Here is a 1,057,339-nt window from a genome sequence, read left to right as displayed (position 1 = left end):
TCCCAGGATCAAGTCCCACATGGGGCTCCCTGCATGGAGCCTGCTTCCTCCTCTGCCTATGTCTCTGTCTCTCTCTGTGTCTCTCATGAATAAATAAAATCTTGTTTAAAAATTAAAATAAATAAAAAAAGATTTATCTCAGAATAATTATATGTTCTATTTTGAGATTGTTTTCCCTTTATAAAAATTACATCCATCCACTGTTACAAAATCAGATGTCATATTCAGTTCAGTGCCTTAAGATAGGCTTAATTGTTAGCCTTAGAGACATTCTGTCTAAAAAAATTTTTTGGAATGGTTTTATGACTTCGTTTTGTGTGGCCTTAAAACAACCAGATTCCCCAGGAAGTTACCTTATTCTCATTATGAACCCTCATCAGACCGTTCAGATCCGAAAACTCTCAGTAAGAAGGTAACCAGAGCTGCTAGGTGGTGGTGGGGGCTGACTTCCGTTCCTCCCACCGGGCCCTGCTCCGCACCCGGGCCACCTGCCTCCCGCAGCCTGGGCCCCAGAAAAGGCCAAGAAGGCTCTCTGGATCCTTAACGCTGCACAGAATGAACAGCTGAGAACAGATTTCTGAGCTCAGACGGCTTTCAGATGGCAGTGACTGTCTGAGTCAGGATTTCCAGAATCTCTTAAGCCAGAAGCAGAAGCCTTCACAAGGGCTGAGGTCAAGCAAAACAGAACTTTTCACTTGGGACTAAGAGGACTTGGCGGGAAACGTGGTTGTCCATATTGTTTGGGGTTTGGTTGACATCGTGCTCGGGTTCCATTTTCTGGATACACCAGGAAGCCCCACCTCTTGTCCAGCCATCTACAGTCCACAGCAATTGAGTAAAACTACTTTCCAAAGCTGAAATTAAACATTTAAAAATGCTGTGATCGTCACTGAGCCCCAGGGATTCAGAAGCTCTTACTTTTCATGGCAAAATATTTAATTGTGTGGGTTCAACAAGAATCTTTTTTCACCAGGATGCAAGTGGCTGTGCGTCCAGGGCCTCACGGGAGGGTCACATGGAAGACAGGCCTCCCTGAACTGGGTGGGATTGGCCACCTTAAGGAAGAAAAGTTGCTTTTGGTTGTAAATCCACAGCCACCAAGCCCTCCCAGGGAAATAGCACTGGTACTGGGCCTTCAAGGGGCGAGGAAAGGCCCTCCGGGAGGCCCCGGGGAATCAGGAAATTTGGCAGACCTCGAGGAGCGAGCAATTTCCCCAAATGTAGGTGCTGCCAATGAGATCTGGGCAGAGGGCTTCTTGAACTTGGTTTTGATGCCTCTGGAAATAGAGGCATCTGAAGGCCAATCTGAGAGTCCCTGCAGAGAATTCCAGCAACGCGAAGTCAAGAGGGCCTGCATGGCGAGGGATGCTCTGGCCACACCTGTGCACATAGCCACACCACATCTCAGGAGGCTGTCCTACCATGCCCAGGGATAGTCTTTCCTGAGGATTATCCACATCCCAGGCAGCAGGGAGGACTTCAAGGGAGCACACAGAGGCTCCTGAGAGTCCTGACGGACACCCATGGGGGGCTCTGCTCTCTGGCGTCTCATTGATCTGCTCTGAACTCTGTAAAGTGTAGACACAAATTCTACTGCAAATTCCCTTCTTCTGCCCGCAGTCGCTTATGGCCCGGTGGACAGACCTGGTGGCACCTATTTGCGGCCCCTTTCGGCATCTCTTGTTTGCCCAGAGCTTTGGGGCTTTGTGCACTCCTGCTGGAGCCCCATCGTCGTTGGAGAGCCCCAGAAGTCTCGGAGTCCTGGCCACACAGGCTCTCCTGCCTCCCCAGACGACGGACCCCTCCAGAATTTCCCTGGGTCACCCCAAGCCCCAGACTTGTTTTCCCATGTATCCACACAGCCTTACAGAACTAGACTTGAACCCAGAACAACTTCTGATTCCTGGTCATTTATCCCACGGAGACCTGCAGAGCATCATTATGCTACCTCATAATTTTATTCTCCAAAATGTGTGCCTTCTCATCCTTTCACGAGCACAGAGGTGACCGAGGACAGTAAAGATAAAAAGGATGAGGACTCTGCTATCTCCTATTAATTTGAGAAAAGCCACGCAGCCCTTCCAGGCCCGGTTAATCAGCCTGCATTGCGAGGCCTCTTTGCTGGCACAAGAGCACTGCAGCGTGGCTTTCTTGTGCCATCTGCCTGGTCCAGCAGGCTTCACCTGTCACTGTTCTACTGGGAGATGTCAAATTGTCCAAAAAAGGGGCAGGGACCTTACGGCCACCTGCCAGGATGCCTCTATTTTTCCCTACAACCTGCTGGCCCCCTTAAGAGGTCTTTTCACTAACCCCAACTGCCTGTGGAAAGGAAGCCAGGCCCTGGGATACACAGTGACTCAACCACCACAGAATTTGAGGAGTTTACTTCAGTGGGACGGCTGGGGAGAGCGGCAGGCCACATGCCCCGGTGGGGGGACACGTTGGAGCAGGGATTTTGCTGCTCTTTGGCACAGAGTCCCAGAGGGCCCTGTACAGGGATCTCATCTCCTTTGGGTCACAGAGCACTGAGGGTTTAGCACTGGCCTTATACCATCTCCTAGTTTTTAGAAATCAGATCACATTAGAGTGATGAGATTTTGGAAAGAGTGGGTTAAATCCATTATAAAACTTCCTCTCACCTGTTTCTTCATCCGCCCGTGTGGCTAGGGGACACTCTCGTTCCATTTCGAACAGGCAAGGCTGCTCCAGAGATATGAACAAGACTTGTGTTCACCTCAGTGTCTTGCTCATGTCTGCAAGAGGGGACACCGCAGGTAGCGCGTGAGATGCTGGCCCCTTACGCTGGCCAGCCATCCGCCCAGCCAGCCAGCTGCAGATATGCCGAGAGCCTCCTCTTTGCAGCAAAATGCCCCGTCTTCCACCCCAGGGCTCAAAACCTCATAAGGGATGGGTCTTGCGGTGGGCAGAATAATGGACTGCCAAAGATGTTCATATCCTCACCCCTAAGATGTGACAGGTGTCAGGTTACCTGGCAAGAGGGAATTAAGGGTTCTAGTCACCTGACCTGAATTATCCAGGTGGGCCCAGGGTCATCCCAGGGGCCCCAGTACATGGAAAAGTCTGGATGCAAGAAGATAGATGTGACATGTAAAGCAGCCCCCTCCTGGTCTGACTCCAGGCTTGGCCCACGAGCTCCAGGCAGCGCCGTATTTTGGGGTGGGCCCCAGCCCGGGACAAGCAGGGCTCTGGACCCGGTAAGCACACTGACCTAAAGCCCCTTGGCGCCCCCCCCCCTTCCCTGCTTGCCCCACTGGCCTGGGGGGCTCATGAGGCCCACTTCTGCAGACTCTTCCCAGCCCAGGGGAAGGGACACAGCTGCTCCTCATCGCAGCAATGACAACTAATTCAGAAACTATTCCAGCCCCTCACCTGAAAGCCTCTCAAAGAGGGCTTGCAATCAGCTTTGATGACATGAAAGTGTTCTCGTCGCCAAACTTTTAGACTTCCCTTTGAAGTTTGCAGGGAAGAAGCCGCGCACACGTGTTCAGCACATCTTGCTACCTATGGTTTCCATCCCCAGGGCTTGCGCTTGGGGCGCGCAGACCATGTAGGTCCAGCACCCCCCCGGCCCCTCCCTCCCAGCTTGAGCCAAACGCTTCATTAACACGGAACCCAACCCTCCGACGCTGAATGCCCCAGGGTCAACATCAGGCACTGAGTAAATAGGACATTCTGTTCGAATGTACCAGAAGCCCACGAGACTTTTGGGGCTTGAGCGTGCTTCTCTGCCAAAAGGTCTCCTGAGCGCCTCCCACGATTCACCTGCGCAAAGAGCTTCACTGAGAAGATGGGGGGCAGGTCTGGGGCTGGGCCCTGGGGGTGGAAGCTGAGCTCACGATCCCTGCCCTCTGCTGCTGCCAGGGAGCCTGTGTCCTGCGAGGATTGAGGCCACCAGTCTGCACTGCCAGCATGGGACGGGCCACTTGGAAACTTCTGGACTGAGAGACCCCTCTCTGAGCATGCTAGCAGCTAAGGGGCCCCGCCACTGGGCCAGGGAGGCAGGAAGAGCACCCCGCCCAGAGCAGAGGGCCGGTGGCTGCTCTCCGTGGCGCCCACCAGCCTCCAGGCCCACGGCTGCACCCAGCCCGCCCCACGGAGCACAGGCCACCCATGAACACGACCCTCCATCTCCTTCCTACGTTTCCTGCAAGCTGAACAGTGTGTACCACCAGCGCAGTGGGAACAAAGCAGGTGCCAGCACGAGGAACACCCTCACGGTTCTCCGCACACCTGACCCAGGGCTACCGCCAAGCTCGGAAGGGCCCGGAACTGACATTTATGGTGATCCCCGAAGGTGTAAAGCCGGGGCGGAGGGCACGCAAGTCGGAGATGATTGGCGGCGCCCCTGGGAGCCGCGTGTATGCTGCGCTGGTGATGTCGGTGTGGTCGTTATAATTGGGTTTCCAGCCTGCCCTGCCTCTTTATTAATTGCACACATTCCTCTTGACAAAGTGACATGCTGGTGGCCGTGATGCGGCTTTGACGCAGGCACCTTTTGATCTTCATCCTAAAAGTCACATTTGTGACCAGAACCTAAGACGGGAGCAGCCCCCCTGGGCCGTGTCTCCCATGGGAACGTCTGGACAGAGCGGCTTCTTGGAACCGCTCACATAATTGTGTCACCTTGCCGTGTCCACGTTGTAACACTTATCCTGGGTCTGCTAACCCACAGCATGCTCTAGAAACGCTTTGCCTGGACGTTGTTGGCCGCCTGAGTTGGATTCTGCAGAGGAGTGGGGGAGGCTCCCCGAAGGACTTCTGGAATTAAAGCCAAAGGCTCGGCGCTCCAGCAAATGCTGAGATTAGGGCGCATGTCTACGGCAGGACGGAACAGGTGCACATACCAAAGTGTCTCCCCAGATATTTGCTAATGACTAGGACAAAAGCAGGGACTTTGGGGGGCAGCCACCCCGTGAAGCAGGGGAAGGTCAGCGCATCAACAGCATAAACCCCCCGGGGGATGATGCACGGAGGGATTCCCGAATCCATGACCTTGATCTAATCGTAAGGACTCATCAGACAAACCCAATGCAACGGACATTCTGCAAAACCCGTGAGCGATGTTCCCAGAAAGGGTCAAGGTCGTGGCAGAAGAGGAGAGCCTGACAACCTGTCGCAGACCACAGATGGAGGAGCCGAGTCAACCCAGAGCTCCCCTGTGTTCATAATAAAAAGCTTTTCAAGTGTTAAACATACACACAGACACACGGAAGCTCGGCTCTGCGCCACCTAAGCCACCAGGCGCCCGGGGTGGGGGGCACCCCCAGCTGCCACTGCCCTGCACCAGCGGAGCCGCGTCCACAGTGAGTCATGTGTCAGTGTGTGGAATGGTCTCCTGCGGGGCAGTTGTCAGGAGCTTTTGGTCAGCAGAGCACAAGCGCTGATTTTCCGCCGTCCAGCCCGGGCCAAGTGGTGGAGCAGCCTGTAGCCCTGGGCGGCCCGCGCTCCTCCCACGGCTGGCGCCCACCCAGCACACAAAATGTTTTCTTTCCGGTGAATCACACTTCACGTCAGGTCAACCTCCAGGGCAGAAAGGGTGACACCTTGTACCCTGAAAGGAACTCAGGGAATGTGCTCGGCCCTTTTGCTGGGCCCGCGCCCTGGGAGCAGGAGCGTCACCGCTGGGAGAATGCAACAGGCACACGGGAGCACTGTCGTGACTCGCCAGGAATTGCAGCGTCTAGTTGTGAGGTTTTCACAATCACCTCGCTGGTGGAGCCTTAGCGCCTTTAAAGCAGGAGCTGTGTGCGCGCTGTGCGGGAGGAGGTTAACGGTGCGGGTCCCCGGAAGGGGAAGAACATTCCTCAGCCACTAGAAATGACAAATACCCACCATTTGCTTCAACATGGATGGACCTGGAGGGTATTATGCTGAGCGAAGTAAGTCAATCGGAGAAGGACAAACAGTGTATGTTCTCATTCATTTGGGGAATATAAAAAATAGTGAAAGGGATTATAGGGGAAACGAGAGAAAATGAATGGAAAATATCAGAGAGGGAGACAGGATGTGAGACTCCTAACTCTGGGAAGCGAACAAGGGTGGTGGAAGGGGGGGGGGTGGGGGTGACTGGGTGACGGGCACTGAGGGGACACTTGATGGGATGAGCACTGGGTATCATGCTATATGTTGGCAAATTGAACTCTAATAAAAAAAATAGTTAAAAAAAATTTTAAAGCAGCGTTTGTGAGACACGCTCTCCGCCGAGACTCAGCTCCGACCAGCAGCCATGCGAGGAGCCGGAGGAGTCTGGGCCCAGGCGGGACCGGCCGCAAAGACATGCACAGGTGAATGCAGTTTGGAAAAGGCAGTCACCTGCCGCACTCAGGTGAGGGGACAGGAGAGCGATGGTCCCGGGGAGCCCCGCGCCCTGCGCGTTCACACTGTGATGCTGTTGGCAATGCCGGGTCACCCCCCAGGAAGGGCTTTGGCCGTCACCACGCGGGACCCCAGGCGCCTTCCGTGTAAGGCCTCAGATTAAGAACCGATGTTGCCTGCTGCCTTGACATCTGAAACCCAACGGCAGACTCCCCCTCTCCGCGCCCGGCTTCCACGGAGTGGTCCTTACCAGACGGAGCACAACCCCCACCTGTCCCTGAGCAGTGGGCCCAAGAGATGATTCACACGGGGAACCAGGGGGCCCTTGCCCTCCCGTCACTGCACGGTCCCTGCTGGCTCACGCTGTTCCCAAGCATGACAGCCATGGCCCTGCGTGGCCTGGGCCCTTAGGACACGGGACAGTAAACCACTCTTGGTCTCATCTGTCCAGTTCCGGGTATTGAGCATCCACCATCCCCACAAGATGGGGTGAATAGGAGATAACTGACACAGCCCCTCAATCCACCTGGGGTTCTCAGCTGGGGTGCTTTTGCCCCCTGCGGGATGCTCTGCAGTGTCTGGAGAGATTTTTTTTTCTTTTTTTTCTTTTTTTTTTAATTTTTTTTTTTTATTTATTTATGATAGTTACAGAGAGAGAGAGAGAGAGAGGCAGAGACACAGGCAGAGGGAGAAGCAGGCTCCATGCACCGGGAGCCCGACGTGGGATTCGATCCCGGGTCTCCAGGATCGCGCCCTGGGCCAAAGACAGGCGCTAAACCGCTACGCCACCCAGGGACCCCTGGAGACATTTTTCATTGTCACAGCTGATTACTGTCTCCCCGGAAGACCTTCTTCACTTGGGTTCCAGAACAAGTTGTCCTCCTCTGTCGGTGGCTGCAGCAACTCGTGCCACGGCCGGCTCCCCGTCATGCCCCTGACTCTAAACACTGGGGGACCCCAGGCTCAGTCCTCTTTTCTTCTCCATCCCATACTTAACCATCACTCCCTGGGTTAGTGAAAAGACTCTCAGGGTTTAGACTTCCCTCTAAACGCCAGGGCTCCCAGATAAACATGTCTTGGAAATTCTTCACCTTCTTGAGGTTTGTGTATCCAACTTGTCAAGAGGCCCTCCACACACCGGGAGAACGTGTTTACAAACCATATATCTGGTAAGAGACTCCTCTCAAAACTTTATAAAAAGCTATTAAAATTTTTTTTAATGGACAACTTATTTTAAAGATGAGCAAATGACCTCAATAGACATTTATCCAAAGAAGACGTACACATGGCCAGAAAGCATGTGAAAGGATGCTCGCCCGCACAGTCATGGTGGAAGCACAATCACCGTGAGATGCACCCTCACACCCACTAGGGCGGCTGTAGTCGAAAAAGCAGATGAAGCAAGTGTTGGTGACGATTTGGAGAAAGCGGGGCCCTTACACATCACCAGTGCACACGTAACATGGTGTGGCCACTTTGGAAAACGGTCTGACACCCCCCTGATGATTCAACACCATGGCTGAATGACTCAGCAGTCCCTATGCGTAGTCCTAGGAATACACACCAGCGAGGTGAGAACAATTATGTCCTTAGACACTTGTGCGTGAATGTGCCCAGCAGCATGACGCATGACAACCAAAAAGTAGAAGCAATCCAGATGCCCGTCAGTGGCTGGGCAAAATGTGGCAAATCCACATGGTGAATCCATTTACTCAGCCATTAAAGGAGCACAGCCCTGACACACCCTATGACACGACTAATCCTCGAAAACACGGTGCTCAGTGAAGGAAGCCAGACACCAAAGTCCACATATCACACGATTCCACTTACATAAAACGGGCAGACCAGGCAAATCCATGGGGACAGAATAGGTCCGTGGTGGCCAGGGGCCGGGACACAAGGAATGGGGAGTGATTGCTAATGGGTATGAGACTTCTTGGGGGGGTGATGAAAACGTTCTAAAATTGATTGTGGTGGGACACCTGGGTGACTCAGTGGTTGAGCGTCTGCCTTGGGCTCAGGGTGTGATCCTGGGGTCCTGGGATCGAGTCCCCATCGGGCTCCCTGCATGGAGCCTGCTTGTCCCTCTGCCTGTGTCTCTGCTTCTGTGTGTGTGTGTGTGTGTGTCTCATGAAATAAATAAATAAAATCTTTAAAAAAATAAAAAATAAAATATTTTAAAAAATAAAATTAAATTGATTGTGGTGATGGATGCGAATCTCTGTGAATACACCAAAATGAATCATACTCTTTAAATGGGTGAAGGCAAAGCAGATATAAGAATCCAGCTGTGTTCCGGAGTCTTTCACGAAGCCAAATAGTAAAAAGACTTGCAAAAATGTAAAACCAAATCATTCCTCTTGCTAATTCTGGTGGGTTGCTTTTTTTTTTTTTTTAATAAAGTTATCTTTCATAAAAACATGTTACTTGTAGTTAACCACTAACGTATTTTTTATTTTTTATTTTTTTGAATTTCATTATTGTTAAGTGCATGAATAAATATTTTAAGTTTTCCTCAACTTTAATTTTTTTAAGATTTTATTTATTTATTTGAGAGAGAGAGAGAACATAAGCAGGGGAGGGGCAGAAGGACGGGGAGAACCAGGCTGCCCGCTGAGCAGGGAGCCTGACGCAATGTGGGGCTTTTTCCCAGGACCCTGGGATCCTCTGCCTGTGTCTCTGCCTCTCTCTGTGTGTGTCTCTCATGAATAAATAAATAAAATATTTTTTTAAAAATCCTTTTTAAAATTTCTGTTTATTTATTTTTTGAAGATTTACTTATTTATTCAAGAGAGAGGGGGAGAGAACATGCCCACAAGCAAGGGAGGGGCACTGGGGAGGCAGAGAGAGAATCACAACCAGACTCTCCACTCAGCACGGGGCCCAACGTGGGGCTCCCCCTTAGGACCCTGAGATCATGTGTGACCTGAGCTGGAATTAAGAGTTGGACGCTTAACCGACTGAGCCAGTCAGGCGTCCCGAGCACATGTATCATAAGTGACATCCAAATAGACAAGAAAACCTGCACCAGATGCCACCTGACTGTTTAACTCAGACACCCACACCTCAGCCCTCTGGTCCCTTGGACCTGCCCACAGTCACCAGATGAATACAGGATGCCCAGTTAAACTAAAAAATCAGAAAGAAAAATGGCTCAAATATAAGTATATCCCAAATATGACATGGACATACTTATGCTAAAGAATTATTTATTTATCCAAAATTCAAATTTAACTGAGCACCCTGCAATTTCACTTACTAAATAAAAAATTCTCCCCACCTGGCAACCACAGCCACCCAGAGACTGAGTCAAGTGGCAAAGCAGGGAGACCAGTATTCCTCATCCTCTCTACCTTCAGCAACACCCTATTCCTGGCCAGTGTGAGCCTCCTGCGTACTCCCATCCAGCCAGGCGCCTGCGTGATCCGGGGTGGCAGGCGTAATCTTTTTTAAAGATTTATTTATTTTTTAATTCATGAAAGAGGCAGAGACACAGGCAGAGGGAGATGCAGTTTCCCTGTGGGGAGCCCGACGCAGGACTCGATCCCAGGACCCCGGGATCATGCCCTGCACCAAAGGCAAGATGCTCAACCACTGAGCCACCCAGGTGTCCATGGGGTGGAGGTTTAAAGATCCCTGGGGTGGTCCTTTCACCGTGGCTTTGCATCTGGGTCCACGGTACAGGGCGTTGCTGGCCTCAGAGTACCCTGGCCAGGCTGAGATCATTGGTCTTGGGCTGGCAGGAGGGGCCCTGGCTGGCTGGGGTGTGTACGTGCCTGCATGCGTCACCCGGTCCCTGGGTGCCTGTGGTGTCCTCGATCACCCCGCAAGTATCCTAGGCCAGCTCTGTGCCTGTCTTCGTCCTTCCAACCTTCTGGCTCTGCCTGGCCTACATTCGCCCTCTGGGCACAGCTGGACCCCCTCTGCCCGCACCCTCAAGGTGGAGATGAGCACTGGACACTTCCTCTGGGAGCAGGAGGTGCGCTGGCCCAGCAGACGGGAGACACGACCCTGTCCCACACTCACCCCTGCGCTCCTCCAGCCCACGGAGCTCCATCATCCTGCCAAGAGGAAGGCTGACAAGTTTGTGCTCACTCTTCTTTATTCAGAGCCACCTGAACTTGGAGCTGAAGGAGACCATTAAAGCCAAAAAGCAGAGGGAGGAGGGCCAGCAGGAGGGAGCCGGGAAATTTGCTGCTTTTTATGAAGCAACCCGTCCCCCCTCGCTAAGATCTTAGCCTCTGCTGGCCTCCAGATCTGCGCGGTCAGGTGCCCGGGCTGTCGCAGGACCCTGAGCTCGTGGTCATGTGCCAAGGCAGCAATGGAAAGTGGACGCAAGGCTCCTTCCCGCCACGCGGGAGAGCTTCAGGGTGGCAGGTGCCCTCGACGGGAGAATTCTGGACACACTGACCCACTGGATTGCTGAGGCCCTGCCCGTCTCCTCCACGCAGGCCTCCAGGACCCACACGGGGTGGGGGGGCGCTCTGACTCCTCAGTTCCAACCCCGCTGAGCGTCTGGGGCACCCTCAGCACAGAACCATGCCCTGGGGCGGGGTTCAGAAACAGATGTGAGCTCTCACAGCTCTGGAGGCCAGAGTAGGAAAGCAAGGCATTACAGGGCTGGGCTCCCCTAAAACCCAGAGGCCGGCTCCTGCCTCTGTCCCCACACGGCCACTTCTCTGCGTCTGCCTATGGGCACCTCTCCCTACAAGGACACCTGTCACCCGACTCCAGGCCCAGCAGGACGCTCTCATCTCCAAATCCTTGACTAGTTGCAACCGCAAAGGCCCTATATCCAGACACGGTAAGGATCACAGGCTCTGGGCAGACACGCCTTCGTGGGGGACGCCGTGAGAGCCAGCACAGACTCCGTGGCAGGTGGGCACCCACGGCCCCGCTCCCAGTCAGCTGGAGCGGGAGCCTGTCGCGGAAGGCCCGAGACTCCAACGTGGAGTCAAGGACAGGGCTGTGAGGAGTCCCTCACAGAGGGGAGACCTAAGGCCCCGCGTCACAGGACTAGATCTGTCCCCAGAAAAGCTTCCGGGGCCACGCACACCCTCACACCAGCAGTCACAGCTGCCTGGACGGGGACACAGGCGGCTCCTGCGGTTGTCGCCAGCTCCGCCGCGGCTCTCTGCAGGGCAGCCGGGGCCTCGCCGGGGGTGTGGACCGGCCTCCCTCGCTCTCCCTGTCCCCTGGGCTCCTCTGGCCGAGCCTCTGCCGTGCGGACAGCAGCTTCTGCGGACCTGCGGCTTCGGCGTTTACAGCGTGTCAGGGACTAGATGTTTGTCCCTGGCGGGGATTAGCACTGAGCTTACGATACTTAATAAAATCCAGACTTCACTCCACTGGGTCTCACCCGGAGTGGCACCAGCCTTCCCAACCCTTCTGGGAGGGGTGGTGGGGTGGGCAACCTGGGCGAGCTGCCCACCCACGTGGGCCCTGGGGTGGGGGCCCTGATGAGAACAGAACCACCAGCCTGTAGGTTCCGAATCCTTCTCCACACCTCACTGTCCAGAAAGTGAGGGTGGTGCGTGAACCTTGTCTGAGGCCGGCTCCTCACTTCCGGAACATTCTTCTGGCTGTTGCATTAGTTTCTGATGCTGCAAAATAAATGAGCACAAACTCAGAGGCTTGAGACAGCGCCCACTTACCACCCCTCTGTGTCTGTGAGTCGGGAGTGGGGAGTCTCTCCCACCGCTGTACCGGGGTTCCTCCCAAGCTCCCCTGCTTGTTGACGGGATTCGTCTCCTTGCATTGGTGAGGCTGAAGCCCCTGCTTTTGGGGTGGCTAGGCTGGGACCCCCGTCAGCTCTGGGAGGCAGCCCGTGCTCCCTCCACCGGGGCACTGCAGCCGCCCATAGCACACTGTCTGCTTTGTGCCCCACCAGCAAATGGGTGGCTCTGCCTTCCTGCCTTCCTGACCCCCCATTATGGCCTACAGGTGTCCCCCCAAATTCCTATGTTGAGATGCTGAGCCCCCAGGTGACCGCATTAGGGACAGGGCCCCTGGGCTGTAAGATAGTGAGAGTAGAGGCCCAGGAACCTCCTAAGAAGAGACGCAGAGCTGCCTCCTGTCTCTGCTGGGGGGGCGGGGCGGAACAGGCGTCTGGCCGCCCCGGAAGCAGGAAGCCGGCCCACCACACAGCAGGCCTGTGGGCTCCGATCCTGCATCCTGCAGCCGATTCTGCATCCTGCAGCCTGGCACGGGAGAAATGAACGTGTGCAGCGTGCGCTGCGCTCACCTGGGACACCGCCCACCCCCTCCCCGGGTTTGTTTCTGACCGAGGTGAAATGCACGTGCACGTGGCCCAAAGTCAGCCACATTCAAGGGAACATGGATGACACGTGGCACGCCCACACGGCTGGGCACCGGCCCCCCTGGGTCCCACTGCCCATTGCCCTCGCCCCGACCCCATGAACCAGCCAGCCATCCACAGCCCCCCACTTAGGCCATCCCACTCCGGCCTCTCCCCCTTGGAAACGCAGAGGCGGCCGGTTAGCTCCCAAAACACGAGAGCGACGCCCGGGGAACTCACAGGTCCCCCCCGCAAGGCCAGGCACAGCAGGGACTGGAGTCTGGGGCCACCTCAGAGGGCCGGAGCTCCAGCTTTCAGGGTTGTCCCCACGGGCCCCTGCCACCGAACTCGGCCACCGGGGTCTGCCTATGCAGCCTGAGTTTGCTCATCTGTGAAATGGGGTTCCTAACAGCTGCCTGGCAGATAGAGCAACACTGACAGCATCAGCCGGTCCAGGCCCCACGCTGAGAGCTCTCACACGATCTTCTGGGCTCAGGAAACGCAGCGGGCCTTGTTGTCACCGCCTCTGTCTGCTTTCCTTCCTTCCCTGCCTTTCCGACTCCCCAGGCTTCTGGGCTCTTCGGGGTACATGGCAAGGAGGCGGTGGGCCTCCCTAGGCACAAGGGCATCCCCGGTTGGTTTCTTCTTGCCCTTCCGGGCCTGCCTGTGACTCTGCACCCCGGCCATGCTCCCTCCCGGCTCTGTGTCCCCCACTTTGCACCAGCAGGTCCAGCCAGCAGCAGAAGCACTGCCGCCCGTGCATCCCCTGTACAGGGGCTCCCCCCCAACCCAAGTCCAGACAGTGAGACCGGAAGTTAGACAGCGCCCAGATGCTTCTCCCGAACTAACCGGCGGGGCTGGCCAAGGAGTGGCCTGCTGTCACCGCCACTGCGTCTCCCGGGACACCGGCTTCCCCTTGGGTGCTTGGTGGAAGTAAACGTCTCCAGATGCACTTTCCGTCAGATACGCCATCCTCCCTCTCAGAGGCTGGAAGGGAGGCAGCAGGGCCTGACCCGTGGGGGGCTGTGGGTCCCCAGCGCTAGGGGCTGAGAGCAGACAGGCAACGGGAACAAGACCTCCAATTGTCCTCTACAGCCTGGCTGAGGCCCGCTTCCCTCTGAATCAGATATTGAGTATGAAACAGTCCTGGCAACAGTTTTGCATTACCGTCTTGGTTGACTGACTGTTTTCATACGGCTCTTCCAGCAAAAAGCACATGCAATGTGGCTCAGATTAAGCAGTATAAAAAACTCTCTCAACCTCAAAGCCAGGAGCTTGGCTCTGAGTCGGAGCAGAGCCCCCACCTCTTGTCCGAAGTCCCTGGCAGCCCAGGCGGCACCCATGCTGGGGGTCAAGTGAGAGGACTCTCATCATTTCCTTTTTTTCTTTTTTTTTAAGATTTCGTTTATTTATTTGAGAGAGAGCAGGAAGGAGAAGAAGGGGAGGGGGAGGGAGAAGAAAGAGATGGGGAGGGAGAAGCAGGCTCCACACAGAGCACGGAGCCCAATCTCAGGACCCTGAGATCACCACCTGAGCTGAAACCAGGAGTCCGACATTCAACCTGTGCAGCCACCCAGACGTCCCAAGAGTCTCAGCACTTCTGAAGGTGGGGCTGAACATCCCAGGGTCAACATGGTGGGATGCTGAACATCCCAGGGCTCAAGGGCAAGGCTATCACCCGAGGCTAGGCAGACTGCAGGTGCACAGGCATCTGGAGGGACTCAGCAGGATGGCCTCAGGGTCTCCCTGGGGGCCGCTGTCAGTCAAGTCCCCCTCGAGCCAGGCCTTCAGGGCGTTCCCACAGGCTCTGGTGATGCAGCCCTTCCACCCTAGTCCAGAGGACCGGCCCTACTTCAGAACCCAGCAGATTGGCTCCAGGAATCAACGTAGACCGTGCCCAGAGTGCCCACCTTCAGCCCCACCTGGGGTCTCGAGCAAACCTCTTCTCGCCAGGCCAGCTTGTTCAGCGCAGACTGTGCCCCCAGATTATTCTGCAAGAGTCCCCGGACTGACCTGCTCTGTCCTGGGAGCAGTCCAGGGTCTCCGAGGTGTGCAGAGTAGGATGAGGCAGGCAAGGCCAGCCCCTGCCAGTGTGGCTTCCCCGAACAAGAGGTCACGGAGGTGCTGCTGCCAGTGGAGCCTGTGCCATGAAGACATGCCCAGCCCAGGGCCCTGGCAGCTTGGGACCCAGAATGACCCCGAGCACCACCCAAGTCCCGGAGCTGGGAGCTGTGGTCCACAGGTTTGCAAGGGCTGGGGCTCCAGAGGAAACAGTTCCTGGCACAGAAGAACATGGCTAGTGTTCCAACTCGGTTTTCATAGATTGTGTGTTGGTCTGTTTGGCTTCCATTGATCACAGGTGAAACCACCAGCCACAGTTGTTTATACCTCCCCTGTGACCCAGAGCGCGCACTCGGACACACCCCTCACACGACACCATGCCCTGTCCTGAATCACCCAGCGCGCCAGGTCCCAGACCAGGCCCCAAGGTCTACCAGGATGATTGAAGCAGCCGGCCCCGAGCCGTGTGCCCTGCCTTGCCTTGCCGGGGTCGGGGGCTGTGGGGGGGTGCTGCGGGGACTGCGGGGCCTGCAGGGACAGTGCGTCCCCCTGCCCCCTGCAGAGCCGCCCCCCTCATCCCTTACAGGGGGAAACCTCACTGTCTTGCCCCTGAGCCATCCCTCCCTGTAACTTCCCTCGGGTTCCATCCACAGTGGGCCCTGCTTAATGAATCCTTCATGTCCTGGGAGAATTAATAACCCATCCCTATAACCCACAATTTTCTATGGAAGTCGTTTAAAAAAAAAACTGAGATGAAATTCATCTTTAAGAAAATCACCATATTAAAGTGAACAATTCAGGGGCATGTAGTGCCTTCACGGTGTTGCGTGACCACCACCCCTACCTGGTTCCAAAAACATGTTTCTCTCCCCACCGGGGGAAGCCCCCCACCCATCCCTGGGCCCCTGGCGACCACCACTCAGCTCTCTGCACCCGTGGAGTTGCCCGTTCCGGACACTTCACACAAATGCAATCATAGAACATGTGACCCTTTGTGTCTGGCTTCTCTCACCGCATTTCCAAGATGCGTTCCCGCCATGGTGTGCATCACAGCCTCAACCCTTTCCGTGGCTGAAGAACAGCCAATGGCACGGACAGACCACATTTCGTGTGCCCGCTCCTCTGTGGATGGACACTGGGTTGCTTCTGCCCTCTGGCTCTTGTCAGGAGGCCACGGCCATTGCATAAGCTCTCATTTGTACACTGGTTTGTAAACCTTCCAAGTACATAGGTGAAGGGCCTGGTTTACACTCGTGGTCTCCCTAACCACCACCCCCCGACACTGCCGGGGGCCCACAACTGGAGGGTCCCGCTGTCCCCTGCCTGGTGCAGCTGGGCGGGCCGTCCTCTCCCAGGGCTGCCCCTTCTCCCTCCTGCCACACCCCTCGGCTGTGGGTCCTGTTCATTTTGTAGTTTGGTGTGAGCTTTTCCTGTTATTTGGAGGGTGGTCCCCCTCCTCGGGGAGTTCACATAAGACACAGGGTAGGAAACAGAGGAAGCGTGACGTGGAACCGGAGAGCCCCAGAGAGAAGCGCGAAGGACTGAAAGCCCAAGCGGTGGAGGCTTCCTGCCGGACGGGGCGCCCTGACCCTGGACACAGAAGGTCCCCGGCACTCCAAGGGCTGAGAGGGACATGATGGAGTCGCTGGGTCCTGAGGCCCTGTCCCTCCACCCCAGGCTCCCCCAGACCCCAACCCGCACTCTCTTTGCCCCAAGGACAGAGTCTTCAGGAGTCAGCCCTTGCCAACTTACGAGAGAAGACTTCTAGACAGGGAGAGTCCCACAGAAATGAACCACAAGGTTCACAACGTCCTCAAGTTCCCAGCCCCTCCGACAGCTGCCATAGGCACGGAGGGCATCCAGAGTCCCAGAGGCTGCCAGGGCCACGCAGAGGGAAGCATCGAGGGTCTGCAGGCTTTGCCTGGCCCATCCTAGCAGCGATGCAGGGGGACCTGCTCAGACCAGCAGCTCCTTAATAGGAACGAGAAGCTCCCAGGAACGGGGCCGTCTAGAGTTTGGGAAGGGCCTCTGGATCTGGCTGAGGGCACAGGTCCCAGTAGTGTCCACCCTGGGATATGGAAACCAGCCATGGGGACCAGGAGGACCAGGCTTCTCCCCAAAGCACCCCTGCTCCTGGGGTGAAAGGGGTCACACGCACTACCCCAGAATGGTACCTCTCCTTCCAGACTTTTCCCTCCGACACCTGGGACTGCCCTGCAGCCTGGAGAAGCCTGGAGGGAAGCAAGCAGGCCCTCCAGCCCTGGAGGCAGGGACCGCTTCACAAGAGGACAGAGTCAGCAGGTGGCTGCAGATGTGCCCCTGGCAGCACCTCCTCCAGGGGAGGGAGGGAGCCAGGCCCCCCTCAGGCGCTGTGGATGCAAGGACATGGGGGAGGACAGGGTGCTGTCTGGGTCCTCTCCTCATCTGGAAAGAAGATTCACGATAGGGAAATACTGCCAGACCAACAGGGAGGGCAGACCCAGGTCCCGAAGCTCCCCAGGGTCAGGGGACCCTCAGGCCAGGGCCCGCACAGGGTTCCCAGTGCCTGCCTGTGTAAGGCACGGGGTAAGAAGGCTGTCCTCCCCCAGGCGCACCTGCCAGTCCTGGTGGGCCCCCACCTTGTACCAGCCATGGCCCGAAGGCCGGGGACCGGGGAAGACCCCCCACTCCCAGCTGCCCCATCCCAGTCGGGCTGGCTTTGGACGAGGGGAGGAGGAGTCCCCGGCCCTTTCTACTTCGCTGAGCAAAACAGGAGGACGGTAACTGAATCAGCACTTCTCGTCCCATCTGGAACATTCCAACATGGAAAACCACTGAGCATCTGGGGAAACAATTTAGGGACTTTAATTAAAGGCCGATGACTCTCCCACGGAGACCCACCCCCACACACAGCTGGGAGGACCACCACATCTGCCCTCAGCGTGTTGGGGGCCCAGCTGGGCACCTGGCTCTGGGCGTTGGCGGTCAGGCCGTTTCCACTGGGAGGGGGGTGACCAGAAGGAGCCGGCTCACCCTCTCTGCTCACTGTTTCCAGTCTGCCTTCTGGGCACCAAAGCCAGACAAACAGGTGGCTCCCACAGCTCTACTTCCAAGAAGATTCAGGAAGAGAAAAGTGGGTCATGTCAGTGAGCTCAGGAAAGGGACTCGAAGTGTAGGGAGGAAACGAGCCCAGTGTGCAAGCACAGCCGCCACCTTCTCCGCCTGCTCCCTCTCGGTCTGCGCCTTCTGGGGGAAAGGCAGGCCAGGCAGAGGGAACAGCATGGGCAAAGGCGACACGGGCCGTGGCAGGTGGAGGTGGCCGGGCACAAGCTCAAGGCTGAGAGGAGCGTGCAGGCCGGGGAGGCAGGGGCAGGCCTCAGGGCCAGCTTCTGCAGTCAGGCATGTGGTCCTCATTCTAGAGGCAATGGGGGTGGGGTAGAAGACGGGAGCGTTTTAAAATAATGGGATCTGGTGGACTCTGAAGACGCCCCCCTCTCTGGCTGCCATGCAAGCAAAGAGCTCCTTGCAGGAGAACAAAAGAGGTGCCCCCGAAGCCATCCAGGCGTGAGCTCGTGGATGTCTGCACAAGGGTGTGTCCAGGAAGCAGAAACAAGCATGGACCAGGCTGCCATGCGGTCACCAAGTGGGGCCCCAGCACCGGGGACAGGGACAGCACTGCCAAGCCCAGTGCCTGTCACCCAGGAGGGATTCCAGAACGAAGGGCACCCCTTGCTCATCATCGTTATTGCAGATTGGGCCAGCCCTCCCCTGCGCCCACACACAGGAACATCTCACCCACATCTGCCCACATCTGCCACCACATTTCCGCCAAGGTCTCTTGGGGCAGCCCCCAGCCCTGCCCCCGGCCTGACCCTGATGGCAGAGCCTAGGGACAGGGCCGGCCCCTTGGGACAGTCCAGACAGGAGTGTCCTCCTCTGGGCCCAGAACCAGCAGGAAGGGGTGCAGGGCTCCGGGCCAGGCCACGGAGGACAGAGGCCCCCATCTCCCTCCCTGCTTCCTGTTGAGCCTCTTCTCATGCGCAGACATCAGCTGACAACTCGGATAGTCATGTGACAAAGACGGTAACCACCCTGACTGGTGGGGCCACTGGTGGGGCCACTGGTTCAGTCAGCCGGGAAAGGGGGCTGCCACTCCCCTGGAAATCCTCCCTCGTTTCAGCCCTGGGGCCCAGGACAGGCAGCTGCTCCAAGTAGCCCAGGGGTGGAAAGGCCACATCAGGGCCAAGGATTTCATATGGACACAGGCCTGGGGTGCAGAGGGTGCAGCCGGGTCCTGTGAGGGCCCAGCACAGCCAGGCCATGCGGGGCTTGGGCCTAAGGGTCCCTGGAGGCCATTGTGAGGGCAGTGTGGCCAGGAGCAGGTGATAACAATTACTGAAGGGGCCTCTGCATTCCCAGGGGGAGAGGGGTGGACAGGGCACCCTGGAACACCCAAGTCTGGCTCAGGAGTGGAGCAGGCGGTGGACGTCCCTGGGCATGCCGTCTGGCCCATCCCCTGGGGGAGGGAGCCTGTCACTCAGCAGAACTGGGGCATCCAGGGCCTAGGGGGGTGACCCACTGACGGGGCAAGTCCTATAGCCTATAGCCAGGCAGGGTCCGGAGGGTGGGAGCTGCGGGAGGGCGTGGCCCTGGAAAGTGGGCGTGGCCTAGAGGGTGGGCGTGGCTGGAGGCTAGGATCTTTTGTGGGCGAGGCCTATCGGGTGGGATCCGTGCGTGGGCGTGGTCTGTTGTGGGCGGGGCCTCGGTGGGCGGGGCCGGACCGCCCCGGAGCTGCTGGGAGGCTGGAGGGCTGCTTCCAGAATCACGGGGTCTAAGCTGGGAGTCACTGGGCCGGCCCTAAGCCTCTCTGAGCCTCAGTTGCTCATCTGTTATGTGTGGCCAAGCTCACAGAACACCCCAAGGGGTGGATAAGGATTGGGTTTTGGACCACTCCTGGCATATGAACAGTGCCCTGTAGAGATAACTAGTGTGATGATCATTTCCCCGGGCGGTGGCACCTCCAACCCCCACCTTGCAGCCTTCAAGGTTACCTGGAGGAACACAGATGCAAACTTTACTTCTTAAATATTTTTCTCTACCCATTACCTGTACACGGACTGCTCCGGCCAGGTGACAGGCACAAATTAAGGTTACTGTGTGTCCCCAGGCAGCACGAGGGCTGGCCTGTCCTCCTCAGTCCCAGCCAAAGTCCTGGCCAGTCATCTGGTAGAACTTGCGGTTAAAGGGCCGGTAGAAGTCCCGCAGGCGCTGGACCACAGCCTCGGGCACCCGCGGGTGGGGCCGGCCCTTGGATTTGCCCAGGCAGCGCGGGCGACTGCTCCCCTGGGCCTTCTTGAGGCAGGGGAAGCCCTTGGTGGTGTTGAAGTAAAAGTGCTTGTCCGTGACCACCCGCTTGAGGCCCAGGAAGTCCTGGACACGGCCGAGTTCTCCCGCTGGGTCGCTGACCAGGCGCTCCCCGCTGACGAACAGGAAGCGGGACAAGGGGAAGAAGCGCAGCCAGTTGTCCAGGTGCTGGGCGTACAGGCCGATGCGCACGGCGCTCCAGGCCGTGTCCACGGGGCCCAGGCCGTGGCGGAAGGCCAGGGCACGGAAACTGGGCAGGCCTGGCATCTTGGAGAGTGTCTGGGCATAGTCGGAGATGGCCCGGGTTACAGGGTTCCGCACCACCACAATCAGCTTCGTGTCCGGGGACATGCCGTGGATGCGGCCAGGAGCCTCCCGAGTCACGAAGTAGCTAGGGGTTTTCTCCATGGTGATCTGCCCATCCAGGGTGCGTGGCATCAGGCTCCTGGGGATGGAGGGGAGGAAGGTAGGCGACAGTGGGTACTGACCCCCAGTGACCCAGAACTAACCTCCCCTTCCTCCAGGGAAGTCCCAAACCTCCAAGGTGGGCCAGCCTTCCCCAGAAAACCCTGTCATCCTAGGTGCTTGGGTGGGCAGCCTGGGTGCCCACAGTGGGGGCCCATCCCGTCAGGCTGCCCACCCCTCTCCCAGAGCTAGGTTGTGCCCACACTCGACACTGCTGGGCCTCTTGCCCCAGACCCAGTTCTCAGGAAGCCAGCATCCTGGGGGCCACCCACACAGCCTCGCCCACCTTCCCCATCCCTCAGGCCCTCACACCACACATCCCCTAATCAGGCCATTAATTACTGACAAGTGTCCCCAACAAAGGGCAGCTTCCCTCCCTTTTCCCTCCTCCCTTGCACAGACTCTCCTGCCTCTGATTACAGCCCTGCTAATTCTCACTGACCTGGACCAGATCAGAATGGATCAGAATGGATCAGAACAGATCAGAATGCGAATAGCCTCCAGCACAGCACAGCACACTGGAGAGCAGGGAGTTCAGTGGCCTGAGTCCCTGTCCCAAGACCCCAGCTTTCTGGGCTTCCCAGACCTGGCTTAGACCCCACAGTGCAAGGCTGCTTCAGCTGCAGCATTTTTGGCCAGGGGAGGGGAGTACTGACTCATCCCAAGGTTCTGGGGGAGTGGGCTGGTGACAGCCCCCTGATGGCCCCAAACCTGGGGCAGCCCATCCTGAACACCCGCCCAGAGTGGGGAGGGCAGCTACCCTGAGCAGTGTGTCCCACTGCCACACCTGCCAACCAGGTAGTACAGGGTGAGGCGGGCAGGGTGTGGCCTAGCCAGCTGAGCAAACAGCCCTAAGGGAGGGCCAGGAACTAGGTCAACAGAGGCAGAGGCTGTCGGGACCTGTGCTAGGGAGGGGAGGGCTCTGCAGGCTGGCCCCGCCTCTTGTCCTCTGAGGGAGCTGCCCCTACTCAGCTGATAGGCTCCAGGACTGGCCCCAGCCAGGGAGGTGACATAAATTGTGAAGTTCAGGTTTTATCCAGCCTCGGGGACCCCCAGACCCAAGCCCCTGGGAGGCAGGGTCTGAGTTACCTCCTTCTACTCAGACCCCCAACAAAACTCAGGTCAGGAGGACACAGAGATGCACAGACCCATGAGTTAGGGTACTTAGCTTGGAGGGTGCTGGTGGTGGGACAAGAGAATGTGCACATGTGAGTCCAGGGCATGCCACTGGCTCCCTGACACCATCCCAGGAACTCTAGGGAGTCAGGTGGGATGCACGGTCTGCTAGTTACCCCTCCTTCAGAACAAGGCTCCAGGCAGAGCTGGTCCACAGAAGTGATGGCGACAGCTCTGCTTCTCCATCTCCATGAAAGCGCGAGCTGGCGCTCCGTCCCTGCCGCTCACTGCCCCCTCTGACAGGCAGGCTCAGGGACGAAGCATCAGCCCACAGTGCTGGGCTGCAGCTGCTGCCAGGCGGTCAGCTGGGGTTCTGCTCCCAGAGCCCCTGCGTCCCTCTGCCGGCCTCCTGCAGCTGGGAATCCAGCTGGAACAGTACCCAGACCTCTCCCTTCAAACGAATAAGTTCAAGGAGATCTTGGCTTGTGACAATACCAAGGGCTGAGACCCAGGGCTACAGGAAACCCCTTTCCACTGACCCTCAGTGCTGAGTCCCACAAAGAGACAGTGTGCCAGGCCACATCTGAAGTCACTGTCCCTGGGGCACCTGGGTGGCCCTGTCAGTCAAGCATCCAACTCTTGGTTTTGGTTCAGGTCATGATCTTGGGGTCATGAGATCAAGCCCTGCGTTGGTCTCTGTGCTCAGCAAGTCTGCTTGGGACTCTTCCTCCCTCTGGCTCTGCCTCTTCCCTCCTCAAATAAATAAATAAATCCTGAAGAAGGAGGAGGAGGAGGAGGAGAAGTCACTGCCCCTCCCTTCAACACTTCGGTTAGGGAAGACAACCACCCCAATTGCTCAGGGGAAGCCCCCCATCCATCTTTGACACACTCTTTTCATCCTTTCTACCCGCCAGGCACCAAGTGGTCCAGAGGTGCACCATCCTTCCCTTCCCAGACCGGGTAGGCTTCTGAATAGCCTCTAGCCCTTCACTCCTCCCGGGTGACGTGGCCACAAGGAGGAGTTAAGGGGACACCAGCACCTGCCGCTGCTGTCTCTCCCAGGAAGTAGAGGAGCAGATGGAAGAGGTGCCCTGGATCCAAGGAGCAGAGGAGTGGGGAGGGGGCAGGGGCTGCAGACTTTCCAGGCCTACTCCTGCCACACACCAGCTTCCAGCTCTGAGATCTCTGGGATCAATTACTCTCCCCAGGCCCAGCCCAGGCTTGGAGCAGGGTGGGGATGGAGGCTTTGGGGGGCGAGAGAGACCAGGGAGGATAAGAGGAGCAACACACTGACCCCCACACGGCAAACATCTGACAAGCTGTCCTATGGAAACGCCCCGTCCCCAAGTTCATCTGGTCTGCATTTCCCTGCAGCTTCAGCCCAGCCCTGGCAACTCTCCCTCCTCTGTTTTGCTGGGTGGACACCTCTCCCGGGCCCCATCCAGCCCAGCCTGGAACCCCACACACCCCAGTCACGGCTCCCGTGTGGAGCCTGCGGTGCAGGGCGAGTGGGGGCGCTGAGTGCCCAGTCAGAGAAGCCTCTGCGGGTGAGCAGGGGGAGAGCAGTCCCACAGAGGCCCGGCCCCCCCACATACTTCACTGCTCCTGCCTTGGCTGCTTGGGCCCCCAGACCCAGGGGTCCCCCCACCCGCCACCCTCCACCTCTCCTTTCAAGCTCCAAAACACCTTGGCCCAAGCTTAGCCCCCACCTGCCCCCAGACAAGGCACTCGCTCCTGAACTGAGACTTTGGGGTGTTCCTGTGAGCGCAGCCACTGCTGTACAGAAGGTCAATTAGTGAGTGAATCAAGGAAAAAGTGCCGAGTGGGGGGCACTGGAGGGTCACAGTCTCCAAGACGAAGGACCCTGAGAGCCTGAGGGGTGAACTTCCCAGAGACCAAGGTCAACTCTGAGCAGCCCAGCACCTACCTGCCCCGTCCACGGGAAGGACTAGAGTCACTGCCTGAAATGAGATTGGTCTCAGCCCTGTGGGAAACAGGGGGTCCCCAAAATTCAACTGGGGGCAGTAGCCACTCCTCCTCTACTCGCTGCCCCAACCCCCTTCCAAAACAGGGCTCTGCATTCACTGGAAGTCCTTCCCAGGTCCTGAGAGCAGACTGCCAGACCATGCCCAGGGGCTGGGCAACTTCTTCACGTTCGGAGAAACTGAGGCTGCAGTGGGCATTCTCAGAGGCTCACTGCACATTCAGAGGGGGTGGAAAGGACAGACAGGTCCAGAGGAACAGGGCACCTGTGAGCACGCCAAGCCCACCTCCACACATGTCAGTACATGGACACAGCCCCTCTGGGCACCCGGACACACGCACCCCAAAGCTCAGCCAGCCTGGCTCCTGCTTGTTCTGCACTGGCCAGCGAAGGCTCAGTGCCAGTCAGCCCTGAGAGACAGCTCTGAATGGGTGCAGGCCACTGGGACCCGACCCTCTGCATCCTCTGCAGCCACCCCCACCCCCAGGCCCCCGGACATGGCTCTAAAAATGAGAAAGGAGAAAGTCTCTTCTTTACCAGAGTTAGACACGCTCCTGAATCTCCCCCTCCCACGACGGCCACTCCAGGATCCCAAGGATCCCTACCCAGAGCTGAAAATCTGGCCCAGCTGCCTCTCAGGAGCCCCCTCCTCCCCAGCACCTGAGCATGCATCCAGGGAGGGCCTAGACGGGGCTCCAAGCCCTCTGGACCCTCCTGGCCCCAGGCTCTTTGAGAACCCCCAGCACTAGCCGTGCTGCAGCCCCTCACGCGTCCAGCTCAGCGCCTTGCCACAGCTCCTGTTCTCAAAGCTCCTGGGGGCCAGTGGCAGGCTCTGAAGTTTGCTCTAGGTAACAGCATGTCCTCCGCCCCCTGCCCCTCCTCCTCTTCTTCCTTCCCTCCCTCCTCCTCTTCCTCTCCTTCTGGACAGCAGCGAGGGATTAGGGATGCCTTTGCATGCTGCAGCACTGTCAGAGTCGGGTAGCTGTCTCTCCCTGAGCATCCAGGATGCTGGGACTCAGCCAACTGGGTCCAAGGATGGACTCGCTTCCCCATCGCCACCTGACTTCCCTAGCACCCCCAACAGCAGCAACCCTTCAGAGCCCAGGATTCCTTCTCTCACTGGGGCCCCTCTAAACCCATGAGTTGTTTTAGTGCAAAGGGCAAAGATAACAAATAAGAGTGAGTGGGGGCCAGCTGAGGGGTGGGGTGAGGTGGGGTGGGGTGGCGGAACCTGGGAAGAGGAAACTGGTATACCACAGAGCCAAGAGTCTGAGTCCTGCCACCCTGCACTCCCCATTAATTCACTAGGTGACCTTGGGCTGGGTCCTCTCTGTCCCATAGCTTGGGGATGAGGTGAGAACTGCAGGCAGTGGGGTGACTCACTCTCCATCTGGAAGCCCTCATTTCCCCGCAGGAAGGGACAGGGCACCATGGCAGGCTTGTGCACCATGGAAGGAGGCAGAGGGCAGGGCCCCACGCTGCCTCAGCTGGGACTGGATGCTCCCCCACATTCTCCCGTGGCACCCCAACACCATCCAGCTAGGCAGCAGGGCAGCTACAGAGCCCTTGACATGAGGTGGGGGTCCCAATTCCCACATCTTCTTCCTTTCTAAATAAAGCCCAGACTCCCTCCAGACCCTCAGAACCAGGAGGATTCCTCTTCCCAGGATTGAGGGTCTGGGGACAGGTCAGACACTGCCTAGGAGGCTACAGGGAAAATTCTTGGGGTAACTGGCCAGAGGTCAGACATGCTGTCCCAGAGTGATCCAGTGGGGAAGGGCAGATGAGCATGAAGAATTTCTAATGCTCCTCAAACCCCACTAGGTTCAAACTACTTATCCCGGTTGGAAACGCCTCCCCTCAGGTCTTCATGAGACCCCTCAGCAACGCTGAACCAGGGTTTTCCCTGGACTTTCCAAAGTTTCTGCGCCACCCCCTCCCCCGGCCAGTCATCGCTCCTTCTTTCTGTAAAATCCAATGCAAGGGACCGCGTCTCTGAGGTCAAGCCTCCGCCCTCCACTCAGGCTGGTCTCAGCTCGGATCCCTGGACACCTCGGCCCACCGCGCCCCCAGTGAGACCCCTGGGGCGCATCATGCTGTTGGTGGAAGGCACCCGCCAGGGCGCGCACCGACGCCGATGGGGCGGAGAGGCCGGGCGCTCACCGGTACCAGGCGAGGCCGCGCTCGTAGCACCTGTCGAAGAAGTGGGGCTCAGAGCCGAGCGCGCGGACGTCGGGGTGCAGCCGCAAGAACTCCAACAGGGCGCGCGTGCCGCCCTTCTTCACGCCCACGATGAGCGCCTGCGGAAAGCGCCGGTGTCCCGGGCCGCTGGCCACCGGCAGGCCTGGCGCCCCCGGGCTGCGGACAGCGAGGAGCGGCTCGGCGGGCGCGGGGGCCGGCAGGGAGGCGCGGGCGGCCGGCGGGCCGCGGCCGGGGAGGGTGCAGAGGCAGTAGGCGCCCAGCGCCAGCGCGCCCAGCACCAGCGGCGCCCGCGGCCCCCGCAGCGCGGCCCCCTGCCAGGCCCCCGCGCCCTGGCCGCCCCCGGCCCCGCCGCCCAGGCCGCCGCTACCTGCCATGGGGCTGCGCCGCGCCCAGGCCCTGGAACCGGGGCTGCGGGAGGGAGCGCATCCCGGGCGAGCAGCGCGCGGCCAGCGGCGCCCGGCTTCTGCTTTGCGCCCCGGCACCCGCGGACTCGGAGCGGGCGGGGGCGGGGCCGAGAAGCCTCGCCCCCTCTGAGGCCACGCCCCCGAGGCCACGCCCCCACGACCACAGCCCCGCCTGGGCCTCGCGGGCGCCGGGGGAGGCCGAGGCGCAATGGGAACCTCGGAGACCACCCGGACGCGCCTTCTAGGAGACGCTGGGCTGCACCCCGCTCGGCTCCGGGGCCGTTGCCGTTACGGATGCCCGGCGACGGGTCAGGTGTCAGGGCTGTGACGGGACTGAGATGCCTGCCCCAAGACCCGCTCTCGGACCAGGGCGGAGCAGCAGGTGCGCGGGCGAAGCCAGGGGATCAAGGAGGCGCGTGGACCCGGGCCGACAGGGCACAGGGGTCCCCCGGCCTGGAGGGGAGTCTGAGGGGAGGACAGGGCGCGCTTTGCTGACAGTCGGCTTGCCGTTCATCAGGGTCACCGCCCTGGCGGCTGGAGAGGGCTGGCCAAGTATCATTACCATCTTAGAGTCCCTGGGAACCAGGCTCAGGGATGACAGGCGTCCCAAGGGCCCATTCAGACCTGTCTCCTGACCCTTTCTACCATGTCACACCGTCTGTGCAGCCTAGCCCACCGGGCGTTGCCCTGGAACGTCAGGGACCCATCTCTGACGCTGGCACCCGGGCTCCTGTCAGAGACAAGGAGATGGGGGAGGTGGGATGGAGGCCGGGAAAGAGGAAGCCAGGTCCAGCCCCAGGAGCTCCTGCTGAGGAGCAGTGACATGCAGGGGCCACTCACAGTTCTGGAACCTGCTGGGTGCTGGACACTCTATGGGAGCTTGACATGGCCCCGGGGCCCACTGAACCCCCAGCCCAGCACCAGAAAAGCAGAGAAGGAAAGAGAAAGAGGGCTCAGTGTACCAGGCAGACAAGGAATCAGGCCAGTGTCCTTTTCCCCCTCTACCCCAGACTTCCTCACCACCAGTTACTGCCCCAGGGGTATGGGCTCCCCGAGGAGGCTCAGAGGACACTGCCCTGGGTTCTGCTTGTTCCTGAAACTAATGGCATCTGGACAAGTCCCAGAATCCTGGGGCACCCACAAACATTTCCAGGGCTCCCGCCCAGAGGAACCCTGGGCCAAGGGGGCTCTGCAGAGGCAGTGGGGTAAAGATCACTGATCTAGGCCCAGTCCAGGTCCCAGACACCAGGCCTGCCCCTGCTTGTCAGGGCAAGACTGAGCCAGGAGGCCTGTAGGCGAGCTGTTGATACAGCGCTGTCTGGGGTGCGTGCTGATACACACGGGTCACGGGAAGTTCTCCTTCTGGTCTAGCTTAAAAGGGAGTTTGTTCCAGACAGGCTACTTCTCCTTAGAGCTATGCTGGGTGAGATCCCACCGCACCTGCAGCAGCCACCGCTTTCACAGCAGGCACGTCGCAGGGCTCCAAATTCCAGCAGTAAACCCCGGTGGCCCCTCTGTCTCCCTGCCCAGCACAGGCAGGGTGGCTCCCACCTCCCAGCCTTTGCTCATGCTGTTGCATCCTGCTGATAATGCCTCTTCCTCAGCCCCTCAGCCCTCCTGCCTCACACATACCTCCTTCAGGATTTTCCAGTAGGAATTTATCCAGAACAACAGAACACGAATGTGCTGGGGGCAGGGGAATGAGGCCAGGGACAAGGATGATTTACTAGCTCGTGCCCTCCCTCCAGCCACTGTCCATACAACTGTCGAGTGAGGGGTGGGCGTAAATCTGGGGACACCCAAATGGCAGCCTTGGGACATTTGATCACCAGTGTATACTCAGCACCTAACAGAAACTGGCACCCCATAAGCACTGATAAAGGCCCCCTGATGGAAGGATGTGAATGGAGAGGTCAAGAAAGGCTTTCTGGAGGAGGTGATGGTCAGGCAAGCAGCCTGAGGACAGCAGCGCAGAGTATGGGGCAGAGGTGGAGGGCAGAGGCTCATCTCCGAGAGGGAGTACACCCTGAGAGCCCAACCTGAGCCTCCTGCCCCTTCTCCATAAGCTGGAGACCTCAGTCCTGACACCGAGTGGGAGCTTCGCTGAGATGTCATGTCCACACCATGCCATCCAGCCATTTATTTTTTTAAAAAATCTTTATTTATTTATGATAGTCACAGAGAGAGAGAGAGAGGCAGAGACATAGGCAGAGGGAGAAGCAGGCTCCATGCACCGGGAGCCCGACGTGGGACCCGATCCCGGGTCTCCAGGATCGCGCCCTGGGCCAAAGGCAGGCGCCAAACCGCTGCGCCACCCAGGGATCCCTCATCCAGCCATTTAGCACGTAGACTCCAGTGGTTTCCAGTATAGCCACAGTGCTTGGCAACCATCCTTGCGGGGGATTTTAGAACATAGCACCCCAAGAAGAAATCCCATCCCCATGGACAGTCCCTCCACATCCTCCCTGTCTCTAGAGATTGCCTTTTCTGGACGTTTCGTCTAAGTGGAACCATACAACACATGTTCTCTGCAACTGGCTTCCTTCCTTCAGCATCATGTCTTCGCGGATCAGGTATGTGGTGGCAGGTGTCAATACTTCATCCGTTTTTAGGGCTGAGTAACGTTCCACTGGCCAAACAGACCACCTCCTGTTGATCCCTCCGTCTGCTGGGGACATGGCTTGTTTCTAGCTCCGTCATTGTGAACATCCGTGTGCAAGTTCTCGGGCGAGCAAGCGTCCCTCCTATCAGGCGTGCCTGGGCACTGCTGGCTCACGCCTAGCTCCCTGGCCAGTGCTTTGTGAAGGGGCTTTTTGAAGGCCAAATCTGGGCAGTTGGGAACCTGCCTCTCCGTGCTCCTCATGCACAGGGTGGCTGGTTCCCTCCTCCCACAACGTCTAAGGGCTGCTCTGATCCGCCTCCACCCTAGGTTGCCATCAGGGTGAGCCCCAGCCCTCCGCTGGCTGCTACCAGGGTGATCTGCGGACGGCGGACCCCCCTCCCCCTAAAGTGACTGAAAGAAGCCGAGGCTGGTAGCTGTCCTGGCACCTTGGTGTGCTGGCAGGGAGCAGGGAAAATTGGGGGGAAGGAGGCGCCGAGCTTCAGCCTGCTGGACCCTGTCCCCATCCCTGTCCCTGGAGAGACAATAGGGAGTGCCAGTGCAGGGGGGACAGCGAGGGCACGTCTACGGAGGGGGTCCTGGCATGCAGGGTCATGGTGACAGGAAGGCCCAGCCTGGCCTCCCAGACCCAGGCTCTGTTGGAGTCCCCTCCACAGACTGTAATTACTGCTTCGTGAGTGATGCTCCCCATCTGTTCCCTCCACCTACTCATGAGCTCCGCAAGGGCAGGGATGGCGTTGGTCTCCAGCCTCTCTGTGGCTCCACACCTCACAGTGGTAAGCACTCATGGGGGGTGGCTGGCTCTATGTGCACCCCCCACCCTCCTCTCCACCTCTGCGCCCGCAGCCTGCCCCCTCCCCAGGGTGGGCACCCCCACACAATCCCCACCGGCTGCAGGGCGGGGCCGTAAGCAGCTGCCCGACTCTGGAAAGTGATTAATAACACCTTGCAGTCCCTCCCCCCACGGGGGACAGCTGGGGGAGATTTCACACACGTGGGGCTTCCAGGAACCCCCTTCCCTGGGACCACACCCTGACCCCCCAGACCCGCTCCTGCAGTCTGCAGTCTGGGGCCTGCAAGGAGGGCCCAGGGGAGGGGGCTGCGGCCCAGGGCGGGCCCAGCTGTCCTTGATTTGTGTGAGGTTTTTTTCACGTCAGAGGCTGGGTTTCCCTGAGCACATGGAGGGGGGATGCGGTTTCCTCCCAGAGAGGGACCCCCAAGAACTATTGACCCACCTCCCCCAGCCAGCCCTGGAGCCCACTGTTCCTAGCACACCTCGGGAGGGATGGAGCACGAGCGGCTGGGAGCACAGGGCTAGGGGTGGGGGCAGTGAGAACCTCTGGGGCTGGAGGCCCAGCTAAGTCCCGGCTCCGCCACCTCCCAGCACATGACCTTGGCAGGTATCAAGTCTCTGAACCTCACTTTCCTACTTTATAAAGCAAAGGTGACACTGGCCCCCATCTGTCGGGTGCCTAGCTCCTAAGCTCTTCAGGATACGGAGGCAATGGACATGTGACAGAGGCCCCAGCACAAGATGGGGTGCCCTGAAGCTGCTCCCTCCCTGGCCGACCTCTCTACTCATAATTCATCTTTCTTGGAGAAAAGGCTGGACAGGAAAGGCTTTCCTAGGGCCTGGCTTGCTGGAACCCAGGGTCCTGGACCTGGTGCCCAGCTCCACCTGGGGACGATGTGGCACAGAAGGGCTTGCCAGGGCAGACACAATTCCCAGGGTCAGGAGGGACAGATGAACAGGACTGGGGAGGAAGGAGGCCTCCCCAGACCAGCCCCAGTGAGGAATCACATGCCTGCAGGGAGCCAGACCCCGCTCCTGCGCAGGGATGGGCACTAGCTGGCTTCCAGCCACCCCCGTTTCTTTCCCTTAGGTCTCCCTGGAGCAATAGGCACAGTCAGAGGCCTGGGTGCCACTGGCCCCCTGCCTCCACAGGAGTGCACAGGGCTGCAGGTTCCCAGGACCCACCACAGGGCTCTGCAAAATGCTTCTCCCTAAGCAGCCTGGATCAGCTCAGTTTATAACCATCTAGCAGTCTTTCCAGGCTGGCCGTCCCAGGGCTGCAAGAGGGGAGCGCTGTCAACGGCCTTTCTCCTTGAAATGACTAAAGGGTCTCATAGAAACAGGACCCTCTCTGCTGCCACCCCATCCCCACCTCCCTAGCTTCAGAGCCCCAAGCCAGGCCTCAGCACACAGAAGCCCCTCTGCATCACAGGGAAGGCTGGGTGTCACCTAATGGCCCCACATCAGGGCCTGGGGGCTCTGTAACCAGGTCCATCCATCTATGCCCTGGCGAGGGTCCCCATGGGCTAGACGGTGACTGTAAGCACATTCCCTCGGGCCAGGCGCTCCTTGGGTCCCCGCATCTCCCAGACCACAGCCACACTCACGCAGATGCGCGGCTTGGCTCGCTCGCCCTACAGAGGGAGTGAGCCGAGGACCGTGCAAGCTGGTCTCCTTCCTCCGCTGCCACAGTGTGCAGCCCCCACAGGGCTGAGCGTCTGGAAGGGAAGGAGATGAATGCGCTGTGGTCTGTGACCTGGGGTGGGTGAGCCCTCAAGGGGACAGCAGGGATCCAGTCTGTACACACAAACAGGAGACCCGCCCGGGGCCCTGCCGCGCGGGGGTAGGACAGAGCCACGGGGGAGCCCCCAGGAGAGGCTCTAGAAGGATTCTGGCACGTGGGGAGGGGAGAGGAAGAAGGAGCCGCAAACTTTAGAAGGCAGGAACCAGGGGCACATTTTAGGTTGGAGGCTGGCTGGCCTGGAGGCCCAGAGGGAGGGTCTGGGTGCAAGGGGTGGGTAACAGACACCTCACAGTTCTGGTACCTTAGTGGCGTGGATCCAGCTGGAGATACCGGGTCTGACGGCCCCGCCCCCCGCCGTCGGAGAGGCCGCCGCTGCGCCCCTAGCGGCGTCCCCGGGAACTGCAGGGCCTCGAACCCGCCGCGGAGCTCGCTCGCCCCCCGCCCGCGCGCCCCGCGGGCCCGGAGACCTCCCCGGGGAGGGGTTCTTGAGCACCGGCGGGCTCGGGAGGGGTCCTCGCGCCGGGTCCCCTAGCAGGGCCGCGCATGAGGGTGGGACACGGTGGCCGGCTTGGCGGTGACCTTGGCCAACCTCTCTGGGAGCCTCCTGCCACTTGCCCGCAGCCCACAGGCATGTGTTGAAGTTTGGGGACATGGAGGAGGTTGCGGGGGTGAGGTCCGGAGCCGTCTAGCAAGAAATAATTCTTGAGACGTCTTTGGTGCAAAGTGGGGGTTTTATGAAAGCCCCGGGACAGGACCCGTGGGCGGGAAGAGTGGCTGAGTATGTACCTGGGAGTCGGGAAGGGTCTGGGGATAGCGTCCTCTCTAAGGAATTTTGGAAGCGAGGTTTCCAGGACCCTGAGGGGGTAGCTATTGTTGGGAAAAGGTCACTTATTACCGTCTAATAAACCCTGCATCCTGAGACCCTTCAGATGTGTATTGTGGGCCACGTGCTTGGGGGGGGGGTGATCCCCAGCATGTATCTTGGAGGGTTTAGAGATAATGGAAATTTCTAAAGGAATTTTTTTATGTGTTAAAGTAGACCTACAGGCTCCTGGGGTCGGGTTAAGACTGCCTTCTGCACTTAGCAAAGTATGAACATCCAGGCAGCTGAGTCGGTAGACGAAGGACCCTCTGCCTGTTTCAAGGGCTTGTCAACGTGCCACCCCGGGCTGGTGCTTGGTCCTCAGCTAGCCCTGTGTCCCCATCACATGCGTGGGGGAGGGGCGGGGGCCAGTGCTCCCACCAGGCCATGGCTCTCCCGCACTTGTCACTCAGAGAAGCAGCAGCAGCAGCAGTAGCGAGGAGCAGGAGCCCAAGCAGCTCACTCATGCCCCCTGCCAGCCACTCCTGGGCGAGGCGGGGCGGCAGCAGGGGATCCACGGATCCCTGACCGCCGGCTTCTGTCGCCGGGTGCCCCTGCATGCACGGGCCTGCCGCTGATGTGGACTGGGGCTGGACTGGTGCTGACAGAGCCTGAGGAGCCGGCTGCCCCTGAACAGAACCCCTGGCTGCGAGGCCATGCCCAGGAGGTTCTGCTTGGCAAGGGAGGGGGCACTGCTAGGGGATGGCGAGAGCTGGGTTTGTTTCTCAAGGAGGAAGTGAAGCTGTGGGCCAAAGGTTATAGTGTAACCCAGCAGGAGGCAGGGGTGGGGGAGATTCATGATTCCAGGTGAGACACCTCCTCCCACCAGGTGGAAGACAGACCCTGCTAGGAGCCATCCATATCCAGGCTCCTGACGAAAGGGGACCTCGGGGCTTTGGAGCCCACTCTTCTCCCACCACCACCGCTCCAAGGACCCTGCTTCTAGCCCTCCCCACGGCCAGTGAACCTGGACGGGTGGACGTGTGCTTACCCTGAAGCGCAGGTAGTCAGGCACTGCTCTCACAGCGGCCCTGCCAGCCTCACCAGCCCCAGTCTCAGCCCAACACACCAGGAGGTCCTTCAGCCTACCCTGCAATAGACCCCGCTGTAGACAGGTGACCCCAGGGGCAGGTTCGAGACACGTCGGCAGCCCCAACTTGGGACACGGAGGGGTTCCTGCAGGAGAAGTCAGGCAGAGGTAGGAGCTGGGATCACAGGGTGCAGGGCACATCCTCTGCAGGCCCCGGCAGGGGGTGTTTCCAGCAGTTGTAGCCAGTACTGGCCACCAGCCGGGCAGAGATGGAGATGTTTTCTAGTGAGCGAGGCTGCCCGGGTGGCGAGTGGGGGCAAACGGCAAAAAGCCCCTCCTGAATGGGGTTCTGCAAGGTCGGCCTCGGTGCCTTCTGTCAGCACTGACCCCTGCCGGCTGCTGCACAACTCCCTCGGCACAGGTGACCACTGACCAACTTGGTGTCTGGAATCTACCCCGCACAGTGATATACGCTGAGTCCCTGAGTCCGCACATCTGTCATCACCCCCTGCCCCACCCCACCCCCAGGAGACGGGCTGGGTTCCGCAGAGGAAGGCTGAGCTCTCCACCTAAGGTCACACAGTGAGCCAGCAGCCCCTGCACAGGCCGGGGACCCCAGGCCAGTGGGGACCCCTGGCTTGTGGCTGGGGGTCGGGGAAAGGGCAGTCCCACCCGCATCCCCTCTGGACCGCCAAGGTGGGCAAGGGGTTCTTAAAGGATGAATCCACGCTGACACTCCCATCTCCCTAAGCCTTTGGACCCTCCCTCTATCAAACCAAGGCAGTGCATGGCAGGGCATGTCACATCCACCGCTGGCCACCTTTCGGTCCATATCTCAGCCAACTGAACAACAAAGAGAGCCACCCCTAGACCTCTGAGCTGCATGATTAAACCTGGAATCTCTGATTAGTGAGCCCTTATCTATAAATTCAGCCTGACCTAACTTTATATTCCTTTCACCATTATCCCACCCCTTAATATCCATCCTTCTACACGATCCTGGATTTGTCGACATACATTGGAAAAATCATGTGGTTCTTCTGCAGTACAACCTACCTCCTCTGGGGCGGCATTTTGTACCACCTCCTCCAGGACCGGAGCATGCCTGGGTGGTGCCCTCAGGGCCTTTGTACATGCTGTGCCGCCACCTGGGAAGCTCTTCCTGCTTCTCTCAGCTGTCACTGATGAGCTGAGCTGATCCTCCTTGACTGGCATCCTCCTCCCTGCCCAGTGGGGCCAAAGCACTAGCTTCCTAATTGCCCCCCCACAATCCAGCATCACTGCCCTGCTGTAGATATTCACAGCCTTTACCATCATCTGACGTGAACTTTCCATCCTCTCAAACACACCAGAAGACCCTGAGGGGCAGGGGGGCCCGTCTGTCCTATGGCTGCTTCCCCAGCACCAGGCTGGACCCACTCAGTAAATATCTGTGGAACAATGAAACAATGTGTCCCGGCCTCCCCGACATGCATGAAGACAGCAGGCCCGCAGTCCATTTGTTTATTATCTCCTGATGATGCCAGAGAGGAGTGAAGATGGGAGGGGCTTTGGTGTCACCCACCCTCCTAGGCAGCAGGAGCTTCCAAGCAGGTGCAAGAAGGCACAGCCACACTCCTGGGAAGGTGTGAGCTCCCCAGCCCTGGCCTTGCACAATCAAGGTAATGGAGCAACACCCACTTTCCTAAGCCTGAGTGAGGCAAGGTATACCAACCCAGATTGTGAAACAGGGTTGAGGATTTCTCTTCCCGTAACTGACACATCACAGGTCTGTCCCCTTGGCCTGTTCCTCTAGCAGGTCACAGATCGTCACCACTCTGGCTGCCTGGAAGGGTTTAACCAGAGTGAATCATGTAGTGACTGCAGTTGCAGCAGCCAGCAACGGCTGCCCTCTTGGCATTCTGGCTCCCAGGATAGCCTGGAGCGGTGGGGGTGGGGGGTGGGGAGCACGAGCTTGGGTGAGGGCCAGAGCCCATCTCAGAATCGGGTCCCACAGGGTGAGTCCAGACAGGGCAGTGGGCTGTGGAGAAGAAAAGGTGGGGTGTGCCATCATTCAAAGGCAAGCTAGGCTGAGAGCCTACCTCCTTGAGCCTCCCATGGGAGCAGGAGGCCAAGGTAAGCCCACAGCTGGGCCCAGCAGGCCCATCCTGGGCTAGCAGTGCTTTCCCCCAAGAGAACCTGCACAGAGCCAAGATTTCCCGATGCTTCAGGAGCCCCCTCCCCTGTCTCAATGTCTGGGGTTCCAGTTCCAAGGTGGGATGGCCGGAGGGCAGTGCCAGCTGGAATGGGTATGTGCTGTCCACCTACACCTCCTGAGAGCCAGAAGTTCCTTTGCCTAAAAAAAGGAGGGAGGAGAGAGAAAAACAAGTCACTGCTACATTACAATTCAGCTGCCATTCCCTGAGCAGTCCAGCCCGCTCCAGCCTGAGGAACAGGGCGGTCAGGAGGACCCAGGCACTGGGCTTGGGGGAGTCTGTGTGCCCCATATGGCTCCCCGAGATCTCCAGGAGAGCCCAGTCTCTCCTTCCTCCACAGGACAAAGAACAGTAACTACAAAAGGACAAAATCACGTCACACCCTATCATGGCCGGCCCCACAGACACCCTCACTTAGCCCCTAGTCCTCACGGATGGCAGCCAGCAATGTGCGGTCAGCAACCCCATTTCACAAAGGACCAAGCTGAGGTCAGCTACTGGCCACGGTCCTGCCGGGGTCAAGTGGGGATCTGGGCTTTGAGCTACAAAGTGTGGGGAGAAGCCCAGAGGGGCCGGGTGGGCCGAGAGGTGCTGACTCGTGAGCACCTGGGTGAGCGGAGGGCTAAGGACCATAGGGGTTGCCGCGCGCAGATAAAACTCGCATGAGCAACGGCTGCCCAAACAACCTGGCAGCACTCGGAGCCCTGCTTTCCCAAAGATTGACTTAGGCCACCTTGCCTTTACATTTCATTTATGCTACATGTGCGTTACCTATGTTAGGTAATGGCTTTTATCCCAAGTGAAAATCCTCTGTGGATTTATTTCACATAGTGAAAGCAGGAACTGACGTACACGGTCTTTAGTAAAAGAGAAGTGGCACCACGAAAGCTTTCAGAAAGTGGGAGATTCTCTTTGCTTTACACCATTTCTGGCTTACGAAAAGTTTCGTAGGAGCGCTCCATGCTTGCAGAGAGTGGGAGAAGCCTGTAACTGCCCCCGGGAGCACCCATCTGAGCGCTTGCTGCCTGCCAGGCCCCACGTGTGCCACATCAGACAGGCCAGTGAAGGAGGCTCTGCGAGCACGTCCACTCTGCAGAGGAGCCCTGCTCAGAGAGGCTCCGGCCCCAGCCCCGGTCCTCAGCCTCTGCGGGCCCTGCCTGCCCCTCTAGTCTCCAGCAAGGGCCAGGCCCCCATGGATAACCCTTTGCCACATCCACCCTCAGATGCCCCTCTGTGGGGGCACACATGGTCAGTCAGGACCCCTGCCCCCTTGTCCTTTTGGGGTTGCCCTGGGCAGCTCCTGGGCTGTATGCTTTGGGGCCTCTATGTTTCATGTGTGCAACTGTGAATGGATGGAACAGTGTGTCTCCCACCCCTGGTCCTCAAAAATGTACAGCAGGCCTGTGTCCAGCTGCCAGAAGGAGAGCTCACCTTTCGGGATGAACTTCAGTGAGCTGCTGAATATTCAGAAGCGGGACTGCCCCAGCTTGGGGCCGTCATTCAGGAACTCGTGGCCCAGCCCATTCCCACACTTGCCGCAGGACACCTGGCAAGAACACAAAACAAACGCACAGTGGCCCCCCCTGTCCCCAGCAGATGGTGTCCTCCCACACCCATTTCCCGAAGTCACGGCTGGCAGGAGAGGCGGGGAGTCACACAGGAAAGCGGTCCTATTTCCCTACTTCCATCAGGACCCCAGGCTTTCCCAGGAGTTTGGGCTAGCAGTTCACCTGGCTGAGGCCAGAGGCCTGGGATAGACAGGCTCTAAGCCCCTAGAGCTGTGGGGAGCCCTCAGGCCCCCTCTGGCCAGCACCCCTCACCACCCCCTGCTGCTGCCACCCACCTTTAAGGCTTCAGGCGAATTGCGTTCTGGACGCTTGGCCACACTATCTGCATGAATGGTCTCAGTGAAGGCGGGCCACGGGGATGAGTGTGCGTACTTTGAGTGGCTGGAGAAGAGCTCATGGCCACACTTTGCACACACATAGACACCTGGGGGCAGAAGGAAAGGGAAAGGGTTACAGTGGCTCCAGCCTCTCTGGGGTGAACTCCCAAATACTCGGGCCTAGGAAGGTCCTCCCCATGCCGCCCTCTCAGGCCTGGGTACTGGCTCTGTGGAGAACACACCACAGAGCTCACGTCCAGTGGTCCTAGCACCTGCCAGCGCCCAGGGAGCCACTTTTCACTTATCTCATTGATTCGTGTCTTTAGTCCTGTGATGCACACCTTTCCATCTAGCTTCATCGTTTTGTTTAAGTAGAGTCCCACGCCCAACACGGGCCTTGCACTCATGACCCAGAGACCAAGAGTCACGGGCACTACCAGCTGAGCCAGCCAGGCACTCCTTTTTCATTTTTTTTTTTTTAAGACGACTTCTCCATTTTAGAGATAAGGAAGTGAGTGATGCAGAACACTCCACTGCAGAGTGTACAGTCAGGAAGGAGCCCAGCAGCCCGATGAGGGCCCAGCCCCTCTCACCTCCCAAGTGGCCATTCCTGATGCCCAGTGAAGCCTTGAGCTGGACTCCCAGCCACTGGCCTGCTCTCCACATGGGAAGTGAAAGGTCCCCAAAAAACAGTCTACACGCCAGACAGAAGGCCCAGGAAGAGAGAGAGCTAGGGAAGAAGTTTTAACCTATCCCCAAAAGATCACTTTGAGGAAGGATTTAAAAGGTTGTAAAACTGACTTGCAGCACAGGTAATCGCTTGGGGCCCCCTAGAGTACCCAGCACCCACAGTCCAGCCTGAGGACAGCCTTCCCCAGGGTCTGCCAACTACTCAGCCTTTGCCAGCAACTGGAGAAGGAAGCAAAGAGGAATGAGGAGCCGCTGTGTTAGTGGACCTTCCAGCTTGGCAGAGCAGCCTGATGACAACTGGGGTCCCAGAGCCAGAAGGTCTCAGGGGAGGTCTTTGGCCAGGGAGTCCTATGTCACAGCTAACATCCAACAGATGCCCAGTGTCACAGCGCAGCCCCCTAGAGTGCTGACACCCAACAGATCCCCCACCCCCCAGGGAGAGCACTGCCCTAGTCTTGCCTGTGGGCATGTTTTTACCAAATTAGTCCACGACCAAGCAGCCCAGCCCAGAAGGGTACATGCCAGGGCCTCAAAGCCTGGGACCAGGGCGGAGGGTTGTCCATGCCGCACCACTCCCACTCCCCCCACCTGCACTCAGGCCGTCTGGTCAAACTTCACAGGCACTTAGTGGCTTGGCAGCTGCCCTGGTTACCCAACCCCAGGGCTCTGGGCCGACCGCGGAAGTCCCCGGCAGGCCTGCTGGGTCCGCAGGGGAGCTCTGTGCTGGGACGAGGGACGGGAAAGGGCAGGGCTATCATCAGGGAAACCCTGGACAAGATCCTCCATCGCGGCCCTCTGAAGTCCAGATCCCAATCCAGAAGCCCCCCGACCGGCGGCACCCCTGCCGTGTGCCCTGACTCCGCAGAGTCCTCCCGGAGACCGCCCCGCTCACGCGTTCCTTGAGGTCAGCGACCCCGCTCTCCAGCGTCCACTCTCCCGTCATGCCCCCGGGCCCCTCCCTCCTCCGGGGCGCCCTTTACCCACGTGCACTCCTGCCCGCGCGGCCACACTCGCCCCCCGCCCCAGGGGTCTGCCCCTCCGGGGCTCGGAGGGCACCGACCGGAGGGCAGCGACCCCCCGCTCTCATGCGCGCTCCCGCCCCGCCGCCCTCCCAGGAGGTCACAGAGCATACCCGGCTCAAAGTGGTTCTGGAAAACCTCGCCCCCGAAGAAGCTGCAGAAGGACATGGCGCCAGCAGGACAGCACGGGGACCGCCGCCTCGGACAGCTCCGCGGCCACTAAGCCCCGCGGGCCTGGCCCGCGCCCGGGGCTCCGCCCTTCCTCCCGCGGACCAATCACCGCCCGGAGCCTGCCCGGCACCGCCGAGGCCCCGCCCCTCCCGCGGACCAATCACGTCCCGGACGCCGAAACGCCGACCCCCGCCGCCCCGCGCTCCCAGCTCCCAGACCCGGCGAGAAGAGTCGCCTCTGCACTTTTTTTTTTTTTAAGATATTATTTATTTATTCATGAGAGACACACACACACACAGAGGCAGAGACACAGGCAAAGGGAGAAGCGGGCTCCATGCAGGGAGCCCGACGTGGGCCTCGATCCCAGGTCTCCAGGATCACGCCCCGGGCTGCAGGCGGTGCTAAACCGCTGGACTCCCTGGGCTGCCGGCCTCTGCACTTTATTAGACGCGACAGGCGCCGCGCTGCTTCCGGCTCCCTCCATCGCAGGCCGCCTACAGGTCTCTCGAGGTCTCCGGCTTTTCCTTCTCCAGATGCTTCTTCTGCGGACCCTGGATGGGGGGTTGGGGGCACAGACGAGCGCTAGCCGGGGATACGGCCCTGGCCGGCTGCAGCTCCTCTGCCGTCCCCTGCCCCCAGTCAGCACCGGGGGCTGGACTCCTGCGCGCCCGGTCCTGGGGCGCCTCCGCCCCTGCTGCAGCCTCCCGGCTGGGAGAACGCCTCCCAGGGAACCCGGGGCGGGGCTCACCATGAAGGCCCTCTTCTCTTGGGCTGTCTGGAAGCGGCCGTGGCCAAACTTGGAGGTGGTGTCGATGAACTTGAGCTCGATATTCTCCAGGGCCCGGCGGCTGTGGTGCACCAGGAGGGACTGGGGGGTCCGTGGGAGGAGGGAGCAAGATGCAGGTCCTCAACCGCCGCCTCCCGCCACCCCAGCCCCTCCCGCAGCTCCTGCCGGGACCCCTCCCACCCCCACCGTCCTCGGAGCAAGGCACAGGACAGGGCAGGCTGCCCCCCAGCCCCCCACAGAGGCGCTGACCTTCCTCAGGGTGATGACCCGCTTTTTGGTGCCCGCGATGCAACCCTTCAGCATAACGAAGTCGTTGTTGACTTCGCCGTAGTGAGGGAAGCCGCCCTGCAGGGAGGTGGGTCAGGATCCAGGCCCTGGTGATTGGTGCCAGCCCCTGGCCCAGGGCCACACCCGGGATCACTAACTAGGGCGGCATCTGAGCCACATTTAACAATCTACACTTCAGTGAGGGAGAAACTGAGGCTGCGGGAAGTCAGGTCCCTTGTTCCGGGCCCTGTGGCTGCTGCAGACCAGCTGGGGTTGGAACCCGGTGGCCTGAGTCCAAGGTACTCCACACCCCATGACAGCACCCGGAATGTAAGTGGTGTGCACACAGGAGGCTCGGAGGATGTGGGAACAGCACGCAGTGTTCACCCAAGTGGCCGCTCCCTGGTGCCTGAGCTCCTGGGGTGGGGCAGCACCCCACATGCCTGCCGCACACGTGCACACCACCCCCGCTTACCAGAGGTGTAATGGACTTGTCGGTCATGTCGTAGCTGGTGGCCGCGTTGTTCTTGACCACCTTCCCCTCCTCCATGTGCAGCCCCCGGCCAATGCGGTAGATCTGCCAGGAGGACGGGGCACGTTGCAGGCAGCCATGGCCTCTGCAGCAGGTGCTCTGTCTACACCCGCCAGCATGTGTGCTCAGACCCAGGCCTGGGCAGGGGCATGTCAGAGCCTCTAGGGGGGCCTGGCAGCGTCCGGGTCATGCACCCCACCCCCCTGACATCAGGCCATGAGTGTCCCTGTGCCAGCAGGACCGTGGACGCACCTTCTTGTTGAGCTCAGTGCGGTGGTGGTAACCCTTCTGCCCAGCCCGAGCAATGGAGCAGCCCACACGGGCAGGGTGCCAGGCGCCAATGCAGGCCACCTTACGCAGCCCCTTGTGGGTCTTCCGGGGCAGCTTCTTGGTATGCCAGCGGCTCGTGACCCCTGCAGGGGGCCGGGGAGAGGGCTAGTGGCTAGAGGCCAGTGTGGCCTCCACCCCATCCAGGCAGCCTTCCTGAAGCCCCCATCCCCACCCAGCCCTACCTTTGACACCCCGGCCCTTGGTGACGGCAATGACATCGATGACCTCGTTCTGGCTGAACACACTGTGCACCGGCACCTGCTTCTCTAGCCGAGCCTGGGCCCAGGCCACCTTCTCAGGTACCGTGCCTCCGTTCAGCTGGATCTCCATGATGTGGGCCTTCTTCTGCCGGAAGGGCAGCAGCTTCATCTGCAGGACGTGGCACAGCCAGTCGGTTCCCAGAGGGCCACAACCCCTACTTGCAGACATGGCATGACTGACTGGTGACCCCCAGCAGGCTTTCCTGCGTGCATTGATTCAACGGGTGACCAGTGCTCCGGTCTGTACAGTATATTCTGTGCTAGGCTCTGAGGGCACAGCATACGAGGCAGACAGGAACCACTACCTAGCCCTCATGGAACCACTGTCTAGTTGGGGGACAGAAATCAAGGAAATTCTTAGACAGGACTGAGTATTCTAATGGAATATTGGGGGTAGAGAGGACAGTTATTGCCTATAGGGCAGTCGAGGAGGACCCTTAGAGGTGACCCCAATAACAAGAAGGAGTCACGGAGTGAAGATCTAAAAATTTTAAGACCAGAGGGAACCGCATGTGCAAAGGCCCTGTGGCAGGGAGTTGATGGGATGGAAAGGATGCTGTGTGAGGAGGAACACGGGTCAGAATGAAGTCAGAAGTAAGCAGGGGCCTGCCTGGGCAGGTCTTTTGGGGAGAAACTTGGGCTTTATTCTAAGTACCAAGTGTGACCCAGCATGGTTCATGTTTCTGGAGATCTCTGGCTACTGCTGTGTGAGGTCACAGCACAGTGCTCAAGAAGTACTTATGGAGCACCTACTGCATACAAGGCTCTGGGTGGGTGCTGGAGGCACAGCACTGAGCAGGCAGCCGGGGCCCCTGCCCCATGGAGCTCCAGGCCATCAAGGGAAATGGACGAAACCCATGACACAGGTAACCAGATACGGCGAGTGTGAGAGTGACAGGCAGGGGAGGAGCAGGGTGCTGCTCCAGACCTAGGTAGGCTGTCCCTGAGGCGCCAAGGAGGGTTCCAGAATAAGCCAGAAGCCATGAGTCACCCTGACAGCCCCCATCAAGCCAGATCCTGTGTATGAATGTTGCCTCACATACACACTAGTGCCAGGACCCGAAGGGAGGTGGCTGGCCCTCTCTGCTGGACATTTGGCAGGAGGTCTAGATCTTTCAGGGCACGCGAGGGCCTTGTGTGAGCACCAGGCGTGGCGAGGGCCCCACAGCCTTCAGGGCACGGACACCTAGCATGCCATCCCGGGCACTGTGCCGGTGCGGCCAGCCACCCCACCCTTTGGGCCCATGCCCCACGCTCGTGATATTTTTAGGTTGACATTTGCTGGGGCTCCTGGAAGCTGGGGTGGAGGAGAGAGAGGGTGGGCCCAGGGACCAGCCCGACAGACCGAGTGTGGACAAGGTGGTAGGGCTGACCTGAGTGTGGACAATGACACGAATGACCTTGCAGTACTTCTTCATGGCGGCAAAGTCTTTCTGCAGCTGCTTCTTGCCATTGGCGTCGCGCCACCTCTTGCAGGCCTTGGTGAAGGCTTTCTTCTTGCTCTTATGCCTGAGTCACACAGGAGACACTCAGAGGGGCCGGCCAGGGCAGCACCCCAGGCCCGTCCCGGACGTACACGCACACGGCTCACCAAGCAGGGCTCCTAGGACAGTGGTTGTCCCCTCCTCCCTCTTTCCCTTCCCGGGGAGGCCACGGCTGAGCCCTCCCTGGGGGTCCCTCTTCCAGCCGCCCCCAGTAAGCACAGACGGTCCCTTCCTCTCCGGGTCTCAGGCTCCTCCTCCATAGAGTGGACGCCCTCGTGCCTCTGAGGCCTGCAAATGACTGTCGGATGTGCCACAGCTTGAGGAAGGGGTGTGCTGGCCAGCCCCACAGCCACCTGCCTATGTTGCTAGAGCTCCAGACCCCACCTGTAAGGCCAACAGCCCGTAGCAACCAGGCGCCACGCCACGCTGTTGGTCACCCTCACCCAAAGTCTGGAAGGTAGACGTATGGTCCCCATTCTACAGACAAAGAAACCAAAGTTCACAAAAGTCAAAGCCCCTGGATGAGGAGCAAATTGAAAGAGCAAAACCAGGATCCCTGGGTGGCTCATGGGATCCCTGGGTGGCTCCGCGTTTTAGTGCCTGACCGGCCCAGGTCATGATCCCGGGTCCCGGGATCAAGTCCCACACCAAGCTCCTCGTGGGGAGCCTGCTTCTCCCTCTGCCTGTGTCTCTGCCTCTATCTGTGTGTCTCTCATTAATAAGTAAGTAAAATCTATTTTTTTAAGATTTTATTTATTTATTAGCGACACAGAGAGAGAGAAAGAGAGAGAGAGGCAGAGACACAGGCAAAGGGAGAAGCAGGCTCCGTGCGGGGAACCTGACATGGGACTCAATCCCGGGTCTCCAGGATCACGCCCTGGGCTGAAGGCGGCGCTAAACCTTAGCAGTTTAGCTAAGCCACCGGGGTTGCCCAGTAAATAAAATCTTTTAAAAAAAAGAAAAGAAAAGAAAAGAAAAGAAAAGAAAAGAGAAAGAGAAAGAGAAAGAGAGAAAGAAAGAAAGAAGAAGAAGAAGAAGAAGAAGAAGAAGAAGAAGAAGAAGAAGAAGAAGAAAGAAAGAAAGAAAGAAAGAAAGAAGAAGAAAGAAAGAAAGAAAGAAAGAAAGAAAGAAAGAAGCAAATCCAAGGCCAGCTGTCATTTGGTGAGCTCTTTCTGTGCTTGGAGCACTGGACTCACGGCTCGTGTGAGCCTCCCAGTGGCCGCGTGACACAGAGATCTCTCCATCCTGCGGTGTCTCCGTCTGACAGTGTCTGTGACGTCTGTGACGGTGTCTGTGACGGCGGGGGCACAATCCAGGAGGCTCTACGAGGCCAGCCAGCTTGCCTGTGGTCATACAGCCTGCTCTGGCTCATGGGCTGGTGCTCGTTAGCTCCCACAGAGGGCCAGGATGGGGTGTTCCTCTGACTCAGTGAGGATGGGAGTGTCTGTGAGGTTCCTTGGGCAGGTGGGCCTTCCCTTTCAGGACTTAGTGCCAGGGAAAATCTAAAGCCCAATTATGCCTTTCTTTCTGAGGAGAAGAGCTTGCTGCTTCCCTTTTCACCCTGGCTGCTAGGAAGCTCTGAGCCGACACTGACGTTCCATCACATTAGTGCTTTAACATAACCCTGAGGGTTAGAACACTTGCTCCCTCTCTTCCACTACCCCAGTTTCTACTCCAGTCTCCTAGCACTCGCCTTTTATTGAAGCAAAGGCAACCCCCCATAGCCACGCTTCTGTCCGGCTGACCGTTCTCCTGCCCGCCCACCCCCGCCGCTCCAGGACAGGGCTGGGGAGGGAGGGAGGGGCCAGCTCCACGCACCGGCGGCCCTCACCAGTCCTTGTAGAAGCGGCGACGGCACTCGTCACTCAGGTGTTCTGCGAAGATGGTCTTGAAGCTCCTCAGGCCTCGAGGGGTGGCCACGTAGCCCACAACGCCGATCACCACCAGAGGCGGCGTCTCCACGATCGTCACTGCCTCCACTTCCTCCCGCTTGGAAATTTCTAGATGAGACCCAGAGACAGGAGCATGGAGGAGGGCCTGCGGGGCCCACGGAGGCAGTAGATAGGTGGAAGAGTCAGGTACAGCCCCTCCTGCCCAGGGGCCCCACTGACCTCCAGCCCCCGCCTTCTCCCTCTGCTCTGCCCTGGGCGTGGAGCAGGTGCTGGTCAAGGCACGCTCTGGCTCTGAGATTTCAGGCAGGGCCTGCCTGCTCCCTGCCTCAGTTTCCCTGCCAGGTCATCTGGAAATGAGCTACAACAGCCAACAGCCAGGGCAGCATTCCCAAAGGGCAGGGTCGGGACTCCTTAAGGGGAGCACACAGGATCATCTTTAATTTTAATGGTTATGAATGTATGTGGTCAAGTTCTAGAAAAATACCTATAATTTGTCCCAAACCAATGATTTTATAAAAGTTATTACTGAGACTAATACAAAGTAAAAGTTTATGTTTAAATCATATATTAGGAGAAGGGCACCTGGGTGGTGCACTCAGTTAAGAGTTCAACTCTTTATTATTATTATTATTATTATTATTATTATTATTATTAATGAGAGAGAGAGGCAGAGACACAGGCAGAGGGAGAAGCAGGCTCCACACAGGGAGCCCGATGCTCAACCACTGAGCCACCAGGTGCCCCAAAGTGTCCGACTCTTGATTTCAGCTCAGGTCATGATCTCAGTGTGGTGAGATGGAGCCCCCTGACATCGGGCTCCATGCTCAGCGGGGAGCCTGCTTGACATTCTCTCCACCTCCCCCCCCGCCCCCTCCCTGCATTCTCTCTCTCTCTCTCTCTCTCTCTCTCTCAAATAAATTTTAAAATCTTGGGCAGTCCCGGTGGCACAGCGGTTTAGCGCTGCCTGCAGCCCAGGGCGTGATCCTGGAGACCCGGAATCGAATCCCATGTTGGGCTGCCTGCATGGAGCCTGCTTCTCCCTCTGCCTATGTCTCTGCTTATCTCTCTCTCTCTCTCTGAATAAATAAATAAATCTTTAAAAAATAAAAAAATAAATTTTAAAATCTTTGAAAAATAAATCAATAAAAATAAAAAATACATGAGGAGAGATGAAGAACAGATGAGCAGGTGCCAAGCAGTTGGAGGGTCGTGGCTGAAGCTATGAAAGGGCAATAGGAAGGACCCCTGTGGGGATGGAATGTTCCAGGCACACACTTACACAGGACAGAACCTGGGAGAAGGAAATGCGTGTGCGGGCGCACACACACACGCCCTGACCAGGCAAACCGGAACAGCATCCGTAGGTTGTATCCACATCGATACCCGGTTGTGACCTATTCCCACACTTTTATAAGGTATTTCCAGGGGGAAATGGGGTAAAGCGTGGGGATCTCTGGATTTTTCCTTACAGCCACACGCGACCCCGATCACAAAACAAACCGCATGTTTGGGGCACCCGTCTTTGAACAGCAGCTCCTCCCTCGCTAGCGGGGTGCCGGGCAAGTTTGGGGACCGGCTGATTTCCTCAATGACAGCGTGGCCCCCGCGGTGTGGTCGGTGCCCAGGGCTTGGGGACAGCGCCCTGACCGCGGAGCCCAGAGCGGGGCCTCGCCCGGGGCTTCCCCTCCTGGCCCCCGGTTCTGGCTCCCAGCACCCCAAGTCCTTGGGGGCAGTGCCAGGCGGGCAGGCCACGCCCCATCCCCGTGGGCCCACTGCAGCCACTCACTGAGCCCCGGCCTGTGCACCTCTCGCAGCGTGTGCGTCATGCCGGCCTTGTAGCCCAGGAAAGCCGTGAGGTGCACGGGCTGGCTAGGGTCGTCCCGAGGCCACGTCTTCACCTTGCCCCGGTGCCGGCGGCTCCTCTTGTGGGGCAGGAAGCCCAGGTGTCCGTGCCGAGGGGCAGAGAACTTCCGGTGGGACTGGGGGCAGGAGGGGGCAGTCAGGGCCGGGGCGTCCCTGGCGGGGGGCGCTGAATGGACCCAGCCCCCAGAGGGGAGTCAGAGACCCCAGACTGGGACCCGTGGCCTTGAGCACCTCCCTCTGTCCACAGGGAAGGAGGAACAGTGGGCTCAGGAGCTGTGTCTCAGGGACAGAGCCAGCACGAGCTGTCCTCCCCCTTGGGCTCCCTGCTTCAGTGGGCTCGGCCCACTGTGGCTGAGGGCTAAAGGGACAGGGGGCCACAGCCATCTATCCGTCTCCTTGCCCACTCTAGGCCTGGCAAGCCGAGCTCTGGCCCCCCGCTGTCCCCTTCCGCCAGCGACTCCCCACCAGGCCCAAGGCCCATGCCTGCCGGGAAGGACTCCAGAAGCCCATGTGGCCCTCCCAGGAAGCTGGCTCCAGCCCCCCAGCCCACTGACCATGGTAGCTGGTCCCCGCAGGTCAGGGAGGGAAGGGGCCTCCCGACAGGCACTGGAGGTCGAGTGGCAGGGCCAGGACGCATAGCAGCCAGCTCCCAGATTTAGCCCCTGGCAGGGGAGGTTGGTCATGTCCCGTGGCAGGCACGGGCTCCAGTGCCAGGAGCGCACCCGGCCTGGGGCGGGGCGAACGGGGCATCGGATGGGCAGCCTGGGGTGGGGACACCTGGACCAGGCCTGTCACTCCCTTCCTCGAGGGCCCTGGAGCTGGGCCACACCCTCTTTGTGTTCAGCCTCACGGCCCCACGTTACCCTCCCAGGACAGGAGCCCCTGGGCCGCAAAGGAGTCGGGGAGCCCCAGGCGCGGGGGGGCTTCCTTCAGGCCGCTGGTCCAGCGTGCTGGCCGTGAGGCACAGGGAACTCTGGTCCTGGGGCTGAGAGCTGGGCTGGACAACTGCGGGGGGTGCGGTGGTGCAGGTGGTAAGAGCTATGATCAAATATTCTGTGGTTATAAAGTTCGAATCCTGAAGAATTAGTTTCACAGCCTGACACGTCTGAGTGCCTGTGGACCGTGCCATCCAGGAGTGCTAAGATTCGCTGCTAAAATGTCACAGTTCTCTTCGTTCGTCACAAAGCCGGGTCCCGCGGGAATAAAATCCTAGGAAGGGGCAAGCATGAGGCCCCGGAGAGGCTACCCGAGGCGAGGAAGCACAGAAGGGACACCCACAGACTCAGGGCAAAGGGCCTGCCCCAGTGGAGGCCTGCGAGCGCTGTAGGACAGCCCGCCCTGGTGGGACTGACGCCAGGCCCACAGGCCAGGAAGCAGAGGGCCGGGCACAGAGCCACGAGCTGCATGGGTTCCTCCCCCCATTTGCCTCCTGCTGCTTCTGCTACATGACCTGCAAGTCCCGCTGCTGCCTGGTAGCAGCCGACAGCTGCCACCCCGGTGCCTTCCCCTGAGTTTTCTGCTCTCTCCTATTCTGCTGAGCCATGGGGTGGTGGCGGCAGCAGGGGCAGCTCCCGCCTGGATCTATTGGGTCCCCCCTTGTCCAGTTAAGGACTGCCTGGGTGGCTCTGTCAGTGAAGGGTCTGTCTTCAGCTCAGGTCATGATCTCAGGGTCCTGGGATCCGAGTCCCGTGTCAAGCCCCACATAGGGCGGAGGGGGGGGTCCCTGCTCAGTGGGGAGCCTGCTCCTCCCTCTCCCTCTGCTCCTCCCCCTGCTACTGCACTCACTCTCCCTCTCTCTCAAATAAAGAAATAATCTTTTTTTAAAATTCTTTTTGTCAGCGTGTATTTTACCATTTGCTATTTCTGTGATCACAGATTCTGTGTATCCACAGAGTTGACGGCTCCGCGCCCCTGGCCCCAGCCTCTAGGCATGAAGTGACCAGCGCCCTCCCTGGTACTGCCCAGGGGCCCTGGCGGTCATGGAGATCACCCAGGGTGGCCAGCAGGGCCAGGGTCAGCACAATAGCGCTCAGGGGCAGGGCAGAACCATCAGAACTAGGCCGCAGCACTGGGCACCCCGGGTAGAAGCCACCTCCCCCTGTGGGTGGGAGAAGCCTCTGGTGGCAAGCCCAAGAGAGGACCCTCAAGCTCCCTGGCATTAGCCAGTCCAGAAGAGGCCCTAGAAGACAAAGTGGAACCCAGAGAGGGCTGAAGGGAAGAGGCAATTCAGTAAGGCTTCCTGAAAGAGCAGGGTGTTTGGTAGTTTGTTCTAGTGGCCAGAGTTCTCCATAAGAGCCCAGCTGTGTTTATCTTGCTCCCTGCTGCATTTGCAGGAGCCTGTACACGTGCCCGTACACCCACGAACCTGTGAACAGTTCACTTATTCCTGTGCCTATCTGGTCTTAGAATGTAAGCAGGAAAAAAAATAATACTAATGCAAGCAGGGGTCTCTGCTGTCTCCACCAGAGTATCCGGAACGCCCAGCACACAGGACACGTGATGGAGACACAGCGGGCAGGCGACGTGCGGAGGGCTGACCGGGCCCACCATTGGGCTGGCCGAAGGAACTACAAGTCCCATGCTGCCCCGCGAGCGGCGGTCGCCCTTCTCAGCGCAACCGCCCTAGCGCCTCCTCTGCGGCGGGCGAACTACAAGTTCCATGGTGCCTCGCGAGCACCGCCCCCCGCCCCCTCCTGCGCAGGCGCAACCTCCCTAGGGCGTCCTCTGCGGCGGGCGAACTAGGCCGTGGGACCCAGGCGGAGGCCGGGGTTGCGCCCCCGAGAGTGGACTGTCCCCGCCACGCACCGCCGCCGCCATGCCGGACAGCTGGGACAAGGATGTGTACCCCGAGCCCCCGCGCCGCACGCCGGCGCCCTCGCCGCAGACCTCGGTGCCCAACCCCGTAACCTATTTGACGAAGGCCTTCGACTTCCTCGTGGACCGGCCGGTGACCCTAGTGAGAGGTACGGACCCCATCCGGGGCCCCCGCCGCTCCCCGGGCCCTGCAACTGCACCCCCCCGCTCCCCCTCCCGCCCCGAGACCCTCACTGTTTCCGGCCGGCACCGCCCGGGGAGCCCCCCCTGCACCCCTGGCCTGCAGCTTGCTAAACCTCATCCTCCCTGCACACCTGCACAGTGACCGCGGTGGTCGGGTGATGGCCGAGGTCCCCTCAACCTAGATGTGCCCTGACTTGTACTTCCGCGTGTTCGCGTTTGACCTGTCCAGATCCCCCATCTCCGGTCCAAACTAGGCAGATGTTTAAAACAGCTCTTTGTTGCCTGATGTGTTGTGCAGCTAGCCCAGTGGAGGCAGCAGCAGGAGTGCATGGACACTCAGTCACTAGTGCCAGGCAGTGCATCATGCATTTCATTAACCAATTCATTCAGCAACAACATCTGGAGTGCATAGCATGCCCTGGTGGCTCTTTCTTTAGATAGTCCGCAGATCAGACCCCCGCGTCTGGGAAAGGCACAGCAGGGGACCCACTCTGTTTCTTACAGTGTTTTATGTGTCTGGAGGGATGATTTCACTGGTTCCTACCAGTCAACTTATGGGCAGGGATGTTGAGGCCAGAAGGTCACTGGTGGCAAAACTGGCACGGGGCCTCTGCCTACACAGGGAAGCCTGTGTGGTGGCGGAGGTTGGCCAGGAGGTAGGACTTGTAGAAGGGTGTGGGCTCGCCGAGCATGGGTTCAGAATCCTGAGTTCTCTGGGCCTCAGTACTCTGTACTGGGATCTACCCAGAGAATACCCAGGGTGCCTGGCTCCCGGGAGGCCCTCCGTCAACAGTAGACCTCACCATCTGTAAACCAGGACCACCAGCCACACCTGTCCAGAGTCTAATTGGTAGTCTTTGTGAAAGCTAGGAATGTATGGGAAATCTGCCCCGTCCGTGGCTTGTGAGAAAGAACAAAGCTAAAAACAGTTCTGACTGTGGCCTGTGTAAACCAACGGGGCCATTGAGTCTGGGGTTTTTTCTTTACAGAGTTTATAGATCGGCAGCATGCAAAGAACAGGTATTACTACTACCACCGGGAGTTCCGCCGTGTGCCAGACATCACGGAGTGCCAGGAAAAGGATGTCTTGTGCATGTTTGAAGCAGAAATGCAATGGAGAAGAGACTAGTAGGTCCTGCCTGCGGGTGTTCCTCCTTAGTAGGGGAATGGTGAGCCTGGCACAGTCAGCATCTCCTGTTGGGCTCTCATTCCCTGGGGTACCATGGGATGGTGGTCAGCTGGCAAGAATGCCTCCTGGGGTTGGCCCAGGTTTTGAGGGTGCAGCGGCCAGACAACAGAACCGTAAGGTCTCATTTTCATTCTATCATCTCTGGGTACAGGGAAAGGATTCCTCACAGACCACTTTTCCGGTTCTTTTCAGTAAAGTGGATCAAGAAATTGTGAACATTATCCAGGAGAGGCTGAAGGCCTGTCAGCAGCGGGAAGGTGAGAGCTACAGGCAGAACTGTGCCAAGGAGCTGGAGCAGTTCACCCAGGTGGCCAAGGCCTACCATGACCGCTGTAAGCACTCCCCCACCCTGGCCTCTTCCTTGAACCCTCCACATTCTCTCCAATTTTTTGTTTTTTTTAAAGATTTTATTCAGGAGACATGGGCAGAGTGAGAAGCAGGCTCCATGCAGGGAGCCTGACATGGGACTGGATCCCAGGTCTCCAGGATCATGCCCTGGGCTGATGGCTGCACCACCTGGGCTGCCCTCCAGTTTTTAGAAACATCACTGCCCATAGAGTGCCAGTTGGTTGGGGGAGGGGTATTCAGAGAATCACTACATCCCAGGTCCCTTTTCTGCTCAGCACTTACCTAGCTGCGTTTCCTCCCCGCTTAGAGAAGACCCTGGTCTGCATCCTGGAAAACTGGCCTGACTTCCTTAACTCTGGTCTCTTTCCTAGATCACGACCTGGGAGCCCATTATTCTGCTAGGAAGTGCCTGGCTAAACAGAAGCAGCGGATGCTGGCAGAGAGAAAAGCTGCTAAAGAGGCTGCTGCTGCCTAAGGCAGCTCCTTGAGCCTCTTTACAAGATTATCCTCAAAATAAAAAAAAAAAAATAAGAAATCAGTTTCTGGTAACACCTTTGATCTCCAACCTTGACCCACTGATGACTTTATTGGCTTATCTCCCTTTAAATTCAACTACTGAAGAGAAATAAAGGCACTATTAACAAGCTTTAATTCACTTTTATTTTTCTTGTATAAAACTATGTGGTAGCCACAGCTGGAGCCTGGGTCCTCTGCACGGAGACTCTGGTGTGGGTCTTTACAAGATGGTCAGTGAATTCCTAAAAAAGACAAGGTGTTAGTTGTAGCCACACCCCAGCACCCCATGCCCCTGTCTAGGTTATAATGAGGTGTCTCGGCAGGCGGTACCTGATAGGGAGACTTGGTGAACACAGTCTCTTTCCAGAGATCAGGGGTGAGATAGCTGTAGGTCTTGGAGATCGCATCAAAAGTAGCCTTGGCTGGAAGAGCAAACAGAAGAGGGTTGGCGGATTTGTGGAACACCCCAGATGCAGACAAAAGCTGTTGCGCTCCTAGGAACAGAGAGGCCAGTTGGGGCCAGTCTGCCGTGCATTAGGAGGGCCTTCCTCTCTCTCTCTGAAAATACGCCAAGCACACACTAAGTGTGATTAAGCAGAGCTGAGAGAGACCACAGTGTCCACGAGGACCACCTACCAAAGTTCCCCAGGGTGGCAGTGCAGCCCCTGGCCGAAGTGTAGCAGTCATCAATACCAGCCATCATCAGTAGCTTCTTGGGCACAGGGGCTGAGACAATGCCAGTGCCTCTGGGGGCAGGGATGAGACGCACCAGCACAGAACCACAGCGACCAGTCACCTGCAAAGTGTGGAGATGTCAGGAAATGAGCTATGGGGAGCCTGTGCCACTGCAGAGCCCATCACTCACTACCCCAAGCCTACCTTGCATGGGACAGTGTGGGGCTTGCCGATCTTGTTCCCCCAGTAGCCTCGTCGCACGGGGACGATGGAAAGCTTGGCCAGGATGATGGCCCCACGGATGGCAGTGGCTACCTCCTTGGAGCACTTGACGCCCAGACCCACGTGTCCATTGTAATCTCCGATGGCAACAAACGCCTGTGAAAAGCCTGAGATGGCTGGTGGTCCACTGGCCGGCACGGCCTCCGCAGCCACCAACCAGGACCTGTGGCACCCCTCCAGGAAAGAGTGGCCACAGTAAGGCCACCCTGAGGTCCGGAAGAGATCCTTTCTCTCTCTCCCCTTTACGAAAGCCACGCGTGTGACAGCAAGCATGACCATGCAGAGCTGAGAGAGTTCTCCCAAACCTCTTGGCAGAAATAGGCTGGGAAACCAGAAGGGGACTAGGATACCTTGAACCTGGTCCGCTGGCCAGCACGGGTCTGCTTTTGCACGGGCATGATTTTCAAGACCTCATCCTTGAGGGACGCCCCCAAGAAGAAGTCAATGATCTCAGATTCCTATGGAGTAAGAAATAATGTCAAAACCACTTAACAAAAAGCTCAAAACCCCTGTAAACAGGGTTAAGAACCCCCACCTGGACTCGTAGAACTGGTTTCCCAGTTGCCCAGGCTTTCCTCTCCAAGCCAGGCACCCACAGTCAGAGGTAGGGCACCAGGACACTCCCTCTCCCCCGACCCGTGGAGCCTTGGCCCCCGTGAACACATCCCGCCCCAGGCCGAAGGAGCCTCGCGGGGACGGCAGCTGCCCACGCCCCTACCTTGATGGGCAGAGAAAACAGATAGATCTCCTCCAGGGACTTGATCTTCATATCCTTGACCAGGCGGCCCAGCTTGGTGACGGGGATCCACTGGAGAAGAGGCGCGGGTGAGTAGGGCCCCTGACTGGCGCCGCCCAGCCCCCACCCCCACCGATCCTGAACCTACCTCCTTGTCCTCCGCCTTGCCTCCGCGAGCTCCGCGGCCCCGGCCCCGGCCCCGGCCCCGGCCACGCCCGCGGCCCCGGATGCCGCTGCCGAAGCCTCCGCGGAAGCCGCCGCGGCCTCCCATTCCGGGGCCCCCGGGGCCTCCGGGCCCTCCCGCAGCACCGGCGTCATCCGCCATTTGCTGAAAGGGACGCGAGAACCCGCCAGTCAGCGAGGCCCTCCCACCCGCGGGCGCCGGGAACCACGACCCCCGCCCGATGGCGCCGCGGCGCGGGTGCGAGCCCCCCCACCCGACCGCCGCGAGTTCCCGCCGCCCCGGCCCGCGCGCCGCCGCCGCCGCCGCCGCCGCCGCCGGAGCGGAGACTCACGTGTTTTCTCGGAGAAGAAGAACGAGGTCGCGCGGAGGGAGTATTTATCCTACGCCAAGTACCGCGAGATCTCGGGTGCCCCGCCCCGAGCACGAGCCTATAAGAGCGGTGGAGGGGCGCTCCCAGGCCTCCCGGCCGACCCCGCGTGCGCCTGCGCACATCGGCTCTGCGCTCCTGCTGCCCGGTGCCGCCGCAGCCCGGCTGCCCGCGCTGCAGGTAGGCCCGCGCCTCGCCGCGTCCCCCTGCGGCAGTCGGCGGGCGGGTCGGCGTTGGTTGAAAATCACCTGCGGCCCTGCCCGTGGCCGCGGGTGAGATTCGGCGCCCAGAGCCACCGGGGGCCTCAGCTCACCGCCCACTGGTCCGTGTGGAGAGGTGAAACCCAGGCCCCGACAAGCGCCCCGCCGCCCCGGGCCGCAGGTGCTCTGGCCCTTGATCTCTAACCTCTGACTCCTGACCCCGTGTTCTCTCCGCAGGACGCAGACGCCCCGGAGCGCGGCGGGAGGGGGCTCTACCCCGCACGCCCCGTGGAGCAGTCGACCCGAGTCGGCGCGGGAGTCCCCCGCCCGCCTGGAGCGCGTCCGTCGGTGCTGTGCCGCGGAGGACAGACCCTGAGGTCACGGCCTCCTGCCGCCCCCCCCCCCCCCCAGCTCCGCCAGCCGGGCTCCCGCGGGTCGGCCGGCCCAGGTCCCACACCGCACAGCTTCCACAGTAGCAGGTCAGGTATCTTTGCGCTTGAGGGGACTTGGGCGGGGCATCAAGCCACCCGCAGGTGCGAAGGTGAAGCAGAGTGTTGGGAGTCGCGTGCCAGGAAGGGGTTAATGGATCGAGCAATGGCTCTCTGTTGACTCTTCCAACCGCGGCCCACCTGTCTCACCCTTGTTGTTGAAGGCTTGTGGCTCAAGGACGCATACTATTCCTATCTATTCAAGGGCGCATACTGTTGCTGTCTACTGTGAAAGGGCATGTCTGGACAACTAAGCTTAAAATATCCTGCTTGTTAAACAACCCTGCTTTATAAGAGTGAATAATACAAATAAAGTTGGCATTGTGGCTGAATCCAGCCATATGTCCCTCCTGCTGCCACTCTGTTTATGTCTCTTTTCCTCATTCCCTTACCCTCATCCCTGGACGGTTGTCGCCCCCAGCGCGCGACAGCAGGGCGGCCTCCAGGAGGAGCCCCGCCGCTCAACGTCAGTTACCGACCCCGACGGGGAAGGATGTGCGACTTCCTTGGGCAACTCCGCCCGTGAAAAGCCGCCCTCACCCTGAACTCTCGCTCAGAAAAATCCCTCCCGACTTTCTCCGTGAAATAAAATTTCTTTCCTTTGTTTGCTGGGCTTGCTTACGGTTTTGCCATAGTTTGCATGCCCTGAATTGCAATTGTGTTATTCCCAAATAAACCTGTTTTTGCCAGTGAAATAACTTGTATTTTCAAAATTAATACAAGCGTGAGAGCGTAAGATTGCTGGCTCAAAGGTTTTCATCCTCCCCCCCCCCCCCCCCGTTGCTCTTAGGAGGGAGGTGGGGTCTTCAGGATTTGATGAGCGCCCTGCTCTTGCTACTGAACCTCTGGTTCTGGTTATGTGCCTCAGGTGTGGAACCGTGCTGGCTTCTCAGGTTGCAGCTGATGTCTCCAGATGGGCAGGGCCTACCTGTTCTGGAAGGCTTTCCCACACACCACCACTACTATCGTGGTACCACAGGTTGCGTGGGAATCTGGTCCTCCCCTCCTGATCCGTACTCTAGAGCCAGTTCTCAGTTTTAGATCCTGAGAGACCTGATGGTGGGTCTATGTCAAAAGTCCCAGGGCCCTTAGAGATAATGCTTGGGCAGCATTATTTGAGGAGGGAGAAGGAAGGATTCCCACATTCTGCCAGGGCCTCAGCTTTGGGGAAACAACCACCAGAAGTTTGGTTTTTCGGCCTCGTGCTGCCTGGGGATCAGGTGTCCCCACTGCTGAGACAGGTTTCAGGGACCTGCCCAGGTCCAGACTACCTATCCCTCAACTATGAGCAAGTGCCAGATGTTATAGGATCCCAGTAAGCCCTGGGCCAGGGCCATGATTGGCCTGAGTTGGACAATGCCACTGTGATGTCGGGCTGCTCCTGCTGTGAAATAGAGGCTCCTGAGCCCTGGGGGTCAGTGGAGCTGCCATCCAGACATAGATCATGGTGAGCCTCTGGCCTTTAAATGTGTTCCTTGTTTAAAACCTGCCCTGAACTGACCCCATTCTGCACTCTGAGAAAGGGTGAACGGTGGATTACAAGGTCCCAAACAGACAAAGGAAACCCACCTTTCCAAGGGCTCTGACCTGGAATTAGGCCAAAATTGGCTTCCCCTGCTGGGGATTGGTAGTCATGGAGGGCCCTGACCCTCACAGCTGTCCCTTCATAGTGGGTCCTGACCCAGCATTCCACTTGGGGCTCTCATATGGCCAACCTCCCCATCCTGGGTTTCCCTCTGGGTATGCGGGTGGATACTGGTCCGCCAGGCCCTGATTTTGGCCTGGCCTTTGCAGAGTGGCGGATATGATCTCAACCTCTTCGCCAGCCCTCCTGACTGCAACTTCCTATGTTCCGTGTGCCACGGAGTTCTCAAGAGACCAGTGAGGTTGCCATGCAGCCACATCTTCTGCAAGAAATGCATCCTCCGGTGGCTAGCCAGGTGCTAGTGGGCACTCAAGTGGCTGGGAGGACGGGCAGGGCTGTGGCCATTCTTGCGGCCCAGAACAGAGAGGAAGGTCCGCCAAGCATTAGGTCATAATGGCCTTAAGAGCTGCCAAATCTAGGACCCTAAAATCTGTGTGTCCCCGCACTGAGTGGTATTTACAGCCCGTGGCCCCAGCTTCAGAGCTGAGTTCCCCATGAAGTCCTCAGGCCTATTTGGGCCTGAGAGAAGGGACCACCTGGGAAGGCGTCTTGCTGCTACTTGGTCCCTACCAGCTCCCAACACTCCCCCTGCTCCTGCCTCCTAGACAGAAGACCTGTCCATGCTGCAGGAAAGAAGTCAAACGGAAAAAGATGGTCCATGTAAATAAACTCCGGAGGACCATTGGCCGCCTGGAAGTCAAGGTAGCTTGAAGCCCTTACTCCCAGCACCCTTCTCACTCCTGCCAAGGGAGGGACAAGGCCAGGAGAGAGAGTAAGGAGCATCCTATCCTCAGAATTGAGGGTTTCTGCTCCAGCAACAGACTGCAGCCCTGAGGTCATCAGTCCTGCCTGAGTTTGAGTCCCCTCTCTACCACTTCTTTGCTGTGTGACTTTGGGCAAATTATTTAACCTGAGCCCCTGGGGCCGCAGTTATAAAATGGGGATTATACAAGATTTTTAGAGAATGAAATATTTGCTGTGCTGGCCATCACTACAGCCCACTAATAGATGAAGATTAGGAAAACAAAAAACAACAAAAAAAAAGCATGTCACTAGAATTGCGAGAGCAGGCCAGCCCTGTGCCCCTGCTCTCAGGGGTCTAGAGTCTCCCCACCTCCAAACAATTGTCCAACTCTACCCTCCACATCACTGATGCCTAGGCCTTGGCAGGCTCTCAGATCAGGAACACCACGGGGGATTCTGTGTAAGGTAGGCTGCTATGTCCGGCCTGGTTGGGCTCACGTGGTGCTCTCCCCTACCCCCAGTGCAAGAACGCGGAAGCTGGCTGCTCGGTGACGTGCCCCCTGGCCCATCGAAGGGGGCACCAGGACTCATGCCCGTTCGAGCTGATGGCCTGCCCCCACGAGGGCTGCACGGCACGGGTGCCGCGTGGAGCCCTGGCCGAGCACCGGCAGCACTGCCCACAGGGGGCCCAGGAGCGCTGCCCGCTGGGCTGCGGGGCCACCCTGGGGCCCCTGGAGCGTGCGCGCCACAACTGCTACCGCGAGCTGCGCGAGGCCTGGAGCCGGCGGCAGGAGCGCAGCCGAACCCTGGTGCTGGGCCTGCTGCGGCGCATGCGCGAAGTGCACCGCACGGCCAATCTCGTCCGCAGACAGCTGGCCCAGCTCGGAGGCTTCCTGGAGGAGGAGGACGCGACGCTCGTGGGCGCCCCGCAAGGGGAGGCCGAGGCCACCCCAGAAGGCAGCATGGGGGCCGAGATGTGGGGGGCCCAGGGCCAAGGGACCTTGTAAATAGAAGGGTGAATAAACGCAGAGCCCAGGCCTGGGCCGCCCTACCACCGTGTGCTTGCCGGCGGCCCCCTTCCAGGCAGCACCGCCTTCCCCACGCGGGGCACTGGCCTCTCTGGCCTGGAAGGCTCTCCTTGCTCTCCGTTGGCCTCAGATGCCTCTTCCCCGCAGAGGATTTCCGCGACGCTCCTACCGCTCTGTCTACCAACCTCCCAGCCAGTCTCACGGCCGAGCCCTGAGCTCAGCAAACCTCCCAGGGGCCTCCCTGGGGCTTCCCAGTATCCCGACCTCCTGCTCCCTGCGGCCACAGGGGCCCCGCCTCCCTCACTCAGGTGCCCGTCCTCGCCGCCGCCCCATCTGTCCGCGTCTCCCAGCACTAACCACTGCGCCTCCTATCGCTCCTGGCCCGCCGTCCCGCCCCGAGCACCTGCTCTCCTCCCTCGTACCTCCCAGACACCTAGAACAGTGCTTTGCACAGAGCATGTGATCAATCAATGCCGAGGGCCTCTGAAGTGCCCGGACCTAGTCATTTACCGGCGGTGCATCCCACACGGGACCCTGAGCACCCGCCGTCCCCAAATCCCAGAATGCCGAGGGGCAAGAGTCCCCGGATGACCTTAGTAAACATTTCCCACGACTCCTTTTTACAATTTCCACTAAAAGGCAAACAGCGGGCCAGCCCCGTGACCCGCAGGCCGCCGCCGCCCCGCCCCCGTCCCTCCCGGCCAGCGGCACCTCTGCCAGCTTCCCTCCGCGGCTCAGCAGCTACCGCCCACAGCCAAGATGGCGGCGCGCGCGGCGCTGATGGCGTCACAGGAGCCGTGGGCGGTGACGTCACCGCAGCGCGCCGGCAGTGGGGAGCGGCGCGCCAGTGCGCTCACGAGGCGGCGGCGGCGGCGGCGTCATGGCGGAGCCCGTGGCGGGAATGGGCCACTTCAAGGCCAAGTGAGCTGCGGCGTGGGCGCCGCCCGGGGAGGCGGCGGGGTTGGCAGCCCGAGGGGCCCGGCAGCGGGCGTCCGTTCGGTCTGCGGAGACGCGCGGAAGTCGGGTGGCTGCGTTGTTCCCACGTTAGGAGCCGGTTCGGGAGGCGTGGATGTAAAGTTCCGGAGGAGCCGGTGCAGGACCGCGGCGGGGCGCCCCGGCCGCCGGTGCCGGGAGGAGAGCCCCTAGGGGCAGGCGGCCCGGGCTGGGCGGGTGGGCCGTGCCTCGGGTCCCGAGGGCTGGGCCGCTCCTGCGGCGCGCACGGCTGCCGGGCGGTCCCGGGCCGGGATGGAGCGCGGTCCGCTGGAGTGAGCGAGCGAGTGCGTCGTTTCCGTCAGTGCCGGCAGGGAAGCCCCGGGTGCAGAGCGCGTCTATGCGGTGTCACCGGGGTCCGCTGCTGGGAGCTTCCCCGGTGGGGTCAGGCCGGCACCAGGGAGGTTCGGGAAGAGAGGCCGAGCCCCTAGCGGGCAGCAGCCACGTGACGCCGCACGTCGGCGGAGGCTCGTGCAAGCCAGGGGCTTGGAAACCGGAGCGGAGGGCAGGGGAGGGGAGGGGCTTAAAGCAGGCAGGGATGCAAACTGGTGGCGAGGCTGGACCAGCTGTCCAGATGGGAGTGCGGTGGCCTGGACCAGCCGAGAGGGCAGGGCCGGGGCCAGCTGGAGGCTGCAGGAATAACGGCGGCTTGGGGAGAGGGAGGAAGGAGCTAGGGTGCGGAGGCGGCAGGCTGCACCTGAGAAGGAAGTTGCCGAGAGCGGGTGGTGCTCTGGGCCTGTACTCGGAGCTGGCCTCCCACCGCCAGCAGGGGGCCCCCGAGGCTGGCCTATCCGCTGGGGAACCCGGGAGGACCGCGCTGTTGCCCTGCCTTAGGACCTGCTGTGGGTCCCCTCTGCAGCCTGGCGTCCTCTGCGTCGTGGGGACCAATACCTGCCTCACAGCGCTGCTGAGAGAGGAGATGACAGTGAGAAGAGCCATCTCCAATCTCCTGCATCCCCGGCGCTGCCTGGGAACTCAAGGGCAGGGGCCTTTGGTGTTGACCTCTGGGGGAGCACCCAGCCCCTAGCTGGGCACCGAGACTGAGGAGTGAGGGACTCACCCTCTCCCCTGTTCTCTCTCTAGCTATGCTGTCGAGCGCAAGATGGAGCCTTTCTACAAGGGCGGGAAGGTGCAGGTACCAGCCCAGGGACGGGCAGAGGGGTGGGGCCGGGCAGGGGCTGCAGAAGCTTATCTTGGCTGAGACCCTTCTGTCACCAGCTGGACCAGACCGGGCAGCATGTCTTCTGCGTTTGTGGTACCAAAGTCAACGTCTTGGACGTGGCCTCCGGGGCCGTGGTGCGGAGCCTGGAGCAGGTGAGGGTGGGGAGAGCCAGGGCAGGAGACTGGTGCGGGGGACAGCCCATTCTCATGTGCTCTGTTTGCTCTCACCTCCAGGAGGACCAGGAGGACATCACTGCTTTTGAACTCAGCCCTGACGACCAGGTAGACAGGGCAGGGACGGGAGGTGGGCACCCAAACATTGAGGCATTGAGGACGTGTGACCATGCTCCCAGCCTCCCAGCTGAACTGCATCTTCTCCAGGTGCTGGTAACAGCCACCCGGGCGCTGCTTCTAGCTCAGTGGGCCTGGCGAGAGGGCAGCATCACCCGCCTGTGGAAGGCGATACACACAGCACCTGTGGCCACCATGGCCTTTGACCCCACTTCCACCCTGCTGGCCACAGGTAGGGCCCTGGGTGGGTGGCTGGGCCACGTGGAGGGCACACGGTCGGGGTGTTCAGGAACACTAACCACTTCACTGCAAACACATTCCCTAGGCGGCTGTGACGGGGCAGTGCGTGTGTGGGACATCGTGCGGCACTACGGGACACACCACTTTCGGGGCTCTCCGGGTGTCGTACAGTGAGTAAGAAGGTGGCAGGGGGTGGGCAGGGCGTCACGCCCAGGGCAGCACAACTTACCTGTCCCACCCGCCCTGCCCGCAGCTTGGTGACCTTCCACCCGGACCCCGCCCGTCTGCTGCTCTTTTCCTCTGCTGCAGATGCCACCATCCGCGTGTGGTCGCTACAGGACCAGTCGTGCCTGGCCGTGATGACTGCCCACTACAGTGCTGTCACCTCGTTGACCTTCAGTGCTGATGGCCACACCATGCTTAGGTCAGTGGCCAGCCACCCAGGCCGAGGCAGGAAGGGGAGGGCTCCCGCTGAGTCTGAGAACTGAGGTGGCTCTTTCTCCTCCCAGCTCGGGCCGCGACAAGATCTGCGTCATCTGGGACCTGCAGAGCCACCAGGCCACGAGGACTGTGCCAGTGTTTGAGGTAGGAACGCCAGGGGGCCAGGCCAGTCAAGTGGGCAGGGAGAGAGTGGGGCTCCTGCCTCCATCCTGCTTATCCGCAGAGTGTGGAAGCCGCGGTGCTGTTGCCAGAGGAGCCGGTGCCTAAACTGGGTGTGAAGTCCAAGGGCCTGCACTTCCTGACAGCCGGAGATCAAGGTGTGTATGTCCAGCCCAGGGTGGGCAGCAGGGGCTGGGGGAGGTCCATGGACTTCAGTCCCAGCAGCCCGTGTCCCCACACAGGCCTCCTGCGTGTGTGGGAGGCAGCCTCTGGCCAGTGTGTGTATGCACAACCGCAGCCGCCGGGCCCCAGGCAAGAGCTGACCCACTGCACGCTGGCCCAGTCTGCCGGCCTGCTCCTCAGCGTCACCACCGACCACAACCTGCTGCTCTACGAGGCACGCTCCCTGCAGCTGCAGAAACAGGTGAGCACTGCCCCTGCTCGGCCCCAAGCCTGGGAGTCCAGCTCTCTACTCATGCAGGCTCTGGCTTGTGTCCCTCCTCCTCCTGCCCCCAGTTTGCCGGCTACAGTGAGGAGGTGTTAGATGTCCGGTTTCTTGGACCCGAGGACTCCCACATTGTTGTGGCCTCCAACAGCCCCAGCCTGAAAGTGTTTGAGCTGCAGACAATGACCTGCCAGATTCTCCACGGCCACACGGGTGAGGGCACTGAGCTGATGGCCGCAGCACTCTGCCCTGGGCTGGAATGCCCTCCTCTACCATAACTGACGGCCGTTTCCTCTCTGCTTCCTCCCAGACATTGTCCTGGCCTTGGATGTTTTCAGGAAGGGGCGGCTCTTTGCCAGCTGTGCCAAGGTGAGGCATCTCGAGAGGCAGGGAGGTATGGGTCTCAGTGCGGATACCCAGCCCAGTCTCCGCCCTCACTCCTTTCATTCCCAGGATCAGAGCATCTGTATCTGGAGGATGAACAAGGCTGGCAGGGTGGCCTGTGTGGCTCAGGGCTCCGGGCACACACACAGCGTGGGCACTATCTGCTGTTCTAGGTAAGGGATCAAGGGCTGGAGTCCTCAGTGTTGTAGAGGCCCGGGCCCTGCTAGTAGGGTTACTCAGGGAGGTGTGGAGGGGAGGCCTCAGCCTGGGTCTTTGAAGCTGTAGACTAGGGATGTGTGCCAGAGCGGGCACAGGATACCCCCTGCTGCTGTTGGTGATGGAGACTCTCAGAACTGGTCTTGGGGCTGGGGGAATGAAAGGGCAGGAAGAATGACACTGAACAAAGCTGAAGTAGGAAAAGACATTCTCTGCTGGGGAGGAGGGGGTGGGGGTCTGATGACCACCTCACCAGGTATGGTGAGCCAAGGGCAGGTGGCGGAGGCTTGAGTGAACCAGTGGCCCCAGAGGTCTATGGGGGTGACACAAGCTGTGTTCTGGAACAGTCCCTCTGGTTGGGATCATTGTGCTGCGGGTGCGGGGTCTGATGCCCTGGCAGACAGGGCTGGTGGGGCTCAGCAGGTGTCTCCCCTACCCTAAATCTGGCCTCAGGCTAAAGGAGACCTTTCTGGTGACGGGTAGTCAGGACTGTACTGTGAAGCTGTGGCCCATCCCTGAAGCCCTGCCGTCTAAGGGCACAGCCCCAGACAGCGGTCCTGTCCTCCTGCAGGCTCAGGCCACGCAGCGCTGCCATGACAAGGTGATGGCACAGGGTACAGAGGGTAGGGGTGTGGCAGGGCTCTTGCTGGGATGGGGATCTGAGCTGCCACCTGCTCCCATCACCAGGACATCAACAGCGTGGCTGTTGCCCCCAACGACAAGCTGCTGGCCACAGGCTCACAGGACCGCACAGCCAAGCTCTGGTCTTTGCCACATTGCCAGCTGCTGGGCGTCTTTTCAGGCCACCGGCGTGGCCTCTGGTGTGTCCAGTTCTCCCCCATGGACCAGGTGCTGGCCACAGCCTCCGCCGATGGTACTATCAAGCTCTGGGCACTGCAGGACTTCACCTGCCTCAAGGTAAGCTGCCCCGCCCCGCGCCCCTCCCCCTCCCCCTGCAGGCCCAGCTCATCACCCGGTGTTGTCTCATCCCCCGGTGTTGTCTCATCCCCCACCATCCTGCAGACATTCGAGGGACACGATGCTTCCGTGCTAAAGGTGGTCTTTGTGAGCCGCGGTACACAGCTGCTGTCCAGGTGGGTGGCTGAGGGCGGGGGTCGGGATGGGCTATAGGACCGGCCCGGCACTCAGCCCCTCCCCTTCCCAAACCCAGCGGCTCTGATGGTCTCGTGAAGCTCTGGACCATCAAAAACAACGAGTGTGTGAAGACTCTGGACGCCCATGAGGACAAGGTCTGGGGGCTGCACTGTAGCCGGCTGGACAATCGTGCCCTCACGGGTGCTAGTGACTCCTGCGTCATCCTATGGAAGGTGTGGAGGTGTGGGGGGCGTGGGGAGTGGGCGGGCTGCATCAGGGTGCCCATCTGACCTCACCCTGACCCCAGGATGTGACCGAGGAGGAGCAGTCTGAAGAGCAGGCCAGGCAGGAGGAAGAGGCGGTCAAGTAAGTGTGGGGTCCCCACCGAGGCCTCTGGAGCACCACCCACGTGCCTACTATGTCCCACGCGTCACACCCTGGGAGCGGGTTCCACAGGCATCACCTCTGTTTTATGGCGTGGAGAAACTGAGGCTGGGGGCAGGAACACAGCTCACCGCCAGTGGACGCTTAGTGCCGGGCTGCCGACTCCTGAGCCAGCCCTCTGATGGCTCTGCTTCACTCCCAGCCACGTCCCCCAGTGACCCTGTCCCTGCTCCTCCCCCACCAGGCAGCAGGAACTAGACAACCTACTCCATGAGAAACGGTACCTGCGGGCCCTGGGCTTGGCCATCTCCCTGGACCGGCCCCACACTGTGCTGACTGTCATCCAGGGTCAGTGCTGCCTGGGGCTCTGTCGGGGGGCAGTCTCAGGTCCATGCTGTCCCCTTCCCTGGGGCTCATCTGCCTCCCTCCACCCCCCAGCCATCCGGAGGGACCCTGAGGCATGCGAGAAGCTGGGAGCCACGGTGTTGCGGCTGCGGCGAGATCAGAAAGGTGTGGGGCCGGTGGGCAGGCTGGGCAGTGAGCCGGGTGGGTAGGGTGGGCAGGGCCGCCGCCAGGCAGGTCTAACCGTGTGTCGTCCCCGCCCCCCCAGAGGCCCTGCTGCGCTTCTGTGTCACGTGGAACACCAACTCCAGGCACTGCCACGAAGCGCAGGCTGTGCTGGGGGTGCTCCTGCGGCACGAGGCCCCAGAAGAGCTCCTGGCGTACCCAGGCGTGCAGGCCTCACTGGAGGCTCTGCTGCCCTACACTGGTATGTGGGCTCGGCCCCGGGGGCGGGAGCATCCCCATCAGCCTCCGTGGAGCCCCTGACATCCCTGTGTCCTCCCACAGAGCGGCATTTTCAGCGGCTCAGCCGGACCCTGCAGGCAGCCACCTTCTTGGACTTCCTGTGGCACAACATGAAGCTGCCCACCCTCCCTACAGCTTCCTCTGTGGCTCCCTCAGCTCTCTGAAACATGCAGAAAGATGTTTTTCTCTCCTGATTCCTTGTGTCTTGGCTTTGTTTCGCCTGGCCCGCCCCCACCCAGCCCCGCGACACCGGCGCCCTGGCCTTCTCAGCACAGACACGGGGTGTGCCTCAGTCAGAGGGGCTTTACTCAGGAAGCGGGAGTGTGTGCTTTCCTGGCCCTGCTGGCCAGAGGGTGTCACCCTCCGACATTCCTCCCCCAGCCTCACTGGCATCCGTCGCCCCTGGGGGCTGGAGCTCCTGGCCTGCCCTCGGGGGGTACTTGCTGGCCAGGGCCCTGCGGGTGACCGAGCAGCAGCGGCTGTGAATGGCACTCAGCGGGGGGCGGGCGGGCACTGAGGGGGAAAGGGTTGTGGCCTGGCAGGCTTCAGGGGTGCGCTGGGCCTCTCCACCCCTGTCCTCGCTGTCGGCCTCGCGGTGGAGCCCTGGCCCACTCAGGAGTGCGCCCAGCCCCTCGGGTTGCAGCAGCACAGCAGGCAGGAGGCCTGAGCGGCCGCGGAACCTGTGACAAAACCTGCGATGAGAGCTGGGCCTGGCTGGCGCTGGCGCCCCTAAGCCGCGCCCAAGCTCCTCCCCCTGCTCACCTGCAGAGCCACCAGCCTCGATCCGAAGTTTGCAGCACGCTCACCCGCGCCCCTGCAGGCACTGACAGCTCATCTGCGTGGCTGCTCTCATAGGCTTGGGAAGCACAGAACTGGGACCCTGGGAGTGGGCATTTGGGGGTCACTGCGGGGCCTCAGAATCCAGGGCCCCACCTCTCCATCCCCTCCTCTCATTGAGTCACAGCGTCCAGGATTCCCCTGATGATGGAGACCAATCCACTGGGGCTCCCCTCACTATGGGGGCCACAGCACCCACGGAGCCCCAGGTCGAGCGCTGGCTCGGGTCTCCAACGGCCCGGCTTCACCGAGCACTGCCCAGGGGTGTGGTGCCTGCTTGGCTTGGGGCGTGGGCAGTCTCCTACCACTACTCCGTAGGGTTGTCTCTTCTCGGCCCGGGGCTGCTTCCTCTAGGTAGGGAGCAGGAAACCACGCCATCTGCTGCTCTTCGTTTGCCACCAGCCACCAGCCTAGGCGCAAGAGGTGGGCAGAGGTTGAGACCCCCTAAGCCCCTCGGGCTCTGGGGGCAGATGGGCGAGCTCTCAGTCCTGTGCAGTCCCACCTGACGGGTGTCGCAGCAGCACATCTAGGACCTCCTGGGCCTGTGCATGGAAAGGCCAACCCTGCGTGTCCTGGGTGCTGAAAGGCTGCAGGCAGCGCAGGCTCTGAGCCTCCAGGCTACGGATGGCAGGGCTGTGTTCAGGGCGGCGGTGGGGCTCTTCAGGAGTGGGCAGGATCACCAGACTGGAAAGGGAGTGGGCGCAGGCGGGGGAGGGAGGGTGGGTGAGAGTGCCAGGGCGTCCCACCCTTCCCCGACGGCCGCCTCCCGGCCTCGCCCCTCCCCTGGCCTCCAAGGGCTTTCCTGGACAGGGAACCGGGGACGAGTGGGGTACCTGCCAGGTGGTAGCACTGGCTCCAGGTCCACGGGTTGTGGCTCAAAGAAGCCGGTGAGCACCGCGCTCCGGGACAGCTGCTCCACTGTGGCCAGCAGCGCCCGAGTGTAGGTGTCCAGCAGCCGCAGGCGCGCCAGGCCGCGGCCCATGCGCCCCCCACGCACCAACAGCGATGTGTCTGTGGGCACGATGGGCTCGATCTGGGGGTCCCCGGGCCGCTGGCGCCCCTGCCCCTCCCGGGTCCCCGCGGGCTCCCGCAGCGGCCTCACCGGGGAGCTTGGGGAGAATGCGGTCGGATCTGCGCAGCAGGCCCGCCTCCACTGGGAACGCCTCCTTGAGGGTCTTCTAAGGAAGAACCGGCGAATCCGCCTCAGTCCAGTGGTTCCCTCTGGAGGGTGAGGGTTCCTCGCGGGGATGGGGGTCATAGGGGCGGGGATCCTCATGGGCACGAGGCCACCGCCTAGGCAGGTTCGGTGCTGGGCCTCGGGGGACGGGGTTTGCCGCAGGCTCACTCACGTGGAGCTCCTTGAACTCAGCCCAGCTCCTTCGCACGAAGGTGTCGCTGCCGTCCGACCAGCACACGGAGAAGGCGAACGTCTGTTGGGAGAAAGGTTGGGGGCGCCTTGGAGGGGCTGGGCCAGGAGTTCCCTCCCTCCTCCTTGGGGCTGGCAGGGACCCCGCACCATCCTACCTGAAGCCGCCCTGTCTGCACCAGGGCCGCTGCGCGCACGGACACTGGGTGCCGGGAGCCTGCCATCGCTGCCTCACAGCTTGTGGTCCTGGGCTTCTGGAACTGCCCAGCTGCGACCAAGGGGCCCACTGCGTGCGGCTCACCAGGAGGGAGGGCTCCCAGGCTCCCGGAAGACGACTGGAATTCCCCAGGTGCTCCCCCGCCCTGCCCTTGGGTCTCTCCCAGCTTCCTCACTGTGCCCAAAGCAGATCCGCCTAGAGGGACAGGAACACAGGGCATGGCGGGGGGGGGGGGGGGGGGGGGGGGGGGGTTGGGGGGGGGGTGGGCAACTCTGTCTGGCATGAGTCTGGCCCCTGGGAGGAGGAGGAAAAGGAAGGGCCATCAAAGTGCCGCAGCCTGGCCTGGCTCTCCCATGCCCTGTGTGAGACAGGTTGAGCCTCCCCAAGGTGTGCCTCCGCTTTGCCTCCCAACTCACCTGGGCAGCTGCTGGCCCTTGTCATCAGGAGCCAAGGACCCAGTACTGAAGGCTTTATGTATTTTGGCTTAATACTCACATCGGAGGAAAGGTCTCTCAGTGTTCCCAAGTCACAGAGGAGGAAATTTACATGAAATGGATAATTCAGGCTTTTCTGGATATGTTGGGGAGAGTGGACCTCACAGGCTCTCCTCCCCTGTGATGCGGAGACCTGGGGCAGGACCAGGAGGATCCCAGTCTGCAGTCACTGGCGCGTGGTGTGTGTGGGGGCGTTGGTGACTAGGACTGTTTTGAGAGCTGCCTCTGAATTCATGATTTACCACAATTTACCCCGAACACAGCCTCTGAGATGAGGAGTGACCATTTCCCCACTAACAGGGCTGAAGCAGGGGTAGGCCCTACAGTCCCCACAGGTGTGCTTAGGTGCCCCCACCTCTGGGCTGCTTCCTGAAGTGGAGGGCCTCCAGAGCTCCACCCAAGCCTGCTCTCCATTGGCTCTTCCTGCTGTTGGGGCCACTGGCTCTTTGTTGGGACTCCTGCCCCAAGTCGTCCAGGGAGGGGTTAGCCTCTAGGTCACTCCCCTGAAAGTCACCCTGGCCTGGACAAAGGGCCTTTGTGGATCTGTCCCTCCAGCGGCTCTCTAACCTTCCCTGCACACGGCCCAGGCAATGAACTCCTGTTGACAGAGGCCTCAATTGCAGGGTGCCTTTAGCCCAGCTGTCACGCTCTCCCCAACCTCCGTGGGGCCATGCTGAGGGGCTGGCCCAGCCGGCTGCAGGGGGGGCAGACACTTCTCCCCTGGAAGACACAGAGAAGCTGGGGCCTTCTAGAAGGGCACTAAGGCCCCCTTCTCACCCCGTCGGCCCCTGTTCACACCCCCAGCAACCCTGGCTCCTTTCCCTCCTGTGCCTCTCCATGGCCCCCAGCCTCACCTGGCCCGTGGACACCTGCCTCCCCCTTCCCCGCCAGAGCTCCTCACTAGCTCCTATGAAATCTGCTCAATTCCCAGCTCCCATGGCAGCGACAAGGCCCTGCATGTGCTCCCGCCCACCTTTAGATCTCTCCTCCCACCACCTTCCCCAGGTCCTGTGCCACTGGCTTCTGCCCATGCCTACAGCCAGCCTTGGCCTTGATGGCCTTCCTCCACTGAGTCCTCATCCTTCAGGCATCTGCCTAAGTGTCACTCCTCAAGGAGGCCTCTGGGATTAGCCACTCCCTGTTCGTGGTCCCCACCAGAGCTTGTCAGTGGACGTGTTACTGTGACTCCCTTGTTTTCTTTTTTTTTTAAGATTTTATTTTATTTATTCATTCATGAGACAGAGAGAGGCAGAGACACAGGCCGAGGGAGAAGCAGGCTCCCTGCGGAGAGCCCGATGCGGGACTCAGTCCTGGGTCTCCAGGGTCACGCCCTGAGCCAAAGGCAGGTGCTCAACCGCTGAACCCCCTGGGCGCCCCAACTCTCACCGCTGACCACTGGACAGTGAGCCGGGGGGTCAGGGACGGATCTCGGGCCCCGCCCTGCCCAGCGCCCGGGCCAGGACTTGGAACAGAGCAGACGCCCGCACAGACAGGTGCAGGTGACGCACGAGCGCGCGGAGGCTGAGGCTGCTCCCGACGGGGACGTGGACAGCGCCCCCAGGCAGCCCCGGGAGCCCCAGGCCCGCGCCGCCGGCTGTGCAGGCCCCGCCCCGCCCCGCGGCCCCGGCGCCCGTTGCCATGGCGCCCGTTGCCCGGGCCGACCCGGGGGACCCAGGCCCCGGCGCGCCGCGCTCTGTGCGCTCACCGCGCCGCCCCGCGTTGCCGAGGCGCCCGTCGGCCGAACACAGGGCGCGCCCCGCCGAGGGCACAAAGCCTGGCCGCGGGCACGCGGGGCGGTCGGAGCGGAGCGATGGGGGCGTCCCGGGCCGCAACACGGACTTCGCCCCGGCCGCAGCCGGAGACCACGGCGCGGCCGCGGCGCGGCTTCCACAACACGCTGCTCTTCTACTGGAGGAAGCGGGAGCGCCGCCACGGACGACGCAAGCCGGGCTCGGGACGCGGACCGAAGCCCGGGGGCCCGGCCAGGACCCGGGTCGCCAGCCCCGCGCCCGCGCCCGCCCGCACCCCGGCCTCGGGCTCGGCCGCCTCTCCGGCGCGCTCCGCGAGCCCCGGCCCCGGCCCCGGCCCCGGCCCCGGCCCCGCACCCCCGCCGGCCGCCGGCCCCGCCCCCGGCCCCGCCCCCAGCTCCAGCCCGGCCTCCGCGACTGCGCCTGCGCCCTTGCCCGGCTCCTGTGGCCGCGCCCTGGCGGCGGCGCGCGCGCTGGCCTGGAGGCCGACTTGGAGGCCCCTCTGGAGGCCCAGCTGGCCCGGCAGGCCTTGCGCAGGCAACATGGCGGCGCCCGGCGAGCGGAGCCGCTCTGGCGGCGGGAGCCTCTTCTCCTTCCTGCCCGGCGGCGCGCACTCGGAGGTGATGGACGACCTGGTGACGGACGCGCGCGGCCGGGGCGCGGGGCGGAGAGATGCGTCCGCCGCCGCCTCGGCCCGGGCGCCGACCCCCGAGCCTCAGGTCGCCGAGGACCCTTCCCGGAGGCGGCCCTGCCGGGCCTGCGTGGACTTCAAGACGTGGATGCGGACGCAGCAGAAGGTCAGATGCCCCCGGGGAGCCCGGCCTGCAGCCTTTCAGCCGCTCGCGCGCGGGGTCGCGCCGGGGCGGGGCGGGGGAGCCGCGTGGGCGTCGTGCCCCGGACACGACCTGCCCTGACCCTTGGTCGGCCTCCGCCCGCAGCGGGACGGCAAGTTCAGGGAGGATTGTCCTGAGGATCGCGAGGAACTGGGCCGCCACAGCTGGGCTGTCCTGCACACTCTGGCCGCCTACTACCCCGATCTGCCCACCCCAGAACAGCAGCGAGACATGACCCAGTTCATACATTTATTTTCCAAGTTTTACCCGTGCGAGGAGTGTGCCGAAGACATCCGGAAGAGGTGAGTGTGTCTACCTTGCCTGTAGCTGTCCCACCTGGAGCCTGGGGCCCCTGCTGCTGTCATAAAGGGGCAGCGGTGGCCCTGGCTTGCCCAGAGCAGGGGCCAGCTAAGCCGGCTCCTTTCCCCTCAGAGGCCAGCTGAGGCCCCCTGCTGAGGGCTGCTTGCTGGGCACTGCTGCTGTCGCAGCCAGAAGGCTCCTGGTGGGGCTTCACCTACAGAGGCCCCTGCTTGGAACTCCTGGGGGCTCCAGCAGGTGGATGAGTCCACTTTGCCTGATTTCTATAGCAGGACTGTATGCTGCATGTAAGGCTTGAGAACCCACTGCTTTTGCTCCCAGGAGCCACCTTTCTTTCACTGGGAAGCGCAAGAGCTGTTATTTGGCACCCACAGGTGTTTCTGGCCTGGATGCGGGGCCTAGGGCAGCCCTTGCCATTTGAACCTGGGCAGTTAGAACAGGTCTCTTGCTAGGCTGAGGCCCAAGGGCCCCAGGTGCTAGCAACAGGTCTGGTTTACAGTTATGCCTTTGTGCTGGCGCCACCCCTTTCACACACTGCCCTGGGCCAGGGATGCTGGGTGAGGCTTCCTGATTGTTACAAGGTTGTAAAGTTGCATGAGGTTATAAAGTTGCATGACGAGTGCCTTAATGTCTTGGGTTTGCTGAGCTCCATAGATAAGGGGTTGAGCAGGCCTAGGAGTGGGCCAATGGTGGACAGAGCAGGATCAGGCCTGTTCGGGGCATGCCTACCTCTCAGAGCATGAGGGGGCTCATGGGTGTAGCTGGCAGCAATACCCAAGCTCTCCTCCCTGGATCCAGCAGGCAAGTAGCTGATGGGGTAGGGGCAGTGGGGCCACTGCCTGTCCCCATCATCACATGCTTCCCTCACACAGGATATGCAGGAACCAGCCGGACACGCGCACTCGGGCCTGCTTGACCCAGTGGCTGTGCCGCCTGCACAATGAAGTGAACCGCAAACTAGGCAAGCCGGACTTCGACTGCTCACAAGTGGACGAGCGCTGGCGCGATGGCTGGAAGGATGGCTCCTGTGACTAGATAGTGGCCAGCAGAGCTGTGGGACAGCAGCCCGGGCCTGCGGGCAGCCTGGCCAGAGGGGGATGGGGCACTCATTAAAGTGCATCAGAGCCAGAGCCTGTTGTGTCTCAGTTGGATTGTCCCCAGAGACTGCTCGTGGGGCCCTTTCCTCTTAGGTTTGTAGTCAGAGCAGAGGTGCCTGCTGCAGACACCTCGATGGCCCTTCCTCAGCCAAGGCCCCGCGCGGCTGTAGGTGAACGAGAGGGAGCAGCCCAGGCTGTGCCTTACGTTTGGGATATGGTGTCCTGCTCACCCCACACCCCGGTGCCCGCTTCCCTACACAGGAATGTGACAGGCCTCCTAGGGCTCCCTGTCCTGCTCCTTGAGGTAGGCCATTGTCTCCCAGCCATGACCGTGTAGCAAGGGCCGGCTCCCAGGCTGTAACTCTACAGGCTGTGTGCTGTTTGCAGTTCAGAAAAGAGGTCTGGGGGTTGAGCTCTCCTCCCTGCTCGGTGTCTACAAGGAAAGCACAGGCAGGCTGCTTCTCTGACGGTCCACCAACGCTGCTGCCCGCCTTCCATCCAGCACATACCTGTACCAGGCCTGTCAAGAGGCTTTGTGGGACCAATATCAGAGCTTGAAACCAAAATAAAATGATGGAGGAGTGGCCAAGGGCGTGGCTTCGGTGTGTTTTGTGTCAAATTTGCGGCAGTGGACAGGGCTTGCCCTTGCTGCTCCAGGCAACAGCTTCCATCTGTCCCAAGTTCTGCTCCATAGGAGGAGGGCAAGGTCCCAGTGCAGAGGCAACCTGGGAAGTCCCAGGAACAGCAAGGAAGCCGAGTGCTGGAGCTAAGGGAGGGTCAGAGGTGAGTGGGAGGTCAGATGGTACATAGTCTTCAAGTGCCCCACAAGGACTTTGTTTTAATACCTACCTCCTGTGGCAGGAAAGTCGTGGAGGATTTGGAGTAAAGGAATGGCAAGGTGACTTCCGGGAGGGATGCCTGGAGGGCTCAGCGGTTGAGCGCCTCCCTTTGGTCCAGGGCGTGATTCCAGGGTCCTGGGATCAAGTCCCGCATCGGGCTCCTTTCAGGGAGCCTGTTTCTCCCTCTGTCTGTGTCTCTGCCTCTCTCTGTGTGTCTCTTGTGAATAAATACAATCTTAAAAAAAAAAGACTTCTGGCAGGTTCCTCTGGCTCCTGAGCTAGGATGAGGCAGGAATGGGTGAAAGCAGGGAGAGCAGGCACCCTGTGGCAGCTGAGTGGGGAGCTTGCCCTAGGGTGGGTCAGAGCAGAGCTGCCAAGAGAAAGGAGCCAGAGTTGACTGTGGGGTTCAGGCCCTAGTGGCAGGAGGATGCTCTCCGTCCCCTGGAGAACGCTATAGGTGGAGTGGGCAGAGGGCTGACCTGCCTTCAGCTTTTGGGCCTTCCCAGATCTGCTCAGCCACACCTGCTCCCAGGCTGGGCTCCCAGCCGGAATGGCCCAGCAACTGTACGTATGCCCCATCAACGGTTCCTTGGCACCTTCACCCAACTGGTGCCGCAGCAGTTCTGACTTCAGCAGGGCCTCCCCAGGGAGGACAGTGATGCAGAGATTGGAGGCAGGGAGCAGCCAGCAGAGAATTGTTCCTCTCCACCCTCTCTTGATGGACTGTGCCCAACATGTGGCCTTCTTCTGGTCTCTCCCAAGTCACCTGCTAGTGGGAGAATCAGCCAGCTTCTCTAGGGAAGCTGTGGTTGGCCCAGGAACACCGCCTGGATATGCTTTCCCTCCTGCCCTCCCTCACTTCCCTCTTTCCCTTAACTCTGGCTTCCTGGATGTTTCACCCGCCCTCCCCCCCCCCCCCCCCAATCCAGGCTAAATCAAGTGGGACCATAGTCTGAGATGAGGTTTTGGCTCAAGCTGTCAGCACGCAGACCAAGGGCGTGCGCCAAGAGGAAGGAGAAAAGCCCCAGGATCATGCCCTGGGGCCTCCAAAGTTTAGAGGTTACAGGAGCTCACAGGTTGGACCAGAAGAGAGAACCCCAAAAGGGTAGTGAGAAAGGGCCGGTGACATAGGGATGTGAAGAGAGGATGACCTCCAGAAGCATTTCCAGGAGCGTGGGAGCGTCAGAATTACCCCTGGGACTAAAGGGGCAGTGGATGCTGCTGAGGACAGGCTGGGAGCTATTCCAACAGACAAGGGTGACAGCCTGGATGCACAGTGTCCTGGCCTCCGGAGTGGCACCTCTGGCCATACCTGCCCTGAGACAGGTTCACGGGGTGGACCAGGTGTCACCTTCTGTCCCAGCTCTTCACTCCCCAGTGTGATGGAAGAACTTGGCCAGCTGCCTATTCATGGAATGAAGACCCGCTAATAACAATCCCTACAATCCCTACCTTCCACGGGGGGGGGGGTGGGGGGTGTGAGGGGGTGGCGAAGTGCCTAGCACTGCAAACTCCCAACAATTGCAAAGTTTTCTGTCAATGCCCTGGACAGAAACAGCAGTCATTTGGGATCCTGCCAGGCTGGCCAAGAAGGAGCACGAGGGAGGGACCCTGTCTAACTTGGGCTGGGGGATCTGCAGAACAGACCCAGTGGGGCCCCAGCTTGGCCAAACGCCACATCATCTCTCCAGCTTCTTCCCACCCCTGGCCCCAAAGCAAACGGGCCGGAAACAAGTCCGCTGGGGAGACCCCGGAGTGTGAAGGCTGAGTGAGCGCCCTTGGAATGACCGAGAGTAAGCGGCAGAGATGTCCCTACCCCCTCATGCTGGCCTGCGGGCCCTGGCCTCCGGGACAAGGGCCTGGGGGGCGGGGGGGCAGAGGCCTTCCCCGCCCTGTCAGGGAGGCTAAAACCCTCTGCAGGAGAGGCCGGCGGCACGGAGGGGGGGGTCACAGGGAAAGGCCCAGTAGCCGCTCTTCGGTCCGAGGGAGTCGGGTTCCCGTCCCCCGAGGGTGGCGGTGCAGCTCCGTCACCCGTTCGCTCCGCGGAGGGCCCGGCGCGGAGGGACGGGGCGGGCCGGTCGGGGTCCTGGGGCTGCAGCGGGGCCCAGCGCAGGGGCCCGGGAGGGGCGGTGCAGGCGGGGGGCGACGGGGCCGCGGGCTCAGCCCCGCTCCAGCAGGTGGGGGGGCGGGGGGCGGGCCCTGCGCCGCGCGGACCAGTGGGCGGGGGGCACCGGCTCGGCCCCGCCCCGCGCGCCCCCGCCGCGGTCGGCGCGCGCTCTCGGGCGGCAGCGGCGGCGGCGGCGGCGGCAGCGGCGGCTCCGGCAGCACCCGGCGGCCTCGGGCGGGGCCGGACGGACAGAGAGACAGAGGGCGCCGGGGGCGCGCGTCCCTCCAGGGCTGGCCATGGAGGGAGCCTCGTTTGGCGCGGGCCGCGCGGGGGCCGCCCTGGACCCCGTGAGCTTCGCGCGGCGGCCCCAGACCCTGCTGCGGGTCGCCTCCTGGGTGAGTGGCCCCGGCCCCCGCCCCCCCTCGCCCCCGCCGCCCCTCGCCCCCATCCTCGCCCCCATCCTGGTCCCCGCCGGCCCCTCCCCCGCCGGCCCCTCCCCCGCCGGCCGCAGGTTTGGGGTGACGTCACCGGGCAGGGCGCGCCCACCTGCGGATGGGGGGGCCGACGGCGCCCGCCGGGACCTTGAGAGGTCACCGGCCGCCGCCCCCGCCTCCAGTCCCCCGAGGTCTGACGCGGCCCCCTGCCTCCGCGCTCGCTCCGTCTTTCCTGTTCTCACGACCTGGAAGCGGACACAGGGGCGGGGACGCGAGTGGGCTCGAGCTCTGCGCCGCAGCACGCGGAGGGACCGTGGGAGCCGAGGGGAGCGGGCGGCGCTTACACCGGCTTCTCCCGCACACACGTTCTCCAGGCTCCTTCCAAGGGAGCTGGCCCTTTCCCAGGCCTTCCAGTTACAGTTGTGTGTGTTTGGGGGTTGGGGGTGCCCTGGGATCCCCCCGGGCGGGGCAGCAAGAAGGGGCTCTGCACTGGGAGGGCTGCCTGGGGGAGGTGCGGGAGGGCCAGATTTGGGGACAGCCCAGACGACTGGGGCATCCCTAGGCCAGGTGGCCAGCTCCTCCTTCCCCCCAGCTCCAGGAGGTGGGTGAGGAGTCTGGGTTTTATTTAGCCAGTGGCACCTGGTGTCCGCAGGACCTACGCCCTGGTCTTCAGGAGAGAGATGCCCAGGGTGGAGCAATTAGGAAGTAGGAACCCTGTGTTCTGGTGCCAGCTCCGCTCCGACCTGTGGACCACTCTGGGCGGACATGTCCATGCCCTGCACCTGGGCTTCCCTCTGACACCATCTCAAGGAGCTGGAGAGGGAGAGGAGAGAAATGAAGTTGAAACTGGAGGTCTTTTTTTAGAAACATGGGGCTGCCCAGAGTTGAAGGAGCAGCATCTGGTTTAAAATGATTGTGGTCCAGAAGCGCCTGGTTGGCTCAGTCTTTCGAGCATGGGACTCAGGGTCATGAGTTCAAGCCCCACATTGGGCATGGAGCCTACTTTAAAAAAATAAAGTGTAAAATGACTGTGTTGCACCATTTACCTGCCTTCCACCCCTTGTGGTAAGGGGATGCTGAAGTTGACTGAACCCCGGAGGTCAACAGTATCACCTTTCTTTTTTTTTTTTAATTAATTAATTTATTTATTAGAGAGGGAGAAAGAGAGTGGGGAGGGCAGAGGGAGAGTGAAAATTTTGAGCAGACTCCCTGCTGAGCTGAGCTGAGCACGGAGCCCTACTCTGGGCTTGATCCCATGACCCACAGGATGACGACTTGATCCGAAATCATGAGTCAGGCCCTCAACTGACTGAGCCACCCAGGTGCCCCAACAGATCACCCTCTGAGCCCAAACACTTATGGTGCGACACTCAGTCGCTTGGGCTGTTATCCCTTGGGTGCTGGGTGGGCATTATTTTCCTGGCCCCAACACTGCATGCACTTTACTCGGCATGTTAGGAAGCAGGGCCCCACAGCTTCCAGGTGCTAGGGGTGGGTTTGGTGCCGGGCCTGGGAGACAGTTGTGCCACTGTGCCGGCTCTGCTCCCCCTGTGCTCTGGCCCCCTCTTCTCCGCCCCTCCTCCCACAGCGCCACCCGCTGGAGCCTAGAATCACTGGTCCAGGTGAAGCCTCGTGTTCCTACTTCTGGAGGGGCCCCGCACAGGACCAGTGACCCAGTTTGAATGTCAACCCCATCTTTTATCAGCCAAATGATTTCGCTAATTGGGGCCCCACCTCCCCATCATAAAGGGGATCACAGTGAGCCCTTGTGGTTTGGGGGGAGGATTCTACCAGGAATGCAGGTCAAGAAGAGGTTTTTTAAAAAAATAATAATAAATAAATAAAAAAAGAAGAGGTTTTAAGCATAGTGCTGGGCATAGTAGATACTCCATAGGACATGCGATCCATAATTTTTAAGTGCGCGGGGGAGGGACTGAGGGAGGGGTGCCCCCGAAGCCCCCGTCCACAGATGGGCCCCGCGCGGCAGGGAACGTGGAGACCGGCTGGAGGGCATGAGCACCGCGGTGGGTGACAGCGGGAAGGAGACCCCCGCGGGGCCCTGAGCGCCGCCCGCCGCCCGCAGGTGTTCTCCATCGCCGTCTTTGGGCCCATCGTCAACGAGGGCTACGTGAACACCGACAGCGGGCCCGAGCTGCGCTGCGTCTTCAACGGGAACGCGGGCGCCTGCCGCTTCGGCGTCGCGCTCGGCCTCGGGGCTTTCCTTGCCTGCGCCGCCTTCCTCCTGCTCGACGTGCGCTTCCAGCAGATCAGCAGCGTCCGCGACCGCCGCCGCGCGGTGCTGCTGGACCTGGGCTTCTCAGGTGGGCGGGGCGGGGCCTGCCGCGCGTGTGGAGGCGTGGCCGGCGGTGGGCGGGGTTTCTGGGCTCCGCGGGGGCAGCGCTTTGCCGAGCGAGGGGGGCGGGGCTTGCGCGGGGCCGTGGTCCGGGGCGGGGCCTCGGCGCGGGCTCCCCTGACCCGCCGCCTGCCCGCAGGGCTCTGGTCCTTCCTGTGGTTCGTGGGCTTCTGCTTCCTCACCAACCAGTGGCAGCGCACGGCGCCCGGGCCCAGCACGCTGCAGGCGGGAGACGCGGCGCGGGCCGCCATCGCCTTCAGCTTCTTCTCCATCCTCAGCTGGGTGAGTGCGGCCGCGGGGCCGGGCCGGGGTGGGGTGGGCGGGGTCGGTGCTGGCTGACCCGGGCTCCCCCTCAGGTGGCGCTCACTGTGAAGGCCCTGCAGCGGTTCCGCATGGGCACGGACATGTCGCTCTTTGCCACGGAGCAGCTGGGCACCGGGGCGGGTCAAGCCTACCCCGGCTACCCGGTGGGCAGCGGCGTGGAGGGGACGGAGACCTACCAGAGCCCTCCCTTCACCGAGACTCTGGACACCAGCCCCAAGGGGTACCAGGTGCCTGCCTACTAGTGGCTGGCAGGCCCCCACCAGGGTTCCACGGCTGCCACCAAGCCAGGGTCCAGGGTTTCCCGGGACCCCCCTCAAGTCCTCCTGGCCTAGCGCCAGGGACAGAGAGGGTGGCCACTGAGGGCCGTCTGGGGCCAAGAGAGGGTAGCCCCCAGGGTGCCTAGACTGCCCCCCACCCCACATTCCCCCTGTCCCTTTAGTCGCTGACCCCAGGCCTGAGGTCGGGATGTGCAACCCTGGACATGTGTCCTCCAGCCTAGTGGATCAGCCTGGGAGGGGGCCATTTCCCTGGTGAGCCAGCTAGCCTGTGGCTCACCTGTCCACCCTGGGGTTAGGGGTCTCGCTGCCCTCCGTAGCTAGGGCGGGGGCTGGCCCCGGGAGCACGGGCACTGTTCCCACCCCATGTCCCCCGGGGCCGTGACCGTCCCTGCTCGTGTTGTGGCGGTTCACCCCGTGGGGCTGTGTGCACACTGCCCGGAGCCTCCAAGCGTTTGCTGTCACAGGCTCACTAGAGTAGCCTGGTCCCGGTGATGTTGTGATTGTGGTCAGGTCTTCGGGCTTCACCTCATAGTTCCCTGCAAGCAGCCCCGCTGTCCGTGGCCCCTGATCCTGTCCTGACTTGCCTAGGCCCAGGAGCCTGCCCGGGTGTGGGCACTTTTGGCTAGGAAGGCACAACATGGCTGCATACAGGCCTGGGCACCGGCCCTCTCCACCCCAGCAAGAAGGTCTTGTCCCAGGGAGGCTTAGGACACCTGGGGACCTGGCAAAACAGGCCCCTCACAAGGAAGGAGGCCTGAGGTTGCACATGCCCACCATGCCCTGGACATGGCCCATCTGTGCAATCCCTTTTTCCCTTGGCTTCCTGGACCAGCCCCTCAGCACCCTGCCCTGTACTCAGTTTTAAGGCACAGCCTGAGGTTGGGGTCCCTCTGTATAGCTGACTACTCATGCATTGCTCGAAGCTGGCTTTTCACATTCTGTCAATACCAAATGCGGTTGCCACCTTCCATTCTCGCAGACAGGCGCCTCCCTGTGGAGTTGCAGTTGGGTGACAACCCTGTACATTGTAGCATAGACCAATTCTGTGTGGGTATTTAAGTGAACATGTTTACAATTTTTGTATATATCGATCTTTCTCTCCCTCTTCTGAAAGAGCAATCCGTGATTGTGTATCTTCAGTGTCCCATGTTTCAACTGCAATTTCTTTACAATAAAAGACTGTGAGTTTACCTGGCACAGACACTGCTTGCAGAGTCGTTTCTACCCCTGCCCCGTGGGTGCCCAGAACCCAGGAAGGGGCAGCAGGTGGAGACTGGGCTGATGCCCTTCTTCTGAGGGTCCCTGAGGCCCCCACCACACATCCCCCTGCCGTGCCGCTGGACAGCTCAGAGTAGACTCTGAAATGCTGGGGGAGATGCCCATCTCTCCTGTTGAGAACAGCAGGAGGATCATTTCCTGTTGCGGCACATGTCTCGGCTCCTTCCTCAGTCCACCGGTTGAGCTTCATCCCACATTCTTCAAGGATAGTTTTATTGGGAACATAAATGTCAAGTCCTGTTGCTTACAGCTTTGAAAGGATTCCAGCATGCTCCTTTAGGATCCTGTACTGTTGACCATTACTGTTTGTATTTCTCCGTAGGCTATCTGCTTTTTCTATTTGGTAAAATGTATTAAGGTTTTTTTTTTTTTTTTTTTTTTTTCCTGAGTTGTGTTCTGTCGAGATGTGGCTTTTCAAAGAATTATCCTAGTTAGTGTTTTTTTTTTTTTCTTTTTTGGAACAACCGTTTAAGATTTTATTTATTCATGAGAGACAGAGAGAGAGGCAAAACACAGGCAGACGGAGAAGCAGGCTCCTGCAGGGAGCCCAATGTGGGACTCAATTCCAGACCCCGGGATCACACTTTAAACCAAAGGCAGGTGCTCAACCACTGAGCCACCCAGATGTTCCCGAACAACCATTTTTAAGTAATCTCCACATTCAATGTGGGGCTTGAATTCACAACCGAGTCTGTGATCAAGAGGCACACCCTCCTCCGACACAGCGCACTGGGTGCCAAGTGTGTGTTCAGTTTTCTTTCTCCATTGCGCGGAAATGCGGTCATTTCTCCACACATCACCACCTTCTGTTTTGGGACCCCAGCATGTGCTCCGTGCAGCTTCCAGAGCCGTTCCTCAGCCAGCTAACTCAGCCTCTGGAGATTTCCCCAGCTTCGTCTTGCTTGCTTCTGAACCCAGCTACTGGGTTGTTTTTGTTTTGATTAGTTATTTGCTCATTTCTAAGATTTCTAACTAGTTAATAACATCCTGGCTGAGGGCAAGCGGCCTGAGAAGCATCCCTGGGGCTGGAATGCTGGCTTTGCCACATCCAGGCAGGGCTGTCTGGGGGAAATGTTCCAACTTGTCTGTGCCCCAGGCCCCTCTTCTGTAGTTCCAGTCACGGGGGTGGGCGGAGGAGCCCGGCCGGCACACGGGCAGCCCCGAGCAGGGCTGGCACACAGCAGGCACCGCTTCAGTGCTGCCTCGTGCGACTGTGGTCCTTGCTTCGTCAAGAAGAGCTCGTTTTCAATGTGGTCAAAGACATACCCCATTCTCCCGATTAGTCTTCTGTGGCGCTGGCTGTCCTCGGGTCTGCAAAGGCAGGGGGACAGCTGCAGGCGCCACTGGTAACCCAGGGAAGGCAAGTGGCTCTACACGGCCCAGTGGAGGGTGAGGAGGGTGAAGGCTCTCGTGTGCGGTTGGGCCGAGCCCGGCCATCACCCACCATCACCCATGAGCACCGCCGCGGTCCCAGGCACAGGCAAGCAGCGCCACGCACCCCCAGCCCCTCATCATCATGGGTCCCCCCTTCCTCACGTGCAAAGACATGTTTCTTCTCACGTAAGGACATTTCCTTTGCCTTATTTGGATGTGGCTAGAACTGTGTCTACAACTGTTTTTAAGATTTATGTGTGTTTAGGGCAGAAAGCAGCGATTTCTCTGGTCCCCTTTCAGAATACGGAGTCCAAATAGTTAAGCGCCCATTATTTCCTGCAGAATTTCACATGCTTGTTCCACTGCTTCTGAAGTGCTCTTACCTGTGAGAGCTCTTTACTAGTCTGCGGGTGCAAACCTTGAGTCTGGGGGCTCCCACGTCCTGGAAGGAGGCTTTTACTGGGGACATGAGCACAGGGCAGACATGGCTGTGTCTATTCCTGGAAGGCCCGGGCAGCGCCAGACCTCCAGGACCGGGCCCCAGGCCCAAGCCGGCTGCCGCTTCCTGAGGGCAGAGCTCAGCTGCCCAGCTCTGCGCATGCCTTGTCCCCCACCCCCGCTGGCCCTGGCTGCCCACCAGAGCCGGAGCGTCTTCACAGCGCCGAGTCCTCCGGGCTCCAGGGCGACCTGGGAGGGCAGAGAGGCTCAGAACACCAGCTCTGTGCATTATTGCAAAATAAATTTATTTGAAGATACACGGTCTTATAAAAGGTCAGAGGCAATTTGAGATCGCAGATTCAGTTTGTCTCATACAAAGATACAACTTCAAGTAGCACAATTTTGTGTCTGCTTTTAATCCTGAACGTTCTTGAATCACGAAAACAGCCAACTGTTTACACAACACCCTCAACATCTGACGCCAGCACTGGTGGGCCTGCAGCTTCTGGCTCCCTGAAGAGGGCTGCTGTCGCCACCGGCTCTGATGGGCACAGATAGGTTCCCGCATCCCGGCCTTTCCCTCCCCTTGCACCTTCCAAAAGCATGAGAATACAAACCAAGCCCAGCCCACCACTGAGGCAGAGGTCTTCGCCCCGTTCCCAGGAGGAAAGCGGATGCACTCCTACGCGGTGGTGTGCCGACAGGACAGGGTGGGCCCTCCTGGCGACCCCCGGTGGGCGGGCTGGCTGAGGGGCCTCAACAGGCGGCCTCACCTGGCTGCGTGGCAGCCCGGAAGGAGGAAGGAGGAAGGAGGCTCGTGGGTGTGGCAGCTCCTGCCCATGCTGGCAGCAGCTACGTGAGGATCCTGGCAATGGCTTGCAGGGAGGGAAAGTCGTTGTCCTGGGCAGCGTGCAGGGCCTGGTGGCTGCTGACGTCACCGTGTGCGAGCACCTGCTGGCAGGTGGGGCACACACAGCAGTCCAGGCCCGCCCCCCGGGAGCCAGCCTGCCATGCGTTCTTCTTGCTCTTCTTGGCCTTGGTGCCCGGAGGCCTCTCCCGGCCTCGGAAGTGCGTGTGTGCGGAGAGCAGCTCCTGCTGCTTGGCTGTGTCAGGCAGAAGCACCAGCAGCTCGTTGAAAATCTTCTGGAAGTTCTCCCCAAGCAGGTCGCGGCAGCTCTTGTAGTACTGGGCTGCAGAGATCACGCCCTGCCACCCAGAGCCAAAGCCAGTCATGCCCAGGCCAGGCCCGAGCCCCCATGGTGGCCACGCCGGCCCCCCACACCCCTGCCTGGCTGACCTGTCGGAACTCCCCCGAGTGGCTCTTGAACTGGCCAAAGCGGGCCTCGTCACTCTGCAGGAAGTCCTTGATGGACTGGATGAGCTGCAGGTTCCTCTCCCGGAAGTTCTCGGGCACCAGGTAGGCCTGTGGCACAGGTGTCAGCCTGGGCCTGGGGGTCGGGAGATGGGGAGGAAGTGAAGGCTTACAGCTTTGGGGTGGCCCCAGGTGAGGGCACTCCCTGGCCTCCAGGGCACCGGGCTGGGCAGCCCACCCACACTTACGCTTTCGTGGTGGTGGCAGTGCTGGGGACACAGGCCGGGTGTGGGCTAGGCAGGAGGCCCGAAAAGCCAGGGGGTGGCTTGCTGACCGGGGGCACCAGGCCAGGGGGAGGCGGGGGTGGAGTGCCCTTTAGGAGCACCACAGCGTTGAAGCCTGCAGGGGACGGCACAGCGACACCGGGCGTGAGTCTTGCTGGCTGAGCAGGGCCAGCCCTCTGGCTCCCACCTCCCACCTACTGCTCCCCAGCCCCCCAGGCCAGGCTTCATCCACAAGCCACACCTCCGCCGCACCTCAGCCCAGGGCCTCAGGAGGCCAGAAGCCAGCACGTGCTCCCTGACAGCAATCCTGGCCTAGGGTGACTCACTCCCCCGCCTCCAGAAGGCACTGGGATCGCAGGGGGCCAAGAGACATGGAGGGTCAGTGGGCGGCTCCTAGCGGTGCCACCAGGCTTCCAAGGCAGCTGATCCACCATGCAGTGGCCCTCTCGCTGCCTGCTGGCCGGGGACTGCCCCCCAGCACAGCCCGAGGGAGCACCCCCTCCCAGATGCCCAGGAGCAGGCCAGAGCCAGACACACGTACCTGGGGGAGGGGGCATCCTGGGGGGGCAGGGCACCCCGAGGGCTGGGAAGTCCTCCTGGGCTGGGGGGCAGGGGAGGGGCCCCAGGGGCCGCGGGAGCCCAGGAGGCTCCTTGGGCGTGCTGCGAGCTGGCACGGGCCCTTCCGTGTGTCCATTGACGATGAGGGCAATGGGCCCCTCAGCTCTGCCGGTGGTCGTGGCTGGGACCTGCTCAGCCGCCAGAGGCCCGTCTCTGTCGGGGAGCGGCGGGGGCGGTGACGCGGCCCCTGGCTTCTCTGAGCCCACCTTTTTCTTCTTGCCGACCTTGGTGACGGTCTGGGTAGAGGCCAGTGCCAGCAGGGAGGACACGGCGACCGTGGTGGGGACGCTCCGCAGCTCCTGGGCCGTGAGCCCGCTACGGCCGTCGTCCTCCTCCTCGGAGGGCACCGGCCCGCCCTTCCTGCCGCCCTTGGCCCCCTTGCCAGCCTTCCTGGGGGGCTGGGTGCTCCCGCCAGCAGCCTGGGCCCCCGCACTGGGATGCGCCACCTTCTTGTTGCCGCTGCTGTTCCAGGCAGAGATGAGGCTGGTGGGGGCAGTGCTGGGCTTGGAGGCGGACACCAGGGCGGGGAAGTCATCCTCCTGGAAGGCACTCCTGCCCCTGGCAGGGACCGGGTAGGCCAGTGCGAGCCCCAAGGGGCCCAGGGCTACCGCAGCGGAGCTCAACGAGGAGGAGGTGGAGGCGCAGAGGCTTGGGAAGTCTTCATCCTTGAGCTTAGAAGAGGGGGCTGGGAGGGTGCTAAGCCCGGGAGGGGAGTGGCGTCAGTGCCTGTGGGCCCTAGCCTGCCCCACACCCACCCTGTGGAGGAGCCCCGCACCCTCACCCCAGTTCCACACGAGTGTACCTTGGAAGGGTGGCCCCCGTGGCTGGGCTGGTCGTGGGGAGGCCCTCTTGGCTCACGGGACCGTTTGGTGAGGCTTCCTTGAGGCCTACGAAACGCAAAAGGACCTGCAATCAGAGCTGTGTCCAGCGGGTTGGAGTAGCCCGCCCAGGGTGAGCCCAGGACTCTGGCCTGTCCGTGCAGGCAGCATGCTGGCTGGGAGCCGGCCGCTCACCATCCAGGCGCTCGCCAGGCAGAGCCAACTCACCTGGACCTTCGCCCTGAGTCCGGGCTGGGCGCGGGGGGCCTCGGAGCTCCTCGAGCCCCCGCAACCCTGCCTCCTCGTTCTTGGGCCTGCCGCCCTCCTCCCGGTCCTCACTCTTGCGTTTCTCCTGCTGTGGCTGCTGCTGCTGCTGCGCGGCCACCGAGGCCCGGATGGCAGCTGCCACTTCCCGGTCCTCTTCTTCCCTGGGAGGGGGAGGCCTTCAGGATGGGCAGGGCCTGGGACGATGGTGGTGCGCCAAGCGAGGAACTGGGGAGGGGCCTCCCCCACCCGCCCCAGGCCTGGGCCCCCGGAGCTGTCCTGGGACCTTATAGCCAGGGCCAGCTTGCCCTCGCCGGCAGGAGAGCGGCCACAGTAGGACTCCCGAGCCAGCCGGACTCAGGCTGGGGGCTCCCGGGCAGCACGTGGGCCCAGTGCTTGGGGGGCCGGGGGCCGCCATCTCACCAGATACTGGGGATGGCACCTGGCCTGAGCACGTGCTTGCAGCACGAGTGTTTCGTGACACAACCACAACGAACCCCCAGCGACACAGGCCCCTCTCTCCATCCCCGCCTGCAGGGTCCTGCTGTCCTGGCTCGAAGTAGAGAGAAAAGGAGGGAACGTGGGCTCACTCAGGACACTACACGGGCCCTGCCGCCAAGCCAGGGACACCAGACAGCCAAAGTCCCCTGGTCCCCGTGTGTGGTCCCAACCCAGCTGCCGGCCGCCGCCACCGCCTCAGGGTGGTGCCAGAATGTCAGCGGCACGCAAATCCTCCCACCTCTTGTACCTCCAGCTTCCGCGCCGGCTCTGCTGGGCTCCGCGACCGCTGGTCCGGCCTGAACGGCCCTGGCGGTTGTACCTGTCCACCTCCTCATAGTCCTCGCCCCCAATGACCCCTGTGGCCGGCATACAGCCTGTCACAAGCCAGACCGAGGCCAGTACTCCAGCGCGCAGAGCCGACCTCCCCACCCCCAGGGCACAACCCCCACACAGCAGGCACGCAGCCGTCCTCCCAGCCCAGGGGCCCCCACCCTGCACCCCCGGATGGCAGGGGGCACAGAGATCCCTGGGCTCGTAGCCTGCTCAGACGCTCAGGGCGCCTAGGGGCCAGGTGATGCAGGCTCCACAGGCTCAACACGCAACGGGTCAGACGGGGACCCGGGTGTGAGTCTGCAGACCGCGGGGCGGGGGGGCGGGGGGGGCGGGGGCTGAAGCCTGGGGGCCCCGCTCGCCAGAAGGGAGGCCCTGCTGGCTCACCCTCGCTCCGGCGCGAGTGCCGCGGGGCGTAGCTGAACTGCAGGTCGATCTGGCGGTTCTGGCGGGCCTCGGCACGGCTCCGGCTGTGGCAGGCCGTCCTGTGGGCCTTGAGGTCAATCTCGGTGCGGAAGGCGTGGGTGAACTGCTCCGAGCTGCAGCGGCCCTCCTCACACAGGAAATGCTTCTCCCGGAAGTGCTCGCGCAGATAGGCGTAGTCGCTGGGGGGGCCGAGGTGTCAACAGGAGCCCGCGGGGCCCCGCCACCCCGGCCTGCAGCCCTGCCCAGCCTGCTCTGGCACCCGGGGCCCGCGCCCACCTGTAGTAGTCCTGGGCCCCATCTGAGTCACAAAAGTGGCAGAAGTAGTGGTCGCGGCGCAGGTGTTTGAGCAGCTCGTCATTGTCCAGGTAGCGCTCGTCACAGAACTTGCAGAGCGGGTGCCCGCGGTGTGACGTGTCGTCGGGGTCCCCCTGCATGCGGTGCCGCGCCAGGTCCTTGCGCGAGTACCATTTGCGCTCGTACGTGAATATCTGTAGGAAAGAGGGTGCTGGGCACGGGCCAGCCCCTTCCCGCGGCCCCACGACAACAGGGCTCCCTCAGTCTCCCCCCGCTCCTGGCCCCCGCACACACACCAGGAGCACCTCCCTGCCTGGCCCGTGTATGAGACGAGAGCTGGCGGGGGACACACGAACACCCAGGGGCCCAGGTCCCATGCCCGGCTCTCCCCAGGGCGCACCTTGAGATGTTTGAGGCACAGCTTGCAGCAGAAGAGCTCATGCTGCTTCCGCATGTGCTGCTCCAGGTCCCCAAAGAGGCCGAATGGCGGCAGCTCAGGGCACTGTGGGCACTCATGCTGAAGCAGCTGCCTGGAGAGACACCGAGGCCCCCCGACCCCGCAGGTACTCAGTGTCGCCACCCAGAGCGAGCCCTGGCACCTCCCGCCGCCCCTGCATACACCCCTGCATGCACCCCAGGAGCAGGAGCCAGGTGGACGGGAGCTCCAACCACAGAGCCAGGGCTGCTCCCGGCCAGGACCCAAATCCCACAAGGCTGCAGGATGCACACAACGGGGCCCAACCGGGGGCCACTCCCTCACCTGGAGGAGGATCATGCCCGGGACAACAATACCCTCGACAGGGCTTCCTCACCACGGGTAAGAGCCCAACTCCCAGGAACTCGTGTGCGCCTCACAGGGCCCAGAGAGCAGGCTCTGTGCCCACACCCGAGTGCTTTCCCTGAACTCCCCCACTGCTCAGTCTCTCTGCCACCCCAGGAGAGGTGCTATGAGCATCTCTGTTCTAGGAGGAGACCTAGGACAGGCCCTGACCTGGGCGCCGCCCCCTCACCCACCCGGGGCTGGGCCCATCCCCAGCAGACCACTGCCCACAGGCCCTTGGGAGCCCGGGTTGAGGATCCCTCTCACCTGTATAAGGCAAAAACTTTTCCATCAGCGAAGTAGATGTCATACTTCTTCTCGTGCTGCAGCTGGTGGAGCGGGATTGTGGCAAAGGCAGGAAGCTTCTTCCCAAAGACCACCTGGAACCAAAGTGAGATGGGGCTGGTGAGCAGGGCCGTGGACGCCCGGTGAGAAGGCTGAGGCGGGCCCCCCGCGGGCAGCGCCCTCTGCCAGCCTGGGCTGCTTGCGCTCCTCTCCTCACCTGCAGCACAGCCACCTGGGGTTAAGGGGGGGGGGGGTACGACATAACACCCAGCCTCGCCACCAGGGGGCAGCAGGCTCCCCACTCATCCACAGCCCTACCAGAGGAATGGAGGTCACTGCCCCGGAGCAGTGACCCCCAGGGCAGTGACCCCTGGGCGGGTAGCGACAGAGACCACATGGTCTGGCAAACCAGGGCTTAATCACATGGGTGCTGACACAGGGTGGCTCTCACGAGGCGGAGGGAGAGATGCGGTCCAAGAAGCAGCAATGGAAACAATGCCACCCGGACAAGCCATGTGACGATGCGTCAAGGCCTAGCCACCCCGTCCACCTGTGATGCCACGGGAGAGGGGGTGCCCCCACAGGACTTGGTCACAGCCCCTGGCCGCCTCCTGCCTGTTAACCAGCTGTCAGGGGTGCCGACACCTGTGCAGCCTGGCTGTTTCCCAGGGGTCTCAGGCACGTCCAGGTACAGCCCACCATGCTGCCCCTGTGCACAGGACCCTCTCACAGGCTCAGGTCTCCCCTCTGCGCCAGCAAGGGCACTGCTCCCTCCAGGGCTCCCTCCCCTCTGCCCCCCCCCCCCCATTCTCCGTCTCATCACGCCCAGTCTGCACCTCAGCTCAGAGTCCTCATCTTGGGAAGGGTCATGTCAAGGTCATCCCTGCTCTGTTTAGGCTCAGCTAGGCTCGGCCAGGGAGGGTGTCTGGGATCAGAATGGCCATGAACTTGGGAAAGCACAGGCCGGCTGGCGAGAACGGGTGGACACCCCGCCCCCCAGCTGCAGGATGGTTAAGACTGGTTCCCTGGACGTCTGAGCAAGAAGCTGGGGAGTCAGTGTCCACTTCTGATGACACAATGGGGAAGAGCTAGCTGACCCCCAAGCCCCCCACAGGAGCCCAAGGGAGGCAGCATGGTCCAGCCACAACCATCTTGGGGGATGGAGGAGGATGAGCAGTGCCCCAGCACGCCTTTTGTCCCATCATCATGTCCGGGCAGAGTAAACGGACCCTGGCCCTGGGCGGACTTTGGGTGGGTGCCTCACTGCAGCCGCGCTCCTGTGGTTTCCCTCCCCCGGGTTTGTTCCCCAGGCCCTGGGACCTCTCACTGGCCTCTCCTCCCAGGGCCTGCCCTCCCACTGCCCACAAGGGTGCCTTTCCAGTCCCCACCCCAGGTCCTACTGCTTCTTGGGGGTGGGGGGAGCAGTGAGAGGGCCAGGTCCACAGGCACAGGGCCACGCTGGCTGCTGGTGCAGGTGCTGCTGGCCGACCACAGATCACCCGGTCTGCTGTGGAACCGAAGCTGGGACTCAGGGCCCTGGTTGTGCTGAGGCCACACAGGCAGCAGATTTAGGAGCCCCAGTGCCCGCCCACGAGGTGGCTAGACAAGCAGCCTGCAAGGGAACCCCCAGCCAAAAAGCATCCAAGTCCAGGCGACTCAGCTAAGGAGCAACTTCCTTCCCCAAAGGAAACCCGTGCAAGATGCCACTGTTACCACTGTCTCTGTGGCTCCAGCACCTTCCTCTGAGAGGTCTGCTCTGATCCACCTTGTGGGGGTGTCACTGTGGGCACCCTCTCTGTGGACCGGGGTGGGGTGCACTTCTCAGGACGGACCGCCAGGCTGCTTGCGCAGCAGTCTGATGGGGCGGCCAGCGCTAGGCACACCTGAGCCAAGCCAGAAGACGGGGACACTGGGTTGGCTCAGAAAGGGATGGGAACCACAGCAAGAGGTTGAGGAAAGGAAATGCACAGAGGTTCAAAGCTGAGTTTGCCTGAGAAAGAGGGCGGGAAGGCTTGGAGCTGGTGGGCGGGAGTGAGGAAATGCTAACAGCCCCTCCTAGACAGGCTGTAAGACCAGGACTGGGCCTCAAGGCCTGCACCGGTGTCCAGCCCAGCATTGATCAGACAAGAGGATGGCAGTGCCACTTGGTGTGGCCAGCATCCCTGCCTCTGGCAGAGATGAATGGCGAAACCGAGTAGCTGGACAAGGACCAGGACACGGTGGCTCAACCTGGGATCCAACCAGCAGAGCCCGAGACCCACCCACCCTGGTGACCACGCTGATGGGAGAGGGTCATGGATCCGAGGACAGAAGTACAGGCCAGGCCTAGACACTTGAGGATGGGCCATCCTGGGAAGCCCCTGGGTAGACCAGGGAGTGGATGTCCAAAGGGGTAAGGGCACCCCTCGGTGGGCCCCAGAATGGCTGGGCCAGTCCTGAAGAGAGGGAGAAGGAGATGGGATGACAGCCCTGCTTGGACCCCCACAGGGGTGGGTGTGTGATCCGGGGCTTTGTTACTGGCTGCTCCCAGTACACAGTGGGCGCTCGCTAAGTGAGTGGAAGAGGGGATGGGCAGTGCCAGCAGTGACCACTGGCAAGAGTGAGCCGGCGGTGAGGGAGGGCAGTGAGGGCCCCGCCTAGGAAGCACAGGCCCCAGGGGAGCCCGGGTGGACCAGGCCGGTGGGGAGGCGCCCTGACACCAGCAAAGCAAGAATGGTCAGCGGTCCCGCCCCCTGACCTGCCATCAGCCTCCCTTCCCACGTCTTGCCTGTGAAGTGGAAGGGAGGCCTGACTAGCTCGGACACAGCAGCCCGGGCACACCTCTGTGACACAGATGGGCATCGGGGCAGGGTAGAGAGCAAGACTGGAATCTTCCGTCAGAAGAAAACAGACCATGGGCAAGGTGAGACCAGGAAAGACAGTGGGCGGGGGGCCTGACATTGATCTTGACGGGGAGCCGGCCTGGCCTCCACCCCGAGCACCTGCTGGGCAATCTAGCTCCATCTGGCTCTATGCCTGACCAGCAGCTGCAGGGCTGCTCTGCGTCTGCTCTTTGCAATGAACGCCTGCCTCACAGCGGGCACAAGCAGCCCTGAGTCGAGGCGTAGGCCTGTTCCACGCAGCATCTTGGCACGCTTTCCTTGTGGTTTTAACAAAGACTTGGTCCCATAAGAGAGAACAGGGCAGAGGTAGGGTTCAGGGGCTGGCAGTAGTTGTGGGGTTCCCTAACGGACACAGGACACTCAGAAGACAGTGCAGAACTCAGCAAAGGAACACGGAGAGCTAGGGTGGAGCTGCAAGTTCAAGAGTGGGAGGGAAGCAAGATGAATAGAGAGACTTATCATCTCTCAAAGTTCCCAGGACACCCTCCCGCTGCCCAGGAATTCAGGCCAGGCCCAAGAGGATGCCAGAATCGGCCAGAGGCACCCAGTGCCAAAGCACACCCCAGCAGGAGCCTGCTGACAGCTCATGTCAACACCCCCTTGCCACAGAGCCCTGGGAGGGTGTGGGACCCACAGGGAGTGAGAGAGGCCAGACGCTGGCTGTAATCACCACACATAGGTGTCTGCTCACCTCCCAAGTGAGACTTGCAGCCCCGGCCTTCCTGGAAGAGAACTAGAGGTGCACTGGGAAACCTGGCTCTTCCAGAGTTAGCTCACGCCATCCAGGACGGGCCGGCATGGCAGCCTCTGGCAAAGCTAGAAGGTGCTCACTCAGCCACAGGCCCAAGGTTTCCCGGACGACTGCACCCCAGATCTCTCCCAGGTCCGTCTCTGGCCACCCTGTTAGGCTGACCGTGTCTCCAACTGTCTTTTCCTGATAAAGCACAGAGTAGGTGTCCAAGGAGAGCTCGTGGAATCAGAGCGTCACCCTGGCTCCCCTACCACGAATGCCTACCCAAAACAAGAACAAAAAGAAAGAGATGAAACAAAGAAAAAAAAAGAAAAAGAAAAAGAAAAACACAAGTAAAGAGACCTTGTCCCCAAGAATGCCATTCCTGCGTCACTTCTAGGAAGAAGAAAGCTTCCCTGGCAGATGTCAGGAGCCCAAGCTTTCCACGAACAACCAGAAGAATCTCCCAACGCTGGAAAAACACACCTCAAAGCAAACCTGGGGTCTGCGGGCCCGGTGCTCGGAGCCAGCGGGTGGCATTACGGGGAGGAGAAGGGGGGACAGCTCCGGGGCCCTCCGACCCCCTCCAGGGCTTCCGAGTCCGGGCAGGGTAGGCAACACCCCCAGCCTCTCTTGCAATCGGCAGGGAGGGGGGAGAACTTCACAACAGCACTTTTATCCCGATTCTCAAGAATCCTAAGGAAACCTCGAGGGTCCCGCCTCCCCCTCGGTGGGCAGGTCTGGGCGCCGCGGGCCGCACGAGGTGGAAGCTGCAGCGTCAGGAGGGCCCGGCGGCGACACCCGCGGGGCCCGGGCACCCAGCTGGGCCCTCCGCCTGCAGGGCGGCCGCCCCGGGCTCCGGCCCACGTCCCCCCTCCCCCGCCAGGGCCCCAGGAGGCAAAGCCCCCAGACGGGCAGGTCCGGTTGCCGCTGCGCCCAAGCCCCTTCCCAGGCCCGGCGGGAACCGTCCCCGTGCGGAGCGCTCCCTCCGCGAGCCGGCGGCCCGGCCCCGCGGGCCCCGCCGGACACAGGAAGGCAAAGTCCCCTTCCGGCCGCGCCCCGCGCCCGCCCCGGCGCCCGAACGCGCGGCCCCGCCGGCCCGACGCACCTGGCGCAGCTCCTCGCGGCACACAGCGCAGTAGCGCTGCTCGCACAGCACCCGCATCTTGGTGGAGCAGCGGCAGCACACCGGGTGGTCGCAGCGGCCCAGCGCCGTGGCCTCCAGGTCCCCGCAGCACAGCACGCAGCTCCCGCCGCCCCGCTCCGGCGCCGCCGCCGCCTCCAGGGCCGCGCGCCGCCCCTCGCCGCCCGCCGCCGCCGCCATGGTCAGGGCTGCGGGCCCCTCCGGCCGGCGCGGCGCGGCCTGGCTCCCAGCGGGCCCGCCCCTTCCGGCTACGTAAGCGCCCCGCCCAGCAACGGCCCCGCCCGGCGGATGCGCGCGCCGCCACTTCCGGCCCGGAGAGGCGCGGGCTGGGGGCGCACGGGTGGGACCTTGGGGCTGGGGGCGCAGGCGGGGCTGCGGGGCTGCGGGGCGTGGGCGGGACCTCGGGGTTGGGGCGCGGGCTGGGGGCGCGCGGGCGGGACCTCGGGGCTGGGGGGGGCGAGGGCTGGGGGGACCGAGGACTTGGGGGGCGCGGGCGGGACCTCCGGGATGGGGGGACGTGGGCTGGAGGCGCGCGGACGGGACCTTGGGGCTGGGTGGGGGCGCCGGGCTGGGGGCTGTGTGTGACCTCGGGGCTGGGGGCGCGCGGGCTGCGGGGGGGCGCGAGCTGGGGGGTGAGGACTGCGGGCGGCTGGGACCTGGTGGCGAGGGGAGCGCCGGGCTGAGGGCGCTAGGGTTGGGGGCGCGGGCGGGACTGCGGGCGCGGGTGGGCCCCCCGGCGGGGAGCTGCGATGAGGAGGTGGTCCGGCGGGGGCGCGGGCGGGGCGCTCGGAGCGTGGCTCCCCTCTGCCGGGCGAGGGCCGGGCGCTCGGCGTGGCTCAGTGTAAGTGTGCTCCTGCACGGCGGAGGTGCTATTCCGCGTTGGTCTGAAATGCAGATTTAAGCCGGCGTCCTGCTAAATACAGCTTGCTTAACTGCTAAATATAGCCGCCATGCGGGGAGCCCACCATTCTCTCCAGCCCAGACACAGGCCTGGTCACCAGGCACCCCTTGCGCCCCAGCCTCCCCAAATAAGAACTTCTGCAAATCCTTATCAGAAAAGACTGTTTTGGTGACATCCATCTCTGAGCTGGGGACTATCTCCCTGACTGATAGAAAAATCATGCAGGGAACGTATCCTCTTCCCTGGGCACACCCAGCTGGGCTCTGGGGGCTTGGCGCTGGGAAGCATAAGGCAGGTTTGTGGAGTGGATGTTGGTGAATACTAGGCTCCCGGCCCCTGCAGCTGTTGGAGGGCTTCCTCCCTTCCTTGGGGACCAGGCACACACCAGACCTCCCTCTGCCATCAAAGGAGGCAAGTCCAATCTGAAGCTTTCTAGAAAAAAATCTGTGGTGGTGGGGAGTGACCCTGGACTTTAGAATCAGACAGAAATGGGCTTGAAGCCCCAGTTCAGCCACTCACTTGCTGGGGAACTTTGGTTGGCTCACTGGTCCTTGGTTTACTCAATTCCAAAATGGGAATTGTCACACCAAGTAAATCTGGTGGACTGGCCACGTCCATATGCCCTCTTGGTGTCACAGAACCCCACTAAGTAACAGCAAGGGAGTAAAAGATGGCCTGTCCACAAGGGCAAGGAGAACAGGAAGGGAGGAAGCAGGTAGTGAAAGAGGATAGACAGGAAGATGAGTCACTTGTTTTACAAAGTATCCTTAAGACCTTGGGGGGTTGGGGGGGAGCTGATGAGAAGCTTCCCTGAGGATGAACTGAGGCAGGGAACTGAACTCCAGAGTGCCCGTAAGTCAGTGCACAGAACCCAGGGCCCTGGAACCTCCTCCCTGCCCTGACTCCTGTGTCCGGTCCACCCCCTACACTTCCCACTGGAGAAGCTGGCCAACTCCAGAGAAGGCCTCACTGCCCACCCCATTACAGAAGGAAAAGCCATGCCTGCAGTGAAGGAGGAATGGCTTTGGCAACCACTTGGCACAGCCACGCCCCCACAGGAAGAGCATCCAGGTCTCCTGTATGGGGACAGAGGCCAAGGCCCTCCAGATTCATGAGGAAAGCCTGCAGTGTGAAAGACGGACCAAGCTGAGACCCAGAGAGCAAAAGGAGGCTTTAGAGAGAAGTGTGCTTGGGGTGCCTGACTGGCTCATTGGGCAGAGCATGTGAGTGCCAGTCTCACGTTGGGTGTGGAGCCTACTTGAAAAAAAAGCAAGCTGTACTTGATATTTCCAGAAAAGATGCTGCTTCTGTGAAATAAGACTAGGATGCCTTGAACAATAATAAGCACAAGACAATCAGAACAAGAAAGGACTTTACTCTTAAACCATAAGTAAAAATGTGAGAGCAAACGGAGAAGATACTGTTGGAGAAATCTCCCAGCCAGCAAAATACAGGAAATGAAGAAGCTGGAACTCTGAATCTAGAAGGTGCGACATATAATTAACGGGGATGTCAGAGGCACAGGTTATCCAAGAACTAATAAGGCAGTGCGGGCTGTAACCGGAGGACGCGTCTCCACACAGGCCCCAACCGAGGGGGAAAGGCCCTCAGCAGGTGACGTCATCCTGGTTTACCGAGGAACCAGAGCTGTAGGGAGGAGGGGGGAGGAAAGGAGAGATCCTGGAAGGGGGATTGACAATAGGACTTTACTCCCGGGACGCTGGAAGCCAGAAATTTCCTCACACTTCTGAGAGAGTAGGCCATCCATCCACAAATTCTATGCCCAGAAAAATCTTTCCTTTAGGCGTACAGACCCTGACCTAAGCGGGACAGATTAGCTCCCACGTCCCCATTCACACGAAACTACCGGAGGGTTCGTGTTTCCAAAACGTCAGGGAATCCTAGCTGGAAGGTGACTGGCATCCAGAAGACGGGAGGAACGCCAAAGCAGAGTGTGGGGAGTGCGTGGAGGAGGCAAGGATGAGGGGAGCAGGATGCCTCCGGAGTAAACCTGGTCGGGGCGCTCTCGCATGCTTGAGATTCAGGAAAAGTCCTTGCGAGGAGCTTGGCCTATCGGAGCCTTTGGGGGAAAAGAGCAAAATAAGTGTATAGCAAAACAAGCAAAGAGAAAAAAGCAATCGGTGAGAACGGAAATGTAATCCTAGTGCATTACTTGGCTTAGTAGAGAGCCGTATCATGCAGCTGTGCTAACACGCCGGCTAGTGACTTAACCGAAAGTTGTGACAAAATCCTAGCAGAAGGATGGAGAAGGTGTGAGAGGACCAAAGCTCCATCTAAATTTGTAGGAAGCCTTCTGGTGCTGCCTAAAACAAATCAGAAGGTGGCGGTTTGTAATCTGAATGCCCATGGTTCTCAAGCGGGGGTGGTTTTACCCCAAAAAGAGACACTTGTGGTGGTCGCAGCCTTACTGGAGTCTACTGGATCATTGCTTTCCCATTGCCACGGTTAAAAAAAATCACAAGCTCTGAGGCTTGAAACAACACAGATGTATTATCTTTCATTTAGGGAGTTCAGAAGTCCAGAAAAAAGGGTGTCCGTGGGATCAAAGCAAAGTGCAGATAGGGTGCACTCCTTCAGTGAGAATCCATCTCCTCCCCTCCAGAGGCGGCTCCTCCCAGGCTGCGGGCGGCGGGCGTCACCCCTCCTCACTTAACCCACGCGATGACGCTGGCCGCACCTGCAGGATTCAGGACCATCTCATCATAGTTTTCTTGTTTTTTAATTCCTGATTGGGGGGGGGGGGGGCGAAGGGGACACGCAGAGGCAGAGGGAGAAACAGGCCCCATGCAGGGAGCCTGACTGCAACTCGATCCCAGGTCTCCAGGATCACGCCCTGGGCTGAAAGCGGCGCTAAACCGCTGAGCCACACAGGCTTCCCCGTCTCATCTGTTAAGGTCTGCTGAGGAGTGTCCCTCATTTCCTCTACAACTTCTGTCCTCCCCCCCCCCCCCCCGCTTACCACGCCAAGTAGGTGCGTGCAGGTCCCAGCAGATGCTGGTGTGGCTAGGAGGGGGCAGACGGAGCTCCCTGGGAGCCGAAATCTTGGCTATCTTGACCTGGGCTGTGGGCGCGCGCTGTATGCATACGGAACCAGAGCACTTTTTTTTTTTTTTAAGATTTTATTTGTTCATGAAAGACACAGAGAAAGAGGGGCTGAGACACAGGCAGAGGGAGAAGCAGACTCCGTGCAGGGAGCCCGATGTGGGACTCGATCCCGGGTCCCCAGGATCACGCCCTGGGCCGAAGGCAAGCACTAAACCACTGAGCCACCCAGGTATCCCCAAGTTTATGGTTTTTATTTATTTTTATTTTTTATTTTTATTTTTATGGTTTTTAAATAGGGGCTAACTACTAGAAGCTGAGGGAGCCGGAAGTCGTTGCCTATGCAGAGCAGGACTGGGATGTGAGAGGGTGGTTCAGGGACAGGTTTGTTTTCTCCCTTATACTAGCGTTATATTCATAATGTAAATTATCTTTTTTAAAAATTTGTATTTACTTATTCATGAGAGACACAGGGAGAGGGAGAAGCAGGCTCCATGCAGGGAGCCCGATGTGGGACTTGATCCGGGGTCTCCAGGATCACACCCTGAGCCAAAGGCAGGCACTCAACCACTGAGCCACCCAGGGATCCCAATAATGTAAATTACCTTGATAGAAATTAATAATTAAAAAAAAGAAACAAAACAGATTTGCTCAATCGCTGCATCTTTAGGATGGAGTGCTTGTGGGGCCAGGCCCCGAGCCCGGGGTTGAGGCCCTGCGTGGTCCTGGCTGGCGGGCAGCTTGTGTAGTGCGCGGAAAGGCCACATGCAGACAGCACCAAGCCATGGTCCCCGGTTTCTAGGAGGGTGTTGCCTGATGAAGGGAGAGGTGAGTTCCGGAAATGAGTCAGCTTTCGGGGGCCCATCACCCCCTCCCACTGTGGAACTTCAGGTCCAGATCCCTGTGCGGGGGAGGGTGGGGAGCCTTTGTCACTGGGCCCTGGGCTCAGAGCTGGGCAGGGGACAGAGGCTGTCCTCTGTACCCCAAATCAGGAGTTCCCAGGACTAGTGTCTGCTTTACTACGCCAACCCAGCCGCGGGCTCTGTCCCCACAGGCTTTCTGCACACTGTCACCTGGCAGGAGCCCCCCCCCCCATCAGCTCCATCTCAGTGGGAGCCCTCTTTTGTGCCCCTTGCTGGGCTTCCGGGCTATAAATGAGCGGGACGGGTATTTAAATTTCAGATACGGAGGCAGCATTGCACAGGGGACTTTACCACCGGGATTGGGAGATTCATCAGGCTGGTACCTCGCTCTACCTGGCGTTCCCACCATCTCAGACCCCATTGCCCACGAGCCACAAGTGGTCCTACTGGGCCGCCTCCAGGGGACGCCCAGGCCCTCCCCCACTGAGCTGGGTGGGGATGAGGGGACACAAGTACTCTCAGCTCCAAGAATGTGCAGCGTCAGGGGACCCTGGTGGCCTGCGTTGTGCCGCGCTGCCCGCCCACTGTGCACTCCAGGTGGCTCTCCAGGCCAAGGGGCCCCCAGGGAGGCTGCTTCGCACACGGCTCCGGGTTCCCTGTGGTCCTCCAGGCCCCCTCCAGGTGCACCCCCGCAGCTCCCTCTCTACCGGTCCCCGCGCGGTCACCCCTCCCTCAGAGCGTTTTTACCGACAGCTTCGGAGGCTGGTCCGCCCCTGGAACAGTAACAGCAAGAGCCAGAGCCCCGGGGCCAAGCCCCACACCTGCATTAGTGCTCACAGTAAGCCGAGGAGGGGCTCTCAGCACTCCTGGTTTGCAAGTGAAGAAATGCAGAGGGAGAGGTTGAGGCGCACACCCTCCCCCCATTCCCACCCCAAGCACTGGGCTCAGGGCTCACCCCTCTGCTTTGCCACAGGCCTTTTGTAGGCAGGGCTGCGGCTGCTTCTAACTGCCCCTCCACCCCCCCACCCCCCCCACCCCCCCACCCCGGGCTCCTTGCAACCAAGTTGGGCCCCTCCTCGGCACGCCCAGCCTCTTGACTCCCAGAATCACACCTTCCCTTTTGCTAGAGAGACAGGCAGAGGGTGAGGGCCAGTTTCCCTGGGGAACTGCAGTTAGGTCCCTAACTGGTGCTGTCACGTTTGGGGGCGGGGGGTGTCTAGTCAGACCTCACTCACCCCACTGCTGACCCAGCAGGTGATCCGGGCAAGTCCGTTTTCCTTGTGCTTTACTCTCTGACTCTTGATCTCAGAGTTGTGAGTTCGAGCCCCATGCTGGGTATAGAGATTATTTATTTTTTATTTTTTATTTTTTTTAGAGATTACTTTAAAAAACAAAATCTTGAAGGATGCGTGGGTGGTTCAGCGGTTGAGCATCTGCCTTCATCTCAGGTCATGATCCCAAAATCCGGGGATCCAGTCCCACATCGGGCTCCCCAGGGAATCTGCTTCTTCCTCTGCCTGTGCCTCTGACTCTCTATGTCTCTCATGAGTAAATAAATAAAATATTTTTAAAAATAAAGTCTTGAAAAAAATCGGCATGGCACCTCATGGCGTTGTTTGGAGGTCAAAATGAGACATTTCAGGATCCCTGGCGTCTGGGATCTAGAAAGTGTTTCATCAGTGGTGTGGTTGCTGGGGGTGGGGTGAGGTCTGATTGTTGGGAGGGTTGCATCCTTCCTGGGCTGGCGCTCAGGCAAGAATGGGGTCAGGCTCTGCCCTCTGGATAGGGTGGTTAAACCCATCCAGCCACAGAGGAATCCTCAGGAGGGCTATTCAGACGGAGGGCCGAGGGCCACGTAGGCAGACCCTGAACGGTGAGTAGTGAGCTGGCCGGGTTGGGAAGGAAGGACTTCCTGGGCACAGAAACACAGACGTGGGCAGCATCACACGTTGTTGAGTGAGGGCAGGAAGGGGAGGGATCACAACCAGAGAGCAGGCTGGAGGACCACAGGGCCTTACCCTGCCCAGGCCAGGGCTGGCGTCAGAAGAGGGGCTTCCTTTTTATTCTGGAAGTGATGGGGAACTGCCAACCATCTCAGGGAGGGCTCATGTGGCCCAGCCTGTGGCTGCAAGCATCCCGCTGCAGCTCGGAAGTGGCTTGGTGGGCTCCCACCTGCTGGGGCGGGAGAGGATAGGAAGGTGTGGGGGCACAAGAGGCAGCCCTCAGGAGAGAGATACAGAGGCTTCTCGAATGATGCAGCTCTTCTGACCCCACTAGGGCTCCTCTAGCCTCCCAGTCTTTCTTCTGCTGGAGCCCAACCTGCAAGAGCTCTGGCGAAGGGGGCATCCCCTTGCCCCTGTGTCCTCCCCCCCACCCCCCTGCCCGTGTCCTGACAGTTCTTCTTGGGGGGCGGGGAGGATGCAGAGCGGCCTGCGGGGGGGAGGGGGGTAGCAGGGGCGCCCCAGGCGCAGCGAAGGCCCACCCACTGAGAGAAGATGCTCGGCTAACCCACGCCTCTGCCCCAGGGGCCTGGGCCGCTCTTCTCCCCCCCTCCCTCCTCCTACCTTTGGGAAGCTCAGCGGGTACCGCGGGGGCGAGCAGGGGCGGAGCCGGCGACTGTTATAGTGGCTCTCCGGCGGCCCGACGCCGCAGTTCCGCAGCGCACCCGGCAGCTTGGACCCCGCCTGCCCCGCGGGCGGCCGGCAGCCGAGCACCCTGGCGCGGGGCACGGGGCCGCGGGGCCCTGCGGGCCGGCGGGCGCTCGCGCCGGGGCTGTTGCTGCTGCTGCTGCTGGCGCTGCCCGCGGGCGCCTGGTACAAGCACGTGGCGAGTCCCCGCTACCCCACCGTGGGCCGCGCCGCGGGCTTGCTCGTGGGGCTGCGCCGCTCGCCCTACCTGTGGCGCCGAACGCTGCGCCCCGCGGCCTCCCCCGGGGCCTTCCGGGGTCCCTACACCCTGGGCCTGGGCGCGTCCCTCGGTGGGCCGTCTGCCGGGGACGCCGGGTCGGCGGCGCCCGGGCCCCGCGGCGCCCTCCTGCTTCCCTCTGGGCTTCCAGAGCTGCTGCAGACGGGACGCCGGCTCTCCCGCGCTGCGCTCCCGGCCCGTGCGCCCCCGAGCCCGCGCGCCGCCGAGCCCGCGCCCGGACTGGAGCCGCTGCGGGGCGCCCGTCGGCGGAGCCCGGAGAAGCAGGCCAGGTACGGGGCGCGGAAGGGGGCGGCCGGCTGCGGTGGGCGCGTGCGGAGAGGGCTGCCCCCCACGACCTTGCTGTCTCCCACTCCCTGCCCAGAAGGGCTTTCCTGGAGCCTCCCACCCTTCCAGCCTGAGGGCGGGGGTGGGGGGTGTAGGGGAGGGCGCGCAGCCTTCTCCCTAAGGTTCTGCTCTGTTCTTTCTAGAGCCTTCCGAGTGCCTCCTGCTCAGCCATGGTCTGCGGAGCCAACTGCCTTCGCGGGCCCCCGCCGCTCCCCAGAGCCATCCTGAGCACAGCCCCTGCTGGCGCCGCCCCTGCTCTGACCCTGGCAGAGTCTCTTCTTCCTGGGCTCTCAGCTCCCGCCTGGCTGGCTGGTCAATAAAAGCTGCCTGATTCATGCACTCGCGTGTGTGTGCCGCCGTTCCGCTCCAACGCGCACTTGGCACCTAGCTTCAGGGGGCAAGCAGCTGCACTCAGGCGCTGGCAAGCACCAGGACCTTCTCCCTGCCAAGGGGATGCCCCCTCCTAATCATCTCCATCTGTAAGAGCTTGTGGGGTGGCCGAAGGTGGGGACAGAGGCTGAGACACTGCTGGGACGCAGGTCCCCTTCCTCCTTCTCTGCCAGTGTTGCCCCTCCTGTGGGGGGCAGGGTCATCAGACCAGGGCCCAGGGGATCACAGGACAGGAGAGGTCTCACCCGAGGTCGGCGCGAGTCAGACCCTGAGTCCCACTGCCACCCACCAGAAAGAAGGCAGGCACTCATGCCCTACCAGCTGAGCCAAAGCCCCCTCACCATGCTGGGGACCTTAAGACCCAGCAGCCCACCCAGTCTTTCCCCCATCTCCCAGGATTCATTTCAAACCCCATCTCCTTTGCATCCCTGTTTCCCCTCAGCCTATGGCTTCTGGAGAGGAAGTGAGAATCCCAAGCCGCCTTCTTCAAAGTCATGCTCTCCTCCTAGGGAGGAAGGGCTCTGTGCCTCCTCAGAGAACCTTCCACTTCCCAACACCTCTGCATTTTTTGTTATTGGCTCCACCGCCCCCCCCCCATGTAAATATGCTCTGCCGGGGGGTGAATAAGCACCTCCCTCCACGTGGCCCCCTTACAGAGTCTGGGCCCCTCCACCCTTCTGCTTCCTGGTCGACCCTCTTCAGCATGGGCTCTGACTCCTTGGGGCCCTCTCTTGGCCATGTGGCAAGGTCTTCCATGAGGGCACCCAGCAAGGACTGGAGGAGGGGTGGCCCCGGGCCTGTTGAGCTGGCTAGCTTCCAGATAACCCACATGGAACCAGCCCCCACGTTCTCCTTGGCCTCTGGAAGAAGCCCCATTTCTCCTTACTAGCAATTCCTGCTCGACTCCTGGGGGCATCTTTCTCCCTATGTTCTCCCCTAATGTGGGCGCTCTTTTTTGCTCCGCCCTCCCAATACTTACGGACTGACCCCTGGATTTACTGACTCTGATTCCAGGCTCTGCACTGAGGGAACAGGTGGCCACAGGTTACTCATTCCATTCTCTGCATTCCAAGTCCATTCCTATTTCTGCTTCCCGCCAAACTTGGCCTTTCAAACCATGGGTGCCCCAGCCTCACTTCCAGTGCACAACACCTCAAGGACTCTCCACCATGAATAGCACAAAATCCATGCTCTCGGGTGGGCCACAGGGCTGCCCTGCCCCCCAGCCTCATTGCTCCTTGCCCTTCCCCACACAGACTGCAGGAACTCTGGGCAGATTCCAGAACAGCCCCATGGTCCACCCAGAAGGACTCCAGGCCATGTGAAATGCCCTCCTCGGGGCCGTGCCAGCTCTGGGCCCGCCCTTACCAAAGCATACCAATCCCTGTTTCCAGGGATTTGAGCGATATTTCCCCAGTGCTCACCAGCGCCGGGTGCTAAGTGGTCGGCATATGTTTGGTCACCAGCACTGGAGCACTTGGTGAGGCGCTAGATTTCACGTGGCCTGGTGGTACCCCAGTCCAGGGAGGTGGGTGCCAGGTCCAAGGAAAGAGCAGGGACGACAAGGGACTTGGCAGAAGCTCCGCTGCTCCGCCTACCAGCTTGACGGAACCCCTGTGCCCCTGCAGTGCAGGCAGTCCTAGGGCGCCTGCCTCACCCCAGTCCCCATCCAAGTCGGCGCCAGAGCGGCGGGGTCTGGGCCAGCCCCCCCGGACGAACCAATTCCACCGAAAACCGGCAGGCGGCGCCGCGCGGTTGCTCTCTGGGGCTGCAACCCCCTCGGCGCCCGCGGCCGGGAGCGGGCGGGGGCGGGGCGGGGGCGGGGCGGGGGCGGGGGCGGGGCCGGTGCGGGCGGGCGGGTTCCTGCACCGCCTACTTCGGTGGTCCGCGCCGCTCCGCTTCTCTCTGCCTCTTGGCTCCTGGCGTCGTGCTGTGTTTCCGTCGCGCTGGTCCTGCCTGCCCCACTTTCGGGCTCTGAGGAGAGGCCTGGTGTAGTCTGACGGAGGAGGCCATAAGCGAGACCCCGTCATCCCGTGGGGCCATTAATGCCCATTAGGGAGGCGGCGCCGGCCCGGGAAGCTCCGGGCCATTACCCGGGTGTCGAGCTCATGGCTCCACCCCACAGACGGGTCCCAACCCTTCCCGGGGTCGGAGAGCAGGCCTCCGCCCCGCTGCTGCACCCGGAGTCCTGCCTAGGCCAGGCTCCGCCCATGGCCCGGGCGCTGCAGCTCGGTGGGGTCCCAGCTCAGAGAAAGGGCCCCTCCCGCCAAGGGAGCACCGGGCCTCACACCCCAGGTGGACCCTCTGACAGCCCAGGAGAGGGAAGCCTGGAAAGGTCTACTTCCCCTGTGTCGCAAGGTGGCAGGAGCCGGGCTAGGGCATAGGGGGTGGGTTGGGGGTGGGAGTCACCTGCCACCTGGCCTCGCTGATCACCTCCTCGGGGCCCTTTGCCCTGCCGCCCCAAACGACTTACAGCCCCTGAGCACCTTCCCGTCTGCTCTTTTGGGCTCTGGTCCATGCTGTTCCCTCCGCCTGTTTCTCTGCCTCTCACTCAGATCTCAGTCCGAGGCTGCAGGAAAGGCCTGGGAGTTTGCGCAGGACAGCCGCTGGGTTAGCTTCCCCGGCCTCTGCTCGTCCACACTGACCCAGTTCCCTCTCACCCATTCCCGCTTGCCCTTGGGAATGTACTTGCTCTTCTCCCCAGCTGCCTGATTCTGTGGCTGTCGCCCACCCCCCTTCTCACTGTCTCAGGCTGCCTGTGTTACTCTTGTTACCTTCTATGGTACTTCTTCAGCTCCCTTTTCACTTTGGGGCATCCTTTGCTATGCTCTGATGCCGTGTTCCTGGCCCTTGGCTATGACCACATGCCCCCGGTTACCCCTCCCTCCAGCCTTGTTCTGTTCCCATCGGTCTTCACAGACTGGCTGAGGCTGATCTTGGGAGTGCCTGTCCTATAGAGGAGGGGGGTGGAATCTCCAAGGCTCCTGACCTGGAGGACCAGGGGCTCCTAGCTTCTCTACCCCCAGCCTGGGGGTCTCCTGGGCAGGGGGTTCCTAGCTTCTCTATTCCCAGCCTGCGGGTCTCCCATCAGCTACCTCCCTGGACTCCCTCATCCTGGCAGGGCCTGGCTGGTCTTGGTTGCTATGGGGTAACCTGGAAGCCCCATGTAGGGTATGTTAGACCGCACTGCCACACCCATTCTCACAGCTTCCAGGATCAGCAGCACCAGCTTGGGTCCGGAGAGGCAGTCACAGGCCAGACAGGCAGCCTCTGGACAGGCAAACAGACAGCTAGTCAGGAGCCTATGGCAGCCTCAGTCAGGAATGTAAAGGTGGGGGTGGGGGGGTGGGGAAGCAGCCATACAGCCTTGGCCTAAGTGGCTTTTAGGGGCAGCAGCCAGGGGGGGACACCCAAGGGGCTGCGGCCCAGGAGGCTGCCCAGAGGAGAGCCCAGTGCTTCAGCGGGGGCTGGGCACCCAGACTGAGGGCACTGGAGAGGGGAGAAGGAGCAGCAAGGAAGGGACCTGAGCTGAGCCTGCTTCTGCCCCCATGGGGCTGGGCAGGCTGAGGTGGAGACCACAGGTCAGCTGTCTTCCCATTTCTGAGGCTGAGAAAGAGCCCCATGGTAAACAAAGTGTGGACTTGGAATCTCACAGAGGCGCCTATGAGGAACTGGGGAACCTTGACTCTCTAGAGCTCAGTTTCTTGCTTTCTTTTTTTTTAAGATTTTATTTATTCATTCATGAGAGACACAGAGAAGAGAGGGAGAGGCAGAGACACAGGCAGAGGGAGAAGCAGGCTCCATGCAGGGAGCCCTACGTGGGACTGGATCCTGGGTCTCCAGGATCAGGCCCTGAGCTGAAGGCAGGCTCTCAACCCCAGAGCCACCCAGGGATCTCCCTAGAGCTCAGTTTCTTGATCTGCAAAATGGCCTGAGCACTCTAGGGATGTTCTAGAGAAAGTGCACTCAGAGGCATAACGGAGTTTAACCAGATTTTCTCCTGCCATTCTTGTCGGGTTGGGGGAAGGAGGACTCATGCTGGGCATGGCTAGATGCTAGGGGAGGAGAAGGATGGAGGGAGGGGCAGAGGGGGATCACCCCCACCCCAGCTCATGGGAACAGCTTCTGTGAGCATTGATCACAAGCCAGAGGGCAGAGGCCAAAGTCCTGGGTACATTTCATCTCTGGGATGAGCAGGGGCACAGGTGAGGGGCCCTGGCACAGAGAGGTGTGCGTGTGTGGTGGGGAGGGGTTGTGTTTAATAAACCCGGGCACAGATAGGCACCATCGGTCTTCCGGGGAGAGCCGCGGAGTCCCCTAGAATATGGGGGTGCTACCTTGTAACTCCCAAACTCCCCTTTTTGTCTCTTGGAGCATCCTGGGACTGTGTGGAGCCAGGGCCGCTCTGAGTGCAGGAGGGATCCAGATAGGGGGACTGCGTGGTGGGGGGAGGGCGTGTTCCCAAGGGTGCTGGGCAGAGCTGTGACATTTTTTCCTTCCCTCCAGCCCCTGCGAGAGCCAGCCTCGCGACCGCACACAGTAGGTGCTCAATACATGTTGGTGGACTAGGAGGCAAAGGCGGCGGCGCGGGGAGGCTGCCCGGAGCAGGGCGGGGCAGAGGGGTCCCTGGGCCCCGCGCCCCCCGCCCCCCCGCCCCCGGGCTTGGCGGGGCGCCGCGGAGGGCAGGGCCGGGCGCGCCGGGCCTCGGGGCGGGGGCGGACCCGCGGAGGAGGCGGAGAAGGGGCGGCGCGGAGGCGGCGCCGCAGCCGAGCCCGAGCCCGAGCCCGAGCCCGAGGCGACGGGAGCCGAGCGGGAGCAGCCGAGGGCGCCGCCGGATCCTCCGCGCCGCCCCCCGCGCCCCGTGCCGGCCCCGCGGGCGTGGGCGCCGTGGCCGGTCCGCGGTGGGCCGGGGGGCCGCCGGCGCCATGGCCGCCCCGGAGCCGCTGCGGCCGCGCCTGTGCCGCCTGGTGCGCGGGGAGCACGGCTACGGCTTCCACCTGCACGGCGAGAAGGGCCGCCGCGGCCAGTTCATCCGGCGCGTGGAGCCCGGCTCGCCGGCCGAGGCGGCTGCGCTGCGCGCGGGGGACCGGCTGGTCGAGGTCAACGGCGTCAACGTGGAGGGCGAGACGCACCACCAGGTGGGTGCCCTCCCGGGGCAGCCCCTGCGCGCGGGCCTCGGCGCGCGGCGGGGGCGCGGGGCTCCTCGGGGGCGGCGGGGGCTGCGCGGGGGGCGGCGGCCGGGCCTCCTCCGTCGCCCCCCCCCCCCCCCCCCCCCCCGGGCGGCTGGCTCCGCAGCGCAGGGCAGCCCGGCGGGAGGGCCCGCACTGCGGCTCCTGTCTGGGCCCTGGCACTCAGTCCTGCCCAGGCCTCCGTGTGCGCGGAGCGGAGGCGGCAGGCGCCTTGGGGAGGTGGGGGGTGTCTCCGTGCCTTGGCGGCCCTGGTTGCTTTCCCGTGAGCGTACACACGTGCTTGTGTCCCCAGCTGGGTACGGGTGTGTAAAGTCTCCATGGGGGTCCCCTTCGCCTGCACGCATCTGCCGGGGTGTCCCTGAGGGGCATCACCGTAAGGGCACACCTGTAGGTGCCCGTGTCAGGGAATGTGTGTGCGTGCTCATGTGTGCAGGGGCTGGACTGTGCGTGTGAATATATAGGTTCGTACCCCTGGGTGTGTGCACGTGTGCGGACAGATCTGCATGTGGGGATGGGTGCGTGTGAGCGAGGCTCTGTATGTGTGCTGGACTGTGTGTGTGTGTGTGTGTGTGTGTGTGTGTGTGTGAATATACAGGTCTGCATGCCTGTGTGTGTGTGTGTGTGTGTGCATGCCTGCCTACGTGTAGTCACCAATGTGTGTTGGCAGGCCTATGTGCTAATGTGTGTCCTGGCTGACGCTGGCTGGGTGTCTCAGAGTCACTGCTGGGGGCAGCACATTGCTCCCCTTGGAGGCTGCCTGGCCCTGCAGGGGCCACTGCCACGGTCCCCTTCCTCTTGCAGAGGGAGGGCAGGGTCTGCGCTGCAGGTTCTGCTCCCTGGGGACTGTCTATCTCCCAGTGGCTTGAGTCCAGCCTCCCCCCACCCTTTATGCTCAGGGATCTCTGTGTCCTCCCCAGCCCCCATGAGCCTGTGGCCTGTCTGCGTGGCTAGCCCTGGGACCTAGAGACCCGTAAACCGGTTCTTGGCCGGACCGGCAGCTGCTCTCCTGCTTCCACCCCTGCGGCCCCTGTCTATCCATCTGTCCGCCTTCCTTGCGTCTTCCACCTAGAGTGTCAACTGGAAAAAGCTGTTTGCTAAAGGAGGGTGGGGTGTGGGCCGGAGGTGTTGGCTTGACTGACCACAGGGAGGGGCTGGCAGAGTGGCACCTGGCCTTAGTTTAATGGTCACAGCCACTCTTACCCCGGGAGCACCTGTTTCTCCCAGGACCCCGGGTGCTGGTTTAACACACAGAGCCCCACTGTCTCAGGAGGGAGGAGGTGGGCGCTGGCACCTTTGCCTCCTAGTCCAGGAGTTCCAGCTCCCATTTTACAGATGAGGAAACTGATACTTTCAGATATCAGGTGTCTAGCCTGGGTCCCACAGCCAGGAAGCAGCAGGGAGCTGGGGTCCTCCTTGGCTCTCACCAAGGGGGTGGGCAGGGGAGGGCCACGGGGAGGACAGCCTGGTTCTCACTCTCCTATCTGTTGACAGCTTCTGCCGAGCGGCTGATGGGGGCCCTCTCCACCCTCCCCCAAGACGTGGTGGGGGCGGGGGTCTTGTCCTTCCTACCCCAATGCCCAGTGGGCACGGCTGCTCCTCCCTGCAGGGTGCACCCTGACATGCGTGCTCCATGGTCAGCCACGTGCTCTAGAGACTTCACAGACCCGGCACAGACAGGCAGATGACCCCAAGGCCACACTTGTCCCACAGGTGGCCTCCCTTTGCCAGTCTGGACCCTGCTCACCAGGTCGTGTGTGGTGCCTGAGCAGGTGCCGCGCCACAGGAACCGGGCACAGGTGTTCGTGGTCTAGAGGCAAACGGGAGACCCGGAGGCAGGGGTTTAGACATCCACACTTGATGACGGAGAAGAACGGCAGGGAGTGCAGCCACACCCAGACTGGGACCTAGAGAGACCCCTCGCTCCCTCACCCAGACTGAGACACAGACCCCGACACAGATGGCTGCACGCAGCACACACGGCCGTGCGCACACGCACGCACATGCCCATGTGCACACACACTCACACGCTGAGAACCCGAGGCTTGGCCGCACACCATCTTCCAGACCAGCTGCCTCCCTCAGCCTCCCGGCCCCTCCCGGACAAGACCCTGGACTGAGGCCAGTCCCTGCAGTGACCCTGTAGCCCTTGCCACCCTGTGTCAGGAGCCCTGGGTGAAGAGGGAGGGAGCGGCCGCAGCCCTGGGGGTGGGGGGCGGGGCCCGCGGGCCTCTCGGTCCAGCCGCCCACCCCTGGTAGGCCAACTGCCTGCCCGCGATCCTGGGCCAGGCCTGGGCAGTGCCACTGTCCATGTGCTGCCCCGAGTGCTGACGGCTGACCTGCCCCCTTCCCCACCTGCCTGGCCCAGGTTGTGCAGAGAATCAAGGCTGTGGAAGGCCAGACTCGGCTGCTGGTGGTGGACAAAGAGACAGACGAGGAGCTCCGCCGGCGGCAGCTGACCTGCACAGAGGAGATGGCCCAGCGAGGGCTTCCGCCCACCCACGACCCCTGGGAGCCGAAGCCGGACTGGGCACGTGCAAGCAACCTCAGCTCCGAGGCGGGCCAGAAGGTACGGCAGGCTGCGCAGAGGGACACCCTGGCTTCTCCCGGAACCTCCGTGCCCGCCTCTTGGGGGCAGGCAGTCTCTTGCTCTGGTAACCTCCAGAAGTCTCTGTCTCCATCTCTTCTGCCTCACAGGGCCTCTGGTGACTACCCTCTTGGCTACTTGGGGCCACTCTTCCGACCCTCAGCTGGTGTTCTAAGCCAGATGGACTCAGGGCAGCCCGGCTCTGGTCCTGGCCCAATCCCCCTCCCTTCTCCCCAGAAAGCCCGTGAGAGCTGCTGGGCCTAGGAGAGGGCGCTTGGCCTAGGAGAAGGCACTTGGAGGAGGCCCACCGGGGCTGAGGGAAGTGGGAGGGGTCTGCTGGGACCTCCCGGGACGGATTGTGCAGGGGCAGGTGTTGGTCTGTCTGAGGAGCCTGCTTATCCTTGGGAGATAGGACTGGTCCCTCGCTGTGCGCAGTGCGTGGTGGGGGGTGGCCGGGACACTCAGCTGGGTCCTCAGCTTGGGGTACTTCTCCCTTCCTGCATCCACCCTAGGCCGGAGAGCTGGAATAAACGTGTACGTGTGTGTGTATGTGTGTGCGTGCTACTCTACCCACTTCTGGGTAGCAGGACTTCCTACTTGCAGGAGGCCAACAGGAAGAGCTTGTTCTGCACCCTCTTTTTTTTAAAGATTTACTTATTTTATTAGAGAGAGAGAGAATGTGCTCGAGCACTGGGAGGGGCAGGGGGAGACAGTCCCCAAGCAGACTCCCCTCTGGGCGTGGAGCCTGACTTGGGGTTCGTTGTGGGGAGGCTTGGTGTGGGGCTCGGTCTCATTACCCACGAGATCGTGACCTGAGTTGAAACCGAGAGTCGGGCACTCAACCAAACCCCTCGGCGCCCGGTTGTTCGGTTCTCTTGAAGCCTCTCTTTGAAGGATTCCATCCCAGGGGTTTCCCCGGATCCCCCTCAGAACCACTGGCCCAACGCCAGTGCCGGCGTGAGAGCTGAAGCCTGGGAGCGCGCTCTGGGGACTGCCCTGGGGGCAGGTGGTATTTCAGGTGGGATGGCATCCTGGGCGCTGGCCTGGGCATGAAGCCTCAGGACGTGTTCTCTGGGCCCGAAAGCCCCTTGGAGTGGCTAGGGCCCGAGTGGGGAGCATCGGGTCAGCTGTGTGGCTCCAAGGTGGTGCTGGGCTGAGGTGCTTGGGCTCCGGCGTAGAGCCCTGCTCCTTCGCAGGCGTCTTAGCTCCTGGAGGAAGTGCCCTTCCCCCCTAGGCTTTTTGTCCATTGATTTAGACACAAACGCTGAGTTCACCTTCCTGTGGAAAAATCCGCCCTCGGGGCTTATCTGGAGGGTGGGGTGCTCAGGCACCTTGTCCTGGGGTGGGACCTTCCCCCTCTGCTATTTCAGGCTCTGGGAGCCGCAGGAAGCCTTAGGAGGGGGCTTCCTCTGGGCGTATTTTTAGAGGAACAAAGTGGGGCCCGACTGGCAGGGGCTCTGTGGTAGGGGCTGACCTGGGGACAGGGACTCCAGAAGGTCTGGGGAGGCCCAGGGGACGGGATCTACCCCCTCCCTCCTGGCTAGGGACCCCATGTCCCATTGGCTGGGCTCAGAGGGTCAGAAGGAAGAGCCAGGCCTCAGCCGAGCTCCACAGAAGGGACTGGCCGTCGGAGTGCCTGGGAGGGTGGTGCCTGCTGGGGGGCCGTGCTCTAGCAGAGCTGCAGGGGCAGGACCACCAGGTGGGGGGCATGGGGTTTGCTTTGGTGTGGGATGCAGGGCCCCGTGGGAAGTAAGGGCCAAGCCGGGAGTCAGGGCCCATGTGTCCTCTGGGCTCATTCTCCTCTGTCCCAGCTGGGATGTGGGAGGTGGGGCTGGGGACACCGCTGATATGCCGGCCAGCCCCTCCCATCGAGGTGCTGTAGGGTCCTCATCAGTGGTGACTCAGCCCCAGGCCAGACCAGGCTGGGGAGGCTGCAGCTGCAATGCAGCTGGTCCTGACAGTGACGGTAGGGGACAGCCCCTAAGCAGACGGGGCAGCTTGCCACGCCAGGGCCGTGATGTGGTGCCAGAACCTGGGCCCCCACCCCTGTCCTAGAGGCCCGTGGGGCCTGATGAGGGAGTGAGTGAGAGTCCTGCAGGGGTGACCACCTGGAATACGGGCCTGTAGCTGCCCGAGGGCTCTGGAAGCCCCAGCAGGACTGTCTTGTGTTCTGGTACCGTGGTCCCCTCCCGTGCCCCTCCCTCGCCTCTCTGTCTCCCCAGCCCCGGGTCCTGGGAGCAGGGCAGGGCCTTCCAGCAGCTTCCTTCCTTCCTTTCTTGGGACTGAAACCTAGCCAGTAGGGGGGTGCCTAGCCGGGGCCTGAGCAGGGGAGGGGGACTCAGCCACCACCCTGCTCCCCAAAGTGACTCAGCCCCCCGTCCCCACCCATCCCTAGGGAGCCGGGGCCACAGTGGGAGGTAGATAAATGGGGTGGTGGCCAGGGCTGGCCGGAGACTTCAGGCCACTCCAGCTGGACACTCCTTGCCTGCCACTTCTTTCGTGTGTCCCATGGCCCGCTCTGGGGATGCCACAACGCCGGCCCCGGCCCCAGGAGCCCCTCCACAGAGACCATCCTGGGCACTTGTGCAGGTCAGGCTGGGTGGGGGCAGTGTGGGCAATGAGGACCCCAGCAGCTGGCTTAGCCCATGTCCCCAGGGTCAGGAGAGGGGATTTGGGACACCCCAGTGACCCTGTTGAAAGCAGGCTGGACCCTGAGCAACAATGGGGGCCTTTCTCTGCCAGGGCTGGTGAGTCACCATCTGGGGGGCACAGCCCGGCTCCCCGGGTACCCCCATGCCAGCTTCTTTGTCTGGTCAAGGGTTCAGCTGTGAGACCAGGGCTTGTCCAGCTCTGGGCTGCCCGGCTGGGAGCCTGTGGGAGCCTGAGGGCCTGGCTGGGAGGTGGCAGGAAGTGCTCCGAGCCAGAGCAGGGAGCGAGGAATGTGAGCAATGCGCTGGGCCTGTGTGCGCCCCCTCCTGACCCACTGCTGCTCTGGGCCTCTCCACGCTGCCCGGCCCCCCCCCCCCCCCCCCCCCCCACGTCTTAGTCTCTCGAGGTGAGCATCTGGTGCCAGGGACGGTGCTCCTTGGATGCTGATCAGCAGGAGAGGAATTTTCAGCAGAGAAGCCTCCTGGCCTCTGTGCTGAGCTGCGGGAGCTGCGGCCGGACTGGGTTGAGGCAGGGGGATGGCCGGGATGGTCCCAAACCCGGATGTGACTTCAGCCTGGCCTCACGGCCTCCCCAGATACTCCCGCAGTCCTGCTTCCTGTTTGGGGGCCTTGAGAGACCCGCCTAAGAGGTCATTGTGGAGGGCGTGAGAAGAGTCTGGACAACTCAGCGCCAGGGCGCTGTCCTCTCCAACGCGTGTGTCTCCGCGTGTTGCCATGTAGCGTGTTTGTGAGCGTACGTTTGGAGTCTGGTGTCTGTGCCCACGCACCTCTGCCGACCGGGACTTGTCCGCCGATGATCCCTGCTCTGACAGCCTATATCCGAGAGGCACCTCAGGGCGGGGAGTGGGGCCCCAAGCCTGGGCCCCCAGGAGTGTCGGGGAGAGGGGATGAGTCTCTATGGGGTGGGGGGAGAACTTTGGGGGTCTCACACCCATCCGTTCAGCCCATGTTGCCGAACCCCGGGGATACTGAGGGGCAGGAGCCCTGTCCCCTGAGTTCCTGGGCTTACGGGGCTGGGTGGGGGCCTGTGGCGGGGATCCCAAGAGCGTGTCTGCGTGGCTTCGGGGGTCAGGGAAGGGACCCCAGAGGAGGGGCATTCTGGACAGTGGGAGGCCCTGCAAGAAAAGATGTGCTTGGGTCCCCGGCCAGGCCAGCTAGCGGGCCAGGGCCCTTGTGGTCAGATTGGGGGTGTGGATGGAGCTTGGGGGGGCGGCTGGGAGCGGCCAGGGGGTGGCCCGAGCTGAGGAGCTGAGGGGCAGGTGCCGGAGACCTTCCCTGAAGGCGAGGGCGAGGTGGGTGGGGGGAGGGAGGGCCTCAGGAGCACCCCCATGCCACACACGCTCACCTGCACGCACCCCCGCGTCCCCAGCAGCCCGGGCAACCCGAGCCGCCGCCGCCCGCCTCCAGCCACCGCCCCATGTAACTGAGCACCCGCTCTGCGGCTGCTGGGCGCTCTGTTCACCGCCCGGGCTGCGGCTGGGAGGGGGCCCGGGGCCTGGCCCCTGCCCGCCGGCCCCTGCCCCAGAGCCCCGCTGCAGGATGCCAGAGGTAAAGCAAGGCGAGGCCCTGGCCTGTGGATGGGGGGACGCTTGGGGCGTGGGGGCCTCTGTGCTCTGGCAGGGAGGGTGGAGGCAGGGCACACCCGTGGCCTCCTCGCTGGGCTCCAGCCTGTGCGCCCCGCCGCTGGGCCCTGTGCGGGTGGGGGTGGCTCCAGCTTGCTCTGGAATGTGAAAGCAAACACAGCCCGCTGCCACCAGCCCAATGGAGGCCACTGGGAGAAAAAACAAACGTCAGCCTCACACTCGGGGGAGGGAGGTGGTGAGGGGTGCCCCCGCAGGGCCAGTGGGCCCAGGACGCCTGGCTGCCCCTAGGACCCCGGCCTGTGCTCAGCGCTGCCCTTGAGAGGATCCTGTCAGCACCCCTGTCAAGCCCCTGGTCCCACCTCAAGTTGGTTTTGGGTTTGGAGAGTGAGGCTTTGCTCCGGAACCTGCAGCTGGAGCTCCGGCACAGGCGGCCTAAGGGGGGCACCCAGGCATGGGTACAGAGTGTTTGTCCTGTGAGCTGGGGCTGCCCGGCGGGGGGATGTTGAGCCTGGAATTAGGGTTCCCTCCGGCTTGCGTCCACTGCAGCTGCAGATGGGGGGCGGGGTGGGGGAGGCCTGGGGGCTGGAGATCAGTGCTGAGCCTGGTCTCATGCGCCTGCAGGATGTCGGTGGGCCCCCCAGGGAGCTACGCCCTCGGCTCTGCCACCTGAGAAAGGGCCCCCAAGGTTACGGGTTCAACCTGCACAGTGACAAGTCCCGGCCGGGACAGTACATCCGCTCTGTGGACCCAGGCTCGCCTGCCGCTCACTCTGGCCTCCGCGCCCAGGACAGACTCATCGAGGTACCTGTTGTGGAGGCTTTGGGGTGCTGGGGGCCCCAAGCGAGGTGTGTGTGTCTGGGCCCGTGTCCCTCCATGTGTGTGTCTGGCTCGTGTGCCCCCAGGGTGTGTCTGGGCCCATGTCCCTCCTTGTGTGTATCTGGCTTGTGTGCCCCTGGGGTGTGTGTCTGGACCCGTGTCGCCCCGGGTGTGTGTCTGGGCCTTGTCCCTCCATGTGTGTGTCTGGCTTGTGTGCCCCCAGGGTGTGTGTCTGGCCTGTGTGCCCTGGGGCGTGTGTCTGGCCCGTGTGCCCCTGTGTGTCTGGTCCGTGTGCCCCGGGTGTGTGTCTGGGTCTGTGTCCCTCCATGTGTGTGTCTGGGCCCATGTCCCTCCATGTGTGTATCTGGCTTGTGTGCCCCTGGGGTGTGTGTCTGGCCCTTGTGCCCTGGGGTGTGTGTCTGGGCCCGTGTCCCTCCATGTGTGTGTCTGGCTCGTGTGCCCCCGGGTGTGTGTCTGGCCTGTGTGCCCCTGGGGTATGTGTCTGGGCTCGTGTGCCCCGGGTATGTGTCTGGCCCATGTGCCCCAGGTGTGTGTCTGAGCCCGTGTCCCTCCATGTGTGTGTCTGGCCCGTGTGCCGCTGGGGTGTGTGTCTGGCCTCGTGTGCCCTGGGGTGTGTGTCTGGGCTCTTGTGCCCCCCCGGGTGTGTGTCTGGGCCCGTGTCCCTCCATGTGTGTGTCTGGCCTGTGTGCCCCGGGTGTGTGTCTGGGCCCGTGTCCCTACATGTGTGTGTCTGGCCCGTGTGCCCCGGGTATTTCTGGGCAGTGAGGTCCTTGCTGGGGAGAGATGCTGGGAACTTGAGCTGGCATTCCTCTTCTTGCCACGGCTGGTGACAACATTGATGAATATTTGATGCCACACCTGGCTGGGTGGCTCGAGGGGCCCGCGGGGGCCTGACCTCGGGCCGGGTTGACCTCACGCTGCTGCTGGCAGGTGAATGGGCAGAATGTGGAGGGGCTGCGCCACTCAGAGGTGGTCGCCAGCATCAAGGCACAGGAGGACGAGGCCCGGCTGCTGGTGGTGGACCCCGAAACGGATGAGCACTTCAAGCGGCTACGGGTCACACCTACTGAGGAGCATGTGGAAGGTGGGCTGCCGCCTGGGGCTGGGGATGAGGTGGCATGGGGGGCTGGCCAGCCACTGACACACTGTCCCCACAGGTCCACTGCCATCACCAGTCACCAATGGGACCAGCCCTGCCCAGGTGAGAGGGTGGGAATGGACAGGGTGGACTCAGGAGCCTGTTGGGACCCCTCTAGGGATCCCCAGACCTGCTCGTGCCCCCACCTCAAGATCTCCATGTGTGGGTGTGACAGCGAGACCCAGTCCTGCCAGCCACTCCGGGTCCTGCCTGGGTCAGCCCCACTCCCACCCCACGAGGCTGCTGGCCGGTGAGCTGCAGTCATGCTGCGTCACTCCTCGGGAGGCGGCCCCGGCTTCACCCCAGGTGATGCTCATGGGGGTGATTCCGTAGTGAGCAGGCCAGGGGCAGGCTTCCCGCCCTCGGCAGCACCCGCGGCTCCTGCCCAGGCTCGGTGCCTACTGCCAGACAGAAGAATGAATGCGGCTCTGATGTGTGTGCACGAGCGCGTCTGCGTGGGCACCGGCAGCTCCCGGGCACGGGCCCTGCAGCCACACCGTGTCCTTGCTTTCCTAGCTGAACGGTGGCTCAGCGTGTTCATCCCGAAGTGATCTGCCTGGCTTAGACAAGGACACTGAGGTAGCGAGTGCCCGCCCACCTCACTGCGGTGCCCACACATGGGGGAGGGTGGGAAGAGGCCGGGGTGGGTGTTTGTGCGGCTGGCAGCCTGGGCAGTGGGGTCACCGCCTCCAGGAAGCCCCGGGCCTGCTGCCCCAGCCCCACCACCCGGCCTCTGCGGAGAGCTGCCTCCCAGGCTCACGCTGGCCGCCTGCCCACTCTGCCTGCCCCCAGGACAGCAACACCTGGAAGCGTGACCCCTTTCAGGAGAGCGGCCTCCATCTGAGCCCCACAGCGGCCGAAGCCAAGGAGAAGGCGAGAGCCACCCGGGTCAACAAGCGGGCGCCACAGATGGACTGGAACCGGAAGCGCGAGATCTTCAGCAACTTCTGAGCCCCTCCCTGCCTGTTTGCCGGTGACCCGGCCTCCCCCGCTCGGCCCTGGGCCCAGCCTGCGGGTCCCCACGCCTCTGTGGGTCGGAGGGGGCCTCCTCACCCCCGGACGCTGTGCTGGTCCCAGCACCACCAGGAGCCAGCGTGCCCCCCCCGTGAGCCCTGTCCCGCACCCCCCCACCTGCGGGGTGCTGGATGGGGGAGAGGGGGCCCCGAGGCTAGAGACGGACAGGGAGAGGCAGTGGTGACCGTGGGCCCGGCCCTTGCCGCTCTGCCCAGGCTGCTGACTTAAAGGAATTTGTGTTTTTGCTTTTCTTCCAAAAACAAGAAAAAAAAAAAAAAAAAAAAAAAAAGAGCTCCAGCTCCACACATGTTTCCACTTAATACCAGAGTCCTGCCCCCACCTCCACCCCCGTAGGACGCCTAAGTAATTGCAATAAAACAAACCTTTCTCTGCAAACCATTTCCTCCCCACCCCTCAGCAGCAGCCGTCCCAAGTGGGAGCCCTGGGCACTTCCAGGGACAGAAACAGAGGAGCCAGGCTGTGGTTGTGGGGGCTCCGGGGGAGGCCTGCTGTGGCTGGAGGAGCTGCCCCTCGGCCTCCTCCCTGCTGTAGGGGGGCCCCTGGCAGGCCCCCACGTCCCTGCTGAACTGGTGGTCTGGGCTGGAGGGGCCGAGGATGGAGGCCCTGGGTTGCCTGAAGACGGGGGGTGGGGGTGGGGGCCTCTGGCCGGCCTCTAGTCCCCAGGCAGGGGGAGTGTGGCGTGGGAGAGCCTGCCCCCCAGGGGACCGCACCCATTCTCTCTTCCTGGCCCTGACCCCACTGACAACTGCTGTCTGCCCTGTAAGCCATAGCGCATGCGCGCCCTCTGAATAAACAGGCCTTCCTCAGACCCCTGGCTGCCTCTGCCCTTCCTGAGCCCTCGTGGTGGGGGGACCCGTGGTCTGGGCAGGGAGGCAGAAGCCGCTGGAAGCAGAGCCCCATCCCACTCCATCCAGGGGGCTGGCCTGACCCCTCAGCTCTGCTCTCCCTCTGCACCCCCCTTCCCGCCTCCACCCGAGGGGACACACAGGGCAGGTCTCACGCCCTGGGGCGCCCAGCCTGGGGCTAATGGTGTTGCACTGGAGGCCAGGTGGCTCTGTGGCCTCAGGGTGGGGCCTCCTGGCGCCGAGAGCCCTCAGGGTGCAGGAGGGGGTGTCCATCTGGGTTCCCAGCCAGCCGCCCAGGTCTCGAGCAGCCTTCCTAACAGCTGGCTGCAGCTGGCTCCCACGGTCCAGCTCCGTCCCAGACTCCCGCATGCCCGCCACCCCCACCCCTGGCCCACAGGGTCACGTCCCCAGCCTGGGCTCCCAGGCAGCCCCATTCACATGAGCACAGGGCCACACGCAGTCACGCACGTGCTCCCGGCCTGCCCCGCGCCCCAGGGAAGACTCAGCCAGACCCCAATGTGAACAACACCCAGGGTTTATTATAGACAGGCTGCGGCTCCCCGGCGGGGGCAGGCGCGGGCATCAGGGGGCAGGCGCGGGCGTCAGGGGCTCTGGGCTCCGTGCAGCGGGGCACAGGCTGCGGTTGAGGCAGGCCCCGCAGCGAGGGCGCACGGGCAGACATGTCTGCTGGCCGAAGCCCACCAACAGTCCGTTGATCTCCCCCCACAGCTCCCTGTGAAGGGCAGGGAGGTCAGTGAGGGAGGGACACAGAGGGGAGCCCCGCCAGCCCCCACCCTGTCGTACCGGGGCAGCCACTCCTCCAGGGCAGCGCGCGTCTTCTCTGGGGACGTGGTCATGGTCCTGGTCCACCTGAGTCTGTTGGCGATTCTGTGCACATGTGTGTCCACCGCTGGTGGAGGCGGCGCTGGGTCATCACGGGGTGCACTTACCGGGTGGCTCCCTGCCCACAGCCCCGAGCCCAGGCCCAGGGTCCCCTCCTCCCACCCCCGGGCTTCCAGAGGGCCCCGAACTGCAGAGAGCGGGGCAGCAGCTGAGCCAGAGGCCTCGGGTCCTGCAGCTGGGGGGTAGGCAGCAGCGGCAGCTCCCGGCCCAGGTGCCGGCTGTGCCAGGCCGGGTGCTCAGGGCTGGGTCCAGCGGGCCACCTTGAGGTCACTGCACCGACCGCCGCATGGTCAGGGACAGCACAGGGAGGATGGGCCGGCCAGCTGCAGCTGTCACCTAGTGGGGGCAGGGTCCCAGCTCCCCTGGGCCGGCCACCCCAGGGTTCGGCCTGGCACCTGCTCACGGGGGCCTCCACCAGAAGAGAGAGGGAGTCCTGAACCTGCTCCCTCCCCAGACACTGACTGAGGGTGCCCTGGGGACACGGGGTGGGGGGCCCACAGTGGTTACCAAGCCTCAGCTCTGTCCTGCCACCCAGAGGCCCGGCCCAGGGCCTCCCCACACCGGGAGGCTCCCGCGGGCAGCTTCAGGAAGGCTCTGCCCGCCCTGCATATGTTCCTAGCCTGGAGGCCGAAGCTCAGAGAGCAAGCACCTTGCCTCTCGGTCACTCGGCTGGGACGGGATGGCAGTGCTGACACTGGCTGCTGTGGCTATAGCCCTGGGCTGCTAACTGAGCGCCTGCAGACATCCAGAAAGGGGGACATTCGGACTCCCCTCCTGTGTGTCTGCTGCTGCCAAAGTCCTGTTCCCGGGGCTGTGGGCCCTTCCCCCACAGACCTTCCAGACCCCTCCTGGGACTCAGGCCTCGGGCAGCTGAGGACAGCCACCAGATAAGCTCAAGTATCCACGCTGAGAGGCTGGCAAGAGGCTGGCGGCTGCGGGTGGGGGAGGGGAGGGCAAGCTCTGTCCAGGCCCCTACCAGGCTCACCGCGGTCTCCGGGGCCGCTGGGTTCCAGCCCGGCTTCACAGCGGGGCCCTCAGCCCCTGGCTGCCCCCTGCCCACACGAAGGGTCCCCACCCCAGGGAGCAGAGGCTTTAGGAGCGGGGGAAGTGCTGGGGAGTCTCTGCCCTCTTGCAGCGCCAGCAGCAGGAGCACCAGGTGGGCGCAGAGGCTGTGGCTCAGGCCCTGGTCTCTGCGCTGGCCGGGCCTGCCGCTGCGTGGCCGCGGAAGCTCAACTCTGAGCAAAGGTCTGATGAAGCAGCCCCCCTGATCCAGGGTCCATCTTCAGAGACACCACCACGGTCAGGAAACAGATTCCGGAAGGGGCTCCCCCCAGCTCCTCCTCTCTTGGGGTTCCCCTGCCTTTACTGTCTCCCCCACCAGCCTATGCTCATTTTTGAGACTTCTTCTACTGGCTCTTTTTCCCACCTGCTGGCTTTGCAGACGCTGTTCCTCCCGCCTGGGTGGCACTTCTGCCTCTTAGCCTGGCCAGCCCGCCCTTACTCTTCAGCTCTGACACTGCCATGCATGACCCCCCCACCCCGCCCCCGCACGAACGCTTCTACCTCACAGGTAAGCAGTTATTTGCTCAACATCTTTCTTCCTGCACAGCACAGGCCTTGAGTCCACGCCCAGGGCCTCTCTCAGAGCCCAGTGCACAGTAGGTGCTCGGCAGATGGGAACTCCTCCCATTAGCCCTCATCCATGGGTGGGCCAGGCCTACCTCAGTGCTGGAAACATCTTTCTGACCCTTTGAGCTAAACTGTGGGGGAGCAGACCTGGGGTCACAGATGTGTGGCCAGCCCTGCCCTCCAACAGTGTGGACGCCACTCACCGATGCCTGACACAATGCCCCAGGCCACCGCCATGGCCAGGTGTGCCATCTTGGGACCCACGCCGGGCAGTGCCACCAGCTCTGCCACAGACGCTGGGATGTCCCCGCCGTAGCGCTGCTGCAGGATGGCACTGGTCTGCTTGATATACTTTACCTTGCTCTGAAAGATGGAGAGGGGTGGTCAGCCCCAGAGGTGAACGGTGTAGCCCTACCGGAGGACGTGAGTCCCAAGGGAAACCCACAGGTGTCCAGAGTTGCCTGTCACCTGTTCACGACACACTCAGGGGCACCTGTGTGCCCCTGTCTCCCTAGGAGTTGGGGGTGAGCCGAGGGCAGCAGAGACTGGGGAGGCCTGATGCGGGCCTGCACCTGTGACCCGTGTGTGGGGTGTAGCTCAGGTGCCCTGCCCCATCATTCCCCCAGAGGCCAGCCGTGCCAGGAGCTGAGCTCAGCAGCACCTGGACCTTCAGGAAGGCAGGCTGGAGCCTGGGGCTCCCCCGCCAGCCGCCAGGCCAGCTGGGTGGTTCCCACTCCGTGCCCAAGCGGAGAGGGCTATTTAAAACCCATTTGACAAACTGCAGCCCACGCTAGTGCCAAGGGGAAGCAGCCGCACCCGCCTGGCCGCCTTCAGCGGACCCGCCTACTCGCCACCCAGCGCTCTGTGGCCCGTTGGGGCTCCAGAGGGAGGGGGTGACGCACTCCAGGGAGGCCCGGAGTAAACAAAGGGAAAGGCGGTGGGCAGCCTCAGGGGGGAAGGGAAGCGCCAGTCAGCCGGGTGGGGAGGTGGAGGAAGGAAGGGGTGGGCTGCGAACAGGAAAGGCCAAGGAGGGAGGCCCAATGGTCCTGGCCCCGTGTGCTGGCCAGAGGGGCAGGGGGCTCCACTGGGAGCTCACATCCGGGTCCCTGTGGCCTAAGAGGCACCCCTGGCCTCCTGTACCCCATGGCCTCCCATCAGCCTCCTGACATCTTTCCCAGGTCAGTGGGCTCACCCTCCAGAAGCCTACGGGGTAGATGAGCGAGCCCAGCGTGGCGTCGTCTGTCTGTAGGATGCTGTCCACCGTCAGGCCGCGAGCGCGCAGCCGCTGCATGGCGCCTGCTGTCACCTGGTCTTTGGTTTGGCTGGAGAGCATCAGTGACAGTAGCACCTGGTACCTCTGCACCTGTTGGCACAGTGACCGGAACCAGGGCAGTGACAGGTCCTAGGTAGCTCAGTGTGGGCCAGGCCCTAGCCAAACCCTAGACCACCTCTACCCATGACCCTGGCCAACACACGACAGCCTCCCAGCCATTCTGGCCAACGCACTGTGTAAGGCATCCAGCCTGGGCTTGTTTTGCTTTTTTTCCCTACATAACATGGGGATGATAACAGTACCTGCCTTACAAAGATCACCTGAAGACGTAAATGTATCATCGCCATGCTTGACAACCAACGCCTCCCACCGTGATTGCTGTGGCGCCGTGGATAAAGCCACATCTTACACACAAACTGAAGCCCAAAGAAGTCCGTGCACTCAGGTCCCAGCTAGTGGGGTTGGGATTAGGATCAAGTTGGTCTAAAGACCATGCTCCAAGCCAGTGAAGTGTAAGGAGCTCTCTCTCTCTCAGGAAACATTACGAAGACTCCTGGTGTGTCAGGACTCTGCTGGCAGAAGGCAGAGCACGAAACCCCAAGCTGCAGGCAGTCTTGCCCTGCTGAGCAGGTGATGCTGCTCCCTGCTCGGGGCCTCAGGCGCTTCCCCTCGACAAGCTGCCTGCCTTCCTTTCGGGTGCCAGCCAAGGGCTGCCACGGGTCAGGCTGTGCGCAGCCAGAGGCCTCAGAGGAGGCATGTGTCTGGTCCAGAAGGGAGTCACCAGGCAGGTGCGGCCCCTGCCTACCTTCGGGGGTGCGCTGGGGTCATGGCAGTGCTCAACCCCCAGCCAGTCCACGGGGGCGTCCTTCCCACTCCTCATGGTGCGGATATTCTCCAGCTGCTGCCGCCAGTCCCGGGGCTCCCAGCCTAGTGCCTCCAGGGCTTTGTGGCTCTCTCCTTTCTCGTGACCTGGGGCTTCGTAGGCCACCTTCAGTTTTTGTGTCTTCCGCTGATGCTTTGCAAGGCTAGGGCTTTTCTTTCCTTCTGCAAAAATATGCCATTCAGCAGGGGCCACAGGTGGGGGTGGGGGTGGGTGCTGCCCTGCCTGCTCTCTCCCTTCATCATCCATTCAATGACCATCCATCATTTGCTACAGCTGTGGGTGCTTCGGGGGCAGGTCAGCTTTCCTGATGCCACTGCCCTCCTGACCGAGTCGGCACAGGACAGACTCTACCAACAGGAGGAAGGGGTGCCTCCCCCATCTAGCTCCCACACGGTGCCAGACAGCAAGTCCTACCGCCCAAATCAGATTGTGTCACGTCTGTTTAAAACTCCTCTTTGACTTCTTGTACTTCCGACGAACTCCAAACTCATCCCAGCCTCAGGGCTCCTGCCTACCCAGCGGGCGCTGCCATTTGCTTATTCCCCTTGCTCTGCTTCCCTCAGGATGGAGCTGTGTCCTGGGCTAGGGTTGGTTGGGTGCCTAAGGAGTCCCCCTCCGGTGTCCTGAAGGACAGGGTGCAGGGGCCCTGTGGGTCTGGCTACCGCCCCCCCTGTCCTGTACAGCCAGGTCCTTCACGCCTGCACAATACACAGAACGGCGCGCCCTTTCCCGGTACCCCCCCCCCCCCCACCGCCCCGCGGAGATCCCTCAAGCGGGGGCGAGGACTGGGCACCAGGCCCCCCATCCCGCAGGAAGCAGCCAAGAGAGCAAGGCTGGTCTGCACCCAGAAGTCTGGCACGAGTGCAGCATCCCCGGGCGGGTACTGGGACGCGGTCCGTGTGGACCGACCCCTGCCCCTGCGTCCTGGGCACAGGGGGCAGGGTGGGAGCCAGAGCCCCACGTGGGGGCGACTCGGATTCCCAGCCACCGGCCCCGGCAGGCTCCTTCCGTCGCCTCTCCCCATGCCCCGATCCGGGCGCGAGGGTACCTGCAGCCGCCTCCCGCCTCTGGAGCGGGGCCGCCTCCTCCCCACCCCGCCGCGGTGCGGCCCCCGGCCCCCCGCTCCGGCTCCGGGTCATCATCCTCACGGCGGCCAGGCTCAAGCCAGAGTCCCGAGGACTACACATCCGGCGGCCCCCGCGGCCCCGCCACGTGACCCGACTCTCGCCCCGCCCCCTCCGGCCCCCTGCCTTTCCGCCGGAGAGCAGCCCGGAACTACGACTCCCAGCAAGCCCGGCGGCGACCCTCGGCCCCGGCCCGCCGCCGGAAGTGCGGATCGAGCTTCCGGCGGCGGCGCGGGGGTGGACCCCGCGGTGTCAGTGGCGGCCGGGGCCTTCGGCCGCACCCACTGCCGCCCGAGCCTGGAGCCGCGAGCCACCTGGGCTGTAAGGCGGAGCGGGTGCGAGGGGCCGCCCGGGTCCCCGCCCCTCCCGGGCCCGCTGCTGCCGGGCCGCCGGCGGTGCTCCAGGCCCTCAGGGCCCCGGGCGGGGCGTGCGCGCAGACCCGGCTTCGGGGGCGCTGCCCCTGAGACCTCTGCCTGTTTCCTCTGCGCAGAGGCGGCCTCGCCGCGTCCCTGCCCACCATGGCCAAGCCTACGAGCAAAGACTCAGGCCTGAAGGAGAAGTTCAGGATTCTGTTGGGACTGGGAACACCGAGGCCAAACCCCAGGTCAGCAGAGGGCAAGCAGACCGAGTTCATCATCACGGCGGACATCCTGAGAGTGAGTGAGCTGCCGGGCAGGTTGGCTGGCATGCGGCTGGCGCGGGGCTGGGGAAGCCTGTCCGCCTATCCTTCCGAGGATCAGGAAGGCAGGACGATGAGGACCTGGTCCAGCACGCGTGAGCTCGTACCCAGCTGTCGATGCAGGGAGACCTACTTGACCAGGTGGCCTAAGCGTTGCAGTCGTTTGCACAGGTGATTAGGGCTATGGCCAGGTGTTGCCAGGTGTTAACCGTAACCTGAGCTCCTGGCACTCGCAGGGCTCCGTTTTCTGGCGTGTGTTTGATCCCCTCTCCCGCATCCCGGCACCTGTGTCTCATACACGCTGTGTCTGCGCTCGTAAAGTTTCCTGTTGGGAAACAACCAAAACGTTCATCAGCTGGTGAACAGATGACACGTGATCACGTCCGCACCGTGGAGCATTGTTTGGCAAAAAAGGAAAGGAATGAAGTATTGACACGTGCCGGAATGTGGATGAACGCTGAAAACGTGCTAAGCAAAAGGAGCCAGGCGCAAAAGCCCCCACGTAACGTGTGATTCTATTTCTATGAAATGTCCACAATAGGTAAATCCACAGAGATGGAAAGTAGATCAGCGTGTCTCAGGGTTTGAAGGGATGGGGAGGTGGTGAGTGCTAATGGGCGTGAAGTTTCCCTTTTATGTGATGGAAATATTCTGGAATTAGTGGAGCTGGTTGCAAGCCATTGTGAATATGCTACAAGCTACATGGTACAGGTTTAAGTTGTCCAAAGAGCTAATTTTGTTACGTGAACGTTATCTTAATAAAAAGAAACGTGGGATCCCTGTATGGCACAGCAGTTTAGCGCCTGCCTTTGGCCCAGGGCACGATCCTGGGGACCCGGGATCGAATTCCACGTCGGGCTCCCGGTGCATGGAGCCTGCTTCTCCCTCTGCCTATGTCTGTCTGTCTCTCTCTCTCTTTCTCTCTGTGTGACTATCATAAAATTAAAAAAATAAATAAATAAATAAAAAGAAACGTGAAAAAGAGAAGCAGAGTGTTCTCAGCTGAGACGGGGCCATAAACCCTGGTGATCCCCGATTGCAGAAAGATCCGCGGCAAGTCTGCAGCGTGGAGACGCGCTACGATCCTCAGGGTGGTCTGTGACTGGCGGTTCAGGAGCCCTGTTGCCTGAGCGCTGGCCCCTTTTCTCCCTTTGTCTCTCGCCAGGAGCTGAGTGTTGAATGCGGCATCAACAATCGCATCCGGGTGATAGGGCAGATCTGCGAAGTTGCAAAAACGAAGAAATTTGAAGAGGTAGGTCCGCCTCATTTGACTGCTGTCGAGGAGTCTGACGGCTCTTTCTAGGAGCCGGGTTGGCAGCTGCCTGCTGGCGCTAACTCACGCTCCATTTTAGGGACGCTTAACCTGCATCTTAGTGATGGGGAAGCTTCTGCAAATGCGCTGAGCCCAACCCTTTGGGGTCCATCACATGCAGGGGTGGGGAGTAGAGGGATGAAGCTTTTCCCGGCAGTTCCGACAAAGTGTTTGTAGTGACTTGCAGAAAGCCGTGCTCACTGGTCTTTTCGTGTTACAGGGAAGGTAAGGGTACATCAGGAAGCTGTTTGACTCCAGGCTTGCCCTTTCTGGTATCTCTTTGGGAGTGGTGTCTGGCTGGTGTCATCGAGTAGCCCCACAGACGTGAGCGTGTTTATTTCGGGCAGGTGTTTGCAGGCCCTCTCCGGGCATCTCGAAGACAGACCAGGAAGTGGTCCTGAGATCACCTGCAGGGCTCTGCTCTAGCCTGGCCCCCAGCTCGTATGGGCAACTTGGGAGGGGACATAGAGCGAGCGGATTGGGATTTGCTAAGGGGGAGGGGAGAGCATGCACGACATCGCAGGTCACCTGAAACATGCAGGCTCTATGGTATCAAGGGTAGAGGCGAGGGTAGGCACCCATGTCTGTAAAGTTGCCTGTGTAGGTACAGGAGGGGGGCCTCGTGGCCGATGGACAGGTGAGCCTGAGAGGCTGTCAGAGTCCACCGGGTCTGTGTCTGCATCTTGTCAGGGGTTACGTTGTGTCACCAGGAGTGTTGTGCATGGGACAAAGGAGGTGAAAGTTCCAGAGTATCCTGAACACGGTCAGGTTGTTGGTCAGGCAACATTTAAAGGACTTTTTAGTTCCTTCTTGGGAAAAGTGAGCCCAGGAAAGATTGAGTGGTCTGAACACCCAGGTTGAAGGGGGCATGGGATGGTTAACGTGAAGAAAAGGTGGCATGAGAGACTGATTCGAGGTGGCTGTGGGGAACAGGACCCAGCTACCCCCTGGGTGTGGGACTTAGCAGAGGCAGATTCCAGAAGGCCATGCGAATTCTGGGCAGCACAGGCGCAGCAGACGTGTGGTGTGCTTCCAACAGCGGGAGGCCAGGGCAGTGGGGTTTCTGTGTCAGGCTGCAGACCCAGGGACCGCCTGGTCCTGAGACTCTTTCAGTGGCTTTCTTCCCCAAGTCTGAGCCAGCCCCCAAGGGGGACCCCTGGCCAACCTCTGCGGGGCAGCCAGAACAGCTCCCCTGGCCCGCTGCCCCCCAGCCTGTAGCCAGGACCTGCGTGGGTTTGAAGTAGTTTGGAGTCATTCCCCTCGTCAGGCTCAGGGTCATGGGGGCTGTGACGGGTCCACGGGGGCGGGGGCGGTGGGGGGGGTGCTCTGGGGAGGGAGTTCTATGAAGAAGTGTCCTGCTCCGTCATTGGCTCGTGGTGCTGAGCCTCGAGTCGAGGGGGCCAGCATGCCTTCACCGCTGTTCTTCTTTGCCGGCGGCAGCATGCAGTAGAAGCACTCTGGAAGGCCGTCGCGGACCTGCTGCAGCCGGAGCGGCCCCCCGAGGCCCGGCATGCGGTGCTGGCGCTGCTGAAGGCCATCGTGCAGGGGCAGGTAATGGGCGGCGGGGTCGTGCGCTGGTGGAGCTGGGCTGGGCATGAGGGGTGGTCCCGGGGGGCCGTAGACAGCTGGAATGTGCCCCGCAGCCTCGGACCCTGGTGGGAGTCACTGAGCCTCCGCCTCCTCTCCTGTAGAATGGGAATGCCTATTGTTCCTTCCTCCTCTGGAACATCTTGGGGAGTAAATGAATCCGTTCATGCAAAACAATGGGGGACGTGCCCACCACGAGAGATGGGTGGTTCCCCAGTCCTGCTGCCCTCATGCCCCTGCCCTGGGCCTCTGCCTGTGGCTCCCTGTGCGCCAGACTCTGGCCATGCTGCTCTGAGCTTCTAGAACCGCAGGTGGCCTCTCCGTTCCTGCTTGGGAGGCTCCCTTCCCTCTTGTCCACACCCCTGCTGCTCGGAGAGGCCTGTCCTCTTTTAGTGCAGTCAGACCATTTTTGTTCTGGTGGACAAGAGGATGTCTGTTCTTGTCCAGGAGCCCTGGGAGGGCTGGCACTGCATTGTCCCTGCTGTGTCCACTCCGTGCCCAGAGCTCCCACACAGTAGATGCTGCACACACGCACACCCCTTATCTGGAGCCCCACACGTCGGGACGTGCCCGACGTGTCCCTCACAGTTCCTGTGGGAGGGATAAGGGAGCCCACTGTACTTCTTGGACTGCTCACAGCTGGTCCGGGTTGCTGGCAGGACTAAAGGAGCGCCTCTGTCTGCAGGGGGACCGCCTGGGCGTTCTCCGGGCTCTGTTCTTTAGGGCCATCAAGGATTACCCCGCTAATGAAGACCTCCATGAAAGACTGGAAGTTTTCAAGGCCCTCACGGACAATGGGAGACACATCACCTACTTGGAAGAAGAACTGGGTGGGTGCCACATTGGTGTGTGAGGTTTCTCTGGCCTGGGGTGTCCCATTTAACCCGGAGGCGCCAGAAGGCCGCCGGGGTGCAGAGGATGTGCTGCAGGTCACGGGGATGGCCTGCAGGGGGCGCGGCACCATGAGGTCCTGCTCACGGAAGTGCCAACCAGAGCGGCTCCTGGGGAGCCTGTTAGAGACAGACAGTCCTGGGCTCCAGCCCAGACTTGCAGTCTCAGAATCCCTGCGGAGTGAGACCGCCTGGTGGGCAGCAGGTGGTCCGAATCCTGCTGTAGGGAGAGCATGCTGGCGACCCAGGTGTCAGCCTGTGCTTTATCTGGGGCGCCCTGAGGTTTCTGGAGGTGGGGCACCCCACTGTGTCTTCTTCATGGGCCTCTCTGTGCCCCAGGCCTGACCTCCCAGCTCTCCCCTTGGCTGGCCTTCCTCCCTGTTGTCCCGATGGGGTGACGTATCCGTGGGTCTTGAGATTCCATGTCATGGCTGTGGGCGCAGGAAGAAGGACTTCTGGGGCCCTGAGATGGGCCTCAGCTGGCCGCCTGGCTCTGACAGGTGCTCACTGGCTGACTGCCCAGGTTTCTAAGGCTTTTTGGCCAGTGGCCAAGTGTGGCTTCTGTCTCTGTTGAGACAGTGTCAGGGAGGGGTAGGGGGCAGGAATCTGCATCTAGACACGTGCCCGGGGATGCTTGCCCAGCCCAGGCCTGGGGCCCCAGGCTGCCCCTCAGCCTACACCCCCTCAGCGCATCCTGGGGGCTGTACGTGCCACAGTCCATGACAAGCTGACCCGCTGGGGCTCCAGCGGAGCCTCCGTCGGCCTGTGCGTGGGGTCCGCTGACAGGACAGCAGTGGGGGAGCTGCGGTGTTCTCCTGGGGAGGAGGTGAGTAGACAGTACAGTGCCCTCCTCCTCTTCCCCCTCAGCTGGGTTTGTCCTGCAGTGGATGGACATCGGCCTGTCCTCCGAATTCCTCCTGGTGCTTGTGAACTTGGTCAAGTTCAACAGCTGTTACCTGGATGAGTACATTGCATCAATGGTCCAGTAAGAAGAGTTCCAATCACGTCCCTCTGGTGGTAGTCGTGCTCCTTGGGCACCGCATGTAGCTCCGCGGCGTGGATAAAGCTGTTGACATCAGCAAGCAAACGGAGAAGCTGGGAGCAGCGTGGCTGCCTCTTGCTCACGTTCATAGAACGATAGCGTTTTCTTTCTTACAGACCCATAACGTTAGCTAGCGCTTCTTATTATCTCTGGGGCCGTTCTTTCAAACGCTGCGGAAGGCGTGAGGGCAGGGGCTGGGCCTTGCTGGTATTGCATAGCCAGCACTGAGCAGCGGTGGCCCAGAGCGGGCACCTGCCTGTCTGGGGGTGAGTGGAGCTCAAAGGGGGTCAAGCCTCTTGCTTGATGATTGTAGAGTCACCAGAGCGTGATGTGTGGCCATGCGGCTTCTGGGAAAGCTCCCTCTGACTTTGCCCTTCCTCCACCAGCATGATCTGCCTGCTGTGCGTCCAGACTGTGTCATCCGTGGACATAGAGGTTTGTAGCTGGTCCTCCCCGGGGACGGTCCCTCTCATCCTCCTCCTGGGCAGGCCTGGTCGGGGGTGCGTGAGACCCGGGGCTCTGGGGTCTAGCCTCGCACTGCCTTTCACTGGTCGTGGGGCCCCGGGCTGGTGGCTCTGCCTCCCTGGTGCTCAGGGCTCTGCAGTAAGTGGTTGGTTGGACGACCTCTGCCAGTGGGGTCACAGTTCAGGATGGCGTGAGCCTCCGTGACAGTGGTGCTCGCCCCCTCTGGTTCTCTGGAAGGCTGCTTCGGCAAGGGGGAGGGGCGACAGCAACCAAAGCAGGGTGGGAGGGAGGCTGTGGGTGTCCCCTTGCTGCGGGCGGGAGGCGGGGTAGGACTGGCGTGACCCTCGTCCCCCCCACCAGGTCTCCCTGCAGGTGCTGGACGCCGTTGTCTGCTACAACTGCCTGCCGGCCGAGAGCCTCCCCCTGTTCATTGTCACTCTGTGCCGCACCATCAATGTGAAGGAGCTCTGTGAGCCTTGCTGGAAGGTGGGGGTCTAGGCCTTGCTCTGGAGGCTTCTTCCCTCCAGGGTGATGTTAAAAGCACGTAGCTGGGACGAGGGCCGTGTTGTGAATGGCCAGGGTGAATGGCCGTGTGTCCTGCTGAGGGGAGCCCAGTAGCATTTTCCAGTTTCCAGGTGGCTGAGCTGAGGCCAGGGTTTTGGCATTTTGAAAACTCCGGGTTTGGGAGGGGGTGGCGGAGAGCCGGCTGGACGTGGAGGGCTTCTGGGCGATGGTGGCACGAGGCTGGCCCCTGGGTCCCGGGCCGGTATCTGCCCCTCTCTCAGGGCGGTACATTTTGTTTCCCAGCTGATGCGGAACCTGCTGGGCACCCACCTGGGCCACAGTGCCATCTACAACATGTGTCGCATCATGGAGGACAGGCGAGTGTGCGCGGGTTCGGGGCACGGGTCGGCTGCCACCGAGGCTCCTCCAGGAGGCTTGCAATGTGGGCCCATGCCCGGTGGGGGTAGCCGAGAGCTTTCTGTCCCTTTGGGGTGGCTGCTCCAGAAGCCTGCTCTGCAGCTACAGCTATGTGCTCTGTGCCTGATTCCTGTGCTCTCCTCCTGCTGTGAAGTCCGGACATTCAGTGCTGAGCCCCATAAGCCCTCCCACACTCGGACCTCCTCCAGGGGGCCTGTGTCAGCGCGGACACTGGTAGGAGGCCCGAGGCCTCCTGTCCCACGGCCAGACCATCACAGGTCCTGTTGCTTCTGCCCCTGAGGGTGGCTCAGGGCTGTGCACTCCTAGGGCCAGCCCCCTGGGCCCCCACGCTCTCCTTGCTGGTCTCCTGCACCTGCTCCTGAGCTCCTGGCATCCACTCCACGCAGCAGCCACATGACCTTTTCCCACCACTCATCTGACCGTGGCACCATTTGCTCGGAGCCGTGATGGCTTCCCCTGCCCTGAGGATCAGAACCACAGTGCCCAGCATGGCAAGGCCCGGGCAGCCAGCCCTGCCTCAGCCTGTGGGCCTCCCACCTGTTCTAGCTGCTGTGCCAGCCACCCAAGGCCTCTGCACACACCTGCTCCCCTGGCTGGCACGTCCTTCTGCTGTGCTCATTTGTCTGAGCGTGTGCTGATATAGCATGGTTGCTCATTTCCTGAGTGCCCTGGGGAGGTTATCCTTATGGCCCTGGGCTCTCGTTCTTTGCTGTAACGTGAGGGAAGCATCTGACATCTCTTTACATGGTTCTTTGGTTCACATCCGTGCTTCCTAGACCTCGAGCACCATGAGGCTGATGGCTTGCTTTTACCTCGTGCCCTGGCATCTGACACGGCCCTGCGGCAGCAGGACTGACTGTGGCGGGAGTGCATGAGTGGATCGGGTCGTTGCTCAGGCCCGGGTCCCCTGCCCACTGCCTCTTCCCTAGCTTTGCCTCTGCCCATGAGAGCAGGGAGCTCAGGGAGGTGGTGTGGGCTCCGCTGACATGTGGTCTTGCTGTGGATTGCTTTTAGAGCCTACATGGAAGATGCCCCACTGCTGAGAGGGGCTGTGTTCTTTGTGGGGATGGCCCTTTGGGGAGCACACCGACTCTACTCTCTCAAGAACTCCCCAACGTCTGTGTTGCCGTCATTTTATGAGGTGACTTGGTTTGTGTGCCACAGAGGCTGGCGGGGTGGGGGGCCCACAGCACTGGGGGGCTGAGTGCAGGCCTGTGGGCAGCGAGGCCTTGCTTTGCAACTCGGGGACAAGGTTTAGGACCCTTGGTTCTATCTTCAAGCAAATGTTCTATTATATGAATTTCATCTTCTGCGGATGAACATTAGAACTGCTCAAGATTCTCGCAGAAGGGGCAGCCCTGGTGGCTCAGCTGTTTAGCGCCGCCTTCAGTCCAGGGCATAATCCTGGAGACCCGGGAGCGAGTCCCACGTCGGGCTCCCTGCATGGAGCCTGCTTCTGTCTCTGCCTCTCTCTCTCTTTCATGAATAAATAAATAAAATCTTTAAAAAAGAAAAAAAAAGATTCCCGCTGGGGATGGTTTCATTTTGTTAAGTGCTAGTCTTGCTCTTGCTCTATAGCAAGGCCAGAGATGTAGCATGTGTGCCTGGGAGCTGCCCAGGCTGGAGCCACTGGTTCTTCCTGCCAAGCTCCTGCTTTGTGGCAGTGGAGCAGGGAGCGTCCAGGTTCTGCTAGGCTGGTGAGCCGGTGGCCCAGAATCTGCCGTGAACAGTCCGGTCCGGCAGAGTCCAGTACTTTTTTTTTTTAAATTAATTGTTTATTTATTTCTGAGAATACACAGGAGAGAGAGAAGCAGAGACACAGGCAGAGGGAGAAGCAGGCGTCATGCAAGGAGCCCGACGTGGGACTCGATCCCGGGTCTCCAGGATCAGGCCCTGGGCCAAAGGCGGTGCTAAACCGCTTGAGCCACCTGGGCTGCCCGAGTCCAGCACTTTGAAGCCAGTGTAGAAAGCGTGTTTCTGGGCTCCTAAGATAGTTCTATGGCCCCTGAGATCCGTGTGGGGAGCAAGCCCCTCCAAGGCATCTCGTGCTCGGCTCTGAGGGCCGTGGGATGGGGCTTGCTGGGCAGCAGTGGGAAGCGGCTGACCACTGTGTGTTCTCTGGGTCTCTTGTTCTAGGCCATGACCTGTCCGAATGAGGTGGTGTCCTATGAAATCGTCCTCTCTATAACCAGACTCATCAAGAAGTACCGGAGGGAGCTGCAAGCTGTGACCTGGGACATCTTACTGAACATCATGGAGCGCCTCCTGCACCAGCTCCAGGTGAGGCACCGGGAGGGCCTCGACAGCGGGCTGGCAGGCCCACCTCACCCAGAGGAGGCCCCCGCACCGCGCACTCTGACTCATGTCTGCATCCTCCCACCGGTCAGTACAGGGGGCCGGCCTTCACAAGGCCGCTCTGGGGTTTGGAGCAGCAATACCTAGGGGGGCTTGGGGGCAGGGCTGGCGGTTCTCAAGACCAAGAGTCATACACACTTCCCCTTTGTGGCCTGGGAGTGGACCCTGGAGATAGTTCCCAGCACATCCAGGATGCTGCCCGTGGCTTTGGCGTAGCTTCGGAGGAAGTACTAGCCACGATAGGAAGGAGGACATGGTGGCCATGCAGGGGTGCAGACAGATGAGGCTGCGTGTAGCATGGGCTTGGGGCTGGGTCTCCCGGGGCACTGGGGTGGCCAATGTGCACAGCCAGGCCAGTGGGCGGAGGATTGGAACTCAGCAGGGACCAGCCTCTTGTCGCTCAGTCTGGCTCCCCAGGCTAGCTTCCTCCTGGGGCGGCAGGCTGGGTGGTCACAGCCCTGAAGCCTCTAGAAGATGCTTGAGCCTGGGGGAAGCGTGAACGTGCTCAAAGTCAGTCCCTTTGGGGCCTGCTGGGTGGGCATAGCGGGACTCCCTGGGGCCCTCCCTCCCCGGATGAGTGAGAGCAGCCTGGCTGCTGCCTCCCCCCACCCCGTGTCCCAGCGGGAAGGCCTGAGCGGTGTCTGGAGGCAGTTCGTGTGAGCTCAGGGCTCTGAGACTGAGTCCTTGAGGGGAGTGGATGTCACTGTGTTGCAGACCCTGGACAGCCCGGAGCTCAGAACCATCGTGCACGACCTGCTGACCACAGTGGAAGAGCTGTGTGATCAGAATGAGTTCCACGGCTCTCAGGAGAGATACTTTGAGCTGGTTGAGCGATGTGCAGACCAGAGGCCGGTAAGACCTCTGCTCCCCCGGCTTGGCGGGGCCTTTGGTGCTCCTGCTGGGGGGTTTAGGTCAGGCTGCTGGGCAAGCGGCTGTGGGTCTGGAACTGCTCTCCTTGAGTTTGAACCAAAGGGCTAGGGGATCCCTGGGCGGCGCAGCGGTTTGGCGCCTGCCTTTGGCCCGGGGCGCGATCCTGGAGACCCGGGATCGAATCCCACGTCGGGCTCCCGGTGCATGGAGTCTGCTTCTCCCTCTGTCTGTGTCTCTGCCTCTCTCTCTCTCTCTCTCTCTCTGTGACTATCATAAAATAAATAAAGTTAAAAAATAAAAATAAACATTTATATGAACCAAAGGGCTGGCAGGCTTCTGCTTTGCTGGGGTGTGTGCTGTGGCAGGGAAGTCTGCCGGGCGTCAGCAGGCCAACTGCATGTGGGTCTGTTAGGGACGGTGCTAGCCTAACCGGCAGCTCCCTCCCACCTGCACGGGGGAAGGTGCTGCCGGCTGCGTGGAGACTTATTGCCTGGTGCGTCTGCTCACCAGGTGGCATGGAGTGCTTGTGCCAGCAACGCACAGTCTGATGCCAAGGCTTTCGTGTGGGTTTTTTTTTTTTTTTTAAAGGTTTTATTTATTTATTCACAGGAGACAGAGAGAGAGAGAGAGAGAGAGAGAGAGAGAGAGAGACAGGCAGAGGGAGAAGCTGGCTCCCTGCAGGAAGCCTGATGCGGGACTCGGTCCAGTGTCACTCCCTAGGCTAAAGGCAGACACCCAACCGCTGAGCCACCTGGGCGTCCCTTATGTGGTTTTTTTTTCCTTTTAAAGATTTTATTTATTCATGAGAGACAGAGACAGAGAGGCAGAAACACAGGTAGAGGGAGCAACAGGCCCGATGCAGGGAGCCCGGTGTGGGACCTGATCCCAGGTCTCCAGGATCAGGCCCTGGGCCAAAGGCGTCACTAAACCTCTGAGCCACCGGGGCTGCCCCCTTGTGTGGGTTTTTAAATGAATTCTTACTCTTCCATTGGAGCCTTGGTCATGCGCTCTGCCCACCTTGCCTGGCCTATCTGGCGTCCCTGAGCAGCTGGGGCCAGCAGCACGGGGCATGAGCGTAGGAAAACCTTCTCGCGGGCAGAGCCGCTCATTAACGCCAAGCTGTTTCTGTCTCCAGGAGTCTTCCCTCTTAAACTTAATAACGTACCGGGCTCAGTCGATCCACCCGGCGAAGGACGGCTGGATTCAGAACCTGCAGTTACTGATGGAGAGGTTCTTCAGGTAGGGAGCCTTCGGGGGCCTGGAGCTGGGGCCTGGTCAGTCAGGCTCCTCCTCTCTCGTCCTTTGAAGGAGCAGGTGCAGGCTGGTTTTCCAGTAGGACGGAGTCCTCTGAGGCCCCTGCGCATCTTCTTGTGGAGCAGGCGTCTGGGAATACGCTGTCTCTGAGGCCTGAGCTCCCTGCCCCACCACCCCATGTTTGGTGTGGGTGTTGGCGAGCTGGGCCTCACCTGCCGCAGAGGCGAGCGGGCCTGGGCTCGGGCTGCCGGGCAAGCCGGGGCCTGGTGGAGGATGAGGTGGCCCGTTGCCCACGCGGCCCCAGCAGGTGTGCCCTGCCCCCAGGAATGAATCTCGCAGTGCTGTGCGCATCAAGGTGCTGGACGTCCTGTCCTTCGTGCTGCTCATCAACAGGCAGTTCTATGAGGTGCGGGTCCTGGTGGGGGTGCGGAGGGCGCATGCCCTGGGGGTAGGGGGCTCGAGGGTGGGCTCTGCGAGCCTCCAGGGTCTGCCCTGGACTCAGGGTCCCACAAGCGCCCCTCTGTGGCCGGCTCCCTGTTCGTGCACTGGGGCCTTCCTTCCTCCAGGCCCCTGCTGGGCCATGAGCCTCTGTTCCCACCCCCCACCCCGGGATCTCGGGCCAGCTCAGGGCCTAGAACAGAGCTTCTGAACAGAGTCTCATGTGGGGACATTTTCTTTTTACTTTTGTGATCACACTCTCTGGTTCCGGCTCGACCACGGTGGTGCCAGGCCTGGCCTGCCTCTCTTCAGCCCATCCTTTCCTTGGGCTGTGATCAGAGTCTATGCTTTAGAAACGTTTGTGTGCCCTTTCCTCTGGGAGATGCACCTCAGGCTCTGTGTGGTGCTTCAGGGTGGCCTCCCTGGCATCTCCGGTGTTCCCAGCACTTGTCTGCCCACTGCTTCCCTCTTAGCCTGCCTTTTTTCCTGCATCTCTGTTCCTTGGAATCCAGCTCAGTGTTGCCTCTTCCAGGAAGCCCCTCTGGGTTCTCAGCTCCCTCATGGAAGGGTCCATCTTGTCCTGCTCTCTGCTGCTGTAGAGCTTTCTACCTGCCCCTGAAAGCTCTTGTCATGCTGCCTGTTACAACAGACCCCATGATGTCGGGGACAAGGTCTTCTGCCCCAGTGCACGCACACAGGGCCCCGCCATGTGGGATTGTTCCTGATGGTGACGTTGAGCGGGCTGGAGCGAGCCAGGACGCATGGGCCTGTGGGCCAGGGCCTGGGCTGGGCCACCAGTGGGCCGTGCAGAGCGCCCCTCTGGAGCTGCCCACCTCTGCTGCGCGAGGCTCACCTCCTCCGACTTGTGCTGCCACAGGAGGAGCTAATCAGCTCAGTGGTCATCTCACAGCTCTCCCACGTCCCGGAGGACAAAGACCCCCAAGTCCGGAAACTGGCCACCCAGTTGCTGGTGGACCTGGCTGAAGGCTGCCACACCCACCACTTCAACAGTCTGTTGGACATTGTGGAAAAGGTGAGGGCCGCAGAAGCGCGGGCTCTGGGTGCCTGGGCTGCCAGAGGGACCCCGGTTTGTGGCGAAGTCCCGCAGGCAGGCACCGTGGCCTCTGGGCCCTCCATCCCCGTTCTCTGCAGAGCGGTCGGCTGCATCTCAGGCAGGGCTCCCCGCAGCAAGGATGGCGTTGCCAGGGCTGTGGCCGGGTCTGCACTGTGGCTGATATATTTCTTTTAACTTTGAGATACATCATGTTTTGTGAGTGGTTTCTAGGTGCGTAAGGTGCAGCTCTTGCGAGACAAGAGAAAGCTTAGGGTCTGAGTGTTGCTGCCGCAGGGAGCCGTGAGCGGGGAGCTGAACGCCTTCCTTCTCTCTGCAGGTGATTGCCCGCTCTCTCTCTCCACCCCCTGAGCTGGAGGAAAGAGACGTGGCGGCGTACTCGGCCTCCTTAGAGGACGTGAAGACTGCCGTCCTGGGGCTCCTGGTCATCCTTCAGGTGGGCCTCTGCTTTTCTGGGAGGGTGTGCCAACCAGCTGCCTCTCAGAACGCTGCTCTGCAGGGACACGTCGCCGGGGAGACCTGGGCATTCATTGGGGGCCGCAGAGGGTGGCCTGGTGTTATCCTGACTGCTCGTCGCTGTGTGGGAAGCTGTTGAGGGCTGTAGGGCCAGTGTGCCCAGATATGCCCCGGGCCAGGCCACCCCCTCACCCTCACACAGCCACTGCGGCACAGAGGGCGGCCATCCATCCTGGCCCTGTGCTTGAGGGATGACGTTAACGGCTTTGTTGAGAGAGGTAATTCGTATATCGTAGGATTCATCTACTTCAGATGTGTAATTCAGTGGATTTTTCAGTATCTTCAGAGTTGTGTGGCCATCACTGCAGCTTTAGAATGCCTTCATTCCCCCAGAAGGAATTCCACACCCATTAGCAGTCCCTCCCCAGCCCCCCAGGGACCCCGGCCCCTGACAACCGCCAGGCCACTGCATCTCATGGATTTGTCTGTTCTGCACATTTCACAACCATGGACTCGGACAGTATGTGCTTGTGTGTGTCTGGCTTCTTCCTCTGAGCATCGGGTCTTCAAGGCTCACCTGTGTGGTAGCAGGTGTCAGGGCTTCACTTGTACGGACCCTAGTCCCATGTGTGGATTTGCCATATTTACATATCCGTTCATGTGCTGATGGACACCAGGTGTCCACCTTCTGCTACCGGGAACCCTGCTGCGGTGAACATCCGTGTGCAAGTGTCTGTGTGGACGGAGGGAGGTTTGTTTTTGTTCTTGGGTGCATAGGTATGAGCAGACTTGCTGGGTCAGATGGTAGCCCTGTGCTTACTGATTCAAGAAATGGCCAGGCGGTGTCTGCGGGGTCACTCCATCCCCAGGAGCAGTGTGTGTGGCTGCGCGTGCAAGGCGTCCTCACCAGCACGCCTCCCACTGTGCGTAAAACGGTGCTCACTGTGGTCTGATGAGTGTGATAAGCACCTGGTGAGGTGCCTGCTGGCTGTTTGTAGATCTTCTTTGGGGAAGTGTGTTCAGATCCGCTGCTCATGTTTTACGGAGGTCATCTGTTTTCTCGTTGAGCAGAGAGAGTACCTGGTGTATCGTGGGTGAGACTGTGGTCAGAGGGTTGGTGTGTGCTCTCTGTGCCGGGTTGCTGTGGCACCGTGCTCACTCTCCTGCTGCACGGCTGGCTTCCTGGGCACCCATGGGCCCTTGAGGGTCACTGGGGCTGTGGCCACCTCCCGTCACACCCCCGGCCAGCCTCCACCTGGGCCCTGCTGCTGGCCGCCCTGCCTCTCACTGATTTCAAAGTGTCACAGTGTCACTCACCCTCACTCGCCAGCGTCAGTATCATTTAGCATTTTTATTTTTTAAAGATTTTATTTATTTGTTCACGAGAGATGCACAGAGAGAGGCAGAGACACAGACAGAGGGAGAAGCAGGCTCCATGCAGGGAGCCCAATGTGGGACTCGATCCCAGGACCTCAGGATCACGCGCTGGGCCGAAGACAGATGCTCAGCCATTGAGCCCCCCAGGAGTCCCTATCAATTAGGATTTGAATCCTTTGCCTCAAACATTTCTGTCTGTAAAACATCTGAGGATACATAGTTTCTCATAGCACTTGCAAGTGATGGTTATTTCCTGGTGTGGAAGTTTGAAGTGTTTGCGGAAAGCTGGCCGGCCCCCCATGGCTCCCGTCACTAGTCCTCTGACGGGAGGAGCACAAGGGCCTGAGCAAGCCAGACCCCTGCCGCAGGGAAGCAGGAGGGTGGTCTGTCGCCCTCACTTGGATTCCAATGCCCCAGGAGCGGGAACCCCAGAACCAAGCTGTTTGCTGAGGCAAAGTCCCAGGCCAGGCGGTTTCATTGCTCATTTTACTTAATTAAAAAAATAATCTGTGTACCCGCTTGAAACTCGCAGGCAGCGTGGACGCAGCTCAGAGCTGGAATCCGTCCGTCCTTCCTGCCAGGTGCCCTGCTGCCCTTGCCGAATCAGCCCGAGCCTTGTGTCCAACTCCTTTTCCTCCTCCAATTTTTTTTTTTTTTTTTTTTTTGGTTAATATTTCTTTAAGAATAGCAGTGACTTAGGTTTTAAGGCCCTGCTGCTCGCCTCAGGAGTACCACAGACCACAGAGGGGTCCCTCTGGTTGTGGTTGGACTCCCTACTTCTGCTCCTGGCTGGCCCGTCCCACCCCACAGCCCCCCACCCCCACCCCCCCAGGGTCTCACCTGGCATCTCCTGGGCTCACCTGTCGGGAAGGTGGGGTAGGGAGGAGCTCACAGCAGGGATGGCAGCCCAGCAACTGGGTGGATGGCCCGCTGACAAGCCCCCTGCCCAGCACCCCGGGGCCTCACCTGTCCCTGGTCTGTCCTGCTCTGCCAGCGGCAGGGAGAATGTGCTTTCAGCTCATGGGTCATGTGGCACGTCCTGCTAAGTCGTGCACCATTAGACAGATTTTCCTGATGTATCAGCAGATTCTCTGTAATGGACATGAACGTGTTCCTGATTTTTTTTTTTGCCATAACCGAGAGTGTGCACGTGGAAGTATCTGTGGGATGAAGTCCCTGGGGCGGACTTAGTGGCTTGAAGGCTTACTGGTTCTAGAGAGCAGCAGCCACTCCAGAGAGCCCAGTCACTGCGGGGCTGCTGGTCCCTGTCCTGGGCTCCCTGGCTGCCTTTCAGCCTTCTGCCCTCCAAGTGACCGGCATGCTCTCTCTGTAGACCAAGCTGTACGCCTTGCCTGCCAGCCATGCGATGCGTGTGTATGAGACGCTCGTCAGCCACATCCAGCTCCACTACAAGCATAGCTACACCCTGCCCATCGCCAGTAGCATCCGGCTGCAGGTATGACGGGGCCGGGGGACTGTCAGCGGCTGTAGTCCTTCTGGCTGCACTTCAGGCTGTGGGCAGCTTCCTGGGGTCCTGGTGGTGACCACAGTGACCTCATGCCAGGGAGGTGGCCGGTGGTCCAGACCATCCCTCCCTCTGCAGTCTGTGTGCGTCCGAACCTGCCGGTCTGAGCCACGAGGCGGCCGGGGGCAGGGGTGGAGGCAGGACGACACCGCTTTCAGGTGGCGCACAGCCCTGTCTCCCCTGGGGCTGCCATTGTGGGTGTTGGCGCCAGGCTGAGTGGAGGTCACTGGGACGGGGGACCTGGTCCCTTCTAGAGCCTGTGTGTGGTGAGGCAGCCCCCGTCACCTGGGCAGCCCGGTTATGTGACCTGTCGTTCACTGGAGCAAGCGATGGGGCCTGAGCAGTCCTGTATTCTGGCCTTGGGGCCGGGTGGTGCTGCCCAGCCAGGGTGTGGGGTGTGCCCTCCCCGTGTCCTGGCCACAGGCCCAGCTGCCCTGGCATGAGGCCACACTGCGGCCCAGCCACAGCGGGAACTGCGCGCCTCCCTGGGCACCATGAATGCCTGTGTGGTTCCCCCCATGCTGCGGACACGGTGGGGTGGCACGTGTCTGCTGTCGGCGGGCAGGGCCTTTCCCAGGGATGCATGAGTGAGTGGACAGGCTGGCATCATCCTGGCTTTGCTGGATCTCTTTCTGTCCGCAGGCTTTTGACTTCCTACTGCTGCTGAGGGCCGACTCGCTGCACCGCCTTGGCCTGCCCAGCAAGGACGGGGCCGTGAGGTTCAGCCCTTACTGCGTCTGCGATGCCATGTGCGTGTCAGCCGTGCCCCCCAGCTCTGGGCTGCGGAGCCGAGGGGCGTCCCGCAGGGTCCCCGTGGCAGTGTGGGGTGGGCAGGGTGCCCGCAGCCTTGGCCTCAGTGCTCGTCTCACTCACTTCCATAGGGAGCCAGAGAGAGGCTCGGAGAAGAAGGCCAGTGGTCCCCTGTCACCTCCCACGGGGCCGCCTGGTCCTGCGCCCGCAGGCCCTGCCGTGCGGCTTGGCTCCCTGCCCTACTCCCTGCTCTTCCGTGTCCTGCTACAGTGCCTGAAGCAGGTGAGCTGCTGGGTCCCTCCGCAGCAGGTGGCAGGGTCCGCTGCTGGCCTTCACGGCATCTGCCCTGGGGTTACGCCGTTCTGCAGAGCTGAGCCTGGAGCGGAGGAGACACTCCTGCCTCTGGGAGGCGGATTGGGATGAGGTGGTCATGTGTAGACACCTGGAGTCATGGGAGGGTGTGCCTCGGGAGCAGAGACTCGCTGTGGGAGAGCAGGGGTGCGGTCAGCTGTGGTTGGGGGCACCTGGAGGGCCGGGTGAGGCCCTGAAAGGCAGGAGAGGCTCCAGGGGCAGGAACAGGCCGAGCCCGCAGGTAGGGTCGGTGTGGTCCCGGCCGCGGAGGTGTGGGGGTGGAGGCCTCCGCACAGGGTCTGAGGGGAGAGGCAACGTAGTCAATGTGTGGCACCGTGGGGCCGGACAGCGTGCGCTGGCCTAGGTCAGGCCTCCAGGCTGCAGGCAGGGAAGCGGCTTCCCGGGGGCACTAAAAGGGGCCGTGGGGCATGTCCCATGAGTTTCGAGGCCTCTGGGTCACAGGCGGGATCTGGGGAGAGGCTTGGAAGACTCACGGCCTTGGTGTCGCCCAGGCAGTGGCCTCCCTGATGAGGTGGGGAGGAGCTGGCAGGGAAGTTTTGGGGCTGGGGTGGCCACCACCACGTCCTCCTCGTTGCTGTGGCCCTGGGTGGCCTTAGGTCCTGCAGTGGACGTCTGGGCTCTGGGTCACTCAGGAGCACGTGCTGCTTTCCCTTTGAGCTGGGATGCAGGCTCCTCTCTTGCGGTCTCCGTGGGTGCCTGGGGTGGGCAGGTGTGGAGTCCCATGGCCCACTTGAGGGGGGGGGGGGACACTGGCTGTGTGGGTTGGGCCCCCCACCCCCGCTCACTTGGTGCCTGGAGGGCCCAGGACTGAACTTCCCCAGAGGAGCACGAGCTCCGGAGGTTGCAGAGACAGAGCGGGCCCAGAGGCCACTAGCTGCCCAGCTGCAAACCAGGCTGCAGGCCCAAGAGCACGTCGTCCCACCCCTGGGTGCACCCACCCCCTGACCAGCCCCCCCGACCAGCCCCTCTGCCTGCAGGAGGTGGACTGGAAGGTACTGAAGCTCGTGCTTAGCAAGCTGCCGGAGTCCCTGCGCTATAAGGTGCTCATCTTCACCTCACCCTGCAGTGTGGACCAGCTGTCCTCCGCCCTCTGCTCCATGGTGAGGCCGCCTCACGCGGCGGGGCCTTCCTTCCTCGCCTGCCAGGCCTATGGTGCCTTTGGGGCCCCTGCCCTTCCTTTCCCATGTGGGGGCAGGAGTCAGAGGCTGCAGCCAAGGGCTTGAACTCGCTACCCAAGGATGGTACTCTGAATCCTCCCCCTCCCTTCCTCGCTGGGGTCTCCGGTGCCTGTCAGGGTGGGCACCCTCTAGCGTGCCTGAAAAGGCAGACTCTGGGTCAGAGAAGGGAGTAGGAAGGCCCCCCTGGCTCCTGAGCCCTGCTTCCCCCTTGCCCTCGGCCACTTGGTGGTGGGCCCTGCCTTGTTGTCGGGCACGCTTCCTTCTGAGCTACCGTCTTTAGCTCTCAGGTCCCAGAACTCTGGAGCGGCTCCGAGGCACCCCGGAAGGGTTCTCCAGAACCGACCTGCACCTGGCTGTGGTCCCTGTGCTGACGGCGCTCATCTCTTACCATAACTACCTGGACAAAACCAGACAGGTACCAGGCGGGAGAGGGATAGGCCGGCCTGGGAGAGCTGGCGTTTGAAGTCTGGGCCACGGGACGTTGGCTTCCGCTAGACGGGCTGGGCCTTGTAGTCACCTGGGGGCTGCTGGGCCAGGACCAGGGGAGCTGGCTTTGCTTCCCCGTGTGGCTGCTGGACCCCTGCTGGCTGGCCCAGCCTGGAGCTGCAGACCCCGGCGTCTGCTGGCGCTCCTCAGTTGCATTCTGGGGGGTGCGGGCCTTGTGCTGCCCATCCACATGCAGCGGCATTTTTTCTTTCTGGAGCATTGCTTGCCTTCAGGACAAGTGCTAAGCGTCTTGGCAGAGCTGGGCCTCTTCTAAGAGACCAGCAGCAGGGCCTACGGTGCCTGACTTCCACCTGCCCGCACTTCTGCCATCAGCGGGCACATGGCAGCTCCTTGACTGCGCCGCTGGGCATGTCTGCTGCGGCTGTTCAAGTCCCGATGCCTCTTGGTCAGTCCACCTGAGTGGGTGAGGGAACTGCGGTCTTAGATGGGCTGGTCCGCTTAGGTCACAGCCAGCAGGGGGGCTGCGTGGATGGTAGTGGCATCGGGAGTGCACTCTGGGCATCCCGCCTCCTCCCCGGCTGCAGCGGCTCCTGTGCTGCTGGGCCTGCTGCCCCCTTCTGCCCTGTTGGACTGTAGTTTCCCTGAGAGCCCTGGAAGTCCAGGTGTTTCTGAGGGCTGGAGTGAGTACAGGAAACTGAAATCATCCGTGGGCCCTGAGGCCGCGGCCTGAGCTACTCCCCGTCTCCCGCTGGGTAAAGTTTGCTGTCTTCATTCAGGAAGCTGCCCCCAGGCATGCGTGCCCAGTGGCCTGCTGTGCCAGGCAGGACCACCCCATAATAAGGCCAGCCAGCTTGGGGAAGGAATCCCATAAGCAGAGGGGTCATGGGCCCAGCATGTCCTGGCTCCGGGGTCCTGCTGGCCCTGCTGGTTGGAAGTGTCAGGAGGCACCTGGCCAGAGCTGCCCCACTGTGTCGTCACCTCGGGAGGGGTCGGCTCCTGGTGCTATGCTGATTAGGGGTTCAAGGCCCTGGAGCAAGATGTCGAACCTTCCTAAGGCTCGGCCTCCCCTCTGTAAAACACGCTAGAGTGGGCTTGGGGAGACAAGGCCCTGGCTTACCAGACCCGAGCCTGTCTGCGGGCGGGGCGGGGTGGGGGTGGGGAGGCCGGCCTGAGGCACCCATGCCGTCCCACAGCGGGAGATGGTGTACTGCCTGGAGCAAGGCCTGATCTACCGCTGTGCCAGCCAGTGTGTGGTGGCCCTGGCCATCTGCAGCGTGGAGATGCCTGACATCATCATCAAGGCGCTTCCCGTCCTGGTCGTGAAGCTCACACACATCTCGGCCACGGCCAGTATGGCCATTCCTCTCCTCGAGTTCCTGTCAAGTAAGCGTCTGTCTCTCTGCTCGTCTTTGTGCGTTTGTGTGCACACACGCTTATGTGAGTGTGGAGTTGGGCCCCTGGGGCTGGGGCTGCACCCTGCCCACGGTCATTGTGCGGACCCTGACCTCATGTGACCCCTCTGGGTACAGCTTGGTGCAGCGTCTCCACGGGGTACCCGGGATGTGCTCTCTGTTGCCACAGGACCTTGAATGCTTTCCTTTATGGTTCATTTCTTATCCTGAGGGTCAATATTGTTATTTTATTGTTATTATTTTTTAAAGATTGTATTTATTTATTCATGAGAGACAGGCAGAGACACAGGCAGAGGGAGAAGCAGGTTCCCTGTGGGGAGACCGATGTGGGACTCGATCCCGGGACCCCAGGATCACGCCCTGTGCTGAAGGCAGACACTCAGCCACTGAGCCACCCAGCCGTCCCCTGAGGGTCATTTTAAACAGCACAGAAACCTTCCTGTTCCTTGGCTCCTGCCCTTGGCCTGGTTCTCACAGCTTCCTCTCCGTTCCCCTCTGCGCACACCACACCCTGGAGGGACTTCCAAGGGTTCAGGGTGCCTCGCCCACTCAGTGCATGCTCTTGCGTGTCTGGCCCTCAGCAGGGTGGGCGACAGGAGTGGAGCAGGGCCACTAGAACTTCTGCAGAGGGCCACATATGGCTTCTGCTGCATATTCTTGTTTTTTATAGCTTTTTAAAGACGTGAAAGGCATCTTTAGCTCACAGGTGACCCAGGGGGAGGCTGCCAGCTGGATTCGGCCTGGGGACATAGGTTCCTTGCCCTTGGAATACAGCGCCCAGGGTCAAGGAAAGGTCCTGTTCGAGGTCCTTTCAGAAGTAGCCCAGGCCCCCTCAGCGCTGTGTCTTGGTGTTGCAGCGCTGGCCAGGCTGCCCCACCTGTACAGGAACTTCGCAGCAGAGCAGTACGCGAGCGTGTTTGCCATCTCCCTGCCCTACACCAATCCCTCCAAGTAAGTGCTGCCCAGCCCTGCTGCCTGCGAGCTGGGCACGCCCAAGGCCTCTGCGTGCAGAAGTGGGGCCGCCGTGCTGGTCCTTGACCCAGAATGGGCCTCTCTTCTATGCGTGGCTCCAGGCACGGTGGTCTCGGGGCCCCGGTCGGGGCTGCATCACTTCCCTTCCTTCCTACAGGTTCAATCAGTACATCGTGTGCCTGGCCCATCACGTCATAGCCATGTGGTTCATTAGATGCCGCCTGCCCTTCCGGAAGGATTTTGTTCCTTATATCACTAAGGTAGGCCAGCAGACACCAAACTCCTTGTTAGGGTGGGACCCGTTTTGCCACTGGCTTCCATGGCCAGAGTGGGGTGACGGTCAAGGGAGAGCGGGATGGGTGTTACTGGGTGCGGTGCTTGCTGAGATACCATCCGCTGCAGGCGTGGGGGTGGGCCCCCCCGGCCCGTGGCTCAGGTCTGCTCCACCCTGCCAGGGCCTGCGCTCCAACGTTCTCCTGTCTTTTGATGACACCCCCGAGAAGGACAGTTTCAGAGCACGAAGCACCAGTCTCAACGAGAGGCCCAAGAGGTGTGGGCCTGCGGGGGGCGTGCCCAGTGTCAGGTTGGGCTGGGGCGGGGCTGTAAGCCTGTCCCGTCGCTGGCATGGTGCGTAGAGGGCCTGGGCTAAGCTGCTGCCCCGAGGCCAGCCAGTGGCGATGGGATGAGGCTCGGGCTCTCCCCCATGCGGACCGTGCTGGGCACTGGGGGTCTTGGTGTAGAGGCCGGGCAGGGCCTGGGAGGGCCCTTCACACCCATGTTTAGCTGGAGGAGCAGCTGTTCCCTGCCCAGCCAGGCCCGGTGGCCTGTGGGGTCCTGGAGCCCGGGGTTGGGCTGTGGCCAGGCCTGCCTGCATCCCGAGTGCAGACTCGCTGAGGAGGGAATTGGGATGCTAGGTGTAGGGCACCGAGGCCTGGGTCTGACTCCGCTGAATGAGCCAAGGGTTGCATCAGGGCAGCCGTGGCTCCTGAGAAGCTGAATCCCTGGCCTGGATGGGGACGAGCTCGGGGCCTTGCGGTCAGCCCAGCCTTGGGCCAGCGCCGCCCCTCCTGAGCTTGCTCTCCAGCCATTGCTGATCCGGGGGCTTGCTCCTCTGGACCACCGCGGCTGCTGGTACCAGATCTGAGCTGTGCTGGGCCTCGTGTCTTGTGTGCATCTCATACGAACGGCAGCTCCTCTTTCTGTCCCCATCTTTCTGCCCAAGCTTTTCAGTTCTCCCTTGGTGGGGATACGGCATTTTCCAGAATGACCAGGTCAGTGTGACCTAAAGTCGAAAGCTGGCTTCTCAAGCCCCCAGTAGCTGGGCGCCAGGGGCCTGGGGCTAAGAACCGGCCTTTTGAATGGCGACCTTTGGGGCCTCAGGGTGTGCTGGCCCCTGTGCGGGGTGGTGCTGGCCGCCCGTGGGGCCGGTGGGACGCCTGGTCAGCACAGCTGGAATCTGCCGTGTGGTGCGTTCCATCCACATTTAATTTGCACTGATGTTTTTTGTTTTGGTACCGTGCGTGAAGCCTTACTTTTTCTGTCATGTTTATAAGATGTATTTTCATGCATTTTTGTTTTCTGTTTCTTCCCCCTGCTAACTGGCCTCTGGCATGATTTTTTGTTCATCTCACCCGCGGGCTCTCCATCCTGACCCTGTGGCCTGTGACCTTTCCTCCTCATGCCTCCAATGGCTTGTTCTCCCTCCCGGGAGCTGGGCTCTCTGGGGCTTGGGCCTTCCTTCCTCACCTGGTAGTTTGAGGATAGCCAGACCCCCCAAACAAGGCTTGAATAACTCTCCACCCGTGAAAGAATTCAAAGAGAGCTCTGCCGCCGAGGCCTTCCGATGCCGCAGCATCAGTGTGTCTGAACATGTGGTCCGCAGGTAGTGGGCTCTGTCGGGCGGGGGGCCAGGCCCTGGAGCTTGGCCCGAGAGGTGGCGCTGCCAGGCGGGAGCACCCGGGTGGCGGTGCATGGGGCTGCTTGCATGACCTCGTCACCTGCCCACGCCCTCCCTGGCCAGAGCTGCAGGAGAGCCCGAGCGGCAGCCCTCGGTCCAGGGGAGCCTGGAGGTGAGGGGTGGAAAGGTTGCATTCTGTCCCCAAGCCTCATTCGAGCCCGGGCTGGCTGCATGGCATCCTCAGAAGCTGGCCCGGGAGCCCGAAGCAGGGCGGTAGCTCTGAGAAAGCCAGGCGTCCGGTGGCAGCTGCCTGCAGGCCTGTCCCCGGAGGTAAGGGGCCTTCGTGTATCAAAGCGGCGCCCACGCAGGTTGGGGGGCACGCATTCTAGGGTTTGGCTGTCATATCGTCTCAAGTGACGCCATATTCTTGAGCTTTCTTTTAGCAGTAAGGGCTGCTTTCTTTTGTGGCTGAAGGGGAACAGGAGGCTCTGTAGGGCAGTGGGGGTGGGGGCTGGCCTGGGGGGGCGGGGGCGCGGCCTGGGTCACCTCTCCCCGCTGCGTCTGAGTGCAGGTGCGGGTTCTTGGGGGTCACTGCTTCGCGCCGACCAGGCTAGGCTGCACTGAGCTGAGGGTGGGGGGCTGTCTCCTCCCCAGGAAGCCCCCTCAGGCCTCGGAGTCCGAAGCTTGGAGATCCACCTCCTCACTGCTGCCTGGCTCAGGCCCCTGCCTCGGGCTGGCCTCTGCCAAGTGGGGTTTGGCCAGGAGGGACGGGGGCGCAGGGGGACGAGGCTTTCAGCTCTTTTTAGCCGGTTCCTTAACACAAGCCAAATGTGGCAAAGGGGCTGTGAAATTTGGTATCCGAACCAGAGCCACGAGAGCCTCTTCTCCGGGTCAGTGGGTGCGTGCGGATCCTGGGGGGCCTGAGTTGAGGGGGAAGAGCTGCACACGAAGCCCAGACCCTCCCTGTCACCGGGAGGTGGCCTTGAGGGCAGAATGCAATCTTTGTCTGTGTGTCGTGGTCTCTGTGTGTCTGCATGACTAAACCGTTCTGCCTCAAAGCGTCCCCTAACTCTCCTGTGCTTCGGTGAGGGGACGTCGCTCTCTGCCCTGTCTCCCGAGCCTCTGCTCTGACGAGTGGGCCTGGGTCTCTCCCGTAAGGCCTTGCGCCTCCTCTCTCTGGGAGGAGGGTCCGCGTGGTTTGCCAGGCCGTGGCTCGACCAGCCGTGTGCCCCGGTGGGGTGTTTGTGGGTGCGGCCCTGCCAGCACATGCATGCCTGGAGCTCTGGCCCCCGGTGGGAGAGGGGTCGCTCCTCGGGGCCCTGACCTCGCGGGGCCCCTCCCTCCAGCAGGATCCAGACGTCCCTCACAAGCGCCAGCTTGGGGTCTGCCGACGAGAACTCGATGGCCCAGGCTGATGACAACTTGAAAAATCTCCACCTGGAGCTCACGGAAACATGTCTGGACATGATGGCCAGATACGTGTTCTCCAACTTCACAGCGGTGCCCAAGAGGTGCGAGCCAGGCCCGTGGGGCGGGGCGGGAGGCCAGGCCCCGGCTTTGCTGCTGTGACTACACTCGGAAGCCGTGGCAGCAGGCAGTGGTCCTGCCGTGCCGTGGTCACTGTACCTTTGATACCTTGATGCCCCTTTGGGCCCCCCCTGGCCCCCACACACACATACCGGGCCCGGGCCTGGCTGAGGCTCCTGTACTTTCAGGTCTCCGGTGGGAGAGTTCCTCCTGGCTGGTGGCAGGACCAAAACCTGGCTGGTTGGGAACAAGCTTGTTACTGTGACGACGAGCGTGGGGACGGGGACCCGGTCGCTGCTGGGCTTGGACTCAGGAGAGCAGCAAGGTGGCCCCGAGTTGAGGTGAGTGCACCTGGCGCCCCCTGCCCGGCAGGCCTTGACCATGGCTGTCCTGAGCCCGTGAGGCACCATGGTCACGCTCTGCATGGGCCCTTCTGTCCTCAGCTCGGACCCTGGCACGCATGTGAGACAGGCAAAGGAGGCACCTGCCAAGCTGGAGTCACAGGCTGGGCAGCAGGTGTGCCGCGGCGCCCGGGACCGGGTCCGCTCCATGTCCGGTGAGCCTGTGCCCCCACCCTGCCTCTTCCCGGGTGCCCCTGGGGGTGCTTGCAAAGACTCCTGGGAGCCTGGGGACCAGGTGCTGGAGTTCAGGCCTGTCCTCGTTTTTGAATAATGGGGGCGTTGTCTCTGTGAGCCTTGGCCACGGGTGCGTAGCCGTCTGTAGGATGGGAGGGCCCCTTCTTGCCCAGGGCCTGTTTCTCACGGTCAGGGTTTCCTGTGAATGCTCCATGGCCCTGGCCCTCAGCTCGGCTCGCCCCTGGGGTTTCCCTTTGCTGCAGCTGGAATGAGCCCTCGTCCGACTGGGGGGTGGCTGCTGGGGCCCGTTCTTCCTGCCTTACGTCCACCTGTGCTGACACCGTAAGAGAGCCATGCCCGGGGACGGCTGAGCTGCCTGTGGCCCTGGGCCCTGGGTGGAGCAGCTGGCTCCGTGCTGGTGGCTCCGTGTTGGGTAGGTGGTGGTCACCAGCACTCCTGCCCTCCTCCTCAGGGGGCCACGGTCTTCGTGTTGGTGCCCTGGACACTCCAGCCTCCCACTTGCTGGGCGGCCCCACTTCCCCAGGCACGCAGGCAGCGCTGGCCAGCAAGTCTGACAGGGCCTCGGCTGGTGCCCGGTTCCCAGCACAGGAGAAGACGAGCCTGGCAGCCTACGTACCGCTGCTGACCCAGGGCTGGGCGGAGATCTTGGTCCGGAGGCCTACAGGTACTGGGGGGCTTGCACTCAGCACGCCGGGGTCTCTGCCACCCCGGTGAGCGTGGGACTGTTCCCTGCGAGGGCTCTAGATCCTCAGGAGGCAGTGGCAGCAGATGGGGCTGAGGTAGCCCGTGCTCCGTGCCTTAGCTGGGTCCCCAGAGGGGAGTGGTGAAGGAGATCAGGTGCCCGAGGCTCTAGCAGCAGGAGCCTGGGAGTCCCAGGTCACGGGGTCGGCAGGGCTGATTGCTCTGAGCTCGTCCGTCGGTGTGGGGTGGTGTCCTGTCTCCTCTTCTCCTAAGAGCCCAGGGGGCCAGGGGCCACCCGTGTGGCTCTGTTTTACCTTAATGAGCTGCTGGAGGTTAGGACTTTAACACGTGAATTTCATGGGACACAACTTAGCCCGTGACGGGTATTCAGGCTGAAAGAGGGACTTCAGTAAGCCAAGCCCCAGGACCTGCTTGGGCATGGCGTGGCCGGCAGGGTCAGGAGATCGTGGGTATGGGGATTCGGGTTCTGGCTCTTGCTGGGGAGCAGGCAGGGGGAGGCGGGAGACAGGATGAGGAGGCCCAGGCGGGGAAAGGGGAGGTGGGTCAGGGGTTAGGGTGAGAGGCTCGGGATTGGAGGACGCTCAGTGTAGAAGTGGAGTCTGAGTGTGGGCCCCGGGGCCTTATGGGGAGAGGGACAGCCCAGAAGTACCCTCGGCTGTGCCCTGTCCAGGCTTCCCAGTGGCCACGTCTGGTGCCTGGAGATGCCTCTGTCGAGCCTGGACTGGGCGCAGAGCTCACTTGGGTGCAGAGTGGTGCTCACGTGTGAGGTGGGCCACTGCTACACGGGCGCTGCCCTGACCTGGGCGTCGGGGGCAAGCCTTGCCTAGGGCCTAGCCCCCTCCCTGTCGCTCCCTGGTTGGGCACAGGAACCCTACTGCCCCCTGGCATGGGCCCTAGAGGGTGGCACATGGGGTGCAGGGAGGGGAGGGCCAGGGGAGACATTGGGTATGCGGCCTAAGGGGTGGTGCCTGCCCCTCCCCAGGGAACACCAGCTGGCTGATGAGCCTGGAGAACCCGCTCAGCCCCTTCTCGTCGGACATCAACAACATGCCTCTGCAGGAGCTGTCCAATGCGCTCATGGCCGCTGAGCGCTTCAAGGAGCGTCGTGACACGGCTCTGTACAAGTCCCTGTCGGTGCCTGCCGCAGGCTCGGCCAAGCCCCCTCCGCCCCCGAGATCTAACACGGGTGAGTGCTGCCCCCACCCGGCGTGTCCTTTGGAGGTGTGGGGACGCCCCGGAGAGGGGTCTCTGAGCTTTCCTTGCCCCAGCCACGACCTGACATTGGGGTGCAGGACCCATTTCTGCGGAAAGGCCAGGCCATCTTCCACTCGAGGGGCAGGCGGGTACGACCAGAGTGATCCAGAGCGCTCGCGGCCGAGCCCCGCACGCCCTGTGCCCTGCACGCCCCTGGGCACACCCGGGGCCCCAGGAGGGCAGCTGCACTTGCGCTTGGGTCTGGGTTTGGATGCGCCGAGCACACAGCCTGAGCCTGCCTGCGCGCGCTCGTGCCCTTGCCTGGCTGGGCTGGTGCGCTCCTTCCCAGCCACCCTCTGGCCTTCCCCGCGGCCGCGGCCTCTGTCAGTGAGGAGGAAGGGCGCGTTCCCCCTGCCCCTGCCCGACACCCCCTGCAGCAGCGCAGAGAGCCGGAGCCCGCGTGGGCCATGAGCAGCCCGCCCGCCGGCCGCTGCTGGCCCTCCGCTCTCTCCCTCCAGGCTCGGGCTCTGTGCGCCTTTCCTCTCCGCTCGACTGTGCGTAGTCTGTCCTTCCGCTGACTGGCCGCTCGCGGTTTCCCTGCAGTGGCCTCTTTCTCCTCCCTGTACCAGTCCAGTTGCCAAGGAAAGCTGCACAGGAGCATTTCCTGGGCAGGTATTCGTACGTCTCTTTAAGGAAAGTGGTCGTTGCCGCCGCTCTGCCCCGTGCTGCTCTCGTCGCCCCTCATGCGGTCATCCCTCCGCGGCCGCTGCTCGCCCCCTGTCCCTGGGAGCAGGGCTGCGTCTCGCATGAGGACATCTGTGCGGAATGCCTGCGCTTGGCTGGTGGGCCCCTCTGCCCTGTATCCTGAGCTGAGCCCTGTTCCGTGTCAACGGGCCCAATGAGGCGATGGTGGGCAGCTCAGCCACATGCTGGTGGGGGATGGCTCTTGGGGGTGAGCCTGGCCCTGGCCTCTGGTGGCCTGATTGGTTTGGTGACCCCACAGATTGGGCCGTGTCTACCTTCATTGTGGGCTGGCCTGTCGCCTTCAGGCCCCGGCTGCAGCTGCGGGAGGTGGAGGGAGGCTGCGGGAGGTGGAGGGAGGGGCCGACTCGCACAGCCCTCTGGCTCCCCTGGGCCCCCCATGTGGCCGGGAGCCAGTTCGGAAAGGGCGGCGTGCAGACCGGACATGGCAGGCAGCTAACGGACTGTGCGTGTGCCGGGGCTGTGTGCGTGGCGGCCTCGGGCTGTGCTAACCCTCGGTTGCTTCTCACCTCGACTCCTGCCCTGATGCGCTCCACCCCTGACGCCCCCCACCCCTGCCCTGACACCGGCACAGGAAATGCTGCTTAGGGGCGTAGTGGCCTCTCCTTAGCACTCCCCAGCTCCGGGTTTGGCTTGGGCTCCGATGGCGCGCCTCTGCTTTCTGGAACGCGCTTCCCATCTGTGTTTGCGCACAGGGATTTCTTCTGTGTCAGGCTTTTCCTCGGGTCCAGCTAGGGAGGAACTCTGGGCTCCTGTTCCCGAGGGCTGGTCCAGGTGCGCCCCTCTTCCTGAGTTCAGGCCCTGTCCTAGGCAGGACTCCTCCCTCATGGGGTCTGTGCTGCCCTTGCCCGTTTACCTCGCTGGAGCAGCAGGGGCGGGATCCCAGGAACCAGATGCCCCTCACCCCAGGCCCAGGGAGCCGGTGTTGGAGACGCCCTGTCTCAGGGGCCACGCCCGGGCCCCTCTGAGTGCTCTCCTCCAGCTGACTTGATGGGGTGTGGGCAGCTTAGAGCCACAGGCCAGGAAGGCCCTAGGTGAGGCTCTGTCGGGGGCCACTGTGTGCTCTCGGTGGGGAGAGGCTGGTGCCCCTGAGGCCATGTGAGCCCCCGGGGGCCGGGCTAGCTCCCAGTAGCCCCATCCGTGTCCTCCCAGACTCTGCGGTGGTTCTGGAGGAGGGAAATTCAAGCGAGACCAGTCTGCCAGTGGAGCCCACGGAGCTGGAGGACTTCGAGGCGACACTAGGCACAGACCGGCGCTATGGCCGCACGGAAGCTTACAGCAGGGTGAGTGCATGGGGGAGCCTGGGGCGCGGGGGCACTGTGGGGTTGCTCACTCCGTCTGTGGCTCCCGGACTTGCTATGCACTCTGGTAAGGCTTTTCTCCTCTTTTCTCACCTAAAAAACGGCCACGTGTCCTTCCAAGTTTGTCCCGCGCAGATAGTCTGGGCTTTCCCAGTGGGCCCCGTAGGAGGATAGCTGGTCGCTGCCCTTGGCATCCTTTGGTTTGGCGGGTGCTGGGCTCTGCTGCTCAGTGGGGCCCAGGCCCAGGGCTGTCCGGTGGGGGGGCGGGGGGGGGAGGCGGGCCATCCACTGGCCACTGAGGGGCTCTGTGGCCCTGACGGGGGGTGGGGCTTCGTCGCCGCCAAGTGAACCCCTCCTGATGGAGGCCCTGCGGACTCATTCTTGGCAGTCGTCTTCAAGCTCCAGCCAGGAGGAGAAGTTCCCTGCAGAGGAGCTGGCTGCTGGAGGGATCCCCATCGAACGAGCCGTCTCTTCTGAGGGCGCCCGGCCTTCTGTGGAGCTCTCCTTCCAGCCCTCCCAGCCCCTCAGCAAGTCCAGCTCCTCCCCTGAGCTGCAGACCCTGCAGGATATACTCGGGGACCCCGGGGACAAGTCTGATGTTGGCCGGCTCAGCCCTGAGGCCAAGGCCCGGTCACAGTCCGGGATTCTGGACGGGGCGGGTGCCTCCTGGTCCACCCCAGGTGAAGAGAACCAGGGCCAGGGCCCCGCACAGCCCGAGGGTCCCTTGCCTTCCAGCTGCCCCCGCTCCCCCAGTGGCCTGCGGCCCAGAGGCTACACCATCTCTGATTCAGCCCCATCACGCAGAGGCAAAAGGGTAGAGCAGGACGCCTTCAGGAGCAGAGCTGGGGCTTCCAACACCGAGAAAGTGCCAGGCATCAATCCCAGGTGAGCCTTGCCCTCGGGGGCAGGAGCTGCTAGATAGTCCCCACGGGGATGTGGTGTCCAAGAGGCTCAGGCCTGCGCCTTGAGCGTGGGCAGACAGAACTGGCCTCGACGCCGACCCGGCCTGTGGCTCCCGACCTGGCCTCACTGTCCCTCCCCGACAGCTTTGTGTTCCTGCAGCTCTACCACTCACCCTTCTTTGGTGACGAGTCCAACAAGCCCATTCTTCTACCCAATGAGGTGGGTGCTTTCTCTCCAGGTCCCCCTGGAGCCTGGTGGGGGGCACCGTGGGCTGCCCTAGCTCTTGGCTACCTGGGTGGGGAACACCCTCCCCAGACTGGAATTTGGCTGGGGCTTCAGGGCTGGTGGCAGGGGCCGGCCCCCACCCAAGGCTCAGGCAGGGCTCTGTGGCTACAGTCCTTCGAGCGGTCAGTGCAGCTTCTCGACCAGATTCCATCATACGACACACACAAGATCGCCGTCCTGTATGTGGGAGAAGGCCAGGTGAGGCTTCTGGGTGCCAGGGTGGGGCTGCGTGGCCTTCCTGCCTGGGGTGGGGTCAGGGTCTGATCCCCTCTGCCATAGAGCTCAGTCGTTGCGTGAGTTGCCACACCCTATCCCAGGTACCGTACTGGTGCCAGGGACACAGCAAGAGTCACAGGTGAGTGGGTGAGCACGTGGTGCCCGAGGGAGTGCTGAGCATGGCAGAGAAGGTGGCAGGTGCATGGATACTGCAGGTGTGGGCAGGGCACTGCTCGCATCAGCGAGCCAGGCATGGACAAAGTGCAGGAGGGGAGTGTTTTGTGTAGGAACGGCAGGTGCCAAGGCCCTGGGGTGGCTGGCGCAGTGTCCACTGCGCAGGGTGTGGAGGGGTGGAGCAGGGAAGGAGAGGGGAAGGCTGCTCTGGACAGCCTCGTAGGTTGCCGGGAAGCTGCACTTTCATTCCCAAGGAGATGGGAGGGCCGTGAACGGTTCTGAGCAAAAGATTTGAGGTGACTCTGCCTAAATATTCAAAGCATTCCTCTGCTGCATGGAGAACCGGAGGAAGGGGATGCTGATTGTCTCTGTGCGAGGGGCAGGTCTGTGGACGGGGACTGGGATTCCAAGGAATGCCAGAGTCCTGGACGTGCTCTGATGGTCCCCTGGAGCACATTTACTGGCAGACCAATTCTGTGTGCACGGGAGGGTGTCCAGGATGTGCCACCCCCCACCTCCCGGCAGGTGCTGGGCAGGATGGCCTCACATGGACCGGCCCTGGGGAGCCATGTAGAAGGAGGGGCGGGTGCCAGCGTGCTCCTCTCTGCCCACAGAGCAGCAGTGAGCTCGCCATCCTGTCCAACGAGCATGGCTCATACAGGTACACGGAGTTCCTGACAGGCCTGGGCAAGCTCATCGAGCTCAAAGACTGCCAGCCGGACAAGGTGTACCTGGGGGGCCTGGACGTGTGTGGCGAAGATGGCCAGTTCACCTACTGCTGGCATGACGACATCATGCAAGGTATGCACCTTCCTCTGGCACATGGTCGGTCCCCCACCCCGTTGGTGTTGGCCTGCCCTTGGGCCACGGAGTAGAGGGGGGTGGGGGTGCCAGGGGGCCTGACTTCACCAGGCCTGGCATGGGGCAGCCATGAGGTTGGCAGCTGCTTCCCGAGCTCTGCCCTCGGGGAGAGGAGCTGAGTGCTGCCGGCCGGGCAGGCTCGGAGAGCCTCTGGGGAAGCCAGCAGGTGCCCCTGGTGAGAGGCACAGAGGGCCCCGGCCACCCCTGCCTGCGTCCCCACCAACACCAGCCTGATGGCAGCCCGAGGAGCCCTCACTTGGGCTCTACCTAGGGCCATGTGGGCCGCTCAGCTCGGCCCCCTCCGCCTCGCAGCTGTCTTCCACATTGCCACCCTGATGCCCACCAAGGATGTGGACAAGCACCGCTGTGACAAGAAGCGCCACCTGGGCAATGACTTTGTGTCCATCGTCTACAACGACTCTGGTGAGGACTTCAAGCTGGGCACCATCCGAGTGAGTTCTGGGCGTGGGGGGGCGGGGGCTGGGGTGTAGTGTGGGCGGGGCCAGACCGTGGGGGCGGGGCTAGGGGCAGTGTGGGCGGGGCAAGAGCCTTGGGCGGGCCGGTGTTGTGGGCGGGGCCAGAGCACGGGGCGGGGCCGCGCAGACTCCGGAGGTAGCGCCGGTGAGCTCAGGTTGAGCCCAGGCAGCCGCAGGGTGGGCGTGCCGCCCTCCGGGCACTGGTCTCCTGGGGCCCCTCTGGAGCCAGCGTCCTTCTCCGTACTGACAAGGATAGTGATTGTGGCCTTAGGAGTAAAGAAGTCAATGTGCGGCTGTACTCGGCGGGCTGGGGCTGGAGGCCCCGCCGCGAGGAGGCGGCTTCGGTCCGGGAGACTTGTCGGCGGGCAGGGACCTGCACGACAGCTGTGAGGCGGGGAGGCCGGGCAGCGGGGAGGCGGGGGTGTCCGGTGTATTCTAAACACAGGGAAGCCTCAGAGGAGGTCACTGAACAGCGCCCCCAGCTGCTGAACAGCGTCCAGTCGTGGGCAGGGGTGCCCAGCGGAGCTGTCCCTGCGGGCGCCTCAACTATGGGGAACATGCAGAGCGCCCTGTGCTGCTCCTGGTAGATGGTGAGGCAGGAGCCCCAGACCACACAGGGACATGAGGGGGGCCCTGTGCCTGTGTGCAGTCATGACTGTGAACCTGAGCTCAGGTGGATTCAGGTGCCATCCAGACGTGCAGTGGGGGGTGAAGGGGGAAGGCAGCGTGCCCTGGCTTTGGTGGGAAGGAAGGGTGTGTGCAGTGGCCAGTGGTTAACAGAGCAGAGCACAGGCTGGTTCAGGTAGCGAGTGACCAACACAGACGAGCTTGCCACCGTCAGCTGGGTGAGGAAGTGGCAGGAAGCAGTCCTCAGGGCTGGGGTGACCTCTGCTCTCGTCTGGGCAGGGCCAGTTCAACTTCGTCCACGTGATCATCACCCCCCTGGACTATGAGTGCAACCTGGTGTCCCTGCAGTGCAGGAAAGGTGAGCCCCAGGGCGGAGGGGGTAGGCACTCAGGGTCCTGAGCCGTCGTGTGAGCTCTGGTTCTCCCCAGACATGGAAGGTCTTGTGGATACCAGCGTGGCCAAGATCGTGTCTGACCGCAACCTGCCTTTTGTGGCACGTCAGATGGCTTTGCACGCAAATGTGAGTGGAGGGCATGATGGGGGGGGGGGGGGGGTGCAGGTGGGCGGGTGCACAGGGGCCACCCCTGGAGGGCTCTCTGCTCTGCCTTCCCCTCCTAGATGGCCTCACAAGTGCATCATAGCCGCTCCAACCCCACCGACATCTATCCCTCCAAGTGGATTGCCAGGCTTCGCCACATCAAGCGACTCCGCCACCGGGTAGAGAAGACGGGCCCCAGATGTGGTGGGGGGCTGGGGGCGGGGGGCTGGCTGCTCAAGCATTTGGTGTCCCTCAGATCCGCGAGGAAGCCCACTACACCAACCCCAGCCTGCCACTGATGCAGATGCACCCCTTGGGCCACCCCAAAGCCCCTGCTCAGGCGCCGGCAGAGCCTCTGCCCACGTATGAGACAGGCCAGCGGAAGCGTCTCATCTCCTCTGTGGATGACTTCACGGAGTTTGTGTGAGGGGCCGCCCTGCCTGTATGTGCGCCCCTGAAATAAAGCAGGTGTAGCCCTCGAGGCTCACAGACACAGGTGCAGTCAGCCAGCTTGTTTATTTGACTTTGTCGGGTGGGGGGTGGGGTCAAGGCTGTAGCTGTGGCCATGCCCACATACGTGGTACCGGGCTGCCAGTCGGGCCACCCGCGGCCCCCTGCTCACCCTCCCCAGCCCCAGGAGCCAGCCCCCGGGGAGGGCTCTTTCCACCTGACCACCCTGGAGTTCTTGCCCTGTCCTCGTCCTGCTTGTTGCCCACACCTGGCACCAGCAGGTCTGGGCTCTGCCATCTTGCTGCCGGGGGTGACAGGAACTGCCTCGGAGGTGGCTGTACCCTCCCAACGAGCCTCCCCTCCCAGCACCTGCCTCAGGCCAGACCTGGATGCAAGCAGCAGCCACTGCTGCCCTGGCCCCCTGGTCAGATGTCTGGGGAGGGAGGCCAGCTTTGCAGTCCCTGCTCCCCCCTCAACATGGGTGACAGTGGGCACAGGGCTGCTTCAGCCACCAGGTCCCTTGGTCCTAGTGAAAAATAGGGCGACGTACAAAAATATATACATTTTAACCCCATATAAATTACTGACGATAGACACACAGATGGCAGCGGAAGGGGAGTGCACTCAGCAGGGGCACAGGAAAGATAATAACTTAGTGGGGAAGACCACGGGAGGTGCAGGTTCCCTCCCTGAAGCCTGGATCCTTCGCAAGGGGAGATGTCTGCCCAGGAGGTGGGGCTGGGCACAGCCCGCTGTACCTGAGGACTCCGGTAATAAATTAGCATCTCAGAGGCTGGGCCAGAGGCTGGGCGCTCAGCCCAATACCGCTGTGTCCGCCCACAGGGAGCTGGGGAGGGCCCCTGGGTCCTGGCTGCCCACACGGCCTCTTTAAAGTGCTGAGACCCCCAGAGAGAGACTAGGCTGCCTACTCCGGGGCCTCTGTGCAGCTGTTCTGCTGGCCCAAACCTTGAGGGCAGCAGAAGTTAATACTGAGCAGTGTCTGCCCCGGCTCCTCCCAGAAGCCAGAGCGGGGGAGGGGGAGCCCGGTGCCCTGGGGGCTAAGTGCTGCTGGGGTGAACCTTGTTCTTAGCCAGCAGGGAAGCCCTGCTGGGGCCGGATGCCAGGCCCATGCCTCGACTGGCCCGGGCAAGACGGCTGGGCAGGGCGGGCTGCAGGGCTGAGCAGGGGCTGTGGGGAGGCGAGGCTGGGGGAATGGTGCTCCTGCGGCCCTGTAGGCTCTGCAGCCTCTGCTCCAGCTGGTACACATCCTCTGTGGCCTGGTTGAGTCGGTCGAACTGGGTCAGGAGGGCCTCGAACACCACTTGCAGGCGAGAGGGCTCCGGCTCCCCCCGGGGCCCCAGGCGGCCCAGGCCTCCGCTCAGCGTGTCCAGCTGGCTGGAGGATGTGGAGGGCCGTGAGGTGTCCGAGCCCCCGCTGGGTGGGGGTGCATCCGGGGAGGACTTGGAGCCCCTGGAGGAGCGGGAGGGCAGCGGCTCCATCCCTTCAAAGCGGACTTTGTGGCGGAACTGGGGGCGGCACAGGGGCTCGGTCAGTCCGGCTGCACCCTGGGCTCACCTGGGCCCAGGGTGTGTCCCTCTCCCCCCCACTGGGCCGTACCCACCTCCTTGACCTTGCTGAAACCCATCCAGAGGCGCAGCCTGCGCAGAAGGAGCTCCACCATCTCATAGTCCTGCGGCTCCCAGGCTGGTCGATAGAGTTCCCCACGCAGGGCATGGTACCGCCATCTTAGAAGGACGGCCCCCAGCCGCAGGGCGCCCCACAGGCGCAGGGCCCAGAGCCCAGTGCACAGCAGCGGGGACAGGCGCCAGGACTCGGCAGGGCACAGGGTGGGACCCCCTGACCCGGGGCACAGCACCAAGAGGGCCCGTGCCGCACTCCGAAATGAATCCACACAGGAGGAGACCAGCTGCAAGGGAAGGGGGCAGGAGTGAGGGGCGCGTCCGAGGCTAGACCCTCCCCCTCCCCGCCGGCCTCACCCTCACCTACCAGAACCGCCAGGTGCGCGTAAGCCACGGCAAGCGCCACCAAGCCGAGGGCCGCCCCCACGAGTTCCGGCAGGGCCCGGCACAGCGTCTTGCCAAAAACCGACCACTGGCGCACGAAACGCAGCTGCTGTGCGGCCTGTGGACAAGCGGGGTCAGCTGACCAGCCCCCACCGGCTGGCAGTGCCCCCCACCCCGCGTCCCCCCCACCCCGCGTCCCCCCGGCCCCAACCTCACCTTGACCAAGAGCAGGAAGAGCAGCGAGGCGGCCAGGCCGCGAGCCGCGGCACTCAGCTGCGCCACCTGCTCGAAGCTGGTGAATCGGCGCGGGCGGCGGCGCACGAAGCGGGCCCACTGGCGGTCGGCGACACCCAGCTGGGCCAGGCGCACGAGCGCTGTGGCCGCGGTCAGTGCCACCAGCAGCCACCGCGCCCACGCCCCGGGATGTGCCGCGCGTCTACACCCTTCCCTGCGCCAGGTGCGCACCTCGGCCACGGAGAAGTACAGTGCGAAGAGCAGCAGGCTCACCTGCGGGGGGCGGGGCGAGCGATGGGCGGGGCCTGGGGCGGGGGTGTGGGCGGGATCTGGGGCGGGGCGAGCGATGGATGTGGGCGGGGCCGGGCCGGGCCAGGGCGGGGCGAGCACCCACCGAGGTGAGCAGCGGCAGGGAGAGGCCGGCGCTCAGCCGCTGCAGCGGAAAGGGACGCACGCTGACGGCGGTCACCGCGTGCCCGGCAGCGGGGAACTCGAGGCGCAGCGTGACGGCGGCGTGCAGCCCCACGGCCGGGCTGTAGCGCGTGAGCTCCACGAACACAGCGCGGCTCCTGCGCTTGTGAAGGGGGCGCAGTAAGACCAGGTGCCTTCCGGGAGGAAGGGGCAGCGGCAGGTGATGCATGGACCCGGGGGGAGGTGGAGGCTGAGTGAGAGGCCCATCAGGAACGTAACGCTGGGGAAGCCGCAGGCTCGTGGCAGGAGGAGGGCTGCTGTGCCAGCCTGAGGGGCTGCGGGGGTGGAGGTGGGGGGCCGCGGAGGCGCGCGCACCTGTTGTCGATCCAGTTATGCAGCTGCAGGAAGCCCAGCTGCGCACGGCTCTCCTCCAGGCTCAGCCCTAGGTCCTGCACGTAGCCCCCGCTGTCATACACAGCGCAGTAGCCCCAGGACCAGACGCTGCTGGCGAGGGGGCAGTGTTAGAGCCCTGCCGCAGGCGCGCAGGCACCAGGGAGGGAACCGCGGGGGCACCGCTGTGCTTACCCCAGTAGGTCTGGCGCAGAGTAGGCCCACGTCTCAGAGCCGTTGTGGGCAGCACGACCCCAGCCAATGCTGTAGTCCCCGGTGCTGAAGGCGCCCTGGCCGGCTGAGCACGCGTGCACCGCGGCGCCAGGAGGGTCTGGGCACAGAGCTACAAGCAGAGCAGCCAAGGAGTGAGCGTGACTAAACCAGCGCTGCCTGGGCAGGGCGCTCCATGGGCTCCCTAAACCCTCCCTGCAGCCCTGAAGGGAGAAGCCATAAAGAAGGGAGGCAGAGGGAAGATAAAGGGCACCTAGCCAGGCAGCTGGAAGCCGCTCACCTTCCTGCAGTCGCACCTGCCGCAGCCGTGGGGGCCCCAGCTCTGGGCCGGACTGGTTCCCATGGATGTAGGGAAGCAGCACGTGTGACATCCATGGCCAGAACTCATCAGACCTGCCCACACACAGTCACATGCTCTACCCCGAAGCTCCCGGAACCCGTGGTGAGGGTGGTCAGCAGCCCAGCCAATGACAGGCTGCCAGTGCCACAGAAGGGGACAAGGTGAAGACTCACATTCCTTAGCCTACTTGCATTTAGGACAGTAAGTTTTATGGAGCTGGCCTGACAAAACTGGACCAAGACCCTTCCCCATACCTCCTGGGGACTGCGTTGGCCCAAGGCCAGGGTCAAGATGGGGCCTGGTTGGCATCAGTGCCCTCCTGACCTGGCGTATGTGCATGTGCTTAGGGTGTCCATACCGGGTGATGGCCAGGAAGGCCTGGCTGCCCAGCTCCTGCTTGATGGCACTCTGTAAGCGGTAGGCATGGTTGTGACATGAGGCATCCCCGTGGTTGGCCAGCAGCGTCACCAGCAAAAAGAGCATATACACCAGCAGGCTCTGGAGGCAAGGACAGCCCTGGGGTCAGCCAATCCAAGTCTCACCCACCACAATAGAGCCGGCCGGCAATCTGCCCGTGGCCAAGGTCCTTGGTGCCAAGAAGACAACACAGACACCTGCCAATGCCCTGCTGGGGGCGGAGACCACCCCGAGGGCCCTGAGAGGCCAGGCAGAGGAGGCATCTGAGCCAGACATGAAGAGAGAGCAAGGACTGGGGGGGTAGGAGTTGGGGGTGATGGGGTAGGGGCCATAGGGCCTCTGTGGAAGTAAAGGGTAGGTGTGCGGTTTTTGATGAAGGGAGAACCTACAGGAAGCCAGCACGTTGGCCAGAATGCAGGTGGACAGCAGGTGCTGGGCACCCGTGACTGAGCTCACCCTCAGCATCCCATGCAGCCTCTTGACCTTTCGGGCTTCCTCCTTTGCCAGGAAGAGCGCAAAGCCGTGGGGGGGCCTCACGCGGGGCACACGCTCGCTCACAGGGGTCACAGCCGGGCTCTCCACCAGGGTATCATCCTCATCAGGATGGAGCCGCTTGGCCACCAGTGAGAAGTACAGGGCTTCCAGCAGGACCTGCGCCACAGGCGGCATCAGAGCGGCCTGCAGGTGCCATACGCTGCTGGCCCGGCCCCCCGCATCCCATTTACCTTGAGGGGCTCCCAACCAAGGAAGGAGGCCAAGAAACTGGAGCTGCTTGAGAGGAGCCACATCACGCTCACACCAGGGGGGAAGCTGGAGCCCACCCAGCCGGAGACCCCCACAGCCACGGCGGCCAAGAGCAAGCTGAGCCCGTGGGCCAGAGACGCACACCAGGCGGGCAGCAGCCGCTTCTGCAGACTCTCCGCCAGCCCTGGGGAGGGAGACAGGCCGGTGACAGGCAGCCCTGGGGAGGGCGGGGGGCATCCTGGGGACACAGGGGCACACCTGTCCCGGAGAGCCTGGCCAATGAGGGCTGCTCCCAGGTCACGCCGGGGCTGGACGGCCCCCTCTCCCCCAGCCTCTGCAGCGTCAGCGTCTCCGCCGTCTCCCCGGGGGCGCTAGACCTGAGGCACAGAAGAGGGGAGTAGCTTGCGCTCACCTGTAGCCCGCAGTTTCAGCTCGAGCCTCTTCTGGCGATGCGGTGCCCTCCCCACTGTCAGCGGGTGGACGGGTGGACGTGACCAAGGAAGGGCCCCGGCACCCAGCCTGCTTCCCGGGCTGGAAACCTGCATCAGCCTGGTCCTGGCTCCCCGTTGCTTCCGGCCTCCACCCTCAGTGAGTGGGGTCCTCACCCTGCCCCATCGGGCCAGCACCCCAGCAGCGGTGGCCTTCCACAGCACCGCCCAAGTGGCCCCCAGCCCGTGCCCCCGCCTGCTTCTCGCACCGGCCTGGCCTGGGCTGGCACCTACCGCCGAGCACGCCCCACCCGGCCCACCTTCGGCCTTGGCCTCTGTGCAGACAGGGTTCACAGGGACGGGGCCCAGCCCCGCGGCGGGGCACACGGATGGCACAGCACAGGCCCGTCCAGGAGGCAAGCAGGGATTCCCGGCCCAGGCTCCCACCACCCTGAGCCCCAGCGGCCAGGCACTCACAGGCTGGTGAGCAGATCCGTTTCCACTTGGGTGTCCTGGGTGGGGGCCAGGCTGCTGGCGCCTTCAGCCAGGATCTGCTGGATCAGGTCCTCATCTGGAGGCAGGAGCAGTGCATGTCAGGGAGGGCACAGCTCCTCCAACCCCCACCTCGGGGCCCTCCTGGGAGAGCAGGGCGATGCCCACCTGAAGCTGAGAAGTATTTGGCGGGTGAGGAGGGGCTCAGCAGAGAGAGACCGTCGTCCTCCGGGCCCAGCGTGTGGCCCGTGCGGCCCCGAGCCACCTGCTGCAGGGTGCTGCCCATGATGGACGGGTCACTCAGCAGGTCCGGCCAGTTAAGTGTGCCTTCGCTAGATGGCCAGCACACCAGGCTGAGGGTGACACGGGTTGGACAAGGGGAACCCAGGGGACACTTGTGCACACTCCCAGTTCCAATCACACAGGGACTCCAGAAGCTTCTGAGCAAACAGGGCCCTGAGGTGGGGTGTGGGCAACACACAGGCCTGCCAACCCCTGCCCAGGACACGCACATGGCCCACGCAGCCCAGACACCCGTGACATGGCACACACAGGCCATGGCCGACCCACGCCGAGGCTCACGTTTGCTCTAGGGACCCCTACCTTTTAGAATCATCCAAAAATAAGTCGCTTTTCATTTGTCCAGCAAAGGCCTGTTGAGAAGTACAGAGAATCCCTAGGACCCTGGACTGCCCAAGGTGGCAGGTACCCCCACCCCCAGCCTGGCAGGGCCCCTGGGGGCACACTTGCCTCTGCGCGCAGCCCCGGGAAGGTGAGGAAGGAGCCATCCAGCACAGACGAGTCCAGGTAGCTGTCAACGTCCAGTACCTGCTGCCCTGCGGGGGTGGGGCTCGGGCCCCCGGCCACCTACGGAAGAGGTGGGCTGTCAGTGGGGGAGGTCACAGGGGCGAGGTCGGTGGCGGGGGGTCAGCAGGGGGGACAGGTCAGCAGAGGGGAGGGTCAGTGGGGTGGGGAGGCTAAAGGGAGCGAGGTCAGCAGGAGGAACAGGTCACCAGGGGGAGGTCAGCAGGGGTGAGGTCAGTAGAGGCGAAGTCAGTGGGGGCGTGGTCAGTGGCGGGCGAGATCAGCAGGGGGAGCAGGTCAGTGGGGGGCAGGGTCAGCAGGGGGAGGTCAGCAAGGGCGAGGTCAGTGGGGGGCAGGTCAGCAGGGGGGAGGGTCAGCAGGGGGAAGTCAGTGTGGGAGGTCAGCAGGGGGAGGTCAGCAGGTTCGAGGTCAGTGGGGGCGAGGTCAGTGGGGGCAGGGTCAGCAGGGGAAGGTCAGTGGGGGCGAGGTCAGTGGGGGGCAGGTCAACAGGGGGGAGGGTCAGTAGGGGGAAGTCAGCGGGGGAGCAGGTCAGCAGGGGGAGGTCAGCAGGTATGAGGTCAGCAGAAGCAAGGTCGGTGGGGGGCAGGGTCAGGAGGGGGAGGTCAGCAGGGGTGTGGTCACTGGGGGCAGGGTCAGCAGGGGGAGGTCAGTGGGGGCGAGGTCAGTGGGGACAGGGTCAGCAGAGGGAGGTCAGCGGGGGTGAGGTCAGTGGGGGCGAGGTCAGTGGGGGGCAGGTCAGTGGGGGGGTCAGCACGGCAAGTCAGCGGGGGACGTGGTCAGCAGGGGCATGGTCAGTGGAGGGAGGTCAGCAGGGGAGAGATCAGCGGGGTGGGGGGACGTCAGGGGGGTGAGGTCAGCGGGGCGAGGTCAGCAGGGGGGCAGGTCAGCGGAGGGAGGTCAGTGAGGGCAAGGTCAGCGGGTGAGGTCAGCGGGGTGAGGTCAGCAGGGTGAGGTCAGCAGAGGGAGGTCAGCAGAGGGAGGTCAGTGGGGCGAGGTCATCGGAGGGAGGTCAGCGGGGGAAGGCAGACCGGGCCCTGCCCCGTGGAGGCGTGCTACCTTCTGAGCAAGGCCGAGCCTAGCACAGTGCTATGCTAAAGAATGTCCTAGAATGACGCCCTGCCTGCCATGGTAGCCATGAGCCCCGTGCTGCTACAGAGCACGGGAAACGGGGCTGGTGACCTGAGGAACTTGAGCTTTCATCGTCGTTGACTGAACACAAGCAGCCAGAGCAGGCAGTTGCCGCCCACTGCTGGATTCTGGGCCTCCGTCCTGCTCAGGAGGCTGTGGCTGTTTGGCCGGTACCTCTTGCATCCGGCTCTGGCCACATGGGACGGGACAGGTCAGTTCGTGGAGGCCGTGCTGACTCCTGGGCAGTGGCCAGGCGCCACCAGGGAGGCCAACGCGCTGCTCCATGCGGGAGGTCTTAGATCGCTGCTCCGGCCTCTCGCTGGAGGCCTCTCCCGGGGCAATCTCCTCTCTGGTCAGTTCGGTCACTTGTCCCAGGAACTTGTCCGCGGGGCCTGGGTCATGTGACAGGCTGGTAGACAGCAGTCCACGGCTCCCCCACTGTCCTAGTGGTTTCTGTGGCGTTGGCAGGGAGAACCCTGGGCTCATCCAAGGCTTTGACAATCTGTTTCTCTTTTTTCTTGGGTCAGTCCAGCTAAGGGCTCGTCAACACCGCGACCCCTGACTCTCCCGCTCTGGCTGCCGCACTGACCACCCTCGGCAGAAGCCTGAAGCCCACGCTCCGCCCTCTGGCAGCCCCGCGGTCCCTGGCCCACCTTGCTCCGGGACATCCGGAAGAGAAACAGGATGACCAGGTAGACGGGATAGACGACCACACTGGACACCAGGCCGACGGCAATCGTGTCAACACTCAGCGGGATCCGAGTGGACACAGGCCCCGCGCTGTGGGGCAAGAGAGGAGAGAGACCCGGGCTAGGACAGGCTGGAGGAGGCAGGGGGGCAGGAGGAGGCCATCCGAGCCCCCAGGCACCCACCTGGAGGCAGTGTCTCCCACGACCCCGTACCACACGGCATTGGCGCCCAGGAAGAGACAGATGAGGAGGACGCAGCAGGTGGCCCGCTGGACACGAGTGAAGCGGCTCCGAGGCGGCCGGTCCCATATGGAGAGCCAGATGTGCTTGTCAAAGAAGCCGCGCTGCAGCTCGGCCACAAGGAGGCGCTGGGACCGCCGCAGGGCTGCCTCGCCTGGGGAGGGACGGACGGAAGGATGGACGGGCTTGAGGAGCCGCGGGCCCAGGGCCACCCCCAGGCTGCTCAGCCCCAGGCTGCTCAGGTGGGACGGCCAGGCCCTTACTTGCTGCCAGCACCTCCTTCTCTACGAGGCCGCCGTTGGCCTCGGTCTCCACCGACAGCCAGTCATTGACCAGGAAGAAGGTGCTGCGGGCATTCTGCAGGTCCCTGACAATGACGTGCTGCAGGAACCAGGCGGGGCTGAGGCCTGGGGGTGGGGGGGATGCGTCAGGCCGGCAGGCGCGCCTGGGGTGCTGGCGGGCTGGCTGCGGGTGCCCCCACAGACCTTTGTTGTCATGCCACACGCGGATCTTGCGCACGCTGCCCAGGCTGTGCGGGGTGGCAATCTGGAACACGTCCAGGCTGTTGCGGCGGAAGGCTCTGTCCCCATCCAGGTGCCGGTGGCCGCTGCGGCCCTCTGCCCCGTACAGCATGATGCCCACGTGTGCCGTGGTACCTGGAGGTTGGATGGACGCACAGAGGGGCTGGAGTGCTGCCCGACAGACGCGTGACCCCGGGCCCCCCTTCCTTCCCTCACCAGACACGGGCGGTCTGGCTCTGCACGGCCGACAGATACCACGTCAGTGATGTCACGTGCCAGGGACGTGACCCCTGACGGCATGGCACGTGCTCGGGCTCAGGGCGGGTCAGCCGGGTGACCACGTGAGACAGAAGCTGGGCCACGAGCTCCCCAGTCTGCTCTGGGAACAGCGGACCAGCGTCCCCGTCAGTTCCCACACACCACCTGGCCCGCGGGGCGCTGCCCGCCTGTCTCCCGGTGATAAACACACGCAACGTTTTATACAATTGGGGCATCAGAAGGGGACTGGCCGACAAGAGTGGAAGCACAGAAAGGAAGTGAAAAGTGGCAGCGCAGGGCGGTGACTTAGGATCCAAAGTAACCGGGCCAGTGACACCACCTGGGGCCCGTGATGGCAAACATCAGGAGGGGAAGGACGAAGATGGTGCAGAACACCTGACACTGGCAAAATACCCACTCAGGAGCGTTCAGAGGGGCAACAGGGAGGCGTCCGAAGCCGCCGCGAGGCTGGAGAACGGGCTCTCTGCCTGCAGGAAGTGCCGTGGCTGCTCGGCAACCACTGTCCAGACCACTCAGCAAGTGCTTCACAATGAAATCAAACGCTTTTATCCTCAGCATGTCTCACATCTGTGTCATGCTGTCCTTGCTCACGACCAGTAATGGCTCATGACCACCCTCACCCTTTGACCATCCGCCACCCACACAGGAAGGCCCTGTGTTCCAGTGCCCCGGTGTCCCGACAGTGCCGGGACGACCCATACGCTCCTGCTCGCAACATGCTGGGTAAACTGAGCCCTCGTGTGGCATCACCGTGAGGGCAGGTGGCCAGAGAGCACAAGCCGGGGGCAGCCCCTCTACTCACCTGAGCCTCGGCCCCAGCCGGTCTTGACCAGGATCTCATACTTGAAGCGGCCTCCCTTCCCGCAGAAAGGGATGATGCGCACCCGGCTGACGTCCAGCTGGTCCAGCTTATGCAGGATCACGGCCATGACTGCATAGGTGACCAGGCACACGGTACACGTCAGCAGGACGATGTAGTTCACGCCTGAGGCCGGCTCCTGGGGAGACAGAGCCATCAGGCCCAGGAGCCACATCCCCCACCTCACCTTCTCAGGACGAAGAAACAGGGTGCCACTCACCGGAAAGATGAAGTGGACGTGGCTGGGGGGGACAAAGAGGCTGGCACCAAAGGCAGTGAGGTGGCGGGTAAGGCAGACAGCCTGGCTGGGGGACGTCTCCTCCAGAGGCACAAGCCCCTCTGTCTTCCACATCATCTCCTTCTCGCTGAAGTACTGACACAGGGACGTGTACAGGCCCACACTCACTTCCAGTGCTGACCAGCGGAAGTGGCTGGTCAGATTCAGGTAGTAAGTCCCACCTGGTTCTCTGGTCCTAGAAGGACAAGGGAGTGTCACAGCCAGACCCTGCCAGGCCCCAGGCTCTAGGCCCCAGCCATGCTCAGAGCCATGCCTGGCCCACCCCCTCCTGCCGCCACATCTCTTCCCACAGGGAGAGCATGTGACCTCAGCACCCGGGGATCTGGTCACACCCACCCTGCCCTCAGAGGTCAGCCCCACGCCCACAATAGGTCCTCTGTGGGCCTGCTTCCCACCAGCAGGGCGGGTGCTCACCCTGGGGCGATGAAGAAGGTATAGGGCCTGTGGTCGCCGCCCGCCAGCTCCTCCAGGCTGATCCTCCTGCTGGCGGAGCAGTTGTGCTCGTTGGGCCCGGGCACGGAGTCAAAGTACACGGCCAGGTAGGGCTCAGGCTCCTCGGGCAAGTAGCGCTCTAGGGGCACAAGTATAGGTTGGGCGGAGGCCCTGGGCAGTCGCTCAGCCCGGGGGGCACCGCGGGAGCTATCGGGAGCCCTCCCCGCTAACTAGGGCTTAGGGGGCTGGAGCACTCTCCAGCCAGCTCTGCGCTCCTCCCCCACTGCCCCCAGGCCAGGCCCCCGAAGCCTGTGAAGCAGAAGGCAGACTTTACCAAAGGCCACGAATTGGGGGGTGGTCCGTGAGAAACACCTCCTCACCTGGCGCACCCCTGCTGCCCCCACACGGGCCGGGCTAAGGTGGGGAGGAGGCAGCAGCCCCGAGCACCCCGCCCGCGGCACCCACCACTGAGCAGCGTGTAGGTGAGCTGCAGGTGCAGCCCGGCTGCCGGGTTGCTGTTCTCAGGGGTGACCACAACGCTGATGGAGGCCTGGGGCTGGATGACGGTGGAGCCAGCAGGGGCGCGGTGGCCCGGAGCAGCCTGGTCGGAGCTGTTGGGCACTTTCACGATGATGGCGCGCTCCGAGGCCAGCTGCCCGATGGGGATCTGGGTGCCGGCCTGCGTCTGGAAGGCCATGGAGGCCACCTTGGTGGAAACGGTGTAGTTGCTGATGTAGCCGAAGGGGAAGGGATTGGAGTCGACGAGGAACATGAGCTGCACCACATCACTGAGGTTGGACAGGGCCCCGCTGAAGGCCGTGGGGATAGAGAAGTGGCAGCTGGGAACCGAGGCGTTGCCCTGGCACAGCAGGCTCAGCGGGTCGGAGCGCTTGCCCTGGGCCACAATCTCCTCGCCCGCCAGCATCAGGGGCTCCTCGTTGAGCACACGGGAGCGCATGAGGATGCACATGAGGGCCGATGAGAGGTGGTAGGCCCTGGATGCTACCATGAGTGAGGGCCGCTCTGTGCCCAGCTCCGAGGGCTGCGGGCCCTGCATGTCCACACTGGCCAAGTGGATGAGGTCGCCTGTGAGAGCACAGGAGGTTGTGGAGGAATGCTTGTGGGGGAGAGGCAGGAGGAGGTGGGGGGAGCCACACGAGCCTGCTGAGGCCTTGCCCGCACCTGTGATGTTGAGAATGCTGTCAGCTATGCCCGTGGGCGTCCCAGTGCCGGCAGCAGTCTCGGCCTGCAGGATGCGCATCATAGCCTCAAGCTTATGCAGCGTCTTCTTCAGGCAGGAGTGGCATACGAGCTCCCTGCTGGACACCTGCAGAGAGGCTGGCTCTGTGTTCCACCCAACTCCAGCCTGGCTGCCCAGCGCCACACCCCCAACGCCTAGGGCCGGCTCAGCTCTGTCACACGGGCTATGCTGCTGGGCGCCCACTATGGCCCTGGCCTTTTCCAACCCCCTTCATGATGCAGCTGGAAAAACTACCCCAAGTGTGGGTTCCACCCACATGCCTCCCTGCTGAAAGCTCTTCTGTGGCTTCTCTCCACCCAAATAAGACCCAGAGTGATGGGGCCCTGCCACCCACCCCCAGCCACGTGCATGGCCATGGGAGCCACATGGCACAGGGCTCCCCACCTCCCTGGGAAGGGGCTCTGCTCCCTTCTCTGTTGAAGGCTCTGGAGCAATTTCCCACCCCCCACTGAGACTAGGCTCAACCTGGACCAGCCCAGTCCAGTCCCCGAGCCCTGGACAGTGGAGTGGGTCGCTCTCCAAGCTACAGAAGCCAGGTGGGGCGTGACTGTGGGCTGGAGGGGGATGGCACAGGAATGGCCTCTTCGTGTCCGACCCCCCTATAGCTAGGCTATTCCTTATGCCCCAGGCCACCCTGCACAGTCACCAGAAGGATGGAGGCCCCTGTGGCTCCACCCTGGAATGCCCAAAGACCAGCAAATGACTGGGGAGACTGGCTGGGACAAGGGCTGCCAAAGGGCCTGAGCATCCCCCTACCGTGCACTGGGCCAGCGCCGCCGCGATCTGCTGGATGTCATCCACGGTGTTGACCCGCAGGGAGACCAAAGTCTCTGTGACATTCTTGCGGATCTGGGCTTGCAGCTGCCGCCTGGCATCCTCCTCTGCCTCCACGGCCAGAACCTGCTCGGACTGCAGGCAGCAAGCACAGTGGGGCCCTGAGTGGGCAACGAGCAGCCCCAGCAGCAGTGGGGGGGCAGTGCAGGCTGTCTCCACCACCACGAAAGTTGGGTGGCAGCTCAAGGACTGTTTCTTCAGGAGCAAAAGGAAGCTTTCCCAGGACTCCTTCCCAGGGGTGTGCTCGGGAGTGGGGGAGTCCACAGGTGGGGACAGGGACCAGAACTTGTTTCAAGGTGACCCACAAGAGAACTAAGCACGTGCTACGCTGCAGGGACTGGTGTGGGCCCACTGTCCCCACTGAGGACAGATGAGAGGAGTCCTCACCCCTGCACTGGCCTCATTGAGCACAGTGATGAGGGCCAGCGAGTACTCGATGACGTGCTGGGGGTCGGCCTGTCTCAGCAGCCTGGGCAGCATGCTCTCCGTGAGGCCGTGCAACCAGCTGGTGAGGTCTGCGGGTCCTCCCTGGGGGTCGCCAGGAGGCTGTGGCAGGGTGATGGCCAGAGACCTGAGGGCAGAGTCCCGGGGTGAAGGAGTGGCAGTCCCCACTCCCACCTGCCACCTGTCCCGACCCCTCCCCCGTCCAGGCTCACCTGTTGAGAGCGACCACAGCTGCACCCAGCTGGTCCTGCACGACCACAGCCAGGCCCACCTGGAAGTGCGGTGCGAAACCCGGCGGCAACACAGCTCCGTAGGCAGAGAGGCTGCCCCTGTACACGCAGAACTCCTCGCAGTGGCCCTGGCGACAGCGCCGCAGCAGCAGTGCGTACACCAGTGGGGCGCTCGCGTCTTCGGCGTCCTGCCAGCCTGCGGGGCCCTCGGAGCGTCAGTGGCGCCCCCAGCCCCCCGCCCGCGCCCCCCCCTTCCGCTGCGCTCACCTGTGCACTCGAAATGCACCTTGGTGGTGAGGGCGCGCACGGCGTCAAGCGGGAAGAGGCGGCAGGAGCCCCCGCGCGGGGGCCGGTTGGCTGACAGGCGGATGGAGGCGCAGCCCTCCTCCTCGCCCGAGCGGCCCAGCACGGTGAGCGTGAACGTGTAGCCCTCGCCGTCCCGCAGCACACCGCGCCGCAGCACCAGCCGCATGCCCGAGCTGCCCGTCGACGTGGTCGTCTGGTCCAGCACCAGCGTCTGGTTGCTGAAGGTGCGCGCCGCCCAGCGCTGCGGGGCCCGGGGGCGGGGCCGCGGTCAGGGGCGGGGCCCGATGACGCTCCCGCCCCGCCCCTTCACGTCGCCCCTCCCCCCCGGCGCCCCGCCCCCGCTCGCTCACCCCTCGCTTGGAACCCTCGCTGCAGTTATCACAGCGGCCCTCCAGGTACACGTAGGAGCTTCGACTCACTGCGTACACTGCCTGCGCCTTGCAGGACACGCACTCCAAGGACACGATGGGCACGCGGCCCCTGCGGATCAACACCTGGGGACGGGGGTGTCAGAGGGAAGCCATGACCTGAGCCAGACCCTTGAATCTGCGCTGCGCGGCGGGGAGCTGGCGGCTGACCGGGCGGCAGAGGAGGCACCACTGCCCTCCTCTCCGGACCTGGCCAGCTCCTTCTCGGCCTGAGCCCTCACCCAGGACGATCACCTGGTTGTGCGTCTCCCAGGCTGGGGACGGTGGTGGGCATTCTCAGTGCTCGCCCACGAAGGGGAACCGACGGATGAGCGCCTGTGTGTGGGAAGGGACCCCGCAGTCCCTGCTGCCTGGGACTGGGGCCCACCTCAGCCAATCCAGACCAGACCCCACTCTGGGCAGGCCCACTGAAGAGCCCCAATGTTGGGGGCCGACAGCGCCTCGCAGGGCACCCCCATGCAGCCTAGCACACCTGCTCCCGTCAGCACACCTGCCTGGGGATCAGCCACACCGTGGTCCTGACCCGCCTGGAGGGCCCAGGGGAGGGGAGTGGTGAGCACAGGTACAGGTGGGTACAGCCCCTTCCTGTTCAGAAATGAGGACACCCGTGCCCTGGGGAGGGGACTGTTTCCTCACAGCCTTTGGCGCTGAACAGCCGCTCACAGGTGGCTACGGTGCCTGGGGCCCTGGGGCCCGTTTGGGAGGAAACCATGTTGAAGCAGGACACTTTGTTAAAGAGAAATTATCAAAAGCACTAACTCCTAATGAGAACCAGTAGCTTCCAGAAGCACGACATCATTAGTCCTCGCAGTGTTTGGGGGCAGTCGGCCCTGGACACTCAGCGCTCCCTGTCCACCCCAGGGGCCTGGAGCTCGGCCTTGCTGGTTCAGGCCCAGGCCAGCAGTACCCACCGTCTGGTTGGTGGCCTCCTCCTTCCGGCCGGCCTTCCACACAGTCAGGTTGAAGGTGTACTCCACACCAGCCTGCAGGCGCTCCCGAGGAACGATGACCACACTGCTTCCCCGGGGCCCGAAGGTCAGGGTACAGCCACCAGTCTCACTCTGCAGCCACATGGGGAAGGAGTGTGAGACCCGGGATGGCTTCAAAGCAGAGCCTGGCGAGGGCACAGCCGGGAGACCCCCTCCCTATGCTGGGCTCAGCAGCACAAACAACCTAGGGGCTGGGGCCGGGTGAGGGGTGGGGTGGGGACACATCCATGCCCCGCAGGGCACCCGACCTGTGTCGAGGCCACACAGGCCCAATGGAAGCTGAGTGGTGTCTGGTCACCGTCCTCTAGGTTGGGATCATAAGATTTGCTCCCGTCCAGCACCAGATCCTGAGTGTCTGACCACACGCGGTACGAGCCGCCCTCAACAATGGGCACCAGGCGCTCGGGCACCACAGTCACATTGGCTTGGATGCTCCGTGCCAGCGGTGTGTCCCCAAATGATACCATGAACACAAAGCAGTAGTGGCCCACAGGCAGTGCCAGCCGTGGCACGACCAGCTGGGGCCGGCTCATGTCCACACTGGGCAGGGCCACAGGAGCCAGGCGCCCAGGCCGCTGGCAGCTGGCAGCACGGTACACCTGCCAGCGGTACTCGGTCTGGTAGGTGACACAGTCACGCAGGTTGACGTGGGCCTCCAGGTAGTTGCGCTGGGAGCGCCGCATCAACACCTGTGGGGGCAGGGCCACATCCACCTCGGGCTCCCTGCAGGCCAGCACGTGGACGGTGACTGTGGCCTGGGCCACGAAGAAGCTCACGAGGTTGGAGGCATTCACCTCTATGCGGTAGTCCCCTGGCCGCAAATAGGAGTGTTCAGCCCAGGGCTCCTCCGTGTCCTCCACCACGGCCCCATCCCCGAAGTCCCAGCGATAGGCCACACGCCGGGGGCTAGGGCTTGTGGCGGCCTCAAACCGGGCTGTGCGGTTGGTAAAGCAGCGGCCACTGCGCAGCACCACATGCTGGATGGCATCCTGGACCTCCATCAGCAGCGTGAGGTTCACACCGCCCAGCTCGTTGAAGGCACGCACGTGGATTTCCAGCAGCCCCGCAGCAACGGGGGTGTAGGTGACATCACGGCCCGAAAGGATGACCAGTGAGTCCCCCTGGACCTTTTGCAAGGAGAAGTACCAGGCGTAGGCCACGCGGGACCCACGCTGCACCCGGGCTGTGAAGTTCCTCTCTGTGCCCGTGGGAATGCCCAGCTCGCAACAGTGGGGCACCTGGAGCCCACCCACAGCCTCGAGCACCAAGATGCGCACCTGGGCCTGGGCCCGGCTCACGTGGTTCTCAGCCTGGACGCTCACCGTGTAGTCCCCGACTCGGGGGAAGCTGCGGGAGAAGCGGGGCCCAGGGAGCGCCTCCATAGCGGCCCCGCTGACCTGCAGATGGAAGCGCACGGCGGAGCCGGCAGCCAGCATGACCTGGAAGTGGACCAGCTGCCCCGGCTCCGCCACCTTGCTGTCGGCCCACACCACCAGGCCCGCAATGGGCTCCTCTACCGTGAGCTCACGTGTGGCCGTGACCCAGCTGACTGCATTGGAAGCATTGAGCCGCACGGAAAAGGCGCCCGCGTCACGGAAGACCACAGCAACTTGCTGGCCACGCCTGCTGCCTCCCGGCACCGTCCAGCACCAGCTCACGTTGGTGCCTGAGTCCAGCTGTCCCCAGAAGGGCACCGCAGAGCCTGCTGCCACGAAGCCGCGGTCCATGTCGCCGGCCCGGATGCTGAGGCCACTGACTGGCACCTGCACAGCCACTTCGATGGTCACATTGGCTGAGCCCAGCCAGTTCATAGCTGTCACCCTGATCAGGTACAGGCCGGGGCTGGGGAAGACATGGGTGGAGGATGGCTCTGGGGTCTCCCAGCTCAGTCCTCCCTCCAGGGACCAGGTGTAAGTGACACCACTACCCCCAGCTAGCTCGGCACAGAGGATGACGCTGGAATTGACTGCGGCCGGGTTTGGGGAGGCCACAGCAGCCAGTGCACCCACGGGCTCCACAAAGTCAACCGTGCGGTTGGCCCAGGCTGTGCCCAGCATGTTGGCAGCCCGCAGTCGGACGTGGTACGTGCCGGCCTCAAGCACGGTGAGTGAGAAGGCTTTGCCGCTGCCGGCCAGGGCCGGGCCGCCATCCCGCTGGGCGCTCCAGCTGTAGGAGATGTTGGTGCCGTCGCTGACCATGGCCTGTAGCTGCAGCGTGTGGTTGGTGGGGAAGCAGCAGCCGCCCCCTCCCCCTGCCACCTGCAGCCCCTCGATGTGCCGCAGGACGTAGATGAAGATGCTGTCCTGGGCGGAGCCCACCTCGTTCTCAGCGGTCACAATGATGTTGAAGGTGCCCACGGAGCGGAAGGTGTAGGAGATGGTGGGGCCCCCAGGGATGGGCGTGCAGCGGTCGCAGAGCACCCAGGAGTAGCGCACGTCGCTGCCGGCCTCCAGGGAGGTGGTGAAGCTCACGCTGCCATTGAGGGGCACCACCGTGCGGCTGGCGTTGACGCTGAGCCCCTGCACGCGCCGCTGCACCGTGATGTTCAGCCAGGCCTCGCCGCGGCTCACCTCATTCCACGCGCTCACCCTGACGGTGAAGTGGCCCGTGCTGTTGTAGGCGTGCGTGACCGAGGGGCCCTCGAGGTGCCCGCCGTCCCCCAGTTCCCACAGGTAGGTGGCGGGGTGTCCACGGCCCATGGCAGAGAACAGGTAGGGCCGCTGCAGCTCGAGCACACCAGAGCCGTTGAACCCAATGCCCGTGAGCTCCACGGGCTCCTCCACTTCCACGAGTGCAGAGTCATTGGCGGCCGAGATGTTGTTGGAGACGGCGACCGTCACCAGGTAGGAACCTGGGTCCGCATAGGTGAACGTGGCTTCGGGGCCCCCGACACGGGGCGCGTCTTCAGGGCCAAAGTCCCAGGTATAACGGTAGGGGAAGGGGGGCCAGGCACGAGCCACCAGATGGGCCTCATCCCCGAGGCGCACAAACTGCCTCTCGGGCCACAGGGTGACGTTGCCTACCTCGGGCTCCACACAGACGCTGGTGAAGTAATGGGCCTTGTTCACAGGGCTTGACAGGACCAACGCCAAGGGGAACGTTCCACTCCGTGTGAAGTTGTGTGTCACCGTTGGGTCCCCAAAGATGGTCGTGTTGGATGAGCCATCCCCGAACGTCCAGTCAAAGATGTAGTGGGCAGGGTCCCCGGTGACGTGGGCCGTGAACCAGGTGTGGGGCTGCACAGGGATGCAGGCCGCAGGCTCAATCCGCAGCACCTCCAGGACGAAGACGTGCACAGGCAGGCTCAGGGCCAGGTGGCCCGCAGGGCTGGACACACCCACGGTCACCGTGTGGTTCTGTGCCCGCAGGTAAATGTGTTCCACCATGGCCTCGGGGCCCACAAGCACGGTGCCATCCCCCATGTCAAAAGTCCACGTGACGTTGTCTCCCGACTCCAGGATGGCGCTGACTGTCACGGGCGCGCCCTGTTCCACAGATGGGCTCAGGCTCACACTCAGGCCCCGGAGCTCCTCAAAGACGCGGACGCTGGTGCACGCTGTCACACCACTAACTGTGTTGTTCACCTCCAGATGGACGCGGTAAATACCCCTCGAGGCATATGTGTGGCTGACCTCTGTTTGGTGCTGCGTCACAGCTGGGGAGCCATCCCCAAAGTCCCACGTGTACAAGATGCCCCCAGGTGAAGGCAGTGGGTGTGGGGAGAAGGTGACAGGCTGCCCGGCCACCAGGACGTGGCTTCCCACAGCCACAGCCACCGCAGGTAAGGTGGCGCGCACACTCACAGGCACTTGCTGCGTCAGGTTCTCAAAGGCGTTGGACACCAGCAGGGTCAGGTTGTACTCACCTAGGGGACAGACCCTAGTGAGGACAAGGCCAGGCCCACTGCCACCACCTGCTTGGCAAAGTCACCACCTAACCCCATGTAGCTGTGTGGTGTTGCCCCTTGGGAGGGCAGCACGGGGCCCCAGTTAAAACATGAAGGGACAATGCTCTTGGACCCAGCCCTGAGGGTCCTTGCAATGAGGGGGGGCAGGGTGCCATCAGCACAGGGCAAGACATGAGGCGCTGGCAGGAATGAGAGGAGGACAGCAGGTGCCGGTGTGGGGCAGAGGTGGTGGGGGCGCCTTGGTTTACTGTGTATTCTGTGTGGGAGGCTTCTAGAACTTGTAACCCCTTCTACCCCCAAAAAGGTCTGAGTGGGGACCAAGCGGGGGTGGTGGTCTGGTTTCTGGCCAGGAGACTGGAATCATGGGGCTCAGCAGCCAGTCCCCTCCTCACCCCCAGCCCCCCTCCCTCACCGTGTTTAGGGCCCCAGGCCGTCAACCCAGACCAGATGGAGGGAGGATGGGGACTGTCCCCACAGGAGGTCGGTAGGCTCCAGCCCTCACCTGGGACGGCATAGACGTGTGTGACACTGTGCTCCACCAGCACCTGGGCCACCGTGGGGTCTGGGACCCAGGAGTCATTGTATGGAGGCTTGAACTGGCCGAGCACCTGATCCCCATCCCCAAAGGTCCACCTGCCAGGGCAGCGGGCGGACAATGAGCAGGGGTGGGCGCACCCCCGCCCCTGCCCCCTCCCGGGGTCCCACACACCAGCAGCTCCCGGCAGGTGGGGGCGTGGAGGCTGGGGGACCGCCCGGCACCAGCCCCGCCCGGCTCAGCCTGCCCCACTGCCTGCCAGGCCGCGCACTCACAGAAAGGCCACCTCCACAGCCGAGTCCACCAGCACGTGCGCAGCCAGCTCCAGGGTCGTGTTGGGAGGCAACGCGGGTGGCACAGCAGACACCCGAAGGCCCCTCATCTTGTGCATCCGCTCCACGGTGACGTTGTAATTCACGGTGACGTTGCTCACGTGGTTGGAGGCTGTCAGCTGTAGAGACAGGTAGCCGTGTGTGGGCTGCTGCGGGTGGTGGGAAGGCCGCGGAGCAGCGGACAGACCCCACCCTGCACTCACCCGCAGCCAGCCGGGTGTCCTCCGGAGCAAAGCAGAAGGGAAGGCAAAGGTGAGCGCCGCCCGCCCCCCCCAGGCCCCCCCCATGCCCCTCCCCCCCCCCCCCCCCCCCCCCCCCGCGCCTCCCACCCACCGAGAGCTTGAAGACGGCAGCACTCTGGTAGATGACATTGAAGACCACGTTGTGGAAGGTCAGGGACTGCTTGTCGTCAATGGTCCAGCGGAAGACCACGTCGGAGCCGGCCTCCACCATGGGACTGTACCTCTGCGGGAAGGACATAGCGTCGGCCTTTGGGGCAACTCCGCCCTCAGCTCAGGTCCCCCCACCTGGACACGCCTCCTGGGGGGCGGCCTCAGGGGCTGACCTCAAGACACCACAGGGGAGAAGGTGAGGGGCTGGGCTGGGGCTGAAACACACTTTGACCTTTCAGCCCCTCACTTTCCCAATCTGGAAAGCGACCCAGTACCAGCGACGGAAAGAGCCCTCCATCTCTGAACGTCCACACGCCCCATCCCTGGGCTCTCCCCGGGCCCCTGAGTTGTGGATAGCACAGGCTGCCCAGGAAGGCCCGGCAGACGCAGAGGGCCTCGTGCTCAGGGATGTTCACCAAGGCAGCCGACAGACCAGGTGTGGCCGGGGTACGCCGAGACCACAGTTGCATGGGTGGAGGGCAGCTAGAGACGGTCCTTCCGACGGCCCGTGTGTGAAGGCCGCGGAGCCGAGGGCTGCCCGGCGGGGAGGGACAGCCTGGCACGGGGCCAGCAGCAGGGCACCAGACCCTCTAGCCTGGTGGGAACACAGCAGGGGCCTCGAGAACACACGCAGGTTCCGCAAACTTGCAACAGGCTTCTGGTGCACAGCGGCAGCAGAGCGAGCACCTTTACAGCCGCTGTCTTAGCAGGGCCTCTTCACTGACTCCGGAACTCACGAGCCACCTAACAGAACCCGCCGGGAAGCCAACCGTGGAGCCTGCTGTCCCCAGAGGCTGAGCTGCGTCCTCCCCAGGGAGGGGCTGCCCTCAGCACGAGCACCTTGTCTGGCCTCACTTACCACCAGGACGCCCTGCAGCACACGGGCTTCGGGGCTGGGGGCGGCACGAAGGCCACAGATGGGCTCCTCGGCCTTGACCTGCAGGCTGAGGTTGGCGTGGCCGGCGCTGTTCTCCACCACGATCTCCACCGCGTGCTCACCCTCGCTGAGCCCAGGCAGCACAAGCACCGCAAACAGGGTGTCATTGGCCTCGAGAGTGCAGCTGGGTACCAGGACAGCCACCGTGGCAGGGCAGGTGGTTTCAAAGGGTGCACTGGCATTGCCCCCAGACCAGCGGGCCATGGCGGTGGCGTTGGTGCCAGAGTCCACCTGGAGCACCAAGACTGAGCTGTTGGTGGGCACATAGAGGCGGCCGTCGTGGGGGATCGGGTGGGCGACACGCAACCCAGCCACGGGGGAGAGCACATCGAAGCTGCAGGACAGGTTGTGTGTGGACACACTGTTGCCCACAGTGGCCCGGACCTCATAGCGCCCAGGCCGCCGCAGCCCTGGGTTGGGCCGCAGGCCCAGCAGGGTGGTGAGGCGCTCTGTGGCCACGAGCAGCCGCAAGGCACAGGCCAGGCCGGCCGGGGCTGCCTCCAGCTGAGCAGGGAGATGCACCAGCCAGGCCGGGGAGGTGGCGGAAAAGTAGAGGGCCTCAGCGCCAGGGGCGCCAAGTGCTGGAGAGCAGCACAGAAGGGCACCTGGTCCCGCGTCATGCTGCAGGGCGATGAGGTCACCAGGCTTCAGGGGCCCGTCCTGGCCACGGAAGGTGACCTACAGGAGAGGCAGGTAGGTCGTGTCAGGACCTCCCAGGGGGCCACCGCGGGTCAGGGGCTCTGCAAGGGAGCACTGAAGCAGGGCCTCCAGCAGGTGGGCAGGTTCTACCCGGGCCAGCCCAGACTCTTGCTCACAAGGGACAGTGGCACAGGCTCAGAGCGGGGGGTTTGGGGAGGCAAGGATGGAGGCAGGGATGGGCATTTCCTGGGCAGGCGTAGGGTTTCTGCAGATGCTGTGCCCAACATAAGCACAAACGGCTGAGGTGGCAGTTTCTGAGGCTGTGGTGCTAACCAGGGACACTGACAAAGCCAGGGCAGGGCCGTGGCAGGGGCTGGGGGTGCTCAGTGGAAGGGTCTGCAGTTTTGTCTGTGTCTGATGAGGAGACCCAGGCCTCGGGCAGCAGAGGGGAGGCAGCTGGCACCCAGGCCAGTGACACGTACTGAGTACTGGGAAGGAGGACCCGCAGGTACAGAGAAGAGGAACTCCCTCAGCAGCACACAGGAGGCCCCGGGGAGTCCCGGCCCAGACGTGGACCCATTGGCACAGGCCCAGGGGCCGCAGGGGTCATCTGGTGGCAGGTGGATACTGGCTCTGGGGCACCAGCGTCCCTCTGGGGTGCACTCAGGGACTGACTCGGTCCGGCTCTCCCGGGACCCACTCTCAGGCTCCCTGCTGTTCCCTGGGGCCCCTGCAAGGAGAAGAGGTACGCTGGTCATGCTGATGAGCCCGAGTCGGGGACACCCCCACCATGACTCGAGGACTTGCCAGGCAGCAGCCGGGCCCCCACCATCATGCCTCTCCCCCTCCTGACACTGAGTCAGCTGACACACGCAGTCCTGGGGATCCCAAGGCTGAGTGGGTCTCTCTATGTATGGCTGGAGGCCAATCCAGTAGCCATGGGACCAGTGCATGTGACAGCACAGACACCTCCCCACCCGCAGACAGAGCCCCACCTGCTTCTCCCACAGGCCGGAACACCTGCAGCCGCAGCTGGGCGGGCCGGCGCAGCTCCTGAGTGCCAAACTCAGCCGCAGTGAGGAAGGCTTCCCTGCTCAGGCCCAGGCTGGGTAACACCATCACCTGAGGGGGGGCAGGGGGCGCTGCTCAGCTCCACAGACCCCGACCTCCCCCACCGGTCCCACCCTGCTCTACCCCACCAAGTGGGGCTTGACACTGTGAAGGACACTCAGGATGAAAAATCAAGTCGGAACCATCTGTGAGCAGAACTGCCATCTTGTTTTGTGAAAACTCCCACAAACACCCGAGAGAAGGCTCGGGAGTACCCAGAGCTTTCTCAGGTACTGGGGTGGGGCCTGCTGTCTGCGTGGTGGAGGGTCCCTGCAGCACCTCCAGTGGGCACACGGGGCATCAGGAAGGCAGGAAAAAGAGCTTGTTTTTAAAGAGCCACAGCAGCCAGTCTAAGGCTCAGGCTCCAGACTGTGTCCTGGAGGGCCCGGGGTCAGCCTACCTCGACAAGCTCCTGGGGGGCTGAGAGGGCCTCCTGCTGTGCCAGGGGGCTCAAGGGTCCCTGCAGGTCCCCACTGGGCGCTCCCACGAGGAAGTTCTCCGCGTCCCACACGGGACCTGGGATGACAAGGGTGCAATGAGGTCCTGGGCCCTGGAGGAGAGCGTTGTGGGGCCCAAGGCAGGGCCGGACCCCAGACAGAGCCACCTGGCAGGAGCCTCCCAGGCCCCCCAGCTTGGTCTGTCTCATCGGGGGCAGGCTCAGCTCAGCACAACAGGTGCTCAGCAAACACAGAGGCCACTGAACAGCTAAGGAAGGAGCCCAGGATGGGGGAGGTGACCGTCTGGCCAGGACAGAAAGGGCAGCCCGGAGACCCTGCGTGGTCGGGGGGCCCTGGGGGCGGGGGAGGACAGCCGCGGGGAGCTCCCGCCCGTGCTTCAGGGAGGCGGCTTCTGTCCAGGACAGGTGACCCCACCGCCGCGGCCCCAGCGCACCTCCAGGCCGCAGCTCGCAGACGTAGCTATGGGGCGCCGAGCACAGGTCCGTGTTGCACTGGCCCGCAGGCCCGAGCCGCACGCAGCGCTCGGCGGAGGCGGGGTGCGGCTCCCCGGGGAGCCAGTTCTGGCAGCTCTCGAGGCTGAAGGCGGCGCCCTGCACCGCCGGGCCCGCCTCCGCCCCCTCCACAGCCGAGAAGCCGATCCACACGTCTAGGCTCCTGCGGGCAGGCGGTGGGGGGGCGCTCAGGGGCTCCATGCAGACAGCACCCTCCCCAGCCCTCCCACGGGAGCCCCTCTCCCCACTCTCCACATGGGGAAACCGAGGCTCGGAGACCCGGCAAGCAAGGCCACAGCAGCGTCCACACACACCCGAGCCTACGGGGCCGGGGCCCCACCCGCCCACACCGTACTGTAACAAGGCTCTGGGGGCAGGGGCGCCTGCGGGGCGCAGCTGGCTGAGCGGCGGACTAGGTTCCAGCTCAGGTCACCATCTCAGGGTCATGAGATTGAGCCCCCATGCTGGGCTCCGCGCTGAGGGGGCATCCTGTGGGAAAACCTCTCTCCCCCTGCCCCTCCCCCTGCCCCTCCTCTTCCTCCCTTCCTCTAAAATGGATACTAAAAATCTTCAAAAAACAAAAACAAAAAAATCAAAAAATAAAATAAAAATCTTCAGAAAAAAAAAAAAAGGCGGCTCTGGGTGTAGCATTTGGGAAACAGAACACCTGCACATCAGCCCCCCAAACAGGCCACTGCCCACAGCTCTGCCCACACGGGAAGACCCTTCTGGAGGCAGGGCTTATCGACACCTGGACAGGGGAGCACTGGGAGAGGAGTGAGGTGCCACGGTCAGGGCCAGGGCGGGGGCCCAGCTTCTGCCAGCTAACTGGGTGACCTTGGGCAGAGGCCTTGACCATTCTGGGCCTCAGTCTCCCCTTCTGGACACTGAGGATGCCCAGGGCATGATCCCATCGGGTCGGCCCACACAGGGAGTCGGGGGGAGATGGGCCTCGGCAGGCGCCAACAGCAGCGGGGGAGGGGTGGTGCAGGCTGCAGGGAAGCACATTTCCTCCCAGTCCAGGGAGGCCCAGGCAGCCTCCAAGGTCACAGCAGCACCGTCCCCACCCCTGCCAGGAGGGGCTCAGCAGGGGACAGCGGGGTGAGCAGCAGACAGGACGTGTGGTGCTCCCCCACCCTCACCCCCACACCTGTTTGAAGAGCTGTCAGGAATGGTGTCCGCCAAGCAGGACGTCAGCTGGACGCGGCTCCTCCAGCCACCCCCGCCTCTCCTCCTGAGCCTCCTCAGGCCTCAGGCTGTCCCTACCCCGGCATTCTGGGGACCTCACCTCCCAGCCTCTCCAGGAGTGGGGGGGTACCTGGTGACCTGGGAGACCAGGAAGTGCTGGATGGCGGGACTGTCCACCATGGCCAGGGCGGCCCCGGCCCAGGCACGGCACTGCTCCTGCGCCTGCAGCCAGGCGGCCTTCTCTGCCACCAGACGGTAGCAGTGCCCGTTACCAGGGAAGATGACGGTGTCCGAGGGGCAGAGTGGATGTACCACTGCAGGGTCTGCAAGTGCAGAAGAGGGCATCGATGTGTGTCCAACCGGGACTGTCCCACCCACTCCGGCCCTTGGGTGCGGGGAAGGCACCCACCTTGGGCTGGCTCCTCGCCCACAGCCACAATGCTGTATGTGGCTTCCAGGTCCGAGCCGCCACGATTTCGGACACCAAACTTGAGGGTCTCATCGCTGCGCACCGAGGTGAGGCACATGAGCTCCAGGGAGGCAGGGGCCGCCTCCACGTGCACCTGGGTCCCTACCTGGGCTGAGCCAGCCCCCAGGGCCAGCACAACAGTCACGTGATAGCGCCCGGGCAGCAGGTAGCGGTGAGTGGTGGTGGGACCAGCAATGTCCACCTTGGGGGAGCCGTCACCGAAGTCCCAGTGTGTGGAGCTGACGGGCAGGGAGGCAGTGACATGGAAGGCTGCTGGCTGGCCAGAGGCCAGGGGTCCCTGAGGCCCCACCAGGGCGGCCCCTGGGGAGGCGGGGAAGATGTTCTGGAGGAGAGTGGGGCCCCCACACGCAGGGGCAAGGGCCAGTGGGGCGCCGGAGCAGAAGGGCAGGCAGGCTGAGGAGGCGTTGGGGGGCTGGGCGGCCCCGCACAGGCACCAGCCCTGGTCTGAGAAGGCCCCAAGGCCATGGCCAGCCGCAAAACAGAAGGCACCGCAGGCCTCGGGCGTCAGTGGGCCCTCGTGGGCGGCTGAGAAGGCCACCAGCGCCACAGCACCCGAGCTGTTGTCAGGGAGGCAGGCAATGTACTCCTCACCTGGACGGAGCAGACAGGCTGGTCCCCATCACGTCACCTCCACCCAACGGCTGCTGTCCCTACCTCCCGTCCCCCCCCCCCGCACCGTCCCCTTGGTCCAGAGGGCCTTCCTCACCCCAACCCGGCTTGTCTCAAGCACCGTGATTACTGTCCAAGCGCCTCTGCTGCCCGGGTCCCGCCTCCCACCAGCCAGGTAACCCTGGAGCACCTACGGGGACCTCCCCAGCAGGGAAGGCCCGAGCTGGCCCCACTCCAGCCACACTCACCACAGCCACCATCCAACAAGGGGACCCCGAGGAGGGGCCGGCCAGCTAGGGGGCCGGGCCCAGCACATGTGGCCGCCTCGGGCCGAACCATGCGAACCTGCTGCTCTTCCGCCCAGCGAGGCAGCCACGCCAGACCGCAGTCACACTCCAACGGGTTTCCGCTCAGGTTTCTGTGGGAGGCATGAGGCCAGGCGCTCAGCAGACGGCAGGGCAGATGGTGGGGGGGGGTACCCGGACAAGCACAGCATCCCACCACCCCTGTGGCAGCCTGCTGGGCCCTGAGAGAGCTCCAGTAGGCAAGCAGACAGTCCCCAGGGCCTGGTCAAGTGGGAAGGGGCACAGAGGCCAAGTCAGGAGGGCAAAGAGGGTCACGGGGGGGGGGGGGGGGGCTTGGCTAATGACACCCACCAAAATCACTTACATTTCACTTAAGTTAAATAAGTTAGAAAATATTCCTTCTTCTAGAGTTGAAATCTTGTTGTTACTGATATCCCTGGAAGAAAGGGGGGATACAGCAGGTCTGATGGGAGCCCCAGTGACCCACACGAGGACAGGCAGCTGCCACCGGCCCACCCCGCAGACTCCCGCGGCCCCTGGGGGGACCACTCACAGCTCTGTCAGTGCAGAGAGGTTCGCCAGGAGCCCGACATCCAGTGCCCGGAGCAGGTTGTGGGAGACGTCTCTGGGGAGCAAAGTGGTCAGTGATCAGGGCCAGAGCCCCGCAGGGCACAGAGCAGACCGAGGCCCACCCCACAGGCTGCTCTGGGGCTGGGCCAGGACGGAGGCTCCAAGTGAATGGAACAGGACAGGGCAGGTGGCCCCCAGGACTCCATCCACGCATTGCGCCATTCCCTTTCTGCCCCGAGTCCCACCCCCAGCCCAGCAGTGCCACCCCACACAGGGTCCAAAACAGGGCAGCCCAGGGGTCTCCAGGCCCAGGGCCCCGCTGTCACTGGCATGGGGGGGGTCTCAGGATGCCCCCAAGACACCGTGGAGGACAGAGGGCAGGTAAATGGGGAGGGGGCCGTGGTGGACAGCCTCCTGTCACGGCTACGGGGACAGGCCACAGGGAAGAGCGAGGCGAACACAACCCCAGGAAACACACCGGCCCGGCAACAAGGTCACACACAGCTCCACCGGGAAGCACAGGGGTCGGGGATTGCAGACACAGGCTAAAACATGATGCGTGGCTGCTGCGTCGGAGTAGACCCTCCCGAGACCCAGTGACCCCGCGAGAACCCACGCAAGGACACAGGGACCAGGAGTCAGAGCCTGTTCTCCACAAACCGCAGGACGTTCAAAATCAGACGTGACGGGGAGTAACCCAGCCGTGGGAAAGGAGCCCAAAGCCCGAGTGACAACATTCTGGAACCACATCGAGTGAAAGAATGCAGAACGGGACGCCCTTCTTGCAGCATCACCGTACTGGCAGAGACAGGCATCAAAGCCACGGAAAAGCACGCGACATCCACCCCTGCTGTCACCACGCCAGCGGAGCGCAGGCCAGAGGGCACTGGCCATTCCGGTGCAGGCCCAGAGGCTGCGGCACCCCTTCACACCCACCACGGCCCGGGCCCCAGGGAAGAGAGCAGGCGGTCATGGCCACGCTGACCCCTGGGGATACCCCCGAAAGCACTTGACCCCCAAGACGTGAACGTTCCCAAACCACGACCCCCGGTGCTGGCGATGCTCCCCCACCACCCAGGGAGGGTGGAAGCCCTTCAAGCAAGGCACCCTGCAGCCAACGACTCCACTCTCCCTCCCCGCCTGGACTCCTGGGGGCGTCCCACTTCCTGGGATGGAGACCCGCAGAGCACCCTGACTTGGGGGGCGAAGGTCACCCACTCCTCCTCAGCCTCTCATCCCCCCAGGCTCGCACACACGTCGGAGTAGCCCCCTGCTACATGGCCTCCACACAGACGAGGCCTGGGCCTCCCACCCGCAGAGCCCGTGCCCTTGCAGGTGCCACTGCCTGCCCTTCGATGTCCTCACAACGCCTCTCAGCAGCCTGACCGCAGGCCCTCGAGACCCCCCAGTGGTGCAGAGGCCCAGGGTCCACTGACGCCTCCTCCAGGCCCTGCCGACCCAGCTCCTACAACACTCAGACTCCCCCGCTGCCCCAACCACAGCCTGGTCCCAGCACCCCCTCCCGGGCACCTGCCTGGCCTCCCGAGGCAGCCTGCCACGCATCCAGCCCCAACAGTCACCCTCTGAAACAGGGCCTGCTGCAGACACGAGTCGGAATGGGCTGGTGTGAGAACAAGGTCCTCCTGGGGCAGCCGAGGCACTGAGGGCCAGCCCAGGCCTGGGCCTCCAGGCACACAGGCCCCCGGGACACAGGGGCTTCGCGGCTGGGATGCCCAGAGCAGCGCCCCGGCCTGGCCCCTGATGCCGCGGACTGTGTCTGGAACCAGGTTCAGGAGGTGACACCCACCACAGCCCAACCCCTGCTTCACCCTGCAGATCTGCCGGCCCCACAGGGTCTCACGGCAACCAGCAGGGGCTGCGGGCTGCACCTCCTCCAGGCAGCCCTGCCATCTGCACTCCCCACATGGCCTGGGGGCCGGGGGGCACCCAAGGGGGGAGCAGGCCACAGGGGTGCCCGTCCCCCTGGAGGCGGGGCTCCCAGGGGTAAGGGGTGGGGGTGGGGCTGGGGAGAAGCCCCCCACCACTGTGACCAGCACGCCCCACCTGACAGGTGGCAGAGCGCCTAACTTGGCAAAGTTCAACTTCCAGGCCAGAGGTTCGAAAGCAGCGCCAGCTGGAGCCCTTGCACATGCGGTGCAGCCCCCAGCGGCCCCCACCCCCGAACCAGCGGAGCCACACACAGGGGAGCCGCGGAGCTCCTCCCCTCACCTGTGGGCAGAGTGGGTGCAGCCCCTCAGCACAGGTGCAGGAGAAGTCCAGGTGCAAAATGCAACCCCCCTCCCCGCCCGTAACTCTTCCAGCTAAGATCTAAAGAAAGTGCTGGAAGGGGGGGGACACCTAACAGCTCCAGTCTTGAGAGCAGGTGAGTCCCTGAGTTTTCCATACCTGTTCTGCCCTCAAAAAAGGAGAAATGAGGTGTGCAGGGGCCAACAGACAGGCGCCCCAGAGGGCCTGGGGGGAGCTTCACAGGGGACAGCGGCAAGGGGGCTGGCAGGGGAGGGCCAGGAGGTGGGGCGGGGAGGCTGCCTCCCCTCTAGGAGGAGCGGCAGGTCCCTGACCATGAGCCCTGCCCCATCCCAGCGAGGTGGGAGGTGCCGGGACAAGGCGCTGGTCTCAGTGGCCTCCTGGCTTCCCGTCCTGGGGGGGAGGGCGGGGACAAATACACAGGGAGGCGGGTGCCTGTGTGGGGCAAACGCGCACGTCCATCTCCACCCAGAACCTGGGTTCCAGGAATTCTATGCCTTCGGGGGCCAGGGGACATGGGGCCAGGGCCCCCTGGCAGGGTCACCTGTGCCCCTCACCATGGAGCCCGGATTCCCCTGTCCCTTCCCACACGTCGCCGGGGACAGGGTGCTGACGGGACAGGCTTTCTAGGGTACAATGGCCACTCTGCGCTCGACAGGCTCCCTACCGCCGGCCCGACCCCTCTCCCAGCGCTGGGTGGGCAGGCCAGGCCGGGGGGCCAGGGAGGGGCGGCCGGACTCCCACCCAACTGGCTAACCACGATGCTCTGGAGTGACAATGACTGTCCCATGCGACCCTTCAGCAAGGCCTTCGCAGACCTCCTGATGGCTGAACTGAGGAAGAACCAGACGCCAGAGGCAGAGGATGCAGGCCCGAGGGTGAGCACGGGCCTGAGACCCACTGGAGGTTCCCGGAGAGCTTCCCAGCTGGGGCCTCAAGCAGAAGAGGAAAGAAAGAAGGAAAATCCCTAAAATGTTTTTCCACATCCCGTTTTCTGGAAAATCCATCACGAGTGGCAGCTGCTGGGAACCGCCCGTGGTGCCTGAGAAAGCAGAGCAGCAGGCAGGAGGGGCTGGCCACTCAGCCAGCACCCACCCCCGCGCATCAGGACATCGCTGTCCCTGGCCTCCTGGCTGTGGCTCCCAGCTGTCCCCGGCGCATGAGGTCCTCCAGCCAGCTCTGCCTGGCCCAGCAGCCCCCACACGCGGAAGGCCCCACCATCACGGTCACACGGTCACAGGCGCTGGCCACGTGCTCCCTGCACTTTCCTCCTCCCACCCCCCCCAACGCTCACCTGGGCCTGGCCTGGCCCAAGGGACCCAGAAAATATCAGCAGGCTCTCAGGGATCCTGCTCGGCCAAGGTCCCAGGCCCCAAGGGCAGAACCAGGCCAAGCCCCAGCCCTGCAGCCCACCCCAGGCTGTGGGAGCATCTGCGTGGGGCAGGCCACAGGCAACGGTGTCCACTGGGAGAGACGCGGAGGCAGAGGGGACATGGAGGGGGAGCTCTGGGGGTCACCAGAAGGGGGACATGGACAGCATGGTCCCACAGCCCCAAGGTCCTCAACAGCCACTTGTCCACATTTGTTCTGGCCGCCAATGTTCGGGGGGAATGCCAAGGAGGCCCCGGGCCAGCCTCCCCGCCCCCACCTACCCAGGCTTCCTCTGCAACCCCCAGGTGACATCATCAGCCTGACACCCTGCCCCCATGCTGGGGTTCCTCACATCCTGCAACCACCGGGGAGAGAGACAGCAGGCCCAAGGAGCTGCCGAAGAGCCCAGCAGGGCCACAGCAGCAGGGGCTGGCCAAGCAGCGAGCGGCCAGCCCCTACCGGGAGGAGGGCCAGCAGCCTGGCTGGACTGCACCCCTCAGAGGTCCTGGGCCAAGCAGGGTCCACCCTCTGGCCAGCTAGACGCTCCCCAGTGCCCCCCGAGGCCCACACGAGCAACCTCCAAGGATCCCAAGGTCAAGACTGGAGGGGTCAGGCCAGCTTAGGGAGGAGGTGGGTGATCTGAGGACCCACACACCACCAGGGCACGGGCACACACCCACGACAGCACAAGACACGTGTCCCCTCCCCAGGCACCAGGGATCAGGTTGAGAGGCTGGCCGTCCTTCTCCGCCCCCACCGCAGTAACCCAGCAGTCCCTGGGGAGCCCAGGCTGTCCCCGTGCCGGGGAGGTCCTGACTCCCCCCGCCCTCCACACCAGGCGTCCTCCTGAGACGGGGCACCAGCCTCCCTGCGTGTGCACCCTTGGGGTCCCCGTCTGTCCGGGTCTGCTCCTTCCTGCTCCAAGCAGAAGCCTGGTGGGGGCAACCCTGCTTCCACCACAAACTGGAGGTGCCCGGAAGGTGCTCAAGGACCCCCATCCGACGAGCCACGGTGGCTCCCCCCTGCCCTCTCCACAGAAGGCTCAGTACCTGCGTCCTGCCCCTGCTCACATCTGGGCCCCAGCGGAAAGACCTGAGGAGGGGTGTACCCAGGGGAGGGGAGGGGGTCAGGGTGCAGGAAAGTGGTCATTAACGGCAGGTCTGGAGCGTCCGTGAGCCCAGGGCGGCTCCAAGAGCACCCTACCCTTCTATAGAGCTGAGGAACTGGAGGCCCTAGAGAAGCTGGGACCCTGCCCTGCAGCCCTGACCGGCCTCAGTTTCCTCCTCTGCCAAGGAGAGGAGTGGCTCGTGTGCCCGCTCCCCAGTCCAGATGCTGGGCGGGGTCTGGGGGCCAGCCGGAGCCCCCAAGGAAACATCTGCACATTCCAGACTCATGTGGTCAGCGGCGGGGGCGAGTGCCAGGCCCCAGCCCATCACCCCCACCCCTGCGCTGGCCGCTGCACTGGAAACAGGGCTTGGGGGGGACTGGCTCTGGAGGGGCCGCTGCGGAGGTTATGTAACCCACTCCTCTGGAGCCAGCAGTTGCCTCCTCCCTCTGGCAGGACAGGACGGCCGTGCTGGCGGGAGGAAGGTACCCCACTCCCCGTCTGGGGCCCGGGGCCCAGGGCCCCGTGCTCCGCCCTCCATCACCGGGCTCCTGGAGACACAGCCTGGGCTGGCCTCTCCTTCCCCAGAGACCCCGCTGGCTCTGGGGAGAAACAGGTTCTCCTGGGCCCAGCAGGGAGGAACCCCCCACACCCCTGCAGGAGCCAGGCCCAGGCCGAAGGGGAGAGGCCTCCCGCCCCACCCCTGCACCGTTGGCCAAGCCGCAGCGCAGCTTGCCGCAGCTCCCCGCAGCTCCCCGCAGCACCGGGGGCCCCGCAGCACCGGGCCGGCTGCCGGGAGCACCGAGCCAGTCTGAGCGGAATAACCTCACTCTGTTTTTATTCTGTCTATTTATGGCGAGCCAGGCTGGCTTCCAGGGCCGGAAACCATGATGTGTAAATTAATGAATTCGAGTTTAGGAAGGAGCGGATTTGAAGACAAACACGCAGAGAGGGCCAGCTGGGGAGGGGGCAGAGGCGGGCTGTCCCCAGAGGGGCCCACCGGCCCAGGGCGGCAGTGAGGGGTTGTGGGGAGGAGAGGCCTGCCTGGGAACCTCCCAGGTCCAGGAGGTGGCCACGGTTCCCAGTGTTTTGGGGGGGCCCCGCCACCCGAGGTCTGCCCTCCCACTACTGGCCTCTCACCAGGATGGGGCAGCGATACCTCGTGCGGGACGCTGCCTGCCCAGGGACCCCCAGGGACCGCAGGCCAGGCCGGGCTGGGCAGGGGAGCGTCTGACCCGCAGAAAGGAGATGAGGGCCGGGGTGTCCTCCACGCTGGGACAGAAAGACACTGCTTGGAGGAGAGGTTTCCCCAGATCAACCTGCCCAAAGGCAGGCACCATCAGGACATTAACAAGACCAGGCTGGGGGCCCACCCAGGAGAGGGTCTGGGGCCACCCTTCAGGGCAAGGGGAGAAGGCCCGTACCCGAGTGTGTCCAGCGGCCCTCCGGGTGTGGCATCCCGCTGAGCTGCACTCATACCTGTCGGCCAGCCAGGGAAGGAGGGGAGGGCCATCCCTCCCACGGCCGGGAACGCTGCTGCCCACCGTCGCCTCCCCAGAGGCCGAAGGCTGGGCTCTCCCCCTCCAGGCTGGGGAGCTGGGGAGCTGGGCCGTGGCCTCCGGCTCTCCAGGGGCACAGGCGCCAGTCCAGCGTGGCTAGCAAGCCCATCACCCCCTCGCTGCTGGGCTGGAAGCCGCGGACACCAGGGCTACAGAGCGGTTTGCAGGCTGGGGACCCCGAGGCCACCAGAGCTGTGAGTCTGGCCCCGAGCGCTGCCCCCGCCAGGAGGGGAGCTGCCTTCTGGCCCTGGCGTGGGACCAAGCCCTTTCGGGGTGGCACCCGGGGCAAGCTGCATGCCCGCAGGGACAGCACACAGCCAGGCCCGGGCCCACAGGCCCCGCAGGGAGGGAGAGCGCCCTGCCCACGCTGGCCCTGGCACGGCGGCCGGGCACCCCCGGGCCCCAGGCGGAGACGGCTGCCAAACCACAGAGAACGAGGTGTTCCGGGAGAAAAGGCCGTGAGCTGCATTTTCCAGCTGCACTGCATTGGGCCGGCGGCTGCAGAAACGCTCGGTAGGTGCCCCGGCCACCCCGTGGACACGGCCCGCCTCGGCCGAGACACCCCAGCACCCCGCGGACGGCCGCCACCACCCCAGACGGTGGCAGGACAAACGCGATGTTTTCATTCCACAGGGCTCAGCGGGTTGGGCCCGTCTGGGTTCCCGCTGCTGGCGCTGGCCACTGCACAATGTTCTGGAAAGGAAAATGTGCATCTCCATCCAAAATGGCTTCCTCGCTGGAAACCGAGCCTCAGGTCCCCTCAAGAGCCAGGGTCCCCGAGCCGTGGGAGAGCAGGGGGCAGCAGCTCACCACCTCTGGGGCGGCCCGTGGGGGCGAAAGCCACTCCTGCGGGGCCGCCCGGCTAGCTGTTAGAACACGGTGGGCCGGCCACCCTGTCGCCCAGGCCCAAGGCAGAGCACCGGATGGGGAGGAGGAGGTCTCCCCCGGGACACGCCCTGGGCTCGGGCTCGAGAAAGGCCTGCAAGATGAGCCTGCAGGGAGGCAGGAGAGGGAAACCGAGTCTCGTCGACACCGGCGCCTCCGCCCCCAGCTCGAGTGAGGTCACCAGGGTGTGCCATGCAGGACAGGGGCCCCAGCAGCAGGGCCGATGCGGGGCGCACCCAGGGGCTCTCGTGGCCCCATGACCCCAGGTCACAGAGCAAGGTGGACATGGGAAGCCACACACTCTAATCACACCTCAAAGCCGCGCTGTGTCTTGCATCAATACCCAAATGCATCAAAAACACAAATGCAAAAAAAAAAAAAAAAAAAAAAACAAAAAAAAACACAAATGCATAAACTGAGACCCAAACAGCAGAGGGACGTGCCAGGGGTCACGGCTCCCAACAGACACATGGCCCTGCGCAGTACCCACATCTGAGGTCAGGGCCGAGGGGGCAGCAAGGCTTCCGGGCCTCAGGCCTCCCCACGGTGGGAGCCAAGAGGTGTGCAGGACAGCGCCTCCCGGGGCTCACCCGTGCCCCCCCCTGCAGTGGGAGCCGAGGGGTGTGACCTGCGCCCCCCCCATCTGGCATTTGGTCTGAACAACGCGGTGACCAACACACGTGCTCAGGGCTCCTCTCTCCAGGCTCCTGCTCCGTCAGCAGGGCAGGAAGGACCCAAGCACCGTCTCCGGGAGGCCAGTGCTCGGGACAAAGTAATGGGCTCTGAGGCTGCGAAGAGAACGGAGCTCAGAGGCCCCTTGGGCGACGCTTGCGGTCACTGCGGCCCCAGCACTGAGCCCTGTGGATGAGCCCACAACCCCAGAAGGGCCATCCACGCCTCTTCAAGTGAGGAGACGAGAGCTCAGGAAGGCTGAGTGACTCAGCCAAGGTCACGCAGGAAATGGAGGAGCTGGGATGTGAACCAGGTCTGATTCCGGGCCAGAGACCCGACTCCTGGGTCTCCAGAACCAGACAGGAAGTCAGTGGGAAGAACCACAGCCTGGAGGGCCGAGGGCCGCCCGAGCAGGGAGCCGTGGGGGAAGGGCTGGGCAGGGCAGGGCCGAACAAGCAGCCAAGGCCTGAGCCCAGAGCCCACCCAGCCCCCCTCCATCCCAGCCAGGGGTGCTCCCCAGCCCCCTTCCGTGAGCCAGGCCCCCTGCGCAGGGCCAAGGTATGCCCCAGAGTGGGACGATGCCATCACCTCTGCCGCAACTCACCAGCCGTGTGACCCTAGGGAATAACTTAAACTCGGGGAGCCTCAGTTTCCTGCTCTGCAAAATGGGGCCAAGAGGGCTTCTAGCCCACAGCATTGTGGCGAGGTAGTGCGAGATAAAGGGCAGAAAGCACTTAGCAAGGAACCCGGCGTGTGGCAACCACAGAGGGAGAGGCCAACCCGGTGGAGAGAAGCAGGGTGCACACCCCCAGCTCTTTTCAGACATTTGGTTTTCCATACAGATGAACCTCACATACTATAAAGGTCACCCTTGTTAAGCTCACAACTTGGTGGCTTCTAGTGTCTTCTCAAAGTTGTGCCACCAGCACCACTGTCTGGTCCCACGACATTCTCATCCCCCCCAAGAGAAACCCCACACTCCTTGGCTGTCCTCTCCGAACCCCTCCCCCACCCCAGCTGTACACGCTGGTCCGCCTTCTGGCTCCATGGAGTTGCCTGTTCTGGACATTTCCTACCAGTGAAATCATTCAGCACGTGGCCTCTTGTGTCTGGCCTCTTTCACTTAACGTGCTTTCAAGGCTTATGTAGGTTGGAGCAGGTGTCAGGGCCTTGTTCGTGTCAACGGCTGAGCAGTACTCCACGTGGGCCGATGGCCCTGCTCACCGGTTCTGCGGCTGCTAAAACACTTGTGCTGTTTCCATTTTCCAGCTACGATGAATCCTGCCACTGCGAACCTGAGTACAGATTTCTGTGTGGACAGAGATGTCCCCTCCCCCGGGGTAGACACCTAGGAGGAGAACTGCTGGGTCCTACCGTGGCCCCACATTTCGATTTCTGGGGAGCCCACAGATGGCTCTCCAGAGTGCGGCCCCATTCTCAGCCCCGCCGGCAGTGGGTGGGCAGCCCGATTTCTCCACATCCTCCAAACACTTGCTACGATCTGTCTTTGGAGACAGCCATCCCCGTGGGTGTGAGGGGTAGCTCGCTGCAGTTTGATTTGTGTTTTCCTGAAAGCCACATGCTGAGCATTTTTGCACAGGCTTACCGGTCGTCTGTCTCTTTTTTGGAAAAAAGTCTGTTCAGATCCTTCACCCATAGTTTAATTGGGCCCTTTATCTCATTAGCATCGAAAATACATAAAAACCCTTGTTGTTTCAATATGTTCCGGCTACAGGTCCCTCGTTACATAAAAGGCTCACACGTGCTCCCCACCTGGCAGGTGTCTGGCAGGTGGGCTCGCCCCCATGGAGGCGGCTGTCCTCACCACTCCCAGGCGCCCCCAGCTCCTGACGGTTGCCGGTCCCGTCCGTGGACGCTCCAGTGTTGGCCCCTTCGAGTACCCAAGTGTTGCAGGGGCAGCCAGAGGCTCCCCATTCACCTCCCTGCCCAGGCAGGGGTCCCTCCTACCGTGTGTCCTCCGGTCTTCAGCTCTGGCAAATCCGCATTCCGTGTCCCCTTAGGAAACTACAACACATGTGCTTTTATTCTGAATTCCGAGTGCTGGCCGGCCACACCGAGGAGCTCAGGGGACAGGACAGTGAGAGCAGCCGGGCATGCAGGACGCCCAGACCCTCCTGATACCCGTCTCCACCCAGCAGCCAGTGTTCCGAGCCACTTCCACCTTGAACCCTCCAATGCTGTCCCCAGCGGTTCTCCAGATAAAGGCTCAGCCCCCACGCCTCCATCACCCGGAGCCTCGAAACTCCTCCAGGCTGTCCCTTGTCTGGGACACTCTCTCTCAAACCTCAATGCACCTACGCTGGGGGTCCTTCCAGGCACCCCCTCCAATGCAGCCCCCTCCCCATCGCCTGTGTCTTTGGTTTAATATCAGCTTCACCATGAAAACAACCTCAGAGACTCCAGGCACGGGGCCCAGCACACAGCAGCCAGGCTCTCTGTCTGGTGAGGGCTCAGGGAGGGGACCCTCCATGGCCTGGCCCGTCCTCCAGGCAGCAACACATGTGGCACATTCAGCCTAACACGTCACGCACATGCCAGGCCCCGTGGTCTGCTCCCCACTGCCCAACCTCCCTCACGCCCATGTGCTATGTAGATGCTGGAGGCCAGGCCTCCCCCTGTTGCCCCAACTCTCCTGCCATTCAGGGGCACAGGCAGGGAAGAGCGAGACCCTAAGTACCCCCCAGGTGACAAAAGACCCAAAGGCCCTGGTATTTCCATCAACGAACCAAGTCCCTACTGAGTTCCTGCCCCAAACCGAGTCCTGGAGCAGTGGCTGAGGTCAGCAACGCACAGCCCGAGAAGTGGTTGGCCAAGCACAACCGCACCTGACCCTGACCGATGGGCCACACCTCGAGCAGCACTGTCACATCCGAACTTCCTCTGCCGACGAGCATTCTAAGTCTCTGTCACCCTGTCCGACACTAGCCACTGGCCACAAGAGCCCCCAGAGTGCTTGAAGTGGGGCTTGCCACAAAACACAGCTCCGGACCAACTAGCAAACTACAGGAAACCGAGGACAGAGACACACCAGATAACACCACAGAGGTTGACAGGGGCATCGTCCAAGCCGGGATGCCATCGGAGCCAGTTTCCACAAGTTGCATGAGGAAGGAGAGCGCTAAGGGAAAGTGGACACCTCATCGGAAGACAAAAGACTACTTGTGCTGTGTGGGCCTTATTTGGATCCTAACGGAAACTACCAAAAACCCAGAGACAAGCCCAAACCTAAACATGTTGGCAGGGATCCCTGGGTGGCGCAGCGGTTTAGCGCCTGCCTTTAGCCCAGGGCGCGATCCTGGAGACCCGGGATCGAATCCCATGTCGGGCTCCCAGTGCATGGAGCCTGCTTCTCCCTCTGCCTATGTCTCTGCCTCTCTCTCTCTCTCTCCCTCTGTGACTATCATAAATAAATAAAAAATTAAAATAAAAAATAAAAAAATAAACATGTTGGCACAGACTGGGATCAGGGAATCACTCGTCATCGTAGGTGTGACCACGGTGTGGCCACACACTCCAAGATGGTTTCACGTCAGAGAACGGGACAGCCAGAGTCTGGTTGGAAGACGGGTGGAGGTGTGGAGGCACAGGACGGAGGACGCCAGGTCCATGAGGCTCAGCCCATGATTTTGCCCATTTCTGCCTCTACTCAAATTATCCACGATAAAGCTTTAAAAACGGGACAACAGCAACAATTTGCTGAGTAACGTCACCTCTCTCGGGCCACCTCCAGCAGCACCATTAACCCAGGCCACCCTGCCTGCCTACTGAGGCCTGCAGTCCGCTGTGGGCCAGCCGTGGGCCTTCTACCCAAGTCTCGTGCCCCAGGCTGTCCAAGCAGTCTCAGGCGGAGGGTGGCTATGAGACGTTGATGACAGAGGTACCAGGCCTGAACCTACCAGAGGTGGCTGCTGCTGCCACCCGAAAGGCAGGGCTGCTGGGGCATACCCTCACCCAGGATGTTCCCTGCCCTCTGAGCTTGGTCCCTCTGCTTTAGAGAAGACTCCCCTACCTCCCTCTCCCTGAGGATGGGGCCTGCAGGGCTGACCAGCAGAATGGCTAGGGCAGCCCACGGAGCCCCGATGGTGGTTTGGGGGACGAGGAGAGGGCCCATGTCCCTTGGGTGCCCGGTCCCCAAGTTCCAGAAGTCTCCCAGAGGCAGCTTCGGGGCGTAAAGAACCGTGTGGGGTCTACTCTGCTCCCCATCCACCTGTGTCTCAGGGCCCCACCTCAAGCTCAAAGGGACCAGCAACCCTGGAAATCCTGCTGGCTCAGGCCGGGCCAGGCCGTCAGCTCCCAGGACCTCCAAACGTTCCTGGAACAAGCCTCAAGATGTTAAATGCTACCCGGTGGATCTAGCACGTGGCCACGGATGGAAGGGAGTCCTGGCTCGGGTGCCTGCAAGTGCCCACAAAATCCAAAGCGGGCCGCGGGAATGCAGATCGGCAGGCCAAGTAGTGGCCAGTCTTGGTCCCCTGCATCCTGTCCATTCCAACTCTGGGTCCTGAGCACCTCAGTCAAGCCCCGCTCTGCCATGTGCTGCCCACTACTTGTTACGTGGGCAAGTCACACCACCTGAGTCTGTTTTCTCATCTGTCAAAGAGGAATCTTGGGGTACCTCTGCCCCAGGGCCTTAAGGAGAGGCTTTAAGCACCGCAGTCCACAGCCAGAGCTTGGCACCGGGCTTGCACAGGGCAAGCTCTCCACAGGGGCTGCGCTATCAAGTCCGAGATGGACACCTGACAACAGCTCTCCGGCATGTAAACCGCTGCCACCTGCCCCAGGATCACATCAGAGCCCTGGACAGACGGAGGCCCTTAATGAGCGCAGCCCACCTCCCATCCTGCCCACTTCCTCACAGTTCCCTAGCAGTTTCCACACCGGGCTACCCTACACCCGCACACGACCGTGCAGCCTCCCGGCCTGGCACAAACGGTTCCCTCCCGCCAGGGCTCACACATCCTTCACATCTTTGTGCCGATACCTCTTCCTGGAAGCCTTCCCAGCCAGAGCTGCCATCCTCCCGGCTCCCTCGGGCAGGGCTCCCCGGTACAGAGCAGCCCTCCAGGCCAGGCTGGGCCCTAATTAGCGGCTCCGTGCTGGCCGGTCCCCTCGGACACCTTCCACCCTGCCCCGCGCGCTGTCCCGCGTCCCCCTGGTCCCCCTGCAACTCGCGACTGCGGAGCCCCAGCAGGTGGGACGTTTCTGCTTTCAGAGAAGCCAGGATCCTTCTGCTTCGCCCCGGCCCGGGCCAGGGGGGTGCTGAGGGCCGCCCGCGGCCCCGGGTTTTCCTTATTTAGCCGGGCCGACCTCCCCGCGCTGGAGCCTCGCCCTGGGAGAGGCCTGGCCCGCGCTGCGTTTCCCCTGCAGAGGCCGGGACGCGCCCACGCCCTGCGAGGCCCGCCAGGCCGGCGGCCTGCCCTGCCGGGCCTCTCCCCGGAGCGCAGGGTGCAGGCGCGCCGAGCCCCCCGCCCCCGGGCGCCCCCGAGTCCCCGCGGCGCCATGGCAACCGCCGGCCGGACGCGTGGAGGCGGGCTACTCACAGCGCGGTGGCGGCGGCGGGGATGCGCAGCGCGGGTCCGAGCGTCCGCAGTCCGCCGCCGGAGCAGTTGACGCGGCAGGCGGCGCCGGGCGCAGGGCCGCACAGGCAGGGGGGCGCGCACGGCCCGCAGCCGCGCCCGGGGCCCCCCGCCAGCGCCCCGAGCCACAGGCCCAGGCCCAGGGCGAGCGCCAGGCGGCCGGGCGCGGCGGGCGGCATCGTCAGGGCAGCGCGCGCATGGCCCCGGCCCGGCCCCGAGCCCCCGAGCTCCGAGCCCCGAGCCCGCCCCGGCGCCGGCGGCTCAGCCCGGGCCCACGGACGGCATGGCGGGGCGCGGGGCGGGATCCGGCGGCGGCCGCGGCCTGTCTGCTCGCGCGACGCCCGCTCGGCGCTCGGGCCCGGCCGCGCTCTGCGTCCACGGCCGGCCGGTAGCGCGCTCGCGCGGCAGTGCGGGCCCGCCGCCGCCGCCCCTCCTCCTCCTCCTCCTCCTCCTCCTCCTGCCCCCCCGCCCGAGCGGCGCGGGGCGGGGCGGGGCGGCGCGGGCGGCGCGGGCGGGCGGGGCGACGGTAGGCCCCGCCCCTCACTCTGCAGGACGGTTCCGGGGGTGGGGCGTCCTCGGGCCACGCCCCTCGCTCTGCAGGGCTTCCCGCGGGGCGGGGCGTACTCGGGCCACGCCCCCTCCCCCCCCGCTCAGGGTGTGGGCGGGACGTCGCGGGGCTGCGGGCTCTGGTCCTGCGGGGGGCGGGGCCTCCGCGCAGCTGCACCCCCCCCTCCCTCCTCCCCCCGGCGCTGGCGCCCCGCATCCCCCCGCAGTGGCCCACGTCGCGGCTGGGCAAGCACTAGCGGTGATGACCCCGCGGCCTCCGTGCCGCTCGGCCTCCGCCGTCTTCCGGGCCGCGGCGGCCAGTGCCAGCTGTCACAGGGCGACGCCCCAGGTGCGCCTCCGCGAGCCCAGCGCAGCAATCCCCGTCGCCGCCCCCCTGCAGCCAGGGCACGCGCGTCCCTCCAAACCTAAAAATGAAGCACTCTAGTGGCTCCCAGGGCGGGGGACGGGGAATGGATAACTGCTAATGGATATGGGGTTTGCTTCTGGGATGGTGAGAATGTTCTGGAATTAGGTAGTGGCAGTGGTTGCACAGCCTGGTAAATACACTAAAAATTTAATAGAATTGGGCTCTTAAAAGGGTGAATGTTATGCTATGTAAATTGTATCTCTTTTATTTTTTTAAAGATTTATTTATTTATTCAGAGAGAGGGGGGCAGAAACACAGGCAGAGGGAGAAGCAGGCTCCATGCAGGAAACCTGACGTGGGACTTGATCCCACGTCTCCAGGATCACACCCCAGGCTGCAGGCGGCGCTAAACCGCTGCGCCACCAGGGCTGCCCATATCTCTTTTTTTTTTTTTTTTAAGATTTTATTTATTTATTCATAGAGACACAGAGAGAGAGAGAGGCAGACACAGGCAGAGGGAGAAGCAGGCTCCATGCAGGGAGCCCAACGTGCGACTCGGTCCCGGGCTCCAGGAACAGGCCCTGGACCAAAGGCGGGTGCTAAACTGCTGAGCCACCCAGGGATACCCTGCCCTGTAAATTGTATCTCAACTTTTAATGAAAAAGTAATAAAATTGTTCTAGTGTTGGGCCACTGGTGGATGGATGCCTGACCTAGGCTGGCCAGTGGTCTCAGGAAGAAGTCCCCAGACTGGCACATGGGCAAGGCTCCTGTCCACTGTCCTGAGACCCAGGGGCAGGCTGCATCCCAAGGCTGCACTACTTCCTTTCTGTGTTCTCTCTGCTTAAACCAACTGGAAACAACTAAACCCACAAGCGCTCGGCCCATGCCCTGCTACCTCTCACTGGGAGAGTCCAAGCAGGGTCACTGTGGGACATCCTGCAGCTCTGCTATTCACCCAGGCATGAAGGGGCACCCAGATCCCTCACTGTGCTCATCTGTGTGATAGAAATAGCAAGCCAATGTCTTAGGGCTGAGGGAGGATCACATCCAGCGCAGAGCCAGCTCTCAGGAAAGATCCAGGGAAAAACAAGTGGGCGCCCTGTGCAGGCAAATGGCCAGGGATGAACAATGAACAGGTAGCTTGCCATGTCCTGGCAGTCCAATGACCCAGGAAGAAGCAGAGCATCTCCAAGTGACCTGGCGGGTGTAGTCCAGCTCCGGCAGTGTGGTCTTCTCAGGGCTCTACTCCCACAAAGCCCTTTGTCTCCAACTCTGAGTGTCTTGGGCCAATTCCCTCCTGAGTAGGGAGAAGGACTTAGGTTAGACACCAGGGGGAAGAGAGAGGGACCCTAGAGCCTTCGAGCCCCAAGGGCTTCAGGAAACTTTGTATACAGTCACAGGAGTGCTTGGGAACCCAGTTTGGAAAAAATTGGTGTGAGGTCTAAGTCCAGGTGGGATTGATGGGATAAGGTAGGGGAAGGGAGGGAGGAGCCCTGGGACTGGGGAGAGAAGGAGGAGGCTCAGAGGGTGCCCTACCTGGGGTTTAGGTGCTGGGGTCGATGGAGAAGCTGTTTGCTGGGTGGAGATGCCCTCGGGGAGGAGGGGTGTGGATGGGAAGGTGAGAAGGAGGTTTTGCACGCATGCGGCCATAGCCCACTCGAGAACATGCCCAGAGTGCAACTGGAGGCCTGGTGTGAAGCTGGGAGGGGGTGAGCAGACTTGGGGCAGATGTAAAACTCCAGAGGCACGGAACCCCATCCTAAAGGAAAAGAAAGAGGCCTTGGAGAGAGTCTGAGTGAGAGCCCCCCAGAAATAGGAGGAAACTGAGGCACAGTGTGTGGATGTCAAGGGAGAGGCTACAGGGGAGAAGCCAGCAGGGCTTGGGCTACAGGAACAGGGCAGGGGCTGGGGATGGTGCAGCCGCACAACCATCCGTGGTCCTCCCTCACTGCACAGGCCCACGTGCCCCCCGCCCCGCCCCGCCCTGGGGCCTCTAGAACTCTCTAAGACCTCCCACCTCCTAGCCTTACTCCATGTTGTTCCTTTTGTCTGGAATGCTTTCCCATCCCACCTACATGATTACTTATGCTTGCAGGGTCAGCAAGTGCCTCCTCCTCCAGGAAGCTTCCCCAGGCTCCATGCCATGTGCCGATTTGCATCACACAAAAAGGTGACACATATTTATGAGCTATCTACTGCGGGCAGAACATGTGCCCCCATGTACGTCATTGCCCCTACTCCTCGGGGTCGTCCTGTCCCTCGGTCCTGCTGTGTCAACCCGCACAAAGCTGAAGGCGTGGTGTTCCCCCGTGGTCTTTACCGAGGGCACCTGGAGGAGGGGTTAGACAGGAAGCCAGATGCTAGCAGCTTGGTGGCAAGTCTGGGAGTGTAGACGTGGCATGAGGCCCATTATTTCCAGAAGCTTAGATGTGAGAGGAAAGAGGTTCACAGAGCAGTGGCAAAGGTTTTTCCTTCACATAGAGGAGACTTGAATGGGTCTCCCGGCTGGGGGAGGAGTGCCAGCAGAGAGGGAGAGGAGGGTGAGCCAGAGAGAGCACAGGGAGAGGTCAGTGGCGGCAGCTTCCTAAGAGATGGGAGGAGGAAACGCACATCCTGCACTTCTCCATCTTTCCTTTGCTGCCTTACCCCACTGAGTCTTCACAACTCCAGGAGCTAGCTACTAGTCCTATTCCCTCTACTAAATGAGGCAACCGGGGCAGCCCGGTTCTCCCTCTGCCTGTGTCTCTGCCTCTCTCTGTGTCTCTCATGAATAAATAAATAAAATCTTAAAACAACAAAAAAAGGGCAGCTCTGATGGCCCAGGGGTTTAGCGCAGCCTTCAGCCCAGGCTCCCTGTATGGAGCCTGCTTCTCCCCTTGCCTGTGTCTCTGCCTCTCTCTCTCTCTCTCTGTCATGAATAAATAAATAAAAATCTTTAAAATAAAAAAAAAAGTCACATGCTCTTCCAACTGAGCGAGCCAGGGGCCCTTCAACTTATATGCTTTAAATATGTGCGGTGACTGGATATCAACTAGATCTCGATAAAGTTTTTTTTTTTTAATTTTTTTAAAAATTTTTTATTTATTTATGATAGTCACAGAGAGAGAGAGGGGCAGAGACACAGGCGGAGGGAGAAGCAGGCTCCATGCACAGGGAGCCCGATGTGGGATTCGATCCCGGGTCTCCAGGATCGCGCCCTGGGCCAAAGGCAGGCGCCAAACCGCTGCGCCACCCAGGGATCCCTGATAAAGTTGTTTCTTAAATATCTAAACACTTATCGTGACAAAAAAGCAGATTAATGGTAATCAGGAACAAGAGGTGGGGGAAAAGGAATTACCACAAAGGGGATGAGAGAGTTTTGGGGGTAATAAAAATGTTTTATATTACAAGTATGGTGGTGGTTAAATGACTATTTGTCAATGCTCACCAATTTGTATAGTTAAAATTTGTGAATGTTATTGTACCTAAATTATGCCTCAATGAAGCTCATTTTAGAATTCTGATCATATGGAAATTGAAATATCCTCTTTTAAGTAATGCTTGGGCAAAAAAATCAAAATTAATATCAGATTGTATAGAAATGGATAGTAATGAGCATATATCTTACCAAATCTGGGGGATGCAAAGTTATACATGGAGAGAAACTGATAACATTACGTTTCTATTATTAAGCATAAAAAATCATATTAGTATATAAATTAAGCATTCATATCAACATTCTAGAAAAACAACTATAAAATAAACCAAAACAAAGTAAAAAGAAGGAAATTAGAAATCTAAGGGCATATATTAGTTATTTTATTTTTTTTTTTTTAAAGATTTTATTTATTTATTTATGAGAGATACATAGAGAGAGAGAGAGAGACAGAGAGACGGAGGTAGAGACACAGGCAGAGACAGAAGCAGGCTCCATGCAGGGAACCTGACGTGGGACTCGATCCCGGGTCTCCAGGATCAGGCCCTGGGCTGAAGGCGGCGCTAAACCACTGAGCCACCAGGGCTGCCCTAGTTATTTTATTTTTAAGTGTATTTCAAAAGTGCATGCATATGTAAAAACTTATCAAATTGTACACTTTATTTTTTTTTTAAGTTTTATTCCAGTAATCTCAATACACAACGTAGGGCTTAGACTCACAACCCCGCAATCAAGAGTCCCACAGTTCCCGAACTGAGCCAGCCAGGCACCCCACTAGCATAAATTATTTTAAAAGAAAGAGTAGAATTGATTAATACAATCAAGAGCTATTTTTAGGGACGCCTGGGGGGCTCAGCAGTTGAGTGTCTGCCTTCAGCTCAGGGTATGACTCTGGGGTCCTAGAATCGAGTTTCACATCAGGCTCCCTGTGTGGAGCCTGCTTCTCCCTCTGCCTGTGTCTCTGCCTCTTTCTCTCGGTGTCTCTCATGAATAAATAAATAAAATCTTTTTTAAAAAAGAGCTATTTTAATATATAAGGCTATTAAGATTATGGGGCACCTGGGTGGATCAGTTAATTAAGCATCTGACTCTTAATCTCAGCTCAGGTCTTGATCTCAGGGTCATGAGTTCAAGCCCCATGTTGGGCTCCACGCTGGGCATGAGCCTACATTAAAAAAAATAATAATAAAAAAATAAAACAAAGAACAACAAAAACACCCAAGATGTTTAAAAAGAGCCTGCTGGGCAGCCAGGTTGCTCAGTGGTTTAGCACCACCTTTGGCCCAGGGTGTGACCCTGGAGACCCCAGATCGAGACCCGCGTCGGGCTCCCTGCATGGAGCCTGCATGGAGCCTGCTTCTCCCTCTGCCTGTGTCTCTGCCTCTCTCTCTCTCTCTCGAATAAATAAAGTCTTTAAAATAAATAAAGTAAAGTAAAAAAGAGCCAGCTGGAAAGTGTCACTGAGAGATAAAAATAAAATACAGACCATTAATGTTGAGAACACAGGTTTATTCACAGAAAAAGTTAAAAATGACCAAAAAAATGTGTAATTGTTTGCAAACTTTTGACATCTAGACAGGGTCGTTATAGGTTAGAACAAGACAAACTGTTAAAACTGACTCAAGCAGAAATAAAAAGCTCAAATAGACCAATCATAAAGGAAGAGATTGAAAATGTATCAGAGCCATGCCAGGAAAAGACACTTGATCCAGATCTGCTTATGGGAGAATCCTATCGAATGTGCAAAGATCAGATAACGGTGATTTTATATTTTAGAGGGCATGGTCACATCTCAGTATGTTTTATGCAAACGTATGCATAGAGCACTGTAATTAGTAAAGCATAATTTGCATGTCTAAACAAACTGGATAAAGATAGCACAGAAAAAAAGGAATCCATCGTCCAGTGATTTTTTTGGTCTGTCTCAGCCAAGAGCCTTTGTTTCAAACGAAATCCCAAAATACAAAACTTGGATGGTGCTTAGGAAGCTAAATAGCGGATCCCAGAGAGATTCAGATCCTAATCCCCAGAATCTGGGAATGTGACCTTGCCTGGCAAGAGACCTTGCAGTTGTGATTCAACTAAGGGTCTTGAGATGAGGGATTATCCTGGATGATATGGGGTGGGGGTGGGCGAAATGTGATCACTAGTGTCCCTAGAAGGGGAGATCTGCATGGCAGGAGAGAAGTTCAAGTGACTCTGGAAGGGAAGCTGGAAGGATGTGGCCATGTGCCAAGGGAAGCTGGAAGCCACCAGAAGCTGAAGAGGCAACGATTCTCCCCAGAAGGAACCAGACTTGCTTCAGCCTCAGAAGCCTCATTTTACCCCGAGGCCTTGTGCATGTAGGATACTATGTTTGGGCTGTTTGGTGGTGGCACCGTGTTTGTCGTAGTAGATATTTGTTACAGCGGCCACAGGAGACTCGTACGGTCACCACTTCCAACTGAATAACGGTTACCCCCGAGGGACAGGGTCTGCGGGGAACAGGAACTTTTATCCTTGCCTTTACCTTCTGTTGTTGCTGTGACCACAAAAATCATATATCCCTTTCATAATTAAGGAAAAAAGGGAGAGAGGCTGCAAGCAGAGCGCTTGGCCCTTGGCAGGGGCAGCCAGGGCTGGGACTCCAGTGGTTGTCAGGGCTACGCAGGCATCCGTTTTATCCCTTTACACCTGTGCCTCCCCTGCGGGGCCCTCAAAGCTGCTGGGAGAGCCTGGAGCCAGAAGGCAGCTGGGCTGCTCTGTGCTCCTCCAGCCAGAGGTCTTGCCTACCTGGGGCCTCAATGCAGAGTCTAGACTGGGGAGCAGCCCCCCACTCCCTACCCCCGCTGAGCTCTATGGCCGGCACAGCTTGCATCCTGAGACCACCAGGAGCACTCAGGCGTGAGTACCTGAGCTGGGGTGGGAAGGAAAGTCTCCCACTCTCACACCGCAGTCCCTCCCCCACGGGGCAGGGCCGCCCCCCAGCCCTTACCACCTGCCTCCCATGGCCTGGGTGCAGCAAAGGTGAGTGTGCGGCTGGGGTGCGGGTGCCCTTGCAGGAGCGGGGTGCTCAGTGTGGCCCCGGTGCATGGGGGGGGCGAGCCGCCTCTGACATCGCTGCTTCCTGGGGTGACTCCCTCCTCTCCCTTCTGCGTGGAGGTCCAATGGGGAGCTGCTGCCGCTCGCTGCCGTCTCCATAGCAACGTTCACGTGGATTTCATAGAACAAGGTGTTGGAGCTGGAAGGGACCTCAGGGATCAGCTCCTCCCGCCCACTCGTTTTGGGGAGAGGGGAGCAGGTCCAGATACGCCACATTCCCCGGGTCCCACGGGTATCTAGTCGGGGCCTCTGCCTGCTGGCACCATTCCCAGCCAGGGTTTCCCCCAACCCAAGACTGCAGAGGGCTGAATCCCCTGGGACTGACTTTTGGGAGGTGCTCTGGGGTCACAGGACTTGGCAGCTTTGCTTCTCCCCCATTCTTTACTGACTGACCCTAAAGTCTAGCCTGGCCCTGTCCTGCTCACCTAGAGCCCTCTCCGTGCCTGGTGGAGGCAGGCGCAGGCAGGATGGGCGCTGTCCTCGGAAGCCCTGAGGGCCCACATGCGTGGAGCACCCACAGGAGTGGGGCCGGGAGGAGCCGGGAAGGCTCCCTGTTTGGGTCTGAGGAGGGGGCTCAAGTAGAGCCTGGAAGCTCAACGAGGGCTCTTGCTCCTGCCAGGGGTCTGTGGGTGAGCGCAATGTGGGGGCAAAACTGGCCATCATGGAAAATGGGGCTCTGGAGAGAGACAGCCTCGGGCTGTAGGTCCCAGAGGGTTGTCATGTCTGGGGACTCATGACACGCGTCACTCCAGGACAAAGGGGCCAGACACCCACAAGGCCACAAGGGCAAGTCAGAGGGCAGCGGGCAGGGCCAGGGGCCCGGGGAACCGGGGCACCAGAGGGTGCTGGGGTGAGGATCCAGAGTGAGGCTGGAATGGATCTGGGGTTGCTCTATCTCCTCGCAGAGACACAGGCACAGGCCGACTTTGTGTCTCCAGCGGAGCCGGCCCTATGCCAAAAGGGTTGGGGGCTGCAGGCACCCCACCCCCCCACTCAGCACTCTAGCTCAGCCCAGCCATCTGGGCATCTGGGGTCTAGCCAAGGCCACCCTCCTGACCTTTCCCACCAAGCTGGCCCTGTCCCTCCCCCCAGCCGGCAGCCTGTCCTCATTGTCTATTGCTGTGTAAAGAAAAAAAATCCCCCCGATGCTCCCAAATCTGCAGTTTGGGAGACAGTATGGAATCCCCCCGGACCAGAGTGCCCAGGCCAGCATGACTTCCTGACTCCACAGGCGGCTCGCGGGCTCCTCTCCGCCTGAGATTCTTCATGAGGCTTCTTGGGCTTTTCCCCAGTGTGGCAGCAGGGCTCCCAGAATGCGTGTTCAGGAGACAGGAAGGAGTTGCCAGTCTCCGAGGTCCAGGTCCAGAAATGGACACGGGGTCACTTCTGCTGTATGTGTTGGTCAGAACAGTCACAGAGCCAAAGGCAGGGGACAGAGGCCTCCTGCTTGACTGGGAGGGGCAGCAAAGAACTTGCCGTCCTTCGTGTGCCTGGGCACTCCACTGTCTCTGCCCCATGGGCTCTGACTTTCTTGCCTCACCTCCAGGCCTGCAGAGTCTGTATTTCTTGGAGGTCTCCTCTGTCCCCATCCCCCCCACCTCGGTGACTGTCACCCCCTCCTACTCATCTCCTGTCTATAGGCTGCACCACGCATCCACTCTTCTGCACCCTCTGTACTCCTGTAGCAGGGCCCTCTGTTGCTTTGCTCAGGAACCATGTGTGGCTCCCTACTTCTCGCCAAATAATTTCCAAGCGCCTAAGCTATACGTTCAAATTCACTTTATACTTTAGCCCTCTCCTGTGTTACCGGCTGGATTTCCTCCACACAACTGGACCACAGTTTGGCCTCTTCTGCTCAAAATGCTCACTTACTGTCACTGGGAGCTTGCAAGTTTCTCTTCCTCTTCTTCTGTTGGACTCCTGTTCAACCTTCAAAGCCCAGAACAAATGTCCCTCCTCCCCAAAGACCTGCTCTCAGTACCTGATTATACAGGCCTTGCCTCACTGCACATTGCAGCACATTCGGCCTCATCGTTGTGTGAGCAATGACGTGTCCTCCTGAAGTGGGGCCCATTTCTAACTCATATTTCTTTCACCAATTGAGTAAGTTTATTGAGGCCTGGAGCCAGCTGCCAGGGATATGGCAGTGACCAAGACAAGCTGCTTCCTGTACCCAGAGAACTTACACTCCCGAGACTGAGACAGATGGCAAACAGAGAAAGCAAGGGACATAATGATCAAAGATTAGGAGGAGTGATGGAAGGCAAGAGAGGCAAGAGGAATGCTGTGATCCAGGGACCTAGAACTCTCTCTCTCTTTTTAAATTTTTTTTTGCACTCTCTTTTTTTGAAAGAAATCAGAGACCTAGGTTTTTTCATGTATTCTCCTAGTTTCAAAGGTTTTGAGTTTGAGTATTTCTCCTCTGCTGCTCAGCTTCCCTCCTCTCCTGGCTCCCCATGGCCTCTGAAATGCCTGTCTCCTCCTCTCTTCCTGGTCACCCCATTAGCACTAGCCCTCACCCTTGACAGAGGCTGCCTTCCTATAGCCCCCACCCCTAGAGCACTCAAACTCCTTCTGGTTTCCCTTGGGCAGGGGCTAGTAGGGAGCCCAATGCCTAGGACGTGGGGTCAGGGGGTACTGGCTGAGACCCTGGGCCAACCACCCTGTAATTGGCCTTTTGGAGCATAGGACACCTGGAGTCCCTGGGGCCCCGGCAGTGGGAGCTCAACACCCCCACCCCCAGGCACTCTACCCACACAAGTGGGCATTGGCCAGGAAGGCGGTGGGGGTCAGAGGAGACAAGAAAGGAGGCCAGGGGGTCCTCAGAGGTCTTCCTCAGGCTTGTCTCCCAGCTCCTGAGGACTCCCGGGCCGACCCTGCCAGGGAAGTTCATGTTCTCTGGAAAGGGTTCACAGGTACAAATCCCGGCTCTGTCACTTTCTAGCCTGGCGACCTTGGACAGCTCCCGTCCCCTCTCTGGGCATCAGTTTCCCCACCTGATCCTGGGATCACAGCACCACCCACCTCACACGGTGCTTTTGAGGAAGACTTGTGCCTAACACACAGTGATACGCAAAAAAGGCCAGCTTCCCAAGGCCCATCCCATGCAGGGCCCTGCCAGACCCTGAGCCCTAGAAGCCCCAGCTTCCATCCATTTCCATTATCGTTATTTCGGCTCTGGGAATGCCAGGGAGAGGGCTCAGGTCTCTGAGAGGGCTCATGTGACAGGTGTCATATCTTGGAGGCACAGCCAGCCCATCCCTCCGGCTGCCAGAGGAGCGTGCAGCAGAGGCTGATCCCAGCACTGCCCAGAAGCGCCTATACCTGCTGCCCCGGGGCGTCTAGGCTCACCACTCCCCGGGTTCCAGGACCATCTCAGCCTTATTCTCCAGACCCAGAGACCCGTGGGTGGAGACAGACAATCCAGTGGAGGTGTCAGGCTATGGAGACTGGTCAGCCAGGGACCAGCATGGGGTTCGGACAGTCAGCACTTGGCCTCCTCGGGGCCAGAACGGGGCACCAGAAGGTCAAGGGGCTAGCCGCATCCTGGGGCGGGGCCTATCGCCTCCTCCTCCTCCCAGACCCCCAAGGGCACAGCTCCAGGGGAGCGGCCCCTCAGAGGGCGGGATGCGGCTGTAACTCGGATTTCCCTTCACCCGAGGATCCTGGGGCTTCAGCTCGGTGGGCAGCTTGGGGGAAGAGCGGCCTGCGGCTCTCGGGTGCTGGCTTGTCCCGCCTCTGGTAACCAGCTGTCAGCTGAGCCGAGCGCCGGGAGCACCCAGTTTGCTTCCTGCCCTACAGGGAGGAGTGGGGGCACAGCAGGCCAGGTGGCGTCTCGGGCTGAGAAGGGACAGAACCCCCCAGGTGTCCGCCCCACGCAGTCCCACTGCCTCAGCGCCCCCGTCCCAGGCCCAGCGGCCATCCCGGGAGGGTCCCCGGGCGAGGGGCAGTGCATGGAGGGAGCCGCGGGGCCAGGGGCAGAGGCTCCCCACCCCGCCCACCTGGGGCAGTGCCCCGGCCCCGTGACCCCGCCCCGGGCGGCCTTCTCATTTGCATGCGCCCGCCCCCGCACGCCCATTGGCGGAGGCGGCGGGAGGCCGGGCCTGAGTGGCTGCGGCGCGGGGGCGGGGGCGGGACTGCGGGCGCGGGGGCGGGGCGCGGGGAGCCGGGCGTCCGCGATGCCGACGCCCTCGCTGCCGCGGGACGGGCTCGGGTCCGGGTCGCGCTCGGCGGACTCGGGGAGCAGGGCGGCCCGGGGCGCGGCGGCTGCAGCGGGAGCTCCCTGAGCGCCCGCCCGTTATGTCCAGGAAGAAGACCCCCAGGAGCAAGGGGGCCAGCGCGCCCGCTGCCTCCGCGCCGCCCGCCGCCAACGGGTCCCGGCCGGCGCGCCCCATCGGGCCCCCGCCGCCCGCCCGGCCCTCGCTGGGCGGCGGCGACTTCTACAACGTCGCTTTCAAGGTGAGCCGGCCCCCACCCATGCGAGCGCAGCAGGTGGCGCTGGGCCCGAGCGGGGCGCGGAGGGGTCGGCAGGGGACGGAGGGCCCCGCGGGCCCTGGGCCAAGAGCCTGCCCGAGCGGCGCCCCGCAGCTGGCACAGCGCATCGCGTACAGCACAGCTGTCAGACCCGGATTTCAGGGAGCCCACGGCTGGCAAGGCCTGCCCCCTGACGCCCCAGCTGGCGGCCGGACAGGGGGTCCGGACCTGGCGGGGGCTCCCTCCCCGCTCCCTACGCCGCCGCACCACCCGGCCTCCGGCTCACCGTATCCCATATGCTGCCTTCCCTTACCCCAGGGGCTGTAGGTCTCCTCTTTTTGGGGGAAGGAGACTAGGAAGAGGTCTGCCAGTCTGGTGGGCAACACTGGGGCCTCCTTCGGGCCTAGGCAGACACCTTTGGATTGTGGAGGGGTTGTGGGGACTGTCTTTGGGTTTTGGGGCCTTTGACAACAGGCTGGGGGAGGGGTGGAGGAGGGGGGCCCTGATTGCCGCTGTTGTCCCCAAACCGACCTGGGCACCTGCGCACGCCAAGACCTGACTTCACGTGGCAAATTCCTCCAGTCTTACTGGGGTTAGAAGAAGCCCCCTGGCACAGTGACCCCCACAGGCCTCTCAGAAGGTCCCCAGCCCCCAGCCTCTGCTCCCCGCCAAGCCCCAAATGCTCCCCTTCCAGATCAAGCACGGTGTCCAGGGCCTGGGGGTGAGGTTAGGTAGGGCCCTGGAGGGAGGCAGCTGCCCCCGTTCCCCACTGATGGAGAGAGAGGCACAGAACCTTGTGGAGGTAGACCTGGAGGCCCAGGCCATCAGGGATCCTGGCTGCCCCAGCGCTCCCATGTCCTTCCTGTGGACCCGCAGGCCTGGGACACTTCTCCACTCCTGCCCAGGCCAGCTCAGGAAAGAGCAGACAGCCTGCTGGGTGGGCCAGCGCCTTGGGCCCCTCGGTCCCTAACACCTGACTCTCCCGCTCACTCCAGATCATGCTGGTGGGGGACTCAGGCGTGGGGAAGACGTGTCTGCTCGTGCGCTTCAAGGATGGGGCTTTCCTGGCAGGGACCTTCATCTCCACCGTGGGCATCGACTTCCGGGTGAGAGCAGAGGCTGATGTCCTCAGCGCTGAGCTGACCCAGCTGTGTCCTGGGCCCCTGCCACCAGCTCACGGAGTTCTGACGACACCCCTGGGACACCCACAGGCTCATGGCGGGGGCAGCTCCTGCCTGCACCACCTAGCTCTCAGGCTCGGGGTGGTTGAGGTGGGATGCCTGGAGACGGGTGATGGCTGCATCTGATTGGAGCAAGGGTGGCACCCAGGTGCCTGGGGCTGTATTCTGAGCCTCCGGATGCCCTGGGTGGCAGCCATCAGAGGAAACTCAAGGCCTGTGTTCACCTGGGAGGCTAACATCACGGCCCCACCATACACAGGTGCCAGGCAGCCTGCAGAAGGACCTGAGCTGGGGGGAGGTCCCTGCCCTTGGGCGAGAAGGCTCACAGAAGTGCTGCCACCTGGCTGTTCCCCCTGCCAGAGCCCCCTCCCATACTGCCCCCAACAGGAGGGCTGTGTCCCTGGGTTTCAGGACTCCCCACACTCCGACACCCTAACAGCCTGTGGGGTCGGCAAGGAATGATGAGGGCCATAGCCTTAGGCCTGTGGGGCTCCAGCATCTGAGCCCCCACCTCTACCCAACAAGTCTGAATTCTGAGTGCCTTGCCAAGGTGCTGGTATGTTCTAGACAAATCCCAAATTTGCATTTTTCTCACCCTTTAATTAGACCCAGTTGGCGGGAGGCTGGGAGGGAGGCCCATCCTAGAAACGGAAAAGGGGCTCCCACCCGTCTGGGGGCCATTTACCCTGCTTGGGGGCCCAGGTCCTCTCAAGTCTTTTGAGATTTAGTAAGGGGTCAGGTGTCCAAGGCACAGTGTGGGGTGTGGACAGGTGACCCTTTGCCTGTGCTGGCCCCACCTCCCCCCTCTAGGCTCTGGGGCAGGTGGTGAGGGAGGTGAGGCCGCTCAGTTCACACCCCTGCTCAAGGGTGCCAGTGAAGGCGGGTATCCTCCCCAGCCTCCTCAGCCTGGCAGATGGCTGTGCCATTGGTTCCTGGGAGACCTAGAAACACCCTGACAGCAGGAGATTGGGGAAGAGGGAGGTGGTGCCGTTCCAGCTGCCAGGAGCCTCCACTGGGAGTTAGCCGGCCCCCACCCCCACCACAGCAGATGGGAACCATGGGGTTGGGCCACTCCCTGCCACTAGCCCTGAGCTGGAAGGGCCTAGTGAGGGACCATGACCAGCCAACAAACAAGGAGCACTCACTGCATACCAGGCAGTTTTCGGGCTCTGTGGTTACTGTGCTAGGCCCTGTCCTCAGGGTGCTGCTCTCCTCCGGGGAAGAGAGGCCTTTATTTTAAGGTTTGTATTCATTCATGAGACAGAAGCGGAGACACAGAGGGAAAAGCAGGTTCTCCGCAGGGAGCCCCACGCGGGACTTGATTCCAGGATGGGGGTTCACGCCCGGAGCTGAAGACAGATGCTCAACTGCTGAGCTGCTCAGGCGTCCCAAGAGGCTTTTAAATTAGAACAGCTCTCATCCTAGGCCAGATATAGTTCTCAATGCTCTGCGCGTACTAGCTCATAAAGCCATTGAAACAGCCACGTGCTGGACACCCTGGTCATCCCCATTTGTGGATGGGGAAACTGAGCCTGTTAGTAATGGGCCTGGGGTTACAGTACAGTAACTTTAGATTAAGTTGCTCTGGGTGACTGAGCAAAAGGAACAGCACATGTAGAGCTGTGAGGAGCTGATGGCCCATCAGGGGGGGCTGCAGCAGGGGGTTTGTGGTCTGCCAGGGTATAGGGAGTGGGTGTGGTTGGCAAAAGGTGGGTGGCTGGGCCAGACCAAGATAGGTGCTGCGTAAGGGAAGGGAGGGCCACAGCAACAGGACTTGGTGACTGAGATGGGTGGTAGCAAAGGGCCTATAAAGGCGGTAGAGCTGGTGGGGCCGTGTGCCAGGCTTCAGAGGTGGGCAGAGAAAGCACACCTGGCCCAGATAGCTGGCCATGAAGGGCAACCACCTCCAAGCCCATTAGGATGGCCATCAGAGTGGGAGGGGCCCAGGCATCCTCCAGGCCCTGGGCACCAGAAGGGGCTCACCAGGGGGAAGTGTAGGAGCTGCAGGGGTGGAGAGAGCTGGATCTCAGGACTTGGGTTCAAGGAGTCCAATGGGAGAACCCAGCCAGCTGAGGGGCAGACAGGATTGGAGTGGGCCCCTCAATCTCAGGCTCTGTTCCAGCCCGCTGGTCTCCCCCCTCCCTGTGGGGGCCCTGTCCCCAGCTGCTGCCTGAGGCAGTGCTGGCGGCTGGGCTCAGTGGAGCTGGCTGGTTGTCTTTCAGAACAAAGTTTTGGATGTGGATGGTGTGAAGGTGAAGCTGCAGGTGAGTGATGGGGGTGGGGGTGAGGGTAGGTAGGAACACCGAGGAGAGACTGGCAGCCCAGACTCCTGGATGTGCCTGTCGCTGCAGATCTGGGACACAGCTGGCCAGGAGCGGTTCCGCAGTGTCACCCACGCCTACTACCGCGACGCCCATGGTGAGCCTGTGGGCGTGGGATGCCAGCCCTGGGGGAAATTGGAGGCTATGCTCTGTGGGCACCCTGCTCCTCTGGCTTCTGCTCAGAGGAAGGTGCCCTTGGGATGCCCAGAATCTGGGAACGGGTCCTGCACTGGGCTCCCTATGAGGAGCCTGCTTCTCCTTCTGCCTATGTCTCTGCCTCTGTCTGGGTATCTCATGAATACATAAATCTTAAAAAAAAAAAAAAAAAAAGGAAGGTACCCTGGGATTGAGCATGGCAGGAAGTGTGGAGGCTGTGATGCACAAGGGTTTGGGTGACAGGAAGCCGCTGTGTGCCCTAGAGATGTCCTCACTGGCCCTCTGTCCCCAGCACTGCTGCTGCTCTATGATGTTACCAACAAGGCCTCCTTTGACAATATCCAGGTCAGTGGTTTCTTTCCTGGGGCAGAGGCTGAGGATCCTGGGTACAGTGGGGAAAGCTGGCCCCCGTGGTGGCTCAGGGTCCCTGTAGGCTGAACGGGGTCTGGGGACCTTCCAGCTCCATCAGTCCAGCACCTTGGGTAGTAAGGTATTTGTCAGTGGTGCCTGGCACGTTCCAGGAACTGTGTCTGGGCCTAGCCTGTTAGTCTGAGCCTAACAGGCACTCTGCAGCACAGCCTGGAGGGACAAGGGACAAGTGCCAGCCTCTGGGCTGGTCTCAGCTTTTCCCCCACAGGCCTGGCTGACCGAGATCCACGAGTATGCCCAGCACAATGTGGCGCTTATGCTGCTGGGCAACAAGGTGAGCACCCCAGCCTGTCGTCTCCACCCTGGCTCTACAGGGCAGGTGTGGGGAGAAGAGGGAAGCCCTGGGCCAGCTCTCACCAAAACCCCTGTGCCAGGTGGACTCTGCCCAGGAGCGTGTTGTGAAGAGGGAGGATGGGGAGAAGCTAGCCAAGGTGAGCCAGGGTAGGTGGGTGGCTGGGGGTGTCTGTCCCTGGGGCTGCAGGGCTGGGGCTGTCCCCACCAGGCTGGCAGCAGCTGCTTGCAGGAGTACGGGCTGCCTTTCATGGAGACCAGCGCCAAGACAGGCCTCAACGTGGACTTGGCCTTCACAGCCATAGCAAAGTAAGTTCTGGCACTCAGCAGGAGCCCTCAGACCCGGACCCCTTGTTGGGGTAGAGGCTTCTCTGTTCCACAGTCACCCCCCACCCCACAGGGAGTTGAAGCAGCGCTCCATGAAGGCCCCCAGTGAACCCCACTTCCGGCTGCACGACTACGTCAAGAGGGAGGGCCAAGGCACCTCCTGCTGCAGACCCTAAGCCTGGCTGGGCACTGCCACCGCACATCCTCTGGGAGGCCCCTGCAAGGCCGAATGGAGGGTCTACAGGGTCCCCCTGGTTTAGTCACCCCAGGGTGTCTGTTTCTTGGCTCCCAGACAGACCGAGCCTTGCCTTTCCCAGAGCCTCAGTCCCAGCGGGCTTCTAGGAGCCACTAGGTCTGCAGCCCCCCTAACTTGCTGCTGCCCGAGGGCCTGGCCAAGGTTGGGCTGAAGAGTCGCTGTCTTCTGTACGGCGGGGGGGGGGGGGGGGGGGGGGCTCGCCATGCACAGATGGTGAGGGGTGCCAGTCCCAAGGTGCGGCACTCTGCTGCCCCCTCCTGGACACGCTCAGCTCCGGAACCAGGCCCCAGCGCCAGCACCACGTGTACAGTGCCTAACCCCTTAGAAAGCCATGTCTTCAGCTGCACACGTGCCCAGGCAGGGTAAGGCAGGACTGCTGTTCACGCCTGGGGCAGAATGCTTCGACGCAAATCATCGCATTGTGCATTTGATCTGCAAGGACCAGAGCCATCTGCTCCCAGCTCACCCGCCAGGAGACTGGTTCAGACATCAACAGGGTCTTCCTTCCACACGACCTTGAAGAACGCCACGGTTGTGGCTTTGTGATACAGAACAGCATGTGGGAAATCACATAAAAGGGAAAACTGCCAGCCCCGGGAAGGCCTGTGCTCAGCGAGGGCAAGCCAGGGGGCTGGTAGCACGCTCCACCTTGTACGGAAATCTTCAAGTCAGTCTTTAGAATGAGAGCCTTTGTTTTCAGTTCTAGTGAATAAAGTTGTGTTTTCTGGACTGCTTGTCTCTTCTGTTGAAAGAAACCTGTCCTAGGCCCCTCAGCAAAGTACGGGTGGCCTTTAACACTCAAGAGTCCGCCCCAGCCCCCATCATTAGGCTGCTTGGAACCCCAAAGCAGTCTAGAGAGCACCGGGGAAGAAACAGGACTCCAGCACCGGTTAGTGAGTTATTAAAGAGTTCCTGACCTACCCAAGCCACAGGCAAGACAAAACGAACAACAAAAAAAAAAACCTGTTGTTTTTGGCCTTCGAGACAAGCATGGATTAGTCCCTGTACACACATCTCTCTCTGCCCTGTCTCAGGCCTGCCCAGGGGGGAGCAGGTGCCCCACCCGGTCCCCTGGGGTCAAACGCGCAGAAGAAAGACACCTGCGCGCCCATCGACTCACCACCTTTATTGCCGAGCGCTTCAGATACAGACCTGGACTCTGGGTCAGGGCCTCCAGTCGGGTCACCCGCCTCCCTGGAAGGAGAGAGACAGCGTCCACATGGAGACAGAGCCCATTCCCGGCTTTCGGACAAGGCGCCCCCGGCCCCTTCCCGTCACCCGGGGCACGCCCCAAAGCCTCAGTTTTGCAAAATAATCAGACTGCACGTGCAGTTTTCATACGAGGTGTCAGAAATAAAAAGCGATTCATCACAGGCTCCAAGGGGCATAGGGGACAGAAGGCCCGGCCCGGCCTCACCTGCAGGGAGAAGTAGGTCTGGGGGGGTTCGCACCTTCCGCCGGGGCGGGAGAGGCCAGGCCCCGCCGCAGGCTGGGGGAACCTCCCCTCGGACCCACTTGAGGACCAGCGAGGACACGACCTCAGCCCACGGCGCCCACGGGAAAGAATGGGAGGGCGCGAGGCTCAAGCCTTTATAGAAACTGCCCTACTGCTGCGATTGGGCCTTCCTGACGGAAGTACCGCCCCCATCGCCGCTGATACGCCTCCGGCCCCCCGGCCCCGAACAGGACCGTGAGCGACAGCCGCAAGCAACCAATCAGACTCCGACCTGCAACATAGAGTGATTCTAAAGCTGCCAATCCCGCCCCTCGACGTCGAGCCGCCGGAAATCGTAGTTTCTGAGGAGCCGCGCGTGAGGCGGCCCCACGGACATTGCGAGTCGGGGAACTACAAGTCCCGGCGGGCGCCGCGCCTGGGCGCTTCCGGCTCGCACGTCCTGTCCCTTTCCCGGCCGGCGGCCGCGGGGGCACGATGAAGTGGGAGGGTGGCGCTGCCGCTCCCCGGTGGCCGCGGGCGGGTGAGTGTTGGCGAGGCACGCCTGGCCCGGGGCTCGTGCCTCGGGGCCGCGCGGGGGGCGCGTCGGGGCCCGCGGAGGCGGGGAGCGGCCTGGGGGGCGGGGCGGGCGCGGGCCCGGGTCTCGCGCGGTCGTTGCTTGTTGCCTCCTCCCCGCCGCGTTCGTGGAGCGGCGTCGCGGCCCCGGTTGGCGCGGGCTTTGCTTCTCCGGCAGCTTTTCTGCGGCCCGCCGCTGTTGACACTGGGCGCCGAGCGTTCCCCGTCGTGCTTCGGTGGACGTGGAGCAGCATCCCCGGTCTTCACCCGATAGATACAGGGGCCTCCCTCCCACCCCGTGACCACCCGGAATGCCTCCAGGCATTGGCAGGCGTCCCCTGGGGGCTCAAGCCGGTGATCCCGGGTGCGGAGCGCTGGACAGCACCCGCGGAATCCTGAGGAGTTGTGATAGGTGTTGTGGGAGAAGCAGGACGCTGCGGGGGAGCCCTGGGCGCTCCCACCGCCTTGGTGAGGGCGGAGGTCCCTCCCGCAAGCAGCCTGTCCTGGGAAGTTGTTGGAAGATCATGCCTGGCAGAGGGAGCAAGGTGTGCAAAGGCCAGAATGAGGAGAAGGGGCCAGGTGCACCAGGGAGTGCTGGCAGAGGGGCGACAGGCAAGCCCCTGAGGCCGGTGCAGGGCGCAGGGTGGCAGGGAGGCTGTTGGGGGGGCACTCAAGCCACGAGAGCCGGCGTCAGATCCAAGTCTAGTAAGGAGCCCCTGGCCATGTGTGGAGGACGGACTGATGTTTCCGGGGAAGCAGGAGACGGTGAGGAGGCTGGCCTGTGCGTGGGGGACAGCGGGCTGGGAGGGGGCTCCCACCCCTCACTGGGTCTGCTGTCTTGACCAGGCAGGGGCATGCAGCTGGGGCTAAGCCTGCAGTTCTGGATCCCACCCTGCTTTGGCAGGACAGGGGTGGAGGCTAGGGCTGGGGATTCTGCCTTTTGCAGCCTCCCCTGCTTGGAGCTCCAGGCTGCCCAGCCTTCTCCCCATCCCACAGGCCTCCCCACGCGCACACAGGTCCCCTCTCCTGGTGGCTACCCACCCCCCTGGCCTTTGCCAAGCATGTGGCCTCTCTCTTCCTCATTCCTTCTCTTTGGGCCCCTCCCTTCCCTCACCCCTTCCCTGAAGGCCTGCGTAGCAGACACCACCTCTGTGTCATAAGGGCAGCCCCTACTGCCCTTATCAGAGCTGCCCTGTCAGAGCGGCCCTTACTTGCACTGCTCTGGGGATTCACGTCTCTCCATGGAATCCCCCAGCCCCGGTGTCTCGAGGTTCCTGTGTGGTATCTCTGCATTATCCCCCCCCCCGGCAGCCAGAGCCTCACTGTGAGGGGAAGCGGGGGTAGGTAGGGGCAGCCTGGATGAAGGAGATAACCAGCTGAGAAGGAGGGGGAGTCCTCCTTCCTGAGGGGTCCCTGTGGAGTAACCCCCACTGTGGCTGTGGGTCATGGTATTTTTGGAAACCAATGGAACAGACCAAAGCCTGCAGTATTGACTTGGGACAAGAACCCACAGAAAAGTGCCTACGGGGATCAGTAGTACTCTGGAGCCTCGTCTGCCTCTCCTCCCAGGGCCCCCAGCGGCTCCAGCTCACATTCGCGCCCCCTCCCCAGCACGGGGACTGGCCCACGGTGGGTGTGAACTTGGCCGTGGGAACTGCAAGGCGCCATCCGGGAGATGGGAGCAGTGTGTGGAAGGGCCCGTGCTGGCTGGGGGTCCCCGGGCAGGCTGGGCGCCGTGGCTTGGCGGCTCGGGGCACAGCTTGGACTGGGGCTGCCTGGCCTCAGTGATGGCGGGCTCCTCAGTTTGCTGGCAGAACAGAGGAAGCAGGAGGAACAGGGCTTCGTTCGGCCTCCGCGTGGCCTCCTGCAGGCTCTAAGTCCTGGGATGGCCTCTCAGCTCCGTTTCCGGCTCCCGAGAGAGGCTGCTGTTGGCGGGGCCTTGGCTGGTGCCTTGAGAGGCGTCTCTCACAGTTCCTTTTGTTTTTTGTTTTTGTTTTTTTTTTGTTTTGTTTTTTAATTTTTATTTATTTATGATAGAGAGAGAGAGAGAGAGGCAGGCAGAGGGAGAAGCAGGCTCCATGCACCGGGAGCCCGACGTGGGACTTGATCCCAGGTCTCCAGGATCCTGGGCCAAAGGCAGGCGTTAAACCGCTGCGCCACCCAGGGTTCCCTCACAGTTCCTTTTGGACGTGGGTACATCCACTCCATTTCGGGGCTGGGAAATCGAAGGTCCGGGAGGGTGAGCAGCTTGCCCAAAGTCACGCAACTGTTGTGTGGCAGAGGTGGGATTTGAATCTGACTCCTGCGCTCGTGGCCTTGACCGTGATGCTATTCCATCTCCATAAAGGACACTTGCAGGGGTCAGCGCGTGTCCAGCCTTGGGCAGTGTTGGCAGGACGTAACCTGCTCTGAACCTGGGTCCCCACTGGCCTGACCTTGCTGTTGGGTGGGCCACTGGGGCTTCGCCAGGTGCTCAGGCTGGCTTAGGCAGGAGGGACCCTTGCAGAGGGGCCCGCCAGCCCCCCTCAGCCGTCCAGTGTGCTCTGGCCCTGCGGCAGAAGGCATCGGGTTGCTCCGTGGAGGAGTGTGGGTCAGGCGGGCAAATGACAGAGGAAATTGGCCCCTGGGGTGGGGGGGCAGCTGGTGCTAATGTCACTCGGGGCCTGCTGCTTGGCTGCCCCCAGCAGGGGAGGCATGCTGTCTGGAAGTCTAGTTGGGGGGTGAGCCAACCCCGGGAGCCCCCAGGCAGAAGGAGCAGCCTTGCAGAACCAGGAGGGAAGGGATGTGCCGGGAGTGGGGTGGACTTCGCATGCGCTCCCCGCTTCTGCAGGGAAGCGAGAAAGAGGAAGGCAGAGGGACAGAAACCGCATGGGGAGCGGTGAGAACCGGCCAGGCGGCCTGGAGGTGTAGCCTGGGCCTAAGCCACTGCTGGCCACTTGGCTCTTGGGCACAGGCCCAGGACCCGTCTCCACAGGTTCAGACTCGCTGATTTAAGGCAGTGTGGTACGTGCTGCAGCGTGGGACATGCTCCCATTTGTACCCCTGCCGCTAGAGGTGGGCCAGACCCTGAGTTGGTGGGAGAGTGTGGGCAGGTAAGAGTGGGCCCTGCAACCAGGTGCTGAGATAGGACAAATACCACCTTTTCCCAGAATGCTCTCTCCCTGCTCCGGATCTGGCCAGTCCCTTCCTCCAGGAAGCTCTCCGGGAGTACCCTCCCAGCCCCGCCCCCCCAGGCTGAGTCTACAGCTTGTATGTGGCCATCCATCCTATGGGAGGGAAAGAGTAGGAGATGAGTCTGGCCCCAAGGGGCAGGTGGAAAGGCAGAGGCATTCCCCTTGCTGAGTGGGGGTTAGAGCCAGGCTGGCCCAGCAGGAGGGATGCTCTCCCTCCAGCAGAGGGGCCTGTGGGTGCTGGAGAGGCTGGGCCTGGATACCCAAGGTGAGAGACCAGGCGGGGGTGTAAGGACCCAGCATCCCAGGGACGACCTTGGAGCTCCTGTGGATTAGGACTGTGGGTACAGAGACAAGGGTGGCAGGTGAGGGCAGGGAGGCCTGGCCGGCCTCGAGCCAGTACCTGCTGAGGTGCTGAGGGGATCCCTGACATCACACCCTACATGTCTGGGATGGAAAAGACATGCTAAGAGGACGTCAGGGGGAGTGTATGTGGCTCTGCTATGGCAACGCAGCCTGTTTCTATAGGATTTGGCCGCCCCGCTTGGGCTTGGGCCCAGGGGCCCCGGGCAGGGGCTGACCCAGGGGCTGGGTGGTCCGAGGGTAATACGGGGCCTGTGCCTGGAGCTCCGGCTGTAATCCAGCCGGCCACCCACAGCTCCGTGCCAGGCAGGGCTGCGGTGTCCTGAATCACTGGTACTCCCCCCGGAACCGTCACCACCAAATGTGCGGCCTGATGGGGTTTCCAGGGCACGCCTACCCCCTTGTTGGCTCAGCACAGGCGGTTTGGGAGACCCCACCACGCCCTCCACCTGGGGCAGCTGGGGGAGCCGCCTCGGGGTGGGGCTTGGCTCCAGTGAGACCTGCTTCTGTCCCTCCACCCCGGCCCCCCCGCGGGATTCCAGCATGTGCACTGCCCACTCCACTGGCTGCCGGCCACACAAACCACGCTGGGAGACCCATGTCCCACACTCCCAAGGGTGACGCCTTAGCAGATCCCGATGGCTTCTGTCCAGGGCATGAGCTGGGGAGGGGTCCCCCAGAGAAGGGGGATGGTGGGGGGGCTTTCCCGGTAAGGAGCTAGGGGTAGGACCTTGTAGGTGGATCTCTGGTTCCCCCTTGGGCAGGGAGTGTACCCCAGAGCCCCAGAAGTCCTTTGGATACAGATGTGGGTGGACAAAGATCCCTGGGCCTTGACCCTAGGCTCACGTGAGGGGCTACAGGGGGGCTCGTTCTGCACTGACCCTGAGCGCCCTTGAGTACCACGCACCCCCCCCCCCCCCCCCCCCCCCCCCCCCCCGTCCCCGCTCCAGGCAGACAGACCACCCATCTCTGCCGGGACTTGGGGTCTTGTGTCTCTAAGAGAATTCTCAGGTCCCTGCCCCGGGCTCTGCTGAGGCACCTGGAAGAGGCAGGGTAGGGACCTGGCTGGGGAGGGGGAGCTGGTGGGGGGGTCTGTCTCCTCCCACCCCAGCTGGGCCTGGCAGGTCCAGCCCACAGCTCCTCCCAGTTTGGGAGAGTCCGGTTGTCCAGTTGACAGCTCCCTGTCAGCTTTCTTACAGGGTAATGTGGAGTGGTGAAGGGGCCAACCCCCCCCCCCCCCGGGGGCTGGGGCACACCCCCAGGACAGCTGGGGGGCCAGGGGGTGTGGAGCTGTGCGGGTCACTTCCCGGGTTTGGCCTGCAGACCTGGAGGATGCCAGAGAAGACTCTTATTGCAAGATGCAACCCCTGGGGAGGGAGCAGGGCTGAAAGCTCAGGGCATCTTGCTCAATTCCTGGATGCTTAGGGTAGGATCTGATCCCTGTGTTGGGGGCGCACAGCTGGGCGGGGGCAGTGGCCTGCACCCTGGGGCTGCGTGCCAACCTGTGTAAATGGGGAAGTGGTTCCCTTGTCCCTACTCCATCCCTACTTCCGCCCTTTCCCGTGGCTGGGTTTTGCTCTCTGCCCCCACCCGCTGCCCTGCCCTGCGTCTGAGGCCGCTATTGGCCGTTGGGGGACTCTCCAGCCCATTTGCATGTTGCCCTGCTAGCCCTGCATGCCTTTCTGTTTACTTCACTCCTGAGCGAGGGAGAGCCAGACGCCAGACGCCAGACGCCTGCACTCTCAGACTTCAGCAACAGGCACACAGGCCCCATGGGGGCTGGTGGACTGGCCGGGGTCCCGGGGAGTGTCCCTGCTGGGGTCGCGGCTGCCCAGACCCCGGGTGCTGCTTGCTGGAGCTGGCGGCTGGCCTCTGGGCTTTGGGAGCTTGCAGCAGAGGGAGCGGATGGATTGTAAAATCCAGGTCAGTGTGGGCCAGCCACCTCCCTGCGACCCATCCCCACCCTCCTCCCAGCTCGCCCGCCCGTGGTGCTGAGGTGGGAGCCAACCTTGGGCTTCCCGAAAGGTGAGTCCTGGAGCTCCTCTATTTGAGCTGTGTGGACCTCACCCCGGCAACAGTGGCCATAATCCAAGCAGGGCAGCACCCAAGATTTCCTGCTTAGCACGGAGACCAGCAGCGGCGCTGGAGGTTGGGCTTCTGGACACGCCACATTCACACCTCGGGCCTGATACTGCCCACTCCCAGGAGCCCCTGCCTGCGCCCCCACCCAGAGGACAAGTCACTGGAGAGCCTGGTCTGGGACACAAAGCCAAGTCCCTTGAGTCACAGCAGGGGGAGTGATGGGCAGGAGGGGAGGCTTTGGCCCACCTCGTGTGTCCCTCTAACTAGCTGGACCCGTAGGGCACTCTGAGCAGGGCTGGCGGTACCTTGTGGGTGCCAACTCGGGGGCTGAGAGTCACCCATTGAGGCCTGAGTCTAGAAGCCTGGGAGGGGGGCTTGAGGGTGACATTTGAAGGGGCAGGTGGGAGAAAACACAGGGTGAGGGCTGGACAGATAGCTCAGGAGCAGTGTGGGGACAGAGCTTGAGGGCCAGCTCTCTCCTGGAGACCGCAGGTTGGGCCCGAAGACCCCTGCGTGGCTCCGGGGTGTGTGTGAGGCAGACGTGGGTGGCCAGGTGTGCTGGGTCACGAGGGCCTGATGGAGAAGGTGCTGCAGCCAGCTGACCGCGGGTGGGGACAGAGAGCATCCCCTGCCTTCTCCCATGGTGTGGGAGGCCTAGCAGCCCACCTGCCAGGCACCCTTCCCAGTCCTGGGGGCCTTCAGACCACGGGGTGGGCCCCAGCCTGCCACACCCCCTTCCGTCCCATAGGAGCAAGACCAGCTGGTCTCCCGGAGAGATGCTGACACTTGTTCTGGTGGCTGGGCTGGGCGGCTGGTGATGAGCTCATGGTGTAGCATCCCAGGGGGGCTGCTCAGGGGTCTCCCGCGGCAGAGAGCTCATGTCTGCCAGGTGGAGGCAGTCCTGGGGATGCAGCCTTCCTTCTCGTGGGGAGCCTGGCCTGACACTGGGGCCCTGTGGCTACGCTGACTCCGGGCCATGGCAGGAGGTGGGGCACAGGCCACGACTGTGGACCCTGACGCTGGGAGGGCCTCTGGGAAGGGGCAGTGGAGCAGCTCTCCCCGGCCCATCCATGATCTGGGCAGCCACTGGCCTTCTCCCCTCCAGTAGCCTGTGCTCCCCTCTTCTGTTCTCGGAGGCCCAGGATGGTTCCCACTGTGCCCTCTCCTGCCACCTCCGCCCACGAGTCCTCAGCTAAGCCTGGGGAGTGAGTCAGGGCTCTCATCTCTTGCCTCTGCCCCCAAAATGGCTTTATCTGCATGACGAGGCTCTGAGTGTTGGGCGCCAGGTGTGTCATGCATAGGTTCCCGGGGGTGTGGCCACCGTCCCCTGTCTACAGGACAGGGACTACCCAGGGCCTGACACACCTACCCTGGCAGGAAGCAGGCATATGGCTTGATCCCGCCCTGGGCGCCACGGCCCAGTCTCGGCCCCGAGGACAGCTGCCCTCACACCTGGGGGGTCAGACGGCACCGTGGGGGCCTCCACCTCCGGGGTGGAGCTAGTGGCTTTTCTGAAGGGCTAGGCCTTAAAGGAAGGTAAAACCCAGGGCTTGCTGCTTGCCTATAGCCGGGGCCTCCTCCCTTCCTGGGGCCTGTGTACACCTGGGGTAGGAGGCGGGCCGGGAGAGGGACTTTGCCCATGTGGCCGCGCCTCGTCAGGACCGGTGGCGGAGAGGCCGAAGTGTGCCCGTGGGGACCAGGCTACTGTCTGAAGCCCACCCCTTGTGCCGCCCGCCCAGGAGACGCTGCCGGAGGACCCTAGATGCCTTTCTAGAGCATGAGCTCGGGCAAGAACGCCCGCTACAACCGCTTCTCCGGGGGGCCCGCCAACCTTCCCACCCCAGACGTCGCAGCCGGGGTAAGAGGAGACCTCGTGGGTCGGGGTCTGCCCTTTACGCCCGCTACACATGCACGGCCCTCCAGCAGAGCTTCTGGAGCCGACCCCTCCTGGCCTGGGTGGTCCGTGCATACGCACGCATGCCCACAGGCACACCGACGTGAAGGCATGTCTGCGCGTGTTTGTGTGTGTGTCCACATCCACTTCGGGGGCCGGGGTCAAACCTCCTGCATTCTCTCTCCAGACCAGGATGGAAACGACCTTTGGGCCCGCCTTTTCGGCTGTCACCACCATCACGAAAGGTGAGTGTGCCAGCCCCAGCCGGTCTGGGCTGGCAGGACTGGGTGGCACTAGCTCCCACCAGGGTATGTGGGGTGCTTCCAGTGGGGCAGGAGCGGCACCGGCGTTGGAGGGGGGCTCCCTGCTGCTCTGCTGCTGCTGCGTCCCCGTCCCGTCCCGCACCCTGGATCCCCCACCCATCCCTAGTGAGCCCTGGCCCGTCCCCGCCCCAAGGTCCTAGCAGCCCCTGCAGGACCGGGACTGGGGACCACCCAGGACACTGGCAGGTGAGAAGGACTCATAGGGTCCTTCCTCCAGCCTGGTTGCACCCCTGGGCCGTTTATCGGAGGAGGTCATCAGGAGCAACAAACGGGGGCACAGCCTCTTTCCCGGGTCATGAGGGTCACGAGGGTCACGAGGGATGTGGGCATGGGGTTCAGGGGGTGCCTTTCTGCTGCACTGCTCCTTGCACAAGTAGCTAGTTTCTCAGGGCTTTTCTGGAGGTTCCTCCAGCAGGTGGCGGGGCTGCCTCGCACATGTGTTCACGCCGGCTCCTCTGCCACTGGGTGACCCAGCCCAAGGCTCTGAAAGGGCCCTTTTTTCTTCTTTGACGTTCGGTCCTGAGCAAAAGAAAAGAAACGTCGCCTGTCATCCCAGCACCTGAGGTGCTCTCCTCAACGCTTCGCCACCCTCAGAAGCTGCAGGGCTCCGGGCTGAGTCTGTCTGGCACTCGCCCCACCAGCACCCTGCTCAGTGGTGGGGAGGGGTCAGAGCTGGGCGTGCCTCACCGAGCCTCTCACAGTACAGATAGGGAAACTAAGGCCCAGTCACAGGCAGCTGCTCAGACCTGGAATCACGAACCCAGGTCTTCGGGGCTGGGCATGACGTCTGGGCTTGGCTGGTGCCGGCCATGCCAGGGCTTCCGGCTGCTGCCCACAGGGCCTGTGAGGGAGGTTCTCAGGCTCTCACGTGGACCCCTGGCCAACAACTTCCATGCAGTGGGCTGAGAAGGCCGGAGGCTGGGCCGGGTTCTGGCCAGGGGAGCAGTGGAAGACGAGTGGACCCCGCAGTGGGCTGTCCCAGGCCCCACCACACACCAGTTGAGGGGCCTCTCTGCCTCTGTTACTCCCGGGTGCACGGAGGCCATCAGAGCCCCCGCCCCCACCCTGGCAGTGAGGGCAGACAAGACCGTATCCCAGATCCAAGCACATGGCATTGGGTATGATCACTCAGGCGTTGGCCTCGTGCCTCAGCCAGACACAGGGCAGCCCCAGGAGCAGGCTGGCAGAGGGGAGAGGCAGAGAAGACCTTCCACCCTCCTTTCAGCCCACCTAGGGAGTGCGAATGTGGGGGCTCCTCCCTTCCTGGACCACCGCGGCCCTAGCTGGGGGCTCAGGCCAGCTCACGCCCTTGCCCTTCCCATGCTCCGGCTCCTGCCGGGGGCTCCCAGCTGCCCACGAGCCCAGCCCTGGCCAGTGTCCCTCAGATCAAGAAGGAGGCCAGGGAAGCAGGTGGGGGCAAGGAGACTTGCCAGAGAGAACTAGCCCCATGTCAGGCCCAACTCCTGCCGCTGCTGGGCCCATCTGCCCAGGGGCCCGCCTCCCACCATGATGGGCCAGGCACAGCCCCGTGACCCCCACTCATGGCATTCCAACCCTCTTTGCTTGGCAGCTGATGGGACCAGCACGTACAAACAGCACCGCAGGACGCCGTCCTCCTCCAGCACCCTCACCTACTCACCACGAGATGAGGAGGACAGCATGGTAGGTCTGTGCCGTGACCACCTCTCCCCACAGCCTCCTGCCGTGCCCCCCTTCCCAAGAGCCTGGTCCCTGGAGTAGCTGAAGAGGGCGGCTCAGCTGCGAGGCATGCCCCAGCATAGGTCTGCAGTGGGTAGTGGGCCAAGGAGGCAGAGGGCTGGCGTGTCCGGATACCCTAAGGCCTCAGTACCCATGGCTGGACTGCGTGGAAGACGAGTCCAGAGAGGGCAGCTGGGCTGTAGGGTGCAGGGCCTACAAGCTGGAGCGACAGGAGCCACGGACTGTTCAGCCCTGCGGGTGACAAGATCAGATTTCCATTTTTAAAGGTGCCTCTGGTGTGAAGTGGAGGATGGGGGGGTGGGCCGCTGGGTGGAGATTGGAGGCCCGAGCAGGTGCCTGGGGGCTGTGAGGGCTGCACAGGTGCGGGACAGCCAGAGAGCTTCCTGCCACTGGCGCTGCAGAGTGAGGAAGGGGCTCCGGGCAGTGTCAGGTTGGCTGTCCGTGCCCAGGCCGTGTGGCCAGCGTCAGGGTGGCTGTGCTCTGCCTGCCTGGGCCCTGGCCCTGCCGATGGAAGGGAGGACCTGCACTGGCCCCGGGGGGGTGGCTGGGTCCCTCCTGCCACTCGCCTGTCCCAGGCCTTGTTTTCTGCCTTCCCTCAGCGGGACCTCACCAGTGCATGCCTGGCTGACTCCAGCTAGTTTTCCTGCCCTCCCAGCCTCGCAGGATTCACGCCTTCACGTGCTGGGCTGCCGCGCCTTGGATTCTATTTAATCCAAAGATAAACGGTGTTTTTACACATTCAAACGTGCCACACGCTAGGTGCCGCACCAGGCCTTCTCCAAACACAAAGCAGATGCTTGGCGCCCCACTCCCTGTGGCTGCACCTGCCTCGGGCTCCATGACCCCTGACTCCCCTGTGGCTGGTGGGGAGGGGATTTTCCTGACCTTGTTCAGACAGGGGCAGCCGCGGGCCCATGGGCTGTGGAGGCTGGAGATCTGTGGTTCATGAATGAGGCCTCTGGGTGGGCTGGGAGTGTGGGGAGCAGTGGCTCTTACAGGATCCCTACTTGGGGGGGACAGAGCCCCCCCTGGCTCCCCCAGACCCTCCCCCTCTGGCTTAGGCATCTTGGCCCGGGGTCAGCGGGGGCATCCCTGCCCTCCATGGGAGCCTCAGTGGCCTGGCTGAGGGGACCCGGGGACCCAGGGCCCCGTAGTATCCGCCAGCCGTCCCTCCCTCTGGCGGTCCGGGCACTGAGGCTGGCCCAGGACTGGCTGATGGAGGCGCCCCGTGCGCAACCCACACTCCCTCACGGGAAGCAGGAAGCGGGCCAGGCGAGCGTGTCCTCCTGGAATTCAATAGCAGGAAGTCTCTCCATTTACACAAAGAAAGTTGGCAGACGTGCGCGGGTGGCCCAGCAACAGGGCCGGGACTGCCGGGCAGGCAGGGGCCCGGGCACCGCACCGGCTCCCCGGGCACACGCGTGAGCGCCCACCGGGACCAGGGGACCCTGCCCTCCCCGCGGCTGACGGGCTGCCCGCCCCCGTGCCCTGCAGCCCCCCATCAGCACCCCACGCCGCTCCGACTCGGCTATCTCCGTCCGCTCCCTGCACTCAGAGTCCAGCATGTCCCTGCGCTCCACATTCTCGCTGCCTGAGGAGGAGGAGGAGCCGGTAGGTGTGTCCGCGGCAGGGCGGCCCCTCCGTCTGTGGTGGCGGTGGCGGCAGGACCTTCCCCTTGGCCTGGTGAGAGGGTGTGATCCCGCCCAGTCCCCCCAGGCACGCTTTTCGCCTTCTCAGCCCAGGCAGTGAGGGTGGATCCCGGTGTGGGGGGTCCCTTCCAGTCTTCATCAGGTGGACGGTACGCACGGGCCACCAAGGGCACAGCTAGAGGGACCATCCCCATCCCCTCCAGTGCAGGCCCAGCCCGGGGCCTCAGCAGGCCCTCCCTGGGCCAGGGCGCAGCAGCCCCCTCACCCGCCTGCCCTGCTCTAGGAGCCGCTGGTGTTTGCTGAGCAGCCCTCGGTGAAGCTCTGCTGCCAGCTTTGCTGCAGCGTGTTCAAGGACCCTGTGATCACCACGTGTGGGGTAAGGCCACCGCATCCTGCCCTGCCCGTCCCTTCCTGACCTGTACATTGCCATGAGGCCAGGCAGGCTGCCGGCCACTGTGCTGCGGAACTTTGGTCTCAGTCACGGGCCCAGCAGGTGTGGCTGCCCTGCAGGTGCCCCTGTAGGGGGCCCGGGCGGTTGGGGGGCAGCTCTGTGGCTGTGCTCCAAGCTCACCCGTCATCTCCACAGCACACGTTCTGTCGAAGATGCGCCTTGAAGTCAGGTAAGGCCCTTGCAGACCCAGGCCTGGCCACCTCGTTACCCAGGGTGGGGTGGGGGTGGGGTGGGGTCCCTCCAGGGGGTCCTATTCCGCGCCCAGCACTGATGGTGCCCCTGCTACACGGGGGCTCCTCCCTCATCCTGCCCCCAGCAGCTCTGCCACGGGCAGCAGCAGCACCAGGTGCACGCTGGCCAGCCTCTGAACCTGACGGGCAGAGCAGTGAGACCCACAGCTCACGGGCCCCGGGCTCTCTGACGGGGGCTGCCCACCTCACTGTCTTGGCCTTGGAGCCCTGGCCCAGGCCTGGCTCCTCTCCACGCTGTGTCTCCAGCTCTCTCCACCCCGTCCCAGACTCCTGAGTCAGCTGAGGGACCTCTGTTCCCTCCTCCTCACCCAGTGGTCATTCCTGGTGGCCCAGCTATGCACCCCTCCTGTTCCAGGCCTCTCAGCAGGGCAGGTAGATGAGTGGATCAGGCCCCAGACACAGGCTCATTCCACCCAGTGTGGGGAGCATGCTCTGGGCCTGCCACACCAGGCCTCAGTTTCCCACCAGCTGCTCACCAGGGAAGAGTCCTCCCCCAGCACAGCCTGGCCACAGTGCTCTGAGCAGAGGTGCCAGGGGACAGGGTGGCCAGGTGGACTGTGGGGTCAACACGCCCTTCCCTCCAGAGAAGTGCCCCGTGGACCACGCCAAGCTGACGGTGGTGGTGAACAACATTGCGGTGGCCGAGCAGATCGGGGAGCTCTTCATCCACTGCAGGCACGGCTGCCGGGTGGCAGGGGGCGGGAAGCCCCCAGTCTTTGAGGTGGACCCCCGAGGGTGCCCCTTCACCATCAAGCTCAGCGCTCGCAAGTAAGTACCCTCCACAGCCAGCTCTCGGGGTGCTGAGAACCAGCGCCCCAGCTCCCGGGGTGCTGAGAACTGGCGCCCCTGCCCGCCGTGTCCTGCCTCCCACAGGGACCACGAGGGCAGCTGTGACTACAGGCCCGTGCGATGCCCTAACAACCCCAGCTGCCCACCCCTCCTCAAGATGAACCTGGAAGCCCACCTCAAGGAGTGCGAGCACATCAAGTGTCCCCACTCCAAGTACGGGTGAGTGGGCGGGGGCGGGTGCGCGGGGGCTGCCCTAGGACGGTGGTGGGCAGGCAGGAGGGCAGGGGGTGGGGGCCGGGCTGGCATTCACAGTCCCTCCTTCAGCAAACCTTTGTTGAGATCCACTTGTGTGCTGAGCGCTGGGGAGACAGCCAGGGTCCCCAGGGAGACGGACCCTAGCGGGAGCCACACCACCAGCTGTGTAATTACAACCTGAGGTACAGGTGCTGTGCAGGAGAGACCCGAGCTCTACAGGAACGCAGAGGGGTCGGAGTGGCTGGGGCGCGGGGGGCCAGGGAAGGCGGGCCCTGAGAACTAATGCATGTGCGGGTGTGCGCCAAGGACCAGCACAAGGGCTCTGGGCAGCTGGACCCATGGGGGCGGGGGGGCAGCTGAGGTGTGCTGGGCAGGAGGGGCAGGAGCTGGGAGGCAGGCCAAGGGCCCTCGGAGGGCTGCGAGCAGGAGCAAAGTGACTGGATTTCCTTGCAAAGCAGCTGCTGGGCGCTGAGCGGGAGCAGGACACATAGGCCGGGAGCAGGTGTGGGGAGGACTGGACAGAGACTCCTGGGGTGAGGGGCCCCGCCAAGTGGGCAGGTGAGCTGGTGGGCAGGGCAGCCATCCTGGCCCTCCAGGTGCACGTTCATCGGGAACCAGGACACGTATGAGACGCACCTGGAGACCTGTCGCTTCGAGGGCCTGAAGGAGTTTCTGCAGCAGACGGACGACCGCTTCCACGAGATGCACGTGGCGCTGGCCCAGAAGGACCAGGAGATTGCCTTTCTGCGCTCCATGCTGGGCAAGCTCTCAGAGAAGATTGACCAGCTGGAGAAGAGCCTGGAGCTCAAGTTCGGTGAGGGCATGTCCCAGAGAGGCAGGGTGGCAGCCCCTCCTCCTGGTCCCTGACGCCCTCTTCCCTGTCACCCAGACGTCTTAGACGAAAACCAGAGCAAGCTCAGTGAGGACCTCATGGAGTTCCGCAGGGATGCGTCCATGCTGAACGTGAGCAGCAGTTGGGGCCCAAGTGGAGGGGGCAGTGGGGGGAGCAGGGGGGCTCAGGACTGCCCCTCATGTAGGTCCCAGCAGGAGGCCCATCCCCGCTCAGCGTCAGGTGCCTGTGCCAGGGATGGCTGCCGCTGCACCTGCTCTGCCCCGGCCGAGCGCTGCCTGGGGGCAGGGGGTAACAGAGCCACAGCCAACGTGACTTCCGCTCTTGCCCTTGGCAGGACGAGCTGTCCCATATCAACGCGAGGCTCAACATGGGCATCCTAGGATGTGAGTACCGGCCTGCTGCTCCCGCCCCCGCCCCTGCCCCCACCCCCGGGCGCCGCCAGGCCCTCACCAGCTCCTCCCGTCCCCACAGCCTACGACCCGCAGCAGATCTTCAAGTGCAAAGGAACCTTCGTGGGCCACCAGGGCCCTGTCTGGTGTCTCTGTGTCTACTCCATGGGGGACCTGCTCTTCAGTGGCTCCTCCGACAAGACCATCAAGGTGAGTGGGGTCTTGCCTGGGGGGTGGTCTACAGCCTGGGGCAGGGTGGGCACTGCATGCCAACCTCTCCAGCTCTGGCCTGCCTGTGGCCGAGGCTTTTCCCTGAGCACACCTTCCATCCTTGCTGGCATTGGGCTGACCCTGCTGGGACCCACCCTGACCCTGGTCTCTGCAGGTGTGGGACACATGTACCACCTACAAGTGCCAGAAGACCCTGGAGGGTCACGACGGCATTGTGCTAGCGCTGTGCATCCAAGGGTGAGTGGAAGCATGTGTGCATCTACTGCCCACAGCGCCCATGCAGAGCCAACGACAGGAGACCCCATGCCGCCACCCCGTGGGCCATAGCTCGAGCCTGTGTGGCCCCATGTGTCCTCAAGTGGCTGTGTTTAGCCCTCTTGTGGGGCACCCTCGCTCTCGAGCAAGGCTGGATGGCGAGGTGGTAGCACACGGGCCCTCCCTCTCTGAAGACACACATTCACGATGTATGGAGCTGGTGTGGGGGTGCCTCAGGCAGCCAGAGGGCATGGTGGAGGCGGGAGTTCAGCTCCTGCTCGCCGGCCTGTAGCCAGAGCCCTGGGCACGGTTCAGGGACAGGACCACCGAGTCGCTGTCCCGGCAACCCTCTTGCCCCCAGGGTAGCCCCTTCTAGACCTTTTCTCTTGTCTCGTCATGAGGTCTTATGTCATGGCATGAGCACGAGGCATGGAGAGAGGGAGGCGCATGCTCGCTCCCAGAAAGCAGCGGCTTCACTGCCAGCAGCACTGACGGGGGTCATTACCTCCCAGCTCGCTGTCGGACACCTGCCAAGCAGGCAGCAGGGGTCGGGCTTCCATTCCCAAGGTTCCCTCGCTGAGACAGGAAAACCAAGGACTCGAGAGAGCGGGTGTGGCCCTGGTGCTGGCCCGAGCTGCCGATTCCTGGTGGCTGCTGCTCCCTCGGCCTGGCAGGGCAGTGTCAGCAAGCATGGTGGCTTCTGCCCTGACACCTTGCCTCCGCTCCCCCAGGTGCAAGCTGTACAGTGGCTCAGCGGACTGCACCATCATCGTGAGTGGGGCAGACAGGTGGGCGGGAGAGGCCGGGGCCACACTGGGGTCTGGGAACCTGAGGCCGCCCGTTCTCCCGCCCACCAGGTGTGGGATATCCAGAACCTGCAGAAGGTGAACACAATCCGGGCTCACGACAACCCGGTGTGCACGCTGGTCTCCTCACACAACATGCTCTTCAGCGGCTCCCTGAAGGCCATCAAGGTCCGGCAGGACATTGCGCATGCACATGTGGGGCATCGGGGTGCCGGGTGCCTGCCCCTCAGCCTATGCTCACAGCTGTCCCCGCAGGTCTGGGACATCGTGGGCACTGAACTGAAGCTAAAGAAGGAGCTCACGGGTCTCAACCACTGGGTTCGGGCCCTGGTGGCTGCCCAGAGCTACCTGTACAGTGGCTCCTACCAGACAATCAAGGTATGCCCTGTGTGCTTCCCACGGGAGGACCGCCCCCTGTGACAGCACCGCCCAGGCCTGCTCCTGGGGGCTCCATCTCCCCTGTCCCCTCACATATCCTGGGGGATGGGGAAGCTGCTCATGCTGTCCAGAGCCTCAGAAGCTCTGGTGCCTGGCCGGGGACCAAGTGGCCTGAGCTTGTCCGCAGATCTGGGACATCCGGACCCTCGACTGCATCCACGTCCTGCAGACATCTGGCGGCAGCGTCTACTCTATTGCTGTGACGAATCACCACATTGTCTGTGGCACCTACGAGAACCTCATCCATGTAAGGCGGACGCCTAGGGGCAGGCCCTAACTCTGGGCCCCTGTCCTCCCTCATTTGTGGCTCTGACGTGCCTGTGCCACTCTGTCAGGTGTGGGACATCGAGTCCAAGGAGCAGGTGCGGACCCTGACAGGCCACGTTGGCACCGTGTACGCCCTGGCCGTCATCTCCACGCCAGACCAGACCAAAGTCTTCAGTGCGTCCTATGACCGGTCTCTCAGGGTGCGTGCTGCGCTAGCCTGATGCTGCTGGGAGGCTGAGGGTGGGCGGCGGGGCCCGGGTGAGGCCTCATGTTCCATGTGCCCCCAGGTGTGGAGTATGGACAACATGATCTGCACGCAGACCCTGCTACGTCACCAGGGCAGTGTAACTGCACTGGCTGTGTCCCGGGGCCGGCTCTTCTCAGGTGCCGTGGACAGCACTGTGAAGGTCAGCACCTTGGCTTGGGCCTTCCCGGGGCTGCACACCCGGAGCAGGGGACAGGGGCTGAGGACCTAGGAGCTTTGGGCAGGTGGCCCTAGAGGGCCAGGACGAATGGCAGGTGGTGGTGAGGCAGCGGGGCCAAAGGGCACCTGAGACAGAGCCCTTCCTCTGCAGGTTTGGACTTGCTGATGGAATCCAGGCCAGTGTTGGCTTCCTCTGGGACCTCACAGGCCTGTCCCAAGCAGGTTGGCCATGTGAGGGGCCTCGGGGGAGGGTCTCTGCCTGGCCCATGGGGACAGGCAGGCAGGCTCATTTGGCCAGGCAGTATCCTCCCTGCCCTGTGCCTGGCGAGCCTCCCTCTGCTTGGCCTTGTGATCGTCGCTGCCGGGGCTGCGCCCAGCCCCCCCTGGTGCCAGGTACGATGCTCGCCCGGCCCACGCTCCATCCCCCCCCCAGATGGACTGTGGGCCTTTTTACTCACCTTTTCTACTGTTTTTAGACTGTATATAGATTTGATTACTTCCTGATTGAAATAAAAACTGCACAGACTGTGGCTGTGAGTGGGGACAGTCCTTGGGGTGACAGAGAGGCCACCCCAGAATGCCAGCAGGAGGGAGGCTGGGGAGGAGCCACAGAAGGGCTCCTCTGGTGAGCCCCAGAATGTAAGCCCCCTGACCGACTTCCTGCTGCCAGGAGCAAGCTAGACCCCCACTCTCCCCAACACATGTCCCCAAGAAGTGAGCCAGGCAGCTCTGTTTTCTGCTGTTTATTGACAGCTGACAGCAGCTCCCTGCCCGGAACCCCCCTCCCCACTTGCTGGAGCCCCGGCCCGGGCCGCCCACTGTAGAGAGGCCAGGCGCACCCACCTGGGGCAGCATCAGGGCATGACAATTGGAAGGGGCCCCACATGCCCAGATGCCACATTGGCCGATCCCCTCTGCCCGCCCACATCACAACCGCTGGTTTTCGGCGTCGATTTTTTTTTTTTTTTTTTTTTTTTAAGAAACGTCAAAGTTGTGCCCAACACACGTGGATCAGCAAACACAATAGAGGAGGCCAGTCAGTACTTTTTGGAGAGAGAGGAGAGAGGAAAAGAGGGGGGGCAAGGACCACACGACACAGCCTGGGACCATGAGCAGAAGCGTCTGTGGGAACTTGGATGGGGGAGAGTCCCGGGAAGGAGGGTTGGGCACCCCCCCACCCTGCACGCGCCACACGCAGCCTGGCATGCACACCCTGCACCCACCGCTGCCCCCGGGCTGATGTGCCCATGTCGCACGCACAGCTGCCCCAACACCGAGGCGCACCTCCCACCAGCACCCCCGGGAGGGCAGGGACCCTCCCCACCAGCTCCACGGTGTGGAGGACACAGCCCAGCAGCAAGCAAGGCACATCCTTCGAGTTCTTCAGATGCAGAGAAGTTAGGAGAGAGGGAGGGGGAGGGGGAGGCCCTAGTGGAGCATGGACCCTCCGGGACCCCAGCCTCCTGTTTGTGCTACTGGGCCAGGGGTCCTGGACAGAGGGAAGGATGGGCAGACAGACGGCCAAGGCCTCTAACAGCTTTTGTCTTGAGCTAGACTTCAGTGTCCTTACAGTTGGTAAATGGTTTTCTATAGAATCAATAATATTTTTTCTTTCTTTAAATATATATCTGTTAAAGTTATACCTTTTGTTTCTCTGGGGAAATCTGCCTCAGCTCATTCCCAATAAATTAATACTCTCGATAGCTTATATTCTGGGGGGTACAGAGGGGCAGGGCGCGACCCCACCCCAGCCCCTTGTGCTGCGCTGGAGCGGCTGGCAGAAGGTCCCCAAAGGGCAGTTCTGTGCTGGGCATAGGCCTGTGCTCTGCCAGATGGGGAGGGGGTGGAAGAGGCTGCCCCCCTCCGGCTGCCCCTCCTCCGCCCGCAGCAGGCTGAGCCTGGCGTGGGTGGGCGGTGGCCCAGCAGTTATTGCACGGGGAGCAGCAGACGGGAGCGGGCACCCAGCGGGCAGCAGCGTTCACCCAGAGCCCTTGGGCCCCTTGGCCAGGCAGTCCTCCAGGCCTGCGCCCGGGGGGCAGTTGTGCTTGTGCAGGGGACGGGCAGCACGGGCCTGCCGCCCCTCCCCGCCTGGCCGGCAGGTCCCCTGCGCCTGGCCTCCGCCGGCCGCCGCCCTGCCCGCTCGCGCTGCGCCCAGAGGTGCCCACCCTGAGGTAAAGGTCAGTGTGCGGGCCGGGCCGGGCGGCGCGGGCAGGCCCGACGTGAGCGGCCGCGTCACTCCAGCATGGCGTCCAGCTGGTCGGCCAGGTCGTCGAACATGCTGCCGATGTCGTCCAGGATGCTGCCGGTGCTCTTCTCCTCGGCGGACGAGGGGCTGCGGGCCGGCGGGCGGGCGTGGGCGGGCGGGGCACCCCTGCCCGCGTCCCCCCAGGACCCGACCGCGACCCCGCTGCCCCGCCCCTTCCTCGCTGCCCCGCCCCACTTGGCCCGCCCCCGCCCCGCAGACCCCGCCAGAGCCCATCCCTTCCCTGCAGGCCCCGCCCCCGGCAGCAGGCCCCGCCCCCGGACGCCCACCCCTGCCCCACCCCCGCAGCAGGCCCCGCCCACCCGCCCCCGCCCCTTCTCTGCAGGCCCCGCCCCCCGCCGGACCCCACCCCTTCCCCCCGCCGCGGCCCCGCCCCCCGCACCTACCGCACGCCCTGCGCATCCTCCTGCCGGATCTTCTCCTCCACGGCTTGCAGCGCTGCCGCCAGGCACGCGCTCGTCTCCTCCAGCTTCTGCCGGGCGCTGTCTCCCGGCGAGGCGCCCTCGGGTGCGGCGGGGGCCCCGGCGGCGGCGGCGGCGGCGGCGCGCGGCGGCTTGGCGGGCACATGCAGCGCGGGCGCACCGGGGGACGGGGGTTTGGCGGGGCTGGCGCTCAGCGAGGGCGGCGTGCTGGCCGGCTTGGCGAGGGCGGCGGGCGGCTGGCGAGCGGGCGAGGGCGCTGGCGACGGGCTGGCACTGCCCGACTGCAGCCCCGCGGCGGCCTTGGCCGGCTTGGGCGCCGTGGGCGGCGGCGGTGGCTTGGGAGACACGGGCGGCGGCGTGCCGTGGGCGCGCTTCACCTCTGCGGGGAGGAGGAGACTCGCACCGGGGACGGGGGGGCGGGGGGCGGCGGGACGCACACCTGCCCTCGCGGCGGGAGTCCTGCCGGGGCCCCGCCCCCCCCGCCCCTCCACCTCCCGCCACCCCCCTTCCCCGGACTCCCCGCTGCCGCCAGGGGGCGCGCCCCTCTCTGCGTACCTGCTGACGCACCGCTTCCAGACCCCTCCCGGTCTGCCCCCCAGCGCCATGCCCCTTCAGGTGTGGCCTGCCACCACCATTGGCCCTTGAGTTGCTTGAATACCGCAGGGCCTTTGCACCTCCGATCCTTCTGCTTGGAAGCCTGCCCCCTCCCTCTGTGCCGGGGTCACTGTCCAGCCTGGGCAGGGTTCTCTGTGACCCAGCATAATGCACCTGTCCTCCCTCCATGGGTGCTGTTATCCATGGCTTTCTGTGCCCCCTTCACTGAGCAAAGTGACCAACATCCACCCTCCTCCCAGTTCTGGGCCAGCAGAGTTGTCCCATGGGTGGCGGGGGGGTGGATGACGAGGTTTGAGGACCCTTTCCCACCCCATTCTCCCCAGCCTTCCTCCAATTCAAGGAGAGGAAAAGCCCTCAGACCCTGGAATGGGCAGGTGTGGAGGCAGGGGTGGGGGCCCTTCCCCAGCGGGCTCCCGCACCTACCTGGGCTGCCAGGACCTGGCAGCGGCACCTTCTTGGAGGCAGGCGTGGGTGAGCCCTGGATCTTGGGCACAGGCTGGGCCAGCACGGGCTTGGGAGACACTGGCGGCTTGGCTGGCTTCCGGGTGTCGGTGTCAGGCGGGGGCAGCGGGGGCAGGTGCAGCAGGTCAGTGGGCGGCGGGGGTTCTGCCGGTGGGGGTGGCGGGGGCAGCTCCGGTGGCCCAGTCTGCTCAGAGGCTGGTCTGCGGCGCACGGTGCCCGTGCCATTCTGGTACACGGACAGTGGCGGTGGTGGCTCGGGCCCTGCCTCCCGCTCCTTGGCTTTGGGCCGGCGCTTGACCGTGTCAGACTCAGTCAGGATGAACTTGACGTTCTCCTGCTGGCTCTGCTTGGCTCGGATGCGCCTCTTGAGCGTGGCACTGGCCTCCACCCTGGCCAGGGGTGGGCCCTCCGCACTCGCCTCACCCTTGGCTGGACCTCGAGACCGCTGCCGGGTGGCACCATCCTCCACAACGTGGCCATGATCTGCAGGCCCCCCCGAGTCCCCAGGCCCCCGGCGGGCGGCGGCCAGAAGTCCCGTGACGGGCCCGCTGAGCGTGCGGCGCCGGTTCACCACCTCCCCGTCGGGCCCGATGGCCTCCTTGTGCTTTACTGATGCCAGCACTGTGGCTACCCGGCCCGGCTCCGGGCTGGCAGGGCGAGGCGTGGGGTGGCCCTCGGGGGGCCTGCGGGCTGCTCGGCCCCCACCACCGATGGAGGATAGCTCCAGCATGGCCGCGATGCTCTTCACGCTGCCCGCGCTGCCTGTGTCCACACTGCCGGCCAGGTCGCTGGCCCGCCGGCGCTGCGCCCGGACCCCTAGCCTGCCGTCCTCGGCCCCGGCGCCCTCCGTCTCGGCGTCCGGCACCGACTCGTCGGCCAGGTTGGCGCTGGCCATGGCGGAGCTGGAGCGCTTGGGCGGGGGCGGCGGCGGCCCCTTCTTGCGGGGCCGCACGGCAAACGACTGGCTGCGGTTGACGTTCTTATCGGCACCGGCGGGGGCTCGCACCGAGTGGCTGCGGCCCACTCGCCGCTGGACGGTGGCGTAGGGCCCCACGGCAGCTGGCACCAAGAGCTCGTCCCGCTCCGGCTCGCTGTCAGACGCTGTGTAGCGGTTCAGGCTGTGGGCGCGCTTCTTGGGCCGCCCCTGCTCCACATCGGCCTCCGGAGGCAGGCACAGGGTGGGCACCGGTGGGGGTGCGGCCGTGGGAGGCGGCGGCCCTGCGTCACTCTCCACGGGCTGGGGTAGCACGTAGGCAAAGCCACGGTGTGTGGGTGACTGCGGCAGCGAACGGGGTGACATGGGCCGCTCCGTCGGTGGCAGCAACTGGGGGGTGGGCTTCACCTTGGCTGTGGCTGGGGTTGGACCCTGAGGCCCCCCCAGGGCCTGAGGGGAGCCTGGCTGGGCCTTGGTGGGCGTCTGAGGGGGTGTGAAGGGGCTGGCACCTGGCGGGAGGACCTGCCGCGGCTTGCCCGGCACTGGGGGCACGCTGGCCCGCTTGACACCATGGCCGTGCCGGCTGGGCCGGGTCTCCTTGGGTGGGGTGCCGGAGGCCGGCCCCTCATCCAGCAGGTACTCCTGGCTTCGCGACAGGGGGCTGCCAGGCCCCGGGGGCCCCTCGCCCAGCAGCTCCTGAGAGCTGCTCATGTGCCGTGCCTGTCCACCCAGGCTGGGCTCCTGCCGCAGGGAGGCTCTCGGCGTGGGGGGCAGGTGGTTGGGGGGCTTCTCGGCAGTGGTGGTAGGGGCGGAGGCAGCGGCGCCCTCGGCCGGGCCGGTCATGGCAGCCTGCAGCTCACCACTGAGCTCGCTGTCCTGGAAGGTGGTCATCTTAGGAGACTGGCAGTCAGCTGGGGCGGGCTCAGGCGGCGTTGGCGACTCGATGGCCATCACTTCGAGCGACTGTGGGGCCTTCCGGCGCAGGGGTCCCCCCTCATACTTGGCGTACTCTGCCTTCTGCAGCTCTGCCAGTTTCCTCACCGCCAGCATCAGCTTCTTCTGGTGTCCTGGGTGGGCAGGGGCAGGTCAGGCCAGGGCAGGCAGCAGGGACAAGAAGACAGGCAGCGGGGCCGGGGCCTCACCCAGCTTAGTGATGCCGATCTCCTGCAGGTCCTCCCAGGTGATGTCGGTGATGAAGTCTATGTTCTCATAGCCGTTGTCCACCAGCACCTTGTAGTACTGGGCCAGGCCGATCATGGACAGCCACACCGCCAGGTTCGCCTGGGGAGCAGGGGGACAGACAGGGCAGCCCCAGCCGTGGCCACACCCTGCCTGCCGCTCAGAGCTTTCGGGGGAGGGGGAGGGGCACCGGGCCAGCCTGGCACAGACAGACAGAAGGACAAATGGACAGGCCAGAGGTGTCAGCTTTGGAGACAGCGTGACCTCAGGAGGAGCCCAAGGCCAGCTCCCACGCATGTGCGAACACACGCAAACACACACACACAGGGATGACCCTATCCTCAGGACACCGTTGGGGGAGGGGAAGGACGTGCCTCCTCACCCTCACCTGCTACGGCAGCCACGTCACGGACACAGACACACAGCGCCACTGACCAGATACACGTAGACACGCACCCTGCGTCCCAGCCATACACGAGCAGCAGCACCCTCCGGACACGCTCACGCCCATTTCCACACCATACTGGGCACAGGTCATGCAGGCACAGCACGCACACACGTAAATACCCATGATGCTCTCCATTCACATGAGCCATGTCCACCTTCCACACTCTCAGCTGGACACCCGTCGCTCACTCACCGACACGCAGCACACATGGTCACCCCTAGGTGCCCAGAGCAACGTGAGGCCCATGGGACAGGGACGTGCTCATGGGGAGAGGTGAGCATGAACCTGCCCATCACTGACCCACAGCCCTGGGGGCTTTGGGTGCCCTCGTAGATGCAGCAGGCCTTGGGCCCACCTTTCCCAGGCAGGCCCAGAACCTGTCGCACCACACTGGTGACTGTTGGTGATGGCACAGTGGTGTGTGTGGGTGTCCGCTGTCCGCGGAGCCAGCACGTGCTGCTGAGAGTGTGGGTGTGTGTATGCAGTCGTCAGCCGGCGCCTTGACTATATTTGGTACACGCATGCTGTCCGTGTACACGAAGCAGGCACACGTCCTCCCTGGACATGTGCCTGGATGCGTGCAAGCACTTCCCATCAACACGGGGTCCTCTTGGCGTGTGGGGGGGATGCGGTGGGGTGCTGTTGGGTGCCAGGTGGTGTGCCTGTGTGGCTGCCTCAGTGTGGAGGGCCTTTGCGGGAGCATGTACTGGGGGGCGGCACCCTCCTGGCTTCAGGCTCTCCTTGCCCTGACAGCCCCCAGAGGCTGTCGCCCCTGCCCCAGGAAGGCTGGCTCCAGTGCCCATGAGAGACAAACAGAGGCCAGCCTCTGTTCTCTCCCTGGAGCCCCAGAGGGCAGGTGAGGGCTGTAGCCAGAGGGGCAGTCTGTCTGTCCATCCGACTACCCTGGGCACAGCCACCAGGGTGCCGGGAGTCTTACGGGTTTGTGCTCCGGGAGCCAGTCGGGGATGCTCAAGCCACTGATCTCTGCAGTGATCTTCTTCCGGTGGCCTGGCTTGGTGACCCCAATGGCCGTGAGGTCCTGGGAGAGGAGAGGCCTGTGAGCGGGAGGCCGGGGGCCCGTATCGGCCACCGCGGGCCGCCAGCCTCCGGGCAACTCACCTCTGGGGTCATGCGGCTGATGGTGGGCAGGTCGTAGCCAGCGCTGATGAAGTTGGAGGCGTAGAGCTGCAGCTGGAACGTGGCGAGCCACTGGCTCACGGCCTCGGCGCTCTGGAAGACACAAGGGACCCGCTGCAGGCTCGCCTGCCCGCTGGCCTGCCAGGCGTGCACCCGGGCCGCTGTGCCGGCTCCTCCTCCGCTCAGCTGCTCGGTCTGCCATCCGCCGGTGCCCCCGCAGCCGGGCCTGGGACAGCCTGGCCCCCACGTGCCTCCTTACTCCGCGGTCCCCACTGCCGGCGCGGCGAGCTCCATCGGCACTGCGACCGCCTCCCGTGGTCTCCGCCGGAAGGGTCCAGCTGCTGTCCGCTGTGTCACAGGCTCCCCTGACCAGCCCCCCTGTTCCCGCACTGGGGACACCCGTGCCAGGGGCTCGGGAATGTGGCCTCCGCTGCGCCGCGCGGAGCAGCCCCCGCCCCCCGGCCGGGGCAGGCAGGCTCCATCCAGAGGTACGCAGGAGAAGCAGCCAGCCGCCCGCGCCATGCCTACAGCGGGCCCCTCTCAGCCCCACACGCGGCCGGCCTGGCCTCACACACGCCTCCTACGCACAGCACATGCGCGCACGTGCCCGGCTCGCAGTCACCGCCCACACACAGGCACATCCCCTGCTCACCTCACGCCGTCACACTTGCCGTTCGCACCAGCTCACACGCACAACCCACACAAGAGACAACACCTACACACACAGACTGACAAACGGACAGAAGTAAGGGCCTGGCCTGTCAGGGCCCCCCGCCGCCCGCGCCCCAAGCAGGCTGCCCGGGAGCCCCTCCCCGCGGCCAGCCGGGCCCGGTACCTTGCCCTCCGAGGCCGGCTCCAGCTTCCGGGGCGGCTGCTCCCCGTACACCTGCCCCGCGTGGGCCGCTGGAGGCTGGGACCGGGCCGCACCTGGAGACAGACGGTGTGCTGGGGCAGGGGTGCTCGGGAGGGGGGCGCTCCCCACTAGGCCAGGGCTGCGGCAGCCTTGCCCTTACCTGTGGAGCCCTCTGGAGGCTTGACGGGGCTGTCCCCGGGGCTGGACTCGGAGACTGACTTCTGTGAGAGCACCGTTGCCAGGAGCTACAACCCAGACAGGCACGCTGGCCGGCGCTGCTCGGTGCCCAGCCACCCCGGCCCTGCTCCCCAGACCACCTACCTTAACCCCTTCGGAGCCTGCGTGCAGGGCGTGGCCCCCACCGCTTCTTGCACCGGCCGCGCCGCTCAGGCTGCCGCTGCGGTCCCCACCTGCCAACACAGGGAGCACCCTGAGCCGCTGCTGGCTCTGCCCGCGCGGGGTGCTCCCTCACAGAAGCACTGCCGCCCTGACTTCCAGAGGTCAAAACCTACCTGCAAAAGGCTTCCTCAGCACCCAGATCTCCTCGGGGGGCGCCGAGGGCCCCGAGGAGCTGCCGGCCTGGGGTGGGCTTTGTTCGGCGCCTGCTCGAGAACCTGTGGGACAGCACGGCTACCCTGAACCCCAGCTGGCCAGGCCTGGGGCCCCCACATGGCGAGGGGGCATCCTTGGCCTGGCCCCAGACCCTGGGCAGAGCAGGGGCCCCTCACGTCGACACTGCAGCCTCCTCTGGCCCCGGCTGTCTCCAGGCAGTGGCGAGAGCCCCAGAAGACCCCTCCCTGCCCTGTGCATGTGAGAGCAGGACACCGTGGCGACACTGTGGTCCTGGGTGGGGCATGGGGAGGGCAGGAGGTGCACCTCCTTTCTGCCAGGGGAGAGGCCCCCAGAAACCTAGATGACCCTGGGTGGGCTTCCCATGCCTCCTGACGGGCCCCCTCTGTCCCCTCCCCTCATCTGTTGATGTCCACGTCATCTCTAGGAGGTAAACCATCTCACCAACCCCCCTGTGGCCCGGCCACATGCCTTTCCTGCTCCTCACACTGTGCCAGCTGTGCTGTGTGGGTCTCCTTCAGGCCCTTGACATCGTATGCCCTGTTCTGCCCCAGGGCCTTCGCATATGTGGTTCCCGCTGCCTGGATGCTCTGTCCGGGCCAGCCTCCCCGCCCCAGTGCTTTTTCTGACCACCCTGTCTAGAAGGCAGGCCTCTGTACACCTGATGAATCACTGCATTTTACTCCTAAAACTAATAAAAATAAGTAAAAAGCAGGCCTCCATGCACATTCTCTTTAGCATTAGTTAGCACATTTTTGTATTTACTTCACTGCCATTCTCCCCACTGTCCCTAGGGGTGAGCTTGAGAGCAAGAATGATGTCCATCATTCTTGGGTCACCATCGATTCCTAGTGGCTGATGCATGACGTCTATTGAATAATTGAAGGAATAGGCGTGGGGAGGCTGACGAGCCGGCCGGCAGGAGCCCACTCTGGACCCCACGCCCAGCAATGGCCCTGCCACCCACCACACATGGCCACGTGCTTCCTTCTGGTGCCCAAGCCGAGGCCCGGGGGGTGGGGGGGGACTTGCCTGCTCGCTTCACAATGGCTTCACCCAGGGAGGACGGGAAGTAGCCCACACGGTCGTGGCCGGTCCGGTTGTCGTGGATACAGCCCTTCCAGCGGCCGTCGGGGTGCTGCTCCAGGACCTGGCCCGAGGCATCAGGGCGAGCTCAGGGAGATGCCCCTCCAGGTTGGGGAGGGTGTGTGTGTGTGTGTGTGTGTGTGTGTGTGTGTGTGACCCAGGCCTCCCGTCCAGACCCCCGGGCTTCCCAGTAGCCACATGGGGGGCTGCGGGGTGAGCACCTGGGCCCCCCCATCCCCCTGCCCTCCCCAGGCTGGCCTTACCGTGATGATGTCCCCAGCTTTCACGTTGAGGCTGGTCAGGTCGTAATTGTTGCAGTAATCCTTGGTCGCCCGGACCTGCAGAGCCGCCGAGGCCTCTGGGGACACAGGAGGGAGACCCCCCCAGTCCTGCCAGCCGCCAGGCCCAGACCCCCCAGCCCCCACGCCTTCCCCGGCCTCCCCACCCCGCCCCCTGGCCCACCTCGCAGCAGTTGCTTGATCTCCTTGCTGGCTTGGGACGTGGTGAACTGGTGCACGATGTCCAGGGCCGTCTGGCTGTAGGTGTTCCTCACGTGGGCATTAATCCCGTTCTGTAGGTGCCAGACGGTGTGGCCTGTCAGGAGACCTCCTGCTCCCCGCCCCCGCCCCAGCTCCCGTGGCCCCTGACTCACGTCCAGCAGGAGCCGGACCACTTCCGTCTTCCCACAGAGCGCGGCTTCGTGCAGGGCCGTGCCGGACTTGGTCTGGCGGTTAATGTCAATGCCAGCCTGGAGGAGGAGTCTGGAAGGAAGGCGGCGGTGGCAGCGGGCAGCCCCCGACAGCAGGAGCCACACTCCTCCCCAGTGGACGGGCATTCCCAGGCCCCGCCTCCCGACTGCGGTGTCAGCCCCTGGCCCAGCATCTGTGGAAGTGACCCCCACAGGGCTGACCCCCCGCGGGCTGACCCCAACGGCCATTAGGTCACCCTAGCAGGGGCCACTGCCAAAATACCCACTTCACGGAGGGGAGAGCTGGGTCTCAGAGAAGCTGAGTATCTCCACAAGGTCAGCCAGCGAGTGGCAGGGCCACGACCTCGCCGGGGCTTGGGGCTGTAGAGGCCGGGGCTCCGGCCTGTCTACTGTATCCTTTACATGGCGGCCAGAGGCTTCCTGCACACCGGAGGCCTGACCACGTCCCCGGGGCCCCCAGGCCAGAAGCAGGAAGCCCACAGCTGGGCCGCCTCCTCTCGCCCCCACGCGGCCATACCTGATGATGTCAATGTGGCCATTCTTGGCTGCCAGGTGCAGGGGGCTGGTGCCATTGGGGTCGGTGGTATCTCCGGGCCGTGGCTCCAGCAAGGCCGCACACATGTTGCTGCTCAGGAGCAGCTGGACCACCTTGAGGGAGGGGCCGGGGCCAGGGCAGAGGGTCACAGCTGTGTCTCCCCACTCCCACCCCTCCCTGGGGGGGAGGCAGAGCGCACGCAGTCCCCTCAGCTCTCCGGGGACACTTACCCCGACGCGGCCGAACTCACAGGCCAGGTCTAGGGGTGTCTTCCCCGAGTTGTCCACCATGCACGGGTTGGACTGGTGCTGCAGCAGCATCTCGGACTGCGGGGTCACAGGCTGCCATCAGACCCCGGGGGCGGCCACCCGGCTCCCGCCACCCCGGCGCCTGGCCATCCCTGACACGCTCCTTACCACATCGTAGTGACCGTGCTGGGCCGCCAGGTGCAGGGGGATGTGGCCCTCGTCCGAGGGGATGTTCACCGCTGAACCTGCCTTCAGCACCAGCTTCATGGGCTCCTTCCGGCCCTGCCAGGCCGCGTAGTGCAGCGGCCGCATGCCTGGGAGAAGGCAGGGGAGGGTGGGGGTGGGCGGGGGGCACTGTTGGGAGCCACCCCTCAGCCCTGAATCTGACCTGGCCTACAGGAGGCTGATCCCAGGGGAACCTGCCTCGACCCAGACCGAGACTCTGGGCCGGGGCCTCTGTCGCGGCACCCCCTGCCACCCGCGAAGTGACCCCTGCCCTGGCGCTGGGGTCCCTGACCGCCTTGCCTTTGTTGTCCTTGATGTCCACGGCGGCCTGGGCCTCTAGCAGCAGGGCGATCAGTTCTGTGTTGCCATTCAGGGCCGCGTGGTGCAGGGCGGAGAAGCTGCGGTGGGCGGCAGGCATGAATGGGCGGGGAGGGGGGCACCCGGCCTCCTGCAGCAGCCACCCACGTCCACCCGGCCCCGGTGCCAGCCTGGCCTCTCCCGTCTGCGAACTCACCCATCCGGGTCCTGGAAGTTGACATTTATCTTCTTGGTAGAGCCCAGGAGCTCTAGGGGTGGGAAAGGGACCGTGAGGGCGTCTGTCCTGCCCCTCCAGGCAGCCACAGAGCCGGCAGGCGCTCCGGCTCGCTCCCTGGCAGGCTCAAGAAACAGTTCTTCATTGGGTCAAGTCTGTTCCCTGCACTCAGCCACAGGTACCAGCTCTTGGGCCCTGGTTTCCCCACGGAACTACGGTGTTAGCAAGTTCACAGAGCCAAGGGCTCCGGGCTCGTCCCCACCCGGGGACGGACGCCAGAGCTGAGCACCCACACAGGCACACACATGCACACATGTACCCCCTCCTTTGGGACGCTGGCTAAGCACCTACCGATGGCGGGAGGGAGAAAGCTGGCACAATCTGTTTCTCAGAAGGACCCAGATGGGGCCGGGGGTGGCCTGGGAAGGCTGGAACACCCGGAAATTGGGGTATCTCTGGGGGAAGATCTGCATTTTCAGGGTGCAGCCTCCCCCCATTCCCAGCCCTGGGCCTGCCCATGTGGACGAGTCCCAACTGGCAAGACAGGAGGAGGGGGAGCCAGGCGGGTGGGCGGGTGCCCCCGAGTGACCACACAAGAACGGCTACCACATCCTCAGGGGCCCGCCTGGGGCCCGGGATCAGTCTGCCCGAAGCTCAAGGGGCCCAAACCCTCCCTTTGGGGCCCTAGTTTCGTCCGGGGCCTCCCCAGTCCTGGCCTCCACCGCTGAGTGCCAGAGGAAGGGAGCCCACCGATGCCCTCCCTGTGGGCTCAGGGCCAGCCGGACTCAGGCCAAGCCCCTGCCTGTCTGGGCCATGGTTACATAACCCATTTGTGGGTCAGTCACTCTGCGAGGGAGGGGCTGGCAGGACAGAAGCCCCTTTGTGCAGGCCCAGGACAGGGTGGGGGCAGGGGTCCCCAAGAGCAGGAACCCAAGAGAGTCGAGTCACAGAGAGGCTGATCCAGAACCCACTTGGGGTCCCACAGCAACCCCGGCTGCTCTAGCCTCGGCTCTCCAGCTGCTGGATGCGGGGTGTGTGAGGCCCCGCCGGTCCACGGGGCCCACGAAGGCAGATGGACCCAAGTTCAAACTCTCACCGGGCCCTTACTAGTCCTATGGCCTCCGCCTTAGCTCAAAGGGGAACCAACCGTGGGGCCAGGCTCCCAGGCCTCAGGGCATGTGCATCCTCAGAGCGTGAAGGGTCTGGCGCAGAGTCAGCTCAGCAAGTGGCAATTACTGACATGAACCCTGTGGAAGCACCACGCCCACCCTCTCCCTTGAGGGGCTTCTCTGCGCAGAGCGGAGCAGAGGCTCTGGGGAGAGGCAGCTCCACCGCCCCACGTACCCCCTGCTCAGACACTGATGGCCATCTAAGGTGGCAGCAGTGCCACCCTTCCTCGGTGGTCCATGCTGAAACCTTGGAGTCAGCCCTAAGTACCTTATAGGGTCTGCGCCAGCACATCCTACCAGCTCTACCTTCAAGGCACACTCAGAATCCTACCACTTCCCACCGCTGCCACTGTCACCACCAGGAGCAGGCCAGCGTCTCCGATAGGGTCACTGGCATCCCTGCTTCCCCACCGGCTCCCCTTGCCACTCAGGCCATCCTCCATGCCACTGAGGTCAGGGGAACCCTGTGAGAACACGAGTCAGATCCTACTGCCACTGGTCCTCTCCTGAAGACAGCTCCTGTGTCACTGGGGCTAAAAGCCAGCACTGGACAATGGCCCACAGGACACAGCCCCACTTCACTTTGACCTTCCCAGCACCCTTCTTCCAGCCACACAAGCCTCCTCGATGATGCCCCCACACACCGACCACCCCTGCCACAGGGTCTTTGCGTGTGCTGTGGGTACGTGCGGGGTGCTGTTATTCCCAATAATCCCCGTAACTCCCTCCCTCACGTCCTTCAGGACTTTATCCAAACGTCACCTGCTTGGAGAAGACCCGCTGGGCTCCTCATCTAGAACGGCAACCCCCATCCCATCCTGCGTCTATCGCAGTTCTCTCTCGAGCTCCTATCACTACCATTTACCTTCTGTGTCCATCTCCATCGCTACAGCACAAGCTCCAAAATGGGCAAGGTCTTTTTTTTTTTTTTTTTTTAATCTATTTTGCTCATGCTGTATCCTTGCTGGCTGAAACAGTGCCGGGCGCGTGTGAGGGGCCGGGTATGTTGGCACCTGAACGGATGTCCTCCACCCCCCACACTGCGGTCCCGTCATCCCCTCCCCCACCCAGGGCCAAGCTCAGGGTGTTCTCACCCCGAAACACTCAGCTAGCTTTGATATTTGCTGCCCCTTCTTCTGAGCTCCAGTGTGGCCCCGTGTCCCCTGCCCCCCAACCTGGCCACACCTGCAAGCACTGAAACTTTGGAGGAGCTGGAGATCAAGACCCAGGAAGTGGCACAGACACCAGTCGGGGAGGGGAGTCTCCACCCTGGAGCACCCCCTGATGCGTGTGGGGGACCTTGAGCTTCCAGGAGGTCATACGAGGGAAGCCTGCCTGGTGCCAGAGAGGTGCCCCCTGCAAAGACAGGTGCTCTGGATGGAGGTAGACCAGGCATGCCAGGAGCGGCCAGAGCAGCTGGGGCGGAAGGGGGCGAGTGGGTGCCACAGGAAAGAGCCCAGAAACTCCTCCAGGAGTCTCCTTATCTTTCCCACAAGAGCACTAGGTCCTGCAGCCCCCAAGTGGGCAATGGACATAAACCTCAGCCCCAACCCACCCCACGCCTTTGGCTCTCCCAGCTCCTTCCACTCAGTCCTCTAACCACTTTCCTGGGACCGTCCCTGGCCTTGGGGTCAGCCCCAAACTCCAGGCTGCAGAGACCGAGGGGGAGGCGGCCTCGGGCCCTCTCTCCCCCGGCCTCTGCCCCCTGCCCAGATGCTCCTCTGCCCCCAAGGCCACTGGTATGCCAGCCCCACAGAGCCATGGCTGTCCCCCGCAGGGATGCGGTCCTGGCCTCTGGTGTCGGCACAGGGCAGGGAAGCCTCTCAGCCTCCCCAGGGCAGGCAGGCAGGGCGGTCTCCTCCAAACCCCCCTGGCAGGAGGCTGGGCCACACGCCGCACGGCAAGTATTAGTGGGCCAAGGTGAGAGGACACAGGCATGCTGGCCTGCAGTCTGCAGCGAATTTGGGGAAGGGGAGGTGAGGCCCAGAGGAAGGCCGCCCCTCGCCCTGTGAACTCCCTCCAGAGCAGTCTCCTTCGTCTCGAGGGCAGCTGCTGAGGGTCCGGTGCCCAGGCTTGTGGGGGGGGGCTCCCTTCCAGGCCGGACGGCAGTGCTGACAGACCCTGGGGCAACTCAGAGGTTGGGGTGCAGGGGGGCGCCAGCAGGGGCTGGAGGTCTTGGAGACAAGGATCACGGGAAAACCTCCAGAGTGGGGGGACCCTGAGAGAGCACCGCTGGATGCCCCCCACCCCATGGCCCAAACTCCAGCTGTACTTTGCTGAATCAAAATACATCTTACTCCAAAGCAGGCCAGTGTTACCATGACAACTGAGCTAATTCATGGAGGGATTTCTCTGTCTGATTTATTATGCCCGCCCCTGTGAGTCACAGAGCCCAGATACGGGGGCCAGGGCAGGTGCCTCTCCCAGAAAGCAGACCAGGCAGGGACAGGTGCAAAGATCCAGGTGGACACCAGGTAGAGGCACAACCCTCACACCTTCCCTGGATGGCCAGATCCAATGCCCCACTTTCCTGGAGGCCATCCCGGGCTGCCCAAGGAAATACTCCTGGTTAGTACTTCCTGGGCACTTAGGAGGTGCCTGGGCTTCCTGTGTGCTCTCCCGCTGTTCTTCCAACAGTCCTACAAGCAGGGACCGCAAATGTCCCCATCCTACAGATGAGGAGACTGAGGCCCAGAGACCTGGAACCGGCCGTGCCCAAGGTCTCTCGGCCACTAGGTGGAAACCTTTACCTAGCCTTCCACCTCTCACTCCCTCCACCTGCTTTCAAGGCTCCCCTACCGGCTGCCTCTGCCTGGAAGCCTTCCCTTTCTGAACCCTGAAGCCCTGAAGCTGGCCCCAGCAGGCAGACCACCCCGAGCCTCGGATGTAGAAGGCGGAGCAGCCTGTATAGGTGATCATGCCAGGCTCTGGAACTGCACAGAGGGGATGGGGCTGCAGCGGGAGGGGTCTTCCTGGGGCTGGAAGGCCTGCCCCCACCAGCAGTCCCAGGCCGGTGGAGTTCTCAGCAGCCTTCGCCCGGAAAGGGGAGGGGCCGCCCTGGGTTACCTACAGTCCCTGGGGGTGGGGGGGAGTGGGGCACCCGGACCCCACGTGCCATCCTGCAGAGCCCTGCCCCTGCCTGCACAGGTGCCCTGACACACTGACACGGCCCTACGTGCGCAGCCGCACACGCAGCTGGTCCGCACACCCATCCATCCATCTCCAGCGGCCCCCGGGGAGGCTCTGGGCTGAGCTGGGATGAGTGCTGGGATCAGGACTCCAAGCTCCCAGCCCTTCCCAGGGGCCCTCACAGCGCACGCTCAGGATGGCCAGGGGGAGCCCCCCCCCCAACCCCTTTCCCCGCAGGGAAGCCGGAGCAGCGCGGGGTCCCCGCAGGGTCTGCGTCTGCCTGGAGCCCTGCCCGCGCTGGGCCGGGCGACCTTGGGCCTCTGCCCCCGGGGAGTAAAGGGCCCACAGCGGGCCATGCCTGGGCAGCCACACCCCCAGCATGGTCCTCCCCCCCATTCCCCGCAAAACGTGTTATTAAACGTCGGGCGGGGAGGGGGGCGGACATGGACCGTCCGCCCCGTGGCCGCCCCTCGCCGCGCGGCCTCCTCCCTCTCTCCGCGGCGGGGAAGGGGGGCGGCCTCGCCTCGCCCTGCGATGGTCCGCAGTCCGGCCGAGCCCTCCGGCCGCCAGCCCGGAGCCGGGAGGGGCGGGGGCGCCCGCGGCCAGGTGCCGGCTCGGACAGGGGCCGCCCCTCCTCCGGCGCCGGGGGTCCGCGCGCGCCGGCCCCGCCCCGCCCCCGGGGACCCGGCCGCGCCCCGCGCCCCGCGCCCCGCGCCCCGCGCCCCGCGCCCCGCGCCCCGCGCCCCGCGCCCCGCGCCCCGCGCCCCGCGCCCCGCGCCCCGCACTCACTGGCCTTCCCGGGCCGCGGCCTCTGCAGCAGCCTCTGCGCGGCCCCCACGTCCTCCGCCTTCACCGCCTGCACCAGCTCCTGCTCTTTCCCCATGGCGCGGCCGGGCCGCAGCGACGCGGCTGCGCTCCGTGCGCGCGGCGGGCTCGGCTCAGAGGCGGCGGCGGCCCCGCAGCCCCGGCCGCATCCCCCCGCCTCCCCCGCCGCCTCCGCCGCCGCCCGCGCCCCGCGCCGTCCTCGGGCTCGGGCTCGGGCTCGGGCTCGGGCTCGGGCTCGGGCTGGGGTTCGGCTCGGCTCGGGCTCCCGGCGCCGAGGGGCGGGGAGCGCGTCACGGGCGGGGGGCGGGGGGCGGCCCGGGGCGGGGGCGCGGCACCTGGCACCGCCTCCCGGACGCCCGGGTCCCGCTCCTGCGGCCGCCGACCTCCGTCCGCCCGCGCGGCCGCGCGCCCCGCTCGCTGGCTCTGCCCGCAGGCCCCGAGCGCCGGGACGCCCCCTCCCCACGTGCGGGCCGGGCCGGGGCCTCTGCGCGGCCGGGGCGGGGACGGGCCGCCGGGGCGGGGGCAGCGCGCGGAGCCCGGCTCGGCGGCGGCGCGAGGCTGAGCCTGCGAGAGGCTTCCAGAGGCTGCGGGACCCACGGGGGAGGGACGCGGCGGCGGCGGCGGCGGGCGGCGTGCGGGCGCGAGGGCCCGGGCACCCGCCGCACACGGGAGCCGGCCCGCCAGAGGCTGTCAGACATTTCAGCCCGTGGTTCCCGTGGGAGGTGTCGAGGGATGGTGAAGAGGAATCTCCCAATAATGAATTCGGTGTCAGGGAACCCGCACCCCCACCCCCAACTGCCGCTCCTTCCCCTGCAGCCTCCCGCTCTGTCCGTAAACAATGCAGGCCACGGCTCCCCGCCCCCAGCCTCAGTCGGAACCCTAACCACAGCGCGGCCCCCCAGCGCTCACCGGGGTGCAGCCCCACAGGCCTCCTGTCCCCCAGCCCCAGCCCCATCCCCAGGTCCAGTCTGACCCCCCACCAAGTCTGTTAACCAGCCGCCTCCAGCCACCAACTGGGTCCCTACTGACCAGTCCCTACTCCCTCCTGTTCCCTGGCCTGCCACACACACACACACACACACACACACACACACACAGGTCTCACCCCTCTGACCCCTTCAGACTATCACCCCACCAGGGCAAGGCTGGCAGGAGTTTTTGCAGGGTTCTGCACATATGATGGCCTGACACCCCTCTTCCCATGGCCAGACCATCAAGCAGGGCCAGGAAGAAGGTGCCCGCCTTGGAGGTGGGGGGAGCAGCAGGCACCAGGACCTCCTGATCCAAGCAGCTGATCAGTGCCAACAAGGGGTCTTCCTTGGGATTTAGGGAGCAAACTTAGGTCTCCCAGCACATGCTGGGCTCCCCAGGGGTGGTCCCTAAACACAAAGGCCTGGGCCCCCCCATGCTTTATTGTGACCAATTTCTAGGCATCTGCTGGCTCAGGCACCACGCTGGTCACTTTGCAGATTGTGCCCATTTTACAGATGAAGAAAATGGAGGCTCCAGGAAGCCAAGTGACCTGCCTAAGGTCCTAGAATCTCAAGGTCGTGAGTCTGAGCTTTGAACCCCCACTCACCTCAGCATTTGTCCCATTTCTGCCTTTTACCAGGTTTGGTTTTCTGGTCACGTGGTCTTTCTGAGCCCTGGTTTCCCCTCTGTAAAATGGGGTTGAGAAGGATAGCTTTCTCTAAGTTGTCTGAGGATTAGTCGTGATGCTGCTATCCATAAAGCACTTCGCAGTGGAGCTTAATAAGTACTCAATAAATGGTTTTTGCAGATATTGTGATATTCTTGGCTCTCCCTACCTGGGAGCGACTGTATTTTACTCATCTTTGTAGCTGCAGAGCCTAGCGGTGTGCCTGGCGCACAAGAAGCATTGCAAAAAATACAAGTGAAAAGACAGCTATCATCCTGACCATTATTTTTATGTTTCGGCTGACTACGGCAAACCACTCCAGCCTGAGCCCAGCATTTGCGGGGCCTTGGGGCAAGGGCACAAACAGAGACCCACATACCTGATGTTGAGATATTTCAATGTCATAAGCCATGCTAACAACTCATTAAGTAAAACGTGTCCCATCCTCCTACCTTTGCAAATATACCTTCACCATGACCTGAAAGGCTAAGTTCCAAATTAGAATTCTCTAATTCCTCTGGGTGATGAATTGGCCCCGCCGCAGCTGCCCCTCTCCAGCCCTATCTATACCCTGCAAACAGGCACCCCATGGTCACTCCCCAGGCCTACAAGGGGATACGTTGCTGTGGAGTCCTTCTTCAGGAACACAGACCTGGGAAGAGAGCTCCATAGACTCTGCTAGATTCATTCACTCTGCCACGTGAAGGTAATGGCCTGGGGGGGCGGTGTCAAGAAGTCCTAGATCCGCCACCAGCCAGCCCAGCGACTTTGGACAAGCCCTGAAACTCCGCCGCCTCATCTGTAAAATGGGCCAGCAGCTCTGCCTGCAGCCCAGGACCGGATGGGAGGGTCCACATGAAAACAGAGATGTGCGTCTGCCTGGGGTCCCCCCAGCCTGAGGACGGGGGTTGCATGGCAGGCCAGCCGCCTGGGCTAGGGGATGTAGATGCAGAGGCGTGGGGCTTGGGCAGCGCTCCAGGAAGTCAGGCCTCAGAGGATCCCGGGAGGAGGGGCTGCTGAGCCAGCAGAATTGCCGAAGCCCAGCCTGGAGGAGGGCTGGCGGTGCTTCACTGCAGCCCAGGCTGGCCCCCTTCCCAGCTGCATGGCCATCTCCACCGGCGGCCTGCACCACCCCTGCTCCTGCCCGGCAGCTGGAGATGCCCCTGGTGTTCCTCCCTGGTGCCCCCGCAGCCCCCAGGCCCTGGCGCCTGGCCCCCTCTGTATAAAATGGGGATGACAGATGTACCCTCCCCAAGGGCTGCTGGGAGCATGCAGCACAGGTCAGCGACCTTGGTTTCTATTGTTCTCGCAGACACTGCCCCTGTAGAGCGCTCAGCTGGTGCTTGGTACATAAGAAGGGATCAACAACTGGGCATCCTGGCCCCTCTCCAGGCCTGGCAGAGGTGCTGGGGCTGCTCAGGCTGGGTAGGGGGCCCCGCCTGATCTGTCAGTTAAGCCCAGGCGAGGGACATGTGCGGTCCCCAGGCTCTACCCAGAGCCCCGCAGAAGAGGCCAACAGCCCAGGGCCTGGCCTCCGGGACACACGTGGGACTGCATAGACATGTGGGAGAGACTTCCAGCCTTCCCTGAGCCCCCCCTCTCCTGCTCTCAGGCTCTTTTGTGGGTTCGCATTGCTCCGGATGCCCTTCCGATGCTGGGGTGCACAGAGCTCTGACTCTCCCAGCCTTCCGACCCCACATATGCATCAGAGTTGCCTCTGAGCCCAGCGGGGCTCCAGTGCTCAGAGAGGAGGACGAAGAGGAGGACATGCGAGATGTGGGGGCGGCCCCGAAGGGGCAAGGTCAGGGGGAGCTGAGCCAGCAGGATGGGTTCTTTCACCTTCCAGCTGCGTCCTAGAACATAGACTGCGCATCTCTGAACCTCAGTTTCCTTGTCTCCAAAATGACGGTGGTTTCTCCTTGGCAGGGCCGTTGTGAGGACCTGGTGCGTAATGCAGTAAAACGTTCAGCACGGTCTGGCGGTTCCTCCAAAAGTTAAACATAGAGTTACCATGTGACCCAGCAGTTCCACTCCTAGTACACGGAGAGAAGGAAACAGGTACTCAGAGACACACTCGCCCGGGATGTTCACAACAGTATCATTCGTAATAGCCAAAAGGTGGAAACAAGTCATGTCCATCAGCAGGTGAGTGGGTGAACAACACGTGGTCCAGTCACACAACAGAATATTATTTGGCCACAAAAAGGAATGAAGCTCTGACACCTGCTACCACCTGGCAGTAGCTCGGCGAGAGACCAGACACAAAGGTCACATATTGGAAGGTTCCCTTTCCATGCAACATCTTGAATAGGCGAATCCATAGAGATAGAAAGTAGCTTGGTGTTTGCCAGGAGTTGGGAGGCTAAGGGGGGACAGGTAATGGGGAGAGACTGCACAGAGGTACAGGGTGGGGTGATGAAAATGTTCTGGAACTAGACAGAGGTAGTGACTGCACAGCACTGCGCATGTTTTAAGGGTCATTGAATTGTTCACTTTAAAAAGGTGAATTTCAGGGGTGCCTGGCTCAGTTGGGAAGGCATGCAACTCTTGATCTCAGAGTCACGAGTTCAAGTCTCACATTGAACAGATTACTTAAAAAAATAAATGAAAAAAATTTAAATATTTTTATATTTAAAGAATATATAAAAAGTTGATTTTATAGTGTATGAATTTTGCCTCAATTAAAACAAAAACCCCAACGTAATGCTTCCCACAGAATAAACCCTCAAAGTGCTACAAAGGTGCTGACAACCCCGAGTTTTGACAGGTAGAGAGGTATCCAGAAAGCGTCCTCGGCACAGTGAGGGGAAGGGTTCAGGAGGGAGTGTGTGCTGCTGTCGGCTCTCGCAGGATGAAGCACACGGTCTGGAGTGGAGGGAGGAGAAAGCTGCAAGGTTGGCAGGGGCAGGGGTCTGGGAGGTGAAAGGGGACCCATGAAGGCTTCTAGGTTTCTAAAAGACCACTCTGCCATGTGAAGGACAGCCTGGCTGGGGGCAGGGAGGTAGGGTAGGAGGCTGCTCTGGGAGAGGGGGTGATGGATGGATGGATGATGGATAGTTGTAACACACGGGGGACACCGGCATACAGAAAGGCAGGTTGTTTGGGGTAGGGCCATATGAATTGTCTCAGCCATGGGAAGGGGAGGGGACTGTGGGGACTTCAAGGGACAGTGTCTGGCAGGGAGCTGGATGTGAGCGGGAGACAAGGTGAAAGGCCCCAGAACAGGGCTGGTATTGGAAGCCCTGGAGAGGGGACGTTGAGCCCTCAGGGTGAGTGGCATGCAGAGACCAGAACTCTGGAGGGGACGGGCCTCCCGGTGACGGCAGAGAAAGCCAAGTGGCAAGGGGGACTTTCCGGAGCAAAACTGTCGAGCACCGCACAGACGCGTCAAGATGCAGAAAGAGAAGTATCCACTGGCTCGTCTGTGTGGGGCCGCCAGCGACCTTGTGATATTTTCCCTGGAGAGACGGGGCAAAGGATGACAGTGGGCTGGGGAGTGAGAAGCGAGGACTCGGGGGTCAGAGACGTGGGCAGACCCAAGCAGACTGCCTGCTGGAGGGGGACCGGGGGCGACGGGAAGGTTCCTCCGACCCGGGGCCTGGGGGCCTAGCGGGGCCTGTGGCCTTGGTGGAGGAGCCAGAGGAGGGGGGCGGTGCAGCTGCCTGTAAGCCTTGTGAGAGCCGCATCGCAAGGACTGTTTCTCGGTTTAGGAGGGTGCGGCCACTGTGCCAGGTGGGCGGGAGTGCCCAAGGGGACAGGAGGCCCGAGGGCCCGAGGGCCCGAGGCCGGAGGGGTCGGGAGGGGTCGGGAGGCTGCGGGGGCCCAGGCTGGGGCTGCCCCGGTAGCAAATAAAACCACCGAACAGCCGGCTGCGTTCCGATTCCCCAGAGACGACGAGTAACTTTAGTATATCTCATGTGATACTTGGGATATACTTAAACCAAAACGATTTTTTTAAAATTATCGGTGCTTCTCTGAAATCCACCTGTTAGCTGGGCGGGGGCACCCTGGCCGCGCGGGGCGGGCCCGGCCTGGAACACGGGGCCGCCAGAGCTGCGGGGTCCGAGCGCGGGCGCGGACTGGGCTGCGGCCCCAAACCCCTAGGCCCCGCCGGGCTCCTTCCGCCCCAGAACTTCGGCCTCGCCCCACCCCCGCCTAAGCCCCGTGGTGTCGCCTTAAGGGCCCATCGATAACTCGATGCTCGGCCGCGGCCTCTATCGACTCGCTCTGGCTCCGCTCGCAGTCCTGGGCCGCGGCGGAGCGCAGAGTCGCATGTAAGGTACGGGGGCCGCGGGACAAGGGCCAGGAGACGGCTGCTGGGGGGCCAGGAGGGCGTGCCCGGGCGGCGCTGGCCAGCGGGACGGAGCCGGGGCCGCCGCCGGAGCACAGGGGAGCCCGAGGGTCCGGCCACAGAGCGCCCCCTCCCATCGGGCTGCGCCGCCGGCCTGCTACGCACGCGCAGCCGCTGCCTTCGGCTTGCCCCTCCGAGCCGCCGGGCGCATGCGCGGCCCGCCCCTGCGGCAGAGCGGCGCCCCGGGCATGACTGCCCCCTGCCGGCGGCGGGTGGGGTGGCGTGCCGGCCGCGGGGCGGGGCGGGGCGGGCGACGGAGCGCGGGGCTTGGAGGTCACCGCTGTCCGCAGGTTGTCACGCGTTCCCTGGATCTGAGCCTGTTTCCCTGCCTCTGAGATAGAAATGATAATGCCCATCAGCACCGAGTGGACCTAGAGCGTATTGACTAAATACTGCACCCCCTTCTCTTCTGCAGGTGCTCTGACCTTTGACCCCCACCTCTCCGAAGTCGGATCCTGTGCAGGCCCCAGCCTTCTTCCCCACCATGAACACGTCCCCGGGCACGGTGGGCAGTGACCCCGTCATCTTGGCCACTGCGGGCTACGACCACACGGTGCGGTTCTGGCAGGCCCACAGTGGGATCTGCACCCGCACGGTACAGCATCAGGACTCTGTATCCTCCACTGTGGAGGTGGGGAGGGCGGTCCTTGGAAGGATGACTGGTGGGGTAGAGCACCCGCCAGGGGAGAGGTGCCTGGGGGGGAAAGGATGCGGCAGCTGAGCCAGATGGCAGGGGCGTCCAGGCTTCATCCTCCTCCTTAACAGACCTAGCAGGTAAACGCGCTGGAGATCACGCCAGACCGCAGCATGATCGCGGCTGCAGGTACTTGTGCCCTCAGCCCGACCCCTGCTCTCGGGTGGGCCGACCTGGGCGCAGCCACCCTTCAGTCTAGCCTGTGCCCCTAGGTTATCAGCACATTCGCATGTACGATCTCAGCTCCAACAACCCCAACCCCATCATCAGCTACGACGGGGTGAACAAGAATATTGCGTCTGTGGGCTTCCATGAGGACGGCCGCTGGATGTACACGGGTGGGGAGGACTGCACGGCACGGATCTGGGACCTCAGGTATGGGGCACCGGGCAGGAGGGGCCTGTTGCTGTGTGGGGGTCGGGACCAGGCCAGGAGACTGTCTTGGGTCAGGGCCCTCCAAGTAGAGGCTGAGACAGGCTCTTCTGTGCGGGTGGCTTATTGAAGGTAGTGACAAAGGCGGGATAGGGCAGGGCCGAAGCACACACAGACAAGCCCAGCCTCAGCCTGATGCCACAGGGAGCTCTGGACAGTGAATTGCATCAGAATGAGTCCCATCTGGAGCAGGGGGCTGTCCCAGGGGAGGGCCGAATCTCCCTAGGGTTTCTGGTAAGGCCACCGTGATCAGCAGAGGAGCAAGTGAAAATGGCCGGTGGGTGGGTGGGTGCCAGATGGTGGGTGCCAACAGCATGCCATACAGCATATGTGCCCTCCCTAAAGGTCCCGGAACCTGCAGTGTCAGCGGATCTTCCAGGTGAATGCACCCATTAATTGCGTGTGCCTGCACCCCAACCAGGTGAGGGGTACTCACAGGGCCGGGCACCGTGGGGCTTTGGAGGGCAGGGGGCTTGCCCTCCCTCACCTCCCCTGCACCCCAGGCAGAGCTCATCGTGGGTGACCAGAGCGGCGCCATCCACATCTGGGACCTGAAAACTGACCACAACGAGCAGCTGATTCCCGAGCCCGAGGTCTCCATCACGTCTGCCCACATTGACCCTGACGCCAGCTACATGGCAGCCGTCAACAGCACCGTGAGTCCTGGGACTGAGTGCCCGCTCCCTTATCCTCCTCATTCCCTGCACGTGGCTGATTCCCCAGATGCTCCTTCAGACTCCCCCACCCCCCACAGGCCTGCTTCCTCATCCTGGCTCCAGCAGCCACCAAAGCCAGAAAGCTGGGTGTCATTCCTGACGCCCCCCTCACTACTGCCATAGCTCATCCAGCGGGCGTCACTTCCACCTCCAGAACCTCTCACGTCTGTCTACTTCCCTCTCCTCCCCGCTCCTCCTGGCCCCAGCTTGCCTTGTCTCCCCGCACGGCGGCTGGAGCCTCTCTGTGGCTGCCATGCCTCCTCGCTGACACACTCTGCCCCCACACCACCCTCCGTCCACTGCCCGCACAGCCTTCAGCGGCACCTGCCTGACGGCCTCATTCCCTGCTCAAACCCTGTGGCGCCCTGGCTCCTCACCGTGACCTCAGGACCTCAGGACGCTGCGGTTTGGCCCCGATATTCTGTCTGGCCTCTTTTTCTCCCCTTTAACGTCCCTCACATCTCAGCAAATCACTTGTACCCTGGTGTTCCCACACTGCCCTCCTGCTCTTCCCTCTATCCGAGGTGCCCTGCTCCCATTGTATCATTCACATTCCTGTTGGCCGGCAGCTTTCTCCACGAAGGCCAGGCGTGGCCTCCTGCTCCCAACCTGCTGGCTATTCCCGGCAGGCAGGACTGGGTGTGCCTGCCACATGTCCCCGGCCCCCAGAGCTGTGGTGCCACCCTGTGTTGGAGGGCAGCCCCCCCGGACCTGGGGCTAGCCACCAGGGTACCCTTCCCTGTGTGTCAGACTAGAGGCTCCAGGTTTGCTCTGGCGTCCCTCCTACTTGCAGGGGAATTGCTATGTCTGGAATCTGACTGGGGGCATTGGTGACGAGGTGACACAGCTCATCCCCAAGACCAAGATCCCAGCGCACACCCGCTATGCCTTGCAGTGCCGCTTCAGCCCCGACTCTACGTGCGTACAGGGTCTGGGGGGCTGGAACCTTTAGGTGGCAGGGAGCCTGTCTTGCGGATGGCAGAGGGGTGCAGGGTGGGAGTGGCTGCTGATGACACCCCCACCGCACTCACGCCTACCCCTAGGCTTCTCGCCACCTGTTCCGCCGACCAGACATGCAAGATTTGGAGGACATCCAACTTCTCTCTGATGACAGAGCTGAGCATCAAGAGCAGCAATCCAGGAGAGTCATCCCGAGGCTGGATGTGGGGCTGTGCCTTCTCGGGGGACTCGCAGTACATCGTCACGGGTGAGCGCCCCCCCCCCCCCCCCCCCGCCTCCTCCCTCCCCCTCCCCCCTCCCCTCCCTCCCCCTCCCCCCTCCCCCCCCCCTCGGGGCTGTGCCCTGAGCTGCTGCCTACACCGCTCCCCACAGCTTCCTCTGACAACCTGGCCCGCCTCTGGTGTGTGGAGACAGGAGAGATCAAGAGGGAGTATGGTGGCCACCAGAAAGCTGTCGTCTGCCTGGCCTTCAACGACAGCGTGTTGGGCTAGCCTGTGCCCCCCTGGGACTGCAGGCGGCTGTGCAGGGAGCACCTGCGGAACACGTCTGCCCAGCTGCCCAGGTCAGAGTGAAGCTCCGCGGCTAGCCTCCGCCAGCCTAGCCAGCTGGACCTGACTGGCCTACCCTGGTCCCTCGGCCAGCCTAGACTGGGCAGGCCAGTATGCCCTGGGAGTCTCTCAGCTCCTCCTGGGTGCTTTTGTGGATGTGACAAGGCTCAGGAAGCCCACCTCAGCCAGCTGGCACTTGCTTCAGGAATTCCAGATCCACACGGCCTAGGGGGTCAGGCTGGTGCCCAACCCCCAGCCAGTGCACCCCTCCCCGGCCCCCCACCCTGCCCATTTCGTGTCCTGAGGCCACAGAGAACAGCATCACGGCCAGGTGGAGGATTTATTAGACCCCGCTGCCAGCCACCCTCTGTGACCGGTAACGGGGCAGGCCAGCTGGCTGGCCTGTGGGGCTGGGCAGGCTGGAACTTAGTCTGGGAGGTAATAAAAGCAGACCGACACGCAGATGTTGCTGGGGAAGCAGATGTCGATGCACAGGTAGATCAGCCGCTGCCTCCGGGGCCCTGGAGGAAGAGGCCTCCATGAACCCCAGAGGGCTCCTCGTCCTTCTCCCCAGACCGTTCTGCAGGAACCCAGGCCTCACACCACCATCCCGACTTACCTTCTGCTCGACGGGCCCAGTAAATGGGAGTTTTCGTGCAAAGGTGCCGCACCGAATCCCCCACCAGGGCAGGGTCCACCTCGTGGTTCCCCAGCACTGCCAGCAGCTCCTGGGCATGGTGGGTGTCATGGCTGGGGCGGTGAGACCCTTGAGCCTGCAGAAAAGGCTCTGGTGGGCCGCGGCACAGGGGCGCTTGCGTTCCCCCTGGACGTGCTGGCCCAATGCCAGCAGCACGCTCCGCTCTTAGCAGCCTCAGCCAAGGGAAGACAGAACTTCTGTTCCTTGAAACCAGAGCTCCAGCCCGCCCCAGGCCTGGCCCGTACACAGGACCCTTTGTCTGGCCCCTGGCCGTGGGAAGCCTGGCCGCATGGGGCTGCTTACCCTTGAGGTGTTCACCAGCAGCTGTAGGGTCTCGCGATCTCGGGGCTCCATCAGGCGGAGGAAGCAGGCCTGGTGTTCCAGGGGCCGGTAACAGACGCAGCCCTGGGGAGGCAGGCCGGTGAGTCAGGGCCACCCCAACACCTGTGGGCGCTGACCACACCCCCAGCCCACTCACGCTCGGCCCATCGAACAGCACTGCCCAGCTGCGGTTGCTCTTCACTGAGGTCACCCAGATGGTTGCCACGTCCCGGGCTGCATCCACCTGGGCAGTTTGGTTGGACCAGGTTGCCCCAGGGCTTGGGAGGGTCAGACGGAGCATCTGTAGCAGAGGCTGAGATCGGGAAGCCAGAACTCAGCTAGGCAGGCTGGGGCAGCCCCTAACACTCCCCCCAGTTCTACTTGAGGTTTTGGACCCCTCCAGCCCTCTGGTCCTCCTGCCACTGCTCTGAGCCCTGGCTCCACTGGAGGGTTGGGATGTCCTGCCTCTCCTTCCCCTTCCCACTGTCTGTGCCCCCAGCCAGTTCCCCAGGGGGAACTCACCTTGGGAGGACTGTGCACGAAGCCAAGAAGACCTCCAGCTGCAGCCCCAGCAGCGGCCAGTGCTAGCAGCAGCAGCAGGCCAGGGGCTCTCCAGCCCCCATGGCAGGGCTTAGTCTTCACCTGGGGGGCACAGTGCGGTCAGTGGGGCCAGAGCAGAGACCGGGAAGCAGGCTGGCTCAGAAAGGCCAAGGCCGAGGTATACACAGTAGCACTGCCCTCCTGTCCCCTGCCCAGGGCAGTGCCCTGGGTCTCTGTCCTAGGAGAGGTTGCTGGGTGGTTGGAGGCACTCACCTGGACAGGCCTGGGCCTGGGGCTCTCCTCGCAGCAGTGCCTCTGCTCCATGCTGCAGCCCTGGTGACAATGCGGTGATTGTCTGCTGCCCCTTGGAGTCAGCTAGCGAAACCTTAGTACACCTGCAATGAGCCAAATAACGCTCCCGGTCCCCTCCCCTCCTGACCCCACTGCTTCCCACCAGCCCAGCCACCTGATATCAGGGTTGTAGCCAGGACAGAACCCCCACTCCTTGGGGTGGGGGTGGGGGGTGCTTATCGCTGTGCCTAGCTGCCCTGACACCCGGCCTGTGCAGACCAGAGCATGGCCGTCATGGAAATCAAGTCCCACAGATTGGCACCGAGGGTGGCCCAGGCCCAAGGCAGGATGACTTTATAGTCTGTTAGGGAGCAGACTTAATTTTCCTCAGGAGGCTGTTCCAGTGTCTAGAGTTACTTCTAGATTCTGAGGGCTCAGCACATGGCAAATCATCAATAAAAGCGTTCTGTGAATGACAGGGACAGGAGTCCCCGCTGCCTCTGCCCTGTCCTATGCACCTGCAGCTGCAGCCCACAGATCTGAGACCAGAGTGGCTTCCAGGCGGCCGACTACACACCCTGGGCTGCGTGGTGAGGTCAGCCTTGTCAGCCAGCCCCTGCCCTGCCCACGGTGACTTCCCCTGTGGCCCTGCTCCTCACATCAACTTCTTGATGCTGTGGATTCCAAGTCAAGGCTCCCCCTGGCCCTGGCAGCTTGCAGGATATGTGCTTCTCACCCCCTTCACCCTGTGGCCCTCTGTTCCTTTCCTTTCCTTTGTGCCTTGTCTTCCTGATTCTCCTGAACCCAGTCCTCTGTAACGGGCCCAAGATGCTGGAATCCCAGAACTCCTCCTCAGACACCCCTGCCCCCCCACCCTCACTGCCCCGAGCTGGGCTAGGTGGCCATATAGCCTTTGAGCAAAGGCTGCTGTCAAAACAAGGGCAAAGACGCCAGAGTCAGCGTGGGTTTGAGAGTTTAATATGCATTTGGGTTCACACAGTGCAACGGGGGCAGAGATGGGGAGTGCACGTGGGCTCCCGGGCCGCTGCCCAGCAGGAGTGTTGCCGCCTGCCGCACCTGCTGCGTGCTCCTGGTGTGGGTGACAACGCCCTGACAGGCCTGCTCAATATCCAGACCCACCTTGAGCCGACCTCGCAGAGCCAACGTCAGCACCACCAACCTCACAGGTGCTGGCTCCCCTCACGTTGCCCCACAGCAGAGTCCAAACCCCTGACACCCCAGGCCTGGGAAGAGCTGCGGGTTCAGGACACCCTTTATTGCTATGCGAACTTCAAGAATGAGGGAAGGAGTGACCCTGGGGCTAGCAGAGAAGCTCGTGGGCAAATGCCACTGGATACAGAGTGAGGCGCTGGGAAGGAGTCTGCCAAAAGGAACAGCTTCCCAGGCCTTACCCTACAAGTGCAGCTGGACAGTCTGCTTATCAGGTCAGCAACTTCGGGAACAGGCAGAAAAGGCTGGGGCCCTCTGCCAAGAGCCCTTCACTAGCAGGTGGACCCTGCCAGTCTTCCCGCTGGCCTCCAACAAGGGACTCCAGAGCCAAGATAAGTGGCCTCAAGGACCACTGGCGTCTAGCCCCCGCCCCTCCCAACCGAGGGTACAGGAGAACAGGAAGAGATTGGATGCTTTTTAAAAGGATTTCCTGTTCTTGGGGACACCTCTTTCCTCCCCCTCCCAGAGGGCAACCCGGGCAACAGGCAATTCCTTGGCCAGTACACGCCTTTAGCTGTGTTGCTGGCTGCGGGGCACACAGACTTCTTCAGTGGGATTTTCCCTACGAGACAGAGCACAGCTATTAACACACTTAAGATTCAGTTCCACCGTTTGACAAAAATTGTTCAAAAGTTTAAAAGAAAAAAACAATTTTTGGTACCAATGCTACTCTGAGCTGTCTGCACAGCCGCCCAGAATTCAGCAAAGGCATCCACACCCTCTTGACCGCTCAGCTAACAACATATATGTTCAGTCTAAATCAGCTAGATTTAAACTAAGCTGAAGCTTAGCTGGACTGAGTTTACAGAACTGTGACCACATACGAGGTGTGGCAGCCCTGGGTATCTGAAACGGAACAGACACTTTATTATGACATCAGAGTGGCTTTTAAGGAAGTGTGGGGTGGTGGCAGGGAGTTCAGCACCCTGCACCCCAAGAACAGGAAGATAAGCACTTGGGAGTGGCCCTGTGCCTCACTTCCACCCCACAGGTGAGGAGTGGGATGCTACAGCAGGCTCACCTGCAGGTGGCCACACCAATGGGCCTTGGGTCGGTTCGTACAAGTTTCTCACAACTGTCAAAATAATCAGACTGTCCTCCCCTCCAGCCCGTAAGGGGGGGCCGATCCCTGAATGAAATTTTCCATAAAATGTCTAACATCCCTAGACCTGCCTGGGTCCCACCGGCAGGCTGGGCAACCTCCTGCCCTGAGGTTACCGGAGTCCTGGACAGATGCTAAGCCTACCCCTGTCAATGGCACCCAATGCCCAGGACCCCCATAATGCCCTCCAGGTTTAAAAGTGCATCTTCAAACAGAAGCGTCTGTAAACAACATCGCCCCCCCAATCGTCTACTTACAAGGTTAACAACTAGTGCCTTTACTCTTCGAAGCCACCTAGCTGAGCAGATGTTGAAGCCCCACCTATTAATTTGGGTTAAGTGGTTTTCAATTCGTTTTATTCTGGAGATTAAAGACACTAAATCTTTAACCTTGAAGGGCAGGCAAAAGATCAGCTATGCTGTCAACATAGAAGTCAGGGACCATCTTCTTCTTAGACATGCAGTCACTTTCCTGATTACTCTTCACATCCCCTAGGGTGGAAACTCCGGTGAGGGTCAGGATGGTCTTCAGGCCACAGGTGACGCCCAGGAGGATGTCCGTGTCCAGGCGGTCTCCCACCATGACGGTGCGCTCCGGGTTGATGCCGTACTCCTGGGACACGCAGTCGAAGATGAAACGGCTGGGCTTCCCTATGATGTCTGCCTGGCGCTGGGCGGCCATCTCCACGGCTCGGACCAGACAGCCGGTACCTGCGGGGCGGACAGGTAGGGCAGGGGAGGAGAGCAGCCCGATCAGCGCGCACCGAGGGCCAGCGCGCCCCCGCCCCCCGGACCGCCCCCCGCCCCCGCGCCGCACGGACCCGCGATAAAGCGGCCGTTCTCGAGCGGGAGCCGGTTGTCCATGTTGGTGCCCACGAGCAGGCAGCCGGGCTGCTGCAGGTAGCGCACCGCCTTGGTGAGCTTCATGTAGCTGAAGTGCGGGTCGAAGCCCACCACTACGGCGCGCACGTCGGGGTCGAGCGGCTCGTCCAGCCAGGCGCCCGGGCCGTCCCCCCGCAGCGGCTCGGGCCCCACGCCCACGCAGGCGACGCCCACGGCCTCCAGCTCGGCGGCCAGGGCCTCGCTGCCCAGCACGTAGGCCTTGGGGGCCGGCGCGCCCGCCAGACGCTGGCGCAGGTAGAGCGCGGTGCAGTAGGCCGTGCCGAACACCTCGGGGCCGGCGCCGGGCCCCGCCGGGCCGCCGAAGCCCAGGCGCCGCAGCTTGTCGGCGTAGGCCTGGCGCGTCTTGCTGCTGTTGTTGGTGATGAAGCCCAGGCGCTTGCCGCGGGCCCGCAGCGCCGACAGGGCCTCGGGCGCGCCGGGCACGGCCGTCTCGCCGCGCCACAGCACGCCGTCGCAGTCGAACAGCAGCGTGTCCACGTCGGCCAGCAGCGCCCGGGCCCGCTCGGCGCTCAGCCGCACGCAGCGGGCGTCGTCACCGCCGGCCTCCGCCGCCGCCATGGCCGCCCGCCGCCCCCGGCCTCCGCCGCCGCCGCCGCCGCCGCCACCGCCACCGGCCGCTCCTCTGGCCGCCCGCCGCCGCGCCCGCGCCGCCCCCGGCGCGCTCATTGGTCCGGCTCCTCGCGCGCGCCGCCCATTGGCCGCCGCCTGCGCCAATCCGCCCCCGCCTCCGCGGGCTGCGGGAGCCCGGCGCCAGCCGCCCGTTGGCTGCCGGGCCCGGGGCGCCCCGTGATTGGCTGGCGGGGAGCCAACCGGCGCTCGGCCTGGGGCGCTCCCTGCGGAAACGCTGCAGAGGCGCCCCGGCCGGCGCAGGGCCGGAGGCGGCCGCTCATTGGCGGCTCCGCGCCGGCTCGCCTATTGGCGGCGCGCGGTCAGCTTAGGTGACGGAGGCCCCGAGCCGAGTGACCCCGGGCCGGGCCGTCTGCCGATTGGCGGGAGCGCGGCAGGACGCGTTGGCGGGGGAGCCGCGGCCCCCCCCCGGGCCGGAGTCACGGCCGCACCGCTGCCTGGGCGGCGCCGGGCCGTGCCCTCCGCCCCGGACACGCCGCGGACTCGGGGCTGGCGCGTGCGCCCGAGGCGGCCGGGGCTCAGGGCCAGCCCAGGGGCCTCAGGGCTCCTGTGGTCGGGTAGTGACCAGGCTGTGGCACTCGGTGGTCACGTGAGCGACCGGGCGGCGGGAGCGCCTCCGCGGTGACGGAGTAATCGCCGGCGGCGGGGCTGCCTTCGCAGTCACGTGATCGGCTAATTATAGGCAGCGGGAGCGTCCTGGGTGGTCACATGACCGGGTAATCACGGGCGGTGGGGGCACCCTCGGGGTCATGTGACCGGGTGATTACAGGCGGGGAGATTAGGGTCCAGGCGGACACTGCCCAGGACGCAGCGCTCGTCGTCATCATGGTTATCATGCATCAGGGTGAACTTTTATGCAGGCGTGACCCTCGGGAAAGTGAATACACCTTGAGTATGCAGCTGGATGGAGTTTTTAGGCACCTACACCCCTGCCCTAAGCACACCCCCGCTGAAGCCCGGGCGCTCCCCCACAGCGCCCTCCAGGCAGCACCCTCATCCCTCCTCCGCCGCTTCTCTGACTCCATCACCATAGAGTGAGTCATAGCCTCCTTCCCTGCTCCAGATGGTCTACACCCGGGACCCTTCCATGGGGCCTGCTCGGGCGGATCGACATGGCTGTGAGGTCCATCTTGTGTGTGTGTGGTCTTGTGGGCTGTTTGAAGAGTATGCCTCTTGTCCATTCTCCAGTGGATCAGTGGGTGGATAGTGTGTTGTTTCCATTTCGGGGGCTTTGTCAATCATACCCGTATGAATGTCATGGGTCCTACACAGTCCTTTGTGGCCATAGGCACTCGTTCCCCTTGGTTGGAGTACACTCATGAAGTTGCCAGCTGGACAATGGCGACTTGGGATTGAACTCAGTTGACTCCAGAATGGAGCTCTGTACACCTGTTTGCTTTGACTTCCCCTGTGAGTTGGAGGGAGGGCGCCTGCTGAGTGGGAAAGGTGGAATGGTCAGTAGCAAGAGAGGAGGTGGTTATGGATAAGGTCCATCCTGCAAGGGGCTGGAAGGGACAGTGCACTGAAGGGGGGCTGAGGCTGACGTTGCCCGTAGTGCCCTGTATCTGGGTAGGAGGGGAACACCTCGTGATCATGGTGTGTTGCTGACACACAGTAGATGCTCAGTGTACACCTGTGAATGGATGGCGCTGGGGTTCCCCCAAATGAAGAAGCCCTGCCTGAGGGCTGAATGGGGCTGGGATGTAGATGGATTTAAATTGTATTAGAAAGTGCAACTAGCAACTGAGTCTGTTTTCACAGATGGTTTTGCTTCTAATGAGCCAAGTAAAAATGGGAGTCATTGAAAAAGGATTCAAGTGGCAAAAAGAATTTGGAAGCAAACTACATATTCTTCAACATGGGACTGGTAAATCAATTAAAATACATCCAACAAACGGAGATTGAGCAGTCCCCATAAAGGACGACAGCGCCTCCATGCTCTGGCCATGGCAAAGTAACACAGTCCTGAGTGTCAGTGGGCAGCTGGAGCCCACGTTGAGGGCTGGTAGGACGGCAGGAAACCGACGGGTTTTCTTGTTTTCCTCTGGCCGCTCTGCCTTTCAGGGACCTCAGACCTACCCACTCCTGTGTCCGCTGGCCTGCTGGGGCTCTAGCTGAGGCAGGACTGGAAGTCACTGGATGAGGCTGCGCCCTGGGAGCCACTAGGTGGGAGCCACAGCCTGCCCCTGAGGTGGTTCCAGAGCACACAGCAGGGCAGGCTCTCTGTCCTCTGGGCCAGCCCCTCCTCATGTTCACCCACACTCAGGCTGTCGTCTGCCTTTGAGACCTTTCTCTATTCCATTCTCCTGGAGGCTTCCCCAGTATTCCTCAGTACCACCCTAAGTGAGGTGTTGTCCTGGTCCTCCCTTCCAGAGCCCTCTCCACATGCCCCCGCCCGTTCTTCCTCCTGTTTGTTCCTGAGCCCATCCATCTGGGATCTCCCTGCTTCTGTGGCTGCGAAGTCCTTTTTCTGCACAGTAGTTAGAGGGGTCCTTTTGAAATGCTGTCACTCCTCTGCATAAACTCATGAAATGGTGAGCTAGCCTCCTGTGGAAAGCAGCCTCATCCTTACCTCAGCGCCCCCTGCAGGGATCTCACCGGTGCTTCACACATCCCAGCTCCTGCCAGGCCGAGGGTCCCCAGGGCCCCAGCGGAGCAGCCCCCGCATGGAGACAGTGTCTATCTACTTGGTGTCCTTCCCAGGGCAGAGCTGGGCCCCTGTGTCTCTGCTTGGTCTTACCTGGAGATTAGCCTTCCTGCAGGAGACCAGTTCTGATTCATCTGAGTCTCTGGCATCCAGCCCTGGGCTGGGTCACAAAATAACTGAGCAAGGACAGCACATCCTGTGGGTTTCCAGCCCATGGCTCTGGACAGACTTTGAATCTCCAGTCTGCCCTCGGGCAAGCATCCTATCAGTTCTGTGCCTCAGTTTCTTCATTTTTAAAATCGGGATAAGTGATCTCTTAAATGAAGAGTCCTGTAAAGTGCTTAGCTGCAAAAAGTTACCTAAATACTATCTCAGAATAAAATTTGTACATGTGTTCATGGCAGCATTATTCATAACAGTGGAAAAGGTGGAAACGACCCAAAAGCAATGGATGAATAAAATTGTGGTCCATCCAGAGAAGGAAGTATTATTATTATTCAGCTATAAAAAGAATTGAAGCATGGATACATGCTACAACATAGATGAATCTGGAAAACATTATGCTGAGCAAAACAAGCCAGATGCGAAAGACCACATGTGTAATTCCGCTTATAGGAGAACGACCAGAAAAGACAAATCCATGCAGAGTGGTTGCCAGGGGCTGGGGGTAGGGATGGAGGAAGGTGGGTGCTAGGGGACAGGCTTCCTTTTGTTTTTTTTTTTTAATTTTTTTTATTTATTTATGATAGTCGCAGAGAGAGAGAGAGAGAGGCAGAGACACAAGCAGGCTCCATGCACCGGGAGCCCGACGTGGGATTGGATCCCGGGTCTCCAGGATCTCACCCTGGGCCAAAGGCAAGCGCCAAACCGCTGTGCCACCCAGGGATCCCCAGGCTTCCTTTTGGAATGGACAAGGTTCTGTAACCAGATGGGGTGATGGTCCCACAACACGGAGAACGCGCTCGATGTCACTAGTGGTAAATACCCCTATGTGCATTTATTAGGACTTAAAAGATAATCGGAATGGTAAGAGGGTTAGTGAAACCACCCCAAGAGCCAGCCCCAATTCGGGGTTTTCCCTGATACCCAGCAACCAGCAAGGGAGGTTCTGACCCCGAGGCGGTGGGGCCGGGGCGGGGAGCGCCGCACTACTTGTCCGAGCCGGGGCTGTGTCGCGTGGATCGCTCGCAGGCCGGACGCCGCTGTAGGAACCAGCCTTCCGCACCTCCCGCGCGGCCAGGACCCAGCCGCACCAAGCCCCAGCCGCACCAAGCCCCGCCCCCGGCCCCCGCCCCGCCCCCGCCCCGTCCGCGCCATCGTAGCCACGCCCCCCGCGCAGCCCCGCCCCGTGCCTTCTCTCCGGGAGTCTAGGGCTCCAGGCTCCGCCCCGCCGCCTGTCCATCAAACCCGCCTGGCCCCGCCCCGTCGTCCTCTCGGCGTTCCCTCTCGCACTCCCCAGCGCGGCCCGTTGTTATGACGACACGGTCGTAAATCCGCCATCTTCCTGCGGCGCGTTGCGACATGGAGGGCGCGATGGCAGTGCGGGTGACGGCCGCGCATACGGCAGAAGCCCGGGCCGAAGCCGGGCGGGAGGCGGGCGAGGGCGGGGTCGCGGCGGCGGCGGCCTTGGCCCCTGGCGGCTTCCTGGGCCTCCCGGCGCCCTTTAGCGAGGAAGGTAACAGGGCCTGACGCGGCCTGACGGGGTCGGGCGCGGCCGGGGCGGGGACGGCGCGGTCCTGGCTGGAGGCGGCCCCGCTGGCTTGAGCCGTGGACGCGCGGACCGCTCCAGACCCCGGTGACTTGCGGACCCCCGGGACGCCGTAACCCGGTGGGCCCCGCTGCCCGCGCACGGAGGCTCGCGGGGGGCCACGGCCCTGCCCTGCTCCGGGCCCCCCCCTCCCGGTGCAGCCGGCGGCCTCTAGAGCCCCGGCCGCGGTGGGGCCGGAGGGGGAGGGGGCGGGGCTGGGGCTCTAACCCCAAGCCTGGAGGCTCTTGTTATTCCCGTTTTGTAGACGAGGGAAATGGAGGTTCACAGACGTGAAAGAGACCAGGTCACCCAGCTGACGGTACCGAGGACTGGACCGTGTGATCCCTGGGCCACGGTCCCGGACCTGTGGGCTGTGCTGCCCCGCGGACTGTGGTGACAAGGCAGATGGCTCCCTGGTAACCCGCTGAGAGCAGAGCCGAGGCCGCCCAGGGCCAGCTTACCGCTCACGGATAGCGTTCCAGACAGAAGTGGGGTCTCTAGCCTCTGAGTTAATCTCCTGAGGCCCCAGCCTGGGCCAGGCAGGCGGGGGCTGACGGGTGACGCTGGGCTGGTCATCCCTGTCTCCAAAGAACTCTTATTCTCACTACGTTTTTCTTGCTCTTTATTCCAGCTGAAGAGGGGCAGTGCCACCCTGCAGAGGGACCTCTTTGGAGGTTGCTGTGCCCTGCTGGGACCTTGCCAGCGCTGTGTGGGCGAGGCATTCCCTCCACTCGCCAATTTGAGCACTTTGAGTCAGACTCGGGAGCGAGGTGGCATGGTGAAGAGGGTGGTGGGCACCTCAGTGCTTGGCTCGTGACTGAGCCATCCAGAGGGGACTGTGGCCTTCTGTGGGCCAGTCATGGCTGGTGTTTTAGGCTTCATTTGCTCATTTGTTCAAAAGACGTTGGCCAGGCTCCTTCTGTGTGCCAGGCCTGGGTTTCACCTTGGTGTGAAGACAGGCACACTTTTCTGGAAGCACAAGGGACATCCCCCCATCCCTTTGTGCGAATGGCAGGGCATCTGGAGCAGACCGTCAGGTTCAGGCTCTGACCTAACCTAACCCCAGCTGGTGGGCCTGGAAACTCAAGTCATTTTTCTGGAATGAGAATACTCATCTTGATTTCTCCAGGGTGCTGGCTGGATTTGGTTACATCCCCAGGGGGGTGCCGGGCACCTAATAGGGATGCAGTGGGTGGGAAGGCTCTCCTGTAGGACCTGGGGCAGGCACTGGCTGGTCCGCCCACATGGTGAGGGGCTCAGGTGTGATGTGCCTGAGGTGTGGAGCTCCTCTGGGAAGTTTCACTCTGAGTGTCTTCAGGAGATCAGGGAGCTTCTGCATATTCAGAACCCATGAAGCAGCAAGTCAGTGAGGAAGGAGGGTCATGGGTCAGGCTGTCCTGCGTCTTCCCTGTTTGCAGAGGGCTGGCCTCTCAGCATGAGCTCTGTGGGCACAAACCCGCTAATCTGCACTACGCCCTGCGCACACGGGGTTGAACCATTTTATGGATGATCAGATGGATCCAGACGTGGTCACTGAGGTGCCCAAGGACACCTGTAAACCCCAACAGTCAATCCCCCATCTTGCACTGTCCTCAAGCTGGTATGGGTGAAGCTCTCCTCCCACCTCCCGGCTGCTCCTTGGGCCTCTGTCCCCTCGTCTCCAAAGTGGGGGCTTGGGGCACAATAGTCTCAGTGGGTCCGCTGTAGCCTCACTGTGTGGTTAGTGCCATCGCCTGCTGGATGCTGCTCTCTCGGGGGTGGGTGCCACGTCTGCAGATCTGCAGAGGATGGGGCTGGCACCCTGGGTCTCCAAGAGTGTCCTCAGCCCCTCTGGGAGGGCTGGGGACGGAGCCTCTGGTTCTGAGAGCACCTTTGGGTGGATTCAGCCTAGGGCTGGAGGCTTTCCCAAGCCCCACTGACAACAGGCTTGTTGCAGATGAGGACGATGTGCACAGATGTGGCCGCTGCCAGGCGGAGTTCACTGCCTTGGAAGACTTTGTTCAGCACAAGCTCCAGAAAGTGTGCCAGCGGGCCCCTCAGGAGGCCCTGCCTGCAACCCCTGCCGCTGGCACACTGCTGGGCCAGGAGGTGAGCTGCCCACCCTGCCCCCACGCATCCCCAGGCTCCCCTGACAGCTGGGAGGGGGCGTGTGGGTGCAGCTGGTTCCCTGTGGTGCAGGGCTGGGCATCTGATTACGGATGGGGGGGGATCTGGGCCCTACCCCCAGAGCTTGGCAGTGCTCCAGCGGGCCCGGCCTCCTCAGCAGCCTCTGCCTGGATCGTGCGCAATCAAGGTCTTTCCTTTCTTGGGCCCTCAGGGTCTACCCTGTACACATAGTTCCTCGGGATCGCACAAACAAAGGGTGGCTCTGAGGGTCCTGCCACCTTGTCATAAGAATGGCCAACTTTGTTGTGTTGTGTGCATGTTCGGGCAATACACAGTCGCATTAAGGTCCACAGCGCCCTTGCAGCGGGCATTCTCGACATCCTCATGGTATGGAGGTGGGAAAGGAGGCTCTAAGCCTCAGCTCATCACAGGGGGTGGCCCAGAGGGTATGAGGCTTATAGCTCTCTCACTCTGACCCTGTGCTCTTTCCTGGCCCCTCCCAGTGGTGCCCTTCCTCTAGGAAGGCCCCTGATCCCACATACCTGGGGCTCTTTCTGTTGGTACCTTGTACCCTGGCCGGGGCTGGCAGATGTAGGTGCTGACCTTCATCCCTGCACAGCCAGCTGGGCCTCAGGCCAGAGTTGCTGGTCACTTGCTCCTGGAGCTCTCCACAAGGGTGCTCGGCACTCTGTGTTGGGCCCACAGTGGTCAGAGGCATTTGAGTGATGGGCCAGACCAGTGAGGTCTGGCATGGAGGGACCAGGCTGCGAGTCAGGCTCAGTGCAGGGGCAGGAGAGGTGTTCAGGGGGATGAGAGGCCCCACTGCAGCCTTCCCCCATGGATGTAAACCCAAGCCTGCCCTCTCTAAGCCAAGGGGGCTCAGGAGCCCCGCAAATGAGTCCTTTCTGTGCCCCCTTGGTAGGTGGTGCCAGCGGTTGCAGGCCCGGAGGAGCCCATCACGGTGGCCCACATTGTGGTGGAGGCGGCCGCTTTAACGGCAGACATCAGCCACACACCCGACATCGTTGGTAAGCCAGCACAGTCCCACCGAGGCTGTCCATGTGTGTGGCTCTCGGCACAGCTGTTGCTGACCTGGCTGCTGTTTTTGGCAGCACTGGTGGCCAGGGACCCTTGCTGCTTGTGTCCCTCTGCTCTCCTCTGAGAGCGGGGCCTGGCTGAGGAGGCTGAGGCCCTCAGGAGTCAGCACCAGGCCGCCAGGCCCTGCCCTGCGCTCAGGGAGTCCTCACTTTGTGCAAAGTCACGAGCTGGTTATTTCTTTCTGCTGCTTCCCCAGATTATTTTTGCCCCGGTACTTCTGGAATCTTCCCTATTTTACTCCCACCGCCGGTTCCCACTCCCTGCCCCATAGTCAGCCCTGATGGGTCAGGCTGGGTTGTGTATGGGATACACTTGCTGCTCCAGCTCAGTCCTGACCTGTGTCTGACCTTGGCTGTCCTCTCCCAGGTGGGGGTGGCGACTCCTGCTCTGATTCTCACCTGGCTTTTATAAGCATACAGGGCCAAGTCAGCCTCCTTAATGGGTCTTTTTAAGTTAAAGGGCTTTACTGATGTGCAGTAGGGGACAGGGTGCCGAGAGGTCTGATTGGGAAAGGGGAGCCTCCCAGGGGCAGCCATGGGCTGGGGCAGGTGGAAGGAGCCGGGGGCGGGGTGTGTAAGCTGCAGGAGGGAGGCTGGGTCGGGCCTGCTGCCAAGTTGGGAAGGGAATGGTTGTAACCCGAGGGTCTGTTGGGCAGGAGTCTTGGCAGGTGTGTGAGTGGGTGGCGTGACAGGATGTGGGTTTGGGCAACAGGTAGAGCTTGGCCTTAGGAGGGCCTTGGGACCAGCTGGGGCAGGAGGAGAGGTGGAGGAGAGCTCAGGGAGGCGGCAGGACACCTGTCTTGTCTCCGGGCTGCCCTTCCCCTTGCCTGACATTCCTGTGAGCAGGGATGTTCACCTGTTGCCACTCAGGGATAGGAACGTCATGTGGCAGGTGGGGCCGTGCCTTGGCCTTGGCATAGCGAGTAGTGTCAGATGGAAACAGGTTCCTTGGGTTTGGGCAGCACCCCCGGGTTCCGGACCCCTAGACAGCCAGGCCCCTTCCCAGAACCGCAGCTTCCAACTGGCCCACACCTGCTGCTGGGACACCCCCTCCCTGTGCTCTGGGCTCCTGCCTCTCTTGCCCCTTGGCAGGTATCCTGGGTGCCCCACATGTCCCCTTGGTGTCAGCTACTCATTGTCAGGGTAGGCTAGAGTCCTAAACTGCCACTGGCTGGCATCCCAGGACTAGGGGCATCTCAGTCCTTGCTGGGTTGGGGGCCACCTTGGGTGGGGGCCACCTAGGGGCTGGATACCCGTGCCAGGCCCTCCTGCCTCTTCCCTGGAAACAGACTTGGTTTCATCTCTGGACTCAGGGCAGCCACGTTCCTTTTTCCTTGACTCCTCCATCAGCTGTCCGTTGTGCCACGTTCTAGCCCAAGCTCTCCCTTGCCAGATGTGCCGTCCTTTTGGGAGTCGGTTTCTGGGGTGGAGGAAAGATAGAGCATCAAGCACGTCAGCCAGGGCATGGGCGAGCAATGCCCTTAATTATTTCTGAGTCACGGTGCTTCCCTTCTGTTTGGGAGCAGGGCTTGTCAAAACACTGCCCGTCCAATTGAGATGCTGCTTAAGAAGTAGTTTTACAAGCATTCCCCACACGTCATTTTTAGGAGCAGAAATTATGAAGTGTGTTTACAGCTTAGCTTTGCACGTTGTCAGATCTTTTCCTCACCCACGAGAGCCTCCTTCCCCGGCAGCCCCATGTGTCTCGGAGCCCTCTCACCCCCACCTGCCTGGAGCCACAGCGGATGGCCCCCAGAGACCGCTGTTCTATCTGCTTACCTGCCTGTGGGAGCCGCGGCAGTGAGTGGGGTGGACGGCAGTGGGCTGCGCTGGCCCGGCCCCCTTCTCTGTGCTGGCACCCAGCTGTCCCCAGCTGTGTGAGGCGGCAGGCCCCTGCACACAGCTAGCCCAGTGCTCCTTGGCTTGGGAGGGGGTGCCGGTGTTCATGGTGGGTCTCCCCACTGCATACATTCTGGGGTCTTGGAGCTCCTCCAGGGAGCCCTGCGGAGTCGGCGGGGTGCCCTGCTTGCACTTAGGGAGCTGGTGCGAGGCACTGGGGCAGGGGGGTCAGGATAGCTCCACGGCCCCCTAGCAACCTTCTCAGTAGGCATCCGAGGCGGTTGCCGGGCCCGCAGCGTCCCGAGGCTCAGGCTGACCTGCCTCTCCTCAGGCGCCGGACACATTAAGGAGGTCATCGTGGCTGCTGAGGCAGAGCCAGGGGATGGTGACATGGCCGAAGCCCCAGACAGCCCCAGCCGTCAGGGGCCCGGGCTCACTGGGGAGGGCGAGCAGGCTCAGGTCAAGCTGCTGGTGAACGAGGACGGTCGCTACGTGTGCATGCTGTGCCATAAGACATTCAAGACGGTGAGCCTGGGGGCGGCGTGCTGGCCAGGCCGTGCAGCCCATGTGCTTGGGGCCGCGCTGGATGGTGGGGCCCGGTCTGCTTCCTGCTCCTGCCCAGGACGGTGCTGAGCCCCACTTCTCCCCCCCACCCCCAGGGCAGCATCCTCAAGGCCCACATGGTCACCCACAGCAGCCGCAAGGACCACGAGTGCAAGCTGTGTGGGGCCTCCTTCCGGACCAAGGGTTCGCTCATCCGGCACCACCGGCGGCACACAGGTGAGCCCAGCGGGGCTGGGGACCTCAGTGCAGTGCTGAGGCCTCCGCTAGGCCGTGGGCCCGGGCCACTGGCCCTGCCCAGGGCCAACTACATTCTTTCTGCAGATGAGCGCCCCTATAAGTGTGCCAAGTGTGGGAAGAGCTTCCGGGAGTCAGGGGCGCTGACCCGGCATCTCAAGTCTCTCACCCCATGCACAGAAAAAATCCGTTTCAGCATGAGCAAGGACGTGGTTGTTGGCAAAGAGGATGCGCCTGCAGGTAGGGGCCCCCTGCCTGGCCCTGGCTGCTGGCCTGGGTGCCACCCTGTTTGGGAGGGTTTCTTCAAGGATTCTCTTGGTTCTGCCTTAAAGGGTCTGGCACCTCCACCGTGGGGACTGTTACATCTTCATCGGTGACCAGCGAACCTATGGAGACCTCGCCGGTGATTCACCTGGTGACAGACGCCAAGGGCACTGTCATCCACGAGGTCCATGTGCAGATGCAGGAGCTTCCCTTGGGCATGAAAGCCCTGGCCCCAGAGGTGCGGGCAGGCCAGGGGAGTGGCCTCTGTGCCAGGCTCTGCCCTGGTCTCTGGCTCCAGTGGGAACAGGACCGACCTGGCCCACCTTCCTGGTGCTCAGCCTGGTTGCAGGGGGGACTGGATGCCAGTGGCATGCCGGAGGGTGGTGAGGGGTGAGGGACAGGGAGTTGAGGGTGAGGTGCAGCTAGGTGAGGGCAGGTAGAGCGGGCTGTGGGGCTCCCCGAAGAAGCATCCCTCTGGTAGGCACAGTGCCCCTGGGCCCCTTGGGTCTTCCCTGTGTAGTGGGTACGGGTGGGTACAGTGTGCCAGGCTGCCTGGCCAGCTCCCTCCCTCTGCCCACCCACAGCCCCCGGGCCCCGAGGAGCTGCCCTGTTCCAGCGAGGGTGGCCGTGAAAACCTGCTGCACCAGGCCATGCAGAATTCCGGCATTGTCCTTGAGCGTGTCACTGGAGAGGAGAGGGCCCTGGAGCCGGCCCCTCCTGCTGCACCCAGTCCGCAGCCCCTGGGAGATGGTCCCCCAGAGCTGCCACTGCTGGAGGTGGAGCCGGTGGAGCCGGTGGAGACAGTAGGTGCCTGCGCTGCCAGCGTGCTCCTTTAGGGGGTGGGGTGGGGGTGCCGTGGCTTGGTTCTCCCAGGGTCCAGCGTGTACTGGGTGCTGGAGGCATGCTGTGGCCCCCCAGCAGGTGGCCAGTGGGGCCTCAGCTGTGCCCAGGACCCACACGTGCCCTCAGTGCAGTGAGACCTTCCCGACGGCGGCCACCCTGGAGGCCCACAAAAGGGGCCACACAGGTGGGTGGTGGGAGGGTGGGGCGGGTGGGGCAGGTGGGCGGGCAGCAGGCATAGGGCCCTTGGGTGCTGGACCCGGCCTGACATGGTGTGCGGCCCCAGGGCCAAGGCCGTTCACATGCGCGCAGTGTGGCAAGGCCTTCCCGAAAGCCTACCTGCTCAAGAAGCATCAGGAGGTGCACGTGCACGAGCGCCGCTTTCGCTGTGGGGACTGCGGGAAGCTCTATAAGACCATCGCCCACGTCCGTGGCCACCGGCGTGTCCACTCTGACGAGCGGCCCTATCCGTGTCCCGAGTGTGGCAAGTGCTACAAGACCAAGGTGGGCCCTCAGGCCCTGGCCCCTGACCGCACCCCGGATCCACTGGGGCAGGGGGCCCTTCCCTGGGTCAGATCCACCCCGTGCTCCCTGCCTCACAGCCCTCCCTCCCTCCCGCCCCACCCCTCCCCTCCTGCCTGGCCCCCTTGGCCTTGGCCCGAGGTGTGGCCAGGTTGGTGCTGATGGTGGGGCTCTATAGAATGCCCAGCAGGTGCACTTCCGGACTCACCTGGAGGAGAAGCCGCATGTGTGCCCGTTCTGCAGCCGGGGCTTCCGGGAGAAGGGCTCCCTGGTGCGGCACGTGAGGCACCACACGGGCGAGAAGCCCTTCAAGTGTTACAGGTGCGGCCGTGGCTTTGCTGAGCACGGCACGCTCAACCGGCACCTGCGCACCAAAGGTCAGGGCTGGTGGGAGCCCGGGGGGTGGAGGGACCTGAAGGCGGTGGCGCTGACCCAGCCCCCCTGCCACCCCCACCCCCAGGGGGCTGCTTGCTGGAGGTGGAGGAGTTGCTGGTGTCTGAGGAGAGTTCCACAGCAGCTGCCACTGTGCTGGCTGAGGACCCTCACACTGTGCTGGTTGAGTTCTCGTCCGTCGTGGCCGACACCCAGGAGTACATCATCGAGGTGGGTACGGGGCCCCTGGGGCGGCAAGGGTGACCTCTGACCTCAGAGCGGCAGGGCTGACCTCTGACCTCCATCCAGGCCACCGCAGACGACGCGGAGACCAATGAAGCTGCAGAAATCATTGAGGGGACCCAGACGGAGGTGAAGGGCGGGGGGAGCACCGGAGGCGGTGGGGGGAGGGGCGGGCCTCCTCCACAGCTGCCCGCTGAGCCACGAGCCACCCACAGGTGGACAGCCACATCATGAAGGTGGTGCAGCAGATTGTGCACCAGGCCAGCGCGGGCCACCAGATCATCGTGCAGAACGTGACTATGGACCAGGAGGCAGGGCTGGGCCCTGAGGCCGCAGCGGCGGACACCATCACCATCGCGACACCTGAGAGCCTGACGGAGCAGGTGGCCATGACGCTGGCCTCGGCCATCAGCGAGGGCACCGTGCTCACGGCCCGCGCGGGCACTAATGGTGGCGAGCAGGCCACTGTGACCATGGTTTCCTCGGAAGACATTGAAATCCTGGAGCATGCCGGCGAGCTGGTCATTGCCTCACCAGAGGGCCAGCTCGAGGTGCAGACGGTCATTGTCTAGCGTGGCCGCCTGTAGGCTCTCGGGCAGGGCTGCCCAGGACCTGGAGAAGAGGGGACACGAGTTCAGGTGTTCAGAGGGCATGTGGGCATGTAAATAGTTTTTTGTTGCTTTACAATAAAACATGAAAAAGCCACCACTTGTGATGCCACTGCCCTGGCAGGTTCCCCTGTGGCGGCCCCCCCAGACTCGTGTGCCTGGCTACCCCGCCCAGGGCTCCTGCTGGGGCTGGCGCCGCTGCGCTGTGTGGGCGTCTCTGGCATGTGGACAGGCAGCTTGCCGCCGCTGCCCTGCCCAGCTGGAGCTGTGACCCCAGCTTCCCCAGGCCCACAGAGGTGGGGGGAAGGGGGCACTGTCTCACAGCTTCCACTTGGCCCAGGACCCTCGGCCTTTTACTCTGCGGTGACACCGTGAGGGAGAAGCAGCAGCAGAGCCACCGGAAGGGGGCTGGTTTTTATGGAACACGGGGTGCCCCTGGGGAAGGGCAATTCTGGATGACCTAGTTTGGGGAGGGGGGTTAAGGGTAGGGACAAGGATAAGGCCCGGACCTCAGATGGCTGGCCCTTTTATCCGGTCCTGACGCAGTTTGGGGGGCCTGACAGGGTCATCGGAGTCGTGGTTCTGCCGGGCTTGAGGGCGCCAGCTCAGGCTCAGGGTGGATCCCCTGCCTCCGTGGCCCCAGGCTCTCCCTGGGACCTGGAACCGGGTGTCCCAGCATCCACCTTCACCAGGGGGTGGGGCCAGAGCAGTCTAGCCCCTCCCCGGACGAGGGCCTCAAATACTGCCCATGCCCTGGCGCCCGGGCTGCTGCCAGACCAAGCCCGAGGAGTCTGTCTCGTGCCACAGACACATCCCCAGCCTGGATCTCTGACCTGATCCTGGGCCTCAGATACCGTGACATCCACATCCCAGGTGAGTCTGGGGCCTGGAAGGGATGGGGTCCCTGTATTTGGGCCTCAGTTTCCCCACGGAGCACAAGGGCCATGGTAAGCCTAGTGCACCACCAGGGAGATGGAGTCACGGGGAAGGATGCGCCTTGGATCTCCAAACTGAGGTCTTGCGCAGAGGGGTGGGGCGCAGAGGGATGGCACGGTGTGCCTGGCTCCAGGTCCGCAATCAGGAGCGTGTCCGGCACTCCGAGCCTCCGGCTCTGCGCCATGGGTGGGCCCCTGGTCCTCCTGGCCACGCTCTGGGCCCTGGGGGCCACTGGGGCCGCGGCGCTGCGCATCGGAGCCTTCAACATCCAGAGCTTTGGCGACAGCAAGGTGCTGGACCCGGCCTGCGGCGGCATCATTGCGCAAGTAGGCTTGGGCCGGGGGGCGGGGCCGCAGCTGGGCTTCGCGGGTGGATCCGCCCCTGGTGACCCTGCACCTGCCGGCCTCGCCCCCAGATCCTGGCTGGCTATGACATCACGCTGGTGCAGGAGGTGCGAGACCCGGACCTGAGTGCCGTGTCTGCGCTCATGGAGCAGATCAACAGGTGCGGGGGCGGCGGGGGGGAGGGGCAGGGCCCAGCATTGGGGTGCTGGCGGGGATGCGGGACCGCCTGTCGCCTTGACCCAGGCCTGGCCGGTGTGCCCGCAGTGTGTCCAGACACGAGTACAGCTTCGTGAGCAGCGAACCCCTGGGTCGGGACCAGTACAAGGAAATGTATCTGTTCGTCTACAGGTGAGGGCGGGGCCGGGGCCACGGGGGTGGGGCGGCCGGCCCAGGGCGCCCACCGACTCTGTTCCCCAGGAAGGACGCAGTGTCAGTCCTGGACACGTACCAGTACCCGGACCCCGGGGACGTCTTCAGCCGGGAACCTTTCGTGGTCAAGTTCTCCGCGCCAGGCTCGGGTGAGCCCCCTGCCCCCGCCCCGCCCCGCCGCCCCGCCTCCCCGCCTCTGACCCGCGCCTCCCGCAGCCGCCAGGGAGTTGGTGCTCATCCCGCTGCATGCGGCGCCGCACCAGGCCGTGGCGGAGATCGATGCTCTCTACGACGTGTACCTGGACGTGATCGACAAGTGGGGCATGGACGTAAGCCACGCCCAGCCCCGTCCCCAGCGCCCGTGCTGGGGGTGGGGAGGGGCGCGCTTGCGGGGTGTAAATGCACTTGTGCTGGGGGGGGGGGGTGCGCTCCTGCTGGGGAGGGTGTGCTTGTGCTGGGGATATGTGTACTTGCTGGAGAGGGTGCACTCGTGCAGCGGGGGAGTGCGGTCATGCTTGGGGGTGCGGTCGTACTTGGGGAGTGCACTCGTGCTGGGGGGTGTGCTCATGCTGGGGGTGTGTGCTAGTGTTGGGGAGGGTGCGCTCATGCTGGAGAGGGTGTGGTCTTGCTGGGGGATAGTGCACTCGTGTTGGGGAGGGTGCGCCTTTGCGGGGTGTTGGTGCGCTTCTGCTGGGGTGGTGGTGCCCGCGTGCAGGGGTGGGGGAGGGTGCGCGCATGCGGGGTGCTCGTGCAGCTGTCAAGCTGCTGAGCCCCGGCTCTGTGGGCCCCCCCTGCAGGACTTGCTTTTCCTGGGCGACTTCAATGCAGACTGTAACTACGTGCGGGCACGCGACTGGCCATCCGTCCGCCTCCGCAGCAGCGAGGTGTTCAAGTGGCTCATCCCCGATAGCGCCGACACCACCGTGGGCAACTCGGACTGCGCCTACGACCGCATCGTGGTGTGTGGGGCCCGCCTGCGCAGGAGCCTCAAGCCGCAGTCGGCGGCTGTGCACGACTTCCAGGAGGAGTTCGGCCTGGACCAGGCTCAGGTGAGGCGGGTGGGGGGTGGGGGTGGCTGAGGCGCGTTGGGGTGGTGAGTCGGGGCTCACCCCCCCCCGCCCCCCCCCCCCCCCCCCCCCCCCGCCAGCGCTTGTGGAGAGGGGTTCTTTGAGGCTTGGTTCTGGCTGAAAGGATCTTCTGGGATGACAGGAGATGCCCTTTACCTCTTCCCCGGTGGGGTTCCCAGTCTACCTGCAGGCTGCACAGCAGTTTGGAGAGGCCCTGTGGGCTCCATCCCCAGGAGGCCTGGGGGTGCCGGCAGTGCAAGCGGTGAGGGGGTGGAGCTGAGGGGGGACAGGCTGCCCAGCTGGGCCACTCAGGTGCCACCGTCTGTCCCTGCAGGCCCTCGCCATCAGTGACCACTTTCCTGTGGAGGTGACCCTGAAGTCCCGCTGAGAACCTCCGAGGCCTGGTCAGGGCCCCTGCCTGGGTATTCCAGCCAGGAGGAAAAGCCCCACAGGGCTCCTTCTGGGTGGCCGCCCCCGGCAAGGCCGCAGGGCAGGGCTGGCTGGACAAGTGGCCACGGAAACATCACAGGGACCACTTGGTTTGCCCATCTGCGAAATGGGCTACTGTATCTACCTCACAAGGTGGTGAGGAGCACCCTGCGGAGCGCCGGGAACACGGCAGTGCTCAATAAACACGAGCCGCGGGACCACACACTGGTTGGCTTTGAGGCGTCCGTGCCCTCTCTTAAGACTCAGTCCCTCTGAGGCGCGAACTTTGGTCCTGCAGCGCAGTCGGGGAGGCCACAGGGCTGGCCTGCCTGCCCATTTCACAGCCTGCTGGGAACTGCCGATCTCCAGACCAGCCTGGCTCTGGAACGCTGCTCCCACGCTTGCTAGTGGAAGTTTGTTGTATTCTTTGTGCAAACTGAATGGTTCCAAGAACTTGTGCTGAGTGCAGAGGGGGATAAATACGCAGGTAGTGGTGACGCGTAAGGCCAGCCCCCAGTCCCTTAGGTCCCTCTTGCACCCCGATTCCTGCATCCTGCAGGCAGGCACTTGTGTGTATCAAGTGTCCTTCCTGCCGAGCAGTGCAGGGGGCAGGCCCCTTCTATGGTGCCACCCTCAGTAGGTCCCTTCTCAGGAGGGCTGGGCAAGGGCTGCTCAGAGACAGCATGGGGTTCAGGGTGTAGCTGACGGGGGCCCAGGGGGGGGGTTTCTGGTTTCGGAACCATCTCCATTTGGTGGCTCTGGGAATTGGCCTGGACCGAATGGAGGAAAAACCTTTGTTTCAAGCGTCTGGACGAGTTTTTCTGGTACGACTTTCAGTAAGTAAGTCTGTGGCTTGTGCAGCGAAGACGGCCTCTCCAGTACTGCCTCCCACCCCTCCTTGAGCCCCCCCCCGCCCCCCCCCATCTCTGAAGTGCCTCAGGGGGCAGATGTAGCAGCCAAAGGGCTTTGCTCTGGCGGGGGGGGGGGGTCCTGTGTGGGCCACAGGCCCACAACCTGGGGGTGTACCCCCAGTAGTCAGGAGCTGGGTAGCTAGGGATGTGACAATGCAATGGCTTTATTCCCACTTCTGCTTTGGCAAAGGGGGCGCTCAGTGGTGACTGTCACCAAGCTCCAGAACGGCCTGGTCTGCTGGTTCAGGATTCCCAAATTGAGGCCCTGCCCACTTGCCAGGCAGAACAGGTGCTTGGGGGGGGGGGGGGCAGGGGGCCCAGGGACACTGGCTCCAGGGAACAGGGCCTTCTAAGGAGATCAGTGGAATGAAGAGCTGAAAGTACTTTTATGTATCCATGTATTTATTTATTGATTTTAAAGATTCTGTTTATTCATGAGAGATACAGAGAGGCAGAGACACAGGCAGAGGGAGAAGCAGGCTCCTCAAGGGGGAGTGGGACTCGATCCCAGGACCCCAGGGTCACACCCTGAGCCAAAGGCAGACACTCAACCCTTGAGCCACCCAGGCATCGCTGAAAGTCTTTTTAAATTGGAAAATACCTTGTTTAAAATCTCAGAATCAGGGCCGCAGACAGGCATGTACGGCCACAAGGCCATGTGCACAGCCCAGCCCTTAGCCTTTTTTCTTTTGGAGCTTTTCTATGTACACATGCAGGGACTTCTGGATGGAGTCCCTGGAGATGAAGCTGACAAAGTTCTGGATGTCTGCGTCGCGCTGCTTGAGCAGACGGTCGGCTGTGGCCTTGCGCATCAGGTTCTTGGTCAGCTGCCGGGCGTGGTCTACAGAAAAGTGCCCGTGAGTGAAAGCCCACCGAGAGGGTGGCATCACTCCCCACCTTCCTGAGGGAGTTCCAGCAGGAATGTGGTAGGAAACTTAAACTCTATAAGTAAACAAACTGAAAATCACCCGTTCCCCACTGTCTACCAATTTCTTTTAGAAACACAATGATACTGAAAATTGCCTTTTACCCCCCTGTTATTTTCATTCAACTTTATCACGGAGGATATTTTCCAGGTCACTATGTGCTCCTTCACAGCACACTCACATCTGCAAGCCTGGCCCCCCACGGCCTATGAACTAAGAATGGGTTTCACATTGTTATATAATTGAAAAAAAGGACATTGTGTGACACGTGACAATTATATGAAATTTACGTTTCAGTGGCCCTGTTTTATTGAACAGACACACTCGCTGGTTCCCATTGCTGCTGGCTGCCTTGGTGCTCTAGCACCACAGTGTGGCTGAGGCTGAAGTGACCCACAAAGCCGAAAATCTACCTGCCCTTAGCAATGGTCGGCTGGTCCCTGGTCTCTATTACAGTTGATAGAACCAGCCCCAGGTCTGTAAACAGGCACGCGACCTGTTTCTAATCATCAGTGGCTTGAAGAATGGAGCCTCCCAGACCCAGAGATACATGCAAGTCCTAACCTAGGGTGTCTGTGGATGAAGTTAGGAGGGGGTCATGTTAGATTTAGGGTGGGCCCTAAACCCACAAGGGGTGTCCTAACAGGAAGAGGGGAGGCGGGGAGAAGCCTCTCCTAGAGCCTCTGGGGAGAGCACGGCCCTGCCATACCAGCACCCCTGACCCTGTGGTACTCCGCTACGGCGGCCCCAGCACTAAGGCAGCCTGCTGTTGGAAATGGCACGGTTGTGACTTGCACACGACACGCTGGCGTGAACACCCTCTGGTCTCACGGGGAGCGTCAGGCTGTGGTGGGCGGTGGCTCTGCTGGCCCTGCAGTACCCACAGCTGCCGGGGGCCCCCAGCCCCGGGCTCCTCACCTGGAACAGCCAGCCACTGGGCCATCACGGATCGGGCTGTGCTCTGTACTTGGTCTTCGGGCACCACCTGGTCCACGATGCCCACCTGGAGGGCCTCGGCGGGTGGGAAGAGCAGCCCCAGCTGCAGGGCGCGCTCCGCGGCGCGGTGCCCGATGGTGTTCACCAGGGTGTCTGCGAACCTGGAACACACGCAGGGGCTGGGCTCCCAGGGGCCCGACAGGCCCAGGGCGCAGGGGGCGTGGGTGCAGCCCCCAGCCTTACCAGAAGGGGGCGACGATGCCCAGCTGAGTCTCATTCAGCCCGATGGTGTACTTGGGGTTGTCGGCCAGGATCCGGTAGTCACAGCTGAGGGCCAACAGGCAGCCCCCTGCAGGGCTGACTCCCTGCAGGGGAGAGGGCTGCCTGTTGGCCCCTAAGGGTCTTCCAGAGCCAGGTCCCCGGGAAGGGCCCGCGGGGGGGGTGAGCTCCCAGGTGCGCCCACGGCCCTCCTCCGGGGTGCCCTGCCTGCCCCATCTGCCGGCACGGGGGTGCCCATGGGCATGGCCCTCGCAGGCCCGGCCTCTCTGCCCAGAACCCGCCCGTCGCAGCAAGCCATTTTTCCATGGCTTTTGCCTAGATGCTAAAAGCCAAACAAATATTTAGCTGAAACGCCGTGATGCGTCACGCGTGATGGGACCCATCTCTGTCCTCAGCCCCTCCCGAGCCCCCCACTGGGCTGGCCCCTCCCCGCGTCACCAGGTCACACTGGTCGGTTGCAGCGAGCTCCCTGCTGCACACCTGAGCCCCCGGCGCCGGCCCTGGCGAGTCAGCGGGGCGGCTCAGGATCGGGGACGGGACACTCACGTTGACAGCGCATATGAGCACCAGGTGGGACAGGTACAAGCGGAGCCACAGCTCCTGCATGGCCTTCCAGTACTCGGCATAGTGCGCGGGGTCCCTCCCGCACATCTCCATCAGGTCCAGGCCAGCTGAGAAGATCCCGGGGGAATCCTGGGGGAGCCAAGGAGCCAGGGGCCCCGTCACAGTGCATCCCCGGGGCCCAGGGAGCCCACGGGCGCTGCAGAGGCGGTGGCATCGGAGTAGGGACACCCCCGGCCTCTGTTCCTTCTCTGCAGGGGCAGAAAGGGAAAGGCGGGGTCGGCCCCGCCCCTCCCCCAGACACCGGGCGCTGTCCTGGCAGAGGGGCTCGGAGGCCTGGCGGGGGACAGGCTGCCACACGGAGTGGCAGGGGTGCGGCTTGTGACCCTCAGCAACACGTCCGCGGTGGGCCAGACCCTGTCTGGGAAGAAGACGCCGTGCCGCCCCGCCCCTCCCGCCATGCAGGACTCAGTCCATGCAGGTGTGGTGGCCCGTGCACAGGAGAGCAGGGGTCCTGGAAGGAGGCAGCAGGGGCGCTGGGACCCCCAGCGGCTGGAAGAGCAAGGGGGCCCCAGGAGAGAATGCGCCGCTGCTGCAGGGAGCCCTGCTTCATGGCCCTCTGCCACGTGTCTCCGTGACACCTGCATCATTGGCTGACCCAGCGGGTGGGCCTTGTGCCCGTACACAGTAGGCTCACAGCCAGGAACACAGGGTGACACGTGTATGGGGGGGACAGTCCTGCGGAGGATGTGGGCCGCCCAGGGACAGAGGCCGCCACCCCCTGCCCCGGGGGCCGCGCAGCTCCGAAGCCGGGGAGGCAGCGGGCTACCCTCACTGCGTGGTGGATGGACAGAGGCTCCTGTCATCACCGCTCACTCGTTTTCAGAGCACAACAAAGAAAGCGTCACGCTACCAAGCAACATCCTCAACCGGGTGTTTTCAGAAACTATCTGGAGCAGAAAGTTCCCAGGCAGTGGCGACCAGGCAGGTCAGCCACGACTGCCACCCTGGCCCACACTGCGAGCAGCGTGAAAACCTGCTCCCGCACAGGGCTCGCTCCGCCCCGCAGACCCCAGCTTCCCAGGACTCACTGGGTGCGCGCGCGGGACCCGCCCAAGAGCCCAGGAGAGTTCAGAGCTGGGACGACACCAGGCCACACCCGGGGCAAGCAAGGCTTCAGGAAAGGCGGGTGCTCGCCCAGCGGACACTCGCAGCCTGGGCCGGGGGGGGGGGGGGGGTAAGACCACCTGCCTTTAATAATGGCAGAACCAAGCCGTTCCCGCTGGCCTGTGATGCGGAGGCACTTAAATGGGGGACATTCCTGCTGAGGCTCCTTCTAGCCTGAAAGGTGACCCCAGTGCTCTTCCTGGCCCAACAGAAGGCCCGTTATGTCACGTCCACACCGCATCTCCCTGGCCCGGTCTTAGCTATTTCCTCTCTTGGCAACCCCAGTGCCTGGCAAAGTCCACTGGAGGCAGGCAGGAGCACGGGAGGCCCCCGTCCCCGTGGGTCTGGGTGTTGAAACCAGCCCAGGCTCCGAGGACCAGCCCCCCAGGCTCATACCCAGTCCCACCCTCCAGGGCCGCAACGACAATACAGAAGCCATTAACCAGCATTTGCCGGCTCCCAGAGGCAGTGCTCCGGGAGGCGGGAACGAGAGCGGCCTCAGCAGGAGCACCGTCACCGGCCCCCAGGGAAGGCACCCAGTAGCCCTCTGTGGGGAGGGTACCCCTGGAATCCAGTGCCATGCCAGTCGGATATCCTGTGGACTTCCCTCCACCCATCAGGGCGGCTCGAGGGTACCCCCGCAAGCGCCAGCTGCCCTCACCTGCGTCCTGGCCTGGACTGCGGAGCACGGAGGCTCCCTGGAATCAGGCCGGGAAGCAGCTGGGGACAGAGCACGCTGGCATCTACATGTGGGCCTGTCTGGTTCTTCTCCACCACAGAAGTGCCGACCGTGCCTGGGGTGGACTTGGACGTCACAGCGGCTTTCCTGTGACCCTGACCCGGGGAGCTAAGAATACCCACCGACGTGATGATGACGCCCTGGAAGCTCTTGTCATTCTCCAGCTTCTCCAGGCTGATGACCAGCTCCGTCAGAAGCTCTAGGCTGAGGCTGTTCACCGGGGGTTTCCTGAGCTTCATCACAGCCACTCCTAGTGTGAAAATGAAGAGGTGAGCGCTCGCACCCCGTGGGGTGCCGGGAGAGCGTCCCCAGTCAGCCTCGCCACTGCCGGACACATGGGTCTTGTTTTCTTTTCTTTTCTTTAAAGATTTTTTTTTATTTATTCATGAGAGACACACAGAGAGAGGCAGAGACACAGGCAGAGGGAGAAGCAGGCTTCATGCACGGAGGCCCGATGCCCCCAGGCGTCCCTGAACTTTTAAATAGCTAATTGACATTAGGTGAATCTCACTTGCATTGAAAATAAGAACCATAAATAAAAAATTAAAAAAAAAAATTTTAAAAAAAGGGATCCCTGGGTGGCGCAGCGGTTTGGCGCCTGCCTTTGGCCCAGGGCGCGATCCTGGAGACCCGGGATCGAATCCCACATCAGGCTCCCGGTGCATGGAGCCTGCTTCTCCCTCTGCCTGTGTCTCTGCCTCTCTCTCTCTCTCTCTGTGACTATCATAAATAAATAAAAAATAAAAAAAAAATTAAAAAAAAAAAGAAAATAAGAACCAGGGACACCCTGCCTTCGGCTCAGGTCGTGACCCTGGGTCCCAGCGGGGAGCCTGCTTCTCCCTGCACCACGGTCTAGTTGCAGAGCAGGTCTGTTCTAGAGGAGCCTGTGCCCACCAGCAGTTACCACCCATCCCCAGCCTCTGGCAACCAGGGGTCTCCTTTCTGTGTCTATTGTGGACACTTCACAGCAATCAAGCATCCCACCTGCGACCTTTCGAGTCTGGCTTCTTTCACAGAGCGTCATGTTCTCAGGGCTGCCCCGCGCTGCAGGCTGGGACATCGTTCTGTACCTCTTAGGGTCAAAGGATGTGTGCATGTGTGCGGACCACGTCCTGTGCGTCTGTTCACTTGCTGATGGACACCTGCCTCAGTTCCACCTCTTGGCTCTTGTGAATTACAGTCGTGCCTACATTTTTGTCGATCCTTTCTCCCAAATGCAAGTCATCTGTCCCCAGGGGAGCAGGAAATGTCCCCAGTTTCTCGAGGAGCAAGTGAGCGATGTGCAAGGACCTCCACAGGTGCACTCTGGCTCACACCTGGGTGAGGACAGAGGCTCCAAACCTCGGCGCTCTAATGTCCAGAAACTCTACCATCTACTCATTCATCCTGCCAGCGGCGGGGAAGCAGCGGGGCAGGCCAGCCGGTGGGCAGTGCAGCGCTGGCGTGTGGCAGGGGCCGCTTGGTCTCACTGCCCGAGGACAGACCCTGAGCGCTTCAGAAATGCCACCGCTCACGGAGGTTACAGTTCTCTGGTCAGCACCTTAGAAATCTCTGATGGTGAACACAATTCTCTAGGAGTGACAACAGTCCTGAAGGCTCTTGAGAATTCTGATTTATGAGAAAGTACTTCTTCAGGGACGTTTCCGTACGTGTAAGAAGCAATCAGTATTTCCAGGAGTAAGCTTCTGAACTTGGTTCATTTTTTTTTTTTTAATTTTTATTTATTTATGATAGAGAGAGAGAGAGAGAGAGAGGCAGAGACACAGGCAGAGGGAGAAGCAGGCTCCATGCACCGGGAGCCCGACGTGGGATTCGATCCCGGGTCTCCAGGATCGCGCCCCGGGCCAAAGGCAGGCGCCAAACCGCTGCGCCACCCAGGGATCCCTGAACTTGGTTCAGAGTGAAGTTTCTGAGGCCAACTGGATTTTTTTTTTTTTTTCCTGTTTTTGAGAGTGTCCATGAGTGCCGCCGGGAGTGTGGGGAGATGAGGAGGGCCGGGGAGGGGCAGAGGGAGACAATCCAGCCCAGCAGAGCCTAGTGCAGGGCCTGACTCAGGGCTGGATCACAGGACCCTGACATCACCACCTGAGCTGAAATTGAGACTTGGGCGCTTACCAACTGAGCCACGGGTGCCCTGAAGCTGACTGGATAGCTACAGAAATCCAGCGGAATCAAGGGCACTGGGGGAAAGGTAAAGACCAAAGTTGAAAATGAGTTAAGGGGCAGCCTGGGCAGCTCTGCGGTTTGGCGCCTGCCTTCAGCCCCAGGCGTGATCCTGGAGACTTGGGATTGAGTCCCACATGGGGCTCCCTTCGTGGAGCCTGCTTCTCCCTCTGCCTGTGTCTCTGCCTCTCTCTCTCTCATGAATAAATAAATAAAATCTTAAAAAAAAAAGAAAACGAGTTAAGAAAGAGGATTTGGGGGCACCTGAGTGGCTCCCTTGGTGAAGCATCTGCTTCCGGCTCAGGTCATGCTCCCGGGGTCCTGGCTTGGAGCCCCGGGGTCCTGGCTTGGAGCCCCGTGTTGGGCTCCCTGCACAGCCAGGAGTCTGCTGCTCCCTCTCCTCTGCCCCCTCCACCCCCCTCCCTGCTTGTGCTCCCTCCATCTCTCTCTCTTAAATAAGTAAAATCTTAAAAATATAAAGAGGACTTTGGGTGAGCCTGGATGTCACAGGGCAGGCAGACTCAGGTGTCTGGGTGGGGAGGAGGGCTGGGGCTGCAGCCTGTGTGCTGCCAAGCACTGCAGGAGGCCCTCGCCAGGAGGCCGGAGGCTGAGGGTCAGCTGGGTCAGCGTGCCCTAAGGCCTGGTCATGGGCTGACCGCAAGTCTTCTCTCACCCCACCTTGGGGGCTCTCTTAAGTAGAGGAAACAGGTTTTTCTTTCAACAGTGCTTTTTCTACCTTTTCTGTCACCTTTGCAGTTTTCGTTTTTTTTTTTTTTTTTTTTTTTAAGATCATTTATTTATTTGAGAGAGGGAGAGTGCACAAGCAGGGGGAGGGGGAGGAACAAGCAGAGGGAGCAGCGAGCCAGGTGGGTGGGAGCTCCAGCCACAGGGCCTGCAGATCCTAATCCCAGCCCGGATCACGATCCCAGCCCCAAGGCACACACTTAACTGACTCAGCCACCCGGGTTCTCTCCCCTTTTAAGAGAATGTTTGATGGGAGTTGGGGGTGGGTTAGGAGTGATTCCACCGGGACTGCCGGCTTTAATTAGTGAGGTATCTGCTAGGTTCTGTGCCACTTTGAAGTATTAAAACAAAGTAAAACATCTTATTCCAAAATATTTGCAATTATTTTCTATTTCCAAATTTAATCGTTTGGATAAAGGAGCAATACTCCTCAAACGTTACAAAATGAAACACTTTAATCTTCGTAATAAGCTGGGAGGGCCGCCGCTTCAGGGCTCGCTCCTGGTTTCAGCGGCGCCGCGATCGGGGGCTTGGGTGGCGCCCGGTCAGCTCCGTGCTCCGCGGGGCCTGTCTGGGCTTCCCCTCTCTGCTCCCCAGCCCCGAGCGCGCTAACAGGCGCAGATAAATCTTAAAAACGTAAAATAACCCGGGAAAACCCGCCGTTGAACCGCCTAGACTGGAGACCCCCAGCATCGAGCGCGGCAGAAATGGTCCGGTCGGGGTGGTTCGGGCTGGGTTTCTGCGGAGCCCGGGACGGGAGTGCGGGCGCGGGGAGAGCGGGGAGCGCTTACCTGCCGCCGGATCCGGCTCCACCAGCACCCGCGGGCTCCCGAAGCAGCGCGCGCCGGGCCCGCCGCCTCCCGCCGCCGGCGTCCGCCCTGGGGCCGCGCTGGGCACCCGGGACCCTGCGAACCACAGCGCGAGGCCGGTGAGCCCCCGGCCCGGCCCCGGCCCCCGCCCCCGGCCCCCGCCCCGCCCCGGGCACGCACAGGGTCGCAGCAGGGCACGGGCCTGCACGCGCGCTCCCGCCGCCAGCGCCATCTTGACCTGGCCCGTGGGGGTCGCGGCCCGCTGTGCCCGCTGTGCCCGCCCCGGCCCTGCCCCGCGGCCCGCCCCGGCCCTGCCCTGCCCCGCCGCCCGCTCCTCCCAGGGCCCGGCGCCCGCAGCCCCGCCCCACTTGGCAGCGGCACCGCCTTGAAGGTCCGGAGGCCGGGGGGGGGGGGGTGGGGGGGCGGTGGCTGGAGGCTGCCCCGTGGGCCAGCGAGGCTCACATCAGGTGGCGCGGCGGGGCCTCTGCGGGAGTCCGCGGCCACCGGAGGGCCCGGGGCGGCTTGCCACGCCCTGCCGCCCGCAGCCTCGGGGCCCGGTGGGTAGCCGGGCAGCACGGCAGCGCCAGCTCCTCCGGGGAGCACGAGGAAGGCGGGGTTTACGTGCTGCACCCTGCAAGGTGGGGGACAGGGTACCCAGGAAGCCCAGGAGCCCCGCCCGCCGGGAGGGAGGAGCAGGAAGCCTCGGAGCCGCCCGGCGGGCCGGTCCTTGCTCTGGGAGCCTCAAAGCCTGAAGCAGTAAGGACAAAGTTTAGGGCCCGCGACACTTTAGCGCCTTATGGGTTCCCATGGCTCCCGTGCGGCAGGAAGCAGGTCTGAGGCGGCAAAGGAGCCTTTTCAGGGCGCCCCAGCAGCAGTGGCAAACCCAGGCCACGGTCTGGCTAGGCCAACCCGAGGCTGCTGGGAGCACCCCGAGTCCACAGTGCCCCAGTGCTCCAGGGGCTGGCCTGCTGCTCCCACAGCTCAGAGATTTTGGACGTGACTCTGGGAATGAACTAAAATGTAATTGTGCATTTTTAATTCCCTCATAACTGAAGGTATCTTTGGGGCCAAGAATAGGAAAGGGGCAGTGAAGCCAGTACTCAATCTGCATTCTAATCCGGTTTATTCAACACAGTCCCTTCACTCTACACAACAAAGTACAAACACAATGGCACCTAAAATGCTACAAGTTACAAAACTCAAAACAACAAATTTATAGTACTGACTGTACAATGCCAAAAAAAAAGTAATGTACACATTGCCAAGGTAACCTGCAAGACTGCCATGACACTGCAGCAGGGGCCTGTGATGACCCTGAAGAGCCGGCTCTCAATTTTCTCACCAATTTCAGAGGGAGACATGGGGTGTGGATGTGCGTGCATGAGTACACATAGAAACAGAACCATTCTCGGTAATTCTTGGTAACTAATGAGAATTCTTGGGCTGTTTGCGCAGAGGTGTTGGAAGAGGACCCGAGCAGGGCAGCAGGGCCAGGTGAGCAGGAACAGCAGCGGCACAGACGTGCGCCTTTTCCTGAGGGACCCTGCAGACCAACAGGCAAGGGCCTAACTGGCCCCAGTCATCTGTGGAAATGACCCCCGGGCTGGGGCCACACTGCCACCTGGAGCCCTGCTTGGTCCCCGCTGGTTTTGCCAATGGATGGGCTGGATGTACTCTCTTAAGAATTGGAAATGTGGGAGCTTTCTAGCCAGGAAATTGGGAGGGCTTTCTTACAGCACAGCCCCAAACCACGAACACTCCTCTGGAACCTTGCCCTCAGAGGAAACATCTCAGTTGCTGCCTTCGAAGCTTGCCCTGAGTGAGGAATTTTTTCCCTACCAACCCTCCTCTGGCTAGAGAAGTGACACAAAACTGTAGCGAATGGGGTGGAAGTTACAGGGCGCAGAGCTCCAGGGCTCTCCTTATCGGGAGGAGTTGGAGCTGGAGCGGCTCCTGTGGCGGCGGCGGCCAGGGGAACGAGATCGCCGGCGCACGGGGGACCTGCGCCTCGGGGAGCGCGACCTGTGGGCAGAGGAAAGAGCACATCAGACACCGAGGCCCACATCCCTGACACAGCCCCACGTCCCGGATAGCAGGGGCAAAGCTGGCTTCTTGAGGGAACAATCCTGGACAGTTTCACCCTCAATGCTGTGAGGATGGCACCGACACACGGAGGGAGCCCTTGGGAAGGAAAAGACGTCTGTTGTGGGGACCCCGTTTTCCGAGGACTATGGAAAGGGCAGCTCGACAGGAAGGCAAGGCTCTGGCCTCTGCCAAGGGACTCGGACTCAACTTCCTCTCCTGACCCTTCCTTGTACGTTTAAGTTAGTTAGTTAGTTAGTTAGTTATGTAATCTCCATACCCAATGTGGGGCTTGAACCCACAAACCCGAAATCAATCAAGCTTCCCATGTTCCTCCCACTGAGCCAGCCACCCACCCCATCTGTGGGGAACTGCACCCTTGCTCTTACAGGGCCCACACTCCAGGGAATACTGGTACAACCTGCCGGGCGCACCTTCTGCTTGCCCCACCCCCCAGCAGCAACCCGGCTTGTTCCCCAGTTGGGAGGAAGAGCCTGAGGCGCTGGTGCCAATACTGCTGTCCTGCTTCCCTTTCCCTCCGTGCAGCATGCGGGGGGGCAGGGATGGGTAGGGTTCCAGAGTCATCACCCTCACACTGTATAAATGAAACAAATCCACGCTGGCCCAAAGCAGTCCCCTATGGGATTCCAAACTGACCTACCTTCTTCTCATCCGTGGGGGTGACCGGCGCCACATGGGAGGAGGTGGCAGCATTCTCCTGGGAGGGCTGAATCGCCTGGGGGGCGGCCTAGGCCAGGGGGCCAGCACAGCGGTGGCAGTGATCTCCTGGCCATCAATTTGTCCTGTTGAAACAGGATCAAGTCACAAAATATTTGATAAGTACCTACCCTAGGTTAGCCCATGCCAGACGCGGGCCTGCCGTGGTAAGCAAGACGGACAGGAGTAGAATTAGAACTAAGCTGCTCACAGAAATACTGATGTAGTTATTACTACTAGAAGTTTCATCAGGAAATCTGCAGGGGAGCATGGAACCTCAGAGGGAACCCCATCTCGCTGCATGGGGCACCTGATGCACTACTTCCAGGAAGAAGTGGCCTTTAAGTGAACACCTGAATCCACCCAATGAGGGAGAGGGCTGTGCACTGACCCTGAGCTGCCTCCTCTAGAACAATGGGAAGGGCCAGACAGGAGGAGTGGGGACATTTTGGGGGTTTTGCAGGATTGAGCTGAGGATGAAATTCAAGAAGTCCAGAGGGACCGCTCTGGAAGAGGCCTCTAAGCAGGAAGCCTGGTACTCTCTCTCCTGTCAAAGGCCCTCACCTGGTACCTCCCAGATGACCAGAAGGCAGTCTCAGGGTGGTGGAGGGGTCCCCAGGAGGGCAGTGTCCACTGCGACTTGGCCACCAAGTCACTAAAACTGGGTGGTGGGCGAGCTATGATTACATCATGGCTCAGGAAGAAGAAAGGCTTCTGGGGTGGGGGAACAAAATAAAACAAGGTTCAGGTGTCAATTCTGTCTGAAGTTAAAAAAATAAAAAAATAAATAAAAAATAAAAAAAATTTAAAAAATAAAAAAAAATAAAAAAATAAAAAAATAAAATAAATAAAATAAAAAATAAAAAAAATAAAAATAAATTTAAAAAATTAAAAAAAAAATAAAATTCTGTCTGAAGAGTTTGGAAAAAGTGCTTCAGACCCAAAAACCAGATGTGTAAATACAACCAAATGAGAGTAGTGAGGTAAGGCAACTCAGGATGGAGGCCTGAGGAATCTTCAGGGCCTCAGGAAAAGAGCAAAGAAAGGCAAGGTGCAGACCTAGGAGTGCCGGGGTAGCATGCAGCCTAGCGCCAGTCCAGGGACTGCTCAGGGGACCAAGCACAGCCCTTGTGTGCCCCCAAAGGGTGGAGGGTTCTTTTATCTGCTCAATTCCTACCCTCAAGGCAATAGCAAAGGTATTGAGGGGATAATTTGGGCACACAGACCTGTGTTCAGAATATATTCAAAAGACAAATAAATGCAGCCTAAGTCCCCCCGACCCCGCCCCGGGGCCCACTGCCAAAGCCAGCCCAAATTAGCAATCTCAGGGGCACTGACCATAGAGCATGAGAACAAATCTATCTTTTGGCCAGGTGCCTGGAAGGGCCAGGCCCTTCCACTTCCCTTCTGGAGATAACATGGAGCTATCCCATTCGGTGGTATGCAGCACCATATGTGGACACACACACAGGTCCTACTACAATCTTAGTAAGTGTGAAATATGTATAGCAATGTACACCCTGGATACGCCCAAGTGTTCTTGAATTTTTAGCAAGTGCTCTAACTCTCAGAGATGCACGACTGAAGGTCTCTAAAATGAAAGTGTGATTCCTAAGGTCAAGAGATGCTGTGTGCAGGAACCCCTGGGTGGCTCAGCGGTTGAGTGTCTGCCTTTGGCTCAGGTCATGATCCTGGGGTCCCGGGATCAAGTTCCGCATTGAGCTCCCTGCATGGGGCCTGCTTCTCCCTCTGTCTCAGCCTCTCTCTCTAACTCTCATGAATAAATACAATCCTTAAAAAAAGGAAAAAAAAAAAAAGGGCTGTGTGCAGCCACACAGCTGGGCCACGGTTGATGCTGAACTTCTACAAGACTTCAAAGGGATTTAAGTAGATTGAAAGAGTGTTAGCCTAGTGGGTAGGAAATTTTCCTAGTATCTGAGCTCCATCAGGGCTCAAGGGCAACTACTCAAACTGCTGCACAATTTTTTTTTTTTTTTTAAAGATTGCATTTATTTATTCATGAGAGACACACAGAAAGAGAGAGAGAGAGAGAGAGAGGCAGAGACACAGGCAAAGGGAGAAGCAGGCTCCATGCAGGGTGCCCAATGCAGAACTCGAACCCAGGACTCCAGGATCACGCCCTGGGCCGAAAGCAGGCGCTAAACCACTGAGCCACCCAGGGATCCCCGCTGCACTATTTTTTTTTTTTTTTTTTTCCGCTGCACTATTTTTTAAGTGCATAATTGGTTCTGGTGTTCAGACTCTCTTTTGTGGCCTAGCAGCTCACACTGTGCTTTGGGCAGTCCTGGCTCTGGCCTCATCTGTCTAGATTACTACCGCAGCAAGCTGGTGCAGTGACAAATTCTAAGCTCCTTAAAACACTGACATGAAGACAAAACCAGAACTGGCCATCCAAAACTATTCACAAGTGTTCAACTGTTATTAATACCATCTGCTCAATGTAGAACAGCTATAAATGTCACAGTTAAGATACAAACTTTAGGGAAATGGGTTAAAATGTGTGAATTCAGGAAAGTAATCCTAAAAATGATGAAATGTTAGCACAACAGAAAATGACTCTCAGAGAGAATTAAAGGAAACACTCCCATATAAAAGCCAAAGGCTTCATCGTTCATACTCATAATGTATTCTTTGTAAAAATAAGACAACTCTTCATTTAATCCTTAAACTTTCAAAGATTAGGGAATTCTAGAAATGCTAATATATTCATATTTGCTGATCTTTTTCCAAGAATAGTGTCCCATAAAACTTGTTTTTGATACACCCCCCCTCCCCCTCACTGGTTAAGAACCAGAATCCTAAGAGTTCCAGGGAGACTGTGATGTGCAGCCAGGTTGGAAATCAGTTCTAAAGGTCCCTATGTGTGGCAGGTAGCTCGTCCTGCATAGGGAATAGAGAAGGAAGCTCAGAGAGGGCTGGCAAGGTCACTCACCTCCATCCATGTGCTTCAGTGCCTTCTCGGCTTCATCTGGATTCTCAAACTCCACGTATGCATAGCCTTTAGACAGATGGGGGTGCATCCTTTCTACAGGCATGTCAATCATTTTAATCTTCCCATAGGTGGAGAATATCTCCATGATGTGGTCCTAGAGCAAAGACAGGTCACTCTGATGCATACTCACAACTACCCATGTGGGAACTGAAAACGCATGACACATCAATAGCCTTGGCACCTGGGGTTAAGTCTCTCATACAGGGTCACCCTGAGGGAGTTACTGCTCCACTTGACAAACCCTCCGGTCAGGCCCTGGAAAGCCTATGCCCTCAGTTCACCTGTGGCTGAGGCCTGCTTCTCTAGTTTTCCATTTAAAACATATGTAGAATAGACATATCCCACTGTCCACTGGACAGATCCAGGATCCCTCACCTTGGTCACATTCCTGGTGAGCCTCCCGATGTGTACTTTGGTGGGTTTAGGTGAAGGACTCCGCCTTTTCCTTTCCTTTTCATCTCTTTTGGGTGGTTTGGATCTGATTGAAGAAACAAAACACCAGAAACAATCAATTTCTGTCAAAATTTCTTTTAGTGGGGCTGCTAACTGCTACTAAGATAGTTTTTATAAGGAAACCGTCCCCTACCAGTTCATGTATTTCATATTATCTCTGCTTCAGAAATCCTACTAAGATAGAAAGACTCCTTTTTAGATCTACTTCTATAGTAACAAGAATAACTTTATCGTCCCCCATTTGTGAACTTAGTTTCCCAGATAATTCACAAGTTTTGAGGGCAATCCCTTCCCAACCAAGGCACTCCCGAGTTGAGAAGAGGTGCTGGAAAGGAGCTTACTTGGAGCGGGAACGCCTCCTGTTGTCATGCCTACGCCTAGAAGGACTGGGTGAGCCAGAGGAGCTGCTGGAGCTGGAACTGCGAGATGTGCTGGAACTTCCTGAGCGGCTAGAGGCTGAGGAAGAGCTGGAGCCACTGCTGGAGCCTGTGCTGGTGCTGGAGCCCGAGCTGGAGGTAGAGCTGGACCGGGACCTGACAAATGAGACGGTGAGGTCAGGGGCAACAGTGCACGAGAGTATTTCTTCCCACACATGAGCCCATACTTGCTCCTATTCCCAAGAGGAAACTGTCCTCCCGTTTCCAAGCTTCAATGTCTCCCCTCCTCAGAGGGCCCCACTCCTGCCCAGCTGAAACCCCAGGTAGGGACAGAAAATCACACTGTGCAGTGACAGGAAAGAGCCACCTCCTAGCCATACAGGAGCCTCACCTACCGGGAGGCACAGAGAGTATGGTAAACCAGAAGCACCAGCCCTGCCTAGAAGGTAGCTACCCAGGGACTCGGGCTGGTTTTCAACTGAGGGAAAAATAAGCTTTAGGCTAGAGCAATCCAATCACAACTCTAAACAAAAAAAAACACTCGAGAGAAACTTATACCCCAAGATGTCCCAGTCTTTAACATCTCCAGAAAACACCTCAACACCATCTTCCATATGTAACCAGAGCAAACTCAAACCACTCTGCCATAATCCAGGCCTTGATGAACCACCTCAGAGTATGTTGTGTAAGTTACGAAGACCACAGAGCACCCTGCCAGCTCCCCGGGAAGGGAAAGGGGCGTGGCCATAGAAGAGAAGCCCTCTCAGGTGCTCAGGGGTGCTCTGTCCTGCCGGGTCCCACCTGGTGCTGCTGCTACCACTGGAAGCGCTGCGCCTCTTCCGAGTTTTATCCCTGCCACGATCCTTCTCACTTGACTCCTTGGTGGCCCCTTTATCTTTAGAACGATCCTTGGACTTCTCATCAGAGCGGTCTTTGCGTTTGGTAGGAGAAGGAGCCCTGGATGGTGAGGAAGAATGTGAGATCTCATGCCCCTCTGACCAAACCCTAAAACAACACTACCCAAAAGAGGGGATCCAAAGGGCTATAGAGATCCCAGCTGATCACAGAGCAAAACGATCTGTGGCTTAAGACACGTCACTGTAGAACGTAAGTCATTTCCAATCTTCCCCTTGCTGAGGGTCCCTAGTAATGAGCACCCCCAAAGTAGCACTAGAAAAATCTGACAGAAGGATTACCTAGTGCTGGACTTTTTATTATTTTCTTTGACTCCTAGCAAGCTCTTCTTTTTCACTCCTGATAAATCCATTCTCCCCTTCTGAGGTGTTCAAAGCAGCAATGGTGGCCTCACTTATCTGAACTCTCACTTCTAACTCGAGTCTGAGAAACGATCCCTAATCGATTGCAATTTACGCCAAAGTGCAGCCTAATAACAAGATAAAAGGATTTACAGAGTGAACGAGTTGGCAAGGCAACAAATCTACTTTGCAGTCAAAAGGTGAGCACACAAGATGGCAAGGAACACAGTAAGCAGAGAGCGTCCACAAAGCCAGGAACATACGGGATCTCCTCCATTTCCTCAGGGAGGGTCTCACCCCCACAGGTAGACCTTCACCTCACCTTGTTGTTTTTTTCCTTAAGGAAAGGGTGGTAGTGCCTGTCACTGTTCTTTTACAGGTGGTACAATACCTGTTTTTCACTCCTAAGTTTGATAAGCCCTTTACCATTCCCTTAGAAATGTTACAACACCACATTTGCATGCAGAACAGAAGAGTCAAGTGTGGCTCTCCTGATAGGATTACTGGTGTGATTAGATCTCAGGTTTTACTGCTGCAATTTCTTTGTAGGATATATCGAACATACCATGACTGGAATAAAAAAACCATTTCAAAAGTGACAAGTACCAGCATCTAAACATTAACACCCAAATGCAAACAGATAAAATGTCCCATATGAACACTGAAAAAGCAGTAAAATAGTTAAGTTAGAAAGCAGTCATTGCAAATGCTGAACTTTAATTAATGATATGCATATGGAAGTGTCATGGGGAAAGTACACCAAAGCCTATTTACTTCAAAATGCAACAAAAAACACGGATGGGCGATCTGTTCTATGATAAAGCAAATATGGCAGAAATGTGACTTGTAGGTTCTACATGGTAGTTATGTGGGTATTCACTGGAACTGGAGGTTACTGCTCCTAAGGGTCTCACCAAATGCCCGCACCACAGCATGAGCTGTGAGTGGTCAGTGTATCAACCAAACCATCATGTGCCTGGTCTCCTGGGGGACTCGCGACCTTCATTTTTTCCAGAGAGGTTTTTCTACAATTTGCTTGAGCTGCAAGCGAAGATTGCAGAATGGTGGTGTCAACTCCTCCTGTCTCATCTTCAACAGCCTGTCAGTAACCTCGACACAGCAACCACCCGGAATCCTGTTCTCACACGTGAAGGGGTGCGCAAAATGCTAAATGAATGTCGTGACTCAAGCTTTGGACAATCAAATTAGAGCAGAAGCAAGCAGAGTGTCACCTTTGAGGCTCCTCTCCAGGCTGGTACAATCTTTTAAGACGTTTTGCCTTGGAACAGTAAGGTAGTAAGCAAGCAGCACTGGATGGAGTCAGTGGCCTTGGACAACCAGGAAGTATGATTCCAAGCTCTGCTTTGGGACCGGGGCTAAGTCCCACAGCCGTTCTGAGTCTCCACCTCTCATCAGCGTTTCGGGGACGATACAGCTCCTACACCTCCGTAGTTACCAAGATCACCAACCCAGTTTACTCACATGGAAGGAAACTTGACATCTAGTTAGGGCTCAATGAAATGCCCGCTCATGTTACAAGACAGGGGTGCTCCTCCCCGTGTGCAGGCTTTCCCTTACATAAACTCTTGTTTCCCAAAGGCCCACATGGTCTCCTGAATGCTGGACGGCCTGTTAAGAGGATCACCCAGGGCGGCCCTGTCCCAGGAGAAGAGTGTGAGCTGCCCACACGTCCTCAAGCACTCCAGCAGCCCCGTTACACAAAGAGGTTAAGGAGGGGTCCAGCCAAGTATTGACACCCCACGCCCCCAATACCATCTCTCCAACGTACAGGCAGTGAAGACCCACCCGTGGTACACTTACTCCCCCGCGGGCGCCAGACCTCTCCAACACCTCCACCCGGCCCAGGCCCAGGCCCGGGCCCAGGCCCAGGCCCAGGCCGGGCCGCCCGCCTGCCGGGGCAGCACCCACCGCAGGGCGCACCCCCGGGCCCCACCCCAGGGCCCTCCGACCACCAGCACCACCCGAAGCCCCGGACTCTAAGCGCTGCGGGCGCCGCCGGGCCTGGGGAGCAGAGCCCGCGGCGCTCTGTCCACACAAGTTCGGGTCGCGGCACAGGACCTGGGTTACCTCCCCCATCCTCCGGACAGGTGCGCGTCCAACAGCCAGAGAGAGAGAGAACAGTTAGTCACACCTCGAGCAGATGGCGTTCGGCCCCGTCCTCGGGGCACCTTCCCCACTTAAAAAGCACGTTTTCGGCACAAGTCATGCGACAGCCAAGAAGGGCCGCGGCCTCCCTTCCTTCCCGCGCCCCCCTCGTGGGGCGGCCCGCCCGCCCGCGCGGCAGCGGCGCGGTCCCCGCGCCTCCGGGGCCCCCCACGGGGCAACTCCGCCCCTGCCACCCCCGTCCGCGGGCGCCCGCATCTCCCAGCCCAGGGCCGGCCCGAGGGCGGCTCCGAGTCCCGCGGGCCTCGCTGGGGCCGCCGCAGGGGGAGGGGGGCGACGTGAGCGCCTTCCGCCCGCCGCGGCCCCGACCACTTCCGGGCCGCGGCCTCGGCGCCTCCCACTCCGCCCGCCCCGGGCCACACTCTTTCTTCTCGCGCCCGCTGCCGCGCCGCCGGGCCTCCGGGCCGCCGTCCCTACCAAGAGGCCGAGGGGCGGGCCGGCTCCACCACGCGCCCCGCCGAGCCTTGCGGGCGGCCCCCGGAGCTCGGATGGGGTCGGATTCCCCCAACTTACATCTTCCCGCCGCCGCCACCTCCGCCCGCTCTCCTCAGCCTCGAAGGCCGGCGCCGCTCTGGCGTCAGGATTAGGGAGCGGGAAGGCGCTGCTCTCCGGCGCGCGGCGATGACGTGACCGCCTCAGCCAATGGAGGGAGCGAAGGGAGTGTTAAAGGGCCCCGGCCGTTCCCGGCGGGCCGCGTCGGGGCCTCGTCTTCTGTCTCCCCCGCGGGGCGGTGATCTGGGGCGACCCTGGGCCGGCTGCGTGCCGCATGGGGCCGGCCGACTGCTGGGGGCGGGAGGGCCGCGCAGGGCGGGCGGTTCCGGGCCGGCGCGGAGGGGGTTAACGCAGCGGCGGCCCCGCCCCCCCGTTGCGCGTGCGCACTGGACTAGCAGCCCGGGTTCCCGCAGCAACGCGCCGGGCGGTGGGGGTGGAGGGTACAGGGCGGGGGCCGGTGGGGACCGGCGGGGGCGGTGCGGGGGGCGGCGGGGACAGTGCGGGGCCGGCGGAGGCGGTGCGGGGCAGTGCGGGACAGTGCGCGGCCCGACGGGGGCAGTGCGGGGGTGCTGAGGGCTGTGTGGCCTCTGGCTGCGGACCGTGGGATCCCGCGGGGCGCCAGCTGCCCAGAGGGCTGGGCAGGAGAGGTGCGGAGTGCCCACGCGGTCGCTGGCCCTGAGCGTGGACAGGGGCAGTGCTGGCATCGCAGTGGGGAGCGAAAGATCGGATAGAAGAGAAGTTGCGAAAGGGCAAGCACCCCGGAGGAGGAGGGGACACTGCGGGTGGCCAAGACCCAAGGGGAAGGAGGCGCCCGGTGGGGGAGCAGCAGGTGCAGAGGCACGGAGGGGTCTCGTCGAGGGGAGGCCAGGGGGTCGCTCGCAGGCCAGGGCCGGGCAGGTGAAGTTCTGGTGCCGTGGGGGAGCCTGTGCAACACCCCCCCGCCCCCACCCCACACCTCGCGGGGGACAGTGCAGGCAGGGAGGCGGACTCCTCTGGTGAAGTACGGCCCCCGGGGCCAGGCATGAGGTTGGGAAGACTAAAAGCCGCGCAGAGAGGGCCAGAGCTTTCGGGGTGTGTTCCCGGAGGTGTCTCCCACGGTGTCCCTGCCCCAGTCTGGCTCCTGGTGGTTACCCCAGGACTGAGTGGGAGGAGGGAAGGGGCACCCTGCCCCAGTGGCTGTCTGCACAGGTAGGTGCATCAAGGAGGAGAAGAGAACAGATCCAAAGCAGATCTCTTGGAGGAAGGAGCTGCGGTGACTTGGAGATGGATTAGCTGCTGGGGCAGGGGCAGGAGAGTCCGGGTTGCAGCGTGGTGACCAGGGATGGATGGATGGATGGACAGACTGTGGACACCGTCTGCAGGCCATTGCTCTCTGCTCTGTATGGTTTTCCCAGCACACGGATGGTGATGCCCTTTCCTGTGCAGCTCCTCTAGCCTGGTCTGGTGGGTCAGTGTACCCCTATACCTGATGGAGGGGTGTCTGAGAGTCACCAGCAAAAGAGCAGGGAAAAAGCAGTTGCCTCCTGAGTCCCTGTTTGCTAAGACACCAGGACGCTCTTGGAGAATGAGCTGGGTTGGCAGGCAGAGTGGGTCTGGGTGCAGGTCCTCCCTTCGGATTTAGATCTGCCTTGGAGTTGTGGGGGTCCATTTAGAGCAACTTAAATTCTCTGCCTCATTGTCACCGCTGCCATGGCCAGGTGTGGAGGAGTAAGTGGAATGGGGGACAGTCCCGGCTCGGCACTGCAGCAGTGAAGGGGCCCAGAGGGTCAGCACTGGGGGTGGGGTGGCCTTGGTGGTCCAGGCCTATAGCCAGTGGAGGTCTGTGAGGAGGCCGTGGCAGCCTGTCAGCCGCACACGCCTGGCCCAACCATCGGCGCATTCCTGAGGGCCTTGACCCGGAGCCTTTGCCCAGCCCTGCGTCGCGCCAACACCCTAGGTGGGAGAGCAGGCCAGGGGCCAGGAGCTCCACTTGGCCATATGGGGGTGGGGACAACCAGCTGGGCTGATAACCCCTTGTGTCTTTTTAAAATGTGCTAAACTGATAGAACTTGGCATGCATGTAAATTTTAACATGTTTTATATTAAATCTAAAGCATGATTTATTCAGACACATAAATTTAATTGTATTTGTTTCTAAATATTACAGATCTTTATCAAGTATGTTATCAGCTGTTGAGCTTTAAAACTTGAGCATCTTGTCTTTTGCCATTTTGAAGATGAATAGAACATGTTTGGAAGAAACAAGAAGTAAAAACTGGAGGCCCTGGCCCTGGCCGTCCAGAGGTTCTGGCTTCCCCCTTCCTATGCCCCTGTGCTAACCCACCCAGGCCCTGGGGGGAGGACTGGGAGGCTGGGTCCCCCAGGAAGCTTTTTTTTTTTTTCTCCAAGATTTTATTTATTTATTCATGATAGACATAGAGAGAGGGGTGGGGAGCAGAGACACAGGCAGAGGGAGAAGCAGGCTCCAAGCAGGGACCCTGATGCGGGACTCGATCCCGGGACTCCAGGATCACGGCCTGGACCAAAGGCAGGCGCCAAACCGCAGAGCCACCCGGGGATCCCCTCCCCGGGAAGCTCCGAAGGTCTGTGGAGCAGGTGTGATGGCGGGGCTGGGGCAGGGCCCTGCGGACGGGGCATTCAGCGGCCAGCCCAGGCCTGGAGTGCCAGAGCACAGGTATCCTGCAGGCTCTGCCGGTGTCCTGAGCCCCGGGGCTGAAGGCCACCTGTTGGCACGTGGAGCTGGTCTCACTTTGGAATCAGAATGTTCCATCGGCCTGCATTCTCTGTGGGCCTGATGGGCTCTGCAGTGCCTGTCCTTGGAGGCTGGTGACCTGGGACACAGCGTTCAGTGGTTACCTGGATTGTTCTGGAGGTCACGGTAGGGTATCCAGGAGCCACGTGGGCATCGCATTCCCTTGTAAACCACGTCAAGAAAGCACGTCTACCTATTGCTAAGAGTCTCTGTGCTGAGGGCAGCGGTGGCCCAGCCAGGCCGCACAGAGGGGTTTGGGTGGCCGCAGGGAGCTGGTGATGGCTTGGTGACAGCTTAGTGACCTTGAGGGAGGCATTAGGAGAGGAGGCGGATCGCCAGGCCTTGGCGATGACAGAATGAGTGTCTGCAGCCCCTGAAGGAGCCCAGGAAGAGGCACTGGCTGGTCCTTCTGGGTGGCCAGGCTGGTGTTAAAGGGCCAGGCCACCATGAGGGTCTGAGTCGTGGGGAGGCTTCTCCAGCTCCAGGCTCGTGTCTCCAAGGTGTGGAGTGTCAGGTCCTGAGACCTCCCCTCTCCCCCTGCCAGCGGGCAGCAGACACCTCAGGACTCTCCTACGGGCTGCTGAGCAGTGAGCTTAGGGGCTTGTGCTGGTTTTCATGCCCAAAGCCCGGTGTTTGTTTCTGCCCCAGGGAAGTCAGGAATAGTGACAGCACAGCTGTGGTGGTCACAGGGAGAGGGTGGGACCCAGCCAGAGCTGGATATGGGGCAGTCTAGCTGGGGCGCCGTAACACTAGGTGAGCTGAGGGCCTTGTGGCAGCATTGGCTGTGGCCAAGCCACCTTGGCCCCTGTCCCTGCTTCACGGGCCCTCACTGCGCCATCCACAGCCATTTGACTTGGAGCTTCTTCAGCCTTGGAAGCATCTGGTGCCAGCATCTGTGGGGTGTAGGCCAGGCCCCGGGAGCGGGGCCTGGGCAGCCCTGTGTGTTGAGGAAGGAAGGCAGGGCCCCCGCTCCCCGGGCCTGATCCTGTGGCTTCAGCTCCTCCACATGCTGCTTGCGGCCTAGGCCACGTGGGCCTGTGCGACAGGGACTCGGGCCCAGCATCTTGCTTCCTGGTGTTCTCCTGAAGGGTGGTGGGGGCTGAGACCTCTGCCTTCTTGGGGAGCCTCTTGGCCCACCTGCCCTGAACCCCCTCGTGCAGTGACCCAGGGGGCTTTGCCCTCCTTTGGGAAAGGGAGATAGGGACTTGAACCTTCCAGGGTTTGGAGTTTGGACCTGAGCCAGGGTTCAGGGAAGGGGCCTCGTGTCTGTAGAGTGCGGGGTCATGTGTGTCCTGATGGCCTCAGCTGCGGGGTGGGTGAGTGGCATGGGCCTGACTTTGGTGTTTGGGGTGCTTCTTAGAAACTCTGTGGGTCACCTCCTTGATGCAGGAGCAGATTGGGGATTAAGCACTCTGGGTCCAGGTGGAGCCCAGGCTGTCTACCCAGGGATGTTCCTCTGTGTGCAGGGAAGGCTCAGGCTTTTGTTGTGGTCACAGGGTCTGGGCGAGCAGAGGCAGCCCTCCCTTCACACTGACCAGTCCATGTGGGAGTGGGGGTCTCAGGGGACCCACTGGTTCCCAGAAGTGAGCCAGACAGCAGCTGGTGTGGGGTGTCGTGCAAATGCAGCAGCCTATTCGCTTGCCCCGGCCGGTGGTCTAGCCCTGGGCCAGTCATTTGGAACCCTCCCGTTATGACCAGCCTCTGGCTCTGTAAGTGTTGGGTCTGAGCGCTCTGGGGCTTTGGGCCTTTGCTATCTCTGTGTGGTCGAAGAAGTGCCCGAGTTCAGCTGGGCTCATGTGGGGCCAGGCCAGGCAGAGTGGTCATCCCCAGGCGGCTGTGGCCACCCCTGGGCCAGCCTTCCAGCTGCTGGCCTTGCCTCACTGCTCTATCGGCTGCCTTATGAGACTGGGCTGAGGGTCCCTGAGATGCAGCTGACCTTGGCTCCCCCTGGAGCTCGACTGAAGATCTGGGATTGGCGTTTGCCCAGCAAAAAACTGTGCAGTTTGCTCTTTGGTGGCCTTGCATCCAAAGGCCCAGGACACGCCATGGGGGGCAGAGGGGGTCCCGAGGGTATGGTCACTTCTGTTCTGTGGGGCTCCGTCAGTGATGCAGGCAGCAAAGGCACACATGGCAGGGACCCCTCGAGGGCACTGCAGTTGTGGTGGAGACCAGCATTGTGTCCTGGAACCTGGCTTGTATCTGGGGTCCCCACGCCCGATGCCGGGTGCAGCTGTGCACCTGTGTTCCAGGCAACACAGTCTGACCTCTGGGAGCTATGCCCTGCGGTTCCCTCTGCCTGCTGATTTATTTGGAGCCTCGAGGGCACCTGGAACCCCCACCTGGACAGAGCAGACAAACAGGATCTGACTCCTCGAGGCCTGGACTGCCTCCTCTGAACTTTGTCTTTGATGGATAAATAAACGCCTGTGTTTTTTTTAAAGTGCTGCTGCTGGGCCTTCTGGTGTGCACAGGGTCCTCGTTGCACAAGAGCTGCCGCTGTGGCCCCGGGGTGGGGGCACCTGCACCCCCGGCCTGCTGGCTGTCCTGCTCTCCCAGGAAGCCCAAGGGCACCCGCCAGGTCTGCCACCCTCCTCCTCCGTCAGGCCATGTCCTGAGCGCAGGTGTCCTGCTAAGGGACGCCCCCCACAGTGCTGGACGGGGCAGGATTTTCCACAGGCCGTCTCAGCCCTCTAGTGGGTCTCAGCCCCCTGGGAACCCCCGCAACCAGGCCACACGGGGCAGGGCAGGCGCGACCTTGGCTTCTGGCTTCGGGGGTCTGCAAGCTGCTTTGGCGGAGGGGCGGCAGTCCAGCACACACAGCATCTCCAGGGACCCCCTGGGCCCCAAGGTCTGGAGGGGAGTGGGATGGGCTGGGAGGGGGATGAAGCAGGCCTGCATCCCGTTGGGGTGTCCAAGGCTCCTCCGCCTTCCCTGGGCCTGGAGCTGCCTCAGCTCAAAGCAAACCAGCTGGGCCGGGGCGGGGCGGGGGGCGCGGTTCGGAGGCCCCACTCTTGGCTCCTTAGCTGGGTGTCTGGCAGCCTGGCTGCAGCCTGGTGGATGACCTGGGGGTGCCGCAGGGGTCCTTCCGCTGCTCCTCGGGCCCCTTCTGCCCGACTGCAGTCGCCCTAGCTCCAGCTCCTCCCACACACCCTGGCCTCGGGCTCCCCCAGGCTGTGCTGGGCAGGCACCTGCCCCTCTGGTCCGCGTTGCTCTCTCCGCAGCCACCGGGTGGTCTCCTGACAAGGGTGTGTCAGGACCACCTCCACTTCCATCTGTCCAGCTCGATGGCCCTCCCCTTGCTCCCTCACCCTCCCCCCAAATGCACCACCTCTGCACCAATGCAATCTGATTTCAGCCAGGTGTGCCTCGCATATGCTGGTCCTTCAGTCTTGAATGCCTTTCCTTGTGCCCTCGAAGGAGAGAAACAGAAAACTTCTGAATCTCTAACACGCGAGCTTAGAAGCCAGCCCGGGACATCCTGCAGTGGGACTGCTGGGGTGGCCATGTGGCTGGGCTTCTGCTCCTCCCGCTGCCGCACACCCAGCAGGGGCTCAGGCCCACCTCCCAGAAGACACTTTCCATGGGGAGTTTCTGTTTTAAAACCTGGAACTAAAGGATGAGAGTGTAAAGGATTCTAAAGGGGACCGACAGCTGCAGGAGACAACCTGTTGCTTCAAAAGCTTGGAGAGACCAATAAAAATGCAAATGTGAGACCTTCCTAAAGGAAATCAAAGTGATAAGGCGAGTGTTTTCTAGAACTATGAATTGTAAGTGAATATAGAATGCAGAGATTGAAATCATGGGAATTTGGAAAAGTAAGAAAACGGGGCACCTGGTGGCTCCGTGGGCTCAGGGCGTGATCTCAGGCTCCTGAGATGGAGCCCCGGGGTGGGCTCCCACTCCCACTCTGCACATGCTTGCTTGCTGTTAAATCTTCAAAAGCAATTGTAGACGTAAGAGCATATAAACAAAAAGCACAGTGATGTGGAAGGTGATTCTTCTGCCTAAAGCCCATGAGCAGCCCTGGTGCCAGCGGCCGCCCCACCCCGCCCCTCCCACACTGATCCTGTGTCCTTGCTTCCTCGCGGGAGCAGAGCGTGGATCTGCCCGGGGCCTCGCGTACTTTGGCACCTGCCCGCGTGGCTTTATTGCTTCACCTCTTGGCACTGAGTGCTGGAAGTTACTACACACAGATAGCATCATGTTCCCTCCCGGACTTTATTTTCTGGACAGAGTCACCGCGTGTGAGGTGCATCCTCCATAGACGGCCACTCCGTCCCGCAGTGGTCCCCAACTGGCCTCCTGCTGGTGGCTTCTCCAGAAGCCAGGTCTCAGAAACGAGGGACTGCCTTTGCTCCCCAAGCCAGCTGACCCTAGAAGATGCTGGTGGGATGGTGCCAGGCGCAGGGTCAGCTCTACCCGACATCGTGTCCACACTCCATGGAGCAGCGACTCCCAGGCCCTCCGCCCCCCAGCCCCGGAAGCCAGGACCGCAGAGCCCAGCCACAGCCGGCACCTCCTGCGTGGGTGGCCACGGGCGACTTTCTCTCCATTCCGGGCAACCTGGTGAACCCTGCTGCCCACTGTCCTGCTGGCTCCCCATGCTGTGTACAGACGTGGGAGTGTCACCGGGCGCCCTCCTCACGGGCACTGCAGGAAGTCCACCCCCAGGAAGGCCGCAGCCCCTTCCTGAATGGCTCTCCACCCGCATAGGCTGCTGGACTGCTCTTGGCTGGGTCCCGAGTTCCAGAGAGGAGCTTTGGCGACGGCCTTCGACACGGATGTTTGCATGCTGATTCCCAGCGTGAGGGCACCGATACCCTGGTCCCTACTGTGCCTTGGTTCTTGTGTCCATTATAGAAAACAGTGATTGGAAATAAAGGTGCAGGATAAGATGAACTCGGAGGGAGAGGACGCCCGCCTGTGTGCCCACCTGCCCCACCCCTGCCGGCCCCTCACGGCCCCTCGTCCTCGGCAGGTGGCTGCAGGTGGGCGAAGCTCAGGAAGACCTGCTCCAGGGAGATCTGGCTCACGGAGTAGTCATCCACGGCGTACTTCTCCTTGGCCTTCTCCAGAATACCAAACACCTGGCGGAAGCAGAAAAGCTGCTGTTAACAAGCCCAGGGCTGGTGAGGCTCCCAGAGGTCCTACCCCCCACCCCAGCCTGGGCCCTGGGGTGCCCAGGGGGAGGTGGGGGCTGTGCAGGACGAGCAGGCCTCAGGGACCAGCCTTCCCCCGAATCTTCCCAGCTCAGATGTGACCTTGGTCAAGCTATATTCCCTCTCTGGGCCAGTTTTCTTTTTTTGCACCGATTTTTTTCTGCCTCAAATGAACTTCCAAACATAGCAAGTGTTAGCACGAGTGCCAGAGCAGACACTGTGAGTGACTCCTCTTTGGAAGGAGCCTAGAACCCCCATGGGTGGAGTGACTGCTGGGAGGGCCTTCCCCAGCCCCTGCCAAGCTGGCAGGAGCCAGCTCACCTTGGCCCAGCTGAGGTCAGCCCCGGGCAGGTGGTAATGGACCATCCCCTGGTGCTCATCTTCCAGGACGCTGCCTGCAGGAAGAAGACACCGCTTCCTCGTGAGGGCCAGGCTGGAGGGCCCGGGACCTTGGAATCACGGCCCTCCTCCCCTGGGGCAGCGACAACGTGGCACCTGGTGGGGATGAGGCCCGGATGCCCTCCCTGGGCAGCAGCCAGCAGCACTCACCCGGGAAGGTCAGGTTCACAAACGCCTTGAACTCCTCTAGCGCCTCCTGCTGCCCGTCGCTCCGGACCTTGGCCCGCAATGAGTAGCCGCTGCCAAACTTGCTCTTGAGGTGCTGTGGGCTGCCCAGGCACTTGAACTGCCCCTCCACCATGATGGCCAGTCGGGTGCACAAGGCCTCACATTCCTCCATGCTGGGGAGGGGAGCAGAGGCCTGACACAGGGCTGGGCCTGCCGGGGCCTGCCCACTGTGTTGGAGGCTCTCGCAGAGGGGGCTGGTGTGGCGGCCAAATCGAACGGTTCCTGACTCCCACGTGTAGAGGGTGGCCCCCGTGGCTAGGCTGGGGCCTTTGCTCACAGCATCTGCACCCGCGGCGGCCAGGGCTTCTGCCCGCCTGGCCCCACCCAGCCAGCCGTTGTCCCAGCTCTTACCACTGACCCCCAGAGACCCTGGCTCTACCTGTGGGAGGTGATGACGATGGCCTTGCCCGACTCGCGGGCCCGTGCCACAGTGTCCCAGAGCAGGCGCCGGGCCACAGGGTCCATGCCAGTGGATGGCTCGTCCAGGAAGATGACTGAAGGCTCCCCAAGCAGGGCAATGCCAGTACTCAGCTTCCGCTTGTTGCCGCCACTGGGAGCAGAGGGGTGTGTGGGCGGGGCGAGGCTGATGGTCAACTTGGGCTGCCTGTGTCCCAGCATCGTGACTGCAGGGCGCCCCGGCGTGAACAGGAATGGGGAGCGTGCCTGGAAAGCCTGCCTTATAGTTGTGGGGGCCCCTGAATAAAGCTGTGCCTAGGGAGGTCAGTCCACGCCACCTGTCTGTGCTCAAGGGGGCCTGATAGGGGCATGACGTCGCCCTGCTGCTGGCCTGGCCTCAGGGTGGCAGGAACTGGCAGGATAGCCCCCTTCATCCATGCTGCCTGGGTCATGCTGCCAAATCCCCAATCGATCCTGGGACAACGGGGGGGGGGGTGCTCCGGCCCCTGACCTGTTTGGTCACCCCCAGCTTTAGAGTAAGGGAGATGCCAACTCTACCCTGGGAGATGGCGTCACTGGGTCACGGGCAGGGAGGGGGCCAGGGCATAGGCACACCTGTACGTCCTGACCAGCTTGTTGGCGTGCGGCTCCAGAAGAAGGCCCCGAAGCATGTTCTCCACACAGGCAGCGATGTGGCGCTCGGGGATGCCCCGGACCCGGGCGTACATGACCAGCGTCTCCCGGCCCGTCATGTGGTCCAGCAGAGCATCAAACTGGGGGCAGTAGCCGATCCGCTGCCGCACCTGGAGGCGGGGGTGCAGCGGGGAGGCGGTGGTCGGAGGAGGCCCCTCCAGGTTTCTGCGAGCGTCTCTGTCTGGGGCGGCTACCATGCTGCACTTTGTCAGGGACACGGTGGGGCCTTGGCCAGCCCGGGGGCGCCCCGGGCACACATCCCGCCCCACCCTGAGAGGCCAGATGTGACCGGAGCCCAGGTGGCCACAGTGTGTGGGGGAGGCGGGAGCAAGAACGGACAGACGTGACAATGCCTGCGGATGTGTCACCACTTGTGCAGGCACGCTAGGCCCTTCCTCTTCTCCCTCTGACTTCAGCGGGGTTCATCTGTGGCACCTCGGGGGCGGGCGGCGCCTGGTTGGATGGTGCGTTGAGCCAAGACCCCATGTGGCCGCACCGTCTCCCGGCTTTTTAGCTGCTGGCAACGGGCTGGGGAGCCTGGGGTCGGTCAGTGGATTCCAGACTCGGGGTCCCTCTCTCCTCACCCCCTGGGGGCTCTGAGCTCCCAGAGTCTGTGTCCAAGGCGCCTGAGAACACTGTGGGCCACTGCCCCATCACTCAGTACCTGTCCCATGCTCTCCGTCCCCCTGGAATTCAGACTGAACGCAGGGACGGGTCCCCTCCCTCTCCAACCTCTAGGACGTGGTTTTGGTTTCCTCTTTCCTGCCGGTGTTTCTAATCTTGCCTATTTCTCCGCACACAGTAAACACAGGTGTTTCATAATTCGGGTCTGGGCTTTGGGAATCTGAAGTGAGGGCCTTGTTTCTCCCGTGAGGCCCTGCGTCTGCAGGTTCCAGACATGGGGCCGTGCATGTCTCCTTTGTTTCTGCATGTGTACCACTGCATGGGTCCTTTTCCATGGTCCTATACCTCGAAGCCTTCTTGGGGGCCTCAGAGGAAGGCCCCTTCCAGAGGGTGCATGCTGCTCTCCGCGGACACGGCGGACTAGAAGCCCCGCCGCCAGCTGGGACACACGGTGGCCCCGAGGCACAGGCCCCGGCTCTGCTCCCCTCAGCGCAGGCCTTCCACCGGACCCCCAGGGGTACAGGGAGTGGGAGGGCGCCTGGCTCGTCCTCACCTGGCCCCACATGCAGGAAGTCTCCCATGACACCTTCCCACAGGGGTCCCAGGCCTCAGTTTCTCCCCTGCACTCAATGGGCCCTAAAACCCAAGCCTGGGTTGCCAGGAGCACAGCGTGCCCCCCCTGCAGACGTGGATCGTCCTTTGCAGACTCTGGCCGGGGACCCTCACCACGCAGCGGGCTCTATGACAGCCTTACCGACGTGCTCGGTCACTGGCATTTTATGCAGCTCTGGTTCTTGGGGGCAAAGCTGCTCTGAGCACCCAGGGCACCATTAACACAGATCTGCACACACAGCCGCAAAGAGCTGTGAGCACCCAGCCCCAGGTGCAGAGGAGAGGCTTCTCCGATGGAGACCGTGGCCTGGGGCTCTTGCCTTCCCCTCTCCTCCCTGTCGCTTGCTTGCTCTGGGCCCTGGTCATTGCCTGTCCCAATCCACGAGCTGGGAGCCGGACACGAGCCCCATCCCTGCCTCCCCGGCTACACTCACCTTCCCGATTTCAGAGCTGATGCTGTAGCCCCCAACAAAGGCGTCCCCAGAAGTGACGGTCTCCTCCCCTGTCAGCATTTTGAAAGTCGTGGTCTTCCCGGCTCCATTGAACCCCAGCAGGCCGAAGCACTCCCCTTTCTGGACTGCGAGGCACATCTTGTCCACGGCAAGGAGGGGTGCCCGCTGCTCGTACACCTGTGGGGCACCGGGCATTGGGGCCTGGGGGCAGCCAAGGGGGGGGGGCGTGTAGGCCGGAGCCGGTGTTGGGGGGCCGGCCTACCTTGGAGAGCTCCTTGATAACCAGAGGTGTGTCCAGCAGAGAGTCCATGCTGGGGGCCAGGACCCGGTTCCTTTCATCCACCACATCCTGGTCCTCAGGAGGTACTGACGTCCGAGCGTACCCTTCTGTCTAATTGTTCCAGAAAGAGACCCCACAGGTGAGCTCCTGCTCAGGGGGTCCTTTTCCATGGGACAAAGGGTGGGGTCTCTGAGATGGCTCGTGTGCTGCCTCGGGGCTTTTACAACGACAGCGGGTGGACTTAGGCTGACGTGAGCATCAGGGAGACACAGCCTGCCAAGGAGCGAGGACGGTGCAGGGTGACGGTGCAGGACGCACCAAGAGAGCCAAGACACTTGGCTGAGGGTGGGGGAGACTGTACTCTGTGCACAGAGGCTCATCAGGGAGGTCTTCACAGGTCAGAGCAGCTGCCCCGCCCTGCGTTCCCGCGGACGCCCAGTGCGGCCTCCTCCAAGTGTGTTTGTGGGATGGGACCTATGTGACACACACGAGGGCGGCCAGTCTGGACAGCCTCTGCCAAGACGGAGGCCGTGGAGGCCCCAGGGTCCGGGACTGGAGAGCTGGGGCGCCGGGGAGCACCACGGCCCCTACCGTGCGCCCTGCCCGGGGCCTTGGTGCTCCCCGACCGCAGGGAGGTAGGGTGTGCGGAGCACCCTGGAGCCACTCACCAGCGCCCGCCTCCTCCGGAAGGCACAGAGGCAGGTCTTCAGCCTCCACAGCGTGTCGGTCTCGATGAGGAAGAGCAGGCTGAGGTAGGCAAAGCCGGAAGCAGCCATGGAGGTCACAAACCTGCCGACCCCCGGGGCGCTCCATGCGTAGAAGTTCTGCTGGTACTGGATGTCTGTGTGGGCAAGGGAGTAAGCATGGCGCCCTCCGGCCCCGGGTCACAGCCCAAGCCCCTCTCTAGACCCGCAGGGGCCCACACGCAGATGCCCCCACAGAGACTGTGAAAGCACAAGGTCCCCTCGTTCTCCCAAGGCTGCATCCTGAGCTCCTCGAGGCCTCCTGGAAGCCCTAAGAACTGCCTGCTTGCCCGGGGTGCCTGTGACAAGTGACCAGGTCACGCCCTTGCTTGCTCACTCACGTGCTCCTTCTCTGCTCGGGGGGCTGCACTGTGACACAAAAACGTGCCTCCCCACCCCCCTCCCTGGTCACAGCGGTGACAGCTGACCACTGCTGAAGACACTTCCAGGCATGGGAAGGGCGTGTGGTAGGCTGAAAAGAGGCCCCAGAGAGACACGTCCACGTCCTGACCCCCAGAACCTGTGAGCAACCCCACTTATCGAAGGGTCCTTGTAGATGTGACAAGTTAAGGGTCCTAAGGGAAGATCCTGGATTTAGGGGGGGCCCTGCATCCAAGCACAGCTGTCCTTGCGAGAGAAAGGCAGAGGGAGGACTGAGATGCAGAGATGCCTGATGGGCAGAGTGACACAGGACATGGTCAGCCAGGCAGCCTGGGGGGTGGGGGGAGCCCCTTTGTAGAGCGGAGCAGGACAAGGGTCCCGGGGAGACACTCACTGTATTTCCTGCAGTAGTGGGCGGCAACCTCGGAGGACGTGCAGTACCTCCTCATCTCGAAGTTCTCATGGAAGCTGCTGACGGCCATCCCCAGGCAGTGGTTGGGCAGCACCAGGAACACGTGGTCCAGGGTTCTGGAAAGCTCCTCTAACTTTACCGCTGTAGGGAGGAGTGCAGACCAGTCAGCGCTGGGGGATACACGACGCCCAGGACGGGTCCTCAGGTTCGGAGGGTGGGTTCCTGTCCCCTGTGTGTGTGTGGGCTGGATGCCCAGTGGTGTTACCCCCAGGTGCAGCACCAGGCCTTCCCGGGACAGCGCCTCTAGGGCACCCCTCCCCCTCCCGCCCCGCTGAAACCGGGAGGGAGAAGTGCTGCTGGCCCGGGAGGGCCACCTTTGGCAGAGGCGCCTGGCCCAGGTTTGGGGCAGAGGGCGCCGGGCGGGCTGGACTCCAGGCCCCCACCTGGGATGCGCATGATGGTGACCATGAGGAAGGTGGCTATGCCCGACAGGATGTTGAATATGGTCAGCCTCGTGTAGGCAGTGGCTGCTCCCGAGAAGAAGAAGTTCATCAGGTACATGAGAGGAATGATGGCCCAGCCGTAGAGCATGAGCAGCAGCAAGGCGTCCGCCATGTGGCCGTCTCGCGTGAAGGCGTGCACGTCAAAGGCTTTGAACACCACCTGCACGGCACAGGGGCAGGCGGCTTGGGGGCCCTGTCTCCACGGCGGCTTCCAGCCCTGGGACACCCCCCCCACCCTCGATGACCTGCCCCCTTCTCCCCTTTGCCCTTGGAGCCGTCCCTGGGGCAGCCTGCTCCGGGGCCCTGCCACACAGTGGGGTGGAGGCGGGGTGCAGCACAGTTGAGGGGTGCTGCCAGGGGCCGTTCCCTGCCTTCCTCCCAGGGCTGGGGCTGAGCTGCAGTCTGTGCGGGGGCCCCTGAAGGCAAGCCCCCCCCCCGATGTGCAGGGGAGGGTCCCGGCACCACGCAGCCCTCACCAGCAGTAGCAGACTGGGGACGAGGAAGGATATGAGGTCCCACAGCAGAGCGGAGAGCCAGAATGTGGCCACGTGGACACCACTCACAAACTGGACGTGCTTGGCCTGGACGGCCCTCTCGCTGACTGCCAGGATGGAAAATGTGCTGGCCAGGAAAGCCATGGCGAAGAGCAGGTTGAGGGCGATGTCAAATCCCTTCCGGCTTCTGCAGGGGGTTCGGGGGGAGGACAGGGCAGGTCAGGGACAGAGCACAGCGAGTCCAGGCAGCAGGGGACATTCACAGGTCCTTGGTCACTATCCAAAGCATGTGATGGAGGGGCCTCGCCCTGAAGGGGGCTTAAGAGAGAATCCCAGAGCCGGTGTGTGTGGGGTGGTCTTGGAGTGAGGAAAGTCCCATTCCCCCCAGAATGGCTTCTCCTCTGGGCTTCCTGTCCCCAGTAAGGGCACCACCATATTCCCAGTTGCCTTCAGTCCATCGCTGGGCACTTGCTCCCCACAGACATGCAGGGGACGGCGGCACCCCCGACCCACCTGCTTTTCCCACATCTCCTAAGAACCCCCACACGCAGCTGGCTCTGCCCGGGTCAGACCCCCATGGTCAGGCGCCCGCGAGGCAGCTCATCTCTCACATTGGGTCCATTCTACATTCTGAAATCACTGGCCAGCAACACCTTCCAGAAACCAACACCGTCTGTCTTAACAAACAGTACTTCGACACCTGGATGTCATTTGGCCGGAAAGAGGGCATTATGCATCCACAGTACAACACGATGGGCCTTAAAAGGGAGAGGAGCTAGTCACAAAAGGCCTCTTTTTCCTTTTTTTTTTTTAATGGCCTCTTATTATATGACTGTATCCGTACGAGATGCCCAGAGCGGGCCACTCCATGAGGCCGAGACAGCATGGAGGCCACCTGGAGGAGGGGACAGAGGGGTGGGGAGTGGCCGCTGTGTCACGGGGCTTCTGTGGGGCACCACGGAATGCTCAGCAAAATTATACTGAGCATCTAAGAGGCAGGCAAGAAGGTCCTCAGCATCACTAACCACCAGGGAAACACAAATCAAAGCCACCACGAGAGGACACCTCAGTGGTCAGACGACCAGCAGGTGCCAGGGAGGATGTGGATGGGGGAGCCCTCGTGCACTGTTGGTGGGAACGCAGCCTGGGCCAGCCGCTCCGGAGAGCAGCACGGACGCCCCACGAAAAGCTAAAAGCAGAACCGCCATATGTTCCTGCAATTGCACTTACGAGGGCTTATCTACAGAAAATGGACTCGCTAGGGACATATGGGTGGCTCAGGGGTTGAGTGCCTCCCTTCGGCCCAGGGCCTGGTCCTGGAGTCCCGGGATCAAGTCCCACATCGGGCTCCCTGCATGGAGCCTGCTTCTCTCTCTATCTGTGTCTCTGCCTCTCTGTGTCTCTCATGAATAAATAAATAAGTCTTTTAAAAAAATAAATAAATAAAATCTTAAAAAAAAAAAAAAAGGAAACAGAATCACTGGTTGGAGTGCTGTCTGCACCGCCACCCTCGCGGCAGCTACTTTCAACAGCCGAGGCAGACACAGCTGAGTGTCGACAGGTGAGTGGATCAAGAAACCCGGGATGTACACGACAGGATCTTTCCAGCCGTGACAAAGAAGGACATCCCACCATTGGTGACAATGTGGGTGGACCCTGAGAACACTGGGTTAAATTAAGTCAGAAAGACAAATAGCATAAATCTCTCTAACTGATGGAATCTTAAACAAAAGGCAGCCTGTAGACCAGAGAACAGACTGGTTGCTGCCAGAGGTGGGGGTGGGGTGGGGGGTGGGGGTGGGCGAAGCAGGTGAGGTATCAACAGGTGCAAATTTCCCGGTCATGAAGTAATTAAGTCCTGGGGATGCCAGGTGCAGCCAGGTGACCCCGGCTACAGGTGTGACACTGGATGGCCTATCTGAAAGGTGCTCAGAGAGACCACCTTAAAGCCCTTCACCACTGGAAAGAAACTTGCTACCCATGTGTGAGGGGGGATGCCAAGTCGACTTGCGTGGTGAAAGGTCACGTGGAACTAACGTAACCCTGTGTGCCAATCACATCAGACATGCTGACAGCCAGGCCCTTACAGCCAATCCACCGCACATTACAAAACAGGTGCAGAATGACATCTCCTAAAGCTGCAAACACAAACCAGAATTCCCGCCACCCCATCGACCACACTGAGGCCGACCTGCGGGTCTCCCCATCCGGAGCCCACCAGTGGGGAGCTGCCCCTTCCCAATGTCCCTGGCACGGCCCCTTGCCCTGCCTGTGGCTGCCGACCACCCCATCCGGGATCCCAGGGCCCCACGGGCCTATCCCCCCAGGGCGCAGAGTGGAGGCCACTCCCCAGAACAGCGTGGTTCCCGACCCTGCGGTCCCGCTGTACCACCAGGGTCCCCCACACAGCAGGGCAGGACACAGCCTGAGAGCAGAGATGCACACGGGGCCTCCTGACTCGAGGTCACCCTGGGCAGCAACACCTGACCTCACTGTGTTCTGCGTCCTGGTCATGTGCTGGGACCCCTGGGGACAGCGGTCAGTAGGAACCGGGGACAGATTTGGGAAGAGGATACTGCCCCCCCTCCAAGTCCCCCCCAACCCCGGGAGACCTCACTGGATACGGGCAAGGTCTCACTAGCTTATGTGCTATCCAACGAAAGGGTGCAGATGGAAGGCTGAGAAGATGTGGGGTGGGGGTTCCCTGGCCAGAACCCAGAAGCTTCCAGAAGGCAGATACTGTGCTTTATCCACCTACACGACCCTTGGTGGCCCCAGGCAGTGCCCGGGTGGGGTGGGGCCCTGGCAGAGGGGCAGAAGGCCGGGCAGCACACGTACTCGTTGAACTGGTCCTTGGCGGCCTGCACGGCGCTCCGGGGCTGGGGGTAGTTGGAGACCACGATGGAGGCCCGGGGGCCACACAGCTGCTTGAACAGAAGGTTGTCCACCACAGCCAGCGCTGTGGCCGGGGAGTGGTACGCCTGGTTGTTGAACAGGGCAGTGACCACCGTCCGCTCGCCGACATCTCTGAAGGACACGGCCACCAGGCACCGCTCGCTAAAGCCACCTCCCTCCACCGAGGCCCTGAAAATCAGGAACTCCTCCAGGTCGCCTGCGGGAGGCAATGGCAGGGTCAGTGGTGCGTGCCTGAGGTGGCCGCCCTGAGGAGCTCGGGAGGCCTGCAGGAATGGCGGGAAGGACGTCTACTCGTGCAGACAGGGGCCACGGCCATGGGGCCACATCATGGGAGCAGCAGGGCCCAAGGCTGCAGGGCGAGCGGGCACCCCGTAGCCGACGGACCGACTCCTCCTTCTGCCCCGCAGATGCCTCCGGAGGGACGCTCACGGGAGCAGCCTGGGCCAGGTTGGCGTGGCAGGGAGGAGCCGCTCAGGGGAAGGCTAGGCTCTGAAGGGGAGACCTGGCAGGGCTGACGGGCCGCTGGCGGGGCAACAGGTGCACGGGGGCGGGGCGGCCAGGGGAGAGGGACGGGTGGCCCTCAGGGGGCGCGATGAGACAGGACCTCTGCCTGTTTTCCTAGTTTTCCAGTTTTTATGGAGGAAGTACCCTTTCATAATCAGAAAAAAAGGACGGTGTTTAAAAAGATCGGCCCGAGGGAGTGGGGCGTTTCCTGGTCACCCGAAGCACCCCAGCTGACCCCCACTTGAGGTCTTGGCCCCTCTGGGCATTTGGGTTCTGTGTGGCCACGGCCCGTCCCGACCTGCTGGCCCTCACTTAGCTCCGTGGCGGACGCGTGGGGAGAGGGGGCTCTGATGCGGGGCGCCGGGGTCCGCCCTACGCTCGCGGTGGCTGTAGGTCCAGCATCACACGCGCCCGCACACACGCTCACTGCCCGGCCACGCAGCTGTAAATGGGGCCAACAAGGATACGGCCTTGCAGGACCCAGGGTCGGTGAGGGCATGGGGACGTGTCAGCGAGCCCTACGTGGACAGTTGCAAAGGCTCCGCCCAGGCCCGCCGCAGCTGTTGTTACACAGGGAGAACAGTCTCGAGTCCTTAAATATGGTGTAATGAGACTGCACGGTGGCCAAACCCAACGGTCACGCACTTGACAAGGAAGTGGACACAACGGCCTCCCAGAAGGACCCAGGCCAGGGGCTATGAGGCCATGTCCTGAACGCCCTGGAGCCACCATGTGCCCTGAGAGCCCTGAAGCTGGGTGACAGCCAGGAAACAAGGCGTGACAAGGGCGTCTGCCGCCGCCGCCTCCGCAGAGGTAACTGGGGTCACGGTGGTGGGCAGGGCTGCGCGAGCTCCTGCCTCGCAGCGGTGCCCACTGCAGGGCTGGCCTGTTTTGGGGGCATCCAGCTGTCTAAACAAGAACCTGACTCCTGCCCAGATTTGGGGCTGCCCCGTGTACTGAATCACCAGGATGTGGCGGTGGGCAGTGAACTGAGCCAGCCCGTGCACACGTCCCGTTTAACCTGAGTACGAGGCCTGCTCAAACCCCAGGGCAGTGTCCCATGGCCACCAGCCGGGGTGCGGAGGGTCTTGGTTTGACGTGTTGGAAGAAAGCACTGTATCACCTCAGCGCGTGCCGTGACCAGCCTGGCGAACAAAAAAGGGCAACGGAGGTTTCATATTTCACCTACAATGGCCCCAAAACAGGCTACCTTGGCAAACTTTAGCGCTGGGTGCCGCCTTGCGTCTTTGCCGGACTCAGGGTGCCAGCCTTCTCCCCCAGCGGCAGGAGAGAGTGCAGGCGTGTCCGCTTCCCTAACAGAGGGGCTGGGGGTAGGCAACGCCAGGGATACTTTGGGACCACGGTGTGCAGGTCAGCAAGGAACTAACCGCCCCCGAGGCCCACAGCGCCTGGGTCAGGAAGCTGGGCTCTGAGGACCCGCGCCGGGCCGGGGGCCTTCCCTTACCCAGCACCTCCCGCGGCTCCTGGCCCTCAGCCTGCAGCATGTCTTTCAAACGTTCCGACAGCTGCTGGTCCAGCCGGGAGGCCCCAGGAACGGCAAAGGGCACAACGGTTCTGCCGTACGCGCCCAGGGTCAGCTCCAGCATGGGGTCGTCGAAGGTCTCAGAGGAGTAGTTGACGGCCAGGAGGGCCAGGGTGACGCATGTCAGAGGGACCAGGACCTGGGCCACCACCATCTTCCACTCGCGCAAGCTGTACACAGCCTTCTTCAGGAACATGGCCCAGAACTGCTGGCAGTGGAGGGTGAGCTGTGGCAGAGGGGACAGGGCAACACGGCTGTCACGCAGGGCCAGCATCGGAACCCTGCCCGCCAGCAGCAGGCACGGTCCAATCACAGGCCTGGAGGCCTCGGGCTGACATGTGTGCCCTGAGGCCCCTGGGCTTCTTGCAAACATGTCCCTGCAGGTCCTGACGTGGGCCTGGGGGGTCTCATTGGCTCGTTGTCACGGGGCCTCGGGGGACCAGCTGTGATTCCATGGGGGAGCCGAGGCCTCTGCCCTTCCCCTGATCCTGGCAGGAGGACCTGGCTGCACTCACAGGGGGGCAGAGGGCTGCAGTCCTGCAAGTGCGGGCGCCAGGGTCAGCGTCCTGCTCTGCCACCTGCTGGCCGTGCCACCTGGGCCCAGACCACGGTGCTCTGTCTATAAGACGGGCCGATGCTGCCCTCTGCCTCACTGAGGAGGATGGGGACATGGAGCACTGTGAGAACCACATGACATGTTTACTTGTTTGTGGGCGGCCCAATTATAACAAGGTGAAATTACACTTGCTCGATTAAAATCCTCTGGGTTGGGACCCTGGGTGGCTCAGCGGTGGAGCATCTGCCGTCAGCTCAGGGCGTGACCCTGGGGTCCCAGGATCCAGTCCCTCGTCAAGCTCCCCGCACGGAGCCTGCTTTTCCCTCTGCCTGTGTCTCTGCCTCTCTCTCTCTCTGTGTGTCTCTCATGAATAAATAAGATCTTTTAAAAAATAAAAGATCTTTCCTTCTCCCTGCCAGGACCACGTGACTTTTGATGTGCCCTCTTCCCAGTGAACTGACACTCCGCAGCCCTCGTCTGCCCTCGTGGGCATGAATGCATGGGGCTCAGGGGTCCCCCAGCCTTCCCGTGATGGCTGGCCCAGCCCTCGCGCTCACCCCGGTGTTGAGCTTGGCGGTGGTGCACTCGTCCTCGATCAGCGAGCCGACGCCATCCGTCGGGTCCATGACACCACACAGGTGGCTGTCCACTGCCCAGTCACTCGCCCGCCTCTCATGCTGGTACTGCAGGGCAGGGAGCTGGATGGCCTGGATGTCCATGCTGGTGTCCACCAGCTTGCCGACCCTGCGCCGAGACACAGGAGGCCCGGTCACCACTCGGTTCCTCCTGGGGGGCTGTCCAGGTGGGAGGAGGAGGAGCACATCCTTGGCCCTACTGGCTGGTGGTTCAGTTCTTCCCTGGCTCATCAATAGATGCCACTAGATCACCGGGCACTGCCGCCAAGCAGAGTCCAGCAGAGATGGACGGCCAGACCAGAGCCCTGCCCACGAGGATCCTGGTCCCCCTGGGAGACGGCTTGAAGCCAGCATTTATAGCCAGGGCTTTCTGGAGGGGCAGAAGGGGCTGGGGGCACAGCGGGAGCCCTGGAGGGTAGTCATGCCCGCTGTGGGCACAAGCTGAGGCCTGCAGGCAGAGGGGTGTGCTCTGGGAGGGGCCACCCCAAACGGGCCCGGCACGGCCAGTATGTGCAGAGCACAAGCAGTGAGGCTGGCAGGCCCCTGGGTGCTGGGCCGCAGGGGCCCAGAGCCACCCTGATGCCCACGAGCCACGTCATTCATGCACACTATGTACACACTCACTGCTCCGTTGCCTGGTCTAGGTCCTGGGATCCTCACTGAAAGACCCTGAGCTCACACCTGCTTCTGTATTTCTAGTTCTCTGCTCTCTATCTGCCAGGTCAGCACTCGAGTCTGGTCAACACGCGTGTGGTCCTGAGCCCCCACCCCCCGCTGCAGTCCTGGGGGCCTGTCCAGGCCCCTGGGGTGCCTGCACACTCTCCACGATGGGAGTGGGGGGGAGGGGAGGCATGTGTTTCCGGAGACCTGAGCTCAGGGGGGCGCTCCCCGCCCGGGAGCGGGGAACGCTGCAGGGAGTGAGGGGCCCTCCCCGCAGCCAGCCGACCCCCTCAGGCGGGCATGGGATGCGGCCAGTAAGGGCGGCCTCATTGTCACATGTCCCACAAGCACTGCGCCTGGACCACTGGACACACGTGTGTACTGACCGGAGGAACACCTCCTCCATGGTGGTGACCGAGGCCCCAAAGCTGGCGATCCCCAGCTCCTTCTGGTGCTTCTCCAGCTTGGCAAATAGGCCTTCGAACCTGGAAACAAGACCCCGAGTGAAGAGCCGCTTCTCATTTAGAGGGAGCTCATTTCTCCATGTTGTCGGGGGAAGCACAGGGACCTGAGTCCTTGAAAAGCCGCTGCAAAACCCTGGAGTCGGGCTTTGTTTCTCCCTTTTCCTGTCCCTACGTGACATTCTGCTGGGCATACATGGGAGGCGTTCTCTAGCACACGTCCTCGCAAAACACACCCAGAGAAACTGGTGACTATTCACCTGATTGGAGGTGGGGGAGGTAGTGCGTTCTAAGAAAAAAAGTCACAAGGAAAAACATACGACCCATTAACTGTACTCATGTGGAAAAAAAATCCCACAAAATTAGTCAACGACCAATGGGAAAAAACTGCAGCAAACACAGGTGATGTTAAGACATAAAACATGGACAGAGGGATCCCTGGGTGGCGCAGCGGTTTGGCGCCTGCCTTTGGCCCAGGGCGCGATCCTGGGGACCCGGGATCGAATCCCACGTCGGGCTCCCGGTGCATGGAGCCTGCTTCTCCCTCTGCCTGTGTCTCTGCCTCTCTCTCTCTCTCTGTGACTATCATAAATAATAATAATAATAAAAAAAAAAACATGGACAGATACACACGCGGGGGACAGGAACTCCTGGCACCCAGAGGAGCGGTGCCGAGGGGCTGAGGAGCGGCAGCCAGGCTCCACATCCTGCTGGCGGCGACAGCAGACATACAGGACACCACCGATCCCACGGGATACACAAACATTTACAAAAAAACCTGTTTATTCAAATCTGGCAGCTGTGGAGTAAAATGGACCCTCTCCTGCCCTGCTGACGGGGAAGTCAGACACCATCTACCTGCTGTCGGGACTCTATCCTGAGCAGGAGAGGGGAGATTCAGATAGAGTTTTCTGGAAGGACATTCACTAGCATATTTCGGGGGGTAAAACCATGAGGGCAGGGTAACTGCACAGATGTTGATGAGATCACAGGGTGACCGAGTCGGTGGATCCTATGAAGTTATTAAAACCAAACAACTCAGTTGCACTCACCGCCAAGATTATTAAGATTTGCACCGTTTCTGAACGTGACTCGAGAGTCTGGTTTCCACCCACTGCCCTAGGCGTCTGCCGTGTTTGCGACGCACGAGCGCAGGACTCCAGGCCTGACACCGGGAACATGCATGTTCACAATCCCACAAGCGACCCTGAGCGGCTGCTGTGCTCCGTGGCCCCGGGAGGTCTGGCTGTGGGTCCTGCAAGCTCGTCCATCCCCCCTTCCCCGAGTGCTGTCACAGGCCGCCCCCCGGTCCAGCCTGACAGGTACAAGGAGTGGTGCTCTAAGACGGAGCACCCGCCACAGGTATGTGCCAGTGTGCCCCAGGCCCCGCACCTGTGCGTGCTCTCCTTCGGGAGGATGAAGGACAGCTCGGCGCCAGCCCTGCTCTCCAGCGTGGCAGTGGGGACGTGGTGTCGCACCAGCCGGGTGACAGCCTCGGGGTCACAGTGAGGCTCCTTCACCAGCGTCATGTGGTAGCCCGCACCTGCAACGGCCAGGAGCCCTGTGTGACGCTGTTTCCTGCTTATGCTGTCTCACTGGGCCCTGGGCTCGCCGCGAGGGAGTGACGGGGAGGAAGCACCCGGCGTGGGCGCCATCCTGAGGGCCTGGCCTCCCAACCCCCTGCTGGGCAGAGATGTCGGAGGCCTGGGGTGGAGGGCAGGGGTGCTACATGGTGAAGACTCGACTCCAGACTCCAAGTCTCAAGGGCGGTGTTGGGAACTGTTCCTGAGACCTGTCCTCCCTGCTCTCTCCCCAGGGGAGCCCCAGGATGTTGGCTGCCCTCTCTAGCCGCCCCCAGGAAGCTGCAGCAACAGGGCGCACAGGCCCCAGGGTGCCTAAGGAGGACAGCCAGTGCCCCCCGTTGACAGGACATGGGTGGAACCTGCTGGCAGGCCAGCACTGTGTCAGGCCATGAGCTGCCCTCAGGAAAGGAAGACCCACTCACAGAGCAAACCCTGTGCCACAGGCCACCAGCTCAAGAGCCTCTACGTTCAAGCATGGCCTCCACCAGGGCACCGGAGGTCTCAGCAGCCCTGGCTGGCGCTTGGCTGGTCTTCTCTTCCCTGGCCACCGCTGGATGTCGTCCTAACCAAGTTGGGCAGTCTGCTCCCTCCTCCTGTCCTAGCCCCTCCACTGGCCTCAGCGTCCCCCTGGGGAAGCGAGCAGCCCCCCGCCCAGGACAGGGCCTGTTCCCGCTGCCCGCCCACCCTGCTCACCATACTTCTGCTTGAGGAACAGTGAGGACCCGCAGCATTGCAGCTCCCCCTTGGCCATGATGGCCACACGGTCCCCCAGCAGGTCGGCCTCGTCCATGAAGTGCGTGGTCAGCAGCACGGTGCGGTCACTCTTGTGCTGCTGCAGGAGGTCCCAAATGGCCCTCCTGGAGATGGCGTCCATGCCCGAGGTGGGCTCGTCCAGCATCAGCACCTGGGGGCGGAGGAGCGGCCCGGCCCGGGCTGGCTACGCGGGAGGCTCTGGTTCTGTGCACATGTGGCCACGCTGTGGGCATCTAGGGGTCTGCAGCCCGTCCCTGCCCATGGGGGGCAGCCGCCCCGGGTGCCCGGCCCTGGCCTGGGGCCTCCTGCCTGCCTACCTTGGAGCCTGCTATGAGGGCGATGCCGATGGAGAGCTTGCGCTTCGTGCCCCCGCTCAGGAACTTGCTCAGGGCGTCCCGCTTGTCCTCCAGCCCGAGGACGTGCAGCATCCGCTGGACTTCTTCAGGGCACTTGTGGTGGGACAAGCCCTTCAGCTGCAACAGTGGGGGTGGGGAGGTCAGGAGGGGGTCCCGGTGGGGGCGGGGGGCTGCCGGGAGCCTGGCCTTGGTGCTGCCTCCTCCGTCAGTGTGCCCGCCTGGTGCCCGGACTCCCTCCCGCCTCCCTGCTGCAGATCCACAAAAGCTGCTCAGCTGCTTGGAGTGGGCCCTGTCTGCCGGGAGGCCGAGGGCTCGCACCCTGGGGCCCAAGTACACGGGCCACGGAACCACCATGGGTCCGGAGTCCAGTTCACTGCTGACTCACCTGTGCGTAGAAATACAGGTGTTCTGCGACGGTCAGGTTGTCAAACAGGACGTCATGCTGGGGGCACAGGCCCAAGCTCTTGCGGATCTGAACCATGTCTTGTGAAATGTCATACCCATTGATATATGCCCGTCCACTGGTAGGGGGAAAGAGACCTAGGGCCGAGCAGAAGACCCAGAGCTGTAAGTTCGGTGCAGACGCCCCACTGGTCGGCACGAGGGCGAGGCTTGTCTCATGCATGTGGCTTTACTTCATTTCACAGAGCACCCTGGCCGTAGGTTGGCCAGTGAGGCCGCTCCCGCCTTTGGGGGCTGTGAGGGCCTATGGTTGGCCCCTCACCTGTGAGCATGGACAGCGTGGTGGTCTTCCCCGCGCCATTGTGACCCAGCAGCACCGTGATCTGCCCCTCGTACAGGTTCAGGGTCAGGTCTCTGACAGCCGCCTTGCTCCCCACTCTGAACACCTGCACGCAGAGGCAGATGGCAGCCCTGGGCTTCAGACCCCACCCTGCCCCCAACTACCCTCCGGAGCACCTGTCCGAAGGGACTCAGGAGACCCTGCCCAGCATCACCAGTCAGCACGGAGGCAGGAAGTTTCGGGCAGAGTGCTGACTGGAGGCCATGCTGCTCCCATCGCCCATAGCCCCCAGCTTGGCAGGGGCCTGACATCCGTCCCTAGTGCCCTGAGCACAGCAAGCGTTTGCAAAGCTGACAGGAGGGTTCATTCCAAGTGGTGTGTGCTGCTGACTCAGGCTTGATCCCCTGGGCCCTGGGGACGGAGCCTGGGGAGTGGTCAGAGAGCAGTCACGGGGGCCCAGAGGGCAACAAGGCCTGGGGATGGTCACTGGCTTGGAGAGAGCCCTGGGCGAGGGCGAGGCCCCCGTCCCCACCAATCCCACGGAGTGTGGCACCTTGGTCACATGCTTGATCTTGATCCCAGCCACCAGGTCCTCTGGCTCAGCCTCAAAGTACTCCGTTCTGAGCGCTTTCTCTGGGTCATCGTCTTCCTCTTCCTTTCCCAAAACTGTCCGTGGGTGTCCGCACCAGTACGAGGGCTGGGATGGAAATCAGACAGGTCTCAAGGAGCCGACTCGTGTCAATTTGTTTTGTGTGTGATGAAGCAGAAACACTAACACAGACACGCTAACTACACGACAGCATGCAGCCCTCAGCAGGGCGGTGGGCTGCTGCAGAGGGGACGCGGCCTGAGGCTACGAGCCGCGTGGCTTCTCCCTCATCTGCCCATCATCCCCAGGATGTTCTGAGCCTTTTCTGATCTGCCATCTGGGCACCCGGTCCCTGGCAGGCTGACTTGGAGTGCAGACGACTCAGATGTGACACAGAGGAAAAGTCAATAAGGGCCTTTGAACCAAAGACAGGCCAGCCAACGTTCCAGTTCAGAGTAGTATCTGGGCAAAACACGGAGGAAGCTGTGACTGCATGCCCCTGCCTGGCCTCACTCAGCTCCGCAGGAGCTCAGAAAATAAGCAAGAGAAGCCCAGTCTTCCCCTGCCATGAGGAAGCTTCACCACCCCCTGTCTGGACGATCCCTGCCATCCGTCCTGCCATCACAGGACCAGGCTGCGGGAGGGGTAAGAATGTAGCCAGAGACTGTGCAGAGCCATGCCCTCAAGGATGGCTGTGGGCACAGGGGGCACACTGGTGTGGGCAGGGTCATAGGAAAGGGACAAACGGGCCCCCAGGAGAGCCGCCACAACTCAGCCCTGCAGGGAGACCCCCATCTCCACCCCGGGGTACTTGCCATGCCTGGAATGGTTCTAGCAACACTGGTTCCAGGGACACACCGCTCATGTTGGAAGTGACGCCAGAGCGTGTGCTACAAATCACTGAATGCCACAAGTGTAACTGTCAGCGTTTCTCTCTCTTGATGACAAAGTGACAGGGCGTCCGTGGGTCAGGGGCATCTTCACTTTGATGAAGCATGCCAGTGAGTGCCAGAGAGTGGGCGCCAACGGGGCACCTCAGTGACCACCAGCAGGTGGACCCCACGGCGGCCCCTCCACACGGCACTGTGCACTCAAAGAGAAGGTGACTCAGGAAAATGCAGATATGTAAACGTGATTCAAAAAAGTAAAACAAAACTTATAAATAAAAATCTGAAAATATTCATGAAAAGATCCAGGCATGTTTGTACTTAAGATGATTAGGTTAAAAAAACAAGTCTCGGGCATCTTTACAGCACAGTCCCCTTTTTATGAAAACAAGCCCATGTGGGGCACCCAGTGGCTTAGTGGTTGAGCACCTCCCTTTGGCTCAGGTCATGACCCCGGGGTCCTGGGATCGAGTCCCGCGTCGGGCTCCCTTCATGGAGCCTGCTTCTCCCTCTGCCTGTGTCTCTGCCTCTCTCTCTGTCTCTCATGAATAAATAAAATCTTAAAAAAACAAAACTAAGCACATGCATGTCACACGCACATATGCTCAGGGTGTAAGCATGTGCACAGGAAAACCATCTGAACTACACGCCAGCAGGCCAGCCTGGGTCATCTCTGGGTGGTGGGACTGTGCTGTGAATTCTAGAAGCAGCATCATTTTTATGAGACGCTGTATTACTTTGTAGGCAGAAAACCCAGTAGGATGTTTGTTTGAGATGAGGCCGGGGATGGGATGTGTGGGTCCCTCGTGAGCCTCTTCTCTCCGACCCTGAAGTACAGGGCTCCTCTTGGCCAGTGGAAGGTCTTAGGGCCTTTGGGACACACGGCTCAGTGACTGCACACAGGATGGGGTCCCCTTTCCCAGCCCGAGGAGGCGTCGCAGAGTGTGTGGAGGACACCCCTACTCTCGCGGAGGTGGCCAGTGTACAGAAAAGGGCCGTGAGGACTCACCATGACAAAGAAGTACCAGGGCTGGGGCACGCCGAACTGCCCCGGGAGCACGGCCTCCACGTACCAGGTCACCAGGCCGTAGAGCACAGAGTCCAGCAGCAGCATGCCCAGCACTTGCCCGAAGGAGAAGTCGTCGTCCACATTGACAGGACTCAGGAGGTCTCGCCACTGGACGCCCACGCCTAGAAGACACAGCGGGATGTGGGCCTGAGACAGGCCCTGAGGCGCGACAGCACACATGTGCTCGTCACTGCAGTGAGCGTGACTTGTCCCTTCCTGCATTTACAGCACAGCTGAGGACCTTCCCCAAGGCTCTGGACGACCGTGAGCCACCAGAGCTCGTGGGGCTGACGAGGTGGGCTCCTGTTCGATTTACGACCGACATGCACGTCCGCACGTGTCCATGTACGTGGTAGTCGTGTGCACACGCACAATCCACATGTGTGCACACATACACACATAGTCTGTATGATTCCAGTAAGGCTGACACGAATAGTGTATGTTGAACGCAAGTCTTTTCAAAAAAGAGAAGTACTTGAGGCACGTATAAAGCTCTCCTGAGTGGCGCCCATGGGTCTTGAAACCCCCTGGTTTGAAACCCCACATCCTAATGGTGCCCGGGGCTTCCGCGTGGCTGGTGACCCTCCATCGGCTCAAGGGGCCCCGTGGAACTGGCTGTGCTCTGGCTTTGTCCCTCTCAAGCAACTAGAAGTTTGTCAGTTTGTCCGTGTTGAGCAAAATCAGCAGAGAACTTTGAAGGCCGAGAGTAGCCACGTAGATAGATTCTCGTTCACGGCTTTGTAAAAAGTATTTGAAGCCCTGGGAGGGGCGGTGCATTTAAAAAGCCTACGTGGGTCACACACGACCAAACACAAAAACGCAGGTATTTAGGGCCGAGGGCTCAGGAGACACTGCCAAGGAAGAAGACCACTCGAGCTCAAGAGGAGGCCGCCCCCCCGCCCGCAGACCCGCGCGAGGACACACGACGGCCAGGACTCTGCCACACCCGGGGTGAGACCACGCAGCCTGAACCGCACAGCGAGGGCAGCGCAGGGTGGTCCCAAGACGGGACATCTGTGGCCACGCGGCAGCTCACGCTCACCCTCCTGCGTCCTCCCAGCAGCCACAGCCCCCTCTGTCCTCCAGGGCCCTCCTGGGGGCACCCCACAGCAGGTGGCCTTCAAGGTTGGGCCTGGGGCCACTGAGCAGGCCTGGGCCGGGGCAGGGCTCACAGACGGGAGGGCGTGTGCCCAACAGTGTCTTTACTTCGACCCCATGATGTTCACAGGATCGGGAAGTTTCACAAAAATCTTGAAAATGGTCCTGGCCCGTGACCCCGCGCCCACGGCCTCCTCCCCAGCCCGCCTGACCGGAGCTGGGGGCTGCTCCCCCGCAGGCTTTGGGGCCGGGCGCTGCTCTCCCGCAGCAACAGCCGCTCTGGGCGATGGTAGCCATCGTGAGCGCTCTGTCCCCTGCGCTGCAGGTCGGGGCCACCTCCCCAGGGCTCCCAACCCGGAGGGAGGCTGCCCGCCTCGCGCTCTCGGGGTAACCGGGGCGGCAAGCGTGGCTCACCAGAGGAAGGTACTCACCTTTCGCTTCAAACTTCCCTATGAGCTGGGCTCCCATGGCCATGGCAACGTTGGACAGGAGGCAGGAGAGCAGCTTCTGGCTGAGAGTCATCCAGTTATAGCGGGGAGCAACGAAGAGGTATGGGATGTAGGTGAAGAAGTAGAGGAAGCCTCCTATGGCTGCGGCCATGTTGGCTGCGGGGAGAGGAGCCGGCGCTGAAGGCGGGCAGGCGGGCGGCCATGGGGCCTGGTGGGCTGGGGGGTGGTGTGGGTGGCCGGGGGGGCTGGTTGGGGCCGCTGTGGGGCCGGATGGGGCTGGGTGGGGCTGCCGTGGGGCTGGGGTGCGGGCCCAGGGGGGCGGGGGGGGTCCAAGTCCGGGTGGGGGCACCTGGCTGAGGCGCACGCTCTGCACCCACCCCAAGCCACAGCTCCCCTCCTGCGCTTGCTCGTTGCACAGGCGGCCGCTGTGTTGCACGGGCCCCAAGCCTCCCGGAGCTTAATCCGCAGGGGACACAGAGTAAAGGAAGGGGGTGCCGGGTCGGGCAGCCCAGGGCAGAGCCCAAGGCACAAGACAGGGACCAGGCGTCCCCCGGGCTGGGGCTGCGACAGCCACCAGTGGGCCACGGAAGGCCCCGACGGGAAGGTGACACGTGGGCGAGCTGTGATGGGAGTCACGGGGAGAAGGGTGCGGCTGTGGCCCATGCTGGCGGCCCTCATACACTTTGGTCCTTGGAACCTTCTGCGGCCTTAAAAATGATTGAGGACGTCATGGAACGTGTGCTCGTGTGGGTGACGCACACACAGGCTTATCTACTCCTACTGTGTCATGGGTTAGCACTAGGACAATTTAAAGACTTTTGAGAACGGTAACAAACCTGCTATAGGTCAACGTAACTGTGTTTATGGAAGTCCACTCTATTTCACACAATTTAGTGAGAAAAGTGACATTGTGTTACATTTTCACAAGCCTCTGAGATGCCTGATTTAAGGGATTATGGCCGCTGTGCTGGGTGCAGCCCACCAACAAAACCAGCTTCGCACAGGTCCGCAGACAGAAAGGGGAGACATATTTCGACAGCCTCCCCAGATACTCGTGGGTTTTCTCTGTCACTCAAGTACCACGCCACAGGCAGTTGTTTCTTAAAGGTCAGGTGCCACATGGACTCTGACCAATGAACCTGTCACGCTGTTACCCAAAAATCCACTAGCCTACCTTGCGCTTAGAATGGGTTATTACTCGGGCACGATCCCATAGTGGGATGCCTCGGTCATGCACAACGTACTGCTTGTTGAGCTATGCAGATCTTCTGAGTACGGTCATGCTTTATTGTACGATGTACAGATAAATCATGTCGGCTAATACGATCACCAACCTCCTAAAAGGCTAACTGCTGGGACGCTGTCAAGCTCATGGCGTTAGATTCAAGTTTGTAAAATCCTATTTTTCGCTTGAATGCTGGGATTTCACAACTGACATCCGATACCGTCCATTTTTCTTAAAAGACAAGCTCACATTAGAGGAAATGCCTGCCAAACACCCAGGTGTGAATAATTATAGCCCGAGGGTGGTTCTTTTGAGCAAAAATGGTGTTCCATGAAAGAAGTGACTAGTTTAGCCAACAACTCAAGCCACCACATGCCAGCTACTGGCCATGTCCAGAGCTGAAGGGTAGAAGCAGGGAGACACCTCGAGGCCACTGTGAACCAGGCTGGTGACAATGGCCAGCAGGGGGTGGGGTGGGGGTGGGACAGTGGAGGTGGGGAAGACACGAACTGCAGCTCTCATCGGACGTGGTGCACAATGGGACAGGAAGACAGATGTCGGGGATGATCCCAAGGTGTTTTGGTGAGAGCGGCAGGAAGGACAGGGTGCTACCAGCAGAAACAGGAACGGGCTTCTGGGGATGGGGTCAGGAGGTGGTGGAGGTGCATCCTGAGCATCTCAGGGACGTGGTGTGTGAGTCTGAGCATCAGGGGCGAAGCCTCAGCTGGAGCTTGCAATCTCTGGATGAGCCACACGTTCTGAGTCCTCTGAGGGGAGGCAGGTGTGTGACGGGAAACCCCGACTTCAGGATGAGGAAGCTGTGGACTTTGGTGCACATGAAGAAGTGCTTCCACCAGAGAAAGAGGAGTGTTTTCCCACAAAAATGGAGGAGGAAACAAGAATGAGCGGATGTGCCCAAGAATCAGCTGAGTACTTGACGGCAGAGAATTGAAGTCTCGGTAGATTCTAGAACATTCTAGAACATACACCAAGGGACAAACGGGCACCCAGAAGACAAGTGAGCAAGTCCTACAGACTCAGCATGAAGGTTTCTGTAAGTGCAAAAGAGACATAGAGAGACACGAAGGAGCGACACGGCCTCACGTCCACCAGGACAGCTACTAGCAAAACACCTCCCCGACCAGAACACGGCGAGCGCTGCTGAGTGTGTGGTCACCGTGAGCTCTGGGAGGGAATGCAAAGTGGCAGAGTCCCTGCAGAACACAGTCTGGCAGCTCCTCAGACAATCAGCAGAGAATGAGCACATGACCGAGCAATTCCACTCTGGGTACAACCCCCGAAGGCAGATCTCACAGAGGCGCTTGCACACTCGCGTTTATAGCAGCACGATTCACAAGCACTAAAAAGCACCCTGCGTGGGCACGGACGGGTGGGTGGACGAGAAAAATGTGGCCCATCCACACAGCAGAACGTCACACAGCCTTACAATACCTGCTACAATGGGGACAGACCCCGAGGATGGTACACACAGCGAGAGAAGCCCGCCACAAAAGGGCACGTGCTGTGTGATTCTGCTCTCATGAGATACTGAGAGTGGCCACAACCGCAGATACAGAAAGTGGATGGTGGGCACCCGGGCTGAGGAGGGACGGCGAGTCGGTGTTTAGGGGGACAGAGCCGTCTGGGAAGACAGGAGGGTTCTGGGGTGGGGGAGATGGTCGCACCACCATGTGGACAGTCACACCGCCGTGTGGACATGCTGACATTTGACTGCGAGCTGGAGAACGGTTACGGTGATCAGGGGTCTGTGATGTGTGTTTTGCCTCAACAGGAAAAGAAAGAAGACCCAGGACCGAGGGAGAGGCCCCAGCAGGGGCCGCAGGGCTGCAGGACAGGCTGGTGATCGCCGCCCGCAGAATCTGGGGAACGTGTGAGCAGAACCACGAGGCAGTGAAGACAGGCGTCCTCACACCACAGTGTTGGTAGAAGACCAACCACAGCTCCGTGGAGGGGGGCCTCACGCACTCGCGGACAGCCTGCCCTGCGGCCAGGACAGGATGGGTTGGGGAGCAAGACGGGGACCTGGCCGCGGACACGGGGTGCGGGCAAGGAGCAGCTTGCAGAGCCTCAGAGAAAAGACCGCCCGGCCTGCGCCACCCCGAGGCCTGAGTCTAAGGCAGGTGCAGGGCACAGCGCCCTCTGGCTGCAGGGCTTCCTGGGGGGGCGTGGTCCCCACGCCAGGACGGCTCACCTTTGCTGAAGAAGGTGCTGACCATGAAGCTGAAGGACACGGAGGCGGTGGCGAAGCACAGCAGGAAGACCAGCACCAGCGAGGGGTCGCTGTGAGTGAGCACCGACACGTCCTTCTTCACCTGCGCCGCGTGGCGTCCCGTGGGTCACGTGGGCAGGCCGTGGGGAGGTAGGGACAGAGACAGTTAGACCTAAGACGTCGGGGCCTCAGACGGGGCTGTGGGAAGGGCTGACTTGCCCTGAAAGCCCCGAGCGCTCTGAAAGCTCCACAAGCCCATGCTCACCTTGATGCAGAAGAGCAGGGTCACAAAGGAGACGGCCACGAGGAGGAAGAGGAAGAAGAGGAGGAACCAGGCGGTCCAGTGCAGCCAGCTGCTGAGCCCCATCATGCGCATGTACTCCTGTGGAGAGGGCCACACGTGCTGGCACGGGCTGCAGCCACCTGGGGTGTGCACGGGTGCGGGGTGCGTGGGTGCACCCAGGGCTGCACACAGGCCAACACAGGACAGTGGGACACTGGGGACACACACAGCCCGCGCCAGGCAAGGGCATGGTCCACCTGTGTCATCCTCCCCTGCCCTCCTCCTTCTCCCGGTCTGATATGCTGTGCCCCTGGGGCACCCTCCCTGCTGGGCGGTGGAGATCGGCCCACCTTGCCCCTCACCCAGTGTACTCCCCACTGACAAAGGCAGGACTTCAAAGTTTGGGTACTTGGCAGCGTCACTGGACGAGTTTACGGGGACACGGCCTTGCCGGTGTATTTCAGCAAGCTTTCCGTACTCCCTAACCCTGTCCCGCTGCACCCGGCAGCCCACCTACGGGGGGCCCTGACCGTGCAGAGCCAACGGGCCTTCTGTACAGCCCGGGACGGAAACGTCCGGCCTCTCCAGGGACTCTGTTCAGCACACGGGACATGAGTAGCTATATAACGTAGTGTTAAGGCGGCCATGGCAAGAAAATTAATGGGAATCATGAAGATTAGTTTCAATGCTGTGTCCTGCTTGACTTGGCACATGCCAACAGGGGTCCTGTCAACGTGTCAGGCCTTAACACACTGCACACAAAACTCGGTGCTTTATCAGGGTTTTAGGGACCCGGATGTGCCAGGCTTGATTTCACAGAAGCCCCAGGATCACCGGCGCCACGGTGGACATTTACCCCATGCCTGGCTGCCCCCAGCAGCACCCGGCTTGCACCCAACCCGCCCACACGGGCCTAAGACACACAGACCACGGCCACCTTCAGTTTCGTCTCCTTCTCCTGCACGACAGCCCGGATGATGGTGAGCGCGGTATAGGTGAAGCTCAGCATGAGCAGTAGGGGGAGCTGGTACTGGATGGCGACCAGGAAGGGGTCCGAAATAAAAGGCGGGTACGGGAACCTCTTTGCGATCACAGTAAGCTTCTCAAACAGCTGGCGCGTGGAGGCATTTGCGTGGTACTGCATGATCGCCCTGTCCACTGCGTGCTGCATGGCCAGGAAGCCTTCGCGGATGTACCCTGAGCGTGGACAGTGGGATAAGCCATGTCACAGGCGCAGCTCGGCTCACAGAGCAGTGCCCTGAGCTGTGCCAGGTCTCCCTGGTGAAGGTGGCCACGGGGCGGCACCACCTAACACACCCGCAGTAGCTGGGCCTTCTGGCGTGTAGGGCCCCTTCCCCACCCGCACCCCCCAAGGCCAGCCAGGCGGCACCTCTCTGGCCCTGTCTTCCACCTCCCTTGTCCACTTTGAAAGACCGTGGTGAGTACATCGGGCCCCCAGGACCATCAACAGCAATCCTGCGATCTTGAGGCCCGTTCAGTAGCAGCCTTCCATCCACCGGGCTAGCAGGCATCACAGCCCGAAGGCCACTGCTCAGACCCTCATCCTGCCCATTCTGACCCCCTACTACGTGGTCTGTAATACAATTCTGCTGGGGAGGAGGGCCTGGGAGTAGTGATAGAGGGGGGATGAGGAATCCCAGCACAGAGCCCGGCCCACCACGGGGAGCCTAAGGAAGGAGGGGGCACAGCCCCAGAACAGCAGAGAAGTGAGCACACGGGCACAGGCACCCTCGCTCATAAAACACAGCGACGTTGGGGATCCCTGGGTGGCTCAGCGGTTTAGCGCCTGCCTTTGGCCTGGGGCGCGATCCTGGAGTCCCGGGATCGAGTCCCACATCAGGCTCCCAGCACGGAGCCTGCTTCTCCCTCCTCCTGTGTCTCTGCCTCTCTCTCTATTTCTATCATAAATAAATAAATAAATAAATAAATAAATAAATAAATAAATAAATCTTTAAAAAAAACCAAAAAACACGGCGACGTTCAAAATACCCAAGGCCCTCTACCACGGAACTGCAGCAGCCTGCCTGCCAGTCCTAGGAGAAGAGCAAGGCGACAACCACACCCCCAGTGGGTTACCACGTTGCCCTCAGGCTCCAGACGTTGATGGCTGCAATGCAGCAGGTGCTCAGGTAACGTCACCAATGGCTGCGCGCTGGGCGGGGCAGCTCTCACCTTCACAAGGGACCTGCCACACAGCCCACCACGTCTCTGTGGGACCCACGGGGCCACGAGGCCAGGGGAGTCACCCCACGGCGGCGGGGGGCAAGGTGGGCTGTGCTCTCGGCCGTGTTCGCCTGGCCTTGCCACCCCAACTTCTCCGTCTGCTCCGCGCTGAGGGCTGGAGCGGTCACCCTGTCCTCAATCCCTGCCTGTGACCGTAAACAAAGCCTCGCCGAGCCCTTTCAGCATGCCGGTCTCCCTCTCTCTGATGATTCCAGGGGCCAACTCCCCTGGGGGCTATGTGCGTCTGAGGTGTGGACATGGGGCTGCGGTGGAGCCTGGGCTGAGCATGCCAAGTGCGCGCCGTGTGCCTGGCCTGTGTCCCTGTCACAGCTTGTGGGCTTGTAAGTGCTTGTAAGTGGCGTGGACTAATGAGCCTTAACATAAAAAGACGTGGATCCTTGTGGTCGACTGAGACGTTTTCCCTAGGCTCCTCCTTGTTTTTAAATTTTTTTTTTTTATTTTTTATTTATGATAGTCACAGAGAGAGAGAGAGAGAGAGGCAGAGACACAGGCGGAGGGAGAAGCAGGCTCCATGCACCGGGAGCCTGATGTGGGATTCGATCCCGGGTCTCCAGGATCGCGCCCTGGGCCAAAGGCAGGCGCCAAACCGCTGCGCCACCCAGGGATCCCTCCTCCTTGTTTTAAAAATTGGTGTCGTGTCTTCCTTTTCGGGCAAATTTCTAGTTTGTGAAATCTCCTAGTCTGACTCTGGTTGCTTCCAAATGTCCACAAACAGGAGGATGGTCTCTCCTGCTGCTGGCCCCAGGCACCAGCCACAGCCTCTGGACACTGGCCATAGCCTCCCTTCCTCCTGTCAGCCTGCCCGCCTGCCTGCCGCCTCATTCCGGGACATTCCTGGGTCCCTCCGCCAAAACCTGAACACGCTCGGCGTCCTACAGACCGCAGAATCCTGTGTTCTCCAAGACGCCTGCTGCCGCCGAGAACCCACGAAGGGGTCCCAGCTACTCCGTGCTCACCCCCAGCCTCGTTCCAGGATGACAACCCTGCCTCGGAGGAGGCGAACGTGCCAGCCACCTGCCCAGGCCACAGGGACAGACGAACACACACGCTGACACAGCCAGCCCAGAGCCAGCTTCTGCAAGCACCTTGCGGGCGCAGCTCCGCCCCAGACAAGGAGCACAGAGCTCACGAAGCCTGTGACCGTACAGAGCGAAGGCCCGGGAGGGAATGGAGGGGGCGGCCAGGCCCACACACTCGACACCTACGGAAGCCTCTTTAAGACTGAAATACACAGGTTTCCTTCGAGAGCACGTGTCTGGGGGAGGGAGGGAGCGCATCCCTGTGGATGGGGAGCCAGCTTTCCTGGATGCTTCCTCCCTTCCACGAGGAAGAAGACAGAACAGCCCTAAAGGCGCATCTGTGCGGAGAAACACAAGGTGGGGCCCGTGACCGTGGGCTGTCAGCAGCCGGGGAGGGAGCACCGTGGCCGCGGCTTCTCACCGGGTTCTCCGCCGTCGGGGGATGTGGGCTCCCTTGGTCCTGGGTTTGGGAAAAGTGGGAAGAGGGAAGTGGTGTGCCATCCCTCCGTCTCTTTCAGGAAAAAGGAGCCTGTCTGGGTCCACATGTAGTTTCTTCGTGTGTAGCTGAACCGTAAGTGGTATCTCACCTGCGGGAACAAAGTGCAAACCCTCGGCTCTGAAGGATCTGGACAGAGAAGCAAACTCCTCCCCACCCCCCGGCCCCCAACTTTGTCCGTGGGGTCCCGGGGGTCAGAGCGCGCAGCTGTGCCCGGGGTGGAGCCCCGCAGTGCCCCCCGGGGTGTTCGCACCAGCCTCGTCTCGCTGTCCACCTCCGGGAACTCTGCACCTGAGGTGTCCCTGACGGTCAGCAGAGGGTCCCCAAAACAATGCTAGAAGAACTGGATGGTTTCCCGGCTTCATGCCGTCACACAAGAAGACTTCATTGTGTTTTAAATACCTAAGTGTACCCTCAAAGCGGTACACGGGGCACGTGGGGCGGCTAAGGGTGTGTCCGGGGCAGCCAGTGGCCGCAGTCAGGCTAACCCCACCACGCTGGCCCCATGGGCTAGAGACACCCGGGCGCCCTCGGCGGGACCCGGACAGTGACACTGCCTCCTGGCAGGGGAAGGCGCCTTCACGTACTGGCCTGCGTGGGAGGGAGAGGGGCCTCGTGGGGCAGGGTCCTCACCGCCAGCGGTAGGGGCTCCCCGCTGTGGTTGAAGGTGTGCTCGAACACCACGGCAGCCAACACGTTGGAGGAGCGGTTGTCGTACCTGATGTAGTCCTCAAAGTCCTTCTCCGAGGGAAAGCCTCGAGCTGTGGGAGGAGCGCGAGTTGCCCGACCGCCCATTCTACTGGGGAATCTGGCTGTTTCGGGGCATTGTCACCTGCACGCACAGGTTTCTCCAGGGCGCAGTCACCCGTCCTTGGAGACCAGCAGGTTTGCGCGATGGGCAGAGATTGGCTGCCGCAAGGACAGGTAGTGCCCCGCAATCAGGGTGGCAGGGTTTCTGGAAGAGCTGGAGGCAGGGCTGGCCCACAGCCCTCTTGGGGTGGCCTCCCTGCCTGGGGTTGGCCTCCGTCTCGGGCCACGTGTGGTGTCACGAGGGTGCCAGTCGACACTAACATAGTTTGTCACATGGTTTCTCTATCACCAGACCCTGCGCCACATAAAGGGGCTTCCCCGTAGTCCCTCAGTGAGGCTGAGGACCCCTGCGGGCATTTGTCACGCTGTGTTCAACACGCCATGGTGGCACATGCCAAAGGCAGGAGGTGGGAAAAGAGAATACTTTTTGTCTGGAAGCAAAGAGTGAGGTAAGGTGACAGGTGCACGTACTGGGAGTGTCCCTCGATGGGCTTCCTGATGCCTTTCTCTAGAACGGTGCTCCCAAAACCGCGTCCCAAAAGAGGCCCTGGCAGGTGCGCTCACAATACACCTTGCCCGTGACTCCAGAGCTGTCCCCACCATGAATCACGGGAGGGACTGCAGAGCCCGGGGCTCCCCTCCAGCCTCACATGCCCGGTCCCCACTTTATAATGAGTGACCCGCCGACGAGGGGAGATGTGGAGTGTGGCCGCTGGCCGGGGCTGCTCACCTGGGTCTGTCCCCCACCACTGGACGAGAGGGGACCCGGAGGACACCTCACCTCTCATGTTGATGACCAATGTCCTCCGCGCCGTCTCTGTGATGGTCTTCACGGCCTGGCTCTGGGACGGGATATAGGCGAGCTCCCAGGCGTCGCCCGGAGGGGGGAAGCTGAAGAACAGGGGCAGCTCCTGGATGGACTGGCCGGGGTAGATGGTGGCGTTGGGCACATTTTCCGACTGGATCTTCAAGCGGAGCCAAATGAGGATCCCGGAGAACAGCAGGGGCAGGAAGAGCTCCAGGACGGTCACCAGGACTTTGCGCTTCTGTGAGAGGAAGGGAAGGAGCGGGCTGGGGGCGCGGGCCCTCCTCCCCACTCCCCCCCCCAGCGCGGCCGGCACAGCTGCGCACACCCACCTGCACCGTGTAGTTCTTCCAGAGCAGGAGCGCCAGCTGCCTGAGCACAGCCATCTTCTGGACACTGGCCGGCGGCCGCAGAGCACCTGGGGGCCAGAGGGGACTCTGCTAAGCCGCAAGCCCCCCTCTGCGTCCCCCACTCCAGGCTGTCCAGTGGGGCCTGGTCTCCCCCCAGACACACCCTCAGTGACCACTCTGTGTGCTGCGTGCTGTCATGACACTCCGCCCGCGGGGGGCGCCACGCAGGTGTCCTCTGTGGTGCGGAGGACGGGCCACCTCTTTGCACACCCCCGGCCCCCCAACAGACCACCCGGACACCCCCCCCACGGCAGGCTCGGCTGCGGGCGGGGGAGGAGGGGGTGGAACGCGCTACTTGCGCTCCTGCCTTGAGCCCCCAGACCAGTTTTTCCTGCTTTAACCACTGAGCACTGGTATGTGGCCTCCACATGACAGTGGTCATTTTCCTCCAAAGAAAATCTGCCCTGTGTCACGTGGAAGTGTTAACGTTTACAGCGGGCGCATGGCGCCGGGGGGCCGCGGAACACGAGACGCAGCGACACGGTGCCCGGGGGCCCGGAGGAAGACCCCACGCCCAGGATACGGCAGTACCGCGTTCCCGAAGCTGCGGGCATGCAGCCGGGGGAAGGGGGGCCGGCTACCCCGACCCCGGGTGGGCACGTGAGGCTCCTGGTTCCAGTCCCCCCAGTGGCGAGGATGCAGGGAGAGTGGAGAGGAGCCCCGTGCTCGCGGCCCTTCACGTGGGGAGAAGCCTGCGTGACACACTCTCCACGAACTGGCTCCAACGCCACCAGTCAGGTGGGTCAAGGAGCTGGGACACTCGGGTGGCCAGTGCATCCTTCCTTAGCCACCGCGCGCAAAAAGCGCGGCCCAGAGAGCCTGCCGGAGACCCCATACGCAGAGTGAGAGCTCCTCTTGGCTTCTTTACCAAGGCCAGCTTTTTTAAAAAGCTCTTTTTAAAATTAAACTCTTGCTTTTTCTTAGAAAACACTTGGCTGTCCCTATCTGTGTGATGATAGTTACTCAAAACTCACACTTTCAAGGGTCCTCAGGGGACACCTGGATGGATCAGCGGTTGAGCAACTGCCTTCAACTCAGGGTGTGACCCCAGGGTCCTGGGATCGAGTCCCACATCGGGCTCCCTGCTTCTCCCTCCGCGTGTCTCTCCTCTCTGTCTCTCAGGAATAAATAAATAAAATCTTAAAAACAAAAAAGGGTCCTCAGTAAATACTTGTAGAAAACGCAGCTGCAAGAAGTTATTTGCAAATTAACCTAAAATATGCTTTTAATTAATCCCGTGGTTAAAATGTGAAGAAATTAAATCTAAAAAAGTCTGAAGTGCTATGAAGGGGCAACTTTTTTCAAAATTAACAAGGTGGGAAAAGTCATAAAATTAAGTGCGGACGGTTAATGAAAGAGCAGTGGTTTCATGACACCCACGAGGGCCCGTGGTTTATTTTTATTTTTTTAAAGATTTTTATTTATTTATTTATTCATGACAGACGCACAGAGAGAGAGAGAGAGGCAGAGATAGAGGCAGAAGGAGAAGCAGGCCCCATGCAGGGAGCCCAGGATCACGCCCTGGGCCAAAGGCAGGAGCTAAACTGCTGAGCCACTCGGAGATCCCAGCCCGTGGTTTATAAAAGGTTTCTAGAGGTGGTTTTGGCCAGGAGGGGAAAGCAGTGGGTCCCCCTTCCCCAGGACACAACCTGGCCCAGCCGAGGTGAACCTTCTTCCTCTCCCAAGAGGGGAATATATAAACGGTCACAGGTCAGAGAAGCCGTCTGGTCAGAGAAAGAGATGACTTCCTTTTCTGGAAAACTCTTGCCCAGAGAAGACACATCCCCATGCTTACTCCTGTCTCTCCGGTCTGAGGAGTGGGGAGCACAGAAAGACAGACAGACCACGTTGCCACCAGTCCCTGAGAGCCCCAGGTGGAGACCAGCACCCGCGAACTGACCTGGGTCCCGGGAGAGGCTCCTGGCCGCGGTCTCCCTCCTGCGTATGGCAGGACTGGCCAGGAGGAGGCGGCTCTGTGACCAGGGCTCTGGGGTGGGGCCTGCGGGCCTCTCGAGTGCAGTGGGGGTGAGGGACGCCTCAGGGAGCATCAGGAGGGGCCCGCGACTCGCTGGCATGACTCCCCGGCACCTCTGGGCAAAGGGAGGGCGCTAGGACATTCGGAAAATAAGCAAAAAACACCTCTCACCACGTTAGGAAAAGAACAGAGCAAAACAGATGGCAAGTGTGTCAAACAGAGCAGACCCGAGAACAAGGAAACGCGGGCTCAGGGAGGCAGAGGCTGCGGGGTGGGTCTCCGGTCCCTCCTGGTACGCGGAAATGTGGGGGTGCAAGGAGCTCACACCCAACACCCGCCCCCAGCCCTGGCTCCTGCTGTCACCGCTCTTTTACAGGCAAAGAACGGAGGAGGAAGGGACGCAGGCCTGATCACACACCCGGTGAACACTGAAAGTAGTAATATCTTTATAAAATCAGACACATTGTTCCCACAGTGTCACCAGAAATCAAGAAGAGAAACTGTTCCTTGAGCCCTGCCACCTTACTAGGGATTTATCTGTCTCCCCGGAGCTCTGGGTGGCGGCTACGCGCACACCAGGCCGCGTCCCAGGCCCCGCCGAGTGCCATACGTGCATCTGTTCTGTTTGAGCAGAAAGGAGTTCAGAGGAGATTCCCAGAATTACAAAATCTGGAAAGCTTCTGGTTGTGCAAGCAAATACACAGAAGGAAAGGAAGTAAAAGTTCCTCAAAACACTCGACGCTGAGGCACAGGGGCCCCAGAAGTGGCGATGACCGCTGCACAGAGCCGCCCGCGCCGCCCACCCTATGCAGACTCTCCAGCCGGGGCCACTTGCAAAGCCGCCCCCACCGCAGAGAGCGGCTAAGAACTTCCCCTATGGGCCTCACCTCTTCTCCAGGGACACAGCCGGGAAAGGAAGGAAAAGTGTTGTTTTTTTTTTTTTTCCTACTGAAAGGTTTGTTTGCTTACTGTTGAAATATTAAACGTTACACAAACTGTTAAGTATTTCAGTGTTTGCTTTTTTAGGTGAGCAATTGAATTGGTGCACAGTGAGTGTGTCCTGTGGCTTGCTAGTTTCTGGGAGCTCTTGTGATGGCACACAGGATTCCTCTACTGATGGCTTTTCCAGGAACTTTCATCAGTTCGAGAGTTACGGGCCGTGCCGGCTCACGTGCGCCCGTGGCTGCGCAGGGGCCGCCTGGGCAGGGCTCTCCGGCGTGCGCTGGGAGGCCCGGCAGCTCCGTGTCTTCATCCGTGGTTTTTCTCAGTATGGATTGAATATGTCATCCACTGTCTATGTGCTCATGCGAGATAAGTTTTTACTTCAGCGTATGTGGAAGAGAGCAGCGATAGTGCTTCTAGAGAAAGGCCACTCCCGAGCAGGCCTCAGGACCAGCAAGGGGACGTGGACAGGGCCCCAGTGCAAGGCATGGGGCATACACCCTGCTATGTCATGAGCTCCTGTCACATCCCGAGCTCACCACGTCGCCTTCCAGGGAAACCCACGTCTGCCCAGGCCTGGAGGGCAGCATGGTGAGAAGGAGGCAGCTCCACAGAGCAGGGCCTCCGCATGTCCCGCAACGGCAAATAAGCACAGCTCTGCCCTCTTCCCACAGGGGTGGAATAGCCCGTCTGGTCGGGCTGGTGAGGACCCGGCTCAGCCAGGAAAGCCCTTCCTTATCGACGCAGGAGTCCACAACAGTGAGCCGTGGTAAAGGTCTGTGCGCGTACGCTCCAAATAGGAACTTCATTAATGCTTGTGGGTAGAATCTGTGGCCTTCGACGCTACACAAGACAAGAAAAGCATTGATCCCTCCAACAAACATCTGCCCAGAGCTTGCTGTGCAAGGGGCGCTGAGGGTTTGGAGATGGCAATCGTTAACACTCCCAAGCCAAGATGCTCAGTCTGCAAACGTGTCCATGTGCTGTAACTGCTGTCACCAGAGCCGAACGAGGCATCACAAGCTTCTGGAGAAGACTGAGTTCGTGTGCGTGTGTGTACGATGCGGGGGAGGCTCTGGGAAGGCTCTCGGGAGTGGGTGACACAGGAGGCCAGTGTTGAGCGACCTGGTAGCTGGGGGTGGGGGTAGGGAGTGGAAGAGTGTATGCGAGGAGCAGCCAGTGGTTCTGAGCACCTGGGCAGGGAGCAGCAGAGAAGGAGCCAGAAAGGGAAGCCAACCAAGGCCTCGGATGCTGTGCCAAGAAGGCAGTGTGGGAGTCGGGGTGGGGGGCATCCACATGGGCAGTATGCTGCTCCAAGGGGTTTTGTTCTGTTTGTTCACCCAGCACAGGATCTCTTCTTTTAGGGGGTATTTTTTGGCGGGGGGGGGGGGGGGGTGCATGGCAAACATGTGAAAATGTCTATGTCAGTGGATTTTGCAGATGCAAAGTCTAAATATCAATAAACATGTACAGCATAAGCTGAATGCAGCAGGTGCAATTTACAGAGCGTGGTCCCCACCAGTGAACCCACCACTGACCTAGCGGGGTGACTGACCCCATCTGCTAGGTGAAAGGAATGGTGAGAAACTACACTCATGAGTATTTGTCTTTCTCCTTTTTTTTTTTTTAAAGATTTTATTTATTAAAAAAAATAAAGATTATATTTATTTACTCATGAGAGACACAGAGGCAGAGACACAGGCAGAGGGAGAAGCAGACTGCCCTGTGGGGAGCCCGATGCGGGACTCCATCCCAGACCTCTGGGATCACGCCCTGAGCCAAAGGCAGATGCTCAACCACTGAGCCACCCAGGTGTCCCATGAGTATTTTTCTTTAAAAATGAGGGGAAATTAACTTTAGGGATATTCAAGACACCGAATGCTGGCACACCTGCTGGCCTGTGTGTCGGTGGCCACGCACCCTGATTCGGGGGCCAAGTTCTGAGACATGGTGGGCCTTCGCCTGCTGGTTTACTTTGAGCCTTGCACATGTCCTGGACTTGATGGATTCAGGATGTGATGGTTGTGTGCAATCAGAATGAACAAAATCATAGCCAAGGCTTTATGATACTTTGTAGAGATCTGGGAAGTGGCCGTGACTACCCTTAGCTATAGGGAGGTTCACTGGTTACCTGGAGACTTGGAACTTAAGGAAATACACATTTTCTTTCAAGAAAAGTTCCAAATCTGGAGATTATTTCTCTTTCTCCACGACAACTGACTGCAGCAGTGGTGTGTCAGCTAGCTCATTTCTTTTAAGCCAACACACTCAAATCTGTCCCTTCAAGAAAAACGTGACGACAACGTATAAGAGCTGTGGCTTTTCAAAGTAACCTGTGCTAGGAAGGGAGCATGTAGGAGAGCGATGTTTAGAGCCAGGGTCACCCGGGGCAGTGCAGGGGCAGCGCCGGGTACACGCAGGCACATGCACACCCACACGCCAAGAGCGTCCAGAGCCAGAAGCTCCGCCCAGCCCGGCAGCCCCGAACATGTACCACCCCTCCCCACCCCACGATTCAGCACGGGAGTGGGAGTGAAGAGTGAAAGGCAAGTCCCCGGCTCAGAGCACCGTCTGGGTGGCCTCCCGAGGATCACGGTGTTTCCCTGCGACGCCGCCAGAACTGGGAACCGAAATAAAAAGAACCCAGAACCAGACCTTCCAATGAGGACTCCGGGTTCACCAAGACTTTATAAATGGGAAGTGGACTTGCTCAGCGTGGCTTTCTTTTAAAAACAGAAGATGGTATGGGTCGCCTGGCCAGCACAGTTGGTGGAGCACATGACTCCTGAGGTTGGGGTCCTGAGTTGGAGCCCCACGATGGGCATACAGATTATTAAAAAAAAATTAAAACAGGTCAGCCCAGATGGCTCATCGGTTTAGCGCCGCCTTCAGCCCAGGGCGTGGTCCTGGGGTCCCAGGATCGAGTCCTGAGTCGAGCTCCCTGAACGGAGCCTGCTTCTCCCTCTGCCTGTGTCTCTGCCTCTCTCTCTGTCTGTGTCTCATGAATAAATAAATAAAATCTTTAAAAAATTAAATCAGTTTATGTTTTTACGACTGAGCTGGCAGCATTAACATGCTGAACAAATTTCATCGTGTCCACTTTGCCTCTCATCCCTTTATTTATTTATTTATTTTTTTAAGAATTATACAACTACAGAGCACTAGGAATTGACATGATATGGTTGATACATCACCAAGCTAGAAGTCAGACAATTTGTTTTTTTTTTTTTTTTAATTTTTATTTATTTACGATAGTCACAGAGAGAGAGAGAGGCAGAGACACAGGAGGAGGGAGAAGCAGGCTCCATGCACCGGGAGCCCAACGTGGGATTCGATCCCGAGTCTCCAGGATCGCGCCCTGGGCCAAAGGCAGGCGCCAAACCGCTGCGCCACCCAGGGATCCCTCTCATCCCTTTAAAGGTATGTATTTGTGTCTGTCCCTGTGTCCATGACATTCAGGGCAGCGGTAGATGACTTTATTTTACAAATAAATAAATAAATATGTAGGGGTGCAAATCCCAATCTTGTACACATGGCAGCACACCAGAAAAAGCTTGAGGACGATGTATTTATGCAGGTGGCCCTTGCATGGATGAGGTGGGCAGAAATCCACAAGGCTTGGTCCCTGTCCGGGGCCCCAGGGCGCTGCGCTCAAGGCTGTGGTTCCTTGCATCCTGAGGCTCAGGCGGAGACCTGGTTTGCTGGCCTTGTGCTCAACACCACCACCCACCCTGTCCCGGGTTGGGGCAGCCGTCTCTTTAGGATATACGGCTCTGAGTTAACAATGAAGCTCCTGGTAGGGGCTGGTGGGGTAGATTTTTAAGTAAAAAGTGTGGCCCAAGGGAAGCAATCAGGAGACAGAAAAATCTGTGCCACCCCCTGCTTTCTTCACCCCTGCTGGAGCCTCGGTCTCACTGCTGTCCTGCTAGCTGTTCTGGCTCTGTAGGTGTAGGAAACGAGGTAATGAGGTGACTGAGGGTCCCCGGGGAGAGGTAACCATGGGTCTTCTGCAGCAAGCTCATTACTCAGCTCCTGCAAATGTACCTGTGTGCCCGCTGACTCCAAATCTCTGAGCCATTCAGGGAGACGAGTGATGCCCAAGTCTCCCGGGACAGGGACTGACACGTCTTACACTTTCCCAAGGGGGTCCGGGCCTCCTGGGGTTTTGTCTTCTTGGAAAATCAGTCCAGTCCAGCCCTGCTGTGAAGCAGCCACAGACAACCCCAGTTTAGGGGTTCTTCATTTTGGCTGCACAATGGAATCTTCTGGGGTGCTTTAACACAGAAAGTGACATCAGAGGCCCACCCCTAAAGATGCTGGGCTCTAGCCTGGGCATGGGACTCGTTCTGGGGTGATTCTAATGAGAAGCCAGGGTCGAGACCTTCCACTCTTGTTGAAAGCCACCCCTCCACCTCTGGACACCTGCAGCAGCTCTTCTGATGTCTCGAGTGGTACTTGCCTCATTCTGTCTGATGTCTCAGTTACTTGCGAATAAATCATTCTCTTTAGCTCCATCCTAAGCTCCCCAAGAGCAGGGACCACATCCAATTCATCTTTCCATTATGGGCAGAGTCTTGCCCATCCTTCTACCCAGGTTCTAGAATGTTTTCTTTCCTCTTTACCAACTCAACAGCAGATGAATCTACTGTCATCTTGGGAAGCAGGGCTGGAGAAGAGACAGTCAAGTGGGGAGTCTTCCCTGGGCCTCCCCAGTTGAGACTAAGTCAAAACAGGTTCCCATGGGACTGGTACATGCACTGGGTAAGGCTAGTGTCACTTAAAAAACCACCTGAGCTCATCGCTCTTTTTCCAAACAGCAGTCTCATCAGGATGATGGGAAATCACCAGACAGGGAACCATGTCATCCTCTTAATCAGATATGATGACCAAGTGTGCAATTAAACAACAACAAAAAGATCTGCAAGGATTTAAAAAGAAAAGAGCTAGGGGATTCCTAGGGCATCCATTTTTACCTATTTTCCCTTTTTCTTATTTTTCCTTGATGTAAACTTTCTAAAGGAAAACAGCCTTGATCTTTTCAAGTTTACACAAGACAGCACCCAACCGTTCAGAATCAAATGACACAGTTGCTCAGAAGAAAAAAGCCAGCTTGACTCCTCTGCACCCTGCCCTCTTCCCTGCTCTGTCACAGGGTGTCGGCCACCCTTTCAACAAGCGTTTCTCCATCGCCTGTTATGTGCCTAGAGCCCAAGCCCTGATCAGACCGAGTCAGGGCAGTAAGTGGGCCCTCGGGTCATGAGACAAAGGGGTGGACAAACAGAAACCCGGGGTAAGGCAGTGGCTTTCATCAGGCCACATTCAAGGAAGTGAGAAGGGGCCCTCCTTCGTGCACCAAATGTGCACCAGCTGCACATCTGTCCTAAGCCCTAGTGCAGGAGCCAGCACCTGCCCTCTGGAAGCTACGCTGTAGCATGTGAATGCCAATACCCCTTGTCAACGCAAATTCGCACCACGTACCGACTGGCCACAGACCTCAGGGGTGACTGCAGGCCTCTCCACCTGCAGGCGTCCCGTCTTCCTGTCCCCCACATAGCTCCCACCCAACCCTGGACCATGGCCCCCCGCCCCCCGCTCCCGGGAATGAGGGGTGGGCGCAGGGCGCGCTCCGGGGTGGGGAGGTACTCCCACCCAGCAGGGAATCTGCCCCAGGGATGAGCCAGCAGCATCCCCGCGGCCCAGCTCGGGTGCCCGGCCCGGGGGCTGCACCACCCCCGGCTGCGTCCACCCTCCCGGCTCGGCACAAAAGGGGCCGCGGCGCGTCCAACCCGGGGTCCGCGGAGGAAGTCGCCCACGGGGGGGCCACGCCCAGGGGCTGGGGCCGGGGGGAAGCCTGAGTCAGGGCGGCCTGGCGCTGAGGCCCCGCGAGGGGCACCTGCCGGGCGGGGCGCGGGGGCGCGCGCGGGGATGGGCGCGGGGGGCGCGCCGGCCGGGCGGGGGGCAGGGGGCGGCCGCGGGGCCAGCCGGGCGGGGGGGTGCGGCCCGGAGCCGCGAGCCCCGGGAGCGAGCGAGCGCGCGCGGCAGGTCCCGGCGGCACTCACCGACCCTCTCGCGGGGTCCCCTGCCTCGGGCCCGGCTGCGCTTGGTCTCGCGGCGGCGGCGGCAGCGGCAACGACGGGCGGTGCTGCCAGCGGCGGGGCCGCCGGGCGGGGAGGGGGCGCCTGAGACCGCCGCAGGCTGGCCGGCGGCTCGGGCTCCAGCAGGTGGCGCGCCGGCCGGCTCGCGCGTGCGCAGTGGGCCAGCCCTGCGGGTGCCCGGCCCGCCCGACGCCCCGCCCGACGCCCCGCCCGACGCCCCGCCCGACGCCCCGCCCGACGCCCCGCCCCGCCCCGCCCGCCCCAGCCTGCGCAGTGCCCGCGCGCCGTGCGGCCGGCAGGGGGCGCCAGACCCCGGACAGGGCGAGGGCGGGAGGGGAGGGAGGGGCGGGGCGGGAGAGAAGGGGCAGGGCGGGGCAAGGAGGGGAGGGGCGGGGCGGCGTCCACCTGTACCTCGCTGCGGCTGGAGCAGGCGCGGGCTGTCCAGCCATTCCGCCCAGCGCTGTCCTGGTTTGGGCGCGGGCCCCTGTGTCGCGGAGGGAGGGCGACTGGCCCCCTGGATCCTGGCGCGGGCTGCCGGGGGCGAGGGTTGGTCGGGGAGGCCCTGGGGGTGCTGCAGGGAGGGTAAGGAACCTTCTAGAAAACGGCCGCGGAGCGGGCTGGGAGGCCCACCGTCCTGCGGCGTGTCCAGAGTCATGGGGCAGAGTTGACACGGGCGGGGAGGACTGGGGGTCATGACACCAGATTGGGGACACGTTAGCCAGAAGGTCGTGACTTCAGGTGGTGAAAATCAGAAACAAACGGAGACCAGCCTTGCGGGGGGGCGGGGGGGGCGGGGAGGGAGGGTCCGCCGGAGGGCGAACTTGACCTGGATCGCGTCTTGCTCCTGCCTCTGGAGGTGAGAAGCAAAACGTCAACTACTGGCCAAGGTTGTAGAAGTGCAATATTGTAACCGAGCCGTGCAGAGCCGCCCGCGGCCCCGCGAGCTCCGTGCAACACACCCCCAAGCCTCCTTCCGTGCTCCCGCTCCGCAGACTGTCGTTTTGGTGCACAATGAATTTTTACTGATCACAACTTCAGTGATGCATTAGTTTTACTTTGGCTATCTTGAACCTTTCACAGGGTCAGGGTCACCACCGACGGGAGGGTCCCTTAGACGAGAGGAATACAGGTCAGGCTGGGGTCCCCGCGGAAGGGAGTGTCACCAGGCGGGGGCAGAGTCACCTGCTGCACAGAGGTCACGTGGCCGGGCAGGTGTCACCTGGGACCAGCGGTCTGAGGCCCGGCTGGGGTCATCTGGGGGAGGGGGCTGAAGTCGCGTGGCAGGGGCAGGGCGGGACTGGGCGCGAGGCCAACAGTCGCTGCGGGCCGGCCCACTCGGGTCCCCAACGCCCCGACTGAGCGCCGCCAGGAGCCTACGACTCAGGATCCTCCGCGGCAGAGGTGCACCTGCCCCTCGCCTGCTGCCCGGGGGGTGGGTGCTCCCCCCCCACACACCCCGCAGCTGTCCAGGGGGCGCTTCCCCCCCACCCCGCAGCTGTCCAGGGGGCGCACCTGCGGCTCGGCGGTGTCAGTGCTCCCCCCAATCCCCCGCCCCACGGCAGTCAAGGGGCGCACCTGCTGCTCCACCTCACCTGGGGCGCCACCTGCGACCAGCCCCGCTCCGGCACCCCCGCGACCAGGACGCGACCGATGGAACCGTAAAGTAATGACCTGAGTTGGGAACCTTCTGTCCCAGCCACCCCAAGACCCTTCTGGATTAGCAATAGAGGGTCTCCCTACCTGTTACTCTCTGAGGTGGTGCCCTTTACTGCTTCTCTTCCCTCTGTCTCCCTCACCAGAAGGGGGGCTCCAGGAGGAGAGCACTTGGTCTACTTCGTGGCTACATCTCAGGGTCCAAGAGTGTCTGGCAGAGGGGAGGCACTTGGTAAATATTTGCTGAATTAAAGAGTCGGAAGACCCGGCTTCACATCTGGGCCTGACCCCTTACCTAGCTCAGGCTTGTCATTTTACCCTTCTGAGCTTCCATCTCCTATCCCTAAAATCAATGATAATAGTGCTAGTAATAATACCAAACAGAGATATTTTGTTTTGGGGTCAAATGAGAAAATGCATAAATGCCAAGGAAGTGGTAGTGCGTGAAGTACAGCGGGAGTTCCATAGCCTGGTCTCTGTAATGAGCAGACAAAAACAAACAAAACACCAAAAAACAAAAACAGAAAACCCAACTGGACACAATCACAATTGAGATGGAGGAGCAGATTATTAATGTACTGCCAGTATCTTATTTTTTTTAATTTTTTTTAATTTTATTTATTTATGATAGTCACACACAGAGAGAGAGGCAGAGACACAGGCAGAAGGAGAAGCAGGCTCCATGCACCAAGAGCCTGATGTGGGATTCGATCCCGGGTCTCCAGGATCGCGCCCTGGGCCAAAGACAGGCGCTAAACCGCTGCGCCACCCAGGGATCCCTGCCAGTATCTTAAAAACCCTCTCTCCCCATCATTGCTCCCAGACCACACCCCATCCCTCCCTCTCAACCCAGGTGTCTGCCCCGAGACTCTCTGAATCTGCTGAACAGCGTCTTCCTCACTCAATCTTTTTTTCTTTCAAGAGCCAATTCTTGCCATTTCCAACTTAGACTGGTTACACTTGCAATTTTTTCCAGCCCTTTCTACACTTGAAAGGGTTCTGCATGACCAAACCCGGGAAGAGAGCAGGCTGAGTTGGATTTCCCTGAGAAGGAATGTGAAGGAGGGTACGGGAAGAAGGACCATGTGCAGCAGGAGAGACACCTGCAGGGTACTAATTGACACCTTGGTTCTTGATCCTTGCTGTTAGGGTGCCTCCACGGTAATTATTACCAGTCATCGTAATTATGAACTGAGAGGGTGTAAGGCCCCTGGTGAAGGAAGACGTTCTGTGGGAAGATGCTAGGCTCTGGACACCTGTTCAGAAACCACTGCCATCGAGGCTGGGCCCTTCTGATGGATCCTCAAGATTCACTTTGCCGCTCAAGGCCCAGTAAACCTAGATGTGCCACCTGATGTTCTCTCCCCAAGTCCCAGATGGGGGCCATAATTTGTTCAATGTCACACAGTAGAGGTGAGACTGGAGCCCAGGTGTCGGGGCGTTCAGGCTCCTGGACTCCCTGACAGGCTCTGGTATATAAATCACTCACATTCCCACAGCGTGAAAACATGCCGAGAAGTTATGTGGGATACTCTTTGGGGTTCCCGTAGCTCAGACACTTCTCAGGATCAATGGAAAAATTAAGGTGCATGGTGACACTCCTGAACTACAGCTCTACGAAAGGCAGTAAACCTTGTCATTGCAGAAGCTGGCTGACATAGACAGATATCTACTTACACGCCCGCTACGCATTTTAAAAATGGAACCAATATGTTAGCTCCTATTTCTTTTGCAGGGACACATTCTATCTCCCTATCCATCTGTACCTATCTATGCTTATATATGGACTTTTTTGTGCCCACGTCGGTGGTATTTAATGCTGGATTTTAGAATACAGCTTCTCTGATTGCTTCCATAGGAACAATCGGAGGCTTCATTCTAGACCAAGGGCTGTAACACACTCCTTCATTCAGCGATTCAGGGGCGTTACTATTATAGTGGACCTTGGGCCGTGCAGCCTCAAATTAAATCCTGGCTCTTAAGTGCCTCATGCGACGTCTTTATACCTCAGCGACTTTGTGTAAAGTGGGGAGCCCATAGTACTCACTTTGTAGGTAGCTGTGAAGATTTGAAGTATTGAAACATATGGAATACTTCAAAAAGTGCTTGGCGCTTAGCCAGGGCCTGGTTCCTAGTTTTTGGTTTTTGTTTTGTTTTGTTTTGTGTTTTTTTGGTGGTGGGGGGGGGGAGATTTTGAGTAAAGCCTTCTATAATAATTTGTATGTAGGTTCTTGTGTAAAAAAATCTTCTGTGCATTTGAAAAAAATTCTCATTTTAGTTGGGTAAAACTTAGGAATAAGATCATGGAACCGTATGGAAGTATATGTTTAGCTTTATAAGAAGCTCTAAGAAACTGCCAAAATATTTTCCCACATGGCTGTATCGTTTTGCTTTGCAGGATATAAGAGTTCCAGTTGTTCTGTAACTTTGCCACCACTTAAAGAAATTCTTTTCCCCCAACCATTCTAGTAGCTACGAAGTGGTATTTTATTGTGGCTTAAATTTGCTTTTCCTAATGACTGATGATGCTGAGCATCTTTTCATGGGCTTATTCGCCATACATATATCCTTTTTGGTGCAGCATCTTTATAAATTGGGTGATAATTTTTAAAAAATATTTTATTTATGTATTCATGAGAGACCAAGAGAGAGGCAGAGACACAGGCAGAGGGAGAAGCAGGCTCCTCACAGGGAGCCCAATGCGGGACTTGATTCCAGAATCCCTGGGTCACGACCTGAGCCAAAGGCAGAGGCTCAACTGCTGAGCCACTCAGATGCCCCGGGTGCTAATTTTCTTACTGTTGAATTTTGAGAGTTGTATATGCCCTGGATATAGCTCCTTTGTCAGATAATCAATTTGCAAATATTTTTCCCCAGTCTATACCTTGTTTTCTCGGCCTGTTAATCTTATGCAGAGAAAGAAGTTTCAATTTTAAGGAAGCCCAACTTACCCATTTTTCTTTTATGCTTTTCATGTCCTATCTCAGGCATCTTTGCTTGATCCAAGGTCACAGGGATGTTCTCCTTTATTTTCCTAGAAGTTTTAGGGTTTTAGGTTTTGCACATAGGTCTGTGGTGTATTTTGAACTGATTTTGTATAATGGATTGAGGTATCGGTCAAAGTGGTTCCCCACCCCACCCCCATACATGATTCCAGTTGTCCCACCACCCTCTGTTAAAACAATGATTCTTTTTTAATTGAATGGCACCTTTGTCAAAAATTGACCATATTTGTGAAGGTCTGTTTTTGAACTCTTCTATTCTGTTGGTCTGTGTGTGTATCTTTGATCTTTTATTAGTCTGGGCTATGGCACACTTTTTCTGTAAAGGGCCAGATAGCAAATGTTTTAGGCTTTGCATGCCAAGAAGCAAAATTCAAGGTATTAGACAAATACTTGTTATATGAGACTCGTTTCCAAAAAAAAATTTTTATTAGTCACTTTAATATAATTAAACATAATGTTTTTGCTTTTGCAATGTGTATCTACTCATGAGCACAATGGAGTTCTTTTTTTTATAATTTTTTTTAAATTTTTTATTTATTTATGATAGTCACAGAGAGAGAGAGAGAGGCAGAGACACAGGCAGAGGGAGAAGCAGGCTCCATGCACCGGGAGCCCAACGTGGGATTCAATCCCGGGTCTCCAGGATCGCGCTCTGGGCCAAAGGCAGGCGCCAAACCACTGCATCACGCAGGGATCCATCTTTTTTTTTTTTTTTTTTTAATAGGATAACATATTGCTTTGCCAGGGGTCAAAGATAGTGTTCCCTACCATCCAAATTTTTTATTTTATTTTATTATTTTTTTAAAGATTTATTTATTTATTTATTTATTTATTTATTTATTTATTTATTTATTTATTATAGACACAGAGAGAGAGAGGCAGAGACACAGGAGGAGGGAGAAACAGGCTCCATGCCGGGAGCCCGACGTGGGACTCGATCCCGGGACTCCAGGATCGCGCCCTGGGCCAAAGGCAGGCGCTAAGCCGCTGAGCCACCCAGGGACCCCCTATTTTAAATGTTCATCTGTTAATGTCAATGGGTAATGAGATTTTGTGTATCTCACCATGAATATGATTTCAACTGAGTGTCTTCATGACTTGAAAGGCATTGGTGGAATTCTGTTAGATTCCTCTCTTGATACTTTGCCTTTAGCATGTCATTGCATTATAGATAAATTACAATAAATTGAGGGTGAGGTGGAAGCTCCTCAATTGCACAGATAAATGGATTTTGTTTTTTTTTAAGATTTTATTTATTTATTCATGAGACACAGAGAGAGAGAGAGAGGCAGAGACACAGGCAGAGGGAGAAGCAGGCTCCATGCAGGGGTCCAATGCAGGACTCGATCCCAGGACTCCAGCATCATCCCCTGGGCCAAAGTAGGCACCAAACCGCCAAGCCACCCAGGGATCCCCAATAAATGGATTTTGAAATATGAAAATTTCCTTTGCACATACACCAAGGTGTGGAAAATGCTGCTGGACCTGTAGTCTGAGCTCGGAAGATATACCTGCCTGCTGTGAATTTGTGTAGGAATGGAGATTTCACTTCTTGTTTTATCTTTTGGTAGCATGGGAAGTGCTTAACAGCAGCCCGCCAGTACGTGTGCTTCAAACAGTGTTGGCTGTCATCAAAATGACAGTACTGCGGGAGAAGTCTCACACAGAAGCACTGCGACAGCTAACTTCAAAGCTATCCAGTGCTCAGTCACAGTGGTTGGGGGAAGTTCTTCCAACCACTGAAAAGACTCAAAACCAGCCTCATTTGTAGGCTGGGCTGTAGTGGGCTACATTTGGCCCCTGAGTAGTTGGCCTGCCCATGCTTCAGCTAATATTATATTATCTTGACTAGTGTAGCATTAATGAAGTAGTACGTGTCATCCAGTTTTGGTCCTCTTTCAAAATGATTTTGGCTATTTTAGTCCCTTTGCCATTTCATATGGATTTTAAAGTCTGTTGGTTGGGCAGTCCCGGTGGTGCAGCGGTTTAGCGCCGCCTGCAGCCCGGAGTGTGATCCTGGAGACCTGGGATTGAGTCCCACGTCGGGGCTCCCTGCATGGAGCCTGCTTCTCCCTCTGCCTGTGTCTCTGCCTCTCTCTCTCTGAATAAATAAATAAATAATCTTAAAAAAATTTTTGTTGGTTGATGCCTATTGATGATACCACGGAGATTTGGATTGGGTTTGTATTGATTCTAAAAATCAGTTTGGGAGAATTGATGTCTTAATACAGACTTCTCCAGTCCATGAGTATGGTATATCTTTCCACTTATTTCATTAAAAAAAAAAAAAACAAAACAAAAAACAAAAAACAAAAAAACTTTCATTGGTGTTCTTTCATCTAGATTCTGCACATATTCTGTTGGATTTATTAATAAGTAGTTCATTTTATCAGTATTAGCACAAATGATACCTTGAAATAACTTTGGTTTTCCACGTGTTCCTTACTACTAGATAGAAATACAACTGATTTTTGTGTATTGACTTTGTCTCTGAGGACCTTGCTAAACTAATGTATTAGTTGCAGATTTTTTTTTTTTTTTTTGGTAGACTTCTTGAGAAAACCATGACACCAGAGAGAAGAGACACCTTTCTTCTTGCCTTATTATTGTTTTTAACATATGTCTTTTTCGTAATGTTTTTGTCTGGCTTTGGTATCAAGCTAATGCTGACCTCATAAAATGAGTTGGGAAATATCCCACTTCTATTTTGTGGAAGAGATTGTGTAGAATTAGTATTATTTCTTCCTTAAATGTTAGAATTTGACAATAAAATCATCTGAGGCAGAGTTTTCTTTCTTGGAATGTGTGTAACTATTAAATTAATTTCTTTATTTTTAAAAAAGATTTTAGTTATTCATTCATGAGAGACAGAGAAAGAGAGGCTGGGACACAGGCAGAGGAAGAAGCAGGCTCCATGCAGGGAGCCCAACGGGGGCCTGGATCCCTGGTCTCCAGGATCATGCCCTGGACTGAAGGTAGTGCTAAACTGCTGAGCCACGCGGGCTGCCCTATAATTTCTTGAGTAGACAGGGGACTATACAGGCTACCTATTTCTTTTTCTTTCTTTCTTTCTTTTTTTTTTTTAAATATTTTATTTATTTATTCATGAGAGACAGAGAGAGGCAGAGACATAGCCAGAGGGAGAAGCAGGCTCCATGCAGGGAGCCCCGACGTGGGACTCGATCCTGGGTCTCCAGGATCACGTCCTGAGCTGAAGGCAGATGCTCAACCACTGAGCCACCCAGGTGTCCCATACCTATTTCTTTTTGAGTGAGTTTTGGTAGTTCATGTCTGTCAAGGAATTGGTTTCACCTAGGTTGTTGAACAAATAGGCATCAGTACTGTTGCTAATAATATTCAGTTATTTTGAAGTTTTTTTTTTTTAAGATTTATTTATCCATGAGAAACATAGAGAGAGACAGAGACATAGGCAGAAGGAGAAGCAGGCTCTTCGCAGGGAACCGGATGCAGAACTTGATCCCAGATCCTGGGATCATGATCTGAGCCGAAGGCAGCCACCCAACCACTGAGCCACCCAGGCATCCCTGAAGGGTATTCTTTATCACATATCAAATTGCCATGTATACTTTGGTATATATATAGAGTCTTTTTTTTTTTTATTGAGTTGTTACTATCTGAGTGTGATATATTTTTTAGTTAATGAAATTATATAACAACAAATTTAAAAATTTGTTTAGTTTCTGGTTATTATCTGTCTCAGAATTTTCTTGCCTGATTTCACACTTTTGTGCTTATATGGACTTCTGAATCAGGTTTTTTAAAAAATCCTGTTGAAATCTTTATCGTAGGGATGCCTAAGTGGCTCAGCAGTTGAGTGTCTGCCTTCAGCTCAGGGCATGATTCTGGGATCTTGAGACTGAGTCCTGCATCAGGCCCCTGCAGGGAGTCCGCTTCTCCCTCTATCTATGTCTCTGCTTCTCTCTCTGTGTCTCTCATGAACAAATAAATAAAATCTTTTTTTAAAAAGAAATCTTTATGGTAAAGTTTGCAGATTTATTTAGGAGAATTAATAATCTTCATATTGACTCTTCCTATGCAAAAATATGTCTCTCCAGGGACACCTGAATGGCTCAGTCAGTTGAGCATCCAACTCTTGATTTTGGCTCAGGTCATGATCTCAGGGTTGTGAGATCAAGCCCTGCCATGGGCTGGGCAGACAGCCTGCTTAAGATTCTCCCTTGGCCCCTCCACCCTTCCACCCTTACCCTGCTCACTCTCTGTCTTTAAATTTTTTAAGATTTATTCATTTATTTATTTGAGAGTGAAAGAGCAAGTGAGTGGGGGGAGGGGCAGAGGGAGTGAGAGAGAATCTTTTTTAAAAAATTTGGGATCCCTGGGTGGCGCAGCGGTTTGGCGCCTGCCTTTGGCCCAGGGCGCGATCCTGGAGACCCGGGATCAAATCCCATATCAGGCTCCCGATGCATGGAGCCTGCTTCTCCCTCCGCCTGTGTCTCTGCCTCTCTCTCTCTCTCTCTGTGACTATCATAAATAAATAAAAATTAAAAAAAAAATTTATTTATTCATGAGAGACACACACACAGACAGAGACACAGGCAGAGGGAGAAGCAGGCCCCCTGTAGGGAGCCTGATGTGGAACTCGATCCCAGGACCCCGGGACCACAACCTGAGCTGAAGGCAGACGCTCACCGCTGACACCCCCCCCAGGTGTCCCCAATCCAAACTTTCTACTATAAAACAGTATCTGTGTTTCTGAGAAATTCAGAGTTCAGGGAACACATTACAGAAACCATTCTTTCTGCAGAAAAGGCTGTCACAGACTAGAGGTGGTGATGCATTCTCTACCAATGATCGTTTTCAGGCCAGAATCTGTGGCATTTAAAAAACAATGTGTAAGTGCATCAGCACAGAAAGCGTGCATAGGATGACATCTGGCTTTCCTGTATTGGATTGTGATGACTTTTATTTTCCCAGATAATCAGGAAAGGAGGTACTGCCTCTCCTCCCTGTTGTCAACGGCAGGGCCATTAAGCTAGAGCATCACACATGCCATTAACATGCCTCACAGTGGGTGACAAAGATGCTAATGACCTCTAAGAAGATGGCCCAGCTGCATAACTGTGCGCACCTAGGCCCCTGAACTAGTTTAAACAGTTGTGGTGTGTGTGAAAAAAAAAAAAAAATCACACAGGGGACCTGGGTGGCTCAGTTAGTTAAGCATCTGACTCTTGATTTCGGCTCAGGTCTCGATCTCGGGGCCGTGAGATGGAGCCCAGATTCAGGCTCCGTGCTCAGTGCAGAGTCAGCTTGACAGTCTCTGTCTCTCTGCCCCATCCCCTTGCTCCCTCTCTCTCTCCCAAATAAGTAAATAAATTATTATTTTTTAAAAATCGCACATATTGGGATCCCTGGGTGGCGCAGCGGTTTGGCGCCTGCCTTTGGCCCGGGGCGCGATCCTGGAGACCCGGGATCGAATCCCACGTCGGGCTCCCGGTGCATGGAGCCTGCTTCTCCCTCTGCCTGTGTCTCTGCCTTTCTCTCTTTCTGTCTTTCATGAATAAATAAATAACAAAATTAAAAAAAAAAAAACAGTTTTTAAAAAATAGATTTTAGGGGGATCTGGCTGGCTCAGTCAATAGAGCATGTGACCCTTGATCTCCGGGTTGTGGGTTTGAGCCCTGTGTTGTGTGTAGAGATGACTTAAAAATATTAAAAAAACATATTTTTTAAAAATATTTTATTCATTTATTTATGATGCACAGAGAGAGAGAGAGAGAGAGGGAAGGAGGCAGAGACACAGGCAGAGGGAGAAGCAGGCTCCATGCAGGGAGCCCGACGTGGGACTCGATCCCAGGACTCCAGGATCACGCCCTGGGCTAAAGGCAGCATTAAACCACTGAGCCCCCCGGGCTGCACGGGGTCTGCCTTTCTCTTGGTGACTTGTAGATAGCTCTGCTCACTGGGTCTTCCGTGGAACACAAATCTTTCATTTTGATGTGGTTTTGTTTACCCAAGTGTTCTTTATGTTTAGTGGTTCGGAGTCGTGTTTAAGAAATCACTGCCTCCCTCAAGGTCACGGATACGCTTTCCTATTCCCTTCGCCCTTCCCATTTAGATCTTTCATCCGAAGTTGGTATTTTGTGTGCGGTGGGAGGCAGGAGTTGGATACCTGGTCTCCCACGGCGACAGCCGGCCAGCTCTGAGCCATCCGCCGGAAGGCCCCACTGCCCTGTCCTGCCCTGTTGGCTCTGTTGTAAATCAGGTGACTGTGTACCTGTGGTCTCTTCCTGGACATGTCTCATCTGTCAGTTTGGCTGCCCTTACGTGGGCAGCTTCTGATTCTCGTTTTCTACTGCGTGCTATCCTGTTTTCCTTTGTGCATGTTATTACCCTTTACTAGGCTTATTTGAAACTGCTGAATTCCAAGAAGATGAACTCTATTACTGTCTTTTTAAAAAAAATTGTTATTACGTTATCTCCACATCCAGCATGGGGCTCGAACTCAGACCCTGAGACCAAGAGTTGCATGCTCCACCGGTGGAGCAGCCAAGCGCCCCTATTATGGACTGACCTTTTGATGATGGCATGTGCCCGGACACAGTGCCTTCAGCACATAGTTGCTAGTTGTTGTACGTCACAAACGTTGAATTAAACCTTAGGAGGAACAGTCTACCTGCATTATCAGAAATCCTACAAGATGCTCAGTATGAAAACCTCCATCTACTCTAGTTTCCTTTTTTTTTCTTTTTGAAGATTTTGTTTATTTATTCATGAGAGACACGCAGAGAGAGGCAGAGACACAGGCAGAGGGAGAAGCAAGCTCCATGTGGGGAGCCCCATGTGGGACTTGATCCTGGGACCCTGGAGTCACGACCTGAGCCAAAGGCAGATGCTAAACCGCTGAGCCAGCCAGGCGTCCCAATCTACTCTATTGTCCTGTCTCATTCCATTGAGCTGTACGTGTGGTTGGAGAAAACCGTGTGTTCTGATGGTCTGAGTGTTTTTCTTTTATAATCTGTGATGGGCCTGTAATGAGCCAAAGTACCTCCTCATCTACATGGCACGGTTAAGGCTGGCAAATGCTAACACCAGCTTCTGAAGACCTAAATGTTGGGTGTTTGGGCAGATGGGTAATGTCCCCCCTATGTCTTTCTCCCTTGTGTTAAGTTTTATGCCCATGCCCGTTGCCATGTGAGTCGCAGTACCTCGCACTAGAGCAGACACAGCTGCCTTCCCTCTTGCCTTGATGTTGGAACGGTTAGCAAGTGTGGGGGGAAGATGCTTTAAATGCCTTCGTGTGGGATCCCTGGGTGGCGCAGCGGTTTGGCGCCTGCCTTTGGCCCAGGGCGCGATCCTGGAGACCCGGGATCGAATCCCACGTCGGGCTCCCGGTGCATGGAGCCTGCTTCTCCCTCCGCCTGTGTCTCTGCCTCTCTCTCTCTCTCTGTGACTATCATAAATAAATAAAAAATTAAAAAAAAATTTAAATGCCTTCGTGTGGTTTGGGTTGGCCTCTTGCCATCCAACAACATGCTCCAGCTCGGAGGAGACTTGTAGAACAGCCCTGCATCCATCCACTCTAGCTGCCCCAACAAAATACGCCACACCGGGCGGCTTACACAGCACAAGTTTATTTTTCCAGTTCTGGAGGCTGAAAGTGCAAGATCCAGGTGCCCGCAAGGGTGGTTTTTCCTGCCATTTCAGTCCCTCTCCTGGGCGTGCAGGTGGCTTAAAGGGGGTGCTTCCCAGGGCTCGTCCTCTCATCGTGGTCTTCCCTCTGTGCCTGGCACCCCTGCTGCCTCTGGGCACCCACATCTCCTCAAACTGTCAGGACACGGTCAGGTCACCGCCATGGCCTCGTTTGGCCTTCGTGGCCTCTGTAAAGGTCCTGCCTCTAAAAACAGCCACAGGCTGAGGCCCTGGGGGTTAGGATTTCAACGCAGCAGTTGGGTAGTGTGGAGAAGGGGGACACACGTTGGCCCATAATCAACCTAGAAGACGAGTCCAGCCAATCCCAGGAGACAGCAGAGCCATGAGTAGGAAATAAATACCTGTGGTTGGGGTTGTCAGACAAGAAGCCTGCAGCAATGGCTAATATAAAAGTGTCTTATAGTCACTCTTTTTTTTTTTTTTTAAATGGAGGTGAAATTCACATCACATAATTAGACTTTTTAAAATGTATCTTCAGGGGAGTCTGGGGAGCCCATTTGGTTAAGTGTCTGACTCTTGGTTTCCGCTCAGATTGGGATTTCGGGGTTCTGGGATCGAGCCCCGCATCAGGCTCCACACTCAGTGCAGAGTAGGCTTGTCCCTCTCTCTCCCTGCCCCACCCCACCCTCCCTCCCTCTCTCTCTTGTTTTATTAATTTGAGTCTTTTCTCTTTTGTTTTTAATGAGGTTGGCTAATGGTTTATCTATCTTATTAATTCTTTCAAAGGACCAACTCCTGGTTTTATTGATCTGTTCCACAGTTCTTCTGGTCTCAATTTCATTGAGTTCTGCTCGAATCTTTATTAACTGTCTTCTTCTGCTGGGTGTAGGTTTTATTTGCTGTTCTTTCTCCAGTTCCTTTAGGTGCAAGGTTAGCTTGTGTATTTGAGTTTTTTCCAGTTTTTTGAGGGATGCTTGTATTGCGATGTATTTCCCTCTCAGGACTGCTTTTGCTGTATCCCAAAGATTTGGAATTCTTTCTGATTAGTTTCCATGAATCTTTAATTCTTCTCTAATTTCCAGGTTGACCCTTTCATCTTTTAGTAGGATGGTCTATTAACCTTCACGTGTTTGAATTTCTTCCAAATTTCTTCTTGTGATTTAGTTCTAGTTTCAAAGCATTATGGTCTGAAAATATGCAGGGGACAATCCCAATCTTTTGGTATTTGTTGAGACCTTATTTGTGACCCAGTGTGTGGTCTATTCTGGAGAAAGTTCCATGTGCCCTCCCTCTCTCTCAAATAATTTTTTTAAAGATTTTATTTATTTATTCATGAGACACACACACACACAGAGGCAGAGACACTGGCAGAGGGAGAAGCAGGCTCCATGCAGGGAGCTCAACGTGGGACTCGATCCCGGGTCTCCAGGATCAGGCCCTGGGCTGAAGGTGGCGCTAAACCACTGAGCCACCCGGGCTGCTCTCAAATAAGTTTTAAAAACTATTTTATTATTATTATTTTTAAAGATTTTGATTTTTATTTGAGTGAGAGAGCACAAGCAGGGGCAGAGGCAGACAGAGAGGGAGAAGCAGACTCCCCACTGTGTAGGGAGCCCAACACAGGACTCGATCCCAGGACCCCAGGATCATGACCTGAGCCGAAGGCAGAATGCTCAGCCTACTGAGCTGCCCAGGTGCCCCTAAAATAAATAAATCTTAAAAAAAAAAATAACAAAGTGTACCTTCAGTGACGGTTAGTGTCAGAGAGTCTTTCACCTGAGGAAAATGCACCTGTTCTTCTTTCACCGACAGAAAACCATCTTTCTGGGTGAAAATCTCATAGTGCTGGTGGCTGAAAGCTAAAGCATGTGATACCCTGGGAAGCAAAGATTGAAGGGGAAGGAAGCTGCTGCTCCGCCAGCGTGTCCTTCCTCACGAGCACGTCCCCCCACTGGCTGGGTGCCCTGTAACGCCTTGATTTAGGGGACCCACATTTACTGAGTGGTGAGCACGGGCTGGCCCTGCTCTTGAGTTTGGGGACTCGGTGGTAAAACTAAAAAATACACGCAAAAAAAAAAAAAAAAAAAAAAAAAAAAAAGAAGCTTGTTTGGTGGTTTAAAAGGGTTAAAAAGAAAAATGAAAAAAAAAAAAAGAAAGAAAGAAAAAAGAAAAATGAACAGGGATGATTGGTGGCATTTCCGAAATTTTAGAGTGGCAAGGAAGGCCTCACTGAGAGGGTGGCATCACGTGTGGATGATGCGCCAGGGAGGTGCGCGGGCTGTGGGCAGAAGCCCGGTCTGTCCCCTCTGGGTCACAAGCAGGCCTGTGGGGTGGGCGGGCACACGTGGGAGTGAGGGGAGCCAGGGAGAGCTTTCCTGTCCTCATCCTCCAGAGGCGTGGCTCCTGCTCTGAGGGGAGGGTTTGGGGCAGTGGAGCCACATGCGCTGGCTGGTGCCGTGCGGGCTGGGCAGGTGCAGGCTGGCAGTATAGAGGCGATCATCAGAGTGTTCGTACACTTCACTCCCCACAGCCCAGGGAGGTCCCCGGCGGGGGAGGCAGCAGTGGGATGCTGGCAGGGCTGGGGGGGGGGGCTGGTCAGCAACAAGGAGGGATCGATGCTCTGGAAGCTCCTAGGACGGGGAGCATTTTTGTGTGATGCCTGACGTTTGCCCCATTTGCTTCCCAGCCAGAGCTCACCCTCCTGGTCAGCTGGAAACATGACATTGGGCAGGAATTTAAAACTTCTTCTTTGGAAGAATTTCATCTTGAAGGTGGGTGAGGTGCTCGGAGGGTCTCTGGGCATCTCCTGGGGAGGGACTGAATGCTGAAGTTACGTTGGGTTCTTTTTTTTTTTTTTTTTTTTTACGTTGGGTTCTAATAACGGTTTAAAGAAAAGAATCAGGGGCGCCCGGGTGGCTCAGTGGTTGGGCGTCTGCCTTCTGCCCAGGGTGTAATCCTGGAGACCTGGGATGGAGTCCTGCATTTGGCTCCCTGCATGGAGCCTGCTTCTCCCTCTGCCGGTGTCTCTGCCTCTCTCTCTCTCTCTCTCTCTCTCTCTCTGTCTGTGTCTCTCATGAATAAATAAATAATATCTTTAGAAAAAAATCAGCCTTACTCGGAATGGGCCCCTTTCTGTAAATAAGGCCAGTTCCTCCCCAGAACTCTGCAAACTGTTGCTGCCAAAGCCGGCACCCGGTTCCTGGTTTCTCGCCGCCATGGACAAGTCAGACGGAGAGGCTTCTCGTTCATTCTCTTTGTTTTTTCTCTGTGTTGTTTTCTCTTTCGGAGGCTGTGCAGGGAGGCCGGGGGAAGGAAAGGGCTTTGCAAGTGGAAGCCTGGCCCGCGGGGACCTCACGCCTGTGTTGTGCTTTGGATCAGCACGCGCTTTCCGTTGTGTTGTAGAAGCGGAAGCCCCTGGTGACGATGCTGGAGGTCCTGGCCCCGCTGCTCTTCTCCGTGATCATCATGTACCTTCGCCTCAACAGTGTGCCCAGGGAAAGGCCTCCCATGAGCTACCTCGCCCTCAACGTCAGCCTCCTGCCCGACTTCCTCCGCCTTGCGGCGCAGAGCACATACCAGCTGGTCTACGTCCCTTCCCAGAGTGACACACTGAAGGCTGTCACGGAAGTGGTGGCCAAGGCCTTCGAGGTCGAGTTTGAAGGTGGGGCACGAAGACGGGAAGGTGGGGGGCATTTCCAGAGAGTCGGGGCCTTCGTCGGAGGCCGCTGGCGGTGGTGATTCCCCACCGTGGTCTGGAGCCGCCGAGGCGGGTCCTCTGATGGCTGCAACCACAGCCCCGACAGCCGCCACCTCCTGCATCTCGCCGCCACCGGCCCGCCCTCACCCCTCTGCCAGCAGCTCTCAAGGCCCGAGGGGTCTGGCTCCCCGCGCCCACGGGCCCCCGCTGTGCCGACCGTCCCTGCGATGGGGGGAGCAGGGCTCCCCCCGGGGTCCGGGTTCTCAGCCCCAGAGCCCCGCTGGCTGCACTCACGGCCTTTGGTTCATGTTTCACCGCGTGGCCACGCTGGGCTTTCGGGGTGGTTCCTGTGGGGCTGCTGCCCCCCGAGGGCAGGAGACCGCAGCCGCCTTGCTCACCCCTGCCCTCCCACCTGACCGGCACAAGGCTGGCGGCTGAATTCACGCATTCAGCCAGACACAGTTTTTCAAAACGTGGAGTCCACAAAATGTGCGGTCATCTTCCAAAACTATTATAATTGTAGTGTGTGCTTTCATAAGGGTATTCCAGTAATACAGTAAGGGACAACATGAAAAGAAAGGGCTGTCCTCTCCCTGCTCTGAGTGCCACTCCACACAGACAACCTTTTTTTTTTTTTTAAGATTTTATTTATTTATTCACAAGAGACAGAGGCAGAGACACAGGCAGAGGGAGAAGAAGGCTCCATGCAGGGAGCCCGATGCAGGACTCGATCTTGGGCCTTCAGGACCAGGCCCTGGGCCGAAAGCAGGTGCTCAACCACTGAGCCACCCTGGTGTCCCCAGATAATTCTTTCAAAGGCCCTCAGTGGCAACATGAGTGGGGACCGTTGCTTTGTGGTTCGTGCTTGCCTGGCGTCCTAAGGTACCATCCCTGATGGTGAAGGACAAGCCCTGCAGGGTGGGAGGGTGACTTGGGGGCAGCCAGCCGGGGGCGACATCACAGGGTTGGTGAGCCAATAGGCTCGGACGAAGCAGAAGGAAGCCAGAAGAGTGGTCCCCATGAGGCTGGAGTGTCACGGGAGCCTCGAAGGCCTCGTCCAAGTCCTGGGTTTCCTTCCAGGCTCCCAAGGCCGCCCGCCATGGGAGGGGTCTGAGGAAGACAAGTCATGTCATCTGATTTAGAAGCTCTGTGTCCGGAGGGTAGGGGCCAGAGCCTGCAGTATTCTTCGAGAACATTCAGGAGGAAGCCTTTGAGCGGGGCTGGCACGCAGGCCACAGGCCGCCCAAGCTGCATGGGTGAATTCGAGATGGGTCTGCAGCGGGACGTCACGGGTCAGAAGCCATCCTGCCTGCTCTGGGCCTTTCTCAGTGGGCAGCCCCTCCTGCTCCTGAAACATTGGGGCTTTGCACCCGGGCTGGACTTCCACCCCACTGCTGGGGACCCCTCGGTGGCCTCCACCAAGAAGAAAACATTTCTCTTCTGTCTTCCCTGGAGATCCCACCTCAGGCAGTTTATCTTTTCCTGTGATAGATGTCCTGAAGTTATTTCTGTCTTATTACTTCCGACTCACGTCTCGATTCACGGCTCTTCCTGCCATGCCCGTCGGCAGATCCTCGGCACTAGGAAGAAGGATCCCTGCCAACCATGACAGCCCTCTCCTTTCCCTCCTCATAAGGCACACAGCCTAGTTCTCCCCCGGAGAGGTGTAGCCTCCTCCCCGAGCTCAGGATGGGCCGCGCAACCCGTGTCTACCCCAGTCTGCGCTCGGTGGGCCCCTCGCTACCTCGACTCGTCCAGGGGTGACACCTAACTCAGAGCCACGCAAACACTGGGATGGTTCCCGTCTCTGGGAAAGAGATCAGCGCTGTTCCTTTCTGCTAGTACAGCCCAGCGGGTTATGTGCGCCAGCCGTCCTGCTGAAAAACAAATGCCGGGTAAATATTAAAAACGTGTTCTTGAATGCAAATTGATAATAAGAAACTACCAGACACCCCACCCTCAAAAAAAAAAATCTAGTGTAAAAATATTTTATTTCTTGACCCAAGAGGCAATTATTTGGCTGTTAACTTTATAACTGCTCATCAGAGCGCACGTCTGTGTTTTGTACCGCGTCCTGTATGTGTGCAGTTTTTCTCAATTTAACCAAATGTGTGTGTGTGTTTAAAAAGAAGCCTAAGTATGGGTAAGGAAAAAAATCAACTATATGTAGGAAAAAAGGAAGAATTGACTCCTAACCCTGTCACCCAGATGTAAGTGCTACTTGAAATCCCAGTCACGCAGCCTTCCTGCCCTCCAGACAACACGGGCGTTGGTGGCCTCCCCTCCCGGCTCCTCTCCTCTCCCGGATCATGATGCTGTGCTACCTGCTGTCATTGTCTGAAGAACTGGATTCTCTCTCTCTCTCTCTTTTTGTCCAGTCCTCTGAATATTTTTGGTGGGAAGGTGAATCCAGTCCCGTTACTCCATCGTGGCCAGAGGCATAAGTCAGAGCCTTTTTTTTTTCTTGTTAAACATACAGAGTCCGTGTCCCGATGGGCAGCCTGGCCTGCGGGAGGCGGGTGACTTGGCACCACGTAGCCTCCGACACCATCGGGGATTTTTTTACCACGAGCGAGCTCTGTTTTGAATCCAGTTCATTAAAAAATTCTCATCAGTGTTCTCAGAAACATTTGAGAAAACACCGCCACTCCAAAACTAAACGGGACTCCCACACCACGGAGACAGCAAAAGGAACAGAAAGAGGGACTTGGACGTGGCCTGCAGGGAAGGGACAGGGTGGGCAGGTGGGACAGCCAGCAGGCGGTCCAGGAGCCGAGGTCCCGGCGGTGCATGACAGTGTCAAGCAAAAGGATGAAGAGCTGGGAAGTGTGAGCCGCGAGGTCGTGGCTGTGAGGGACCCCGACATCCCGCCCGCACCACGGCGGTTCCTGGAAGGGGGCGATGGAGCCACAGACGGCAGGGGACAGAGGTGCTCAGACACGCGTCCTGCAGGGACGGCTGCTTGTGGGAGGTGAGCAGCACGCAGGTCCCTGCGGGGCAGGCGGTGGAAGAGCACCACCGCGTGGACGCGTGGACACGCCGGCTCCGGGACGGGGAGCAGGGTGGGGACCTGGGGGCGGCGAGGAAGCGGGACTTCGAGTGGCACCTGGCACTTTTTGAGGAGGAGTTCCTTTGAGAGGATCGTGCATGCGGCCTGGGCACAGGCGACAGCAGGTGCCCATGGCAATTATCTGTGTCCTCAGGGCAGCTCCGTCCGTGCACATTGGGTTGTCGTGACCGTGAAGACAAACACCGGCCAGCTCCCCACCAACGTGGCCAAGCACCCAGTCCACCGCCGGCAGCCCAGCTGGGCCCCGGGACCCTAGGGGTCGCTCGGGCCACCGCCACCGGCCTGTGCGCCGCCGCCCCGCAGGCTGCGTGTGTGCAGGAGGCCGGGGCAGTGAGTGAGGCTCGCACCCCCCCAGCTCGGGCGCCAGAAGCGCGCAGGAGCATGTGCCCAGGAGCACCTGCCCAGAGAGGACGGGGAGGGCGGCCGGGCAGGCCCTTGCCAGCCCCCGCCCACGCCGACGGGGTTTCTCTCCGCAGTTCTAGGCTACCCTTCAGTGCCTTTATTTGAAAATTACATAATCCAGGATCCCAGGGCCTTCTACGTGTTGGCTGGAATCGTGCTGGATCACAGCTTCAACGACAGGCAGCAGCCCCTGCCGCTGGAGGTAAGGACAGCCTCCCTGTGCCAGCCTGAGGGCGCCCCAGCCTTGGCGGGGGGTCCATTAGGGAGTCTTGCCACCTGAGCGGCCCCTCTGTTGCCCTGCGTCCACCGTGTCACCTGCCTGCTGACTTCCTTCCGGAGGGGGCAGGCCGACGCTCCTGGGCTCGCATCCTCCAGCCTGGACGCGGGCGCCCCTCCCCATTCTCCAGTTCCTAACCGGGGCAGCCTTGCTCGGGGGACCCTCCAGCCCAGGGAAGAGGGCCGTGCGCTCCAGCTGCTTCATTAGGGGCTGTGTAGCTGTGGGAGGGGCACTAGCATTTCGGGGCCTCAGTTTCCTTACCAGCAGAGCGGGATTCATAGCAGTTCCTGACTCGGGAGCTTTAAGAGTCTGTGCCCAGGAGAGAGCCAGGAACGGAGCTGCCGCCACGGCGAGTCACGTGGACTCAAATGTGGCAGGTGGTGTGTTGTGCCGGACAGTCGTGTCCTGATTGTTAGAACTCGCGTGGGGTGTTGGAAGCCAGGGATAGAGGTGTCTCTAAACAGCCCGCAACACTTTCCGAGCACCAAGGAAGGCCAGGTACACCCCAGGGATCACCCGACTGATCCTACGGTACCACTGGGAGGGTGCCTTGCAAGCATCACCGTTTTACTAATGAGAAAACCAAGACAAGAAGGTCAAGTCACTTGTCCGAACCGTGGCCGCTCGGAGGCCTGGGGCTCGGGGCTGCCTTTCTGAAGGGTCGTGGCAGAGCATGGTGCGCTCTCCGGAGGGGACAGCCGTCCCTTCCATCCCCCTGAGTATCAGGACCTTGTGACCACGGTTGTCCTCCCTTTGTCCTCCGCAGATCAAGTACCGCCTGCGCTTCAGCTGCATTCAGAGGAACTCCTTAACCTCAAAGCTGACGTCCTATTATGATACCCTGGAAGGCTGGGGCACGTCCCTCCTCTACCCTCGTAACCCCAGCCAAGCGCCACGGGCCTTTGGACAGATTGACGGGGGACTCCCTGGTGAGGAGGCGCGTGTGCGTGGCCATGCATGCGGCAGCCTGGTCCCCAACGTTCCAGAAGAGGTTGAACAAATTACATTTAGAAATGTGTCACTGGGTAAAATGCTTTCATTCTAGGGCAAGTTAAAGCAGCAGGTAAGCGTTTGATTGCCTTGTAGTGATGCTGAACTGCTTGGTGGAAGGACGGAAGCATTTTACAGGAACAAGGATGATTTGTATGCTTCTGTATGTACTAGTGTTTGCTTATAAAAATATTTATTTGCCTTTAGCTTTCTGCAGGCTGGGGGAGCTACCACGGGACAGCATGGACACCCGCTCATCCTCTCCTGAGGGACACATGCTCTCCACGGCACTGGAGAGTTTTTGGTCTCCCTCTTTTGTTCAAGGTGGTTCAGGGAGATGCCCCTGCTCGTAGGAAACTAAGCTGAGAACCCACACCTCACTGTAGGATGACCACACAACTGATGTGACGCCTTGGGCCTGCAAGCCTGGCAAGTGGGAATGCAAATCCAAGGTGCTTATGGTTTTTGTGGTTCTGGAAAGGATACCAGCCATTCTGCAAAGGAAACTCCCCTACATGCAGTCAAGACCATGTGATGGTTCCCAGGATTTTAAAGTTATTTATTTATTTATTTATTTATTTATTTATTTATTTATGATAGTCACACAGAGATAGAGAGAGAGGCAGAGACATAGGCAGAGGGAGAAGCAGGCTCCATGCACCGGGAACCCGACGTGGGATTCGATCCCGGGTCTCCAGGATCGTGCCCTGGGCCAAAGGCAGGCGCTAAACCGCTGCGCCACCCAGGGATCCCGGTTCCCAGGATTTTATTATGGACAGTTTGTTCCTCTTGTTCTCATCCTGGAGGATCAGGGGGTCTGCGTAGGTCTGGGCCACCAGGAGACCTTGGTCACCTCCACTTCATTGCTGCACGCCCCACCCTGGCTCTGCCCATAAGGAGGGCCAGTAACCCTCACTTGGAGGTGGGGCCATTATCTCTTACAAGACCTCCAAACCAGAGGTCTGGGCCCTTCAACTTATGTTTCCCAAAAGCTGACCTTAGCCCACCAATGACACCGTATCAAAATAAGGGCTGCTTATGGTAAAGATTGTTTTTGAGGTGTGGCAGCAAAATCCAATGCCCATAATTCTGGGGTCACAGCAGTGACGGCTCAGAGACAGGTCACAGTTGGTGAGGGGGGCTGTGTCTCCCAAGTGCTTTGAATCTAACCATCTCATACGTTCCAGATGATTAGAAGTGCAGAGAGGGCACCATTTCCTGAAGTGAGGCACATAGCAGAGAGGAGGTGACCCTACCATGCAGGAGTGTTGTATTGCATGTCCCCTGTTCTTCCATCTACTCAGGACATCTTTGCCCTGTTTCCTGATAAAAAGATGGCCATCACAGGCACAGGGGGGTCCATTGTGACTCTGCTCCTTCTACATGGCAGCATGTGGACACAATAGAGCCTGTCCTTCTCCTGTCTGTGTGTTGTCATGAATCATTAGCCACACCCCTTTGACTCCTCGGGGGTTCTGCACCTTCAGTCTTCCTGTCTCTTATGCCTGCTGTCCACTGTGTTCTCATGTAGGATACAACCAGGAAGGCTTCCTGGCTATACAGCATGCCCTGGACAAGGCCATCATGCAGCACCATGCCCACAATGCGACCACCCGGATGTTTGAGGACCTCACAGTGCTTGTGAAGAGATTCCCCCATGGAGCCCACATCCAAGACAAGTTCTTGTTGATCCTTCAGAATGAGTTCCCTCTTTTGCTCATGCTCAGCTTCATCTGCATCGAGCTCATCATCATCAATTCTATTGCCCTGGAGAAAGAAAGAAGGATGAAGGTAACCTCACCGGACGTGGGATGCAGGCCTAGGGACAGTGTGGAAGCACTCATGAAAAATGACCAGAGTGGGAATGAGGCCAAGGCAGGGAGGAGGTTGCCTAGGTGTCGCCTCCAAGGTGGGTTGAAAGGGGGATGTTCTTTCATCATTTGACTTGCTTGCAATTCAGGCGACCCCATCTGTTTTTACGACAGGAGTCCTTGCTGTGGGGCTCGCCTGTGGCAGCTATTCAAGAAATGCTTACAGACTGACTCCCTGAGAAATGCACAGGAGGAGAATGACCCCCCAGGAGTCACTCCCTCTCTTGTTGCTGCAGCTAGGAGCACTCTCCAGGGAGCCCCAGCCCAACACAAGGCCGATCCGGAGAGCTTCTACTTTCTGCGCTCTGATGCCCACCCTCTATTTCCTCATCTTTTACTCTTTGTAGACAATCTACCTTCTCACTCTTTAATTTTCTTCTCCTTTGATTGATTCTTATGACTATGTACAGAAATAGCCTGCTGGTGGCTATCCAAGAGGGACCTGGCTTCACCTGACCCACCATGTCTGGTTTGCTCCATGTTCTTGAATGCACGGTGCAGTCTGATGGAGGTGGCCTGTGAGGCTGCCTCGGATGTCTCCACCCAATGGCTCTTCTGCTTTCCCTAGGAGTACATGTGCATTATGGGAGTGAACAACTGGCAACACTGGGCTGCCTGGTTCATCCTTTTCTTCATTTCGACCCTCGTTGTCATCTCTTTCATGACCATCCTCTTCTGCATAGAGGTACATGTCTCTGGGCCCTTGGGATGTGCTCAGCCATGCAGAGGTGTGGGTGGTGGTGCTGAGATTCGGCATATGATGAGAGCACAGCTAGTGATGAACACTTGGAAAGCCTCAGGTGGATGCGTGGTAGTACTTAATGAACTCCGGGGGGACCAGGCGCTGGACTGGGAGAGCCCTGCCCTCCCTCCGTTCCCAGGTCTGCGACGACTAGACACGGGTGTGATCAATTTCATTAAGAAAGTGGAATTCCAAAAGATGTATTTCATAAATTCTAAAACATTACAAATTTTATACTCCACAGATGGCTGAAAACAGTTATTATAAAAGATGAGGACGATCTCTTAGGCCCATGCTACCTTGTTAAATTTTCTTTCTATGCTGTCATTGAAATCTGGCATTCCAATCTGCTAACTTTCATTTAATGATTAAATTATAATCCACCATGTGAATATATGAAAATTTACCTTCTAAATTACCAAAATTGGGGCACTTGGGATAAGGGAAGGCAAGAAAATCCAGACCACACGGCAAAATACATAAAACAAAGAAAATGCCCAGAAAGTATTAAAACGAGGAGACGACAGACTATAGTCATCTGTAATAGTGATAATGACAAATGGGATAAACTTTGTCATTAAAGCAAAAAAGATTCACCCTGGGTCAAAAATTGAATTTCATGAAACTCATGGTTTCTTAAAAAAAGATACATGGGCACAGCATCATTTGTAAATGGTCATGGATACTGGCTCAAAGTCTGCCTTAAAAAAAAAAAAATCTGTTGTTTAATTTAGGAAAATCTTGTGAGTTTTTAAAAAATGTCTGCATTGTATATGGCTATTTCATGCTTTCTCTTTATTACTCCATGCAAAAACGACATGTGTCTATGACTGCTCCGTAGGTGCATGGTGTGGTGGTGTTCAGAAACAGTGATCCTAGCTTGATATTCGTTTTTCTACTGTGTTTTGCCACTGCCACGATTTTATTTGCATTCATGATCAGCACATTCTTCCAAAAAGGTGAGTCCTGATACAATTTTCTGTCAGGGAGGGTGTTTATGACTTCTGTTTGTGAAAGCACTGCTATTGAAGTCACCTACAGCATGAATGATCACTCCTCCAAAGCCAGGTTTTCACTTCTCCTCTGGCTACTTTAGCAATGGATTATTTCCATTCCTTGTTAGAGGCTTAGAGATCCACCTCCATGTATGTATGTTTTTATGCTTCATTTGGCATCTAAATGTCATTTCAAATGGCTACAAATGGGGTCAAGTCCCAACCAGGAAGGAAATGAGGGGTAAGGCATCAGTTCAGATAGTTTTCCAGGTCTTGACTGTGGATTTGGGCACAATGGTAGGGTGGCTAAGATACCATAGTAAGACTGAAGTTCCTGGGTCTTTGGTCCTGTTGGGATGGGTGTTACTTCTAAAACTATTGGTAGAATCGATGAACTACTAGGAACAAAAATAACAGGAAATGGGGTCAAAGTCAGAGTGTGGGAGAATTAACTCCTGGTTCAAATAGAAGAGGTAGAGATAAAAACACTAGTGGAGGGTAGGTCCAACAGTTGGTGACAAAAGAAAAAAGGGCTTGGGCAGCCCAGGTGGCTCAGTGGTTTAGTGCCGCCTTCAGCCCAGGGCCTGATCCTGAGGACCCGGGATCAAGTCCCACGTTGAGCTCCCTGCATGGAGCCTGCTTCTCCCTCTGCCTGTGTCTCTGCCTCTTTCTCTCATGAATAAATAAATAAAATCTTAAAAAAAAAAAAGAAGAAGAAAAGAGGAAGGGCTTTAGAGAACTTGGGGAAAAATCAAAATATGGTATAAATGAGGCCATGCAGTTTATTGCTTACATTTGTGAATATTTTACATCAATGTAATGTATTGTAATGTAATTACATTACAATGTAATGTAATTTTCTAATGTTCTAATATGTGGGCCCTGGCAAATACCAACTCTGCCAAGATGGGAGTGGGTTCTTGGGAGGTTGACTAGGCCTGAACACTGTCTCCTGATTCAAACTCTATACCGAGTTCCCCCACTATCCCTCAATTGTTCAGGGGCAAACATGGTGGGGGGGAGGGTCAAGTAAGAGAGTTATGTGGGGACCTTGGAACATGAGTATCAAAGGATGCTTGAAAGCTAAGGCTAACGTGGTGCTGAAGGTTGAAACCCAAAAAACTGAACTTGTGGTCAAGCATGAGAAATAAGCAGAGGGCTAGAAACAAAAAACAAAACCAATGAGGTCAGAAGCACAGTAAAGCAAGACCAGAGTGGAAAGCAAATAGCAGGTAAGAGTTTCAAGTGAAAGCAAAAATACACCACACAACTCAGAGTTTATGATCAATCGATTTTTGATGAGGCACCAAGACAATTCAACAGGCAAGGAATAGTCTTTTCAACAAAAGGTGATGAAATAGTGAGGTATCTACGTACACAGGAATGAAGTTGGACCTCTACATCACATCATACATAAAAATTCAAAGTGGATTATAAACTCAAATATAAGGGCTAAAACTACAAACCTTTAAAAGAAAATGTGGCCAAAAATCTTTGTGATCTTGGGCTAGATGGTGATTTCTTAGACATGACACCAATAGCATAGGTCATAAAAAGGAAAATTGATAAATTGGACTAAATCAATATTAAAAACTTTTGTACTTCAAAGTATACCATTAAGAAAGTGAAAAGATAACCCACAGGCTGGGAGAAAACATCTGCAAGTAATATATATCATAAGAGACTTGTATCCAGAATAAATAAAACTGAAAGCTAAAAAATAAGAACGCAGATATTTCAAACTCATTCTGTAGGCCAAGATTACCTTAATACCAAAGCCAGAAAAGACATCAGACCAATAAAATTACAGACCAGTATTCTTTCAGAATAGAGATGTAAAAATCCTCAACAAAATACTAGCAAACTAAATTCAATGGCACATTTAAATGATCACAGACCATCCAAAGGGGGATTTATACCAAGAATACAAGAATAATTCAACATACGAAAAGCAGTATGGGGATCCCTGGGTGGCTCAGCAGTTTGGTGCCTGCCTTTGGCCCAGAGCATGATTCTGGAGTCCCGGGATCGAGTCCCACTCAGGCTCCCTGCATGTAGCCTGCTTCTCCTCTGCCTGTGTCTCTGCCTCTCTCTCTCCTTCTCTCTCATAAATAAAATCTTTAAAAAAAAGAAAAGCAGTAAATGTAATATACCACATGGATAGAATGAAGGAAAAAATTAACACAATTTTATTCACCTTTATTTTTTACTGGTCTAGACTTTGAGAGGGTTTGATGTTCATTCTTCTTTAAATATTTGGTATAATTCACCAGTGAAACCAGATGGTGCTGGGATTTTCTTGGTTGGAACAGAATCTGAGAGATACACCTAGCATACTAACATACACATCACTGGAGTCCCAGAATAAGAAAAAAAAAAAGAGAAAGAAAAAATGAAGAAAAATATTCAAAGAAATAATGACTGAGGTACCTGAGTGGCTCAGTGGTTGAGTGTCTACCTTCGTCTCAGGTCAGGATCCCGGTGTCCTGGGATCCAGTCTTTCATCAAGCTTCCTGCAGGGAGTCTGTTTCTCCCTCTGCCTGTGTCTCTGCCTCTCTCTGTGTGTCTCATGAATAAATAAATAAAATCTAAAAAAAAAAAAAAAAAAAAAAAAAGAATGACTGAAATGCCCCAAATGTGATGAAAAACATGGATCTATAAACCAAAGAATCTCAGTGAACTCCAAGCAGGTTAAACTCAAAGAGATCCACACCAAGAGTCATTCAAATTGTCAAAACTCAAAGACATAAAGATCATTTTGAAAGCAGAAGAGGCTCCTCACATATAAGTGATCCTCGGTAAGATTAATAGCTGATTTCTCTTCAGAAACTATGAGGTCCAGAAGGTAATGAGATGGCATTTTAAATCTTGAGGGGGGAAAAAACTCAACCAAGAATTCTATATCTGGCAAAACTATCCCTTAAGAATGAAGACGAGAGGCACCTAGATGGCTCAGTGGTTGAACATCTGCTTTTGGGTTGGGACGTGATCCCTGGGACCTGGGATCAAATTCCATATCGGGCTCCCCTCAGGGAGCCTGCTTCTCCCTCTCCCTGTGTCTCTGCTTCTCTCTCTCTCTGTCTCTCGTGAATAAATTAAAAATCTTAAAAAAAAAAAAAAGAACGAAGACAAAATTGAGACATTTTCAGATAAACAGAAGTGGGGAGCGTTTATTACCAGAAGCCTGGCTAAAGGGGATTATTTGGGCAGAAATGAAAAGCCACAAGATAGCAACTCGAGGCCTTAAGAAGAAACACAGACCACTGGTCAAGGTAACTTAAGCCAGTGTTTTTGTATTTATGGTTTGTAAGTCTTCTTCTCTTTCCTATATGATTTAAAAGGCAAAAGCATGAAAATATAAATCTGTGTTAGTGGGTGCTCAACATATAAAGTTAGAATCTGTCTCAATGACAATTTAAAGGGGGAGGGGTAGAGATATATGTGAGCAAAGCGTATGCTAATGAAGGCCAATGATATCATTTAAGAGGCGAATTATTACACAGTTTTGACTTCTAAACATGCGTGTTACGTTCCTGTTGCCTCTAACAATCTACTGCATACTTCGTAGTTAAAAACAGCGCATATTCATTACTTTACAACCAAAGTCTAAAGTGCATTTCTCTGGGCTGTGTTCTTTCTGGAGACACGAGGGGAGAATGAGAACACTTCCTGATGCCTGTGTTCCCAGGCTCACGCTCCTTCCTTTGTCTTCACCGCTCTCTCCCCTTCCTTCACCTCTCCTCACTCTGGCACGCCTACCCCCTTTTGAGGGTGCTTGTGGTGACATCGGGTTCACCCAGACAATCCAGAATAATCTCCTCATCTCAAGATTCTTAACCTCCTCTGCAAAGTCCATCTGCTACGTAAAGCCATGAGGGTTCAGGAGTCAGGACTGGACATCCCTGGGAAGCCTTCATTCTGCCCACCACACCACGTAAACAACTGGGAAAATAGTGGGGGGGACAAAGGAAATTATAGAAGCAATTTCTAAGAATTGAAAACCAACAGAAATAAATGTTTTCAAGTTAGGGGCTTGAAAGTAATTACTTCACAAAGTAAGCAATTACCTCAACTGCCTTTAAAACATAGCATTTCAATTATATATCTCTTGTGACAGATATTTTAAGGATAAAGGAATGGCAGAGAAATCTTTAGCTGTGTTAGTATTCTCAGTATTTAGGAGTAGTGTTGGTATTATTTCTTTGAAAGTGATACAGTTACAGCAGAAGATAAAGCAAAACACATAGAAACCAAGAATTCAAGAGCAAGTCTATAAGAGACGAGATGCCAAAGATGTTAAGGAAAACCCTATAATCATAAATATCAATTAGAATTATTGGTATGAGCTCATCTTCTACGAATATATTTCTCATCATGATTCCTGAGAAGACCTAAAAACAGTGGCAGCCCAGGAGCGCTAGACACCTTAGTGGCCCTTGTGGCCTCTGAGGGCCTCTGCGCAGAACCAGGGCTCTGTGGGGGGACAGCTGATTTGAAGTCTGAGCTAGGGAACATTCGGTATGAGCTCTGGACATTGTGGACCACAGCGAGCAGGCTTCCAGAGACCAAGGGGATGATGTCTAAAGGATGAACGAGCCAACCTGAAGATGCTTCCGCTCACCTAAGACAGGGCATCTTGAGCATCAAAAAGAATAATGCTTGCAATGGGTTGAAACACGTAAGATGTAAAAATCCCGGATGATGTAAAAATCTGTGACTTATAACGGTGGCCCAGGAAACTCCCCACTGGTGAGCCCTGAAGGTTGCTAGGGCCGCCGTAACCCCTGTCCCACCACATGGCTGCAGGGGGAAGGTGCGCTCAGTTCAGATCACGCCTCTTCCCTCGCTGCCCAGGACACTCAGCCCCTTGCAGGAGGAGGGTGTCGCCGACTCACCAGAATCTTGACCCCAATCACCTCACTCCTGACCCCACAGCTCCCTGTGTACCCCTTCCCTCTTGCACTCGCCTCCTCCAGTAATTCATTGTCTGCTATCAGGACGCCTGATCCATTGGCCCTAACCTTGTCACCATCCATCAGCGTGAGCCTCACCAGCTTCCTCAGGGGCTCTGAGCCCATGGCCCATCCCCACTTTGACTCCTCTACACCATCAGCCCTGCACTGAATTCGTGTTGCAAATCCTCCACCCCGGTCCCACCAAGCTCCCCACCTACCCCGTGCCAACACCTGAGCTGCAGAGCTTGGCTGGAGAAAAACTCTCCCCGGTGTAGACTGGCCCTGGGGAGGCCCCCTGGCTACCACCTTGCAATGCACCCACGTCCCCTGGTCAGACCGTCCCCTGCCTCTCTGAGGCTGCAGTGTCCAACCTCCCCACTGCCCACCGACACCCGCAGCCTTTCTCCTTTCTCACTGAGGCCAATAGCTCTTGCTCCGGCCTCACGGGGCTGCTTTTGAATCTCTGTGTGGACCCTGACCTTAGCAAATCCACAGCCTGTGCCTCCGTTTCCCCTTCTGTGAAATGGGAAAATCACAGCATTTATACTTAGTTATGAGGATTAAATGGGATATTATGTGTAAAGAGCTGAGAACAGTCCTTGGTATATAGTAAGAGCTTAGTAAATGTCAGCAATTCCTAACACTTGTTACAGAAGAACCTGAAACTCAGAGAGAAGTCAGACAAGACTCAAGGTCAGGGGATCCCTGGGTGGCTCAGTGGTTTGGCGCCTGCCTTTGGCCCGGGGCTCGATCCTGGGGTCCCGGGATCGAGTCTTGCATCGGGCTCCCTTCGTGGAGCCTGCTTCTCCCTCTGCCTGTGTCTCTGCCTCTCTTTCTCTCTCTCTCTGTCTATCATAAATAAATAAATAAATAAATAAATAAATAAATAAATAAATAAATAAACAAACAAACAAATAAATAAATAAACAAATAAATCTTAAAAAAAAAAAAAAAGACCCAAGGTCAGCCGTAGTGCAGAGCCAGGTTCGCGCAGGGCTGCCCAATGCCTAACGGGGCTCCTTCTCTGGTGGATGCAATCTTATGTCCCCGCTCTCTCGACTTCCTGAAATCACACCTGAGCTCATCTCCCACTGGCCGCGGCTCCCAATCCGGAGCTACCACGCTGGCGCCTGCAGAGCCCGGAGTCCGTGACCTGTGGTTTACTAGCTCCATGAACCTGGGCCAATGTATTTCCCGTGGCCAAGCCTCATTTTCCTCCTCTGTAAAAACAAGGAGGACATGAAGGGTCCCTGAGAGGCTGGTAGATGCTGTGCTGGCCTAGGGCCGTGTGACGGGCTGCTGTCCTGGAAGGAGAGGGTTTGCGGCGGGCCCTGGCGGGAAGGGGCTTGTGTCCCCTCGTGCAGGGCTGATGGGCTCCTGTCCTGTTTTCCCGCAGCTCATGTAGCAACCGCTGCCGGAGGCATCATCTTCTTCTTCACTTACCTTCCGTACCTGTACCTGACTTTCAGCTACCCCCAGAGGACCTACTTCCAAAAAGTGGCCTTTTGTCTCCTCTCCAACATCGCCATGGCGCTAGGAGTCCGGCTAATCTCCTCCTTCGAGATCAGAGGTGAGCCCCCCATGTCCCCAGGGCAGCGGCCTGGAAGCTCTACCCCTGCTCCCAGGCCAGGCCCACAGCCTTCCCAAGTGGCTCGTGCTGGCCCCCTCGGCGTCGCGAGCCCTTACAGCGTCTGGCGAGCGCGGTGGGTCGTAGGACGCGGTTCCCACCGGCAGCTCACGGCCTGGTTCGGGAGCCAAACTAAAGCGTATTAATGACTCAGGAAATTATAAGCCTACATAGTGACACATCTAAAAGACACAGATTCACCGCTTAGTTCAGCGAACGCGTTTGGAACTTGACAGATCACGCAGGGCCATTTACCTCGGGGTCAGCGGGGGCACTGTCCCTCGGTGCTGGCCTACTGTCTTCGCAAGTCTCACCTTCGGAAGCGTACCTCCGCCTGTGCGTGTCTTACGTTCTGGGGTTGGAAGAATTCCTCAGAATGCCGACGACAGTCACTGCGGAATGTCGCAGCTAACCTACGAAGGCCGACGCCCGCTGAGCTCAGTGGACGCTCTGGGCGACACTGTCCCACATCTCGGAGACACTGAGGTGGCCTGGCGCGGACACTGCAGCGAGCATCTTCATGCGTCTTCACAACTCCGCGTTGGCTCCTATCACCAGAGTCCTGGTTCCGGACTAGGAAGTGTAGGTTCAGAGGGCAGGAATAGGACGCCAAGCCGGATCCAGTTGGCGGGTCCTCTTACCGCAACTGGGATGATTTCCAGTGACCTGGTCAGAGGCACCGTCTACCAGTTAGTGTCTTTGTGAAGTTAGGATGGTCTAAACAGGGTATGGCTGCTTAAAATATAATGAAGGGTGTGCAGTTGACTAGAAGGTTTTGCAGCTGAGTGGTTTTCCTTAACAAAGCATCGACGAGACCACACGTTACAAATAATCCTTTGAGGGGCTCCTGAGACGCTCAGTCAGTTAAGCACCTGCCTGCAGCTCAGGTCATGATCCCAGGGCCTGGGGACAGAGCCCTGCGTCGGGTCCGGTTCTCTGCTCAGTGGTGCGTCGGCTTCTCCTTCTCCCTCTGCCCCTCACTCCCCACCACTTGTGGTCTCATTCAAATAAATAAAAATCTTTAAAAAAAAAGAAAAAAAGTACAGGGGGAAGTAGATTTAAAATAGTATCTCTGATTCCTCATGTGTTAGGGAATGAATAGGGATGTTTATGGAGCCCGTGTGTTGAAAGCTGAGGCACCTGGGTTGCTTCGGCTGCTGACATCCTCTGGGGGAGAGGGGGAGCCAAGCTAGGCAGGGCTACATGCAGCCCTGACACCTTGGCCACTGGAGGAGCACTGGGCCGAGTGGCCGGGCCTCCGCCGCTGCCACCCGCGGTCACTGGGTGTGGACCACCTGCAAGGGACAGGACCAGGATGAAGCTGAAGTCCTCAGCCCCGGCCCGGCCCGGCCCAGCCTGGCCAGCAACGGAGGTGCCGGCTTTCTGTTTTTTGTTTTTTGTTTTTTTTTTAATTTTTTTTTTAATTTATTTATGATAGTCACAGAGAGAAAGAGAGGCAGAGACACAGGCAGAGGGCAAAGCAGGCTCCATGCACCGGGAGCCTGATGTGGGACTCGATCCCGGGTCTCCAGGATCGCGCCCTGGGCCAAAGGCAGGCGCCAAACCACTGCGCCACCCAGGGATCCCGGTGCCGGCTTTCTGGAAGGGGAGCAGGGAAGTCTCTCCTTGCATGTGTATCTGAGGCCCCATAGACCAGAGGGCCTTGGGGAAGGTGCCCTGGTGCCAACCGCATCATGGGAGAAAAAGCAAATGAGAAAACTGCCCCCAAGAACAGGTTAGAGGCTGGTTATCTGGAGGAGCTGCAGCCCAGGGTCACCCTGGAGCCTGTCCAGGGACCCTGGTGCAGGGACGTGATTTCAGGCGGTGCTGGGACAAGGGAAACCCCCACTCAGGCACCCGGCAGATGCACTTTCATCCCCATCGTGGTGAATCGCCACAGATGGGTTCTCAAGGGTAAAACACAGCACAGTAAAAAGCACCTGAAAACATAAGGAAATAAGCCACCGTGGATGAGAACCAACAGAAACAGGAGAAAGTAAAATAGATTCACAAAGTCCTCCTGTTTGGGGATCAAAACACAGATTATGAAACAATAATGCTCGGGAGGTGTGGTTTTTTTTTTAAAGGCATCTTTGAAAATATGTGCAGGAATAAGGGCGAAATACCTCTTCTGGGAAATGCAAACTGCAACCAACCAAATAAAAAACTGAGTGGATAGGTTAACAGTCACTCTGAAACAGCCGAGGGACGGTTATGGGCTGGGAGTAGGTTAGAGGAAACGACGCAGGAGGCAGCGAAGAGAATGGAAAAGATGTTAAAATGTGCAAGAGAGTTGAGAAAACATTCAGAGAAGAGCAAGGAGCAGAGGTTCTGAAGAGATGGGGCCCACATCTGTCGCCAGACTGGATTTCAGGAGGCCCAGCAAATCCCAGACAAGAGTAATAAGAAGAAATATACACCAGACGCACCAGCGTAAAAGTAAGCACCGAGGGGGCAGGAGGAAATCTCACAAGAAGCCTGAGGAATTGGGGCACCAGGATGGCTCAGTGGTTGAGCATCTGCCTTTGGGTCAGGGTGTGATCCTGGGGTCCCAGGATCGAGTCTCACGTCGGGCTCCCTGCATGGAGCCTGCTTCTCCCTCTGCCTGTATCTCTGCCTCTCTCTCTGTGTCTCTCATGAATAAATAAATAATATATTTTAAATTTTTAATTAAAAAAATGAATGGTTTTTTTAAATTAAAAAATTTAAATTAAAATAAATAAATAAATTTATTTTTAATTAAAAATTTTTTTAAAAACTACTTTTCATCAGAGTGACCACAGGAGCCTGAACATAGGCTAGAGATTGACAAAGAGACTGAGAGAACAGGAAAGAAAGGCCCAAGTGGTGCTAGGGAGCAGTGGGGGTCAGGAGGTGGCATGAGAGCCCCTGGAGAACCTTCTGGGGGAAGAACCAGTGCACAGTATGCAGAAATCAATTTCAGTGTCAAAACCCTACAAAGCTTTCGGAGACGACACAGAAGAGGACACCCTGTCCTCGAGGCCGGAAAGATTCCTCATCAAGCAAGACACAAAATATAACCGACCACAAAGACAGATACATCTGACCTTCAGATGCCACAGACAGAATGGAGGACAGAGGCCGACAGACACACATCGAACCCACAGAACGCTCTCGTGTCCAGAGTACGTACAGAATTCCTACACATCAGTTAAATGTGAGGATTTGCAGTAAAGCGCGGGGCAGGGGGCTCGAGTAGGCACTCCGTGGAAGAGCGAATCCCAGCGGGCCACAGGTGCACACAAGCCAGGACACGACGCGGGGACCCGGTTATGCGCTCGGGCCAAACCCTGCCAAGCCGCCGGAAAGTGAGCGACAGACAGGCTGTCTCAAAGGAACAGAAGCTGACAGACTTGATGGGGAGGAGACATTGCAAGAAATGCTGAGATCTTCAGGCAAAAAGAATAGCAGACCGAAGCGTGGATCTGCATGCAGCACTTAGGAGCACCAGGAATGGAAAATACTTTGTTTTTCATGGTTTTTGTACTGTTTTGTTTTGATTTGACTTTTTTTTTTTTTTTTTTTTTGCTCTGAGAGGACTGAGTGTCTACAGCAAAAGCAGGAGGAACCTATAGCATCTAGAGCTCGTGCAGAAGATGTGGGGTGACAGTGGGGGTGGGGAGGCTGGGGAGACTCTGTGTAAGGTCCTCACAGGACCTGCGAGGAGCTGAAACGTCATCTGATGACACACTCTGGTTAAAGACGAATACCGTAAACCCTGCAACAACACTAGATGTATAAATAATAAATCAGCAGTGGAAATAAAATTGAATCATGCAAAGATTCTCTATGAATGCAAGAAAAAAAGAGGAAAAGAGGAGAGAAAGAACCAAAAGTTTGGAACAAATAGTAAAACGCTGGCAAGACGGTAGCTTTTCATCTGGAGCAGCAGTCGTCACGAAACATGAATGTCGCGCTGACCAATGGCAGGGAGGCGGCCAGCTTGGCTAAGAGGCCAGACCCAGCCAGATGCTGCCTGCAAACACCCCGCCAGGGGTGTGGGTGTGGGGTGTGCACGCTGGGGGTTTCTGGGGCAACTGGTGGCAGGGAGGGGGCAGGTCACCTGGACATTTCCTGTGGCTTGCCTGTTAAAGCTCCAGTTCACGCATCCACAGTAAATACCTAAGGTCACTCGGCAATCGCGCACCTGCCCAGGTGGGGAGGAGCCCTGCCCTCTGCCACTCGGACCCTGTGGACCTGCACTGGGTAGGGATGGACCTGGCTCTCGGGAGCTAAGTGTGCTCAGCGGCCACTGCGGCCTTGGAACCCGTCCCAGTCGGGCAAGGTCTGGTTGTTAGCTGCAGCGAAAGGCGATGCCCTGGGCCGGTACACAGAGAGACACAGGTCACGGGATCCCATGCCAGGAAGGGGCTCAGAGGTCGCCTCCCCCCTCCCCCGAGTGGCAGCAGCTGCCCCCCACCAAAGGGTGTTGGAAGTGCAGGCTCCCGGGGGCCCCCTGACACACCTGATGGGTGTGTGACACTAACACACCAGCCCATCCGCTGGCTCACCTGAAGTCCACTCAAACCTCTCTCGTGGTCACTGGTTCCCGCCCCCACCAGCCTGCCGGGTGGCAGCACACGCTCAGAACTTTGGATGCTTTAAATGACGAGTTTAGTCAACTTGCACTCAGATTAGACGCTTGGCATCACACAGGTTAGTCACCTCCCTACGTGTCCCGGAACTGGTCCCGGGCCCCTCCTCCACCCTGGGGCTGATGCTGCAGATACAGGGACGACTGAATCACAAGTGGGCCCCTCTCTGATCACAGCACGGATGCTCGCAGAGGGCACGTACCCCGGGGGGGGGGCACGGAGCCTGCAGGGCAAGGAGGCGCCTGCGCCCACCTTGCTTCAAGAGAACCAGCCAGCGAGAGGCAGTGCGACGGGCACAGGGCATGGGGAAGACCCTTGGATGACCAGACTCCTCCTCCCGCCTCTCAGGGATCCTGAAAATGTTTTTTCTTGGGGAGAAACTCGTGGCGGTGGCTCTCCCCTCTGGTGCCTCGCGTTCGGCCCAGGCCAACAGTCCAGTCCTGTGGGTGGCCTGGGCACCTCCCATGCACTGACGTCGTGCCTCCTTCGGCTCAGGCACTGGCATGCGGTGGAAGCACGTGGGCGGCCTGAGCGGGGAGTTTAACTTCTCCCATGTTCTGGTGATGCTGGTCCTGGACTCCATCCTATACGGCCTGGTGGCCTGGTACGTGGAGGCCGTCCTCCCGGGGGAGTACGGCATCCCCAAGCCCTGGTACTTCTTTGTCATGGTGAGTACCGGCGCTCCTGTCCTACATACCATGTGACACCTTGTACAGCCCCACAACACCCTCACCCGTGTCAGTGTCCTGATCGAAACCTCGAGCCCCGGGAAATCCAAGTGGGCTCCTCTAGCCCGGATTCACCCCAAGCCCATCAGCTTGTGGTCGCCAAGGGAACACGATGACAAAGGAGTCTGCCTCCGACCCTTGCCCCCCGCTGGCGCCCGTGCAGAGAGGCTGCAAGCGTGTCTGCAATGTCCGGTGTGCCCACGCCCGTGCCAGGCCCTGCAAGTCCCCACGGGACACCACTGCCTCCTTCCCCTCTGGGCTGTTGTAGTCCTGACCCTCTCTGAGACCGTGTGACCCTGGAAGCCGGCAGGTGCAGCCTCCCGTGGCTGCACCCCCCACCATGAGTTCTCAGAGTTACTGCCTCCCGTGGTGACCACGTTGTCCTCACAAAGTGGAGCTCACCTGCGGATGCGGTGCTCCTGCAGCCCTGCCAGCGGCCCCGTCCCACCATTTGCAAGGCAGGTGGTCCTGTCAGAAGGGCACAGGTGGCCCCACTGGCCCTTCCAGGAGTGTGGAGAAGCGTCCACCCCACTATCTCTCCAGGCCTCGGCCAGGGGGCTGCCTGCCAACATGACGGCTTCCCCAGCTCACCGGGAGCCCGGGTGTGGGGCATGTCCTGTCGCTCGCTCCACCCTCAGGACCATGAGTTGTGGGCTCAAATGCAGCTCATTGGTAGTGAGTCCGTGAACAGGTTGCTAGACTTCTCCAGGCACCATTAGCTGTTTGGTACCAGGAAACACGGGGAGTTGGGGTTGGCGGGGTGGGGTGGAGGATTTATTTTACCCAAGTATTATGTTCCCAAAGAAGACGGTCGATTCACCCGAACACCTTAATGTAGTTGACTTTCTGTCTAGCCATCCCACTGGCAGAGACGGTCTTCATCCCTCACACGGTCAGTGCTAGACGTGGGGGACCCAGACAAAGCTTCGGAAAGCAAGTTCATTCAGGAAGAGCCTACCGATTTGGTGAAAGGGATTGAAATCCGACAGCTCTACAAGGTAGGAACTCACAAATCTCCTTTTAAGAATTTAAGAAATCATGTGTAGAGGCTTGTTTTATTCTGATAATAACCTGGTGGTTACAAGGTACATTCATTCCCGAGAGAGGCTTAGCTTCCTTCCGGGAGGGGATCCTTGAAATAGGAATCTAGCATCACGCGTCCCATTTCCTGTCATGCAGTAAAGTGGGGGAGGACAGAGGGTCCGGATGATTCCGGCTGAAACACCTCCCACCCCCGGCCACGCCAGCACCGCTGCCTGGGGACCCCATGGAGCTCAGCTGTTTGGTGGCTGACGTCCATCCCCATGGTTTCCACATCCAGTCGCTCGGCCCGGCTTCCAGATGGGGAGGGCTTGGCTGTTGCCAGCGCTGGCTGAGCCTTTGCTGCGCGCTGAGCCCTGCGTGACTAAGCGCTCCTGGGGCAGGACGCCTGGATGTGAGCCCTGTGCCCTGGCGCATCCCACGGAGCAGAATTTCCCCTTTGGCACTTTCTGATCTTCAAATGCGATGAGTCCAAGGGAGAGGCGTGTCCGTGTCCGGACGCTGCAGCCTTGTCACACTTCGTGCCGCCCTCCTGTGGCTGTGGGCGCTGGGTGTGTGCGTTGGGGGGGTAGGTGTCACATGGGAGCCCAGGGACTCACGACGCGGCCGGGGGTTCCAGGTCCATCGCGAGCGGCCCCAGCAGCCAGGCTCGCCTGCGGCTTCCACGAGCAGGGATTTCCCTTGTGTTCACACACCTGCTGTCTGCAGACCCACGGTTCTGGCGGGAATTCTCAGCTGCTGGGCCACGTCAGGGCAAAGTGTGGCTCTAGAAGCAGGGAGCAGACTCCCCGCCAAGCTCTGAGCCCTTCGTCCTCGAGCTCTGGCCTCTGGGGCTCCAGGGAGAAGCCCCCGGGTTTGCACCCCCGTCAGGCTCCTCCGCAGCCCCATGCAGCTAAACCCTGGCGCCCTCCCAGATTCGCCTTGGATTCCCATGGGTGGACTGGAAATCCAAGTTCAGGGCGACTTGATGTGGTTCATAGATGCTTCAGGAACACCACATGCCCGCCATGTGAATTTTCCGCAGGTGTATCAGACGGGAAAGAGTAAGCATGTGGCAGTCAAAGGTCTGACCATGAACCTGTACCAGGGGCAGATCACCGTTCTGCTGGGACACAACGGGGCCGGCAAGACCACCACGTGCTGCATGCTCACAGGTACATGCGCCGGGCAGCTCTCCCCGAGGAAGAGCCCCTGCACTCCCCGCATGTGCTTCCATCTCCCCTCCTCGGATTTCACTGACGTCCGAATATGACGCTCTTGCTGTCTGTGTAGCACCTGGTTGTTCACGTGACCCGAACGAGGAAAAGGGAACCTTTGGGTCTTATGGTCAATCTGGGGAATTAGATCTCATTCGCCGTCATGGAGCTGTGAACACGGCCCCACACGTCTCTTCCCACCGGAGGGGCAGCGGCAGAGGGAGCGAGAACCCCAAGCAGACTCCCCGCTGAGCTCGTAGCCCCACTTGGGGGTCTGTCTCATGACCCTGGGATCCCGACCTGAGCCGAAACTAAGAGGAAACGCTCAACTGACTGAGCCACGCAGGCGCCCCGAATCTACTTACATTGATTTGGAGTAAGGAGATGCTTGGGGAAGAAGGCAAAGTCATACCACCTGTTCCGATTTGTAAAAAACTGCAAACCCCCTACTTAACCACGAGTGCGGGTTGAATAAATAAATGGCATGTATTCATAACAATGAAATCTTTTTAGCCTTCCCAAATTAAAATTTTTTTAAATTTTTATTTATTTATGATAGTCACACAGAGAGAGAGAGAGAGAGAGAGGCAGAGACACAGGCAGAGGGAGAAGCAGGCTCCATGCACTGGGAGCCCGACGTGGGATTCGATCCCGGGTCTCCAGGATCGCGCCCTGGGCCAAAGGCAGGCGCCAAACCGCTGCACCACCCAGATCAGTTTTGTGGATGTGAAGAAATGGCCTCAATTTTTCCTTTTTTGGGGGGGGGATGCCAGTTAAAAAAACAGAATTTAGTGCTTACTTCTTCAGCAGCACATACACTAAAAAAACAAAAAAACAAAAAAACCCTGGAATCTGTATTTTCCCGTTTTTGCTAAAAACTTTAACCTTTGAGTCAGCGTGTGCATGAAGGAATCCACGATGCTATGCTGAACAGGGGTCGGGGGTCCAGGCTGGGACCTGCGTCCTTTGTGTGCTTCGCTACACTTTCTTCTTTTAATTTTGTTGCAAATAGAGTTAAACTAAGGAGATGGAATAAAGGGTGAGAGTGCCCTGACGGCCCGGCTGTGAAGGCCCACACCTCCCCACGGGCACCCCGCATTCCCCGGGGCTTACTGGGAATCAGAGCCGCATCAGTCCTGGGTCTCAGTTCAGAATGGTTAGATGCCCCAGATACTGTCCCCCCAAACCACATTGCCCTTGTATCGCTTATCACCGTGTCTTTGCCTGACACGTGCCTGTGTGTGTTGTACCCACCGAGGCAGGCCGGCACCCCTCAGAGGCAGGAGGCTCACGTCCTGTCTCTCCCGCCCCTGCACGTCCTCGTTCACCGTCACAGGGCTCACCCTCCTTGGATGTCACTGACCGTGACGTGCTTGCGAACACATGGAGGATGTCGTCGAGCCTTGGAAGCGCCACGTGCTCTGGCTGACGATGACCCTAGACTGTGCCTCCCGCTTGCTCCCAGGTGTCCTTGCTCCTTCCAGCGGATGGGTATATATCAACGGGTATGATATTTCCTGCGATGTGGCTCAGATCCGGAAGAGCATGGGCTGGTGCCCCCAGCACAATATCTTGTTCGATAACTTCACAGTAGCGGAGCATCTTTACTTCTATGCTCGGGTGAGTCTGGGGACGGCACACTGGGTCTCCTCTGCGTCTGTTCTTGGGGATGACAGTAAGACAGCCTGCAGCTCCCTGACCCAACCTCACAAGGTCTTGAGACTTTTTCTGGACACTATTCCCTAAACATTCAGGCAGGGGGAGAGGGCAAGGGTCACACTTTGATTATGAAGGATGCAAATCAGGACTAGCCCAAACGAGAGATGAGCAGGGTGAGGTCTGGGACAGTCCCAAATAGGAAACTCCCATGTCCTCCGGATGCATGCCCCCACTGGCACAGGACTGCATACTGGGGCGCTCACTTAACCTGCAAGTGCCCAGGTTTTCTTTCTTTTTTTTTTTTTTTAAGATTTTATTTATTTATTCATGAGAGACATAGAGAGAGGCAGAGACACAGGCAGAAGGAAAAGCAGGAGGGGACACCTGGGTGGCTCAGTGGTTTGGCACCTGCCTTTGGCCCAGGGCGTGATCTTGGAGTCCCGGGATCGAGTCCCACGTCGGGCTCCTGGCATGGAGCCTGCTTCTTCCTCCTCCTGTGTCTCTGCTTCTCTCTCTCTCTCTCTCTCTCTATCATAAATCAATAAATATTAAAAAAAAAAAAAAGGAGGAGAAGCAGGCTCCTTGCAGGGAGCCTGATGTGGGACTCAATCCCAGGACCCCAGGGTCATACCCTGGGCCTAAGGCAGGTGCTAAATCGCTGAGCCTCCCAGGTGTCCCAGTGTCCAGGTTTTCTTGGGGTTTCATCACATAGGCCCTAATGGTCAAATGATGGACGACATGGCTGAACTCCATCTGCAGCCTCTGCACACCTCACCCCTAGCAGGTCTTGAGTCAACCCGTTATGTCCGCTCAGGTGTGGCTGAGGGTATGACACAAATAACAAGGACACCCCCATCATCCCACGGATTTAGAGGCCCTTCTAGGAACTGGGGGCAGAGGTCAGCCACACCCTTCATCATGCCACACTTATGCAGAGTTTTCCCTGGGTGGAAGCTGCCCCGGGCCCCCAGGGTAACCCCACTCGGTCGTGATGCGTGACCCTTTAATATGCTATACTTAGTATTAATATGACATATACTCATGTGGTTCAAGATGCAAACGCCTCTTGTCCATCCCCTTCCCAAAAAGTAGTGAGAGTCTTGTGCCCAGTTTATGTATATCCTGGCACAATGCTCGCCGGACAGGGGCCCCCACCGGGAGGCGGGAGGGAGTCCGGGCACCAGGCAGGCACACTGATGGAGGAGCCGGCACCAAGGCCAGGCTCCTGGCAGCCCATCCCCCGCCCCCGCCCCCACCGGGACCCTCTCCTGACTTCCCCACCCCCATTGTTGCAGCTGAAGGGCTTGTCCCGCCACAAGTGCCCTGAAGAAGTCCAGCGGATGCTGCACGTCCTGGCGCTGGAGGACAAGCGGGACGCCCTGAGCAAGTTCCTGAGCGAGGGCACGAAGCGCAAGCTCTCCATCGGCATCGCCCTCATAGCAGGCTCCAAGGTAGGTGGGCAGGAGGCCCGGGCCAGGGCTGGGCACCCGGGGTGGCTGCCCCCCACGGGCAGGGGCAGGCTGGAGACCCCCAGACACCCGCAGCGTGACCACATGTGCACAGAACCAGAGCCTCCCGCGTAGCCAGCCCGGGCTGGGCCGCTCCTCCGCCCCCAGGTGCTGATGCTGGACGAGCCCACCTCGGGCATGGACGCCATCTCCAGGAGGGCCATCTGGGACCTCCTGCAGCAGCACAAGAGCGACCGCACCGTGCTGCTGACCACGCACTTCATGGATGAAGCCGACCTGCTGGGGGACCGCGTGGCCATCATGGCCAAGGGGGAGCTGCAATGCTGCGGGTCCTCGCTGTTCCTCAAGCAGAAATATGGTGAGCGGGGCAGGTGGGCAGCGGGGACAGGCCCTGTCCTGGGCGGGGGGGCTGCTGGCTTCCCCGGGGGGATGCTGAGGCCAGCGGAGGGGCTAGGACAGGAGGAGGCAGGGAAAGATCTGAGACCTGGGGTCAGGAGATCCGAGTCTGAGTCCCCTCTGCTGGTTTTGGCCTCTTCATCCGTGCGGCTGGGAGCTTTATCCTTTGCCTTCCCTTCCGACCTATAAAACGGACACTCAAGGAGCGAGCCAGTGTGGAGCACTCGCGCAGGTGTGGGCTGTTTCCACAAGTGCTGCCCCTGGTCTCCGGGACCCCGGGCCCTCCTGTGTCTCTGCTGCTTGGGGCGTGGATGCACCTCCACCGCCTCACTCCATCTCTGCCCACGAACCAGGTGTCCTCATCTGGGTTCCTGTGCTGGAAAATGAGTGTCTCTCCAGCCTGGACCCCTTCCTGAACTCCACATGCGTGTACCTGGAGTTTATTCCATGCCTGTGTGGACGCTGACAGGCTCTCTGGGACTTGTCCAAACCCTGGGCAGCCCGGTACCCCCCCGGACCCTGCTCTCTGCCACCGCACCCACTGCCCCCAGCACAGACAGCTCCCTTCTTCTACAAGCTTGGCCCAAACCTTAGAGGTGCCCCGATCCCATCAGTCCACAAACCTTGGGGGCCCTCCCTGACCCCCACCTCCACGCCCAGCTAGCACCCTGGCCAGGCATCCATCCCCTCCCGGCTTGTTGCGCTTGCTGGCTAACTCAGCCCACCCTCTGCCCCCAAAGAAGGTTTCACGGTCTTTGAAATGTTGTTTCAGGTGCTGGATATTATATGACTTTGGTGAAGAAACCTCATTGTAGCACAGAAAAGATTTCTCATCTGATTTATCAGCACATACCAAATGCGGTTTTGCAGTCCAGCACTGGAGAAGAATTAACATTTATTCTTCCTAAAAAGAACATCCACAGGTGCGGACCCCAGAGGACGGGAGTCCCCGTGTGCACGCTCACAGCTGGCTCCGCTGCCCCTCTCATCAGCAAGGCCTCTCTACTCTGCCAGGGTCTGGACCCCCAGGCCTCTGCTATCTCCTGGAAAGACAGCACACTCTAGCCAGAGCAGCACTCGAAAGTAACGGGGCTCTTATCATGTCCCCTCCTTCCTTTAAACCCCTCAATGGCCCCCAGCAGCCTTCAAGTTAAAGTCAAATTCTTTTTTTATAAAAAGATTTTATTTATTCACGAGAGACACAGAGAAAGAGGCAGAGACACAGGCAGAGGGAGAAGCAGGCTCCTGCGGGGAGGCCGATGCAGCACTCAGTCCCAGGACCCAGGATCACACCCTGGGCCAAAGGCAGATGCTCAACTGCTGAGCCACCCAGGTGTCCCAAAGTCAAATTCTTAAATGTGACTTTACAGACGCCCTTATTGGGTGGCTGAGCCAAGACGAACATCTGGCCTGATTTTCCTCAATTATTCCAGACTTCAGAGTGGTTCCCACCACTCGCTACCACCTCCTCTCCCTCATGTGGTTCTCAGGGAGGAGTCTTAGCTCAACTTCGTGAGGAAGATGGGAGCCACCAAACAAGAAGTCCCCTTCACTCTCGTCACACGTGTCTTCCTTCCTTCCATCTTTATAGCCAACGACGCGCCTCTCTTCCTGGTGGAGGCTTGCCCTTCTGCACCAGCTCCAGATCCTTCCATCTTGTCTTCTCAAAACCTTGCCTTCTGGACTCACCCTACTCATCCACACCATCAGAATCTCTCTCTACTGGGTCACTTCCAGGAGTGCACTGAGTCCCCACTGCCCTCCCCCAGCCCCTGGCACCCACCCTTATACTTTCTAGCTCCGTGATACGGGCTGCCCTCTGCTGCCATCATGCAGTATCTGTACTTTTGTGATTCACTTAGACCACTTAGTACAATGTCCTCAAGGTTCAGTGCTGTGGCATATTGCAGGATTTCCTTCCTTTTTAAGGCTGAATACTAGTCTATAACACACACACGTGTGCACACACACCCCACATTGTGTTTATCCATTCATCTGTTAATGGACACTTGGGTTGCTGCCACATTTTAGCTGTGGTGGATAATGCTGAATAATGCTGCCACAAACACGGGTGTGCAAGTATCCCTTCAAGACTCTGCTTTTGATTCTTTGGGATATATTTACTCAGAAGGAAAAGTGCTGGGCCATATGGTAATTTTATTTTTAAAATTTTGAGGAACTGCCATGCTGTCTTCCACAGGGGCTGTACCATTTTACATTCCCTCCCACAGTATATAAGAATTCCAATTTATCCATAGCTCATCAATACCTGTTGTTTTCTGTGTTTTTTTTTTAAATTACTCACCAACCTAATGGGCATGAGGTAACTTTGTTTTGCATCTCCCCAATGATGAGTGATGTTAAGCATCTCTTCATGTGCTTATTCCATTTGTATGTCTTCTTTGGAGCAATGTCTACTATCGCCCATTAAAAAAAACCAAACTTTTATTTATTAAGTAATCTCTATCCTCAACGTGGGGCTTCAACTCATAACCCTGAGATCAAGAGGTGCATGCTCCTCTGACTGAGCCAGCCAGGCACCCCTCACGTCCTTTGCCCATTTTTTAAAAATTTTTTTAAATTTTTATTTATTTATGATAGTCACAGAGAGATAGAGAGAGAGGCAGAGACACAGGCAGAGGGAGAAGCAGGCTCCATGCACCGGGAGCCCGACGTGGGATTCGATCCCGGGTTTCCAGGATCACACCCTGGGCCAAAGGCAGGCGCCAAACTGCTGCGCCACCCAGGGATCCCCTTTTGCCCATTTTTGAATCAAGCTGTTTTCTATTGTTCTGGAGCTGTAGAACTTCTCTATATATTCTGGATATTAGTCCTTCATCAGATAACAGGATCTGCAAATATTTTCTCCCATTTAGTGGGTTGTCTTTTTACTCTGATGATAGTAAATTCCTGATGCACAAAATTTCTAAGTTGAATGAAGTCCAACCCATTTATTTTTTCTTTTGTTACTGTGCCCTTGATTTCACGTCCAAGAAATCATTGCCAGATCCCATGTTGTGGAGCTTCTGTGCCATATTTTCTTCTGAGAGTTGTATTATTTTAGGTCTTACATTTAGGTCCTTGATCTATTTTGAGTTCATTTTTGTATATAGTGTTACATAGGGTCCAATGTCATGCTTTCACACGTGGATGTCCTGTTTCCACATCGGTTGAAAAGATTGTCCTTCCCTCATCAAATTCTTGGCACCTTTGTTGAAAATCATTTGACCATATGTGCGAGGGCTTATTTCTGGGCTCTCTGCTGTCTTCCATCAGTCTATGTGTCTGCCCTTATGCCAATAACACCTTGTTTGGATACTGTAGCTTCATAACAAGTTTTATTTTCAAGATTTTGTTTATTTATTCATAAGAGACACAGAGAGAGAGAGGCAGAGAGAGAAGCAGGCTCCATGCAGGGAGCCCGACATGGGACTTGATCCCGGGTCTACAGGATCACGCCCTGGGCTGAAGGTGGCGCTAAACTGCTGAGCCACCGGGGCTGCCCTGTAGCAAGTTTTGAAATCAAGGAAGTATCATTCTCTAGTTTTGTTCTTTTGCAAGATTGTTTTGGTTATTAAGGGTCCTTTGAGGTTCCATATGAATTTTAGGAAGGGTTTTTCTATTTCTGCAAAAAAAAAAAATCATTGCTTTTTTTGGTAGGGACTGTACTGAATCCGTTGAATGCTCTGGCTGGTATTGGCATTTGAACAACATCACATCTCCTAGTCCATGAACATGGGATGTGTTTCAGTGTATTTACGTCTTCTTTACTTCCCTTCAGCAATGTTTTATAGCTTTCATTCTACAAGTCTTTCACTTCCTTAGGTTAACCCCTAAGTATTTTATTGTTTGGCGCTATGGTAAGTGGGGTTATTTTTGTTATTTCCTTTTTAGATTTGTTCACTGTATTTAGAAATGCAACTGATTTCTGCGTGTTGGCTCTCTATCCTGCTACTCTGCTGAACTCACATATTACTTCTCACAGCTTCATTGTAGCATCTGTAGAGTTTTCTACATATAAAATCACGTCATCTGCAAACACATAATTTCACTTCTTCCTCTCCGCTCTGGATGCCTCTTACTTCTTTTTTCTTGCCTAACGGCTCTGACTATAATTTTCCGGGCCAGGCACATTAGGCAGATTCTGCAAGCTCAGATGCTGTGTCAGTGGGGAGGCAGATGCTGGGTCCTTTCCACTCTGCTGTCTTCCCGGCATCCTTGTCTCATATATGGCTCTCCGTCATGAGTCAGGCTCCTCAACACGCAGCAGAAGGGATAAATTCGCACTTGATTACAGAAAGATACCTAGAAAATCCACAAACATTTGGAAACTCAACTTCTGAACACTTCTGAACAGCTTATGGGTCAAAGAGAAATTAGAAACAGTTTAGAATTGTACAATGATGAAGACACAACAGATCCAAAATGTTCAGATGCTGCTAGAGCGGTGCCCGAAGGGAAAAATATAGCCCCAAAACACTTATGTTAGGAAAGAAGAAAGCCTCAAGGCCAGTGGCCTGAGTTTCCAGCTGAGGGAGGCAGAAAAAGCAGAGAGAATGTTAAATGCAGAGTACAGAGAAGAAAAGAAATAATAAATATGAAGAGAACAAATGGTGGAATAAGAAACAAAAACATTGAGGGGAAAAAATAGCCAGACATGATTTATTACAATATCAATAAAAATGATTAAGCCCCCGCCTAAGCCATTAAGGAGAAAAAGAAGAAATACAAGAACAGCATGAGGAATGAGCAAACCAGCATGCACACCCAGCACAGAGTTAGGATAATGAGAAAGAACCACAAATTGGAGACTTAATGGGCTAAACTGTTTAGAATGTAGATAAAACAGGCTGATTTCTTGAAAAACACAACCTACTCCAACTGACACACAGTGAAAGAGAAGAATCTGAATAACCACGCATCTACTGATGAAATTGAATTTGCAATGACAAACGTTACCACAAAGAGGATTCCAGTCCCCATCAGTCACTGAGGAAATAACCTCAATCTTTCGGGAAATAGAGAAGGAAGCAGCCCCCAAGTCATGGGCGGGGTGGGGGGGGCAGCGGGCCTGTGATACCAACAACCAGAACATGAACGTAAACACAATGTCATTAGCAAAATAGGAACGGGTCGAATGGACTTAAGTGGGGGCCCAGGAGGGCTTGAAACCCAGGTCGGGGCTGCGGTGGGATTTCTGGAAGACTGGGCACAGCCGGGACTTGGACCGGAGCATCTGCCAAGTCCTCCAGGGCCTGGGGCTCCACGGGCCGGGGCCCTCGGGGAAGCAAGAAACCGAGCAGAGCCTGCGGGTCCCAAGACCCATCACCTGCGTCCAAATGTCGATCAAGAGAGGAACCAACACCCTGACTGCGGCGTATTCCTTCGTGGAACACCCCCCCACCCCGACGAGAGGACCTCGGCACGGCAGCGGCCTGCTGAGCCTCCCGCCCGGTGGCTGGGTGAGCTAGACACGAGGGGAGGCCACGCGCTCTGCTGCCGGGCCCGGGCAGCACAGGACAGGAGCCGGGCACGGCGGTGGCAGGAGGCACGACACTGGTCGTGTGCGGGCAGGAGACGAGTCACCTGGAGGGGGCGGAGAGCACCCTGTGGGGTGCTGGAGAGGCCTGCCCCGCCGTGGGTGACAGCACGGCATCGCCCTGCCACCCGCGGGCATGATTTCGTCAACTGCAGCTGAGCGAGCCTGCGAACACTCGACGCCCCAACACCCCCCCAGTTCGGGAGGGGAGAGACCCGGAGGCATGCGAGAACTAGCCCGGGGGAGCAGTAGTGGGCGTCAACCCAGCACCATGCAGCGCGGGCTCCTCCCTGAGGCCGAGGCCGGGTGGCAGGTGGCAGGTGGCAGGTGGCGGGTGCGCCCGGGGCTGCGCTCAGCGTCGCTCCACTCGGCTGCTAGAAGGCAATGGAAGGCGTGCAGAGGGGGGTGCGAGGAGAGGGGCGCTGCTGGGTGCACGCCCCTCTCGGTGTCCACTCGGCACTGCAGTGTCTGCAGGGCGCGCCGAGCCCCCACCCCCCACATTGCCCCCTGGCTGGGCCTGGCCACAGCAGCACGTGCACACGGGAGGGCTTGATTGGCTCCGGGCTCTCAGGGAGCACCGCACAAACCGTGCAGAAAGCTGCATCGTTCACGAAGCCTATGCGAGAGTCATTGCCCCAGAAACGTTTGGGAGTAAATCCATCCCCCCGCTGTCCCGGTGCAGAGTGCTGACCTCGGGAGCCCCAAAGCTGAGCACTTGATGCGGCCCGGCTATCTCCCCGTGGAGCGCCCGTGGGGGGCTCCCCTGCACCTGCGGGGAGACAACTGCTCTTCCCTCGCAGGTTCGCATGTCTCTTCACGGAGCTGGAGCGGCGGCAGGTGGAGCTGGGGGTCGCCAGCTTCGGGGCGGCGGTCACCACCATGGAGGAGGTGTTCGTCCGGTAAGGGGGCCCGACACCACACAGCCCAGGGTCTGGCGGCCAGGGGGCTCCCATGGGTCCCGCGTCCAACCCGGGTGCGGGGCTCGGGTCCGACCCTCACCGGCCCTCCCCCCGCCCCGCCCCCCGGCCGAGGACTCGCAGTGAGAGGGACACTGCCGGGCAGAGCGCTGAATCCACCGCCCTTTCCAGGGGCGACAAAGCAAACCAAGCGACACGGTGTCCCCTGGGATGCCGTCGGCGACCGTGAGTAACGGGTGGCTCTCACGGTCAGGAAGGCTCACGGCCTCAGGCTCACGGCTGCCTGACCGAGCCAGCGAGCTTTGAGCCACCCTCAAGGAAGGCCTTCCTCGTGTCGGGGTGCTCAGGGGGCCCCCAGGAGGCCACACGAGCCCAGACACGAGCCCAGACAGCGACAGCTGCTCTGGCCGTACCTGGAACATGTAGGCTGTTACAAGTGTTATTAATGACACATTAAATCTCATATTTTATTTTTTTCTGCTAGTCCACATGGCTTTTTCTCTCCCCCTTTTCAGTTATTTTTCCTCATTCTGTATTTTTTTTTTCTCCCTCATGCTAGTTGGAGATTACACGTTCTTACGGTATCACATTAGTGGTCAGAGTAGACACTAAGACACACGTATGGAATTTATCAAAGTGCCAAGTGAAGTAATATATTCACTCCACTCCTGGACAATGCTGAGACCCTGGGACACACACACACCTCACCATCACCAACCTGTATACATTGTATTTTTTAAAGATGTTATTTATTTACTGGAGAGTAAAAGAGACAGAGAAAGCATGAGTGGGCAGGGGCAGAGGCAGAGGGAGAAGCAGGCTCCCCAGTGAGCAGGGGGCCCGACATGGGGCTCCATCCTAGGACCCTGAGATCATGACCTGAGCCGAAGGCAGACGCTAGACCAACTGAGCCACCCAGGCGCCCGCCCCTATATTGTATATTTTAATTCTCTCTTTTTTTTTTTTTTCTGTGTCACTGAGCACTCATATTCCAGAGGAGAGGGACAGTGCTTAATTTATTTTTTTTAATTTTTTATTTATTTATGATAGTCACAGAGAGAGAGAGAGAGGCAGAGGGAGAAGCAGGCAGAGGGAGAAGCAGGCTCCATGCACCGGGAGCCCGACGTGGGATTCGATCCCAGGTCTCCAGGATCGTGCCCTGGGCCAAAGGCAGGCGCCAAACCGCTGCGCCACCCAGGGATCCCTAATTCTCTCTTTTTTCAACTTCACAAACCTGTATTATTGTTGTTCGAGAATGCCAGTGGTCACTTATACTCATGCGCATAAACACTTGTCTCTGCATCCCTTCCTCTCACGTCTCAGATGAGACTGTCCTCCTGCCCATAGCTCCTCACAGCACCCATTAGTGTTTTTATGCAGGTGCCAAACACATTATGTTTTTGTTTTGTTTTGTTTTTAAGATTTTGTTTATTTATTCGTGAGAGACACACAGAGAGAGGCAGAGACACAGGCAGGGGGAGAAGCAGGCTCCCTGTGGGGAGCCCGACGTGGGACTTGATCCTGGATCCCAGGATCACAACCTGAACTGAAGGCAGATGTTTAACTGCTAAGCCACCCAGGCGTCCCTGAGGCTCATTTTCTTGCACATGGGTATCCAGTCATGATGGAACCTTTTGGGGGAAGAGACTTCCTTCCACACTGAATTGTTTTCACACCTTCACCAAAAATCAATCGAATGTGTATGGCAATTTCTACATTTCCTATTCTGTTCCACTGAACAGTTGTCTGTCCCATGCCAGTCCCTCACCATTGGGGTTCCTGTGGCTTTGTGGGATGTCTAGAAGTTAGGTAGTAGATGGTTCCTTCAGGTCTATTTTTTTCAAGATTGTTTTGGCCGTTATGGGTCGTTTGTGTTAACATGTAAATTTAAATATAAACTCATCAGATTCTATTTTGAAAAAAGGACCTCCATTGGTTACAACAGATCCACCACACTAATTGCAAGCCGTTAACAATAGGGAAAACGAGGGAACGGGGTGTGTGTGAGCGAAGCAGGGGTAGAATGAGTAGATGGGAACTCTGTTTTCTGCTCAGTTTTGCTGTAAACCTAAAACTGTCTAAACTATAAAGTATTTTTTTTTAACCTGCAGGGACTATGACTGGTACTAAGTTGAATCTACAAATTAATTTAGGGAGAATGGACATCTTTCAAACATTCATCCTTCCAATCCAAAAGTATCACACGTAGCTTCGTTTATTTGGGAGGTCATTTCTCATTTTTATCAGCCATGTTTTGCAGTTTCCAGACGTTCTGCATTGTCTTTGGCTAAACTTACTCCGAAGTACTTCATATTTTCTGAAGCTATGGAAATGGGTTTCTAAATTTAGCTTCTAATCACTTGTTGCAGATCTAGAAATCATTTTTGTATGTTATATGTCTAGAGACTTTATTTAACTCGTTAGTTCAGACAGTCTGGGGTTGACTTCCTTAGTATTTTCTGTATGACCCTCCCGTCAGGTAAAGACAGTTTTACTTCCAATTTTCCAGTCTTTATGCCTTTAACTGGCTCATCTCACTAGTAGGGTCTGTAGCATAATGCCGACTAGAAGCAGAGAGGAGGGATGTCCTCTCCTGGTTAGGGGAAGCGTTTTATCACGGCCAGCGGTTCCTTCTACATCCTTCGACTTTACTCTGCCGGTTTGCAGCCACACAGATATACGTGTACATATACATACAGCCGCGTAACACAGGTATGTGTATGTATGGGGACATACATTTCCCTCTGAGTTTTGCTTGCCTGAATTTCAGTTTTTGAGTATGTAGTATTTTCATTACCACTCAGTGAGAAATTTGCTTAGTTTTCCATTGTGGTTTCCGCTCTGACCTGTGGCTTACTGAGAACTGTTTCTTAATTTCCAAATTCATGGAGATTTTTGAAAAACCTGCTTTCTTGTTTTCTTGTGCCTTGTCTGTTTTGCTAATGGACTTGATTTCTGGCCTGATTTCACTCTGGTTCTGGTATGTCTCTGTCGAGCCTCCTTCCTTCAAAATGCTTGTCTGTGGCTCAGCTTATATTCTGTTTTCATAAAATTTCCTAGGTTCTTGAAAGAACATGCATTCTTCAGTTGTTAGGGGCAGTCTTTTGTATATAGCAATTAGGTCTTCAGTGTCTTTAAAAAAAATTATCTGTACTCCGTTAGGCATCCAATTCCTGGTTTCAGCTTAGGTCATGATCTAGAGGTCATGAGATTGAGCCTGCATTGGGCTTCACACTTGGCATGGAGTCTGCTCATCCCTCTCTGTCCCCCTCTGCCCCTCACTCTGCTCTCTCTCTCTCTCAAATAAATACATAGATAAATAAATAAATAAAATCTAAATTAAAAAGCTAGAACTTAAAAAAAAAAAAAAAAGAAGTTAGTCACTAGGTCCAGCTCACAATCAAGGGGAGGAGATTAACACAAGCAACAAAAGCAAAAATACACGTGGGACTGTATCAAATTAAAAAGCTTCTGCAGAGCGTACACACACACCAGCCCCATAAAAGAATAGTACTCAGTCATTAGAAAGAAGGAAAATACTATTATTCTCAGTGACACAGACATGAGGGCATTACACTCCGTGAATAAGTCAGACAGAAGAAAAACAAATACGGTGTGGACTCACTTACCTGTGGAGTCTAAAGACACACCCCTGGAAAGAGAACAGACCTGTGGTCACGGCGGGGGGGATGGGCAGGTGAAGCACAAACTTCCAATTCCAAGACGAGTTAAGTTCTGGAGATGTCACGTGCGGACCGGCAACTGTCATTAACGGTACTGTATTGTGTATCTGACAGTTGTTAAGAGAGTGAGTCTTTTTTTTTTAAGATTTTATTTATTTATTCATGAGAGACACAGAGAGGAAGAGAGGCAGAGACCCAGGCAGAGGGAGAAGCAGGCTCCACGCAGGGAGCCCAACGTGGGACTCGATCCCAGGACCCCAGGATCGTGCCCTGGGCCCAAGGCAGATGCTAAACCACTGAGCCACCCAGGCGTCCCCTAAGAGAGTGAATCTTAAAAGTTCTCACCACAAGCAAAAATTATTCTAACTCTGGGAGGTGGTGGATGTTAGCTGGATGCACAGTGGAGGTCGCTCCACAGTGTATGCATCTCTGGGGGCATGATGGTGGGCACCTTACTTGATGGCATGTGTTGCCTACATCTCGATAAAACTGGGAAGAAAATGAGGCGGATGATGGCAGAGTGTGAGCACTCGGAGGTGGGTTTGGGGGGTCTGTGAGACGCCGTCTACCGTGGTGCAGAAGCTCTCGGGGGAGCTCGTAGTCTGCACCCTGCAAAAGTCTATCGTTTGATGCCTGAAGGAGGGCAGTGTGCGCCAACCTCCATCTGTAGGAAACTCCCCTCCCTCCCTTCCTGAAATTCAGTCTTAATAAACAACACCATTATCTAATAGAAAAAACAAATTATACTAGCAGAAACCAAATGAGGAAGAAAAATTAAAAATATAACCTTAGAGGGCACCTGAGTAGCTCTGTGGGTTAAGCCTCTGCCTCCGGCTCAGGTCATGATCCTGGGGTCCTGGGATCAAGCCCCGCATCGGGCTCTCCACTAGGTGGGGACTCTGCTTCTCCCTCTGCCTCTGTCCCCTCTCATGCACTCTCTTTCAAATAAATAAATAAAATCTTAAAAAACAAAATACAACCTTATGCCATGACATTTCACGGGGCCAAAGCAAACATTGTGGTGAAGTGCCATGTGCTGTCTTCCCCAACACATCCACCTCAGGTACCTGATGAAGTCCTGACCAGAGGTGCCACAAATTCTGATAATTGTCGCTAGTATCCCGCAAGGTGTAGAAAAGCTAAAGGATGTACAAGTAGAAAGCCTAGAAAAGTCAGGGAGAAACCGTGGAGAGAAGCAGAGCCTCAGCAAAGGCGAGGAGGGCCTCCGGGGCACACGGTCTGTGGGAACAAGGCCAGGGCAGCTCCGATGAGGCTCCCCTGGTGCCCACTCCTGCCTCACCCTCTCACCGTAAATAGGGCTGACCCGTATAAGCAGCAAGATTTTGCAGAATCGGCCAGGTGCCTAATAAGGCTAGGTCACAGAAGTATTGTAGTCCCGTACTCCCTTTCTCTCTCTCTCTCTCTCTCTCTCTCTCTCTCTCTCGGCTCAGTCTGGGAGAAGCCAGCTACCGTCTTGTGAGGACACACAGGCAGCCCTAGGGAGAAGTCCATGCGGCCAGGAGCTAATGCTTTTTGCCAACAGCCAACGAGGAATTGGGGCTCCTGCCAGAGGTATGCTGGAGCTGGCTCATATTGGCTCATGAGAGCCGATCATTAAGTCATCAAGAATTGTGCGAACCAGTTAAACACAGCAATTAATAAAACTTAAATTGCACACGCTTATAAATAAATCACAGTAAAAACAGTGGTACAATTGTGATACCAATTCCAGAGTGTGGTTTTTCCCACACCACCAAGCTGGTAACTCCATGCTGACACTACATATCTAAGAGAATAGCATCAGATCCCAGAGGTTAAGGGCTCAGGGTTGCAAGACTGCCCCCCCCATCCTCCCAACTCTAGTCCCTGGTCACAAGTCCAGGTGGTCACCTGTGCTTTTGACCCACCAGCCATAAACTGGATGTTCCCACAACTCCCCCTTCAATTCATTTGCTAGGATGGCTCACAGAGCTCAGAGAAATCCTGGTTTCCATTTACCAGTTTATTATAAAGGATGGAATCCAGGATCCAGGTGGACATGTCCACAGGGAAAGAGTTCAAACCTTCCATGATCTCTGAGGGCACCACTGTCCCCACACTTCCACGGGGTCACCAACTGTGGGAGCCCTCCAAACCCTGCCCATTTGGGTTTTTACGGAGGCTTCTTTACATACACAAGGTTGATTGATTAAATCATTGGCCGCTGGTGCCCGGACTCAGTCTCCAGCCCCTTGTCCCCTCCCAGGAGGTTGGGAGGTGGGCCTGGAAGTTCCAACTTTGCCATCACGTGGATGGTTCTCCTGGCCAGTGGCCCCAATCCAGATCCGTGGATGCTTTCCAAAAGCCACAGTCATTCGTACAACAAAACACACCTTAACTGCCACCTCCACTTAGGAAATTGTAAACATTTTAGGAGCTCAGTGCCAGGACCAGAATGAATACCAAGCATATATTTCTTATTATAAATCACAATATCACAAACGGTAATACCAAGACTTCATCTCCTCATGATCTGGCTACACTCTACTATCTGTGCTCCTGAGGTTATTCACATCTACTTCTATCTGTGTGATGGACGCGTTGTGATGATGATTTGCAATCAAAGCCACGGTGAGAGTATTTACACCGTAGACCTTGGTAAACACTGGGGTTTCACTGGGGTTTAATTTATTGTCTTGTTGAATGTCTAGATTGAGTAAGTGATGAAGACAACATTAATAATGCAAAGTAGGGGATCCCTGGGTGGCTTAGTGGTTTGGCACCTGCCTTTGGCCCAGAACGTGATCCTGGAGTGCTGGGATTGAGTCCCACGTCAGGCTCCCTGTGTGGGGCCTGCTTCTCCCTCTGCCTGTGTCTCTGCCTCTCTCTGTGTCTCTCATGAATAAATAAATAAACCTTTAAAAAATAATGCAAATTAAGTTTAAAAGTGTCTTATATCTGGAGTCATTTCATTAAGGAGAGCACAAAAATTTGAGGCAATATCCTTCCAGTATTTTTTTTAAGATTTTACTTATTTACTAATGAGAGACACACAGAGAGAGAGAGAGAGAGAGAGAGAGAGAGAGAGAGAGGCAGAGACACAGGCAGAGGGAGAAGCAGGCTCCATGCAGGGAGACTGACACGGGACTCGATCTGGGGTCTCCAGGATCAGGCCCTGGGCCGAAGGCGGCGCTAAACCGCTGAGCCACCCAGGCTACCCTCCTTCAAGTATTTAGAAAAAAAAAAAAAAAGTATCATTCAACTCAACGACAGTGTTGCTCACCTCAGGGATGAACGTGTGACGCTCTGACACACGTCTTTGCTATCTCACCTTTACCTTGATCATCCCCGTTAATTAAAACCAACATTCTCGTCACAACTACCCTGGGAGAGCTAGCTGAGCACCGGCCAGGTGAGGGCACCATCTCGGAAGTGGAACCTCGTGCCCCAGCCCTGCCTTCGGGCCACTGCAGCTCTGGCCAGGCCTGCTGCGCCTCACCACCCGCCAGGTGCTCCTGAATTCCTGATACACAGAGAATAAACCCTTACGGTTGTTTCAAGCTGCTACATTTGGGAGTAATCTGTGCCACAGCCGTAGGGAACACGCACAGGGTCTTTTACCCAACTGTACTGGACGGAAAATGAGCCACCATTTACTGGGCTATTTTGTTGTGGCAAATTCCCAGGAGTAAAATAATTGACCCAAAGACTGTGAACAAAAATATATATCTTGCCTTCTTAACAGTCTGCTGCCAGCAATGAAAGCATCCTTTCACCTAGAGCAGGGTTTGGCCAACTTTTTCTCCCAAGGCCAGAGAGTAAGCATTCTAGGTTATGTAGACTCAGGGGCATAATCAAGGAGAATATGTAGGTAATTAGATAACCATCTAACCAGTAACCATTTACAAAAATCCATTCTGAGCTCAGAGTCAAACAGAAAAACAAGGCCTTGGCTAGATTTGGCCCGGGCTGCAGTTCACCCAGCCCTGGCCTAGAGGGTCAGCAGTGCCGCACGCTATAATGGATGATTTTGCTCATAAGATAGATATTAAGTGATATTTCATTTCTGTTTTAATTTGCATATGGCATCTTTCAAGGAAAATGAATCTATTCATGCTAACTTCGCCTCAGTTCTTTGGATAAGCCCTTGGTCATTAGTTAATTCAATATTCGGTTAATTCAATATTTACTCAGGGCCTGTTGAAGACTGTTTAACTCCAAACAAACCCAAGTGAGTTGTGAATTTGTAAATTTGCATTTCTCTTTGTTTTGGCTTCGGTTTAGGGTGAACAAGTTGTCAGACACCAGCACAGATATCCAAGCCCTCAAGACCTCCTCGATGCAGTTCCAACTGAGAATCCCTATCAGCAGGATTAAACGCATTCACTCCAGGATCTTCTCATTACGGTCTGGCCTGCCAATCCACATGAACACGGGGGTGAGCAAGTATTTCAAATGCAAGCAAGAGGGCAGATTTTGGTGCAATTCTTAGAATCACGCTATTCAAGAAATGCAGGTCAACCTCTCACAGGCCTGAGAAAAAATGTGCAGATTTTTAGCATAAAAGAAAGGCAGGCCCTGCTAGGTTTCAGCAATTCCAGATTCTCGGCTCTAGTTCAAAGGCAACACGCTAGGGTTTCCTGACCAGGATTAACCCAATGGGCGAAGTATCAGAAAAGGTCACAGTAGAGGTTACAGGAAAGGTCTTAGTCCTTCCTCTTACCAAGAAGAAAGAATAAAAGTACTGAGCCTACTGGCCACAAAAGCATGTTTAATCTTACTTTTTCATCTTTTGCTGTGAAACAGATCACACATTACATCACCTGGAGTTGAGGATTTTTTTAAACATCCTTATGAAATATATGGGTAACCCATAATGTTCTTTTATTGTTGAAAAAAAAAAAGAACATTGATGTGCATCTTACAAAGTGGTCTTGATTCGGGCATCCACAAGGTGTGACTGTAAAATAGTGACACTGGTTTCCATGGGTTAGGGAAGAGATTGGTTCCATCATATCATTATGTTGAATCGCATAAGAAAGAGGAAGCTGTCATCCATGGGGCCCCTGAGCTGGAAAGGGTCTCGGGGTCATCTCCACCAGCCACCTCCAGTAAGCTGCTCTCCAGCCTCCAGTAAGAGGTTCATCTGGGCTCCACTCGGCCAAGCTTTGCTTCTGTAGACTTCCCAGGAAGTATTTCTCAGGATACCACCTCCGACAAGGTGCAAGCAGTGCCTCCTGAGGAATACTTCCGGTGACTGTGGCCTCCACCATGTCCAGTGTGGGAAATTTCAGGGTTGCTCGGTAGAGACTTTCAGGGATTTGTCGGTATTTGGGGCCGGGAATTTAGGAGCGCCTGAGTCAAACCAGACCACCTTGCCTCTTCCCACAAAGCCTTTGGGTAGACGAGTCACGGCCTCCTCCCTACCCAGGCTCTGACGAGAAGCAGAGTGGGAGCCCATGGTGCTGACCCCCAGGGTCTCCCACCCCAGGCCCACCTGTGTATCTTGGTCTTCAGTGCACAGGACCACACGCTTCACATTTACCATCCGTGCCCGGGTCCTGCGTTCTTACACTGGCACACCTGTAGGATACGTCACCACAAGTGGAATTCTGAGTTAAAAGACTATATGAACATTAAATTCAATCGGATTCCTCTAGCTAATGTGTTTTCTGAAAAAAATTGTACTAAATTAAAACTCCCCCAGTGGTATTTTCCCCATAGCCTCACCAACTTAAGATCTCTGATAACCTGGTAGGTATAGGAAAAAAGTTGTATCATACTTACGTTTGCTATCTGTGTAGGCAACTCTTCTAGATCTTTCCAATGTATGACTTCTTTTTCTGCCATTGTTGGTCGAGTCACTAGGTGAAAGAATTTTAACTCGTGGCAAATTCTGAGCGTAATCCAACTGTTAGCCCCCCTGTGAGAGAGGGCAGCTGGGTGTGGGCCGGGGGCCGTGCAGCCGGCCAGCAGCTCCTCTCCGTGGCCACACTAATGGAGTGCTCCTCTTCTGCTCCAGCTCAGCCTCATCTGCCAACAGTTCTATGCCATGCTTCTGAAAAAGATCACGTACTCTTGGCGCAACTGGATGATGATGCTAACGGTGCAGGTCCTGGTGCCTCTGGCGATCACCGTCTTCAGCCTTGCCTTCCTCAACTTGGAAACGCGTCTGGATGATGTCCCATTGGAATTGACCCTAAAAACATACGGTCAAACCATCGTCCCATTCTATATCTCCCCCAATTCCAGGCTGAATCCTCAGCTTTCGGAATATTTTACAAACATGCTCGTGGCGGAGGAGCAGATCCCTCTGGAGACTCCAAGTAAGTCTGAGGCTCAGCGGGGCAGGGCAAGCCGTGGGCACGCTGCTCCCCGTGGGGACACCCCGTCCTTTGGGGCCACATGGTGCTCCCTGAAGTTAGATGAACTGCCCACTGGAAGTGTCAGAAAAATGTCTTTAACCCCCCAGATGACAGGGAAGGGAGGATGCCTAGAAATGAAACCAAGCTGTGTCTTTCTGGGGACTGCGGCAGGTCCCAAAACAAAATCCATAGATTATCTGATGTGTTTGACGTGTCCCAAGAGATTTACATGTCTATGGCATGAGTTTGGTGACAGAGGTAGAGAATGCTACACAAACGTGAAAAGAAAGGACATGAGGCACCTGGGTGGCCCAGTAGGTTGATCATATGACTCTTGAGTTCAGCTCAGGTCATGATCTCAGGGTCGTGAGCTCAAGGCCTGATTCGGGCAAGGAGTCTGCTGGAGATTCTCTCTCTCCCTCTCCCTCTGCCTCTCCCCTGGCACACGTGCACACTCCTGTTCTCTCTCTCTCTCTCTAAAAAGAAATAAATCTCTAAAAAAAGGAAGAAAAGGAAGGACATTAACTCTGGGGCAGGGGGAGGTTGTACAAAAAAGGAAACATATCACTTGGTTCAGCTGTGAACTGATTTAACCAACTTTATGATGTAGCATAGGGGAGGGGAGAAGAAAGTCCTTGCTTCCATAACAGGACACCAATAGGTAAATGTGCTACTTAGCAATTGGAGAAATGCCAGCTGGACAGTTTGAGAGTGGCTGTCCCCGCTGAGCAGACACTGTGGACAGCGAGGGGCATGCCAGGGCACTGCCCCTCACTCACTCACAGGGCACTGTGAGTCTTGTATGATTATTTGGTTTTAAAATTTATATTTCATGTGTTATTTTGACTAAAAATGAAGTTTTAAAGTATTTTTTAAAAGATTGTACTCATTTATATGACAGAGACAGAGACAGAGAGCACACAAGCAGAGGGAACAGCAGGCAGAGGGAGAAGGAGATGCAGGGCTCCATCCCAAGACCCTGGGATCATGACCTGAACCGGAGGCGGGTGCTTAACTGACTGAGCCACCCAGCTGCCCCAAGTATCTACTTTTTAAGATAAAGAGATCAAATGCAGAATGTGGTGTGGTAAAATGGGGAGCAGGATAATCCTTGCATCCTCTATGAGTGCTGCCAAGGGTCTGCACGCTGGGCCTGCAGTGGGGTCCCGCCAGCCGCGTGGTTACCACGGTCACCGTGATGGCAGGTCCCTTCTCGCACTAAAGATCCCGGAGTTCCAGGTGGGTCGTGTATTTCTGTGGTGCTGTGTGCTGAGAGCACAGTGACCAACAGGGTTACTACCGGCCCGTAGTGAGCCCCTCGCCTAGAGGTCAGAGGAGAAAGGGGGACATTTGCAGTGCAAAGTGACAGTGGGGACGATGAGAGTGCTGTGGGAGCGCAGGGTCATAGCTCAGCCTGGAGGGGAGCTGAGTGGCTGCAGTCGAGAGCCCGAGGTGTGTGCAGGGACGGACTGGACTCTCGGTAGAAGAGAAGCGGAGCATGCCCTGAACCACAGGACAGCATCTATAAGCACAAGAACAGGGGGTCCTTAGGAGAGGCAAGAACTGAGGATGAGAGCAGAGCTTGGATCGTGATGGGGCGCTCAGGTGCCAGTGCCAGTGAGGGTCACTGAGGCACCGTGACCATGCGTGTCGTCCACACAGCCCAGGCAAGGGTGGTGGCGCCTGGGACAGACAAAGGCCCCAGGGGTGGCAGAGAACAGACAGCTGGAAAGATGCCTAGACCTCGCCCCCGCCGCTGCTTCTGTCGACCAAAGGGTTTTGTAGAGGCCCCCAGAGTGGGGCGCCCGGGTAGGAGGCGGCCCTGCAGGCGCAGGGGTCACCGGGATCGGGGTGGCAGCCATGTCTGGGGGAGCCCCCCTCAGGTGGGGGTGGGTGGGCGAGGAGAGGCCCGGGGACGAGGGACGGGTGGGAGCTCCAGCTTGCTCTGCTGTCCCGCAGCCTTGGTGGAGGACCTCCTCCTGAAAAGGGCAGAGGAGGAGCCCGAGAGCTTCCATAACAGATACATCGTGGCCGCTTCCTTTGAGGACTCGGGGAACCACACGACGGTGACGGCGCTGTTCAACAACCAGGCCTACCACTCCCCCGCCGTGGCACTGGCGCTGGTGGACAACGTCCTCTTCAAGCTGCTCTCAGGGGCCCGGGCTTCAATCACGGCCGTCAACCACCCTCAACCTCAGTCAGCCGTGGAGGCCCTGGAAGATATCTTGTATCAGTACGTGCCACCGCCACCCCCCAGTAAAGCCTCCCCGCCCCGTGGAGTCTCTTGCCACCTGTTTCTTCTTTGCTCCAAGAGGAGCATGACGAACCGTTCTTGTAGAGGTGGCTCCTGCGAGTCCCACTTAAATGGCTTCCTCTCTCTCCATGTCCTGCCGCAGGGGCCCCAAAGGACACTATCTTGTCATCCACTTGCTTTTTGGAATAGCTTTCCTGTCCAGCTCCTTTTCCATCCTAACAGTCAAAGAGAGAGCCACGAGGGCCAAGCACATCCAGCTCACCAGCGGTGTCTACGTGGCAACGTTCTGGCTCTCCGCTCTGCTGTGGGACCTCATCACCTCCCTCGTCCCCAGTCTGCTGCTGCTGGTGAGGGCTGCGTGGTGCTGGGACCCTCCCCTGCGCGTCATGGGGGGCTTGCCTTTAGGGGCCCTGTGAAGAGCCCCTGAGCTGGCCGCTCCCCCAGGGTTGTGACTCTGTCCGTCGCTGATGCTCAGAAAAAGGTCAAAACATCGTGAGGGGCAGAGGGGCCTGCTCTAGGGTCTTCAATCTGCGGCATCCCCGTGACCGCTGCCACCTGCTAGTCAGAAGCAGTGCGTCCGGGGTGTGTAGCTTGTAGCCCAGAGACAGCTCACCAGAGCACCGAAGGGTACAACTATTGGATTGTGACTGCGTTGCGCAGCTTGCGGGTCCCCTTGCCCTCTGTGCGGGAGGCGTCACATCCCCCCTCTGCTCTGCTTGTGTTTTTTAACCATCACTGTGCCCCTGACCTCGTGCTGCTGTCGTCTAGGGGCAGAGCCAGCTGTCTGTGCAGTCGGACAAGTCCACACCAGTGCAGTACCGCTAACATCTTAGCTTTTAAAGTTGGGACCATCGTATCCTTCCTCTAGTCCTCAGGATCAAGTCTTAGTAACTTTTCCTAATTCTCCCCTCTTCCCCAAGGTGGTGTTTCTGCACTACAAGGAAGAGGCCTTTACACACAAGGACAATATCCCGGCCGTTATCTTGGTGCTAATGCTCTACAGCTGGGCCAGCATCCCCTTCATCTACCTGACCAGCTTCTGCTTTCAGTACGAAGGTAGTGCTTTCATCAAGCTCATCATCATACTCACCTTCTTGAGCATTGGCCCCTTTATTCTCGTCTCAGTCACAAGTGAAAAAGGTGAGGACAAGGACCGTCATATCTACATAACACGCGGGGGGTTCATTCTTCCACTCACAGCCACAGAAGATGTCCCCCCGAGAATCAGGCTGTTCCCAAAAGCTGTCTTCTGAAGAGCCCCAAACCATGTCCCAAAACACACATCTCTAGGAGAGCGGAGAGATGTGGTGGTTATGTTCATCCAGCGGATTATGCTCAGCAACAGAAAGGGAGCAAAGTGCCTGGTGCACACATGCGGCAGTGTGAACGGTATCTGACCCCACTGACCTGACAAATCCTGGCGACAGAGTCAGGAAAGCAGTGGCCTCGGAGTTTGGGGGCGGGGAGTTGACAAAACAGAGACATACCCCCCCAGGAACCTCCTGGAAATACTCTGCATCTTGAGTGAGGTGTTGGTCACGTGGGCATCAATATTTGTCAAAATTCGTCAAATTGTCCACTTACAATCATGCATCTCATTGAAATACATTATTCCTCAATTTAAAAAAAGGTATTAAGTAGATCAATAAGCCAAGGTTGGGGGAGGGCTGTGAGGGAGTGTGCAGTTCAGGTCAAAGTAACAGGAGAGCGAGCTGTCATTCATACCGCACACCTTCACACTGACATCTTCCCGTGTGGGCTGCATCTTCTCTCGGCATCTGGGTTGGATCCAGCTCCGTGATTCTCTTCCCCATTTACTTGGGTGATGACCACCTCCTTGAAATTGACTTTTGGGTTTTTGTTGGTGGTGTCTCTACCTAAGAATATGTGAATAGCTCCCTCTGCCTTCATCTATTGGAGCCATTCTGTCTCTTAGAAGACTAGCCATGCATGGATTCTTAGCCACCTTGACAGCGCATGCTTTACTGGTCTAACGGGCCGCATTGCATGGCACCCTTGCTAGTTCCCATGCATACCACCTGGGAAGTTTTGGGATTGGGATTATCTTCATCTGAGCAGATCAGAAAAGCAACACCATCTTGACTTTATGAGTGGAACAGAACAACAGCGTGCTGCAGACGAGGGAAGGGATTAGCAAAAGCACATCCTAAGAGAACCCCAAACCTGCAGTCCTCGGCTGCACCGAGCATCTGAGATTCATGGGTCAGCATTTCAAGACACACCCCCGTTGATCCCAACGTGGGCAGTCCAAGGAATCACTCTGAGCAGCGCTGCCCTAGTCTCCAGAAAGTACCTAAGGATTCCTCCCTTTCTCTTCTCCTCTGCCACCAACCCCACCCCAGAGAGACCCTGAGGGGCCCTGACAGGGACAGAGCCTTCGGAGAGAAGGGAGCATGGGTCTGTGGACATGATCTCTGGGTCCTATGACCTTTCTGGGACCCATTTCTTCTGTCCCCTCCTAGGCAGCAACAAGGACCGAGACCCTTCTCCTGCCTAGAAGGCGGCACCATCTCCCTTAAAAGTCATAGGGAAGGAGACTGGGACGAGGCAAGGAGCTCTGGTCTGGGGGAAAGCGTGCCAGTTCCTTTGTGCACTCCATTCCTACCCCCTGAGAAAGGACACCGATAGGACACTTTGGCCCCTAAGCACTTGCACTAGGGCCTCATCAGGATGCTGTCACCATGGCAGTACAGAGTCAAGGATATAAAACTAAATCGGTGCTCCCTTTTTTCTGAGACTCTACTAAAATGATAGAAAAGGAAATAAAAGTGTATGAATTCCTGATGAATAGGCATCTGAAGTGCATTTGGAGGGGGAAATGGCTGAGCACGGACCTAATTTAACGCCACTGAATCCTGGAGACACTTGGGACCCAAAAGCTTGGGGAGAAGGTGAAGCTGAAAACAGTCTGTGCCTGTTCCTGTCCCCATGTCCCCATGAGGAAGCACAGAATGCATGGGCAGGCTTGCTGGGAGGCAGAGACCCATCCTCTTGATGAACTGAAGCTGCTGTGAGCAGAGACCTGCACATTCCAACTGCTCCCCGGCTTGCTTGCCCCAAATGTCACCTGCCCCTACACAAAGTTAGCAGTCGCCTCCCAGTGCCTCTTTTGTTTCTGTGGATAGGCAGGCAGGGGCCCCACTGAACACTTGAGGACAGCAGCCACGGAAGAGACAGCACAGCACACCACCAAAAATGAAACACAGGGAAATGCAGGACACAAAACAACCATTTTGGAAAAGACAGCATATATGAAACCAGAGAATTCTACAAGGAAAAAAAAACAGAGCAAGAAAGAGCTGACTGCCGATATAACCACTTAGCAGAAGGGTTGGAAGATGAGCCCGTAGACCTCCCAGAAGGTGGAGCAGAAAGACAGGAGGGGCTAAGGCAGATGCAGGGAGAGGGGCCAGGCCCAAGTGCAGGTGTGGAGAGAGGGCCCAGGCCCAGGTGCAGGGAGAGGATCCAGGAGCAGGTGTAGGGAGAGGGTCCAGGATGGTGGCCCCTCCACTGACAAGCGCTGCCCAAAGAGAATGTGGACTTGAACCCAACAAGAAGATCTCCCAGAGTTGCAAACAGACCAACTCAAGACTGAAGGCATCCGTCGGACGTCTGAAGCTGAAGGGAGAAGATCCAGGCCTTAAACCCAGACGCTTCCCAGAGGCCAAGTCCAAGGCGCAATTCCGCGGCCAGTCTTGGGCAAGGACAGAACCAAGGCAAGTTCAGCCGCGCCAAGGGAAACGGGACCCACTGCGTCTCCTCCTTGGAACGTCAACAGAACGTCGTGGGCCAGAGAAGGGAAGGAGCAGAGCAACAAAGCAAGCTGGGGCCAGAGAGGAGCGGGTCCCACCCGGGCTCACGCCCTCTTCCTGGCCTTTGGGCAGCTTTGGGGTAGGATGTAGGATCCAGAGAGAAAGAAGAAGCCATAAATATCTGGATGTACAGCTTGTGGACATGCTCTCCGATTCTGGTTTGGGGAAGCTGGGGGGAAGGGTCCGGGGACCCTGCCAGGCTGACCGCTCGGTCCTAGGCCCGGCTCGCAAATGCCCTCTGCTCAGCCTTTCCCTCCACCCCACGGAGGAGCGGCAAGGCTGCTGTGCTGGCGGGTATCTGTCCCCTGTCCCCTCCTCCTCAGCCTCCAGACTAGATTTCCAAATTTAGAATTCTACAGAGAGCAAATCAGTGGGGCACAACCCACTGTGCCTCCTTCCCAGTCAGATCTGCTGCCTTCCTGCGGTCCCGGGTGCGGCGCAAGGCCTGGTCACCAGGGCCACGGCCCTCGGGCCTGGGGGCGCGCATCTCAGCGAGTGTGTGGAGTGTCGCCCAAACTGCTTCATGCCCCCTGGGTGCGCCGAGTCTCTGCAGCCACCGTTTGGAGTCCTGGCCCAGGAGACCTCAAATCCCAAGTTCAACTCCTCAGAAACCACAGGGGCCCTGCTGGCAAGAATCTACATCCAAGTCCTGAGAGCAGAGTTCCTCTTGTCTAAGTGGTTCAGCCTCTCCCCGTGGGACCTGTGAGTCATGTGTCCACGGGCTAGCCTCCCCTGAATTACCCATGGCTTCGGAGACAGCCGTGTGAGTTGTCACAACGTCCCAAGTTAGAGCTCCAACCCCCACATCTCAGTTTCTCCTTTCTGTAGGTGAGGATGCGCTGGGGCGTGTGAAGGACGCAGACAGCAGCCCGTGCCGTGGCTGAGGCTCCGAGATGTCAGCGAGCTAGACACATGGGTCTGTCACTGGCCTGTGCCCCGTGCTGTACACGATGAGTTCATCCTCTTGTGATCAGCTTATCGGCAGAATTTTCTTTTGCAGAGCACTTGTGTTTATTTGTTGTGAATAAACCTTTAAAATATTTTAAATATAGGGATCCCTGGGTGGCGCAGCGGTTTGGCGCCTGCCTTTGGCCCAGGGCGCGATCCTGGAGACCCGGGATCGAATCCCACGTCGGGCTCCCGGTGCATGGAGCCTGCTTCTCCCTCTGCCTGTGTCTCTGCCTCTCTCTCTCACTGTGTTCCTATCATAAATAAATAAAAATTATTAAAAAAAATATTTTAAATATATATGCTTCAATTTCTTCATACCCTTGTTTGGCATTTCTTCACCTTGTAATATAACACGAATCTAAAAATTGGCTTCTCTTAACCTCTAAGAGGCCCCACTTTCTGTGTATTTAGTTCACGACCAGCCAATATACTGACTTTAGTGTCTTAGAGCACTTTGGTTGATTCTCGTGGCCAGGTACACGGTAGCATCGAGCATCTGCAAATGATGGCTTTGTCTCCACAAACTCTGAAGGCGGGGACTGTGTCCTTGCCTCCTGTATGAGGACACCCTGCAGCCGGCCCACCAGACCCTCACCCCTTCTGCACATGCACTCCATGCAGCAGCCATGCTCTTGCTGGTTTTCCCAAACAAAGCTCTTTGGCATTCTTCTGCATGAATGCTTGCAATAGAAGTGAAATGACAGGTTAAGAAGCGTTGCCAAAGAAAACTATTTACGGTGTGGAGGTTGCCTGATTGCCAAGGGGGAGCCAGGTCTCTGGTCTGGGACCTGGGAGTGTGACATGTGCCGAGCAGATGAGCCCGTTCTTCCTGCAAGTGAGTTAGTATTTTCTACCCCCTTCACAGAGCTCGGCTACACAACAGTGTCAGACTCCCTGGACCATACATTCCTATTGCTTCCTGGCCACTGCTTGGGAATGGCTTTATTCAACCTATACTACAACCACGGAATGCAGAAATTATGCAAAATCAAGAACCTGAGCCAGTATGAGTGTAATGAAATTTGTGAGTATTGCAAATGGAAATTCGCCCCTTCACAGGATACGATGCAGCAAGTTTGGGCATGTCCACAAGGTTGTACAAGGATTGCCATGATCCGGGGCACCTGACTGGCTCAGTGGTTGAGCGTCTTGTCTACCTTTGGCTCAGGTCGTGGTCTCGGGGTCCTGGGATGGAGTCCCACCTATGTCTCTGCCTCTCTCTCTGTGGCTTTCATGAGTAAATAAATAAAACCCTTAAAAAAAAAAAAAAAAAGGATCACCATGATCCAAGTCCAGAATGTTCCCATCACCCCAAGAAAGGAACACCATCCATTCACAGGCTTTCCCCCCCACACCCCCAACCCCGGGCTCCTGGCAACCATTAACTCTGCTCTCTATGTCTGTGAACTTGCCTGTTCTGGGCGTTTCACAGCAAAGGAAGCACATGATATGTGGTCCTTTGTGTCTGACCGCTCTCAGAATAATGCATTTGAGGTTCATCTATGTGGTAACAGGTGTCAGAGCTTTGTTCCCTTTTCATGGCTGAATCATATTCCAGTGTGTGGACAGACCACAATTTATCTGTTCATCACGTGATGGACAGATGGGTTGTTTCCACTGCCTTAGTTACGAATACTGCTGCGAATGTTCATGTACGAGCTCTTGGGTGAGTGTGTTTTCAGTTTTCTCAAGTATATACCTAGGAACAAATTTGTGGTTAGCTTCTCGACAAACCACCAAACTGCTTTCCACAATGGCTGCACCATTTACCCTTTGCCAGGGACATGTGAGGGTTCCAATTTCTTTCCAATATCTTTTAAAATCATTCTTTTTTTTCTTTCTTTTTTTCTTTTTTCTTTTTCTTTTTTCTTTTTTTTGAGAAAGAGAATGAGCAGGCAGAGGCACAGAAGGAGAGAATCCCAAGCAGACTCCTCACTGAGCCTGGAGCCTGATGCAGGGCTTGGTCCCACAACCCCAAGATCATGACCTGAGCTAAAACCAAAAGTCGGATGCTCAACTGACTGAGCCCCACCCCCCAGGAGCCCCTAACGTATTCATTTTTTAAATTATGTTAAAATGTATATGAAGTTTACCATTTTAACCATTCTTGAGTCTACAATGCAGCGGCATGGGGCACACTCACACTGCAGTACTGCCATCTCCAGAACTTTTCTCATCCTGCAAAACCAAAATTGTCCCCATGAAACACCACCTGCCCGTGCCCAGGCCTTGGCACCCACCACCTCACTTCTTGTGACTGTGAATTCCTCCTCTCTAGGGACCTCATAAGAGATTTCCTAATTGCCTTCTCAGCTCCTTCTGTGCATATTCTTGGGCTATTTTCTTTGTGGTTACCATGGGAATTGCATTAACACCCTCAAGTTACAACATTCTAATTGGAATTTATATCAGCGTGACTTCAATCACACAGAAACTTCTCCTATACAGTCCCTTCCCCACGCACCTCCAATTGTTGCATATTGTTTATCCAGAAATGTAGACTAATGATTGTGTTTATGCATCAGTTTCTTCAATCATGTGGAAAACTGCAAGTGGAGTTGTGAACCCAACTCACAATAACACTAGCTTTTATAATTGTCTGTGTATTTACTTTTGCCAGAGCTCTTTATTATTGTGATCTCTATGTCCTGATACCGTCTGTTATATATTATTGAATGAAACTAGTGAGTTGGAGAAAATAATGCAGAGTATCATTCTGATTATATCTTAAAAGCTTGTGTCTCAGAAGGGTAAAGGATTACACACAAACTGTAACAATAGTTTGGGGGCAGGGAAGTATCTTTCTTTTTTTTTTTTTAAGATTTTATTTATTTATTCACGAGAGACACAGAGAGAGGCAGAGACACAGGTGAAGGGAAAAGCAGGCTCCCTGAGGGAAGTCCGATGTGGGACTGGATCCTGGGACCCCAGGATCATGATCTGAGCCAAAGGCAGATGCTCAACCACTGAGCCACCCAGGCACCCCAGGGAGTACCTTTCTCTTCTCTCTCATACTTGTCCCTTTTCTCCAATGAGTGTGTATTTATGATATAATTTTTTTCTACATGTATTTAAAGGGAAAATGTGGGGGTGCCTGGAGGGCTCAGCCAGTGACTCGTCTGCCTTCAGCTCAGGTCTTGATCTCTTGGGATCGAGTCCTGCTGTCGGGCTCCCTGCTCAGCAGGGGAGGCTGCTGCTCCGTCTCCCTCTGCCTCCTGCTCCCCTGTTTGCACTCTCTGTCTCTGTCAAATAAATAAAAATCTTTAAAACAAAAATAAAGGGAAATGTTAAGGTAGATCAGATTACAAAGTGGAGATCAGAGGCTCCTGGATGTTTTGACGTGACCAGTTGGTTGAGGCTGCAGTGGCTGACAAATGATCAAAGAGCCAAACATAGGAATATCTTGCATTTTGAGCAACTGTCATATGGACAGGTTGGGGGCTTTGACTTTACTGCATCACTTGTAGGGAACATGAGTGGTAACAAGAAGAACAAAATACAGTTCACGTTTACCACCTGTCGGGACATCAGCACTGATGACACTCACGTGTCATTTCAAGAGGGTCTGTCCCGGTAGGAATTCACCTGCTCGACCCACGAGGTGAGGCAAGGCTGGGAAGCCAGCCAAGGACTGGCAACATGTGCTTCTTCCCCATTAGCAGAGGGATTCACGGTCCAGGAGAGCATCTATGCCTGGGAGTCCCTCGGGATGGGGAAGTACCTGACGGCCCTGGCCATCCTGGGCTCTGTCTACCTCATCCTCCTCTTCCTCATTGAAACCAACATCTTGTGGGAGTTGAAAGCCAGGTTTTCCACCTGCAACAAGAAGCGAGAACTGGTGAGTGGGTCGGTGTGTAACTCTCGGCTCGACAGGCTGGCCCTCTGCTCGGGAGCAGCCTTGACGGTCAGCATCCGGGGGAGCCTGGACACCGTCTAATCTGCCCCCGGGGCCTACGCTGGGGGACAGGGAGGAAGAAGACTGGGGGGCCCCTGTGACCATGGTCAGCTGAGTAGGGACAAGACCTTGGACTTCCCAAAACCAGTCCCCTTTCCGCAACACCTCTTCCCCCGACTCGGCCAGGAGCCCAACAGAGGGTCTGCTCCGACAGCTCCCAGGCTGCATGCCTCCCAGAGGTGAAAGCCCCCCAAGGAAATTCTGGAGGAGGTTAATTTGTTTTGCCTCGATATCCCAAGGCTTCAAGTCTTTTAATTTTCCCCCAAAGCCAACACCGCGAGACGTTTCCAGGGCCGCCACACCCCGGGGGTCCCCGAGAGAGGGGCGGCGGTGTGCGCCCCTCGGCCCCGGCCCCCTGCCTCACAAAGCACTGGTCACACCCCGCACCGTCTCCGGAGAGCAGGTAACGTCGCCCGAAGCACCTTCCGAGCCCCTAGAGCAGGACGTGGGACAGGAGGCAACAATGGTGGCAACGTATTTGAAAAAGTTGCGTCAGGAAAACCCACTGGTTCTTCACGAAGTGTCAAAGGTAAAGTGAGTAGGGCCTCGAGAAGCGAAGGCCACTGCCCTGGTGGCCCTTCCACAGGACACAGCCGCCAGAGGGCCCGGGTGCTGCTGGCCAGCTCTCCGGCCCGACGCCCCAGGGAGCCTTCCTCTGCCAAGGGAGCACATCCTGGCTTGTGGGCCTTCAAAGTGCCGCAAGGCAGGGGTTAGGGCCTGGGCCTCCATAGCGACCCTGGGGGTCCCTGGTAGGCTGTGGGGCAGGGCCAGGAAGCCTCGGCGTTGGACATGGCTGGCTGACCCTCTCTGGGGTCTAGAAGGCAGTTTTCGGGGGACTTCATCGTGGGGGGGCTCCGAAAGCTCAAACCAAGCCTGGAGAGTCAGCCCCAGAGCTCACACCAGAATTTTATTGAGAGACCCTTCAAACATCCAGGACGGTTGTTCCTATTCTTTGCTTTCCTAGAGTCACTGGTGGTTAAAACCAACCAACCCATCCACCCACCAACCAGTCAGGCCAACATCAAAGGGCTCTCGTTAGCCTCCAGGACAGAAGGGAAGGGGCTCATCCTGGGGACCCAGGTCTCTGTTTGCGGGGACGGGAGCGAGAGAGCAAACCTCCCAGCCCCGCCGGGAGGGGAAGAGAGCCTCGCCCGGCCCCTCCGGCCTCCTCAGTGCGCCCCGTCTGCCTTGGGTCTCTCAGGTCTATGCCACCAAGGTGCCCCTGCTGGCCGTGAACAAGGTGTCCTTCACCGTGCAAGCAGGGGAATGCTTTGGCCTTCTTGGCCTCAACGGAGCCGGGAAGACATCCATCTTCAAAATGCTGACTGGGGACGAGCCCATCACCTCTGGGGACGCCTTTCTCCGAGGGCTCAGCATCCGCTCTCACGTCAGGGAGGTAGGGTGTGACCCGGGACAAGGAGGTGGCACCCGGGAAGGTGCAGCTGTGTTGGCAGGAGGGAGTGCAGAAACACACGGGGGGTGGGGTGGGGGGGGGAGACGCAGGGCAGGTGCACCTGCCGGTCAGGTTGACGCGTGACTCCCAGCCCCACGCCCGTCCGGACCTCTACCCCGAGCTCCCCACCCGTCATCTCCCTCCGGTGGCGCCCAGGCCGAGGCTCCCGAGCCGTGGGACTTGCCTTCCCTGGGGCCTGCACCAACCCCCGACCCTCCCCCAACCCCCGCCCCCGAGCTGCAGCCTCCTCCTGTGCTCCAGCTTGTCCCACCAAGACCCTTGGGGTCCACGTGCCCGCCGCAGGTCTTCTTTACCTGCCCGCGAGGCCGTGGCGTTCCTCGGGACCGCAGCACCACCTCTGTGTCTCCACGGGCTGCCCCGCCTGGCCCCGCTTGTCACTCTGCCCCCCGCACCCCGTCCCCTGCTTGCCGAGGGCCCCCACGCAGCCACTCCGCAGGGCGACCCTAGTCCTGTGCGCCAGACGGGTGTCCGTGGGCCTCCTAGACGGCCTTGCTCAGACGTCCCCCTCCTCACATTTGAGCTTCTCCTTGGGGCCTGCGACTGCCAGCACCAATTCCATGAATACCCAGCAGGTGCCCCTGGGGTCAGGAGCTCTAATGACCAGCGGGCCCTGGTCGTGCAGGGAGGTGGCAGTGACGGTGGCAGTCGGCACCTGGTGGAGCCAGTGAAAGGCGCAGGGAGAGACCAAGCCGCTGTGGCACGATGGAAGGTGTCCTCTTCACAGCATAAGCCATGGTGTCGCCGACAAGTTTATCAAACCGGCTTCAATGTCCACGAGTGAAATCACGTTCAGAGGGAGAGCAGAACCTCCCGCAGCCCGTTCTGAATCTTTAGCCCCTTCAGGGACCCACAGCTGGGTGAGCAGCCACAGCCACCGTAGGCCTCTCCAGGCCATGCGACATTTACCACTCATTTTAACTGTTTTGCTATTACACAGATTATGGGTAAGACTTCTGGTAATGGCAAATTATGTGACTCTGACCCGCTTCCTTGCAAGAACTATAACAACAGGACCAAATTTTAAAAACATCTCCAAGGAGCCTTCTGAGAAGACAATGAAGACTCCCGAGCCAGGAGCGACAATGGGGAGAGGCCCAGGGAGGCGACCACGTCCGGTTAGGGTGTCTGGGAGCCCAGGATTGCTCCTGATGCTGAAACAACAGGCAGGAGTTCAGGGTGAGCACATCCTTTCTTGGGAGTGGTGATGCCAAAGGGCTGGGCCCGAGGCGCAGGGACAAGCCACATGTAGACAAGCTCCTCCAAGGACCACAAAATGGCTTGGACTCGTGTCAATCTCTGAAATGGGGCTGATGGGACCCTAAGCCACCAAAGCTCCCAGGCACTTGGTGGGAGCCAATGTAAACCTCTGGGGAAAAAATAATACCATCTTTGGCTTCAAATGATTTCTACAAACAATTTTGCAAAGGCAACGCTTGATATACAAAAATAAATAAATAACCAGGTACATGTGCATAAAAGACAAAGACCCTCTTTAAAAAAATAAGTTAGAGCGAAGCCTGGAGAGTCAAAAGGACAGAAGCTACCCAAGAGAAGGTAAGAGCTTTGAGACAGCCTGAGGAGTCCCCAACCTGGCGCTCACACTCCCAACCAGCCCCTCCCATGCTGGACCAGGGCTGGTCCACGCAGTCAGCAAAATCCTGTCGAAAACATGGTAGGTCATTTCTGAGACTGGGTTACAGGAGACGCCGCAGCTTCTGTGTGGGGTACACCCTCTCCTGCACATCTCTCACCGTGTGGGAGGCTAACTGCCCTGTCCTGATGGTGCTCTCGTGGCCTGTGGAGGGACCCATGCAACACGGAGCAGCGTGGGAGTCCTGAGGCCTGCCCACCATGATGTGAGTGAGCTCGGCAGTGGATCCTCTAGGCTTCCAGGGACGGGGGCCTGGTGGGGGTGCTGAGAGCCACCTCATGACAGAGCCTGCCCAGGACCACCCAGGCAAGCTGTCCCCAGATCCACCAGCTGACCCACAGAAACCATGAAATAAACAAACCATGGCTAAGTTTTGGGGTAACTCGTTACGTGGCAATATATGACAATCTGATACAGGGGATCTGGTGAAGAAGCTTTAATGGACATGTAATTGAAGTCTCAGAAGGAAAAGACAGAGAAGGTAAAGCAGATTTTGAAAAATGAATGTGACCTTCTAAAACTTATGAAAGACATCGAGATACAAATAAATAAATCCCTATCAGCCCAAAAGCAGGAGAAATTACAAGAAAGAAATCTCTAGGAACATTACAATAAAGCTTCCAGAAAATAGGGATGCCTGGGTGGCTCAGTGGTTGAGCATCTGTCTTTGGCTCAGTTCATGATCCCGGGATCCTGGGATCAAGTCCCACATTGGCCTCCCTGCATGGAGCCTGCTTCTCCCTCTGCCTGTGTCTCTGCCTCTCTCTCTCTCTCTCTCTGTGTCTCTCATGAATAAATAAATAAATAAAATCTTAAAAGAAAAAAAATAGGGCCCAGTGCTACAGCAAGGACACACGCTTTAGAGTCCGGGGGAACAGCCGCAAGAATGAGGGGATGATAAGCCAGTCCGGGGGGACAGAAGGAGAACAAGAACAACAATCAACAAGAACAAGCGGCCAAGGAGAAAGAGAAGCCCGGAGCGCATGGGACATGCAGCCCTGAATAAGCTGGTGCACGGAAATCAGATCCATCAGTGAGTTTGTTCAGTATAAGCAGACGGAAGACCTCAGTGCAGAGATTATCAGGAAGATACTCCTAAGGTGAAACATAAAGTCCCCATACTCCCAGCAAGTCTACTCACAAGTATGTGTCCAGGAGAAATGAAAGCCTACGTCCACACAGCCACCTGTACATGCACGTTGACAGCAGCAGGATCCCAACAGCCCAGAGGTGGAAACAATCCAGGGTCCATCAGTGGACGAATGGATACGCAAAATGTGGTCCATCCACAGGAAGGGATAACGTTCACCATGTCAAGGGATGGAGCTCTGACAGGTGCTACGACGCAGATGGACCTGGGACACACATGCTCAGCAAGAGATGCCGGCGACCAAAGCCCACGTATTAGGGGCACCTGGCTGGCTCAGTCAGAGGGCTGTGTACAGCCTCTTGATCTTGGGGTCGTGAGCTCCAGCCCCATGTTGGATAGAGATGAATTAAATAAATTTTTAAAAGATTTTATTTATTTGAGAGAGAGAGAGAATGCAAACAGGGAGGGGCAGAGGGAGAGGGACAAGCAGACTCCCTGCTGAGCGACAGGGGGCTGAAGTCCAGGACCCTGAGATCATGACTTGAGCCGAAATCAAGAGTCAGATGCTTCATGGACTGAGCCATCCAGATGCCCCTTGTAAAAATTGTTTTTAAATGTATTTTAGGGGTGTCTGGGTGGCTCAGTCCGTGAAGCATCTGCCTATGGCTCAGGTCATGGTCTCAGGGTCTTGGGATCCAGCCCCCTGTCACTCAGCAGAGAATCTGCTTGGGATTCTCTCTGCCCCTGCCCTGCTCCCCCTCACTTTCTTGCTCTCTAAAATAAATAAATATATATTTTTTAAGTTTTAAGAGCCATATACTATATGATTCACTTTATGTGAAATGTCCAGAACAAGCAAACATATAGACAATAAGTATATTAGTGGTTGCCAGGGGCCCTGGGTATTCAAAGCAATAGGGCGTGAGTGCTAATGGATACAGGGGTTTCTTTGGGGCAGATGAAATGTCCTAAACTTGACTGTGATGATAAATGCACCCCCCTGCATGTACTAAAAAGCACTGAATTGTGCATATTTGATGAGTGAATGTGGTGAATGGGTGAACTACACAGTATGTGGCTTGTGTCTCAATTAAGCTGCTACAAAAGGCAAGGAACAGGGGTGCCTGGGTGGCTCAGTCAATCGGGCATCTGATTCTTGATTTTGGCTCAGGTCATAATCCTGGGGTTGTGGGATCGAGCCCCACGTTGTCAGGCTCCCAGATTAGCAGGGAGTCTGCTCCTCCCTCTCCCTCTGCTCCTTCCCACCCTCTCTTTCAAATAAATAAAACCTTTAAAAACAAAATCAAAGAAAAAACTCCATCCCACTCACAATTCTAAACAATTTTTAGTGAATTAGAAATAGAAGAAACACCAGGTTACAATCAGCCGATGAGGGCAACCTACCAGAAATGAGCATAGTGAGACATCTGAAGCATCTTCATTCATGTCTGCTTCTCCTGCCGGCACGTAGCTCCAGCCTGGTGGCAGGTGTCTTCAGGGGAAGCCCCACCCTTGGTTGTGTGACATTCCTGGTACCTCCCACCCTGGTTCTCTCTACCCGGGCGGTTTCCCGGCCTGCGCTGGTCAGAGCCTTGCAACCCCAGCTGGGGGCACCCGCAGCGGTCCCTCCCCTCACTGGGAGGCGGATGGGAAGAAGAGCATTGGTTATTTCTCCAAAACAGCATGCTACCCCTCTCGTCATCTACTCCAGGGGACTCCTTGGCCTGGGCAGTCTGCTGCAAGTGTAAAAAGGCGACAACTTGGAAATCACTCACACATACCTGAGTTGTTGTTTTTTTATACGTAAATAAAATCTAGAAGCCTTCCCCAGATGGCTAAGTAGCAGTTAAACTCAGTTGGAGTAGAGCTGCATTTCTTGACTGAGAAAGATCTTTAAGACACACTGTTGATTGGGGATCCCTGGGTGGCGCAGTGGTTTGGCGCCTGCCTTTGGCCCAGGGCGTGATCCTGGAGACCCAGGATCGAATCCCACGTTGGGCTCCCGGTGCATGGAGCCTGCTTCTTCCTCTGCCTGTGTCTCTGCCTCTCTTTCTCTCTCTGTATGACTATTATAAATAAAAATTTAAAAAATAAAAAAAAAGACACACTGTTGAGTTAGGAAAGTAATTTGCACAGTGGTGGTTACAGGATGACATGGTTTTGGCATAAACAGTACACAACTGGTCCTTGGCGGGGAGCACACATGTGCATACAGTCTGGAGGTGCGCACCACCCCAACCACGATTCCAGCAGCCTTCGCATGAGTGTTCTACAGAGAAAACCTACTTACGGGTCATATGTCTAATAGGAAATATTTTTTTTTAAAGATTTTATTTATTCATGAGAGACACAGAGAGAGAGAGAGAGAGAGAGAAGCAGAGACACAGGCAGAGGGAGAAGCAGGCTCCATGGAGGGAGCCTGATGCGGGACTCGATCCCGGATCCCGGGGTCATGCCCTGAGCCAAAGGCAAAAGCTCAACCACTGAACCACCCAGGAGTCCCTAATAAGAAATATTTTTAAAGGGGAAAAGAATAGAGCATCTTCTACTGACCAGACGCTCCGACGGTGAGGAGAGGCAGGGAGGTGATGGGCACTGAGCCGGGCAGGCGGGGGGAGAGCCCGGCGTGTGCCACACGCATACGCCACCAGCCAGCGCTGCCCCCGGGCTCCCTAGCGCCACTGCTGCCCCACTCCCCCCATGCAGCACACATCTGTCCACAAGGCAAATGTGGGTCTACGCAGGGCAGAGCAGGAGACTGGGCCGGGGCGACGCCAGCACAGCTGTCCAGGCTCCGATGCAGCCGGCAGCTTGGCTTCTGACATGCCTCCCTCTTGGGCTGCGTTCCAACCCCAGGTGCGCCAGTCGGTGGGCTACTGCCCCCAGCTTGACACCCTGCTCAACTACATGACCGGCCGGGAGACGTTGGTCATGTTTGCCCGGATCCGGGGCATCCCCGAGCACCACATCAGCGCCTGCGTGGAACAGGTCCTCGATGACTTACTCATGTACACTTTCGCAAACACGCTGGTGAGGACGTACAGGTGAGGCCTTCCCCTCCACCGGTGAGATGCGCTCTCGCCCTTCTCAGCACAGGGCGAGGCCCGTCTGCTCCGGGCTGGGGGCAGCTGTGCAGTCCATGCCACCGTGGAGACAGGTGGAGGGCCACCTCCTAAGCACAAAAGGGTCTGTGGCCTGGGCTGCCCCGAGGCACTGCTGTGTGGCCCGGGGCAGGTAGGTGGCTGAGGATAAGCAGACGGTGTCCCGGGTGTTACCGTCCTTCACTTGGCAAAGGGCCTCAGGTTTTGGTAGCCTTGCATTTCAACCACTGTCTGGGGTCTGTACTTGCTCTGTCTGGGGTCTGTACTGCTGATGTCCTGCTGAGAGGCCGGGGGTGGGGGTAGGGGTCTTCCTCAGTCTTCTGGGGCCACCCACGTGTACCCCGACCCTTAGCTTAACCACCAGGGCCACGCAGAGCCAGTCCCGAGCCTCCCCCTTGGTGTGTGCAGCACCCCTTGGAGGTGGGTGGCTGTATCCCACTCCCAGGACTGGGAAGTCAGAGAGGACTGGGGGGCCCAGAGGCAGTCCTTGGCTCTTCCCTCCCTGGTGGCTTTGGTTTCAGGCAGGTGTTTGTCCCTCCTAGCATCTTTTGAAGATTAAACAAGTTAATACTCACAAAGTTTACAACAGCCCCGTGCACACTGTAAATGCTATGTGTTCATTTAAAAAAAGTTGGCTAAATGGCCCTCTGTCCTTACCTGGCCATAGAGACCCTCAAAGAAGACTCATTCATGGACCAGTGCCTCCCACAGGGCCATGATTTATACACTGGACAGACAAGTCACGATGCCACCTTACAGGCGGGCAGTGGACCTTGAGAGAGAGAGGCGCTGTGTGTCTGTAGTGGGAGGCTGGGCTACTGCTGATTGTTGATTGCCACTCACCCCAACCTTGCCCACTCTGCTCCCAGTGGCGGCAACAAGCGTAAGCTGAGCACTGGCATTGCCCTGCTTGGGGAGCCTTCGGTCATCTTCCTGGACGAGCCATCCACCGGCATGGACCCCATGGCCCGGCGCCTGCTCTGGAGCACTATCTCACAGGCCCGCGAGTCAGGCAAGGCCATCGTCATCACCTCCCACAGGTAGAGCCAGGGTCTCTAGGGGTCAGTGGTAAGAGCTGGGACGACGGCTGGCTGGGTGGGGCCAGGCGGGCAGAAGCCCTGGCCGCCGCGGGTGCAGATGCTGTGAGCAAAGGCCCCAGCCTAGCCACGGGGGCCACCCTCTACACGTGGGAGTCAGGAACCGTTTGATCTGGCCACCGAACAAGCCCCCTCTGTGAGAGCCTCCAACGCAGTGGGCAGGCCCCAGCAGGCCCAGCCCTGTGTCAGGCCTCTGCTCCCCTCCCCAGCATGGAGGAATGTGAGGCCTTGTGCACCCGGCTGGCCATCATGGTGGAGGGGCAGTTCAAGTGCCTGGGCAGCCCACAGCACCTCAAGAGCAAGTTTGGCAGCGGCTACTCATTGCGGGCCAAGGTCCGGAGCGACGGGCAGCAGGAGGCGCTAGAGGAATTCAAGGCGTTTGTGAACCTGACCTTCCCGGGTGAGTGCTACTGGCTGCTGCCCAGGGAGGGCATCCGGGCCTCGTCCCCGCCAGGTGCCACGTTGTCGCTGCCCCGGGGGAGGAGGGCCAAGATTCCAAGGTCCCCGGCCCTCCAGCCTGGCCCTCATGAGGAAGCCGTGTCTTCTTCCTGCAGGCAGCGTCCTGGAAGATGAGCACCAGGGGATGGTCCATTACCACCTGCCCGGGGCTGACCTCAGCTGGGCCAAGGTGAGCGTATACCTGGGTCTCAGAGGAAGCAAACCTGTGATGTCACCAGCTTTCTGGGGTGACTTGCTCTCTATTCTGCGTGGAAGCTGCAGTCTAAGCTGGTGCATTTCCTCTTCCCATCCCCATGGTAACGCTCACCCTGATTTCATAAAATATAAGGATGTGTAAGCAGGAAGGGGCCTCTGAGATCAACTCCTTCTGCCTCCTCACTTCACAGAGAGGGAAGTGGGTCCGGAGAGGGGATGCCGCAGGCCCAGGGTCCCACAACAAGCTCAAGATCCAGTGGGGCCTCTGCCCACTGGCACTGTTCCCGGCTGGTGCCTTTCCCTGAAACCTTAGGAAGCCAACTTCCCTAGGACTGACTCCTTGGAAGGTGCTCTGGGGGCAGCTGAAAGAGATGGGTCTTCTGGGGGCTTCATCACACCCCAAGACCTTCCCTCTTTCCACTCTCTGCTGCCTCCTCTTCCCCCTGTCATGCCCATCGTCCACAGGGGCCTCCCTTCTTCCCAACAGGTGTTTGGCATTCTGGAGCAAGCCAAGACGAAGTTCATGCTGGACGACTACTCTGTGAACCAAGTCTCCCTGGAGGACATTTTCCTGAGCTTCACCGGCTCTATGCCTGTCACCAAAGAAGAAAACAAGCACAAGCCAGCAGAGGATTCATCAACCTCACCCCCTCCCTCTTCCTCCCAACTTCCCTCCCAGCCTCCCTCTCCACCTGCCTCCCAGCCTCCCTTCCAGCCTCCCTCTCCACACCCCTCTCCACTTGTCTCTCCCTTCCCTCCTCCCTCCCCTCCTCCCTCCCAGCCTCCCTCCTCTCCTGCCTCCCAGCCTCCCTCTCCACCTGCCTCCCCTCCTCCGTCCCAGCCTCCCTCCCCTCCTGCCTCCCAGCCTCCCTCTCTTCCTCCCTCACCACTTCCCTCAGTTTACTCGCAAAAATAAAGAGTACACAACCTGCCACAGGCTGCAAGGAGTACAAAAGCAGCTTGTAGACTCAGTGAGCTCAACTCAGGACCGAGGTGACTCCCTGCCAGATTGGGGCCCCTCACCTTAGAGGCCTGGTGGAGAACCTAGTTCCATGTCAGTGGAAAAGGATCCCCTGGGTCCTATCTGGGTGGCCCCATGGCCTCTAGACCTGGCTGTGAAAGCAGCCTCAAAGGAACATCGGCCACGTCCTCTCACAGTGCAGCAGCCTGGGGCTGACTGCGATTGTCATGATGTACCTTCTAAAGGCAAGGGAATAGGTTGACGAGTTTGCTACCTAAGTCTCAATTTTTCGGTGTTTCAATATTTGGATTTGTGAGGTTCCACTTGTTCTCTGCCCTGGTCTCTACAAATATCAGGAGTGAGCCTGCATGTGATGGTTGCATCAACCCATGAAGTATTATTCAGATGAATAACCTAAAACTTAGAGATATTCATCAACTTTCAACAGCTGACAGGTAGCGCCACGATTCAACTGAGGTAGAGGTTCTCAAAGTGGGGTTCCTGAGCAGCAGCTTGTGAATCATCCAGAATCTTGCTAGAAATTCAGATTCTCCGGCCCCACCCTAGACCCACTGAATCAGAACTATGTGGGGTGAGACCCAGCAATCTGTGTTGTAGGGACCCCACGTTGACAAGTACTTCTGAGGCAGCTCAGGTGTGAGAGCCACTGAGCCCAGGCCTGAGAGCCGCAGGGCCAGCCTACGCGCCCAGACGGATGGGGCCATGCGCCTTTGTCACAAGCATGCTCCTCTGAGACGTGCCTGTCACAGGGCCTTTCTCCAACATGGTCCCACCAGTCCCTTCTAAAAAGCCCTCTCGGCTCTTCCTCTGCAGCTAGGTCTTACCCCCTCTTCTCAGCCAAGCTCTGGAGGAGTGGTGTCTACTGTCTTTGACCAAACTTCTACCTCCCATCACCACTCACCCAACTTGACAGCACTGTTCCACCTCATGTTCCACCCGAGGTTTCTCCATCCTCTGCAGAACATCTGGTTCTCCTCTCCTCTGAATGGTGGGATTGCTCTGGCTCGCAGAGGCTTCACTATCCCCCCAGCCTCTGTCCCTGTTGTCCTTGAACCTTTCTCATTCGCCCCACCCCCACCCCATATCTTCAATGGCCACCTTCTTCCAGCCAGGAACATCTCTGACCCTCAACAATCAAGACCTTCCCAATGAGTTCTCCCATCCTGCTGCATGGGTGCCCCATGGTAAATGTGCTCTTCTCAGCCTCTGGCAGTGGCTAGTCACCCCACGGGGCCCCCAGGGCTCTTCCTGCCAGGGTGACTATGCAGGTGAGAGCGCACAGCATGGCCAAGAAAACAGCACTGGTTTTCTGAAAAAATAAGAAAACATGACCTCTGAATAAATAAAATGATGGGGACATAAATGACAAGAGAGAGGACAACTGAGGGACGCCGCTCTGGACTCCCAGGAGGCGAGTGGGTGTGGGGACCAGGGTTTATGACCCTTTGAAGGCGCTACAGTAGTCTAGGCTGGAAGGGTGAGCCCCTGCCCTGAGGGAGACCAGCAACAAAGTCACAGGGGTGCAGGGGAGGAGGACGACACAGTAACAAGGCCGACACAGTAACCAAAGGTGCCAGGAAGGACGAGACACCTGGAGGGTCCACCGTGGGTTCTCCGCGGGCTCCAGGGTGCACCAGGGGCCGCCCGGGCTTCCTGTGCGCACGGCCTTGCCCCTCCCTCCTCAACCCCGACTGCCGGGGCCTGGCCCCCGGGCTCTGGGACACGGGGACCCTCCGACCCCGTGTGTGACCGCTTGCTTCTGTGTCCCCCGCTGCAGACTAGCGCCTCGCGCTTAGGTGCGCGACCGCCCGACGGGGACGGGGACGGAGACGGGGACGGAGACGCGGAGGGGACGGGAGGGGAGCGCGGCAGACCCGGGGCGCGCAGGGGGAGTGAGCAGAGCGTCTCCGGGAAAAGCGCCGCGGCGTCCTCTGCCCGGCGCTTCCGCCGTGGGGTCGTGCCGGCCCGAGGGACGCCGTGCTCGGTGTGGCTGGCGGCAGCCGGTGGGGCCGGCGGGCACGTCCTGCGGGGGCACGGCGAGCCAGGTTCGCGTCCCTGAGGGTCCCGCGCCCCGGTCCACGGGCGGCTGCGCGCGCGGCCTCGGGGTGAGCGCCAGGCACCGGGGCGCGCGGCGGAACCGCCCGGCCCACGCGCGCACACGCCCCCGCCGGCGCGGCCCCGCACGCTCCCCGGGCGCCCCGCCCCACTACCGCCCTGGCCGGGGAGGCGGGGCGGCCGCGCGGGCCCCGCCAATCAGCCGCCGGCGTTCGAATTCGCGTCCCGGCGAGGCCAATGGCGAGCGCCCGGAGCGGCGGGTGGGCGGGGCGGCGGCCGGGGCCGGGCGGCTCTGGGGCGCGCACCCCCCGCGGCCGGCCAATGGGAGGGCCCGGCGCATTTGAAAACTCGGGCGGGCGGCGGGGCGGGTTTGCGCCTGCGCGGGGCGCGCCGGATTGACGGCGGCCGGGGGCGCGGGCGGTGGTGGCGGCGGCGGCGGCGATGGGGAGCGGTGGCGGTGAGCCCGGGGCGCGGGGCGGGCGGGCGGGCGCCGAGCGGGGCGGCTCGGGCCCCTGGGCCTGGCGTGGGGGCGGCCCGGGGGCGCCCACCCGGCGCGCGGTTTAAATGCCCGGCGGCGCCGCGGGTATGGACGGGCTCGGGGGGCCGCCCGGCGCGGGGGACGAGGACAGCGCGGCGGGACCTCCAGGTGCCCCGCGCGGCCTGTTAATTGCCGTGGGCGACCCCGGGGCAGAGCCGGTCGGGGCAGGAAGGCCTGCGGGTCCCGCGGGCGGGCGGGAGCAGGGGGCGAGCGGGGCGAGGGGCTCCCTCGGGGCGGTCCCGGCGCCCCGACCAGCGCGGAGGCCCGGCCCGAGCGGAACCGCCGTCCCCAGTGGCCGGGCTCCCTGACTACTTGCTGCTCGCCCTAAGCCCTTGAGGAGTTTGAATGAACGACGGTGCCTGCCGAAATTGGCGAAGCCCTCCTCCTCTCTCTAACCTTTGTTCGGGCCTGGAAATGAGGCGGGTTCGTTGGGGGTGGGGTACGGGGACCGTTCGGGGGTCTTCAGAGACAACTTTGCACTTCAGCCTGGCTCCTTCCCAACACGCCCCTGGACCGCTCTGCTCTGCTCTTCTTCCTCAGTGATCCACTGTCGGTGCGCCAAGTGCTTCTGTTACCCTACAAAGCGGAGAATAAGGAGGAGACCCCGGAACCTGACCATCCTGAGTCTCCCTGAAGATGTGCTCTTTCACATCCTGAAATGGCTTTCTGTTGGGGACATCCTCGCTGTCCGAGCTGTAAGTTGCGGGAGGAGGAAAATAGCGCCAGCCCTAGCTTGTTGACCTCACAGGTGGTTTACACCATCAGGGCTCAGGGCTCCGTGTTCTTAGATGTCAGAACAAAATCTTGGCTACAGAAGAGGGCAGAGGCTATAAGGAGGAGGATGGTAATAGACATCTGAGGTTGTTGCAATCTGCAGGAAAATAGCGAAGCTGAAACAGTGCAATATGTTTTGAATCGCTTTGTTGCAATGTTTGTTCTCACAGAGAAAGTAGCCTACAGTGGCAGTGAAATGTTCACCTCTTAAGAAATAACATAGTATTAAGAAAGAGCAAAAACATATCCTGGAGGACTATCACCTGTGATGTTGAGCATTGAAAGGGACCCTAGGAGGTAGTTTGCAGAAACTCCCCTAGTGCTGACTTACTCAAGGGCATGCACAGCAAATCAGTGGAAAAACACCCAATGGGAACCTCCCAAACCTGCCTCCACCGTGGTCATAATATCCACGGATGCTGAGTTTTTAATGGCGATGGGAACTTCAGCACACGAAATGCTCACCTGTGCTCAGGGCTCCCAGCTGGGGCACTTCCTGCCTCTGCCCAATGTGGTGTTAATTTTTTTGGTCTTTTCCTGAATTCTCTGCTGTTCTCCAGGCTCCAGCTGTGTTCCCACTAGCAAGGCCCCAGGGAGAGGAGCACAAAACAAATTTCTGTTACACTTGCTCCTGTTAGATCCATTTCCCTGATCCTAGGAGGTATATGCCCTGACAAGTGTCACCACCCCTTTCTCTGCATAGATGCTCATTCTCCCTTCCAGGACCACTGGCCTTGCCTTGAGAGCCGCAGAGAAACTTGTTCCTTCCGTGTATTCAAAACAGCTATTACTTTGATACACGGGTTCTTTCCCACAGGGATGGGGAGTTGTCATCTGTCTGTCCCATGGTCAAGATCTCCAGGAGCGGGGCTTCTGGGGGGTCCCTTGATAATCCCTGCCCCACCCCACTTCCCTTGTTCCACAGGTACACTCTCACCTCAAGTATCTGGTGGACAACCACGCCAGCGTGTGGGCATGTGCCAGCTTCCAGGAACTGTGGCCTTCCCCAAGGAATCTGAAGCTCTTTGAAAGGTATCTGTGCACCTGAGGGCACACAGTTCCCCAGTGTGCCAGCCTGCGTCCCAGCACCTGACCTGGGAACACTTTTCCTTATCCCCCAGGGAGTGACTGAGGGCTGGCAGCGTCACCTGTGGAGTCACATGCAGCACAGTCACTGCCATGCATGCCACCAGCACAGCCTGACTCATTAGTCACTGTCATGCTTCTGAAGGGTCTCACTTGGGCTGGGACTAATCTGCGTGACTCAAATGCAAGTCACCTGCATGTGGAAATTTTACTCAGCCCTCCCTCTTTTTTTTTGGTCAAAAGTATATGATTTAACTCCTCTTGCATTTTAGTCTGTGGCTGATCCCAATTCCTGCCGGGGTTGGGACCCAGGGGGAGGGATGGAGCAGGAGTGAGCCCCTCAGCCTGTGGGCCCCAGTGTGCCAGTGGTTCCAGACAGGCTGCCTGAGACATAAGCGACGTACTATATACCGTTCATCCTCTTAAAGTGTGCAACTCACTGGTTTTTCATAGATTCAGAGTTGTGCAACCATCACCACTAACTTTAGAACATCCTCACTACCCCACAGTGAAGCCAGGACTAGTAGAGGTCGACCTCGGTGTCCACTCCCTATTTTCCCTGCAATTTTCCCAGCCCCTGGCAACCCCTAACAGGAGCCCCTGCCCTCCTGTGTGTGGATTTGCAGGAGCCCCTGCCCTCCTGTGTGTGGATTTGCCTCTTGTGGACATTTCATGTAAGTGGAATCATACCACATGTGTGTGGCCTTTTGTGGCTGACTTCTTTGGCTTGGCACATCATTAAGGTTCAGGTGTCACGGTTGAGTGGTATATGACTGTGTTACATTTAAAAAATCCTCAGTTAAAAAACAAGTGTTTTAGCTTCAAGTGCCGTGTCAGACAACATCAGGTGACGCTGTGTTTTTAATGGTCTAGGGCTGCGGAAAAGGGAAATTTTGAAGCTGCCGTGAAGCTGGGCATAGCCTACCTCTACAATGAAGGCCGTAAGTCCTTGCGGGGCTGGGCTGGCCTTGCCCCGCTGGGTGCTGAGCACGTAGAACAGGCATGAGCCCTTCCCAATGGGAGCCATTCAGTCCTTATTCTTGCTTGTCCGGCCATATGCCTCTCCCCTTGTCCACTGGACCCCGCAGGTTGTGTGTAGGTGCTGGGCCCTCTCCTTCCTTGGCCGCAGTTCATCTGTGCTGACTGGGGTAGCAGTCAAAGGGTTCCTGATTCTACAGGGTATTAATGACGCAGTAGCCACGGCTCCAGGGGAAGGCAGGTCAGAGCCAGCCTGGTGCCTGAGCTTCTTCACCCCTAAGGACCAGGTGGTCCTTGAAAGAAGGTGCATGGCCTTCTCTCCCGGCACCGGCCTCTTTGCTTAGCACACAGAACCAGGCCGCGTGTGTCTAGTCCCAGCTCCCCAAAAGCACAAAGACTGGGGATGGCTGCTAGTTTTCTGTTTCTAAAAGATCTGGTGTCTTACTGAGAGAGCTCCTGCTCCTATCTGGTTGGCAGGATTGTGGGGACCGGTAGAGATGGTGAGCAGTCCTCCTGCAGGCTCCAGAGAGTGGGCTTCTCTGTCACACAGTGGTTCCCAGACAGAATTCACGAGCCCTGCGGCTCAGCGGCCCAGAGTGTACAGTCAGGCAGTTTTTAGTATGTTCAGAGCTGTGCAGTCATCACCCCCATTCACATCTGGAACATTGGCCCAGAAAGAAACACTGTACCCACTAGCAGGGGTTCAGGCTATAGCTCCCCGCAGGAGGGGGGCATGTGCCGCCTCCAGGGGGGCACCTTCCCAGACCTTCCCAGACCTTCCCAGCTTAGGCTGCTGGGAGGACCTGGCAGGGACATGTGATTCACAAGGTAGGAAAGAAGGGGGAGGAGCCCTGTCTTGAAGGGCTCCGCTCTCATTAAACTCCAACAACTTCTCACTGTGTGAGGTTGTAGACTTTTACAAAAGCCTGTGGGGAATTTTGTGCACCTGTCCTTTGGACCCAACTCAGGCTTACGTTCTCCACAGTGTCTGTGTCTGATGAAGCCCGTGCGGAGGTGAATGGCCTGAAAGCCTCTCGCTTCTTCAGCCTCGCTGAACGACTCAATGTGGGCGCCACGCCCTTCATCTGGCTCTTCATCCGCCCTCCGTGGTCGGTGTCTGGAAGCTGCTGCAAGGCCGTGGTTCACGAGAGCCTCAGGGCAGAGTGTCAGCTACAGGGAGCAAGCCCTGGCGAGGGACACACGGGAGGCTGGCATGCTGGACGGTCCGAGCCCCATAGGGTGAGGAGACACTGGACCGTGTAAGGCCAGGTGCCTGAGGAATGTGGAGGTGCAGAAAGTCAAGAGTGTGGGTGTGGGGGCATCTGGAGATGAGTCAGCAGGGGGGGAAGGCTCAGAGCTGGGGCTCCCCAGGGAATAATAAGAGGGGCTGGGCTGAAAACCCGTGACAGCTGAGAACGCAGGACCCAGGCTCCTGGAAGCCTGGAATCAGGAAGTGCCTCTCGGTGTGGGGTTGGGGCCAGGTGGGGGCCTCAAGAACACATGGATGGGGGAGGGGGATGGGCTGGAAGCTTCCTTTCTGCTGATAATCACACTCCCCACCCTCCTTGTCCAGACTCACAGAGCATCTCTGCTACACTGCTTGGGGAGAGTGCTCAGTCTCTTCGAGGTGAGTCCACCACCCTGGGTCCAGTGGGCCTGCCACCATGCAGCACAGGACTCTGTTTCTGTGCTACCTACCTCTCTGGCCATTCCAGATACCATGGACCAGAGAGTAAGTGGGAAGCAGCAGTACCCCTCCTGTTGTGCGCGGTGTAAAGGCAGGCTCCACCTTTGAGGAAACCTCCACACCCCACCTGGGAGGGCCAGTGTGGAGGGCCCAGCCAGACACAAACCTCATGCGGGAGGAAAGGAGCCTGTAAGGGCAGAGCTCTTAAGCTCGCTGTCCCGGTGCTGGTCAAAGCACACATCTTAAGTCGTTTCCACTCTTGATTTATTTATCCCCTCCCCCCCAAAGATTTTATTTATTCATGAGAGACATAGGCAGAGACACAGGCAGAGGGACAAGCAGGCTCCATGCAGGGAACCCAATGTGCGACTCGATCCTGGGACTCCAGGATCACCCCCTGGGCCGAAAGCAGACGCTTAGCCGCTGAACCACCAAGGCATCCCTCCACTCCCGACTTAGTTAACTCTGTCAGGAGAAAAGCCCACGAATATGATTCCAAGAGGTCCGAGGAGAGACGGTAGTGGCCAGTAGAGTCTGGTGTTCTGCAGAAAGCGGGGTGAAAGAAGCCACTGTCTGGGGTCTGTTGTAGGATGAAGAGCGGAAGCAGCAGGCGCAGGACCTGTTTGAAGAGTCTGCTAATCAGGGATGTCTGGTCAGCTCATACCTCCTCTGGGAACGAGACAGGAGGACGGACGTGAGTGGGCCGGGGTCTAGGGAGGGGAGGATTTGTGTTGGCCAGAGGTGCCATCTCCAAATGGGCCCTTTGGCAAGGTTCCGTCCATATGGGAGACCCTTGTGCTGCTCCTGGAGCCCCAGGAGCCGCTGTGCAGGAGCCATTCCCAATGGCTGCCCCCGGCAACCTCCGTCATTTGGATGTAAGGGGCTGGGAAGAAGGCTGACCTGTGGACCCCCTGGGGGTGTTGGGAGGAACATTTAAGAATTGATGGGTTGGTTCTGAGTTTTTCCAGAGACACAACTATATAAAAGCATGGTGACTCTCTTGCACTGACAGATGTCAGATCCTGGGCGATGCCTCTACAGCTTCCGGAAACTCCGAGACTATGCTGCCAAAGGCTGCTGGGAAGCACAGGTAAGGCAGGAGCTGGCCTTTCTCCTTCTACCTCTTCCCGTGGGGACCATGGTGGCAAGATCCCACTCATAGGCAGTAGCAGTGGCTCAGGGCCGGCGCCAGAGCTTACAGGAGCGTAGCTGTGGGGTGCGCAGGGAGGGCGGCCTGGGGGTGCTTCCTTCATCTCTGCCCTTTATCCTGGCGCCTCCAGGCCCCCTGCCCAAAGCCAGCCCGGCTGCCCGTGCACCACATTGCTGTTAGCCCTCCTGTTGCTCCCTGAGGGTGCCGGTAGCTGGGGCACCTGGGAGCACATGGGTGTGTGGAACGTTTCCTGGCTCTCGTCATTTGACCGGCTCAGCAGGTCACCCAGCGTTAGAACCAGGGCACGAGGGATTTGCTGGCGGTGGTCTCCGGACGCTGTCCCGTGGCAGCTATAAAGAATCATTGTTTAAGACAAAGGCAGCCCCTCTTTGCTAGGCAGGTGCAAACTCACTCTTGTCGCCCCATCAAGGGCGTGTTTGAGAGTTATCTACCCTAAAAGTGAGGGAAGAAACCACAGAGCGGGAGGTGGCCCAGCCTGTCACAACACAGTAACGTTTATGTCCAGGGCAGTCAGTGAGCTTAGAGAGACAGAACTGCGAACAGTGCAGTTCCCTCAGAAGCTCCAAGGAGACATGAGAATAGTAACATTCCAGTAAGTGTCCCAAGGGTCTCCGTGTGCTCCTGGAAAAGAGGAAATAGAAACAACTGGTCAAAGCTCAGAGCAGCAGCTGTCCCGCCAGTTCCCAGGGGCCCATCTCTTAGCAAGTAACATGTACATTGTTTCTTTTTTCTCTGCGTGAGCCTGGATAGCTGTTAACTTCTGAAAATACGCATTCTTCACAAGGCAGTGTTTGCTGGGAGAGATGTGATAAAGCAGCATTCTCTTAGCTCGTATCAATATCCGCGGCTCTTGCAGAAGCCTTAGCAGGGCCGCCCCTGTGGCTTGACCACATGAGTACCGATGTGGCTGCACAGAGATGTTCCACAAAGGGATCAAACAAATCAAACTCTGGGAGGAAGAACAGGTGAAACATGCTTACAGGTGTTTGTATCATAAGGAACCACGTTGTCTTGGGTGAGCAGGGAGAAAATAAAATGCATGTAGCCATGGTCAGGAATGCGTAGACACAGTTACAATGCATAGAAACATCTGGGAGGAAGTATCTAGAAATGGTTGCTAGTTACCATCAGAGGGCCCAGAGGTGCCGGGGGCCTGGGCAAAGTGGCAGGCACAGCTCAGTAAACCGTTGCACCTAGCTACCTGGGCAGATGTCGTTAAGCCCCTCATGAGAAGGGAAACTGAGGCACACAGTGGTTTGTTTGTTGTTTTTTTCTGCCCCCCCCCCAAGTTTGCCTGTGGTGTTCACACAGACTCAGGTTTTTGTTTTTGTTTTTTTTTAATTTTTATTTATTTATGATAGAGAGAGAGAGGCAGAGACACAGGCAGAGGGAGAAGCAGGCTCCATGCACTGGGAGCCCGATGTGGGATTCGATCCCGGGTCTCCAAGATTGCACCCTGGGCCAAAGGCAGGCGCCAAACCGCTGTGCCACCCAGGGATCCCCAGGCTCAGGTTTTATTTATTTACTTTTTTTTTATTTTTTATTTTTTTTAAATTTTTTATTTATTTATGATAGTCACAGAGAGAGAGAGAGGCAGAGACACAGGCAGAGGGAGAAGCAGGCTCCATGCACCGGGAGCCTGATGTGGGATTCGATCCCGGGTCTCCAGGATCGCGCCCTGGGCCAAAGGCAGGCGCTAAACCGCTGCGCCACCCAGGGATCCCTAGACTCAGGTTTTAAAGGCAGGTCATCTGAACCTCCAACCAGTTTTGGACACTTGGCTACGCTGAGTCCATTGTACATGTTTTGTCCCTTTTTAAAGTTCATTTCCACGTGATGTGTTTATTTCAAGATGAGTAGTTAAAACGTGAACCATGCTGTTTCCACAAGGCTGAGAAGGTGTAAGCACCCCCTGTACCCACACGTGTTGCCCCCCCGCAGCCCGCGGCTTTGTGCTCACATGCATGTCTGTCCGCAGCTGTCTTTAGCCAAAGCCTGTGCGCACGGAAGCCAGCTGGGCCTGGAAGCGAAGGCCTCCGATGCCGTGGTGCGTCAGCTCTTCCAGACGTCCCGTGCCGTTGGCAAGCAGCAGGTCTTCTCCGTGCAGAAGGGCCTCAGTGACACGATGAGGTGAGGTCCTCGAGGCGAGCATCTGCTTGGGAGGGTGGGAGGAGGCAGGGTGGCACCGGGCCTGGGGGGTAGGGTGCTCCCTGCCCTGTTTCCCTCTAAGCCGCCACCACTGGGTGCCCTGGGTTAGCAGCCACGCTGGGACCCCCGTACGTGTGCACATTTCCTAAAGCCAGTGATGTGATGGCCCTGCTATCACGACTCTGAAGAGAAAATGTCCCCATGAGCATCCGTGCTCCAGTTTTCCTCTTTAACCCTTGGAACGTGTCCAGCCATTTTTAAGGATCTTTCTAAGATGATGGGATTCGTACTGCCAGTTTCAGAAGCCAGAACCCCACCTCCTCGTTACGCCTCCTCGTATGAGCACCGATGTGCTGCACCAGGGTCCAAGGCCACCAAGTGCACCCGCAGTGGGGAGCTGTGCCCTTGGCATGGCCTCCCGCCCTGTGTGCCCTGCCCCTTTCTGCATCCCACTCCGTCACCGGATACACTAGAAATATAAAGTAAAGTGGAAAATGTAAATGATTTTATAAGCTTCCACAAGATTTCAAATAAGCTTTGGAGGGGCACCGGGGTGGCTCAGTTGGTTGAGCGTCTAACTCCTGATTTTGGTTCAGGTCATGAGCCTGAGCCCCATGTCAGGCTCTGTGCTGACCATAGAGGTTAAGATTCTCTCTCTCCCTCTCCCTCTGCCCCTCCCCTCTACTCTCTAAAAAAAATTAATTAATTTAAGATGTGCTTTATATTTGTAAGGGGCAGGCTCTGGCTGTACTCCAGCACTCATGGCAAAGCCTCTGTAGACGTTTGTGTTTAAAAAGATCATGCTGGGGCTCCTGGGTGGCTCAGTGGTTGAGCCTCTGCTTTCTGCTGAGGCTGTGATCCCAGGGTCCTGGGATCGAGTCCCACATTGTGCTCCCCAGAGGGAGCCTTCTTCTCCCTCTGCCTGTGTCTCTGCCTCTGTGTGTGTCTCATGAATAAATAAAAACCTTTAAAAAAACAAAAAAGAGGATCATGCTTTCCCCGGAGAGGCTTGATCTCACACACACAGTGCAGGGAAGCATCATCCTTTATTCCCACATCAAACAGCATCAGGCCATTGTCCGTTTGAACCCTGGGCTGGTGCCCGTGGCTGTAGCCCCCTCTCTCCCACTTATCCCCTTCCTGTGAGAAGGTGGATCCTGAGAACACCTTGCCCCTCTCACTCCACCCTTTTTTGGGACCGTTGTTCTGTTTTGGGCCGTTTTCTGCTTTTCAAGAAGTAATAGGATTTTATTGAAATATTAACATCACTGCAGTCTTTGAGTTGAACCTCTTTCCATTTTTCTCTATATCAGGTAACAGCCACATTTTATTTCTTAAACTGAGTTATGTTTGCCGTGTGACGGTTATGTATGTTGATTATGATTTAGCCATTTTGAAGGGTTGGGCTTTTTTAAAAATATTTTTTTCTTTTATTTATTTATGATAGTCACATAGAGAGAGAGGCAGAGACACAGGCAGAGGGAGAAGCAGGCTCCATGCACCGGGAGCCCGACGTGGGATTCGATCCTGGATCTCCAGGATCGCGCCCTGGGCCAAAGGCAGGCGACAAACCGCTGCGCCACCCAGGGATCCCGGTTGGGCTTTTTTTTAAAGATTCTGTTTATTCTAGAGAAAGAGCAGGAACGGAAGGAGGGCCAGAGGGGGCCAAGGGAGAAGCAGGATCCCATTCCCCACACCACCCCCACCACTGAGTAGGAAGCCTGACACGGGATTCTGATCCCAGGATCCCAGGATCATGATCTGAGCTAAAGGCAGACTTTTTTTTTTTTTTTTTTTTAAAGATTTTATTTATTTATTCGTGAGAGACAGAGAGACAGAGACACAGGCAGAGGGAGAAGCAGGCTCCATGATGGGAGCCTGATGTGAAACTCGATCCCGAGACCCCAGGATCGGTCCCTGGGCCAAAGGCAGGTGCTAAACCACCGAGCCACCCAGGGATTCCCTTGAAGATTCTTAACCGAATGGAGGAGACCACCCCCCCTGGAGACCACCGCCCTGGTTGGTTGGTTGGTTTTTACAAGTCAACCATTAAGATCGCTAGACCTGGTTGGGGGAGCTTCCTCTTCTGTTCCCAGTATTGGCTGGTTTTACCTCAGACACCTGACGCTCGCACATCTTCCTGCTCCTGGGTGGAAACACAGGCTTTGTCTTCCTCCCGTTCTGTCCCCCCACCCCCAGCCCCATTCCTGCCCCCGCAAGCTCCACCACCCCGGCCCGCCTTTCCCTCCTTCCCTCTGCCTTTGACAGATGCTTCCACCTGGCACCTGGAACATTTGCCCAGAACCCGGCAGCATTATGTTTCCTCTCTCCCTTGCTTCTGGTCTCTCATCTGTCCTCTGCTTGAAGACAGGGGTCTCCTCTCCTTTGTTCAGAGAGGTGTCTACCAAACTTGGGCATCCTTGCTGTGGCACCTGGCACTGCAGTGTGATGTCTGTGGCCCCAGTCCCGGGTTTAGCCCTGTTGAGCAGGGACCCATGTCATCTGCTCCATCGGGGCAGTGCCCTGCTTGATGCGTCCTCTGTTAGCTCAGTTCTGACTCTGCTCTGCCGCCAAGGGTCGAGATAAATGACCCCTGTAGATGAGCTGCTTCTCTGGGAGGATGCAGGTTTGCAACAGGGCCAAAGGTCTTGCCACCTTCGAGTGGCTGTTCTCCAGTCCTGGGCCCTACAGGGTGGCCCCACCTTGCCCTTCCTGTGTCTGGACTCATCCTGTACCTGACAGCCCATATGGGAGAAGGTAGGGTCCACAGACATGTGAGCCCAGCCTCCTCCCAGGGCAAGGTCGGCCACTCCGCTGGGCCCATCACCTCTGGCAGAGACCAGTTCCTGGGTAAATCAGCCATGCTGCGGATGACCCACTCTCTCCCTCAGGACAGATGGGCCGGGCAGGAGTGGGACGGTCACCCTCGTTTCTAGGCGTGACGCTCTTCCTGCAGGTACATCCTCATTGACTGGCTGGTAGAAGTTGCCACCATGAAGGACTTCACGAGCCTGTGCCTTCACCTGACCGTGGAGTGCGTGGACCGGTACCTGCGGAGGAGGCTAGTGCCCCGGTACAGGCTCCAGCTGCTGGGCATCGCCTGCATGGTCATTTGCACCCGGTAAGGGGTCCCTGGGCAGCAGGGTCTGCGAGGTGACCCGCGGCAGCTGGTCCTGCCAAGCTCACAGGCTGGCTTGTTGGTAAACAGCCTCCGGTGTCCCCCCTCATCAGATCAGATGGGGGTCTGAATGTGTGCAAGCGGGGTAGCTCTCCCCATGTGAGGACGGCAGAACGGACCCTTGGCGAGTGGGCAGCCGCTCATCCCGGCATTTGGGGAACCCAGAACATGGCCTTGCTCGGTCAGGCTCAGGCTGGGTCCCTCCACCCCAACTTCTGAGGGTGACGTATCTGGGAGGGGCCCAGTGGGCTGCCCTCTGGGGTCCTCCTGAGATCTTGGAAAGACCACTTCTCAGCAGTTGACTTGCTGAGCCTATGTCATCAGAGACCCGCAGTTAGTGGGTCTCATGCCCCAGCCAGCTCCCAAAAGACCCCACTCCAACCGCAAAGACAGGGCACTTCCTTCCCACACAGCTGCCGGCACCCCGGGCATCTCTGACTTTTCATGTGGAACCATCTTATGTTTTACCTAAATCTGCTCTCTCTTAACCAGTACCTGTCTGCCTCAGTTTTGCCTTTGGAAGCATCTTGTGTGTCCTTGTTTTCCCAAGCCGGACATCCCCGCGTGGCCTGCCACTCCCCCCGGGCAGTGTTCACAGACCGGCCTTGAGGGTGAGGGACAGGCTTGCCACACCCAGTGCTGTGAACCCAGACACATTGATCCTCTGCTTGTAGCCCAGAGGTGGGGGGCCAGGCTTATGTTGTTGGGGTGGTTTTTCTATGTCATGAGGTCATGGAAAGCCCTACCCCGGTGACCCCTGAGGCCACCATATCCACCTTTGCAGCCAGCTCAGCCACATGACCGTGATGGGAACTGGGAAGTATGGTCTGTGGGAGACCAGTGTGGTCTTGGGGCTGCAGGCAGGCTGCCATGTGCCGACTTCAGGTGTGCTCAGGGGACCCTGCATCCACTAGAGGTGGTGGAACAGGCCTCTCCTCCTCCCCTCTGAGGAGCATAGTTAACGTCCTCACAGTCAGAAACCGAGCTACCGGACTACCAGCTGGCTAGCACTGAGATGCCTTCTAAAGATCCTAGAGGCAGAGATGCCACACCTCCCCTCGGAGCAGCACCTGTCACAACCCTCTGCCTGAGAGCTCCAACACCCAGCCCCATTGGGCCCACTCCTGCCTCATGCTTCGCGCCCTCCCCCCCCCCCCCCCCCGCCATCTCCCATCTTCTCTCTGTCAAGTGGACAGCACATGCGGCAGCACAAGCGTCCCCGGGACAGAGCCGCCACAGCCTTGGCCCTGCTCGCTTGCCCTCAGGCCACTGGGCCAGCGTGTTCCCTGCTAGTCGGGTCTGCTGGGTTGCAGAGAACAGGGTGGCTGTCTGCCTAAGGGACGGTCAGGATTCCCGTGGCCATACCCTGTGCTGAACACAGACCTTCAGGCAACCTCCAGCTCTGCTGGCTCTCTTGCCTCCCGGGTTTAAGCTCTTGTTCATGTGTGCTCCATAGAAGCTGGTAGGATGCTCAGCCCCCTAAGAGGATTGACCAGTCATGTTTTTTGTGGGTGCCTTTTGCAGAAACCTCCTTATGCCTGGAGCCTGGTCACTCCCACTGCTGGCACCAGTCCCACTTCCTTTGCAGACCCTTGGGACAGGGTCACATAAGCTCTTCAGTTCCTCTCAGGGGCTGCAGGCAGCCCCATACACTCTTTGCCCCCCTGCCAATGCCTCCCATTACTGGGGCCTAAAATGATCGCTATCTCCAGGGAAAGCTGACTCCATGCTCAGACTCCAATAATGTTCTAGGTTCATCAGCAAAGAGATCCTGACGATCCGAGAAGCTGTTTGGCTCACAGACAACACGTACAAGTATGAGGACCTGGTGAGGATGATGGGAGAGATCATCTCGGCCCTGGAAGGGAAGATTCGAGTAAGTGGCCATTTGCTTTTTCCTTCTAAGTCAGTCGAGGGGCACCTGGGTGGCTCAGTGGTTGAGCGCCTGCCTTTGGCTCAGGTTGTGATTCTGGGTCCTGGGATCAAGTCCTGCATTGGGGTCCCTTCAGGGAGCCTGCTTCTCTCTCTGCCTATGTCTCTGCTTCTGTTTGTCTCCTATGAATAACTAAAAATTTGTTTAAAAATCTTAGCAAATAGGGAGACGCCCGGGTGGCTCAGCAGTTGAGCATCTGCCTTGGGCCCAGGATGTGATCCTGGAGACCCGGGATCGAGCCCCGCATCGGGCTTCCTGCATGGAGCCTGCTTCTCCCTCTGCTTGTGTCTCTGCCTCTCTATCTCTGTGTCTTTCATGAATAAATAAAATATTTTTTTAAAAAATCTTAACAAATAAATCAGAGTTGAAATCATGGGAGAGGACAGCAGGAATGTTGAGCTTTCCTGTTCTGGAAAGTCCTCCTGGACCCAGAGAGCCTGAGACCAAGGCTGCATCTGGTCACTGCAAAACCTGGTGCCAGTGTGAACATTGTCTGGACCAGACACTGTGCCTGCTGGCCAAGGACCAGCCTCCCCGTTGAGCGGGCAGGTGAACCTCTACATGCCAAGACCTCATGTCCACCTCCCCATCCCGTCCAGGTCCCCACTGTGGTCGACTACAAGGACGTCCTGCTGACGCTGGTCCCTGTGGCACCGAGAACCCAGCACCTCTGCAGCTTCCTGTGCGAGCTGTCCCTGCTGCACACCAGCCTGGCTGTCTATGCTCCAGCCCGTCTGGCCGCTGCCGCCCTGCTGCTTGCAAGGCTGACACATGGGCAGAGTAAGGAGCTTGCGCTCCCGCCAGCCTCTCCACAGGGGCTTAGCCAGGGACTGGGGATTCCCGAAGTCAGGAGATGGGAAGTGATTCTCACATTCAAGGGGCAGGGAGAGAGAGAAGCATGCCCAGCTCCTGGATGAGGAGAAACCAGAATGAACTAAAAGCCCTTCTGTAGGGATGAGGTTAAAGGATGGTTCTAGTGATTTCCTACACTGTTGACCGTGAGCATGCAGGCTTCCTAGATGGGGTGTGTTTAACTCTGAGCTCCAGGAAACTCTGCAGCAGATCCGTGGGGGCCATGGGGTGCGAAGGGGCATCAGAACGGCCCCGACACCCCTGCTTTCCTCCCCAGCACAGCCCTGGACCACAAGGTTGTGGGACCTGACTGGGTTCTCCTCTGAAGACCTCATACCCTGTGTCCTGAGCCTTCATCAAAAGTGGTGAGTCCGTCCAAAGAAGTAAGTTCCCCCCAGCTGCCATGGGGGCTCCATCCCACGTCCCTCGGGGGAGCTCACATGCACGTCAGGCCTATCAGCCACATGCAGGCCTCCCAGCAGCGTGCTTTGTGTCTCACCGTCGACATTTAGAAACGCCAGGCCACGTTGCACCTTGCACACATTTTTGACATTCGATGCGCGTGTGGCAGCTGCTCCCCACCCAAAGCTCATTCCACAGGCAGCAAACGGTAATAGAAACGTGGAAGCTGGCTGCCTGGGTGGCGGTAGTTGTACTGTGGGGCCAGTTGTCCCCTTGCCCAGCAGCTGCGATGCTTCATGCCGCGGCCCCGCTCCTCGTCCATTTGCTCTGGTGCCCGCTCCTGACGCGTGCCTGCCCATGGGGCGTCTGCCAGGCCATGCTCTCTGTCCTCTGCCCCCGCGTGAAGGTCAGGGAACTCCTTGGCCCGTCTGCCGACGCTGGCAGGATTGCCAAGGCATCCGACTTGAGCCCCAGGACCCCCAGCCCCCCGTGGCTTGTCCAGGCTGGACCCTCTTCTCTGGGCCATTCCTCCTCCTCATAGATGCCATTTGCTGCCTGGTGGATGTCCCTCAGCCCCGGGGCCAGCCGTTTCCACTGTTCCTCCCCACGTCCCACCGACTCTGGAGGCCTGTGCTCCCCTCGAGTGCTCATTCCCCCAGCGGCTCCCCAGATTACTGCATCTGAGGAGTCTCTTCTTCGTACACCTTCCAGGAAGAGATCAGAACTCCCCTGCGGGGCCCAGACCCCTGGGAGCAGCCCCTTCTCGGGCCCCTGCGCTGCTGCTGGCCGCGCCCTGTCCTGCTCCAGCCGTAGCGAGCCTGGCAGTGCGTCCTGGAGCTGGCGTGTGCTGTGGCCAACTCTGTTTGCTCTTGTGTCTACTCGCAGCAGACAGGGAGCTCGGGCAAAGGCCGATGGGTCAGCGTGTGTGTGGCTGACCGCTCACTCAAGGGGTGCAAGCAGCCTTCCTGGTACTGGCTACCAAAAGTTGTCATAGGCTGTTCCCCTGCCCCTGCCCCCAGAGTTGCTTTTTATTTTTAAGTCAGATAACTAGAAACATTTGTTTACCAGCTAAACTTTTTTAGGCATACAATTCACACTCAGAGCTATGCAGCCATTGCTACGGTCAGTTTTAGAATCTTGCACCACCCTCAGAAGAAACCCTGTACTCGTGGTCACCCATGCTCCCGTCCCTCTAGCCCCTGGCTGCCACTCCCCTGCTTTCCATCTCTGCAGATTTGCCTGTTCAGGACACTTCATAGAGGTGGAGTCCTGCATCAGGTGGCCTTTTGTGACCAGCCTGTCACCCACATAGTGATTCCACCAGAATCCCACTTCACTACATGGGTAGGCCGCATTGTGCTTGCTCACGTGCACATTGTGGACAGCAGGGCTCTTGCTACCTTTTGGCTGTTGTGAACATCCGTGCACAAGTTTCTGGGTGGCCATGTGTTCACATTCCTCTTGGGGATACGCCTGGGAGTGGAGCCGCAGGGCGCCCCACCTGACCTCCCATCGCTAGGCTGTTTTTGAAGACATAGCGTCCCCTCTTGCTTCACTGAGTGGAGGCTAAAGTGGAGTGTCTTGGGCTGAGGGTGCCGATGCCTCCTGCTTGGAGCCCTGCACGTGCCCCCGTCATCCCTCACGTGTCCCTCTGTTTGCAGCTTCCATGATGATGCCCCCAAGGACTACAGGCAAGTGTCTCTGACTGCCGTGAAGCAGCGATTTGAGGACAAGCGGTACGAGGAGATCAGCCAGGAAGAGGTGCCCACGCCCCTGCCCGCTCCCAGAGGCTCGCCCCTCCAGGCCCCGTCCCTCCCGCTAACCCTGGTCTCCTTCCAGGTGCTGAGCTATGGCCAGCTGTGCGCAGCTCTGGGGGTGAAGCAGGGCAGCCCAGAGCCTGCGTCTTTCCTCAACACGGGGGACATTCATGCCTTCCTCAGCTCTCCGTCGGGAAGGAGAACCAAGCGGTGAGTGAGCCCTGTGTCCCTGTGTCTGTTGACCCCTGCGTGCTGGGCCTGGGTTCCCTGGTGACCCCTGCAGCTGTCTGAGGGGTTCCTAAGACATAGTAGGGAGAAGCAGCCGGTCCCACAAAAAATGAAGTGGGATTGAATCCAGACCTTGGTTCCAGGGCCCGATCTCCACTGTCAACTGCCCTGTCCTCCCCAGCGCAGCTGTCTGTCTCACTTTAACCTATGCCCGGTGAGGGAGGGTGGCCTTGAGCACAGACTGAGCCCAGCGCAGGCTCTGGTCCTGTGGCACCTCGGTCACTTGCTGGCCACACTCCACAGTGTCAGTCACTCCCAGCCCTGCCCCTGCTGCCTGATTCTTGCTCTCCATGCTTCCCTGGCTGCCCTCGTCTCCTCTCTCGTCTGCTGAGCATATCCCACACCTGCCCCCCCTCTCAGCACCCTGGCTTTACCACCTAGAGTAACTTGCCCTTCCCACCTTACCCACCCGAGGAACTCTCGCTGCCCTTGCCAAGTCCAGGTGGGCAGCCTCTCCCGTGCTACTCCCCGTCCAGGACCCGTGCCAGGAGCTTCCTAAGGGCAGGTCACTGGACAGCTGGGTCGGCCCTGCACACAGCACACCCGGCAGGCCGGGCAGGTGCAGAGGACCAGGCTGGGCCTCCCACCCCGCTGCGCATGACCAGACTCCTGGCTCTCCCACCTCGCAGGAAGCGGGAGAACAGCCTCCAGGAGGACAGGGGCAGCTTTGTCACCACGCCCACCGCCGAGCTGTCCAGCCAGGAGGAGATGCTATTGGGCAGCTTTCTGGACTGGAGCTTGGACTACTGCTCTGGCTACGAGGGCGACCAGGAAAGCGAGGGCGAGAAGGATGGTGATGGTGAGTACCATGGCCTGGAGGCCGTCCACATGCCGCCTTGGAGGGTCAGGGGCCCCACACATAAGCACGCGTGAGAAGACCAGAGTCCCTAGAACACCAGAGTGGGGACGGGGGCCAGGGTGGGAGTGCCCTCAGCCCACAGGGGCGGGACAGATAAGACCCATGTCCAGCCCCAGCCAGGCCTATGGAAGGGCCTTACCAGGGCAGGGAAGTGGAAGAGGCCTGGTCTGGAATGCACAAGAACTTTCTAGAACATTCTGTGAGATGTGCCACTCACTGCCCTTTTGGGCTGTGTGCCTCGTGCACCCCCTCCCCCCAGGGCTGCCCATGGGAGGCTCTGTCCCTGTGTTCTTGGGTGGCTAACCACACAGGAGGCCCAGTTCAAGCAGTTTCTGTCAACCTTGCGATTGCTTGCTTCTGTGCCTACCTGGGGAGTAAGTAGATTATAGATGACTAGGTTGTCTTTCTGTGCTCCAAGTCACGTTCAGTGCCACTCTCTTATTTCTTACCCAAAGGAGAGCAGTACAGGGGACTGTCCAGTGAGGTCCAGGACATGTGGCCAAGAGCCACGCCTGTCCTGGCCAAGAGCTGGACCCTGGGCCACTGGGGGCCCTGACTGGGCAGGGGGGGCATCCCAGTGCTCACAGTGGCTGGATCCCTCACCCAATGTCTCCCACAGTTACAGCCCCCAGCGGCATCCTCGATGTCACCGTGGTCTATCTGAGCCCAGAACAGCACTGCTGCCAGGAATCAAGTGACGAGGAGGCCTGCCCAGAGGACAGGGGACACCAGGACCCACGCACCTGGGTACCAGGCCCCCAGATGCCTCCCACCCCAGAGCCCGAGCCTCAGCTCTGCGGCACGAGGGAGCCAGGCAGGGACAGCATGACCTCAGGGTACTCCTCCATCAGCAGCGCGAGTCCCACAAACTCAGTGGACGGCGTCTCGGGGGGCCCTCCCCAATCTACCTCAGTGCCGTCCCCAGGAAGCGACTTGAGCACACAGCTTTGCCACCATCATGCCAAGAAGTCATGTTTACAGTGTCGCTCTCCAGGCCCTCCGGAGAGCAGCGTTCCCCAAGTGAAGAGGAAAAGCCTCTGCACCCACAGCGAGGAAGAGGAAGAGGGGGACGTGAGCCAGGCTTGCTGAGGCCGAGTGTGCCCACACTCGCCGTGGGATCGCCTACGGAGGGAGGCTGCCACTGCACTAGTGAGCCGTGGGGGCGCTGGGGATGGACGCCACCTGCACCCCCAGTGGCTCTCACACAGGGAGCGCACAGAACACAGGACGCTAAGTTTCTTTCTCCAGGGTAGTCCCGTGTGAGCCGTCAGAATGTCTAAATCAGAACAAAAACTCAGATTCTTCCCTTTGGAAAACAGCCTCAAAGCAATCATGCCACACCCTGTGAAGCCCATCTCGGTGTCCTGCTCTCTCTGGGGAGCTTGAGCCCACGTCCCGATCTCCCAGTCCCAGGGAACCCTGTCCCAGGAGCCAACGGCTTCCTCAGTGGGGCACACATGTGACCAGGTGGCCTGGCACAGCTCCCCTCCCAGCATCTATCTGGTCTAGGTTCTGGGGGGTGCTGACAGCTCTGAGCACAGCAGACCACCTCGGCTCCCTTCCTGAGGGAGCCCGGCCCCTGAACCCTGTTGTGGATGACATGAGACCCCCAGTGGGGGGGGGGGGCTGACATCTTGGCCCTGAGCTCCCTGCCCACCACACTCAGCTCCTTCTAGAAATTTGCCCCCTCCTCCAGAGCCCATTCTCTGCCCCCAGCGGGTGGTGTCTGTATGAACGCCTCTCTTTGCACTGAATTTCTAGGCCATTTCTTTTCCTGTGTTTATTTCCATCCTTCATTCTTCTGAGATGGAAACAAAAGAAAAATTAAAGATAGAAGGCATTAAATTTTTAAATAGTGACTCAACTTTATTTAGGCTCAACTTAAAAGAATGTGTGATTCAGACCCCTCCGTGCTATCCTGACGCTTCCCAGAGAGGCCCCATAGGAGAAAATTAAATGTCCTCAGTAACAGCTTAGGTGACCACAGTGCAGAAGAGGGAGATTCAAAGGGCCTGTCCCCACCTGTTGGGGGAGGTGGACCTACTATAGGTTCCTGAAGCTCCCCCACGCCTCCCACCTCCTGGGTGCGGCAGCCAAAACAGTGGAGGGATCTGCTCAAGACGAACCCTAACCACTGAGATGTGTGCCTGGCAGCGATAGCTTGTGTTTCTTCTCAACACATCAGGAACAACCACTGCACCAGGCCAGGAATGGACCAAAAGGATACTGACTCAGTGACGGCTCTTCTGTGTGCTTGTGCGTACACGTGCGTGGGTGCTCTGCGGGAACTGTCCTGCTATTGTAAGAGCATTCTGACCCCTTCTGCTTGGGGCATGGTTGGGACAAACCTTTCCTGTCCCTGTGGGCCCCTGGGCATGTGTGAGCCTCACTAGCCTCACCTATAAGCTGGGGCCATAGTACCTACCTCACAGGGGTGTTGTGGGGATTAAATGTGATGAGGGCAGTGGCAGCTGCGTGACGTGCATGTCTGAACTGCCCGCCTCCTTGTCTGTGGCCCCTGGTCAAAAGCCCAACTCCGGATGAGTTTAAACCACCCTCTCCCGGCCAGCACCCAAGACTACTCCAGTGGGGACCTAATGCCACCTACCTGTGCTGTCAACGCCTCTTCCTGTCCCCTCCTCCCTCCAGAGAATCTAGTTTTAGACAGGAATGCTGTCAGCCTACCCTGACAGGGCACGGGCAGGAGCCTAAGCCCCAGGCCCCCACCCTGGACAGTCCCAGGCAGCTTGGGCCCCCAGCTCCCCTTCTGCTATGAAACGGACACCTCTCCATCTTTATTATTTTTTGGATTTTATTTATTTATTCATGAGACAGGCAGGCTCGCTCCCTGCAGGAAGCCTGATGCAGGACTCAATCCCAAGACCCAGGGATCACACCCTGAGTCAAAGGCAGACGCTCAAACACTGAGCCACCCAGGTGTCCCAACACCTTGCTGTGTTTAAACCACCTCCCCCATTCCCAGCGTGTCACCCCTGTGGCTCCCCCTGAGACTTCTCAGCCCCTGCAGGGTTTATGGTCCTACTTATTAACGGCAGTTAAGTGAGGCCCTGCTGCCTTCATCACTCCTCCCCACCCCGCCCCGCCCAGCATCTGTCCCCACACCACCCCCACCGCCAGCTGTCCAAGTAACGCTCCCATCCCCATCTTGTGACCTTCTTGGGACAGCATCCCATTGCTGCTATGACACCTGGCTCTGTGATCCCTCCACCTCCCTGGGCTCCAGCTCCCGTTCCGACACCCGTCCAGTCCCTGTCTATACACACCTGCCCCAGCTTGGACCATCTTGCCTGACCCATTGTTCTCAAGTCACAGTCCCCAGTCTCCAGATTCTGGGACTTTCACGTGCCTCTGCTCAGGTGCCTACCTAATGCCACCCCTGAATACCATCACCTTGCCAGTATGTGCAAAAACGAACACGAACACGCCGGGCAGCCTGGGTGGCTCGGGGTGTAGCGCCGCCTTCAGCCCGGGGCGTGATCCTGGGAACCCAGGATCGAGTCCCACGTCGGGCTCCCTGCGTGGAGCCTGCTTCTCCCTCTGCCTGTGTCTCTGTCGCTCTCTGTGTCTCTCATGAATAAATAAAATCTTTACATTAAAAAAAAAAAAAAAAACGAGCACGTCCTCCTTCCTTGCTCTGCCCCCAGCACGCACATCATCCTCACCTCTAGCGACCGTGACTTCGGAGGTACCTTGCCCGGTGGTAGGCCGGCGGTCCGCAGGGCAGCTCGGCCCGCTTCAGGGCGCCTTCAAGGACAAGGTCAGCCGCAAGCCATCCCAGGTACCACCATCCTCCCAGGCTTCCAAACCAGAAGCCCGTGCACCACCGCAGGACCCTCCGCGCCCCGAGTGCAGCGGGGGCGGGGCCTCGGAGGCCGGATCGCCGGGGGGCGGGGCCGGAGCGCGGGGGGGGGCGGGCCCTGGGTCCTCGGCTCCGGATTGGTCAACGCCGCCGGAAGGGGGCGGTCCCCTAGCCCTGAAAGGACCGGACTTCCCGGAGGCGGCAAATCCGGAGGAGCCGCGGCCGTCTTGATGCTGCCCGCGGGCTGCTCGCGCCGGTGAGATCCGGGCGCTGGGCTGCGGGGCGGGCGCGGGGCGGGCGATGGGGCGGGCGGGAGCGCGGCGCGGGGCGGCGGGGGAGCTGAGCCGCCGGTGCGCCCCTCCCAGGCTGGTGGCCGAGCTGCGGGATGCCCTGGACGCCTGCGCTGAGCGACAGCGGCGGCTGGAGCGGAGCCTGCGCGCGTGCCGCCGGCTGCTGCGGCCCTGGTACGCGGACCCCGAGACCACCCGGGCTGGGAGGCCGGGCCGGCGCCCTCTGGCTGCGCTCCTCTTCCCCTGCAGGCTCCGAGCGGGGGCTGCTGGCGTCCCGGGCGGCTCCTTGGGGTTGGCAGCGTCGCTCCTGGCCGTGCCACGGCTGTCCTGTCTTTGCAGGGAAGCGGCCGAGCTTCCGGCTGCGGAGCCAACCCCGGCGCCGGAAACTCAGGAAGAGGCCCCGTCTCCGGGTAAGCCTCCACCACCCCGTCTTGCTGTTTTCTGACAGCACTTTCTTGCAGTGACCGCCGCAAGAGTTTTTTGGCTTTTGCAGCATGCACGCCTAGCCCTCAAGACCTCAAGGAATTGGAGCTTCTGACCCAGACACTGGAGAAGGCTGTACGGGTGAGGAAAAGCATGTCTAAGGCTGCAGAAAGACACAAGGCCCTCAGCCTGAAGTCTGGGTCCACTGCCCCTTCTCCTGCCACCGCAGCCTCTGCCCCATCCCGGGTCTCAGGCCAGGCTGGCAGGCGAGCCTCAGAGACAAAACCACTCAGGGGCATCCATCAGACCAGGATACCTGCCGAGGGCCTCCCCGAGTGCAGGCTTCCGTCAGCGGGGGATCACACCTGCAAGGGGAGGGGAGCCCTAGCCACCAAGCCTGGACCAGGCCTCGGGGACCAACTTCCACTGGCTGCTCCTCCAGCCCCGGAAGCTTTCACATTGAAGGAGAAGGGGTAGGTTTCCCAGACCCTTCCTGAGGGTCCACCTCATCAGACCCTGGCCAGCAGCGGGAATCTGGGATGTGGGGTGACAGGGAGGGCAGGGCATTGAGCCTGGACGTGGGCCAGGGGAGCCCCCAGGGTGCCATCCCAGGAGATCCGTGCCCCGAAGCTGGCCGAGTGGAACGTTGCTAGGGCCTGTCGCCTTCTCACTGGCTGTCCTGCCCCCATCCTCTCATCCATCCGGCCCAGGGGCTCCGATTGGGCTCTGCAGGGCCTGGGCTCTGCTCCTGGTGTCCTCTTCTCTCTGCCAGGCCAGAGCTGGATTCTGCTGGCTCCCACCACCACTCTGGAAGCCCTGTCACATTGGGGGGGGAGCCCCCAGAGTGAGGCTACTCTGAGCACTGGCTTTGCTGACAGGGTCCTGCTGAAGTTACCCACGGCCTACAGGAAAGCAGCCTCCCAGAACTCCCGGTAAGGCTGAGTCTTAGCTGGGTGGGGTGGATGGGACATGTGGCCAGCAGGGAGGCTGAGGCTTCCCGCCATCGCAGGGCCACATCGGTAAGACTTTTCCAGCGGGCTGCCCTGCTTCGTTTGCTGGGTGGGGACACTTTCCGCGTGAAGGGAGTCTGCCGTGGTCCCCATAGACTCAGCGGGCTTTGAGGCTGAGACCTTGCATCCTCGTCTGTCTTGTCTGTGGAAATGAGGATGATGGTATCAGCTTCATAGAGGTGCCTTTTTCGATGCTGCACCTGCTACGGAGCCAGCACCGTCAAGAGTTCTTGCCCATCGTCACGGGCCATCCGTTACCAGTCGCTGGTGGCTCCTCTGCTCTCCTCTCTCGAATTCTCTCCTAGTAGTTCCCAGAGTGTGTCAGCTCTGTCCCCTTGTCACAGACACTGTCCTCTCAGCTCCCTAAAGCCTTGGGAGACCCCTCCTGGCATTCAGCAGAGCCAGACGCCCCTGATGGGCCCCTGCCTTGGCCTTTCCCTGCCTCCCGAGGCCCTGCTGGGTGGAGTAACCACGTCCCTCTCTGGTCCCCGGGTGCCTGTGTGCACATTCCAGCCTGTGGACCCAGCTCAGCTCTATGCAGACCAGTGACTCCGTGGATGCTGCTACCAACGCCAAAACCCAGTTCCTCCAGAAAATGAAGATGGCTGTATTCTTGCTGGGCTTTTGGGACCCACCAGGGTGTGTGTGTGGGGGGGTGGGGGTTCTGGCTCTAAGTCTGATGAGTTTAAGAAGCAACTCCAGGAAGAGCCACAGCCACTCTGGGGTCCTGTCCTTGGCGGGAGGGGAAATGGGGGAGCCTGGCAACAGAGGAGTTTCCCTGACCCGTGTCCAGTCAGGCTGGCCTGGCTCTGGGCTCAGTGCTGCAGAGGTGGAGGCGGAGGCGGGGCTCCTATGGAAGGCCTGCTCGCTGCTGAGACAGCGAATGGAGGAAGAGCTCTCGGCAGGTCAGTGGGCCCTGGTGTGTGTTTTTGAGGGGGAGGCCTTCAGGACTGGCATGGACCTGGCTCGCCCTCCCTGACTTTTGCGTAGACTGTGCTGACTGGGTGCAGGAGTACCACTGCCTGCTTACCCTGGAGGGACTGCAGGCCATCACGGGGCAGTGTCTCCACAGACTGCAGGAGCTGCGTGCTGGTGAGGCTCAGCCCCATCCCCGCCCCCCCAGGCTGAAATCTGGTCAGGGGTCAAGGTCCTCTAGCCAAAGGGCAGCATTAACGGCAGGGCCCTTCAGGGCAGGTCCTTCCCCTTGTCATCCCAGGCATTGTCCCACGGGACCAGCCAGGACTGCACCCCCCACCCCACTGCCCCTCCTGCCGCAGCCCTGGAGCTGTAAATAGTCCGTCTGTTTATCTAATTCCTGAGAAGGTGCTGTGTGAGAGTCATAGGTGCTGGCAGGTGACCTGCCTTGCAAGAGGCAGTTATTTATGGAGGGCTTCATCCAGGAGGCGAAGGGAGACCTTGCACCCCCTAAAAGCAAGTGGGAAGGAGGAGGTCCCTGGCTGCCACCCCATGAGGCCACATACTCCTGTCCTCACAGAAATGGTGGGACAGCAGTTGGGGCCATGGCCTGAGGGGAGATGCCCCAGAGCCTCAGGGTCCTGTGAAGGAAGAACAGACCCTACCTGGAGCTCGCAGCTACTTCTGTACTCCAGCACCGTGGAGCTGCAGACGCTGGCGGCCCTCAGGCTGCGAGTGGCCATGCTGGAGCAGCAGATCCACCTGGAAAAGGTACTTCCAGAGTAGGGGGATGAGGACTAGGGGACTGAGTGCCAAGGGACCCTTGGGCTTTGGGCTGAGGTGGAAGACAGAGCCTCTGGGCTGTGCACAGCTGACACAGCACTGGCCCCAGGGCTGGAACATGGCACCTGAAGCCCTCCCTGGGCACTGCGGGGGCCTTCTCTAAGCCTCCAGTTAGCTCCCCAGCCCAGGGCCCCCCTGAGATCTTGGTCACACGTTACCCTGTAGGTCCTGATGGCCGAACTCCTCCCGCTGGTGAGCACACCGGAGGCACAGGGGCCGCCCCCACTGGCACTCTGCCGAGCCATGCATAGCCTGGTCTGTGAGGGAGGTGAGCGCTTCCTCACCATCCTTCGAGACGAACCTGCCAGCTGAGCCCTTCCCGTGGCCAGCGACCACCCACCTTGCCCATTCCCAGGCACAGGACCCTGGAATGAGGGTGCACTTGTTCTGACCCTCAGACCACTGGGAGACCACCACCACCCCTTCTCCATTAGGTGAACGGGGATTGGGAAGGTCTGGTCGGCCTGGGGGCCCAGGGATGGCTGTAGCCACCCCAGAAACCAGGGCTGCCAGGTGGGCTGGAGATAGCCTCCCGGCTCTTGATGAGGAGCCCAGGGCCCTTCTCGCAGCAGCTAAAGCTGACAGGCCTCCATGTGGCGTGCACATCAGAGGCCTGCGGGCTTTTTTCTCAGCTACCTCTGTTTTTCCTTGTTTTAGACTTAGAAGCCACTTGTGTGACATTAAAACTACTTCAGAAAGTATATTCAAGATGGGATTTGGTGTGTTTGTTACTTGTGTTTTTGCTTACTAACAACACATCAAGCGTACTTACTGAGAATACATGTATGCCTTCTGTACTCGAGGGAGGGCAAAAGGCACTGAAGGTGTGCAGCGCTGGGGACACCCCTCAAGCCCCGGCCCTGGCGCACCTGAAACCTCTCCCCCCATCGCCTAGACTGGGCCCACTGGGAGACACAAAGGCCATGAGCCCCTATCAGAGTGGGCAGACACTGTGTGTGACCACAACTGTCCTGGCACCGTGCTCACCACTTTCTCCTGGGTTGTTGCTGTGGCCAGTGTGGGCCCCCCAACATTGAGTCACCACCCCCTCACCTTCTCCACGATCCCCTCCTCCCCAGCTCCTGCCGCCTCCCTGAAGAAATCCTGGCTTTGTGGAAAGCAAGAGAATTTAGAGGTCAGGGTCATAGCGTCTGGGTTCATACCAGTCACGGGCTTGGGTTTCCAATGTGACTTATTTGCCAACGTGGGACTTTCAATGAGATTCTTGAGGGCCCTGAGCCTCAGTTCCCAGTGTTGTCTCCACTGTCATCCTGAGGGTAGTTGTTGGGAGAAATTATTGAAGAGATGTAACCATCAGCCGACCTAAGAGCTGGATCTGGGCAATGGGAGGCTCCTCACCGCCCCCCCATCCTTGGAATGGGGGTTCCACTTGCCTTTTCACACCCAGAGGCTGCTCCGAGGAGGACACAGCCTTGACATAGCCATGTGGCACTGAGAACACCTGCAGGGGGCACGTTACAGCCCAGGGAGGGCCTCTCTGGACACCCCCCCTAGGCTCCAGGTGGGGGCTCCCTTCCCTTATTCCCCCTGCCCCCCCCCCCCACGCGGCCTGCCCTCCCCATGAGGGGCCTGGTCCAGAGGACACTCAGGAAGCTCCAGAGCAGCCATCACACCAGCTGTAATGGCTATTACCCCTGGGACTCGGGTGAGGACAAAATACACAGGAGTAGGGGCTCCTGGGTGGCTCAGCGGTTGGGTGTATGCCTTTGGCTCAGGATGTGATCCTGGGGTCCGGGATCGATTCCTAAATCGGGCTCCTTGCATGGAGCCTGCTTCTCCCTCTGCCTCTGTCTCTGTGTCTCTCATGAATAAATAAATAAAATCTTTAAAAAAAAATACACAGGAGTAGGCCCCAGGGAGGGCCAGGAGTGTTCTTTAAATAAACTTAGTGAGCACTTTTGCCACCAAGCACAGTCCTCAGAGCTGGAGCATTGGCCCTTTGTGTAGACACTGATGAGCAACAGGGAATTAACTCCAGCTTCTGCCCTGGGCAGCAGGGGTGGGGGGAACCCAGGAACCAGGTAACTCCTGGAGAAGGCCTGGTGTTCTGAGAACTAGATGAGGTTGCAGGTGTGGGAGATGAACTAAGTGATGCTGAAGCAGCCTTGGGGTGGCTCCAGGCCCCGAAGCAGGAAGTCCTACTTTTAAAAGCTCCCACAGTCCCATGGACCAGAACCCCTGAACATGGAATCCCAGGGTTGCTGGGGACCAGATGACAGACCAAAGCAGGAAACCTAAAATGAGTCTTCATTGCACTGAGGGGCTGTCCTGTGCAACGGCTCTGTCCGCTGCCCAGAGCAGGAACGCGGAAGGAAGAGCACAGAGATGGGGAGTCTGGGGGACAGCCCCTGCCCCTCCCTGGTCCTGGTCTTTCCACTGCTTGCTACTTCTAGAGCTCATGCCCAGCAGTTCACTGGACCTTTGCCCCTGAGGGGTCAAGGGTGTCCACCCTGATCCCCAGCCAGGTCCTGATGGGCGCCTGAAGGTGGCTGACTCAGGGACGCACCTATCAGGACCAGGGTGGGTGCTGTCCCCTGGAGGGCTGTGGCGCCTGGGCCGTGAGGTGCCCCCTTGCAGGAGGAGGCAGGGCGGAGGTCTGGGGTGGCGCCCCCTCCAGATGCGCGCCGCCCACCCTGATTCAGCGCCGAGCCGGAGGCAGGCGGCGGCGAACTCCTCTCCCCGGTGTCCTGGTGGCGTCACCGCATCCCGTACCAATCCGCTGTGACGTGGCGGTCGAGGACGGGAGCGGGGGCTGCGCGGGCGCCCACACCCACCAGCGCGCGGCCCCCCGTCCGCGGCATGAGCGCGCCCGAGCCCCCGCCCGCGGCGCCCGTCGAGCCCCTGGCGCCCCCGGAGCCCCCCGGGGCCCTGCGCGCGCTGCTCGTGGCCACCGGCGGCGTGGGGGGCTCCTGGCCGCGCTGCGTCCTGCCCTTCGGCGCCGTGACCCTGCTGGCCGGCGCCGCCGCCACGGCCATCACCTTCTCGCTGCGCGGCCCCCACATGGACCTGGAGCAGGGCGTGGCGCTGGCCACGCTGGGCGCGGGCCTCGGGTTGCTGGCCGCCGCGCTCCTGTGCTGGGGCGCTCGGCGGCGGGCGGGGCGCGCGGGGCGGCGGGAGCCGGGGGCGGCCTGAGCCCGGCGGCGCCCCGGAGCCGGCGCCCCCTCCGGACCTTGCCCCTGGCCGGGCGCGCCCCGCACCGCGCGGGACGCCGACGCCCCTCTCCGCACCGCCCCTTCCTCGTTCCGGGGAGGCCGGGGTGGGGGCGGCGAGCCATTGCCCCCTGCTCCTCGGCCTCGCCCCTCCGCACTCCGCCCGCGGCGTTGCAGCGTTCCGCTCGGCGCAGAGCCGGTCCACCCCGGCCCACTCGAGAGGGCCTGCGCAGCTCGGGGGCCTGCGGTGTGCAGGATGCCGCGGACTCGGTGGGACCACCCTCGCCGGGGTGAGGCGCAGCGGGCCGTGCTCCCCTCCCCCAGCCGTCTGTGCTCCCTGCTGGGACAGAAGCCCCTCTCGGCGGAAGAGACGCTCAATAAATGTTCTTGTGAAATGTGTACGAGTGGTGGCTTGCAAATGTCTGGAGGGAACAGTGGGTCCTGGGCTAGGCCAGGAGGTTTGATCGATTGGCCTTTTAAGGGAAAGACCCCCGGCGGCCTGAGGCTTGGGACTGTCTGGCCCCCTGGGTCCCTTCTCCCCACCCCACCCCCACATTGGCTCCCTACATGCCCCAGAGCCAGCAGCTGTCACTCTGGGGATGGGGGTGGGGGTGGGGTGGGGGGATGGCTGTAGCCAGAGAAGGTGCATGTGGGAGCAGGGAGGTGGAGTCTCCTCTAAGGTGCCAGGAAGGGGCAGGACCAGCAGAGAGGTGTGAGAGGCCCCAGAGGCTGGGGACAAGTGGTGCAGTCCACAGGAGCAATGAGCCCGGACTGCGGGCTGGGGAGAAGTCCCTCCCCAGCTCTCTCGGGCCATCTGCCAGGGCCATCCTAGGGGCCAGAAGAGACTGCGTGCAGGGGCCATTCCGGAGAAGAGGCAGGGCTGCTTGCAGCCTCCTCCCTGGGGAGCCCATGAAACTACCACCCTCTGGGCCTGGAGCGCCCTGCTTGCCAACACTGACCACTACGATGACAACGAGACGATGACGACAACGACTACGACCACAGATGAACACTCACAGCATGCTGAGCCCTGAGGGCCTCCTTCCACCCACACCAGAAACCACCAGATGTTCTGCAGACCTTAGCCTGAACTCCCGGGGAGGGAGACAAAGCCTGCAAGTCTGATGCAGGATTGGAGGGGAGGTTGCTCCCCAATTTCCTTTCTTCCCTCCCGACAGGAGTTTGAAATCCCGACAGCTAGGGGCTCCCTGGAGGCTTTGGCTCAGGCTCTTCGGAACTCTTGTGTTGGGCCTGGGCACCTCTCCCCATGGCCAGCTAGTCGGCCCCAGGAGGATCAGTTGCAGCCAGGGCTGTGCTCATCCAAGGCTAGTTGTGAGGCTGATGACCAGAAGGACCTAGAAGAAGGTGGCTGGGAAGGTGCCAGTCCAAGCTTGATTTGTTCTGGAGCAGAATTTTCTCCCTGTCAGTTCTCTCAGTCGTGCACAGCTATCGTTTTAACAGGCACATTTTTTTTATCTCCAAGTTGAGATTAGGTGCCGTGGCACCTGCTCTGTGGGGTGGAAGGGACTCACAGACTCCCTGCTGCTGCCAAAGGTCAAGGGCAAGAGGCCAGCAGCCCTTCTGGTTCTTCCCAAGTCTCCCATGATCTCATCCGCCTCTCTACCCCCAACCCCTACATCAGAAGGGGCATGACCAGAAGGGGCTTGTCACTTCAGGTGCCCCATCACCCTGTCCTCGCTGCTCCGTCCTCTTCTCCTTTGCTTTCCCCTGGGAGGCTCCAGTGTCCTCCTGCCCCTCCTCTCTAGAACAGCAAGAAGATTCTGCTTCTAACTTCTCGTGGGTCCTTGCCACTGCAAGTGGCAGCTCTGCCTACAGACACACCCACATGGCACCTCCATCAGCTGCAGGGCCTAGCCTAGGGTCAGCCTCCCATCTGAAATTTCAGGCCTCAGAACTTCTTCTAGGTCAGACGTGTTCCCCTGTCCCCTGCTCCCTCTGCATCCAGCTGACCTTTCCTGGCATGCTTGGCCCCCTCCATCAAGGACCTAACAGTTGTGGGAATGTGGTCTCTCCGGAGCAGTTCTGATCTCTCTTGGATGGGTCACTCTCAGCTGCAGCTGCCCCATCCCCACCTGGTGCCCAGACTGCCCAGCTGGGTTCCTGCCTCAGTTTCCATACCCAAACTTACTGGTATGTGGACCAGGTTTAGGAGTTCTGACACTGAGCCATCTGTGACCAGGCCCTCCTCATGGGCCAAACTCCACTCTCTACCCTCTTCCGGGGTCCTCGACTGCTGACCAATACCCTGAACTCCACGAGGCCCTGTTAATTAGTGGGTTCCCCACTCTCCCATCCCGGCTTCCACTTCCCTCCTGCCAACTCTGGGAGCTGGGCCCATCTTGGTGATGCAACTATAGATAGAGACCCAGAGATGCTTTGGGACAAGGGTTTAGCCAGATCTGGGTGGGATATGCCAATTTCATTTCTTAGGTGAACTCCAGTCAGAAGGGGAGGATGCATCCTTCCGGAACATCAGGCACTCAAGCCTGTTGAGCCTTTGGCTGCATCCAATACCTTTGCGGCTAATCAAACCCTCCCCCCAGTGGCTAAGCAAAGCTGAATAACAGCCCGATGAAAAAAATAAATCTCAGGTTAAGGAGCCTGAACCACAGAGCCAGAAATTGGAGCAGCTCGGATTCAAAATCAGACCTGGTCCCAACCGCAGGTTTTTTTTCCTACTAGAGCAGACCACTGCTTTGGGGACATCCCATAACCACCAGCCCTGCTTGGCTGCTACAGCTGTGAGTGCTCCCTGTAGGGACCCAGGGGAGCATCACGGCACCAGCCTTCAGATGCAGGGCCCAGGCTGCCAGATGGGCCTCAGGGAGGAGGCCGCTGACCCCCGCCCAGCACGTGGCACAGCCCCAGGAGCAGTCAGGGCCTGGATGCAGGCAGGGGACCCTGCTGGGTGGTCCCCCGCGGGCTGCGTGGCTGAGCCGCCCCCTCCAGACCCCTCCCGCCAGCGCATTCCTGGCTCCCCGGCCCCTCCCCTGCCTCCCGGGCCTCCCAGCCCCCTCCCCTGCTGGCCCAGCCAGTGTCTGAATCTGCTTCTGATTCCGGCTCTGCCGACGAGGCCCCCTCCCCTCCCCTCCCTCCTTCGCGGCTCGAGCAGCCCCGCCCCTGGCTGGGCCCAGGCTTGCGCCTACTGCGCCCCCCACCCCCTCCTGGCACGGCTTGCCCGCCCTCGCTGCAGCCGGGAGGAGGCGGTGGCCGGGGTGCCCCAGGCCCCGCCCGCACTCGGCCCTTCCCGGGAGGCCGGGAGACCTGCTCAACCCGGCCCTCGGTGGGTGAGTGCAGCGCGGGCAACGGGTGGGGCCTCCGCTGGCGGAGGCGCCGGGAGCGGGGGCGACTCCTGTCATCGCTCCAGGCCCAGCGGGAGGACGCGCCGGCATCCCCGCCGTGGCGCTGGGCCCGGGGCCAGCCCGCGACTGCTCCCACCTCTGGGCCCGGGCTGGGGCCGCAGGGATCGCCAGCGTTGCGGGCCAGCGGGCAGAGCCCCGGATCTGGGCCCTGTCTCCCCGAGGGCAGCGGCGTGGGGCCCAGCGGGCTGGCGGGTCCTCCGTGGCTCCGGCCATGCCCGGCTGGCCCTGGCGGCTGCTGCTGACGGCGGGCACGCTCTCGGCCGCCCTGAGCCTGGGGCCGTCGGCGCCCGCCGACCCCTGCCATGACGACGGGGGCGCGCCCCGCGGCTGCGTGCCCGGCCTGGTGAACGCCGCCTTGGGCCGCGAGGTCCTGGCGTCCAGCACGTGCGGGCGGCCGGCCACGCGGGCCTGTGATGCCTCCGACCCGAGGCGGGCACACCCCGCTGCCCTCCTGACCTCTGCGGGGAGCACCACAAACCCTGTGTGCTGGCGATCGGAGGCACTGACGCAGGCGCCCCACAACGTGACCCTCACAGTGCCCCTGGGCAAGGCTTTCGAGCTGGTGTTCGTGAGCTTGCGCTTCTGCTCCGCGCCCCCTGCCTCGGTGGCGCTGCTCAAGTCACAGGACCATGGGCGCAGCTGGGCCCCGCTGGGCTTCTTCTCCTCCCACTGCGGCCTGGACTATGGTCGCCTGCCCGCCCCAGCGGATGGCCCAGCTGGCCCAGGGCCTGAAGCTCTGTGCTTCCCTGAGCCCCAGGTCCAGCCCGATGGTGGTGGCCTTCTGGCCTTCAGCGTGCAGGACGGAAGCCCACCAGGCCTGGATCTGGACAGCAGCCCAGTGCTCCAAGACTGGGTGACGGCCACGGACATTCGAGTAGTACTTACGAGGCCTGCCGTGCTGAGAGACGGCAGGAACTCCATGGCCACGGGCCCTTACTCTTACTCAGCTACTGAGCTCCAGGTGGGCGGGCGCTGCAAGTGCAATGGGCATGCCTCAAGGTGCCTGCTGGACACCCAGGGCCACCTCATCTGCGACTGCCAGCACGGCACAGAGGGCCCCGACTGCGGCCGCTGCAAGCCCTTCTACTGCGACAGGCCATGGCAGCGGGCCACGGCCCGGGAAGCCCACGCCTGCCTTGGTGAGGCCTTGGAGGGAGGCCTGGGGATCTTGGACCAGGCCAGCCTGCCCCTGACCCATCCCTTCCTGCAGCTTGCTCCTGCAATGGCCATGCCCGCCGCTGCCGCTTCAACATGGAGCTGTACCGACTGTCCGGCCGTCGCAGTGGCGGCGTCTGTCTCAACTGCCGGCACAATACCGCTGGCCGCCATTGCCACTACTGCCGGGAGGGCTTCTATCGAGACCCTGGACGTGCCCTGAGTGACCGCCGTGCTTGCAGGGGTGAGCCTGCCACCAGCTACCTGCACAACCTCCTCCCGTGGATTCCCGCATCCCCAGATGGGCTCTAACCATCCTATCTCTGTCTTCAGCATGTGACTGTCACCCTGTTGGTGCTGCTGGCAAAACCTGCAACCAGACCACAGGGCAGTGTCCCTGCAAGGATGGCGTCACTGGTCTTACCTGCAATCGCTGCGCCCCTGGCTTCCAGCAGAGCCGTTCTCCGGTGGCCCCCTGCGTTAGTGAGTGACCCTGCCCTCCTTAGGCCACCTCAGCCGAGGCCACACCTGCTCCCTGCTGCTCCCTGCTTGTCTCCTGAGCCCTGCAAATTCTCCCCCTCAAACGCAGGCCGCTCTCTCACCCTGCCCGCAGAGACTCCTGTCCCTGGACCCACTGAGGAGAGTAGCCCCGTGGAGCCCCAGGGTGAGTGGACACACAACAGGGTCCTAGATCTGACATGACTGTGGGGGAAGGCTACGGGTTCAAGGAGGGGGGGAGGAGGAGAGGGTGGGGGGAGGAGGTGGGGATCCGTGCCAGCCTCGCACCCCCTCCAGACTGCGACTCGCACTGCAAACCAGCCCGTGGCAGTTACCGCATCAGCTTGAAGAAGTTCTGCAGGAAGGACTACGGTAGGCCTCCAGCCCTCGCCCTGCCCCCCGCCCCCCCCCCCCCCGCGTCAGCCCCGGTGGCCTCTCCGTGACCACCCCCGCCCAGCGTTGAGTGTCCCGTCGGTGCCCCCTCCCCACGCCGCGGGCGCGCGGGGCTCCTCCGCGCGGCCCGCCCCCCCCCGCCCCCGCTCCGCCTGACCCCGCCCCCTCTGGCCCGCCTCCCCGCAGCGGTGCAGGTGGCGGTGGGCGCGCGCGGCGAGGCGCGCGGCTCGTGGACGCGCTTCCCGGTGGCCGTGCTTGCAGTGTTCCGGAGCGGCGAGGAGCGCGCGAGGCGAGGGAGCAGCGCGCTGTGGGTGCCGGCGCGGGACGCGGCCTGCGGCTGTCCGCGCCTACTCCCGGGGCGCCGCTACCTGCTGCTGGGGGGCGGGCCGGGGACCGCGGTCGGGGGCCGGGGGCCCGGGCTCAGCGCCGCGCGCGGGAGTCTGGTGCTGCCCTGGCGCGACGCGTGGACGCGGCGCCTGCGGAGGCTGCAGCGGCGTGAGCGGCGGGGGCGCTGCGGGACGGCCTGAGCCCGAAGCGCGGGCGGGGCGCTGCTTCCACGCTGAGGCGCACGTTCACCCAGTGCGTCCACCTGCGAAGGAGGCTCTGCTGGCATCGCGCGCATTGCCTCCGGGGCCTTCCCCGACCCTGCCCAGCGTCTGCCCCGCTGCCTCGCGCCCGTACCGGAGAGGGGCGTGATGCACGCGGGACACCCCGCCCTGACACAGAGGGATGCGATGGCCCCGAAGAGCTGCCCGGGGCTCCCGGGACTCACTGTCATCCCGTTTTCGCATGATCTTCCCCCTCCGAAGGGCACTGCGATGGTCCCCGTGGGGCCGAACACCACTTGGAGGCTCTGCTGCACCCGAAGGGCCACGCCTGTGAGGTCGTGACCCCTCAGAGAGCGTTCGCACCTTCCTAAAAGGCACTGTGGCCCTCTCCCAACAGATATGAACCCCCATGTGATTCCTGGACCCACCTAAGGTCTGAAAACACCCCAAGAGCCGCGGGGGCGTCAACCCTCACGGACTGCGATCTCCGGAGGGTGCTGTCACTGTGGACCCCCGCCGGGTCCCCCAGAGGGCGCTGTGGCTCGTCCCCGGGGCAGAGCGCAGCCGCGTCCCCGTCTGTCCCGCTGTCCCCGCTGCCCGCCCTGACTGCCGCCTGGGCGTCCGAGTCCCCGTCCCCGCTGCGTCTCTGCCTGTGCTCGGCCTCTGTCTCGGCCTGCTGTGGCCCTGCCTGGTCTCCGTCCGGCTGCCGCTGTCGGCCTCGGCCTCCAGGGCAACTCCGCTCGGAACCCGCCCGGAGCAGCCCCTCGCGCCCCGTCTCCGCCCGCTCGGGACCGGACGTCGTGTCCACGCGGGCGCGCGTTCCTAGATCCACGCGTGACCCGGCAGAGGGGGGGGCGACTCTGGCTGGCAGCCCCCGCGGCTCCGGAGGCAGCCCCCGCCCGCTCGGCGCGCGCCCCTCCACACAGAGACCGACTCCGGCGGACGCAAGCTCCCGTGGCTCCGCGGCGGGGCGCCAGCGCGCATGCTCAGAGCCCGCCGCGGCCGGGACCCGCGGGCGCCGGGGTGGGCGGCCGGCGGCGCGTGCTCGGCGGGGGCGGGGCCGCGTGCGCGCGTGCGCAGACGGGCCCGCGCTCGGTCGCACGGCGAGCTGAGGAGGAGCGGCGCGGCGGGCGAAGGTGGGTGCGCGGCGGGCGCGGCGGGCGGGGCGTGACGGCCGGGCGCGGGGCCGGGTCGCCGGCTGTCCCCGCGGCGGGCGCGCGCGGAGGGAGGGGACGCGGGGGCGCAGGGGTCGGCGCGGGGCGGGGGTCCGGAGCCCGTCCGCCCTCCCGGCCCCCCGCCCCCCCCCGGGACCGGGACCGAGCGCCGGGCGGGGCGAGCCCGCGGCGGGAGCCCGCCCGGAACAGGGCCGGCACCCCGAGCGGCGGCGAGCGGCGGCGGGCGGCGAGCGGCGAGCGGCGGCTGGCCCCGGGCCAAGCGACGGAAGGAGCTGCTCCCGTGTCACTGCTCCCGTGTCACTGCTCTCGGGGCACTTTCCGGCTCTGCGGGGTAGGAAGTCCTCTTCTGGGCTCGAAATTGCAGCTGCTTCTCTGATAACGTCCTGCGCTTGACGACCCGCCACCGCGTCCCTCCCGGGGTGACACGGCCGCCCCCCGCCGCCCCGGTGCCTGTGACCAGCCTCGGAGCGCCCGGCGTGTGCTGAGCCCGTGTGCTGAGCCGGGGCAGCCGTCCTCCAGGCCCCGCCGGCAGCAGGAAGCATTTCCGCAGGGTCCCGGGCCTGCTCCATGCTTTCCCAGCCTTGAGCAAGCACAGCTGGAGGTCGGGGAGGGGCTGCGCTGGGTCCTGGTTTTCCTTGGGGGGGGGGGGGTGCTGGGGGCCCGGCCCCAGGTTTTCATTGATGACCTCAGCACAGGAGCAGGCACTGTGGGTCTCCTGGATCACCACCCATGGGGCTGGTATTAAAGGGCAAAGGTTGCCTGAGAGCCCCCTGGGCTATAGGGAGGCACAGGGAGGCTGTGAGGATAGCGGTGGGCCAAGTGACCAGCATGGCCGATATGCTGGTGTTCCAGTGTTTCCCCAGGTTCCTATCCCTGGTCAGGTGTCTGTCTGCCTTTCAGGGCCAATAGGGGCACTCGAAGGTGGTGTTCATCGTGTGTGTTTGCTCAGGAGCCAGCGGGGGATGTTTGCTCAGGAGCCAGCGGGGGACTTCCAGGCGATTGAAAAACAAAAAAACAAACAAAAAAAACCCCAAACCCATTATTGCACGGATGTAGCTGTTTCCTCCACTTGAAGGCGAGGGGTCCATCTTCACTGTCTATCCCTGGCACATAGCAGACACCTGTAAGTGTTTGCTTAATTGTCCTGGAGACAAGGATGCAGGTTTTGGTCATTGAAAGGGATACAGGCAGCAAGAAACAAACCCAGATAAAAAGCAATCAAGAAATCTCACGAAGGTTTTGCAGTTATTCCTGGCCAGTCGTGTAACCTCCACTTGCAATTGCTTTTGTTCTGAAGGTTGGTCCTCAACTAATCTTCTCAGCCGTCAGATAAAGCCTTTATGTGAAGTACTTATCGGGTAGCATGTGCTCTGTTTAGAAGCTTGTCTGCCTGGGAGCAGGGAGAGAGGCACGTCCCGTCCATCTTTGCTCCCCTCTGCCTGGCCTGGAGTAGCCAAGGGGTGCTGTCTCAATGACTGCTGGAATGAACCAAAGTGCTCAAGCTAGTGCAGTGGTTTTCATGTGTGTGAAGGGTGACCTTCGGGGAACGTAGGCGTCGTCTGCGCAGGCTTTTCATAACAGTAATAAAATTCACCTCCCGAGTCTGCAAGTTCACCTGCAGGTGGGCCTCACCGCACCTGCCAGGACTTTCCAGCAGGCCCAGTGACCTTGGGCACATGGTGTTGCTTCTAATTCTAGTTACAGACTGAGCCAACCTCAGAAGACGTATTTAAGTGTCCGCTTTTAGTTGGTTTCAGATTTAAAGTACATAAGAACAATGAGGCAGGTTATAAAAAAGCACTTAATATTTACCCTGTTCAATATTTTACCTATTGAAGAATACCTTTCCTGTTATGACAACTCTGTTCATGGAAGAAAGAAGCCCTTTTCAACGCAAGGCAGAAATTTCAGTGGCTGTTTCAAGTGTCACTTTCCAAGTGGAGATAATATCAAAGTAATATCAAAGGGAAAAAAACCTCAGGCATTTTATTAAGAATCCACTTAAATTCTTTATTCAGTGACTTTCATTATGCTTTCAACACACGTTTATCGAAATCCTGCTTGATTTCACACATGGAGGCCCAGCACGGGTGTCATGTGGCTGCAGAGCTGCAGGAGCCTCTGCCCTTAGCTCATGGTGCACTGTGGCACCGCCTGCCTTGAGAAGTGGACAGTTTGCTGCAGGAAGCAAGCAGGAACCTTCTGCGGGCCTTTGGTAGGGACTCCTGAGAAGGGCTTGAGCTAAATTTTGAAGAAGGAATAGATGTGGCAAGACCACGTGAGAGAAAGAGCCTTCCGGGCAGAGGGACCTTGCCTGTGCGTGCAAAGGAAGGAAGGCACGGCTACCCTGCATGAATGCCGTTGCAGGAAGCGCCTTGGGAAACTCTGGCGGTCAGCAGGAGCGAGGCTGGTGGCAGGTGGGGAAGGGGGCTTGAGTTCCAGGCCCAGGTTTGAATTTTACCCTGAGAGCCCTGGGAAGCCCCCGATAGATCTCAGCTTTGTGGGTACTGACCAGATCACCCAGACCATGGGTGACTGGGCAGTGGTAGGCACGTTGAGGGGTGAAGGCCTGAGCCAAGTTAGAACTGTCAAGGGGCTACTGAAGTCTACCTAGTGAGATGTAGGCCCAGCACAGAAAAAGGTGTTGGGGGTGTGTGCAGGTTGTAGCAGGACCCTGAGACAAGTGACTTCCAGGAGGGGAAGGGTCAGGGAGAAAGGCATGGGGAACACTCCAGGATTGGGTGACAGCAGTTGGCAGTGCCATGTCACACACACAGGGTGCCGGAAAGAAGCTGCCTTGGGGGCAGGTGATGACTTTCTGTTTGGAGATGCTGAGCTGAGGGTCGGTAAGGTTTCCTGATGGTAGGCAGATATATGTTGGTCTAGAGCCAGGGAGAACATCCTGGCTTGAGAGCGTTTGGGGGACTCCTTCCTGTGGTGCTGAAGCCACAGGGATGGGTGGGTCTCCCCAGAGGAGTGTACGGAGCCAGCAAGAGAAGCCTGGAGGCCCCTGATGTTTTATGTCCATACAACAGAGGGTGGGTGAGGTAGTGGATGTCTGATTAATAAGACATTGCCTTATTAATGTCTTTGGGGTTGGGGGGCAGGATGGTGGGCTTTTTATCTCTGTCATAGGGCCCCTGTTGGTTAAACAGCAAAATGTAAGATACTAATGGTGCAAAATCAGGTGATTCCAGGGCCCCTCCTGTCTCATAGGTCTGTGTGCCTTTTAGGAAACTTCCAGATTGTCGCTCATCTCAAAGGACCCTGTTTCCTTCTAGGCCGAGGGTTGGTCCTCTCAGAGCATTCTTACAGTTAGATCTCTGAAAAAAAAGTGTTTTTCAGACCCAGAGATTGATTCAAAGTCTTGGAATTCTCAAGCTCCCCTTGCTCTACCTCTAGGACCCCAGTTTCTGGGTGGTACATCAGCATCCGCAGCAAGCAGGACCTTGGGAGGACTCTTGATGCAGAGCCGAATGTGTGGTGCTCTCTCCTGTAGTCTTCTCACACCCGGGGGGCAGAGCAGGGAGAGGATGAGGAACGGCCAGTGTTGCAAAAGGAGCTCCTATCTGCCCTCAGGCACCAGGCCCCACAGGGCTGGTCTGGCCTTCGGATAAGTGCACCATGGGCTGTTAGAAGTTATCTTTGTCTCTGGTGGAACATGCTCCTCACTTAGGGCACCTGAAACAAGATCTCGTTCTGTCTTGTGGTGATTGTGTCCCCTTGCCTGGGTTGCATGACCTTATCTGCCTGCCCCACGTATTGCACAAGGACTGCTGGCAAGGGTCACGTGTCAGCAGTCATGGTTTCTCCCTCCAGCCTACCCAAGCTTGCTCTCTCCTTTTACAGGTGGTTGAGAACACAGTCTACATGACTTGGCTTATTTCCCATCATCTGAAACTGTGTCTGCCTAATTGTTACACAGTTTTAATTGGGTATGCACACAGTGAGGGTTGCTTACCTATGGGGGATTCTGTTACCAATAAACGCCTTGCTGTGTAGTATTCTAAATGTAGCTCCTTATCTGCTCCCACCAAAGCTTCCCTCCACATGCTGTCCCCTCAGCATTTCCTTGTATCATTTTCCCTGGGTTCTCTAATGATCTTCAGTAATTCCTTTTCCAGCAAGGATTGTTCTAGCCTCCCCACCTTGGTAGAACTACTGGCCTTAGAAAGATCCAGGTTTATGCATTAATTACTCCTGCCTCGAGCATCTTTCACTACCCTTTGGGGCTGTCCCTCCTCACCGCTGAGCACACGGGAGTGAATGCCCCGCCTCAGTGTTAGGCCCTTTGGCTAGAGGGGGCTGTGCCGGCTGGACCATGGAACTGTTTTGTCTTCTGCACCATGAATGATGATCACTGGCCTGCCCTCTTAAAGACTGCAGGGCTTGCCGGCCCCTGAGCGGCTGTGCCTACTAAGGCCCTGTTCTGTGCCCATGCTGTCACTTCTGCCTCCTGGGCCAAGGCCTCCTCGTACCCTGGAACCCAGCTGGGGCCCCTGAAACCCTGTGATTTCCTGTCTTTGCACCTGCACCTGGGTTGGTGTGGTCAGTCCATTCATGTGCCTACAGGCAGCCAAGGCGCATTGACAGCTTGTGTCTATTTTCCAGCACTTGGTATGCCGGTGCCAAGGAAGTGTTTTGAATGCCTATTAAAATGATTATACCTGCAAGACTCCCTCTTGCCCCAGCTTTGTTGTCAGGTCTAAAAATACTTGTTGAGAACCTCCTCTGTGCCCAGCTTTCTGCGGCACACCCGTCACAGGCACCTTGCTTTGCTTGGAATTCAGACTGGTCAGAATTCTAATGGTGCTAACAGGCGAGTTCCCTTCTCCCGTTCCTGCCGTGCAGCTAGCTGATTTATCACGTGCCCCGGGGGGGCATTTTCCCAGACCTGCTGTTGGGAGGACCCTTTTTTGCCCAGAAGATAAAGATTCTTCATTAGCAGAGCCCCAGTGCAGCCTTAGCCCCTGCTTGTGGGCAGACCAGACCAGGCTGGGGGACAGGGGTTTGACCCAACAGAGGGACATAGGGAACTGTTTTGAGTGGCTAACAGGGACCAATTCCAGGTCTCATGCCCTGGGGTCAGGTGCCATTGGTGAGACCTGTATTTGAACTTCTGCCTGGAGACAGGCAGACAGGCCAGCTAGCTGTGCTGTGAGTAAGGCCTCATTAATGGTTACACCCCTTGTCCCTGGCATGCGCCCTTCATCGGGCGCCACCAGCTAAGGGCCACTGTCCAGGTCCCCAGTAACCGGCTGCCTGCTAGTTGCCGTGGAGTGCCAGTTGCCATTAATCTTTGAAAAATCCCTGTGTTCTGCTTCAGGGTTGAGGCAGGGCACAGCCTGCCCTCCCGTTATGCGAAGATGCCTGCTGGGAAGGTCACATGCTTAAAACAAGTTGGCAAACACTCCTGTTGTTATTATTTAGAATTAAATTTTCCTCTTAGGCTAAAGTGGTTTGGGATTTTTCTGAGTCTTCGTGTTTCTTTCTTTTGTTCCTCCTTCCCAAGTACACTGGGTGTGATGGGAGCACCTGAGCTCCGAACTCCTCTGGCAGGAGAAGGGCTGGACTCAGATGCAGGGCCTCACAACAGCGTCTCAAGAGTTAAAACCATTTTGCACAAGGAGGGGTCCCAGTGAGGGCACCTGCAACCCTGCCTGGGGGGGTCAGGAAGGCAGGCAAAGGAGGGGGCGTGTGGGCCAAGGAGTGAAGCAGATTGGTGTCTCCTGCCTTGGCCTCCTCAACAGTGGACATCGGAGAGGGTGGCACCAAGAGCCAGATCCTGAAGGGCAGGCTGTCAGGTGTAGCCCAGAGCCGTGTGGGTCCTGTGGAGTGAACATAGCGGGGGAGATGCTCAGGAGAGCAGTTGGAGGTTACAGGACCTGAGTTCACAAGAGGATTTTAGGCTGAGAAGAACGGGGACCCCTGCAAAAGCCACATTTAAGAGACACGTGGAGTGATGAGGGCAGGAATGGTGTGGCAGCCAAGGGGTGAGGAGACAGGCACAGGGGAGGGTGGAGGACAGAGGCAGGAGGGAGCCCTAGGGAGAGGGGAGCGGAGAGCAGCGGGGTTACCCCTGCATGTTTCAGGGAGATAAAGGCCCAGGGGTGTCCCTGCAAGGGGGGAGGTGGGTACACCCCTCTGGGAAGGAAAGAAAAAAGAGCAACAGAGCTGGAGCAGCCCATGGGTTCTCAGAGCAGAGAGGGAACGCTGTGTGTGGGGTGGGGGAACGGAGATCCAGGCCCCGGGGGAGATGTGGACGCAGGGCCAGGTGGACGGGGCAAGTGCACATGTGGTTCTGAGGCTGTCCCGGTGGGGGTGTACCCACCTCCTGGACAGGATGCGGGCCAGGCGGCTCTGAGGGCAGCTCGGCAGTTGTGTGCAGGCCTGGAGAAGTGCAGGCTGCTTCCCCTGGGCTGTGCCTGCTGGCAGAGGCAGGAGGGTGGGAGGGGCTTGGCAGGCGGGTCTAGGCTGAGTGGGCGAGGGAGTAGGGGCCGCTGGGTAAGGGGAGATGGAGTCACGACTGTGGGAGGAGGGGAGAGGACCGTGAGGAGCTCTCGGATGGGATCACGAGCCAGTGGGTTGTTCGTGACACACCATCTCTGGCAGTTTCAGAGCTGACTGGGAGGTGAACAAAGTGATAGAGATGTAAAGGCTTCTAGAGTTGGGGAGCATCAAGCCAAGGCTGCCCACCCTGCCTCAAATTGCCCTGCAGGGATGAGGGGATAGGAAACAAGGACCCTGAACTGGCAGGGTCCAGGAGGAGCACAGATAGAGGGGGGATGGGATCCGGGGAGAGCCCAGATAGAGGGGGACAGGGGACGGGATCTGGGGAGAGTCCAGATGGGGGAGTGGGCAGGGTCCAGGAGGAGCACAGATAGAGAGGGGCAGAGTCCAGGGAGAGCACAGATAGAGGGGGGCAGAGTCCAGGGAGAGCACAGATAGAGGGGGGATGGGGACCAGGGAGAGCCCAGATGGGGGGGTGGGCAGGGTCCAGGGAGAGCACAGACAGAGGGGGGACAGGGGACGGGATCTGGGAAAACCCCAGATTGGGGGTGGGCAGGGTCCAGGGAGAGCACAGATAGAGGGGGGCAGAGTCCAGGGAGAGCACTAGTGATAGAGGGGGGACGGGGTCTGGGAGAGCCCAGATAGAGGAGGGGCATTGTATGGGGAAAGGGGGATGGGGTCCAGGGAGAGCTTAGATAGAAGGGGTGCAGAGCCTGGGGAGAGCCGATATGGGGGGTTAGGGCCCAGGGGAGCCCCCTGCTGTCTGATCAGGACGAAGGGCACATTTGGAGAGAGGATGAGGAGGTGGGTGCTCTGTGTCAAGATTCCAGAGCAGAAGAGGGGGAGGGGGAGAGGTGGGTGAAAGGACAGCACATAAAGGGCATTGGGGGTCAGTGACTGGTCACGCCAGTCTGCGGCACCATCTCCCCCAGCCCCAGCAGAACCACGTGTCATCCTACAGCTGAGGGCGCAGGTGGGGAGGTGGATATCCCCACGCGGGTTCCACACAGTGACCTCCAGCTCTGTCCCCGTGGCCTCCAGCAGATTCCTGGGGGTGGGAGGGGGCATTCTCCCAGCCTCCCCACAGACGCATGGAAGACTGGGCCTCATGAGGAAGTCCGATTTGACTCAGACTTGAGAAGAAGGTTCCAGAGTCATGGGAGTGGGTGGTCACCACCTGCCTTGGAATGCGCCCAGGCCCATCCCTGCCCCTTCTGACTGTCGAAGCCAGATGGCCTCAGGGGCATCTCCCGGCCCCCTCCGCCTCCTTCCGCCTCCTTCCGCCTCCTCCTCAGAAGCCGCGCCTGCCGTGGACGGGAGCCCGTCCTCCAGGTGGCTCCACTGGCTGCCTGTACCCCAGTGCCCGTAAGCTGAGCTCTGCCTTCCGCGCACGTTGTCTTTCCTGCCTGGCCCACTGCCCCGGGGCCTCGGCACTCCGAGCGTCTCCGCTGGGCAGTAAGCATGCCTTTCTCACCTGCACGCCCAAGGGTGGGCTGGAGTGGGGTGGCGACACCTCCGCGTGCCCGTCTCTGATGCCAAGTAGATGTCATCAAGGGATGCCTCGTTCTACTGTCCCCCTGCCTTTTCATAGGCTCCACCCTGAGGGACGCTGGTGGTCTCCGAGGCTGAGGGGCCACCTGGAGAGTGAAAAGCCATGCCTTCCACATGGGGACACTGCCTGGCAGGGGGACACTTCTCTGTCCCCTGGAGCTCTGCGGGCCCAGAACCAGGCATGTCACCTGTCCTGTTGTTCTGCTGCGTGCACGCGCAACATGTGCACACGCACCCGGCTGGGGCCACCACCACCTTCCTCTCGGTCCCTTGTGTGCCGCTGTCCTGCTCCCTGAACAGATGGAGGATTGCTCAGAACGCAGAGGAAATGCTGAGACAGAGCTGCTGACCCCCACGGCACAGCCGCCCCGTCCTGTGCTCGGTGACTAAGGTGCAGCAGGCCCAGCCCTGGGCCGTGAGCTGTTCTGAGGCCGGGGGTGGGGACGCAGCCAGTAGGACTGGGTCAGGATCCCCGTGCAGGCCTCCCTCCCTCTGCACAGAGCTGCCTCTTGCCCTGTGGAACCACAGTTGGCCCTTTGGTGGCGTGCAGGGCTTGTGTGTGTGCACACGCATGTGCCCTCCAGGAGGCTGACAGGTGGCAGAGAAGTCCAGGAGCCAGCACTGTTGGCATCTGGGCAGGACCTGCCTGCAACCTAAGCTGCTCTGACATTTGCCTGAGAGGCATCCTTGCTTTAAGAGGCACCTCATATGCCCACGTGGAGTAAACCCTCTGCTCTGCCAACCCTGCCCCTGCCTTGAGCCAGATTCTCTGTTCCCTGCTTGCATGTCTGCCCCCACTGTTGGGTCCTCTTCATCCTCACTGGGTGGCCACATCCCACCCCTCCTCATGCCTCCTCCCTGGACCTTGCCCTTCTTTCTTGGCCACCAGGGCGATTTTTCTAAAATGTGGGTCTGATTGTGCCAGCTTCTGCTTAGATTCACTCTCCTTGTGCTCCCTCTTGTGTGGGGGTGTCTCTTCTCCTAGTGCAGCTGGCACACAAGGCCACAGCCCCCTCCTGTCCCAGCTCCAGCCCCTTGGCACCAGCTGCCGCAGGCCCCCCAGCTTGCTGTGCCTGTTGGCACTCCTGCACCTGGCCGGCTCCCCGTCTTTGTACACCCAGGGTACCTTTGCTGTGCTCAAGTGACGTCCGTGCTTTGCCTTGCTAGTCTCCCGTTGCCCTTCCTGGCCTCTCGTGGCACACAAGAGGTATCTCAACACAAGTTTGTCAAATGAATAAAAGTCTGGGGCAAGGGGAGCCATGGTGGTATGCCGGGCCCCCGGGAGGCACGGCCTGGGAGGGACGCACAGACCCCAGTGTTGGAGGGTAGTTCAGATGGAATCACCCAGACTTCATTCGTGTGTCTGCGTTTGTCACAGGAAAGTGAGATTCACATCCAAGAGTTTGAGAAAATCACGTTCCCCATGTAAGAGGTGAGAAATGCAGAGGTGTCATGACTCAGCGGACCCTGGGCCGTGTTTTGGGACAGCAGTGCGGCTCTAGGAAGCCAGCCCTGCCCAGGCTGAGGAGAGAGCTTGGGTGGGGCTGACCGTCCAGGTGGCCTGTGCTCCTGACGTGAGAGAAGGGTTGTGGGTGCAGCAGGGGTCGCCGTGCGTGCCCCACAGGCTGCAGACCTGAGCGGGTTCTCCATGTGCTGGGGACTCGTGGGTGCCCTCTGTACTTGGTACTCTAACCTATAAAGTGGAGCCGTCTCTGCATCGTTGACTTGTCCTTAGAATTAAGGGAGCTAGGGCAGCCAGCAGCTGTGGGCTTTGTGCTCAGCCGTCCCTGAGGATGGAGGAAGAGGGCTCCCACTTGAGCAGGTGGTGCCAGCTGCTTGCTCCTGGGCATCTCCTGCCCTGCTGTCCCAGCAGGCGGTCTGTGGGCCCTCTCCTCTTACCCTGCTCCCGTAGGCAGGGGCCCTATACACCTGATGGAGGAGAACCGGCAGGTTCGGGGCACCTGGGCTCCTGCACCGCGGGCCAGGACCTTCTTGGAGGTCTGGAGAGCAGAGTTGAGGTTGAGAGGAACTCTCATGGGGTGCACCCAGGGAAGTGGCTCCTCGTAGGAGCTTCCTCCCTAGAGACAGAGGAAGAATGGCCAGAACACAGCAAGCAAGGCTGGGGCCTGTGGGGAGCATCCCCCCATCACCCAGGCCTGATGTAAACTTGCCTTGGGCATACCCAGGGCAGTGGCCAGAGGGCACAGTGGTCAGCGTGACGGGAAGAGGAGCCGGACTGAGTTATTGCCAGTATAGCAAGATAACACTGGGCGAAATAGGGGTCACTCATTTCCTTTCCACTTAGAGTTGTGTGTTTGTTTGTTTGTTTGTTTAAGATTTATTTATTTTAGGAAGTATGCTCCGGGAGGGGGTAGAGCGAGGGGAGAGAAACTCTAGCAGACTCCCCTGAGGTCATGGCCTGAGCCGAAACTAAGAGTCAGGTGCCCAGCTGACCGCACCACCTAGGGGCTCCTAGAGTTCTGTTTTATTTTTGCTCAAAAATAACTGTCTGTAGGTGGCCTGAATCCTCGAGACAGGCACAGTGCTTGAGAGGGTCACTGGAGGGGCTTACAGGAGCAGGGGAAGCAGGTCTGTTGAGGAGGCCATTTGGAAGGACTGCTCCTAAAGAGAGAGCAAGGGACTCCGGTGGGCCTGTGGGAGAACCTCTCCCACCAGAGGGGGCCATGCTGGGGGCCCCTCTGCAGGACTGGTCAAGTGAGATGACCCAGCAGGTCTGTGTCACTCCCCAGATGTCCCTGAGCCTGTACCAGGCCAGGGGACCCTGTGCAGAACGAGAAGCCCTGGGGACATCTGAGCAGCCTGTGTGCCAGGCGAGCCTGGGCGCTTTCTATAAACAGTCTTCATTAATCCTCCTAACAATTGGCTTTTAAGCACATTCGTTGGATCACATCCCTTCCCTGCTTCCGGCTTACCTAGAAGAAAATCCACACCCTTCCCGGTGCATGAGCTGGCCCCTGATGTCTCTGCTGCTTGTTCCCTGGCTTGCTGTGCTCTGGCCATTCTGGACGCCCGTCTCTTCCTGGAAGCACACCAGCCTGTTCCTGCCTTAGGGCCTTTGCACCTGTTCTTCTCACTGTCCAGAGTGACCTTTCCTCAGCTCTCTTGGCCGCTTCCTTCTTGTCACTGGAGCTCAAATTGAGAGAGGTCCACTCTGATTAGCCTAGTGAAGTAGTTGTCACCCACCAGGTGTGCTGTGGCCCTGGCTCTCTGAAATCATCAGTGTACCTCTGGTGAGTCTGAAAGGAGATCGAGTAGAATTTTTTTCAATTTTCCCAGAATTGTAGGTGAGGCCCAGAGCTGAGGACAGAACATACCAAGTATCTCCCTACATTCCAAATTCTGCGAGCCCCCAGGGTGGTGGAGAGGTGTCCCCTCCAAAAACCAGCCTTGCCCCCATCCTGTTCCTCTGCAGTGAACCTGAGACAGGTTGGGGAGGAGGGTGGCCTTTAGGTGAGTGCAACATTTGTGATAAAAAAATCATTTCCTCCCTCCCTCCCCATCAGGAGGCCCAAGGAAAATGGTTTTCCGGGGCACTTGTTGGTGGAGCCCGGCTGGCAAGTTGCCAGAGCGTGGATAAGGAGAAGTGAGAGAGAGCGGGCGGGGGGGGGGGGGGGGGGGGGGGGGGTTGTGCTTGCCTGCTGGGTGCCACTTGAGCCCCCAGCCAGTGAGCCTGGAGTGTGAGCTCACCCCGCAGGTGTTGCATGAGGGCCACCACCCACGCGGTGGGTTGTATTTATCAGCTCTGTTTTATACGCAGGCACCTGCCCTTTGGGGAAGAGGCAGGCTTGTGTGAGGTTCAGGCAAACAAGTGACAAAACTGGCTCGGAAGCCAGGCCTGACTGGCTGAACCCTAGGTCATCTCCTGCATTCGCTGCTGCCTCCCTTCACCCCAACCCCCAGGTGTGGACGTGGAGCGGATGAGGCCCATTTGCTGCGTGGGGGGCAGGTGGGCAGTGTGGTGTGGCAGCTGCGAGCTGCAGGGGGGATATCTGGGGAGACAGGCCGTCAGCTCCAAAACTTAGCTCCAGGGCAGGAGCTTCAACCTTGATTATCTTATATGTTTGCTGTGTTTCCTGCCCCCTGACTTGTCCTTCCCAGTAGGGAGCTTAACAGTCCCACTTCATGGTGAATGAGTGTGTGTGTAGATCTAGGGAAGAGGCCTTGTGGGATATGCACTAACATGTGAGCAGCGATCATCTTTACGTGGAAGGCGGAGTGGGATTGGGGTGAGGGACTGAAACGGGACTCGACACTTCTGTTCCATGATTTTGTGTTATTTGACCATTTTGTGATTATGAGTTCCTATTTTAAAATGACAATGACAGGTAAGAAAACCGCCCTGGATCTGGTTTTATAGACGCCTGAGGCGGTCACTGCAAGCCTTGAGTGCCTGGCCTCAGAAATGCTGCGCTCCCTCTTGGGGTGGGGACTAGAGGACACCTGTGCGGGTCCAGGGAGCTCCTTTGGGGTCTCCCGAACAAGCCCTTGCCTTCGACTCCCTCGTGTCCCTGAGCTACTTGTTGCAGCAAATGAAACTGTTTGTCTGCTTCTCCCTGGAGGCCCTTCTGACGGAACTTTGCAAAGTGCGATAATCGTTTTTGGAGTTTCCAGTTTAATATTCCACCCGAACGTGAGGCCTGTTGAGTGAGGATTGGTGCTGTCCTGCCCAGCTCTTGTTCTGCTTATAAACACATGTTTACTGCCCTGATAATTTGCTGCTGTTCATGCACACAGGATGGGCCTGGGGTCCCCTTCAGAGGTTAGTGGGCCCAGAGCCCGGAATGAAGGGTTTAAACCCTATAAGTCCAACACCTGCCTGGCTCAGTCCGGACAGCGTGTGATTCTTGATCTCCAGGTTGTGAGTTTGAGTCCTACATTGGGGGTAGAGATCATGTAAAATTAAAAAAAAAAAAAAAGAAAGAAAGAAAACCCCACAAACCTATAGGTAATTTGCACATGGGGGCTATGGACGCAGCCTGGGCATGGCTCTGGATATGGCTCTGGGAACAGCCATAGGGCCTGGGGAAGAGGGGGCCGTGGCTACTTTCCCACTCAGGATAGAGCAAATACACTGGCTCCATTAAGACTTCTTTTCTTTAGGGACACCTGAGTGGCTTAGTGGTTTAGCGCCTGCATCCAGCTCAGGGTGTGATCCTGGAGTCCCGTGATCGAGTCCCACATTGGGCTCCCTGCATGGAGCCTGCTTCTCCCTCTGCCTGTATCTCTGCTTCTCTCTCTCTCTCTCTCTCTCTCTCTGTGTCTCATGAATAAATAAATAAATAAAATCTTTTAAAAAAAAGACTTTCTTTTAAGATTTTATTCATTTATTTGAGAGAGCGTGAGAGAGAGTGCAAGCACATGAATGGTGGGGCGAGAGGCAGAAGGAGAAGCGGACTCCCTACTGAGCAGGGACCCTGACACGGGGCTCAATCCCAGAACCCCAGGATGATAACCTGAGCTGAAGGCCGACATTTAACTGACTGAGCCACCCAGGTGCCCAAGACTTACTTTCTTCTGAAAAGGAAGGCTCCAGCCCAGCAGTAGGCTGGGTCTTGCTGTGGGTGAGGCATTGGCTGGTGGGACATGTTATGTGGATGTTGTCACAAAACCTTTATTTTAGTTAATCTTCTCTATGAGGAAGCTCCTTTTTTTTTTATTTTTTTTTTTAATTTTTTTTTTTTAATTTTTTATTTATTTATGATAGTCACAGAGAGAGAGAGAGAAAGGCAGAGACACAGGCGGAGGGAGAAGCAGGCTCCATGCACCGGGAGCCTGATGTGGGATTCGATCCCGGGTCTCCAGGATCGCGCCCTGGGCCAAAGGCAGGCGCCAAACCGCTGCGCCACCCAGGGATCCCCATATGAGGAAGCTCCTATAAGAGCGGTATCAATTGACACCGGGTGGCTTAGCAGTTGAGCATCTGCCTTCAGCTCAGGGCGTGATCCCAGAGTCCCGGGATCAGATCGAGTCCCACACTGGGCTCTATGCGTGGAGCCTGCTTCTCCCTCTGCCTGTGTCTCTGCCTCTCTCTGTATCCTTCATGAATAAATAAATAAAATCTTAAAAAAAAAAAAGGAATGAAATTCTGACGGGGTGCCGAATGGACAGGTGGAGCACAGAGGTATTGTAGGGCAGTGGAAATACTCTATATGGTCCTGTTGTGAGGAGATGTCATCCTACGTTTGTCCAGACTCCTGGAATGTACATCTAGAGTGAACCTTAGTTACTCTACAGATTTCAGGTCATGATGATGTGTTAATGCAGGCTGAGCTGCTGTGGCAGATGTCCCCCTCTGGTGAGCAGTGCTGACCACAGGGGCGTCTGTGGATGTGTGGGGGCAAGGGGTGTGAGAAATCTCTGTACCTTCCTCTCCATTTTCCTGTGAACTTGAAACTGCTGTAGGGACGCCTGGGTGGCTCAGTCAGTAGAGTGTGCAACTCTTGATCTTGGGGTTGTGAGTTCCAGGCCAATGTTGGGGTAGATGTTACTTAAAAAATAAAATCTTAAAAAAAAAAAAAAAGAAAGAATAAAGAATAAAAAATAGTCTTAAATTTAAAAAAAATTGATACACACTATGAACCTAGATGAACCTTGAGGACGTTGTGCTCAGATAAGCCAGACACAAAGTGATGAGTGTGCATGATTCCACTTCTGTGAGGCCCTTAGAGGTGTCCCATTCATAGAGAGTAAAAGGGTGGGCGCCAGGGGCTGCGGAGGGGGCGTCCTTGTTGAATGGGGGTAGAGTTTCAACCGGGGGAGAAGAACAAGATTTGGGGACTAATGGTGGTGAGGGCTGCACAACCGTGTGAACACACTTAATGTCTCAGAACCATGCACTGAAAAATGGCTAAAATGGCTAATCTTATGCATATTTTACCACAATGAAAGAAACCACACCATATGAAGGCGCTTTCTCAAGCCACCGTCTCACTGATTCTTTCATTTCTGCTCTGCATCCTTAAGGTTCAACTTCCTTTTTATGTTTTCAGATGAATGTTATAGATGCAGGAGAAATTGCAACTGTCTGGTCATTCAGTGACACCTTCTGAAGCAGAGCCTGAGACCTCTGGACATTTGTTCCATCTCGGGCGGAAAGGCTGGTCCGAGGTACGTGGGCAGACGTGGCATTTTTGTGCCCGGGCGGTAGCCTTTGGCAAAGACAGACGTCAAGTTGTGGCATCCTGAACGGTAGACTCCTGTCTTACCGTCCACATGCAGTGACCCATCAGCCAGAGAGTCTCAGGTTGCACGTCGTACCTGTTTTGTCACGTCTACCTGGATCTCAGTGGTTGCCCATGATGGAGGGACGGCACCAGATCCCCCAATACCTCTGTCTCACTCGGACCCAGAAACACGTTAGTGTTGAAGCTCCGACACCTTCCATTTATTTCTCAGCCCTTAAGTCTACTCCCCGGCAGTGATTCTTCTCTCCCTGAATCTTAGCTGATATCTCTAGAGAATTAAGGGCTGGCCGCTGGCTTCTGACCCAGGGGATAGTGGGGCAGAGCAGGAACACGGTGGGGTGCAGCACGCACAGCCGTGAAGGCCCGAAGCCTCAGGGAGCGGAAACTGAGTGTCTCTGGACTTGCTGGGGTGCCGTGGTCTGGTGGCCCGTGGGTGTGAGGGGCTGGGAGGGGGGCTGGCGGCCCAGGTGGGGGGAGGCTGATGGCCCAGGGGGGTGGTTGGTGGCCTGGGTGCTGGAGGTTGGCAGCCCAGGGAGGTGGTTGGCGGCCCAGACAGGGGAGACTGGTGGCCTAGGGTGGTGGTTGGCAGCCTGGTGGGGGGTGGCTGGTGGCTCAGGGGGGTGGTTGGCAGCCTGGGTGGGGGGTGACGGTGGCCCAGGGGGGTGGTTGGCAGCTTGGGTGGGGGAGGTTGGCAGCCCGGGGGGATGGTTGGCGGCCTGGGGCGGGGAGGCTGGTGGCCCGGGGGCCGGGGGGGTAGGGGGGCGATGGTTGGCAGCCCAGGTGGGGCGGGGGAAGGCTGGCCTAGCCCTTCTGGGAACTCAGCCCCAGCCTCTGAGTACTCAGTGTGTGTGACCTACTCCAGTACCTGCCCTGTGGAAAGAAGTTCTATTCTACTCCAGAGCTCATAGTGAATTCTCATATTCTCATAGTGAATAACAACTTATCTGAAATGGAAGCCCTTCTAATACTTTATAGAAAGATGAAACAAAAACATGCTCTTTAAGACATGACCCTTCACCTGCACGTATTAAGCATGATCTTTAATCCGACAGGATATGGGATGGCACACAGGTTAACCGTGAAGCCTTGGAGAGGGGGCCGGGGATTGAGCGGCTCCGTGCCCTTCCTGGCAGCCTAGGACTTGACCCCGGGGTGCCGGGGCCTGCACCATGGACTCCCCGGGGTACAACTGCTTCGTGGACAGAGACAAGATGGACGCTGCCGTGCAGGACCAGGGCCCCAAAGAGCTGAGCTGTACGGAACTGGCAGAGCTGAAGCAGCTGGCTCGCCAGGGCTACTGGGCCTGCAGCTATGCCCTGCGGGGCAAGGTGTACCAGCGCCTGATCCGCGACATCCCCTGCCGAACCGTCACGCCGGATGCCAGCGTGTACAGCGACATCGTGGGCAAGATTGTGGGCAAGCACAGCGGCACCAGCCTGCCCTTGCCCGAGTTCGTGGACAACACGCAGGTGCCCAGCTACTGCCTGAACACCCGGGGCGAGGGTGCCGTGCGGAAGATCCTGCTGTGCATCGCCAACCAGTTCCCTGACGTGTCCTTCTGCCCCGCGCTGCCCGCGGTCGTGGCTCTGCTGCTCCACTACAGCACAGACGAGGCCCAGTGCTTCGAGAATGCCTGCCGCATCCTGGCCTGCAATGACCCCAGCAGGAAGCTTGTAGATCAGAGCTTCCTGGCCTTCGAGTCATCCTGCATGACGTTTGGGGACCTTGTGAACAAGTACTGCCAGGCGGCCCACAAGCTGATGGTGGCCGTGTCCGAGGACGTCCTGCAGGTGTACGCAGACTGGCAGCGCTGGCTGTTTGGGGAGCTGCCCCTCAGCTACTTCGCTCGCGTCTTCGATGTCTTCCTGGTGGAGGGGTACAAGGTGCTATACCGCGTGGCGCTGGCCATCCTCAAGTTCTTTCACAAGGTCAGAGCTGGGCAGCCGCTCGAGTCGGACAGCGTGAAGCAGGACATTCGTGCCTTCGTCAGGGACATCGCCAAGACCGTGTCTCCGGAGAAGCTGCTGGAGAAGGCATTCGCCATCCGCCTCTTCTCCCGCAAGGAGATCCAGCTCCTGCAGATGGCCAACGAGAAGGCTCTGAAGCAGAAAGGCATCACCGTCAAGCAGAAGAGGTAGGCAGGCCCCTCGGGGCCTTGGGTGTGGCCTGCCCCGGGCTGCTCTGAGGGGCCCACGTTGGGTAGAGCTGGGGTGGGGCACGTCCTGGGTGTTGGGGCCTGAACTTGTCCTGCCAGCCTCTTGGTCGCCCACCCTCGCCTGCCCGCCGGCAAACCCTGCCTGGACAGAAAACCACGGGAGGGGAGAAGGGGCCCTGTGGCCCCGGCTGGCTCAGGCAGCTGTGGCTGCAGAAGGCGCAGGGTCGTGCCCTCGGGGACAAGGCCGTGGCTAAGACGGAAGCCAGACACCGACCATGGGGTCAGAGGGTCTGCAGTGGCCAGGCTGACTGCCGCGGGTCACTCCCAGCCCTGGGCTCCCTCGCTGCTGTCCCCGTGGCTGCTGGGTACGCTGCCCGCCCCGAGCATAGCACCCGGCGAGCATCCGAACGCTGTCTCGGCCTGAGCAGGCTGTAGGCACAGAGGCCTTTCTCCGGGGCCGCAGGCAGCTGCGTCCCAGCCATCGGTGCCTCCCACTAACCTCTCCTTGTCTTTTATTTTTTTTCTGTCTTCTCTGTGTCCGTTGCTTCCTCCTGTTTTTCAGTGTTTCACTTTCTAAAAGGTAGGTCTGGAAACCACGTCTCCATGCCTGGCGTCTGTCCCTCCTCCAGCCTGGCTGTCGCAGGGCCTGGCTGCTCACTCTGGCTTGGGCAGCGCCACCTTGAAGCCTGGCTGATGTCCAGGCCCTGTCTGTCTGCTCCACTGCCTCACGTGTGCTGTCTCTCAGTGCTCGGCTGGCTCTGAAGCCTTGTCTTGGCAGAGCTGGCTCGCTCTCTGTCCCCGTTGATTAGAGAAAAGTGCTTGTGTCGCGACCCAGGCCGGGTGCTCTCCCCTCTGTACCCATGGGAGTGGGGCTCCAGGGGTCAGCATCATCCCGTTTCTTAAATAGGTGAGAAGCCCCCTGTGGGCTTAGCTTACACAAGAGGCTCTGCATCCCTGGTGGGGGCGGGGGGCTTGGTCAGGGCTGGGGTCCCGGCTGTGCTCTGACCCCCCCACCCCCACTTTCCCCAGGCAGTTTGTGCACCTGGCCGTGCACGCAGAGAACTTCCACTCGGAGATTGTCAGTGTGAAGGAGATGAGGGACATCTGGTCGTGGGTCCCCGAACGCTTCGCCCTCTGCCAGCCCCTCCTGCTCTTCTCCTCCCTGCAGCACGGGTACAGCCTCACCAGGTAACCCCCGGGAGCCCAACGGGGGCTGGGCCCTGCCCTCCTGAGGCCCCAGGGCCTGGACTCTAAGGGTCTGCGGTATGGGAGGACAGAGTGGGCTGTGGGGCCTCCCAGAATATTCTGCTGGCTGGCGACTGGCCCTCAGATACACCTGGGCAAGGCCCTGCCTTCCCTCTGGGGGCCCCGGAATTGGGAGCCCCTCCTCCTGGACTTCTCTCATTCCCAGGCCACCCAAACCTGAGGGGTCCTTGCCCTGGATACCCAGCACAGCTCCAGGCTCCCGCGTAGGTGTTGTGACCATGCAGGAGGCAGATGCCCACCTAGGAGTTAACAGAGTTCTAGGACAAGGTGACCTGTGGCGGTAGGCCTTGGGACATTACTCCCCAGCCTTGACTTGCCTCGTCCGCAGGTGGGGCCACGGTATTGTGGAAGGGCCCCCTCAAGGTGTACCGCCTCCCGAGGCAACTCTGCCAGGTAGCTCCAGTCTAGCCTTAGATGGCAGGTAGCCTCAGAAGTTTCTGGCTGTGTCCCAGGTGGCCCCACAGAGGTGACTTTGGGAGAGCTGCCCCAGCCCTCATGGCGGGCACTGTCTGCGGCCCATGAGTGTGTTGGCATAGCTAGAGATACACTCCCCTGCTCCCCAGGGGAGTGGTTCCTGGGAGGCCCGCTGTGCTCCTTGGGAGGCCTGCTGAGGGACGGGCCAGGCAGGACCACTAGGGATACCATGCGAGCCCTGGACACTCAGTGCCACCACAGTGCGACGTCAGGGCTCCTCATGCACTTCCCAGTGTTGCGTGTCCCTCAGAGGCTCAGGCTCCTGGGTACGTTCCAGGCTTTCCTAGGGCAGGGACCTGTTCCTCTGGTCTTGTGTCCCTGAAGCACCTGGCACGTGGCTATGCCTGCTGAGGACTCTGCCCTGCGCCTTCCCCCACCTCACACCAGGGCCAACGGTCCTGGCGTTGCTGACGGCTAGGGCCCCAGGCTGCCTGGTCTGGGCTTCATCTTGGCTGGGAAGCTCCTTGGCCATCATGCCTGGTCCCCAGGCCTGTCTGCCACAGGTGGCTGGGCATCTTGGATGCTGTGGGCACCAGATGCTGTGGCCAGAGGTGGCACAGAGGAGGTAGTAAGGCTGGCATGTGTGATCTTTGCCCCCAGGTTCTATTTCCAGTGTGAAGGACACGAACCCACCCTCTTGCTCATTAAGACCACGCAAAAGGAGGTGAGGAGGGGTCCTTGCCTCTGATGAGCTTCGGGGAGGGTGGGTGCTGCCCTGAAACCTCCACCCAGGCTTCGTCCACTCTCATGGGTGAGTCCAGCCTCCCCTTGTGACCCCCACCCTGTCCCCCTGGTGCTCTAAGCCCCGAATCCGCCTGAGACCACAGGGCCTGGCTTCAGGGAGCACTGCCTGCCGCCCTGCCGTCTGCCCCTGCCTCCACCCTGACAGGTAGTTTTCAGGGCGTCCTCTGTCCGCAGGGGCTGTCACCTGGGAAGTGCCCTGAGGCATCCATGAGGGCTAGAACCCAGGTGCCCCCAACCCAAGGGCGCGTGCTTCCCCGGTAGAGGCTCTCTGTTCCTTGGCCCCCAAGCCTGCACCCATGGGAATCCCATGTCTGCATTCTAGCAGGTGACTCATGGTCAGACACTTAGCGCAAAGCCTGCAGCCACTCAGAGGACTGAGTCTGAGGGAATCTTGCGCTTTGCTGGCTGATGGTGTTGGGGAACATTCTAGAACAGGGTCATCTCTTGGAAGCTTCTCTGTGAGGGGCATCCTTGGGGTTGATGGCTGAGTGTGGACGTGGGCTCCTTCCCGTGCTTGAGGGCCAAGGAGGGAAACAAAAGTATCCCAAATAAGCCGGTGCTGGCCGAGGCAGCCGCCCACCCACCCTCGCTGCCCACCCCTTGCCTTCCAGACTCTGACCTCCTCACACCACTGGCCACCTCTGGCCCTCTGGTTGGAGGGGGGGGCGGTGCGGCGGTGCCAACAGTGCCCCCCAGCTGTGACTGTACCACCGCCCCCCAGCAACAAGCGAGGGGTGCTCTCACAAGTAGGCGGGGTGCAGCCTCATGACCTTTCTCCCCAGGTGTGTGGGGCTTACCTGTCAACAGACTGGAGTGAGAGAAACAAGTTTGGAGGCAAAGTGGGCTTCTTTGGGACCGGAGAGTGCTTCGTGTTTAGGGTAAGTGAGTCTGCTGGGGTAGTCACACCACAGCCCCCACAGCCCCCCCCCCCCCCTTTGGCTTCTTGTTTGTGACCATCAGACCAAACCGTGCAAGAGCAGGCAGCGAGCCTTCTTCGCCCTGTGCCACGTCTCCCCGGCCCGGGCACAGGGCCTGGTGCTGACGAAGACGGGGGCGGGGGCGGGGGGCAGTGGGTGGGCAGGAGGGCCCACAGGGGATTGTGTGCTTGGAACTCACACTGCCCTTTTGCCCTCAGCTGCAGCCTGAGGTCCAGCGCTATGAGTGGGTGGTCATCAAACACCCGGAGCTGACCAAGCCAGTGTCCTTGGAGGCTGTCGCTGCCCCGTCCCCTCCCTGCCGCCCCATGTCCTCAGACCCTGCAGATCGCCTCTCACCCTTCCTGGCCACACGTCACTTCAATCTGCCCTCCAAGACTGAGTCCATGTTCATGGCCGGAGGCAATGACTGCCTCATCATAGGTGAGCACCTCCCTGCCTGCCCTTGGTCACTTAGCCTGGGAGATGGGCGCAGGGTTGTGGGGCGCCGGAGTTCCTGTGTAGCAGGTGCCTCCCCGAGGGACAGGCAGACAAGAGAACTGGGAGTGTGGAGGCTGGAGCAGGCACGGGGGTGGGCGTGGGGACAGGCGGCTGTACGGTGGGGACCCTGGCCAGGGGGGCTTGAGGAGACCGAGGCTCGGCCCTGTGGTTTTGGAGAAGTCTCTGGCAGGACCAGGGCAGGGCCAGCTGTGAGGCTTGCTCCCTCCAAGGGCAGATGTTCAGGAGCAGGAGCAGAGTGGACAGAGGGCAGCCGGCCTGACCTGAGCCTCCCCCAGGTGGAGGCGGTGGCCAGGCACTCTACATCGACGGGGACCTGAACCGGGGCCGCACCGGCCACTGCGACACTTTCAATAACCAGCCCCTCTGCTCTGAGAACTTCTTCATCGCTGCTGTGGAGGCCTGGGGCTTCCAGGACCCTGACACCCAGTGATGCGCCTGCCCAGGTGGTGACTGGGCTGCCACCGTGCAGTGGGGGGTGAGGCAGTGGCCAGACCCCCTCTTCAGGGGAGAGGCAGTAGATGAACCCCCCCCCTCTGCGGTGGGCAGCGTGGGGGTGCTCTGGTGGGGGGCCGGGCAGAGGCTGCTGGGACCTCAGCTGGGGGGGGTGCGTCCCTGCTCAGACCGGCTCAGACTTGCTGCTGCCTCTACCTGGGACTCCTGAGCCCAAGGCCTAGGAGGGGCCACTGAGTCTCAGTCCCTTGGTGTGGGGGTGGGGACCTGACAGCAGAAGGAACCTTCCACCAAGTGTGGGTCCGTGGTACCCCCTGCTGGTGTGTCTTAGCATAGCTCTGGAGCAGAGCCCTGAGCCGCCCTGGGTCCTATGGCTGGTGGCTCCAAAGACACTGCACCCGAAGACACTGCACCCGCACCTGGGGGGCTGCTCCTGTGGGGGTGCCACTCCTTGGCCCTGTCCCGCCCACCCCCACAGGGTCCTGACGCCTCCCCCTGCTGGCCGGCACCTGTGGCCACCTCTTGGAACCACAGGGTGAAAGAGGGGAGGGCAGGATTTGTGCTGAGCTCTGGGCCCCTCCCGAGGGAGGGTCAAGCACCAGTATGAGGAAGGGCCTGAGGGGACATCATGCGTCCTGGTGTTCCAGAGCCTGGGGCTTCTGCTGGGCCTCCCTGCGGGCTCAGTCCCAAAGAGGCGGCCCAGAATGGCCCAGGCCTCTGCCACAGACCCCACCCCAGCCAGCTCCATTTCCAAGGACTTGCCTGGGGAAGTCCACACTTCCTAGCTCTCCTCCTGTCTGCTGGGGGCCTCCTCCGCTCCCCTGCAGCCTCAGGGTGGCCCCAGGATCCCACCCAGACTCCTCAGCGTGGCACCCCTGTCTTCGTCCTTCAGCACGTGCAACCTGCCTCCTCCCCGGGGCCCCTCCCACGCAGCTCCTTCGCCACACGCCCCCTACAGCCCTCTCTTAGCCCTGTCGTTGGCGTACAGCATGGCTTTCTTGTGCTGCCACCTCCCCCCTTTGCCCTACCCAGCCCGGCTCCACACAGGCCCTGTAGACTGTAGGTGCCCCGTGAAGACTTGGGGAGCAGCCTCCCACCGCGTGACCTCCCTCAGCTGGTCCTGATGGCCTGGGCCCTGGGGGGAGGAGGGGAAGCCGACAGCCACCCGAGCAGCCCTGTGGGCCTGTGGCAGCTCGAGCCACAGGTGCCAGGGGTCCCGCCCGCCAGCCTGATCCCTACATGGCTGCGGCCCTTGGTGGCCCCGGGCACCGTGCCTCTGCCATCTCCATACTGCTTGCTCTTGGTGTGGGGCATTGGCCTTCTCCTGCCCCAGTTTCCTGTCTCCTCTGAGCCAGGCTACCGTGGTACAGGAGGAAGGACCAGGGGTCCTTGTAGCTTCAGGCAGGCCCGGAATCTGCCTGGAACTTTGTTTCTCCACCTGTAACATGGGGCCAGTCATCCTGCTCTGCTGTCCCCAGGGACTGTCCAGAGGCTCCAAGGGGGACAGTGTGAGTCCCTAGTAAGGGACAGAGGTGCTGAGAGGCGGTACCATGCTCGCCACCCCCCCACCCCGACCACTGCCACCCTTGCCCCGCCCTGAGCCCCCACAGCCCTCTGCTGTAGCACCAACTTTGGTGTTCGTTAAACACGGTCTCGTTATGTGAACTCTGACGGTCCAAGTCTGCAGTCTTTGGTCAGAGGGGCCTCCAGGGGCTCCTCTGGGCCTGCTGCCAAGCGGGGTGCCACAGGCGGCACCCTCAGCATGCTGGTCAGTGCATCATCCGTGGAATGTTGACGGCCTTTCAGGGCGCCTGGAGGTCCATTCTAGCACCATCTGTGTGGCTCCCTCTGGAGGGAGCCTGGGGGATTCTTCTGAGAGTGAATCTGGAGGAGTCTCTGGCTGCCTGAGGGGTCCAGCATAGGAGGCCCAGCGCTGCTTAGCCACCACCTCTATCTGTGGTGTGAGGTCTCCGCGTGCGCATGCGTGGTCCTCCGTTCCCTCGGCTCTCACGTCGTCTTCCCAGCTGTCCTGCTAAAGTAAAGGTACGTGTGGTTATTACCTTCATCTTTAACTCCGATTTAATGTCTAGTCACGTATCAAGTGCTTCCAAGTAGAACACATTTTGTTAATATTCTCTATCATTTCTTACTGGTTACCTAAAATTTGCTTTTGATGTTAAAAATAGCTAACGTGTTATGGAATTGCATGACGAATTATCATTTTTTTTCTAGAAGCATTTAAAAACTTATTTTGAGGGGTGCCTGGCTGGCTCAGTCCGAAGAGCATGGGACTCTGGTCTTGGAGTTGTGAGTTCGAGTCCTACATTGGACATGGAGCTTACTTTTAAAAGGTTTATTTAAAAAATAAAGCAGAACAGGGATGCCTGGGTGGCTCAGGGGTTAAGCATCTGCCTTTGGCTCAGGGCATAATCCTGGGGTCCTGGGATCGAGTCCCACATCAGGTTCCCTGTGGGGAGCCTGCTTCTCCCTCTGCCTATGTCTCATGAATAAATAAAATAAATTTTTAACAAAAAAAAAAATAAAATAGAACATAGTTAAAAACAGTTCATTAAATTAAAGAAAACGTTAAAGTGGACTATATGCCTTTAGGGCTTCAGGACATTAGTTTTTCAAAAATAATTTATAATAGAAGAGTAAGTCATTTGTATTAATTTTTCAAGAGTTTTAATTGCTGAATCAAAATTAGTATTTCAACTTTTCTGACTTTTATAAGCTGCATGCTTAACTTTTTGAGTTCTTCATGGCAACTTGTTTTAGAAAATTCTTTTTTTTTTATTTTTTATTTTTAATTTATTCACGACAGAGAGAGAGAGGCAGAGACACAGGCAGAGGGAGAAGCAGGCTCCATGCAGGGAGCCCAATGGAGGACTCCATCCCGGGTCTCTCCAGGATCACACCCTGGGCTGAAGGCAGCGCTAAACCGCTGGGCCACTAGGGCTGCCCTGTTTTAGAAAATTCTGAAGATTTCAGGCTTTCAGATTCCTCTTACCCATTTCCTGAATCCATAAGGCCTTTATAGTCCCCTTATGTGTGTTGTATTTAATAGATTCAGATTTTATAAGTTTTAAATTTTGAAATAACTTCGGATTTACAAGAGAAATGGAAAGGTGGTACAGAGACTTTCCATAGCCCCCGCCCCCCTCCTGCAGTGTAGATACAGGGCACATATCCGAGCAGTAACAAATGTTGATATATAATGCTATTAACTACAGATTTAGCCAGATTCCTTCAGTTTGTCCAGTCCTTTTCTCTGTTCTAGGAATAGATTTAATTTGTACAGATATTTACATTTTTTAAAAAAATGCAGAATGTCCTCAAAATTCACAAGACTAAACCTGTTCAAAAAAATAAATTGCCACTAATTAGCACAGTGAGGTCTCAGGCATGGATGCCTGTCGTGACTGTTCTCGTCCTTCCGCCCCCAAATGTCTCATTTGCATGTGGACGTTACCAGCTGAAGCAGGAGTACAGCGGATGCCTCACAAGTGCTTCACGCTACCACATCTAAGTTAGAGAAGGGTGTGGATCTTTAAAAATAACCTGGTATAAAACAAAATTATGACCACGAGGTGTTAAGATGGCAGAGCAGTCAGGGGGCCCTGAGCTCGTCTTTGCCCCTCGAACACAGCTAGATACTTATCAAATCCTTCTGAACACCCAAGAAATAAGTCAGAGGTCTGAGAGGACAAAACTGCAAGCCTACAAAAGTAGGAAAGTGACCACCTTGTGGAAGAAACCAAGATTGCACTGTATGTTGACTAAAATTTCAATTAAAAATTATGATCTTCATTATAGTCGTGTCAGATTGTGGTCAAGAAGTGAGGCACAGCATCACGTGACTCGTCACTGAAGATGAAATGCGTCACATGTTTGCAGACACGCTCACTTGACCAGACCCTATGGAATTTGTTAACTCTGTGCTTGGGACCAAGGAAGCAAAATCAGGGGACACGCTGTCACACAGACATGCTGACTCGTGACATGACGCAGAGACACAGCAGCAGAGCTGCTGCTTCAGCTTGCCAGATCCGCAGGTGTATTCCCAGCTGGCCAGAAGCCCTTGGGTTGCCAGGAAGCACCCCCAAGTGCGGGTGCCTGCAGGTCGGGTCTGCTCCAGGGGCGCCGGTGACAGCATGGGGGTCCGGGAGGGGCCCTGCTCCATTTCATATGGAAGTGCGCTGCTTGGCAAAGGACATGGTTTGCCAAAAGCCAGTGAGCTAATGATTAAGGAGGAGAAAGGGTTGTGTGGGTCCCTTTACATTCCCGTTCTCGTGTAGGGTGGTCATTGGCTGAGAAATGGATTTTACCAGATTGACACGTTGGAGCATCTGAGTGAATAAAGGATGGCGAGACCAAGTGAAAATAGACTGGCGTGTCGTGACTGGATGTGTGGCTTGGCAGCCAAATCTAAGTTGGGGAAAGTGAAAATAAATGATTCAGGAATACGGTCGGTCAGTGTTCATTTGAGCCCTAAATAAAATTAAGGCAAACTAGTGAAACCACACTGAAATATTTGATATGCAAACATTTCTGTGGGATGGGAGGGCCTGGGAGCAGCGTCTCTGGTCATGACCACGTGGACGGCCGAGGAGGACAGGGTGACACTGGCCCGAGGAGGATCGCTCCCTGAAGTCTCCCTCTCTCTGTTGGAAGGAGACCCATTCTGCTGCACTTACGCACACCAAGTCATCGCCCCCCCACCCCAGTTTTGTTTACTCCGGTTCACAGCGCCCATCAAGTGGACACATGCCCCAGGGTGAGGAACGGGAAGCAGCCACCGGGAACCGCCGTCCAAAGTCTCAGTCCAGGGTTGCACGGATCCCAGTCACACGTGCAGCCCGGCTTAAACCCTGCTGGTTCAGAATGAGAATATTTTGTCTGGACGTTGGTATGAGCCCGCGTGCATGTCCCCTCGAATACCTGGCACTCCCCCGGCCGTACCTGTATCCTGCGAAGAAAGCCGCGACACCCGGTGGCTTGCAGCCAGGCCGAGGCCGTCCCGGTGGGGCTCCTCGGGCCTGCCGCTGCCGCCTCCCGTGCGGGGGAGCTGCTTCTCTCTTCTCCCCACTTCCTCACCGTAGGCTGTGCCCCGCAACACTCCGTCCCCCGGCACCTTCCTGCTGCCCCGCCTCGAGCGCCCCGGCGCTGCTGGCGCTCGGCCACGGTGTTTTCCGGGGCCTTTACGCAGGCCTGTGGCCGGCCTGGCCGCTCCCCGGCCCTCGGGACGCAGTGGTCACGCTGCCCCAGAGGCCCCAGGAGCCCATGTGCTGCTGCTGTCCCGTCCAGGCCGGTTCTGGAGGGGAGACGGGTGTGCTGCTCTCACGCGGCAGTGTGCATTTCTGGGGGCCATGCTTGGGGGATGCCCCCAAACTCCCTGCAGCAACGACTCCTTACTGTAAGCGTCCTTGGCATCATTTTGTGACTGACGTTAAGACACTGGCCCAGGCCTGTTCCCTGGGTGAGGGGTGGCCCTGGGTACAGAGCTGTAGCCCTTGACTTCAGACGCCTGCCTCCCTTGGCCAGGTCGGCTTCGGGGAGCAATGTCTGCGTGGAGCTCAGCCCGCCTGGGGACGCCCCTGCCCCTGTACCTCCCAGCACCTGCCCTCAGGGGGGCCCCCTGCAGGCCTGCTTTGCGGTGTCTGTGGCCCATCTTGTGTCCCCACCTCCACCCAGCCATGGGGGTGCTTTGTTTCAGTGTCTTTTTTTTTTTTTTTTTTAACATTCAGCCCAACCATTTTGAAGTGACCAACCCAGTGGCCTTTGCACGCATGTTCAGGTAACACGCCTGTGTACCCTTCCCCAGCCGCCTACTCATCCCTTAACCCCCACTCAGGGACCATCCACCCTGAGGCCTGAGGACTGCTTCCACCTCAGCAGCCGGGCTCCGCGCTTGGGATGATCTGTGAGTTAAGTTCAAACTGGCTCGAGGCTCTTCCCTTGCTCCAGACCCTCTTCATCTGTTAGGGCCTTGTTCAGAGATCGGCCCTCCAGGGCGTCCAAGCTACCATGCCCCACCCCCTCTCGTCTCCCTTCTGTGTCCAGTAACCACAGTTTCCGCTGTAGCATCAGGACATCAGGTCTGCACGGTCAGCCCCACCCCCACCCCCACCCCCCACCTCCAGACTGCAAGCTCCTGCAGAGTGAGAGCCTTCTTCCTCAATTTTGGATCCCCGGAGCCTAGCTGGGTGCCTGCACACACTACATGCTCAATAAGTGTTAGAGGAGTGGCTTAGGGTTGAAGGCAGCTGTAAATCCTGCTGGTGGAGGCAAACCCTGAATGGGCCCGGACCAGACAGAGCATCCAGGGCAGACGATGCCCCTAACAGGCACCGTTTCTGAGAAGCTGCCCTGCGTGCCAGCCTGGGTGCCAGGCCCCCTTCATGCCCAACAGCCCAGAGGGAGGAGCACACACCACCCCCGGGGGGTCAGGTTTGGCCCCTGGGCTCTCTCCCACCAGTGATGGGAGCCTGTATTTGTACCAATACATATGTATGTACAAATACAGATGTACCACTCTGTATTTACCTAGAGGACGTTTTTAATTTGGGGACTTCTTTTTAATCCTATCATTTTGGGTCACCTGGGTGGCTCAGTTGGTGAAGCATCTGCCTCAGGTCATGATCCTGGGATTGAACCCCACGTAGGGCTCCCTGCTCAACGGGGAGCCTGCTTCTCTCCCTCTGTGCCGCCCCCTCCTTGTGCTCTTTCTTTCAAATAAATAAGATCTTTCTAAATACTTGTATCAGGGCAGCCTGGGTGGCTCAGCAGTTTAGCGCTGCCTTCAGCCCAGGCTGTGATCCTGGAGACCCGGGATTGAGTCCCACATCAGGCTCCTGTATGGAGCCTGCTTCTCCCTCTGCCTCTCTCTCTCTTTCTGTATTTCTCATGAATAAATAAATAAATAAAATCTCTAAAAAATGAAAAAAAAAACTATCATTTTATATGCCTTAATTTTTTTTTTAAGTAAGCCCTACACCCAATATGGGGGCTTGAACTCATCATCCAGAGATCAGGAGTTGTGTGCTCTGAGCTGAGTCAGCCGAGCACCCCAGTATAAGCCCTTATTTTATTTTTTTTTAATTTTTATTTATTTATGATAGAGAGAGACAGAGACAGAGACATAGGCAGAGGGAGAAGCAGGCTCCATGCACCGGTAGCCCGACGTGGGATTCGATCCCGGGTCTCCAGGATCGTGCCCTGGGCCAAAGGTAGGCGCCAAACCGCTGGGCCACCCAGGGATCCCTAAGCCCTAATTTTAGAAAATCATACCAGAAAAATCACCTTTGCTTATTCCCCTCCCGTGGCACTACTAGGCCCTCATCCCAGCCTTGCATGGGCCACCAGGAGCTCTTGTCCAGCCAAGCCACAAGAGCAGGATGCCATCTCTTAGCATCATGCCCCATGGCATGCCTTTACTGTGACATGGAAAAATGGAACTGTCCACAGGGAGAGGGCGCCTTGCAATTTCCTGATGTTCTCTTTTTTTTTAAATTTTTATTTATTTATGATAGTCATACATGAGGAGAGAGACAGAGAGAGAGAGAGGCAGAGACACAGGCAGAGGGAGAAGCAGGCTCCATGCACCGGGAGCCCGACGTGGGATTCGATCCAGGGTCTCCAGGATCGCGCCCTGGGCCAAAGGCAGGCGCCAAACCACTGTGCCACCCAGGGATCCCCCTGATGTTCTTGATAAGGCTGCTGCCATCAGCTGCCAAACTTCTTTCTTGTTTACGTGGCTTCCTTGGGATAAGTCCATCTCTCCAATCACTTGGAAAGTAATTCCTGGTCTCTATCTCCCCAGCTGTCCCCCTTCCTCGCCTCCCCCCCAGTCTCTATCTCCCTCTATCAGGGTCTCTGGCTTGAGTTTCCCAAAGCCTGCCCTCATTCCTAGAAATCCCCACCTGTGAGATGACAGGCCAGGGTCTCAAGATGCTGTGATTTCCCACTGGGGACCTAGCGGTGAGGGGGAAGGCGGAGGCGTGTGTCCCCTGTCACACACCACATGCACCCCAAGCCCCACCTGGTGCTGGGAGGCCAAGGAGAAGGTGCCCTAGGTCCCTCCTGGCCCCATCTCTGGTCACTGGCTGCTCTCCAATCCTTCATATAGGAGACGAGGAGGTGTGGTAAGCCACCCCGGCTCAGCCCCACTGCGAGTCAGAGTTTCAATTCCACCTCTCCCTGGCAGATTGACCGGGCCAAGACATTTGACCCTCCTAGGCCCACTTCCTTGTCCACAAAACAGGAGTCAAGGAAGGTGATATATTCCTCAAAGGGTCTTTATGAGGATTGTATAACACTCTAACACATTTAGGACAGGCCTGGCACACACCTGGGGATCAGTAAACATTAGCTTTATGTGCCAGACATCCTACCGGGGATCAGGGTACAGAAGAAGAGGCACTGGGACTCCCAGTAGGAGATGTATTGAGTGACGAAAGGTAATAGTGGAGTGTGAGGGATGGAGGAGGGCTCTGAGAAGGGAGGAAGGGAGGTCAGGAGGGCTTCCTGGAGGAGGTGGTGTTCTTGAGCTTGAGTAGCACCCCCTCTGCAAGAAGGGAAGGAGACTATTTGGTGCAGAGCCACAGGCTTGGGACACAGGTGAGGAGGGAGCAGCACGACGGGTGATGAGATGGGGGGCCGGTGCTGGGGATAGATGGGAGGGGACACCAAAGGGTCCAGCCTGTGACAGGAAGACGTTGAAGGATTCCAGGAACGGAGCGGCTGGTCAGGCGTGCTTGCTGGAAAGATCCTGCGGCTTGAGGCTGAAGAATGCTTTGGGCGGAGGGAGGCTGAGACAGCAGGCCAAGCAGGTAGAGGCTGTGAGAAGCCCCCAGCGGGAAAGGAGGGCCGCTCAGGCGGCCAGCAGCGGGGTGGGGGCCGAGCCCGGAATCCCCAGGATCCAGGGCCGGTGAGTAACCGGGAGTGAGCAGTGGCGTGACTAAGGCTGCTGGTGCCAGCAGCTGGGTGGACGCTTGTGTCTTTTGCCCAAAATGGAAATAACAGAACGGAACAGAGTGAAAGGGGGGGGGGGTGAGCCCGGTGGGGACACGCTGGCCTGGGGTGGCAGCAGCGCCCCCAGACCCAGCATGACCTCCCGGACCCGCTCTGACCTCTAGACCTAGGATCCCTGCTGCCCTCGCGGGGTGTGCTCTGCCCACCTCTGGGGCTGCTCCCTGACTGGGGGCACCTGTCCCCCTTCCTCTGAATTCCCCCTGCCCGCAGGCTCCCAGCCCTGCAGGGCCCGGGCTGGTCCTTGTTCCTCCCTGTGACCCCGGGAAGAAGGTAATGAGGGGTCAGTGCTGTGGGAGGTGAGCTGGAGAGGGGGGAGGGTGTGCAGCGGGCAGCTGCCCTGCGGCCACGAGGCCCACTCCCACGGCCTGACAGCCGTCCCTGGTTTCGAGCAATGGCCATCTCAGGTGACCTTGGCAAGGCAGGGAGCTGGGAGGGCAGGTGAGGTGCAGGCGCCCCGGAAGGCCGCTCTCCAGAAGTCGGAGAGGAGACGAGGGCAGCCGACCAAGGTGGGCAGGCCTCGTCGTGTGGCAGCCTCCTCCCTTCAAAACAGGACAGACCAGACTCACCGTGGCTGCGGGCTCGGAAGGTGGAAGACCGGGCCCAGCCAAGCGGAGGAGGGCGCCAGGGAGGTGCCCGGGCAGGGAGTGCGGCGGGAGCGCTAGGCCCGCCGCCCACGTGGGGAAGCCGCCACCCAGGACAGTCAGCTAGGGGGCCAGGAGCCCAAGCAGTGGGGAGCACCAGCTCCCACCCGCAGGGGACCAAAGGGCGAAGCGGGGCAGAGCAGGTGGAGAGAGAAGGCAGCTGCTGGGAGGGAACCACCGGCCGCCCCTCCCCAAAATAAATGCGGCCCTGCAGGTGCCAGCTAAGCGGCACAGGCCGGAGGGCATGGGTCCCAGAGCGTGAGGACACCTGGGGAAGCATCCACAGGTCACAGCACCCACAGGGCTTCAGGGCGATCACGCCTATGCCCTGAAGGGCCAAGAGCCCCCCCTCCAAGTTTGGGTCCCCGATGCAAGGGCAGATGCGCGCTGGGGGCTCCTCGTAAGCCGGGAGACAAGGCACCGATCGCCGCGTCGGCGGCAGCTGGGGCCGCGTCTGGGGGAGACGGATGGCAGGGTCTGGGTAGGGGGACCCCGGGGGCACAGGGCCTCCCAGGCCGGGGGTGAGGGGCTTTCCCGGGGCCGGCGGCACATCGGGCCGGCGCCCCGGACTTGGGCTCCGCCTGCCCGAACCCTCGGGCCGCCCCGCGAAGTGTGGAGACGTCCCGGGTGCCGGGATGAAGGCCGCGAGAGCGCCCCGGCCGAGACCGCCCGGCGAACGTAAAGCGAAGCCGCACTCGGAACCCCACAACAGCGAGCGCCGCGCAGCCGCAGAGGAGGCGGGGCGCGCAGGCCCCGCCCCCTATGCTAATACAGACGGCCAGCGCCCCGCCCGGGAGCCGGACGGGCCCAACGACGTGGGGGGTGAGCGGCTCCCAGCGCCCGGCCCCGCGCTCGCGGGGGCCAAGGTGGGGCGGGACGCCCGGGTCCTGGCCGGTCGGGCGGCGGCACTGTGCGGGAGCGGTCAGAGGACCGCTAGGGTGACCGCGGGCTGGGGCGCCCCCCCGCCGCCTCGCATGGTACGGCCCTCAGGGGCGGGGCCCGGATCATGTGACGCGGCCGCGGCCGCCATTTTGTTCTGCGGTGCTGGTATTTAGAGCGCAGCGGCTGACGGGCCGGGTCGCCTTCGCAGCCGCCTGACCGCTCCTCGCGCTCGCTCGCCCGCCGTGCCCGGCCCGTCCTCGCCCCCGCCTCGGCCCGCTGAGCTCGCCCTCTCCCCACCCGCAGACATGTCCGAGGCCAAGAACGGCCCCGAGTACGCCTCCTTTTTCGCGGTCATGGGCGCCTCGGCCGCCATGGTCTTCAGCGGTGAGCGCCGCGGCAGGAGGGACCCGGGAGGCTGGGGGCGCTTGGGCGCGCGGGTCGGAGGCCCGCATCTCCCCCGGGTTCGGTGTGTGACGTCACGCTGATGTAATTCCGAGCTGTTGGGGGGGTCCCGGGGCTCACGTGACAGCGGGTGGGGGTCGGGGCCGCAGAGGGCTGCGGGGCGCAGGGCCTGCGGGCGGGGCGGGGGTGCGGGTGCCCGGAGTCTCCCGGGGATCCCTGACCGACAGCCCTGCCCCGGTCGGTGTCGGTGCGGGGGTGGGGCGGCGGCGCCGCTGCCATCTTAGCCCTGGGAGAGGCGGGCGGGAGGGAGGCTGGGGTGGGGGCGCGCGATCCTGCGCCTGCTCCGCACCCCCCATCCTGCGGGCAGGTGTGACATCACTCCTCGGCAGGCTCCCCTTGACGGGGGCCGGCCCTGTCGGGCGGAGGTGGGGGCAGGGGATGAGCCCCCGGCTCTCCCTCCGACACACACACTCCTCGCCCCTACGACCCCTTCCCTCCCCCACGAGAGTCGAGTGGGTCCGAAGCCAGAGGCAGGTGCTTCGCGGGGGGTGGGGCTGTCATTTCTCCAGTAGTCCTGGGGTGTGTGGGTTGCTGTGGGAAGCTGGGCTGAGGGGCTGGTCCCGAGACCTGGGATTGCGTGGAACAGGGTGGGGGTCGGGACAGGGCAAGGGCAAAGGATGGGTGCCTGGGAGGCAGGCGAGCAACAGCACTGTGAGTGTGCACGCTTGCCAAGAGTCTGCCCCAGGGTGCGTGAGAGGGCGGTAAGTGTCCGCCTTGAGGGGAGTGGGTCTTTGTCCTTTCCCCTTAGAGGGAAGTCTTCTAGTTCTGGCTTGAATGAATGAATGAATGATTTCCTGAGACCCAAGATTGGGAGGGCTCCTCTGGGGGAAGAAAAGGGGCCTTCCGTGTCTAGATAGCACTCTATTTCTGAAGTTGTGTCTTAACGGTCATAGGGTGTCAAATTCAGTGGAAGTTGGTGTATCTGGGAGAGAGGCCCGTGGGCCAGGCCCAGGAATGTGGGACCCAGGAAGGTTAGCCCTGGTCACGCTGCAACCCTCTAGACTGGTCTGGCCTGGTCTCCTCTGGGCCTTCTTGGGTAGGTCTGGTTTTTGGTTTTGATGACTCCGCCCTGCCCCACCCTACCTGGTGGACTGGGGAAGCTCCTTGTGCAAGTATGGGAAGGTTTGGACTCCAAACAGCCTCTGCTGACTGTAAACACTTGTGGTGCAGTGGCTTGGGGACTCTGCTCTCTTGCTGGCCTCCCTCTGCCAGTCATGAGTTGCTGAGTGAGCCGTGCCCTTTCCATCACGTGTGAGTTAGGGGTCAGTTTTGGTGGGAGAAGTGGTCTGCAGACTTCCCCTTCTCTCCTAGCCGTGCCTGCTCTTTCCACATCTCTAGGGGTTGCCTGCTTTCAGCGCTTCTGGACAGGCTGCTGCGACCCGCTTCCCCCCAGCCTTTTCTGCTCTTTGCCTACACAGTGCTCTCAGAGAGTCTACTTGGTCTGGCCACCTGTGGCTGTCTTTGTTCATTCAGCAAATCTTGATTGAGCTCCTACTATGTGTCAGGTACAGGGGAATGTCAGTGAACAAAACAAGATACTCCTGCCCCAGAATTCCTTGAGTTCTGGCTGTCCTTGCTTGGTCCCAAAGCCCTGAGTTTGCCCCCTGAGCCCTTTTTCTGTACCCAGCTCCTGGCCCGACTCCAGTCACCAGGTACATCTCTTCCTTTCTAGAACTTAACTTGATATTTTCAGATGGAGCCTGACCAGAAGGCAGGTCTCTGGAAGTTACTGAGAACCAGTGTATCAGTGGTCTATGACTTTTTTTGGTTACCCCAGGCCCCCAAGGACTGGTGCCACCTGCTCCTGTGGGCCCGATCTCCCTTCCTGCTTCCCCTTTTTTTGTGACGAAAGTCTTGTCCATTCTTTCTTCATCAACTCTTCCACAGGCTGTCCATTGCTCCTTTTCTGCAATCTGTTTGACTTCCTCCCTGCCAGCAAGTACCCTGCCCTTGGTGTGTTCCCAGACTTGCCTCCTGATTGCACTCTTTTCTGTGCCCTGCTCGATTTGGGACCTCGTCGGGCTCAGTCTCCAGAACTAGCTAACATCCAGGGCTTTTGGGGATACCTGCTGCTGCCCGGGCCAGGCCACTATTCCCTGATGGTCAGCCCTGTTTCTTCCCTTTGTTCGTCCTGTTGCCTCCCCACCTCCAGTCACACAATCTTCCTGCCACCTCCTGGAAAAGAGCCCAGCTCACTTTCCATGTCTGGCAGTGTCCTGCTCCCTGCAACGCTGACTTCCCAGTAGTCAGTTTCTCACTCAGTGCCACATGTCACCTGTGCTCTTCTGCTTGAGTAATAACCCACAGCACTGGCCTCTTGCATGTGTGTGACACAGCCTGATGTGGTGCTGGGCCTGCAGTAGGAGCCCCCAAATATACTGCGACCAGGAGAGTTCCAGAAGAGCATTGTCAAGACCAGCCCTGACCCCAGGTTGATGGTGCTGAATGTCTAGGAGTGGTGCCTTTAGGACCAGGTGATGGAGGCAGTACAATTCCTCTGCTTCCACTGCAACCTCTTTTATCTTTCTAGTAGCTCCCAGTCTGGTGTCATGTTGGTGGATGTCTTCATTCGTGTCATTTTAGTCCTTTTTTGCTCACTCACATGTCTACTCAGTGTTACTTTATGGAGCCCCTCCCCCCTCCCCCACCAGCCTCCCCACTCTTCTAGAATGTGTTGCTTTGTTTGGAGGTGCCATGTGTGTCCTCACCAGGCTTGGAGCCCTGGGAAACTAGAGCTCCTTTGACTTCCTTGCTTGGTAATGAGCATAGAGGGTAGCCATTTTTTGTGGCCCAAATAAGTGAATAAAACGTGCTGAAAAAAGGTTCGGGATTGTCTTGGTCTTTTCCACCTTGGAGCCATGTTATTCTCTGCTCAAGTGGTGCAGTGAGACCCTGGAGGGCAGGAGTCAGAAGAGCCACCTGGCCCCCTGTGGCCCTGTTCTGTGCAAAAGTTACTCTAGACTCTGAGGTCAGGATAAAAGAACTTTCAGGAAGACCGCACACTCTAGAGGGAGGACGGATATCATCAGAGGAGACAGGCCACCCTAGGGTTTCCCCCCTACCCCCATTCCTGGAGGCCTCAAGGAATCTAGGCTTTTGAGTGTACGAAGGGGGACTTCTGGAAGGTCTGCCTGGGTGGGGGCTCCCTGTGACCTTTATCGGTTACTACAGCTCTCCTTGGCTCACACTTTTTACGCTGAATTTTTAGAGAGGATTCTTTCCGAACTCGAGGGTCCGGGCCTTCTGCGTGGCTGAGAGTGCACTCAGCCTGACAAGATGCTAGCCCTCCTGGAGGGCTGGGAGTGGTGTGGTGGGCAGAGCCGGGAATTGGGAAAGCTGTGGCCGGAGATCGGGCTTGTGGGGCCAGCTTCCTCTGACCCTGTGGTTAGGCCGTGTGTCTGTTGAGGCTCTTCCAGCGTGTCCCTGGTGGAGCCCCGAGGCAGACTGGCTGACCCTGACCTGACATTTGGGCTGCTGAGATGTAGTCACCTGGTGCTTTGCCAGGCTGTTTCTGACCTGAATATCTGGGACTTAAGATGGTTTAAAAAAAAAAAAGAAAAGATGTCCAGAATCTTAAGGCTTAAGGGCCCCAGCTGTGTATTTCTCCACAGGACTGGGCTGGACCCATCACAGCTCCACCCTGTAGGCTGCAGGCAGCTACACAGAGGCTCCCTGGAAGATGGGGCCAGCATTTCACAGCAGAGCAGGAGCACAGATAGGCCAGACAGCCATAGGGTCTCTGGTGGAGAAAGAGTGAGCTACCTGCGCTCCTTGCATGCCCGGCTGGGGCTGTTGCCACTGAGGGCTACCTCCTGCCCCTGGCTGGGTACCAACTTCATGTCCTCTTTGTTAGAACTTAAGGTGTTCTTCAACTGTGCCAGAGCTACTCCCAGGGTCCTGGTCCCTGGTACTCTGAGCTCACCTTGCCTTTCCCCCATCTTCCCCACAGCCCTAGGTGCCGCCTATGGTACAGCCAAGAGTGGCACCGGCATCGCAGCCATGTCTGTCATGCGGCCAGAACTGATCATGAAATCCATCATCCCAGTGGTCATGGCTGGTATCATCGCCATCTATGGGTTGGTGGTGGCAGTCCTTATCGCTAATTCCCTGAATGATGGCATCAGCCTCTACAGGTGAGTGCTGGGTCCCTCTGCACCTGTCCTGCCCTGCCTGGGGTCAGGCCACTACACAGGGCTGGGAGGGCATGGGAGGGGCATTGGGTGGGTGATTTCCCCAGCAGGTAGCTAATGTTTCTCCTGTGTCCTCTCTCCCCACAGGAGTTTCCTCCAACTGGGTGCTGGCCTGAGTGTGGGCCTGAGCGGGCTGGCCGCTGGCTTTGCCATTGGCATCGTGGGGGACGCTGGTGTGCGTGGCACCGCCCAGCAGCCTCGGCTATTCGTGGGCATGATCCTGATCCTCATCTTTGCCGAGGTGCTCGGCCTCTACGGTCTCATTGTTGCCCTCATTCTGTCCACAAAGTAGCCCTTCTCCAAGCGCACCAGCCACAGAATATGATGTAAAGACCACCCCCTCATTCCAAAATGAACAGCCTGACACACATGCACGGGGCAGCTGCCCCCCACCCCCAGTAGTTGGTCTTGTAAATGCGCAGTGTCCTAGTGCCCATTGTCTGTTACCCCGGCCTTGCCCCCGCCCCGTGCCGTGGACATCTGGGCCCACTCATTCCCCATCTAGGCCCCCGACCAGTGAGGATGCAGGCCCCTGGCCGCCCCCACTCATCTGCCCTAGAGTGCTCTGTGTTTAAGGATGAATTAGACTTGTCATTTTTCTCTTCACTGGATGTTTATTATTTATAAAGATTTGATCTGTTCATACGTCTGTGGAGCAGCCCTCCGTTTCCCAACTATATAGTAACCTTAGGTAGTGTTGCGTTGTGGGGTTACCGTTTGCCCTGAGGCTCGGATGGAACCACTCTCGTCCAGCCCCGGCTGTCCGGGGCCGCGGGCCCTGAGCGGAGCCGTGTCCAATAAAGTTCTCGGTTGTGACTGGACGCCTGTGTGGACCGCTTGTGTGGGATCGGGCTGGGGGGGGTGCGGAGTGGGCGGACGGGGCGACCGCGGAATTCCTGCAGGCTCGGGGCGCGCTGGTCACGTGGGCGGCCGGGTCACGTGGACGCGCCGCTCACGTGATGCGCCTCAGTCAGCTGAGGGTCACGTGGGTGCGGCCGAGCTCGGCGGCCCGCAGTCGGCGGGGAGCGGCTAGCGGGCTTGGGCTGCGGGCTCCGTTTGCCGCCCGCTCGGCCGGGCTCGGTGGCTCACGATGCGCGGCGGGCAGGACGGGGCACGGGCCCCGGTGCTCCAGTTCACCAACTGCCGCATCCTGCGAGGCCGGGCGCTGCTCAGGTGGGGCGGCGGGGGCGGGGGCCGCTCTGGTGGCGCCGGGGGCGGGCGGGCGTAGGGGCCGGAGCTGCGGGCTGCTTTCTTGCGGGGCGCGGGCCCGGGAGCTGCCGCGTGGCCCACGGTGCGGGGCGGGCAGCCTTACCCCCCCACCCCGGCTTCTGGCCGTAGGGAGGATTTGTGGGTGCGCGAAGGTCGCATTCTGGACCCCGAGAAGCTGTTCTTTGAGGAGCGGCGAGTGGCAGATGAGCGGCGGGACTGCGGGGGCTGCATTCTGGCGCCCGGCTTCATCGACGTGCAGATCAACGGTGCGGTCTAGGGCTGCGGGTGGCGACCCCGAAAGGGTGGTCTGGGCACGGTGGGACCTTCTCTTTGTGGCCGTAGGTGGATTTGGCGTTGACTTCTCTCAGGCCACGGAGGACGTGGGCTCAGGAGTCGCCCTGGTGGCCCAGAGGATCTTGTCGCATGGAGTCACCTCCTTCTGCCCCACGTTGGTCACCTCACCACCAGAGGTTTATCACAAGGTGAGGTCAGGCTCCCAGTGTCCAGGAGAAGGGGCTCCAGAAGCAGCAGCGCTTTCTCGAATCTGCTCCCACCAACACCTCCTCACTAGCACCTGGCCTCACCTGTTGGCCTCCTTCCACCGCGTGGGGTCCTGCCCCCGGGCTTGCTCATCCGGGTGTCCCACAGGCTGTGCCTTCCCCGGCTGCACGTCCTTTCTGAGCTGCCCTCCAGGCTGCAGAAACCGGTTGCTGGGACTTTCTGATTGCCACATCCGTGTCTGCTCCTCAGGCTCATCCCCTCGCTGAGTCAGGGGAGTGTGCTTTACAGAAAGAAGCTTCCCTGCCCCCAGCCCAGCCTCCTGCTGCTCTTGTCTGCCCCCACATCCTCCCACTGGTCCTCCCATCCGCACCTCTCTGGTATTTCCTTTGTGGCGTTTTGTCTTTATTTTTTTTTTTAAATTTTTTTTAAGGTTTTATTTATTCATGAGAGACAGAGAGAGAGAGGCAGAGACAGAGGCAGAAGGAGAAACAGGCTCCCTGCAGAGACCCCGATGTGGGACTCGATCCCAGTTCCCTGGGACCACGCTCTGGGCCAAAGGCAGGTACTAAACCGCTAAGCCACCCAGGGATCTTCTCTGTCTTTATTCTTTACCACATCTTATCATTGGGTTTTTTTTTTGTTTCCGAGTTGCTGGAAAGCGGTATTTCTCATGCTTTTTTTTTTTTTTTTTTAAGATTTTATTCATGAGAGAGACACAGAGAGAGGCAGAGACACAGGCAGAGAGAGAAGCAGGCTCCCTGCAGGGAACCCGATGTGGGACTCGGACCCTGGGGTCACACTCTGAGCCAAAGGCAGATGATCAACCCCTAAGCCACCCAGGCGTTGCTCCTCCTGCCTCTTTACTGCTTGATGCCGAGAGTTTTGAAAAGTGTGGGTATTCCCTTACCTGAGCAGAGTTTAGGGAGGCGACGGTTACCCTGTAATCCCTCATCTTTTGCTCCAGTGCTGTGCTTCTCTCCAGTGCAGGGTCTTTTGTATAATGATCATGTTGCCCGCTGTTGGGTCCTTCCCGGGTGTGTGGACAGAGAGTCCAAGCTGGGTGTTGGGGGAGGTCAGGAGTGGGCTTTGGGTTTGGTCTGGGCCCCGTAACTTCACTGGTTAGCGGGGGTAGTCACAGGACACTATTTTGTTCTGAGTCTGTTTTCTCAAGTCTAAGTTGAGACTGGTGACCATGTCCATCTCCTGGTGTTGTGCTGTATGTATTTTTTTTTATTAAAGGTTTTATTTATTTATTCATAGAGAGAGAGAGATAGAGGCAGAGGCACAGGCAGAGGGAGAAGCAGGCTCTATGCAGGGGGCCTGATGTGGGACTCGATCCAGGGTCCCTAGGATCAAACCCCGGCTGCAGGCGGTGCTAAACCGCTGCGCCACCGGGGCTGCCCTGTGCTGTACGTATTAAGGACTTGGTCAACCATCAGTTGTGGACATTTTTTTGGAAACTTCCCCCAGGTTTCCCATCATAGTCGGATGTTAAAAACTAAGCTCACCTTCCTGCTGGACACCGGCACCAGGTTCTGTTTTCTCTGTTGGTTGTCCGCCCGTGCTTTCCCCCCTGCTTGGAACCTGGGCACGTGCCCGTCTTGCTGCCTCCACGTTGCTTGCCCTCCCCCTTCTTGAGCCTCACGCTCCTGGCTCTCAGTCCTGCCACAGGGGCCTTCCCAAGGTACAGGCCTCGGGGCACCACTCGCCCCGCCCCACCCCACCCCTTTGATCCTCGGGGTCAGCCCATCCTTCTCAGTGTCCCCTCTCTGCCTGCCTGAGCCTCTGTCCTCTCCTTAGGCACGTGCCACCCATTCTAGGCTGTTCTCTTTTTATCTCCGAGCCCACTGCCTGGAAGGCCTTTGCCTTGTTCTATTTGATGCTTCCTTTTTGAAGTCCTGACGCTGTGGCTCTGCTGTTCGGTCGCACACCGCCTACACCTTCAGCAGCACATGTGACCGCTGCCACACAGGAGGTGAGGGCTTTTTCTTTAGGACCCCCGGTTTCTGGCCTTGGGGACTTTTGGCTTACGTGGTCTTAACTAGTAGCTGTCATCCTCTATAAGCACTTGCAGGTTGAAAGCCTCAGGCAGCAGAAAGAAAGGTCGTGGAGGGTGGTGAATGTGAAAATTGGATCCTGGTATTCTCTTAGCAACTACAGGACTACTCCCTGGGATCCCGCCCCGCCCCGGGGCTGGCTCACTCTGGGCAGAACTGGATTGCTTCATTTGTCAGGTCCTTTGTCATCATGTTCTGGTCCACTGAGACCACCTGGTTTGTTTCTGGGGTCTCCTCCAGCTTGACTGTTTGATCTGATCGGCGGTTGTTGTCTGCTTCAAGTCCCATCAGCTGCTTAGCCAAGATCTGGCACCTCCTCGGGAGGCAGCCACACCTTTGCCTCTGGCCCCACACGCCCTCTGTCCTTTGACCTCTTCCCCTGCCTTCCTGCTGGGAACTGGCCTCGTTTCCCCTACATCTGTCTGTGCTATCCCGTGTTCTGCTCTCCCAGCTTAGCGTTCTCTAGCTCTCCCTGTAAATCTCTGTTTTGCTTCGAGGTATGAAGGAAATCCTGAGTGTCTTGTTCGGACCTCAGGTTCTGAATCTGAGACTCGGAGCTTATGGGGGCAGGAGTGGCACACGTGAGCCCAGGTGGGGAGAGCAGCCAGGGACGGACACGGCGTGGGTCCCCTCTCCCTGTGTGTCGTTCCCCGGGAGAGCCTCTGCGGAACCCCCTGGAATGTCCCATGTGGTGTCCTCGCTGCAGACAGCAGTCCAAGGATTCACCCACCATTCCAGCCACCCCTTGGGTGGGGGCAGTCTCTTCCCAGCTGTGTCTGGCGCTGAGCTCCCTCAGAGGACTTTGGAGAAAGCTTGAGGATGGAACCTGACACTCGTCACGACACTGTCTCCCGGTGGCACATGGGCAATAGGCTGAAGGCAATGGGTCTCTTCAGTGTCTAACATGCATGCCCACCTGTTCAGGGGGGAAACATCTATTCTGGAAAAACTCAGCTGTTATTTATTTTTTTTTTTTAACAAAATCTGTAGTGAACTTACACTTATCACATGACTCATTAGGAAAAGCAGCCCTTTGTTCCCACTGGCTCCCATGGAGAGACGGTCCCTTTCAGCTCAGCTGATTCTTGGAATTTGCTCGCCGGTCTCCAGTACAGGCTGGTGCTCCTACTGACTTGTCGGTTTAGGGCCACGTGTGTGCATGTGTGCGTCCCACCAGAGGACAGGGTGAGGCTGTCCTCCCGGGCTTCCAGCCACCCCGCCGACCTCCCCAGGTGGCCTCCTGCAGTCTTGGTGAGGCCAGCTGGCAGCACTGGTGACGGGGACTCAGATACTCCTCCCACCTTCCTGCTGCCTGCTGTGCTTCCCTTGGGGTCGCTGCTCTGCGTATGCTACGTTGCTTTTATCTGGTGACTCAACTCCAGGCTTCCTGTCAATTCCTCACTCTTCTTTCGGGACGTCAGCACGTACCAGGCGCTCCAACAGTATCGCCTTCCTGCAGTGGCCTCCAGAACCCATTTCCCAGTGTGGACTGCTGGCTTCCTTGGGCCCAGGGGTCCTGGCACACCCTTGCCCTCACCAGGGGGGAGTCCCTGCAGATCCCCCATCCTGGGTTTGCTGGTTTATGCCTTCGTTTTGGAGCACATCCACAAGCTTCTGCTAGAGGAAGGGGTCACAGAAGGTGAAGTTTTTGAGATCTTGAAGGTCAGAGTGTTTTTATGCTCTCTTTATTTTTTTGTTGTTTTTTTTTTAATTTTTATTTATTTATGATAGTCACAGAGAGAGAGAGGCAGAGACACAGGCGGAGGGAGAAGCAGGCTCCATGCACCGGGAGCCTGATATGGGATTCGATCCCGGGTCTCCAGGATCGCGCCCTGGGCCAAAGGCAGGCACCAAACCGCTGTGCCACCCAGGGCTCCCTGCTCTCTTTATTATTATTTAGATTTTATTTATTTCTAAGAGACATAGAAGCAGAGACACAGGCAGAGAAAGAAGCAGGCTACTTGTGGGGAGGAAGGGGGTCGTGCATGGAGCCTGATGCAGGACATGATCCCAGATTCTGGGATCATGCCCTGAGCCAAAGATAGACGCTCAACCACTGAGCCCCCCAGGTGGCCCTTTTTACTATAATTATTTTTTAAGATTTTATTTATTCCTGAGAGACAGAGAGAGAGGCAGAGACACAGGCAGAGGGAGAAGCAGGGTCCATGCTGGGAGCCTGACATGGGACTCGGTCCCGGGACTCCAGGATCATGCCCTGGGCCGAACGCAGGTGCTAAACTGCTGGGCCACCCAGGGATCCCCCCTTTTTATTATTTTTTTAAAAGACTTATTATATTAGGGCGGGGGAGGGGAAAGAATCACAGGTGGACTCCCCGCTGAGCAGGGAGCCTGATGTGGGGCTCGACCCCAGGACCCTGAGATCACGACCAGAGCCGAGATCGAGAGTCAGACACTGCATTGACTGAGCCCCCCAGACGCCCCTGTTGTCTCCTCTCTTGACGGGGTTGCAGTTCTGTTAGGAGTGACTCTGCTCTGGAATCTTAAAGGCGTTGCTGTGTTGTGTTGTGACTCCTGGGGCTGCTGCTGAGAAGCCAGAGGCACCGAGCTCTGATACTTTGTGTGTGGGGCTCACGGCACCTTCCCTTTGGCCCTGGGCTCCGCAGTGTGAGGGGACAGGGTTCCTCCATCGTGCTGGCCGTCAGCTCCGCCGCTCAGGCCGAAGTCTGACTTTTTGTTTTGTTTGCTTGTCTTCAGTGATTGCTTCGTGATTTTCTCCGCCGCTTCCCTGTCGCCCCTTCCCAGGAGTTGTCACTCCGCTGTTGGGCCTCCGGGTGGCTTCTCTAATTCTTCTCTGACTCTGTTTTTCAGTGTTTGCTGTTTTTACCACACGGTTCTTTTGGGTTTTTTGCTTGGCTGCTCACGTAGCCATAGTTTGGAGGAGCTTGCTGTGTCTCGGAATGCTGACGCTCCGTCCTCATTTCATGGGTGCGGGACCTGTCCTCACGCGTCCTGGCCCCGCCGGCCCTGCCCCGTTTGTCCTGTGTCCTCAGCGGCTTCCCTCGGCTGCTCCCGAGCCTTGGCTGTTGGCTCCGTGTGAGATCAGGAGCCAGCAGGCTGTCGTGCCCGGGAGCCTTCCTGCGGCCACCGCGGGCCAGGCCTCACTGCGCCGTGCTGACAGCGTCGGGCCAGAGGTTTCCCTGTGCGTCTGCACCTCTCGCCTGGAGCCCCCGGGCCTCTCCTGTGCTTCCCGGTGCTTCCTGGGCGCGGTTGGCAGCACAGCTGCTCTGCGGCGAGGCGTCTCTCGGTCCCCCCGCTTCTCAGGGCGGCGGGCGCTGCCAGGCCTCCGGAGCGCCGCCTGTCCCCGCGTGGCCCCCGCGTGGGTCCCCCACATCTGCCTAGCACCGTCCTCAGGCTCCCGAGACAGTTCTGCTCTTGTCTTGCACGTCACACGAGGCTTCGGCCTCTCGCAGATCTCCGGGTTTTGTTGGGGGCAGGGGAGCCCGGGGCGGGGCGGGGGGGAGCGGGCTGTTTGTCCCGCAGCGTGGCCCAGGGACCCTGCTGCCCACGGGGCTCCCTGCCCACCTTCTTCCCCACGTGGCTTCCTGGGGGAGGTGCGGCCTGGGGCGCCTGCCTGTCTGCGTCCATGGTGGGGACCGTGAGCACCTGGAGGGACACCAGAGCTTCCAATGGTGCTGAGGCCTCAGCCCGTGGCCCCGCCCGCACCAGGCTCTCTGGCCCGCACCCCTCTGCCCGGAGTGCACCCCCCTCCTGGCCTGGCCGTGCTTCTGGTCCTGCAGCCCGAGGCCAGGCCCGTCGCCCGGGCCGGGTCCACAGCCCGCCGTGTCCCCGCTGCTGTCCGGGTGCCTGCCCTCTGCCCAGCTCCTCCCCCAGCTCCTGGGCCTGCGGCGGGTCTCACCTCTGCGTCCTGTTAGTTCTCAAGCTGCGCTTCCCCAGGCCGAGCCTGGGGGCCTGGAGCTTCCCATCCCTGAGGGAAGGCTGTCAGGGGGCTGATCTCTGACCCCCCTGGGCGCTGGGCCATAGGGGGCAGGGCTTTAACAGCTGGTTCCCCCCAGGTCCTTCCTCAGATCCCTGTGAAGAGTGGTGGTCCCCATGGGGCAGGGGTCCTCGGTGAGTGGCTGACCCCTCTTCCTGCCCCCGCCCTGGGAGGCTCCTTGGGGACCTGGTGGCAGCCCTTCCCCCTCCAGAGGCCCAACCGGGAGGGTGGCTGGGCAGGCCACAGGGGCTGGGGCGGGGGCCGCAGGGCTGGAGGCGAGCTGGAGACATCCACTGCCCTCCTCCCAGGGGTGCACCTGGAGGGCCCGTTCATCAGTCGGGAGAAGCGGGGTGCACACCCCGAAACCCACCTGCGCTCCTTTGAGACCAACGCCTTCCACGACGTGCTGGCCACCTATGGGCCCCTGGACAACGTCCGCATTGTGACACTGGCCCCCGAGCTGGGCCGAAGCCACGAGGTGATACAGGCGCTGACGGCCCGTGGCATCTGTGTGTCCCTAGGTGAGGAGGGCCGCCCCCAGGGTTGGGCCCATGGCGGGGGTTCCTGGGTTGGGTGCACAGTTTGAGTCCAGGTCCCCTATGCAGGACACTCGGTGGCCGACCTGCAAGCCGCGGAGGAAGCCGTGCAGAGTGGGGCCACCTTCATCACGCACCTCTTCAACGCCATGCTGCCTGTGAGTGCCCCCCCCCCCCCCGTCTGCCAGTGCCCTGGGTGGGTGGGTGTCAGGCTCCCGCCATCACTTAGCTGCCCCCCTCCTATCCCTGCCCAGTTCCACCACCGTGACCCAGGGATCGTGGGGCTTTTGACTAGTGACCGGCTACCACCAGGCCGCCACATCTTCTACGGAATGATTGCTGACGGCACACATACCAACCCCGCTGCCCTGCGCATTGCCCACCGCGCCCATCCCCAGGGTGAGTGGCAGGGCAGGGTGGCAGCAGCTGGGAGGACCCTGTAGGGGTAAGTCCTAAGGCTCCTTCTCTCTGCAGGGCTGGTGTTGGTCACCGATGCTGTCCCTGCCCTGGGCTTGGGCAATGGCCGTCACACGCTGGGGCAGCAGGAGGTAGAAGTAGACGGGCTGACAGCCTATGTGGCAGGTGAGCTACCCGCACATCCCTGCTGACTGCCCATGTGGGAACAGTCCCCAGCCTCCCGTGGGATCCACGAATCTGGGTGTTCCCTGCCAGCCTATTGGCCGCCCCACCAGCCCAGTGCCCACCCCCCACCACGTGCCTCGTGGCCTCTGGTCCCCCAGAGCCTGCCCTCTCTGCTCTCAAGGCACCAAGACACTGAGTGGCAGCATCGCCCCGATGGACGTCTGTGTCCGGCACTTCCTGCAGGCCACAGGTCAGTGAGGCTGGGGTAGGGGAAGTGTGCGGTGCGAGTGTGTGTGCATGCATGTGTGCGTGTGTGTATGTTGAGCTCCACCCAGGAGAGGTTGGAGGGAAGCGTGGAGACCACTAGAGTCTTGCACCCATATCCCTCGTCTGGTGGAGCTCCCAAGGTATGAGCACCAGGGATGTGGCCGAGGCCCCCCTGCAAGCAGCTCAGGGGCAGGTTAAGACAATGACAAGCAAGCAGGCGGCTGGAATCCAGGGTGACAGGCAGTGAAGCCGTGGCACCCGAGAGGAGAAGGGACCTCACCTTATACGCAGGAAAGCCTTCCGACTTGGACCCTGTGGGCTAACGGGTACAGAGCTGGGGGGAGGGGGTGGTCAGAGCAGTGCTCCAGGCTTCCTAAGAGGGTGGGCGTGTTCTCGGGGAGCCTGGAAGGGGTGTTTGCAGAGGCTGTAACTGGCCAGGCCCCATGGGATTCTTGGTGCCATGGGCTGGGGTGTCCCTGGGGGTTCCAGGGTTCAGCGTGCTGTTTCGAGCAGTAGGAGACAGGCCAGGAGGCAGGAAGTGGCTTCGGCCTGGCAGCTGGGGTGGTGATGGGACCAGAAGGAATGGGGTTTGGTCATGTGGCCTCTTAGGGGTAGCAGGGATAGAAAGTCAAGTCGAGGTGGCCTTATTGATGCCCAGGCTACTGCTTCTTTGTCGGGGGGCTCTTCCTGGGACCCTGACAGGGGAGGGGACTGCAGGCCTTTTCGTGTGAGGAGGGGGAGGCCTGTCAGGATGGGATGGGTGAGTGAGCGGAAGGAGGGTACCTAGCAGTGTCCTCGGACGGGGTGCAAGTGGAACCTTGGCGACCTGCAGCAGGGTCCTGGGACGTCTCCCTTCTCCAGTTCCTAGGCGTTGGAGCCCCGGGGCTGTGGTGGGGAGGGGCTGCCAGCGGCGCTGAGATGGGGGATGTTACCCACTTGTGTCCTCTGAGCAGGCTGCAGTGTGGAGTTGGCCCTGGAGGCTGCGTCCCTGCACCCCGCTCAGCTGTTGGGGCTGGAGAAGCGCAAGGGGACCCTGGACTTCGGGGCGGATGCAGGTCAGGGGCCAATGCGGGCACTCGGGCCACTGAAGACTTGGGGCAGTGCCAGGGCAGGTGGGATCTTCCCTGTGCCCAGGTGGCCTTGCCCAGCTGCCAGCCTCCCCCTGCGCCCCATTACCCTTCTGACATATGAGGCAAGGCTGGGGGAAGGGCTGCCGGGGCCTCTGTCCCTTGTACCCTACTGCTGGGAATGCTGGTTCCAGGACCTGGGTCAGCTTGCGATGGGTTGGGGTGCTGTGCCCAAGTCATGTTGCAGGCCTGTTTCTCCAGCGGCGTCAGGGTAGGGGAGGGGGTGAGGGTGGGCGATGGGCCCACCCCTGCCTCTGGGCCCACCCCTGCCTCCTTCTCACCACCCCCCTCTGACCCAGACTTCGTGATGCTCGATGACTCTCTCCACGTGCGGGCCACCTACATCTCGGGCGAGTTGGTGTGGCAGGCGGAGGCGGCCAGGCAGTGACCGAGGACCACAGCTGGAAAGGATGCCCAGCCTTGGCTGGACGCTGGCGGGGCTGAGCCGTGGAGGAGCTGGTCTCCAGGGAGCCAGTGGCCACCCTGCCCCTGGCAGAGGACTCCGCTCAGGACGCAGCTGGATAAACATGCGCCCAGCAGGGATTTGTCTGGTCTCCGAGTTTTGCTTCAAAGCAGGGCGCCGTCATGTCAGAGCAGGGCGCTGACACCTCAGTGGCTGTCTGGGGGTGCTGGGGAGGTGGGGTGCTTGGATCTCAGGGTCAGGAGTGGGAGTGGCTGGATTCTGGCTCGTGGCAGCCTTGCAGGGTCCCAGTGGAGGTGACGGGGTCCTCTCCGTTGCACAGCTGTGCCTGAGGCCCACAGAGCCCCTGGCAGAGACGTGGTTGGAGGTGGTGGGAGGGGAAGCCCTGGGTCCTAGGTTGGAGAGCAGACGGGAAGGGGCTGGGACAGTGAGTGTAGACAGCGTCAGAAGTTCACATGTTGGGACTGAGGGCAAGGGTGCTTCTTGGGATTTTGCACGAGGAGAGAATCGTTTGTGGAGACAAGTCAGGAGCTGGGTGCGGGAGGGGCCTCGGGGGGGGACCAGCGCACAGAGTGTCCCATGGCCTTGCTCTCTGCACCCTTGAGTTGGGCAGGCAAAGTGGGGGTGCAGGGCCACAGTGCCAGGTGCTCCCCCAGCCTTCGGAAGGGATCTGCGCAGGCCTCTGGACCCCAGCTCGCCAGGCTGGGAGTGCAGGAAGCCTTGCGGAGGGTGCCTGAGCTCGCCCTGGCCGCCACTGCTTACCCTGCCTGCAGCCTTACTTCCTTGAGCCCTTGGGATAATCAAGACTCCACTGCCTCTAGTGTTTTCCCTGAACGACCCCTCGCCTGAGCTGGCTCCCAGGTGTGCACGATGATCCTACGTGCACGCTGGAGGTTGCACAGCTGCAGGTGAGCCTGCCTGGTGCCGCTGGGCGGCTCGGAGGTCACCGGTATCCCGAGCCCTGCAACTCTTTGTCCGTTAGTGTGACCTGGGGCCTTCCACGTCCCCTCGGCCCTGGCAGCAGTGCCCCCACGCTGGGGGTGCGGGTGGTTGCATTCCCCGGATGGGGGACCCTGCAGATTCTGAGGACAGTGTGACATGGGATCAGCCGGCAGGGCCTGGTGGAGGCCCAGAGCCGGGGTTGACTCTCTCCCCCGTCATGTGCTGGGGACCTTCCCCCTTTCTCATGAGTGCCGTCCTTGGAATGGGAGGTCCAAGGGCCGCGTCCTGGGACGCCATCGGGTGCGGCCACCATGCCCCTTGCCTCTGCCGCAGAGTCCGCTACAGGAAGCGCCCCCGGGGCCCTGAGCAGCCTGGGAAGAACCTGCACCGGAAGGCCAGGCTCAGGCCAGGCTCAGGCGAGGCCTGGGGCAGAGGCCACTTGTAGGGGTATGAAGGGATGGGGTCTCAGGCCACATGCCAGTGAGGTACAGGGACGTCCTAGGCCTGACGGGTGACTGAGCAACTCCTGCCTCTGCCGGCGCCCATGATACAGGGGAAGGGCCCGGCTAGGCGGGCACCCTGGGGGGAGGGGGCAGAGGAGCGTCTCATCCCTGCCGAGCTGAGGAGCTGAGCGGCCCTTGCCTGCTGGGTGCGGGCCTCATTCTAGGTGCCTTACCGGCTTAACCCGTGCTGCTCTGCCAAACTCCAAAGGCGTTTCCTGTTAGTCACCTTATTCTCAGCTGGGGGAGGGGCACGGAGTGTTCCAGAGCTGGTGAGCCCCAGAGCCGGGGTCTGGCCTGGCCTGCACCACCCCGGGCCTCACGGGGACCTGTCCCTGCACTGCCTGGCTGAGCAAAGGATCTGGCAAGGGCTGGCGGAGCTGGTGGTCAGCGAGGGTGAGGAGCCAGCGCTGGCTGGGAAGGGCACTTGCAAGGGGAGCTGCCTACCACCCGGTGGCACAGGCCTGGTGCCTCGGTTGGGACTGCGGCCACCCTCGCCGTTTAGGGGTACAGCCGGCACCGCCAGCGATGCGGAGCTTCTCCGTCACCCCGAAGAGCAGCTCTTCCCACTAGATAATATCCCTGACCCCCCCCACCCCGCGGCCTGGCACCCACCATTCCACTAGGGAGCCTGAGGCTGCAGGGCTTTAAACAGTCGTCCTTGCCATTTTAGGACCCCGGCAAGGACACTGAGGGCCTGGCTGCAGGGCGGTCGGTGTGGGTGGGTCTGAGTCCTTGGGGTGGGGGGGCTTGCTGAGAGGACAAGCTGGGGTGGGGTCCCTGGGGAGGCGTCCCTCCCGTGGGAGGTGGGTGGGCCCTGTGGGGGAGGGGGCTTGTCGGACTCCCCGAGTGAGAGCTGCGGGGGGCGTCCGCCGGGGGGGGGCGCTTGGCGTCCCGAGGGCCGGGGCTCCCCGTGGGGTAGAGGGGTCCCCCAGGCCCCGAGCGCAGCGTTGGGGTGCCGACTGGTGCCGAGCGTCTGGGGGGTTGGGGGTGGGCAGCCCTCCAGGTGGGGACCCTCGGGGGGCGGGGAGCCCGCAGCCCCAGCGCCGGGTCGCGTGGCCCCAGAGGTCGGGGGAGGGGTGCGGCAGGCGGGAGGACGGGCCTCTGCTGCGGCCAATCGGGCCAGCCGCGCGCAGGGACGCGCCGCCCTGAGACCCGGTCCCGGTTTAGGGGACCGGCCGCGGGCAGGGAGACCCGGAGGGCGCGGGAACCCCCCTGCGCCCCTCCCTGCTCTTTCCCGTCGCGCCCCTGTGCGGCCTGGCCCCCAGCCCGGAGCGGGTCGGGGTGGGGGGTGGGGGCGCCCCGCTGGGCCCCTGGCGCCCTGTGCCTGTGCGGGCCGTCAGGAGCCCTGCCTCTCCCCGACCATTAGGGCGCCGCGTGCGTGGTCCTTCCGACCCGACCGAGCTTGCCTTTCCCTTCGTTTCTCTCTGGTTTGTTTTATAAACCGGGATTGTGCTTTTTGATATTGCTTTGCTGATTATTATTTTTTGGTTAGGCAGCGTGGAATGGGAAGCTGCCTGGGTGGGGACGCGTGGAAATGTCTCGCTACTGTGACAAGGTCCCCAGGTGCCTTGAGATGCACGTTTTATGACGTTAACCAGCCCTCGCCAGCGAGCTGTGGCCTTCCTCCCTGCCCCCCGCCCGTGGCCCAGGCCCCTAGCAGCAGGGACCATGGGATGACTCCTCCCTGCCCACCGCCGGGCGGGGCCCCCAGCAAAAGGGACCATGGGTGATGCTGAAGGGGACCTCGTGTGGGTACACCTTTGGGCCCTTTGGGTTCCTGGCTTCCGTGTGCCGCAGGGGGGCCTTCCTATTAGTTTTCTTGTGTTCCTGTAACAAATTACCACAAATTAGGAGTTCCAAAGAACACACATTTATTTTATAGCTCTGGAGGTTGGAGTCAATAGGGCTCAAATAGGGCTCAGTGGACCAAAATCAAAGTGGGGGCAGAGGCTCATTCTCCCTAGAGGTTCTAGGGGGAGATCTTTCGTTCCCAGCTTCCAGATGCTGCCCACACTGTCTCACCGCCTCTTGCATTTGCAAAGCCAGTGCCAGCAGGTTGGACTGTTCTATTTATGTTGCCTCATTCAGACTCTGACTCTTTTTCTCTTCCATCTTTTAAGGACCCCTGTGATTATATTGGGCCGGCCTGGATGATCCTGGATAATCCTCCTCTTTTAAGGTCAGCTTGTTGGCAGCCATAATTCTTCCTTTCTATGTCACACATTCACAGCCTGGGTGAACAGGAGACGGTCATTTTTGGTGGGGCCGTTATTCCGCCTACCATCTCTTCTAGAGAGAAGGGCCTGGGCCAGAGCTCCCGAGTGCCTGGGTCTAAAAGAGATGCTATATTCCTATCGTCAGCATAGGAGGGTGCTCATTTCCTACATGCTTGTCAGCACTGGATGTTTACAGTCTTTGGGATTTTAAACAGTTTTTGGAGTCAGACCATTTTACAGTGGGGGAGTTGTAATTTAGGGAGGGAAGGCTGCTCACCTGAGATTTGATGCAACTTTGTGTTTCTTGTTTTCCAGTTTAGTTAAAATATTTTTTTCTAGGTACCACAATTTATATGAGAAGGTATTTTCTCAGGTGGCTTGCAAATTATTGGCTTTGACATTTATCTTTCTCTTTCTTAAAGATTTCCTTTTTTATTTGAGAGAGAGAATGTATGTTGGTAGGGAGAGGAGCAGATGGAGAAGGAGAGACAGTCCCAGGCAGACTCTGTGCTGAGCACAGACTCCCAACTCGGCGCTCAATCTTATGACCCAAGCAGAAACCAGGAGTCAGACGCTCAACTGCCTGCACCACCCAGGCACCCCAGGCATCTTTCATCCGTCTACCTGCAGCTAGATGCATCTTGAGAGCCTTGGGTGTGGTGACCAGGCACTTAGTGGGCAGAGGCAGGACATCATTATCTTTGAAGGGTCCTCTTGTGTTTTCCTAACGGGATGTGTGGTAATTGGTTCCCCTCCCTGCCTCTTCGCCTGACTCTTTTCTGGTTCTCAAAACCTCCAGGGCCACAGGCCTGGCCTGCCTTTCTCATCATGTCTCTCCTCATCTCTTTCTGCACCCCAGCAGAATTGGGGTCCTGGCTCTTCCCTGGATGAGCTTTGGTGCCCAGCCTTGCAGATGGCCCCCGGTGATCCCACCTTGGGGATTCATAGCTTTGTGTGGTTCTTCCCACATGGCACCAGGTGGTTTTGTGTGACCAGCACAATGTGGGTAGAAGCAATACTGGATCACTTCAGGAATTAGGGTATAAAAGCTATAGTGGGGGACACCTGGGTGGCTCAGCAGTTGGACATCTGCCTTCAGCTCAGGGTGTGATCCCAGAGTCCCAGGATCGAGTCTCACGTCAGGCTCCCTGCATGGAGCCTGCTTCTCGCTCTGCCTATGTCTCTCTCTGTATGTCTCTCATGAATAAATAAAATCTTAAAAAACAAAAACAAAAACAAAAAAACCAAGGAGGGGGCACTTGGCTGGCTCAATTTGTAGCATATGTGACTCTTGATCATAGGGTTGTGAGTTCCAGTGCCATGTTGGGCGTGAAGCCTACTTGAAAAGAAATAGTAAAAAAATAAAAAAAAAAAAAACTTAAAAAAAAAAAGCCCTTGCAGATTCTGTGTTGGGTGTGCTCTCTTTCTCTGGAATCATTTGCTCTAGAGAAAGCTGGATGCTGTGGCATGAAGACACTGAGGGAGCTCTGTGGAGAGGCCCCTGTGGTGAGGAAACTTAGCCTCCCTGAACATGTGAGTGAGTGGGCCACCTTGGAAGATGCTCCCACTCTAGGCAAGCCTTTATTTATTTATTTTTCAATGGTTTTATTTATTTATTTGAGAGTAAGAGAGCACCCAAAGCTCCAAGCGCGACCTGGAGGGGCAGAGGCCGAGGGAGAATCCCAGGCAGGCCCCATGCTGAGCGTGCTACCTGGGGCTCCGTACAGTGACCCCGAGGTCACAACCTGAGCAGAAACCAACAGTCAAATGCTGAGCAGACTGAGCCACTCAGGCCCACCCCCACCCCAGCCAGGCCTTTCGGTGACTTGGTGTTCGGGCTGACAGGAGATTCCCTGACTGGAACCACCCGGCCAAGTTGCTCCTGGCTTCCTGACCCACAAGATCCGTGAGGTCATAGATGTTTGTTTTACGTGTCTGAGTCTGGGGATAACCTGTTATACAGAACTCGGTAGCTAGCACATCAGCTATGTGATGCTGGGCAAGTTCCATAGCCTCTGAATCTGGGTTCCCTCCCTCGGGCCATGGGGAGAATAGAAGTAAGTGAGAAACAGGTGAACTGTCCCAGGCCAGGTGGAGCACAGGCCAGGTGTGCCGTGAGGGCTCCCCACCCACCCTAGGCCGTGTACCCATGGCCCCCTCCCAGGGTGGTTATGGGCATCCCCCTGTTCTTCCCTGGGTGGAACACGACCTCACAATGTCAAGCCAAGCATTGCATTCTTGGCCTGGGGTCACCCTTCCACTGGTCAGGGGCACCAGGCAGGGGAGGGAGAGAGAAGAGCCAGGGGCTCTGTCTCTCTTTCCTCCAGCCATCATGCCCATGACCTGTGCGGGGCCAGGTGAGTCCATGTCCCCTGCTGCCCACTGTTCTGGGATCCACAGCCAGACCTCAGCCATGGCAGGGGTACCTGGCCTCTCTCTGGGCGAGACGGGGCCTGGCCCGGCTTTGGAAGGCCCACCTGCTGTCGAGGCCCCATGAGAACTGTGTACTGTCCTTGTTCCTCTTTCTGCTCTTCCCTGCCCTGTCCCCGCTGCCCACTCAGCTGCTAGGCCAGGGCCAGGGCCTGCCTTCTCCCCTCACATATTCCCCTGCTCCACCTGCTGCTCCAGTGGGCTCAGCATTCCCGACAGGTACTTCCCCCTCCCCGTTTCTCTGTGAATTACTGCAGAACCACCCGGTCATGCTGGTGTAAGTGACTCCAAAACAAAAACTCAAGACCTCAGTTCCCATTGTGTGATCTTCCCCTTCACTCTCTCGTTAGACCTTTACCGTCTTCTTTCCAGTAGCTGCATCGAATTCTCCAGGATGAACTACTGTAATTTATTTTACCATTCTGTGTCGATACACATTTTGATTCTTTTTTGTTTTTTGTTTCCCCTTCAAGTTAAGCCAGTTTTAGATTCTTGCTCAGGTTTTTTTTTTTTTTTTTTTAAGATTTTATTTATTTATTCGTGAGAGACAGAAAGAGAGAGAGAGGGGCAGAGACACAGGCAGAGGGAGAAGCAAGCTCCATGCAGGGAGCCCGACATGGGACCCGATCCCAGGTCTCCAGGATCATGCCTGGGTCAAAGGCAGACGCTCAACCACTGAGCCACCTAAGTATCCCCAGAATCTCTGTTCTTATCCTGGGATTTCTCCTCATGATCCATTGAAAACTGCACCTTTTCCCCAGGCACTGGTTTTCTTTCTTCCTCATAGCACTTACTACCTTCTCACATCCCATAAGATTTACTTGTCTCCCCTGCCCTGCCTCCTGCCTGTGGCATTGGAGTTCCACGAGGGCAGAGATTTTTCTGTTTTGTTCGCCAGGGAATTGCCAACATCTAGCACAGTGCTTTGCATGAGGGGAGACTGAACCCATACATGCTGAGGAGACACATCCTGGGACTTCCCTCCATCCCCTTCCTGTGTGGTTGGTTTCTTCCTGTTAACTGGATCTCAGGTCTACTTCTTTCTTGATTTACTCTGTCACTTGGTGGAGCACATCCATTAGTAACTTTCTGAGAAAGGTTGCTCTTGGTGTGTACATATATTTTTTAGACTCTAAAGCTATGTATCTATTTACAATTGCATTTAGTGTACTGTCTGGCAAATTTTACTTGTAAGATGGTGATAAATGCTAAGTACCTCATAGGGTTGTGATGAGAATTAAGTAAAAATGGTTAGCATTCTCTGAGGAGGATATTATTACTCTGTGAGGACTAAAATCAATACAAAAGAAGGGTTTCTTGGGAGGTGTTGAATGCAGTGGCCAAGAGCAGGGCTGTGGTGCTGTCAGGGCTGGTTCTGAGCTCTGTGCTCTGTGACCTAGTAAGTCTACAATTGAGAGTAGGCAGGGCACTAAAGCCTCAGTTCCTTTCTGTGAAAGAGGGGAATGGTCACAGTTACCTACTGCTCACAGGGCCATAGTGGGCAAAATCAGATGTGCCTTTAATCTGTAGTAAGGGATAATATTCCCGTGTTCCCAAGCATTGAATGTGGCTTGGTGTGGTGGCAAGAGCTCCACCTTGACCTTGTCTTTGTGTTCACTGAGGATTAGTGTCTGGCGTGGGGTAAGCAGTTGGCGATTTGCAGCCTGTATCTAAAGTCCCGAGAGGGATCCCACCGGTTCCATCTGCTGAGAATTTATCCTAAGGAAATAAATAAAGGTGTGCCTGAATTTGAGTGCAGGGCCTTGTTTACGAGTGGTCCGGGAACCACTTGAATGTCAGGAGGGAGCTTGATCAGTACGCGGATCTCTAAGCCATAGGCTTCCTCCAGCGCGGGCCTCTGCATCCTTCACAACCAGGGAAGATGGCAGGCAGATGTTAGGAGAGCTATATGGAATAGAGGATGATGCATTGCTAAGTCAAAAAAATATCAAAACTGCAGAAGCCCTTTTGGGGAGTAGAACTTATATTTGCCCTTTTTTTTTTTTCTTACTGTTCTTTAAGTTGCATACATATACAGAGGACTGGAAGCCTCATGGTCAAAGCATAGTCTCTGGCATATGGGTATCGAGGTCCTGGTTCTGGCACTGCAGGACCTGGGGCAGTTACAGAACTTCAGTGTGTGTCAGCTTCCTCATCTGGAAAGGGGGCAACTAGCAGGCATGCTTCCTTAGGGATTAGGCATGAAAATTCTGTATTTACTTCTTTAAAAAAATATTTTATTTGTTTATTCATGAGAGAGGCAGAGACACAGGCAGAGGGAGAAGCAGGCTCCATGCAGGGAGCCCCGACCTGGGACTCAATCCCCAGTCTCCAGGATCACGCCCCGGACTGAAGGTGGCGCTAAACCGCTGAGCCACCGGGGCTGCCCTCGTATTTACTTTTTAAAAAATTTTTATTTATTTATTTGGGAGAGTGCATACGCACAAGCAGAGGCCGGGAGCAGAGGGAGAAGCAGACCTGCTGTCACAGGGAGCCAAACAGGGGGCTTGATCCCAGGATCCGGAGATCAGATGCTTCACTAAGCCACCCAGGTGTCCTTAGACATGAAAATTCCTTAGTGATGGATCAACATTAGCAGCTATCACTGCCGTTCAAGAAATAAATTCTAGTTTGTGGACTTATGGGTTCGTTTACCTAATTCTCTGTATTGTGTAAATCGTTATTTTTGGGACGTCTGGGTGGCACAGTGGTTGAGGGTCTGTCTTTGGCCCAGGTTGTGATCCCGGGGTCCTGGGATCAAGTCCTGCTTCAGGCTTCCCATAGGGAGCCTGCTTCTCCTTCTGCCTATGTCTTTGCCTGTGTCTCATGAATAAATAAATATTTTTTAAAAATTATCTTTAAAAGTAAATACGTATTTCGTTTGGAAGTAGAAAAAAGGGTTATTTAAAAGTATGCGAGGTTGAGGTAACAGATGAGCGTGATTTTTGTCTGAACAACACGTTACAACAATGTGAATGCACTGAATGCCACGAAACTGTACGCCTGGCTTATGCTAAAATGGTTAGGGTGGGGGGGCGCCTGGGTGGCTCAGGTCATGGTCCCAGGGGTCCTGGGATCCAGTCCCACGTGGGGGAGGGGTTGCTCTCTGCTCAGAGGGGGTCTGCGTTTCCTTCTGTGAGTCCCTCCCCCTGCTTGTGCTATCAAAAATTTTAAAATATATTATTTATTCATGAGACACAGAGAGATGGAGGCAGAGGGAGAAGCAGGCTCCATGCAGGGAGCCCGAAGTGGGACTCGATCCTGGGACCCCGGGGTCACGCCCTGGGCAGAAGGCAGGCGCTCAACCTCGGAGCCTCCCGGGCTGCCCCCTCTATCAAATATTTTTTAAAAATGGTTAAGGTGGTAAAGTTTATGTGTACTTTACCACAACTACGAAAACGTAAGCATAACGCTAGCATCATTAACAAGTGCAGAGAAATTCGGCATCCTCGTCATCAGGAAAGCTCCGAAGGCGTCCGTGAGGCGGGCCGCGATGAGACGGGAGCTTTCGGCCTCTTAACGTGATTTCATGGCCCGAGTTTCCGTCGTGCACGCTTGTCAGTTTGGTGAGCCGCCAAGTTGCGTCTGGTAGTGTCCGCGCAGAGCCGCGCCCCGAGCCCGGCCCGCCGCTGCCCCGGGCGTGACCTTGGGGGCCCCCAGGGCCCCCCAGCCTCAGTTCCCCCGCGGGCGCCAGGGATGACAGCTCGCCCCCTCCCCCGCCCCGCCCCCCGGCCCCGGGATTGGCTCGCGCCGGCCGCCCCCCCCTCCGAGGCGGGGCCGGGCCGCTCCCGCCCGTCGGGCCCCAACCCGGAAATGCGGCTCGGGGGCGCCGGCGAGGCCGATGGAGCCGCGGCGGAGCGACGGCGGTCGCGGCCAATGGGCGCGCGCGGCGACGGCGGAAGTCCCGCCCGGCGTCGCGCGGGGGCGGGGCGGTGCCGGGGGCGGCGGGCGGCGGGGCGGGCGCAGGATGAGGGCGGCCATTGCTGGGGCTCCGCCGCGGGGAGGAGGACGCTGAGGAGGCGCCGAGCCGCGCAGCGCTGCGGGGGAGGTGCCCGCGCCGACGCGGGGCCCATGGCCAGGACCACCAGCCAGCTGGTGAGTGCGCGCCAGCCGCCCGGACGCGCCGGCCCATCAGCCAGCCCAGCGCGGCGGCGGCCGCCGGGGCCCGGCGAGGCGGGGCAGCCCCGGGTCCCCAGGGCCGGGCGGCGCCTCACCTGCGGCCGGGCGGCCGGGCCGGGGACCGCGGGCTCCGTGAGGGCGCCGCTCGGCCGCGGTGGGGAGCCCGGGCCCCGGAGCGGCGGGCGCCTGCTCGGCGGGGGCGCTGACAGACGCGCGGAGGGCGGGGGAGGCCGGGGAGGTGTCACTGGCCTGTCGCGGTGGAAGTGCCCGGAAAGTTTGTTTTCGGAGCGCCGCGGCCTGGAGCCGAGCCCCCGGGTTTACCTTTCGCTCCGCCCGCGGAGGACCCGCCCCGGGCCTCCCCCTGGAAGGGCGTCCCGGTGCCTCCGCCGCGGCGAAGCGGGAGGGATGCGCTCTGGCTCGGAGCACCTGATGCTCCAGGCCGCCCCCCCTCCCCCATTCACCGTCGGAGGAGAAGCCGGCGACTCCGTCCGCGGCCCGGCGGAGCGGCCCTGCGTGTTTTTCCTGCCTCGGGGCTCTTCTCCAGCGCAGGCATCAAGTGTGAGAAGCCCCGGGGAGGTCGGGAGGTCGGAAGCTGCTTCGGAGGGCAGAACGATCGTGACAGGGAGGAGGGATTGCAGAGGAGGAGGAGGAGGAAAAGTGCTTGTGGGGTGGAGTGTTTTGCTAAAAAGTATCGCTAGTGTTTCCCTGTTTTGTTTTTTTTTTTTTTCCTTTCTCTGTTGCTAAAAGTATCCTTGGTGTTTTGATGTTTCCACTGTGTTTGATTTTCGGAGTCGCGAAGGTGGTTTCGGGATTCATACCTTGGGCGCGACTATGAGAGTGGGTGATGGGAGGATGCCTACGCAGCTTGCAGAACTCGGTTCAGAAGGCAAATCAGAATCACTTAAGTGAGTGAAGGCCCTGGAAACTCACCTGACTCATTTTTTCAGCATATACAGTGTTGTGGCAGCAGTTCTTAATCCTTTTGGGGAGTCTGGAACGCCTCTGAGAATCTGATGGAAGAATTCTTTTCAGAGGAAAACACTGAGTTACTCGCGTTTTGTAATTACTTTAGCAGGTTCTTGAACCTTCAGCATCGCATCCGTGGACTTCAGGCTAAGAATGCTGTAGAGATGGGTGATGATCCAGAGTCTGAGAGGAGGACCTGTTCGCTTGAGAAAAATGGTGAAAGGCGAAGGGGCCGTCTTTGACTGTTGCGACATGTGGCTGTACCCTGGGGTGTCTGGGCTAACAGGCAAAAGCACGCATTGGGCCTCTTGGCGAGCCTCAATGGAGGCCGGGGGTGACGACAATCATGGAAGTGTGTAAAACGAACTTTTCATACAGCGGTGTTGTTGCAGCGCAAGGGGTGTACTTTGGTGGAGGTCGTGGCAAGAGGCAAAGAGCACATTTCCTCGTGGTCTCGGTTGTTCCATGCAATGGGCGTTGGACATCTGGGGTTTTCTTTGCATAAGTCATCTTTTTAGTGCAAAAATGTTGGAATCCAGTGAGAGAAAATGAGTTGTGCTATAAAGGAGAGACCTCCCTATCGGGAAGTGAGAGGAATAAGGGTTTTGTGTCTTCAGCTGGATCCCCATCCTCCTCCACCCACTGTATGAGAATATGCCACGTTCCCCCTCAGAAATGGCAGAGACGTCCTCCCAATATTGGCTGTTTACCTGAGGACAGATAACTTTACATGGTTCAAGGGAGTTTGCGTCTAGATGTTTAAGGTGGTGATGTGTGGAGAAACCCCTGACCCAGTGACTAATTTCCCTGTTTCTGTAAGCATGTGCAGCCAACAGGGGGAGCAATCCAAATTAGGTCTGAAAGTGGCCTACCCCGCTTTGATCCTCAGGTGGGCCAAAGGCTGTAGGTACCAGTTCTTGAGCACTTATTTTAAAAGCGGGCACTTTTCCAGATAGCTCAGCGAGTGTTGCTTGATTTTTGTTAACGGTGTTGTGTGAGGTAGGTGTCCTTCCCATTTTACAGGTATGGAAACTGGGATGCAGGGAGGTTAAACATCTGTCTGGTAAATGGAATGCAGTGTGAACCCATGTCTGAGCAACGGCAGAGGCCTGGCACTGCTCTGCCCTCACGTGGGGAGTGCCCTGAGGGAGGGTCTGCTGGGCAGCTCAGCACGGCACTGCCCAGAATGTCTTTCCTGGGAGTTGTGCCTGAAGGGTCCTGACTGTGCCATGCTAGAGGCCACGTCTTCACATGGAAGAACAGCACGCCTATTTATTTCTTTGGGCAGATGGCTAAACTCTGTGACCCCTGAAGCCTGTTTCAGCCTCACGCTGTCAGAAAGCAGCTGTTTGGAAAGAGTCTCTGCTTCATCTGTATTTGAGGGCTGATATTCTGAATGGGTGAGGCTAGGAATCCTCCCTTTGGGAAACAAGAACTGTGCAGAGATTTCGGGAAAGGTAAAATGGGAGATGAGACAGAGTGGCTCCCTGCACACTCTAGGGAGGGCCACTCTAGCTTTTGCAAGGGTGGCTGTCTCCTTTTGCGAGAAGGCAGCTGGGAAAGTGGGGAACATGGAAAAAAGTGGGTGCTGGTTTCCACACTCCTTTTTGGGCCGCTCCTCCTCCTCGGTCTTGCTTGGTGTCATGTATTTCTGTACCTGTGATAACCCTATAGCAGTTCCGCCTGTAGAGGCGTGGTCCCTGTACTAAGAGGTGTAGGTTTGTGCTGTTCTCTGACAAGTATTTTGTGGGAAGGATCCCAGCAGCAGCCTGTGTAGCTGTGGGGCCTACAGAGAGGCCTTGGACAGCTCTTCAGTCTAGCCTCCAGGCTGCCTTTAGCACAGCTTGGATGAGGAAGAAAAGGCAGCTCCTGGATGTATGTTCTTTTCACTCTATGCTCTCGTCTCCTGAGCTCCCTGGGGTTTGGGTGCATTTAGGGCAAAGATGTGGTAACAGGGAATTGCTGCAGAATCGGGGTGAGTAAGCTCAGTCCTCTCTGAGTTGGAGTGTGGAGAACCGTTCCTGCACTATGCTTTGTCCTTTCCTGAGGAGTGTCTTCTAGGGAAATGGACTTTGCCGGAACCCTATGCGCTGCTGAGGAACCTTGGCTGCAGAAATGACTCCCTTTGGCAGGTGTGAGTACTAGGCAGGTGTGAGAACTAGGGCCGATGTGTGCAAGCTCTGTGCCTGCCCTTTGGATGACAGCGGGCCATAGAGGGAAGGAGTGCAGTTGTTTTGAAGGCAGGTTCAAAGGGCAGATCACCAGTGGAGGAAGTGCTGGTGTGGAAATGAAGTTTTGGACATGTATTGTTTAGGCTTGTTCAGCAGTGCCGCCTTCTGTAACTGGGTCGTGTTTGGTGTCAGACTCTTTAAAAAATTATTTGAATATAAAGAACCAGTTGTGTATCCAGTCTCTAGCTGAATCAACAGGCAGAGTGCATTTTTTCCAAGAGTAAGGGGAGTATGTTCTGATGATGGTGTCTTAGATGAGAAAGGCCTTTTTCAGGTTCATGATGTTCTGTTTTCAGTGCTTGACTGGTTGCAATCATATAATTGCAGAAAGTGTGTTTTCATCTTCTTATTGTAGAAGATTTTCCTGATTTTAATATTAATTTTTATTCCAAGAAATTCCAAGTCATTTTTTTTTTCCAAGTCCTTTTGAACTTGATAAGAGAGGTAGTTTGCTACACAGGATCTAGGTTTGTGGCTTTCAAGTCCCTCATCAGGGCAACTGATTCAGATTTCTGTTTAAATAGTTGGGTTGCATATAAGCCCACATAAGTAGACCTGGCAGGACTGCAAACTCTGTGTATAGAAGAGATGGGACGAGTCCTACATTAGCAGCCCTGGCCTCGGTGCGCAGCCCACGGAGGAACAAACATTTCATTTGGAGTGTTGTCCAGGGGCCCGATGAAGGCGGACACCTAGTTCTGGTGGCCTAGTGACCTCTGCCTCACAGGCAGGATGGCCTGCCCTCTGCACCGGCCGCTGTGCTTTGAATCAGCTTGCAGCCCTCAGGAAGTGAAGTGTTTAAAGGCTAGATGTGAAGGTATGTCTGGATGCCAGGGAGGTTCGTCCTAAGGTCTGTGCCTTCTGCATGTTTGAGGAGCTGGTGGCAGGTCTGCCCCTGTTGGAAAAGGCTGATGAGAGGCCGCGTGCAGACGGCTGTGTGTGTGCATCTCGGTAATATTGGAGTCAGAATTCACCCGGCTGAGAGCTTAGCTGTTACAATGAATTCATTGTTAAAGTCTCATTCTTCAACCTGTTTTTCTCTTTTGGAATTAATTGTACTGCAGTGGGAGTTGTATCTCAAAGCGACAGCTGTATATCGGAAGCTGTCAGAGGTGGCTGATAAGATTAGCAGGGACGCTTCCAGTCTTATAAAAATTCTTGTGATGTGCTTTGACCTGCAGTGGTGACCTGCAAGGAAAGGGGCTTGGAGTTAACCTTTCTCTCTCTGTCCAGTTTCTGAGAGATGGGGAGCACAGGGCCTGCAGTGGACCTGGGAACTCTGCCCCAACCCCTGGAAGGGAGGGCGTTATCCCTTGGAGACCTTGCTCTTGAACCCCGTGTAAAGCAGGTACATGGACCCCGTTGTGGCCTGGCTGTGGATGCTGCCATGCAGTGAAGGAAGTGATTCCACCTGGGGGATGGCTGCACTGTGCTCTCATCATACACTCTCCCCTGGTGGGGCTCAAAACACAACAAGCTTTCTTCCCAGTTCCCCCTTTGCTGGTCACCGAGAAGTGAGCGCTTGCTGGAAGGGCGCCGCATTTCCAGCGTTCCTGGGACATCCTTCAGCTTCTCATGGCCTCTCACTTTGCTCCTCTGTGATGAGGGTCCCTTCTCAGATAACCCTGCCTTGGTGCCCTCACTTCCCAGAATAGTGTCCAGGATGTTCTGGGCTGCCTGGTTCTCCTCTTTAGGTTCTTCCTCTTTGCCTGAAGAAACTCCCCTCAGTGGAAACTAGCCCCTGGTGCTGTGAAGCCTTTTCTGACCAATCAGCTTCTTTGAGTGCCGTGTCCCCCCCACCCCCAACCCCACCCCCACCACTTTGGTCTGCAACAGGTTTTGTTATATAGTCAGCTCTGGAACAGGTCCTGCGTCTTATGTCCTTATCTTTTTTAAAACCTTGAATCTCTAGATGGCTTCTCTTATTTTTTTCATGCTTTCTCCTCATGGTTCTCATATCTGGGCTTCCTGTGGTGTATTTGTCACATACCTATTTTACCATCATTGCTATTTGTTAACCAAGAACACGTCTGATTCCTACATCTACATTCTGATTCCCTTGCATTTAGAGGTATATATGCTTGAAGGGAGAGGGTTTCATCATCAACTGTTTGTTGCCTATTTAATACCCAATATGAAAGCATTCCAAACTAGGAAGGAGTCAAGTGGTTAAACATAGATTCATGTCCTACTCTTTCATTCTTTAAGGAAATACAATTTAGAAAGGGATATTGCTTTTTCTATATGCATATTGTATCATTTACCTGACCCTTGAAAGGCTGTGTTTCAAAGGTACTGATTTCTTTTTGTACTACAGCTCTTCTGGCGGGTTTTGGCGCCCAGTTATTGGGTTAAATCTGGATAAGCAAACCGTTAGTGTCAAGCATATAGTGTTTGAACTGAAGCTTTCGTGTTGGCACTGCTGCCATAGTGGGTGAGGCCTGCTGTGGACCCCTTTCCTCACATAGCCAGACGCTGAGTGCCAAGCCAGTGTTGGTGATGTGGACTCTGCAGGAGAGGCGGCTACTCCCAAGGCAATTGCTTTCCCATCAGGAGGACTGTTTTCTTAAAGATCCCTAACTGAGGATGAGGATCACCCTAATAGTCCCTTTGACTAGAAGCCAAGGTGCTCTTCCTATATGATGTAGGGACCTTACAGGAATGGCACAGCTCTCTGCTGCTTTGGGCAGGGTCCATGAGGGCTTTCTCCAGGCCTCGACTTTGCTCTAATTTTTAAAAGTGTCATGTCCTAAAAGGGGCACGTGCTCTGTGGTTGGGTGCAGCCACATCCAGCATCACAGCTGTGGCTGCAGGTGCACAAAGTGCTACCCTTGGACGGTTGTGTGGCTGATGGTCCTGGGGGGTGTCCAAGCAGCCCACCTTGTCTTAGAGGTTCCCACCATGGACCTACGCACCTTTGACTCACCATGCTCAGGGAGTGAGAGAGCCACCAACCTAGGAGGAAGTTAGGAGTGACAAGAACATGAGACCCAGCATGTGCCAACGCTGGCCGCTAAGCGGTGCTGCATGGATTTCTCCTTTGGGAAATGATGGGACCAGCCCCATTCTTTGGGAAAATTGCTAGACACTGGCTCTGCTCAGCTCCGTTCTTAGGAAGGTCTGATCTAGAGTCACAGCAGCCAGACCCTGGGGGGCAGGTAAGGTCGCAAGCTACTTACTTAGGAATCTAAGAAGCTTGATAACTGCTCATTTCCGGGCTCTTGTCATTATTAACTGGCTTCCTTCCTTGAGGGTGAGCACTGAGCTGTTCTGCATTTTTTTCCTCTTGGAATGGCCCATGATTTAGGCTGGACAAGGAGACTGAGAGCATAATCTGTTCCCTCAGTGCGCGATCTCTGAAGCTCAGCGTTTACTGCCTGGTTTTTCCATTGTTAATTGGTTTTTTTTTTCCCTGCAGTTTGGCATTTTTCTTTCATGGGGTTTTTTCACTGGTCAAAATTACAGTCTTCAACTGATGGTATGTACGTAGCTGGTTATTATCATATATACAGCTTTAAAAATGTGTATCTAAATATAAATTTTATTTGTGAATGCATTTTATTCTCATTTTTTTTTTAAAGATTTTATTTATTCATGAGAGACACTGAGAGACAGAGAGAGAGAGAGAGAGAGAGAGAGAGAGGGGCAGAGACACAGGTAGAGGGAGAAGCAGGCTCCATGCAGGGAGCCCAATGTGGGACTCCATCCTGGGTCTCCAGGACCACACCCTGGGCTGAAGGCGGTGCTAAACCGCTAAGCCACCCAGGCTGCCCTTATTCTCATTCCTAAAAAAGAAAACAAAACTCATAATCTAAATGCCTTTTTTTTTTTTTTTTTTTTTTTTTTAATATCTTAGAAAACTCTCCTCCCAGAAGCTGCTGGCATTGTGTTTTTTGTCTCTGGAGTGGAAGAGGGTGAGGCTGTGCTGGTCATAGAGACACAGACAGAACCAGGGCTCCACGCTCCCGGCCTGAAGGAATCCTTGCATGAGAGATGGCAGCTCAGTGGGTGGAGGACAGCCTGCACATGCTCCCTGCCCCTGTGAGCCCCACCAACCACAGTCCTACCCCAGGGGCTGAGAGGTTGGTGCCCCCAGAGGAGGGCATTGTCCTGCAAGCTTCTGTGGGGTTGCTCCAGAGAGGAGTGCAGGGGAACCTGGCCCAGGTGCACTGCACCGGGGCTTTCCTGGCTGGGCAGCCCAGAGGGTGGAGTGGTGGTGGTGGTGGAGGGCACAGCCGGGTGTGGAGGAAGTTTGAGGGGGGAGTGCTGTTTCTAGTGTTAAGAAACCTCTGCTTCCAAAAACAGAAGGCTTTTGGGCCATGCAAGCTGAAGAAGGTGGTGGTATTAGGAAATGTATTCTAAGCTTTTTCTGTTAGGTTTTTTTTTTTTTTTTTCTTTCTTTTAAGTGTATTACTTTCCTTAGTAGCCCTACCTACGTTTTTCAAATTAGTGTTGAGCACTGATCCTGAGTCAAGTTTTTAAATGACGGGATGTTTCCAAATCCTTTGAGTTTGCTTGAAGCTATCAAAGTAGACTCCAAACAAACGTATTTTTATTTTATTTTATTTTTTTTAGATTTTATTTATTCATGAGAGACAGAGAGAGAGAGAGAGAGAGAGAGAGAGAGAGAGAGAGGCAGAGACACAGGCAGAGAAAGAAGCAGGCTCCAAACAGGGAGCCCGACACGGGACTCGATCCCAGGTTTACAGGATCAAGTCCCAGGCCGAAGTCAGCGCTAAACCACTGAGCCACCGGGCTGCCCAAACAAACATTTTAAAAATAAACTTGGGGTGCCTGGCTGGCTCAGTTGGAGCGTGCAATTCTTGATCGCACGACTTGGGGTTGTGAGTTCAAGCCCCACTGTGGGTGTAGAGAGGACTTAAAAATAGAATAAAATAAAATGAATAAAGTAAATTCTATTTTGGAATAATTCTAGAGGTACAGAAAAGTTGCAAAGACCACACAGAGTTCCTATAAAACATGTCACCCCTATTTCCCCTGGTGTTAACATCTATGCAGCCATGCCATATCTATCAAAACTAAGGAATGTGTATGGGCACCACGCTCTGAACCAAACACAGCCATGGTTGGGGCTCCCTCAGTTAACCCCTAAGGCTCCTTCTGGGAGCCACAGTCAGTTATCATCATGTCTCCTTGCTCTTCTTTGTTCGAGCACATACTCTCCATACTCTCAGTCTTTCCTTGCATTTCTTTCTTTCATTTTTTAAAGATTTTATTTATTTATTCATGAGAGAGAGGCAGAGTCAGAGACACAGGTAGAGGGAGAAGCAGGTTCCATTCAGGAAGCCTGACGTGGGACTCAATCCCAGGTCTCCAGGATCAGGCCCTGGAGTATTTGCAGCTAGTGATCCAGTGGGCATTTGCCACAGTCTACTTAGGTCCTTTCTTTGCAGGCAGGAGGCTGGAGTTGTCACCTGACCTTTGTGAAAGTAAGTGGTTAGCTTTTATTCGTTCTTTTTTAGCTTTCTTGCTTTCTGGTGAAGTTACGGTACTTGTTGATTGTCTGAAGACCTTTGCCTTGAGTCACAGATGAACTTGTGGGCTGTTACTAGAGGCTTTTAGATTGAACCCCCTGAGCAGAGTCTGGAGTTTTTTCCAGCCTGGAACTCAGATGATAAACATCTCAGGAAAATCTGAGATGAATTTGGTTTATTTTCTCTCCCATCTACACATTTGCCTCTCCAGCCTCCTTTCCATATAACCACAGCAGGTATGAGACCATTACAGAGGTAGGAATTGTTTGTTTTTTTTGTTGTTGTTGTTGTTGTTGTTTTTGAGGTAGGAATTGTTAAGAAGAAAGAGCAGGGTACAAGTGTAAGGGGAGAACATTCTGGACAAAATAATGGTGGTGGCTCCTGGCAAGGGGCAGATGTGCCCTAAGATGTCGGTGGGCCACAACGGGGCTCTGACTGGCCTGAAGGCTAAGACAAGGCCAAATACAGACGGGCCTGCCTGCCCACCTTCCTGCCCTCATCCTCCTTTTCTGCCTCTAAATTGATTGTTGGGAGGAGATGTGGCTGAATGTCATGCTAGACAAAATAGATCTGTCTCTGCATGCTGATGGTGTTGTGAAGTTCTCCTGGGGGAGTTAGTCCTTAACACTGGGACAGTCTTTCTGTGTTTCATTTGGCCACTATTGTTCCCAGTAAGAAACTCTTTATTGAAAATTTGCAGATATGGAGCCCAGGAAGGCAAAACAGCTGCTTTTGGCACCTTTTCAGGTGTCAGGAGTGGTGGCATCCTCCTTTAGAAATCACTCTTCTGCTGTCGCAAACCACACAAGTGTTCACTGTTGGAGGGGTGTTCCTGCCAGATGACATTTATTCGTGTGGCTGGTGGCATTCTGGGGGCTGGTTTTTGTTTTTGTTTTTGTTTTTGTTTTTTTTCCTATTTCAAGGAGAGAGAACTTTGAGGGGATTAAAAGCAAAAATGTGAACACATTAATTTGGTATTTTTCTTACAGGATAATCTGTTAGGGTTACTAGAACAGTTATCCATATCGCTGTGATTGTATGTTTATGTGTGGGAAACACTGATGGAAGATAAAACCAGAATATTTTAAGAAACTGTGGGAAGTTCCCATCAGTCCCTTTACTGCTCCCTAGAATCTTGCACCTTGCCAGGATAGATGTTGTTCCCTTACGGGTCTGGGAGCCATGGGCCAGCAAGGACAGGAGTGCAGTGCTGTCCACGCTGAGATGGAAGGACACAGGAGGAGGAGGAGAGGGCACAATTAGAGACTCATCATCAGGAAGGAAAAGGTAAGGGGCAGGCAGCTGTAGCTGTCACAAGGGTGGGAAGCACTAAGGGGCCCCTGTCCAGCAGAGAGGACCAGAGGAGAGGGAATGGTAGGTCTGGAACCCCAGAAAAAGGTCCTCATTTCATTGGAAGTGCCTGTGCATGAGATTTTAATTTTTGACTATTGAGTCTTGAAGAGGTCATGGGCAGTTCCCTCTAAGGAGCTGGGGTCAGAAGCTAGAGACTGGGAAAGAGGGGCTGCCAGGGTTTGGCTCCTGTGGGTAGCACAGGAAGCAAGATCTGCTGGCCTTAGTGCAGCAGGTTGCACGAGGTAACCTTTTGATTCAAGTTAGGTATCACTCAGATTTCCAGACTGGATTGTTGGGAAGACATTTGCTGAATGAATTTAATTCCCCGTGAGAGGTTCATATTTAAGTGGTGTATATAATTAATGTGGTTTCAGATTAGAAACCCAGTATTTCTTAGTTGTCAACTTTAATATGTTAAATTATTAATTTGAGCAAAACAGAAGGCAAGAGTGTGTTGTTATTGTTTTCTAATAGATTTTACTTAGTAAAGCTTTTAATGTATATTCATCTTAGATTTTGTCCAAGGGTTATTTGGCTGTGAAATGAAATCTGAAGTATATGGATTAATTGTCTTTGAAATGTTGCTGTTTTTCTGATATAGCTCCAGGATGACAGGATTGAAAAGCAGAAATAGGATTTCTGTGCTGGGCCCCTACTGGTAGTTAATGATTTCCACCCCACCCAGAGGATCTGTGTCTGAAAGATACTAGCTTATTCATCTCCTTAGCAAGTACTCATCACACATTGTTAGTCCTTGTGAATGAGTGAACTGGTGACCCTGGAAGTTCAAAAGGTCTGTTGGTCCCATGTGATCTCACCAGTGTCCATGGAGGACTTAGGGTCTCCTGTGGTGAGTGGACCACTCAGAAGGCCTCTTGAGATCCCTACCTGCTGGGAGCCCCTGTGCGTCCCTGCTGACCCTGCCCGGGTCGGACTTTGTCCTTGGCAGCTAACAAGGTTAATAGTTACGGGGAGCCCACTGGAAGATCTGTCTGTTTTTTTGCCCAATGGCCTAGCAGTCCTCATTGTTCCCTGTCTTTTGTTTGCTAACTAAATTGGGACCCCCGTTGGAACCTGACTCAGTTTTGACCTGCTGTTTTTACCTAACATTCAGCTTAAACTTTTCCTTTTTTTGTTTTTTAAGATTTTATTTATTTGAGAGAGTGAGCCACACACAAGCGCACAAGCAGGGGGAGTGGCAGGCAGAGGGAGAAACAGGCTTCCCACTGAGCAGGGAGCTTGATGTGGAGCTGGATCCTTGGACCCTGGGATCAGGACCTGAGCCGAAGGCAGCCACTTAACCCACTGAACCACCTAGGTGCCCCTTAATGAATGTTTTTGTAATGTGCATTTTAGTCTGAATTTCTGACTCTTTGAGCTAAGTTCTACGTAGATGAATTTGCGAGGGCAGAGAGTGTGAGTCTAAGATGTGATTTGGTAGTGATTATTAAATGCACCCCACAAAGAGCCTGCCAGGTTAGGGACACACTTCTCCATAACCTACATGATACACACTATCAGCATCTGAGACACCCTCTGCTAACTGGGGTGGAGTTTGACTGTGGCTTCACTGCTGGGTGTGGGACTGTGGCCAAGGACCTGCCTTGTGCCTCAGGGTCCCCAGCTGTAGAAAAAAAAAGGATGCCGAGAGTTGTTTTGAGGACTAACCATGATAATATATATAAAATGCTGAGAGGAATGTGTAGCAAACAGTAACCACTTAATAAATATTATTTTTATTTTTATTTATTTTTTTTTATTATTTTTAGAATTAGAGAAAAAATGGCATTTTAATAATTTTATCTTAATAGTATTTAAAGTTGTATTTGTAAGGGGTGTATATAATTATATGGAGAATTTATTTGTTTAAAGATTTTATTTATTTATTTATTTATTTATTCATTTATTTATTCATGAGAGACACAGAGAGAGAGGCAGAGACCTAGGCAGCGGGAGAAGCAGGCTCCATGCAAGGAGCTCGATGCACAACTCAATCCTAGGACCCTGGGATCACGACCTGAGCCAGAGACAGAAACTCAACCAGTGAGCCACCCAGGTGTCCTTTATATGGAGAATTTAAAGAATGAACACATGAACAGGTTCACATATGCCCACCACCCTGCATTAAACATAGGGTTTTGCTAAGTTCTTAGGAGCCCTTGAGTGGCCCTCCTGATTATAATCTCATCCCCTGCGGTCCAAGGGTACCTGGCATCATGTTCACATTAATCAACTTAATGGTGTGTGAAGGATACTTTTAGACATTTCCAAAATGCAAGGAGTAAGCAGAGCTCCTTTGTTCACGCAGACTGTACTTTCAGGGTATCACAGTGTATGTGGTGACATGTGTACAGAGTCAACAGTGAGGATGCAGGTCAGTGACGTTCAGAGATGGTGTTTGCTGAGTGCTGCCCTCTGTCAGGCCTGAGCACTGGATCTCAGGCGGCTGGCGGTCCCCACCTTGTGTTCTGCTTCCTGCCTCTCCTGTTTCTTGCTCAGTGATGGGCTCCAGAGGGTACAGGGGACACAGTGGGAAGACAGGTGATGTGGCCATCCTCAGGCATCACCCACTGAATGCTTCTCCCTTCATGCTTGCCCTTTCTCTGCTCTGTTCCATGGAACAGTAGAAACAGTCTTCCTCTGGTCTTCTTTTAAATTCAGCCAGCTGACCCCCTGGAGTTTCAGCTGTGAGTGTGGTTCCAACTTGTGTTAGGAGAAGCTGCATTTTGCTTTATGTCGTGCTGCACCAGAGTGTTGGTGGCCACTTGTCTTGTGTCAGCCAGCTCCCCGACTGTGTGCGATTGAAGACCTATGTGGCCTGCAGAGCATGTGGCAAGACAAGCACCCCAGCTTAAGCATCCCCTCCTGTCACGCCCACTCTGCCCTGTGAGCCAGGACACACCTCCCAGAGTGCTTCCTGCTCTTGTCTGTTGCAGGCACTCAGCAGCCCTCAGGGGCTGGGTTGATGTTATCAACCTTGTTTTATAGAAGAGTCAGTTATGGTTCAGAGAGTGTGGCTTACCCATGGTTACCCTGGTTTCAGCTAAGTCTCAAATCTAGAACTTGGGTCCTTGATTTTGCTACTCCACCACAGTTCTTCATGGTGGAATTCAGGGGTGTTGGGGAGGCAGTAGTGGTTGCTGGCCCTGGCTTGATGGAATCTCTTGGGGTGAGAGGAGTTTCTTCCAGAAATGTTCTTTGCCAGTGCAGCCAGTTGATGTGAGAACAGCGTTTCTTTGGGATGAGCTGGTCTGATTGATGGCAGCTTCCCACCCTTGCAAACACAGAAGCCCAGAATATGGTGTTCCCACTGTGGGGTGTGTTGGCTATACCTGTCTTGCAGTCTTTTAGAGCTCCCAGGCAGCATTTAAAGACCACTTAGCTTTTTGAGTTTGGGATCCTTTCCCAGGGAGAGGTTGCTAGCTGGAGCCTTAGGCTGTGTGGCAGCATCTTGACCATAGAAGGGCCTGATTTTGATCATAGCTTCTCTCATGGTGGTTAGGGGGTTCACCCTTCCTGTATCATTTTATCTGCCAGAGTTAGAATTTGACCTCCTAATACAGTATGTATTTGATTCTGTTTTACTCCGACACATAAACCATAAGTGGGAAGGGGATAGGCTTCATTTGTTGTCTCAAAAATTGTCCCTATTTTATGATCTGATGACCCTTGGACGGGAAACCTTTGTGTCTTCTGTGTTACTTAATCATAAAACCGCTTCTATTGTGCACCCTCTGAGTCGGCTGGTTGGTGGGCTTTGCATAGATTAACTTGTTAAATCTTCACAGTAAAGGGCCCCTGGATGGCACAATTGGTTGAGCATCCATCTGACTCTTGGTTTCAGCTCAGGTTATGATCTTGGGGTGGTGTGATCGAGCCCCAAATGGAAGTCTGTACTCAGAGTTTCTCCTGCTCGTTCTCTTTATCTCTCTCTCTTTCTCTCAAATGAATAAATATATATATACACACATATATATGTATGTATATTAAAATCCTCACAGCAAGCCTGAGAACTCTAGTTCTCCTTATCCCTGGCTGTGAGGTGGAGAGTCTGAGCCACAGAGTGGTGACAGATGTAACTTGTCAAGGTCAGCCAGCCAGTGAGGAGCAAAGCTGAGATCGGCCCTGTGGAGTGCAAGTTCCAACAGTTCCATGTTAACTCTTCACTCGTGCTTGCGACTTGTCTGTCTATCCAAGACCCAGACTACTAGTTCATACACAAAAGGTTTAAACAGCTTAGTAACTAATGATTAAACTTTTGGATATTTATTCTAGTGGTATCACAGAATTAGATTCTTCCTCAGCGTGACCCCTAAGAACCAAAACATGTTTTAAGAACCTACTTGCCTTGCTCAGATAGGGGGAGTGTAGGCCCACAGCTTTGAATCCTTGGCTCTGGTGCAGAGCTGTGGCCTTCCTCTCAAGGTGAAAGACTTTCTCCTCACACCAACCCTGAGTCCAGCCTCAGACTTCCCAAGCTCTTTTGTTTGAAATCCTTGCTTAATTTGCATTTTATCATTCTTGAAGAGATAAAGATAAGACAGATAAAGAAACATCTGGAGGGATCTAAGAATTGCCAGTCAGTTCTCTTCTTGCAAATCCCTTCTCTGCCTCCTGGTGTCCACCCAGCTGCTGTTGCCTTTTCTCCTTCTAGTCTCCAGGGCTCAGGTAGGATTGGGCTCTTAGTAGTGGTTTAGTGAATGTCTGTTAGTGGGGATGAGTGGATAAGACATTTTTCATTGTGAAGTGTTTTTAAACTACATTTTCTTTCTTTCTTTTTTTTTCTTTCCCAAAGATTTTATTTATTTATTTGGGAGAGAGCTTGACCTGGGGAGGAGGGGCAGAGAGAGAAGGAGAAGCAAACTCCCCACTGACCAGGTTACCCTACATGGAGCTTGATCCCAGGATCCTGAAATCATGACCCGAGCTGAAGGCAAATGCTTTACCAACTGAGCCAACCAGGCATCCCCTAAACTACATTTTCAAACAAAGGAGGAAAAACCATTAGTCTTCCATCTTAAAACCACCTTCAAACTACTTTGAGTTAGAAAGCTCCTCTGCAGCTGAGCTTTATCCTCTGTGTAGATGCAGGAGCCCTGGGAGTCACTGTGGCTTCTCCCCAGACACTGGCAATAGCCTCCTGTGACCTGGCTGAGCTTGCTCACCCCTGCCTGCACTTTCCCACCTGTGCTTTCCCACCAGTGATTACTGACTGTGGGAAGTGCTTTAAAAATACGTGGCTCTGTATTTTAAAAATAAGCTTCCAGAGGCACTTGGCCAGCTCAATTGGTGGAACATACAACTCTTGATCTCGGGGTTTTAGATTTGGGCCTCATGTTGGATGTAAAGATTATTTAAATATGAAATCTTTTTTTTTTTTAAAGGATTGATTGGTTGATTGATTTAACAGAGCCAGTGAGCCCAAGTGAGGGGAATGGGAGAGAGAGATGCAGGCTCCCCACTCAGTGGGGAGCCTGACATGGGGCTTGACCCCAGGACCTCGGTCGGGATCATGACCTAAGCTGAGGGCAGATGCTTAAGTGACTGAGCCACCCAGGTGCCCCCCCCCAAAAAAAATTAAGATTTTATTTATCATGAGAGACACACAGAGAGAGGCAGAGACATAGGCAGAGGGAGAAGCAAGCTCCCTGTGGGGAGCCCGATGTGGGACTCGATCTCAGGATCCTGGGATCACGACCTGAGCCAAAGGCAGATGCTGAACCACTGAGCCACCCATGTGCCCCCCAAAATAAAATCTTTTTAAAAAATAAAAATAAGCTTCCATCTACCTAGGAAACTAACTAACCTAGTAGTTAGTTTCCTAAGGGTTAGTGAAGCTATCTTGTCTGGGGTGTGAGATTTGGCGGGATGTGGGAAGGAAATCTGTGGGTCATTTGTTCTCCTTTGCCCCAAGTTTGTGTTTTAATCTGTATGTCAAAAATATTTGTTATATTTAGCAGTTGTGAATGGTGGTCACTGGATATATCGATGCTGATGTTTTCCTTAACTCTTAGTGGGTAAGCAAGGTAGTGTGTAGTTCAGTTGAGCCTTACTATGTTTTTGGTGGATATGAAAATGTAACTTGGTCTCAAATTATTTTTCCCTTGAAAGTTTTTACTTCTGAAAGGGGACTGTTGAACTCAATACTCAAACTGTTAAAGAAGTTGAAATTCTTTAAGTTTTTACATATGATTTGTATGAAACAAGTCTACAGAGAATACCCACTTTACAAGTTCACTTGGAAGTAAGGTTGGTTTTTTTTGTTTTTTGTTTGTTTTGTTTTGTTTTTAAGATTTATTTATTTGAGAGAGCACTAGTGCATGCTTGTGGGTACACATGGGGAGGGGCCAAGATCCTTAAGTGGAGTTCCCGTGGGGTTCAAATTAAGAGCTGGCTGCCCTACAGACTGGGCCACCGAGGCACCCCTAGATGTCAGTTAAGACTCATGCTTGTCTTCCTGTCAGAGTCTCTCTTGTGAAGGGCTGCTTGTGGTTCCTGCTCAGAAAAGGTGAGGTGAGCACAACAGGTGTCACTTGTGCTTACTGATTCTCTACGACACACAAATATGCACAGAACGAGATTCATGTGGAGAAGACACATGGGGGACGTGTGTCCGCCTTTTCCAGAGGCTCCAAGGCTGCCAGAGGTCAGTGGCTATGAATCTCATAGCCCAGGTCAATTGAGAGCAGCTGTCCTTCCTTGTTGTCGAGAGAGCTGTGCCCCAGACACATCTTCCACATCTTTCAGCAGTGAGGGAGTTACTGAGGCTTGTCCTGACCAGCCACATAGGAGACAGGAGAAGGAAACACAGAAGGGGATCTCGTTCTGAGGGAGGGAGAGATTGAGGGCTGCTGGTACTGGGGAATGGGGAAGGAACAGTAGAGATGAGCATGGCTAGTGGGGGAACTCCTAGCAGGAAGGGAGCAGCATTGATGTAGGCCACGGGGAGCCAGAGAAGCCACTGGTGTGAAACTGGTGAAGCAGGTCGTGGCGCCCAGCCTTCCCTTGGGTGTGAGGGGCTTAGATTTGGGATGTGCACATGTGTATGTAGGAAAGGCGAGTGATGTGACTCTCATGCTGACATGGTGGCAAAGTTCTTGAGAACTTGTGGTCAGCTCCATTTTATTAGGGAAGATGGGGATAGTGGATAGGCATAACTAGGGTTTTGTTACTTTAAATTTCTCTAGAAATTTAAATTTCAGAAGCTATCGAGTAACCCAAACTATTTACTTACTACAATTTTGGGTCATCAGGTGGGTGGCAAGCTGACTGGGTCGTGCCGGGAGGGAATGACTTACCCGCAGGTCCTGGGTCACCTGGGATCTCCCAGCCGTGCTGCCTCAATAGGGTGGAGTGCTGGCTGGCTAGAAGGGGCACCTTGGGACCGACCCCCACCCCGTGGGGCTGCCAGTTAGCCATTGTCCCCCTCCTCCCCCCGATTGTGGCAGACCATCTCAGTGCCACTATGCTGCCTAAGTACCACCTTGAGATATAAAAGAATATTTTTAGTATATGTGCTGCCGAAGAGAGCACAAGATGTAAAAGAATATATATATGTGTTTATTGGCTGTTTAGAATAACAATTATAATACAAAAAATATATTTGGACTTTTCACACTAAAAGGGCTTTTCTCTTAGGCTTTTTGTTTCACAATTGATGCCTAAATGCTTTAAAGAGTAACACTGTGGCTATCTTTCTTAACTACAGAGGTAAAATTAATCGCTAAAACATACACATGCGAGGCTGTGGGAAGAGAAAGCAGGAGCATACGGTTGACCCTATACACATCTCTGTCAGGGAGGGGCCCTGAGAGTTGGTCTTGCACGGAGGTGCTTGGCTGCCACGCGATGGCCAAGGCAGGAAGGAAACTGCAGAATTCCATGAAGGAGAAAGGCTGCCCATGACAGGTTCCTGTGTCATTGTGCCTGTAATTGCTGGAGCAGAGGGGACACCAGAGCAGTAGTAGTCTGGTGGCCAGCATCTCAGAGCCCAGGGCTGATGTCGGACAGTATAACTGTGGCTAGGCTAGCATCACACTCTGTTTCAGGAGATGCTTGTACCCTTCTGGGCAGCCCCATTTCTCAGGCTCCCATCCCTACAGTTTGAGGTACCCAGAAGGGGTGTTTAAGGGGCTCTGAGATCCCTGCCTGGCACCCAGGGGTTCTGTCTGGTGGTGGCCTGTACTGTGGGTCAAACTGGGCTGCTGAGAAGGCTCTTCTCAGATTTCTTTAAAGCTTTCCCCATCTCCTTGGGTCTTTGCTCCAATGTCACTTTCCCAGTAAGGGCTTCTGTGTTTAAATTTGCACATCTCACAGCTACTCACATCAAATACTCCTGTCTTACCTTCCTGGCCCTATTTTTCTCATAGTTCTTTTTTTTTTATTATTTATTTAAAGATTTTATTTATTTATTTGGGGCGGGGGGGCAGAGACACAGGCAGAGGGAGAAGTAGGCTCCATGCAGGGAGCCCGATGTGGGACTTGATCCCGGGTCTCTGGGATCACACCCCAAGCTGCAGGCTGTGCTAAACTGCTGTGCCACTGGAGCTGCCCTTTCTCGTAGTTCTTATCATCATTTGACACTGTAACAATACCTGATGTTTGTTTCTTGGGGTATGTGTGTGCCATATTGGAATGTAGCTTTTTTTTTTTTTTTAAGATTTTATTTATTTGACAGAGCAAGAGCACAAGCAGGAAGAGTGGCAGAGGGCCGAGGAGAGGGGGAAGTAGGCTCCCGCTGAGCAGGGAGCCCAATTCAAGGCTTGATCCCAGGACCCTGAGATCATGACCTGACCTGAAGGCAGATGCTTGGTTTTGTTCTTTGTTACATCTCCAGTATGTAGAGCAGTGCGTGGCACATAGTAGTTACTCAGTGAACTACTTCATTTGTTGATGAAGTGGATAAAGCAGTATGGTCTTAAGAGGACTGAATTTGCCTCAAATTAGTGAAGCTGTGTTGAGGCCCTGGAGTTTCACTTAAAGCACATAATGGCAAAGCAGGTGTGTCAGTGTCTGTCTGTCTCATAGCATCTGTTATTGCCATCTCAAAAATCCAGAGTTCTTTCTATACTGCACTTGGATGTTGATTTCAGAATGACTGGCTTTTCTTTCTGACTTGTGAAGGCTGCTGTATTTTGAATCTGAAACATTAGTGGAAAGTGAAACTTTAAAATGTATGATACATTGCAGGGCACGGGGCGGGTGGGTGGGGGGGTGGTCGGTGAGATAGCCAAATCTTGGTTTCAGGCTCAGGTCATGATCTCAGGGTCGTGGGATTGGCCTGCATCAGACTCTATGCTCAGCAAGGAGTCTGCTAGAGATTCATTCTCTCTCTCTCTCTCTCTCTCTCTCTCTCTTTCTTCTCTCTCTCTCTCCCTCCCCCCACCCCCCTTCCACATGTACACGTGCATGCTCTCTTTCTCTAAGATAAATAAATCTTTAAAAATATGTGATGCATGATTAGCTGTCATTACATTTTACTTCATATACATGAATATTTTCTTCCCTGCCATGCAGCACCATCTAAGCTGCCAGCACTCCCCTGGCCCTCCACCTGAGGCCACACCTAGCACCTGAGAAACTTCCTCCACCAAGCCTCTTGCCAACTGAGGCCCTAGCACCAAGGCAGTCAGAGGTCTGCCTCTTACCCCCAGCACTCGCCCATGCCAGTCTCTTTCGTGCCACCCTTACAGCTTTAACCAACCAGTTTTGTAAATGACATCAGGCCCATTAACGCTATTAGGATGTAGCTTTCTAGGGGCAGAGACCATGTCTGCCTTATGGCCATGCCCCTGGACCCTTCCAAGCATAGTGGTAATGTTTATTATTTGGATTAATAATGTAGTTAATTGGGGCAGCCCCAGTGGCGCAGCGGTTTAGCACTGCCTGCAGCCCCGGGGCGTGATCCTGGAGACCTAGGATCGAGTCCCACGTGGAGCTCCCTGCATGGAGACCGCTTCTCCCTCTGCCTGTGTCTCTGCCCACCCCCCTCTCGTTCTGTGTGTCTCTATGAATAAATAAATAAAATCTTAAAAAAAATAATGTAGTTAATTTATTTCCTTTAAGAAATTATGATGAGTGGGGTGCCTGGGTGTGTATTCACTTCAGCATGTGATCCTTGGCTTCAGCACAGGTCATGACCTTGGGGTCATGAGATTGAGCCCCGTGTTGGGCTCCACACTCAGCAGAGATTCTGCTTGTCCCTCTGTCTCCCCCCCCCCTTCCACACACACACCACCACTGCGTGCGCATGCACTCTCAAATAAATAAATGAAATCTTAAAAAAAAAAAAAAAAAGGAAACTCTGATGAGCAAAACAAGCACTTAAATTCCTATGAAGTAACAGAGAACCCATGGCTTTGGAGAGTGACCTCCCCAGCAGCCTGAGTTATCTACACTGGGTGGATTCAAGGTCTTGGAGTTCCCCTTCCCCTCCCAGGACTGTGGACAGGAATTGCTGGATGTGCTGTAAGCTGTGGCAGACAACGATCATCCTGTTGAGCTGGGGGTGGGAAAAGCAGTGGGGTCCTGTGAATTAGAGGTGGAAGGAGTGGTGGTTATGACTGACTGTGCTACCTGTTTGGCGTTCTCTCCCTGCCCCTGCTCTACCTGGCTTCAGGGCCACTCACTACCCTCCTGCATCTCTGGAGCAAATGCCCTGTTTCTTTTTTCTTACTATGGCCAAGCCTTCTACTTCAGTATCTGCCAAAACAAAGCAGGCACAGGTTGGCTCAGGCTCCAGAGCATGCTGACGGTTTCAGCCAGCTGCCAACAACAGAATAAGAGGACTAGTTTATATTCATTTATGCCAAGGTGCTGTATGTTTCTCAAAGGAGAGGCTGATTAATGCCTTCAAACCTCTCATTGGAATTGTGTTTTGAGGCAGGGTGAACTTGCCAGTAAAGGTAAGAGTACCAGGTGCATTCGTGTTTACAGGTGGGAATAGCTGGGGCTCAACTTTTATCTCATGATTAGTCTCTGTGAAGTATACAGAACACTGTCTAACCAAGATCTCAGTTCTAGACCACCTTCAAGGTACAGTGCTAAGAATAATGTGTGTGGAATTGTCTTAAGTCTTAATGCACCTATCCCTGCCGTCCGGGGGGGCTCCTTCCAGGAGAGGTGACTCCCCACAGGAACGGTCATACTGGGACAGGCTGAGAGGCTACAGGTCTGCTGGGCTCAGCTGCTTCCCCCTTCATGTGCCACTTCTGGCTGGATGTGTTCTTATTTCGCATTGGCCTGCTTTACCATGGAATAAACGGTGTTCTTTACGGCAAAGTGGGCTCCTAGCTGGTTTTCTTTCCCAGGTCCAAGTTGAAAGTTTATTTATTAGTTAAAAAAAAAAAAAAAAAAAAAAAACCTAAAACCTTAAATCAGAGAAATTATTGAGTATAATCTTACAGCAAGTGAAATGTCAAAGGCTTGGCATTTGGAAACAGCATTGTCAAGCAGTGTTCCAGCCAAAACCTGTGTGTTGGCCAGGTGAACCCAGAACCCCAGAGAAACTGAATAAGATAGCCCGTGCTCCTGCGGTTCCCCAGCCCAGGCCTTGCAGCTGCTATTGGAGTGACTGCTTTCCAGAGAGCAAGGGGCTGTGTGGAGACATTTCAGATTCGTGCATCTTTGCTGGATTGCAGTTCTTACCCTCTTGGGAGTTGAATGTGTCTGGCTGCTGAGGGAGTGGGGTGTTAACTCCCTGCTTCCATGTTAGTGGTGTGCACACTCCCTTCTGTCCATCTCCTCCAGTTCCTGCACCAGCCACTGGTTCTACGTCCCTGTACTGCCCCTGAGCTCCAGAGGGCGGGGAGCACATTGGTGGTGGGGTTTGTCCTGTGAAGCCACACCCCTGGTTGGGTATTTTGCTGCAAAGCCTCGTCAGCACTGCCATGCATACTGTTTAGGTCATGGGAGTTTCTTGTTCTCTCCCAAACACATTAGGGTTTGTTCACATGCCTTTTTCAGACTGGGCACGCCTGCTGCTCTCCACAGATCCCAGCTTCTGGTTCCTGTACTTCTTTCTCCCTCCTGCCCCAAGGAGTGGCTGAAGGAACTCATAGCACCCAGGGCCTACCTGAGTGCTGAGTGCTTTCAGGGTGGTCACTGAATACTTGCTGGAGTTCTTCCTGTGGAAGGGAGCATAAGAGTCCACCAGAATAGAGCAGGACCTCTCCCCCAGGAACTGTTGCCACTCAGACCTGATCATTCTTGGTTTTGGGGCCATCCTGTTCATTTTGAGACATTTACAGCATTTCTGTAACCTACCTGGTAGATGCAGTATGACTTCCTCCCTCCCCCAGCAACAGCACTCAAAAATGCCTCCAGACATTGCTGAGAGTCCCTTGGGCGGCAGAATTACCTTAGTTGAGAACTACTGGGATGGAAGATATGTTAGTGGCCACAAACTTTCTAAAACTAGGAGCTCATGGTGGTTGGCTCCCTCCTAGTGGGCTGTGCTTTATTTATTTTTTTAAAGATTTTACATATTCATGGGAGACACAGAGAGAGGCAGATACATAGGCGGAGGGAGGAGAAGCAGGCTCCCCACAGGGAGCGTGATGCGGGGGGGGGGGGGGGGGGGGGGGGGGGGGACGGGACTCGATCCCAAGACTCCAGGATCACACCCTGAGCTGAAGGCAGACGCTCAACCGCTGAGTCACCCAGGCGTCCCGGGCTGTGCTTTAATATGGCCCTGGCAACTCCCAGCATGAGCCCCATTTCCATGAGATGGAAGCTGTTGTCATGCTCACTGCTTGTGGCCAGGAACATGCACTCATTTGGGGAAGGAGCTCCGATAGCACATCTGGGCTGACCCCGTGTGTTTGGCACTGGGCTGCTGCAGCATCAGGTTTGAAGTCCTCTACAGCAGAGGTGTGGATACAGTGGCAGACCCGGTACTGCAGGTGTGCAGGGAAAGTGGCTGCTCTGCAGTGCTGTCCTTGGAGCTGTTTACTGTCTGAATCCTGTCTCATTCACTCTGCTTCTCCCAACAAGACATACACACCTCCTGACTTTCAAACTGCAGTTCTCATGGCACCTGCTGTCTCCTCTCACACTTGCTCAGGTGGCCTGGGCATTTTCTGTGGCACTTACTATCCTCACCTGTGGATGGATGATAGGAAGGGAGCAGGCTTTATCCAGCATGATGCTGCACTTGTACCAGGTCTGGTGCTGCTCAGTATCATGGGGTCTGTAGAGTCAGGTCCGCATCTATCGAGATAGTGCTTTAGTTTCCAGTGTGCCACATAGTGTAGCCAGCAACCTGCCGCAGAGCCTGGGAATAGGCAGAGGTGTGTCCCATGGGCTGCTCTGCCTGGGTAGGGCCTGCTCAGGGGGCAGTGATCTCCTTTGACCATCTCTTTTGGAGACCTTTTAATAACTGTAGAAACCACTTTGATGAAAGAAAGCTCTCAAGAATACATGCTTGTAAACCAGAGACTCATCAGACTTACCTGGTCGTCGTTTTGGAGGGAGTGAGATTCATGCATTGGATGTTGGTCAGTTTGCAGTCAGGAAGTCTGTGCTGAAGACATTTCTTGGTAAGTGCTTCTGAAGCCAGTGTAAGCATTCCTAACCCTGTTAAGGCCCTCCCAGGATGTTTGATGCCCGGATCCTTTGTCCCCAGAATAACCAGTTTGCTGGGGATTGTCACACCCAAGTCTTCAATGCCCCCTCACTTTCTGTGGCTGTGGACTTCCGCTGCCTGCGATGCCCTGCCTCCCTTGGGCATAGTGGCTCACCCTTTGGGAAACTCTTTATTGCTCTTGGATGTTACCTACCTCACCTGTAGGGCTGAGGTTCTGCCCACTGTGAAGAAGCCATGGGCTGTCCCCCACCTGTGCCAAATCACAGGACAGATATGTTGGTGCCTTTGCTAATGTTTGAGATTTTGATCAGTATTTCACTTGCTGGTTTTGAATTAAAAGCCGTGTTTGTCACTGTCTCACGTGTCTCTTCTGCTCTCTCCTTGAGCCTTGCTTGACAGGAGGCTGGGCACATAGGTGAATTTAGGTAAACCCATGTTGATCAGATTTATGAACTTGCTGGGACAGGTGGGGGGAGGTGGGCATGACAGAGAGGCAGTACTCTTCCCTCCCCTCATCTGTGGGTCTTTGGTGACTCCCCAGTGGACCCATGGCCAGATTAGTTCACAACACTGCTGTAGTACCCAGGCCTGTGCTGTTGAACTACAGGCTCTTTCCCGCTTCTCCTCCCTTGTGTGTCCTTTAGGTCACATAGTCCAGCTGCGTCTCAGTCCTGGGCCTGAGGGTCTGCACCCAGGATGACCTAACGGCCCAGGGAGCATGTATCCTTGGCTGTGTCCAGGAGTCCTATGAGTGCGCAGAGCTCTGTATGCATAGCTCTCACTCGCAGTGTAGCCTGCCTGGCTTGTGAGGACAGTCCAGGCCTGTCACAGTTCTTGATGGGCCTTAGCCTGGCTACTGTGACTTCCCCACTTAACTGCCTCTGAGGACAGAGAGATTCCTGCTAATCTCTGGGAAAGTTACTGAATTGGATTAGGCTTCTGTTATGTTGTATGCTTTGGTTATGAAGGGATAAACCGTTAAGGTACTGTTTGAACCCCAGAGCTTGGTCCAACCTTTGGTGCCTCTTGTGAGGTGAAGTGTTTATGAAATGTGTAAGGCATACTTGGCTTACGGCTCAGCCATCAAGCGTTCAAGAAAACAGCAGTCTTCCATAAATAAATGGTGCACCTCGACTCACAGTCCAGCTGGAGGACTTGTCTCACTGGTCACATATGTACTGTGTACTATAGATTAGTCATTCTCCAAATGTTCCACTGGTACTGGGTGTGGGATAATTTCTCACACTGGTCACAGGTGTCACTCCTTTTATTGAGCTTCTTTGATTACTCTCCACAGATACAGTGTTTTCTACAGTTTGAAAGTTTGTGACAACCCTGAACCAGCCAGTCAGTGCCAGTTTTCCAACAGCACTTGCTCACTTTGTGTGTCTGTGTCACATATTGGTAATTCTCGCAACATTTCAAACTTTTCCATTATTATCATATTTGTTATGGTGATATGTGATCAGCGATTATAACTTCCTGAAAGCTCCGATGATAGGTCTTTTTTTTTTTTTTTTAAGTAAGCTCTACGCACCCAATATAGGGCTCGAACTCATGCCCTACCGACTGAGCTAGCTAAGCTCTCTGATGGTTAGCATTTTTTAGCAATAAAGTATTTTTTTTTAAGGCATGGACATTGTTTTTTTGGACATAATGCTACTGCACATGTAATAGACTACATTAGAGTGTAAATATAACTTTTATATGTACTGGGAAACCAAGAAGTTTATTTGACTCTCTTTATTGTGACATTCACTCTGTTGGCAGTGGTCTGAAAGGGAACCTACAGTATCTCCAAGGTAGGCCTGCCCCTTGCCTATGCATCTCATGCTCTCCAGAGACCTGTACATGCAAGAAGCCTGCCTCCTCCCAGTTGTCGATGGTGATTCCTTGGCTGGGAGTTGGAGCACGGTGTGTCTGCTGGAAGAGAGGCTCGTGCAGCACTGTGGGGGCTGCCCGGGTGCCTGCTGCCCTCTCTGCCTCTGCACTTGTCATGTCTGGGGAGCAGGATGTTCTCTCTAGATTGGTCTTTGACTTTATGTGATTAGTGCATCTCCAGACGAGCTTCTCCTTCAGCTTTCCTCTTGAGGTGGCTGAGCTGTCACCCAGTGCACACTGCTGCTTACTGTGGCCACCTACCCTTCCTGTTCGTGAACTCTGGTTTCTTCATACTTCCCTGTTGTCTCCTGATCCTGTATAAACGGAGAGGAAATGTTTGTCTATCCTTTATGAACAAACAAACAATACAAAAAATAGAGCTCTGCGTGATCACGCTCCCTTAGTCATTCACATTTATAAAATGAAATGTAATCAGTAGGCTTTTATTGTATCAATACACCTATCACCTATGTATGACAAAAATCGTCATAGACTCAAGGATTTTTCCGTTTTGGTTGGTGCTTTTTTTTTTTTTTTTTAAGGTTTTCTTTATTTGACACAGAGAGAGAGAGAGAGAGAGAGAGAGAACTAGCATAAGCAGGGTGAGGGGCAGAGGCAGAGGGAGAAGCAGGCTCCCCACTGAACAGGGAGCCCAATGTGGTGCTTGATCCCAGGACCCCAGGATCGTGACCTAAGCTGAAGGCAGAGGCATCATCGTCTGAGCCATCCAGGCATCCCCATTTTGGCTTATTCTGATGAGCTGTACTTACTGATCTCTTTTTAGGGTTTACAGAGTCACAGCTTGGCTAGTGAGTGACAGTCCCTCCAGCCCAGTTTCCCTACCCTTTCCTCCTACCACAGACACTTGTGAAGGCCTCCTCCTTTTCAGACATAGCAAAGGATACAAATACCATATTCCCGTTTTTCTGTTCTAAGACATGGAGTTGACTGCTGTCCTGAGTTGTTTCTGGTTTTGTTTTGTTTTTTTCCCCTGAGTTCTTTTACTGGGGAATACTGTTAGAAACAATCTGGATGCTCTGGGTTCATTTTGTGGTGTTCTCCAACAATCTGGTGGTGGGTAGGCTCATGATGTCACTGCTAGAGCACTGCAGAGTCAGAGCTGGGAAGGGCAATTTTCTTTGTGGTTGTGGGTGAACTTGTATGTATTTCTGATTTAATTTTGAGACTGTCTAATATTTTTAAAAATATTTTTATTTTTTATTTATTTGGGAGAGAATATGTACACAAGCAGGGGGAGCAAGAGAGGGAGAAGCAGGCTCCCCGCTGAGCAGGGAGCCCGATGTGGGGCTCCATCGCAGGACCCTGGGATCATGACCTGAGCCGAAGGCAAGATGCCCAACTGACTGACCAACCCAAGCTCCCTGTCTATTCCTTTCTTAATACCCACCTAAAGTTTTACTATTTCTTCTCGTGTCTCTGTAGTATTTCTTTGTGTCTCATTGGCAACTGTTCTGTCATTGCTTTCTTCACAGATTACCAAATTGCTTTCCAGAAGACAAGATAACAGCACCATGGGTGTATCGGTGCCAGCTGCTGTTAGAGGAGTACCTTGTTTTATCCTAGCCTTGCCAGCATTTGCTGTTCCTGTGTGTTGTGAACATATTTAATTGTCATTTCTGTCTATCCATCCTCCAACCTTTCCCCTGATTACAAACATTCAGGGCTGTCGCTGGTCACTTTAACGTGGCTTTGGATACCTTGCATGTTTTCATCTTTTGGTTCCTTGAGTTTTTTTGGTGCCTGTCCATTTCTTCACTTAAAGTCTTGATGTCTTATAAATTTGAATGAGTTCTTGTTTATAAATCAGTGCAGTTATATGTGATATAAGTATTTGTAGCAGCTTATTGAGATACAATTTGTATACTGTACAATTCATCTATTTAAACAATTCAGTGGGTTTTAGTGTATTCACAAGGTTATATAGCCATCATCATGATCTAGTTCTAGAGTTTTTTTTGTTGCCCTAGAAAGAAACCCCATACCCATTAGCAGACCAACCCCCTTCTCCAGCTCAGCCCCTAATGATCATTCACCTGCTTTCTGTCTCTGGATCCACCTTTTCTGGATATTTCGTGGAGATGGAATCCCACAGTATGTGGCCTTTTGTGTTTGGCCGGTTTTTTGTTTGTTTTGTTTTGTTTTTAAGATTTTATTCGTTCATAAGAGACAGAGAGGCAGAGACACAGGTAGAAAGAGAAGCAGGCTCCACGCAGGGAGCCTAATGTGGGACTTGATCCCTAGACTCCAGGATCACGCCCCAGGCTGAAGGCAGACACTCAACTGCTGAGGCACCCAGGCGTCCCTATGTCTGGCCCTTTTCATTGAGCATAATAATGTTTGCCATGTTCATTCAATTTGTAGCATGTATCAGTACTTCCTTTTTGTGGCTTTTTATTTTACTTTATTAAAAAATAAAATTTGTTAAATGTTTCATTTGTTTAAATAATTTAAAAACCTAACACTACCTGATTTGGAGATAACTTTGTTGAAATTGAGCTTCTGGGTTCTTGATCAGGTAGTTTCCCGATTGGTAACCAGTGATGCCACTGCTATCTTTTTTGAGAAACGTATTTATTTTTATCAACTGTAATTTTTTTTTTTAATATTTTTTTCTTTATTTATTTATGATAGTCACAGAGAGAGAGAGAGAAGCAGAGACACAGCCAGAGGGAGAAGCAGGCTCCATGCACCGGGAGCCCAACGTGGGATTCGATCCCGGGTCTCCAGGATCGCGCCCTGGGCCAAAGGCAGGCGCCAAACCACTGCGCCACCCAGGGATGCCCTAATTTTTTTTTTTTTTAATGTAGGCTTCCCACCCAGTGTGGAGGCCATTGTAGGACTTGAACTCAAGACCCTGAGATCAGGATCTGAGCTGAGCTCAAGAATTAGATGCTCAATTGACTGAGCCACCCAGGCGCCCCTTAGCTATAACTTTTATGTGTAATTGACAGTTCTTGGACTCTTCTTTCCATGAAGTTCTACTTCCATGTTCTATTACTTCTAGGTTAAAATTCTGTTTAGTTTGGGATATAGTCTTAAACCAGTCTGTTTGTTCAGGCCCTAATTGAGTACCTTCTGTGTGTCCAGTCTTGTATGAGGTATGAATGGGTGAGTAGGCAAGGAGTTTTGGATGGGGACACCATGGTCAAAGAGTTTGGACTGGCTTCCTTCGTGGGTTGGGGTTGACTGCAGGTAGCATTGAGGTTGGGCAGTGATGGGAAGGCCAACTGGCCATGGTTGGGGGGTAATTGGAGATTCACTCAGTGCTGACTGAGGGAGGAGGGGGAGGCAGATAGGTGATGGACGATGAGGGTGCTGGGCAGCAGGATCGGGGGTAAGGGTTGGGATTTGAGAAGGGAAGGGACTTGGGAGAGGAGAGTGGTGGCCTGAATCCTGTGGCAGAATGTCAGATGGCCTGCCCAATACTTGGTAGCATTCGTGTTATAACAATGTTAACACTTTAGTTCAGACATGTAGGAAAAGTTGAGCTGCTTTGCGTCTTACCTTTTTTTCCTTTGTCCTCCAGTATGACACCGTTCCTATCCAGTCCAGTGTGGTGTTATGTTCTTGCCCGTCCCCATCAATGGTGAGGACCCAGACTGAGTCCGGCACGGCCCCTGGCATTCCCAGTGGTGGTAGCAGACAGGGCCCCACCATGGACAGCACCGCGGCTGAGTCCCGACCGAGCACCAACTCGCTGCAACACACCACACAGCCGCCACCACAGCCTCGGAAGAAACGGCCTGAAGACTTCAAATTTGGGAAAATTCTTGGTGAAGGCTCTTTTTCCACAGTGAGTATATACAACTGCTGTTTCTTGAATGAGTGTATTTCTTTGGGAAGGCTGACTTTCCTCAGGACTTGGAGCTAGGGGACCCAATTACCAGGGCTATATTCTTCCCTAGGGGGTGGGGGTCTCAGACCCCTCGGGAGTTCTACTCCGGTTGCAGAGGGTCATTTGGTGCCAGCTACTACCAAGTAGATCAGATGGTTAAAATATTTAAGCCTTGGTTTTATAGATGAAAGCTTTAAAAGGCATCTTGATTGTTTTGTGGTTTGGTTTGTTTTTTTAAAAGATTTTATTTATTTATTCATGAGAGACTCACAGGGAGAGGGAAAAGCAGGCTCCCTGTGGGAAGCCTGATGCGGGACTCGATCCTAGGACTCTGAGATCATGACCTGAGTCAAAGGCAGATGCTCAGCCACTGACCACCCATCCAGGTGCCCCTGGTTTGGTTTATAATGCAGTTAGTTTTTATTCTAACCAGTCATCAACAGGTTCCATCCTGTGTCCTTATGTCCCATTAGCAAGGTCTTCAGAAGCTTTCCTGCCCCTTCATTTGAGAGTGTCAGTATCAGTATCTCTTCAGAGCTTTTGGAAATCTTTTAATGACCTTTACTATTTCTCTCTCTCTCTCTCTCTCTCTTTTGTGGTATTTCTCTCTTATTTAAAATGATATATAGGGGCGCCTGGGTGGCCCAGTGGTTGAGCATCTGCCTTTGGCTCAGGTCATGATCCCAGGGTCCTGGGATTGAGTCCCACATCAGGCTCCCCATAGGGGCTAGCCCTGCTAGCCTCTGGGTTCTCGTAGCCTTGGCTTCAGTCTGCATCAGCACATTACATGCAAGGCACCTCTGTTTGTTACCTGAGTGAATTGTGCCTGTCTTGTGGCATTTTTCCTTTTTAAGCGAAGAAATGAAGGTGTGCAGCCCATTTGCTGAGGTGTGAGCCCCATGGAGCTGTAATGGGGCTGGGGGCTTGTGCAGATTGTGGGGAGGCCCGTGCAACGGTCAGGGCCTTTTTGTCCACCCTCCAGAAAGAAACCTTATGTGAAGTGTGTTTCCCCTGTTTCCTTTCACAAATTCATGAAATGTTGCAAACTATACAGAAGAACGTGCAGTTTTACAGCTTGCCATGTTCCCGACTTGGTTTTCGTCAGTGTTAGCCTTTTGCTCCCCTTACATTTTTTTTTTTTTTTAAGATTTTATTTATTTATTCATGAGAGACACAGAGAGAGAGAGAGGCAGAGACACAGGCAGAGGGAGAAGCAGGCTCCATGCAGGGAGCCCTTGATCCCGGGTCTCCAGGATCAGGTCCTGGGCTAAAGGCAGTGCCAAACCACTGAGCCACCAGGGCAGCCCTCCCCTTACATTTTTAATTTAGATTTTTTTTTAAAGATTTTATTTATTCATGAGAGACACACAGAGAGAGAGGCAGAGAGAGAAGCAGGCTCCATGCAGGGAGCCTGATGCGGGACTCAATCCCAGGTCTCCAGGATCATGCCCTGGACCAAAGGCAGGTGCTCAGCCACTGAGCCACCCAGGTGTCCCTTAATTTAGATTTTTTATTGGCAGTTTGTTTAAGTTATGAAAGAATTGTGCCCTCAGGATAAAACTTTTCGGCTATGAGCATGGTCCCCAATACTTCTGGTATTCACAGATCCTCTCAGAAAGAAGCAGCACTTTTGAAAAGAACCTTGGGTGTTCTGCATGATTACTTAAAATAGTCCAGTAAAAGAAGCAGCGTTCCCTCTTCTCAGTTGTGCTTCATGGACATTTATCTCAACCGGTAAATGATCACTTATATGTGAAACTGCCCCTTGTCCATGGGTCTGCACAGCAGGTGAAAGTAGGCACCATCCATTCTGGGTGATGCACTCCTGGTGTTGAAAAGCTCCAGTTCTAGTTCTTGTCATCCCTGGTCCTTTTGAACTGAGGGAGGTGCTGGGGAAAAGCACCAGGAGCTGGAGTCTTCTTCCTGGCACTGTTCGGAATCCTGCAGCCCTGGGTCTCAAATTATATGTGCTACCCTTAGGTCTTATAACTCCTGAAATAGAGACCACTTAAAATTAGATTTCCAGGGGAGGGTGGAGGACCAGCGGCAGTTTCCAGGTTGGGCAGGATCTGGGCAGGATCTGCGCTTGGCCGAGCCTGGCCCTGGAGAGTGGGAAGGCTCAGCCTGCTGCTGCCTGGCCCTCTGGGGGTGATCTTGACATCCACATTAGCCCTGCTGTTGGCTCTGGTGTTGTGGAGGGATGTGTCATGTCTTCTCTGGAAGAGGGATATTTCTGCCCTTTGCCCATAAGGAAACCCGCATGTGAAATGTTGAATTCACACAACAGAAAGATTCTTAAGTGCCTCCTTCAGAAATGATCCCATTAATTATTAGTACTTTCTAATAGTTTTTTCTTCCTCTTTCCTACTAAGTAGCTAGTACATGCTCCCCTGAAGAAATTTAATATTTCATAAACACAACCTAGGGAGGGGGTATCTTTCCCCAGCCCCTGCCCATCACCTCCCGGTGCTTGAGAACAGCCTGCATAGGTATATTCCTCTAGAAAGATCTCTGAGATCTTTCCACTTGAGCACATATAATCCAACTCCATTCTTCTTAATAACTGCAAGGTATTTCACACAGTGCTTTCCCAGGATCACTGCTGGGGAATTCTGTAGTGGGATGAATCTGGCCTGTGTCTCCCAATGGTCTTCCCAGAAGGCCCAGGGATCCCTCAGGATTTGGACAGGTTTCCATCTGCACTCTGGTCCTTGGGCCATCCCTTTGTGCAGGTATCTAGGAGGGCCATTCTCTGCCTCAACTGTGTGGTGGGTGGAGGCCACCCCACTTCCCAGACAGCTGGCCTCATCAGGCATGTAGAAGTTGGTGCTCAGTTGTGGCCAGGAGCTGCTCGTGTAGAAATATCTTTCCCATGTTGTGCTATGCCCTGTTGGCTCTCTGTCCCGAGAATGGAATTTGAGGACAATCCTTAGCTCTGCTACTGAGAAGGCCCTGTCAGAAGTGGGACTGCACCCTGAGTGGGAGGTGAGGCTTGCAGGAGGCACTCCCAGTGTGCCCTGTTTAGCTTCAGTTCCTGTGCTCTCGCTGGCAGGGAGAGTGTTTACCGTACCTGAGCACAGTGTCACCTGAAAGGCATGGTCACAATTATTTGAAAAAACCCAAATTCGGGGCGGCTTTTTACAATGAACATATTCTTAAGAGTTATTTTTTGAAGGAATTCCCAGGACTCATTTGAGGTATTGTTTGCTGTTTCTTTCTACTATCTGTGAGGGTTACGTTAGTCTAAAATGTTCCTGAATGTGTACTTCACTGCACCAGGGGAACTTAGCAGCTGATCAAGAACCTTCTGAAGGCAGTTGATTGATCTCTGCGTTTGCTATTAGAACACATTAACTTAGTCGTTGACATTCTGTCAAATTTGTTAGCACAGGACAAATATATTTTAATGTAATTTCAGATACTTAAATGTAACTTTATGGTGGGGGCAGGTTAGCCTGTGTGGTTGGCTGCAAGGTGACTTGTGAGTGTTGATATGCAGGTTACACTGAGTCTTTCTTTCTCTTCTCTTTTTCCCTTTTCTTCCTAAACCAGGTTGTTCTGGCCCGAGAACTGGCAACCTCAAGGGAATATGCTAGTAAGTACTAAGTCTAGGGGGCTGTGTGTCTGGGATGCAGGGGGTGGGATGCTGTTGGTCTTAGAGACCACAAAGCCGGTGGGTATGTTTTGTGAAAAACTTTAATTTGTACCAGTTACCTTTATGAGTTTTGTTTTTAGTTTTGTTTTTGTTTTACCATTATCAATTGAAGTAACTTGCTTCTCTCTTACTTTAAGTTAAAATTCTAGAGAAACGTCACATTATCAAAGAGAACAAGGTCCCATATGTAACCAGAGAGAGAGACGTGATGTCACGCCTGGATCACCCGTTCTTTGTTAAACTTTACTTCACATTTCAGGATGATGAAAAGCTGTGTATCCTTTGAACAGTCAGAGCCTTCTGAAATCACACCACTGACCCTGTACTGTTTTGGAATCATGACCCTCTTGTGTATTTTGACAAGTCCCTTCCCTGGAAAGGACAAGGTCGACATATTCTAAATACAAATAAATTCATATCATTTTGCTTTGGGATTACTAACATTGACTAAAGTAGGACATTACTTTGAGGGAAATCATCATAAACCTTTTTGAGGTTTTTTGTTTTATAAGCGTTGTATATAAAGGATTGTTATTGTTTTAACCCCGTGGTAGGTAGACATTTATTCAGAGGCATTCGCTTATTCTTATAACTGGTGTCCTTGGAATATCCATCAGATGTCAAGTCCTGTGCTCAAAGCAGGGAAGTGAGGGAGGAAGGATTTTTGGGGGTTTGGTTGGAAGGGACATCTTCACTAGGCTTAGCCCCCAGGTGAGAAGTCCAGGGAGCCACCCACAGGAGCCCAAACTCTTTCTTCTAGTACCAAGAACATTGTCCTCCCCAGGCCCTCCAGCCCCCCCTCCCTCCCTCCTTCCTCCCCTCACCTCCCCCCGGCCCTGCCCCCGTCTGCTCTCTGTCAGTGGAGAGCTCTGATCACCCAGTGCTTCCAGCTCTCCAGCAGTGCTGTCACACCCCACTGATTGCTTCCTCTGAGGGCCTCTCTGCTCCCTGATTTCTCCTCTAACCCCTAGAGCGATATTTTTTCCCCCACTCTTTTACCTTTGCTTAGGGAGTAGAGGAGACAGAGCACCAAGGCACTATGGCCACACTATGTTGTCCCAAGACCTGCCCATGTGGCCTGGCTGGCCAATTTCTCCTCACTTCACAGCCCTTTCCTGCAGTTTTTCCCAGCCCCTAGGTGCCCCAATGACTCTGTCCTCAGTCCCAGTGGATGCTCTTTTGGTTTCTGTTCCACCAAAAGAGGTCAGAGGTTAGCTGTCAAATGGAGTTGCCTTGGGGCTTGTTCAGGCTTCAATCTCAGTCTTGGCATTAGTTATTTTCTCCTGCCCTCAGGTGTCCTCAGTGTCTCCCCCACCCCCTCATTAAAGCTGGTCCCCGTAAGGGCTTGGCTCCCCACCAAAGGCTTTCCCCGTGCCTCTTTCTACACAGAGTCTTCTGGTTTAGAACTTTGCTCCATCCCGCTCCCCCTTCAACATCATTTTCTGACTCCTTCAACTGTCAGCTGAATTTGTTTTTTTGCTTATTGAGAAGTTTTTGTTGAGTGCCAAGTGATGGGAATATGCTGGTGAAGAGGTGAAGGCTCGGCCCTTGTGGAGTCTACATTCCCTGGAGGAGTTAGACATACCCAGACCATCAGTGCCCATGTAGTAGACTTGAGGGAGCAAGGGCAATGAGGGGGCAGATAAGAGGGTGAAGGAAAGTGTTGCTCCTGTAGCTTGGTGGTCTGTGGGGGACGTAGACTCTGGCCAGAGACCTGGGTAGAGCTTGGAGTGCTTCCTATGCTGGTGGGGCGAAAAGGCTGGGCAGGGGCCAGCTTCTCCTCCCCTGGAGGCCTGGTGAGAATTACAGATTTTCTTCCAAGTGTGCAGGGAGTCCCGGGGGGGCTAGAAAGAAGCAGCATTTGCTATGACTGTGGCAGGTGCCAAAGGCTTCTGTAGGTGAGCCAGGCAATGGGGCTCCTGGGTGTGGGCCCTCAGAGTCGGGGGAGGGGCAAGGGGTGCTGTAATTGAGGCAGGAGAGACCAGGCTTGGAGGTATGTGTGTCGTTGGCATTTGATATACCTGTTGGTGCTGGCTGCTGCTGAGTAGGTGCTGGTGGAGCTTGTTGAGGAGTCAGGGCAGCATGCAAACTCAGGGCTGGGGGGCATCCGTGGGCTGGCTGGCCACTGGAGGGCACTTCTGAGGGAAGAGTTCTGAGACCTGAGCCCAACTCACCCCCACACAGACTGGCATGCAGGAGGTGGGGTGTTGCCAGTGAGTGGAGAGGGCAGACCCCAGGGGGCCACAGGGCCAGTTGGTTTCCAGTAGGCGGGTTGCTGGGCAGTGAGGTCATGCTGCTGCGTGGTCAAGTACCTGGGGCCTGTGTCTGCCCTCTGGAATGGCCCCGGTGTAAGTTGTTCTGGCAGTGGGGAGGGGCTTTCAAGAGAGGTGAGGAGGTCCAGGTAGCACACACAGTGAGTTTTACCTAATGGTTCCACCTTTAAGGGGAGCAGTGAAGTGGTCTAGTAGCCACAGGCATATGGGGCAGAATGGGGTCTCCTTGTTGGTTTGTTTAGGGATTATAGAATGTTTGCCTCTGCCTGGTTCCAGCAATCCTGTCCCCACTAAGCTGCTGTCACTGCTTTCGTGGCAGCCCTCAGTGGCCCCGTGAGGACATTGAAGGGTCCTCTTCATGGCTGCTCATCATTGTGTGTCCCCTCTTACAGGTTGGGGACAGGAGTAGTACTCTAAGCCTTAGGAGGCTGGGCTCCACTTTTGTCCTTCCTTGGCTTCATGAACTTGAGTCAGTTGCTTAACCTCTCTGGGCCAGGTTCCTCTGTCAAGTACAGGCATTGAGCTTACCAGGTTCTATTAAAGACCTAGTCTTTGCTCATCCTTCCAGGAATTCACCCACTTCATTGGAGAAAATAGCCCTCCTCCTCCCTGCCCTGGGCCATTGGCTGTGCCGAAGGAGGGAGAAATGTTCTAGGATGTGAAATGGACTGAGGAGGTCTGAGAGTGTACTTCTGGGGATGAAGAAGGTGTGTGATTGGAGGCAAGATGGGCTTGGAGCCAGGATCCTCAACATTTGTCATGTTCAAAACCTTTTGGTCCCCTTAGGTTCACAACTGAGCAAAGAACTAGAAGTGTCTTTCACACAGGAAATAGGAACTCGGAGTGGTCAGATGAGGGGCAAATCCCTCGAAGCTCAAAAAAGCCTTGTGCCTGTGGACAAGGTTGAGCCTGTCACATAGACTGCAGGCTTCTGGGCACTCCTCAGTGAGGTTCCCTGCTAGTCCAGGTGGGGCTGCTTGCCCAGCCAGTGCCGAGCTTCTGTGTGGGGTCAGATAGGCCAGAGTCTGCAGGTCACTGGTGAGGAGGCCATGGACACCACGAGCTGCAAAGGGGTCTGGCTAGAACCCTTTGATTTCCCCATGAAGAAGGCATGCTCTTGGGGAGAATTTCGGGTTTTTTTGTTTTGTTTTGTTTTGTTTTTTGCTTCAGGTTCCTATTATCCTAGTTAGAAGGGCTTGAGTGGCCACAAGTGGGGCTGTATCAGAGACAGGTTTGGGCAGCTTTGGTCACTGGTCCCTTACATCCTGGGCTTGTCCTCACTGCCCTGCAGCGTCAAACTCTCTCCTTGATGGGAGACAGTAGTGTCCTGGCCAACAGAAGCCAGACGGAAGACCTTGAGCGTGGGCCACCCCTTCCTGCCCTCAGAGCCACTACCTAGGGCAGTGAGGCCTCCTCTGTCCCCGTGTCCCTAGCTGCTAGGGGGCAGTGAAATACCGGTAGGTGCAGATATTTGGTGCTTTAAAGAGGAAGCTGTTATATGGGATCCATTTATTGTTCCAGTCTATAATCCTCTTGAAGAATGGAAGCAAATCACACCACACTGGTGTCTGAGGGAAAGATGCCTGTATTCCTCATGTCTCTCCCCAATGAGTGGCCAATAAATAGATGGGATCAAAAAGATAATAAAATGGCATTTCTCTTAAAAACTTGTTATTTTATACTTGGACAGGAGCATGCACTTGAGAAATCTTTACGTGAATTGACTCAGCACACTGTGGAACGCAGTTGGTGCTCAGTAAATGCTGTGGTCCTCTGTGGTGCAGGTTGGGAGGCTGAATTAGGATGGAGGGCCCCCTTCCCTTGCTGAAACCTGCAAAGAGGCACGTATGCCACAGGCTCTGGCCACTTTCTCTCTTAGGGCTTCTCTTCACTGAGCCTGTAGGTGTCTTATGTCTTCTGCTCCAGAAGGAGCAGGCGGGCTGAGGAGTATGTGTCACTGTGTTCTCGATGAGAAACCTGAGCTGGGACCAGGGATTCCTATCAGCTCCCGTGGCTGTGGGTGTGGTCACTGCAGAGTCTGATCTGAAGAGGGGCCGCTGTCTCAGGCCCAAGGTATCTTCAGTTCTCATTAATTACAAATATTTCTATTGGGCTATAAAGTTAGTTTTAAAAAATGACTTTTATACTCTTCCTTAACAATGCAACATTTAGACTTTGGTCTTAGTTATGCCAAAAATGGAGAACTACTTAAATATATTCGCAAAATTGGCTCATTCGATGAGACATGCACCCGGTTTTACACGGCCGAGATGGTGTCAGCTCTGGAGTACTTGCATGGCAAGGGCATCATTCACAGGTACCACACCAGCGGCCTGTGGGCTCCACTCCCCAGGCTTCGGGGTCAGCTCTGCTTGATTTTCTGGAGGAGTGGGAGGCCTCCTTGTGAGAACTAAGGAGAAGTTGATGTCACCTGATGTTGAGACTCACAGGCGTCTCTGAGCCAGGTGAAGTTGCCAGGCTGGTGGTTCTCTTGGCCATCCTCCCTGGTGCTTCTACTCCCCACCTTGTAGCTTTCGTGGGTACTTATTTCTCATCTCATTTTCCATGACTTTCTAATATTGTTGAATCGAAAGTGTTCGAATGCGCTCTTGTCGACTTTCTGATATTGTCAAATTGAAAGTGTTCAAATGCGCTGTTGTTATTTTTTATTATAACAAAATTTATCATTTTAATCCTTTTTTCTCGTTTTATTGAGAAACAACATTTATCACTGTGTAAAGAAGTACAACATGATGGCTGATTTAAAAAAATTTTTTTAAAAGATTTTTAAATATTTAAGAGAGAGTAAGCAAGAGACAGAACACAAGTAAGGGGGTAAAGGACAGAGGAAGAGGGAAAAGCAGATTCCCCCACTGAGCAGGGAGCCTATCCCCGGGCTTGATACTGGGACCCAGAGATCATGACCTGAGCCAAAGGCAGATGCTCAACCACTGAGCCACCCAGACGTCTCTCATGGTTGATTTTATATATATTGTGAAATGACCATAATCGGTTTCAAAGATCTTTCTCTTACGGGTTAAAAATGATGGATTACACTTTAATAAAAAGTATATTGAAAATGACAGATGCATTTATGAAGTAATATAATTTGAATGTACTCATTAAATGCAGTTAATATTTGTTCAGTTTGAACTTTATAGACTTGTGTTCTTGGTTGTTCGTCCATAAAGATTCTAAGTATTAATCAGTTCATTTGTTTTCAGCAAAACTTAGAGTGTGTAATAACATTACTATTTAAATATTTCATCTCAGTTGTAAAAAATCTGCTTTCACAGAGACCTGAAACCAGAAAACATTTTGTTAAATGAAGACATGCACATCCAGATCACAGATTTTGGAACTGCAAAAGTACTATCCCCGGAGAGTAAACAAGGTGTGTGAGTGGCCCTATTTCCAGCTGGCCCCAGTTCAGTGCTTAAGATCAAAAACAACTTAGAAATGTGTTTAATGGCATTGTATCCGTTGTTAATGACGGTTTATAATACCTTTGCTATTGTAAAACAAATACTTAAGCTTTCACAGGGGGAGGCCCTGCCTCACGTGGTGGCTCTCACTGAAGGCTTGGGCAGTTTGCACCTGGTCTAGTGGGTGGACAGAGGGCTCTTCTAGGCTGTTGGTTGGTCTGCCTGGCCTCAAGTATGGGGTGCTGAGTTGCCAGCCACTCTGCATGTTGCTATCGCAGGTCCTTGTGAGCAACTGGGTGTGTGCACTATGGCTCACCCTCCCTAGTCCTAGAAGAGGCCAGGGTCCCACATTTATTTGTTCCTGGTCTTCTGTGCAGGAGTGTGGGGTCCATGGAGCCAGCTCTCAGCTCTCTCTGTTGGCACTATGGATTGTAACTGAGAGCACTGTCTCTATATTTTAGGACCTGCCGTCTCTTCTGTGTAGTTGCCACTGGTGGCCCAGGCACACTGGTCATAGTGAGGTTCTACGAAATCACAGAACAAACGGGCTGATTTTTAACCTGCTGCTGAAGTGCACATTTATAATTATAAGCCCTCCTAATCACTGTTGTACTAGGGTAGTGGCTGGTGTTGGTTTATGTATCGTGACCACTCCATCACCTGAGGAGGAGTTGCTGAGTGGGCCGGAAGAGTGCCTTGGGAATCCAAGGCCCTAGCCAGCGGGGACCTTGAAATTAATAAGGACCTTGAAAATGAACCTGGAGTCAGGATGAGTGTCACCAACAGAGCCACCCTGAGCCTGGCCCAAGAGGCTGGGGCAATGTGCTTGCCTCTGCCAGGGCTCGTGGGGACACATGAGAGAGAAGGACTGGGGTCAGATGGAAGCTGCCACTCTGCTACCACTGGCCTCCTGTGGAAGAGGGGAACCGTGAGCCCCATGCAGCAGTGGGAGAGCCCTAGCTAGCTCAGCCACGCAGGCCGCCTCTGCCTCGGTTGAACTGAGGCCCATTTAGTGACCATGTGAGTGCAGGTGGCTGCTGGGCTGATGCTGGGGGTCCTTTCCTCCCAGCTGGGCCTCTGTGAGTTCTTTTCTTTTTTTTCTTTTTTCTTTTTTCTTTTTTTTTAAATTTTTATTTATTTATGATAGTCACAGAGAGAGAGAGAGAGAGAGAGAGAGAGAGAGAGGCAGAGACACAGGCAGAGGGAGAAGCAGGCTCCATGCACCGGGAGCCCGATGTGGGATTCGATCCCGGGTCTCCAGGATCGTGCCCTGGGCCAAAGGCAGGCACCAAACCGCTGCGCCACCCAGAGATCCCTCTTTTTTCTTTTCTTTTCTTTTCTTTTCTTTTCTTTTCTTTTCTTTTCTTTTCTTTTCTTTTCTTTCCTTTCCTTTCCTTTCCTTTCCTTTCCTTTCCTTTCCTTTCCTTTCTTTTCTTCCTTTCTTTCCTTTCTTCCTTCTTTTCTTTCTTTTCTTTCTTTTTGTGAGTTCTTTTCCACAGGGTGCTTTATCTTTGCTTTTTGGGCATTCTTGCAGCCCCGTGCTTTCAATACTGTTGTGAAGCTTCTGTCAGTGCCTTTGTATTTGTGCAGACCCTCATTGAATCACCAAGACTGCCTCTTGGATTTGGGAACTTCTCTGAGAATCCTAAAGCACTGCCCTTTTGGGGCCAAAACAAAACTTGCAATCAAGGAAGATACTCTTAGTTCTCAACAAATTTCAGTCCCGGTGCCATTCGCCTGTGTTTTGCAGCTCCCCTTCCCTCTTTCCCCCCATGGAGAAGTCCTCTAGGCTCTGAGATGCCTCAGACTCATTTCTATTGCAGAGTAACATCGTATTGGCTGGCAGCTGCGTTTTTTTTTTTTTTTTTAATTTTTATTTATTTATGATAGTCACACACAGAGAGAGAGAGAGAGAGAGAGAGGCAGAGACACAGGCAGAGGGAGAAGCAGGCTCCATGCACTGGGAGCCCGACATGGGATTTGATCCCGGGTCTCCAGGATCGCGCCCTGGGCCAAAGGCAGGCGCCAAACCGCTGCACCACCCAGGGATCCCTGGCAGCTGCGTTTTTGTGGATGCGGCATAACCCATAGCCATAAGCATTGTCTATGACTGAATTGAACCAAACAGGAACTGCTGTGGCCCCAAACATCCTTGTCATCTCATGTGTGACTCCCCATGGGGCCCCCCAGTCAGCCTTGGGAGGCTGTCACTTCAAGGTCTGCGCTGCCCGTTTTTTTCCTCCACGCGCATTCCCTTCAGAATGATACTTGACACCAGCCAGTCCTGTTGTCCTGTGGCCATTTAGAAAATAGAAGAATTTAAACGGAGTGGTCAAATAGCGAAATAAACCTGTGTTTGTTTCTTTCTAGAAGTTGAAGACTAAAATCCTTACACCGTAAACCAGGGAGAGTTACTTGTATATAGAGACAAGTTGGCTTTTTTTTTTCATTCTTAGGGAAAGAGGGAAAAAATGTATAATTATGTGAGTGATTCATTGTAGTGACCTGCTCTCACTTTCTTTTTGAAATGGTTCAGAATCTTAGAATTTATTCTTATATTGGCTTTTAACTTTTGTACAGAGATGGTTTCCCTAAGACATCGTAAGCCTGCAGAGCACAGGCATTGTTGGGAACATGGCCAAAGCTCCCTAGCTGTACTGTGAGCATGAACATGTTTTACCATCCTAGCAAGAGGCAGGCTATCCGTCTTTAGAGACTTTGTCTCCACTGCTTCCTGGGGGGGTCATAGTGGCCCCGTGTCTGTGAGGGGCAGGGATAGGAAACAGCAGGGCAGCTATTGAGGAGGGTATGTGGGATTGATGAGGACGTTCCTGACTTGTGATTAACCTAACCTAACAAGGGTCCCACAGACCTGTCCAAATACGGGCAGCTTAATCATGCAGAGTAAGCCCCTTGTTTATGGCTATATCACTGGCCTTTGCCTTCTTTGTAAGAGGCTTGGGGAGCTCAGGATGGCACAGAAGTTCAGATTTAGGGTTTGTGCCTAGAAACCTATGTCTTGAGCCATGCAGGTCTTTCTGGTATGTAGCCAGATGTGGAGGTTCCACTCTTCCAACGAGGGGGGAGGGCTGGCAGGTGTTGGGGCTGGTGACAGGAGAGGGGATGGAGGGGAGGCTGCAGAGCTGAAGTCACTTCTGTCACTCACTCTAGCTGTACCTTCTATGGATGGCCATCATCCAGACCCTCAGACCAGTCTTGAGGTGCTGTGAACTCTGGACCCTGCCCTAGCGCCTCTGCCTTGTCCCCACTATAGCATGAGCAGGACAGCTCCACCCACCCCAAAGCAGAGTTTGCATGTTAGAGAAGAAAGTCAAGTTCCTATGCTTATGCCACCAGATATAACTCTTTACATTGAGAAATGGTTTACTCTGGTCTTCTCAATATGGGTATTTGTTTAGTCGTAGCTATGATACATGGAATTGGTTTTTTGTTTTTCTTTTTTACATAGAGTACTTGCTTTTTGTAAAATTCAAACCATGCATGTGACCTAATTTCCACCATCAGCGATTTGCTTTCCTAGTAAATGTTTTCGTATTTATTACTAAAATACAAAGTTTATTTTACTTTTTATTTATATAAATTCAGTTAGCCAACATAAAGTACATACTTGGTTTCAGATATAGTGTTCAGGGGATCCCTGGGTGGTGCAGCGGTTTGGCGCCTGCCTTTGGCCCAGGGCGCGATCCTGGAGACCCGGGATCGAATCCCACATCGGGCTCCCGGTGCATGGAGCCTGCTTCTCCCTCTGCCTGTGTCTCTGCCTCTCTCTCTCTCTCTCTCTCTCTGTGACTATCATAAATAAATAAAAATTAAAAAAAAAAAAAGATATAGTGTTCAGTGATTTATCAGTTGCATATAACACCCAGTGCTCATCACATCATGTGCCCTCCTTAATGCCCATCACCCAGTTACCCCATCCCCCCACCCACTACTCCTCTTTCAACCCTCAGTTTGTTTTCCTGTAATTAAGAGTCTCTCATGGTTTTTCTCCCTCTCTGATGACTTCCCATTCAGTTCTCCCAGTATAAAGTTTCTTTTATTATTATTTATTAAAGATTTTATTTATTTATTTATTCATGAGAGACAGGGGGAGGGGCAGAGACCCAGGCAGAGGGAGAGAGGGAGAGGCAGAGGGAGAGAGGGAGACTCGATCCCGAGTCTATAGGATCACATCCTGGGCCGAAGGCAGCACTAAACCGCTGAGCCACCCAGGCTGCCCTAAAGTTTTCTTAAAAAAATAAAGCTACAGGGGGATCCCTGGGTGGCTCAGCGATTTAGCACCTGCCTTTGGACCAGGGTGTGATCCTGGAGTCCTGAGTCCCACATCGGGCTCCCTTCATGGAGCTTGCTTCTCCCTCTGCCTATGTCTCTGCCCCTCTCTCTCTCTGTCTCTGTCTCTCATGAATAAATAAATAAAATCTTTAAAAAAAATAAAAATAAAGCTACAATTGCAAACCATTTTCACGCATAAAAAAGCTAACTCAAAAAAAAAAAAAAAAAGCTAACAGTAATTGCTTTATATCCTAAAATACTGTGTTAAATTTCCAGATGTCTGGATTTTACATCATAATTTTTTGGTGGCTGTCTACTTGAATTGGGATTAAAATAAAGTTCCACATTCGGTTTAGCTAATTTGTTTCTTAAAATTTTTTTACTCTATTTTTTTCCCGTGGAGTCTGTTGAAGAAACCAGGTCATTTGTCTTACAGAGTTTCCTGATTGCATCTCTGTGGAGTCATGTAACATGCTCCTGTCCCCTGTAATGTGCTAGAAATGGGGAGTTGGATCTGGCCCCTTGATCAAATTCAGATTCAGTCCTCTCAAACCAAAAGCTGGGTTGTGTTCTCCATTCGGACACTTATAACACCTCGTCATCTCTCTGTGATGTCAACAGCACTTTATAGCCATAATGGCCTAGATGTTTTAATTCTCTAGAGAATACACAATGATTGTAGTCATTCTTTGATTCATGGGCTGGAGTTCTTCTTTAAAGAGAAACTTTGCCATAGCAATTATTTGGTTAATTATAGTGATATTGACTATGGAGGAAAAGCAGGATAAATATTTGCTTTCCCCATTATTTGCTGCTTGTGAAAGCTGTGAATTGGTTTACTGTCATCCTCTGGTGTTGACCAGTTCATCAAAAACAGGATTTACTCATACCTCACACCATATGCAAAAGGTAACTCCGAAGTTAACTTGGAGCAGAGATGTGAATGTAGGATGCAGAAATAGAAACTCTTGAAGTGTAGGTGTAAATCTCCCATGACCTTGGCTTAGGCAGTGAGTGGTTTCTTAGATACACCACCTAAAGCATGAGCAACAGAAGAAAAATAGACCACATCAAGTTGGGAAATTTTTGTGCTGTGTTACCATTCAGAAAGTAAAACGAGAAAAAATATTTCCAAATCATTTATCTTAAGGGACTTTATCCCCAGAATGTATAAAGAACTCGTAACTCCAGGAGTAAAATGCAATGAAAATTTAAAAGTGGGCATAGGGTCTGAATAGACATTTCTCCAAAAAAGATTAGAAAGGGTGAATAAACACATGAAAAGATGCTGAAGGTCATTAGGGAAATGCAGATCAAAAGCACACTGAGCTACCACTTCCCTTCTTCTAGGGCAGCTGTGATCAAATGACAGTGATAACCAGCATTAGCAAGGCGGGGGGGGGGGGGGGGGGGGGGGACCTAAACCCTCTGCTCTCCAGGTGGGAATGTGAAATGGTGCAGTCGCCTTGGAAAACAGGCTGGCAGTTCCTCAAAAGGTTACCCATAGTTACTGTATAACTCAGCAGTTCTACTTCCAGGTGCAGATCCAAGAGAACTGAAAACGTGTTCACAAAAAAAGGGGTACAGGAATGTTTAGAGCAGCTTTATATATGATAGCTGAAAGTGGAAACAACTCAGCTGTCCATTAGTTGATCACACAAACGGGTAAACAGTGTGGTCGTTTCTCACAGAATATTATTCTGTCTTAAGATTTTTTTTTTAAGATTTTATTTATTTATTCATGAAAAACACAGAGAGAAAGAGGTAGAGACACAGGCAGAGGGAGAAGGAGGCTCCATGCAGGGAGCCTGACGTGGGACTTGATCTGGGGACTCCAGGATCACGACCTGAGCCAAGGTGGACACTCAACCACTGAGCCACCCAGGCTCCCGCCTTTGATCTCTTCTTGCCTGCCTGCCCTGGTAGGACCTTCAGGATGGTGTGGAATGGGAGTGGCCACAGCAAGCATCATTGTCTTGTTTCTGATCTTAGGAGAGAAGCTTCAGTCTCTCGCATCAAGTGGGACGCTTGCTATGAGGCTTTCATAAACTCCTTGATCAAGTTGAGGAGGTTTCTTTCTGTTCCTAATTTGTGACATTTTTGTCATAAAGGAGTATTGAATTTTTATTATATGCTTTTCTGAATCTATTGAGATCACGTGGGTTTTTTCCCATTTATTCTAATAATATGTAGTATATTGATGGATTTTTATGTATTAAACCACCCATGCATTCTGGGATAAAAACCACTTGGTCATGGTGCGTACTCCTTTTTATGTGTTGCTGTATTCAGTTTGCTTATCTTTTGTCCCAGCCCATTTTGTGGAGTTTGTTTGCTGTGCTTCACTTGCGGGTTTATGGGTAAGGCAGTAGCAGTCTGTACTTCCAACTTTGAAGAGAGTAGAGGTGTCCTCTGACCTCAGGAACACTTCTTGAGGGCCCTCCTTCCTCCCTGGCACTTGCACGAGTTGGGGGAGGGACAGAAGGAGAATCTTCAAGCAGACTCCCTGCTGAGCACGGAGCCTGCTGCTAGCTCCATCTCATACAACCCTGAGACCATGACCTGAGCTGAAACCAAGAGTCAGACACTCAGCCAGCCACCTGGGCCACCCAGGCACCTCCACAGTTCTCACAACTCTTGATCTGTTGTGTGTGCCCATTGCTGCTTCAGAATCACCGTATTGTTAGACCTGCCAGATCTTATTATTGCATCAATAAAAATCACGTACTGTTACATCACACTGTCACTACTTTAGTATTTTGGTACTTTTGTCCTTTGTCATCCTGCATATTTTATTTTATGCCTTTAAAGCATCACTCTGAGGGCAGTCCTGTTCGTTTCCGCATGCCAGAGGGGTCCTTCGTCTCATGACAAGAACTCCTCTCCTCACGTATCTTCGTACCTCTCTGGGGCCTCGACTCGGTGTCCCACATCTAAGAAGGTGGGCACAGGCTCCTGGGTGAGAGGACGTAGCAGGTGTCATGGAATACTCAGGCCCAGAAAGCCTGCAGCAACCACACAGCCCTAACGACATCATGATTCACTATTTAAAGCCCAGCCGAGGCAGGGGTGGGAATGGTGTATATCTTTCGGACTTTGTTTTGTGCACCATGTAGCTATTTAAAGGCACACACACCCCTATATACTGTTTGGTAGCCTGAATTATTTAATTATGTATAATATACGTACATCATAATATACATATTTCCATACAAAAATGTGATTTTTTAAAAAAGATTTATTTATTTGAGCGAGAACAAGCAGGGAGGGGCAGAGGGAGAAGGAAAGGCAAACTCCCAGGGAGCCTGACACGGGCTTAATTCCAGAACCTTGAGATCATGACCTGAGCTGAAGGCAGATGCTTCATCAACTGACCCACCCAGGCACCCCCAAAAATATGTTTTTAGAACTTTTTAATAATAACATTTAAAAACAAATCATAGAAGCAACACATGATTACTATGCAGAATGGAAACCAGTAGAGGCAGTGAATTAACCAAGTGGGGCTCCTGGGGCCATCGGGTCCATGTTGTCCTCCTGCCCGTGCTGGATCCATCCTTGAGGACCAGGTGCCAGGGATAGAATTGCTGGCTCAGATGGCAAGTGTGTTCTCTATGGATTTTGATGCTTATGGGAAAATTGCTCCCCTGAAAATTACACCATTGCATATCCCCACCACTAGTAGTGTATGTGTCTGCTTAAATCTTTGCCAACAGTGTGTATTTCCTTTTTTATCTTTGCTGATTTGATAGGCCATCATGTTTTCATTTGCATTTCTTTGATTCATTGCATCATTACGTGGTTTCTCTTGGTTTTGGCTCTCAATTTCTTTTTTCCTCTTATGAATCACCTCAGTGTTCTTGGCAGTATATAGCTCAGGGTCCTGGCAGGGTGCAAATGTGGCCACAAAGTCTTTACAGGAAAATAACTTACTGAAGGGACCATTACGGAGAGCAAAGCCCCTCAGTCAGCTCTCCAGCAACTGTGCTGGATCCCCATGGTGGGACTGTGAGCCTCTGGGGGCAGGAGCATTGGGGGAGTGTGGGAGTGGGGACATTGTGGTGGGAGAGCCATGCGGGAAAGAGTGACACCCATTGCTCTTCCCTACCTCCCTCTGCAGAGGGGCTCCCGCTGGCTCCAGGTCTGTAGGACACAGGCTGCCCTGTGTGGAACACTGAGGAGGACAGGTGGGGAAGAGCCAGCACACTTAGAGTCTTCTTCCAGGGCATCTGCCCTTAGGAACCTTTGGACCAGCAGTCAGGAAGTCTCCGCCATGATAAGCCCCTGCAGCTGTAAGGCACCCCCAGGGATGGTGAACGAGGATGTGACGGTTACCATGACCATGGGCGCCTCTAGCCCCAGACCACCATGTGCTGCATTGGTGTGGCTGGGGGCCTTGGTTTCCTTTTGGGCTTTAGTTCAGGTGTTGTGTTATTTATAGCCATCCACTGTCAAGATTTTATAGGCAGACGAAACATAGGCCTGTTGCATTTTGTCCCCGGTAGCTGTAACCCCAAGTCATCGCTCTGTCAGGACCAAGCTGAGGTGCCCAGGACAGAGCCTCCAGTTAGTGCAGAAGGGGAAGGCCACTTCCATTGATGGAACACACGTGCACCAGAGTAGGAGGGATGAAGGCACTTTCAGCCTTCTCCCTTCCATGCTCCCCCTTCTCCAGAACCTTCCAGACTTGAGCTGGCTCCTCCTGCTCTAGTGAGAGCTGTATCTTCAGAAGGTAGGAGAGCACTGTCCCTGTGAGGCTGCACAGAGGCCACCCAGGGTCTGGGGATCTATAGGCTGAGAACTCCTGCAGTTTGCTGTCCTGTGGGATGCTTAGCTGCACCCCTGGTGTCTCCCCCCCACCCCAGTAACTGGAGCTTCCTCCTGGCCCTGCTGTGCCAGCTGGAAAAATTTCCCAGCATTGCCACATGTCCCTTGGGGCCTGTCAGGACCCTGCATGGGACTGGTCACTGCTTTCTGTGTCCCTGGTTTCAAAAGTGGCCTGGAGGGCTGGAGACCATTGGCTGGTAGGTATATTGGTATCATGTTTGACTTCTCAGGTTGGTTCAGGAAAATGTGTCCTTAGGACAGGTACTTTCTAGCATGGTTGTTAAAGATACTGAGAAAAAGGACCATTTGATCTGTGAAAAAGTCATGCTAAGTCACAGCGTTTGTTTGCCCGGAGCACAGTGATGTTAATCCATGGTGTTAGGTCTCCTGTCTGCTGTGGGGTGCTAGGACAGCACATGGGGGGGCCATGCCAGGACCTGCTACTGGGGAAGGTGGTCTCTGTGGGCCTGTCCGAGCAGGACCAGAGCCTTGTCAACAGCTGTTCGGTGCCATGTACAGAGTGCTCTTTACATGGGGCCGGTGTGTAAGGCCGCTCATGGCAGGTTGCAGCAAGTGATGTGGGGCATCTCCAGAGAAGCGTCGGAGGCGACACAGCGTTTCACATGTTCCTGGGAGAAGCATTTTGCTCTCAGGTAGTGGGGAGCTGTCACATGGGAGTCCTGATCCTTTGGCTGTGCTATACACTGTTAGAGGACGCCCCTCGGGGATACCTCAGGAGCAGTGTAGTGGAGCAGGCTGGCTTGTGTCCATGGTGCCATGCATTGTGGGCCTCTCAGCTTCCAGTGAGTCCCTGAACTCCTTGAGGGCCACTTCCGTGACACAAGGGTTGCTGCGTTCTCTTTTGTGATGGATGAGTCCAGAGAGTCCTGCTGCCAGTGACCCTAGGAGTCTGTGCGTTGAGCTCAGTAGATCTGGTGTTGAACAGCCCTGTGCTATAGGCGGCGGGGTGTTAAGAGGTTCCCTGGCCAGAACTCCTGGGTCTCCCTCTCATTGTCACCCCTAACCTCTGTAAGCTGTTTGTTGGGGGTGTGTAGCCTGCAGGAGGTCCAGTCCATGCCCACATCTACCCATCTGTGTCCCATCTGTGCCTGCTGTGAGTGTGGGACTGTTTTAGGGACCAAAGGTCCAGTAGTGAACCAAATAGACGGGCCCCCTGTCTTCAAGATGCTCCTAGGTAACAGAGACTGGGTGGGTGCCACTCTAGTGTGCCTGTGAGAGGCACCCAGATGATGTGCAGTGGGGTGGCCTGGGAGGACTGCCCTGGCAGTCAGGCCTGGTGTCACAGAGTAGATGTCCTTTGAGCCAGCCCTTAGAGGAGAGAGTACCAAGAAGGGGGCTGGAGGAGAGGGCCGTGGACAAGTCAGGCTCTCAGGAATGGACAGTCTGGTTCCAGGGGACCAGTGCTATGACAAAGAGCTCCACTTACGCCCACATGAACCTTGACATCCTTATAGATGAGCATCCACGGTGCAGTGTCTATAAATGCTTGTGTCTCACTATGACCTTTCTCGTTTTTCCCTCTTCTCAGCCAGGGCCAACTCGTTTGTCGGAACAGCCCAGTATGTGTCTCCAGAGCTGCTCACAGAGAAATCGGCCTGTAAAAGGTAACTCACTTTCATCTGATCCAAAATATTTTTTCCCTACAGTAGCTATTGCATCCATTCTTTGATGTAAAGTTAATAGTTAAGAGAGTGCTTTTTATGGCCTTTATCATTATCTTTCTTTGATAACCTGGCTGCTACTTTATTGTTGTTGCATGTTATACTTCCTGGGGCTGTCTCTGCTGATGCTTTGAGATTTGATCTTGTTCCTTTAGGAGCAACTATTCAGTTGGGGAAAGTGTGGCTCTCAGCCCTAGGATCTTTAGCACTGCCTTGGGCTGGTGCACAGTGGCAGCGGCCACAGGTCAACTCCAGCAAAACAGGTTCTGCCAAGTGTGGGGAGAGGCCCAGAAGGCAACCTGTGGGAGGGGGTGGAGATGGTTTCCTAGCCAGGGCCGGCCATTGGGAGCCACAGGTTGACGGCCTAGGTGGGGGCCTGGTTCTGAAAGTGACAGGTGCATAGATGAGGTTCTGCCCACAAGAATAGAGGTCTGGAGAGGGAAGAGCCAACAGCGATGCATTTGGGCATTGGGGTCTGGGGGTGGGGATGCTGATGGGAGAAATTGGAGAAGCAGTCTTGGGTGGGCCTGAGGCAGGCGAAAGACTGAGAGGTGGCAGTAGAGTCTGGGGCGTTAGTGAGGAGAGGTATTCCAGATGACAGCAAGTTCTGTGGCCGGAGCTTCTCCCCGGATCCTTGTTGCTGGGGGATAGGGGGCGCCATCAGTTGACTGAGGGCCGTGCCTCAGCGTCCTACACTGACAGGCTGCAAGGGGCCACTTTCCTAATCTTACTCAGTCAACAGATTCTGACTCTTACCATGACCAGATATTGTTGTAGGGCGGGGCTTCTTAGCTGGGGCAGTTCTGCCCCACAGGGCACATTTGGCCCTTTCTGGACAATTTTGGTATCACAGCTTGGCAGGAGTGGGGAGGGAGTGCTATTGACGTCTAGTGGGTGGAAGCCGGGGATGCTGCTCGGCATCGTGCAGTGCAGACACGGCTCTCCCAGCAAGAGTGAATTGGTCCCAGGTGAGTGCTGCAGGCCAGATTCTCCAAGCATATGTCACGGCTGCCTATGGGCTAGCTTTTCCTAGATTTGGGGCTTTTAGGATGAAGCAGCCCTTTAGCACTGATGGAAAGGCCTCCAGGCTCTACTGGATGAGATTGGAAGACATAGAGTGACTGCCTTTTGCGTGAAAACTAGAAAGAAGGAAAAGAAAAAAAAAAAAAGAAAGAAAAAAAAAAAAAAAGAAAACTAGAAAGAGAATGCCCACATTCACTTTGTCATTTAAGCTCTCTTGGCTGCGCCAGCAGTGGGGACAGTGGCCATCCAGGGGCATGAGGGGATAGCGCTGTGTGGGAGACATCATTGTGTATCTTTTTATGCTTCTAAAGGTTTAAGTTGTGATATTTATTCAAAAATAGTTAAGGTGTATTTTCTGATTCTAAAACTGACACCTGTGTTTTATAAAGAATTTTTAGAAAACATGAAGGATAAAAGGGCAAGAAACACTCAGTCTTCAGCCCACTTACAGACACCACATAGTGACCTGGCATGTCTTTCCAGTTATTTCTAGTGTATCTTCTGTGTGTTCATGTGACTTCTGTTCAGCTGGAGTTATGATGAACAACCAGATTTGAGCCCTGTTCCTTGGGATTGTGGAGCAAACATCTCCCCATCTCCCTGAAGTCCTCTGTAGACCTAACAGCTGTGTGCTTCTGGCACGTGGATTTTCTGTAGTTCATTGAGCCCTTCCTTTTTTATTGGCACTCAGGTGCTTTTCCTTCATTTACGTGGTGCAATCTGGTGTGACAGCCATGTGCCGCACATCCCTTACCCGGAAGGGCACCCCTGCCTGTCCTGAGTCTGCCAGGAGTGCTGGGGCTGCCTCACAGTCCTGTTTGGATTTCAAGAAGTGGAATGACTCGATCTAACTTACCATTTTAAAAATCCTTCGTACTTAGTGCTTTCCAGAAATGTTACACCAGCTTCCCTCTTTAGTTTTTATTGTACTAAAAAGTCATTTTAAATGGTAGGAGAGCTGCTGATGATAAACATTCAGACAGTGCACAGAGGTGACAAGAACCTAGGGGCTGGCAGTGGTGACAGTCCCACTTGCTGGAGGTGGCAGTCCGCCAGTAGTCTCTGGCTGCTGCTGCTCTGAAGGGCCGAAGCTTTTCTTTTGGCTTCTGTCTTGTGTGGCTCCCCGTTTTTGCTAGACTAGATAATAGAGAAAACCAAGTGTAAAACTAGTTAGTAGGCAGAATGTAGGTTATGTTTTTAAATGCCCTTCACTCCACCTGTATGTCGTGCCTCAGATTTCTGATCTGTTGTCTGTTTTAACCTGTGTCAAGTGCCCTTTCTGCCCCCCCCACCCCCGGCACTGCTGCTGGCCTGACCCTTCCACCCCCATCCTATGGTCCCATCTCCTGAATACCTGACTGGGGCCTCTTGTAGTAACTGGTTGTATCCAGCAGCCGATGGGCCCATGTATGTTTAGGATTCAGCAGGGAGATGGCTGATGGTGCAGGACTAGTGTCGTGTGGATGTTTCTGTAGTGCTGAGCTGGGAATAGAATGCAGAACTTTTAGAGGAACTAAAATACACAAGGTAGATGTCAGCTGGGAGCTCTGAGAAGGTGCAGAGGGGTGAGCGTGAGCCAGGCAGCAACATCCGGGTGAGGAGAGCACCCCTTCCAGGGTCTCCGCTAGCTGGTTCTGGGAACAACCTTGGGGAGTGTAGACCTATTTCTTTTAAAATGTGGAATTAAAATGTTTATAAAAGAGAGGTAGAGCTTTTTCACAGCCAGTTCAAGAAGGGAAGGAGTTAAAGCTTGCTCTGTGCACCCCTAAGGATTGTGTCATTTGGCTCGTTGGTGCCCATGAGCTTGTGTCTGTGTCCTGGGATGAACGCTAAGTGAGTTATGGGAAAACCTAAATTCATTCCTAGCTCTACTGACCTGCAGTGGCTGCCTCGGGCTCCCTTCCCAGTACCTCCCGGAGCTGGGGAAGGTGCTTCTCTGTCAGTGCAGGTGTCTCCTGTAGTCAGGAGTGACCTCTGCCCCCTGCCCAGGTCACGCTGGCCCTGTGAGGAAGTGGGTAGCCCCCACTGGAGGTGGCGGGTCTGTGGGAATGGCTGCACGGCCTGGCCCATGGTGTCCCTCTGTGTGGGATCCTTGGAGTTCTGGTCCCCACTCTCACACTGACCTGATCTCAAAGGAGGGAAGTAGATCAGAGGCTGAAAAGGGGCAGCGAGAACTGAGAGGGTAGAATGAACTGTGCTTGTCACGGAAATTTTACAAATGTCATTCTTGTTTGTTTTCCCCTCCCTTAAAGTTCAGACCTTTGGGCTCTCGGATGTATAATATACCAGCTCGTGGCAGGACTGCCGCCTTTTCGAGCAGGGTAAGATCACCCACGGCCCCCAGGCCCACCGCAGCAGCTGCTGGAGAGCTGGGAGGGGGCAGGGGCTGGGGCCAGGTGCAGGTATCTCGGCCATGGTGTCTCCGCAGCGGGAGAGGGAGGCTGCTGGCCCAGGAGGCGTAAGGCCCTGTGCTGGGGACGTTCGTGTACTCTGCCAAAGTGATGGCTTTTCTTGTTTTACAGAAATGAATATCTTATATTTCAGAAGATCATTAAGTTGGAGTATGACTTTCCTGAAAAATTTTTCCCTAAGGCAAGAGACCTTGTGGAAAAACTTTTGGTAAATATTTTGAATTTTCTTCTGATAAGATGATCTGATAGCCACACCCTGAGTCCCTCTGAACTGGGTCAGAGCAGCTTTCCCAGAGGCCCCTGTGTTTCACAGCAGCGTGTCCTTGGGTTGTTTGTGCTTGTAGGTAGATTTGTATCTTCTATCTGATCTCTGTAAACCCTTTTTTTTTTTTTTTTTTTTTTTTTAAGATTCTATTTATTTACTCATGAGAGACCCAGAGAGAGAGAGGCAGAGACACAGGCAGAGGGAGAAGCAGACTCCATGCAGGAAGCCTGATGTGGGACTCGATCCGGGGACTCCAGGGTCACGCCCTGAGCCAAAGGCAGATGCTCAACTGCTGAGCTCCCAGGCGTCCCTGTGAACCCTTTTCAATTTCCAAATGCCTGATTCTTGCTTTCATAACATAGGAAATCATTGTATCATTTTGCATTTGTTCATCAATATACATAGCATTTTAAGTTACTTGTTGTTGGAGCAACTGGCTGTACTGCAGTGGCATATTTCTGAAATCCTACGTGGTGATGTATGTGAATGCTGACCTCAGAGTCTGCTACAGGAAGGTTTTAAAGATCGCCTGGGTTCTGTAGTAGAGGTCAGCAGATTGACCCAGGAAAGGTGTGTGTGTGTGTGTGTGTTTGTGTCTAGCAGCTGCAGTGTCCCTGCCCTCCCTTGGTCCTGGGGAGCAGGGCCTGTCCTGTCTCGGACTCTTCCCCCCCACCCCATGCCTGTCCTGTCAGCCGGCAGCCTGTTGCTGCTCGGTGGGTCTGGGGGCATGCAGCTGAAGATTGGAGGGGGCAGGGATGGTGCCCTTTGAGAGGAAGCACGGGTGGGAGAACACAGCATTTTGTTCTCTGTCCATGGTAGCTCGCCGTCTACACAATTATCTTGGTCTCCTTGTTATTAAAACCAGTATGTTCATTCTTTGCTTGTACGACTTATGTATTTTTTAAGAGAACATTTGTTGCTATTCATTAAATTTTGAGTTGTTTTCACCTGTGTGAGTGGACAGATAGAAGCTTGAGAGAGGTGAACATAGCCCCAGAGGTGACTCTGCTGTCCCCAGCACACCGTGAAGGGTGGGGGGATAGGCCATAGTGCCCTCCTTTGTGTGAGATGAGAAGAATTGAAAAGGAGTACTCACAAAGAATGTCGTTGTCAGAATTACTTTTCGATGTGGACACTGACTTGTGTTGACTTCTGCTCTGTCTCAGGTTTTAGATGCCACAAAGCGATTAGGCTGTGAGGAAATGGGAGGGTACAGCCCCCTGCGAGCTCATCCATTCTTCGAGTCCATCACGTGGGAGAACCTGCAGCATCAAACGCCTCCGAAGCTCACTGCCTACCTGCCAGCGATGTCAGAGGATGACGAGGACTGCTACGGAAACGTAAGCCAGCTGGCATGTGCCTGTGCGTGAGTGTGTATGAATGTGGAGGGTGTGTGGGGGGTGTAGTGAGTGTTCATCTGTGTCCATGAGTGTGATGTATGTACATGTGTGTGCATCTGTATGTGTACACACACGATGTGTGTGAGTGTGATATGCGTACTTATGTGCATGTGTGTCTGGGTATGTGCATGCATGCATCATGCATGTGGGTATAGGGTTGTGTGTCAGGAACAGCCCAGTGGTGCCGTGTGCAACTGTTCCTCTGTGCACAGGGAGTTAGTGCCACGGGCCTTGGGAGCCCAGCTAATGGATGTGTGGCTGGAGCAGAGGCCATTGTAGACCTGTGGGTGGTTGAGCACTTTGCAGCCTCCGAATCTCCCCATCACTGGGACGGATGAGGCTTCCACTTACACATCTGCCCCAAGTGCACATTGTCAGGCTTGGGGGGTAAGGGTGGTCTCTTTTTCTTATTCCCTGTAGTTAATGTTCACCCAGAGGGAGCCTGACGTTGGGTTGGGGGGACTGGAGCCAGTGGGAGCAGCCCCCTCCATACTGTCCCCCTGGGCTCTGTCTTCTGCTTTTAGATAGTGCCTCGTAATCTGTGTCTAAAGACATTCTGGAATGTCTTAGAGAAGCCCAGGGTGCTGCTTCTTTGAACTTGAAGGATATGGCCTCAAGGATGGCCCCTGGTCACATATGGCTTTTGGTGCCTGGTGGAGGCTGGAGTCTTAACTTTGAGTTTTCCTTACGGAGGATGAGCACTCAGAAGAGGTCAGGGGGGTGCAGTGAGCTGCGATGCGCCCACATCACACAGTCAGTGACCACCTCCTGGGCAGGTCTGTGCTTTCTCCTCACCCTCCACCATGAGCCCTCCTGTTTAAAGATGATTTCCCATGCTTCTGTTACCATCAATAGTCTGTTCTCTTGGTTTAACTTGTCATCAGGCCTTATTCTAACTAGTTACCCTGTCGGGGGTGCCACTTTAATTGACTAGGGAATTCTAGGTTATACCTAAAACTCATCCAAAGCTTAGTTAAAATGACTGCTTGTATCACCTCTTAGAGACCAAGTTTCTTCCGTCCCATACTTAACTGTTGTAAGTAACACGTCCCCCCTTTTGTTGTCCTAGAATATCTTTTGTGTCCAGACTTGAAGGAAGCCAGATGTGGAAAGCCATCTGTGCTTACCGCTGACCTGCTTCCCCCACCTCGGCGGTCCCCGGGTCCTCACGGCCTTCCTGAGCCGCGGCAGGTGGGCGCGGGTGGGCTGGGGCCTCCCCAGGAAGCAGCTTGCTCCGCCTGCCAGCTCTACAGCAGCCTCTCCTGCCATCCTCGTCCCAGGCCTCGGTACCCAGGGGGCTCAGCTTCATGGAGCCGTGTGCACGCACTGTCAAGTGTCTCTTGCAGGCCCTCTGCCTGCTGATTCGTCCTGTTTACTGCACTGAGAGCCCTGGCTTCTCAGTTACTCAAGTGTGGCCATCGTAAAACCAGCTCCATTTGTTAATGGCTTCCTGTTAGATGGCTCATCCTCAGCTTTCAAAGCTGAGTGGTTTGAAAGCCTTGGACGATATTCAGGCAGCGCTCGCTATGCCAGACTTTCCATTTGGACAGTAAAATGAGCCCTGAACTGGGAGGGTATCAGATACAGGAGGGGGCACTCCTGTCCAGTGCATGTTGATGGTCTATGAGGGCATCTTCTTATCTGTGAGGCCCTGAGAGAGTCCAGGGTCCTTTTTAGCAGGAAGGAGTCTCCATCTGGGGGCAAGAAACAAAATGGTCTTGCTCAGGGAATGAAGAGAGTGGGCACTTGGTTTTCTCTGGTGTTCCTAATCCCCTGCTGTGGCTGGTGGTGGTGCTGGCGGTTAGACCCCAGAGTAATGCCAGGTGTGGTGCCCTCAGGGAAAGCCTGGTCCTGCAGCAGCATGCAGGGTTGCCTGATGCACACTGGCAGTGTCACCCCTTGTCACACATTCTTTCTGGGCCTACACTTTGTTCTGCGGGTCATCCCAGTTGCTGCTGAAGAGCAGAGAGCCGAGATCCAATATCTGGAGCGTTCCGTGGGGCGCAGTGCAGTGTAGCCCAAGACAGGAATTGCCCAGCCGGCGGTGGCGGTGGTGGGAAGCCAACAGCTCTGAGACCAGAGCAGGGCAGCTGCTATGTTGGAAAAGACATAGAGGACTGGTCCTAATTCGGGGCTAGCTAGCAGGCTGGGGTCTTGGGGCAGTTCTGAGCCTCAGTTTCCCTGTTTTCGAAATGAAGGTGTTGGAGACATTCATCTCACTGGCCTTACAGCCCCGTGGGACACCTGGGGCCAGGATGAGGGACAGCTCATGGAAGCTTGTGTAAACTTTGGGATGTTGAGCAGAGGTGGCCTTGGCCCAGAGAGTCCTCACAAAGCAGAAGCAGAGTCTGTGCCAGAAGGTCTTAGATGAGGGGCCATGGGAGTGACCAGGGTCAGTCCCAGCAAGGAGCCAGTGAGGTGGCACTGAACCTGCTGTCTGTGCTGTGTGAGCACTAGTGAGAAGGCCACTCCTGAAAGTGAGTGAGGAGGGCAGGAGCAGGATCGGGGGGGGGGGGGGGGGGGGGTGGAGAGGAATGATGGACAGGTCTGGGGCCCCCCTCCAAGGGTGGAGGCCAGAGCCTTTCTGGAGGCACAGGAGACTTGGAAGGACACACAGACTCTGGTTTCAGTGATTGCTGGTGGCTTCTTTTCCCTTGGAGTGGAGTTTGGCTGCAGTGGAGTTCAGGCGTGGGACCTGCAGCTAGGGGACTAGACTGTTGAGGGCAACCACTCCTCCTCAGGTCTTTGATGGGAGCTCTCTGGCCCCGTCACCAGCTCTAAGGGTGTCTGAGTGCACAGGCTCTGCCTGTGTGCAGCATTTGTGAGTAAATCAATTTTTGTATTACCACTGTTTATAGTTTCCCCAGAAGAGCAGGCAACTGTGTCAAGCTTATTATTTGCTATAGTTAAAGGGATACTTAAAAAAAATTTGATCATAATCAAATTGAAATATATAGTGACAACCACAGACTTAGAAAACATAGAATCACAGGGCCAAGGAGGAAGGCTCCTGAGCTCACAAGGCTGCTCGTCCCCCCTCTTCCTTCTTAGGCAGCAGGCCCCAGGCCCTGGGTCTCCCCTTCCTGGAAATGACGACTGAGGGTCAAGCCATCAGGAGGGAGACCTGACCTGGAAGCACCCAACCCTGCTTGGTTCAGTGGCCCACGATCTGGTGCAGGAGGAGTCAGAGCGGCCACAGGCGCCTCGGGACCTGCAGGGTGTGAGCTTGCTGGGTCTGGTCTGGGGCCCAAAGGAAAGCGGGCATGGCTCTCACTCTTTCCTCTTCTCTGTGCAGTATGACAACCTCCTGAGCCAGTTTGGCTGTATGCAGGTGTCTTCGTCTTCCTCCTCCCACTCCCTGTCCGCCTCGGACGCAGGCCTGCCGCAGATGGCGGGCAGCAACATCGAGCAGTATATCCATGATCTGGACACTAATTCTTTTGAACTGGACTTAGAGTTCTCCGAAGATGAGAAGAGGTTGTTACTGGAGAAGCAGGCCAGTGGAAACCCTTGGTAAGAACCCATAGACATGAGCAGTGCTCCATTTAAAAGAGTTGTGTGCGTGGGAGCCGAGCAGCAGGAGACCAAGAGCTTGGGGCACCTGGCCTTTGTCTCCACTGCCTGCCAGGGCTCTGCGCCACCTCACACGTTCCTTGATGCCATTAATGCTTTGCAAACAAGGTCCCTCAAAAGGTCCAGCTTGAAGTGGGGATTTGTAAGTATTGGGCCTGGGGATAAGTGGGTTTGAGACTCTCAGGCCTGCAGCCCTTGGGGCTCAGTGAGCCAGGCCTCCAGGCATCCGTGTTCTGATGTAGATTTACCACTGACCAAATGACCACCACCCCCTGATGAGGCAAGGGGGCATTCCAGAGTTTTCACTATTGGAAATCATCCTTCGCACATAGGTTTTTCCACTTGCCTAGATGTTTCTCGTAAAGGGGAGCCCTGGCTTGGCAGGTGGAGTGAGGGTGAGCATGTGTAAGGATCCAGTGCTCTGTGTCCACAGTGCTGGAGAACCCCTGGCTCCCAGTACTCTTGCCTCCCCTTAAGCACTTTGATGCTCTAAAATGGACTCACGTGAATTTGCTTTTGTATTCTGGTTGAGGCAAACATCTGTGTTCATTGGCCGTTTGTACTTCTCTTTCAAGGTACTTTGTGTCCTTTGACTGTTTTTCTACTTGTAACATTTTCCATATTTTTGAAATCAACTCCAAGAGCCATGGATTCGAAGAACATTTTTGTTGTATATTTCACAAATGTTTTTCTTCAGTTTACATTTTGAGGTTTTGTGTGTATTTTTGTGTAGAAGTTGCAAATTCTTACAAAATCAAACATGTCTGTGTTTTTGTTTTCTGTTTTCCATCTTGGTCATGTTGAAAAGAGTGTGTCTACCCTGACAACCTTCTTTACATGTTTTTATGATTTCCCTTTTGACTCACAGGTGGAGGGAAGTCTGTCACAGGGGTGAGTGGGGAGGTATGTTGGGGTAGGAAAAGGGTTGGAGAGAGAAGCAGACTGGTTGGAGGGCTGGGCTAGGCAACCAGGCTGGAGGAGGAGGAGGAGGCAGGGTGCAGAGGAGAAGTAGTGGGTGATGAGGCCAGGATCCCGTACCATTTGAAATTATTGTCTCTAGCAAAAGTACAATTAGATGTTGGCCAACTGGAATATCTACACTTCTTGGGAGTTTATCCTTCCTCAAGTGGTATCACATAGGAGTATCATTGTGTACTGAGCAGGGAGCAAGGGGCTTTGGTCAGAATGGTTTGAGCACCACCAGGCCATGTGCTCCAGGCAGGTCTCTGCACAGAGTTGTGCAAAAGCTTCCTGGACCTGTGCGTGATGGCGTCCCTAAGAAGGGCCTGCTCTGCAGCCATCGGCTAACTCCCCAAAAGGCTGTATGCCTTGGCTGAGGGCATTTGCTGAGGCCCTTCAGCCTGGATTCTGGGTGGGATCAAGGCCCCTTGCCTTCCCTCTCTTTGTTCCGGCTTCTCTTCCCTTTCCTCCAGGTTCAGGCCTATTTGGGAGCTGGTGATTTCCAAGAGCTCACAGCATCCCTTATATGACCAGGGCAAGATATGTCAAGCACTTTGTTCTTTAGAACAATGGATTCTCCATGCACGGCCCACAGGGCGTGATAATAATAGTGGGATAACACGAAGAGGATACTTGCTTTCTCCCCTTGTTCTCCCTGAGTATGCAGTATACTGCTTTAGAGACTGCACACTGGCCAGTGATGATGATGTTCTGCGGCTCCTGGACTGTGTGCTTTGTCTGTTTTGAATCTTCTGCAGGAGTTGGTTTACCGTCTAAGTATGAGCAGCTTTAGAGACGTAGTGAATTCTTAGTATTTATGCAGAGCTCTTAGTAGCTGTCTGCAGTTACACCTGCTATGATTGCTGTAACTTGATGTCTTCTGGTAAATCCTCGCTTTGAGATCCAGAGGTTTCCTTAGACCTACGTGGACTCACCACAGGACCTCAGGACACTCTGCTGACTTGTTCTTCAATAAAATATAAAGATTTCTGAATTACTAAATTTTATCAAAACTGTTACTGTTGACTTTAATGATATATTCTAAAATAAAAGGGCATTTATAACATTTTCAAGTTTAAGTAGGGAATCATTGATTCAGAGACATGTGCTTTCCCAGCCCACATTGCCACACACCCCCCCCCCCCTCCATGTCTGAGGGTGAGGAGGAGGCAGCCCTGCCTGGCAGAGAGCACCCTGCCACATGGAAGGGAGGGGCCTGCCCCAGGAGCCTGGACAGAACCGTAGGTGTGGAGCTCACCAGGCCATGGCCCCCCGCCCCTCAGAAGCATGGATGTCTGTGCCTCCATGCACACCTGTGAAATGGGGTGGTTTCGCTTACTGTTACCGTGCTGGTGGAGCTGCAGCGCCAAAAGAGTTTTAACAGTAGAGGAATTGCTCATTGTACATGGACACATGAGGACCCCTTTCAAAGCCAAACTTACAAAGCTGCTGTGGCATCTTACAGAGAAGTTACGTTGTCCAGGCTGGCAAAGTGCATGTGACAACTTGGAGGCCAAGGAGTGTTGAGCTGTTGACAAGGCAGAGTGCCTGCCAGGTGACATTCGAGGCGAGGAGCCCCGGCACTGCCACAGGCCCTGGCACAGCAGCTCCCCAGGTAAAGATGTGGCTGCAGACACTAGGAGTGAGTTGGCATCCCTCTGGCCACGTTGCACTTTTGCCTTGAGTAGATAAATCATATACGGGTCATACTGCAAGCATTGAAGAATGTGGGCTTCAAGTCTGTGAGCCCAGATTCTCGTATTTAGGAAGAGAAAAGTGAACCGCGGTCCATGCATATGGATGAAAACTAGAGGATCACAGTTAATCACTGTAGTGTTGAAATCTCTACAGCCTAGAAGCTGGAAGACATAGGCCTTTAGGTCTTTCTGGAGGTCCCTCGAGGTGTCTGCATGCTTCTTGAGCTGAGCAGGTTCATCATCCTTCAGCTTCTGGTTGATCATACTGGTTAATCCCCAGGCATTCAGAATACACAGATGGCTCAGGAAGACTTCCTTCTCATGCCACAAATTCCCTTCACCATTGTCCCAGGATGAATCCTGGATAGAGTTTCAATATGGATCAGTGAGATCAGCCATAATTAATCCAATAGTGCCGTTGGTATGTCCTTTTAGTTTGATGGCCTCATAGGCACTTTCAACCACCATCATATGTACTCCCTTCTAATTTTCACTGTCATCATCTATCACCATTCCTGGCTGGATTCAGTTCCTGAGCAGAAACGCCTGCCACATTCACTCCACACAGCCACTCTTGAGTCTCCATGTTCTCCCAAAATCCATCCATGGCAGCTGCTGGGATGAATGCCAAGTTTTTCAGCCATGAGATAGTAAAATCTAAGAGAATCCAGATTACACTCTCTTCCAATCACACTGTGCTCGGGTAGTCCACTTAGTTTCCAGGTCACATATATGAAACTATCCACTGGGTTGGAAACCACAGTCACTCACACCTGGGACCGTGAACAGTGGATTTGAAGACACTGACATTCCTTTGCACCAGACCGAGTCGGCTCTCTCCTTCCTATGGGGGTGGGGAGGGGAGATGTGCCACAGTTACCACCACAACCCTGGAATCGACAGTCACAGAGTAACCTCTCTCTGCCACAGTTTTAGCTGTCTGGAGAAATAAGCTCCCATGTTGCAGACCCATCATTTCTCCTTTGAGTTTATCTTCCAAAACATCCACAAGGGCAATTTCATCAGTCAGAGACTTTCCCAAAATGCTGATGGCACACACCATACCAACTTGTCCAGCACCTACTACAGTGATCTCACTGTTTGGGAAGGTTGCCTCTTCTGCAACTGGTGCAGTCAGTTTTTCTGTTAGAATCACCATTGTGCCCAGGAGAGAGACAACTGTAAGAGTGGCTTAAAGCAGACAGTGTCAGCTGCATGCACCTCCTCAGGCATGGGGTCTGCCTGAAGTGCTTCTTTTGAGCCTCACTGCTTGTTCTGGAACAAATGTGTTGAGCAGTGCACCGGTGGTACAGACGCAGTGGTGGGTAAACCACAGGTGCCAGATCATGAGTCCAGGTTGGGGTACCAAGCATTGCTGGAGCCCCTGGGATCTCACAGACCACAGCCATCCCTGCACTGGGAGAAAAGAAACTGGTCTCACTGAGGAATGGTCATGAAAAATTACTGATTTTATTAGTAGTCTGAATGAAATGCAAAGTGTGCAGGAAGCATCTCTGCTGCCAACCCAAATGTGAGTTCTCTCAAGTAAAGTGCTGGCGTTGGGAGCTGGCCAGCTGCTCTTTGCATGGAAGACTGTTTTCACTGCAGAGTTTTACTGGCAAACTGGTTATTCAGACTTGGCTGTTTGGCCGTTTTTTCTGGAAAATAAGTGGAATGAGTCTATCACTTTAAGACAAACAACTGCCAGTATTTGTCACCAGTGATAAAAATTGAAATTAGGATTTTGGAAAACTTTATCCTTCACTGTAAGTTTGACATCTTCCCAGCAACTAAAGACTCTTTTTGAGGAGATAGTGACGGCAACAAGTTGATTTGTGGATAATCGTGGAACAAAGTTTGTCAGCATTGGGAGGATTTCCATGACTCAGCAAACCACCATCTTCCGGGTGACTGCTGGGTGACAGAGTTATTCAAAGTGCCAGGTGGACTGATGAATTTTAATGTCCCGGAGTGTGAAAAATCCATCATGGGGACTCAGATTCCGTGTGGCAGTGGACCGTGAAGGAGCTCCACTTGTTGAGCTTGGGCGCGTTATCAGAGAAGAATGGCCATCACTCTCTGAAAAGGCTTTTACAGGCATTCCTCCCTTTTCTAGCTCCTTGCCCAAGTGAGGCTGGTTTCTTGTGCTTCAGCCTGGAGATCACACAGAGTGATGGCGGAGACCGCTAGGCGTGCCCAGCTGTCTTCTGTGAAACCACCTGTTTAGGAGATTTACAAAATGTACAACAGGGTCATGCTTCACATTAATTATCTTTGTTTTGGAAAAAAGTTACTCTTGAATAAAAATGTTATTTATATTAGTATGTTATGGGGTTGTTTTTGATTTTTAATGAATTAAATAAATATTTGAAAATATCTCCATTTTAATTTCTCCCACATGAATATCAGTGGGTATAACCCCAGTAAAGGAAATCCCTTTGGGATCTTCCATAATGTTTAAAGAATGTAAAGGAGTCCCGAGAGCTGGCGTTTTAGAGCAAACTGGCCCCAATCACTTGTTCCTTTACCTGTGTCAAAGCCCAGTGTGGAGAGCCTTCCTGAGGTGGTCAGAAGAGCCACATCGGCATTCTGGCAGCCTCGCTTGGCTCCCCTGGGAGTGACTGCTCTGAAATGGCCTCAGGCTTGCATCCTCCAGAATGATCTTGGGGTCTGGGGTTTGCTTGTGGGATAGGGTGAGGAGGAAAGAACCCTGGCTTTGGAATCAGGAAGAAGGAATGTCTCGACACTGTCACCCATCTGGGCAAGCCCGCTTGGACTTCTGCATAGAGCTGATGGTGAGTGTCGCCTGTGTGTGAAGCGGGGCTTTGGTGACCTGCCTGCTAACCACAGTCTTGAGAGTCTCTGACTCAGGTCTGGTTTTGGCTCAGAGTCTTCAGACAACATCTACCACTTGCCAACGAGGAAGAGGCGGCGGGTGGGGGGTGGGGGGTGCATTTTCAGGGGAGTGAAGTAAATTCAAAGTGATTAGCCTGTGTAAGCTAATCGGTGAGTGCACTGCATGACTGGATTGTGGTGTTTGTGCTAATAATGGAGCTTTGAGCCTCTCTGCATCTTGCCTCGGTTTATTTTACCCCAGCCACTGGATCCAGTCAGGAGTCCCCGCTAGGCTTTCACTATCCGGGACACCAGTAGCCTCCCTGCGGCCTCCGTGCCTCTCGGGGAAGAGTGCGGGGGCTGCACTTGTGTGTGTGTGACCAGGACTGAGGGCCTCCTGGTTCGCGTGCGGTGCGGCTGGGGTCTGTCAGTGGGGTCCTCACTGCAGGGACAGGAAAGGGGCTCGCCTGCTTCCCTGCCGTGCCAGAATGTTCTGTTGCTGACCCATTGCTGTGGTTTCAGTTTTGCTGGTATAAAGAATACTGTTGTGGATATTTGTGCCCTAGTCTTCATTTTTCTTTACTTCCTGAGGATAGATTGTTGGGAGTGGGATTGCTTCTCAATACATCATCTCCAGATTGTTTTTCGGCGAGTCGTAAATTCAGGGCCACAGGCGCTGGTGCTGAGCAGGCGCGGACTGGGGCACCCCAGTAGGGCATGCAAGAAGGGCGGCTCAGTTTTGTTTACTGAGAGCCATTGAGAATTTTGGGATCACTTTCTCTTGGGGAATTTCTAGTTTGTATACTTTGCTCAGTTTTCTGTTGAAGCTTTAATAAGCCTTTCCTGTCACTTTGCATGTGCTCTGCGGCGTGCAGACGTTAACTCTGTGGGCTGTGTTTGCGGAAGACCTCTCCAGCCTCCTCCTTGTTCATGGGGGTGGTTTTGTATTTGGAGGTGCTTTTTGTCCTCCTGCCGTGACTGCTGCTTAGAAAGTCACTCCTCCTTCCTCTTCTAGCTCTTCCCTTGCTGGGAGTTGGGTCACTTTGGGGCGGCCAGTGAACTGGACTCCGTGTAAACTGTCCAAGAAAAATCTTCCCTGGTTTCTCAAGCTCAGGGAAAACCAGAATGTCCTGTTAATTTAATATCGTATCCTGTCTCTCATGTCAGACTACTTGAGGCTGCAAAGACGCCGTGAGGCCTCTTCTTTCCTTACCTGTCTGCCAGCCTTTCCTGGTGCTATGGTGCCATCAGCCCCAGGGGCCCGACTGCCGGGAGGGCTTGGTGGTGGCATCTTTCACAAGCCTGAGCTGAAATTGAGCCCCACCCCAGCCCTCCGCCCTCAGTACAGTTTAATTCAAGTCTCCCCCTTATGGTTAGTTTGTGGTTCTTTACTACACATCCAGCTCTTCCACAGTAGGGCTTGGTTAGAAGACGCTTTCTGTGCGATCTGTGTTTCTGTGCTGCAGATCGTTCTATCTGCCTTTCAAAAATCTTCTGAATGCTTTTCTCTTTGTTTCACATCTTGTTTTTGTTTGTTGGTTTGGTTTTTAAGTACCTCTGAGAGTGAGATATTGTACCTTTCCTTATATAACACGTTTTTGTTCAAATTCTTTTTAGTTTTCAAAATCCATATGCTGCCATGTCCACTCACAAGTAGGCTGAGTGCTTGAGGGTGGGGCCTCCATGGGCTCTGAAGCCGGCAGGGGTCTGGCTGGGGTAGCCTGGGCAGACCCCAGGGCCAGGAGAGCTGAGTGGAGAACTCGCCAGCTCAGCCAGTTTTCTTGCATGCGCCCTGGGTCCCCTGTGGCTGCACTCGGATACTGAAGTGGTAAACTGTCACCACTTGTGTGAGTGTGTGTGAGGCGATAGTTATCTTATGACTTTGCAAACATAAGACATTGTGTTCTACAGTAGATCCTCAGACTAGGAAATTCGGTAAAGCCAGACGGAGTATAAACTAGTAACTGTTCATTTGAACCAAAAGCAAGAACCCGAAGACATTAAAACAACCTCTTTTATACTCCTAGGAGTCAAAGTGAAGTATACTTGCTAAAAACACACACGAAGTCAAGCTGTGTTCCTAGCTTCCTCCTCCAAGTTCCTGCCTTATTTGAGTAGGAGTGCTCTCTTACTGTCGTAAAAACACCAAAGAAGGTGTTTTTAAACCGAGTCCAGTATGGGTCTTTCCGGGACCCCTGATTCCCAGCTGCTTGGTGGTCTCTGAGCATGGGATTGGGGGGCCTAGGCTTGGGTAGCATGTGGCCAGCAGTCTGTGTCCTGAGGTTGACTCTCAGCGGCCCCCGCACTTTCAGGGTTCTGTGCTTACCCCAGCTTTGTTCAAATCAAGGAGGATGTGTGTCACCTTGCCACCGCCTTTCTACTGCTGTGCAAATGCTGCCCAGCCAGAGGTGGCAGCAGGTGACGGTGCTCACATGTGTCGACGCTGGTCCGCACCCCACGACCAAATGCTCTAGAGCAGTGGGCACCTGCATGCTCCATGAACTTGGGCCTCCTGAGTTCCTGGAGCGAGTCAGGGCTGTGACAGGAGGGGTTTGAGCAAGGCTCGCAGATGCCCTCAGGAAGTTCACTTGGAGAGTTTCTGTCCCTGACTCACTTGAGTATCTCTTGTTTCCTTCTTTTTATAGGCACCAGTTTGTAGAAAATAACTTAATACTAAAGATGGGTCCCGTAGATAAGCGAAAGGTAAGTCAGCTCCCGCCAGCACCTGCCAAACGTCTGTCTCCCCTCAGCCGCCTCAGGGTCTGGCCTTCCACCTCGGGTACCCGCTGACCTTGCTATACATGCATCCTTGCTCTTGCTTCCCTTTCTCTGAAAGATCATTTCTAGATTTGACGGCTAAGGAAGGCTTGAGCCACTCAGGGGAAGCTGTTTGAAACCACACAGGAAGGCTGTGGTAAAATAAAAATACACTCTCTCATTTCTGGCTTGGGACCGGGGTTTTGATATCCTAGCAAGTTGTCTTTCACTTCATTAGACTTGTTTTTGAAAATTGTTATTTGTTTGTTATGTTTTATGGATTAATTGTGTCAAAACTATCAGACTCACATATGCTCTCCCTTTGCCAACACAGGCCCTTCTAAATTCAGGCCCCAGGCCTCTGTTCCCGGCGGGACACACACGCTGCCCGGGCCCCACCTCCCTGGAACAGAGGTCATGAGTGGTACCCTCACTGTCCCCAGCAGGCTAGGCCAAGCGCTTGGATTTGCCTGCCTGTGCTGCCGCTCCCCTCTGTGGCAGTGGAGGGACACAGACCCCAGTGGGGACATTGGGACCCAGCTCACTAAGGCCAGGCAGGCTGGGTGCTGCATTCTGCTCCTCTCTGATCTAAGAGGCCGGGTCCATGGGAGGAGGCCAGGTCCCAGGCGAGTTGACAGGCGCTGGTCCCCATGCCCTGGGCTGCTCTGATGGCCGGCCTCCAGGGGAGCGGTAGGTGCTGTCTGCACCCACTTGTGAGTCCTGACAGACAGGGTCCTTTTGTTTTGCATAGGGCTTGTTTGCACGACGACGACAGTTACTGCTCACAGAAGGGCCACACTTGTATTATGTGGATCCTGTCAACAAAGTCCTGAAAGGTGAAATTCCATGGTCGCAAGAACTCCGACCAGAGGCCAAGAACTTTAAAACCTTCTTCGTGCACACGGTGAGTTTGTCTCTGCGGGCTCTCCTCTACAGGCAGTTATCTCCCCCTTATCTCATGTCCCGGGGGCTCCACACTCACAGCGCACCCCTGAGCTGAGCCAGGGTCACTTGTGCTTGTTTGTCAGTTTAGGGGTGACTTAAGAGATCTCTAGGTCCTTGCCTGCACATATAAGGCCTACAGACACTTGTGTGCTTCCACAAGTGCCCACAGTGGCCGCCAGAGGGTGGTGGTCTTGGCGGGACACCCCTTGTCCCCAGGATCATTAAACCATTTCTGTCTCCACAGCCGAACAGGACGTATTACCTGATGGACCCGAGTGGGAATGCTCACAAATGGTGCAAAAAGATCCAGGAAGTGTGGAGACACAGATACCAGAGCCACCCAGATGCTGCCGTGCAGTGACACGTCCACGGCTGCTGCACTAGCTGCCAGGACACGTGCCCCAGCACGGCTCGCCGCCCTTCGGGACGCTTCCAGACCACCTGCCAGCCATCTCAAGGGGGACGCAGACGGCGGAACCTTGCAGCTTTTTTATTTAAAAGAAAAGAAGAAAAAAATACCCAACCACACAAAGAACAAAACCAATAACGAAAAGGAATTCAGGGTTGCTTTGCTTGCTCTCTGTGCTCTGTGGAGGCTCCCCAAGCTGTCCTCGCCATGGGGACCCAGTGCCACGCACGTCTGCCTAATTCCTGCCCGGGCGAGTGGAACAGACTTGAGTCACCAGCTCTGCACCACATGCCCTGGTCACCTGCCGGCTGGTCCTCCTGTGGCGGAGGGGAGGGGCATGTGCCTTCCAGAACCCGTCGGCAGGGAGCTGTGTGCACCTCTGCCGAGGGTGGCATCCATCTTTTTGGTGTGGGAGGGTTCCTGGCTTTGGTCTGTGTGCTCCTTTTCTTGTGTCCCTACTTGCTGCCCCCTGTGCCCCACCAGTGCCCCTCGCTCACCTTCTTGCATAGCTCTGGCTGTGAGATCTCTGTGGCTGTGCACACTCCATGCCTTGTGTGTATCAGGCAGGCTCCAGGTGGGGAGACATGGAGCAGGCTGTTGGGGTGCACTACCGGGCCGCTGCTGGGGTTGGAGGGTGTCAGCAGGCTTTGGGATTGAACGTCCCTCTGAGCGGGGTGGTCTTGCAGAGCTAGAAAGCAAGCTCGGGCCTGGAAAAGGCACTGTCCAAGGTGGGCACCCGGTTGTGCTAGGAGGTAAGGCGGTGCCCTGCTCTGTGTGAGGCCACGGCAGCAGGGCAGACTGGGCCTGCGTCCCCCACGTGGAGGGGTGCTGCCTGGTGAACACCTCTTGAGTGCTTAGAGGGTGGAACATGCAGGTCCCCCCACCCCGGAGCAGTTTGCTGGGGCTGAGGGACTCCAGGTGCCTGTGGTCTCCCAGCACGTTTACGTCTCCACAGTGAAAGTCTGGAAACCTTCTCATGCTGCCAGGTCCTTTATCTCCATCGAGATGTGGACCTTGCCGGGAAGAAAATGTTGCACACCTTGCACGAGGGGTAGGAACGCCACACTGGAGCCTGAGCACCCAGGCCGCTCACCCCCTCTACTTTCAGGCTGCCTGCCTTTCACCTTGCAGAGGCAGCACAGTGCTGTATACTGCAGCAGGTCCAGGATTTACTGGTCCTTTGATTTCTTTGCTGCTCCCTGGACATAGGATGGCTCTGGGCCTGGTGGGGCTCAGCGTTCCTCTTCCTGCCCCTGGAGGGCAGTCCGCAGTCCAGGTGGGAGGGAAGGAGGCACCGCTGCTTGCAAGTTCCTCACAGGCACGTCTCTCTGCCTCCAGGGGATGAACAACTGTGCGGTTTCCTTCAGGCTTTCACGAAGGCACTAGCACAAGGTTCACATGGGAAAGATTCCCCCTGACGACTGCCACCCGTCTCCTATTTCGAACAAACCATCTGTCTCCCCCTGTGTTGACAGGTGGTCCAAATCGAGAGAAAGGATGCTTTGTCAAATGGGTTTAGTGATAAGAGTGACCCTTGTCAGCCTGGGAGGGAAGTGTGGCTGTGGAGGTCCCAGGGCAAGCGGTGAGGGTGGACAGGAGCAGAGGTGGGGCCAGGTTTCCAGTGGCTTCCACTGGGGTCTCGTGCACTGCTCTGTGAGAGTTGCGTGTGAGCAAACGAGCATGTGTGCATGCTCTTGGGACACCCTGGGGAGCAGGACACTGTCCTGGGCCGGGAGTATAGGTCAAGCTCCCCTCTTCTCCTCGCTTTTGAAAAGACTTGCCTCTGTTCTTCTGCTTTTCAAACAATAAGTCTCGCAGGCCTTCAGGAAGGTTTTCCAGCCTACTCCCCATGTTGATACGTTTACTTTTCTCAGAACACCGTCATCCGTGGGCATGCAGTTGGGAGAGTTGGGGGCCTGCTCTTGCCCAGTGTTCTTCCTGGCATCTGGTTACAGGGACCTGGGCAGAGCTGGCAAGCAGAGCTGGCATTGGGCTGTAACAGGAGCCCTCGGCTGAGCTGCTCTGGGAGGGACGCAGCTTCCGTTGCATTCTTCCCCCTGCACCGCGCCACTACCTCCCAGGCTTCACCCACCAGTTCCATCTTAATCTCCAAAACCGGAGAATGAAGGGCTCAGGCTTCAGCTGGCAGCCAACAGAGCTGAAGGGACTGCCCTTGCCCAAGCCGGTGACAGCTGAGCCCTCCCTAGGCCATCTTTCTCCTCTTGGAGCCTCCTTTCCCTTTTCATTTTTTAAGGCACATAATACTCTTCCTGCCCCATGCTTGTCCGTGTCACCTTTAGTTTTATCCAGTTTGTCCTTAGAGCTGCTGTCCCGGCATGCAGGTGCCTCCCATTCTTAGACGTGGCTGTGGCCGTCAGTCCAGTGCTTACACAGCACACGTGGAAGTACAAGTGATTCATCCAAGGGGAGAAAGTGCCCTGTTGTTCAGCAGACCCAGGAGCCATGTGTCTTACTGAGGGAAGGCAAGGACAAGGTGAAGTGCCAAACCACAGGCCCGCCAGGCAGGGCCAATCCCACACCGCGTGGCTCCCCAGGCTCAGGTGGCCCACCGCACCTCACCCCTCTCTGGGAACCCAGGGAGCCAGGCGCAGGTGGGGTGGTTTCCTGACCAGGACGGTGGGGGGGACGGAGGGTGGCTGGTGGCACTGCAGGGTGCCTGCTCTTCTGAACCTGCCCTACCCCAGGCCCCCACTACTGCCCTGTGGTATTTGTGGCCCAGGCCGGTAGGGATTGCAGGAGATGGCCCTGTGGCACAGACTCACCCAGGGCAAGGTGCCGGCACAGGAGCTCCAGGTGGTTCTGTACTTTCTAAAACATTTGTGAGAATATCAACTGTAGGCTTACCACCCAGGAGAGACCACTGTGAACATTTTGGTGTATAGCCCCCCCTGCACACATTTGTTTGCTTTTTTAACTAAATTGGGAACATGAAACACACAGTGTTCTGCATCTAGCTTGTTTCACTCAATTATTTATCTTCTGCATTTCTCCACGTCATGAACAATGATTAAAAACATTCTTTTTAGTGACTGTAGAGCTTAATGGTTATAAATTTTATCATAATTTATCTGACCATTTCCCTGTTATAAAACATTTAGATGTTTTTTGGTTTTTCACTATTTAAATAATGCTGTGATGAATATCCTCATAAATCTTTGATTTTGACTCTGAGACTCTGATCCCTGTGCCCCTCACCCCCATTCCTAGAAGTAGTGTTTTTGGGTCAAAGAGTGTATTTGTGTTAAAGGTGGTATTAGTCAGTCTCTGTCTTGATATGATGCTTAGACTCTCAGAGTTCCAGTACAGAACCTAAGTTGTGTCCTACAGATTCTGAACAAGTCAGTTTCTGGTAAGGTGTGTGTTCCAAAGAATGTTTTAATAAGACTGCTCTCCTATTTTTTTCATAAAGCTAAAATGATACCATTTATTGCAGTCCATTTGTGACCGATTTTTTTCCCAAAAACTAATTTCCTTATTTTTGTTGAAAGAATCTGGTTATGCTTGCATGTTATTTACCTTCCCCTCCCTGCTGCTACAGCTTTCAAGTGCTCAGTGATATTTTCAGAAGCTTGTACTGTGTCCACAATGGTACTGAATTTGCATCCGCACAGGCAGCAGAGATAAGTGTTGAACTGACCTTGCCACAAGCTTAGTGGATGACTTGTAATTAAGTTTGTAGACTCAGAAAATCCATTGGGCCATTTGGAATCAGTAAAAGAGCAAATTCTCTCCTTGATAAAAAGGCCATGTAGGCGGTTGAGTTTTACAGAAGTTGATTTGCCCCCATGCCCTTCAGGTGGTGGCACTCAGTAGGAAGGTCTCCGCGGCTCTGCGTTCCGCTGTAGGCTGTAAGTGTGCGGGCCCGCATGAGTTTCAGGGCTTCTCCCCTGCCCTCCCTCACCGTGTTGCAGGCTGTCTGGCCGTCTTCAAACCCAGACCACCCAATTTGGTTTCATTCCTAATCTCTCACTTGAGTTTGGAGTCCATTGATGCTGAGGGGGAGAGGTGTATGAGATTTATTAGGGGCCATGCTCATTGTCACTTGAGTCTGCCAGAGATTTTGGCTGGGTTGTGCAGAATTGGATTTCCTGCCCTCCACTGACACCCCAGGTCCCCTGTCCCCCAGGCTGGTCCGCAGACTGAGGGTGCTCACTCCCTTGCCAGAGTATGATGAAGGTACTGTTCTTAGGGATGTTGCTATGTACATTTTTCCACATTCTCTTCATCCAAAGCTCTGGAACTGATGGTGACTCGAGTGGGTGTGGCACTTCCCTCTTAGGCGGCCTGCATGGCAAGTGCCTTAAGTCAGGAGTTGCCCCCCAAGTGTCTGGGGTGGTGCAGGCTGCTGGCCCAGGGCTGCCTGGGAGCACTGGTCTGGAGAAGGGAGCTGTGCCCACGGAGTGGGCCTGTCTGTAGCTGAAGACAGCTCGACGAGCACCTGAACAGGCCACACGTAAACCTGAATTGTCCCCAGAGCCCATTTCTTCAGTATGAGGAAGCACCAGACTTTGTCTACAGAGAACTTTTTTTACAAGAGGCAGACCTTTTTTATAGTGTGTGATCCACCCTAGTCCAACCCACCTGGCAGGATGACTTCCGAATCAGGGTCGTTTTGCTGGTGAAAAGCCTCTATCCTCACCAGAAGTTTAATTGGACATTGACAAAAATAAATTTTTGCAGTATTTAGAGCTGCTGTAGCTGTTCGTTAACACAAAATAGGATGAATCAGTAGTGTGTTAGCTGTCTTTCAGGTTGGTGGCAGTCAGAACATGTGTAAAATTCTCTACCTGGTCTGTAGCTGTAACTGTGATGTACAGGCAAAGCAAAAATTTAAAACTTATGAAAACAAATAATGCAATGATATTAGGATATACACTTTTGTATTTTTATTCTTATATAAGGTTATTTGCCGGCTGTTGTTGGCCTCTAGTTCAGTCTGTGTTATTTAAAATCTAATATATGAATTATTTGGATTGAATTCATGTTTGGGGCCACGTTGTTGTATGTATTGATGTACAGCCTTGAATGTGAATAATTATTGTAAACTATATTTTACAACTTTTTTTCTGGCTTTATTATATAAATTTTCTATTCGGTCAATGATTTAATCATATAATTTAATGAATCTGTTTTCTTCTCTTTTTTTCAAATATTTGTGCTTTAGATGTAGTTCCTGGATGATGAATTTTCCACGTATGCTCGGTAGTCTTGTAATAAAGAGCATGTAGTGTGTAGACACTGGCTGGCGCGGCTCTTCTTTGCCCCGGGGCGCGGGGTCGGCGCGGCCGCCACCTGAACTCCGGGCCCGGAACCCAGCGTCCGAACGCCGCACGTGCGGGGGAGCGGGGCGGGGGGGGCGGGGCCGGCGAACCCCCGCCCACCGCTACGCTCGGCTCCGGCCGGAAGGGGGCTCGGCCGGCCGCCTTTCCGGACCGGAACTTCCGCCTGCCGCGTGACACTAGGGCGGGCGCTTTACGAGGGCGGACCCGTGGGCGGGACGGAGCTAGGAGGACGGTATTAAAGGCCGGACGCTTCCGGTGGAGGGGAGCTGTGGCGGGGCTTGCTGGGATCATGGCGGAGAATCACTGCGAGCTGCTGCCGCCGGCCCCGGGCAGCCTCGGGGCGGGGCTGGGGGCCGGCCTGTGCCGCCGCTGCAGCGCGGGGCTCGGCGCCCTGGCCCAGCGCCCCGGCGGCGTGTCCAAGTGGGTCCGGCTCAACGTCGGCGGCACCTACTTCCTCACCACCCGGCAGACGCTGTGCCGGGACCCGAAATCCTTCCTGTACCGTCTGTGCCAGGCCGACCCCGACCTGGACTCGGACAAGGTGAGGGCCGCCCGCCTGCGCGTCCCGGGCCGGGGAGGCGGCTAGCGCCCGAGGTCGAGGGCGCCGTCGGGCGGAGCGCCGCGGCCGCCGACCTGGGGGCGCCGCCTCCTCCCCCTCCTCCCCCTCCTGCTCCCCGGCCCCCGGCCTAGGGGCGCCGCCTCCCCCTCCCCCCCCCCCCCCCCCCCGGGCCCCAGGTCCTTGGGGGCCGCTCAGCCCCTGAGTCCCCGCACTTCTCGTTTGCTCGCGTTCCACACGTCCGACCTCGCGGGGGGCGGGGGGCGACGCGGTGACCTGCGTTCCCCGGTGACTTGCATTTGGAGAGTTGGCGCCCTGTCGTGCCCGCAGGGCAGTGCTGCTGAGCAAAGGGTGCGTGTGCGAAGGGGCAGCGAGGAGCGACGAGCCGGGAGAGCTCGTTGGGGCAGCGACCCCACCGCCCTCCCGACCGGTCGGCGTGCAGCTCGCCTCTCGTCTGACTGAGTGCTCGTGACTGTGGTCGGATCCTCACGGACACGGTCTGGATTATCACCTTTGTAAGGCTGGCGTGGCGGAGGAGAAGCTGGTGGGGATCCGTCCGGATTGAAACTCCGGCGGCGCTCTGCTGCGAGAGTACGTGTTCCCTGTATTTATCCCAGGCAGTTCGCAACCTTCTAACTTTCCTGGGGCTTCTCAGTTGAGCGTACATAATTGCACTTGGCGATGCGCCACGCCAGCTCAGCGCTTGCCAGGCGTGCAAGTCAGTCTTCCCAGAAAGATTCCTCTCCCTCTCCAGGTTCCGGAAGGCCACCGAGACCATCCTTGGTGTGGCATGCATGACCTTAGGATCGGGACGCCAGAGCTCCTGAGGTGCCCCAACACCAGGGTCTCCGCTGCCCCTTGAGCTCTCCGCTGCCCCTTGAGCTCTCCGCTCTTGGGGGACAGACCTCCCAGAACATGGCATCCTCTCCAGGGCAGAAGTAGGCTTTTGTTTGCTCTGATTCTCCGATTATAGCAGACGGGTATGTTTTACTGTTGGTTTGTTTTAAAACACTGGGCCACAGTGCTTCGTTCACTTGGATTTCTACTCGGGAGATCCTGCTTTGTATGTTGAATCAGATTTTAAATTGTTCTTGTCCATTGGGTTTATTTATTTATTTATTTATTTATTTATTTTGACGCAAAGTCACAAACAGTTGATTCAAAGCCAATTATCTCTACCTTGCGCGGTTAAGGCAGTTCATCCCTTTATCTTACTGCCTCAAAATGACTTAAAACTGCTCTACCGCAGTAACAGTCCTTTGGGGGAGGTGATTAACCCACCAGAACGCACATGCGACGGTTGCCTTTTGTCTGCCTTTTGTCGCCGTCGTCCTGTGCTTACCCACATTTGAGTTCCAAATTGTCAGAGTGAAATTTGGAATGTGAAGGTAACGCAGCAGATACGGTTTCTGTCTCATAAGATAGTTGATAGTAAGGGTTAGGTTTTGTAACAGGCAACAGGAATTTACCAGAAATAGTAATGCGAGTTCACATGGATTATGGGAGGGGAGAATGCTTTACTTCAGATGAGAAACAGCGTGTGAGATACTGGATCCTTCTCAGTCCCCCCCCCCCACCACCACCACCACCAATTCTGATGAAAGAACATCCCAGAGGTTCACTCCTGGATAATTAGATCCTGAGTAAGAAACCGGAGGCTGAGGGTGGAGGGGAAGGGGTGTTTGGAGGAGTGGGACACCAGTGATTACATGATGGAAGAGAAACAGGATGTTGATTCACTTGTGAAAACCTCGAAGCCCTCACTGCATAGTTAAAATGAATGAAAGCATACCTGGCAGCCGTCCCTAGGGCTGAACGTCAGCACAGACCTGGTGCAGGGTTCCTGCTGGGCACTTGACCCGTGTTCATTGAGCACCTGGGCTGCAGCAAGCTGGTGCTTGGATAAGGGTTGGGTGGGGACATTCAAAGGGGAGATGGGAACCTTGCAGGAACCTGCTGGGTTGGGACTCACTGGGAGAGTGCCTGGAATTTGCTCTTAAACACCACATAAACCTCTGGGAGAGGTGGAGTTGATGGGACCTTTTCTGAAGAAGGCGACAGACAGGTTGTTGGGGAGAATGGGGAGCAGGGCTGCCACTGGGCTTGAGCCTGGGACCAACTCTGGGCTCCAAATCCTTACTCTTTGGTCTCAGTGCTGACTCCGGCCCACTCTGGCCTGCTGGCGGTTCTCTATAGACTGGCCAAGTGTGAATTCTCACTTCCTCCTGGGGCTTCCTCCAGCGGGGCTGTGTCTGGGGTATTCATTTCAAGCAGCTGCTCCTCTGCTGTCTGGGTCATCTTTCTCCCAGGTTCTTGTAAGGGGCGGGCCAGGTATGATCCTCCTTCCCGGAAGTGCTTTGTGAATACTTGCTGTGTGATTCATTTGGGTTAAGTGTCTTGGTAGTCCACGCTACCTGGCCCATTAGGCATTGTTGAAAACAGGTTAGCGTTTGTTCAGAGCTGAATCAGCTTCTGTTTCAGTGTGGAGATGCTTTAGGAGTTAAAAGGGAAACAGGAAATATTGCTACTTGGTGGTTGGAAACCACTGGGATTAAGTAGGATTTGAGGTGGGTTCAGTCTCTGTCACTGAGCCAGGCCCAGAGAAAACCTGAGCTTTTGTCCTTTGACGGGGCCAGGAGGCTTCGGGTTGCAGACGCTGTGGCATCAGATGGGTCTTTGAGGGTTAGGGTGACCACAGTGTTTCTGATGACATGTCACTTGCAGCTTTTGCCTGTGCTCACTCCGGGTGTACTTGGTGTTGGCAAGAGTTTCAGGATTGGGAAGATAGTGGAAGAGATTTTACAGACAGGGCCAAGTGATGAGGGATGTGGGTGGAAGTACAAACTTTTAAGTCACTTGGCAAAAGAAGTGGGGATTCCTTAGAGTGGAAAGAGCAGATATGTTCTGTATAACTAAATCGGAGGCAAGAGGCTAACTTCCCGAATTCTTTAGAGCATCCCAGGCTCCCATGAGCGCTGGGTCGTCCTGACTGAGGCTCTGAGTGGGCGTCCCGAGACTGGGCGCATTTCATTTCACACTTTGGTCAAGGATGTGGCTCTGAGCATGTTCCTAGCCCTGACCGCATGCCGTGGTTGGTCTGAGACCTGAGTGGAGGGAGGGGCCCCTGCCCTCCCCCGGCACAGCAGGTGCTGCTGGCGGAGCCCGTGCTGCGTCTACACAGAACACCTAACTGGACGGCCCTGGGACAACCAGCCAGTGAGTCCAGGTCAGAAAGTCCTGGAAAGGGACTTGCCTTGAGGGTGAAGAACTTGCTTCGGGACGTCAGACACAGGCCCTGGGCCTGCAGTTGTCCCACCATCAGCCATCTGAGGGCAGCCCGAGAGGAAATGGTTGTCACTGCAAAGCACTTCCTCTTTCTGCCCACTGCATAGTGACTAGGCTTCGTTCAGAGCAGTGGTCAGAAAACTGTTGTCCGCCTGCCTGATTTTGCAAATTGGGTTTTATGGGAACCCTGAGGTGCTTGCTTGTTCCCAGGGTGTCTGGCCGCTTTCACCTGTGAGGGGATGCTTGGAGGTCCTTTAAAGGAGCTGGCTCTGCACCGAGGGAGGTGTGTGCATGGCCAGGGTGCTCTCACCAGGTCTTAGTTGGGCCGTTCTCCCTGGACTGCAGAGCACCAGAGACATCCGGTCTGGCGCTGGTGTGCCGTGGGTCCTGGGGAGATGGAGTGTCTCCTCTGGTGGCAGAGTTAGACTAAGGCTCAGGCCTGACTTCAACCCAACTTACGTCGCTGTGCGACTTGAGGGTGAGTCATTGTGCCGCTCCGAGCCGTAGTCATGGAGGAGCTGTGGGAGTTTCGGACCCCATGCCCTGTGCTGGGTCCTTGCAGCAAACAGATGACTCGTGGCCGTTTCTACTTTACTCTGTACTTTGTTTTTATTTTATCTTTATTTTTTAAGATTTTATTTATTCATGAGCAACACAGAGAGAGAGGCAGAGACACAGGCAGAGGGAGAAGCAGGCTCCATGCAGGGAGCCCGACATGGGACTCGATCAAGGTCTCCAGGATCACTCCCCGGGCTGCCCTGTACTTTGTTTTTAAAACGAACGCTTTCTCTCCCCTTCAGAATTTGTTTTTGCTACTGTACGTTTCTGCACATAGTCTCTGAGTCACCGCAAACCCTGGTACCTGTAGGTCACTCCTGTGCTCGGCCAGCTGGGAAGTGCGGCGTGTCTCCCGTGCTTCCCTGGCGGCCTCTTCTACACTCCACCCAGAGCTCCTGGCTGATCTCAGGACGGGCTCAAGGGTGGCTTCCCGATTCCGGAGACTGGAGCATGTGCTCCGGGGGGCGGGGGGCATGGCTTCCTGGGCAGCCACCGTGTTTTCTTGTAAGACTTGAGGTCTTTGAGCCTGGAGAACACAGCTTCAGGATTCTGGTACCATCCGCCCACATGTTTGGAAGAGGCTCAAGGCATCCAAATGTGGGTGTGCACAAGTGTCTCTTCCCATCGTCCACATTCTGGGGGGTTCTAGTTTCCTCAGCAGTGGGGCTTCTAGAATCTTTGCCTGGTTTTGCACATCAGGCTTGGGTGACGGCAGTTCTGCAGGTGATGAGTTGGGCCAGCTCCGGCAGATAGGCCAAAGTAGGTAAGGGAGAGGCAGGCTGCGCGGGACGCCGACCACGCCTAGCCACTGCAGTGGGCAGGAGGGAGGGTGGAGGTTGGGTGAGGGAGCAGAGGAGCCATGGGCCTGCCCTTCTGCCCCAGCAGAAAGGGAAGGTAAACTCTGCACCAGATCTGCCAGCAGGGCAAGGGTTAGGAAGAGAGCAGAGGCCACCTGGGAGCCAACAGGGCGATGACTTTGGGGACAGCTGGCAGGGAGGGTTCGAGTGCCTCACGGGAGCCGGGGGCTAAGCGTGAACCTCTGGCAAGGCGCCCCTGCTGCAGAGTGTCAGGCTGCCAGCGCGGACTGGTTGTCGCCCTGGGGCCCGGGGACTCCAGGCTTGAGGAGACCTCCCCTCCGAGGCAGTGGAGGAGGGGCACTGCAGCCAGGGACCTTGGGTCATCCCTGTGTGGAGCTTCTGCCCCAACCGACCATGGTTCCCACCTGTTTCCGTCTCTAGTTGAGTCTTTCATGGCAGCAGTTTTATATTATTTTTTTTGTTTTAGCAGTTTTATATTAAACACACACTCACACCACCAAAATAAGTAATGTGACATCTGTGGAGGATTTACGTGCAGGTGTTCTGTAGCTGGAATGTGTCTAGGGAGGGGAGCACCTGAGAAATCCCGGCAGATGGACGGTGCCCTGCCTTGCGACATAAATGTTCATAGCAGCTGTGAGCTGGATGGCTGGCCCTTGGGCTGGCAGGTCCGCTCAGCACCTCCCCAGGACTGTCCCTTTGCCCCAGGGTGACCCAGCACCTGCTGCGGTGTGTGCACAGTTGATGTGGTGTCTCCTCTCAGTGCCTCTGGCTCCTGCCAGACTGAATGGGTCACTCTGAACCACCCCTGTGTAGTCCTGGCTCTCTGGGTCTCCACCTCATCATTTGGAATTGGTGGTGTCTCATCCTCTTCTGGATGGAGGGTTTGACAAACTAGAAAACAAAACAAACAAGAGAATAGAGACTGAAGGTTTTGTGCAGGAATTTGAAAGAGTCATTTAAAATGGGTAGCTTCAGAGTAAAAGCTAAGTATTTCTTATTAGATTCATTGCAGATGCTCGTGTGCAAAGAATTCTGTGCATTTGCATTTAGCTTTTAACGGGGCGATTTAACAGAATTTATCTCCCATTTAACTCAGGACACTCAGCCCTCTTCATTGCCAGTCTCCAGTGGCTGTGCTGCTTCTCTTGCACTGGAGTGGTGCGGTGTCCCATTTCCCGACGTGTTCGTGGAGGCCGTGAAGGTGATGTAATGGGGCCAAGTGCATATGCTCCATAGAGAGCTCTCACGCCAACAGAGTTCTTTTCCATTTAGAATCTTGGTGAGAGTCTGACATCCCTGATCCTCACTCCTCATCACCGTTTCCAGGACCCTGTGGTTGGGCTGAGGGAGAGGCTGGCCCTGAGGGACGAGCAGCCCCCACTTTATCCACAGTGCTTTGCTGGGCAGTGCATTCAATCCTGCCTTAAATGTGTGGGTCAGGTTTTACTTCTGGGCGCAGAGTGGGCAAGGAGAACTCAGCCTTGGGGCTCATTACTGAGTGGTACAGTCATGAGTCTGCCCCTTGCAGAGCTTTACTTCCTACCCAGGGGTATGGGCTAAGGATGCTGGGTGGGCTCAGAAAGGAATGGACGGAGTGGGGCGTGGAGCTCTCTTGGTGGTTTCAAATCAGCCTTATCCACTCCGCCGCCTCCATGTCGGGGCTGCAGGTTAGGTGTCTCCTGGGAGAGCATGTGATAATGGGCCTGGCCCTCCCTTTGCCCACTGGCTCCTCTCGGAAAATGACTGTGCAATCAGGGCTCGTGGCCAGGGCATGATCTCTGTGGTCCGGCAGCCTCCCCGCCTGGGGCCCATGGCCCAGTAGCTCAGCCGGGAAGGTGGGTCCCAGTTGGGGTGGGATCCAGGTGGCCTGGGCATCACTGGGCCGCCCTGCTCCCCATGAGCACACTGGCAGCTGCGGGCCGCTGGCCCCTGTTGCGTACTCCAGCTTCCCTGGAGCTCCCCGGCCAGCTTCCCTGTTAAGCCCTTTAAGGTAGGTGTATATTTTTAAAGCCAGCACTTCACAAGTAGGTCAAACGCTAATTCAGTGAGAAGTGGGGAAGGTTAATAGAGGGAAATGATTTGTCGAGAAAGCAGTCTTAATTCTGGCTCTTTTACAAACAACACAAGAGCAAGAGCAAAGCTTGCCATTCCACAAATGTAGCACACGCTTGTTCTATGAATTGAGGACAGGACAGAAAGAGGAGACAAGGGACCCGCGAGTCTTGCCACCAGTCCCCTGCTGCCTGTTGTGCGACCAGACCGGGCTCCTGCCTGCGCGTGCTGGTGCAGTGGAGCTAGCGAGGCCCGCGTGGAGAGCCAGCGGCCGTGCCCCCACCACTCCCCAGTTTCCAGTGTAGGTGTTGCCAAGATGCTTTTCTCTAGGCTTTTGCGTAAGTGAACCTAAGACTTATATTCCGAAGTGAGGTTCCAGGGCTGCATTTCCAGAAGCATGTGAGGTTCTGAGGCCCCTCACACCTCTGGGCGCACGCCCACCGCAGTGTTGAAAGTACCTATCTGCAGCCAGCCCTCGGCCGCGCTCGCCAGCGCTAGAGCATGCTGCGCATGCTCAGGTGCTCAGACACGTAGTGTTTATGGAGGTCTTGCCTACATGTGTCTAAGAGTCAGTCTGTGATCATCTAGGCAGTTGCCCAAGATAAAGCCTGGTGGAGTTTTGGGGTTTTGGTGTAGGACCCCCACACTGCCTGTGGAAATTGAAACCCCCTCTGACGAGCCCAGTTCAGAGTACTGCATCCTGACGCTGCTGCCTGGCCCCACCTGATCTTGGAATCCTTCTGCTCCAAACAAATCCCCAAGAAGAAACCGGTCCAGGGAGCCCTGGCGGGACTCCATGGGAGAAACCACTTTTGAGTTTCCGTAAGTGCTGCTCCTTGGTGGCAGGGTTGGGCAAGCTGGCTCGTCACTGGCAGGGGGTGGCACAGTCTCCCACGCAAGTCCACTCAGTGAACCCACCATTCTGGGTCCAGGCAGGTGGGCCTCCGGGCAGCCTCAGGAGGAGAGCTCTGTGCTTCCCTTCAGGGCAGGCATGTTGGAGGCAGCGTGAAAACGGCCTCTGGGCTGAGTGCACCACCTCATAACCTGCCCTGTACCAGGGCAGGCGCTGGAGCTCAGGCTTGCTCCGCAAGGGGGAGCGCAGTGTGATGATGGTCCCTTTGAGCTCATAGTCTGGGCCCGCTGGGGCCTGGGCCCACTGGGATAGGGAGGCCCCCTGGGATGCCCTGAAGGTGGCACAAGCTCTCTCTCCATCTGACCTTGACCTTTTTGCCAGCTTGCCAGTGTCAAGGTAGCAGTGCACTGATGAGTCATTTCTGAGCCTGGTGATGTGCAAATGTCAAGCCCTGGGCTCTTTTCATACCTGGGGGTGGGGTGGGGACGGGCCCCGGACTTCATGTTGTGGCAACACCATCCCTTTCTTTCCAGGCCTTGGTCCCTTCTGGCTACTTTTTGCCAGTAGAAAGACCGGTAGAGCATCCTTCTTCCAAAAGCTGGTCCATGGGGTCCTTGGCCTTGCTTGGGAATAGTAGGGGTCCAGACGGACAGAAGGCAGGGGTCCATGGGGCAGTGTCTGACTTAGATGGTGGGTAGAACACGAGGATGAACTCGGGAGGTCTCTGTGCAGTGGGGACACCGCCTTGGGGGACAGAAGCCCACGGGGGAACAGGCCGTGGCCTGTCCTGGCAGGAGACTGGGCTGAGTGCCCGGGTCCTGCCTGCTGAGCAGCAAGGCTCCAGGTCCCAGCACCCTAACTGACGATGTAAGAAGAGCAGGGAGCCCTTGGAACCTTCAGGCTCTGCCACCCACAGTCCAGGAGGTGATGCTCCTGGGTGAGAAGTCAGGTCCTTTTTTTTTTTTAAAGTTTTTTTATTGTATTTTATTTATGATAGTCATACAGAGAGAAAGAGAGAGAGGCAGAGACATAGGCAGAGGGAGAGAAGCAGGCTCCATGCACCGGGAGCCCGATGTGGGATTCGATCCCGGGTCTCCAGGATCGCGCCCTGGGCCAAAGGCGGGCGCCAAACCGCTGCGCCACCCAGGGATCCCGAGAAGTCAGGTCCTAACGCGGGTGTCACTTTGCCATCAGGATGCCCCCTGGCTCCCTGTGTCGGGTGTCCGTAGGCACAGCACACCCAGGAGCTTCAGATACTCCCACCACCACGCTCGCCCCATAGAGATGCTGACACCGTCCTGCGGGGTCTCAGCTGGTCATGCTCCTGCTGAGGCCCAGGAGCCCCTGCAGCCGCTTTCAGACAGGGAGGCCACATCAGCTGTTCCACTGACTTACAGTGTTACCTTGTTGACTCAAAGGGAGGCCTCCCTGGGGCTGCAGGGAGGGGACGTGGGCTTGCCGGAGGAGCAGGATTCGCCACGGGCAGCGGCAGAGAGAGAGATGGTGGCGGGGTCCCTGGTTGCAGGGCAACCCTGCTGGAAGGCGGCCTGGGCCAGACCCGCCCAGCAGACCCAGGGCAGATGCGCGGTGTCCCTAGTGCGGTCGGCTCCTAGACGGCCGTGGCTCCCCTTCGCTGGTGGTACCCCCACTGCTGTGCGCAGGTCAGCATGTCCACATCCCTGGGCCAAGCTGTGCTGGGAACTTGCTGGCAACTGAGTAGAGGGCCCTGACCCTCCGGGAGGAACCAGGGCCACCCAGTGTGGGTGAGGTGCCTTCTGAAGGTCTGTTTCGTAGACGCTGCCCATGGGGTGTGGCTCCTTTGGTCAGCAATCCCTGAGGGACCCCGGGGCCACCTTGCCATGGAGGTTAGGCCTCTCCATACAGTCGCTCTTCTCTGTGCTTCGGTCGCGCCACCCCCACCCCAGGATCAGAAGGCCCTGCTCTGGGGCCTGGGGGGAGAGTCTGTGTTCACTTACTCATGTTAGTGTTCACAGCGTTCACGTGCATGGAGGCTAAACCGTCCCTCAGCCATGTTTGCGGCTAAGGAGAGGTCCCTACACAGTCCCCTCGCTGCTGAGTAAATAAAGGGAGGTTGACTTGGCCTAGACCCGAGACTGCCGATAGCCAGAGGCCCCCAGAACCCCCTCCCTGCAGAGCCCCAGCGCAGGCTGACGGTGGCTTAAGGGACACACACGACCCCTGTGCCTCCGCACCCCTCTCCGTGTGGCCTGGTGTCACATGTGCAGATCCTTGCCTTCCCATTCAGGACTCACAGGGTTTTGTTCTTTGTAGGATGAAACTGGTGCCTATTTAATCGACAGAGACCCCACATACTTTGGGCCTGTGCTGAACTACTTGAGACACGGGAAGCTGGTCATTAACAAAGACCTCGCAGAGGAAGGTGAGTTGGGAACGGGAGTCCCAGTGGACAGGTTGGTCACTTAAGACAACAGACCCCTCAGCCCGAGCTGGCCAAGGAGCAGGCCCTGCACATCCTCCCCTGCAGAAATCCCACATGCCTGCGTCCCCTCACTGCTTCAAGGCTGCCTCTCACACATGTCCCCCGGGGCAGCAGGCGCTTGTCTCCAGGAGGGAAGGCTGCTGGCCGGGGTGGTCTATCAGGACTGCTGTCACCAGGGGGACAGGTCACCTGGGCTGTGGACCGCTTCAGGAGCCTAGTTAGCGAGGCTGCTGGGGCCGGGGCTCCTGCCATGGAAGGCTGCTCGCTTTCACGGCTGCTTTGGCTCAGGCAGTCTTGGACACACCTGCCAGGTGAATCTCGGTGCTCCCTGGTCTCAGTGTGCTCTCTTTCCAAGGCACCACCGTACCCTCACCTCTGAGCTCTGCCTGTTCTCAAGCCTTCCAGCGCTCAGAGCAGCCAGTAGGGAGCTCATCAGTCAGGGAGGCCCTGGGCGGTCCAGGCGCTTCCATCCAGCGTGTGCTCTGGCTCCTACAGGGACTGAGGTCCTGTAGCAACCACCGGGACTGAAGTGGGCTCGCTCCTTGCCACTTCCTGGTGTGCTTCTCTCCTGGGCCTCCAGACCCAAGCCTGCATCTTGCGAAGGGGCCTTCTGCATGCACGTGCGCTCACGTTGTTTGGGGCGCCTTCCTCCGTGCTGTTTGTGGAGCCCTTTAGTTCTAGACTAAACTTCACAGCCCGATCCTGGGACAGCGTGCTTAGAGGCAGGTGCTTTCTGGGGACAGGCCCCTGCCACCCTGCCTCATCACCTGCCTCCTGACCAACCTCGATATCATGCTTCCGGAAGGGCCCATGGTGGCTGCCAGCTCAGTGTGTGGATGGTCCTGGTGCCCACTCGCAAGGCCTCTCAGTCCCCACCCACAGGTCTGAGGCGATGGCCGACAGGATGGCACCAGGTCTGCGTTTCATCACTGACATGGCCACACGCCATCCTGAGAAGTGACATTGTAGGTACAGCTGCTCACCCCCAGGCGCCCCCTCTGACTGTGCTGTCTGGACACCTGGTTAGGGCGCAGCCCAAGCTGCTGGCGCTGCTGGCGTGGGGACACGGCATAGAGTGAGGCCTGGCCAGGGTGGCCAGCACGGCCCTTCCGGAACCCCTGGGAGGGGTCCTGGGACTGGAGAGTCCCTGAATAGGTAGAGCACACGTGGCAGCCTTGGGGAAGAAAGGCAGCCCTAAACTGGCAAGAGTCCTAGAGCTGGGAGCCGCACTCTCAACCGCTCGGCTTACAGTTGAATGGGGAAACTGAGGCACTAAATGATAGACCTGTACAAAGCTACCCACCAAGCCCGGGCCTCACGTGAGGGCAGCAGGTGGTCCGCAGGCTGTGGGGAGGTCTCCAAGTTCTGTCCAGGGGCGTCCAGGGAAAAGCTGGGATAGATGCATGTGGGACTGTGTGCCCAGCCGGTCACCTAGAGTGGCACATGCCAGGAGTGTGTGCAGGAAATGTGCCCTCTGCCCTTAATCCTGGGGCACCCCACCCAGAGCCAGCATGTCTGCACATGGGGCTGTGGGGTCCACGGTAGGATGCGGGCGAGACATTTATTTTTGGATCTGGTAAAAATTAGTTATTTTTCTCTATTCTAGGAGTGTTGGAGGAAGCGGAATTTTACAATATCACCTCACTAATAAAACTTGTAAAGGACAAAATTAGAGAACGAGACAGCAAAACCTCCCAGGTAAGACCAGTGACTAATAGGCCTGCTGCTTCCGAGGCCCACCACGTAGGCACAGTTCGCTCCCCTCCCTTCCTGCCCTTCATGCTGACCAGGGCCAGCCTGTGCTGCTTCCCCTTCGTCCAGCTGTCCCGTCAGTGGCTAGCATGACCCAGCTGGGCAGAGCACCCATCTGAGTGCTGGGGGCAGGGGAGTCCCTCCTCAGGGCCTGGGCTGAGAGCACCAGTGTCATTCACTGTCACAAGTGAGGCTATGACCATTACGGCATGAGCCACTGCCACCATGTCGTGGTCACTCTTGTGCTATCATGGCCACCGCTGCAGCCTGCCAGAGGAGCAGCTCTGCGAGATCAGGCTTCTGGCGGGCAAGTCCCGAGGTGCTTTTAGCACCAGAGGCTGCGCCTGGAGCACAACTTGGTGGAGGTCGGTGGGTGGGCGCAGCAGGTGACACACCAGCTTTTCGGAAGCCACGCCGCCATCCCCTCCTGGCTGCCTTTGCTTGCGGGCACAGTCTTGGCGTGCTCATGTCTAGCCCAGGGTGCTGTCAGGGTTTCAGGAGCATGACTCACTGAATTTTGCAATTTAGAAATAGAAACATGTTTGGTGGCAGATGAGGAGTAGAAGATGTTTTTCCGAAGGCACCTCTTCGGCCTGTTTTGCTTTGTTGGATGATGGGCGGGGGTTGTCACTCTGTGTGCCACGACCTGAGCCCGAGGGGTGTCATCCTCCCCTGCGTCATCTGCAGGGCTGTCCCCGGACTTGGCAGGGGGCATGCGGGGCCTGTCTCAGCTGCAGCTGTCATCACACAGGTGCCGGTGAAGCACGTATACCGTGTGCTGCAGTGTCAGGAGGAGGAGCTCACCCAGATGGTGTCCACCATGTCTGATGGCTGGAAGTTCGAGCAGGTGAGGCCCCACCCCTCCAGCAGGGTTGCCATGAGCCTGCTGCCTCCAGGGACTGGTAATGAGGTGTCGGTGGAGTTGTGCCCCATCCTGATTGGATCGGTCACGGATGTTGGGGGGGTGGAGTTGTGCTGGAGCCCACCCTTCTCTCTTGGTTACCCTTCCTCACCTGAGCCTGTACTTCGCGGGGACTGCTCTCTGGGCTTCCACCTGGCCTCTCCGTGTGTGTGGGATCGACAGCCTGAGCGCATCCCGGCCTGGCCCTGCCCTCCTGTCCCCTCACATCCCCTCCCATGCTGGCTGAGCAGATGGTGGCCTGGGCTCCTTTGTGCTGCAGTTGGCACAGATGCCCTTCCCAGCGGGGCTGCTCTGTGGCCCCCCGGTCCCCTTCCTGCCCTCGGCTCTGGCGCAGCTGTGCCCTCCACTTTCCTGGCCTGACATGAGGATGTGGGAGTGCCCCTTCCTTTTGTGGAGCCCCTGCTCCCAGCCTGCACAGCTGCTGCCCACTGGCTGTGGGCCTGTGAGCACGTCAAGGATGCTCGCTGATTGCTAGTACCTTTTCTACAAACTTCTCACTGCTCCCAGCGCCCAGCCCCAGGTAGCACCTGCCCTGGTGGCCAGGGCCCCTCGGGCCTCTGAGTGTTGCTGGCTTCCATCCCACACAGGTTCTGGCCGCAGTGAGCAGTCCTGCCCAGAGGGAGGGCGGGAAATTACAGGCTCACCCCAGGCTCCTTTCTAAAGGCCACACTTTTTCTGTGGGTCTTTTGGAACAGTGGATCACACTGTAGAGCATGCTTGGCATCCCCTTAAAATGTAACTAAGACAGCTGTGGTGTTTGCATCCTCCCTCCAATCGGGGGAGGGCAGCAGAGTGAATGGCTGGTCTGGAGGGACGCACGTCCCGTCCCATGCCCCTCGTGTGCTCCCTCACCGTGCAGCCTGGAGAAGGGCTGGGGACACAGGAGCTGTAGGTACCAGTCGGGGTGTTGACCTGGGTCCCCCTCACTTGGAGCAAGGTTCCTCTGTAGCTCTCGCTGAGAGGGAGAATCTCCTGCGTGAGCCTCTGTCTTCCTATCTGTGCTCGGCCTGAGGCTTTGTCCTTAGCTCCTCTGGAAGATCCCAAGTCCGTTGCACAAGCCAGGTTCCTCTCGTCCCTGAGTCTTACCTGTTTTGCCTAGTTTGTCCCTGGAGGGTGTCTTCCCAGTTCTTGCCGGTAAAGCTCCAGAGCCAGTCCTGTTCGAGGAGAAATGCTCTACTTCCCAGAAGTAGGAGTTGGAACTGCTGTGGGTAAGAGCCCAGAACCCTAAGGGGTTGTGGGCGCCAAGCGCAGGGCCCTCGATGAGACTCAGGTGCCTTGTGAGAGAACGTCGTCTGCGTGCAGACGGCCCTCTCAGTGGCTGCACACCCACAGCTCAGTCTGCACCCAGAGCCACCCCTCTTCCGCCCAGGGTTCACAGGTGCCAGGGCACATCTCTCCAGGGATATTCGTGAACCCAGAACGACCTCCCAGAGAGGCGGGAGAACACGCCGGCCGCTGTGCTCTCCCGTCTCTGGCCACACAGGCGTGCTGCCCAGCACACTCTCCTTGCTCAGCCTTGCCTGCTGCCGCTCTGTTGCCTCTGCCTCTGGCGGCCTCCAGCGTGTGTGGCCAAGGAACGAGGGCCCTTCAAGGCACTTGTCAGCTCAGTAATTCTGCCCTGGGAAGCCTCACTAGTGTGAGGCTTCCTTTGGACTCATTTTGCATTTAAATGCACATGAGCAGGCGGGTCATCTGTGCATGTGTCTGCCTGTCACAGGGCTCCCACACAGCTGAGCCTGCGGAGAGTGGAAGCCGCAGCTCACCCGCGTCCATCTGTGAGATCCAGGCTCCCGCACCCCGGCCCCGCCGGCCCCCCCCACGCCAAGTGTGCCCTTCCAGGTTAATGGCCCTGCTGGGAGGAGGTCGGCCCTGCCTTCCCCTCAGAAGGCCTGGTGCCTGCAGCAGGAACAGGCACAGCGTGTGGGAGCTCACCTTCCCGTGTGCCCAACCCGTGTGAAGGGATCGGCCCTACACTGAAGGCCGTGACGCCCCCCACCTGCTCTGAGCCAGCCGCCACTGCCCCCCCCACCTCCCAGCACCAGGCCCCCACTCCTGTGGGCCCCACTGGAACCCCGAGAGAGCTGAGTGGCCCAGCCGAGATGGCCCGTCGCATGCGTGGTGCACATGTAGGGGTGGCCCGCACACATGTGTGCCCTGTGTACACGTGTTTGGGATTTCATTTTCTGTGAGTTCATTAGAAACCTCGAGGCGGAACCCTGTTCCTTAATCTCTGCGGTGCCGGTTGGCACTGGCGCAGGTTCGCGGGCTATAGTCCCCCGCTGGCGGGTGGGCTGGACACATGTGCAGCACTCATCCCCACGCCGCGCTCTTCTCTCCTCGCAGCTGGTCAGCATCGGCTCTTCCTACAACTATGGGAGCGAGGACCAGGCGGAGTTCCTCTGTGTGGTCTCCAAGGAGCTGCACAACTCCCCGTACGGCACAGCGAGTGAGCCCAGTGAGAAAGCCAAGGTGGGTGACCACAGGCGGGTGGGCACTGGGCCTGCGGTGGGGCCCACGCACCTCATGCTCTTGTCTCTGGTCACAGGTTCTCGCCTGACGTATCAGAAGCAGAGCCTGGGAGGGAAGGAAGGACCCGTGGGTCCCATGGGCCGTCGGTGGGCAGAGTGCCATGGGTGATAGAGGGAGGGGTCTTTGAGCACAGGCCACCCCTTGAGGCGAGCTTCTGGGGCTTCCACAGCCCCCTGCCAACACCTTCAGGCAGGCAGAGCTGCTTCTGCAAGTTTGTCTTCTAAGTGATGCTGTGGTGGGCTGTTTTCCCAGGGACTGGGGACATCAGGGCTGGAGAGTGGGGGCCCCCCGCGTGGCACCTGCCTTAGCCACATCCACCCTGGTCTTGGGAGTCTTGTTTGGTTTGTAAAAGGAGCAGATCCTGCAGATGATACGATTTTCAGACTCCTGGGAGCGTGGCCTCAGCAAGGCACCAGCATGGACTGATCCCTGTATAAACGGCACCGGCTCCCTCTGGGTGTTGGCTCTTCCGTCGCCCCAGGAGGGCAGGTGCAAACAGGGTGCACGCAGGGACGGCCGTGCTGCTCGTTTTCGGGTTAGTCTCATGACCAGAGCAGCAGCTGGCATGTCCTCTGGGGTCACTGATTCCAGATGCTTCTGCCCATGGCTGGCTCCACCCGGCAGCACTCCTGGGCCCTGGAGCCAGTTCTGCGGGGGTACCAAGAAAGGGGGTAGGGCTCTGTGGCGGGCGCCCCGGGTGAAGGCTCTGGGCCACAGGGCACTTGAATGAGTGCAGGAAAAGACCAGAACCCAATGGATTTTAACTGATGTCATTAATTGGAGGCTCCTGATTCTTCCTCAGATTCTCAGCCCTCCCAGGTGGCCTCTGGTCGATGCCACTCGCCCAGAACTGCCCTGTGACCCTTTCAGGGCCTTAGAGGTGTCGGCTTTGGAACAGACAGCAGTGCCCCCACGTATGTTAGCCTTCCCGAGGTGGCCGTCTTCACGGGGCTCGTGGCAGCTTGTCCTCACAGCATGAGGAAGTCGGGTGTCTTCACGGGGGGGCGATTGTCCAGTACCCAGGATGTCCCCACCCTGGCCCGTAGCACCGTAGCTGCACCCGTGGCGTTGAGGCCACTCTGCCTCCCACCTGGGTCAGGACCACATTGACGGTGCTGGGCCTGGGGATGTGCTGCCCATTGAGTCTTGGGTGACCGAGCCCCCCGAGCCCCCAGCCTCATAAGGAAGCACATCTCTTTGAGCAGTTGCAGAATTCTGTAAGTTGTTCATTTTTAGAGACTTTGATGTTTGAACTTGGAAGGTTTTACCGGGGTGGCCTCCTGAGCTCACTTCCCTCCGGTGGCTTTTCTGCTGCAGAAAGGGTACGTCTGTGCTCTGAGGAAGCTCCAGGCACGACCACAAATCCCTTTGCTTTTGAAAATGTAGCCCTGTTTTTCTCTCCAAAAATACCTGGGTCTGAAGTGTGATAGCTGCTTTGGTTTCTAAATGAGGGCCGTGCCGGGAGCTCCCCAGGAGGCCAAACGTGGTCGGGGTCCCCGGAACACCATGGAAAACCATCAGGGCTGGATTAGGGGTTGTGACTGGGGACACCGTGTGCAGCCTGGTTGTAGCAGTGCTGCACCCGTGAGGGTGGCAAGTGTCAGCCTCCCGGCTCCGGGTAGGCGTCAGGCAGGGAGCTTAGTGATTAGTGAGGACAATGGTCCACACGAGGGTGGCTCGCTTCCACCGCCAGCCGCCAGCTCAGGGGCTTCCCAGACCCCTCCGCCCATCCGAGATTTGCTGGGAAGGCTTGCAGAACTCTCTGACTGAGGGGACGCTGGGGTGTGGTTTGTCGTCAGGAGTACAGAGAGCGAGGGCTCAGGTCCAGCAGGGCAGAGCATGGGGCGGAGGCCCGGAGACCTGTCAGGTGAGGGCTCCTCTGCAGGGTCTTGACAGGCGCTAGCACGCAGAACATTGCCCACCAGGGATGTCACCCACCTCCGTGTCCAGGGATTTTACTGCTCTTGGTGACAGACGAGATCGATTGATAACTGATGGATGACTGCCTGTTTGATCAGTTTCCTGTTCCCTGGCCAACTGACCTCACCCCTCTCACGTTCTTAGACCATCCACTGTGGCCCGGAGGTCACTGCCTCTCTGGAGCCAGCAGTAAAGGCCACACCTCTATTGGGGCAAGGTTCAGTTCCTCACTAGAAAGAGGGAGGGCAGAGTAGAACCCTGGGAGTGCCAGGCTCAGGAACGATTGGGTGCTTTCCTCTGTGGCATGTCTGCACGTGTGGGTTCAGGATCCAGGACCCCCGACACGAGGCTGGTCCGCCTGTGCAGAGGGCAGAGGGCGTTCCTGCCCCCGAGCACCCACACTTGCCACCACCTTGGGGAAACGGCCTCTGTGGGTGGGCTCCCCAGCCGCCACCCCATCCCAGCCTGCACTGACGGTGCCCTCTCTTCTTCTCCCTTGCCGCATGCTACGTGCCGAGCCAGAGTGACGACGAGGAGACGGGTCACGATGGGGATGACTCAGATTAAGTGTAAATGTCATGGTGAGCTCTGTCACCCTTACATTGACCACTCACCTTAGCCTCCTTGACCCCAGCCCTTCCTCCGCTGCACTTTCCCATACCTGTAGTGGACAGAGAACCTTCTGCGCTAGAAGCTGACTGTAGATCTCTGGTGGAGCCAGCTGTCTAGGGTGGGGCTATCGTCTGTTTCCTTTAGGATGTCCACGTGGGTGGCCTTGGGACCCAGGCTGGGGTGCACAAGAACCCCATGTGTCAGTCGCTGAAAGGACCTCATCGCTGTGGATGTCAGTGGGCAAGGACACAGGCCTACCCATCCTGTCACAATGCCACGGACTCAGGGCCACACAGCCAGGGCTGTGCCTTAGGTGGGGACCTCAGTCCTGACACCAAAGCCTCAGGAGTGGGATGCTGATAGAGAGGAGTCTCTGACGACCTTCTCTCTGTTTGCCCTGTGATGAGGGGCTCTGCGAATACATCCTGGTCCCCCACTGCTGCTCACATCCCTGCTGTGTCCCATCCCTCTTCCCACTGTCCAGGTCCAGAGCCCAGCTGTGCTCACCATTAGCAAGGGCCACCTGTTCTGTGCCCTCATCTTGCACACGGGGAGTCGAGGCCCAGAGAGGGCAGGTTGTAGGTGGGCAAGCCACACATCATCCATGGTGCTCCCCTGCTCCCTCCAGAGTCCTCCCTCCCTACCCCTGTCATGGACCAAGCCGTGCAGATTGGGGGCTCCTCAGCCTCTGCTCTGGGAGCTCAGGAAAGGCATGTGGCCAGCCAAGCCCTGAAAGGTTGACCATCCCGCTGTGAGAGGTCTGGACTGGAGATTGCAAAATAAGAGTGGCATTTACGTTTTCAGTTATCTTTTTGATGATTTATACAACGTTCTCAGTCTTGCCTCTTGATCCACCCGTCTTCAAGTATTTGTCACCTGGCTCTCCAGGAGTTTACCAAGCCTTGGTCTGGATGAGCACAGGCCAGGAGATAGGCAAAATGAGTCCCATCTGTTGCTTCAAACTTCCTAGTAGCCACGTTGAGAAAGTCAAAAGAAACTTGAATATAAGCTAACAGTATTGATTCAGCACCTGGAGAACCTCCAAAATCATGGGGGTGTTTTGCTTTCATCACTCAAGACTCCAACCCGGTGTGTAGTTTGTGTCTGTGGCCCAGCTCTGCTGGGAGTGGTCACTCCTCAGGCTCAGCAGCCTCGTGCGCAGCAGGCACCAACCTGGCCCGGCTGGAAAGTGAGTGGTGCTAGCAGCCTGTGGTCAGAGCCCGGCTGTACCCTGGGGGAACCCGTGTGAGCACAGGGGAACCAGCTTATGCAGAAGCCACATCTGTGGCCCCAACTCACTGGGCTGTGGGAGGGGAGGTGCGGGCTGGTCGTGGAGCAGCCCTGGGGTGGGCCCTGCCTTCGCACGATGACACGGTGCACCTGCCTGGGCATGTTAGGCTGTGCTACTCAAGGGACACATCTGGTCCCTGTGGTCGGCTCAGGCCCCGCCTTGGGAGGCAGCCCGGGGAAGAGGCTTTCCCCGGCAGATGGGGTTGTGGCTAACACAGGCCCTAGGGGTGGTGTTCCATCCTCGTCAGGAGGTAGTTATTGGGGCTCACTCTGGTGGGCGGCATTCCAGTTGCTTGGGCTTCATCCTCTCCACTGTGGACTCAGAAACTCTCCTCAGCACGGTTTCCAGCTTGCCCTGCAAACAGCAAAGATGACGGGACTGGGGCCAGCACCGTAGGAACAGTGGGGACCTGCGAGGGCCGATGGAGTGCATGTGACCCTCCTGCGTCAGCTCCCCCAGACCACATCCCTCTGATAGGGGTCTCCTGGACTTTTCCCTAAACCTAGGGGCCTGAGGAGGGATGTTCAATCTGGGGCGCTGCTTCTCCATCACAGATGAGGCTGCACCTTACAGGGAGTGAAGCGGGGTCCCAGGAGATGGGCACAGTGGGCAGGAGAGCATGAGAACATGTCAGGCAGCTGTCCTGGAGCCCTCGGAGCTTTGGCGGGCACATCCAGGGGCTGGCAGGGACGTGTAGGGCACCAGGGCACAGGCTGGAGTGACCCTCAACAACCTGTGCCTTCCTGAGTGGTTCAGAACAAGTGTTTCATGGATATGAGTGCCCGGGGCCTCTGCTCCTGTGACCACAGTGTCCTGGGCAGCCACCCTGGCCTGGGAGCAGGAGGGCGAGGCCTCACTGGGAGGCAGGGAGCCTCTTGCCAGAGTGTCTCTGTGGACCTGGTCCTGGTGTGAGCAGCCTGGTACCTCCCAGGGCACAGTCCCACGCTGTGCGCCTGTCCAGGGCTCAGAAACAGTGTCCCTAGAGCCCCATCTCTCTCAGCTCTGGCATTCAGGCAGAAGATGCCCCCTGGAGGCTCGCTTTCACATTGCCTCGTACAGCACTGGCCTTGGCTGGGTTGAGCCAAGCTGGGACTCGGGCTGTTTCTCGTGGTTCCCTGGTGCTTTGTAGCCATACTGCGCATGTGGATTGAAACAGCAAGAGATGTGCGGACTCTAAAGCCCCCACCTGGGGACACAGTGGTTCGTTCCCCTCCACCTGGGCTGCGTGGGGTTCAACTCTCCAGGGGTTGGCCAGTGCTCAGACCTCTAGAAGCCCCCAGCCTGGTTTGGGGGTGGACAGGATACACAGATTCTGGGGCTGAAGGAAGTTGGGTGCTCTGCTCTGTCCCTGAGATGCCGAGGGGGAGAGAGGAGGACAGGGCCAGGCATGGTGGCCAAGAGGCCATGGACTCTGCAGGGGCTGGTGCCCTTGAGGCAGGGAGGCCAGCACACTGAGGAGCACGATGTGAGTCCTGCAGGCTGAACTGGCGGGTATGGAGGTGATGGGGTAGTTCTGGGAACTCAAGTCTGTGGGTTGTGGGGCTCAGGCCGGGTTTGTGATGGGTGTGAAGAGGAACGGGTTGAGGTGGGGACCGCTGGTGCCCTGAGGGCGCTGGCTGTACACACGTCTGCAGCCCAGATCTATGTAGGCTGGAGCCTCGGGGGTTGTTGCCTCTCAGGTGAGCTGTTGAACCCCCAGGTGGGCTCTGTCACCCACAGAAGGCAAGCAAGGACAGCCATCAGGGGAGCTGGCTGCCAGGAACCTCTGGGCGCTTAATAAGGAGCCATGACCCCCACCCGTGTCTCAGGCTGGCTGCTGTGATGGGAGGTCTTGGGCTGGGATGGAGAGCTGGAGGGCAGGCTCCGCAGCAAGGGTCTGCGCCTGCTGGCTGGGCCGACTTCCAGCCTGTGCTTGGCCCCCTTAGCCACCTGCAGGCAGACTTAAGGTCTTGGGCCCTGCTCCCGGAGCAGGTGCTTCGCTTCAGGGCCTTGTGGCTCCCAGCTGGCCACAAGGTGCAGCCCCATGCAGCACCCAGGTCCTCATTGTCTGTGTTTGGCATTTTTAGATTTTGCAAGAACGGGGTTCAAGGATGTGAGAAGCACAGTGTTGACAGCTGAAGAAACATTTTATCTTGTTCCAAGTTGCAACGATCTGCCATGTGGAGGAAGCTTGGCCGTGAGAAGAAACCTGCGTTTGACAATTTCTCTATAGAGATCTGGGTGTGGATCCTTTTTTGCCTCTGAGGTGGGTGGTGCGAGACGGGACCACCTGTCTGGGACTGGGTGTCCCCACTCGGAGCAGGCATGCTGGCCAGGTGGATGTCCCCCTGGGGGCCTCCGCTGGGTGTTCCCCATGCTGCATGGGCCCGAGGCGGGAAGCTTCCAGCCAACCCCTGTAATCACCGAAGATCATTTAAAGGACAGCGCTCTTGGTGCTAACATAACATAAACAGTCTATGACGGAGCCTGGGCCTTGCTGGTAGGAAGTGGCTGCAGCACCGTGGCCACAGGCTCTGGGTGCCCACTGGTCACCCACGTGCACCAGGCCCTGGTCCTTGGGTCAGGGAGTCCACTCTGCCTTCCTGGTGGAAGAGGTTGGCAGTTTCTTGCAGCCCCAGCGGGTGCCTCCTGAGAGAGGCGGCCCCCGCATGTTCACTACTTCCCAGGCCTCAGCCCCGAGGCCCGGCCTCCTTCAGAGCCAGGCTCCCCCTGCCTGACCACGTTGGGAACAGTCGAGGCTTCTCCACTTACATTTTCCAGGCAAGAGAACTTTGCATCCCTTCTTCCCCAGTGTGGACAGACGACCCAGCGTTTGTACTTTTTAGAGATGCCTGAAAGTGTTGCTGCATTTTGGACTAATGTGTTAAGTCATTGAAGGGGAGGGAGATGCTTGTTGGGTTTGGCCCAGCCTCGGGCCTGGGGGGGAGCTGTTGCCCGTCAGTGCCTTTGTCTCGCCTCGGATAGAGGTCCTGGGATGGAGGTCGGGGTGGAGGCCTGTCCACCTGGCTCCCGGAGCTGAGACTCCCGGTCACCCTGAAAACCGGATGTTTACAATGCATCACAAATCTCTCCCTCTTGTCAGCTCGCTCGTCTTCTTTGTCTAACTATGCAGTTCTCTCTGGGGTTTGGGGTGTTTGAGACTTACACGTTCTGCACGGGCTCTGCCCACAGGACATGACGTTGGACCTACTAGAATCCCTGTAAAAAGCGCTGCTCGCATGCTTTGAGGACAGACCTTTCCTAGCTGTCGGGGGGCTGCAGGCGGGCAGCTCTCCGCTTCCTTGCCGGGGCCGCCGGGCGCTCTGACCGCCGCCGAGCGGGGCGGAGGCTCGGGCGTGCCTAGTTTCCAGGGCTTCCGGAGGCTTCTCGCCTGTGTCCTCTTTTTTGCCAATAACCTGATTAACCAAGTTCTCCGGCACCTGGGACTTACCTCCTCCTTCCTGTGAGGTCTGTTGTCTCTTGTTAAATGTTTGGCTTCACATTCATCGCAGTCTTTCTGGAGGACACATTTGGGCCCGGCAACCGTCCCCCCAGGGTGCCCGGGGTGGGGGCAGCCCCGCGTTGGCCTCGGGGTGAACCTGTGTGCGCTGTTGGCCACGTGGCGTCGTCTGATTTGTGATCTTGACATAATAGATAGGCTTGTGGTTTTTTAATTTAAAGATATTAAGACTTAATTCACTAAAATTTATTCTGAGGGGATATTTATACTTTTATACTTTTTTAGGTATCCGTATTTTATCAGCTTACAGTTTAATGCCTAAGTTTCCCCTGAAAATAGCAAATAAAATTGTGTATTTATGAATGAGAACAACTGTTAGTGTCTCAAAGTGCACAGAGGAGCCGCTGCTGCAGAAGCGCTGACCTGGGCTCGTGGTGGCCGTCCGCCTGCCTGTCTGGCAGCCATCTGCATGTCGGGCGCCCACGAGGGCCCGGGGAGCGCCGGGGCTGGCACAGCAGAGCGGCACATGCCTGTCTCCCACCTCGGCCGTGCCAGCGCCACCACCTCACCTACCTCTTGCTGGCATCCTGCCCCATCCCTGGGGACAAAGGAGATCGTCTTCTAGTGACATTGTGAGGCACTCATGGCTCGTCATGCCAAGGGTGCACACCTGTCTGTCCCACTCTGCTCCCCATGCTGGCTGCTCTCGGTGATCCTAAGGTGCAGGGCGCCACCCAAACCCCTAGTCTTCTCTGGTGACCATCTTGTTTGCTGGGGTCTCGGGCGTTTGCCTTGCTGGCCCAGGCTGGGAGGTGGGCTGCGGGGGCACTGAGCTCTCGTGCTCAGTGTATAGTCGGGGGCATGGGGAGAGGACTCTAAATTCTGCTTCAGAGAGTTTGCTTTCTGCACAGACAGCAGTTGGCACCTTCCGGCTCTGCTCCTGACAGCAGATCTGAACCTGTCTCCTGTCCACGTGCAGGGCTGGATGGGAGCCGGCCACCCAGCCCAGGTCCCAAGACTGAGGGCCCTTCCTCTGGGTCTGCCGGGCCGGGAGGCCTCCAGCCGGCCTGCTGCAGGGGGGTGTGAGGAGGGCACAGCTCCCTGAGGGCAGGACAGAGGGAGGCGGGCGCGTGGAGGCACCTGGGGTGCTGGGCCCCAGGTGTGGACTTCCCTGCTCAGCTGCAGCCCCTGGAAAGGTCGGCCCCTCTTCTTGATTCACCTGTGGGCTGCTGTGCTTGTCCCCCTCCAGGTGGGCTTTGTGTCGTGGGCCCCCAGCCTAGGTCAGTGGACAGTCTCCCAGTCTGTGTGCTATCTGAGGCGCAGCTTGGCAGCAGCGTGTCCCCCCAGCCAGGGTGGGAGAAGGGACTGTGACAGCAGGGCAGTCTCTCTCCTCAGCCCTTGTCCCAGCACACATCACTTGCTGTGTCACCTGCATGAAATAAACCTGCTCTCCTTTTAAATCCCTAGTCTCCGCGAGAGTGTTTTCTCCTCCACTCTCTTGAATATCTGCCCTCGGTCTGGGTGGGCCCAAGTTTGGGGAGCCCAGGGGATGGAAACTGTGCCTAGAGTCACATGCTGGCCACCGTCCCACACAGGAGCTCCCAGCCTAGCTCGGTGGGGTGTCCTGGCATCTGTGCCCGGAAGGACCCTGACCAGACCCCTGCCCTGTAGCAGAGGCAAGAGGATGGGGGTGGTGGGAGTCCTCAGGGCACCAGAAGGCTGGGACAGCCGACGAGAGGAGGCGGAGGTTGGGGGGGTGGGTTGGGAGGTTGGGGGGTCCTCCAAGGAAGCCTGGTCTTTGTCAGGTTCCCACAGTGGGTTTCATTTTGGCCTCTCAACACAGAGGCGGCAGGGGGTCTCCCTCCAGAGACCAGTTAATCTTGAAGCACCCCCCACCCCAGCCTGGGGCCTGAGGCTTTTTAACCCCCCAGAGGAGGGTGGGGGGTTCCACCCAGGCCAGCCTGTGTTCCCAGAACTCGCCGTAGGGCTGCTTTCCGGACCCCCGCAGCCTAATCCTTCTCCCACCCCTACCCCCACCTGCAGAGCTGGGGGCTGTTGATGGGTTCTAGCTCATTTCTGCGTTCTCACCGGTCCTTGCACAAACCACTGAAGACTCTGGCTAGTGTGGCCTGGACCCAAAACCCTGTGGAAGGAGGAGGGAAGTGGGTCCTGGCCTTGGCCTGGGCAGGGGGACCCTATCCTGCTGACCTCCACGACCTAGGCTGGGGACTCGTGCTGGTGCCTGCTTCCCCAAAATATCGGGGGTTCTGGCTTCCTGGGATGTTGGGGCTGGTGGCCCAGTAGAGCTGTCCCTGGGCTGCTGCAGGGGGTCTGGAGCCTGAGAGGGAGGCACGGGCAGAGGGCCCTGGGGCAGGGTCCATGTCTCTGCCTGTCCCCTCCCTCCCTTCGGTGAGTTCACCACCACCCAGTCACCCCTGGGAGGCAGGAGGGCCCAGTGCCTCCAGTTCCCCACAGTTCTGGACTCACCCCTGGGAAGTCGAGACTGAGGGAGGGGGCGGAGGAAAAGGAGCTGGGGGCCGTGGGGGGACCCCAGGGCAGCGGGAAAAGCCCTTGCTCCTCCCCTGGTGGTGGGACAGCACAGCCATGATGTTAGAGAAGTCTTGGGCTGAATCAGACACAGGCAGGGGCGGCCATGGTCTCCACTGGGCCCCCATTTTTCCCGCTGGCATCTGGTGCTGCCCCCAGGGTGATACTCCTGATGAAGACCATGTTGGCAAAGATCCTGAGGCAGGGAGGGGAGCAGGGAAGCCCCTGTGAGCGGATCTGGGGACGGGTGTCCAGTGCACCTGCTGCAGCTCCCTTCCCGCCCAGGAGCCTCAGCCCCCACCCAGCACCACAGCAGCCCCCCCCACCTCGTGTGCCTCCCCCCACCTCCCTGAGGCACCACAGGGCAGCCAGGTCTGAGGTCAGGTTTTTATTGGAGCATAAACATAAATAAAAAAACAACTGGGCATTTGACCAGAGAGGATGGGAGCGATATTTACAAATGTACACCGTGGGTCCCGGGGCTCAGAGGAGAGCCAGCAGGGCCGCGAGGACTGAGAGGAGCACGTGGGCCGCCAGGCAGGGCACAGAGTCCAGGAGGTGCTGCTGGACCCGGGGCCCCCGCTTCTGGCCACCCGACTCGGCCTGTTGGAATTGTAGGTTTGGGATGATGCGATGGATCCAGTCATGGTGGGAGGTGACCCGGATATAGACACCTGGGCGGTTCCGGCGGGCACAGCCCTCACCCCAGCTGATGACTCCTGCCTGCAACCACAACCGGCCCACCAGGCATACCAGGGGTCCCCCCGAGTCGCCCTGTGGGAGAAGCAGGGGCGCGGTCAGAGCCCCCAGGCCCGGGAGCCAGCTGCTGCAGCACACGGGTACGCACGCACTCTGGTCCCCGGCCCTCCCCTCAGCTCCTCCGGGAAGGTCCCTGTCCAGGACCCTGAGCCTGGCACCTGCTGGCTGGTCCTTCCTTCTCTGGCGGGGGGAGCCCATTTCCCGGCACCCCCAGAACTGCCTGCCCTGATTCACCTTGGAGGGGCTTGTTCAAAGTTTCTGGCCACGCTGGACCCCTGAACCGACCATCCAGCCTGGGTGGGGCCCAGGAGTCTGATTCCCAACTGCTGGAATGCTGGGCTGTGACGCGACCCACGGCCCCGCCTGCAGGGGCCTCCTGGTCCCAGCCGGGCTGGCTCCCCCTCCACCTGGGCCTGGCCTGGATGTCAGGAGCCAGGCTCGGCCTCGGGCACAGCCCACGCCAGCCCCTACCTTGCAGGCGTCCTTCTTGCCCTCGGCAAAGCCGGCACACAGCATGTCATCCTTGATGGCTTTGGGCTGGAGGCCAGCCTCGGCGTCCTTGCTGTAGAGCAGGTTACACTTGGGCGTGTCGATGATGGGCACTGCGAGCTTCTGCAGGACCCGCGGGCTGGGCAGGCGGTCTGGGGACGAGAGACAGCCTGCAGCTCAGCGCCATCTCAGGGAAGGCCACCGCTCTGCGGCCCACGCCTTGCTGTCCCCCATCTGCTACTTTCCCACCCACTCCACCCACGAGGAGAGATCCACGAGCGCCAGTATCAGCAGAAAGAGCGCTGGTTTGGAGCAGCCCCCCCACAGACAGCCCAGAGCCTTCTCCAGATCTGTCTCCCACTCTCTCGCAGCGCCACCCCATTACCTTCCTCACTGGGGCTGCCCCAGCCGGTGACCCAGCAGCTCATGCCGGCCTCAAAGGCCACCGAAGGGTCAGGCACACACACGGGGAGAATGTAGTTGGTGAAGGTCACAGGCGCCTCCAGCTCCACCAGCGCCACGTCGGCGCTGGAAGCCATGCCCCGGTACAGGGGGTTGCTCTCCACCTGCTTCACGCGGGCGTACACGGCGTGTGGCCCTGGCCTCACCAGCTGCCGCGCCCCAAGCAGGACCTGGTACAGGGAGGTTTCGGAGGTGCTGGCAGGAAAGAGCAGAGCTGCTGTGAGACCGCCCCTCTCGGTGGGGGCCCAGCAGAGATCGGGGAGACGGAGGGGCCGGGGGTGTTCCTCTGCTACAGCGCCTGGGCGCTCTGCACGCTGTCTTCAAAACAGTAACATCCAGGGGGACGCGCCTTACGGGGAGAAGCCGAAGCCACTCCCCCTCCTGCCCGATGCCCAGCTCTACACTCGGCCAGCCAGGTGGTCTTGGGCAAGTCACCCCGCAAGTTCTCCGTGACCCAGTGTCCTCCTCTGTCAAATGGGGCCAGTAACAGTCTCTAACTGAAAGTGTTGTAAGAGGGGCCACCCACAGGGTGCATTCGGGGGCCAGCCCACCAGCCCTGGGCAAGTGACACCCTCCCCGCCCCCCGGAGCCCACACTTCTGAATTTAAGACTGGAAGTCCTAAAAATTGCAGCGCTGGGGGGAGGTGAGATCCACGCTCGGGAAGCCCTGAGGGTCTGAGGCCAGCCAGCTCCTGGTTCGGGGGCCTGGGGGCCTGGGTGACCTTAGACGGGGCCAAGAGGAGGAAGGGACATTCCGCGCCAGCCCAAAAGCTCCTCTGGAAGCGGAGGCCCAGGCAGAAGGGGCATGTCCTGGGCCCGAGGTGTGGAGGGGGCAAGGGAGAGGGCAGGCACCCCCCGAGGGCCCCCCACCCAGGGTTGGTGGCTCTGTCTGAGGTGCTGGGGTCCCGTGGGAGGGGGGGTGACTCACTTGGAGAAGCAGTGTGCCGCCGTGAGGACCCATCGCTCTGTGAGGAGGCTGCCCCCGCAGAAGTGGCTTCCGTTGCGCTGGATGCTGACCTGCCAGGGCCACTCGCCCTCCAGGGCGTCCCGGCCGCCCACCATCCGGTTCAGCATCCTCGGGCGCCCGCACACTAGGGCCAAAGCCAGGAGGCGCTCACTTGGGGCCCTTGCGGCTCCCAACCCCACACTCTAGCGTCCGGTTTCTCCCCAACCCTGGGTCCTCCCTACCCTTGACCCGCGCTGAGCCCTCAGGCAGGTCAGGGCTGCGGGTGCTGGGTCACAGGCACACCCCTCCGGACTTGGGAACGTGCCCCTGCCCTTCACCTCTGACCTGGCAACGTCAGACCCGCCTCTCGGTCACGAGATACAGAGAGGGTGCCGGCGAGGCACGTCAGGGAGTTATCCTGGAGCCCGGCAAGCAGGCTCCCGGGGGGGGCCCCCCCGCACACAGGTGATCCCAAGGGGTCTGCACTGTTACAGCAGAATGGTCTCCAGTTGTCCTGAGCCTCCTGCAGCCACCGCCCCCTGCCTCGGGGGGCTCCCGTGCCGTCTGCGCTGCGGGGCAGACTTCCCTCCGTCCCCCGTCTTGGCTCTAATGCTGCTGAGCCACAGCCATTCCTTCCTTTGGGGTTCCCTGTACCCCACCTCTGGCTTCTGGGTCTCACTCTGGGGGACGGTGAGCCTCTGGCCCGTCTTGCAGCCCTCAGACCAGCCCCCGCCTCTGGCCCCCCATCCAAGGGCCCTGGGTGCTTACCGTGTGATACCTCAGCTCCCTGAGCACCTGGAGGTGAGAAAAAAAGGTGGTCAGCCAGCTTTGCTGAAGCCTGCCCACCGCTGGCCAGTGTAGGCCTTCCTCTGCTCCGCTCCCAGCCTCCTGAGGACACAAGGACGGTCCCCACAGGGACCCGGCAGGGAGGGCCCAGGGCGCATCTGCAGGGGCAGACTGCCTGCCGCACGGGAGCCCACTGTGGCCTGCCTCGGGGGCAGGACAGCTTCTCACCCCCCACCCCGTGCTGGTCTGGAAGCTCTGGGCCTGTTTGGGCGCTGTCCCCTGACTCTGGAACACGCTGGAGCTGGGATCGGGAAGAGGCCCCAGAGCTGCTCACACATAGTCTGTTCTCCCTGGAGTCTCACGCAGGCGTCTGTGGTCCCAGGGTCCACAGGGTCCACCTTCCCCAGCTGAGGGGACAGGCAGCAGGGTCAGAGTAGGGCCCGTCTCCCCGGGATCCATCTCAATGCAGACACAGGGCCTACTCTTGGGCCTCACGAGAACCTCCGCCCCAGCCTCGACACCCCAGCCCAGGGCCAGCAGCACCTGCCGGTCTCCCCGCGCCCCCAGCACTGCATCTGGGTCACGGGGGGCGAATCTGATCAGAGCTGGGGCGGTTCGGGACGGCTCCCCCCCACCTCAGCCTGACCCCTTTGGAGACCAGAGGGTGTGGCAAGTTCGCTCTTGGACCCCAAGTAACCCGTCCCACAGCGGGGAGAGGCTGCAGGGCAGGAAGCGGTTGGGCTAGCCCCCTACAAGGACCCTTTTTCTCCCTGCTGGACCATGGAGCGGAGGAGGTGGACCCTGGAGGCTGAGCAGGCACAGGCAGGACTGGGCACTCTTCACAGTAGGGGTGCCAGGCGGAAGTGTAGGGCAGAGTGCTGTCTGCACTAACGTTCTCTCGGATTCCTCCCCTCCCCATGGAGACTTTCCAGGGTCTTCTGGTGTCCCCCGCAGCCAGCCCCCTCCCCTCACACCCAGGATCGAGCAAGCACCCCAGTGGCCTGGTGGGCCCCTCCCCCACCTTGAGTCTGCAGAAGTCCTCAAAGCAGCTGAGTGCAGCTCTGCTTCTCATTTAGGCCGAGCCCTCTGACCCCTGAGCGCTCGCTAATGACACCCCTCTACCTGGGGGCCCTTTCCTCCTGGACTCTGCTGGCCCAAATACTGTAGGTCCTAAGCCAGATCAAGGCCTAAGTGAAATGCCACTTCCTCCGAGCAGCCCTCCTTGCTTCTGCTGTCTGTCTAGGAAGCCTGGCTCCTCTGCTCCTGAGCTCGCCATCCTCCCGCTGGGCCACGCAGAGCTCTGCCCACCCTGCCGTGGAACTGATAATCATAGTCTCATCTCACCCGCGGCCCACTGGGCTCCCCCCTTCCAGGGGGCCTGAGCCCAGGGATCGAGTAGAGGGACAGAAGAGCTGTGGGGGCGGGGCGGACTGGGGCGGGCACTGTGGAGCGCTAGGCTCTGCGGGGCCGGTGCCCTGTCGGGGGCTGGGTGAGCTGCCCAGGGGTGCCGGGCACCTCGTGTGGGCCCAGGGCCCCCATGCTCCTGCAGCTGGTCAGGGCTCAGCTGGTCGGGGGAGACCCGAGGTTCTAGGAGGTGGGGGTGACGATGTTCTTGAAGGAGCCCATGACCCCTGCACCTGGCTGTGAGCCAGAAGCAGGCAGTGACCGGGATTACTCACCCCGCTGGGAACAGTGGCAGCTTACACCCCTGCTGTAGATCGGCTCCCCCAAAAAACCTCACTATCCTGTGCCAGGAAGCCAGGAGGCAGAAGCCAGGGGGAAAGGGTTGGAGGGCCCTGGGGAGCCCAGGAAGACTGGAACCCCCCCCCCCCCCCCCACTGAAGTGTTGCCCTGGTGTCCTCGGACCCCTGGTAGGAGGTCTGGAGCCCCAGCAGAGTCCAAGCCTGGGGTGACCTGGCCCAGCCCTGGGAGGTGACTTGAGGACAAGGAAGTGAGGTGGCACCAGGCCGGCCAGGCTAGCCCAGGAATGCGGGAGGGTTTCCCTGGCAGGTGGGGTTCCCCGGCTGCCATCTGCCGACCCTGAGCCAGGACCGGGAGAAGGGAAGGGGACACAGACTTGCTCTTCCCCACACACCCTCCCTGTCTGGTGGGAGCAGGAGCCTGCTGCACCTGCAGCTCCCCACTCCCAGGTGAGCCTCCCCTGGCCCAGCAGAGGGTGACCCAAGGCTTCGGAGCCCAGGGGCCCCAAGTTCAGATCCTGTGCATTGCAGCCCGTGTCTGTATCTGGGGACAGGAAGAGACTGAGGTGGGAGGAAGCAGAAGCCCCAAGCCCAGAGCTTGGCCCCTGAGCGCCAAAGACAAGGTAGGAGTCAGGGGAAGGAGAGCCCCCCATGCTTCTGCCTGAGTCCTGGGTCCTGCGCCCCCAGCCCCGTCTTGCCTTCTGCGGGTCACAGCCCCAGGAGTGAACCTAAGAGCCTTCCCACCTGCTCTGCAGGGCCCCCGTGGGGTAGGAAAGGGATCTTGTGCGGCAGCTAAAGGCCTGTCCAGGGAGTGGGGAATTTGGCTGGAGCTCCGGGCAGGTCAGAGGGCGCCCCTCTGCGTGGAGGGGGACCGGCTTTCTGCTTTGTCCAGTACTCACCAAACCCCAGCAGCAGCAGGAGCAGGGCCAGGGCTGGCAGGTGCCGCATGGTCTCAGCCTGGCTGGGGCACCGGGCAGGGGACAGTGAGCCGGAGGCCCGTGAGCACTAGCTCCAGGCACACGGCTCCATGAAGTGGGGTTTTATGCTGGAGGTGAGTGTCGGCTCGGCTATGCCACCAGACCTGTCGGCCCGGCCTGCCCAGGTCCTCTCAGCCGGAAGGAGGTGCCCCAGAACTCAAACTTCTCCGTGACCTGTCCATGAACCCCGAGGCACCAGATCCCTCACCCCAAAATACCGACGGGTCGTGGGGCCAGCTGTGCCTGCCCCATTTGGGTGCGTGTGGCCTGGGATTCCCCGAGTCCTGACCAGACATCCCCCCACCTCGCTGGCCCCAGGCCCCGCCTAAGCCGACCGCTGCCTGCCCGCCTGACCCTCCGTTTCATTCATTCGTTCACTGGTTCATTCATTGATTTATTGAGCATCCACTCCTACGCGGGCATCCGTGGACAGCTCGGTGCGGCCTGCGGCTTTGCTGCTAAGGGCAGGAGAGGTCCAGCGCCCCCTCCCGGGGCTGCACCCTCCTCCCGCGCGGCGGGCGGGGGGCTTCCCGGCATCCGCGGGCCGGGCCGGCGGGCGGGGCGGAAGCGGGTTCTGGGAAAGCCGGGCCGGGAGTAGCGTCCGGGGCGCCCCTGCCTTGGGCGCGGCCGGCCGGGCTCCTGGACGTGCGGCCGCGGCGGAAGTGGCTCCGGAGGAAGTTATTTGGGGCACGGGGCTGACGTCAGAGCCGGGCTCGGGGCGGGGTGCGGTGGGCGCCGGGCGGCAGGCCGCGTCTGCCTCAGTTTCCCCGCCTGCGGTGCGCGGACCGGGAGCGGGTGCGGGGAGCACTGGGTGTGCTGCGGCCCCGCCCCCACCCCCCAGTCCCCAGTCCCCGGCCCGTCCGCGGGGCGCCGCTGGTCGGCGCGGGCCTGCCCCCTGGTGGCCGCGGACTGCGGGGCGCAGGGTCTCTCCCCGGGACCCCCGCCTCCCCGCGGAGGGTGTGGGCCGTCGCCCCCCGCTCATCCTCCCCGCCCCCCGCCCCCGGCGCTCGGCTTCCTGAGCACACGCGGTGCCCACACTTCAGCCGCAGCCCCCGGCGTGGAGGCGACCACGAGGCACACTTTAAAGGGAAAAACGGGATCCCTGGGTGGCTCAGCGGTTCAGCGCCTGCCTTCGGCCCAGGTCGTGATCCTGGGGACCCGGAATCGAGTCCCACGTCGGGCTCCCTGCGTGGAGCCTGCTTCTCCCTCCGCCTATGTCTCTGCCTCTCTCTCTCTGTCTCTCTCATGAATAAATAAATAAAATCTTTTTAAAAAAATAAAGGGAAAAACGTCTAAAGTGTGGAAAGTGTTTCCAAATGAGAACCAATCTGACTAATAGGCTTTGCTGAGAAGTAGATGCAAATGTAAGCCGCGGCGGGAGGGGCCAGAGCTCGCTCGGGGTCAGCAGGTGGAGCAGGAATGCGGTCTGGCGGGCGCAGCTCCTCCTCCCGGTGGCGGGCGGGCTGCCGGCGTCGGGCGGCGGGGCTCAGCGGGGCTGGGTTTCGGCTCTTCCCCCTGACTCGGTGACTTCACTGTGGCCAGGATGTTCCAAGAGGAAAATCCTAAATACAGGAGAAGCATTAAAGTGTTAATGGGCCACGTTACATGTATAGTTGCAAACACAAGAAACCAAACAAAATAAAAACTAGTCTGGCAAGGAGAATTCAGTAGTACGATAATGATGAAAACGTTTTAACTTTTGGAACAACAGCAGCAGCCACATCCTCCAACTCCCAAAAGAAAAGGCAGCAGAATGTTCAGCAGCGGCAAGCTGGGAGCGTGTCTGTCATTAGGTGGATTTCCTTCAAAAGCAGGCGGACGGGAAACCGGCCTCGATTCATGGAACAGGAGGGATGTTCAGAGGACCTTTGGTGAGCTGGTGGGCCCGGTCCATGGGAGCTTCTTTCTGTGATGCTCCAGTTGAAGGAAGAGAGGCAGGACCCAAGGTGGTGTTGACGGTGATCCTGCTCACGCCCAGGACGCTCTGCCTCTCCCAGCAGTGCCGCCACCTTCCCAAGTCCCCAGGATGAGTCGCCTGCTCCAGGACTGTGGCCGCCAGCTAGAATCTCTCCCCTAAGGAACCTGGCGGGAGGGCCAGAGCTCCTTTTCTGCCCCATTCAGATAAACCGTCCCAGGAGAGGACATAAAGCGGCCCGTGTGTCCTGGCCCTGGGATGGGTCCAGGCAGGTCAGCTGGCCTCCACGTGGCCACAGGATAGAGTTTGTTAACAGAAAGGAGGAAGAGGGAAAGATGTTGATGAGTAAGAAGCACACTCTCAGTAAGCGGGAGACATTAAAATAAAGACATTTTCAGAAAAAAAAAAAAAAAGACATTTTCAGGCACATCTCAGTAGCCCCCACACACTGTTCTTGGGAAGCCCGGACGAAGGATGTGCCCTGCGGGAGGAGTGCACCAAGCAGTGGGGAAATGTGGGCCGAGGAACACAGAGCTGAATCGCAGAAGAGTGGTGAGGGGAACCTCTAGGATGCCGGAGAAGGGGTGTGCCGGGGTGACCGCTGTGCCCCACGCAAAGGGCAGGCAGGCCTCACGGGGACACCGGGACACAGGGACACAAGCAACAGGCAGGCCAACATCATTACCATCGTGCCCTCTGTCACTGCAGTCTTTTCGCACTGATGAGCCTACCGGAGGATGTGCTCCACCAAAACAAATTGGAAACGGAGGCAGAGGAAGACATGGGACCCGGACAGGGCGTACAAGCCGGGAGAAAGGCAAATGGAATTCCAAGGATGACAGTGAAGGGATGTCCCAGACAGGAGGAAGACGGGCGTCCCAAGGAGGGATGCAGCCAACAAGGAGAAGTGGGAACTTAGTCCCTAATGGGATTGACCTTGTAGGGCTTTGGAAAGCGAGGGTAGGTGCAAACAAAAATGAACACCCCCAACAAAAGCAGTCATTAACTTCAGGGGGCGGGGGTCAAGTTAACAGAGGAAGCAGACCCAGGAAGTAGGCTGCGAGGCCCACCCAGGGCCCCCAAAGCCTCATCCCGTGCTGCCATCAGCCCACCTCGAGCTCCAGGATCTTGTCAACTAAACCAAATTCAGGTGCGGTGGAGCCTTCACGGATGTGGCTGCTCCCACTCTGAGGACCTGCAAACCTGAGTTCACCTGGCCCACCCAACACCCCTGGCGAGCCAGGGGCAGCACAACCGTCGTCCACCAGCACATATAGCAGTCGCTGGTCGACTTCTGAAATCCAGCGGGCATGTGCTGCTCCTTTCTCCGCCAGGGAGCAGGGGGTGTGGCTTATCCGGAGTCCCTGGCAGTGGTGCTCCATGACCCTCCATGCCACCCTCCAGGCCGTGGGCTCCAGTTTCCGAATCATCCGTCCTCCATAGGAATGGTCCCTGTCCATAGTGGAATAGCTTCCTCTGCTAACCTTTCTTACCTGTAGAAAGTGAGGAATCGGGGCACCTGGGTGGCCGCGTCAGTTGGGCATTTGTGCATCTGCCTTCAGCTCAGGTCATGATCCGTGAGTCCTGGGAAGGAGCCGCGTGTTGGGCTCCCTGCTCAGCGGGGATGACTGCTTCTCTGTCTCCCTCTGCCTGCCCCCCGGCTTGTGTGCTCTTTTTCTCTAAAATAAATACATAAAATTTTTTTTAAACTGTGCACCAAAAAAAAAAAACAAAAAACTGTACCTGTAATTTATCTCTCACCCAAATAAGAGTTAAAACCAACAATTAGTTTTTTATTTTTTTTTTAAAGTATATTTATTTTTGAGAGAGCATGGGAGAGGGGCAGAAGGAGAAGCAGACTCCCCCGCTGAGCCGGCAGCCAGACATGGGGCTTGATCCCAGGACCCCTGGATCATGTCCTGAGCTGAAGGCAGACGTTTACCAGACTGAGCCACCTGGGCACCCCAACCATTAGTTTTTAAAAGCCACTTGAGGACATTGGCCAGTCTGACCTTTGGCATTTGTTGACCTTGTTAGGTCTTGGTTGACTGAAACACCGAATACAAAATACGCTCCGCTTGTCTCTCACAATGCTTGGGATCGTTCTCAGGCCATTCTGCGCTTCTGCACTCTGATACGTGGTGCTCAGATGCTGCCACAGAACCGTTATTCTGAGCAGGCATCCAACGAATCACAGCATGTCAACAAAAGACCAAAGCCTCAATGGTCAAATGTGGTCTTTTAAGAGCTTGTGGGATTTTCTTCGGGAGGGGGGGTGGTGTTGAGAAAGTCTAATAAGGGAAATGGTGCACAACTGGGTGAGCAGAAAAGTTGCTGTCAGGACGAGGCCAGACATCCTGTGACCTGTCATCTGTGTCCACCACGTGATTGTCAGGATTTTCTCAGAATCCATAAACAAGGGCATTGTTTTCTTTGTTATCTCTACAAAACCTACTCAGGGACAGAACGACCAGACCTGCTGATCTGCTAATGAATTTACCTCGAAAAATGTGTAAAATAGATTCACCTTTGCTAGACTATCGTCTGTTTATCCTTTCTCTTTTTCTCTCTTATAAATATTTATTTATCTACTTATTTATTCATCCAGCTTCACTGAAGTATAATTAGCAAATAAAAATTGCATATATTTACAGTGTACAACGTGGCTTCGTATATGTATACATTGTGACATGATTACCACAATTAAGCTAATTAACACATCCATCACCTCCTGTAGTAACTTTGTGTGTTGTGAGAACACTTGAGGTGTAATCTCTTAGCAAACTTCAAGTACACAATGCACTATTATTAACTACAGTGAAGGAGCTCTATATTAGATCCCTAGAACTTATTCATCTTATAACCAGAAGCTTGTACTCTTTAACCAATGTCTCCCCATTTCCCCCACCCCATAGCCCCAGCAACTACCACTATGTTCCTGTGACCTTTTCAGATTTCACATATAAGTGAGGTCATATAGTCTTTCTGTATCTGTGATCTTTCTGTATATAGTGTGTATATCCTAACAAATACACACAAATGTATCTTATTTCAATGCCACTTCAAATCAGTGGGGAATGAAATGATTATCCCGTAAACACCATTGAAGAAAAATCAGCAAATATACAATATCTCTGTACTTTCCATCATTCACAAAAATGGTTTTAAAACCCTAAACTATAAATACATTGGAAAAAATATAGAAGTGTTTAGAACCCTGGAATGCACAAACCGAATGCCAATGCCATAAAGATGAAAATATTTAAATGTAGGGGATCCTGGGTGGCTCAGCGTTTTAGTGCCTGCCTTCAGCCCAGGGCGTGATCCTGGAGTCCCAGGACTGAGTCCCGCATCAGGCTCCCTCCATGGAGCCTGCTTCTCCCTCTGTGTGTGTGTGTGTGTGTGTGTGTGTGTCATGAATAAATAAATAAAATATTAAAAAAATAATATTTAAATGTAAATGCTATTCAAAGACAGTTTTATTTTTTGAATTTGTCCTATGGAATGATATTGAGTCATACATTCAACTAGACAACAAATTTGGGTAAAATTTTTTAAAAAGTGTGTAAATGAGAGATAGAGAGTATCTGTGTGTTTGACGAGAGTTTGGGGCATAACGGGGTGGGTACCAGATATGGAGTCAGGAGCCTTCAGCCATACTGTGTGCAGTCTTCCTTTCTGGTGGGAGCACAGAAGGAAGGTGGGAGATACATCTGAAAAGTTGAGTGTCACTACAGACACGGAGTTCATGTCTGGAGAATAATGGGGAACACATCCTGACCCCTCTCTGTCAGGACTGGCTCCTTGACCCCATAGCCCACGTTCCTACTCAGCCTCAGCAGCCATCTTCCACACCCACGTCCACCCCCACCCCCACCCCCACCAGGCCCAGCCTCTCTGTTCTAGCCCAGTCTCCTAGGCCCTCTACAAACACTGGCCTCTGCCAGGGCGAGTTTGTCAGCCCAGGAGCTCCACCCTCTTCCTTCTTTTGACAACTTCTCTCTGCCTACAAGCCCCACTTGTCCGGGCTGGGTGACAGCTTCCTTACCTCCTCCAGAAAGAATGAGTCACCCCTTGGCACTTTGATCTGCGTTTTTCAATGCACTTATCACACTCATAGTAATTGTCTGTTTATTATTTCTTGCCCCATTAGTGAACTCCCTGGGGTCATGCATTGTGGCTCACCCTCATCTCTGCAGCCCTATACCTCCTCAGGTCCACCACAGTGAGTACTGAACAAAGTCCTGAATGCACAGGCAGGTCTCCTGGTGTCTGTTCATTTCTTCTCCTCAGCGTGTCCTCCGTATGGGCCTGATTCTCATCCAAAAGCGAAGTTTGCATTATATCACTCCAATTCAAAATCCTTTCCTGGCTGACATTCACCAGGGAAACTCCTTCGAGTGTTGGCATTCAAGGCCTTGCCCATGTGCAGTGAAGGCTGTTAGGACAGTTAGAGAAAGGTCAGGTGAGAGTCACAGTCAGGGTCAGGGTTAGGCAAGCTGACCTTAAGTAAACTGACAGCCCAGGGTAGCACATAATTTCCTCCCTCCCTTCTTCAAACATACACTGAGAACCATGGTCAGGACCTGCATTGGGCCTTAATAAAGATGAGGCTGATTCCGTTCCTATGCTGGTCCCAAAGAAGCCCGGAGCCTTATTTTCTTGAATGTCCACCCTGGCCACTGTCTGACCCAAGTGATGTGCTGGGGACTGCTTAAGCAGCAGCTCTGGGGAGTGGGGTGGGGGTGTGGTGATTGTCAGAATCCACCAATTTTTATAATGAAAATTGATAAGGGCCCCTGGATGGCTCAGTCAGTTAAGTGTCGGCCTTCGGCTCAGGTCATGATCTCTGGGATCCTGGGATCGAACCCCGCATCGGGCTTCCTGCTCAGCGAGGGGTCTGCTTCTCCTTCTGCCTCCTCTCCCACTCATGCTCACTCTCTCAAACAAATAAATAAAATCTTAAAAAAAAAAAAAAAAAAAAAGTTGATAAAAAGGAAACCACCTTTAGAATGCAGTCAGGACGCCAGCAGGAGGCGCTCTCAGCCCCGTTTCTCCGGAAGAGCCGCCCCAGCAGGGAGAGCCACACCTGGCAGGTGGACGCTCCTTTACTACCGCAGCGGGAGGAAGCTTTCCTCCTGCCCTGGCAACGGCACAGCCAATGGGAGACTGCCACAGCCCAGCCAATGAGAAGCCCCCATACTTAGACCTCCCGGCTTCCTCCAATGGCCTGAGAGTTTACAACAGCAGGATGCTCGCGGCCCCGCCCACGGCCTAACCTGGCGGCGTGAGCGGCGGGAACCTTCGCGTCCTCGCTGCGGTCGAGCTACCACTACGGCCACTGACTGTGGGGTCGGAAGTCAGGTCCCCAGGCCCGCGGTGCAGATGCGACACGCATGGAAACGTCAACAACAGGTCGCAGTGAAGGCAGCGCAAGGCTTAGGAAGAGCGGTTTTATTCGCTGTTTTTAAAGTGCTCAATCCCGAGAGGACGGAAGTGTTTTCAGTTACGGCTTTTAAAGACCCTGAACAGGGGGCGGCCAGCTCGGCGGACGCTGCGTGTCCCGGGGGCCGCGCCCTCCTCCGCCCGCTGCCCCACGCGTGGCGGCGCCGCACGCACACCCCCGCCCGGCAGCTTCTGCGGCCGGAAGTCGGCCGGCGCCTTCCCGGCACGCCCCGCGCGGTGGGCGACTTCCGCCGGCGGCGTCCCGAGTCCCGCTGCGTCGGTGCGGAGGGCCGGGCGTGCGGAGGGGCTGCCTTCTCGCCCCGTGGCCGACCGTGCGGGGCATGGTCGCCGCTGGGCCGCGCTTTCTGCCGCTTTTCTTCCTTGCTGGCGGGTGGTGCTCCCCGCCGCCGTCCGCGCCCGCCTGCCGTTTGTCTCGCCCCGGGAGAGCCCGGTCTTGGAAGAGTTGAGGCGGGAGGAGGTGGGGTGCGGGCGGAGGGTGGAGGTTCCGGGCCGGTGTGAGAGGGCTTCCGGATGCGGGCTTTATTAGGATTGCGGAGGCTCGGCTACACAGCTGAGGATTGTTAGGCACGTGGTTCGGGATCTGCGGTCCCGGTAAGGTGATGGTCTTGGCCTTGGAGCTGCAGTTGGAGCTTAATGCTACCTGTTGAAAGTTGTGCAGTTGGGGTTTTTTGCTTTTTTTTAAGATTATTTATTTGAGAGGGAACACGAGCGGGGGGCAGAAGCAGGTTCCCCGTTGAGCAGGGAGCCCGACATGGGGCTCGATCCCAGGACCCAGAGATCATGACCCCAGCCAAAAGCAGATGCTTAATCCACTGAGCCACCCAGGCGCCCCGAGACTTGTGCGATTTTTTTTTTTTTTGACTTGTGCGATTTTTAAATGGATTTTTGTGAAGTCAAGAGAGTCCGGTTGTTTGCAGCTTTTGTTTCCCTGGGCAGGTGTTCCTGGCATGATCAAGCCCCAAAATACAGTCAGGTTACTTGCTTCACCCGTGTGAGTCACCAGTCACGGTCCTTGATTAATTGTCCTCAAAGGAATCCTGTAAAGGGTTTGCTTCTGTGTAGGATGGGGGTCATATTTCAGGGTGGGGGCTTGCCCCGAGAAGGCAGCTCGGGTTAGCCTTCCAGAATTACAGCACCGCGGAGCTCATAAAAAGGACTGAGTCCTGAAAATCACTTCTTATTCTCACATAGGAAGAAGGAGCTGCCAAATTGAAACGAATAGATGCTTATTAATACCTCAGAAGCATTACTGCTCCCCAGCCAGCTGCAACCCACAGCATATTTAGGGGCCCATTGCATTTACTCTGGAGAGAGTTGTGTGCCTGTGATCCATGCCCTGTGGTCAGTGCTTCGGAAGTGAGAATGCTCCAGGCTTATCGAGATCTTGCAATGGCCCTGGGGCATCTGATTCCTGGCCCGTGCTTCCCCGCTGCTCCCATCTGAGCTCATTTCCTCATCTGTACAGTGGGGAGGACGATGCTTTGAGCAGAATAAGGAGAAAGTGAGGCCACGTGTTGAGTATGGCAGCCAGCCGTTGTTGGAACCAAAGTCCGCACGGTCCTGGAGCTGCGACAGGCTGCTCTGCGTATTACGCATCTAGAACAGATGGAGGGCCCAGAGTTAGCAAGTTAGGTTGGACTTGGAGGCTCCAGGTTGGGAGCCCGCTGGAGAAGTGGACAGGATATTAACCCCTTCAGCTCAGTCTTCCTTCCTCCCTTTGCCACACTGCTCCCCACCCATGCCCCCCAGGACAGGTGCAGCAGCAACATGAAACAAACTCAACCGGTTTTAAACAGATTTAAACAATCAGGACAGGCTCAGGAGGCTTAGAGGCCCCTGCCTCAACAGGCAGTAACTTTTTTTTTTTTTTTTTTTTTTAACATTTCTTTGAGAGGACAGAGAGAAAGAGAGTCCTCACGCCAGGGAGCCTGACATGGGGTTCATCCCAGGACCTGAGCCAAAATCAGGAGTTGGCTGAGCCACCTAGACACCTCCAGGCATGAATTTTTCAATTGTTTGAGTTTGGGACAGTCTCGGGGAGGGCTGGAGCACCTGGGCATTTGGGGCAATTGGCCTTAGGGATGTGGCTATTTACCAATACGTAGCGGACATCCAGTTTGGGCCCTGTCAGAGCATCCCGGCTGAAAATCTGCCTGCTTAGGGAGCATGGGGCTTCAGTCCAGGCCCTGGCATGTGAACGACAGGGTCTCCTGGTGAGAGCTGGGGTCTCCCAGTGAAGCCTCGGCTTCCCGGGGCCCCTGGACATTTGAGTGGCACCCGTATGGAACTTTGCTAGGTGTGCAGGTCTGCCCATCTTAGACTTGGGGAAATCTTTCCCCTTCCCTGTTCCTAGCTGACACATTTCCTGTCTGCTCGCTCTCCACACCAGTGCTCCCCTCTTTCACAACACCTTGCTGGCGAATTCAGCCCTGACACCGCATCATTAGCAACTGGGGAGCTAGTGCTTCATTCCTTAAGGGCAAGGAAGACAACCTTCAAACTGCCAGGACACGAGGAAAAATATTTGTATTCTCTATTTTTCCATGGTAAAGAAAGGGAAAAAATAGAAATCACTACACAACTCTAGAAAAGTCTTTTTAGAAAAGAAAGTAGTTTGACGATACATATCAAATAAGTTTATAGCCTAGTGATTTCCCTACTAGGGATATAACTTGAGGAACTAATCAGAGATTTTTTTTAGGGGCACCTAGGTGGCTCAGTGGTTGAGCCATCAGGAAACTGCCCAATACGTTACATTTTAAAAGCAGATTGAGGGCAGCCCAGGTAGCTCAGTGGTTTAGCGTCTGCCTTCGGCCCAGGGCCTGATCTGGAGACCCGAGATTGAGTCCCACATTGGGCTCCCTGTGTGGGGCATGCTTCTCCCTCTGCTTCTATCTCTCTGTGTGTAATAAATAAATAAAATCGGGATCCCTGGGTGGCGCAGCGGTTTGGCGCCTGTCTTTGGCCCGGGGCGCGATCCTGGAGACCCGGGATCGAATCCCACGTCGGGCTCCCGGTGCATGGAGCCTGCTTCTCCCTCTGCCTGTGTCTCTGCTTCTCTCTCTCTCACTGTGTGCCTATCGTAAATAAATAAAAAAAAATTTAAAAATAAATAAATAAATAAATAAATAAATAAATAAATAAATAAAATCTTAAAAATAATAAATAAAAGCAGATTGAAATAATAGGGAAAAAATAGAATTTGTAGCTTACTTTATTAAATACAAATTTGTAAACTGTTTCTTTAATCAGTTGATTCTGTAAAATTGCCATTACGTGCCAGGCACTGAGAGGTATACTAGTAAGATCTTAAAAATATAATTTTCAAGGGGTCCTTGGCTGGCTCAGTCCATAGAGCATCCAACTATTGATCTCAGGGCTGTGGGTTCAAGCCTCACACTGGGTAGAGAGATTATTTTTTTAATTATTCTTTTTTTAAAAAATTTTTTTAAAATGTAATTTTCAAAAAGGTAAAGGCATGACTTCCAAATAAATATAAAATGGGGATGTGTCAACATTTTAACTCATTAATGAATGAGGAAACCAAGAGTTTGTCAAAAGTGGTTTAAAGAAGAATCTGAAGGGCAGCCCGGGTGGCTCAGCGGTTTAGCGCTGCCTTCAGCCCGGAGCCTGATCCTGGGGACCCGGGATCAAGTCCCGCGTCGGGCTCCCTGCATGGAGCCTGCTTCTCCCTCTGCCTGTGTCTCTGCCTCTCTCTCTCTCTCTCTCTCTCTCTCTGTCTCTCATGAATAAATAAATAAAATCTTTAAAAAAAGAAAAAAATAAAGGGGAATCCGAAGAAAAGACATCTATAGGAAGTCAGGAGTGTGCTAATTGGATGCAAAACTGGTCAGTATGCTACAGAGCAAGAAAACTAATGTTCAGAATCCTCTTTTTCACAGATGGAGGGGGCAGACGAGGTAAAACAGCCTAGTTGAAGGCCATCGTACAGAGACCCTCCTAGAATCAATGCCTTCGGAGGACCTGCTCTCTGAGCACCGCTCTCCGCCGGAAGTATGGCCGTCACCGTTGCATGTCTCAAAAAGTCTTGGGGTTTTTCCCAACAAATGAGAGAAGCTCCTGGCCTGGTGGAACTATCCTTCAATCTAGTTGATAAACATACAATAACTTTTTTGATATTTATTTATTTGTTAATTTATTGAGAGAGAGAGGCAGGCAGGCAGAGACACAGGCAGAGGGAAAAGCAGGCCCCACGCAGGGAGCCCAACATGGGACTCGATCCCGGGTCTCCAGGATCATGCCTTGGGTTGAAGGCGGCGCTAAACCGCTGCGCCACCAGGGCTGCCCAACATACAGTAACTTTAATAAATGTATAAGCTGACAGTTTTTTCACCAAAAGGTAAAATCACTTTTCTGAGGTCATCTCAGATTTTATTTATCAGTTAAGGAGGGACCCAGTAAGATTTTACATATAACCTGTTCTTTTTTTTTTTTTAAGATTTTATTTATTTATTCATGAGAAACACAGGCAGAGGGAGAAGCAGGCACCCTGCAAGGAGCCGGAGGCGGAACTAGATCCCGGGATCATGCCCTGAACCGAAGGCAGACGGTCAACCGCTGAGCCACTCAGGTGCCCCCATACAACCTGTTCAAAAGAGAGTGCAAAGCACCACACATTTATACTCAGGCAAGGATTGCTGGAATGAATTTGTCAACTGATGGAAACCGGCAGAGCTGTCAAGACACCGGGAACAACTGGTTGCATTGGTGGGACGTAACTTATTTTTCTAGAGACAAGAAATATTTGCATTGGGGGACACCTGGGTGGCTCAGTGGTTGAGCATCTGCCTTCAGCCCAGGACGTGACCCCAGGGTCCTGGGATCGAGTCCCACATCGGGCTCCCAGCCTGCTTCTCCCTCAGCCTGTGTCTCTGCCTCTCTCTCTCTCATAAATAAATAAATACAAATCTTAAAAAAAAAAAATTTATTTGCATTACTGTCATTTTTCTGCCAATTTAGTTTTGTCCCTACAGACTGTAAATAGCCTAATCACACAGAAAGGCACACACCCCATGGGATCCGATCATCTCTGGGGACACCAGCGCTGCCACCAGGGACCTTTTGTTACCGTGTTTGCCCAGAGCACATCTGTACTTGTGCCCACGGTGCTGAGTAGAAGAGTCACGGACGGGAAGCCGTAAAAGGTGCCGCCTATGAAGATGGGGTTAGGGCCTTCCAGGTGGAGGAGCGGGTGCGGAAGTCCCGGAGGGCAGAGGGCTTCGAGAACAGGGGTGGGGGGTTGGGGGGGGCCACGCATCCTCCTGTGCTTGGACCCTGGAGCAGCCGAGCCAGGAAGGGGTGGCAGGGAATGTGGGGCCTGAGAGGAGTCGAGCCCCTTCCAAGCACACTGCCCCGCCCCCCCCCCTACAGTGTCACAGGAGGAAGCGCCCTGATGGAACTTGGTCGAACCCCCCTGGTTGCCTTTGGCCGGTCCCGGCACAGCTGATGAGCTGAGAGCCCAGGAGAAGGACTTGGAGGCCCCGCTCGTGGCTGGAGCCCCCGCGCCCTGCTGAAGGATCCTGTTGCCAGTACTGCGGGCGGGTGGGGGGGGTGCCCGGGCCACTTGCCTGCGCCCCAGTGGCAGGCCCCACAGACCCGTGGCTGCTCAGGCCCTTGTGGTTCCTGTGACTGATGGCAAGATGCACCCCAGCAACAGCCATCAGCAAACTGCAAAAACAAAAAACCCCAATTTTATTACAAGTGCTGTAGGGGACACAGTACGCCCAAGGGCCACCCAGTGAGGTCGCAAGGAGGCGGGAGGAGTGCCGGCCTTGGCTCTGCCTCTATTAGGGTCCAGGGAAGGCTGGCCTCTCCTAGCCTCACTCTTTACTGGTGAGTTTAAGCAGCGGGAATTAGGGCACGGGAAGGGGGGAGTAGGGTCCTTGGAGGGTCCAGGTCTCTAGCTCAGCCAGGGCTTTTGGCAAGGGATCAGCCTGGCCCCTTGTCCAGTTGTTAACTAGTAGCTTGTCGAGCAGCTGGCGGTTATGTTTATTACAGAAGGACGTCTTTGACGTGGATGCCTCTGATCTGTGATCCAAAGCTCGGTGTCAGGACTCCTGCTACCCCCTGCCTGACTCAGCTTCTAAATCCCCTGGAATTGCCCGGGGGGCAGGGGTGTCTTGTTTGAAGAGGCAACTCTAGGACAGCTCCAGAACAGAGGCCGGTCACCAGCGGTCACCAGCAAGACCAAGCCTCCAGGGGACGGGAAGGGGCTGGAATTCATCATCATCACGCCCACAGGATGAGGCCTCCATGGAAATCCCTGAAGTATGGGGTTCAGGGAGCTTCCAGATTGGTGCTGGGAACACGGCACATCCCAACTCTGCGACACGATAGCTCCTGCGTTCGGGTCCTCCCTGACCTTGCCCATATGCCCCTTCATCCAGCTCTTCACCTGTACCCTTTATTATAAAATAAATTGATAAACATCAGCGTGCCTTGAGTTCCGTGAGCCATTCTATTCTAACAAATAATTGAACCTGAGGAGGGGGTCCTAGGAACCCCAGACTTGTAGCCAAGTCAGAAGTCTGGGTGACCTGAGGACCCACTCTCTGGGATTGGCACCTGAAGTTGGTGGGGGGGATCCTATGAGGCTGAGCCTTCAACCTGTGGGGTGTGTGCCAAGTCCTGTTGGCGTCCACAGAAAATTGGAGAACTGCTCGGTGAGCAAAATCCCATACGTGTGGCGTCAAAGTATTTTGTACACGGAGAAAGAAGTGTTTCCTTTGCAGTTGGGTATGGGTGAGGAGACCCGATGAGTCAGGGGTGACTCGCCTTAGGCCTGGAGCACTTGGGTAGATGGAAATGCCATTTTCTGAGATGGAGGTGTCAGAGTTCGAGGGGATGTCAAGGTCCCCTAGTTGAAGATGCCCGTCTGGCATCCAAGTTCTCAGCACCCAGATGGGCTGTGATCGTGGAAGTGGGCGCCTCCCCCGACTCCACAACGGACGGGTGCCCCAGAACCGTCCGTCTCAGCTGGAGAAACCCCGCTGACTTCCCCAGAAGCCATCCGTGAGCAGCAACCAGCAGTGACCCGGTGCCCTGCAGGGGTGAGGGGGAGGAGGAACGTGGTTGGAGGTGGCTCTCCACCCTGCAGAGGACCAGCTCCCCCTCGCAGGCATGACTACACAGGTCACCGGGGGGGCTAGGTCACGTCTCAGGAGGGCGCCCTGAAGGAAGGCGGGGGCCTGCAGCTCCCAGCTCTGAGGGCTCCCCGCGGGCGCTGGACCAGGGCCCTCGTTGTGCACCTGCCTGCAGGCAGGCTGCTCCCGTGCGACGTTCACTTCCCTGCCATGAGCCCTTGGCTGACTTCTGACCTCAAGACTTAGGTCCTTCCCTCTCTCCTGGGTCTGTGAGTCAGCGGCATGTCACCAAGCCGGCGCTGGGTCCCCAGCGAGTTGGGACGGCCAGCTTGCCCGTTGCCCTCTGCCCTTGTTCCCCGCTGGCTCCTCTGGGCCCGGCCCTGTCCGGCCTAGGGCTCCCCGCTCCTGGTTGTGGACAAGCGATTTTATGTATTTATTCATGAGAGACAGAGACAGAGGCAGAGACACAGGCAGACGGAGAAGCAGGCTCCCTGCAGGGAGCCCAAGTGAGACTCGATCCCAGGACCCCGGGATCACGACCTTTGCCAAGGCAGATGCTCAACTGCTGAGCCCCCCAGGTGCCCCCAAGAGTCACATAATTAATACCTGGACCCTGGAAGTCCCACATTCTAAGAGGCAACTGGGGTTGCCACTTAGACAACCGGGACTGGGAACCCCAAGACCAGACAAAGGAAGGCCGAGCATTGGGGGTGCTCAGCCCCCATCTTACGCGGGTGTCACAAGGACCGGCAGTAAGATCAGGAAATCTTTGTTCCCCAGAAATTTAGGCATGGGGGGGAGCGGGGCTGGAGAGCCGGAAGATGGGGAAGGGGTTGGGGGAGCCCCGAGCACCCGGGCGCCGCGCCGCGTGGAAGGGGGCGGCGCAGAGCTCTGCGGCCGGTCGGGGCAGAACCGAGGCCGGGGGTGCGGCCCGTGCGGGGTGGGGGCCTTGAGCGGGACCTGGGACGGGGCTGGGGCTGCATGGACTCTGGTCTCCAAGCGGCGGGAGGCCCCGGGTGACAGGTGGGTTCCCAGGAGCGTGGGTCCACCAGGGGAGGTCATCCCTGCCGGCGAGAGCCACGGACCGTGTCCCCAAGGCCACCTGCCGGGACCATTGGCCCCCGCAGGATGTTGCCCACTGATGGGGCAGCCCCGTGTTGCTCAGTTGGTGGGCAGCTCCAGCCCAGGACACGCAGGCGGGGACCAGCCCTCCTCACAGCTGGGTAAACTGAGGCCCGGCCTGGAGGAAGACGCTCTGCCCACCTGCCCCGGAGCGTCCGAGCTTCACAGTCACGAGGGGGCGCGTCTGGTTTTTCTCCCCATTGTTTCTGTTGCAGTAAAACAGACACAATTTACCATGTTAAGCGCCGCTGGTGTGCACACTGCGCCCTCGGCTCCCCGGGACGGGCCCCGCGCCCGCCCTTGGGTCCTGCCTCCGTCCCGCCCCCGTGGCTTGGTGACTCCAGCAACTTGGGCCCTCCTGGGCTGCAACTGCGCACGGCCGCAGTGTCCTCAGGCTCCCTCGCCTGGTGCTCCCCTTTGCACGGCCAGCTGCTCCAGGCGGCTTGCACGGCGGCCACGCCCTGGGCCACCCAGTCACTCGCGCACGGTGGCGCTTCATAGTTGGGTGGACGGAGCGGACCGCCCTGCGTGTCCCCACCCCGAGTGGCGCGGCCCTGGGAGCCACTGCTCGGCCGGCAGCCCCAGCAGCCCGCACACCTCGCTGCAGTCACGGAGGTCCTGAGACGGCGCCAGGGCCACGCGGCCACGGGGGTGACCAGGTGGGCAGCCGTCCGTCCGTCCGTCCTTCCGTGCGGCGCCCAGGCCGCCAGCTGCCGTCGCCCCGCAATCTGCTGTTGACAGATGCTGAATCTGCGGGGTCCCCGCTCTGGGAGCCGAGGACCCGCGCCACCGTCTTCACTGGCTGAAGGACTTCTTGGCACCTGCCAGGTCCTGCCCCTTGCGGCCGCCTGCCGGGCCACCCCATCTTGGGGACGGCGACGTCTCCACACACATGCCCGCCCCTCGGGGCATCCGGGCAGTGACCCCGGGCCACGGCAGTCGGGGCCGCTCCTCGCAGCCTCTAGGCTCCGCCTGGTGGACTTGCCCATTCAGCAGAGCCCGCTGACCCCAAGGCGCTGGGTACCCACCTACATGCCCAGCCTCCCGGCTCCCTACACTGTCCCTCCCCGTGGGGGGCCGCAGCTCGCAGCACCCTCCCCCAGGGTCTGTGCCCTCCTCCCAGGCTTCCCCATGCGCCCTCCTCCCATGACGCGTCACCACCATCACCCACCTGCCTCCCAGCCCCTGGGAGACGTGTGCCACCCCAGGATGGGACCTCTGTGCTACCCTCCCCCTGGCCCGGCGCCCGGTGCACGGCCTGCCATACAGCAGTTGCCCAACAAAAGCTTATCGAGTGAGCTGGAGCCACCAACCACCTTAGCTGCAGGAAGGGAGTGGGTTGGGGGCGCCCGAGGCGAGCCGTGGAGCCCAGAGGTGCCCCAGGATCCCGAGCGGTGGGGGGAGCACCCACGGAAGCCAGCCCTCACCTAGGCCTGGAGGGTGGGCTCCCCGGCAGGGGAATGGCGCCAGTGGGAGGTGTTCAGGGCTCCCGTACCCTCACATTGGCTTGTCTTGGGGTGTGATGGGGGCTCACCCTCAAGGCCTGATGCCAAGGCCTGGTTCTGGCTGCGGCTTAACCCCGCATTGTCCCCTGCCCTTCCGACTGATGCGGGGGCCAGTAAAACGCACCAGCAGTCCTCCCTGTACCAGCATCCCAGCCTCCCAGGCCAACCTCCCCGCCTCCCAGCCTTCCTGCCTCCCAGCCTTCCAGGCTCCCAGGCTCCCAGCCTCCCAGCCTCCCAGCCCCCTAGCCTCTCAGGCTCCCAGCTTCTCAGGCTCCCAGCCTCCCAGCCTCCCAGCCTCCCAGCCTCCCAGCCTCTCAGGCTCCCAGCTTCTCAGCCTCCCAGCCTCCCAGCCTCCCAGCCTCCCAGTCTCGGGAAGGTGGCTCTGTAGACTCCTGCCGCCTGCCTGCAGACCCTGCAGCCCGGAGCCAGGCCCCCAAACAGGCTGTGTGCAGAGCATGTTGGCCACGCTGGGGAGCTGCCTAATGGGGTGCCCTGAGGGTCTGCCTGGAGGCCCCCAGCCCCATGCCCCCTCTCTCCTGCCCCCTTGCTCCAGCCTCTGCAGCGCCCCCTCCACTTGCCCTCTGGGCCTCTGTGTCCACGTCCTGCTTTTCTAGGCCAGAGTCAGGTGCCTCCTTGGGCCCCTGAGGCCCCCAGCCCCCCGACACCTGGGACCTTGAGCGAAAACCATCCACCCCTGGACCCAGATCCCTCAGGGTCTACTGAGTCCCATCCAGTCACCTGCCTCCAGATTGGGGTTCAAATCCAGGCTCTGCCCCTCCCCCCAGACCCCCGCCAGCTCCACCCCTCCCCCAGGTCCTTTCCAGCTCCACCCCTCAGCCCTGACCCCTTTCCTCAGCAGCATAATGGGAACAGGAGGGAGCCTGAGGCTGGGATGTCCAGATGCAGGCACAAGGGACACTGCAAGTTGCTCCGTTGGTTTCTGGCCCCTTCCCAGCAGGAGGTTTGTTGCTCAAATGAACAAAAGCACAGAGATAAACCATATACCCCCAGTAGGATCGGTAGAGTCCGGTCTGTAGGGTTGGGTCTGGAGAAGAATTAGCCTGCCCTCCTGCAGGGGGGTAGGGGCGTCATGAGAGCAGGGGTCTGAGTCAGGGAATAACTCGTGGGGACCCCGGGTCACAAGGTCTCATCCCGCGCGCGCCCACACCGCCCCCCCCCCCCGGCTCCCTGCTGCAGCGGAGCCCCACTGCCCTCTGACCCTCTGGTGGGCAGGGGCGGGGGGGGGGGGGTTGGAGGGGTAGGGGGGGCTGGGAAGGGGGGGGGCCCAGCCCTTCCCAGGCAGCCACGTCAGTGGCCACCTGGGCACCTGGCTGGCCCCGCCTGGGCTTCCCCGCAGTGCAGGTGAGGGGTGAGTTGTTCACCAAGTGACAGGACCCACAGGACAGGCGCCGCTGGGGGCCTGATTCACAGCTTTCTGGGAAGTGGGTTAACGGGATCCCAGAGCCCGGGGCTTGGTCAGGTGTCCAGGCTGAGTCACGGTGGCCCCCGGATGAGGGAGCCGTTACTGAGCCTCTGGGCAGCCCCTGTGCCCCCAAGGCCCTGGGTCCACACGCAGACCCCAGACCCTGGCCTTCAGCTGGGGCAGACCCAGGCCTGGGCCTTCCCCTGCCCCCCTAAACTGGGACCTTTCCAGTTGAGTCCCGGTCCTGCTCCACCAGGGGATGGGACCTGGGCCCCCGGTTTAGCCCTGAGTCCACTGCTCCAGGGCAGAGGTGGGGGTCCTGGCTGGAGCCCTCAGTCCCCTTAGCGGCTCACTTCCTCCCGCAGTCCCACCCCTCCTGTGACCTACAGCCCCGGGTGGCAGGGACTGAGCCACTCACTCACTTGGGGGACTGGTCCAACGGCATTCCACCTCCAGGATAAAACCTGGGGGACCCAGGGAACTCTGCACACTCCCTCTCGGGCAGGCCTGCTCTCCCAGCTGTGCCTGCGCCCCCGCTGGCCATGGTGGTTTCCAGAGTCCCCCCAGCCCCAGGTGGGGGCTGTCTCAGGATCGTCACCCCCTTGCTGCTTCTGGCTTCTGCAGGTGAGTCCTGACGACCCGCGGCCCATCCCTGTCCATACCCAGCGCCTTCCCTTGGCCTCCCGTACCTGCCTGCCCCCCGGCCCTCAGCCCTGTCCCCTCCGGCCCTGTCCCCTCCCCTTCTGCGCTGGCTCACTCCTCTCTGCCATGTCCAGTGGCTGCCAGCAGGGGACGACTCTGGGCAGAGGCCTGACCTTGTCCTTGTCCCTCCCAGCTCTTGGGTCCGCAGGCTTCCAGGCCTTGGGCGTGGGGTTAAGAGGGTCTCCCGGGCCACGGCCTCAGGTCTGGGGGGAGCACTCCAGAGGGTCGGGGTGGGCTCCCCGCCCCTGCCCTCCGTGCCAGGCACCCAGGAGCCAGTTCCTCCTCCAGCAGGCAAGTGGCACGGAGCGCGGGCACAGGTTGGACAGGAAGCTGGCGGGAGGGGAGGCCGCAGCTTCCAGCCTGACGTTTCCATCGCCCAGCCTGGGCTCCAGGAAATGCCCCACCCTGGACCTGGGGACCTGTCCCGGGCCCGGGGGGGGGGGCTCCCCTCCACCGCCTGACCCTTCTTTCTCTCGGCCCCCAGCCGCCCTCCGTGCTGCGGAGATCGCCGGTGAGTGGGGTCCTGCGTGGTGGGAGGGGGCGCCTGTGTCCTCAGTCAGGGGAGCAGGTCACAAGGGCACCAAGCAGGCAGCTGCGGAGACCTGCAGGGCAGAGCAGGGCCCGGGGCAGGGCAGCAGGGGGCGGAGGGCTCGGGAAGGCAGCGGGGGAGGGCAGAGGCTGGAGGCCAGAAAGACACGGAAGAGCCCCGGGTGACGGAAATGGGCCCCTCCTCCGCCAGCACCCCCAGCCTGCGGGAAGCCCCAGCAGCTGAACCGGATTGTAGGTGGCGAGGACAGCACCGACGCCCAGTGGCCCTGGGTCGTGAGCATCCAGAAGAACGACACCCACCACTGTGCGGGCTCCCTACTCAGCAGCCGCTGGGTAGTCACAGCTGCCCACTGCTTCAAGGGGTATGCTCGGCCTGACCCAGACCCCCCCCCCCCGCCCCCTCCGGCCCAGGTCCTGGCTGACCCCCTTCCTCTTCCTGCCAGCAATCTGAACAAACCATCTGAGTACTCTGTGCTGCTGGGGGCCTGGCAGTTGGGGAACCCTGGCCCCAGGTCCCAGGAGGTGGGGATCGCCTGGGTGCTGTCCCACCCTGTGTACTCCTGGAGAGAGGGCTCCCGCGCCGACATCGCCCTAGTGCGCCTGGAGCACTCCGTCCGCTTCTCTGAGCGAATCCTGCCCATCTGCCTGCCTGACTCCTCCGTCCACCTCCTTCCGAACACGAGCTGCTGGATTGCGGGCTGGGGGAGCATCCGCGATGGGGGTATAGCCTCTCCCTTCCCGGGTGCCCGGGGGTGGCTGGGGACGGAGGGTGGCCGACTCCCAGGGACACGGACACGGTGAGCAGCCAAGGGTAGCAGCCAGAGGCCTGCCACAAGGGAAAGGGCTGTCTTTGATGACAGAGACAAAAGGAAAATGAGCCGCAGCGCAGAGGCGTGAGGTCACCGAGCCCCGCCGCACAGCCGTAGGCCCTTCCTACTCAAGAGGGGTCCGTGGTGACGGTCTGGGGAGCCGCGGCCAGACCAACCCGCTGTTCAGTGATGTAGGGAGCACCTGTGGGGCCAGGCCGACTCGGAACAGGAAGACAGCCTTGGGACTCCCAAGTGGGAACAGGCACCTGCTGGTGGCAGCGTGCCGTGATTGTAGGCGAAATTTCCAGAAGGAACCAAGTCTCCATAACTGGAAAATACAATTGTCAGATCAAGTCTGGAGGTTTGGAAAACACCATCTAGAGACACATGTCAGATAAAGTAAGAGGCAGGGCAGCAGAGCAGGTTGATAAGGGGCCGTGCTAAGAAGGAAAAGGATAAGAAAAATAGGACTTGAACCAGATTGTCCAAAAGAATGAAGAGAAATGACACCAGGTACCTGGGGTCCCACTGAGTCCGAGGGTACAGGCAGCCTCCCCATAGTCATCCCACGGGGCTCCTTCAAGAACTGGAATTGCAGACTGGGGAGGGTGCACCGACCAGCCCCAGGGGCTGCCACCTGCCTGGTGCGGGGCCTCCTTAGCCCTGGTCACGCCAACGCGGGTGATCAACTGAGCCCTGTTCCAGGCCCATGTGGGACAAAGTGGTCCCTGAGGCAGGACAAGCCGGGCCCAGTGGTTCGAACCATTTTGTAGGCCTCAGAAATCTCATTAAAGGTTCGGGGTCTTGGGGCGCACGCTCCTGTCTGGATTCAGAAGGTCCGGAGGTGGAGTCTTGGAATTTGGGGGGTTTCCACCGGTCTAGGAGAGCCAGACAGAGGTCCCTCCGCCTTTGGGAACTGCCCCTGCGGGGAGCGGATGGGTCCATGAGGACAATAAGGAGAGGGCATCCCAAGTCCGACCCTCTGCTCCTACCCCCAGTGCCCCTGGCCCATCCCCAGACCCTGCAGAAGCTGGAGGTCCCCATCATTGACTCGGAAATCTGCAGCCGCCTGTACTGGCGAGGAGCCGGCCAGGAAGCCATCACCAAGGACATGCTGTGCGCTGGCTACCTGGAGGGGCAGCGAGATGCCTGTCTGGTGAGCACCCCACCTTCTTCCCACCTTCGTCCCCCTGAGCTCCACCGCTGCCCACCCCCCCAAATCAGCTGGGACCTGCAAGCCCCCCTAGATGCCTCCACGTGGCTTGGCCATCCATCCGTTGGGCCACACACCAAATGTCCGCTGGGCATCCTGGGTGTACCAGATCCCCTCTCTGGGCCTTCTCTTGAGGGGGCTCCTCGTCCTGGTCCCCAGCACCAGCTCCAGCACTGCGGTGGCGGACGGCAGGCGGGTGTAAGGTCAGTTCCTGGGCTTGGACGCTGTAGGTCCTGCTCACAATTCCTATCTGCTGCCCATGGGCGCTGGGCCAGGGGCTGTGAGCGAGGAGGTCCCCCACGGAGAGCTCCTCACCAGGGGGTACCCCCAAGGCCTGTCCGGCCCAGGCCCCCGGGGCCTGCTGGAATTCCAGCACCTCCCTCCACGAGAGAAAAGCACCCGCCCGCCTGCCCCCCAGGGAGCCGCCTGCCACCTGCCCTGTCGTCCAGGCACTGTCCAGCCCTGGCCCACGTGGGCCCCTGACCTCCCCTCCTCCCCGCAGGGTGACTCCGGGGGCCCTCTCATGTGCCAGGTAGAGGGCACCTGGCTGCTGGCCGGCATCATCAGCTGGGGTGAGGGCTGTGCAGAGCGCGACCGGCCCGGCGTCTACATCAGCCTGGCGGCCCACCGCTCCTGGGTGATGAGGGTCGCACAGGGGGTGCAGCTCCGCGGGCACTCGCAGGGCAGGGGGTCCGCTGGGGGCGCCGCGCCCTAGGGACCTGGGGAGACTGGCGGCCCTCCCGCCGCCGGACGTGCGCCTCCTGCCTCCGGGGGGCGCCCGTGTGCCGCCGCCTCCGCCTCTGCTGCGAGGTCCCGGCCCCCATCCCGCCTGCGGGAGCGCCTGTGTGTGTGTGTGTGTGTGTGTGTGTGTGTGTGTATACGTGCTAATGATTTTTACTGTTATTTGTACCCCCGCCTGCATATCTTATTTATTCCTCCAATTTCAATAAATTATTTATTCCCCCCTTCCTGTTTCTCCAGGTTAGGGACACTGAGACTCCGGGGCACACCTGGGGTTAAAACGGGGGCGAGTGGGTATGAGTTTGTCTGGTGGCCCCGCCTGCGAGGTGTCCTGTGCACCTGCGGTTCAGCATTCCGCCCTGGCCCTGGCACTTCCTTCCTAGGCCACCCCCACCGGGAGGCCACCTAGAGGAGGCGGCAGGTGCAGCCGCCTGGGAGACCCGGCCTTGCCGGGGCGGGGGCGGGGAGGGGGTGCGGGGGGTGCGGGGCGGGCTGCAGGACGGGTCCAGGCCCCAGAACCGGGCTAGCTAGGAGAAACCCGCCCCCACGAGAGCGCGGCGCCCCCTCCCTCCGCCCCCCCTCGGAAGCAAGTGTCCTGATTGGGCCTGGGGCAGCCGGGGCCTCTGCTCTGGGATGTGACTCAGGCTCCCTGCTGACTCGGAGTCGTCCTGTCCTGCCAAGGACGGGCGACGCCGCACGTGGGGATGGAGTCACCTGGCCTGCGTCCACAGCATGTGGGAGCCCTGCCAGCTAACAGCCCCCTCCCCAGGACTGCCCTGCCCCCCCTGCGGACCTGCTCCACACAACCCCCTATATATCCCAGCCCCTCCACGTCTGGGCCCCCTCCTAGCCCCCCCACGTCTGGGCCCCCTCCCAGCCCCACTATGTCTGAGCCCCCTCCCAGCCCCCCCCACGTCTGGGCCCCCTCCCAGCCCGCTCGGGCTCCCTGCACGCGGCGGGCTGGGGCGCAGAGGGCGGCTGTGGTCGTCGCAGGGGTCCGCGGAGCTGCGGGAGGCTCCCGGGAGAGCCTGGCTCTGAAGGAAAGTCCGCGAAGCCGCCGGGCGGTCACGCCAAGCGCCGCTTGCAAATGTCCAGGAGAAATTGTCCGTGTAGTGAGTTTCCGAGAAGGCAGGAGGGACGGGCCCGGGGCCGCCACGCCCCTCGGTGCCCCACGTCCGGGAGGTCCGCTCGCGAGGCTCGCACGCCCTCGTGTTCCGGCCGCATCAGCCCGCAGGCCCGGGGCGGTTTTACCAAAACACAAACAGCAAACTGGCCTCGGGCTCGCGGGGCACCAGCCCCGGCCCCGCCCCGACCCAGGGCAGGCCCCGCCCCCGCCCCCGACCCCGACCCCGCCCCGGCCCGACCCGACCCGACCCGACCCGCCTCCTCCCTCTGCCCTCCAGGCTCAGCCCGGGTTCTGCCCCTGCTTCTTCCCTTCACCCCTCCTCCTCCCCCTCCTCTCTTCTGTTTCTTCCCGGCAGGAAGCGGAGGATCCCCCTCCCACATCATCCCCACGGAGGCCCCTGAGGGAGCACTATCCTACAAACGTCGGCCGGCCGTCCGCTGCGGGGCCAGAAATCGCCCCACAAGCGGCAGGACACTCGGGGAGGGCAGGACGGGTTCTCTCAGCCCTGCAGTCAGCCTCCAGCACCCCACCCCCACCCCCACCCGGGGCACCCTCCTCCAGGGAGCATCTCCTCCAGGAAGCACACATCCCCACACACAGCGCACCCTCCTCCAGGACGCCCCCCCTCAGCGCACCCTTCTCCAGGAGCCCGAAGGCAGGCTGGACGCTGGAGTGGGAAAGCAGCGCGGACCCCGCCCCAGCGCCTGTGCAATGTCCCTCCCTAATCAGGGGCTGGGGGTGCGGGAGGTGCAAACGCAGGCAGCCTGGCCATGGGACAGAGAAGCCCCTTAGCAGGCAGTTGGAGCTGGGCCCCAGAAATCACCCCAAATCTGGACCACTCCAGGCAGGGGGACCCACAGCTCCACCGGCACCACCTGCCTCTGAGGGCCAGAGAGCCCTGAGACCCGCAGGCTGTGCCCCCCGGGGACGTCCTGGGGCCCCGCGGCAAGGTGCATCCCCCAGCTGCACCCTCCCACCTGGACCAGCCCTTGGCGGAGCTCTCCTGACCTCCCCAAGGTCGGGGTGGGGTGGGGACCGTCTGGCCACAGTGACAAATGTCATTCTGGTGGGAGCTGCCTCAGCTGCAGGCTGCGAGGCCCACCAGCTCCTCCACCTGCTCCCTCCTCGGACCTTTAACCCTCAAGGACCCCCCCACCCACCGGGGGCCCTGCATCTGCATCCAGGCATGAGTCCCCACGCACACACAGCCCAGCCCTCCTGCGGTGGCCAGTGGCTGTGCGAGTGGTGGCTGCCTGCGCTCCCTCGGGTGTCCACGCCCCTGCCTGGCTTCCCCCACCTTAGAGACTGGAAAAGTGAAACTCCCTTCCAGTCTCCAGCCAAGTCCCAGGAGCCTGTGGGGCCGAGTGTTGGCCAAGGAGAGGAAAGCAGTTGTCTGTTGGTGGTTTCTCGGGAAGACTGCTTTTTCCTGAGAAAAGGGACATATTTAGCTGGCATCCTTCCCTTCCTCTTCCTCCTCCCAGTCTTGGATGTAGACATGATGCTTAAACATCAGCAGCCACCTTCTCACCATGAAGTGACAAGTTGCTGGGCTAAATGAGTGAACTGCAGAAGCTGTGGGTGTGAGGATGTGGTGGGCCCACCACCCCTTCCCTGCCAGCTGCCTCCATCCACGCTTCCGTGGGCTTCTGAGCTGCTGTTGGTTGGATCTTCTTTTACTTGCAGCTAAATCCACTCCTGGTACACTGGTTTCAAACCCAGCTTTTTTAGAGAAAACATTTTGTTATGAAAACGGTAATAGATTTTGTCAATCACATCACATTTTTTTTTACGATTTTTTTAAAGATTTTATTTATTTGAGAGAGATCGAGCCTTATTAACAAGACAGTAACAAGACCCCAAATGCGTCCTAATGATCCCTCCGAAACATGCATCACTGTCAGAATTTCCCATCCCAGCAAAAGGCAGGGGTCCATCCTTCCAACTGCGCAGTTTGAAAAGCTCCAAGTAGGGACAACAGCAAGTGCGCGGAGGCCTCGGGGCGCTGGAGAACACGCGGCCTCCGCTCAAATCGGAGGCTGAACTCATGGCCATCCGCCCCCTAAAATGTACCCAAGAGGAAAGAAAACATAGACGAACCGGCACGCACGTGTCCGTAGCAGCTTTATACAGAATCGGCAAACGCCAGAAACCCAAATGCCCGTCGGGAAAACAAACCGTAAGGCACCGATGGGCAGACTCTGGGCAGCAGGGGCATAGCCGCTGCCCGGAGCAGGCCGTGTAGACAGCGCTGTGGAAACCACACCGGGGGCTAGAGCGCGGCGGGAGCTCGTGGCCCAAGCACGGCCGTGGAGGTGAGTCCACCAGAACTCGTGGGCTCGTCGCGCTGAAAATGGTGAATTTTACCGCGTGTAATCACACGTACCTCCGTCAGCAGGATTTAAAAACAACACAAAAATGGGGACAGATGGGGGGCTCAGCAGTTAAAAGTGCCTTCGGATCAGGTTGTGACCCCGGGGTCCTGGGATCGAGTCCCACATCGGGCTCCCCGCATGGAGCCTGCTTCTCCCTCCTCCTGTGTCTCTGCCTCTCTCTGTGCGTCTCGTGAATAAATAAAACTTAAAAAAAAAAACACACAAAAATGTGGAGGCCTCCTTGGCTCCTCTCTTTCATTGTCTGCCTTCAAGCTGTGGGCAGATCCTGTCGGTTTTACTCTGTCTCTGAAATATGTCCAGGTGTGCTGGCTCCTCATTTCACTCAGAGGAAATGATGTCATCCCTCTGTCCACCCACCCCACCCTCCGTGAGCTGCAGCCACGGGGCTCCCAGCTGTGCTCCCAGCTGTGGTTGGGAACACCACAGGCACGGTCCTGCCCCAGGGCCTTGGCACCTGTGCTCTCCTCCTGCCCCCACTTCCTACAGATCTATACTCAGATGACACCCTGTCACCATCCTGTTTACGGGTGCAACGCTCTGTCCCTCGCTTCTTGCTTCTTTCTTTGTTCTCGCTCTCTTTATTTTTACCCAGGACGTGTATTGTTGTTTAGCAGACTGTGGTGCAGGGCGATTCGGTCACCCCCAAATCCTCCCTGTGTCCCACCTTCTGCTCCCTGGGTGACCACCGATCTGCCTTCTGTCCTTCCAAGAGTTTTAGGTAAACGGAATGATCCCGGCTCCTTCTGCCCAGCGGGACGCTTGCAGGAGCCGCGCGGCTGCAGTGTGGCTTCTTTGCCCCTGGTGTCCCCCCCTGCACCCCACCGGAGGACGCAGCGCCTTCACCCATATTCCCATGTCGATAGGCATTTTGGTTGCTTCTGGGTTGGGCTAGTACCGACAAAGCTGCTCTGAACACTTGTGGGTTTTCATGTGGACACGTTTTCATTTCTGTTGAGCCAACAGCCAGAGGTGGAATGGCCGGGTCATACACGCCGTGTATGTTTAATTCATTTTTTGTTTTAAGATTTTATTCATTTATTTGAGAGAGCGAGAGTGAGAGAGCACCAGCAGGGGCAGCAGAGGCAGAGGGAGGAGCCTGACGCGGGGCTCGATCCCAGGACCCCAGGACCTGAGCCAAAGGCAGAGGCTCAACGGCTGAGCCACCCGGGCGCCCTCGTTTGTGTTCAACTTGTAAAGAAACCACCAACTCCTTTCCAAAGTGATGTGTGGTCTGACGTGCCCACCGAGCAGCTGCTGAGGGTGGGGGTCCCAGCGTCTCCATCGCCTCCCTGACACCTGCTCTCGCCTTTCCCGGGGAGGGGGGGCTGCCTTGGTGTCTTGGGAGCTCTCACTTTGCAGTGATCTGATGACCCGCGGCGCGGAGCACCTGCTCGTCCTCTTGCGATTTGCCTCTTCAGGTCCTCTGCCCACTTAGACCATTTGGGCCTGGGTACCGAGGGGTAGATTCCATGATTCTGGCTGTGGGTCTTTTGCCACAGCAATTACGTATTGCAGATTCTCTTTTTATTTTATTTTTTTCTCTTTTTATTTTTATAAAACACGTAGGTATGCGTTTTATGTGTCTTCCCCCATCCTATTTTTTATTCATTTGTACTGTGGTTTACAGAAGTAGCAGCTAATGGTCTTTTCAGGGTTCCCAGGGCGCGTCCCAGCGTGGGGGGGTGGGGTTCTCCAGGTAGCACGGGGTGCCCCCGCGATCGGGCTCGGCTGTGCCAGCACCAGCCCCACGGGTGAGGGGCTCACCCCCGCGGGCTCCTCGGGCGGCTGGCGGGCTCCAGACATCAGGGACACAGGTCGGCGGCTTGGAGGGGTTCGAGCGTGAGCACGGGCCACCTGCCCTCTGCCCCCTGGTGTCCGCAGCCAGCGGGACTGCCCACGGGGCCTGAGCGGGCCATAGGCCACCACATGGGACCACAGGGCCGGGACCAGGCGGTCCTTTACCCCAGGGGCTCGAGGAGCGTTTCCGCTGCACCTGCTCGCTAACGCTCACTGTGGCCCGCTTGCTTGGGCCGGTGTCGGGGACCACGGGGCCGCTGTGATTGCTGTTGAAACCACAGGCCCCAGAAGGTGTCCCCTCAGCCAGGTCCCCCCGCCCCAGACTTGAATACCTGACCCGCGCGCCCTTCCAGCCTCTCCCGGAAACACGACCTGCGGCAGTGGGTGGGGGGCAGCCTGGCCAGCGCCAAGGAGCTCGTGTGCCCCACAAGCCTGGCCATCCGCCGAGGAAGCTGTGGTCACCCACCTAGGACCCCGTCCACACCCTGAGGGAAAGCAGCCTGGGGCCGCCCTCTCTTTACTTTCATGTTAGCTCCTTGCTCAGCCCCCTTCTTGTAAAAAAAAAAAAAAAATATATATATATATATATATATATATATATATATATATATATATATCTCCGTTTTGCAAACTCGGAGCTCCCACTGCCAGACCCTGCATCGCCCCGGATACCAACCCAATCTTCAAATTTACTCCATGGGATTTCGTTTCTTAGTACGACCAGTGTCTTCAGAAGTGTCCCAAGAGCTGGCTGGTCCCACCAGCAGTGCCTCCCAGACCGAGGGCCCGGCCCCCCACGTGCCTGATTCCAGTCTTGGCCCCACGCCCCGCAGCCCTGGGCCCTGCAATCTGTCCCTCCTGGCCGCGTGCTCTCGCTTATCACGTCCCTGTGCTCTTGGCTCAGTCCTCCAGCTCCGTTTGTTCCGTTCCTTGTTAGTGAGGACCCTTCTAGAAAGCTGCCAGGAGAGGACGGGAAAGATTGCAAGGAAACCAAGCCCCTCACTTCCTGGGCCTTTGCTTCAGGATTGATATGGCAGGTTCCCAGCGGAAGCCCAATGCCCCAGGGCCGGGGTCCCATCTCCCCGGTGGCCCCCCAGCTGCCCAGGGCCTCCCACCCTGTGTCCGCCACGGCCGCGTGCTCGTGTGCATGTGTGTCTGTGCACATGTGCTCCCCAGAGCCCAAAGCCTGGGGCAGAGGCAGTGAGACTCAGCTCCTGCCCCCAGGCCCCCCAGCCCCCTCCTGCCCCCGGGCTCTCACCTCTCTGAGGCCGGAGAGAGGGAAGGAGCCGGAACCAGAGGCAAACCCAGGGGAGGCTTCCCCCAAGTCCACAACTGCAGCACAGACCCAGGCCCTGGTGTCTCCTCTCCCTCTGGCCCATCAGAGGTGGGGGGCAGATTTTGAAGACTGACCTTTCTGATTATAACATCCCACCTCTGACCCCCACTAACTGCAGCCGACAAAGGAGGTTCTCTTGTACCTGGTGGGGGGGGTGGATGTGGGTCCTGGTGCCTGGTGGGGGGAGATGTGGGGGTTCTAGAGCCTGGTGGGGGGGTCCTGGTGCCTGGGGAGGGGAGGTGTGGGGGGTCCTGGTGCCTGGGGAGGGGGAGGTGTGTGGGGTTCTGGTGCCTGGTGAGGGGGGAGTTGTGGGGGTCCTGGTGCCTGGTGAGGGGGGAGGTGTGGGGGGTCCTGGTGCCTGGTGAGGGGGGAGGTGTGGGGGTCCTGGTACCTGGGGAGGGGAGGTGTGTAGGAGTGGGTCCTGGCCCGGGTGATGGGGGTGGGTGTCTTGGTGCCTGGGGGGTGGGGGATACGTGTGTGCCCTAGGCCCGAGGAGGTGGGGTGGGAGGACAGGCATGGACGGGCACTCCCTGTGTCCCGAGCCCCTAGTTGCCTGTCCATCCGAATGTCTCTTGAGCGCCCCCCCCCACGCTGTGACCTATGAGTCCACGCACCTGGTGGGCCCCCGGCAGGCCCTGGGACTGGTGACACCTCCCAGAGACCAGTCAGGGCCAGGAGCCACACTGTTCAGTGTTGTATAAGACGGAACAGTTCGTGGCCAACACACACGTCTGTCCGGAGTTGAGCCAGCACACGGATAAGGAAGGAGTTAGAATTTTCTCAGTTGTTCCTGAAGGCTGACTGACTTCTGCCCAAAGGCCAGAACGATAGCTTGGCCAATGATGAAAAGCAGGATAAACCAACAGTCCCTCCTTCAGCCGGGGTCCTGGGCTCAGGCCTGGCACGCACCTTGTCTCGGATGGTGCCGTGAGTCACTGAGAGGGAATCCACAATGACAAGCAGCTGCGCCGCAGCCTGGGACACGCCCCAGAGCCCCGAACCGTGGAGGGCTGAAGCCCCGGGCACTGGGCCGCGGAGACACCCAGGAACATGAGCGAGGATCGCCCGCCCCGCAGGTGTGTGCCAGGACTGAGGGCGGTAGCACTTATGCAAGCACCTGGCATCAGGCCCGGCCCCAGGCAGGCGTGTGATGGACGTTAAGTGTTCCTTGGTGCATCCATCCATCCCGTGGTTCCGGGAAAAAGATCCAAACCCCAGGATACGCCCTGATACATGTACCCACGCCACGGGAGCCGTGACCACAAGCGGCACTTGGGGACCGGTGCCTGTCACCACAGAGTTCCTCATGTCCGTGGACACCTGTGTGCCCTGCCCCTGCCCAGACCCTGGCCCCTCAGCTCACACACGAGCCTCTGCAGACACTGGGGCACCTGCTTGTCTCTCCTGCCCTATTTCAAGTCGCCCCTGGCAACCTTTCCTTCTGTTCACCTCTTGTCCTCAGAGAGCTGCTCTCCTCCCTAAAGCCAGCCTCTATAGCTGGCTGTCCTATTTATCAAACTTGACCCTTTTATAGGCCTAAATGCATTAAAATTTTTTTTTAATTTTGTAGTGATCTCTATGCCCAACACGGGCCCCCCCCGACCCCGAGATCAAGCATCACACACTCCTCCATGTGCTCCTGCCAAGGTGCATTTTAAAACACCAGAAGTAGATACACGGGAATAGCAGCAACGAGCACCTCTGGGTAACGGGACTTCTTTTTTTTTTTTAATTTTTTATTTATTTATGATAGTCACAGAGAGAGAGAGAGAGGCAGAGACACAGGCGGAGGGAGAAGCAGGCTCCATGCACCGGGAGCCCGATGTGGGATTCGATCCCGGGTCTCCAGGATCGCGCCCTGGGCCAAAGGCAGGCGCCAAACCGCTGCGCCACCCAGGGATCCCCCCTTTTTTTTTTAAGATTTATTTATTTATTCATTCAGAGAGAGCAAGAGAGAGGCAGAGACACAGGCAGAGGGAGAAGCAGGCTCCACGCAGGATGCCCAGAAGTGGGACTCGATCCCAGGTCTCCAGGACCACACCCTGGGCTGCAGGGGGCGCTAAACCGCTGCGCCACCAGGGCTGCCCATAACGGGACTTCTTTCCAGTTGAGCACATTCCCGAATTCCTGCAGCGCACACGTATGACTTTTGTAGCAGGAAAAAGGACCCTGTAGATGGCATCTCATGGGATCGTCGATGACCGTCTCCATTCCACCTCCACACCGGCTGCCAGAACTCCTTTTCCTATTTTTTCCCAGTTTGGGAACATCTGAAATGTCTTTAGTCTGTTCATCGAAGGATCTTTGCATCACAGCAGCAGGGACACTTGGAGACACTTTCCTGGTGAGAAAGTAAAGGCCTCAGAGAATCTCCTGCGCAGGACAGGCTGGCTCTCGCCTGCAAGGCCGCAGGTGAGCCCAGGCCGGAGCCTCTTCTGCTGAGCTGTTGCCGAGTAGCTAGATCCCCCAAGATCACAGCCAGGAGGAAAAGGGGTTCAATAGAAAAGAGCAAACTCTGGGCAGAGGTTTGGCTGGAGCCGTTGGGAGGAAGGTGTGGGTGGGCACCGGGCAGGCAGGGAGGGGCTCCGCGGGGGCAGGGGGAGCAGGCGCCCACGACGCCCAGTGTACCCAGGGGTGCAGGACCCGAGCGCGGAGCGGGAGTGCCCTCGGGCCCTCGGAGGGCCTCTTCTTACAGGCCCGCACCCACGCTCCCCAGGAGCCCGCGACTGCCCGGCTGGGAGCTCACCCAGCAGGATGGAAGCATTTATGTCACAAAGACTCATACATACAATGTTCCAGAAGCTCTCTTCGAAATAGCCCAGACAAACCTCCCAGTGATCGTGGGCTGGTGCACGGATGGATAGCCCCTGCTCGGGACAGGAGGGCCCTGCCAGCACGAGGCGCCGGTCAGCAGAGATGAGCCTGCGAGCCGGGCGTAGGCGGAGGAAGCGGCACAGGCGAGCACATGCTGCATAATTTCATTTATTTGAAATCTTAGGAAATCTAGTGACAAAAGGACCAGCGATTCTCCAGAGCTGAGTTTGGGAGGAGACGGGGTGTCACAGACCCAGCCCCGGCAGGGGTGACACTGTCTACATTTTGCGCGCTGTGGGGAGGTGCACGAGTGCATGCATCTGTCAAAATTTTAATTAAACTTCACTGTGAACATAGGTGTGTTTTATCGTGTGGATGTTGAACCTCCATAAGGCCAAGCGGGAAGACGAAACGGGAAAACTCAGAGAAGATACAGCTAAACATCATGCTGTACAGGGCCCGTGACCTGACTAGAGAGTAACTGTGTAATGGCTGTGGGGTCCGGGGCTTCGGGGGGGCGGTGAAAATCTTCTGGAGCTAGAGGATGGTGACCCACACAGCACCGTGCACGCACTGGAGGTCACTGCCCAGCACAGTTTGAACTGGCTGAAATAGCAAATTCTATCTTCTGTGTATTTTACCACAATAAAAATATCCGCCAGCCTCGTACGGCCTGTGGACTGATGTGGGAGACATCACAGACACCTCCTTTGCTGGAGAGCCCCAGAGAGGTGGGAACCAGGGTCAGGGGGTGGGAGCACAGAGAAGATGACGCTCCAGGCCCAAAGGCACGCAGGTGGGGTGCTCAGACCTCCAGCTCTGAGGGTTGGTAGCTCCGGGGAAACAGACCCCGCTCTGGATCCCCTCCAGATTCACGTGGAGAGAAAGGGAGAGGTGCACCCCTTGGGAAGCGAGAAGCAACTAGCCCGAGGGTCTCAACCTTGGCCTGCTGCAGTTTGGGGCCAGAGAGCTATCTTGCGTATGCACGTGGGGTCCGTGCGGTGCATTGTAGGGTATCCACCAACGTCTCAGCCTCTGTCCCCTCAAGGTCTGTAACATTCACCCAGTTGTGACAACCCAAAATGTCTCCTGACCCGGCCAAAGGTCCCGAGGGGGCACCACCAGCCCCAGCTGGAACCACAGCTGTAAACCAAGGGAGTTAGTCCTAGTCTTGGGAAAATGGGAGACCCTCTCAATGAAACCAAGCTGCCCCCCATGCCTGCGGAGACTCCCCCCAGGGTCAGGGGCCAGCCCTGCGCCCTCCCTGCCTGGCTTGCATAAAGCTCCTTACCAAATCACCCTTCATCGACAGAGAAACCCCTGGGGTCAGCTGTTCTCTCGGACGGACGGGTCTCTGCAGCTTCTGAATGGATGCGAGGCCCTGGAAACCGGGAGCGAGCCCCTGGCGGAGGCCTCTGGCCGGTAGGGACCAGCTGCCCGTGTGGGTTTCTGCCTTCTTCATCTATGAGCACGGGTTCCGGGCTCTGCTCAGGCCTGGCCGCATGTTGGCCCCGGGGGGTCCCTGCTCCGCCACAGGTAAGGCCCAACCCGTTGACTTCTCCTCCTGGGGTCCCAGCCGGCTCACCCTGAAAATGGGGCAGACATCGCTTACTCAGTAGGGCCAGACAAGATGGGCCCCAGCCCTCTGCTGCTCGGTGACTGGCACATGGTAACGATGAAGGATGCTGGGGCCCCTGGACCCGCCCTCCCTCCCTCCCTCCCTCCCTCCCTCCCTCCCTCCCTCCCTCCCTCCAGGAAGCTGCCTGGAGGACCTGAAAGGGCAGCCAAACCCACAAAGGGGATTCCAGCCTGGGGCTCAGCCTGTGGAACCACAGGCCCTTTGTCTGCCTCCTCTGCGTGCCCTTTCCTCGCTGAGGGCTTAGCTGGCAGTTCTGGAGGCCCGGCCTCCGCCGCCTGCCCTGGCACCCCAGCAGCCCATCGCCCCTGCAGCCTCCCCGGGCTGGCCGCCCCTTCCCCTCCACTCCCAGTGCATCCCATGGGGTGAATGGGTGGTGGCCCTGGGCGGGCGTGTAGGATGGAGCTAGCTGTGCCCTGGGCGCTGGCTGGGAGCCAGTGGGGACACCAGGGCCAGGGAAAGGAGAGAAGCTGGGGCGGGGGCGACGAGGAGCCCCGGGGGTACCCGGGGCCGGTGGCAGGTGTCCCTCCTCTGGCATCTCTGTGGGGGTGGAGGCAGGGGCAGTGGGTCCTGCCCAGGACTCCTCTCTGGGAATGAGTTTGGCCTTGGCCCCTCACTCCTTCGGTGACCTAGGGCAAGGCACTAAACGCAACCGAGGCTGATTCTTGCGCTGGAAGATGTGATGACCTGAGGCCTGGGCAGCAGGGTTTGTGGGGGTCCTTGGGCACTGCGGCGGGGCCGGATGCTTCTTAGAGGGAACCTAGGAAGAGCTTCGGCAAGCCCACCGAGAGGCGGAAACCCGGTGGCCTGGCGTGACCCCCTGCGGCTGGCGGGTGCTTCCCTGTCCTGTTGAAGGGCCCTTCGCAGGCAGGACGCGTCTGCTTTCTTCCTCCCCACCCGCTCGTCTGGGCTGCTCGGAGTGAACAGGAACCGCCCATTTTGGGCCATCAGTCCCCTCTGGTGGTCGAGGTCGCAGCGGGTGACTGTCCCCGCCTACCTGCCTGGCTTTCCCCGTGTGCGTGGGTACGGCCTGGGCCGCAAGGCTCTGGTGGGGCTGTGGGCTGGGGCACACGCGGAGCAGCTGCGCTCTCTGGGATGCCCGTGGGAGAGCCCCGAGTTCCTGCAAGAGTCCAGGCCAGCCAGAGGTCTGCGGGCTGCAGGCTGCCTGGGTCAGTGGGTGGGGGGGTGAGGGGCCCAGACTACCTCCTGGGGGCTGGCGGGACCCTGCAAGGCATTGGGGGGCCGGGCAGACGGGGAAGAGGAGGCCCGCCCTCAGGGCCCAGTGCACGATGAAGACGCAGGGCCCCTCGCTCGCCCTCCACGGCCCGGGACGCTGGACAGAAAAGGGAATGACATCGGTGCGGCCGGCGCTGCTGAGAGCCTGACGCCCAGGAAAGCCAGGACACGCGTGGCAGGAGGGGAGCGTCTGAAGGTCCCTGGTCGGCACCTTCCCTGGCGGCAGACACCCGCTCAGGCGAGAGCACGCTGCAGATGCCTCCGGCATCTGCTCTCATGTTACCTGCAGTTCTGTCCCAGAAAGGCCGCTGTGCCCAACGTCCCAACCCTGGCCGCTCCTGCAGCACCCAACGTGCCTCGTGTTAGGGTTACCAAATCCAGCAAATGTAAAGATGGTACGCCCAGTTAAATCTGAATTTCAGATAAACGAGGAAAAAAATTTTTAGCCTAAGTGCGTCCCATACTGTGTTTGGGATATACTTATACTTGGGAGGGGGAAAATATTTAGGACATAGTTATACTTATAAAAATGCAATGTTGATATTTACTTCAGTAAAAAAAAATTTTTATCTGAAATCCTGAAATTTATCTGGCAACCGTCCTTGAGAGATAGATGTCTTGCTATGAAAGAGCAGGAGCGAGCTGGGGTTCGGGGTGGCCTAGAGCTCGGCTGGAAGACCATCGGGGCCACCTCTCTGTTTCTATTCTGTTGTCCTTTATCCATCATCTTCCTCTCCCACCCGAGAGAGGGCTGAGCGCCTCACTGCACACGGCTGCCCCCAGCTCCTGGTCACACATGACGACACCGGGCACGTGCTCCCCTGACAGTGGCCTGTGGCTCTCACTGTGGCTGCCACGGCCACAGCTCAGGTGCGCTGGGCGGGGAGGTGGGGTCCACAGGGGGGAGCAGTAAGCGGAGCAGACCCTGCAGGAGACACTGGCCCCGGAGGAGGATGTGGTGGAAAAGCTGTCCCCACTCCCAATTAGAGTCTTGCTTGCCAGGCCAGCAAGAGGTCACTGCCTGGAGCATTGTAGATCTCTGTCCTGGCCGCGGGCCCTGGGCCCACCTGGACCCATGAGGACACACGGAGAGGCGGCCCTGGGTCTCTGAGGGGGCAGGAGCCATCCTGAGCTCAGGTATGAGGACAGGTGAGCAGGTGTTCCGATGGGGAGGAGCCCCAGCAGCCGGGGGTTGGTCCACATAGGGAAGAACTGGTCACTTGCGAGGGATGACGTGGGCTGACAATGAAGCTCAGAAGCTGGGTGGACAGCAGGAAGGACTTCCGAGGGCCGTTGCAGCTGGGAGCGCTGAAGCCAGACAGGACAGGCGTCGAGGACAGGACAGGCGTCGAGGGGAGATGGTCTGGAAAGCCAGTCTCCTTCCTGGCATCCAGCAGAGGTTTGGGGCTCTCCGTATCCTGCAGGACAAGGTGTTGGTGCCGTGGACAGGCAAGCCTATCACTGTGGGGGCCGCCAGTCACCTCCCCCCCGGGCACCTCCACTGGAGCACCCCCAGGGCACCCGCCTCACCCCAGGGTGCAGGAGCCACACACCCTGCTGCTGAGCTCCCCTGCAGGCTCTCCTGCCTCTCGGAACCGAATTCTAGAGGGGGCAGTCCTTGTAGGAGCTGTGACCCCAAGGGCCCACCCCAGTGACCCATGTGGGGAAGACCACTCCATGAGGCCACCTGCTGGGTTCTGATGGGGGCCTGGGTCCTCTGGCCCAGAGATCAGGTGACCTCAGGCCAGAGTGCATGGTCCTTGTCACTAAGGGAAGCATGCCTGGGTGCCCCCAAGCTCCCTCACCCCCCTTCTGGGCCCATGCAGTGCACTCTGCAGGCCTTGCACTGTGGTGGCTACAAGGGAACAGGGGCGGTGGGTCCAAAGGGCCTGTTCGTGGGCCCCTCAGGCAGGCACCATGAGGGACAGGCACGCAGGGTTCACGGGGGCGGGGGGCAGGGGGGGTATCCACACAGGGTTTCCTGACAGCTGCTGGCAGATCCAGATTGTGTGCGCCACTGCTGCTGCTGTGCTGAGCTGGCCCCCTGGGCCTCCTGTTCCCCCTCCTCCCGCTCCCCCCTCCTTCTGCTCCCCCCTCCTGCTCCCCCCTCCCCCTCCCCCCTCCTGCTCGCTCCCCCTTCCCACTCCCCCTCCTCCCGGCTCCCCCTCCTCCTCCACCTCCAGCTCCCGCCCTGTCCTTGTCCTTCCTTCTGATCCTGGTCACAAGGCCGTGACTCCAATGCAGATCAGTGCTCGCCCTCTTCAAGCCCACATGTCCTCATTTCTGACCGTCCTGGTTGCCGTACAGGACGCATGGGGACGTAGGGTCCCCCCCTCCGCCCCCCCCGCCCCCCCCAAGCTGCCAGCCCCAAGAACCGCCCCTGTGAGAGTGGTCAGGAGTCTCTCTCACATTGAAAACAGATTTTCCACCTGCAGGGCAAGGAATTAATCACTCAACGGAAGTGGCCCTGGGGTCCCACGCCCCGCTGCAGGGGTGGGGAGCCCCCAGCCACCACGCAGGAGGAAAACCGAGTCCTGCAAAGTCAGCACAGACGCATCTATCACAATGTGCCCCTCCGTGTGTTCTCCAAATACCTTTTACCACCCGCAGATCAAGTGGCAAGTCTAAAAACACCCATGGTGTGCAAGCTGTGAGGAGTGTGAATTTCAAGATGACCTTTGACAAAGGTAAGTGACATGCCAAGGTCACGAACGCTGCGGAGGAGCCGGCTGAGGTCACACTCACACTTGAAGAAAACCCGAAATTTCCAGTAGGAAACAATGAAAATAAACAGGAGTTTTGTTTTCTTCTCCCCAGCCTAGGTCGAGGATTGTCAGAAACCGGCCCTGGGACCCCAGGGGAGCAGCACCCGATGGCCCCCAGCCAGCATTTTAAGGACAAGGAGCAGGACGGCGTAAAACGTTGGCCTGTTTCTGGGGCTCCAGGCCACACGAACCCCAACCTGGAGGCTTGCTGCTGTGTGACCGAGGCCAACCCTGGGGGGCTGTCTCTGGGACATGGGCGGCGGCGAGCTCCCGTGTGGGACTCCAGGCTTGGGACGGGCAGGGTGTGGAGTCTGCATTAGCGCCCTAGGCTGCTGTCACAAATCACACTTTGAAGAGCCCTGTCCCCAGCCACCTCTGGTCCCAGCCTCTGTCCCTGTGGGTCCCTCAGCCCGGGATGCCCTCCTCTTCCTGTCTCTACGGGGCCAGCTCCCACTCCCCCTCCAGCCTCCTCCGTTGCCTCCTCCAGGAAGGCTTCCCTGGAGCACTCCCCCATCACCCTGCCTGTACGCTGGTGCCTACTCACAATGCCCTGCGTGTGTCCCCATCAATGCAGATGCCACCACCCACTTCTACAGGGCACTCTTTGGCTGGACACCTGGCCTCTTCTAACCCTGAGTGGCCAGGGGAGCCCAGGCCCCGGCAAGTGTGTGCTGAGTGGGCGAATAAGTGAACAGCTGGCTGCCCTAGGGCCCCAGAGAAGATGGGGACTGAGCCTGGGCCATCAGAGGCCAGCTGGACGGCTTGGGGTAGGGACGGGGTCGGGAGCATCCTCAGAGCCCAGACTCCTCAAGACTGAAGATCTTTGAGGCCTGAAGCCTGCACTTGTCGTTGCGGGCCCTTGTCGTTGGCGGAATCCCCGAGGCCTGGGGCGCCGGACCCCCTCCTCCCTCCTCCTGCACCTCCTCCCCGGGCCTCATCCCCCACGGGCTGGGAAGGCTTTGGTCACACCCCGGACCCAAGGACCACACCCGGAGGCACCATTCGTGCAGAAGCTTTATTTATCGGTAGATTCCAGCCTGAGGTCCAGACTCAGCTCCTCTCGGCCCCCTTGGCTCACTGGGAGGCATACACCCCTGTGATGTTGGTTGGAGGATAGCTCCAGTTAAAGCAGAGGCCCGAGATGCCTAAGAGCTTGTGCTGGCCACAGATGCCTGTGAGCACCTGCCCCTCCTCATCGGGGTAGGCCATGAAGCTGAAGTCATCACTTTCCTTGCCAAATAAGCCGTAGCGACCCATATGTGTGTATATGACCAGGGAGTGCATGTACAACTTGTAGGAGCCAGAGATCATAGTGATGTACTCTCCCGGCTGCAGGATGAATTCCTGGGTGTTCCCCCCGGAGGTGCCATACACTGTGCTCCAGGACGACCCGCATCTCACCTGGATACTGGAAGACGGGGGAAGAGTTGCCAGACTGCCTCCCCGCTCCCCAGGTGCTCTGTCCCCTTGCACGGACAACAACCCTGTCATACAGGTGGACCTCCCCAAGCATGTGGATTTGGGGTCCTGGCACAGGGGTGCTGCTCTCAGACTCCTGCTCTGATGCTTTCAGGCCCTGTGATATTGGGCTGGTCACCCAGCCTCTCTGGGCCTGTTTCCTTACCTGAAGAGTGGGAGTGCGTCGGGGGGGGGGCATCAATGACATCATTCATAAGGGGAGCTTGGCACAGTCGCCACAACCCTCAGGTGCCAGCTGCTGTCACTGCTCACGGTGGGGAACTGTCCCCAGGCCCAGCGTTGGAGCTTCTGAGCCCCAGTTATGGACTAGACCCGGTCACAGGCCCTAGAGGCAGGTGACTCCCACACTGGCCTAGCTGTGCTCATCGGGGCTTCTGTCCACCTGGCCCTGCCGGCGCTCTGTCCCCGGTGGTGCCGGCCGCTCCCCGCAGGACCCTGTGAGTGCAGAGCACAGATCCCCCGCCAGGCCCGGAGCCCGGCACTCGGCCTCTGCACACTTCTGGCGACTTGCGTCCTGCCAGTGGTCCTTTCTGACCATCACTTTCCTCTGACCCTCCCCTGGGCAGACCATCCCCTGGGTTCCCCATCAGGCATCTCAGACTGACAGGCTGTTTGGGGTTCAAAGGAGAAAGGAGGGAGAAGCATCATCTACCCCTCCTTTCACATCAGCCCAGGAAGCCGCTCAGGACTTGCAGGCAGAACCAGAGGGGCCGGTGTGCAGGGGAGGAGGAGCCTGAGGACAGGAATGAAGGGACAGGCCGTGGCTCCAGGACTCCCAGGGTCCTCGGGAGCCCAGCGAAGGTACTGGGGAAGGGGGTAAAGCCCCTCCCCCGGCTCCCAAGGTCCTGCTCCTCTCACCTCTTCATCAGGCCAAAGATACTCGTGGCCACCCGGATCCCGGTGATTTCGCAGTCGCTAGAGGTGCTGAAGTATTTGCCTTGCCCAATCCCGTACATCTCTAGGTGATGAGGGGACCGGGCGGGAGGAACGGACACTCAGGCGGAGGTATGGCGCGTCCCTGACCAGAACTGGGCTTGGCCCTCCCCTCCAGGCAGCTCGCGGGCTCCCGAGATTGGAGTTGGTCTGCGCGAGGGCTCTGCCAGGGCCCGGTGGGCGGAGGGTGGCCGCGCAGGGGGACGGGCTTGGGGGGGCACACCCAGCAGACTTACGCCCTGCCCAGCAGGTGGTGCTCCCCAGGAGGGCGAGGGTCAGCCACAGCAGCATGGCCTCTGGATGGGGAGTCCCAAGGCTCCTGGAGGGAAGAGGCAGGCCACCGAGTCCAACAGGGGCCCCCGTCCCACCTCACTGGGCCTGTGGGGGAAGGGGCGCTGCCCTACCTGGCCAGGAGAGTCCTGTCGCCCAGTCCTGGTGGCGCAGAGTCTTGTGCCCGGTGCTCTCCGCCGGCCCTTTATACCCACCGCGGCCCTGTGGGCCCTCATCCAGAAGGAAGGAGTGAGGGCCACGGGGGGAACAGGAAGGAACAGGCGGTGGGAGCTCTTCCTGGGGGAGTCCCAAGCCATCCTGGGGGAGGCTCCCGGACACGCTGTGTTTATTGTCTTGGCCCCATGGCCTACACAAACAAAACGGGATGGTGACAACCGTTGTCTTGCCGCCTCCGGGCCTCTCCACTCCGCACCTAGACCAGAGCTGCACCCAGATGTGAGGGGGTTGCTGGGACCCCTCCCCAGCTTGGCCAGAAGGTCTCCACCCCATGGGGGGCTCCAGGCCATGTGCCCCTAGAAGCTCCCGCCTTGTACAGAACCTGGCCCAGGACCTCATTCGGGCCTGTGTGGAGCTCGGTGTCCGGTGGGCTTCTAGCAGCTGAGGCTGAGGTCCCCGCCAACCCTCGGGGAGTGCCGTGTGTGCCCGGGGCCAGCTGGAAGAGACCCCCCAGAGGGCGCTGGCCCTCCGTGGTGTGTCATTTGGAAGACGGTGACAATCTTTGCTCTGTGCGTGGACCGGGCGTCGCTGGGATGGGCTGGCCTCCACGGGCCTTGGGGTGACTGCACAGCCGAAGTGCCTGACACGGGCACAGAGGATCGGGGACAGGACGATTCCCTAGGCCAGTGCTGAGGGCTCCTGGGGTCAGGCCTTGGGGTCAGACTCACTGGGCAGGTGACAGGGTACTTCTCGAAGGCTGCGGGTCTGCGGTCCCTGCCGGTGCTGCTGCTGAAGCCAGACTGGGGCCAAATCTTGGCTTCCCTGCCTACGAGGTGTGTGCCTTCCGGGGGGGCTCCCATCCCCTGAGTGCTGCGACTGGGTCATCGGTTGTACGCAGGCGGCCGCAGAGCCTCGTCGCGGACGTTAGGAGAATCTGGTGATCCTTCTCCGTGTGAGGGCCACCAGACCCTCATGAGAGCCGCCGGCGTGCAGGTCGTTCTAGGCCGTGTCCTTCAGAATTGCAAAAGATCAGAAACGACACACTTGTCCTTTGGTGACCAGTCGCATAAGTGCCAGTGGTGACCAGTCACATAAGTGCCAGAGGCTGGCTCTCCATACTGGTTGCAATGGGACAGCAGTGTCGGGGGCCTGGGCATGGGGGGAGGCCCTGTCCTGCTGGAGCCTCCACCCCTACACGAGGCGCCCAGGCCCGGGGACACACTCTCCTCTCCCGCCCCCTGCCCAGGCCAAATCGAACCCCCCTACCCTGCCTGTTGCAGCACAGCCCGTGAGCTAAGAACACTCCTTACATTTTGTCAATGGTTAGAAACAATGCAAGAGAAGCGCAGTGCTTAGCGACCTGAAAGTTCTATGGAATTCCAGTGCTGTTGCCTGTGGGTAGTGCTGCGGGCACACAGACCGGCCCTCTCCCGCGCATACCCTCTGAGGCGGCAGTCACCCCCCAGGGCTGTGCAGTCGGGTGACACAGACTCTGTGACCCAGACACCCGACCACGTGTATCCTCTGGCCCTTGCCTGGGGGCTCCCCGGCCCCCACCCTGCAGGGGAGGCAGCCCAAAGCAGTGGACTCGGCCCTTCCCTCAGGGCCCGCGCTGTCTCCCTGGGGGCCCTGGGGCCCAGACCCCCCCAAGCCCGGCCTCCTAGGGCTCCTCGCCCCCTCCCACAGGCCCTGGGGCCCACAGAGGCCGCTGTGGAGGAAGAACCAGAGCTGCACAAAGGGGCTCTGTTCTGGCCCCGCTCCCCGCCAGCGCAGGTGCCCGCTCTCCAGTGCCAGGCCGGCCGGGCTCGGTGCCCAGAGGAGGCTCCGCATGACCCGGAAACCCGGGGAGCAGTCCCTGGGGGGTGGAGGCAGAGTGGGTGCTCCTGGGTGACGGGGGTGCTGGGGGGTGCCCGGACGTGCCCCAGAGCGCACACGACGTGCACTCTCAGAGTGCAGGAGCATGGTTACAGCAGATGCACATGCACACGTGCGCTCACACGGCTGCAGCAAACACGCACAGGGTTGCACGCGACCTGCACACACCTGTGCCCGTGCACACCTCCAAAGGGGTCCTTTTCCGGAGAGGCGCCCTGCACCCTCATCCCCGCTGGCCCAGGGCTGGCCCTGGGGAGAGTCCACACAGGCGCTTTGTCCCTTGGGAGGAGGGCTCCCCACCAGGGGATTTGCAAGGCCATAATCCCTCCGTGGGCGGCCCCAGCCCTCCCTCTGCTGGGAGCTGGAACGATGTGGTCTGCTCCCAGCAGAGGTCAGGGCTTCCATCGCCCTCTGGGTGTGGGCTTGGGGAGACCCCTCTGCACTCTGTGGCTTGCAGCACAGAACGCAAGAAGGCCTTAAACTGATGCCACGCTCTAAGCCGAGCATTTTTTTCCACTTTTCCCCCCAGAGAAATGCAACATATACTTTGGAAAACCAGGACGCCCAACCACACATTTTATCTAATCTTTTATGTAACTAAAATCCCACGGGCGCCTGGGTGGCTCAGTCGGTGTCTGACTGCGGCTCAGGTCCTGATCCCGGGTCCTGGGATCCAGCCCCGCATGGAGCCCCACGTGGGTTCCACACTCAGCGCAGGGTCTGCTTGTCCATCGCCCTCTCCCTCTGCTCCACCCTCCGCTTGTGCTCCATCTCCCCCTCAAATAAACAAGTAAAACCTTTTACTCAGCCCAGGTCTCTGAAGGAGAACATTTCCTTGCTTCTTCCAGTGTCTGGTGGCTGCCAGTCGGCCTGGGGCGGAGGGGGTGCGAGGGGCTTCTCGGCTCGTAGCTGCACCCCTGCAGCCTCTCCCCTGCCCTCACCTGCTCTGCTGGCCTGTGGCTTCCCTTTTCCTGTCTTCTGTAAAGACGGCTGTTGTTGCATTTACGGCCCATCCTATCCAGGAGAAACTCAGGATCTCTACCTTATTTACATCTGCTAAGACCCTTATTCCACATAAGGTCACCTCAGAGGTTCCAAGTGCACATATCCTTTTGAGGGGTGCCACAGTCTAACCCATCACAGGGCATTACCCAGCCAGCCTGGGGCTCTGCTGGGAGCCTCTCCTGAGCCCCAAGCCCTGCATCCCACCTCCAAGTGGCCGGAACCCCGGCCCCGCCCCCATCATCTCAACCTCACGCACCTCTCTCTCTCTCTCTCTCTCTCTCTCTCTCGCTCTCTCTTTCGGGCCCGGCCACAGAGCTGGGGTCCAACACACTTAGAGAATGATTCCCTCTGTAAACATCTTGTAGTTCCCCTGGACTGCGGGGTGTCTAGGAGAAGCAGGAACCTGGGTCTAGGCCCCCACTCTGGCCCACCACTCCCCATCCTTCCACCCGCCTGTCCTTGAACAATGTTCAAACAAAACTTCGGTTACTTCCACTTGATGGGATTTAGGATATTTTTCTATTCTTCCCCTGTCCTCCTTTGTATTGCTTTGATTTTTCTTTTCTTTCTTTCTTTCTTTCTTTCTTTTGGTAAGACTGTACCACTTTTACAAACATAAAGTGATTACTCTTAAAAACTGAAACGTGTGGGGCACGTAGGTGGCTCAGTTGGGAGTCTGCCTTCAGCTCAGGTCGTGATCTTGAGGTCCCCACTGGATGGGGAGTCAGCTTCTCCTCCTGCCATTCCTCCCAGTGCATGTTCTCTCTCTCAAATAAATAAATAAAACCTTAAAAAAAAAACCACACAAAAAAACTGAGAGGTGTTCCTTAACCTATATGTTTACATAGGATATGAAAGTAGAAGCCTTCAGTGTCAAACAGGGTGGGAAGTGGGCCCATCTTCCTTCGTGGGAGGAGTGCACAGGAGCCATTCTCGTGGTTTAAAACCCTTTGAAGACATGAAGTGCATTTGACTAAAGCATTGCACCCATAGGAAAGCTAGCTTCAGAAATGATTAGGAACAGTGGCCGAGATTTATAAATATTTACATGCAGGTATCATGGGTTTTCTGTTTTTAAGTGGGCTCCATGCCCGGTGCAGAGCCCAATGTGGAGCTTGAACTTACAACCTAAGATCAAGACCTGAGCTGAGATCAAGATTTTTTTTTTAAGCATAGTTTTTATAGGGCAGCCCGGGGGGCTCAGCAGTTTAGCACTGCCTTCGGCCAAGGGCCCGATCCTGGAGACCCGGGATCGAGTCCCGCATCGGGCTCCCTGCAAGGAGCCTGCTTCTCCCTCTGCCTGTGTCTCTGCCTCTCTCTCTCTGTGTCTCTCATGAATAAATAAATAAAATTTTAAAAAGCATAGTTTTTATAGAGTAAATGTTGGTTTATTAGACTTGTGATCATTTTTTCACTTATGTTGTGGGTGGTACCACCAATGTATTTTTTTTTCTTTTTCTTATTCTCCAAAAAAGTTGTAGAAAGCCAAAGGGGATATCTTATTTTTACTTTTTTTTCAAAGCAGATATTTTAGATACCACTAAGATTTTCACTTCCCTTATGCAAACAAGAATAATTATGGAGAAACTGAAGTATTTCTAATGGGTTCTAAACGTAACCACAATCGAGGGCTTCGTGTATCTCGTAGCCTACGGTATGTTGGATGCGCCTAGGGACACACTAAAGCATCAACCCTCGTCGCCCTGGGTGACGGTCTAGGCAATTACCATCAGTTTTAACCTTCTTACACATTTTCTTTGCTACCCTTTTCCTATCATGTTGTAATCAGAAAACAAAATTAATAAGTGTATTTTTTTAATTTTAAAAAATATTTTATTTATTTATCTGACAGAGAGAGAGCATGAGCAGAGGGAGCATCAGAGGGAATGGGAGAAGCAGGCTCCTCACTGTGCAGGGAGCCTGACGCGGGACTCGATCCCAGGACCCCAGGATCACGACCTGAGCTGAAAGCAGACGCTCAACTGACTGAGCCCCCCAGGCACCGCGCAGCCCCCGCCCCCACATAAGTGTATTTATTTATTTATTTTAAAGATTTTATTTATTTATTCATGAGAGACACAGAGAGAGAGAAAGGCAGAGACACGGGCAGAAGGTGAAGCAGGCTCCATGCAGGGATCCTGACATGGGACTCCATCCGGGGTCTCCGGGATCCCACCCTGGGCCTAAGGCAGGAGCTAAACCTCTGAGCCACCCAGGCGTCTCCACATAAGTATATTTAAAAACCAAACAAGGACCCAGTTGGTGGGGTGTGTGGACAAGTGACATTTTCTCAGGCTTACGGAAGAAGCTCTGTAGATGCAGATTCAAGACACCTGCCTGCCACCAGACTGCTGCTGTGTCACTTCCAAGGACAAATGCCAGGGCTGCCACTATTAGCGACAGCAGAATGCTACCAAGATTTTGGAATAGGATCCCAGAAGGTGGTGCTACAGGGTCTTCCAAGAGCTGAAAAAAAAGCTATTTTGTTTTTTGGATTCTAGACCTGTTAATAACCAGTCAAGGGGGAGGGCAACATGTCATTGTCAGGCAGGAAGGCTTAGGAAGGGGACACCCCGCCTGCCCTTCCCCAGGGAGGTCCCTGCAGGAGGCAAAAGAACAGAGCCCCAGGACGTCGGCGCCCTAATCTCTGGAGACTGAGCACGTCACTCTATGCCGCAGGTGTGGTGGAGCCAACAGCGTGACATGGGGACATTATCCTGGGTTGCCCAGGTGGGACCCGTGTCATCACAGGGGTCCTTCGAACTGGAAGGGGTCAGAGGTCTGAGCAATACCACCTGACAAGGCCGCGCAAGGGAACGGATGCAGGAAAGAGGAAATGAGAGAGCCACACGGTAGAACCAAGGCGTCGGAGCCACGTTTCTACTCCTGGAAAGCCAAGAAGTCGGTCAGGAGTGCTGGGGGGAGGGCAACGAGCCAGAGGCCGAAAGTCGCCAGCAACCCCTGCCCCCTGGGGCTGCACGGTGGCCTGGGAAGCAGCAGGTGTCCCGCTGACCCCGGCCCTGGGCATGAGGCGGCCCTTGCCATCCCTATCTACACAGGGGTGCCGACACCGCCCGCTGCTGGGGGAACCAGATGAGCCAACATGTGAGGGTATTAGGACGAAGCCCAAAGCCCGGCACTGGCTGTCGTCGGCAGCCCAGGCCACCGGCCACCCCGCTCATCCCCATCGTCATCATCACCATCTGAGCCCAGCGGGCAGAAGAGAGCACCAGGCAGAGCCAGGGCTGTGGGGCTCCTCCTCTGCCTCCCCCCCACCCCTGGGTGGCCCAGGCCCCCTCCTCGCCCCCTGCATCCCCTCAGCTGTGGCTCCCATGCGTACTCCACAGGGTATTATTTCCCCACAGTATTAGACTTTATTTGTAAAGGGACTGTGTGATCCCAGACTTTGGGGAAAGTTAAACTGATCTTGGTCGCAGGACCTTTCAGGCTTTGATATGCCGAGATGCATTAAAAATCTCCAAGGGGAGGGATCCCTGGGTGGCTCAGCAGTTGAGCGCCTGCCTTCACCCCAGGACGTGATCCTGGAGACCTAGGATCGAGTCCCATGTCGGGCTCCCTGCGTGGAGCCTGCTTCTCCCTCTGCTTGTGTGTCTGCCTCTCTCTCTCTCTCTCTTTCTGTGTGTGTGTGTGTCTCTCTCTCTCTCTGTGTCTGTCATGAATAAATAAATAAAATCTTAAAAAAAAATTCTCCAAGGGGACCTACAGCGGGTAGCATTCCCCAGAGTGATCCTGGAGCCCTCCCTTTGGGGGAGTTTCACAAGAGACCTGTGAGCCAGCCGCTGCCCCCCGGGACCTGGCAGTTCCCCGGGTCCCTGCCTCTCGCAGGAGCCCCTCATCTCACACCCACCCTACACCTTCTGGGGCAGATTTTTCTTCCATCAAATCTCAGGGCTTTCGGCACCTGTCTGCCATGTGCCCCCTCTGACACAAGGGGGCACTGCTGAGCTGCGGGCTCCCGCCCCAGCGGCCCAGGGGCTCCCTTAGAGGGGTGCAAGGGCACGGGGCTGAACCAGCAGGCACCTGAACACGCAGGAGACTTAAGGGGCCTGAAACTATGTTTATTTCCCCCACTTACTCATACTTGTTGGGGACCCCGGCCCCCCGCCTCCGTGGCCACAGCCCCATTCTGTGTCTCTCCACCCAGGAGGCCTCTCCCTTAAGGAGCCTAGGATCCGCATCCACGTGTGGGCCTGTGCACAGAGCAGACTGGCCTCCTCTGCACGTGGGAAGCCGGCGGTTGCTGGAAGTTTGCACACACGCAGCCTGGGGCTGCTCATTCCCAGCCCGACAAACTCTGCTGCTCCCAGACAGCAATTTAAGATAACGGGGGAAAAAAAAAAAAAAAAAAAAAGATAACGGGGGAAACGGGTGTCATTGCGTGGCCAGACTTGTTTGTAAAGTACAAATAGCTTTATGGTGATTCTAAAAAGCATGCATTCTCCTTAGAAAATAAAAGTCAACGAAAGGAGCAAGAAGAAGAAATGGTTAAGGATCACCAGAACCACACTTTGATGCAATCTCATAATATTGAACATTTAGGTTGCTGGCAGATGGCATTCAAAACAACACCTTTGGGGCACCTGGGCAGCTCTGCGGGTTGAGGGTCTGACTCTTGATCTCAGCTCAGGCCTTGAGCTCAGGGTCAGGAGTTCAAACCCCCAGGTGGGCTCTGCACTGGGCATGGAGTCTCCAAGACAAATCTTGACTCCAGGGTAAAGATGTCCTGGAAGATGAAAGTTCTGGGTTTAACTCTCCAGTGAACTCGATCACAAGAGAAGGCCGCCCTCTGTTGGGCCCCGGGACGCTGGTCCCTTACTGCCTGCCCCCCCCCCCCCCCCCCCCCCCCCCCCGCAGCTCCCTGCTCCCTGGCCTGCCAGCAGGTGGTCCCCCGGGGCAGGGCCCTCAGCTGTGCACCAGCGGCCATGGCAGCAGCGGGAGGCCGAGCAGGTGCTCTGGTCAGTGCGGGGTCCCGGCGCGGCCTGCGCCTCCAGGAGGGTGGCGGGCACCCACTCTGGCGGGCGGGCAGCGGCTCCAGCAACAAGGGCACATGGCTGCGTGGTCTCTGCTGGCCCTTCAGGACCCCTCGGGATGGGGGGGGGTGTTGGCAGGGCGAGGCCAGCTGATGGGAGGGCTGTGAGGGGCGAAGGGCTCAGGCCGGGAGGGGGAATGTCCTCCACCTGCAAGGGAACAGCACCTGCAAGGACCTCAGGTCTGACAAGAGCTGGCCACACAGGGGCCACGGGACGGCGTGCGTGGAGCCTTGCAAGGGTGAGGGGCCCAGCCGGGCCAGGAGCCCCGGAGCCCCAAGAAGCCAAGGCAGGGTTCAGTGCCCTTGCCTGCTGGGGGACGGGAGACCCTCCAGCGCAGGGGGAGCGCAGGAAGGAGTAGAAACAGGGTCCCCACACGGGGCCCCTGAATTGGTGAGATAGTGAGCGCCCTGAGGGGGCCTCTCTGCCTGGAGGGGAGAACTTTGGTCTTGTTTGTGGTGGCACCGGCGACTGACTACTCTCCTCATTCAAGGAAGCAGAGCCCTCCTTCTGGCCTCCCCCCACCCCGGATCACAGCTGCGCAGGTGGGTTTGCCCCAGGGATGTGGAGGTAACCCCTGTGATTTCCCACGGGCTTCGGCGGGACTGTGCCTCCCTTGCCTGCAGCAGGAACCTCGTCACTGGGGCTTCTTGCTATCACCCCCCAAATAAACTTCCCGCACCCCGGTCCTGGACCCAGGCCGGCCTCTGGGAGACAGAGCTCAGACCTGTGTGGCTGGCATGTGTGGTGGGGCCCACCGGCTAGAGAAGGGGGGAGGTTAGGATATTTCCTTCCGCACCCCCGCTCCAGTCCTCCTGGGGGCCCAGGGGCTACTAATGTCTTCCCATAAAGTTAGTTTCTTTTTCTTTCTTTCTTTCTTTCTTTCTTTCTTTCTTTCTTTCTTTCTTTCTTTTCTTTCTTTCTTTCTTTCTTTCTTTCTTTCTTTCTTTCTTTCTTTCTTTCTTTCTTCTTTCTTTTTCTTTCTTTTTTTAAAGATTTTATTTATTTGAGAGAGACAGAGCAAGAGCAGATGGAAGAGGCAGAGGGAGGAGGAGAAGCAGGCTCCCAGCTGAGCAGGGAGCCTGACTCGGGGCTCAATCCCAGGTCCCTGAGATCATGACCTAAGCCGAAGGCAGACACTTCACCAACTAAGCCCCATAAGTTATCTTTCTGTCTGAACTAACTGGAGAGGGTTCTGGGGTATGCAACCCAGACCTGCATGGTGCAGATAGCTGGAGCAAGGGTTGCCAGTCAGGGAGTGGTCCTGGGGTGACAGGGAGCCACCTGGGGCCACAGAAGGCTCTGCAAAGCATAGACTCCAACATGCAGCCCTGTTTATTTAAAAAGGAACAGTTGGGGGAACCGGGCCTGGCTCAGCAGATGGCCCCAACTCTCAGGGGCTCTGCTGGACTCAGGCCAGCTACAGGAGGGAGGCAAGCCAGAGCAGAGGGAGGAGCAGCTGCAGGCAGGGGGCTGGCCTCTGAGTGCTATTGCGGGCCATGAGCATCCTGATCCACTTGAAGTGCCTACTGACGTTGGTGTAGACGCCAGGCCGGTTGGGCCTACCACAGCCGGATCCCCAGCTCACGATTCCAACCTGAATCCACAGCCCTCTCTTCTCACAGGCCAAGGGTCCGCCTGAGTCACCCTGGGGAGCAGTGCAGATGAGCCAGGCCTGGGGTGGGGCCGGAGGGGCCAGTGGAGAGGTGGGGCCGGCAGGAGGGACTGTGGAGCTGGGCAGACTAGGTGCAAACCTACCCCCTACCCCAGAAGTGAACAAGCCTCAGTTCCTGTGTCTCCAAAGTGGGGCGATAGTCTCTGCCCTCTGGGGTGGACACAAGGACCAAATGAGGTGCAAGGAGACAGGTCACTCTCAGGCCTGGGGCTGGGGTGGTGGGAGGCCAGACCCCCAAAACCCCTAGTTGGGGCAGGGAGGAGGACTCACAAAGCAGGCGTCCTGGCCACCGAGGGGGTTGCCAGCACAAACCATGTCTCCCCAGATGTCACGGCGGAAAGTCGGCTGTGCGTAGAGGTAGTTACAGATGGCAGTGTTTATGATGCCGACCTGCACTTCCTGGAGGACGTAAGGGGATGGCAGTGCTGCCGGGGGTGGAGGGGACAGAGAAAGATGGCACCCTGAGCCTCTCCTCTGCCATCTGGTTGGGAGGAATGGCACAGGCCATGGGGTGCGGGAAAGGGTCCCTGGGGCCAGCAGCCAGCATCTGTGGGGTCGGCACATTGCCAGAGCCCCTTTCTGAGAGCCTGCCTCTCTGTCTGCAGCAAGCGCAGGGCAGCCCTCCCAAGCCAGCACCCTCGGGGGAGGCCCCAGCAGGCCCCGGGGCCGCGTTGGGGCAGTGCGGGGCCTGCACAGGGGGAACAGCCCAGGAGCCTTCCTCTCCTCACACAGGAAGTGCTTCCAGAGCCACAGGCCAGTGCGTTAGGATGTGCTCTCAGGGCTCCCAGGACCGCCTAGGATGCAGCACCATCATCACCCACTTCCAGGTAAGGGAAGATTCAGGGGGAGTTCAGCCCTGGCCGCCCCCCCGCGGAGCACCACAGAAGTGCCAGAGCCTCTTGGCTCACACCCATTCAGCCCTTTCAGCCAGGGGAGGTCTGCAGGGGAGGGGGGGTTGTGCACGGTAGCCAGCCCCTTGCAGGGACAGGACCCTAATTCTAGAAGAAGGCAGGGCTAGCCCTGATTCCTCTAGCACCTGCTGCCCTCTGCTGCCAATTCCAGATTGTGACCTTAAGGACATCCACCCAGGGAGCCCTGGCTTCCCCACAGACTCTCTCTGGGGCCCTGGGGCAATTTCCATGCCTCTCTCACTTTCCTCATTTATGAAGCAGATACAAAAATGTTCCCAGCCTCATCCATAGGTAAGGCCCAGAAGGAAAAAAGACCTCACGCTGCTCCTTCCTCGGCCTTGAGAGCCTGGAACAGTGCCAGGCACGCAGCACGCATGCCAGGAGCTTCATCTGTCGTGACTGCTGTGTGAAGGGGCTGCAGGAACAGGCCGGGCCAGGGAGCAGTGGATGGGGCAGCTCCAAACCCAGGGCATCTCTGGGGAGGCTGTGCCCAGCAGTTTCAGGGAGTTCATGGGGAGATACGCAGGTGGCCCTTCATGCTGGCCCAAGGCCCCCTGGAGTGGAATGGGGAGCTGAGGATCGTGAATGGCTGGATATTGCAAGGATAGAGGAATGGGCAAGGAGTTAGTGCAGGCAGATGAAGAAGGGACGGGAAAGCCAAGGTCAGGGTGCTGGGGGCCAAGTGCACACCCTGGCCGAGGTGGAAAGAATGCTTGGCTAAATCAATCAATGCCGAGACCTTCTGAGGCCATGCCACAGCCCCAACAGCCCTGCAGCCTGGGGAGTGCAGCCCCGGTCCAGCTGGCCTCCCTCTCACTGGGGCTTCTGGCTCACAGTGTCTGGATGGGAGAGGGAACTGGGTGCAGGGACAGGAAGTCCTGTCCTTTCAGGGGGAGCAGCAGCAGACAGCAGGGGAGCAGACAATGCTGAGCTGCCCCCAGGAGGGACCCAGCTGCGCACAGACCCAGGTGGGGGCTGCCGAAGCTGGTGTGGGTGGAACATATGGTGGAACATAAGGCCCCCCTGTGTACCCCCCCCACTTGCCCCCAGCCTCACCCTGATTTTCCTGGATGTCCCCCCAGCCAGTCACCCAGCAGTCGGTCCGGTTCTGGAACTCGGAGGAGGAGATCATAACACAGATAGGCTGGACAAACTTATTGTAGGTGACAGAGGAGGACAGCTTTAGCAGGGCGATGTCATAGGATGAAGCCCCCAGGTACATGGGGCTCAAAAAGATCTCCTGCACACTGTACCGGTTGTAGTAAGCCTGAAGATTCCAGATAGATGGGGCGGAAGACAGCTCGCCAAACTGGACTGACCACTCAAAGGGATCATTGTACCTGACCAGGAAAGAGAGAGCTTTAGAGAAGGCAGGGTCCCTGAGCACACCTGATGTCTTAGGGACTGGGGGCAGCCGGGTGCCTCCCCTGGGGCCTGATGTGGCCCCTCAACCAGCCTGTCACGTCCCACCGCTGTCCTAAAAAGAATGAACAGATGCACAGGACCAAAGCTGGTGGCATCCAAGTAGCTGCCTCCACCTGGGGCCACAGGCCAGGCTCTGTGCCCAGCACTTATCCACCTCCTTCCACCTCCTGGTACACCTCCGTCGGGAGGTGGGATGAGGAAGGGGATGGCGGCGCTGCTACTTGGGGAGAAAAGCCAGAAAAGCATGACACAAAAGTGTGTGTGAATGTTCTGAAAAACATTCTAGAAGACGGAGAACAGGGTTTTCCTCACGTGGCTGCAGCCGGGCCTGGGGCGGTGGGGCACCCGAGGGTCGCATCTGCACCAGAAGGGCACACAGGCCCCCGCCTGCCCATCAGCCGGCCGGGCCCCCCGACTCACTTGTCGAAGCAGTGCGCGGCCGTGAGCACCCAGCGGCGGTTGAGCAGGCTCGCCCCACAGTGGTGGGAGCCCCACAGGCGCAGGCTGCCCTGCCAGGGCCAGCGCCCCAGCTGCGAGTCCTTTCCACCCACCACGCGCGTCGAAACAGTTCGTTGGCCACAGGGCCCTGCGACGGACAGGCAGACAGATGGATGGACAGACGGACGGACAGGCGGCTGAGCCCGCGGGCGCGAAGGGCAGGGGCTCCCGGGACGGCGGGCGTCGGGGGTCGCGGGGCGGGGCCTCCCGGGGCCTGGGGACCCTCCCCGCGGGGTCCGCGCCGCCCCCCCAGGGCCCGGCAGTTACACGTGAGCAACGACGAGTTCTCGAAACCTGGGGGGGGCGGGGGGGAGAGGAGACGGTGAGGCGCCCCCGTGCTCGCGCTCGGCGGTCCGGGTCGGGCCCGTGGGCAGCTCGTCCCACGTCCCGGCGCCTTACCTGCGAACAGCTGGTCGCGGTCCTGAAACTCTGGGGGGGAGCGGGGGGGGGGCGGGTGAGCTCAGCCCCGCCTGCACGCCGCCCACCTGCAGGGCCCCCGCCCCCCCTCGACCCCCGCCCGCCCCCGCGGGGCTCACCCTGCCTCCCGAGCTCCGCTCGCACCAGCAGCACCGCCAGCACCAGCAGCAGCGCCCCGACGTGCGCGCCCATGGCCTCCTCTCCCGCCTCCTGCGCCGCCTCCGCTTTTGCCCGCTGAGGGGGCCCGGGGCGGCCCCTGGGGGAGAGGGAGCGCCCGCCACGCCGCCCCGCGCCTGCCCCCAGCCGGACCTCTGGGGGTGCGGGGGTGCCGGGGTGCGGGGGTGCGCGGCCGTCAGGGAGCGTCCGGCCTCCTGGTGCCGGCTTGGCCCTTCCTTCCCCTCGGCAGGCGCCCCCAGCCACAGCGCGCGCCCCAACGGTCCTGCCTGCGGTGACCCGGGGTCCTGGCGGCCCCCGCCCACCCCCTCCTGCGGGAAGGGCCGGGCTGGCCTACAGCTGGGTTCCCGGGACTCCCGTGGGAACACAGGGACAGCAGTTGCGTGGCTCAGCAGTTGAGCATCTGCCTTCAGCCGAGGTTGGGATCCCAGGATAGAGTCCCACCTGTTTCTCCCTCTGCCTGTCTCTCTCTCTGTGTGTCTCCTGAATAAATTTTAAAAATCTTTTTTTTTTTTTTAATTTTTATTTATTTATGATAGTCACAGAGAGAGAGAGAGAGGCAGAGACACAGGCAGAGGGAGAAGCAGGCTCCATGCACCGGGAGCCCGACGTGGGACTCGATCCCGGGTCTCCAGGATCGCGCCCTGGGCCAAAGGCAGGCGCCAAACCGCTGCGCCACCCAGGGATCCCCCAAATTTTAAAAATCTTAAAAACAAAACAAAACAAAACACAGGGACAAGTCCTGTAGGTGCACCTGGGGCGGGGCCTATGGGGCTCCTGCTGAAGCAAGGGTCCCCCACAGGAGCCAGAGGAGGATGGCCTGGTTTTGACCACCTGGAGGGCACCTACCCCCTGCAGGCCTGCGGCTCCCAGCTGGTGCTGCCCACCTGCACAGGGCCTGCAGCCAGCCTTCCTCTTCAGTGGAGCCAGTTGCAGGGCACAAAGCTACCTAGTTGGCTCTTCAGTTACAGGTGTGAATGGGACAACTGACCTGGGGTCTCCAGGACACCCACAGAGTCACGATTCACCAGAACCCACAGAACTCTTGGAAGCTGTTCCACTCAGGGTTGTAGCTCACTACAGTGGTACAGGGAGCATCAGCAAATGACAAAGGTACAGGGGATAGGTCCAAGAGAGCCAGGTGGAAGCTTCTAGCTTCCCCTTCACCATGGAGTCAGATGGGTGGAGCTCAGTTCTCCCAGCAATGACGTGTGTGGACACTCGTGAAGTACGGCCAGCCAGGGAAGCTCACGTGAGCCCAGGGGCCTGGGGGTGCTATTATGGGGCTTCCGTCATGCAGACACTGACAGCCCACATGGCTAACCTTAGTTCACAGATGTGAGCCCCTCCAGAGGCCCTGAGGATGCGGGTGGCCCCAGGTGGTATTCACACTCTCTGGAGGTGCACACAGCTCCAGGTCTACAGAGACACAGTTTTCAAGCAAGACATTCCAAAGGCTCAGGGGTGATTCCCTAAGAGCTGGTCAAGGGCCAGCCCCTTCTTCAGACGGTGCAGCGTGGGAATGTGCTAGGCCTGTTCAGCGAGCCTGTTATGAACCCACAGCAACCAAGACAAAGCAACGCTTGAGGAAAGTCTGTACATGCACCAGAACCATCTATTCGAATAAAATGAGCTGTCTTCAAAGAAAACCGAGACATTCCATTGAATAGCAGACGACTTGGAAAATCCCAGCTGGTACGTCCTCAGAAAGCTCCTTGAGGGTATTTGTAAACACCACACAAGAATTCCTACCCAGGAAAGGGGCAATTAGAGAACTAGAGGGCAGACACTAGACGCTGCTTAGAGAAATCCTTGGAGGCAAGGGCTGAATACTAAAATGGAGGTAACTAAAGGATGAACTGGCAAATTTGTTTTTTTTTTTTTTTAAGATTTTATTTATTCATGAGAGACACACAGATAGAAGGAGGCAGAGACACAGGCAGAGGTACAAGCAGACTTCCTGCAGAGAGCCCAATGCGGGACTTGATTCCAGGACCTCAGGATCAAGACCTGAGCCAGAGGCAGACGTTCAACCAGTGAACCAGCCAGGCGCCCCTACAAGAAGTTTTTTAAGTAAAATAAAATCAAGGGTTGAGAGAAGACAAGATGAGGCCGAGCTCTAGACCACCCGTCAGGTGAGCCAACCGGCAGACCGGCAGGTGTGTGCCTCGTGTTGCAGCTAGACACTCCAGGTGTGTCTGCAGCAGCGTGCACTGGCTGGCCCGCCGAATGTGCAGGCAGGCAGTCTCCCCTCCGCACCCTAGGTCTCTAACACAAGCTCAGCAGTAACAAGGGATGGGGTGAGCCCGCATGGAGGAAGAGCAACGTGACGTCACCTCTGAGTCGAATGCTTTGCTGGGTGACCTTGTCCGCTCAGGCTGCTATGACAAAATGCCATAAAGTAGGTGCGTGGCCCATAAACAGCACCTTGTGTTTCTTGTGGTTCCTGGGTTGGAAGTCTGAGGTCAAGGTTTCAGGGTGAGCCTGCTTCCTGGTTCACAACTGGGCCCTCACATAGCAGAAGGGGTGAGGGAGCTCTCTGGGTCTCCGAGGGCACTGATCCCACTCACGAGGACTCCACCCTCCTGACCTCATCACCCCCCAGAGGCTCCACCTCTGAACACATCACCCTGGGCTTCAACAGATGGATTTTGACAGATGAACGTGGCGGCGGGGTGGGCATTCTGATCACAGCACAAGCCTGTGCATATCTTTTTCTTAAGATTTTATTTATTTGACAGAGAGCACAAGCAGGAGAGCTGCAGAGAGAGAGGAAGAAGCAGACTCCCAGATGAGCAGGGAGCCCAATGCGGGGCTCAATCCCACAAACCACTGAGATTACCACTTGAGCCAAAATCAAGAGTCAGAAGCTTAGTTTGCCTTCGACCCAGGGTATGATCTTAGAGTCCTGGGATCGAGTCCCACATCAGGCTCCCTGCATGGAGCCTGCTTCTCCCTCTGCCTGTGTCTCTGCCTCTCTCTCTCTCTCTCTCTCTATCTCTCATGAATAAATAAATAAAATATATATTTTTTAAAAAGTCAGGCGCTTAACCAATGGAGCCACCCAGGCACCCCAGGGCTAGAAGTCTTAAGAATGAAATACAGGAAAACTTCACATTGACCCAAGTTATAAGCAACCAAAAAGCTATGAGGCCTTTATGGCACTGACAACAGAGCTTTGAAATACATAAAGGGAAAAAAAAGTTCTAAACACTCAAGATATAAATAAATTCACATTCTTCTCAGAAATCAAGAGATCTGGTAAGTGGAAAAAGCAGTAACACCAGAGTATCCGCTGAAGGTGATTTTGGCCTAACTCAAGGATGTGAGACTGATCCGAGATCCACACACCCTCCAGGGGAGTGAGCGCTCTGGAGGGGAGGCTGCCCCTGGGCTAGGTTGACGGGGCACCAGAAAGGATGGGTACTTCTTGAGAAACGGAGAAAGCGGGAATCAGGGAAGATCTCCCGCACCCCTCCGTCCTCCCGTGCCCGGGGCTGGGCAGCTCTGCTTTCTGGGCCACAGGCTTTCCAGACGCAAGGCCAGGCCAGGCCAGGGCGTCCAGGTGCTTGCTATTTGTGGTCAGGCAAAGACACCAGGGTGTCTGCTCCACCTCCTTGAATAATGGGTCCCCTCTCACTTCCTGGGCATCCTGGCCCCACCTTAGGACCTTCAGAGCCCTGGGGCAGAAATGAACTGCTTAGGCAGCAGAGTAGAGTGTGTCCTAGGTGCCAGTTCCAGCCCCTCTGCCCCTGGGCCCCCCACACTGTGGCACAAAGTAGAATTTCTGGCTTTGTCACCTGTTGGGCCTTGGGCAAGTCGTTCAACCACAGGAGTCTGGCTTCCTGTGCTGTAAGATGGGGGTCGTACTAGCTCCTGGGGAATCAGTTGGGAGGTACACAGCCTGGCTGACGTGGGGCCGCTACACGTGGCTGTCAGTGGTATGGGAGGCTGGTGCTAGGAGGCCAGGGCCAGGGAGGAAGGGTCCCCAAGGTCTTGCCTAAGATGTGGAGGAGACCCAGGATCCTGTGCCCAGGAGGAGTGGGAGCCAGGCGAGGCGTGGAGGCATCAGCCCCGCCCTGAGGCAAGCCCCGCTCCTGGGCTGGACTGCAATCATCCCCTGCTCCTCAGTCTGAGGACTCTGGCCCCGGAAGTGGTGGCGGGAGCACACCATGGAGCTGGCCCTCACTGCCTTCCTGCTCTCCCTCCTCCCCGTGGCCCTCCAGGAGAGCACCCCGCTCTCCCATCTGGCCGCTCCCTGATGAATGACAACGAGATAGACCTGGATGCAGGTAGGACAAATACCGGCGTGGGGAGATGGTGAGAGCCTGAGGTTTGCGGGCAGATAAAGAGGAGGAGATCCTCCCAGCCCCATCCCTTATGGCCTGAACTCAGGCAGGTGTGCTAAGGAGCCCAGGCTCTCAATCAGACACTCCTAGGCCGCTGCACCTGCACCGCCTCCACCAGGCAGGTGCAGACCACATGGCACACAGAGTGCTACAGACCCTCCCAGGAGCCCGGGGCCAGCGGCCCACTACCTTCCTGTTCCCGCCGCGCCTGGAAAGCCCATCCAGGCCCCCAACTCCCACTTCCCTCAGCTCAGCTGCCCTGTACCCCCACCCTGAGTCACCAAGCCCTGCCCTCCAGCAGGAATTCTTACAAAGAATTCCACCTCGTGGAGCCCAAGAAGAAGAGACCAGATGCCAACCCATGAGTGGCAGGGATAAATGAGGCCGGGTCTGCAGGGCCCGAGGAGCCCAGAGGGGACCACGTATAACAGGCCCATGGACTCCCCCTGCAGTGTGTGGACGCCCACATGTGACAGGCCGCATTGTGTCAGGGCAGGATGCCCAGCTGGGCCAGTGGCCATGGCAGGTCAGCCTGAGGGAGAATGGAGAGCATGTGTGTGGGGGCTCCCTGATTGCTGAGGACTGGGTGCTGACTGCGGCCCACTGCTTCCACCAGTGAGTATCTTCTGGGAGGGCACAAGTATGAGCCCCGGGGGGAGCCAGGACCCGCCCTTCCCCCCCAGCACCCTTCCTTCCCCATTTGAACCACAGCCTTCCACCCATCTGGAATTAGGTGGAATTCCAGGTGCAGCGGCCTAGGAGTGTCTGATTGAGAGCCTGGGCTCCTTAGCACACCTGCCTGAGTTCAGGCCATAAGGGATGGGGCTGGGAGGATCTCCTCCTCTTTATCTGCCCGCAAACCTCAGGCTCTCACCATCTCCCCACGCCGGTATTTGTCCTACCTGCATCCAGGTCTATCTCGTTGTCATTCATCAGGGAGCGGCCAGATGGGAGAGCGGGGTGCTCTCCTGGAGGGCCACGGGGAGGAGGGAGAGCAGGAAGGCAGTGAGGGCCAGCTCCATGGTGTGCTCCCGCCACCACTTCCGGGGCCAGAGTCCTCAGACTGAGGAGCAGGGGATGATTGCAGTCCAGCCCAGGAGCGGGGCTTGCCTCAGGGCGGGGCTGATGCCTCCACGCCTCGCCTGGCTCCCACTCCTCCTGGGCACAGGATCCTGGGTCTCCTCCACATCTTAGGCAAGACTCTGGGGACCCTCCCTCCCTGGCCCTGGCCTCCTAGCACCAGCCTCCTGGGGGGCCACTTATCCACCCAGGATGGCCTCTGCCCTCAAGTCTGTCTCACACTCACCAAATAGAGGAGGTGGTCGCATCTTTGCAGGGGTGTCTTGAGGAATAAACGGGGTACTCTTCGTTTCTGGTGTGCACTCAGCTTGTAAAGTTGTCTGTCTATAAAAAAACAAGTTGTCCGTCTATAATGTTAGGACCCTCAAATCAAGACGGTCCCTGGCCCCCACCCAGGAGACCCTGGCACAGCCTCCGTGACCCCCTGGACTTCCCCACCTCCAGGAACCAGCCCCTGTCTTCCTATGTCATGCTGCTGGGCTCCATCTCCTCCCACCCCCAGGCTGACGAGCCCCAGGAGCTCCAAGCCGTGGCCCAGTTCATCATCTACCCAGATTATTCGGAAAAGCTCGGCACTGGGGACTTCGCCCTGGTGCAGCTGGCCTCACCGATCAACTTCATTGACCTCATCCTTCCTGTCTGCCTCCCCAAACCTGGAGACCCCCTGGGTAATGGCACCTGGTGCTGGGTCACCGGCTGGGGGAACATCGCCACAAATCAGCGTAAGGACACAGGGAGCATGGTGGGGGGTGGGGACCAGTGTGGGCGGGGCCTCCCTGGCCAGCAGCACTGGCCACCACACTCACACAGGATGGACCCAGAGCCTGCACACCGGGATGGGCAGAGCACAGGGGAGCCGGTGAAATACCGGGACCTCCCTCAGATAGCAGCCTGCCACCCCAGACCCCCTCCCCGGGGGGCTCCCCGGCCGCCCTCCCAGCGCACAGTAACCCAGGGATTGATGGCAGGCCCAGCAGAGGGCTCTGGAATGCTGCCCCAGCCTGGGCCCTGGACCTCCACCCCCGTGACAAGCACACCAGTGACCAGCACCAACCCCGCAGGGGTGACGTGAAGGTGACAAGCAATGATGCGTCCGTTTCAGGCGCTTCCGACGGGGTAGGGAGTGAGTTCTCGGTACACAGCGTGTCGTTCTCAGCATCGTGCTGCACTGTCACCTGGTGTCAGCATCCTGGGCTGCCTGACAAATGAGCACAGACCGGAGGCTTAAAACCTCAGAAACGTAATCTCTCACAGTTCGGGACAATGCGGGTCTGAAGTCAAGGCGCTGGCAGGGCCGGGCTCCCCGAGGGCTCCAGCGGAGGATCCTCCAGGCTCCTTCCAGCTTCTGCTGGCTCCTGGCAATGCTTGGTGTCCCTGGGCTGGTGGCCCCAGCCTGCCCCCATCTTCACCCGGCCTCTCCCCTGGGGTCTGCGTGTCCTCTGCTTTTCTGTCTTGCCTGGATCCAGGATGACTTCACCTTGACTAGTTAAATTGCGAAGGCCCTCTTCCTACAAAAGGTCACCTTCTGAGGTGTGGGTGCATATGAGTCTTTGAGAGGCACTCTTCAGGCCATTTCTGGCCAAAGCCTGGGAGGGCCGAGAAGAGTAGGGTCATCTGCTGAAAGTGAGTTGCCCCGGACCTTGGCTCATGCCCCTCGGTCCCCTGTGTGTCCAGCTCTCCCCACCGCCTGGTCACCGGGAGGGCAGCGCCACACCTCGGAGCAGGTCCTGCCACAGGAAGGAAGGGAACAGCTTTCCCTTTCCTTAAAGATTTTATTTATTCGTGAGAGACACACAGAGAGAGAGGCAGAGACACAGGCACAGGGAGAAGCAGGCTCCCTGCAGGGAGCCCGATGCAGGACTCGATCCTGGGACCCTGGGATCAGGACCTGAGCCAAAGGCAGACGCTTAACCGCTGAGCCACCCAGACATCCCTCCGTTACCCTTTCCGCGTGGGCTCACTGTGCTACCTCGGCCTTGTGTCAGGGCTTCCTGAACACCAGTGCGGGACCCTGTTTGTCAAGCAGCAGAGGAGGGCGTGCAAAACGGCAAGAAACGGCTTCTTGTCATTAGTTCATCAGAGTGTGTGCGAGAGAGTAGGGACTGGCCAGCTGAGAGCTAGGGGATGGTGCCGTCCTGTCTGAGTGCTGCTCTGCTCCCCACCCAGCACTCTCTCCACCCTTCACCCTGAAGGAGGTAAACGTGCCCCTCATTGACACCCAGACCTGTGACGCCTACTACCAGGAGAACTCTAACACCCCCAGCCAGGAGCCCATCATCTTCAAGGACATGCTCTGTGCCGGCTTCGAGAGTGGCCAGAAAGACGCCTGCAGGGTGAGCAAGCAGCCCTGATGGGGGCCAGGGTCTCCCAGTGCCCATTATCCCCTGGGGACCCCCCAGGGCAGACCCGCTCCCTGTCACCCCCCAGGGACCCTCCAGGGCAGACCCACTCCCGGCCCCCCCCCGGGACCCCTTAGGGCAGACCCACTCCCTGTCACCCAGTGACACCCCCCCGCAAAAGACCCCCCTTCCAGGGCAGAGGAGGACAACGTTGTTTTAAATACAAGAGTCAATTCAAATAGAAAAACAATCCCTTTAAATACATCATACCAACATGATCAGAACCTGAAATATTTCAAAAGTGCTTAAGCAAACTGTGACCATATCCCTTATTCCTAAAGCTTTTATTCTGGGGCCAGAAATGTCTTTTTTTCTTTCCCAAAAATAACACTCAGGGCCTCTGAGCAAATTATCCTGAGGAGCAGGTCACTTCTAGGCTGCATTGGTTTCGTCTTTGACTGCTCTTCATCACATGCCCTCTTAGTCTTGTTTAATCACAGAATTTTTTCATCAAAACCAAAGCAAACAGCATGAGTAGCAACACAGAAGTGTTCCTCAGAGCCCCTACTCTGAAATGCACGGTTTTATTTAAAGAATGCGGTATTCCCATCCCACAGCTTGTCCCACGTGTCAGGGATTTTGCCCCAAATTCCCAGGCCTCTGCTGCCTTCCAGAAACATCCAACTCACCAATCCTCCATCCACTAGACCTAGCCAACAGGCCTGAAGAGAGGTTGGTGGGCGTGGGGAGGCCTTCGTGGAAGGAGGGAGGACGAAGCAGGTGGCCCTACACTCCTGGACTCCTTTGTCCCTAGGGTGACTCCGGAGGCCCCCTGGTCTGCGACGTTGGAGTCTGGACCCAGGCAGGCATAGTGAGCTGGGGATATGACTGCGGCCTCCCTAAAAGGCCAGGAGTGTACATCGATGTCAGTGTCTACACCACGTGGATTACCAGCCAGATCCAGAGCTCAGCCCAAGGCATCAGAGCCTTCTTCCCTGCCACGCTGTTGGTTCTGATCCCGCTGGGGGCCGCCCTGGCCACCCTGGGGCTTGCCTAACCGGGCAGCGGGCCCTGCGGCCTCAGCCTCTGCGTTGTAGACCCTCCGCTGTTGGCCCGTGTCCGGCAAGAAACCCCTCCCCAGACCCTCCGTGGCTGGCTGCCTTCCGCCAGCCTCCCCGGCCCCTGCCTGCCCCCATCCCCCCACTTCAGACCCCACGACCTGGGACCCATAGGCCTCAAGGTGCCCTCAGCCTCCCTGCCAACTTGGGAACCCCTGGGGACAGAGCCTGGTTGTCTTGCCCCTCACTCACCATCCAAGTCTGATTCCCAGGTGCACCTGCACTCGGGACTCCTCTGGGGGCTTGGGGGACCCTTGGAACTGGGCTTTCAAGTCTCCAGTGCTGGGCTGGTGCCTTTGCGGGCCTGTCTACCTGAGAGGCAATAAACGCAAGCTGGCGGGCAGAAGGGCATTGCTTCCTTGCGGGCCGAGCCGCCCCGCGCCTCCGGACCCCAGAGGCTGTCCGTGAAAGCATCTCCCGTTCCCGGTTTTTCAGACGGGGAGACTGAGGGCTTCAAGCTCCAGGGCTTGCCCGAGCCCAGTCACATGGCAGCCCTGTCCCTAGGCTCAGTGGGTGGCACAGCAACACCCTGGGGGCGCGGCAGGGCTGGCAGTGAATCCGTCCACCTCAGGTGTGAACCTGGAAGGCTCAGAGCCGGGCCGAGCTCGCCGGCCATCCTCTCCCTCTTTCCCCAGCTTGGCTCTCCAGGAGCCTGGAACCTGCTGGAGATGTGTGAGCCAGCAGGCAGCGGGAGGAGGGAGCCCAGGCTGGGTCCTCGGGCGACGGTTTCCATCGGGCGGGACATGGGAGGGGCAGGCGGCAGGCTGAGCCCCTTCTGGGACAGGCGCCACCCCGCCTATGCCTGGCTCTCCCACCCACAGGTGAGCCGAGTGGTCACATCCTCAGCGGCCCCCTCGGCCCCCAGGCAGCAGGCTGAGAACCCTTCATCCTCTGAGCCCCCACCACCACCCCTTCAGCGCCTTCTCCAGTGTCCCCTGTCCCTGCAGCCAAGCCCACCCAAACCCCACACCCCTCCCTCTCTGGAGGCTTCTCTGGATGCACAGGGCCTGGGTGTCCCCGTCAGGGCTGTCTCTTGGTGGCCAGGTAGCCGAGGAGGTACCCCCAGCCCCAGCCCCGGGCCTCTCTGGGCGGTGGGGAGCAGCTGTGCAGGCAGGATGGGGGCGGTGGCTAAGGACGGCCACAAGCCTGGAGCCCCAAGTGTTAGAACGTGAGCCCCACACCGCAGCCCGCCTTGCGGGAGACGAGCATGTGCAGGATCTCCGGGGTCATCCGGCACTTAGACCGCAGCTACGGGCTGACACCAGGGTCATCACTGCTGTCACCACGCCCCCCAGGCCCCAGATGCTGCTCGTATCCAACATGTGCCAGCCAGAGCAACGCGCTGGGTAGCCAGCCGGGCACACCAAGGGGAGGGTGAGCACAAGTAAGCACAGACGTGAGCTCCAGCTGCTGCCCTCCACCGTCTGTGGGCACCTCAAGGGGTGGCAGCCGAGTGTGGCGGCACAGATGAGGGAGAGGAGGACATGCTACCTCCTCGCCCACCTGGAGGGGTCTCAGTGACCTCCCTGAGCCTTGCACACCCCGTCTGAGGATCCCCAAGAGCTGACGTCCCCTAAGGAGCTTGGAGGGGCCACCTCCTGCCCCCCCCCGCCCCCCGTGCTCCTCCACACTGCTCCTCCTGGGCCAGGATACCTGGAGGGCCCTCTGGGATGGCAGCGACGGGGCCCTCCGGGCCAGAGCCCCCCACCCTGGGATATGCTCTGCCTCCCTCCTTCTCTTCTACCTTTTCTCCTTCCCCCTCCCTTCCTTGCCTCTCTGTCCACCCTTAATTCCACATAGCTTGTCATGTGGGGGCAGCCCACAGCCAGGTGCACATGTGACCGAACGAGATCATTTTCGATATGGCTGACTTCTTGGGGGGGGGCCAGGGGCATGGAGCTTGCTGGAGATGGAAGGGGGGCTGGGCAAGCTTTGCTGAGGGGTCACCTTAGCTCAAGACGGGATGCCGTGGAGCAGCCTCCGGAGAGGAGTCCGCAGGGAGAGCCCGCCCCCCGCTGGAGCAAGCTTGGAGTTCACGAGGAAAAGAAAGACAGCTTGGAGGGGGGGTGCTGGGGGGTGCTGGGGGGCGAGGGAGAGGTGGTCAGAGGGGCTGTTGTGGGCTGCGGGAGCCTGGACCCTTTGTGGCAGGACCTCAGCTTGAGCGACCCTCCGGGCCGCAGCTCCCCGAACAGCATCAGGATGCGGTGGCTGGCGCGCGGTGTCGCGGGCAACCAACGTGCCACGCTTGGCCCAGACCGCAGGAGCTCACAGGACACTGGCTGGTTACAAGTGCTGTGGTGCCAAAGGCCACACCGGGGGACCACTTTAGGGAAAAATCTTGCCCCCTTGCCATGCCTGGGGACCCAGTCCCTACCCAGCCATGGCCTCCCACAGGCCCCATCTGTCCCGAGTCCACCTGCCTGAGCCCCTCACTCTGCAGGTGATGGGGGTGAGCACGCCAGTGTGTGAAGCCAAGGGGGCCAGCTTCATGGTCTGGAGAAGGTTCCGTGGTCACCGAGCACCGAGTGCCTCTCACAGGCATCTCCTTCAAGGTGCCCTGGGTCAAGGACACCCTGAGGACCTCTCTCGCCTGCTCCTCCAAGTAGGGACCGCGCTCTGGCTGCTGCTGCCTCTAGCACCTGATCCCTTGGCCACTCACCCCGGGGGCGTTGTGGGGCAGGGCCCCGGGGGGGGGGGGGTGTTGTGGGGCAGGGCCCCGGGCTCCCACCGAGGGACACTCCTGCAAGCCCACACTGGCTCTCCTCTGGCTGGGCGGACCTCAGAAGGCAATCGCTTTGCAAATCCTCCCCAATCTGCGCTAATGCTCAGGACACCGAGAGGGCACAACCCCCACACCCCAAGGCGCATTGGGGGAGTCACTGGTTACAGGGACGCTGGGATGGAGGACCTCATGGTGTCCGTGAAACCGCCTTGAGGTTTCAACTTCCAAAATTTACCTCAGAGGAAGAGGAGGAGGAAGCAGAGGGGGGCTGGGGCCGCCGCCAGGGGCAGCCTGGGTTGGGCGGGAGCAGCCGGGCGTGGGCTCAGGGAGGGGCTACACCTGCCGCCATCATCTCCCCCAACAAAGAAAGGGATCTTCTTTTCCTGGCTCGGCCCCATACCGCGGGGCCGAGCGCGCCCTCAGGAGGACTTGTTCCTGTGTTCCCACGGGAGTCCCGGAGACCCGGCTGTGGGCCAGCCCGGCCCTTCCCGCAGGAGGGGGTGGGCGGGGGCCTCCAGGACCCCGGGGTCGCCGCAGGCAGGACCCTTAGGGCGCGCGCTGTGGCTGGGGGCGCCGGCCCGAGGGGAAGGAAGGGCCAAGCCGGCACCGGGAGGACATCGGCTGCACCCCCGCACCCCCCAGAGGTCCGGCTGGGGGCAGGCGCGGGCGGCGTGGCGGGCGCTCCCTCTCCCCCAGGGGCCGCCCCGGGCCCCCCCAGCGGGCGGAAGAGGAGGCGGCGCAGGAGGCGGGAGAGGAGGTCATGGGCCCGCACGTCGGGGCGCTGCTGCTGGTGCTGGCGGCGCTGCTGGTCCGCTCGGGAGGCAGGGTGAGCCCCGCGGGGGCCCTGCAGGTGGGCGGCGTGCAGGCGGGGCTGAGCTCACCCGCCCCCCGCCCCCCCCCCAGAGTTTCAGGACCGCGACCAGCTGTTCGCAGGTAAGGCGCCAGGACGTGGGACGAGCTGCCCACGGGCCCGACCCCGACCGCCGAGCGCGGGGGCGCCTCACCGTCTCCTCTCCCCCCGCCCCCCCAGGTTTCGAGAACTCGTCGTTGCTCACGTGTAACTGCCGGGCCCTGGGGGGGGGGCGCGGACCCCGCGGGGAGGGTCCCCAGGCCCCGGGAGGCCCCGCCCCGCGACCCCCGACGCCCGCCGTCCCGGGAGCCCCTGCCCTTCGCGCCCGCGGGCTCAGCCGCCTGTCCGTCTGTCCGCCTGTCCATCGCAGGGCCCTGCGGCTTCCACAAAATCCAGCCGCGCGTGGTGGGCGGAAAGGACTCGGAGCCGGGGCGCTGGCCCTGGCAGGGCAGCCTGCTCCGGGGGAGGCACCAGCACTGCGGGGCAAGCCTGCTCAGCGCCGGGTGCTCACGGCCACGCACTGCTTCCGCCCCCTCGGGTGCCCCTCAGCCCCAGGCCCGGCTGCAGCCACGTGAGGAAAACCCTGTTCTCCATCTTCTAGAATGTTCTTCAGAACACTCACACACACTTTTGTGTCGTGCTTTTCTGGCTTTTCTCCCCAAGTAGCAGCGCCGCCATCCCCTTCCTCATCCCACCTCCCGACGGAGGTGTACCAGGAGGTGGAAGGAGGCGGATAAGTGCTGGGCACAGAGCCTGGCCTGTGGCCCCAGGTGGAGGCAGCTACTTGGATGCCACCAGCTTCGGTCCTGTGCATCCGTTCATTGTTTTTTAGGACGGCGGTGGGAGGTGACAGGCTGGTTGGGAGGCACCCGGCTGCCTCACCTCCATGTCCCCAAAGGCCTCAGATTCTAGGACTTTGGACTATCTTCTCTGGGCCGTCATCATTTCTACTAGACTGGACACTTTGGGCCATGAAAGGAACTCTGTTGTTGTTGTCCAGGATGCACCCTAGTAGCACCTGAAGCAGTCTCCCCTCAGGAAGTGGGCCCCAGGTGTGCTCAGGTGGCCCTCCGTTCTCTAAGGACTCATAACTGCTCTTTCCTCCCTTGCCAGGCACAGTGATCCCTCAAAATGGACGGCCCATATTGGTGAGCTGTCTTCTAGGCCACATTACTGGAAACTGTGGACCTTCTACCATCGTTACAGGGTGAAGGATATTATCATATACCCCCAATTTGAGGGGACTTCACTCAACGACATCGCCCTGCTGAAGCTGTCCTCCTCTGTCACCTACAATAAGTATATCCAGCCCATCTGTATTATGATCTCCTCCTCCAAGTTCCAGAATCGGACCAACGCTGGGTGACTGGCTGGGGGGACATCCAGGAAAACCAGGGTGAGGCTGGGGGCAAGTGAGAGGTGCACAGGGGGTCTTATGTTCCACCATCTGTTCCACCCACACCAGCTTCAGCAGTCCCCACCTGGGTCTGTGTGCAGCTGGGTCCCTCCTGGGGGCAGCTCAGCATTGTCTGCTCCCCTGCTGTCTGCTGCTGCTCCCCCTGAAAGGACAGGACTTCCTGTCCCTGCACCCGGTTCCCTCTCCCATCCAGACACTGTGAGCCAGAAGCCCCAGTGACAGGGAGGCCAGCTGGACCGGGGCTACACTCCCCAGGCTGCAGGGGCTTGGTAATTTTGGGGGTGGGCTTGTCAGAAAGGTCTCAGGTGTTTTGGGTTTTTTTTATTTCAGATTTAACTCACAACACATAAAATTCACCATTTAAAAATATGCAACTGTGGCATTTAATACATTCATGGTGTATAACCATCAACGTTGTCAAGTCTCACAACATTTCCATCGCTCCCCAAGGAGATCTGACAATCACTGAGCAGTGACCGTGCCTTACCCTTTCCTTCTGGCCTTTGGCAGCCACTAACAAGCTTTTTGTCCTTATGGATTTATCTATTCTGGCTATTTCATGTAAATGGATTCATACACTCCGTGGCCCTTTGGTTACTTTCATTTAATGCAGTGTTTTCAAAATTTGTCCATGTTATAGTATGTGTCGGAATTTCGTTCCTTTTTTTTTTTTTTTTTTAAGATTTTCTTTATTTGTTCTTGAGACACACAGACAGAGAGAGGCGGAGACACAGGCAGAGGGAGAAGCAGGCTCCATGCAGGGAGCCTGATGTGGGACTTGATCCCAGGATTCCAGGATCACTCCCTGAGCTGAAAGCAGATGCTCAACCACTGAGCCACCCAGGCGTCCCTAAATACCTCTTTTCTTTTCTTTTGTGTATATACCTAGGAATACAACTGCTGAATCATGTGGTAATTCCATATTTAACTTTTTGAGGAACCAAGAAGCAGCATTCCACAATAGCTGCACCATTTTACATTGCCATCAACAATGAATGAGGGTTAGAATTTCTCTTCTTCTCAATACTTGTTGTTTCCATTTTTTTCCATACTAGTGGATGTGAAGTGGTACCTCATTGTGGGTTTGATTTGCATTTCCCTAATATGACCAGTAATACTGAGCATCTTTTCATGTGCTTTTTGGCTATATGTAGATCTTTCCTAGAGAAATGCCTATTCAAGGCCTTTACTTATTTTTACTTAAAGATTTTATTTATTTGACAGAAAGAGAGAGAGCACAGATAGACTGAAAAACAGGCAGAGGGAGAGGTAGAGGCAGGCCCCCCACTGAGCAGGGAGCCTGATGCAGGGCTCGATCCCACGGCCTTGGGATCATGACCTGAGCTAAAGGCAGATGCTTAACCAGCTGAGCTACCCAGGCATCCCTACCCTCATCTTTTGATAGTTTGATGAAAATATATATCAGTGTGGATTTCGTTGTGTTTATCCTATTTGGAGATTGTTCAGCTTCTTCTGGATATAGATACATATCTTTTAACAAATCCGTGGCATTTTCAAGCTGGATGCTGCAGGTGTAGTATGTTAATCCTAAACTGTCTCAGTGTGTTTGTACCCCACCCCCTGCAGCCCTGTGCATGCTGTGGCTAAGGGACCTCCCCAGTGGTTCAGGCGGGGGCTGTCATCTCCCTTCTACAAAGAGGGAAACCAAGTGTCAGCTGTCCATCCATTGGATCCTTCTGCAATGTTATTCATCACCCACCATGAGCAGGGTGCTGGGCTGGCACAGAAGAGTCCTCGAGAGTGATGTCCCCGGCTCTGTGGGTGCCCCAGGGACCTCACCCCTGTCCCAGATGGCAGAGGAAGGGCTAAAGTCATCTCTCTCTCTGTCACCCCCAACCCTTGGCAGCTCTACCGCCTCCTTAGAATCTCCAGGAAGTGCAGGTCTCTATCATAAACAACTCCAGATGTGACTACTTGTTCCAACAGCCTAGCATCCTCAGTTACAACCTCAATGACATGATTTGTGCTGGCTCCGAGGATGGTAGCCGTGATGCCTGTAGAGTGAGTGCTCCAGCCCCAACAGCGCCTTGCTGGAACCAGGCACCACCCCTCCGGACCTGGAGCCTGGGAGCAACCACTGTGATACTCATCAACCCCCCCTTAGCGTTTATTTGTGAGAAAAAACAGAAGGCCTTAGTTATCCAGGCTGGAAGACAAGCATTGTTTTGCATTAATTGTACCTCCTTTTATCCTCACCTGAAAATGGGGGGGGGTGCAGATAGAGACTATTGCCCCACTTTGCAGACGTAGAAACTGAGGCTTGTTCACTTCCGGGGTGGGGGGTAGGATTTGCACCCAGTCTGCCCAGCTCCACAGTCCCTCCTACTGGCCCCACTTCTCCACTGGTCCCTCTGGCCCCACCCCAGGCCTGGCTCATCTGCACTGCTCCCCAGGGTGACTCAGGCGGACCCTTGGCCTGTGAGAAGAGAGGGCTGTGGATTCAGGTTGGAATCGTGAGCTGGGGATCCGGCTGTGGTAGGCCCAACCGGCCTGGCGTCTACACCAACATCAGTGCATATTTCAACTGGATCAGGATGCTCATGGCCCACAGCAGCATTCAGAGGCCTGCCCCCTGCCTGCAGCTGCTCCTCCCTCTGCTCTGGCTTGCCTCCCTCCTGTAGCTGGCCTGAGTCCAGCAGAGCCCCTGAGAGTTGGGGCCATCTGCTGAGCCAGGCCCGGTTCCCCCAACTGTCCCTTTTTTAATAAACAGGTTTGCATGTTGGAGTCTATGCTTTGCAGAGCCTTCTGTGGCCCTGGGTGGCCCCCTGGACACCCTTCCAGTCACCCCAGGACCACTTCCTCACTGGCAACCCTTGCTCCAGCTGTCTGCACCATGCAGGTCTGGGTTGTAAACCCCAGAGCCCTCTCCAGTTAATTCAGCCAGAAAGATAACTTATGAGAGGACATGAGAGCTGGCCAGCTCCCCTCTCAGGTTTGGCCCATGCCCCCAGAGATGGTGGTGTGTCCCCAGGGTCTCTTGTCACCATCTCACCAGCCCCTCCAGCTGCCCCAAGGGGAACACCTGTGGCCCCACTGCCACCAAGCCCTCCGAGGCCATAAAGGTCAGGAGCTGTGGGAGGACAGGAGGCTGCTGCTTTCATTCTTGTAGCACTTTTACGCGTTTGCATCAGCTAGGCTCCACTGCAGGCTGGGCCTGGGCTGCCCCAGCTCATCTCACAACAGCCTTTTACAGAAGAACAACCTGCCCGCACGGTGTCAGGCCTGGAGATGGAGCGTGCCACGGCCTAATGGCAGACACCTAGGGCTGGAGCGTGGACAGCAGGGTCATGCCCTCTGTCTGCTGCAGGTGAAAAGCTGGTGCCAGGATGCCGCCAGGTCACCTCTCCTGTGGCCCTCGCCCTCACCCCCAGCCTGCCGCCCTGCTTGGCCCGTTGATTTGCGCACAGTGCCTGCTCTGTGCTGGGCTCGACTCTGGCCATGGAGGACTGTTAGGGACTGGATGTGCGGGTCCCCCCCAACGTTCACATATTGAAGCCCAACCTCCAGTGCCTATATTTAGAGATCGGGCCTGTATGGAAAGAGTCAAGGTTAAGATGGTTCCTGAGAGGGATCCCTGGGTGGCGCAGCGGTTTGGCGCCTGCCTTTGGCCCAGGGCGCGATCCTGGAGACCCGGGATCGAGTCCCACGTCGGGCTCCCGGTGCATGGAGCCTGCTTCTCCCTCTGCCTGTGTCTCTGCGTCTCTCTCTCTCTCTGTGACTATCATAAAAAAAAAAAAAAAAAAAAAAAAAAAAAGATGGTTCCTGAGAGTGGGCTCTGATCCCGCAGGCCCCTCTTCTTGTAAGAAGAGCGCTCAGAGAGTGCGCCCTGCGTCCAGCACCTGCCCCCCACCAGGCGGAGAGGGGACTGCAGCCCATGCAGAAGGAGAGGAGGTCTCCGAACAGGACCCACCTCCCCAGCACCTGGTTTATGGGCCTGGCAGCTTCCAGAACATGAGAGATGTTCGTCCCAGTGGCTCAGTCTGGCATTGGGTTCTGGCAGCCTGAGCCGCGACAGACACCCAGACCCCACCTCACAGAGAGGAGCCGGGCAGATGTGACTCAGGCCCCCTCCCTCACCGGGAAGGGCGACACCCGCAGGAGGGCCCGGTTGGAGGGACCTGGAGGGACCGTTGTGGGATGCGGAGTCCACCAGGTAAAAGGGCGCTCCCGAGCCTGCCTTCCGGATGGTGGACATGGCCCAGGCCCCACCCTCCACCAAGCCTTGTCCCCAGCATCTGCTGGCGTCCCCCGGGCCAGCAGCCTCACGTCCTGGCCACACCCAATTCAAGAGTGGACTGTGCCCCAAGGTCAAGTCTGCGTCTGTTTCCGGTCACAAGAGGAGCGCTGGAGGCTTAAAATTAGGGCAGAGCCCGGGTCTGGGTGGGCTCCTTGGGGCAGGTGGGGTCGCGGCCGCGCTGGGGTTTTGGGACAGAGCAGTAGTGTTGCCAGCGCCGGCGACCCGCAGGGACAGCCGGGGACCTGCAGGGACAGCCGCGAGGGAGGCTCAGGCTCAGGATTGTCCAGAGGTCTCTGGCCGCAGCCCCCCCGCCCCCACCCCCAGGCCCAGCTCCCACCCCAGCTCTTGGCCCCTTGGCCCAAGCCGCATCCTTTGACAAACCCAGGTGTCCCTTTCCTTTCGCCTGGAAAGTGCTGCTCAAAGCATCTTTGTTTGAGGCTGCTGGTGAAGCCACAGCCCCGCCCTGGCTCCTTAATCGCTGCAGGGCCCCCACCCCCTCTGGCCCTTTAAGCCCCCAGGGCCTCCCCTGCCCAGTCAGCAGGGAGTGCACCAGCCTAGCGGGTGAGAGCAGGGCTGGGGGCTGCCAGGAGCGGGCGCCCACCTGGAAGTAGGGGCCGGGCGGGCTCCAGGGCTCCTGGGGACGCGAGGGAGCTCACATCTTGCAGGGGTTGGGGGGACAGCCAGAGCCCCTGGGGTGTGGGCAGAGGGACGTGCATAGAAGTGCATAGAACCTGTGCCCCTGGGAGATGCCCAGGACCTGGGTTGGGGGGCGCTGAGGGAAGGCAGAGGGTCTCTGGGGCCTGGGGCTAGGACCCTCCTCTCCTGTCCTTGCAGGCTCAGACCAGAGTCCAGACCCTGAGCAGTGCCGCCCTTCCCGGGCCCAGCCCCAAAGACAGAATGACGGGGGCTGCCTGCCTCCAGGCCTTGCTCCTGCTGCTGGGTGAGTGGGGCGCAGGGGCTCGGGGTGTTCCCGGGTGTCCTGTCTCATCTCTCTCTGGCCTGGTGCCCCTAGAGTACTTCAGGGCACTCAGGGCTTCATGGGTTCCCATTCTCTCCCAGCTCAGGCCCATGTGTGTACCGAGTGAGACCCCACCTGCCAGTGCCCCAGGGAGGGTTAAATCAGGTAACCAGGCCAGCCTGCTGATTGCACAAAAGCCTGGCACCAGCTCCGAGCGACCAGTACCGTCCACCCTCCTTCCTAATCTGTGACCTCCCTCCTGCTCACCCCGTTAGTTATCTGACACCAAATTCATAATCCTGTCCCTTCTCTGCTTCCTCCTCCAGGAGCCACTGGGACAGGGACGCTGGAATCCGCAGGTAAGGAAGCTGCGGAGTCCCTGGGCCAGCCCCTCCCTGACCTGGGCCCTGTGTCTCCTGGGCCCCAGCTCCCTCCCGCCCTCAGTCCCCCTTGTCCCCTGCAGCCTGCGGGCAGCCCCAGGTGTCCAGTCGCATCGTGGGGGGCCGGGACGCCCGGGACGGACAGTGGCCGTGGCAGGCGAGCATCCAGCACCGCGGGGCGCACGTCTGTGGGGGCTCGCTCATCGCCCCCCAGTGGGTGCTGACGGCGGCGCACTGCTTCCTGAGGTCAGGGGGGTGCGGCGGCGGGGGGCAGGGGGAGGCGGGCGCGGCGGCCGGCGCCCTCAGACGCCCCCCACCCGTGGCGCAGGCCGACGCTGCCGTCCGAATACCGCGTGCGCCTCGGGGCGCTGCACCTGGGCCCCGCGTCTCCCCGCGGGCTCTGGGCGCAGGTGCGCAGGGTGCTGCTGCCCCCGGACCACAGCGAGGAGCGCGCCCGCGGCGACCTGGCGCTGCTGCAGCTGCGCCGGCCGGTGCCCCTCAGTGCCCGCGTCCAGCCCGTCTGCCTGCCCGAGGCCCGCCCGCCCCCCGGCACGCTCTGCTGGGTCACCGGCTGGGGCAGCCTCCACCCTGGAGGTGCGGTAGGGGGCGGGGGGCGGGGGGGGGGGGGGAGAGGCGGCCCCGGGCGGGAGGGGGGATCCCAGCCCCTGCGCTGTCTCAGTCGGGCACCACCTCCAACCTCCCTCCGGGGACCCAAACCTCCTTCCTAGCTCCTAGCTGGACGGCAGAGTCCACCCCTGCCTGGCGGGACACACTGTGAGCCCCGCCTCTCCCAGTTCTCAGAAGCCCCCCTTCCTCCCCCCAGAGCCCCTTCCAGACTGGCGACCTCTGCAGGGAGTCAGGGTGCCCCTGCTGGACTCGCGCACCTGTGACCGCCTCTACCACATGGGCACCAACCTGCCCCGCGGGGAGCACATAGTGCTGCCAGGGAGTGTGTGTGCCGGCTATGTCCAGGGCCACAGAGACGCCTGTCAGGTGTGGGAAGCTGCCTGGAAGCCCTGGGGTCTAGCTCCCAAGCTCAGCACCCTGCCTCCCTAGAACCCAACACCCAGGGCTGCCTGTCCTGGCCCCCAGCCAGGAGGCACCACCTCGGGGACTGGAGCCCTGGGACTGCCATGACAAGTCGCCAGACGGCCCAGACCTAGGCTTGCCTTCCTCCTGCAGGGTGACTCTGGGGGACCCCTGACCTGCGTGAAGTCTGGGCGCTGGGTGCTGGTGGGCGTGGTGAGCTGGGGCAAGGGCTGTGCCCTGCCCAACCGTCCGGGCGTCTATACCAACGTGGCCACCTACAGCCCCTGGATTCGGGCTCACCTTAGCCTCTAGTGCAGTAACACTGACCCGGAGCTAGAGGCTGGGGGGTCCCTCCGACGACCTGCATGTCTCCCCCACCTTGCCCCCTCCTCCTTGAGGCTTACAGGTGTCATCCATCTGTTCACCCCCTACCCCCTGGGGCTCACCAAACCCAGCCGCCAGACAGCCTGCAGGAGCCTCCCATGTGTCCTGGTCTCATGATCCCTCTCTCCCCTTCTGTTCATATTTACCCTTTTCAGCTCCAACCAGGGGCTGGGCCTGCGTCCCCAGAGACATACAAGCCAGCTGGTGCCCGGCCCGGCCTCTGTGCCCCCTTTTTTTGCAGGAAGTCAAGGAGATTCAGGGACCCAGTTCTTCCCCGCAGCCTCCAGATGAGAGCCCCCCAGGCCAAGCCTGAACCCGGCGGAGCCCACCCAGACTTCTGGCCCACAGAGCTGTGATTTAATAAACTTGGGTTGTTTCAGGCTGCTATGTTGGTAATTGTTGACTACAGAGCAATAGCAATTGAACATAGACCTCGCCTCACTGCCGTGGAGGTGCCCCCAGGGGTCTAGAAGGCTCAGGAGCCTGGGGCACCTGGCATCATGCCCTCTACCCAAGAGGGGCTGGGAGCCCCAGGCAGGCCTGGCCAGAGCTTCTGCTGTGCCTGTTGTTTGTGTGGCTACAGCCATCCTCCCAGGGGGAGTCTGGGGCTGTGTCCCAGCCATGGCAAGGCCCACAGACCCAGGCCACTCCCCTACCCCCACCCCTTGCCCCCTGCATCTGAAAACTGGCCTAGGCCCCTTGCAGCTCCCTGCCCACCCTTGTGGGCCTGGGACCCGGTTCCTGTCCCCCCCCTGCCATCTGCTTATCCCCAGGCAGAAGACCATCCAGCCCAATAGATATAGCTCAGTGTCTAGAACTACAGAGGGAATAGGAAATACCACCACCTGGAAACCCCAAAGCCTAAAGGGGGCAGTGGGGGAGGGCACGGAGGCCTGCCTCAGAGCTGCAGCCACTGGGGAAGGGCCTGAGGCTTGCTGGCTCCCTGTCCCCGCCCTAGGGGAGAGGGTAGCTGCAGCAGGCTGGTGCTGCTGGGCCAGGCCCCGTGGGCAGGGTGGGCGCACAGACTGGGCGGGGGGAGTGGGGGACTCCAGACTGCTCTCTCCCTGCGGCCGGGGCCCATCCATCTGGGGAAGCGCTTCACTGTCCTTGGGGGACAGTTATCAGGGAGCAGGGTGTCCAGGACGGGGTATGGCTGTGGGCGCGTCAGCAAGGGGACCCTGGTGGTCCCTGCTGGGTGATGCTGGCCACCCCCGCTCCCTCCCTCGGCCTGGGGCCTTCCCAGGGACGCCTCCTGTGGCATTAATATGGGAATAAGCCAAGGGCCAGGAGCCTGTGGGCCGCAGCCTTGGACCTGCTGTGATTTGAGTAGCGGTCCCTCCCTGCCCCCTTCAGAGAGCCCCGTTTCTGAAGTATAGCCTGGGAGCTAAACAGGGGGGTCCGGAGCTGGAGGGACAGGCGCTGGCCCTGGAAGGGAAGGGTCAGCGAGTGAGAAGAAATGAGCTGCTCTGCATTGAGCCCTTACCAGATGCCACGCGATGGCTTGGCCGCACCAGCTGCTGGGATCCTCACCTGACACCCAGCTGTCACACGGGGAAGCCAAGGCCTGGGGTCCTGCTGCAGCTGGTAGATGGTAGGCTGGGATTCTGGGATTCCTGCCCAGGGTCTGCTTCTGGAGGCAGCTGGGGATGGCAGAGGGGGGTCATAATCCCCTCTCCTCTCTCCACTTCCCAGCAGCGCAGGCTCCCGGCTCCCCTCTTCTCAGCCCCTTCCTGATGTGCAAGTTGCCTCTCTTAGCCCAGCAGGCTCAGTGGCACAACACCCTGTGCTGGTGCATCCCGCCTGCCAAGCGAGGTCAGCAGGGGCGGGGGGACTTGACCCTGCATCAGCCACAGCTGCTTACTGCCCCTGGACTCACCTCACCTGCCTGACCTTCGAGGCGACAGGCTAGGAGGCTGTGCGGCCAGGAGGGGAGCACCAGGGCGGCAGGGCTGGTCCTGGGAAGTCCCGGGCATGGGGCATGCTGGGCTCCCACCTCAGGCCGCCATTTGCTAGCTGCCCACCTGCTCTGGCAGGTGATGCTGCAACAGGATGGCCTCGCCTCCTCCAAGAGTACTGACTTGACCTCAGTATCCCCTCCTGTCATCTGAATGGATGCCACCCACCCTGCCGTAGCTGCTGGGAAGGCTAAGGAAATGGCTAAAGCGCTCACCCTTCTGCCCGCTGGGCACGAATGCTGCACCTGGCATGAGCATGCTCTCGGTGGCTCCAAGAACACCTCGTGGGTGTTTTCAATTTCACCGATGGGCAGACAGGCCCAGAGAGGTTAGGGGGCATGCCCTAAGGCCCACAGCAGGTGAGGTGGAACCGGGTCAGAGCTGGGAACCGGGTCAGGGCTGGGCGGCTGACTCAAACTCCATACTGAGCTGTAAATCTTCCCTTGTGGAGATGAAAGTAGTTGTAAAACACTCTACAAACGAGAGGCACCCCAAGAACTACCAGTCATGATAATGATCTCTTCCTTGGAGGGGAGAGGACTGTGGGGGCTCCCCCCCCCCCAGGAGGCAGGGGCTAGAAGTAAAAAATGAGGAGCACGGTTGCAGTTGTAAAACACCTACTAAATACTGATTTTTTTTTTTTTTTAAGATTTTATTTGAGAGAGAGGCAGAAAGAAGTGGGTGGGGGGACAGTGGAAAGAGAGGGACAAGCAGACTCCCCACTGAGCATGGAGCCCCGATGCGGAACTCCATCCCGGGACCCCAGGATCCTGCCCTGAGCCACCCAGGTGCCCCTGAACACCAATTTTTTTTTTAAAAAGATTTATTTATTTATTCATGAGAGACACACAGAGAGAGAAGCAGAGACAGAGGGAGAAGCAGGCTCCACGCAGGGAGCCCGATGCGGGACTCGGTCCGGATCCCGGGGTCACGCCCTGAGCCAGAGGCAGACGCTCAACCGCGACACCCCCCCCCCCCCGGCGCCCCCAAATACCAATTCTTGATGAAAACCTGCAAACTTTACAAACAGCTGTTCTGTCATCTTAAAGAAGACGAAACTGGACTCTAACTGCCGAAAGCTGCCCGGGGGGGCAGGTGGGGGCCAGGATTTGGATCCCAGGTGGTCCGCGCGCGGAGCCTGCCCCCAACCCCCCCCCCCCCCCCGCGATTAGTAGAAGGAAACCGCGCTGGGGGTGCAGGCGGGAGGCCGGCAGGGGGCACTCGGCCTCCCCGCCCGGCCGCCGCAGCCCCGCGGGACTAGCCGCCCGCGAGCGCGGGGAAGCCGCTCCATTCCAGGGGACATGCTGGGGGTGACAGCCGCCCGCATGGCCCCTTCCCTGCGGTCTCTTCCTTGTCCTGCCGCGCAATTCTCTGCCGTCCCCCCCTGAAGCCCAGTTTTGCTGGTAAAGCAACTGGCAGTTTCCGTTTCTTCGGGTGAGTCGCCGTCAGCCACCCAGGTCCCGCCCGCTCGCAACTGTCAAATGCAGCCCCCTCGAGGGGCGGAGCCGGCGGCGGGGGCCTCCCGCGGCTCCTGGGGGCCCCGCCAGGGACCCGGCTGAGGCTCGCGCCCTCCCGGGGCTGGCTGCGTCCCAAGGGGAGCTGCGACCGCGGGCGCGCGGCGGCCCCGCCCCCCCCCGGGGGGCCGAGCGAGTTCCCCTGACCACCCCCCGACCCCGACGGCCGCTTCCCGGGGTCCCTCCAGGTCACCAAGCCCCGCTACGGCTGGTCGTAGAGATGGGGACGGCCAACGACGGGGGCGGCCGGAAGACCCAGAACCTTACCCCCGTGGCGGCCAGGGAGCCCCTCAATTATGAACAGACCCTCCTCCCCCCCGACACACGCAGCAGCCAAGCGGTCGCTGCGGCGCGAAGTTGTGCCGCCCCGATGATCAGGATGCACAGCGGTCACACAGCCCTCCCTGGCCCGGGGGTACTCCGCACTCGCTGGGTCAGCCCCCCTCGTTCCCCACGGAACGCCGAGGCTGCGCCCACACCTCCTGACGGGACGCGGTGGGGGGCGGGAGGCCTTCCGCTCTGCCACTCCCAACATGGCGCCGCCACCTGCCGCGCCGGACCCCGTCCCACGCCCCCGGCGCCACGGCGCCAAGATGGCCGCCCGCCGCGCGGTCCGGCCGAGCCAGGGGCGCATCACTTAAAATGGCGGCCGCGGGGCGGGGCCACCGGGCGCGAGGCACGCTGGGGCGGGGCGCACGGCCTGCCGGGAACGGGGCGGAGCGCGGCCGCGCCGGCGCGTCGAGGGGGGACAGGCAGCCGCCGCGATGGTGAGCGGGTGCGGGGGGAGGGGCGGCGGGCCGGGGCCGGCGGGGGGTGGCGGGGGGCGGCGGGCCGCGCGGAGCTGGGGGGGGTGGCGGCTGGCGGGGGCGCGGGGGGTCCGGGCTCCGTGCTCACGCCGGCCCGCCGCCCCCAGGACGTGTTTCTCATGATCCGGCGCCACAAGACTACCATCTTCACGGACGCCAAGGAGTCGAGCACTGTGTTCGAGCTGAAGCGCATCGTCGAGGGCATCCTCAAGCGGCCGCCCGACGAGCAGCGGCTGTACAAGGTGCGGCGCGGGCGGGAGGGCGGGCGGGGGCGGCGGCGCTGCGCGGCGGCCGCGTCGTTGGTGTAAACAGTGGCCGGAACTCCCCCGCGTGGAGGCGAGGCGGCCGGCTGGGGAAACAGGCTGGGCGAGGCGGCCTCGCAGCCCAAGGTCAGCAGCGGCCGAGGGCGGGATTGAAGCCCCTGCCCCCGGCCCCCGCGGGCCGGTCGGGAGCGCCCCCAGCCCTGATGGGCCGCAGCCGAGCGGCCCAGCCCAGCGGGCCTCCCTGCCCCTCCCCCGAGCTCCTGCGGGGCTCTGTAAGCCCGTCCCGCCCTCACTGGCCAGCCGCAGCCCTGCGGCGAGGGCGGCTTGGGCCGCTGGGTCTTCACGGGGGAGGCCGGCCGTCGCCTTTGCCCGACGCAGGGGTCCAGGGGCAGGGGCCCCGCTAGGTGCGCTGGCCTGATCCTCGCCGGAAGTCACTCCCGACCGAGCTGGCCGCGGTCAGTCCCTGGGCTTCCCCGCTGCGTGTGCCCCTTCCGGGCCCGGTGCTCTCTGCTTTCCGGGTCGGCTGCCCTCGGCAAAGCCCCTGGCTGCCCAAAACGGTGCGAAAATTCTGGTAATTCCCATCTTACAGATGAGAAGACGAAAACCACACCTTCTAAGAGACCCACCACTTTGTCCAAGGTGGCGGAGCTGGGATTTAAAGCAAGTCTGCCACTGGACACACTGGGTCACTGAATCTTAAAATTAGGATCACTTGGAGTTTGGTGGGGAAAGGACATTGAGGAGCCCCAGTCTGGGAGGTTCTGGTTTTGGAAGTAATGTGCATAGCCCTGGAAGTCGTGTTTGGTATGCCCTGGGGGTGGTTCTCCGCCCTCCTGGGGGCCATCTATCTTCCCTCTTCTGACTTTCAGGGTACTTGCTGACCAGGAAAGTCCTTGGGACTCACCCCTGCTGGGGCCTCTCCCAACACCCTGCCTGCCTCTCTCCTCAGGATGACCAGCTTCTGGATGACGGCAAGACACTGGGAGAGTGTGGCTTCACCAGTCAGACGGCCAGGCCGCAGGCCCCAGCCACTGTAGGGCTGGCCTTCCGAGCAGGTGAGCGGGGGCAGCCAAAGAAAGGGGTCACAGGGAGCCTGCTGCTGTTCCTCCCAGCCTCTAGGGCAGTGTCTTATGACAGTTTTTCCTCACAAAGGGGGGGCGGGGGTAGGGCAAAGGAGATGCTTGTCAAAATTGAAGCCTAGGGACTAGGGGACGCCTGGGTGGTTTGGGTGGTTTAGCGCCTGCCTTTGGCCCGGGGCGTAGAATCCCGGGATCAAGTCCCACATTGGGCTCCCTGTGTGGAGCCTGCTTCTCCCTCTACTTGTGTCTCTGCCTCTTTCTCTGTGTGTCTCATAAATAAATAGATAAAATCTTCAAAAAAGAAAAAGAAATTGAAGCCGATTTCACAAGGCATTGAAGTATTCCTAATCACAATACCAGCTTTGTTTTTAAAGAGGTCCTAGTCAGTCCTGGGCCTTATATTTTATTTCGATTGTCCTATTTAATACTCCGCAGCCTGAGAGGGAAGCACTGCTGTCCCCACTTTGGAGACATGGACGCTGAGGCTTGCTGGCAGTCACGGGGAGAGTTGTGGTTCAGATGCAGACAGGCAGGACCTTGCTGAGCTGAGCACCATGCCAAGTAGTCTTTGCCAGGCATCGCTTAATCCCCCGGCATCTCTGTGCATTCCAGACTGGTATTGTGTCCATTTTAAGAATGAGTAGCTGAGCCTGAGGAAATTAGGTCACTTGCTGGGACTGCCAGGCCTGGAATTGATGTTCAGCCCCTGCCCTAGTATTTAAAAATCCAAGGGATACCTGGGGGGAGTGGTTCACTGCTTTCCGTATATGTCTTTCCTATAAGAAAAAGGCTTCAATTTTGGACTGGACTGGCTGTTGTTTGCTCCTCCCACAGGTTACTTTTGTTGCAAAATGTACGGGGGGGCGGGGGGGGATTCCTTATAGAGTTCTAACACAGGACTCTTCCCACCCTAAACTGGCTGCTCAGTCAAATCAAGTGTTAAATAGCATTTTTCCAGACTATTAACCAAAAATGAGAGAGGCGATGATAGTGGTCATTGCAGATCTGTAGCTTGGAAGATGAAGCCATTATTAAGCTGGGCCAGGGGGTCTTTCTTTCAGTTCACTGTTGACATCTAGGTTGGAAAATCATGTGAGGGGTCTTGTGCCCTGCAGGATGTTTACCATCTCTGGCCATTACTATGGAGGGCTATACACCCGCTCTGCCAATTGCTTCAAAACCCTGCACCAGGAAGAGATAAAATCTCCCTGTTGGAAAAAAGTGCAAGAGAAAGTGAGGAAGCAGGCCTCATTTGCTCTGTGCTGAGGTGACAGGAACAAGAAGGGCCCTTTTGAACTGGTGGTAATGGGGGAAGCAGCTGGTCAAAAGAAACCTCCATTTTGGCCAGCAGTAGTTAAATGCACAGGTACTGGAATGCACCGAGTTGGTGTTTTTGATAATTTTGCCAGCAAGAGTGAGGAGCAGAGTGGAGAGGCAGAGACCGACTTGCAGCTAAGCGGGGAGCTAGGAAATTAAGACCTGAGCAGAAAGCAGATGCTTAAGCTTAAAGGACTGAGCCACTGCTGCGGTGCAGTGGCTATATAGAATGGCGGGGGAGGGCTTCTCTGAGGTGACTTGGGGTTGACACTCAGCCTGCCCCCAACCAGCCACTCGCAGTGGGAATTCTCAGGACCATCAAATACAAAGGCCCTGAGGCAGGAAAGAGCTTAATGGGGAAACTGTGGGAGCGCAGGAGACATGTAGACCAAGGTATGGATGCGTAGACTTGAAATTTTATTCAGAGTGATGGGGAAGCTATCGGGAGGTTTTAGGTAAGGGAAGAACAGTCTGTGTGGTAGAGAAAAAGTGTGAATGGAACAGATGGTGGAGATTCTGGGTGAGAGACCAGTGGGTAGGGGTCAGTACATGGGCACACTGGTAGGTGAGGAGGGACAGGGATGTTGGAGATGGGCAATCTGGGTGGGAGGAGACTCCCTCTGCAGAGGTGGGAATTTGCCCAGAGGACCCCAGAAGCTAGAGGTGGCTGCTCTCTCCAGCTTTCCCCACTCCCCTGTCCACCAGATGAAGCTTTCGAGGCCCTGCGCATCGAACCCTTCTCCAGCCCACCTGAGCTGCCAGACGTGATGAAGCCGCAGGACTCAGGAAGCAGCGCCAATGAACAAGCGGTGCAGTGAGAGGGCCCTGGGCCCGCCGCCCCCAGTGCCCCCCAATAAAAGAGATTTGGGTGTCTGCCTGGTTGCTGCCTTTTTTGCGCACCCTCTTCTGACTCAGGCATTACCCTTTCCCTGGGATGGGGTCTGCCCCCCTGCAAGACTCCTTGGGCCCTTGCTTGCTAGGCCAGCAGGAGAGACCCCAAGCTCTGTGGGCCCAACCGTCCACGTCCACCCCCACCTGCCCGAGGCCACTGGCAGAGGACTGGGAGGAACCTGGAGCCCCAGAAGATAGCTTTCTACTCAGCCTGGGGATTAAGGTTTGAGGCTTTGTTCCCTTAGAGACTTCCTCCCAGCAGGCAGGCTCCCACTGCCCCCCAAGCTCCTGAGCTGAGGAGAAGCAAGCTGGAGCCAGGGTGTAGGCTTTTAGACTGCGATCCCTGGAGGAGGTGCAGCCTGAGATCCTCTGAGGCCCGAGGGGTGGCGGGTGCCATGTCAGAGGACAGCTCTTGTCTCCACCCCTAATAAACAATCTATAGACCCAATTCCTGCATTTCTCATTTTTATTTGACAGAAAAAGTTGCTCTTGCTGTACAGATTTTAAAAAACCAAAATGCCTTTAAGAAACGTGAAGAAAAGTTGGGGGAGGGGCCACCACCTCACTGGGGGGCAGTAGGGGCCAACTAATTTCCACTCCTGCCCCTTCCCTCTGGGAACACCTCACATAAGTTCCCAAGTTCCAAACCACCGCCCCCAGGAACTTAGGGGTAAAAGGGGGCATCATGGCCTCCCAGACCCTTTCTAACTCAAGACCAGGGTGTCCCCAACTGTATCCTCCCCTCCCACAACTCCCATTCTCATTCCCACCCACCCCAAACCCCCCAAAACGTGAACCAGGAAAAACTCACAGAGATTAACATTTCACAGGAACAAAGAAAAAAAGGGGGGGGGAGAGCCACCCCCAAGATGCTGCCAGGGTTCAAAGGGGGGCAGACAAGGACCCCTCCCACAGTTTTGCTGGGGAAAGGGGACACTCCCTGCAGCTCCGGAACTTGGGGTATGATAGAATGACCCCCAGAAAGATTCAAGGAGACCTGCAACAGAAAGGGACAGTCAGGGAAGTGGCCCACCAAGCCCACACACTCACAAGGACACTAGCACCTGAGTGCCAGGACAACGCACCTGGAGGAACGGTGCCGCACAGGCCGGGGGCTGGGTGTCTCCCTCCTGCGCTTGTGGCCTGGGGAGCGGCTGTCCCCACGCTGGCCTCTGCGGGAACCCCGCTCACTGCTGCTGCAACACCGAGGAGATCAGATCACACACAAGGCAACATCAAACTGGCCCCTTTGGGCCTCAGAACTTCTCAGAGCAATGCTGGCCGGACTGGGCTTACAGACAGGAGGCCCTACCTCTGCTGGTCCCGTAGCGAGGGCTGGGGCGAGGGGCGGCGGCGCTCCGCAGGCGAGTAGCTGAGAGACCGAGAGTCTCGGAGAGAGTCTATTGGCTTCCGGGGGCTACGGGACCTGAGGAGCAGAGCAAGCCGCCATAGCACCACGCACTTCCAAAGCCGCCAGCCGGCACTCAGGACCACCCCCCAGGTCCTGACCACCAAACCTCATACCACACAGGGCCAGCCTCAGACCCACCTTTGTCTGCTCACTCACCCATCCGCCCGCACACCATCCACCGAGTGCCCCAAGGGGCAGGGCACGGGGTGCAGCGGGGGATGCAAAGATAAAGACAATCCCTGCCCTTGGAGGGGCTCAGTCTGGTGGTGAAGGCAGGCCAAGGGAGGCCCACCTGGCCCCATGTATGGGAAGCAGCCCCACAAGGACCGATGTACGTGGGTCTGGGGACCCCGGGGGAAGGGATGTGGGGCAGGGAAGGGGCAGGGTAGTCTTCTCGTAGGTGCTGTTTGAGCGGAGTCTTGCAGAACGAGGAGTTCACCAGGCGGACAAGGGAATTCCAGGCAGAAGGAACAGCATGTCCAAAGGCATGGGGTTCTCCTTAGACTGCAAGGCGCTGGGTGTGGCTGGAGCACAGGGCATGTGTGGGGGCGGGCAGGAGAGGAGAACACAGGGCAGGCAAGGCCAGTTGGTGAAGAGCCTCACACGCCATTCCCGCAGAGAGGTGGGGCTTTATCCTGCAGGCCACAGGGCGTCCCGGAAGGATTTGTGGAGTGGAGGGAAGTAACCAGATGTGCGTTTTAGAAAGATCCCTCTGGCTACGTGTGGAAGAGAATGGCGTGGAGGCAGGGAGACAGGGAAGAGGCTGTGGACAGAGTCGGGAGAAGATGACGGTGGCCAGACCAAAGCCCTGGCAGTAGCAACGGGGAGATTTAAAAGCTAGAATCCCTGGGACCTGGGAGCAGGGAACAGGATGCATGTCAGGGGCAGGGAGAGGAAGGAACCTAGGACTACTCCACAATTCTGACTGGAGCACCCACTCGGATGATGCAGCCCTTCGCCACAACGGGACACAACCAAGGTGGTAGGGAGAGGAGAGCCCGACTCCTCCCACATAACCAGACACCACAGTCCACCTGAGATTCCCAGCAGGGATCTCATGGGATCTCACACCCAGGGTCTCACCCCACCCCTTCTATCTCAAGCAAGGCAGCACTCACCTCCTCTCGCCAGGGGGCGGCTTCTTAGGGCTTGCAGGTTTGGGCAAGGCCTGAGGGCCAGGCTTAGCAGGGGAGGGGGAGGAAGAAGTAGAAGAGGAGGAAGAGGAGGAGGAGGAAGAGGAGGAGGAAGAGGAGGAGGAAGAGGAGGAGGACGAGGAAGACGAAGAGGAAGAAGAAGAGCTGGAACTGGAGCTACTAGAGCGCCTCTTCCGCTTGGCTGGGGTAGGCTCCTGAGGACGTCCCTCTCGAACAGCCTCCTTTGGGGCTGGGGTGGGGCTGGGTACCCTGTGGGAGAAGCAAAGTGTCACAAGGAGACGAGCTGCCCCAGCCCCAACCCTACCTTCCTTGGCCTGGAGGAACGGCAGTGGGGGAGTGGTGCTGCAGAAAGGCTGTGGGTGCTCTCCAGGCCGAGAGCTCAGAGAGCTAGTGAGCGCGTTCTCTGGAGAGCAGTGGCCCCGAGCTGACCCAACCTCTGCTAACACAAGCAACAGGCTGGGGCCCGCAGCACAAGGGATCAAGGCTAAACCTCAAGAATGTCCCTGATGGAATAAGGCTCCTAGGCTCAGGTGTGGAAGGTGAGCTGGGTGGTCTCCTTCCACGGAGAGCCACAGTTTGGGGAGGCCCCTGTGAGTGCGGGTTGGCTGGGGGAGGGGCCGTCCTGCCTGGAGGCAGGGAGAGGGATGGGATGACCTCTGAAGATCCTTCCAGCCCAAGGAGTTCCTCTTGAGGTCTAACTGCCATCCCTCCTGCTGTAAAATTAAGTCCATTTCCTCTAGTTCTGTCCTCTGTAGAGACGGAAAACTCATCATTATCCTCTAGAGAATTAACCTTTGGAGACTTTCATCTGACCCATTCCTCCCCCCACCGTTGCCCCCACCCCAGCATTCTCTTCTACCCCCAGCTTAAGGGTCAAGGTCCCCATACCTCCATCAAAGAGCAGAGAACCTCTGGACAGGGCTTCTCCCTCCCCACCACCAACCATCCCCAAAACCTGCCCCATAGAAACAGTTCTAAAAGTCAAGCCCCTCACCTCTTCAGTGCTACCTCAGGTTGAGTAGGAAGGCTAGAGCCCTCTGAGTCGCTAGAACTGGAACCGGAAGAGGAGGAGGAGGAAGAAGACGATGATGACGATGATGAGGAAGAGGAGCTGGAGGAGGAGGAGGAGGAGGAACTCCGCCGCTCCTTTGCCGGCTGCAGGGCGGCCAATGCAGAAGGCTGCTGGGCCCCCGTGGAGACAGGTGGTTCCCCACCCTCAGGATGGGACATGCCAGAGGCAGGGCCAGAGAGCATGCCATTGTGGTCACCAGCAGAAGACGTGGTCTTGGCCACTGTCCCAGAGGAAAGGGACTGAGACCCTGCTGCAGGGGTGGTCTGGGCAAGCAAAGCTCGGGACTGGTCAGAAAAAGCAGATGGCACAGGGGACCTAGGTCTATCCTGAGCTGGAGGAAGAACACACTGTGAGGAAGCCTGGACCATTCTAGAGGCAGGAGAGGGAGCCCGCTCAGAGGTCATTCTAGACTGGCTCAGGGCAGATGGTGGGGTTCTGGAACCTGGCCCTCCTGGTGGGGTTCTGGATCTGGCTCGGTCAAGAAGCGGTGGTGAGGTTCTACCACTAACGCGCTCATAAGCAGAGAGGGGCACCCTGGGGCTGGTAAGGTTTGCGCCAGACAAGGCTGGAGCCATTCTAGCACTGGTGAGGCTTGCAGGTGCCAAGGCAGGAGGAGTTCTTGAGCTGGCAATATTCACAGGAGTTGTGGCATGTGCAGATCTAGGACCCACCAGGTTTGCAGGCGCTGCAGCCTGGGGTGTTCTGGAGCTGGAAGGATAGTTTGCAGCAGTTGGGGGTGTGCCAGAGCCGGTGAGACTCAAAGCTGCCAGAGCAGCTGGGGTTCTGGCTCCTGCTAGGTTCACAGCTGGAGCTGTAGGGGTGCGAGGGTCACCAAGGTTCACGGCAGAGGGTGCCACTGCTGTTCTGGGGCTGGCCAAGTTCATGGCTGCTGCAGCAGCTGGTGTTCTTGAATCAGCCAGGTTCACTGCTGTTGGTATGGCAGGTGTCCTGGCACTGGCCAGGTTCATGGCTGCTGCAGAGGCTGCAGGAATCCTGCTGGCAAGGCTGGCAGCTGGGGCCGTTCTGAGACTCATGAGAGGCACTGGAGCTGGAACCTGGGACATTCTTGCAGCAAGGCCAGCAGCAGACATGGATGGAGGTGGCCGCGCAGTGCCAAGACTGATGGCTGTCAGGGCAAGTGCAATTCTTGACTGTGCATGATTTTCTGGCACAGATGTTCTTGGGTGATCAGGAATTCGGGGACCTGGACCATCCATCATGGAGCCACCAGCTTGCAGGACAGACATGGGTGTTCTAGAACTGCCAAGGGGTTCAAGCATTCCAGGTGATCTACAGCGGTCCAGAGGTGTTGGTGACATGCTAGGACGACTGAAGCAGCTCATTCTAGAGCTATTGAGTGCTACTGGAGGTGTCCGAGAACCAGAATGATTCCTTGTTGCTGGAGGACTAGCAGACCGTGAGCGATCTGAACTGCTTCCAGATGCAGAACGCCTTCGGATGGCAGGAGGAGATCTTGTTAAGGACCGCTTGCCCCGAGTTGTTCGCGGAGTACGGGACCTAGAACGGCGGCGGATAGCAAGTGGAGAGCGACTTCGAGACCGTTTGCGTGGCAACAGTGGGGTCCGAGACCTGGAGCGGCGCCGAATAGCTGGAGGTGTTCGGGACCGTGATCGGCGGCGTGTGACTGGAGAGGTTCGAGAGCGGGACCTCCTTCGAGTTACTGGAGATGTGCGAGATCGAGATCTCCTACGGGTGACTGGAGATGTCCTGGATCTTGATCTTCTACGAGTGATAGGAGAAGTTCTGCTTCGAGATCGCCTCCTGGTTACTGGTGGAGTCCTAGATCTAGACCTTCTTCGGGTCACTGGCGGAGTTCTAGAACGGGAGCGGCGGCGCGTTGGTGTTCTGGACCTTGAACGACGGCGGGTTACTGGTGGTGTTCTAGACCTGGATCGCCTTCGACTCACTGGGGATGCTCTGGATCGAGATCTTCGTCGAGTCACTGATGTCCTGGACCTTGATCGTCTCCGACTGACTGGTGAAGTTCGAGACCTCGACCTACGGCGGCTAACCAGCGGTGTTCTGGACCGGGATCGCCTGTGAGTGGCGGGAGAGGCCCGAGACCTTGACCGTTTCCATGGGGCTGGTGAGGTGCGTGAGCGGGACCGCTTCCGACTGGTTGGGGGTGTCCGAGAACGACCTCTTCGGCGTCGGGAAGAAGTTCGGGAACTCTCCTGCCGGGCAGGAGACCTCGAATGGTAACCAGAGCCTCCCCTCCGCCGCCGAGTGACCCGAGACCTTGACCGGCTCCGCTGTCTTCTCCGAGAGGTTGACTGAGAAGATCCAGACCTATCTCGACGTCGAGTCGTTCTGGTTTTCTCCCTCCTTGAGCGGGAACGGGACCTCTGGAGCCCGCGAGGCTTTGGTGAAGGAGAACGGCCCCTCCTTGAAGTTGTCTTAGCACGTGGGGATGAAGCTGAGCGCCGACGGCGTGAGGATCTGGACTTTTCAGCTGGCTCTGGAGAAGACACTGAAGGACTTCTTCTGCGTCTTGGTGGAGTTCTAGAACGGGTCTCTGGTGAGGATGATGCAGAGCGGCTTCTACGAGAGAGTCTGGCCTTCCTAGTCAGCTCAGGAGATGATCGAGAACTGTGACGGCGAGGTGGAGTACGGGATTTGGTCTTGGGCTCTGGTGATGACCTAGAGCTTCTTCTAGCAGTTCTAGATTTGGGTGGATGTTCTGGAGAGGACTCTGAACTGCTGCTTCCTTCAGGAGAAGGGCCTCTGCCTTTACTTGATGACCCCGATCTGCTTCGTCTGGGAAGAGCTCGAAGGGCAGGAGCCTTGGGTTCAGGAGAGGAATCAGAACCACTCTGTGCCCTGGGTACTGCTCTTGGCTTATCTTTAACTTCAGGAGATGAGCCAGATCTACTGTGCCGAGGAGAAGGTCGAGATTTGCTCTCGACCTCTGGAGATGATCCAGAGCGACTCCTTTCTCTAAGCAGTACTCGTGTCTTAGCTTTAGAATCTGGAGAAGAGTCTGACTCACTTCTCTCTTGAGGGGATGCACTTGGTTTCCCATCAAGTTCTTGAGAAGATCCAGATCGACTTCTCTGCCCAAGAGGAGTCCTAGCCACAGTCTTCTGTTCAACTGAAGATTCTGAACCACTTCTTTCTCTCTGGGGGGTAAGACCCTTGTTGTTGAGCTCCGGGGATGATGGTGAACGACTTCTTGGTCTAGGAGTCTGAGGCAAAGCTTTTGGTTCGGGAGAAGAATCACATTCACTTCTCCCCCTGGATGGTGTTCTAGGTATATCTTTCATTCCAGGAGAGGACCCAGATAAGCTGTGTCTTGAGGGAGTCCCAGACCCATCTCTAAGTCCTGGAGAAGACCCAGACCTACTTCTCCTTGAAGGGGTTCTGGGTAAACCATCTTTCAGCTCAGGAGATGCAGAGCTACTTCTTTCTCTTGATGGTGTTCTGGGTACTGCATCAAGTACTGGTGAAGAAACACTCTGATTTGAAGACATTCCAGCTTTTTCTACTGCATCTGGGGATAACTCTGAACTGCTGCGTCTAGAGGACCTTGTTGATTGTTCTTTCATATCTATATACGGATCTGTCTCCAGCTGATTAGGAAAAGAGCCATTCAAATCTTCTTTAACTTCAGGAGAAAATCCAGTATTCATTTCTGCAACAGGGCCTGAGTTTCTAAATTCTAAAGGTGACCCAAAGCTATTCTCCCGTGGAGGAGAGTTAGACAGTTCTTTATGTTCTGGAGAAAAATGTGGCCCACTCCAAATTGAGGCCACTGCAGGGACTTCTGCTTCCAAAGAAGTCTGTGACTGACTTTGGTCAACAGTCAAACACACAGTGGGTCTTTCTTCTATTTCAGGAGATGATTCAAAGTTACTTCCAGCGACTTCTTTAAGTTCGGGAGACAAATGGGAGAGAACCCGGTTTGAGGATTCTTCAGATTTCTCTACCACTTCCATTAATTCCTCATCTTGGCTTGGCTTAGCTAACACACTTTGGTCTTTCGTATCTGGAGATGATCCAACACCACCTCTTTCCCTTGGCGGGGTTTTAGGTGTTTCTCTGAGTACTGGTGAGGAATCAGGCTTATCCTGCACTGGAAGAGGACTCAATTTGTCTCTTGGTATGGAAGATGATGCAGTAAAATCCTCCTGAAGGAGTAAGACTGATTTCTCTTTCAATTCAGAAGGCTCCAATCTACTCTGCCCCAGAAAAGATTTAGAGTCCATTGCAGGATATGGGGAAGAGTCAGATTGGGACTTGCTTTGCTCAGGAGACAGTCCAGATTTTAGCCTAGGACTTGACAATTCACTTCTTTCTGGTCTTGCTGGAGATTTGGGTGCCAGCTCAGTGACTGGAGATGAGGACCTGGACTGGCCACCCATAAGAGGTGTCTGAGATTTGCTCTGCAGAGATGGAGACTCAGAATGACTCTGTTTCATTTCTGGACTTGAAGTATCAGATCTAGGATCTGGTGAAGTTTGAGATTGTCCTTTCTGTTGCAAAGAGGAGGCTGCATAATACAGCTCTCCTGGTGGTGTGCTAGACTTTATTCCTGGACAGAGAGAGAAGGATCCTGAACTTTGTGCTGGTGAGTCTTTAGACTTCTCTTGGGAACATGGTGATTTTGATTCACTAAGACTGTGCCCTGATGGAGTTTGGGGCTTTACTTTAGGGCATGGCGAAGTAGACCCTGAGTAACTTTGTCTTGGTGGTGTTCCAGGTTTCACTTTGGTATCTGGTGAGGAGGACCTAGAACGGCTCTGTCTTTGCAACAATCTAGATTCCATCTTGGAGCAAGGAGACTCTGATCTGCTTTGCCTTGGCGGTGTTTTAGATGTCACCCTACTAGGACTAGGAGAAGAGGAGCCAGAATGGCTTTGGACTGGTGATGTTATTGCCTTGACTTTGGGTTGTGGAGAGGATGACCCAGATCGGCTCCGTCTCGGAGGTGTGCTAGATTTTACTCTAGGAGGAGAGGACCCAGAGCAGCTATGTCTTGAAGGGGTTGCAGATTTCACCTCAGGGTCAGGTGATGATTCTGAACGGCTCTGTATTTGTGGTGTTGCAGATTGTTCATTTGCCTGGGGACTTGTTACAGACCCTTGCCTTGGTGGTGTTCCAGACTTCACTTTAGGTTGAGGAGATGAACTGCAACAACTCTGTCTTGATGGTGTCTTAGATTTCTGATTAGAAGGAGGTGAAGAACCAGACCGACTTCGCCTTGGTGGTGTTCTGGACTTAGCCTTTGGTTGGGATGATCCAGAGCGACTGCGCCTCGGTGGGGTCCTAGACTTTTGTTTAGGACATGGAGATGATCCTGAAAGGCTTCGCCTCAAAGACAAGCGAGATTTTGCTTTGGACCGTGGTGAAGAAAGAGACCTGCTCCGCCTTGAAGAAATGCGAGACTTTTTCATTTCTGGGCTTGAGTTGGACCTGCTTCTTCTCTGTGACGTCCTGGATTTGTTCTTCCGTTCTGATGATGAACCAGATCTGCCTCTTCTTTGTGGTGTTCTAGAGTGAGATCTTCCTCGTCTAACTACACTTCTACTACGAGATCTTCGTCTTGCAGGTGTCCTAGACCGAGATCGTCCTCGTCTTGCGGGTGTCCTAGACCGAGATCGTCCTCGTCTTGCAGGTGTTCTAGACCGAGATCTCCCTCTTCTGGCTGGGGTTCTAGAGCGTGACCGACCACGTCTGGCTGGGGTTCTAGAGCGTGACCTGCCACTTCTCCTGGCTGGTGATCTGCTACGAGACCTCCGTCGTACTGGAGACCGAGTCCTAGATCTGCGCCTAACAGGTGTTCTAGAGCGAGACCTGCCCCGCCGGGCTGGTGTTCTAGAGCGTGACCTCCGCCTGGCAGGTGTTCTGGATCGTGACCTCCGCCTGGCAGGTGTTCTAGAGCGAGACCTGGCCCGGCGGGCTGGCGTTCTAGAACGTGATCTGCCCCTAGTGGCTGGGGATCTAGAGTGTGACCTGCCTCGCCTTGCTGATCTAGACCTACCTCTTCTCTGGGTATTTCTGCTTCTAGACCAGCCTGGTCTCTGAGGAGACCTAGAGCGGCCACGTCGCTGGGGACTTCTGGAACGTCCCCACCTCTGTGCAGACCGGGACCTACGCCACTGAGGGGACCGGGACCGAGAATGACCCCTCTTGGTAGGGGTTCGAGACCGAGATCGCCCCCTCTTGGTAGTAGTAGGGCTACGGGACCTCCCAACTCTTCGAGAAGGGGTATGAGAATGTGACTTATCCCGCTTTCCCCGGCCATGTGAGCGACTCTTGGATGCGGGAGAAGAAGAAATCTCTCGGCGGGACCCAGGAGCTGGTGCAGGTTTAGGACTTTCAGGGGAAGAGCTGGCATGTCGAGAAACTTTGGTAGGTTGAGGGGATGGTGGGCAGCTCTCTGAAGAAGACTGGGGAGGTTTCTCAGGAGACTTAGGTAGTGAACGGCCCCTGGTTGGGGAACCCTCAGATGGGGGGTTCACTGGCTCCTGACTTAAGGTGGTTGTTGCAAGGGGTTGCGGGGAGCCGCCATGTTGCTCAGCAAGGAGCGGAGTGGGAGCAGGTGGTTCTGGGCCTGTGCTGCTCCTTTCCGGAGAGGGGCTAGGTCGAATTCCAGATTTCTAAGAGTGGAAAAGAAAGTATGGATAGGAACATAAGCACCAGAACTTCCTATTAAGACCCCAAACACCCTTTCCAATGAAATTTTTCCTCTTACACACCCCATCACACCAACTGGTCCTTTTTCTCACCACAGGCAGTCATTCGTTAATGAAAGACCGTATAAAAAGACAGTGGGGAAAACATGAAAATATGGACAGGCTATCACTTTAAAAGTCTTATTATCTAGAAAAAACACAACGTAAACAACTAACATATGACATTTTTCTAACAACCGTAACAAAGTGCCATGGCAACATAAAAAAAAGGCACTTTTATTAAATTGAGAAACAAAGCAATTTCCTAAAGTGGGAGGCATCTAACTTCACCCTTGAAAAAAAATACTGAAATAAAAAACAAAGGCAAAGGTTCGAGGACATGACTTATGTAAATAAGACTACGGTTGGTGTAGTTATAAGAGCTTTAAATATAAAAAAAAAAAAAAAAACATTAAATTTTTGAAGTGATCCATCCTGTAGTTAGAAAACTTGATGACATGAAAAAAAGAACAAAAGGAACTAAGAATTTAGTAAAAAACTATTTATGGAATTTATGAAGAAAACATTGTGAATAAGGCTCAATCAAAATACCCATAAAATGACACATACTTAAAACACAAATATAGTAGCGTGTTCAAATTGCAGGCAGCAAGCCAGTGGGTTGGAAACGAGCATTTAAGGAAATAAAAAAGCCTAGATATCACAGATAGTAAAGCTAAACATAATTTAGAAAAAATAAACTTTTACCCAGACTATATATAAACACATTAAAGGACAATGACATAAAACCTATTAATAGCCAGCACAGTCTGAAAACCAGAATTCTGAAGAATTTGTAAATACAAAAGAGAACTTGATCAAAAAGAACCAAATTCACTTCTTTCCTTCTCTTTAAACATCCATCCTAACCCTGCAACGCAATAAACATCCATTAACTCAGAAACATACCTCCTTCTCTTTATCTTTGTTTTCATGAGGACTGCTAGGCAGCTTTGTAGAGGGCTCTGGGCTGCTAGGCTGCCCTGTATTGGTGGTACCTGGTTCTTTAGAAGGCGCATCTCCCTCCCCTCGACGCCCTGAAACGGGGGAAGGACTTCGCCCAGTCAAGGCAGTTGTATGGGTTTTTGCTGCCGTACTTCGAGACCTGAGGAAGGTAATTGAGGGCAGGGAAGAGGAAGGAAATCAGCTCAGGGAAGAACAGAGAACCCCCTCCCCAACTCCCAACCACCTTTACTGACTGTACAAACCCTCTTCCAAAAAGCCTTCTGTTACACACAAGACTCAACTCACTCATGGAAATTCAAGTCCAATTCACTTTGGTCCTTTTCTTCCCAACACAGTTCCCAGAAATGTTCTCCCTCTACCCCTTTATTCACCTCCCCCAACCTCCCCAAACCCTCCACCCTGCCCATTCCCTACCCACTTCATTCACAACTCACCTCTGAGCCCACCTCCTTCAGGAAGCCTTCCCCGATTAAGGAAGCCAGGGTAAGGATTCCTTCCTCCCCCAGACACCACGAACAAACCACCACCCCCCCTATTCTGGCAGTCCATATACATCAGAACAAAACAAAAAAAATAACAAAATAAACAAAAACAAAAACAAAAAAAAAAAAGAGAAGGGGAAATGTATATGTCTGTCCATCCTGTTGCTTTAGCCTGTCAGCTCCTAGAGGGCAGGGACCGTGTCTTCCGAATGGTCTGTGCAGCGCCTAGCACACCGTGGGCGCTCAATAAATATTAAATTGATTAACCCACAAGTCCCTCTCCCTCCCTTCCTCCTGGACCACCCCTTACCGACTGCGAGAAGTATCAGAAGAGGAAGCAGAGTCAGCAGACGTTGAACGGTGGGCCCGGCGGCTCTTGGGGGCTGGTGTTGTACTTCGAGACCTGAAGAAAAGCCACAACTCAGAGTGCTGTCTCACTTGTACTGAATTCTCCTCATCCATCACTCAACCCTTTACCATTAGTCAAGAACATAACTCTCCTCATCCCCCACTCTGTAGCCTTCACCTACTTCCTAAGCAAATTACCCTTAAATCCACACAAATTCACTTACCGCTTCCGCTTCTTGTCCTTAGATTTACGTTTGCTCTTTGGAGTGGGAGACCTGCCAAATAAAAGATTATTAAAAATAATCATTTTAAAAATTAATAAAACCAAGAATGAAATGAAAAGAATCAGGAAATTATTAACAGTCCAAGATGGAGGAATTGAGCTATACTGCAAGAAGCTCTCTAGAGAACAGGTAAGGCCAAACTGGCTCACCTTTCCATGTGCCACTATGCCCCTTATGCCCCAAAAAGCTCTTACCTATGCTTTCGTTTTTTGGATTCCGACTCTGACCTGTTGGGATGGAAGAGGGGAGGGGAAAAAAAAAAAGAACATGAACCAATACCTATGCCTGGAACAATCAAGCCTCTCCAATCACCCCACATACTCCAATCACCCCACTTTATATCTCATACCTGTGTTTCTTCTTCTTAGAGCTCTTCTTCCTTTCTCGTCGAGGAGAGCTGCTCTCTGACCTGCTAAACATGGGTTCAAAAACAGTCATCCTGCTTTGCTCCTTCCATAACTTACAATCCATCCCCACAAAGGCTTCTAAATAAGAAAAACTAACAGCACCATGGTCTTACACCTAAGCCCAGAACTTATTTACTCTCCAAGAAGTTTAAGTACCTCTGCTATGAAGCAATAAATCTCAAAATGAAAAAGAAAATCCAATTTAAGATATTGCTAGCTAGTTCTCAGTTGGCAAAACTGCAGAATCAACCCTTTCCCACTCAAGAAACATACATATTTTTCCTCCAACTGAAATCTGAATGGTAACTCCCAGGACGCCTGGTTGGCTCAGCCTTTGGCTCAGGGCATGATCCCGGGGTCCGGGATAGAGTCCCACATCAGGCTCCTTGCAGGGAGCCCGCTTCTCCCTCTGCCTGCGTCTCTGTCTCTCTGTGTTTCTGTCATGAATAAGTAAAATCTTAAAAATAAATAAAGAACAGTACCTCCCTCTTCCTTATCTGACAATTCTTACCTCCTTCCTAAAAGCAAGAACTCCTTATTTCCAGAAAGAAAAATAGAATTTGTTCAATAGCTATTGAGTAACTTTCCAACTAACTTACCGTCCTCTATCTTTCTTCTTTTTTTTCTTCTTTTGCTTTGGGGTTGGTGAGCGAGAACTGCTGGATTCCCGGACAAGGCTGGAGAAAGATAAAGAGTAGTAAAGACTAAGACAGATCTTAGACATTTTAGCTTCAAAACAACAAAATCTGAACAGCTTGATTAAAAAAACAAAACCAAAACCCAACCAAGAAACCCCCACAGAAACAAAAAACAAAGCTTAGAATCAAGAAAAGCAGCTGATATGGGTCCCTTGGCTTTGAGTACCTATAAGGTTTGGGAGGTTCTGGAGCTGGTTGTTTAGCTTCTCGAGCACGACGCTGAGGATCAAAAGAGCTGCCATCCACATACGAATCACTGATGCCAAAGGCAGCACGGAGTCGCTCATTTTTCTTCTCATTCAGTTCTGCCAACTGGTGAGTCTCAGTTACCCTAAGGGGAAAAAAGGCAAAGCTCAGAAAGAGTTAGCAAAGAACAGAGTCATAATCACATAACTGTAGGCACCCAAATGAGACTGGGAAAAGAACATGAGAGCAGGCACAGAGTACAAGGTAAAAGACAACAACAGAAGCAGCTATTTAGGGTTCTGAGGAAACAAGTGACAATTAAAACACTCACGCTGGCCTCTGTCCTGGGGTCTCTTCCTTGCCCCCAGGGTTCACATCCTTCTCCAGCAACATGAGTCGAAAGGTAGCCACTTTTTCCTGAATTTGCTGTTCCTCGTACCTAAAGAACAAATCCCTTCAAGGTTAAAGCTTGACTAGGCACTTTCCCCAGTCCCAAGTTTAGTTTCCTCATTCCCAGGAGAATCCCTTTCCTTTCCATGCACACATAAAACTTCACTCACTGTTACCCAAAGGGCCTTTCTCTTAAATCTTGCTATTATCTTTCTTCTCTCTGCTTACCAAAGCCTCTAGAACAGTGGATTTTAAACATGCTACACTCGAGGGGCCAAAAGAGTAAAGTTAAGCAGAATTCCAGGTGTTCCTCCCCAACTTCAACAGGCTATTTCCTGAGATTCCAAGGTAAGGTACACTGTATAAAAAGGGTGCCACTGCTGAAGTTTGAAAACCACTGCTCTAAAAGGTTTTCTGCCTGATTGTGCTCCAAAATTTCACTTCCCTACCCATCATCCCCTTATCCAGGTATTATTCCAGTTCTTCTTTTCCTGCCTTCGATATTTTCCAAGGCCTCAATCCTTTATATCCATTTACTTTCCTCTTCTCTACCAATGGCAACACCTGTCAGTTTATACCTTAGCTCTTCTCTTGCCTGACACCTGCTTTCCCACCTCTCCCCTTAAAGCACATTTTTGTTTCTCAATGGCTCCCCCCTTTCCCCAAGTACCTTCACCTAAATAATTCAGACTCCCTCAGGCTTCCTCTTGTCGCAGTTACCTCATCTCCCACTTTCAGCTGTCCCTTAACTCCTTTCCACTTGCTAACTCCTTAACCTCCTCCCCTCCTACAACTCCTCTCCAAGTCTCTTCAACCAGCCCTAAGCGCTCTACATCCCACCTAATTCCCCCAGCTCTGCACTCAGTGCTTGGCTCTCCCCCAGCCCTCCCCTCACCCCTGCTCTTCCATCATCTCCTCCAGCTCGAGGCATCGCAGCTCCACGCGCCGCTTGCGCTCGTGGTCCAGGATGTCAGGATTAGGCCGCTTCACCAGGGCAGCCTCCAGGCGCCGCAGTTCCTCCTCTCCCTTGTAGTCAGGCCGCTCACCCCGGCGGCCCCGCACCAGGGACAGGTTGCGCTGGACGTAGCCGTTGGTGCCGCTGCCCCGGGGCGTCGGCAGCCCGATCCCGTTGTACATGGCCCTGTGCCCGGGGGAGGGGGGGCACCACCGCTCCTGAAGGGGAGCGGGGAAACACGGGTCAGGGCCCTGACCCCAAACTAACCACCACCCAAATCCCTGTTCTCCTTCATCCCTATTTCAACATGAATCTCCACATTACACCTCCTTTAGCTGCATAATACTCCTGGTCTCCTAACAAAAACCCTTCCTTACCTTTCCTATACTTTCCATTGAATGACATCTACGCTTACAGCCCTTTCCCCCCAAAATGCAAGAACTATTCCCATTTGTTTGCGCCTAAATGTTCTTTTCTACCCTAAAAAAAAACAAAAACAAACAAACAAACAAAAAAAAACAACAAGAAACCTATTTCTCCCAAGTTTCTCCACACTATCTCTTTATTCTCCTTTGGCCCCAATAAGCACAAGTGACGTCTCCACCAACTAATCTAATCCCAAACATCTGTTAACTGACTAGGATCTTCCAACACGGCACAACCACCACCATGGATCTGTGTCACCTAAAGGCCCACAGTCCAAGTTCAAAGGTTCTTCTAAAAACTGACCCGAAAACTTCAGACCACCCCGATACAAAAACAAAACCTACATATTTGAACTGTGGACTAATTGGTTCTGACACAAACCAAGTGTCCTGTGCAGCCTCACACTCAAGAATAAAAGCCAGCACGTCTATCATAAACATATGAAGCCTGAATACAGAATCCTCTTCTTCTTTACCTCCCAAAAGAGACCATTTCTTTGATTCCAAATATTATAAGCTCCTATTAACTACCCCACCTAATAACGTATTCCTTTTATTTCCTTCCCAATAGGATTTCTTACATGATCTGCAGCTCACCCAAATCTCGTTAGCTTTTACACATCATCTGTTCTCAACTCAATGCTCTGAACACATCAAATCAGCCTCCTCTGCTCCAACTACCCTGTACTCTCTACATTCCTTGCCCTCAACTTATTCAGAAGCCCCCTCACACTTTATACCCATCTTCACTAACCTCAAACTGTCAGCTGTCCCTGGCAATCCTCTGTGTCTCACTTCCAAGAGTTTCTGCTCCAGCCCTGTCTTATCCCTTTCATGTTATCTCCATGCCTCCTACCAAGTTCTATTTTCTCAACCTGTTCCAAAGAACCCTCAAACCCCCATTCTTCTGGTTAGATCGCTTAGTTACGCATATTCTATTTATTTTCCCTACTATGTATGCTTTATTTCTTCCCTCATCTTATCCTGTCGAAGACAGCTTCACAGAGCATAAATGAGGAAAAATTACCCCAAGAATGAAACCCAAAAAATAAATAAAATTAATTAAAGAGATAAAAATGGATAAAAAACTTATTTTTAAAATTCTAAAAATTTTTTTAAAAGTATACAAACACCTGGAAAAATATACTAAAACAAACAAAAACATAAGTATGGGGAGACAGTGAATGGAAGAAAAATTGCCGAATTCCAGAACTGCTTGTACCTCTATCCCCAAACTCTAAAGGCTGGATCCCTGCCCAATCCCATTAGCAGACTCAAGAAAGCTTGGGGGGGAAAAAAAAAGGCCTTACTAAGGTAAAGGAGAGACAAAGCTAAATCTAGGAAAGGCAAGTAAACATGCACAAAAAAATTGAAAAATCTCCTTACAGCACAAATCACTTTCTCTACCTTCCAATCCTCACTTCATTTTCTCAAATCCCAATCCTCCCTACTCTAAACCTAGGTCTCTTTCTCTAAACCCCACCTAATTTCTGCCTCCCCTAAAGAACGCTTCTGACATGCAATTAATTCTTCAGCTTAACCATTCACCCACACTTCCATACCACCTCACACAAAAATCCTCCCACTCCATTAGGAGAAAAAACCAGTAGCTGCTGAGAAAAGAGTATTAAAACACAACGAAATGTAGAACTTTTAGAGAACAAGCCCCCCCCCCCCCCCCATCACACAGCTTCAGAGGCAGTCCTCAAAACACTAAAAGGAAGAACCTAAGGGGAACATCAACACAGAGAAATAACCAAAAAAAGTAACTTTATAATAAAACAGGCATTCTTAAGTGGGATCCACAGACTGGGAGAGCACAAAAGTTACTCAAGCTAAAGTCAGAGTAAAAATAAGCTGCAAAGCAAGACAACAGAGTATTTCTTTTGTTGGGAAATTTATCACAATGCCTAACAAAGCGTTAGAAAGCAACCTGGAAATTCAATACTAAGATACTGAAGACAACGCACCAAAAACAAGGAGGTAGACGTGCAGGAAAATGGACATAGGTAAGCGCGGAGAGGGGGCATTTCGGTGGCTCGGAGGACACTATGGAACCCAGAAAGTTTGAAATATTAGTTCAAGAAGAAAAACTAATGGCACACACTTAAAACACAACACTGTCTCCGAATTTCTGGTCCAGACGACATCTTAGATAAGCGTGAGTGGAAACGAAGCCTCCGAGAGTTGGGTGCCAAATAATGCCTGAAACGGCGCCCAGCGATTCCTTCCCAAGGAAGGGCTCCAACGGCCTCCTCGGCTTTAACAAAACTTTTGAGAAAACGATTATAGAGTGAAAAATGAAAAAAAGAATTAAGAGAGACCCAGTCTGCCTTTACGTACCTGGGCCGAACGTCTTAAAAAAAAAAAAAAAAAAGCAGAGGGAACAAGGTTTGCAGCGCCCCTCTGCCTAGCGCTTCGCGGCCCGACGCGCGGGCACCTCGTCCCGGGCCTCCCAGCAGCGGCCGGGCTGCCGAGGCCTATTTTCGGCCTTGAGGCATGGGGGAGGAGGCTGCGCGGCGCCCGGGAGTCTGGGCGACTCTGCGCCGGACCGCAGGCCCGCAGGAGGGCCCGGAGGCCGGAGGGGCTCGGGGGAAGCGATCGGGGAACTGGCCCCCGCCGCCGCCTCCCCACCGACAAAATGTCGGAAGGGGCAGCCGCAGGAGGGCCTCCTCGGCCGCACGCGTGGGGGAGGCGAGAAGCCGAGGCGCGCGCTCCCCACCTCCCCGCCGAGAGCGCGCGCGAACCCGAGAGCAGTCGGCGGCGCGAGCCGTTGCCATGGGGGAGGGGAGGGCAGTAAAAGCCCGCGCGCGACGGGAACCGAACGCAGCCCGGGGGGGGAGGGGAGGCAGGCGAGCGAGAGCGTCCGCGTGAGCTAGGAGCGGCGAGCGCGCGTGCGCGCGGCGGCCTGGACCGTTCTCCGCGCGCTTTGGCCTCGCGCCGGGGGCCGCCGCCCCTCCCCCACCCGGCTCGCGCGCTCCCTCACCCTCTCACCCGCCGCCGCCGCCGCCTCCGCCCGCCGCCTCCGAGGGGGAGAGGTGCTGCCGCTGCTTAAGCTCCCGAGTCCCTCGGGGCCTGGAGTTGCCGCCTCGCCTCGCCGGTCCGCCCGCCTGCTTCAGCCGAGACCGACGCCTCCTCGCTTCCTCAGGGGCCGCAGCGGGCTCCGACTGCGCCACTCGCACCCCGCCTGGGCCGCGCTGCACGTCAGCACGACCAACTAATCGCGTCAGCACGCACCCGCGCGCGCGGCGCAGGGCCTGTCGGGAACCGTAGTACGTTCTGCGGCATAGTGCGCAGGCGCCGAAGCCACACCGGGAACTGTAGTTTCTTAAGGCCCGAGGGAGGGTCAACTCCACTGCCAAGGAACTACAAATCCCTTCGGCCAGTGCGACGAAGGGCGGGCAAGCGGCCCGAAGAGGGCCACGTATTCCAGAGGGTTTCCGCCGGGAGCGGGGCGGGGCACAGGGCCTAAGCGCCACATCGAGGGTCGCTAGCGCGCTCCCCGCCCTCCCACTTTCGACGCAGAGCACTGTGGGAGTTGTAGGTCATGCGTGCCGGGGGACCCGTATGTGGCTTAGCCAGGGACGCGGCCGCCATTTTATCTCCCCATGTTTGGAGTTGATGGTGCGAGCCCAGCGACATAGCTGCTCCCATGTGAGCGCGGGCTTCGCGGGGCGTTCCCGCGGCCGCGTCGCCCTCGGCTTTCAGCCCCCGAGAGAAGCCCCCCGCAGCCCCCAGGCAGCGGGCACGCCCCTAGCTTCTGAGCCCAGCGTCAGGCGCAGGGCAGGGCCCAAGCCGAAGGCCGCGGCAGCTGCGTAGGCCTGGACCGCCCGCAGGCCGCTGCACCCGGCGCTGAGCCGGCCCGTACCGGTGGCTCCGGCTGAGGAGGCCGGTGGCCAGGCTGCGCTCTCCTCCGGAACCTGGACAGGCTCGCCGGGCACGGCGGAAATGTCACAAACACCCTTGGTTGCTCACCCCGCACGGGAGGGCAGGTCTCCCGTTACCGACTTAAAGTCCGTTTCTCCAGCCGCTGTCTCCAAGGAGAGCGGACAGCGGCCAGGCTCGGCCGACCTTGGGCTCGCCCTTGGCGGTGCCCGGGGTCGTGACCTCTGGCGCCCCGCAGGCAGTGGCAGGCCCTTAGCCTTCAGGGCCTTGTGCTGGGGCATTGTGCTGGCTGTTCGCAGATTTCTTCTTTAACCTGCCCCGGAGCTCAGGGGCTGGACCGGAACCACGAGCCTCCAGCAGGACCCTCCCGGCGACCCAGGGGACCCTATGCACCTGCGCTGGGGTTTCTGGAGTGCAGGGTGCGGTGAGACACTTCCCAGCGATGATCCTTGTATTTACCCAATGTTTTTGTGCGGTTTTTTTTTTTTTTAAGATTTAATTTATTCATGAGAGACAGAGAAGCAGAGACAGGCAGAGGGAGAAGCAGGCTCCACGCAGGGAGCTCGACGTGGGACTCATCTCGAGTCTCCAGGATCACTCCCTGGGCCCAAGGCGGTGCTAAACCACTGAGCCACCCCGGCTGCCCTTACCCAGTATTTTATGCTGAATCCTGTATGTGAGTCTCATTTGATTTGGTGTTCGTAACAACCGCCCGCGGAGAACAGTGAACCCCTTACGTATCCACAGCCTGGCTTTCCGAATCTGGAAAAGCTGGCTGAAACAATACATAATCTGCGGGTCTGTCTTTTTTTTTTTTTTTTTTTTTTTTATGAAAGAGAGAGAAAGAAGCAGGCTCCATGCAGGGATGCCCGACATGGGACTCGATCCTGGGACTCCAGGATCATGCCCTGGGCTAAAGGCAGGTGCTAAATCGCTGCGCCACCCAGGGATTCCCACAATCTGCGGGTCTTACTGAAGCATTGTTAGTGGTTCCAATAAATCTTTCCTAGTAAGACAAGGTTCAAAACCGTGCATGCCGGGATCCCTGGGTGGCGCAGCGGTTTGGCGCCTGCCTTTGGCCCGGGGCGTGATCCTGGAGACCCCGGGATCGAATCCCACATCGGGCTCCCGGTGCATGGAGCCTGCTTCTCCCTCTCCCTCTGCCTATGCCTCTGCTTCTCTCTCTCTCTCACTGTGTGCCTATCATAAATAAATAAAATTAAAAAAAAAAAAAAACCGTGCATGCCTGGCATTCAGTTGTCCCATCTTTTTCAGACTTCTTTAATCTGGAACAGTTCTAGTTCTTGGTAATTCATGACATTGCCATTTTTCGTAGGACATCCCTAAAGTTGGGTCTGTCTTATGTTTCGTTCTGTTTTTGACTGGGGTCGCACACGTTGGCCAAGAGAGACCATGGAAGTGATGCTGTGTTCTCAGCGCATAACACGAAGAGGTACATACTTTCCAGAGTTGATGTGTTTCCGAAGGGCAGTCAGCATGGTTTCCTTGCTGCACAATTAGCATTACTGGGGCATCATTTCTTCTAGGCCTTCTTGGAGGACAGAGCTGGAACGTGGAAGGATGCGAATAAGCGTGAGTTTACAGACTCTAATTCCAACCCAATCCTGTAGGCTTCCTTCTCTTCCCCACTCAGTATTTGTAACTCCTTTGTCTGACCCGGAGGGACTTGGCTTCCTTTATTTATGTGCTCAGTATGCTAGAATCCCAAAGAGAAGCTTCAGAATTGTTCATTTATACTTGGAGGGGCAGGGAAGCTTATCAATTAGAGGTAAATGTTTCTTTGGAGTTCTTTTTGTCTTTGCCCTGGGGGAATATGCTCTAAAGACTATATTCAGAAGTTACTTGAGTTACCAGTTTTATTTTTTTCTCACCCTTGAGTGTATTATTTACTTGAAACAATGCTTCGGTTCATTTATTTCTGTTTGTATTAAATTTTAGGATTTTTCTTGCCATCCTTGAAGATTTTATTTTACTTTATTTTTTAAATGTGAAACAATAACATAGTTCCAGTAGGCGGGTCTGCACAGGAAGGTCTATTCAGAGAAATGGCTTCTCCCATTCCCTCTCTCCATGCAATTTCTGCCAACTACCTTCTGAAATTGGTCTCAATCCTCTCTGGGTTTTCTTTCCTAGGTTTCTCTTTGCTCAGGTGAAGAGGCAAATGTACATCTTAATTCCCCTTCCTCTATATACAAAGGTAGCACATTATAGATACTCCTTCACACTTCCCTTTTTCACTTAGCAACAGAGCCTGGAAATCATTCCACATCAGTTCACAGAGATGTATGAATGGACTTTTGTTCAATCACTCTTCTCTGTGTATGAACGTCTAAATTGTTTGCAATATTTTATAATCACAAACCAAGCTGCAGTGAATAACAAGGTCAGAGGTATTTTCATATTGTTGAGGGTGTACCTTCAAGGTAATTCCAGAATTAGGATTGCTAAGGCAAATGGTAAAGACACATGGGGCGCCTGGGTGGCTCAGTGGGTTGGATATCCGACTCTTGATTTCAGCTCACAAGGAGTTCTCAGGGTCATGAGATTGAGCCCAGCAGTAGGCTTGGCCCTCAGCGGGGAGCCGGCTTCTCTCTCAGACCTTCTGCCCCCCTCCTGCGCACACACTCATACACTCTCTGCCCTCCCCCCTTCCTCTCTCTCTCTTGGCCAGTGGGAGGAAGAGCGGTTGAGCAGACCTGAGCAGTAAAATAAATAAATAATTTTTAGGGATGCTTGGGTGGCTCAGCGGTTGAGCGTCTGCTTTTAGTTCAGGGCCCGATCCCAGAGTCCTGGGATTGAGTTCCGCATCAGGCTCCCTGCATGGAGCCTGCTTCTCCCTCTGCCTGTGTCTCTTCCGCTCTCTCTGTCTCTGTTTCTCTCTCTCTCTCTCTGTCTCTCATGAATAAATAAATAAAATATTTTTAAAAAATAAATATTTTTGGGATCCCTGGGTGGCGCAGTGGTTTGGCGCCTGCTTTTGGCCCAGGGCGCCATCCTGGAGACCCAGGATTGAATCCCACGTCGGGCTTCTGGTGCATGGAGCCTGCTTCTCCCTCTGCCTGTGTCTCTGTCTCTCTCTCTCTCTCTCTCTCTCTCTCTCTGTGACTATCATAAAAAATTTTAAAAATAAATAAATAAATGAATATTTTTTAAAGGTAAAAACCTGTAGTATTGTTGGTAATGATAGATTTGTTCCACGAGGAAAATAGGAGAAGGCCTGCTTTCCCACAGCCTCTCCAACAAAGTGGGTTTGCTATACTTTCCATTTCCTGCTAATCTGATGTGAGGAATGGTATTTCAATGTAGTGGTAAAATGTACATAACATGTACCATTTTCACCATTAGTGTCCAGTGTTTTGCAGCCATCACCACCATTCATTTCCAGAACTTTTTCATCACCCCAACTGAAACGTTGTCCCCATTAACAATAACTCCTGGGGATCCCTGGGTGGCTCAGCGGTTTGGTGCCTGCCTTTGGCCCAGGGCACGACCCTGGAGTTCCGGGATCGAGTCCCACGTCGGGCTCCCGTCATGGAGCCTGCTTGTCCCTCCTCCTGTGTCTCTGCCTCTCTGCCTCTCTCTCTCTATGTCTGTCATGAATAAATAAATAAATGTTTAAAAAAAAACAAAACAATGACTCCTTTCTTCCTCCTTCTCCCACCCCCAGTAACCTCTATTCTATTTTCTGTTCCTATAAATGTGCCTGTTCTAGGTATCCCAAGCATGGAATCACACAATATTTCTTCTTTTGTGTTTGGCTTATTGCACTTAGCATCATGTTTTCAAGGTTTCTCCATGTTGTAGCAAATGTCAGAATCTCCTCTTTTTCGTGGCGGAACGTATTCCATTGCATGGATAGACCACATTGTGTTTATCCATTCGTTCGTTGATGGGCATTTAGGTTTCCACACTTGGGCTATTGTGAATAATGCTGCTGTGAATGTTGGTATACAACTTGGTGTGTGGACATATGTTTTTCTTTTCTTGGGTGTGCACCTAGGATTAGGATTGCTGGGTCATATGTAACTCTACGTTTAAACTTTTTTTTTTAAAGACTTATTTATTTATTTATTTATTTATTCATTCATTCATTCATTCATTCATTCATTCAGAGAGAGAGAGGCAGGCTCCATGCAGGGAGCCCGACATGGGACTCAATCCTGGGTCTCCAGGATCGCACCCTGGGCTGCAGGCGGCGCTAAACTGCTGCGCCACCGGGGCTGCCCCTACATTTAAGCTTTTTGAGGAACTTGCCACACTTTCCAAAGGAGGCTGCACCATTTCACATCCCCACCAGCAGTGGACAAGGGTTCCAATGCTCCACATCCTCGCCAACACTTGTTATCTGCCTTTTTTATTCCAGCCATGTTAGTGGATGAGAAGTACTATCTCATTGTAGTTTTGATTTGCATTTTTCTGAGGACCCAGAGCCTCTTTTCATGTGTTTTTTGTTCATTTGATATCTTTCTTGGAGAAATGTCTATTCAGGTTTTTCGTCCCTTTTTAAAAATTGGGTTGGGTTTTTTTGCTATTGAGTTTTAAGAGTTCCTTATGTATGTTTCTTCCCATTCTGTGGGATGTTTCTTGTGTTTTGATAGTATCCTTTCATGCATGAAGGTTTTTAATTTTAATGGAGCCTGACGAGGGAAGGCCTGCCATGGGCCACAGGGACAGTCCCAGTCCGCAGCATCTGGGGTATTGTCTCCTTTATGTACTCAGCAGCCTTTGTGCAGCACATACTGGCCCTGTCAGTGCTGTGCCCGGCCCCCCTCCCTCCTTCTTGGAGAGGACACTTTCTACAGATTTGGGATTTTTCTACAGCTTCAAAAGCAATAACTTGTGACACCTGGGTGGCTCAATCAGTGGAGTGTCTGGCCCTTGGTTTCGGTTCAGGTTGTGATCTCAGGGTCCTGGCACTCCAGCCCTGTGTGGGGCTCCGCCTTCAGTGGGGGAATCTGCTGGAGGATTCTCTCTCTCTGTCCTTCTGCAGGCCCCCACCCCCGCCCCGCTCATGCGTGCACATTCAAATGCTCTCAAATACATCTTAAAAAAAAAGTAAAAAGATAAATAAAATCAAAGCAATTAGTTTAGGGACACCTGGCTTGCTCAGTTGGAAGAGCATGCACCTCTTGATCTCTAGGAGGTGAGTTGGGAGTCCCATGTTGGGTGTAGAGATTACTAAAAAAATAAATAAAATGAAATAAAAGTAGCTATTTTTTAAGGATTGTTTTATGAAAATCCAGATCAATTATTTCTACTAGGCTTGGCACTTTTTTTATTTAAAAATGTTAGGAAATGGGGATGCCTGGGTGGCTTAGGGCATGGTCCCGGGGTCCTGGGATCGAGTCTCACATGGGGCTCACTGCTCAGCAGGAACCTGCTTCTCCCTCTCCCTGCCACTCCCACCCACTCCCAACTCGTGCTCTCTCTCAAAGAAATAAAATCTTAAAAAAAAAAAATTCCTGGGATAAAACACTGAAAGGTAAAAGATCAGCCAAATCCCATCACTTAAAAATTACAAAATTAGGAAATACAAAGTGGCTTCCCCTACCTGGCCACAACTTAGCCCCGCACTGTGGAACCCCCAGAGCCACTTGGGAGCTGCTGGCTGGGGGCCCACAGAGTCACCTCACGGGCTCCCAAGTACAGTGTTGGCACAATTTCATAATACAAAAAGATGAGGAAGGCAGCCCCGGTGGCGCAGCGGTTTGGCGTGGCCTGCAGCCTGGGGTGTGATCCTGGAGACCCCGGATCAAGTTCCATATCAGGCTCCCTGCATAGAGCCTGCTTCTCCCTCTGTCTGTGTCTCTGCCCCTCTCTCTCTGTGCCTATGAATAAATAAAATCTTTTTTTTTTTTTAATAAATAAAATCTTAAAAAAAAAAAAAAAAGATGCGGAAAACCTAAAGGCTTCTGTAGTTTAAGTCCCGGCAGTTGTTTTGGTTTGGTTGGGTTTGGTTTAGTAATGCTGGTGCGTGACTTCAGCTTTGATTGCTAAAGCCTCTGTTTCACAGTGGCATTCCCGGCAAAAAATTAAAAATAAAAATAAATTAAAAATTAAAAATGAATAAATAAATAAATTTTTAAAAGAGAAAGTAAGCAAGCAAGCAAGCTATCTCAAACACATTTCCAGCCGCACTAAGAAGCCAGGCCACGTCCCCCAACTGAGGCTCCTCTGTCTTAGAGAGTTTAGTTGATCTGAGTAACTGACCACTTGGGCCACTTGTCCATCCCTCTCCACCACCACCCCCAGCTTTAAATTCCTGCTCTTACATTTTAAATCCAGCAATAAGAACAAGGTCATGAAACCCTAAGCCTGCATCCTGGACCCCAACAAAAGCAGAACCCTCAGCCTGTGAACCTGCCTTTCCAAGCTCAGAATCTCTCCCTCCCAGAGACTTCGCTGCCTGGCCCCAGGTGTGTTGTATAATTTCCTGGTCCTAAAGTAATAAACCTCCCCCCATCCCCCCCGCCACAATTTCCTTATGGTTGTTGCCGAAATGCATCTTGCAATTATCTCAACAACACTGGTTATTGAGAAACTCTGACCAGCACACAAAACAATCTGCAGTTGGCAGGATTGCATGATTGCCCTTGCAATTAACTGAGGGGAATGCCTTTACCTGTAACTTGCTTACAAAGGCCTAACTCACTCCGGTGGGTGGCACCATCTGGGAAACAAGCACCACTTGCAGGCAGTCCTGCAGCTTTGTGCTTTTGCAAATTGCCTCTGTCCTCTGTTGCCTGCGGTGACACAACCCCAAAAGGTCGCAGCTGCCATAATTATCCAATGATCTCCTTAGCGCAGTGTGATCTGTGATGCAGGCCATGTAGTCTAACGAGATGATTAGACCACTAATTATAAAGCCCTTAATTGACTGTTGACATGCATGAGGGTGCTCCACATCTCAAGGCCAAGTTGAGCTAAGGAGAGTGGGCTGGATCTCGAGGCTAGGGGCCCCGCCCAAGGGGGAGGTGAGGGCTGACGCAGCGAAAAGAAGATTCCCATAAGTGAGAAGGACAGGAGACCTATACCAGTGACCAGAGTCAGTGGGCCATGCCCACACTATGTGTCCTGACCCAGAAGAGTCCAATAACTTTGCAGTAGAAACCAACGGTGGCACCAGAGAAAGAAATGACAAAGGCCCTGGTCTCTGGGCCACCCCCTCACACACACTGTCGTTCTCCGTCCCCTGATATCCTATTCCTGGTGAGATATTGCTAAAAGATTAATGCACAAATGTAAATGCCCTGAGCATCTGCTGCCAGCACTCCCTGAGAAGCCTGAGGAGGGTACCAGCTCCTTGATAAACACAAACTCCTTGAAGCTTCTGGGCATCACTCGGTGCCATGTATTCCAACACGCTGAGCCTCATACATCACTCCAGAAGCCTGGGGCTTTTCCCAAAGGCCCAGCACAGAGCACACCTGCGGAAATGTACCCTAATTTCAGGGAGATCTCTTGGAACACCCCGGGAAGGAAAGCAGACACAAAGAAGGCTCCCAGTGACATCATCCCAAGATTTTCTGGTGTCCTGGCCACCAAGAGAAAAGCTTACGGGCTTATCAAGGTCTCTAGTGAGGAGGCAGAGGGAAAAGGGAAGCAAAGGCCCCCAGAGCCCGATACTCATACCCCCTCTTCACTTGAATAATATGTATTGCCTGGTGCCATGCCCACACCATGACCACTGCCGAGGCTCACAGGGAACAGCAAATATTAAGATGAGGCCCTTATCCTGTGCAAATTTGGCATGATCTAGTGGGCTGGTCATTTCTGTGACCATAGGGACCCAAATGATCCCCTCTTTATTTCCAACCTGCAAGAGGTCCCTTTTTGACCCTGAGTCCAGAGAATTCTTCACAGGGCATTCCTCTGAATTACAGAGTGATACCTCCACCTTTTAATTGGGAAAAATTGCCCCATGAGGAAATGTTATGTTTCTTTTTTTTTTTATTTTTAAGATTTTATTTATTTATGAGAGACACACAGAGGGAGGCAGAGACACGGGCAGAGGGAGAAGCAGGCTCCATGCAGGGACCTGATGCAGGACTCCATCCCGGGACCCCCCGGGATGCGGAGCCAGATGCGGGGCTCCATCCCAGGACCCAGGATCATGACCTGAGTCAAAGGCAGACGCTCAACTGCTGAGCCACCCAGGAGTCCCTGAAATGTTATGTTTCTAGGAATTAAGAGATGTATTCATAAGCTTAACAATCTAAAAGATGGCCGTGTAGTTCGCAACTGCACATTTCTTAGTTTGCGCTAGAAACTAAGTTTTCTAAGGGTTGAGAACTTAATTAATATATGTAATTTAAGGATCCCTGGGTGGCGCAGCGGTTTGGCGCCTGCCTTCGGCCCCGGGCGCGATCCTGGAGACCCGGGATCGAATCCCACGTCGGGCTCCCGGTGCATGGAGCCTGCTTCTCCCTCTGCCTGTGTCTCTGCCTCTCTCTCTATCTCTCTGTGACTATCATAAATAAATAAATTAAAAAATATATATATGTAATTTAAACTACTAGAAATAATTAAGAGAAAGAAAGTAATTTCATCCTATTTTTAAGCAATCTCTACATCCATCATGGTGTTTTTATTTATTAATAAGAGACACACAGAGACAGGCAGAGACACAGGCAGAGGGAGAAGCAGGCTCCACGAAGGGAGCCCGGCGTGAGACTCGATCTCGGGACCCCAGGATCAGACCCCAGGCCCAAGGCGGCACTAACCCGCTGGGCCCCCCGGGCTGCCCCCCTCCACACTTTTAGCTCTTCTGGTTCTTCTCCCACCATCCGACCCGGAATCCTTGAGAACTAGAACTGCCCTCGTCCCGTCCCGCAGCCGCACAGGCTGATGTGGGGCCGCGTGGTCCCGGCCTTGGAGCCACCACACAGCAGCTCGTGCCGGGGTGCTCAGGCCGGTCACCCGTAGGTCCCTGCGGGGGGACCGCCCAAGTCGGCGGAGATGCGGCCCTCGCCAAGGCCTGCCCTCCGTCCAGCTGGAGAACCTCAAGCCCTCAATTGTGAAGACCTAGAAATCTCCCCGGGGTGCCCTCAGAGCTCAGACCGCCCACCAGGGTCTTCTCCAGCCTTAACCCCTATTGTGTCCCGTCACATCACAGCAGGAGTCAGGGTGAGTGGAGTACAACGAGGTAGAGGTATTCGGAGAGAGAGGCCACATTCACCTAAGTTTTATTATGGTTTCTCATTGTATAATGCATAATTTATTTTATAATACAATATACTATTTCTATCATTATACTTGTTCTACAATTGTATTTTATTATTACTCGTTCTTTTTTGTTTTCTTAATATATTTTTTAAAAGATTTTATTTATTTATCCATGAGAGACACAGAGAGAGAGGCAGAGACACAGGCAGAGAGAGAAGCAGGATCCTGGTGGGGAGCCTGAAGTGGGGCTCAATCCTCTGACCAGGGAACCCAGGGGACGTCTGGGTGGCTCAGTGGTTGAGTGTCTGCCTTCAGCTCACGCCGTGATCCTGGGTCCGGGATGGAGTCCCGATCCTGCATCAGGCTCCCTGCGAGGAGCGTGCTTCTCCCTCTACCTCTCTGTGTCTCTCATGAATGAATACATAAAATCTTTCTTTTAAAATTTTTTTTTTTTTTTTTTAATTTATGATAGTCACAGAGAGAGAGAGAGGCAGAGACACAGGCGGAGGAAGAAGCAGGCTCCATGCACCGGGAGCCTGATGTGGGATTCGATTCGGGGTCTCCAGGATCGCGCCCTGGGCCAAAGGCAGGCGCCAAACCACTGCGCCACCCAGGGATCCCTCTTTTAAAAATTTTTAAAAAATATTTTATTTTAGGGGATCCCTGGGTGGCGCAGCGGTTTGGCGCCTGCCTTTGGCCCAGGGCACGATCCTGGGGACCCGGGATCGAATCCCACATCGGGCTCCCAGTGCATGGAGCCTGCTTCTCCCTCTGCCTATGTCTCTGCCTCTCTCTCTCTCTCTCTCTCTGTGACTATCATAAATAAATAAAAATTTTAAAAAAATTTTATTTTATTTATCTGTGAGAGACACAGAGAGAAAGAGAGGCAGAGACACAGGCAGAGGGAGAAGCAGGCTCCACACACGGAGCCCGACACGGAATTCGATCCCAGGTCTCCAGGATCATACTTGAGGCCGACACCAAACCGCTGGGCCATCGAGGCTGCCCCTGAATACATAAAATCTTTAAAAAAAAAAAAAAAAAATCCCCCAACCAGGATCCTGCCCTGGGCTGAAGGCAGATGCTCAACCACTGAACCACTGAGACGTCCCTTATTACTTATTATTAATCTCTTATTGTTCCTGATTTATAGATTAAATTTTAGCCGGGGTCTATGAGTGGAGCCAGGGATAGTGTATGTAGGGCTCAGTACGACCTTCAGTCTCAGGCATCCAAGGGAGTGCTGGGAACTACCATAGGCCTAACTTGGGAGTCCCACCCCCTGAAATGGGACCCAGCCTTTCACTAAACTGACCTGTCCTCAGGACTCAGACTGGTTCAATGAGCTATGGAACAATCTTGCAGCTCAGGACAGGTTGGAACCCGCTCTGGAGAGGCCGCTGTAGGCAACCAGTTCCCACAGTGACACCCCCACCCCCACCCCAGGCTGAGCACAAACAGGCCCATCAGATGGCCGTAAGTCCTAGCTGACCAATGGGCTGCTTCCTCGGTTAGGAAGATTCCACACCTCCTCACCTTCCCTTTAACTCCGGCCCCACCCCTGCCCCCTCCTCCTCGCAGTCAGCCTCTCCTTTGGGGTCCTGCCCACTGCTCCCTGCCGAGAATCCTATCAGCTTCTACCTCCAGTCTCTGCTCCAGCCCACCTGTCTCCGCCTGAGCTGCCCTCACGAGAGGTGGCACAAGTAGTTAAAGTACCTGGTAGTATCATCCAAACCCTCCAACAGGTCCCCTGAGTGGCCCCTGCCGGGATGACCATGGGTTTTCGTGGCTGGACCCTATGAGTTTGGGGCGATGGCTACAGACCACAGTCCAGACTACTGCCCGTGTAATTTTGATAGGCTAGGGTACCACAGTCGCTGTGGGAGGGCACTTGCCGTGTCACAATGTGCCCGCCCAGCTGGCAGCACGGTAGCCACCCACACCAGGCCTGGTGGAGGCCCGCGGAGCCTGGGGTGGACTGAGCTCGGAGCCCTGACCGGCTCTTCCCTCTGCTGCGATGCAAGGGCCCAGCTTTGACCTTGATTGCTGAGGCCTCCATTCCAAAGAGGCACCGACCTCAAGAGCCATCTCGAATAAACCTGTTGCCAGCCGCCCCACAAGGCCAGGCTGCACCCACGCTCCCCTCCCCTTCCCCACCAGCCCTCCCTCCCTCTCCCCAGCTACCCCACCCCATGGCCCCCAGAGTGCTGTGGAACCTCCAGGTCCTGTAAATAATAAATCTTTTTCTTCCTTAAAATTTCCCGATGGTCATGGCTAAAGGGCATTGGAGTCACTGCCCTCCCAGGGCCAGAGTCCCCTCCTCCAAGAAATGTCCCAGGCCTGAAGGCCCTAGGCTGCAAGCTCCCAGGGGAAGGGTCTTTGGCCAAAAACCTTGGCTCCGGGGATTGTAGTGAGTGCTGGCCTGAGGGGCTGCAGCTGTGCAAGGGACCGACAAGGGCTGCACCTGAATCTGCTTTACGCAATGAGCTCAGGGAACCCTTTCCATGGCCACTATTAGGGCAAGTCCCGCACTGCCCCTGCTGTTGGGGCCTCACCGCGGTCTCCTGTCTCTCCCAGAGACAACCCTCTCGCTCTCATCCTCACCCTCCTAGTTGCCTCACAAACTAGGAACATTTCAACTGCTTTAACTTCAGAGCATGCAAAAGAGAGATGAAATGAAACCAGGGCCGTGATGACCTCAGAAAACGTCACGGGGGTTCAGGGGAACCCGTGCTTTTCTCAAAAGCCACAGGAGGTAGGACCCAGGAAATGCCACTCTCAAGTCCATTTCCAGGTCTGGCCCAGCCAGTCTGAGGGAGCCTGTGGGGAGGGAGAGCTCGGCCTCCTTCTCAAGGTGAGGGCAGGCAGCCTGGCCAGGGACCAGGGCAGGGGCAGGGCAGGGCAGGGCCAGGGCAGAGGCAGGGCAGGGCCAGGGCAGGGCCAGGGCTGGGCCAGGACAGGGCCAGGGCAGGGCCAGGGGAAGAGCAGGAGTGGGGCAGGGCAGGGGCAGGGCAGGAGCAGGGCAAGGCCAGGGCCCAGGCAGGAGTAAGGCAGGGCCAGGGCAGGGCAGGGCAGGGCCAGGGCAGAGCAAGGCAGGGCAGGGGCCAGGGCAGGGCAAGGCAAGGGCAGGGCCAGGGTAGGGCCAGGGCAGGGCCAGGGCAGGGAGGGCAGGAGCAGGGTAAGGCAAGGGCAGGGGCAGGAGAGCTGCCCCATCAGGATGTGCCCGGGGGGCCTGGTGCCAGGCTGGGAATGAGCAGGGCTCTGCAGGGAGGAGTAGAGGCGGAGCGGGTGCTAAGCCCCGGGGTCCTGGTCCTGGGGGGACTTGAGGACTGTTGTGCATGCGGGAAGCAGACCTTCCTTCAGAAGGGGCTGTGGGACGCAAGGATGAGGACCGGGGTCGGGGGTCATCCTGGCTGCGGAAGGTGTGCCTCTGCGCTGGCTGGGCGGTGGGGGGCAGCGGGGGGGGGGGGGGGGGGGGGAGGGGTGCAGCGGGGAGCGGCGGGGGGTGGGGGGGGCGGCGGCGGGAGGGCCTGGGCTGCTCCCTTCCGCACCCAGCAGTCCCCAGCGTGGTCCAGACCCCCACCCACTGTCGCCTGCTAGCAGACTGACGTAGTTTGGGGACATGGGAGAGGTTGGGGGGGTGAGGTCCAGAGCCTTCCAGCAAGAAAGAATTCTTGAGACGTCTTTGCTGCAAAGTGGGGGTTTTATTAAAGCCCCGGGACAGGATCCGTGGGCGGGAAGAGATGCTGCCCAGCGTGAGGGGGCTGAGTATGTACCTGGGAGTCGGGGGAGGTCAGGAAAAAAAAAAAAAAAAAGTTTTTTTTTTTTTTTTTTTTTAAGATTTATTTATTTATGAGAGAGAGAGGCAGAGACCCAGGCAGAGGGAAAAGCGGGCTCTTGCAGGAGCCGCATGTGGGACTCCATCCCGGATCCCGGGATCACGACCTGAGCGGAAGGCAGCCGCCTAACCGCTGAGCCACCCAGGCGTCCGTAGGAAGGATTCAAAAGAACTTTCCTTCCCCGAAGAGGACCTCGGAGACCCCTAGGAAACACCAGAGGCATTGCCTGACAGCGCTGTGGGGAGCCTGCCCCGCCCCCCTAGGTCAGGTCATGGAGAAGAAGGCCTGTTTCTGTAAATCACTAGGATGCTTGTGACCTGAGGGGGTCCTGTCAGCAGGACTGTGATCCCTGTAAGGTAACCCTTTGTTTCCCCTTCCTTAGCCCCTGGGCAGCCGGGAGCACCCCAGCAATGTCCCACCTTGGGGGGGGGCAGGGTGTCAGCCCCGGGGGGCTCTGTCCTCAGCTAGCCTTCTGCTCCCTCATCAGGACCATGCCCTGCAAGCCGCCTCCCAGATGAAACTGCCTAGGGAGCAGGGAGAGGGCACAGGGGGCCACTGGGGGTGTCCTTAGGGGACCCAGGGAGCAGAGGAGGGGTCTGTGGGCCAAGCCTAGGACTGCAGGCTGTGGGGGGCAGTGGGAGGGGCGGGGGGCCAGGCTGGCAGCCCCTGGAGTTTCTCACAGGAGGGTTACCCCGATGGAGCAGGGGGCAGGAGGCTGATGCCAGGAGAAGCGGTCACCGCTGTCGCGAGGCAGCACAGGAGACCTCCCTCCTGTCAGCTCCTGCCTTCTGCTACCGGCCCTCCCCGGGGTCCCAGGAGAACAGGAACTAGGGTGGGTAGGGAGCAGCCTGGGGTGGCTCCTGGTGTATTTGGGCCAGGGGGCAGTGAGGGCCCTTGTGGCTGGGGAGTCTAGGAGGCAGTGGGCCCCCCAGTAAAGGTCCTGGGGGGATGTGAACACCCCAGGCCTGCACAGGTGACACCTAAACCAGAGGCCAAGAGGGTCATAGGACCTCTGCAACCCCTCCCCGCCAGAGAACAGGCCAGGGGTGGCCCCATAGGCTCCAGGAGATTCAGCACTCTGGTCTCTTGTCTAGGTGACCCCTTCAGGCTGTAAGGTTGACACTGGGCCTTGGCCTCTGGGGAGTGGGTCCCCGGGGTCTAGGAGATTTGGATCATGGAGGAAGAAAGATAGTGTGGGGAGTCTTCCCCACAGGGCTGAGCTCTGAGAGCTGGGAGGATGGTGGCAGGAGGAGTGCCCAAGGTGGCTGTCACCACGGTGAGACCCAAGAGTCCCCCTTGACCCTCAGCCAGGCCTGGCCATGTCCAGCTGCCAGCTAGAGAGGGGACAGGAACCAGGACCCCAGTCATTTCTCCTGTGGACCAGGCGCACCCAGGACACCCAATGGCCCAGGGGCCTATGGGGAGGGGCACCACTTCCCCCTGGGCTAAGACCCCAGGACACCAGGATGGGGCATTCACAGCTGCAGGCCAGATGTTTTCAGGTCACCCAAGGAACCCCTTGGCTTCCAACCCCTGCTAGGGGTCCCAGGCCTGGGCAGAGCTGTGCTCAGGGGTCAGAGGGACCTGCCCGGAGCCTGGAGGAGCCTCTGCCACATGCTGGGCTCACCTGTGAGTGCCTCCGCGCCCCCTCCTGTGGTCTGCCTCCAGCCTTGGGGGTGGAGCGTAAGGTCCCCATGACCTGTGGGAAGTAGGGCTCAAAGGGGCCAAGTCACCGCCCTGGGGCCACCAGCTGGTCACTGCAGAGGGTGCTGCGGGGCCAGCATCTGCCTCACAGACCATTCTTTCCCCCTGGTAGGACAGAGGATCTTGGGGGTCCCTGTCTTGTCTCTGCTTCCTGCCCCCGTCATCCTGGGACTCTGAGCCCCACAGTCCCCTCAGCGTCTGCATCATGTGGGGTCGGCCTGGGGTCACTGTCCCAGGCACAGGGTCCACAGTGCGGCCCACTGTGTGTTTCCTGCTGGGCACCACTGTCACGGAGCTTGCCACCGGCTCCTGGAGTAGGTCCAAGCAGGCCTGGGATGAAGGGGGGTGGGGAGACGGCCCAGGTTGGCAGGGGTGGGCGTGGGGGCATGTGACTTACAGGGAGGACCCGGGATGGCTTGGGGGAGGTGTAGGTCAGGTCAGGAGGAGACTGGACCTCTCAGTTGGCCGGAGGCCCAGCAACCCCTCCCACCCTCCTCCCCAGGGGTCAGGCCCTGCCTGCACCCCTCCTGTTGCAGATAAAATGAACAAGAGCATGAGCTGTGTGGACAGGAGCCCCCTCTGAGCCGCCCCCACCCCCAGCACCGCCCGGAGGCACCGTCCCCCAGGGCAGGAATGTCTGAGGCAGCCAGCTATCCCTGCTTGACATTTCTGGTGCGAACGAAGTCAACTTTGGGGCAAAAACAAAATCCACCAAACACCCATCTGTTGAGTGCTTGCTGGGGGCCTAACTCCTTCCCAGAGTCGGGCTCTTTGTCTCTGGAGACCCAGCTCCAGTACAGCCTCCAGGAGGCCTGGGACCTTCGGGCCTCTACCTGCCCCTCCCTCCAGGGCTGTCTGGCTGGGGTCCTCCGGGGCCTCCTCCACCCAATCTGGGGCCTGAGAAAGGAAAAACAAGTCGCGGAGGCTTCCAGCAGCAGGGGTGTGGGATCTCCCTTGCCCAGCAAGCCTCCAGTTCCCACTGCCCCGGACCTGAAAGGGGGCAATGGGGTCCCCAGCAGGGACAGGGCACCAGGCCTGGAAGCTTCTTTTCCAGCATTTACTGTCTATCAGTTTCAGTTTCTAAGATTCCCCTGACCCTACGCACACACAACTGGCTTCGGGATGAACCCCACCCCCTCCAGATGCAGTGGGGGTAACCCAGGGAGTCTCCTGCTGAGCTCTCTGCACCCGCCAGGCAGGGTGACCTCCAGGCCTAGATGTGCGGAGCTGCCACCACGCTGTCCCCTCCACCTTGTCTCTTGTGACTGATAGACACTCAAAGGTGGGAGAGCTTTACTGGGGGGAAAAAGGCCCCTGATTGGAGGCCGTGGCCCTGGAGAAGCTGGGGCAGCTGACTAGGAGGGGTGTCCTGTGTGCCCGGATTTGGGGAGCATAGCAGGATTTCTCTGTGGCCACTGGCTGAGTCCTGACCATCTGGGCAGATGGCTGCAGAGGTGGGGCTTCGGCTTCCTGGGGCGACTGTTGCAGGGCCTGGGGGCCAGAGTGGTCACGTGGCCAGCCACTGTCCTTTCTGACATTCCTGGTCTCCAAAGCAAGATATCCCCTGCTCTCTTGCCTCTCCCCAGTGCCCAGGACAGGCCCAAGCACGGAGCAGGGGCTACAGGGACTGGCGAGGTGCACGAGGTACCAGAATGCTGGACAGAGTGCTACCGGTCACCTCTAGGCTGTGGCACTGGCAGCCAGGCCACAGGGTTTTCTTGAACACTTGACTCCCCTAGCAGCAATCACCTGTAAGCCTGAAAAAGAATTGCACTCACTCACAGTCCAAGGCAAAAATTTAAAGATTGCCTCAGGTCAGGCCAAGGTCAGCAGCCCAAAGGGGACATGGGGGCGAGGGGGCAGGGGACAGGCGATGGACGTGGAGGCCAGGCTGAGGCCAAGAGCAGACCCAGGCCCTAGAGGACGGGCTGTGTGCGCCTGGGGAGACAGATGCGGGGCACCCAGCTGTCTCTGTGGTGTGGGCCTCCTTGAACCTGTCTTCTGCTTTTTTGTTTGTTTAGTGGAGATGCTACTTCACAGCCCGAATCCCTCTGGCGACCCGAGGAGGCCCCTGAGCCGACTTGGGGCTGCCCAGGCCCATGCGCCTCGCCCTCCGCCACCCGCCCCGCTGCACCGCCAGCTCCCCCATGGCCCCCTGCTGCACTCCCCAGAGGTGCCGGGCACCCTAAGGGCCACAGAGGCGTCTACACAAGCAGCTATAGGACCAAAGGGCACACTCGGACCTCCAGGGGAGCCCAGGGGCAGCACCAGGCTGTCCACCGCCCGAACGAGGTGGAAGCAAGCAGCAGGCACCTGGCTGCATGGGGAAGCGTGACCACACTAGCTCAAATCCCAGTTCTGCGCTTCAGCATGTGACCTTGGGCAAGTTCCTTAACCTCTCTGGGCCTGCCTGTACAAGGGGACTCGGGGCACAGCTCCCTCAAGGGCTGGGGGGATGATGAACCGACTAGAGCTGCCTCAGCACGGAGTAAGAAATCAGCAGAAAGCCAGCACTGCCTGGCGCCCTCCCTGTCTCCCCTCAGGATTGATCCCCCAGCCGGTCACCCCACCTCCTTCCATCTCAGGACCCTGTGGGGACAGGGATTTGCTGCTGTTTGGTTATCTTCTTTCCTCCCTTGCCTGACCCAAGGCAGGTATTCCACAAATACAATGAACGAACGAACGAACGAATGAATGAATGAATGAATGAGGTTAGATTAGTTACCCATTGCTGCCGTGTAACAAACTACCACGAAATTAGCGGCTTAACACAAATTTATTATCCTGCAGTTCTATGGCTAGGGAGCTGGGGGGCAGGGGGGTGATGTCCTGTTCGGTGGGAACATTTGGCAGCAGACCGTGGTGAGGGTCGAACCATGTGGTGAATGTAGTTAGTGCCACCGAGTCAGACGCTTGAATATGTTAAAATGGCAAAAAGACTCTATTTTGTGTGTGTAGGGTCTTAGCTTTTTTTTTTTTTTTTAAGATTTTATCTATTCATGAGAGACACAGAGAGAGAGGCAGAGACACAGGCAGAGGGAGAAGCAGGCTCCATGCAGGGAGCCCGATGTGGGACTCGAACCTGCGACTCCAGGATCACGCCCTGGGCTGAAGGCGGCGCTAAACCTCTGAGCCCCGCCCCGGGCTGCCCAGTCTTAGCTGTTTAACAGATGAAACCATCATCTAGTCAACATTTCACACAGAAGAGAATTTACAAAGTAGACTGTTCAGCAAAAGGTGTTTTTCTGTCCCATCGCCCCCAGGTATGGACATCACTTCTGGTGGACTGTCCCTTGCTCTCCGCTGTTTGCGCTGAGGCAATCCGAAGCAGGTGCATTAGTCCCCTGTGGCTGCTGTCACAGACCTCCTTGCTTAAACAGCTACGCTTTATTCTCGCTCAGTTGGGGAGTTCAAAGTCCAAAATCAAGGCCTTGCACCCTCTGAAGGCCCGAGGGGACACTCCCGGGCTCCTTCGCGGGATGCTGGCTGCTCCGGGGTCCCGGCCTGCCAGGTGCATCACACCACCTCAACCTGCATTTTCAACCAGCCCCCACCTTCCTTTTTTTTTTTTTTTTTTTGGCTCTACATTCATTGGATTTTTTTTGGCTCAGCATTCATTGGATTTAGGGCATGCCATAAATCTGTGAGGATTTCAACCTGAGGTCCTTAACCATTACATATGCAAAGACTCTATTTCCATTTTTAAAAATTTTTTTATTCACGAGAGACACAGAGAGACGCAGTGACATAGGCAGAGGGAGAAGCAGGCTTATGCAGGGAGCCTGATGCAGCACTCGATCCTGGGACCCCAGGGTCACGCCCTGAGCCAAAGGCAGGCAGATGCCCAACCACTGAGCCACCCGGGCGTCCCAGTGTACACTCTTTTTAAAAAAGATTTTTATTTATTTGAGAGAGAGACAGAGACCGAGACAGAGACAGAGATGGCGAAAGAGAGCACGAGCAGGGAGGAGAGGAAGCAAGGAGCCCAGGGTGAGGCTGGATCCCAGGAGCCCAAGATCATGACCTGAGCAGAAGGCACACACTTAACCGGCTGAGCCCCCTAGGCACCCGGTACACTTTTTTACACACAAGGGAGATCAAACTATAAATATACATATTTCATATATATATTTCGGGATACATCTATGATAACGCGGGGAAAAGTGATGCCTGGGGGGCTCAGTCGGTGAAACCTCTGCCTTCGGCTCCTGGGATCTGCCTCGAAATGGGCTCCTGCCCAGCGGGGTCTTGCTTCTCCCTCTGCTTCTGCTGCTTGCCCCTGCTTGTGAGCACTCTCTTTAATAAATAAATAAATAAATAAATAAATAAATAAATAAATAAATAAATAAATAAATAAAATCTTTAAAAAAATAAAGTGTGGATAAGAAATATCTTCCTAACCAGAAAGTAGAACTTTTCATTTTTTATTTTTTTATTTTTATTTTTTTTTAAGATTTTATCTATTTATGAGAGACACAGAGGCAGAAACACAGGCAGAGGGAGAAACTGGCTCCATGCAGGGAGTCCGACGTGGTACTCCATTCCGGGTCTCCAGGATCATGCCCTGGGCCGAAGGCAGGCGCCAAACCGCTGAGCCACCCAGGGATCCCCAAAGTAGAACTTTTTAAACTTTTTATTTATTTTTAAAAATATTTTATTTATTTATTCATGAGAAACACAGACAGAGAGAGGCAGAGACACAGGCAGAGGGAGAAGCAGGCTCCATGCAGGGAGCCCGATGTGGGACTCCAGGATCAGGCCCTAAGCCAAAGGCAGGCGCTCAACCACTGAGCCACCCAGGCATCCCTAAACTTTATTTTTAAATAATTTTAGGCTTACAGGAAAGTTCCAAAAAAAGACTTCACATATATCCTTTACCTAGTTTTTCCTAATATTACCAATATAGGTAATATAGTCTAACATAGTCAATATAATTAACCATAGGAATGAACATTGATATAATCTCCTTAACTAAACTTTTTTTTAGATGTTATTTATTTGTTTTTGTTTTTCTTTTAAAGATGTTATTTATTTATTCATGAGAGACATAGAGAGGCAGAGACACAGGCAGAGGGAGTAGCAGGCTCCCTGAGGGGAGCCCAATGTGGGACTCGGTCTCAGAACCCTGGGATCATGCCCTGAGTTGAAGGCAGATGCTCAATCACTGAGCCACCCAGGCATTACAGATGTTATTTATTCAAAGAGAGGATGTATGTGAGCAGGGGAGGGGCAGAGGGAGAGGGAGAGGTAGTCTCCCAGCTGAGCAGGGATTCCCAACACGGGGCTCGATGCCAGGACCCCAAGATCATGACCTGAGCTGAAGTCAGCCGCTTAATTAACTGAGTGACCCAGGTTCTCCCCCTTTAACTAAACTTCTAAACTCTCAAAAAGTAGTCAAATTAAAAAATAAAAAATAATAAACTTCTAAACTCTCAAACTTACTGAAATTTGGCCAGATTTTCCACTAATGTCCTTCTCTGGACCAGGATCTAACCTATCTTCCCAAGGCATTTATTTGTCCTGTCTCTTTAGCCTCCACTAATGAATGACAACAACTATATGTTTACACACATTAGCAATTTAAATCATGTGTATTAAATCGCATGACCCAAATTTTCATCAGCCCTACTTTATTTGAAAAATATGGACCGGGAAATCAAATGATGGGTGGCATCACCTGTTGGCTTGCACACCAATAATAGCTTGGCTTAAATTTCAAACTATTAAAAAAAAAAAGACTCAAACTATATTTATCTCCAGATTGAAACGGAATACTTTAGGAATGAGAACCATCTCATGTGGATATGTATGCCTGAGCCTAAGGCACATTTGTAATTTGATTCAGGCAGCACACCGGCTGGAGTACACGTCCCTTCTTGGCCTATGTAAAGACGATGACTTTTTCAACACAAGTAACATCTGATTGAAAACTGTACACACAGTGGAGCCAGTACCCCATGAATTCGATGAGGTCAGGATCAATACAATCCGTACAAAAGAGATCAGTGATCTTTGCAAGTATTGTTTAAACAATCACTGAGGGCAGCCCTGGTGGCACAGCGGTTTGGCGCTGCCTGCAGCCTGGGGTGTGATCCTGGAGACCAGGGATCGAGTCCCATATCGGGTTCCCTGCATGGAGCCTGCTTCTCCCTCTCCCTCTGCCTGTGTCTCTCTCTCTCTGTGTCTATGAATAAATAAATAAAATCTTAAAAAAAATAATAAACAATCATTGATTTTAGTGTCAAACAGGGAATGAAAATAAGCAGAAAATCCATGTCTAAAATCAAGGAACAAAAGATATTTTAGTTTCACTGTTGAGTATTTAAAATGTAATTATGGGGCAGCCCCAGTGGCCTGTTGAGTATTTAAAATGTAATTATGGGGCAGCCCCAGTGGCGCAGCGGTTTAGTGCTGCCTGCAGCCCAGGACGTGATCCTGGAGACCCTGGATCGAGTCCCACGTCGGGCTCTCTGCATGGAGCCTGCTTCTCCCTCTGCCTGTGACTTTGTCTCTCTGTCTCTGTCTCTCTCTCTCTCTCTGTGTGTCTCTACAAATAAATAAATAAAATCTTTTAAAAAAATAAATAAAATGTAATTATGTAAAATAAATGTGAAGTTCTTGGCTGGCTCGGTCTGTAGGGCATGCAACTCTTGATCTCGGGGTTCTGGGTTCGAGCCCCACATTGGGGATGCAGATAACTTAAAAATAAAGTCTTTTTTAAAATCTTTAAAGGGACATCTGGGTGGCTCAGCAGTCGAGCATCTGCTTCAGCTCAGGTCGTGATCCCAGGTCTGGGATCGAGTCATGAGTTGGGCTTCCTGTGAGGAACCTGTCTGTGTCTCTGCCTCTCTCTGTGTGTCTCTCATGAATAAATAAATCTTTAAAAGATCTTAAAATATAAAATTATGGATATAGAAAATATTTTTTAGCTAGATAAACCTAGTTTTGTTTCTCTAGGTTTATTTCCTGACTCGGCCTATCATTAACTCTCTTACCATGATCAGCTTAATTCAAAGTCTCTTAGACTCCATCTGCTCACACATAAAATGGGCTGATAATAGCAACCTCATAGGATACTCACAGGATTAAAATGAGATGTATTTACATAAAGCATATTAGATGTTAACATTTACTGAGCGCTGTTTTTGTGCCAGACATGTGCTAAATGATTTACAAAGATCTTATTGAACTCTCATGACATCTCTTCTAAGGAAAAAGGAATTCTAATTTCTTTTAAAGAAATTAAGGCTCATAAAGATTAGTTGTTTGCCCAAGGCCCTGTGACTACTAAGTGTTGTGTTTGGCTTCCCAAGCCCATCTTTTTTTTTTTTTTTTTAATTTTTTTTTATTATTATTATTTATTTATGATAGTCATACAGAGAGAGAGAGAGAGAGAGAGAGGCAGAGACACAGGCAGAGGGAGAAGCAGGCTCCATACACCGGGAGCCCGACGTGGGATTCGATCCCGGGTCTCCAGGATCGCGCCCTGGGCCAAAGGCAGGCGCCAAACCGCTGCGCCACCCAGGGATCCCCCAAGCCCATCTTATTTACCCTACATCCTGTTGTGTTTTTTTTATTAAAATGCAATTAACACACAATGTTATATTAGTTTAGGTGTCTACCATACTGGTTCAACGATTCCATCCATTAATGCTCACCTTGGTATCTGTGCTCCGTGTCACCAAGCAACGTTCTTATATATATTTTTTTTTAGGATTTTATTTATTTATTCATGAGAGACAGAGAGAGAGAGGTAGGCAGAGACATGGGCAGAAGGAGAAGCAGGCTCCATGCAGGGAGGCCGATGTGGGACGCGATCCCGGGTCTCTAGGATCACGGCCTGGGCTGAAGGCAGGCGCTCAACCGCTGAGCCACTCAGGGATCCCCGCAATGTTCTTATATTATCAACTACATTCCCTATACTATACTTCTCATCCTCAACATTTATTTATTTATTTATTTATTTATTTTTGAAAATCCACTTTATTTTTTTTTTTATTTTTATTTATTTATGATAGTCACAGAGAGAGAGAGAGAGAGGCAGAGACACAGGCGGAGGGAGAAGCAAGCTCCATGCACCGGGAGCCTGATATGGGATTCGATCCCGGGTCTCCAGGATCGCGCCCTGGGCCAAAGGCAGGTGCCAAACCGCTGCGCCACCCAGGGATCCCCATCCTCAACATTTATAACCGCAAGTTTGTACCTCTGAATCTCCTTTTTTTTTTAAAAAAAATTATGTATCTATGAAAGAGAGAGAAAGAGAGAACAAGTGAACAAGTGGTGGGAAGGGGCAGAGGGAGGAGTGGGAGAGAAGCACACTCCCACTGAGCAGGAGACCTGATGTGGGGCTAGATGATTCTAGAACTTGGAGATCATGACCTGAGCTGGCAGATGCTTAACCAACTGAGCCACCCGGGACCCCTAAATCTCCTTTATTTCTTTCACCTGTTGTCCCATCCACGTCCCCAGTACAAACCATTTTTGAGGGAGCAATTTTAATAAAGCTGCCACTTTGATTGTTTGTTCCTTCTGTTTAAATTGAGATTTAACCTCAAAATGTTGAAAATAGAGCTACCTCACGACCCAGCAATTGCATAACTAGGTACTTACAGCAAAGATACAGATGTAGTGATCCAAAGTGGCACCTGCATCCCAATATTTATAGCAGCAATGTCCACAATAGCCAAACTATGGAAAGAGCCCTGGTGTCCATCAACAGATGGATAAAGAAAATGCGGTTTATATATAAACAGTGTAATACTACTCAGCCATGAAAAAGGAAATCTTGCCATTTGCAATGATGTAGATGGAGCCAGAGGATATTATGCTGAGTGAAATAGGTCAGAGAAAGATAAATACCATATGATTTCACTCATATGTGGAATTTAAGAAACAAAACAGGATCATAGGGGAAGAGAGGGAAAAAGAAAAATGAAATCAGAGAAGGAGACAAACCATAAGAGACTCTTAATTCTGCTGGAGAAGAGAGGGGTGGGGGGTTGGGGTAACTGGGTGATGGGCATTAAGGAGAGGGTACATGATACGATGAGCCCTGGGTGTTATATGCAACTGATGAAACACTGAACTCTACCTATGAAACTAATAACTAATTTATTGAATCTAAATTTTAAAATGGAGATTTAAATCACATGCCATACAATTCACCATTTTAGAGTGTACAATTGGGATCCCTGGGTGGCGCAGCGGTTTGGTGCCTGCCTTTGGCCCAGGGCGCGATCCTGGAGACCCAGGATGGAATCCCACATCAGGCTCCCGGTGCATGGAGCCTGCTTCTCCCTCTGCCTATGTCTTTGCCTCTCTCTCTCTCTCTGTGACTATCATAATTAAATTTAAAAAAAATGTGTAGAGTGTACAATTGTTTTTTTTTTTTTTTCCTAAGTAATCTCTACCCCCAACCTGTGGCTTGAACTCACCACCCAGAGGTGGAGTCACAGCTTTCTCTACTTAGCCAACCAGGTGCCCCCCATTCAGTAGTTTACCATCACTTAATTCCAGAACATTTTTTATCACACCAGGACGAACATCCGCACCCATGAATAGTCCAAGTTTCCCTTCAAACCTCCCCCAGCCCCCGGGGAACCACCAATCTCTCTGTCTAGATGGGTTTCGGCACTGTGGGCATTTTACGGCAAGGGAATCAGGCAGGATTTGTCCTTGGGCTGAAAGACCCTGCAGGGCGAGCACAGACAACATCTGTTTATCCATCCGTCACTTGATGAACACTCGAGGCACTTCACATTTGAAGTAAATAATTCAAAAAGGCCATGTGGCTACATCCGACACCTCGAGGTGGGCCAAGGAGCGACTGCGATGAAACAACTAGGTCCAACGCCTAAACAGGAGGTCTTCTAATTATTCAGAAAGGGGGTGGGGGTGATCACCCGCCAAACGGAACAGCCCTGCGACCTGCGCCCCCGACCTCTGTGGCCCGGGCCGAGGCGGCCAGTGGCCGGCAGGGGCGCGCGCGGCTCGGCGGTCCCGGCCACCCCGCGGGGCCCAGTGAGACCCCCCCCCGTGTCCCTCCGGAACCACCTGCTGCGCCCCCCACGACCCGTCCCATTTCCCCACCGCGCGCACCACCTGTAACACCCCACAACTCATTGTTCGTACCCAGTGCTTCTCGCCCGCTCCCCCCGACAGAAGCCCCAGCACACCCGAGCAGGGGTCCTCGGGCATTGGGGTCCCTGAGACGTCCCCGCGGATTTGGGCTGGTGGGGAACAGAGAGGGGGCGGGCAGAGAGACGCCGGGAGTCGGAGGACCCGCTGGGCCCACGGGACCCGCACCTGCACCTGCACCTGCCCGGAGCCCGGGGAGGGGTTGGGGTGGGGTGGGGGGCACTTCCAGCAGCAGCTTTAGGGAGACGGGAGCGAGGCGCAGGGGCGGGGGGGCGGGGCAGCGTGGAGGTTTCTGGAAAGGAGCAGTGTCTTCACTCTGCAAAGGCCGAGGACGCGCGGCCGGAAGACCGGGGGCTCCGGCCTGGCGAAGGGGAGCGGGCGGCTCGAGGGGTCCCCGCGGGGCTGGGGAGGGTCGCGGTGAGAGGAGGCCCGGGGCGCCGTGCGGAGTGGAGGCGGGGGCGTCCCTGCGCCTGGGGCCGAGGGGGGGGGTAGGCTCGCGGGCGACAGCCGGGCTGATGCTGGGGCGCCTCCGGCCGCCCCCCGCCCAGTGTCGGGGCCCGAAGCGCCCAAGCCCGCAGGTCCCCGGCTGTGTCCGGGTCCCCACTGCACCGGGTGGTCGGAGAGCGATCGTGCAGCGGCGTGGGCTGTGGGCTGTGGGCGGGGGGCAAAGCGCAAGGGGGGCACCGGTGGGCGAGAGAGGAGAGACGGAGGGGCGGAGGGGAAGGGACCAGCGGCAGAGGGAAGGGGGGCCGGTGGGCGAGAGAGGAGGGGCGGATGGGCGGGGCCGATGGGCGGGAGGAGGGCGGGGCGAGCGCTGAGGATGCTGAGGAGTCAAAGATGCTGGGTTGAGCCGAGCCAGTGGTTTCAATGAGCAGAGAGAACGGCGCTGGCAGGCGCGATTGAGGCCTTTAACCGATAGCCCTGGTTCCTCAGCCGCCAGTGGGCGTCACGTCCTGGGCAGGTCCCGCGGTCCCCTTTAAGCCCACCCGCCCGCGCCCGGAGAACCCCGCCCAAACTCTATTCCGGGCCGCGGCGTCGCCGCCGTCCCGCCCCCCGCGCCGCCGCCCAATCCCGGGCTGGTCCCGCCTCCTCGGCGAGCCGTGGCCCCGCCCCCGCACGCGGATTGGTCAGGCCGCCAGCTCAGCTCCGCGGGGAGAAGACCCGGAGCAGCGAAATTCGCCCAAGGAATGCCCCCGCCCGGCCCTGCTGCGCATGCTCGCTCCGTGACCCCAGCTTGAGGTGACGGCCCCGACCGAGGCGGGGGCCCCAGGCAAGAGGCTGCAGGACCTGCCGCGGTCCGGTGTCCGGAGAGGAAGGGCTCCGCTACCGCCGACGCCCGGCCCGTGCCCGGTGAGGACGGGCCCCAGGGGGCCGGGGAGGGCCGCGGTCCCACGCCGTGGTCCAGCCCTCCCGTTGTTCCAAGGGCTGCTGATGCTGGGAGGGGGGTCACCAGCTCGGCGTCCGGGCGCTCAGGCCTCCTCTTTCCTCCTGGCTCCTCCCCCCATCCCATTGGATCCCGGCCTGAACCCTGACGCCCCCCCCCCAGTCAAGGGTCCCCACGTCGGTGCCCTCTCCTTGACCACACCCAGAACTGCCCCCTCCCTGCGCCCTCGTCAGCCTCGTCCCACTGTGCAGTTGGAGTTGTGAGATCTTGCGGGGAGACACCCCGGAGGCTTGCTGGCGAGCTGGTGGTACTAACTGGAGAGGAGGGGACCCGGGACGGGGGAGCCGTCGGGGTGCCCCACACACAGATGTGATGGCAGATTACAGTGTATGAGGAGGAGCCCCGGTTCCCAGGAGCCCGCGATTAGGGGCAGGAGGTGTCACTGGGCAACATTCCCACGTGGGCAGGCTCTTCCCTGCCTACTACAGGGTAGCAATCCTTGACCTTTTTCGGATCACTGCTGCCTTGAGAAATCTCCGTGTAAGGATGTGCACCTGCACGCCTGAGGGGGCCTGTCATCCCACCGGACAGCCCAGTGACAGTGGTCCATGAACCGCGAGGGACAGTGATTATCCGGCACAGCTGCGGGTACCACCGGGACTTTTGAGAACAGCTTACCCTCACCTACCTGCTATGAAGGACCTCTGTCAGATTCACCACGATTCCCATTACACAGGTGGGACCAGCCCGGAGAGAGTAAGGGACATGTCCTAGTGGCTGAGGACACAGGTGCTTAGTGGCACTTTTCTCCCATACATGTGGAGGTAATTTTCTTGAGCCCTCATCAGTGTCTGGGCAAGGGTCCTATCTTTCAGAGCTTCAGGAACAGGGGATCGGACCTTGAATTAGTCACTTGCTGCCGTAACAAATTACCACAAATTTGGTGGCTTTACACAACACAGCTTTGTAACAGTCGTATAGCTCTGGAGGTCAGAAGTCCGGCATGGGTCTCCCTGGGTTCAAACAAGGTGCAGGCCGAGCTGTGTCCCTTCCTGCAGGCTCCAGGAGAAACAATCTGTTTCTTTGTCTTTTCCAGCTCACAGCCAGTCCCTCCACCATCCCAGGCAGCGCCAGCACCGTCACATCTCTCTGACCCTGCTTTCCCCTCCTCTCTTCTGCCTCCCTCTTGTAGTTTTTAGGACTCTTGTGATCAGACCCACCTGGATAATCCAAGCTGCTCTCCTACCTCAGTAACTTCCATGCTATCTGCAGACTTTGGCCTGGAGGTTCCAGGGATCAGGACCATTAGGCCATGATTCTGCTTCCCAGAGGGTCTGAGACTCTCCTGCCAGTTCCTAACATTGTATGATTTGGGGTTTACACTGAGCCATCTTTACACCTCTGGGTCTGCTTCTGGCCGACCGATGTCCTGTCGGTGAATTGGGATGAGTGGGCGACTGGAGGTGATATCAAATCACCAGATTGCAGAGTTAGAGGGAGGCTGTCAAGTGAGGGAAGTGAACTATTGAGCCCTTTGCTCTTTTTAATTCATTTCTGCTTTGCTGTTAAAAATTCTATTCATTCAGGGTGCCTGAGTGGCTCAGTGGGTTAGGTGTCAGACTCTCGATCTTATTTCAGATCTTGATCTCAGGGTGGTGAGCTTTGTGTTCTATTTTTATTTTGTTATTAAAAAATAAAATGAAAATTCTGTTTGTTGAGTGAACTTTCATTGAGTGAAATTAAACTTTCAACAAATATATATTAGGCCTATTTTTTAAAAATATATTTTTAAGGATTTTATCCATTTATTCATGATAGTCACACACAGAGAGAGGCAGAGGGAGAAGCAGGCTCCATGGAGGGAGCCCGACATGGGATTCGATCCCGGGTCTCCAGGATCGCACCTTGGGCCAAAGGCAGGCGCTAAACCACTGCACCACCCAGGGATCCCCTATATATTAGGCTTAAAATAGCTGCCTCTCAAGTCTTCCCCCAACACCTAGAAAATAAACCGCTAAAAGGTTAAGGATGACTCCAGAATAGAGGCTGATCCAACCTGAACGACATGACAACTCCTGTTCATGGAGAGCTTGATAAACAATTAATTTTTTTAAAGATTTAATTTATTAATTAGAGAGATTGAGAGTGTGAGTGGGGGGAGGAGAAGATCGAGAGGGACAGGCTGACTTCCCGTTGAGCCTGGAGCCCGGCTCCATGCATGGTCCCAGGACTCTCCTGGAGTCATGACCTGAGCCAAAGGCAGACACTTAACCTGCTGAGCCCCACCCAGGCACCCCTGACAAACAGTTCAACCTCTGAAGTAGAAGTTACAGACCTCTGAAGTGACAGGCGCATGGCATCACCCATGTCTCCCAAAGTATCAGAATCAGATGGATGGAAGTACTGGCAACAAAATGTAGATTCTCAGGCCCTGCTCCAGACCCTATGAGTGGAGGTGGGGGTGGAATTGTCCAGGACTGTGTATTTGTCACAAGAACCCTGGCGATTCTTGGATGTATTGAAGTTGGGGGGCCAGGGGTTGTAGGCTTCATTTCCCTTTTTCTTCATATATAACAGTTTTAGGGAGCTCATTCACATACTGTGCAGCTCACCCACAATGTATTCATAAAGTTGCACAACCATAGCCATGGTCAGTTTTAGAGCCCTGCCATCACCCTAGAAGCCATCCCCACTAGCAGCCACTCCTCATTCTCCCGCTCCCCGTGCCTCCCACCCCTAGCCTGCCACACAGCTACCGTCTCCAAGGATAGATTTTTCTGCTCTACAGATTGTCTAGTGTCTAAGGCCAATTTTATTTTTTTAATTTTATTTTTATTTTTATTTTTATTTATTTATGATAGGCACACAGTGAGAGAGAGAGAGAGGCAGAGACATAGGCAGAGGGAGAAGCAGGCTCCATGCACCGGGAGCCTGATGTGGGATTCGATCCCAAGTCTCCAGGATCGCGCCCTGGGCCAAAGGCAGGCGCCAAACCGCTGCGCCACCCAGGGATCCCTAAGGCCAATTTTATTATGTGGTCTTTCATAACTGGCTTCTTTCATGTAGCATAATCTCTTAATGGTTCATCCAAGTTGTAGCATGATTTTTTTTAAAGCTTTTATTTTTTCATGAGAGACACACAGAGAGAGGCAGAGACACAGGCAGAGGGAGAAACAGGCTCCATGCAAGGAGCTTGATGCAGGACTCAATCTCGGATCCTGGGATCAGGACCTGAGCCGAAGGCAGACACTCAACCACTGAGCCACCCAGGCATCCCAGCATAATTTTTTTTAATTGCAAAACAATATTCGATTGTATGGATATGTGATCTTTATCCATTCATCTGTTGATGGGTATTTGGATGGGTTCCACTTTTTGATGACCGTGAATGTTGTGAATGTTCATGTACACATTTTTTTTTCAGATTTTATTTATTTCAGAGAGAGACTGAGAGTGCGGGGGGGGTGGGGAGAGGCAGAGGAGAGGGAGAGAGAATCCTAAGCAGACTTGCGCTGAGCACGGAGCCCAATGTGGGGCTCAATCTCACACCCTGAGATCATGACCCCAGCTGAAACCAGACGCTTAACTGACTGCCCCCCAGGCGCCCCTCACCTACGAGTGGTTATATAGACATTTGTTTCCAGTTCTCTTGGGCATGTACTTGGAGGGGAATTGCTGGGTCATATGATAACTCTGAGTTTCACCTTTGAGGAGCCACCAGACTGCCACCATGGCTGCACTGTGGACATCCCCACCCGCAGCGGAAGAGGCTTCGAGTTTCTCCTCATCCAAACCAACACTTGTTCTGTTTCTTGGTGTGTTCCTTTTATTATATCCACCCTGATGGTGTGAAGTAGTATCTCATGGTGGTTTTGTTGTGTTTCTCTCAGGACTCATGATGTTGAGCATCGCATATGCTCACTGGCCATCTGCATATCTTCTTTGGAGAAAGGCTTATTCAGAGCCTTTGCCTATTTTTAAATTGCATTGTTGGTCTTTTTGTTACTGAGTTGTAAGAGTTCTTTATAAATTCCAGATATAATTCCCTCATCAGAGATATGATTTGCAAAAACTCTTTCCCATTCTGCTGGCTGTTTTAAACTTTCTGGATGGTGTCCTCTGATGCACAAAAGTTTTATTTTATTTTATTTTTCACAAAAGTTTTAAATTTTGATGGTGTCCCCTCTATTTCTTCTTTGGTTGCCTGTACTTACCGTGCCTTATTGAAGAAGGCTCTCCTTGGTTTAAGGTCATGAAGAGTTCTTGTTTGTTTTTTTTTTAAGATTTTATTTATTCATGAGAGACACACAGAGAGAGGCAGAGACAGAGGCAGAGGGAGAAGCAGGCTCCTCGCAGGGAGCCCGAAGTGGGACTCGACCCCTGGACCCAGGATCACACCCTGAGCCAAAGGCAGACACTCAACCGCTAAGCCACCTAGGCGTCCCCTTAAAGAGCATTTTATTTTATTTTTTCCCCTTATTACTTTTATTCTAAATGATTACTTCTATTTTATTATTAATATTCCAATAATTATTTCTTCTTTTTTATTTTTTTAAAGATTTTATTTATTTATTTATTTATAGACACAGAGAGAGAGAGAGGCAGAGGGAGAAGCAGGCTCCATCCGATGTGGGACTCGATCCCGGGTCTCCAGGATCGCACCCCAGGCTGCAGGCGGCGCCAAACCGCTGTGCCACCGGGACTGCCCTCTTTCTTCTTCTTATTATTTCATTCTTAATTTTTCTCATTAAATTTTATTTTATATATATATATTATACAAATTCATTTTTCCTCTTTTCATTTGTTTTCTAAGTGGTATTTATTTTGTGACCTATATCTAAAGAGCATTTTAAAATTAACTTTTATATAAGGTGTGAGGAAGAGGATCACTCTGGGATTTCAGCCCCAGACCAGGGAGACTCTGTGAGCAGGAAAGGAGGGCTGGCTAAGAGGGACGTGGGCTGAAGCCAGTCCGCTGGTGGTGGGGCTCCCACCCTAAACTTTCTCTGCCCAGAGCGGCTCTACCAGGGGATGCTTTGGCAATGTACTTTCTAAAGCTGGTCCCTGTGTTCCTCCAGGGCTACTGTGTCACCCTGTGGGACAGGATGGGCAGGGCAGGGAAGGACTTCACTGGGGGAGCAGAGGTTGGCTTGTCCCAGGGCTTGACTCGGGGGACCAGGGGCAGGAGGGTTACGGAGACACTGATCCCGGGGTGCCTTGTTATTAGGCAGATTTCCTTGAGGGCTCAGCCCTGGAGGTGAGGGCTCCATATCTGTCACAGTCCAGGAGGTCTCTGCTTTTATGTCTAATAGCCAAGAGACTGGGGAGGAGGACTTGCAGGGGACAAGGCATCCCAAACCCTCCTTGGCGTTGCACCTGACTCCTCTCATGGATGGGGTCTTGGAAAACTTTGGAGATCTGGGCATGGCCTCTTCAAGCTGTATGTATCGGGAGGGATCCCAGGAAACAGAACTGAAAACCGGGTTGGATAAATAGGGACGGGGCGGGGGGGGGGGGGGGCAGGTGGGTGTCTGTGACCCCTGCCATTGCCTGGGTCCTGAGATGTGTAGGGGAGACGTCTGCTAAGGATGACGTCATGTTTCTGGGCTGACACTGTATGCTGAGAAAGACCCTGCCATCCGCCCACCACACAATCACCCCCAACAGGCAAAAAGGCCACTCTACGCTGCACTGCTGGTAGCCTCTGTGATTAGTCCTTTCTTCTCCAGGCCAGAAGCCAGGGAGCCCTGAGTGACTGTGGATTCTCTGGACACCTCTGCGTCCCTGTCCCCTCCCAGCTGAGGCAGCGCCAGCACCGGCACCACGCACAAGGTCACTGCCCTCCCGGGACCCCGGCACCTCCCGAGTGCTGGGTGGTCCAGGGCCTCTGGCCTGGGATGGGGGACAGGTCTCGTTGTGAGGCCAGAGAGTGCCGCCTCCTGGAGCCACGCTTCCCCTTCGTGGTGTGCAGCGTGCCAGTGGGTGCCCGGCTCAGTGTGCCTGTGACACAGCGTCAGGACGAAGGCCACCGGGCCTTCTGGGGGGGTCTGTGGCTAAGCTAATGTCTGGTGCTCTTGTCTGGTGCTTGGTGCCCGGGAAGGTCAGCTACTGTCATCCTGGACGAGGCACACTAGGTACCGTGCGGGGACGGGCTCTGGATCCCCCTTGGCCAGCTGCCCATCTCTGCACTTCACGGTGTTGGCTGTCCTGGTGTGCCTCGGTGTCTTCATCCGTAAATTGGGTCACCAGGAATGATCGGCTTTCGTAACATGGGGCCAGGTTAAATGGGAAAACCCGTGAAGACACATCCCACCATGCAGAGCTCCAGCACCCCCAGGCCTCTCTTTGTAGAAGCTCAGGGTTCCCCCTGCCTCCGTCCTGCCACCCCTGGAGAGCCCTGCAGGTGACACAGCTTACAGACAGGAAGGTGCAGGGTGGGCAGGGAGGTGACCGAGCCAGGGCTGCGGGAGGTGGGGGCAGCCCCACAGAAGCCCCGATCCCCCGGGGTGCTCCTGCTCTGTGCTGTCAGCCCTGGGCCCTAAGGCAGCCACATCTGCCTCGACCTCCACCCACATCCATTTTCCTGAGCACCAGGCCCAAAGGTGCCTCCACTGATGGCTTTTGCTTCCCTCCTTAGGACAGAGCTCCTGGACAGCCAGGTTCCCCACCAGGGAGGAGGAGGAGGAAGAGGAGGAGGAAGAGAAATCCCTCTGCTGGGGCCTGAGCGTGGCCTGGGGGACAGGCCATCGTCCCAGAATGCCCCTGCCAGAGCCCAGCGAGCAGGAGGGCGAGAGTGTGAAGGCTGGCCAGGAGCCGTCCCCGGAGTCCCCTGAGCCAGGCACAGATGTCGTCCCCGCAGCCCCCAGGAAGCCAAGGAAGTTCTCCAAACTGGTCCTGCTGACGGCCTCTAAAGACAGTGCCAAGGTCGCAGGAGCTAAGCGCAAAGGAGTGCACTGCATCATGTCCCTGGGGGTACCCGGCCCTGCCACCCTTGCCAAAGCCCTCCTCAAGATCCATCCTGAGGCTCAGAAGGCCATTGAGGCGCCACCCCAGGAGCCTGAGCAGAAACGCAGCAAGCTGGACCAAGGTGAGGCCCTGGTCGTAGCGAGCACAGTGTGAGCAAGACCCTCCTTGGGCCCGAAGCCCCCTGACCCCCGGGATTGCAGAGACTGGGCCAGCTCTGGATTGTGTGCATGCGCTGTGTACACACCACCACAGTGTATGCCTCCACGCATATGTGTCTGGGTGTGGATTTGCCTGGGAGGGCACCTTCGTGTGTCCCTCTGGGTATATTCGTGTGGGCCCTTGCGTGTGTGTCTAAGACCCCTGGCAGGCCCCCACCCCGACTCAGCTTGGTGCAGGTGAGACTGCACTACATTCTTGGAACGTGGAATCCTGAGGGTTGCCCAGGGGAAGGGGCGCCCGGTGTCTGGGAGGAGATGAGCTGGGCTTCTTCCCAACTGGAAGTGTGTGTGGTGTGCGGTGCCCTGAGGCATGGAGACAAGGAAAGCCACAAGGATCGGCCTCCACTTGCAGCCTATGAACAGGTGTCCCCCTTGGAGCCATCAGGGCACTGAGCCTGTCAGCCAGTCCTGGGAAAGGTGGGGGGCCCTCGTTTTCCTCCAGTTAGCTGGGCCGTGCCCTGATGGAAATGCAGAGGAATGCTCTGAAGTCCTAGGGGAGGGAACTCCGCTGCTTCCCCTGGAGCTGAGACACTGCAGCACTGAGATGGGGGCGTCTCCAGCCACAGGCCTGGAGTTTCAGGGGACCCAAGGGAACCCTCAGCGTTCCTCAACTGCTGGACAGGAACTGCACTTAAGGAGTTGGGGCGCCCCATCGCCCAGAGCCTGGAAGCCCCTCTGCAGCACGTCCAGCTCACCCTTGAGTGTCCCGGCCAGTCCTCCCCTGAGTACGTCCTCATGTCTACCTCCTGCCACCCACCAGTCCGAAGGTTGAGGGTGCCATCCCCATGACCTGTGAAGAGGGATGACCTCTAAGCCCACCGGCTGGGCACTGCAGAGGGTGGAGCGGGAGCATCCGGTCAGAGCCTGTTCTCACCGAGCTGGACGGGACAGGCCATCTCCTGGTCCCTTCCACCCCGACTGAGACCTCTGCGCACTTCTCAGATCTGCCTGGGCCCTGGCACCATGTTGGCCCCACCCCACGGCCCCTTGGTGAGAATGCAAACAAAGCCACCCTTCCTCTAATAGAGGGCTGGAGGGCAGAGCAAGGGGAGTCAGCCCCACAGACTCCCCTAAGCAGTGCTCTTGCGCAGTGAACAATGCCCTCAACCCACTGCCCCATGTGTACCTCTATACCTGGCCCACAGACTCTCCCACCTCTTCTCTCCTCCCAGGCCAGGTGCTGGGGAGAGCAGTGCTTAGCCCAGGTTTGGCCCAGAGTTCCCTGGGAATGACTGTCGCAGCCTCTGTGTCCCGGGCTGGTGGCCTTGGGGGTGCATGTTGTATAGTCAGCCACCGGCACCCCAGAGCAGCCAGCCTGACCCACTGCCTTCTCTTCCAGATGGAAAAGAAGAAGGAAGCTTGGCAGGGCAGCCCGCCCCCAGTGCCCCGGCGGAGGGGGAGCCCGCTGCAGATGCTGTCAGGCCCACACTCCTGTAGCTCCTGTAGCTCTTGCCCGCGTGTCTGCCCTTACGGCCCGTGAACTTGCCTGTGACTGCTTGACCCAGGGACCCAGCCGCCAACTGATTTTCATTCTCAAACACTGTATAATTTTTTCCAAATCCAGCACAAATTACTTTTATAAATAGAAAAAAAAAAACTACCAAAAAACCTCAAAAAGAATAAAAGAAGCCATATGCTAGGTCCCATGATGGACAGGTTTTAAAACCTTCCATGGTTCCGGGTCCTTTGAGACCCAGCTGCAACCCCTCCAGCCCTCGCTGGGCCTGCTCCCGGGGCTGCCGGGCTGGGCTGTCTCTCAGACCCCTGGCCCTCGGCCTGGAGACCACTGCTGGCCCCAGAGACCAGTGGGGTCTCTGAGCTTTCTCCTTCCTGCTGCTCTTGGCCTCAAAGTGGGGCAGTGGGACGCTGAGGCCCCAGCCCCTGGGAAGCCTATCCCACCACACCCTGGCCTTCCTTCCAGGGCCTGTTTCCCAGCAGGCCTCAGTCTGTCCTGCTGGACCATCAGGAGGCTTGTCTCCTCCAGGCAGCTCACCAGTTGGCAGCTTCCCCCCACCCTGCATAGGAGCCCGTGTTCGCGGCTGCCCAGGGTTCTGCTGGGGAAGGGGTGGGCCTGCAGTATGGCAGGGGGACCCCGACAGTAGTATATGATGCCCCTTTCATGTTCCTTCTGGGTGTTTTGGGGGCTGAGATTCCTGGGCACCTGAGCCCCTCCACAGGTACCTCGGGTGCTGCCCCTGCTGGAGGAGGACGCAGACCAAGCACAGTTACCTCCCTGCAAGCGGAAGTCAGGGTTCCCTGGAGGCCTCCGACAGGAAAGGCTTCGGCCTCCAGTTGCTTCACCTTGCCTGGTCCTCATTTTGTGAAAACTGCCATTGGGCAAAGGAAACAAATGGATTATTTCTAAAAAGTTGAGACTAGAGGCCTTATGTTTTTGAACATCATTTTCCCAAGTTTAACCTGTACCTAGGGACCCCTCCTAGGAAAAGTGAGTTCCTCACACCCCTCCCTGCCCAGTCCACCTCACTGTTTTCCTCCAGCCTGGTTGTTTATAACATTTATGTTCTATAACCATCATTTGAGATGTTCCTTTGTCTTAATTCTATATTTAAATAGATTCCTGCTCCTCACCACGTTTCTCCTTTCCTGCCGCTCCGTGTCATCCATTGTCATCCACGTGGTGGGCCGGATTGGTCAGATGACAGGAAGGCACGAGGAGTTGGTGGCGGGGTGCCCCCTCCCCCGAACAGAAGGAAAAAGGGCTGTGAGGAGGACAGAGGGCAGGCAAGGCGTGACTTGGCATGGCGGGGCCTGCTGTGCAGGTGGCCAGTGGCTGTGGTGGCCAGGTCTCAGGGCCTGTGGGCCTGCAGGCCACAGGGAGGATTCCAGGCTCACCACGGAGAGGGGGAGGCCAGGGAAGGATTTATGCAGAGGATGCACACGGTCAGCATTGTTTTACAAAGCCCACAGGGACCATGAAAGCATCCAAAGTGTGCACTGAAAGGTGCTGAGGAGGCCACCACTGCCTCCAGGGAGAGGAGACAGAGGGACGGTGAGGGGCGCTGACAAGACCTGAGACTTGCTCAGTAACAGGTTATCCATCTGGGAGGGACAGTGCCACCCTCCAGGAGGAAAGTCCGTGAGTTCCTGTGAAGAGTGTTTCCCTCCTGGGTGAGAGCAGAAAATCCTCAGAGGTCACAGACCGATGCCAGCGCTGGGTCTTCGCACTCTGGGTGAGGGTGGGCGGGGGCCTTCTTTACAGAATGAAGGGAGGTCTTTGTCAAGAGTCACAGGCGCCTGGGTGGCTCAGTAGGTTGAGCATGGGACTCTTGATTTCAGCTCAGACTGTGACCTCAGGCCGGTGAGATCCAGCCCCATGATGGGCTCCACGCTGAGCCTGGAGCTTGCTTGGGATTCTCTCTCTCCCTCTGCCCCCCCCCCCCGTCCCCCCCCAAGAAGAGTAAACAGGATGACTAGACTCTTCCTTCAAAACATAACTTACTGGTCTTCAAGCTAAAAAAAAAAAAAAATGTTCATGGTCATTGAAATAAATACATACGGGTAACAAGACAATATTACAAATATCTGCAGTTATTCTATCATCTAGAGATAAAGCTGTAACATTTTTCTTTTTCTTTTTTTTTCCAAGCCCCCCCCCCCCCCCGTGTAACATTTTTCATATTCAGAAAGTTGGGAGGATACAGCTCATTTTCTCTTAATACAATACGAACGTCTTTCCGACGACCCCGTAAGGACTGCAGCGTGCCACTCGGCGGGCGATCGCGCCTCCAGGCCAGCCCCCCCCCCCGCCCCGCCCCCTGCGTTTCCAGCTGGTCAACAATCCCACAAGTAGCCCTGGGTTTTCCTAGGACAAGGCCCTGGGAGGGGGACTGCTGCCTACGGGGAGGACCAGCAAACCCATGCTCCCCACGGCCCTGAGGACCTGTTCTCAGGGTCTGTGCCACCTGCACCGGCGCTGTCACCGAGGAGATGGTGATCGTGAGAGCGACAGTCCCCGCTGCCTCCGACCCTGCGACCTCCGGGGGCTCCCACCGCCCACACGCGGGCCGAGGCGGCCAGTGGCCGGCAGGGGGCGCGCGCGGCTCGGCGGTCCCGGCCACTCCGCGGGGCCCAGTGAGACCCCCCCCCCGTGTCCCTCCGGAACCACCTGCTGCGCCCCCCACGACCCGTCCCATTTCCCCACCGCGCGCACCACCTGTAACACCCCACAACTCATTGTTCGTACCCAGTGCTTCTCGCCCGCTCCCCCCGACAGAAGCCCCAGCACACCCGAGCAGGGGTCCTGGGGCATTGGGGTCCCTGAGACGTCCCCGCGGATTTGGGCTGGTGGGAAACAGAGAGGGGGCGGGCAGAGAGACGCCGGGAGTCGGAGGACCCGCTGGGCCCACGGGACCCGCACCTGCACCTGCACCTGCCCGGAGCCCGGGGAGGGGTTGGGGTGGGGTGGGGGGCACTTCCAGCAGCAGCTTTGGGGAGACGGGAGCGAGGCGCAGGGGCGGGGGGGCGGGGCAGCGTGGAGGTTTCTGGAAAGGAGCAGCGTCTTCACTCTGCAAAGGCCGAGGACGCGCGGCCGGAAGACCGGGGGCTCCGGCCTGGCGAAGGGGAGCGGGCGGCTCGAGGGGTCCCCGCGGGGCTGGGGAGGGTCGCGGTGAGAGGAGGCCCGGGGCGTCGTGCGGAGTGGAGGCGGGGGCGTCCCTGCGCCTGGGGCCGGGGTAGGGGAGGCTCGCGGGCGGCAGCCGGGCTGATGCTGGGGCGCCTCCGGCCGCCCCCCGCCCAGTGTCGGGGCCCGAAGCGCCCAAGCCCGCAGGTCCCCGCTGTGTCCGGGTCCCCACTGCACCGGGTGGTTGGAGAGCGATCGTGCAGCGGCGTGGGCTGTGGGCTGTGGGCGGGGGGCAAAGCGCAAGGGGGGCACCGGTGGGCGACGGAAGGGGGGCCGGTGCGGGAGGGAGGAGGGGCCAGTAGGTGGGGGCGAGGGACGGATGGGCGGAGAGGGGAGGGGCCAGGTTTCAAAGGACCCTGAAATCACCACCCGAGCCAAAAACAAGAGTGAGTCCCTAATCATTGAGCCACCCAGGGGTGTGTCTCTCATGAATACATAAACTCTTTTAAAAAAATTTTCACACCTACTGGAAAGTTGCAAGAAGTATAGAAGCATTCCTGTATGCTCTTCACCCGGATTTCCCAAATGTTAGGAATGAAGCCAGCCAGGCAGCAGTATTTATAATAGCAGGATTTAGAAATGCAGTGTCCACCAAGAAAACAACCAAATTGTGTAGCTAATCATATGTAAAATAAGCCTGTAACATAGGGGATGTTTACAATATAGAGTTCAGTGAAAAGGCAGAGACACACGCAAATAATTGCTATGCATTGTTTTCTCAACAATGTAAATTTTTTTTAAGATTTTGTTTATTCATGAGAGACACAGAGAGAGAAGCAGAGATACAGGCACAGGGAGAAACAGGTTCTCTGCAGGGAGCTCAACGTGGGACTTGATCCCAGGACCCCCCGGGTCATGACCTGAGCCCAAGGCAGGCGCCTAACCCCTAAGCCACCCAGGTGTCCCACAATGATGTAAAATTTAAAACAAATTTGTTGTCAAAAGGATTGAAAAGAGGGGTGCCTGGGTGGTGGTTAAATCTTGGATTCTTTTTTTAAAAAATATTTTATTTATTTATTCATGAGACACACACACACACACAGAGGCAGAGACACAGGCAGAGGGAGAACCAGGGTCCCTGTGGGGAGCCCAATGTGGGACTTGATCCCAGGACCCCAGGATCACAATGAGCAAAAGGCAGATGCTCAACCACTGAGCCACGCCTTAAACTTTGGATTCTTGATTTCCGCTCAGGTCATGATCTCAGGATCCTGAGATCCAGCCCCAAGTCGGGTCCCAGACTCAGCACAGTCTGCTTGAGATTCTCTCCCTGTCCCTCTGCCCCTCCCCACACTTTCTAAATGAATGAATGAATGAATGAATGAATGAATGAATGAATAAAATACTTTTAAAAATTAATTGTAAAGAAGATGACACATGAGATTAGAAGGGACCCAGAACAGTCAAAATCATACTAAAAAAGAAGAAAGTTGGAGAACTCACTTTGATGTCAAAACTGACTACAAAGGAGCAGGAATGATGGTGTGGCACTGGTGTAAGGAGAGCCATAGATCAATGAAATAAAATGGATAGTCCAGAAATTAACCCTGGTGTTTATGGTCCACTGATTCTCATCAAGGGTGCCAAAACCACTAAACTGGGGAAACAATAGTGGTGGCCGGACCATTAGGATATCCACATGTAAAAGAATGAAGTTGGAGCCCTACCTCACCCCATATACAAAAAATAACTAAACGTGGGCCTATAACTCAAATATAAGAGTTTTTTTTTAATTTTATTTATTTATGATAGGCACACAGTGAGAGAGAGAGAAGCAGAGACATAGGCAGAGGGAGAAGCAGGCTCCATGCACCGGGAGCCCGACGTGGGATTCGATCCCGGTCCCCAGGACCGCGCCCCGGGCCAAAGGCAGGCGCCGAACCGCTGCGCCACCCAGGGATCCCTCAAATATAAGAGTTAAAGGACAACAATCTTAAAATACATACAGGTAAATCATTGTGAACTTAGATTAGGTAGGAATTTCTTAGATGTGACACCAAAAGCCCAAGCAACAACAACAACAACGAATTCCATTCTTTTTGCTGTTCAGTTTGGGTGCTGGGGGATTCAAAATGCATTGCTTTCAGAATGTGCTGGCTAAATCGCAGAGGTGAAAAGTGCAGCCTGGGGAATACAGTGATACTGTAATAACGTTGTGTGGTGACAGGTCTGACCACGCCTATTGTGGTGCGTGTTGTCTAGTATATAGAATTGTCAAGTCACTCTGTTGTATATAATATTGTTGATATAATATTGACATTGATATAATATTGTTTGTCAACTAGACCTCACTAATAAAAGCAAAGTGTAGAACAAGCAATTAACGGTAAATATGCAAAAGGTATATGAGGCAAAACCACACAAAAAAGAAATACACAGATAAATTGGACACCGTCAAAATTAGGAACCTTTATGCTTCAAAGGATGCCATCTCAACTGTGGGCAGTGAAGTGTAGACAACCCACAAAACACGAGAAAGTTAGCAAATCATATATCTGATAGGGGACTTATATGTCTACAATGTATAAACAACTCCTTTTTATGTAAAGATTTTATTGAACAACCCGGATGGCTCAGCGGTTTGGAGCCACCTTCAGCCCAGGGTGTGATCCTGGGGTCCCAGGATTGAGTCCCACGTTGGGCTCCCTGCATGGAGCCTGCTTCTCCCTCTGCCTGTGTTTCTCCCTCTTTGTGTCTCTCATGAATAAATAAATAAAATCTTAAAAAAAAAAAAAGATTTTATTGATTTGAGAGAGAAAGCGCGAGAGAAGGTACTAGTGTGGGGGAGGGGCAGAGGGAGAAGTCGACTCCCCGTTGAGCAGGGAGCCTGACGTGGGACTCCATCCAGGACCCTGGGTTTGTGACCTGAGCCAAAGGCAGATGTTTAACCAACTGACCCACCCACATGCTACTATATAAAATGACACTTATGCTCAAAATCAAATGACAACCCAATTTTAAAATTGACAAAGAATCAGGGCACCTGGGTGCTTAAGCATCAGACTCTTGATTTCAGCTCAGGTCATGATCTCAGGGCCATGAGATTGAGCCCCCCGCTGGGTTCCACACTCAGCCAAGAATCTGCTTGAAATTCTTTCTCTACCTCTCTCTTTGCCCCTCTCCCTTCTTGAGCATGCACACTCTCTCTAAAAATAGAATCTAAAAAAATAAAATAAATTGGCAAAGGATCTGAATAGACATTTCTCCAAAGAAGATATACAAATGACAAAGAAGCACATGAGAAAAGGGTCAACATCTTAATATCAGGAAAAAATGCAAATCAAAACCACAATGAGATACCATTTCATATCTACCAGCTTGGCTATACTCAGATGATAACAAGTGTTGACAAGATGTGGAGAAATTGAAACCCTCATATGCTTCTGGTGGAAATGCGAAATGGTGAACACCCTGTAGAAAACGGTCTAGCGGGCAGCCCCGGTGGCGCAGCGGTTTAGCACCACCTGCAGCCCCAGGCGTGATCCTGGGGACCCTGGATCGAGTCCCACGTCAGGCTCTCTGTATGATGCCTGCTTCTCCCTCTGCCTGTGTCTCTGCCTCTCTCTCTCTCTGTGTCTCTATGAATAAATAAATAAAATCTTAAAAAGAAAAGAAAACGGTCTAGCAATTCCTCAAATGGTTAAACATAGGGTTACCATATGACCCAGCAATTCCACTCCTAAGTGCATATCCCAAAGAATTGAAAACACAGGGGCACCTGGGTGACTCAGTCGGTTGGGCATCTGCCTTCGGCTCAGGTCATGATCCTAGCATCATGGGACTGAGCCCTACATTGGGCTCCCTGTTCACGGGGAGTGTGCTTCTCCCTCCCCCTGCTCTTGCACGCTCTCTTTCTCTCTCTCTCAAATAAATAAATAAAATATCTAAGAAAAAAGAATTGAAAACATGTACACACAGAAATCTGGACATAAGTGCTCATAGCAGCATGAGTCATAGTAGCCCAAAACCGGAAATAACCCAAATGCCCAACGACAGATTAATGGGCACACAAACCATAGTCTATATATACCATGCAATGTTATTTGCCATAAAAAAAAAAAATGATGTCTTGCTACAGGCTGCAGCATGGATGAACTTTGAAAACATGAGGCTAGGTGAAATAAGCCAGACATAAAACACCACATATTGTATGACTCCATTTATATGAATGTCTAAAATAGGCACATCTATACAGAGAGCAGATGAACTGTTGCCTAGGATTGAGGGATGAGGGATTTCACAGCAATGGCCACAGGTTTCTTTCTGGTGTAAAGAAAATGCTCTAAAACGGATTGTGGTGATGTTTGCGCACCTTTATGAATATACTAAAAAACACTGAATTGTACACTTTGAACCGGTGAATTACATAGTCTGTGAATTATATCTCAATGAAGCTGTTCTCAAAAGTGAATAAACCCTTTATGTGTTAACCTAATAACATATTTTTATGAGAAATCGCTATATTTTTCAAAACAAAGAAATTCGGTGAGAAGAGCAGGAACTGTTTTACATTTTTGCAAATCTCCTTAATGGAAGCCTATAGAAATACTAGAGGTTCTCATGGGTGCTTTGGCCATCAGCCTGTTACAACATCCTGTCACATCGCCTTTGCAATTTCCACAGGGACCTCCAGGAACCCCAGACCACACTTTGAGAACCATTCTTCTACTGTAAAATTCACGCTCGCCCCTTCTTTGGGGACTCCTGGGTGGCTCAGTGGTTGAGCCTCTGATTTCAGCTCAGGGCGAGATCCTGGGGTCCAGGGATGGAGTCCCACATCAGCCTCCCTGCATGGAGCCTGCTTCTCCCTCTGCCTGTGTCTCTGCCTCTCTGTCTCTCATGAATAAATAAATAAATAAAATATATTTTTTAAAGAGTATCCTTGGGATTATGTAAATACCATTTCCTTGCTAAGCTTTCACCCTCCAGTTTTAGTGGCCATTGATGATTTTTGCCCACATAGGCTATTAAGCAGGATGGTTGACAAATGCTGATTTTCTGCATCATCCCTTCTGTGCTTAGTTGGCCTTCTTTGGTGAGAAACAACTTTCCCTTCTCCCCACTTTTTTTTTAAGAAAAAGGGAGTACTTAAGCGGGGTGGGGGTGCAAGAAGGGCAGAGGGAGAGGGAGAATCTCAGGAACACTCTAACCCCAGCAAAGACCCCCATTAGGGGCTGAATCCCAGCACCCCAAGGTCATGACCTCATCCAAAACCAAGAATCAAATGCCTAACCCACTGAGCCACCCAGGCGCTCCTGCTTATTTAGATCAGTATCAACTGGTGGGCTCTTATTTTATTCTAAGTTATAATCCGTTATGATTATTCCCTGTGTTTTGAACCTCAAATTGGCCCGGCTCTGGGGTGGGGTCATCTGAAGGTTTTAAGAAGGTGTATAGGAAATGTCCTGCTGGCTAAGGAACACACCGGGTCTCAAGCGCTATTTCAACACGTCCCGCCCCGCGTGCACCGAGCCGAGCCCCGGGCGAGGCCTGCTGGGCGGGGGCGGCCTCAGTTAAGCCCCCGACTCACCAGTCTCGGGGGCCCCGCCCCGCCCCGCCCCGAACCCGCGTCTGGGCGGCCGGGCGGCCGACGCCCCGCCCCCGCCCGATCCCGCGCCCGCCCCGCCCCCTTCGCCCGCCCCTGCCCTCTCCCTCCCACGCCGATTGGCCAGGCCGCCTGCTCGGCGCCGCTCCCGGAAGAGCCGGAGAAGCGGAGTTCGCCCGAGGAACGGGGCCCCGCGGCCCTGCTGCGCATGCTCGCTGCGAGCCGCTCCGGCGTTCCGAGAGGCGGGCTCCGCAGCGGGGTGGCGCGCTCCCGGCCGGCGGGAGGACAGTGGGGGCGGGGAGCGGGCGCTAGGCTTGCGGTGGCCGCAGGGGCCTGGCCGCGAGGTGCACGCTGTGACCGCCGCGGCCGAGGCCCGAGGACCCGCCGCGGCTCGGTCTCCGGAGAGGGAGGGCGCCGCCGCCGCCCGGCCGGTGCCCGGTGAGCACGGGCCCCAGCGGGCGGGGGGGTCCAGGGTCCCACGGCGTGGCCGCGGCCCCGAGGGCTGCTGAGGCCGGAGGGGAGTGTCACCCGGGTCAGCGTCCCGGCGCTCAGGCCGCCTCCTCGTCCTTCACCGCAGGCGCGCCTCCTTCCCGGCTCCTCCTTCGCCGCAACCCGGCCACCCCCGCAGCGGGAGCCCCAGGGTCGCCGCCCCCTCCCGGCCCGCTCCCGGCCCGCTCCCGGCCCGCTCCCCGCCGCCCCCGCCCCCGGCGCCGCCCCGCGCCGCGCCACCCAGCCCCGTCCCATCCGTGCGGTTCTGTAGGTCCCAGTGACCTTGCACTTTTGCCTATTAGACCCCTCCTCCCGCTTCTGGTTACGCAGGTCGCCTGTTGTGACTTTCAAACTTTTTTGCCTCAACCTACACTAACAAATATGCCCTACGTGCATAACTTGTGCCCGCAGGTGTAGATCCTGAAAGATAAGTTCCCAGGGAGACGTGACCCCAGCCTCTCACGATGCAGCAGGATCCGCTCTACCTTTGTTCTAATCCCATTCTGTTCTTTGCTTCCCAAATGCCTCTCGCTAACCGACGAAATTGATTTCAGGGCCTAATGGTTCTGACCACACTTTGAAACCCTTGCTTTTAACAAGCATCACACTTTCTCTGCCTTTGGGGGATGCTGAGTTCCAATAATCAGATAATCACGGGTGTCCTCCAATTCCAAAGAAAATATATATTTTTAAGATTTTAACGTTTCTGCTTCTCAGGGCCAGAATCACTTTGAGGACTTGATTTGAATTTTCTAATTTGATGCCATCGGGTTTATCTTGCTCTTCTTCCAAAAGCTAGTCGGACTTGGAGAAGAATGTGTGAGGTTGGGGCTGGACTGTGGAGTGTTGATAATGGAGAAGGAGACGATTTTTGCTGGAGAGAGAAATAATTAAAGTTCAGCTTTAGAAAGATTAAGCAGTGTCCACTGCGTAGGGATAATTGGCTGGGCTGGATGGATGCTGGATGGGAAGACCTTTGAATGGGTGGGGATCGAAGCCCTGAAGTGATGTTCAGTGAGAATGCAAAGGAAGGTGGTGTGACCAGGTATACAGAGAATGAGATTTGAGGACACATGAGGCCTGGTAAGGAAGGAGTAAAAATATAGCTAAGATTCTGGGGCGCTGGCTCGGCCACTGGGTAAAGCATGTGACTCTTGATGCCCAGATTGTGAGTTCCAGCCCCACGTTGGGCATAGAGATTACTTGAGAAAAAAAAAGGTTTCTGATCTGGTGATTGAAAGATTTGGGACTGGTAGGACCTGGAGCTAGAATCTTCCTTCTTGTGCCATGTGCATCTCTCAGGAGCAGTAGTTCCCAGGGGACGTATAGCAATGTCAATCGTTGGGCTGAGGCTTGCTACTGGCATGCAGCAGGCAGAGGCCAGGGATATGCTGAACATCCTTCATTGTCCAGGAGAACCCCCCGCCCCCAATAAAGAAGTAGCCAGCGCAAAAGGCCAATGGTGCTGGGGTTGAGAAGCCCTGCTTTAGAACAGAGATTCATAATGGCTGGTGGGAGGGTGGGTCACACCCTCAGCACCTCCCTGGAGTGCTACCTGTGTGCATGCATAGTTCATAGGAGAGCTTATGAGTCAGTCAATGCACACCTCTGACCCCTCATAGTTCATTAGTGTGTGGGGGAGGGGGACAGCAGTTGGGGTCAGCCAGGAGTTTCTTCAAACATCAGGACCCCTGGGCCGGACAAAGAACTCTGTTCTTGTGTGATGATTTACAGTTTATAGAAGCATTTCCGGTACAGTGTCTCATTTGCCACTTTTCCTGTTTCACAGGTAAAATCAATCCAGAGAATCAATGGAATTTGCCCCAGGTGTGGCACCCAGCAAGCCAGCAGTGAGGACCTGGGTACTCGTGAATGGGGATGGTGGTTCTCCCTCTCTGTTTGTGAAGGTAATTCTGTTGATCCACCATCAGCTGCTGACTGAGGCTCGGCCTTTCAGGGTCCTTGCTGATTAGGGCTTGCCTGAGAGGCACCTAGCAGTTTGTATTACTGTGTGTCTCTTGGGTGTTAGGTTTACAGTGACCCCTTTGTGACCACAAGCATGACAGCAATATCAGAGCAGGCAGCTTGAGAATTGCACTCAAATTCCTTTGTGCCTCAATTCTGGGAGAGGGGAGAGAAGATAAAAGAGTGATGAAGCATAAACTGTGAGGTTTTCAAACTCTCCATTTACATTTGCCCGATTTAAAAACACTCCAGTCAATAAATCTTTAGTGAGTAAAAATTGAATATTAACAAAACAAATGCAAGGACCCAAGTGTTGACCTCAAAACAATGACCATCCAAAGTAAAAAATGCATTTAAATTTACCTAGAATAAATAGATATATGTATAACAAATGAAAGTTTCATAGCATAATACCCATTTTTACTGCATGCAATGCAGATTGGTATTTCATGTGTAATTTAAAAAATTTCTGAAAAAAAATTAAAAAATTCTGACAGGAACCAGAGATTATAGGACCAATGACGCAAGCAATTAGAAAAGTAAAACCTTAGATGAAAACAATGGAAATAAAGGTGTTTCATACAGATGTAAAATGAACGCATATGGAAGCTTTTACTTAACTCATTAACCAAAGAACCAGAAAGATCAAACAAGAGAAGCCAAAGAAGATTCTAGAAGACTATAGATATTGAAATAAATGTGCACAGGGAGGCAAAACTGGCTTCTTCTGAAGTGGGAAGAATTATTTACATGTACTTACTTACATGGAGAGAGAGTTTATTGCCTACAGACTAGAATAATTTTGCATCATTCTCAGTCATCTGCACTGTGCAGAGTTGAACAAATAGCTCGAAGGCTAGAACCCTGTAACCTGGAAGGATGTGTTCTAGACAATGGATCATTTTCATTGAAGCATAAAGTTTCTTTACAGTCTCATAACCTCAATGAAAGCTACCGCTAAAAAAAAAAAAAAAAAAAAAAGAAAGAAAGAAAGCTACCGCTGATCATAAACTAAGACTGGTCTCATTAGATTCGGCCTGGTTGTTTACATAGGTACGGGCATGTTAATTCACCATAAAGGCCTTCTTGAGTTTGCTTTGCTGGAAGCCTTCGTAAGGAATCTCAGATGGGATTTTTAGAAGTCTGGTATTTGCTCTCCCAAGGTATGGAAGCCATGCTCGAGAAGGTCTCTCCACCAGATTTCACGTATGCCACTTATGAATGTGAGCAAATTCTTGTCTGTATTCTTGAGGTCCCCGGAATAAGCCTGAGGTATGTGACACTTGTTAAATTGTCACAGAATCATTTCAGAAAAGATGAAATCATTGCTCTCCTACTGATATCGAATAAACAGATGTTAAATGATTTTATTTAACACAATAATGAGGGAGCATATACAATGTGGCAGATTAAATGAGACAATGTATATAAAGTACTTAGTGTGGGGCCGGGCATACAGACAAAAAACCCTTCAAATCCTTCTTGGGCTCCTCACAATAATAGCAGCAAACTACGTATTTCTCTAGGGCTTCTATTCAAGTCTTTCTCAAAGCACAGTCCATGGTGCCAGAGCCTCATGGGGTACTTGTTAAAAATCCAGATTCTTGAATCCCTCTCCAGATCTGCTGTCAGAATTTTAGATGGAAATCTAAGCATTTGCATTCTTATCAAGGGCCCAGGGAAATTCTTCTGAAGACCAGAATTACACACACAACTAATTATTATTTTTTTTAAGATTTATTTATTTATTCATGATACACGGAGAGAGAGAGAGAGAGAGGCAGAGACACAGGCAGAGGGAGAAGCAGGCTCCATGCCGGGAGCCCGACGTGGGACTCGATCCCAGGACTCCAGGATTGCGCCCTAGGCCAAAGGCAGGTGCTAAACCGCTGAGCCACCCAGGGATCCCCACACACAACTAATTATAATAAAACTTGCATGGAAACTTTACCTGACCTCATTATATGGATTCACTCTTTCTATTCTCTTTGATTTTTTAAAATTCTGTCTGATTTTTATTTTTTTTTTTTAAGATTTTATTTATTTATTCATGAGAGACAGAGAGAGGCAGAGACACAGGCAGAGAGAGAAGCTGACTCCTTGCAGGGAGCCCTGTGCGGGACTCGATCCCGGTACCGGGTATCATGCCCTGAGCTGAAGGCAGACACTCAATCTTTGAGCCACCCACGTGTCCCTCCATCTTATTTTTTAAACACTGATTTTAAGTAGGGCATTTTAGACCGGATGCTTCTTTATGGAGTGTAGGAGAAGCTGTCCTGGGCACTGTCGGATGTTGAGCAGCATCCTTGGCCCCTACCCAAGTAGCATGCCCTGCCTCCTAGGTGTAACAACCAAAAATGTCTCTGGACATCGCCAAATGTTGCATGGGAACCAAATCACCCTGACTGACAACCGCCAATCTTAACCCACTTCATTGATACCTGTGGTCAGAATCCTCAATTTGAAAAGAACATTTTAACTTATTTTAAGAGGTTAGGCTCTGAAGGCAGACACAGGAGTCTTGAACACTGACTCCGTCTTTCTTGGCCTGCTCTTGGTCACAGGAACCTAAGATTAAGCCATGGTTCTCCTCTATGATGTGAAAGAATAGTGGACTCTAATGGACAAGGTGATTTGGAAGATAAAATGGGTTAGTGCATGCAGAGCCCTTCGGGTCCTGCCAGGTACATCGCTGTATTTGGTAAATATCAAATATTGTAATCACAGTCCTTTAGACTCTAGAAGGACGTGTCAGTCAGGATCCAGCTGGGAAAACAGAAACTACTGTTAAGATCTCACCTGGGAATTTCCTTGCAGTCCCTGGTGCTGGAGGAGCTGAGAGGCCAAACAGGAACTGGTGAGTGACCCAGAGTAGCAGTGGCTGGATGCCGGCAGAGCTTCCAGGGCAGCAGGTCGGGGGGACCCTGCAAAGTTGGAGCCCACAGCACTGGTGGAGCCACGCTGAGCAGATGGTTTTAGGAACGGCATCCTGGCATCCTCAATCCACCCTCCAGGGTCCCACTGCGCTGCCCATTGGCCAGATCAGCTGGAAGTCACTATGAGAAACCATAAAATAGCTGGTTTGTAGGGACGCATCAGTGCAGCTGATGACTTACTCTGAAGGCCTGACCGCAGCTCTGAGCACCAGCTTCCTCTGCAACCGGCGCTTCTTACCTCGAGCCTAAGCTGCCCAGGGCACAGGGAGGCACCCCTTTAGCTCTGCACCAGCTGGGCCTAGATTTGAGTGTGGCTTGCACTGGCTGTGCCATCCTGGGCCACTCAAGGCCTCAGATGTTGAGTAGGGATGAAGGTGACACTTGGCAAGGAGGTTGTTGGGTTACTGGACTGGAGATGTGGGCTGATGCTGGAGGAATTTTGTTCTTGGCTGAGGTCCCAGGTCCCAGGACCGATGCTGAGGCTCCGGACAGGAGAGCATCCCCCTGTCCCTCTCTCTCCCTCACCCTGCCACTCAGGAGGTCTCCATCATTTACTTTCTCTGTCAACTCCCATTGTGTCTATAAGTTTGAAACCTGGGTTTTCAAGAAATTTTTGAGTTAATTTTAGACTTTTAAAAAATGGCAGAGATAGTGCGAAGAATTCCCATCACCCGGTCTCCCCGATTGTCAGCATCTCACCTGACACTGCATGGCCGTCGAAGCCAGGAAATCAACATGGGTGCAGTTGCATTCGCCCAAACTGTTGACCTGACTCTGGTGTCTTCAGCTTGTCTCCAGTGTCCTTTTTCTGTCCCACATCCCACGTGGCATTTAGCTGTTATGTCTCCTCAGTCCCCCGTGTCCCCCCCCCCCCCGAAACTGGCCCAGTCTGTGACAGGTCCTCAGCCTGCCCTTGGCCTCAATGACCTCAGCAGTTTTGAAGTGTCCTGGTTACTTGTTTTGTACCCATCCCACCACATGGCTTGTCTGACGAAAGTGGGGTTGTGCGCTTGGGGCAGGAGCATCACGGACAGTGTGGTGGCCTTCTAGATGCATCATATCAAGGACATCAAGGACGTCATGGTGTCGATGTGTCTTATGACTAGTGGGTGGTCGACCTTGGTCACCTAGTGGCATGTCCGCATGAATTCCCCACTGTCGAGTTACTGCCTTTCCCCTGCTAGTTAGTAAGTATCTTGGAGGGAAGGTCTGAGGCTATGCAGGTCCCACAGCGGGGAGTTTTAATATCCTCGATTTTTGTTCATTTCTCTGTTCTGTTGCTTATATTACCCTTTAATTTCTCATGGGACGTGTCACAGGAGAGTTACAGAATTAAAGGAATAATGACCAAGCGAGGAGAGGCAGCTTGTCTTTCCAGCTTGTCTCCCGATTCTCCACGTACAGGGAAGGGAGTTCATGCACATTGTCCACAATTTTAAGAACAAAAGATGGGGCAGCCCTGGTGGCGCAGTGGTTTAGCGCCGCCTTCAGCCCAGGGCGTGATCCTGGAGACCCCGGATCGAGTCCCACGTCAGGCTCCCTGCATGGAGCCTGCTTCTCCCTCTGCCTGTGTCTCTGCCTCTCTGTCTGTGTCTCTCATGAATAAAGAAATAAAATCTTAAAAAAAAAAAAAGAAAAAACGTAAGGAGCAAAAAAAAGATTCACTGTTCTTACTACTTTTAACACTTTGAGATATTTCTAACTAGTTATCTAAGATTTTGCTTTTTTTTTTAAAGCTCTGTGTCTCTCATGAATAAATAAAATATTTATTTTTTAAAATGCACATTATTTATTTATTTATGATAGTCACAGAGAGAGAGAGAGAGAGAGAGAGAGAGAGAGGGAGGCAGAGACGCAGGCAGAGGGAGAAGCAGGCTCCATGCAGGGAGCCCGACGTGGGACTCGATCCCGGGTCTCCAGGATCACATCCTGGGCCGAATGCAGGTGCTAAACCGCTGAGCCACCCAGGGATCCCTAAATAAAATATATTTTTATAGGGACGCCTGGGGGTCTCAGTGGTTAAGCATCTGCCTTCGCTTCAGGGCGTGAACCTGGGTCTGGGGAAGAGTCCCACGTCAGGCTCCCTGAAGGGAGCCTGCTTCTCCCTCTGCCTCTCTCTCTCTCTCATGAATAAATATTTTAAAAATATTTTTATGTAGTTTTTACAATATAATAGCAACTTACACAATATCCTCATATGTAATCATGCCACTCCTCTTCTATGATGCGGAAGCCAAGGGCAGTAGCAAAAGGCTTGCTTGCGGTGTAGAAAACTGGTTTTTCGTGGAGGGTGCAATTCTTGATCTCAGGGTTGTAAGTTTGAGCCCCACGCTGGGTGTAGAGATTACTTTATTTATTTTTTAAGATTTTATTTATTCATGAGAGACAAAGAAAGAGAGGCAGAGACATAGGCAGAGGGAGAAGCAGGCTCCCTGCAAGGAGCTTGATGTGGGACTCGACCCCAGGATCATGCCCAGAGACGAAGGCAGATGCTCAACTGCTGAGCCACCCAGGTGTCCCAGAGATTACTTTAAAAGCATTTAAAATCTTAAAAAAAAAACAAAAAACAAACAAACAAAAAACACAACTAGTTTTCATCCAAGTAACCCTGCGGACCTGAGTCCCCATGAGGATTTTTTTCCCTAAGTTTTATTGAGATATGATTTACATACCATACAACTCCCCTATCAAGTGTAGACTTCAGTGCTTCCAGTATATTCACAGTCCTACAACTATGACCATTACCACAAACAGTTTTACATTTTCATTACCCCAAAAGAAGCCCCACACCCCTTAGCATCAACACTTCCTAATCTTCCCTTCCCCAGTCCTATGCAACCTCTCATCTACTTTCCATCTCCGTGGATTTGCACGTTCTGAACATGTCACATAAATGGAGTCATATAGTGTGGTATCTTTTGTGTCTGGCTTTTTTTTTTTTTTTTTTTTTTTAATTCATTTGAGAAAGAAAGAGCAGAAGCAGGGGAGGAGCAGAGAGAGAGGGAGAAGCAGACTTCCTGCTGAGCCAGGAGCCCAAAATTGGGCTGGATCCCAGGTCCCAGGTATTAGCTGAGCAGAAGGCAAACACTTAACCATCTGAGCCACTCAGGCACTCCTGTGCCGGGCTTCTTTCGCTGAGCATGATGTTCTCAAGGTTCATCCACATTGTAGCACGTGCCAGAACTTGATTTCTTGCTATGGCCGAATAATATTCCATTGCACGGGTAGACCACTCACAGGCCAGAGCAGATGGTTCAGAGGGGTGATATATGGACTGATCCTCATGGTGGCTGAAGAAGAGAGTGGTGTCCGCAGAGCTGGCGGGCAGCCCCGGACAGCCAGGGTAAGAAGGAAGTGGTGTGGGCTGTTCTTGCAAAGTCAAACTGTTGAGGGAAGGAGGGGCTTTTGTTAGGTGTTTGAGGACACAGGAGACTGAAGATCCTTGGTGGTCCCAATGCAAAGAACTATGGGAGGCAGAGAGGTTTGGTGACCAGAGACAGCAGGATACAGATGGTGGTGAAAGGGCCCCAAGGCGGGGGTGGAGGCTGTGTCAAGAGATCTGGGTGGAGATCCTTTTATTTCCAAATCAGGATAAAATATGTATGCGCTTCATCCAGATAGTGAAGAGTGGTAAGAGCTTATGAAGAGATCCACCCTCAAGGAGTAAACTGTGAAACAGATAAAATTCTAACAGTCTGAATCATGGAGATGTAACTTTAGTTTGAAATCTACCTTTTTTGAAGAACCTCATTCACCCATGGTGTTCGGTAAATGGAACATTACTACATGTAGTTTGTTACAGGTGTGTGTGTGTGTGTGTTAAAATACATATCGCAGAAATTTACAACTTGAATCATTCTAAGTGCACAGCTCCCTGGCATGAGGCACCCCACACGGGTGTGCCACCATCACCACCATCCTCTGCCAGAACCTCATCATCATCCCAAACTGAAACTCCACACCCACTGAACAGCTCCCCGCCCCACCCCCACCCTGCAACCACCACCTGACTCTGCCTCTGTGAATTTAACAAGTGTAGTGACATCACATAAGTGGAATCATAGAGCATTTATTTTTTTGTGTGTGTGTTTTTTTGTGACTGGCTTATTTTACATTTTGCATTACAGACTTTTTAAATACATAATTCTCATTGCTATCCTTTGTGCTTACTATTTTTATTCTCACTGAATTCTAGCCCTTTAAACATGATCAACTGAGGGATTTAACATTTGTGTAGCATGGCACATGAAGTTCAAAGGCACTTTGGTGTGTGTTTCACAATCTTTAGTATTCCATCCATCAAAAAGCCAAAACCCACCAAGTTCAGCCAAGAATATCAGTTACTGCTGAGTAATAAATGACCCTGGTATCACTGGCTTAAAATAACAGTCTGTCACCGATCAGTGTTCTCGAAGATGGGTAGGCCATTCCTCTGGCCACCACGCAGGATCGGCGCCGGCCAGCTTGGTTTCTTCTGGCCCCTTCATGCAGCTACCCTCAGCTGGGGGGCCTGCGGGACTGGATGGTGCAGGATGATTTTCCTCGGTGCCTGGCAGTGCCTCTGTCCCTGCGTGTGGCCTCTCCCACAGCTTCCTAGCTGGGCAGTCTCAGGGCCGGGTGTCTGAGGGGGAGGACTCCCAAACCCCCACAGCCTGCTTCTGCCACACTCAGCAAGTCACCCGGGAGCAACCCATCTGGGCTGGAGCCAGTCCACATTCAAGACCACATTGCAAAGGGGCCTGCGTACTTTATGGGAGGATTTGTGGTCACGGGACAATCTGCATCCCAGGGCCCTTTAATAGGTGAGAATGGTAACGGTCAGTCCAATCCACGTTCTAGGTCACCGCTGGACACACGCTTTTCTGCAGGTGGGGTTGGCCATAGCTCATTTGTCGCGCTGGAACTCCTTCCATTCTTTGAGGTGCGTGGATCCTAGAAGCCTTTTAAGCACGGCTTGTAGTTGAGATTCCACGGTCTCCTGACTCGAGGTACCCATGACTCAGGCCCGGTTCCCTGGGAGTGTGGGGGCTCTTGGTCACGCCAACGCCCTCCGCGCCGAGGAGGCCGAAGCCGATGGCGTGTCGGAGTCCCCGCAGCGTCCCCCACCCCCCGGCGCCCCGCGGGGTGGGCCCAGGCCTGGAGGAGTGCGCGCTGTGTGGACAGCAGCGCCTCGGCCTCGCTCCGGCCGGCCCGACGTGTCCGAGGCCTCCTGCGGGAGGGAGGGAGGTCCCCGCCCGGCCGGAGGCCGCGGGGACCCCAGAGGGCGTCTGCAGGACTGGACACTGCAGGGAACCTGGAAGTGGGGACCCGGGCGCGCGAGCAAGGGGCGGGCTCCGGCGGAGCGACGGGCGCCGCGGCCAATCCGCGGGGGGGGCGGTCCGGGGGCGGGGCCTCCCGCCCGAGCGGCTCTGCGGCTCCGCCCAGGGGAGCACGGCCTCTGGCTGGGGGGCAGATGGGCAGGGCCCGCGGGGGCAGCAGGGCTTGGCTAGTACAGGGCTTGATGCGGGAGGGCAGACCAGCCGGGACTCCCCATCAGCTGTCCCGTTACGGGAAGATTTCCTGGAGTCTCGGCACCCCAACCCTGCCCCGACCCCCGGGGATGGGCCTCCCTGCACCCTGGGATGGGCAGGCGTGGACTGCTGGGGGGGGGGACGGGGATGAGGCACCCCTCGGCGTGGCTGTGTCTTGGCAGGGACGCTGCAGCCCTGCCCTTAGGCTGACCAGACCTTGGGGAGCTGAATGTGGGCTCCAACCACGGAACTTTGGAGCAGGAGTAGGGGATTAGAGAGCATTGGAGTAGCAGAACTTGGAAATGAGGGTGACCCCTCACAAAGGGAGAGCTGAAATGTGAGGGAGGGCCCAGTCTTCCTTTGGGCTCTTGAAGAGAGCTGGGAGAGACCCAGCCACTCACCTACCACCCAGTTCCGCAAGAAAGCAAAAAAGTTCACCCCACACCCCAGGGCCTGTCTCCAGGCTAGCTCTACCCGCATAATAACGTCCTGCTTGCTTCTCTAGGCCAGAAGCCACGGAGCCCTGAGTGACTGTGGAGTCTCTGGACACCTCTGCGGCCCTATCACCTCCCAGCTGAGGCAACGCCGGCACTGGCTCACGCACAAGGTCACTGCCCTCCCGGGGCCCCGGCACCTCCCGAGTGCTGGGTGGTCCAGGGCCTCTGGCCCGGGACTGGGGACAGGTCTCCTTGTGAGGCCAGAGAGTGCCGCCTCCTGGAGCCACGCTTCCCCTTCGTGGTGTGCAGCGTGCCAGTGGGTGCCCGGCTCAGTGTCCCTGTGACACAGTGTCAGGATGAAGGCCACCGGGCCTTCTGGGGGGGTCCGTGGCTGAGCCCATGTCCCGAGTGCTCTTGTCTGGTGCTTGGTGGCCGAGAAGGTCAGTTACTGTCCTCCTGGACGAGGCACACCAGGTACTGTGCGGGGACAGGCTCTGGATCCCCCTCGGCCAGCCGCCCAGCTCTGTGCTTCAGGGCTGTTGGCCATCCTGGTGTGCCTCGGTGTCCTCATCTGTAAATTGGGTCACCAGGAATGATCAGCTTTCGTAACACAGGGCCAGGTTAAATGGGAAAACCCGTGAAGACACATCCCACCAGGCACAGCTCCAGCACTCCTGGGCCTCTCTTTTTTTTTTTTTTTTAATTAAGTTATATAAGTTCTTTTTTAAAGATTTTTAATTTATTTATTCATGAGAGACAGAGAGAGAGAGAGAGGCAGAGACACAGGCAGAGGGAGAAGCAGGCTCCATGCAGGAAGCCCAATGTGGGACTCAATCCTGGGTCTCCAGGATCATGCCCTGGGCGGAAGGCAGGTGCTAAACCACTGAGCCACCAGGGCTGCCCCCGGGCCTCTCTTTGTAGAAGCTCAGGGTTCCCCCTGCCTCCGTCCTGCAGCCCCTGGAGAGCCCTGCAGGCAGTACATCTTACAGACAGGAAGGTGCAGGGTGGGCGGGGAGGTGACCGAGCCAGGGCTTCGAGAGGTAGGGGCAGCCCCATAGAAGCCCCGACCCCCCGGGGTGCTCCCACTCGGTGCTGTCAGCCCCGGGCCCTGAGGCAGCCGCATCTGTCTCGACCTCCACCCACATCCATTTTCCTGAGCACCAGGCCCGAAGGTGCCTCCACTGATGGATTTTGCTTCCCTCCTTAGGACGGAGCCCCCGGACTGCCAGGTTCCCCACCAGAGAGGAGGAGGAGGAGAAGGAGGAGGAGGAGGAGGAGGAGGAAGAGAAATCCCTCTGCCAGGGCCTGAGTGTGGCCTGCAGGACAGGCCATCGTCCCAGAATGCCCCTGCCAGAGCCCAGCGAGCAGAAGGGCGAGAGTGTGAAGGCTGGCCAGGAGCCGTCCCCGGAGTCCCCTGAGCCGGGCACAGATGTCGTCCCCGCAGCCCCCACGAAGCCTGAAGAGTTCTCCAAAGTGGTCCTGCTGACGGTCTCCTCAGAGAACGTGGATGGGGTGGACTCCCAGCCTGAAGGAGGACACTGTGTCGTGTCCCTGGAGATGTCTGGCCCTGACACCCTGGCCAGGATGCCCCAGATCCTGCCAGTGGAGGAGCAAGTGGGGGCAGTCCAGCCAACCCTCCAGGCCCCTGAGCAGTATCGCAGCAAGCCAGACACAGGTGAGTTCCAGGCTGCTGCTCCTGGCCCAGCCCTCTTTGTGGCCTCACATGCTCAGACAGAGGTTCTGTGTGCCCCCTTTCTAGGGGGACAGCCTTGGGGTCCCATCCCTGACCTGAGCTAACCACAGGACGCCGTCTTAGGCTGGTGTGATGATCTCAGGATATCACCCCTGGGCATCCGCCCTCACTCCCATCCATGCCCTGGACCTGAAGCCTTGCTCCATCCCAGCTCACCCCACCCTCTCTTGCCCTCAGCAGCCCCCAAGCCCCTGGAGTTCCTGAGGACCCCTTTCGGGGGCCGCCTCCTGGTGCTCGAGTGCTTCCTATACAAGCAGGAGAAGGCCGTGGGGGACAAGGTATACTGGAAGTGCCGTGAGCACTGTGAGCTGGGCTGCCGGGGCCGGGCCATCACCCGAGGCCCCCGGGCCACAGTGATGCGGGGCCATTGCCACCCACCTGATGAGGAAGGCCTGGAGGCCCGGCGCCAGAGACAGAAGCTGCCTAGCCCAGCCCTGCCTGAAGGCTTGGGGGGCCCAGAGGGTCCCGGAGGAGGCCGAGTGGAGGAGCCGCTAGAAGGGGTGGGCCCGTGGCTGTGCCCTGAGGAGCCAGAGCCTGCCCCCACATTGGTGCTGAGCAAGCCTGCTGCAGAGGAGGATGAGGGGCTACGAGCCCTGTCACTGCTGAGCTTGCCCCCCAAGAAACGCCCGACACTGGGGATCGGTAAGTGCCCCATGCGTGGGCTCCACTCTGGGGCCAATGAATACCCATGGGCCTTTTCCTCTGCCCAGGTGGAAATGTGGGGTCCCACATGGTTTTCTAACGTGCTCGAAGTTAAGATATCATATTTAAAAGATATAAATATGTCTTAAGCCATGGGATAGAACCAGGGGTCCCAAGTCCTTTTGGAACTTTCTGATTTAGCACGGTCTGGTGTGAGGTCCAGAAACCTGAGTTTTAACGGGCCCAGGTAGTCCTAGTAACCCATGAGGTTCTGGAAGGTCAGCCTAGGGGAGAACTTTGGGCCAGGGCCAAGTCACAGCCCAGCCCCACCTGGTGTCAGAACATGTGCTGAACCTCTGGGGTGTTGGGAGCTTTGTCAGGGATGGCTCAGATGCCAGAGAGATTAGATGTGTGATGCGCAGGAAGCTTTCAGTGCCAGTCCCGTGATGGTGGCGCTGAGTGCCTGGAAGCCGCAGGCTTCTTGGAGGCTTTTATTACCAGCAAGTGGGAGGTGGGCTCGGTCCTAAGCGCTGGCTCCCTCCTGACCCAGATTCAAGGGTTTAAGGACTTAGGGCAGCTGCTGTGCTGGGTACTGGATGGAGAGGGGGAGGGAAACACTTGTTTTTCAGTGCGTGTCTCTTGCCACCATTTGTATTTTATGGCATGTCCATGTGTTATTCAAAAATAGATAAAAGTTTCAAACAAACCCTAAAAAAAGAATGACCAGGAGTGACTGAATACATAGGCTGTGAAGTCAAAGCCAGCTTGTACTTCCCGGGTGCATGAGCTTGGATGTGATGTTTATCCACCGAGAGCTGTGGCCTCCCCACTGACCTCCAGGAGAGGAACTGCACCTCCTGCCTGGGTCAGTGGGTGGGGGTCAGTGGGAATGCACAGGGGCCCACGCACGCCCCTCTTGGGGGAAGCTACAGGAAATGTCCCCATAGAGGGGAAGCGCGCTGCCCACCCCCTGCCTCCCTGGCCTCCTATCGGCCTGCCTACCGTGACTGCCCTAGATTCCTCTCCAGGAGAACTCCGGCCCCCCCTGGAATTCCTGAGGACGTGCTATGGGGGCAGCTTCCTGGTGCACCAGTCCTTCCTCTACAAGCGGGAGAAGGCCGTGGGGGACAAGGTGTACTGGACATGCCGGGACCATGCGCTGCACAGCTGCCGCAGCCGGGCCATCACCCAGGGCCAGCGGGTAACCGTGATGCGGGGCCACTGCCACCCGCCCGACATGGAGGGCCTAGAGGCCCGGCGGCAGCAGGAGAAGGCCATGGAGATGCTGCAGGCCAGGCCTGGTGGGCCTGGGGGCCAGGCAGACCAGCTGCCTCAAGGCGTGGACAGCCTGCTCTGCCGCAGGGGACCCGGGACCCTGACTCTCAGCAGAGCCCGGCCTAGAAAGCGCCCAAAAGTCCTCCCGGCCCAGCCCCCAGCCCTGCCAGGATCCCCCGCTGAGGATCAGGACGAGGACCTGGGTGAGTCCTTCACCCGCCGGCCCAGAGCCGGCCCAGGGAGGTAGGAGGGGGCCCCAAGACCCGGAATTCCCACTTCCCTCCCCACCCACCTCTCCTGTTTCTCCCCAGGAGGCCCTGAGTTCCTGAGGACCCCCCTGGGGGGCAGCTTCCTGGTGTACGAGTCCTTCCTGTACAGGCGGGAGAAGGCGGCAGGGGAGAAGGTATACTGGACGTGCCGGGACCAGGCCCGCATGGGCTGCCGCAGCCGGGCCATCACCCAGGGCCAGCGGGTGACGGTGATGCGGGGCCACTGCCACCCGCCCGACCTGGGGGGGCTGGAGGCCCTGAGGCAGCAGGAGAAGCGCCCGGTGGCAGCTCAGCGGGGGAGCCCAGGTAGGACCTCGGGTGGGCCTCGGTGTCAGCAGGGAACCCGGGCGGCCAGCCTCACCCTCTGACCCCCCGCGGCCCCCAGCAAGCATCCTCCGTCCTCACGGGGGCGCTGTGGTTGCTGCCCTCCTTGTGTTCTGCCCCCCTGCCCCTGGCCCCCCTCCGCGGCAGGGTTTCTGGAGGAAGCTCATCACAGGCTGCCCGCATGCCCCGTGTGAATGGGTGACACAGGGCCCGCAACTGGCACATCCTGCAGGAGTGGACATTCCCTCCCTCCTCCAGCCCTGCTCCCTCAACTGGCATTGTCTGTAAGGGACCCATGACAACGGTGGGAGCCCTGCTCTCTTCATCTTTGTCCACCTGGCGTTTTGTCTCTCTGGTCAATATTCCTGTGTTCATCTTGCCAAGAAGACCGCTTTGGAGTGTTCCCTGCCTGCCCAGCAGGCCTGCCCTGGATGCCACTTGTGGAAAGACTGTGTCCTCCCCCTGGCGCTCGCCCCTGGGCTCTGATGTCCTCACTGGCTTCCCACCCAGGCTGCTTTGCCAAGTTGCCCACCCGCCCCCCCCTCCCCTACAACTCTGACATTCTGGGGACTTCTCCGCTCCAAGTCCCCGGCCTGGAGTGCTGTGCTCTTGTCACTCTTCACTGCCTGTTGTCATGGGCTGCAGAGGGAGCGAAGACAAGCCCTGCGGTCACATACTCAGTTCCTCCGCCTGCGTCTCCAGGACGCACTCGTCCCCAGTGGCTTCTGCAAGCCCCGATAGACTCCCCAGTCTGTCAGCCGCTCCTCTGTGGTCCCCGTGCCTGGGAGGACGTTTTCAGGGTGGAAGGCACAGCCGCCTTCTGGGTCCTCACCCTCCACTGGCCCCGCCACTCCTTGCCTCCTCCCAGCGTCTCGGGTCACATCCCTGCTCAGCTTGGGGACCTCATGCTGCCGTAGCCTCTTGCTGCAATGCACACCTTCACCCTGGCCCCCATCTCTCTCCTGGACCCAGAGGGCCCGTGCATATTCCTCCAACTATGCCAGGACCGAACAGCCCTGCATGAGCACCCCCACCCATCGCAGGAACCTAGGAGAAGTCAGCGGTCACAGCAAGGCCACCACCTCCCTGCAGGCCCCACAAGGAGGGAGACAGATTCCCACCTTCAGGGGCCTTCGCCTCACCAGGCTCCCGCCTCCCTTCACTCCTAGGCTTGAGAAGGGAGCCCCCTGGGACCTGAGGCTAGGCTGGGTTTGGGAAGTGGGGGCCCTGCACCCTGGAGTCCAGAGCCATGTCCTCTCCCTGGGAGGATGTACTGGGATGGGGCGGCAGGGCTCACCCCAGGGGCCACGCTGTTCCTGCTTTGGCACGGGGGCCCGCATCACCTCACTGCCCAACTCCAAGACCTAGCTCCCAGCTCTCCCTCCCCACCCACCTCTCCTGTTTCTCCCCAGGAGGCCCTGAGTTCCTGAGGACCCCCCTGGGGGGCAGCTTCCTGGTCTATGAGTCCTTCCTGTACAGGCGGGAGAAGGCGGCGGGGGAGAAGGTGTACTGGACGTGCCGGGACCAGGCCCGCATGGGCTGCCGCAGCCGGGCCATCACCCAGGGCCAGCGGGTGATGGTGATGCGCAGGCACTGCCACCCGCCCGACCTGGGGGGGCTGGAGGCCCTGAGGCAGCGGGAGCAGATCCCCAGCCCGGCCCAGAGGGAAGGCTCAGGTGCGAGTGAGAGGGTGTAGAGGGAGGCAGGTGCTCCGGTCTCCCCGCTGGGACATTCTGTCCGCAGCCCATGCCTGGTGGCCTCGGGCACCCATGCACATTGTTCTATCTGCCCCCCGTGTGAGCTCCCTAAGGGCAGGGCTGCACATGGGCTCCACAGTCATGCCCACTGCTGGTGTGGGATTGGCCGTCAGCAGAGAGGAGCCCACTCAGACAGCTAGAGGGCAGGGGGTGGCAGGGCATCACCTCCAGGAAGTGCTCAGCATCGTTTATGGGGCGATGCGCCTAGACTTCAGGGACCCTCTGTCTCCCCTCTCCAGGTATCTCATGTCTGTTTTCCTGCCTCCCCTGCCCCAGTTCTCTCTGGCTACCCAAACCCCAACATTGCGTGACCTTTCAATTCAGAGTGTTAAAAGCCTCGAGAGAGTTGATTGGTTGCCAGCTAGACAAGGGGAGGGTGGGGACGGAGTCAGGAGGCCCAGGTGCATGGCCCCAACCATGGGCCCGGCTGAATGTTCCAGCCTAGCCTCTGACCTGGGGGGCTGGCCCGGGTGTAGAATCCACTCCAGCTCAGGAGAGGCCTGCAGGAAAGCTCAGGTTTTGGGCAGTTACGGGGCCAGCCTCCCGGGTGGCACCAAAGCCCTGAGAAAGACACAGCCAGTCTGTGCTGGAGGGTGTCAGGGCCCTGGGCCCCGCAGCACGGGCTGGTGGAGAGGCGGCCAACAGAGTGGGTCCTGCGGGGGGATTGCAGTTCCTGGGGCGGGCTGGGGCACAAAAGAAACAGCCTCTGAGCCTGGAGCCCAGGCTCTTACCCTGCTTCTGAGATGCCCCTTTCATGCTCCCACATTCCTTCCAGGAGCCCTCCAGCCTCTTGAGTTCCTGAGGACGTCCCTTGGGGGCAGGTTCCTGGTGTACGAGTCCTTCCTCTACAGGAAGGAGAAGGCGGCAGGGGAGAAGGTGTACTGGATGTGCCGGGACCAGGCCCGGCTGGGCTGCCGCAGCCGGGCCATCACCCAGGGCCAGCTGGTGACAGTGATGCGTAGCCACTGCCACCTGCCCGACCTGGCAGGCCTGGAGGCCCTGAGGCAGCGGGAGCGGCTCCCCAGTGTGGCCCCGCAGGAGGACCCAGGTACAGCCCGGGACGGGTCAGAGCTGGGAGTACAAAAGAGCCGTGGGCCTCTCGTCTCTGCCAGCCCAAGGCTCAGATCCCTCGGGATAGGCACCATCTGAGGAGCTTTGTGCCCTAGCCTTTAGACCCCAGACTCTCCTACCTCTTGTCCACTGATGCCTTCTCTGGAACCTGAAAACCAATCCTTCCCTAGATCCTTCCCATCCTCAAGACGACTTCCCTTCTAATTCGGTTCCTCTCCTGTCATTTATTCTAAGAGGTCTTGACTGGTTACAGATCAGTCTCTCTTGAAAATCAGATGAAGAAACGGAGACTGCTCCAAAAAGAGCAAGCTAATATTTGTGTGTACACACATGCACACACACATGTACACATGCACGCTCACAAGGTTTTGCCAAGAATTAATTTTATTGAGCTGAAAATGAGTTTCCTTCATATAAACAGAATACAAAACTAGTCTTTAGGAACCATTTTTGTGTGTGTGTGTTTTTCTTTTAAGATTTAATTGACTTATTTGAGATAGAGCACATGAGCAGGAGGAGGGGCAGAGGGAGAGGGAGAATCAGGCTGCCCCCTGAGCAGGGAGCCCAGCCGCATGCGAGCTTGATCCCAGGTCATGACCCAAGCCAAAGGCAGACGCTTAACCAACTGAGCCACCCAGGTGCCCTGCATTTTTTTTTCAAGATTATATTTATTCCTGAGAGACACAGAGAGAGGCAGAGACACAGGCAGAGGGAGAAGCAGGCTCCCTGTGGGGAGCACGATGTGGGATGTGATCCAGGATCCCGAGATCACACCCTAAGTCAAAGGCAGATGCTCAACCACTGGGCCACCCAGACGCCCCGGTGCCCTGCATTTTTGTGTTTCATATGAATTCATGTGAAAATAAGGGCCATATCTTATAAAATATAAAAACGAATCCAAGTTGTATAAAACAACTGAAAGAAATTTGATTTCTGCTAAAAAAATAACTAAAAATTTTTAAAAAGGAGGTTTCTGGGAGAAAGCCACTGTTTGACGACAATAAGAAAGAGAAGTTGTGGGACACCTGTGGCGCAGTCGAGGGCACTTGTTCAGTCCTGCTCTGCTGAATGACGGGCTGAATGCTGACCCTCAGAGTCCCAAATAGTTTCTTTCACCAGGCACGGGTAGTTTGGGGCTTCAGAAAACCAGAATTCCCAGTGACTGCCCAAATCAGAGTCACTCTACCCAGTTTTCTTTATCCTCAAGGTGAGGTCATTGTTACAAAATATGTACTTTTGGCTCTAGCAGCTTCAATATGAAAAGAATTATTGGGGCGTCCAGCTGACTCAGTGAAACACGTGACTCTTCATATCCAGGTTGTGAGTTCAAGCCCCACACTGGGTGTAGAGAAGACTTAAGAAAGGAAAGGGGGGTTGGTGCCTGGGCGGCTCTGTGTGTTAAGTGTCTGACTCCTGATCTCAGCTCGGGTCTTGATATCAGGGTCGTGAATTCAGGCACTGTGTTGGGCTCCGTGCTGGGTGTAGAGCCTACATAAAAAAAAATAATAATAATAAAAAAGAAAATCATAAACACAAAACAGAATTACTAATCCATGTTTTCAATTTTCTTTCCTCAGAAAAGGTGAAACTTCTGCCGGAAGTGCAGCTGTGCATCCAGCCTGGTTCTCCGGAAAGCCAGCAGTTGTGTGGGTAATTGTGAGTTGTCTCGGCACCACAAGTCCCCCCAACATGTAGTGGCTTATGTTGGCAAACATTTACTGTCTCTCTCAGAGTCTGTGGGCAGGAGCCGTTGGGCTGGCGGTTTTGGCGTGGGGTCTCTCGTGAGGTTGGAGGAAGGACGGCAGCCAGGGCTGCGTCTCTGAAGGCCTGAGTGGGCCAGGAGCGGCTCCCGCAGTGCCTCACTGCGCACACGCCTGTGGGCTGTGTGACCCGCTCCTCCACCGTGACAGCTCTCTCCCCCCAAGACAGTGATCTGCGGGTGAGCAGAGCAAGGAGGAGGCCACCAGCAAGCGTGGTTGGTGGTCCCCCCAGGAGCATCTGGAGCACTCACTGGGAGACAGAACCTAGGCTGCGAAGCAGGCCTTGTCCAACAGCAAGGACTGGAATCACACAAAGCTCGTTATCTGTTCAGAGTGGAATGAAGCCAGAAATCAGCAACACAGAGAAAGCTGGAAACTTATAGACATGGGACAATCAACATCCAGAATAACTGAGACTCTGAGAAGAAATCCCGAGGCAGATGGAGACCCAGCACAGCAAGACGCATGGGAGGCAGCAGAGCAGAGCTTAAAGTATAGCTGGAAAGACTTACATGAAAAAAGAAGAAAGATCCCAAGTCCGTAACTTACGCTTACGTTAGTTAGACACTAGGATAGAGAAACGGAGCAATGCTAAAGCAGAAGGAGGGAAAAAAGAACAGAAATGAATGAGGGGCGCCTGGGTGGCTCAGTGGTTGGGCATCTGCCTTCGGCTCAGGTCATGATCCCAGGGTCCTGGGATCCAGCCCCGTGTCAGCCTCCCTGCTCTGTGGGGAGTCAGCTTCTCCCTCTGCTGCTCCCCATGCTTGTGTGCGCTCTCTCTCTCTGTCTCTCTTTCTCCCTCTCTCTCTTTCTCTCTGCCAAATAAATGAATAAGATCTTAAAAAAAAAAAAAAAAAAAGAACAGAAATTAATGAAAGAGAGAAGAGAAAAGGAACAGGACCAGAAGTTGGTTCTTGGAAAGGATCAACAAAATTGCCAAACCTTTAGCTCCATCATCCCCAAAACTGGTTTTTACTTTTCTATTATTTTTATTTTTTTCCCCCAAAATTGGTCTGTAAAGATAGAGAAGACTCAGGGGCACCCGGCGGGCTCAGTCAGAGGGGCATGTAACTCTTGACCTCAGGGTCATGAGTTCGAGCTTCAGATTGGGTGTAGAGATGACTAAAAAAAAAATCTTTGAGTAAAATAAAATAAGATAAGGAAGAATCAAGTTATTAAAATCAAGAGTGAAAGCGGGGCAAGACTGCCTACTCCACAGGAAGAGCCGCACACACAGAGGGTCGTCAGGGAATGGCACGAGCAGTGGCAGAACAGCTGCCAAGGCCAACCCAGGAAGAAATAAGAAAATGTGAGCAGACCTGTACCAGGTAGAGACTGATGGAGTTGTTTGACAACTTCCCACCCAGAAAAGCCTGGCCGGACGGCAGCGACCATGGTGCCCTCTACCAAACGCTTGGCCAAGAATCAACACCGGCCCTTCATAAACTCTCCCCGCAGTAGGAAAGGAGGGGGAGCACTTTTGGGGAGAGAGGGAACATCCTTGGAGCGGTTGTGGGGGTGGGCGCCTGGTTTCACAGCCACCTGGGCAGGTGACGTGGCAGGAGGATGACCGCTCAGTGGAGCCAAGTGAGCCCAGGAGGGAGCCCCGGTGACTTGGGGCCACGGCCTGCCTGCCTGCCCCGTTCCCTGGGAGCCAGGCAGCTCCTTCCCCCTCAGTGGCGGGTGTCAGAGAATTTGCCACGTTCTCCAAAGCCATCACGGCAATAGAGAACTTTTGTTTCTTTTTTTTTTCTTTTTTAATTTTTATTTATTTATGATAGTCACACACAGAGAGAGAGAGGCAGAGACATAGGCAGAGGGAGAAGCAGGCTCCATGCCCCGGGAGCCCGACGTGGGATTTGATCCCAGGTCTCCAGGATCGCACCCTGGGCCAAAGGCAGGCGCTAAACCGCTGCGCCATCCAGGGATCCCTGAACTTTTTGTTTCTTGGCAAAGAATCTCAGAGGCCCAGGCACGTCCCAGCACTCCCTGAGTGGGAGATGCGACTTCTCAGGAGTGTTGGTTCCCCCCAGGACAGGCTTGCAGAGAGAGCCGGGAACCCTGGAGCAGCCTCCCCTCTTAAAGGAAATGGTAGGACGTGTGTCCTGAGCGTGTGTGAGCACCAGCTGGTTATCTCCGGGCGGGAGGAGACTTCCTCTACTGCCCACCTCTGCTGCGTTTGGATTTTTATAATGAACGTGTGTTTCTTTGTGACCAGGCAGGTGAACGGTACGAAGCTGGACAGTGGGGCCCAGTGAGGTCGGCCTCCTTCCTGACTCGAGCGGCCGAGCCTCCATGCTGCCGGCGTCAGGGATGGTCCGAGCGTACCCAGGCCCCTGGCGTTACCTTCCCAGTTAGATTCTGCTTCACAAAGACTTTCTTCCACTTGTCCAAAGCACTGGCCTTCATGTTTCTCAAAGGGCCTCGTACCTGGACGGCATCTCCGGGTGGGCAGGCAGGAGCGCCAGGAGCTGGCGGCTGCAGGTGTGCGTGACGCGGGGACGCGCCCGGCCCACGAAGGTCCGAAGAAGCCTCTTGACACGGAGACGCCTCCTCCCTGCTGTGCTGTCCTGAGCTGCAAACGCCTGCCTGTTTCCAGAGCCCGGGACTTTGCCCAGGACTTTCCCGTTTGCCAGGGTCCTGCCTCGGCCAGGGCACACTGAGAGCCTCCTGCTGCTTCCAGCCGAGCGCCCCGTGAAGCTGTCGCCTCCCCAGGTGTTTCTGGACGGGTGCCAGGGTGGCGTCCACACGCCCCTCACAGTAGCAGGGCAGGCCAGAGCAGAGGCCTCGCCACACCCTCTCAGCGCCTCTTTCCTTTGCTCTCTTCCAACTGAAATTAAAGCCAGGGTCCGCGATCGCCGTAGCATGTGGCGTTCCCCGCAGCGGGAGCCGGTCCCGGACAGACGCTACTGGCCAGCAACATCTGGGTTGCCCACATTTGTGTGATGCAGGACGACAGGCAGGCCCAGGGGGCGGCGAGGCTCACCCGCCTCTCCCATCTGGCGGAGTAACAGAGAGCTGGCCTCGCAGGCCCGAGGAGAAGCAGGCTGGTGTGGCCCAGAGCTCCAGAGGCCGCTGCTGGCTGACTGGGCCACGGCCTCCCCACGGGGTTCCTCACCGCCAGCCGTAGGTACAGAGAGCGCATAGCTGGCCGTGGAGCCTGCTGTCTGGCACTGGAGCAGCGACGGTTTGGGACCCCACTGTCCCTCCACGTGTAGATTTGCTGCCAATAAACCCTCTTATATCTCACCGTGTAGAACTGGTATGTATGCCCACGTCCCCTTTGCAAGGACAGTTGGCCACTGTGAAGCCACACGCACTGTGTCTCCGTGCAAGGTCGGGAATGATGGAGTTTGGCCAGGCACCCCCAGAAGAGACCCCCACGCAGGAGGCAGTGCCAGGTACCTGGCCCAGATGTCATCTGGAGCAGGAGCAGGTGGGGGTGCTCTGCAGCAGTGGCCAAGGGGTCCGCTCCAAGCACACAGGGCTGCTGCCCCTCACCCTGAGCCCCAGCGCACTCTCAGAAACTAGGACAAGGACAGGGCACTTAGACCCCCAATCAGACCCTGGCTCCCCTCCCAGGCAAGTAAGTGCCCCATCAGTTGACCCAATTGCAGCCCCATGGGGCCCTAGCCTCGCAGCCTTGGCAGCGGTCGAGAGGATGGTGCAGGGATGTAGCAGGTAGGAGGCAGGTGTCTGCCAGAGGACCCCTGTGCTGACGGCCCTCAGCAGTGGACGCCCCACGCGGGGGCCGTTTCAAGCAATGCTCTTGGCCACACAGCATGCTGCCCTGAGACAATGAGCTGCCCACAGCCGACGCCAGACACAGCCCTGTGGGAACAGATAGGACACCCAATCCCAGATCCATCTTCATGTCACACATATGCATGTCACACATACGCATGTGGCAGTGGCCACACCTGGAGGAGAGTCTGTGCCTCTACCAGTTGAGTCTACTCAGCTCCACTGTGGAAGGGGAGCCCCCCACAGGCGTGAGGTGCTCCAGCAAGAAGTGCTGAGTCCCGACAGCTGCTGCCACCTGCAAAGCCACCTGCAGGGACACTGAGTTCCTCATTCTCAAGTCCCATGGCCCTCAGCTTGGCTGCGCTCTGGGATGCAGCACAAGGAGAGTCACAGAGGGACCTAGGCTTCTCTTTACTCCTGGACACGCGTGCTGACGGGGGCCTGCGTGCTCCTCTCTGCTCCTGCTTGGACCTCAGAGGACACACGGATGCTCTGTGGCGCTTGGACTGACTCCCAGATGGACAGGAATTTTTGACACTGCCGTCCCCTTGGGTGCCCCACGGCTGCTCCAAGCTCCGCAGGCTTCCTCCCATAGGTCTGCTTCCTCCAGAGTCCAGAGCCCCGGAGAGGTCTCCTGCCCTGTCCCGTCACAGAGCAGAGTGCACCGGGGCAGATGCCCGGGAAGCTGGTGCCTCAGTGGATGGATGGAGACGGATCGGCAGGGCAATGCCCGCTCCCTCCCTGCTCCTGCTCTGCTGCTACTTTCCCCCAGTAAGCCCCATTGTAGGATGTCTCCACCACCGGAGCCCGTCATTAGTGTGCCCGCCCCCTCTGCATGATGGTGAGCAACAATTATGAAATTATGTTTCAATTATGGCATTAAAAACTTCACTAGGAATAGCAGAAATATCAACAAGGAACTCAACTCTTAAAACTGGGGGGCAGTGGCCAGCTGTAGGAGCCCCGGCCCCCAGTCCCTGCCCCCAGGGGTGTTAGGTGAGCATCGCAGAAAGGCTACTCGCGGCTCCAGCCCCTTGGTCCCCCGCCTCTGGCCCCCACGTCCTTCCCGCAGGACCCTGGCACCCAGGAACTCCTGTGCCAACAGTCAGCGTGTGCTTCTCAGAGCTCCCCGCCTGCCCCTCCCGCCCCCTCCCAAGGTCACGCCTCTGTCCTGGGCCTCCCTTCCTGCACTGGTCCAGGCCTCCCTGGAGGGCTCCCCTGCCCCCACCCGCCCCTAAAGCTGGGTGGTTGGTGTGGCGGGGACTGGCCCTCTGCCCTCTCCTGCCCAGCAGCTTTGAGGACTCCCAGTCTGTCTGCGGCATCGGCCTGGCCCTGTCTTCTGGAACTGGACCCGTGTGTCCAACCGCCTCCACGGCCTCAGCCCTGGTGACCCGTGGGCACGGGGTACAGCAGCAGAGGGGGACAGCCACCTGTTGTCCTCCTCATGGTGGTTCCACCGCACGAGGAGAAACCCAGAGCTGTGCTGCGTGCCGCCCTGTCCTTAATCCACGCGCCACTCAGTCTGACTCAGTGGCTCTTAGTATATTCACCAGTGCTGCGTCCATCACCACCATCTAATTCCAGAATATTCATCACCCCAAAAAGAAGCCCTAGACCCATTAGGCTCACTTACTCTGCCCACTTTCCCCACGTGGTGAAGCAGAAGGGGTTTCTTTCCCTGGAGCTGAGAGGCTTTGGGGGATTCGGGTGTCAGTCCATCCAGGGCGTCTTAACAAATGCCATAGATGGAGGGACCCTTCTACAACCAACGTGCACGCCTCAGGGCTCTGAGGCTGGAGGCCTGGGATGAGGGGGCACACCCGAGTATATTCTGACAAGAGCCTCCTTGCTGCATCCTCGTCGGGGCGGGTGACTAGCTCACTCTCCGGCCGCTCATGATCCATCCTGAAGCTCCACGCTGACCTAAACACCTCCCAGGGGCTTCACGTCCTGATAGCATCACATTTGATTCAAGTTTCAACATACGAATTTCGGAGGGATACAGTGACTCCAGGGCGTCAGCTAAGGTGCATACACAGTGAAAACAACCGTGTCGCTGGTCCTTGCCTGAGTAAACACACCCAGTCCCGGCCCCAGAATCACTAGAGCCCCAACCACTGGCCTGCATGGCTACAGCAGTCTCCACTGCCCCCTTTCTGCAATCCATCCCCATGATCGCCAGAGCTTTCTAAAATGCAGTCTTTTTTTTTTTTTTTTTTTTTTTTTAAGATTTTATTTATTTGTTCACGAGAGACACACAGAGAGAGAGGCAGAGACACAAGCAGAGGGAGAAGCCGGCTCCATGCAGGGAGCCCCATGCGGGACTCAATCCCAGGACCCCGGGATCACACCCTGAGCGGAAGGTAGACGCTCAACTGCTGAGCCCCCCAGGCGCCCCTAAAATGCAGTCCTATCACGCAGCACCTGGCCCAGGTGTCCTCTGTTTCGTTTCCACATCAAGTATGATGACCTGGTCCAAGGACCAAAAGCCAGAGGTACTGGGGTAGGAGGTCCCTGGCCTTAGGCCATATCCTGGCCCTGCAGAGCCCAGACCCTTCTGGCCGCCTATCCCACTGTTCCCCTGAAGGTTTGGAAGGCTCTAGAAGGGCCCCTTGGCTTTGGAAATAAGGCCCTGGCTTGGGCCTTGGGCTCTGGCCTCTCACCCCCAATGTTTTAGAGGAAGGAAGAGTATTTGTCCAGCACCTACAAGGGCTCAAACAATCTCTGTTAACTGTGATTGAGGAGGTGAAGACGGGGGGCAGTGGGGACCCAATCAGGGTCCTGCTCAGGTCCCTGTCCCAAGTCTGTTGGATGCTGGCTGGTGGAAGTGACCGACATGCCCACTGACATATGAAGGGATAAAGAAAATGTGGTCTAGCCACACCGTGGACTACTATGCAGCCTTCAAAAAGAGAGAGATCTGGGACGCCTGGGGGCATCTGGCAGTACAGGGCGCCTGGGGGGCTTAGGTCATGATCCTGGGTCCTGGGATGGCGTCCGCCTCTCCTCCCTGCTCGTGCTCTGTCTCTCAAATGAATAAATAAAATCTTTTAAAACGGGGCGGGGCGGGGGGGAGATTTGGACACAGACTCACGCAGGGAGAACGCCGCGTGAAGATGAAGCCAGACTGTGGTGATGCTTCCACAGGCCAAGGCACACCAGTGACGACCCAGTGGCCTCCCGAAGCTAGTGGAGGGGTGTCGAACAAGCCCGCACTCAGCTTCCAGAAGGAAGCCACCCTGCCGCCCAGGCTGTGGGACTTTGTTAGGACGCCGGGGAAAACAACACGGGCGACCAGAACTAGACGGGGCAGGGCTGTGTCAGTGGAGCTGCTGTAACAAGCAAACCTCCAGCCCAGCAGCTAGGCAACACGGGCTTCTTTCTCACGCATCCCTACTCTCCTGGCTGGTGGCCACCTTCCACGAGGTCACCTGGGAATCCAGCTCCTTCCCCCCTCCAGGCCCTGGGCATCTTCCACATCCAGTTTGGCAGGGGCCTACGTGTGTGCTTTGCCAACCCGGAGGTCCTGATGAAGGAAGTCCGGGGTGGAGCCTGGGAACCTGCATTTGTAACAAGCTCCTCAGGGATGCCGCTGCTGGTGGGCGGCCCCCCTACTTCGAGTACCGAGGCATCACTCCTGCACACGCCCTGTTGGCCCGAACTCACCCCCATAGTCAGATGCAAGGGAGGCAGGAAAATGAAGTTCAGCTGTTTGCACAGGAGCCGGAGGAACCGGGGTCAGTAAACACAGGTAGAGGGCCGGAGCAGGTAGGAGGGACCCAGCCCTCTCCCCACGCAGTCTGGGGGGACCCAGCAATAGTCCTGGCTGAGACTGTGAGGCCCTTCAGCTTTCCTGAACTCCAAGTGGCAGGGTGAGGGCCAAGGACCTCTTTAGTTTGAGGTTCCGGAAGTCATCTGGCACTGGAGCCTGCAAGGAGCACACTACACTGCCCCTCATGTGGGTGCCCCAGTTCTGGAACGGAGCACCCTCCCCCAGTCCTCCAGCCTCCCCTTTGCAGGAGACGGAGGCCTCAGGAAGTACATTAGACTGCGCAACAGCCTGGCCCATCCCTGCCAGGCAGGGGCAGTCCCCACTCTACTTTCCCTACTGACCCCTGTCGCTATCCCCCACCCGGCCCTTTCCTAGGTATTCGGTGACCCTGGAGGTGGGGCTCCACACACAACTCTGTCACAGAGCCGAGGCCTGCAGACCCCAGCTCCCTGCTGGCCAGAAACTTGGGAGGGCACCTACGAGCCCTGGCAGCAACTGCCTCTTTCCCACCTGCAGCGAAGGATGGCCGCGAGCTGTCCCCTGGCCCCGGGGGGGCATTAGGTGCTCTGCTGCTGGGCTGGCCTGCGCAGGTGAGCCTCCCAGTCCAGTGCTCAGCAAGGCCAGGAGCCCGGGAGCTGAGCCCTGGGCAGCCTGGTGGCCGAGGGGTACTCCCCAGGAGGCCACCCGCCTGGGCACCGACTTTCAGCAAGCCTGGCTCCTCCGAACCGCTCACCCGCTCACCGGGACACCAACTGAGAGGTGTCCGACCCGCCGGCGCCGCCCACATCTTGGCCCTTCTAGAATCCTTCCTGCTCCCCCTCCCATCCTAATGGCCCCGACAGCTCGGTCAGGGCTGGACAGCTTGGCGAGGGCCTGGGCAGGGGGCGAGGCTGGACTGAGCGGCCAGCACTGCGCGCGGGGCGGGGCCGCTGGGGGGGGCGCTGGGCGCTGCCGCCCATCCCCACCTCGGCGTCCGCCCCCGCCCTCCCACGCACCTGCGCTGGCCTCCCCCCAAGCCCTGGGGGCAGCCGGCGGGCGGCGCTGGGAGATCAGAGGATTCGGAGGAGTCGGCGGGGGGGGGGGGGGGGGGGGGGGGCGGGGAATTTCCCCCCACGCCTGCCCGGGCCTGCTCCCCTCCCCCGCCAGGGTGGGGGTGGGGGGGCTCCGCTGGGGGAATTCCACGGCGCTGCGAGGGCCCCGGCGAGCCTGGGCCGGGGGTCCTACGGAAAGAAGGGGGAAGAGAGGAGGGGGCGGGCCGGGACCAGGGGCGCAGCTGCCTCCGTCCCTAGACACCAGCTGGCCCTGCTTGTCCGGGACTGAGCGTCCACCGTTCCCGCCTGTCTCGGGGGCGCGGGGGGGGGGGGGGGGGGGCGGGGCAGGGAGTGGCACTTCCTTCGTCAAACCAGAGGCATTCGGTACTTGGGGAGAGGGGCGCGGGAATCCGAAGAGGGTGTGCTTTGGAGCTTGTGGCGCTGGGTGGGGGCCGGAAGTGCGAGCGAGGGCCGGATTCAGGGGCGCCTCTGGACAGGGTCTTGTATCAGCCCCATTAGGGCCCTTCTGTCCACCGACTGGCCTGGCCTGCTCCACGCAGCCCTAGAGCCCGCGGGGACCCTGGGAGCGAGCGGGGGGTGGGGGGAGCCGCGGGCCGGGAGACTGGGGTCCCCAGGCAGGGTGTTGGGGAGGGGGGTGTTGGCGTGGGAGACGTCTGGACCTGCTGCCTCCGCTCCAGTCTCGGGCGGGGCTTCCCGGCCTGGGGGGGATGGGGTGGGGAGGGAGGGATTCCAGGGGGAGGGACCCACAGAGGGACGCGAGGGGGGCAGGAGCCAGTGCGTTAGAGACCTGAGCGAGGGCGACTCAGAGAGCAAGGCGCCTCCCGAGGGGGTGGGTATGGAAGCTGAGGCGAGACCTGGAGCCCCTAAGAGGCAGTGACAGAGGGCGCCGCTGGCCAGAGGACCCCGGGGGATACAGCCAGGGGGAACCAGGGGCAGAGAGGCGCCTTCAGGGAAGGGAACCGGGGAGGCAGATCCCCGCGGGGGATTCACCGGCTCAGACGGAGAGCGCGGCCCGGAGAGCAGACTGTCAGAGGACAACGGCCCCCAGGTGGCCTGAAAGACTCCGGAGCGACCCTGGGGGCGGCCTGGACCCTGTGCCGGCCCGGGGAACCTCTCTCTGGTTGGGGACGATGGAGACGGGGGCCCCACAGGGCCTCCTCCTCCTCCTCTTCCTCCCGCTGCTGCTGCCCCGCGGGGCCTCAGCAGCGAGCCTGCACAGCCCAGGTGAGTCTTGGCCTAAGGACAGCGGTGGTCACCTCTGCTGTCCATTGCCTCGCCGGGGCGGAGGCAGAGGAGGGGGCGGAGCCGGTGGCTGGAGCAGCTGAGAGGGGGGGGGAGGGGGCGTGCTGGCTGGCAAGCAGGGTGGCAGTTGGGGTTGCAGTGGTGGAGATGTGGGAAGGTCCGACCTCCGGCCCCCGCGGTTGTCCTGCAGGCCTGTCCGAGTGCTTCCAGGTGAATGGCGCCGACTACCGCGGCCACCAGAACCGCACAGGGCCCCGCGGGGCTGGCCGCCCGTGCCTCTTCTGGGACCAGACGCAGCAGCACAGCTACAGCAGCGCCAGCGACCCCCAGGGCCGCTGGGGGCTGGGCCCGCACAACTTCTGCCGGTGAGGGGAGGGCGGGGGCCGACTGGGCTGCGCAGAGGTCTTGGCCCGTGGGACACAAAGTCCACCTGGAGGGGCTGGGCGCGCAGCTGTGCGAGGGACCCGGCCTAGCCCCTCCTAGGGGCCAGGTGGGACGCACTGAACATTTTCCGGCGGGGGACTGGCCTTCGGTGCCCAAACTCTGCAGACTGTCAGGTCAGGCCTGGGCATCCCAGAAGCTGGTGCCAGCGGAACCCAGGCAGCGGCGAGCTCTGGAGTAAGGGGCCGGGCCCTTGCCATACAACTTACTTGAGAGGCTCTACTTGTGATGGAGGGATTGGGGGTTCAGAGCCCCCCTGCTGTCTGGAGTGGAGTGGAAGGACACACAAAGCTCAGAAATCCCCACTTTTGCCTTAAAGTAGGGTTCCAAGGCAAGAGAATGGCTGAGGCCCAAGGCAGGGTTGGGGAAACCCCTGGTGGCCTCAAAGTCCTTGTGTATAAGGTCATGTCCTAGCAACACCTGCAGCCCAAAATATGTCCTCAGGGCCCCTTTAAGGACATCTTCTCCTTACCCCCCACCCAGTCGGAAGTTGACATCCAGAAGCACTTGGGACAAACCTGAACTTGTGGGACAACAGAGAGGAACGCACAAATAAGTTCTAACACACGTGGTGGCCGTTTCGAGAACAGGTTGTGGGGTGGGGCCTGGGATTTGCAGCCTTTGGGGTGGGGGGATCTGGACCACTTCTCCCCCAATGGCAGGAACCCAGACGGCGACGTGCAGCCATGGTGCTATGTAGCCGAGACAGAGGAGGGCATCTACTGGCGCTATTGTGACATCCCCACGTGTCACAGTGAGTGGGCCTGGCTGGGCAAGGCTGGGAATGGCTGGCTGCCTGGGTAGAGTTGGCTCTTGGAGGGAAGGGACCAAGCCTGACTCTGTTGCTCCTCAGTGCCCGGGTACCTGGGCTGCTTCGTGGATTCGGGGACCCCCCCGGCTCTCAGCGGCCCCAGCGGCACCTCGACAAAGCTCACGGTGCAGGTGTGCCTCCGCTTCTGCCGCATGAAGGGCTACCAGGTACTGACCCCCACCTCCTGCCCAGAATGGTGACCCCCGAACTTGACCTCAGGACCCAAATCAACTCCCACCTATGACGTCAAACCCTGACGTTGATTTTGGAAGCTCCAGGCCAGCTCTCACCTCCGGCCAGGCCCCAGCCTCCCGCTCCCCCAGCCCCGCCCCCGCCCCTGCCTCGGGGGTCACCCAGTCTGTGCTCCCAGCTGGCGGGCGTGGAGGCCGGCTACGCCTGCTTCTGTGGCTCCGAAAGCGACCTGGACCGGGGACGCGCGGCCCCAGCTACCGACTGCGACCAGATTTGCTTCGGCCACCCGGGCCAGCTGTGCGGCGGCGATGGGCGCCTGGGCATCTACGAAGGTGACGAGTGAGCGGGCAGGGGGTGCTGGGGCGGGCGGGGAGCCCGGCCCGGGGTTCTGACGCCGGCCCCGCCCACAGTGTCCGTGGGCTCCTGCCAGGGCAACTGGACCGTGCCTCAGGGCGTCGTGTACTCCCCGGACTTCCCCGACGAGTACGGGCCGGACCGCAACTGCAGCTGGCTGCTGCGCCCTCCGGGCGCCGCGCTGGAGCTCACCTTCCGCCTCTTCGAGCTGGCCGACCCGCGCGACCGGCTGGAGATGCGCGACGCTGCCTCGGGCAGCCTGCTCCGCGCCTTCGACGGCTCCCGCCGGCCGCCGCCCGGGCCGCTGCGCCTGCGGGTCTCCGCGCTGCTGCTCACCTTCCGCAGCGACGCGCGGGGCCACGCGCAGGGCTTCGCGCTCACGTTCCACGGTGAGAGCCCGGCCCGCGCCCCCGCCCCCGGCCCCCGGCCCGCCCCCCGCCCCGCCTCACCTCTCTTCCGGCAGGGCTGCAGGACGCCGCTGACGACCCGGCGCCCGAGGGCTTGGCCCAGACCCCCGCAGCGCCCCTCGACGGGGCCAACGCGAGCTGCAGCCCCCGGCCCGGGGCTCCGGAGGCCGTGATGGGGGGTGAGGCGGGCGTGCCAGGCGGGAGGGAGTTTGGGGAGCCGCCCCGCCCAGACCCGCTCCTCACAGCACCGTGTGCCCGCAGCCCGGGTCTTCCCGACGGTCGCGGCCGTCTCCGTGCTGCTGCTGCTGCTGCTGTCGCTGCTGCGCCTGCTGCGCCGACGGTGCGCCCCCCGGGGCAGGGCCTGAGGGCGGACGCCTCGCTGCGCGGGAGGGGTGCTGGGAAGCTGGGAGCTCCAGGGGGGCCGGGCTGGGTTCTCGGGGGCCGAGGCCTTGCGTCCACACAGGGAGTCGCGCGTGCGACCGCAGGCAAAGCAGGACGCTGGAGGCAAAATTGGTTGGGTTCGGCTGACGTCTGCTCCTTCTCTAGGAGCTGTCTGCTGACTCCGGGAAAAGGGCCCCCGGCGTTGGGGCCTTCGCGGGGCCCGGGGAGAAGCTGGGCTGTGTGGTACCGCGGGCCTCGAGGGGTGGCCCTGCCCTGCCCCCCGGGGGACCCTCAGGCTGAGGGTCTAGCGGCGAGTTACCGGCCCCTGAGCGCCTCCAGCCAGAGTTCCCTGCGCTCACTCATCTCTGCTCTCTGACTCGGGACCCTCTGCAAGCGGGATGGACACCCGAGACTCCATGCCGCACTCAGCGCTGACCTTCCGCCCCGTTAAGGGCAGCTGGGTCTCTGGTCATCCCGTGGAGGCCAGACGTTGGACCGGAAGCATCTGGTGCTGTTGAGAACTTGGTCTGCCCCTCAGGGGCCAGATGGCAGAGGCCTAAGGGCAAGAGGATCCCAGCTCCCCTTCCTCATGAACGTTGATAGAGGGGTCTCTGATTTCAGTTGGCTTCGAGAGCCTCTTGGGGTGGTCCTGGACTGCTGCCCTAAGTGAAATGTGAGAGGTCAAGGAAAGCAGTCAAAAGACCAACCATAGACTTTGAATAAAGGACCTATTTTGATACAGGGCTCTGCAAGTTCCTGCGTGATGAAAGGGGTTATGTTAATGAGGGTATGGGAACAAAGTTAGGTGTGTCCATGCAAATTAAGGTTGGTCGGAGCATGGAGTGATTCGGGGCCGCCAGGAAGGCGGAGGACTGAGAAAGGCGGAGGCAGAAGGGTGGGTGGGGTCCGGGAGAAGGGGAGGAGGGGGAAGCGGGGGGGTGGGCGGGGTTAAACCGGAGGAGGATGCATTCCTGGACCCGCTTTAGGATGAACCCGGGCAGGGACCGACTTTTCTCCCTTGGCCTCCTGCCTACTCTCTTCCCCTCCGATTCCTGTCTTTTTCGGGTGGAACTGAAGGTGCCCTCCATGGGCGATAACAGGGAGCGAGTCTGACCGCGCCCAGGTTCTCAGAAGACTGGTCCGAAGGGCAGGGCATCGCCCGAGGGTGCGGGGCGCGTCAGACACACCTGTAGAGGCCTGAGCATCTGAGCGTGGCCCGCTGCGCTCGGGCTGAGTCGACTGATCACCCCTGGAGTCGGGGCGCGCCGGGTCTAGACCTTCCTGGGCCGAAGGGCCGGGGCCGGCAGCACCTTGGACAGAGCCCGGGTGAGGGGTGGGGATGGGCGGCGGGGAGGCTGAGTGCCCCAGGGTGCGTCGACCTGGGGGTCGCGCGGAAAGCTGGGGCGCGCGAGGCAGACAAGGCGCCGGGGTCACTCCAGCAGAGCCACCGGGACCCAGAACCTCGGAGCCCTCGCCCACAGCTACCCCATGCAAATAAGGCTGGGACCGCGTATATTATGCTAATTGAGCCAAAGTCTGGGCGTGGGCGGGGCCTCCCCACCAGCCGCGCCCATTGGCCCTCGCAGGGTCGACGTCACCGGCACCGCGCGCGAAACGCTGGCGGGATGGCGGGGGCGAGCCGTTGGGGCGGAGTCTGGCGTCCCCACCAGCGTCCGGCCGCACCCGTCCTCCCGGCCGCGGAGAGACAGCCGGCCGTCCCCGCGGCGCGCCCGCCCCTACCAGGCCGGCCGCACTGCGCTCCGGCGCCCCGCGCTGCCCCAGCCTCCGCCCCGGCGTGGGGGCGCCCGGCCGCGCGTGCGCAGCGCGGGAGGGGTCGCGGGCCAGGACCCCCGGCGGCGCGTGCGCGGACGGAGCGCCGGGCGGCGGGCGGGCGCCGGGATGAGCCTCCGCGCGCCGCGGCAGCCCTGAGCAGCAGGCCGGGCCAGAGGAGCGCGGCGCCCGCCCGGCGCGGGCCATGGCGTTCCTGGCCGGGCCGCGCCTGCTGGACTGGGCCAGCTCCCCGCCGCACCTGCAGTTCAACAAGTTCGTGCTCACGGGCTACCGGCCGGCCAGCAGCGGCTCGGGCTGTCTGCGCAGCCTCTTCTACCTGCACAACGAGCTGGGCAACATCTACACGCACGGTGAGCCGCGCGCCCCGCATCCACACCCGCGGCAGCCTTGCCCGAGCCGGCCTGGGGGTCCGGTGGCCGGCGGGCGCCCAGTGTTCAGGTCCCGGGCTGCCTGGGGCCTGGCACGGCTGGGCGCCCTGGTGACAAAGCTGCCATTGTCCCGAATGGAACTGTCCTTCCGCTCCCGGGCGGGGCCCCGGGGCAGACGGGGGACACAGAGTGGGGGACCGAGTCCGCTTAATCCCTCTGAGCCCCGGGGAGGAGCCTGGTGCCCGCCCCCTTCATAATCCCAGCGTCCGGGGCACCTTCCCCCCGCCTGCGCTCGTCCAGGACATGGGTGTTAACTTCGGCCTCGGGGCCCAGGAAAGAAGCCAGGCCCCAGCCCCTCCCGGGGCGGCGGTCTTGCCACCCTCCTGTGCCCGGGGCTCCGCCTGGCGGCGGCCCCTCCTCCCCACCTCCGCGGCCCTTATCTGCTGACACAGCCCTGCCACTCCTTGGGCTGTCCGGGCCAGGAGAGGGGCCTGAGCCCGCTGGGCCTAACCTTGGTACCTGGCTCGCCGGCTGACTGGGGCCTGGCCAGACCTTGCCCATGTGCAGCCAGCAGCCTAGTCGTCTGTGCCTGTCTTTGACCCCTGGGAGGGCAGTGCCAGAGTGCCCAGGGGAAAGGGTGGGAAGGGCCTGGCTGGGGCTGAGAGGAATGGAGGGCAGGAAAAGCTCCCTGGGGAAGTAGGAAACGAGCTCCTGCAGCTGGTCTCCCCTGCCTGAGTCTGCCCTTTCTGGAAGACAGAAAGACCCAAAGCCTCCCTGTGTCTGGTCACTTATAGAGAGGACACAGGGATTGAGAGAAGCAAGCTAAGTGACCTGCAGATCTAGTATCATTGCCCACATATCCTATATAAAATTCAGCATGAGATCATGCCTCCCTCTGGCTTCTGCTGACACACCAAGTTTGGGGGATTGGGGCCCCCTGTGTTCTGGGGAGGTAATGTGCTACAGGGAGGAGATAAGACTGCCGGGTTCTACTCTGCTTTCATTGCTGGGGTCACCTGGGGCACTGGCTTGGGTTCTTCAACTGAATGTGTGGACAACGGTCTCTACCTCCAGAAACTCTTGGGAGCTCTGCTAAGTCACTGAAGTTACTGAAGGCACAGGGCCTGCCCCTGCCGGGGGCCTGGCCACGAGCGTGCTAAGAGTATCGTCAAGACCCATCTTGTCTCCTCCCTCCTGTATCATCTCTAGACTGTGGGCTCCCTGAGGACGTGGCTTGTCCTCGGCGCTCAAGCCATGTGATGGATAATTGTCTCCCTCCCCCAGGGTTGGCCTTGCTAGGCTTCCTGGTGCTGCTGCCCATGACCATGCCATGGGGCCAGCTGGGCCAGGACGGCTGGCTGGGCGGGACACACTGTGTGGCCTGCCTGGCCCCTCCCGCAGGCTCTGTGCTCTACCATCTCTTCATGTGCCACCAAGGGGGCAGCGCCGTGTATACCCGCCTCCTCGCCCTGGACATGTGTGGCGTCTGCCTTGTCAACACCCTTGGTGAGCCACGCGACGGGGCGGCCTGAAGGACGGGAGGTGGGTGGCCACCAGGGAGGTGGAGGGAGGGTCACTCACACGAGTCCCTGAAGTAGAGGGCAGGCAGTTCCCGGGTGACGTGCCTCCCGCCTCTTTCCATACAGGGGCGCTGCCCATCATCCACTGCACCCTGGCCTGTAGGCCCTGGCTGCGTCCGGCTGCCCTGGTGGGCTACACCGTGCTGTCCGGCGTGGCTGGCTGGCGGGCCCTCACTGCCCCCTCCACCAGTGCCCGGCTTCGTGCCTTTGGTTGGCAGGCTGCTGCCCGCCTCCTGGTGTTCGGGGCCCGGGGAGTGGGGCTGGGCTCCGGCGCCCCGGGCTCCCTGCGCTGCTACCTACGCATGGATGCGCTGGCACTGCTTGGGGGACTGGTGAATGTGGCCCGCCTGCCAGAGCGCTGGGGACCTGGCCGCTTCGACTACTGGGGCAACTCCCACCAGATCATGCACCTGCTCAGCGTGGGCTCCATCCTCCAGCTGCACGCCGGCGTCGTGCCAGACCTGCTCTGGGCCGCCCACCACACCTGCCCCCCAGACTGAGCCACCTTCTGCCTGCCACGTCGGCCTCTCTGCAGTCACCTGGGACCGACGATCGCGCTTCACCCCTGCTGGTCTGCGAGGGGCTGACTCCCTGGATGCTCCCAGCAAACTGGACTTCCCAGCTGGCAGCCGTCACCCGTTCATCTGATCTTCCCTGTGGGCTAGCCTCTTCTACGCACGTCTCGGAGCTCTGGCTTCCCTCCCTGCCTTCTTTCCGGGTACTGTCTGTGTGGGCTAGACCGAAACCTTCCTTCCTAGGCCTCTGTTTATCCTCCTCTGTGACCTGTGAGGGTGTGGCCAGAGGGACTCTGAGGTCACGTCTGGCTCTGACAGTTGGGATGCTATCAGCCCAGAGCCATGAGCCCACCACCCTCCCCCACATGTAAGGTACCTCGTGGCTGCCTTGCCCAGCCTTCAGCCCATATTTCCTGACCTTTCTGCTCTGCATGCTAGCCCTCCGGGCAGCCTGAGGCTCACCCACCCCTTCTCCCTTCGTCCAGAGACTGTGGAGTGAGGGGTTTGGGCAACAGGACTAGTCTCTTATCCCAGGACCAAGGGGTAGGAGGGCGGCTGCAGCTGTTTTTTCCAGGCAGCTAGCACAGAGACATGAAGCACTGAGTGGCCACTGGGCTGAGGGCCCTCCCTCCACCTCGAGTGCCATGCTCTGATGGCTCGACCTACACAGTGGGGACGTGCCTGCTCAGGAAATCTCTGCTCCACACAGCGCCTGGATCCTACCTCCAGTCAGCTGGCCTGGGGCCCTGTATCAGGGCTCAGCCTCGGGGCCACAAACCCCCGGCAACATCAATAAAGGGTAGGAAGCGCTGTGTTGTCACACAAGCAAGCTTGGGTGCTCCCAAGATTCAAATACATTTTATTAGACATGGGTAGGCAGGAGGCACCAGTGGAGTTCCCAGAGGGAACCCCACCTCCAGGAGGATTGGGGGGGTGGCTAAAAGGTTAAAAGCGCCAAGGCTGGCTTGTGGACTCAGCCTGGGCCCAGTGAGTCCTCAAACAGGCTGAGAAGGTTCCGAGGTTCGAAGGAGGGGAAGGAGCCCCGAGGGGGCTCGGAGTCAATGTCACTCAGGTCCAGGGCATCCCTGGGTGGGAGGGAAGAGAGACAGATGACACTCAGAGACTGAGAGCCACCACCTCCCACCCCCTGGACTCAGGGCCTGCTCACCTCAGTGTGTACCTGTTCCGGGGGGCGGGGGAGCCACTGCGGGGGGTGGAGGTGTTCCCAGTAGCCCTGCCCAGGACAGTCTCTGCAGAGAGTGAGAGCCTGCACAGGGTAGCCAGACAAGTAAGGTGTCGAGGGGTGGGGAGTGCACCCGGAGGCCGCCACAGCTGGGCGGGGCAGGGAGCCGGCGCCAGGCTCCTCCTGCCATGGACAGGGGCAGGGCCACTGTCAGGAACCAGCGGAAACAAGGTGCCCCTTGAGAAAAGCACTTTCACAACTTTGAAAGGCCACCTCTGTTCCGTTTCGGAACACATGGGTTTGGACAGCTAGCTTTGAAGTGACCTTGTGGTAAATGAAGCTTAGCTGGTACTTCATGTCGATATAAAGTGTCCCCATGGCAAAGGAGTGACATTTCCTTAAAGAAGGGGTTAATGGTATGGTTCCTCCTGAGGCTGGTGCCCAAGCCTGTGGTTTTGTAACAGTTCCTTAATGACAGCCTCTCCTCTGGCCACCAGGTACCTAGAACCGAGGAGTTTCCCAGGGCGCAGCTCCCCAGGCTGTGAGAGGACAGTACCTCATCTGTGGGCACCGGCAGCCCCTGCTGTCATGGGAGCTGTGGCCCCCACCCTGCTCCCTGCTCTGGGCTTGGAAGGGACAGCTGCATTCAAACAGGGCAGGCTGCACCCCCACTGGCCTCGATTCCCTTCCCAGGGCATGATGGGGGCCAGGTTTGTGGGAGGGGTCTCTCCCTGCTAATCCTCCTGGGTCTGGGACCTGACACTGTTGACCACCCCTACCCCCGCCCCCAGCTCCCTCAGCTCTCACCCACCCTATGCTGTCATCATCCCAGCTGCTGGAGAGGCTGCTGTCCAGGAGGAGGCTGCAGGGTGGGGAGCCAGGCGGGGTGGCTGGTGGGCTCGGCGGCTGCAGCCAGCTGGCGGGGTGAGCCAATCTGTGCCAGAGCCAGCACATCAAGGAAAGCAGGGCCTGTGGGGACAGGGATAGTGGAGGCAGGTCACACCCTGGCACTGGGGAGCAGGGTGGGGCATCCTGCCACCATCGCCTGACTTACCTGCCACAGGGCCCACCCTCGGCTGAAGGCATCGGCAGCCACGTACCACAGAATGCTCCATGGCCGAGGCCGCCTGAGCATGGGCAGAGCCAGCAGGGCCTCAGCAGTGGCCCGCAGCTTGGGGTCAGGTTCCAGCATCATGGTGAGGACAGAACGCAGCTCGGAAGATAGGCCTGTCCACAGGGCAGGGCCGTGTCAGGGGCGACTGGGCCTGGAGCCCAGTGGTCCCCACCGCCAGCCATGCCATCCCCCACGACCCTCCTGGTGGGGGGCAGCACATTCCTGTCCATCCCTGCCCTCCACTTACCAGCAGTGAACTCAGGAGGCAGATAGCCCTGGCGAAGCTGCTGCCAGCCCTCCCCACCGTGGGGCAGCTCCATGTTGCACGCCACTTCCAGGACGGTGAGACCCAGACTGGGAAGGACGGGGGCAGGGACAAGAAGAGGCAAGGTTGGCCTTGGGACCCGGACTCCAGAAGGGCTGCTGTCTTCCACCATGAGCCAGGGAAGTGGGGAGGGAGCAGTGAGGGGTCCTGAGAAGGCCCCAGGAGGTCCAAAGGTGGGACCATGGTGTGGGGCATGGAGCCCACACACAGCACAGGCTGCCCACCAGCCGGCGAGCCATCCTGCACTGCTCACTGGACAGGCACTGGGGCTGCTCATGTTCCTGTCCCCATTGTGTTGATAAAGCTGGATATGGCTGCTAGAGGCTGAACAGCGTTACTGGCAGGGACAAGGGAGCCCAGTGCCAGGTCCAGTCCCTGTAAATGCAGTAATCATTCCTCCTGTGGAGGTGCAGTGAGGAAGTGGGTAAATCCATGTAAAGTGGCTCCAGAGGGTTTGCTGCTTAGACAGCCTGACTGCAGAACCCCCTCAGCCTCAGGGCAGGCCTCCACCCCTTTGGGGCAGGATGTTCAGCCCGAGGCCCGGGTTCCTGACTTTGGACTAGGGTGGCGCTTCCCTCCCTCGGGCAACTGCAGCCCCCACCCCCGGCACCGCCCCCCTCCCAGCCCTCACCTGAACACATCGGCTGCTGTCCCGTAGGAGCCCTGCAGCAGCTCTGGGGCCATGTAACGGGGGTCTCCCTCCTGGGCCTCACCAGCTCCAGACGTACCCAGCTCAACCAGCAGCCCAAAGTCACCCAGCTTGCAACGGTCCCGGGGCCCCAGGAAGATGTTGGCAGGCTTGACGTCAAGGTGGACCAGACCTTGGCCGTGGAGGTGAGCCAGGGCCAGCAGGGTATCTCGCAGGTAGCCCCAGACCTGGGCCTCTGGCAGGCCGGTGCCCCAGGCCTCACAGTGCTGCTGCAGGCTGGGCCCACACAGCTCGGTCTGCAGGTACAGGATGCCGCCCTCCTCCCAGGCTTGCTCCAGCCGCACACAGCGCGGGTGCTGCCCCACCTTCTCGTGGCCGCTGACCTCAGCCAGCTTGCGGGCCCGGTCCTTGGGGCCCCGGAATGGTGACATCGAGCGCTTTATTGCATAGAGCCGGCCATCTTCCTTGGAGCGCACCTGGAAGGGAGGCGGCACCCACAGGTGGGATGGGAGGTGGCATGAGCACTTAGAATGACTATCTGGCGGGTTCTATTAAGAATTTACAAGTGTGGAAGTTGCAGCATGGCATCTACCTTAGAGAGACCCGTGCGCAACTATGAGCTCTAAGCATTGGCCTAGAAGTGTGTCCGTGGCACGCAGTTATATGAAGAAAGCTGGCTACAGAACCATGTGGACAGTATGATCCGCTGTGTTGAAGATGAGTTTGTCTCTATATGGTCAACTCTGGAGATGTACAGAGAAGGGTCTGGAAGGAGGGACACCCACCTGAGAAGCACAGTAGTTTCCTCTGGGAAGAACTGGTCTACAGACCTATGTTGTTTGTACTTTTTAACCACAAAATTATCTCCATGTAGTACTTGTGTAAGCAGAATCACCATTTTAAAGAAAATATAAATGACTAGAAATATATTTTAAGAAAAAAAAAGTGGCATGGAGGGGGTAGCCTGAGTGCCTGCCGGCCTAAGGGGTGGGGAAGCGTGTGCCCTACAGACAGGGCTGGCTCCAGGGCAGGAGAGAAAGCAGCCAGGAGCCTGTAAGGCGTGCCAGGCTGTGGACAAGGGGGGAGTGTGTATTGAGAGGCCTGTGGGAGGGGAAGGCGAAAGCAGTCGAATCAGGCACTGAGGAACGGAGCATGTCAACCCGTGAGAAGCAGGCTGCCCAGGACAGTCCCATCCAGGCAGGGGCGGGAGGCGGGGCAGGGGGCAATCCCCAGCAAGCCCAAGGAGTCGTCACCCCACTCACCTTGAAAACCTCTCCATAAGAGCCATGGCCCAGGCGGCCAAGCCTCTGGAAGCTCTGTTGGAAAAAGGACTCTGGCCGGCTTGGGTCATATGAGGGGCTCTGTAGGGTCTCAGAGGCTTTGCCTCGAAATGACACCCTCCGGGGCTGGGGCTGGTGCCAGCCTGGGGTCCGGGAAGGAAAGAGGCGGCTGATGGGGATGCTGCCTTTGGCAGGGGGCCGGGGCGGGAGGCTCCGACTGAGCCCCCCAGGCCTCTTGAGGGAGAAGCCAGGTTCTGCGTGACGGAAGTAGGCTGGCACTGGGACAGGGGTACCACTCAGGGGTGGAGGGGTGCCCTCTGTGGGCACAGGCATGACCAGCGCAGGAGGTACTGAGGTGCACAGCACGGAGCAGTGTGTCCACTCAAACAGTGCCTGGTTCTGTGGCCCCAAAGAGGCCTCGGAAGACAGCCACGTCCACTCTGCTCACACGTTCTGCTTTACACATGGAGGCCACAGGGACGAGCACCTGCTGGGAGAAGGCAGGGGACAGATATACATAGACCTGGACAGAGTCATCTGTACCCTGGAGGTCATAGAAGCAAGAACTGAAAAACCCACGGCCATGTCCTAGAGACTTCCACAATCCAGCAGAGGTTAAGCTGAGGCAGGTTCTGGAGCTGGACCGCCTGAATGTGTATCCCTGCCACATCACAACCAGCTGTTTGGCCTTAAAATATGCACCTTCTTCCAAAAATGTAAAGTGGAAATATTAACACAGGCCCACCAGCCCTTATCTCTAATTCAAAAGTAAAAACAAAGATCTGAAACCAAGTTTCTTTTCTGACTTTTTTCTCCCTGCTACAGGGCTAAAACTCCTTTAGTGGGGCTCCACTTCCAGCTCCGTGTTACAGATGCTAAGGTCCAGGCAGGTGCAGCAGAGAGGCTGGGGGCTCCCTCTTCCATCAGTCCCCGTCACAGGGCAAAAGCTCCAGCTCAGAGCCAGAGGGCAGGGAACACTGAGGCCTGATCGCTCCAGCCCAGGCTCATTCACAGAAAGGAAGTTCCCCCATGGGAAGGGCAAGCAGAGAAGGCCAGAAGCTACCGTCCCCACCCTAATGCAGCAGTGTCACCCAGAGAGATGGGCACCACTGTCCCTGCCCTCAGCTCCAGACCTGTGGCCCAGAGATTCTGCCTACGGAGAAGCAGGCAATGGAGAAAGAAAGTTCTGAAGCTCTCCCTGAAAAAAAAAACAAAAACAAAAACAAAAAACTTGATTTCAAACGATGTGTAGGAAGTTCAAGCCTAAAGGCACTCTCAAAGTCAGTGCAGGTTTCGGTGGTAAGCAAATAGGAGGAAGCTGTATCTCATTAGTGCAACAAGGCACCCTATAGGCCAGCTGGTTTAGCAGAGAGAACTGGGGAAAGAGATTGCTAACAAGAGCTTTGTTGGGGTCAGAACAAACCTCAGACACTGAATTCAAAAGCTACCTTGAAAAAAAAAAAAAAAAAAAAAAAAAACAAAAGCTACCTTGACTAAGGAGCCCCAAATTACTTAGCTCAGTCTACGGAGCAACTGATGCCCTAGGCATTGTCAAAAGCAATAGAACAATCAGCCCACAATTGGTGGAGCCTAACAGTTAAGTGTGGAAAAGGATAAAGAGAGCCCCTGTAAAACCACTGGCATTCCAATGTGTCCTCACACATGCCCAAGCCTGGGCCCTCTGAGGAGTAGCAGCAGAGGCTTCACACTGCAGGTAAAAGAGACATCACTCCAATGGCCCAGCCTGTCCATCCGAAGCACATAAACAAGCAAACAATAGTCACAATCCCCAGAGGGGGGTGAGAAACCAGGAGCCACAGTTGCTATAACATTGTCTGAAATGCCCAGTTTTCGACAACAAAAAATTACTAGATTTACAAAGACATAGGAAAGTGTGACCCACACACAGGAACAAAGCAGATGACAAAAAACTACCTGTAAGAGGGACCAGATGCCAGGTTTCACAGATAAAGGCATCAAAGTAGCTGCTATAAATATTTCCAAAGAACTAAAGGAAACCATGCTTACCAAAAAGAATCAGGATGATAACATCTCACCAAATAAAGAATATTAATAATGAGATAGAAATTATAAAAAGAACCAAGTGGATGGGATGCCTGGGTGGCTCAGCAGTTGAGCACCTGCCTTTGGCTTAAGGTGTGATCCCCGGGTCCTGGGATCGAGTCCCACATTCGGCCCCCTACAGGGAGCTGCTTCTCCCCCTGCCTCTGCCTCTGCCTCTGTCTCTCATGAATAAATAAATAAAATATTTAAAAAAATAAAGAACCAAATGGAAATTATGAAAATGAAAGGTAAAATGCTGAAATAAAAATACTCACTGGAGGGGCTCAACAGTAGATTTGAACTGCCAGGATGATTGGCAAACTTGAAGATAGATCAACAGAGATTATGCAGTCTGAAGAACAGAGGGAACAAAGAATGAAGAGAGGGAACAGATACTTGGAGGATTGTAGGATACCAGTACATACACCAGCATGTACAGAATGGCACACTGAAGGAAAGAAGAGAAGCAGCAGGGAAAATATGCTAAGAAATAATAGAGGAAAGCTTCCCAAATGTGATTCCCAGAAAAACCTCCCTGCCCCAAGAAAAATGAATTAACTTAGCCAATAAGCTCAGTAAACTTCAGGTAGGATAAGTGAAGAGATCCACCTGCAGACACATCATATTAAAAATGCTCAAAAGAGGGGCCCCTCGGGGGCTCAGTCAGTTAAGCATCTGCATTCAGCTCAGGTCATGATGCCAGGGTCCTGGGATCTAGCCCTGTGTTGGGCTCCCTGCTCAGCGGGGAGCCTGCTTCTCCCTCTCCCTCTGCAGTTCTCCCTGCTTGTGCTATCTCTCTGTCAAATAAATATATATTTTTTAAATGCTGAAAACCAAAAACAAGGACATAATCTTGAGAGTGTTAAGAGGAAAAGCACTGGGAGTCCTGGGTGGCTCAGCAGTTTAGCACCTGCCTTCGGCCCAGGGTGTGATCCTGGAGTCCTGGGATCAAGTCCTGCTTTGGGCTCCCTGCATGGACCATGCTTCTCCCTCTGCCTCCCTCCCTCTATCTCTCATGAATAAATAAATAAACATCTTAAAAAAAAAAAAAAAAAGGAAAAGCACTAATCACTCACAAGCCTCCCCCACCCCAGGAGATTAACTGCTGACTTCTCACCAGAAACAGTGAAGGCCAGAAGGCAGTCGGGTTGCATATTCAAAGTGTTGGAGGGTGACCTTTGTCAACCAAGAATCCTATATCCAACAAAACTATCTTTCAAAAACCATAGATAAAAAAAGACGTTCCCGGGTAAAAACAAAAAGTTCATTGCTAATAGGCTCTAGTTTTTTACAAGAAAAAGTAAAAGGTAATTCTCCAGGCAAAAAGCAAGTGATCCCAAACAGTAATTGGTAAAAATACTTATGTGATACAAAAGACAATGTAAATACATATTTCTTCCCTTAGCTGATTTATTTTTTAAAAAAGATTTTTATTTATTTATTCATGACAGACACAGAGAGGGAGAGAGAGAGAGAGGCAGAGACACAGGCAGAGGGAGAAGCAGGCTCCATGCTGGGAGTCCGACGTGGGACTTGATCCTGGGACTCCAGGATCACCTGGGCCAAAGGCAGGTGCTGAACAACTGAACCACCCAGGGATTCCGCAGCCCCCCCCCCCCCCCAACCAGCTGATTTAAAAAGCAATTGGACTGGGCAGCCCGGGTGGCTCAGCGGTTTAGGGCCTGCCTTCAGCCCAGGGTGTAATCCTGGAGACCTGGGATCGAGTCCCACGTCGGGCTCCCTGCATGGAGCCTGCTTCTCCCTCTGTGTCTCTGCCTCTCTGTCTCTCATGAATAAATAAATAAAATCTTAAAAAAAAAAAAAAAGCAATTGGACAAAACAATACAATGTAATTATACACTGGCCGTATAAGGTATAGAAATGTAACATACTTACAAATACCAGCCCAAAAGAAGTGGGGGGTGGAGAACAGAACTATACTGGACTAGAAGATGACACCAGAAGGTAACTTGAATCCACAGAAACAAATGAAGACAACCAGAGCAATAAATAAGAAAAGTCAATATGAGAAACATTATACATATATACTTACTTTCCATTCTTCCCTCAGCTTCTCAAAGAAATTAAAGATGACCTAAATAAATGGAAAGATGTGACATGTTCATAGACCCAAAGACTTAATATTGATCAAATGGCAATACTCTCCAAATTGATCTACAGATTCAGTAAAATCCAAATCAGAATCCCAGCTGGTTTCCTTACAGAAACTGAGAAACTGATCCTAAAATTCATATGGAAATTCACAGGACCCAGAATAGTCAAAATAAAGTTGGAAGACTTGTACTTCCTGATTTCAAAGCTACAGGAATCAGGGTCGCCTGGGTGGCTCAGTGGCTGAGCATCTGCCTTTGACTCAGGTTGTGATCTAGGCGTCCTAGGATGGAGTCCCACATTAGGCTCCCCTCAGGGAGTCTACTTCTGCCTGTGTCTCTGCCTCTGTATCTCTCATGAATAAATAAATAAAATCTTAAAAACAAAGCTACAGGAATCAGAACAGTGTGGTATTCACATAAGGACAGTCATATAGATCAACAGAATACAGCTGAGAGTTTAGAAATAAACCCTCACATTTATAGACAATTGACTTTGACAAGAGTGCCAAAACAATTCAGTTGGAAAGTCTCTATAAATGGTGTTGGAACAACTGGATTTCTACATCCAAAGATCAATTAGCAGAAAAATCTGAGTTATTTTTCCATCTAAGTGTCAATATTCATATATTCCTTGACAGAAATATTAATGTGGGGGCACCTGGGTGGCTCAGTCAGTGAAGCGCCCGTCTTGTGCTCAGGTCATGATCCCAGGGTCCTGGGATCCAGCTCCAGCATCAGGCTCTCTGCTCAGTGGGGAGCCTCTTTCTCCCTCTCTCGGCCCTCTGCTCTATCTCTCTCTCAAACTGATAAATAAAATCTTAAAAAAAAAAAAAAAAGAAAAAGAAAAAATATTTATGTGCCTGATTATGGGATGATGTCCTAGGCCCACAGGTGGTGTTACATAGAAATGATATGTGTACCCTATTAACTTTCTAAAATCAGAGACATTTTGAATTGGGACAGGCATACGCATCCTCCAATAAATGCTGTTACATAATAAGTAACATATAATAAACACTGTTCTGAGCAGTAATAAAAGAACAAAGTGCAGTGGTCCCAAGGGTGTTTGCTGGGAGAGAAAGGGCTGGTGTGTTGCTATAATGTTATAAGAGAAACAAAAACAAGAAAACCAAAGAGGAGGAGGGAGCGGTCCTCCAATTTTGAGAGGAAGCCACAGTGTATCAAAAGATGCCATACCCAGCCGGGAGTGAACCAGTAACAGAAAGGTAGGGAGTAGTCGTCTGAAGTGTGCCCTCCCGTCGCTGGGACAGGGAGGGGCTGCGGGAGGGACCCCCATGGGGGCCGGCCTGTAAGACATCCTACATCCCGTGGGGACCCTTCCCCTGCCGGTATTCATGTCAGGATTCCCATCTCAGGGCGTCTTAAAGTGCACAGCCAGGGTGTGGGAACCCCCTAGGGCGCCGCAGAAGCACAGCCTGCAGGCCCAGTACTAGCATATTTGGCACACCGGGCACCTGCATCTTGAACCAGCTCTGGGACCAGCCCAGTGTCACCTGCATTCGAGTACCGCTGGCCCGGCCAACCAGCTCCTGCAGGGGACAGAGGAGAGCGGAGGAACAGGGGGTGCCCCGAGCAGGCCTGCGGGAGCTCTGGAGCTCTCAGGGGCCTCACCCTCTCGCTGCGCCGGACACATTGCTGACCACGGTCTACCGCGCTAGACTGTGAGCTCCTCCCGGGCAGGGCCACAGCTGGTTCAGCTCCGTGGACGCGGGGAAACCCTGGCGAACCATTGGAGAGGCCGGCTGTCACGGGGAGGGGCGGGTGGAGGGGGCGCAAGGGGAGAGGCGGGCGGGGCTCCGGGCGGGAGGGGCCGCGGGGGGCCGCCGCCGGGGAGGGGCGCTCCCGGCGGGGACTGGAAGCCCGGGAAGGACGGAGGCCTGGGTCGGCCTCGGAGCCGCGGAGGGGCGGTGGGCGGGGACCCCGCGGGACCCGGAGGGCTTGAGGCTGACCCCGGACCGGGCTGTCAGGGGGCAGAGGGCGGCCGGGAGGGACGTCCTGGCCCAGGACCCTCAGGCCCCGGCCTGGGCTCACCTGGACGGGTGGGCGGGGCGCGGCTCGGCCGGGGCCCCGACTCTGGGCGGGCAGAGGCCGCGGAAGCCGCCGGGGCGGTCAGGCGGGCGGGGGTCTGCGGCCGACGGCTCCTGACGCCGGTCGGGAGGACTCTCGGAGGGGGAACGGCCCGCGAACGCGCGCAGAACCGGCTCGCGCCAAAAATTCCAAACCGGCCTCGAGGCCCCGCCCAGGAACGCCTCTGGCCCCGCCCTCTCTCCGAAGCAGCCTATCAAAGGCGCCCAGAGCACCGCGGCCCCGCCCCCGCGTCCCTGCGTGCGCGTCGCCGCCGGCTCCTCAGGCCGTACCCTGTCACTGCGCAGGCGCGACGTCCCCTCTGCGCCCCCGCGGGCGGGGGCGGCTACGCGGTGCGGAGTCCCCGCGAAGGCGTGGCGCGGGCGGGGCTGGCGGCTGCGCCTCTCCCGCTCGGTTCCCGGGATACGGACAGACCTGTATCCAGACCCAGACCCCGCGCCCCGGCCCTCGCCCCGCAGCCGTAGTCCCCGAGACTATAAAGGGGCGTTCCGTGCGGGGGTCCCGAGGTGCCTGGGGGACGTGCCCGGGACCGGACGGGAAGTCCCCGCGGGGTGCAGGGTGGAGCGCCCTGGGCCCGCGGGCTCGGTCCTGCCGGCCGCGCACCGCCCCGGGACGCCACCTCCTCCCCGCCCCCGCCCCCGCCCCCGCCCCCGCCCCCGCGAGGTCCTCCGGAGAGCCCGCAGCCACCTCCGAGGCAGCCCCGGCCATTCTTTGCATTTGAGATTTGAGCTCATCTCAGCCCTGCCTCGGCCCCTTCCTGGGGCACGACCTTGGGAACGCTCTGGGCCTTGCTGAGCTTCGGATTAGTCGCTTCTGCAAAAAACCGAGCTGCTGCAGCTTCCCACACGGAGCTGGAGGTTCAAACTGGATGATCCCCTTCGAATTCTTAGCGGGAAGCCGGGGGCGGAGCGAGAGCCGCTTCCTAACAATGCTTGGCTGCAGCTTTTATCCGTTTGACCGGGTGGACGGGAGTCGGACTTCCAGGCCACCGTCGCTAGAACACCGCCCATCTCACTGCATCTCGTTTCCTCCGCCTTATCTTCATATTACATTTATCTCCATCTGAAACTCTATTCTCTTTCTATGGGTCTATGTGTTGACCACCAGTCCCCCAAGTTACTGACCAGTTAGGGTTCCCAGCCCCCTGTGGTGCCTTGTGCGAACATTCCAGTACATGGGCCAGCACGGAAGGGCCTGGCACACCAGGTTAGGCCCACAACCTAGACGAGAGCTTCTCTGGGGGCTGCATTCCGCCCCCCCCCCCACCTCCGTGCACCCTTTCTTTGCATTTGCATCTCTGGCAGCCACAGCCCCTATGACTCAGGCTGGATCCTTGTGAAAGCCCCCAAGCTTGTCCCCAGGAGGCCTGGGGAAGCAGGCGGGCTCCTCTCCAGCTGTCAGCCCCATCTCCAGGAGTCCTGGACCCAGGGCCTCTTCCAGCTGCCCAGTCTCGAAGGCCTAATTTGCAATGACTTAAATATGTCTTACATTCGAAAATATATGTCCAATGGATGTTTCACTGTGTGGAAGGACTGTAATGTGAAGTTAAGTACAGATAGTAGGTAAGAGCATGGGCCATAGAGTTAGGAAAATTAGGGCTCTTCGCTGCTTTGCCGCACGCAGAAACTGTGCTAATCACGAGCAAGTTGTTTTATCTCTCTGGACCCATTTCCATGTTTGTAAAGTAGAAAGAATAGTTCCGGGACGCCTGGGTGGCTCAGTGGTTGGGTGTCTGCCTTCTGCTCGGGGCGTGATCCTGGGATCTGGGATAGAGTCCCATATTGGGCTCCTCGCAGGAAGCCTGCTTCTCCCTTTGCTGTCTCTCTGTGTGTCTCCCATGAATAAATAAATAAAATCTTTTTAAAAAAATAAAAGAAATAATAGTTCCTACCTCCTCATAGGGTAGAACTAAATAAGAAAAATGAATGGGAAGTGCTTAGCTCAAGGCTGAGCAGGCACACAGTAAGAGTTTACTCACTGTTAAATAATAACAGTAACATTACCTCGTTTACATAGTGTTTTGCAGTTTTCAAAGCAGGTGCCTGCACCAAAAGGAAGTTCCTGGAGGAGAGGAACCGAGACCCCACACTGCCCCGGGACCACAGGGGCAGAGGCACTGGTCCGCAGGTCCCGAGACCAAAGAACTAGCCTGGAGCTCTGTCCGGGAGGAGGGCCCCCGCAACGCCCCACCCAGACGCTGGGGTTCCGGGTCCTGCCTGCACTCAGGTGAGAGCCGGCCTGAGCCCCGGGCGCCCCCGTGTGTCCCGTGGCCGCAGCAGCACGGTGGCAGCACCCAGACTCTCCCAAGGAAGACAGTCGCCGCTCACCTGGGAAGCCCTTGGGATGCGGCCACAAAACAGGACTGATGTGACTTAAGAAGGAAATGAGGGCCCCAAGCACACACATGGCCGCCCTAAGGGAGGAGGAGATTGTGATGGGTGCTTCTGGGGAGCTGGATATGTTCTATGTCCTGTTCCTCGATCTTGGTGCCAGCTGCTGTAGGTGTTCATTTTATGGGTATTTGTTCAATTGTACACTTCTGTCTTGTGCACACTTCTGTACGTGCTCTACTTCACATTGGGGTAGGTTTTAACCAACTGGTAGGTGAGTGGAGAGAGGGAGTTAATAGAGGTCAGCTTTGCACCATGCAAGTGCCTGGGGGTGCTGACAAAGGTGTCCCAGTGCAGGAATGGGGCAAAAGAGCTGTCAGATAGAGGGCCAGGAGGGTGACCTGAGGGGACTTCAGTGCACTTGCAGGTCCCAAAGGCTCCTGCCCTCCCCTTCAGCTGTCCTCCCTCAATTCCCACCCTGGCAGGTGCTGCTCCGAGCAGCTGGGTGGGGGTCTATTGATGGCTCTGGGCTCTGCCCTTGAGGTGACATACTTCCTGGGCTGCTGCCTTGCACTTTCAACACCCAGCTGTTGCCTTGCCCTGGGCTCTGTCCTCTCAAAGTTGCTCCTCTACTTGGAAGCTGGGCCACCATGTCCCCTCACCCCTAGGGGGAAGGGTACCCCAGGCCAGGGCTCCATCAGGGACTCTCCCAGCCCCCAAATGGTTCATATGCTCTTAGGCCAGCTTGGCCTGGGTACAGCTAGGTACAGCTAGACCTGAAGGGATTGGATGTGCTGGGGTGGAGGTGGCGCCATTGCGTGGGCCTGGGGTGCCCAACTGGGCTTGGCCCTGAGCCCCTGGGCAGCATCAAGCTGGCCCAAGTCCCCAGGCTGGCAGGCATTTCCACAGGCCCTGCCAGCACCCAGGCAGCCTGGCAGTGGCGGTGGGCATCAGCATTCATTTTGGCAGTAGCCTAGCAGGCACTCAGCCTGTACCTCCTGCACGGCCCCTCATAGTCTGTGCCCACCTCCTGGGCCAAGCTTCCTGGCACCGTGTGGGGCAAGCCTTGCGTCTGGGTCTGTATAGGGGGCCATGGGCTCTCCCAAGTCTGAAGCAGACATCTTGGGCCCAGACTGACATAGGGCAGGCAGAGAGCAATGCAGTGTCTGGGGCGACTGGGCCTGCAGACCGCCTGGCTTCAAGTGCCAGGCCCACTGCTTAGGAGTTGTATCCTCTGAAGCATGTTCCTTCTCTCTGCCTGTTGCCCATCTGTGAAGTGGTGTGAGCAGCAGCTCCCCCAATAGTCCTGACACAGTAAAACTGTTAGTGTCATCATTTTACAGGAAAGAGAACAGGTTCAGGGAGATTGGGTTCCTGCTCCAGCATCCCAGGCAGATAGAGCGGGTGTTTGAACCCAATCTGAATCTGAATCCGGCACCCAGCCTCGTAACCGCAGGACCACTCTGAAGACCTCAATGAGGCCAGGGAGTGGGTGCTTGCAGTCATATGGTGGAGCAGGTGGCCCGGCAGGAAAGCCCTTCCCAGGGAATCTGAATACATTATTCCAGATGTTCTGGGCTCTCGTGGAGTGGCCCCTGGCCCCTCCCAGCAGCCAGTCAAAGGTCCAGTCCTCAGCACTCTGGGTCACGGCTCTATGCCAGGCAGGGAAAGTGGTGGGCTTATGGGGGGCTGCACTGGGGCGATGGGCCAAGGAGACCCAGTGGGAACAGGGGACCTTGTGTGTGTGTGCTGGGGGGAGGGAGAGGACGATGGTGGACACCATGGGCATGGCCGGGTGTGTGCACATGAGTGTGGTTCTTGTGTGTGCAAACAGACTCCTGTGTTGCCCACTCTCCACTGTAGCGCCACCCTGTCAGCCAGCCTGACCTGGCAGGCTGCCCACCTTCGCCAGAGGTGCCAGGAGGGGCCCACTGGGCAGGGGTCAGACCATCAGCAGACAGGGTGTGGAGCCTTCTGGACTAGCGCCTGGGGGGCCTGAGTCACTGCTGTCCCCAGCCAGTTCGGTGGGGTTTGCTCCTGGCACTTCCAGGCCTGCCTCTTCTGTCTTCCCGTACTTGGCTTCTGGCCCGGGCTGCAGGCTCATCTGCCACCACCTAGAAACAAAGTGCTCACTGTCCCCATCACACCTAAGCAGTGCCCCCGCCATGTCCCCCAGAGTTAGAGTCACTGCGGCTGCAGCGGAGCAGGAGCTGTAGGTGACACGTGAGGGCCCTGCAGCAGGAGGGCCCCAGCGAGCCTTCAAGCAATGGCAGGGCTCCCTGGACAGGCTCCCTGTGAATCACCACCTCTCAGGAGAGGGAGGCTGGGGCCCACGCTTCTACTCAGAGCCTCAGCTCAAAGCTCAGGGCACCTCCTGGTGTGGTCCTAGAGTCTCCAGGGTTAGATAAGCCAATAGCCTGGCTCTTCTTGGACAGCTGACCTGTCAGACCTCGTCTCCTTCGCTCTTGCTTCTCTACATGCCTCTTGGAACTCGGTGACCTCTGCCCCCGGCTCTCTGTGTAACACAGTAAGTCATTCGGAGTCTCCCCTGTCAGCCACCCCCACATTTCTGGGCCTGGCTTTCCCTCCTGTCTCCAGTTGTATGTGGGCTGGGCCTGTGGTGCCTGCCTGCCCCTTGCCAGCTGCTGGGAGGGAATCCGAGCCCCCAAGGCCTGGCGCCAGGGCCCCAATCCTGACAGGGGTGGAGGAGCCTCAGGGGCCAGGTGGGGGCCTGTCCCGGCTGTCAGCACTCATGATAGATGAGGGGTGGGGCAGGAGAAGGCCAGGGTCTGGAGTCCTGCCACAGAGGGAGGTGGGGGGCCAGCCCCCTGGGTTTGCCAACAGAGCCTCTCCACTCACAGCTAGGGGGCCTGGGTGAGAGCCCCCACCCAGCAGGGGTGTTTAAAGGCCCAAAGGTGTGTGCCCTCCCACTGCACTCGGCATCATGGGCACCTGGGCCTTCCCCACGGCCTTTTTCCTGCTCTGCTTGACTTCTGAGAGCCTACAAGGCGGTGAGGGTGGGAGGTGGGCAGCTGAGGTGGGGACTGGGAGGTCAAGGTATAACATTGGGCCAGTGCCAGGGCTCTGGAGAGGGGGTCGGGCGTGAGAGATCTGGCCTGGGCAGGGTGTTGGGAGCTTAGGGATAGATGCCTAGGTCCTTCTCCCTCTCCATCTCTGGGGTCCCCACCCTGAATCTGCACCTCCTTGCTCCCCAGGGCTACCTCCATTGTCTCCGGGCCTAGGGAAAGGTAAGTGGTCCCTCCTGGCACTGAGGTCAAGGAAGAGGCCCTCGTCTGTCCCCAAGGGTCTGGGAGATCTCTGAGGGAGGGCCCCAGATGTTCGCTACCTGGTTCTGGGATCCAGATGTAGGGCCCAGGAGGGGTCAGGGTCCCTTGCTGACTTCATGGCAGACAGTCTTGTCCGTAGTCAGCTCAGGTGTGGGGAGTCTTTGGAACCGGGGTGAGATGTGCAGAACCCCAACTCCGGGTGGGAGAACACCCCAGAGGAGAGGCTTGGAAGCGGGTCTTCAAGGGGGCCAAGCTGTGACAGGGAGGGTAAGGACCCCCTGGCAGTGAGGAGGGACAAAGGCCTGGAGGTGCGGCAGGAGGGAAGAAGACGGGCCAAGGGCTGGGGCTGGTGGGCGCAGAGTGGCACAGAACGGTCTTCACGCTGGGATCTGTGGAGTCCAAGGGGCTCCCTCCCGAGACTTGATGCACCTGAGCGGCAGGAAAGAAAGATCAGGGGGTGAGGCACCGGGAGGGTGAGATTTCCGGGAAGGAAGTTAACCCCCTTCTCCACATCCCACAGGCTTAGGGAGCCCCAATGGCTACAGATCAGGTAAAGCTGGGGGAGGGTGGGCAGGCGGGAGCAGCTGTGTCCTCCAAACAGGGGAAGGGACCCCAGCTCTTGGTCCTTAGGGCTCAACTTCTTATCTCTTCCCCCCATCCCCGCCAGGCTATGGCCCCCTCGGTGGCCTGGGAGCAGGTGAGAGATGGGCAAATGGGATCTTGGGGTTAGGAGAAGGAGCCACCTCAACAATATGTGGGGACGCTGCTGACTCCGCCCCACCCCCCTCAGAGCAGCAAACTGGTGCCCCTTCCGCGTCTCCTTTCCCTGCGTCTCCTTTCCCTCGTGCGCACACTGCCCTCCACCTAGGACACCAAGACTGTTCTGGCGCCATCTCACCCGTGTGCCGCACCCAGGGCACCCCCAACCCCTCCCTGTCCCTGCTTGTTCTCTGTGCCACCCCATGGGGCCCCTGCGGGGGTGGGGGCGTGAGTCTGCTGCTGCGCGCCCTCTGGGCCGGCTGGGAGTGGGCTCCAGGGCCCCTGCCCCGCACCAGCGGGGCCCTCCACCCTCTGGGGTGGACTTACCGGAGCCAGAATGGCTGTGGGGGAGGTGTCCTGGGAGACCCCGCAGGAGGGAATCCTGGGACCCTCACCTACTCCCTGGGTCCCCCCGGCTGCAGAGGGGCTATTAAACCTCAGAAGCCAGGTGGGCCCGCCCCAGCTCTGCTCTGGCTCCCCACCTTTCTCTCACACCCCTTATCTCCATCTGTCCCCCCAGGATTTGGGAACGGGAATGGACTGGGAACCCAGCCAGGTGAGATCAGTGGACTCTGGGGGTTGGTTCTCTCTGCCTCCCTCCCTGGCCTGAGGGGGGAGGATCAGGATTTTTTAATGATTGAGGGGCAGGTAGGGAGTTTTTCAGTTTGCTGTTTCTGGCTGGGTCCAAGGGTCCTGTACCCCCACTCCAGCTAGGACTCCAAATCACCCCATTCATCCCTCCCTCTCCCCGTGGGTCCTCCACCCACAGGAAGAGGTGGGCTCGGGGTGATTGGGAGCTGGGGTCAGGATGCCAGAGGTATTTGTGAAATGGGAGCTGAGACCCCCACTCGATCCCCATGTCCCTCTCAGGCATCGGAGCGGGTGTGAGAACCCAGAAGCCAGGTGAGCCTCCCACCCTGTCACCCCCCATCTCTGCTCTGCTGCCCTCCCGCATTATTCCCTTATTCCAGCCTGACAGCTTCCCGCCCTGTCTCCCCAGGGTTTGGGAACGGAAATGGGCTGGCAGCCGGGGCCTTCCCGGGTGCTGTCACCCAGCCAGGTGAGACAGGGGAAGGGGGGGCTGCTGAGGAGGCTGGGTCAGCATTGGGAGGTCTCCCAGGCTCCCCCAGGGCAGACCTGGGGACTCTTTGGAAATGGAAGAGAAAGGCCATAAAAGTTTTGGGGAGGGGGAGAAGGGCACCCCTGTTTCACCCCCCACTTCAGCTGGGACCCCAGAAGCCCTCTGCCCTCCTCCTCAGCCCAGCATGGCTACGGAGCTGGAAAGAGGCTGGGTCCCTGGGACCCCCTCACCTACCACATCTCTGTCCCCAGGTTTTGGAGGTGGTGTGCAACCCCAGAAGTCAGGTGAGATGACCACTGCATGCCCCCCCACCCCAGCCTGCCTTCTGTCAGGCTCCCTCTGACGCCCATCTCCCTCTTCTTTATTCCCTCTGGCTTTGTCTCCCCAGTATACAGAAATGGACTGGGAATGAGTGCCTTCCCAGGGCTGGGAGCCCAGCCAGGTGAGGACACCTGGAGCCTGAGCCCAGGTGTGGGGGGGGGGCGGGGGGGAGGCCTGTTTCAGTGGCACCCAGCTCTTCTGTGTCACCCCCCGCCCCCCGGTCCCCTGGCCACTAAATCGTGCAGCTTTGGGAGTGGGGGGTAGTGAGGGGGCGGGTTGAAGCTGGAAGCCAGGGCTGAGCTTCTTGGTCCCTCACCTGCTCCTCTCCCCCAGGCCTGGGAGCAGGTGTAAGTCCACAGAAGCCAGGTGAGCCCCCTAGTTGTCTCCCTGTCAGCTGTCTTCATCTGTGCTCCTGAGCCCCACACCCCCTTACTCCCTCTCGCTCTGTCTCCCCAGGATTCAGGAATGGGAATGGGCTAGGAGGCAGTGCCTTCCCAGGAGCAGGAGCCCAACCAGGTGAGGCTCTGGGGCTCCAGGAGCGTGGGGGTCACTGAGGCGGCCCAGGCCTAGTTATGATTCGGGGCCTGCCCCCAGTTCCGAGGGAGGAAGAGGGGCTAGGTGGACACACAGCCAGCCTCCTGGCCCTCCCCATGCCTGGGAGAACTAAAGCCACAGAAGCCACGTGACACCCCCTTGCCACTGCCTCCTCTCCCACCTACTGTGAGCCGCCCTAGCGCACAGCCAGGGGCTAGCCGGGTGGGAGACCATGCTGCAGGACCTGGGGTCCGCTGAGATGGGGGACGGGAAAGGAGCTTGAGGAAGGGGGCTGCGGTGCCCCCTGGGGGGAGCCAGGAGCATTTGGGGAGAGGAGGCCAGGGAAGACCGCTGGCTGGGGCCCACTGAAAAATCTGGGGGTTCTTGAGCTGGGGCCTCCGATAGAGGACAGAGGGCGCAGGCACTGGAACAGCTCAGAGGCCAGGTGGCAGGAGCTCGCGCTAACCCTGTGCTCCGTGAGGTGAAGCCGTGGCACAGAGCCCATCTCCCTGGCTGGCTGATGCCCGTGGTGGCCGTGACACCCCACCAGATGGGATCCAGGCGGCGGGGGTGGCATTCAGGCTCCCCAGGGAGCTGGGCTCCAGGAGGAGGTCAGGGACTCAACTGGGTGGGGGTGGCAGTGGATTTAGAGCCACAGGGTCCAGGTTCCAGGGGGAGCCTCAGAGACACTGGCCCAGAGGCCCTCTTACTTCCCATCAGGTCCTGTGACTCAAAATGGCTACGGACCAGGTAGGGGTATCCCAGGGCTCTGGGGACACCCAGAGATGGGGACTGGGCCCTCATCTGCTCCCTGTCTCCACCAGGCTTTGGAGGGGGTATGAAGCCCCAGAAGCCAGGTGAGCCTCGCCCCTGCCTATCTCCACCCCCAAACCTAAGCTCCACCCCATTCACACAGCCCCCCAACTGCCCCCCAGGATTCGGGAATGGCAATGGGCTGGGAGCCCAGCCAGGTGAGAGACTGGGGGGCCTGGGGAGCCGCCTCTGGGCTCCTCTCCCGCCTCCCTCCAGGCCTTGTTGGAGTAGGATTGGTAAGTAATTGAGGGAGTGCTGAGAGGAGGCCTCTGGGATTCCAGCTTTCTGGCTTGGCTCTGAAGGGGGCCCCTTCACATCTACCTCAGCTGGACCCCAAATACCCCAACTCACCCTTCGTCTTCCCACAGGCCTAGCAACCCAGAATGGATATGGAGCAGGTAGGAGCAAAGTGGGGAGGCCCTGGGGAGGCCTTGGGACGGGACTCCCAGGTGCCTCACCTGCTCCTGTGTCTTCTACAGGCTTTGGGGTGGGCAGGAAGCCTCAGAAGCCAGGTGAGTCCTGCCCCGGACTCTTTTATATCCATGAACCCCCTGAAGCCAGAGCACCCCCTCCTCAGCCTCCCTGTCACTCCCTAGGGTCTGGGAACCGCTGCAGGGCATGGCCTTCCCAGGGCTGGGGCCCAGGCTTCTCCCGGGGCCAGAGGAAGGCAGAGGGCTGGCCTCCATGTGGTGGTGGGGCAGAGCCTGGCCTGTGGCCGGGAGGGGCGGGAAGCCCCTGAAGCCCGGGGAGGAAGGAGGCGGCCTTGCACCCACTGCCTCCTTCTGAACCCCTCAAACACTGTCCGTTCCTCCTCCCTGGATGTGGTAACAAAAATGGACCAGGAGCCCAGCCATGTGAGGATAGCTGGGTTTGGGTCCCAGGGGTTGGGAGAAAAGCAGGAACAAGGTGTGGGAGGTGCATAGGGGACCCTGAGGAGAGGTCAGGGCAGGGGCAACATCAGCTTCCACCTCCCCCAGCCAAGGCCAAGGTGGGGCAGTAAACCCCAAAGCCAGATCAGCCTCACTCCTGCCTTTCTGCACCTCCCCCAAACCTGAGCTCCCCTGCCCCCACTACATCCCCTGTCCATCTGCCCCCCAGGATTTGGAAATGGCAATGGGCTGGGAGCCCAGCCAGGTGAGAGACTGGAGGGGCCTGGGGGGTACAAGTCTGGGCATCCTCACCCCCCTCCCTCCAGGCCTTGCAGGGGCAGGGCTGGTGAAGGCTTAGGAGCAGCTGATGGGGCCTCCAGGACCCCTGATTCTGCTAAACTCTGAGGGGACCACAGGTGGTTCCCCCACCCTAGACCCCTGCTCATCCCCCACCCTACCCCCCATTCATCCCTCCTCCCCCAGGGCCCCCCTGCTCCCCACAGCCCCAGGGCAGGTGCTGAGGGGAGGGGAGCGCTGGTCCTCACCTGGCCCCATCCTGCCCGACCAGGAAAGGGCAAGGGCGGGGCTGGCGACTGAGCGGAGGTGGCAGGAGGCTCAGGAGGCCCGGGTTCCTTGTCTGAGCCCTGGCCTTCCTACCAGGCCTCTCCTGTCCCCACAGGCCCTGTGGTTCCCATGGGCTACAGACCAGGTAGGGAGGCGGCAGACGCCAGGGGTTCTGGGGAGGGGCGGAGATGGGGGCGGGAGCTCACCTGCTGCATCTCTCCAGGCATCCGTGAGGGCGGGAAGCTGAAGCCAGGTGAAGTCTCTCCCTGTGATACCGTGACTTCTAGTAGGAAGTAACTGTGGGGTCTCTAGCTCCCGCGCAGAGCTCCTCAGTCTTGGACTCTCCTCAGTGAGGGGTGCAGGTGTCTTTTGTGGCTAGTGAAGTGACTTGCAGAGCCACTAAGTCACCTAAGGGGGGAGCTAGTTGCCAGGGGAACCCACCTTGTGATTCGGGTTCAACCTTTGACTTCTACGGAGGGGGTGGGCTGGAGATTGAAAGAGTCACCAGAGGGCCAGTGCAAGGAAGCCTCCCCAAACCCTGAGAAGGGCTAGGTTGGGAGAGCCACTGGGACGGTTGCCCCCTGGAGGTGCCCCCCGTGGAGCTGCTCCTGGAGGTGCCCCCTGGAGGTACGGAGGGGGGGGGGCAAGGGCAGGGCCCAGGCCCCTCAGGCCTTCCCCCAAGCCTGCCCTCTGCATGCCTCTCATCTGCCATCCTGAGCTCTCGGCCCTGTAAGAGGCCTGTGTTCTAGTAGGTAACCTGTTTCCCTAAGTTCTGTGAGCTGCTGTAGCAAATCACTCACCTCCAGGGAGTGCAGTTCATAGCCAGTGGGTCAGAAGTGCTGGTGGCCACGGGGGCTGTGATGGGGAGTCGGAGGCCATCTGCAGGTGGCTGGTGCCAGGACTGAGTGACATAGTCAGACATCCAGCTGGTGTCAGGAGAATTGCTTGGTGCTGTGGGAAAACTCAGGAATTGGGGTCGGTGTCAGGATGGGGCCCCTACTCTTTCTCTACCCCTGGAAACTCTCCACCCACCCCTCCTTTCCCCCTCACAACTCACACCCTGTCTCCCAGTCTACAGGAATGGGCTGGGAGCAGGAGCCTTCCCAGGCGAGGGGGCCCAGCCAGGTGAGAGAGGCAGGGGGGGCCCTGGGGTGCTGGGGGGAGGGGGTGGGGGAGGAGGGGGCATAGAGCCTCCTGGGGCAGAGTTGGGTCCTGGGGAAGGCCCACTTGTCACTCAGCCTGTTTCTGTATCTCCGCAGGCCTGGGAAGGGGCCTGAGCCCTCCAAAGCCAGGTAAGCCCCCCCACCCCATGCCCTTCCTCTGCCCTGCCCTGCAGCTGCTGCTGCCCAGCCTCTGCCCTCATGCCTGCTCTTCCCCCCAGGATACTTGCCGGGGCCCGGGCTGCAGCTCCCAGCAGGTGAGTACAGTGGGGGCTGGGGAGGACGGGGAGACTGGAGTGGGGGGCTCGAGGTCTGAAGTCTGAAGGCTGTCTCCTGCAGCTCTGGGAGGGGGTGTGAAACTTCAAAAGCCAGGCAAGTGAGAGCCCTCCCATTGTGGTCCTGCACCTCCTCCTGCCTCCCTCCAGGACCCTCCCCTCCCCGTATTGCTCCCTGTCACGTCCCTGCTTTTTCTCTGCAGGATATGGCAACGGAAATGGGTTGGGGGCCCAGTCAGGTGAGGCTCCCGGGCGGGGCTGGGGGTGAAGGGAGGCACATCAGGAGAGGCCGGAGGGTGTTGCTGGAAGGCAGAGGAGCCATGCTAGATGGCCAGGAGAGCAGCCGGGGAAGGCGCCGCCTGGGTTCACTGCCCTCCCACTTCCTCCCCGATCTAGGTCCCTGCAATGGGAGGGTCCCTCCACTGCTTCTCCCCAAGTCTCCCACTTCGGGGCCCCTTCTGATAAAGGGGGCGACTGGGGTCCCAAATCTCAGCCCTCTCCCCCAGTGCAGAAAGGCAAGTTCCCAGGTCAGTGTGGGGGGTTGGGGGGCACCAGGAGGGGCACCAGGGATGCCTGGTCCCAGGAGGGGCTGGGTCTAGCTGGGCTGCTCGGAAGCCCCCACAGCCATTCTAGCGGGACTGAGGCTCGTCACAGCGAGCTGAGGGGAAGCCTGACTCTGGCCCTGAGACCCTGGGTGACCCCGGTTGGCAGCGCCCCCGCCCCGGCCCCCAGGGCAGGCTGCAGCACGGCCTCCTCCTGGCCCTCGGCTCACTCCTGTCCCTTGGCCTTCCTCCTAGCACCGACTCCGGCCATCTCCTGGGGACTGAAGCCTCAGAAAGCAGGTGTGACTCTGCTCTCTGTCCCCACCTCCTAGGACACTGGGTCACTCCTAGGGTCACTCCTCCACTGTCCTTGGGCCCCTGTCAACTTAGCTGCTCAGGCTCCTCAAGGCCAGGAAGTCCCTCCCCGAGTCTAGAGTCTACCCACCCGCAGGCTCTCTCGCTGAATGGGAAGCATGTTTTTCCCTGTTCTATTCCCTGTCGGTAGGGGGTGTCCCTCTGTCCCCCACCCCCAGCCCCTCAGGTTCCTACTTGCTCCCTGGTGAGTTAGGGAAAGTGTGGGTGCTCTCAGCTGATCCCCATTCCCCTCACAGGGTCCCAGCTCCCAAATGGCTATGGAGCAGGTACAGAACTGGGTGAGGAGGCCCTTCCCCTGCCCCCTTCCCGCGCCCTCGCTCAGCTCTCTCCGACCCCGTCTCTGCCATTTCCTCCCCCTCAGGCTTTGTTGGTGGCCTCAAGCCTCAGAAAGTCGGTGAGTCCCCTGGGCCCCTGGGCGCAAGCTGCTGTCTTCCCCGCAGCCAGCCCTCCTGTGCTTGGCTCTCCTTACTGAGCCGGCACACGCCACTGGGCCAGCAGGCCAGCCAGGGACAGGTGTGGCGTCTGGGGAGGGCACAGGGGCAGACTGACGTACAGCCCTGGGCGAGAGGGAGACTGCCCCCAGGGAGCCCGGGAGAGGCTTCCAGAAGGTAGGCCTTGCACAGGGTCAGCTGGCTGAGCGGGACAGTGTGTGAGGCCCTCTCCAGGTTGCCTCTGAGCCAGTCTGTCTGTCTGCCTGCTGCCTCCTGTCTCTCCAGGAACTGGTCACCCTGAGCCACCACCCCCACCACCCACCCAGCCCTCCTCTCCTTCTGTCTTGCAGGTTTTGTTTATGGGAATGGTCTGGGAGCCGGGGTCTTCCTGCAGCCAGGTGCCTGGGGGTGCTGGGGTGGGGTGGGGTGGGGGCCCAGGGGCTACTCCTGTCTGACTTCCTCCTCCCTCCTCCAGAGTTCCCTGGGGCCAATGGCTTTAGGAACGGTGAGTGGGGGGCAGAGGGCAGAGGGCAGGGGATGAGGGCGAGGGATGTCCAGGGGCCAGGCCGGAATCTCTTGGATCTTTTACAGGCTACGGGGAGGAAGCACCTGCCTACCCCAAAGCAGCAGTTCCAGGCCCCGAAGGAAATGGTAGGAACGAGTGTTTAGGGGATGAACCGCTGCCTGGAACCTCTGAGGCCCCGGGAAGTTTGCGGCATCCTGGACGTCCAGCTCCAGAAGGCCAGGGTGCTCACAGTAGCCCTCCTCTGCAGGTCAGGCCGGGGCCCTCCGCGGCTCTTCCTGGCCCTCCGTCCAGCCCTGGGGCCTCGCCCCGAAGCCTGGATATGGGGCTGGAGGCGCGTATCCAGGGGTCGGGAGCCAGCCAGGTAATGGGGTGCATGGAGGAGCATTATGGGCTTGTAGGGGTGCCTGTCGGGAGCAGGGGCTTGGGCTAGGTCCACCCAGTGCCCCGGAGAGCAGGAGTAGAACAGGGACAGGAGGGATTAGGTGGGAACGGATGGGGTGTGAGGAGAGACAGGTGGAGCAGGGGACCCTGAACAGGAGCCTGGACACGAGATCAGGATGGGGAGGTGAAGACCCTGGGTGGGGGCCACCGGGGACTCTATGCTCCCACCTTTTGTCCTCCCCCCAGCAACCTATGGACAGCTGAGGCCAGAGCTGGGTCCCGGACCCTTCGGTAAGTGGTGGTCTCCCAGGGCCTGGGGTGAAGCCGGGCAGGGCAGAAGGACTCTGCCATCCCTGATGACCCCATGCCCCGGCTTGTCTGTGCCTTAGGCAGCCCGGATGTGAAGAGAGGCAGCAGCGGCCTGGGAAACGGCTATGGAGGTGAGACGGTCATGGTGGCCCTGCCCGCCCCCCTTGCCCTCTGTTACCACTGTTGCCCCTCCAGGCTGGCTCCCCAGCCCTTGGAGGGACAGCGGGCTCTCAGGTCGCCTGTGGGTATCTGTTGAGTGACTTAGAGACCAGAGGAGGAAGAGGGACAGCTTGGGGGCCCTGGGAGGCAAGGAGGGGTCCAGACCTCACCAGGGCCCTGTCTCTCCCCAGGCCCCTGACCTCTTGGGAGGCACTGAGCCCTGAGGCCCTGCTGACCCCTCCTGAGAACCCTGGACGCAGCCTGGGGTGTTGGGCAAGGGCGCCCAGACCCAGGGGCGTGCTTCTGGCCTGGGGTCTCCTGCAGGCTGAAAGTATTAATAAAGGCGACGTGCTTCACTGTTTGGCTGCGTGCTGTGTGCTGCTGCGGCCGTCACCTCCTTCACCTGTTCCCTAACGGGGCAGTGCTTTGTCACCATCCAGAGGGGGAGCCACATCCCAGTTAGGGGACCTGTGCATTATTGATGTCCATGTTTATAATCAACCTATTAAAGCAAAAAATCTTTTTCTCTTAAGCCTTCCACGTGCTTCCCAGTGTTATTGTACTGATTAATTTTATAATTAGGATATAAAACTCACTTTCACATTCTCTGATTAATGCTCAGATTATGAGTTTGAAAAAAAGATTATGAGTTTAACAGATCTGACTTCCCCCTGAACATTCAGTGCACCTTACAAACCTGATTAACCCAATTTCCTTATACGCTTCAGTTACACACGGAATCTCCTTGATCTACAAATCCAACCAGTTACTTCTTCCTAAGCACTTAAGGGGTTCTTGGAAATGAATAAATCAGTCATTTAATAGCTCAGATTACTGAACGCTTTCAAACGTCTCAAAAAGCCAGTGACTAATCCAGTATCCATATTAGTGCTACTAGTTGGCTGCTTTTTCTTATCCTGCTTTCCCAGAAATGCGGAAGCAAAATCCTCCCCGCCCTCCTCCAGAAAGGGGGGTGGGGAGCTCAGGGGTGGGGGTAGTTGCACAACTGGGGACTGACCTGCTATTCTGAACTACTCAGAGCCAGGCCAGGCCCAGAACCATCCCTCTCGGCCTCTGTTCTCTCCCTGTGCCCTCCCAAGCCCATACCTCTTGCCACCTGACAGAAGTACTTATCTGGACATTTCCAGTTTGATAGGATTGGGTAACTTATGAGGAACCCTAATTTTTTTATGGCCTGATTTACAAAGATGGGATTTAGGTGTAGACCAAAACCTCAGTGCAATAGGCACAAGGCTTAAGGTTGTCAGCTTGTAGGAGATTCTGTGCACATTGGAATTCCAGCCTGATTTTTCTTAGCCAACCTCATTTGATTTGCTCTGTTTGAGAATCCTGGATTTTTCCTTTTTCACAGAACTACTAATTGTTTTAAAATCTCTAAATAGTCAGGGTTGCCTGGGTGGCTTAGTGGGTAAAGCATCTGTCTTTGGCTCAGGTCAGACCTCAGGGTCCTGGGATGGAGCCCTGCATGGGGCTCCCTAATCTGTGGGGAGTCTGCTGCTCCCTCTCCCTCTGCCATTCCTCTCACTTGTTCTGGCTGGCTCTCTCTAGCTCTCGTCAAATAAATAAGATCTTAAAATTTTTTTAAAAAGTCCAAATAGTCTCACCTTTCTCTGTCCCAAGATAATAGAATAAATTATGTCTTTTTACAGGTGTTAGAAAACTACAGGCCAAAAATGGAGCCACTTAGGCCAAGTCCCCAAATGAAAGGCTTAACACCCAAGTTAATCAGTTTCCACCTCCCCCAGAAAGTCTTAAGGGGTCAGTCAAGAATTTTCAGGTCAGCACCAATGAGTTGATGTCACATGGGCCTTCACTATCTGCCCTCCCCCAAGGAAGATGAGGTAATCCACATAAGACCACCTAAGACTCCCCACACACACCTCCTAAAGACAAGGTGACCTTGCCTGGAACAATCTTTTCTTTTGCTAATCACGTCCTTGCACCCTCCTCCTCCTTCCTATAAAAACCTTCCATGCTGCACAACTTGCAGTTCTCTTTACTTGGTGGATCAGGTGCTGCCCCATTCATGAATCCTTAAAGCCGATTAAACCTGCAAATTTACTCAGTTGAATTTTTGTTCTTTAACCCTGGAAAAGAGGATTAGAAATCAACCTCTGGGGATGCCTGAGTGGCTCAGTGATTGAGCGTCTGCCTTCAGCTCAGGGCGTGATCCTGGGGTCCTGGGATGGAGTTCTGTGTCAACCAGCACCATGCTCATCAGGGAGCCTGCTTCTCCCTCTCCCTCTGTGTGCTCTCTCTCTCTCTCTCTCTCTCTCTCTCTCTCTCTCTCTCCCCCACCCATCAGGTAAATAAATAAAATCTTAAAAGAAAAAAACCCAACCTCTGGACACAAGGGCCACCCAGCAGACTGTCTCAGTGAGGGCAATGGGTGATATCCCTTCCTAACCCACCTAAAAATGTTCTAATATTATTCTTTTTCAAAAAGAGTTTATTTATTCATGAGAGACAGACACAGAGACAGAGGCAGGGACACGGGCAGAGGGAGAAGCAGGCTCCCTGTGGGTCATCTCAGGCCCCTGAGGCGAAGGCAGACACTCAACCACTGAGCCACCCAGGTGCCCCTCTAATATTATTCTAATAAAAGTTTCTATATTCCGATTTTATTATTATTATTTTTTAAGATTTTATTTATTTATTCATGAGAGATAGAGAGGCAGGCTCCCTGCGAGGATCCTGAACGTGAGACTCAATCCCAGGATGCCGGGATGACGACCCGAGCCAAAGGCAGAAGACGCTCAACCACTGAGCCACCCAGGTGCCCCCTATATTCCGATTATAAAGAGATGGACCATTCTCTCCTTTTTTCTAATTGTCACCCATCTATCGTTTATATCCTCCGTTAACAATAGCGTAAATGCTCCATGTCATCAAATTCTGGTTCCGAATTATTTTTTCTTTGAGATAACTGAACGAGAACCTGCACAAGTCTTGACCCAGGCCAGGCGCCTCATCCCGGAGACACTAAGGTTAACCGTGGTTGGCCGCGGGGCCGCGGCTCAGCGGGCCCTGCCGCCAGGTGGGGGCGCCAACGGCGCGTGTGCAGCGCCTGGGCCCCGGGCTGGCGGGGGCGGGGCCTGAGCTCCGCGGGACGCCGTGATTGGTTGGGGCCGCGGGAGGGCGGGAGGAAGAGCTTGACAGAAGCGCTGCCGCCTCTGATTGGCCGCCAGAAGTAGCTCGTGCCGCCTGGCGGGACGGACGCGAAGGCGGCGGGCGCGTCGGCCCGTGATTGGCTGGGCCGGTCCCCGCACCGCGCGTGGCCGCCGGGGGGAGGGATCGGGTCGCGGCTGGAGGCGGGCGCCGGGCCCCCGGGTGGCAGCGGCGGCCAAGCTGGCGGCGCGGCTTCCCCGCTCCCGCTCGAGCCCGCGCCTCGCCCGCGCCCGCGCCCACTCGCGGCTGGGCCAGGCCCGCGCGTCCCTGTCGCTGACCCCGCCGCCCGCCCCGTCGCTGCCGCACCCGCCGCTGCCCAGCCTCCCGCCCGGCTTGCCCCCCGCGCCGCCGCCGCCGCCGCCCTCGGCGCTCGCCTTGGCGGAGCTGCCGCCTCTGCCGGCGCTGCCGCTGTGGCCCGAGCCGCTGGCGCCCTGGGGCCCCGGCGCCCACCTGGCGCTGCCCGAGCTACCGCCCGAGGCCTGCGTGCCCGCGCCGCCCGCCGCCGCGCTCGCCCTGCAGGACCTGCCGCGCCTGCCCGCGCCCGCGCCGCCGCCCGCGCACCTGCCGCTGCCGCCGCTGCCCGCAGCCGCCGTCGCCGCCACGCCCGGGCCCGTGGGTGCGCGCGGCCGCCCACCCCTGCTGGCCGAGCCGCCCCCGCAGCCGCTGCCGCCGCTGCCCGCGCGGCCCTCGCCCTCCGGCCTGCTGGCTCCGCCCGCGCCCTGCGCGCCCTGGTTGCTGCCCGCCTTCCCGCCGCCGCCGCCGCCGCCGCCGCCGCACCTCTTCCTGTCGCCGCCCTGCTGACCGCCCGGCCCTTCCGAGGTCTGGACCCCGGCGGGCTGCGGGCGGCTGAGTAAGCAGCGCCGCCTGGGGCGCGGGGCCGGGCGCCCTCACCGCCTTCCCCGCCGGCCGAAGCGCAAAGCGAGGGTCGGAGCCCGGGCTGGGGAGGCGGGAGCGGTGTCAGGGGCGCCGGCCAACTTTGGTGGGGGGGAGGAGCAAGTCTAAAAATAAGTTCATTTTAAGAATAGGGTCTTTATTCCACTTTGCTGCCCTACAGCGAGCCTCTTGCCTGGTTATTTGAGAATGTAACTCATCCCCTGTGCTGATAAGTGGGCGGCTTATCAGAGCCGCCGGGGCGGGCGGGGGGCACCGCACTTGGCTCCAGGAAATTAAAACAAGCGTTTAAAATGCTCTGCCTGGGCAGCCCCGGTGGCGCAGCGGTTTAGCGCCTGCCGTAGGCCCAGGGCTTGACCCTGGAGACCGGTCCCACATGTCGGGCTCCCTGCGTGGAGCCTGCTTCTGCCTCTCCTCTCTCGGTGTGTGTCTCTATGAATAAGTAAATAAGTAAAAATTCTAAAAAAAAAATTAAAATGCTCTGCGTTCGCAAAATGTCGCATTTTCCACTATAAAACGAAGAGTCTGGGTGCATGACTAAGGCCCTGACCCACTATGTGTGGATGGCTTCTGCGAGACCCATATGCTGCCTTCCAAGTCTTGAGTCACACTTAACTGAAATAGAGCCCAGGGTTCTTCTGCAGGCCTGGGTGCCCCGGAAAAGCCGCGGTGCTGATGGACGACCGATACTGGGCCCTGGAGCCGCAGCATCACAGGCAAGGGCTAGGTCATCCCCCGCCGGCAGGAAAGCGCCCAAGGTGACTCATGAAAGGAAGCCCCTTTGCTCTCCCCACCTTTACTGGCCTCTCCTCCACCCCCACATTGCCAGATTCTCCCCAGCCTGTGCAAGTCAGAATAAACATTTCCTTTGTTACTCAGGTGGCTCGGCTCAGGTAACCAGGCACAAGTCCTATCTCAATGTGCTCTTCTGCAGCAGCTCAGGAGTGGTATCAGGAAGCCAGAATGACCTTGGGGGACCTCTGAGAGCTGAGAACCCATCAGCAAGAAAGGCAGTATATGAATTTCCTGTGACTGCTGTAGCAAATCGCCACAAATTGGGCAGCTTAAAGTAAAAAGGAATTTATCATCTCAGAAGTCCCAAATCAAGGCGCTGCAGGGCTGTGCTGCCCCATGGCTCTAGGGGAGGATCTCTCCTGGCCTCTCGGAGCTTCTGGTGGCCCCTGGCATCCAGCCTTGGCCTCTGTCTTCACCAGCCCTTACCCTGTGTCTCCAATCTTCCTATTTTCCTCTCAGACACCTGTCATTGGATGTGGAGTCCACCCTGAATCCAGAAGGATCTCATCTTGAGGTTTTAAATTTATCTTAATATAAATACAAATGCAAAGACCCTGTTTTCAAATAAGGCCACACTCACAGATTCCAGGGTTTAAGCCCAGGCATACTGTTGGGGGCCACCATGCGATCCATACAGGCAGTGTCCTCTCCCCTGGGGCGCTGGCCCACCTCCAGACCTGTCTTCCCAGTGTCTCTTCCTACTGTATCTGAAACCCTGTCTCTCACTGACCTGGAGCCTTGGGCGCCCAGCAGTCCTGGGCAGGAGCCAAAGGCACTAAGTACCTTACTAATGACTCCCCTTCCCCTTTCTTGAATCACAGCCCACTCCTGCTGGCTTGCTTCCTCCACCCCCTTTACATTCCGGGGCTCTCCTCTCCTCTCCCTGCAAAGAATCAGAGTAAACTGGAAGGATATCACCACAGTGAGGGGAAGGGCAACCCCACCCTCAGAACCCCGGATGAACAACTGCTGCCTGGTGAAAGCTGACAGTTATGACAGATAATAAAGCTAATTGCTTGCTACTCGATCCATGGAGTCTGATCAGGTTTACAGGTGAAACCACCACGATACTGTTAACAAAATATTCTCCTGCCAAGTCAATACCTATGATCATCCCAAGGTGCGTGGGGTGCTCCCTGCCTGCACAAATTCTTAGAGTGACCCTGGAGGTGGGTGAGGCAGACTGCTTCCTTCATTTTCTAGCCAAGAGGCACCTGAGATGACTGCAATTGTCACTTGCCCAGCAAGGTCTGGCCCAGAGTCTCTTAGGCTGCCCAGAGCAGGTGGTGAGCAATGATGGTGCAGTCTGTGGGTCTGTGCCCAGGACACAGGGTGAAGGTGCAGCAGGTGGGGGGTGGCTCTGGGTGAAAGCAGATCCAGATGCAGTCCTGTGCAGGGTGCCTGGTGTGGGATGGAAGGATCGCAGGCTGGGGAGGAATGGGGCAGGATGGGGGGGGGGGGGTGGCTACTGGGCTGCCTTTGGGGAAAGAGGCACCAGGAGGCCCAGCTCACCCTGTAGCTCTGGGCTCTGGGCCTTGAAGTCAGGGTCTGGGGCTCCTTCAGGCTTGTCCTGTTTCTCACAAGTACCTGTGGCCAAGTTCCCATAGCTCTCTGAGCTTGTTTCCCTGTCTGTAAAATGTAAAATGGGTAGTAACCCAGTAAGAACTGTCAAGGGACCTTGAGGATTCATCTGCACCTTTTGGTTCAGGGGCCCAGGGATCTGGCTTTTCTACCTACAAAGTCTGGGGCCTTGGGCACCTCTGCAAAGCAGAGGCTGGTTGTCCCCCAGTGCACCCCCGTACTCCTTTGCACCATGGTGGCTCTCCGGACCTTCAGTTCCCCTCCTTTGTCTTTGGGCCACACTTTTCTCTAAAAGCATGGTAGAGGGGCGCCTGGGCAGCTCAGTGCGTTGAATGTTTGCCTTCGGCTCAGACCCTGATCTCTGTGTCCTGGGATCCAGCCCCACATCGGGCTCCCACTGAGCAGGGAGCCTGCTTCTCCCTCCCCCTCTGCCGGTCCCCCTGCTTGTGCTCTCTGGTGTGCTCTCTCAAATAAAATTTAAAAAAAAATTTTTTTTTTAATAAAAGCGTGGTGGACGTGAGGACTAGAGCTAACCCACAACTGCCCTTCCCCCATCTAAGCCCCATCCGGGTTTCCTCTGCCCCCATGGGTGCCCCCCCACCCAGAGAACGAAGGTCACGTCCAGTTCGCCTCAACCAGAAGCAGTGAACAGGGCGCGGCCCTTCCCCCGTGCCTCAGTTTCCCTCCACAGCAGTGCAGCGGGACAGGTTCCCCTCCCCCACCTCTTTCCGGGCTGAGGTGTGGGGGTGGGGATTCCTGCGGACGGACGTGTTGAAGTGCCTTTGAGGCGGCGACCGCGCAGAGGGAGTCCCCACCTCTCCATATCAATGGCATTCCAGCCCGATTTACAGGCCCTGCCAGGCCCCAACTTTAACCCTTTGTTTGGCTCCCAGATCCAGCGGCGTCCAGGTGACCGGGACCCGGGAGGGCCGAGCACGGCTGAGGGCCGGACGCGCCTCTTCCTCCGCGGCTGCCCCCTCCTGCCGGCCGTCCCTCCTTGTCCCCAACGGCCTGTCCCACTTTCACCCGCCCTGGGGGCCTGGGACGGCGGTGCCTGGTGCCTCGTCTTACAAACACGGAAAAGAATAGACTTAGGTGGGAAGCTGCAGCAGCCCCCAGACGGCCGGCGGGGACAGGCGGGTGACAGCCGCATGTGGGCCCACGAGCAGCGGCTCCAGGGGCGGCCACGTCAGGGAGCGCAGGCCTCTCTGCGGAGGGCCTACGTGCGGAGCCCAAGACAACTGGGATCTCCAACCTCGACGGTCCCGGTGCCGCCCCGGGCAGGACACTTCCTCCGGGCCGGGCACTGGGGGTTTACACCTGCCTGTGCGACTGGGGGCCCGGCCCCCGCTGCAGGCTGAGCGGCCGCGGGCACCTCTCAGCGCCTGAGGCAGACCCGGCTGGAGGCCCCGTGGGCAGCTCCCTGGGACCCTCTCCCGCCCGGGCGCCGCTGCCTCCTGACACCTGCTGGAACCTGTGTGTCTGGATTCCTCCAGGCCCCAGGCTTGCCTCTATTTGCCCTTCCTCTCAGCCGCCCCTCCTCTCCGAGAGATCTAGGCTCGGCCCCTTGCCAGTGGCGCCCCCACTCCCGGCCCTGGAGGAGGTAGTGTGTGCAGGAAGAGCCCGGGCCACCAGAGTTCACCTTGCAGTCCTACTCCGTGGTGCTGGCCTCCGTCTCCATTTTAGGGAGAGCGGCTCTCTGCTTCCTCTGGTCACTGACCCTTTTGCAAATCTGATGAGAGTAGAAGCCTCTCTTCCAAAAAGGGCTAAAACCCATTCCCAAAAGCAGGCAAGCACTGGAAGTGAAAATCTCTTATAGGCTAAGCCCCACGGAGCAAGTGAAGAGGCACCCAGTGTGCACGGCTCCCAGGGCCCTAGAGCAGTGCAGTGAATGAGGTGTGCCTGGGGAACCCTCGGGCCATCAGGGGCTATCTCCTCATAGGGCAGACGGGCTGTGGGCCCTCCTGGGGGAGGCATAGAGGCCAGAGGCTCTTCCAGATTAAGGGCCCAGCTCCTTGAAGAGTCTGTTAGCCACCCAGGAAAGTATATGAATGGAAGGAATTGTCATGAGTGTCCCCTACCCCCCATTCCTTTTCCTTCAGCTCCTAGAACCTAGGAAAGGGCTTGAGGGGGTTCATGACCCCCCAAATGAGGAGTCCATGTTTGTGGGTCCCATCAGGTTTCTCACAGAGGGTCTTTGACCTAAGGAGGTTAAGGACCTTGACCTTCCATAATCTGTCCCTTGTTGGAGGCAGGATTTGAACTGTAGTCTATGAGTCTCAGGTTGCTCCCCACAAAGGGAGTCACAGGCTCCGAGGGGGTCTTTCCTGAGGACTATGAGGCAGGGTTCACCTGGGCTTCTCCCCCTTGCCCTCCTCTGTGGGGTCTCTTCCAGAGCGATCACTTACTCCCCGTGGAAAAGACTTGGGTCCTGGGGCTTCACCCCCATCTTGGGCTCCTGTCTCTGCCACTCTTCCCTTCATCACAGACCTCTGCACGCCCCTCCCCTACTTCCACAGACGACTCTTTATGCTCGGCCCCTGGAGACCTTCGGTGGCTCAGCCCTCAGTTTCAGTATCTGGGGGTAGGAAGGGCACACCTGAGCTGCGGTAGAAGTTGGGGGGGTGGTTTCTAGGCCGTTGCCTGGGCGATGCCACCTGAGCTGGGCGCCAGGCACCTGTTGCCAGGGGAACAGTGTGGGCGGGGCCGGCCCCTGAGAGCAGCTGGGGCCACTGGGCTGAGACTGGAGACGGATCAGTTTCCTGGGGCGGGCAGGGGGACGGGAGCTGGGCTGGGGGTGTGGATACTGGGGGAGCTGGGTGTGTTTGCAACACAAAATGAAAAGCCCACAGGGAGGAGTTGCTGGGGGCGGAGGCTGCGGCTCAGGAGGCAGCTGAACCTCCACTTTCCTTCTCAGCACCGACTGGAGCCCCGCCCTCACCCTTGCCTACTCCCCAGCTGGTCCTCAGCCTCTCCTTTCTTTTGTCCCTGCATCCCCACAAGCACGGATGTCCTTTCGTCTGGTTCCCGGTGGCGGCACCCCTTCCCAGGCTCCCCATCCCACCCCCAGCCCCTCCTTCTCCCAGTAGCTCAGCCTCCGCCAGTCTCGGCTCCGCCGCCCCTCCCTCTGCCTCCACCTCAAAACCCCGCCTGCACCTGGGAGCCGTCTGAGTCCCCAGGTGACACCCATAGAGGGTGCGTTGCTCAGTGTGAAGCTGCACCTGCCGGCAGGACCTCAGCCTGAAGGTGGGTCTGGAGGGTCTTTGCAAGCTGGGCCAGGAGGGCGGCGGCCAGGACGTGACAGCAGGGTGGCAGGAGGAGCAGCCACTGGGCATCGGATAGGCAACGGGCCCCTGGAGGGGACACTGCGACTTGGCTGGAGCAGGACTGTGAGATTGACCTGTGCGTGTCAGGGTGAGAGAGACACCCGTGAGGGGCTCAGAGAGACGTGCTTTGCAAGAGGCCCACAGATGTGAGGACTGTCCTGCCGAGGACGCGGACTTCTCCTTGCGCTGGGCGCCAAGACGCCCACCCTGCAGGATCCGACCCACCCCTGAGTCAGCCAGGTTGTTCAAGGTTCAGAAGACCTGAGGGGACAGATGGCTTCAACAGCCCTTGAACTCCTGGGCATGACCCTGGCTGTGCTGGGCTGGCTGGGCACCCTGGTGTCCTGTGCCCTGCCCCTGTGGAAGGTGACCGCCTTCATTGGCAACAGCATCGTGGTGGCCCAGGTGGTGTGGGAGGGGCTGTGGATGTCCTGCGTGGTGCAGAGCACAGGCCAGATGCAGTGCAAGGTGTATGACTCCCTGCTGGCGCTGCCCCAGGACCTGCAGGCTGCCCGCGCCCTCTGTGTTGTCGCCCTCCTCTTGGCCCTGCTCGGGCTGCTCGTGGCCATCACAGGGGCCCAGTGCACCACCTGCGTGGAGGATGAAGGCGCCAAGGCCCGAATTGTGCTCACCGCAGGGGTCCTCCTGCTGCTCTCGGGCCTCCTGGTGCTCATCCCTGTCTGCTGGACCGCACATGCCATCATCCAGGACTTCTACAACCCTCTGGTGGCCGAGGCCCTCAAGCGGGAGCTGGGGGCCTCCCTCTATCTGGGCTGGGCCGCTGCCGCCCTGCTTATGCTGGGCGGGGGCCTCCTCTGCTGCACGTGCCCTCCACCCCAGATGGACCGGCCCCGAGGCCCCAGGCTGGGTTACTCCATCCCCTCCCGTTCGGGGGCGTCTGGGCTGGACAAGAGGGACTACGTGTGAGGTGGTGTCCCTGGAAGCCCGCTGCTTCAGTCCTGATCTCATGAGCCCTGGCCTTGTGCTGGATGCCCTGCTGTCTGGCTCCATTCTGCCAACCCATTCCCCCGCGGGCGAAACCCATTTCCCTGAAGCTCCAGTCAGGCCCGACTACAGAGCTGAACCCTGACCCTCTCCAATGGGGTCCCCTCAAGTCCTTCTCCTGCCTCCACCCAGGCAGAGCCAGAGCAGATGGGGTACACTGGCCTGCCCCTGCCCCCACCCCCAGACAGATTGCTTTCTTCCGTGGTCCACACTTGGGCTGGCCCTCCTTTTCCTCTGAGGTCACCTGGGCTTCACCCCAAGGGCAGCAGGTCTCTGGCTCCAAACCAAGGAGGGGATCCCTGCCCTGGGGTGGGTCCTCTCCAGCCTGGCCACCGCCTGCATCCAGAGATCCAGGCCAGGAGTCCCAGCCAGTCACCTGCCCCACCTTCTCTGCTCACCTGCTAGTTGGAAATAAACAGAATTTTGTACCTTGGCTCTTTTGATCTGTGGTCAGGCAGGGAAGACCAGGTGGTCTACCCTTGGGCTGTCAGTCCAAGGCCCGCTCCAGGACCTGTCCAGTGGGTGCCTTCCCTCCCTTGCCACGGGGGGTCCAAAGATAAGGAGGGTGAGCCATTTGTGCTTCCCTCTTCCCCCTGCCAGGCTGGCACTCAGCAGCCCCCCAGCAACACCCAAAGCAAGCAACAAAATAAGACAAGCTTTATTTAGCAAAAACTGGTGCGTGTGTGTGGTGGGGGAAGCACGGCAGAAGTGTGCGGGGGCTAAAGGTGAGAGGGTCAGGGGTCTACAGCACAGCTGGGACAGGGCTCAAGATAGTGGAGTCAGAGGTCAGAAGACTTGAAGGCGGACAGTTCTCTGGTGACTTATCATCTGCTCTTCTAAATGCTCAAGAGCCAGAGGCCTAACCAGTAAGGGACAGGCTGAAAGCACCTGAACAGCAGGCAGCCTTTATGTTGGCCCACAGCTCCAGGCTGGCCTCCATGATGGGGATGTCCAGGGCGGAGAAATATCCAGAAACTCTGAAGCATCACCTCCTTGGTTCCCTCATCCAAAGGTGAGAAATACCAACAGCAGAGCCCATGAGAGACTTGGGTTTCTTGGTTATCAAATGAATTAAAAAGAAAAGAAAAGAAAAGAAAACCCTCTCCCAAAAAGCAAAAAAGATAAAATACAAGCCCAAAGCTGTCTAAATCACCATCACGATTTCTCCAGCTCAGGGGGTTAGACTGAGAATTAGACATAATTCTTAGTGGGGTACTCGGGGGCACACGGAGAGGTGGCATGTGCGGCAGATGCTGAGTATCGGGCCATATAATGACTTGAGCTCCGGGACTCCCCAGAGGGGCAGGTGCAGCACAGCAGCCCCCCACCCAACAACAAAAGGCCAGAGGCTGCCCAGCCCAAGTAGAGGGAGGCTCCCAGCTCCCGCTTTTGGGCGTCTGACACAAGGGGGTTGTAGAAATCCCGGATGATGGCGTGGGCCGTCCAGCAGACAGGGATCAGGGTCAGGACCCCTGAGATGACAAAGATGATCCCAGAGACTAGCACCAGACGGGCCTTGGAGTCCTTGTCTTCCACGCAGTTGGTGCACTTGGCTCCAGCGAGGTAGACTAGCAGCCCGAGCAGGGCCAAGAGGAGGGCGACGACACAGAGGGCGCGGGCAGCCTGCAGGTCCTGGGGCAGCGCCAGCAGGGAGTCGTACACCTTGCACTGCATCTGGCCTGTGCTCTGCACCACGCAGGACATCCACAGCCCCTCCCACACCACCTGGGCCACCACGATGCTGTTGCCGATGAAAGCGGTCACCTTCCACAGGGGCAGGGCACAGGACACCAGGGCATTCACCCAGCCAAGCAGCGTCAGGATGATCCCCAGGATTTGCAGGCCGGCAGAAGCCATGGCAAAGTGGAGGGGGACAGGAGCTGCATTGAGAGACCAAGGAAGCAGACTCATGAGAGAGAGGACAGGCTGGTCCAGACCCTTTGTTCCCAGTGAGTGCTAACTCTCATGCCACACGCTGTGGCCACCGCACAGAGCACCGAGAGAGTACAAACCCAGGGAGTAAGGACACCATGGGCAAGGCACACTCCTCGAGCCTCATTTTCTCATGGGGAAAACAAACACTTAATGTTTAGTGTGCAATTTTTTACCTTGGTTATGCGATTGTCACCCAGGCCTGGCCGTTTTGAGGGCAAATGAGACACAAAGCCTTTACCCATGTTAGTCCATGGTCCCAGCCACTTTGCACTTTGCGTACGTTTATCAGACAGCAAAGTAGCAAAAAAAGGATGAAACAGAGGGCAATTTCCAGATGGCCTCCTTGGGACTCAGATGGTGGGTTGGTTCTGGCCATGACTGTCAGGCTCCAAACCTGTCAGTTTCAACATCAAGATCAGAGATCCAGGCTTCCTTCCACTACCCAATAGCAGTGTCCAAACCCCTCACTGGTTCTGTATCCCCAGGCGGGTAGTGACAGTTGTGTCTCAGGTGACCCCGCCTCCCTAGCCTTGCTACAGTCAAACTCTAGAGAAGCAGAAGAAATAAAACAAAGCACCCCAAAGGGAAAAAACACCCCCCAAATCACTCCTTCCCCAAGGCTGTGTGCCCCCCCCTCCAGGGTCACAATGAGCATACCCTCCAAAGTTGGGAACATTTTCTTGTGCCTTCTTGCCCCAAATGCCATCGTCTCAGGACTCAATTCCGCTAAAAGGACCTAAACCCTTGGAGTGTGTCCAGTGAACCGGTCCCTCTGGGGCAGCCCCGGGCCCCCTCACATCCCACTTAATGCTGTGGCTGGCTTCGGGGCGGTTCTGTTCAGGGTCCGGCTGTGGCTCTCCATTACCCCAAGTTCCCGCGCACGATTTGGACTTAACCTCGCGCGGGTCCCAGCAGCGTGGCCAGAGGCCGGAGCGGGCTCGCCTCCTGTGCATCCCGCCCAAACCCGCGGTAATGACCTCGGGGGAGATCGGACGGCAAGACCCCGCTCATCCCGACCCCGGGGTCGGCCCTCCGCGCCTCCGGCCGGGTTAGGCCCGCCCAGGCGCCCCGCACGCGCCCCGCACCTGCCCCGCACCTCCAAGACCCTACCCCTTCCCTCGACCTCTTCTCTTTCAGCACACCGCGGAGTCGGCTTGCGCCGACGGCGCCCCCTCCTGCTCTCGAGCCCTATTTCCTTTGCGAGTCCGACCAGAGGAAGGGTCCGCGGGCCCCCAGTCCCGGAGCCGCGCTGCGGGACGGGCTTAATGGCCGCGAGATCAGCAGGGTCCGCTCCCGGAGGGGAGGGGGAGGGGGACGGGGAAGGGGAGGGGGAGGGGAGCCCCGCCCCGGAGAGCAGCGCAGGTGGGGGAGGGGCGCCCGGGTTTCGATGCCTTTGTCCCCGGGGGGGGGGAGGAGCGTTTAACCCTTCCGTGGCTGCAGAAGGACCTGAGGAGCTCCGCGGCTCCAGGCAGACCCCGCCCGGGGGCTGTGCCCGGTGTCCGCCACCAGGTTAGTCTAGGTTCTCTGCACGCACCCCCACCCACGCCGCCACGCCCCCTGCACCCCACTCCTCGCGGAATCCGCCTCTTCCCCTCACCCCCAGGCTCACCTGCGAAGAGGCCCACCAGGATTCGTAGGAGCCGCCGAGTGTGTGGCCGGGGCGGAGGCGGGGGGTCTTAAAGAGGCAGTGACGTCACTGGACCACCGCCCCGGGGAGGGGCAGAGACCCCATTCCGGACCGCGGGGGCGCGAATCCCAACCTCTTCAGCTGGGGTCGCTGGAGCCCGGGGCCGCCCCGCCTGCCTGTGGCCCGGGCTCGGGGACCTCAGCCGGCTGAGGCCGGGCCCGCAGAAGCTCAGGGCCCAGGGCCCGGGGCTTGGAGCCAGACGGAGCTGGCTCTGGACTCTGCTACTTCCTAGTGGGGACCCCGGGAACTCACCTAACCCACCCAAGCTTCAGCTTCATACTCGGCAAAATTGGAGACAGCAAGCCCACATTTTACTGTGTAGCTATGTCCTAAGGTAGAAATTAAAGACATTATTATTATTATTGGTTATGTTGTTATCATCATACCCCGGGGCCCCTAAGAAAGCTGCAGTTATCGTTGAGGCGGGTGCTTCGTGTCTGATTCCCACCACCCCAACTTCCCGGACTTCAGCATCCACAGGGCAGGGCCGGGACTGCGGACCTGCGGGGTCCCAGCCGCTGGCGCACCGCGCTAGCGTTTGTTGAGCGAATGCCTGAACGCAGCGGGCCGGCCGGGCGGGGCGGGGCGTCCAGGAGCCGGGCGCCGGGCGGGCCGAGAGAGGGCGCCGCCCCGGAAGGCGGGGGCGGAGGCGGGGCGGCCGCTGTCCCTCCTGGCCCGAGCGCGGCGGGTTCAGACGGCCGGGGCCGCCGGACGCGCACCATGGTTCTGGGCCCGCTGCGTCCGCTACCGCGGCTCCTGGTGCTGGGGCTCGGGCTGGCCCTGCTGGGCGCGGCGGCCGGGGAGCGAGTGCCAGGTACGCGGGCCCGGGCCGGGCGGGAGGCCGCGGGGCCGGGGAGCCGGAGAACGGGACTGAACTGGGGCGAACTGGGCGGACATGCGGATCCGGGCTTGGGCGGTCTTCAGACACCGCCTCCCCGGCCAGGAGAGGCTCATCCCGCTCCGGACTTCATCCGCAGCCCTGGCCTCAGTTTCCCCCCTGTTCAGAGATGGGTGGGGGCGGCTTCTGTCCTAAGTCCACACTCGGAAGTAGCGGGAGAAAGTTTGAGGGCGGCATGTCTCGTTGGGTGAGAGAGCACGCCCCCAGCCTGTTCAGTGCCTGGTCTGTGTAGCCCCAGGGGTCGAAGAGCACGGGGGTCTGTACCCCCTATACCATGTGGGGTGCCCCCTTCCATCCGGTGACTTCAGTGCCCAGCTATGCGGGGGGAGGGACCGGGGTCGGGCCCGGTGCCCAGGAGTGAGTCACCCGCCGGCTGCGGGGGGTGTGTGTGTGGGGGGGGGGGGACCTGACCGCCCCCCCACAGCGTCTCACGCTGGGCCCCCCTCTCCCCTGCGCTGCCGAGTCCCTGTCGGGCCGTGCGGTCACCTGTGAGGAATGCGCGGGGAGAGCGCCGGTGACTCACGTTATTCGAGCCGGCCGACCCTGACCTCAGCCCCCAGAATAGCCGTGCCCCGCCCCAGCTCTGACCCGCGGCCCCCTCCCCAGGCACCACCCCCTGCTCTCGCGGCAGCTCCTGGAGCGCGGACCTCGACAAGTGCATGGACTGCGCGTCGTGCCCGGCGCGACCGCACAGCGACTTCTGCCTGGGCTGTGAGTGGGGGCGGGGCGGGGGTAGGCGGGCCGCAGATGGGAGCGGAGGGTGGACGGGGAGCAGTGGGCTTCAGATCTGGGGGGTTAATCGGGAAGGGGGGTGGGAGGCGGGGTGGGGTGGGGAGTGAATCCGGGCGGGAGCCGCGGCGGGGAAAGGCTTGGGGCTCAAGGGGGGGGCGGGGCCGGTACCGAGAGGGGCGAGGTCTAACTCGGAGCCCCGCCCTCAGGCGCTGCGGCCCCTCCAGCCTCCTTCCCTCTGCTGTGGCCCATCTTGGGGGGTGCTCTGAGCTTCGCCCTCGTGCTGGGACTGCTTTCTGGCTTCTTGGTCTGGAGACGGTGCCGCAGGAGAGAGAAGTTTACCAGTAAGTGTGCCAGCCCACCCCACCCCCCATCATTCCTCAACATCGCCCCTGCTCTTGACCACCCCTCTTCTTATCTTGCAGCCCCCATCGAGGAGACCGGCGGTGAGGGCTGTCCTGGCGTCGCACTGATCCAGTGACAGTGAGAGCCCTTGCCAGCACCAGGCCCCACCCACTCATTCATTGATTCATTCATTCTGGAGCCAGCCTCCTCACCCCAGTAACAGAGCCAGACTCTTCCAACCACAGGGGTGTGGAGATGGAGGACTGGTGAATCACCTCTTTGAGGCCTCGGCCCAGGCTTCAGAGAAGACTTCCAAGGTGTCTGACTGCCCTATCTCTGGCTCTAGGACAGGAAAGGAGACCACCTGGCTCACCAGACAGCTGACACTAAGGAACTGCAGCATTTGCACAAAGGGTCCCTCCCTCTGCCCCCATGGCCTCAGGGCCAGGCTGACCTGAGGGCCAGACAACACCAGGCCCACCCACTCAGATGTGCTGAAATTCCACCCTGGGGTCTCTGTCTGGGTTGTTAGGGACCTGTTGCTAACACTAGGGGGCTGGCCCTCTAGGGGGGCTGACCCTAAGACACTGTCCCCCCCAACCCCCAGAGGGGGGAAATATTTATTTTGGGGAGAGAGTTTGGAGGGGAGGGAGAATTTATTAATAAAAGAATCTTTAACTTTAAATGGTTCGGAGTGTGGCATGATCCCCAGCCCGACTTCCCAGAGCTGGAGGGAGGAGTGAGTCAGCCGCGGGGGCGGGGGTGAGGCTCTGACTCACACATTCTCAATGCCTGAGCCCAGCCTGCCAGGACCTAGCCAGGCCCTGACCGTTTTTTCCAGGGAAGATTTTGAGAAACCCCAACCATCCAGCACTCCAGCCTTCCCACCTTCCTTCCCAAAGGCCCCAGGGTTCCAGACTGAAGCCTTTATTTGCTCAGCAATCTTTATTCAGTTTCTAGGGAGGGAAGTGCCCCCCTTCTCATGCTCCTGTCCCTTCTGCCCCTCCCACCCCAGGGCTCTGTGGGATTCAGTGTCCTCCTCTGTTGAGGGTAGGTCCTGGGGCCCAGAGGCCTGGTCTGGAGAATACACGGAACAGTTGATCCCTTAGTGGGAATGCTGGTCTTCTCTGTTGTGGGGAGGGAGGGTGGGCAGTATTTCTGCCCACCAGCACTCAGAACTCCATCATCTCCCCAGTTTGGGTTGCAGGGTAGTGAGGGGTAGGGGAGTCCCCTAGCCTCAGCAGCCGGAGGGCCTCAGGGATCAGATTCCCAGGGTAGCGCCAGAGAAGCAGCTCAGAGCAAGGGCTCCTGTTAAAGGAAATAACAGCATGGGGCTGAGGCTGGCCTGGAAGAGCCACCTCCCACCAGGTCCAGGTCCCTAAGAGCTCTTGGGCTGCCAGCACCTTCCAAGGAGCCAAGAGGGGAAACAACAGAGGTTGGCTAGAAGCTAAAAATAGCAGGATGAGGCAGGGCCTAGACACTGGCTCCAAAGATCGGGTGTGAACCTCCAGAAGGCCCAGCCGGTGGTCAGTGGATGGTGCCTACCTGAGTGGGGGCAGAGATGGGGGGAATGCCAGGGGGGGGCTGCAGTAAGGGTGGTCATTGTGCAGGCTGAGTCGAGAGAAGTGGGTGGCCATGTTCTCTTCAGAAAGAAACTGTTTGCGCAAGGGCTCCCTGGGGAGAGACAGGAAGGAAGACAGGCAGGCTGGGATATTCACATGGGTGACAGTCTGATGGGGACCTAAGGTGACAGAGGTCTTGTTGGGAGTCCCTCCCTGCCCCCAAACTCACTGCTCCTCCTCCAGGCGCCGCTTGGTGCTCATGGGCACAGCTCCTCGGAGAGGGGAGCTGGGAAGAAAAGAAATCCAGGTGCACCCCACCCTCTTGGCCCCATCCCCAGGATCTGCTCTCCAGTGCCTGCAGTTCTAAGCCGAGAAGCCCCCAGGCCATTCGTCTCAGTTGACACCTAGTCACCTCCCTCTCCCAGGCCTGCCAGCAGCCTGCCTTGGAACTCTCAGCCCAGTCTCGGCTTATGCCCAAGCCTTGCCGATTTGCCCCACCGCCTGTCATCTTGCAGACCAGCCCTGAGCCCCCGGCCAAAGCTCCTGGGTCCCTGAGCCAGACCCACCCGGTGCCCCTACACACACCTCACGTCCTGGGCTCGGGGCGTCCCCGACGCGGCCCGTGGGTCGCGCTGGGCCCGGCCTGGGGGGCCTCGTTCCAGGGGTTGCTGCAGAATCATTTGGGTTCGGGGTCCTGCGAACAGAGGGTGGGGTCCGGGGGACAGGGCGGAGCCTCAGAGGGCGTGGTCCAGCGCGCGGGGCGTGGGTTTTGGCGCGTGCAACGGCGAGCTTCCGCGCAGGCGCGGAAGACGAGCGACGCGCTGCTGGAAAGCGGGTCGGCTCAGGTCGGGTTGTTGGGGGGGCGGGGAGGGGAATCTGGCGTAGCGGGGCTGCGGTGGGGCGCCACTTAGTGTTGGGAATTTTCGCGGCGGTCACCTGGGCTCCTGAGGCTCTGGGGAGTACTCGGCGGTTGCCTTCGCGCCGGACAGGCTGGCGGTGTTGGGGCCGTGCGGCGCCGAGAAGGGGATCCTCTCGCGGGCACGTTCGGACTCGTGAAGCTGCGTCGCGCTGAGCACTCTGGGATTTGTAGTTCTCGAGATGGAGCGCGCTGTGCCACACGCGGTACCTCTGGGTCAGGTGAGGCGGGCGTGGTGCGCGGCGCCTTCTGGGGTTTGTAGTCCATGCCCGGCTCGGAAGGGGCAGGCAGGGAGTTGTGCCCTGAGCCCTGTTTTGCGCGGGACTCGGACTCTGACCCGGGAGCGGGAGGGTAACCCAGTAGGATCTTAGGGACCTAATATGAAAGTGGGAGGGTAGGGATTAGAAGTCAGTATATTTCTCTGTTCTGGGGAAACGGAGCCATGTGTTAAGCGCTTTGTATGAGACAGTTGTCTGCGAAGCTTTAGGTGCAGTAGCTCGGACACTTGTGACCAAGTCCCCTGGGAGCTCCATATGACCTTGAGGAACCTTGGGGGCCAGCCTGGGCGCTTGCCAGGGTCCTCGTAGAAGTCTTGCCTCACCTGCCCACTTCCTCACCCTGTTCTTGGACCAACCCCTGGGCTATACGCGCAGGCACCCACTTGGTGGGGCGCCTTAAAGGCCGGCTGCGAGATCTGGGCTGTGGGAGAGCCGAGCAGGCAGGAGGGAGTCGGAATCTCGAGTCCTAGATGTCCCAGGTGGCCCTCATCCAGTCTCTCCCCACAGATGGAAGTGTTTCAGGCTCTGCAGCGGCTCCACATGACCATTTTTTCCCAGAGTGTCTCCCCCTGCGGGAAGTTCCTGGCAGCTGGCAACAATTACGGGCAGATAGCCATCTTCAGGTACCCTCACCCCTGCTTCACCACCCAGTAGTAGTTCTAGCACTTGTACTCTCTGGCACTGGCGCCCTCGGCTTCTGACTCTCAGGCTCCCCTCCCCTATTCCTTCAGCTTGTCTGCTGCTCTGAGTTCTGAGGCCAAAGAAGAAAGTAAGAAGCCAGTGGTGACATTCCAAGGTGGGTGCTGCCATTGTGTCTGGCTTAGAGAACCCCCAGGTAGGGGAGGGCAGCAGGACAGGGTCACTCAGGGTCTTCATTTCCATCTAGCCCATGATGGGCCGGTCTACAGCATGGTCTCCACGGATCGACATCTGCTCAGTGCTGGGGATGGGGAAGTGAAGGCCTGGCTTTGGGCAGAGATCCTCAAGAAGGTAAGGAGTGTGGAATTGGGGGATGGGCTGGGGTGCCTGGTCCCAGAGAGCCTCTGACCTCATGTAGCATTTCCCTCCACCAAGGGTTGTAAGGAGCTGTGGCGGCGTCAGCCCCCATACAGGTGAGCGAGGGCCATGTGGGTAATGGGTAGAAGGTACTTGGGGGTGAAGGGACTGCCTCACCAGAGCTCACCTCGCTTTCTCTCTCCCAGGACCAGCCTAGAAGTGCCTGAGATCAATGCTTTGCTTCTCATCCCCAAGGTCTGAGCCCTTTGTACCGGGGCTCTGCCCTGCCCAAACTTAAAGCCTTTTCCCTCTCCCTGTCCTGATTTGATGCTGACTTGCGATTCCACCCTTCCCTCTTCTGCAGGAGAATTCTCTCATCCTGGCAGGGGGAGACTGTCAGTTGCATACGATGGACCTTGAGACCGGGACCTTCACAGTGAGAAGGCCATGGAGCTGGGGTGGTCAGGGCTGGATGGTCGTAGGGGCATTCTTCCTGGATCTCCTCCTGACACTGGGCTTCCTCTTGCAGCGGGCCCTCCGGGGCCACACAGACTATGTCCACTGCCTGGCGCTGCGGGAGCGGAGTCCCGAGGTGCTGTCAGGTGGAGAGGATGGAGCTGTGCGACTTTGGGGTAGGTTAGCGTAGTGTCCTGTTGGAGGGAAACATGGCAAGGGAGACTGGGGCGAGCAGGATGCTTCTCATGGTTCTTCCCGCACAGACCTCCGCACAGCCAAGGAAGTCCAGACCATCGAGGTATATAAGCATGAGGTAAGGGCACGTACCAGGCCCCGTCCTCCCTTTCACCGCCCTGGACATCCTCTGTGTCTTCATCTCCTTCTCTCTTCTCCTCCTCATCCCTAGGAGTGCTCAAGGCCACACAATGGGCGTTGGATCGGCTGTTTGGCAACTGACTCAGACTGGATGGTAAGCGGGGCAAAGTGCAGAATGGGTGACCACTCCGGGCCCTGCCAACTGAGGGCCTATGCTCACAGTGGTTGGGGCCCCCCACCTTTCTGCCCAGGTCTGCGGAGGAGGCCCAGCGCTCACCCTCTGGCACCTCCGATCCTCCACACCCACAACTATTTTCCCCATACGGGTGCCACAGAAACATGTCACCTTCTACCAGGACCTGGTGAGGCCCTCTGTCTTGCTTCTGCCACCTTTGCCCAGTACCCCTCTCCAGTCCTGACTCCCGACTCCCTCCCTGCCCTCCAGATTCTGTCAGCTGGCCAGGGCCGCTGTGTCAACCAGTGGCAGCTGAGTGGGGAGCTCAAGGCACAGGTGCCTGGCTCCTCCCCAGGGCTGCTTAGCCTCAGTCTCAACCAGCAGCCAGCAGCACCCGAGTGCAAGGTGGGTCCTGCAAGGGGCTGTGGGGGTCCATGGGGGTGGGTAGGGCACGTGTGTGTGGACATGCCAACCACTGCCCTCCTGCTTCCAGGTCTTGACAGCCGCAGGTAACAGCTGCCGAGTAGATGTCTTCACCAATCTCGGCTACCGCGCCTTCTCCCTGTCCTTCTGACCTCTGGCAACACCCTTTCCATCCATCCCAGGGATTTAGATTGCTTTTTTTTTTTTTTCTGATTTAATAAAATAAGTAAATTTTTAGGCTATTGTTCCATGCATGTTCTTCTCAAGAATGGAGGCTGAGTTGGTGTCATGATTTTTATATATTACTTTGTTTGATCTTGATACATAAATACCCACCCTCATCCCTGCCCTGCAGCGCACCAGGCCCTTAGAAAATATAGACCGATAGAGATTCAAAACTCAGCTCTGCCTCACCTGCCCCGCCACCCACCTGGGGCCCTTGGCCCCCAAAGCTGGTCCCTGCTCCCAACGAGCCTTTGCCCAGCTTCCCGGGGTGGGGAGGGCACCAGCCCCCTCTGGAAGACGCTCAGGGCCATTAGAGGAAAGGAAGCTAGAAGGCACCGGCGGCCCCCATGGCCCGGCCTTCAGGTCCTTCGGAAGAGGTTGCTTAGGAAGCCGCCGGCGGGCCCAGGACCCAGGAGCAGCGAGAAGCGCGTGGCGGCGCGGCGCGGGGCGGCTCCCGCCGCACTTAGCTCCTTCTGTCGTTGGGAGCGCAGCTGCTGGCCTATCACCACTTGCATGTCGTCCTGCGGGCGGGGTCGGGGGCCGGACGGCTCAGTCGGGCCGCGTGGCCGCGTGGCCGCGTGGCCGCGTGTCGGCCGCCCCTCCCAGGCGCCGGCCTCGCCCCCGCCAGGCCCCGCCCCTCACCTGCCAGGCCTCCAGCTCTTGCGTCAGCGCCACCTTCTGGCGGATAGTGCGAAGCAGCTCCCGGGAGAGCGAGTCCCGCTCCAGAGAGACGCGGCCGAGCTCCAGGGACAGTTCCAGCGCCCTGCGGGCAAGAGGGGCAGAGAGTGGGCCCGGGGGTGGCGGGAGCTGCCGGACCCGGACGGGAGCGGTGCGGCTAACACCGAAAACAGGGTCGGAGAGCCGCTGGTGGGTGCGGAGCGGGGGGGGGACGGTGGAGAGGCTCACTTGTTCACAGCTTCGTCCCGGTCCGAGAGGGCGCCGCTGAGGGCCTCGTCGGGGTCGCCATGCGTCCGCAGCTCCTTCTGCCTTTGCAGCTCCTCCCGCAGAGACCGTAGCTCTGCCCGCTGCAGCGCGACCTGTGGGCAGGGAAAGGTGAGGAGGGGCAGCCAGGCCCTCCGCCAGCCCCACAGACCCTCCCCGCAGCCTGTGCTGGAGAGCAAGCTGAGCGCCCCCCCCCCCCCCCCCCTGCTGGCGCAGGGTGAGGTGGGGCAGGGTCGGTTGGGTGGTGTAAGTCTGCAGAAAGGATGCTGGGGAAAGCACTAGGAGGTGGGACCAAGGAGGGGAATGCGGTCCAGGAAGTCTTCCTGGAAAAGGTGGCGTACGGCCAGCTCTTGAAGCATGACTACAGGTTTGTTGGGATGAAGATAGATCCAGGTAGAGGGGCGCAGGCTCAGAGGTGTAGATGGGCAAGAGAAACTGGCGTTGGGACGGGCTCCGCGTCCAGCGCTATGCTCCCACTCCCACACCTCATCCTGCAGCCGGGCCACTTCAGCCTCCTTCTCCTCTAGTATCTCCCCTGGCCTCAGGGATGCTCGCTTCTTGGGAGGCTCCAGGCTCTCCTCTTGGGGCGAAGGCTGGTGGCTGAACGCCTCTTGGATCTCGGGGGACGGAGTGTTCTGTTGACCAAAGGGATGGGTCAGCGAGGTGTCGGACCTCCTGCGCGAAGGGGGCGCGGCGGAGTCTGCAGGGCACGGGGGCCGGGGGCCGCCAGCTCACCGGGGCAGCTCCGCGGGCCTCAGCCTTCGGGTCCTGGCCGCTGTCGAGGCTGTGAGCCAGCTCCGACTGCAGTGAGGCTGCCGACACGTCGGCGTCCCGAAGGCGCGACTCCTCCTCCAGCTCCGAGACGCGCCTCTGCAGTCCCCGCAGCGCTCTCAACGCCTCCCCCGCCTCGCAGCGCGCGCGCTCCAGCTGCGGAGGGACAGACAGGCGGACAGGAGCATGCGCAGTCCGCCCCGTGCGCCCGGCGGCCTCATCCCACCTCGACCTGCTGGGGGCGCCGGCGCGCCACCGAGAGCCGGGCAGCCCGCGCGCCGTTGCGCCCCAGCGGCTGGCACCTCTCCGGACCGCCGGCGGCCTTGGGCGCGCAGTTGCCCCCGGGGCGGATACCAATTTCCTCATCTATAAAGCAGGGTGCGGACAGGTGCCCTCGCTTTAAATTTTCCCATCACCCTCCCTCCAGCCCCGCCCCATCAGGTCACCTGGCGGAGTCCCTCCCCTTCCCCCAACCGGTTGGTCCAACTCGTTAATGGGTCATCCAGCGCCCTACTCGTGTCTCACCCTCACCGCGGCGCTTTACCATTCCCATCCCATCACACAGACAAGGAAACTGAGGCTGGGCGTCCCACAATAGTAAGAAGGGGTGTGGGGATAAGAGCCCATATTATTTGACCACAAAGACCTGGAACATCGGGCCATGGTGCCTCTTGTCATTTCCTTTTGCTCATCTCCACTGCCCCAGACCTAGTCCAAGTCCTGGTCATCTCTGGCCCCAGCCTCCGCCCTGGCCTCCCAAGTGCTAGGCTCTGATGCCCTCTAAAAGCATACCACCCCTGCTCAATACCCTTCTGAGGCTCCCACTTGCCCTTTGGCTAATGCCCAGGCTCTCCTGGCCCAGCTTCTGGGGCTCCCAGTGATCCAGCTTGGCCTCATCTCCCAGGAAGCCCTGAGGCAGTGGTCAATGCCCTGGTCAGATGCACCCACCCCACCCAGCCCCACTGGTCACCTCCAGGCTATGCTCTCGCTTCTCACGCCTCAGCAGCAGCAGCTCTTCGTGGGTTGCCTGTAGCCTGCCCTGGCCCTTCTCCACCTCCTCACGCAGGTCTCGGATCTGGGCCTCCAGGTCCTGCCGGCGGCTCTGCAGCATCTCGTTCTGGGGAAAGACCTCAGGGCTGGAGGGGAAGTGCTGGGCCAGCCCCAGACGGCCCCCAGCCCCAGCTGGGACTCACCTCCCCTTGCAGACTATCCAGCCGCGTCCTCAGCTCTGCTCCTGCCAGGACCTGAGCCTGGCACTGCCCCCGAAGGCCATCCAGTTCCCTCTGAAGCTCCTGCTCAGTCTGGGAGGCCTGTAGAGGGGAAGGCGGGGGAGGCCTCTCTGGTCCAAGCCTTACCACCAAGCCCAGTGCACCCACCCCCACACAGGGACACAGCCATCTGCCCTGGTCCTGCCTGGGGACGTGGGGTCAGCGTGCTCCCACCTGGGCCAGCTGCTGGCTGAGCCGGAGGTTCTGTTCGCTGAGTTCAGTGAGGGCCCGTGCCCGCTCACGCCCGCTGTCCTGCTGCTCTGAGCGCTGCTCCCCGAGCTGGGCCCGCAGGGCCTCCACGTCCCCCTCCAGCTCCACTGCTCTGGCCTCCCACTCGGCTCCCCGGGCTGCCAGGCCCTGGCGGAGCTCATGGTTCTCCTGCTGCAGCCGCTGTGGGGCAGGGACACAGAGTCAGGGACAGGGAGGTGAGGCAGTAAGCACGCGGACCCAGAGGGCATCCGAGCAGGCCGAGACACAGACACACAGACACGCCAAGTGGGGAAGCCAGCGGGAGGAGCAGGCAGGGAGCCTAAGGCAGAGTCTTGGGGAGGAGGGTTTCCAGGTCAGGAGGAGCTGACCGGGACCGGAGAGGAGCGGGGCTCCCCGATGCCCACTCACCTCTGGCTGCTGCCTGGGCTTCTGGAGCCGAGATCGCAGGCGCCGTTTTTGGCGTCTCAGTCTGGCAGAATGGAAGCCCCGGCCCATGGCCTCGCACACCGATGCTCCAGGGGCTCTGGAGGTTCAGCCTCTGCTCAGCCCCTCACCCCCAGCGCCTCTTGGCCAGCTCCCTCTAATTAACCCTGGCCAGCCCCGCCTGGGCTCTGTGCCTCTACGTGCCCTCCCCAAAACCTGTCCAACCAGCAGGGGGACGCTCTTGGCACGCCCAGGTCCCCAGCTTGGGGAGGCAGCAAGTGGGGGGGCAGCTTCGGCCCACCCCCCCCATAAACTCTCAATAAACTCGATACGGTACTGACCGTATCGCTGCTGCAATTATTAGCAGGCGCTCCTGCCGGGCCTGTTGCTACTGTTTTCCTGGTATCATTTCATTTAATCAACCACAGTTAGAATCGTTAATGTGCTTATTTTATATATGAAGAGCCTGAGGCTCAGAGAGGTTGAAGGCCCTGCCCAAGGACACACAGTAAATTAGTGAGGCAGGGATTCCAATCCAGGTGGCCAAACTCTTTTTTTTTTCTTTTTTTTTTTTTTTAAATTTTTTTTTTTTTATTTATTTATGATAGTCACAGAGAGAGAGAGAGGCAGAGACACAGGCAGAGGGAGAAGCAGGCTCCATGCACCGGGAGCCCGATGTGGGACTCGATCCCGGGTCTCCAGGATCGCGCCCTGGGCCAAAGACAGGCGCCAAACCGCTGCGCCACCCAGGGATCCCCCAAACTCTTAAGCAAATATCGGGGAGCGGGATCCCTGGGTGGCGCAGCGGTTTAGCGCCTGCCTTTGGCCCAGGGCGCGATCCTGGAGAACCAGGATCGAATCCCACGTCGGGCTCCCGGTGCGTGGAGCCTGCTTCTCCCTCTGCCTGTGTCTCTGCCTCTCTCTCTCTCTCTCTGTGACTATCATAAAAAAAAAAAAAATTAAAAAAAAATATCGGGGAGCAACACAGCTCTAGGATTGGACTCCCCAGGGTCAGGATCCAATTGTCCTGGACGGTGCCCCGCTCTGCTGCTGCTTTGTGGTTAGACAACTCCCTTAATGTCTCCAGGTTCCAGCCATGTGGCGACTCGCCCAGTGTTTCCTGAGCTCCTCCTGTTGTGGGGTCTGGCTATCTGCAGTCAGTGAGACCGCCAAGCTCCCTGCCTCCAGCAGCTGAGTCTAGAGAGTCACAGGCAAACGGACAGGAGTAGGTTGGGGTCCTTTAAAGAGAAGCAATGTTCGAATTCACACCTAAAGCACAGGAAAGAAGAGGACTACACCGAGGAATGGCAAGTGCAAAGGTCCTGAGAACACACGCAGGTTACTCAAGGCCCTGCAAAGAGGTCTTGTGGGAGGACAGTGGCGCAGCAGCCGAGGCCGCACTTGGGGACTGTCAGGCCTTGATGAAGAGTCTCAGTGTCATTGTAAATGTGATGGGGAGCTGCCGGGAGATTTTAGGCAACGACCGAAGTGATCATATTTGCAATTTTTGGAGATCCCTCTGGCTGCCTTAGAATGGAGCACGGAGAATGGGCTCCAGGGGGCAGAGTGTGGAAGGGAGGGACAATTGTGGAGGTGGCTGCGGGGCTGGGTCAATGTTGGCTGCGGCTAGCTTGGTAGCTGGAAAGACCATGAGAAGCGGGAGGATTAAGAATCCAGTTTAGGGGCAGCCCGGGTGGCTCAGGGGTTTAGTGCTGCCTTCAGCTCAGGGCATGATCCTGGAGACCCGGGATCAAGTCGCACGTCGGGCTCCCTGTGTAGAGTCTGCTTCTCCCTGTGTCTCTGCCTCCCACCCCGTGTCTCTCATGAATAAATAAATTAAAAAAAAAAAAAAAAAGAATCTAGTTTAGAGGCAAGATCCACAGCGCTTGCACACGGGGGAGAAGCGAGGTCATGAGCTGCTCGGGCTCTGGTCCTGAGGTAGGAAGCCGGGATGAGGACCACACGTGATGGGGGCAGAGAATCAGGATTGCAGCTTATGTTGAGATGCCCATTAGGTGGCCTGGGGAGGGGGGTGTGGGGCATAAGCTCCCCAGGCCCATCTCGGGGCAGTGGTTGGGGCTACCTGGATGCTGGAATCGGTGGTGCCTGGGGTGTTTAGGGGGCCAGATGTGACCCCCCAGAATAACTGTGGCTGAGGACAGCCTGGGCAGAGGGGGGATTTCTTCCTACATCACAGGATTAGGTGAGAGTCGGTGGAGGTAATGCATGGAAAGGGCTTCACCCAGAGCCAGGCAGGGCAGGTGTTCAGTAACTGCTGGCTGGGGTTCTGCCATCCTGCTGAGGAGCCAGACCCAGGATTCACAGAAGGCCGGTGGCTTGCCCAGGGTCACACAGCCAGGCAGAGTCTGAACCCACATCTGGACTTGACCTCAGAGCCCATGTCCTACACCATGGAGAATACTCCCGGGAAGACAGCCCAGTCCTGAATCCGGTTGCAGGCATCCCCTGCCTGGCCGTCCTCCCCCTGCCCACCGGCCTGGAGCCTCCTCCCTGTCCACAGCCCCCGCCCGGCCCTGCCCCTGCAGCCAGCTCACTTCCTCACGCTCAGCGTGCTGGGTGCTCAGTGTCTCCAGCTGCCGCTGTAGCTCCTCATTGCGCTCCAGAAGCATCTTGCCAAGCTCCGCGGCCAACAGCACATCCTTCTCCTTCTGCTGCAGCTGTAGGGCCAGGTCCTCAGGCTCCTCTGGCCCTGGGCCCCCTCCCAGGAAGGAGTCCCTCCTTTCCAGCACAAAGGGGAAGAAGCCCTCATTGCCACTGGGGGAGGCACCTCCTGAGAGCAGCCCCGACAGGAAGCTTGGTCCTTGGGGGGAGCTCATGGCACCTGCAGCGTCTGTGGGCACAGGTGGGTCAGTGGGGACAGGTAGCTACAGCACACTCTACTCTGCAGCCAGGGGGACCTGCCCCCTGCTGGTCAAGACCTGGCCCTCTCCGTCCTGCAGCCAGGGCTTCCCTGGGCCACAAAGGGTTAATGATCTGTATCTTGGCCACCCAGCTCCGTTAATGTCCCCGGGGTAAACTGAGGCAAGGAGCACAAGGAAACTTTGTGCCTTTGGCAGACATCCTCTGCCCCCAGGTAACTGCCCGGGTGCCCCAGGACCTCAGGTCACCGTGCTGAGAGTGTCCCCCCACTTCCCACGCCTCAGCTGTTCTGGCTCCCAGCTCCTCAGCAGCAGGGAAACTCTTCCTAGAAACCAAGTTCTCAGAGACTCAGGACTCAGATGAGCGCAGCCCCTTCCCCTCCCAAGAATACCGGCCTTGGGAACGCAGGTGCGCAGACCTGGTCCTCCCATTCTGGAGTGTTGGCCCCAGTTTTCCGGGGCCCAGGTGGCAGGCCCAGGGCAGGGCCAGGTAACAGGTTGTGCCAGCAGAGTGCTGCCCGGCCACTCCGGGTTTCTGTTTACTTCCCAGCCAGCCCCAGGGACGGCAGCCTGGTGGCACTCTCTGGGGGCTGCTCAGGGCCCAGCGGTCCAGGGTCTCAGAGGGAGACCACACAGCAGACTTCCAGGGCAGGGCCCCCCTCCAGCCCTCTGGAAGCCCCCCACTCCCTACACACATGCACACACCTGTCCCTCCTCCTCTCACCTCTCCAGGTGTCCGAGCCCAGCCCTACCCGCGGGACCCGTGGTCCGGGTAGTCCCAGCCCAGCGGGGACCCCGAGTCTCCCCCTGACACGGCCCCTGTGGACCCCACCCGCTCCGGAGTCCCGGGGGCGACCCCTGTCCCCCGCCTCCGGCACCGAGCTGCCAGTGGGCACCCCGACCCAGGCATCTGGGCCCCCAGCTACTCGACCCCCCAGTCCCCAGCCCCCAGCCCCCCGCGCCTGAAGCGCAGCGACCACCGCCTTCCCGCCGCCGCCCCCGCTGGCGGGGCCCAGGAGTCAGGCCAGGCCTCCCCGTGCCCCGGCGCCCGCGCCCCGACCCTGCCAGCCCGGGGCGCCCCCCAGGCTCTCACCCGCCGCCGCCGCGCTCTCTCCAAGGTCCCCGCAGTCCCCGATCCCCTCTTCCGGAGGCGGTGCCAGGTGCCGGGCCAGCGCAGGTGAGGGGGCGGTGCCGCGGGCGGGACTGGGGCGCCCCCTGGCGGCCCGAATGGCCGGGCTGCGGCCTGCGGCCTCCCGCGGGCTCCCCCGCACCCACCCACCTGCTGCCGTCGGAAGCCACGCCCCGTGGACTGAGCGCCTGTAGGGTGCGGACCCCGCGCCTGGCACAGACTTCGCCCCCTCCCCCCCAACTGCCCTGCGGAATCGGACAGCATGAGAACGACAGGGACGAATAGAACATATTAAGCACCCTGCTAAGGAAGCTCTTTTATGGACACAACTACTTTACTTTTACAACATCCTAATGAAGCAGGAACTATGATCCCCATTTTACAGGTGCGGAAGCCGAGGCTAGGGGGTGCCCTAACTTGCTGGGGCTCACTGGCAGAACTTGAATGGGAACCACAGCAGTGTGACTTTGGGGTGCACCCTCTTATGCAGATTCCCTCGCTGAGGCCTTGGCCTGTATGGTTCCGAACTGGACTCGAGGCTGGACTCCATGCTCCTGTCCAAGGACAGAGGACTGGGCTGGAGACCAGGAGGATTCAGGGCCGGCAGCCGGGACATGTGGGGGGCTGCCCCGGCCATGGCCTTGTGGCTGTTGGGGAGTCTCTAGACTCCCAGGGCTCCCTGGGGGTAGTACGGGGGCGGGGGGGGGGGGCCTCCTGGCCTGGTGGGCGGGGGCACACGGAAGGCTGGAACAGTGGTGTGCTGGTTTTTAATAGCAGGCTTTCAGGGGAAAAAGAAAGCCCCGATTGTTGACTTGGCAATATCGAGGTATAGGACTCCCTGCATGGCTGACTTCAAGCTACGGACATGACCTTATGGAACATGAAGTTGGGCAGAGATGTGTACTATGGCTTTTGTCAGCCAGTACTGGCTGGCTCCCATACACCCCTGGCTGGCACCAGGACTCCTGGGTCTGGGGGGCCTGGGGGCCTTGCTGCCTGGTCCTAGAGAAATAAGAAAGATGGGAGTTGGAACTCCCGACCTGGGGAAAAACAGTACAAGGACTCATTGGATGCGTGGTTTAGGGGCTGGGACTTCTGGGTCCTGGGAGGGCTGGGACAAGGTTTCCTGCCAACATAGAGTAGGGGTGCCAGTTACCTTTGCAAAGAGGTCTGAGGGCTGCAGGGCCAAGGGAGGCCACCATGTTTTCCCACAGCACCTGCAACGACAGTCGGGTGGACTTTGGGGATGCCTCCATCTCCCCTTGGTGCCACCACCTGACCCCCTGAAATGTAAGGATCACCGTGAGTCCCACCCACACACATTCTTAGCACACATTCCCTGACCCCCCTTCTGCCAGGTAGGGGGCTGGACTCACCTGGTGATGAAGTGGTTAAGGCCTTACTCCCAGGTTCGAAAGCCACCCAGGAGCTGGGGTGGGGGTGGGGCATAGATCTATAAACCAGAAAGACCGATAAAGCAGTACACACAGCAAAGGAGCTTGGCTCGTGCGCACTGGCATCACCTGGCTTCGGGCTGAATCCCAGTCTGGTTGCACACCTGTGTTGGTTAGCTGATTAACCTCCGCAGCCCTCACTTTACCAGTCTGTAAAATGGGGGTGATAATAATTGTTAACTTATAGGGTTGTGGGGCTAAAGGAAGGGTCAAGTCCTGGTGGTGGCCCTCAGCAGGGCCAGAGCAGGCCCATGGAGGTGACTCACCATGCGTGCTCTGGTGTAGCTCCTCCTCACAGCCACCCTGTGAGGTCCGACGGTTCGCAGAGCAGACACCAGCTCATGGAGACCCAGAGATCTACCTGTGTCCACACCGGAGGCCCCAGCCCCGCTTGGCAGACCCAGTCACTCTTTGGTCGTTTGGATCAGCGCCCTGCCTCCTCTGGACCCAGCTGCCCAGACTGGACCTGAGGCCTGGCCTCCCTGCCCGCTCCCTACCCGCCTTCCCCCAGCCTCCCTGCTCATTCCAGGAAGGAAATGGATAAAAGGGCCAGAGTGGCCCCAGGGAGGCCCTAGGAGGGCTGGGACACGTCCAGTGAGGGCAGGGCAGATAACCCAGCCTTACAGGTCTCCAGGCCCGCGCTCAGGCATCCAGCTTCCTGCAGCCTCTGGGCCCATGCGCACCCTAACACCCTTCCCCCCAGCTGCTGGGCCACTGCCATGCCAAGCCTTGGCTCCAACGCCTCCAGCCTCGGGAGGCCCTCGCAGACCTCGCAGAGCTGGGGCAGCCAAGGCTGGCATCCAGGCCGGCAGAAGGACCCCGCCACGCAGGCAAGCCCGTGGGAATGGCCCAGGTCCAGACCCAGGCGCCTCCAGGCTTCTACACAGAGACAAGGTCCACCAACAATTAGTCGTATTGTTTGGAGTGTTTTAAACCTCTATATAAAATGTTTCACACTGGATGCATTGTTCCTCAGCTTACTTTTTCCACTTAACCTGATGTTTCCAAGTTTCTTCCCATCCAAAAAAAATCACAAAAAACGCACAAAAAAATTCAGCTTCATTCAAGTAGGTATTTGTTTCCTAAGGCTGCTGTGACAAGGTACTACAGACCGGGTGGCTGAAACAACAGCAATTTATTGTCTCAGCTCTGGAGGCCAAAAGTCCAAAATCAAAGTGGGGGCAGGGTTGGTTCCTTCTAGAGGCCCTGAGGATGAAATCTGTCCCATGCCTCTCCTAGTTTCTGGTGGCTGCCGGGGGTCCTTGGTGTTCCTTGGCCACAGATTGGAGCCCCGCTCCAATCTCTGCCTGCCTCCTCACATGGCCTGGCCTCCCCCTCCGGGTTGTCTCTGTGTCTCTGGGTCTCAGATCTCTCTCTACTTTCTTTTTTTTTTTTTTTAATTTTTTTAAATTTTTATTTATTTATGATAGTCACACACAGAGAAAGAGAGAGAGGCAGAGACATAGGCAGAGGGAGAAGCAGGCTCCATGCACCGGGAGCCCGACGTGGGATTCGATCCCGGATCTCCAGAATCGCACCCTGGGCCAAAGGCAGGCGCCAAACCGCTGCGCCACCCAGGGATCCCTTGAGATCTTTAACTTTCAACTGCAAAACCTCTATTTCCAAACAACGGCACATTCTCGGGGAGTGGAAATTAGGACTAGGACATCTGTTGTTTGGAAACACAATTCAACCCACTACAAGGAATAAATTCTTTTTTTTTTTTTTTTTTCAAGAGAACACAAACGTAAGTCCAAGAAGGAGGGACAGCAGGAGAGGGAGAGAAAATCCCAAACAGATTCCCTGCTGGGCAAGGAGCCCAACACAAGCTCAATCTCAGGACCCTAGGATCATGAATGACCTGAGCTGAAACCAAGAGTCAGACACTCAACCAGCTGAGCCACCCAGGCAGCCCAGGAGTAATTTTTATAGAATAAAATTCACCAAGTTTAGTGTCCTCATTTGATGAGTTAACAAATGTCTGTGATGGTATAACTCCTTCTACAATCATAGTAGGGAGCACTTTCTTCATCCCAGAGAGCCCCATGACCCTTTGCAGTCAACCTCTCTCCCATACCTAGCAACCGGCGACCACTGGTTGGCTTACTGTCCCTACCATTTTGTCTTTTCCAGAATGCTCTCTAAATGGAATCATGTATAGTACATGATCTTTTGCACCTGGCTTCCGTGACTTAGCAGAACTCTTAGTTTCTGAGATTCATCCATGTTGTATGTATTACTGAAATCAATAGTTTTGAAAAATTTCAAATCTAAAGAAAAATTGCGGGAATTATATAAAGAATACCTCCACGTAGGCTCACAATTGTGAACATTTTGCCACATATGCTTTATCTCTCTCTTACACGGCACATACCCGCACACATTTTGCTAAACCATTGGCTACTTCAACTGTCATCTCCTGAGGGCACAGATATTCTATGTAATCATGTACCATTATCACACGTGACAAACTGAACGGTGATAAAATACATACAATAATCTACCTAATATACAGCCCATTTAAAAAAAAAATTTTTTTTAAAGATTTTTATTTATTCATAGAAACACACAGAGAGAATGAGAGGCAGAGACAGGCAGAGGGAGAAGCAGGCTCCATGCAGGGAGCCTGATATGGGACTTGATCCTGGGTCTCCAGGATCATGCCCTGGGCTGCAGGCAGCGCTAAATCGCTGCGCCACCTGGGCTGCCCACAGCCCGTGTTCTAATGTTCTCAGTAATGCCCTTTTAATTTTTTTTTAATGCCCTTTTTAGATGATGTTTTCGTTGATCCAGGATGAAATCAAAGACCACATACTATATTTAGCTGTCATTTCTCTTCAGTCTTCTTTACTGTGAAATAGTCCATTGGGTGCCTGGGTGGCTCTATCAGTTAAGCGCCTGACTCTTGATTTCAGCTCAGGTCACAATCTCAGGATCATGAGATAGAGCTCCCGCCCCCCCCTCCCCAACTGCAATCAGACTCCACACTCAGTGGGGAGTCTGCTTCTCTCTCCTTCTGCCTGTCACTGTGCTTGCATTCTTGTTCTTTCTCCCCCTCTCTCTCTCTCTCAATAAATAGATAAACTTTTTAAAAAAGATTTTATTCATTTATTCATGAGAGACACAGAGAAAGAAGCAGAGACACAGGCAGAGGGAGAAGCAGGCTCCCTGTGGGGAACCCGATGTGGTACTCAATCCCAGGACCCTGGGATCATGACCTGAGCCAAAGGCAGACCCTCAATCACTGAGACACCCAGGTGTCCCATAAATACATAAACTTAAAAAAAAAAAAAAAAGTCCGCTTGTTGGGACGCCTGGCTTGCTCAGTTTATAGAGTGTGCAACTCTTGGTCTTATAGTCATGGGTTCGAGCCCCATATTGGGTGTAAAGCCTCCTTAAAAAACAAAAGTAAAAAGAGTCTACTTGACCTTTTTTTTTTTCTAAGCTTTTATTTATTTATTCATGAGAGACACACAGAGAGAGAGACAGAGACACAGGCAGAGGGAGAAGCAGGGTCCATGCAGGGAGTCCGATGTGGAACTCTATCCTGGGACTCCAGGATCAGGCCCTGGGCCAAAGGCAGGCGCTAAACCGCTGAGCCACCCAGGCATCCCTCTACTTACTTTTTTATGTGTCTTTCAGGATATTGATTTTTCTTCTTCTTTTCTTTTATTTTTTTTTAAGATTTTATTTATTTATTTGACAGAAAGAGAGCACAAGCAAGTGGAGTAGAAGGCAGAGGCAGAAGCAGAGGGAGAGCCTTATGTGGGGCTCAGTCTCAGGATGCTGGGATTACAACCTGAGCAGAAGGCAGATGTTTAACCGACTGAGCCACCCAAGCACCCCAAAATGATAGGATTGTTTTAAATAAGATATTTCCCCTAGGGGATCCCTGGGTGGCTCAGCGGTTTGGCGCCTGCCTTTGGCCCAGGGCGCGATCCTGGAGTCCCGGGATCGAATCCCACGTCGGGCTCCCGGTGCATGGAGCCTGCTTCTCCCTCTGCCTATGTCTCTGCCTCTCTCTCTCTCTGTCTATGATAAATAAATAAATAAATCTTAAAAAAAAAAAAAAGAAATTTCCCCAAAATAAAAATGCCCTTGGGGGTCCCTGGGTGGCTCAGCATTTTAGCACCTGCCTTCGGCCCAGGGCATGAATCCCACATCGGGCTCCCTAAGTGGAGCCTGCTTCTCTCTCTACCTGTCTCTCTCTCTCTCTCTCTCTCTCTGTCTGTCTCATGAATAAATAAATAAAATCTTTTTAAAAATGCCCTGATTTTTCTTTTTTTAAAGACTCCATGGGGCACCTGGCTGGCTCAGTCAATGGACTGTGTGACTCTTGATCTTGGGGTTGTGAGTCAAGTTGAGTCCCATGTTGGGTGTAGAGATTACTTAAGAATAAAAGCATCTTAAAATAAAAAAGACTCCAGGCAGCTGTTTTCCAGAATGTTTCTAAGATTTATCCCCAAAGATGCATTTGGATGTAGTTTGTTACTAACTGTATGGTTTTTTCATCCAATGTTTATGCCCTGATTTATTTCTCTACTCTTCTATCAGTGAAGGACTTAGTCTTTTGGCACTTTTTCAATGTTTAAACAACGTTCTAATGCACATCGTTGTACACAGACTTCCATGGAAACATGGATGGGAGTCTTATGCTCTTACCCAACCAGAAGTGGAATCAGTAGAGGGGAGGTGTTCCATTGTTCCCCTGCTGTGTAACAACCATCCCATAACTTAGAAGGCTTAAAACAATTATTTGATTTTCTGTTTCACAGGTTTTAGGGCGGCCAGGGTTCTGCTGGGATTTCTTTCTGCTGGGCTCCTATGCAACTGTATGTAAATAGTGGCTGGGGCCAGGATAATCAGAAGTCTTCTTGGCTCCCACATCTGGCACCTGGGCTGGATGGTTGGGTCACTGGATCAACTGGGGCCAGTCAGCATTTCCCTCACCACATGGCCCCTGCCTGTGGCCTGCATGGATGTGCTCACAGTATGGCTATCCCAGACTTCTACATGGTAGCCGCTTCCCCAGCATAAGGATCCAAGGGGCCTGGGAAGATGCTGCAATGCTTCTTAAGACTCGGCCTTGGAGGTTGAGAACCTCAACCTCAAGGAGCATCACTTCTGTGGCATTCTATTGATCAAGTCACTGGGGCCAATCCAGGCTGCAGGGGAGAGGGTTTGATTCCACCTCTCAATGGGAGGAGTAACAAAGAATTTGCAGCCGTCTTTTATCTACCACAGAGGTTATGCTCTTTAGCTTTATGAAATATGGCCAAACTGGTTTGCAAAGTGTAGGTATTAATTTACACTCTGTAATAAAGAATCTGACTCCATTCTTGATGTTTGGTGGTTGACAGCTTTAAAGCCACATGCCTCCCTCTTGCCTTGTGCTCCACATCTGGGCAAGCTGATAACAAGGCCCTGGTGCACGCTCTCTCTCTGGCACTAGAGGGAAATTTAAATCAGGGGACCCCTGGCCAGTGTGGAGGGGCCCTCAGCCCAGCCTCACCCCTTTACCATAATGAAACCCCTCCTTACTCTCTCAAGCCACTTCAGACCTGCTTGGGGTCTGGCCCTGCTCCCCATAGAAATCCTCATTATGTGAGTAATCAATCTTGTCATAGTCTCTTGGTGTGGGCGGCCTCATCAGTCTTCACATCTGAATCAAATTTTAAGTGAAGATTTGACCCCATAGTGGGGCAACCACAAAACACACTCCTGACAGCAGCACATGAATTGCACCTGGCTCACACCTGGCTAAAACTTGGCATTATCAGACTTTAAACCTTCTGCCAGTCTTATGGCAAACATGCTGTGAAATTATAGAGAAAAAAAAAACTATGTATATCTATATATCTATTACTGCCCCCTGGTTGTTGGCACAAAGCTCCTAAAACCCTTGTAAGTAGGGTATATAGGGGTGCCAGGGACACGTGGTTCTCCTTACAGTTGGTGTCAGGGAAATAGGATTTACTAGAATGGACTTCACTGACAGAAACATGGTTTGGGAAGAGAAAGGTGGAAAAGGTGGGTGATGAGGAGCCTCTGAGTCCTAGTGGGCATGTGGTCCCCCATGTGGTAGGGAGCAGCAGCTTTTCTGCATCCAGTGACTCAAGGTAAAAGTTACCAAAGGAATGTAGAGATCCATCCAGCTCCCTGAGAGCTGGTTCACTGGATGCATAAGGAAATGCAAACTAGTAAGAAAAAGACAAAATATTCAATCCCTTGGTTATTCGTAATGGTTAAATGCAATTAAAAGAGAAGGCTGGGACAACCCTTGGTGCTAGACAAGCTGGGACTTTGGTGAGTCTAAGCTTTGGTCCATTGCCTAAAAGCCACGCCCCCAGGGAGAAGTTACCCAGCGACAACAGAAAGTACCTCCGAGACCTCTGCTTGCCGTGGAAGGTAGTCGATATAGGGGAGGGCAGAACTGAGGAGCCACTGAAACCGGGGCCAGCGCGAAGGGGTTGTTTCGTTTCATAGATCACTATCATCGGCTGGCTGAGGAGCCCTTACTGACACAACTGTGAGAGTGATTCATGTGGGGGCCGTGCCTTTGGCTGTGGATGCTGCAGAGTGGAAGAGCACACTGGGGTGAGTCAGGACCTACAGCTCTTTATTAAACAATCACAGATGGCTGCACATGATCCAGACACGCGGGAGGGAAGAGCCAGCCTGGCAGGTGGGATAAAAGCCACTGTAAGGTTCATTTGCCCCAAGGAGGGCTGTCCGCTTACCCCTACAAATGCCAAGTGGAGCACCCCAGATGATGCAGCGGATGAGCTCTGTACATAAGCCCCTTGGGACCAGCCTTAGCAGGGACATTCACCCACTGAATATGCTTCTTACCCAGACACGGTAAATGTTGTGTTTAAGGGATGCCCTTCACTTGATGGGATGAGCACTGGGTGTCTTACTATATTTTGGCAAATTGAATTTAAATTTAAAAGATGTAAAAAAAAAATAAGGGATGACCTTTTGGATAGGGCAGTTTGGGAAATCTTATTACATTTGCTGTCTCTACTTCCTCTCATGGGTAAAAGTAAAAATGTGGAGCCCAGCTGGCTCAGTCAGTAGGGCATGAGACTGTTGATCTTGGGGTTGTGAGTTTAAGCCCCATATATAAGAGATCGCATGAAATTTAAAATTTTTTTAAAGATTTCATTTATTTATTCATGAGAAACACACAGAGAGAGGCAGAGACACAGGCAGAGGGAGGAGCAGGAAGCCCAATGCAGGACTTGATCCCCAAACCAGGATCACACCCTGAGCCAAAGGCAGACGCTCAACCACTGAGCCACCCAGGTGTCCCCATTGTCTGGCTACTTATGTTGGTTTTCCACATAGGTCTTTTTTTATCATTGAGGTGAAATACACATGCATGAGCCCTGCCATCTCGATCATTCTTCTGTGGTACTGATGCCATTCACATCTTGCTGCCGCCATCAGCCCCATCACCCCTGGATACCTCCTCAGCTTCCCACATGGAGACTGTCCCCATTAAATACCGACCCCCCGCTCTCGTCCCTTGGCCCCTGGTACCCACCATCTACTCCCTGTCCCTGTGGTTTTCATGACACTAAATACCTCATTAAAGTAGAATCTTATAGTATTTGTCTGCCATTAGGTCTTTTCAGGTATAGTTTCTGTTGGTTTATTTTTTCTCCCTTTGAGTGGGCCACATTTTCCTGTTTCCTTGTATGCCTTTTTTGGGTAAAGATTTGTTTCTTTTAGGTGGGGGAAGGGCAGAGGAAGAAGGAGTGTAGACTCCCTGCTGAGCATGGAGCCCAACGTTGGGCTGGGTCTCATGACCCTGAGAGGGTGACCTGAGCCAAGTCAAGAGTGGATGCTTAACCGAGCCACCCTGGCGCCCCTGCTTTTTGTTTGTTTGTTTAAGATTTCATTTATTTGAGACACAGAGAGAGAGAGAGAGAGAGAGAGCGAGGACAAGTGTGGGAGGAGGGGCAGAGGGAGAAGCAGATGCCCCACCAAGCAGGGAGCCCAACGTGGGGCTTGATCCCAAGACCCTGGGCTCAAGACCAGAGTGGAATCAGATTCTCAACCGACTGAGCCACCCAGGTGCCACCTCCACCCTTTTTATTTTTTATTTTTCTCTTCACCTTTTTTTTTCCTCCACCCTTTTTTTTTTTCATACCCACCACGGGGCTTGAAGTCATAACCCCAAGATCAAGACTCACCTGCTGGGGCGCCTAATCTCAGGGTTGTGAGATCAAACCTCACCTGGCACTCGGCACACAGTCTGCTTGAGATTCTCTCTCCCTTTCCCTCTGCCACTTCCCACTGCGTGCTCTAAAAACAAACAAATACAATCTTTAAAAAAAAAGTCACCTGCTCCACCTACTGAGCCAGCCAGCCGGCATTGTGATTGTTTGGTGGCACACTAGACATTTGAGTCTAATAATGCCATAGATCTGGACACCAGAGTCTCCCTCCCCCTTTGTTATTGTGCTTGTTGAGTGGTTTTGTTTTTTGCAGGTGTCGCGGGCAGTCTCTGTGCCTGGGAGCAGCCTGCGGGGTACGCTTGGGTCTTGTCTGAGCCCTTCCTTGGACAGGTGCAGTCGCTTTCTCACCAGCACCCCCCCCAAACACACACACATACACACACACACAATTGCTTTGTGTCAGTGTGGTTTTTGGGGGGCGGGGGCGGGGTGTTTTTTAGCTGACCTGTGTAAGTTGAAAGTGTGCAACGTGTGTATCTGACACATTAATACACAGCGACAGGGCTACCGCTGTGGCGCTAACAGACACCTGCAACACGCCACATCATGTTCATTTCTTTCAGGTGGTGAGAACACGTCAGATCTTTTCACCTGGCAGCTTTGCAGTTTGTAAGGCCGGACTGTTGACACCTGTGCCTGTACTGGACATTAGCTCCCCAGGATTTACTAATCCACTAGTTGCAAGTTCGTGCCCTTACACAGCATCTCCCAGCCCCACTCCCCCACCCCCCGCCCCTGGTTACGGCCATGCTACTCTAGTCTCTGTCTCTATTACATGCAGTTGTTTTGAATGTTCTAGTTTTTAATATCTGGCTCCTGAAAGCAGGAAAGTGAACAATGAAGGGGGAATAAAGTCCCTGGCCCTTGGAATCCACTGGAAGTCACCTCAGCGGGAGACAGGGGCCTGCCAGGGTTGGGGGAAGGCCCCAGCGGCTGCCCCCTCCTTGCACCTCTGTGCTGAGATTCCTGGTCCCTGGAGGACAGCCGCCTTCTCCCCCACCCGAGTTCCCACAAGCTTTTGGGGGGCTGTCTGCAGGTGGCGGCCAGAGGCTGCTACTGTGCTGAAAGCTGAAATTGGTGGCGGTTGGCCCTCCCTAGCCTCCCTGGAAGTTGTAAGCCGTCCAGGGGACTCTAGAGTTCCAAAAACAGTTTACTTTAGACAGATTCTATTTGTGCAGTATTTGTCCCAGTGAAGAGACAACTCCCAGGGCTTCTTTCTCTACCGTCTTCCCAGAATCTTCTCTGATCCAAGGCCTCTCGCAAGAGTGATTGGGGCAGAGGAGAGAAGCTCCCTGGACTCCTTGACATAGGAGCCCCATGCACTGTGGCACCAAAATCCCTCTGGTGAAACCCTGCCTTGGGCTACAAGTAATAGGATGTAAAAATGTAAGCGCTGGTTAAGGCCATAAAAGTTGGAATGTTTGGGCAGGCGTGATGTAAAGAGGTTCTGCTCCATCTCCTTTACTTAATGTTTTATGCAAATGGATATTAAGTCATACTAGGAAACACGCGCCCTACTTAGTATTGTAAAACCAAAACTCACGGATGAGGGGCTCCTGGATGGCTCAGTGGCTGAGCATCCGTCTTCAGCTCAGGTCATGATCCCGGGGTCCTGGAATCAAGTCCTGCGACAGGCTCCCTGCTCAGCAGAGTGCCTGCTTCTCCTCCCCCTCTGCTGCTCCCCCTGCTTGTGCTCTCTATCTGTCAAATAAATTAATAGATAAATATCTTAAAAAAAAAACCTAACCCTGTAGATGAAGTCCTAAATGGAGGCTAACAGGAATGTAAGGGTGGGTGGAATTAAGGTAAAAGTATAGGAATTGGTATGTTGGAACAGGTGTTATGTGCGATGTTTGAATTTCTTAAACCAGATTGTTTTTTAGGGATGGGCATAGTGTCTGACCGGGACGTTTCCTCTACCTACTACTGTAAAGTAGGAGGCATCAAGCCCGGAAGCCGTGGAGGAGAGGCTGGAGCGCAGCGAGGGACCAGCTCCCTGCGCTCCAGCCCCTGCAGGGTGTAGACCGGCACCAGTCTGCGCACGCCCCCCAGCAACGGTCACTAGGACTTTGGACTCAAGCATTTTCCATTCCAGGGGCATTTTCTACCTTGCTCCCGGACAGGCTACCCTGGGGAGGACTTCAAATGACCTTGGAGCTGTATGCAGGTGTTGTCTTGGTAATGTCAGAGAAACACTCTAATGGGGATGGCAGTGCCATGAGAAAGTGAAAATGGTTTCTATGGGACCATGCCGGGGCACCTGGGTGGCTCAGTGGTTGAGGTTCTGCATTGGGCTCAGGTGGTGATCCCGGGGTCCCGGGGTCCTGGGATCGAGTCCCGCATCCAGCTCCCCGCGGGGAGCCTGCTTCTCCCTCTGCCTGTGTCTCTGCCTCTCTCTGTGTGTCTCTCATAAATAAACAAAACCTTAAAAAAAATAAGGAGCTGCTGGATGCTGTCGTCCCTTGGACGGTGCCCGTAACCTGCTCTCCGCTGACTGACAAAGAGCCGCTGGCTCTGCGGATGGCTGCTCGGAAGTGAACGGACACATCCTGTTTGGAAGGCCGGCACTGCGCTCAGGGAAGGTACAAACAAGTCAGTTCGGTGGGCTGAACTGCGAGCTGTTTTTCCAGCTGTGAAGGAAGAACTGAACGGTGGTAAAGGCCCTTAGGTTTGGAAAAAAAAAAAAAAAAAGCCCTTAGGTTTGGTGTCTATGGACTCAGGCGGGAGGACACTGGCAGCCCGGCCCTTAGTAAAGAGGCGCCCTGTGCTCAGGACCCTCCAGGACCTCATCTGATGTATCTCTTTATCTGTTTAGCTGCATGCTCTGCTGTATCCTTTACTGCATAATAGGCTGGTGCACCTGTTTCTCTGAATCCTATGACTTGTTCTAGCAAATAATTGAATTGGGGGGGGGGGCAGGCTCAGGGGAACCTACAATTTGTAGCCAAACTGCCAGAAGTTGTGGGTAACCAGGGGGCCTACTACTTGTGATTGGCGTCTGAAGTGGGGGGCGCGGGGTGTCCAGAGGGACTGAGCCCTTACCCTGTGGGGTCTGTGGTAACTCCAGGGAGTGTCAGAATCCAACTGAGTTGCAGGACACTCAGCTGGTGTCCCAAATAATTTTTTGATATTGAAGAAAAACCATACACATGTCTGGTGTGGGAGGTCTCTGAGTGTCCTAGTAGTCTGAGAGTGAAGGAGAAAGGGCAGGAGCAGTGCAGGCCTTTATTACACATGGGATTTACCGTGGAGTGCACTGTGTCCTCACCCCACACTCCCCAACTGCTGTGTTGAAGTCCTAACCCCCAGGGCCTCAGCCTGTGGCTGCTTTTAGAGGCAGGACCTTTACAGAGGCCACGAAAGCCAAAGAGGCCGTGGGGGTAACCTGACCTTGTCCTGACAGTTTGAGGCACAGAGGAAAGACCACGACGAGAGGACGAGCCCTGGGAAGCACCCCCTTCAAGCCACCTGCACGCCCAGGAGAGGGACTGAAATGGCAGGAAAAACCACCCTTGCGGGCACCTGGATCTTGGACTTCCAGCCTCCAGAAATAAATTTCCGGCGCCCAGTGCGTGGTATTTTGTTAGCGCAGCTGGCGTCGACGAATACAGGATTTCAATGTTTTAGTTTGTATCTCCAGCTCGCTAATCCCGCTCGTTATTTATTTTGTCTAAAACACAGAGTGCCTCATGCTGCCGGCTCCAGAGACCGAGCTATTGCGCTCACACGCAGGTCGCCCCCCGCCCGGAAGCCTCCCCTCCCGGGCCTCCTCCCGCCGCCTTCCAGCCCGGGGCTTCCCCGGCGGGGCGGGCCGTGGCTCCGCGGGTCCCCAGGCTCCGCCGGGTGCAGCGCGTCACCCCTCCTCCGTGCTGCGCTCCTGCCCGGGAGGCCGCTCCCGCCCCGCGCCCGGTCCTGGGGGGCCGCACCCGGCACCTGCGGGAGGCGGCGCGGTCTCGGGGCGGCCGGGACCCCCGCGACCCCGGGCTCGGGGGACGAGGGCGGGGAGCCCCGGGGCGCAGCACCGCGCACAGCCTGGCGCCGGCAGGGCGCGCGGGGAGGCGGCCCGGGACCCCGCGGGGGAGGCGAGCGCCCCAGCCTCCGGCCGGCCGCCGTGGGGGCTCGGGGCAGGGCGGCGGGGGCGCCCCGGAGCCTCCCCTCCCCCGGGCCCGGCCGAGGCGTGCGGAGAAAGCAGAACCGAGCGGGGCCGCGGGGAGTCCCAGCGGACCCGCTTCTGGGAAGAGAAACTCGCGGGCGCGGCGGGCGCGCGGGGGGCGGGGGCGCCGGGCCGCGGTTCCTCTCGGGAGCGCCGCGACCGGGCTCTCGGGGTCCCGGGCCGCCGGCCGGCTCCCCCCGGCTCGCGGGGGTCCGAAGCCCGGGCCACTGCCCCGCCGCGCCCCGCCGCTCATCCGGTGCCGCAGCCCTGCCCCGCCCGGGAGGGAGGGGCCGCCCACGGCGCGCGGGGTCCGGCGGGGCCGGCCCGGGACCCAGAGGCCGCCGCGCACTGGGAGCTGCAGCTCCACGCCCCCCGCGCCTCCTCAACCGTCCCCGGCCCCCAGAGCGGCGCCCCCGAGCCCCGCGGGCATGCTGCGGCTCCTGGCGCTGCTGCTCTCGGTGCTGCCGCCGCCCGCGCGCGCCCGGGAGCCCTCGGCGCAGGACGTGAGCCTGGGAGTGGTGAGTACCGGGGTCTGCGGGCTCCCGGGTCTGCGGGGGGGCGGGGATACTGCTGATTCAAATGTCCGGAGAGGGACTGGGGTTGCGGCCTGGGGACCCAGATTCTTGGACCCATCAGGCTGGGGCCCGGGATTGGAAGATCTGTAGAGGCGCAGGGGCGGGGAGGTAGAGCACAGGACTGTTGGGTCGGGACAAAACCCAGGGCTGGAGAGGCCAGACTGAGAGGCAGCAGGCAATCACCGGAGCAGGGCCCCCTGGGCTCCGGATGCCTGGGTGCCTGGCGGGAGGTGGGGCTTCCTGGATGGGGGTGGGAAGGGTCACCCCACTCAACCGGCTTCCCCAATCCCTCTGTGGCCTAGGACTGGCTGACCCGCTATGGCTATCTGCCGCCACCCCACCCTGCCCAAGCCCAGCTGCAGAGCCCTGCAAAGCTGCGGGATGCTATCAAGGTCATGCAGAGGTTTGCCGGGCTGCCTGAGACGGGTGTCCTGGGTAGGTAGACCCCCGCCCTCTCCCCAGCCCTGCTTCTGCTCCCAGCCTGACCATTAGCTGGAGGTTTCTAAACCTCAGCATCACCTGAATCACAGGGGCTAGGAAATGCTGATTTTGGGGCCCAATGCAGCAGGTTCTCAAGCATTCCTTTTTCAATAAATATTAACTAAGAATCTCTTACTTGTAAGGCCATTTCAGGCTCTGCTGGTGTAGTGATGAACAAAGCAGAAAAGGCCCCTGCTCTCATGGACACACACACACAGATCAAGAACAGAAATATGCAAGATAATTTCAGATAGTGATTCATGTTTTGAGGAAAATAAAATGTTAATCAGGGCAGATGTCTCTGAAGGGTGTCATGGGTTGAGAGGAGTTCATATGACACAAAGAACTCATAGGACACAAAAAGGAGGAAGCCAGCCTTGGGAAGATGTAGGAAAAGAGTGTCCCAGGCAAATGCAAAGGCCCCGTGGTCAGCACAAGCTGGTGTTCCTGTATTGAGACGTGGATTGAAAAGCAAGAGCCTGATGGGGGATAGGGGGGTGATGCTTGAAAGGTGTTTGGTTTTGATTAAAAGCATGATAAGAAACCACCAGAGGGTTTGAAGGAGGAGGCAATTGGGTTGGATTTACAGTTGTAAGCTTCCTATGGTTGCTGATGAATGGAGGGTGGGAATGATGACCAAGAAGGAGGCAGTTGAATCCAGGGTGCATATTTTGGAGGTAGATCTGAGAGGCTCATCTGTTTGGTTAATGAAGAAGAAGAGAGAGTTGGGGGGATGGTGGCCAGCTACAAGGGAGGAGGGACCTTTCTCTGTCCTGTCCACTGCCGAGTAGTGTCTGGCATCTGCATGTGCTCCAGTACTCTTTGTCACCTCAACCAACGAGGTGAGGTTTGACCTTCATTTGAAGATGAGGGGACAGCTGGGAATGGAGCTGACCTAGGAAGGGGGATTACAGGCCGACCTAACCTGGGAAACCAGAGACCCAGCCAGCCTGGAGACTTTGGATTTAGGATGTGGTGAGGATTAGGGCTCCACGGTGTGAGGTATGGGCAGGCAACCTCCCATGGAGGCTCCAGCCTCAATGAGAGGAGTCTGCACTGCACCCCCGTGGCCCCTTTCTCCAGAGTCTAATCACCACAGCTCAGGGAAGCAGGACCCCCAGACCCCAAACCTGAGCACCACAGGGAAGCAGCCAGTTCATCCAGGGCCAGGTGAAGAGGGTGACGCTGCCCCGAAGAGCAGGGTCATGGTTTGGTATGAGCTCACAGAACTGGACAGCCTGTGTTCAAAGCCAAGCTGGGGGGCCCTTCCTGCACAAGTTTTTTTAACCTCACTGAGCCTGTTTGTCTGTGTAGGAAGCCAGCCGGCACCACGACTAGGGCAGGTTGGCTTACCACTGATCCCCTATCCCCATGACCTCTCCCACAGACTCAGCAACGATGGCCACCATGCAGAAGCCCCGCTGCTCCCTGCCTGATGTGCTGGGGGTGGCAGAGCTGGTCAGGCGCCGCCGCCGCCGGCGGTATGCTCTGAGCGGCAGCATGTGGAGGAAGCGAACCCTGACGTGGAGGTAGGTCCCAATGCCCACCCCCCCACCCCCGCCTGCCTGCTGGACCCGCCTGGAACAAATGCCTTCTGTCTCCCCAGGGTACGCTCTTTTCCCCAGAGTTCAGCACTGACCCAGGAAACCGTGCGGACCCTCATGCACCACGCCCTGACCACGTGGGGCGTTGAGTCAGGCCTCAAATTCCAGGAGCTGGTTTCTCAGGCCCCAACAGAGCCCGACATCCTCATAGACTTTGTCCGGGCATACCACCAGGACAGTTACCCCTTCGACGGGCAGGGAGGTACCCTAGCCCATGCCTTCTTCCCCGGGGAACACCCCATCTCTGGGGACACTCACTTCGATGATGAGGAGACCTGGACTTACAGGTCAAAAGGTACAGTCTCCCCTGTTTGGAGAGGTCCTCTCCCCTGGCCTGTCTGCCCTTATGAATTTGGTTTAAGTCACTCGTATCGATGGAGGCTGTATCAGTTGGGCTTCTCCAGGGAAACAGAACCAGTAGGATGTATGTAAGTGATTTATTTTGAGGAATTGGCTCACAGGGTTGTGGAGACTGGTAAACCTTAAATATACGGGACAGGCCTGCAGGCTGGAAATTCAAGTGAGAGTTGATGTTGCAGTCCTGAGTCTGACATCTTCAGGGCAAGCCGGCTGGCTGGAAACTCAGGCATTATTTCTGTGTTGCAGTCTTGAAGCAGAATTCCTTTTTCTCTGGAAACCTTAGGTTTGGTTCTTAAGGCCTTCAACTGATTAGACAAGGCCTACCCACCATGGAGCATGATCTGCTTTGCTTACAGTCAACTGATTGTAGATGTTAATCACATCTACAAAATAACCTACACAACAACATCTAGACTGGTGTTTGGCTAAACAACTGGACACCATAGTGTGGCTAAGTTGGCACAGAAAATTACCCATCCCCGAGGCTCATCCAGCTCTGAGCTGAGCACTTTAAGAGGGGAAAACAGCTTCTTTTAGCAGCTGAGTCAGAAGAGCAACCAGCAGTTGCTACACACAGTGACATAACTGCGGGGAATCCTAGCAGAGGAAGTCCTTTGGTCTGTGGTACTCAGAGCAGAGGTGTACCCAAAGCCTTTGACTTGATGGGGTTTTCTAAATGTGGTGGCTTTGCTTATCCCCCATGTGTATACTGAGGACTGAGTAATGCATGAGGTCTTGCTCTGCTGGAGTACATGGAGCCACGGGGAGGACACAGAGAAAAGTGCAAGCCAATGAGCTCGCTGAGTCCAGAGTCATCAGGGGTAGGAGCACAGGGGGCATCTGGGGCTGGAAGGCTGAAATACAGTGTCAGGAGGAAGACTGAGGATGGACGGTGGGTCTCACAACACAGAGGGCCTTGCCAGCACGGGGACAGACTGGGGCAGGGTGGGGGAAGGGAATGGGAGCCATGGAAGGTTCTGCATTGTGGAGATACCACTGGCCACAGTGGGGGGTGGGAGGGTGGGGGGGGTGGAGGGGGGGCAAGATAGGGGGAAGGAGGCGGGAGGTTGATACAGGGTCCTGGATAGAGATGATGTTGGGTGATGGGGGTCAGGGGGCAGTTTAGTCAGGCTGGGCAAAGCTTGGGATCTGACTGGATCCTGGGGGCAGAGGGGATGGGGAGGAAGGGGTGATGGCTACATTTCTGACTTGGGGCCCCTGGAGGAGGAAGATCCTCTGGGAAGGCAGAGGTGAGTTCAGTTTGGCTCTATGTCTGCAGTGCTTGTGGGCCGTTGAGTGTGGGCAGTGCATTAATGGTTGAATGTCTTGCCCCAGAACTGGGACTTCTCTGACTTAGGTCAGGTTCCCCATAAGTGGAGCTCGAGATGAAAATTCTTGTGCAAGCGGTTTCTCAGGGTATGTTCTCTGGGGAACGGGAAGCAAGAGCAGGCTGGGAAATGAAGCCAAGTCAGGATGCTGCGGTCTCAGCTGAGAGGAGCCGGACCCAGCTCCAGCGGGGAGCGTAAACAGTGAGGGGTCCACTCTTCCAGCTACTCAGCCATCCTACTCTGCCATCCGCCTGTGGCTGCGGGGAGACTGGCCAGGGGGGAAGAGCCGTTTTCTGGGGAAGGGAGCAGCCAGGGGATGGCAGGCAGGCCCCGCAAGGCTGTATTGCAGCACTGAAGCACCGCCTTGAAGCACTACTCAAGTCAGGGCTCCTCTGCTCGCTACCGGTTTAAGTTACTTGACCTCCATGCACTCAGTTTCCTGGTCTGGGAAATGGGAATTATAACAGTACCTGCAGGCAGTACTTGCGGGTTAGAGAAGTAATTCACCCACAGCTGTTAGCACAGGGCCCCGCATGTGGTAGCACTCCGCTTTCCCCCGGCTGCTAGGAGCCAGACCTGGGGGCACACAGGGCGGTTGGCAAGGTTCTGGGAGGACAATGTAGGATGTGAAGGTCAGGTACGGAGCTGTGGAGAGCCCCACGGTTAAGGAGAGGGTAGAAGGAAAGGAGGAATCAAAGGAAATGGAGAAAGAACAGGCCCACGGTGATCAAGAACAAGACTGAAGAGGCAAGCAGGGGGCAGTGGGCAGGGTGGCAAACCATTCCAGTAGGTAACATAGGCCTGGACTGGGTCATCTGGGGACAAAGTGACTTTGGTGCCTACAGACTTGGCAGGTTGAGGAGGAGTCCCGACTGCAGCAAGATTAGGCATGAGAGGGACTGAGGAAGTGAAGACTGGGTTTAGACTGCTGACCACAGAACTCAACTAGGGAAGGAGAGGGCTGTGGATGGGGGCAGATAGGTACTGGGGTGTCTTAGGATGAGGGAGAAGTGAACCCTTGGTGATGCTGGGTGAGAACAGAAAGAAAGAGAATGGGGGATGGATGAATGGATTCATGCATGGATAGATGGATGGACAGAAGGATAGATGGATGGACAGATGGATGGATGGATGGGGCCTCCTTGTCCTTGAGGTAAGTGAAGCAGGGTCCTTGCACAGGGCAGGAAGGGGAGGAGGCAGGAGGTGAGCTTGGGGGAGGTGGCCCTATCTGCCCAGGCACACAGGAAGTTACAGATTGCATCGCATGGCCTGTCTTGATGAAATAGGAAATAGATTTGTCAGCATCTGTTATCTAAGAGTTGAGGGGCAGAGCTGGGGAGCAGCTTGAGCAGCTGTGGGCCTGAAATTGAGACCCATAGAGAGGGCAAAGGAGCGGACAGGAGGTATCAAGGACCCCCGAAGACTGGCCCCCAGGGAAGCTCTCGTGGGCAGGGGCTGCAGCTGTGCTTTCCCAGCTACAAAGTACAAGAAGGCTGCAAGGAATGGTGTGGCCAAAGGAGAGGCAAAGCAGGGAGGGAGGGTGAGAGATGAAAGAGACCTACCTGATGTAGACACTGAGCTTCCTCCAGCCTCTCAGAAAAAGCATTCAGGGCAATAAGGAACCCACAGTCCACGCAGAAATTCATCACTACAGTTGCCAAGATCATCTGAAATTGCTGCTGAAAGGCAAGATGATCCAGCCAGAGTACCTGGCTAGCCCGTCATTTCATTTGATCTCCCTGTGCCTCAGTTTCCCACCTGTCAGATGAGGACAGACGGGAGGTTTTATGAGAGGTGAATGAGGGCAAGAACTTGCTACCTTTCCTAAGACTCACTCACGTGTGTCTCTTATACTCCCATCCAGCGGCCCTTAGGGCTGAGAGAAATTTGCATTTCGGATCACCAGGTCGCTCCCAATAAACCCACTTTCCACACTGCTGGCCGAGTTAGAGATTTCCCTGCAGGAGATCACATCTGTGGAAATGGTGTTTCCTTGGGCGGCCGCTGGCCCGTCTTGCTGCCTTGGTCTCTTGGCCTCTCAGCAGTGCGAGTGGGAGCTGGCAGGTGGATCGATGAGGAGCTGGGACTGGGCCAACAACTGGGAGCGTGAAGAGGCTCACTCCTGGCGCCCAGGCTGGGTCCCCAAGGAAGAGGCTGTGGCCAGAGGCTGGGAAGGAGGCTGGCCGCCAGGGCCAGCCGGCTGTGGTCTGAGAGTGCCTGCCTGAGGAGGTGGATGAAGCTGCGGAGGCAGGGAGGCATCAGAGGACCTCAGGGAGGCCAGGGAGGGGTGGAGGCGGTGGGTACGGGTAGATGGGGGAGGGTCACAGAGGGCTGAGGGGACAGGGCACTGCAGAGGTGCTCATGGGAAGAGCAGGGGAGCATCATGAGGGTGGGAGCAAGGTCTTGGGAACTGAGGCCCAGGAGACTGAGCAACACTCCTCGGGAGTTCTGAGCACAGACTGGAGCCGGGAGGAGGGAGACTCCAAGGGCTAGGGCCTCCTCCAGAGAGATGCACGCACCCCGGGGTTCCTGCTTCCCCTAGAGGGTTTCTGTGTGCACAGGCTCCCCTGCCTGGCAGCCAGCGCCACATCAGGAGGTTGCCCCTTCCTCTGTCCTCCTCCTGCCCCCTCCCTGCCCCCTTCTGTGGGCCTCTTCAGACCTTATCCCAGTGTCCAGAACTGCCAACAAAGCTACTCGAAAAAATCTACCCAATAAATGAATGAACACAGGGGGAACAAAATGGCTCATGGAAGGGTCTGGGTTTAGCCATCCCTGGAGGGTCTCCTGGTTGTTCGCTCTACCAGCAGGCCCCACGTCAGATGCTTCCTGGCTGCCTTCTTCCCTGGTGTCTGGGAAGGGCACAGCTCTAGCCCGATCTCCCTCCTTCCCCAGATGGTGAGGGGATTGACCTGTTTGCTGTGGCTGTTCATGAGTTTGGCCACGCCCTGGGCCTGGGCCACTCCTCAGCACCCAACTCAATCATGAGGCCCTTTTACCAGGGCCCGGTGGGTGACCCCCACGAGTACCGCCTGTCCCAGGACGACCGCGAAGGCCTGCAGCAGCTCTATGGTAGGGACTGGGGCGGGTGGTTTGCCTCGGGTCCTCTGCAGCAGGGTCAGGGAACTCACGCCTCTCTGACTCTCTCCACAGGGAAAGTGCCCCAGACCCCATATGATAAGCCCACAAGGAAACCCCTGGCTCCTCCTCCCCCACCCCCCGCCCTGCCCCCGGACAGGTGAGTCCCTCTCCAGCTGTCTGACCCCGGGGGTGGGGGTGGGGGGTGGGGGGTGAAGTCCCTAACCTCAGTGTGCTCCTTGGTAGGATGGGGTGGTGAGAGTCCCTACCTCATAGGACTGTCCTAACGGTTCAGCAAAAAGACTGGCAGCCCCGACCCGGCTCTGCTCAACCGTCCTTTCCTTTGTAGTCCCTCTCTTCCCATCCCGGACCGGTGTGATGGCGATTTTGACGCTATCGCTAACATCCGTGGCGAAATCTTCTTCTTCAAAGGTGAGTCGCTTCAGATCTCCCTTGACCCCATAGAGTTGGCTTCCTACCCCCTTAGGATGACCCACCAAGCCTGCGGGGTTTCCCTGGACTTTCAGTGCTATTAAAAAAAAAAAAAAAAAAAAAAAAGGCGGAGCCGCCGCACCCTTGGAACCCAGACGGACGTCCTCACCCCGGGGAGCGGGACGCGCTCTCGCCGCCGCCTGACGCGCCCGCCCGCCCCGTTCCGCCGCAGGGCCCTGGTTCTGGCGCCTGCAGCCCTCGGGGCAGCTGGTGTCCCCCCGGCCGGCGCGGCTGCACCGCTTCTGGGAGGGACTGCCCGCGGCGGTGGACGTCGTGCAGGCCGCCTACGCCCGGCACCCCGACGGCCGCATCCTCCTGTTCAGCGGTGAGTGCGCGAGGGGCGCGGCCGGGGGGCCGCGGGGTGGGGGTGGGGGCCCACCTGCTGACCTGCCCGGCCCCTCAGGCCCCCGGTTCTGGGTGTTCCGGGACCGGCAGCTGGAGGGCGCCCCGCGGCCGCTCACGGCTCTCGGGCTGCCGGCGGGGGAGGAGGTGGACGCCGTGTTCTCGTGGCCGCTGAACGGGAAGACCTACCTGATCCGGGGCCGGCGCTACTGGCGCTACGACGAGGCGGCGGCGCGCGCGGACCCCGGCTACCCCCGCGACCTGAGTCTTTGGGAAGGGGCGCCTCACGCCCCGGACGACGTCACCGTGAGCAACACAGGTGCGGCAGTGCGCGCGGAGCGCCCGGGCCCGGGGGCCGCGGGGGGGGGGGGGAGTCAGGGGAGATGGCCTGGACCGGCCGGACGTGCGCCTCCCTCCCCCGCAGGTGACACCTACTTCTTCAAGGGCGCCCACTACTGGCGCTTTCCCAAGGGCAGCGTCAAGGCCGAGCCCGACTCCCCGCAGCCCATGGGCCCCAAGTGGCTGGACTGCCCGGCCGCCAGCGCCGACCCACGCGCCCCCAGGCCCCCCAGGGGGACCCTGGCCCCCGGGACCTGCGATTGCCACTGCGAGATCAATCAGGCCTCAGGGCGGCCGTCGCTGTCCTTCGAGGTGTCCCTTCTGGCCCTGCTGCTGGGTGGCGTCGCCTCCGTTTGAGAGGGACCGGCTCCTCCGCGGGTCTGGGGGCCCGGGGGGGGGTCCTGAATGGCCGCGGAGGCGCATCCTCTGTTCCACCGGCGGGCGGGCAGCTGGGAGCTGAGCCCCGGGGACGGGGACGGGACAAACGGCTGGCCTGTAGCCTGGACCGGTCACCTGCTCCGCCCGGCCTCCCCCCGCCCCACTCCCCACCCCCGCCCGCGCTTCTGCAGCAGGACGCTCCCTTTCCCGGAAGAGCTGGTGCTTCTCGGAGCTCGAGGGACGTCCCTCAGCACCCACCTGGCGACAGCTCCTCGCAGGAGCGGTGGGCGCGCTTCAGCTCTGGAGGGATGGCCTGAAGGTCTCCACCCGCTGCTCCGGGGTTCCCAGGACTGCCCTACCCTGTGCCACAGCCGCGACGTCCCCCAATGCGGCACGGATGGGGACTCCAGACCCAGCCCTGGAACTGCCCCTGAGCGCCCACCTCTTGGGTGACATCAGTGGCCACCCGGATGGCCCTCCACAACCTGAGCCTCAGGACCTCCTTTCTGTACCCAGAACTGTCCCCATTTGACAGAACCCCCTCCGATCCCTCAGATCCTCTCAATACCATCACCTGGAGTGTCGGCCACCTCCCTCAAGGACAGCTCCCAGACTCCTCAGCTCAGTGCGCTGGGAAGCCAGTGGACTCAGTTCCCCTCAATCCAGGGCCACTGCTTCCTTAGCACCCTCACCCACCTCCTCCACAGAATCCAGTATCTCAATTAGTGCCTCTGGAACAATACTTCTGGAATAATCCACATCAGAATCACCTAGGGAATTAAAAAATGCAGACCCCATGCCCTTACCCTGAATTCCTCTGATGGTGGGGCCAGGAGTCTGCATTTTAGTAAGCTTGGGGGCTGGGTGGCCCTGATGTGTAAGGGATCTGGGACAGCAGCTGTCATCCCAGTGTTGTGATTTCCCTGTGTCTCTGCCGGGTCTCCCTCCCAGGGGCCAACCTCTTCACTTTCTTGGTAGGGTCAAGCTGATGGCCCTGGTTGAGCAGGGTGGAGCCACTTAGCGAGGACTTCTTGGGTTTCCATCCAGCCCATAGGGCTGCGTGGGGCAGGGGCTGCCTGCCATTGGTCACAAGAAGCTGAACAGTACCAGGGGTCTTCAACCAGTGCATCACCTGGGAATTGTAAGCGACCAGAAAACCAGAAATCTGGGCCTCTGTCGGGATCCTTTCAAAATATGTGGAGGAGGAAACTTTTGTTTTAAAAGCTTATGAACCCCACACGGGAGGACAATGAAAATAATTGGAGAGAAAGCCTTTCATTACTTCTGAGCACAGATGGACCTGGGTTGAGTCTGGCAGCAGGAACTTGACAGACCCAAATTGCTGTTTTGTAGAGGAACTTGGGGTTCAGAGTTGATGGGCAATGGGGTGGCAGATGGAGAGAGAATGTGTGGCAGAAGGAAGCAGAGAGTAGGGCGCCTGCATGGCTCAGTTAGTTGGGCATCTGCCTTCAGCTCACGTCATGATCCCGGGGTCCTGGGATCCAGCCCCACGTTGTAGGCCCCCTGCTCAGCAGGAGCCTGCTTCTCCCTCTCCCTCTCCCATTCCCCGTGCTTATTCTTAGTCTCTCTCTCTCTTTCTCAAATAAATAAATAAGTAAAATCTTTTTTTAAAAAAAAAGAATGAAGCAGCGAGAGGAACCCAAAAGTTGGCTGGGAGAGCACAGACGAGGAGCATCCAATGTGAAATCTGTGTCCACTATCATTGCTCCATGCAATTTCTTCTCCAGCCTTTAAAAATATATTAAGTATACTACAGACAAATGCCATGTCAAACTGATTAATTTTATTTTTTAAGTGGTATGGTTCCATAATCAAAGTGTAAAACATTTGTGCTTCAGCGGAACCGCCATCTTTCAGTAATTTGCCAAAATGACCAACACAAAGGGAAAGAGGAGAGGTACCCACTATATGTTCTCTAGGCCTTTTAGAAAAGATGGAGTTGTTCCTTTGGCCGCATACATGCGAATCTATAAGAAAGGTGATATTGTGGACATCAAGGGAATGGGCACTGTTCAAAAAAGAATGCCCCACAAATGTTACCATGGCAAAACTGGAAGAGTCTACAATGTTACTCAGCATGCCGTTGGCATTGTTGTAAACAAACGAGTTAAGGGCAAGATTCTTGCCAAGAGAATTAATGTCCACATTGAGCATATTAAACACCCAAAGAGCCGAGATAGCTTCCTGAAGTGTGTGAAGGAAAATGATCAGAAAAAGAAGGAAACCAAAGAGGAAGGTACTTGGGTCCAACTAAAGCACCAGCCTGCCCCACCCAGAGAAGCACATTTTGTGAGAACCAATGGAAAGGAGCCTGAACTGCTGGAACCCATTCCCTATGAATTCATGGCATGATAAATGTAAAGAAAATAAAAGACCTCAGGATTGTAAAAGTGTTTCTCTTAATTGAGTAGGAGTGTGGTTGGTGTCCTTTCACTTAAAAAAAAAATTTAAAGCAAACTTTGTGTTCTAATTCGTTGGGTGATGTTTTTATTCAAATTTAGTGGCTTTTTTTTTCTTGCTGAAAGGTGTGAAGTGGTTTATTGTACAAGAGAGTATACCTATTTGGTTAGAAAACTGCCAGGTATTACTTTGAAAATATTTATGGTAGTTGGGAAATAATCCCTTTAAATCCCTAAGGGAAAAAGATTTTAAACACATGAAAGGTTATCTATCACATTCATTACATTTAAGTTCAGGGAAGCTACGAGTGCTTGTAATTGTATCCTGTCTTAAATAGCTGTGTTTTGAGGATAAAGAAGTTGCCTTTGAAGTCAACTATTTAAAAATAGATTGTTTAAAGCACTCGGTCTGGTTCCTACCAAATTGTTTTCCCTGTCATTTCCTGTCACAATTTTCCTATACGGTGCTTTAGCCCTTAGGAAAACTTTGTTTTCTTGGAGGTGTTCTTTTTTTTTTGGAGGTGTTCTTTCTTACTCCAATTTCTTAGCACTTTCCTTTGCCTGAAATACCTACACTTTAAGTTGCTGAATTCCTGATTTTCATTTCATCTTGAGCGTCACAGGTGAAACTTCCCTGATAAGAGTATTTTAAGGAGAGGAATGAAAGTGTTCGGAATCAGGAGAAAAATTATTTCTGATTTGGGATAGTAGAATAAAGTCCTTATACCTGTTCCCACTTAAAAAAAAATTGTGCTTGGGGATCCCTGGGTGGCGCAGCGGTTTGGCGCCTGACTTTGGCCCAGGGCGCGATCCTGGAGACCCGGGATCGAGTCCCACATCGGGCTCCCGGTGCATGGAGCCTGCTTCTCCCTCTGCCTATGTCTCTGCCTCTCTCTCTCTCTCTCTCTGTGACTATCATAAATAAATAATTAAAAAAAATTAAAAAAAAAATTGTGCTTCAGAGAGCACCATAAAAAAAAAAAAAAAAGACCACCCACAAAATGGGAGAATTTGTTTGCAAATGGCATATCTTGGATATTCTGGACAAGAGACTTGTATCCAGAATATATAAAATACGCTTACAATTTCATAGTAAGAAGATAAATAACCCAGTTTAAAAATTGGCAAAGGGGGCACCTGGGTGGCTCAATTGGTTAAGCGTCTGTCTTTTTTTTTTTTTTTTTTTTTTAGCGTCTGTCTTAGGCCCAGACCATGATCTCAGAGTCCTGGGATTGAGTCCTGCATCAGGCTCTCTGTACAGAGGAGAGTCTGCTTCTCCCTCAACCTCCCCCCCACCCCCGCTTGTGATCTCTCTCTCTCTCATACGCTCCCCCCTCTCTATAGTAAATAAATAAAATCTTTTAAAAAATAAAAATGAGCAAAGCATCAGAACAGACATTTCTCCAAGGAGGATACACAAGTGGTCAATAAGCACATGGAAAGATGCTCCACCTGACTAGTCCTAAGGAGAATGCAAATCAAAACCACACTGGGATAGAATTTCACACCCAATAGGGTGGGTGGCTAGGCTCAAAGTGACACCAAGTGTTGATCAGCATGTGGAGAAATCAGAACCCTCGTATACTACTGCTGCTGGGAAATTTGTGCTTTCTTAAAAGTTGAAACCATAGTTACCATATGAACCAGCCATTCCTCTCATCGGTGTCTCCACCCAAGGAAGGAAGAAGGAAGAATCAATTTCTACACAGAAATTAGTACATAGGGACGCCGGTGGCTCAGTGGTTGAGCGTCTGCCTTCGGCTCAGGGCATGGTCCAGGAGTCCCAGGATCGAGTTCCGCATCGGGTTCCCCTAGAGAAGCCAGCTTCTCCCTCTGCCTGTGTCTCTGCCTCTCTCTCTCTCTGTCTCTCATGAATAAACAAATAAAATCTTTAAAAAAGAAAGAAAGAAACATGTACATACATGTTTACAGCAGCAAGACTGATAATAACTGAAAGGTAGAAACAACCCAAGCATCCCAGCAATAGGTGAAAGGATGCATAAGGTGGCATATCCATGCAGCACAAATTTCTCAGCCATCAAAAGGAAAGAAGTTTCTTTTCTTTTTTAAAGATTTATTTAGGGGCAGCCCAGGTGGCTCAGCGGTTTGGTGCCTCCTTCAGCCTGGGGCGTGATCCTGGAGACCAGGGATCAAGTCACACGTCGGGCTCCCTGCATGGGGCCTGCTTCTCCCTCTGCCTGTGTCTCTGCCTGTCTCACTCTCTCTCTGTGTGTCTCTCATGAATAAATAAATAAAATGTTTTAAAAAAATAAAGATTTATTTATTTATTCATGAGAGACAGAGAGAAGTAGAGACATAAACAGGATCCCAGCAGGGAGCCTGATGCGGGACTCATCCTGGATCCCAGGATCATGCCCTGAGCCAAAAGCAGATGCTCAACTGCTGGTGTTCCAGGAATGAAGTTCTGATTGATATCGCCACTCAGATGGATCGAAAATACTGTGCTAAGTGCAAGAAGCCAGATACAAAAGGTCACATGAGTGTGACCATTTCCATGTGATTCTATTTATATGAAATCTCTAGAACAGGAAAACCCGGGGATGGATAGTAGATGAGGGGCTACCTAGGACTAGTGGGGATGGGGTTTGGGGATTGGGAAGTTCTGGCTAATGGGTAGAGGATTTCTATTTGAGGTAATGAAAATCTTCCAAAATTGGTTGTGGTGAAGGTGGAACAGTTCTGTGCATTGAGTTATTTATTTATTTATTTATTTATTTATTTATTTATTTATTTATTATTGGGGTTCAATTTGCCAGAAGTCATCCACTTTAATGGGTGAATTGTATGTGAATTATTTCTCACTGGAGCTGTAAAGAGAATGGTAGAGTCCTCAATGAAGCAAAAATACCTTCAGACAGTAGTCTTTGTGAGCCAGTTGTGGAGGGGCCAACTGTTCCATGGGATCAGGGAGCCAGGCTTTCCCAGTTGAAGCCCAGAAATATTACAGGTAGGTGAAGCAGGAGCAGCTGTCTTCTGTCTTCCCATCTGGAATTTATAGATGGCTCAGGGAAGGGTTTGGACTCCTAGGTGTGCTTGATGGGCTCCTAGGGGGTGGGGAGACACTAGCTGAGGTCTAGTTAATGCAAGTGAGACTTTCACTGAGGAAATGTACAGTACAGTTCTGTTCTTCTGGTGGCCCCCTAGGAGCCCAGGTCCTCTTTGACGGTATTAGGGGCTGAGTTGTGTCCCCCCAAACTCATATGTTGAAGTCCTTACCCCCAGCACCTCAGAATGCAACCTGATTTGAAGATAGGGTCTTTATAGAGGGAATCAAGGTAATGAGGCCATTGGATAGGCCCTAATCCAATCTCCCTATAAAAAATGGGAGATTAGAGGACAGGCATGCATACAAGGACAAGGACTTGGACATGGAGACGGTTGTATGCAGGTCTGGGAGACAGGACCTTCCCCCAAGGCCCTCAGAAGGGATACCTTGATTTCTACTTCCAGCCTCCAGAACTGGGAGAGAATACATTTCTGTATAGGAACCCAGAAGGAGGTACTTTGTTGTGCCAGCCCCGGGACACAATAGAGAGGGCAGCAGAGGCTGAGGGGCTTTGGTCCCGGAGTGGGGTGAGGGAAGAGCAGAGGGTGAGCCTGGCTGTGTGAGAGGACCCCCGAGGGCCTGGCCAGGATCTGGAGGCCCCCTGCATGGGTGCCCGAGGGTTGCAGGACCATGACACCCACCTACCTACCCCAGGCCTCAGGGGAGGTCAGGATAGCCTGGTCAGCTGGGCCTAGGTCGACAGTAAGCCATCCTGAACCTCTCCTGGGGGCTTTACCCTGTCCCCTGGCAGATAGGCTCCTCTCCAGCCACCCCTGCAGGGACCCATGGGCTCAGAGAGTGGAGGGGCCACAGCAAGGGCCATGCCCACCCCCACCGAGGCCCCTCAGTGTTCCTGTCTGACCTTTGCTTCCATGTCTGTGTGTCACACAGACACACACACACACAAACACTAACATCCCCATATCTTGCCCTTTAGGATAGGCTCCACCCTCCCTAATCCCGCCCCCCTCCCTCCTCCCTCCCACCTCCAACCTCTTTTTTTTTTTTTAATGCAGTGGTATTGCATTATGTCTTTATTTTTTTTAAACACTTTATTATTTTTTTAAATTTTTATTTATTTATGATAGTCACACACACACAGAGAGAGAGAGAGAGGCAGAGACACAGGCAGAGGGAGAAGCAGGCTCCATGCACTGGGAGCCTGACATGGGATTCGATCCCGGGTCTCCAGGATCAGATCACGCCCTGGGCCAAAGGCAGGCGCCAAACCGCTGCGCCACCCAGGGATCCCCCACCTCCAACCTCTTAAAAGAGCGGCTCTCTCTAGAGCTCCAACCACGGCTGGAGAAAATACAAGAAGGTAACTGGCTCAGTGGAGGCCGGGGAGGGAGCTGCAGCCAAGGGGACTTTCTGTGGGGGTGGCAGTTGGGCCGCTTCTCTTTTCCTAACATGTGTTCCTCCCCTTCAGGTCATAGCCCCTGGAGTCTTTTCCTAACATGTGTTCCTCCCCTTCAGGTCATAGCCCCTGGAGCCCTGAAAGATCAAACCATGCACTTGGCCAACGTGAGCTAGAGCGGCAGGTGGGGGTGGGGGGATGGGGGGGTGGGAGGTGGTATGTCTGGGTGATGGTGGTGGTAGGAGTTGGGGGGGGAGGGGGCGGGAGGGGAAGGGGGTCATGCGGGAACCACTTCCCTGCAGAGCATCCCTCCCTCCCACTGCGCTGGCCCCAGGCCTGCTGATCCCTCCACATGCACCTGGCTCTGTCCCATTCTCTGGGGCCAGTGGGGTATCCCACTGGGGAGGCAGGAGTCTGAGGCTCTCAACAGGGCCCCAGTCTCATAATGACCCTGACCTTGTTTGGTCGAATCTCTGCCCTCACCATCTGGAAATTCTAAGTAATTGTTGACAAAAAAAACTCACAGTCTCATTTTGTTCTGAGTCATTCACTTTATACAGCAAGTCCTGATTGTGGGTGATTTTCTGTCTGGGTGAGCTATGGGGGCAGCTCTGTGTGTGTGTGAGGAACACTGAGAACAGCGCAAGCTATGGGACAAGCAGTTACTCTAGGAGTTAGACACCACATGTTTGTGGGGCAGCTGGAGGATGGAAGGTCCAGAGGGCCAGAAAAAGCACCAATCCCCAAAGACTCTATACCCTAGAAACCTGAGGGGTGGGGGGCAGTGCTATCCTGCAAGTTGGTTTTGGTTTCCTTTTAAGATTTTATTTATTTATTTATTCATGAGAGACACAGGGAGAGGCAGAGACACAGGCAGAGGGAGAAGCAGGCTCCATGCAGGGACCCCGATGCGGCACTCGATCCTGGGACCCCAGGATCACAACCTAAGCCCAAGGCAGACTGTCAATCACTGAGCCCCGCCAGGCACCCCATCCTGCAAAGTTTTCAAATTCCTCTCAGATGCCTGGACCTGCAGCCCAGGACCTGAATCAGCCTCTGTGTCTATTCCTTCCTTTCGGGGTGCCCTGTAGCCTCCCCTACACCCTACCGGTCTCCCGCTACCACAAGTTTGACCAGATGCTCCAGGCGTCTCCTGGCCTTGTGGCAATGGGATAGGGAATGACCCCAGGCTCGGTGGCCAGGCCCAGTCTGGGAGGATGGGTTGGAGAGCAAATTGTTCCCACCGGCCCGTTGGGTCCTTCTTTTGCCCCATTTCATGTGACAACGGGCTGACAGGATCACCGACTGAAAAAGCGTGTGGACAGATGCCTTGGGACAGATGCCTGATTCCCCGGGGCCGCGGAAGCCAGCACCACGGTTCGCCCTCAGGTAGAGCCTGGTGAGGGGGGTCTGGGGGACCTGGCACTGCCGGGGGTCAAGCCAGGAGTGTGGGCAGCCCAGAGAGGTCTTCAAAGTCAGCAGTCATGCGCAGCCCAGGTGGCTCAGCGGTTCAGCGCCTGCCTTTGGCCCAGGGTGTGATCTCGGGGTCCCGGGATCGAGTCCCCATCGGGCTCCCTGCATGGAGCCTGCTTCTCCCTCTGCCTGTGTCTCTGTCTCTCATCTCTCTATCTCTCTGTGTCTCTCACGAATAAAAAAAAAAGTCAGCAGTCAGGAAGAGCTGCTGGCCACAGGCGTGTCTCTGTCACTGCCTCGGAGGACCAGATGCCACCACCTGTCCTCCCCTCCACCAACCGAAGGGACAGAGAGGGTCAGGTAACCGGGGGCCCCGGTCCACCCTGCACTCTCCACAGCAATGTTCCTACCTCTGCGTGTGTGTACATGTGCTTGTGTACAACACACGGGTGGGGGTGGCAAGGTCACGCAAGCCTGGATGTCACTGTTACCCCACAGAGATGCAGAACTCCCATGGAAATTCTATGTATCCAATTGGTAAGAAGCTCTTCCCGACGTGTGGTTGGGGGAGTGAGGGGCGTCGGGGCCCTGCGGGTGGACCTGGGACCCTGAGGGAGAAGGACCGGGTCTCTCCCATCTCTGCCTCTCCTCTCCTCACAGCACAGGGTGGTAGATGATTTCTGCGACCAAAATCGAGATCAACCAGAAGGACAAGAACAGGTGGGTCACCGTGCCCCCACTCCCGTGTTCCCTCCGATTTGGCATGGGTGGCTGGTTTCACGGTGATGGTGATGATGGGGAACAGGACATGCTGCCCCAGGCTTCCTCGTTCCTTCCGCCGCAGAGAAATACTCTCAGTTCACACCTGTGTGGCAGGTGTGTGTGCCCAGGTGAGGAATGCCGGGGCCCAGGGGGGCTTAGGAAGGCATCTGAGTCACTGGGCATGTTGATGACAGGCAGGGATGCCAGATGCCTGGTCCCCAGAGCCCCAGGGCTGGAGCCAGTTACTGGGGACCGGTGCATAGGGAACAGGCTGGGGCTTGGGGATCAAACAGTGTGGGAGAAGCTGGGAGGTTTTAACTGGTGTGGCTTCTACCCAACAGGAGCAGTTAGCGCTGATGGACCTGGAGGTGAGAGTTTTGGGCCTCGGCCCCCTACCAAAGCTTAGCCCCTGGGGTGGTGCTCAGCCATGTCATTGGGTCTGAGCTCCTAGCTCCCTGGGGACTCACCTGGACCCCTGGAGGCCCCAGAGGGACTGCAAGACCGCAGGGGCAGGAGCAGGGCTGCAGCTCCCACCCACCCCTCCCCAGGACAGCATCAATGAGGCCTTGATCAACACTGTGGATCTGCACTACCAGAGCAACAGTGAGGTGAGCGGGACGTGCCCACTGCGGCCCTCCTTGCTTCCCCTCCCCATCCCCACCTGTCCTGAGGGGGTGGGGGTGTGAACGGATGCCCCCAGGATGGGAGGTGGCAACCTCCCGGCCCGGCCTCAGTTCCACATGTGAGCTAGGCACGGACGCTGGGCAGCGACACGCATGCACGAGCGCCGTGTTTTATGCCACGGAGAGGAATCCGGGCCTGAGTCCTCCCGTGTGTGGCGCTGTTGGCAGGAAAGCCGCAGCCTCCATTGGCAGGCTTCCGTCTCCCAAAATCTCACAAAGATTGAGAGTCCTCAGCCAGGGCCACAAACTGGACCTGGGGCTGCATCCCCCAGGGGGGACCCTGAACAGCCCCCACCCCACCCCTGCAGGAACCTGCCCTTCCTGAGACGCTGCGGATGGAATTGCGCTCCAGAGTCTGCAGATCCTCTGTCCCTGTTCTGGAAGGGGAGGGTCCAGAGGCCTGTGACCCAGAAGAGAGCTTTTAAGACAAAGCCCTGAGGTTCTAAGGCTGCTATGCTACCTGCACCAGAAGTGGCAGTTGGCACTGGCCTGGGTGCGGGAGATGGCTGCTGGCGTACAGACCTTTTGCAGGGTGGTGGAGGTCATATGCAGTGTTCTGCAGGAGGTGTTGCAGGATTTCTACTATGGTGTGACCCAGGTCTTCAAGAGCACCATGCAGGCCTGATTAAGCCCCCTGCTCCCCACCCCTGGCCAGCCTCCTGCTCCAGGTCTGACCCATTGCTCTGGCTCTAGTGTCTTAATAAAAGCTGCTTGAATCATGAAGCACCTGGGTGGCTCAGTGGTTGAGCATCTGCCTTTGGCTCAGGTCAGAATCACAATCCCCCCTCCCCGGACTCCTGCATCAGGCTCCCTCCCTGCAGGGAGCCTGCTTCTCCCTCTGCCTATGTCTCTGCCTCTCTCTTTGTATCTCATGAATAAATAAATAAATCTTTCAAAAAAAAAAAACCAAGTTGGTTGAATCAAATCTCAAATCAGGTGCTTGTTGGGTTGGGACCAGGGGTCCCCAGTGGTTGGCGTGGGGCCGGGGCATGTGTCACATGAACCTGAGCTGGGGTCTCTTGACCTCTCTAATCTGATCTATACATGGGACACTGGTTACAGCTGGTCATGGACTTGTGCTGAGGACTGGAAGGTTATGGCCTTGCTTGCTGCATAGTAGACCCTGAATCTGTTTCTGGAGCAGCAGGGAGCTCAGGCCTGAGGAGCTCTCAGTCCTCATCTCCTGCCCTGGGTCTTCATCCTTCCCCAGGCCACGGAAACTCCATTCACCTTCCAAGATCAGAGACTTTGGGTTGGGGGGCACAGAGAAGGAGGGAGGGGGAAGGAGGATGGACCCCTGGCTGGGCCCTGCAGAAAGGCAGCCTAGGGCCTAGGGCAGGGCAAAAGGCCCACAGGCCACTCAGGCCTGTGGCCTAGTGTGGGCCTACAAATGCTGGAACTGGGGAGAGGAGGCCAGGGCTGGAGGGGTGCAGCCAACTCATCATTTCTTTTCTTTTCTTTTTTTAAAGATTTATTTATTTATTAATGAGAGACACAAACTGAGAGAGAGAGGCAGAGACATAGGGAGAGGGAGAAGCAGGCTTCCCACAGGGACCCCGACGCGGGACTTGAACCCAGATCCTGGGATCAAGACCTGAGTCGAAGGCAGGCGGCCAACCACTGAGCCACCCAGGCATCCCTCTTTTCTTTTTTCTTTTTTTAAATATTTATTTATGAGAGAGGGAGATAGCACATACCCATGCCTGCAAGAGTGTGTGGGGAGGGGCAGAGAGTTTCTTTCTCATCTGCTGAGTTTGGAGCCCAAAGCAATTCTGGACTAGACTTCCTGAGATGATGACCTCATCCGAAACTGACTGAGCCTCAACGAGCCCCACCTCCCTTTCCCCAAGCTTCTCCATCCCCCACTGAATTCCTGCCTCTGGCCCTGCACATAGATTTTGCATTGAGACTGTCTGGCAGCAGCTGAGGTGCAGCTGGTGGGGGGTGGGGCTCCAGGGCCCTAAGAACAACGGGCCAGGTGGGAAGGGGCTTGGGAGCCAGGGACCTCAAGGTCTGGGGGCATTTCTGTGACTCAGCATCCCAATTCCCTGGGTCCCAATTCTCTGTCGCCAGCTTCTTCAGACCCTTTGGATCATAGGAATAAACTCTTGATTCTTAGAAAAATCACCTCCCTGGGGGCCACCTGTGAGTGCAGCCGGAGGTAATGGCTAGACCATAACCTGATCATCTTCAAGGACCCTGCTTGCTCACAGACCCTGACCTGCAGGAAGAGGACGAGGGGTTACTTATTGACCCTGGCCCTTTCTTTCCAAGTCAAAAGACACCCCAATATGTGGGTTCCTGTTGACAGAGGCCTGTGCAAGCCCACATCTTCTTTTACTTTCAGGAGAACCTTCTGACAGCCTTTTACACTGGAAGGCCCATCTCATGCCTGGGTCCCCAGCTCCAAGGGGTCACCCAGTGCCAGGGCCTGATCCAGCACTTACTTCCCCTTGACCATGTCCTCTCTTCCTACTTGCTGTCAGCATCCAGGTTCTAGATCTTTGCCCTGCATTTTCAAGTGACCCTGTGTCAAACTGCCACTTCATCTTATGACTTCACACTGAACTCCCTTGACAAAACCCTCCTCCTGTGCTGAAGCCATCAGCCTCCCATGGCCCCATCAAGCTTACCATCATCTGGAGCCTAGACAGCTTCTAGGGTCTTCTAATTGATCTCCCTGGTTTTAGCTCTTTCAAGCCAAATCTATCTAGCACCAGGGTCAAAGCAATTTCATTGCAAAGTGAAGTAACTCACTGTCTAAAACCCTCCCCTCTTCCCATCACAAATATACTAACCTTGGCCTATAAGGCCCCCATTTGTGTCATCAGGTTCCTACAGAGCTCCCCCATAGACGGTGTTCTTCAGCTGCCTGCTCAGTAGCTCAGGATGCTTGCACATGCTGTTCCCTCTGCTGGGGATGGCCTTCCCCCAGTTCTTCTGTGGCTGCCTCCCCCTTCTATTTCAGGCCTGTTCTCCTCAATAGCCCAGCATATTCCCTAGTACATAGTAGGTACTCAAGAAATAATAAAGCCTTCAAATGATCTGGGTCCTCCCAGTTCCTTACTCTCATTCTTTGTTGACTCAAAAAATTTCCTTCTCTGAGGTCTTCCATTAGTCTGATTTCCTCTACGACATCTGGTGACTCTCTCTACCCTATCCAACTTTCCTCCCAACCCCCAAAAGCATAGATCTTCCCCAGGCTCAGAGTTTCCCACTCAGTTGTGCCCAAGAACCATCTCTACTTTCCCAGATTTGGGGCCAGAGTTTCCCCAAGTCCTGTGAGCCCCTGTTGACAAGTTCACTTTATATTCGAAGAATCTGCTCAACAGCAGCTATGTGTTAGGTGGAGGAACAAGACAACCTAGAAATAGAGTATGGGTAAAAAGCCACAGACAGAAGCAGGAAGGGTGTGTGTGCATTCTGTAGTTGAGGGAGGTTGTTTTCTTTCCTGTAGCCTTTTTTAAAAAGATTTATTTGGATCCCAGGACCCCGGGATCATGCCCTGAGCCAAAGGTAGATGCTCAACCATTGAGCCACCCAGGCACCCCTCTTTCCTGTAGTCTTAGAAGTCACATGATTTTAGGGATACCTAAAAAGGCAGACACTCAACTGCTGAGCCACCCAGGTGTCCTGAATAAAGTCTTTTCTTTTAAGATTTTATTTATTTATTCATTCATGAAAGACAGAGAGGCAGAGACCTAGGCAGAGGGAGAAACAGGCTCCCTGAGGGGAGCCGGATGTGGGACTCAATCCCAGGACTCTGGGATCACGACCTGAGTCAAAGGCAGATGCTCAACCACTGGGCCACTCAGGCATCTCCAAACAAATAAAATCTTAAAAAAAAAAAAAAAAAAAAAAAAAAGTCACATGATTTTAAACCTGTCTACTAGTCTGGAAAAAAATCTATCCTCTAGAGTGGAGAACAGGCCAAGATTGTCTGGTGGGTAGAAGGAGGGGAAATTGGCCAAACCAGGTTTGGGTTTACAGGATTATGGGTTGTTAGGGGTCTCCAGCCCACGACCATACCTGGCCATTAGGCAGGTTTCATTTCATCTGCTAGCATCTTCACTTTGAACTGGTCGTACCTCCATTCCAAAAACAAGGTTTCCCACAATAAGCCAGGATCTGGGATGTTAATTTTATTCCATTTTAATTAATTTAAATTGCCACATATGGCTAGAGGATACTGTATGGGACAGCACAGATTAGGGGAAGACTCCAGAGAAGTTAGAATTGTAGGGTGGCATTCCTTGGCCTTACTCAGCTGGCTCTGACAGCTGGCACACCTGTCACACACCCCCGACTCTGGGCCTTTCTGGGTGTAGGGGTGGTGGTGGACTCCCTCCGGGCCTACTTCTATCTTGAGTACTATGGTAGGTGCTAGGGGTAGGGAAGGGGAAAAGGCATCCCTGTCACAGCGGTGACGGTAACAGCGTTTGGATGGACCTCGAAAAAATAAGTCATTTTTCAAGTAGGCTGTGTTACTCTAGCCACTTTGAGATGCACCCCCGGGGCCAGGGAAGAACCAGCGGGTTGGCGGAGCGGTGGCCCAGGACACCAGGGAGGGACAGGCGGAACCCAGGCGAGGCTAGTACAGCGTCTCGCGGGCGTGGGTTCTCAGGTGGCGCAGCAGGTGGGAGTTGCGGCTGAAGCTGCGGCCACACTGTGCGCACGAGTAGGGCCTGGCGCCGGTGTGCACCAGCATGTGGCGCAGCAGATTACAGCTGCGGCTGAAGCTCTTGCCGCACTCCCGGCACTCCTGGGGGGGCTCGGCCTGCCTGGACGCCGCCTCCGTGCCGGCGCCCCCGTGGGTGGCCAGGTGCCGCTGCAGGTGCGCGTTGCGCCGGAAGCTGCGGCCGCAAGTCGGGCAGCTGTAGGGCCGCTCGCCGGTGTGGCTGCGGCGGTGGCGGGCCAGGTTGGAGCTGTTTCGGAAGCGGTAGCCGCAGGTGTCACAGGCGTGGGGCTTCTCCCCGGTGTGGATGCGCTGGTGGCGCGCCAGGTGGGCGCTCTGGCTGAAGCCCTCGCCGCACTCGCTGCAGCGGCAGGGCTTCTCGCCCGTGTGGCTGCGCCGGTGGCGGGCGAGGTCCTGCGTCTGGCTGAAGGTCTTGCCGCACTGGGTGCAATGGTGGGGCCTCGGGCCGCCGTGGGTCAGGAGGTGGCGCGCGAGACCCGCCCGCCGCACGAAGCGCTTCCCGCAGTGGGGGCAGCTGTAGGGCTTCTCGCCTGTGTGCACCCTCTGGTGGCAGACCAGCTGCGAGCTCTGGCTGAAGCTGCGGCCGCAGACCTGGCAGGCGAAGGGCCGCTCCCCCGTGTGCACGCGCCGGTGGGCCCCCAGGTGCTCGCTGCGCCGGAAGGCCTTGCCGCAGTCGCCACACACATAGGGCCTGCGCTCGGGGCCGGGGCGCAGGCTGCCCGAGCACTCGGAGCACTGGTGGCCCTTGTCCTTGGCGTGGATCCGCAGGTGGCGCTTGAGGCTGGAGCGGCGCTGGAAGGTTTGGCCACAGTGAGAGCACAGGACGACAGACGGCTCGCGCGCTTCGGGCTTGGGCTCGGGGACGCGCGGGGACTCGCGGTCCTGGGCGTGTGCCAGCAGGTGCTGCATGAGGTGGGCACGGCGCTGGAAGCCCTGCCCACACTCCGCACACAGGAAGGCGGGCTCCGAGGTGTGCGTCTGCAGGTGTTTGTTCAGGTGTGAGCTCTGGCGGAAGCGGTGGCCGCAGAGGTGGCAGGCGTGCGGCCGCTCGTCCGTGTGCGTGCGCATGTGCAGCTTGAGGATGGAGCTGCGGCCGAAGCTCTTGCCGCAGCACTGGCACGGGAAGGAGCGAGCGCTGGGGTGAGACCGCAGCTGGTGCGCCTCCAGGCGGGCCAGCTGTCGGAAGCTCACGCCGCAGTCTGTGCAGATGAATTTCATCTCTGGTTCCGACCTGGAGGTGCCCCCCGCCACTTTGACTTCCAGAATGCCACTCTTGTCGGGAGGGGACCCTCCTTCACCGGTGCCACTCACTTCAGGGGCCGGCCCCAGCAGCTGACCGTGGGGCTCTTCTGCCGCCCCAGGAACATCTGCCCCGGCCTCTGTTGAGATGCCAATGGGCCAGGCAACCCCTTTGGGCTCTTCTTTAAACTCCTCATCTGGGGTTCCATTTTCAAACCCTAGGAAAGAAGCAGAAAACGGAGATGGGCAAGCCTATTCCTAGATGCTCCCAGGAATCGCCTTGAACCTCAAGGTCTCAAAGCAGAAAGAAACCTGGGATCCTGCAAAGCTGGGAGGTGCACAGAAGGTGAGGGTTTAACAGACAGACAACAAAAAGTTTTCTATAGTAACCACTTTTTTTTTTTTTTTAAAGTAGGTTCCCTGCTCAGTGTGGAGCCTAAATGGGGGCTTGAACTCACTAGCCTGAGATCAAGACCTGAGCTGAGGTCAGTTGGAAGTTTAACCCACTGAGCCACCCAGGTGCCCCAATGACTATCCACTTTAAAAGCTCAAAGTTAGGGGCACCTGACTGGCTCAGTCACTTAAGTGTCTGCCTTCGGCTCATCTCCTGATCTCAGGGTCTTGGGATGAAGCCCTGGGTTGGGCTCTCTGCTCAGCGGGGAGCCTGCTTCTCCCTTTCCCTCTGCCTGCTTTCCCCTCTGCTTGTGTTCTCTCTCTCATATAAATAAATAAATAAATAAATAAATAAATAAATAAATACTCAAAGTTAACAGGGTTGATGATTAATTCAGACGCAATGAGCCTCTAAAATAAATGAATAACTAATGAAGGAAGAAATGAATGAATCCACATCGAAATAGCCCATTTTTATTTTTATATATTTTTAAAGATTTTATTTATTTATTTGAGAGAAAGAGCACAAGCGCATGAGTGCAGGAGGAAGGGGCAGAGGAAGAAGCAGACTCCCCCCCTGAGCAGAGGCTCTGAGATCGTGACCTGAGCTGAAGGCAGCCGCCTAACTGACTGAGCCACTCAGGTGCCCCCCAAATAGCCCATTTTTAGGCAAAGAGGCCAAAAAGTCAGGTAGGACCTGAGCTTCATTGACCACTCCTGAAACAGAAAGAGCGAGCAGTGGTTGTTAAGCCAGAAGGGCCTCTTACCCAGAGGGTGTGTGGGCCAGGCCTTCTTTGCTGGGACATCTTCAAAGGTCAGAGACTCCTGTAACAAAAGGATGGGCAGAGACCCTTGGTGACAGAGAATGGGGCTCTATGACCCAAGGGGGATGAAGAGCTGTTAAGGTTTAAATTAAGGAAGACATGAATTTGCTACAACGCAGAGGCTGAGGGCAACCAGGGCATAAGAACCATCTGGGGTGAGGGTAGCAGTCCAGCTCACCAGCACAGCTGCCAGCTCCTGATCTCGAGAGTTTTCTTCCAGCCATAGGACAGGGCCCTGGGGGACTGTCAGCACTGAGGAGAAAGAGCTATTAGAAGCCAGATTTACCCTCCACGTGGCTACGGGGAGTGCACCTGCTGCCAGGGCCCCTAGGGGGACATTAGCTGCCTCCCATCCCTGTCAGAGAGGGAGGCTGCCTCCTTCTCACCCCACCCGCACATACTGGGCTTCCTAGCTCCCACCTTCCTAGGATACCAGCTCCTCACCAGTCTCCTGCAGGACTTGGAATGTCATCTTGGGACCTGGGCTCAGGGGTTGCTTGGAACTAGGGGGGTGTCTCCAGGTCTCCAGCTCAGCAGGCTTGGAGGGCCCTGGCTGGGATGGCGGGGGTTCCTTTGGTGGCTCCAGGGCTGCAGTTCCTTCTGAGGGCACTTCCTTTTTGGGGCTGTGACTGGAGACCTGGGAAGAGCCTCCCTGTCCCTCCAGAGCAATGTCTGCACGGGGACAGTTCTTGCCAGTATTAAAACTAAAATCCTGTTCAAAATACATCTGTTAGACGACAGGCAGGCCAGGGGGATAATCCGCGTCCTACTGACTCCCAAGGGAAATGCGACCAAGGAAGGGTGGGAGTCAGAGGAGTTAGGAGGTTAGAAAGGAATTAGCAGAGGGAGGGAAATGGGGTGCACTGAGGTCCCCGTCTCCCTACCCGCCGTCCGGCCCTCCTGACCCCCACCTCTTACCAGGGGCGCCACGGTGCCAGGCTCCCTCTGGATGCCCTCCAGCAGCAGCACCACCTCCTCGCCGTCCCGGAGTTGCTGGCCCTGGAGCCGAGCCAGGAGGTGCGGGGGCAGCACGCTCAGGAACTGCTCCAGCACCAGCAGCTCCAAGATCTGCTTCTTGGTGTGCAGGGCCGGCCGCAGCCAGTGGTGGCACAGCTCGCGGAGCCGGCTCAGGGACGCCCTCGGGCCCATGTCCTCCTGGTACTGGAAGCATCTGAAGAGCTGGTGAGCCACCTCGGGCCGGGGCCTGGCCTGGGCGTGCTGGAGGTCCTCCTGCCCAGCGGCGTCCTCTTCTTCCAGTTTGACGGCTCCAAGCTGCTCTGGCTCCCGGGTGGCCGGGACGGGCTCCTCAGGCATCTTTCAGCTGGGGGACGGCTCACGGCAGCTGGTCCCTCTCGGGTGGCACCTGTGGTATAAGAAATGCCTAACGGTGTGACCTTCACGAGAATCCGTTCTCCCGTTGGTCAGAGGTAATGGCTCAGAGAGCAGGATGTTGACAGGCAGAGAACACTGTTCTGGCTCTACGTTCCCTCCTGCAGCACTTAGAACCCCACGTTCACTTCCCCCCAGGGATCAAAACTGGCATTCCTGAGACAGGACCGTTTAGTTTCCCTGCCTCTTGATGCTGGGCCACAGGGAGTATGCGGCACCACCAAACGTGGGCCCTTGCACCAGCGGGCCATCGCCTGCGATCCAGCTCTACTTTCCCAGCTTCGCACTGCTAGGGACAGGGGCGTGGTGGGTGAGTGATGGAGTTTACGGTACAAACGTGTAACTAGGAGTAGTAATCCAGAGATTTAATGCACAATATGATGAATACAGGCAATAGTGTGCTGTAATTATGTGGTGTGATAAGTAGCACTCCACCAGCAGTCATACTATTATACCTGAGTGTATCAAAGTACCAGGCTGTGCATCTTTAAGGTACACAGTGTTATACATCAAATTTATTCAATTAAAAAAAAAGAGAGGGATCCCTGGGTGGCGCAGCGGTTTGGCGCCTGCCTTTGGCCCAGGGCGCGATCCTGGAGACCCGGGATCGAATCCCACATCGGGCTCCCGGTGCATGGAGCCTGCTTCTCCCTCTGCCTGTGTCTCTGCCTCTCTCTCTCTCTCTCTGTGACTATCATAAATAAAATTAAAAAAAAAAACACTTAAAAAAAAAAAAAAAAAAAAAAAAAGAGAGAATAGGGCTCCTGGATGGCCTAGTCCGTTGAGCCTGAGCACCTGACTCTTGGTTTCGACTCAGGCGATGATCTGGGGGGTGGGTTGGAGGCTCTGCACTCGTCACAGAATTGGCTTGGGGTTCTCTTTCCCTTTCCCTCTGCCTCTCCCACTTGTGCTCTCTCTCGCTCGCTCGAATAAATACATACATAATTAATTAAAAACAAACAAGTGAGGGATCCCTGGGTGGCGCAGCGGTTTGGCGCCTGCCTTTGGCCCAGGGCGCGATCCTGGAGACCCGGGATCGAATCCCACGTCGGGCTCCCGGTGCATGGAGCCTGCTTCTCCCTCTGCCTGTGTCTCTGCCTCTCTCTCTCTCTCTGTGACTATCATAAAAAAAAAAAAAAACAATTAAAAAAAAAAACCAAACAAGTGAAATGATCCGTTAAGGAAACAACGGAATAATTGCAAATACGAGACATTCTCGCAAAGGAACGGTTTCTTCCTTGTTGTTTTAAAAAAAGCGCCTGTAGGGGGCGCATTGCTCCTGAGGAAACTAACAGCCACGCATCCAAATGAATGAACCTGGACTGGAGCCTGACGTCTTTATTTTATTTTTTAACTTAAGGAAAAAAAAAAAAAAGATTTTATTCAATTCTTTGAGAGAGAGAGAGAGAGAGCATGAGCAGGGGAAGGGGCAAAGGGAGAAGCAGACTCCCCACTGAGCAGGGAGCCCACTTTGGGGTTTGATTCCACCTCCCTGAGCCAAAATTATGGGTTGGCAGCTTATCTGACTGAGCCACCCAGGCGCCCCCATTGTGTTGCTCTTTCAATGTCTCTGGAAGTCTGAAATTTTGAAGATAATAGGTGTGCATGTGTGGGTGAGGGCAGGGGGGGTTCATGCATCTCATTTCTCCTTGACCAGACATCCTGACTCTCACTTTATGGCTCTGGAGGTGGCGCTCAGCAGTCAAGGCCAAAGCCGCCAGGTGGTCAGTGCACAGCTGAACACCCACCCAGGGTTCCAGTCTCCTCACCAACTGGGGTCCCACCAGAGACAGAGGCCAGGATGAGCCAGAGAGCAGGGATGGGTGGGTGCGTCTCCACAGGAGAGACCAAGACGAAGGCTTACAACTTGCAGAGATCTGTGACTGCTCTGCTCCCGAGGAGGCCTCTAGGGGGTTCACTCTTGGGAGCTGGGTGATGGGCAGTGGAGGCAATCATTTCTCTTTCTTTCCTAATTTTTTTTCTAAGATTTTGTTTATTTATTAGAGACACAGAGAGAAAGGCTGAGACAGAGGCAGAGGGAGAAGCAGGCTCCAAGCAGGGAGCCCAATGCAGGACTCGATCCTGGGTTTCCAGGATCATGGCCTGAACCAAAGGCAGATGCTCAGCCACTGAGCCACCCAGCTGTCCCTCTTCCCTAATTTTTTAAAAAAAGATTTTATTTATTGATTAGAGAGAGAGCACAAGCAGGGGGAGCAGCAGAGGGAGAGAGAGAAGCAGACTCCCCCACAGTGTAGGGAGCCCCATTCAGGGATCTATCCTAGGACACGCAGATCATGACCAGGGCTGAAGGCAGATGCTTTAACCGACTGAGCCACCCAGGCATCCCTAATTTTTTTTTTTAATTCTGGATTCTTCCTTGGTCTACCCCTCTGGAAGGTGTGGGGCTACTGTTTCCTTGTGGGACTGCCCACATCTACCAACAGGGAGATGCCTTGAATTCAGCCTCACCCAGAGGACTCAGTTCCCTCCTTCAGCACAATCCAGCGGGCTTATGTCGTCTTGAATAGGCCAGCACTTCTGCTCCAGAGTTTTGAGGCACTTTTATATTTTAATTTTGGACAAAATTATTTTATAGAAACAAAAACCCAAGTTCCAACATCTGTCTGCCTTTCCCGCCCCTTTGCCTCAGGGCTACAAATGAACTTCTTCCAAATCTGACCCCTGACCCCCAGCATGGACAGTCCAAGCAGGGGCAAGGTTGGAAAGCCTCTGGCATCACTCTCCACCACGTAAAGGGGGGAAGGAGAGCAGGGCCAGGCCCCTGGAGGGCAACACATGGTGGGTGTGCAGGAGTGCTAGCAATTGCTGTTCTCATTACTACTGAGCAAGAACACACATGGCCACAGCCAACACAGCTAGTTGGTCCCATCACTGACCCATTTTATATCTGAGGACACCAAGGCTCAGAGGTACAGGCAAATGCCTAAGGAGCTAACTCGGCCTTGGCAATGCAGCCAGGGAGAAGTCGGCCTGGCCAAGAGCTTTGTTGAGCCCCTTTGTGGCATTGCTGTGGGGCTAAGGGTTCCCTGAAGCTCCTGTTCATGCGGGGGCAGTGAGGTGTGGCAGAAAAGAGGAAATCGTGTTTTTTAAACCTGGCCAAGCAGTTCCCACCCCAAGGAGGAGGATGATAGGGATGCTAAAGACCCAGGCTTCGGGGCAGTGGGTTAGCGCCACCTTCGGCCCAGGATGTGATCCTGGAGACCCAGGATTGAGTCCTGCATCGGGCTCCCGGCCTGGATCCTGCTTCTCCCTCTACCTGTGTCTCTGCCTCTCTCTCTCTGTGTCTTTCATGAATAAATAAATAAAGTCTTAAAAAAAAAAAAAAAACACCCAGGCTTCCATCCTGGCCAACTGACCAGGCCAGCCCTCGTCTCTCCAGCCTCCCTCCCCCTTCCTGCTTCTCCATTCTCCTACCTAGCCTACGAGCCAACGTTCTTTTCTGCATTTGGCATCTGGCCCCACATGGGGCACCTTCCACCCCTGGCACCTCTCTTCAGGGACTGCACGACACACCAGCAACCTGTCTCTTGCCGTCTACTCTCACTGTGCCACAATCATGGTTGGGTGTCTCTCTGCCCTTGGCAAGTAAGAACCGCGTCTCGTTCAAAACTGTTCCCCTAGTACCTGGAGTGGCTTCAGTGTTTGTGAGTAGAGGTAATAAGACGAAAATGATTAACGCCTACCTGGCAGGTGTGATGATTGAGGAAAGCATGCAAAAATGTCTGGTGCAGAGAAGCTCTCGGAGAAGTGTTCGAGTAAACGGGCTTTTTGTATCATTATGTTTTGGTGGCACGAGCAAAATAATAGAACCAATCACGGGTAATCAGTCACCTTATAATAACAGCTGGCAGGTAGGAGTGCAAGGATGTATGGGCTCTCTGCTCAGGGTTGCTTAATCCCACCCCAGCCCACATGGTAAATTATAACTTCTCCATTTGACAAGGGCAAAGACCACGTTCCAGAAGGATGGGTGGCTTGCTCAAGGTCACACCAAGTAGAATCAAGATTTTCTTTAAGGTAAGAACACTGATCTTGACCTCTATGGAAAACCTCAGAGGCAGAAAAGGACCCAATTTCCTGCCCCACCCCTTGCCCCATGCAATTTGCCTAATTTTAGCCAGAAGATGACTGCACGAATCAGGAAAAAAATAAGATGCCAAATTCTGGCCCCCAGGCCTAGACACACACTCAAGGGTGCCCGGAACCTCCAGGTGAGGTCTTGCCAAAAGGTTTGAAAGAGACGGAATTTAGGGGAAATTGGCCAGAGACTCTCTCCCTCCCCCCTCAGTCTTCAAGACAAAAGCTCTGTTCATATGCACATCTGTGGGGGGTGGGAGGCTCTTGAGCCTCCCTCCCGCGTTCGACCAGCTTAATCTGGAGCAGAGAGGTGGGGAAGCAATGGCTGGGCCTGCCAAATGTTGAGGTGCTGCCACTAGACCCACCCAGACAGCAGGAGAGCCCAGAGCCGGGATCCTGGGCCAGGAGCCTCCCTTTCTCCCTGGACACAGCCGGCAAGAGATGGATTGGCTTGTTTTTGTTGGCCAGGCTCCCTTCCCAGTGCCGGGGTGAGTCGATGAGACCGCCCGGTCCACCTGGGGGCACATGGAACCTACCTTTCCCTCCCCAGTGGGTACAGCAAACCCATGTTTCAAGAAGTCCCGCCACCCTCCTTGACGACCTCACCCCGCAGCTTCAGGGCCGCAGAGTTGGCTGGCACGGCCAGCTGGCATAGACCACCCAGATCCCCCCGAGACTTTGTTTCCAGCTTCCTAAGACTTTGTTTCCCCCATCCCATTGCTGAGGCCCAGGGTCCCTTTTTCCCTCCAAGCTGCTAGGAACTCCTTATGTCTCTCCTGGCAGCCTGCACCCCAGGCTTCCCTGCAACTCACCACTCGTGTTCCCCACTCCAGAGGTGGAAGTGCTAGGGGTTCTTTGAGGGCCCTAGGGCCAGAGCCAGCCTCTGCCAGACCGGGAAAGGACTCCGGGAAAATTAAACAGGAAGTTCCCTGCTCTAGTCCCGTCCAGGTAATGAAGGGGCTTCCTACAGTTAACCCTTAACCTTCCAGTTTGGGAGTGGGGTGGGGAGAGGGCGGGGCCAGAGAAATGAGGACGGAGTGGCTAATCTGGAATCTGACTACCCCTCCAGGTTAAGAACTGCCTGCCTCCTAATCAGGACTGGTCTTGTTCTCTTTGGGGGAGTGTGTCAGCCTGTGTTTTCTGGGGGACCAGAGCTGCCCTATAAAAATGCCTATTATACGGGCAGCCTGGATGCCTCAGTGGTTTAGCCCCGCCTTCAGCCCAGGGCATGATCCTGGAGTCCCAGGATCAAGTCCCACATCGGGCTCCCTGCAGGGAGCCTGCTTCTCCCTCTGCCAGTGTCTCTGCCTCTCTCTGTGTGTCTCTCATGAATAAATAAATAAAATCTAATAACTAGATAAAAATGCCTATTATGCGTTGGGGCTCTTTGCTAGGCATTTCATTCATGCGACAAATCTTTGCTGAGGTTAACAGGGGGAGCAGGCCCTGACCTCAGAGCGCTAACACGCATGTGTGTAGGAGCAGTCCCGGGTAAGAAGAGGACAGGACCACCCGATGGGGAAGAAGCGCACCATCAGCGCCACCTGAGATCTTCCTAAGAATCTCGCAAGGTGGCTTTTGTCCGGACTTTCCCAAAGACAAAGCAGGGGCTTCCGGGAGGGGAAGTGACCTCACCACTGGCCTTGAGCCCAGCTCGACCTCCAAAGTCAAGCCTTTCCCTTGCCTCTAAGGGTTAATGCTCTTGGCCGCGGGGCCGAGGGCACTTTCCTCCGGTTCAGAGCTCGCGAGCACCACCTGTCCTGGGGCCCCGGGCCACCTGCTCCGTGGCCCGGGGCTGGGCGTGGGCCGCCGCTCCGCGAGCCCCGAGGATCCGTCGGGGCCACACCCTGCGCCCGCTCTGGCTCCGCTGCCGGATCGTCGTCTTCTTGGGCTTATCTCGTCCCTTTATTGTCTAGCGTGGGCCTCACCGGAACACAAGCTGCTGCTTCGCGTCCTCCACACCTAGCGCAGGGCTGGCGTGTGTCAAGACGGACGAAATAGGCAACGGGCTGGGAGCAGGCCCGCGGGCCCCCGCGCTCGGAAGTGCGCAGCGGGCGCGCCCGGCACCCGGGGCTCCACCTCCCGGACTCTGCCCGCCGCAGTCCCCACCCCACTCCCACTCCCGGCATTTGCTGCGAAACCCCACCTACCGGCCCGGTAAGCCCACCCCAGGGTGGAGCCGGGAGACCCCCATCTCCTGGGCGCCGCCGGGACATCCCCATCTCCTGGAGGCCGCCGGGGCACCCCCATCTCCTGGAGGCCGCCGGGACACCCCCATCTCCTGGACGCCCCGGGACACCCCCATCTCTTGGGCGCCGCCGGGAGACCCCCCATCTCCTGGACCCAGCCCGGAGACCCCACCCCTTGGGCGGAGGCGCCTTCGGCGCTCCCAGATCTGGACTCCTCCCCACGGTCCCCGCCTCCGCCTCCGCCTCCGCCCCCCAGACCGACCTGCGCGGGGCTGGCTGTGGCCTCGGTGGACGTGGCCACTTGTGAGCCCTGGCAGCGGGGGCTGCGCTGCGGGGAAGGGGGCCTGGGCGGCTAGGATGGGGAGAACTGGGCTCTCCGGTGAGGACGGGAGTCCGCACCGAGGGCCCGGGGCAGCTGGCTCAGAGCTGGGCGGGGAGGCTCGGCCTTCGCGTTAGCACGGATTTCCAGGTCTCTGACTCCGAAGTGATCCCCCTTTTCTGGAAATGTGTCAGAAAAGCAGAGACCAGCTGGAGCAAACCACCGGAAACAGCACCCGGGCAGAAGGGCCGGCGCCCGCACGGACGCCAGAGCAACACTAGCTTTGGGTCTCCGTCATCCCCAGCCGCTCCCTGGGCTCGGCTCGTCCCCCGCTCCCCGCCCACCGCCCGCCCGCGCCCTGCCTTCCCTCGGGGAATGTTCGCTCTCCTCCCGAGCGCGGCCCGGCCCTGGCCCTGGGGACCCGGCGCGGAGCGGAGCGGACAGGTGCTGCCCCCGTGAGGCTTACAGCTGGGCAGCATGGGGCTACCAAGCTCGGATTCCTTTGGACTTCTATTGAGTAAAGTAACTTTGCTGAGAAAAGGGCTTAATGAACATTGAAGTCCTTCCATTCCTGCCTCCGCTCTCCCAGCGTTACCCCCTAACAGATGAAAATTCTTGTGAAGTTGCTGGATTGTTACTTATTTCCACCTAACAAGAAGATAAACCTCCAAAGGAGAGACTTGTAATAAAAAATCTATCTGTTTGGGGTATATATATTTCAATATCTCCTAAAATTATTTTGAAAATGCACACAAACTATTCTAATTGTTACCTACCTTAGAATTCTTTTTTTTTTTTTAAGTAGCTGGTGTCTAAAAAGCAAAAAAAAAAAAAAACGCACTATTTTTTGTTTTGATATAGTAATTCTTTTTTTTATTTTAGTAATTCTTTTTTAAATTAAGTTTTTAATTTTAATTCCAGCATGGTTAACACTCCGTGTTATGTTAGTTTCAAGCGTATAACAACTTTACTTATCAAATGTGAAGATGTCTAGTGTCAGCCAGTTAGAGCACCTGATGGGAATCTTCCTCTCTGATGGGAATCTTCCTCTCATCTCTTTCATCTTTTCAGAGATTGCAAACGAAAGACAAATTTTCCTGTATTTTCTGTTTCCGTAGAATTCTCCCATTTAGGATAATTGAGGGCAAAGGGAGAAATCCTCCTCCAGCTCGGGGAAAGATTACTATACAGATCTCTATTATCTGTTGTTAAATAGCCTCTGGTTATTCCAGCGGCTTAAATGCCTGTCTCTGAACCGTGTGTTAAGTAACATCCTCACCTGGAGCTGTAACCACAGCATTTTCCTCTGGTGCTTGCAGTGAAGGATTGCAGGGTGTCGAGGGCACAGCCCTCACTGAGGACCAGCCCTGGGACGGAGGTGCTAGGGATGTTGAGAGGGGGACACGAGGTAAGCCTTGTGTCAAGCCCCATTATTTCTTTGGCGTCTGTAAAGTTGCACCCCCCATGTCTCTCCTCTGGTCTGTCTCCCTGGCTCCAGAGGCCTGAGCAGTGGCAGCAGCGGCTTTGCCACTTGGCCCCATCCATGTGACTTCAACATCATTTAGTGGAATCCTTTTTCTGCTGCTCACGGCTCCCCCATGTGCGTTAGCCCTGCACCCAGACAGCTCACCCCTGCGCCCATCCACAATCACATCTGCCCTCTTCCTTTGCCTTTCTTTTTCTTTTCTTTCTTTCTTTTTTTTTTTTTTTTTTGAGATTTTATTCATTTATGCATGAGAGACACACAGAGAGAGAGAGGCAGAGACACAGGCAGAGGGAGGAGCAGGCTCCATGCAGGGGGCCCGATGTGGGACTGGATCCCCGGTCTCCAGGATCATGCCCTGGGCTGAAGGCCGCGCTAAACCGCTGAACCACCCGGGCTGCCCTCTTTTTTTTTTTTCTTTTAATTAAATTATTTATTTATTTGAGACACAGAGAAAGAGCACAAGCAGAAGGAGGGCAGAGGGAGAGGGAGAAGCAGACTCTCCAACAAGCAGGGAACCCAGAGCAGGGCTTGAACCCAGGACCCAGGGACCAAGACCTGAGCCAAAGGCAGACAGTTCACCCACTGAGCCACCCAGGTACTCCCCCCACCCCCCACTTCATTCTTAATGCCAGTCTCCTTGTGGCAGCTGCTTCTTCCCCTCCTTGTGACAGCATCCCATCTGGGTGCACGCTTGTTCCCCTGTAGCACTTGCCATAATCTCTAATTCACTTGCTGCTTTTTTGTTTGCTTGGCTTTCATCTGTCCCCCGTGTGGGACTGTCAGCCACAGAGCGTGTCTCCGTGGGTCACTGGTTCCCAGTGGACCTCTCAGGGTGTTTGATCGCCTGTCCTCCTTCTTTATTACTTATCTTCTCTTTCTCCTTTTCTCCTGTCATCTCTGCTTAGCCTTCCTCACCAGCTTCGCCTTTGCCTGAGCAGTGAACACTGGTGCTCTGCAAGCTTCCAGCCTCCAGGCCTTCAGTGGCCCTCACGTCTCCTCCATCACACGCTTGTGTCGTCCACTCTCTTTCTGTGGAGCCTGGATTTAGTGATTCACTTCTAATAAACAGAATCAAGTATGAGCAAGAGGCCGTCACTTCCGAGATGGGGTTGAAAACAGACTGTGGCTTCCTCATTCGCTCTCTCTTCATCTCTTGCTTGTTCAGCCAGGTCAGGAGAGGCCTCATGGGGAGGCACCAAGGTCAGTCGACTTGGGCCCTCTCCCACAGTCAAGCAGAGGACTTGACCACAGCTATTGACCTTGACCTAGAGGCTGGACCTAGGGACATCCAGCTAAGCCCCATCGGGTACAGAAACCATGAGATCATAAGTATTTATGGGTTTTTTCCTAAGATTTTATTTATGTATTCATGAGAGACACAGAGAGAGAGGCAAAAACACAGGCAGAGGGAGAAGCAGGCTCCCTGCAGGGAGCCCGATGTGGGACTCGATCCCAGAACTCCAGGATCAGGCCTAAGCCAAAGGCAGATGCTTAACCGCTGAGCCACCCAGGCGTCCCCATAAGTATTTATGTTAAGTGGCAATGTTTGGGGATCATTTGTTATACAGTAATAAATAAATTTTAAAATATTTTATTTATTTATTCATGAGAGAGAGGCAGAGACACAGGCAGAGGGACAAGCAGGCTCCATGCAGAGAGCCTGACGTGGGACTCGATCCAGGGTCTCCAGGATCACGTCCTGGGCTGCAGGCAGCGCTAAACCGCTGCACCACCGGGGCTGGTTTCAAAGCGGCTGTGGCCTCCATAAGCATTCTCAGTGCCAATATCCCCATAATTTATATTTTGTGTCTCAATTCTGTCCATTTGATGTTGCTACCTGGATGTCTCCTAATTGCCCTGAAGTGTTCATGTTCAAGACCAAACAAATGCACCCACATAAATGCAAACTCCATGGCACTGTTTCTGTTGCCCTTTACCGCTTTGTCCCCAGTGCCCTGCATGTAGCAAATCCTCATTAAATGTGGGTCCAATGAATCTTCCACATGACATCTCCGTGTCTCTGGTAATTTGGTAAACATGGGACAATCTATTCAGTCACTCAAGCCAGAAATTGGAATTAATCCTGGATCACCTCGCTTTACCTCATTCTCACATCTCATCAGTCTCCAAGTTCTGTAGGATTTACCTCAATATTTTTCAAATCTGCCTGTTTCTCTACTTCCACTGCTTGTCATCCAAGTCCAGGCCACCATTGTCACCCTCCTGGACCATAGCAATGGTCTGACTGGTTTTTCTTCATTTACTTTTTTAAAAAGAAAAGTTTTAGGTGTAACATACAGAAATGTACACAAACCAAAAATGAGGAGTGATGCGCAAAGACAGCGCTTGCCTTCTGGGCCTACTCGGGTGCCCCCTTCTGGCCACTTCCCTCCCCCATAATTACCGACTTGACTTCCAACCATATAGCAAATACCTTTGGTCTAGTTTTGAACTTCATGTAAACGAAGTCACACAGTAGGATTTTTAAAAAGATTTTATTTATTTACTTGACAGAGCACAATCAGGCAGAGCAGCAGGCAGAGGGAGAGGGAGAAGCTGACGCTCCCCTGAGCCAGACACAGGGTTCGAGCCCACGACTCTGGGATCATGACCTGAGCTACCCAAGTGCCCGCAACAGGATTTTTTTAAAGATCTTATTTATTTTTATTTTAAGATTTTTTAACTTGTTTGAGAGAGTGAGTGAGTGCATGAGCTGCGGGGAAGGAGCAGATGGAGAGGGAGAAGCAGACTCCCCACTAAGAAAGCCCGACGTGAGCCTGGATCCTGGACCCCTGGATCATGACCTGAGCTGAAGGCAGATGCTTAAGCGACTGAGCCATCCAGGCACCCCTAAGATTTTATTTTTACATAATCTCTAAACCCAAGGTGGGGCTCAAACACACAACCCCAAGATCAAGAGTCACACACTGTACCCCCTGAGCCAGTCAGGCTCCCCAAGGAATTCTTCATCTCACTTACTCCACAGTGGGAGACTCAATCCACATGCTGCTTGTTTCCTGAATGGTATTGCCTGTTGCATATTTGTTCACCCCACCTACCTAGACAGTGGGTGGTTTTCCGTTTGGGGCTACATCTAGCAGTTCTTGTACGTCTGGTGAGTGTGCATGTGAGTTACCGCGGGGTTTCTACCCAGGAGTGAATCACTATGTCACAGGATGTACTGTGGGTGTTCAGCTTCAGAATATTCGGCCCCACACTTGTCTAGAGAGCTTGTGCTGCTTCCCCTCCCACCATCTACAGACTCATTTGGTGTATGTCTTGCCCTGGTCCTAGGAGCAGCCATTTCTCCAAGGGCCTGATTCTTACTATTAGTGATTCCCACCACCACCACCACCACACACACACACACACACACACACACACACACTATAAAAATATTCACAAAGGGGTATTATCAGTTAAGCAGCTGACTCTTGATCTCAGGGATGTAAGTTCAAGCTCTGCGTTGGGCTCCACACCCAGTGTGGAGACAACTCAAAAAATTTTTTTTCACAAAAATTGAACTTTTCCTTTTTTTTTTTTAAGACTTTATTTATTTAGGGATCCCTGGGTGGCGCAGCAGTTTGGTGCCTGCTTTTGGCCCAGGGCGCGATCCTGGAGACCCGGGATCGAATCCCACGTCGGGCTCCCGGTGCATGGAGCCTGCTTCTCCCTCTGCCTATGTCTCTGCCTCTCTCTCTCTCTCTCTCTCTCTCTCTCTCTGTGTGACTATCATAAATAAATTTTTAAAAAAGATTTTATTTATTTATTCATGAGAGACACAGAGAGAGGTAGAGACATAGGCAGAGGGAGAAGCAAGCTCCTCACAGGGTGCCTGATGTGGGACTTGATCCCAGTGCCTGGGATCATGGCCTGAGCCAAAGGTGGATGCTCAACCACGGAGCCACCCAGGCATCCCAAAAATTGAACTTTTCAAAGGATGAGATAAAGTAAAAACAAATGGAAACTCTACTTTTTTTTTTTCACATTCAGTGAAGTAAAAAGAATATAAAAGATTCTGTGTGACACCACATGACAAGTAGAGGAGGGAGTCTGAGGCTGGTGGGTGGGGGAAGGAGACTGCCGCAGGATGAGGGCTGTAAGCATCAGCCGAAAAGGCCCTCAAGTGTGGGTGCTGGGTGCCATCGCCGTTTGCTCCTGTGAGGGCCTCCGGTAAGGGTCCTCCGGCTGAACCAAGCAGAATGCCTTCTGAGTGCCCGTGTCACCACCGGCCACCTGCCTCAGTGTCTTTGGCTTGCATCAGTGATGGAATGTAACCTGCAACTTTACCCAAGACTGGGGGACACTTTAGGTATGAGACAGTAGGAGGTGGCAGCAGCAACAAAGGGCATTTTGGGATGAGGACACTGTCCTGGTTTCCTAAAAATGCACCAATCTCTAAAGAAAACTTAACTTGATTTACTCTAATTTCCACACCAAAGGGCCAGCCGGAGTGAGTCTTGAGCTCTGGAGCCTGGTTTCACTAGAGTGACCCCTCCCTTCCTGTGCTGGGAGCTGACTTAAGGTCCCAGGCAGAAACAGTGTTCTGGAAGTTGGGATGTAGGGGTTTGTGGAACCCAACAGTCAATTCTTCTAGATTTGGGGGGATCTCTGGCCTTGGAGTCCACAGCTTGCCTGGCCAGGGCTGAGGTTGCTAGCCCTGACAGAGCCAGAAGGAAGCGCTTGGTGTTGCTGCCTAGAAAGAAGCCTCATGCCCTTGTCTGGAGCTTGCCCAGGGCAGGAAAAGGGCATTTCTGCTGACTGCGATGGGCAGGCTGCCCGGTGAGCCCCACAAAGCAATACGCCACAGCTTAAAAACAACAAGGCATAGCTTGAGTTTTACAGAACTCTCAGCACATAACTGCCTTGTCCAAACCAGCACTAAGAGACTGGAACAGACTCTAGAAAGGCCTCAGCAACAGGCGGCTAGGAGGACCCCAGCCCCCACTGAAATGCCTGCCCGATCAGGGAAGCTCAATGCTGCAGGAGATTTTAGGGTCTCTTCCAGCCAACACCTGACCTCCCTTTCTTAGGGCATTTACAGAAAAGGGTTTATTATTGTGAGCATGTGTCTTACAGCCCAGAAGCATCTGCAGGGGGCCTGGGAGCCATTCCTTTGGAATGTTCCCATCAGGAAGGACCGGCCTCTGTCTCCCTTCTCCTGACTTCCATACCTGCGGGTGGACACACCTGGCCCAGTCCCACCCACGCTGACCGGCTCTTTGTGATCCTCACGACTCTGACTCTAGTGGGCCCTGCTCTCCCCCTCCCTCCTCCTCCGCGTAAAACCCCAGTCAGCTCTGCACAAACCAGAGCTCAGCTCTGTCCCCTGCTGTCAGCTGTTAGGGAATAAAGTCTGCATTCACTGCTTCCACGAACGTCTGGTTACTTGGTTTTTGACGCAGCATGTTTTTTTAATTCTCCGTATGTTTTTATATTGAACAAGGTATGTGTCACAGAGGGGGCAGGTCAGCAGCTATACTTTCGTTGTGGGTTTTTTTATACTTTCGTTTTTGAGACAAAATTCAGAACAGGTATATGATGAGATGAGCACTGGGTGTTAAATTCCATGTTGGCAAATTAAATAAAATATTAAAAATTTTTTTCAAAAGAAAAAAAAATTTCAGAACAGGTGTCAGGGAAGGAGGCCCAGCCCCGCGCGCTCTCCGGTAAAGGGCCCTGGCGCAGCCAGCCTCAGTTTCCCAGCGGGGCTCGCCGAATGGGGGGCTTGTGGCTATCGGCGCCGCGGTCTCCCCGCCCCTGCCGTCCTCGCGCACGATGCCCACGGGCGGGCGCCGCGAGAGAACCGGGAAACCGGAAGTTGAGATGGGGCAGCCGGACGGGAAACGCGGGCACACCGGCCGGGGGCAGGCGGCAGCAGAGCGACCCCCTCCTCGGCCGGGCCGTCCCTCGAGGGCGCGGGCGGGAGCGCGCAGGTAAGGGCCGCCGGGAGGAGCCAAGGACCGCCGGGTGGGCGGGGCCATGGGCGCCAGCCAATCACCGGCGTCTCCCGTGGGCGGGGCGGTGGCGTTGCCTGGGCGACGCGCTCCCGCGTCGGTGTTCGGAGGGCGGGGGGCTGGAAGGCGCCGACTCCTCTGCGCGGGCTCAGGGGCGTCCCGCGGCAGCGAACGCTGGCTCCTGCGGCCGCCTGGCGTCAGGGCGGGAGGACTCGGGTTCGCCGTTCAGCGGCCCTGGGAGTTCTTGTTATTTTCTTTAAAAAATTTGTACTCTTGGGGCTCCACCGGATTTCCCTTTTTTTCCGTAGTCTGCTCTACATCTGCTCTGCTGTTTATTCGATTATTCCTGTTTATCTTGGCCTCTCTCGCATTCCTTTATCTACCTACCCCTCTTCTCTTCCTAAGGCTAGCTCTGCTTTACCGTCTCCAGCCTGGCTGAACAGCCTTAATTAGTGCAAGCTTTTTTTTTTTTTTTTTTTTTTTTTAAACCTTTTTTCCTACTTCAGATGATTTCCTTTGTCTAGTTTTTCTTTTTTTTAAGATTGTATGTATTTATTCATGAAAGATGCAGAGAGGCGGACAGGACAAGCAGGCTGCATGCGGGGAGCCGGATGTGAGACTCTGGCATCACGCCCTGAGCTGAAGGCAGACGCTCAACCACTGAGCCACCCAGGCGTCCCTCTAGTTTTTCTTATTCCGAGTGTTTTTGTAAGACCTGAGTTAGTTCTCACGTCAATGTCTTAGTTCTCAAGTCAATGTCTCAAGTCAATGTCTGAAAGTAGATCATGATTTTTTTTTTTTTTTTTTTTTTTAAGATTTTATTTGTTCTTCATGACACACAGAGAGAGGCAGAGGGAGAAGCAGGCTCCATGCTGGATCCGGGATCTCGCCCTGGGCCAAAGGCAGGTGCTAAACTGCTGAGCCAGCCAGGGATCCCAGATCATGATTTATTTACAGAATATAACCTCTTCTTCTTTTTTTTAAGATTATTTATTTATCCTTCTTTTTTTAAGATTATTTATTTATTCTTTTTTTTAAGATTATTTATTTATTTATTCATGAGAGACAGAGAGAGAGAGAGAGAGGCAGAGACACAGGCAGAGGGAGAAGCAGGCTCCACGCAAGGAGCCCGACATGGAACTCGATCCCGGGTCTCCAGGATCACACCCCGGGCTGCAGGCAGCACTAAACCGCTGCGCCACCGGGGCTGCCCAAAGGTAATCTCTTCTTAAACTCAGCGAAGCCACCAGATTTGGGAGTTGGCATTCCTTGAGTGTTTGCTCTGTCTAAAGCTCAGGGGGATCCCTGGGTTTAGCGGTTTAGTGCCTGCCTTGCACCCACGGAGCGATCCTGGAGTCTCTGGATGGAGTCCTGCATCAGGCTCCCTCTGGCTGTGTCTCTGCTTCTCTCTCTGTGTGTCTCTCATGAATAAATAAATAAAATCTTAAAAAAAAAAAATAAAGCTCAGACAGGCACTACCATCCATGGTAGTTTTCCTTGTGACAGTCTCCTGAGGTGAGTACATCCCTAAACTGGTGCCCTGTGAGCTAAACAGCAGGCGTTTTCTGCTGCAGTTCTATGGGGTTCTTAAATTTTGTATTTGAATCATCAACATTTAAAAGTCAGGATATTTCACATATAAACCTAATTCTTTTCCTCCTTCTACTTCTTTTTCTTCTGGTTTCTTTTGAAAAATCTTCAAGAATTGACAATACTGAACCCCCAACTGCCCCCTTTGAACAAAATATGATTTCTTGAAGCCCCTGAAGCTCCTCCATGAATACCATCTGGCACCCAAGCCACTGGTCATCTATGGTGCTGCCTGCTTGCTGGAGGCGTTTTTGATCTATGCTTTCCCAGGGACCTTTCTGAAATCTTTTAGGGACTGCATTTCCCGCACAGTAAATGTGAAGACTCTTCCTCCTAGACCTGCTTGGTCCTAGAGCCAGTCCTGGAAGTATTTCCTCTCATCTCCAAGAAGAGGCTAAAGTCTGTCACATAGTAAGTGCTCAATAAATATTTTCTGAGTAGTTAAATCAATGTTGAGACTCCATTCGGTCTAGTTTTTTTTTTTTCAAGAGAATATTAAATCATTTATTGATTACACATGATAATGGACGATACACAAGCTTTAATCCCATCTATAATTTATTATCTGATACCATAATTCAATTTAGATATATTGCATAGGATGTGCCAACAATCATAATAACCAAATAAACTCCAGGACTTTGCTTGGGTGACCCTTTTAACGGTGAACTCCAGGTCACAACACATTAACTGTCAGTTCAACCACACCAAGGTTTGTGGAGACAATGGCTTCTGTGCCCAAGCAGGTTGCAAATTAATTTCGAGTGGAACCTGGCATCACCCTGATGGAATTCTAACTTCACACTGTTGGGGTAGTTTACCAAGATGGCTTCAGAGTAGACTAACTTTACACAGCACATTAAAAAAAAGACACATTTATTCAGCATCATGATCAGACTACTACATTTAGCAATCAGCAGCATGGGTGCAAAAAAAAAAATCTACATTAAAACCCTTTGTTGGAATGCTTTACACTTTCCACAGAACAGAAACTAAAATAACCTGTTATTCAATTAGTCGCAAATACAGTCCTCGAGTTTTTTGCCCATACACATGAGTACTGTCTAAAACATGTCTTCTTTGTAGCAGCTAGGCCCTGCCACCACTGTGCTTGGCTGAGTTCACAAATCTGTTGTACCCTGTAGCTTCCCTGTCACTTCTCTGGCTCTCCTCTCCTGCTAAGCTTTATTTCCTGGCAGTAATTAAAACCTTCTGCCACTACCATAGCTGCTGCTGCTGCTGGAACCGCCATAGCCACCTTGGTTTCGTGGTTTGGCAAAGTATTGGCCTCCACCACCATAGGGGCCAGAGCTTCTGCCTCCAAAATTTCCTCCTTTCATGGGTCCAAAATTTGAGGATTGATTGTTGTAATTGCCAAAATCGTTATAGCTTCCGCCACCTCCAAAGTTGCTTCCGTCATTACCAAATCCGTTATAACCATCCCCACTGCCACCGTATCCACCACCACCTCGACTGCCACCGAAGCCACCTCGACAACTGAAGTTCCCTCCATGACCAAAGTTGTCATTCCCACCAAAACCACCTCCCCGACAACCACCAAAGTTTCCAGAACCACTTTGGCCTCTTTGGCTGGACGAAGCACTAGCCATCTCTTGCTTCGATAGGGCTTTCCTTACTTCACAGTTGTGGCCATTCACAGTATGGTATTTTTGAATGACAATCTTGTCTACAGAGTCGTGGTCGTCAAAGGTCACAAAAGCAAAACCTCTCTTTTTGCCACTGCCTCGGTCAGCCATGATCTCAATCACTTCAATTTTCCCGTACTGTTCAAAATAATCTCTTAGATGATGTTCTTCAGTGTCTTCTTTAATGCCACGGACAAAAACCTTTTTCAAGTTAAGTGGGCACCGGGTCTTTGAGAATCTTCTCGGGAGACAGCCCTCTTTGGTTCCGCGACTCTTCCGTCCACCTTGTGCGGCCCAGCGTTCATGGCCGCGTCCACCTCCTCCACGGTGGCGTACCTGACGAACCCAAAGCCTCTGGAGCGCTTGGTGTTGGGGTCTCTCATTACCACACAGTCCGTAAGCGCCCCCCATTGCTCAAAATGGCTCCTCAGACTCTCATCGGTTGTTTCGAAGCTCAAACCTCCGATGAAGAGCTTCCACAGCTGCTTGGGCTCTTTGGGAGACTCTGACTTAGACATGATGGCGGTGGGAAGGGAGACTTTAATGATGCTTACTCGGCGGCGTCCAGGGGCAGAAAGCCATTTGGTCTAGTTTAGGTGACCCCGTGGTGGGATCTAAACTGCTGGGCTTCCCCAGTGTCCCTGAAAGTAGCCCCTTTTGTGTGGTAGAGAAACATTTGCCCAAGAATCAGGACACACACACTTTTTTGAGACTCAGGTCCTCCTGGAACTGCTGTGGCTGAAATGGCCTATGTCAGGAATGAATTCCCTTACTCTGGACGTTGGTCATGCTCCTTAATGGAGGACCATTCGCAGACTGAGTAGTTGATCTTTTTCCACAGCCCCCTGGGACTTCTCAGTTTGTAGTTCTCTGGCTTGACAATAGTATTGACTTTTGCTACAACTTTGGACATACCTCTTCACCTTGAGGATTAAAATGCCTGGAAATAATGACCAGAGACAAACTCCAAGGCTCTCATTTTTTTAAAGTATTTATTTAGTCAGGAGAGACATATATAGAGAGGCAGAGACACAGGCAGAGGGAGAAGCAGGCTCTCTGTGGGGAGCCTGTTATGGCACTTGATCCCAGGACCCTGGGCTCATGACCTGAGCTCAACCACTGAGCCACCCAGGTCTTCCCCCAGGCTCATATGTTTTGTTCCTCAAACTGACAGTAGAATAGATCAGAATCCTAAAAGATGTTTAACTCCAAAAGCAGAGTCACAAATTCAAAATGCTTCAGGGGTAAGGTGGGGACCAAATGCAGCAACGTGAGAGCAGATCCCGCACGTGGGGAATATGTGTCCAAGGTTGCCCGGTGTTCTGATTTTTCAAGAAAATCCATTTTATGAGAACTTTACTAATTTTTAAAAATATTTTATTTAGGGATCCCCAAGTGGCTCAGTGGTTTAGAGCCTGCCTTTGGCCCAGGGCGTCATCATGGAGTCCTGGGATTGAGTCCCATGTAAGGGGCTCCCTGCATGGAGCCTGCTTCTCCCTCTGCCTGTGTCTCTGCCTCTCTTTGTGTCTCTCACGAATAAATAAATAAAATCTTAAATATTTTACTTATTTGTTTGACAGAAAGAGCCAGAGAGCACAAGTGGGGGTGGAGGATGGCAGAGGGAGAGGGAGAAGCAGGCTCCCCTCTCGACAGGGAGCTCAATACCAGGACGCTGAGATCATGATCTGAGCCAAAGGCAGATGCTTAACCAACTGGGGAGAGGAGGTCTAGAAGAATCCGTGTGGTGCTGTGTCTTTTCAAGGTGTGGGGTCTGGGGCTGGGGGTAGGAGAACTCCATGCCAGTATTGGGGAGAGCCCAGAGGACCGGCTCATCGGCCTGGGGGCCTTAAGTGAAATCCAGGAACGTCTCCACGGAGACACCAGAAGCCCTGTGTGTCCAGGAGCATCGTGCCCCCTCCCCGGGTGGTGCCCTTCCTCCTGTGAGGACGGCTTCGATGCCCTCTTTGGAACGTCAAATGTCAGAATCCTCCACAGAATTTATTTTCCCGTTTTGTTGTCCCTGCTTTGCTGGTGCCACAAGTGAACGCCAGGTAGAGCGACCGTGAGCTGGCGGTGCGGACCTCGGGCTCGCCCGGTGGCCGAGGCAGGTGCAGCAGGGCCGGGGCCTCCAGGCCCGGAACCCTTGAAGCCGGGAACCCTGTAGGGCTGCAGCTGCGTGGGGAACGGGATCTGGGAGGGACTTCCTGTTGTCCCTAATCCCAGTCTCCACCTGGCTCCCCGGCCCGGTGCAGGCTGTGGAGTCTCCCTTCCTGGGGGCGGGGCCCCGCCGACCAAGCTGCCCCCTCCGCCTCCACCTCGGTGAGAGGGCCACGGGGCGGGGGGCGTGTGGATCCCGAGATCCACGCGCGTGGCCGGCTGGCAGGAGGGGCCGGGGTCAGAGGTGGAAGGCTTCAGGCTGGTGGGGAGGGAAGGGGGCTGGACCCAGGTTCAGGAAGGGGAGGGCACGGCCAGGCCCGTGAGCGGACGTGAGCGGCGGACCTGGCGGGAGGTTGCCGCCGCGGGCTGCTCTGTTTCTGGAGCCCAGGTGAGGCCGGGCCAGGCGGAGCGCAGGGTGCGTGTGTCCTGGGCCTGGGAGACAGTGGGGCCTCGATTCTCCAGCTGAGCCGCCTGTGACGGCTGCGGACACGCGCAGCACCTGTTTTGTGGGATCTCTGCAGACCTTTCAGGTGCAGCCCTGGCTCTCCCTAAGGGGGCTTCTCTGAGAAGCAGAGTTATGACTTAAGTGATAAAGGGGACAAAGCAAGATAGCATTCTGTCCAGTGAGGAACCAAAAAACCTCAGAGAGAGTGAGCGAGGTCACTGGAAGGCATCGGGGAGGCTTTATTTCTAATCAGGACCAAGGATGGGTCTGGTCCTGCATGGGGATCTTCACGTTGCTTCCGAGGTGCCCAAGAGAGGCTGGCTGATTTCTTCCTCTTCTTCCAGGCTTCTGGCCAGAAGCTGGAGACGGCTTGGCCAACAAGTGGGAGAAACGACCCAGCCGTGCTTTCTACCTCTGAGATAGAAATGTCTGCAGACGGCAGAGGCACCCGGGCCACCCAGGACAAGGAGAGAGCCCGAGAGGTATGGACGGGGCGCTGGGTGAGGGATGCATACCCCGGAAGGAATTGGAGCAGGAGCAGATTTTCAAGACAAGGTTTCTAGGCCAATGGGAGAGTTAGGCTTGCCTGGGTGCAGGGCTGGTGGATGGGCTTGTGGGAGGTGTTGAAGAGCTGGTGGTATGACAGGAAATGCCTTCCACCCGGGAATTGACAGCTATCAAACTGCTTTGCTTTGCCTGGTGAGCCAAAGGCTACCAGAAATAGCAAGGAGGTACGTGGGGGTCCTCCTGGTGAGGGTGCTCTCTGAACAGTGCCCAGAGCACACAGGGAAGCCCCCATCTACCCTCCCTTCTGCCTAGGACCACCCCCTCCCCTCTCTCTGGGTCTCAGCACCTAGGCCTTCCCATACCTGTTGCCCATGGGTGTGATTACAAACTGCGCGGGGACCAGGGCCACTGGGCTTGGAATCAAAGGAATATGAATCAGCTGCAGCCAGGTGTGTGACCTTGGGCAAGTCCCCTGGCCTCTGGGAACCAGGTGTGTCATGTATAAAATGTCTATCATACATCTGCTGTTCTCACCTGTCTCATCCAGGAGGTTGGGAGGCTCTGAGAAGGTAATTATTGTAACACATAAAATAACATGCACAGCCCCTAGAACCTAGGTTAGAGAAACCTATGGCACCTCAACTAGTATTTCCAGGGGCTGTAAGTTCAAACACACATCAAGTGCAGGTCTTCCCCGACTTACAATGGGGTTACAACCAGAAGTCAAGAATGCATCTAACATGCTAACCTACTGAGCATCACAGCTTCATCTCGCCTACTCAGACGTGCTCAGGACACTTACAGCAGCTTGCGGCTGGGCAAAATCACCTCACACAAAATCTATTCTATAAAAGAGTGCTGAGCATCTCATGGAATGTACTGGACGCCATACTGAGAGAGAAAAACAGAATGGCAGGAGAGATAGCCCTGGTCAGTCTGCCGGTCACCGACGTTCATGACCACGGGACTGACAGAGCCGTGGCACCTGCCGCCCGGCAGCCCCAGGGACAACCGAGCCACACACCGCCAGCCCGGCAGAGGAGACTGTTGCAAAGTTCGAAGTACGGTTTCTAATGAGTGCGTGTCACTTCCGTGCCATCGTGAAGTTGAAAGCCGGTTAAGTTGGGCCGTTGTAAGTCAGGGACCGTGTGTCTTAGTTGTCCTGTATCCGTACCAGAGAGGCACAAAGGGGTGTCCACACTGTTTCCTTTCCCTTCCGTGATGCCTTTGTAGACTGACAGCTTCAGAGTCCCTGACATTCTTTGCTGCTGTTTGGTTCTGTCAGCTTACACGGTAGCATGGTAATGATTACTGGCACCACTTTGTTTATCCAGAATGTTCCAGTGCACAGCTCTTTGTCACAGCTTATCTGTGCGTGAGGCAGAGCAGCTGGGTCTCGGAGGCTGTCTGGCCCAGGGGGCTCCCAGGCACTCCAGCTCCTGGTCTAGGGTCCTTCCCTTGGAGACCCTACTGTAGATGGAGCTCAGGGGGCTGGACAGAGACGCCTGGCCAGTCCCTGTGCTGTGGATGGCAGTGAGGCGTCCCCAGGGGCCTCCCCGTGTAAAGGAAGTGACTTTCCCCAAACTGAAGAGGTTTCTGGGAAGGCAGTGCCCACTCCAGGTTCAGCAGCGAGTGAGGGGCTGGCCTGGATTTGAGTCCTGGTTGCCTGAGTCTGTCCCGGGGACCCGGAGCTGAGGCTGCTGTGAGGATGCAAGGACCAGGGGGGAGGACCCTGGAAGTGCCCTTGTGCTGGGTGGTGCCGGGCATGAGCCAGGAGGTTTTCCTTCCGTCAGACCCAGGTGGGCGCAGGTTTGGGCACGGTTAGTGGTACCCTTGGGCTTTTTTCTTTTTTCTACAAACCCCAAAACTCCCACTTCTGAGACCAAATTGGGTCAGCCTGGAAATGGCCCAAGGCCACATGCTACCTCCCACCATCTTCAATGGTGGCCCTGGAGTTGACTTGTGAGTCACCTTGAGTTCCAGTTCCTGCTGAGCACTCGCGGGCCCTGTGATCTTCGGCCGTTGTCTCATCTCTGAGCCTGAGTGTGTCAGTTTCCTGTGTCTGTGTAACAACCAGAATTTATTCCCAGTTCTGGAGGCCAGAAACCCCAAATCAAGGTGTTGGCAGGGCCTCCTCCCAAGACTCTAGGGGAGGACCCTTCTGCCTCTCAGCATCTGGTGGCTCCAGGTGTCCCTTGGCCTCACTCCAGCTCTGCTGCCATCTTCATGTGGCTTTTTCTGTGTTTCTGTGTCTTTTCCTCTTATAAGGACACTAGTCATTGGGTTTAGGGTCTGGTCTAAATGCAGGATGATTTCATTTCTAGATCATTAACTAATTACATCAGCAAAGACCTTTCCAAATAAGGTAACATTCTGAGGTTTTGAGCAGGCCTGAAATTTGGGGGGACTCCATTCAATACATGGCACTTGATTTCCTCAATGTTTTTTTTTTTTTTTTAATTAAAAAAATTATTTTTTTACAGATTTGGGAGGGCATGAGCAGGGTAGGTGGGTGGGGGAGCAGAGGGAGAGGGAGAAGCAGATCCCTTGCTGAGCAGGGACTCCCATGTAGGACTTGATCCCGGGACCCTGGGGATCACGACCTGAGCCGAAGGCAGACACCTAACCCGACCGAGCCACTCAGGCACCCGGTTTCCTCAATGTAAAAGAATAACAGTCCACACTTCTGTGGGAGGCATGAGGCTGGAATTGAGAAGGAGCATCTGCTCCGTGGGCACCTGGCCAGCCTGCCCCTGGCCTGGCCTTGAGCCTTCTTGCCCTCCCCTGCTGCCCCAGCTTGTGGAGGTGAACTAGAGATGTGTGGGCCCCCATGACCAGCAGAAGGAAGCAAGGCCAGTCCTTCAAGCTGTTCATTGCATTTGGGTGTGTGTGGCCATCCTGGGTGTTGGCCCCAGGACCTCAGGTGGGGAGCTAGGCTGTGTCTCCTATTCTCTGCCCAGGTGCTGATGGGGGCTGTCATTCCTAGGTTCCAGGTCATGGGCATCCTTGTCAAGAAATGCTCTCTGAGTCAGAGGAGACGGTGCCTTTGGGAGCTGCTTGGGACTCACCCCATATCAAGATGGAGCCGGAAGAGCCCCACCCTGAGGGTGCATTGCAGGGGGACGGGGTACCAGGAGTGCCAAGCTGGGTGTCCCTAAGCCAGGGCTCTAAGGAGAAAACTCTTTTCCTGCCTAGTGGAGGTGAGGAGAGGGATGGAGAGGGACATTTCGAGAGGCACTTTCTCGGGTGGCAGCTGTGGGGAAAGGCAGAGGCTCGCAGCATAGGTAGAGAGGGCACGAGCTCTCTGGCCATGGAGATGCCTGGATGTCTACCCACCTGCCCCTCAGAGGCCGCTCCCGCACAGCCTCAGAGCCTGCTGACCCTTTTCTTGGGTCAGGTCGGGGGTGGAGTTTGAAGCAGCTGTGGTGTCCCTGGTGAGCCAGGCCCGAGTCCCCTCAGGGGAGCAGCGGGGCCCAGCAGGATGAGGTGGCCTCCCTGAGGACCTCTTTCCTCTCTCAGCCCTCCCCTCCCCCCAGATCCCTGTGCTTTCTCGGGAGGAGAGGACCAGGGACCGGCAGATGGCTGCGGCACTCCTCAGCGCCTGGTCCCAGGTGAGTGTCCCTGCTCCGGTGTGAGGCTGGAGCAGGAGCAGAGGGGTGTGGGGGAACCGCATCTCCGGCTGTGGATCACCCTGTGGATCCTCGTCTGGGTCTGAGCACCGGGCCCAAGGGAGGGGCCAGAGGGGAACGTGCTCAGAGAGCCTGAGCTTTGCCTGTGGTGCCCAGAAAGGACCCTTGGCTTTGTCTCTTGTCTTCTGTGGTACACAGCTGCCTGGGCGGCTGTCCTGCTTCACCCTCGGACTTGACGACAGGCCTCACTCTTGGTCCGCAGCGGGTTGGGGGCCAGGGGGCTCCCCTCATCCTGGAGCCATCGTGCCCCGTCAGGGTGTTCCGACATGTCCTGGAGAGTGGGCATTTTGTGTGGTTTCAGATGCCGGTGACCTTTGAGGATGTGGCTCTGTACCTCTCCCGGGAGGAGTGGGGGCGGCTGGACCACACACAGCAGAGCTTCTACAGGGACATCCTGCAGAAGAGGAACGGGCTGGCCTTGGGTAAGGGCCCGAGAGGTGCTGGTGGTGGCCACCTCCTGAGGCCCGAAGCCAGAGGGAGGCCGTGTCTCCGTCACCTCCTCCTCGCCTTCCGGGGCTTAAGCTCCTTCTCATTGTTCATCTGGGCCACTCTGTTCTGTGCTGACATGGGAACCACCAGCCAGGGGTGGCTGCTCAGCACTAGAAATGTGGTTGGAGCTACCAAGTTTATATTTTATTTTGTTCTAATTGGCTCAAGTTTGAATTGCCATAGCCCCATGTGGCTAGTGGCCGCTGCATCCGGCAGTGCTGACCTAGAGGTCCTGCTCCTCGGTCCCACCGTCCTGCTCCTCAGAGCCCCACCTGAGAGGCGTCTGTCCAGAGAGCAGGGGCTGCCTGCCGGGGCTGGGGGGTACTGGTGCCAGCTAATGTTCCCAGGCCCCCGGATCCTGAGCTGTCACATCCACCCCAGGGGGCCTTGTTTCTCGTGGTAAGTAAAGTCCCAGCACCTTGACTCCTCAGTTTCAGACTCTGGTTTTGTTGGCAGAATTTAGGAGGTCTTATGGACAATTGCTGGTGTTCATTCCTTCATTGCCATTCATTTACACGTCCTGTCTGTCTGTCCGTCCGTACACACCAGGGGCACACTTGCTAGCCCAGGGGAGCCGGGGGCTGGTCACTCTACCCTTGACTTCGGGGGTGGGCCTCAGAGGGCAGTTCACTCCTTTAATTATTTGCTCACCACCCATCATTAGCACTCCCTAGGGCCCAGGCCAGCAGGTCTAGGCAAGTCCTGGGAAATTAGAGGGAACTTAACATCCATTTGCAGCCCGACAGCAAGCCTCACAAATGCCCTAAACTCACTGCTGGGTCCAGGGTATTCTTTCCCTCCCACAGGGCGTGGGTCAGGGCATGGAACCTGGGCCCCACTGCTTTCTTGCTGACTAGACCAGAATCCCCAGGCCCTGGCCCCAGGGGACTTGGCCAGTGGGCCATTGGTCCTTGACTTTGGGGTGGTCTGCACCCCCAGCCTCTTACCCCAAACCCCCTTCGCTGGGCTTCTTCCACCCACTGTCCCTCCTCCAGGAGTCTTTTTTGCTCGTGGTCTGGGAAGATGCAGGCCTGGGAGACATTGCTGGGCCCGCTGCCAGGGGCCCATGTAATGGAAGGGGGTTTGTTGGCAGCTGACCTCACCAGCCCTCTCCCTTTACTCCTGGTGCTCGCTCAGGGAAATGAGATGGAGCCCCTCAGGAGACTGTGTCTGGCAGTCAGCCTGCAGTGTGCTTCCTAGAGAGAGGTGGACACCTGACCCCAAGTGAAGTAGCTCATATAGTTTTACCCCATGTTTGCAGAGCTCTCTCCCCACTTTTCCCTCTTCACGTGGCGTTTCCTGCTGTACAGCATCTCCTGTCTCTTTTTGGCCAGGATTTCCCTTCAGCAGACCTTTTTGGACCTCCCAAGGACAGGGCAAGGGTGAGGCCTCGAGCTCGTGCCAGCAGATGGGAGATGAGGAGGAAGAGAAGACAGGTACGTGCAGAGGTGGCAGGTGGGTGGGTGCCATGGCATGGGGGTGCTGTGGGGTGCCCCTTGTCAGCATGGCTGTTTCGCCTGGGGCACAGACACGTGGCCCTGCCAGGCGTAGGGCTGCCAGCTTCCTGTCCTCTGCAGCGAGTGGCTTTTACTTCCGGGATCCTCGCTCTTATCTCCATTTCCAGAATTACCGTGGGTCCCTCACGAAAGTCTCTCTCTTGCTGGAAACCCTCTCTCTCCAGGAGCCTTTGAGGTGGGGAAGGAGGAGCCGGCCCCGTCCCTGGCAGCCTTTGGGGAGGTGAAGTCTTTCAGAAGCAGGGTGGGGAGAGCCCAGGGGGATGTCCTGCAGTGCGGGCAGCAAGTAGGCAGCGGCCAGAGCTCCGGGCCAGCCAAAGACGATGGGCAGCCAGGTCCCCCAGAGGAGAGACAGGCAAAACCAGCCCCACCTGATACCAGCCTCACAAAAGCCCAGGAGGGCCGCCTCCCCCCAGAGAAACCCCGAGAGGGGCGGACGGGCACCCCTGAGAGCAGCGAGGAGGGCCTGACCCCTGACGGTGACGCCAACAAGAAGACTTACAAGTGCGAGCAGTGCGGCAAGGGCTTCAGCTGGCACTCCCACCTGGTCACCCACCGGCGCACGCACACGGGCGAGAAGCCGTATGCCTGCACGGACTGTGGCAAGCGCTTTGGCCGCAGCTCACACCTCATCCAGCACCAGATCATCCACACGGGTGAGAAGCCCTATACCTGCCCCTCCTGCTGGAAGAGCTTCAGTCACCATTCGACGCTGATCCAGCACCAGCGCATTCACACGGGTGAGAAGCCCTACGTGTGCGACCGCTGTGCCAAGCGCTTCACCCGCCGCTCGGACCTGGTCACCCACCAGGGCACCCACACGGGTGCCAAGCCCCACAAATGCCCCATCTGCAGCAAGTGCTTCACGCAGAGCTCGGCCCTGGTCACCCATCAGCGCACCCACACCGGGGTCAAGCCCTACCCGTGCCCTGAGTGCGGCAAGTGCTTCAGCCAGCGCTCCAACCTCATTGCTCACAACCGCACGCACACGGGCGAGAAGCCCTACCACTGCCTCGACTGTGGCAAGAGCTTCAGCCACAGCTCACACCTCACGGCCCACCAGCGCACCCATCGTGGTGTCCGGCCCTACTCCTGCCCTCTCTGTGGCAAGAGCTTTAGTCGGCGCTCCAACCTGCACCGGCACGAGAAGATCCACACGACAGGGCCCAAGGCCCTGGCCATGCTGATGCTGGGGGCAGCAGGGGCTCTGGCCGCACCCCCACCTGCTCCCACTTAGGAGGCCGGGAGGGGGGGCCAGCATGGGGGAGGCGCAAGGGCAGCGTGAGAGGGGGTGTGGGAAGGGAGTGGGAGGTGCTGGCATGGGGTGGGGCATGGCGACACAGGAGCTAGGGTGAGGCGCAGGCTCACGAGGTACGAATTAAAGGCCTTGGAATTCCCACCACCGCTCATGCTCTGTCTCGTGGGGCCCTGGTGGTGAGTCCAACCTGGGGGGCTCCTGGGGCAGCCGTGTCAGCATGGCTGAGGCATCCCTTAGTCACCGCTTGGGGGTTGATACTCTCCTTCCCAGCCCTGACCTGACTTGGGGCCATTCCAGAGCATCTGTATCACAAGCAGACGCTTCTGGGCAAAGAGGTTTCCAAACCTGAAGCCAACCAGCCACTTCTGAGGCCATGGATCCCCCTGGAGGGGTGGTCCGGTGCTGCGGCCATCAGTCTTGGTCCTCTGGCATTGCCTGAGCCCAGGACCCTCTGTTGGCTCTTCTGTTTGGGAGCTGGAGCAGGGCTGAGCCCTCCCCGTCTCCTGTCACAGGCACTGGGAGCCTGTTTTGTGACTGGACATTTTCTGTGTGTTTCCAATGGGGCCCGGCCGTAACCCAGTGAGGATTCCTCCCTTACCAGGGACCACCGTCCCTTCTGGTGCCTTCTGAGGCTGCTGCCACCTCCCTCTGCTACTTCTCACCCCATTGGCCACTTTGTACATGTCCTTTATAATTTGCCCTACCTGCCCCTGTCTGGATCTTTTACTCTTAGCCTTTTGCTTTTTGACCTCTGTAGCTATTTTCCATTCTCTTTTTTTCCTCCCTGGGGAGGAATGGGCTCAGCCTGCTTATTATCCAGGATTTGCAGCTCAAATTTCAGTTCTGACACCAACTGACCTTGGGGACATCTGCATGAGGGAGGCTGTTGAAACTCCACCTGCCTCCCTGGATCAGGGGGCCCACGGGGTGGCTCAAACAAGGGAGGGGATTGACAATAGTAATAGCTGACAGTCGAGCAGCTGCCCTGCCGGGCATGCGGCCAAGTGCTGTGGATATGTCACTTCTGATCTCCACAATGCTGAGCAGTGGACTCCGTCCCGGTCCTATAGATGAGGAAGCAGCTGAGAGGCCCAATAACTTAGCCAACAACCAGACAGCTGGAAGGTGGGTGCAGGTCCAAGAATTTCATGGTGTCAATCCCCCAGATTCCATGCACTCCGACAACTCCTGTTATGAGGTAGGGCTGTCTAAAAAGAGCACAACAGGCCGTAGACTGAGCCTTCAGGGGGGCTGGACTCCGCTGGAGATGGCGTCAGGGAGCAGGTCATCAGCCAGGTGCCAGAAAGCTGCTGACTAGCGGGAGCCCAGGCAAAACTTGGTTGTGTCTGGGAGGTCTCCGTGGGATCTGGGATTGGGTTGCTGGCAAGACTGAGTGAATTAGATGGCTCTTTCTTGAAGAGGTGAGAAAGAAAGCTGTTTTCTCCCTTCAGCTTGTCTTCATGGCTCCCATCACTCAGAAATGGGATTTCTCTGCTTGGCTCAGTGTAAGGGGCTGAGGGGGACTTGATCGCATAAAGCAAGCCTGCTGCTCTCAGGAGCTTGAGATGAAAGAGAGGCGGGAAGGACACTTGTTAAAACGGTACTGGGAACTTTTTTTTTTTTTTTTTTTTTTGAACTTTGGTACTTGGTGCAAGCTTAGCACAGAGTACTTACTTGCACAATGGGTGTTTGCTTCCTTGGTCTTTCTGGCCACTGTGCCAGGTCTTAAACCACTTAGAGACCTGTGGAATGAGCCAGGGGATCATTTAAAGACTCCACTCTGGCCTCTGAGAAACTCAGAGACCTGGAAAAACTGTTTCCCATTTTCATGGCACCAGAGGAACATTATTCCGAGGGCCCCGTGGGTCTCAGTCCACCTGTCTCTAGAGGCCCGTCTCTAGAGCCCCATCCAGAAGTCACCATTCTGGGACAGAGCGGGTGAGAACGTTTTAGGAGTGGTACTTGGCAGTTTAGAAAACGTCTAACAAGAGAAACCAAGACTGCAGAGGTAGTGGAGGTGTCGTGGAAAGGCCTGGCGAGGCTGACCTGGCTGGGCGGGGGACGCCCGGGAAGGGCTCGGCGTCTCTGGCCTGCTTCCTCCCGGCTTCTGGGCCTCGGGGAGCCCCACCCGGATGCTCACCGTTCGCCTGCCCGGGAGGGCAGAGGTGGGACTAGCCCCGCGGAGTGCCCACCCTCTCGGAGCGGCCCCAAGGCACGGCCCAGGCCTGCCCTCCCCGGGCCGGGGTTGTCTCCCCAGCTAGGGGGAGACTCCGCGGGTAGCACGGCCGGGACGGGGTTGGGAGAGCTGGTTTGGAGGGCCAACCTCGCTGGGTGGCCTCGCAGCGCGGAGGGTGGGGTTCCGGAAGCCCCGCCCACCAGCGCTGCCCTTAGCCAATCCGGTGTCTGGGCGGGGCGAGGGGCGGGCTCCAGCGGAACCGACCCTTTACGTTCCCTTCTCTCCTCTCCTACTCAGCGCGGTTGCCTGGCAACATCCGAACTGGTCCTCTTCAACGCTCCCCTTTATCCGCTCTTCCGAGCTGGACTCCTTCACAGCCGGCCCTGGGCCTACCACAGAGATGCCGAACCTCCCGCGTTCCTAGAGAGGGCGCGGGCGGGGGCCCCGGCCGGAGCCGCTTCCGGCTTCCAGCTCCCAGCTCGGGTGTCTCGCGGCTGGCGGGAGGCTGGGAGCTCGGGCCCGGCCGCCAGCTGCGGCCTCTGCCCTGGAGCTCGGGGGCTCCGGGACACCTGCCGCCGGCGCCCTGGCACCTTCCGAGGCCAGGGAGCGGGGGGAGGTAGGTAAAGGCCGGGAAACGTTAGGTGGAGGCTTCGCTGCATTCACTCCTTCGCTTTTCTTTAATTTTTTTTTTTTTTAAAATTTATGGTAGCCATACAGAGAGAGAGAAGAGAGAGAGGCAGAGGGAGAAGCAGGCTCCATGCAGGGAGCCCGACGTGGGATTCGATCCTGGGTCTCCAGGATCGCGCTCTGGGCCAAAGGCAGGCGCCAAACCGCTGCGACACCCAGGGACAGGGTATCCCTCCTTCGCTTTTCAAATACAAAATGAATGCCTGCTTTACAGGTTCTTTGCTAAACGTCGAGGAATACGCGATGCCAGAGCCAGACGGGATCCCTGCCCGCACGGGGTTCCGGCCTAGTGAGGGAGACCGCCGAGCCCGTGAGTGGCACAAACACTGCTCTCAAGTAGTGACAGGTACCGGAAGGAACGGAGCGGGGAGGCAATGGAGCCTGTTAGGAGCGGACTGTCAGAGGACCCCGCTCAAGGCGGGAGCATTAAGCCGGGACTTGGAGAATGACAAGAGGCCATTTTACAAGGATTTGGGGACAACCTTCCAAGCAAGGGGAGCAGAGTGAATAAAGACCCTGCCACGAGGAAGAGACTGATGTGCCAGGAGCTAAAATGACACCTCCGGTGGGAGGGAAGGGGGGAGGTGACCTAGGCCACTTGCCAGGGGCTATGGTCTGGGGTTTCTCCTTGGTGTACGGCAGAGGATCGAGGAAGGGAGGTTATGAGAATGCTCCAACTTCCCTCATCCTCATTCTCCTCAGCCAGCCTGTGATGTGTGGCCTGCACCTCTGTCACCTCCTGGAGCACCCCAGTTTTTCTGTTCTCAACTGACAAAGGTTGAGGCTAGTTGTGAAGATTAATACCACAACCCGATAGGCCACTGACCAGAACAATTTGGGCTCAAATCTTCACGGGAAAGTGGAAAAATGCCTAGAAGGCCTAAATTCTGCAGCCTCTCATGCCCATTAGGATGCTCCTGTGGGCATGTCCCTGTGACAGGTTCCTGGCAATGCGTAACTCCCTGGGACGAACTGCTCTTTATTGAGCACTTCCTATGTGTTAGGAGTTCTGGGCTAAGTGGTCTACATGTCTTCCTCATTTATTTAATCCTTTTTTTTTTTTTTAAGATTTTATTTGAGAGAGAGTACAAGAGCACGAGTGAGGGGGAGAAGAAGAGGGTGAGGGAAAAGCAGACACCTCGCTGAGCAGGGAGCCTGATGTGTGGCTCCATCCCAGGACTCTGAGATCATGATGAGCTGAAGGCTGATGCTTAACCAACTGAGCCACCACCCAGGCACCCCTCATTTATTTAATCCTTATAACAACCCTGAGAGACAGTGGATCACTTAGGATTCAATTCAACTATGAAAGCAGAGATCCAAAATAGGATCTTAACCAAGGTGTAAGTGCATTTCTCAAGATAATATGTGCAGGTGGGCTGGAAGTAGGCAGCCTTATGTCAGGACTGGTATGGCAGGCCTATCCTACAAAGTCAACAGACCCCCAGGCTCTTCCTAGCCTACTGCTCCACCACCATTAAAGCACCATCCTATGATCCCAAACAAAGAAGATTTAACCACACATGCTGATTTTTAACATTTTAGTTAAATGGGAATGCTATGTACACTTTTATATTAAGAAATTTGAAGTTGTAGATGAAAGGGATGATTTCCTAGAAAAACAAAAAAACTATCAAAATTTAGTCAGGAAGACATGGAAGTTCTCCATGGGAGAAATTATTAAAAAATATATTTTTATGTCCTATTCTTTTTTTTTTTAAAGATTTTATTTATTTATTCATGAGAGACACACACAGAGAGAGAAAGAGAGAGAGAGGCAGTGACACAGGCAGAGGGAGAAGCAGGCTCCATGCAGGGAGCCCGATGTGGGACTCAACCCCTGGTCTCCAGGATCACGCCCTGGCAGAAGGCAGCGCTAAACCGCTGAGCCACCCAAGCTGCCCTTATGTTCTATTCTTAATGAAAAAACAAAAAACAAAACCTCATAGGCAGCAATGCTAGTGTGTACATTGGTTGTAATGGAAGTCTGAAATAACAGTGGCTTAAACATGGTATCTATTTCTCACATCACTGCCTGCATATAAACCTGGAGCTAGTTTGGTGGCTTCACAATCATCAGGAATCCAGTACTTTCTCTCTTACTGCTTTGATACCTCTTTGTTACTCATCTGCATGTTCCCTGCCACAATGTCCAAATTCCTGCTAGCAGCTAGGGAAAAAAGAATAGGAAGCAGGACCCATCCTTTTCTATGTAAGATACATACATCATGTCTGGTCACATGTCATTGCCTTCAATTCAATTACATGGCCATACTTAGCTGCAGAGAAGCCTGGGAAAATATGCTTATTCTGAATCGCCATGTGCCTATTGAAAAATTCTTATTGTAGAAGGAGAAAACTGATATTGGGGGAACAGCTGGTAGTCTTTCTGTTGCAAATGGGAATAGATGCTCCTTAATACAGGCAATAGATATATATCAGAGAAAAACAATGGGCAACTGTAGACCATTAAAAGTATTTTCAGGGCAGCCTGGGTGGCTCAGTGGTTTAGCGCCACTTTCAGCCCAGCACCTGATCCTGGGGACCCGGGATCGAGTCCCACGTCAGGCTCCCTGCATGGAGCCTGCTTCTCCCTCTGCCTGCATCTCTGTCTCTCTCCCTCTGTGTCTCTCATGAAAAAATAAATAAAATCTTAAAAAAATAAATAAAAGTATTTTCATTAACCAAGACAGTGATGCCTTCTGTTCTCAATTTTTAACATTGTTTAGAGAGTTCTGGACTAAGAAAAATAATGAGTATAAATCCTAAAAATGAGTATAAGTTTCCCAGAAAGGAAATTTTGACTTTTTCATTATTTACAGATTATAGTTCCTAGTTAGAAAAATAAACTAAAATGCTTTCAGAAAGAAAAGAAAGTGGGTGCCTGGGTGGCTCAGTCAGTTGAACATCTGCTTTCTTTCTGCTCAGGTCATGATCCCAAGGTCCTGGGATGGAGTCCCACGTTGGGCTCCCTGCTCAGCGGGGAGTCTGCTTTTCCCTCCTCCCTACTCGTGCTCTCTCTCTGTCTCTGTCTCTCAAATATATAAATAAAAATCATTTTTTAAAAAGTGTTATTGGGTGGTCAATGTAATTGTATACAAGTAATTTGCCCTATACCAGCAGTACCCAGTAAAATATATGGTAAGTGTACCAGCTATTAATTTGTTTCGCAGCCCCCAATATATTTTTTTGTCTGGTTTTGTGATATTAGAGCTTGTAGACCTCCTTAGCTCGCCAACTTGATGTTAGCCTTTGCCAATAGAGGGCGATGGAAGAACACTAAGTCTACACCTAGCAGAAGGGACTTTTTTCAGGTTCCTTTTCGCTTGTGCAGTTTTCCACCGGCCGGTAGAGGGAGGGGAGGGAGCCCAGAAACATTCACTCCAGCAGTCTTCACAGAACAGTTTTGACACAAGCCCTCCAGCAAATTGTTCAAGCAAATGTTGGAAGGTGGGTATTTGTATAAATGATCTACAAATACAGAAAAAAGGAAACAATATAAATGTCCAAGAGTAAGGAACTTTAAATAAAATATGGCACTTCCATGCTATGGGAACTATGTGGTCTGCAAAACAGATACCTTTTATTTATACACGGTGCTATGGAAAGCAATCCTTGATAGACTTTTGAATCATCAACAAAACACTTATATAGAAATATTGCAGACTTACATTAGAAATATCCATAGATGTAGGAGTGTAAGAACAGATTAAAACAATGCTCACTTCTTTTTTTTTTTTTCAAATGAGTAATTTTTTGTTTGTTTGTTTGTTTTTAATTCATGAGAGACACACACAGAGAGAGGGAGAGACACACGCAGAGGGAGAAGCAGGCTCCATGCAGGGAGCCCGATGTGGGACTTGATCCCAGGACTCCAGGATCAGGCCCCAAGCCAAAGGCAGACGCTCAACCGCTGAGCCACCCAGGGATCCCCAACAATGATTACTTTTTAAAATTTTTTTTATTTATTTATGATAGAGAGAGAGGCAGAGACAGAAGCAGGCTCCATGCACCGGGAGCCCAAGGTGGGATTCAATCCCGGGTCTCCAGGATCGCGCCCTGGAGGCAAGGCGCCAAACCGCTGCGCCACCCAGGGATCCCCAATGCTCACTTCTGAATGGCCTTATTAGAAATATTTTTTACCTCCTGTTTTCTTTGCCTTCAGTTAGTCGATAAATACTGTGCCGGGCACAAATCCAGGTGCTAGGAGTAGGGCAGTGAAAACACTGACCTCACGGAGCTTATAGTCCAGTACTAGGGGACAAATCTTACACAAGGATGTCAGGTAATGATGGAGAAATAAGGAACAAGCATGACGGGGGTGCTGTTTACATAGGGTTAGCGAAAACCAATTGGAGGGAGCGACGTTTGAGCAGATCGAGGGTGTTAGCCTTGTGGGTATAGACAGCTTCATCATTTTCCACAGTTTACTCGTTTTTTTTTTTTCTCCACTAGGCATGCAATGCTTGCATAATCAAAACAAATCACGAGAGCTCTTGGTTTCAGGAATGGATCCGGAGTCTCAGATCCGCAAGTAGAGAGGCAGAGTGTGGGTGCAAGTACAAATGCCTGGGAAGGAGAACCCAGAGCTGCCCAGCCGCAGGGACCCCGCAGTCCCGCAGACGAGGCTGCCGGTGGGAGAGCGGGGTGCGCCCCGGGGTCAGGGTATCCGCGGGCCGTGTCCTGCCGCACGACCCCGACCAGCGCTGCGCTCGGCGGCGTAGAAGGGAGGCTCCGCGACCCTCACTGGACTGCATTTCCCAGGAAGCTCCGAGCCCCGCTAGGAGCCGCTAGGGACTTCGGCGAGGGCGGGACCTAGGAGGCTAGAAAGGAGTCTCCCGGGCCCGAGCCGCGCCGGCCTCTGGTCTTCCTCCCTCCACCCATTCGAAGGCAGAGTCCGCTTTCAGCAGATCTCTTCCGGCGGATCGGGCAGTCTACTCGTGGCTGGGCCAGACACCGTCTCGGCCCACTCGGCCAACCTCCGCTTGGCCTTTTCGCCTGTCACCCGCCAGGAAGGCGGAGAAATCTGAAAGATCGAAGTCCAGACGCAGAACTCAGCTCGGGGTCACAGGTGTGGAAGCGCGGGGAGCCGCTGCCTCCTGATTGGCCAACTCTGGGGATTCTCCTCGTTCATTGGCTATTCCTCGGACTCAGTGGGCAGCAGCCTTCTGGGGCATGTAGTGCGAGTGCTGGCTGCGGCGCATGCGCCGTGCTGTTTCCCGGCGAGCCCCGCGCGGACTTCCGGCGCAGGGACCTGGTGGCGGAACCAGGAACGCTTGGGCTGCTGTGGGCGGTGTGTATCCCGGGGGCGGGACCGGCGACGCGGGCCGCCGAGCTCTGCTCTCGAGCGCGGGGCTCCCGGCGTCCGCAGAAGGCGCCCGGAGACAGAGGCCGGGGGCGGGGGGGGGCCGCGCGCTGCTGGGAAGAGCCGCGGGGGGGGCGCCTGCGCTCGCCCAGCCCGCGCGCCGCCGCCTCTCAGCTGCGCGCAGGCGAGGCTGCTGGGGTCGGAGCGCGGGGCTCCGGACCGGTCCGCCGTCCCGCCCGCCGCGTCCTGCCGAGCGACCCTGGTGAGTCCCCGGCGCTCTCCGAGCGGAGCCTTCTCCTCGGTCACTGGAGGATGAGAACGGAGCGCGTACCTTTCGGGGGTGTTGTGAGGCGTGGAAGAATAAAGTAAAGCAGGTGCTTAGCGCGTGGGAGAGAAGGACTGCAAACCAACCCGGTGCCTCACCCAGGTACCTGTTAACCTGGAGCGCGTCCACCCCGTGGAGTCTCCCAGAGCGGCCAATGAAGAAGCATTGTTAGGCAGAAAAGCAAGATACAAAATAGTGCGTGCAGGAGGACCTCATTTACGTAAAACACACAAAAACACTTGGTTTTCCCCGTTTTTGTAGATAAATTTTCAGTAAATGGACAGGGAAAAGTCCAGGAGGTCACATGTCCTACTGTTCACGGGAGGTTGCAGCTGCATTTGGAAGGGGGTTTCTATTTTACGTGTTTCTGTATTGTTTAAATCCTCTCACCTTATTAAAATTATAATGCTCTATGTCACTTTTTGTTGGAAATAAAGAGCAATTAAAGGAAATTTCAAAATACATGCTTTTCAGGACTATTGTAAGGAGTAGCAACGTAGAGTATAAGTGTGTCATTCATACCTACCTGTGGATAAATGGCTTAGCTGGTGTCTGTGAGCTCTTTGCTGACACCCCAGGGCCAAGATGTGTTTTGGAATTCCGAAATTTTCTAACTTGAAGAAGCTAATACAGCACACATGGCATATCGAGTGACCCCACCAGCAGAATCTGCAGCAGTTCTCAGTAATCAAATGTATTAATTAAACTTTTTATTGAAGTGTAGTGCACATACAGAAATACACATGGTAAGTATAGCTCGGTGAATATTTCCAAACAGAAGAAACACATAAAAGTTTTTGCTGTAAAACATATGAACATGAAATTAAATGAGATAGTGGAGATCATAAATATGCTCACATCAGTAGGCCAGGGAATAAATATGCCTACATCAGTAGGCCAGGGAGTAAAAACCTGGGAGTTTTGGATTTCAGAGCTGAGGATAAAGGGCTGTAGCTGGTGTGGGTAAAGAGCTTGTCATAGGAGTGAGGCATTATGGGAGAGCCTAAAAAGACTTCAGGGCCAAGAAAGGACAGGAGCAGGCTGGCTGGTGTTTGTTCATGTACTGCCCCCCCTCCTGCTTTTTGCTCTTTCCCCAGGAATGCGTGTCCAGATGCCCACCCAGCTGCCACAGGGGATCCCTCTGGGAGACTGAAGGACTGGCTCCCAGGCCCGGTGAGGCCAAGCAGTCCTGAGCTTTAGGCCAGGGGAATGGCAGCCCCCCCGGAGTCTCAGGAGGAGGCCCCTGGGGAGGGAGCAGGTCTGCTGATCGTGAAGGTGGAAGATTCTTCCTGGGAGCAGGACTCTGCCCATCAAGAAGACAGCAGGGATTCTGAGGCCTGCCGCCAGCGCTTTCGGCATTTCTGCTATAGGGACGTGGGTGGGCCCCACGAGGCCTTCAGCCAGCTCTGGGAGCTCTGCTGCCGCTGGCTGCGGCCGGAGCTTCACACCAAGGAGCAGATCCTGGAGCTGCTGGTGCTGGAGCAGTTCCTGAGCGTGCTGCCTGGAGATGTCCAGGACTGGGTGCGGGAGCGGAGTCCGGGGAGTGGCGAGGAGGCCGTCGCCCTGGTGGAGGTCCTGCAGAAGCAGCCAGTGAAAGCCCAGTGGCAGGTGAGGAGCCCCTCCCACACCCGGTGGCACCTGGGCGACACCTGGCTGAGGAGCGGTGGCCGTCTCCATAGAAACAAGTCCTCCAGGGATGGTGGGATGCAGGGCCACAAGGAGCATCAACAGGAGCACATCATGACAGGTGTTGCCTTTCTGAGCGACCCTGTCCAAGTGACTCTGGTTTCTTTTTGGAAGGGCCTTGGAGGGTGGCAGCAGGACCAAAGTAGGCATGCTCCAGAAAGGCACTTTTAGCGCCACACAGCTTCTGCAAATATTTTTTTTATGTTCTGCTGTAGACCAGGCCCTGGGGATACAATGATATGTGTAATGAGAGCAGCAGAGTGGGTGTGAGAAGGTAGCTGTCCACGGGAACCCTGTTCTCGGGGCACTGGATTCTTGACACTTGGGGAGGTGCTAACGAGCGGCTGGCGTGTGGAGGTCTGCCCTTGGCATGGAGGTCTGTCCCCACACGCTCTTACTAAGTGGCTCTGTGATTTTGGCCTTTGGGATCTGTTCCTGCCTCATGCTTGATCAGGGACTATCCTTGGGCACACGGCACTGCCTGGTGTCACATTCTCGGGATTTTTCTGGGACCCCATGTTCTCCTTCCCCACCCCCCTACATCCTGAGGGACGTGTCCTGTGTCTCCTTCCCAGGGATTAAGCTCTGTCTCCCCCATCTGGTCTCGGTGCTGATGAGCATGTTGTGGTTCCTGCACAGGAAGTACCCTCAGAGGAGGTGGAACCTGAGGCTACAGTCCAGGGATCCCAGGCCAAGGGGCTTCCCATGAAGGTGGGGGCACGGAGCTGGCCACCTGTACCTTGGGAGCAGCACAGCCCTGGTGGTGAGTAAGCTTGTAGGCCACAATCACTGGGCAGAGGCCTGGTTCCTTCCTGGGCATTGCCCTGTAGTAGGAAGGCCATGTGTGTTCTAAGAAGCCTAGGAATGTGTGTGTGTGTGTGTGCGCATGTGTGAGGTCTCACTTCTGGCCTGGGCTGGCCTCTGTGAGGCTCTGTTCTTTTCCCTCAGCCCTGCTTCCTGCTCTTAAAGAGGGGAGTGCCAGAGGGCCAACAGATACCTGCTTTGCCTCCAAGGTCCACGTGAGTTACAGTCCACTTGTCCCCTCCGAGGCCCTCGGAGCTGTTGAGTCCCACAAATGGACCTTGTCTTTTCATCAAGAAAAGTGCCTTTTCCACCCACCCTGGTCCTGCCTGAACCCATCCTGGTCTCCATCCCAGCCCCCTCTTCCTACCCATGGCTGCCTGGGGGAGTCCAGAGTGGCAGTCCTGAGCCAGGTCATTGTTTTTTTTAACCCCATTCTAGGGACCTGTGACATTTGGAGACATTCCTTTCTATTTCTCCCGGGAAGAATGGGGATCTCTGGACCCTGCCCAGAGGGAACTCTTCTGGGACATAAAGCGAGAGAACTCCCGGAATGTCACCCTGGGTAAGCAGTGGGTGCAGACAGGACCCTTGGGGGTCCCAGTGACAGAGGGTGGGCTCAGGCAGGCCGTACACCGAGTCTTCCTACCCCCTACTTAGGTGGCTCAGAAGTGGGCTTTCACTGGGTCTTTTCAAGAGCCCTGGATGATTTTTCTTTGGGTTAATGTTCGTTTGTCTTTGCCCATAAGAGTGTGTTACCATATCATGGGCGCTTGCAACGTGCCAGCACTGTGCTGAGCTCGCAAACGGGCATCTTCTTGTGATTCTCACAACCTGCTGCATAGAAGGGTTGTCCCCGTTCACAGACGAGAGATCAGAAACTCAGAGGGGTCAATGGACACTGGAGGGGCTGAGCCAGGACTCTGTCTAGACAGTGGTTGTGAGGAGAGGTGCTGACAGTGAGAACACCTGCTGTCTGTGCACTGAGGCCTGGGCCCTGCTCTTCGGAGGCCACTCCACTCTAGAGCCTCTCTGAGCACCCATTTGGAGATTGTCTTATTTAATCTGCATGACCCAGTGGGAGGGCTAGGATCCTTCCCTGTCCAAATCTGCCCTTGAGTTTAGGGGACAAGAGCTTGTGGGGTGAGAATAGCCACAGAGGCTGAACCCATGTGGGTTCTCGGTTTTGTGTAAGAAATACTGGGAGTTTGGCTACTTTACGAACTACCTGAATGTGTTCCTCTTTGGACTTTGAATAGCCAAGGTTCAGAGGGTGGGACATTGGGTGCCAGTGTGGCCCCGCCATGGGTGGGGGAGGGTTAGGTGTATCATTAGTGCCTGTGGGGCAGGATCGGCCCAGCTGGACCCCTTGCCACTGCCTCTGAAGTGGTGCTCTGCTGGCATTTTATCACATCCCTGTTTTACGGATAAGGAAACTGAGGCTGGGGTGTGTGCAGCTCAGGGCTTTCGGAACCTGAGTCTTTTTTTCTGCCTCGCCCCAGCTCTGGTCCCAGAACCCAGTGGAACTGAAGAGGCCGCCCCCTCTCGGCTTGCAGGTTTGGGGCTCAAGAGCCAAGGCCAGCAGGCTGGGCTGGAGGAGACAGCGGCATCTGCAGGCCAGGCCGGCAGCAGCAGCAGTGGCAGTGGGCGCGGGGACGTGACTGTGTCCTGGAGCCCCAAGGAGCAGCTGGAGGCCTGGGAGGGTGAAGCCCGGCCGGGGGCGCCCCTGGCCCGTGCTGCGGGGGCACGGAGGGGGCGGCCGCCAACCCGCCGGCGACAGCTGCGGGACCTGGCAGCGGAGAAGCCACACAGCTGCGGCCAGTGTGGCAAGCGCTTCCGCTGGGGCTCGGACCTGGCACGCCACCAGCGCACACACACGGGCGAAAAGCCTCACAAGTGCCAGGAGTGCGGGAAGAGCTTCCGCAGCTCCTCGGACCTGGTGCGCCACCAGGGCGTGCACACGGGCCAGAAGCCCTTCTCCTGCTCACAGTGCGGCAAGAGCTTCAGCCGCAGCGCCTACCTGGCCGACCACCAGCGCATCCACACGGGCGAGAAGCCCTTCGGCTGCAGTGAGTGTGGCAAGAGCTTCTCGCTGCGCTCCTACCTGCTGGACCACCGGCGGGTACACACGGGCGAGCGGCCCTTCGGCTGCGGCGAGTGCGACAAGAGCTTCAAGCAGCGCGCCCACCTCATCGCCCACCAGAGCCTGCACGCCAAGATGGCCCAGCCTGTGGGCTGAGGGCTGGCAAGGGCCCTGCGGCCCACAGGGGTGCTAGGCTAGGCTTGGGTCACCTCAGGGCGCCGCGGCCGCTAGCTTCCATCCCGGCTGCCTGCCCGCCTGCACCCATGCCTGGCACACACTCCAGAGTGGAAAGCCCCAACCACCTCATGGCCATTCCTCTTCTGGCTTCATGAAGCCCCAGCACATTCCTGGCCCATGGCCTCTGCGTGGGAGGAAGGCTGGGGCACCAGGTTGGGGTGAGGACTCTGGCAGGACTGGGGTCCCCTGCCCCCAGCCTTGCTTGGCTCCTCTGCTCCCTGCCTGCCCTGTGGGCTGAGTCTGTGGGCCTGGTCCTCTGCCCTGCCAAGCTGTGCCTTCTGGTGGGTGTAGAGGACGGGCCTTGACCTGCAGGTTGCTGCTGGGCCCTGGGAGGGATAGCCCATCTCTGTGAGGATCTGGGTCCTGGGTGTGGCCACAGGGGCTTTCCGGCCACATCCCCTCCCATTTCCAGGCCATGACCACTTTGCCCCGTCTGGAGACGTGGAAACTGCCTAACTCTGCTCTTAGCTGACTTGCCCCCAAGTTAGTCCCAAAGAGCAGCCCCCTACTGATCTGGTGATGGTGGTGGTAGCTCTGGGGACTGGAGTCTGACACCGAAGACCAAGGGCAGGGCTGGCAGAGGCTGGCTGCTCCCTGGGGCTCCTCTCTCCAGAGGTGTGGGGTTTGTGATACTTAACACTAGCACTCTGTCAGCGGTTAGTCGCTGGTTCCTTAAGCACTGCATTCCATGGTGCCCTCTGCGTTGCCGGCAGATTGGCATCCCCAGGGACAGACCACAGGCTCTCCCGAGGAGCTCCGCCCTGCTGGTCTCAAAAGGGCAGCAGAGGACTTTGAATAAATATGGAAACTTCCTCTGGGCTGTGCTGTTGTTTATGTGGTTGCTGGGCCAGGGCCCTGGTATTCAGACCTCTCTGCCTCCTGGTTCAGTAGTCCTGGTGGCACTGGTGCTGGGTGGTCACCAGGTGGAGCCACATTCTTGGCTTCCAGGTTGGCTGGGCCCCTAAGGACAGCCGGGAGTCTCAGGACTCTCATCTGCCTATGTCAGCCAGTGCCTGCCCGGGCTGGGGCAGCCCATACCACCCCAGCAGGGCAGCGGGGAGCTGAGCAGGCCTGCGCCAGGCCACCCCCTTTCTCCTTGTTGGTGCCGTGAAGAAACAGGCTTGGGTGTGGTGTGACTGGCTGGGGGCAGTATGCTCTTGCTGTTCACGGGGATCCAGAACTCTAAGCTGGTGCCTGCATTCAGATCCCTCCGTGGAAGAGGACTGCTGGGTCAGCGTGGGCCCTGCCCCATACCCCACACAGCCCTTGACCTCTGACCCCCACCCAGCCGAGGCCCCAGCCTAGAGCCTGCACAGAACTGGTGGGTGCATGGGCACAGTTTGCCTGGTAGTGGCCTCTGCGGGCTGCCTACAGGGTGGTGGGGGCAGACTGACACAGAATGTTCTGTCCCTTGGTCTGTGTGCCAGCCCTGCTGGCCCCAGGGCCCTTCCTCAGCCAGCCCCCCATTTAACACTTGCTTCATTCTGAGCTCCCTTCGATGGGTCTCATTTCCGGAATGAAACAGCTGGGGTCCCATTGTGGACAGGTGACTCCAGTTGGGGATTTCCACCTCGGAGGCAGCACCCTTCACCGCCCCTCGTACCTGTAAGCGCCAGGCTGCAGTGTGCACAGGTGTGGGTGCTGTGCATGAGTGGGTAGGGGATGGGAGCAGGGACTTTTGGTGCTGGTGGCCGGCTCAGAAGGGAGACACTGCTGTATAACTAGATCAGATAGGAGGTGGCCCAGGAGCTAAGAATAGGATTGGGCATAGGCTCCTGGCTCAGGTGGGGGTGTGCTGATGTCAGCCAGGAAGTAGCCCGCTGGAGCCAGAACAGGGCAGGGACAGGGGCAGTGGGGCCCAAGACCCAGGCTTCCAGGGAAGGAGCAGAGTCCAGCTCGGCTCATAAACAGAGCTGATAGGACAGGCCTCAGGGAAACGGCAAGTACTGGGACCCGGGGCATTGGTGCCGGGGTCAGGGGTTAAGCTCTGTGCTCAAAATGAAGCCCCCACCCGGCCCCCATGGCCTTCCTGGTGGCTGGGACCCTGCAGGTGGCCTCGCTGTTGGCAGATGCCTGACAGAGTCTGGAAAGAAAGGTACTAGGAGGCCCCGCGTGGCCCCGCCCACTCCTGGCTCTCAGGGGAGCCCCTCCGCAGCCCACTCTGGCCTTGCCTCCCCAGGGGAAGTACAGCTTGCAGGGTCCCAGGGTGGCCATGACACTCAGCACCCCTGAGGTGTCAGCCTCTACCGTGGCTGTCCTGGAGGCCGTGTTCCAGACCCTGGGCTTCAAGCGCTGCCAGAGGACCGAGGCCTCTGTCCAGGTGGGTCCTCACCTGTCTCCCACCCATCCACCCTCAGCCCGCACCCACCTCGAGCCCCACCCTCGGGCTTCCCTGGACTCAGCCCTGGCCTTTGCTCTTGCCCTAGGGCTTCCTCAGGGAGCTGGCTGGGTTCCGGGAGCAGCTGGACGGCCTCAGGGGCCCTGTGGGCTGTGCCCTAGTGGCTCTGCTGGCCCCCCCGTGGGCAGCTGGGGCAGCCCCAGCAGCTGGTCCGGGAGCTGAGCCGCTAGGGCCCTGTAGGGCGCTGTAGGGCCCTGTGGGGCCGCCCCAAGGTTTTCCTGCTGCTCTCGAGTGCTCCTGGGGGTGAGTGGCCCAGGGAGACTGGGGGTGGGACGGTGCAAAGCAGGGTGGGGGCGGCGGGGGCTACCAGCTGCCTCCGGCCCACATGCTGGTCCCCCCGCAGGCGCCGCGGAGCCTTCCTCACGGGCCTGAGCCGGCTCTGCGGCCGCTGTCGGCTCTGGTCCCTGCTGCAGTTGCTGACAGAGGTGGGGGCCCAGACGGGACGTCCCTGGGCCGGGGGCCAGCCGGCCCCTTGCCCTGGCTCTGCTGTGCTCTCCTGAGCCTGTTCGGCAGATTCCCATGCCTCCCCCCACAACCCACTCAGGATCCCCCAGACCCTCCACACTGCTCCTCAGCTCCGTGCGTTGCCCACGCTGCTCCGTCTGTTTGGCCCGCCCTCCTGTTGTCCCGGCCAGCCCCACACATTCCCTTCCAGGCTGCCAGTGATGCCCGTCCTTGGGCTCCCCAAGTCAACGCTTGTGCTTCGGCCCACCCTGTTCACACTCACACAGGCAGGGACCGTCCCGTCGGACTGCAGGTGAACGGTCCAGCTCTGGTCCGGGCTGGAGGCCCAGAGGTCTCACTGGGCAGTCGGGTAGCCACTGGTGAGCCGGGGTGAAGGGTGGGCCCTGGCTCCGCCCCACAGCTTTCTGCAGCCTGCTGCCCTCCGCAGGGGGAACCTGCCCTGTGAGCCTCCCCAGACAGGCCCCAGCTGCTCTAGGGAGCGCCCCTGCTCTGGGCACACTGATCCCGAGGGTGGCGAGTGGCGTGGTTAATGGCATGGCCACTGGCCACTTCAGGACGTGCATGTCCAGGGAAGCCCATGACATTGAACCTGAGAAGGACACCCCTTCATGCTCTCCCCTTCTTTTGTCTGTCTTTTCCCTGCAATCTGGACCCCAAAGAGACTGGTAGCCATGAACTAGCCAAGCTGTTCCCTGGATCTGGTGGCCTGTTCCCTCCCCAAACTGCACCTCCATGGAGGAGCCCCCTAGGGGTTCTCTGGTCTCCCCCCAGGTCTTCTACAGGACAGCTGAAGAGTCAGAGGCCACCTACTGCCCAGTCTTTCGGAGCTCCTTGCGGGGCACACTGTGCCTGGGGGATGTGGAACCCTGGGAGCCGCAGGTGAGGGGGATAGGGTGGGGTGAACCATGTGACAGCAGTTGCAGGTGGGACAAAGGCTCAGGGAGACCTGAGATGGGGAACATGAGGTGCTGGGAGGCTCTCAGACCACTCTGAATGCTCCTTGTCTGTAGTCGGAACCCAGCCCCAGGGCTCAGTATGACCTGTCCGGGACCAGGGCCGCCCTCCTCCTGTGGGTGATCCGCAGTCGGCCCGGGGCCCAGCACAATGTGGAGGCACTGGGGAGCCTGTGCCAGGCCCTGAATTTCAAGATCACCCTAAGGACAAACCCTACAGCCCAGGTGAGGTGAAGGCCAGAGCTCTGGTGGTGCTCTGGAGGAAGGGCACCCCCCACCGCAGGCCTGGAGCGACTCTCGGGGCCTCTTCCCCCACCATTTGGCTTCCATCCTCCCTGCTGCATGCGGCGGGGCTCACCTCCCTGCCTCTGGAAGCCTGCTCTCCCAGAAACACTGGCTGTTGCTCCACTCCTTGGGCCAGGCCCCAGCTGGACCCTCCAGCTTTTCCTGGGAAGGTCTCAGCTTCCTTCCCAGACACCTGTTAGCTGTTTGCTTTCCCCTCGTGCCTTTTCACTTTTTGGAGCATTTTCCCTGCCCTGGCCCAGCCGCCAGAGGCTAGATCCACATTTCACCCCCAATTAGGTCATGCCAGCTCTCCTCTGTCGGCCTGAGGCTGGCAAGCGGTGGGAAGTAGGGTAGGCAGGGACTGGAGAAGCCTCCTTGGAGGGCTCTCAGGCCCTGGGGAGGCAGGAGCCTTGGCCCAGGCCTCAATTTCGTCCCCACCCCAGGCTTTCCAAGAGATGGTGCAGTTCCGAGAGTGCCTGGATGCCCTCAGCGCCCCAGTGAGCTGTGCCCTAGTGGCCCTGATGGCCCACGGGGGGTCCCAGGGGCAGCTGCTGGGGGCTGATGGCCAGGAGATACAGCCAGAGGCACTGGTGCAGGAGCTGCACCGCTGCAGGGCCTTGTGGGGCTGCCCCAAGATCTTCCTGCTTCAGGCCTGCCGTGGGGGTGAGTGGGGCCCGGGACCTCCCTCCTGCCTCCTCCTGCCCTAGTTGTACACACGCAGCCCTCAGCCTCCCAGGACTTGCTGTCCACCTTCTCCGGGAAGCCTCATCGTTGGCACTTTACCTGCCCCGTCTCCTAGCCTGTCCTAGAAGTCAAGTCCACCAGCTTGAGCTTTACCCGCAGCACATGCCAATCCATGCTCTGAGTGCTTCCAGCCTGGCAGGCCTGCCCTGGAGCCCTGGGGGCTGGGCTGTGCACACCTGGGAGCACCCCCAGGTATCTGCTGAGCAGTACACACCTGTGTGTCCCCCCCTTCCAGGGCATAGGGATGCCGGCGTGGGGCCCACAGCTCTCTCCTGGTTTCGGCGCTGGCTGTGGGCATCACCGACCACCCTGTCGCACGCCGATGTCCTTGAGATCTATGCTGATGCCCAAGGTGGGGTGTGCCTTCCTCTGGAGCCTGGGCTTGGGAGGCCTGGTGGGAGGGCTGTCTGGCGTACTTTTCCAGGGCTCTGACCTGGGGTCCTGCCGCTACCTGCATCCTCTTTGCCAAGAGGTTGGGAAGGAAAACCTTCCTACACTGCGAAGGCCTTTGAAAATCGAGGGCTTCTGGCCCTACTTGAGCCTCGAAACAACCCTGGAGGAGGAGGGTGATACAGCTTTTCTAGGGTCACACGGCTGGTAGGGGGCAGAGCTGGATTTGAGTTCTGATTTGCCTCTTCTGCTCTGGGCTCATTCCTCTGACTGCCCTGTGGGCCCCTGAGTCAGACTTGGGGGCACCCCTGGGGCTGATAGAGCCCCAGGATGCTGGGTAAATGCAGTGGATCCTTCTTGCAGGCAGCGCCTCCCGGGGCCCCACTGCCGGGAGCTCTGACCAAGCAGACATCCTGATGGTCTATGCAGCTGCCGAGGGTAAGGGGACAGCTCACCAAGGAAGCCTGCTACCTAGGGCCCTGCATCCTGGCTGGACACGGGGAGGGGCATTAGGGGCAGCCAGGGCTGGGCAGGGGGGCAGGGGGGCAGCAGCCCAGTTGCAATTCAGCCATCCTCCTTCCACGTTTATCATTTATAATCATAGTAACCACGGGGAGCTCATGGGGGCGGCCCGTGCCGAGCACTGGAATTTCCATGGGGGATCTGCCTCAGGCCCTGCTCAGAGCTCGGCACAGGGGCTTCACGGCGGGCGTGCGTCCTGTGCATTCGGACTGTGTACTCCCTAAATAGCCAGGAGGAAGTCGTTCTAGACGCAAGAAGTTCCCGCTCTTTGCGCCGTCCCCTTGCCTGACCCCTGGGGTCCTGCCTGCCGGGCCCCCTCCCGCCCCTCTGCCCCCTTTGCACCAAAAAAGAGTCGCTGGGGCCTTGGAAGGCAGCCGCAGGGGCCCAAGTCTGACGCTCTGCCCCATCCTCTGGCCTAGGCTGCGTAGCCTATCGCGACAAGAAGGGCTCGGACTTTATCCAGACTCTGTCCGAGGTCCTCAGAGCTGACCCTGGGGGGGACCTCCTGGAGCTGCTGACCGAGGTGGGCTGGGGCTAGGGGCAGGGGCCTGGGGAGAGGGGTGGGTGGGATTCCACCCTGTGCTGGGCCGGGGCTCTGATCACCTCCCACTCGCCTGTTGGTGGGCCAGACGCACATCACCCTGCGCACCCAGCGCCCCCGCACTGGCCGGGTGACAGCCACAGCAGTTCCCAGGGCACACACTCCCCGGGGAGGAGGAGCGCCCCCCTCCAGGGCCACTCAGGGCTGCAGTCAGGAGCAGTGACCCAGCAGGGGCTGTGGGCCGCAGGCTCTACAGTAAGAGTGGGTGGGGTTCCCTGGTTCCTGCAGGAGGATGTGACTGGCTTGCTTGAATAATTTCATGGCCTGGCAGGGAACTGAACCCCAGAGACTGAGGACAGTGAAGTGTGGCTGGTCGGACTGGGGGGTAACCAACGGGCTGGGCGGTCTCTCCTGCCATTTGGGGGCACATCTGACAGGAAGGAGCAAGGCACGCACGGGGAGGGTCGATCACGGCAAGGCAGCACTTGAAATGTTAGGCCTTACCATCCCCGGGGCCCCAGGCTGGGTGCCAAGGGACCCGGGAGTCCTGGGCACAGGCTGGGTGCGGTCCTCGAAGGTCAACCGGCGGGTCAACCGGCGGGTGTGCGAACTGGACGTGCTGGGTTCCGACTGCCCGGAGCGCCGCAAGGCTTGCCTGGAGATCTGCAGCTCGCTGCGGCGGCCGCTCTGCCTGCGGGCCTGACTGCGCGCGCTGCTCCCCGGGGGGACGCGGGGTGGGGTGCAAAGGGCGCGGCGCTCCGTCTGGGTGCACTGGCGCTCCTGCGAGGGGCGGAGGGACGGGGGAAGTCCGCACGGGCTGGGCTGGGCTGGACGTCCCGAGAGCGGGCAGCCGGGGCCCACAGCTCCGCCTCTGCTCACGCACCCACTCGCGCCAGCGCCGGGCCGTGGAAATGCGGGAGATGCGCCGCTCAGCGTCGCGTCTGGGGCCACAAGACAGGCCCGAGCACTGCCCACCGAGGGCTGCTGCGATGCGGGGCGGCGGGGGTGGCGGGAGCAGTGGGCAGCCCCTGACCCGGCGTGCCCAGGGCCACGCGGGGGAAGCGCTCGCAGCGGCCCGAGAGCGCAGTGGGGGCCTGCGCGGCTTCACCCGGGCTCGAACTCGCAGCGCAGGTCGGGGGGGCCCCGCCCGCGGGCTCATTTCCGCGCAGGCCTGGCTCGCGGCCCTGCCCACCAGGGCCCAAGGGGCGGAGCTCCTGGCCGGTAGGAGCATGCGCATTGCAGCGCACCACGCAGGCGCCTGCAGCAGCTTTGTGAGAGAAGCTGTGGGAACGTCAGCGGTGGGGCCGCGTGGCCTAATGGATAAGGCGTCTGATTCCGGATCAGAAGATTGAGGGTTCGAGTCCCTTCGTGGTCGCTGCAGTAATCGCTTTTTCCAAGCCCTCGACTTTAAATTTTCCCTGCGTCGGGACCCTGCCCCCCGCGGAACCTCAGGAAGCTCGGGCGGTGCACCCCGCCCCGCGGCACCGGAAAGCGGCCCCGCTTGTCCAGGCTCGGGGCTCCGGAGCTAGGCCCGGCCTGCACCCCGGAGCCCCCGCGGGCGCGTCGGGGCCAACGCTGGCCGGAGCCCGAAGGCACCCTCAGCAAGTGCAGGAGCCCCTCGGGGACCGGCTGCAGGACAGTGCAGACGACCAGAGCTGTGATAGACCAGGGGGGGATGGACTGCTGCGGGGGGCGGGGGGAGTTGTCCCATGGGCTCAGGAGACAGGTGCATTTAAAAATATAATAGTTGTGACAAAAAGGTTTTGGAAATAGTGGTGGCGGTTGGATGATTTTGTGCATGTAAGTACACTTAAAAATGGCTTAATTGGTCTATTTAGCGTTATATATGTATTTTTTAGATATATAACGTTATATATCTATTTTTATCTATTTTTTAAAAATAAAAGATATTTTAAAGTATCTAAGATTACTTCGATTTCTTGCAATGTTAGTGCCCAGGATTGTGTTATCATTTTACATGGGAAAAGTGTCTTTACCTGCGGAACCGAGTTCTCGCCGAGAGACTCTGGCTAAGCCAGGTGACCTAGGTGATGTGACCGCCGAGGGGCGGCAGCCGGGGCGCACATTTCTGGAAGGTGGGCGCCGGTGACTGGGGCCCTACGGGGTCCTATTTTATCGTTTTTGTGATGCTTCAGCGTCATTAAGTCATTGAGGTAAACGTTCCGGAGATGGGAAGAGCACGCTGGGTTCTCTGCCCGAGGAGACCCCTGCGCCGGGCGCGTAGCCCCAAGACCTTAGGCCGCTGGGCTCTGTTAAAACCGCGGACACCTGGGCGCAGGTGACACCTCCTGTCTCCGGGGCAGTGTAGGGAGGAGCACAAGGACAGGGATGGCACTTTGCCCAGGCGCCCGCCTGGTACCCCTCTTCTCGCCCACATTTTGCAGAGCCAACTCCTTCTCGCTAAATTATCACCCGGAGTCTCCTACACGGAGAAGGAACGGCTCGCCCAGGATTTGAACCCCCGGTTCTCGCACCCTAAGCGAGGATCACACCCTAGTCCACGAGCTGAGCTGACTGATACCTGTGGCCCGAGTTCCCTGGGCTCCATCTGCGCGTGCGCGGTCTCTCCGGGGTCCGAGGATGCTCTAGGGGCGCCCAGTCCCGAGCGCCGGCGGGACGCGGGTGCGGAGACCCTGGGATGGAGCCGGGATGGAGCCGGGAAGCTGTGTGGAACCAGTGGGAACCACGGGGAGGTGATGGAGAGACTGCTCTAGAACCATCGCAGAGTATCCTCTGCCGGCCCCGGTGGCCTAATGGATAAGGCATTGGCCTCCTAAGCCAGGGATTGTGGGTTCGAGTCCCACCCGGGGTACAGAAGGTTAGATTTTAGACCTCCCCCAAGGAAAAAATGAAATACTTCCCCAGTGAAAGAAGCCAAGTTAAGGGTTTCTGGAGATTATCCAGACGCAGTCCTAAACTATTAAACCCTTTCGCTTTATTTTCTAATAAGGGGTGCACGTTTCCAGCTTTCAGAAAGGAATACTGGCATCATTCACATTTTAAAAATAACCATTCATTCTACTTGATGACAAAAAGGAATAATTGTTCATTTTTCCAGGTGTGTTCATTTTACCAGGGTTCCATATACTTTTAAAAGTTCTTACCTTTTATAAACAGACCCAATTATTTAAAGATTAAATTGTATGACAGCTGTTTTGCTTTAATACAATGGGCTGGGTGCTGACAATGGTTATTCTTCTTCTTATTATTATTATTATTTTAAGATTTTATTTATCCATTCATAGAGACCAGAGAGAGAGGCAGAGGGAGAAGCAGGCTCCATGCAGGGAGCCCTACACGGGTCTCCAGGATCACACCCCGGGCTGCAGGCAGCGCCAAACCGCTGCACCACCAGGGCTGCCCTGACAATGGTTATTAATACAGTATTGGAATACTTGCAAGTTGTTTTGAAACAAGATCACCACACACAGAGAAAAGGCAACTATTTGAAGGGATGGATGTGTTAACTTGATGGTGGTAAATATTTCATAAATGCCTATGTGTATCAAATCATCACATTGTACACCTTCAATATATATTTTTATTTGTCAATTATATTTCAATAAACTAGGGAAAATATAATGGGTGGAGTGGAGATATAGACAAAACAAGGGTATTTGTGAGTTGATAATGCCTTAAGCTGGGGGACACGAGGACACGTTATACTATTTCTCTGCTTTAGTGCATGTTTGAAATAGTCCAAATAAAGCTTTCTCTTTTTTTAATCCATATAATCCCTGTCTTCATCCTAGAGGTAAAAGTCTCCCAAACTACAGGACATGGTGTGGAGTAATATCAGAAGCCTCCTCTACCATGTGCACATATAAGGGAAGACCCCTGGAGTTTTGTCCTATACACAAATAAAAACAGTTTTCTTTTGCCTTTAAAAACTGGCGCTGGCCTTACTTCTCCCACTTTCCCAAATATCCAGGGCCCCGTTACTCCACTGGAATCAACAGCCTCATCTCAGTGCACCGTCTCCCACTGTCATGGGCCACCCGAGGAGAATGGGGACCACAGAGCTCTCCAGGATGCTGGTGCTCCCCTCGCCAATGTTTCTCAATGTCTTATTGAAAGGAATGTCCTCTGGGCGCTGTCAGTGGGCAGTGGGGATGCACATCGTGTGTGATGGATCCACTCCAGCATTCCCATCGCACTAAGTCTTTGGCTTCCTTCCTCTACTTGAGGCCAGGGACGTTCTCACATCTCAGTCTCAGTAAACATAAGCTATCGCTGAGTTCAAAGCTCAGCCAACCAACCAAGAAACACAGCAGAGCCACATTCAGCGGCACACACACAATAGCGTGTGAAATACAGGATTTCTGCGAAGTGCTCCCAGGTCAATAAATTCACCAGAAGCAAAATTGTATCTCATCCTCCTTACTCCAACATGTTTAGATTCATTCCCACATATATTTCCTGGGTTTCTGCTGGCATAAGTGAGCAACACTTGCAATTCTTTGGGTGTATAAGCTATTTGCTCCTGGGTCAGCCTTTGTACTCGCTGCCCACCACATGCTGGCCTGACTGTCCTTACAGGGGCAAGGCCTAACAAGGGTGGCTGGTGTGGGCTTTTTGGAGAACTGGTATTCCCTTGCAAGACAACCGCTCCAGGTGAGATTATAAGACATTCCAAGACAGGAAGGCTACTCTCCATAGATACCAGACTGATGTTGCCAGCAAGGAAGCTCTGAATGACTCAGAGATTCTCATCTTTATTTGAACTCACCGGGAGAGGTCTCCGTGTCTTTGTCTCCACTGCATAATCAGTGCCATTTCTTTCATGCGAAAGAGTTCCCAAGGCTGTGAACTCAACTTCCATTTTCATTCCACAACATGCATAATTCAGTGATGTGTTTGATCTTTAGCAACATCAGCCCTGCAGCCATAAGATTATTCTATGGTGGCCATGAAATGTCCCTGGGCCTCTGACCATGACTTAGGCTGCAAGTTTAAAGGAAAAAGGAAAGTTTTTTTTTTTTTTTAAAGATTTATTTATTCATGATAGACATAGAGAGAGAGAGGCAGAGAGAGAAGCAGGCTCCATGCAGGGAGCCTGACGTGGAACTTGGTCCCGGGACTCCAGGATTGCGCCCTGGGCCGAAGGCAGGCGCCAAACTGCTGAGCCACCCAGGGATCCCCCCAAAGAAGGAAAGTTTAAAGGAAAAGGTCTTGTCATTTCCTTTCAGTGAGCAAACCAGTGCTCCAGAAGAATTCCTGCCAGGCCACAGTCCCGGTAGTCGCCTTTATTGCGTCAACAGTCTAGGACAGCAGCCAGCAGCCACATGGTCACTGCTTCTTCATAACCAACCAGGTGATACAGGCTCGATCATGATGCCCCCGTGTGCCGTGAGTGACCAGCGTCCCATTTCCCGTGGGCAAGGAGCTCAGCTGGGTTCAAGCCCAAACTCATTACGAAATCAAGGTCCAGGCAGTGGACCCCTCCGTGAGAAAACCCATCCGTGGGTATTGCTGGTCAAAGGGTACAAACTTTCCGTTGTAAGATGAAAAAGTTGCGGGGATCTAATACCCGGCGAGGTGGTGATAGTAATAGGGTAGCAGATGCCTGAAAGTTTCCAAGGGAGTAGATCTGAAGTAACCATGTCAGGTGACGGATGTGTCCCACCGATTGTGGGAATCATTGCACAACGTACATCAAACCATCGCGCGGAGCCACCACCTTCAATTCGTAGGTTCTTACTTGTCAATGATAAATGTCTCAATAAACCTGTGGGAGAACAGAAACGTCCTCTGTTATTTTCACAGACTATTGAGTGAACGAGTGGCCACTGAGGCAGCAGCGGAGGCAGGAAGGGAACGCAGGCAGCTGCGCCCCGCGGGGGGGGGGGGGGGGGGGAGGTGGGGAGGTGTGGGGGGACAGATGGAGATGATTCAAATTCAGAAGCTTGCAGAGGAGCCTGAAGGCCAATCTCGGGAAGAGAGAGCCGCCCAGACGCTGTCACCACCGACGGACGGTGTCCCTGAGTTCAGGGGACGGTCGGCAGGCAGCTGGCCGGGAGTCGCCGTGCGAGGAGTGCCTGTGGGTGTTGGGAAGGACCAACTGGGTTCAGATGGAGTGAACTGCTGCTGCTGGGCCTGGGGGCGGGGGGTGCGGCGCAGAAAATAGGGAGGAGGAGCCCTTCCTCTCCTTCCAGGTTTCGGTCTGTGACCCCGGCAGCGAGGCCGGCGCGGGCAGAGCGGGTCTCACCCGGTAGCGCCTAGCAGGTGCCTGGCGGCGGGGAGATCTGAACGCGAGCGGGGTGCTGGGGCGGGGGCGGGGGACGGGAGGGATGGGGGGCGCGCTGTCCCGCCTAGCAGGTGCCTGGCGGCGGGGAGATGCGAGCGCGAGCGGGGGGGGGGGGGGGGGGGCGGGGGGCGGCGGGGCGCGCTGTCCCGCCCCCCGCCTCCAGCCACGCGCCTCCTGGCCCGTCCCGCCTGGGGCTTGCTCCTGGCCGGGTGGTCCCGCAACCGTTGGAGCCAGACCCTCAGCGTGAGAGCGTGAAGCTGAGTGACTGGCTGGCGCCTCCCGAGGCCCCCCTCCGCGCGTGCTGGGGACTCTTGAGAAGCGCTGCTGTGCCGCGGGGTTCAACGCCCCGTTAGGAAATGAGCGCCCCAGAGACGCAGCGGGAAAGGTCTGCTGAGGACCGTGGGATGATGGGGCTGCTGCCAAGTATCTTTTTTTTTGTTTTCTTAAGTTTTAATTTTCATTCCACTTAGTTAACATATAATGGCATACTAGTTTCAGGTGTACCATATAATGATTCAACATTTCCATATATCACCTGGTGCCCATCACAGCAAGCGCACTCCTTAATCGCCATCAACTATTTCAACACACACACACACACACACACACACACACACACACACACACACACATTCTCCAGGAACCACCAGTTTATTATCTATAGTTAAGAGCCTGTTTCTTGATTTGTCTCTCTCCTATCTTTTCCCTTTGCTTGTTTTCTTAAATTCCACATGAGGGAACTCACATGGTATTTGTCTTTCTTTAAGGGACTTATCTTAGCATTAGCATTAGCATTATACTCTCTAGCTCCATCCATGTTGTTGCAAATGGCAAGATCTCATTCCTTTTTTCATGGCTGAGTAATATTTTGTTACATATACACACGTGCTGCGTCTTCTCTATCCTCATCAATCGATGGAGACTTGGGCTGCTTCCATAATTTGGCGGTGGTCAGTAACACTGCTATAAGCATCCGGGTGCATGTATCCCTTTGAATTAGTGTTCTTGTATTCTTTGGGTAATACTCAGCAGTGCAATTTGCTGGATCATAAGGCAATTTCGTTTTTGACTTTTTGAGGAGCCTCGGCACTATTCTCCAGAGTGGTAGCACCAGTTTGCATCCCCACCAACAGTGCACGAGGGTTCCTTTTCCTCCTCCTCCTCGTCAACACCTGTTGTTTCTTGTGTTGCTGATTTTAGCCGTTCTGACAGGTGTGAGAGGATATCACACTATAGTGTTGATTTGCATTTCCCTGATGATGAGGGATGATGAGCATCTTTTCTCGTGTCTGTTGGCCGTCTGGAGGTCGTCTTTGGAGAAATGCCTGTTCATGCCTTCTACCTATTTTGTTAAAGATTTTATTTATTTATTCATGAGAGACACAGAGAGAGAGGCAGAGACATAGGCAGTGAGAGAAGCAGGCTCCATGCAGGGAGCCCGACGGGACTCGATCCCGGGACTCCAGGATCACACTGTGGGCTGAAGGCAGATGCTCAACCACTGAGCCACCCAGACGTCCCGCCTTCTATCTATTTTTATTTTTTTAAAAAAGCTTTTAGGGCAGCTCTGGTGGTGCAGTGGTTTAGCACCGCCTGCAGCCTGGGGTGTGATCCTGGAGACCCAGGACCGGGTCCCACGTCGGGCTCCCTGCATGGAGCCTGCTTCTCCCTCTGCCTGTATCTCTGCCTCCTTCTCTCTGTGTGTGTCTCTCATGAATAAATAAAAATTTTAAAAAAAGCTTTTAAAATTTATTTATTTATTTATTTATTTATTTATTTATTTATTTATGAAAATGAGAGAGTGAGCAAGCACAAGCAGGGGTAAGGGATAGAGAGAAGGGGAGAAGTGGACTCTCCCACTGAGCAGAGAGTGGACTTGGGGCTCCATCCCAGGACCCTGGGATCATGACCTGAGCCAAAGGCAGACACTTAACTGACTGAACCACCCAGGCATAGAGTTTTAAAAACATTTTTTTTAAAAAGGGTTTTTAAAACCTTTTATTTTGGGGGGAATCCCCATATGGCTCAATGGTTTGGTGCCTGCCATCAGCCCAGGGCATGATCCTGGGGACCTGGGATCAAGTCTTATGTCAGGCTGCTTCTCCCTCTGCCTGCGTCTCTGCCTCTCTCTGTGTGTGTCTCTTATGAATAAATAAATAAAAACCTTAAAAAAATTTTTTTTGAATTTTTAAGCCATTACCCAATGTGGGTCTCGAACTCACAACCCTGAGATCAAGAGTCACATGTTTCACTGACTGAGCCAGCCGGGTTCCCTCTGCTCATTTTTAAAGTAGATTCTTTATTTTGGGGGGTGTTGAGTTTTTTAAGTTCTTAATATATTTTGGATACTAACCCTTTATCAAACATGTCATTTGCCAACATCTTCCATTCCATGGGTTTATTGCTTTCTTCACTGTGCAGAAGTTTTTGTTTTTCGTTTTTTGTTTTGATGTAGTCTCAATAATTTATTTTTGCTTTTGTTTCCCTTGCTTCTGGAGACATCTAGAAAGATGTTGCTACGGCTGATGTCAAAGAAATTACTGCCTATGTTCTCCCCTAGGATTTTGATGGTTTCATATCTCACACTTAGGTCTGTAATCCACTTTGAATTTATTTTTGTGTATGGTGTAGGAAAGTGATCCACAATTTCATTCTTTTGCGTGTAGCTGACCAGTTTTACCAGCACCATTTGTCAAAGAGACGGTCTTTTTTCCATTGGATATTCTTTCCTGCTTTATGAAAGATTAATTGATCATATAATTGTAGGCTTATTTGGGACACCTGGCTGGCTCAGTCAGAAGAGCATGCAACTCTTGATCTTGAACCCCACCTTGGTGGTAGAGATTACTTGAATATTTTAACTGGGTTTTCTATTCTGTTCCACTAATCTATGTGTCTGTTTTTGTGCCAGTACCATATTGTTTTGTAATATAATTAAAGTCTGGAATCATGATGCTTCCAGCTTTGCTCTTCTTTTTCAGGATTGTCTGGCTAGGGGTGCCGGGGTGGCTGAGTCTGTTAAGCATCTGACTGTTGATTTTGGTTCAGGTCAAGCCACCATCGGGCTCCGTGCTGATCATGGGGTCCGCTTGGGATTCTCTCTCTCCCTCTGCCCCCCCTCCCCACTTGTGCACTCTCTAAATGAATAAATAAATCTTAAAAAAAAAAAAGATTGCTCTGGTTCTTCAGAGCATTGGCTTCATACATATTTTAGAATTGTTTGTTCTAGTTCTGTGAAAAAAAATGCTGTTGGTATTTTGATAGAGGTTGCATTAAATGTGTAGATTGCTTTGGGCAGTACAGACATTTTAACAATATTTGTCCTTCCAATCATTAGCATGGACTACCTTTCCATTTCTTTGTGTCATCTTCAGTTTCTTTCATCAGTGTTTTATAGTTTTCAGAGGATGGGTCTTGGTTAGGTTGTTGTTGAGCATCTTTAACGCATCTTTCATGCACTGAAATGAAAGAATGACATGCTCACATTGACTAATCACCAATTCAAAGCATTTCGGCAGTGCGGAAAGCATCCCACATGTGCTGCAGCTGAAAGGCCAACAAAGCTGAAGACCAGGCTTGGATCCTCAGTGTAGAAATACCAAATGTTGAGAAAAAGTGGAATTGTCACCCTCGGCAAATCTATCCTGCCAATGTCAGGGGCTGGGAGGGAAGAAGCGGGACCCAGAGATTTGGAATGGGGCTGGGTGGGAAGATGTGTGGAGAAGCAGGAAGTGTCTGGGCCTGCACATGTGACCGAGGCCTCCACCCTCCTTGCCTGAAGGCTGGAATGAACCTCAGGTGAGACAGACACTTTATGAGACAATGTGTCATTTCTTCAGGACATGCTTCTACTTCTCCAGGCCACCCGGCCCAGAACTGAGGTTCCATCTCACCTGAGAAAGTACTGGTACTGCTTGGAAGGGGGGCAACTACACCAGAAGCTGTAGCACCTGGATGTCGTGTCAGCAGTAACCCGTCCTGAATCAGGGTGGGGAGAATAAAAAGCTGGGAAAAGGAAAGATGATCTGCACGGGACTCTTCCTTGACACAGGCCTTAACCCCCTGGCAAGGGTCCCTCAAGCTGGTTATGATACAGAGTCGGCACGGCTTCATGAGCTGAAGGAGAATTGCCAGAAATGCCACAGCAATCTGTGGAGAAAGGAATCAGAGGGACGGAGACACAGGCAAGCTGGAGCGGTCCTACATCATCAGAGCAAACGCCCACTGCTGACTGTGTCTTGGCAGAGCCTGGAGGAAATGCCTTTACCGAGGAAATAACACCTGTGCAGTGGAGGGGAGGCCCCAGCATCTTTGAGAAGCTTGGGAGTGACTGTTCTCTGGTCCGGCAGGTACTCTGACATATCCAAGGTATAAGGTAAGCTCGTGTACCTTGCATCCCCTCTTATTAAGAAAGAAGCCTAGCACTTGGTAAGACCCCACAATGGTTAACTTCTGTCAACTTGGGCAGGCTATGGTCCCCAAATGTTTGGTCAAACTCTCGAGTCCAGATGTTGCCATAAGGTATTTTTTACATGCAGTTAACATTTACTTTTTTATTTCCTTAAAGATTTTATTTAAGGGATCCCTGGGTGGCTCAGTGGGTTAGCGCCTGCCTTTGGTCCAGGGTGTGATCCTGGAGACCCGGGATTGAGTCCCACGTCAGGTTCCCTGCATGGAGCCTGCTTCTCCCTCTGCCTCTCTCTCTGTGTCTCTCATGAATAAATAAATAAAATCTTTAAAAAAAAAATCTATGACCTGGCATGGCCCCTACACACTGGTATTGACAGCCATGAACATCATCAGGAAGCAGGGCCAGGTCTATTAATTTTTTTTTTTATTTATTTGAGAGACAAAGAGAGAGTACATGGTGCAGGAGAAGGGGCAGAGAGAGTCCCAAGTGGATTCTGCCCTAAGCCAGAGACACACGGAGCCCCATGCAGGGCTCAATATCCTAACCCTGAAATCAGGATTTGAGCTGAAACCAAGAATCAGTTGCTTAAGTGAGTGGGCCCACCCAGGGGCCCCAAGTACAGTCTCTTGGATGGGTAGGGAGCCCTGGCCCAGATACCAAGAGGTACCTGCCAGGTGCCTCCTCAGTCCCTAGCCCACTCCCACCCCTGGAAGCGTGGGTTTTTTTGGCGTGGAGCCAGGACCTAGAGAGGCTGGATGCTAGAGCCACACATGCACCTGGAGGAAAGGACCCCTGGAAACCCAGATTACCCAGAGGACCTGACACCCTGACTCACGGATGAGGAGCCTCAGGATCCGGGTGGCTAAGCCTTCAGGCTCTCCTACCCTTCCACAGAAAGGAACCCACACTTCCCTCTCTGCTTGCTTCTCCCGGAGCGGACAGTCTAACCTGCACTTAGAGTATCCCACCATACTCATTTTCTTTGTATTTTAGAAAGGGGAGAGATGGCACAGGGCTGAACAGGCCAGGGAGGGAAGCCTGTGTGGTGTGTTGGGGGTGGGTGGGGGCACTTTATTGGAGGAGGCCGGGGTGGGGGAGGGAGAGCACCCCCGAGATAAATGGGGCCCCACTAGGTCCCCCCTCGGGGCCAGAGTTAAGAAAGTTCCACCTTTAGCTGAAAATCCACTTCAAGTCGTCTTCTGTAGCTCTCTCCTTCAGTCCCTAGAGCTGGGACTTAACCTCTTAAGTACTGGGTTGGAGTCCTGCCTTGGGTGATATTCTTGGGTTGGCCGGATTAGCCCAAGCTCAGATCTTGACAACTTTAAGTTCCTAGTATGGGGGCTCTTCGGAGAGGCTCCCGACCTCTGCGTGTACTGCATCTGGAACTTTTGAATAAATTTCAACTTTTCAAAATGACAAAACATATATATATATATATAAAAAAAATGGCAATGTGGAAAGCAAGTCGCCTTGCCTTGGGGAGATCGGAAGCTGGCTGGCTCCCCGGGACCAGCAACAGATTCCGCTTTCCGAGGGTTTTAATCGGTACAGATCCAATCCCTTGTTTCTCGTTGTAAGGTCAGCCGGACAAAAGCTGCGCCCAACGTGGGGCTCGAACCCACGACCCTGAGATTAAGAGTCTCATGCTCTACCGACTGAGCTAGCCGGGCGGGCGGGCAGCAGCCCCGCTCCGCGGGTGACGAGGGCACTAGGGGTGTTGCCGGCGGTCGTGGGGACGGGCTTGGTCCTGCGCGCTACCCCCGGGACTGGATTGCCGGATTCGGGGTCCTTTCAGCAGGGAGCAAGGGGCCACTGTTTGCCACCCCGCCCCGTCCCGTCGGCCTGGAGGTGGCCTCGAGGCACGCGAGCGGCGTCGCGTAGGGGAGACGGGCCGGCTTCCGCGCCCGGAGCACCCCTCCCTTCCGAGGGGACGAGACGCAAACCGGTAGGATGCCGGGCCCGCGCGCGGGGCCACGCCCGGGGGGACCCTCCTCCGCGGGGGGCGGGGCCCCCGCTTAGCGCCAGAGGGAGAGCTGGGAGCGTTTGGGCAGAAGTGAACCCCGACCCTAGTTCTGACCCCTGCATCGGGGTGCCACCGTGGCGAGGGACTTGGGGGGCCAAGGCCAGGTCAGGGGGTCCCGATCGAGGACGGGAGCCCCGGGGTCCTTCCGCGAGATGAGGGGGGCTGGGCCGCGTTGGCCGCGGGGGAGGCAGCAGAGCCTCGTCTCAGGGTCCTGGGAGTTGGGTCCCACGTTGCGTGGGATCGACCATGAGACACCCCCGTGTCACCCGGGCCACCAGGCTCCCCCCGCGGGAGGGCCTCTCGTCTGGGGGCGCGGGGCGCTGTGAGGGCCTGGGCCCGCCGGCCGCCGCTCTCCCTCCCGGCAGGTCCCGGCTGCGCTGCGCACCCCTACATCCCCCACCCCACCACACACACACTTCCCGAGGGATCGGGAGGCCAGGGTTCCTGGGAGCGGAGCGCGGAGCCGGGGGCACAGGTCTCCACCAACACCCGTCCCCCTGCAGCGCTGGGACGGCTTGCTGGTCTAGGGGTATGATTCTCGCTTTGGGTGCGAGATGTCCTGGGTTCAAATCCCGGACGAGCCCACTTTTTCGGGGAGGTCCGGGACCGGAGCAAACTTGGTCCCCCACACGTGGGTCTGCCCCCAGAGCAGGAGATCTGGCCCGTGTGGGTGCGGGCGACCACCAGGTAAGCCAGCGTCAGGGGGCGCCCCAACTTCTGGGCGGTTTTTTTGTTTGTTTGTTTTTGCTTTGGGGTGTGAAAGGTCATGCTTGCAAACGCGGGGCTACCGGAAGGGCCTCCCACAGACAAAGAAGGAAACCACAGTGGAAATTCAGCATGGGGAGGGGCCAGGCCTAGAGTCGGGGTCCCACAGGTGCCCCAGCCACGGGGGCGGGGGGGGGGCAGTGTTTCGGGAGGTTTTATGCTCTTCGGGTGTGGGGAGCTCAGCAGCCGTGGAGAGGATGGTTTGTAACAGCTCCGAAGCAGAGGGGTGCGCCTGGCCCCCGGGGTGGGGGTGCGGGGTGTGAGGTGGGCGGGGCACAGGGGAGGCACCTGGTATTGCGACGGAAGCCGAGGAAGTTCACAGAAAATGTCGGGGAGAGCTTTTCTTGCGGTTTCAGGGGAGAGACAGGTGAGGCTGAGCGAGCAGGTTGGGACCTGCCCGTCTGAACGATTTCAGCGCCTCCGGGACCTACTGCTGTCCCTGCTTGTGTTTCCTGGCCTGGGGGTGACCCTGGCAGGTGGATAGTGACGCCCAGCTGAGAGGTGGTTGGGGGCTGTGGACTCCGCAATGTTTGGTTTGCACTTAAAAATGCCCCGTTTAGGAGGATCTGCTGTCTCTAGGAATTGGGCAACCCTGGGAGGGAAAATCTCTCCAGCATCAGCAAGGCCACCCGGGTTGTCACCCTCACCTACTCATAGTGGTCTGGTGCCCTCTGTCCTGAGGGGCGTCCTCCCATTGAGTGATGATCATGCCCTGGAATCCCAGGTGCACCCTCACCCCCAAAGGGACAATTTAGTAAAAGTTGAGCTTTTCACGACTGTGCATGTGGGATCCTGCAGTGATGTCCTTTCTCTGTGAGATAATAGTAGCGGCTCCTTCCCTTGACTGAACCCAAGAGAAGACTGGGGTGGGTGGCTTTTCTCACATAGCTAGGTCCAGATCCTTTTCTAAGGCTACTTAGCTCAAAGAGGAAGTTTAGGTATATGGAGGCTGGAGAACCCAGTGTAAAGGAGGGAGGATTCATCACCTCTGGTGGCTTTGGCAAGGTATGGGGTGATAGGCTGCTCCTCCCCACCCCCTGCGGTGTTGCTGAGTTTAAGAGGTTGTGCCTAAACCAAACATGCCAGGAATTGCTCAGACGTCCCAGAGGTTGAGTGGTTCCTGGTTTAAAAGGACGCCCAACGTGGGGCTCGAACCCACGACCCTGAGATTAAGAGTCTCATGCTCTACCGACTGAGCTAGCCGGGCGGATGCAGCCAGGCTCTAGCTGGCTGAGTCTCAGAATTTGATTGGCTTCCGCAACCAAATGGCCGGGCAGATCAGGTCCTGGGGACAGTGGGGCCGCAACCACCTCTGGAGTCCCCTCCCAGCACCCTGCCTGTCGGAACTGCTCAGTGGGAAGCGGGGCCCCAATGGGCGGAGGCGGAGGCGGAGGCGTCACCCTGACCCCCAGACAGGCGGGCTCCGCGGCCGGCCTGGGACACTGCAGGGCGGACAGGACGCAGAGCGGATCCGGGCCAGCTGCCCCGCCACCCAGGACGTGCAACATGGGGATGGCGAAGTGCAGCGGGACCCATCCTCCCTTATGTAATCAAGCAAACCTGTGTACTTATAATCATTGTTGGACCCACCAGATTCCACTTGGTCGCATGAAAACTCCAATACACTTCCTTGGAATTATCTAAAATCAATTTGATTTTATTTATAATTTTATTTTTTAAAAATATTTTATTTATTTATTAATGAGAGACTCACAGAGAAAGAGACACAGGCAGGGAGAAGCAGGCCCCATGCAGGTGGCTTTGGGTTGGAGCAGCCCCCACTGCACCCCTGGTCCTGGCCTGGCTCTCTAGAGCAAGGAGGAACCTCAGGTAAACAGGCAGGACCCAGCAGATCACCGCCCTCCCCTACCCCGAACTCTGGGGATGGTTGGCCTCAGTGAATCTGCTCAGGATCCACTGAAATTTCAGACTCCACTGACTGTGGGGTGGGCGCCGGCCGCCTCCTGAATACAGATGCAGGGAGGAGTGAGGATGTCGCAGGGAATCTGGACACAGCCCAGGGGTGTGTGCATGGCCCTGGGGGTATTTTATTTATTTTTATTTTTTTCTCCTGGGGGTATTTTAAAACAAAAGGACTTCATTTGTAGAGATATTTGCCCCCACCCTCCCCACACCCTGCAAAAGTGCAAAGCTTTTACAAGCGAAGCAATATTATATGTGCTTTAAAATTTAAAAAGTGGAGGACGGTGGGTTTTAAAAATGCACAGAGATGAAGCAGGCTGTGCATGTGCGGGGGCAGACAGATTTTGAGAATGCAGTGTCTGCTTAGTGTCGCTGTGAACCTAAAATTGCTCTAAAAAATGAAGTCCGAGGACGTCTCTGTGGCTCAGCAGGTGAGCGTCTGCCTTTAGCTCAGGGTATGATCCTCGATCTGGGATGGAGTCCCACATCAGGCTCCCCTCATGGAGCCTGCTTCTCTGTGTCTCTCATGAATAAATAAATCAAATGTTTAAAAAAAACTTTCTTATTGAAAATAAAGTCTGTTTTTTAAAAAATATTTAAACAGGGGTACCTGGTTGGCTCAGTCGGTAGAGCATGTGACTCTGGATCTCAGGATTATAAGTTTAAGCCCTGTGTTGGGCATGGAGGCTACTTAAGAATAATCATTAAAAATATACAAATAAATTTCTACTACTATTTCTTCCAATACATTTAGACCTGTCCTTTTGGGTCTCTAGCGACTCCGACATTAGATTTTTTAAAAAATTGTTTTTTTCCGACATTAGATATTTTATTAAAGTCCCACAAATCCTTGAGGCACCTTCCTTTCTTCCTTTCTTCCTTCCCTCCTTCCTTTCTCTTTCTCTTCCTTCCTTTCCTCCCAAGTCTATTTTCCATTTCTTTCAGGTTGGGTCATTTTTGTCGTTCTACCTTCACATTCACTGATTCTTTCTTCCCTTCCGTCCACGTGTTTGTCGTCCAGCCATTAGGCTTTCCATTTCAGTTCTTGCATTCCTCAGCTCTAAGTTTTCCATGTGGTTTCTCTTTATATCTTCTATATCTCTGAGACTTTCAATTTTTACGTTTGTTTCCAGCAGGTTCTTTAAAGCTCTTTCAAACATTTTTAGGACAGCGGCTTTCCCACCTGTCCCCTCCTTTTCAGACAGCTCCAGAATCTTTGTCTTTCAATCACCTTTCCTCCTTCAAGTTGAGATTTTCCTGGTTCTTACTATGACCAGTGATTTTCAGTTGCATCTTGGACATTTTCGGTTTTATGCTTTGAAACTCTGGCTCTTATTTACCTCTTTTGACCTAGAGGACTCCTGACAGTGCCCCCACTGTGGGGGGAGAAGAGGACTCTCCTTTCCGTTTGGAGGGGGGCAGGAGCAGATCACACAAGGTGGGGCCTCCTGTTTGCTGGGCAGGAATTTGAGTTCAGGCTCCCCATCAGGCCTCTGCTGTCACCCCTGACTGGGGGGAAGTGGGGCACCCCATTGACAAGGAGAAGGTTGGGGCGACATTAGACATTAAAGCAGAGCGTCCAGGTGTGAGCTGGCCACTGGGCCACAGGCTGAAATGGACCAGCAGTTTTTGTTCGTTCAGGTCACAGGAGGGGCAAGGAGAGTTGACAACCTGGGGTTGAAGTCAAAGTGTCCATTTCGAGCTGGCCCTGCCCCGTGGCCTGACTTGTCCCCTTCTGCAGGGGGCGGTGGGGAAGGGGGTGTGTGTTGGGTGTCCCGGGGGCTCCCTGAACCCGCCCTGGTCATGCCCTCAGGAGGCAGCCAGAGTCTGGCTCGCCCCAGATCGTAGCAGGGGGGCTCCCCCGCCTGGGCCCCCGGCCACTCCCGTGGGAGAGTGTCGCGGACCCGAGCCCAGCCGGACTGGCTCAGCGCCCGCCTGGCGGCCAAGCGGGGAAAACCACCTGGGAGCGCAGGGGCTGCAGGGGGTGTGCGGGGCGGCGGGGGGGGGGGGGGGGGGGGGGCAGGCTCGGGCTGTGCGGTCGGCTGTGATCCGGCTGCTCCTGGAGGTCTTTCTGCAGGCCTCGGCTCCCTCAACTCAACGTGGAGCTCAAATCCGGGCCTCAGCGATTCAGAAACTCGGGCCAAACTCTGGCCCTTCCAAGCGGGGTAGCGGGCTGAGCTGAGCGGGCAGTGGCACATCCGGCCGATTTAGTTCCTGCAGGAGGCCCTGGGCTGCTTCCCGAACTTGCATGGGGCCCCAGGAGAGTTTGCGAGAAGGAAAAAGTTAGGGCTCGTCCAGGATTTGAGCCCAGGACCTCTCGCACCCTAAGCGAGAATCATACCCCTAGACCAACGAGCCGCCCTCGGGGAGAGTCTACTTCTACTTATTTCTAGTTCCCTACTGGTCCGGGTTAACCGCCTCGCGTTCCCACGCCCGGGTGCGCTGCCTTCCACTGCCCTGGCGCAGGCGGCAGTCAGGCCTGCGTCACCCGCCCCGAGGCAGGTTGCAACCTCAGCTCTTTTTGCAGCACTTGCCTTTGATACTTAGAGTACCAGGAAGGTAGGGACGCCTCTCGTCTTTGCCCGGCTAGCTCAGTCGGTAGAGCATGAGACTCTTAATCTCAGGGTCGTGGGTTCGAGCCCCACGTTGGGCGTTTAATTTTGATGGAAAAAGAGGCCTTAAGATATCGGAATGCGAGGGAAGTATTATCATTTCCATAGGCTTTTCACAATCTAGGCCAGTGGCAGATGCTTCCAGGGGGACTTATGCATCACACCTTCTGGGTGGTTGAGTGAAGCAATGTAAATATTTGGGTTCCCCAGTCTGGCGGGAGAAGACTAGCATCTTGTAGATTAGTCACTGCGCCCCCAAGTTTGACTGGGGAACAGGATTCAGTCCCAGAGCTCGAAGTGTGAAGTGTGCGTGTGTTGGGGGTGATGGGAGGGTGCTCCACTCTCCAGGTCCTGGATGGGGCTCCCAGGAGGAGGCTCCCAAGCAGAGCCCCCCATCCCCACCCTGTGCCTGAGGAGAGACTGCTCAGAATTCCCCCCAACCCCACCCCAGCCTGGAGGTCAGTGGCCTTGCATTTGGATGGCATCTCAACTTGGCTCCACTCTCCTGGGTGAAAGGGAAATGGAGGCAAGGAGTTTTGTTTTCCAATTTGGGGGAGAGGGAGAAGGAGGGTATAGGTTTCCCATCAGATGATTTTCTGTTCTTTTGCAATGGTTTATACTGTTAGAGTCCCGGCTCAGTGTCCGACAGGACTGGGTTTTCTCTGTGTTGGTGGGAACCGAGGCTCCTCTAGAAGAGACATCGCAAGCTGATTCACCCCTCCCCTGGGCTCCTGGAATTCCAGGTCCCCAACTGGAGGACCCGGTCCCCTCTTGTCAGAAGGCCCCACATGTCTCCCTTCGGGGCACCTTTAGTCTCAGGAATCTTTCCTTATGTCCTTAGCATAAAAGAAAGCTTGGTTTACTAGGTAGGCCCATACAACGTAGTCACTTTTTGGAAAAAAAGTCTTGCCGACTCAGTACCTCTGTAGTTTTGCATGGCTGCCATAGCAAGTGACCCCAATCTGAGTGACTTAAAATCAACATAAATATATTTTCTCACACTTCTGGAAACCAAAGTCTAAAGTCAAGGTGCCAGCTGGCCACCTTTTCTACTCTGTCTAAAGGCTCTAGGGAAGAACCCTTCCTTGCCTCTTCCAGCTTCCGGTGGCCAGGGCCATCTTTGGCTTAAGGACCCATCACTCCAGTCCCATACAGCTTTCTTCCTTCCATCAGCCTCTGTGTTTCACATAATCACATAATCTTTTTATAAAGACACCAATTATTAGGGCGGGGCCCACCTTGTTTGAGGATGACCTCACCTTCACTAATTCTGCGTGCAAAGACCCTACCTTCTGGGGCCTTTGGCTCTGTGGCCGGTGGCTCTGTGGTTGAGCATCTGCCTTTGGCTCAGGTCATGATCCCAGGGTCCTGGGATTGAGTCCAGCATCAGGCTCCCCCTCCCCAGCAGGGAGCCTGCTTCTCCCTCTGCCCATGTCTCTGCCCCTCTCTGTGTCTCTCATGAATAAACAAATTTTAAAAATTAAAAAAAAAAAAAACACCCTACTTTCTGAGGTTCTGAGTGGCCGTGAATTAGGAGAACACCATTCAACCCTGTACATTAAATTTTTTTCAGGGAAAAAAAGGTAATTTTATATTCTTTTTAATTTAAAACTTTTTTGCTTAAGTAATCTCTGCATCCAATGTGGGGCTCAAACTCACAACTCCAGGATCAAGAGTCAGATGCTCTATTGATTGAGCCAGCCAGGCACCCCAACATTCTTTCTAAATAACAATTATATTTTATTGTGATATGTGCCCAGGTAGGGCCTGTACTGCCTCTCCAGCCTTAGAATCAGTTTGCATAGTGCTATTGTCGGATCCTATTTCACATTGATTTTTTTGCACTGCTTGCACGGATACTGCGGAAAAACCCAGCTTTGCAAAAACATAGCAATCGTCAGACATTGAAATCCAACTGCCTTGAGCTAGTAGTTCACAGAATATGGTGTCTGATGGATACTGAGTATTGCTATTTCTCTTGAAACTTTAAAATATCCCTGGGAATTTTAAAATACTCTAAAGGTGCCTCCAGACACAGATTGGAAACCACAGAACAAAGCCAAAAGCATCACCTTGAGTATAGAGGTTGAGCGCTTTAGGAACAGAAGTAGCTGGCATCACAGTGAGCTCATGCTAGTGGTTCCTTGGGCAGAGGTTTGGGGGTGGTTGTTTTGGAAGTGGCTGCACCCTGAGCCCAGTCTCACCTGAGGATCCTGTCAATGTCTGAGTAACACCTTGACCCAGGCCAACCTTTTAGCCTTCCCCAATCTGAGGTGTCAAGATCCCAGGCCTGCTGGAGGTATCCCTCCCTCGTGATCTGAAAAGACACCACGACTAGGCCCCACACTGCCTACTTCAGCAAAGGAGGCCTCTTAGGATTGAATTCAGTACCTCTCACATCTAAAACAAGAAAAACATACAGGATGCCTGGGTGGCTCAGCGGTTGAGTGTCTGCCTTCGGTTCAGGGCGTGATCCTGGGGTCCCGGAATTGAGTCCCGCATCAGGCTCCCTGCGAGGAGCCTGCTTCTCCCTCTGCCTGTCATTCTCTCTCTCTCTCTTTCTCTCTCTCTCATGAATAAATAAAAAATATATATAATATATATAAAGACTTTATTTATTCATGAGAGACACAAAGAGAGAGGAGCAGAGACACAGGCAGAGGGAGAAGCAGGCTCCATGCCAGCAGCCCGACACAGGATTCGATCCCAAGTCCCCAGGATCACACCCTGGGCCAAAGGTGGCGCTAAACCGCTGGGCCACCCGAGCTGCCCATAAATAAAGTCTTTTTAAAAAAATGCTTAGGCCAAAAAAAAGTCCCTTTGGTTGGTGGTCTTTGGTGGCTCTAACTTATTTCCCTCACCCATCTGGCATATGGACTCAATATCCCCTCGTGGGTGAGACAGGCTTGGCCAGGGAGGAGTATGCCCTCATATCTGGAGTTGGGGATGCCAACTCTGGAACTTGTTTTAAGACCCCTGGAGATGCTCCTAGGGCTGGGCACCCTGTGCGCTGCAGCTTCCCTCCACCCCAGAACACTGGGAAAGCAGACATACCATCTGTCTTTGCTCCATCCCTTGCCCCATGCCCCATGCCAGAGGGCAGGGATGATGGTAGGGATGGGGAGTCAGGGACGCTGGGACAGTCTAAGCAGAGGACAAGTGAAGGTCCAGGCCAGCTCTGCAGACTGGAAGGTCTTTTACTCACTGTCAGGTATAACCATGAGTCTATGGGTCCTAGTTCCTACCTGGCCTTGGGTGGACCTTGGTCCCCTTTGCAGGTAACAAGCTACCCTGAGAAGAAAAAGTATTAGAGAGAGGGCTCTTCCAGGATTTGAACCTGGGACCTCTCGCTCCCAGAGTGAGAATCATATCCCTAGACCAACAAGCCAAACTGACTACACCTGTGCTCTTGATTCTGTCCACTTGCCTCCCCCTCACTCAGGGGCAGCAGTGTCCCAGATGCCCATCCCAAGGCTGGAGGACTCAGCTCACTTACCCACCCCCCACCACCACCAAGGGTGAAGTTCCACACTGCCGGTCCCAGAGTCCCAGGAGTCAGCTTCCCCCAGAGCGCCTGTCACCAGGCTCAGGAACTTGGGCCGTGGAGCTGGGGGCACCTCCAGGACCACGTGGGAGCTCCCCAGGGGCCTCAAAGTCGAGACTAGGGCGGCCCCGCCCTCCCCACTCACCAGCTCCCCCACCAGCCCAGGGCGTATCTCTTCCTCTAACAGAGGGGAGGAGGAAGGGAATGGGGCAGTCCCGGGCCTCCTGTCCTTGGCCAAGCCCGTCCTCCTCTGGGCTCTGTCCCCAAAGCCCCCATGTGGCTCTGGGTCCCCCGAAGTCGCAGTGTCTGTCCCGGCGCTGGGCACTGGCCAGCACCCCTCGCCGGCGGTGCCATCCGTGGGGGCCTCCAAGCGCCGCCCTCCCTCCTGGGCAGGTGGTCGTTCTGGAAACCAACCAGAAAGGAAGAAGGTGGCCCTGACCTGACCTTCTGCAGTCCCCCGGGGCGCTAGGGGGTCCTCTGGGTCTCCCACTTCACGCCCCGATGCCGCCCCAAGGTGTGGGGTGGAGGGGGGGGAACCGGGGGAGGAGACTGGGGGTTTGAAAGTGAGACTCCTCGGGGTGTGGGCGAGAGCTCTGGGGGGCCCGGGAGCACTGCTGCCCTCCACGCCACGCAGAAGGCTCCGCGTTGGCCTCGCCAGGACCTTGACCCCCGTGCCCCTGTCCTCCCAGGCTGCAAGAGGGCGCTCGCCTGCTGTGTGCCACGGGAGGAGAGGAGAGCCGGGGAGGGGGCTCCCAACCCGGAGCTGGGAGGGAAGAGGAAGAGGGCGCTTAAGCACCGCTGGCCTCTGCTGGATCCCGTCCCAGGGACGGGATCCCAGGGACGGGATCCCAGGGACGGGTTCCCAGGGACGGTGGAGTCTCCGGGCCTCGGGGCCACCCAGGAAGCTGCTGCCCAGTGCTGCCCAGTGCTGCGGAGCCCCTGGGCCTCCTTCTTTCTGACCCTCTGGGTCAGTGTGCCTCCCTTTCTCCCCATGAATTTCGGACCAGGCGGTTGTTACCCCCCCCCCCCCCCCCCCCCGCCTCGCTGCTTTCAATCCTGAGGTTCTCAGTTTGTTTGTTTGTTTTAAAGATTTTATTTATTTATCCATAGACACAGAGAGAGGCAGAGACACAGGCAGAGGGAGAAGCAGTCTCCACACAGGGAGCCCGATGTGGGACTCCATCCCAGGTCTCCAGGATCACACCCTGGGCTGCAGGCGTCGCCAAACCGCTGCACCGCCACCGGGGCTGCTGCCCGGTTCTCAGTTTCAGGCAAAGGAATCATGTTGGAGACAGTACTGGTCGTCGGGGGTGGGGGGTGGGGTGGGGGGGGGCTTTTGCCCCCACCGCTTCCCCTTCCCTTCCCTGGGGGGTAGGACTGGTGTGCCCGGCTAGCTCAGTCGGTAGAGCATGAGACCCTTAATCTCAGGGTCGTGGGTTCGAGCCCCACGCTGGGCGTGAAGCTTTTACAAGCCTCGGTGCAAGCGGTTAGGATCCGCAACTTCTGGAAGACTCACAGCCTCATGCAGGGAGAAAGTAAGATACTAGAGTTACTCAGGAAAGGTCTAAGCCTAGTCCTTTCCACACAGATTGTGGACCTGAGTTGCATTTGCATTAGGAGGTTTGGTGTGTTTTTCCTCCCTGGAGGCACAGCAGGAATAGCATAGCTCTAGGGAGTCATTCCTGCAATTCAGGGTTCTCACACGCCACACTCAGATGCCCTCCTACCCCAACCCACGGGTGAGCGTGTTTCCTAACTATTTTGAAGAGACGAGGGCTGCCCAGTTGCCTGGACCCCTGTGGTGGACGGGTCTTGGATCTGACTCCTTGGACCTTCCCAGAGTGGGTGCAGATGTAAATTAAATATAAAGGGGTGACATTCTCCTGATCCTGGGCTTCTGAGTTCACTGGAGATGCAGGGGCTGAAGGCTCCCCTCTCCCCAGCCCCCTCCCAAGTGCAAGGAATTCAATCCTGTGAAAATTACCTTGAGTTTCAGTCACAGACTAAGGACAGCCTGCCAGCCCCCAACGCAGTCTTTCCCAGCTAGGACCAAGGGTGGGGCTCTGGTTTTTCCCAGGCGGTGGGGAAGGATGGAGAGAGGGGCAGGGGTGGAGCTATAGAGGTGCGGGACACGCCAGCCCTCACGCTCAGGGTCAGAGAACAGAGTCCACAGGTGCAGGGAACAGAAGGTTTTGCACCTATGGGGGTCTGTTTGTCCAGCCCTAGATCTGGAGAAGAAACCTGGAGCCCTTCCTTTAGCACAAGTTTCAAAACTTCCTCCCCCATCCCAGGAGATCCAGTCCTAGGGTGGCAGGTGTCCAGGGTGGCTGGGCAGCTGGGAGGTTCAGAGAAGGGAGAAGGCTCCGTTCACCTGAAGCTGGGTCAACGTGGAGAGAACACCTCCAATCTACTCCACCGGCCCCAGCTACCTGGGGGGGGGGGGGAGCAGCACTGAACTCTGGATCCACTGCTTTTGAAAGGAAGATGAGGGCTCTAGAAGCCCACGGGGCTTCGTCATAACCTCCTTGGTAGATTCAGAAAGGAGAGAGGAGTGAGTCTCGTCTTTGCTTGGGGCCTAGAGTTTGTATTGACAACGGTGGTTCCAGGCACGTGTTTTCTCGGCGTCCAGGGGCACAGGGAAGTTAGGTGTTCTAAGTCACTTATACCCTGAAGCCAGGGGTCCTGATGAATCAGTGGTCTCGGAAAACATTCATGATGACTCCCACCTACCAGTTCTTAGATGTTATCTGTTGTGCTGGAAGGATCCAAGGAAGTCATTAATTCCTTGACCTTTGCAAGGAGGACATAGGTTATCTGTCCTATGAGGCGGGGGTGCAGATCCTACAGCAAGAACGCAAACAGGAAAAGGAGTGAAAAAAGCAGTTTTCACGCAGTCCCTTTAGTGCCTTTGTCTCACAGCCATCCAGGTGGTCCATCTAAAATACCTGATGGGCTGTAACCAGCCAAGGTCTGACCTTGGAGCAGGATTCAGACCTAGATCTAAGGGGCTTTAGAGTACCTCTGAGTACATTTCCCCAGAGAGGCAAGGGTGGAGCTGCGGAGACAGAGGAGGGTGGACGGGAGGCTGGGACCATTGGCTACATGTACTACACCAGCCCCAGGCCCTGACGGAGAGCCTCTGGTCAGAGTTTGTAAAACTGTGTCCCATAGGGTTAATGAGATTAAAACTGTCACCAGCAAGACTCTGATGGCTTTGGAAACTATTCCCCATGATTTCCTTATTTGCCTTTATGTGACAGCTCCATCCAGTGTAGTCTCTACCTATAACTCACCAATGACCCTGTGTCACAGGAGTACAGGGGGAATGGACCTGGTGGTCAATTGTGTCCTTGGCCTCTGAGAGCTGCAGAGCCAGGGTTGAGCTGGGGGCCAGGGTACCCTCTTCTGTCTCAAATTAGCCAGCCTGGGCATTTCGCAGGGAGAACGGGCCATCACTCCAACAGCATGATTGTTCTAACTTCTTTTAAAAAGATTGGAGCAGTGAGGCACCTGGGTGGCTCAGTTAAGGGCCTCCCTTTGGCTCAGGCCATGATCCCGGGGTCCTGGGATGGAGCCCCGCATCAGGCTCCTGGCTCACCAGGGAACCTGCTTCTCCCTCTCCCCCTCTACTTGTACTCTCTCTCTAATAAATAAATAAAAATAAAATCTTTAAAAAGATCGGAGCAGTAACATAAGGGCTGAGCTGGATTTATTCCAGGAAAGCAAGGTTGGTTTTATGTGCAAGAAAATCTATCAAAGTAGTCAGTCATATTGATGGAATGAAAAAGAAAAGTCATGTTTGTAAAAACGCTTGATGCAATTCACAGCTGTATTAACCACGGTTTGTATTCTCTAGGACGGTTTGACATCTTGGGAGCCGTGCTAGCTGGGGAGAGACTGCCCCTCCTGGGCTGGCTAATTCCCTGAGCTTGTAAAAACGATTTGCCTGCTAATAGGCCTTTCATATGCAAACCAGCCAATTGTGAGTCCACACTCACCCATCCTCCTCCTTGTCTGACACACTGGCCAGTATTTCCCGGGTCCTAAGTCACCCAGAGTCAGATACCAGACAACTAGGGACAGCCCCTATGTCCCATATCCCACTGAATTATCCTAACTAGCCAATCCTAAACTGTTTACTCTGCCTTGACTTGCCTTTCCCACGGAAACAATTTGCCCAGAACTGCGGGAGGCTCCCAAGGGGGTCGTCGGCCGCCCTTGGGGGCTTGGGGATCCACAGGGAGAAGCAGACCCCCCTCCGGGCCCTTCCTTCCCCGCACCCAGACTGGCAGCCTTGAGCTGGGCGCCTGAAACCGAGCCACTATCTCCCCCACCGTGCCTCCTCCCGGGGATTGGAGGGCCACGGCGGCTGGTGCCTTCCCCTTGCTCTGCCCCGCTCGCCAGCCACCGTCCCCAGGCCCCACGGCACCGCCTGAGGCCTTGGGTCCCCCCGCAGAGCGGGCGCTCCTTCCGCTGGGGGTGCAGGGGTGCTCTGGCGCCTCCGTCCTCGTCTTCCCCTCCCCTACAGTTTGCTTCCCACTCCCCTGGGGGCAGGAATCATCCCCAGTCCGGCTCCGCGGATCCGGCATCCTGGGCCTGGGCGGCTGTGCCCCCGCCCACCTAGGGCCGCGGGGGTCTCCCCGGGGCCACCCCAGCGCTCAGCCCCCCCGCCTGGCTCCCGCTCAGCCCACCCGGGAACGAGGCCGGTCACGCGCGTGCAAACAGTTGTGAGGCAAACGTCGGTAACCGCACTCGCATACCAGGCTCGTTGGTCTAGGGGTATGATTCTCGCTTCGGGTGCGAGAGGTCCCGGGTTCAAATCCCGGACGAGCCCGCGGTGTGCACCCCTCCTCTCCGCTATTTTACCCGCCAGACCACTCGTGGGGTGCGGGCTCCGGGCCCTTACGTATTCTGGGGGTACCGAGTGAGGTGTGCTGCTGCAAGTGTAAATGCACATTGGGTTTGAAGGTTTTTACAAGAAAAGTAAGATGTCTCACTACGTGCTGAAGTTATAATTTGGATATTTTGCTTGTCTCAAAGATATTATGACAATTTTACCTGTTTCTTTTTACTCATTGTTATTATTTTTTAATGTGCTAGTGGAAAATGTTAAGCGACAGATGTGGCTTGTATCTGTGGCCTGCAATAAGGGCCGGCTGGGCCTGGGGCATGACTCTTTGCGGGGTTAGAGGCCCTGGGTCCAAACGCTGACCGAGCTCATGATTAGAAAAACGTCCCTTCGGGTTTGGGGACCACAGCCGGAGAGGAGAGGGTGCTCGGGGTGTGGCATCCTCCCAGCCTGGGGTCTGGGCTCTGGGCTGAGGATAAGATGCCTAGCCAGGCAGGCCTTACTTTCACCATCTGTTAAACAGGGATGGCTCAAACTTTGATTTATTTAAAAGATCATTGTTTCTGCTGCTGATTTCTAATGCAACTTTTTCACAAATCAAGAGTCTGGGGAAAAAAAAAGTCTGAGTATATGTTGTTCTGATACTTCACCGCTTTGTTCCACATCTGTTTACCCTTGTGCCCAAACCAGTTTAGCTTTAGGGGTAAGTCTTGATATCCAGGAGTGTTAGTCTCTCAAATTTGTTTTGGTTATTATTGACCCTTTGCACTTTCATGTAAGTGTGAGAATCAGCTTGTCAGTTTACACAAAAATAGTGATTGGGATTTCAACTGTTTTGGCATCGATTCTGTAGATCAGTTCTGGGTGACTTGACATCATTACAATATTGGGTCTTTCAACTCATAAACATGATGTATCCCTTGTTTATTAAAGGATTCTTTGACTTCTCAGAATAGTGTTTTATGCTTTATTTAAAAAAAGAAAAAAAAAAGATTTTATTTATTTATGAGAGACACACAGAGGCAGAGACACAGACAGAGGGAGAAGCAGGCTCCATGCAGGAGCCTGATGCAGGACTCAATCCTGGAACCCCAGAATCAAAGGCAGATGCTCAACCGCTGAGCCACACAGGTGACCTAGTGTTTTATGCTTTTATAAGGTAGATTTTGTACATTATTCATTAGAATTTTTGCTAGGTATGTGATATTGTTGATACTATTGTAAATTATATGTTTGGATATGATTTTCCCTTTTTTGCAGATATACAAAAATACAATCAATGTTTATGTACTAATCTTGAATTCAGTGACACTGTGAAAACTTACGTATTATTTCTAATCTATAGAATTTTCTATATATTCAGGCATGTCATCTATGGATAATGGCAGTATTACTTCCCCTCCTGGGCAGCCTAGGTGGCTCAGCAGTTTCGCACTGGCTTCAGCCCAGGGTATGATCCTGGAGACCTGGGATTGAATCCTGTGTCACATGGAGCTTGCTTTTCCCTCTGCCTCTCTCTCTCTCTCTGTCTCATGAATAAATAAATAAAATCCTTTAAAAAATTGCTTCTCATCCTTATCTATACTTTTTACTTACTTTTCTTGTCTTATTGCACTAACTAGAACCTCCAATAAAATAGAAATGTGATAAAAGGCATTCTTGTTTTGTTCCAGAATTCAGAGAGAAGCTTCCAAAATTCTTCTATTAAATATGTTTGCTGCCTTTTGTTTTAAGAGTTACCACTTGATAGTACTGTTACTGTGTAACACTGCCAAACTTAGTGGTGTAGAACCACATATTTTGGGACACTTGGGTGGCTCAGTCCGGGAGCTTCAGACTCTGCCTTTGCTTGGTTGGTGGTCTTAGGGTTGTGATCTCAGGGTCCTGGGATCAAGCACCTTGTTGGGCTCCCTGCTCAGTGGGGAACCTGCTTCTCCCTCTCCTGCTACCCCTGCTTGTTCTCTCTCTCTCTGTCTCTCTCTCTCTCTGTCTCTTTCTCTCTCTGTCAAATAAATAAGTAAAATAAAATAAAGCAATATGTTTTTATGCTTAGGAATTCTGTAGGTCAGGAATTCAACAGGGAATAGCAGGTATAACCTGTATCTGTTCAGTTGGAACTTGTCTGTGAAGACTTGAAGTCTAACAGCATCAGTAGACTCCTTTACTCACATGGTTGTCATATGAACAGCTCAGCTGGGACAGTGGAATGAAGCATCTACACATGATTTGATTTCTACATGTGGCTTGGGCTTCCTCATAGCATGGAAGCTCCAGGCTAATTGAATTTCTTACCTGTCAACTTTGGAACTCCCAAGTGCCTGTTCTACTGGACAAAATGGAACCTGTGTCTCTATGACCCACCCTTGCTTTGCGCTTCTATAATTTCACTTCTGCTATAGGTTTATTGGGTGAAGAAATCACTGAGTCTCCAGGGGAAGGGATACAAACCTCACCCCTTGGTGGAAAGAGTGTTAAAGAATTTGTGATCATTAAAAAAAAATAGCTTTATTAAATATAAGTGATATGTAATAGCCTACGCACATTAAAGTCCACAGTTTTGTAAGTTTTGACATTTGTGTGCACCTACGCCATTACCACAGTCAAGGCAATGAACATATTCATCACCTCCAAAAGTTTTCTTGTGGTTCTTTGTTGTCTCCCCTCCTACCTCTCAACACCAGCTTGCTGAGGTGGTTTTATTTGTTGTTGTTGTTGTTGTTGTTTGTTTGTTTGTTTTTGTTTTATAATCGAGAGAGTACATTCGGTTTGTCAAATGCTTTTACGGCATGTACCAAGATGATCATACGCTCTTTCTTTTTTTAAGTCATAAAATGTACATTGGTTTTTAAATGCACACATCCAAAAAAAAAAAAAAAAAAAAAAGAAATGCACACATTCTAGATTGATGGGTGTGTGGTTTGCTTTTTTTTTTTTTTAAGATTTATTTATTTATGATAGACATAGAGAGAGAGAGGCAGAGAAGCAGGCTTCATGCCAGGAGCCCGATGGGACTCCATCGGGGCTCCAGGATCTCGCCCCAGGCCAAAGGCGGGCGCCAAACCGCTGAGTCACCCAGGGATCCCCTCTTTTTTCTTTTTTTTAGATGTCAGAACTTTATTTTTTTTTTAAGATTTTATTTATTTATTCATGAGAGAGAGAGGCAGAGACACAGGCAGAGGGAGAAGCAGGCTCCACGCAGGGAGCCGGTCGTGGGACCAGACTCCAGGATCACGCCTGGGGCTGAAGGCAGATGCCAAAACCACTGAGCCACCCGGACTTCCCCAGGTGTCAGAACTTTAAAAATACTGCTCCTCTGTCTCCTAGCTTACCTTACTTTTGAGGAGAAACCTGCTTTTATTCTTACCATTGTTCCTCCGTATGTAATGTATCCCCTTTGGCCGCTCTTAGGATTTTTCTCTTTATCACTCATTTTAAGCAATTTGATTATGATATGTCCGGGTGTGGTTCCCTTCATGTTTCTAGGGAATCGCCGAGTAAATCAGCCGAGAGCAGAGCCGAGGGCCCACCCCCAGTTCCCTTCCGGGCCTACGCGGGCTGTGGCCCCGGGGACCTCACTGGAGCCGCGCGGCGCCTGCTGTGTGCGGAGGCAGCAACCCCTGCCCCGCCCCCGCCCTCGCGCCTCCCGGGCTGGGCTGGTGCGCCCCGGGAACCAGCGACCTGCGCGCGCTCCGGCGTGGGACTCTGTTCAGGGCGAAAGAAACCTGGGCAGAGGCCCAGCGTGGGCGTCTCTGGCCTCCCGCGGCGGTCAAGGGCTTTGCCGTGTGGATCGGAGAACAGAGGATCCTCCCTCGTCCCCACAGGTTGGACCCAGTAGCTCACAGAAGCACCAAATCTAAGGTGTCAGCATCCGAAACTGGGGGGATTGACTAACTCAGCAGCCATCGGAAAATCCAACGTCCCAGGTGGGGCTCAGTTCTACGCACTTGAGACTAAGGGTTTCCCCGAGCTGGCTGGGAAAGCTTCAGCAACCCCACACCTAATCAGAGATTTCTGGAGGCGCCAAAAAGTTCGGGGCGAAGTCAGGACTTAAGGCAGGCCTGGCCTGGCCTGGAATCTACCCCTCCAGGCACCCAGCGACTCAGTGCAGCCGGAAAGGTCTGGGGGTGCCGACAGGTGGCCCCAGGACCTCCTATCCTGCACCTCCCCCACCTCATCATCCCAGACAGGAGTGAGCAAATCTGCTGCTATGGGGGGGAGGGGCTGGTTTGGACACAGATGCATGGGGCCTGGCGTGGGCTGCGGGGGGTGGGGGGGCGCTGGGGGAAGGGGGTACCAAAAAGAATTGTGCCTTGCATCTTTTGGGCGGTGGACCCGGTCCACTCCATGGATGGGCTCCATGGCTGGTTTGTGACCGAAGTGGTCTCCAGGTCTGAGGGAGGGAAAGACAAAGCGCCCTCCCCCAAAAAACTTGATTCAAGTAAGTCATTAATTGGACAATAATTGTGAGTTCTAGCCTTCTGATTTCTGTCAGGATGATGCACTCCATGCTTCTTCTGAAATACCAGAGGTCAGGGCAGCCCAGGTGGCTCAGCGGTTTAGCGCCTGCCTTCTGCCCAGAGTGCGATCCTGGAGACCTAGGGATTGAGTCCCCTGTGGGGGCTCCCCACATGGAACCTGCTTCTCTCTCTGCCTGTGTCTCTGCCCCCCCATGTCTATCATGAGTAAATAAATAAAATCTTTTTTAAAAAGTGAAATATTGGGATCCCTGGGTGGCACAGTGGTTTGGTGCCTGCCTTTGGCCCAGGGCGCGATCCTGGAGACCCGGGATCGAATCCCACGCCGGGCTCCCGGTGCATGGAGCCTGCTTCTCCCTCTGCCGCCTGTGTCTCTGCCTCTCTCTCTCTCTCTCTCTCTCTCTCTGTGACTATCATAAATAAATAAAAAAAAAAATTTAAAAAAAAGTGAAATATCAAAGATCAAATAATGTTTCTGCTTGCTTTTTGCAGCCACCAAGGTCCAGCCCTGCAGTGGGCACCTGCATCTGTGGGGACTTCTGCATGCTCGATGCCCCAAGCCACCCCATCAGTGAGGCTTAGGGACACAGCTCTGCTAGGGGACACGAGAGCCTGGTCCTGGTTCAACAGGCAAGGCTGTTGGTGGAAGAATTTCCCCCCGGGATCACGTTCCTCAATGAAGAGAGTCACCAGTGGTGGATCCCCCTCCTCTAAGGAGTTGTGGGGTTTTAGGGAAGGGAGTCTAGGATTCTGCTCTTGGGATTTTTATTCTGAGACCCCAGAAGGCTCAGAATTTGAAGGTATGTGTGGCCATCCTCTTCTAGATGTTTCTGTTTTTCTTGCATTTGGACATAGATTGGGAGGAAGATCTGCCAGGTATGGTCCATGGGCCTTTCTCCCATATCCATTAACTCTGTTCCTGGCCCCCAACCAAACCTCCAAAGTGCTACAAAAGCCACCCCTCCCACTCAAATTCCAGGGATTAAGACCACCCCACATCCCTTTACCGGGAAGCCACAGGAATTAAACCAAAGGGCTAATGGGTGGTGGCCTAGAAAAAGTTCTGCCCTCACCTCCACCCATCAGCACCCAGACCCGCTGAGGGCAGGGCGTGCTTTCCGCTCTGTGAGACGCCCCTCACCCCCAGCTCGCTCTGGTGGGCTCCCTCCCCAACGCCCGCCCAGGCCCTTCTTTTCTCACCTTCACTGGCATAAAGAAACACCCACGCCCCAACCTCGGGGAACTTAGGAGGTGCAGCTCTCTGGGGTAGCTGACAACAGTCTGACAACAGAAGCCACCTGGCACCAGGGTGCCGAAACAGAACCACCATACCCCGGGTGGGACTCGAACCCACAATCCCTGGCTTAGGAGGCCAGTGCCTTCTCCATTAGGCCACCGGGGCGCGCCCCTGGGGCGCAGGCTTCGCGGTCAGGACCGCCCCCTCGCACTAGCCGGGAGCGGGTGGGCAGCGCCACGGGCCTCGCGCGCCCCGGCTGCCAGGGGCCGCGCTTCAGCGGGGTGGGTGCTCCGGCCGTTGGGGTGCGGCTGCTTCGTTGAAGGCCGGGAGCAGGTGCAGAGTCGTGGCCCCGCCCCCGCGCCCCCGCCGCCGCGCCCGGTCCCCGCCGCGCCCCCACGGAAGCCTCCGTGCGTGTGCATCTCCGGGACTGGACCGCGGACCCCGAGCAACGAGCAATCTCGCCTCCCCTTCGTGGTATGGGTGGGGGGCCTCCCCCCGGGCCCCCTCTCTGCGGCGAGGAGGGCGAGCATCCGGCTCTTTGGTTTAAGGTGCGGTGCTTGTGGGCGTCCCCAAGTGTCCCGATTCTGTCGGGTCCAGGTGGGAACAAGCTGGGAAGGATCTCCCCTTTATAGCGCCCACAGGAGAGGGGGTCGCTGCGGGAGAAGTGCCCCTCACTCCGCGTCGCGCGGAGGGGGCAGAGGGACCCTGGTGGGAAGGACCCCAGGACCTGCGGACAGGACCAGGTGGGGGCAGAAGTGGGAACTTCCGCCTCGCCCGCGGACGGCGCGGCCCCTCGTCCCACCGCCAGGTGCGGACTCGGCTAGCCCAGACCGCGGCCGCCGCCGCCAGAACGCCAGGCCCGAGGTCGGAGGCGGCGGCTCGTTTCCTCCGCTGCGGAGGCCCGGGCGCGGCGTCTACAGTGGGAGGATTGGAACCCGGCCCCAGGCCTGTCCTCGGGTCACACCCCAGAGCCTCTGCAGCCAGGCTGCATGAGGCCTCACAACAAAGACGGAGTGCCTGGCTAGCTCAGTTGGTAGAGCATGAGACTCTTAATCCCAGGGTTGTGGGTTTGAGCCCCACCTTGGGCAAGGCTGACATTTTGAGCTTCAGAGAAAACAAACGTCCTGGTTGCTCACTCTATAAGGAGAAGAAAACATGGCTCTTGGGTGTAGCTCCTACCTTCAAGGGAGACATTCTGAGGCACTTCTTGGGAGTTCTATATTTTAGGGATGGTGGCAGCTTAAGCATAGGAAGGTAGAGCCAAGCCTAGAGCAGCAGGCCCATATAGGTCTAGGTTTTTCTCCTACAGAGTGTGTCTCCCTGACTCACTCATAGGCATGAGTCTCCTTTGGGTCAGTCAGGACAGTCCGTGGGGCCTCCAACTGTCACACTAAATGAGATGGACATCCTACCCATCTATGAGTAGGTGATAAGGTTGTCATGCCACAGGGTAGGCCCAGATAGGGCTGTTGGAGGGGGAAGCATCAGAACTTGCACCTGGGAACCCAGGGTTACAGGACTAGGCTTCACTATTTTCCAGCTGGACTCCACAGATCTGGACCCACAAGACCCAGGCTCTCAAGGACATCAGTTTATACCTCTGTAAAGTGGGGATAATCGCAGCTCATGACTCAAAAGTTTGTTTGGGTTATTAAATTACTTATATTTTTTGTAAAGCATTTAGAACAGAACCTTGAGACTGAAGCATTCAGTCCTGTCGAGCTTCCAGCCTGCTTGCCCTCCCCAGCCCACCTTCCTGAACCAGGCAGCTCTGGGCTGGTGGAAGCCCACGTGTTCAGGGGGCCCCTCTCAATTCTCTCCTCCCCTGTCTCTCCTGCCTCCCCACTTCACACTCCTCCTGACCCCTCTGGCAGGAACCTGAACAGTCTCTTGTCCCAAGTTGGCAGACCCTGGCTTTGCACCACTCCTGGGAAGGAGCTGAATCCCAAGGGCTCAGTGTTGGAGCTCAGTGTTGGAGTTCAACAAATTATTTTGAAGGAATGAGGGTGGAATCAAGGGGTCAGGCCTGTTTTGCACCCCACACCCCCAGAAAGGGGCTCAGCTTTCCATACTCCTGGAGTGACCTCAAGCTGACTGACACACCCTCCTCCTGCAGCCTCAGGGCGGTGCTGGGAGTTGTGGGCATCAACAGGTGAGCCTTGGATTTCATCAAGGCACAGAGAAGGACTGGACACCAACCTGGCACCTCAAACCCGTCAGAGGTCTCAGCCTGCAGCTGACCTTTGGGGTCAGGGTCGAGGGTGATGAATGAGGCTGGAAATGTCCACAGTCTGATCCAGATCCTGGCATTGGTCACATTTGATTCTCAGCTTTAATGCAGAGATTCAGTGAAAACACCCATATGGTACCAGGTTGGCTCAGGTGGTACCATACTCTTATTCTCAGCCTCATGGCCTTGAGCCTCACATTCATTAGATCTTTTTATGCCAGTTGTGGTCCATGAAAGCATTGAGGATTCCCGTCCCCATGGGTTGTTTTTCTGCTCCCAGCCATACACTCCTGCCTAAAGAGTGCCCTGTGGAGGCACAGTGTGAGAGGTAATAAAAGCAGATTCCTGCTCACCCAGGAAGCCATGCTTGGGTCCTGCCCTCAGAGCATCTGCCCCTTGTACCAGGATTGGCCTTCCATGGGTACTTCGGACTCCCGATGCGGAGAGCATGGAGAGTAGCGGTTCAAGCACCCATACCCAGGACAGGTAGGGACAGCAAGGACCAGTGCTCTTTAAGGGCGACGATGCATGGGCTTCTACACTCCTTGTTAGCAAAGTTCCTGAGAAGAATCCCACAAGGTTTTTTCTCCTCTGGGAGGGAACACAGCAGGCTGTCCCTAATTAAAACACCAGGAAGTCTGAAAACCTAGGCTCCTGGGGATTTGATCCGCTGGCGTTCTAAGCGAGGAGTATCCCCTGGAAACTCCTTCGGCTGCCAACCTCTCCTCGCTCAGCGATGCTGTTCACGCTCCAGTCCTCAGGCGTCGCAATGGGAGAGAGTTTGACTCTGGTATCACTCAAGTAGAGGGTCCCAATTCCCAACGTTCAGTACTTGGGGGAATTTCGTCTTAGTCCTGTCTGCCCGCCCCGGGGCCAATGTAAAGGGCTTCAGCCCAGGAGGAATGGCACTGGGGGGGGGGGGGGGGGCAGAGCATCACTCCCCGTAGGTGACCGGGCCGGGTCCCCGCAGTTCGCCCTGGCTGCTGCGGCGGTTCCCTTTGCTTCCCTGGACCCAGAGAGGGCAGGAGACCAGCCCCCCCTGCGCGCTGCTGCGACCGGGTCGCGCGATCGGCGGTTTGGAGAGCTGCGATGCGCTGTCCCCAGGGCCGGCTCGGGGCCCACGCGGAGCCCGCGGAGGCCGGTGGCTGAGCTAGCAGCAGCTGCGACCCCGCGACCCCGCTTCCCAGGTGCGCACATTAACAACTGAGCTATCGAGCTCATCGCGGCATTTCCGCTTGCATCAGCTGCAGGAGGAGGCGGAACTGAAGCGTGGCGGCTCGTTGGTCTAGGGGTATGATTCTCGCTTTGGGTGCGAGAGGTCCCGGGTTCAAATCCCGGACGAGCCCTCCCCATCTTTTCCCTTCCAGACTCAGGCTCCAGATGGCTCTTCCCGGGGTGGGGGTGGGGGTGGGGGGGACATAGGGCGCCCGGAGGCGCACACAGTATATATCCCCTGAGCCTGGGGTCCCGGGTACGAGACCACTCCGGGAAGTAGGAGGAGAGTGCTCAAGGGTTCGTGCGTCGTTGGTTGCCCTAGGGGTACAGGTCCTCTTAACTTGAGGGGATCCCCGAGTAAGTCCTGGGTTAGCCCTACAGTTATAACTTAAATTGCCTTTTTTGCGTGTGGGGAGGGGGAGGGGGAGGGAGGAGAGACCCGGGATTCTGTGGGCAGACCTCCAGTTCCGCGGCGCCTTCCCAGATGAGCGCAAGGAAATTCGCGCCCTGGATCCGAAGGGATGGTGGTCAGGCAGCACAAAGCGAACCCGCTTGCCCAGATCTGCGGGATCCCCGCGGGTTGGGACACGCCTGGACACGGGGAAGGATACAGAGACAGCACAGTGCCCAGAACCCGACCCCCGAGCCCTGGACGCAGTCCCTCTGCCCAGAGGGCGCAGTCCTGTCCTCTCCAGGACCCGACGACCGAAGACCCGCCTCCTGCCCCTGCTGAGCAGAGGGGCGCATCCCTGAGCCGTCTGGGTGCGGGGTCCTGGTGGCCTGATCCACCTCCCTCCGGAGGCCAGCCCCTCCCGTCCGAGGCACCTGGCGCGGGACCGCTGGCTTAGCATAACGAAGAGACTCAGCGGCAGCCTCCTGGGCTGTAGGCCCACGTCGGAAACTGGGTTTCTTGGTTTGCTCTTGCCGGCGGCGGAAGAGGGGAGGGGAGGGGAGAGGAGGGGAGGGGAGGGGAGGGGAGGGGAGGGGAGGGGGGAGCGCAGCCGGGAGGGGCGGGGCGCGGCGGGGCGGGGGGCAGAGGCGGATGGAGCTGCTTCTTCCCTGCACTCCGCACGCGTTCAGTCAGCACCCACTGGGTGCCCACCGTGGGGTTGCAGCGTTTTCCACAGCGGCTTCCCAGCGACCTCGGCTCAAGCGCCCTCCGGGTGCCGCCCCGCTCGGAGCCGTCCACCTGCGCCCCGACCCGGAGGTCCCCGCCGCGGCCGGGAGCAGCGCCTGCCGTGCGCACGGACCGCCTCCCGGGCTGGCCGCCCTTCGCGGCCCGGGGCCAGCGCGCAGCGGCAGCGCCGAGGCCTGGGTACCGCCTCCCTCCACGCCCGCGGATTCTCCACTAGCCTGAAACCCGAGTCCCCTCCCCGAGCGGCTCTGCGGGGCCCACCCCGGATGCCACCATGGTCACAAAGAGGAGCCTGGAGCACATGTCCAGCAGGGCTCGTTGGTCTAGGGGTATGATTCTCGCTTAGGGTGCGAGAGGTCCCGGGTTCAAATCCCGGACGAGCCCTCCTTTTTGTCTCCCGGATGCGGGTGGTTCAGAGATCTGGCCTGAGACCTCTGCGCCAGACAGCGAAGCTCGACCCCGCGGAAGGTAACTCCGAAAAGGCCTCAGGCTGGCTGAGGGCCGCCCACCACTGCGTTTAAACTCTTAACTGGGGCCCAGGCGCCAGAGCCCTGTCTCCGGATACTCTGTCAGTCGGAGTTCGAGGCACGGAGCGCCAAAGCCCTGTCTCCGGATACTCTGTCAGTCGGAGTTCGAGGCACCGAGGTGGGAGGAAGAGGCTTTCCTCTGTGCATTCTAGGAGCGCGTTCTTCCCCAGGCTGACGCCTTTGGGGCGGCAAGTCTGGGCCCCCAGCCGGGTCCCGGCTCAGGAGTCTGGGAGCTCGAGGAGAGGCCAGAGACTTTGGGCGTTTGCAGCCTGGCGAGGGGTGGGTGGGGGGCGGATATGAAGCCCGGCACTCCTCACCTGGGCGTGGCCTTCTGGGGCTCCCCCAGCCCTGCCGGGGCCCAGACCCCCAGCGCCTACCCTCTGGGGCGGGGGGGTCCTTCTGCCCTTTCCTGCGGCTCCGGCTGTGTTGGACTGGGGTCACCTTCACCGCGCGAGAAGCGGACCGGGTCTCGCCAACACCGGGAAATTTGAAAATCTAAGCATTATGAAGAAGAGTGGACATGCTGGCCTGAGGTTATGATCTCATGTAGTTCTATCCCCACTCCTTGTCCCATCAGCCCAAATGTCAAACAGATGTTAACGCTTTAAAACTGTGTTAGAGAATATCTCATACATGGGACTAAGCTTTGGGAGCTCTACAAGGGTGGACGTCTGTTCTGCAGAACCTTGAGGCTGCGATGCCTCCAGGCACCGAATTCCTATAAAACACTCCCACAGGGGCAGCTCTGGTGGCGCAGCGGTTTAGCGCCGTCTGCAGCCCAGGGTGTGATCCTGGAGACCTGGGATGGAGTCCCGCATCGGGCTTCCTGCATGGAGCCTGCTTCTCCCTCTGCCTGTGTCTCTGCCTCTCTCTCGCTCTCTCTGACTGAATAAATAAATAAATCTTAAAAAACAAAACAAAAAAACCCACAACACTTCCTCAGTACCTGGGGCTGAGCGGAAAGTGGGACTCAGGTGAGAAGCACTAACTCCTCCAGCATTTCCGCCCTTGTCAGGCACCTGGGCCCAGGGAAAGTCCTGTGGAGTCGCCAGTACTTGCCAGCAGATGTCTTCAGCATGTGTGGAAAGAAGAGTGCCAAGGTGTGCCAAAAGCATCTGCCTCCTACAGGATCTGAAGGATGGTTATACAGGAGAGAAGGAATCAAAAGAATGTGGTGGTGGAGAGGACCATGGTGTTGCACAACTGTTAGTGGCTTGGTCTTCCTTTTTGTTTAGGATAGTGAGATTGAAAGTGTGCCATGAACTGAGGATCGTGAATAACCCAATCCTGTGTAGTTGAAGACCATTTTTTGGGAAAAACCCCTCAAGTAGCAGATTTAATTTGAATGGTAAATTAAATGAATGGTATAGTAAGTCCTTGAGCCCCTGGCAGAAGGAAACAATTGTCTGTGGAAAAATATACTTTTATTCTAGGTCTCAGAATTCCCTACACAAAGAAATTTACAAGGAAAATGGGCAACTCTCATAACAAACAAAAACAACAAGGAAATAAGGCACCATGAGCAATAATCAAAGAACAAAAAGCAATGGAAATAAGATTGCTAAGATTTCAGATGCTAAGATTATTAGACACAGACTATAACAGGCCTTACTATGCATAAATAAATGAAGACTAATTAAAACATCTTTGAGAACAAAAGCTATGGAAAATGCTCTAAAAATGCAAAATATCTAAATTCTTCTAAAAATAAAAAGACAAAAAATTGAAACAAAATTCAATAGATGTATGTAACAGTTAAAAAGATGGAGAGAAAGTAAACTAAAAAGAGGTCAAAATAAATAATACAAAACCAAACAAAACCCTAAAACATCCCAATATGATTGTAAATTAAACAACACAATTGTAAAAGTTCTGGGAGTTAAGAAAGAAATTACAAAGGGATTTAGAAATATTTTTAAATGATGATGAAAATACTGTATACCAAGGTATAGCTAAAGCTGTAGTTAGAGGGAAATTGATAGCCTTAGATGCATATAATAAAAGGTTTGAAAAGAAAAAAAAAGTTTGAAAAGTAATGTCAAGTAGTTAGGAAAATAACAGCAAAAATAAACTTAAAGAAGTTAGAACAAGGAAAAAATAATAAGACATGAAATTAATAAAGTAGAAAACAAGCATACTATAGAGATTCATGATATCCTGAAGGCAGATCTTGGAAAAAGCTAGAGTTATTGATAAAACTCTGCAAAAACTGATAAAGAAAGGAAGAAATACACAACACATATTAGGGATAAGAATGACTTCACAGTCACTGCATAACTTACATGATAGAAACATATGCTAAATAACTGTGAAAATTTAGAGAAATATATGTAATTTTTAAAATTAAAAAATGCCTTAATGATATCAAAATGGAGTAAAAATGTAAATGATCTTAAAACTAATAAAGCAAGTGAATCACTAATCAAAAACTACCCTCCAAGGAAGATTCTTGACTTCGATGGCTGCAGTGGAGCATGCTACCAAGCATTCAAGAAACAAAATTTTTATTTGTATTTTACATAAAATCTTTCACAGAAGAACAGGGCACTCCACAACACATTTTAGGAGGCCAGCAGACCCCTGGGTAGCTCAGTAGGTTGAGCATCTGACACTTGATCTCAGGGTTGTGAGTTCAAGCACCCTGCTGGGCATGGAGCCTACACTAGGAGATAAAAAACCAGGGAATCCCTGGGTGGCTCAGCGGTTGAGCACCTGCCTTCAGCCCAGGGCGTGATCCTGGAGTCCCGGGTTCAAGTTGTGCATCAGGCTCCCTACATGGAGCCTGCTTCTCCCTCTGCCTGTCTCTCTGAGTCTCTCATAAGTAAATAAGTAAAGTCTCTTAAAAAAGAGAAAAAAACCAAGGACAAAATGAAAAATAATTTTAAAACCACATAATCTATAATCTCACTCATGAAAATAGATGTAAAATCTTAAAATACTAGCAAACTAAATTTTAGGACATATAGGAAGGATAATGTACCACGGCCCCGTTGAGTTTATCCTAGCGAGTGCAAAGTTGATCTGACATTAGAAAATCTATTAATGTCTGCAGCAAATCCAAGGAAATGTATTCAATATAACCTCACTTCCATTCGTGATTTTTTTTTTTTTGTCCATTGAGGCATTTTATTTACACATATGAATTACATCCCTAGAAAAAGAATCCCAGGATTTTCCCTGTGTTTTCGTCTTGCTTCTTCATGGTCCGTGATGCCAGCTGAGGTTGTCAATATAATGAAACCAAACTGGCGGGATGGGAGCAGGTTATTCTGCCATTTTTCTAGATCTTTCAGTTGTGCATCAAATCTGGGGCTGATCATTCCACACTTGTTTAACCTGCTTGTGAGGTTCACAACAATTTTCCCAGCTCTGTGATCATCAATGATTTCAAATTCACCAATGTAACCATGCTTCATCATCACAGTGAGAAATCGGCTGATGACTTTGGAGCATGGCCTAATAAGAACCATGAGAGAGGCGTTTGGCTCTCTTTTCAGCTTTGTTAATGCTCTTGAGAGCATCTGCAGAGACGGGGGAGGGGGTGGGGGGGGGTGGGGGTGGACGGGAGGGGCCATTCATGATTTTTAAAATGCTTAATAAACTAGCCAAAGGAGATAATACCCATAACTTGCCAAAATTATCTACAAATTCCTACAGCAAACGTCATCCTTGATTGTGAAACCTTGACATTTTCTTTGAGGTTGGAGATGCAACAAGGATGCTGATGCTCTCTCCTATCGAACGTTTTATCAGACAAACGAGGTTACTCACGCATTGTTGGTGGATGCTTAAGACCGTCCAACCACTCTGGAAAACACTATGATGGTTTCTTTAAAAACTGAACACGTAACTACCATGTGACCCTTTGGGTAATCTTTGGGTTGCACCTTCGGGTATCTTTCCCAGAAAAAAACCTATACTCTGATGCTTACAGCTGTTACATACTTGTAACAGCCCAAAACTGGAAATAATCCGGATGTCCGTCACAGGGTCAAGAGGTAAAGTAAGTGGTGCATCTTGCCCTAGCCTTCTCCCCTGCACGACCGGCTCCGTCCCCCCTGCGCCTAGCTGCTCTGGGTGCTCCTCACTGCACCTGACACTAGGTTTGGTGCGGGGCCACCGGGCCCAGGCCAGTTCCCCAGCTAGAGGCCGTGGGGAGGTGAGGGCAGTGCCCTTGCTGCAGCGGGGGACTCCGGTGAGACCCTACTGAACCGCCCCCGGTACTTCAGGTCCAATCCATCACTTAGCCTAGTTCCCGTCACTTTCATATAAGTACATCATCTACACCCGCTGCCCAAGGGTGCCCGGCTAGCTCAGTCGGTAGAGCCTGAGACTCTTAATCTCGCGGTCGTGAGTTCGAGCCCTATGTTGGGCGGCTTGTTTTCTTGCTTTGCAGTGCTTAACTCTGCAGGAGGCAATTAGGGGGCAGTGTGGATGCACCACAGGGGGGCAGCCTTCCACGCAAGGCTTCCCAGTGACCTAGAATTGAAAGACAGGCGACGCTGCCGGGGGTGGGGACACGCGACCGGGCGGCCCTCGCTGGCTTTTGCCCGAGGGTCACCAGCGGGCTCGCTGCTGAGAGGATCGTCTGCGAAGTGACCCCGCGTTGCCGCGGGGACGCACGGACAGTCTGCCGGGCTGGGGGCTGGTTGTTGCGTGAGCGCTGGGGCCTCCAGAATAGGGGGCGTCAGGGGCTGCTCCCCACCCTGTGGGCTCCTTCCGCGCCCGCCGGCGCCTGAGCTCTGCCTTCCCCTGCGGGTCTAAAGTCCCAATCCCCCTTCCCACGTCACTTCCTTGATCCCATTCATCCCGGTCCCCGGGGCACCACGAAGTCATAAGGAGAGCTGGAAGAAGCTACCCCCGTGGCTCGTTGGTCTAGGGGTATGATTCTCGCTTAGGGTGCGAGAGGTCCCGGGTTCAAATCCCGGACGAGCCCTTCTTTTGTACGTAGACTTCATGTTAGAAATTGAAACCGCCCGCGGACCTCAGCCTTTGCGCGACCAGACAGGACAAGGCACGAGAGGATGAGAAGAGAAACTTTAAAAGCGTCCAGCTGGTTCCGGCTGCTTTAAAAACTTAAAGCAGGAAAAAAAAAAAGTAATAAAAGTAAAAATTTAAAGCTGGAGGCCCAGGGCTGCCGCGGTGCAGGCATTCCGGGGCAGGGCGCTCCCCGGGGCAGTGCAGGGCTGGTGGTTGGGGAAGGGGAGTCCCAGAGAAGCAGCTCACCCCCGCAGTCGCCCCTTTGTGGGTTCAAGGCCAGCCATTCCCCAGAGGCGCTCAAAGGCCCCCTGCTAAGCACCCAGGAATTTACATACCGAAGTGCTGGCGGTGACTGTACTTGGACGGAGCGCCCTGCCCTCCTCCCTTCTCCCCCCACCTCCTCTTTCCTTATTCCCGTCCCCCTGACCTGGGCGCTCCAGGCCTGGGGTCCGAGTGCGCTCAGGACTAGGGTCCTGTGCCCCTGTCCGAACGTCAGACTGTGAGGTACAGGAGATGGGAGGTCCAGGTAGGGCTTGACTTTGACCCCTAAAGAGTTTCTATCCTTGAGAGCTGCTTTCCGCAAAGGGTGCAGTGTCCCGGCTTTCCGGGCACCCGGGGCCGGGCCGTAGCTCGGGCCGAAGTCCTTTCTTCCAGAACCCACGCGGGCCCCGAGGCTGCCTGTAGAGTTAGATTTCCTGGGGGCAACCATCTCTGCTTTAAAGGCTTTTTCCCCCCCTCTGTAAGCCTTTTTGTTTTGTTTTGTTTTGAAAAAAATTGGTAACAGCTTTAAGGAAATTACTACAAAAAAAGAAAAAAGAAAAAAGAAAAAAAACAAAACAAAAAAAAAAAAAAACCACGTTCCAGGAGGGACTCGTGGTTTCCAGTAACACAAATGGGCGGGATTTGGGGGAACCAACCGCTTAGCTAAAAACAACGGAAAATGTTGGATATTCAAAACAAACAAGCACACTTAAAAGCGGCGAAGAGCTTTAGGGAGAGGGAAAAGAAAAAATCCTGGCTACATTTAAAGGGAGGCGGAAAAGCAGAGGGGCGCGTGGATCCCCAAGCCACGGTCGCATCGGGGGCATTTGCCAGTCTCCGAAACGTGCGAGACGAAGGCAAAGCTCGGGATCCGCTCCTGGGTTCCCCTTGAATCTGTGTCCCCCAAAGGCGAGCGCGCACAGAAATACACCCGTCCTACCCCCACGGGCCTCCAGCTGCTTCTGGAAGGCGTGTTGCCTCGGGCCTCCTGCTCCCACGCCTTCTGCTAAAATGCAAATAATTTTTAAAAAGAGGCGGAGACTCCGAGCAGTCCAGCCCCCCCCCCCCCCCCCCAGGACCCCACGTCTACAGCGTCCTAGTTTGTCTCGGTGCAGGAGACGCGTGTCCCCTCCCTCCCAGGCCGGCCCTCCCTGCCTGCCGCTTCCCCCTGTGGGCCTGTGGGCCGATCGCCAGGACAGGCGGCGCGAAGGACACTAGAAGACGCGGCAACTAATGCAAAGTGTGCTCTCTGATTCGGCTCTGGATTTTTTTTTTTTTTTTTTAAGCCATAAAGCGCGGTTTGGGAGGAAATTCGAATATGGACCGTACGTTCGATAATCGTGTGGCACGAATGACAAAGGATAAATTTGGAGGCAGGCTCTGAGGTCCCGGGAGTTCTTAGGGGGATGGGGAGAGAATCTTAGGAGGCTTGGGATTCTGCTGATTGATTGATTTTTTTAACCCTTGGATAAATTACAAACCTTCGTGAATACAGGCGGAGGTGTTTGAAGGAAATTGCAGGGAGCGTGTCCCCGACCCCCGAGGCTCCAGCTTCGGGCCGCCCCGCCGCGCGCGGTGAGGTCCGGGGCTCAGCCTCCTCGCACTCGAGCCCCGAGAGGCGCGGTCCAGGATAGGATCCTCCCGCCCCCCGCGGCTCCGGCCTGGGCCGAAGGGCTCCGACTTTGGCCTGCGGGGGGGCGTCCGGGGGCCTGCCGGGGTGGTCTCCCGGCACCGCCGCCCACCCCCAGCCCTGCGCTCCGTGGGATCCTTGGTCAAGCGGGGTCCGGGGAGGCCCGGTGCTTATCAGCGGCGCAGCTGGGGGGCCCGGCCGGATGCTCCACCGACTGATCCAGCTGGAGTCCCTCACTGCTCTCCGAATCTATCCATCCCAAGGAGAAGCGAGCCCGTTTCCGAGCAGGGGATCCCTTCTGGAGGAAACAAAAGAGCCAGACTCCGCGGAGCCGGCACAGGAGGAGCGGCAGGGGCGCAGGCGGAGGCGGGAGACTGCGCGGTCTGCGTGGAGCTGCGCGGGGAGGGGCTGCTGTTTGGTTCACGACTGTTCTGAAAGCTTGAATGCACGCTGCAGAGACTCAGTCTGGTTTTGAGTAAGTACCCAAACCAATCTCTGCAACACTTTCTAGCCATTGAGCAAGCAGCTCAGTAGCCGCCCCAGTGGCCTAATGGATAAGGCACTGGCCTCCTAAGCCAGGGATTGTGGGTTCGAGTCCCACCTGGGGTAATAGGAAGGACATAGCCTTTAGGTGTGTGTCAGGAAGTTTTAGATTACAGGGTGGGAAAAACCCACCCACTAGAAAGGAAGGAAAAAACCAGGTGGAACTCAAAGGCTCTTCTAAGATCTGTAAAGAAACGGCGGGAAGTTTCTCTTCTACCCAATCAGTAGGGAAAGAGGAATGTGCCACACTTTGATAAAAGTCTGTCTTAGAAGTACTGACGGCTACAAGGAAAACTGGCTAATGAACGTACTAAGAGTCTCTGCTGTAAAGCTCCACTGTGCAGGGGTGTGTGTGTGTTCCGATTTTTGTAAAAATGGTAACTCAAGCCACAGTTGTTTTAGCAGGAGTGCCCAAAAGGGAAATGGGTGTAAAAGGCTGTGAACACTCAGGGCCACGCAGGCAAGGGAAGAAAATAGAAACTAGCAAAATGCAAAGTATGAAGTTCAAAAGGTAAACAGAAAATGTGGAAAACAGATGTTGCACCTATGATACATGAATGTCAGAACTGAATGAGCGTTTGGAGAGAATCAAAGGTGACACCGGCCAATGATAACGTTGACTTGATCTGAGTTAAGACCGTGGGTGGGGGGAATCCCTGGGTGGCGCAGGGGTTTAGTGCCTGCCTTTGGCCCAGGGCGCGATCCCGGAGACCCGGGATTGAATCCCACCTTGGGCTCCCGGTGCATGGAGCCTGCTTCTCTCTCTGCCTCTCTCTCTCTCTGTGTGACTATCATAAATTAAAAAAAAAAAAAAAAAAAAAAAGATCGTGGGTGGTGAGATCCCAGGGTGGCTCAGCGGTTTAGCGCCTGCCTTCGGCCCAGGGCATGACCCTGGGGTCCCAGAATCGAGTCCCACATTGGGCTCCTACATGGAGCCTGCTTCTCCCTCCTCCTGTGTCTCTGCCTCTCTCTTTGTGTCTCTCATGAATAATAATAATAAAAAAAGATTGTAGGTGATTTTTCTGCCAGGAGTTCTATTGTTTCAACATAGCTGCTTCTGGGACTTTTTAAAATTCCCTCAGGGCCTCGTTATTCGAGTCTTGGTGTCAGTCCAGGATTTTGGTGTCCAGCAAATGCTGTTTTTGACAGGCGTGTAACTCAGCACTCTGGGTGACCCAAAGGTCCTGTGTCCTCAGAAATGCCATGTGAGGCTTGTGTTCTTGCTCAGGTGCATGGGGTCCAGAATCAAATCTCAGAGCAGCCACCTCCAGTGCTTTTTTGTTTTTTCTTTTTAGTTAAAAAATATCTTATTTATTTGAGAGAGAGAGAGAGAATGAGCAGGGGTAGGGGCAGAGGGAGAGGGAGAAGCAGACTCCCCGCTGAGCAGAGAGCTCTACATGAGGCTGCATCCCATACCCGGAGATCATCACCTGAGCAGAAGGCAGGCGCTTAACCAACTGAGCCATCCAGGTGCCCCCTTTTTTCCTTTTAATAACAAAAGTGGGGCAGCCCCGGTGGCTCAGCGGTTTAGTGTCGTCTTCGGCCCAGGGAGTGATCCTGGAGACCCAGGATCGAGTCCTATGTCGGGCTCCCTGCATGGAGCCTGCTTCTCCCTCTGCCTCTCTCTCTTTCATGATTAAATAAATAAAATTAAAAAAATAACAAAAGTGAGCAGCGCTAGTATCAAAACAGAGGAGAGAGGGCCAATCGCCCCTGATAAGACGCATAATGCATTTCATGCTCAGGTTAAATGTCAATGTGGCCTGTTAAGTTGCAGGCATCAAGCTTAGTGAGGAAGAAAATAAAAATGAAAAGGAGCAACTTCCCCTGATCCAGAATCTGACTCCTTTTCTTCTTCTATCTTAAACAATCCATTTTGTTAATTACTGTATTGCCAATAAGTGCTTATAGTAGGTGTTCAATAAACATTTGAATGACTGAATGACTCATAGGCCAGTGGTTTGGGGTATGCTGGGGCACCTTTGGGACCTACAACTTATGGGAAGACACAAGGTCCCAGCAAGGGAGGCGTTTTCCTGCTGGGTGGGTTCTGTGATTGAGACCCTGCTCCAGGACCCTGACCACAAAGTCCCTGAGCCACTTGCTGACCAGGAGACCTGGATCAAATCCTCGGTGTGTGTGTTTCTCCTTCAGCCAACAGTTAGCGGTGCTCCAGCTCTATCCTGGTGGTCATGCCAACGGTGCGTTTACACTCTTTTCTGACTAGAAGTGGCAGCTGTGTGCTGACACCTAGCTCAGTCAATAGAGCATGAGACTCTTAATCCCAGCATTGTGAGTTCAAGTCCCAAAGTGGGCATAGGATTGCCTTTCTTCTTGTGCACTAGGCAGAAGAGAAGGATGAGAAAGCTGACATTCCTTAAATACATGCCCAGTAGATATCCTTGGGTGAAACTTCTTAAAAGTTAGCAAGACTCAGGGGCACCTGGGTGGCTCAGTGGTTGAACATCTGCCTTTGGCTCAGGTCACGATCCTGGAGCCCTACAGGGAGCCTGCTTCTCCCTCTGCCTGTGTGTCTCTGCCTTTCTCTGTGTGTCTCTCATACATACATACATACATAAATAAATAAATAAAATATTTTTTAAAAGTTAGCAAGACTCAGAAACATGATGTGCATAGGACTGTATCATTTTATTTTTTTTTTATTTATGACCAACACACACAGAGAGAGAGAGGCAGAGACACAGGCAGAGGGAGGAGGTGGATCCATGCAGGGGGCCCGACATGGGACTCAATTCCAGGTCTCCAGGACCACACCCTGGGCTGAAGGTGATGCTAAACCGCTAGGCCACCAGGGCTGCCCAGGACTGTATCATTTTAATTAGATGTAGTCTATTCTCAATCTTGGCACTTTTGACATCATAAACCAGATCATTTCCTGTTGTACGGGGCCATCCTGAACACAGCGGAATGTTTAACAGCACCCTTGGGCTTTATCTTCTAGATGCCAGTTTCTCCATAGTTGTGACAACTAAGAGTGTCTCCATATGTCCAGTGTCTCATGGTTGTGAGCTACTTCTACAGAGAATCAAGCCCATAAATTTGTTGCAAATAGTTCTCATTTGAGATCTGACAGGAGAGCTAGCTTGGCACAGGTCCAGGTGGCAGAGCAGGGTGGCCTGCCATGGCCAACCTAGAAAGCAGCCTAGTGGTGTCAGGAAATGGGCTATGTACAGAGGGCTGAACAAATAAGTTAATATTATTGAGGCTAATGGGAACCAGTTTTCTCACTGGTGGAACTGGAAAAAAGGAAGGCTTCACTAAGTCCTATGGTGTTGTATAGGATTGGGGGTATTAGTAATGGTATTTGATAACTTGGTAAAGGTGTGTCACTGGGAAAGATGGTTTATGGTAGTGACTTTATAAAAGCAATTTAAAAAATATTTTATTTATTTACTTGACAGAAAGAGAGAGAGAACACAAGCAGGGAAAGTTGCAAGCAGAGGGAGAGACAGAGAAGGCTCCCCACTGAGCAGGGAACTGAATGCGGGGCTCGAACTCAGGACTCTTAGATCATGACCTGAGCTGAAAGCAGACACTTAACCAATTGAGTCACCCAGGTGCCCCTATAAAAGCAATTCTTATAATGTTTTATTTTACCCTTGAAATTAGAAGTATGGGACACCTAGGTGCCTTAGACAGTTAAGCATCTGCCTTTGGCTCAGGTCATGATCCTGGGGTCCTGGGACTGTCTTGCATGGGGTTCCTTGCTCAGCAGGGAGCCTGCTTCTCCCTCTGCCTGCCACTCCCCCTGCTTGTGCTCTCTCTCTCTCAACCTGACAAATAAATAATTAAAATCTTTAAAAAATGAAATTGGTAACCTATAAAGTGATATAATTTGATACTATATGAATGTCCTGTTCCCCAACAACTTACTACATACTGCTTTAACATTGTTTCATAATCATTGTCTCAATAATTTATTTCACTGGGAGTTAAAAATGAAGGTTTCCTAGTTCTATCATTTTTCTGTATTTCTTAACTGGCATTATTCTGTAAAAGAAAAGTTTTTCCCAAAAAATGACCCAAGGTGACCTTCAGAGTGTTTTTAAAAAACAGGGTACATGCTAAATTCTTTCCCTTTATTTATATTCACCTCTAGTTATGACAAATAACCTTAATTTTTATACTATTATTACTGATTCACAGATTTTAATATATTTGATGTTTTATAATCACTTATGGTTATTATTCTATTGATACTCAAATTGTTTCAAATTTGGCCAGTGGGAGAGCCTTTAAATTACCGTGTATGGATTGGTGATCCATTTGAAGGTCATTTGTAGGTTAGAAATGTCCTCGTTGAACTTTGAGTATTTTCTTATTTACTGGCACACATATAATGTCCTAGACTCACCTTACTTTATTCTTGCCCAGACTTGGAATCAGCCCTGTCTCTATGGAATCCTATTTCTTTTTAATAGAAAATGGTGTTTAGAAACCAATATCTGAGTACTAGGGGTGTTCACTGATACTGGGTTGTCATTGATTGCAGATTTTGTTTCTTGTTTAGTTCACTTTAACTTTTATTTTTTAAAAAGATTTTATTTATTAGAAGGAGAAAGAGAGAGAGAGTGTGTGTGTGTAATCGGGGGGAGGGGCAAAGGGACAGGGAGAGAATCTCAGCAGACTACTTGCTGACTATAGGGCCTGAGGTTGGGCTTGGTCCTGCCACACTGAGATCATTACCTGAACTGAAATCAAGAGTCTGAAACTTAAGCAAATAGGCCATCCAGGTGCCCCAGTTCACCTTAACTTTAAAAACAGCTTACTGGGGGTCCCTTGGTTGCTCAGCAATTTAGTGCCTGCCTTTGGCCCAGGGCATGATCCTGGGGTCCAGGATCAAGTCCCACATCAGGCTTCCTGCATGGAGCCTGCTTCTCCCTCTGCCTGTGTGTCTGCCTCTCTCTCTCTGTGTCTCTCATGATTAAATAAATAAAATCTTTAAAAAAAATAAAAACAGCTTACTAATTTATCCTTTTTTCTTAAGTGTTCCTTCTCCAATCCTTTGTTTAACTCAGCTGATGGAGCAACTAGTGGATCATAGTAACTAGATTTTTTTGTTCAAGGACATTCCTTCCCACTTCCATTCTTTGGATCTGTTTGGGGAAACTCCTCCTCTCCTCCATTCAGTCCTGATGATAATGTACATCACTGGATTATCACATGGAATGCATTGGGTGTATGATCTAGGATGACCAGAACACCCCACTCTCCCATACAAAGTGGTTGGTTCAGATTTGGGTGTGGATCCAAGAAGGAATGATCACAGCCTTGGCTGGAGTTAATAAATAAACACTGGGGCAGCCCTGGTGGCGCAGTGGTTCAGTGCTGCCTGCAGCCTGGGGTGTGATCCTGGAGACCAGGGATTGAGTCCCACATCGGGCTTCCTTCATGGGGCCTGCTTCTCTCTCTGCCTGTGTCTCTGCCTCTCTCTCGCTCTCTCTGAATGAATGAATGAATGAATGAATGAATAAATAAATAAATAAACAAACACTGTTAGGGGCACCTGGCTGGCTCAGGTGATAAAGCATGGCCAGGGATTGCTAGTCCGGGAGGATGTGAGTTTGGAGGTGCTGGTGGCCACCCTGTCTGCCATATGGAGAGAAATAGTCTGTAGAATGAAGTCAAACAGAAACAAATAAAATAGATGAGAAATACAGGTCCTGACACCATTTTTTGGGCCCCTGCATGTAGCCCTGCCTGAAACTTGCAAGAACTTTGGACTTTGCAATTACATCCAGCAATAGATTCTACTTCTCGTAAGCTGTTAGGAGTTGGTTTTTCATCACTTGCAAACAATTTTTTTAGTAATTCGGGAACTACTTTCCCCCTCATCCACAGGTCCTTGATAATGAACATTGTGAAGTGTTCTTGGCCTGTTTTGGGGATAGAATGTGCAGAACTTGATATCTGATATGAGTCTGATGGAGGTATGAGGACTCATTATGGCCCTGAGGTTCTTATCTTGAGTTACTAGGAGCAGATGAATATTTATTGAGATGTCATAATCAGAATGTAGAATACATTGTTCAGGGCAGCCGGGGTGGCTCAGCAATTTACCGCCGTCTTCATCCCAGGGCCTGTTCCTGGAGACCTGGAATCGAGTCCCACATCCCACAGCGGGCTCCCTGCATGGAGCCTGCTTCTCCCTCTGCCTGTGTCTCTGCCTCTCTCTCTCTCCTCTCTGTGTATCTCATGAATAAATGAATAAAATCTTTAAATAAATACATTATTCATAAATAACTCAAAGTGAAAGATCAGTTAGAGTAACACTCTGGTTTCCAGAAGACATTTTTTAAAATTTTTATTTATTTATGATAGTCACACACACAGAGAGGGAGAGAGAGAGAGAGAGAGAGAGAGAGAGGCAGAGACATAGGCAGAGGGAGAAGCAGGCTCCATGCACCGGGAGCCCAACGTGGGATTCGATTCCGGGTCTCCAGATCGCGCCCCGGGCCAAAGGCAGGCGCTAAACCGCTGCGCCACCCAGGGATCCCTCCAGAAGACATTTTTATTTTTTTTCTTTTTTTAAAGATTTTATTTATTTATTCATGAGAGACAGAGAGAGAGAGAGAGGCAGAGACAAGGCAGAAGGAGAAGCAGGCTCTCTATGGGGGAACCCAATGCGGGACCAGTCCCAGGACCTCGGGATTATGCCCTGGGCAGAAGGTAGACACTCAACCATTGAGCCACCCAGCGATCCCCAGAAGACATTAAAAAAAAAAAAAAAAAGATTTTAATTACTTAGAGAGAGACAGAGAGATACAGACAGAGACAGAGAGAGACGGAGAGATCACATGAGCAGGGGGAGGAGCAGAGGGAAAGGGAGAGGCAGATTCTCTGCTGAGCAGGAAGTCCAATGCCTGATGTAGGGCTCAATCCTGGAACTCCAGAATCATGACCTGAGCTGAAGACAGACGCTTAACTGACGACCACCCAGGCACCTTCAGAAGACATTTTTTTTTAGTGATTCAGATGCCATTTCTGGCCCAAGTGTATGGTTTTTATGAGTAACCCTTTCATATTATCAACTCAGGAAAGTAAAACTTTACAGTGCATAAGATCAAAAGATTCATGGGCACCTTAAAGCCAGATCTTGTCTTCAGTACTATGGAGTGGTAACTATTGGACTTAGAAATTCTATGTTCAAAAAAAAAAAAAAAAAGAAGTTCTATGTTCCTCATTGGCATCCATGTTATACTAATTTATAAATGGACTCAACAATAGTTCCTATTCTACTTCATTTACCCCCAAATTAAAATATAGAATAAAAAACTTATCAACTTATGAAATGAAAATGAAAATGACTATTGCCCTATGAACACAAGATAGTATTTCCAAATTATTTTTATCTAGAACATAGATAATTGAGTAGAGAGTGAAGGATGTGAATCCCTTCAGCCTTCGTGTAGTGGACATGGTCTCTAAGCCCAGTGCATTGATGAGAGTAGGGGTCATGAGATGATTTATATAAATTACCTAACTTAATCTGCACAACTGTACAAAATGAATATTATTTTGTGGTTCTGTGAAGGTTGATAGATTTCTCTAGGTTGTACAACTGGTAATATTGGATCTGAGAATTAAGTGTACATCTGTGTGAATCCAAAGTTTATTCTTTTAATTCCTATAGAGCATCATATATATTTCCTAACAAGGACACCATTGCAGCTTGGGTGGGGATAAAATATAGGATTGTGAGTTTTCTCTGTAGAAAAAATTGTTGCTAATGATTTCCCCTAAAAGATTGCATCATTTGCAATATTGCCAAGCCCTAAAGCTGCAATAATGTAACTCAGATAACAGGTCTTTATCATCAGTGTTGGATCCAAAAGAGCCCAAGGAGAAGGGACAATTAATTACTTGCTGTTTGTCTCTAATGAGGCTCTTAGGGACTATGGCCCTAGTGGCCATGGAGACTCTTGTAAAGAGCTGGCCCTCTGATTCCCTCAAACCTCCTTCCTGTACCAAGGCTTGAGTCTGTGTACTCCCGCCCTTGTTCAAGCAGATTTATCCTGAAAACCTGAAAGACAAGTCCCTTTTGCTCAAATCAACAATCTCTGGCCAGGTCTGGAAAAGTGAAGCAAACTTTGGATTTCTTGTGACTGTAATAAATGTCGTTCTTTCCAGGTAAGAGTCAGATCAGTGAGACTATCAATAGCTGATTGTTAAGATAAACCTTTGTGGAGGGTACTTCTCACTACATATTTTTTTTTTAATGGAACCAAAGAAACAGTTCTGAGATCATCAACCGTCCTTGCAATGACCCAGTCATGACCTTATATGTCCTGTATGTTTATGAGACCTGAATGAGACCTGAGCTGTCGGGAAAACTAGTTGACCAAGTTCATGCCCATAATTCTGTGTCATTTCCATTTCCATTTCCATTTTACAAGTTAGACTGAGGGAGCTCAGTGGACACAACCAAGAAGGGCTGGCTCAGAGCTCTGTAAAGTGCACATTATCATACTGACTGATCACTGATATTATCCTCAGAGCAAATATGTTAGGAATGTGTAACGTGTCCAGATTAGAGACACTGGAAATCAAAAATGTCCTGTAAGGCAACACCACTAATGATAACCATGACATCAATATCCTTTATTAGGGTGTGTGCTTACTATATGTCAGTCTCTTTGGTAACCACTTACATGTGTTCTCCAGTGCTCATTATAAATATTAACCTCTCTATTAATATTCTTATGTCTATCGTGATTTATGACACTATTCTAAAAAATATTTTATTTATTTGAGAGGGAGAACAAGTAGGGAGGAGAGGGAGAAGCAGCCTTCCTGGGATCAGGGAGCCCAATGTAGGGCTTGATCCCAGGACCCCAGGATTACACTGAGGCAAAGGCAGATGCTTAACCAACTGAGCCGCCCAGGTGCCCCAATTTATGACACTATTTAAAGATATAAGGTCATGATACAAAGTTTAAACATACAAAGAATTTATGGATAAAACCATTGTCACAATCTTTCAATGTCCTTCCAGAGGCATGGCTTTCATTTTCCTGAGGGAAGAATGAATGATGGCACAGAAAAGGCCATCACTGGCCAAAGCACACAGGGAGCAAGGTTCTAGTGCCTCACCTATGTCACACAGCCTATCTCCTTCCAGTCTTCTTAGTTGCTCTGCTTTAACCATCGTTTTCCAGGCTTTTGGATTGTCCCTGCTTTGTCTGCCTCTGGGCTCAGGCTTCCAGCCCCATGAGGGGGGCAAACCAGTCAAGTGTCTCCGAGTTCCTCCTCCTCGGGCTCTCCAGGCAGCCCCAGCAGCAGCAGCTTCTCTTTGTGCTCTTCCTGAGCATGTACCTGGCCACCATCCTGGGAAACCTGCTCATCCTCCTGGCCATCAGCATGGACTCCCGCCTGCACATCCCCATGTACTTCTTCCTCAGCAACCTGTCCTTTGTGGACATCTGCTTCTCCTCCACCACTGTCCCCAAGATGCTGACCAACCACTTACTTGGCACTCAGACCATCTCCTTCTCTGGCTGTCTCACACAGATGTACTTTGTATTCATGTTCGTGGACATGGACAATTTCATCCTGGCTGTGATGGCCTATGACCGCTTTTTAGCCATATGCCACCCCTTACACTACTCAACAAAGATGACCCACCAGCTCTGTGCCCTGCTGGTTGCTGGGTCATGGGTCATTGCCAACCTGAATGTCCTACTGCATACCCTGCTGATGGCTCAACTCTCATTTTGTGGGTACAATGCCATCCCCCACTTCTTCTGTGATGTGACACCTCTCCTGAAACTCTCCTGCTCTGACACACACCTCAATGAGGTGATGATTCTGACCGAGGGCTCTCTGATCATGATCACCCCCTTTATTTGCATCCTGGCCTCATATATCCACATTACCTGTGCTATCCTGAGAGTCCCATCCACAAAGGGAAGATGGAAAGCCTTCTCCACCTGTGGCTCCCACCTGGCTGTGGTTTCTCTCTTCTATGGCACCATCATTGCTGTGTATTTCAACCCTTTGTCTTCACACTCTTCTGAGAAGGACACCACAGCTACTGTGATGTACACAGTGGTGACTCCCATGCTGAACCCCTTCATCTACAGCCTGAGGAACAGGGACTTGAAAGGGGCTCTACAAAAAATGATGGGGAGAAAGTCATGCTCTTAGTGATGCAAGTATAACAGACCTATTATTTTCAGGCATATTAATCTTCACCAACTCGCTGAAATGTAGCAATCAAGGGGTCTGCAAAGAACTGAGAATAAATACTCTCAATAGACAATTATGAATGAACTTAGACTTAAGTACAACCCCGCTCCTTTAAATAGGTAATCTTATTTGTTTCTAATTACTGTATTTAAACCTACTTTGCATAAAGGTCAAGTTTTTCCTAAGTGATCACTCTGAAAATTTATATGTAACAATTTTTTTTTCACTTCCTTTTTGGAAATACTCTGATTCTAAGGCAGTGTTTTTCAATCTTGGATACATGACAGTATCACCTGGGGAGGTTTGACAACATATAGGTGGATGCTGGCCAATTAAATTTTGACCAGTTAAACTAGAATTTCTGGAATGGGATGCAGGCACTGGCATTTTTTCCTCTTTAAGGTCCCTGGGGCTTCTAAGGTAATTTCTGAGTTGACATGCTGCTTTGGATGTACTTTATGATTGCTCATTATGAAGAGTGAGCCTAGAAACCCTAAGATTTGATGTATAATAGAGGTAAACAATAGAGGTGAAAAAGTCACTGAATTTCTCTGTGGGCTCAAGTGTCCCTCTGCTGACAGGGCAGGTCCTTTGGCTGAATTCACAATCCTAAGCCTCATATGAAATCCAAAGAACACTTCTTAATTTTTAGTGCTCTTACTTGTCCACTTGGGCTGCTCTAACAAAAATACCATACACTGGGTAGCTTAAACAACAAATATTTATTTCTCACAGTTCTGGAGGCTGGCAGTGCCAGATCAAGGTGCCAGCAGATTCAGTGTCTGATGAGAGCCTTCTTACTGGTTCTTCTTTCTGTGTCCTCAAGTGGTGAAAGGAGTGAGGGAGCTCTCTGGGGTCTCTTTTATGAGGGCACTATTTCCTTCATGAGGGCTCTCCCACTCATGATGTAGTCACCTCCCAAAGGTCCCACCTCCAAATACTATACATCGCGGGTTATGTTTCAACCTATTAATTTTTTTGGAAGGGCACACAAACAATCTGTGGCAGTTTTTCATCATTCAATTTGATTGCCTTGCTTCATGGGGGTATATTTAGCATAAGGCATTTCCTTGATTTTGGAGAAACAGTTTAACATTTGCTATTTCATCTGTTCAGGATGCCTTGTCCTTCTCCCTGAGGGAAACCTTTTCTGAATCTTCAAGATCCAAGGCAATATTTCCCCTATGAAGCCTTTGATGATTTCTCTACGCTGAGATTCTCATTCCCTCTCCTGAGTTCCCACAGAGAACTCTTCTTTGAGTTATTATATATGTGATACTGTGTAGTCCGGTTATTGCTGCTTCCTCTTCTCTTTCTTCTTTGCCCTTAGGCATTCTAAAGATTGTTAGATGCTCAAGGATCACACACATAAACTATTCACCTTGGGCGCCCATAAAAAGTTTGGCTCCTGATACATATTACACATGCAAACCATTAATACTGAATAGGGGATGGGATCCCTGGGTGGCGCAGCGGTTTAGCGCCTGCCTTTGGCTCAGGGCGGGATCCTGGAGACCTGGGGTCGAATCCCACGTGGGCTCCCGGTGCATGGAGCCTGCTTCTCCCTCTGCCTATGTCTCTCTCTCTCTCTGTGTGACTATCATAAATAAATAAATAAAAATTAAAAAAAATACTGAACAGGGGAACAAAAAGCATGTGCTTCTGGAGACCCCAACCTGAGAGATATTTTAACTTTTTTTTTTTTAAATTTTTATTTATTTATGATAGTCACACACAGACAGAGCAAGAGGCAGAGACACAGGCAGAGGGAGAAGCAGGCTCCATGCACCGGGAGCCCGACGTGGGATTCGATCCCGGGTCTCCAGGATCGCGCCCTGGGCCAAAGGCAGGCGCTAAACCGCTGCGCCACCCAGGGATCCCTATTTTAACTTTTTAAAAAAATATTTTATTTATTCATTCATTCAAGAGAGAATGAAAGAGCTCACAAGAGCACAAGCAGGGAGAGTGGCAGAGGGAGAGGGAAAAGCAGACTTCCCGTTGAGCAGGGAGCCCAAAGGGGGCTTAATCCCAGAACCCTCAGACCCTGGACCACGACCTGAGCAGAAGGCACTCAACCAACTGAGCCACCCAGGTGCCCTCTGAGAGTTCTTTTAGTAATAGTAACAAAAATAGAAAGAAAACAACGGAATATAACAGGGGTACCTGGGTAGGGCACCCGGCGTTGGGCTTTGCTTAGTATAAGTAAACTCATCAGTAATGTTTTCAGAATCTTCTTTACTTACCTCTGTTTCAACTGAAAGAATTGCCGTATTTGATAATTTCTCTTGACAAGTGAAGGTCTTAAATAATATTAACTTCCAGCTTACCTTGTCTTTAAAATTCTTGTATTTTGGTATAAGATTTTTAAAAAATATTTTACTTATTTGTTCATGAGAGACTCAGAGACATAGGCAGAGGGAGAAGCAGGGTCCACGCAGGGAGCCCGACGTGGGACTCGATCCCAAGACCCCGGGATCACGCCCTGAGCCAAAGGCAGATGCTCAATCGCTGAGCCACCCAGGCGTCCCTGGTATAAGATTTTTTGCATTAATTCTCACTTTAAAAAACACTGCGCTGAAATATTCTTTACTTTGATTTCTAAGCATTTGGGGTCCCTTTACATTTCGCACTCCCACCTCCCAGCCCGTGGGTGTCGGGGTCTCCGCCAGGGGACCTCCCCAGGCTAGGCGGCCCCACGCAGGCGCAGCGCGGAAAAGGCGGGTCAGGCGGTATCACTTCCGGGAAGCGCTGTACCCGCCCTCAAACGGAACCAATCAGAGACTGCGTCGCCCCCCCCCCCCCCGTACTCTGGCCCAATTAGGTATGGGGCGGGGCCTCCGCTGGGCGCCGGCTCCGCGAGGAGGTGCGGCTTAGGTTTTCAGAGCGCGGCGGGCTGCGAACTCTCGCGTGGGTTGGGCTTTCTGCGTTGCCGTAAGTGGCTCTGAATCTTTTCCCCCCGAAACGGCGTAAAGTCGGGCTCTGGGGTAGGTGCCCGCAAAACCTGGGCAACGGGCGGGTCCCAGAGCCCGGCGCTGCACCTGCCTCGGTCCCTAGGGCTCCGCCTCACCGTCCTCCCCAGTTAGGATGGGGCACAGGGGTTCAGGATGCCTATCTCCTGCTTCCACAGGCTGAGACCGTCGGAGGTCAAGGCCTGACTTCCAGTTCGCATATCCTTTCCAAAGGCGTTTGTCTGAGGGGCCAGCAGCGGAAAAACGGGCGTCTCTTTACTCGGAGGACCCAGGCATTGCCTGGGTGCTAATTAGAAATGCATAACCTCGGGCCGCATCTCAGACTTTCCGAATTCGAACCTTCGCTTTAACCTCACGCCCAGGTGATTTCCGTATGTATCACTTGTCACTTAACCAAGATGATATCATGAAAGTGGTGTGATACAGGTAGAAACCTTTGAGAGCATAGGTACCTGGGAGTGAGCGGAAGCGCTCAGAAGAGGAAAGTAATAATACACAAAGAGACACTAATCAACGTGAGGTTTAAAGACTGGAGGCTGTACATTAGGGGTGAATGCATCTATCCCACCTGCATCCCACAAACATCATTTCCAGACAAGGAACTGACTTTATTTTTTTTATTTTTATTTTTATTATTTTTTTTAGGAACTGACTTTATAATGTGAGTCGCCTGGACGACTCAGTCAGTTAAGCATCTGACTGTTGATTCCGCTTGGGTCACGATCTCAGTCAGGGTCCGGGGGTGGAGCGCCAGTTTGGGGTCCCTGTTCAGTAGAGACTTGGCTTAGATTCTCTCGGTCTCTCCCCCTCTGCCCCTCCCCCTGCTCTTATGCTCACGTGCTCGTTCGCTTTCTCTGTCTCTCAAATAAATAAATCCCTAATAGAAGGAATGTGATAACTAGTTGCCGAGATGGCTCCCAGTGATCCTGGTATTGTGTAATCCTTTCCCACATTGACTTGGGCTGATTTTGTCTTAATCCATTCAGGCTGCTGTAAAAAAATACCATAGACTGTGTAGTTATAAGCAACAGAAATGTATTTTTTTCACCATTCTGGAGGCTGGAAAATCCAGGATCAAGATGTTGGCACATTTGGTGTCTGGTGAGAGCCTATTTCCTGGTTCATAGATGGCGATCTTTTCAGTGTAATCTGAAATCTTTTCCACATAGTGGAAAAAAAAGATTTCAGTGGAATCTGAATCTTTTCCATATAGTGGAAAGGACAAGGGAACTTCCTCAGGCCTTCTGTTGTAAGTGCACTAATACCATTAGTGAGAGTTTTGCCCTCATGACTGGATCGCCTTCCCGAGGCCCTGCCTCCTACTGTCCACCTTGGGTGTTAGGGTTTCAACATGAATTTTGTGTGAACATAACCATTCTGTCCATGTAACTGTGTTAACAGATTGTTGTGGAACTGTGGAAATGTTGTGCGGAACATGTTGTAAAAATGTTGTGTGACTGTAGGAGCTCCATCATAAAAGATATTGCACCTTCCACCTTGCTTTCTTGAATCACTTGCTCTGGGAAACTAGTTAGCTCTATGGAGAAGTTGATGTGAGGAATTGAGGCTTTATTGCCACAAGTAGTGTGAGGGTACCATCTTGGAAGCCCATCCTCCAGCCACAGTCAAGCATTCAGATGACTGAGTCTCTGTGACAACTTATCTGCAGTCTCATGACAAGTCCTGAACTAGAAACATTCTTCTAAACCATTACCAGGGGATGCCTGGGTGGCTGAGCAGTTGAGCGTCAGCCTTTGGCTCAGGGTGTGATCCCAGAGTCCCAGGATCAAGTCCCAGATGGGGCTCACTGCATGGAGCCTGCTTCTCCTTCTTCCTATATTTCTGCCTCTCTCTGTGTGTGTCTCTAATGAATAAATAAAATCTTAAAAAAAATACTCAGTTTGGGCATGAGTTGAGGTTACCCTGTGAGGTTAGGGTGCTGTTTTACAGGATGCAATTTCAATTTCAGGGGCACCTGGGTGGCTCAGTTGGTTAAGTGTTTGCCTTGGGCTTGGGTCATGATCCCAGGGTCCTGGGATCAAGCCCCATATCTGGCTCCTTACTCAGGGTAGCCTGCTTCCCCCTTTCCCTTTGCCTATCTCCCTGCTTGTGCCCCCCCATCAAATAGATACATTAAATCTATTTTAAAAAAACAACATAAGTTTCATACCAGTGGACAGTATCTGCTGAACTTTCTACCAACCAGGAATTAAAAAAAATATTTTATTTATTTATTCATGAGCGACACAGAGAGAGAGAGAGAGAGGCAGAGACATGGGCAGAGTGAGAAGCAGCTCCCAGCAAGGAGCCCGATGAGAGACTTGATCCCAGAAGCCCGGGTTCGTGCCCTGAGCTGAAGGTAGACGCTCAAACAGAGCCACCCAGGCGTCCCTATGGGGCAAGGAAATGAGAGGTAGGAGTGGGCATTACTTTTTATAATACCTAATAATCGGGATCCCTGGGTGGCGCAGCGGTTTGGCACCTGCCTTTGGCCCAGGGCGCAATCCTGGAGACCCGGGATCGAATCCCACGTCGGGCTCCCAGTGCATGGAGCCTGCTTCTCCCTCTGCCTGTGTCTCTGCCTCTCTCTCTCTCTCTGTGACTATCATAAATAAATAAAAGTTAACAAAAAAATTAAAAAAAAAAAGATTTAAAAATACCTAATAATCTACTTACAAAATTTTACTTCGTATCCCAGCGACACTGGGCTCTGCAGAGGAGACTTGCTGGTCAATTTGGGTTCAATTTGGTGCTGGATAAACCGACCAAAAAAGAGATTCTAATATTGTTATGACTTTGAATATGACTAAAAAATAGTTTTGCTGTTACACACTAGTAGCAGAGAGGATTATGGATGGAAAGATCTCCTGGAATGGATTCTGGAATGACCACATCCTCTGATGGCAGTTAATGAAAGACTACAATAATATTATATGGCAAGGTTGTAAGGAGGTCAGATCTCTCCGACATGAAATTTTGGGTTACTATATCAGATTTTAAAAAAACTTGAACATGGAGCACCTGGGTGGCTCAGTGGTTGAGCTGAGTCTGCCTTCAGCTCAGGGTGTGGTCCTGGAGTCCCGGGATTGAGTTCCACATTGGGCTCCCCTCGGGGAGCCTGCTTCTCCCTCTGCCTGTATCTCTGCCTCTCTCTCTCTGTCTCTCATGAATGAATAAATAAATAAAATCTTTCAAAAATAAAAGATAAAAAACTTGAACAGCCGAGATGCTGGCTAAAGACAATGGGAACATGGATTAGATTGTGGATAAGGAAAATTATTAATAACAACTAAGGGTTCATGGCTACCTGTGGATATGAAGTCTACAATATCCAGTCATAGTTTCCTCTTTGCTTTGTTACATGTATATTTCTGTATTTTTGCACTCTAGCTTCCTTCTTCTTTTCTCTACTTTGTCCCTCTGTTTTACATACACATAGGATATGTAGTTATTGGTTATCTTTCAAGTTTCATTCAGAAGTAATAGAATGTCATGATGGGAACATGATTAGAGTAACTGAGATCCTTGTTATGGACCTGGATAGAGTAACTTATGGGCTTGAGTTGTTCCCATATTGTGAGAAGTATAGTTGAATTATATTAGGCTAAATAGTGTGTCTTCTACTGAAGCATAAATTAGTAAGAGGGGTATGTGTTAATAATGTGTGTAACTGGAGAGATGGATTCTAGTGGGCATTTTTAAAAAGATTTTGTTTATTCATGAGACACACACACACACACACACAGAGAGAGAGAGAGAGAGAGAGAGAGAGAGAGAGGCAGAGACACAGGCAGAGAAGCAGGCTCCATGCAGAGAGCCTGATGTGGGACTCCATTCCAGGTCTCCAGGATCAGGCCCTGGGCTGAAGGCGGCGCTAAACCTCTGAGCCACCAGGCTGCCCCTAGTGGGCGTTTATGATGCTTTTTGGCTTCCCAACTTCTTTACCCCTTCTAAGGCTTAGGTAATTTCCTACCTAATTTTCATTGAGAAAAAAAGCCAGCTTCTTCCTCCCTAACAGGAAACCCAGAAGAATTTATTTCCCAGCCCCTCTTGCAGCTAAGACATGGGCATACGACTACCCATCAGACACCTTGAATCCACTTCAGAGGGGGAGACCAGGAGGACCTTTTCTAGCAATGATAGCCATTGCAGCAAGATGAACTACCAAGTGCTGCTGATGGCATCCTATGTCCAGCAATAGCTGTGTTAGGCCATGAACTATGACATTGAGGCTTGATGGCAGCAGAAATAGTGATATGCTAATCAAACCAGTTCTGTGATGTGATTTGGGCCATTACCATTGGTGTGTGACCTTCTTAGCGTGGTTTCTCCACTTGCTCAGTGGTTTTGAAGGGTATCCATCATCATTTTCAAGAAATACTTTTCTGTTTAACTCAGTAAGACTTGATTTTTGTTATTTGCAACTAAGAATTGTGAGACCACGATATAGCCAATCATCAGAAAAGTACTTGAACCATGAACTGAACACCCATCAGTACTCTGTCCAGCTCATTTCTACTTCTCTATGTTTGAATTTTTTGCTCTTCTCTTTAGGCTTTGTTTCTCCATCTATGAGGCAGTCAGGAGAGAGTTGCAAGCTTCTGGATTTACATAATCAGGCCAAGTCCTCCCTCCCCAGCTACTTCTAGAAGAAAGAAAGAGGGATGGAGGGATGGAAAGAAAAAAGAAAGGAAAAACTTGAGAATCACCCACTTGTCTTTAGCCTCAGTTCCAGGTTCCCTAATCCGATCATGACTCCTCCCTGGGCAGGAGGTGTTGGAGTATAAATCGGGCTCCTGAATTCCATACCCCTATGACTGTGAATTAGAGGACCATTCTCACAAAACGGTGATCCATTGTGAGCCAGGAAGATACCGCAAAAGAATCTACTCTAGGAACCTACAGTTTCTCTCTCTCTCTCTTTTTTTTTAAGATTTTATTTATTTATTCATGAGAGACACAGAGAGAGAGAGAGAGAGAGAGAGAGAGAAAGAGAGAGAGAAAGAGAGGGGGGCAGAGAGAGAAGCAGGCTCCATGCAGGCAGCCTGACGCGGGACTTGATCCTGGGGACTCCAGGATCACACCCTGGGCTGAAGGCAGGTACTAATCCGCTGAGCCATCCAAAACAGTTTCTCAATCATGGCATGCTATGCTCTCCTTGATAGATATCTTCCCTATTGCCACCTTCCAATTACAGGCAGATTATCCTTTACACCATTTTTTTTTAAAGATTTTATTTATTTATTCACGAGAGACACAGAGGCAGAGACACAGGCAGAGGGAGAAGCAGCCTCCCTGGAGGGAGCCGGATGCGGGACCCATCCTGAGACTCTATCCTGGACTCTAGGATCTCACCCTGAGCGGAAGGCAGACGTCCAACTGCTGAGCCACCCAGGTGTCCATACACCAAAAGTTTTTAAGGATTTAGTGCAAGTGTGTAATGCCACCCCCCACCCTGCATCCCTATCTGTAAATGCATCACTAACTGTATAGAGTAAGTGACCAGATAAGAAAGAAAAAAAGAACAGGACGCCTGGGTAGCTCAGTGGCTGAGCATCTGCCTTTGACTCAGGTCCTGATCCCAGGGTCCTGGGACAGAGTCCTGCATTGGGCTCCCCACAGAGAGCCTGCTTCTCCCTCTGCCTGTGTCTCTGCCTCTCTCTCTGTGTCTCTCATAAATAAATAAAATCTACAAAAAGAAAGAAAAAGGGAATTCATTAAGGTAACACTGCAATAATTTGTTTCTGAGGTAAGAGAGTAAGACAAATCTTTTAACAATTGAATTTTCAAATCTATAAATATAAGCCCAGATCAGCAAAGTGATGCAATTTGAGATCTCAGCGAATTTTCTCTGTGTCTCATCTCTACCCAGATTGCTTTATCTGAACCAGGGGTTAGATACTTATACTTTGTCATTATTGTTCGGTCCACAGGGGCCAAGAAATAGGTGGGACAATTACTTTCTGCTCTTAGGGAATCTGGTCCCAGTGGCCATGGAAGCCACTGTAAATACCTGTTTCTAATTTCCCCAAACATCCTTCTCCACAGAAGGGCTCAGGCCATGAACTTCTGCTTCTCACTCATTGAGGATCTACCAATATCTCTCCAGACTTTACAATAAAGAAAAGCATTGATTGGTTCCCCAAAGGTGAAGAGCCCTTGATATCAACAATACCAATTTCTTCCAGGTAAGATTGGAACAGATTAATATAAATATATTTATAATATATATTATATATAAATATAATATATATCATATACTATAATATATATTATAAATATTAATGGGGTAAATTATTTATATATATATATAGTTATTAATAGGGGAAGTTCTTTGAAGAACCTCCTTTGTTACATCTTCCAGATCCAGGGAATGATAGAGTCCTGAACCCATCAGCTGGAGCTTGAGATACACTCAGTAATAACTGTTTTACTTGTCCTGGTGAGCCGTTTGTTTTTGTATTTTGTTTGTTTTTGTATTTGATAAAATTTTCAAGATTAGTCCAGTGGGACCAGTGTCATGTCAGACTAGGAGTTGGACGTTGAGGTTATAGAGACTAGGGGTGGATCCTGACAGAGCAATTCTAATACGGGTTTTATTAACATGACTACATAGCTAGAGTTTGGATTGTTGTACCCAAAGCCATAGCTTCTAGGTTTCTGAGCTCTGCTTCTGTTCTGCATCTGTGTCCAGACCATGAGAGGGGCAAACCAGTCAAATGTCTCCGAGTTCCTCCTCCTCGGGCTCTCCAGGCAGCCCCAGCAGCAGCAGCTTCTCTTTGTGCTCTTCCTGAGCATGTACCTGGCCACCATCCTGGGAAACCTGCTCATCCTCCTGGCCATCAGCATGGACTCCCACCTGCACATCCCCATGTACTTCTTCCTCAGCAACCTGTCCTTTGTGGACATCTGCTTCTCCTCCACCACTGTCCCCAAGATGCTGACCAACCACTTACTTGGCACTCAGACCATCTCCTTCTCTGGCTGTCTCACACAGATGTACTTTGTATTCATGTTCGTGGACATGGACAATTTCCTCCTGGCTGTGATGGCCTATGACTGCTTTGTAGCCCTATGCCACCCCTTACACTACTCAACAAAGATGACCCACCAGCTCTGTGCCCTGCTGGTTGCTGGGTCATGGGTCATTGCCAACCTGAATGTCCTACTGCATACCCTGCTGATGGCTCAACTCTCATTTTGTGGGTACAATGCCATCCCCCACTTCTTCTGTGATGCGATGCCCCTCCTGAAACTCTCCTGCTGACACACACCTCCTGCTGAGGTGATGATTCTTTTTGAAGCAGGGTTGATCATGATCACCCCCTTTATTTGCATCCTGGCTTCATATATCCGCAATACCTGTGCTATCCTGAGAGTCCCATTCACAAAGGGAAGATGGAAAGCCTTCTCCACCTGTGGCTTCCACCTGGCTGTGGTTTCTCTCTTCTATGGCACCATCATTGCTGTGTATTTCAATCCTTTATCCTCCCACTTAGCTGAGACAGATATAGCAGCCGCTGTAATGTTCAGTGTGGTGACTCCCATGCTGAACCCCTTCATCTACAGCCTGAGAAACAAGGACATAAAAGGGGCTCTTGGAAAAGTGCTTGCTATGAAATTTTTTCTACTTGGTAATGAAATGGGCTAAGAAAATCTTGGAGGGAACTAATTAGATCATGTATTTTTTTTCTATTGTGCAAAACTTAGCTATTGTCATTGGTAAGAGAATAATTCTACTATGAGAATTATTATTATTATGGGAATTGGGAGGTCAAACTTGATCTATTTGCTTTGGGATAAAGATGGAAAGAGAGATCCTATACCAAATAACCTGACTGTTACAATTGTCAGTGACCTCCAGCCCAAACCCACAATGAACATACATCTTGTTGAATAATTCTGGTTTATTAGGCTCACTAATAATTAGGCTCATTACTCCCATGGGCAGTAGTGAGGCATGTTAGTAGGAAGGGACTAGACAGGACTTACTAAAAGACTTAAGTTTGCGTGAGGTGAATTTAGTGAGGATATAAGGAATTGAGTCTGTGCTCTGGATTACATCCTATCACATAGTGGCTACGATTCTGATTGAGTATTCTGAAAATATTTTATCTAGGAGGGGCTTCTGGGTGGCTCTGTCAGTTAAGCATCTGATTCTTGATTTCTGCTCAGGTCCTGATCTCAGGATGGTGAGATCAAGCCCTGCGTCGGGCTCTGCACTCCATAGGGGGTCTCCTTGAGACTCTCATTTCTTTCTCCCTCTGTACCTTCCCCCTCACCTTGCCGCGCTGCTTACACACACACACACTCTCTCTCTCAAAAAAATTAAAAAAATACTTTATCTAGGAGGGAAGAGTAGATTAAGGCCAAAGCTTTGATTAGTGAAGAAGTACCAGTGACTCATATCAGCCAGTATAGGGGAAGGAGTTTGGTCATCTCTGTGGCTTGGACAGTGTTCATATTTTTGTGTTCAGACATAATTATAGTCTCTTTTTGCCCCGGTCCTTAACAGTCACAGAGTAGCCTTGTGTGGTACTGATACTCTGCGTGTTCATCAGGAGAGCACCAACCTAGCTGTGGTTAGGGCTGTGAATTCACCTCGCTGTGAATACCAGGAAACTCCTGGGTGTCAGGGCTGATTTCTCTTTCTCACAACAGAGACATAGAGATAGGATCACATCTTACTGGAGGGCCAGAGTGGTGTTGGGGCAGGAAAGAGAAGTGTTCTTTTAGGGCTCCAAGAACCCTCAATTTTGCCATGCATTAAAGCTAATTATTTTTTATCTTACCTGAGCTTTCTGTGTCACATAGCATTAAAACAGGAATATGGGTAAGTTAAACAAGAAATATCTTCCAGAATCTCAGCCATGTCAATCATGTCAATCAACATCTTTTTTTCCACCCTGCCTTCAATTTATGTCAGTACACTAAGATATTTTACATAATGTATATCTTGGTTTTCTACAATATTTCTTATAATAAAGCTTTTCTAAATTGCTATGTAATCTCCATAATTTTATTCTACTGGACTTCTATATTTCCACAAGTTGTTCTAGGAAAATATGCTGACTAGTAAGTCAGCTTGTAAAATAAAACACAGGGCAGCCCTGGTGGTTTAGCGCCGTCTTCAGCCCAGGGCATGATCCTGGAGACCTGGGATGGAGTCCCACATCAGGCTCCCTGCACGGAGCCTGCTTCTCCCTCTGCCTGTGTCTCTGCCCGTCTCTCTCTCAAATAAATAAATAAATAAATAAATAAATAAATAAATAAATAAATAAGTAAATAAAATCTTAAAATAAAAATAAAACATAAAGGGGTTGCCTGGGTGGCTCAGTGGTTGAGCGTGCCTTTGACTCAGGGTGTGATCCTGGAGTTCCAGGATCGAGTCCCACATTGAGCTCCCTGCGAGGGGACTGCTTCTCCCTTTGCCTATGTCTCTGCCTCTTTCTCTGTCTCTCATGGACAAATAAATAAAATCTTTAAAAAACTAAAAACATAAGGGAAATATATTTAAAAGTATGAGAAAATTAATTTCAAAAATGATTGTAGAACATAAAAATCTGACCAATGTATGAAACAACTGGTTAAAACATGAACAGAATGCCCTGGATTTTGAGGAACAAAAGAAAATAGGATAGTGTCCCTTAATTTCAGAGAGATAGGTAAAATGACATCTTGTACCAAAACAGAGAATTCAGAATCAGAGTATGTTTCTGAGTTTAATGTGAGATTTTTATGTTTATCATATTTATGTATTGATATGTTTGCCTAATGGAATAAATGGCAGCATTTCAATTTTTAGTCTTTATATCCAAAAACTCTTCATAATAATATGGAAAATACCTGTTCCTTGAATTTTGGTTGTTTTTTTTTAAGTTTTTATTTATTTATTCATGAGAGACACAAACACAGAGAGAGAGAGAGAGGCAGAGACACAGGCAGAGGGAGAAGCAGGCTCCATGCAGGGAGCCCAACGTGGGACTTGATCCCAGGTCTCCAGGATCACACCCCAGGCCAAAGGCAGCACTAAACCGCTGAGCTACCAGGGCTGCCCTGTTCCTTAAATTTTGAAAGAAACCATCCGCTTGGGGAACCTGGGTGGCTCAGTCCATTAAGCCTCTGCCTTCAGCTCAGATCATGATCCCAGGGTTCTGGAATTGAGCCCCCTGTTGGGCTCTCTGCTCAGCAGGGAGCCTGCTTCTCCTTCTCCCTCTGCCCTTCCCCCTGCTGTGTGCTCACTCTCGCTCTCAAATAAATAAATTAATTAATTAAATAAATCTTTAAAAAACCCACGAGGCTTTGTTTCATGTATTTTGGTGCTCTGTTGTTAGGTGCATGTATGTTTATAATTGTATTTATTCCTGTTTTATCCTTTTATCAATATAAAATTTATGGGCATAGACTGTTCATAATGTTAACCTTAAAACTATCATTTACCAGCAAAAATGGGTTTATTTGGGAATAGGAGTGAATTGCAATTTGGGACATGCAAGCAATGGCAAAACCATAGGCAATCCGGGAAAACAAAGCAGAAGACTGCTCTTTTATAGAGAAAGGTGGGGAGTTTGGGAGGAGCTGTTATAAGCAGAGAGTAAACTGGGAGTTCCATTGTGTTGTGCTTCCTCATTGGCTGAGTTGTGACTCTCTGTCATTGTCTGGGTTTGCTGGGCCAGTAGTAAATCTTTCTTCTCCTGCTGAGGTAGTCAAGTCGTATCTACTCACAAGGCATCTCTTTCTGTTGGGTTTGTAATTGATGAGGAGTGGTAGGGTGTGAGAGCTCCTCCTCCTGGACTCCTTACTCCTTTTAAAGTGAAGTTTCCTGGAGTGCCTGGGTGGTACAGTCATTTGAGTGTTGGATTCTTGATCTCAGAGTCCTGAGTTCAAGCCCTGTGTGGGGCTGCACTCTGGGCATAGAGCCTACTTAAGAAAAAAAGTGAAGTTTCCTTTTATTAATTTTCACAATATTCTTTTAGTATCCTTTTCATATCCAAAGGATTCATAGTAATGATCCCTTTTTCATTTCTGACAGTATTTGTGCTGCTTGTCTTTTTTTATTGGTTAGCTTGGCTAAGGGTTTATCAATTGTATTGACCTTTTCAAAGAACCTGCTTCTGATTTTGTTGGTTCCCTCTATTGACTTCCTGTTTTTAATTTAATTGATTTCTATTCTATTTTTTATTATGGATTTTCTTCTCTTTACTTTGGATTTAATTTTCTGTGCTTTTGTGGATATCAAGATAGAAACTAAAATTATTGATTTTAGATCTTTCTTTTTAAATATATGCATCCAGTGCTATAAATTTCCCTCTGAGCATTGCTTTCACTGCATCCCACAAGTTTTGATAAGTTGTATTTCCATTTCATTTAGTTCAAAATGCTTTTAAATTTCTGGAGTTCTATTCTTTGACCTGTTATTTAGAAGTGTGTTGTTAAATCTCCATAATATTTTGGTATTTTCCAGTTATCTGTTATTAATTTCTAGTTTAGTTTCACTGTGATCTGAGAGCATACTCTTTCATGGCCTTGATGTGGTCCATCTTGGTGATATTTCACAAGCACTTGAGAAGAATGTATGTTCTGCTAGTATTGGATGAAATATTCTATAAATGTTCAGTGAAGTGTCAGAATTGAAAGTGAAATTGGAATGGGCTCAAGAAAGAATGGAAAGAGGATGAGACTCACCCTGCCAACTAAGATAAAAGTTTTATTTTTCATTAGGTATATAATATTCATTTTGGTTGCTTGATTTTCAGTATTATAATATCCTATTTTTTTTTTTTGTACTGAGAAGATAAATTGGTGGGACACAGTAATAATTTTAACATTGCCACAATAGATGGATGCTATTTTTCCCCTTTTGCCAAGTCAAACATTTACACACACACACACACACACAGTTCATTTAATACACCCAAATGACATTTTGTTCATTTTTTTTTATTTTTTTAACTGTTTATTTATGATAGTCACAGAGAGAGAGAGAGAGAGAGAGAGGCAGAGACATAGGCAGAGGGAGAAGCAGGCTCCATGCACCGGGAGCCTGACGTGGGATTCGATCCCGGGTCTCCAGGATCGCGCCCTGGGCCAAAGGCAGGCGCTAAACCCCTGCGCCACCCAGGGATCCCCCATTTTGTTCATTAAATGTATGATTCTTAGATTACTAGTAAGCCTGAAGATTCTTTCATATCTCCTGTAGCCATTTATCTAAAAATTATCTGTTCATGTCTTATTGGACTATCCCCTTGCTGTCCTTCCTCCCCTATCTCATCCATCTGGTCTCAGTTTAAAGGCCATTTCCCCAGAGTCCTCTCTGGAAAGTCCACCTTTAACACTCTTCTAGAATCCTTTCCTTCCTAGCACTTGTCAATGTGGGGCTGTGTATGTATTTTTGATTGTAAAGATTTTCTATCCCCCTCCTCCCCCACCTCCCACTCTAAGAAACTCCATGGGTGTGTTGCTTCCCTTTATAGCTCAGGACCTTGTTATACATCTTTAGGGGATGCATGCCTTTGATTTGTAGTTGCTACTGGAATTGGATATCTGGTCTTTAAGATGTTCTAACTGGCCCTTGCTGCTCTATTGGAAAACTATCCGTGTACGCTTACTGTTCTTCATTAACTGGTTGTCAGCTCCTTATTGAGCACCTCTTTGAGGGTGCTGTCCCTGGGCATCTTGGCTCTGAGCTCAAGGGCAGGGGTGAGAAACATTCATTCTGTTCCAGATCCTCCAGGGTCCAGGGGTAGGTGCAGGGAAGTCAGGCAGCCCAGGGCACAGAAGGACCTCCTGTGAGGAGGGGTTTGTGTCATGAAGTATCACACGTGGACAGGCCTCAAGGACCGTGTGGTCAAACCCTTGCATAAGGGACAGAACAGACCCCACCCTCTTCAGTTACTGCCTAGCAGCCAATTACCCTTTGTTTCTAGGCATGATAACCAGGCAGACACCAGCCAGTCTTCTCAAGAAATAAAAGAATAACATTGCTGGCAGCCAATTTTGTCCTTGGTTTTTAAAGGGTACTGTAGGCTTGAAATACAAAGTCAATAAAGGCCACACACACAAAAACTATCCTTTAAGTGTTTGAATTAGGGCTCAGGATTGAACTATATCATCAAATGTCCTTCTTTTAGTATGCTTTGAACCAAAACAAAGCTTAGAACATGTTTAAAAAATAACAAAAAAGGAGAAACAAACTATTATTTGTAGATGGTATAATTTTGAACCACAAATTATACCAGAACTGAGAAATTACTGAAAATTAACAACATTCAATGGAGGTGGCTAATTTCACATATATAATTAAAAATAATTCCTATGTAAGAATAGTAATCAACTAGAAAAATGCAATGAAAAAACTATTTACAATTACAAAATTGTATACAACTTACATGAAGAAAATTAGAAAAATTTATTCAAGAATATTATACTTTTTAATAAATGGAAAGACATGTTTCTGATGGGAAACAAAATTTATAAAGGTAGGAAGTTTTCCCAATAGTTTATAGGATTAACTTATTTCAATCAAAATACCAATGTAAAACTTTAAGAAACCTAAAAGAAGAGAAATTGATAAAAAAAATCTTTAAAATAACACACCACAAGATCGGTCCCGTGAAGGCACCGCTGGCCCTGCCTCTGGGCAGATAAGTCAGGAAAGTCTGGGTATGAGGTGATAGAGAACAAATAGCCACGGCAATGAAGACACTGGAATCTCATCTCTTTGAGATCTCATCTCTTTGAGGGGCAATGAGAGCAAGCCACTGGAGACAAGTGATAAAAATAAAACACTTTGCTTGTGAGGTAGTGACCACCCATTGCCAAGGGTCTGGTGACTGCTTCGAGGGAAATTAAGCACATGGTAAGGTTATTGACCAGTCATGGGTCTAAGCCAAGGTCTTCCTTCTCTTCAGGCTCTTAGATTTCCTTTGTAGCCAGGTTTTCTTCTTGGCTCATCAGACGGACAGGATTCTGAAGAGCTTTTCCAGTATTGGGTCTGGGTGGCTGGGCCTGAGTGATCCAAACTTCTTTTGGCAATGGAAAGGCATGAGAGAGCTGTCTGAGCAATAGCTGGACAAAATAGAGTAAGAACAGTAGACATTTATGTTGTGAAAAGTATTCCTGTGAAAGTTACTTTTCACTACAAAATGCAAATGTTGAGATCAACTGTTAATTTAGATCACATAAAAATGACAAAGTCTTTGACATTCAAATGCTGTATTTTCCTATATTCCAAAGTAAACAATCCCTTTCAACACTTAAGCTTTAACAGGGTATTCTTAGAAGGTTAAGTGAATTGCTAATAGAAGCTGTTGGCATAACAAATCAGTACTTTTGTTCTTTTAGGGGAACACTGTTCCAGATAAGGACCTTTGCATTATTTTTTTCTCAAGTGTGAATTCCTATGTGTGTGTGTGGGGGTGGGGTGGGGATGGATACACTTTCCGTACACGAGTCACTCTGTTCACCTTGCAGGTAAGTGGCCTCCAGACTCATGTTTGAAGCCTTTTTTGGGAAAGGAAATCTGTGGCCTACACACTGTTGTATAAGTTCACAAAAGAAAGCTCCTTAATCCAGAAAGTGTGGATGCTGAGGTATAGCCCTTGAGGATGTTTTCCCCTGTGAATTTTCTAAAAATTTGAGGTTTCAGCCAAGATGGGTATTTGTCCAATTTTGGCTATAATGAGGTTTTCACATATCTGTAATCTTTTCAGACAGCCTGGGAATTCAGAATTCCTTATAAAACATTTCAGGTTGAGGCAGGATCATCAGACCTTTCTTGATCCCATTTCTTCTTTCCAGTCTTACATGCTGAGTGGGTTTTTTCATGCCGGGTACAGTTGGACAGCCGACCAAATCTTCTCCCACATTTTTTGCAACTATATGGCCTCACAGCCTCATGACTCTGCATATGAAGCACAAATTGTTTGTTCTCTGGGAAGGTTTTCCCACATTCTGGACACTTAAACATCTTCTCTCTTATATGGATTCCTTCATGGCGACTCCGATGAGAGTTTTGACGAAAGTGCTTCCCACAATGAGAACATGAATAAGGTTTCTCTCCTGTATGGATTCGTTCATGTTTATTAAGGTTTGTTTTATGATTGAAGCTTTTCCCACAATGACTACAGTCATAGGGTTTTTCTCCAGTGTGAATCCTCTGGTGAGAAATAAGGTAAGAACTATCATTAAACTGTTTCCCACACAGTGGGCAAGTGTACCATCTTCTTGTTCTCCGATTTCGGGTAAGTGCAATCACATTGATATCTACATATTTTGAGAGTTCCTCTAGTGGAGTGTCATTTTCAATGGTAACTAGAAGATTTTTAATTTTCCTTTGCTTTGGAACAGATGTATTTAGTCTTTCTTTATGGCAATATGGAGACTGCTCAGAGACCACAGAACAATCTACTTCATTACAATCAGAAGCCTTTTCTCTATGATTTTCATTCTCTACAGTTTCCTTCTGAAGATCTTCACTCTCAGGATTAACATCATTGACTGTGGAAACAAAGAGAATTTAATAAATTTGAGGGATGTTATACCACTCAGGAAAAAACAAGTTAAATTTCTCATCAAACAACAGTGTCAGAAATCTGGGGACTAGCAGATAGTCATTATCAACACTCCTTTTCCACTCTTATTGTGGGTGGAATATATGACTGATAAATCTATGAATATGAGCACACAGTCTTTTTTTTTTAATGAAATGAATGGGACTACACTGAAAGATTTCATGTTTTCCTTTCTGACATAGGCACTAATTACTCATCAAGTACATACTCATATTCTGTGTAAAGCACTGAGGTAAGGACCATGGAATGAAGGACATAAATACTAAAAGGTACCACTCATTCTCTTTAGAAGGCTAGTAAGTGAACAGTAAGATGAGTACTTCTAGGTTTTACTACATTAAATATTACGATATATAATTAGATACTACTGTAATATCCTATATAGGGAAAAACTGGAAACGATTCAAATGACTAAAAATAACGAAGGCATATCACATTCACTCAGTGGATGATTATATGGGCATTAAAGTGATTACCACAAGTGACAAAACTAAACTCTGGTAGAAATAAGTGTGGTTTCTTTAGGGGAGGAATGGGAGTTATTGGGCAGTGGGCACAAGAGGGACTTCTGGGGTGTTAGGAATAGTCCATTTGAGTGGTTAGACAAATGTACACATTTTGTGAAAATATGAGGTTGTACACTTATGATTTGAGGACTTCTGTATTTGTATCTTCAAAAGTCTGTATAAAATAACAGATTATAAAGACTACATAACAGGGGTGCCTGGGTGTCTCAGTTGAGATGCCTTTGGCTCAGGTCATGATCCAAGGTCTTGGGATCGAGCCTCAGGTCAGGCTCCCTGATGAGCAGGGAGCCTGCTTCGCCCCCTCCCTCTGTCCCTACCTCCCTATCCCCCCCACCCACTCACATACTTATATGCTCTGCTCTCTCAAATCAATCAATCAATCAATCAATCAATCAATCTTAAAAGACTAGATAACAAAGTTAAAAAAAAAAGTATTCTGTGAAAAGGTGGAACGACAAGGGATCCTCTGAACTCTGGGCAACTTGCTGAGAATAAAGGGTTAAATCAATCATTCTATATGTGGCTGACTACAGCCTAGAATATGCATCTTTGCTGGACTTCACAGTTTCATACCAATAGGCATTTTCTGTTTCATTTACTCCTTTAGGTAATGAAACACTGGGTCAAAGCATATGGCAATATTTATCACAGCTCTTGACAAAGACTGCCATACTTCTTTCAAAAGAAGCTGTACCAATTTTAATACCGCTCGATCTCGGAACTCTGGGATCACGCCCTGAGCCAAAGGTAGATGCTCAACTGCTGAGCCACCCAGATGTTCCTGAGCTGAGACTTTTATAAATTTAAATAAATTCTACATGCTGCAAATCTTAATCCCTGTATCAGTCACCCCTAAAGTAAATATTTAACTGAAGTCTTCTGTAACTCCACAACTTAAAACCATAAAAAAGTATCAGTCTTTCAAAATCTGATACATTTTTAGGGGCACCTGGGTGGCTCAGTTTGTTAAGTGTCTGCCTTGGGCTCAGGTCATGATCTTGGGGTCCTGAGATCGAGCCCCAATCAGGCTTCCTGCTTAGTGGGGAGTCTGCTTCTTCCTCTCCCTCTCAACTCATGTCTCTCCCACTAGCTCTGCTCTCTCTCAAATAATAAAAAATCTTTTAAAAAACCTCAATAAAGGGGATCCCTGGGTGGCTCAGTGGTTTGGCGCCTGCCTTTGGCCCAGGGCGTGATCCTGGGGTCCCGAGGTCAGGTCCCGCATTGGGCTCCCTGCATGGAGCCTGCTTCTCCCTCTGCCTGTCTCTGGCTCTCCCTCTCTCTCTGTGTGTGTGTCTCTCATGAATGAATAAATAAAATCTTTTTTTTTTTTTTAATTTTATTTATTTATGATAGGCACACAGTGAGAGAGAGAGAAGCAAAGACATAGGCAGAGGGAGAAGCAGGCTCCATGCACCGGGAGCCCGACGTGGGATTCGATCCCGGGTCTCCAGGATCGCGGCCCGGGCCAAAGGCAGGCGCCAAACCGCTGCGCCACCCAGGGATCCCTAAATAAAATCTTAAAAAAAAAAAAACCCTCAAAAAACAAAATCTGATAAATTTCCTATTTTCTAGCCATTCCTTTGACTTATATTTACATTTAACTCTTAATACATTTGGAGCTTAGTATCACACTGTATGTTATTGTTTGTAACATGTCTAATATTGGTAAAAATCAGCCAGAAGATCCTTTTCAAAAGTTTGACTCTAAAGTAAAAAAAATAAAAATAAAAAATAAAACATAAATAAAAGTTTGACTCTGACTACACAGTATAAATAAATTTGAAGGGCTTCAATATCTTCATATGACTTTAGTTTTCCCATTTAGGTTTATGTTTCTCTAATACTTAAGAATCCTTTATATTTACCAATAAAACGTGGCTTACTATTTTTTTTTAAAGATTTATTTATTTATTTATTCATGAGAGAGACAGAGAGAGAGAGAGGCAGACACACAGGCAGAGGGAGATGCAGGCTCCATGCAGGGGGCCCCACGTGGGACTCGTCCCAGGTCTCCAGTATCAGGCCCTGGGCTGAAGGCAGTGCCAAACGCTGAGCCACCCGGGCTGCCCTGGTTTACTATTTTATAGCCTTTTTGAAAGACAGACAGCTTCTATCATTTTGTCTTAATTTAAGAATTTATTGTTAAACATTCCCTACCTACTTTATATTAAAGATGTTTTTGTTCATTCTTTTAGATTTTCTAAGTACAAACCATACTTTGTTCCCTCCCTTCCTGATATTTATTCTAATTTTTTAAAAAATATTTTTAAAAAAGATTTATTTATTTATGATAGACAGAGAGGGAGAGAGAGGGGCAGAGACACAGGAAGAGGGAGAAGCAGGCTCCATGCCGGGAGCCCGACGTGGGACTCAATCCCGGGACACCAGGATCGCGCCCTGGGCCAAAGGCAGGCGCTAAACCGCTGAGCCACACAGGGATCCCCTAAAAAACATTTTATTTGAGAGAGACAGAGACAGAGATAGCGAGAGAGAGAGCACAAGTCAGGAGAAGAGGGAGAAGGAGAAGCAGGCTCTCTGCTCAGCAGGGAGCCAGACTCAGGGCTCGATCCCAGAATCCTGGGATCATGACCGGATTCAAAGGCTTAACCAACTTAGCCACCGCCAATACTTATTCATCTTAACCTTATGTCCTTTTGCTTTATCCAGTCAAATATTAATAGTGATAGCAGATTTCCCTATTTTGTTCTTTTTTCCAACATTTTGTTCATTTATCTCAGAGAGAGAGAGAAAGCACGCATGAGAGCACATGAACAGAGGGAGAGTAATGATAGGAAGCAGGTTCCATGCCCTTTGTGGAGCCCAACACAGGGCTTGATCTCACAACTCTGAGATCATGACCTGAGCCAAAGTAAGAGCTGGACACTCAACTGACTAAGCCACCCAGGAGCTCCAGCATATTAATTTTTAAGATACAAAATTTTAGGAGCTAACATATGGTTTATCTGGTTTATATGGTTCAAAAGTCTAAACATGAAAAGGTCTTACTCTAGTCCCTGTCCCCCATTCACTGTACTCATCTCCCAGATAGGTACCAGTTTTTACTAGATTCTTTTTTATTCTTCCATTGTTTCTCTAGATGATGGATTTTCCTTTCTCCTCTCTTATATCAAAGTAGTATACTATATATACGTCTGCTACTTGCTTTATTTTGATCATTATTTCTGGTGCAGGGCAATTATCATGGTATGTTTTGTGTGGACACATCATATTCAACTAGTCCCCTGCAGACACACTTGCATTGTTTCCAACCTTGTGTTTTAACAAACAATACTATGATGAATAACCTCATTTGCATATTATTTTCAATGTGTGCTGTTATCTGTAGGTTAGATTCTCAGAAGTGGGACTGTTGGATCAAAGGCAAATGCATCTTTAATGCTGGTAATTAGATTCCCACATAGAGGGAGTGTATCATTTTGCATGTCCACCAGTTCCAACAACCTCACCACCAATGTGTTAAGTTTCTGATTTCTAGAAATCTGATAGATGAAAAACGATGGTAACTTGGTAGAGATTTAATTTGCACTTCTAAATATGAGTAGGGTTGTACACCATGTGTTTATGGGTCATTTGTATTCCTAAGTGAATCTGTTAGGGCTTTTTCTTGGCGTGCAAAAGTAAGGTATGATTCACCAAATGGCTGAATTGTCCCAACACCTTTATGAGTCCCTTCTGCTCTGATGCTCTTTTCAGTTTTCCTGGTTACTTGTTATTTATTTTTCCATTTGAATTAGAGAGGTTGTCTAGTTCCAGGGGGAAAAAATTCTACTGGTATTGTTAAAGGAATCACATTCACTTATTTCATAAATCGACTTGGGGAGAACTGACATTTTAATGTTAAATTTTCGTAGTCAACACGGTATTTCTTCCCATTCATTCAAATCTACTTCTGTGGTGCAGCCCTGGTGGCGCAGCGGTTTGGTGCTGCCTGCAGCCCAGGGTGTGATCCTGGAGACCCCAGATCGAGTCCCACGTTGGGCTCCCTGCATGGAGCCTGCTTCTCCCTCTGCCTGTGTCTCTGCCTCTCTCTCTCTGTGTGTGTCTCTATGAATAAATAAATAAAATGTTTAAAATAAAAAAAATCCACTTGTTCTTTAGAAGTGTTTTTGAAGTTTTCCTCATAATTTCTGCATATTTCTTAAGTTTATTTATAGGTGTTTAATATTTTTTGTTCCTATTTTATAAATTCTAAGTGACTGTTTGCAGGTACAAAAGCTAATGATTTCCATATAATTCATTCCATTGCTTACTGAATGCTCTCATTTATAATTCTCAGATATTCTAGGGTTTTCCAGTTATAGAATTGTATCATATGTAATAGGCGGTTTTATCTGTTTCTTAAATTCTTATACATCTAATTTCTTTCTCATTTACCTGCCCTGGCTAATACCTAAAACACAGTATTAAATAGTAGTAGTGATAGCGGGCTTCAATGAGATAGTTCCTGTGTCAAACACTGATAGTTCTGCTGTCAAACACACATTTATCCTCCTGTGTCAAGGATTCTCTTATGATTCCTGTCCCTACAAGGTTAATTCCTTACACTTTTCCCTTTCCAAACTACTTAATATTACTATTTAAAATGTCAGCTATATGCTGATGACTCCCAAATCTCTGTCTTTACGTGTGAGCCCCAATTCCTAATGTTCAAGTGCCCAGAGAACAGTCTCATTTTATTTCCTACTGTGGATTCAACCTCATCTAAAATCAAATCCATCTTCTTCCAAACTCTGTTCCTGGGTCCAAATCCTGTCTTAACCTTGTCCTAGAATGCAATTGTGGTTCTAATTCTAGTGGGAATGCCTGCCAATGTTCCCATTAAACAGATGTAGGCCATATCTGTTCCATTAAGGAAGTATCCATTAGTTACTATTTTGTTAAGTGTTCTTCTGAAGGGGTTTTTGTTTTGTAAGATTATCTTTTCGATAATTGTCAGAATAAGATTTTTCTCGTTATTATAAAAGAGATTAATAGACTTTTTATTATTAAATCATTTTTGCATTCTTGGAATAAATCTTACTTTATGGGATCCCTGGGTGGCTCAGTGGTTGAGTGCCTGCCTTCTGCCCAGGGCGTGATCCTGGAGACCTGGGATCGAGTTCCACATCGGGCTCCTTGCATGGAGCCTGCTTCTCTCTCTGCCTATGTCTCTGCCTCTCTCTGTGTCTCTCATGAATAAATAAATAAAATCTTAAAAAAAAATCTTACTTGATCATGACAGTTTTTTATCAGGTTGTGGTATCTTTTTTACACTAATGGAAGTTTTTCTTTTTCTTTTTACTCTGAAAGTTTTCATAGCATTTTAAATGGTCTAGTTTTTAAAGATTTGTAAGAATTTTCTGTGAAATTGAGGCTGGTTCTTTACCTGGGTGAGGACTAAGGATTTATGACAATTCCAGTTTCCTCTTTGGAAATTTATCTATTTCTGTTTAAATCTTTCTACTTATTAGTTCCTCTTTTTTGTTTTTTAAGTTTTTCCATTTTTAAAATTTATTTGACAGAGAAAGCAGCAAGGGGAGCAGCGGCAGAGGAAGAAGGAAAAGCAGGCTTCCCATCGAGGAAGGAGTCTGACGTGAGCCCAATCCTGGGACTCTGGGGTCATAACCTGAGCCAACCATATGCCCCAGTTCCTCTATTTGTAACCTACTGATTTCTAATTTTGTATTTGTTAATACTTTCTTCCTGCTTTCCTTTATCTTATTGTTTTCCTAATTTTGAGCCAGAGGCTTAACTGCTTTCATTTTTCTAAATTGTTATATGTTTTTACAGGCATAAATTTTCTTCTGAGTAACACTTTAGGTTATACTATAAATTCTGATACAGGATATAGTCTAGAAAAAATTACAACATTAAGAAAATTATCATATTTTTAAAAGATTTTATTTGACAGAGAGATAGCAAGAGAGCATAAGCAGAGTGTGTGGCAGAGGGAGTGGGAAAAGCAGGCTCCCTGAAGAGCAGGGAGCCCAGTGAGGCTTGACCCCAGAACCCTGGGATCATGACCTGAGCAGAAGGTGATGCTTAACCAACTGAGCCACCCAGGTACCCTTCAAAAAATTCTGTATTTTAATTTGTATTTCCCCTGTGATACAATGTTACTTTATAGTTTAAACATTTCTAGATGAAGAGAACTTTTCTCCCCTCTTCTCATTATTACTTTCTAGTTATATTGTATTATTGCTACTTTCTGGAATCTACTGAGTCTGTCTTTGTTGCATATTATGTAGTCAATTTGTATCAATCTTGAAAAGGCTTATATTCTCTAACTATAGCAGAGGCGGTCATATCTGACCACAGGAACTATCTCATTGAAAAATTTTTAAGCGTTCTACATTTTAAGTTGTTTTATGTGGTTCACTTGGACTGAGACACACATTCTATCCTCCTGTGTCAAGGATTCTCCTATGATTCCTGTCCCTACAAGGTTCATTCCTTACACTTTTCCCTTTCCAAACTACTTAATATTACTATTTAAAATGTCACCTATATTGGGAATCCCTGGGTGGCTCAGTGGTTTAGCGCCTGCCTTTGGCCCGGGGCGCGATCCTGGAGTCCCGGGATCGAGTCCCACGTTGGGCTCCCGGCATGAAGCCTGCTTCTCCCTCCTCCTGTCTCTGCCCACCCCCCTCTCTCTGTCTATCATAAATAAATAAATAAATCTTTTAAAAAAAACATTAGGGGGTACTTGGCTGGCTCAGTTGGTAGAGCATGCTTGTTCTGAGGTCTTAAGCTGGAGCCCTATGTTGGGCACAGAGTTTACAATCAATCAGTATACACACACACACACACAATCTTAAAAAAAAAAAAAATTACATAGAACAACTTGTGGGAAGTTAAGTGGGCTCACTATGTACTACTACCCCGACTATACAGTGTAAAACAGCTACAGAGTTCAGTAGTCATGGATTTTTGTTACCCCAGGTAACTCATAAAACCCACTTTTTGCTCCACTTCAGCCTCAGAAACAAACAGCACTGAAGGCAAAGTAAGAAGTATTAGGCACTCAGCAAAATGATTTTTGAGGATTCCCGATTCTGTAGTCACCAGTGTATTTGTAGAGAAAGGCTGAATCATCTTTCAGCAGCTGACAGAGAAGCTAATGGCAGATGAGTTCATATGAAGTATTCTCATTTAAGAATACCTTTAACCATTACTGGGAAATAAGCACAAATAACGGAGGTCCCATTCACCAACCATATAGGCAATTCACTGAAAAAATTATGAGAAATACAGCAAGAAGGTATATGTTTTTATAATTATATATTAAAACATTAATGTAAACAATTTTAAAATTATATAATTTATAATTGTATAATTCTGGGCTAAGACTGCAAGCTTTTTTTTTTTTTTTTTTAGATTTTATTTATTTATTCATGAGAGACACAGAGAGGAGAGAGAGGCAGAGACATAGGCAGAGGGAGAAGCAGGCTCCACGCAGGGAGCCCGATGTGGGACTCAATCCCAGGTCTCCAGGATCATGCCCTGGGCAGAAGGTAGGCGCTCAACTACTGAGCCACCCAGGTATCCTAAGACCACAAGCTCTAATGTTAGAATCCCTAGTCCCTGCCCAACTACCTACTGCTGTGTGACCTTGACCTTTCGCAATTTTTCTTTCTTTCTTTTTTTTTCTTTTTTGGTAGGATGCAAGGCAAAGTTTATCCAGCAATAGCACAAAGTTTATTAAGTGATAGTACAAAGCTCCCCAGGAGGGAGGGGACCCAAGAGGGTTGCCCAACCTTTAGCAATTTCTTAACATTTTTCTGCTTTAGTACCGTCATCTGTAAAATAGTAATAATTCCTATACTCTACAGTAATTTTGTGAGAAATACATGCAATAACAAATGCATATAAAGCACTTAAACTAGTGCTTCATACATAATGGCACATTAGCAGTTAACAAGTGCTAGATATTATTCCCATCAACAGTGGGATATATTTTCATTCATTAGTAGATGTCACAGCTACTGGACATCAAGGAAAAAAAAAAAGACTTAAAAGAGTCATGTGTCCAAAGAAAATACTAATTTAAAAAACACCTACTGGGGGACTAGCACTAGATCCAGAAAACGGACTCAGAAACAATCTGCCTGCATTTTCAATGTTTGAATATTTGATGCCAGTCTATCAGCTGCAGGTCCTGCTTACCAAGAGAATTCCCCTCTGCCCTTGCTGCCTTAAAGCTATAAGAAAAATGGCCGCCACAGCTGGTGCAGGCTCTGCCACATGGGATAGAACAAAAATTAGTGTAATTATGTACTTAGCTAGTATTAATCAGGTCTTTATTTAAAAAAAAAGAAATGTTTTTTTAATGAGGTCTTTAAAAAGTCTGACAAAATAGAAGAACATGCTTTTCACAACATTCAATATGAACACACAAGATTTCTTACCCAGTAACGTCATCTCCCCAATATTGTCTTCCTTCTCTGAGGTGGGCTGTTGAGTAGCATCTAGGCTCACACATTCTTCTTGAGAGTGAAATACATTCAAATCCTCAAAGACCACCAGTTCCTGAAAGAGCAAAAGGCCCCTTCCTCTTAATAACAGAGGTTCGTTTGACAGCTCTGCTGGCAAAAAAGACCGAAGCCCAAATATCAGAGAAGGGAAGGCAAAATGGGTCTATAAATCCGTGAAGAGGGCGTCTGGGTGGCTCAGTGGTTGAGCGCCTGCCGTTGGCTCAGGGCGTGATCCTGGGGTCCGGGAATCGAGTCCCACATCAGGTTCCCTGTGGGGAGCCTGCTTCTCCCTCTGCCTATGTCTCTGCCTCTCATGAATAAATAAATAAAAATCTTTAAAATAAATAAATCCCGTGAAGATGCAGCACAGACCAGAAAGCCAGGCTCAGAGAGCACCCACAGGACAAGCAGAAGAGAAATGTCCAATGAGGCAGTGAAAAACAAGCCATTCTCCTTACTCCCAAGAGTGTGTTTTTATACATGGGTTGGCTGAGCAGGGAGAGCTGAAAGAGCAGAGAAGGTGATATACTCAAAAAAGTGAACAGGAAAACCAAACCCACCTCAGGGTCAGTTTTCAAATACAGAGACACAGTATCCTGTTTTTGCTGGATCCCTTTCCCGGGCAGAAGCTTCACCATAGGATGAGGTTGCACTGGGGAAAGAGGAAATTGTAGTTAATGGAAAAATCAGTGACTCTAATACAGGAACACTAACCACACCCTAAGGCTACACTGTCCTCACTCCTTCCAAAGGCAACTCAAGGCTTTTTCTGTTTCTGTGAGCTCAGGACAAATTCAAGCCATAAACCATAAGGTCTATGAACCTATATGCGCTCTCCTCATTATGAAAAGAATGATTCCCTTCAGGACTTTAAAAAATTCCACTATTAGGGGCAGCCCTGGTGGCACAGCGGTTTAGTGCCACCTGCAGACCAGGGTGTGACCCTGGAGACCCAGGATCGAGTCCCACGTCAGGCTCCCCGCAGGAGCCTGCTTCTCTCTCTGCCTGTGTCTCTGCCTCTCTCTCTGTGTCTCTCATGAATAAATAAATAAAATCTTTAAAAAAAAAATCCCACTACTAAAGGGAAGGCTAGAGGAGGGCAATGTCTGAAGATGCCCCCAAACAAGCACAAAATTTCCAAAATTCCACATAAAACTCCAGTCAGTTCAACAATTCACCCACATTTCTATATCCTAAAATGATGCACACTCTTCCCAACATTTGTGTAAAACTGACATTGTTTATTCTATGGCTTTACACGACACTCCGCAATCCACTCAAACTCCAGCTTGAGAAAAAATACTGCCTCTCCCCAACATGCTGACTTATTAGAATCAACTCCTTTTTTTTTTTTTTCAAAACCTGCTATCCTAACTTGAATTCATTACTAACATGAAAACCTATTTGAAAAAAAAAAAAAAGAAAGAAAAAAAAAAAAAGAAAAAGAAAAAGAAAACCTATTTGAACCCCCAGAACCATTCCCTTCTCTTCTAGGGATCAGCATGTGCTTCTTACGTCTGTTCTGAAAGTTTGAGCTCACATCCTTCATAATAACCAAGGTCTCCTTGACTTTCTGGTTGGGCTGGACCAGGCTTGGCTCTGGCAAGAAGGTGAGGAAGTGCTCCAGAACCAGCTCGTGGATGGTCTTGGGCCCACCAGTAGCATCTCGAAGTAGGTCTTGTCCTAGTTTGGAGTCTGGAGGAACTCTCAGTATAAAGGACCGCTTTGACTTTAGGGGCATTGGAACCACTTTTGCAGCCATGGCGCCGTGAAATCACACACCACGCTGGTTTTGCAGAGCTTCAGGAGTCACCTCTTATTGAAGGAAATGTGTCAGAGAGCCGAGCTGCGGATGAGAGAAACCATGGGTTACGCACAAGGCCAGGGAGGCATGCCTGCACTCCAATACAGGGCCTGGATAGCGAGGCCACGTGAAGTTTAAAGCAGAAGTTAAGAGAAACCGGGGTGGGGAACTCCTAACTGAAACGGAAGGTCCCTGAACGAGAGGCACTCTCAGCGGGGCCTGAGAGGAAGATGTGAGCAGGAAAAGCCGGAGGATGCCCAAACCCCAAGGGTCATCCTCCTAGAGTAGACTCTACCGGGAAGAGCGGTTTAACTCCTGCTGACAGGAAGAGCCATGGGCTAGAAGACAGGGAACCGAGGTCTTCAGGGGTCCAGCACCGAGGGCATCTGCTTACGAGTTGGCCTGGCCACTGACTGAATGAAGCTGTTCTGCGCACCTTGGACCGCGGGTCCATCGGATGCCCTTCGCGGGGCCGCTGATGGCTCAAGGAGCAAACGCAAGGCCGCATGCGATGTCCACACACCGCCTGCTGACTCCTTTCCGCCGTGAAGCCCTGTTGAGAGCGGCGAGGGGCGTCCCGGTAGGGACCAGCTGGCCAGGCCCACTGTGGAGCCTCTCTCACCGGCCACGGGGCACTTTTACCACAAAGCTGGAGCGGCGGCATTGCCCGGGGTGCGTTCCTGGCTCCCCAGCCGGCCAGGCTCTCCCACACGGACCAAGCTCTGCTCCCCAGAGGCCACCTCAGCCTGGTTCCCGCCCTCGCGGAGCCCCTCACCTCTCAGGGGCTCTGCCCTCCTGGGCGCTCGCAGGGACGGCCCAGAGACCCCAGCGCAGAGAGACCGGGAAACCAGGCGCGTGAGGCCCAGCCCTCCCCTCGCCCTTCGGAGTGTCCTCACAGGCCGCGGGCCACTATTGGCGTGCTCGGCTGTCAGTTGGGGAGACGGTCCCGACACGGTGCCTTCTGGGAGGCCGGGCGCCTCGGTAGCCTTTACGTCACGACCGGTGCCTCGTTTCCGGTGTGGAAGCCTGGTCTCCCCGCTCGGAGCGCCCGTCTGTGCTTGAGAAGGCGATGCTCGAGGACGGCCGGCAGAGCTCCCGGCGCCGAGGGAGGTCGGGCTGGCGGCAGCCGCTGTTTCTGTGGCTCTATTTGGGAGACAGAAAGCAGAAGGTTGTCTCCAATCCTCCATGAAGGGTTGGCTCCTCTCCAAGTACTGGCGGTGTAGCTCCATCGCCTGCTGGGAAATGTAGTTCAACTCTAAACAGCCAATGGGAGACCGCCAGGCGCCGTGTTTGGGGCGGGCCAGCACACTCCCTCAGCCTCCGAAGTTCGACCGGAAGTGGGCTGCCTCTCGCACCGGAAGATCTTCGAGAGGCCTCGGCTGTTTCTGGCACAGCCTCGAGGGTGGGTCGAAGGTCCGATTGGCCGTGAGTGGGCGGCAGGTTAGGGTCCATGCATGGTTCTGGGTCCTGTCACAGCTGTCACTTCGCTAGGGGCGGCTCGTCAGTCAGAACCGGGCGACCCCCTCCCCGCTTGCCAGCTTCTACCCTGCGATTTGAACAGGCCATCCTGTGTTCTTTTTTTTCTGACGCTAATTATAGGTAACTCGTTTAGCCGTGGTTTATTTATTTAGCCGTGGTTTAAAATATATTACAGATTAATGTCACAACTGCACGGTACAACAGAAGTTTTTCTAAAAATAAAGAACACTTGTTTTTGCATTCATCAAAAACCAAAGCAAACAATAAAAAAAAAAAAAAAAACCTCCCTCAATCAAAGCAGCATGGTTTGAGCTAGAGGTAAGTAGAACAATAGAAAAGAGTAAAAGCGTCAAAGTTGATCTGAATGTATGGAACCCATATGAAAGGGTAGCATTTCAACTTGGTGTAAAATAGATGATGCTAGCAAAAATTATCCATTCTTCTGGAAAGAAAGACTCGTGTCCTCATACTATATACAAAAGATGGAATTAAAAGAACACAATTAAAAGAATTAAAAGAACATTAATTAAATGTGGAGGCAAAACAACTGAAATGCCTTGAAGTAAGATACAGTCCTGTATAACTGTATTTTTAAGAAAACTAAAGAAAAAAAAAAAAAAACAAACCCAAAAAAACAAAAAACCAGTAATAGGGACGCCTGGGTGGCTCAGCGGTTGAGCATGCCTGCCTTTCCCTCAAGAGCGTGATGGGGGTCCTGGGATCGAGTCCCACATGGGGCTCCCTGCATGGAGCCTGCTTCTCCCTCTGCCTGTGTCTCTACCTCTATCTCTCTCTCTCATAAATTAATACATACATACATACATACATACTTTTAAAAAACCCCAATAATAATAAACAAGTAATAGAATGGAAAATAATTGTAAAAGAAAGACCACATAAAGAATTATACATTTCCAACTTACAGAAAGCTCCGGCCAACTGACAAAAGACAAAGGCAAAGGCTATGAAGTCATGAAAACGAAACTATCATTAACATTTCAAAAGATAAAAAAATACCATTAAAAAACGGGGGGCACCTGGGGGGCAGAGTGGGTTAATCGTCTGCCTTTGGCTCAGGTCATGATCTCAGGGTCTTGGGATCAAGCCTCATCTCAGGCTCCCTGCTCAGTGGAGTGTTTGCTTCACTCTCCTCCCTGTCTGTGTTCTCTCTTGGTATCTCTCTCAAGTAAGTAAAATCTAAAAAAAACCCAAAAGCTTTAAAAAAAAAAGGCATTTGAAAATATGCATCACCATGTTGGAAACAGTTTGTTAGTCTCTCAAAATATTATCACAGAATTACTACGGTGTAGCAGTTCCATTCCTAGGCATAAACTCAAGAAAAGTGAAAACATATGTCCATACCACACCTATATGTGAATAGCAGCAGTGTTTGTAATGGCTGAAAAGAAACAATCTTTACGTCTATTAACTGATGATTGGCTAAACACGAATGTATATTCATATAACATGATTATTCAGCAATAGCAATGAGTACTAATACATGCTGCAATGTGGACGGACCACAAAAACTTTACGTCAAGTGAAAGAAGCCAGTCACAGAAGGCCACATTTTGTATGATTCTACGTACATGAAATGTCTGGAATAAGCAAATCCATAGAGACAAAAAGTAGGGTAGTAGTTGCCAGGGGCTGAGGGTATGGAGAGTGACAGATGATTGCCAGTGGATGCAGGGCTTGTTTTTGGGGTGATGAAAATGATCTGAATTTAGTGGTGATGTTTGTACACATTGTGAATATACTAAAACTCAATTATACACTTTAAAAGGGTGAATTTTATGGTTTGTGAATTATATCTCAATAAAGAATACACCAGACGGGGAAATTTTCATCTTACAAATGTTTAGTATCTAAAATATTTATCAAGAAGTACTACAGACAACTGAAGTTCAATATCTAGATTCTACATAACAAGTAGTCAAAGGAGCTGTGCTATTTCTGTAGAATGAAGCAAAAGTTCGAAGTCCACGTGGAAAATTCACAGTATCACTAACAGATAATGAAATAAACTAAAACAGGCAAAACTCCATTTCATCTCTAATGAATGAGCACAAATTTTCAAATGACAAAAACTTTGCTTTGGGCATGAAACATTATTTAATCTTGAAGGATTGTATGGCCAACTATAGCAAGTGTTATCAAATAGTTCACATTCTGGAGCCATTTTAGGAATAATAGAAAAAAATGTGTATAGGCAGTAATGGAAAGAATACAGGAAGCTGTTCATGGGAAGGGTATAGCAAGAGAGAATTGGGAACAGCTAAGCAAATAGAGCCCATGAACTCTATCAGAGTATGGACTATGTGCACAGAACAAAGCTCCATGAAGAAATCAGGGCCTGTGTTTTCTGGTCACAATCATGGAAAACTTGGATCCAGTCTAGGCTCTAGTGTGAAGATGGAAAGATGAGTTGGGGTGGAGGGGTTTGGAATCTAATCTTCATTTGATTATTTTTTTCCCTCTTACATCCTTTCTCTTTATATCTCTGTAAATGGGGTATCTGTGAAATAGAACAGATTTTCAGGTACAGATCAGGACAGAATTTTTTAAAAATCTGACACTCGGAATATGTGTCAAATATTTTCCCACAATAGCAGCTCCATCTTTTTCATGTTCAGTAGGGAAATGGGATCTCACAATGATTGACTAAGTAACAGATTGAATGCAGACTAAGTGCAATTATGACCAAGTTTTCTAATTGATTTATTTATGAGGCCTAGCCAATTCTCTTAAGATCCATAGTTCATTAATCCAGGTACAAAAAGAGAACAAACTAGTCAACTTGTTTTATCTCAGCTTTCCAACTCCTCACGAAAGAAGAGAACAGAATGAAGGGACACATCCTTGCCACAGAGTTCTGAGGGAAAATGAGGGTAAGATCTCTGCCTTAGGGGCATCTTAGGGTGCTAATTCATACAAGGATTCATTAAGCAACAGCTATGTACTTCCTCCTCTGAGGTGTCATCAGTACATGTGTTCTCTTCACCTTTGGCTTACTAGTATTTGTGTACCTAGTTTATTTCTGCTACCATTCCATAGGCTCTTTGGACACAGGAACTCTTTTCTTAATTCGTTATATTATACCCACAGCAGCTGGAACCCAGTGGGCATTGAATAATGACAGTTGAGTGTACAGATCCAAGATTCAAGGCTGGGAGCCAGAAGAGAGATATAAAGGGCATTCAGTGAGGTTCCTGGTCACCCACTGGACAGATGGTCAGAGGATCCATGTTCTTCCCTCCATCGTGTGTTCCAGGGCTGAAGATAGGCTGGAGGGGCTCAGAGGAAGAGAAGCCAGTGAATGCGTAGATGAGGGATTTGTTTGTTACGTTGTAAAAGGAAATGTCTCCAGCCTTATAGTCCAGGAAGATGCCCACACGTTTGGGAGGTTCCCTTAATTGCAGGCGTGTTGGGGGAATGGTGGACACCTGGTACTCACTCCGCTTCATCATTATCACCACCCAGTAGCCATTGTCAGGTGACAGAGTCATGCTCCCTTTCCTGCTCATGGATGCTTTGCAGATGCCCAGGATCCACCCTGTCTTGTTTCCCACCTCTACTTCCCAGTAATGGCGGCCAGAGAAGAAGCTTGGAAGGCCTAGGGCAATGATGCAACTATCAAATCTTTCTGGATTGTCAGGCAGACGATTCCGCTTGTTTCCAAGTCTCACACTCTTCAGGTTATTTGAGAAGATGAGATTGGGGTGGGCGGTTTCTGCATCCAGAATCACATTAGCTGCAGAAAGAATTAGAATACCTAGCTGGGGGTCCATGGGCAACATACCTACAGGGTTCTCCCCATCTCCAAGACACTTGGAGGGACAGTCTTCTTGAATGCACTGGAGGTCAGCATAGGGACTCAGCAGGTAAAGTCCACTTGCCTTAGTCTGGGCACTTACCGGCATGTGCCTGAGCACAGATGAGTTCTGGAACTACAGAGAGAAAGAAGATGGGGGAAAAAACCTAAGTATTTCAATTCAGAGAGGTTAAATCTACCCTGGTCACCACAACAAGGAAAGACAAGAACCCCCACCCCAACTCAGGACCTTGCTTCCTCTGCTTGGATTAACCCCATTCCTCCTAGACCCTGGGGCCTGCCTTGAAGACTCTGTGGTCTGATGAGTTGACCCAGGGAACAAGTCCAGCACAGAGCCTATGGAAGCTTTTTTTTTTTTTTGCCTTTGTTGCAGGTGTTTTTCTCTTTTCTAAATAATGTCCAGAAATCAACAGCATAGGGAATATCACAGTAACCCCCGGCAAGCACATTATTCCATCACCATACTCACCATTGAAGATATCTATTTCTGAACGCAGCATTTCTAAAAGAAGAAAGGGAGCTTGAGTTAGGTTCCCCAGATAGAGACAGATCAGAAAGAGGCTGAAGGCAGCATTAGAAAGGCCATGGGAGGGATCCCTGGGTGGCGCAGCGGTTTGGCGCCTGCCTTTGGCCCAGGGCGCGATCCTGGAGACCCGGGATCGAATCCCACGTCAGGCTCCCGGTGCATGGAGCCTGCTTCTCCCTCTGCCTATGTCTCTGCCTCTCTCTCTGTCTCTCTGTGACTATCATAAATAAATAAAAATTAAAAAAAAAAAAAAAAAAAAAAAGAAAGGCCATGGGAGATGGAGAAGGGATGTCAGAGGGTTCTGGACCACAAGGATCTCAGGGAGGAGGTGAGCCTCCTGGGAAGGAGGGAAGTGCCTCCCATTTCCCCCCCAAGCCCACCTACCTGAGAGGTACTTCATGCTCTTCTCTACAAACTCTGATTTCCGGTAGAACAACTGGATCTTTTTTTCCACCTCTAGGGGAGTGTTCCACAGCTTAGGAACAGTCACCATCTTGACCCTAGAGACAAAAGACTGTTGGCCAGAGAGGGCTGGTGCATAGGGGTAGCTCAAGTTCCCATGAGATGGCAATAAAGTGCAGCCTCTACAGGAACACCCAGCCCACCTGGACTTTGCAATGAAGGTCTTCCCTGGACTCTGAGTTTTAAACACTGGTTCTCAACTTTGGCCACAGATTGGCATCACCTGAAGAATTTTAAAAACCACTGACATAAAAACCACAGTGGGTTTTACTAAAAGCCTTATAATGGTGTGATATTGAAATGTCCATCCCAGAATTATCTATGTCAAATTAATTACACTTCTTTAGTACTTTTCTGTTGAGATAAACATGATAAGAAATAAGAAAAAAATATGATGAGATATGACTCATTAGAATGGTATTAGCATTTTGAAGAAATCAAAATGACGGGTATTAGCAAGGATGTGGGAAAACCCTTGTGCATGGGTGGCAGGAATGTAAAATGGTGCAGACACTGTAGAAAATAATATAGTGGTTCCTCAAAAAACTAAGCATAGAATTACCATATGACACATCAATTCCACTTCTAGGTATATACTCAAAAAAATTGAAAGCAGAGACTCAAACAGATATATGTACAGCAATATTCACAGCAGCATTATTCACGATAGCCAACAGGTGGAAACAACTCAAGTGTCCATTGATGGATGAAGGGATAAACAAATTGTGGTATGTATACACAATGGAATATTATTCAGCCTTACATAAGAATGAAATTCTGACACATTGTACAATGTGAATGAACCTTGATGACATTATGCTAAGTGAGATAAGCCAGACACAAAAGCACAAATACTGTATGATTCCACTTATGTGAAGCAGTTAGAGTAGTCAAATCCGTAAAGACAGAATGTAGAACGGTGGTTGCCAGGGGCTGAGTGAGGGAACAATGGGGAGTTATGTTTTAATAGTATGGCGTTTCCATTTGGGAAGATGAAAAAGTGCTGGAGACAAAGGTGGTGTTGATTGCACAATAAGACAAATGTACTTAATGCCACTGAACAGCACATTTAAAAATGGTTGTGGATACACCTGAGTGGTTCAATGGTTGAATGTCTGCCTTTGACTCAGGGCATGATCCTGGGGTCCGAGATTGAGTCCCACATCAGGCTCCCTGCATGGAGCCTGCTTCTCCCTCTGCCTGTGTCTCTGCCTCTCTCTCTCTCTCTCTCTCTCTCTCTCTGTGTGTGTGTCTCAAATAAATAAATAAATAAATAAATAAATAAATAAATAAATAACTTAAAAAATAAAAATGGTTAGAGTGGTAAATTCCATGTATATGTATTTTCCCACCAGAAAAGAGGAAAAGACCAAAAAACTTATGCCAGGGTCACACTTTTGAAGATTTGGATTTAATTTGTGTGCCAAGGCCTGGAGGTTAGGATTTTGTAAAGCTCCGGAGTGATTGTAATGTCCAGCCTCCTCCCTCCCCTCCCCTTCCTTCCCCTGTCTGGGGTTAGAGCATCACGACTCCTAGAAAATACTTCCCTCCCTGAGACCATAAGCACTGTGGCCTCAGGGAGGGAGGCACTTCCGCAGGAACAGTATTCTTGAGGCAAAATTGGCGATCTTTAGGGAGGTTTCTTAGGAACCATCATTAGCATGATAGGCTGTGTTCATTCTTTCCAGTCTTCAGCCCATGCTGTCCCTCCTGACCACACTCCCATTTTCCCTACACAAATCCAGAGAGGCCTTAGGAGCTGCAGGAGATGGGAGGAACCCAGAAGGAGTCAGACCCGGGGTTGGGAGCATCTCCGTCCTAGGAATGCTTCCCCCACAGCTTCCTGCAGGATACCCAAGGTAACACGAAGGGATCTCTCAGTACCTGTGCAGGGTGACTCCGATGTCCTAGGAGAGAAAAGAAGGAAGCTCCCCGTTACCAGTCTCCTAGGGCTGCGCTGACTCCTGGTCTTTCCTTCTGGGCTCATATCCCCAGGTTGTCAGCAAAACGGGGGCACCTCTCCCCCATTCTAATTCTCATCACCCAAAGTGGAAGCCTGGTGGAGCTTACAATAGAACTGCACCCAAACCCTGCTTGTTTCTTCTGGGAGATGCCAGGGGATCCCTTGAAAACTGGGCCACCCTGGACTCCTGAGAGCTCATCAAAGGGATCTGGGCACCAGACCCTTGTCTTGTACTGACTTGAGCAGAGCTAATGGCAGTGCTGGGAGCTCATGACATCCTACTGGGGACAGTGGGAGGGGGAAAGCCAGGCCCAGCCACACTCACCTGCATGAGCTCCCACTCTGGCTGGCATTGCTTGGCCTCCAGCTCTCCAATTAGCTCGTCGAGGAGGGCAATGTCTCTGGACACTTGGGTGCTATACGTCTCCCTGACCTGGCCAATGGTCCGGTTCAGATCTTCGAATGAGGCCACAAAGAACTTCTCTTGCTGCTCCAGAATATGGTACAGTTGCTCTATTTGGTGCTGGATTCTCTGCTTCTGGGTTTCAGTTTGTTTCTGGGGAACAAAAAAGTGTAGGGGTCTGTGCAGTGTGCTGGATGTGTATGCCCAGGGGATCCCCAGAAGCCCACTTCCTGGAGGCGAATAAGAAGCATGCTTCCTCAGCTTCTTGGAGGCCTGGATTTCAGAGCAGTAGGCAAAATGGGCCAGAACCTTCCAGAACAGACTGAGGGTGGCCAGGGCTGGCTCTTGTAAAATGCCCTAAAACCTAGTGTTCTGGGTTGATTTGTATCCCCTCCAAGATTTATGTTAAAGTCCTAACCTAGTACCTAAAGAATATGATCTTATTGGAAATAGCATCATTACAGATATAATTAGTTTAGATGAAGTCATGGTGAAGTGGGCCACTGGAATGGGGATGTTGGGACACAGACACAGGAAAGAAACACAAGGGAAAGATGACATCTACAAGCTGAGAAGGGAGGCCTGGAAGACATCTCTCCTTCATGGCCCTCAGAAGGAACAGTCCTGCTGACACCTTGATTGTAGACTTCTGGCCTGCAGAACTGTGAAAGACTATATTTCTGTGGTTTAAGCCATTCAATCTGTGGGGCTCTGTTATGGCAGCCACAGGACACTAGGATACCTGGTATCACATTTTCCCTGCCTTGAAGGTCAGTGTGAGGATAGTATATGCCTGGGGCTGTAAGTGGATAAGGTTATGACCACCAAGTGTCCAGGAAGGAGACTTCTCTCCACCCTGCTGCCAAAGTGCTGGCAGGCAGAAGGGCCTCAGTGTAGCTCTGAATGGAGGCAGTCAATCCATTAATGTGAATGTAGGTGAACTTGACTTCTACTACAACTGCACATAGGTCAGCCATCTGGCCCATGTTCTATCTCGCTTTTCCTCCTCATGACTAGAGAGTTTTGAGGAAAGGTGAAGTGGCTCTAAGGGAACCTTCTCATTCCTCCATGGAGGGAGAAGCCCTTTTGGATCTTCCTTCTTTCTTTTCTTTCTTTTTTTTAAAGATTTCATTTATTTATTCATGAGAGACACAGAGAGAGAGAGAGAGGCAGAGACACAGGCAGAGGGAGAAGCAGACTCCCTGCGGGGAGCCCGATGTGGGACTTGATCCTGGGACTCCAGGATCATGACCTGAGCCAAAGGCAGAGGCTACCACCCAGGCGTTCCCCTTTTGGATCTTCTAAGACTGGACATAAGTAGTGTCATCATTTTAATCTCTTTAGTCCTTTTTAAAAATTTTAATTAATTAATTAATTTTTAAAAAAACACCCAGGCTTTTTTTAAAAGATTTTATTTATTTAGGGATCCCTGGGTGGCGCAGCGGTTTAGTGCCTGCCTTTGGCCCAGGGCGCGATCCTGGAGACCCAGGATCAAATCCCATGTCGGGCTCCCGGTGCATGGAGACTGCTTCTCCCTCTGCCTGTGTCTCTGCCTCTCTCTCTCTCTCTCTGTGTGACTATCATAAATAAATACAAAAAAAAAGATTTTATTTATTTATTCATGATAGACATAGAGAGAGAGAGAGAGAGAGAGAGAGAGAGAGAGAGAGGCAGAGACACAGGCAGAGGGAGAAGCAGGCTTCATGCAGGGAGCCTGACGTGGGACTTGACCCTGGGATCCCAGGATCATGCCGTGGACCAAAGGCAGGTGTTAAACCACTGAGCCCCCCCAGGGATCCCCCCAATTTTTATTTAAGTAATCTGTGCAGCCATTGTGGGGTTGAACTCACAACCCTGAGATCAAGAGTTTCATGCTCTCTGGCTGAGGCAGCCAGGCACCCCATTCTTCCACACTTATTTTAGTGTCATTGTGCTGTAAAGAAAAGTTTCCCCTCCCTCTTCCATATGATATATATATATATATATATATATATATATATATATATATATATACACACACACACACACACATATATATTTAACTATTGAAAGAAGGAGGAAGAGCAGAAGTTTTGAAAACAGCATCATTTTCCTCAGGAGCTCATGTCACTGTGAGCATTTTAAGGGAAGACCAGATCTTGTCTCCCTGACTTTCCCTGTGGCCCAGGCTTCTGTCTCACCTTCATGGCAGGGGGCATCTCTGACCTCTGCTTCACCCACAAGTTCCAAGCCACCTGGGATCATAGGAAAGGGTTTTTTGTTTGTTTGTTTTAGAAAGAACGGGAGCTGGTGAGTGGGCAAGGTGGTGAGGGGAAGGGCAGAGAGAGAGGGAGAGAGAGAAATCTTAAGCAGACCCCACACCCAGTGTGGAGCCAAATTCGAGGCTCAATCTCATGACCTTGAGACCATTATCTGACCTGGAATTAAGAGTTGGACTCTTAGCTGACTGATCCCCACCGCCAGGCACCCTGGAAAAGTGGTTTTCTTTTACTACATACACTTCATGAGTTTCCCAAAAGTTAGACACCTGGGCCAATGCCATACCCGCCCCCATTCCTGCCCTTTCTTATCTTTGTCTGTTTCCCATTGTGGTGTGAGAGATGGAATCCAGCCAACAGAAATGGGTCAGACAAATTAAGACACTTTGGGATAGGTGAATTTGCCTGCAGGAAAAATGGAAGTGATTTACATGTCCAGGTTTAACAGAAGAAGGCCAATAAGTGTATTTATTGAAATCTGTGGCATCACAAAATAATAGTTTTAAAGAAAATCTCTAACTATTTGAATTTTTAAAATCCATGTTTTTTAAAAAAATAAAATGGACAACAATTATAAAGATGATACAGTGGAGTATTTAAAATGGAAAAATCTCTCCTCCCATTTCCCCAATCCCATCTCTCAGCAACAGCCACTGTTGTGGCGTTAATTTCTCTAAACCATTTTGTGGTGAATATGAAAGCACAGGCTCCTTGGAAATTTCCCTCCTATGCTGCAGTTGGGTCTCTCCAGGAACAAGCTCATCCTTGGATTCCTGTTACCTCTCTGCCCCCTTTAGAGCAGGAGATTCTAAATATGTGATAAGTTCTGCTTCCCTATGAACCAGAACATAATTTGGAGACCTTCTGCTCACTTTTGGTCCCCTCTCTCCTTTTGCAGGGGGGAACTCAGGCAAGGACTGGACACAGAACACCCCTGGCCTTACCAGAAATTTCGCAGTCTTCTTATCTCCCTGAGATCTCTGCTCCTCCCCAGATTTTCTCAACTCCTTCACATACTCCAGCTGCTTTTGAATTTTCACCTGGAAAAGGGCACTTGTTAAAGCCTAAACTTGGCTTCTGCCATCCTTAGTTGGTGACAACTCTAGAGGGGAAAAAATCTGCCTTATGGAGTAAAGCTGAGGGTGCTGTAGCCAAGTGCACAGGGAGGATGCCCAGGAAAGAAGAATGAATCCATCATACCAAGGGAAGCAGATCCAAGAGGCGGTGAGAAAGAGATTCTTAATGACATGTGGGCACCTGGATTCAGCCATACCTGAAGCTAGTGCCCTTGGATCTTAGCTACATGAACCAATAAATTTCATCTTTGCTGGTCTGGTTTGTATTATATTTTTGCCAGTTACAGCCCAAGAATGCTGCCTAATGCACCAACATCCCAGCGTTGTTGGGAAAATAAAGTAGCTACTGGCTACTTTAAAAAGCTCCCCCCCCCCCCGCCGCCAAAGAAGCCCTACCTTGTATTCAAGGGCAGCTTCCTCAATAGGGCGTACCCGGTGGCCTCGGTGTTCCTGACTCAGACTACAGATGAGGCAGATAGGCTCCCTGTCGTCCTCGCAGAAGAGCAGCTGGACCTGCTTCATGTGTCGCTCACACTGTGGCAGGGACCTGGGGCTCAAGATAGCCATCTGCAGGTCCTCCTTCTGCTGGACGTCTCCAGAGTTCTTTACAGGCAGTGAGGCCTGGCTTGAGAGGCAGCTGGGTGAGTATCTGCCTGAGGTCTTGAGATCCTCAGAACCAATGGCAGGTCTGTAGGAATCATGCACATAGGTGTCATCAGCTGGATCTCCTTCCTGGGCACGGCCAAGGGGATACATGGCCTCATCCTGTGGCTTTCCTGGGGATATGACAGCAGAAAAATTTGAGTGACAAATCCAAAATGTAATGAAGGTGTGCTACAAGACACAGCAGAGAGAGCTATCTCGTGTCTGGGACATGAGGTCCTGGTCAGGCTGTGGCCACTTCTAGCTTGTCCTCCCCTGACTTCACTCCAGCAGGCAGAGAACCACCCAGTGGAAGTGAGGGCTAAGGGCTAGACCTCATGGAAGTCCTGAGACTTGGAATTCCTGGATACTTCTCCTAAAGAAAGGCCTTTTGTTACAAATCCTATCCCTTCCTCCTGCACATACACGAACCTAGCAGGTGATATAAAGGCAGTGAGATGTTCTGACTAGTGTTTGCTTTACCACTTAAAACCACCCAGGATGAAAATAAAATAAAATAAAATAAATATGTAAAAAAAAAAAAACCACCCAGGCTGCTCATGACCCGAGTGGAAGCTCCCGAGTACATAACCTAACCTCTAGCAGAGTCCCTGGAACATAATAAGGATTTGAGAAGTGTGTGTTGAATGAAAGAACGAATGGGACTTCTCCTCACTTCCAGGTTCAGGAAGAACTAAATGGAAGTAAGAAAAGAGACTTGGCTTTCTAAGGCTGAAGGGTATAACCTACCATGATGACAAACAGCTATGACTAGCTGTGCCCCAAGACCATAACACAACTTAAAAAAGCAGAAATGACAGGAGGTACAAGAAGAAACAGAAGCACACTCAATCCATTAGAACCCTCCCACCTTCTCTCACAAGGTCCCAGGAATTCGTATCATAGCTGTGAGACTGTGAGAGGCCCTCCTAGTAACCATTATTCCCTCCTCTTGTGATAGAATTGATTGCAGCCTATCAATTGATGGTTTCTCCTTCCCTCCCCCCCAAAAAAAACCCCACAGCATTTTTTGCAGTTAGATGTGGCTACTGACTACATTCTGGCCAAAGGGATATAAATGAAGGCATCATGAGCGGCTTCTAGAAACTTCTGGAAACCTTCCCTAAGTGATAGTCTTCTCCTTTGTCCTTCTATCCCACTGCTTGGAATAAGGATGCCACTATCTAAGACCATGAGTTTGAGAGCAAACTTTGTGGAGCAGAAAAACAGTAAAAGCCTGGGTTCCTGGCCCATGGAGTATCACATCTGTTCTGGACCATCAGTGTGTTACTTATGTGAAGGAGAAACAAACTTCTATCTTGTTTCAGTTAGCATTATTTTGGTGTTTCTGTCATCCACAACCCAACATAATCCTAATTTCTGCCTCCTTAGTAAAAGAGATTTAGGATTTTAGCCAACAGCTCTCCTCCCTGCCCGGGGAGGTGAATGGCAGGGTCCCACGGGTTCATTGTGAGAAGAGGGTATTTTTACCCAATCTTTCCCAGAGGCTCAGACTGAGGTCCATGAATTCCTTGGAATTCTAAAGGATTTCAGAGTGTCTAAGAACTAACTGAACTTTGATGCAACATTTTATGAAGATGTGCATACATGCATCTTTTTCAGGATTCACAGCCTACCTCATATTCTCAAAGTGTTGGGGATCTTGGGGGGGCACTCAGGGATCTGGTGACATAAACACAGTGGAGATAAAAGGCTTGTGAGGGAACACCTGCACAGGTCACCATGCCTAAGGATGCCACGTCTTCTGAGTTCCGGGGTCCTTCCTTACCTGAAGAAGGAGGGACTTCTGGACCTGAAGGCTGAAGGAGCTCACCACCTGCCACCTCCCTCGAGGTCTCAGGGGGTTCTTGACCCTCAATTCCACTTTTCTTTGAAGGCCCTGTGGATTCTGGGTGCTCACAGGTTGTCCTGACTTTGGACAATGATACATTGGAAAGTGTATTCCTGAATGCTCCTTCCTTTGGGATCATGGAATGTTCTGGATTCCTGGAGCCTTTCTCTGGAGCCACAGTAGCACCTACATCCAGAGTGGCCACTTCACTGGGGGTGGCTGCTGAGTCTGTATGATCACTTCTCATTTTCTCTTGAGACAGAAGAGTTTCTGGATTGAGGAGTTCTCTCTCTCTTGAAAAAATGGTGAATTCAAGACTTCTGGGTCGCCTCTGTCCTGATGATAAACGTTCTTCAGGTATCTTGGATTTTACTCTTCCCAAGGACCCAGTTAGTGACCCAGAGGAGAGTCCTTGGAGCCTTCCTAAGGAGCTGGCATTCCTGCGTAGATGGTCAGTAGGACTCCCCTTCTCCCCCTGCAGCTTGCCAGGGAATGGGCTTCTCCTGGAGGACGAACTGAGGCTCCTGGCCCCTGGCTTACCCAGCACATCCAGGCACTCGGAGCTCTTTTGATCTCTCCGTCTGCTCTGAGGCTTCTTCTGGGATCCCTTTCCAGCCTCATGCTGGTTGGCTGGCAGGCTGACAGCCCCATCACCACTTTGCCGCTGTCTCTCACCTTCCAGGCCATCTGATATCTTCAAGCCCTTGGACTTATTCTCCCCAAAGGAACAAGACATTGCTGAACTGTCTGTGCCACTTTCTTGTATCAGATACTCTGCAAAGACAACAGGATGCAAAGGCATTAGAATGTGCAGGGCTCAGGGCCAGGGGTTGGGAGAAGGAAGAGAAGGGAAAAATCACCTCAGAAATTACAAAAGTTCAGGGACGCCTGGATGACTCAGTGGTTGAGCATCTGCCTTTGGCTCAGGGCATGATGGGGGATCGAGTCCCACATGGGGCTCCCTGCTCTGCCTCTCTCTCTGTCTCTCATGAATAAATAAATACAATCTTAAAACAAAAAATAAATTACAGAAGTTCAGAATGTTCTAGGCAATGACAGTCAATTACCATTAAGTAAGAGAATACTAATTATTTGCTATATATTTCCCAAATAGTACTTTTCAGAGTTCTTTGGCATGAGAACTTGTTTTCAGTATAAAGTCCTACATGATATTCTTAGTTCGTTTTTTTTTATTTTTATTTTTAAATTTATTTATGATAGTCACAGAGAGAGAGAGAGGCAGAGACACAGGCAGAGGGAGAAGCAGGCTCCATGCACCGGGAGCCCGACGTGGGACTCGATTCCGGGTCTCCAGGATCGCGCCCCGGGCCAAAGGCAGGCGCCAAACCGCTGCGCCACCCAGGGTTCCCCTTAGTTCGTAAAATAGATAAAAACTCTAGTTTACTGGTATAAATGTGGGTGTGATTATGATGTACAAAATTCACTTATAAAATTAATTAATAAAGAAGAATTATATTTGGCACAAAAATTTGAAAACAGGATTTGAAGGACAGTTAAAACTTTAGAAACTAATTTACTTCTGTTTTATTCTTTGGTTTCATGATGTGAAGAAAATCCTAACATACAGATAAGTAAGTGTAAATGGTGATTTTTTTGAAAAAGATTTTATCTATTTATTCATGAGAGACACAGAGGGAGAGAGAGAGAGAAGCAGAGACACAGGCAGAGGGAGAAGCAGGCTCCACTCAGGGAGCCCAACACGGGACTCGATCCTGGGACTCCAGGACGACGCCCTGGGACTCCAGGACGACGCCCTGGGCCAAAGGCAGGCGCCAAACCGCCAAGCCACCCAGGAATCCCCTGATTTTTCTTTCTTAAACAGCTTGCTTGGAAGTTTCAGGATACAGTTTCATTAAATAGAAATGACAAAGGCTTAATTTCAAGGTCTGTGTAAAAGGAGTTTAAGCACAAATTATCACGCTGGTGGCCTCTAGAATTTCAAAATTTTCAAAAAATGAATGACACATTTTTTTTTTGAATGACACATTTTAACAAATTTGTTGGGTAAATTAGAAAAATTAATAAAATTTGAATTAAGTATTTTAAAAAAGATTTTATTTATTTATTCATGAGAGATGCAGAGAGAGAGAGAGGCAGAGACAGGCAGAGGGAGAAGCAGGCTCCATGTGGGGAACCCAACGTGGGACTTGATCCCAGGACTCCAGGATCACCTCCCGAGCTAAAGGGAGGTTCTAAACCGCTGAGCCATCAGAGATCCCCTTATATATTTGTTAACATTCTAAAGAATTCCTGAAATATCTTCTTCAGCTATAACTTGCAAACCCTACTCTAGTAAGGAAATGAAGCACCCATAATCAGTGCCTTAAATTTTAGTAGAAGAGGCTCTTATTAAATTGCTTCAGAGATATTTAAAACACTTTAAAAAACTTTGCTGTTGCGAATACTTTACTTCCTAGGAAAAGGCAAGTTCCCCAAGCTGTCTCTAGAATTAATGAAAAGCCCTAAACATGCTAATAACCAGGTTTTAAAATATGAAAATTAACTTTAAAAATTCTACTCATCAAATTACACTGGACTCAGATTATGGTTTAGTCCGTCACTCTTCCAAAGAGTAGAGAACTTTTATGTTATTTAAACATTTCTACTTCTGAAAAACACATGGAAAATATTTCTAATGTGTCCTTAAAGTCTTTAGAAGTAAAGAAATACTTAAACACTAGCCAATGTTTTTTAAGCCCATCATGTATTTGGTCCTCCCCAAAATCTTAAAAAAAAAAAAGTCTTTAGAAGCAAAAAATTCAATAGACCACATTCACTGATCACAGTGTGATGAAATAAGGAAGTTACAACAAAACAGGAATAGAAAAACAAGGAGGAGGAGAAGGAAGGAAAACAAGGAAAGAGAAAAGATAAAGGAAGGAAAAGAATTGAGAATTTTAGAATACCTTTGTGACATGTGTCAGAGAAGAGCTCAAAACTGAAATTAGGTAGATTTCAATGTGAGGATGACTTGACCCTGCTGATATGGGCAGTTAGCAAGCATTTTTTTTTTCTTTTCTGAAGATACTGGTGGGTACATAGGAGTTAAGCACAATGAAGTTAAGGACCCTCTAAGATCAGGCATCTAGTTCCTGCCTCTCCTGATTCTTTTTTTTTTTTCTTTTAAAGATTTATTTACTCATGAGAGACACAGAGAGCTGCCTCTCCTGATTCTGCCCTGCAGTCAATCTCAGCCTTTCTCCTCCTTACTTTTATTTTTTATTTATTTATTTATTTATTTATTTATTTATTTATTTATTACTTTTTTTTTTTTTAAGCCATTGGGAGCCTTAGCTATACTAACCCAGATCCAAAGACCTTAGTGGCAGAAAGGACTTGGTCAGTCAGTGTCACTGGAGTCATAGTAGACCTGGGACTCCTAAGCTTCAAGTCACAACATACTGGTCTAAGCACAAATTCCCTCTTGCACCTTGTACCCCACCCCATGAACAGCCAGCAGTTGCATTGGGAAAGGAAGGGGCATGGGACCTGCTTACCTGGGCCAACCGCTTTGTCAAGCTCCTCTGCCAGGAGGTTCTGGTTGATGGCCCTCAGGACTTGCAGCGTCAGCCGCACGGCATTCTCTTCCCCATAGTGGTTGATCATCAGATTGGCCAGCTTCACTGGCTTGGCATTCTGGACCTGGCCCCGGGGGATCCGGGAGTGATCCTTCTCCACGCTGGTGTTCTGCAGCTTAAACTTGAACTTCTCAAAGTCATTGGGCAGCAGCTCCTCCAGGGAGTCCAGCAGATGATCACTGGGGGTTTTGATCATGGTGTTGACCAGGAGAGGCTGGAGCCAGTAGTCTGAAACAGCCTCTGTCTTGGAACCCAGAGGGTGGGTAAAAAGAAGCCACTTGTGAAATAGCGGAAAAGCACAGGAAATGCTCTCTGCACTCTGGCAAGAACTGAGCTATGAATGTCATCGTTTGTTTGTTTCCAGTGATGACTCTTGTGTTCTCTTTCTCACAGATTTGGAGGCCTTCACAGCTAGGAGGGTTCAAGGCCTTGCCAGCCATGTGTTCCTATAGTGCCCCAGCCCTCACCTTCCCATACTGGCCTGTAGAGCAGTGCGTAAATATGTGAGGGAGGGGCTGGGGCTGGATTCCAGGGTCTCGATCCTGGGAAGGCACTCAGATGCCTCTGTCTCTCCTTCTCCCGGGATATGGGTGTGGGGAGCAGGAACAAAGCCCCTGGTCCCATGCTGCAGAGGACCATAATGAGAGTCAGTTTCTTTGACCAATCATTTTCCTCCAAACTCAGGATTTTATGGACCCTCCAGAGCAAATGATAAGGGTTGCGGGGGGCAACAAGTGCAGCCCTGCAAGTTTTGCCCTTCTCTGCCCAAGAAGGAGGTGAAGCCGGAGGGCACTGCCAGGCTACCAGCCCTGGCATCACCCCTGTTGATGTCATTCCAGTTGTCTGGTGCTTTCAGCATCACAAAGGCCTCAAATGCTGTGTATGGAACTGTCATCCTGATTTGTTTGTTCCCTACTCTGCCCTGGCTTCCCCAGAGCATCCCCATGAGAGAGGGTGCTTGTCCATGCACTTTTATTGAACAAGTTTTTTGTTTGTTTGTTTGTTTTTTGTTTTTAAAGTAAGCCCCATGCTCAGTGTGAGGCTTGAACTCAGAACCCCAAGAACAAGGGTCACATGCTCCACTGACTGGGCCAGCCAGGTGCCCCTGAACACATATTTTAGACGCCATGCAAGGATGCTGGAGAAACAAGGGTGAAAAAAGGAATAGGTGTCCTTTGGAGCTCATGTCCCAGTGTGGTCTCCAGAAGTTGCTCCAGAGCTAATGGAAGTGGTACGTGGGGTAAGAGGACTTCTTCCACAATTAACAGCTTCTGTCTTTCTGTATACCCTGATTTTTATCCCCGGCTTTTTTTGTTTTGAAAAAACACTACTTTTAGTTGCCACATCTCTATAGTCTGATTCTGCTAGAACACTTTCACACTTTCCTGCCTTTTAAAATTCTGTCAAGACAATGTTTTTGAAAAGTCCATTCCAAGCAAAATGTCCCTTAATTAATTAAGATTTCCTCATTATTAGACTGAAGGTACTTTCAGGCATCCTCAAGATGTCTCCATTGTAAAAGGACATTTTTTTCTTTGTGACTAGTAAGTGACCTGAGCATGTGGAAACGTCTTGTTCTCCCACAATCTTTCACCTCATGATTTTAGCATTCATTGATAATCCTTTCCGATATCAATTGCTACAATGATACTTGAAAAATGGTGGTATTTCTGTCACTTAGCTGGCATCACTTACGTTTCCTGGCTTAAGCTTTCCGCATTTCTCATGAAGTTTTTGGCTTTGCGGATGTTTTGTCGGTAACGCAATGGGGCTTACTCTGTGCCTGGCACAGCTTGCTTTATATCCATTGTCTCCTGATATCTCTGCAGCACCCTTTCAGGGCAAGATTCATCATCCTCACTTACATCCGGGATCAGTGGTTTAGTGACTTGCTCAGTGACTGAGCCAGGATTCAAACTCCTTTTAACCATTTTGGAATATTGCCTACCTGCATGATAATTGATTATTTTACTGTTCCTCACTAACCACAGATGCTTTTATCTTTAATTTATTTTTAATTTTTTTTTTTTACAGATGCTCCTTTTAAAGCTGACCAATGAGGCTCAAAACGGGCCACAGGTCACATACAACATTCTGATGCCTGACAGAACAAACAGCACTGTGCCTGACCAGCCTGTGTGTGACCAGCTGGGACCAAGACTTTGATGAGTTCTGCTTGGTTTAATTGATCTTATTGTCCAGTTGGTCCACATACTTCATATTTTACCGAGTACTCAGTCCTTTTGGTTTCTTAGCTGACAGCATCCAGTTTTCTGGATCCTGCTGAGAAAATAACCCTAAACCCAACATACTCCCTAAGAAATGGATGGACCCAAATGCATGCATATTTATGGTACAAATGTAGGATGTGTGATATTCTCAGGTTGAGCTGGAAGAGTATTGACTGAGCATCTCTGGGAACAGGACCTGTGCAAGATTTCAGAAGGCAGTAACACAACCACCCCACAGGGAACCTCCCTCTCCTGAGACAGAAATGAAATTTGCAATAACATGCTGGATA

The 1,057,339-nt window shown here is 56.8% G+C and overlaps 67 protein-coding genes, 6 long non-coding RNA genes, 18 other non-coding genes and 2 pseudogenes across 243 annotated transcripts; 55 read left to right on the top strand and 38 right to left on the bottom strand.

Annotated features, from left to right (window-relative positions):
• Positions 1 to 17,517: 17,517 nt before the first annotated feature.
• HS3ST6 (heparan sulfate-glucosamine 3-sulfotransferase 6) lies at positions 17,518 to 26,242 on the bottom strand. Its single transcript, XM_025984687.2, has 2 exons — positions 25,767 to 26,242; positions 17,518 to 20,483 (listed from the first exon to the last, which is right to left on the bottom strand). The coding sequence occupies exons 1-2, from the start codon at positions 26,177 to 26,179 to the stop codon at positions 19,868 to 19,870; spliced, it is 1,029 nt and encodes a 342-aa protein (XP_025840472.2). The 5' UTR covers positions 26,180 to 26,242; the 3' UTR covers positions 17,518 to 19,867.
• An 8,505-nt stretch (positions 26,243 to 34,747) lies between these two features.
• MSRB1 (methionine sulfoxide reductase B1) lies at positions 34,748 to 39,312 on the bottom strand. Its single transcript, XM_025984932.2, has 4 exons — positions 39,161 to 39,312; positions 37,297 to 37,445; positions 36,885 to 36,999; positions 34,748 to 35,593 (listed from the first exon to the last, which is right to left on the bottom strand). Exons 1-4 carry the CDS (start codon positions 39,213 to 39,215, stop codon positions 35,562 to 35,564), a joined length of 351 nt encoding a protein of 116 aa, XP_025840717.1. The 5' UTR covers positions 39,216 to 39,312; the 3' UTR covers positions 34,748 to 35,561.
• A 149-nt stretch (positions 39,313 to 39,461) lies between these two features.
• Positions 39,462 to 47,339, bottom strand: RPL3L (ribosomal protein L3 like). The gene is made up of 10 exons (XM_025984686.2): positions 47,188 to 47,339; positions 46,557 to 46,749; positions 44,710 to 44,878; positions 42,768 to 42,903; positions 41,317 to 41,503; positions 41,057 to 41,217; positions 40,748 to 40,849; positions 40,255 to 40,350; positions 39,967 to 40,086; positions 39,462 to 39,769 (listed from the first exon to the last, which is right to left on the bottom strand). Exons 1-10 carry the CDS (start codon positions 47,314 to 47,316, stop codon positions 39,713 to 39,715), a joined length of 1,350 nt encoding a protein of 449 aa, XP_025840471.2. The 5' UTR covers positions 47,317 to 47,339; the 3' UTR covers positions 39,462 to 39,712.
• A 1,965-nt stretch (positions 47,340 to 49,304) lies between these two features.
• Positions 49,305 to 51,818, top strand: NDUFB10 (NADH:ubiquinone oxidoreductase subunit B10). Its single transcript, XM_025984909.2, has 4 exons — positions 49,305 to 49,596; positions 50,620 to 50,758; positions 51,012 to 51,151; positions 51,539 to 51,818. Exons 1-4 carry the CDS (start codon positions 49,449 to 49,451, stop codon positions 51,640 to 51,642), a joined length of 531 nt encoding a protein of 176 aa, XP_025840694.1. The 5' UTR covers positions 49,305 to 49,448; the 3' UTR covers positions 51,643 to 51,818.
• RPS2 (ribosomal protein S2) lies at positions 51,810 to 53,947 on the bottom strand. Of its 2 annotated transcripts, none has more exons than XM_072754069.1 (7): positions 53,525 to 53,947; positions 53,359 to 53,448; positions 52,991 to 53,098; positions 52,563 to 52,736; positions 52,320 to 52,479; positions 52,014 to 52,177; positions 51,810 to 51,925 (listed from the first exon to the last, which is right to left on the bottom strand). In XM_072754069.1, the coding sequence occupies exons 1-7, from the start codon at positions 53,699 to 53,701 to the stop codon at positions 51,845 to 51,847; spliced, it is 954 nt and encodes a 317-aa protein (XP_072610170.1). In that variant the 5' UTR covers positions 53,702 to 53,947; the 3' UTR covers positions 51,810 to 51,844. The 2 variants fall into 2 exon arrangements, with proteins under 2 accessions (XP_072610170.1, XP_025840693.2); XM_025984908.2 differs by having other exon boundaries at positions 52,014 to 52,105.
• LOC112909157 (small nucleolar RNA SNORA64/SNORA10 family) lies at positions 52,165 to 52,293 on the bottom strand. The gene has a single exon (XR_003233059.2). It is a non-coding gene; the product is annotated as a small nucleolar RNA SNORA64/SNORA10 family (small nucleolar RNA).
• Positions 52,802 to 52,935, bottom strand: LOC112909156 (small nucleolar RNA SNORA64/SNORA10 family). The gene has a single exon (XR_003233058.1). It is a non-coding gene; the product is annotated as a small nucleolar RNA SNORA64/SNORA10 family (small nucleolar RNA).
• On the top strand, positions 53,781 to 58,370 carry RNF151 (ring finger protein 151). Its single transcript, XM_072754068.1, has 4 exons — positions 53,781 to 54,107; positions 54,365 to 54,606; positions 56,866 to 56,962; positions 57,526 to 58,370. The coding sequence occupies exons 1-4, from the start codon at positions 53,781 to 53,783 to the stop codon at positions 58,009 to 58,011; spliced, it is 1,152 nt and encodes a 383-aa protein (XP_072610169.1). The 3' UTR covers positions 58,012 to 58,370.
• Positions 54,160 to 54,286, top strand: LOC112909159 (small nucleolar RNA ACA64). The gene has a single exon (XR_003233061.1). It is a non-coding gene; the product is annotated as a small nucleolar RNA ACA64 (small nucleolar RNA).
• A 398-nt stretch (positions 58,371 to 58,768) lies between the features above and the next one.
• TBL3 (transducin beta like 3) lies at positions 58,769 to 64,839 on the top strand. Of its 2 annotated transcripts, none has more exons than XM_025984662.2 (22): positions 58,769 to 58,953; positions 60,106 to 60,157; positions 60,241 to 60,336; positions 60,418 to 60,465; positions 60,565 to 60,706; positions 60,800 to 60,884; positions 60,968 to 61,138; positions 61,224 to 61,299; positions 61,379 to 61,472; positions 61,557 to 61,738; positions 61,831 to 61,972; positions 62,070 to 62,128; positions 62,213 to 62,316; positions 62,813 to 62,960; positions 63,047 to 63,277; positions 63,383 to 63,453; positions 63,531 to 63,687; positions 63,762 to 63,820; positions 64,083 to 64,186; positions 64,277 to 64,348; positions 64,449 to 64,607; positions 64,688 to 64,839. In XM_025984662.2, exons 1-22 carry the CDS (start codon positions 58,913 to 58,915, stop codon positions 64,807 to 64,809), a joined length of 2,415 nt encoding a protein of 804 aa, XP_025840447.1. In that variant the 5' UTR covers positions 58,769 to 58,912; the 3' UTR covers positions 64,810 to 64,839. The 2 variants fall into 2 exon arrangements, with proteins under 2 accessions (XP_025840447.1, XP_072610168.1); XM_072754067.1 differs by lacking the exon at positions 58,769 to 58,953 and adding an exon at positions 59,224 to 59,378.
• Positions 64,840 to 64,949: 110 nt separating this feature from the next.
• Positions 64,950 to 67,326, bottom strand: NOXO1 (NADPH oxidase organizer 1). The gene is made up of 8 exons (XM_072751303.1): positions 67,007 to 67,326; positions 66,832 to 66,912; positions 66,585 to 66,660; positions 66,316 to 66,493; positions 65,985 to 66,166; positions 65,788 to 65,892; positions 65,408 to 65,525; positions 64,950 to 65,325 (listed from the first exon to the last, which is right to left on the bottom strand). Exons 1-8 carry the CDS (start codon positions 67,283 to 67,285, stop codon positions 64,950 to 64,952), a joined length of 1,395 nt encoding a protein of 464 aa, XP_072607404.1. The 5' UTR covers positions 67,286 to 67,326.
• A 2,419-nt stretch (positions 67,327 to 69,745) lies between these two features.
• Positions 69,746 to 72,144, top strand: GFER (growth factor, augmenter of liver regeneration). Its single transcript, XM_025984931.2, has 3 exons — positions 69,746 to 70,104; positions 70,246 to 70,442; positions 71,331 to 72,144. The coding sequence occupies exons 1-3, from the start codon at positions 69,850 to 69,852 to the stop codon at positions 71,491 to 71,493; spliced, it is 615 nt and encodes a 204-aa protein (XP_025840716.1). The 5' UTR covers positions 69,746 to 69,849; the 3' UTR covers positions 71,494 to 72,144.
• A 2,518-nt stretch (positions 72,145 to 74,662) lies between these two features.
• SYNGR3 (synaptogyrin 3) lies at positions 74,663 to 79,089 on the top strand. Its single transcript, XM_072754066.1, has 4 exons — positions 74,663 to 74,896; positions 77,019 to 77,256; positions 77,428 to 77,570; positions 77,645 to 79,089. The coding sequence occupies exons 1-4, from the start codon at positions 74,798 to 74,800 to the stop codon at positions 77,852 to 77,854; spliced, it is 690 nt and encodes a 229-aa protein (XP_072610167.1). The 5' UTR covers positions 74,663 to 74,797; the 3' UTR covers positions 77,855 to 79,089.
• Positions 79,090 to 81,262: 2,173 nt separating this feature from the next.
• Positions 81,263 to 91,902, bottom strand: ZNF598 (zinc finger protein 598, E3 ubiquitin ligase). Of its 3 annotated transcripts, none has more exons than XM_072754062.1 (12): positions 91,653 to 91,902; positions 86,915 to 87,027; positions 86,228 to 86,357; positions 85,810 to 86,021; positions 85,495 to 85,712; positions 85,016 to 85,133; positions 84,241 to 84,440; positions 83,997 to 84,081; positions 83,118 to 83,890; positions 82,541 to 82,691; positions 82,278 to 82,428; positions 81,263 to 82,186 (listed from the first exon to the last, which is right to left on the bottom strand). In XM_072754062.1, the coding sequence occupies exons 1-12, from the start codon at positions 91,866 to 91,868 to the stop codon at positions 81,833 to 81,835; spliced, it is 2,721 nt and encodes a 906-aa protein (XP_072610163.1). In that variant the 5' UTR covers positions 91,869 to 91,902; the 3' UTR covers positions 81,263 to 81,832. The 3 variants fall into 3 exon arrangements, with proteins under 3 accessions (XP_072610163.1, XP_072610165.1, XP_072610166.1); XM_072754064.1 differs by having other exon boundaries at positions 85,025 to 85,133; XM_072754065.1 differs by lacking the exon at positions 91,653 to 91,902 and adding an exon at positions 91,031 to 91,178.
• A 4,566-nt stretch (positions 91,903 to 96,468) lies between these two features.
• On the top strand, positions 96,469 to 100,103 carry NPW (neuropeptide W). Its single transcript, XM_072751302.1, has 3 exons — positions 96,469 to 96,480; positions 99,141 to 99,709; positions 99,908 to 100,103. Exons 1-3 carry the CDS (start codon positions 96,469 to 96,471, stop codon positions 99,990 to 99,992), a joined length of 666 nt encoding a protein of 221 aa, XP_072607403.1. The 3' UTR covers positions 99,993 to 100,103.
• A 4,852-nt stretch (positions 100,104 to 104,955) lies between these two features.
• Positions 104,956 to 115,997, top strand: NHERF2 (NHERF family PDZ scaffold protein 2). 3 transcript variants are annotated; one of them, XM_072754060.1, is made up of 7 exons: positions 104,956 to 105,292; positions 107,709 to 107,909; positions 112,801 to 112,980; positions 113,947 to 114,100; positions 114,174 to 114,217; positions 114,671 to 114,733; positions 114,947 to 115,997. In XM_072754060.1, exons 1-7 carry the CDS (start codon positions 105,080 to 105,082, stop codon positions 115,103 to 115,105), a joined length of 1,014 nt encoding a protein of 337 aa, XP_072610161.1. In that variant the 5' UTR covers positions 104,956 to 105,079; the 3' UTR covers positions 115,106 to 115,997. The 3 variants fall into 3 exon arrangements, with proteins under 3 accessions (XP_072610161.1, XP_025840580.2, XP_072610162.1); XM_025984795.2 differs by lacking the exons at positions 104,956 to 105,292; positions 107,709 to 107,909 and adding an exon at positions 108,048 to 110,516; XM_072754061.1 differs by lacking the exons at positions 104,956 to 105,292; positions 107,709 to 107,909 and adding an exon at positions 110,973 to 112,144.
• Positions 115,998 to 116,551: 554 nt separating this feature from the next.
• Positions 116,552 to 121,912, bottom strand: NTHL1 (nth like DNA glycosylase 1). 3 transcript variants are annotated; one of them, XM_025984900.2, is made up of 6 exons: positions 121,771 to 121,912; positions 120,645 to 120,883; positions 119,759 to 119,929; positions 118,770 to 118,929; positions 116,839 to 116,959; positions 116,552 to 116,767 (listed from the first exon to the last, which is right to left on the bottom strand). In XM_025984900.2, the coding sequence occupies exons 1-6, from the start codon at positions 121,907 to 121,909 to the stop codon at positions 116,617 to 116,619; spliced, it is 981 nt and encodes a 326-aa protein (XP_025840685.1). In that variant the 5' UTR covers positions 121,910 to 121,912; the 3' UTR covers positions 116,552 to 116,616. The 3 variants fall into 3 exon arrangements, with proteins under 3 accessions (XP_025840685.1, XP_025840686.1, XP_072610160.1); XM_025984901.2 differs by having other exon boundaries at positions 116,839 to 116,944; XM_072754059.1 differs by having other exon boundaries at positions 120,645 to 120,880.
• A 76-nt stretch (positions 121,913 to 121,988) lies between these two features.
• TSC2 (TSC complex subunit 2) lies at positions 121,989 to 155,795 on the top strand. Of its 28 annotated transcripts, none has more exons than XM_072754031.1 (42): positions 122,008 to 122,167; positions 122,337 to 122,502; positions 123,691 to 123,777; positions 125,278 to 125,388; positions 126,110 to 126,254; positions 127,182 to 127,299; positions 127,743 to 127,791; positions 128,182 to 128,307; positions 128,629 to 128,702; positions 129,778 to 129,904; positions 130,900 to 131,043; positions 131,833 to 131,970; positions 133,124 to 133,227; positions 133,567 to 133,648; positions 134,591 to 134,713; positions 135,072 to 135,188; positions 137,919 to 138,041; positions 138,753 to 138,859; positions 138,992 to 139,142; positions 140,210 to 140,332; positions 140,691 to 140,825; positions 142,051 to 142,240; positions 143,127 to 143,220; positions 143,399 to 143,501; positions 143,697 to 143,791; positions 144,995 to 145,123; positions 146,488 to 146,649; positions 146,854 to 147,006; positions 147,109 to 147,221; positions 147,713 to 147,925; positions 148,946 to 149,149; positions 149,761 to 149,829; positions 151,072 to 151,202; positions 151,609 to 152,105; positions 152,267 to 152,342; positions 152,520 to 152,606; positions 153,413 to 153,599; positions 153,972 to 154,111; positions 155,042 to 155,120; positions 155,191 to 155,282; positions 155,381 to 155,479; positions 155,557 to 155,795. In XM_072754031.1, the coding sequence occupies exons 2-42, from the start codon at positions 122,365 to 122,367 to the stop codon at positions 155,725 to 155,727; spliced, it is 5,406 nt and encodes a 1,801-aa protein (XP_072610132.1). In that variant the 5' UTR covers positions 122,008 to 122,167; positions 122,337 to 122,364; the 3' UTR covers positions 155,728 to 155,795. The 28 variants fall into 28 exon arrangements, 23 of the variants coding, with proteins under 23 accessions (XP_072610146.1, XP_072610132.1, XP_072610131.1 ...); XM_072754030.1 differs by having other exon boundaries at positions 134,558 to 134,713; XM_072754029.1 differs by having other exon boundaries at positions 134,558 to 134,713; positions 146,485 to 146,649.
• Positions 155,796 to 155,797: 2 nt separating this feature from the next.
• PKD1 (polycystin 1, transient receptor potential channel interacting) lies at positions 155,798 to 196,995 on the bottom strand. Of its 15 annotated transcripts, none has more exons than XM_072754027.1 (47): positions 196,606 to 196,995; positions 183,171 to 183,242; positions 182,982 to 183,053; positions 182,561 to 182,730; positions 181,623 to 182,294; positions 181,344 to 181,536; positions 179,968 to 180,188; positions 179,477 to 179,592; positions 178,962 to 179,088; positions 178,449 to 178,696; positions 177,250 to 178,005; positions 176,332 to 176,463; positions 175,942 to 176,117; positions 175,634 to 175,764; positions 171,473 to 175,089; positions 171,147 to 171,296; positions 170,158 to 170,301; positions 169,769 to 170,048; positions 169,484 to 169,697; positions 169,215 to 169,398; positions 168,750 to 168,902; positions 167,915 to 168,059; positions 167,198 to 167,818; positions 166,715 to 166,871; positions 166,223 to 166,475; positions 165,946 to 166,141; positions 164,829 to 164,999; positions 164,607 to 164,750; positions 164,287 to 164,497; positions 164,068 to 164,194; positions 163,589 to 163,867; positions 162,212 to 162,328; positions 162,065 to 162,114; positions 161,630 to 161,814; positions 161,447 to 161,540; positions 160,800 to 160,918; positions 160,523 to 160,725; positions 160,254 to 160,448; positions 159,739 to 159,878; positions 159,321 to 159,433; positions 159,005 to 159,152; positions 158,795 to 158,923; positions 158,403 to 158,577; positions 157,991 to 158,281; positions 157,758 to 157,892; positions 157,372 to 157,677; positions 155,798 to 157,276 (listed from the first exon to the last, which is right to left on the bottom strand). In XM_072754027.1, the coding sequence occupies exons 1-47, from the start codon at positions 196,818 to 196,820 to the stop codon at positions 156,809 to 156,811; spliced, it is 13,215 nt and encodes a 4,404-aa protein (XP_072610128.1). In that variant the 5' UTR covers positions 196,821 to 196,995; the 3' UTR covers positions 155,798 to 156,808. The 15 variants fall into 15 exon arrangements, 14 of the variants coding, with proteins under 14 accessions (XP_072610128.1, XP_072610115.1, XP_072610116.1 ...); XM_072754014.1 differs by having other exon boundaries at positions 158,795 to 158,920; positions 196,606 to 196,931; XM_072754015.1 differs by having other exon boundaries at positions 161,630 to 161,793; positions 196,606 to 196,931.
• A 1,734-nt stretch (positions 196,996 to 198,729) lies between these two features.
• LOC112909046 (uncharacterized) lies at positions 198,730 to 215,039 on the bottom strand. Its single transcript, XR_003233035.2, has 3 exons — positions 214,904 to 215,039; positions 214,607 to 214,680; positions 198,730 to 198,853 (listed from the first exon to the last, which is right to left on the bottom strand). It is a non-coding gene; the product is annotated as an uncharacterized lncRNA (long non-coding RNA).
• RAB26 (RAB26, member RAS oncogene family) lies at positions 203,788 to 214,215 on the top strand. 9 transcript variants are annotated; one of them, XM_072754056.1, is made up of 9 exons: positions 203,788 to 203,854; positions 209,521 to 209,631; positions 211,929 to 211,970; positions 212,058 to 212,124; positions 212,476 to 212,528; positions 212,821 to 212,886; positions 212,987 to 213,043; positions 213,136 to 213,212; positions 213,286 to 213,660. In XM_072754056.1, exons 2-9 carry the CDS (start codon positions 209,524 to 209,526, stop codon positions 213,404 to 213,406), a joined length of 591 nt encoding a protein of 196 aa, XP_072610157.1. In that variant the 5' UTR covers positions 203,788 to 203,854; positions 209,521 to 209,523; the 3' UTR covers positions 213,407 to 213,660. The 9 variants fall into 9 exon arrangements, with proteins under 9 accessions (XP_072610157.1, XP_072610158.1, XP_025840528.2 ...); XM_072754057.1 differs by lacking the exon at positions 203,788 to 203,854 and adding an exon at positions 208,190 to 208,510; XM_025984743.2 differs by lacking the exon at positions 203,788 to 203,854 and adding an exon at positions 208,216 to 208,510 and having other exon boundaries at positions 213,304 to 214,215.
• LOC112909158 (small nucleolar RNA SNORD60) lies at positions 214,780 to 214,863 on the bottom strand. Its single transcript, XR_003233060.1, has one exon. It is a non-coding gene; the product is annotated as a small nucleolar RNA SNORD60 (small nucleolar RNA).
• Positions 215,040 to 215,261: 222 nt separating the features above from the next.
• On the top strand, positions 215,262 to 232,633 carry TRAF7 (TNF receptor associated factor 7). 4 transcript variants are annotated; one of them, XM_025984822.2, is made up of 21 exons: positions 215,262 to 215,462; positions 222,849 to 222,967; positions 223,191 to 223,248; positions 224,897 to 224,988; positions 226,540 to 226,656; positions 226,978 to 227,070; positions 227,281 to 227,314; positions 227,981 to 228,164; positions 228,270 to 228,404; positions 229,037 to 229,254; positions 229,330 to 229,403; positions 229,628 to 229,676; positions 229,765 to 229,892; positions 230,068 to 230,150; positions 230,900 to 230,939; positions 231,026 to 231,142; positions 231,230 to 231,352; positions 231,540 to 231,659; positions 231,748 to 231,879; positions 231,967 to 232,086; positions 232,255 to 232,633. In XM_025984822.2, exons 2-21 carry the CDS (start codon positions 222,887 to 222,889, stop codon positions 232,267 to 232,269), a joined length of 2,013 nt encoding a protein of 670 aa, XP_025840607.1. In that variant the 5' UTR covers positions 215,262 to 215,462; positions 222,849 to 222,886; the 3' UTR covers positions 232,270 to 232,633. The 4 variants fall into 4 exon arrangements, with proteins under 4 accessions (XP_025840607.1, XP_025840609.1, XP_025840608.1 ...); XM_025984824.2 differs by having other exon boundaries at positions 215,291 to 215,462; positions 228,270 to 228,398; XM_025984823.2 differs by lacking the exon at positions 215,262 to 215,462 and adding an exon at positions 220,702 to 220,950.
• Positions 232,634 to 233,889: 1,256 nt separating this feature from the next.
• On the bottom strand, positions 233,890 to 249,700 carry CASKIN1 (CASK interacting protein 1). Of its 3 annotated transcripts, none has more exons than XM_072754009.1 (20): positions 249,409 to 249,700; positions 244,304 to 244,355; positions 244,090 to 244,187; positions 243,733 to 243,878; positions 243,547 to 243,642; positions 243,299 to 243,429; positions 242,725 to 242,833; positions 242,535 to 242,643; positions 242,336 to 242,430; positions 242,019 to 242,136; positions 240,929 to 241,030; positions 240,738 to 240,826; positions 240,577 to 240,661; positions 240,399 to 240,490; positions 239,546 to 239,656; positions 239,364 to 239,465; positions 237,942 to 238,080; positions 235,827 to 237,866; positions 234,753 to 235,167; positions 233,890 to 234,435 (listed from the first exon to the last, which is right to left on the bottom strand). In XM_072754009.1, the coding sequence occupies exons 1-20, from the start codon at positions 249,500 to 249,502 to the stop codon at positions 234,336 to 234,338; spliced, it is 4,323 nt and encodes a 1,440-aa protein (XP_072610110.1). In that variant the 5' UTR covers positions 249,503 to 249,700; the 3' UTR covers positions 233,890 to 234,335. The 3 variants fall into 3 exon arrangements, with proteins under 3 accessions (XP_072610110.1, XP_072610112.1, XP_072610111.1); XM_072754011.1 differs by lacking the exon at positions 249,409 to 249,700 and adding an exon at positions 244,673 to 245,007; XM_072754010.1 differs by lacking the exons at positions 239,364 to 239,465; positions 239,546 to 239,656 and having other exon boundaries at positions 249,409 to 249,699.
• A 5,390-nt stretch (positions 249,701 to 255,090) lies between these two features.
• MLST8 (MTOR associated protein, LST8 homolog) lies at positions 255,091 to 261,111 on the top strand. Of its 4 annotated transcripts, none has more exons than XM_025984651.2 (9): positions 255,091 to 255,362; positions 255,850 to 256,047; positions 256,206 to 256,257; positions 256,341 to 256,503; positions 256,906 to 256,981; positions 257,064 to 257,216; positions 258,070 to 258,194; positions 258,320 to 258,483; positions 258,609 to 261,111. In XM_025984651.2, the coding sequence occupies exons 2-9, from the start codon at positions 255,919 to 255,921 to the stop codon at positions 258,725 to 258,727; spliced, it is 981 nt and encodes a 326-aa protein (XP_025840436.1). In that variant the 5' UTR covers positions 255,091 to 255,362; positions 255,850 to 255,918; the 3' UTR covers positions 258,728 to 261,111. The 4 variants fall into 4 exon arrangements, with proteins under 4 accessions (XP_025840436.1, XP_025840438.1, XP_072610102.1 ...); XM_025984653.2 differs by having other exon boundaries at positions 255,286 to 255,362; positions 256,209 to 256,257; XM_072754001.1 differs by lacking the exon at positions 255,091 to 255,362 and adding an exon at positions 255,586 to 255,724 and having other exon boundaries at positions 256,209 to 256,257.
• Positions 259,111 to 260,753, bottom strand: BRICD5 (BRICHOS domain containing 5). Of its 2 annotated transcripts, XM_025984655.2 has the most exons (6): positions 260,616 to 260,753; positions 260,325 to 260,444; positions 259,960 to 260,115; positions 259,785 to 259,886; positions 259,404 to 259,557; positions 259,111 to 259,305 (listed from the first exon to the last, which is right to left on the bottom strand). In XM_025984655.2, the coding sequence occupies exons 1-6, from the start codon at positions 260,664 to 260,666 to the stop codon at positions 259,211 to 259,213; spliced, it is 678 nt and encodes a 225-aa protein (XP_025840440.1). In that variant the 5' UTR covers positions 260,667 to 260,753; the 3' UTR covers positions 259,111 to 259,210. The 2 variants fall into 2 exon arrangements, with proteins under 2 accessions (XP_025840440.1, XP_025840439.1); XM_025984654.2 differs by having other exon boundaries at positions 259,111 to 259,557.
• Positions 261,112 to 261,589: 478 nt separating the features above from the next.
• PGP (phosphoglycolate phosphatase) lies at positions 261,590 to 264,475 on the bottom strand. Its single transcript, XM_025984680.2, has 2 exons — positions 263,786 to 264,475; positions 261,590 to 263,675 (listed from the first exon to the last, which is right to left on the bottom strand). The coding sequence occupies exons 1-2, from the start codon at positions 264,423 to 264,425 to the stop codon at positions 263,350 to 263,352; spliced, it is 966 nt and encodes a 321-aa protein (XP_025840465.2). The 5' UTR covers positions 264,426 to 264,475; the 3' UTR covers positions 261,590 to 263,349.
• Positions 264,476 to 268,643: 4,168 nt separating this feature from the next.
• On the top strand, positions 268,644 to 277,674 carry E4F1 (E4F transcription factor 1). Of its 6 annotated transcripts, none has more exons than XM_072753999.1 (14): positions 268,644 to 268,816; positions 270,825 to 270,976; positions 271,917 to 272,022; positions 274,262 to 274,455; positions 274,590 to 274,710; positions 274,816 to 274,968; positions 275,061 to 275,230; positions 275,577 to 275,795; positions 275,914 to 276,019; positions 276,119 to 276,336; positions 276,533 to 276,731; positions 276,815 to 276,957; positions 277,036 to 277,098; positions 277,185 to 277,674. In XM_072753999.1, exons 1-14 carry the CDS (start codon positions 268,663 to 268,665, stop codon positions 277,539 to 277,541), a joined length of 2,355 nt encoding a protein of 784 aa, XP_072610100.1. In that variant the 5' UTR covers positions 268,644 to 268,662; the 3' UTR covers positions 277,542 to 277,674. The 6 variants fall into 6 exon arrangements, with proteins under 6 accessions (XP_072610100.1, XP_072610099.1, XP_072610094.1 ...); XM_072753998.1 differs by having other exon boundaries at positions 268,645 to 268,816; positions 275,911 to 276,019; XM_072753993.1 differs by having other exon boundaries at positions 268,680 to 268,816; positions 269,154 to 270,976; positions 275,911 to 276,019.
• Positions 277,675 to 278,339: 665 nt separating this feature from the next.
• On the top strand, positions 278,340 to 282,855 carry DNASE1L2 (deoxyribonuclease 1 like 2). Its single transcript, XM_072754005.1, is given in 8 exon segments — positions 278,340 to 278,450; positions 278,647 to 278,839; positions 278,929 to 279,017; positions 279,122 to 279,205; positions 279,275 to 279,425; positions 279,427 to 279,555; positions 280,024 to 280,275; positions 280,628 to 282,855. Coding segments are annotated over 7 exon segments (903 nt in total). The 5' UTR covers positions 278,340 to 278,450; positions 278,647 to 278,695; the 3' UTR covers positions 280,682 to 282,855.
• ECI1 (enoyl-CoA delta isomerase 1) lies at positions 282,018 to 290,546 on the bottom strand. Of its 2 annotated transcripts, none has more exons than XM_072754006.1 (7): positions 290,420 to 290,546; positions 289,940 to 290,053; positions 286,364 to 286,491; positions 284,321 to 284,467; positions 283,739 to 283,860; positions 283,478 to 283,656; positions 282,018 to 282,474 (listed from the first exon to the last, which is right to left on the bottom strand). In XM_072754006.1, exons 3-7 carry the CDS (start codon positions 286,478 to 286,480, stop codon positions 282,308 to 282,310), a joined length of 732 nt encoding a protein of 243 aa, XP_072610107.1. In that variant the 5' UTR covers positions 286,481 to 286,491; positions 289,940 to 290,053; positions 290,420 to 290,546; the 3' UTR covers positions 282,018 to 282,307. The 2 variants fall into 2 exon arrangements, with proteins under 2 accessions (XP_072610107.1, XP_072610108.1); XM_072754007.1 differs by lacking the exon at positions 290,420 to 290,546 and adding an exon at positions 290,138 to 290,274.
• Positions 290,547 to 291,063: 517 nt separating this feature from the next.
• RNPS1 (RNA binding protein with serine rich domain 1) lies at positions 291,064 to 300,852 on the bottom strand. Of its 6 annotated transcripts, none has more exons than XM_025984796.2 (8): positions 300,553 to 300,852; positions 297,796 to 297,983; positions 297,401 to 297,556; positions 296,564 to 296,755; positions 296,145 to 296,247; positions 295,710 to 295,863; positions 292,701 to 292,842; positions 291,064 to 291,979 (listed from the first exon to the last, which is right to left on the bottom strand). In XM_025984796.2, exons 2-8 carry the CDS (start codon positions 297,864 to 297,866, stop codon positions 291,880 to 291,882), a joined length of 918 nt encoding a protein of 305 aa, XP_025840581.1. In that variant the 5' UTR covers positions 297,867 to 297,983; positions 300,553 to 300,852; the 3' UTR covers positions 291,064 to 291,879. The 6 variants fall into 6 exon arrangements, with proteins under 6 accessions (XP_025840581.1, XP_025840583.1, XP_072610104.1 ...); XM_025984798.2 differs by lacking the exon at positions 300,553 to 300,852 and adding an exon at positions 300,008 to 300,288; XM_072754003.1 differs by lacking the exon at positions 300,553 to 300,852 and adding an exon at positions 299,088 to 299,443.
• A 6,630-nt stretch (positions 300,853 to 307,482) lies between these two features.
• On the bottom strand, positions 307,483 to 348,181 carry ABCA3 (ATP binding cassette subfamily A member 3). Of its 7 annotated transcripts, none has more exons than XM_072753991.1 (32): positions 347,980 to 348,121; positions 339,978 to 340,114; positions 338,926 to 339,011; positions 338,570 to 338,834; positions 337,612 to 337,739; positions 336,904 to 337,069; positions 334,136 to 334,395; positions 333,181 to 333,297; positions 332,898 to 333,018; positions 329,443 to 329,616; positions 327,854 to 328,035; positions 325,922 to 326,065; positions 325,351 to 325,474; positions 325,012 to 325,166; positions 324,588 to 324,743; positions 324,211 to 324,421; positions 323,327 to 323,477; positions 321,860 to 321,958; positions 320,736 to 320,922; positions 319,545 to 319,848; positions 317,498 to 317,771; positions 314,642 to 314,846; positions 314,106 to 314,325; positions 313,645 to 313,803; positions 312,795 to 312,967; positions 312,109 to 312,237; positions 311,829 to 312,023; positions 310,081 to 310,268; positions 309,449 to 309,619; positions 308,992 to 309,182; positions 308,764 to 308,837; positions 307,483 to 308,370 (listed from the first exon to the last, which is right to left on the bottom strand). In XM_072753991.1, exons 3-32 carry the CDS (start codon positions 338,977 to 338,979, stop codon positions 308,239 to 308,241), a joined length of 5,109 nt encoding a protein of 1,702 aa, XP_072610092.1. In that variant the 5' UTR covers positions 338,980 to 339,011; positions 339,978 to 340,114; positions 347,980 to 348,121; the 3' UTR covers positions 307,483 to 308,238. The 7 variants fall into 7 exon arrangements, with proteins under 7 accessions (XP_072610092.1, XP_072610091.1, XP_072610090.1 ...); XM_072753990.1 differs by having other exon boundaries at positions 339,978 to 340,142; positions 347,980 to 348,107; XM_072753989.1 differs by lacking the exon at positions 347,980 to 348,121 and adding an exon at positions 340,904 to 340,963.
• Positions 348,182 to 363,019: 14,838 nt separating this feature from the next.
• Positions 363,020 to 427,515, top strand: LOC112909126 (ATP-binding cassette sub-family A member 17-like). The gene is made up of 28 exons (XM_072751301.1): positions 363,020 to 363,073; positions 363,705 to 363,984; positions 367,546 to 367,673; positions 368,515 to 368,677; positions 370,270 to 370,529; positions 371,178 to 371,294; positions 372,193 to 372,310; positions 378,698 to 378,871; positions 384,040 to 384,212; positions 385,127 to 385,270; positions 386,338 to 386,467; positions 387,975 to 388,129; positions 389,464 to 389,619; positions 389,785 to 389,995; positions 390,806 to 390,956; positions 396,373 to 396,471; positions 404,436 to 404,589; positions 406,174 to 406,477; positions 408,476 to 408,749; positions 408,913 to 409,117; positions 409,691 to 409,910; positions 417,214 to 417,392; positions 418,711 to 418,905; positions 424,581 to 424,768; positions 425,695 to 425,865; positions 426,132 to 426,322; positions 426,477 to 426,550; positions 427,064 to 427,515. Exons 1-28 carry the CDS (start codon positions 363,020 to 363,022, stop codon positions 427,490 to 427,492), a joined length of 5,097 nt encoding a protein of 1,698 aa, XP_072607402.1. The 3' UTR covers positions 427,493 to 427,515.
• A 2,464-nt stretch (positions 427,516 to 429,979) lies between these two features.
• Positions 429,980 to 449,734, top strand: CCNF (cyclin F). The gene is made up of 17 exons (XM_072753983.1): positions 429,980 to 430,070; positions 430,692 to 430,846; positions 431,851 to 431,957; positions 432,885 to 432,952; positions 433,975 to 434,228; positions 434,563 to 434,616; positions 435,266 to 435,370; positions 435,689 to 435,766; positions 437,826 to 437,977; positions 440,952 to 441,116; positions 442,926 to 443,049; positions 443,706 to 443,886; positions 444,236 to 444,323; positions 446,022 to 446,121; positions 446,200 to 446,327; positions 447,035 to 447,204; positions 447,884 to 449,734. The coding sequence occupies exons 1-17, from the start codon at positions 430,055 to 430,057 to the stop codon at positions 448,351 to 448,353; spliced, it is 2,415 nt and encodes an 804-aa protein (XP_072610084.1). The 5' UTR covers positions 429,980 to 430,054; the 3' UTR covers positions 448,354 to 449,734.
• LOC140598329 (uncharacterized) lies at positions 434,924 to 451,152 on the bottom strand. The gene is made up of 3 exons (XR_012000662.1): positions 450,948 to 451,152; positions 437,808 to 437,999; positions 434,924 to 436,468 (listed from the first exon to the last, which is right to left on the bottom strand). It is a non-coding gene; the product is annotated as an uncharacterized lncRNA (long non-coding RNA).
• Positions 451,153 to 451,245: 93 nt separating this feature from the next.
• TEDC2 (tubulin epsilon and delta complex 2) lies at positions 451,246 to 455,266 on the top strand. Of its 2 annotated transcripts, XM_025984928.2 has the most exons (10): positions 451,246 to 451,340; positions 451,450 to 451,548; positions 451,714 to 451,784; positions 451,868 to 452,270; positions 452,676 to 452,729; positions 453,321 to 453,414; positions 453,601 to 453,712; positions 453,798 to 453,899; positions 454,303 to 454,493; positions 454,731 to 455,266. In XM_025984928.2, exons 1-10 carry the CDS (start codon positions 451,315 to 451,317, stop codon positions 454,875 to 454,877), a joined length of 1,299 nt encoding a protein of 432 aa, XP_025840713.1. In that variant the 5' UTR covers positions 451,246 to 451,314; the 3' UTR covers positions 454,878 to 455,266. The 2 variants fall into 2 exon arrangements, with proteins under 2 accessions (XP_025840713.1, XP_072610085.1); XM_072753984.1 differs by lacking the exon at positions 453,798 to 453,899.
• A 5,710-nt stretch (positions 455,267 to 460,976) lies between these two features.
• Positions 460,977 to 464,848, top strand: NTN3 (netrin 3). The gene is made up of 6 exons (XM_072753980.1): positions 460,977 to 462,257; positions 462,329 to 462,517; positions 462,607 to 462,756; positions 462,887 to 462,937; positions 463,069 to 463,143; positions 463,351 to 464,848. Exons 1-6 carry the CDS (start codon positions 461,330 to 461,332, stop codon positions 463,689 to 463,691), a joined length of 1,734 nt encoding a protein of 577 aa, XP_072610081.1. The 5' UTR covers positions 460,977 to 461,329; the 3' UTR covers positions 463,692 to 464,848.
• On the top strand, positions 464,715 to 491,062 carry TBC1D24 (TBC1 domain family member 24). Of its 6 annotated transcripts, XR_012000660.1 has the most exons (10): positions 464,715 to 464,848; positions 479,959 to 480,076; positions 481,206 to 482,287; positions 482,871 to 482,888; positions 483,338 to 483,496; positions 484,649 to 484,712; positions 485,575 to 485,670; positions 485,928 to 486,150; positions 486,504 to 488,721; positions 490,495 to 491,062. XR_012000660.1 is itself a non-coding variant. In XM_072753981.1 (9 exons), the coding sequence occupies exons 3-9, from the start codon at positions 481,323 to 481,325 to the stop codon at positions 486,656 to 486,658; spliced, it is 1,680 nt and encodes a 559-aa protein (XP_072610082.1). In that variant the 5' UTR covers positions 464,715 to 464,848; positions 479,959 to 480,076; positions 481,206 to 481,322; the 3' UTR covers positions 486,659 to 491,062. The 6 variants fall into 6 exon arrangements, 4 of the variants coding, with proteins under 4 accessions (XP_072610082.1, XP_072610083.1, XP_025840768.1 ...); XR_012000661.1 differs by lacking the exon at positions 482,871 to 482,888; XM_072753981.1 differs by having other exon boundaries at positions 486,504 to 491,062.
• A 6,183-nt stretch (positions 491,063 to 497,245) lies between these two features.
• Positions 497,246 to 502,707, top strand: ATP6V0C (ATPase H+ transporting V0 subunit c). The gene is made up of 3 exons (XM_025984904.2): positions 497,246 to 497,618; positions 501,646 to 501,829; positions 501,974 to 502,707. The coding sequence occupies exons 1-3, from the start codon at positions 497,540 to 497,542 to the stop codon at positions 502,176 to 502,178; spliced, it is 468 nt and encodes a 155-aa protein (XP_025840689.1). The 5' UTR covers positions 497,246 to 497,539; the 3' UTR covers positions 502,179 to 502,707.
• Positions 502,708 to 502,830: 123 nt separating this feature from the next.
• AMDHD2 (amidohydrolase domain containing 2) lies at positions 502,831 to 512,663 on the top strand. Of its 6 annotated transcripts, none has more exons than XM_072753977.1 (12): positions 502,831 to 503,059; positions 503,225 to 503,361; positions 503,464 to 503,577; positions 504,027 to 504,158; positions 509,688 to 509,742; positions 509,917 to 510,129; positions 510,214 to 510,302; positions 510,399 to 510,543; positions 510,619 to 510,726; positions 510,908 to 510,976; positions 511,947 to 512,048; positions 512,420 to 512,663. In XM_072753977.1, exons 1-12 carry the CDS (start codon positions 502,846 to 502,848, stop codon positions 512,506 to 512,508), a joined length of 1,467 nt encoding a protein of 488 aa, XP_072610078.1. In that variant the 5' UTR covers positions 502,831 to 502,845; the 3' UTR covers positions 512,509 to 512,663. The 6 variants fall into 6 exon arrangements, 5 of the variants coding, with proteins under 5 accessions (XP_072610078.1, XP_072610080.1, XP_025840677.1 ...); XM_072753978.1 differs by having other exon boundaries at positions 502,860 to 503,059; positions 503,438 to 503,577; XM_072753979.1 differs by lacking the exon at positions 504,027 to 504,158.
• A 2,815-nt stretch (positions 512,664 to 515,478) lies between these two features.
• Positions 515,479 to 595,803, top strand: PDPK1 (3-phosphoinositide dependent protein kinase 1). 10 transcript variants are annotated; one of them, XM_072753975.1, is made up of 17 exons: positions 515,479 to 515,549; positions 516,107 to 516,165; positions 549,756 to 549,827; positions 550,915 to 551,030; positions 551,810 to 552,076; positions 555,671 to 555,713; positions 555,911 to 556,048; positions 560,219 to 560,363; positions 561,343 to 561,440; positions 572,141 to 572,216; positions 575,549 to 575,617; positions 575,819 to 575,915; positions 577,139 to 577,312; positions 580,668 to 580,885; positions 589,083 to 589,140; positions 589,946 to 590,098; positions 590,384 to 595,803. In XM_072753975.1, the coding sequence occupies exons 4-17, from the start codon at positions 550,968 to 550,970 to the stop codon at positions 590,498 to 590,500; spliced, it is 1,716 nt and encodes a 571-aa protein (XP_072610076.1). In that variant the 5' UTR covers positions 515,479 to 515,549; positions 516,107 to 516,165; positions 549,756 to 549,827; positions 550,915 to 550,967; the 3' UTR covers positions 590,501 to 595,803. The 10 variants fall into 10 exon arrangements, with proteins under 10 accessions (XP_072610076.1, XP_072610069.1, XP_072610074.1 ...); XM_072753968.1 differs by lacking the exon at positions 515,479 to 515,549 and having other exon boundaries at positions 515,735 to 516,165; XM_072753976.1 differs by lacking the exon at positions 515,479 to 515,549 and having other exon boundaries at positions 549,756 to 549,818.
• LOC140598195 (L-lactate dehydrogenase B chain-like) lies at positions 583,610 to 584,761 on the bottom strand (annotated as a pseudogene).
• Positions 595,804 to 596,107: 304 nt separating the features above from the next.
• On the top strand, positions 596,108 to 619,271 carry KCTD5 (potassium channel tetramerization domain containing 5). Of its 2 annotated transcripts, XM_072753965.1 has the most exons (7): positions 596,108 to 596,392; positions 606,269 to 606,377; positions 608,044 to 608,135; positions 608,941 to 609,036; positions 611,455 to 611,580; positions 614,083 to 614,141; positions 617,530 to 619,271. In XM_072753965.1, exons 1-6 carry the CDS (start codon positions 596,141 to 596,143, stop codon positions 614,125 to 614,127), a joined length of 720 nt encoding a protein of 239 aa, XP_072610066.1. In that variant the 5' UTR covers positions 596,108 to 596,140; the 3' UTR covers positions 614,128 to 614,141; positions 617,530 to 619,271. The 2 variants fall into 2 exon arrangements, with proteins under 2 accessions (XP_072610066.1, XP_072610067.1); XM_072753966.1 differs by lacking the exon at positions 614,083 to 614,141 and having other exon boundaries at positions 596,111 to 596,392.
• Positions 619,272 to 621,822: 2,551 nt separating this feature from the next.
• On the bottom strand, positions 621,823 to 628,352 carry PRSS27 (serine protease 27). The gene is made up of 6 exons (XM_072753964.1): positions 627,491 to 628,352; positions 624,874 to 624,900; positions 624,088 to 624,250; positions 623,083 to 623,354; positions 622,680 to 622,849; positions 621,823 to 622,223 (listed from the first exon to the last, which is right to left on the bottom strand). Exons 1-6 carry the CDS (start codon positions 627,537 to 627,539, stop codon positions 621,933 to 621,935), a joined length of 972 nt encoding a protein of 323 aa, XP_072610065.1. The 5' UTR covers positions 627,540 to 628,352; the 3' UTR covers positions 621,823 to 621,932.
• A 207-nt stretch (positions 628,353 to 628,559) lies between these two features.
• Positions 628,560 to 638,094, bottom strand: LOC140598325 (uncharacterized). Of its 2 annotated transcripts, XR_012000656.1 has the most exons (4): positions 634,489 to 638,091; positions 633,669 to 633,921; positions 630,977 to 631,162; positions 628,560 to 629,130 (listed from the first exon to the last, which is right to left on the bottom strand). It is a non-coding gene; the product is annotated as an uncharacterized lncRNA (long non-coding RNA). The 2 variants fall into 2 exon arrangements; XR_012000655.1 differs by lacking the exons at positions 628,560 to 629,130; positions 630,977 to 631,162 and having other exon boundaries at positions 633,598 to 633,921; positions 634,489 to 638,094.
• Positions 638,095 to 638,116: 22 nt separating this feature from the next.
• On the top strand, positions 638,117 to 641,406 carry LOC140598326 (uncharacterized). The gene is made up of 2 exons (XR_012000657.1): positions 638,117 to 640,114; positions 640,341 to 641,406. It is a non-coding gene; the product is annotated as an uncharacterized lncRNA (long non-coding RNA).
• Positions 641,387 to 644,824, bottom strand: LOC140598327 (uncharacterized). Its single transcript, XR_012000658.1, has 3 exons — positions 643,772 to 644,824; positions 643,316 to 643,380; positions 641,387 to 642,457 (listed from the first exon to the last, which is right to left on the bottom strand). It is a non-coding gene; the product is annotated as an uncharacterized lncRNA (long non-coding RNA).
• A 1,769-nt stretch (positions 644,825 to 646,593) lies between these two features.
• Positions 646,594 to 650,343, top strand: PRSS22 (serine protease 22). The gene is made up of 6 exons (XM_072753963.1): positions 646,594 to 646,726; positions 647,289 to 647,315; positions 647,544 to 647,715; positions 647,797 to 648,074; positions 649,161 to 649,318; positions 649,878 to 650,343. The coding sequence occupies exons 1-6, from the start codon at positions 646,645 to 646,647 to the stop codon at positions 650,088 to 650,090; spliced, it is 930 nt and encodes a 309-aa protein (XP_072610064.1). The 5' UTR covers positions 646,594 to 646,644; the 3' UTR covers positions 650,091 to 650,343.
• Positions 650,344 to 666,230: 15,887 nt separating this feature from the next.
• ZG16B (zymogen granule protein 16B) lies at positions 666,231 to 667,971 on the bottom strand. The gene is made up of 3 exons (XM_025984945.2): positions 667,868 to 667,971; positions 667,557 to 667,656; positions 666,231 to 666,627 (listed from the first exon to the last, which is right to left on the bottom strand). Exons 1-3 carry the CDS (start codon positions 667,920 to 667,922, stop codon positions 666,294 to 666,296), a joined length of 489 nt encoding a protein of 162 aa, XP_025840730.1. The 5' UTR covers positions 667,923 to 667,971; the 3' UTR covers positions 666,231 to 666,293.
• Positions 667,972 to 677,426: 9,455 nt separating this feature from the next.
• Positions 677,427 to 681,124, bottom strand: LOC112908998 (testisin-like). The gene is made up of 7 exons (XM_072751300.1): positions 681,052 to 681,124; positions 680,915 to 680,944; positions 680,783 to 680,809; positions 680,438 to 680,603; positions 679,649 to 679,932; positions 677,952 to 678,106; positions 677,427 to 677,654 (listed from the first exon to the last, which is right to left on the bottom strand). Exons 1-7 carry the CDS (start codon positions 681,122 to 681,124, stop codon positions 677,427 to 677,429), a joined length of 963 nt encoding a protein of 320 aa, XP_072607401.1.
• A 2,292-nt stretch (positions 681,125 to 683,416) lies between these two features.
• On the top strand, positions 683,417 to 689,931 carry LOC112908997 (serine protease 33-like). The gene is made up of 6 exons (XM_072751299.1): positions 683,417 to 683,432; positions 685,333 to 685,398; positions 685,932 to 686,070; positions 686,980 to 687,257; positions 688,702 to 688,868; positions 689,689 to 689,931. Exons 1-6 carry the CDS (start codon positions 683,417 to 683,419, stop codon positions 689,929 to 689,931), a joined length of 909 nt encoding a protein of 302 aa, XP_072607400.1.
• Positions 689,932 to 700,136: 10,205 nt separating this feature from the next.
• Positions 700,137 to 702,299, top strand: PRSS33 (serine protease 33). Its single transcript, XM_072751515.1, has 6 exons — positions 700,137 to 700,179; positions 700,524 to 700,556; positions 700,661 to 700,823; positions 700,906 to 701,171; positions 701,401 to 701,570; positions 701,760 to 702,299. The coding sequence occupies exons 1-6, from the start codon at positions 700,137 to 700,139 to the stop codon at positions 701,916 to 701,918; spliced, it is 834 nt and encodes a 277-aa protein (XP_072607616.1). The 3' UTR covers positions 701,919 to 702,299.
• Positions 702,300 to 706,135: 3,836 nt separating this feature from the next.
• Positions 706,136 to 709,797, top strand: ELOB (elongin B). Its single transcript, XM_072753962.1, has 4 exons — positions 706,136 to 706,226; positions 706,373 to 706,507; positions 707,478 to 707,583; positions 709,630 to 709,797. Exons 1-4 carry the CDS (start codon positions 706,224 to 706,226, stop codon positions 709,740 to 709,742), a joined length of 357 nt encoding a protein of 118 aa, XP_072610063.1. The 5' UTR covers positions 706,136 to 706,223; the 3' UTR covers positions 709,743 to 709,797.
• Positions 709,798 to 710,267: 470 nt separating this feature from the next.
• Positions 710,268 to 713,514, bottom strand: LOC140593659 (serine/arginine repetitive matrix protein 2-like). 2 transcript variants are annotated; one of them, XM_025985004.2, is made up of 6 exons: positions 713,375 to 713,514; positions 713,035 to 713,129; positions 712,345 to 712,629; positions 711,128 to 711,241; positions 710,901 to 711,011; positions 710,268 to 710,812 (listed from the first exon to the last, which is right to left on the bottom strand). In XM_025985004.2, exons 2-6 carry the CDS (start codon positions 713,109 to 713,111, stop codon positions 710,803 to 710,805), a joined length of 597 nt encoding a protein of 198 aa, XP_025840789.2. In that variant the 5' UTR covers positions 713,112 to 713,129; positions 713,375 to 713,514; the 3' UTR covers positions 710,268 to 710,802. The 2 variants fall into 2 exon arrangements, with proteins under 2 accessions (XP_025840789.2, XP_072610062.1); XM_072753961.1 differs by having other exon boundaries at positions 710,901 to 711,008.
• Positions 713,515 to 721,142: 7,628 nt separating this feature from the next.
• LOC112909153 (uncharacterized) lies at positions 721,143 to 728,885 on the bottom strand. Its single transcript, XM_072751297.1, has 13 exons — positions 728,803 to 728,885; positions 728,283 to 728,567; positions 727,259 to 727,337; positions 724,804 to 725,081; positions 723,850 to 723,957; positions 723,499 to 723,663; positions 723,234 to 723,311; positions 722,577 to 722,636; positions 722,422 to 722,454; positions 722,168 to 722,218; positions 721,906 to 721,998; positions 721,548 to 721,820; positions 721,143 to 721,252 (listed from the first exon to the last, which is right to left on the bottom strand). The coding sequence occupies exons 1-12, from the start codon at positions 728,883 to 728,885 to the stop codon at positions 721,778 to 721,780; spliced, it is 1,356 nt and encodes a 451-aa protein (XP_072607398.1). The 3' UTR covers positions 721,143 to 721,252; positions 721,548 to 721,777.
• A 26,279-nt stretch (positions 728,886 to 755,164) lies between these two features.
• On the top strand, positions 755,165 to 765,195 carry FLYWCH2 (FLYWCH family member 2). 2 transcript variants are annotated; one of them, XM_025984912.2, is made up of 4 exons: positions 755,165 to 755,389; positions 761,153 to 761,255; positions 762,061 to 762,510; positions 763,947 to 765,195. In XM_025984912.2, exons 3-4 carry the CDS (start codon positions 762,180 to 762,182, stop codon positions 764,042 to 764,044), a joined length of 429 nt encoding a protein of 142 aa, XP_025840697.2. In that variant the 5' UTR covers positions 755,165 to 755,389; positions 761,153 to 761,255; positions 762,061 to 762,179; the 3' UTR covers positions 764,045 to 765,195. The 2 variants fall into 2 exon arrangements, with proteins under 2 accessions (XP_025840697.2, XP_025840696.2); XM_025984911.2 differs by lacking the exon at positions 761,153 to 761,255 and having other exon boundaries at positions 755,222 to 755,389.
• Positions 765,196 to 773,081: 7,886 nt separating this feature from the next.
• FLYWCH1 (FLYWCH-type zinc finger 1) lies at positions 773,082 to 796,228 on the top strand. Of its 20 annotated transcripts, XM_072751470.1 has the most exons (13): positions 773,093 to 773,229; positions 775,070 to 775,187; positions 776,409 to 776,517; positions 783,021 to 783,102; positions 784,197 to 784,298; positions 785,336 to 785,803; positions 786,059 to 786,523; positions 787,540 to 788,001; positions 788,110 to 788,373; positions 789,804 to 790,067; positions 790,924 to 791,196; positions 792,797 to 792,869; positions 794,761 to 795,313. In XM_072751470.1, exons 6-13 carry the CDS (start codon positions 785,470 to 785,472, stop codon positions 794,840 to 794,842), a joined length of 2,217 nt encoding a protein of 738 aa, XP_072607571.1. In that variant the 5' UTR covers positions 773,093 to 773,229; positions 775,070 to 775,187; positions 776,409 to 776,517; positions 783,021 to 783,102; positions 784,197 to 784,298; positions 785,336 to 785,469; the 3' UTR covers positions 794,843 to 795,313. The 20 variants fall into 20 exon arrangements, with proteins under 20 accessions (XP_072607580.1, XP_072607579.1, XP_072607588.1 ...); XM_072751478.1 differs by lacking the exon at positions 776,409 to 776,517 and having other exon boundaries at positions 773,084 to 773,229; positions 787,552 to 788,001; positions 795,198 to 796,228; XM_072751484.1 differs by lacking the exon at positions 776,409 to 776,517 and having other exon boundaries at positions 773,088 to 773,229; positions 787,552 to 788,001; positions 792,797 to 792,875; positions 795,198 to 796,228.
• A 5,931-nt stretch (positions 796,229 to 802,159) lies between these two features.
• KREMEN2 (kringle containing transmembrane protein 2) lies at positions 802,160 to 806,112 on the top strand. The gene is made up of 9 exons (XM_072753960.1): positions 802,160 to 802,771; positions 802,980 to 803,154; positions 803,893 to 803,984; positions 804,084 to 804,208; positions 804,412 to 804,565; positions 804,644 to 804,976; positions 805,051 to 805,173; positions 805,256 to 805,334; positions 805,541 to 806,112. Exons 1-9 carry the CDS (start codon positions 802,678 to 802,680, stop codon positions 805,749 to 805,751), a joined length of 1,386 nt encoding a protein of 461 aa, XP_072610061.1. The 5' UTR covers positions 802,160 to 802,677; the 3' UTR covers positions 805,752 to 806,112.
• A 1,103-nt stretch (positions 806,113 to 807,215) lies between these two features.
• On the top strand, positions 807,216 to 814,972 carry PAQR4 (progestin and adipoQ receptor family member 4). The gene is made up of 3 exons (XM_025984643.2): positions 807,216 to 807,516; positions 808,819 to 809,040; positions 809,181 to 814,972. Exons 1-3 carry the CDS (start codon positions 807,351 to 807,353, stop codon positions 809,612 to 809,614), a joined length of 822 nt encoding a protein of 273 aa, XP_025840428.2. The 5' UTR covers positions 807,216 to 807,350; the 3' UTR covers positions 809,615 to 814,972.
• PKMYT1 (protein kinase, membrane associated tyrosine/threonine 1) lies at positions 810,469 to 814,667 on the bottom strand. Its single transcript, XM_072753959.1, has 7 exons — positions 814,163 to 814,667; positions 812,883 to 813,376; positions 812,174 to 812,280; positions 811,867 to 812,039; positions 811,624 to 811,781; positions 810,798 to 810,896; positions 810,469 to 810,714 (listed from the first exon to the last, which is right to left on the bottom strand). The coding sequence occupies exons 1-7, from the start codon at positions 814,511 to 814,513 to the stop codon at positions 810,603 to 810,605; spliced, it is 1,494 nt and encodes a 497-aa protein (XP_072610060.1). The 5' UTR covers positions 814,514 to 814,667; the 3' UTR covers positions 810,469 to 810,602.
• Positions 814,973 to 825,738: 10,766 nt separating the features above from the next.
• On the top strand, positions 825,739 to 835,540 carry GREP1 (glycine rich extracellular protein 1). The gene is made up of 30 exons (XM_072751296.1): positions 825,739 to 825,805; positions 826,010 to 826,042; positions 826,602 to 826,631; positions 826,749 to 826,778; positions 827,361 to 827,396; positions 827,711 to 827,743; positions 827,841 to 827,900; positions 828,173 to 828,205; positions 828,310 to 828,363; positions 828,576 to 828,608; positions 828,699 to 828,758; positions 829,497 to 829,526; positions 829,601 to 829,633; positions 829,958 to 829,987; positions 830,069 to 830,101; positions 831,138 to 831,167; positions 832,094 to 832,147; positions 832,282 to 832,314; positions 832,404 to 832,439; positions 832,661 to 832,696; positions 833,255 to 833,299; positions 833,611 to 833,640; positions 833,736 to 833,768; positions 834,156 to 834,203; positions 834,281 to 834,310; positions 834,397 to 834,456; positions 834,579 to 834,692; positions 834,959 to 835,003; positions 835,102 to 835,152; positions 835,372 to 835,540. The coding sequence occupies exons 1-30, from the start codon at positions 825,739 to 825,741 to the stop codon at positions 835,377 to 835,379; spliced, it is 1,248 nt and encodes a 415-aa protein (XP_072607397.1). The 3' UTR covers positions 835,380 to 835,540.
• An 8,919-nt stretch (positions 835,541 to 844,459) lies between these two features.
• CLDN9 (claudin 9) lies at positions 844,460 to 846,400 on the top strand. The gene has a single exon (XM_025984948.2). It carries the CDS (start codon positions 845,236 to 845,238, stop codon positions 845,887 to 845,889), a length of 654 nt encoding a protein of 217 aa, XP_025840733.1. The 5' UTR covers positions 844,460 to 845,235; the 3' UTR covers positions 845,890 to 846,400.
• Positions 846,401 to 847,038: 638 nt separating this feature from the next.
• CLDN6 (claudin 6) lies at positions 847,039 to 849,908 on the bottom strand. Its single transcript, XM_072753958.1, has 2 exons — positions 849,842 to 849,908; positions 847,039 to 847,847 (listed from the first exon to the last, which is right to left on the bottom strand). Exon 2 carries the CDS (start codon positions 847,822 to 847,824, stop codon positions 847,159 to 847,161), a length of 666 nt encoding a protein of 221 aa, XP_072610059.1. The 5' UTR covers positions 847,825 to 847,847; positions 849,842 to 849,908; the 3' UTR covers positions 847,039 to 847,158.
• Positions 849,909 to 850,253: 345 nt separating this feature from the next.
• TNFRSF12A (TNF receptor superfamily member 12A) lies at positions 850,254 to 852,246 on the top strand. Its single transcript, XM_025984883.2, has 4 exons — positions 850,254 to 850,403; positions 851,094 to 851,198; positions 851,426 to 851,560; positions 851,642 to 852,246. Exons 1-4 carry the CDS (start codon positions 850,310 to 850,312, stop codon positions 851,695 to 851,697), a joined length of 390 nt encoding a protein of 129 aa, XP_025840668.1. The 5' UTR covers positions 850,254 to 850,309; the 3' UTR covers positions 851,698 to 852,246.
• A 241-nt stretch (positions 852,247 to 852,487) lies between these two features.
• On the bottom strand, positions 852,488 to 854,191 carry HCFC1R1 (host cell factor C1 regulator 1). Of its 2 annotated transcripts, XM_025984881.2 has the most exons (5): positions 854,060 to 854,191; positions 853,709 to 853,817; positions 853,353 to 853,409; positions 853,107 to 853,235; positions 852,488 to 852,869 (listed from the first exon to the last, which is right to left on the bottom strand). In XM_025984881.2, the coding sequence occupies exons 2-5, from the start codon at positions 853,801 to 853,803 to the stop codon at positions 852,734 to 852,736; spliced, it is 417 nt and encodes a 138-aa protein (XP_025840666.1). In that variant the 5' UTR covers positions 853,804 to 853,817; positions 854,060 to 854,191; the 3' UTR covers positions 852,488 to 852,733. The 2 variants fall into 2 exon arrangements, with proteins under 2 accessions (XP_025840666.1, XP_025840667.1); XM_025984882.2 differs by lacking the exon at positions 853,353 to 853,409.
• THOC6 (THO complex subunit 6) lies at positions 854,122 to 856,919 on the top strand. The gene is made up of 13 exons (XM_025984880.2): positions 854,122 to 854,260; positions 854,825 to 854,940; positions 855,049 to 855,113; positions 855,204 to 855,307; positions 855,392 to 855,429; positions 855,520 to 855,568; positions 855,678 to 855,749; positions 855,843 to 855,945; positions 856,033 to 856,082; positions 856,176 to 856,238; positions 856,336 to 856,446; positions 856,530 to 856,664; positions 856,753 to 856,919. The coding sequence occupies exons 1-13, from the start codon at positions 854,222 to 854,224 to the stop codon at positions 856,831 to 856,833; spliced, it is 1,026 nt and encodes a 341-aa protein (XP_025840665.1). The 5' UTR covers positions 854,122 to 854,221; the 3' UTR covers positions 856,834 to 856,919.
• Positions 856,920 to 856,962: 43 nt separating this feature from the next.
• BICDL2 (BICD family like cargo adaptor 2) lies at positions 856,963 to 866,466 on the bottom strand. 3 transcript variants are annotated; one of them, XM_072753956.1, is made up of 13 exons: positions 866,250 to 866,466; positions 866,088 to 866,133; positions 865,906 to 865,982; positions 865,686 to 865,746; positions 863,077 to 863,372; positions 860,063 to 860,278; positions 859,814 to 859,930; positions 859,591 to 859,737; positions 858,585 to 858,776; positions 858,335 to 858,484; positions 857,814 to 857,944; positions 857,550 to 857,670; positions 856,963 to 857,428 (listed from the first exon to the last, which is right to left on the bottom strand). In XM_072753956.1, exons 4-13 carry the CDS (start codon positions 865,729 to 865,731, stop codon positions 857,267 to 857,269), a joined length of 1,578 nt encoding a protein of 525 aa, XP_072610057.1. In that variant the 5' UTR covers positions 865,732 to 865,746; positions 865,906 to 865,982; positions 866,088 to 866,133; positions 866,250 to 866,466; the 3' UTR covers positions 856,963 to 857,266. The 3 variants fall into 3 exon arrangements, with proteins under 3 accessions (XP_072610057.1, XP_072610058.1, XP_025840664.2); XM_072753957.1 differs by lacking the exons at positions 865,686 to 865,746; positions 865,906 to 865,982; positions 866,088 to 866,133; positions 866,250 to 866,466 and adding an exon at positions 864,494 to 864,769; XM_025984879.2 differs by lacking the exons at positions 863,077 to 863,372; positions 865,686 to 865,746; positions 865,906 to 865,982; positions 866,088 to 866,133; positions 866,250 to 866,466 and adding an exon at positions 860,507 to 860,716.
• Positions 866,467 to 878,087: 11,621 nt separating this feature from the next.
• Positions 878,088 to 889,766, top strand: MMP25 (matrix metallopeptidase 25). Its single transcript, XM_072753954.1, has 10 exons — positions 878,088 to 878,900; positions 879,260 to 879,392; positions 880,825 to 880,966; positions 881,044 to 881,336; positions 885,622 to 885,798; positions 885,880 to 885,964; positions 886,154 to 886,236; positions 886,469 to 886,621; positions 886,700 to 886,957; positions 887,063 to 889,766. The coding sequence occupies exons 1-10, from the start codon at positions 878,811 to 878,813 to the stop codon at positions 887,332 to 887,334; spliced, it is 1,686 nt and encodes a 561-aa protein (XP_072610055.1). The 5' UTR covers positions 878,088 to 878,810; the 3' UTR covers positions 887,335 to 889,766.
• LOC140598324 (large ribosomal subunit protein eL21-like) lies at positions 887,102 to 889,766 on the top strand. The gene has a single exon (XM_072753955.1). It carries the CDS (start codon positions 889,246 to 889,248, stop codon positions 889,726 to 889,728), a length of 483 nt encoding a protein of 160 aa, XP_072610056.1. The 5' UTR covers positions 887,102 to 889,245; the 3' UTR covers positions 889,729 to 889,766.
• Positions 889,767 to 895,873: 6,107 nt separating this feature from the next.
• Positions 895,874 to 897,902, top strand: LOC140598136 (uncharacterized). 2 transcript variants are annotated; one of them, XR_012000261.1, is made up of 4 exons: positions 895,874 to 896,332; positions 896,716 to 896,742; positions 896,923 to 896,982; positions 897,366 to 897,902. It is a non-coding gene; the product is annotated as an uncharacterized lncRNA (long non-coding RNA). The 2 variants fall into 2 exon arrangements; XR_012000260.1 differs by having other exon boundaries at positions 896,716 to 896,982.
• A 3,277-nt stretch (positions 897,903 to 901,179) lies between these two features.
• Positions 901,180 to 905,572, bottom strand: ZSCAN10 (zinc finger and SCAN domain containing 10). 2 transcript variants are annotated; one of them, XM_072753953.1, is made up of 5 exons: positions 905,128 to 905,572; positions 904,654 to 904,921; positions 904,388 to 904,461; positions 904,153 to 904,210; positions 901,180 to 903,210 (listed from the first exon to the last, which is right to left on the bottom strand). In XM_072753953.1, the coding sequence occupies exons 1-5, from the start codon at positions 905,521 to 905,523 to the stop codon at positions 901,649 to 901,651; spliced, it is 2,358 nt and encodes a 785-aa protein (XP_072610054.1). In that variant the 5' UTR covers positions 905,524 to 905,572; the 3' UTR covers positions 901,180 to 901,648. The 2 variants fall into 2 exon arrangements, with proteins under 2 accessions (XP_072610054.1, XP_025840699.1); XM_025984914.2 differs by lacking the exon at positions 904,654 to 904,921 and having other exon boundaries at positions 905,128 to 905,458.
• A 13,951-nt stretch (positions 905,573 to 919,523) lies between these two features.
• Positions 919,524 to 947,054, top strand: LOC112909067 (zinc finger protein 213). Of its 12 annotated transcripts, XM_025984833.2 has the most exons (8): positions 925,069 to 925,202; positions 925,830 to 925,967; positions 928,979 to 929,192; positions 929,512 to 929,603; positions 929,983 to 930,103; positions 931,505 to 931,606; positions 931,795 to 932,855; positions 945,727 to 947,053. In XM_025984833.2, exons 2-8 carry the CDS (start codon positions 925,911 to 925,913, stop codon positions 946,159 to 946,161), a joined length of 2,082 nt encoding a protein of 693 aa, XP_025840618.2. In that variant the 5' UTR covers positions 925,069 to 925,202; positions 925,830 to 925,910; the 3' UTR covers positions 946,162 to 947,053. The 12 variants fall into 12 exon arrangements, with proteins under 12 accessions (XP_072607497.1, XP_025840621.1, XP_025840618.2 ...); XM_072751396.1 differs by lacking the exons at positions 925,069 to 925,202; positions 945,727 to 947,053 and adding an exon at positions 919,524 to 919,626 and having other exon boundaries at positions 931,852 to 933,083; XM_025984836.2 differs by lacking the exons at positions 925,069 to 925,202; positions 945,727 to 947,053 and adding an exon at positions 919,538 to 919,626 and having other exon boundaries at positions 931,795 to 933,083.
• LOC112908992 (uncharacterized) lies at positions 932,944 to 936,762 on the top strand. The gene is made up of 3 exons (XM_025984664.2): positions 932,944 to 932,965; positions 934,886 to 935,734; positions 936,020 to 936,762. The coding sequence occupies exons 1-3, from the start codon at positions 932,944 to 932,946 to the stop codon at positions 936,310 to 936,312; spliced, it is 1,164 nt and encodes a 387-aa protein (XP_025840449.1). The 3' UTR covers positions 936,313 to 936,762.
• Positions 947,055 to 949,823: 2,769 nt separating the features above from the next.
• LOC140598095 (putative caspase-16) lies at positions 949,824 to 953,284 on the top strand. Its single transcript, XM_072751467.1, has 6 exons — positions 949,824 to 949,984; positions 950,787 to 951,006; positions 951,323 to 951,439; positions 951,841 to 951,915; positions 952,419 to 952,522; positions 953,118 to 953,284. The coding sequence occupies exons 1-6, from the start codon at positions 949,838 to 949,840 to the stop codon at positions 953,241 to 953,243; spliced, it is 789 nt and encodes a 262-aa protein (XP_072607568.1). The 5' UTR covers positions 949,824 to 949,837; the 3' UTR covers positions 953,244 to 953,284.
• A 558-nt stretch (positions 953,285 to 953,842) lies between these two features.
• Positions 953,843 to 953,915, top strand: TRNAR-CCG (transfer RNA arginine (anticodon CCG)). The gene has a single exon. It is a non-coding gene; the product is annotated as a tRNA-Arg (tRNA).
• Positions 953,916 to 955,300: 1,385 nt separating this feature from the next.
• Positions 955,301 to 955,373, top strand: TRNAR-CCU (transfer RNA arginine (anticodon CCU)). Its single transcript has one exon. It is a non-coding gene; the product is annotated as a tRNA-Arg (tRNA).
• Positions 955,374 to 964,816: 9,443 nt separating this feature from the next.
• On the bottom strand, positions 964,817 to 964,889 carry TRNAK-CUU (transfer RNA lysine (anticodon CUU)). The gene has a single exon. It is a non-coding gene; the product is annotated as a tRNA-Lys (tRNA).
• Positions 964,890 to 967,141: 2,252 nt separating this feature from the next.
• On the bottom strand, positions 967,142 to 967,214 carry TRNAK-CUU (transfer RNA lysine (anticodon CUU)). The gene has a single exon. It is a non-coding gene; the product is annotated as a tRNA-Lys (tRNA).
• Positions 967,215 to 970,510: 3,296 nt separating this feature from the next.
• Positions 970,511 to 970,583, top strand: TRNAK-CUU (transfer RNA lysine (anticodon CUU)). The gene has a single exon. It is a non-coding gene; the product is annotated as a tRNA-Lys (tRNA).
• Positions 970,584 to 975,470: 4,887 nt separating this feature from the next.
• On the top strand, positions 975,471 to 975,543 carry TRNAK-CUU (transfer RNA lysine (anticodon CUU)). The gene has a single exon. It is a non-coding gene; the product is annotated as a tRNA-Lys (tRNA).
• Positions 975,544 to 978,848: 3,305 nt separating this feature from the next.
• TRNAP-CGG (transfer RNA proline (anticodon CGG)) lies at positions 978,849 to 978,920 on the top strand. The gene has a single exon. It is a non-coding gene; the product is annotated as a tRNA-Pro (tRNA).
• A 5,819-nt stretch (positions 978,921 to 984,739) lies between these two features.
• On the bottom strand, positions 984,740 to 984,812 carry TRNAR-CCU (transfer RNA arginine (anticodon CCU)). The gene has a single exon. It is a non-coding gene; the product is annotated as a tRNA-Arg (tRNA).
• An 850-nt stretch (positions 984,813 to 985,662) lies between these two features.
• TRNAK-CUU (transfer RNA lysine (anticodon CUU)) lies at positions 985,663 to 985,735 on the top strand. Its single transcript has one exon. It is a non-coding gene; the product is annotated as a tRNA-Lys (tRNA).
• A 2,416-nt stretch (positions 985,736 to 988,151) lies between these two features.
• On the top strand, positions 988,152 to 988,223 carry TRNAP-UGG (transfer RNA proline (anticodon UGG)). Its single transcript has one exon. It is a non-coding gene; the product is annotated as a tRNA-Pro (tRNA).
• A 1,316-nt stretch (positions 988,224 to 989,539) lies between these two features.
• On the top strand, positions 989,540 to 989,611 carry TRNAP-AGG (transfer RNA proline (anticodon AGG)). Its single transcript has one exon. It is a non-coding gene; the product is annotated as a tRNA-Pro (tRNA).
• Positions 989,612 to 992,905: 3,294 nt separating this feature from the next.
• LOC112908989 (small ribosomal subunit protein uS8-like) lies at positions 992,906 to 993,529 on the bottom strand (annotated as a pseudogene).
• A 527-nt stretch (positions 993,530 to 994,056) lies between these two features.
• TRNAK-CUU (transfer RNA lysine (anticodon CUU)) lies at positions 994,057 to 994,129 on the top strand. The gene has a single exon. It is a non-coding gene; the product is annotated as a tRNA-Lys (tRNA).
• Positions 994,130 to 994,618: 489 nt separating this feature from the next.
• TRNAP-AGG (transfer RNA proline (anticodon AGG)) lies at positions 994,619 to 994,690 on the top strand. The gene has a single exon. It is a non-coding gene; the product is annotated as a tRNA-Pro (tRNA).
• Positions 994,691 to 997,161: 2,471 nt separating this feature from the next.
• TRNAR-CCU (transfer RNA arginine (anticodon CCU)) lies at positions 997,162 to 997,234 on the top strand. The gene has a single exon. It is a non-coding gene; the product is annotated as a tRNA-Arg (tRNA).
• Positions 997,235 to 1,006,399: 9,165 nt separating this feature from the next.
• On the top strand, positions 1,006,400 to 1,007,357 carry OR1F1 (olfactory receptor family 1 subfamily F member 1). The gene has a single exon (XM_025984663.2). The coding sequence runs from the start codon at positions 1,006,400 to 1,006,402 to the stop codon at positions 1,007,333 to 1,007,335; it is 936 nt and encodes a 311-aa protein (XP_025840448.2). The 3' UTR covers positions 1,007,336 to 1,007,357.
• Positions 1,007,358 to 1,010,192: 2,835 nt separating this feature from the next.
• On the top strand, positions 1,010,193 to 1,019,347 carry LOC112909119 (olfactory receptor 1F1-like). Of its 8 annotated transcripts, none has more exons than XM_072751462.1 (4): positions 1,010,208 to 1,010,308; positions 1,016,395 to 1,016,534; positions 1,016,711 to 1,016,788; positions 1,017,041 to 1,019,347. In XM_072751462.1, the coding sequence occupies exon 4, from the start codon at positions 1,017,044 to 1,017,046 to the stop codon at positions 1,017,611 to 1,017,613; it is 570 nt and encodes a 189-aa protein (XP_072607563.1). In that variant the 5' UTR covers positions 1,010,208 to 1,010,308; positions 1,016,395 to 1,016,534; positions 1,016,711 to 1,016,788; positions 1,017,041 to 1,017,043; the 3' UTR covers positions 1,017,614 to 1,019,347. The 8 variants fall into 8 exon arrangements, with proteins under 8 accessions (XP_072607564.1, XP_072607563.1, XP_072607565.1 ...); XM_072751464.1 differs by having other exon boundaries at positions 1,010,275 to 1,010,361; XM_072751458.1 differs by having other exon boundaries at positions 1,010,275 to 1,010,708.
• A 4,198-nt stretch (positions 1,019,348 to 1,023,545) lies between these two features.
• On the bottom strand, positions 1,023,546 to 1,037,703 carry ZNF200 (zinc finger protein 200). Of its 4 annotated transcripts, none has more exons than XM_025984916.2 (5): positions 1,037,499 to 1,037,703; positions 1,036,435 to 1,036,765; positions 1,035,480 to 1,035,571; positions 1,034,854 to 1,034,974; positions 1,023,546 to 1,025,844 (listed from the first exon to the last, which is right to left on the bottom strand). In XM_025984916.2, the coding sequence occupies exons 2-5, from the start codon at positions 1,036,679 to 1,036,681 to the stop codon at positions 1,025,093 to 1,025,095; spliced, it is 1,212 nt and encodes a 403-aa protein (XP_025840701.1). In that variant the 5' UTR covers positions 1,036,682 to 1,036,765; positions 1,037,499 to 1,037,703; the 3' UTR covers positions 1,023,546 to 1,025,092. The 4 variants fall into 4 exon arrangements, with proteins under 4 accessions (XP_025840701.1, XP_025840702.1, XP_072607527.1 ...); XM_025984917.2 differs by having other exon boundaries at positions 1,037,160 to 1,037,611; XM_072751426.1 differs by lacking the exon at positions 1,034,854 to 1,034,974.
• A 2,342-nt stretch (positions 1,037,704 to 1,040,045) lies between these two features.
• Positions 1,040,046 to 1,055,123, bottom strand: MEFV (MEFV innate immunity regulator, pyrin). The gene is made up of 10 exons (XM_025984966.2): positions 1,054,738 to 1,055,123; positions 1,051,157 to 1,051,993; positions 1,049,122 to 1,049,501; positions 1,048,594 to 1,048,689; positions 1,045,314 to 1,045,544; positions 1,044,910 to 1,044,932; positions 1,042,948 to 1,043,063; positions 1,042,507 to 1,042,539; positions 1,042,120 to 1,042,152; positions 1,040,046 to 1,041,956 (listed from the first exon to the last, which is right to left on the bottom strand). Exons 1-10 carry the CDS (start codon positions 1,055,012 to 1,055,014, stop codon positions 1,041,403 to 1,041,405), a joined length of 2,580 nt encoding a protein of 859 aa, XP_025840751.1. The 5' UTR covers positions 1,055,015 to 1,055,123; the 3' UTR covers positions 1,040,046 to 1,041,402.
• Positions 1,055,124 to 1,057,339: the final 2,216 nt, after the last annotated feature.

Source organism: Vulpes vulpes, chromosome 3 (genome assembly GCF_048418805.1).
Source record: "Vulpes vulpes isolate BD-2025 chromosome 3, VulVul3, whole genome shotgun sequence".
Classification (NCBI taxonomy): Eukaryota; Metazoa; Chordata; class Mammalia; order Carnivora; family Canidae; genus Vulpes; species Vulpes vulpes.
The sequence above is the reverse complement of the archived record's forward strand: the minus strand, read 5'-3'. Positions and strand labels throughout refer to the sequence as shown.

Coding starts and splice junctions, on each gene's coding strand:
- LOC140598095 (XM_072751467.1), top strand. CDS start 949,838: ATGGAGGAGCCCCCTAGGGGTTCTCTGGTCTCCCCCCAGGTCTTCTAC. Junction 949,985..950,786: donor TGGAACCCTGGGAGCCGCAG/GTGAGGGGGATA, acceptor TCCCCACCCCAG/GCTTTCCAAGAGATGGTGCA. Junction 951,440..951,840: donor GATCTATGCTGATGCCCAAG/GTGGGGTGTGCC, acceptor TCCTTCTTGCAG/GCAGCGCCTCCCGGGGCCCC.
- RPS2 (XM_072754069.1), bottom strand. CDS start 53,701: ATGGCGGATGACGCCGGTGCTGCGGGAGGGCCCGGAGGCCCCGGGGGC. Junction 53,449..53,524: donor GCAAGGCGGAGGACAAGGAG/GTAGGTTCAGGA, acceptor CCTCTTCTCCAG/TGGATCCCCGTCACCAAGCT. Junction 52,737..52,990: donor GCCAGCGGACCAGGTTCAAG/GTATCCTAGTCC, acceptor GGCTTTTCACAG/GCGTTTGTTGCCATCGGAGA.
- RNF151 (XM_072754068.1), top strand. CDS start 53,781: ATGGCGCCGCGGCGCGGGTGCGAGCCCCCCCACCCGACCGCCGCGAGT. Junction 54,108..54,364: donor CCCGGCTGCCCGCGCTGCAG/GTAGGCCCGCGC, acceptor TTCTCTCCGCAG/GACGCAGACGCCCCGGAGCG. Junction 56,963..57,525: donor TTGGCCGCCTGGAAGTCAAG/GTAGCTTGAAGC, acceptor CCCTACCCCCAG/TGCAAGAACGCGGAAGCTGG.
- NHERF2 (XM_072754060.1), top strand. CDS start 105,080: ATGGCCGCCCCGGAGCCGCTGCGGCCGCGCCTGTGCCGCCTGGTGCGC. Junction 114,218..114,670: donor ATGGGACCAGCCCTGCCCAG/GTGAGAGGGTGG, acceptor TTGCTTTCCTAG/CTGAACGGTGGCTCAGCGTG. Junction 114,734..114,946: donor GCTTAGACAAGGACACTGAG/GTAGCGAGTGCC, acceptor GCCTGCCCCCAG/GACAGCAACACCTGGAAGCG.
- PRSS22 (XM_072753963.1), top strand. CDS start 646,645: ATGGTGGTTTCCAGAGTCCCCCCAGCCCCAGGTGGGGGCTGTCTCAGG. Junction 647,316..647,543: donor CCGTGCTGCGGAGATCGCCG/GTGAGTGGGGTC, acceptor CTCCTCCGCCAG/CACCCCCAGCCTGCGGGAAG. Junction 648,075..649,160: donor GGGGAGCATCCGCGATGGGG/GTATAGCCTCTC, acceptor TCCTACCCCCAG/TGCCCCTGGCCCATCCCCAG.
- CLDN9 (XM_025984948.2), top strand. CDS start 845,236: ATGGCTTCAACAGCCCTTGAACTCCTGGGCATGACCCTGGCTGTGCTG.
- E4F1 (XM_072753993.1), top strand. CDS start 270,629: ATGCTGCTCTCTCGGGGGTGGGTGCCACGTCTGCAGATCTGCAGAGGA. Junction 276,337..276,532: donor GCAAGTGCTACAAGACCAAG/GTGGGCCCTCAG, acceptor GGGGCTCTATAG/AATGCCCAGCAGGTGCACTT. Junction 276,958..277,035: donor CCCAGGAGTACATCATCGAG/GTGGGTACGGGG, acceptor ACCTCCATCCAG/GCCACCGCAGACGACGCGGA.
- PKMYT1 (XM_072753959.1), bottom strand. CDS start 814,513: ATGCCTGTGCCCACAGAGGGCACCCCTCCACCCCTGAGTGGTACCCCT. Junction 810,897..811,623: donor TGGGATGATGACAGCATAGG/GTGGGTGAGAGC, acceptor TACCCTGTGCAG/GCTCTCACTCTCTGCAGAGA. Junction 810,715..810,797: donor CGGAACAGGTACACACTGAG/GTGAGCAGGCCC, acceptor CCTCCCACCCAG/GGATGCCCTGGACCTGAGTG.
- PDPK1 (XM_025984987.2), top strand. CDS start 523,157: ATGCGCTCTGGCTCGGAGCACCTGATGCTCCAGGCCGCCCCCCCTCCC. Junction 575,916..577,138: donor ACCTTGTGGAAAAACTTTTG/GTAAATATTTTG, acceptor GCTCTGTCTCAG/GTTTTAGATGCCACAAAGCG. Junction 577,313..580,667: donor ACGAGGACTGCTACGGAAAC/GTAAGCCAGCTG, acceptor TTCTCTGTGCAG/TATGACAACCTCCTGAGCCA.
- PGP (XM_025984680.2), bottom strand. CDS start 264,425: ATGGCGGCGGCGGAGGCCGGCGGTGACGACGCCCGCTGCGTGCGGCTG. Junction 263,676..263,785: donor GAACGGCCGCTTTATCGCGG/GTCCGTGCGGCG, acceptor TCCGCCCCGCAG/GTACCGGCTGTCTGGTCCGA.
- MEFV (XM_025984966.2), bottom strand. CDS start 1,055,014: ATGATCAAAACCCCCAGTGATCATCTGCTGGACTCCCTGGAGGAGCTG. Junction 1,048,690..1,049,121: donor AAGCTGCCCTTGAATACAAG/GTAGGGCTTCTT, acceptor GCCCTTTTCCAG/GTGAAAATTCAAAAGCAGCT. Junction 1,042,540..1,042,947: donor GAGCATGAAGTACCTCTCAG/GTAGGTGGGCTT, acceptor TTCTTCTTTTAG/AAATGCTGCGTTCAGAAATA.
- TEDC2 (XM_025984928.2), top strand. CDS start 451,315: ATGCTGCCCGCGGGCTGCTCGCGCCG. Junction 451,341..451,449: donor CCCGCGGGCTGCTCGCGCCG/GTGAGATCCGGG, acceptor CGCCCCTCCCAG/GCTGGTGGCCGAGCTGCGGG. Junction 454,494..454,730: donor AGCAGATCCACCTGGAAAAG/GTACTTCCAGAG, acceptor GTTACCCTGTAG/GTCCTGATGGCCGAACTCCT.
- MMP25 (XM_072753954.1), top strand. CDS start 878,811: ATGCTGCGGCTCCTGGCGCTGCTGCTCTCGGTGCTGCCGCCGCCCGCG. Junction 880,967..881,043: donor AAGCGAACCCTGACGTGGAG/GTAGGTCCCAAT, acceptor CTGTCTCCCCAG/GGTACGCTCTTTTCCCCAGA. Junction 885,965..886,153: donor CCCGCCCTGCCCCCGGACAG/GTGAGTCCCTCT, acceptor TTTCCTTTGTAG/TCCCTCTCTTCCCATCCCGG.
- PRSS33 (XM_072751515.1), top strand. CDS start 700,137: ATGACGGGGGCTGCCTGCCTCCAGGCCTTGCTCCTGCTGCTGG. Junction 700,180..700,523: donor GGCCTTGCTCCTGCTGCTGG/GTGAGTGGGGCG, acceptor TTCCTCCTCCAG/GAGCCACTGGGACAGGGACG. Junction 701,172..701,400: donor GGGCAGCCTCCACCCTGGAG/GTGCGGTAGGGG, acceptor TCCTCCCCCCAG/AGCCCCTTCCAGACTGGCGA.
- GREP1 (XM_072751296.1), top strand. CDS start 825,739: ATGGGCACCTGGGCCTTCCCCACGGCCTTTTTCCTGCTCTGCTTGACT. Junction 832,148..832,281: donor AGGCGAGGGGGCCCAGCCAG/GTGAGAGAGGCA, acceptor GTATCTCCGCAG/GCCTGGGAAGGGGCCTGAGC. Junction 834,693..834,958: donor AGGGGTCGGGAGCCAGCCAG/GTAATGGGGTGC, acceptor TCCTCCCCCCAG/CAACCTATGGACAGCTGAGG.
- NOXO1 (XM_072751303.1), bottom strand. CDS start 67,285: ATGCCCTGTGTTCCTGTCCCTCTAGGCGGATCTGCTTTGGGCACAGTG. Junction 66,913..67,006: donor TGCAGACAGGGCGGCTTCAG/GTAGGATGGTGC, acceptor TTCTCCCAACAG/ACGTTCGCCTTCTCCGTGTG. Junction 65,893..65,984: donor GCTGCTGCGACACCCGTCAG/GTGGGACTGCAC, acceptor TCTTGCGCCTAG/GCTGGTGGCTGGTGGCAAAC.
- PRSS27 (XM_072753964.1), bottom strand. CDS start 627,539: ATGCGGCACCTGCCAGCCCTGGCCCTGCTCCTGCTGCTGCTGGGGTTT. Junction 624,251..624,873: donor GGGAGCTGAGGTATCACACG/GTAAGCACCCAG, acceptor CTTTGGCCCTAG/TGTGCGGGCGCCCGAGGATG. Junction 622,224..622,679: donor GCAAGAAGGACGCCTGCAAG/GTAGGGGCTGGC, acceptor CTTCTCCCACAG/GGCGACTCGGGGGGACCCCT.
- LOC112909153 (XM_072751297.1), bottom strand. CDS start 728,885: ATGGCGGCCGCGTCCCTGGCTAAGCCACATACGGGTCCCCCGGCACGC. Junction 727,338..728,282: donor GGAGGCGGCGGCGGCGGCGG/GTGAGAGGGTGA, acceptor TGGGTTCCATAG/TGTCCTCCGAGCCACCGAAA. Junction 722,219..722,421: donor TCCAAAAAACGAAAGCATAG/GTAAGAGCTTTT, acceptor TTTATTTGGCAG/GTCTCCCACTCCAAAGAGCA.
- ATP6V0C (XM_025984904.2), top strand. CDS start 497,540: ATGTCCGAGGCCAAGAACGGCCCCGAGTACGCCTCCTTTTTCGCGGTC. Junction 497,619..501,645: donor GGCCGCCATGGTCTTCAGCG/GTGAGCGCCGCG, acceptor TCTTCCCCACAG/CCCTAGGTGCCGCCTATGGT. Junction 501,830..501,973: donor GATGGCATCAGCCTCTACAG/GTGAGTGCTGGG, acceptor CTCTCCCCACAG/GAGTTTCCTCCAACTGGGTG.
- ZSCAN10 (XM_072753953.1), bottom strand. CDS start 905,523: ATGCCTGAGGAGCCCGTCCCGGCCACCCGGGAGCCAGAGCAGCTTGGA. Junction 904,462..904,653: donor CCAAGTCCTGCAGGAGACTG/GTGAGGAGCTGG, acceptor CTTTCTCCTCAG/TGCTGACAGTCCCCCAGGGC. Junction 904,211..904,387: donor AGGAGCTGGCAGCTGTGCTG/GTGAGCTGGACT, acceptor CTTTTGTTACAG/GAGTCTCTGACCTTTGAAGA.
- LOC112909119 (XM_072751463.1), top strand. CDS start 1,017,044: ATGAGAGGGGCAAACCAGTCAAATGTCTCCGAGTTCCTCCTCCTCGGG.
- ZNF200 (XM_025984916.2), bottom strand. CDS start 1,036,681: ATGGCTGCAAAAGTGGTTCCAATGCCCCTAAAGTCAAAGCGGTCCTTT. Junction 1,035,572..1,036,434: donor CTCAAACTTTCAGAACAGAC/GTAAGAAGCACA, acceptor CTCTTTCCCCAG/TGCAACCTCATCCTATGGTG. Junction 1,034,975..1,035,479: donor ATTTGAAAACTGACCCTGAG/GTGGGTTTGGTT, acceptor TTGCTCTTTCAG/GAACTGGTGGTCTTTGAGGA.
- LOC112909126 (XM_072751301.1), top strand. CDS start 363,020: ATGACATTGGGCAGGAATTTAAAACTTCTTCTTTGGAAGAATTTCATC. Junction 378,872..384,039: donor CTCCTCCTTCGAGATCAGAG/GTGAGCCCCCCA, acceptor CCTTCGGCTCAG/GCACTGGCATGCGGTGGAAG. Junction 418,906..424,580: donor TCCGCTCTCACGTCAGGGAG/GTAGGGTGTGAC, acceptor TTCCAACCCCAG/GTGCGCCAGTCGGTGGGCTA.
- FLYWCH2 (XM_025984912.2), top strand. CDS start 762,180: ATGCCCCTGCCAGAGCCCAGCGAGCAGGAGGGCGAGAGTGTGAAGGCT. Junction 762,511..763,946: donor ACGCAGCAAGCTGGACCAAG/GTGAGGCCCTGG, acceptor CTTCTCTTCCAG/ATGGAAAAGAAGAAGGAAGC.
- BRICD5 (XM_025984654.2), bottom strand. CDS start 260,666: ATGGAGCAGAGGCACTGCTGCGAGGAGAGCCCCAGGCCCAGGCCTGTC. Junction 260,445..260,615: donor CCAGGCCCAGGCCTGTCCAG/GTGAGTGCCTCC, acceptor TGTGCCCCCCAG/GTGAAGACTAAGCCCTGCCA. Junction 260,116..260,324: donor TCGTGCACAGTCCTCCCAAG/GTGAGTTCCCCC, acceptor TCCCGATCTCAG/CCTCTGCTACAGATGCTCCG.
- AMDHD2 (XM_072753977.1), top strand. CDS start 502,846: ATGCGCCTCAGTCAGCTGAGGGTCACGTGGGTGCGGCCGAGCTCGGCG. Junction 510,130..510,213: donor TGGCATCTGTGTGTCCCTAG/GTGAGGAGGGCC, acceptor TCCCCTATGCAG/GACACTCGGTGGCCGACCTG. Junction 510,303..510,398: donor TCTTCAACGCCATGCTGCCT/GTGAGTGCCCCC, acceptor ATCCCTGCCCAG/TTCCACCACCGTGACCCAGG.
- RAB26 (XM_072754057.1), top strand. CDS start 208,352: ATGTCCAGGAAGAAGACCCCCAGGAGCAAGGGGGCCAGCGCGCCCGCT. Junction 211,971..212,057: donor GTGTGAAGGTGAAGCTGCAG/GTGAGTGATGGG, acceptor CTGTCGCTGCAG/ATCTGGGACACAGCTGGCCA. Junction 213,213..213,285: donor GCCTTCACAGCCATAGCAAA/GTAAGTTCTGGC, acceptor TCTGTTCCACAG/TCACCCCCCACCCCACAGGG.
- ELOB (XM_072753962.1), top strand. Junction 706,508..707,477: donor ACGAGCAGCGGCTGTACAAG/GTGCGGCGCGGG, acceptor CTCTCTCCTCAG/GATGACCAGCTTCTGGATGA. Junction 707,584..709,629: donor AGGGCTGGCCTTCCGAGCAG/GTGAGCGGGGGC, acceptor CCTGTCCACCAG/ATGAAGCTTTCGAGGCCCTG.
- NDUFB10 (XM_025984909.2), top strand. CDS start 49,449: ATGCCGGACAGCTGGGACAAGGATGTGTACCCCGAGCCCCCGCGCCGC. Junction 49,597..50,619: donor GCCGGTGACCCTAGTGAGAG/GTACGGACCCCA, acceptor TTTTCTTTACAG/AGTTTATAGATCGGCAGCAT. Junction 50,759..51,011: donor ATGCAATGGAGAAGAGACTA/GTAGGTCCTGCC, acceptor GGTTCTTTTCAG/TAAAGTGGATCAAGAAATTG.
- TBC1D24 (XM_072753981.1), top strand. CDS start 481,323: ATGGACTCCCCGGGGTACAACTGCTTCGTGGACAGAGACAAGATGGAC. Junction 484,713..485,574: donor TTAAGACCACGCAAAAGGAG/GTGAGGAGGGGT, acceptor CTTTCTCCCCAG/GTGTGTGGGGCTTACCTGTC. Junction 486,151..486,503: donor CAATGACTGCCTCATCATAG/GTGAGCACCTCC, acceptor AGCCTCCCCCAG/GTGGAGGCGGTGGCCAGGCA.
- LOC140593659 (XM_025985004.2), bottom strand. CDS start 713,111: ATGGACTTAATTTTACAGCAGGAGGGATGGCAGTTAGACCTCAAGAGG. Junction 712,630..713,034: donor GGCTGGAAGGATCTTCAGAG/GTCATCCCATCC, acceptor CTTCTCCCACAG/GGTACCCAGCCCCACCCCAG. Junction 711,012..711,127: donor TCGCTACGGGACCAGCAGAG/GTAGGGCCTCCT, acceptor TCGGTGTTGCAG/CAGCAGTGAGCGGGGTTCCC.
- TBL3 (XM_025984662.2), top strand. CDS start 58,913: ATGGCGGAGCCCGTGGCGGGAATGGGCCACTTCAAGGCCAA. Junction 60,337..60,417: donor TGGTGCGGAGCCTGGAGCAG/GTGAGGGTGGGG, acceptor TCTCACCTCCAG/GAGGACCAGGAGGACATCAC. Junction 63,821..64,082: donor CAGGAGGAAGAGGCGGTCAA/GTAAGTGTGGGG, acceptor CTCCCCCACCAG/GCAGCAGGAACTAGACAACC.
- TNFRSF12A (XM_025984883.2), top strand. CDS start 850,310: ATGGTTCTGGGCCCGCTGCGTCCGCTACCGCGGCTCCTGGTGCTGGGG. Junction 851,199..851,425: donor CAGCGACTTCTGCCTGGGCT/GTGAGTGGGGGC, acceptor CCCCGCCCTCAG/GCGCTGCGGCCCCTCCAGCC. Junction 851,561..851,641: donor CAGGAGAGAGAAGTTTACCA/GTAAGTGTGCCA, acceptor CTTATCTTGCAG/CCCCCATCGAGGAGACCGGC.
- BICDL2 (XM_072753956.1), bottom strand. CDS start 865,731: ATGGTGGCCTCCCTTGGCCCTGCAGCCCTCAGACCTCTTTGCAAAG. Junction 863,373..865,685: donor CCTCAGACCTCTTTGCAAAG/GTAACTGGCACC, acceptor CTGTGCCCACAG/ACGCTGCAGGTGCCATGAGC. Junction 857,429..857,549: donor AAGAGCTGGAGGCCTGGCAG/GTGAGGGGCGGG, acceptor CCCCGCCCGCAG/GACGACATGCAAGTGGTGAT.
- LOC112909067 (XM_025984833.2), top strand. CDS start 925,911: ATGTCTGCAGACGGCAGAGGCACCCGGGCCACCCAGGACAAGGAGAGA. Junction 929,193..929,511: donor TCTTTTCCTGCCTAGTGGAG/GTGAGGAGAGGG, acceptor TTCCTCTCTCAG/CCCTCCCCTCCCCCCAGATC. Junction 932,856..945,726: donor TCCACACGACAGGGCCCAAG/GCCCTGGCCATG, acceptor GCAGCGGAGAAG/CCACACAGCTGCGGCCAGTG.
- NTN3 (XM_072753980.1), top strand. CDS start 461,330: ATGCCCGGCTGGCCCTGGCGGCTGCTGCTGACGGCGGGCACGCTCTCG. Junction 462,518..462,606: donor TGACCGCCGTGCTTGCAGGG/GTGAGCCTGCCA, acceptor CTCTGTCTTCAG/CATGTGACTGTCACCCTGTT. Junction 462,938..463,068: donor TAGCCCCGTGGAGCCCCAGG/GTGAGTGGACAC, acceptor CACCCCCTCCAG/ACTGCGACTCGCACTGCAAA.
- ZNF598 (XM_072754062.1), bottom strand. CDS start 91,868: ATGGCGGCGGCGGCGGGCGGCGAGGGGCGGCGCGCGGCCCTGGAGGCG. Junction 84,082..84,240: donor GACTCAGGGCGAAGGTCCAG/GTGAGTTGGCTC, acceptor TGCGTTTCGTAG/GCCTCAAGGAAGCCTCACCA. Junction 82,692..83,117: donor CAGGATGCCCCCTCCCCCAG/GTACGTGTGTCT, acceptor CGTCCCCTGCAG/GCTTCAACGCTGTGGTGCTC.
- ECI1 (XM_072754007.1), bottom strand. CDS start 290,189: ATGGCGCTGGCGGCGGGAGCGCGCGTGCAGGCCCGTGCCCTGCTGCGA. Junction 286,492..289,939: donor GGAGCCGGATCCGGCGGCAG/GTAAGCGCTCCC, acceptor TTTTCACACTAG/GAGTGGCTGTGATGAAGCTC. Junction 283,861..284,320: donor TGCTCATATGCGCTGTCAAC/GTGAGTGTCCCG, acceptor TCTCCCCTGCAG/GGAGTCAGCCCTGCAGGGGG.
- OR1F1 (XM_025984663.2), top strand. CDS start 1,006,400: ATGAGGGGGGCAAACCAGTCAAGTGTCTCCGAGTTCCTCCTCCTCGGG.
- LOC112908997 (XM_072751299.1), top strand. Junction 686,071..686,979: donor GCGGCCCACTGCTTCCACCA/GTGAGTATCTTC, acceptor CCCCACCTCCAG/GAACCAGCCCCTGTCTTCCT. Junction 687,258..688,701: donor GAACATCGCCACAAATCAGC/GTAAGGACACAG, acceptor CTCCCCACCCAG/CACTCTCTCCACCCTTCACC.
- NPW (XM_072751302.1), top strand. Junction 99,710..99,907: donor AGCCCGGAGAAGCAGGCCAG/GTACGGGGCGCG, acceptor TGTTCTTTCTAG/AGCCTTCCGAGTGCCTCCTG.
- CASKIN1 (XM_072754009.1), bottom strand. CDS start 249,502: ATGGGGAAAGAGCAGGAGCTGGTGCAGGCGGTGAAGGCGGAGGACGTG. Junction 243,430..243,546: donor GTGAGTTCGGCCGCGTCGGG/GTAAGTGTCCCC, acceptor CCCTCCCTCAAG/GTGGTCCAGCTGCTCCTGAG. Junction 239,466..239,545: donor TCAGCCGCATGACCCCAGAG/GTGAGTTGCCCG, acceptor CTCCTCTCCCAG/GACCTCACGGCCATTGGGGT.
- KREMEN2 (XM_072753960.1), top strand. CDS start 802,678: ATGGAGACGGGGGCCCCACAGGGCCTCCTCCTCCTCCTCTTCCTCCCG. Junction 803,155..803,892: donor GGCCCGCACAACTTCTGCCG/GTGAGGGGAGGG, acceptor CCCCAATGGCAG/GAACCCAGACGGCGACGTGC. Junction 804,566..804,643: donor GCGCCTGGGCATCTACGAAG/GTGACGAGTGAG, acceptor CCCCGCCCACAG/TGTCCGTGGGCTCCTGCCAG.
- PKD1 (XM_072754027.1), bottom strand. CDS start 196,820: ATGCCGCCCGCCGCGCCCGGCCGCCTGGCGCTCGCCCTGGGCCTGGGC. Junction 158,282..158,402: donor CCCTGCCGCTGCTCACCTCG/GTGGGTGCTCGC, acceptor CGCCCCCCGCAG/GTGAGCCTGCTGCTCTTCGC. Junction 157,277..157,371: donor GTTTCAGCAAGGTCAAGGAG/GTGGGTACGGCC, acceptor TGCCGCCCCCAG/TTCCGCCACAAAGTCCGCTT.
- ABCA3 (XM_072753985.1), bottom strand. CDS start 341,078: ATGCCAGCGAGTCGCGGGCCCCTCCTGATGCTCCCTGAGGCGTCCCTC. Junction 324,744..325,011: donor ACCTGTATTTCTACGCACAG/GTGAGTCAGCAG, acceptor CCACTGTTGCAG/CTGAAGGGCTTGTCCCACCA. Junction 324,422..324,587: donor CCCTCATAGCAGGCTCCAAG/GTAGGCAGGCAG, acceptor CTCCGCCCCCAG/GTGCTGATGCTGGACGAGCC.
- MLST8 (XM_025984651.2), top strand. CDS start 255,919: ATGAACACGTCCCCGGGCACGGTGGGCAGTGACCCCGTCATCTTGGCC. Junction 257,217..258,069: donor TGGCAGCCGTCAACAGCACC/GTGAGTCCTGGG, acceptor TCCTACTTGCAG/GGGAATTGCTATGTCTGGAA. Junction 258,195..258,319: donor CGCTTCAGCCCCGACTCTAC/GTGCGTACAGGG, acceptor GCCTACCCCTAG/GCTTCTCGCCACCTGTTCCG.
- GFER (XM_025984931.2), top strand. CDS start 69,850: ATGGCGGCGCCCGGCGAGCGGAGCCGCTCTGGCGGCGGGAGCCTCTTC. Junction 70,105..70,245: donor GGATGCGGACGCAGCAGAAG/GTCAGATGCCCC, acceptor CTCCGCCCGCAG/CGGGACGGCAAGTTCAGGGA. Junction 70,443..71,330: donor GCCGAAGACATCCGGAAGAG/GTGAGTGTGTCT, acceptor TCCCTCACACAG/GATATGCAGGAACCAGCCGG.
- KCTD5 (XM_072753965.1), top strand. CDS start 596,141: ATGGCGGAGAATCACTGCGAGCTGCTGCCGCCGGCCCCGGGCAGCCTC. Junction 608,136..608,940: donor GAGACAGCAAAACCTCCCAG/GTAAGACCAGTG, acceptor GTCATCACACAG/GTGCCGGTGAAGCACGTATA. Junction 609,037..611,454: donor ATGGCTGGAAGTTCGAGCAG/GTGAGGCCCCAC, acceptor CTCTCCTCGCAG/CTGGTCAGCATCGGCTCTTC.
- LOC140598324 (XM_072753955.1), top strand. CDS start 889,246: ATGACCAACACAAAGGGAAAGAGGAGAGGTACCCACTATATGTTCTCT.
- HS3ST6 (XM_025984687.2), bottom strand. CDS start 26,179: ATGGCAGGTAGCGGCGGCCTGGGCGGCGGGGCCGGGGGCGGCCAGGGC. Junction 20,484..25,766: donor CGCGGCCTCGCCTGGTACCG/GTGAGCGCCCGG, acceptor CTCCATCCCCAG/GAGCCTGATGCCACGCACCC.
- HCFC1R1 (XM_025984881.2), bottom strand. CDS start 853,803: ATGATTCTGCAGCAACCCCTGGAACGAGGCCCCCCAGGCCGGGCCCAG. Junction 853,236..853,352: donor CGGCGCCTGGAGGAGGAGCA/GTGAGTTTGGGG, acceptor GTCTCTCCCCAG/GGAGCCCTTGCGCAAACAGT. Junction 852,870..853,106: donor CCATCTCTGCCCCCACTCAG/GTAGGCACCATC, acceptor TTCCTTTAACAG/GAGCCCTTGCTCTGAGCTGC.
- TRAF7 (XM_025984822.2), top strand. CDS start 222,887: ATGAGCTCGGGCAAGAACGCCCGCTACAACCGCTTCTCCGGGGGGCCC. Junction 223,249..224,896: donor TGTCACCACCATCACGAAAG/GTGAGTGTGCCA, acceptor TTTGCTTGGCAG/CTGATGGGACCAGCACGTAC. Junction 231,660..231,747: donor CCTACGAGAACCTCATCCAT/GTAAGGCGGACG, acceptor CCACTCTGTCAG/GTGTGGGACATCGAGTCCAA.
- CCNF (XM_072753983.1), top strand. Junction 432,953..433,974: donor CTACCTCTACAATGAAGGCC/GTAAGTCCTTGC, acceptor CGTTCTCCACAG/TGTCTGTGTCTGATGAAGCC. Junction 446,122..446,199: donor AGGAGATCAGCCAGGAAGAG/GTGCCCACGCCC, acceptor GTCTCCTTCCAG/GTGCTGAGCTATGGCCAGCT.
- FLYWCH1 (XM_072751471.1), top strand. CDS start 785,470: ATGCCCCTGCCAGAGCCCAGCGAGCAGAAGGGCGAGAGTGTGAAGGCT. Junction 785,804..786,058: donor TCGCAGCAAGCCAGACACAG/GTGAGTTCCAGG, acceptor TCTTGCCCTCAG/CAGCCCCCAAGCCCCTGGAG. Junction 788,002..788,109: donor GGATCAGGACGAGGACCTGG/GTGAGTCCTTCA, acceptor GTTTCTCCCCAG/GAGGCCCTGAGTTCCTGAGG.
- CLDN6 (XM_072753958.1), bottom strand. CDS start 847,824: ATGGCTTCTGCCGGCCTGCAAATCCTGGGGATCATCCTGACGCTGCTT.
- NTHL1 (XM_025984900.2), bottom strand. CDS start 121,909: ATGTGTAGTCCTCGGGACTCTGGCTTGAGCCTGGCCGCCGTGAGGATG. Junction 120,884..121,770: donor GAGGCGGGAGGCGGCTGCAG/GTACCCTCGCGC, acceptor ATATTTTTGCAG/AAGGAAAGAAAAGCCCTAGC. Junction 116,960..118,769: donor GGGCATTGTGTCAGGCATCG/GTGAGTGGCGTC, acceptor GTGATGACCCAG/CGCCGCCTCCACCAGCGGTG.
- SYNGR3 (XM_072754066.1), top strand. CDS start 74,798: ATGGAGGGAGCCTCGTTTGGCGCGGGCCGCGCGGGGGCCGCCCTGGAC. Junction 74,897..77,018: donor TGCTGCGGGTCGCCTCCTGG/GTGAGTGGCCCC, acceptor CGCCGCCCGCAG/GTGTTCTCCATCGCCGTCTT. Junction 77,571..77,644: donor TCTTCTCCATCCTCAGCTGG/GTGAGTGCGGCC, acceptor GCTCCCCCTCAG/GTGGCGCTCACTGTGAAGGC.
- ZG16B (XM_025984945.2), bottom strand. CDS start 667,922: ATGCTGCTGTGGCTGACCCTCGCCCTCCTGGGGAGCACCACCTGCTGG. Junction 667,657..667,867: donor CACCACCTGCTGGGCAGGGC/GTAAGTCTGCTG, acceptor CTCATCACCTAG/AGATGTACGGGATTGGGCAA. Junction 666,628..667,556: donor ATCTTTGGCCTGATGAAGAG/GTGAGAGGAGCA, acceptor CCCGTCTTCCAG/TATCCAGGTGAGATGCGGGT.
- RNPS1 (XM_025984796.2), bottom strand. CDS start 297,866: ATGGATTTATCAGGAGTGAAAAAGAAGAGCTTGCTAGGAGTCAAAGAA. Junction 297,557..297,795: donor AATAAAAAGTCCAGCACTAG/GTAATCCTTCTG, acceptor CTCACCATCCAG/GGCTCCTTCTCCTACCAAAC. Junction 292,843..295,709: donor ACTGAAGCACATGGATGGAG/GTGAGTGACCTT, acceptor CTGTTTCAACAG/GACAAATTGATGGCCAGGAG.
- TSC2 (XM_072754029.1), top strand. CDS start 122,365: ATGGCCAAGCCTACGAGCAAAGACTCAGGCCTGAAGGAGAAGTTCAGG. Junction 133,649..134,557: donor TCAACAGGCAGTTCTATGAG/GTGCGGGTCCTG, acceptor GTGCTGCCACAG/GAGGAGCTAATCAGCTCAGT. Junction 140,333..140,690: donor CCTCCGCCCTCTGCTCCATG/GTGAGGCCGCCT, acceptor TACCGTCTTTAG/CTCTCAGGTCCCAGAACTCT.
- LOC112908998 (XM_072751300.1), bottom strand. CDS start 681,124: ATGGGCGCGCACGTCGGGGCGCTGCTGCTGGTGCTGGCGGTGCTGCTG. Junction 680,945..681,051: donor AGCGGAGCTCGGGAGGCAGG/GTGAGCCCCGCG, acceptor GCTCCCCCCCAG/AGTTTCAGGACCGCGACCAG. Junction 677,655..677,951: donor GTGGCCAGGACGCCTGCTTT/GTGAGTCCTCCT, acceptor ACTGCTCCCCAG/GGTGACTCAGGCGGACCCTT.
- RPL3L (XM_025984686.2), bottom strand. CDS start 47,316: ATGACCAACCTCCCCTGCCAGGGGCTAAATCTGGGAGCTGGCTGCTAT. Junction 44,879..46,556: donor GGTGCACAGGCCGGGGCTCA/GTGAGTGGCTGC, acceptor GGTCTCATCTAG/AAATTTCCAAGCGGGAGGAA. Junction 39,770..39,966: donor AAGAGAAGAGGGCCTTCATG/GTGAGCCCCGCC, acceptor CCCCCCATCCAG/GGTCCGCAGAAGAAGCATCT.
- LOC112908992 (XM_025984664.2), top strand. CDS start 932,944: ATGGGGGAGGCGCAAGGGCAGC. Junction 932,966..934,885: donor GGGGGAGGCGCAAGGGCAGC/GTGAGAGGGGGT, acceptor AGAGCGGGTGAG/AACGTTTTAGGAGTGGTACT. Junction 935,735..936,019: donor AGGCCAGGGAGCGGGGGGAG/GTAGGTAAAGGC, acceptor CCTGCTTTACAG/GTTCTTTGCTAAACGTCGAG.
- THOC6 (XM_025984880.2), top strand. CDS start 854,222: ATGGAGCGCGCTGTGCCACACGCGGTACCTCTGGGTCAG. Junction 855,430..855,519: donor CGGCGTCAGCCCCCATACAG/GTGAGCGAGGGC, acceptor TCTCTCTCCCAG/GACCAGCCTAGAAGTGCCTG. Junction 856,239..856,335: donor CAACTGACTCAGACTGGATG/GTAAGCGGGGCA, acceptor CTTTCTGCCCAG/GTCTGCGGAGGAGGCCCAGC.
- PAQR4 (XM_025984643.2), top strand. CDS start 807,351: ATGGCGTTCCTGGCCGGGCCGCGCCTGCTGGACTGGGCCAGCTCCCCG. Junction 807,517..808,818: donor GGGCAACATCTACACGCACG/GTGAGCCGCGCG, acceptor TCCCTCCCCCAG/GGTTGGCCTTGCTAGGCTTC. Junction 809,041..809,180: donor CTGCCTTGTCAACACCCTTG/GTGAGCCACGCG, acceptor CTTTCCATACAG/GGGCGCTGCCCATCATCCAC.